We start from the raw sequence: 946502 nt of genomic DNA on the forward strand, positions 1-946502 counted from the left end.
TAAAAAGTATCTATTACCTTAAATTATTTGATTAACAAAAAAACAACTGCTTGCACAATAACGTCCTTATATAATGCAAAAGCACAGCAAAAGTATGGGAAATGTATTTCATCATAGGTAAAATTCATTGCAGGTATGGAAGTGTTCACGTTTGACGCATCTATGCACTTCCTAGCTTAATCTATGAAGCAAGCAACAGCGCTGAGCTACCGATCTGCAAAAACTGGTTTGGGAAAACACTTAAAAATACAAATATGGCTGCAAAATGCATTTTTATTATTTGTTTAGGGATAACATATTAATAAGTAGGTAAACATTAAATAATTTTAACGATTGCTTTGTTATCACTCTTTGTCAGCACTTCATCTGATTTCATTGAAGACCAAATCTAATATTCACTTTGACAGTCAACTACCATAACTACATGAGATACCTAGAGGTGTCTACACACCAAAGCCGCTGATGCCGGCGGCACAGCCCGGCGGCCCAACCCGCCGGCCGTATTTTGTACAATCATGCCGCCGGCTTTCATAGAGTATTTGACAATTACTAGAACACCACATGCCGCGGCAGTCGTGCCGCCGGGCTGTGCCGGCGGGTCAGCGGCTTTGGTGTGTAGACCCCTAAGATAAGCAAGCAGTAGGTAGGTTCCTAATCCTATGGGATATACGAACATATCTGTTAACTCAGATCAAAGATCTGAATGGTGTTTCCTGCTGATCTTCCTGCAAATTCAAAGTTAAGGAAGAAAGTAGGACTGTACTGTAGGACCGGGAGATAATTATCTTGCTCAAAATGAAAAACTGATTCGATATCACGACGTTTATTGTTTGGGCTCGAGAGGTGAAGTTACATACTTTAATATAAAAACTTATTATATTTCAAATCGAATCTATTTACATCATTGTCCGGACAGGAATTGAATATAAAACACCAAAAAGTATCTAACTAAGACTACATCCCTTCAGTACCTACCTACTTACTAGTAAAGTAGGAACCTAATGTATGTAGGTAGGTCACTAAACATAGCACACATTACGCGAATGGCCATCACAATCCATTGTGGGACAATAGCATAGACAATGCTACTCGCAACAACGCTGTATGTCGCTTTGTCTCAATAAACCTACTTACACACATCTTACACATGACTGGAGCTAGTAATGACTTTAAAAGATTCATTAGTTGATGCCAAACAATTATTAATTCATGGGAGACACCAAGAAAAACAAACACAATGCAATCCTAAAACATAAGATGTTAAGTACCTATATTTCCTAGATAATGAGTTCTCCTGGAATTGACCACTATGCCATGTGAGTGAAATACGTGTCGGCAAAATTTCATTTAAATACAGGTGCTACCCAGGTACCTAGACATTACCACAGATTACTTAATAGTTACATATTACGTCGTAGCCAACTCTTTAAAATTATGCAATTAATCAACCAGCTAGTTTTTTTGATTTAACGGCTATTTCAACCAGTTGGCTTCGACATATCAATGGCGAATAGGTATCATCCAACTATGTAAGTACAATCAGCAGCAGATAGGTAAACCCAAACCCAAATTATCAAGCATAAGTTGCGTTCCTAAATCTTGACATCAAAATACACTCACAATAATTTAAAGAATGGTATCAACTAACATTTGAAAAATGACAAAAAAAAAAAACAGTAAAGAATTAAAATAAGAAACGATGTACCTACCTACTTCGTATTTGTTTTTCTAGAATAGCACAAGAAATCGAACAAACGATAAAATGAGCGTGGAGAAAAGCTGGGCTTATTTCCGAGTGAGCCGGCGTCATTTTGCAAAAATATTTTATTTCGCGACATTTGAATATTCACGCTTCGGATGTAGGTTACGGAACGGATTGGGCCGATTCCGAGTTTCAGACTCGATCTATCGGTATATATATTTAGGGATTGTTCACACCAAACGTATTGTCCGCCGCTGACTGTGAGTATACTCACTGTCTGCCCCAGTGTGAACGTCGACTCAATCTGCAGAACGCGTACTCACCAAGCCGACAATAGGCTATAGCGTACGATGCGCTACATGTGTGAACAAAAGAATAGGCCCTTTAGGTTCACACTAGATGCGTACGCTGAGCGGCTGACTATTCTACACATAAAAGGGCTCAGTATTTGAAGTTGCTCGTAGTATTTGATAAACGATAAAACTAGCGTAATTTATTTTTTTCAAATCAGACGTTTTACTGATATTTCAATTAAATGATGCGGATTGAGATAGTTGCCATTTGCGAAGCTCTAGAGGAAGACGAAAATAATAAAAAGAAGAGATTGTGGGTACATCCCTTAAAGGACAATGGGCACTTTGTATGGGATTTGGTACCCGCTCCAACAGTAACGTATGATATATCATTAGAAAGGTATTTACGTGAAGAATAACAAAAACTAGGGGGCTTGCCTCAATTAGCTGTCCGATCCGAGTAATGATAAAAATTGAATCGACATGGAAACAAGTATGTCATCCATATACGCGAATTAATTAAGAGGCATATCTCGTCAGTGTAATAATTTTAAACTCAGTTAATAGACACAATACATTGTTTGAGATACACTCTATTATAATGTAAAGGTTGTAATAGTCTATGGAGTCATACTATGGAAACACAATCGTCATCTGATTTGACAAAAATTTCAAAACATTTCTATTCATCTTTTTTAAGAAGAAATTCATCATTACCTCAGCACCTCTTGAGGAGCAAGATTAAGTTGTAATATGTACTATGTTAACATCGTCTCCTGACTTTTCAACCTTAATTGATTGTAAATACTGAAAGACTTTCATCAAATACATAAGCTAGTTCTGCGTGAACTGCAAAGGTTTCCACAGTCTTTTTTTAAAGCAATCGGCAGGCAAACTTTCTAAGAAGGCCAAATACTTGGTTTTTTTTTGTCACTTTACCAGTTTTTATTCAATACAGTTGGATTTAAGAACTACATCTACGTTGATGATTTATGAACATTACACATTCTATTAGTCGATGTCACGCGAAATGGACAAGGATTTGGGACTAGTCGTCATAGTAAACATTTTTTGCCTTGCCAAGACCTACGCAATGGTACTAGAATCAACACTGTTGGACAGGGTACCAAAACGCCCATCGTCCTTTGAAGAGATGTTTTCTTGGTCAATTTCATACTTTATATTTCGAATATAGACTTTATTCAAATAAGTTCAAGAAAAATTTTCGTATGACAGTAAAACATTCGATGAGTTACTATCTTTAATACGTTTAAGTTTATATAAAAGGGACACTAATTATCGACGTGCTGTACCGAGGCGCAGCGGTGCGTACGCGGCGGAGCGGCGCTATTCGGCAACTGCGTCCGCGTAGCCAATCCGCGTCCGCCGTGCATAGTCGCGTAGTAAAATAATCGGCCACTGAGAGTCAGCTACAACAGACGACGTAGGTAACAGCGTATAGTCGGTTCGGTGTGAACGACAATTTCAATATATATGGAAAAGCAATAAACTGCGTAACGCGCGCTCACAGTCAGCGGCCGACAATACGTTTGGTCTGAACGATGCCTTACTGAATTGTTTATGTTTCTTCAGCATAAATAAACAAATGAAGTAGAAAAGAGTTGGTTGTTTCGGTATTCTGTTATACTTACGTACTTAGGTACATGAATTAACTTAGGTGGCTTAAATGGCTTGTGTTTAAACACCACCCAAAAAAGTACCTATTTTACTACCAAAAAAATTCTAAACGGTTACCAAAATGGATAAATGGTCACCAAATAACGTTTCCAAAAATATTATTAGGTAAAACCATTTTTTCGTATTATTGACTACTAAAAAAATATATGGACCCCTTTAAAATACACTTTAGACCAAATATTATATATTGTCACTACTTAGATGTTACCAACTATGTCATACCATGACTCCTAATTTGGTCATTTTTGTTAGACTAAAAAAGCTAACGATCGCTAGAATATTTCCCAAATACCAATTAATATACTGGGGTTCCCAAACGTACGTCGCTTATTTATTGTTATATGAATTTGTGTGTAACTCAGTAGTAAAATGTAAGCACGCAACATGCAGCAAGCATGGTTTCCGTCACGGCTCCGGCACTGCGGGGCTCCGGCGGTCCCATGCGAGCTTGTCGTCGCAGATGGTTTTCACGCTCACCACCGCAGCTTCGGCTTGCTGGCCGGCTCTGCCGGCCAGCCTCAGCCGCGGCGGCGAGCCTTAAAAACTACCTGCGCCTCAGCTCGCAGGCCGCCTCGCCCCTCCGCGCCTACGCGGTTTTGAATTGCACTCTAGGGGTAGGGCAGACAAGACTACGTGGAGTCGGTTTTGCAGCGATTCGTTTTCGTCACTAACTTTGATTTTGGTAGTAATATTGATCTTTTAGTTGGATAGAATTTGGTGACCATTAATCCATTTTGGGAACCAAAAATAATATTTGTGCGAGATTTGCGATTTTTCTGATGTTATTTTATTTTTTTTTTGGATCATAATATTATATACTTTAGTGCCCTTTTAATAAAGTCAATTTATTTTTTTTGGAGTTGTTTATTTTATTTGGTGCCTCAGCTTAGAGTCTTAAAAATATTTTTGGTGATCGCCTAAATTATACCCGTAAAGAATTACACGATTCCCGAGGCTTGAATAGATATTGCTTGCGCCTTCCGCTCTCTCCATGGTACCAAACCACTTCTAACTCCTTGCCAAGTTTCATTTTACCGGAGACGAGTCGGGCGGGATGTTACTTACCTTAAACCTTTACAGCTTAACCTGCGCTTATAGGCAAAGGGGGCGTAGGTGTAGGCTTGCGGATTCCGCGTCGCTCTGCCGAATTTTCTTAAAATTTCGCAATATGTAATCTCGGCCGACCCGACTTGGAAATCGAACCCAAGAATCCGCGATGCTTGCGAGCACTGAACATCGGGACAGTATGTGGGTGGGTAATAACAAAGAAGACCAATGCAATAGATAATATCTCATTATATATTATTTATGAAATACATACGATAAAATTAAACGATTTCAATGTACTTCATATTTACAGCGGCCCAAACTCTTAGGTATATAATACATAGATCTACAAGTTTCATGTATTGTTTGACTTAGCTACCTAAATATTAATATTATTACATAGGCATGTAAATACCTCTAATCCTCTCTCTTTACCTAGTAGGTATATAATAATATAAATATAGTTATTGTAGTGGCAAATGATCTATCTATTTTTATTTTATGGGTAGGTTTTCTGCCTATGTCAGAAATCTATTTTGACATGGAATCAAATGTGTACTAATCTGACTGATTGGACTTACTGTGGAATCTTGAAGAAGTTGAATTAATAATAGGATATCATTGAAATAATCAGATATTCAAAATATTGCTATGATCCATCAAAGTATCTAAATTGGCCTATAAATAATTATATTTAAAATCTTATACCTACTTACAGTTTAATTTTGTAAAAAAATATATATAGTAGTATTTGTACATTGCACATCTTATTTCCGACCACATATAAAAAAAAAACTTAAATAAATAAAATCAGTACTTTTTATAGGTAGGTAAAACAATAGTCTGAACCCAAATTCATAGAAAACTTTTAAAAATCATAGCTTTTCTCCTTTGAATCCTATTTTTAAATTGATATGAGATTATGACAAAATAGGTGACAATGTAATGACATTATCAAACCTATGGTCTGCAGAAAACTCTTGTTTGATCTTTACAACTTTCATATGCACTGGTTCTTCTCTTTTTGGTGGCCCATGTTTCTGTAAAATGTGCCTCCTCAGTGAATCTCTACGGTAGAAGCTTTTATCACATTGTTGACAGGCGAAGTTCTTTTCATTGTGGTTTCTCTGGTGAAGAGCTAACTTCTCGGCACTTTCCAAAAACATGCCACACAGTAAACACACTACATTGTTATGCGTGTGCTTTGCCCTGTGCAGTTTCAGTGTAACAGCTGTATACAAAGAATATTCACATAAGTCACATTTAAATGTTTTCGACTTATAATGCACCTTTTTTCTATGGTTACAGAGCTCGGACATCGTGAAAAAGTTTGCAGAACAATGTTCACACGTGTAGCCTCTGACGCCATTGTGTCTCTTCATATGATTAGATAAATTCGAATGACTTTTGAATATCTTTTGACAAACTTCGCATTTAACCGACTTTGGCTCATGTATTCGTAAGTGCTTGTAGAGTTTATTGCGTCCTTTTATGAATAGACCACAGTAATGACATGTTGCTTCAACTTTATAGTCATTGTGCTGTGATTCCCTATGCCCTTGTAGTGATGCATGCTGTGTGAAACATTTTGAACAATCTTTACATTGAAACCGTCTGTCTCCGCTGTGTGTAACCAAATGGGCATCTATATCCTTAATATTTCTAGTTTTATAATCACAGTCCCTGCAGTGATATATCCTATCGCTGCCCAAACCTTCAATGTTTACTAGAGTAGCAACATAGCAGCTTCTTGTATTCTTCTTGGCATGCACATGGTATGCTTTGAAAGATTTGAAGATTCTTTTGCAGTGCGGACAAATTAACTTTTCAGGCTGGTGAACTTTCTTCCAGTGGACGGCTAACTTGCATTTACTTCTGAAGCTTCCTCCGCAATCATCACATATTAATTTAAGATCTCTAGCTTTGCTCTTTTTTACTGTTCCTTGAGTCTCTGGCTGTTTATTTTCAGGTTCATCGTGATCTTCGCTGTCAATTCCTCCATTGTTATCAGTATCAATAACCAGTTCACTGTCAGACGGTTCATCAATGGATCCTTCATTTTCAAATGGTTCAGCTACTGGGACTTCATTGTGTATTTCATGAGTATTATGTTCAAGTTTCAGATGAACAGTTTCAAATTCTCGGTCAGCGGGTTGTCTTAGTTCTTCGCATTTGAGAGGTAGGGGTGAAATAGTTAAAAATTTCGTTTGACAAGTTATAGGTACTTCATGTACGGGCTGTACATCAGTGGGAATTTCCGCTACCTCATTTGTTGATCTTTCAAGTGTTTTTGATATTGCACCTATGCGACTATGAACTTGGCTGGGATCCTGTGCTGCATTATCCAATACTATTTCTGCTTCTTTTTTAACTGGAACAGGTCTGAAGGCTACCTTGCAAATTTTAGACGGTTGTTTGAGGACACTCAGCAAGATTTTGTTTGAGGTCTCACATTTTTGTTTGAACACTAGTGCTGTTTCTAATTGCAATAAACAGTCTGGACATATTGTGCTCGGAAGGCCATCGCCTTCCCTTATTTGAACGTCGGCTACATACTTAATTTTCTCAAATATCAAAGAGTTATTGTAGTTTTCGAACAAGGAGAAACATTTCTGTCCTTTTAAGTCATATCGCAAACAAACACGACAGTTAATGTTCTTCTTTTGCTCACTCATTATTTTTTTATTTACATTGTTTATTAGCCATCAAACTATTTCGTTTTTAGAGTTTATTTATTGTATTTGTTTGAATTGATGCAAATAAATGCAATTGATTAGGTCAACAGCGTTTCGAGGTCATCATATATAACTATTTGCGATATTTAACAATTTTGACACTCCGTCTTTTTTTCGTAACTGTACACACGTTTGATAGAACGAGACACACAAACTAACGATGCAAAATGTTTGTAGATAAAAGACAATGGAACGCTACTCAAAGTTGACAGTGACGTCAAGTGACATGAAAACGGAACAGACAATACAAAATGATTTTCCATTTCACCGAGTTATTTTTAAAGAAAATTGTTCTATCGACCTTTTTATATGACCCCTACTTCTGAAAATAATAAGGTGCTGTACTAATTTAAACCTATTCGATACGAACTAATTACTCCATTTGTGCCTATTTGCGATAAACTCGATGAATGATATTTTTCAGACGGTTCCGTCACGGCGCGGCCATTCATGAGAAAGATTTAGTAAGTGTCCAAAATAAATATAACTTTATAGCGCCAGGTGGGGCATTCACCTGAATGTGAGTCTTGCGGCTGATCTCTCTCCAGTCCCGTCCCATCAAACACTAGCCACCTTATTATAAAACGTGGTTTTTAGAAGTTATTGCCCACTTTAGTAAATGTAGGTTTAGTCCACTAACTTTGTTCGGGACAGTGGTAAGCCTGGTACTTTTTTCAAACCACGTTTTATAAAGGGTGGTAGGCGTCCTGTGCGGCTGGCTGATATCGTTGTATGAGAACAGCCGCCGTGGCCGACAATCGACTCGGTGGGAGTCATCATCATCATTAAATTTATGAGGGAGGACTTAGGGGTTACATAAGGAGTTTATATGGGGAGTTCGTAGTACTTACATACAAGCAAAGACTCTAACGAATATAAGGGTGTGATTTGTAGGGGTAGTTCATATGTAAGGAAGTAACTATGGAAGCATTTAAACAGGAAAATAAAACGCAAATTGTAAAATAAATCTTTTTTATAATTTTTAAATATTAATATTTTACTATAATACAAAATTATCACTTTCATTTTTTACAATGCATGGAATTCAGTTTCATAAACTAATACATAATACGGGTTAATATCAAGTATTAAAGTAAAATACTAATAAAATATTGAAAGTTATAAAGACACTAAGAAGACTAGCAAAACTTTATGTAGCACAGACACGATACCTTATATTTTTAACGATATTTTCTGAATTTAAATAAAAAGAAAAAATATAATAACACAGATAATAAATTGCGCAGGGCGCCAAAACGTAAACAGTTTATCGCTCAGCTTTATCAAATAGTCATGTTACATACTTTTATTCTAATTATTATCTTATATTACATTTTAATCAGGGACTATACAAATACTAAGGCACTTTACAGACACACATACTTATTTTTATTTAAAAAATCTTAAACTGAAGAGTTGTTATTGAGTAAATCTCACGAAGGTATTTGGTCCCATAACACAAAAACTTTTAATACTTATTTAATTTCAAACCTACGTGTAAAACTTGAAAAAATATAATAAAAATACCGTTATCCTATTGTACTTGTAACTACATGGCTTTTGTATTAGCTACCGTCTGTACTTTTAATTACAATAATAATTGAAATATCAAAATATTATTAACTAATAAAACTTACAATAGTGTCTGTTCATTGGTCTTAAACCCATAACTATTCAGAGAATTACTATGAAATCTTGCATTCCAGTAATAATAGATCAAACTACTTTGAATATTTATTACCTTTAAAGTGTTCATATTTTTAATATAATCTGCTCTTCTTTCATTGAGACCTCAAATAGATTAGGTATTGAAAAGAATTTGTCGATATTAGGTATCTAAGACCCAGAATTTCCCGGGAAACTCAGTAGTAACAAATTCAAAGTAAATTGACCCTTATTACTGGAACACTAAGAGCTATTTACATTTGGAATTACCATTCTAAACAAAGGTTCCGTCTAGTCATCAGTTCGTTACTAAATGCGTCAACCTTTCCTTGAATTCCATATGTAATGATTCATTGGTCGTCTAGTATAGCGGTCGTATTAATTAAACAGGTGAATACCTAATTACTTATAATAAAACTATCGTATCGAGACATTTTATTAACAGTTACGTCGTTTATCACGATTCATTCGACTTCAGTGGGTTACTAGGGCCTTACTATGACGAACCAAAGCAGAGAGTGATTGCAAAGAGCTGGTGATATTAAAATAGGTGTGTATGACTCTAACTTGGGGCACGTCATAGTATAGTCCTGTATGACACAACTTAGCACGCTTTTGTTTAAGTCAATGACGATGGTAAATCTAAAGAGGGATGTGAATTTAGTCACAGGCAATGACTGAGCAAGATAAAGAACAACAATGAGAACATGACACATCTAGACGACATAAATGTAAAATAATATAAAGTTATAGGAAAAAATAAATAAGAATAGTTAACTGATACACAACAAGTTAATCATTTAATTAACATAAGAGAAGAAATACGGGAAAGTGCGCGTCACAGTCTAAAATGTCTCGCGCTCAGCCCAATGCTGTGACTATACAAGCTGGTATATGAACGCAAAGTTGTGTCGTCTTTAAACCACAAAAGTCCCATATACAAGGCAAGCCAAATCTAATGAGATAGGTTAGTTTGCCTTAATGCATACAATAATTCAACACTTACGGCCTTTTCTGATTAAGGTTAATTTTGCTGCAACTGTGTGTACAAAAAATCACTCTGTACTGAGAATAAAATATAGCTTGCATGGTAGTTTATCATCTGCTCAACCTTTTCCCAACTATGTTGGAGTCGGCTTTCAGTGTGACCATTTTTAGCTGAATACTCATGTATTCTATAGAGCGATATAACGCGCCAGGCGTTGTTCAATCTTATGGTCGATTGACCCGTGCATCTTTTACTTGGTCGCTTCTTACGTCACTACCAAGATTTACTACACAAGAAAGCAGCAAAATTTACACCAACCACAAAAGGCTATCAACAAAACAAATCCGTGTCAAACACTTGTACACTTAACCCTAAGAATTGCAATACTCTACCTACGTACTAGCTAGAACAGTTACCCAACACTTCAATCCGGAGGTTCCTGATGAGAGCAGTGTGGTACCGGCGTTGGTGAAGACTTGAAGGCGCGAGGGAACAGTGAGGAGTACGATGGAGGAGGCTCGTACTCCGGTGGCGAGGGAGGCAGGGGGGACGTGAACAGTTGCTGGGATGCAGCTGTCACTGTCACTGTTGGTGACAGGTCGATGCAAGATGGCGGGATGGTGACTGGAGTGTCTGATGGCTTTGAGCGTTTGCAGCAGCATTCTGAAAGATTAGGAAAAGAGTTGAGTTATTTTCAACTATTTATAGTGGATTTATCGATCAAATAGTAAGTTTCAGTAAATCTATTCATATTGATATTTAACGACTTTTCAACTGCAGTTTACACGACTGGTGATTGTTTTATTATAGATCCATGCAAAGTGTCAAGTTAATTAGCCACGCAAGACACAGTTCCAATTCTAATGACCACTTTCCAAATGCCGTATAAGTCTTTGATTCAGTCATCTATAAAGTATGATCATCTTACTCACCCCAAGCCAAACAGAACATGAGTATAGTAGCGCAGACCAGCATGCCTACGACCATGTAGCTCCAGGGTCCGTACGGCTCCAGAGCTGCCGCGAACTCCATGAAGGCATTCGACGGTTTCTCCGACTCGCTGATCTTCACTGAAAGGGTCAAATCGCCTGTTGTCAGTTACATCTGATGCTTAGGTAAAGGAATTTGTGGGCATGATGGAGGTGTAATGACGAGTATCGGGACTTTTTGGTAAAAGTTAGTTGATCTAGCTGTAGAAGCGATGCTTTGAGATTTTGATAGAGGACAATTTCTTTGGTAGCAGTTAGGTACATAGATAGAGGATAATGATTTTAGAGAAGCAGTTATATTTTATGGAGTAGTAATGGGTAATTAAGCTCTACGTTGTCAATTCTAATTTTTCATAATAATGTTTAAAGATAGGGATGTTCCCTACTCACACGTAGTAGTTTTTCCCATTTTTACATAATAAGTAATTACGTCGTACGAATGATGATGAAATAAGTATTCCCATTCAGCAATATAGGGGAAAATGGCAAGAATCTACGAAGATCATTATTATTATTTGTTGTATGTGCTTCTTTCTCCGGTTTATGCCGGGTATTTGGTATCTGATGACGACACGGGCCTAAGCCAAGTGTTCACCAGTTGGGTTGATGATATTTTGGTTATTACCTCTATGTGTTTGTGTGGTTGTGACATTGTGTGTTTGTGTATTTTGTATTATTAATCATTCAAGTTTTGTTATTGAAGCGCTCAATAGGGAAACTAATTTCAATATTATTATAGAGTAAATTGTTTTGTCAACTGATTGATACCTAATGATGGACATTCCCATGCCCTCTAGTTTAGCGGACATTATACATTTAACAATTTGTGACGTCATTACTTCAAAAACAATAAAGGTAATCATTGCGAGGATTTCCAGTTTTCGAGTTTTTGCCATGTGAGTTCAATTCATCAGAGAAGTACGAAGAAACTCTTATGTATTTTCAGATTTTTGATAGATTTTTTAGATTTTCCATTCATGTTTTGCATACTCAAGCATTAACATCCAGTCCACCGGCATAACAATTTTTTTTGTACTGATGCAGAAGTGCTAATTATTTATTTTCTATCTATTTATCTGCTTGCGTCATAATTTGCCTTCACTTTTCCTACCAATAGGACCTTCAGCTTAATCCAATACAAAAGAAAAACATTTATAATTAAACACTCACTTATAACCGAAGGCTTCGTCATGCCATCAGGTTGGTCCAACCCAAGCAGTTCTTGGTTCCTTGCAGCAAACCTTCTCAGGAGTTCCAGTAACGGAGGATCGTGTCTATGAGAACAGGCACCCGGGTCTTCGTCTTCTCCACCAGGACAGTGACGAACTCCATCGCAGACGAGGTACGAGGATATGCAGAGACTGGTCACTCCGCAGACGAATTGGGAGTCGTTGGTACAGATTGAACCTGGAAGATAGGAATGGCAGGTGTTAGAAAATTTGAAAGATGGTATATTTAAATGTAAGAAGGTAGGTAGTGACTGTAGGTAAATTAGTGTATTGCAGATTTCATGAAACTACTTGATAACAAAATCATTGGAAATACCCTATGGGCAGTCTTTTAACCACCACTTTGCGGTTGCATTCGTAATTCATTTGGTATGGATAGTGAATACAACATATTTAATTGGTACGAGCTCTTTGTCACAGGCAATTACTTTGCTAGTCTGTTAATCAAGAAAATGACTATCATCAGATAAACTGCAGTCCGCAATATATTAGGACACTGCAATCATTAAAACATGCCACGCGTTCACCTTTGGAGCTAATTGTCGTAAGCACTTAGTTGTACCACCTAGTTTATTTAGTAAGAATGAAAATGAGTCTTCTCGGTCTAAGTGAGGACGCCAGGAGTGTCAGACAATAGACCACCACCGATGAGAACCCAGCCATGTCCTTTTCTATTCCTTTTGTGTTCTAGGGAGCGTTTTGAAGAACCCTACAGCCTGTAAAAGTTACTGGCAGCAAAGAGACTTACCACTATTAATCGCAGTAACGACCAGCCGTAACTTCTCCGTGTGCTGGTAGGGCGAAGTGGGGGGGTTCCACACGATCCTCAACTTGGATGGTAGCAGCTTGGTACCGGCTCTCGCTGCCACGGCTGCCGCATTTCCTCCGCAGAGGTTTAGACGCCACATCGGTGTTTTGGCGTCTCCGATGTACTGGAAAAATAAATTATAGAGTTATTGATGACCTGGCATTCACTGTCATCATTCCACGTTAGAGACCATCAGGAGGATTTGAGAAGACTTTGTCACTTGATAGCTTATAGAACTACTCGATCAGAAGATCAATAAATGCAGTCTACCATTCCTGTTGCATGGAAACTTAATACCTCAAACTTTATGCTCGTCCTATTATTCAAATAGAACCAATATAAACTGGATTGGATTGGCCTCCTTCAAGGAAATTAATTAGTCTTACGGGTTATTCCATAAGGATGCGTGGGATCACATAGGAAGGGTATCCAACGAAAACAACAGAGGACTTCATTGTTGCAGAAATAATTGAAGACATTTGACTCCAATTAACCCGAATATCCTCGTAATACAATAAGCGTACCAAGATATACCCATTGAAATGCAGTCTTGAGAACACATTACTTTTGAAATCATAAAGGTCAGAAGCATTTAATGAATTATTGCTGTTTTACCTTAAAACAATGTGATTGTAATCCCAAATTCCCAAGAAGAAGTTTCGAAAGTTTTATTCCAAAAGATAACGGGATATAAATAGCTTGGACTACATATTCTTAACAGTGACTTTTTAATTACATTTATGAAGGTTGTTTCAATCATTAATGAACTTGGCATCTGACAAATTGATTTATAAATATAGGTAATGGAGTACCAGACGAGTTACTTCTAAGTATGGTATTGAAACGAAAACGGTCCTGGCTTTCTCTAGTTAAGACCTAATCTAGCAAGATACATAATAGTTTCCATCTAGAACATTCGTCATACTCACAATAAGCAGCTTGCAAGCATCAGTGCTGTTGTTAACGGGCGCTGATTGGTCGGTCGCCGTGTCCTGCGCGTGAGCAGCTGTTCGCGCACTCCATTTGCGGTTGAGTGCGCCGGCGACTGGCGGCACCTGGAGGTCCGTCAGAATACCTCTGTCCCATTCTGATAGTGACTCCTGAAAGAATGGAAAAAGGCGTTTTAGATCACTTCAATAGGTACACACACACATTTTGACTTATGGATGGCAAAACGCAAATTGGCGATTATTCTTTTACAAAATGAAGAGAAAATGAGGTTAAGCATTTTTTAAGACAATTTTCATCACCAATAATGATGTAAATGACATTCTTTGCCACCGAATCCAATGAATTTTCATGGGAATTTTCGCCCATCATGTGACTTTTAGTTCTCATCATGTTAAGCCGTGTCCGACCTTAAAATGACGGTAATGGCAATAACAATACAATATACATGGCTGTACATAATATAGACACGAAACTTGCAAATAAGAAAAAAGATCTTGCGTCATAGATGTCTATGTTTGACAGGATCATAAAAGTTGCCAAATATAATGAAAATGTGAATAGCTCGACTGCGATATGTCCATTTTGTGTCTTAAATGCAGTGCCATTGTTAAGTTGAAGTAGGTATACGTGTGTATTGGGAATATGTAATACTGATTCACTGTACAGTTTTTGTGTACGTCTACGTCCTACACAATCATACGTGCATACATACAGATTTTGACAGTAATTTAACAAATGATTGTCACGTTTGTTGCGATAACATAAAGAACAAAAGAAGAATTTAAATTAAATTGGACATTTGTTAAAACTACAGGCATTAAGGAGTATAGGTCTTATTGACAATATCCCTCTGACCAGTCAGTCTCTAGTGGTCTAGTAATGACCATGGTAAGGCATAAATTAACTAAGAGTATTTTCAGTAACACCTAAGTAGCTAGAGTATCTGGTAGGTCCTCTTGAGAAAGAATAAGGCTATATGTGACAGAAATATATAACATAGACATAGAGGAGGTAAAGTAAAGACATGCTTAAGACTAGGTATCTAGTTGATATTGCGACATTGATAGCATAAAACGTGAAATATTGAACTAAACTCAGTTTCTATAAGTCATGAAGCTGAAAGGATAAGTTAACACCAACCGCGTTGAAAAATTAAAGTAACAATCTGAAAAAACAATTTCAAAAGACCATAATTGCCATCATTAAAATAATATCAGTCACAATGAAGAGATTAAATAAGAGAATGGTAAAAATAATAATGAAGATTATTATTGAGCTGGACTTGAAAATTATTCTGGTGATGACGTGCTAAGTCAATTAGCAGTTATTGACTTTGTACCAAAGATCAGGTAAGTTATAGACAAGAATATACGAAATATATTTGAAGATTTGTTAATAATAAAATTTGTTTCATCATATTTAAATCTAAGCTATGACGAGCCTAAGTTTGAAGTCCATATCCGTAATTCCGATCAAAGGTTATGATCGATTCGGCGTGAAAACATGGGTAAATCCCTTGAAATTAAATACAGAAAAAATATGAGAGAAAAAAAATCACATCTAAAGGCCTTAAAAGTCTCGCTGACGCTGACAGAGCTATTCTGTCGTTTTGTCTGAAGGACATCCACACCTGGACCAAGACCAATCTTCGACATTTTGTTAGATTTTCAGCAACCATCATCCACTGCTTCTCGGTGACCTTGGTCAGATCGTCACTCCCTCTAATGGGTGAATCTCTGTCCTCTCACCTCTATCCTCAACACTTCTTAAAATGTGTGACGTTTAAGTATTCAACTTGTAATCTTCTTGTAGGTATTGCAACTTCTTCCAATTTGGTAAACAGGTTAATATTTATAGCAACTGTACGCACACTGAATTATAATAAAACCATTGTTTGCAAAACCATTTAAAATTCTACCGAGATATGTAAACCTGTTAGTTTCGTGATTTAATTGACTATGTCCAGATGTCCATATGCGTGTGTGTGTAAAAAAGATATAAAAATCATCTCCACGCCATTTGACACAGTCGCTGTCGAAGGAGATCAGCCAGCCGCGTAAGACAAACTACATTATTATGTTAAGTGCAAAAGCCAAATGCTTTTGCACTGCACGTTAGTAAGTAGGTAAACTTAATTACGTGAAAATGTTATTGTCCAAAAAGTCAAGAAACCCTTACAATATAATTCTACTTTGTATTCCACATGCAAGCAAGGTCGTTCAATGCAAGAATTTACGATCTGAATTGCACATATTTTTTGTAGAAGTTTCAAAAAATTTGTATCGTAATCACGAACGATTATTCTGTTTCCTTTAGAAGATGAATAAATTAGTGTTTTTATTTATGTAAGCTTTGTTGTAAAACTTGAAACAAAGCGAAGCTAGGAAATCCGCCTGAATGGTGATGCGATCATTCCCATAAGAATGTCTTTGTGCTTTGCAAAATCTACAGGATTGATTTATTCAGCTCTAGATTCGAATTTTAACTAAGTTTTTCAATACAATTAAATAGGTATGGATTACAGCCAGAAGCTAATTTAATACGATAGTGCAAACATAACACTGTTGTTTAATCTAAGAAAAAAATACGGGCTAGCAATAATTGTTTGTAACTTCATTTTATTTTCAAATTCATTACAAGAAATATTGATTTCTGACACTTACGCGAATATTAGACATTTAAATAAAACTACTTTTACGGATTTTATCGCGGTTATATTATATTATTTAATCCCGACGTTTCGGATCCTTTACAGCATCCATGGTCACGGGCAGACTAAGGTGTTGGTCGTCTTGATATATTAGTTACAAACAGCTACCCTACATTTTGTTAATTATTATTGACAATCCGATTCACGCAAAACGAGCTAACTGTATCCTTAGGTCGAGCAGTTGTAGGCTTGGATTTTGATTTAATAGTTTCTAGGATGGGATTCCAAGCAGGTGGTATGACCCAGCCATCTTCTCTATTGAAATTTGGATGTTTTTTAATTTCAATAGCCTCGCGAATCATCCTAGGTAGGAATCGGTTTTCTTTTGCAAGGACTTGTGGTTTATCAAATCTGATGTAATGCTGGGCCTTGTCTAGTGTGTGTTCACAAACTGCTGACTGTCTGGAACGGCGGTGTTTGACATCAATCCGAAACGTCGGGATTAAATAATATAATATAACCGCGATAAAATCCGTAAAAGTAGTTTTATTTAAATGTTCATTACAAGAATTTAAACTTGTATTTACCTCACGGTATTTCACTTTTATATGCATGTCTAAACAGTTGATTATGTTATCTATCTACATGTATACCATTAATTTCCACCACATTGTGGTGCTATGGCACGCAGCGATATAGTTCAGCATATGAGTATGATAAAAACTTGGAATCGCTAAAACAATAGGTGTTATGAAAACCTCAACAATGGAATCTCTTACCCAACTAGGTTGGCTACCAGTATGTATGTGTGTTGCACATAGTGAGTCAACAATTAAACCATTGTCTTGGCTTGCTGAGCTGAAAGAAAACCTAAGTTTTGATGATAAAATCGTGAAACTGCAGACGATTGGTTTATAAAGAAAATATTTAAAATCAAATTCTCCGCATCTCTTCGTGTCTTTTAAAACTGCTTAACGAATTTTCGTGCGGTTTGCGGTTTACCAATAGGGGTTGATTGATCCATTGACGAAGAGGATGTCGAAACTGCCAATGGAGTACCCATGCTCCATAGACTTGAAAACCAATAAGGTAAGGATAAGGAGGTGATGCATTGTGAGAAAAAAAATCTGCACATCAACGATCTTAAGAAGGTCAAACGTTAAGTAGATAGAATGATTCATAGGGAAGGTTTAAGGAGATTATCTATTAACAAGTCCTGCTGTATGTTGGACTGACGTGGGCTGTCGGATGAATGCGGGCTGCCCATGACCGGGAAGGAGGCCTTTGTTCAGCAGTGGACGGCAAATGGCTGACATGACGTTGATATTTTGGCAAAGCTACGAGCCAACAGTTTGAAAATTGCAAGTTACTTTCTGATGCTTGTATGTGTCTAGAAGGAAACACTGCTGGATGGTTTTTCTGCCCACCGTATAATCTGTTATCGTGGGATAGATCACTTTATGATAGGTTTTATGTCACAGACATGACGTGACAAACAAAGGAAAATGACTGCTATTGCAGTTGCATCAGCACTTCATATAACGTTTATCGGAAGTATTATATAGCACTGAGATTGTTATTTAATAACTCTTACAGCACGAAGAAAATATTAAGAAAACAAAAAGGACCTTATAGTATATAATAACCTAAATAAACTTTTACCTTCACAAAGACCTTTAGGTAAAGTTTTCATTAATATTTAGCCCATAAAACAAGTTAATTAATTATTATAGTTATAGCATTCATAAAGAGTAATTGGCCAGCCATTTGTTCCACTTCCGTTCGGGCACGACAGTTCCTGTTTAGGCATAGACAATAAATTGATAAATTGTCTATGGTTGCTGAAAGTGAAAATGCAGGAAGTATGGTTTACGTAATCTGTAGTCTATGCTTTTTATCGTTGAAGGAATAAGTTTGAATTTAGCGTGGTAATGTTAAAGGAATAAATCATAATATAGAAGTAAGTATGGTTTGTCTAGTCTTGGAGAAAATTATACTGGGTATTTCCATCAGGATATTGTAAGTCTGTAGATTACAATCTGTAGCCAGCACCCGTTGAAAACATGAATGTCTATGTCCCTCTGTTATAAATTATAATGAGCTCTCAAAATAATATTATGGCAAGAATTCTCACAGGAAAATTGCAAATACATAATGTGTATTTATAGACTTCTTCAATGAGAGTATTTATGTATGAATCAAGTAATTTAATTATGTTAAGAAGGCCACAAAATGTTATACCTAAATCTATCAAAAATCAAACAAGATATAAATCTATTGCGATTTCTGATCTTATCAGTCCCATACGGAACTACGGAAATACCAAAATGTATTGCCCTAATGTTTCATTAACAGCCTACATAATCATTAATGTATAGTCTAAATGAGAGGTATATGTATGTATGTATATGTCATAAAAGTTAATGATCGCGTCACGCCTTCCGTTTGACCTTGCAGCCCTTCCCCTAGACACAGATATGATTGCATTGATTATGTACTGATCTAGATACATATGTATATTAAAGGACGAAGCTTTGTATAAAAAGGTTTAATTATCATCGGCCTTTTTACCGTTTCACTACTGGGCACAGGCCTCCTCTCACACAGAGATGGATTGAACGTTAATCACCATGCTTGCTCAAAACAATTGATATATATATTTTTAAGTTTCTGCACGTTCTAGCAATTTTATAGACATCATAAAGAGAAAAAATTTTTGGTTTGTAATGGATAAACTCAGAAACTGCGGGCCCGATTTTTATAATTATTTCTCTGTTGGAAAGCTACATTCTTCTCGAGTAACATAGGTAGTCCCCACGGGAACGTGCGCGAAAACGGTTAGTCTTTATATAAATTATGGGATGGTATGTGTCATGAAAGGAAATGGCTGACTAGGTGTCATTGTATGAGCATGTAATAGCAAACTCTGGATTGTCATCATGAAGCCTCAAGTTTTTTTAAAAAGCTATTGTTCCTTTTTTATATACTGTCTGGTGTATTCATAGATTTCATTCATTGTTTCTTGTTACTTAATTCAAATGGTGAGGTATTTTATACCTCTGAATCGTGAATCTAATACAATTTTGCTATAATGTTTGGATGAGTCTTGGTACTTGCGTTTAAGACATGTGTCAGGTATAGTAATTAATATTGTTTACCATAGGCTAGCGTGATAAAATGCCATAGTAATTATCTCCCGCCTGGCCCATTGTCTGCACAGCAAGTAATAGTATCAAGTAACATGATTATCTTCTAATTTTCCTGCTAGGAAATATCCGAGAGTTAACAGTTACATGTCTAGGTACATAATATTATAGTTATCTTAATAATCTATCATGTTAATAATAATTATTATCTTTAACTAGAGATAGACCGAGGAAAAGATGGATTGACTGCCTGAAAGAGGATATGAATAAGAAAGGAGTGGATGTTAGTATGATGTCTGACAAAGAGAAATGGAAGCGAAATAGCTTGGGTAGGACAGGAAGAAGCTGAAGAATCTAACATGTATAGAGACTTACATATCGTATATTACGTGAATAAGGTAAAAAAGAAGATTTATGATCTAACTAAATTGATTAATTGACCACTAATTAAGCAATAAGTCTTCATAAATGACTTATGTAGTGATTTATGACTTTAAGACCAAAAGTACACTACCTAGTTCCATTAATCTCAGCCACAAGATGAAAGTTATTAATTTGTCAAAAAAGACAACCAATCTTAACTAATACAATACTTACGGCCAGTTTCTTCATCAAAAGTTAAAGTTAACGGTCAGATTCGTTTTTTCAAGGCTAAAGTGACAGCAAAATTCATAGAAAAATTGAATTTAACCGTTACTTTTACTTTAGACACTACTTTGACTTTTACTTTGGCTTTAACTTTTGATGAAGAAACTGGCTGTTAATAGGAAACATTTTATTGTTCCTTTGTACCCTAAATGCTCCGAAACTACAGAACCGATTTGAGAAATCCTTTCACTGTTGGAAAGCTTCACTCTTCCCGGGTAACATAGGCTATTTTGTATCCAGGTACCTGACAAAACAGAATAGTAATTCCTAGAAGCGAGTATAAAACGTCTTTTCCTACGTTATAATCTAGATGAGATCTAGGCACTAAGCCTAATGCCTGTCAAGGCAACGGCAAGGTCTTAGCAAACGTGATTCGAGAGACCTTGAGCTCAAACATAACGCATTTCTATATAATGCAGGATTTCTTGTAAAAACTGTGGTAAACGTATATTCTTTAACATTCATAGATTCTGAGTAATATATGAATTATGTAGTGTGTGATGCAGGTTGCTTTTGTGAATGAAGGAAGGCGTTGCTACATTATTCATTATTATCTTGAGATTAGTTTTTTTCGATGTATTTTTAGGCTACCGGTTCCCGAAGAGTAAAAAGAGAATGGTTATAAGTTTGCCCGTCTGTCACCAGGCTTTATTCCATGAACTTTAACAGTTGTATTTTTTTACAAATGATTATTTCTGTTGCCGATATAACAACAAATACTGAAAATTTTCATATTATTTTAGCGACTCCCACATGCAACAAACGAGATTCTTCGTTTTACATTGTAGATACCTACCGCACTTGGCAATTTTTATGAAGCGACTTTATTTTTTTTCGAAATTCATAGTTTCATCATTTCAAGACATGATCTTTTAGTCAAAGACACTAACTTAAGGCGAGGAAGTGGTCAACAATAATTCCATAACCGGCACGCGCATCTAAGGCGCCAAAAGGGGTCGGAGCGTCTGAGCGGGGCGAGGATAACAATACGCGCGCTAGCTTATAACTAAAAGTCGTAAGCGACAAAATGGTTTTGTAATTTTAATATTTAGAAATGATAATTTAATAAAAATTCCTACTACCATTTTAAAGAGTATGTATATACTCAACTACTAAAAAAGTTAAGAGGCTTAAATCGGTCCCGTTTGCCCATAATATGTGAATCTCTTTTTAAAAAGAGGTATGTTTGATATATTTTTCTCTGTTATAAAAGTTACCTAATCATGTTTCTACAACTAACAAAATAAGGCTTATATCATGAACTTTCAGGTAACCAAGTTGTATTTTGATCCGTTTTGTATTTACTGAGAAAAATTGACATCCTTGGCGCCAAAAATTCCAATTCGTCCTCTTAATGTAAGTTGAATGTGAATGCATTATGCAATTTATCCTGCTGCACTATTTAGCATAGACCTTGATGACTGAATACCGATCGCGCCATTCACACTAAGTATTCCCTTTCTCGAAGCCTCCGATTATAACTTAAGAGAGCATGACTTTAGTATCATCTTAGTATTAATACAAGTCTAATATAAGTCCGTCAAAAATCATCAAATGACCCCTCCCGCTGTGGGTTAGCAGCGGTGAGGGAGTGTCAGACTCTTACTGACTAAAAACCGTCGTGTTCCGTCGTAGGCTTTTATGTACCAGGGCCGCGGTAACTTTTTCGAACAATCCCGCGGCCCGTCTAATATAAGTCTGGAATTCGTTCATACTAACTTCTAGAATAGTTTCCACAAATTTACGGCACTTTGACGCAACAATGTTTCTTCTGGTCTACTCGCTCTAGCAAAACAAAACGTGTTTTTTTCGTGTGAAAGATGTCCCAAGACATTGCGTTTTTCTCAGGCAATGATAATGTCTGTTTGGATGATTTTTATACCAATTCAGGTAAGTTGCGGCCATTAATAAATGGCAAGAGAAAGATTTTGCACTCCTGGTGCATATCTGCAAGGCCCCGCTCTTGCATATTTTAAATGCATTTACATCGATGGCATAGAATTTATAACGTTGTGCGAAAAATTCAGGGCTGAGTTCCCTTCAAAGTTCCTAGGTATTCCTGATTACTACGAGTGGTTTTTATTATAATATTTATCACCCAGGCTTAGCTAATTTTTTAACTAAAACTGACAAAAGACACAAGACTGACTGACCCGCCTAAACATGGCTGACCTAATTTCATTCACAAAAGGTGGAGGTCGTATGCCATAGAGGGGTCCCCCACGAATTGTTTAGCTTTCTTGATAACTCGTACCTATGGCACGCACGCGACATAACAACGAAGATCAAACGTGATAGTAAAACTTTTGCAAGGAACGACTGCCTATTTGACCTCTTCAGCTAATTACCCGGGCAACCCAATACCCATAGGTAAGACTGACTGGCTTCTGACTACCGTAACGACTGTCAATGATGTTCAAATGACAGCCGTTATCGTGCCCTCCTAAACACGGACGCTTCTCGTACCTAATGATGATTTTTGTTTATTACTCAAATAAATATAATAGATAATTAGTTCCACAAACGTTAGCAAAGGAAAATTGTATGACAAGGCCTTTGTATGCTAATTAATAGGTAATTACTGAGTCCTTCCTCATTTCTCTCGCCTTCATTGTATGTAGGTAATAAATTTTCATTTAAATTGCATAGGAATTACGAGTACGTATGTCTACGTTTGTAGCAATACCGCGAAAGACTTTTTACTAATAACGAGTAAGAGTATTACCTTTAAGTATAGCTTTTCAGCGTATATTTTGGCATGAAAACGACATACACACTTTCTTTCGCATTTGTATTTTTAGTAAGGATTGAAAATATAAATCTATTTCCCGATTGTTTTACTCGTGTACCAAAACAGTTCATAATTTGGACGCTCTTCAAAAGTTAATATGACACATCGAAACAATAGGTAGGTAAATGCCTGACGATGCAATGATGCAATATTATAAAGTTAGTCATTTTACAACCGTTTACGCATTGACAAGCAAGTCATTCATTACGATTTTCTTGACATTTTCCCCTTAGTAGACGTGTAGGAATTTAAATGGACACTTGGTATGCAAATTCATACAAACTTGTATTATTGAACTTAAAGCTAGTAGGTATTTCTATGCTTAAAATTAATTTTAAATTCTGTGTGATAAAAGTCGAAGATGATGATGAATTATAAAACCGTAATCCCACCTTTAACCACATTTTAATGATCAAACTTTCACCTTTTAACATGGTCAACAGCAATTTACAAATCAACACAGAATTGACACAAATTGATGGTACATCATTAAATAAAAAATGGCTTCACACAACCAGTACGAACTGTTTGATAATAAAGATTTGAATTGCATATAAAAAATAACAGTAATGACGATGACTTTAGCAATTTTAAATAAAGAACCTTTAACGGTTTAATATCTTTGTATTAATGATTGACCACTAACTGTAAACATATGCTGACCGAAAGCTTTGATCATGTGGGCTGCGGGTTCTTCGAAAGAGTTACCGCGGCCCTGGTACATAAAGGGCTTAAGAAGGAACATGGTAGGTTTTAGTAAGTAAGACGCTCCCTCACGCTGCACCCACAACGGGAGCATGTAATTTATAAGTAATAAAGATAAATTGTATTGTCCTAAAATACTGAAACGTACCTGATAAACGCCGTTGTAGATAATTGTCTGTATTCCTTATGTATGTATTTACTGTCCAGTGTGCAATATAGAATAAACTGTTATTTTTTAATAAATCATCATGTATTAAAAGAGTGCTTTTTATATTTGTCAGATCACATTTTCATCACCCAATCACAACCAGTCGCGGACACAGAACCTGATATAATTTAATTACGCATGAAACACACACATAAACAATCTGTGACGGTATAGACACACCCACACAACCTTGAAGGTGACATAACACATGGAAATCTCGCTATTAACCTTTACACGGCGTGACGTCACGAGCCATTTTGAATTAAATGAGCGCGAAATGTTATTTTATCTGTGGCAAGATTTAGCAATGATATAATTTGTATTTTACATTTGGAAGAGTAAAGGTATAATAATAACACTAGTTTACAAAATCAAACTTTTTGCCTGTTGCCGTGGATTTAATGGCTGGTAACATTCACATATGTTTAGTTTTTATTAATTACACCCGCAAATTTTTTTTTGTAGCTCGACTTTACTTGTTATTGACTTTCTCTTTTCTGAACCTTTTTCAGTCGCTAAAGTACGTATTTTATTGTAATTATACAAATATGTGAAGTTTTTACAACACGAGTAGTTCAAGGAGGCGTTGTTTGAACAATCCAAACCATGTTTGTTACTTATGTGGAGAATATGTGTTTGAGAAGTGTAGAAATGTCATCAGAGACGCTTAAAAATACTTATTTTTTATATTTTGGAATGTTGTTAGATAAAAATGACAAATCTTGGGCTCCTGATTGTGTTTGTAAATCGTGCGTTGAATACTTAAGATTATGGAAAAGTGGTAAAAGAAGTACTTTTAAACTTAAAACACCAACTATTTGGAAAGAATCGGAAAATCATCTCGACGACTCTTACTTTTGTAGCGTGAACATAAACAGCTTAAACACCAAAAATCGAGCTAAATTTCAAAACCGAAGTAGTACATGTGTTCAGCGTCCAGTGCAGCATTCACCTGAACTTTCAGAGGATAAAAATTATATTGAATTTTGAAAAATTATAATGAAAATTATGTTGAACTTGTCGAAGACCTGCTCTTACAATTAAGAGATATGGGATGCAATTTGAGCATAAACTCACTTCCTCTTCAGTCATCTGGACAGATTTCCGGAAAATTTAGGAGATATGAGCGAAGAGCAGGGAGAACGTGTGCATCAAGATTAACGTGTCATGGAAGAACGTTATCAGGGTTTCTGGGATGTAAATATGATGTCTGACTATTGCTGGTCTCTGATACGCCATTTCCCAAAGTCTACACATAAGAGAAGAGCTTTAAAGCCAAGTTTTTTGGAACTTAACAAATAATATAATTTTTAAACAAATATTCTTTAAGGTAAATACACGTTTTTTCTCTGTAAACCGCACTTAGCTGAATCTCAAAAACTAGAGCTGATAAAAAAAAACTACTAATAGTTTTAAATATGGTTAAATATGAGTAGTCAACAACAGCTTAAAAAATCCCGGCAACAAATGTACTGTAAACTAGTGTAATAGGTATTATTGAAAATACATTAAATATTCCGCAACACAGAACAAGGAATTGGAAAAGGTACTATTAAAAAAAACTGTTTTTCCCCACAGCCATTAGGTAATACTTTTCTTGTTTTGTTTTCGAAAAGCATTTTTCCAATTTGTTAAATTATTTTCATCTATGGGCTTGATTGATTGCACCATTTTATGCCAACAGTCAAGAGATGATTTATCAATATAATGACGTGACAACTAGGGCATGCAATACCGGTTAACCGGTTTCGTTTTTACCGGTAAACCGCCCATTTTTGCGAGTTTTAAATTACCGGTAAAAATAATATGAAACCGGTAATTTACCGGTATTTACGCTTTTCTGATAAAATATAGCAATTGTTCATTTAACGTCAAATCTTCGTTATGTAGGCTGAATATAATGTAATGTTGCATACATTACGTATTGTAAGAGTGTTAAAGTTGCTGTTTTTTAGGAAAGTAAACTTGTGTGTCCTTAACTATCTCTAGGTTAGATACAAATCTTCTTTCTCATCTTAATTTATAAAATCTAAACAAATTGTATTCATTCGGTTATTCTGTTTTTCCTCATAGCTGTCAGCTCATACTAGGAACAAATGTAGCTAATGCTTATTTTACCTACTCTATGACCTTACTGAGCAAGGGCTTTTACTTCACCACCATGCGGACAGCGCTGAGGACACGGAGGAGCACACAATCCAGGTGTGCACTGCCTGGGAAGGGTACGGCCGTGTTGTCGTCGAGGCAATAGGCAGCGGCGACCTTTCGCGTCCTTCCCTGGTTCAAGCCATGGTCCGGAGCTAGAGGGAATGGGAAGCCGTCGCCTCCTTCTGCGAAGCAGTCATGCTCGAGAAGGAGACGGCGGAGCGACTGCGGGTAGCACCTCTCATCCCAGCCGCTGTAGTGGACCAGGAAGACACCACGGGCGCCAAGGGTCGAGAGACGACTCCCGGCCACCATAGGCGTCGGTCTGTGGGCGGTGAGTTCGGGTGGCTCATCGTTCCACCGTCTGCATAGACAACAGACCCGTGTCAGCGGCGCGCGTTGTTCCACGGGCTCCTCAGGGAGATGTCAGCAAACCCAGTGGGGCCCAGCAGGGCCAAGGCCTGCCGGGGCCGCAGGATTGTTCGAAAGAGTTACCGCAACCCTGATCCATAAAACGCCTACTAAAAAACATGATTTACCATAAAAAAGGGCTTTCACTTCAATGAAAAATATATTTTTTTACGGTCATTTTATTCTTAGCGTCTTGTGACGGGGTCGGCTTTCCGTATCTTCCTTCTTCCACTTCGCTCTATCCTCCTGAATAGACATCTTCCTCTTCGAGTTCGCAGATTTTCATGTCATTCATTACGACCCTCAACCACCACGGTTTCGGCCTGCCTTTGCGCCTTTGACCGGGTATATTGAGATTGAGTATCACATTAACACTGCCGATGTCCTCAGGTGTCACTCCTTTTTACATGTCCGTACCATCGCAGCCGTTTCTCTTGCATTTTGTTGGCGACATCGCGTACGGATGGTACTGACATGTTTTTTGTTACGGCCCACGTCACAAAAACGTTTACCACCTTAAACTTTGCATATTTATTTAGTTTTTGCTTTAAGACTACCCAATCTTATTGTTATAATATCACATTTAAAAAAAAAATACAAAAATTACCGTTTTACCGGTTTACCGGTAAAAATATTTTTATTACCGAATTTTTACCGGTAATTTTTGTTTTACCGAAATTGCATGCCCTAGTGACAACTTAACTAATGAACCGTTTGATAATGATTTAGTTACCATTACACAACTATTTACTAGTAATATTGAGAAATAAGATATTGAATATTCAGGAAATTAAATGTAAATACGTTTTTTTTTGCGAATTCCCTAGACGGAATTATATTATTTAAAAACCAACTTGACTACTTCAGCTACCTAATGCCAATTCACTGTTATAAGTTTTTCAGTGGAAAAGTTGTGAAAATACATAATTTATTGCCTTGTTAACAACAAGAAAATTCAAACATTAGCAACAGTACTTTTTTTGAACTTAAAAAAGGGAGTTACTCTTATACTTTCGTAGTAACTATTATATGCTGTACATAATCTGTGCTTATCCGTCTATTATCTCTATGTTATAGTATTGTACGTATTAATAGTCAAACCTATAATAAAACGATTATCAAGTCTTCTCAGTATACATTGACGTGTGTATATTAATTGCACTTAATTGTTATTTAAAAAATATGAAGTTCGAGAAATCATAACAATCATAACTTCTGGTATTTATATCAGAATAAATTACTACAGAGTCATATGACTTTATTCTATCTCTACCCGTGTGTTGCAAAGGGAAATAAACGGTGCAGTAAAAAAATGGGGTGTTATGAATTTTAGCAGCGTCTCACTCACCCATCATAATGACTTAAACAACATTAATCTAAGTCAGAATCGAATGCTAATTCTATAGGTGCTAATATACCTACTAAAGGGGAACCATTTTTTTGTTTGTTTGTACCCGAAAGTTCTAAGTTCTTAGTTTGTATATCCTTATATTTCCTAAGTATATCTTGGACACCAATGGCTGATAAAAAGGTGAAGGAAAACATCTTGAGGAAACCTGGACTATATAGTCTGAAATCAGTAACCCGCATTGAGCAAGCGTGGTGATTAATGCTCAATCTTTCTGCGAGAGGAGGCCTGCGCCCAGCAATGGGACGATACAAACGCTGTAACAGTACCTCGAAAGGCTCCAAGCCTACAGAGCCACTGCTAAAAAGCTAGTTGTAATATAATAACACAGAAAAAAACAGACAGACAGCCTAATTAATGTCGCTGTGAATGCAATTAAGTTGCAGTATTCGCGCAATGCAGTACAAAAACGTAACCGTAACGCAGGAACTCGAACCAGTTAGCTGTTATTGTTGAGTTTTTCTTCTTATAAACCTACATAGTTATTAAGAAAATTAACGTTAAAATTAATCTTCATGTGAGAAGTTCTATAAGTTTTAAGTTATATGTAAAGCAAGGCAAGTCCTTTAATACTAACCAGACCCGAGATTTCCGCTGGGAATCTGGAAAAATTCTAAAAGTACTAAAAGAACTGGAAAATATATCCATATTTATGAGCAATTATTGATTATATTCTGATGTCCTGATTGCCTGAATATATTAAAAGTTACATACAGCGCTCGCATATGCGACAAAGGCACCAAACCCGGAAGTTTTTCTTCCATTTACTTAGCAGCCAGTGTTATTGACATTTCAGATCATACCTACAATATACCTATAATATGTCGTAATATCACATATCACCTACACAATGATTTTAAATTTTATTATGACAGTGAGCTCATCGGTAAATATCTAAAGGTCATTTAGAACTAAAACAAATATACTTAGCTCTATTTACACTAGTCTTCCTAACATGTTCTTAGAATAAAAATCGTGAGCGTCTAACTAAGTCTGAAGCTTCAGACTGTATTTTCCTGTTAGAAGACCACCTATCAGGAAAAAATGGATTGAAGATCAAGTTAATGAAATGCATAAGGATCTTAGTTTTTAGACGTAAATACTTTTTGTTACCTTTTATTATATGGACGATTGCTTAATATTACAAAATATAAAATCAAAAAATCTAAATCAAAAATCATTTATTCAAACTTGGCTGCAAGACAGCACTTTTTGAACGTCAGGAATTTACATAAGACAGCCCCCAAAACGCCCACCATTCACCACTTCCTATGTGTTATTGCAGGGAAGAAGTGGCGCAACAAACTCCCCAGCAACACATGTCTGTCTGTAGGTTGGAAGAACCTTAAACGAATATGAACCTACAAACACAGCTACAACTCATGAACTACGTACAGATGCGGAAGGTGAAAAAAATTCAGTAGCAGCCAACTACATAAAATAATGTTGATAAAAATACGAATCCTGTAAGGTAAGTTTACATATTCCGCCAAATAAAAATTCTAGTATAATACCTATGATTAACACACATACACAGTATAGATTGTTCACCCTAACCAAGTATAGGCCTCTGTGAGAGAGGTAAATGGCCACACACATACTACCATTATTAACATTTTAAATAGATTCATGGAATATACGACACATTATCGTAACCCATTTTATTAGCTATTCAAAAAATAAACAGAAACGAGCACCACATTTTTACTTAAATAGTCTTTGAATAGCTAATGTCAAACAGGAAGCTTAGCATACCTACATTACCGACATCTAGACTAGATTTCACATTTGTAAACCAACAATAAAACCTTTTTGAGAAGCAGCCTGATTTCTCAAAATGGGCACCAAGCAATGACTAAGACAAAAATGCTAAAAGAAGTTACTGCTAAACCAGTCCTATGAGATCACGGTAAGCCCCTGATATGCAAATCTTTGAAAAATATACGTTTCAAAGTATTAAATGGCGTCAATCCTTATGTTGATTCAGAACAAACTGGTTTGGTCGTAGGAGGCGAGTCAATGGTAGACGGTCAACAACAGCTAACCGACCAAGTACAAAATACTCTAGTTACTAAAATTACAAAATAAAATAATGTATTTCCAATTTTGCCGGCTTACAATGTTGGGAAGGAATGTGATTATATTTACGCAGCTATTAAAGATTTGTAGTATTCTGTATTTGTATAGGATATTGGAGGCTCTACGTAACGTAAGTCACGTTCTTGAAGATTTCTAGAGAATAAATGGTACAAAGAGCATATATTTATGATAATGATATCAAATTACTGAGGAGTCATACAGGATAAGACGGAAGGGATTTTCCAATTGAAAATGACGATAAAAATAGAAGTGAACAAAAAACCTACAGATTTTTAGATGAACCTACGATGATTAACTGTAATGATAATCAAGACTTGATTGACTACAATATTGCTAAGAAAAAGATTTGAGTTAGTCATGCAGACGTATAGCACGATACGGTTTTCCTAAAGATATTCTGAAATAATCTCTTTTAACCTCTACTATAGCAAACAAAAGACCTTTTTAAATTAAGAGTTAGTGATGAAGCTTTAAATACTAAAGATTCCAGACTAAGAAACGATAAACAGGAAAATATTCAATCACTTGTAGAAGCAAATTATGAATACTAACAAGCAGAAGTTATCTTTAAGATCGATGAAATGAAAATTAGTTATTAACAGCATTATAAAATTAAATTGAATATTCATGACAGCGACAATTGTGGTGAGTTGCACAACGCCAATATACTTTATGATAACTGAACTGATAGTAATCTTGAATAATACTAATTACCTAATGTTAAAGGCATGCTACAAAATTACAAACTAGAATTAATTTAACTATAATGCCATTCGGGTAAGTTTATGCGTCAATAAGGTATACAATGATCTGCGGGTTGTTCGAAAGAGATACCGCGGCCCTGGTACATAAAAGGCCTATGTATGACGGAACACGGCGATTTTTAGTCAGTAAGAGTCTGACACTCCCTCACCGCTGCTAACCCACAGCGGGAGGGGTCATTTGATGATTTTTGACGTCGTTAAAAAAAAAAGGTATACAATGATAACTAAATGTGTACATATTACGACCCTCAGAAATTAAGACCATACTGCCTGGTTCCTTCTCAAGCTGAGAAGACTTGAAACTCATGACTTTTTATTGCTTTAAGTAAAAATTGTCTAGCTGATAATATTCTAATGAATTTCCGTTGACCGCTAGCTAGTCCTTGGCTACGGAAAACACGCGCACTTATTCCCCTAGGCCATAACACTAATGCATAATTAATTGCATCGCTAATAAGGTTATCTAAGCCGAGAAAGCATGACAACAAACTACGAAGTATGGTCTACTTCCATACTTATCCTACTCCGATGTATCATCTCCCGAGCCTATTCTCTACTATGTTGGGGTCGGCTTCCAGTCTTACCGGATGCAGCTAAATACCGGTGTTTTACAAGGAGCGACTACCTATCTGACCTCGTCAACCCAGTTACCCAGGCAACCCAATACCCCTTGGTAAGATTGGTGTCAGACTTTACTGGCTTCCGACCACCCGTAACGACTGCCAAGAATGTTCAATGACAGCCAGGACCTACAGTTAAGCGTGCCCTCTGAAACTCAGTCATTGGTGTCCTTACTTAAAAAGTACATACAAACTTTTTTTTAAAGTTGTATTGGTACTTGCCTGACCCGGAATCGAACCCACACACTCATACTTGAGAGGTTGGTTCTTTATCCATTAGGCTACCACGACGTCGCTCATCAGGTGTACTCATCGTGATTTCCATCAATAAAACCCCTGACGATGTGGGTCAATTGCAACAATTATGTTCGTTATCAGCCACCGAACAAAAGGCCACTCATGAAAGTCATGTGATGACGCAGAAACCATTGACTCTGAAGATGTCATGCTAATTACTGCAGATAATGATTTCAATAATGGACATGCTTCATAATTACGTGTTACTATGAGTTTTACTAGTTGTTCTGATGTCAATGATAATGTATTGTGTAATAGACAAAGAGACGCCTGTTGGTTTTGAAGACGAAGAGGCACTTTATGTTCTTTGTTATATTAAAGGTTGTTTGTCAGATGTTTTGAATGAGAACTGTGTGGATACTGTACAAATCTAGCAAACCCAGCTTTAAGTAGAACACAAAGTTACTCAGAAAATGCATTCTCTAGTCATACCTAAAGCTGTATCAAATTGTAACCTAATTGTTAACGTTGACGTCATGAACGAGTATGTAGGTGGCACAGTACCAGCAACTCAGTACCAAATGGTAGAACCAGTTGTACAAATTAACATAACAACAAATGACGTTTAAGAAACAATAGAGAAAGTAAATGCAAGAAACAAAAGTTTCACCTACTTTTTATTTCCATCTGTCTGAACATTGTTAAGAGTCCATTGTGAATACGTATCTTTGTTTGGACGGTCCCAATATTCTATCTATCTCTTGATTTGCTTACTGCGTTCTCTTAGACACCAATAACTGTGTTTCGGATGGCACGTTAAACTGTAGGTCCCGGCTGTCATTGAACATCCTTGGCAGTCTTTACGGGTAGTCAGAAGCCAGTAAGTCTGACACCAGTCTAACCAAGGGGTTCCCCGGGCAACTGGGTTGAGGAGGTCAGATAGGCAGTCGCTTCTTGTAAAGCACTTGTACTCAGCTGAATCCGGTTAGACTGGAAGCCGACCCGAAAAAGGTTTGAAGGATGATGATGAGTGCCATACAAGTAATGTCAAATTCTTATCTCTAGTAAGAGAAACAACAGATGGATAGAATATTAGGAACGGTCGTTATGAGGATTGTATGACACAAATGGTCGTAAGAATTGATTAGCTGATTGTAAAAACCCATTTATTTTAATGAGTAGTTCAAATAAATGAAGTCATAACTCATTTAGTATTGTAATAAGACTTTGAAGTGTCCTTTTAATAGCTGCTCGATGTGCCTCTTCTTTCTTATCTTAAGTTGGGTTTCTATGAAGTTTATTATCAATTTTTGCAAGTAGATCAGTAATTTACGTCACAATTTCATTTTGAGTAACATTGAAGATTTAGATAAGACAAGTTTCAATAGCATGATTTTATGTGAGATCACAGTCTCCGAAGCCTTTAACTTAAAAGTATAACCAATGATAAAATTCCATATTTCATGAATGAAATAAACAGTTCTCAATTACAATAACTAAAAACCAGTTTTAGTTTAGCAAAAAATAACCACGTTCACATGAGTAGATGAAATAATTAGACCTGTGTTCAAAGTGTGGGAATTTGGACTTTAATCAATGTAATTTTCATATGATGTGAGCAATTTGGAGAATTAATGTCAGTTTTTTTGCGCGGCGATAAAGAGAATTTGGATTTTATCGCGTAGATAAACACCCATGACCCGTCGTTTACGTTTAATTTTGGCAAAGGTATGATGGAATTATTGTATAGTTAGGTATAACATGAATTTCTATGAAGCAGTGTTTGAAAGGTAGATTGATGAAGAGGGAGAGGATAACTGAAGATAGATGGATTGTCTGAAAGATGATATGAACAAGAGAGAGTCAATGCTAGTAGGATGGATGACAGAGTGCAATGGTAGTGAAAAATAATTACGGATATCTATAATAAAATTGGGAAAAAGCACGAAGAAGAAGAAGAATTTCATGTCAAGCATTATTTGCTACTAGCTGGTGCCCGCGACTTCGTCTGCGCAGGTTTAGTATTTCGAACAATATGTTTACAAATTGTAGCCTATGTGTTATTCTGATGTATAAGCTATATTATTGTAAAGTTTTATTAAAATCCATTCAGTAGTTTTTGCGTGAAAGAGTAACAAACATCCATACATCCATACATACAAAGTTTCGCGTTTATAATATTAGTAGGATTCTAATAAACCTTTCCTGAAGACAGGTGTACAAATGAAGGTAGCTACGAGTAATCAAATGAATGCATAATTACATACATCTTGTTTACACCTCGTCTCATGCATGAAGCATTGTAAGTGCAATCTGCTTTACATACCTGAAACAAACAAACAAAATGTAATTAATATTTATATTAAGACTTAATGATAACGTTAAAGTAGTTATTAGAATAGAAGATGACATAATTAGATAACGATAAAATAATTATACGAAGGCGTAACGAAATGATGAACGTAAATGAATGAATCATTAGAAAGACGAATCATCCCTGAAAGAATGAATGATAAGTGAGCTTAGAAAAGGGTCGAAATTGTAGGATTTTAATAATGGCATGATGCAACAACAAGAGCTAGCTCAAAACAAAATGAACAGACAATTTTTCCAAATATTTTTTGACAACATAGTGCGAAAAACACTAAATATTATGAAAGATCATGTGACTTAATACAAGAGAACAACAAGTTTTTCAAGCGTGGTGACCGAATATGGCGTTAATTAAACATGACCAAATTGTATGGTACGTGACTTTAGCGGCGTACGATTCTTACGAGAATATAAATAATATTTATTAACAAGAATTCAACTATTAATGAAGACAATTATGATATAGCTAATATTGTTAATAAAGGTGTCAATGTAAATTCTATGAATTTGAAGATGTCAAGTTAAGTCGTCCATGTAGCAGGATTGCTTGTAAAGATTTCGGGTAGGAAATCAACTGAAGAGATAAAATATGGTGTGGAAGTTTGAATGCTAGGGCAGGCGGAGACATTGATTTGGATTTTTCCCTCAGGACACGAGGTAAAGCCGCGAGAAACAATTACTCCATAAGGGTTTGTTAAAGACAAAGTCACGGGAAAGATAGATGAGAAAACAAAGACCGATTCAAACAAGGGCATTTAATATTTGAACGAATCCATCAAGCAAGAATTATGAAACACAATATCACGAAGTTCGTTCATAATGCAACACTAATGTCTGGTTGCAAGCATGCAAGACCAATTACTCATTTCATTCAATTGAGTTCTCACAACTTAGATTGGCTGGTTAAATTGAATCACTCACTTATTGTCCTTTTATTCTTAATTTATGAGAAGAAACAAGAGTTAATCTACGTTAATATAATAAAGAGGAAACATTTTTTGTTTCGTTTTTTTGTACACTAAAGACTCCGAAACTAAAAAATCTTTCACTGTTGGAAAGCTACACTCTTCTCAGGTAATAAGGCTACATTTTATCGAGGCATGGCCGGTAGCTCCCATTGGACGCGGGTGAAACCGCGAGAAAACGTATAATAATTAAAAAGTGTTTATCGTTGTTGAGAATAATTTGAATCACTGTATGAAAGGCGTGATTTTCATCATGTTATCATAAGTTTACAAAGACCATTTCCTGATCATGTACCACAGAAATGAGAAGCAACAGCACATAATTAATATAGCTAATTGATTAAACAAACTTAATTGTCAATGTTAACACTTGAATAATTAATCATATTTACTTTAAATACGTCAAGACAGTAATAATTTAATATATTGACCTGTGATGTGAACCTAGGCATTATGACTTGCGGTCAGTGCCCTAGCTTATCTGAGCAGACACTGGTCATCCTGAGACGAGAGAAAGAGTAGTAATAAGATAGCCTTTAATCTGTGCAGATGATAATTGGTATGTGGAAGTAGATAATGTAGAATAACAAAGGATATATCACAAAGATTTCAATGTAAGAATAGGTCTTACGTAGTTATAGATCTTGGGAACATCACTACATCGCTTTCTTTGTCGCTGTATACATACGTAAATTACCTATGCTTAAATCTGTGAAACTACGCAATGGATTTTGATGCGGTTTTTTAAGACAAAGAGTGATTGAAGAGGATGGTTTAAATAAATTACAATAACATCCATTAAATAGTGGGAAAAGACTGTTATTTTAAATTAAAGTATTGCACCCGTGCGAAGCCAAGGCGGGTCGGTAGTTGACGATAAATTACAAGGTGATAGAATACAATCCCAAGATTTTATCTATAATTGTAAAAGTGAATTATTGCATGGTGAGGAAAATTAATAAAAATCAGATAAATTACACGGGTATCGGGGAAAACCATTGGCTATGAATCAAGTTAATTAACTTCTAGATACAGCTTACCAATGACTACAATTTAAAAGTTTCCAATATGTCCTTTTCAAAATAGAGCCAAAATGGGATGATTAAAACTAAATGGGAATGAACTCATTATCTAAGTAATAAAACCTAGTGGCCGAATGAAATCTTGTACTCTTTAATTGAAACAGAAACAGATCAATAATATTAACTTGACTTTTAACTTAAAACTACTTAGTTAGTAGAGGAACTACAGAATTAAGATAAAAAATATAGCAATAGTGATAACCTACCACAATACAAATAAATAATAGAGTTTATGTCATTAATTAAGATAATCCTCGTAAAGCAAAAGCAGTGATGAAGAATTGTTCCAAAACTGCGCAGATTACCTACGCCACTCTGACCTTTCTGGAAGTGTGAAACAATTTGGAAATGAACCATTGCAGTTAACAGTAATATCATTGTATGCAGAAGATGCACTTACGAAATTTGAGAAGTTAACGCAAGTTGCAGTAGCTGTTTCGACATGACCATGTGAATTGGCGTTTTTCAACGCTACAGGTTGGTCTGCCAAGGTTAGGTTAATTTTTGCATTGTGGGAAATAATTTGCACTCTTTTGGTGATTTTTGGGTCAAAGGGCAGAGTGGTGAAATTGTTTTGGTCTCTTTTTGAAGGTGAAATAGGTTTGCCTTAGAAATTGACGCCAATATTTGGATTATGATAATCAGTGAATGAATTTGGATTGACAACGACAACATTTTGTATTGTAACAAAGAGATCAAAAAAATTGGAACTGAAAATATCATGATAGTTCTTGACGTTTTCCCGCGTTATGTGGGAATTACTGCCCGTGCAGGGGAGAAATATAGCCTGTGTTACTTGAGAAGAGCGTAGGTTTCCAGCAGTGAAACAATTTTTCAAATCGGTTTAGTAGTTTCGAAGCCTTTATTTAGTATAGATTAATAAATCTTAACTAAAGTGCATGTTGTTTTTCATTACATGTATAATAAAGTTGTAAAGGTTATTCATCATAAATGGACCTCTGCGGTTGATAAGTCGGTCAAGTTCAAAGGATGCGTGCTGTTTGTAACGTTTCGTTCGATAAGCGGAAATTTTATAGATGCATTATTCAACAAATGCTAATAAGTTATTAGCGTATTTTTCATTAAAACAGGTTCAGACTTGTCTACAAACATTTTAGAGCTACTTTTGTCCTTTGAACCACCTACATATATGATCTTTCCTAACTCTATCAGTGTTCTTATAAAATTTTCCAATGTACCTACGCTGTAGTTTCTTATGTTACGGAAGTGTTTACGGGGTCATTAGCTCGATAAATACTGAAACACTCCCTTTTGTTCTAGATAAGACAACTTTCTGACAGTTGAAGGTTATATAAGGTTATATAAGGTTATATGTACGCGATTAAATACTATTCAATTACTTCAATACAAATATTAGCTTTGTATTCCTAGAAAGGAAGTCGTGGCAGCCAAGTGTGAAGAGGGTAAAGAACCAACCTCTCAAGTATGAGTGTGTTTTCAATTCCAGTTCAGGCAAGTATCAATGCAACTTTTCTAATTTTGTTTGTACTTCGTATGTAAATATATGTATTTTGGAAACCATGACCTTGTTTCTGAGGGCACGTCCTGTACCCCCGGCTGTATGTCTCGGCTGTCATTGGACATCTTTGGCAGTCGTTACGGGTAGTCAGATGCCAGTAAGCCTGTGACCACCAGTCTTACGTAGGCGTAGGATTGCCCGGGTAACTGGATTGAGGAGGTCAGATAGGTTGTCGCTCCTTTAAACACTGGTACTCGGTTGCATCCGGATAGAGTGAAGCGGACCCCAACATAGTTGTGAAAAGGCTAAGCAGATGATGATAATTCCTAGAAAGGAAGTTGTGTATGACATAGGTAACTGAAAATAGAAACACCGTAACAATAGTTGATAATAATATTTGTGATGACGCAGTAAATTCAAATATTTTCCAAGTAATAACAAATGGCTCGGTCACGATTATAGAGAATTTATAACAAAATCGTGATTCCTGTCTTAGCATCTAATGCGTTTGAGTTTTATACGCAGTAGTAAAAGGATTTTAGTTTATTGGCATGATAAGACACAGGCTGTCGCTCGAAATGCCGAAGTCGACCGCGTCCATGGTGACACTCGCACATAATATTATTTGTGATTTGTAACATGTTTGGACTTTAAAAGAGACTATGACCCTTGAGTTTGTTTCGGCGTTTCTTCTCAGGGATCAGTCAGTTAGGAAATGCCGACCCCAGCGTTCTTAAAATGACGTGTAGGTAAAAGTGATGTAATGTCCAACTTGAAAAATAAACGATTTCATTTCATTTCAAATTATTTCGTGTACCGAGGAAACGTAGTTTTCTTTCAATATGACATGTCGCTAATCTTCAATCATTTTACGATTAGGGATAAATTATCGAAATTAAATCAACACCAATTGAATGGATATCATTGCTTCCTTTCGTGAACCACAAGTCGTTGGCCTGCGAATTTTCTATTGAACTATCAGAAGCTTCTAAGTGTGTAAAAAAACTTGCTACTTTAGTTTTTATGCTGCCATCGGACGGAATGATAATAGTAGTTGAACCAACGAAATTAAGATACGTGTGATGTTAAATTAATAAATGTGTTATTATCATATACTTACACATTTAGACTTATTTTCTTTGTATTAAAAATATTATTTTTGTATTCTAAGTATGTATTAGTAATAACAATAATAACGGCGTCCAAGGCCAATTGTCAGCCGCGGATGTTTCAAGCACCAACTTCCAAACTCCGGGCGCTTTGAGAAAGTTTATCAAACTGTCAAAGCGATTTCGGCTGATCCCGAAATCAGTGCACAGCATTAGCGCCACCGACCACCTAAGGCAGTTTATGTATGTATGTACCAATAGTTTTAGTTTTAACAATTACCAGTGGTAGTTAAAATAAGAGACAGTTCTATTGGTTCCTACATTTACCATACGTCATCAGATTTCTCCGCCAAAAGGCCGCAGGCTGCGTAGGCGCCACTTTCTCGTTCTACAAACATGTAGCATAAAGATCTTTATCAATTGTATAGCTCGAGCAAATAATCTTTTACTAATTCCAACATTATCACCTGATTGGTGATACCTACTAAATAGGTAGGTATTTGTAGTTATAAATAAAAGGTGTTTTTTCATGTTCATCTAATTCATAAAGTATTGTGGTCTAAATGGTGCTTATACCCAAATGGGAAAATAATGAAGATTTAAAGATGTGTTTCCCTTTAGAGCTCTTGCTAAACTTTTCAGTCAGATCGTACCGTAAAATTAAAATGTACCTACTAAGACCATTTGAGCATACGGTCGTATGCTGTCACGCATGGGTAACGGTATTTTTTCCAACATTTGAAGAATTCATTATGGCCTTCACGGCTGTCCACAAAATGGAGTGATATTTTGACTGTTACAACCTGTGTGATATACTGTAAAATGGTTGTTCTATATGCTCCGAGAAATAGGCATTCGAATTGTGATTAAAGGTTCTCGTTAGGTACATAGGTTGCATAATATTGACATGACTTGTTATTACAAATGTTTTTTTTGACAAAAGATTTTTCATTTCAGGACGAAGCAAACAGTTTAAAACAATAGCATTAATGAGAACGTGTACTAAACAAACACAGCACACATTTGAACAGGTGTTTCTAACATCATGTGACTTCTAAGGCGCGTCTTGAATATTCACAGTCCTATTATAAAACAATCATAGGCCTCCATTCTGTGACTTTTGACTAACCGTCTTGCCATGACGAACTCTCATTTCCACTTAGAGATTAAGCATTGGACCTAGTCGCTCATCAAATATTGACTAAATAATTATAATTAATTACTTCCCTATCCCATGAGTCAAACATATGTCATATGCACCGAGTTTTTAGTTATTATCTATGTCTACACAGGACAGTGAAGTGATTAATACCGAAGCTCCCAAACAATCGTACGAAACGATCGATCAACTGGGGAAATTAAAACCTCTCCAGAAAGTAATAGAGACGGAATCCTAATCACGATGGATCGAAAAATGATCTTTGAAATCTTTGAATGATTTAATCTTAAACTAACCTTAAAACCCTTAAAAAGACTCCACATGTGGTTCAAGCCTTAAGATTCTCGATATGAAGGTATAAAGTCGGATTCCAAGAATTGGAGCAAACTGTGAGAACTCAAGCCATGGTCATTGACCATATCGAGATACACACCTCCTTAAGTTACACACTGCAGTTATTTCTGACTCTAAGCCCGTACGTCATGCAGCCCACATCATTCACTAAGCATCTTATTGATTGAATATAATGAATAATGTGTTCATAGTTAATTGCGTGTTATTACTGTTGTTTACAACTAGATTATACGCAAGGTCACTGACAGTTGACTGATGATATTATCTAGTCATCTTAGACATAGCGTTGATGCGACTCGAAGGACCAATTACAAAAAAAATAGGAACTGATTTCACAAAACACTAAAAGGGACAGAATATAACTTTTGGACTGTACTAGAAGTCGGTCTCTGCAGGTCTGTTGATTGTGTTTATTTTGCCACCGACTTCTTTTCGTATTGGGAAGTCGGTTGAAGAGAATTGAACATTGGTTTGGACTTTTGAGGCAAAACACCGTAGGGAGTTGTGGGTTGTTATGTTTATCCTTGCAGCCTAAACAGTTGCTGAGTCCAATTCAACACTAGTGATAAAAGCTAACAAAAATGCTTATCAGTTCATGTAAAAATATCACACAGGGTCTCATATCTGCTGAAGGTCAAAAAGCATGTATTCATATCACATATCACCTGTCACACGCCCTATATCAATCAGATTTCTGCCTTTGCAACTGATGTGTACTTATTTTCGCATTACTTAGGTAGGAGGCCGTGGGAGTGATTTCTTTAGCTTTAACGGTTGAAATATTCTTTCTCATAAAATTAGGTATATGTAAATAACTAATATTTTTGACATTAATAATTCATGTTTGATGCTATTTCTAGAAACTGGGCAGACCACAGATATGGATAACGTTGCAAATTAAGTACCTATGTATGATGAACGATCTCTTTAGTTGACCTACTGGATGAGCACACATTGAAATTACATTTATATAGTTGAACTGGACCCACTGTAAGCCCAGTGATTTTTACGTAACTACCACTGTACTCTGAATGAATGAGATAAGTAACATATCAGCGTTAATCGATAACTGCCGTGTGTGGCAAGTCTGACTAAGCCGCGTAATTAGCATAATGAGTGACCGCGTCTTTGCAATTAAAGTCATTACCATGCAGGTTGTTACCTTATCCTCAGTGCGTCATTGCACCCACAGGCTGATCACTGCCACGTGCCAACATTTGCACAGAGATGCATTTTTAAATAGAGGTCTACACCTACTTTTGGTCGTTTACAAAAGAGACACGCTGTATTATTAGTGAACAAGTTTTCTGTGTGTATTATTAATGAAGCACTTTTCCGAAAAGAATTTATTAACACAGGTCGGTCATTGCTGAACATTGTTTCATTTCAGGCATTGTTTTCCCGTACCAAATGTTATGAGACATCCATTCTTTACTATATCTGCGTTGGTGTCTAAATAAAATAGCGCTGATTATTTATTTGTAGATAAAAGTTGTATCCCATAAGCGTATTATTTAAACATATAACCCTCCTCGCGCAGTCGATTAAAAAACACGAGAACTGCAACGGACTAACGAAACGCATTGACGTGCGTGCTCACGAATGCATCATCCCGCGCACAGGTGCGTGAAGCGTGGTACGGCCGCCATTTTGTGTTTAAGATTTCCCGCGCTTTTGTCAATGTATTTGTGCCAATGCAAGTAAACATGGTACAATGTGGTACAATAGAGGTCGTGTACGTGGACACGCGTGTTCTTGTACATATATAAGACACTTGGACAAACAAGGCATTGAGCGTGAAGAACATTTGTGTTTAATTTGTCTGGGTATTGCTTTTGATGACATTATTATTCTGTTGATACTACTGTTCTAAAATGTATGTAGTTCAAGTAAAAGTTTTATCAGTTCTTCTTTAACATATGTACCTACATACCTTATTGAAATTCTTCTAAAATAACTAACAAAGTCTTTCAAGCTTCTTTATTAATATTCTAATTCCACAATGATGCTCTACTTAATCATTAAGCTCTAACTTAGCTCTCTCCTGTTAATTTTAATTAAAATTGTGAACATGGCTTACAGCATGAAGTAGATAACAAATTATGCGCTCACCTTCTTCTAAAAACATAACCCAGAATTTCTACTCACAACTAAATAAAGGCGTATCAATGCAATCTAGATTCCTAACCCTCTTATTACCTCGTTACCTTACTTCAACTATGACATAATAACCAGCCTGCCTATTGCACTGATTGCATGTCGAGTGCATTATGTCTCACACTCTAATGACACGCTACTAAATCATACGGTCATGACATATTTACTTCGACGCAGTCATTAGATTCGGCCGCCATTTTATGCTGTTATGCGATTTGATTGAGAGGCTGTTCAGTTGTCTACCTAGGATAGCTTGCTGCTGTCAATTATTGTGGATGGGTGGCCAATGTTTTAAAATAATCATGGGTGGACCGGTCGTCGCGATATCTAGTTGACGAGCATGAATTCAAGGTTTGGATTCATTTGGGCACTAAATAAAAACCCTATCTACTAAACTAAATCTGCACTAAAAAAAAAACAGTATTTTCAGAGCTATGCTCTTCATAATTCTTATTCTTGCCTCGTTAAAAATTTTCCTGTGTCCTCCTTTCCCCCTGTCATTCTGAACTTCTTAAGCATTTATCCATCTTTTATTTTGCCTAAGTAATTCTTAGCCTTTATAGAATAGATTCATATTCACAGAAATCTGTGGAAAACCAGCTATCCACATAATAAAATAATAACATTACTAATTATTATTACATAACAAACAAGTTAGATATCAACGCAATAATTAGCAACGTCAGATTCGTGCAATATGGCGATGTAAACACTCATTACTGATTAGTATTCAATTATTTATGTATTTCCTTTGTTAGACATAGGGCCCTTATGTAACATATAACATGGTACTACTATATGCTACTGAAGGTCCCGGGTGATATAATTAGCAGTTGTGTTGTTATGTAATGCGTGTACGCAGCCTGAATACATACTGGGTAGTGCTAGGGTTGATACGTAAGAAGATGGTATGTAGGTACGAAATAGACGTGGTATTTGGAGATTCTTTGACACTCAAGTATCAATTCAACCGGCTGCTGCTGAAAACTGCGCGCTGCTGGGCAAGGGCCAGCATTTTGCTGGCATGTTTTCCACGTTGATGTTCGTTTATTTTTCATAATTTCGAAAAATTCTTAAATTGTTTTCTTTATTGCTTTCTGACGAAAAACGAGACATCTTTTTCAAGGTATAATAGCCTATTTTTTACTGGAACACTTAACATTTTTTTGTTATTTCAGTGTGACCTCTAGGTACTTATCTTTATATATTATCAGCCCTACCGTCAGTGACCAATCGTAAGGTTGACAACCCTGATTTGGCCACCACCTATGTCGATACCACACATGACAAGAATCACAAGAATCTCTAAAAGGTTTCGTAACATTTATGTAACAGATTAAGTTTATTATAGCTCCTAGTTTGAGAGAATATTAATGAAGTAAACGCCGATTTGGCACGATGCTAATTTTTAAGCCGGTTCATTTCCTGTTCTTTGTTTTTTTTTTGATTTTTAGTGATACAACAAAGACATGATGCCTTGTAGTGCCTACCATTGTTACCTTATTTTAGGAAATCTGCAAAAACAATTCTGAAAATAAAAATATAGTAGTGACATTTTTTGTGCAGTTGACAGCTGAAAGTTTTCAAGGGAAATAATACCGTTGTTTGTAGGAGCGCAGGGCGCAAACCTATTTTAAATCTACGGTACTACCTGACAGCAACTTTTGACTGCACCAAACAACGGTCAGACTTATTTTTATGAACTTGAATATAGCGAATGGGGTTTTGCACCTGAAAAATGATGTAGGTACCAGTTATATGCTACCTCATTAGCAAAACAAACATGTTTCACCTATATTGTAACAAACAACTTCATACAGAGATTTACGCAAATATTATTCATATTTTGACGGTGTTTCGTGGCAGAAGCATCAATGGCAATGTCATATTTTCCTTGACAAATTCCATGAAATTATGGCAACATAGGTATATATTTATCGATCATAGGCTTTTGTGCCCGGAGGTTATTTCACTTAGTACTCAATTAACACATTTATGGAACTTGTATAAGTAAGTACGCCTTTGGTCGGATTTTCAGCATATATTGTGTTTCTATCCGTTTTCCTGTATTGACAAAAGTAACATCTTATTTTTGTAGTATGGAAGTTTGAGAGTACAAAAATACTTCCTATACAAATACTTAGCACTTTAGAGGATCCGTAATACTGTTTGTAGGCTCATTAGAGACATCTACAAGGTATTTTTTGAACACACTTATCACAGAAACTACATGTCCGATTTTAAATTCATTTGTAACCTAACCGACCTCGATAAATAGAATGTATCCGTTTCCATTTTACACATGTTCACGAAGGAGTTCCTATGGGACGTGGACAAAACCGCTGTCGTAAGCTTGCACTTACATCATAAAATACAACAAGTTTATCGGTAACGACAAAAGCCAACCTGCTTGGAATCAAATCCTATCATTTTGTACGACTTCAAATCTTGCAAAAAATACCAAAAGACCAAACGTGTCAACAAAGTATCACATTCACCTTTTATTAGCAAGACTTAATTGAACGAACTGTTTGCTAAGCGATACGGTCGGACTAACAGTCTGACAACATATCTACGTACCTACATACATAGGTACATATGTGTGTACAGTACCTGAAAGAAAAGGCCCTACGTTTTTCAAATTGATTCGTTCAACATTTTGCCTATTAACCTTTTACATACTAAATTTTTGATAGTGCAGTAGGTAGTATAAATATGGTTGTCAAGCAGTGTTTTTTCTTTTGAGTAAAATTCGTATTTAGGCATTTAAATATTGGCAGAACTGTTTGTTTAATTGGTATGTTGACTTAATTAATTCTTGTAGTTGGAGCCCGAGAAAATCGACTCCAACGTGACGAACCTTTTCTTTCCACCACTGTACTTTGTATCCTCATATACTGTATATAAAGGTACGATACCTTATAATACTTATGTGTGCTATGTACCCTTTTACGACACATGTACTGAATTGTACGGCGAGCTGGCCAATTGGTCCTTCGAGACTTGACGGATTTATTGCTTGTTTGTGGACACTTCTAAGTGTTGATAAAAAGTAGTTATGTTGCTAGAACATATTACCGCTAGATTGTTGGTTTGTTCTCGTTTTATTGAATAAGCTAGAACTTAATCAAGTGCCAGTACTAGTAATTAAGTGACATTGAATTAAATATAGAAAACTAGTACAGATCCTTTCAAACGTCTGTGTCCAGTCATTTAACCTGTTTTGGCGTGGAAGCAGGACAGACAGACATGCGGACATTTCTCATTTCAAATATTAAGTAGTAAATAAGTAATATAAATTCACCCTGTCGTAAAGGTGTTCCAAAAATAAACTTCTAACTTAAGCAGAATTCTAAATTAAGATTTAACAACGTAACAAACCTTAGTAATAAAAACCCAAGAAGGTAATCGTACTGGCCAGAACCGCCGCTGGCGCCAATTTTAATGTTCCACAACATAATAAGTACCTATGTTTAGTTAGAATACTTAAGTCATTGAACGTCCACATCAAATTAAGGAATCTACCATTATGCTTAGATTATTATGGTTTTTCCTGAGGCAAATCTTCCTATCGTTATTGTTATATATTAGTATATAGATATCATGCAACATAAAGTTGAAATGTATGCATTCTTTGGTCCTTTTGTATGAATTTCTCTGATGTGTATATAACACGTCAAATCAAGAAGAGAAGAAGAAAATAACCAATATCAGGCATAGAATTTGTGTCTGTGTGCACCTAGCATTAGGAACGCATCAAATAAATATGTGAAAAAAGCAGTGTCACTAAGAAATATTTTTATAAATGTCGTGGTTAAGCTGCATGGATATTTTTGGTACAACGTCATTTGTTTCACAATTTCCATTAAATATGACGTACCCATATTTGAGGATAAAACAAAAACATATGACGTCAAATAACCAATACAAACTCCAAGTGCAAAGTATGAAAAATTCTCAATAATCCAACCGATCCGTTCTGAGAAGTTGCGCAAGAGTGGATCCATCACAGGTCTTTCGAAGCGTATCTTTTGTAATTTTCCTCGAAGTGTTTCAAAATACTTTTTATGAATATAATTATTTTCCTGTTTTTTTCATGACTTTAATGTCCTCTTTGAAATAAGCAGAAGTTAGTAAGTACACGGATATAAACGAAGCCTGACGAAATTATCCGCTTCGGTTCTAAGTTCGGTTGGGCTTATAAATAAATCAGTAGGTATGGAATGGAATAGCAGTACACGATACAACATAATAACAACGATCAAGTATTTGACTGGTATCAGACTGACTAAAAACTTTCATTGAATTCATGATTTGGCTCGATAGAATAAACGGTGATAAAACAAACTCCCTAGCAAAGCTGACAATGCGCGAAACCTAAATATGAATAGGCAAGCTTTTATCGGTGTTTTTAATATTACGTATAAAAGCCGTTTTCCATTAATCAAGCGCGGGTTTTAATGGACTATAATAGAAGACAGTTCCGTACACGCATTATATTCTAACCTTTTTCATCAACTGGCTTTGCTATTCATTTCTGAAGGCTGTAATTACAGCAAAGGTTCAATAGTGCAGTTCGTCTAATACTTGGATTTAAGGTCTACAATCACGAAGTCAGTTGTTTCCTGTAGATATATTATTTCTTAACTACTTAAGTATGAATTTGTTAGCGATTACTTGACTTGACTTACTCGCTAGGTTTTCCTAACATATTGATAAAGTGTATAACGTTGATTCTCTGAAATTGTAAAGTAGAAGAGGTACCTACCTAATTTTGTAATTAAATGCAATTTTTTTGTATAAGTATTTATATTGAAGGTTAGCTTGTTACTTGAATTTCATTGCAAGTAACTTCTTCAAACAGTTATTCTGAATAACAAATTACCAGTTTACCTATATCTGTAACTATTTAATTACTCTGTTTATGCTCATTATAAAAATATCCTTATTTATATTAAGGTTAATGGTAAATTAATACTCGTATCAAGGTTTCAAGTTATTTTTAATAGATCACGGACTTTGTCCAATTCTTGAGGTTTTCCCAATATCTGTTTTTAATATAACAATATCCAGTATTTTATTATGATCAGGAAAACCCAAAGCCTCCCAGACATATCTACTATAAACAGACAACAACTCGGAAAATAATTTGCTAAAAATTACCTTATTAAAATCTGTTTTGTTTTAAAACGTCCTTCTGAAAGTCAAAGCAGACATTTTAGCACACAAATATAATTTATAGCAATGATCGCTTAAGGTACAAATTACTCTGTGAGTGAAAGGAGAAATGTACGTGCTGAGTTGCGCGTACGCACCGTTAATGGCTGCTGGCTGCTATTTTTAGATCTAAGAACCTGCTTGGCGGGTCTCCGGCGGGTTTTGCAGGCTTCTCGGCCGTTCGTTGGGTAAAGCCAATTTTAGCATGATTTGATCTCAAGATAGACTGCTTAAAGCTGATATCTTTATTTTTAATGGCGTTCTGGCCGTTTTCTGTTTTGTTAGTTAAGTTGTTTTTAAAGGATCAGGATTTTTTTTTGAATACTGTAAAAAAATAGTCTGTAACAGAAACTACTGTCACTCTATTATAATCTGTGGCAAAATAAGACACTTTTAGTCTATACCTTGCTTCTTTTCCACCCAAGTTATGGACCCAGCACGATTCCAAGTTTTTCTTCATTCGAAAAAAAAGATGTAGCCATTAATTAATTTGTCTTTTCTGCAGTACTATACTTAAACCCAAATGTATAATTATATCAATGAAGCAGATTAGCTTTGCAGCTTTGATTTATACCTGACGCCGCCACGAAGTTATTCATAAACAAAAAATGACTAATTCTTGAACAAAGACATCACAATATTATAATAAAGATGTACATACAATCAGATTCATGTAACGGTCAGTTCGGTATGTGCCCTTTCCTGGTCATAACTTATGAATGTGAATGCTACTCGTAAGTCGTAGGTATTTATTTTCTTTCCTTATGAAGTAACTGACCTCTGTATTTTTATAGTTGCCGTTATGATAAGTAAGTCAAAGAAAGGTTTAAAGGACCTTAATTTGTAAGAAAAGATTTGGTTGTTTTTGCTTCAGATTTTCTAATTTTAAATTGACTAAATACCTACATCCTTATTAATTCGTCAGAGAATCCATCCACGATTCGAAAATAAGTAAAGGCATAAAAATATAAGTAGATAAAACAAATGTAAAGGAAGTGTCCTAGGCAATAGAAATAAAAAACTAAAGACTAACAGATCAGCACCCATGACCCAAGTATTTTTTGTGAAACTCAAAACTGTTTACATAGCGTAGAAGAAATAAACGAACATACAGATCAACGATACCAATTAAACAATATTAGTTAGAAAGCAACCTCAAAACGAGACGAATGATATCTATCTACAGATGATGATGAATCAGCAAGAATGAACTAATGTCATGCAGACACGAAGTGACACCTTTTGGCTGTGATTTCTCTTGGCAAAATCGACACAGTCAAAATTATTTTCTCCTCTGTAGCGATTTCATACGGATCAAAAGACCACGCAAGGAAGATGAAGACGAAAAAATATTAAAATTCAAGATAGGAAAGCCAAAAAATATGTAACTATGGATGCTACCACTAATGAATATGGGGAAGAACCATTATTTTCAAGCGTAATCAATTTCGCTCAAGTAATGTCTGTAACCTGAATATAAACCTGCATAGTAGGTAAGTAGGCAAATTTTGCCAATTAATAAACTAGCCAGTTCTTCAAAATTATGCGGCTAGGCTGTTTTATAAACAGCAAAATTCACAATGCGTAAGTTACATAAATATTCAAAAATGTATTATGTACTTACTCGATTATGAAAGCGTTTTTCAGTAACAAACGTGTAGGTATTATTAAATAACTATGACGGGTGTTACCTGAAACAAAAAAAAAACATGATTAGAAGAAAAATCGTAATTGGTCGGCGCATTTTCGATTTCAACAATTAACAGATTCATTAACCTATTTAGAATTTTAGCAACCTTCGATGCAACGTATTTTGGACTTAATAACTTGACAATAAGGCTGCTATCTGTAATGTTCATATTTGTTTGTGGTTTTGTTTCCATGGCAACGGACTATTTCCATAAAAAATACAGTGTCAGTTTTTTGGAGCGGAAGACCAGTGAATATTTCAAAGGGCCGTGGCTTGTGTAAATGGATTTGTATCGTGTTTCATTGTTTAATTAGGACTGTTGTTTGAACTTGTATAATAGACGACATATTAGTATCAAGCTTGATAGGGAATGGTTCTATTTCATTTACCTTCCATTTTCCATTCAGTTAATTAAAATTTAACACCCCAGCAATCTGCAAGCTTTTAGTCTGACGCTAAATTGTTCTGGCCTTAACGCACATTACTCACATCTAATGAATGATCAGTTACCAGCCAAGTAAAAAAGGTTGATTCAATTCCTTCGAACTGAACTGTTCGCCAACTATCAGCCAATAGTTGGCCGTTAAATCAATCTGGAGGCTCTTGCCTTGTAAAGAAATACAAAAGAACTACCTAGTAATGACATTCACACGTGATCATATTTGACCTCGATCTTCGTTGCATCCAATTCATCCCACTTGACGTATTTATTTCCATCTTAAAGAATATCACATTGTTCGTAATTTACTTTAACTATATCGGCCTTCAGGGTCATGGAAACTCCTTGGATATTAAATTGCAGACAAAACGATAAAAAATATATATTAACATTCAATGGATTTTAGTGAGACATCTTCACACACACATTTGTTCGCGAACAAAAAATACGCACTCTTCGACGCCAATCCACAGCAAGCATGGTTGTGTTTCGCGCATAAAGGTTGCAGTTTCGCGAACATTTTAGAAGAAACATTTGTGTGTCTGCCGCACAGTGCTCAACGCCGAAGGAGACAGTAAAAGTTATCTATGGTAATACATATAATAAAGATGAAACATTTTTGGTTTCTGCCCTAAAGGCTGTTCTAAAGCTACACTCTTCCCGAGTAAAGCAGGCTATAATTTATCGAGGTTCACGAGACGTGAGTGAAACAACGGGTCATCGGCTAGTTTAAGATCTATGAGAAAAATATTGCAGTTGAAAAATATTGCTGCAACTATGATAGTTTGCGGAATTACGGGCACAGCGGAAAATTTCTAACAAGAAGAAGTGATCAATTCTGCAGGATCGAAGTTCAAGTCTCCAGCCGTAAGTGTGCCAATGCTAAAGGAACATTCAATTGACACTAATCAATCGTGAATGCATACAATTGCAATCATCACACTGTCCACTGCAAATTGAGCGAGGTTCGTAAACCGTATCACAATAGAAACGCATGCAACGTGTTCTTATCACTTACTGATGGCTCAAGGACTTTTGCAATAAGCTTAAGGGACGATGACAATAGTTGATTTATCATCATCATCATATCAGCCTTAACGTCCACTGCTGAACATATGCCATCCCCAATTGATTTACAAAACGGCCCGGTTGGAAACGGCCTGCATTCAGTGCGTCCGCGAGATCGTCAAATCAGAAAATATCCATAGATATGATTCTACCTAAATATCAAAACAACATTTTTATTTAAAAGCAAAGTGATGTCATAAGTCTAACAAAAATAGAATTGATTACTGCATTCCTATTTTTTTTTGTTTTAAATATGACCAACGATAATCAAGTTATGCAACATAAAACAACGATCAAAAATAGGATGAAATCATGTCAAAGAATAGACAGCTATAGACAATAGACGAGACACTTTTGCAGTTCTGAAGATCAACTGATCACGTGTCACACCACGGGCCATCCATTGTGCTTTCTCACGCAATTTCTTTAATAGATGTAATCATGGTCAATTATGATGAAGAATGAAGAAATTACTGATGATCTGTGGATCCTACGGCTATTAGGGCTGCAGTAGCTACGCCTAATGGCTTGAGAAACAAACAATCCTGAGTTACATCTCATCTATGAAGGTTTTAAAAAAATGATGGTCGGAGAAAAGATTAAGAAATAACTTCTAATAGGTAGGTGACTCGAGAATGCTCCCTAAGATTTATATTTTCTGATTTTATCATAAAATAACCTTAAAATAGTTTGCTTCATCAGCTTTACAATTTAATCAGGATTTGCATCAGTTTCAAATATCTTGACACCTTTTTGCAATCACCATATCGTCATTGTATGTATGAACTCAGGCTGTACCCGGATTGGCTGTTTGACATTTATAACGAACATGTCTATAAACTAACTCCCACGCAAAATTAGCCAAATTATAGGAATAGTCTACCTAGTATAGACTTGAGAAAAGGAATAGCGGACCAAAAAGTCTTGATTTGTATTCATTGCCCTGTAAAACTGAATTTGATATCCATGTTTTGCACACTGTCCACATTGTTCCCAATGAAATGAAACAAAAAAAACTATTCCTCTATAAAGGAAAGGTTTGTTTATTTAAACCGATTTGGGTAATTCTTTTACTGTGAGGAAGATACACTTCAGCGCTGAACATGGGTTATGTTTTATTCGGCTGCGGGAAGGAGTTCCCACGGGGAAGATCTAGTCTTCTATTTGAGATACACCTCACACTGGACATACATGTTATTACCTACACTCTAAATTCTGCAGACTAGAAAATAAAGCAAGCAAGCAACCTTGTATTTTTTTACCCACAAACTGGTTTGATTTCCGCCACGCGTAGGTAACATAAAACTTATCCGTTAGAGACTTCGAGAAAGAACTATTCCTATAAAAGTCAACTGTGAATAGGTTGGGATGCGGGATTGTTCGAAAGAGTCACCGCGACCCTGGTACATAAAGGGCTTAAAAAGGAACATGATGGGTTTTAGTCAGTAAGAGTCTGACCCTCCCTCATGCTGCTAACCCACAGCTGGGGGGTCATTTGATGACTCCCCATAAAAAAGTGTGAATAGGTCTCTAGGAGTATATGGGCCCAGTGCTCTACTTTTTCAGTCCTTAGATTCGGAAGGTTTAGCAAGCTTGTCTCTGTATGATAAGAGGCCTGTGACCTGCAGTGGGAAAATAAAAATGCTGATGATGATAACAAGATTCGGGATTTTAATACCTGACAAACAACTGCAAGATTATACAAGATTTCGTTTTATTATTTTGCCAACTCTAACCTATTATTCGCAGACTTTGACAATGATGTAACTATTCAAACAGACAGAGATGATTATGCAGAACGTAACAAAACAGTCTGAGATGCAAATTCTTATCTTTTATGAAACGAGAACAAATGTTTTAAAAATTATTATTTCATAAATAATTATTTGAGCGTTACGCTCAATCTTTTCTCCATGTGAGAGGAGGCCTGTGAGTGTGAGTGTGCAGTGGGACGATAAAAAGGCTGTAACAAAAATAATTATTTTAGGAGCAGTAAGTTTCAAGCGAGAATTGATAAAATGTTCGGAACTAGAGGAAAAATTTTATCAAGTCTAGCTGTTAATGTAAATAAAAACATTATAATTGTTAACTTTACAATACTTTAATCTCATTAGTTTAAATCCGTTATACCTTCTGTAGTTCTGAGTTCTAGCTTCATTGTGGTAAGAGCCAGTTGAATCTAGGTCAAGCCAGTTACAACTGGGTTTAACTGTGAAATAGCCAATATGTTATATACGAGGCCGAGTTTTATATAATGTAAAGCCTTATCAATATCACGTGCTGGAAATAAAATGATTTTTTAGGCTTGTTTTTAGGCTAGATTGATTGTAAAATAGACTGACAAAAAAGTCTTTCGGTACGTGGTGCAGTCTCTTCAAAATACCATCAATGATCAGCTTCTGGACTTCTTCTATTTCACGTGTATGTGCAAACCTATCCAATACTAGTACCTAGCAAATTAACCATCTGCCTAGCCTTTTCCCAAATATGTTAAGGTCGCCTTCCAGTCTAACTTAATACATCTGAGTACCAGTGTTTTACAAGGAGCGACTACCTGTTTCGTTATCATCCCAGTTACCAGGGCAACCCGATAACTAAGCTTGATTACTGCAACTGCTAATTAATAGAAACAAATTCTACAGCCTTTACACGTATTGGTTTCCAAGGCAACCTGTAAATATAGCCAAGATGAAACACAGCCATAAAACTGATCATTAAATCCAAACTAATATTATAAATGCGAAAGTAACTCTGTCTGTCTGTCTGTCTGTCTTTCTGTCTGTCTGTCTGTCTTTTCTTCACGCCTAAACTACTGAACCGATTTGTGTGAAATTTGGTACAGACATAGTTTGAAACTTGAGAAAGGACATAGGATAGTTTTTATTACAAAAAAAAATAAAAATAAAATTATTCCGGACATATAGCGCCATCTATTGGTCAAATCAAAAATCTGCTGGAAGTCACTATTCCACGCGAACGAAGTTGCGGGCAAAAGCTAGTAGTTTAATAAATATGTAACTACCTGATCAAAGTTCAGATTAATTTGATTACCCTTTACGCATGGAAGTATCTACTATAATAATATTTGCAATAACCATAAATGGCACATACTTACCTACAAGTTTCTTATTTTATACCTATTATACTAGTTACTTCTTGTGGACGACGTGTCTGTATGACAATAATAATGGCTTAGCTTAAACGATTTTGATGATTTAAATGGAGCGGGTATACAACATATAAATTGGCAGAATATGGAAGAAATACCCGGACAACTAGCAAATATTTTCGTTACGAGGGAACTACTGCCCTTACCGAGATAAAATATATCCTTTGTAACTCAGATAGAGTGAAACTTTCCAGCAGTGAAATAATTTTTCAAATCGGTTCAGTAGTTTCGGAGTCGGCTCCAAACAAACAAACAAAAAAGTGTTTCCCCTATTATATAGTAAGTATAGATTTAGCATAAAAGCAAACAGATGATTCATCGGAATAACCATTTACAATAGTAACGTTTAACGACGAACAATAAGTAATGGAGTAATAAATAAATTGCATTAAATTAATTTGTATGGTCGCAGGTATAAACAGCAACATATGACTAATATAGATAAAGGTATGCAAGGACTTGTTTATTTTGTGGCCCTTTCTGGACCTTGGAGGCCAAAGTAATTAAGTCTAGACTTTATTTGGGTGCACTTTTAAAATTAAATAAATGTCTTTCATTAAAAAGTAGTACGATCACTTACGTCATTAATTACTAATTTGTAAAAACAACGAAGAATACTGATTTCAGGGTGCATATTTTTCTGAAATACTTCAGGGATATGCCAAAGGACCAAGATTGAGACGAATAAGTATTCTCTAACGGCCATTCCCAATATACTGTAGTTTTAATTACTACGGAAAAGAATTTGAAATTACTTGTATAGGGGTAATGTCAAAATTCTATCTCTAGTGAGCGGATTAATCTATCTCAATCGACAGATAGATAAAATATGGAGAACGGCAGTATTTCCTCAATTAAACAAAATGAAGTGGTTAAAGTATAACGACGAACAATAAAGTTTTCGAAGCATTTCTTTTCTTTTTGGAAGCGGCCTTGTTTTCTCAAATACTTCCTAAAGCAAGATCCATTGAACTATTGTTAGGTTTATCCGTGCGACCTCGTTAACAGTTTTTCTGGCACAAACAAGCATTATCCGTCACTTATTTGCATGTACAAATGAATTCTGTTGTCTGTAGTAATTTTCTTTTGCGGAAAATCGTGTAGCGGGAAGTTTTCTTGTGTCTTTTTTGATAACGGTTCCTACTTAAAAGATCAGGCGAGCTAAGCTTTCAATGAAACCTATTAAAAGAGTCGAATGTATAGTAAGGGGCTTAAAAAGGAACATGGCGGGTTTTAATCAGTAAGACTCTGACACCCACTGTAGCTGCAGGTGCAGTGTGAGGGGTCAAAGAACGGCGAAAAGCTGAGAACACAAAAATAACACTATATAATAATTAAAATTGATTTACGACTAGATGTCAAAACGATAACAACAACAGTTTTCTTAGACACAATTGCATCAGTAAATAGCTCAGACGCATCAGATAAAATTCTACCGCACACCGAAGTTCCCGGCGCCAGTGAGTCCGAACATCGGTTGTTAGACCATTGTCCACGCCTTGTTTGGTCACCGTATTGAGTCTAATGGTTTCCTGGTTACACAGCGAACTGGTGATGCAAACAATGGGATGGCACCATGTTCTAACTGGATTTTGTAAAGGCAAATTATGTTGTGTCATACGAGTGCATGGAGACTGGAGGATGATGAGATGTTGGCAAATTTTATGTGTGTTGTTCCAGAAAGTTGAGAAAGAATTGAAATACCTGATAAGAAGATTACATTCTATCTCTAATACATATAATGCTATGAAGAGGAGAAATAATACACCGTTGGAAGCTATTCTATCCCAGAGTGATAAGAGTGATAAGCCATATTTTTTCTAGGTACCGAAAAAGTCTCATGAGACATGGGTGAAACAATTTAGTAACCTAAAAAGCAAGCACGCAAGCCTCGACTAATACGAAAGAAAAACATCACATCTATTTACCCAATTCTGGCGTCATTTTATGTCTAACACGGACATAAAACGGTCCTAGTCTTGCACAAAACGGTCCTTCAATACAGCCTTAATATCACTCTGAGACTTGCGTAATGATTCGCAAATTGTCTTCTATGATTGCGTGCCCAAGCTTACATGGGCATGATTATCACAATTACAAGCATTGTGACATAAGGAAGCTAGTTTAGACTGCTTTGTTCAAACGGCTAATGAGTTATGACATAATTCGTGCCTTACCAGTTTTATAATGTTATGTAAAATGTGAAAAGTTAACTTTCCTAGGAGATGCAGAAAATCTAATAAGAAAGAGGAAACATTTTTAATGTTTGTTTTTACTGTTGGAATACTAAACTTTTACCGAATAACATAGGCTATATTTTATCCCGGACGTGCAGTAATTCCCACGGGACAAGGGTGAAAACGCGGCAAAACGGCTATAAATTCAAGATCCTTTTTTAACTTAGATCTTTGTCGATAACAGTGCAATAAGCGAACGTTTTGCATAATCGATTTTTCGGTATTGTTACACGTGCTATGACTCATAAAACTCATGCTGTATCGACCGTGGAGTAATCGATTTTCCAACGTAACTTCTTGAGTAAAAAACTAATTAAATTATGATTATTTTTGAGAGCCAAGAATAAACTATTACCATCTACTAAACTAACTATTCTTCTTATAATTTTTGATCTTTTGATCCCGATACCTAAAAGACGACAGAGAGACTGGTCAGTAACCATATTAATTAAAAACGCTGAACCTGAGATTTCGGATACGGAGAAAAAATTAAAAGGAAAATGTTATCGTTACTAGGGTCGTGTAATAAAACCAAGTTTCCTTCCCAAACACGTGCCAAAAATCAGTTTTTTATTATTTTTTACCGGAATAACGTGACCCTTCAAGGAAAATCTTCCACGTTAAGGATATCGTATAAAGAAAAAAGTTGTGACCATAATAACTGTGTTACTTAAGGTCAATGCCATATTGAGGAAAACCACATCATTGATGATGATCTACTGGAATGTCAAGGCGTCTAGACGAAACGTTTAGTGACTATAGATGCGAGTCACGCCCCTTTTCGCTTAGGTAACTATGTAATGGTCCTTTTGCTCACAACCAGAGCCTAAAAGACCGGTCGAGAAAAAAGAAGATCGCGTTCCGAAAAAGCTGATCCTCTTCGTACTGATAACAGGAGTTTCTAAGTCAAGGAAGTACCTATGCAAGTTATCTAAGTTTGTATGTAGGTACTTTCAAAGCATAATTATCTTGCACACCAGTGACTCTTTCGTGCGGAGATAACTGTTGTTGTCGCACAAGCATATGAACTACTAGACGTTTTCCCGAGTTTCGTTGAAAATACTGGTCTTAGCGGGATAAAATATAGCCTTTGTTACTTGGGAGGAGCCTAGCTTTCCAACAGTGAAATAATTTTCCAAATCGGATCAGTTTGGAGCCTTTAGGATACAAACCAACGAGTATTAAGATGTATCCTCTTTATTATATTAGTATAGAAGTATACATAGATAGAAACATCCGTAATTACAAGTTCCCAAAAATATTAGGTACTACTATGCGATACTTTTCCTTCGTAATTTGAACCCTAGTGTGCAGTGTGCACAGTAACTTGAACCTATCTTGTAATCATTTGATTCAGCAGAAATAAATTGTGTCATGTCAAACAAATATCATTAGTAACGACCTAGTTCTTTCGTAACTAAAGCCTACGTTAAAACTAAAATCATCATGTTTTGACATAAACGATTGCATTATTTATTACTTGATTATGTCACAAAACAATTAGACTATGTAATTGACACTTCCTATAATGACTAATTCATTGGTCGGAAATTCTATTTCATGTGAACATCTTTGGCAGTCGTTACAGGTAATCAGAAGCCAGGGTTAGTCTGACAACCAGTCTTACCAATGGAAGGAAGGAAGGTGGAAGGGTTGCCCGGGTGACTGGGTTGAGGAGGTCAGATAGGCAGCGCTCCTTGTAAAACACTGGTACTCCATCATACCTCACCTAGACATCAACCTAGACATTAACATGTAGTTGGAAAAAAGGCTATGCTATTGAGATGTAGTAAGCAGTTTAATAAAAGCTACTTAACTTATTGTATTAAAAAAAAGCATTCACGGAAAACCCCATGCGAGAAAGAAAACAGATATTGCGGAAACTTAATAAAAGGCCCCCTAAAGCCTTTTAGCGTGATCTGGAAAAAGCCAGCAGATAATATGGCTTCGTATTGATTGATTTGTTGGCACAAACACGCGATAAAGGTGCTAAGTGGCTACGTAAGCGATTAGCGTCGAGCCCGACGTAACGTGCCAACTTAGTTACGAGTTTGTTCAGCGAAAAAAGTTACACACGACCCGTTCCGTTGGTTGTTGTTCACGATTTTGCAGTGCTGTGTTGCTACTTTTTTTGGTGAAATTATAATTTTATTTAGAATAGCTGAAGACCTAATGTAAATAGAGAAAATCCATGAATATTTCAGTAGAAAAAAAATTTTTTTTGGTGGGTTTTGGGTCTGGGTCCACATCTACCTCTTTGGAGGCCGTCCTAAGCATGGTTTACGAGTCTGTGATGACCACTCGAGAACCTTTTCACCCCTTCACCTTCGATTTATCGTGATAGTTTTACCATTGCTTCATAAACATGCCTTTCACAAATCCAATGCCCTAGAATTTGTTGCGCCACTTTTTCCCAGCAAAAAACACGTGGGAAGTGCTTAGGGGTGAGCGTTATGGGATCTATCTTATGTTTTGACGTTCAAAAACTGCTGATTTATCAGCCTGATTAGAACAACGTTAAACGTTCTTACCTTAACATCAATAAGCCTGACAGCGAAGGCCGCGGCCTCAGGGGCAGTGAGGCTGAGCTGGCAGGGAGCGTGGGGAGCGGAGGGAGACCGCACTAGAGCAAGCGCGAGCGCAGCCCCCGCGCCGCTGTTGCTGCCAAGCTCCAACTTCTCTGTGCGCCCGCATAGTAGACTAGAACACAACCCTGGAACAAGAAGGGAGATTAAGACTTTTCTTCTAAAGGAGAGGATGGTGAAGAGAGAAGATAAGAATTACTTAACATAATGTGGTAGGTAATAAGCGATCTATGAGTGCAGCAGTGGGCACAAAGTTCTTAAGATACACATAAACTATATCATTCCTGGAGCTGCATAAAGTTAGCGTAATGCTTAATTTGATCCAGAGTTACCAGTATAGCATAGAATTCTACGGTCTGATCTAAATTGACAATGGTTTGAATATTCCACAGGGGTAAATAAAACCGAAAATTATGATCTTTCGACCGCAAAACAACTAGTCTTATTGGAGGTTTGTTTTCTGTTCTCTTAGAAAAATCACCTCATTTATTTATAGTCAAGGGATATGTATAAATTGCAATCAGATGATACGGTTCACAATAATTCGACAGTTTACAATCTCTCGAGATAGATTGTAATCTAACGATGTTTGTAATCTTACGGTGACATGTACAAGTATCTATGTTATTTTTAATCAAAATGCAGACACCCACATCGTTAGATTAAAATTCAAATAGAAGATTGCATTATGATCATAAACCGTTTATTTTATTGCATCTTTGCAATTGCAAGCCAAGGGAATTGACATATGCATCTGCATAAACTATAATGAAAATGTATGAGCAATAATAGTTTGGCAAAGGAAACTGACTTTATAGTGGACATATACATACATACCTATATGTATGATGAAATATTAATCTTTACGTTTCTATTTTAATCATAAACATGATAATGATTCCACATTTCAAATTAAGTACTTGTTCCTACTCTAAATCTTGATAAATTGAAGCATTTACTTATTCAAGAAAACTTATATACTATACTTATTCATTTACTTTTTTTGTTAGAGACAATATATTATGTCATTCAATGCTCATCTTATTACACTCTATCAAGTGCTTACTATATCTTCTTCCAAGCGTCCATACATCACAATTATGCTAATTATTCAGGTAGGTAACTGCAAAGTAACAGGGTAGTATAGCAACAATAACTACTGTATTTCAATCTAACATAAGAAACCTCATCTAAATACAACCTACACGGACTACCTTCATTCTAAAACAACCTCACACCCATCGCACGCGCAGAGAAAACCAGAAGCGCCTTCCGAATACGCAATAGATCTAAACCTAATACAAACATACAAGCAGACAGACAGACAGCCCTTTTAAAGTCACCGTCAAGACAGAAATAACACTATTTAAAATTCCTATCTATTCCCAGCTTCATGACTTAAACATTAAATTCAATTGCCTTTAAGAGATAAGTAGCCGAAAATAGCCTTCTGTACGTCCGTTTGTTAATCGCTTAGCTCATTAACTAACAGATTAACAGGTTTTTCTAGAACGTTTTCGTGTGTTCTAGTGATATTTGAGTAGGTAATGGGTGCCACTTAAGTAAATGCTTAGGTGGGTCCAAATATTTGTGCCAATATTGGTTCAAACGTATTTGAGGGTACAGCGTTCGCTGTTGCTTTGGAATATGTAGAGTAGACGATTTAATATTAATGCTTCCAATGCAAGTCGAAGCAAATGTTGGGGCCAACGTAAAATTTCCGATAAACGTGTTTGGTAAACTGCATAGGATCAACGCCAACGTTTGGAACGGGTGTTAAAAATAGCAGTAGGTAACAACCTATTCTTTGCATATGTAGGTAAAAGACTACACATTATGCACCTTTTAATATAAGTAGTCTAACTAGTTTAAGAATAAATTAATTCGCTACCAAACTTGTTGGTATAGTGCATTCTAGATATTTATTTCTCTTATTATTTTATTACCAGCTTTATTTAGGTACCTAACATTTTAATGCCTATATTATTTTGTTGATCCGAAATAATTAGTTTCATAACGATAAAATCATCAGGTAATTATAAGTTGTTGCAATTATTTAAAATTGAACGATAACAATATCATCTTACCAAGCCAACTGTTCAAACAGCTCATACAGTCAAATTTACAAATTGCATAAGGGTACATAACAAGGTCATCATCATCCTCATCCTCCGAGCCTTTTTCCCAATCATGTTGGGGTCGGCTTCCAGTCTAACCGGATTCAGCTGAGTACCAGTGCTTTACAAGAAGCGACTGCCTATCTGACCTCCTCAACCCAGTTACCCGGGCAACCCGATACCCCTTGGTTAGACTGGTGTCAGACTTACTGGCTTCTGACTACCCGTAACGACTGCCAAGGATGTTCAATGACCGCCGGGACCTACAGTTTAACGTGCCTTCCGAAACACAGTCAATGGTGTCTAAGATATACTAAGAAAGTACATACAAACTTAGAAAAGTGGCATTGGTACTTGCCTGACCTGGGATCGAACCCGCGCCCTCATACTTGAGAGGTTGGTCCTTTACCCACTAGGCCACCACGACATAACAAGGTAACATAACCTTATTATGACAATCCTAAAATAAACACAGAAAAGATAACGATTATATTATTCAATAACAGACATTGTTGAAAATGCTTACTGTGCTAAAAGAGTTACGAACTAATTTATTCCCATGGGAACTACAACTACCTATAACACAAATCGTACGGGTGTTCGGATTACTCTCCCTGAGATCGTTTTACTCTTTGCTTATCTAACAACACCTGTGGCGTATTGTGTGACGACTGGGAATCGTTACTGGGCACTATAGGTACCTTATTACTTACAAAACTTTCATTTTCCTTAATTACGAAAGCAGGTTTCAGCCCCTATCTTTATAGTGTGCCCGTGCTGGCTAATCTTCACGTTTTTTATGTCCAAAAATCAATTGAAATGATTGAAAAGCCAATGACAAAACAAACAACAGTGCAGGTACCTACATTTACACAAATGGCTGCAAAGCACTACAAAACAAACAATTGTCTATTATGTAAATTAATACTATTTTTGTATGAAAAATGACCTTACCTACCTTTACATTCTACGTCAGTTTCACGTCAAAGCTGGTTGATTACACAACGTGTATGCTTTGGACATTTTGTTCACACGGATGAAGTTTTTTTTACAGATTTTGGCATTGTATCAACTGAGCAATGCAGGTGTACATTTCGTCCACCTTGTACAGAGCAAATTGTAAACAATCTTACTTGGCTTGGCACATAATTTACACGAGCGATGCATCTATAAAAAGAATGCAGTTTTGGGAACTGCATTTTTAAGACTTTTTTTAAGTTGGTAGAATTTTTCAGAAGTTTGGATTTTTTAACCCCGAAGTTACTTCTTCGAGGAAATGGCTTATAAGTAGTCTTCCTTGATACATGGACTATCATAATATCTTTACACGGTAAACTGTGTACTGAAATAATTTGTAAATCCGGTCCAGTATTTCCTTACATCAACGCGCCAAACGAACAAACTCTTCTGCTTTATAAAATTTGTATATTGATTGAGATTATTGATAAATGAGCATATTTCTAGTGGATGCGGGTCGCTGACAATCAAGCAATGTGGCGAACCTCGGGGAAGGCCTTTTTCCAGCTTTGGTCCTCTTTCTAAATGACGAGCATATTTCTAAACCTCTCTGTGTTAAGTTAGTGCTAAAAGAAGCCTAAACCCAAGCCATCACATTATGCAGAGCCTAGCTATTTATAGAGCGTACTTGCGTAAGACGGAACGCGCAGAAAGCGGCTTCTCACTACAAACACGTCTTCGACACACTGTCTGCATTGCAAGAAATCGATACAAATGCAGGCCTATTTTCACTTGACAACTTGCCATAACTTTAGAATGTGTGGCTCGGTTTTCGCAACTGAAAATTCTTGCGAAATTACGCCTTGAATTACAAAATTACAGCTGATTTTGTATTTCGTTATGAACAAAAGTAGCTAATTAGATGTCTTATTACCTACAGAAACATCTTGGTTTTATAACAGAAGATTGAGTCATCATTATTCATGTGCAGTAAAGTACTTACATATGTATTTATTTTTCCTGATCCTTTTCAGCAAGAACTCATTCCACATAAATTCATCATAAGGTTACCTTTCAGGACCCTTTAGGTTAGCTTCTCGAGGAAAGGATGGGCTTTATAAATTGAATAACTTCATCAATATGGAGCTAATGTCAATATTCGGTGTCTAATTGATGTCCCTAAGTTAATTTTGCCACCGACTTCTAGGCCGATGCACCTAAAATTAGTTCTTTTTGGTTTTTTGGTGGTTTTGGAATTTACTTTTTTTGTTCTACAAATGTATAATTCTCTCCGACGGTGGATGTCAGAGAGAATTGTACAAACAAATGCAGTAATGATCTCGCTGTTGCTAACTTCGTTCAAACAGAAGTAGGTTACACTAAGTGAGTTCGAATGATGCCAATGCACTTAACATCCCCATGCGAAGCTCATTGCAAATCATTGGGCATCGGTCCAAATACTTGCTACTAATGCAACGTACTTGTGGGTGCTAGAACATTTTCAATTGGAGTCTTACTTTGTAAGCAAATTGAGCCAATTGCATCTATGCGCGTGAGTTCCGAGGAATAGGTCTATCTATCTTATAGATTATACAGATTGAGAGGTTTTAAAGGGTTTCTTTTTGGACCTTATCTTTAAGTATGGGGTGAAACTGGGATAATTCGTTTTTCTTTTAGGTTAGCTAGACTAGAAAACTATTGTTGGTTTAGCTGGAAAACTAGTGTAAATAATGTTTTTTTGAAGAGTGTCTATGGATTTTCTTGCCAGTTCTTCTACTAACTCTTTGGAACAGGTTTACTTTTCGAAAGAGCATTCATAGGACTATTCGAAAAATTGTCTTTGCCTTTGGGCTTCGATATTCTTCGCGTTTCATTTTACGCAGCCACAAAAACACACAAAACTGAATCGCTTGAGGTAATTTAAATGGATACATAAGCCGTCCAAGTACCAGGTATTATAACGATCTCCATAACCTACCCATTTGAATCCAGTTCGTTCACACTGCCAATACATGAACACTGACATAACAAAGAATCGAACCCACTATTTATAAATTACGTGGCGTGCTCGTAAGTATGTTTTCTATTGTGTTACGTATGTGATGTGTACGCAACTCTATCGGTCGATGAACTTTGTGACGTCACAAGTTAGTACCATGGGTATTTTCAAACAGGTTATTATGGGAATATAGGAAGTTAGGTGAAACAATGTAGCATCCTGTGTAAAACATACCCCTATACGGGTGGATAATTAAATGGGGGTGTTTTTATAGCCAATGCGGGAATACATGGTTTTTACATCACACGATTGCGTTGTTCTAGTGGTTGCAAGCGCGGCTGCTATGCACGAGGTTTCATGTTTGATTCCGGGTTTGGGCCTAAATCGCTTTGTAGGTTTTAGAAGCTTTTTTTACATAGAGGTAAGTAAACTGTTGTAAGTATATCTACTAATACATACGAAGAACTGAACCCTTCTTGGCAGTCGAGTAAAAAGTTGCGAACAGTTGATTTATGACCACATCCGTTGCAGTCGGTTGCAGTTGCAATAGCAACAATAACATAAATGCCCATAATGTTTTGAAGTTAATAACATTAGCGATATCCTCAATAATTGAATTAAGGAAGTATAATAATTGTTGCACGGTTTTAATGCGAGCGTTTCGTAATCGGCGAAACTGTTCTGAAGTTGCCTCATTTATTCGTTTAGGTTTCCTTGTAAATAAACTATATATTAAACTAGCTTCTGCCAGCGGTCTCACCCACATCCCGTGGGAACTACTTCCCGTACCGGGATAAAAAGTAGCTTGTAGCCTTCCTCGATAAATGGGCTATCTAACACTGAAAGAAATTTTCAAATCGGACCAGTAGTTCCTGAGATTAGCGCGTTCAAACAAACAAACTCTTCAGCTTTATAATATTAGTATAGATGTAATTATGCAGGCCCTATGTATATCCACAGTTCGTTATTTGGAAATATCCTAGTGTCACGATTGTATGTATCATTTCACGCCAGAGGCCGTATTGAGGATTTGAGAAAAATCTGTCACTAGGGCTGGTTGATTTTAAGCCTGCAGCTGACTCGGTAAGAAGACGATTAATTTTGGACCAACACTACATTTACCTATTCAAACTTCATCTTATACATATTTACAGTATGGCAACACTACTCGCCGTCACCTATCCAAGACGTACAGTCAACTTCAGGTCAGTGGCAACAGTTTTATAGGAAAATCGTACTTATTACTATTGTGTTATGGTGCATTACAGTTACCACTGATGTGCAGTCTACCGTACTCCCTTGAACCACCCATTCGTCACAAACATTGTGCACGCAATGTCCAATGCAAATAAGGACACTTGCACAATGATTCACTACGCATCAAACTGCGTAAATCAACGACTGCATACAAGAAAAAACATAAGACATTATAATTCCATGCGGTGTCTAGTTAATGTGCATAAACCCTTTCCGGTTGAGAGTCAGCGACACGTGGGAGCTGAGAAGAATTCCTAAGATGAACTGTACTTCTACTTAGGTACTGAGTTGTACGTACGTAGGTACTGAATTAGCTCTGTACAGACATTGATTTTGACAGTTGGAAAATCCCTAAAAATACTTTGGGAACGAATCAGAACGAAGCAGAAGGAGTGGTCTGACTTCATCTAGCCCAAGACCTACCGTTTCTTTTTTTTCCACTTTTGAGATGTAAGATAGCAAACTAACATCGTCCAGCCCCAATTGCCAACTTCACCTGCCTGTGGTGCGGCCTATTGAAAAGTCTCTGGCGACCGACAAGTGGTAGTATATACCACAGATGAATATGACATGATACCATTTCTTTTCTGTTCTAGTAAGCACAAAGTCCAAGACCTGGCAGTAAATAATTGTTTATGAAACCTTCTGTACCTACTTTCTTCTTCATTTACCTATAACATTCTTCACTCTAGCTACACCTACATAATCCTATACCCTGGCTAATCTACCCATTAACGTCGTTAATTAGAATAATCCTCTATCATACACCATAAAATAAACATGGCGACCTATAAATCAGGTAGGGCAATTACCAATTATTAGGTAGCTAATAAACTAGTGACGTCACATCAGGCTTGTGCAAGCGGTGCGTCTGCGCAGCACACGTGCACCTCCATACGGGCGAACGTTATCAGCGTGATTTTAATTGCTTCACAAGGATTTTGTAGTTAAAAGGAAATATGTAGGTTAGTGAAACAGAAAGTACTTGGTATGAGTTGTGATAGTGAGACTGTTGTTATTTCTGGCTTGACAGTATTTTTAATAGAGTAGGTGATCTTCGTGGCCATAGTTATATATAGTACCTATTATTTAAAACCTTACTAAGTGTTTCGTCGGCGTAAATTCCTTGCTTAAATTTACTTTTAGTGCAAGTAAGTAAACATTGCGTATCCAGATAAGATAGAATCAACAGATACTGACTTAACATACATATTTTTCTTGAGAAAATTATTTTAAGAAACGTACCTAATCAGAAGACCGCATGTCTGTAATTACCTATGTAAAATATAAGACATGCTAATAAAGTTTATAAGACATCAGATAAATATCACGTTACAGAACTACTTAACCTTTACGTGGTTTCTGCAATCAAGATGACAGAAATTAAGTATGATTTATGTTATAAATGCAATTACTTACTTCATGTACACAGATAAAAGGCAGCTAACTGCTCATATCATCATATTCTAAAACTGTGCGGATGTTATTAAAGGAACGATTCTAGGATTGCTTTAGTCTTTTACCATTTATCATCAGCTAAGATGCTCAATATAAGATGGCACCAAAGTTTTTTTGATGGCTTGTCGACTATAAGGCTCTTCACATTGCAATAGAACAAGTGAAAATCTACCCATATATTAACATGTGTGCTGTAGCCACAAAACAAAAGAAGGTGTGATAATAATAGACAGAGCTTTTGATACTCATAAAACAGACGTTAAAATCAAAGCCTAAATATTCATAAAAGCTATTGTACCCACTATTGTATTCCAAAAGAAAAATGGTGGACACATGGACAATACAGAAGCTACAGCCATTCAAAATGATACGTGAATGACATAATCAGTGAGCGTTAATGATAGACATTCGGCCGTGAAGATATATTTAGTAGTCGTTTGCGCACTATGTTTACAATATGCCAGACTGAGATATGTCTCAGGATAGGCCGTTGTACCTCTCTCGTCTTATAGCCAGGGTCGGGGTCGATACACTGGGTAAGGTCTTGAGAATTAAAAGTCGTGGGTTCATGGGCTCTTTCTAAAGACTCCGCTCGCGCTGTAGGATTGCATAGGTTTAAATCTTGTGATGTTCTATAATTTGCAGATGCAAATATGACTTTTCATTTATCACAATATTGTGCCATATTCAGTATGCATATTGTAGCATTACAATCAAATCAACGAGGTCAACCAACTGTGCGAAATGGATTGCCGCCACAGCTGTTGTTGTTAGTTTTAAATAAACAATTAACATAAGGTAGTTAAGCTTACAGTCTGTCCGTCTGTCAATCTTCATCTGTTTTCTTTACGGAATCTATAAATTGTGATTCCATTCATCAAATCTTACTGAGTAAACATTTACCACCTAAAACTTGTTTGTCCACTAAAAATAGCACATCCCATTTTCCCGCCACAAACAAACCCAAGAAAAGTTTATTTTCGTTCGAAGGTGATTGGGGGTAAAATACTCGTAAATATTAGATATTAAAATAAATTAGAACAAGATGGTGGAAAACAGTATGACGTGGTACAGGGTCAGTGAATTAATAAAAAAAATTGTTGTGGTAAACAAAGTCGACATTGACTTTGGTGTAGGACGTGCCACCACCAAGGCTGAGAAAGAAGAAAACTACGTCTTAGTTACAAGTCCGAAAATTCCTTTAATTTTGTTTAATGCTCCAAGAATCCCTATTACAATCTCATTTTTAGATATGAATCCTGTTTTTGTTCAACCCATGGATTGTTTATTGCGACCGGTTTCTGAAGTTTTTCAAGCTTCGGTTTAACGGGTTCATAGGAATTGACTTATTCTTTGCCAAGATTATCTTCCAAGCAGTTAAACTAATAATTCATCGCATCATTACATTATGATTTTAATCGCATCTTTTAAAATCATAGGTTCACCTTAACCTTCCACCGACATTTCCTGATCTACCAAAAAGTTACCGATGCCATCAATTTTGGCGATAATGACTCATCGATCTAGTTCACCTTGTGAAGAAAAAAGTTGAGATAAATCATACGTACTCTTTGTATCCTTCGAGATAATTGCGCAAGTAACCGTAGTGAAAGCTTCATATTATGTACCTGCTGTAGAGGTTATCTCCGTAATTTATATGCCACTTTATGTAAATACAAAGTGTTCACTCAAGTTTATTATATATTTTATTCATGTATAGACAAGTCACCTTCTACACCTATCTAATTCTCATTCATCATCGTTTATTTACTAAAAATATCAGCAGTCTCATTTACAGAATCTTTGTCGAAGTACTAAAGTTCTTATGGTATGGTGGTAAGTATGGTTTGATGGCTATGTGTGACGGCTGTGTTCCCATGTGTTGGCTCCCAGAGCGATGGGGCGCCTGTCGGCCAGGTCAACCGTTTGTTGGCACACTTGGATGCGGATACCGTCTAGTATTCCAACCCAGTATGTGTGTATACGTGTATCATGAACTGGTTCTACACTTGTGTCGGTTTAATTTACCTATTGTGTATTCTTATGGTCCTCCCGTAGATACTGTTCATTGCCAAAGTAACTATTAATACCAGCTTGAAAGGATACGTCCTTGAATTACTAAACAACACAATTCAATCGGCAAGCTAAAAAAACAAAAAAAACAAGTGTCATTTTCCGAACTTGTCATAGGTGGTCTGATATAACCCGTTCCTTTACAAGAGCAAAACTTAAGTCACAATGCGAGAACATTCTAAGCTTATGGCTTATGTGATGTAAAAGATATTTTCTATAGCTTCGTAAGATGGCCGGCAAACAGCATTAACTGCACCCCTTGAATCCGATTACGATTATCTGAAGCCATCTATATAATAGTTCCCTTTGCAGTTACATCTTGAAGGTACTTCATATGTTTGTTTTCAACAATATTATGTATTACAGACATTCCAACAAATTATAATTGACCCTGAAATAGTTCGATAGCGTCATCAGATGTTTTGACGCTTGACCATATTGCTTTTAATTGGCATTACATTTCTGGGGTCAAATACGAGAGCCATGATTTGCTCGGGCGGGCGTTGATGTGATTCGAAGGTGACTCCTGAATTGTCCATTGACACTCAATTAAGCTATAGAGAATCTTGAAAACTGTTGCAATAACTAGATTTTTGCCACAGATAAAGATACTGGCATTACGCTAGACAGAATTGTAAATAGGCATTCCATGGAATGGTTATTGCATTAAATAAAGCGAGAGCATGTAATTAGAGCTTCGGAGCAAATTGTTTTCAGTTCCTGTGTTTGGCAAGCTGTCGTTTCTAGGTAATTAGTGCTGCTTAAGTCATATCTCGAAATAAAATTGGCGAAACTATAGAATTTTGCAAAAAGCGTAATAACTGCTTAAGAAGATTTCGTCACGAAACGCTTGATGTTTCTTATCTTTAAGATATTGTAACAAGAAATTCAAGTTATAAGTATGAAACGTAAGAAGGATTAAAGTGAGTTAGGTTTCTTCGAAACAATTGCCCACTTGAGCGGTAAAGGAATAATTATGATGATAATTTCTGAAGAATACGTGCCGCTAGAAAACCGAAAAAACAGTCTACAGTGTAAGAAACAGATGCATGTAATGAGATCGGAATCTCTACTCTAAAATTAATCATAGTGACAATAGAAATAGCTGGTAGGTATTTGTAGCGTAGGTCTTACATGTGGTTGTAGATAATTTCTTTGATATAACAATGTTGATTCAGACATTGCGTAGCCTACACGTGGGATTGTTTCAAAACACGTTATTTGTTATTGAATCTTGGCAGACATCGCAGTGAGTTCACTCCTCTCCTCCTCGAAATAGCTCGTTGCCATCGACTTTTCGTTTCTGTGTTCAATAAAAGATGTTTCGTTAATGACTCTCTCATTGGCATCATAGATAGTCGCTCCATGTAAAAACTCTGGTACTCAGCTGCCAGTTAAGCTGGAAGCCGACTCCAACATAGTTGGGAAAAAGCAAGGCTAATGATAAAGGCATCATTGATATGTTTACTTATATCAAATGCTTTTGTCGAATCCGAGATTTTCTTTGCCGCAATTTTCTTCGCGTCTGCCTTATTTTAATTTGGTAACTTGGACTGGAAAGTTTATGTTATGTTTTTGGTCTTAATTTCAGCTGTTATACCTACATCATTATACAAATATATACCAAGGCTGTTTCCGTTCTTATACCTTAACCATAGTTTGTTTTATAGGTCCTACTTTTCCCTTCCCCAGTTATGACGTTTTGCCAAATAGTTGATGGCTTCTATTTTGAGTAATGTTACGTTTCTTCGTGCCATTTGGCGCATGGCACTGGCCGTGACAGTGATGATTTGATTTGTGGTTGATCCACTTGCTTGCCTGTAATACTTTCGTTAATGTTCCTATCTTCTTTGGGTCTCAGATAATTTATGTTTCAATGACAACAATAAAATATGGTTTTGTACATGTCTCAAAACTGTTATTTTTATTCAAATGAATTACTTCTGTATTCGTTGTTCATATATAGTTTTTTGTTGCAATGACAAAAATTTCATAGTTCTAGCATACAATTTGTACAATTTTTTTAACACAAAGCCAAAAAGCCATGGAATTTTAATGGCTCAGGTCTACATTTTCTAGGAAAATTACAACACATTCAGATTGCTGCAAAGTCGCTGACTTGCCATTAATTCTTTAGGACGTGATCAAACTACTAAATTGTAGTTTTATTTTCAACATTTTATGTTCTCCGCTATTTATTGTGGTTTTCCCACGTTATTTTGCAAACGCAGTTGCTATATGAACAAGTTTTTTTTATTAGAAAGGTCTAAACGTATATTGATCTAACTAAGTATGTAAGCGAAAGAGTGAAAAATAATTACCTACAGCTTGTCATTATAAGCTATACAACCTTGTGTCAAAATATATGAACGAAACACTACTGATGATTTAAGAGGCATTAAATGGCTTACTTCAGAGCGGTAAAGTTTAATGACGAAAGTTGTAGTGTTTTGTTCGTACATTTTAGCTGTTGTAAAGTCACTAGTACCCACCTTCTAAGTAGAAGCTTTAAACTGAATAACTTTTTTATGGTCATGACCTTTGCTCAGCTAGGCTAACGTGCTTCCTCTCGTCCTATTGATTTACGAACAATAGATTTTCCTTATAGCCAGTAATTACACAATTAACAGCATGTATTAAACCTATGTAGGCATAGAATTTAGTTTGCGTTGTTGAAGCCTAAGGATCTAGTGAGCAATTCTGTCCGCGCAAAACAAATGAATGCTGACTTAAATATTGTGGAGGCTACTGAGCTCAAAATCGATGGTAAGGAACATTTTGGAATGACGTGGTATTTTCGTAACTGTTAAGTCAGATACATATTCTATTGGACATGGTGGGCCTATAAGTTCTTATGATACGATGATACCTCACCTCGTTAAGTTGACTGCGAAGAATTTTAGATTGGAACTTTGTTGAAGTACGTTATTTGCAAAGATTTTTCAGTCAGTATCGTCAACATTGAGTAAACAGGCACATTTGTTTCTCCTTCCTTGGCCAAGTTCAATTCTTCATCAATTCTGCCTTAGTTGATAGGTAAGTAGTTAGGTGCCTACCTGCTATCACCATGTCCTTAGCATAACTTGTATCAGACATTGTTACCATAATTATCTGAAGAAACAAGCATGATAAACATCTAGGTGCGTGTGCGCAACGACACACCGTAGGTAATTGATGGGCTTGCAGTAAACATGCTATAACTACCGTTCTATCTTTAGCTTCAGCTATCATGCAACTTGATTATAAATACAGGTCCAGGTACGTCTTTAACACAAGCTATATTTAAGGAATTATTTTTTATTTTCATCGGAAGTTCCACAAAATTCTCACAGTGTGTTCAGTTATCAAAACTTCTAAAATTCTATTCGTGTCAATGCTTTGAAATAACCAGATAGACGTTAAGATAACATTAGTTATTTACTTACGACGGAGCAAAAACTATGCTAATTTAATTTAGCAAGGCGTGCAAATTAATTTATTTCGTCACGCTCCGGTGGTAGGGTAACAGTTAAGCAGCTTAGTTCCGTAAGCATATCAAAATCTTCTTAACCCACACTTTGGTGGGAATAAATACCTACTTAATTCGGGATTATTGCCTTTTGTGGGTAAAAATCTCCCTGGGATAATATTTTTTTCCCAAGAGGAGTCCAATCTCGACGTTTAGAAAGTAAGACAACATGGGATCCTTGATTCTATCTTCTATTTTGTAGTGGAACGAACTATGAATTAATTCAGATAAACATATTTTTTGCAATACCGGTTGTACAAAAACAACAATACGTTCAATCTCGAAGGTCGCTTTAAATAATCAAATTAAGTTACAATCACTTACCTGATGGGAATATATTTAAAACGAGCACACACAACACTAGGAATCCTGTCAACATTTTCCCAACAGTTCAATTTCGTTCACACTTGACAAATAATCAAAAATATTAACCGTTTGCATTGTGTATTAAAAAAAAATAAAACAGATACAATCACTAGTCACTTATGTATCACTCACATCACCAAAAACTGTTGATTTTGATCAGAGTAAAAAATAACAGTTGAAGCGATCGTTTAAACTCTCGATGCGTGAAATCGGAACGGAGCTATCATTTTGGCGCGAAACAACACGTCCGCGCGACTGAGCGCGGCGAGGCGGACTTGCACAGGCACACTCGCTCGAAGTCTCGATAGTTGATTAACCAACTCGTTGGTACCGGGCTCGGCGGCTGTGGCGCGAGGCTTGTTTGGGCGGTTACCTATTTACCTACGACTCACGACTGTTGCGACGCGGCAGTAGGTAGACTGAGGTACTCCCTATCGCCACTACAGTGTATCCATTCTTTCATTGCATGCACTCAATATTTCCTCAACCGTCCTGAATTGCGGTGAGACTGTCGGAAAGCTTTAGGCCTTAGGCACTCAAGCAGTAAGCACGCCGGTGTGGCCTAGTAGTTAAAGTACCGGCTTCTCAAGTACGAATGTGCGAGTTCAATTCCAGGTCAGGAAGAGGATGGAGGATCAAGAAATGTAATAGATCATTGACTTGACTGTCTAAAATTGAGTACCGATGTCATATCATCAGATACCTTAAGTAAGACTGGAAACTGCTATAAACAGACTCCCAAGTACTAAAGAAAATCCTGGGAAAATGTCTGAAATCTAGACTGATCTGTAAGCTTGCATCTGAAATGCAGGATCAGGAATTCTCGGCCATCAGGCATTTTGCTTGTTGTTTGTTAGAAACAAAAAACTAGACTGAATGGTAGATAGACATTGTTATTCAGAGTCTTATACATAAAAAATACAACTAAAACAAAAATAAGTAATTAAAAACCTATCATTTCCTCTCTTAGGAACTATTTTATGGCAATGTAGACGAACAATTTACTTTTGGTACTTATTTACTCCCCGCACTGCGTAGTAACCTTTATCGTATCGCCTAATTCGGCGATACCAATATTCTTAAGGTGGAATTTCAAACTACGTTTCATCGCCCTTGCCTAACCTTGAAGAAAAAATGTGGTAAAAACTATTGGCAAACTGGTTCCCTACAAACGAGTAGATAAAGATTATACCACTTATGAGTCACAAAATGTTATTGCTATTATTTTTTTCTACCATCTACTTAGTAGTGAAAACGTTGGCAACTCGTGCATTAGTGTTGCCAATAATTACAGAGCATGCTTTCCCAATATAAACGCAATTAATAAAACTTGTTCTTTTTTTTTAAACACTTAATATTATTTCAGAAATCACTTCATATTATACTTCTATTGTTCGACTTCCATAAATGGAAGGAGGCGGTCAATTCGTGGTCTTTGCCATTAATCCCATTTAATACTACCCCACGGTTTTACAGCCCATGGGAAATACTTCGCGAAACCAGGTTAAAAAACAGCCGTCCTTTAATCATTCTCGTTAGAATGCTAGAAGCGTTTTAAAATCAGACCATTACTGAGATTGGTGCGTTCCAGTAAACAAACAAAATGACAAAAATCTGATGTGCTTTATAATATTAAAGTATTGCTACAGATTACATAATAGTGGTACAGCTTTTTATTGGGGTAATAAGATTTTTAGCTTGGCTATTCCTAAGATTAACGACACTTTGACAGTTAGTACGTGACTATCGTCATAAACGCCTAAACGTCAGTCACGTCACAATAGAATTTCTGTTTATCTGTCAGTGTCAGTAGTGATCTGTGTCAAGCTGGCTGCGCGGGCGCCGTAAAAAATACGAATTTCCGCGAATGAGTTATTCTTTTTAAAAACTTAGTAATGCGAATATATCAAAAAGTTACTGGCGAGAAATATAAAGCTAAACGAGTGTTAAAATAAAGTATTCAAGATGGGTGTTTCGCGAACGACAGTAAATGTTTTTATAGGATGTTGTTCCAGCGCTTTTCTTATAGAAATTCTTATGGCAAAGAGGCCAAGCAGCGCTAATTTAGTTACCTTTTTACAATTCTTCTTTATTACTTTATATGGGTTCGTAGTTACTTCAAAGTTTGGAACGGTGAGTCATTTTACAGAGAACTAATTACGTCAGTTTATGATGTTCTTATGATTTAATTTTGTTATTTTCCTTTTGCGTGAATCAATCGCCCTTCAGCATCCTTTTGTATGGTTTAAAAATATGTTTATTCATATCTTATTGCAAGAAGCTTGCATTGCTTAGAAACAATACTTTAATTACCAACTTAAGTAGGTAGTTTCCAAGTCCAAGTAGAAAGTTTTCAAAGTAGTTTAGCTATTAACCTGGAATGTCACTTATTTATTAGATATACCTACCTAACATAGGTAATCAACTGTTGTAGAGTTAGAAATTGATAAACTGACCTGGTTTTCACAGTTTCCAATTGGATACTAATAGGGCTTATCTACTTAAATTGTAAGAACTAGTGAAATTTTATATGGCTTCAAAGTTTGCAATTGTACCCTACCTATATTTCAGAATTGTATATTAATTCAAATGAATTTTAATCTAATTAGGTGTCTTGTATATATATCCAACACATGCTTTGTATTTAACACCAGTTTGAACTCCCATGATCCCAAGTGCTATCTTACATCACTCATACAATTTCTATATCTACTTATTTATATTCTTTCTTACTTACCTACTAATCAACTGAAATTCTTTCAGGTAGGTCCAAAGATACCTCTAAAGCAGTATGTGATGCTAGTCAGCCTCTTCTTCATAACTACTGTGGCTAATAACTATGTATACGCCTTGCATGTGCCCTCCACATTGCATATGATAATACGGTAACTATTTACAAATCATACATTGTATTATTTCATCAATACAACTAATATAATTAAGAAGAACCATTTTGTAGTTTTACCATTAAGGCCTCGAAAGTTCTGAACCAATTTGAAAAAATTCTCTCGCTGTTTGAAAGCTACATTCTTCCCGAGTAAGAGGCTATATTTTATCCTGGTACGGGCAATAGTTTTACCCATGGGAAACGGATGGAACTGTGGGAAAATGGCTAGTTAAAGCATTATGTGGCAATAAGGAAAAAGGTCCTCTGGCCTGAGCATGCTTGTTCAACATCTTTGCTTTGTGATATTGAATTAAAAAATGTCAAAATTAGTAGTATTACCTATGATTTTTTAAATGCACCAGTCTGCCTGCATTAGTTGAGTCTGTACTTAAGAAAGTATTATGCAAGCAGTCATATTAAAATTAGACAATTCTTTTGAAGAGTTGATTCAACTGAGTAAATTTTCTAAGAGTTATGGTCTTTCGTTTCCAGGTCAGCATCCTCACCAGCCAGCATGCTCGTGTACTGCTGTGTAAAGAAACAAATGCCAAAGCTAAACAATGCAATAGGATCAATACTTATAAGTGCCGGCGTAGCACTGGCTATGTACGGTGGAGCCCCAACGGATGAGGAAAATAAAGGGACATTCCTATATTGGTGCATAGGAGTTACCATACTATTGGCAACACTTATAACCGGTGCTTTTACTGGACTTCAACAGGAGAGGTTGTATTCAAAATATGGGAAACACCCAAATGAGGTAAAAAATTACATTATTTACTTTTGTTTCTTGTTAATGTTGGTACATTTTACCATACAAGGAAAATTAATATTATGACATGGCAAGTCTCCTTACATAATATAGGCTGTTTTAAATGAAGTTACAAGATAGCTAGCTAGATAAATATCCTACATTTTTATTATCACTGTTAATGGAGAAGCTTATCTATAATATAACCATTATTAGCAGTCTGGGCAAATATCTTTATCTTCATAAGGTATGTAATAAAATACTAATTGCATAATTAGTGTTATTTTCGCCGGTTGTTATCAGTTATTTTGTGGGTAATTTTGGCTAATTATACATCATAAAATAGATGTTTTTTTAAATTTATTTTATTTATACAGCTTGAACTTTTGGGTACGCAAAATCAGGTCAGGGGTTTCGGACGGGAATTTTTCTATAGGTATACTTGTTACGGAACGGTTCCGTAGTCGCCTAGTGAAGATTATTGAATGTTTATTGTATTTTTCAGATGCTGTTTTACACACACGCCATTCCAATGCCATTATTCTTCGGAATCTCCTCTCAATTGATGAATGAGTCAACAGATCTTCCTTTAGATGGATGGCTTCTAATTGGGTTGAACATTCTTTCTCAATTCTATTGCACACATTCAGTCCATGACTTGGCAACCAAAGAGACTTCGGTCACAGTGACCTTCATACTAACGTTGAGGAAGTTTGCATCTCTATTGATCTCCACCATAGTTTTTAAAAATAATTTAAATATTTTTCACGTAATAGGAACTCTTTTGGTTGCTGTCGGTACATGCGTGTATTTTGACTTTTTCTCTGCTAAACGGCAACAACCAGTCACCATGAAAAGTAAACTAAAGTAGGTAGGTACTAGGTACCATGACATTCCTTTAGGCAAATAATGTCTCATAGTGACATATTTATCTATTAAAATTGTGAAATTCGGCCTTCCAGATCTTTGAGATTTAAAATATTATATTTAGTGTTATTCTTAGATATATTTTAACTTATACACTGTTTGCATTTATGATAAATTATATTTTTACACTTTTTAAGTACACTTTATGTATTTTATAAGTAGGATATATTGAATAAAAAATATTTCACTTTTAAATCCCACATTTATTTAGTCATCTTAAAAATATTTTGTATGTAAACTATAGGTGATTCTTATACAAGAAAATTATACAACTTTTGTAAGGTATCTACAGAAATAAAAATATACAACCTTACAAGCAAACTAAAGTAACTACATACGATCGACAAGATGAAGCTGCTTGTACCATTATATGAGAAAATATATACTTGTTTGCAACCTACTTCAAATCCATACACTCAATCGCTCTATTCACTTCACGTCACTTATATTACAGAATATTTGTCCAATTAATTAAAACTTCTTCAACTGCCAATGTAGTTCATTATCTGAAAACGATAATTCTCAATTAAGTACATCGTATTATCGCGCTTATGGATATGATATAAAAGGAATAAAAACGAAGGTACGAACCTATCTGCTCTTGCTGTCAGAGCGGCTGCGGCGGTCGCGAGACCGTGAGCGACGTACTGATGGCGAGCGGCGGCGCACCGACGGCGATCGGCGCGGAGAGCCGGACCGGCCGCGCGAGTACGAGCGTCGGCGCGGACTGCGACTGCGGGATCTATCAACATATCCACGTTACTTCAAGCTCAGTCTCTCCACTACGAAACACATGGCAACTTCTACACCTCAAGGACATTCAATTAGACGGCGATTGAATTTACATCTATCCCCTCATTACAAAGAAACTGACTTATTTACTGACCGCTTTGTTCAATTGACATAACTCAATATGCGTAGTCTTGTAAAATTTAGTCTTAGTTTGCTATATTTGGGGCCCCATTTAACATTTACATCTACATTACTCAAAACCCTAGTTACCTACACCTTAAACGCCAACACGACGATTTTCTCTAATTCTAAGTATTAGGCAAGGTAAGGTTCTAAGTATAGGATTTAAAAAGTACCGAGAAATGGTGAGCCTGCGAAGGTCGACCGTTGTGGGGCTGCTGTGAGGCCGAAGGGATATTACTGAGGCGGAGGCGTTTCAATGTTATCTTCCGTCGAACGGTGGCATTAATTGGAAGTTTCAAGAAAAATTGCGGTAACACGGGGAAGTCGATCGCCTTAGGTTGTATTCTAGCTCGGTGCCACGGTGACGACGAGTGTGTGCAGTCGGTGAAGCATTAGGAGTTGCAATGACATTCAGGACAGTTGTAGGTTCCTATACTGTGTGGCTCTCTATAATGCATTTATTCAAGTCCAGGTTCGGATTACGGTTGGGGACTAGGTGATGGCGGTCAGGAGGTAAGTTATAGGGACGCAGATGTTGGAGACTTCGGCTGCGCGCAGAAGTTTGGAGAGCCGATCGCAGAAGTTGAGCGGGATGTTGTTGCGAGCGGCGTTCGCGGATGTCAGATTGGTTAACGAGCCGTAGTTGTGGTGAACACATGTGGTGAGGTCGTTGGTGTGTTGGTGGTTGGTTGATAAAATGGACCTGCAAACGTTCCAACACCCACCACTTTTAATATTTCCAGATCAACTTACTTAGCTACGTGTTTTTAGCAGATTTTATTAAAATAGTAATATCTTAAATTACAGTTCAGTACAGGTATTTGTGTCAAAAGCAAATATGTAATTAGTTTCGCATTTGCTTGGTAGTAGAGCTTTTCAGAGTTAAATAATGATAATGTAGGTACACAACTGTTAATGATCATTTCTAGTGAGTACTCCCCATTAATTTTATAATCATTACTCAGCTTTTGTCATTAGATTGTATATAATAGATAATTTAATGACACAATCATTAATAATCCCCATTGTTTTGTATAGAAATTTATTGGTAAAGAACTCCAAAGAAAACAAAATGAGTTTTCAACATACCTGGAGTATCTGCGATCTCTTCTGGTGCGGCCGTTAGACATTTCTACTCTGATACGAGTGCCACAGCATCGACTAGAAACAAAAACGAAAAACAATTCAACTAAAAAATCGTCAAAAACAGAATTGGTGCTTTGCAAACTACTGCCCAGCCTAGAGGAAGATGTTAGGTATAATGATTTTTACCGATAATAGGTAACCTATACTGCACGAAAATAAATATTCCTGACGAAAATGTTGCTATCTTATGTACCTACTCAACATTACTTAGGTACATAAGGGAATTTAGGTCAAGCAAAAGTTAATGAACATCCAAAGATGCATATTTAGCAAATAGTACGAAAGTAGTTACGTTTTAAATAAAAATGTTCCCCATTCCAAGACAAGTGCCATCCATAGGAATACCACATCTCAGTCTTAGTATGGAGGTATCATGATCTAGCACACTTATGACTCAAGCGTTTCACATTGAGGATGAAACGGATCTAAGGAGCGTGCACAAAACTACGGCGCAGGTTGAGATTTGAACTCGCAACCTATCGATCGGCAGTCAACGCCATAGCAGCGAGGCTATCGTATAGTTAATAAGTGTTTCGAAATTTGGATTCTCATGCAAGGGTCCTTAGAGTTTAAAATGCCTCGATATCAAACAGAGCTTTCACAGCACAACCTCATAAAACATTTAAGTCTGGGGCGTCTCGTCCGACGGTTTAAGTGGATCGATAACTTCAGCGGCGTGCTTATGTACCATTCATAAATAACATGGTAATTACTGATTTCCGACTGCAACTAAATTTACGAGAACATTCAAAAGCATTTAGATAAATATCCACCACTCTCCAAGTGGGTCAAGCAAAACTAAAATGGCGGATGCACTTCGCCAACTCCATCATTTCATAAACATTTAGAAAAAAGTACCAGATGGAATGTGAAAAATGTATGAGTTTACAATAAAACGAATACTTACGTGCCATCCAATCCACGCACGGAGTCTTCAGCGTCACGTGGATCTTCAAATTCCACAAACGCAAATCCTGGCGGGTTTCTCGCCACCCACACATTTCTGATGTTTCCATATTTAGAGAATACCTTCTCTATTTCATATTTAGACGCATTTGTGCCAAGATTGCCCACGTAAACCTTGCAAGAGAGGTCCCACTCTCGGTAGCGAGACATCTGGAAAACGTAAAAGCAACGTGTAACATTTTAAAGGACGCCATTTTGGTAATTTCTTCACTTTTCACAATTACTGTTCGTATAATAACGTGAAACTTACATCGACTTTTACACTACTTTAGTAACAGTAAATTAAATAAATTGAGTACTTGATGAGTACTGAAATAACTCAAATATTTTATGCACAAACTTTGACCCTGTCGCTTGCTAGCAACACAGAGTACATTACAAGAATAGAGTTATCAGTGGCCAATGCAGTACAGCGCCATCCTTTGTTTATTTTAGGAACTACAACTTGCTATGTATATACCTATAGCTAGCAAAACCATTATATAGCTCTGTTGCACAAAAATCTTACCTAAATCTGAATTCATCTACCGTTTCGTCTGAACTGATGTTTATGATAGTACAGAAAAATATTAATTATCAGTACAGAGAAACGGTAGATGAACACAGTATAAAAGTTCTAAGGGAATAAAAAATAAAACAATCATTATTATGATTTGATAATGTGTCTTTTATTATAATAAGTAATAGCCCGTTCTTTAATGCTATCATCTTCATCTTTTTCTGTCCTGGTGCCATTTAATAACAAATTTACATCCCGGCACCAGTTATTTATAAAAAATCTTGAAGAAAAGTCAAATAAAAAATCTGTCAACTCGCTTTTGTGGTCTGGGCAAGTCAAAAAACTAAAATCTATGACTGTGTACAAAATTGTCTTTATATAATTTTTTATGCGAGGCATATCACTTTTTCTTTTTAAAATATAAGTGACTACGTCTTGGATTGCAGAGAATAGTTTTGTTGTGTTTTCGGAAGGGTAGGCGAGTGATTTAAACGAAGAGTACTCTCTTATTTTTATATATTCATTTATTTCTTGTTCTTCTTCTTCATTACAATATAAAATTGCTTTACAATTTTTGCAATTTTTAAATACATTTTTTTTTGCCTGTTTTATTACATAGCCGGTTACGTAGCTGAGTTGGCTTATAATTTTGGATTACTTTTTTTCATTAAAATCTATAATTTCGCAATTAATATCATCGATATCTATTTCATTTATTTCTGTGAGTTCATTAATATCCTCCTTTTTTAATAAGTAGTCCATTGATTGAAAAATTTTACAGTCATCTTCTTCACAATTTGACCCTACAGAATGACTACTTGATAAATTATTTATTAATAAGCTTGCAAAAGCTGACTCAAAGCCAGATGGGGTTGGTGATATATTTCTGTATCCATGAGACCGTATACAGCCAAAAAAATTCTCTAATGGATCTTGATTTAAGTGTCTCATCCAGAATGATTTTATATTATATTCATTGAATGCCTTATTTTTTAAAACTTCAATATTTTCCAGCGTACGTAACCAGTTTGTAATTGATGGCACACTACCTTCCCTTCCTCCTCTACCAATAAACTTCATAGATTTTAAAACTTTTTTTGCCCTCGCCCATACCTTACTGTGATCAGATTTTGGGGTGACTGATTTTAACAGCACTTTACCGCTTCTTTTTTTTGAATTTTCAAAACTGCCATTCATAGAGTCGAAAAGTTGATCGAAAAACATCAATACGTCTGCGGTATCTTTGCACTCGAAGGAAGTATTCTTTATCTGAAAAGTAGAAATAAAATTAATTTAATTTAAATGATCCCTAAGAAACTTTGTATTGCATATTACTAGTGATCAGGTAATTGGTGCTTTATGAAACTTCGAAATCATGTTTGGTATAATGACTACTAGCTGTCCGCCCGCGATTTCACCAGCGTCGTGAGGGAACTGATAAAAACTATCATTATGTTATTCCTCGGATTTAAATCTATGTCTATACAAATTTTAATCTCAATTGGATCACTAATTTTTGAGTTTACTCAACACACAAAAATACAAATCTTTCCTTATTATATTAGAAACCTCATTTGGAACCTCGATTGGGATTAAACTTGGCAGTAATATAGCCTTCATCGGAAAAACATATAGTAGTTCCCTCAAGAAGCTGGTGAAACCGCTGACGAAAGCTAGTTTTCTATAAACAAACACATTATCAAGTTTTAGTAAATACTTTAGGCTCAGGAAAGTGTATAATTACCACTTATCTGTACAAATTTTATTATAGGTATCGGGACAGATCTTGAACGCTCGGCGTAGAGTGGGGGCGCTTTTCGCATTGTAAACTCAGTATAACCCAAAATTTCGCATGTGCGCAGCTGAAGGTCAGCATTCAAGACCCGTGCCAGTACTTTGCGTGTATTACTACTCACCTGCTAGGTATCCCATACTGGTAGCGACTGTTTGACTAAATATTTGAGTTGCCATCTTAACCTTCATCTTGGGGATTTTCTTTGGATCAATGTGGGCTTCTGTAAGATTTTTAATTAATCGTATACCTTTATAAGAAGGATTTTCCTCATGAAGTTTAATTAGGTGGTCCCACTTCGCAATTTTAACTTCATCTTCTATAATGCACTTCAAATTCTTGGTAATTAAATTATTCCTAATCCCTTTTATTAAGTGGGGGGTGTCAAAAATAGGTATTATTTCCTTGCCATTGACTTCAAATATTTGATGCTTAAAATTTAGATTTTTTCTTATATAATCAACTCTTCTTTCTTCTATCAATTCGTTTATAGCGCTAACATTTGTAGTCCCTTGGTCACAGACCGTTGCAAGCACATAAAACCCACACTGTTGCAATTCGGAAATAATATTTTTTATTAAAAGTTTCAAATCTCCTTTGGAAGTTGTTCCTTTGCAAAATGTGTAAGCCAATGGTTGTTTGTAATTATTTACAAACCCTCTTAACATAAAAACAAGTGCATGATCCGCTATGTTCCTGTTTGTTTGTTTTCCATTATTAATAAATCCCGTAATGGCATCTCGTTTTCTATTATAGTCATAATGGGGTGTAATAGATATTTCATCGAACAGAAGAATGCATAACTTTTCATTTTCTGTCATTTTTTGGGCTCTTTTCTTCAACTGGTTAAATATCCTTTTGTTGATTCCTGGTCTTAGACCAGCACAGGAAATCAGACGACTCAGAGTGATAGGAGATGGTAAAATAAATATTTTACTGAGCCATCTATATGCTTTTGGGCCCTGTTTGTACAAACTGAGAGCCATGATTTTTTCGTCCTTTGTGAACCTTCTTCCCATTTTTCCTTTTGAAATTTCGCGAAATTGCATGACTGTAAACAAGGCTGCCAAAGTCGAAAATTTTGTAAGCACTTCTGAAAAGTGGTATTTTCAGAAAGTCTTAAGGCTCTTTTCAGTCGTGTGGCGTAACTTTCTTTCTTTTGTTGTAACTTCTTGATTGTTTTTGCAGATTCGCTAAGTTTGGTACTGAAAAAAAAAAACCTGTTAAAAGGTAGGTCAATTATCTCTTTCATAGAAATTGAAAACTTAACTTATTCAAGTGCGACTTTGACATAATGAGATTTTCAATTAATTATTTTGGAGGAAAATCTACTTCAGCCCAATCTTCCTCTCTATGTGACCAAAACTCTATTCTCTATTTTGAAATTCTTACTGCAATATACAGTGTAGCGATAATGTTATCAGTATCACATAAAATAGTACACAGTTAACTATTGATCTAATAATTGTATTAAATAAATAAACAATTTCCTAGTGATAACCTTATCGCCACATAGTATACTAATACAATCTATGAAATAAATATTTACCATTTTTTGTCATTGCAGCTGCTTGTTTTAGGGAAATATGTTTTACTCCTGAAGTCTTTACAGGTTTGCCTAAATCTGAAAAATTAAATTAATGCATTTATGTATAAACATAATAAAATATATATATATACACTGCTGAAGAACCAGCAGGTATGGTATACATTACCTAGGCAAAGTATTTAATGGACAATCAAATTTGCAATTTTTCATACATTGTTTAACCCTAAACACCCCAAGTATTCTATAAATTGCCTAGGTATTGTATAGAATACTTGAATAATACACATTGATGGTAGAAAATAAATATATCTACCATACCTATCAACTGATTTTAATCCAAACTAATATAATAAATGCGAAAGTAACTCTGTCTGTCTGTTACGCTTTCCCGCTTAATCCTCGCAACCGATTTTGATGAAATTTGGTACAGACAATCTTTAGACCCCGAGACAGAACATAGGCTACTTTTATTTCGAAAAAAAGGGATGAAGGGGTTGAAATAGAGGTTGAAAGTTTGTATGGGATTTCTTAATTTTAAAAGATAAAACCATGAAACTTTATATTTAAGCACTTGATAAGAAATCATTAAACATTTTTTCTAGCATTTTTGAAATTTCGACCAGCTGGGGTGAAATAAGGGTTGAAAGTTAGTACACAAGTTCATCAAATATCACGTCATAAGAAACAAAAATCGTTTGTTCATTTTGAAAGTTATTTTTTACCAGTGTGGGGTGAAATAGGGTTAAATCCCTACTTCCCTACTAATATTATAAATGCGAAAGTAACTCTGTCTGTCTGTCTGTCTGTTACGCTTTCACGTCTAAACCACTGAACGGAATTAAATAAAATTTGGTACAGAGATAGAGTTGACATTGAGAAAGAACGTAGGATAGTTTTATCCCGGACTTTTGAGAGTTCTCTTGGAAACGCGATATAACCGAACTGGACGCGGGCGAAGCCGCGGTCGGAAGCTAGTTAAAACTATAAGTGTTTTAAGAAATTTACCTGCTTCTGCTAGCTTCTCAAGTTCACTGGTCTTGATAGATATTGGTTCACCAGAATGAAGTGGACCTGCCAAAATAAGTTAACCAGTTCTGAAGAAAAATCACAAATAATTTACAAAATATTTTTATACCAATGTTAAGTCAAGTGCAACAATCATATATTAACTCTATCAAATAAAAACTTACTACTTTAAAAATAAAGTTGATGTGACAATTAAACTTTTTCACTTTACTGAATAACACTAACATGCTTTCAAGATTACCTCAGTAACAAAATTATGGCTTACCTGCTGTGGATGTTGAAGGTTGAGCAAATATTGGATTGTAACTGGTCACATTGGTAACATCTGATAATGGTCTTTACAAGGTATGCCTGTAAATGAAATACATATACTTTTAGAAACTTTTGATAAAGCACTTATTCTTTTTTTAATAAATTGTGCCTGTTTTAATCTTTGACGAAGGAAGGTTATTTAACTTTAAAAATTCTCTCGAAAACAACTTCCTTTTGCATGTAGTGTCAGTCACATTTATATTTTACTAAATAAATGATATTTCAAAATATCCTTGGTTGGCATTTTTTCTCTATAGAATAATTGTTGAAACTGCTACAAAGCCATGTTTAAATTGAAACTAAAAACATAGTACTAATTGTAATAATTACGCAAAACAAAATGTAAATCGTGTCAAATGTGGAGTCGGTCACATATTTAATTGCCAACTTTTTACTGCAGTAAAATTTCTCATTCCCAAATAAATAGAAAGTGTTTTGAGCAGTAATGCTTATTCAAATTACGTTCACAGGCATAGCGCTAGTCTACATCTACACTAATATTGTAAAGAGGATAACTTTGTTTGTTTGTTTGTAATGGATAAACTCAAACACTACTGGAAAATTTTTAAAAATTCTGTCACCATTAAATATTTATATTATCTGGGAGTGACATAGGCTATATTTTATCCAGGTATGGGGAGAAGTTCCCCCGGGACACGGGTGAAGCTGCAGAAAACAGCTACGTACAGTCCACCCACGGTTTCACCTACATCCCAAGGGAACTACTTCTCATATTCAAATAAAAACTATCCTATGCATGACAGTATTTATCCAGCAACAACTTGTCTCACTTGTTTCCCAAGTAGATACACCAGTAGTTTTTGAGTTAAATCTTTCCTGTTAATATTATACTAGCTGTCTGCCTGCGGTTTCACCCGCATCCTGAAAAATCCTGGGTGTCAATCCAAGTCTTTCACCGGGTTTTAATCTATGTCCATACCAAATTTTATCTCAATCGGTTTAGTAGTTTAGAAGCCTATTCAATACAAACAATCAAGTCTTTCCTCTTTATAATATTAGTATAGTATAGATAGTTACCTATATAGTAATAGTATAGATAAAAATCTATAGTTGTACTCAGGCAAAAACACATTTCAAGTACCTTTTAAATGCAAAGTAGGAACTGCATTAGCACTTAATCTTGAACTTCTTGTATGGTATTTACTTTCGAAGTGCTTGTGGCATATTTTTCTGTTTTTGAATACAAATTGGTTATCCAAAACCAGAATATCTCCCCCAATTGAGTAGACCCAAGATCTAAATCTGTCCTCTTCCTTATCGGGGTTGGGAAATGAATGCAAAATAACATTGCAATCATCACCTGTAAATGAAGACATATTATTATTGTTCTACGGTATCTCCTATAATACTGTACTGTATATACTTATAATGGGAAAGTCCACATTAAAATAGTATATTTAAAACTTACTGCGAGTTGTAGTGCAATAACGAACACAACATCTGAACGGAGATCCCATATCGTCAAATCCAAATCGTAAAGAGAAAACTCGGAGTCCAAAGTAGTGCGCACAGGTGTAAAATTAAAGCGGAGATTTCGGTGTCCTTTGGAAAGCAAACGTTGTCGGAAAAGCCACAAATATACGGAAAAACAGGAGAACGCACCACACAACACAATCAACAACTTTTAAAGGGTACCGGCCGGACGCCATGACATATATGCGTTCCATTACACACAAAAATTTACAAAACCACTTGGAAAAAACCAAAGCGATTTTCTACCTTAATAAATATCAAGTAACAACAAGTAAGTGTAGATCACATGTGTAGACATATTTTGTTTATGATTTAGATGCTTTGAAGTTTGCATTCCTCTTTTTTTTCTGAAGAAAAAGCTTATTTCAAAGTTAGAGACGTAAGTATTTTGCGTATAAAGAACTGACAAACAGTCGATAGCAACACCACATTATAATGTTGCTAACGAAAAAAAATATACAAAATTGAACAAAGCGCCACCTCTCGTTAATTTTCAAAACTAAATATCTTAACCAGCCTCCGTACATAGTTTTTCTATACGAACTGTTACGACCGTGGCTAGCAACGTCGTGAATGGAATGAAGAAAATGAATGAAGTTTCGGTTTGGCGTTTACGGGCGAAATGTCTATTGATCGAATGATACTTGCTTGAAAGAATGAACGATAGAATGATCATAAACAGTCATAAACATAGAGTGAAAGGGATAGAAATACTCATACTCATTCCCTAGTCTATAGTCGATGGTGCTGCTTTTCAAACTTCCTCTGATTGTCTATGTACTCCACCCCGCGTTCCCCTCTCCACTTTTTGTTATTTATTTGTCAAACAGCTGATTGTTTCATAGAATCGCGATGAATTTCTAGAATTGACTTGAATAAATACGATATAATTAACGAAGATGGACGTGGTAGGTCTTTTGAACAATATTAACGACAATTCGAACATGTTTGCGGTGAAAACATGGACGTCCGAGTGGTCTAACAATTTTCAAGACAACCAAGTAAGTATTGATTTTTCGGTATTTCAGTTTATCGAATTCCTTTATTTATGTGGAAAGTATGTAATACAATAAAATATGTTGCGTACTGTGTGACAATAATATCATACCGGAAGTATTTTGTTAGGTTACAAGGGTATAGAATTGTAATAATAGAAATCGGTATCCTTGAAGCCAATGTTATCGTGTGCGATGTAACAATAGATTTGGAAATGGTCCGGTTATCAATTAAGTAAAAGATAATAGACGTATAAATCATTTGTAATTTCCTTAAGCTGTACTTCCATGCCTGGAAAACCACAGTTAATTGAGTATTTCATTCATTTTCACATATTCACAGACATAATTTATTTGAGTCTGTCAGACTATAGCTCATGTGAAACTTAACTATTAGTATTGGATTGCTAACTAGCTAAAAATTTACAGTTCTGATTAAGATACTTTATTCCATATCAAAAATTCCAGGATGCAGTCGAGTCAGAACGGTCAAATGGTTCACAATAACATAAAAAAGAAAATACATATACCTACTTATACCTAATAATGGACAATAAATTATGTATTTTGATTATTCTTGGTAATATTTCTATTGTGTGTCCTCTTAAAACTTCATAAATTAAATTTTGCTGATAAGCTAAAGATTATCAAAGGTGACCCGTGGCCTTAACTGGATATTTTAAAACTTATTTTTTTATTAATAATACACAGTTGGCTGTTAAAAGTCGTGGTGGCCTAGTGGGTAATGGACCAACCTCTCAAGTATGAGGGCGCGGGTTCGATCCCAGGCCAGGCAAGTACCAATGCAACTTTTCTAAGTTTGTATGTACTTTCTAAGTATATCTTAGACACCATTGACTGTGTTTCGGATGGCACGTTAAACTGTAGGTCCCGGCTGTCATTGAACATCCTTGGCAGTCGTTACGGGTAGTCAGAAGCCAGTAAGTCTGACACCAGTCTAACCAAGGGGTATCGGGTTGCCCGGGTAACTGGGTTGAGGAGGTCAGATAGGCAGTCGCTTCTTGTAAAGCACTGGTACTCAGCTGAATCCGGTTAGACTGGAAGCCGACCCCAACATGATTGGGAAAAAGGCTCGGAGGATGATGAGGATGATGACACAGTTGGCTGTTACTAAAAAAATCATGAACAGTCAGTACAGTATTTTCATATTTAGAAAAAAAATATTGTTGCTAGGAATATTAAAAAATGTATGTTAAATAAGTTCAGTTTTATAACAAAAAATGTAATCTGATAGATTTGACGTAAAAACGTGAGAGTGCATGCTTTAAAAACAGAAGATACTAATTCTTGTCTGTCATGTTTCTTTTGTATTATTGGCACTAAAAACTTGTCAATGCCCGCTAATTTAATTTCATGACATTTTGCACTTTATAGTGGACTCGCTGATAACAATAGTAGTACATGACTTATCTCAGTAGGTAACAGAATAGTGTGTGACTAGTCACTCAGATTATTTTTTTCTATTTGATATAAAGTTATCTTACAGAAACCAATAGCTTCAGTATCGTAGAACTATGATAACAAGCAAAAATATACATGAAACATCCATTACTAGACAAACTCCTAAAAAGAACAAAAAAATAAATAAAAATGGACCTATATTTTAATTGAAGGAAATCCAAAAATGTAAATATTTGAATGAACAAGTAAATAAGCAACAGTTTACTGTAAATAAATACAAGTTTTTTTAAAGGTAGGTTTCAATACCAATTTAGGTCGAAAATGAAGGCAAGATTAACAGTCTGATTAATGATAAGATTGTTCAAAATGAATGACCATTTATTATGATTATATTTTCCTTTGTAAAGGATTTTGCGAGTTCACTGTCCACTTGTGAGAATTTGACCCCTCAGACTACAGGACAATGCACTTTAATTTGGTGCTGTATTAGTCATATACATTGTGATATCGAAACCATAAAATATTCAATAAGTATTGGAATACCTCACATAAAAAGAAGCATGCAAAAAATACGAGTAAAAATATAACTTTCTTATTTGCACAGTGGGTTCGTAAGTCCATAAAGTAAAAAAAAAAATAGTAAAAAAAGCAAAATATAGTTTTCTTATTTTTTTTAAGTGTTAAGGTTCCAGGGGAGGTCTTTAATCTTGGATGTGTGTGGCCTTACATCAATCTTACTAAATGATAAGACATACATAACTTTGCGATATTTATAAAAGCAAGGCCTATGTGCTACGCAATTTATTATAATTTACAACTGAACATATACGATAAATAATATACAATGTGGTGTAAATATTTTGTGTTTGATTCAATTTGCGTAAAAACAAATGACGACAGCTTGGAAAGCAGATTGAAAGTACTTTACGAGGTTGTAAAAGCAAATGTTGATGTTATGTGATATTTTCATTTTACTGGACATATTGTTTAGTGTTTTGACCGCACCGTGTACTAGGATAAAAAGTCATCTATAGCCTTCCTCAATAAGTGAGCTACAAATCGGACCAGTATTTCTTAAAATAAACGAGTTCAAGCAAACTATTAAACAAATGCTTCGTCTATCTATGTAATACATACAGTATAGATAGATGTAAATAAGCCGAATATAGATAAAAAATCCCCTTTCAAAGCAGTCACTCTGGTTTGTTTCTAGTGATTAGGACCTACAGAAGAAATCTAGTAACAGCAGCAAAAAAGTACCTACCTAATCTTTTAAATCTAGGTGAAACATTTTGTAACAAAAAAGTCTAGACAAGACAACAGGTGTGAAAAACTCTTTGACAAAAAATAAAACGCTCACAATTTTTTTTAAAAACTGCACCATGGAATTTTTCTATTAGATCCTTAGTGTTAAAAAGGTTTTTTTTTAAATAAAATAAACTTCCTCATTTCCTTAATCGGATCGGATAAAGGCGTGATAAAATAAAAAAGCCTACATATTTAGCGAATTTTGGTATTATTTTACACGAAGGCAAGGCCGTTACTGTCGTCAATTAGATAAACTTATTTACTTACTCAAGTCTAAACGATTGACCTTGAGCGGTATGAATAAAAATATCTAATGAATCGGTGACGTAATGATAGTTAAGATTTCTTGTCCCCTTTTGACACACCTCTGGAAAAACATGTGCGCCCGCGCATTGCCGTATGCGGAAGAAATGTCGTTGTTGACAATAAAAACGACAACCAATGACTAAGCCGTGGAGTATTTATTTACATAGTTTAGAAGTCGTTTATTTATCTATTGTTGCGTATTATGTATGAAATGGTCATGAAGTTATGTATGTTATTTATCTGCAAGAATAAGAGAAGATTTAGCCCTTTGATTAAGTCAGGTATATTATTTATGTAATATAAAGTTCATTTAAATAGAAAAAATGTTTATGGAAGCTCAATATGGTAAAAAAGAATTTTGTTAGATTTTAAAAACTACTAGTCCACTGGGCTAGATACCTAATGGTTTTCCCCAAAAAACTGGACCGTGACAATGAAAATACCTAATTGAACTGTTTTACCTACTTTATAAAATGTTTTACTAATTTCAAGTAAAATGAACACTCTTTGAACTTGTGAATCATTTGTGTTGTGTTGACTTTGACCCATTATTATCTCTTACTGCAACTTTGAAACTGTCGCTTTGTTATGTTACTTAATTAAATATTATACTTACATTTAATTAAAGTGGTAAACAAGAAAAGAAGTGTTTTGCTACATGAAGTTAATACATATAATATATTGATTTTCAAGTATTTTTTTCCACTAACGTTATGGTATAAATAATTATAATTATTACACAGCTGCGAGTTTGAAAATGACCAAAATATTTAAACAGTGGCTTCTGCGGTCAACATAGATACCAAATAAACATTGCGGTTACACTGTAGTGCAAAGATAATGACCGGACGCCTATTTAGAATTTAACGTCACTACTCTATCAGCTGTTCGAAACGAAACATAAACGGTTAATAAAGACGCGTGTCGCAACGCGGCTAGTCGCGTTCAGTTGCGACAGAAAATGAAAAGTCGTACGCAAGGACTAAACTTGTTTACAAACTCGCGACTAGTGGATCCGATCTGTTTAGTCGGTGATAGACGTACAATGAAAAAATAATTTTTGAAAAAATTATGAAAAATTTATAAAAAAAGTGTGCAAAAAATAAAAAATATGAAAATTTTATAAAAAAAGTGTGCAAAAATTAAAAATTATAAAAAACGTTTTTGTTAAGTGCGTCAATAATATAAATTGTATGTAATGAAATGAAGTGAATGATGGTGTTCTTTGTGGCTTGCGTGTGCGTCATATTAACCGCTCAGCTGGGAGACAAACAGTATCGCGTGAGTAATTTGAAGCCTTTGTTATCATACAATTTACCAGCAAATTGGACATTTATTGCGAAGTAACATGATGGTGTTCGTGTGTCAAAACATACATTAAAGAATTCTCTAGATAATATCATAAAGATCTGCCAGAATATTTGCGTTAGTTTAAGTATCTTGACTTTATCAACTACCAATCAATTTAATACCGAACCTTAAAAATAAAAGGACCAAATAGACTTGAAAAATATAAGTACAACGTGTATTTATGTAAGACCCATGATTCCTAACTGCAATTTTGGAGTAGCATTAGCAAGAAATCATTCCATCTGTCTTCTTCTTCTTCTTCTTAGCGTTTATCCCGTCCTGTGACGGGGTCCGCTTTCCGTATCTTCTTCTTCCACTTCGCTCTATCCTGGACATCTTCCTCTTTGAGTTCGCAGATTTCCATGTCTTTCTTTACGACACTCAACCACCGCAGTTTTGGCCTGTCATTCGATCTGTATTAATAAGAAATCGGAATAAACCTTCTTATGGGGTTTTCCCTTAAATTATTACAGTCAAACACAATGGTGTCTGTTTGAAAAAAGATTAGGATCTATGCAAATTATTACGAAGATCTTATCTATGGTTCAAGTTAATATTTAAACCATGTTTCAAACTTGCCTGTAGTTACGGCATTAGTAGCCATATAGGGAAAAAAAACTAGTTATTTTTATTACAATATTATTTCGAAGTTAAAACTCGATAAATATTATTTTTATTAAGAAGTTTTGGGTCCTTTTTCCTACTGTCTTTAAACTAAAATGTAGCACAAAAAAGCATAGATCTCTCTCGATTATCTAGTGTTTACTTTTGTAGACTTTCTAGATACTACTTTCGTTACTAAACTCACAGTTTGTAACGAAACCTCTGACCATTTGATACTCGAATATATTGTTTTTTTTTGAGAAATTTTCAAAAGCGAAAAGGGTCGATCAGATCAAACCCATCATGTTCACTCTGAAGCCCTTTGTGTGCCAGGACCGCACTAATTCTTTCGAACAATCCCGCAGCCCGGAATATTGCTCTCTATTTTTGACCAAAACGTGACCATACATTTTTCATCAATACGTTGATTTTTCCGCTATATTCTTGTTACTTCAATGTCAACGACTATTCGAAGATTGCAAAAATAGTCACAAAATTCTCAAGGCCTGGGGGCTTGACACATTTTATCGCGCTCTTTGATAAATGTATGTAAAGAAGTTGTTTAGAAGGCCGTACTTTAGTAGATTATCATACATATTCAGAAGGCAGAAATTACAGTATCATGCTTAGAAGTTTTATTGGACTGGTACGAAAAAAAACTTGTCCACAACATAACAAACAATACAATTATCTCGCTAACAGAGCCTATATAAATACTCTAAAGATACTGTGGTCTTTGCGCTTGAAAGATGGCCTCTTTTTCTGCTCACCAACCGATGACAAAACTCGGTAAAGCTGGCTCAATAGGAAATCTCTCTGTGTATGACAATAGGATACTAACAGAACTAAGGCTGCTGTAAATAAAAATGTAGAAAAAAAGCAAATAAAAACAAATACTACTTATCTTATAGACCAAACACAATATCGTCTCCCTTTGAGCTTGAGAAACATATTAGCATCGTTAGTAGGCTGCCCACTTAAGGATACCATGAATGAAAGAATTGATCCGTATTGTGTAACGAGATTACAAGAGTTCCGTAATCTACGCTACTACTCGTATTAGATTATAGATAGGAATGCAGGAAGTGGTATGCACTTGTCTTGTTGGAGCAGGCATCCTGGGTCTTTATGAGATTTGTGTAGGACTATTTTTAGTTTCGTATGGGTATGATGGGAGATCCGCAGTACTTCTTAAGCTTATGTACTCCTTGATCGATCCCTCGAGGGTTGTTCAAATGCCAAAATAGTTATAAGGTCTTCGTACTTGGTATTTCAGCCGATATTAATACTACTGAAGATCCAAGTGCATTATCATGATGATGATGCTCTTGGTTTGGGTGCGATTTAGTGTACTTACCTAGGATAAACACATTCTTAATGCTTGAGACAATTTTTATGATGCTTTTGACAAACTATGAGTATTCCTCTATGGTTACATCACACAATTAAACGCCAACCCACGAATTTTTCACACGTCTGATCCAAGGAGACTAACTTGATGTTTGCCAAATTAACAAACAGTAGGTATGAAGGTTTCTGCTATTTACCTTATAAATGTGTCGATATGGTATTTTAGTAACATTTTAATATTTTAAAGATACACGTGGTACGTGTGACCTTTACAGAAGCGCACGCGCAGTTCCTTATTACCTTGAAATGAAAGCCGTTGATTATAAATATTTATAGGTATCAGTGCATTATTCAGTATTCAGATGTTAAGTAGATGCGAGCATGCCCTATTTGTATTGTCTTTTCTACTAATTGAATGAATTATGTTTTGAAAACTATCGCGGTCAACATTTTCACAATGAACGTGACATTGATTTGAAGAATGTATGCGGTAAAAATTGTTATCATAGCCTTGTTTTGTGGTCCTAATTTGGCCTTTATTATTAGTAGTTTTAGATTCTATTTTTGTTCGCAGTTGCTGTGGTCTATTTGCGGTTGTCTTCTCGTATCCTTAGTGGTCGTATTTTTCTACTATTATAGACGATGGAGGTCGAAAGGTAATTTAATTATACATACTTACTAACAAACCACTATTATCACACAACTCAAGCCTACCTCAACATCACAAAGATGACATCTTTGCAGCAGCAGAATATTTTTTCTCTGTCAATATTTTTTTTATGAAATCCCAAAAACAATAGTTGCCATCTTAGATCTTCTTTCCTTGAAGGCTACCTCAATAAACATAATTATCAGATTTTTTAAAGTCAGCCTATTATCTCACCTCGGGCTATCATTGAAACTCTTCCAGAAATGGCAGGAGCGACTGGCGGAGCCGGGGCCACAGGGGACGCAGTAAAGAGGTTCCGCAAACGAGACAAGATGCTATTCTACGGTCGAAGGATGTTGAGGAAGGTCAAGTCCATCTCCAACTCGGGCCAGGGGCGCAAGAGACGCGCTGTCATGAGGTTCGCTAGGAAACTCCTGCAGCTGAAGAAGGAAACTGCTCCGGAACAATTGAAGGTGAGGAATGTTGTTCTGCATATTAGAAATGAGATAAGTAGCCAGTTTTTGTTAACTGCGATTGGTCCGTGAGACGGCTCAATGGATAGCTATTTGGAATGGAAATAAGGATTCGTTTATACACCCCCATTATCATGGAAAGTTGAAATTATTATTAAATTGGCTATTTATCTAAACTTTTATGGAAATATTCGAAGAACGCCCTTCTTAAATGAACCATTCATCCTTGCCTAAATTCAAAACTGCCTTAGTAGTATTCAGTTTCAATTAAATGAAGCAAACAGGAGATTTTATATTACCCTTAAAATGACATAAATATTAACCTTTATCCCCAAATAATTTTCAGGTACTGGAGCCCCCAGCAGAGTACTTAGAAGAAGACTTAACCAGTGACGACAGGGTCCCCCCAGATGCACTCTACATGCTACACAGCATCAGGGTGTTCGGACACTTCGAGAAGCCGGTATTCCTCATGCTCTGTAAGCATACGGAGATCCTCAACCTGCCCGCTGGTGCTTTCTTGTTTAAAGTTGGTAAGTTGAGCTATAAGCTTTATTCTTTTAAATAGGTAGGTATATTGAGCTCTGTGAAGGAAAGATTCTATTTTAAAGTCAATTAATGAGTACTTAATAGGTTGTCAGTATAACTAGGAACCACTTTGGGATGTGGAATCTTGGGACACCTTAGACAGGGGCTAAATAAAGTTTTTTTTGACAGTCCGAAAGTGACTGCAGTGCAGTTTTTCGTAAATCTTTTTTTTTGTGGAAAAGTGAACTTCGGGGGCTGGTTTTCTCCAGCAGTGGCTGACTTTCGTCTGAAACGACGACGTTGGCGACTACGATGAGCATTTGGGAAGCAAACCTTACAATGTAATTTATCCTGAACGTTGAGAGTGACCACTAAACCAGATCTTTTCACGATTTATGGAGTTAAACTTTCCTCAAATCTACCTCTACTTTCAGGTGACACAGATGAGAACGTATACGTTGTCCAAAACGGGCGAGTGAACGTCTACATAACGAACCAGGACGGCAGCAGTTTGTCCCTGAAGGTGGTCCGCGCCGGCGAGAGCGTCACCTCGCTGCTCAGCTTCACTGACGTGCTCACTGTGAGTCCAGCTCCTTATCCGCCTAGCCGCTTTATATGAACTAGAGTTACCATGGTACATGAGGAACCAGGTAACAGTCTGTCTCTGAAGGTGGTCCGCGCCGGCGAGAGCGTCACCTCGCTGCTCAGCTTCACTGATGTGCTCACTGTGAGTCCAGCTCCTTATCCGCCTAGCCGCTTTATATGAACTAGAGTTACCATGGTACATGAGGAACCAGGTAACAGTCGTCTCTGAAGGTGGTCCGCGCCGGCGAGAGTGTCACCTCGCTGCTCAGCTTCACTGACGTGCTCACTGTGAGTCCAGCTCCTTATCCGCCTAGCCGCTTTATATGAACTAGAGTTACCATGGTACATGAGGAACCAGGTAACAGTCTGTCTCTGAAGGTGGTCCGCGCCGGCGAGAGCGTCACCTCGCTGCTCAGCTTCACTGATGTGCTCACTGTGAGTCCAGCTCCTTATCCGCCTAGCCGCTTTGTAGGATGAACTAGTGTTACCATGGTACATGAGGAACCAGGTAACAGTCTGTCTCTGAAGGTGGTCCGCGCCGGCGAGAGCGTCACCTCGCTGCTCAGCTTCACTGATGTGCTCACTGTGAGTCCAGCTCCTTATCCGCCTAGCCGCTTTGTAGGATGAACTAGTGTTACCATGGTACATGAGGAACCAGGTAACAGTCTGTCTCTGAAGGTGGTCCGCGCCGGCGAGAGCGTCACCTCGCTGCTCAGCTTCACTGATGTGCTCACTGTGAGTAGCCGCTTTATAGGATGAACTTCTAGTGTTAAAAATGCTCCATCTGGCAATAGGATAGGAAATAGCACAGGTGCTGGATTTTTCAGTTAGTTTTAGTGGTTAAAAAATAGATAGGTATCGCTTGGTAAGAATGATTATGGTTCCTCTACAGTTCAACAAAATTGTTCGCACTCAAAAAAGTGTACTCGTTGTGACGATCGATAGCGCGTGTTCGCATACAAAGATTGCAGTTTCACGGACATTTACGTCCGTCACAGTAATGCACAGCAGTGGATATTTGCCTTAAGAAATTACAAATTCCAAAAAATGCTGTGATGTTTAATAATAATTGTAACCTTTAAGGTTTCAATAGAAGCTAGATATGATCCAATTAAAATTATCTCTTTATTTTCCAGGGCCACTCTCAACCGTACAAGACTGTGAACGCGAAGGCTCTAGAAGACTCCCAAGTGATCAAGCTGCCGATGAGGGCTTTCCAAGAAGTCTTCAAAGAGTACCCTGATATATTCGTCAGGGTTATACAGGTACTTACAGACTCGTACAGGTACCTGTAGGGTTATAAAGGTACCTATAGGGTATATCCGCTAGCGGTTTTACTCGCGGCCCGTGGAAACTAAGTCGTGCATCTGGATAAAAAGTAGGACAGAAATATTTCTTAAAATCTGACCAATAGTTCCTGAGATATACGTACATATATGTGATAAAAAATCACAATGAACTTCAGCTTAATAATGTATGTGTTTGAAATTATTTTTATTTGTGATATACATTTTGTTTCTAGATCATTATGGTGCGTCTTCAAAGGGTGACATTCACTGCTTTACATCAGTACCTTGGATTGAGTGCCGAGTTGGTTAACCCTGTAAGTCTTTTTTTCCATCACAAGGAAACATTTTGAAAAAAAAAAATCAGACTTTAATCTGTTCCCATCTTTTTTGATACTTATGCAATTTTACAGTTACTTAATGTGTTTTTTTAATCTTCCAGGGTCGCGAGAAACGTCGTCCAAATACAGTGGCGTCCTCTCCCGGCAAGACCGCCAAGATGACTAACGTCGAAAGCGGAGCGAACATGCATTCCCCCCACCACAGCGAACGAGCTATGTCTGAGCACTTGGTAAGCAAAACTACCCTATTATAATTAATTGTAGAATTTGAGCATGAGTTTACTGCTGGAAATATGATTGTGATGATCTTGTTTTACCGATATCCTTTTAAAACGTTTCCAAACTGACTGTCAGCCGCCGAATGTGAGCGAATGTTACGCAGGTTATTGTATTTTCATACATATTCACTTCCATTCACATCTGACCGACGATACGCTATGCTTAATTATGCATAGACGCCGACATTCGGCGGCTGACAGTCAGTTTGGGTACATGATGTCTTAGAGTAAAGCTACCGGTGCGGAGAAACCGAGAAGTATTAACCAACCAAGTATTGATATTATAAGGTTGTTTCAGATTTTTTGCAATGCTGATATTGGTTTATATTTCTCCGTCCCTCCACATCGCTGCGCTCCGCAGGTAGCTTTACTCTACGACATTTTGTAGTTTGTGCAGAAACCTTGTATAGTTATCGGCACGAATCTTGAGCTCTGACCTACATCTGCGCAGAAGTGATTTATTAGCAAAGTACCAATCCCGAGTGACGGCTATGACGCGATGCACTGCGGGCCAATCACCGCTTTAGCCCGCCCCCGCGCTCACTTCATACCACAAAAGGGACCCAATAAATTACTTCTGCGCAGATGTAGGTCAGAGCTCAACATTCGTGCCGATAACTATAAATAGAACGTTTTTTTTTGTACATGCGATGACGTAGTGTTGTTCAGTCTGACAACTGGTAGTTCAAAATGACTTTCATCATTTCAATAACAATCAGTTTTTGTTGGTTTTCTTTTGTACAGTGTGCACATCAATACAGATGATCAGTATTGAGAACATCATCCCTTTTGGCTTCATTTATTAATACATGAAACTGACTTCAATTAACATACCTAAAACCTGCGAATTTTGACAAATACCATCCCAAATACCGCTTCTAAATCGGTAACATACATATGCATGCAGGTCGTCAGAAAATCTTATTTTTTTGAGGTCGGTTAGAAGTTAGAACCTCCATATTTCATGTTAATAATAATTTCTAATTGTGTGCAAACCCTTTGTGTTCCCCTACTAATGGCTTGATGAATTAGGAGAGCAACCACGCGTCGTCTTCGCCCATACACATACAGGGGCGGCGACAGAAGCCCGACATGGTACCTGATATCGCCTCCAATACGCCGCAGGTGAGAACAATTATATGTAAACATTAGTTATGTACAGTTCTCGAGTCAAATAATGGCGGTTAATTCCGAGCTCAAGTACGCTATCTCATTTAACTATCAAATTCTGTATGCAAGCAACTCGAGCAATGTTGAGTTACGAATAGTTATATCATAAAGGTCTTGGAATAAGGGATTTCTCCCTATATAAACAATAACTGACTTTAGTTGGCAACCGCTTTCCTGTCCATCCACTGTGTAATTGATTATTTCCAGCTCACCGTTGATATCCGTTCTATTCGTTACACACAAAATCTGCAGCCATCGGTTAAAACACCATATGGCCAATGATTTCCACTTTTTATTCCAATTATTAATTTAATAGTTAACTAGGAGCTCCAATATTTGACTAGTAATTTCAGAACAGATATCTAAATAATATAATTTTGTAGCAGCAACCCGACGTGCAGCCGACGCCGTCGCTACAGAGGGCGCGGGAGGGAAACTCCTTCAAGAAGCATAACACTGATAACCTTGATGAACAGGTACTTACTACATATCTCTAAATTGCTATTAAAATCTAATTTTGTAGGGGTAAAATATCTTTTCATAATTTATTTTCACCAAGTTTTATTTAAAATTACCTGACCTAGCAAAATTCGTAACGCCTCGTATTATTAAACATTCCCTATATGTCCACAAATATTATAAAACTAAAATAAGCCATTCTTGAGTTTTAGTCAGACAAAACATCAGCAATTAACTTTCATGAATATAAGTGAGAAAAGATTATAATACTATTTGTTCTTTATTCAACAGGCGTTAATTCAAATAGCTACAGAAGCATTTGTCAAGGAATTGGGTCTGGATTCGGATACAGTTTTGCGTGGCAACGTGCAAGTCAGAGACCTACCCGCGGGGACTTATATCATGAAGGAAGAGAGTCACAAGGTAAGCATGCAAACCCACACACACACAACCGTAAATACACTTGCGCAAACACTTGCACTTTGCGCAAAATTATGCGCAACTTTTGCGCTAACATGCGCAAAAATGTATACATTTGCGCAAAACTGCAATATTGTTATTGCGCTTACACAAACACAAATGCAATTATAAATCAACTATATTCTGTAGGCTGTATATTTAGTTTGTATTAAATTGCTTTTATAATTCCCTTTCATAAGCTGTATTATAGTGTTCCCGGGGAGCCGGAGATCACACAGGTAATTTTTGTGTGAGACTCAGTGTGACATAGTGACAGTTGCGCATACCATCGCTGTCATTTTACCATCCATTTCTTGAGATGTCGACTATGGACAAAAGCATTAGTATTAATTCTTTAGTATAGGTTTTAGACGTCATTGGATTGTGTTAGGAAAATATGAGTTTTAATTAGAAAAACATCAGTTCTAGAACTTTTCAAGGCCTTACATACACATTTTATGTGGCAAAATATCTACGTTTGTGTTAAATTATATTATTGTGGCAACTAGTGAACATATAAGCGTTACAAAATTCATATTACGAGGAGCATAAACTTTTTTATCATAGATAACTTCCATTAGCACTTTTGTTTTTATTTTTGTTAATATCTCTATGTACTTTTTCTTGTTTGCCTTATTTTCTTCTATATAATAGCTTTCTAGTTCTACTCATTATTTATTATGTATAAGTATAATTTATATAATTTTGTTTAGGATGTGGCACTGGTGTACTTGCTGTCTGGCGCTCTGTTGGTATCCCAGAGAGTGGCGGAAGGAGAAGGGGAAGTTCATATGTTCACTGCTTATCCAGGTATGTAATAAAGGGTAATGGTCAGATCTTGGTGGGAGAGTACCAGTTAAGGTAGCTTTATTTAGAAATTAGTCTACGATTTTATGCAGCTTTTGATAATATTTTCCTAAAATATAGTCATGTTCATAAGGTCGTCAATGTAATCGCATCAGAACCCAAAACTTGCGCCGACACCAAAATGTCGATAGCACACTTCAAATTTCTCGTAAGTCGCTTAGGCAAGGGTCATTCTTGAACTTATTTATTCGAATTTTATGAGGCCTGGTCATCCTGAAGCTGTATTTCCATCTACTATAAAATGAATGTTACCTTTGGATTCCGCTTATTAGTTCATGTTATAAAAATCATCTTTAAATTCTCCAGGTGAAGTGGAAGGCGGTCTCGCCGTACTAACAGGCGAACCCAGCTTCTTCTCCATTCGCGCAAAACACTTCTCCCGCATCGGGTTACTATCCAAGACCACAGTATACAGCATCATGAGGGAACGGCCTTCAGTGGTCTTGCATATCGCCAACACTGTGGTCAGGAGGCTGTCGCCTTTTGTAAGACAAGTCGACTTCGCGTTGGACTGGGTGAGTTATATAACTTTATAAGATACTAGACGTTTTCCCGCGGTTTCACCCGCGTCTCGTGGTAACTACTGGCCGTACCGGGATAAAATATAGCTTATGAAGTGGTAAAATTTATCTCTAGAACGCTCCTTATGACACTCCCTAAATTAAGACGAATTGACAACCTTCCATGCAAGTCTTAAAATCACCAAAACTTTATTTTCCTACAGGTATTCCTCGAATCAGGCCGCGCCGTCTACCGCCAAGACGAGGAGTCCGGATCCACATTCATAGTCTTGTCCGGTCGACTCCGATCCGTGATCACCCATCCCAATGGAAAAAAGGAACTTGTCGGTGAATACGGCAAGGGCGATCTGGTCGGTATTGTGGAAATGGTCACACAAACTAGAAGAAGTACCACAGTAATGGCGGTCAGAGATTCGGAGCTGGCGAAACTTCCAGAAGGATTGTTCAATGCGATCAAACTGAGGTTTCCTGTTGTGGTGACGAGGCTGATTAACTTGTTGGGGCATAGGATTTTGGGTAAGTTTTTTTTGTACCTATTATGTTATGGTTGCTATGTGTTATTATTATTTTATAAAGTGACTGTTCGTCAAACTGATCAAGTGGTCTGGTAATTTTTTTCTGAAATAATGTGCGTTTTTACACTTTTGTATTTCGCGCTCAGTTTAGCCTTACGTTTCACGTTTAAAATATGCGTGTTAGAAAATGGTCACGTATGTCTTTACGAGGTCATCACACAAGCGGTTTGCGAGTGACTGCAGGCCGGAGCGAGTGCGTGTTCGTTGCACAGCCGCCGCCTTTATACGCGCTCCGACTCGTCAGCGACCTGTTTTTTGACATGCCACGCATGACAATGATCATAAGAGCTTCTCGTTCGTCAAATTGAGTAAATCTTAAAAAAAAAAATGTTCTGATCTTCAGGATCCTGGCAGAAACCAACAGCAGGTCTTGGAGGCGCGGCTGCTATAGAGCCTCGTCCGTCGCAGCACAACTTCTCCACCGTGGCGGTGGTGCCCGTCAGCGATGACGTGCCGCTCACCGCCTTCACCTACGAGCTGTACCACTCGCTGTCTGCTATCGGTGAGTTAGGTCCCCAGGCTGCTGCACCAACAGCCGGGTAGAGCATAGAGCCTCGTCCATCTCAGCACAACTTCTCCACCGTGGCGGTGGTGCCCGTCAGCGACGACGTGCCGCTCACCGCCTTCACCTACGAGCTGTACCACTCGCTGTCTGCTATCGGTGAGTTAGTTCCCCAGGCTGCTGCACCAACAGCCGGGTAGAGCATAGAGCCTCGTCCATCTCAGCACAACTTCTCCACCGTGGCGGTGGTGCCCGTCAGCGACGACGTGCCGCTCACCGCCTTCACCTACGAGCTGTACCACTCGCTGTCCGCTATCGGTGAGTTAGTTCCCCAGAAGTACACCTGTTCCTTAGGAGTCGGTACCAATTGCAGGACGAGGAGGCTAGGAAAAATGTTCCATAATGTTACATAGTTCGATGAAAACTGCAACGGTATCTAAGTAATTTGTGACGTCACACTTCTTTCTTCGTTTTATGTACTCGACAGCATTTCACATAGTCCCTTTTTTCCCCCTATGTACTCCGGTATGTTCTCCCTTATGTGCTGTTCCAATGTACTTTCTTATTTACTCCATCATACATCTATATATATTCCCCTTATGTACTACCCTATGTATTCTCCATATACTCGCTTATGAACTTCTCTATGTTGTCCCCTATGTAGTCCAAGACTGACCACTTTTTTCAACGCATGGCCTATGCGCCGTTCGTCCAAGAAAACTTGCCGTGATCAAGAGTACCCATAAAATCGTTAGACATAACATTAACAAGGTAATATTAATTTTCAGGACCCACAGTGCGTCTAACATCAGACGTGATCAGAAAGCTTCTGGGTTTGACTATCATGGACCCTAACAATGAGTACAGACTCAGCTCTTGGCTCGCTCAGCAAGAAGATAAGCATAAGGTAAGCCATGAAAAAACAGAACGTTCTTTTAAGAAATTTCGAAATTGTCTTATTTTTTATTCTGAAGAGCCTATATACTACACCACGTTTAAATTAAGGTCTAGTTTTTATAATTGTGAATGAATGTAAAGATTTGAAGTACTACACCAAAGCTGACTGGCTGATGTTGCCAATATTCGTATAATTTACGTGTTATTTCCAGGTGGCATTATACCAGTGCGACCCCAGTCTCACACAGTGGACACAGAGGTGCATCCGTCAGGCTGACTGTATCCTCATTGTCGCTTTAGGAGACAAGCAACCTAGTATTGGCAAGGTAGGTACACCAAATGACATTATGAACTTATGTGCTTTTTTGCGTTTTCTGAACCCGTGGTATTTTTATGGAGTCTGGTCTTGGAAATTGTTCCAAGACATAAAAAAAAAATATTTAATTTTATGTGGATTAAAAACACAATGGGAAGAGTATATCAACATTTTTTGTTAGACGTATAGTTGAATTTTGTTTATTAATTGTCATATTTATCTCTTTTTCCAGCTTCCAGCATGTAAACTCTTCGTTTTAATTTGAGTTTTTTTTTCTTACATAGCTTACAATATTCATATTGTCATTTACAGATCGAAAAAGAAATCGAGCGTCTAGCCATCCGTACACAGAAGGAGCTAGTCCTACTTCACCGTGAAGGTGGTGCCAACCCGTCAGGCACGGTGCACTGGCTCAACATGAGGACGTGGGTCAGCCAGCACCACCACGTGCGATGCCCGCATCGCATGTTCACCAGGAAGTCGCAGTACCGGATTGTAAGTATATTGGAGTAGTTTCTAGGGCCCCTACACAGAAGGAGCTGGTTCTTCTCCATGGAGAAGGTGGTGCCAATCCCTCAGGCACGGTGCACTGGCTGAACATGAGGACGTGGGTCAGCCAGCATCACCACGTGCGATGCCCGCATCGCATGTTCACCAGGAAGTCACAGTATAGGATTGTGAGTATACTGTAGTAGTTTCTTGGGCTCCTATACAGAAGGAGCTGGTTCTTCTCCATGGAGAAGGTGGTGCCAACCCGTCAGGCACGGTGCACTGGCTGAACATGAGGACGTGGGTCAGCCAGCACCACCACGTGCGATGCCCGCATCGCATGTTCACTAGAAAGTCGCAGTACCGGATTGTAAGTATTTTGTAGTAGTTTCTTGGGCTCCTATACAGAAGGAGCTAGTTCTTCTCCATGGAGAAAGTGGTGCCAACCCGTCAGGCACGGTGCACTGGCTGAACATGAGGACGTGGGTCAGCCAGCATCACCACGTGCGATGCCCGCATCGCATGTTCACCAGGAAGTCGCAGTATCGGATTGTAAGTATACTGGGATTACCCCAGTCGTTTGCCAAATTGTTACCCAATTTTTGGCCAAAGTGCGGTGGTATATGTATGTGCAATTTTTATAACCCATGTATTTTTGACACAAAAGTAGCGATCACATAGATTTAAGCCCGGTTTCACTGGTTACCGATAAACTATCAGTTAGTTAACTGGAAGTTAATGCTATCTGTCTTATTAATGCTGAGACTTGTGGAACCAAAAGTTGTATTATGTTCAAGTTTCCGTTTGATTGTCAAGCACCGGTTGTGTCAATAGTTGTCTCAACGAAATAAAATTTACTTTTCTATGTGAAGACCGTATAATGTTCACAAAGAAGTATTAGCCGTGTGTAATGCGTGCGCATGTTAATTGTTGGTGAGCGACTATTGGGGGGCCGGGGTGTGGGCGAGGGCACAGCGCACGTGGGGCGCTTGATTACGCATGATAACATGGTCTCACACATCAGCGCGATGTAAAGCTCCTGAACATTTACTGATAGTCTATCAAAGACTATTTATAACCGGTGAAACTGTCCATTAATCTCGTTTTTCGCACATTTCTAACATTCACCAATCTCCAATTCCAGAGCGAGTTATACAGCAAAGTGCTGATGTCCGAAGCTTCAGTCCACTCGGACTTCTCCCGCCTGGCGCGGTGGCTGACGGGCACTTCAGTGGGGCTGGTGCTGGGCGGCGGCGGGGCTCGCGGCGCTGCGCATGTCGGCATGGTGCGGGCCATACAGGTAGGATGAAGCTGGTGGCTAAAGTTAATGGCGGATGCTAGTCCCAAAGACCTGGGAGAAACCTGGTTTAAGGTATCACAGGTGCTACAGATAAAAACACATGCGTGTAAAAAACATCGGCACGAATTTTTACCGCTGACCTCCAGTGTATACAAGTATACAGTTATAAGGTACTGTTCGTGGTATGCAGTGTGGGGTGCTATACAATCGATGTGCAAAGCGATTTAAACTTTTCTACCGAGCACTTAACATCCTAGTCAGTATCTGTACTTGTAGTATAAAGTGAAGGGCACTACGATATGACGTTCAAAGCGATTTCCATTTTTCCGCCGAAAGCTCAATATCCGTGCCTGTACATGTATCCGTGTGTACTTCTCGAAAAATATTTGCGAACTGTCACCAAATCTCATCAACCGAAATTTCCGTCAAACTTTCTTCTATCTTAATAAAGGCCTGTATGGATGTCTCTAACTTCTTCTATCTTACTAAAGAGCTGATGTATCCATTTCCAGGAAGCGGGTATCCCCATAGACATGGTGGGCGGCGTGAGCATCGGCGCGTTCATGGGAGCGCTGTGGTGCATGGAGAGGAACATTACCACCGTCACGCAGAAGGCTAGGGAGTGGTCACAGGTACCAAATTAATATATCAAATTAACTTGTTCAAAAATGAAAGAAAATCTTATAAAAGACAACAACTTAGATTTCTCGCTGTATTTTTTATTTATTTAAACAGTTCACGATTATTGAACTACAGACGAATTATCATCAATATTATACTATAGTGTAAAACACTGGTACCCTGCTGTATCAGATTAGACTGGATGCCGACACCAACATAGTTGAGAAAAGGTTAAGATGATGAGACAAGAATAGACTAGCAAACACAAGTTGAAAAAAAATTAAAAAAAAACTATAGCAGTATGCCTATCCTATCCTTTTCGAAGATACATTGCCGCAAACAGAAATCATATACACGAAAAAACTCTAACAACCTTATTTTTCTAACCACAACATCACAATTTGTCCTCTATTTAGTCAACTATCTAACCAACTTATTCAAAATTCCAGAAAATGACCCAATGGGGTAAACAGCTACTCGACCTCACGTACCCAGCCACATCAATGTTCTCCGGTCGTCAATTCAACGCGACCATACGTTCTACCTTCGGGGACGTTCACATTGAAGATCTATGGCTCCCATACTTTACGGTCACTACGGATATTAGCTCGTCTTGTATGAGGGTGCATCGACACGGTAAGTGGAAAATTTGAATATTTTTGATAGGATTTTCATTGTTAGGACATCTAATTTAAGATGTTTTTTTCTATATATGAAATTGTAAAGTATGGAAAATAAGAGATAAATGATGCTACGTCATCAACTGCAATGAATAACAGTATCTATATGAGGGATATATTTTATCTATATCTTTATAAGAAGTCAATTTAGATGGAATTGCAAATTTGAATAATCTTGAAATATACAGTAAAGAATAATGTTAAAAAAAAGAGTACCAAAATTACATCATAAGAATATATTTTGCCGTACCAAATAAAAAGTGGCTTATATTTATATTTATACAACACAATTGAAAAGCTTATATTTGTGTGCAATCACAAATGTGTGCGATGTCCGTAAACACACGTGTTTTTTTATAATTATATACAAACTTTTTTGAATTATATTCATGAAACCCGCTGTAGTATTAGTTACAATAACACAACACATTTCGTGGACGGGAAACTTATTATTTTTTGGATTAATTTAAAGCTTTATTTTGCACTTTACTAACCCAAGTTTTTAATTTTATTTTGCTTTACGAGTTTTTTTTTTACCAATATGTCTCATGGCTCTTTTACTACAATGGAAAGTTTTGGCGTATTTTACGGTCATTTTTGGGGTCCATAAAGGGGGATAACACTCATTGGTGTTTTTCACACTGTCATAAACATTGTATTCATCAGCTCACTATATCCCGTTCAGGCCCAATTACACCAATAACATAAACGCTGGTTTTCTTAACAACTGTTTACTATGAACTTTTACGTTCAAGTGTCCATTAAACAGTTGTTTTAAGCAAAACGGACGTTTATGTTGTCGGTGCATTGAGGCCGTAGCAACTGGCAAGCTTTAAACATAAGAAGAAATATATTTCATTGGGTACTAAATTGTGTAATGATCGTAAAACGCCCAAACATGACCCATTGTGTAAACGAGTCCAAAACAATAATCGTATCGATGTGATGCATGTTAATATTGAAAGAAAATTTGTGTTAAAAATTGATGTCGTTTTGTATCTGCAGACCAGATTATATTTTATGGCAATTTTTTTTGTATAGCTTTTACAGACTCATAAGTGGCTACAGATATTAATTTGATAAAAACAGGATTAAATGTAGCTGCTTATATTGCTCGTGTAATATGATTCGTCTGTAAATGCTTTAACCACTCTAGCGTCTATGGATGAAAAAGGTTTCATCCAAAATATTCGGATGGACGTTAGAGTGGTCGTCACGTTAATATTTACACGGCTTTATGCCCATTTTCGCCGACGAAATAAAAGTTTTGTTTGAGACACAACTGTTTACTTTGAAAATTAAACGTGAAAATTCAAAGTAAACGGTGGTTTTAAGTAAACAGACGTTTATTTTGTTCGTGAATTTGGGCGTTAGTGAAGCAATGTTCGCGTCACTTGGCTATACGATATGTCATGCGGATGCCTATACCGTCATACGATCAAACATATCTATGATGGCAATAGTTGTTACAGGTGTAAAGTGCTAATATTGTGTTCATGTCATTTTGTTCCCCCACCAGTCACACGGTACGCTGTGACAGTTTTATTTTTGTTTCATTGTCCGCCACAGTCTACAAACCACACTCACTTGCATTTATATGTTTGTATGATGTCAAAGTGTGTTTGTTACATGCAATTATATTTATGTGTATACCTACACCCCCCCTCACTTGGTGTTCTAAATCCCCCCCTTATATAAACTATCGAAATTTTTAATCTTATATTTTTTTAACAACGATACGAATCCGACATTTGCCTTTGGGAAGTTGCCATTACTTAAAAAAAAGCGCTTGTGATTGGTTTACCTAATAACGCTAATTATTTGGGAGTTCATTAATAAATATATGTATCGTCCATACAATGTCGGGTTGGATGTGATGTAAAGTTTGTATGTATTAAATCATCATACATCTCTCATACATTCTATCTCATCTTCATGTATATGCATGAGTGTGGTTCTTAGTTTTCCTCATTTGTTATCTATGTATTAACCCTCTTAACTTGCCATCCGTAGTTTGTCCGCAGCGGCGCCGCAGCGTGGTCGTTGCGTATCATCGTAGCATGGTGCATGTAGTACTGTAGCAATGTCTATTCTCATCATAGATTACTCACGAAACAGAAGCGACACTGATATGTTCTATTGGGTTGGTAAAATTATGTCTGTCACGTTCATTTCCTCTCCATGGAGTGTGTTGTTTAACTTGAACTAATACGACGAGTAGGGCGAGTGAACCCGCGTCAGCTGTGCTGTGTGTGTAGGTTCGCTCTGGCGTTACATTCGCGCGTCGATGTCGCTGAGCGGCTACATGCCGCCGCTCTGCGACCCCGTAGACGGCCACCTCCTATTGGACGGCGGTTACGTCAACAACCTCCCAGGTAAACCAATCACAGAGCTCCGTGTGTTGCGTACTACTATCCGATTGGCTGATCTATCACGCACGCACTGTTAGGCTGAGTGAAAATATTGTCAGACGACTCTGTGACTAAAATTTATTTTAAAATTAAAATTCACTGTTCTATTTGTGTGACACAATTAGATAATTTATTAGATAGATTGTAGTTTCGGGGTCTAAAAATTATCTTAAGTCTATCTCACACTCTTCATGCCGTCCAAATAGATGCACTAATTGCGCATTATACCAAAATTCTATACCAATCTAAGTAGAAGTCAATAACTTGTGGGAAAACTTAAGTAGCTTAGATGCCAATCTCTTAACAAAATTAATATCTTCCAGCACATAGTTCTGTCTCTCACGAAAATTCCTTTCCACGCATTTCACTTTCAAATCTCTACCAAACTCATTAAACAATAAAAAAAAATCTACCATAGCACATAAAAAACAAAACAGCAACATCGTTTTATAAAAATTTTGAAAAGAGTAGACATAATACTGTCACTCTAAATTTTGAAAAGAGAAGACGTATATTGTCACTCAGTCTAGCGTCAAGGTAAGTAATGGCAACGGCCTCCTTGGTGGATGCTTCATTGGCGGAGTGTCACCAGGTGTGCTATGGAGGTACTGCCGGTCTTCCATGAGCATAGCGGGCATATTCCCGCCTATATGTGACCCTATGGACGGACATCTGCTGTTGGATGGCTGTTACGTCAATAATGTGCCTGGTAATGTATTATTTTTACTAGTTAAATATATTTTTTTTATGTCTTTAAGGAACTAAGAAGGTTAAAATTTGTACCCATATTTGAGAAGAACAATGTATTTTTAATAGTGTTTTTTATTATTTTTATCTCAAAATAATGTTAGTTGACAATGAGATTTAATGTCATATAATAATTTCCTATTAATACTGAACACCCAAAAATAACTTCATTCAGATATATTGGAATTACAGACTGAGTAAAATCCATAAATCAATTTGATTATCCAATATTGTAACCAATCTTTCTTCCTGCAGAAATATCTTGAACATTGTAGAACCCAATAGATTTTACACTATTAGTTACCCTAGTTTTTCAAGGGTGTAGCAAAGATAGTGCATTATATCGTCAAGCTATCTATAATTTTGTCTACAATGCATTACAGCGGACGTGATGAGGTCTTTGGGAGCGAAACACATCCTGGCCATTGATGTGGGTTCACAAGACGATACTGATCTCACCAACTACGGCGACGACTTGTCCGGCTGGTGGCTATTGTGGAAACGGTGAGATTTTTATACAAAAACTAGCCGTTCCCCGCGGTATTACCCGCGCCCGGTGTATTTTTTGCCGCTCTGGTGGTGAGCAGTAGCATCTACCTACACTTGGTATTGGTATACTCATATAAGTTATGCTACCCTGGTACATGGTGAGCAGTTGCATCGAAATTTCGTTATTGGTATACTTTACTAAGGTGAATTATGCTGTCCTAGTACTTTACTTTTGTGGTTCTGCGGCATTCCGTAAGTTGGTTTTTGTCTAATCACTCCCGTCCCGGGAATCTTACTCGCAATTTTTTTTTCCTTATTTGCTCACCGTTTAGGCCTACCCTGGACTACGACAAACATTTTAAAACTAAAATCAGCTCAATCGGCCCAGCCGTTCTCGAGTTTTAGCGAGACTAACGAACAGCAATTCATTTTTATATATAAGAAGATTACTTGTTAATTAGAATATTTCACCTAATAAAAGGTATTATCGTAATATAAGGTATTCAGGTGAATACTGCTCTGATTTTCAATGTATTTGTAATTTTTAGCTCTATGTTTATTCATAGCCTAATAGCGTAATTTGAATAAGCGCGGGAAACAGCCATTTTGTGTCTCAAAGTCGAGTTGCGTTATTGATCCGCTAGGTGTCGCCATTTGTACCTACTTACAATGTGTTATTTCTATTAATAGTGCTCAAATTAATATTCAGAAAATAGAATTATTTTATTTTATTGAGAATACCAGGATTTGAAAATAATTTCATTATCAATAAACCGCTATAAAAATCACTTGTCCTGGGCAGAACTTTCATAGTTTCCTCAGACTCACCGCTAGATGTCACTGTGCAATTCCGCCTCGTTTCTGAATCGCGGTGTTAAGATTCTCCGCGGCCGAACGACCTCCCGGCGGTACCGTAGTGAACTCATACTAGCGATGGGCTGAGTGATGATTTTTCTGTATCAATGACTGCGTGACAATGACAAAAAAATATCGATGACAGGAACAATGACAAAATCATCAATGATTTTTGTTTGAGCACATCACGGGCCACGGCACTTCAATTATGAGTAATGATTTAATGAATGAGTAGATGAAATGAAATGATCGCGGAACGGTGTAAAGGCTTAGTGACTTTATCATTTGTTATTTAGTAGTAGGCGTAAAAACTTGGTTGCGTAAATACCAACGCACCTTTCCTACAAGTAATATTCCAATCTTACCTTCATGCTTTGTCCAGGCTTAGGACTGGCAAAGACTAGCAAAATAATACTGGTACCTAATAAAAATATAATATCATTTTGCTTTTCTTTGGCGCATTTAAAAGATTGGTATATTTACAATGATTAAATTGAGGTACTTACTTCTTGGTACCTATTTGTTTTTTTTTTTTTTTTTGCTTTTTGTTTTTTTTTTTTTTTTATGTGTATATCTACAAATATTTACATTTTCTTGCCTGTTGTGCCTATTCATTGGCTACAATTGACGTTTAAAACATAAGCTGTTTTACTTTTGAAACTCCTAGGCGAGTGCGTCTTTCGGATACCATGGTACCAGCTCGTGAAAATACCCTTTCACAAGGCACTGATGTTGCCAGCACACAGCACTTAGTAAAAACTAATTTCGTCAAATTTGGGTAAACATGTTCGTGGTTTTTCCACCACTGAAGTGGAGTGTCGTGTTCCGATCCCATTAGAAGGATGTCATCGTCTAGGTACCTTTGAACTTCCGCTATCGCTCTTGATAACGGGGTTCCTTTAGGCTCTATTTTCGCAATTGCTGTCCTATATAAATTCCATATGGATGGTTCAGTATTACTTCCCGAGTTTTGTGTCGTAGCTAGGGTTGGAGTAGTTAATTGTTTAGTTTTTGCAATTGACGCAGCTACCAATTCGATGACAACTTTTTTCGTTTCTTCAGCCAGATGTTGTGGAAACATGAAAATTTTAAACCTCGGATCTAAAAAAGTTGATAGTGCAAGTGTTCTGCTAAATTCCAAATTGCGAAACCTTTCCGAAGTTTCCTTTTAGCTTTTTAAAACCAATTTCACAACATCATGCAACTCTCTCAACTCTAGAGTTTCTAATGTTTGCAAAGACACTGTGTGATTGGAATCACTTCTCCACCCGTCAAATATTTTTCTCCACTCATACGCGTAGACACTTCATCGAAGGGTTTAAGCACGCACTGCAAATCTTGAATAATTTTCCAATCATTGTCTTCAAGATATGTACCTTTGAAGTTGCTGAGTGGAAGTGTTGCAGTTACAGCCTCTAAGTTCAAGAAACCTTTGCAGCATATGAAAGTCAGAGTTCCATCGAGTTTCCACAGACTGAGTGAGTTTTTGCTGTTTTGCCTCCGATTGTTGGACCTGATATTTTACAAACTTTTCTGTGGCCAAAGGGCTACGTTTGTAAAAAGATACAATGTTCTTCACTTTGGTGATTGTCTGTTGCAAATTTTCAACGCTTAATCCACTCTTGACAATTAAATTTAAACTGTGTGCATAACACCCAAAATGGCGCCAATTCAGCTCAGTCGTGATAGCGGAGACTATGTTACTCGCGTTGTCAGACACAACTATGGTAATTTTGTCTGTAATGTTCCAAGTCGATGCACATTTTCTTAATTGAGCTGCTAAGTTTATGGCGGTATGATGTCCAGGGAGGACTTCACACTGCAGGAGAAGCGACTTCAAAATATAGTTTTGATCGATGTAATGAGCTGTTATGGCCATATATGACTCATTTGCTTTTGATGTCCAGCAGTCTGTGGTAAGGCATACACTTTTTGCTTCTTCAGTCATTTTTGTTTTTGTTTCATTAAAAACTTGCTGGTACATTGATGGCAGTAAAGTGTTTGAAAGGTACTTACGACTAGGTAGTTGGTAAATGGGATTTAGACCATGAACAAATGCAACAAAGCCCTCGTCTTCCACAATACTGAATGGTTGAAAATCTAACATGAACAATTTCATAAGTAGTCTATTCAACCTTTCCTGTTCAGATGGTGTAATTTTTTTTCTCTGTGTAAATTGAGCTATTGTAGGTTGTCGAACTAAAGACTGCTGGATAATGTGTGGTTGTGGCAACGGATTACCCTCGGCTGAGTGACTAGCAGAAGAAGCAACAACAGACTGTTGAGTCAGATTTTGGGATCCTGCTTGATTAGAAGGGCCAGCTTCCTGTTCCAAACGTTGTTCTGAACTGTTTTGGTGCATACCCATGTTCCTACGTTCATCTTGAATTTCAACCGTAGGATGTTTTCTTAAAATATGTTTTTTTAAATTTGTTGAGGAAGTTTTATAGGATAATTTTACCCTGCACAGTTTACACACTGCTGTCTTTTCACCAACGGATTCAATGTCAAAATGTACCCAGACGTTGGATGTTTTTCTTAAAGTTGATGCCATTTTTTATTAATAGGTATTTAGGTAAACTGTAACCACTCATTAAATAAGAACGTTAAGTACCTACCATACGTTTTTAATATTTTAGGCACAAACTGCAAATACTAACTTGGTTTTAAAATTTGTAATACACTTCAATATTTACTACGGCATAAGTCAATTAACAAATTACACTACGTACTTCGTAAGTTCGTACGCGTAAAATAAAATTAGGTAAGGATGCTCGTCCTTTCCTAATCAAAAGTTCAATCCAAAACAATGATTCACAAAAAAACAACCTTTCGAGTCAAGTTCGCGCGCAAACTTAAACAACGAAGTGAAAGAATTGTTGCCGTTCCGTGCGCCCAGTCATACGATCGGGCAAGCCTCGCAACAGTCACACATAAGTGTCGCAACGTTGCGATTCGAACCGCCCGCCGCCGGGCCGCCGCTGCGCATTGCGATTGCGACCGAGCACACCCGAGCGGGGCCGAGCGAAACGGCCGAAAATCACCGAAGTTGGCATTCAATTCATTCATTGTCATTCGATTCGAGTAATGATTTAAAAGCATTGATGATTTTGTCGTTGTCATTGCATGATGAAATGATTTTAAAATATCGATGATTTTAACATGTGACATGATATCGGACTCATCTCTAACTCATACTTACCTGGCGTAGGGGATACCGTGATCACGAAGGCGGTTCCCCCAGGGCGAGGTCCATCCATTGCACTGCGGATGGGTTGACCCCTGCGATTATCCCTAATGTGGATAACTCGGACGCGTAATTTTTGGTAGTGGGGGACTGCGTACGCGCCGTCCCCTCCGGAATTCCTTAAAAATCTTCAAATTGAAAGGGTTCTATGTAAGGTACACTTTCAAATTGTCACTTTGAGCTTTTTCTATGCATTTTCTAGGTCTTATCATTTATCAAGAAAGAATTATGAGTTTTCAGTTTTAAGAAAACGTTCCTTTACTGCTATGATCCTACAGTTTATACTCATTTATTGCAATGTCCAGTTCTAAAATTATTCTGATTTTACTCGCAATGGAAATAATTGGCTTCATTAGATAGGGAAGTTAGTACGTTTTTATAGTATAGATAGAAAGACCATAAAGCTATAGATTCTATATCAATAATGTGTTGTGTTTACAGATGGAATCCCTTCACAACGCCTGTGAAAGTACCAAACTTGCCAGATATTCAGAGCCGATTGGCCTATGTGTCTTGTAATAGACAACTAGAGGTAAACTACGCTTTTGACTTGATTTAAAAATTATGCAAGCAATTTCGACTTAACTTATGAAATAGATATTTTTGGGGTTAAATGTCATTTAGTTGTATTTTTTGAGGTTCTTTTAATATTTTTATTCACCTAACTGGCTGACTCTAAAATTCTCAGCTCCTTTTTAGATGGTAGTCTAAAAATTTCAACTTGTGTATCGTCTCATATTTTGTTATATAAAATACGATCATGATTTTCAGGAGGTAAAGAAATCCGACTACTGCGAATACATACGTCCTCCCATCGACGCATACAAGACCCTACAATTCGGTTCTTTCGACGAGATCCGTGAGGTTGGCTACCGTCACGGCGCCGCATACTTCGAGGGTCAGCGCCGAGGTGGCGGTGGCGGCGTCAGCGGCGCTGCGGCTGAAGGCAGAAGACACGATGCCCAACCCTCGTTGACCGAGTAAGTACGAGTTCTCGAACCTTCTAGAATTTTCTAGAGTCTTCTAGATGTTCTGTGTGTGCGGACCTACTTCGGAAGACGCTTTGGTGGTTGCAATTTCCAAGGGATCTTTTCAGAAGTAAATAAATACTTGGTTGTGAATGGTTTTCTTGTTTCTACCCACGGTTTTTAACAGCATGCAATAGTTGAGTAATTAACATTTAGAATTAATTTGTAACCATTCGTACTGCACCTTCATATTTTGCACATGATCACATCACTTTTTTGTTGTTTCACGAAAATATTAAGGTTTGGAATATTTAATTAGACCTATTAAGGCGAACCGTCAACAAATGCAAACAATTTTTTTATTTGCGTAGATTATTTGCCGACTTTTTTCCCGCTTTAAATGTATTCCTAAGTTAGAGAAATATTAGTAAAGAATAAGAGCTTTTAAGTTTTTGTTATAAATTATAATCAATCACGCAATCCATTCGGATGGGAAGAGCCAAGCAGTACTCATCTGTGAGTAGCTGACAATAGCTTCTAGAACTGTCTTTGAATCTTCGACTAGCTTCTAGAAAGTTCTTCGGGTGGCGGGTACCATCGTCTTTCAGTAGTGAAAACATTCAAGTTTGTTCTATGAGGTACCGGTACGGGACTACATACTTCGAGGGCCAACGTCGAGGGATCCGCAGGCCCAGTGGCTTTGCAGACAAGAAACACCCACCCTCCCTCACTGAGTAAGTGGAACTTCAGATAACCCTCAAAATACTGAGGTTTTTATTAATAAACGGCTCTTTTTCAAACAGAATTGCAACGTTTGCTTCGTAATGGATTACTTGTATGTATTTGAATAAGATAAATAAGTTGTAGTGCACATTTTTGTTAAGATTTTCACTTAAGCACGTGGTACATTTAAACATTATTTGTGGTAATAAGATTTTTAACTCTGCAACATTCTAACAGCAAGATTCCACTGTCTTAACCTCCTCAGATATTCATGAATGATGATTTAATAACAAATATCTTTACATATACATAAGTCGGTAATACACACACATTATACCAAACTCAAAACTTGTTATTTACATAGAAAACATTTTTTATGTCTAGAGATTTATCAGACCCAAAATTAATTTACATTCTCAGTAACAATGCTCGCTAAATTACAGTATAAACAGAAAAATCTGTTGTTTGTGAAATTACACTCAAAGTCAGAAAAAAGAACCACTCACTAATCAATTTCTTCTCTTTCATTTCCAGTTACACATTCACGGACTTAGCTCAGATGGTGTGCTCGGTGAGAACAGCTCGCGACATGGAGAACGATTCCTCTTCATCATCAGACTATGAGGAAGATCAGCGCCATTTCGAAGGATACGCGTCGGAGCCCAGCGCTGGGATACTCGAGGTGAGACTTTTTAACGGAATTTTTAAACTAATTTACATATTAGGGTATAGGCATATTTATTAAGCAGTAGGTAGGGAATTTGTAGTAATATAGAATTTTGTGATAACCACACTTGAGAATTATATAAGTTTGTGGGCCTTATTTTAATGCCACTTTTTGTCAATTTTATTTTTAACTTATTTCAATTTGATATTGCAGTCAATAAATGAATAGTTATATTTTTCACGGGTGGCTTCAATCTTCTCAGTTTTTTTTTCATTTCGTTTCACATATTTTTAGGGTTCCGTAGCCAAAATGGCAAAAACGGAACCCTTATAGTTTCGTCATGTCCGTCTGTCCGTCTGTCCGTCTGTCCGTCTGTCACAGCCGATTTACTCGGAAACTATAAGTACTACAGTGATGAAATTTGATGGGAATATGTGTTGTATGAACCGCTACAAAAATATGACACTAAATAGTAAAAAAAAGAATTGGGGGTGGGGCCCCCCATACATGTAACTGAGGGATGAAATTTTTTTTTTCGATGTACATACCCGTGTGGGGTATCAATGGAAAGGTCTTTTAAAATGATATAAAGTTTTCTAAAAAACATTTTTCTTAAAGTGAACGGTTTTTGAGATATCAGCTCTCAAAGTCGTAAAAAGTATGTCCCCCCCCCTCTATTTTTATAACTACGGGGTATAAAATTCTAAAAAAAATAGAGGTGATGCATGCTAATTAACTCTTTCAACGATTTTTGGTTTGATCAAAGTATCTCTTATAGTTTTTGAGATAGGTTGATTTAACTGTAATTTACGGAACCCTTCGTGCACGAGTCCGACTCGCACTTGGCCGGTTTTTAAATTATAAAATAGATTATTTTATTCCATTTGAATTGACAAAATATTTTCATATTGTATTTTGTGTCACTTATTCTGTATTTTTTTTTAATCAACACTTTTGTTCGTTTTTAACTCATTTTATCGGATTTTAAGTGTTGTGGTCTAATTTATTTTGTTTTTCACTGTAAATATCATTAATTCCTTCATCTAAAGAATCTACTCAATAACTGGGGGTATATATTTTTCGGTATTCCTTTTTTGCCGTGCAGTTTAGTCATATTAATTCATACAAAGATGTACACTAAAGTTACTTAGATTTAATGGTCTAGTAATATTCTAGGCTTACAGTCAAGTAATAAATATTTATCAGTAACCGTAACTACACGGGGTTGGCTATAATAATCAAATATCTTTCAAAAATAACTTCATAATTAGCAAAGATTCCTTTTAAACCCCCGACAAAAAATGGGTTATTTTTCGTTCTATTTTACTCTTGTCTGCTTTCACAAGCTTCTATTAACTGAAAACATTAAACACTTGAGGCCATAAAAAACGACCCAGCTCTTCCACCATTTCAACCCCGTGTAACTACGACCTCTTTAATAAATAAATAAATTAGCTTAAAAAATGGCGAATAAATTCTGAATTTTCAATAAATATTCAGATGTCGTCAAGCGTAGAGGACGGAGCGGCCGCTTGGATCAGTGACACGGAATTGGTGGGCACATATTGACTGCACTGCACTGTAGTTTGTAATACGGTGTAGAGATCTTTTTTTCTTTTTATTTTATATTTGGAATCTGTGGCGTCACGGGCTTTGAAATGCAGTATGGCCCAGATTATACCAATGAGGGGTTCTGAGAACTTTTTGACCAGCCAATTGAACGTTACCGTAGAATTACGTGTTTAACGGTTTTCCCCGTTTTTAACCTGTCGAAAATTACTGTGTAATCAGACAAAGGTATATGCCACAAGGATGCAATACGGCCCTTGCTCAACATAATGCTACCTTATCCGAGGTATTTCGTTCTAAATCTTTATCTCCGCCTACTCTGAGAGGATAAATTTTATTGGTTGTTTAAAAACTTTTTGCTCCGCTCCTCTTTTAGCCCGGTCAAAATAGACATAAAAGTAGTGGTCAAATAACAAAAATTCCCACAGAGCCGATTTTTGGTGGAGAGCTAGATTTGATCATTATAAATAAAATACTAAAAGTCCCCATCGATCCCATGTGTGCGTCAAAAGTTATTCGAGGTCAAATGTCAAAATTTTAGGTTTTTTGATTATTTTTCGAAAACGGTAAGTTTTATCAAAAAAAGACATCGGACCAAAATCGTAGATCTTTAAATTTTCTACAAAAATGGCATTAACAGTTTTCTCCTAAATCTTACCATTCCTGAGATATAGCCATTCAAAGAGTCTCACTATACATGATATGCACATATAAGCCACGTACATACGAGGGCTGCCTTTAAGTTGTATCGTTTGAAATAAGTACAGACAATCTAATAGGTTAATACCATTTATTGTTTTTCAAAGAATTCTCTGCGATATTTAATGCACTTTAGCACGCATTAAACCCAGTTCTTGAAACATTTATTCCATTCTGAAGTGGGGGTAGTCAAATTGGCCGATTTGTATGAGTCAACAGCTTTTTCAGGTGTGCTGAAAAGTTTACCACGAAGACTTTACTTAATTTTGTGGAATGTAAAACAATCGTTATGCCCACGGATCTATGTCACGGTATGTTACATGTTGGTCTGCGACAATTAACTGCCGCATAGCCTCGATATTATCTTGGGTCATATCGGGTTTGAACTACCTTCAAGTGGCTTGTCTCTAAGGCTAGATTGCCCACTTTTAAATCCTAAATATGAGCGTACTGCAGTCCTAAGGCATGGTTCTGCATCATTAAACACAGAACAATTTTTTTTAAAGCGCTGAAGTCGCGACAATCCGCTTTTAAAGTTGTAGAAAATTATCGCACGCTTATTTTCCTTCGACATTTCCATTTTTATCCAGAAGACTGGAGTTGGAAGGAAGGTACAAATCGGCCAATTTGACTACCCCCACTTTAGAATGGAATAAATGTTTCAAGAACTGGGTTTAATGCGTGCTAAAGTGCATTAAATATCGCAGAGAATTCTTTGAAAAACAATAAATGGTATTAACCTATTAGATTGTCTGTACTTATTTCAAACGATACAACTTAAAGGCAGCCCTCGTATGTACGTGGCTTATATGTGCATATCATGTATAGTGAGACTCTTTGAATGGCTATATCTCAGGAATGGTAAGATTTAGGAGAAAACTGTTAATGCCATTTTTGTAGAAAATTTAAAGATCTACAATTTTGGTCTGATGTGCTTTTTTGATAAAACTTACCGTTTTCGAAAAAAAATCTAAAAACCTAAAATTTTGACATTTGACCTCGAATAACTTTTGACGCACACATGGGATCGATGGGGACTTTTAGTATTTTATTTATAATGATCAAATCTAGCTCTCCACCAAAAATCAGCTCTGTGGGAATTTTTGTTATTTCATATGTCTATTTTGACCGGGCTATTTGGTGTAGTTTGGGGTTTTATGTTTGCTTAATGGGGGTTCTGTTTTTAAAAATTTGTGCACTATTTTCTTCGCTAATTTTGAAGTTGAATTTGAGGCTAATTTTAAAAGAGGGTTATTTTTTTGTGTCTTCTGTACTATTAGCTTAACATTTTAGAAATTGCTTGCGGTGTTACTACTTCTTCAAGTAATCATTCTTTAAGAGTTCTGTGTGTATAATAAATGTTATGAAATCTGTATAACATATCATTAAGCGGTTTCTTTTTTGGTCATGGGGTAGCAAGGGGTGAGGAAAATATTGTTTGTTTTGTAACGTTACTAATATCAGTCCATTTAGAATAAAACATTGATAAGTATATCGGGTGTGCCGTTCATAATCACATTAAATGAAATGCGTTAATATACTGGTTGATATATGTCGATTAACACAAAGAAAAAAGAAAAATACTTAAAAATAAAAAAATGCATTTTTCAAACAAAGTAAATAGAATAAAAATGTGCGAAAATTAGAACACCATATAGAAGTCAGTCATTACAAACAGCTGAAATTCTCCCTTGAAAACTGACAGCTGTCAATTGATCAAAACATTCGATACTCCTAACTTTATCTCTGCTTTACACATGATGTTGTAAATTATGAAAACGAAAAATGAGTCCTGTGGCTAAACCACTGAATGGATTATGTTATTTTTTTACAATTCGCTATAGAATATCATGAAGTACATGTGATAGAATTTAATGTGATTATGAATAACACACCCGATATTGACTATTGTGTTTGCGTCGCGGACGGGGAATGGTATAACGAATTCAAAATGTGTTCTGTAATAATGTGACTGTATAGTTCGGTTGATCTAAAAATTATAGAATTGGATGTAATGTCGGTCTATTTGGGTGTTTGTATTGTCTTATGGGGTCAAGCTCTATTTATATAGAAAACATAAAGATACTACATTTGGCGAATTCTCTTCTATTCATTAAATAGAAAATAATAATAATGTTTTTGTATAATGCACTTGAATTATTTATGATATTGATATTTACAGCATGCTTTTGATTATGGAAGTAGGCAGAGTGCTAATTTTCTTGATAATGCACTGAGCTGTCCTTACTTTTCTTGCAATGCTTATGACATTTTTATTGTCACCTTACTTCTAATACATATCAAAGAAAGCAAGATTTTGATCGAAGCCCAACATAATATAAAATCAAAACATCTGAACGCTAAAGTCTTGCTTTTAACGTGTAATTAATTTAGTGGTTATTAACAACATAGTTTATTACTTCAATCCTGCACCCCATTATACATAGTTAGTACCACTTTGTACTTTAACATTCTAACACCTCAACAAACAAAAAGCAATATTAAGACCTATAGACCTAAATTTTAATTTAGTTTTATAATAATTTCAGGAGGGTTTACGCACCCGTCGTGTAGGAGGTTCCCTGTCCCTTTCAGAAGATGAAATAGATTCTGAAGCTGAAGTGTACGACCCTCTGAACAAGCGCGGCGGCGGCAGGTGAGACCCGACGCTGCACGATCTGTGCAAGGCGCTCTACGAGTACTCGCAGTACCTCGACACCACTGACTAGTTATAACCGTAGTGTTTGTGTTATAACGGCCATGTGTTGTGTTATTACGGCTATGTGTTGTGTTATAACGGCTACGTTATGTGTTATAACCGAAGAAGATGTGTTATATGCTATAACTGCGCAGGACGACACATTTCATTATGTTATATCGAGTTTTTAGGACTATTCGTGGATATTAAAGTGGCATTATGGCTATCCTAAATTGTATTTGATAATGTAAATGATAATTGATAGGAGACTTGATATTCTGTTTTTTTTTTATTTGGATAAAAATGCTGTTTTTCAATGTTGTGATATTATAACTAATTAGCAGATGATGATGATTTTGGTATGTGTAAATAATCAAAAGACAATTGCTTTTTAAAAGTTTTGTGTAGTGGGTTGGACTCGTAATTAAATTTTAAATGTGGATGTTTTTTTCCAAATTGGGGGTGTTTATAAGCGGAGAGAATAATCAACCAATAGAATTAAGTTATTCTAATATCACGTCTGCACCTACCCAGTGGTGCCTGAACGGAAAAATTATATTGGTTGTTTGGAATCTCCCCTTTGCTTTGGTCGGGTCTGGTCGTAGAATGGCGGGATGGTTGCAATATATAGTAGGTTTTAGCGGCTAAATTATGAGATTTTCTTATAATAATATTGTCTCGAGATTTTCCTTTAAAAATATTTATAAATTACTATTCCTCCAGTGTATTTCTTTCCATTATTATTTGGAGTAATACTGCATAGTTTAATTTGAAAGAGTTACAGATGGGTGGTGTTAATTATTTCGTTCTTTTTTATTCATATGTACTCATGATATCAATGCAATTAGATATGTAATGTATGTTAGAAGAACAAATATATAATTGAGAATAGTTTTACAATTCCTGATTGAATATTGCGTGTTTAAAACTTTTTTATCATAATATTAAAGTATGCAGAAAAGCGTAACTTTATTTGAAATCTGGCAAGTGGAATTAAACATTAGGAGTATTCTAGGATAATTATTATGTGAATGGTCGTTTTGTATGACTGAACAATATGGTATCCTGTATAAAATATAATATTATAGTTGTTTAATTGGGTAGAAATAACAATAAACCAATTCCAGTATTGATTCAAAAAGTAAAAATAGGGCCTAGGAAAATAAATATAATTCTTTAGTAAAATCAAAACCATATGTCTGTCGATTGATTTTGAAACGTCAAATTTGACAGCTGTCATTTTTATAGACTTGCAATGGTCGCCAAATCACAGACTATAAAATGATAACAGCTTGTGTAGAACATAATTTAGATAAAAATACCTTATTTGTAATTGAGATAAGCATTTTAGAATTGCCTTTACATAATAATACCTACAAAATATATCGTAGATAGATATTCCTCGGATGTATAAACACTGTAAGACTTAAAGTTATTAATAAATTATCTGTGAACTTCCTATTAGTCTACACACTAATATTCGGTAGAAAAAATAATATTCTTCGCTATATTTTGCCTTTTATTGTAAACATGTTTATATACGACGAAACACGAAGGTATCGTTCCATACGATTTTAATAACAACTACATAGACCCAGGAGCTATATTAGCAAATTCTTTGCCAGTTAAAAACCTTTGTCTTTTTTACTATAAATGATGATATCTTTTATTTAATGAAGAACAGTACTGTAATAATTTGTACACTGAATAATATTGTGTGAATGATTTGTGTTATTTCTTATTAATTTTGTATATTAAAATATTTATATTATGTTTGTATAATTCTATTATCAAGTCCCTGTATTTTGTTTCTTTTTATTATACAATCTAAAATATCTAAACAACCTCTAACTTATCGATACTTTATATCGATATGTCGATAGCAGCCTGTATCTTGTAGATAATAATTTATTATTTAGTCTAAACGACTGAATGTAGCTTTAAGTATGCCACGAGGCACAAAATGTGTTTAAATAAAACCAAATGTCTAGCTCAAATATTGTAATTCGTATAATTTATCAAATAAATGCTTAATAATAAAGATCTTTTTCTATTAATTGAGGATCATTAAAAATGTCTACACCCCTACACCTGGGAAATACTTCTCGCAAATTATAATACAAAGTAAAAAATAAGAAAATGAAATAAGTAATTTAAATACGACCCAAAAGTCAGCGAAATACAGATGTCTCCGGATTTTGAGAAATTTTGTAATATTTTATTTCTCTCGGCCTTTCGCTGGCTAAGACTTGAGTCCTATTTTATACAAAACTTATGTATTGTTGAATAATCTTATACTTTATCGCTTTCTTTATACGATTTATATTTCAGTATTCTAAGCAGATGATCCTTCGTCGCCTTGACTCGCATCAAATAATTTGGTACATTAACCATTTCCCCGTGGTCGTTTTGGTCATTTTTGATAGTCTCCACTTTAGGTGTGTACCTGGACCGGTAGTTACGGCCTGTTTCCAGTCCATAATTATCCGTCTCAGTAGTACCATCCCATTGTTCAGGCTTCCTAATCTTTATACCTTTGACTATCTGCTTTTCTAAATTATTTTTCACAAAGTTCCTTATGTCTGGACTGTCACACAAGTTAATCAGGGTTTGCATGGCCCTTATTTGCAGCACGGGGATGTCGTGTGTCACACACAGGACGACCAATAAGGTAGTCAAGTCGTAAACGAACTCTTTGCCTCGCCATTTTGACATCGATGTTACTGATGTGTACTCCATGAGACCAAGAGCGCTGATGATGACTTGTACATCTTCTGACTCTAGGTGCATCAACAGTAAATGTGTCAAGTCATATTTGTCTGCCAGTTTTTGCCCCACGCTATGTTTACACAGTTGCCTCATGCAGTCCATTGCAGCCTCTTTAACTCTATCGTGACGATAATTCATCAGCTTCAGCATGACTTTGAACGCGTGCGCTTTTAGCGGTTTCTCGGGATCCCATTCTGCCAATTTCTTAAGGGTTTCTATGTGTAACAACACGATGCCTTCGTGGTCGTTTTTAATCATTTTAATGAGACTCTCGACTAGTTTGTCGTTTTTTATCATGTCTTCTGCAGAGTATCTGGCAAGGTTTCTTAGACAGAACGCTGCGGCGTATCTGAGTTCTTTTCGTTCACGCATGCACAGGAACGTCAGGCGGTCTATGGCAACCGGTCGAGCTAAGATTCGTTTCCTGCCTTGATAGTAGTTTGTAAGTTGCGAGAGGATTAAACAGACCTTCTCCTTGACGATGGGGTCGGGATCCGTCAGCAAATCTATTAGTTTGTATACGACGTTCAGGTTTATGAGGAACAACGCGTTCTCTGATATTTGAACCTGTTGAGAAAAATCTATTGAGATAAACATTGGTAAAGGAATAATATTTAAGCGGGAGAGACTTATTTTTGCGTCTATAGACCACCCCTTATCATCGCTGTAACGAATGGTAGTCAGCAACTTAATTTATAGTTGGTATGTGTATTATAGAAGTTCGTGAACCAAAACTTCAAATTACCTGATCCTTCAAAGTATGAATCGCCTGCACCTTAATGGCATTATCTTCAGAAGTGATATTCTTGTTTAGGATGCGGAGGCCGAGACGCTCGAACCCCATGCAGCCTCGAGTGATATCAGTACAGGGCGCGTATAGAGATGGCTGCATCGACGCTAATCTTTGAGCTGGTGGGATTTCTGAAGTACGAAAAACAATATGAATGAACTAGATTCCGCCTGAGGTTTCACCCGCGTCGTTACATACCTACTACCAATTTTCATCAAAATTCGTCAAGTAGTTTTTGCGTGAAAGTGTAACAAACAGACTCATACATGCTCACAACTTTCTGCTTGCATTTATATTTATAACATTAATAGGATTTTTGAGGCTACTTTAAACCACGAGCGGTGTCCTAATCTCCCATTTTTCATCACGACAGATTCATTACTGAAGTTCGATTGTGACGTAAAAAAATCTAGTGGTTACGAGCCTTTCCTACGTATGCACTGTAGGGTCAGTGGGTTGTCTTAGGGTCTTAGGGAGTGAAGGAGTTGTATGCAGTCTATTTCAGATTGTTTAGTTAGGAGAAAAGGGAAAGTTGTCTTAATGCCTTACCATCATGAGGATCAAACTGAGTCTTCCTCATAGCGCGGCGAACAGCCTTGTTCACCAGCATTGGGTTGACGCTCGTCTGCAGCTGAAGATACGAGTTCTTATGTGCACAAAACATGATTGATTTCTCGAAAAATACCTACAAAAACCTATGTATAACTTGTAAACAACGAAGAATTAAGTTTGTTGACACCACAGCTTAGCAATGTCAGATTGACAAATAACAAAAATGTGTTAAAAATTTATGATTTGACGGAAAAGTATTTGAGGTTTGTGTTAGGTATTTATTGTTTACGCCTTGACTACATAGCGGGAATTTTAGTAACACCGTTGCTTTTTGTTTCGGGTTTTACATCTACGGGTACCTATTGTAATTAACGATATTGTACCTATTACAGCTCATCATCCTCATCATCATCATCATCATCTCAGCCATAGGACGTCCACTGCTGAACATAGGCCTCCCCCTTAGATCTCCACAGATACCTGTTGGAAGCGACCTGCATCCAGCTTCTTCTTCTTCTTCTACAGTTAAAGTTCTCAATATTGCATATTGAGGCAATTAGGTACTATTATAATAAATCACCTAATATTTTGTAATTAAATTCATGCAAGCAAACTACTCCCAGTTTAAATAAATAAACACAAAAGGATACATAACTAATTAAAACTTTATTCAGTACAATTAAACACGATTATATCACTGATCAAACTGAAAAAAAAAAACATTCGGAGCTCCCTCGAAACACAACACAGCAAAACTTAGCAATATTGCCACTCATCAGCATGGCAATACCACAAACTACAATATAATATTTAATGGCCTACAATATAAAATTTACTTATATGGCCGTCTATCAATAGCATCCAACAGTCGTTGCTTTGCATCCCTAACTCGTTGCAAGAAGCTGTGTGCATTGACAACGTGAGCATTGTCACCTTCATCGTTCCTTACCGTCTCCACATCCTCGATACACATAGTTCTGTAGTTGTGACCAGTCTCCAGCCCAAAAGTTGTAGTGGTCGTGGTACCGTCCCATTGTTCATGCGTCTTCACCGGTATGCCGCTTATTTTGTCTCTCCATATACTTCCTATGTGATGATGCAGGTCAGGGCTCTCACACAAGTTGATGAGCACTTGCAATGATCGTAACTGCAACGATGGCAAATTACTGGACACGGCCAAATCTACCAAACGCTTGACCAAGTCCCACTGTAGCTCTTTCGATCGCCATTTCGACATGTTTGTTATAGTTACGTAGTTCAGTAATCCGACAGCGCATATTATTACCTCTACATTAGAAGCTAACAGAAGAACTTTTATAGCTTTTATAATGTCGTACTGGTCGGCTAAGGCTTTGCCCACGGGGTGTTTGCAGAGTTGCGTCATGCAATCCATTGCAGCGGTCACGATTCTCGGCTCGTGTACTTTCATAAAATTTCGCATCACTTGAAATGCGTTAGCTCTCAGGGGTCTCTCTTGGTCATACTCCGCTAAGTTTTTGAGCGCATTCAAATAAAATACGACGATCGTCATATGGTCATTTAGCATTACCTTTAAAAGAACTTCCACGACTCTTTCATTCTTTAAGATCACTTCACAAGCGTATTCACCCCTTGTCAGAGTTTTGAGCAAGAACGCAGCAGCGTATCGTATTTCTTTGCAATCTTCTAAAAATATGTCTACAATGCGATCGATGATTATTGGTCTCGACAATATCTGTTTCTTGCCCTGGTAGTAATTAGCAAGTCGAGTTAGGATAAGGATCACCTTCTCCCGCAGCGTGGCGTCACTATGCTCTATCAATTTAATAAGTCTATAGACGACGTTTAAACTGATGAGAAACAATGCACTCTCCGATATATAAACCTAAAAGAAAAAAACTCGTTTAGCCATGGCAGTATTTAAGCAAACATTAAAGATGCCACGTTAAGTGTTAAAACATTGTATTTAACTGAAGAAAAAGTATTTGAAATCACCTGATCATAAATACTGTTAACAGCTTGCAATTGTATCAATGGATCATCCGAGTTGAGTTCTCGGTTGAGAATGCGTAGTCCTCGGCGTCCGAAACCGATTTTCGCTCTGGTTATGTCAACCCAGGGCGCGTACAGAGATGGTTGCGAAGAGGACAGCCTTTGCGCTGCTGGCTTTTCTATGGTTAGAAATGGAGAATTAGGACAATGTTACAAGTACTGAAGTGCTAAAAATTTGATTACTTCGGATAAAACGATTCATAAATTACGAGGTAGTACTTTTTTAACCCCCGACGCAAAAACGACGGGGTGTTATATGTTTGTTGTGTCTGTTACTAAAACGGCGAGATTCCACCGCTGTGCGGTCTTATTTGTCTCCTGAACAATTTTGTTAGAATCTAGCCAATTAGGCCTACACTGCAATATACATAGTTACTTCATGCCATCTCAACAATATTGAGTTTTGTGTACAGTGGCTTGTTCCTACAAGAATCTTCTAGCGTGACTATCACCATTACGCGATAAAAAAAGAACTTTGAACTTAACCTTACCATCATGAGGGTCAATTTGGGTCTTTCTCATGGCTCGCCGAACAGCCTTGTTGATGAGCCTCGGTTCCATAGCACATTCTAGCTGGAGATACGAGTTCTTATGGGGGCAGAACATTATGAGGCCTTAAAAATTAGTCTCTAAAACTTAACATAAATTACATATAATTAAACTTAGTAAATATACGTCGATTAATCTAAAAAAAACTAGAGTAAATTATTTGCTACACCGACTCTTCGCTCATCAATTAATAGGAATTATTTGATGTTTCAAAACCGATGTCAGATTAAATTGTCGAATATTTTTTGTTTTCGTAAAGTTTTGTCTATTGGTGCCTCAGATTGGTACCCATTTGTGAGTGCTCAAAGAAGTTTCCAACCTTCTAAATAATTACCATCCTGATAGATGGTGGTGTTTGTAATTTTTTAGTGTTTGTTGATGAATTAAGAAATGATCTGAAATTTACAATGGGTTGGGTTCCAATTGCACTTGGAGAGGCCTATGTCCAGCAGTGGACTGCGATAGGCTGATGATGATGATGATGATGATGGGTTCCAATTAAAAAAATACGATAGGACCTTTTATCTGGCTGCAGGAAGTAGTCCACTATGAACGTGGGAAATTCCTGCTAAGTTTATTGATAAGAATATATTTACATCTTGCTTGCATCACTTGCACAAAATAATTGTTTTACATTGCAGTGAACTTTTTCAACCCATTATTTCTCAAAATTAAACACATACCTAAATGTTTGCACAATATTGTTTTAATTCGATTAGCAAACATGCAAGTATATTAATATTTACATCATTTTAAAAATAATTACGATAGTCAACTTGGTTTAAAATGCTTTATAGAAAATCATTTTTGTGTTTGTTCTTCAAAACAACGACTGTTTTTCATTCTTTATAGTTCGTATTATTGATAGCTTCTAGCAGTCTCTTTTTAGCGTCAGCGATGCGTTTCGCATAGCTTTGAGTATCAAATGCTTGAACACGATCTCCGAAATCTGCTTTGATCGTATCTTCGTCCTCTATGCACATCGTCTCGTAGTTATACCCAGTCTTCGTAGTAAAAGTTGTATTTATGGAAGTGCCGTCCCAGTTCTCAAAAGGTCTAATTTTCACTTGCGATGCAATAGCTTGTTCCCAATTATTCTTCAGCTCAAACCTGATGTCAGAACAGGAGCTGAGGTTTATCATGACTTGTAATGATCGAAGCTGCAGTATTGGTACGGTATGCGACGCTGTTAACGCCACTAAACGTTTGATCAAGTCATACCCGAATTGTTTTGCTCTCCACTTCGACTGGGTTGTCACTGTTGTGTACTGCATCAAACCGACAGCGCTTACGATCACTTCTATTTCTGGCGACATCAGGTAATGTAACAAAGTACAGTTCAAGTCATGTTTGTCAGCGAGTTGCTTGCCCACGCTGTGTTTGCACATTTGTGTCATACAGTCCAAAGCAGCATGTACAACCCTGTACTGGTGGTATACAAGCAACTTCTTCATTACTAAAAACGCATTTGCTTTCAACGGTCCCACGGGGTCCCATTCCGACAAGTTCTTGAGCGAATTCAAGTGATACAGTACAATCTCCATGTAATCGTGTTTGATCATTTTTAGAAGGCTTACGATTATTTTATCATTCTTGTTGATTACTTCGCAAGCGCATCTATCTCTAGTTAGCGTCTTGAGGCAGAGCGCGGCAGCGTATCGTACTTCTTTACGGTCTTGCATAAACATTTGGATGAGGTGGTCGACGACGATAGGTCGGCTCATGATGCGTTTTCTGCCCTGATACATGGTAGCAAACTTGGTAAGAATGAAGGCTACTTTCTCCCTGATGATGGGCTCCATATCCTGCATGAGATCGATGAGTCTGTATATGACGTGTAGATCAATGAGGTGTAGGGCGCAGTCCATTCCAGCGACCTGTATCATGAAAACAGAGATTTAAACGACACTACACAAGAATATAAAACTTTATTTACCATTTCTCTGGTTCATCATGCTTCATGGTTCTCAAATACAAACTATCGGTTAAATGATTTTTTATCGAGATTGGTGGAGGTCAGTTTAAAACTTTGCTGACTGAATGTTGGACAGGGGCCTTATGGAAATAAGGAAATAATATTCTCACCAGATTACCAATAGTATGCACAGCTCTAATTTTTGTTAATTTGTCCGGAGAATTGAGCTCCCTGACTACAATTTTAAGTCCATTACGGCCTAAGCCCAGGCGAGCTTCTGTGACGTCGACAAAAGGCATAGACAACGACGGTTGTGATGAATCCTGTCTTGAAGATGATATAGAAGTCGTCAATAAATTATATTTATCTGAAAGGAAAATTATCATGAAATGTAAGTTTGCTTAGTTGCTTGTAGCACTTTTCGAGAGATTGAGATTGTTGCGGTGACGGGTGTCGACCGTATTGACCTGGGGACGATTGTAACTTGCACTTCACTCAGGGGCAAGGTGACAACAGGGAAATCGGTGCTTTCCCTGTTGAACATCGTAAAGTTTCAAAACTTTTTCAGCTATCCTATATCCATGAAGTCTTACCATCACGAGGTTCATTCACCTTCCTACGCATAGCTTTTCTCACTGCCTTGTTTATCACCCGTGGCTCTATAGGACATACTAGTTGGAGATACGCATTCTGTTCGGGACAAAACATGATTAATACTGGTAAAACTATACTAAAATTATAAGTTAATAAACTATGAAAACTTTTGTATGGACGAATATAAATAAATCTGATATTTTTGTCAGTTTTCAATGACGTTTGTCAATGACTCAGGAGCAGTTTAGTGTCTATGTGTTTGAAATTATATGAAAAGGTTTGATAATCATGAGACCCTCATACTCTTTGGTACCAAAGATTGGCTCATGATTGAAGACCATAAGAAAAGTGGATCAGGATTAGAGAAAAAAACTAGAAAAGTGTGGTACATAATAATGTAATAGAAAACTTAAACATTACAAAGAAGTAGGCATACAGAAAACGTGTACAAAATTGATGCATTAGAACTAGTTGTAGGTACAGAAAAGAATTTAAAGCTTTATTTTCTCGGGTAAGGCACTCTGAACCCTTTCCTTCTGCATTTAGTGTCCACAATCAACTGAGCTTGCCTCTTGAGGTAGCAGCGTGAAGGTATGTCTTCTTCATCTTCAGAAGCTGAAATTACACAAGTACACGTGTTAGTTGAGGGGAATGGTTCATAGGGATAGTACAACGGTCTTGTCTGAAATCTTGGGCACAATACGAGAAACAACATTATTCGATTTTCTTTGAACTTATTGTTGTTTTGTTTTATTCAATAGGACACTTTAAATATTGACGTCTGACGATTCAAGACTTTTGCAAGATTTTTATAAAAAGCCACACTAGTTTCAAAAAGTCCTTTGGAGTTCGGATAATAGAATTTTCGTAAATAACGTAGGGAACATACTCATGGGAAGACTAGGGATGACTGCACAAAGGATACACTAGTGATACGTACTTTGAGCTTTAACAGGTTCCTTCTGTAACAATTCTTTGTATGTAGGTATGTTCTTCTCTGACTCCTTAGGTGTGCTTTGACTTCCACTCATACCAGCCACTGAAGCTGCTGCACTGGCAGGCTGTAAGATTATAATTGTAGATAAATTTTAGCAAATTGGAACACTTTTATAATATTTAACATTTTATAGCATCAAATTAAGACCAGATTATAAATTGTACTATCGAGGATATGCGATTGGCACTAGTCGGTTTGCCGGTAAAGCGAAAAGACTGTCTAACCCAAAAACAAATTCTATCCAAGCTTTAGACCAGTAACTTACCGTGGAAGGCACCATAATAATAGTAGTATCCTTCTGCTTTTCCTTAATTTCCTCAGCTCTGGTACGCGCTTTCTCATATCGCGTCGTGAGCACCGTCATGATCTCTTGTACGTCTCTCGCTTCGGCTGTCCATTCTGGCATGCTGGGCTCTGGGATTATCTAAAATAATATGTGGGAGTTTAATGCTTGAATTTATTTTTATTTATTAAAATACAGAGTAGACTTAAGAACTAATATAACATGAATGATATAAGACAAGTGCACATGAATATGAAGTGAAAAGAATGTCTGTTTAATCAACACAAAAACAATAAATTTGAAGAATCCTTTGCTAGGATCGATAAAAGTGTTCTGAAGATTGGAGTGCCATACGGCAAACCCTAATAATCTTTTGTAGATCACAGTAAAATATTTGAACTCCAATGTTATCATATGTCTTGATATTTGATGGCACTTTGAACTTGAAACAAAGAAACTTCGTACTTTATACTTCCACATCTTTATACAAAGTTGCAAATTACTTACATCTAACAGCTTGCACAGCTCATACAGTAATCTCTTGATCTCCAATAGTAGAGTCTCCAGCTCATCCATGCTCTTCTCCAACTCTTCGTAGATCGCGTTCTCCTCTGCTATTTCTTCTTTCAATGCTGTTATTTGGTCTTGTGCCCTAGATGATAAAATTAAAATTGTTATGAACCGGTGACAGGGCTTTGTACATGTTTAGATTAACCTTGACTTTTTCGTACGAATAGAATTGCAAAATTCTTTCAGTTGTGTTTGTCAATAAAACTTGTGTAGTGATCTTAATTTTGGTTATTGTGATGTGATGAATTATTTTTGTTTAAATCCTAAGCCTCAATTAGAATTCTGTACAAGACTGTACATGACTATCTACCCATATAAAATTATTTAAACAATGTGTGTCGCTTATGTAAATAATTTGGGAGAGCGAAAATAATAAACGTTAGTAACTGACAGATACAAAGTACTAACTCATCTTTATCTTTGACAGAAGCAAACTTAAAGGCTTCAAGTTCAGCCATCATGGTGGCCTGCGTTTGTTCCAATTCTAGTTTCTCTTCCTCTGTAGTCTGCTGCAAGTAGCTTAGACGCTGGGACGTGTCCCGTTGGGCTTTGAACCTGTCGAAGACTTCTTCAGCATCTGTCACCCCTGGAATTGATTTGATGGTGTTATCTTGTATTGTACATGTTTATTTCAATATCATATGCATTTTAGTTTTGGAAAGTCCATTGCTGAAAATGATACGGTCTTCCAAATAAATTACGTTTAATTTTAACCATGACTGTGCGGTTGCAGGTGTAGCCGCTATGACCAAGGGTACTCCTAGTTTTAATCGAGGATCGCCGAAGAACACCCAGCTGGCTAAATTTAAGTGTAGACGCACTTCGGGCTTTAACCGTAATATATACGTACATACATATACATGACAGTTTGAAGAACATCTCAAACCCAAGCTATGAAGCCTTTATTGTGTATTTATCCTGCATACCCGTCAGTTTCATCAGCCTTTGGAATATGTCTTCCATTTGTTGAGAAGCCGATACTTCCTCAGGAACTGCCTCGCCCTCCGTAGATCTTGTGGACTCTTGACGTACCACGACCCGAGCTGCAGATGATATGTAATAGTAACAACTTAATCTTTCGTCATTATTATATAGGGCATCCAATATACTATTTTATGTGTTCTTACGCTTTTCAATGGACTCATCTTTATTACCAAAGCTAAAATCGCTAAGGGTCAAAGTACTCGTTCCTTGTATAATTTTCCGTTTTTGTTCCACGCATGAATAATTATATGTTGCTATTAATAATTGGTTTAACAATTTAGGTAATGATAGTATCGTACATATTTATTTAAATTACTACATTTATATAATGGGCATCCGTTTTCTTGGTGGTCTATTTTTTAATGGTCCATATGTAATTGAGACATCACTTTTGTAATGTCGGGAAGATGAGTACCAATACCACTGACTGTCTATAAGTATTTTAAATCAAGCGTTATGTTATACATTACCTTGTGGAGGAAACACTCTCTTCTCCAGTTTTTCCAACTCCCTCTTCCTCTCAGCGAACCTTTGAGCGAAGTAAGCTCGTTCAGAGGCTCTTGAATGTTCTGCATCATGGGCGCGCGCTGCCTCAGCTGCAGTCGCTGCAGTGGCCCGAACACGCATCTCTGCTGCCTCCTCACGGATACGCTGCAATATTGAGCAGTATTTGAGTATCAGTAAGGTCGATTTTACTTTGCAGGTTAGAAAACTAGCAACGTTATATATCGTCATTGTCGAAGGTTTGTTACATGGATATTGAAAAAATACCTCTAACTTCATGATTTCTTCCTTCTGTTTCTTCAGAAGATCTTCAATCCGGGATAGTGAGCTTTCGAATTTGACTGAGTCATCCAAAAGTGCTTGCCTGTGACAAATTACTATTTGGTTAGATAGTGAGTCACTGAATTAATTGTATTGAATAACAAGTAGGTTTGCAATAACACAGTTAAAATACTTTTGGGTATGAATGGCGACCTACCTGATAGAAATGTATTTCTTCTTTACCAGTTCTGCTTCTGTCCATTGGATAAGCACCTTATGTATCTCATTTTCTAAGTGCGAGACATTCTGCATGAAAAACAGATATCGTTTTATTTCGTAGAATCTTGTAAGAATAATAATGTCTTCAATATAATTGATTACTTATTGCACGATTTTTTCTGTCATGCAAAACTTAGCCGTACCGATGTTCTTATCCTTCCTTACCTTATATATCGGATAATACTTACCTTCCTCGCCCTGCTATTGTTTTTTGACTTCACCAATATCCCTTTATTGTTCTCGATCAGCAGATATTCGTACTCCTTTTCCAATTCTGCAAGTTTCTTCTTCTTACTTCTTTTCTCGTATTTCAGTAGGTCCAGTATTTTTCTCTGTTCTGTCACTTTAAGATCTAGGTTGTGTATTATCTATATGAAATGAGAATTAATCATTTTTTGTGCATGATTCTACTTTACAATGTTGCATGCACTTGCATACAGGAAAATTATTCCAATTACTGATATATTGTGCGCTTAGTTTTGCGTTAAGATTATAAGGTGAAATGCGTACATGGGGTTATAAGGTCATCATTCTAAGCTAAGCCACAAATTGATGACAACAAACATACACTTTGTGAGTCACTATAATAGTGGGAAATCCCATCTTGTGGGCTTTGTTATTATCATTGTATGAATGCCCAGGTTTTCCATGATAACCTATTGAAAGAGTGAAGGGTTCTTAGCTATTAAAATAAAGCATATGGGAAAGACTATGTATCTTCAGCAAACGTTAACCTACTGTTCTCACTGTAACTGCACTGGTTTAGATATCGTCACTGACCATATTGACCTTAATGTTTAAATTCGCATTTAAATTGCGTAATCCCATCACTCCCTTCAACGACGAATTATTAAAATGTGTCATCTACCTTATCAGCGCTCTTGTCTCCCATAGGACAGACTTCATTGAGGTACTTCTTGATCTGCACCTCTTCTTCTCCAATCACTGCCCTAGCTTGCGCAAGCTCTGTAAGCCTTAGTTTAATTTCTTTCTTCAAAGTATCTATAAGGTCATTATTTTGTTGCTTTTCAGCTTCGTTTTCTTCGTAGTTTGATTTTCTTTGGCCCTCTGCAAATAAGCAGGTTTGCTAATGTTTGCTTATATTATGAAATGTCTGAACCGATTAGTATAAAAGTCCTTATGGAGATAGATGTGATCCTGTATACTGACAGTGGCTATTTTCAAGATGCACGGGGTAGCTTTTTTAGTATCTTCAGGTGAATAAAAGAGTGGGTCTCTGCTGTAATATATGTACTTAGAAGCTACCGAAACAAGTATTTGATGTTATTTAATACAAATCTTTGTTCATATGTACGCACCTGACAGCTGTATTTTCTTTTTGATCTCAAATATTTTAGTGTTGATAGTAGTCAGCCGATCCTCTGTTTCTATTTCGAAGGGATGTTTTTGATAACACATCGCCATTGTTATAGTATTGTCGCTGTTTTTAATAATAAGATGATACGAGCCACCCTTTGGCTAGGTTCACAGTAACACTCGCAACGGCGTATTGATCAAACAATAGTCTACTTGTGGAAATGCTTAGCCATTCGTATTTTTTTTTATTCAGACAGTATATCAAATACTTAATGTTTCGTGTTTCTAAAAGTAAGTAACCGTTTTTAATTATAAATTATTGTTTTTTTTACCATCAACCCCTTTTATAAAATAACATAAAGCGCCATCTGTGTTGTGGCGCATGAACGACAAAGTTCAAAAGCTCTTGATTGGCTGCGCGCACACAGCGCTGCTGAATCGCTTGATTTCTCCATTGAATCAACATTCCTCCGCGTACGTTTGAGTGTGTGCGTAATTCAGTTCTCACGGTGTTTTAGCCAAATATTCTACAATTCATGACTTAAATCAGTTGTGTGCTGTTTTCAAATGATTGAAACTAGTGTCCCAAGTAAGTGATAAAGCTTAGATATCATAATATGTATTGTTACAAGGGGCGCGCACGCACACAGGCGCGCCGGCGGCCATTTTGATTTACCGTACGCTGTGTATTTACGGACAAAGCCGTCAGATGCGAGCGGGACGCGGCTGCGCATGTTCCTACCGGGCTTTACGTTAATTTCAAACGTGTTTTACCGCTAAAATGTCCAATAAACAACTGTTTTCGACGTAACAACAGTTCAAAAACAAAATGAAGTGTCAGTTCTTACATTTGGTTCCGTGAGTGTTGATTATTTAGTGTTCAAACGACATAGAAGGAGTAAAACAAATGTGTGTGATCCATGTGTGAATGTTGTGTTACAAAATGTGGTCGAGGAACTTTATACCGGATTATGGGATTCAATTGCTGTCAATCTTCATAGTGCTGTCGACACTGGCCGCAAGGATCCATGGAGTCGAAGGTGAGTGCTAGTTATACAAGTAGTTGAGCTTATGAAAGCGCGGTCTGCAAGATTACGCGACCAAGTTGAGTTGGCGCGCTTGCTTAGCGAGCTTTCCGCGGGCCGGTGTCATTTATAATCGGTCGGGTTACCATTCGGTTCTCACAGTAGGGACTTGTGAAACGAGTCGTTTTAAAAACTGGAGTGAATTCAACGCATCGCATTTTTTAATGTTTTTTAATTGTGCCGCGTTTGTTGACGTTAAGAGCGGCTCGTAATCCGAACCCGTATTATGGCATCGGCTCACTTACTGCTCTGTACATTGATATTTGTATATTTGTTCTAGTAGGCTTAGCTTGTAGGCAATAACATTTAGGTACCCACGGACATTGTATTTAGAACAAGCTATCCGTTTATGAGACCGTTATAGCTAAGCGTATTTCTTAAGCTTATCTATTAGTTACATCTTTCTGGCTATCTATTCAATTTTCTACTAGCTTAAGCCGTAGGAATACTTTGTCATCCTCCTTCGGGTAGCGTGTAGTTCATCTACATACAAATCTCCTAATCTCATCCTCTCTGAATATGTATGAATGATTCTTCTATCCTTTTCTTTCTAATATCAAAAAGTGTTTTGGTTTTGTGGTACTAAAACAGCTTTAGCAAGTTTATTTTTAGCTTACATTATGACAATGTTTTTATTTCTTTTAAATCATAATGCCTTACCGTTAGCTTTCCCACTAGGCTACCTATATTGTTTAATATTTTAAGTTGTATCTTCTTATTCTCTTCTTTTATTTATGTTCAATATAAGGCCGTAAACTATAGATTCGATACAATAGTATTCCGCTAAAGCTGTAATGATCCCGCAAGTAACGTTATGTCTCTGTTTAAAAGTATTGCCTTTGTTGTTAATGGCAGAAACTTAAGTACCTACTTTATCTGTTGTTTTAACCTCACCCTTAATTTGCGGATTGTTTTCCAGTTAGTTGTCTATTAGCTGTTAATTTTCTTTAACCAACTTACCAATATTTACTAGCTTTCCGTTTATTAGAAAATTATTGTGCTTTTCATCTTCAAGCGTCGTTTACTTTCCATCAACATTTATCAAAACCACATTGTTTGTTAAAACAAATACCTACGTGTTTCTTGTTTTATAGCCTGAGTAATTTCTTTATCGTACCCATGTACGCATTTTCGCTTTTCCATAGGATCACTGATAATCCGCAATAAGGAAACGTACGTATAGGCTTAGGTTTGAAAACTAGGTGAGGTCCGTTTTTTTCTTAAAAATGAACGTAATGATATCACAGACTTGAGGACAATTTAAAGCAAATTGTTTCCCAGAAATCCGTCTACACTAAACTCTTCTAAATATAGGAATATCTTAGATCTAGAGATAAGAAAGAACAGTTTAATTCTATACGTCAAGTTCTCGGCGTGTTCGCCTATACTGTTCTGGGTGAATACCAATGTACGCTCCAGCCATTTTGTATTCCAGCCATCTACCCACGATTTCTGTGGTCGGGACTCGGGACATTTTGAATATTGATCAACTAAAGTGTCACTTTACAGTTTAGAAAGGGACAATGTATGTATAAATTCTCGATTTTGAGGGAAAGTTCTTTTTGTATTTTTGAAATTGTACCTCGTTTTGTATGCGAAGACGGCGGACGGACGTAATTCAACTTAAATCTGTTCTGTGATAGGATTTTATATTGGGGTTTTTAGTAATATTGCTCATTTTAAATGTTTATTGCCTTGAGAACAAGTGTTTGTTTTCATATTTTTATTTCTTAATGACTTGGCTTCGGTTTACGAGAAAACTTCATTGCATCTTGTATTTGCCAAGTAAGGTTAGAGCTTTCTTTCCTCTACGCGTTATTGTCATTACCTACATTAATACTTTACAATTTGTTGGTTTCTCTTCATTTATTGCTAACTGTACAACAACAATTTATTTTGCTAAATCTTTTAAACTTTTGCATCCTGCAGAAACTTCTTACTTACCTCCATATCAAACAATGAAGCTTTAACTTTAGGTACCACCCAAACTTTAAATCTATCTAGAAATATTCCCGTACCCACTAGCAAAGTAACCGGGCCTGCCCAAACAAACTAACGGCTAATGTTATGGACACAACGCCTCAAATATTGTTTGAAACCATTTATGTTTCCGCTTGTATGCTTTGCGATTTTCGCTTTACTCGTTAAGATATGTCTATTTGGCCTTTATCTTGGTTCAAAGGTTCCTTTGCTTAACTTGATTGTATTTTAGTCTGTATTAGATGCTTAAGTGGAGCTAAAGCACTTACAGGTAGATATGTAACAATTATATTAACCTATCCAGACAATGCTTCGTCTTAATCTGCAGGATTAGTATTTAGAACAAATTAGTTATTTGGAGCTTTATCTCAATAGTCATTAGCTACAAGATTAACCTAGTTGTTATTACATTTCTAGGTAAACTAATCCTTACTCGGAATAATATTGCTGTCTCGTTCTATCTTTGAAACTATAACAATGACAGGATAGACAGGTAAAAGTTATGGGTGTCATGTTTTTGAGTAAGGGTGTTGAACTGTTGTAGATAATTGTAAAAATAATTTTAACAGGATTCATAATTTTAACGTTCTGTAAGTATTTATAAGTTATAATCAGGCGATTTGAGAATTTGTTATGCTAAACTAACTGGCTTTAAATAAATGCTTAATTTGGTGTTTCTTTATTATTAAAAAAAATATATGTATTACGTTCCTTCAATTCGGTAAACAATGTGCTCCACGCCGTCGGACCACAAGTCATGCAGATGTCGCCATGTTGTACAAACAGACGGTCCGCTCCAATTCTACAAACACGCGCAATTAATGGCCAATTGTCCAACTTGTACCCACCCGGGGTCACTGGACACCGTCACAAATAAATCTCAACTAAACTCTACCCTATATGACCAATTTCTCGTTTAATCTACATCATTTGCATCTGCTATAATTCCACTATCAACATCCAATCTTATTTCCAATGTGATAAAGCTTAAATTTGCAAAATCATAACGCCTTCGGGTGTCCGACGCAAGAAATTGTTCTGCGAATCGCCTTTACTTATTTGTAACGTATGTAGTCTGAGAAACATTGAATATTTGAACAGTTCCAACTCGCAAAGGTTACAATACATTGGTTTTTAGTTCTTCTTCACTTAAGTAGTTGATTTTGTCATTTATAAATGTCCTCAAATCTGAGTAGTATTGCTTCGGCAAACTTGTTAGTCATGATTTATTAATGCTACCTCTAAATGCTCAGTTTCAACGTCAATCATATCAGGTTACTATTTCCAGCCAATCACAATCACACGGCAACTTTAGACCTAAAGGACATTATCATAATGTCGTCAGACTTCTCATAAATCAGCAATAATTGTTAATGATACGAACCGGTCTTACCAAATTAGGCTCAAACTTTTTGTTGCATTGAAAACGGAATCTATTTCGTCAAAATGGCGTGTCAAAGCTAGGTATTGCCATATAAGCGTTGAGTTAAGACCACACAGGTTATAACTGTTTGCTAAATTGCTAATTACCAGTTTATGACTATGAGACACTTATAAGGTATTTCTGCCGCTAGTGGCAGCTTTCTGATGGTAATGAGCATTCATGCTGATTGCTGATGCTCAGGCAAAGTTTATAGTCAAAAGTTTATGCTTTGACATGTCTTGGAAACTAAGTGTAGATTGAGACAGCTTCATATTGCTCTTTGACGGCTTAAACTCGGAATATTCTGTAAAGATAATGCCGTCTGCGATGGTGCCGTTTGTTGCAATGAATGCCATCTTATTTTCATGTCTGCAAAAATAACAAATGAAAATCACAAAACGTTTCCAGCAATATTCTAAAAATAAAAATAAATGTTTTTCTGACTAAAATTCTACTTGTACAAACAATCCTTATGAATATGGTCCATGTACCCAGCCTTCAGCAGTTAGTCATAAAATAATCGAAGGGTAGGCCTTTACAACTTAATTGTAAGTTCAAGCACAACTTCAAACAACACTTATAAATTTGTAAAGCTGTAAAACTTACAATGAGCAACATTATATTGCTGAATTGGCGTAAACCTGATTAGAGCATTGCGGCAGATTTTTATGAGTGGATAATATAATATGTAAGGTACTAACAATCGTTGCAAACTAGCAACAAGTTAACAGATGCCGTAAAAATCTGTTGGCTTTACTTTATTTTGCTACTAACTATTCTGAGTATTTTTCTTGCTTATCCATAAGGCTGTGCACCTACTTTTATTGGCACCCTGCAGTAAAACTGACATGCTCCTTTAATACAGCATGTAATCAGAATTCGCAAAGATTTAAATACTTGATCAAATGCAAAATTATTCATTCCTCAGCTATTTAATACATTAGTATCTTCTAACCTCCCATGATTACTAAGTTCATGGCCAAAAGTAGCTTGACAAGTTTTTGAACCTGAATTTTGTGCTTCGACACTAAATTTTTTATCTCTCTCAGACTACACATGGCAGTATCTATCCCTAGTTATCTCTGTTGTTTGCTTACACAAGAGTGCGCTGGCGCAGCCGTGCGGTGCTCAAACACGCCCGTGTTTGGACCTCACGGATGTTAGATAGGGTTGACACTTGGCGCACTTACCTTACCATGTTTTGCTTTATCTGGATGCTGGAACTTCTTGCTTCTATATGGACGATATTGTACTTGTATTATATTTAAATGAGGTATAAAACAGCGTTTGTTGCGTTATCGATATTTATTATAAAGTGAGATTCCTGTTTGCCTGTCTGATGATGATGTGTCAGCCCTATAAGACAGGTTTATGAAATGTATTAAGACGGGACGAGTGTGAAAGGTGATAAATCTGTCCTCAGCGTTTTATGATTTATCCATTCTTGTGTCATATTCCATGTTCACGTCGATCTTTATCACGGCCTTCACACGACGATATGTCTTCAAAATCACTAATGAATAACTATTTAATCTGACCATTTATTTTCTTTCTCATCAGAATTACAAAACTAATATTTATACCCTCATTAATGGTCTTCAAATAAATCATTTAATTACTCACTAATCGCTTCAATAGACAATAATTATGATCTTGCAAAACCCATTAACGCTGTTTAAAAAACATATTTTTTGTGTTCTGGAAAAAGAAACAATTACTGATTAGTTATTAGCGTTCGTTTTTAACAAATAAATAACAATATTGTGAAGTTTAAGTAAAAAAGACAGACAATGGTAGACTTTCGCATGAGAACCTTACATTTCCCATACAATACTGGCGGAGTTTTACGATAAAAACATGTCACAGCCTCGTTGGTGACGTGGAAAACCTCAAAACAATTATTTTTACATAATACCCGCACCCGCATGATTTCAACTTCTTGTGAGAAATGTGGCTAAATGTTGGAAGAAATAAAATTACTCCCAGTTAACTTTGTCATCTCGATTTTATGGAATAGGGACCTATTCTTATTCGTCAGTTAAGTCAACGCTAATAATCTAACCCTTTAAATGAAATTAAAAGCTGTTACTCCCTTAAAAAAAGTTACATCAATCCTGCAATCTAAAAAGTTTGCTTACCTACTCCTTTTTCCAACAATTTCATACTTTTTGAACACACTGACCTAACTTGAACTTGACTACTTGAACTTTAACTTCTATTTCTCCTACACCACAAAATCCGGGATGATTCTTTCAAAATATCCGAACGCGTTCAGTTCTAGTGTTTACGTAGTACCTCCATGCATATGCGCTAGTAGTTATCGTCCGTCCGTTTGCTTTAATAATAAACCTGCGCCCGCGCCGGTGTCACGAACACCAAACATAGCCGCGGGGTAAGCGAGTTTTGTGGTAAGATACAAAATGAAAAAGTTTTAAAATGTGGGTTGAGAGTTGAGAGCAACGAGAAAAAAATTAACATAGAAATCATGATGGTACAAAAAAGTGTTAGATTTTGATCTGTTTTTGACTTTTATTGCGGGCTTTGTGTTTAAGTGTGAACTTGCTTTTGTTTTTTTTTTTGCGACGCCTTTTAAGTAATATTCGGTGTCCCTTTGGTCAATTTTTATAATGATATAAACAAGTAGTACTCGGGCCTTTAATTTGTTGGATTCCGTTCCCAGATGAAAATTTAATAAAAATATTTATCCTCTTATCGTAATGTATTCAGAATCCTACCGTAAAAGTTACAGCTCTTAGAATATTGATTTTAGAAAAGTTCTTTTTAAATCCAAACATTTGAATGGTCAAAGAAACCTGATAATTCTTTAAGGAACAAAGCTTCATGTAAATATATCGGCTATTACCTTTTATGTCCATTTGGTGCTTTCAAAGTCGAAAACCAAAGGGTTGTGGCTCCTTTCCCGTATCGGATATCTGAATCCTCTCCCACGTTAAAAAATACCCGACAAAGATATTAATTACAATTGACACAAAAGTATTTTGGACTGGATTGAAGTCTTCTTTATTGTTCAAAGAAAGTATTGCTTTCAAACCAACTGCAAAGCTAACTTTGTCGACATTTCTATTCTACAAAGCTCCTCCATGATTCTAAATCGGTATAAATATCAAAACGATGGCCTATTAGTACATTCTATTCTATTGATTGTACGACTATCGAATATTAGTCGTTTAATTACTTGATTTTCCGTTGTATTCGAATAGATCGGTCTCTCACGTTCTCAGAATTTTTATTGTCATCAAAATATAAGCAGACCCCAATAAAGACCTATTTCTCATGAAATAAATATTGAGCATTTATTTCCTTTATTTCCATTAAATACAAAACGGTTCAATTACTACTGCTATATTCTGCTATATTGAATGCTCATACTTTATTTACGTATACTAACTGCCTGTAATCTTAATTAACGCACCTATGCACAATCAAATTAATAAAATCCATCACACTCCACTAGCGTCAATTCCTACATAATATTAAACGTCTCACGTCTGTCTGTCCGCTTTTTTTTCCAACCTGTCAATTGTAAATTACCAGTCTGGTTCCTAATTGCACCATAAGCCAATTTGGTCACAGTATATGTAATTAAAGACAGAAGTATCACTATAACGAAAGCAGAGACAGTTAAAACCGCAAATGATGACGATATAGAACAAGTGAAGACAATATTAAAGTTTGAATTTAAATATAAGTCAAAGAAAGCAGTTGTAGATGTTAAGATGGACAATTGAAATGAAAAACTAGATGTTACAATATGGATTGACCATAAAAATACAACGCAAAACAATGATAGTGTCAGTCTTACTAATAGTAATGTATCCTATAGCATTTTTGACCCTGATTCCAAAGCGGCCGTCAGTGGGCCTTCGGTAATTCTTTATTTTATTGGCCAGACGATCGTGAAAGCAAAGCTTATCTCAAGTTATGGCAATCAATGTCTGTGATCTAATGTCTGGTGGTATTTAGCCACTTCGAAAATTGATATTGCAGCGATTGTTGCTATTTTGCGCAGTCATTATTACTCGGAATCAAGGATTTGGTAACAGATTTTTTTGTGAGAAACTATATGGATGAAATGCCGATAAATTAAAATGATTAAGTCAAGCCAAGCGTAATCTTAAAAACTTGTCATGTAACTTTGCGATTTTGGTGGTCAAAGATGATTCAGAATAATTCCCACAAAAATAATCTTTATTATGGGTACTGTTACGAAGGTACTTTTAAAACAAGAAAGTACCAATCACAAATCTCAAAGCCAAATAAATCACTCTTCGGAATAGCGTCCACTTAAGACTTGTGGAATTTCTAACCGCACATAATTGATTTTAAATTATTCCGAAATACAATGTACCATGTGGACATACGTGTAAGGCATTCGGATAGCCCCTGATAAACTGTGGGTGTTACCTTCAAGATTTCGGTTTTATGGACGCCATATCCACTAGAGATTAAGTTTTATGAAACCTCCGTGGTTGAGCATGAATTTATTTTATTTGGTGATGGTGGAACGAAGTGAGATGGTTGAATAATGCTTTGATTTATTCTGAGAGCAGCACGGTGAATTGGATACTTCTGAATAGTGTTTGCCATAGTTGAGTTCGTGGTGGTCCGAACAACCCAGATTTATATTTATAGTTATGCGGAATCAAAGTGTCCATGATTTTTTTCAAGTTCTGTATATGTATCAAGTTATATCTCTCGTTGTAACGGTATAGCAAAGTGTGCCGACAGATCTGATGCTTAATTCAATTCAACCATTTCATATTCTAGTTTACTTTAAGATTAATCAAGAACCATGTCAGCGGCAAATAACTCCACTTCATAAATCACAGAAGACGCATACAGATCAAGTTTTAAAAACTGTTTTGTCTTTATAAATCATTAGTGTGAAAGTATAAGCTCCGTACATTACTTGTAACTTGGTCATCATTAATCATTTGAGTCTTACAAATCTATTATTTCATGATGGTACGTCTTTTGTTTTGAGAAAAGCCGAGCTCTGCCATTTGAAACTCATTTGGTTCGTTACAATTTTAAATAACCTTTCTAGCAAAAACTGTGTTATGTAATTGTGCAGACAGTTGATTAAATTAGTAATTAGTTTTGTTGATGATAAAACATTAACACTTACCTACTGCTACAGTACTAGAACCATTTTAAAATGTAGAAGAAACTTTAAGGAATGATTTGATGAGTTAACTAAAGAAGGTATAGCCTTCTCAACAGCATCAAATCTAAAACAATTCAATATAAACCTTTAGCCACTGTCCAGCTGCGTGCTTATTATTAAAACAAATACGATAAACAAGATAAGACAGAGCTTGTAGATGATGAATTACGAAATGACCTTTCATTGTTTCGAATCGGTCAGCGGCAGCCACATAACGGTATCGAAGTGCAATCAAGAATAGATCATCAGGTATACTTTAATATGCAAAAACTGTAATGAGTTGTGAGAGTGACTTTTGAGTTGTAATGGATATAAATGTGTTTGAAGATGTGTGAATTGAAGATGTGAAAAATTCTCTTGGTTCTTGTGCCTTAGCATCTAATGTGATTATATCTCCAATCAGTAACTCTTCAAGTTTTAAACACATGTAGTTTGAAGAGCTTCAGATCTTATCTCTTACAAAACACTTTTGATTTAGCGATAATTGCATCTCAAGCTATACTTACATCACACTCATCATCCAAACCTACAATAAGATCGCTCCCAAAAATAATACCTTCAAAATCTGCTCAAATATCATAATTAAACTCAGAGCTTGCAATCAACTTGTCAATCTATAAGTTACGTTCAACAGGTGGTAGAAGGTCATACGGTCTTAGACAGTAATTGGATTACGGAATGGTTTGAATGAACTGGTGCATGATGTCTGACGATACCAGACTACTTCTTAACGCTTGGTTGGCCTGTCACTTTGATTGTGTCTGGGCACCAGTGTTTGGGTTACACCGATGACTGTATGTAATCCTAAGGCGGATTATACAGGTGATTCGGCCGAAGACATTAATATTGAAGGCTTTAATTTATGCTAAATTCTGTAGACGTGGGTGGGATTAGCTTTAGACTTTGAATTCACAGTTACAAAATCCGGGATCATGTCTAAGAATACATTTTAGATTTTAGTCTTTACGTGGCTTGTATTCATAAGGCATGAGATTTCGTCTTTAACAATAAACATAACTCGCATCTTCATTTTAATTCTTACGACTTCCGTGGAAATGTTTCTATGTACAATCTATGAATCTGTATTCAAATGGGAGATATCTTCGTCCCACAGATTTCCTCATTTATCCGATAATCTTATAAGACAATGAAGGCGATCACTTTAACATTAAGAAACGTCAATTAATTTCGTGTGAATATGATATTTTCGTAATGCTGCGCGCGCAGGTACTCGCATAATGATGGGAGCGGCGCACGCCCATAAAAGTAAGGAAACTGCAATCGTTGTGAGATTGTTTCGTATCACACGTTTGTGTGTCAATATTGTTCAAATATTTTTAATTAAAAAGCATGACTGGATCTCCCATTCATTCCAAATAAGTCGTTAGCTTTTCGCAACCCACTTTCAAAATTTAGGTGCTGTTAAATTTAGGACTGCCAAAATTATCATACTCTACAATAAATCAAATGTAATCAACCACAAATATCCCGACTCCCCTACATCTGACCTTGATCCAGAAACTTCAAACACAAAAATATACATGGTTAAGTTATCATTATCAGTTATTGATACTGAGACTGTCGTTTGCGGTGTCCGGCGGAAGTGGTCTGAAGCGGTCTGATACCGGGTCAGGTCTCGACAAGTCAGCGGAAGGCGGCTCTCGGAAGCTCTATCGTACCGTGTGAACGTCGCTATCGCGCGCCGGCGCATATACTGCCGAAATCGGCACCACTCGATTGTAACTGGATACTGTATGAATGGACCAAGTTGTTTTAGTGTGTACAGTTAATATAACTTGTTGAATGAGAAGTTTCTAGATATTTATTGGTCTGGTTTTCGATTGATTACTTGAAGGTCTTTGGTAAAAGACATTTTAGTATTTACATACAATTCTTCACATACATTATTTACAGTTTTAAATCATCTATTTCCGTCATCTGTATAAAAAACTGATTTACCTACTTCAAAAGTGATAGTACCAAAATCCACGAGTATGTCCCTACAGTCATTGTTTGTAATGACCTCGGCTGCTTGTCGAAATCCAACCTCATTGGTAATGTACTCTGTTTGATCCAAATCGTGGTTAATGGTTCCGGATTCTGGCTGATATTGTTTATGTAATGTGTTTTTGGTATCAGAGATTTGGATTGAACTTAATTGATATTCAAGTCAAAATTCCGAAGTGATTGTATCATATTTAAAGGGCTTTTGGGTCTCTGTCACTTATTATGTACTCACCTTAAATAATAATCTATGCAGAATAATCAATTTCCCAAAGTGTAAGATAGCAAAGCAAATATATAATGTCAAGTATCATTTCAGGTGGCAAATTGATTACCATAAATTAGTAAAAAAGTTAAAGCCAAGTGTTACATCTTAGATACGATAATTATGTGCTACAGAACTGCAAAAAACTAGCGATATGCAAATCACTATTTGCTTTATATAAAATCTAGTACAAAAAGCCGATAATTTATTCAAATCGATAAAAAGCATTGAAGAAGAAATCCACACTGCTGTATTAAAACTGCTCTCAAAAAATCAGTACCGTTGCTCAACCGCCGTAGTTGAAAATTTTATCGTTTAACAACTTCCTTTAAAGTCAAAAGCATAGTCAACACTTAATCACCCAAACTTTTGTTTAAAGTGCTCTTTAAACGGAGTAGGTACTTCGTCCGGAAGAGTGGAATCCGGTAATGTTGTCAGGTCCTCTCATTGTGGCGACTTACAAAGACTCGTAAAGCAGCACTTGTTCATCTACCTGTTCCCCATTGTCTTAGCCATCGTGGTGTTTTAAATGAGCTTGTGCCCATAGTTTATTGGGCAGGGATGCTTTGGGATCTCCCGACTCACTATTGTTATTTGGACACTTCTATTGAAGTGACTATTTCTCTTCCACCATGATTGAACTTTTAACGTTGCAAAATTCTTGCACATTGTGTTTCGTTTTTGATTTCTATGAAAATAATGATTCATTTATTTAAACAGCCTATTGTTTAAACATTTCGTCATAGCCTTTGAGCCTCAGCGTTCACACACCTATAACAGGTCAACACGCGCGCTCTAACAAATCTTGCTACACTAGAAGAAATCCACGTTTCACAGTTGATGCCTCACTAAAACTTAATGATATAAACGTGGCTTCAGCTCGGCGAGATCCTGGCGAAACAATAGCATTAATTATATGGATTATCCTTTACTCGGTCGGACTTGCAACTCTGGGTAATAACGGTATGAGCTTAAAATCGACATCTGGTCCGCGGGCCCTGACTGACATGCGTAATTGCTTAAGTATTATTATAAAGCTACTGAAACCAGAAGGCCAGTCACCGTTGACGGTTAAATACCCATTTGTGGACCGTGAGACCATTTAAATCTGTTTAGATTTTACCCATAACTCCGAATCGTGGATTATAAACAAATTTAATTGCTACTTAGTTCATCGTTGTCGAAAATAGCGTGATCACCAGCAATTTCGGCATCTGAGAAAACATTATAATATCATCCACATACGAAGGCGAAGAAAATCAAAAATGAAAATTATGTGATGATTTATCAAGCTTTATAATTATGTCGGCGCGAATAATAGACTAAAATACATCATTTAAACGACAATTTAATGAATAAAATAACTTCCACGTGGGATTTCGACACACTTGGTAATGGTTAATTATATAATACCGGAGTATCGTGTCGGCCGCTGCCGCTGCTGTAATTAATACCTCTAAACCTATTCCATGGCTCGTTTTTTGTCTGTCTGTGATGATTTGTGCTGAGAATGGAGCTCGGCAGTCGCGGCCACACGAACGCCGCGCATGCGATGTGCGGTAGTTGCGTAACACGTCACATGTGATCATTTTCTTTTCTGTGATTACATTCATTACATCCCGAATGATTAGTTGTGTTATTACAAGGCGGTTTGAACGTCTCAAATCATATTCGCATCCTAAACTAGTTTTATTGACGTGAGTCGCTGGAGCGAGGGTTGGGACCGTTTACCTGCGCCCGCAGCGGAGCCCCGAGGCGTCGCACCCTCCGAGATTTGCGCCGGGTGCGCCGGCGCAGGTGCTCGACGCACGACGGTCGTACTAACCGTCTATTTTACAAAAACAACAAAAAGTCCCAGTCGGGAGCGATGGCAACCGTGTCATGTTATTCCGCCGGTTTATACCATAAAAAGAACGGAGAATTTGGCCGTTTCCGCTTTCTCGGAACCGTGATTCACCTCGCGTGTGAGCCTACACTATGATTTATACACAGATTATTGTTTGCGGTCAAACTTGAATGTTTTATGCGATTAAATAAATTTTGTTAGAACACGAATTTTAATATTCAACTTTAATAATGCATGCTCGGTATGGGACGCCGGCTAAGTCTTCTTAAGAGTCTTTAAATTTATCATTTAGAGGGCGCTTTCACCGCCATAAGTCACGCAATGTCGGGGATAATAAATATCAAAGTTTAATGATGGCAGGATAAGGAGAAATCTATTTCGGATGAGGTACTACACTTTAATGACTTATTGATACTTAAACTGTTTCATGACCTATAGACGTTACAACGGCGACTGCGTCTGATGATTTAGGAGCTATAAACTCAGTAAAGTTTCGATTCCCATAGTTAAAACCATATGTGAAGGAGCCACTTGAACTCATACTTACTATAAAATATTGTTGACACATTGATAACCGTAACAATGAAAACAAAATAGCAGAAAACAAGAACTCCAAATATAACAGCTTGTTAGCCAAAGTAATGGTGTTCACTGGATCTTCGCCAGTCGGCCTAAATATGCCGTTTACGGACTTAAAGTAGGGGTATTACAGTAAATCGTGAAACCGAGCTATTGTGGTACAGACGTATATGGGATATTTAAGCTGATTCCCTGAGGGATTTTAACCTGTGGGTCGCAAACCATTTCGTGACCTTTAAAAGAAAATTGGACATGACTATTGATTCTAATTAGATGATGCTTTTGTCCGAAGGGTTCAGTATGAACTATAAATGGAGGATAGTATTTTAAGCTTCAATAGTGTCTAATGGAGTGGTTCGACGTTCGCATGTTATTCACAGTTTCCGACAATGATACAACACTTCATTGTTAGAAGATTTACACTATCTTTCTATCAATGCAAGCCTGAATAAGGTAGACTTGAGAGCAATATTTTAGACCTCGTTTAAATTTCCAGTTGATTTCAGAATTACGTTATTGCCTTGAGCAGTCCTCTCACTACACAATGCCCCAACAGCCACCAGTGTTAAAATTCATCATATTCCTACACATAAAATATACCACTTAGATTCTGTCTGTCCTAACGACGTAATTTACGATCACCCACTTCTATAATTGGCACAGGCAACAAATCTATTTCATCGAGACTATTAGTCATTGTTAGTGGGCCTGGTACCCTGGCTAAATGACGCTACTCATAATTTAACCATTCACGAAGCTACGGGATGATTATGATTAATTTTATGCATCAATTGAGAGGGATTTCAGTTGTGCAGGGTTGAGGATGTGTGAAGTTTTGATGAACGCCGTGAGATGAGTCTGTCAACGACGCTCATTGGGTAACTGGGAAATCAAAGCAGGGCTATTTGTAAATTCAAATGGTTGGACTAAAATTTTATACCCTCCTATGATTTAATCATCTGTAGTTTTATCGTTATACGCTTATGAAGGTAACGCTGCGAAAAAAAGAAGTCAGTACTGTGAGCAGATCAAAATGGATAAGCCAGTGCACTTTTTCCTCAAACCATTTTTAAACTGACGCTGAGTAATAAGCAGCCTATCAGTAGTGCTCTACGAAGCTGTAATCGTTTTCGAAAGTAGCCAGCACCCAAATTACAAGTAACAAAACAAGTTGCCTAACTCTAAAATATAACCGCAATAAGTGAGGCACTTTGAAAAATTACATGCCCATCAAAAAGATGGAGCTTCAAAACTGGTAGAAGACATATTGTACGAGAACTACTTCAGTCTTGACGCCATTTGTAAACCTCGGACTAATATTCGATTTACTATCGTTCGTTCATTCGTGATTAATGGACGTTAGGAAGATGCCGCCTTTTCAACATCAACTAATTTGGGATAATCATTCCGCGTAATGTGATGTGATTATAGGCTTCGTCTTAAGATAGTGGGGCTATGTAGATTTTTGGAAACGGTACATCAAAAATTCGATCAAAACCTGAATGATGAGGTTTTATTAACACACATAAATTGGAAGCAGTAGACAAAATAACAAAAGAAACGTTGCAGTGTAAAAATGAAACTTAACATGCAACAAAAACATATTGAAGCATATCACAATTTTACGGATAGCCATAAACAAAACAATTAATTAATTAAATAAACAAAACATGGGTTTTGTTTGTTATTCGCAGATGACCTCAAGTTGCTGCTAAAGGTGACGAATGAATCTGACTGTGTGCGTTTGCAGGAGGATATAGATAGAATAGTTGAATGGAGTTATGCGAACAAGCTTTATTTCAACATATCTAAGTGTTCAGTGCTTAGTTTCACTCGATCGCGTTCACCGCTAAACTATGAGTACGCGATAGAAAATACTCCGATGCGGCGCGTCACTCAGGTACGTGATTTAGGTGTCTCACTGACTCCTGACCTATCATTTCGAGAGCATATCGTTAAAATATGTAAAAAGGCCTATAGAAATTTAGGATTTGTGCTGAGGCAGTCGCGACACTTTACCAACATTACAGCGATCAAGGTACTATATGATGCGCTAGTCAGGAGTCAGTTAGAATACAATGCGGTCATATGGGCTCCACATGAGGTGAAATATTCCGTCATGTTGGAGCGTATTCAAAATAAGTTCACCAGATATTTATACCTGAAGTTGTACGGGGTCTATCCATTTTACCCACTAATGTACCCCACACTATTTGTGATAGGCATGGTCGGGTATAATGAGTTAAGGGTGCGGCGGGACTTCGCTCTGGTATTGTATTTGGTGAAGGTAATTCGGGGCCAGGAACATAACCCTGGGATTTTGGGCAGCCTAAACATTTGTGTTCCCGACCGTTATGTGTGGCGGCGCCGGAGCCCACCACTTCTGGTCACACCACCAGCCAGGACTAACCTTATGGCCAAGTCGCCTATTACCAGAGCGATAGTCAACATCAACGTGCTCCATACAAGGATAGACGTATTGACGTGTAACTTTGGTGAATTCGCAAGAGGACTATTGCATCTTTTGTGTTATAATAATTAATAGTGTGTTGTATTTATTATTACTACTATTTGTCTGTTTTTATGTTTAATTTTAAAGCCGTTATAATTTTTTATTGTATGTCCTATTTTCCTGTCTAATTTTTATGTTTTGATGTTGTTGTGCATTGGCGTTATCTACATATGTTTTGGTATTATTTTGTAGTATTGTGTCCCGTCTATCGCATTAGGTTAAGATAAACCTGTAATGGTAGATAGTGGTGTAAATAAATAAAAAATAAAAAAAAAAAATTTCAAATATTATACTGCGATAATTTGCGAGTATGGACCGTGGCAGACAATTATATAGCTTTGAGAATACTGCAGTCAGTGAGTGTCATGACGAATCGGAATCACCATTCGGTGATGGCTTTAGAAGTTTAGATGTTCGTGTTCATAGCTAATTTGATCGAATTCTTTTGGAATGTTTTTGTTAAAATTTCGTTAATGTTTATTCGGTTAGTTAGCAAGATATTTAGTTAGTAAAATAAAGTGAAAACATGTTGTCGTAAGCTTTGAATCTTTGCATAATATCACAACATTTTCATAATTTTGATAACACAGATGAATAAATACTAGAAAATATTACGAGCCTTGCTGTGCCTTATTTAAAACCCAATCTTTATGCGATCTGGAAAGTAGAAAGGCACGGCTGAATGTAAATCATTTCGCTAAAGATCCATCTTTGGGCCAAGCTCCTTGTATAACGGGTTTCAACGATTCCATTCCCGATGATAGACAGTATTGTGAGGTAAGTAATGACTCCACTTGCTCGCTATAATATCGGACTGTGGTGTGCCTACATTTTCTCATCTGAGTTTCTCATCATACTGTTATTGGATTCGAAATTTCGCTTTTGAGGTCACTGTTGTTACTTCAATAAGCTTTTGTGTTATTGATAATATTGTTATGTTATACGTTATATCATTTGGTATTACAGTTACTAATTCATCTCTCTTCGTTCTCATTGCCATCACTATTTTGTTTTGCAGTGCTTTTGTTATTCCTTTGTTTTTATCATTTACCTCCACAAACCCATGTCCTATCGTTGTTGTATCTACAATAGAACAACCGATATATTAAGTGGACAACACAGAAAGCTCATTGTTTCGATCTAATTGGCAATGAAAATTCTAATTCCAATGTTACATAGGAAGTAATTAGGGCTTATTTATTGTGCTACCTTATCTTTGGGCGTCACGAACGCCCTGGGCACCTGGGCCAACCAATTGTTTGCAGTACTGTAAGGAACAGTCGCACGCGCATGTAGTATGGGATCTAGAAGGCTGCATTGTGCTTCGGACAAGACTTCGGCGGGTCATTGTTTAATAATATCTATTGTACTATTTGATGTATTTATAAAGTGTTCGTTTTGATTGTTCGATGTTTATGTTAATAGTTGATAGCGTTCTTCGTTTGTTATCTTGTTACTTATGCTGACAGCTGTTACATGGACCTTAATGTCCTCACTTATCCTTGATACAACTTCTACCTGAATCATCAATGCCTTAAACTTGAACTTACAAGTCTTACAATTCGCAGTTATTCTCCCAAACTGGATATTCTGGTATGTCAGAGTGTCCAAAGGTGGCATACATAGTGTTTTTATCCTCGTGTCTACGCTTGAGCGGGTCCCATTATTCCCTAGCTGTGACGTTGGCGGCAGCTGCAACTAACGTACGCCACTTATATCTGCGTCTCGTTCTAACGCGTGGCGTGTTGCCGCTGTCTCTATCCCCCACAAGTGCATATCTATCATCCGGTCAAGTCTGCTGCGCGCGCGGTGAAACTGTATCGATTTGTGTCATTTTGTTTTTGAGAAATTCTTGGTGGGGAAATATGTTTTTGAGCACTTACCCGTGTGTGTAGACAGTTTTCTGCTGAAAGAAAGATGTAAATTAAGTAAATTTTTAGACATCAATTTTGATATTCATCACACCATTCCAGGATCATAACTATCACATACCAAAAAATATAATTATAAACACGAAGTCTGTTATTTATTTTCCCAATAATTTTATGATCCAAAAGAACCAAATCAATATCAAGTAAAATCTACATCAAGCGATACAGCACCAAACTAATCTCCTTACGCTATCGAACGCCCACGTGTTGGGCCCAAATCTTTTTTATCAGATTTTTTTCTTGCTTTGTATTATTTTTTGCTTCTAATGGCATATGAAATGTAACACAAAAGGCCGACAAAAAATATACACTCACAGCTTTACATGCAATACGCATGACCTTTATTTGGTAGTTTTTTTGTCCTTTTATTTATTTATACCGTCAATATGGCGGTGTTTGATAGAAATGACGGATCATGCTTAGTTTTGGTAGGCTGTTACTATTATTTTACTGTCTCTAGTGGATTATAGAACTTACTTTTCCTTAAGTTAGCCTTAATCCAGCAGCACCTATCCTTACCTATAGCTACCATAATAAATCTGACACTAATTTGAAGACCTTAATCGATCTCAAGCCACTATGCAACGGCGATGCGCAAGCGCCTCACCTGTGTCGTGTAACGGAAGCGCGGGAACAGCACGCCACTGTTCAACGATGTCATAATTCCATTATGGCGGCTTCGTTGTCAATTTCTTACAAATATTGTTAATATAAAAGTAATTAAATATCAAAATACATAACATTTTTATAGAAATCGGCTGTTATAGTTCTAGTTAAGATGGATAGTTAATTTAGTAAAGATATGACATTAATTTTGCGGGTAAAGAATTGTCAAGCATGTGAGAGAATCCTCGAGACACAGATAGTTTTTGATGCAAATAAAATTGTGGATTCAAAAACAATTTCAATATTTATTACACCTACTGAAGAAAGGTTACGTAAAGGATTGTAGTCAATACACCACAAGAATAATTGGTGTAATTTTTGCGGTTTATTATGCACAACAAAGATGTAATACAGTGTAGCAATAAACATTTTTTTGATCAATTTCGATTTTTCATGGTTGGTCAGCAAGTGGCTGAATACCCAGTTTTTTTTTCAGTCAAAAATTTTGAGCGCTTACGTATTTTCGGGCGATGCAAAAGACCAAAATAATTCGAAAACTTAACTTCTATTCAATAGCATTTTTTTTTAAATAACTTTAACTTTTTATTTCCACTTTTGATTCGTCTAAAATATTTTTCTAAGGACCAGTTTTCCGACACCATAAGCGTCGGTTTTTTCTTAAAACACTTTACTTTGAAAATTGAGCATAAAAATTCTCAATAATCAGTTGTTTTAAGAAAACTGGCGTTTATATTGTCGGTGAGCTAGGCGGTCTTGGCGCCACCAAAGTCAATCCGAGAATCGTAATAAAATTAATATTCTACTCTTTAACTAAGTTTAATTAGCCCGGTTATACTTAACCGTGAGAATAAACTGGCGGCCGTAACAATTACTGATTCGAACATTTTATGTCCAAAACTTATGTTTATAAATTCTTGTGTTCTTAAAGTTATTAAAAGTTTAATGACTTTAACTTAGCTGTGTTATCTTAGTTTCGTTTTTATTAATTGTTTTTGATATTTCAATAGTTCTTTATTTAATTACGTTATTATTTTTATGTATTGCTTTATTGATCCTCTAATGCCTACATGGGTTTCTCAATCGTTTTCGTTTGTTGTAACTTTTAACTTCTTTACTTTCTAAATATTTATCTATACAACAAAGAATGAATTTTCACATGAAGTTAAAAACAAAACCAAAATCTATCTATACAAAAAAAAAACATTCAGTAACGACCAAGCCAACAAGTCACAAATTTCCATACTACAACATTTTTTTCATACAAATACAAATACTCGTAAAAATCAATGGTACACATGTGAATGATCCAAGCCATATGGGACGCACTTGTGTTCTCGATGGGGATGCGGTGGGAACGCTCGCGCATCTGTGCGAGGACTTGCGCGGGCGCAGCCGAGGTATCAACGGATGTAAAGGGTGTAAGGGAGATATTAATTAGAAGCTTTTTTTAATACTTTTTAATGGATTTAAATAAATGATTAGAGAATACTTTTTTAAAGATTTTAAATTGTTAGGTGTGTCTTAAACTGTTGTAAACGTACAATTATATTTTCAGCAAAAACACAAAGTTTTTGTTTTGTTATTCTTGTCTGTTTTTCGTGTAACTGTGTAAGTACATAAACTTTTAAATACATAAAATGTTTGTAAAAATATGTAACTGTCCCGCGGTAATTACCTTTTAAATATTTCATGTTATTTTAAAATACTTCTGTTTTGCATCCATGTTTGAAGGAATGAGTTTGAGTCTGAACCAGATTCCACTACTATTTGTCAGACAGCCACATATTACCCAACCTTCGTAATAAAGCTTGCCCTACATACACATACTCCAATTAATTCGTCATCTAACTACGAAACCTTGATTAACAGACAAACAAACAGTTTGCATGACAAGCGGAAAATTGCCAAAGACTGATCTATTATGTTCTGCTACCATTAAGAGTGCACACTGCAAACTTTTAGTCGGCCGATAGTTTGTTTGGGCTCATAAATCAGTATGAAGATGAATGCACATTACAAAGATCAGGAAGTCGTTATCAGTCGTTACGGGTCGTAAGAAACCAGTAAGTCTGAAATCAGTCTTACCCGGGTTACTGGATTGAGAAGGTTGTAAAAAACTAGTAATCAGCTGCATCCGGTTAGACTGGAAGCCGACCACAACGTAGTTGAGAAAAAGCTCGGGGGATGATGATGATCAGACTGACTGAAAACTGTGTTTGGAACCACGATTTTTTTTATTGCTGACCATCGGCCGACTGTTTAGTCTGCAGTGTGCTTCTAACTGAAGGTCGAAGTACCAGGTTTCTGTCATACGTAGCCATTATAGATAATGATCGGGTAAGGTCAATATTGCGCGCTAATTCTTATTATGATACCAGTTGACGCGTTCCGTGAGAATGTGCCTATTTTATTTGTAACTACTGTACGTATTTGGAGTGGGTTGTGTTAATTAAGTGAATATTAGTTATCTATGTTAGTGGAACATTAGGACTATGTCCTTCACAAATATTTACAAAACTACTGCACAAGACTATGCACAAAAGAAGTAAGCAATTTTTGAACTGAACTGACAACATTTTTTTTGGGTAAAACCGTTCTGGATTTGCAAAAAACACGTCCCTTCTTGACAGTCGAATAAAAAGAGCGGTGAGGCGACCACCCTAGAAATATCCCCTTGAGATTTTCTATACCTAGTGTGGTCTACTTATAGTTACAAGATTTAAAAAAACAGTTGAAGGTAACCAATCTACAGTGTTTAAGGACCAATTTAAGGTGTGGTGCTACAGTCATACATTAGCATACAACTTCCTTATGCAGATACAAGTTCAACTATTGACATTGTATCTAATGAATACAAGTAATACTCACTACAAATACAAATACATTAGTCATAAATAAATGCATGATAAGCGTGTGATAGATCGAATGCAGTAGCTTTTATGTATATTTACTTATACATAAAGGCATACATATTCATCGTGTGTGAGAATTTCTTAATGTTTACTGAATTCCGGCTTCTTATTTCGGAGGTGAATGAAAACAGATCCGGGTGTACATGAGAAAAAGAGGTATTATGTAATTTATCTGGCTTCGAATTGCATAGAGTTTAGGAGTTAGAAAAAGGAAACAATATATCGTGTGAGCTGCAGTTTTTTCACCTAATATGCCCTGGAGTCAGTTCAGGCCTCTGATATGGAATAAAAAACGGACTGCTACTGAGTAGCATTTCGGGGACGCCGCTTTCACGTACCCTCCTTGCCAAGGGGCTTGGCAGCTTCCAGACTATGGGCTGCTTGTGAAAGTTTCTAAAACCCACAAAACGATTTCGGATTAACCCAATGATCAATCCTGGGACCCCGAGCACGGCAGTCGCTCTTGTGACCTCTGCGATCAACGGGGTCAGTTACCTATTAATCAGCTATATTTTTTGTCTACGTCTGCAGATTAGCTTTCCTCAAAAGTTTATTGATTACGAAATATATTACAAAACATGTGAGAATAAACGCATAATTGCTAAAGTTTAAACTGTATCAATCGGCGGTTGTTTCGATTCTCATACAATTTGTTATCAATCGTCTGATTGATTCAGAATTTTTATTCGCCGTGGCCAATCGAAACAATCAGTTTGTTGCGTCTGGTTTAGGGTTGCCAGATTTAATTGATTTTCTTTCGAAGCACGTTCTAGAACTTACAAATAAGATTTTTAGTAATTCGGAAGTTGAATATTTCCTTTAGATACTTTAATTTGAATATTTATCCCCGAACGCAAATATTTAGTTGTAAATTGGATAAATTCGTTTAAATGCTAATTTTCAAAACAAGATTATTTGTTGGTTAATAACGCAAGCGCATTTACGCAGTATTACAAAAGTTAGGCAATTAATGTCCTATCTATTTAAAAAAACAGCAAAAATTCGCACCTTTACCTGTATTATTACATAAAATATGAAGTACCTAAATACTCCAATTCCAATAAAAAACTGCACCAGCCAATACCCTTACATCCTGGTAACCCTGACATTTCGTTACGCGGCACCTTTGATCGCTACTTACCAATTAACTAGCCGAACCACACGGCTTCTCTTACTAACTTCAATCAACATTTAATTACGTGGAGTAAGATGCCACAGTTTCTGTTAATTACACACAATTTCCCATAATTGGAGTATGTTGCTATTATGTGAATTTAATTGGTATTTTGTTAAGATTGATATTTGTTCGTTAAAAGAAGTTTTTCGTGATTTTTCGCCTTCTACATACTTCGTATTTATTGCTTGGTAATTTGTGCTATTATCTGATCAATTTACGCCCGTTTTCACCAACCAACATGTTTTTCTTAAAACATCTGTTTATTTTTCTGTTGTTTTAAGAAAACTAACATTAAGTTGCCGGTGAACTTTGGTTTTAATCACAAGATTTTCTACTTTACATGTATAAGAAGAATGAAGAGCGTATTTATGTGAGAAATATAATGACCCGCGTCTCGAAAGACCAATCCATTATCTAAGACATTCAATGAGAAGTTACCCCACGAATCCGCTGAAACGCGAAAGGCCGCTTTCAGAATCGATGTTAGATCTCGCCTCTGTTAAAATCGTCTCCCGCTCGATATTACTCAAGTCTGCCTGATAAATGGTTCTATTCTGTTAGATCGATTTATGCATCGATTTAACGTAGCCCATTAGACGCTATTATGCGAGCAACGCGTGTAACTCGGAGGAGAGAGACAGTTTGGTATTCAAGTGTCGGCCCTAACATGCTTGAAGGTAGACTTTAATTGAGTGAAACTTTAGCTTCGTTTGAATGGAGATTATCCAGGTTTTTGGGTTAGATCTAGAACTTATTTATTGGCCCAGGGTAAAGACTTTTTATATCGATATTCAAACTGATAAATCAAAACGTGGAACTGCACTCACTATGACCGTTTCAAACGACGGCCATAGGTCATGATAGGTCAAATAGGTGAAAGCATGCCTTAGTTTTTTTGGTCAAATAATTACAGTCTTTAAAGTACTTTGTTAATAATTAAATGGGCACTTTATAGCGGTTAATGTACATTTTTGTAACGACGTACGGCTTTAAATTATTATTTTTTAAGTTCTTGCCGTTCTTGCCGACTGAGCGTTTGGTTTCTGTGTTTTAGTAGGTATCCTACTCCTGTTACTGCCAAATGTCCCAAAAAGATCACTTTACACATACCTTTGTTAACACATAAATGATCTACCTACCACAAAAACAACAACTTAAAACAGAAAGCTTTCACCAAACCAGAATCTTAACCCTAGAATAATACCCTTCGATACGGTCCTATCGGTACCTATCATTACAGCCGTCGTTTCAATACGACCTATAATCGCGTTGTCATGTTACACCACAGGAGCCCAACTATGGTCATAGACCATGTTGTACCTCCCATAACGATTTGTCACAGGTATCAATTCTATAAATCCTTGGTATCTCAGCACTTGCTTTGCATTTCAGCCTGTAGGTGTAAGGAAGTGTTTGAGAGGATATTATTAATAACTTATTGTTTAATAGTGGGGATAGTGAGAATTCTGAGTAGGTTGGGATAACGGTATGGTAGTGTTAGACTGGAATGAGATATCATTTTGAGTATGACAGGATTTTGCTCTTTCGTTTGTGCAGTTATAAGGAAATTCCTGCGTCCTTTGGTGCCACAAAAGTAGATCAATAGATGTTCTGCACAGAAAGCAGTAAAAACTTCTTTCTGAGCAGAAGCTCAAATTTCAGAATCAAAAATATAAGGTCAAAATATTTTTTTTGTATCTCTGACTTCAAAAATGTGTTCTTAATGCCTTCCTAGTTCTAATCTACCCGACAATAAACTGACTTTGAACCCAACTGCAGACATTTGCGTACAAGCCACTATCAAGCGTGGGCTTGCCAGATAAATAGTCCAATTTACAACCGCGTCTGACTAATGGTCTACTAATGAACTAGCGACATATACTCCAATGGCAATAATGTGTTACACAGATGATAAAACGACCAGATAAACTTGGAATATAAAGTAGATTGTTCGATTTGTAGCTCTGGTGGTTTTAATTAGGTGGCGTTAGCTTGCGTAAGAGTAGTTTTCTTTTGTGGGCGGGTAGTTGTAGTTTGAGATGAGTCAAGAGATATTGGAGTCTGGAGATATTTGGAACATACATACGGGTCTTTAAAAGCTGTCTTGTATTATAGTCTTGTGAAGTTTAGGACCAAAAGTCTAGGGTGAAATTTTGGTCCTTTTGAGCGAATACTAGTTCATAGTAGTCCTTTCGGTGAGGCAGTTTTTTACATTAAATTGCAGCTCCATACTTAAATTCAAATTAGACGCACATTTTAATGGCAGGAGACAGACATTTCTCAACATCCTTTTACACTTTTAATTTCTATGTAATTTAAAAGGAAGCTCGTGAATTAATTAAGCCGGTATGCCTAAGTGAGTATTTAGTTACCTAATTTTGGTGCGTTTAAAATACTAAAATACTGGTCTTCTTTTACGGAATGTAGAAAAACGCGGATTGCGATTGGGGGCAATTTGTTAAATCATCTCGTTTTATGCGCTTGCGCATGGTATGTGGTGATGTTGCATATGAGCTACATTACTGCTTACGAAAAGTTTTTTTTGAACCTCATGCAAAATTGCAGGTTAATTTAATCTAAGTTTGCAAAGAGGATCAGTTTTATACCAGTTAAGTTAGCCACAAATCATGATTCATATCACAACCAGACTTCTGTGGATGATACTGGAACCAGTTCTCTTATAAACTGATCTGCCAAGTAAACCACATCTATAATCCAGTCTCATAATACCGTTCGCAGATATTTGAAGAAAGTCTGGATTATATGCACTTTCTTTACGTTGCCCAGCCATTTAAGGCTCCATGATATGAGTGCAAAGCGCACTGCACGATTTCACTGGGCAATTAAAATTAATATGTGGGCAACCCGTTCTGTGGTATAATACCATATTGTTGTAGGGTTGGCAAGTATATGTTGTTATATACAGTTTAGTTTGAAATTGACTGATTTTAATAATGTCTTGTTAGGCAAATAATGTTTAGTGTTGGTTTTGGGAAAATAGTGAAAATAATGGAAAAACGATTTAATCAAGTGAATTGATAAATATTTAAACTGAAGCAGAACAGTAATTTATGGTGATCCTTTGAAATTACCTCGCTATTTTGGATCACTTTCAGAACACAATCTGTTTATTTTTATGTAAAATCTGATGATGATGTAAATGAAGAGGAAAAAACCTTACAAATGAGTAAATAAATTATCCAAATAAGTGACAACCCTATCCTAAATGGACAAATGCAAAAACTTGCAATGTAATCAAGATCAGTATTTACTGAGCAAGTCTCGGATTGCGGATCACTTGATACAGCTACCTACAACGTGTTACAAACTTAAAAACTTAAACGTTATTATTGGGCTTAATAATGTTAATAAGAAAGAGCTGCTCATTTGTTTCTCCATACTTGTTTCTGTTATTTAAAAAAGTTTTTTTTGGTAATGGAGGTTATTTCAAGTTTGGATGTTACGTGCAAGTTTCTGGTACTGTTGAGCACCTACCTACCTACACAGTTAGGACTTGATCGTGAAGTTATTTTTAAGGTACCATACCTTCTTGTGAGAATATCGTCAATGTAAATCCTGAATCCTGGCCAACATTCAAATATTATATAGTACATCTGTGCAGTTTTTGATATGTTACAAACCATAGACATCTTCTGTTCTTCTTTTTGCTTTTGCCATTAACAAGGTCTTACCTCAAAAAATCAACCTCCATTTCAAATCCAAGTAACCAAGCCACATATTATACCGTGCAGCTAATACAGCCTGCACCTGGGAGCCTATTATCAGCGTCCACCATAACAATGGATGGCTGTAAGGCCTTATAAAGAGCGATTGTCTCCTGGTCCTTCGGTACAGCTAATGCGTGTGCTATATGTACTTGTGTGAGTGTAAGTAACAAGATGTCGGCGTCATCCTTATTATTTATGTTTGTTTTTTAATTCCTTATGTTTTGTTTGGTTAAGGGTTTCTATAAAAATGTAGTGTCAAAGACACATAACATCATCAAACCATTCAAATATCCAATCATGATGATATTATTAAGACGACCATTTTTTAGACCAATAATTTGCTCATTTAAAATTGCAGTTGCGAATTCACACACATTAGCAAAATCTATGGTTATAGAGTAGTGCTTCAAGCATTTAATGCTTTTTTATATTTTCTTAGATCTGAGTGTAACGTGTAGGCGGTGTTAAACTACCAAAAGTACTCATTAATAGGTACTGAAATCAGACCAAACATGCAGAGAAAGCGGCAATCAAATTCTACACACATGGACAAGTTCCATAACGTCCAATGTGTCTCATTTCGTCATCCATTGTCTGTTCAAACGGTATTAATGAATTGCTCGACGATTTATCACCGAACAATGGACAGCAAACCGCTTTTGTCGCTTCAACCGCTTTTGTCGCTCAAACCGCTCGATAATTATGTTAACAGAGCGACTGAGAGATTGATGGTGGAAAAGTTTAGTGAACTCTTCTTGTGAAGGTGGGTAAAATGATTTGGAGTTGAGCAATGCATTGTGACAGCTTTTGAGTACAGAGCAGGAAGCTGCTGCATTATTTTTGGTCAAATACTTTAGGACCTTACCTGCAAATACCCGAAAGGAAAATTGTTGTAAAACACAACCCTTCTTTTGCCAGAGAAGGGTGATATTCTCTTCAGTTACTAGTTTATGTTTCTGAGTACTTTTTAAAGCAGGTACCTATCATAAGTTTAAGTTTCGAAGAATTGCTGATATGTTAGTCATCAAGCCTTCCCATAAACTTAAAGTTTAAACTACAGATACCTCCTTTACAGCTTATATTATTATCTATATTTATATTCAGGAAAATCTCATTGTAGAATCCCATAGAAATCGCGATCAAACTGCATGTTTTATGCCCATCGTTCTAGGAATAACGGGTCTTGTGCTAGACTATAATATGCATTATAACGGCCTTATAGCCATGTGGGCTGGTCTGCTTAAATGTAAGGCTTTTTGTCTGATAATGTAGTCTAAGGGAAGATTGGGAATATTGTGATTTATTTTGAAGATGCTGTATGGCTTATCGTATGAGTAAAAGATGGATATGTGTGAAACATTTGGAGTGTTTGAGGCTGCGAAAATTTCGAAAGTTATTTGATCTAGTTGCGTCTGGCAATCGTAAGCATTGACAACTACATTAAGTGTTTAAACTACGAAACAAAAACACATAGCTATACCTACCCAACTTACATTTCTGAAAATCTGTGATTGATACATATGAAAGCAAATAGCTACAGTCACACGCATTTTCACTCCCCAAATTTCACAATAACACCCAAACAAGGTAACTTGTCTCCCAAAATATCGATATGACCTCCTCATCTCTCAGTATCGAGATGAAACGTTATCGATATAAAAACGAAGTGAAATCGTGTCGCTGGCAGCGGATGCGACGTATAAGCGAGGGCATCCGCTATTAACGCTGATTTGAGGCCCCTGTTACCTAGTATACTAGTACTCTATAGTGTAACGCGACCTTTGATGACATGGGTCACACTATATGGACTGGGTCTCGTTGGCACATCACTCATATTGTTATGAAAATTATGCTATTTGCAGGTGAAATTCCACTAATCTTTATTAAGTTACTAGTGAGTCGTTACTTTGACTCCATGAAATAGCATTCCTAGGGGATAAATAACGATAGTTTTGTCATGTTGTTGAAAATGTTTTTCACATAGATTAACAAAGTAGCTTAATATGTTCCGGGGTTCAAATTCAGTCAATTTTAAAATTCTAGATTTCTAACTTACCTATTTCCATAAGTGAGCAATGTGGTTTACTTACAAAAACGTGCCACTTTTGGCAGTCTACCCAAAAGTGCACTCTAAACATCCTCTACAATATAATATAAAATAAAAATAATAATATCAAATACCACCCCCTATCTGCCATATTTGTTAGCGTCGCGAAAGTACAGCACGATGCGCCCGCGCCGATCCGCCACGGAGGGTGAGCACGACCCCTGGTATAGTGCCGTGTATAGTAATAATACCATCGATGTTTCTAGAAAGTGTACAAGTCAATTGTTTTCTCTGAGGACACCGTTTTAATAGAAAAAGAGAAGTGACATTTCATTTGTTTTTGAAATGTGTAGGTCCCAATTTCATTTGTTTTAGGAATGTGTAGGTCCGATAATGACCTTATATGGTGTATTTTATGGGTAGGTAAATTGGTCGTGGTAATATCAGGGATGTTACGTAACTGAAAAAGCTCATAAGACGGAGTGAAGTTGTATAAGTGTCTGGAACAATAACTTAAGCTATCTAACGTTTATGTCATAAGATACATAACTAGAAAATAATACCCAATTTAAATTACAACTTTTTACGACCAACGTGCAACTTTAATCACATATCTTTACACCACAACAACACCAAACACACAAACAAAAACAAATGGAAAGCTATCTCACCAAACTAACAATAAACCAGCTTATTAATATACCATAATATGTATAACCTAACCTGCGCCTACGCAGTCTAGCAGTAGCGGGCCCATAGTGGGCCAGTAATGTCCCATAACGGTATGCAAACCATTTTGTATGTCCAGCTTCCGCGGAAAGATATGAGACAGTCATTTGTTTTTTATATTAATTGAATTAACGGGACTCGTGTTAATCTGTGTGTCTGTCTGTTTTGGAGTCAAACGGCAATCTTTTAGTCGGCCGATAGTTTGTTTGGGCTCATAAATCAGTATGAAGATGAATAGTGCTCGCTTTACAAAGATCAGGTATATAACCGGTGTTAGACCAACTGAAAACTTTGTTTGGAATCAAGATTCTGTTAAAAAAATAACATTTTTTGCTCATCAACTGTCGGCCGACTATTTAGTTTGCAGTGTGCACTCTTGAGGTGAAAGATGGGGAGCCAACATGTCACTTATGATGTTATGGTAGGTAATATTTCTTTATGTTTACATTTTTTTATGTAGGTTAGGTGATATCAGTCATAGAAGGTATAGATATACCGTGGTATGGATGTGTCAATGTTTTGTTCTTATAAGTTACCTAGCTATTGTGCTATTCGGAAATCTCAAAGGTTCAAAAATACGACCAATCACTTTGAGAAAAGGTAGGTGCTTAGTCCCTTGCACATTGCCTTTCTCGTCTTGGCGGGAGCACTGTCGTGCCCCCAAATTAAGATACCGTAGTTCATCGCATGTCTAGTTTCCTTTCTATTTATTTACTAGTCCATCAATCTAATTTAAATCATAAACTTTATAGACCAGATTATTAATAATCTAATATTTATTAATAATCTCGCTCATAATTAATCAAACTTCATAAACATGTCAAATAAAAATATCTTATCACAACTACCAAACAGACTCCTAATTACTATAAATAATTGGTTAAAACTAATTATCAATTACGCTTTAATTGACACTACAGACCAAATTACACGGTCCATTACTAAAATAAACAATAATAATGAATCATAATGATTGATAAGGAAAGTTAGGATAAATTTTAATTAACTTTGCTTATCAATGGTGATAGTAACGTGAACTTTGAACACTTTTATGGCGTTAATTATTTGAAAATTAGTGAGATTTATTACATTGTAGAACAACGAAACTTCAGAATAGTTCCTTTGCGTTTTCCGCCTGCTCACTTGCAAAAGACCGCTAGGGCAAAATTTTTGCGAAGACAACCGCTTAAATAATCATCTATGTATTTGTAAAGCGTAATGTCACGGGGCAAAGCTTGCTGCTTCTATAGGTATCTTAAGAACCAGCTAAAACAACACTGATGGTTAGGCGGGTGTGTCCATTATAGAACATGTATCTAAAACGGCTCAGGGTTTCTCACAAGTTCGTGTGAGCTTCCTAAATTGGCTAAGTGGCCTAATACAATCCCGCATGGATCGACCGTGTACTAGAAAAAGTTTCACGTATGTGTTTTCCTGTACCTACCCAAAGATTATTGGAACTATTGACTTCTGACACTTGCGCGAATAGTAGACATTAAACTGAAACTTCTACGGATTTTATCGCGGTTATATTAATATTATTTAATCCCGACGTTTCGGATCGTTTACAGCATCTATGATCACGGGCAGATTAAACGGGTAAATAAATATGCTAATAACAAGTTTCCAATAATTCAGATGACGGTTTAGATAAGACAAAAACAGAATTTAGACGACACAGTAATTTAATATTCCACATTCACATTTTCACGCATACCATCAACAAAAATCCGAATCTATGGGAACCGCGAAATATTTTCCTTTGCCACATTCCAAGATGGCGGCTCAACTGTCAAACAGCCCGATTCACCGTGAAATCGCTAAACGCAAGCAATTATTGTTTTATACGAGTTTGTATTGAATATCGGCACTTATCGAACATTGACACGCGAGCCTTTGACAATTAGTACCATAGTGGTACCAGATTTGGATACCAAGTCTTTTGGCATCTGGTACCAAATAGCTTGGTGTCCGGTAGGTACAGGTTTTTTTTTTGTGAAATGTACCTTTGAATTTGTTTTTTTTTTGTCAATTCATTGGAAGTTTGTGTGATTGTAAAGCTAAGTTATGTTTTTCAATAGTGTGTCCTATCAAAGTTACTTAAGATTGAGTTTACTTTAATCGGTGTTTGTGGTCTTACTGAGCGTAGCAAAATTATCATGCATTTAAAATGACAGCCTTATTTCACATTTAGATACAACCAAATAGTAAAAGCCTCTTCAAAACCTATTTACGAAATCGAGAATCGATTCTAAATATCTAAATTATAACTCGATATATTAGTAAGTGAACCCGCGGGGTTCATGTCACAATCATGAATTTTTAATAAGTACACGTTGTATTACACGGGAATAGAACCCCATAATGCTGTCAGACTGACAATAATGACCTGTTTATACACAAATAACCATTGGGCGCATTTTTATCTGTACTTGGATTATGTTAACGTGGATAAGAGTACAAAATCTTATCGAATTTTCTACACTTACACTTCATTTTTTTCTTTAAAGTTAAGTAAAAACTTGCAAAGCTCAGAATGAATTATACAAAAAAAAAACTGCGTCGTAAATCCCGACATTCCTAAGCAAACATTTTCTTATCTCGTGTTAAGTTAATCTTTGACAAAGTGTCTGTTTACACGTAGATATGCAAATATAGGAACCAGAGGTGGTCACAATTTGACGCGGACTTTATTTAGTTTCAGATACCTACAGGTCTTATGAGAAGATAAAAAAGAACATACACAAACATAAGAATTGAGAACCTCCTCCTTTTTGGGAATTCGGTTAAAACACACGCCGCTATTCGTGCCTAATGCGACTACAAATTGATTTAATTTTTACAAATCTCAGCCATATATGATGTCCACTTACTGAACAGTTTACTCCCCCATTGATTTACCAAAAGGAGCTCCTTATTCATATCTCAAACAATACCTGATATCAGACTATATTCAAGTTTCGCCAAAACAATAACTTCATTGGTTTACTTCACTCAAGCTTTTGCAAACTTCAAAAATAGCTCATTATCACACAGCGGGGCATTAACGTCTGCTATCAGACCACAGTCGATCAAGTCTCAACTTGTCCCCGCTATCACAACCCTATCACACTTTGCGGAAACGTTATAGCAATTTTTTTTAACAATAAAAAATATATTTTTTGTGCATAGTATTTTTGTAATATTATCAGCGGTTTACGGTTAGCGTTCCCACGGTCCAGATATGAGTATCAGGACTTCCTGAATGACTCAATGATAGCCGAATCTGATGATTTTAGTGTGTGTTTTGGAACGATAAGTAAACATTAGGTACCTATCGGTTTAATTGTTTAGAAGAAAAATATATAAAAGAGTTAATATGTTGCCTTATTAATTTTGAATTAATTGAGAATAATATAAAGCTGAAGAGTTTGTTATTTTGAATGTTTGAACGCGCTTATCTCATGGGAACACAGGATCCATGTAAAAGAGATCTTTTAGTGTTAGATATCCTATTAATAGAGGCAGGCCATAGGCCACTTTTTATCGAGTTGTACCTATAAAGTAGTTCGCACAGGACACGGACTAAACCGCTACCAAAAGCTAGTTTTACATGCACTTTAAACAAACAGCATTTACAGCATCGTGATACTCCAAATTTGGTGCATTTGCGACTCATGCGCAGTATATAAAAGTAAGTGATCAATAAAACATCAATAAGGGCCAGTCATTACTTGATAGTCATTCCTCAAGCGCTTTATATTCATCAATGTCTTGCTGAAAGCGCTGAATGTACGCAGAGACAGATCGAGCGGGTTTATGATTGTAATTCAGAAGCATAATTGGTAGTAGCTGTTTTTCCTGCACATGGAAGGTACTTTCTTGGATTCAATCTATCTTTGTAAAACAAAATGTAAAGCACAGCAGCAGTTTAACTAGACAAAGGTGGCATTTGGTGTCATATTTAGCGCTCTCGTATACTACATACTAAATGGAACAGTTGACCCGATATCTGTCATTTTTTTGTAAAAAATCTGAGACCTACATTTTCATACTGATTTATGAATCCAAACAAGTTGTCAGCCGACTTAAAGTTAGCAGTCTGCAGTTATCAGAGAGTCTGGCGTCTTACATTTTGCGCAGTCGGTTATTCGAATCAAACAAATGTTTTTACTATTGTGCAAGGTACTTTCGATAATCTATTTATTTTATTGAATACCGAATCTAGGTTATTAGGAAGACTAGGAATCTAGGTTATTAGGAGATCTAGGTTGTTATGTAGACTAAGTAATATTTTGTTAACATAATTTATGCGGATTGCAATATGAATTTTAAAACAAAAACCGGTTAGTGGTTGCAAATAGATTGTTTATAAATGGCAATCGAATTTTGATTTTGCATATTGCTTAATCATGTATATTTATAACTGTATATTTTATACTGGTCTAAAACCTTATTAAAATATTTTTTAAAGCCGTCAACTATATACATTATAATGCCGTCCGGTCAATATTTTTCATATGAAGACATTAGTACAAAATAACATGGTATATTTAGGACCTGTCGTCACGCGGCTTTACATGCGTTCTAACTTGATCTACTTCTTTCCTTGGAATTACTTGCTAAACCCGGTTTTAAAAAGTAGCCTATCTATTCTGCTCTATCTCCTACCTACATTCCCGTCAAGTTCAATTCTTTGCGTAAAACAGTACCAAACTTCCACGTTAATAATATCACCATGATTATTCTTTACCTCCAATGACCAGAGACCTCTCGGGTCCTTTAAACCCGATCCTGTTTGTTCAGCAAAAACAATGGTTGACCTTATAAGGTAATAGCCATCGCATCCAGTTTTTGTGTTGCCTCCCGCCCGATACGCGATTTTGGCAAGTTATGCGAAAAAACGAATGGAGACCCTTCTCGCTTTGTTTGCGTTTTCGAAGTTATCGATGCTGCCTGGTTGAGGTGTGCGATGGTAGTGGGAAAAGGGTTTTTGAATAAGGCTGTGGATTTAATAATTGCCTTCTAATATAATTAATTAGCTTTTATTTCAATAATAAATGGTACCCAGAGTTTTGACTAATTGGCCGCAAAATTGATCGCAAAATTGGAGAATGCCTCCTTATATCTATGATAGCTTATTCCGTCATTATCACAATAACGAATCCAAGTGAAGATATGTAGATCTCTAGAATTTAAATTTGAAAATCCCTACCCATCATGGTCAAAATAACCAAAACCTAAGTAAGATCTAGATCTTTTTGGTCTTTCAAGACCACTAAGTATTATACTCAAATTCTATATCTATCTTATTTCCTTATCTTAAACTAAACGCCTAACATTACAATATCCTAATGAAAGGTTTAATTCCCAAAAGCCCTTTACCCGGCTGGTATGCGGATCATGACATTATCTGATCCCAGTGAACGAGTGACCTGCAATGATCGGTGTCCTTCACTTCTCGAAACAATGTGCGCTTGTATTGTCAAATTGGCGTTAGACTAGTTTTGATACTTGAAATTGTAAAGGTATGATGGTGGAATGTATGTGGATTTCAAATGGAAGTGTGATAGTTGGGGGCATCTTGTATCTTCATTGTATCAGATAATTGACGTCTACTAATGAATGTAGGCCTCCTTCTTCGATCTCCAATCGCATCTCGTTTGATTGAACTAATTTAAATAGAAGTGATCTTTGAGTTATAGTAAAAGACAAAAAATCTCTTAGGGTAACGTCTGAATAAATAGGTAGATACAGATACCAAATAAGTTGTCATTGCATTCCTTGAACCAGGGAGTTGCATCTGGGTAGACTGGAAGTCTACCACCCTAGCATAGTTGGGAAAAGGCTATGTATGTAGGTATTCCTTGATCCTTAAGAGTGTCGACCCCTCGGAAAAACTACATACACAAATCTATTTATATGTCGTTTTCTTCAATCCTCTCTTAACCAAGTAACGCAATAGTAAGGAAATGTCTAAACCTTGTCGAATTTATCTCTGTTTACTTACTTTGAACTTGTTCCCACGCATGTCAATCACTTACATGTTTATATTTGTAATGATAACCTATCGAGTGCCTGAGGATTGTCACAAATTATTCTTTCCAACGGTATATAATTGGTATTATTTGGTTGTAACTAGAGAAAGATGGAGAAGTTCGTGTGAAGCCATATGGATTTTTAATATTACAATCTTCAATCAAGCTTGTATTATTTTGTTTTATCCTGTCCATATTTGCATTGGTGATCGGCTCAGTAGGTATGTCATCTTCTTCCAAACGTATGTAGCCTTCTATCTGACGTCATCTCTAAAGTAACATTCTTGCCAACCATATCGTCTTTCACTCAGTCAATCCATCGTTTCTTCTGTCATCCTCTTCCTCTACATCCAACTACGTTTATGTTCTAGAGTCAAGAATCTAGCCGGCTTCGAATTCCCTTAGAAGCTTTTATTTAGAGTCCTTTACTTGAATAAAGTAAATCGACGCTATCACAAACAAGTTTGACAGCGTATTACCCACGCCTAAGTTACATTTTCAAGCGTGTTTACATTTTTACAAGAGCTATGCAAACAAGTGAAAAGCTCTCTTATCATGTTTTAATTTTACCAAAATTATTTATTGGTTGTTCAAATATAAATAAGCATGTTACCTTATCTGATTCCACTTAAAATCTTATATGTATTGAGCGAAATTCGTTACTTTTTCTCATACATGTTTACTTTCGCCAAATTTTTTACCTGTGTATTTTTAATATGTAATCTTGTATATTTAGTAAAGCTAGCTTTATCAATATTGATCTTGTGTAATTTGTTTATTCTAAACTAAATATTCTCATGCAAAAATGTGACGAAATTAATGGGCCAATATGCTACATTAATAAAATTATCATAATTGCTAGAAATGCTACGAGGCCTTTTCATCTACTAGGTCAGGTCAGGTTTCGACTCGTCCTCTAGCTGGAGAGCGCATCTGCGTATCGATTATTTTTTGTACCTGCTGCAAAAAGCTGTATCGAGTATGAGCTATTTTTGTAACACATCTAAAGGATGAAAATACATGTCTGTGCGAACAACTAAAGTCACTCCTTCGCTATTTTTATTTAAATTAAATAAAAGCCGCCATTTTGAGTCCAATTTCCTGGACTAAATGTATCCGATTATGTTTGGGTGGTCTCGATTCTGACTGATCGATACATCGAGATTATATCGATCGATACTCGAATGTGTTGATAACAAATCGAATGCTGTTTTTTTTCGTTCCTACTGTTTTTGTAGAGATCATCTGAATATCTGATGCTGTATGTTTTATGTAAATGGGCGCTTTTGAAAATATGTGCATAAATTATTAAGGGTTATTTGGTTTATATTGGGCCGTTGAAATTTAAATATAACATCGAATAGGTCAATTTTAGCTTTTATGCATAAATTAATCACAAAATTTCGCAAAAATGGAAAACGGTTGTGCCATTTGATACTAAGCAGTTTCGTTCATGGCTACTTCGCTCAGCTACTTCATTGGCCACTAAAACTCACGAATTTCCAAAATTTCACATGGACACTAAACTGATAAAATCGCGTCCAATTTTCGTTTTTCTTTCAAACACCTCATCGCTCCTGCAAAAATGCTTTTTATGAGCATTATCACGGAATCAGCAATCCTTCTTCGGGACACGAGCAATATGTTAAGAGCCCTGGCCTCTCGATCTGTATCTTACACTTTACCACCGGATCATTCCAGTGTTTTTTGTCGCCAATCAATCTTGTTTAAACTCATGTTTCTTTTTTCATCATTTTAAATTTCGTCCACAACATGGCACTTGCATTACAATACCGCGCAGAAACATCGGGCGCGAATTTTGTATCGATATTTCGAAATTTCTTATTCGATTTAATCGATTTTAAATAGTGAATATTTATTGTTGTACGATTATCTTACAGTTCTTTATTCAAATTCAAACTGACCTCAGGCTACGTAATAAATACTTCTTTACCACGCAATCTCGTTTCAAATCTTATGGCTTTTATCAAGATCTGTCTAATATTCAGAATTTTTATTCAAAATCTCTGTAGTGACCCAGATGGCCTTATATGGCAGTGTATAATGACTGCCATAGTCATAACGTTGGAGCAATTAATCAGACGAATTAAATGTGTGTCATTTTTCTGTTCTTACTTTATTAAGTTCCGTTGCCATATTTGTTAATGGTTGTTTTTGTTGATGTAATGAATTTGTCTATTCACATGCAAGACTGTGTACTACTTATTTTTCGCAATAACTGTCTTGTGTACTTCGAATTTCCAAAATACTTTGGATAGTATGCCTCATTATTTTTTCCTTAGTGAGTTCGTCTAGAAATATTTAACGCAAGCACAGCCAGTGCTAAAAGTTGTCATTCGAATACAATGCTAATGTGATATTTTCTTTTTTCTCAGGTTTCGTGTCGTGTTCGCCCTCGCCATGCAAAAATGGCGGAACTTGCCTGTCTACGCCGAGAGGAGAATATTTCTGCAAGTAAGTGTATTCATTTATTGACTTTTATTTTTAATAAATGCGGTTGCATTCTTTACTTAAAGCTTATAAAGCATATCTTTACTTTGAATTTAAAAAGTCCACTAATAGAAGAATAGCTGTAACTGAGCCTAATCTTGGCTTAGTCTAAAACACGTCTAAAACATACAAATATTTCCTAACGCTAGCTGACATCAATATCTAAAACATGACAATTCAAAATTGATATCCTCAAAAACATACTTCAAAACTAATCAAACGACCATAATTATAAAAACCGAACTTGAAAAGATCGTTACTAGTTTCCGAAAATTGATACCCCATCCATATGCCATAGAACCGTTAGAATTATTATTTCACCTCCCCATAGACACTCAGAGCCCGTATACATGTGTAAAGATTGCATGCGTGTGCACAGCGCGTTTGCATGTGTGCGTATCAACGGACAGATGCGCAAGCGAGCCCTTTGGCACTCAAGTGGGACCGTAATTGCATTAAAAAATATATTGCTGTAATGAATTTGTTGGGTTCCTTCAAATAAATCATGTTTGATTGTTGTTAGGGATGTAATTAAAGCTCTTGTTGGTGCAATATGTTTTGTCGAAGATTCGCTTACATTTTATTTAAATAAGTTAGTTACCAACTAATATCACATTTTTGAAGTGCCAAGAATTGTGTCTCAAAAACAGTAATTTAGTCATCAATGTTGTAATTTAGAGTAGGTTATTAACTAATGGTGATGTAATTTTTTTATTATTATTTTCAATTAACCTCATTACAACAATGCCTCTTTTGGTTCTTATACGGAACCCACATTCTTTTCCCATCCTTAGCCGGTATCGATGCTAATGGTACCACTCGACTCGATTGATATGTGACGTTGACCAATATATTGCACTCGACCATTTTCGATGATCGTTCAACAAAAAATATGGCCCTTTTATCCTAAATTGCTTTCGCTCGACTTTGAAGAAGGCAATAAAATTGCAGCGACCGAAGTGGTATAAAGTATAAATAATAAAAATCGTTGAGCCTGTTATATTGAAATATCCAATGATTGAATTTAAAGTGAGTTTTATGATGCAGAAAATGATTAAGCTACTATGAATGATAAAAAGGATAAAACAAGACAGAGGTACAATAAAATTAAAGCTACCAATCATTTTAGTTCTGGCAACCCTCTTGAAATGAATTCTGGGGACAATGACAATGAGTTCGCGGCGAGAGCAAGCGAAGCCCGTGCGCAAATATTATGACACGCCTTCCAGTAACTCTGTAGAAATGACACTTCTATAACAAGATGATGAAGCCTAAGACAATCTTTTGTTGGATCCCCTCAAGAATTCACAATACATACTTACGTGCTTTCTTAAAGCTTTTCATTAGATCCTTGCATCGGATTCAAAGGATTTGAAATAACCCTTCATTGCGGTCGTTTACTCCAAATTCTTCGTGATTCTTCTAAGCTGTAAAAATATCTTGAAATCGGGGCTGATGACATTTATTTACATCAGATTTGTAACTGTTATCTAAAGATGCAATGAAGTATGCATCATTGTTATCTCTTTTGTTTATTTGGTCAGTATTAACTTTAGTTTCTTAAGATTTTGATTTCAGTTTAGATGGTTGAATTTCAAGTCTCTCGTTACTAACATATTAGTATCTTTCATATATTTAGTAATGTTTGGTAGGAAAAACATGAATCTTTATTATTAAAACCTGTTTCGATATCTATCATCAAGTCTAGACGTTTGCAGTCATGTAATGTGATGAAACTCAGACAAAATGCTGACTTATTATCTGCTTGTTATGATGTTCCTAGAACTTAGACTGATATGTTTGAAAGAGTTCTTGGTAAAGTGAAAGATGAGCATGCAGAATCTGCGTCTTGAGAATCAAAATTGTCATACCAAAGAAAGTTATCTGGATACCATTGAAAAGTCTTGTCCCCGGTCCCAAATCAGTAAGTTTTCAAATAGCTATTTGATTCATTATGATATTATAAGATATCCAAATATAACCACTGTTAGAACTTTAGTTCTAAAACCAGTTATAGCTGAGTTTACAAACGCAGGTAATTCCTAGTTTACCGCGGTAAGGCACTGTCCCGCGGCAGTAAATACTGGTCCGCTATCAGATGGCCATATATGTCATGTAATGTGCATGGATTCACACTAGTTCCCCTACCATTTGTAAGTGATATCGAAGTTCTTTCACTAGTAAACATAGAAGAAGAGGTAATTGCAAAAGTAAAGGTTGTAGATATATTGGTATCCTAAACTGAAATATCGGAGATGATTATAGAAAGGATTTAACTTGAAATAAATGAAAGTTACTAAAGATTGAAAAAGTTTTTCAAGAAATACATAACTTTTATCTTTTTAGAAGGGTTATGAAAAAAGTCTTGCAGTAGTTATTACTAATTTGAATGCTATTCAGCCAATGTCACATTAGCTTAAGTGAATATCTAGAGGCATATATGCGAGGTTTCCTTCCATTATTCTCCTTCACAGCATCACTTATAAGACCAATGGTAAGGGCATTGGAGCGGCAGATCCCTTTGTTTTGTGCTCATTAAAATTGTTACTTTTATGGTGATAATGGTAACTGCTGTGACCATAACCTCTTGCGGAACTTATAATGCTGCGATCAAATACATATTTGTATCGACTATCTCCTTATCGATAATTGTATACAATTTAATACCATTTATATCGACAGTTTCATGTGCTTTTCCTGTTGGGAAAATTGTTTTAGATATGTCTTAATGTGACTTAATTGTAAATGCCTTCTTAGGTATAAAATTCTCTGGCTAAAATTTTATATCTAATGACTCACTCAGCTTTTGAGTCAACAGGAAATTCCATACAACTCTGCCTTGTATGGATTACAAAAAATCTATAGGTGCTTTATGATTTAGGAGTGGACATAAGTATGAAAGGTACTTTTGAAGATGCACAGATAATAGATAACAATTGTCCACTCGTCTAGACGGCTAATGGAGGTGGGCGGCCGACCCGATTCCGCTGATGTCATGCGCGCGCGCAACTCTCATGTACCGATCTATGGCCACGATCTGCCTCAGGATTATTTGTTAAACTAATAACTTTGTAGCTTTTTATATTGAATTGTAATAGTTTAGAAGTAAAATCCTTTCATTCTTTTTATGGTTCATATTTTTTTTTTGTGAATATTTGCTATGCTATAAAATCTATTCAAAATTTTATGGAATACGTAAAGCAATAATGTTTAATGTTTCTCCAATTGTTGAAATTATTATTATCTATAATAGGGGATTCACCCTAATTTGAGAGACACAAAAGAATGTTTGAAACGACCCTAACACGTGTTTCTTCCTCGACATGCCATTCAAAATCATTAGGATTTATCAATTCAACTGCATTTATGATATCAAATTCACCTTCCATAGCCTTTATTACAAACATTTACTATGATTATAAATTATAGCCCCAAATCGTTCGTGTAATCGAAATTATTCGAATTCGATTGAGGTACATCACTATTACTGACTATAACAATTACGGTTATTCGGTTCGTGTCAAAGGGACAATAGGTTATTTTAACAGACGTTTTAGAAGCCTGTATAGTTTCATCTAAAGCATTTTGGATCTATTAAGGATGATATTACTTTTTGAGAAACAAATGATCATATTTTTTTTCACGTCAGTAAAAAAGTATCAACCGGGACCAGCACTCCTATTGTGTAAATAAAAACAAGAGAATCGCGTAAAACAGTTGAATTCTACAAAAATAACTGCAACAACAAAACAAACATACACAAATTACTTCACACAGTAAAACAAAGCAATGATTACAATAAAGTACCGAATATCGCACCGCACGGGAGTGAACCCACGACCCTTGGTCGGACACGCTCACGAAAACGTTATTTGTATGATGAAATACGTTACGTTGCTACTTGATGACTAATCTGCGTATGCGCCGGGTTATTGTTGCGTGAATTTTGTTACGCATTTTATAGTAACGGGTGTTAGCAGAAATGTAATTTCGTCTTTAGTAAGTACATAGAAAGGTCGTTGCCACAGGATTTCAAGATGCAAGTAAAACCAAACTTAGCGGTATTAAAGAAAAAAGAGATGAATCCATTTCTTTAGATATACTGGGCCAATTATTTCCAAACTAAAATTTCGTGTGATAACTCTTCAGTTAGTGAGAGCTTATTAGATTAAACTACCACCATTCTATATATATATAGGATCGCTGATTTGCAAATCTTTACAACTTACTATCTATTTGTCTTGAAGTCTGACGCTAGCTTCATTTGTTATGCTTATTTCTTCATCGATTATTATCCTGTAACTCAATTTCTAATATGGTGCGTCTTAGAATCCTATGTCATTATAATTCCCCTTAATTTGTCCCTCATTCAATCCACAACTTTACAATCCCTCTATAAGCCTGCGCTTGAGCACTCCTTTTACATATTCTTACATTATGCATAGAGTTTTATATGTACCATCATCTATAATGATATTTTGTAATTCAGTATCAGAGTACCATAAAAGTTTATGTCCCACGACGTATGGTAAATACATAATGCATGCCTTAGAACTGGCTGTGGCTAGTTTTGTCATGTGTGTAAAGAAATATGTAGGACTAGTTGTTCTTTAGGTTTTCACACGCATCTTGCTGGGAAACCTAGTAAAATCTGATGATAATTTTATAAATTTTGTGTATATTAGTGTACCACACTACACTTTAGATAAAGACCAATCTAAAAATATCTTATTTATTTATATCAATGCAGTAGTTTCGGCTGTAGATAAGCAACAAATCTTGGCAAAAATAAATAATAGTTTTCGTCCGTCATTTACAAATGACACAGAGAGCCCGAGTTCACACGAACACTTACGAAATAAGAAACTAAGAAGTATTGCAATATTGTGCAAAGTTGGTTTAAAGAAGGTAATGTGTTTTGACTAATAGTTTGTTGCTTGTAGTGTTACTAATAGTAATATTATAGACTGTGTTTTGTTTTGACATCCTTTCGTGTATGTTTAGCATGACAATGATATAATTGTTTGTTAATTAGTTGTGGTTGTACAATTATGAGTATAGTAGATGAAGATGTACCTCGTGCCTACATAGAAGGTATCTCAAGGTGATGCACTCCTTCCAAAAGCTCAGTACTTGTCTGACCTAAGACAAACTTTCAGGTCAAAATTCCTACTATAATATTTTCAAATACATATCTTCCAGAGTTTACAAATACACATGGTTTTCAAATAAGCATTTGCAACGTCAATCTCTACCAACAATTCAATCTGTACAAAAATTATGTCGATTACCTTAAAAAAATGTCTAATATTCATTCCCCTATCTATTCTAACAAGTTTCGGTCCATTTCCGAACTTACGAAACAGTATCATTAGTAGTAAATGAGTTTATAATAAAGGATTCCTCAGGGGTCTATCGTGGGTCCACTCTTACGCCACTAAGAAATGCATTAGTTTAATTGTAGTTCTACATCAAGCTTTCTCGGTACACTGGATTGGGTTGAAAAACCTTTTTAGAGATCAGTGTTAGTGGCCAGTATTTTTGTATCGGTTATTATAAGTCAGTAGTTCCAAAAAGATAGGTATATTAAGGCTTCGTTTGATTAATAAATCTTATAACATAATTTTATTTTAAAAAATCTGTCATGATTTAATGAGGGTTTTCTAAAATGGCAATCCACGAGGTGGCAGCACCGAGTCGTCAGGTCCAATAACTGTCAAAGTGCTTATCTTTACTATGAATAGTGAACGATTTTAGTGTTTTTTTTATTTTATAATTAGAGCACTGCATTATTGTTTTACTATTGCGGTTGAGTAAATAAAAAAAACTAAATCATATTGTGTTAACAAATTTTTCAACAAGCTTTTCCTTAGTACCAGTGACTTTTGCACCTTCTCTCTTAGCTCAATTTTTAGTTCGGAAACCTTATTCTGACCGTAGTCCATAATAAAATCAATAACACTTCCAATATAACAGAATTTCAATAAACAATAAGTTCGGCACCTACAATTCCATACTATTTGACAGCTGTTTGGACCAGACGCATACGTGGCGCCACCCGGTGGCAGAAAAAAATTCAAAAACCCTCATTGGATAAAGTCAAGGCCAAAATTTTAAGTTGACAAATTATTATAATTAATGGAATTCTTTACCCAACCAAATACATATATTAGGAATACCATCTTGAACTAAAGAGTATTTTAACCATATTTACGTACATGTTTTTTCTTAATATTTACAAGTCGTGTTATTCTCGAAAACATAAATGACACCTGCCTAAATAAATTTCAAAAGTTACGGAACCAGTTTGTTATGGGCGGCCGTTGCCATGCGACCATTTCTCGGTTTGTTTGACTAAGTCGAAGGAAGATAATAGCGACGACTTCCTCAAATTCGTCTCGAGATGACTCGCGTAAGAGCGTGAGAAATAAAATCATAGTTTCTGAATCGCTTTTGATGGTGTTAAGTTGTGTCATGTAACACTTTCAAACTTGGATGAAATGGACTTTTTTGAAATGATGTAGGTCTTAATGGAAATGAAAAGGTTTTGTTTCACGATGTCATCGTGGTTGAAACGAATAAAACTATTGTCTTAGCTTTCCTTGAAGTTGGAAGAGTTACAGAAGAAAAAGTACTAGAGGCAAAAAAAATACAGGCTTTAGACATTTAAATAAAACTACTTTTACGGATTTTATCGCGGTTATATTATATTATTTAATCCCGACGTTTCGGATCCTTTACAGCATCCATGGTCACGGGCAGACTAAGGTGTTGGTCGTCTTGATATATTAGTTACAAACAGCTACCCTACATTTTGTTAATTATTATTGACAATCCGATTCACGCAAAACGAGCTAACTGTATCCTTAGGTCGAGCAGTTGTAGGCTTGGATTTTGATTTAATAGTTTCTATGATGGGATTCCAAGCAGGTGGTATGACCCAGCCATCTTCTCTATTGAAATTTGGATGTTTTTTAATTTCAATAGCCTCGCGAATCATCCTAGGTAGGAATCGGTTTTCTTTTGCAAGGACTTGTGGTTTATCAAATCTGATGTAATGCTGGGCCTTGTCTAGTGTGTGTTCACAAACTGCTGACTGTCTGGAACGGCGGTGTTTGACATCGGCGATGTGTTCTTTTACGCGGGTCCCTATGCTTCTTTTAGTTTGGCCTATGTAAGAGAGACCACAATCACATTCAAGCAAAATCCGTAAAAGTAGTTTTATTTAAATGTCTAATATTCGCGTAAGTGTCAGAAATCAATATACAGGCTTTAGATTAATTCATCAAGCTTCGAACTAAAGCCGAAGTTTCTCAAATTAGAACGACTATTAATAACAAAATAATCTAATCAAATTAAAAATCTACGTTGGAACTGAATTGGTAATACTTTTCGAAACCAGATCTCATCGATACGGTCCCATTGAATTCAATCTGTCTCAGTCCTTACTAGTCAAAGATTGTGAAGATATGATCTTAATGAATCACATGGATTTTGTCACTAGCAATGCAAAAAAGCTGAGCAAAAATAAATGAATGAGGTGTCAAACCAAATATTTTTATTATATGAATGAACATTGTTTTTAATTTCAATCCCCGTTCAAACAACCAAGAAATAATAAAAACCGCTTTATAACCCACACACAATTCAAAAATAGTCCCCAAACTGGAAATTATAATACAGGTCCCAAATGGCTCCCAAAAATACGTGGCAAATGGGACACCAAAAAGATTAAGTCCTTTTGTGACTTTTAAACACGTCCCATTCGGAGCTTGTCTTAAAATAAGTGTTTTGCTGACCACCATGACACTTTAAGGACAAACTGCGGTCAAAGAGATCAATTACAAGAGCTTTACAAGTTTAAAAGACTTTTATCTTCAAGTAGCCCGTTATTAAGGACGCAAGAATCTTGGAGGATTGGACTGCGGTCAATGATATACACTCTTTTGCAAAAAAAACGGGCACTTATGCGAAATCTTAGTTTTAAGGACTTTACGTGTATTTCAAAGGGTTTTAATGATTGTAGTATGTTTCTAGCTTCAAAAGAGTTAGCCGAGCATGCGTGAGAGTGTATTCTAAATTTGAATTTTGTACAATTGCTAAGAAATTGGTTAAACCTTGTTTTGGACTAATTGCTGGCAGAAAGTTCGTCGGTGTTTTGAAAAGTTTATGAAGTGATTTTCAGGAAAATGATAATGCAGTTTTAATTAATGATTAATGTACTTTTTTGTTAAATCAAAACATTTTTGAAAAACTATGCGTATTTGATAAAATTTTCACCTGTTCTAAATGGGCTATACTGATGATTGATGGCAATGTTAAGAGTTTCAGTATTTTAGTGTAAAGCGTTCTATTGCTTAGATATTGTACCCACGTGTTTAAAAAAATATCGCTTTTTCATAAATAAACACTATTTAGGAGAGTATCAGTACCTTTGGCTGCGACAAAACAAAATTAAAGTAAGCAGTGCCGATCACAACCCGTCTCCTATCGGACTTTGACATTTAAAAATTACCAAATTTTGTGATAAATGTTAAAATTAAGCACATGAAAAATGATGAGGAGGGTTAAAGCTATCTAAAAAGTCAAATTATTGCCTCGTTGAAGCTCTCGATAACTCCATAGGTATCGGGTTATTACACAACGATTTAGCTGAAAGGGAGTCAAGAATTCAAAATTATTGGCCCAACGTATGTTTCTTAAGAAATGAGCAGCTAGCCAATTATTGTTATGATTTAAGTAGGAAAGTGCTGCAGATGCCAGAAAATCTCGGTGTAGGCAAGTTTATTTAATAAAATATCCGTGGGATGAAAACACGCTATTTGAACGCTCAGACTCATAGATCTTCAGAGGTCTACGGAGTTTCTCAAGAGACGAGGTACTTTAAAAATCAGTAATTACGAGACCTTAAGACCTCGTGCTCACAGTATATGCGCTATTTTCTGTATTTTGTAGAATTTCAAGACTTTTTTAAAATGTCAAAGTCCTATGGGGGACGAGTTGTGATGGGCACTGCTTACTTTAAAGTGGTTTTATCGCAGCCAAAGGTACTGATACTCTTCTAAATAGTGATTATTTATGAAAAAGCGATTTTTTAAAACACGTGGGTACAATATCTAAACAATGGAAACGCTTTACACTAAAATACTGAAACTCTTAACATTGCCATCAATCATCAGTATAGCCCATTTAGAACAGGTGAAAATTTTATCAAATACGCATAGTTTTTCAAAAATGTTTTGATCTAACAAAAAAGTACATTAATCATTAATTTAAACTGCATTATCATTTTCCTGAAAATCACTTCATAAACTTTTCAAAACACCGACGAACTTTCTGCCAGCAATTAGTCCAAAACAAGGTTTAACCAATTTCTTAGCAATTGTACAAAATTCAAATTTAGAATACACTCTCAGGCATGCTCGGCTAACTCTTTTGATGCCAGAAACATACTATAATCATTAAAACCCTTTGAAATACACGTAAAGTCCTTAAAACTAAGATTTCGCATAAGTGCCCGTTTTTTTTGCAAAAGAGTTTATTTTTTGTGCAGTTTCCATGTTTATGTAACCAAGGACTGCTATCAAGCATATAAGTGTACCTTCTCAGACATTGTTTACGATGATTTATAACGAGCTATTTTGCTGAATATACGAGTACGTTCATGCAATAATTTATACTTCAAATCCTTATTGGAATGTTCTTCCATCGCGTTTGCTGAACAATCGATGCACATACACCGACCGACGTATAAGGTATAAAATTATGATATATTATTTTATACAGCGCGCAGCAAAATAAACTTGATACACCGTCCCGGAACAACGAATCACGTATATGCGCACGCGCAAACCGCCGCCATTGTCTCAAATTCGCCCAAACAAACCGGTTCCAGAGATAATAGCACCAAAACGATCGTCCACGCACGCAGCCTCGGAGAAATTCCGACCAAAGTAGTTTTATTCGTCGAAACTTTAGGGAATCCTGTCCGAAGGCATTTTTCGATAAAAAGTCATAGACGTCCGCTTATTTATCGCTCAACGAACAAATAAATTATGAAACGACTATAATGGACGCTACTGTGATTTTAAATATTATTTCTTATCTTCTCGGAACAGAGAATTTTATTCTGCTACCGGTACAGGCCATTAACGGTGATAGGAAATTAGTGGCGTCTAACGATTAATTGAATATTAATGTTTTTGATTGGATTCCGGAGGCTCCAGTTCTAAGATACGGCATAGTCCATACATTACTCTTATATGAAGCTGTCACCCCTGTTAACTATTTTTTGTTTAAAAATAGAAGACCGACAGAAGAAACGATTCGTTTCAATATCGATGGAATTATTCAAATAAATATCATTGAAGATCGATTAAAATTGATATTAAGCTCACTTTTATTTGCTTTGAAACCCCGTAGGGTTGAATTCAAAGCAGACTTCAGATTACACTTTGTCATTATCAGACTTGCCTCAGAGCGGCAAAGATTTCCTACACGGCACCAATGAATAATAATAAGCCCAAAGGTATTGAACCATGACTTTATGCTATAAATAATGTGATACAATCTATGCTCGGTCGGCAACTTGTACATGCTGAGGCACTATAGGCATACAGGCCTTATGAAGTCGGTACATGCAAATGTGTGCTCCTGTTGTTAGTTGAATAGGCATTTAGTATAAGAGCACCATAACTGGCCCAGCTTGAATATCGTAAACGGTAATACGTCCTTTTAGTTTTACTTTAGACAGTGAACGTTTTAGGAATTTCCGACGTTCGGTATCAGTATGCACATTCGGTAGATAGAAATGAGTGATCATTTGAATAATCCTTTTATTATAAAAGGTGATTAATTTGAAGGTGAAAAAGATGCAGCACCTATAAAAGGTACTCACGAAAAATTCGATGAAAAGGTAAAAAATAAGAACGTAAAAGCAATAATAGGATTAGACAAGAAAAATGAAGTGACGACTTTTAACCCAAGGAAAAATGTTAAGAAGAGCTGGTACAGGCTTCGAGTAATTGTGTATATGACAACACTCATTTAGTAAAATTCAAATGAATGGATTAACTCGGTGAAGATATTCATAATGTTTTATCGAAGATGTCATAACATAGTTAATCAGTTGAGTTACGACAGGAATTAATCAAAAATTTGTATAAATAAGCGCTGCATTAGTCATACTCGTAGATGAAAAGTTGGAGGCATCACCAGATAAGAAGCGTGCAAAATGATTGATGAGAAATGTAATCTTGGAAAATAAATATTTACCAATGTAGTGGATATCAAAACATCAGACATTTAAATTAATCTGCGTCATACACTTATAAAAAAATTCATTTACATTTCCTTACATGATGTTACACTGTCGATAGCAATCAGACATTAAAATGTAAAAAATGTCTAGATTCTTTCATATTCGATGCCCACTCATCGATACGTCAATGCTAATCCTCGGACAAAGCTAAAGATTTTGTATTTATTTTAACAAAAGCCAATCACTGGCGATTCAAGCGAGCCCACTGTACTCTGGTCACGGGCGAACCGATTTTTTGCACCTTTTTCAAAGTTATCGGGCCTTGATGATTTAGTTTCGTATTCAAGTTTAGTATTTGGCAGATGTTCAGCGGACGTTTGATAGTGGCATTTGCATTTTTATCTGTTATGGCTTGGTGTGAAGATGGTTCTTTCGTTTTAGTTGCTTATTATTCGTGAGCATTATAATTTCAACAATTTTGTTTGCAAATAATACTGTAGCGTATGCAATTCAGATTTTTAATTTCACGTTGCTAACTTTTAGCAGATCATATAAGTCTTGAATTACTTTTTCGTTAGCAGTTAAACTTTTATCTCCTACAATCTTGTAGTAAGATTAAGAATCAGTGTTTATGGGTCTGTTGGGATGCAATTAACATTAGCACTAGTCTTATAGACCTAATACATGTTAAGTCCATTTCCCTAAATTGATTGCTTGTTCGTAACAGTTTCCAATCTAGATTTATAACAGTATTAAAGTTTCTCAATTCAACTACAATTCAAATTGAATCAATGCTCGTTCTCGTTGCGAACATCGATTCCCTTTACCGTATTGTAATTTAGCTAGCTATCACATTTAGAATGGCTCCGTTCCCTCGTCCTTTGGCCAAAGTAGAGCATGTGGAGTACTTGGCTTTATGTCCTTTAATTAAATTTGCTTTAGTACATTTAATTTATGTTACTCTTAAGTTGTCATTACTATTGAAGTTACCTTCTAAGCCTTTGCTTAAGCCATTAAATACCAATCATAATTCTAGATTGAAACAAATGTGTTCTCTAAAGTCAAGTCCTATCACTTCATCTATAAGAGGCTATAAATCTTTACTAAACCTTTAACCAGTCTTTATGTTATTCTATTCCTAACCAAATAATAAAAAATGTGCCTTTGTTCTCAAAAGGAGATTGTGTTTATCTATTTGCATTGTCAGTAACCAAAAACAAATTGCACGTGTAAACTGAGGCCGTCTATCGGCCTTAACATTTCGCAAAAATATTCCAACGTCTATTCACATTAAAACATTTATTCTAATTGACATTTCATTAAGTGATTCAACGATGTTGGTTATTTTATGCCATGCTGACTAAGGTTCATAATAACTTGCATTTTATTTGTTGTCTTTTAAATTGCTTGATTATCTCAATTAGGTGACGTTTGTGGTCGTCCTTCCGCATGAATGGATTATTAAATCATAACATGCATATTTCAGTGTAACGGGTTTTTTCTATTTTTATTAATAAATATTCGCATTTCGCATCCACATCTGTTATCACTGATTCAGTATTTAAGTTCTTCTTTTCTTCCCTCACTTTAGCCATAAATTCTGGATTATTTATTTGGAAACTTCTGTAAAAAATGGCCGAACTGTAACAAGGCTTATCAAAACAATACACAGCAATCACGATCGTCAGGCATTTGAATCAAACATCAAGCCTCATCAAGTCAGTCGGATCAGTCCTAATGAACGCTTGCGTCGCCATTTATGGACTCGTTCGCTGCGCCCGCGCAATCGTCCGCGATATCTGTATCACATCGCATTGTCGTTAACGATTGTCACAGCGGATTGTGTAAAATGTCGAACGGTTCTGTTATGCTCTTTAAGTTGTTGAAGAAGCGTGAATTTTATTTTTTTAATTCTTCGTATTACAGCCTTTTTGTCGTCCCACTGTTAGGCACAGGCCTCCTCTCACATGGAGAAGAATTGAGCATTAATCATTAATTGAATTCTTCCATAGTTTCATAAAATATGTTTGTAATATTGGGTAATTGGCTGCTAAGGCTGGCCCACAAAGACTGCCTAAATGTTTACTTTCATTTTTGTACTTTGTAACAGTCTAGTTTGTGGTTTTATATGATGATTGTGATCATATTACATGGGCTTGTCATACCTAGTTAATTATATAACTAAGAAATCAAATGATATCATCTATATAAAAACTACATATATCCAAATGAATCACAACGTAACCAATACACATTCAATTGAAATATTTCATACGGTATACGTAGTAAATATAATATTTCCAATAACTATAGTAATCACGATCATTCAAGATTATCGTGATATTGACAGCTAAATGCAGTCGGAACTGCTGGCTCGCATCTTGATAGAATATTCCCCATTAATGATACAAAATCTTGATATGGCGTTCATTATAACGATACAAAGGTCTTGGAATCCAAATTTAGTGTCTATGAAATTTAAATAATTGATAAAGATGGTATGGATAACGTTATTGAGACGTTATGGTTCGGTAGGCTTTGGTTAACGTAGAACTAATTATTGGTTTTGGATTTGAATGTCAATAAAATTATTTTAATGGAACAAAAAAATATTAACTACCAGTTACTGTTATGAACACGAAGAAAATAACTTTCAATGAAACACCATTAGGAAGAGTTGTGCGAGACGATATCGATTTACTCGTAACTGATATCGATAATTGACACTAAAGACTGTTGAAACAAAGCACTATCTATATATTTACAGTAACGATAGTGTATCTAAAGGAACACGTTATTTATGATCTGCACGATATTGACATTAGTTCGGACAAATAGACACAAATCATCTAGCAGTTTCAAATTAGGGTTATTTAGTAATGCTTGAAGGCAATTGCTTATAAAACGTCACCAATTTTAGATTAACTATACCTAGTTAAGAACTTTATACTCTTTTGTCTGAGGAAAAGTATGAGAATTTACTAAAACAAACATTTTTGACCGCAACAGTTATTTCATTCCAAGAACACTTAAAGCATTATTTTCTGTAATAAAACAGTTATAAAAAAACATTGTCAATGTACCTTTGTCGTACTATCACGGTTTATCTTGACGACAACATAAGTAATAAAGAACTTGGACTTCCACTAAAATGTGCCGACAGTACCATCATAGAAACTTTCAGTGTCAAAGAAAAATCGACCTTATTTTCTAATTCATAAAGGTTGTCGGAATAGGAATGATATTCTTGTATGATTTCCGTGAAAATTCACCTGCGCTCGCGCCTATCTCGATGCATGAAGCACGTCTCATTCGGTCGCCATGTTTTTATCTTACAGTCATATGTCTTAATGGTCTTAGACCACATGAGTAAGCACGAGGTTCGCTTCAAGCTATTTCTTAGATATTTAAAGTGTAGCATTTTCAATTTTTTTTAGTAGAGTTTTGTCAATAACACGTTCATTGTCCTTTACAAAAGTATTGTCGGAATCTTTGTAGCTGTCGTCTACTTAAACTTTATCTTCTTTAACTACTCCTTCATTACTTTTTATAACCACAAGTTTACAATTACAAACCATTGCATTATGCTGATTGATAATCTGCCCTGTTTCGATATCAGTACTATCATCTTTGATGATCAGATTTTAACGAATAGCTCTAATGATCCCCTTGAGCATAACAATGCGATTGTTAAGAAATGATGTATCGAGTTATTTAATCACTCATTCACTGCGTTTAAATAGTATTGGTAAATCAGACTGCATATGTATGTCTGCCACCCACAAAACGGTACTGGATAAATTGGAATATATTTACGTAGCGTTAGGTGAAGGGACCGATTAATTGTAGGAGGAAATTCGGTTTATAGAATTTGAAATTGATAGATGCTTTCTTAATAAGGATGCTGGAACAACTTTTGATTAAGTCAGTGTTTTGTTACAGTGAAAAAACTTGAGTATGGTGCTTTTTAAATCTAATATAAAAGCATGTACATTGAAATAGTTTAAATAAACTAATGTCGATAAAAGAAATATTAAACTATCTCCTAAGGTGGCACTTATAAATCTACGTCACACAACTTAGCGTAGCATCAGTATAATAGTTGTTAATCCATAGCGCGTAACACGAGCTATCCATCTAAACTGTATTACAACATCTGAAACTATCAATTATTCGTTTAATGAAATAATAGCAATGGTGGATCACGACTTGCGGCTGGATAGGGCTGACTTGATATAGCGATCAAGGTTGAAAAGCGATGATAACGAACTTGGAACAGTTATCAAAAGACTAAAAGGGCAGTCAATAGAAAAGGAGGAAAACTATAAAAAGTAAAGGCAAATTATAAGTTGAGCAGAATCCCCTGGGAGCGGGAAGCATAGTGAGTAATAAAATGTATGTCTAGGTAAAATTGAAAACAAAATTACAATAATAGGAAGTCAAAATAATAATACGGTCGAGAAAAAAATAAACAGAATCTCATAGATAAAGGAACATGTATTGTCAAAATAGCAAAGGATCTTCTTCTTCTTCTTTCGAGTCGATGACATGTCATATGAGGCTACACTATGTCAGCCCAATATTCCGCCACAGCGAGAGCACGGCCGGATGCGCTCATTAAGTCCTCCCGCGAGCAGGTTTCAGGGCACAGTGGACATACGATTAGGTGGGACATCGTCTGCACGGCAGCCCCGCACTCGCACCCAAGGTCCGCCCCGCCCGCGAAACCCCACCTGGATCGATTATCTTTGCTCCGGCCTACCTGTGTTCGGAGTCTGTTTAGAGACTGCCAGACTCTTCTCGGGAGATCGTGTCCAGGATAGACTTTCTAAGAGCGGGACAAACGGGGAGGGCAGTAAACTCCTCGATCGCCAAAGATCCCGTCTGGCACGAGAGGCCTCACCATTGACAGGATAATAAATACCCAGTTATTGATAAGCAGTAGGCAACCCTAGAACCAGCCTGTCTAGAGTTAACGTTTGATATTTAACTGAATTAAGGCATATATCGCCGTAGGGGATTTGGATTGACTGTAGAGTGAAAGCTACTGAAGTAACTTATTCGATTTATTTCATTGCGTGTTTTCTCACTAAAGAATTAGTTTGTTACCCTTCCACGCTGAAACGGGTGAACTGATTAAGTTAGGTATGGAGATAGGTGGTACCCTGGGCACGAAGATGGGTTCATTTTGGGCACACTGTGATCTCTTTCCGGTCGTGTCGGATTGCCGTCCCATCGGGTAATGAGAGTGAAGGAATAGGGAGTGCACCTGTGTCTGCGCAAATGCTTGTGCACTATAATATGTCCTGCGGAGCTGGCTGATCTCCTTAAATGAGAACAGCCGCCGTGGCCGAAATCAGCCGTGGACGCCATTAGTCCCTTCGGGACGCCGACAAGGTCTAGAAAAATTCTAGTAGTACATAATACTATATAGTTTATATACTTAGCAGTAAAATAATGAGCGATTGCTGTTAATAACCCTTCGTTCACCAGTAAGACTAATGGATGTATCTGCAAATGCTTCTGGTTTGTAGATTTTGTAATGATGTTATTGACTGATGATTGCTTCTGCCTATCTAAGTCCCGTTTCATAGAGGTCTGTTAGGTTAAGTTAGGTTTTATTTTTATTGTTATCTCCATCTTCTATAAAGTCTACTGTTTCCTCTTTATTTATTTGACTTTTAAAATGCTCATCACTCGAGCCGCTTGAAAAATTATCAGTAAAGATTTTTTTTATGAATGGCCATTCATAGTAGACATTTCTCCCACATAATCAGAACATGAGCTTCTAAACAAAGAACATTTATAATTAATTATATTCAGATAGAAGACAATGGACAAGAGACTTTACAGGGCAATAAAACACTAACATTAGTTGATGTTGCAATACCGTTGCTTAAACGGCTGGTGAACGGCTATCATTAATATTATTAAACTTTGAATACAAAAGTTATAGATAGCTGGTAATTCATCAATGAGTTGACCACTATTGTTAGGATTAAATTTATTGATGCTTACATCACCCAGAATCTTTCAAACTAATCACATGCTAACAGAAAACTTAAGGAATCGATCATTGGTACCTATTTATGAATCCTCTTTGTTAAATTACCTGTGTTTGTTTTATATTTGTACTGATTTCATTTTAATAATGTCTAATTACGATCATTTCCTTGTTACGGGCTAAAGATCTTCAACAGAAGTATTATTCATAGCCTTAAAATCACATGAAACATTACTCCTAACATGACATTTACTAACGCAATTCCCTCTTCATTATATCGATATACCGTTATAGCGTAACTGTCTACCTTACTGTCAATTTATTTAGTCGATTAATCATTAGTTACAAAGGCACATCCCTATTAATGCCTAGTGTTGTTTACCGACTTTCGCCGGCTGGCGTGTATCACGCAATTCTGTACCATTGCAACTTGAGAACAATGGTGTGTTAGGTTAGCGCTAACCTGCGCGCACGCATGCTTTCGTTTCACACAGTTTGATGTAATATGGTGCAATTTTATTGTGGCTAATGTCAAAGGTTTTTTTGTAATTTGTGTGATTTATTTTCTTGAGTAATATTTGTTATTAGTGTAGTCTGTAGTGTTTATTGCGTTAGGTCATGTGCTGGAGCTATTAAAGATTCATTTGACAGTTTTATTTTAAATAAATGACTGTCAACATTAAGCTTTATATTTGTGTTGTATGTATTCCTAGTATTCTCAACTTTATGAAAATCTATGCCATCTTTAGAATGGGTACCATCATCACAATCGTCATCACACAAACTTGTTCTACATTCTTCAACGTCACAATTCTTTGCCCCAACATTTTTATATCGTTCATCTCCTATTATATTTCCTTCAAGTTGTACAATAGTTAGATCGACAACACGTGCTAGACCAATAACACGGCCGCATAGATCATGATTCATGGAGACGTGAATAAAATTGTTATCTAACGACCGGATGATGGCTAGGGTATACATAATATTGTAGTATTGATCGCTGTACTTGATTGACAGATCAAGTTCGTTTATTACGGAATGTTTATTTTATTTAACTGGTAATGTTTCTAGCAGAACTAATTGTTTCGTGAAAGTCAACTTAAATGGTGTTGTTTGTTATTTGGTGTGGAAGTACTAAGAAAATCAGCATGAGATGATAATACATGAGATGGGCATATTACTTCCCAGAAAAGACACTTGACGTTTGTTATATTTACACTGTACATACCCTTCACTCTTCAAAATCCATGACGTCATTCCAGAAAGTCAAAAATATTCCTTCTCCCTGTTGATACAAAGTCTATTTTAAAAAAGTAGTTTAAGACTCCACCCATATTTGATCACGATCCGATTGAACCATACGTCAGCACCTTTACGCAACTTGAACTTTAACTTCAAGTATAAAGCACGGAGCATCATACTCATCATTTGTCAGTCATCGCATCATGAACGATTTACGTAAATATCAACATGAGGTCACCGACCTTTACCCGAAGAGGTCTATTGGTTTAGAAATGTACATATTTTGCTTGCTTTTCTTATCTTGCGTTTGTTTTGTGGCCATCTTTAATGGAGTGGCTTTCAGGTCAGCGGTCATACAAGTATCACGTAATTTATGCACTTTTATTATTGTTTTCAGAATTATTTCCATTGTCTATAATATTAAAAACAAATATTTATTTTACTTTACTGGTTTTAAAGAGTTCATTATCAAGCGTTGTGTCTTGGTTTTGATTTCCAATAGCTCTCAATTTCTCACTAGTCCCAAGACGTGATGGACCGTTCCCGAACAATATGACAAAAAACAAACTAATTTCGAATTTAGATTACTCTGGAGCCGTGACCAAACGCCTTACAGCACTGTTTACTCAACATCGACCGTTTATCTACGCACGATCTTCTTAAATCCGTGATACTTGTGAGCTAAGGTTCCATGATAAAATATTTGTGGCATCTTTCTCAAAATTACTTCGCGCGTGAAGTGGTAACGCAGCATGGGGCTCCCAATTGGCTCTGCTGATATTGAGAGTAATAGCCGTGGTAATACTATGATATCATACTAACTGGCCAGTGTGGAAATTGATACGTGTAATGGAGTTCTTTTGTTTTTTCCATCATCGTTTGTGGCTTCTGCAAATTTGGGCGTTTATAGTCCTAGTCCTCTTTCTAGAAATGTTGTCTAATAAGCCAATCTTACTTGATATTTACATTCCATCATTGTGGCATCCGTACTAAAAACATCTGGTATTCAGTCATAAACTTCTAAAAGAAAAATGAGTCGTCTTTCATTATCAACCTTAACAAAATATTTTCCGTGGCAAACCACTTAATATCTAAAACTCCGTAAATTACATCATCTCGTGCTCTATTTAACAGCATTCTCATGTCGTATAACTAATTAACTATATTTAACAGCTGCCGCATTTTAACTGATGCTTCTATTTAACGAATATTAAACTTAACTACCACTAAATGTCACTCCATATATTTGTTAGTACCTTCATCGTGTACAATGTTCCCTGTGTCTGGTTGTGCGTGTTAATTGCTTTTACTTATCGTTGTTATGTTAATTTTTACTTTCTTTTCAACAACTCGATCGAATTTCTCTGGGACTTGTTAGGATGTTTCATTTACAGGTATCAATGTTGACTCAATATTAGATGCATACATAAGCTATCGATGAGCCTCTTTGTATTATTTGGGTATTTTATTACTTCTTTCTCTTGAAAAACGATCCTTGTAGCTATCGTGTGATATATTATAGATTGTACATTTTCCTACGATTGCATGTTTACCAACGGATGACAGGTAAATAGTGTTTTTCACAGAAGTTGACCGGCTTTTTGCTGTTGTATCTTTCGCCATTGTCTGATCGACCATCTCGGACATGACGGGCCTTAATTGGAAGTTATTGCAGCTGAAAACGATTGGTATTGTAAATTATTACATCGTGCCACCAATCAGCGTGATTGATTCGACTGAGTAATGCGCGCACGCAGAATTTTAATTGAAACCTTTAAATGGATTGATCGGAATGACGTTTCCGAATGTTTTCATAACATTACGGTTCCTTGAAGTGGGAAAACAATGGCGCTTCTTGCGCGTCATTCAAGTCCAGTGTCATTTCTCCTTTATTTTAAACTTCCTCATCTCAGTGCGTAAACGTATGAGCTCGAGAGTCTAAAATTCAGTTCGATATCTCCATCGTTACTACCTGTGGTTTACCAGATGCCACTCGACCACAAATGGTTCCATATTCTCGTTCGACCTTTACAACTCAACTCAAAAAGCAATTTATATCTTTTATCCCTATATTGTTACTGTTTACTGTCTCTGCAGTATTTTCAACCAGACATTGTCTGAGTTCGTAGTAACACATTGTGGCTGATCTTTAACCTGTTATTACTGGTTAAGTATGGTCGCCACGCCTTACCTTGATCGATGGCAAGTTTCTGTAATTAAATAGATGAACTTTAAATTTCGTGATTAAATTATTTCCTATGGCTTATGTTTTCGCATTAATTCTTGACGAGAAAGCTTTTAATTCAAATACCTGTTCTTTAAATCTATTAATTGTTGTAATATTTCAATCCCAAAAGTGAATGTAGTTAGACTTATAGAATACAGATTTAGACTCTAGATGATATAATTTTAACAAGTTCATTTATTGCTAAACAAATTGCAAGTGATTATTTAAATGTTTGCGTAAGTAAGGAAGATTTATTATCAATTTTGAATCAGCGATTGCTTTCTAAATCAAGTTTGATTGCTTTGAAAGTGTTATTTCTCTAGTTTCCTGTCTCGTTACCCGAGACTCAATGCTGTGTTGGTTTTCCGTGTACTGCTCCGAAATTGTCAACGCGGATGTCATAGTCGAACAAATCTACCGTTAAAGAATAGTGTGTTCTGACTGAATGCATTTAAGGATCAAAATCCCTTACAAATGAATTCATAAAGATCACCTTAGTTTAAAGAAATGAAATTTGAACTTTAAGATCTACTCCAAAGGATGCATTTTGGAATGCGTGACACGATATTATAATCGATTTCTTAATACGGACTGTTACTAAATAAACATTCGGAGATGAAGTTCCAAATCGATTCGATGGATGTTTATTTTGGAAAAAAAGTGTTCATGGTTCTCTGGACTTGAACTGAGCAGGTATCGATATGACATCGAGTGGAGTATCAATCGATTGTGTGGATTCGATGCGTCATAATATTGTTGCTTGTACTGTAAACATGGTGTGTTTATTCGATTCGTGGTTGTCTTGATTGTAAATGAGCATTTGTAAGTTTATATTTTGTGTTATTACAGCTTAAGTATGTGCTTCATTGTTATTTTGGGAATTTCTGTCTAACAAAGTTTTAGATATGATCTAATCTCTTTCTAAGGAATTTATGACAGCCAATTTCAGATGTAAAGATAATAAAATTCTCATATATTAATTAAGATTTTTTGTTATCTATAAATCATGACCAAACTCAAATATATAACGAGGTCCTATGCAAAAAGATCCCACATCAAATAATCCGAACTAATAAAAATATACATGATCGTAAAAGTGAAAATTTATTGTACGCTACTTAATTTTTAATCGTCCACGGAATGTCTTGTGTATTAAAATTTATTCAAGAGATAATAACATCCACGTGATATTAAAGGTCTCTAATTTGAAGGTATGTCCATTAGTAATTATGTATTCCTGATATCGTCCACAAGCAGTGCTTGAATGTTAATAAAATTAAAATGAGATTTCGGTAAAACAACAATCTTTCGTTGGTGCATGTTAAAGAAGAAAGCGATGATGCAGTCTACAAAGTTTTGAACTTAGCCAGTGTCTTTACTAAAAACGATACACATAACAGTACGTTTATAAAGAAACTTTTGTAATAAAAGTGTTTTTACAAAATTGTGAAGCTGCTAACATGATGCATGATTTATCTGCTAGAAACCATAGATTGTCAAATCACTCAACGATGTAATAAGAATACAACCGTCAAGCAGTCAGGTACTAAAGTTTCAGAGGAACGCTCTTTCTCCTCGCTTGCACCAAAAAACGCCATAAAAAGCGTTAATACGGTGCCGACGACCGATTACCCCGTTCATTTGAATAAGCCCCCGCAATTGTATTAAATTAAAAAAAGAATCTAAAATAAATACAGCTTTAAAAAAACGAATGCATCGAAGGATGAGCGCGGGAGTTCGACCAATCACAGGACAGGAAGAATTAAGAACAAGCCTTGATTGGTCGATGTCGTTGGTTTAAGCTTTCAAGTTCATTCAGCTTTATCTGTCACTAATGTAATTTCCATTAATACTTTGTATGTACTTGTCTTAAGCTATTTTAATGGGACACCTCGATTCTTAATTTTGTATCGATGACAATCTGATCATGAATTTTCATTTAGGTTAATTTTCTAGTGGGACGTGTCCGAAATACCAGTGTTCTAATTTACATCATAATGTTCAACTAAATTATGCCTGTTCTGAACCGTATTTTTAATAATAAGCTCATTAAATATTTGCATTATAAATTGATAATGAAATCATCATTGACCAAATTAGTGAGACGTTTTTCTTAATCGCGCATATACTGCTATATCAGTTTCATTATGTGCATGTAATAACTATGTATTTTTTTTATATCGCTAGCAATAAAGGAAATATATAATCTTTTAAAAACACCACAGCCTGCACTCGTATCATTAAATTAATGGACATCGTTGATAGGGTCCAAAGCGGCTTAACCTATCTAAAATTCGGATTAGACCTTAATTCCTTAAGGCGAGAAAATTACCCGTGGACATTACAAGAGCGTAAAAAAGTACGGCGATAAGCCTATACTTCGATTGAATCGAGATTACTTCAAGTAATAAAAGACCGAATGATCTAAAGCGGCAAGTCCCAATAAGTAGGAGCATGTTTTAGAAATCGATTGAAACAGAAATAGCCTAACATGATGTTAGTCTAGAATAACTGATTACTGATGCAAAGAGCAATCTCTGAACCTGTGTGATTGTCCATAGCTGTAAACAATATCCGGGTAGCAGTACCGGTTGAAGTTCCACTTTAATACAATTTGTTAGACTTTATTGTTACTGAAGATTTTAAAGAAAGAAAGAAAAAGAAAGACGATAGAGAACTTTGCAAAGATCAAGCTAAAATGTTGAAGAATTCTGGAAGATTCTGTGATGAGAAATCCAGTTTAGATGTTTAAAAGGATGGTATGGCAAAAATTGAAGTAGTAAAAACCCCGCAGTTAATGATATCATCACTTCAAAACCCAGACTTATCACAGGATCTTTTTAACCCAACTCGTGAATATTCACATAAGCTCGCGATGTCGTAAAAATATGAAACCACACGACTGTCAAGAAATATTAGATGTATGCCATAAAGAAATCTGAATACTCTTTGATTTTCGTTATCCGCTTTTATTAAAGGTGATCTATTAGAGGCCTTTACCGCTTCGAACCCGTTTGATGCACAAATTGGTCTCCTAAAATGGATGGTGCCATGAATTTTATTGGTGTGTGATTTTACGATTGGATTATTCCATAAGTTTTAATTTGTGGGTAATTGAGGTGGCTCTATGGGTCTGAGATATATGGGACTTGATAATTGTGTAAGAAATTATTCTATTGGTGTTCTCAGAATTTATGCATACGCTTATTCTTTTCAGAATGCATTATAAGCCTTATGTAATTCTTCTTAATATCTAATTATACATAGTAACTCTTGATCTTTAGACCCCATTTAATAAATAATTGATGTAATAAGTACATCCCAATTTCTGCTTTCATCTTCCCGTCTCAAATTACCAATAGCGTCCATATTAATATAATTTTCTCAAATAAAGCTAATTACCCATACAGAGATGAACCTTCTTTAATTATGACAGGTTGAAAGCTGGGCGGGCAGGTGCCCACTACCTCTGTCTTACCTCTTGATGAATCATGCTTAACTATAGTATTTAACAAGCCCTCAGTTTCAAATCTGTGGGATATTAAATTGACCTTGCCGTCATGTTTCCTTGTACACTTATTAGCATTCTATTTGTGGTTTCTGTTCTGTTTTGATTTATTTGCATCATCTGCAGTTTTTATTGCCATATGTCCCTCAGTGGATGTTAATCAATTTTGCAACTCATTCCTATCAAATTAGTCTATAATATTACCATTTAGGATTAGTTCATTATATCCATAAATAAATCCATAAAAATTAAAGACCATAGAAAATGTGGTATTTCCAGTCTATCCAACCTATCTAGAGCGTCTAATAATAATAACTGTCGCTCTATGTTATCTCCCACACAATCAGAGGAACAAATCTTATCATCAAACTAGTTATGACTGGTGATGCAACTAGGTATGCAAATTGTCCAGCGTCAGGTCATCGGCCGCAGTGTTTGAGCATCGTCGCGCCCTCATTGGTCGGATCTGAATCGATTCGTACTGCGCCCGCGCCGGTAAGGTCAATGTCGATACGCCTTTGATCTGCTACCGATTATTTGATCTAGAATTAATCTCGCCGTTAGTGTCTTTCAAACCCATTACTTTATCAAAAAATAAAATATTTTTACTACTAATTGTAGTTTTTCCTCATAGAACATGAAAGCTGTTTTACGATTGAGCTATAAACAATATAACAGTAATTTTTAATTTTAGGGTCGAAGCGTTATTAATTTATTATTGTCAATAAAAAATATGGTTCCGTAAGATGTGAACGGCGATGGGGCGTCATATTATAGCATTATCTTTGATAGCATCTACACGTGAGCCGCTCGGAGCCGCGGCTTCTGCCCATGCTCGGTTGAAGTCGCATGCTTTCACATTTAGGGATAAAAACAAACTAGAATCTTATGTAATGAGCACAGTCTTTTAGTTTGCAATGGAAGATGATGTTAGACTTGCAAGTCAAGCAGTTAAAGACAATGATATGATTCGTGATAGTGTTTGAGTAGGTTTTCAATAAAGCAGTGATTTTAAAGCTTGATATGAAGAAATTAGGACCCTTTTTGCATCAAAAGAAATTGTTTTAAGAATGAGGAAAGCTACTAGGAGAATCTTATATGCTAGAAAATCAGTAACAACTGAACATTATTTCGCAAGCATGTCTTCTTCTTCCAGAGGACATTTTTCAAGGTTCATCTTCATCGAAAGATGCAGATTAATAAAAATAAACTACTTTTATCAAGGTAATCAGATGGTAACCGCAAAATTTATATTCAGCATCTACATAATATCCTATACGACAATATATCACACGACATGAAACATGTTTTATTTATACCATAGCTGCTATAAAAAATATGATTTGATTGCCAAACGTTCTCATATCGACGCTACTTCTAGGAACAAAATAATTTGCATTTTTTAAATCACCTTCTTCTATCGTTCATAAAAACTTTTAGGTATTCATTCACAAATCAATCTTGTATTCTGATTGTTGTGTATCATCATCTCAATTTAGTTTTAATATCACTATTCCTCTAAGAATGTTTTTAATTTCATTCTCTGCATATGGAAATTCGATCTCACACTGCGATCTAGCTAATATTGATCATGAATTTATCACAATCATAAAATGATATTACAACTATCTTAAATGGAATACGTCCATATTAGTACCGCTTAACCTTATTTATTTTGAGAAGCCGTGGGTGATATGATAATTTTCTTTAACATTGATGCCAAGTTATTCTTCACATCTTAAATCATGGTCTGGTTCCCAAGATTTCCTGCATCGTAAAGAACTATGCACAATATCAGTAACGACATGCCATCAATAAATTTCATATTACATGCCTTATACATACATATGTATGTATCGCCACTATTTCTTGCTTGCATATTTGAATCTTTAATAAGAACGCATAATACATGTTTTTCATGCCCTACTTCTAAAACTACTTCGTTTATAATTTTGTAGGCTATCTAGGCTTGTGATAACTGTTCTCATTTATTTATATTTCCTGTATCTAATCTGCTATTTGCCAATAAGATGTCAGCAGTAAGGAGCTCATTTATTTCTCTCTCATTATTATTATCAATAAATATCTTTATCAGATTAGTCTTAAAAATAGTCTAGCCGAAGTTATCAGCAGCAGCTCATTAAGTATTAAAATCATGTCATAGTTTGCGAATATATTTTTGGCTTGTTTCTTTAAATCAACATAAATTATAGCCTACAAAGTAAATATTCCATTCAATATCCAATTCACACTAATGCTAAGCTTGCGTGGCGAAATCGTGATTTATTTAATGCCTTGAAGTATCACCTCGTTATTTCACTATTATACACGACTTACGAACACAAAAGTAACTGAATTCGAACAAGTAGACCTTAGACGATACTACGTGACAAGTCTTAAATCAAATGACCACTCAAAAGCTGACAATTGCAATGTATTCCAGAATATCAAGGATAAAAATAAAAGCCAACAAACAGAAATCCATCATTACAAAGAATTACGGGATCAAAACATTGTTGAAATCGCTTCCTCATTCACAGACCAGAAACCAATCACAAACTCAAACCACATTTGGAATCGATTATAAACCAATTCCAATTCTATCATACCACACATTATTATTACTAACATTGTTTCCAATGTAAAAAAGGTTGTAACAACCGGTGGTTAGGCCAGGTCGGAGCGCCTGGGGCGGTGGCGCGAGCCCAATCGAGTGAACGAAGGCCTCGAGGGCTCCCATGCGAGCCGAACCTCTTTCCCACCGACGCGTAAATACCGCCTGGATCCTAGGCTATACCGTTCGAATTTTGATCAAGAACTAAAATAACTAGCTTGGTCTAAGAACATTTCGGTCCAATTTTGTTAATAGAGTTGTCATTTTTTGCTCTTGCATTCTTTAGGCTAATTCTGACACTGTTTTTGTGACTATGATCTTGCATGTCACTAAAATCGACAATAGTTTCAGCCTTTTTATGTCCCCCATAATTAATTTCCCAGTCAGCCATTACATTACCTGTCGCAATAAACTCAAGTTCGTTAGATCTTATAATCTTTGCTTAGGACTGAATATAATCTCGAATATATTGCTCAAGATTGTTCTTTATGAACAAACTATAATCTCCTTTAAGTAATGTTTCTAGTTTGAAACTTATCTCGCCTTATAAATGTAGCTTTCGCCCTGCGCCTGTTTACGTATAAATGTCTTTATTACTGTACATTATACAAACAGTCTGTTTATTCGCTTTCTAAAACAAAATCGCAAACGACATGTCATTCTCACATACATAATAAGATTGCTCAATTATTCACAGAAATAATCTGGGTGAATTCAAAAGGCGTCTGTTTTGAACGTTTTAACGTCTTAAGCGTGGCTTTCTGTCACAATAGGGTGACGCCGGTTGCCCAATCGTTATTTATTTTAAGAAGCGCTTGCCTATGGCTCAATTCACTAGCTTTGGAAGACGAGACGACGTTCTGGTATAATGTAATGCGCCATTGCGACAGGAATTCCAAGATTACCTTCGTAAGATATTCATTGTCTTCAAATCATAGCATTGAAGAATAATATAGCCGTACTTTATACTTATCTACGATACAGTCAGCTGTTTCGATTTCTATAATGACACCTTGATCTAAGCGGTGATTGGACAAAAGCAGCGGCTCGTAGCTATGGTCGATACCAAATTAGTTAACGCTGTCGTACCAGGCTTGAGGCTGGAGAACGGCTTTAGTATTTGCATATAATGGTTGAGCGGTGCGACCACGACTTAGATTTGGAGCACAGATTCGAGCGTCGTGCGCCTCTCCGCCACTCCATACATCATACGACCAGATTACGTTTCAATCCTGACTTAGCACATCAGTGTCAACACCGGCTCCTTCAATATTTGCCAATTACTCCGCACAATCAGAAGCTCGTTTGCAAGCAGCTCCAAAAATGACACAGAGATGCTAACAGAGAAAAACTTAATAAAGGTTTATTGACTTTAAACCTCATTAAAAATAAAGTTCGCATGACTCACGGCATTCGAGCAGTGTTAATGGCAAATATTCAGCAACTCTTATCACAATGGTATACGACTCAAAATTGTTTGTATACGAGTTATGACAACTCACGTATTCTTATGGTTTTAACTACCGACTGGTTGGTTATTCGAGTTGGTGCGCCGTTTAGCACGGTGACCCGACCCCGGGCGTGCTCGCCAGAACAATCTCATTGATTCGATATGAGATTAAGCGGCGTCCGTGAATGTTTCCATTTTGAATCCGCGGTGATGCTCGCTTGAACTCGCACCCGGATGTCATGTTCGATTTACATTTCGTTCTCTTGTTGCCGCATTCAATAGCGGTCGTGCTCTAGAGGTATTTACGAGTGAGTACATGATTGACGGTGGTGCGACGTCTGATGTAGACACAATTGTTACGACTCAACAACCAATAGATCTGATTCCCACTACAGAAAAGATGGAATTCGATAATCGCAAAAAAGTGTTACAATCGCTAGGGTCGCGTGTTTCCCCGGCTATCAGTATGCACGTCGCACACGAGCCCACATGTCTTGTTTACAATCCGGTGCCGCACGTAGCGATCGTGAAGGAACAATTATGTTGCTAAACCATGGACTATTGTATTCGCGGTTTGTGCGACCGTTAGCCGCGACCTTGAGCGTGATACGTTGAACTCTGGCGCTCGACTTGAGGTATTAATCGCCGCGGTTCAAAAAAAGAAAAACCTCTCGGAAAGTGAAGTCGCAGAGATACGAGACGGTCGTTACTAAGCGTGCATTCGTTTGGTTCGAGCGCCCGAGGCCAATCATGTCTCGGTATAATAAAGGGTTGCGCGCGTCCTTTCGGGCCGGCTTTTAGATTTATGGGCGAGGCAGGCCGCGAGCCGCCGCCGCCGACGCCCGCGCCATACGTTTGTCACACCACTATCACGATCGCATGCTTGCATCCTCTATTGACTTCAGTAATTGCTAACATGTGCTCAATAGCAACGCGAATGTAGTCCACAATTAAAATTTAAAAAATAATTAAACACCATGATTAATCTTCCTAAATGCAACATGACATGGTTACGCCTATATTAATATTTATGCTGATCGAAGCTGATACCTTAAATTGAGAGACTTTTGTTTTTATTCGGCGATGCTATCAAACGTTACGAAACAAATACGGACTGTTATTTATTTTTAAATGTTTCTCTGCCTGGAAGCGTTATTGGGTGCCCTAATTTGGTTTTGAACATTGATTTATGTATCTTTTGAAGGTGTTGTTCGCAATCCCTGCAATTTATTTCACCATCTGTGTTTGTTTCATTCGAGTCATAAATATTCGCTGGCAATGTTTTTTCTTTATCCATTGACGTTATTCTCGCTTTAAACAGTTAAAACATTAAAGGATTCTCATTACAGGCTCACACATCTGTTGGAGATGTTATCTGGAATCTAGCGCCAACCGTAGTTGCCGTTTCAGGCTTGGACGCGGTTCTCGCAAGCCGTTAAATGATCCGATTGATCTCATATCTTGCTTCGTTTATGTTGAACAGTCTGGTTTCTGTACCTTTAGGTCTCCAATTACATTTTGATTTAGTTCTGTAATTAATTTAGTATATTTCTCCCTCTCTTAAAAATATCTCAAGTTACTTTTAACATGATTTTGACTGATGGTGCGAACATGCTGATGTCAACTTTTTGTGGTTTATATTTTGAAGGTCCTATTACTTTACGGTACTTCACTCAGAAAAATTAAAGGTGTCAAACTTTTAATTTTTCTTAATTTCGAAAAAGTCAACATAATTTGAAACTTTAAATTCTGCAGAACTTAGTAATAGTTGAGAGATAAAAAGATACACGACACATTTTGCATAAGATAAACTTCGAATTAAACCTTATAAAGATTAGGAGACTAGTCCAGGCAAAGTACTTAGCCATATATTATCAGCGATTACGTCAGTTAATTGGATGCGTTCAGGAGATTAATAACTGGACCTTAATGACAATTAGCATAGGTTATATATTTCTATGGCGACTGTAATAGCTTCAGAAGTGATACTGACGTGAACACTGGTTCCATTCACTTGGACAATTTAATTTGCTTTTACTTTATTTAATGTGATCCTATTTTAAAATGCCTCCTTGCAATTAGAGTTAATGGGATTTTCTACTGTCTTTTGTTTGTTGATTTGAACATAATCTTTCGCATTTAGATGTCCTTTAGTGATTTTATTGGTTAGCCCTTTTATAAGAGCATTAGTGTCTATCTGTCTCTTCATGTACTGAATCGAGAATAAGAGTTGGTTTGCGTCATTTACATTTACATTAACTGTGCCAGTTATAAACGTTGTTCCAACAGAACTATCTACAGTTTGAACTCTCATAAAGTTGCTTTCTAACTGTACACGTATGTAAAACACAGCACAGCACATGAAACCTTAAACTTCAATCATCTTGACATTACTTACATAACAACCGACCATGACAAAACTGCAGTGAGGCAAAATTTCCGCCCGATCTCACGGAGACGCGTCTGCGCACGGTGGAGGGGAGAGAGGGGGTATTGCACGTGTGTGCAGTAACTCGATCCCGGTGTATAGATAATTCCGTATTGTTGGTCTCATAATGAAGCAAGGGGGTGATGAATAGATGCACGATCATAAGTACTCGTATGATGATAACGTTTATTTTTAATTGCTGGGAAGGAGGGAGATGGAAATCAATTGGTCATGATAAACCAAACAGTTTTATTGATATATGTTTGATAGCGAAACTTTAACTTAGAATAGAGTCTGAAGCATCTTGCACTATCCTTAATTTATCATCATCAGTCTAATACATAGATGATATACCAACATTAGAAAGGGCATTAAACTAAATAACCTCCGATTTGTAGTTCATAAAGCACAATGCTATCACCTTGATGATGACGTTGCTGGTGTCAGCAGCCGTATGCTCAATAGGATCGACGGATGTTATTCTGCGGGTGGGACAAAGATCAACGCGACAGATGCGATACTTTTTATTAACAATGTTATAACATCTGTGAGGTCAGACCACAAATATGGGGTCGATGATCAAAATGGCATTTTTGAATGCTTGGGAGATATGAATAGTCCAAATGTTCATTTTGATTCCGTAAATCATGTTTGATGATGGTGAAAAAAAGGGTTTTTAAATTGGTAGATTTTGCGACATGTTGTGTTGCTATGCAATAATTTCGATCGATATATTGCAGCTTTGGCACACGTGTTGACATACAAAATATGCTAAGACAGGTCATCGGCATTTGGGATTGCTGTGCCTTGAAAGAGACGTTGATATTTTGCATGTCCACTATTTATCTTATCACTATTATTTTTTGGTTCATCTAAAAATAATCCGAAAGCAAGTTGCTAACAAGTGTTTGTATCATGTATGATAATAGAAACATTGCAAAAAATATCTCCATCCACAGCGTTGCCTACAATTATAGATTTTACGATCAATTTTCGTTGTCTATTATCCAATATTAATTAAAACTATAGAACAAGGGATTCTAAGCCAAGTCCAGAACATGTTTAAGACCTTCGGAATCATCAGTTTACCTGACCTTGATCAGAACCGGTTAAAAAAAGTTGATTGATGATATAAAACGTGCGGTGCCATATCTTTCTTTCGTTGAGTAAAATTTTAGAATTTCAAATGAGATTTTTATGATTAAAATATATTAGAATCTGACGTGATTAATCGGTCTCTTGGCGTTAATTACGATGTATAAGTGGTTAAGTTGTCTTTGGCAAACATTGTAATAGACATAATTTATTGGTGGCATCAGAATTTGTATTCGCAAAGATCATTGTCCAGCTATACTCGCGTTATATTTTACTCTATGAAAGTTGGGAGCGCAAGCTGCGCGCGCCTCACGCACACAGACGCGCGACGCGTGCGCATGTGTGGGTGCGCGTGGGAACGGGCGCGGCGGACGCGTGCGCGGATTGTGACATGCGCGTATTGTGAATTATTTAAACAAATCAACATTTTTTACCTTTGAGACTTGACTTATTTTAGTTTGTGATATGAGCATTGGACACTGTAGGGCAGACAGTGTTTTGTTTGGTGGTCCATTAACCAACATTTTGTCATTTATTTCATGTGAGTTGATAGTCGTCTTGTGGTTATAGGTACTGATGAAAATATTACTGATATAAATCTTAAAATATGAGTTTACTCTCTAGAACCGCCGAACAACACACAAGTTATTAATCCTAATAAAGTTAAACCACAACTTGAACTCCATATAAAGGTAAAAGTTAAACATGACGAAGTAACAGTAAGTGCTCCCAAACCTCGTATTAGATAACCTCTATTTGTCTATCGCCAACCAAATGATCCGATGTAAAGATTAAAATATGACTTGCACGATCTAACTGATTATTTCACGATGATACTGTAACCTGTAATGTTAAGAGTATCTTAACTGCAGTAAATAATAGTTTAAAATCTATATTTTATTACTATTGAACTGGTGAAGAAGATTGTGAGGTATGGAACCGGAAAGACGATGGAACAATGAATAATAATACGAGTTATATTTCAAAGTAAATAAACAGGTTATTATAGCATTATAAAAGATTTCTTAATTCCTTAAAAAACTAAAACAATTTGTGTTGCTGATTAATATAATTAAGATGACAGTTTTAGTATTGCTAAATGATGCATTTTCCGTTCCATAGCCATTCATTCAGTTTCTTGTTTAAATCCTAGGAATTCATAATCATGACATTATTTATTAAATCACCACTTTATTAATAACCGTCATTCGGTGTTTCATTATCTTCAATCTTTAAAGCAAGACTGCTTTTAAAAATATCTACGTCATCCAATGCAGTATAAATGTTATCATCAAGACCCAAATCTCTTAAAATGTATAGAATACAATCTTTTTCGACATCACACTTGGACAAATCACCTTTTCGAGTCATTATCATTTGCCAAATGTTTGTTCAGTCACGATTTCGCAACTGCCTCGAATTTTGGTATTATTACATTGGCTAACCTTTTATAAGAGCGATTGCCAACTGCACTGCCAAATTCGGGATTTGAGCCTAAACAAATAATGTAAACGGGTTTATTTGTTTTTGTATCGTTGAGAAATCAAGTTGGAAATAAACTTTTGGATACTTTGTCACTTGAATTTACAACTAATAAAGACGAAAATTTAACATCAAAAATCTCAAATTCAGAGCATCATAGTATAAATCCACCAGCACATTTGCAATTTAAACCTAAAATCAAAAGCATTAAAGCTCATTTCGAAAATCATTCTTGATTGCATTGTTAGAACTTGTATGGTACTTCAAATATAAAATCCGACCACTAGCCTTACCTGAGGCACAAAGTACTGCACTCATTGTGTGGCACAGTATTGTGTCCCGGATAGCAAGCATAGACCATCTGAATTATTTGTTCGCGTTCCATTCGCCTCTGCCTTTAATGCGCTTGGTAAATTCTACTTTGTTTGTGTGACTAGTTCATGTTATATTTTTGGATGTTGCTTATTAAGTTCATCGCCGTCTGCTCTATTTATTTGAATAAATGGTTTCTCAGTTTTTCTATTGTTGTGTTCAGCCTTTAAATCAATATTTATATCACTAGTAATTTACTTAGTTAAAGGCATCAATTGTAATAAAAACTACATTTCTAAAATGTCATGCTAATCAAAGAAACACAGACTCATCTCATTTAGCAGCACCATCACTATAAATCTTAGTCCTTACAAGAAAAACTTGAAGAATTCGAGTGCGCGGAGGTTACCTATTACGTGTAGGTGCGGGTGTCCCTTTCCCCCTCTCGCTACCGTGGCCACGCCCCTCGGCAAATTGCGTCCGCCGCTGCGCTTGCGTCGCTCGTTCGCCCAATCACGTACTAACATAGATCTGAATTTAGACGATCTAGATGCTTGAACTGTCTAAGTTTGTGTTGGATGGTGCTCAAAATGCTGGATTGGTGGTTTTGTTGATGGTCGGAGGGGAGAATTGTACAAAACTGTTGCATAGTACGAAAGCTTTCCTTCTTAAGATTACTATTACTTTATCGTGCTATGGAGTAAGATAGTACACATAAATATTCATATCCTATCAGCGTCTCCAACATCAAAATAATCCATATCAAATAATATTTCGCACGAAACTCAGATAGGACAATTTATTGCTACAATATAGCACTATCATCGGGCCTATCTATTTTAAATCCTAGGACATAAAGTTGCTATAGGGGTTCAAAAACCTTTAGCTTATTACGTCAATTACTGGGGTCGTGTGGGCTTTCTTATCGGCCGGTGTCTGCGACGCGCTATCTGAAAGATTTACAAGGAATGGAAGGTCCTCCCGAGTCCAAGATACAATCCGCAGCCTTTGTGTTCGTATCTCTAATTGTTGTTACGCTAATTAAGGGTTTAGAGGGATCTACTGCAGTTTCTGCTGTGTTTTCCTTAGTTTTGCGGTTTTCTTGTGAAATTGGGTGTTTAGAAAGATCTAGTGAAGTTTTTTTCTATCGTCTATGTAACAAAAAATTATGTCTTGAATGACGAAAATGAAGTTCAAGCACTTTTAGAAGTAGCAATGTAAATACAAGTGAACTTAATTCATGCAATGCTCAATGAGCTTTGCCAATCTAATTCTGTACCCAGACCTCACATAACAGATCTTTCTGAGAATAGGAGAAATCTGAACGGCGTACGTTGGCAGCATTTTTACACATGTTTAACAACACGTGTTGTTCTGCCTCATTCTGCGATGTGGGAATTGGGTCCACGAATTGTTTTTATGATCCACACATGTATGGTGAAATAATAGTTTGAAAACAGTAACATTTTTGCTATTATTATTCGTTGGAAGTTAAGATAGAAAATTATTTTAAAATCCATCTTAAAAATCTCTGCCAAGTGATTCTGCATCTAATCTGCTGAAATTCCCATATACTTCCTTCAACCACAAAACGACTAACTCCACAGCGTAAACTAGCTTTAAAAATCCATACACAAAACAAATAAGACATTGAAACCACAATTTGCATACAAAGCCGGGAGAAAAGAGAAGTATTTATTGAACAAGCGAAATGTAATGTTTTAGTTGCGCGCGCACCCGATGAGCTATGGCGCTGCGCCGGCGCATGCTACCGTGCGTTTTATGCTCCCGCCATATTGGGTTTCGTTTATTTTTCAACGAACAGTTTATATGGCTCTAGGTGTTGGATTATATAAAGCAAAAACTAATACCCCTAACTTTCGATAACATTGTTCTTTGTTCTATCTGAACAATCTACTGTTTATTTAACTCTACACACACTGCGTCACGGGATCTTGTTAGACGGACGTATTGCTTCCAAGTACCATTTAAAGTATAGAATAAATATTTCAATATCAAATTAGTATATTATTTCTTTTAATCCCATACCTCCTATAGGTTATGGGCCCAGTGCGAAAAAGGACATTTAGTAGTGAGAACATTCAGTAGTGCGTAGTGACAGTAAAGTGCATAGTTGTAAATAAAAATAAAGTTGTGACAATGGAAAAAGTGAAAAGAAACATTAAGCCTTTTAATGGAGAAAAGTACAGTGTATGGAAATTTAGAATTCGTACACTGCTTTCAGAGTTAAACTTGCTCAGTGTTATTGACGAAGAAATTCCTGGAACGCGATCCGCTGAGTGGGAAAAGAATAATAAGGCAGCCAAAAGTATTATAGTCGAATATTTGGCGGACTCATATCTTAATTATATTAATGAAAATGGGACTGCTCAAGCAGTTTTAAACATTTTGACGCGATCTATGAAAGGAAAAGTGTAGCAACTCAATTAGCGCTGAGAAAACAATTATTGGGATTAAAATTAAAAGCCGATATACCCTTGATCAAACACTTCTCAACATTTGACGATCTGCTGACAGAATTATCAGCTGCTGGAGCTAAATTAGAGGAAACGGACAAAGTAGCTCATTTATTACTTACTCTCCCGAATACATATGATGGCGTTATCACTGCAATTGAGACACTATCTGAAGAAAATATCACTCTCGGTTTTGTAAAACTAGACTATTAGATCACGAAGTAAAATTAAAAACGAGAGTCGTGATACCAGTTTAAAGATACTCCATGTTGAAGAAAAATATAATAAAACAGATACAATCGCACAAAACAAAACTATTTGAAGAATACAACATTCAAGAAAACAAACAAACAAAAATTTGTGAAATGTCATTACTGTGGACGCAAAGGACACAAGAAACAGGATTGTTTCTATTTCAAAAGACAGACAAATATACAAAACAATGCCCCAGAAAGGACAAGACAAGTCCAAACTATTGCCCTGCAAGAGGGAACGACCTCGAATTCTTCTTTTTCAGGATTTGCGTTCATGACAAGCGCATACCATTATGAAAAAGACCACTCGACAATTAAATTCCTATTAGATTCAGGAGCGTCTGATCACATCACAAATAGAGATGATCTCTTCACATCGTTTGAATGTTTAAATCCTCCTTTAAAAATTTCAGTAGCTAAAAACAATACATTTATTTCAGCAACTAAAAGGGGAAACATAAATCTTATCAGTCAAACAGGAGTGCAAGGAATACTTACAAATGTATTGTTCTGTGCCGAAGTACCATATAATTTAATATCGGTATCAAAGATGCAGCAAGCAGGATTCACCATAATATTTGATGACAAAGGCACACAAATTACAAAGGAAGGTAAAATCATCATGAAAGGTAAGACATTGAATAATCTTATAGTTCTAGAGTTTAAAATACCAGTAATAAAAGGGAATCCGCTTCCCAAGCATGTTATGTTAATGAAAATAAATATGAATTATGGCATCAACGCCTAGGACATATAAGTAAAACTAAATTCCTGCAGTTAAAATGTCATAATATGATTGATGACTTAGATGAAATAAATACCGTAACTCCAAATGATAAGTTGTGTGAAGCATGCATAAATGGGAAGCAGACTCGCCTGCCTTTTAATAAAGTTAAAGACAAAAGTTACATTAAACGCCCTCTGTTTATTGTGCATTCAGATGTTTGTGGTCCTATAACACCTCCAACAATAGATAACAGAAATTATTTTGTTTTATTTGTTGATGAATACACACATTATTGTGTGGTGTATATGTTAACTTACAAATCAGAAGTGTTTACAGCTTTTAAAGACTATGTCGCTAAAAGTGAGGCTAAATTCAATTTCAAAGTAGTAAATCTTTATAGTGATAACGGTGGTGAATACTTATCCACCGAAATGAAAAACTACTGTAGAGAAAGAGGCATAAGCTATCATTTAACAGTTCCTAGGACCCCACAGTTAAATGGTGTTGCAGAACGTATGGTTCGCACAATAACAGAAAAAGCTCGTGCTATGTTAAATGGCACTAAAGCATCAAAACGTTTTGGGGAAATGCAGTTTTAACTGCAGTTTATTTAATAAATATTACGCCTACGAAAGCTTTAAGTCAATCAAAGACACCATACGAGATGTGGCATGATAGGAAACCAAGCGTTAAAAATCTCAGAGTTTTCGGTTCAACTGTATATGTTCATAATAAAACCAGTAAAACAAATTTGACAATAGGTCGTGGAAAGGAATACTGGTAGGTTATGAACCCAATGGTTATAAAGTTTGGAATACAGAATTCGAAAAATATGAAACTGTAAGGGACGTTGTAATTGATGAGACTAATTTTATCGAATCTAGGCCTTCATTACGACCTGAACGGAGTAATAATACATATTCCCAAGACGAAACTGATAATGACTCCGTAACAAAATCAGTGTCTTATAAGTCTCATAGTTCTGGCCCTAAATCAGATAGCTCTCAATCTGATGAATGCAGTACAAGTAAAATTCGAAAAATCGGTAGTCATGAAATACCGAATGAACCTGAAAATGAATCTGAGAGTAGTTTGAAACACAAAAATCAGGATAAACCTGATGAATTTTTAAATTTACGAAGAAGTGAAAGACTGAAAACATGTTCGCGTAAATCATATAATGAAAATGACTATGATGTTTATAGTGCGTTATCCATCACAAGTAATATACCAAAATCATTAAATGAAATTAAATCTCTGAACGATAGGAATCAGTGGGAAAAAGCAGTCAGAGAAGAACTCAATTCTCTTAAGAAAAATAATACATGGACATTAGTACCAAAACCATTAAATAAACTCGTCTACTGAATCCGAATATATGGCTTTATATGAAGCTGTTAAAGAAGCATTATGGCTTAAGTCTCTGGCAGAAAGCATAAACTTAAAAATTAATAAGCCCATTATTTTATATGAAGATAATAACGGATGTATTAGCATAGCTAATAATCCAACAAGTCATAAAAGGTCCAAACACATAGATATAAAATATCATTTCTCTAGAGAACAAGTTGAGAAAAATGTAATAAAATTAAATTATATTTCCACAGGTAACCAGTTGGCAGACTTGTTGACAAAACCTTTACCAGTCGTGTCTTTTATAAGACTGAGAAAAGGATTGGGTATAGAATAAGTTTTAATTTAAGTACAATTTCATTATGAAATGGTCTGATCAGGTTTTTCTGGGTTTTCCCTGATCCTGTGCAGCAAATGTTGGACCATTATTGTACAGTTGTCCCAGACCTTACTTGGAAGTATAATATGTTACGTCGTATTTATAAGTTGGTATTCACTTTGTAATGTTGAATTGTAGACTAGATACTGTATAGTAAACTAACGAATGACTAAAAGTTAGGGATTAATTTTTGAGGGGGCGTGTTGGATTATATAAAGCAAAAACTAATACCCCTAACTTTCGATAACATTGTTCTTTGTTCTATCTGAACAATCTACTGTTTATTTAACTCTACACACACTGCGTCACGGGATCTTGTTAGACGGACGTATTGCTTCCAAGTACCATTTAAAGTATAGAATAAATATTTCAATATCAAATTAGTATATTATTTCTTTTAATCCCATACCTCCTATACTAGGAGACTGTTAATTTGGTGTAGTTCGAGTAGCAGGTAGACTTGTTATGAATATGGTCTTAGAGCAATATCATAAAATAGTTGGTTTACGGTTGTCCCAGATGAAGACAGTAAATATCTAATTCGTATTTTCTGTTGATATGGCACAATTATATATTGCCTTTGTGAATCATTTCACGCAACACAAGCATCAAAAATTTTAGTTTGTGACTACTCTAAAACAATATTCTCACAAAATACCAAAAACTATTTCTATGATAGTAACGAGAAAGAACGGCTTAATCCAAACGCATTTCATACGATTAACGTCAATTAACATAATTCCCATACAAAAATCCATTAAAACGGTTGAACATCACGAGTACATTGCTTCTTTTCCGCCCTTTACGGGTCGCATAACTGGGCATGTCCATAGATGCGCAGACGCACCTAATGATGACAGGAACTGAACTGGTTCGGCTGCTGTCAGTTCTCTCAGGAAAAAACTGGGGAATCTTGTAGAAAAACACTTTTTCTGGTCCAGCCGGCTCGTTACCGTTATCGTTACAAATTGGTATCAAGTGATTAGTACTAGCTGATCTGTGGGATCGGCCATCGCCTTAAAAGTTCTGCGGTAATAGGATCGCTGCTTGAATTGTATAATATGTTTGAAAAAGGTAGTCGTAAAGTCATGTTAGTTATGTACCACGCAACTGTATGATGGGTCTGGCTCAGACCTCTTCGCGGAATCGAAGATAATATTTGGCGTATTTCCTCCTTGACGATGCCGCCTTTAAAATTTAAGGACGACACCCAAATAAAGCAAAAGGAGATGAGAAATCTGAAAATCTCAATCGAAAGATCCGCCGATACAAAATCTTAATCAGCAGCCAAAAATAACATTCACATCGATGACACTTCAGCGCTAAACGATTAAACGTCAAGATACAAGGCTTGCGCGTGCGCCTAAGCGCACGCAGGCCGTCAGCGCGCGCATCAGATAACTACGACATGCGATGCTATGCGCGCTTCCACGAACCGAACCCAACGGAATATTTGTCGTCTGTGCGCGTTTAATCATATTATACATGCATTCATACGTGCCCATGCTAATTATGATGTACCGCCTGTAGTAGGTACTGTTACATTTGGTACAAACGCATTTGGAAATAATTATTTTTGGAACAGGTGTTACGTGACGGTTATTATAATATTTTTCAATGTCGATGCATTTTAAGCTGACCAAGTTATACATAGATGTAGTTAATAATGCAGCATATCATTTTATTTTTATCAAATAAACCTATCTCCTTGACAACCCTCCACATTTCTAAGCTACAGTCCAGCGTATCTAAATGCACCAACTCTTTCATCGCCTCACTAGCATTAAATGGTGCAACCCTTTAAAAGTTCACTAGCGTTGCAGCGTATCGTATAACATAGAACAAGCACGCAACTATTTATTTATTGCGGGCACTGGCTGCGACACGGGATCTCCTGTCGCCAGCCATAAATTATGGCGGCGCAGCCAACCTTGGTCTGGCGCGGTTTTCAACTAGCCGTGTGTCAAACATAGATGCGGTCGCGATGGTTGGAGCTGTTGAGAAAGCTGGAAATGTAAAAGACCAATGGTATTTAGAAAATTTAAGTTTATAAATAGGGTAGTTTATAATAAGCTATGCTACATTTTCAAATTTCATTGACGAACAATTTTGTTTTGGGTGCAGAAAACCTCTTAAAACAATAAGCTCTAAATTATATCGAAATTACCAGGCAACAAACAGGATAGTCTGTCATTATCAAACGACGAAGACGGCCATGCTCATATGAAATTGCAAATAAAAACCTAATATTACCGTGTCGATACCTGGCTTTTTTCATCCACGTCTATAATTAGATCAGCGATAATAACAATTTATTGTTAGCCCTATAATGAAGATTTAGCTCCCAGTCTTGTTAGCTGAACAAAAGCCCTATTTTCCAGACAGGTTATAATTTTTAGAGATAATCTTTTGCGCGGTGGCCATCGTCATCTAACAGTCTTATTGTTCCTTCGACGTAGTAATTAATGGGATTGGGAAACCTGAGGAAGCTCAGCGGGTTTTATGGGACGATTTCCACCTTCATTTTTATTTTTTTCACTGTTATCTATAGAACAAATAACTAGCTTGTGTTCTCTTTTAATTTCGATTTCAATAGTCTGTCTTCTTCTCCTTGATCTCAAAACTCGCAAATATATTCTGAAACATCTACAACGTCATCGAAGTCGCAAGCAGGACCAGTGCATGCACCCTCTAGCGAGGTCACTGCGTGGGCAGGCTCCGGCTCGTCCTCCCACGCCAGACAAGCTCACCTCACTTCAGTACACCAACCTAACGAAATCACGATAAAGCCATTTGTATTTGGTGGAATCCATTGTTTGGATCCAGAACATTTTGCTCAGGCAAATCCTTGGAGGATTATTTTTATATATTTTCACGTACATTTCACTGGTGATAGTTTTGTGTCTAGAAATGTTTTCGGCTGTTCTTGCTTTCTAAGTATCAGCTGGTTTCGCCTTGACTTCGACTAACAAGCTTACACCATTCATCAAATCTTATTGACTCAAAACTAATAAAACATTAACACGTTCAACGCGGAACGAGACCTTTTAGTTCTCGTTTGTGACGTTTTAGTATCGCGCAAGTGAAATCCTATGTCCATCTCATTTCGGCAAATGATATTTCTGTATGTTTCTTTACTGATAGAGTGAGACAAATATTTTTGTTCACATTAGGTACATTGGATGTAGTATTTTTATGAATAAAAACGTACGAGATCTAATAGGTCTCGTTGCGACCAAATAGTAAAATTTTGCATCTAGCGCGGAACGAGAACTAAAGGATCTCGTAGCGATCTCGTGCGAATCCTCACAAGAAAATAATTAGTGTCGTGTCAACTTTCGATGTGTGCATATCAATTACGCTATAATCCGGAAGTGACCACTGAACACAAATATATAGTGAATACCAAGAAGAGACGTTGTGTGAGTTGCTATGAAAAGGCACGAAAAACAATGACTAGCAAGGAAGCTGATAAAAAGACAAAACAGGTAAAAGGTTTCTGTGTGAAGTGTGAAAAAACTATGTGTCTTCCATGTTAATGAAAAACATTGACATTTTTTGCACTGAATAGTTTATAAGTTTCTAATGCCTTACACTATAGTATTATAATAAATGATTAATTTTATCGATAATGTTGTTGGTCTTATTGTTTCTCATCACTATTTTTTTATCGATACTATGCAATATCTGCAAAACGAGATCTAAAAGTACTCGCATTTTCTTGCTATCTAGTGCTGAACGAGATCCAAAAGTTCTCGTTTTTCTATTTTGTAAATTTTCCATTATTGTTTTCGACATAACTTGAGGCGGTGAAAACCTACTGAAAGGTCTGATCATCTCCTACCTACACATACAAAAAAAATATAAAATTATTCAAATTTCATAAAACTATTGGGGTTTGAAGTGACTGAGTCGTACGAGATCTGCTGGATCTCGTTGCGTTATTCCTGGATGGATCACGACGAGAACTTATAGATCTCGTTGCGTCATATTAACTAGATGCATAAATGGGCTTCCGCGATGAACGTGTTAATATTCATAATTATTAGAAAATAAATAACTTTACATCCATACCCATTTTATTAGGTTTACGGCCAATAAATTTGGAGGTTATAATTGTTACAAATATTATAAACAATATTAAATACACAAACCATTTAGAATGAATGTGTAATCAAAGAACCAATATGGGTTTATGATGTTCAATTTGTGTAAAATGTCTATGGGTAGTTGGATACAGTTTATTTTCCCACCAACACTTAAAGTGTCTGTATTGGTACGGGCCAATAAATGAGATTTACTTCGTTAAAGTTGGGAACATTAACATACCCGTGGGTGGGTACATTTAGATCGGGACTGCTATCTGTGATACAAGCTAATATAATAAAAGTAAAGTGGGCGTTGCTTCCTTCGCAAAGATTTTTCGTTTATCTCACTATGTATTTATTCTGAATTGCAGATCTTAAATCAATCTAGAATGGAAATCAAGATGATGAAACATCTGTGGCTAAAAAAAGATATATTTTTGATAAAACGTCAGGCAACTCTTCTCGTCAAAACTGCACTTTCAGAATTCTGTCACGTCCATAAATATCGGGAGTGACAATGATTTATTTAATATGCGTATTCTCTGTTCACTTATCATGTCATTGTAATTTATGGTGAGATTATGATAATACGACCTTTTTACTGCTAAGGAAAGATTTTCTTCGTTACGTGGGCGGTTTCTGACTATTTTATCTGTGACCGTATTGGGTGCACCTTAAGCTCCGTGCAATGGTTTGAATTATGTCAAGAATTTCTCAGTTCCCATTATCTATAATGATTTGAACCGTTGCTTCGTTATTTACTGTCAATAACATATTCTGATTTTATAAATAGAAAAGTTCTCTTTTCTTTCTTATAACAACAAGTTGCCAAAAGGGTGTATGGTTCTGATTTCAAACTAGTATCAATAGTGTTATAAAAAATAATACAGAAGAGGTGTTTTCAAAAGAGATTGGTTAAGTAAAAGTTCATAATACTGATGCTATAAAAGAAAAACATAGAAAGTATAAAGTTGCTTATTCTGCAAGGTGTAGGAGATAACTGAGGGAAATTGATTACTTAATGGCGTTCTTAGACGATGAGCTAGCGGTCCATGATTACCTACATTATAGCAATCTGCAAAAACACCATCATTATACATGTTGCTTGTTTTATTCTTAGTATTTCTATTTCAATCGTTGTTTACTTCTTAAGTTGTTTTTTGTCTTACATATTAATCGTTTCTAGAGTCTAGATTTCTAAAACAATTTTTGAATTCAGAAGAAAAATGCTCCTATTTATTTTTTAAATGATGACCTGTTTCAAAATGATCTACCCAAGTTTTAATACCCTTTAGGATGATGACATAATTTACACATGAAAATATGTACCCAAGACCATTTTTTAATTCATTTATTCGAATATTGGATCCAAAAAAAAGCACAAACGCGATACAAAGGCGAGGGCTGAACGTGCACACGTCACGTGGTCGTGTTCGCGACGTATCTGCGTTATTTATTGTAGACGTCCGGCCCGCGCTGCACGACTGCACACCTACGTACGAGCCGCTAGTGTGTTGTCAGCCTTATAATGCAACGAATATGTTATTTAGTTTGCCAGTTTATTTCTGTAGGCTTCAGGGTTTCGGAATTTTTATGAATGAATACATAATGCCAATCTGGTCTGGTCAAAGGTAAAAATGGAAAATATGATGCAATATTTTTTGTTGACGTAAAAGATTCCCTATTAGTATTTATTTATAGATTTTAATTATTTATGCATACCAAGGTCTTGAGAACCAACTCATGTTCCAAATAATGAATTTTTAAAAGTGACTTTAAAGTCAATAATATGCGTCGCGACACATCGTCAATCTTTGTTCAATTAATAAAAATTTGTAACTTGATATGCGGAAACTAAGTTTATGATAATTTTAACATAAATAAGTAAAGTAAAACGCATACAACATAATCAAACAAAAATAAGCTTAAACCTATAACATTCACTCAAATGATAGAAAAGGCCAAGATTATAGACCCATTGTGTATTACAAAGACCTCCAACGGAGGCAAAATAATAAATACTAGCACTTTAAATAGAGTAGCACATATACATAAACCCTCACACATGTCCAATGGTTTGGATACAGAACCAAAAAGTAAAATAGCCTTTCAAGAAAAGGCTACAGCTCTATGAATCAGGACAGATATACAAAAGGCAGGAGTTACTGTTCGCAAAGGAGCCAATGGACTCAAAAGTATAAAATTACAAGGATAAGTAACAGGTTAAAGTGGCAGTCTTTGAGATTATTATTCACTTGAGGAAAGTGATATTCCTATTTGTTAATGGCATCAAACGCTTCACTGAGATCTTTATTTATTCAGTAGGGACTTGAAAGTATCTATTTGCGTTTCATAGTACTGCTGACACCACTTATCGCATTTTGGAAAATAGACAATCCTTTCCATAATATATTTTAATGTCGTCGTCTTTTTTCGGTATTTTTTTGCACATAACTAACATAATCTTTCTTTGTTTCAGCTGTACATCCCGATACGCGGGCGAGTTCTGCCAGCATCTGAACCCTTGCCACAGCGAGTCTAGTCCTCGATGCCAGAACGGAGGCTCCTGCAGGGTCCGACCAGGAGTTGGCGGAGGTCCTCCTTCCTTCGCCTGCGACTGTCCTTTGGGCTTCAGCGCATCGTTATGTGAGATCAGTATACCGGCTGCCTGTGATTCAGCTCCTTGTTTAAATGGAGCTACTTGCCGGCTGACGTCACTCGACACTTACGAATGCGATTGTCCGCCCGGCTATACAGGTGAGTCTCTTGTTCCAATTTTCACACTCTTTATGACTCCGTTTTTGATAGTGGCATTAAACACTACCAGTGTAGGTCGTCGTATTAAACATACACCCTCAGAGTGATCGTCTCTTTTATTGCGTTCAAAATTGGTGTTGTCATTCGGAATCAAATTGGACACATATCAATTAAATCTTCTGGAGTGTCAGACTAATTATTTTAATTCATTATAAGACGCAGTTCCATTATCATAGTTATTATTTCGTAAGTTTTATGTCATTCACCTGGATTTCAATCAACACCAAACGTGTTTATGGTTGAAGACCCTAACAGGGTGTCATTTCTTATTCTTGTTGAGATTGCTTTGCTTTAATTTTCAATTATCTTAATCCCATTTACTTCACCTATGCAATTATCTACTTCATATTCTTCCTCAGCTGGCTTAGATATTATCACGATAATTGTCTGTCCGTCTGTCTGTATCTTACATCCTTTATGCGTAATTGGTTACGCATTTTGATGACTAATAAACAGGTGTTTGTGATACAAGACTTATGTTATAAATTACGGTAAAGATAATACAGCTAGAACATGAAGAATTGATTTTAATCTTTGTTTCAATTGGCATCGTCTTAGACACCGTTTATGGTGGTTATCCTACGCCATTTATGGCTTTTGTTATGATCACAATGGTGAGCTGTCGATAATAATTCATATTTGTCGTTAACGGTATGTTGTTGTAGCATAAATCCAGGATGTACATAAAAATATTAATCAGCATCGTTTATCATTATGGCGCTGTCTTAAATGAGCAACAGTAAAAAAAAAAATATTCGTCTTAATTCGAATTAGGACATACTCAGTTAAAGTTAAGCTATAAATTGTCATTTCCCAATAAAGAACAATCAAAAATCACAATATGAATTCCATGAATCTCGAATCACCATCAAAATATGGGAACATTTAATACACTTAGAAACGCAAACGTAAACGATATCAATAAAAGTCAATATAAATCTGTCATTTAAAACGATGAAGATTTTTATATTACAGTTGGCATAAAATAAATTACGAACATAAAAGACGGTTAACTAAAAGCGAAATTTGATCAATCAGTGCCTCAAGCAAAACTTGTTTCAGAATTATGTTATCATAATGATTTAGTGGACTCTTAATGTTGTAACCTTAGGAAGGAGTAACTGGTCAATTTTGGAAAGTCGTTTCCTTTCAAATACTCTAATAATATTAGTAGGCTCTACACTCTTATTTTGTTGCACATAAAGTCTATTACGTGATACGTTTATCGCTTCGTTTAGATGTGAACTTTTAGAAGCATCCGTTCTTCTGTTTCAAGTTTGGTTTTCAAATACTCTCAGAGTTTGCAGATAAATCAAAATCCACATCTTATCCTCAATATTATTTGGTCGTGCATCGTGGTACAAAATTGCTTCAAACATCAGCTTTCTTTGTATCTAAATACAAAAGTCACTCTGCTTCATTTGTTACAATAACTATTTTCATCATTGTTTAGTATTGTCATGTATTGTGAACAAGTCTCTGCGATTTATACTTTAGTATCTTAACTACATATTTTATATCCTTTTACGGATTTGCTCCACTAGCTAAGTACCAGTCATGTCTCAACTATTTTTATTTGCCGTCATGACGTTTCATATCATAAAGTTTAAAGCCATAAAATATCGTTAATTGTTAGAATGATGCCATGGTTAAATAAAGTTTATTTTTGAGGTGGTCCTACAATATTTTTGTAATAACAGGACGTATGTTATTATTTCGTATTTTTAATTGCACGTCTTTCTTAAGTAGTACAGTAATTGGTTTTGATTGTCCCTGACTCTCTGAGATTGTTTCTTATGAAGATCACGGTCTATCATTTAGTATATGATTGGGGATATTTTTAAGATCTGAAGCAGATGGTACTGCTAAAATGGGTCCTTAATTACAAGGCGCATGTCACTAGTGATTTTTTTGTACTAAATAGGATAATATAAAAGAAATAAAGCATTGTCTAATGAGAGTCTATTATATTTGATAGTAAAAACAAACTCATGTGGAGCCTTTATTGGTCCTTACTAAACAAATTTTATTTGTTTGGTCCTGATCATTTTGTACTGTAAACTAGAGATAATAATAGTTTTAAAGATATGACAGATGTTTAGATTGTCATTTGTTTATTTTGTACGCTATTACTTGTGCAATTTTATACTAAAGTGATACATAAAATTAACTGCAATGAAGCAAAGCGCACGTTGGTCGACTTGTATAACTTTAAATATACTTAAGTCAGACCAAATCAGTATTCTAAAATGCTGAAGACGAAAAAAAAGACACAACTCACATCGCACTTACCAAACCAGTAGTCTACATGGGCTAGTTGCCACCATAAGAAGGGAATCTGAGCAAAAACTCCTCCGCTGCGTAAGCGCAGCCGCCATCTAAGGCAAGCAATTATGGCGCGCACAGACGTTTAGATGCTCAATAATCTTGTAGAAGTGAGACGAGTGATTTAGAATACGGTTTGTGGAAATGTGGAAGGTCTTTTAGATCAATTTTCTGTTGAAGAGTGAAAAACGTTAATTTTGTTTTTTTTTGCAGTAGTTCTTGATTTGGTATTCTAGATCGTTCTTGAAACCATTTGCACAGCAATCAGAGGAAAGAAACATTTTTATTTTACCTAGACCAGATTTTGAAGCAACGTTTTTATAGTATAAAATAAGTATTAATTAAGGTAATAACTTTTAATGTAATTGAGCTTCATTGTCGAAATGTGGTCACGACTCTCACGAACGTCATCAAAACGAGCGAGAACAACAAACAAAAAACATTAGAAAAAGTAAATGAATTAGAAATAATGAAACAGGTAGCATTGCATGCAAAGACCAATTACAGTCTACTGGAAGTGGCACTTGACGAAACCACCTCCGAGTCTAATCAAGAACAATTTTCAATTAAACGAATAAAACTTTTAATAGATTATATGGAAAATTACATATTACTGCGTTCGTATCACACGGGAGTCGGTGAAAGTTTATAGAAAGTCCGCAATTTGTCATTTCCTGAATAACTAGTGGCAAGTAATACTTTTTGAATATCAGTCTTGGAGCTATGTGAATGCGACCGAATGCCGTACAATTGTTTGTGCAACTAATGAATTAGATGGTTTACTGTTTTAGAGTCGGCTGCCGCTTTGATGATTGATAAATTTTTGGAAGAAATATGCGTATGGTTAATTAATTTGTTAGTGTAGAAAACGTTAGATTTTAACGTGATGTAGGTACAAGCAAAGTGTAAAGGCGAAAGGACCAATTAAGCTATTTCACATTTCTGTGCATGATGATAACAATGTGGGTTTTCTGAGTTATTGGCAGTCGTTAAAAATCCAGCACTGTTCAAACACTTAACAGATCAATTTACAGAAACAGCAATATCTATTTTATGACGTCGTAAAAGACCTACAAGAACAACCACAGCCAGATACCTATCAGGCGTTAAACATTTTGTTTCTAAACTTGCATTAGGATCGAAGAAGTGTCCATAACAGCAATTGAGCTCGTTCCACCAATCAAACCGAATTCTTTCGTTTAGGCGTCTATTAGTCAGCCTAACATTCTTATTACATGATGAATTTCAGAGGTCAGGTCGACACCATCGACAATTTTGGGTCTTGCTTTGTTATTGTTCTAATCAACCTATTAATAAAGGTCAACATTAGTAATATCAATGAATGAATCACAATTTCAAACATTGATATCATTGACATAATTTAGTTCAAATTATCAATGAAACATCGGCCTCTTTATAAGTGTGCCACGCTTTCTCCAAAAACGCCCATAGATACTATCAATTCATATGCAAATAAAATAATTAACTCCAAACTGTTCAATTGTAAAACGATGTCAAATCCAAAATTTCAATCGAAAGCTAAATTACTCGATTAACAATCGGCTTCGACTTATCGATATCGAATCGCAATCATCAGTTCGATTAATATCTGCTCATCGGCGCTTTTAAATGCAAATTGTTTTAGCGATTCACACACATCTGTCTCATTAATATTCCTGATTAGATAATTATGATTTTAGAAGCTGTCCTTAATGGTTTATGAAGGATTCGATTAGATGTTTATGTCTGTAGGTCCTATTCGATCATTCGTGTCGGTGTCTTATAGTCGAATGAAGCCGTGTCTCTCAATCTCAACCTTGATTATGAATGATTATGTTCGTGTTTTGCATAAGCCACTCAGATTATGACAGGTTTTATTTTGTTCATTGGCGCTTATGCTTGAGAGTATCATTAAACTTTTCTTTTGTTCTGGACTTCTACTTGTACTTTTGCTCAATATGTAAAGTCAAGAAAGCTCCTTGAAAGGTCCTTTAAATGATTGTCTTTTTTTAAGTATTAGTAGTTTAATGTAAGGCCAATGGCGATTATCAATGCTTTATTCCAATCTCATAAGCAATTTCTATTCTCTATCTAATCTCAAACCTCTTTCCCAGGTGACGAATGCTCTCACGAAGACCACTGCGCATCCCAACCCTGTCGAAACGGAGGACGTTGTGTAGCTGACAACACCACCACTGCTGGCTACTCTTGCGCCTGTCCCCCTGGCTTCACCGGCTCCAGATGTACCGAAGACGTCGTCGAATGTTCTAGTGGCTCCGGCCCTTGCCACCATGGAAGGTGCTTCAACACACACGGGTCGTACACTTGTGTGTGTGAGCCTGGGTACACAGGAAGGGATTGTGATGCGGAGTACGTTCCTTGTGAGCCGTCTCCGTGTCATCATGATGGGAGATGCACGCCTTTGGACCAGCTGAGATACGAGTGTGATTGTCCGCCTGGTAAGTGGAGTTTTTATTTTATACTTTTCACTGATCATGTGTATTTTTGTAGCCATCCATAAAAAGCTCATTATTAAAAAGAAATGCAATGGTTTCTTAATGTTAGTAGTTTTATGTCGACCTTTGATGGATTGACACACTAGATAGCCTCAAAGAAAGAGAAAAGTAAAGAAAGAGTACTTTTGGTAAGAATTATGGGGTTGCGTGAATAATATGGTCGGAAACACTGATAAGACTGCCCCTACATAAGACCAATACTACAATACTTTAGAAGCTTGTAAACTAAACTATAAAATCAGTTCACTAATTTATAGCAACCTAATACCAACACGTATTATCTGTAAACCAAACACACTATTTCACTCCATTCTAATGCAAATGGTAGCGAGACCAATAAGTTAACTAGCTAAACAGGGCGTGTTAGATATTTCACCATATCCTAACCCGTACATAACTGCTTACGATCCTAGTTGGGCAGTGTTATTCAATCAGCGAGATGTACAATGTAGTACTGGTTTGCCATAACAGGTGATACTGCGGGTTCCAGAACCTTCGCTGAAAGGGCGTGGTCATCCTTAGGTGGTACTTTATGGGTAATATCTTAAACAGTGTCGTGTAAATCATGAGTAATAACGATAGGCTACTATCTTGTGTTAATTCTGAGTAATGATTTAAATGAGAAAGTGTTGGTTTATGAGTAAAGATTTCCTGCGCAGACGGTCTATATTATTTTACACCTGCTTTTAATACTTGCGTACTAACATACAAAAGGTATTAACATAATTTTAGTCAAAGGATTCTTTATAACGCAAATAAAATATATTTTACGGTAGACATTGGTAGAGCTTAACCTAATAAACCTATTTCAAAATTTAATTCTCAGAACACGCATTAAAGCAAGATTTCTATTAGACACGATATTAAACCTGCGTGGACTAGACCAACTTTCCAAGGTCCAACAGACATAAATTTCTCATACCAATAAACTGCATAAGCAAATATAATTCACACTGTGTAATGTCATTGCTCTTGAAAGGATTCGAGAAAGTTCGAGATATTTACCGTCTTATCGTACCGAGTTTATGTGTTACCTTTAAGTATTATTTGTGTGTGAATAGTGGTAATTATGGATTCTTTATCTTGATTTCTACTGGATTCTGGGTTGATTGAGTTAGGAAAGTTGGTGATTTTATCAAAGGTGAAGATGAGATGGTATCAGTGAGTACTACTAAACTCACTGATACGATCTCATCTTCACCTTCTCCACCATTCAGTAGTGGATACTTTGACTTCTTGGGAATAAATGAGATGGCTTCAAACTAAAGTAACCCAAATTAAATAGTGGGTAATGCTACCGGCTCTCAGAACAGAGGTTTTAATTCAATTGTGGGAACATAATAGGCTTCTTAAATAGCCATAAAGGAATAATACTTGATTAATATGTACCGGTAGTCTATTAACTAAAGGTGAAGGATACGCTGCACCTTAAAACACGTATGGCGGAAAACCGCCACAAAATCAAAACGATGCTAAATTTAACACCATAGACGACAAAAAAAAAAACCAGTTCATCTAGATTCCTATACAAACTTAAAGTCCCACGAACATACGCACGGACCTATAAAACTTACATTCATAATCGTGTCTGCATTATTTACGTCACAGAGTACAAGTTGAGCTAAAGGCGACCGTGGCCCGAGGCGACCACGACTGGTACGAAAGCTACACAGAATTGGTATACTGCATAAATCTATAATGTTAATGTGCTATCTATGTTAATCTATGTTGTGAATGGCTTTGGTTTGGTCTTGTATGAGCTATATAAGTGAGTTGTGTATTTTTGTGACCTCGTTGAAACAATATACACTAATAATTGTATTGCCTGTGATTTTGCCCGAGGTATTTGCACACGGAATATAATTTGGAAATCTGTCTCGTTTAGTTCAGTTTCAAAGACATACAGGGACTAATAGCACGTTTTTTTATCTTATAACCGGAGGAAATTCAGGGTGCCAAGACTATTGGGGTCCATCACAGCTTTCAATTTTATTTTTATGTCCATAACTCAAATCGATTTGTAAGTTGTCATTACCTGGTCTAATGTGGCAATGTGCAGCTCAAAGATTCTGTGATGCATCAAAACATGATAAATGACTTAATTCAACCGTAGCTTAATCTGTAGAAAATATTGGTATTATAGAAATCCAAAACATTTGTCTGTGAAAGTATTTCTTAGGAAGAGCTTTTATTGATTCTACTAAGCTTTTTATCAATACCCAAGACTTTCGGTACGATGTCTGAAAACAGCAATTTCGAATTGATATAAGAAGAGGAAAGATATCATACAAAACTTAGTATAACCAACACCATTGCTTACGCCCGCCATTATTTTAATATCTCCGTGTAATTCTCTAAAAACCAACCGCACTGACGCAACGGTTACGTCACAATTTTTGTAGTTGCGCTCGCGCATCTAGATTCATTAGCTTCATTACGCCGTTGCAAAATGGTGGTGAGCAGTTGCAACACGTTGCTGAAATGTTCCATATTTTGAGACACCATATTAAGTTTCTGGGAAAGAAATTGCGTAATAGGGAAATGAAGATGAGTTTGATGAAGACTGAGAATTGAGAGCTTTTTGTTGCTGTTTTGTTACAGTAGAAGTACTGTTATTAAGTTCTGTTTTTGTTTTGTGTTGTGCAATAGTAGGTGAGATAAGTTACACGCTATGTGTGTTTTTCTTTTGAACGATGACGTATCTAGGTTTTTCTTTGCTGATATTTACAACATAGATTCTAGTAGTGTTGTGGAATAAAGCTCTTTGGAAGGGGCATTTTTTTTAAACATTGAATCAAATAGTGATTCTGTCATGATAAATTTAAAGACATCAATTAAACAATGTCATAAGTTTTACCAATGACAAGTCAGAGGCCATAAAATTAGACCAACCACACATCTGTATCACACAAAATAATTGACCAATGACTCAATACAATTCAATGAAAAGTACTTTCTCCCATACATTCCTTGCACTCAAGAGTAAGCAGCCATCGACCACTTACACTAAAGTGACGTCATACTTTGCCCAACTGTGGGAAAAGTAATACCGTTAATTAACACCTGCAGCTGTATTTGTTTATTGACTTAACATTTCTACAACACTTGATGATTGAAAAAGAAAGAAAGAGGTTCTTGCATCTGTTTTTACTTTAATAGCTGATTCTGTTTCTGCTTCAAAAATTGTAATGATACTTGTGTTAATTTTTTAGAGTCTAAATGTTTTTGTTGTTGATGAGTAATACTTTTCAACTGTAGCCATCCCTGTTGTTTTATGTTTATTTATTTCAAGTCTGGCTTCATATTTTCATTAAGTTTAATCTCAAGTACCGTATAACTCAACAAATGTACCTTAGTACCAAGTTTAGCTAGATTGTCAGGTTTTTACCGCATTCCCATTCAACTAACTATAATTTTAATACTGCTGCGCACGCTTCGCTGGCTCCTTTGATTACATGTTTAATATTACAATCTGCATTGTAATAAATACATTCATAATTACTATTGATTCTGTTTTCAATGACAGCGTTATTATTCATATCTGTCGCAGAAGCTTAGTTGTTTATATTATCTAGTGTATTATTAAAATCGTATGCATATTTTTCTGATGCAAAGTTATTATTATGACTTGCGTCTACTTAAGCTGTTTTAGTAATATGATCAAAAACCAATAAAAATTAAGATTCTTATCTATAAACATTTGATCACAATCATAAAAGTCAAATCACTTACATCTAACATATTTACAATTATAATACAAAGAATAACAATGTCCTTCAAAATTTAAAAAAATACACTTGCTTACACGTGCTTCCTATGACTAAATTTCAAAGGAATAATTTTAAGACTGCTTAAAAACCATCTATCACTCACCACAGAACTATCCACTATGTCACTTCATTTCCTACACTAGAAACGTATTATTAATAACCCTATTAGTTAATATTTGAATCATTAACACATGTTGAAACTATTCTAACATGTGTCTCTGAAATAATAGCTTCCGTACAAGAGCCGACTTATGGGAAGGCAGGGAGAGAATCTCTCACACTGTTATATTATGTTAATCTGATTGTCAATTTAGATTCTAAAAAGTTTACGTAAGACGAAACACCAATATTTGTAGCCAATGTTTGTGTGTGTATTCAATCATGGCGTACAAAGGCAAATAATGGAGAAAGAAGCGTTGCCAGAAGTAATGATGTTGAATTTGAAATATTTGAACAAATATTTGGTGTGATTGCCGATGGCAAATTTCTTGGGAAAGAAGTTGGAATGAGTGTGCTTGGTATAAGCCTTGGTATTGTGGATTAAAAATTTGAAGTAAGCTTCAGTATGGAAGTAAGTCAGAATATTAAAGATTCCAGTATCAACAGCAAAAGCTTCATCGCTGCAAAGACAATTTTTATTAACCAATCAAAGTCTTCTTCGACTCTTAAAAGGAAGCATAAATTTAAAATGTTAATTTTCTAATGGAACTTTAATTTAGATGCACCTTCTCTCACTTCTAATACAACGGTTTAATGTTAATATACAATAAAATTCAAGAATTTTCTATCAAAACACATAAAATTGTCGGCATGGTGATAAAATCTACTTTCGCGTATCAACCGAAACAGTTTTATAGAGTTCTTCGTTTTATTTTTCATCTTCCGTCTTAACTATTTCCAATCTTATTAAGCGCTAATTAGGATTAAATCATTTAATTATACCGAGATATACGAAATCTTCATTTTTATGATTGTGTTTATAGCTCTTTTATCTTATTAATATGTTGGGAATTGTCTTGACGTCATTTGGATATGGTAATAATTTTATTTATTTCTTTTTCTTTTTTGTTCTGTACTGTTTAAAATCAATTTTATTATTCAGTTGATATTTATCTCCTTCATCAAGCAAGGCCAAAATAATACGTAAATAACCGTTTTACTGTTCTATTTTTAAACGCCAACGTCTACTGCAAAAGCTATTCCAGTCGTAACTTAACAAAAATATTTATCCCCAACTTTCCGCACGTTAACTTCGAGTAAAAAAAAAAGGCGTCGAGAGATTTAAACGAGGCGCTTCTAACATAAACAGTAGCACATGTGGCATCGTGGGAACTGACCGCTTAATGAATATAATGAGATTCTATACTCGCTAATCGAATTGTAAACCATGGTGTGATTTCAACACTTCAGGATTGACCACTGATCTTGTACATACCTACTACAATAGTAATCGGATCTTTATCTATATCTGTTCCAACTTCAAATTGATTTCTATTGAAAGTCTCGTGAGATTTGTTAACCAGATATTCTTTTGTTTCATTAAAGCTTATTGTCTTGGTCTGATCATATTTTTTATTTTCCTCTACTTAGTGCTTAGCGTGTTGTTTTAAGACGCAAAAAAGTTAGCCATGGCTAATTTTAGCACTAAGAAATTCTAGTTTTATGCTTCAGTAGGTCTGAATTAAAAAGATTATCGTTTAGCTAAGTAATGATAGTCTTGATACCTAGTTTTTTTACAAGTCTGACATCAGAAATGGTTGTTATAGATTCTTTAACACTTAAACCATTGATGTAATAAATTACACGTGTTTTAAATCCATATGGTGCTATAACACTTCAGCTGAAAATAGAAAACAGATGTCCTGACACTTAGAATAAAGAGTCTATCAAATTTTTTAAGAGTGTAGATGACTAATTAATTTGGGAACCGCTTCTTTTCAGAACTCTCATGATGTTGATTCATAGTCTAAGAATTTTAGGATTGTTTTCAAATTGTTTATTTCAGTTACAGTTTACTGTTAAACAATTTTCGATAGTTTAATTGCATTAGGCTTGCATTCTCCTTCATACTTATGAAGGAGAATGCAAGCCTAATACTTATGAATACTATTAACTTTATTAGAATTGACTTTTATTTCCATTTTTGCTTTGTTAACTTTGTGTCTAAACTTGGTAGGTACATGACACAGAATAAAAATTTGAGCTTTTTATGGATGGCTGCAGTGGGCTCTCCTAAAACTAAATCCAATACCGAGCCTTTCTAATTGTTGACCTCTCTCATAAATGAAACAGATGCACAACCCAGTATATCAGATTTACCATTATCGAATTCTCTCATCTTTCCCCAGGTTATCGCGGGCAAAACTGCGAGATCGACATCGACGACTGTCCCGGCCACTTGTGTCAGAATGGCGCGACCTGCGTCGACGGTCTCAACTCCTACACTTGCGAGTGCCCGCCCACTTTCACCGGGACACTGTGCGAGACTGATGTCGATGAGTGCGCTCTCAGGTAAGGCTGCCTTAGCTGCTTTGGGTTTATGATGTCCTGGTACTTTAAGATCAGATTTTGTTAAGTTTTGTTGATTGTGATCGTCTTAAGATTAGTGGCAAGGATGACCTCCTTAACTTTATGATGGTCAAGTACTTTTAGAGTTGTCTGATTTAGTTACAATTGATCCTTAAAGTTAGTGGTTATGTAAATGATAACTTGCTAAATAACGTCTACGGAAAACAACAGGTTATATACAGTTGTAATAAATAGAACGGCGTAACATGAAACGAACACTTTATATAAGTTGAACTTTAGAAACGCTGTTGTATTGTTTATTGAAAGTTAACAAGACAATTGTAAAGTTATTTTCTAACCTCGTAGTTCGAGCCATTCTTTGATCATTCAAGTCGTAAAGGACAGTCAAGTTAACTGACAATATTGACAATCAAACTGAATGACAAGAGAATAGCTTGTTGATGAATGATAGTGAGTACGTGGAGACGAAATAATAGCGTTTATTACATTGCAGAAACCTTTCACGTCCGTATCACCATTTGCTAGTGCTATATTGTTTTAATCATCACTAAAATTATGGTATTTAGTTGCTCTTCAATTATCATTTTCTGATAAATGAGTCATTAACATACCCTCTGTGACATTATTTCTCATAGTTAAAAACCAGTCGACTAATTACAAAATTAATGAACAAATCGGCATTAAAGATCTTATCGTTAATCTAGATAAATGAAGATATCCGCCAATCAAGACGGTTAAGATCTTCGCGCGAATCAACAAAGCAAGAACCGTTGCTTTGAAAAAGCTCTTCAGCAAATACTGTCAATTATTTTAAATTAATTGCAGTTTTTATAAAGTCTTCGTCACTATCGGGTTTTCAAAAGTTGGTAATAACCGAGACCCTAGAGTATGAGCCAGCCAATAGTTTGAGAAAATTAAACTTTCATACGCAAACAATTTTATGTACACAGTTACATCTCGCCAATTTGTTGGCTCGTGTATCCTTCTTGGACTTTGAAGCACTGCCTATAATTGACAATGAAATATTACGGCTGCGCCAGCGCATGTCATAGAAATATCGACTTTATTGTCCCGATGAAAGGAGCGCGGTATGCTCGGATTGGAAAATATGTGTTGCGAGATATTATTCGCTTGTCAAGGAATCGGCGCGGCCCAATTAAGCCTGCGTCCCGGCAAAACGAAGTCTGGAACGGATCGGATGATTGCACAGCCTAAAAAATTGAATTAACCAAAGATTACTCTTTATTGCGGACGCACAAGGCCGAAATTTGGGAGCAGGACAATTTTAAAAACAACAGCGCGTCCTGAGCTTCGTAATTCAATATCAGACGCCATCTTGGATGACGATGCGCATGCGACTATGTCCACATTATGTATTTTTTGCGTAACTCGTTAAAAAACCGACAAGTTAATGAAACGAATTACTGCCAAATGTTATTATAAACGGGCTAATGATATCTACATCTGTATTGAGATATTTTTTGTATGATACAATATCATCGTGGCTGTGTGTCGATGTATTGGGCGTTAATTACAAAATAACTCGTCAAGAAGTCAACGGCCCCGCGTCTCAAGCGACGACAGAATAGCGGAACACGCTTCATTCTTCCTGTTTACTTTTGTTATGTTTGTACTTTTGATTTTTTCCTAATGTTTTCTTAAGTAATTCTTCTAATTTTCTTCCAAAAACGTTTGTTGAATGTTAATTTGTTATTCTAGCTATTATTTTGTCTTTAGCTTGTCGTTGTTATGCAATATTTACCTCTAGTTCTTTAACCTTGACATTTTCTGCGTGTTTTGAACTTTCAACCATTTCGACTTCTAGCTATATTTCTTTCGAACTGATCTCGTTTAGACAGGTAGCTATTTTCCCCGCTTTGTGCTAGCAACTTAGGCTAGGATCAACGTCCTTAGTCGCCATGTGCGATGCGCCGTTCCTTCATTAATTGTTAGCTAATGATTGGCTACAAAAAACACCAAGATGTTCCTACGTTCGCACGGTAATAGTATAGCGATGTATTCATAATACTTTGGCGTCTGTAAACGCAAATGACTTCATTTTTTCCAGTAATTGACTTCTTGATGGTTTAAGTTCTCATATTTTTCTATTGCTTAGTAGATAGTTTGTTTATTTTGTTAAGTAATGACTTATTTCATTTTTAAGACTTTTGGTTTATTAAATAAAAGCGTGCAGTCTTTAATATGGTAATCGTTATTAACAGTCACAGTTTTTTCTTCAACGGATTATAAGAAAATTGATATCCATTGGGCTTCTGTATCATCTGAAGCAAACTTTTTATACGGATCAAAATACACATCCTCCAAGATTTTTAGCAAAGATTATGCGGCTTCTGTATGTCCGGAATTAAAGGCTTCATAATTAGCACAAAAACCTTTTCTTCGGTACCTCCAGTTTTAAGGTTTACTGTGTCTTTCGCACGGGAATTAATTTTACTGTAATCATTTTTGTTCACAGTTAAATGTCGCTATAATCAATGGTTGGCATCCAAAACATTCACTTTATCGTTCATAATCGTGAATATTTTAAAGATTAACTGTACTGTGATATTATCAATCTCATTTATACTTCCATACTAGTGTTATAGAGAGGATTTGAGTTTGTTTGTTGGGACCCAAAACGCTCCGGCAGTACTGAACCGATTTGAGGAAAATTCTTAGTCTGTGAGGCAGCTACACTATCCCCTAGTGACATAGTCTTTATTTTATAAATAAATAAGAATATAGTTTCTATGGGACGCGGGTGAAACAGCGGATAACAGCTAGTATGTCGTAAATGTAACATTCCGATATTATGGCGCCTCAAAAGCTTGTAAATTAAGATTGATGAATGACGGGACGATGAAAGATGAGACGAATCTTTTTTCTTTTTATCTTCAACAATAGACGAGAGAAGGCGACTAGATGCTGCACGTAAATGGAGATGTATCAATATGTATTATTCAATACTCTTTTATTACTGTTTAAAAATTAAAACTAATCAGAGTTAACTTGACCCTAAAGTTTCTAATCCGGCCACCAAGAGGGACTCCCAATGGCGTTCCATAAAACAAAGTGGAAATCATTACCGAAAAATTCAAAAAAATATGACCGCTTCAAAACATCTCCTTTTTTGGTCCCTCTGATATATTGCTTACGTCATAAAAGTAATACGATTATAAAAATGAATATTATTACCCATTTCTTTTGAATTAATCGTCTCTATACAAACTATTAATATTTCGACCATCTATGGATATGTTAGACCTCCCGCTGCAAAGGCCTCTTTCGAAACCAAACAACCTATAATCCCGTTCTGATCTGCATTCCTATAACTCTTATCACAACCCAATAAAGTTCAAATTCGATTACGAAATCCCTTCTCAATTGAAAGGATAACTTTGTATGGACACACTTTAGCGTAGTGTTGTTGCTTATGTTTTGTTTTACTTGTAGCATGTACGGCAGGGTGGGCTTTGATTATCTAATTTTGGACTTTATTCCTTTGTTGTTTAGCTTTAGATTTGCTTGTGAGTTTGTTCCATGGGATAGTGTCACAGTATCCGAGTCGCTGGCTCATGAAACGCGTCAGATAAATGCGTGCCCAATATCAAGTTACGTCTTGGTGCCTTAAGGCTTTTTTTTTTCATTTGGTTTTGAAGCTCTGTGAGGTGGAAGTCGATACAGTTTTTATAATAAAGTTTTATGCTAGATCGGGTCGCGCTTTAGGTGTTGTGTTTGAGGTCATAAAAGGAACGTTTTATTTATAGTGCAATGCATTAAAGTTCTTCATTGTATGGCATATCTTCAAATCTAGCAATGTTTGGAATTTCCAGAATTCCATAGCTTGGATGTGTGCCCGGTTGATGGCAAGGCAAATTAAGTTAGCTGTAAGGAAATATATGCGTGTGCATTTCTAGGTTTCATATCCTCAAATAAATCAATTTTGATTGAAATTGGATTTTTAGACTGCACAACATCAAATCGTGATTTTTTAAAGAGAAATGTTTTCCTTCACAAAGAGCCACATAAAGTTCTAAACTAAACAACAGCCTTATGAACTATAACATTTCATCCACCATCTCCTTTCATCCCCCGAGGGCTATAATCTAACGTCAGTCAAGACTCTCCGCTAACGCCGGAAGATAGCAACGGTACAGGTGGCATTGCTATCGAGTTACATTACGCTTAGTTTGTTTCTTTACATTTGCATCTTGTGTTTCTTCTTAGAAGTTGTTGGTCCCAGCTAAAGTTGCGTCAGCAAATTCATGAAAATCTTCAATATTTGTTATTATTTCATCTGTATCATTATGCTAACTTAATATTATAAATGCGAGAATAACTCTGCATTTCTGTCCGGCTGTAACATCAAAACTTCTAATCCCATTAAATGTTTGGTACAAAGATAGTTTACTATACCTTTGCGAGGAACAGCTAATTCTAATAGTCATGTCCTATTTTCTCTTAGTATTTAACTACTATCTACTTCATCGGTAATGTTTAAATAAGCTGCGTTATGACCAGACTCTCTAATTTCACGTCTCATAAAGTTTTTGATTACTAAATCTAAGTGACTATCAATATTCTAACTGTAATTGTTCACTGGACATTTCTGTTAATTGAGGAAATATTTTCTTGTTATTGAATATATACTTACCTATCAATTCATTTTAACGATCCAGCTGTTTCCGTATGGCTATTGGCTTTAAGAAAGTCACAATTAAAATGCCTATCCCCTATTGGGTAAAAATGTTGATAGTAAGTACAACCAGAATTTTAAGCTTCGCCATGTTTATTCATGATGTGTTCCCAAGCCGTTCAATTATTCCTAAGTGTGAGTTTTAATTAATGAAATGAGGAAAGTTTAATTATAACAAACGATAATGTTTGTTGATGTAAGAATGTTGGTAAAAGAAAACAGAATTGGTCATAAGCAAGGGACATTTTATGAGACAGCCGTTAAACAATAAACAACCGTATCGAAGGACCAATAACATTAAAAGCAACAATATCAAAACCATCTCACGTAACAGCCAAAGCTATAAAATACAAAATATATGGACAATTAAAATCACACCCACAAACGAAGGACTAACCACTTAAACCTAAAAAATCTTCACCTCTTCTAACCCTAAAACAGTTACAGAATTCTCAAAGAAATTACTCACTCTTAGATTTACAACGTGTCGGCGTAGTCACTAAGCAACCGTCTTGTTAGGCGCACAATTTTATTTTTTACCCCGATTCCAGGGGAATTGGCTGGCTAGGAAATTGTCGCATAAGTACGCACCATTATAACTGTCCGGTTGGGGCTGTAGGCAAAAGAATGCGACAGCTGTCTCGTCTTGCAAAGGTCGTAAAAGTCAGATGATGTGTAGCCTTTCGTCCTTTATGGTTTTGTGTAGCAAGCATCTTATTATTTTGTTAAGTTCCTAACTTGTTTTTACCTTTGTTGATAAGTTTATGATTTGAGTTGGTATTCTGAAAAAACTATGTGATTCATACTGACAGCATCCTTGTTTAATAAAATAGAATGCTAAGAAATAAAAACTATTTTATTTTTATTTTATTTAAGAACTAGAAAAAAAGCCTCTCACACTAACAATTTCTTAACATTCTAGGGACGTTACGATAATTTGTAATTGTCTGGCTACCAGATCGCCGATAGGATATTCAATTTGAGCATCATCGATTGGCTATTAATCATTTGCTAATCGATTATTTTATATGGCGAGGAGTAATCTGCTCGGAGACGCGTACACTCGCTTACAGATGCTGTAAGATAAAGGCTATTAAGGTTATTCAAAACTGGTCTGCAGAGCTTTTATTTAATAAAGCCTTGCTTTATAGCTTGACGGTTAATTCTATAACAGCTTCTCAACTTTAGATTGCACTTTTGTAATCATTCATTTGATTCTATTCTACTTCTTCTAAAAGTTAAAAGTCATTCGCATCTCTAGATGTGATTTTATCATTTACTTTGCCAATTTCTCCTTTGGCTTTCAAAATGATATTCCGTCCATATCTCTCATTTCCTCAAACCACTAACGAGTCTCTCGCAACCCGTTATTTAGTCAAACTTCATCACTTTTTTTACGTACTCAATATCCTTACTGTACCTTCCTCAGCAATCAGTGTAGTACGTATAAAAAGTTTTATAACCGAATTTTTTGAACACGATACTTTTATGAGGAAATTGCTTCGGCACAATTTGCGTTGAACACGCAGCGGCGTAGATCGTTAAGCGCGTCTGCGCTTGCGCATCGCGGTGCTACCGGGTACGTGAAGCCGCTGCCTTAAGAAGGGAGAAAGGGCGGGTGGATAAACGATCATCGTGAAGGGAGTAATTACAATCAAGTGTTTGTAGGTGGTCGAACAATTATTTATATTGTATTCTTACTGTCAGATTTTTTCCCATCTTTTTATTCGTTCCCAATTAATTAAAAAGAAATAAAGCCGCACTTAAAGAATTCCGGCATGATTGACTTCATATTCTCAGATGGCAGTTAAAAATATAAAATTATAAGTCAGATTGGAACCAGGAAGTAGACGATAACTGTCCGTTGTGTGTTATGAGTTTCCCGTGTTAACAACATAATCAGGTTTATCAGTAGCATCATAGAAACTAAATCAAAGCCAGTTACATCTAGAGATCGAATCTTCGATCCTGATCTGGCGTCAGCGCACCCAGTGGGTCCCGTAAAGCGAAGTGATTAATGATGATGACCCCTGCAATCATCTCGGTTCACTTCCGTGCAGAGCGTGATGAATGGACCCTCATCCCGGTCTAATAGATAGATAAGTGATGATAGTTATATTGCCAGGTAAACTGAAGTAAAACATTTTGCTACTTCATTTTGTGGGTTTGCGGCTTTGCGTGCTCATATAGATACAATCTCCTGTGGTACAGATTTTGGGAAGTATATTAATTATCAGTCAGAACTAGAAACGCCGATATAAGAAGTACAGTTATTAGTGTATCTAAAATCTTCAATACCCACCGTTACTGTTTCCAACAGTGAGATACCAGCTTTAAGACTCTGCTGTCTAAATCAGCTTTAAAATTAACAAAGTCAAGGTAATCAAAGCAGACACAGAAAGCATGTTCTTAATCAATAACGAACAAGCAAAACTCCAAAACTACTGTTACTCACAAAATGAATTACAACAGACCAACCAAAATAATAATTTATTAATATCATAAGCTACAATTTCCGTCACCTGGTATGCAATTTACAACACATTTCACAGTGCTGTCAGAATTGGTTAAAAATTATGAATTTATTGACACTCCCACTGGATTTACGATGGTAAGCCTAAGAAATATTAAATTGTGTCTGGGTGTGACCGTAGTATAATTCATTCATGTAGCTTTATCTATATAAATCTGTCTCACCTTACCTTAATCCGGTAGATCTATTGGAATTATCTATTAGCTTCATGATTATCACTTTTGAATGCTTTCGTGTTCAGTGTCTTCTAGTTTTCCCCTTTCATTTGTTTTAAACAGCTTTTGTTATTTGCTATCAAACCTTTTTCCTTCTACTTCAACAAGTTCTTAACTTATCAATCTGACACAAGCAAAGCGCGACCCTTTAACTATATATTAAACTAAAGGTTTGGCAATATTGTTTGCAATTTGATCTGATACGCGCAGGCGCTCGTGCCGCGCCCGTTCTCGATCCTTGCCGATCGTACCCGATTGTGCCCGAGTGGCCGCATAAATCTTTCGTAATACGGACTTTAGTGATTTACATTGCGCCTTTAACCTTTATTGTGGAAATATTTAAATGTAATTACTATGATTATTCATTGATATTTTTGTAACGGTGCTTTGTACAAAGCCTAAGCTTTTAGCACCCAGCAATAGTTACAAGGTAAATGAAATGAAGATTGGATATTGAACATTTTTATTCGTCATCTAAGCAAAACACAACAAACTTGCCTTTGTACTGCTATTTCAGAAGTATCGAATTAAAAACCCAATAAATTCTGGAATCAAATTAAACCGTTTACATTATTCAACATTAACAACTTTCAAAAAAGTTTTATGTAGATTTCTTTTCCAAAAATGTCTCCCCACTTAATTTCAATTTAACTCTAAAATTACACATTAAATCTACAATGTCCCATTAAATAAAAAGATATGCTAAACGGTGATCAGAGACAACTTTAAAATCTGCACCAAATTCCTGCCAAAAATTACGACGAAGGTTTTAACCGAAATATTCAAACCTCTTTAATAAGCACCATTAAATGGTTTTTAAAACTAAAACTGGTGAAAAACATGGCGGCTACTTTTTGTTAATTTCCCTCGAAAATTATTGCTCTTTTATGTGCATTCTTTTTACTTGAATTTTCAGACTGTGTTGTGTGTGCCATTATTTTATTATAATTATTAACGGTTACAGAAAATGTATGTTTAATTATTTTGTTACTAAATTATGCTGATTCCATAATTTACTAATAAAATAATTAAACATACATTTTCTTTGCAGAAATCCATGACACACAACGCTACATATTTTCTGTAATTTTTTAGAACGCCAATTTTTTAATTCAGCTTAAATGTAATTTATGTACAAGTTTTTATTTTTTTCTTATGTATTCCATACCTAATAGATCTTATATTTGACATTTCTAAGTTTAGATTACGCGAATAACTCAACCATTTTTCTTTTGTCACCAGGCCCCTAGTCTGCCAAAACGGAGCGACTTGCACGAACTCAGTCGGCGGTTTCTCCTGCATCTGCGTCAACGGCTGGACGGGTCCAGAATGTTCTGTCAACATCGACGACTGCGCGGGCGCGGCATGCTTCAACGGCGCCACCTGTATTGATAGGGTTGGAGCTTTCTACTGTAAATGTACTCCTGGGAAGACTGGTGAGTAAATTTTGATTATTGGCAAAGATTTTAAAACTTTTGTTCAAAATAACAATATTCAGTTTATAAATACTTAAAACCTTCTCATCAACCCATGACGTAAATAAGTTGTTGGTGTGCCTTGTAAATAAATAAATGACTTGAGATAATCGCGCACATTCATACATACAAACCCACAAGTCCTCCTTTTTTTAGTTTGTATAGGTATACATAGAACGTAGTTTTCAACGGCAGGGATTTTCACCTTGATAGATGTTTTTTTAATAATGCCTGATACTTTTAACAAAGATGATAGTAAGTGTTTATTCAATACTCTACCTACTTTAGTAATTAAACGCCTAAAAGTAAAAGCCATAAAAATAATCATTCGAATTCATAACCCTTTACGAAAAGTCGGCTTATAAACCCTCACTTTCTTCCTCCCAGGTCTACTCTGCCACTTAGACGACGCCTGCACATCCAACCCTTGCCATGCCGACGCTATCTGTGACACGAGCCCAATCAACGGCTCGTACACTTGCTCCTGCGCATCCGGATACAAGGGATTAGATTGCTCTGAGGATATCGATGAATGTGAACAGGGTAAGTGTTTGAAATCATAATTTTTATTTTATGATTTTTGTCGGTGAACGAAAGAACATGTTGCATTTTTAAGTAAGGGGCTGATAAAGACCCAGTAATTGTACTATTTAACTATATCGATAACCATTGGTTACTGGCCGCCCATTGGCCAAATCAGTGACTTGACAGCAGAACATGGTTAAGTTATCGGTAAACTAACATGGTACAACTGACTGTAAGATTGTCTTAAAGGGCTACAGGCCTCACTTAAGTTTTACGAAGGATCCTTTTTGTGTGGTTTCCATTCACAAAGGATATGTTTACTTTTTAGTATAGTTTAGTCTCCTAACTTCAGCATTGCCCTTAACCAATCCTCGTTTCCAGGTTCACCATGTGAACACGATGGCATCTGCGTAAACACTCCAGGGTCTTTCGCCTGCAACTGTTCCGTTGGGTTTACGGGACCCCGTTGTGAGACCAACGTGAATGAGTGCGAGAGTCACCCCTGTAGGAATGACGGCTCCTGTCTCGATGATCCTGGCACCTTCCGCTGCGTCTGTATGCCTGGTAAGTGGACCTATAATTACGGTATTTAGATAATCAAGATTTTATATTAACACTCGAAGGGCCGGGCTTCATGCTATACCTACTAAGACCGCGCACCGTCAATGCGAAATATTTTTTTTTTAATGTAGATTTAGCTTTACAATAGCTAATTAGGAAAACTCCTAAAATTGAAAAGAAACAAAGTCATAGTTTGTGAAATATTTAACAATGAAATTGCCTTGCCGCCAAATTGATTGCCTTGGTCTTTCTCGTGTTAAACGTGTGTTAAAATTTTGATTCAAGAAGGGATTATGTCTTGTCGGTTTTTGTGAAGAAAATTCCTCTTCTATCATAAGTATCAGTCTAAAATTAGGTCAGTTAATCCACCTAGATATGCATGAACTTTCACGACACTAAATATACAGCTACTTAAATACCTGAATAGGCCTTTAACGATGTAAAATGTTACAACCGTCGAGCAGTTATCACAACTACTAATACCTTCATTGGAACCAGTTTAACGTGAGTCATTGGGAATTGATTAATATTCAAAACAACTTATCTTAGTGAAACAAACACACAAATTGCCTTATCAAGCATCTCGACGACTATATTCACTAATCTGCATAGAAACTTGGACGTTTTCTGTACATTGTAATAAAGTACTTGTACCGTTAGGGCTTTGCAAATTATTACTTCTTTCATATCGACATGGACTATAAATTACGGTGTGTCGACATGGTTAAATAGTACCAACAATTCCATGATTAGTATCATTCACAGTTTTAACCTATCTTCAAGACTAAGAAAGTAAAGCACTGGTACTCAGCTACATCCATTTAGAATGGAAACCCACCCCAACATGGTTGGGAAAAAGGCTCGGAGGACGATGATAACCTATCTTCAAGACAAAATTGCATAAATCCAACAGCACCCAAACGGATTTGAAACTTTCCCATCATGATAGGTACTGGTAGGACAGTTCGCCTGAATTGGAACTATGATAAATTCAGACTAACTTATAGGGAGATTATCAGATTTCCAATACATATTTGCATACATTTATCTTAGTAGTAAGTAGTTAGGGCTCGATTTCTCTAGAGGCCGGTCTGAAGTCGCCTAGCTTACAATTTGCAAGCAGTTGACGGTAAGCTTGATGATTATCATTAATTCCTATTAGACAGAGACGGGTGATACTGGTGGGCTAGGGCTGTCGCTTTGTCTACCTTTTGTTGTTACATAAATATTTTTGGTTTAGACTTTGATGGTAGAGAAATTGGAAGATGACTAATACATTTTTGGTTTTATTTTGAAATTCTATTTGAAATTTAAGCTTATTTCGAAGTAGTAAAATTGGTAGTTAGATACTGAACTTTTTGGTTTCATTTTGAAATTCCTTAAGAATTTAAAGCTTATTTATAAGCCAATTTAATATGGAGAAGGATATTAATTTGTTACATTTAGTAATGTTGGTGGTATAATTTGGTATAACAAGGTCTTAGGTACCTAAAAGTACGAAATTGCCTTGCAGATAAATAAAAAACTAAAATTGCAAACGCATTCAATCGTATCCTTACTCCCTATAGTTACTTGAATCACAATTTCCACATTTCCAATCATAAAAGCAAACCAAACGACAGGACATAACAAACCACTATTCATCAACACTACTATTTGCATCCAGTCCATCTTTACCTACAATTACCGTGCATTAATTGGTCCTTGGCAGCCCTATTCCGGACCCAATTCCCATAGCGATGAGAGCGTCTGCTCACGCGCATTGTCTTGACGCGGAAACGATTGCTGGCAAACCTTGCTATCAGAGTCACAGTTAACGTAATACGGACACGGTGTACTGCACAACGCTATAATACGTAGTATTAGCTCCCTATGTTTTCATTCAGATGGCTAGGAAGTTGGGTTGCGGAGTGAGTAACTAAGTGTCAGGTTGGGAAAGAAATAAGTATTTATATAGTTCGCAGTATAATAATAAATGCTTTGGTATATTGTAACGGCTGGCTCTCGAAAACATATAATAATTACACATAAACTTACGAATGTAATTTAGAAAGCTGAAACTAGAATACCAATCTCCAGCAGAAATTGTGTAGACACATGAAGAGCAAGATTGTGAATAAACTTTATCCTTACAGTAAATAAGCCTATACAATGGTAGTCTGATTTAAAAGTATCTTCAGCTTCACTCATACCCCTTCTACCACGATTCATTACCCATTCACAAGCTACACCTCCATTGCAAAAGACAAAAGGAAATCGGAAACTTATTCAGCGATAAAGTCACATCTCGTCATTATTAATGGTATAAAATATTCAAATCTTTTGCCACAATCTGTTATTGCTTAAGTGTCAAAGGGTATCGTCGGCTCATCTTTTTTGGTGTCTCTTTAAGTTCTAATGACCTAAAAACCGTGTGAATTTGTTTGTGGATTAATAAGTTGGCTATTAGGGATTAGTTCATTAACTTGTTTTTGCTTATTTAGACCTTATTATTACTCTCCAACTTCTTTAGGCCGTGCTTTTAGGGCCCATATTGCATCTAGACTCTAAAATATATCACCTGGGTAACATATGGAATTCTAATAAAGAATTGAGTATTGAATACTCAGCTTATCAGAGGTAAGGTATTTTTTGGTCAGGTTTCTTGATCTGAAATACTACCTAAAACACCTCCACTCTATGTTGCCAAAGTTCTTATTACCAAACCTATGAATGAAAACTTGCAATACCATCTTCATTCACATGTTCTCATCCCACGGCGTACGCAGGGGGGGTTACGAGTATGTAAGTGAAGCTTCTGATCTTTAACCCTACACTTCCTGTAGAAGGTGTTGAACTGTTGGCTTTTAGCGAAGTTATATGACTATTATTTGCCTGCCACGTGGGCCTATTCTTAGAGGCTGTAACTACGGAAGTAAAAGTTATTGTAAAAAAAATAAAAAAAAAAAATAAAAATAAAAATAGTTTATTTCTTCAACAAGTTTTTACAATATTATTTAGTTGTCGGAACTACCCAGGAAGCATGTAGTAATGCTTGTATTGGGTCGTTCCGTTCCTTAGGAACAATGCTTATTGCTGAAGTACTTAACTAGGTATTAAACTATTTTATGAATTTACAAGTAAACAATAAAATAAAACTAGATACTGGTATGGCTCTGCGTGTGTTTGTGTGTATAAGTGTGTGTGCATGTGTGTGTATGTGTGCGTGTGTGTGTGTGTGTGTGTGAGCGAGTGTGTGTGTTTCTCTGTGTCAAACAATCTGTGTTAAAATGCCCTATTTCGAAGAAGATATCTCGAAGATATCTAGCCCTACGATGTAATATCTTGGGATCGGTAACTTGGCATGTACCACTAGAAATAATTAAAAGTGACTAAAGTTCGTATTTAAATAATAAATTTTCTATTTCGCTGTACCCAAGCGGCTCAAGTTCTTGGACAATTGTTTTTTTACATTTATAGAATAGTAGTTTGTGTATTGCGCATCTGTTGTGCAGCTTATTGTAAAGGTATGCAGAGTGAGCAAGAAATTGTCGCCTAGCAAAGAGAGTTCTACAGGAAGGGGTGGTAACCACTTTACATTTCCTCCTACCACTTTGATCATTATGTTCGTAGGGTAAGGTTTTATGTAATTTAAGTACTGAGTTGACGATGTATAGTTTTCTTAGTGACAATATTTTATGAATTTGATATAGTTCATCAGTAGGAAATCTAAATGGCTTAAAGAACATTGTTTTTATCAAGCATCTTTGGGCTCTTTCAGCTTCGAGGAATTTAGTTTTACTGGCACCACCCCAGATGGAAATACAGTAACACATGACTGATTGTGCCAAAGCTATATAGATGCTTTTTAGGAGGTCATGAGAGGTGACATATCTCAACTTTTTAAAGACCCATATGAGTTTACGTATCCTACCATTTATAGCTTCTATTTGAGGGTGCCAGGAAAGTCTGTAGTCCAGGATTACTCCAAGGTACTTACTGGATTTAACACGTCCAATCTCTTCGCAACCGCATTGCGTAGTATTAGCGAAATCACAGGTATGAATTCTCAGTTTTGAGTGTGAAGGAGGAAGTGTACGCTTATTTATAGAAAAGCAAATATAATTTGTCTTTGCTATATTTAGGGTAAGAAGGGCAGATCTAAGCCAGTGTGCAACCTTGCGCAGACCACGTTCGGCAGCCTCAAAGACGGAATTCCAAGATCCACCATTAAATACTATGGCAGTATCATCCGCATATGAAAATACTTTCCCTCTATCAATCTCCAGATTAGTCAGTTCGTTTAGGTATATGAGGAATAACGTGGGTCCTAGAACGCTTCCCTGGGGCACGCCGTATTCAATTTTAATGGCAGAACTAAAGTAATTATCCATTTTCACACTTTGGGTACGGTCTTTTAAATAATCTGTCAAAAGTTTTAGCGGCACGCCCTAATTCCTATAGACTCCATCTTATTTACAAGAGTGGGAACTGATACAGTGTCGAAGGCTTTTTTCAGGTCTAAGAAGACTGTAAGACACTTTTCTCCACGATCTAAGTACTGAGTCACCAAGGAGGTTAGTCCTGATATGGCGTCTTCTGTGGATTTTGCTTTTCTAAATCCAAATTGTGAGCTGGATAGAATTTTAAATTTTTCGAGGTAAGTAATTAGACGTGAGTTGATAAGCCTTTCGACAACTTTTGAGATAACTGACAAGACGGAAATAGGTCGATAATTATTTATATCTCCTTTATCGCCACCCTTGTAGACTGGTGTCACAATGGATTTTTTAAGCAATTTTGGAAATATACCTTTTTGGAAACAGAGGTTCGCAAGATGGCTGATGATGGGAGCGACGAGTGATTTTATCAATTTTATGAATTTAGTCTGAATACCATCCCAGCCGGGTGCACTGTCAGTTTTCAAGCATGATATAACTCTGTCAACTTCCCACGGGTCAGTCTCTAGAAGTACGAAAGAAGTAGGTTGTGAGTTTGGAGTAGATATTAGGCCACCAGGTGTATGCGAAGGCCCACTGCGGATGCCTTCCGCCAGGCACTTCCCGACACCGGCAAAATAACTATTAACATAGTTAACCGACTCTGTGGGTGAGCTTCTAGTATTGAGTAATTCAAAGCTACCTGTTTTAGATGTATTAAGATTTGATATTTGTTTGATTGATTTCCAGAGGGCTTTAGAGTTTTTAATATTGTTTTTTAGTAGTTCAGATTCATATTTACGTTTTAATTTTCTAATTAACTTATTGCAATAATTACGGTATCTAGTAAATGTTATCTTTAATATTTCATTAAGAGGATCGGACCTTAATTTTAGTTGCATTTTGTTTCTGTTCCTAATACATCGTAACAGACCACTGGTTATCCAAGGCTTAATAATACGTTGTTTACTAGAGATATTCTTTACTTCAACACTCTCATCCAAAGATGATTTAACTTTATTAGTTAAATGTTCGATTACAAAATTCGGGTCATCGCTTAGCAATAAGGTGGATAGATTTTTGTTTATTAACTTTTCAACAGCTGTTTCAAAGTTAATGAAGGTCTTAATAGTTGGAGAACGGTATTTTGTTTTTACTTTAGATAGACTCATGAAGACCGATGCGTGATCTGTTATAGTAGTATTTAAAACTGCGATACTGGCGGAGAGTTTAGTTGTATCAATTTTTAAAATGTAATGATCAAGGCAGGTATTTTCTCGCGTGGGAATTATATGTCCTGGTAGAAGTCCATGTGAGGACAGCATGTTAAGGTAAGATGCCCGATTGCTGGAATGGTAAGATGATTCATTGTCTTTTATAATTAGGTTTATATTTATATCACCAGATATTATGATATTCTGGTTCCGTTTAATCGTGTCTAAAAGAGTATCAAGTGAGGCAATAAAATTAGATGCATTCTGAAGTGAGGGTGACCGGTATATTCCCAGTATTGTACACCCACACATGTTTAGCTGTATACATGAAGCGTTAGCCAAGTTATGTTCCTTAAAAAGTGGGTTTAGCTTAGATTTGGCGTATATGACTACTCCATCATTTTGATTACTGTTGTATGTGGTAGCAAAATGAGTATAATTTGTTAACAAAGGGACGGGCTTGTTTTTGTTTAAACGACATTCGGTAAGAATTATGACATCAATATCGGTACCATAATCCGAGAGTGTGGCTTCAAAGTTATCGAAGTTGCAGTAAATACTTCTTATGTTTTGTTGAATTAAAGTAAGATCATTTTTGTTATGGTTAATATGTTTATTTAAATTTGCTATATCGCAAGTAAACACATTTGCAACTGCGATGCCGTCTATTTCATTTGAGTTTCTGAGGTTATCTGTCATTTATTGTAATGGATTCAGGCTGAATTTCCTTTTGTAGTGGAGTGATTATATGTAATAGAAGTAAAAATGAGCACATAAAATAAGAAGTAGTGTTAATTGTATTTAGGTCGAATGTTATTGTATGAATAGTGTTAAAGGTGTAAGTTGTGTGAACGCGTGTGTGATAGTACGGGCGAGTGGTTTTAAGTGTACTGAAAAGTGTAGTGGTTGGTTTTGTGGTAATTTTGTAGGACTTGTGTGACAATACGTAAGTCAGGAATACCAGATTTAACATACAGAGAATATAAACACTAAAATAACAACAGTCTACAAACAAAACTAGTCATATGGTGTTGAAAAGCTGCTTGATTTGGGCTTCATTAACGATCGTTATAATGGGGGAATTTTCGTCCTTTCTAACGTAAACATTGCCATAGGCCGTCCAGCAAAAGGTGAAACTAGTAGATTTTATAAGATCCCGCGCAAGAAAGTATAACCGTGAGGCCTTGGGTGTCAATTGTTCAGAGACAAAGACAGCGGTCTCTTCGTTAACAACGAATCCCAAGTGTTTTGCGCGTAGTTTTGATTTGTTTTTTATGTTAAAGGCCTTACATTTTTGCAATATATCAGACTTTTGCATGGTTGAAGTTAGTTCCACAACGATAGGTGTATTTGAAACATTCATCTTTTGTGTACGCACCCTGTATATGTCCTTAATGTCCGAGTCCGTCACAATAGAACCAATGGTAGTGGATAAGTTCATTGCATATTTAATGAGGTCATCTTTCGTCTCCTTTTCTTTCTTTGGCACATTTTTAATTTCAATGCTGGTCTTTCTGTAATTTTTCTGTATGTTTTCAATTTTATCTTCAAGTGTGAAAATATATTTCGCATCTTCTTTTTTCTGTAGCTCTAAATTTTCTATTTTCTTTCTTAGTTCTACGTTTTCTTTTTGCAAGTACTCTATAGATGTCTCAATCTTGGCATTGGTTTCTTCAATCTTCTTTAACATGGGGTTTATTTTAATAAATTCCTGTCGCTGGGCAGCAAGCAAGGAGGAAAACATGCTTCGCATCTCTTCCTTAAATGAGTGAAAATCATTCAGACTAGAAGAAGGAGAAGACAACTCTGGGTCTGTAGGGCTATCTTGTTCTTTCCTCTTTTTAGCACGACTGGAGACGAAATTTGGTGGGGTAATGTTTGGTTCACCTATCAATTGGTTCATCAAATTTGATTCAGACAGGGACTTGTTCATATTTGCAGTGACCAGACGAGCAGCAGGTATAACTAAGGTACGGTCACTATAGTGCAGTCGTAAACAAGTCGCGGTGGCGGCAGAGTGAATGTTGTCAAACAGTCTATAAAATTAGTACCGGATTTTTTTGGGGTGGCGCCACTAGTCACGGTGACGATGCCTCAAGTCCGAACTACGATGTCGCTGGAACGCTTGCGCTTTGTGACTTCGCGGTAGGTTGGTAGTACTGAGTTAGTTGCGTCCGCGCAGCACTTTCACCGTTATGTGGTCCGCACAACCGTGAGTATCCCTTGCACTCGCGACTCAGTCACTATGATACGGCACTTTTAGAGTTTATTTTGTTAAATATATTTTTGAAGAACTTCACTTCGTAGAGGTCCGCAAACATTTACTCGATAACTTTTTCATAATAGGTCCATATTCACGTGCCGAGTTTCGCGTTTTAACCACTATTAATATTTTTACGAACATAAATTATAGAAGTACGAGTTCTCTGGTCGAAGCGCGTTCCAAGGATGATGATAGGGTATTGTAGATAGGGATAAAATGAAGCTAGGGCTTTTAAAACCTGCGCTAACAAATGAGACTTTAAATGAGGTCTGCGTTTGCACCCTACCTCCTTGCACCCTCATAGTTTCTCTCATAAAATTCTGTAAATAATGTTAGTGCCTTTTTTGCTTACCATTATAGGTAAGTCTGTTCATTAATAGGAAGAGTTAATGACGTATAACGTCCACCATTTTACATAATCACCATTGAAACGATGAAACGAGACATTAGCTCTCTCCCAAGCTCAAAGAAGGCTCAATAATGTCATGTAATATTACAATAAAACGTTAAAACAACAAGGAATTGAGGCATCATTACACGAGACCGCAAGTTCATCTGGCTGCGCCCGCGCACCTCGCGATGCTCGACTGAGCTCGAACTTGTCACGCGAGTACAAATAAGGGCATGACTGCACTGTATGACGACATTATAGTTTTTTATAAAAACATCTATAAGGTCTTTGACCTGCATAATTTGATATCGGACCGTTGCCTGTTTTTAATTGTCGTTTTAAAAGCCTTTGTTGTCTGTAACTTGTTATTTTTACACCTGTTCAATAAGAGGCAAAAATAGGTATTCAACGATACGTCCAGATGCATCTTTTCGTAAAAGAAATATCATTCAAAATATCATCGGTAAGCCACTTTATCGTACTTGCGATGATTTATGTGCCATACAGTTAGTGAACTAAAAAATGCACATCATTCATCATTCATTTCATTCATCTAACACCATAAATCAATCATATTTCTTAAGAGCAACTCCTCAGTTTTTACTTTAAAACTATTAGCACTAACGCCATAATAATTTTAAGTAGAAAAACTAAGCTAACGGCGTCTATTACTTCAAATAGGTATCATACTTGGAGTATAATTTGTTCATTCAATTTATTTTATTGCCTTTGATATAACGGGACATGGAAATGTTTGCATCATAGAATTGAAACTAATGTGAGTTATGGAACTCTAGAGGAGTCTCTCTCAGATTTATCCTTTTACACATCTGAAAACCAGTTCTGATAAAAGGATTGCCAAGGTAACTGGATTGGGAAGTCAAATAGATAATCTCTATATGCTAAATACTAGTACTCAGAAGGACTCGGAAGGACTGAAAAGCTGACTCCAACTTAGGGAAAAGGCTAGGCAGATAATCGTTTGAAATAATTCCCACAATCTTTCGGGGTTTCCCAAACAAATACCCACAAAGTAATAAATACATAATATTTAAAGCATTTAAAGCCAGCTGGGCATATGTATTTAAAACTGGTATTAGCCATTCATGTATGCGAATAGTAGCTATTAGCATTCACCAAACATTCTCATTGTGGCTTGTGATCCGAAATCGTGACGGTCGAGCCACGGCGTAAACTGTAGGATATCTTCATAATATACAGGCTATATTATAGTACCTTTAACTATTCTGGACATTAGAATAAGGATTTGAGAGGTCCAAAAGGTGGCAAAAAAAATTGACACTTATCAAATTCTGAAAGCAGTTCCACCTACGTCTTGCTTCTTATCAGGTAGCCTCTGCCAGCGGGTATACCCACATTCAGTAGGAACTATTTGGTACAGAGCTTTTAAAAGCAGGAGGTAAGCCCGTACTGGGGGAGCTCCAGAAGCTTTTTAATGCCGTCCTGTTTGAAGGGAGAACTCCAGAGGCGTGGAGTAGGAGTGTTGTCGTCCTGTTCTTCAAAAAGGGAGACAAAACCCAGTTGAAGAACTATCGACCCATTTCCCTCCTAAGCCACGTCTATAAGCTGTTCTCAAGAGTGATCACGAACCGACTTGCGCGAAGACTCGACGAATTCCAACCACCGGAGCAGGCTGGGTTTCGGAGCGGATACGGCACCATAGACCACATCCACACAGTGCGGCAGATTATACAGAAGACCGAAGAGTATAATCAGCCCCTGTGTCTAGCATTTGTGGACTATGAGAAGGCCTTTGACTCGGTTGAAATCTGGTCTGTTCTGGAGTCCCTGCAGCGTTGTCAAGTAGATTGGCGATACATCCAAGTGATGAGATGTCTCTACGAAGCCGCTACAATGTCCGTCCAAGTACAGAATCAGCAAACAAGGCCCATACCGTTGCATCGAGGAGTGAGACAAGGGATGTTATTTCCCCGAAACTGTTCACTAATGCAATGGAGGATATGTTCAAGACGCTGAACTGGAAAGGACGCGGCATCAACATCAATGGCGAACACATCTCTCACTTGAGATTTGCTGACGATATCGTCATCATGGCGGAAACGCTGCAGGACCTACAACAGATGCTTAACGACCTGGCTGAATCTTCTCTACGCATCGGCCTACGGATGAACTTGGACAAAACCAAGGTCATGTTCAATGAACATGTTCTACCGGAACCGATTGCGATACACGGCGCCGTTCTCGAAGTTGTTCGGAAATATGTATACCTCGGGCAGACATTGCAGTTAGGTAGAAACAACTTTGAGGACGAGGTGAATAGGAGAATTCAGTTGGGTTGGGCTGCATTTGGGAAGCTACGTCGAGTCCTAACATCGTCGATTCCACAGTGCCTAAAGACAAAAGTCTTCAATCAGTGCGTCCTACCTGTCATGACTTACGGAGCCGAAACGTGGACACTGACGGTACGGCTGGTCCACAAGTTTAAAGTCGCTCAGCGGGCTATGGAAAGAGCTATGCTCGGCGTTTCTCTGAGGGATCGCATCAGAAATGAGGTAATCCGTCAGAGAACCAAGGTCATCGACATAGCCTACCGAATCAGCAAGCTGAAGTGGCAGTGGGCTGGCCATATTAGCCGAAGAACCGATAACCGTTGGGGTAAACGAGTTCTAGAGTGGAGACCGCGCCTCGGCAAACGTAGTGTAGGACGTCCTCAGGCACGGTGGAGTGATGACTTGCGCAAGACGGCTGGCAGGAGCTGGATGCGAGAAGCCGAAAATCGATCTCAGTGGCGTGCACTTGGAGAGGCCTATGTCCAGCAGTGGACTGCGATAGGCTGATGATGATGATGATTTGGTACTCCCATATACAAAGTAACCTATAACCTTCCTCGATAAATGGGCTATCTGACACAGGAAAATTCTTCAAGTCAGTCCAGTTGTAACAAAGTTTCGCCCATCAATCAAACCCTTCCAAATCAAAATCGCTTATCTCTTATACCTTAGCTCCAAAATGGTCACTACTTAGAGGCGGGGCATCCCTACCATCGTCACCATAGTCCATGTTGTCCATAGGTCTTAGATCATTAAACCAACCGGAACCGCACACAACATTTCTATGCGGAAAAAGTCTGCCAATTTACGCGCAGGTGGCTAGGCAACAAATAATGATAGCTTCTTCATGCATTTTCGATCACACAAAAAAATTGCCAAAAACACATGCATAAACTTGACGCACCGTTGACAGGAGTCTAGAGCCATCTCATCCCTGGTTTTAGATCGCCCGATTCATACACCTACTACATGCATTGCAAAAGTTCAGACATAAAAAGCGGGCTGGTTGTTAGGGACGAGATGGTTCTAAGAGAAATAAGAAGAGGATGATTCGAAAGCACAGCAGTAGCTTCTCGTGTTGGTTAAATAATCTAAGCCATAGACCACCACGGCCAGTCTTACTCGTAAACACATTTTATTGTCATTGTTTTAGGTAATCGTAGTTCGTAATGCGGAATTAGCATGACTGTCAGGCCTACGTATATGTTCGCTTGTTCATCGGCTAGATAGTCTTTTGTCATTTTCCTTTGGGGTAGGACCATGTAAGTTTTGCTGGTGAATGGTCGAGATGAAGCAGGATCTTTTTCTTTTCCTTTTTTTTAATGAGTGTTGGAAATATGGCTAAATAGGTACTGTTTTCAGATCTGGACTTAAACAAATTCTATGCTATTCCTATAAGATCAGTTTAATACAAAAGTATTTAGGTACTTCTTTTGTTGTAGATTCTTTCTTACTGTATAGATCTTTATTAATTAGGATTCCAATGCCTCTTTCTAGCTTTATACTGGTACAAGATATTTCAGTCTTTTTCCATAAACGACATAAAATGCAACCACTCTAGAACGGCTATTTAAATATTTAATTTACTCGCAACAATCCAATTAAAACAAAATGAAAATGAACTTTAAAACAACGGGCATAAGAGTCATTCAACTGCGATTATTTTAATTTTTTGCTATGCAGAACCACATTCCCAATTTGGCGGGATAGTGATTTTCTTAAGAATGATATTACCATTTAAACAAGTTATATAACCAAACAAATATAAACTTTATGTCTATACAATAGAGGTCAGGGAACTGCAGATTTATGTTTGTTTCTTTAAAAGGGCACACTCGATACTGGTTGGAGCTAGATTGTCCTGCCTCGAGCAGTTCTTCATTCTCATTTCAAAATTGAACTTTAACCACTTCATTACTCAGTCCAATTCTCCTTGTCGCTTCTCAACGTCCAGTTGAACATAGGGCACAGCCTACGACTCGCAATATTAAGACCTATCCTCCTTAACTTAAAGTATGTTTTCCAATGGCAAGGTCTATGGTATGGTTTTGATGGGTCTGGACCACTGACGTCAATTAGCATTCTCAGAGACGAGTCTATGGTATAAACATAAAATCTCTTTGCTGTCATAATGGTATTCATGTGAAGTCCGTATGAATTGAACGGACCATTGTATGAGGTCTATTGTAATATATAATTTGATTTTAGGACAATGTTATGATGGACTGGGCTTCAGTTTTGTGAGGTTTTATTCCATCTCATCATAGGTTAGGTTTATAGGAATGTAATTTTATGTGTAGGCTGGTAAGTTAACTATTGTAAACTAATAGATCCTTGTTTACCAATGGTTTTGTGAATATGCAAAATTATTTGATGAAAACATATGATACATATTCTGTAAGAGATTTTATTAAAAACACTACAAAAAACTTTTCAAGCAAAATAAACCAAAAATTCCACTATAGGTACTTGTAAATCAAGCTTAGGTACAGAAAATTCCAACCTATATCAAGAGTACATACCAACTAAGTTACAACTAAGTAAAGTACCTAACTTACTAAGTGAACATTGTAGTCGCCATCGGCTTTACGTTTTACGATGCTCCGATAACTTGAAGCGTACTTTAAACTACGTCACTCGTTCAAGTTATTACACTTTAACTTGAAGCTATAAATAGATGGTATTATGTTTTGTTGTGGCGTTTTGAAGAGGATTTGGTATTTTTAAATATAATATAATAGGTATTTAATATAATGTTCGGTTAAGTAAGTTATAATACGGTCAAGTGATTTTGCGTCCAGCGTCCAGAAGTCAGCCAGCTCAGAATATGCGTTTGTTCGTATGTTTTTTCTGTAGTGAAATAAATTACCTTCTATTAACCAACCTGCGGCAACAAGGTTATAAAATCTGTAGTCATTAATGGTTTACTTAAGGCTCTCTTTCAAATCTTCAGAAATCAGATTTCAGAACACAGATTTGTCAATCAATTGGTTAAATAACGATTTGAAGTTACACGAGTCCCTCAATCTAAGGAGCTCCTAAATATGGGTTTATCTTACGCTAATTCTCCTGTTTCTCTTTTCTAGGCTTCACGGGAACACAATGTGAGGTGGAGATTGACGAGTGTGCTAACAACCCGTGCTTGAACGGAGGCATCTGCCACGATATGATCAACGCCTTCAAATGTACTTGTGTCATTGGGTAAGTACACATTATCGTATAGGAGAATACTTATAGAACATAAATAGAACTATCATCTTTTGTGAGTGGAAAGTAAATGGAATCAGAATATGGTTTGAGTTATCTAAGCGCCTGGTTGACGCTTTTCGGGACCAAAAGGTTTATTTTGAGCAAAGAATTAGCTTTACGACTAATCTAGGCGACAGCAATGGGCATATTTCCTGATCATCTAAATATTTTTGAAGCAATGCTTTTGAAAACTGTCCAAATAAGTTCTAACAATTGGTTAGTTTGTTTTACAAATTACATACTAAAGACTATTCTAATTTTCCATTTTTATCCTCAGTTTCACCGGCGCTCGTTGTCAAGTAAACATAGACGACTGTGCTTCGAGTCCTTGTCGCAATGGCGGGACTTGCCACGACTCAGTCGCTGGGTACACTTGTGAATGTCCACCTGGTTATACTGGTAAGTTTATCATAAGCCTTAGCGAAAACTACAGACCTTATAGTTAAGCAAATAATATATTAAATGAAAATGAAAATTAATCAATGGACACAAGTCCTAATTGCTTGCGTCATAACAGTCACTGCAATTTCTGTGTCACGTTTAACTATCCCATGTTATCAAGCTGATAAAACTACGTCGCTAGAAGATGTAAGAAAAGCAAGTATTTATACCAACAAATTAGAATTTGACAAACTGTCTACCAAAATACAACATTCCTTCTATTTATCCTATATTTTCTGATTTACAATTTTATTCCCCAGGTATGTCCTGCGAAACCAACATAAACGACTGCCTATCAGCTCCGTGTCATCGAGGAGAATGCATAGATGGAGACAACAGCTTTACTTGCAACTGCCACCCTGGGTACACAGGCAGGGTCTGTCAGACTCAGATCAACGAGTGCGAATCTAACCCTTGCCAGTTTGGAGGTAAGAACATTCTAACACGCCTTTAGGAAGAGTTCCTGGTTTATTTCAATAGCATTGTCAAAGATTGAAGAAGAGAGAGGACGAAGATCCAACATTTGATTTTCTTTCGGATCAAACGCCCAACAAAATATTTTGACTCTCGATAGGTTCTAAATTAACAGCTTTCGTATTTTTATGGGCATCACTCAAAAGACATAATCATCATATTCCTTTTTAACTTTATTAACCTTATTACGTATTTAATGTCCTTAATAAACCTATCTCTCTCTCCAGGCCACTGCGAAGATCTGATCGGTGGCTACCAGTGCCGCTGCAAGCCTGGCACCTCCGGCCGCAACTGCGAGATCAACGTCAACGAGTGTTATTCCAACCCTTGCAGAAATGGCGCCACTTGCATCGATGGCATCAACAGGTAAGGATTGTTAATTTGGCTTAGAATTATGGTAAACACTTCCACTTTCATTTATTCTTCTTTACTCATGACATGAACTATGACATCACGAGCTCATTTGTTTAATAAGTTTTTCTTATACCTTGTCTTTTATTGATTGTTCTTTACTTATAAACTGCACTATGGTGTACTTATCTCTCATATATTTACTTCACTCGATCTATTATAGTATCTACTGCATGCTTTGTTATTGTCTTTTATTTCAATCCTATGCCTTTATTACTACTGTTCTTTTGTTTTCATATTTTGCACTACGTATTGTAATAATATTAATGCTTCTTTATTTTCTTTACATGCAGCAATTATTTTGAGTAAGTTTCCAAACCACTTCTTAAAGCATGACGAGTTTCTAAGTTTGTTTTTGTTGATTTTTACACTGCATGTTGAGAAAATGATTGAAGGCTATCTATACTCTTTAAGTATATGACTTTGTTGCTTTTGATTGATATTTTTATCTATACCTTACGCTAACAGTCTCAAAAAAAATCGACTACCCAATTCAAGATCAATCCTTGAAACATTTCATAACAGTACCAAAAACGAAATGTGTCTTGATAATCATACCCTAAACTCTTCTTGAATCTGATGCCCAAAATATTCACCCAAATCACCAACATCATTGCTCATCATCATAACACTTCTTCACACCATCTAACGTGAACCCCGTTCCTCAGGTACACTTGCGAGTGCATCCCAGGGTTCACTGGCCAGCACTGCGAGACGAACATCAACGAGTGCCTCTCGAACCCCTGTGCCAACGGAGGGAAGTGCGTGGACAGGATCAACGGATTTCGGTGTGAATGCCCTAGAGGGTATTATGACGCTAGGTACGGACGGTAGCGGGTGCCGGACTACTTTAAGGGTTTTGGGATTAGATTTACCGAGTGCTGTCAAAATTTATACACTAAAGAAGAGGAATTCCAAATTTTACGCTCAAATTATTTGATACTATAGCTTAAGAACTGTTCCAACACGCAGATTCACCAAGCGACGTCCCAGTAAATACCTTATTTAATTTTTAAGTCTTCGAAACTTCAACCCTTATGTCTTTGGAATATTATTCTTGCATACTATACAGTAAAACAAGACTTTCATACAATTTCATCTTTTCTGTTTTTCTAAGTACGATATTAATAAAATGTTTTCTCTGCAGATGCCTCTCAGATGTGAACGAGTGTGCTTCGAACCCCTGCATCAATGGTGGCTCCTGTGAAGATGGAGTCAACCAGTTCATCTGCCATTGTTTGCCTGGATACGGAGGTAAGTTCTGAATATTCATGATATGTTTTATTTAGCTGAATAATAACCTGGTCTGGTTGTGAGCCATGGTCAGTTCGTCACGATGTTGGCAACATAATTTGGAACTTTTCTCTTTGTTATTGCCCCTAAAATAAATTCCATATATCCATTGAAGAAAGCCTGGTATGATTTGAAAAGTTTTAAATTGCATAGAGATTTAAAGGAGTGAGAAGGGTTATAAGCTTTCAGGACTTCTTGTCTCATATACTTCTTACGATCACTAAGTTTGTGAAGTGGAAATGGAAGTTAACGCATTTTCATTCCTATTTCAGGTCAACGCTGTGAACGTGATATTGACGAATGCAGTTCAAACCCGTGTCAGCACGGGGGAACTTGCCACGACAGGCTCAATGCTTACAAGTGTGATTGTGTACTTGGATTTACTGGTAAGTACACTAAGTTCAATTTATGGAATTCTGAGCATTTAATACAATGTAGACATAGCTTCATCAAGCAACCAAGAAAGCTTTTAGGAATGACCGGTCTGATTTATGATCTTAAGTCATGATCACCTTAGTTCATCATTAAACTTTCTTGCCTTCTCATGATCCTCATAAATATGTCAACTCAGCCACAGAAAATTCAGCAACTTTTATCATCCATTCCTTTTGAAGTTGTTTTTTCTGTTGAGCATAGTATTTAAAAATTATATTTATTATGAGTATTGATTGCATCATGCAAATCATTGAAACATTTAGTGGTTCTTTATAACTCTAAGGTCTTTCCTATCATACAACCAACCCTTATAACACCCTTTTTTCTCTCCTAGGTGTCAACTGCGAGACTAACATCGACGACTGCGCCGGCAACCCGTGTTTGCACGGCGGCTCGTGCATCGACCTCGTCAACGGCTACCGCTGCGTGTGCGCACCGCCGCACTCGGGACGCAACTGCGAGAATACTCTTGACCCTTGCACGCCTAACCAGTAAGTTGTTGGACTATAATTTCTAGCTAGCACTACGTGTCATTAAGTATTTCATTGGTGTTAACATTGCCAATGTAATAAGGAGCAATACTTAGTGACGTAATTTCTTCTACTTATTTGACACACGGATTGTTTTTAAAGACCATGATAACTTTAAGGATGATAGAAACAGGTTTATGCCATATTGCAATCATGTACCAATACCTATGTACTCTTCAAACCGATGTAACTTTAACGTCTCATTTTACAGCTCATCATCATTAATCCCACCTTCTACCATACTTAAAACCATACCAACATATTACAGCAACTGCTCACTCAGAACTTTTAACCCTGTGATCATAAAGTTTTACTTGACTACTATATACTTAATGTTCGATTGCTTCTAGCTTTAGCTACTATAAGAACCAAACCTGCACAATATCAAATAAAACACTCTTAACATCACACTTTTCATCCCCAGATGTCGTCACGGCGGCCGCTGCGTAGCCGAAGCTTCCTACGCGGAGTTCACTTGTCAATGTCCAGTGGGCTGGACGGGAGCGCTGTGTGAACGTGACGTGGACGAGTGTGCGGTGACAGCCCCGTGTCACAATGAGGCGACGTGTATCAATACTGAGGGGTCCTATGCCTGTTTGTGTGCGAGGGGGTACGAGGGGAAGGATTGCGCTATTAATACTGATGATTGTGCTTCATGTGAGTATTATAGATTTATTTTAGTATTTTTTTTTAGGTGTCTAAATGTGTAAAAGTTGGGTTAGCTTATAATTTCAATGCATATAGGAGACTCTAAATGCTTTGCTAGGTAATCTGCAAATCGGAGTTATAGATTCTCCTTACATGATTTCTTCAAGAGTTCAAGTTATGTTAAGGCAGTTAACACTTTTGCAGCTCAGCTCACTAAATCTTAAAATAAAGAAAGAAGATCTTTACATGCACCTACGAATCTGAGAAGATCACGATGATATACTACAAATAAAATATAATGTTTCAAGCTCCTTTAAAATCTAAAGTCTACTCTTAATCTCAACCAATATCTATTTTAAATAATAATGCTATCCTTTTATTCACAGTCCCATGCCAAAACGGTGCGACGTGTCTCGACTCGATCGGCGACTACAACTGCGTATGCGCAAGCGGCTTCGCGGGCAAGCACTGCGAGGTGGACATCGACGAGTGTCAGTCAAGGCCTTGTATGAACGGCGCTACTTGCAATCAGGTGAGAATAAGATCATAAAGACCATATTTTACTATACATGTACTAGAATTGGACTAAAGGCAGTTAACAAACTGATGATTCCAATCTAGACAAACATGTCATTGTAAACTTTCTCGTTAATATTTTGTAGCTCTTTATTTGATACAATCTTAAAAATGGATGTGCATAATTGAACAATGTGCAGAAAAACTATCCCACATATTTTTGATGTTGTGGTTAAAATTTATCGATTATAATGAATCTCAATTTAGACGTAGTACCTAAGACTCAAAAACAGCTATGATTTTCGTACGCTATCTTAAATAGGCACAACGACACACACACACATTAAATCCGATCCAAATTTTAATATTTACTCTTAATTTCCTCTTTCCAGTACGTTGCATCATACACATGCACCTGTCCTCTCGGCTTCTCGGGCATCAACTGCCAGACGAACGACGAGGACTGCACCGAGTCCAGCTGCATGAACGGTGGCACCTGCATCGATGGCATCAACTCTTACAACTGTTCTTGTCCTCCTGGGTAAGTTTCTTTGTTCATCTTTTAGGTCCTATATGAGATCTTGTATAGTTGTTCTCTATATTTTTTTTATTATCAAAGATAGTCATCGTTACTCTGGCATATAGCCTATATTTTGATCAAATCATCTTATTATACCTACTTGTTTTGATATAAAAGAGTATCTTTATCCTATTCTTTTAAGACAGTAATTAGTATAAATTGAATAAAAATCAACACAGCGCAACTTGAATTTGCCTTTTATTCTGTTTTACTTCTTGTTGCCTTTTTACATTATTACTCGAAGTACCAAACTCATTATCAGTCTCAGCAACTTATGCAACCGTCCTTCTATCATCATAATTTCCGTGTTTAACATATTTTACTTCTTCAATCATTTAACTTTCTATTTCTCCCTCAACAGCTACACAGGCTCCAACTGCCAGTTCCGTATAAACATGTGCGACAGTTCTCCCTGCGACAACGGCGCCACCTGTCACGATCACATCACGTACTACACATGTCACTGTCCTTATGGGTACACTGGGAAGCACTGCGAGACTTATGTTGATTGGTAAGTTAAGAGTTTTTAAAGAAGGGCATATAAACGCGAAGGATTGTATGTACGAATGTTTGGTTGAGATTTTAATGACCCAATTTTTTATTCTGATATAGCTTGCATGTCAAAATAAAATATAGGAGAGTTTATCCGGGTGCGAGATGTAGTTCCCTAGGGAAGCGAAAGAAACTGCTGACGCAAACCAGTCGTTTAAAATTGTTTAGTCTAAAGAACGAGCTTGCGTGTCAGCCACTGAGCTGATCTTCATTGATAAGGTTCTTAACCAAATTTTCAGCAATGTATAAAATTCGTAATAACTCATGTTTCAATTTTCCTACAGGTGTGAAGTGAACCCGTGCGAGAACGGTGCTACATGTTCGCAGAAGGGCCCACAATATACATGTTCCTGTGCCCCGGGTTGGTCCGGCAAGCTCTGTGACGTCGAGATGGTGTCCTGTAAAGATGCGGCTATCAGGAAAGGTATGGATTACAGAGGTAATTTACTGTTACTTACATACTTTTAAATATTAAGTTTTTGTGAAAATTTCATGCAATATAAAAAAAAATCATTTGAGTAAGTGTAATTTATATTGTCGATATTCATGTTCAGCTAGGCTAATACAATATTCCTTGTCCACAGGTGTAAAACTAAAACAGCTATGCAATAACGGCTCATGTGAAGATATTGGCAACTCCCATCGTTGTCACTGTCTTGAAGGATACACTGGATCTTACTGCCAAAAGGAAATTAACGAGTGCGACTCAGCACCGTGCCAAAATGGAGCTTTGTGCAAAGACCTTGTAGGAACATACCAGTGTCAATGCGCTAAAGGCTTCCAAGGACAGAACTGCGAGCTCAATGTGAATGATTGCCTACCGAACCCTTGCCAAAACGGAGGAACTTGCCACGATCTGATCAACAACTTCTCATGCTCCTGTCCATTCGGAACTCTTGGCAAAATCTGCGAGATCAACGTCAATGATTGTAAGCAAGACGCATGCCACAACAACGGTACTTGTATCGACAAAGTTGGCGGCTTTGAGTGCAAGTGTCCACCTGGCTTCGTCGGCCCACGATGTGAGGGTGACATCAACGAATGTTTGTCCAACCCATGCTTAATACCTGGTACTCAAGACTGCGTCCAACTTGTCAACGATTACCATTGCAACTGCAAGCCTGGGTACATGGGAAGACACTGTGATGCTAAAGTCAACTTCTGTGCTAACTCCCCTTGTCAGAATGGAGGTAGATGCACTGCTATTCAGGGAGGACACGAATGCCTTTGTAGTGATGGATATTACGGCAAGAACTGTGAATACTCAGGATATGCTTGCGATTCTAATCCTTGCCAAAATGGAGGATACTGCCGAATATCAGAAATCGGAGGCTATGTATGCGACTGTCCATCTGGCTTATCAGGAATCAACTGCGAAATTGACTCCATGAATGAATGTCTGAGCAACCCTTGTAAGCATCCAGAAGCTAGATGTATTGACAAGGCTGGCGACTACCTCTGTTACTGCCCACGACAATGGACCGGCAAGAGCTGCGATATCCACGACCCACACTCCAGAGGAGGATATGGAAGTCCAGTAATTGGAGGTTTCAACCCTAAGAAACCAGGGCCTAGTTTTGAAGAACTGGATTTGGCTTTCCAAAGAGAACAGTGTGTAAAGAAGGGTTGCAAGGAAAAGCAAGGCGATCACCATTGCGATGAAGAATGCAATACATACGCGTGTGAGTTTGACGGCAACGACTGCTCCCTAGGTTTAAATCCTTGGGCAAACTGCACAGCACCAATCAAATGTTGGGAAGTCTTCATGGATGGTGAATGTAACGAAGTATGCAACACGCAGGCTTGTTTGTTCGACGGAAGAGATTGTCAGAAGTCCCTACAACGCTGTAATCCAATCTACGATGCGTATTGTCAGAAGCATTACGCCAACGGCCATTGTGACTACGGCTGTAATAACGCTGAGTGTAACTGGGACGGTCTTGATTGTGAGAACGAACCTCCACATCTAGCCGAAGGTGTCATGTCCGTAACTTTACTGATGGATGTCAGGACCTTCAAGGAAAACTCCGTCGCCTTCCTCCGAGATTTAGGCCATCAGTTACGAACAACGGTTTTGATAAAGAAAGATCATTTAGGCAACGATATGGTCTACCCGTGGAAGGGATCAACAGATGTTGGCTTACAAGACACTGAGTTCGGAAAGAACCATAACATTGTCTTTACGGAAAGGGGACAATCAGGAGTGCAAGTCTACTTGGAAATTGATAACAGAAAGTGTACATCCATGTCAAGTTCTGAGTGCTTCTTCTCAGCGAGAGAGGCCGCAGAGTTCTTAGCAGCTACAGCATCGAAACATTCCTTATCACCTGACTTCCCTATTTTCCAAGTCAAGGGTGTGAAAACCCCTGACGATGCTAGCGACGTCCCAACCAATTCAAAATACGTCTTCATCGGAGTCATTCTGGTCCTCCTAGCTGGGCTACTGATTGGAGTGTTAGTGACTGCTCAAAGGAAACGAGCAGCTGGCATAACATGGTTCCCCGAAGGTTTCATCCGCAACAACTCTTCGACCAGACGTAGATCACGAAGACGTGGTCCTGATGGCCAGGAGATGCGAAACTTGAACAAGGGTTCTATCGGTTGTATTGACGTGGATATAAATGGGGGTCATATGGGACCTCCTCATCACTGGTCGGATGAAGATGATGATGGTTCAGCGCCTCCAAGGGCTAAGCGAGCTAGAGGTCCAGGGGATGCTAACGGTGCTCCTGGTGGTTACGCGTCAGACCATACAGCTATCACGGATTATGAGGAAGCCGGCCATGATGGAAGAGTTTGGACTCAACAGCATCTTGATGCTGCTGATATCAGAGTCCCTCCGAGCATGATGACACCGCCTGCTATCGTGAGTATTTCATATTGTTATACTATTTATCCACCATACATATAATTATCTATACTAACTTTTTCTCGTGGTTTGCCCTCATCTTGAGGAAACTATTTTGATTATCTAAATGCTATTGAAAGAATTTCCAAATCTTACCTTATTTTAGTATCTTTAGATTTATTGACGTGTCTTACTTTTTCTTTCAGCATGATGGTCACGTAGAAGTTGACGCACGAGGTCCTCTAGGCATGACGCCGCTGATGGTGGCTGCAGTCCGAGGAGGTGGTCTAGACACAGGGTCTGATGCTGAAGATGAGCAGACAGCTCATATTATATCGGAGCTGGTGGCTCAAGGTGCTCAGTTGAATGCAGCGATGGATAAGACTGGGGAGACTAGCTTGCATTTGGCAGCGAGGTAAGAAGAATTGTTTATACAGTTGTGATGATTTTTTGTAATATATTTGAAACTGATGAATGACCTCATTAGTAAAAGTACCTTTGATTTGAGTGCGGTAAATAAAGAGCTACAATTCGGAGATATTTTTCACACAAAATATCAAGATTGCGTGTCACTAGCTATTTCGGGATTTCATTCACAATATTTGTGCGTCCTATAAACAAACTATCTAAAAAAATTATTATAAATAAAAAAATATTTCTTAAGCAACCTTTGCCTTATAGTTTAATCACCCGAGTACACTAACTTATAAACATTGTTTTTTCTTCTAGATATGCACGTGCAGACGCAGCCAAACGTCTTCTAGACGCGGGCGCCGACGCGAACTCACAAGACAACACAGGCCGCACGCCGTTACACGCGGCCGTCGCTGCTGATGCCATGGGAGTCTTCCAGATATTACTGCGGAATAGAGCCACGAACCTCAACGCTAGGATGCATGATGGAACCACGCCACTTATTTTGGCTGCTAGGTAAGGGCCCTACGGAAAAAGCTACTTGAATATTTGACTTGTCAATTTTGATTGCTATAGACCCAAATGATCACAGGATTGAAAATGTTTACTTTTTAGAGTGATTGTTGAGGTTCAATTAGAAAAAGAAATTAGAACCACAGTTTAGAACACTGCAAAAAATATAGCTTTTAACATCAAGACAAAACACATAAACATCAACATTTCAAAGAATTTTATGTCATTCTAGGTACTTACTATTTTTGGGAGGACCGATATTTTTAAGGACAACTACTTGAAACTGAGTCATATTTTTTATTTCTCTCAAGTCTTTATAAACAATAACTAATGTTACCTCATTTCTCCCCAGGCTAGCCATAGAAGGCATGGTGGAAGACCTAATCAACGCAGACGCAGATATTAACGCGGCGGACAACAGCGGCAAGACCGCGCTGCACTGGGCGGCCGCTGTTAATAATATTGATGCTGTCAATGTGTTGCTGGCTCATGGAGCTAATAGAGACGCTCAGGATGATAAGGTGAGCTTCGAAAATAGTTATGAAGAAAGATAATTCTTGAAACATCAGCAATGATCTTAAGCTACAGTAGTTGAGTATATATTATATTTGATGTAAAAGGACAATGTCAACAATGGTATTATTTTACTGCTACATATACATTTGTAGCTTTTACGTACATAGGTGTCACTTTTTGATATTGGAAATTGTTATATATGCAAAAAAAATTGGTTTACGAATTGTAGGTACTTCTACATACACACTTTTAGATTCACGTCCCATTGGAACTACTTCACACACCCAGATAAAAAACTGTATGCCTTTTGATGTCATTGGATGTCAAAATTCGGAAAGATTTTTTCAAATTGGAGCAGTAGTTACTTAGATATTAGCACATGTAAGCTTTATATTCATCAAGCTTCAAGACTTGTCAATGCTCGTGTTTGTTCTTATAAAAAATATAAAATTTAATTTATTCTTCGCAGGACGAAACTCCCCTCTTCCTAGGCGCCCGCGAAGGCTCATACGGTGCATGCAGAGCGCTACTAGACGCTATGGCCAACAGGGAGATAACGGACCATATGGACCGACTGCCACGGGATGTGGCCCAGGAGAGGATGCATGATGACATCGTGAGGTTATTGGATGAACACTGTCCAAGGCCGCCACCACAGCATCATCATCTTATGTGTAAGTTTGAGTTTACAAATGGTATTTTTAGGGAAATATCTATTGCTGAGAATATCCCACTTATGGGTTTCTGATAAGACATTTGGTTAAGCATTTATGGCAAAAAGATATCTTCTTTCAAGAGTATATATTAGCAAAGATTGTGGATTCATTCAACTGGCTGTTGATTTATCTGTTTACCATTTACTTCTATATATTTTAGAGTCACGGTTTCACAAAAGTACAATCAGATAGACACGATACACCATATCCAGAGTAAACTCTTAAATAAACCATTTTAAACGCCAGTTTACCTATACTTTTCCTCGGTTATATTCTCAAAACCTGTGTATTCACTATACTAACACAATATTTCCTCCACAGCATCTCCAAACCCTCACCCGCAGCTGATCAGCCAGCCGACGGTGATCAGCACGGCCGCTAAGGGCAAGCCGAAGAAGTCGCGCGCGAAGGCCGGCCCCGACAGCCCCGACCAGGCTTACGACAACAATAACTTGCAGACTACGCAGATTAGACGGTACGTTGTTAGCCGGTATGTTTTAACCAATTTTCAATTTTTTTTACATTCTGCAAGTATTGGTTTAGTAGTACCACAAGAAAACAGAAGACATTAATTACGGAACTTCGCTAGGGCTTTTTACGAAACATGCGCTTGTGTTTATAATGTCCTACATAGCTTCTGCCAGTGGCTTCAACCCGGTCCCGTGGGAACTAGTAGCGCGCCCAGATAAAAAGTAGCCTAAATAAGCCTTCCTCGATTATTGGGATATCTAACACTGGAAGAACTTTCTTCAAATCCGTCCAATAGTTTTTGAGAAAGAACAAGACTACTTTCTATAGCAGTGGACAGAGAGAAGGAGCAATACCTAAGTCCTTCTATTACATTTCACTAATTTCCACATAATATTGTTTCAGGAAACCTAGTGTAAAAAAGAACAACAAGAAAGTGGCACAAGAAGTGCCGCAGAGCGTGGAGAGTCTGGGCTCCAGCTTGAGCCCCGTTGAATCACCGCTCCAAAATTTACAGGTAAGCATAGTTACTCAAAATTTACTGTACATAGATATTGAAGAAATTTTAGCCTAGCCTTTGCTCAACAATATTGGGGTCAGCTTCCAATCCAACAGGATGCAGCTGCCTATCTCATCTCTTCAACCCAGTTATCCGGGCAAGAGCCCCTTGTCAAGACTGTTTGTAAGACTTTCTGCCTACTGACTACTCGTAACGAAACTGTGCAGCTGGCTGATCTCCTTAAATGAGAACAGCCTCAATGGCTGATGATCAGCATTATTTAGTATTTCTGTTTATCTAACTAAATCTATGTTTGTTTCCAGGACTTGCCGTCGCCGTACGACGCAACGTCCCTGTACTCGAACGCGATGGCGCAGTTCGTAGGCATCGAGCAGCTCGTGCAGCACAAACAGCCGCCAAGCTATGAGGACTGCGTCAAGGTAATACATATGGCATGCTTGTCTTTAGCAATATGGGAGTTTCTTAGAACTTTAGAAAGAAGAAGATTGTGATCCAATTTTTGTGCCACCAAACACTTGACTGTGTTTTGTTTTGATATTCCATCATTATCTGCAGTACCATAATCTACCCAGTATGAAGTTTTAATTTCACCTTATATTTAATCACTTTAATCATCATTTTCTTCGTAATCCAAAATATCTACCAAAAAAAAGGTATCAGCTATATTAGTATTATCTATCATTTCTTATATTGATGGAACCCACTTCGATTCATTTTCGAAATGTTGGGCCTTTTTGTAAGCTTTTAAAGAATATTTTTAGTTGACACTTTTTTATATCATACAAAATTGTTATTTTCTTAACTCAAACCTAATGGAAACAGTGCTTCGTCCCGCAGACGGGTCAGACGCTGCAACAGTCGTACGGCGGCGGCGCGCTGGGCGCGTCGCTGTCGCCGCCCTACTCCAACCACTCGCCCACGCACTCCAACCATACTACGTCGCCGCACGCTTATATTGGTGAGTTTACCTTTATTTATTTTTCTTTTGAATTGTCTTCTTCGAGATTTGGGTCAAATAAAGTATACTAACGAAATTGAGCAAGAATGTTTGCCTAGCTTTTTACCAACTATGGTGGGATATGTAGTTGCAACTAACCGGTTGCAGCTGGGTGCTAGTGTGCTCACACAAACGGAGCGAACGCTACAGTCCAGTTATACGGGCAACCCGGTACCGCGTTTTGTAAAACTGGTTGTCAAACTTTCTGTCACCACCCCTAAACACTGTTAAACATGTTCATTCGAACATGCCAGGACCAATTAAACTTGCCTTCTGACACACGTAGGAACTCGTTCTAAAAATAAGGTCCCCAATGCATGGCGTCACCGCGCCTTGCGTTAACTTTATGATCGCTGCTGCTGCTGTTACATAGCCACGAGCTCCTTGAACTTGACCTAAATGACATTATTATATACCTTTATTTTAAAACATGTATTATTTCCTCAGGATCTCCGTCCCCGGGCAAGTCGCGGCCGTCGCTGCCGACGTCGCCGGCTCACATGGCGGCGCTGCGCCACTCGCATCAGAACCAGCTCGACGCCGCCGCCTACTCCGCGCTTGCGCAGATGAGTTAGTATACACTTTTCTTTTAATTTGAAGTTAGGTTAGGTTATAAATATGAATTAAAAATGGTTTTATGATGATGATTATTTTCAGTTCAGAATAATTTACGATTTGACACTGTTTCGAAAAAGAACTTTGGCTAAAGCAATTTCTTTAAGACCATTGTAGAAAATGTAAAAGCTACTGAGCAGCACTGACTGTTATGTGATATCAGAATGGACTTTGAAGAATATTTTTTACTTTACACATTCTTCTTTCAAATAATCCTTACCTGCCTATACAGGCAGTCAAATGTTTTTGTTTCTATAGCCTTTACAAGCCCTTTTGCAACCTCACACTAGTTGCACGGTTCCAAAAAAGTCTTATCGAGAAGACCCAGCCAAATCACCTTGGACGATCTCTTCTTTCCTATTCTTTAAAAAAAGAATATGTTCCCAAGGACTTGTTTACCTACATAACGAATAACGTTTATTAATCAAATTGTTACTACCAACAGGTGCAAATAATCAGCACAACGCGCAGTTCCAAGCGGTGATGTCTCAGGCGGCCGCGCTCGGACAAGTGCAGGGACAGCATCCCGCCCTCACCAATATGATGTCAAGTAAGTATTCATAATTAAGAATAATGTTAACTAGCAGGAGTTTGTGGCAAGAAACTATGGTTATGGGAATTTGGATGTGGTATATAATAATAAACTACTTTAAGCCACCACTATACAAGCCACCTTCAAACTTAGCTTTGATATTATGGCTTTTGGGCCTTTTATTATAAAATACTTGCATCAAACTGCTGCACTTGGGCCTGTGATACAGAAAATATGAATTATGGAACTTTGTCATTGAAGAGTCCCTATGACGAAGAACTGCCCTTTTTGTTTCCTATTCCAAATATGATCGTTTGAGATTGTCCTTGTAAGAATAAAAGTGGACCTACTTCTTCCTTCTCGCATTTTTCTACTTTTACTTAATGAACCTTTCTTCCACAGGTCTATACGGCGGTTGGGGTATCGGAGACACGTTCCCGACGCCATCACCAGAATCCCCCGACCACTGGTCAACCCCTTCCCCGCAGACTCCCCTCACGCAATCCCCGCACTCTGATTGGTCGGATCGCGCCGCTCTCTCCCCCAATGACATCCAACAGACCAATAAGGGGGCGACGGAAGCCATCTATATATAAACATAGGTTAAGGTTCAGGTTTAGAAAAATTATAGACGTTCTGTAAATCTTATTGTAAGTGGTGTTTTGTTGTTGAGTGTGAAGATTTTTTTTTTAATATTTTGCCACGTTTTTGGTGCTAAAATACTGGATAAAATAAATGGCAAAACAGCACAAATTATTCCACATTTGATTCAGATTCGGTTAATTAAAAACAAAAACTATTCAACTTCAATAACACCACATAAAAAAGAACGTTCAGCAGCATACGAAAGAAGACAAATGTACAGACGTGCATATAGCCCGGTCGACGTCCATTGCGGCTTCGCTTGCACGCGGCCGGCGGTAACGTGAACATAGACTGACTTGTACAGCCATGACTCGAGTGTATAGATTAACTTAGTGTAGAACGCACTAACATTTGGTAATCTCGTGATTTTAAGCATTCCTCTGTTTTCGGTGTATTTTTTAATAAAAAAGTTGGTCATAAAGTGGGTTTGATAGTGACAGATGTTGGCGATAATTTATAGTACTGGAATAGTACAGTTTCTTTTTTGAAGTTTATATTGTTTTATCACGCCAAATGCTAAGACAAATTTTAATGAAATAAGAAAGTTAAATATGGATTTTCATGAAAACAAAATATTTTTCTGTCAAAGATTTTTTTTAAATTTTGAGGGAAAAAAATACACCGACAAATAAATAATCACATATTGATAAATGACACACTTGTTACGTTGTTGATTTTTTTATTATTTACTTGTTTGTAAGCTGTGTTTTGGACATTGGTTTCAACGCATATGAGATTTGTTAGGTGCGGTCGATGACGTCACAAGACGGCTGCCCGGTACGCGTCGACAACACATTTGTACGGAAATTATTTATGTGTGATTCTGTAGCTTAGGATTTTATCGCTTTTAGTGTGTAGATAGTTTCGATTTGTTACTAAAGCTGGGATAAAATTAATAGATAATTATTATTAGTTTTTTTTAACAAGCATGGCTTTTAATGGAGTTTTGCAAAAAATAATAAAAAAGGGTTTTTATGAAAAACACGTTTAAATCGGCTTTAGAAACAAATTGCGTTAATTTAGTATTTAAATGTAATTGACTGAGATTGATGCCGCCATCGCATTTCTCACATTTATTTTAGTAATTTTATTTTTGTTTGTTTGTTTTGCAGACTATTTTATTTGATCTGGCAATAATCTCAGTTACGAATATTATGTTATAGTTTACATATCTTCCGTTTATCGAATCATTCCATAATTTGCTTCCAATTTTTATTTTATGCGCAGAGGTGGTTGTTTAGAAAAAATCTTTTAGATACATATTTTGTTGGTATTATTTGTTAATATACTAGCAACACTGAGCCATTCCATAAACAATGTTGCCATGAATTCCATAACACTTCTGCCGCCTCCCGCATATCCTGCAATGCATATGTCTAATTGATATAAGATCTCATTCATTCCATTTTCGCTTTAAATTAACAAAACTTGTTGATTTGTTATTATTTTAATTACAAAAGCAATTGAAGCGGGACCACTCATGCTCAATTTTTACTCAATTCCACACATACTCTATTATATTGTAATATATTTTATATTATTAAGTATTTTTTTATAGTTTTATAGCTTCCGATGTTGTACGCCTGCATCCTTGTAAATATTTTTATCATTTTTATTTTGTAATTTAAGTAATATTTAAATGCGAATGAAATAACTGATCTTCGTAGTTTTACTATAGTTTCATAGTTTTTATTATTTTTGTGTCATCTTTGATGTGCCAATGAGCAAACTTGAATATTGTACCGTTAGTGAAAAGCACAGAACATTTACTTGTGTATTACTAGTTGTAGAATAAATATTATGGTTAAGCGAATCGTGCTTCCTAACTGCTTAAGATTAAGCAACAAATGGCCGTGACACGTAGGAATTGGCTTGAAGTACAAGACAAAAAATGTAACACTAAAACACTTTCTGACAAAAATGTAAGACTGTAAAAGATAAAATTAAGTGCAGACGTTATACTCATAAAGATTACTACATGTTCTTTTTAAAAATATTTTTGTTTGTGTGTGTAAAAAAGGGAAAATAAACTGGCATATGTTTTAAACACTGGCACAAATTGTAATGCACTTTGAAGGCATATTAGGAATAAAATGAGAAATGATCTTCAATCCGTGTGCCTTTTAATTAAGATGTTTGTAATTTAAACTATTAAATTAGTTTAGTTTCTTAGCAGTAGCCATAAGATTTGTAAATATATTTTAAACAATTATTTTCATTGAAGATAATTGCATTTAATTTTTAAGGAAAAAATGAAATTTTAATAAATGTTCTCCCGTAATGACAATAAAGGAATAAAATAAAATTTAGTTTTTTTAATTGTTTGTACCCGATGGTTGGCAAAGATTCTTTACTATTGAATATGTATTTTCGGCTTAGTTGCAACTCAGAAGAATAAAAAGGAATCATTAAAATCGTTTCACGCAATTCAAAATTATCACCGAAAACCCAAAGTACATAACCTATTAAATTTTTACAAATTACTTACGTAATTTCCTGAGAATTTACTTCGAGCTGTAACGATTTTTTTTTTGAGTTACATACATCTAGTAAACGTATCTACGGAGTACACTGGAGCATAGCCCGCCCGACACGGTTTTAACAGATTTTCTTAATTTCGATCAGTGATGACACCTTAATTGATGCATCTTTGTTATGTAAACAATATAGGTAATAGTCGTTGCAATTGGTTGCAACCACGTAGTAGGGAAAGAGGATAGGTACCCGTTACAAATATTGATAGTTAAGACGGTAGTTAAAAATATATGTGGCTTCCCTAATAGACGGTGATAGTAAAATAAGTAGGTACTTATTTTTAAAACCAGTTCCAGTGCAGTGAGTGATATCGTTTACAACAGAGCTAAGATATAATTTAATAATGATATTTACATTTGGATTAAGAATAGTGACATGTTATAAGTACGTAGTACCGATTCTCTGTGTTTTGTGAGTGTGGTTATATTTTTCATGTAAGTAGACTTGTGTTTCGCTTGCCGTATTGAGGTCCCCTTTGTTTTGATCTTTCCCATAATTCTCTAGGGCTAGATCCGCCCCTGGTTTAGGTATGGATCCTCACGAAAAACCTGGTTTCTTTTAATAAGTATAACATTGAACACAATTATTGTTGTAATAATTATTGTTGACAACAAACTCAAAAATGTATAGACCATTTTAGTACCTTTATTGAATTAACCGTCCAAGAAAAGGGGCATAGATCTCATATAAAAATAACTTACTATCAAATCAAAATCGTTTATTTTTCAAAACCTATTTTACAATTGACCCCAAATTGTTCAAGCCTGAGTTTTAGGCACCAATTTATACAGACAACATTAGCTCTTTGGGTAAAATCCAGATTAACTTTCAGATGCACAATGACTTCGCTAAACCCTCGAGGCGGTCTGACACCCCTCTGGTGCGCGATTTGTGCGTGTCTGACAGCCCTATCGACGGCCACGATCATCGGCAATGTAGCCGTGTTGGTAGCATTACAACGCGCGCGCACTGCCCCGGCTCACTACCCGCTCGCGAGTTTGGCGACCGCTGACCTGTTTGTGGGGTTGTTTGTACTGCCAGTTGCTGCTGTGAGGGAGCTGTTTGTGTTTAAAATACGTGAGTATAAAGAATAATGTTAGTATATAGTTGAGGATTGTCCGTGAGCGTCAACTGTGTAAGACTTGGGCAACCCGCAACCACCCTTCTTCAAATCTTGGTTTCACCGTATATCAGCTACACAGGTCAAGATAAAGATATTTTCTGCTATTGTTAATTAATATTGTAATAGTATTTTAAACTGATTCTAGTGGTTTTCCTTTTGATGGACAATGTTATTAGCTAATTGAAACAGAAATTAAATTACATTTAGCAACAGCTGTGGCTTGTCAAATAACGATATTTTTTGTAGTATTTTTAGTATGTACTTACTCAGGCACATTTTCACGAAACAATATAAACGTACGTTTTTCTTAAAACAACTATGTACTCATGTTTACTTTGTAAATGTTTATGATGAAATACATGTTTATGATGAGCCTGAGCCTTACTTGATTACAATGAAAAAAATATGTAGCAATAGTAGGTAACTGAAGGTTCACAATAACTTCTTCAGTATCCATACCTATACCAACACTTTTTGTTTCTTTAATTCTCACTACCATCATCACTTTTCAGCACCCCTAATCTGCGGCTTCTGGAAGACCTTAGACGTGATGTGCTGTACTGCCTCGATCCTGTCTCTCTGCTGCCTCGGCTGGGAGCGCTGGTCCGGCATCACAGCACCCCTAGCTCGAGCCAAACGAGCGAAGCAAGCAAGACTGTTCGCCTGTCTCGTATGGCCAGTGTCTTTGGTCGTGGCACTGCCAGCGGTCTTCATAGGGTCGCCGACCGAGTTTGAGAAAGATGAAAGTGAGAAGGGATGTCCGGATAATAAGAATATTGTGTGAGTTGGACTTTTTTTTGGGATTTTAATGGCAGGCTAAAATGAATAAGACCCAATTTAGGCAGTAGCACCAGATTAACTTAGATGTACCAATATTATCACGATAAAGGGTAAAAAATAGGGGTTAAGAAAATCTGATTCAGGATAAGAACCTACATCCATGTTTTCTTAGACTGCTTAAGCAGTTTTGTATGAGTAAGAATTATATTTATCTAGAATTTTAAATGTCAATTACTGAAACCCGGAACACGTAAAAATATTTTTTGTATCATTCATCATCATCCTCTTGCCCTTATGCCAATTTTATTTTTCATTACTTTTACTGTTTTCTTTCTGTTTAACTTAAATCCTTTTTTTAGATACGTGTTCTACAGTGCTTCCCTATCGTTTTATTTACCCGCTATTGTAATGGTAGTGTTGTACGCGCGAATATTATGCGCCTTATCGGAACCTCGTCAAATCCGCGCGCATAGAGGCGGGAAGCCTTGCCCAGATACCGGACAAGCGGTAAGACATACCATCATCTTTTATCATCGTCACTGCCTTATCCTTCTGGATAATCATTCTTTAATAACTGGTTTTGAAACTCCTACCAATACGGCTTTAAATGTTTAATTTATTATTTTCCAGAATGTTCTTTCAAAAGAATCGACTTATCGAGAAATGATTATTAGTTTGTAACAACTTCTAGTATGTTTTTTTTTGAAAAAGTTCTATAAAAGGTGCATGTCAAAGCGATGTTACTATGGGTAGGTACTTAATGGATCAGAATTAGTTTAATGGTTTTATTTTCAGGGCAAACCTTCGAAAACTGCTTTGACAAAATGTGCTACTACAGAACCAATTCGCTTGGAAATGGAACAAACGAATTCTGGGTAAGTTTTGATTTTTTTCGAGTAAGATTAGTTTTTTTCGCCCTTAAGTTTTTAAAATAATAACTTCCATCTTTTGCAACAATTTGGCTTCCAATAAGAATAAATCATAATTTTGGTTGTTTTTCTCATGTTTACAGACCAGTATCACCAAAAGCGTGCCGTCTCGATCTTCCCGGAGGCTCTGGAGAGGATCCACGATCACCATTGAAGCAGTCTCCGGCGCAGTAAGTCAATTTAATTTTTTTCCTTCAACCAGCATTATATTTTACTCGTGATTGAAGTCACAGCAGTCTAAAGTTTTTCAAACATAAAAGTTTAAATTGCAATTTTAAAGCGGCAATACTCCAATGGTGATGTCGTCCTAGCGAATAATTATAGACTCCTCTTATAGACTCCCTTATATTCTACCCCTGTATACTCCACTATGTAATTCACCTAAATTTAACGAGAATATTTGTGAATTATACCTAAACAAACATAGTAAGTAGGCATTTTTGTTTTGTATCAATTTGCTAATAAATACAGTTCTTCTTCTTTCGTGTCGATGACATGTCTTATAGTGAGACTACACTTTGTCAGCCCAATATGCCGCCACAGCGAGAGCACGGCCGGATGCACTCATGAGGTCCTGCCGCGAGCAAGTTTCAGGGCACAGTGGACATGTGATGAGGTGGGACATGGTCTGCATAGCAGCCCCGCACTCGCACCCAAGGTCCGTCCCGCCCGTGAAACCCCACCTGGACCGATTGTCTTTGCTTCGGCCGACCTGCGTTCGGAGTCTGTTTAAGGACTGCCAAACCCTTCTCGGGAGATCGTATCCAGGAGGGAGTCTTTCCAAGAGCGGGACAAACGGAGTGGGCAGTCAAATCCTCGACCGCCAAAGTTCCCGTCTGGCTAGAGAGGCCTCACCATCGACAGGAGCAACGATCTTGTAAAAACCCCTGCGACTTTTGAGCCGCTGTGGCATGGGGGTGTAATTGTGCATGGGGTGTCGTTGGTCTGCTTCGAGTTAATAAATACTGTTAATGTTTCCAGTTGCTGCAGCCTCTCCCAGCAGCAGATGGCGATGGTTCGTGCTGCCACGAGGACCATCATCAGACTGATGGGGCTGTTCCTGTTTTGCTGGACGCCTTTCTTTTTGGCGTTGCCTATTGGTTCGTTGTTTCATGGTTTTAATTTGAAATACTTACATTATATGCTTTCTTTGAAGTTCTCACCAGCTATTGCACTAGTCACCACCTGTTTCAATAAGGTTCAATAAGGGCAACAAAAAACAACTACTTAGGTATATAAAAAGAACTAGTGGTTTTTCGCCCGTATCCTGGGAGGACTACACCCTCGCCCGGATTGCTCAGGTTTTAGACTACCCGTATACCTACCAAATATTCAAATTGGGTCAGTAGCTTTGTCGTGAAAAGCTGTCCGAAAGACAGAATAATTTTTGATAGTAGAATTGCAGAGTCAGTTTGAGGATCATTACCAATAGGTATTCCTGTATATTATTCTTGAGTAAATTATTATTTTTCAGACTCAATCTGCGACTGCGTATGGGACTCAATCTGGCAGTGGTGCACTTGGCTAGGGTACATCAACTCGGCATTGAACCCGCTGGTGTACGCAGCCGCTTCACCCAGTGTCCGTCAAGCGCTGCAGCTGTCATTGTCAAGCGGGGGAAGAACTGACGTGCAGCTGGCTCCTGCTGTTAGAAACCGGTGAGGTGAGGACATAAGTTTGCGATCCTACTTTTACTCTACGAACAACAACACCTACGGGGAATTAGATAAATGATTAGGTAAACCTATTTATTTGTCTCACCGATCACAGTGTCATTTCTTACCTTGGTGTTAGTAAATTCTTCGAAAATAACGAAAGAGCCATACATAAAAATAAGAAAAAGACATAAATATGATGAACGGTTTATTTTATTTTTCCTAAATTTTACGTGTGTCTCATTCGTTATCTGGAACACTTAGATTCTATCATTTTCCTCACTGTTTAATTCATTTGCTGCAAAAAATATCCAACTTTCGTTTCTTACCGTGAAACATTCAAGTAATAACATCTTTAGTTAAACAAATCTACTTAATATTTAATTTGTTACAATTTGTGGCAGTTAACAATTTGTTTTTTCAGAGTCGAAGCTTTGAACAAGCGAAAGTGGAAGCTGAGCTCAAAATGGCGGAGGTGCAATGGCAGGAAAATGGCCCCATCGAAGCCTTAAAAGCGTTTTGGTGAACAGGTCTTGATGATGATGACGATGATGATGATGATGATGATGATATTTGATATACAGAGTGGTCCAAACGTATACCACCATGTATGTTCTGTTTTGTAAGTTATATTTCTTTTAAAAATTTAAATACATATATACCTGACTGAATTACCAATGTGCATTTTTTTGTAACGATGACAAATATTGTAATTTTAATTTTAAGTTATGTAAAAATAAATAAATTGAAATGAGGTATGACTGATTAATTATGTAGTACTGTTAATCCTTGCCATTCATCACGTCATGAAACCTTGATTACAATTATATTTCTAAAAGTCATTTTTATCCTATGTATTACTCATGATACATGGAAAATTACCTCACATCTAAAAAATACTAAAAAGTATTTTCTCCCCATCTGTCGTACACTTTTGTCCCAGTCAGAACATCATAAATTCAAACCACTCAAAGTTTTAAAATAAATAATATTTATTTACACAATACATTCAATATTTGTGTACATTTCTTTGGCATGAACACTACCCATTCATAATTAAAACAAATATATAAAATTGCACTCGCAAAATACTGTTTCTACGTGAAATTATTATATCTACGCTTAAAATTTACAAAGTTTAACAACAACAATATTATTTACAACTTAAATAAACTTTGAAATAAACTACGAACAATGTAACATCCTATAAACTAAGCATTGTGCGGAAATATAATATTTTAATTTTTTCTATAAATTATAGTTTTTGTAACACTGTGCAGTTTTTCGGTCGGGCATTAATTTGTTCGATTATAGTTTTAAATAATCTAGGTACGAAAATATTCTTGGATCTGTTCTTAATAAATAATATTGTTTACGTACCTACATTAATTGACATCCAGTATTATTATCATTTATTTTAAAAGAATATTATGCTCTATGGAATGCGATTTCATGATTTCTGAACGCTTTACAACTTTTTTAACTTCCACTTCAATTATTTTTCCCACTGGTTGATTCATTGCAACGAAAAATATGCAGTTTTTTTATCTTACCATCAAACATTCGACTAATATCATCTTTCCTTAAACAAATCTACTTAATAACAAATAATAATATTAACAATTTGTTTCTCAAAGCTGGTATCTCAAGATGGCGGCCACTGACAAGATGGCGGAGAGGTACAATGGCGGGCGGGAAAATGTGGCGGCCCCGCCGAAATCTTTAGCGTCTGGTGAACAGGTCTTGCAAGTGCAGCGACCTGCTAAACAGTAGCCGGGTTCATTTTCTTCAGATACACATTCCTGAAACAAAAATGATAGTTTAGTGTTATATTTCCAGCGCTTTCGCTCTAGAGAATTTTCCGAGCCAATCGTACGGACGGTGAATTGAAAACCGATTGAAACGATGACACGTGAAACATTGAGCGACGAGTTTTTGTCGGACGTAAAAATTCCGAGCGGTAAATCTCATGGGAAAACGTAAGACGTGCCATGAGATCGCGTATCCTGTATTACTCACAGGAGGTAAGTAATTTAAGTAGATTTCTGTTAAAATGTTTATGTATGCCTGACTGAATAATCACTATCAATGTGCATTTTTTTTAATATAAACTTAAGAAATTAAAATGAGGTATGAGGTATAATTTATTCGATATAGTTAATCCTCGCTCGTTAACACCTTATTGAGGTGGACGAGGTGTCACAGCACGGCAAATGCGCCGTACGTTCAAAAAACTTGTCGTGACAAGAGCTCCCGATCTATCACGATATCTAAAGAAACACTTGAAAAACCAAGTTCCCCACCTCATCTCTCCTACACTCCTGTCCCGGCCGCCTGCGATGCCAGCACCTCGGCGGATTACCAGCCGGCACAGCGTTGTATGCGCAAGCACAGGCCCCGCCGAGACACAGCGCGGCGCCCGGTGACCGTGCTTCAGGCAGCCCGGCTAGACCGTCGCATTGCACGTCGTATTCGCATGAGTCGTTTAGGGATTTTACGGCTGGAATGCAAAGAACGGATGGTTAATTGTATGGTGATGAGAGTGGTAATAGGTGGACCAGTAATTTCGATATTGTATGTACTGGTGACTATCATAGATCAAAATGCCGCGTATTACTATTTTCCATGATGTTGCTGTATAGAAATAGGGTATTTACCGACGTGATACAGATAGCAGTGTAATTTATTCCAAACTGATTTGATCGTGCATTTATAGTGTTCCTAATTTTATCATACTAAGTTAAAAACCCTTTCAAAATTAGATGAGCAATCCACAAATTAGCAGCATCTAATAAATTTTCATTGAAATTAAGGCCCTAAAGTGTGATAGAAAGCCTTGGCCCTATTTTTGTGTAAGTTCATGTAATTAGCATTTAATTATGTAGGATTTAATTGCCAATTAACACATGAGCCCTAGGAATTAAGGGCACAAGGGCTAGTTAATTAAACGAAGGTATTTGGCTCTGATTGGAATTCCAAGGCTCGATTAACATCTATTATAATTGATTAATCGCAGTTTGAATGTTGTCTAATTAGGAAAGGGGGAATTCTAATTATTTGGATTTTACATCAAATGTCGATGTTGTATTCTATTTTGTTTGGGGTCTGTTTTTTGGAAATTTTTGATGTAAAAAAAAAATATAAATGATTTTAAGCTGGACTTTCGAGTTTGTGTTTGATGCTCTAGAGGTAGTGTCACTTAGTTGAATCCTACAGTTCTGTCTTTTCTACAAGTTTTTGTTAATATACCTACTGTCTATAACAAAAAAAAAATACTAAAAACTACACAGAAACACAAAGCTACTCACATTCCACACACGAGTTGGTACCATTATGCGCGACCCAGTTGTCCCTACACCTGCAAGTGCCCCTGCACTCCAGGCCTGCGCCCGCGCACTGCAGCTGATCCTCACACTCCTCGCCCAGAGTCGCGTCGCGGACACATCTGGATAGATATTATTTTTGATATATAAGTAAAGCTCTAGAATAGAGTATGATAGGTTAAAATAATGTAGGTCTGTAAAAAATTGTAAAATGTTTAAAATAATGTAGGAGAAAAATAATGGGCTTTTTATATGGAGACTTCAAAACATACAAGACCATGAAATCTGGAAAATGTGAATAGGAGTTTAATTGCCTATTTCAAAGTAGTGAAGTAGGTAGTTTCTAAAAATCTCCATACAAAGTTTTTGTGAAATCACCAAGAAATTCCACGGCTATATTTTTAACCGGGATGTCATGTAGAATCACAATATTAGGATAAAAGAACTTAATAGATAAGGATAGGTATATCTATTGTTATTCCATGGTCTTTTAAAAAAATATAAGGAAAGAACATTCCAGTGTAACTTCAAAAAGATCACAAGTCATGATAGTAAGCTCTAGAATTATATACCTTGTGCCATTGTCTCTAGGACTGAATTGCAACTGGCAGGTGCAGTACCCTCGGACACAGAAGGCCTGTCGCTCAGCCCCCTGGTCCCCTAGGTAGCAGTTCTGATCCACTACGCAACGGTCGCCGATCACTGGAAGAAAAGAAAATATTGTTAGTAACTATGGTTTTATTAAACGATTTCCCAAAATATTCTAAATTCGGATGTTTGTTTTCTTTTTAATTTTTATGTTTCCTATTTATTATTTATTGTATTTAATTTACCTATAAGATGTCTGAAGCTGGCACAGTTTTTGGGGAAGTAGAACTAAATCCGTTAATTGCATTTCTACAAAATATCTAAACATCTTAATAAAAAGTCATCGGAGCTGTTTATCGTTTGAAAAAAATATTAAATAAATATTTTACATATTCTTCAGCAATGTAGTTTTAATGTTATTACTACTATGAAACGTAATTTTAAGAACATAATTTAAATCAAAGTTAAGCTCTTTCTGTTTTTGACTGCAGAAAAATTCACACACAATCTAACAATATACCACGGTACAAGATGGCAAAGGAAGCGAGTCATTATTTGATCGCATGACGAACCGCACCGTAACTCGCCGGTTATTTTCCAAATATAACTTCTATTAGACTAACTTCAATTATTTCTTGATCTCTTCAAATAGACATGGGTAAAAAAGTTGATCTAATTTTAAACAGGTAATTTATATCTTGTTGTCGAAATAAAGATGGCAACATTATAAGATCCATTTTTGCAGTTATTATCCGACAAAAGGGTACGTATGTCTGTTATGTTAGATTTTTGTTACTAGGTATTTGGATCTGATTGTTTCTGTTGGATTTGACTTCGATATTCTCGAACAAATAATGTTTGAGAATTTTATGTTCCAGACTATTCATACAACGAGATTGTTTTTATCAGTTTGTACAAATATAATACAGTTACAGCCATTTTCAGGCACAAGACAACCTAGTCCCCAATTTTGGCCATTATTTTAAAAAATTACATCTTTTACACTCCTTTCTAATTTTATCCAACGACTTCAAAAAAAGGAGGAGGTTCTCAATTCCTCTCTTTTTTTACTTATTAAACCAGCCAAACTTACCAGCAGTCTCATAACAGCGATCATCTTCGAAGTGCGCGGTGGGTGCGCAGGCACACACGCCATTAGCGCACTCCGAATGGATGCCAGTCGTCGAGTGGCACTGGATGTGTTGCACGCATTCCTCGCCGATGCGGGCCTCTGGAAGTGCAGGGATGATGGTATTAATGCAAGGAGTTTGAAATTGTTTGAAGAGAGGTCTAGAAGAGTTTATTGAGGAAGTTTTTTTTGTACCGAATGGCAAGAAGGGTTATGTTTCTGAAGCTTGAGCTGTTAGGTGGTCTACCATTAATCATATAGGTTGCAGATGTATAAAAAGGTCACTATAAAAGTAGGTGGTGTTATCGTATAGGTTGTCTTTGACTCAAATGAAAGTCTAAGTAAGTGTAGGGGCTGTGATAAAACCAATTTTGAGAACCTTGCAGTATAATAGTAAGAATTTTAATTTGTAACTAAGAAACCTTACTTTCAAACTTAGTGTTTACTGAATACGTAAATGAACCTAGCGTGTCGTTTTACGTTATCGAGTTACAAATCGCTGTCCCCACCGAATATAATATCGTAGTCGATTGTTACGATAGAAGTGCTTTTATGGGGAATTATTGTTCTAGAGGTGCGATTACACCCTGTGAATTTTTTTCACGTGATTCGTGCTATTACTTTTTGAGTTAGACATTTTGTAATGAATTTACCCATAGTATTCTACTCTAAATATTTACTCTAGATATTTCAGTAAACCGTTATTACAAACTTATTCAAGTAGAAAAAATAAAACTGATTTCGGTAAAGTATGTAACCATATTATTCGCGTTTACTGTTACCACAATAGATTGTTTTGAGCAGTGAATACTATGGCAATAATAAGTTACCATTATAATGAACATCGCTACTTTACAGTCAAGACAATCGCAATGGACTATTGCCGTGTGTAGGTCATTGTCAACAATTTACATGAATAAAATCGTATTGTTCATTATGGTTCAAAATTTTGTTACATTTCTGGTAATATACATTTTTAACTAAAACTTAATGAGAATAAATTCAATATTTATTTATCTGACAAATAAATATTTAAGAAAAAAAAAAGCCAGTTTTTGATATACCAACGATGTTGCTATGTAAATCTGTTAAGAAGTTATAAGCAAAAAACGTTTTTTTATTTTTCCTGTAAAATTTTAAGTTTTTGGTTACGATATTATTCGTTGGGGACAGCGAAATTACAAAAGGGTTGGAAAAAGACTTGGAAGAAGAAACTAATCTACATATCGACGCTTTAGAGTAATAAGCTCGTATTACATGTGTAAAAAACTTAACATTTCAAGAGGAAGAGTAGGCTTTTCTTTGCGATATTTCCTTCGTAGATAGACAATAAAAAAATTAGCTAAAATCACATTTCCTAGCTTTTCACTCTAAGACGACTATACAGGTAGTTAATAATATTAATAATTTATTAAAATTACCTTTCAAACACCCCTTATGCGTGCTATTAACAGCAGCATACACGAACCCGTCCTTACAGACACAGTAGCTGCCGAGCCGACAGAACGCGTTGTCCGGACAATCCATATCCACGGAACAGACATTACCCGTCCGACCTGTGGAGAGCAAGAAAGAAACATAATTTTTTAAGAATATTGGCACCTAGGTACCTACAATTAATAAATAAATAAAGAAGATCTCGTGGCTAAGTCAAAGACATCTGGTCATGAGTTCTTTCGTGTTTTTAAGGTATGACGAATGTGAGGGCCGCACCTGTCAATCGACAGTCGTTTCGGGTAGTCAGAAGCCAGAAAGTCTTACAGCCAGTCTTACTAAGGGGTATCGGGTTGCCCGGGTAACTGGATTGAGGAGGTCTGATAGGCAGTTGCTCCATGTAAACTGGTTCTCAGGTGTATTCGTTTAGACTGGAAGCCGACATGAACATAGTTGGAAAAAGGCTAGGCAGATTGGCACCTACCAATAAAGCTAAAAGATTACAGGTATCAAATTGTAACTATACTCTGCCAAAATCAGGCGTATAAATTATTTTTTACAATGATAAAATGTAAAAAATAACTTGCTGTCTAGCTTGCCTAAAGATGTAAATCATTAATTTTCAAAATGGATGTCCAATTCACACTAGCATTTTTGCTTCGTTCCGCTGACGTCACGAGGCATATTGCTTTATCTTATTAAATAGACAAATATAAGCAATAACTCTTTTTTATTGTAGTCACTCTTTTGTTTTTAAGTTATTCAGTTGACGTGACTCAAGATTTAGCGTCAAAATATGCTAATTTGGTAAATTAATTCAGTGTATTTCTGGTGTTGGTATTTCGGGCTGAAATACGGAATTATCAAAAAAATAAAACCAAGTTAAATATCAAGTTTTTGTACTTTGTTAACTGTTTTAAAAAGGGTTTGTTTAATCTTATTTTACAACCTTTATTTTTCAGTTTCATGATCGGGATTAGATGAGTAGGTGCGTATGTATGTATTTGAAAAAACAAAGACAAAGGGCACAATAAATTAATCTAAAGAAAACCTTATACTTACTTGTAAAGAAAAATTAAGTAATAATCTAGCTAGATTGAAAACCATGATTTATTTTCCTAGTGGGAAGTCATCAAATGATCCCACCCGCTGTGACAGACTGGTCAGACTCTTACTGGCTTATAATTATAACCCACCAGGTTCCTTTTAGAGCCCTTTGTGTAGGAGTCAATATCTGTAGGTGAATGTATCTCCACACCACATAACAACAACATATATGTACATATTTATGTAAAATCTCCCTGAAAAAACAAATGACGAACAATTGCAAACAATATTCTTTCTTCTAGTTCAAATGACAACAAGGAAATGTTAGTACTATCAGTCATTTCGCGATAACTTTGTTTGCAAGCTAGTGTAATCAGTGCTGAACAAACTATTGTAAGGCATCTCTATTTTATGGCTCGAAGTGTACCTTGTCTATATTTTTTGTTCATTTCAAGGTAATTTGCGAAGCTGATCTATTTTAATCTAGATAAATTGGATTGTTTTAAGGGATTTTTTATTGGTTAATAAAAACTTGTAACCGATAGTTCGCGATAAGGTTTTATTACCTTTGGTAGTTAAGTATTTTAGAACAAAGTCCTTCACTAAGTTTTTATGTTTGCGATCGATATCATATTTCAGGCGGAGGAGATAAGTGCTTGTAATTTGCACCCTTACGAATCTGGGCTCGTTTAGATCTATATTATTTGTCATGCCCCTTTCGATTCCGGGTGATACCGCTCATGGCAGCAAGCAAGTTGTGTAGATAAGAAGTAAAGTGTATTAAATACTAAAATAACAACAAAGAGAATAATATCTGCAAACAAATGACGCACCATTCTACGAATGGTAAAGTCGACACTTTTCCTAGGAAACGGTTTTTGCTTTTAAATCAAGGAAATACAATATTTGGATTAAACTTTTATCTAGTGCAATTAAAAACAGCGTTTTTTTCAAGGCATAAGAATATTTTGGATTAACCATACATTGTAAAGCTGAAGAGTTTGTTAAATGTCCTCCTAATTTCTCACTATTTCAGTGTTAGTTAGCCCTTTTATCGAGAATAGCTACAGTATATTTTTCTGGTTGAACATAGTAATTCCCACGGGACGAGGGTGAAATCATTGACGGAAGCTAGTCCATAAAAACGCTCTTTTCACAGTTTAATAAATAGCTTTTCGGAACATGAAAACCGTGTTAAGCTGTACTATTTATGTGAACAGTTCTTTTGTATTGTTTTAGAATTAATGAAGTGAACCAAACCATTATTAGTAATGGTCTCAAATAGATTAATTGAGATCCGTGCGCGACAAAAGAAATTTTAAATGGCTGACCGAATATTGTAGATTAAGACTAGTTAGTTGGTAAATTAAATAGTTTTATAATTAGGTGTGAAATAGACGAATTCGGATTTTAAAGACAGTTGGAAACAGGTGCGTCATAGTGGCAGTCAACTACCAACTTTTGTTAATAACTACATATTATTAAATCATGTAGTTACACTAATTACTTCTTACTTACCGTCAGCCCGCGGCTTAAAAAGTAGTAAAACTGAAAGATTTTTTGTTCCAGTAGTTACTGAGATTAGCGATTTCAAACAAACACACAAACAGGAAAGCTGAATAGGTTTTTTACCTTTGTAATTTAACTACTTAGACCCTAAAGGTCATGAAAGCACTTCTGTAAATCTATGGGTAATCGTAAAGATATTTTAAACCTACTTAGCAAACGATACAAATAACTGACCCGAGGAAAAATAGCAGCATCAATTTTTCACTTCACAACGATCGATAGAGCACCGTTACACAAAAATTAAAAATTAGAGAGCAGAGATAGTAAAAAATCAATTTCCCTTAGTTATTCGCGGTTTTCAATTATCGTCCGCAGTTAGAGTATCCACACACTGGAGACTAAACAGTCGGCCGACAGTTGACCAGTTGATGGTTGGCAAAATAAAAAAACTAAGAAAATCGTGAATATTCGATCAAAGTTTTCAGTCGGTCTGCGGCCAAATACCTGATCTTTATAATGTGTGTACTAACATTCAATAATGATTTATGAGCACGGAGGGCACGTTAAACTGTAGGTGCCGGCTGTCATTGAACATCTTTGGCAGTCGTTACAGGTAGTCAGAAGCCAGCGAGTATAACACCAGTCTTTCCAAGGTGTATTGGGTTGCCCCGGTTGCCTGGGTAACTGGATTGAGGAGGTCAGATAAGTAGTCGCTTCTTACTGGTACTCAACTTCGTCCTGACCCAAACATATTAGGGAAAAGGCTAGGCAGATGACTGATATAAGAGCCCGAACAAACTATTGGCCGACTAAAAGTTTGTAGTGTGCACTGTTAACCAATGACGGAGTGCGACGGTGCGGGTTCGACTCCGGTTCAAATGAAACGAATGGACTGTTGCAAATGGTTCATAACGGTTTGTCTTCGGTAGTTTCTGTGGAATGTCTATTGACGCTTATTGTGATGGTGGCTTATGGCTTTGTAATTCGTGTTTTTGTATTGGCGAATGATAAGAGTTTTGGTATGAATACAATCAGCTGAAGAATGACGATCCGAGATGTTTAACTGAGAGTTTTGATTGATGTAACTTTGACAATTGAATAATAAGCATTGTTTTAATAATATAGTCGTCAAAATATAGTAACATCAACATACTACTAATATTGACCTGCTATCAAATGGCGATCACAAACGTAATACTACATTGTCTAGCAAGGCACTATTTAACAAAATACAGCTGTGTTTTATAAATATGCTTTTAACAGTGATGCAGTTCAAGCAATATAATCCTCTTCTTTTTTCGTCAAAACAAGTTTTACATCTTCTTCGCTTCACTCTATCAAGCTTGACATATTCAAAGACAATTCTACTACATCCATATTTTTTTTTCACTGTTGTTACAGCCTTTTTATTGTCCCACTGCTGGGCACAGGCCTCCTCTCACATGGAGAAGGATTGAGCGTTTATCACCACGCTTGCTCAATGCGGGTTGGTGATTTCGGACTGTATAAGTAGTCCAGGTTTCCTCAAGATGTTTTCCTTCACCTTTTTATCAGCCATTGGTGTCCAAGGTGTTTTTTTTTCACTATTCGAAGACAATGTCTATAGCTGTACCCATACATACTCATTGCCCTACACCATGCAATATGAGTCACTACCACGCTAAATGGTAACGTCCTAATAGGACGTCGTAAGTGCGGTCGCCTTGCCCTCCTTACGTCACTTATCGGGTAAGCCACTACAATTGGCTAATATGCGTGTACGCATAGTTATTAACCAGCAAAAGAGGAAAATTAAGGAAAGAATGTACATTCTTTCCTTAATGTACATTCTTTCCTTAATTTTCCTCTCATTTCTGGAGCTGTGGTGAAATTTTCTTTGGAGTGATTTTTCTAGTGCTGTTGGTTTATTGTACGAAAATTAAATGAAGGAAGCCGAATGGGATTTTTTATCTATCTGAGGATGTTCTTGCAAGAGGTATAAACATAAGACATTACTTGTTTGAGGTGTATTATATATATTTGAACTACCTAATCAAATAAAAAGATAGATAAGTAATTAAATTATTTATTAAAATCTACCGTTTATCAGTATAGGGAAGACATTACAACGCTCGGGTATCGCCCGACCAAAAGTTTGATTGAACCTTCAAACTAGTTCAATCTATATGCCAACTATCGAACAACAGTTGTCCATAAAAAAAATACCATAGTCTATGGAAAGTTCATTAATAACAAGCTGCTTTACTATATAATTAACGATAATATCGGTGTTGCGAGGAAATAGGAACTGGGTGAGTGATTCCTAACGCCGTGGGAATACTTATAAGCATGTAACACTGTGATTGTGTTAATTTCCTATTAGACAAGTAGTTACAAGGAATTATGTAAACATAGTAGTTGTTACGTTTGCCGCGTCCTGAGGGAATTTCTTCCCGTACCCGGATAAATATAACCTATGTTACTCGGGGCTAGCTAGTATACCTTTCTATCACAGATTTTTTTTTTAAGTTGAGTTGTTTTTAAGCCTTTAGGGGTACAATCAAACGCAAAAAAAAACCTCTTTTTATATGTATTTTCACGTTTTTCAGGATTTTCTAGTTATAAAAATAGCCAGCTAGAATCCGCATAGCGACATACACAATACGGCCTCTGAAGACTGAAGCAGAGTGATTTACAGCCTAAATAAGATTGATAAGCGTTCCCATTGTTTATACTGATAACAAAGCAATGACATTAAAGTATAAAGCCTTGACGCAAATATGATGAAACTAGATGAGTTTTAAAAGGCCTATGTTGTAAAATGACTTGTTTTTTTGTTGTAAATCTGACAAATATGGAATGAAAAAGTAACTCTGCCTGTCTATAATATATGTCGGTTCTTTACGGCAAAATACGGATTTAAATCACAATAAATAAATAACTATATAATAATAAATGTGGTACATAGAAAAATTAGTCTGACAAAAAACATATTTTATCCGAGTGCTAAAAGTAGTTCCCTGTCAGGTGGAAAAGCGGGAAAGAGCTAGTTTAAATTTCCGTGGAAGACCGAAAAATGTATCATGGCCTATGTGCCTAGACTTTTCCCACATATACTTATGTTAGGGTCGGCTTCCAGTCTAACCGACCTAATGTAGCTGAGTGCCAATATTTTAGATGGAGCGACTGCCTGTCTGACCTCCTCAACTCAGTTACCTGGACGTATCATAAAACAATAAAGCATCTATGTTACGTAAGTAAAGTCTGTATGTAGGTACTACCCATTGGTTTTTTAAATAACATTAACTTTTACTTGGACTCATGTTTTTCAATTATTGTTCGCGTGAGGAAATTGTAATGGTTACATAACAATTTGCGGAATAAAATTATTGTATGTAACAGCGTAAAATTGAGGTTTAATACCAATACTTAATAAATACAAAATAAGGTTAAATCAAAAAGTTGTTTTGTGCAAAACGCTTGCAGAATTCGATGAAGTTGCGTTACTCAAAATATTTTTACATGCAATTATGTGCCTATTACGAAAAATAAATTACGCAATCAATACTAATTAAAGTTACGCTTAGGTACATGTTACCGAAATAATTTATTTTCTACCTACAATGCAATTTTTAAAGACACTAAAGACTTAAGAAATGGAAATCATAAAATTACTTCTTCGTAACCTTCTCAGGGATTACTTACATTTTTTTTTAATATCAACCCTTTAAATGGGTGGGTCCCTTTAAAAGTGAAGGAGTGTTTACTAGACAAAGTTCGCACTTCAAAAATATTTTCCATTAAAAAATAAAGAACTAAGTTTAAAGTTAACTTACGTTTCTCAGGTCCCTGTCCCACAGCCAAGCCCAAAAGGCCCAAGAGGCATAATTCCCACCCCTTCATTTTCTAGCTTCTGGAACCAATCGGCAAACGTCGGGGGCGCTCGGGAATTTTCGGGACGCAGGCACTCACGCGCACACCGCCTCACGTCTAGGAAAAATGTTAAAGTATTAATTAGTATACCTGAGTACCAGAGATAAGATAAAATTATCACATCTATGATTAATTGTGTGATAGGAAAAATACTCGTCACGAGATTGGTAGGGATGCTGCTTGTAATATAGTTAGATAGTACGTTAGAAGTAGGTATTATTACCATAGATAAACACAGTAAATTTTATTGTAATTCATAAGAAATTGAAGAAAACAAAACTTTAATTCAATGTTGCTCAACAGTCAGGATAAGAGCTATCTCAAATACAGTCGATTTTAAACTAGGTGTCAACTTCATTTTAAATCATCCCTAGAGACTCGAGTCATCATTAAGACAAGTTATCATTAAGATCTGTCCACATAGACATTTCTACTTAAAAAATATTACACTGAACCTTACACACTAACGAATTTCTGTCGCTCGACTCAACCCGGTGACAAAATCTATCGCACGGTTTTTAACATCATCCTTTGAACCGACCACGCCCGTTTGAAACGAGCATTGCGGATTTCCCCATTGGCTTTTCCGAGCTGGAAATACGCTAGTGTGAAGGCACTGTAAAGCAAATAAGCCAGTTTTAAAGTTTACAAACACGAGTAGGTAAGTATTTAGTCTAGTAACACGTTTTCCTAGTTAGAATCTAGACAGACGAGTTCATTAACACTTATTGTACTGGCTGTTTATTAGCTTTATTTTGCTGAGGAGAAATGAACTTTATTTTTGAAGAGATAAGGTTAATTTTAAATTAGAATTGGTGTTAGTTTTCAGATTCAGGTTCTTAGTAGTGTTTGTGTGGTCTTAGACAACTTTATTAGAATAGTAATAGTTGAGTATTTTTGATCAGCTTTTTTGGCCAGTGTTTTTTTTTTGTTAAGATATGTTTTAATTCTTTTAATGGATTAATGCTTTCATCCATATCACAATAATTCATAATCATAATAATTCATGTAATAATAGCTTCTTATAATAATAGCTCTTTGAAGATTTATGATTATGAGGATGATGTCCTCTTAGCTGATTGTCGGCCATGACGGTTGTTCTCGTATAAGGAGATCAGCCAACAGCGCAGGGCATAGTGCAAAGCATTTGCGGAGACAAAGGTTACTGTCTATTATTTCACTCTCATAGCCTGATGGGACTTTTAAAAAGATCGCGGTATTTATGGAAATATAAAAAAAAACACCGTATTTAATTAGAGCAGAAATCATAATAAACAACTTCTTTAACAATTCTTTGTCTAACACTAAACAGCAGACAAGTTTTAATCTTTTTACATTATTTGTTGAACTAGATTAAGAGGTATTACTTATAAGCTTAAAAGAAACAATCTTATCTCTCATATGAACTGCAGAAATAGGTCACCATGTCGTGTTGCTGATAAGCATGGAGTACTTTTAAATTAACCATAACGATATAGTAACGCCACCTAGTTCTTACACAGTGAACTAAATAATACCTTTACTTCAAACAATTTTTTTGCGAAATCATATTTGTACTGAGTAAGCAAAGGGGTATTTTCCACATTTTCCTAATACATTTATATCTCATTATAATAGCTAAAGTAAGTAGCAAGTAGTTTTCCTCTATAGTTAGCAATAGTATATCACAGAACCGGAGATTGTCCTTGGATACATTTCTACATTTGTATATTGTATACCTACAAGGATACTCGCCGGCACTGTGTCACCATTTCATCAAAGTTGTCTCAAAAGGGCTTCAGCGTGTTGGCTTCCGCCCCACGTTCGCCTTCCAAAAATCTGGGACTCTAAGTATATTCCCTCTCGAATGTCTTATGTTACACAGTGCGACATAAGAAAAAAGTGCTCCAAATGTCTTAAGTCGGACAGTAAAATATGTAAATGGAGATACACTAAAATATGCAGTCACTGAAATAATCCAAAAAGGAATGCATCGTCTACAATCTACATATTTATAGATACAGATACAAAACAGCCCAATCACTTCCCACGATAACTTCTACTGTTAACACGTCCATTACAAGATCCTTATCGCCCAAATGATATACTTGAACACAAATCGAATGTACTAAACGCCACAAATCGTTGTAAAACAATAGATTTTTACTATGTAGTTACAATTTATAATTTCTAAGCGCTTCGCTCTACTGAGTTATATGATTCTCACGGCGACTGCTGTTGCGGAAAGAACTTTGGAATGAAAGATATTTGGTCCATATTTTAACTAAATATATGTAAATGTATGTATGGATTTATTAGAACAGTTAATCAGAAAGCATGCTTAAGTTCAGTCCAGGCTGTCATTGATACTTAGATCTTTGATTTTATCAGTAGGTACTGGTAGTCAGGACGAAAGGGTCCTAAAAAGATGGTCCCAGACCAATTTTCGGATACGGCAGTCATAGACGGTTTGAAACAGACCTCCCAAAGCCGGAGTAAAAGTAGTATCATCATACATAAAAAAAAGAAATCGGTTCAGTAGCTTCTTGAAATTAGAGCATACAACCATTTTCTCTAGCTTTATAATAATTGTGTAGATTAATTAATATTTTTTGCATTTACGTGTTAAAAAAAGGTTGTCTACTTTTCATTGGCAGACCACACGCATTGAAGCCACTGAATCACAGATACGTTCCTATTTACGTAAGCGAACGTGTCATGTACACTACAGAACTTCAACTTAACATTCTGCTGCGGTATCATTACGCGTCGCACTCGTGCTTGCGCAAGCGCATTTACAAGTTTTTTGCATTTACTGCAAACAAATAACATTCCAACGAAAGTTGGTCATCGGGTTACTTTGAGTAAGGTGGTATTATGTAGCTGATATTGTCCTAGATTATTAAATAGAGTCTGACGACGTATAATAGTCTAGTCCTGTTTAAAATTAGCAAAGACTTGAGCTATAATGCAATGGCGTCCACGGCCGATTTCGGCCACGGTGGCTGTTCTCATATCAGGAGATTAGCCACCTGCGCAGGACATATTATAGTGCACGAGCATTTGCGCAGACACAGGTGCACTCTCATACCCCGATGGGACGGAAATCCGTCACGGCTGAAAAGAGATCAGGCGACCTCTTAGGTGACCTATAACAAGAGCATCTCTCTGGATTTCTTTGGAGTGTCTTATCAATTTTGTAGAAGTATTTTTGAGTCTAAGTTTCATTACTCTATTAGGTAGGTACATTATGACTGCTAGTCTAACAACCAGTCTCACCAAGGGTTGTCCGGGAAACTGGGTTGAGGCACTCTGAGAGGCAGTCGCTCCATGTAAAACAGTGGTATTCAGCTACATCCGTCTTAAACTGGAAAATCGGCCCTAACATGTTAAGAAAAGGCTAGGCAGATGATAAGGGATTACTGATTTGAAATCAAGGTTATATTCAATGCTGCGGGTTGCTCGAAAGAGTTACCGCGGCCCTGGTACATAAAAGGCCTACGACGGAACATGACGGTTTTTAGTCAGTAAGAGTCTGACATTCCCTCACCGCTGCTAACCCACAGCGGGAGGGGTCATTTGATGATTTTTGACATCGTTAAAAAAAAAGGTTCTGTTCAATCGTCCTTCAGAGAGTAAATAATCTTATTATTCTTCCTCAACCAATATTGTGTCCCCAAAACTTGCTACACATTTAGCAATTTTTTGTATATTTTTTCCTATGTTCCATAATACTCAATTTGTACGCAATTGAACCACGAAGAGTCACGCTGTGAAAAATATTACTTACGCCATTATATTTATACAGGGTGTGGTTTTACTGGAATTTGATATTTTCCCCTAATGACGGAGGTTTTGTGTTTCTTAAGGGATGCGGTGTTGATTTGGACCTCAAGAGATTTGGAGAATATAATTTACGTTTTAATTGTTTAGATAATATAATTTTTGTCCATAAGCACTTTTTTGAAAAACAGGTAAAAATTGTTTCAAAATTTTGTACATACTTGTTGTAAAATTATTATACGTAATTATTTTACAGGATTTTGCTTTGAAAGCATGTTTTTTCTATATAATGTAAGTATGCCTTACCATACCAAAAACTAAAGAAAGCAACCACCATCAATAACGAATTATCACTCTCAATAACAATTTGTCTCCATATCAACACCATCTCAAAAATAGCTCAACCAAAATTGATAAGTCATCACTCTGTATAAAATAAGTCGGTAACACAACAATTACGAAACGCAAGTACTAATCCAAAGTACAGTCGAGTAAAAAAGCGTTTTGTATCACGATTGATCGTGACTGTAGATACGCGTACTCGATTTGTACAAAAAGGAAATATTTTGTGGTTGCTCGTTTTTTTTTGGCGTGAAGTGTAAAAGTTAGTACGTTTTTTGTCATTTATCAGCAAGATATTTTTGTCCAAAAAAATTGCGATGTCTTTGTTATAATCTATTTTTTTTTTTAACACTTTCAATGAAATGCGATACAATTTGTTTCTAATGAGTATCTGTGCTATAATGTACCAACCTTCTCTACTTGTTCCAAATAATAAACATATTCTTATCGAAAACAACTGTAGCTACTTAAATATACACCAACTATAATAATCTATTATTGCTGCATAGGTCCATACATAAGGTACATGGAGACAAGATGGGAAGGCCTTTGCCCAGAAGTGGGACAATAAAGACTAAGAAAAAAAAATAGTACGGTGTACATAGGTTCATAGAGTCTAAACCACATTAACGGTAAGAATGATCAACAAAAAAAAAACAATGATTCTACAAATCCCAATCACAAACAGCCAATCAGAATAAAAAAAAAACATGACCCCATTCCAAAAAGTATACAAACAAAATAAAGGCATATACCCACTGAGTTCTAAAGCCTTGTTCGCACAAACCGGCCACCGTACCGTCCCATTGTGCGAAGTTAGCCACCGTAACACGTATCGTGCTGTATGCCTTTATACTGTAATGTAATTAGTCTAAGTTAATTACTGTAGGTTCTTGACTCGGTATGTGACCGAAATGCTGAGTTAACTGAGGAGTGCTATAATCGATCTGTTGTTTTCGATTGGAGATTAAAATACTGATAATATTATAAAGAGGAAAAAATATTGTCTGTTGTTGGATTGTAATAGATAAACTCAAAACTACTAAACCGATTTGAAAAATCCTTTCCCTGTTGGAAAATAAGCATTTTCAGAAGTAGGCAACTATGGCCATAAACTATCATATCATTTCAGAATGTAAGCAGATTACTTAAGTTCTTCGCATCATCGCACTCGATTATGCTAATAGAGATGAACTATCTTGTCAGCATTATGGAAATAAGGAAACCACTCTATTCTATAAGCCTAACCTTACAGACTAAACCTAAACTTAGACACATACCGTCTTACCACAAAAACATTTAAACGTCAGTTTAAGACCTGTCTAAAAAAATGTCAGATTACGACGTTGTAATAAGGTCCATTTTGCAGCCACACTTTTTTTAGACAAGTCTTAGAGACATTTTTAAGTTTTTGTAGTAAGACCACTAGACTTTAATAACTTCTCTGTTCCATGAGTCATATGTGACACACACCGATTGATCAACTATTCTGTCTGCATCGTTTGTTTCATTCGTTTGCAAGTTTGGTGATTAACGTTCATTTCCTCTCTCTATGATAAGAGTCCTGTGAGACGTTTAAAAAGAATGACCGTGGTGATGAAGATCGACATAGGTCCTTATGTTTTCAATGAGTTTATGTCATCATCATCAGCCTTTTATTGCCTGTGCTCACTGCTGGGCACAGGCCACCTCCATCCAGAGATGGATTGAGTGGTAATCACCTAAAAGGCCTATGATGGAACACGACGGTTTTTAGTCAGTAAGAGTCTGACACTCCCTCACCGCTGCTTACCCACAGCGGGAGGGGTCATTTGATGATTTTTGACGTCGTTAAAAAAAAGTGGTAATCACCTGTAATTCATTTCTTTGTAAGAACGAAATAAATTGAGACATCTCAAAAATGCACCCAAAGAATGAATAGTGCACATCCAACAGGAATGCTTTTGTTTGTAGGAACTTACTGTTTACTGCGTATAACTGTAAATCTTACGATGTTCCAGCTTTGTCTCCCGGCTTTTATGGCGATTTGTAATTTTAAAGGTCCCTAGACCACGAGTTTACTAACTTAATAACAGCAACATTTTATCCGTTCGAGTCTCAAAAACTACTGAAGCGATTTGGAAAATTCTTACATTTTTGGGAAGCTATTTTATCCTCGAGTAACATAGGTTATGTTTTGTACGGGTACAAGAAGAAGTACCTCTGAGATGCGGATGAAAAATAGCAGTAAGGCTTACAAGGCGTTGTTTTTGACGTTCGAAAAGGGCTGATTTATCAGCCTCATTTGAAAGCTACAAACTACAATTGATATAGGTATCATTTTTGACATAATAGGTTAGCAAATCTATTATGTCAAAAATGATGCAATTTAGTATATATCAATTATAAAAATAACAGTTATACAGTAAAACAAATGCAGTCATTGTTAACTCAATTTAATCATGCATTGTCTGTGTGGGTGACATCGTTCAATTGTTTCTGTGTCACAAAAATGCACCTGACTCACGAATGACTCATTAGTTAGATGCAATTATGCACAAAATTATATTGATTTTTAATTGCAGTTTGAATTGCTTGTAGTTTTCCTTGGTACATAAGTATTTAATTTATGCCTAGGTAAACCCACGGAGGGAGGAAAGATAGCGGAGATATCATAAGGAAGGTATGATAGGCGTGATCAGTTACTAGAACTAACGAGGCGTTCGGGTTCATCATCCGCCAAGCCTTTTTCCCAACCATGTTGGGGTCGGCTTCCAGTCTAACCGGATTCAGCTGAGTACCAGTGCTTTACAAGAAGCGACTGCCTATCTGACCTCCTCAACCCAGTTACCCGGGCAACCCGATACCCCTTGGTTAGACTGGTGTCAGACTTACTGGCTTCTGGCTACCCGTAACGACTGCCAAGGATGTTCAATGACAGCCGGGACCTACAGTTTAACGTGCCATCCGAGACACATCCGAGGCGTTCGGGTTCCTTATCAAATAAAAACTAATCTCAAGTTTCTATAATAAAGTCTAAAATATGAAATAATTTTATTACCTCGATCCGCAGCCGATTGAACCGTAAAACTGCGGTTAAAAATCTTTATTGCAAAACGGATTAAAACAGATTTGCGTAAAAAAAGTTTCGACCGAAAAATTGGTCGACTTTCTAAAATTTTTTCACGCTATCTCGGTTTGTAATGGCTTTAAGCTGTGAAATATAGTAACAAGATGTTATAGGTATCTTCCATTGCATGTTTTTTTAAAACCTACTCGGCGATTTACCGCGGTTTCACCCGCATCACGTGGCAACACCTGCCCGTACCGGGATAAAATATAGCCTATGTTACTCGGGAAGAGTGTAGCTTTCCAACAGTGAAATAATTTTTAAATTGCTTCAGTAGTTTCGTACAAATAAATAAAAACATGTTTTTTTTCGTATCATTATATTGGTGTAGATTAAGAACTATCGTTAGATAACGATCATAGTTACACGGCTAACTATAGCTAGCTATTGGTACAAGTTAAGTTACCAAATTGAAGAAAGTTTTTCAGATTTTAACTGTTATGCATGGAGATTGTTAATTAACTTTTACAGCAATAACTGTTGATTTCTTTAAGCCGTCTTGTCAGTTAAATACCTACGTTACTAAGTAAAAACTCTTAACAACGCTTATAAAATCATAATCATATTGCTACATCATTTATTTTTTACATTGTTGTCTCTTTTATAACTTAACGCATATTGCCTAACTAGGCAAATTAATAAAGTATCTTGTATACTAGTACTTATCATCCTTACTTAATATTATGTATGTGAAAGTTACTCTGGTCTCACACCAACACTAGCAAAGGTTACTTTTTATAAAAGTGCCCCTTAAAATACTGGCGGGATCCACAAGGAATAGCCAGTAATGATATAAAAGAAAAACAAAGTACTTAGGTACATCAAAATATAACATTCTATGTAAACCATACCTATTTAAAATTGAAATAAATATTAAAAGGCAAATAAAATTGAAAATTAAAATCACTTAACCCTTCTCCTAATCGTAGTTCAAGCAATAAACATCACGTAACCAATTTCCAGGGCATTAACATTAATCTTAATATAACAAATGATTTATTAATCAAAGGTTAACGCACAGTGCGACCCGCGTTTAAATACGGGTCAAATCGATGTAAACATAGAGTAATGAAAGATAATGGAGATGCCATAAGGTAGGCCTTCTTGTAGGTCAAGCAACGTTCGGTAGGCATGATAAAAAAACAGTTACTAAAAAACGAGGGGTTCGGGTTCCTTCCTCAAATCAAAATTAGTCTACCAAGGATTGGACTTGTTTGAAAATAATGGGCGGGTTCCATATAAGGCCTGTTACAGCAGAGCTAATAACGTTTCTCGTTCCCCGAACATCCGCATTTTGGTGCACTACTTTCTTAGGAGATTTTGCGTTATGACATCTCCGCTAGTCATTTTATTTCTTTCTCTATGGCTCGGGTCAAATCGATATAAACAATCGTGGTAAATGTAATTCTCCGTTTAGATAAAACATGTATCGATACTTATCGATAGTGTTTATCGATAACATTTTGTCGATAAGAGTTATTTATTCACGATTAAGATTTCTTCGTTGTAAAGTAAATTCCAAGGCATTAACTTGCTTGAGTACAGTTTGTTTAATAATAAACATTGTGTTCTAAGTTATAGTTCTAAAAGAAGTCTATTTATTATGTATGGACTTTTACTGAAATTTATTGCAATACCGGAACACTTTTAAGTAGTGTAGTACCTTATTAGTTTTCAGTTACAGCGGAAAACCATGTAGGTATGATACGAAATTTATCTAAATGTATGTTTTCATTATTTTTTTCAATTTTATTTTTGATATTGCTTCAGTCACGTTTGTATATATCTACATACACCCACGCCTTCCTCCGGAATCACTCTATATATTGGTGATAACTGTATGAAAATCTATGCAGTATTTGATGAGTTAGAGCTAACATACATACGAGTTTATAAAATGGAGTTTGTACCTAATGAAAATACCGACACAGTTGGTGCAGCGATGCGATTGCAATACTGCGTGCGTTTTGAATTGATTTAAAATAAAAAAGATTGTTGTCATTGATAAGACCGCCCATTGAGTCACATTGATGTATCAAGATAAGGGCTACTCTCTCTGGTTTTAAAATAAAGTATTTTTCTCTAGGTAATAGTTGATTAATTTATATATACAGATGTTCATAAAAATAACTATTGTTACAAATTAATAGAAAACAACCCGTGAATTGAAAAAAAAACATAAAATGTTGCCTTCATATCTGTTTCTTGAAAATGAAGAATGATTTTTGTAGCTCGTTTTTCCTACAGATACTATTTTTTTTTTCATATTTGGATATGACTTCATGGTTTATATAAACAATACTTGAACATATTCATTTTGCAATATCTAAGCTGTATAAAAAAAATCCATGGGTCGTATTCGTCATATAGAGAATTATAGAAAATACTAAACTGATAAGATTACCTATGTTACTACCATTCATGCAAGGTGCACCTTAATCATGACTACATAACAAAGGAATTTATTTACTTAGATAAACAATTTGTTTTTTATTTGTAACATCAAGGAAATACGTTAAATAGGTATGTACCTACATAATAATTTTCCAGAAAAAACAAAATAAATATTTAGCTACACTACCTCGACTATTGCATTTACAAAATATGTATGTTGTTTGCAGCTGACTGACGAATTTTTGTATCCAATTATTCTTAATCGTAATACCTACTGTCAGGGATGGGTACCCATCCGTAGAGTGACCACGACAGGTGCATCTCAACCTAGTTAGCCAACCAACCAACTCAAAAGTCCTATCATCTAAAAAATACTGCAATCACGGATTTTTTTAATTCGTTTTGAGGCATAATATTGGATATAAATTATCTACATACCTATATCTTATATAGTAAAGGCACCAAAAGAACCTACCCTTTGAAAAATTGGGATACACTGTTGGGAAACTACACTATTCCTAAATTATAAAGGCTATATTTTATTTAAGTTCCCCCGGGATGCCGGTGAAACCGCGGGAAACAGATAGAATTGAATTAAAAAGTCTGTGCTTAGTATCAACTTACATTTTCACTAAATAAATAAACATAAGATTTCTAACAACTCTATATCGCGAAGGAAATAATTAATCTCTCCGCGAAAGTTGTCTATTCATTGAAGGGAAATGAGTAATTTTCAGTAGTCATAAGGACACTTATATTATGTCTACATAAATATCTATGTACATAAAGTTATACTGCATATAATAGAATATGGTTGTGATTCATTCAATTTCTTGTTACTAAAACTTTACTTTTATTTTTATTGTTATAACTTTGCCTATTTACCTAGGTAATTTGCACAAAAAGTAACTGATAAGTGTCACGGTGAATTTACATTATTTATGTTCTCACAACAAACTTAACCAAAATAATAAGAATACCTTCCCATAACACACAAAAAAAAACAATTGCCCAATAAGTATTTACTGATTGTAACAGCTGACGCATTTAAAACCACAAACTTAAAAACAATTCAAAATTCCAACATACCTCAAACTCAAAAACAAATCCAACAATATCACTAAAACCCACTAAATATCACTCAAATATCATTATTAAGATATTCCTCAAACACGCGTTTGAAACTCCCACAGCACTGAATCGTACGTCCATCGGTCACCACTGTTGAAATTACACTGGTAAGTGGTACGTATCGGTCGGTCAGATTAAACGATCGTTCGCGAATTTAATTTCTTTCATACATAGAGGACTATTGTACTTGTGTATTTATGACGTAATTCTAAGTATGTGAAAAGGTTGAGATGACAATATTTTTGAAGAAAAGAGCCTTGGGTTCTATATCTATACAATGTGTCCCGGGGATAAGTGACCGCCCGAAATTTTTTGAATATTTGTACAAAATTAAGGATAATTTCCTTTATATTTGGGACTTACCGCCTTTGGTTTTTTTTTAATGATTTTTAGTAAATACTGTGACGTGCTGCAGTTTTTTTAAGATATTTCCTAAGTTTTTACATATTTTTAATTTTTTTTTTCTTTATTGACTAGCCGACATCATAGTTTATCAATTAAAATTATCAAACATAACAAAAATGTAATAAAACATTTATTAGAAAAAAAAGAAAATAAAAATTCAAAGAAAATAACGCCTTTTTTTCAGTTTTTCCAAAATAAGTCCAATAAATGCCCCCTTAATATCACTTTATTTAATTTATTAATAAACTACATGATATTTCCTACAATAGCTCAGAACAATGTTTGCTGCTATTTCAAACAAATGCAAAAATACAGTCAGTTGAAATTGACTCCTACTCGGTAAAAAAAGAGCAAAACCTGTTATTAACAGGCCTGACAAAAAAAAAAAAATATGATTTTTTTCAAAAATATAAAAGAAATTATCCTTAATTTTGTACAAATATTCAAAAAATTTCGGGCGGTCACTTATGCCCAGGACACATTGTATATTCTAATATAAAATGCCTTGTGAAAAGAATACACTGCCGATCTCAACTACTTAAATAAATTCCCCATTTCTTCTTTGCTTTTTTTTAGGGTATTTATTGGATCTTATTGGTATTTTCCCTGACTATTGTAAAGAAGTGGGGTAAATATTGAAATTGGCAGCATTTTATTTTTAGCATAAAATTAGTTCTAGATAAACAGTAGTACCTATTATAGAAACTACAATATTTAGCCTAGATGCGGAATAATTGGCACCCACTTGTTTTCAAATAACTGATACTACTCAAATTGTAGTTTTAATCATAAAGTGGTAATTTGTTTGATTACAATCAGTCAGTATGTTACTTACCTAGAACACTGATAACCTTCTGATTGGTTTATCAGCTACGTCAATTGATAACATAGTTATACGAATTTGATTCTATTGTGAGTCATTTATATTTAATTGTTGGTTAATGGTTTATTGTCTGTGTTTTTGCTTTTCAACTTTTTGACCTCTTTTCGAACTAGATTGATTTTTCCGTAGGTACCATGATTCAAATGTGATTCACGTCGATTATCTAATGATAAATAACCTGGGTAATTTGCCTATGAAGTGGTCAAAATTCACCTATACATCAGGTGCAAGCGCTGAATCCCACTGTCTAAAGAAAAGAAAGCAAACATTGAATATTCTTACAATCCCAATGAAGCCTGCAATTCTCTAAGGGATGGGTAAAGGTATTGTGTGCCCGTATTTTAATTGAAATCCCTTGAGCCGTGCCCTGGTTACAGTTGATGGGAAAACAGGTCATTCATATTTACATTTACACAACAGAGTAAAATCAAAGGTAGGTAATTTTATAAAAGCAATCAAAGACTGTCAAATCAAATGTCACGGTATTTGTTTCAATTAATATAATAATTGAGGATATCATAATATGGATGGACACAGAGGAAGGCCAAGACCAACGAAACGATTGATGGATAGTGTGAAAGAACATAATAATGTGGCTGGAAATAATGTTACTTGAGAATGACGCCAGAAAAAGAAGTATGGAAGAAGACATGTTGCGCCAACTTCAAATAAACGTGGAATAAGGGCAGAAGCATAAGGAAGACGAAAAATCAAAAGGATACTAAAGTTGTTAGATTATTTAGATAATACCTAGTGTGTGACTTAGAAAAAAATCACGTTCGTAGAGCGACCGTTCGTAGAGCGGTATTTGCGACCAAAAATAGCTGAGCAACAATTGTTTTTGTGTCAAGTCAAAGTGTCTACTACTACGGAAGTATTATAAGGTCATATGCTATAGTATTTCGTTTTCCTAAAGTGACTCATACTGTTTACGTAGGTTGAACTATTTATATAGTAGGTAGCTAGTTGCTACTTCTTTTGTCAGCATAACTATGAATATAGAGGTATACTTCATAGTCAGTAAACTATTAAGAGCAAATTAGTATTGCACGGTATTTTTTTCAACTTGTCAATATTCGAACAGGAATTATATCATCCATGTAGATGATGTATTTCAGTTTCTTACAAAAAAACCTCTATTTAGGTTTCCTATGTCTTTCAGGTACCCAAGTAGCTAGGTACTGTTCCAGAAACAATTACGTTCTAGGAAATCCTTGCAATAGTTTCTACAAATTGCCTTGTAAATTGTCCACATATCAACTCGGACCATCTAAATCTTTGAGGATCCTTCATCTTCAAGAGAATGATCCCTCTACATTATTATCCTACCAACGTTGGTCAACGACCCCACACCACTTCACCATCACAAACCCAACTCCCCCAAAGAAATAGGACACCACTTTCGTAAGTAAGAGCGCAATAAAAGGCACGTAACAAAAGTATCGGCGCCACGCGAGCAGGATGCGCCAGCGCAGAACGCGCTGACCTTGAACGATGCTCTACTAATGTAACGCTGTTTTCTCCGGCTATGTTGTGTTGGTATCTAATGTAATGTTGAGTTTTTTTTATTTAAGAATTTTATAATTAAGATATGGAGCTGGTTAGACAGTGCTACTCGCTATCAATAAGCCAGATACGTCATGAAGACCAGAACATTGTTTCTATGATCTAATTTATGATCCCAGCTAAAGACAGTGTTCTTGCACTCTTCTGGGTGCAATTTTCATCTGTATTTGGGAAGCTGCTGTGGTTATGACTTGATGGCAATTGTCTCACTTTCCTTCACTTGAGATAGTTGCTAGAACTAAATCATGATCTACCTACTTAGTTATTTTAAAGACTTCCAAAAGAGGAGGAGTTACGTATATTTCAGAGACTACGGAGGTATTATGTAAAATTCTGGGACCACATAAATGCTGGGCAAAATAAACTCAAAACACCAACTTTTAAGACGCGACTAAGAATGCGCGCATTTTGAATTTCTGTGTTTATAGAAGTCGAAACATATGAGTTTTTTCTATGATTGCATATAAAACAAGCAAACTCCCATTCGCATTTCTTTATATGTTCATAGTGTAACCAAATGCGATTAAACCTAGGTCACGACGATCTCAAATAGGGTCCCCAGTCCGGTTATAGGAAACATTTATTGCGCGTTTGCTTTATTTACTTATCTAACTACTATATACACTATATACTACTATCTACGTCTCTCCTCAGCTTAAAGCCATATAAGAGTTGCTGATATAAATAGAACAGTGGTACATAAAAGAATAAAGGAAATTACATAATTACACATACATTATTGAATAAGGAAAAATTGTGAGGTTTTCGCAATACCTGGGGGGATCAAGAAATATGACGAAACCATTTTCCTGGTTCTATACTGACAAGGAAAATTTTAGTCGGACGATTATGTTTCCCGACTGACTGCCAAGAAATGTTACTAATGTATTTAATTTGCATTTCTCTTATTGTGGATTCACGGAACAAACCAGTCGGTAAAACTTAGAAGAATACTTAGGTTTTTGGATCTTTAGCCATACGAAGTCACAAGACCAAAACCCGCAATTCTTTGACCCAACAAAATTCCGTCGACGGTCTAATCGTTCAATCTTCATTCAAGCAGTGTCTTTGCTTGCGTTTCGTAAGCGGAGGTCAGATCAATAAGACTGACCTTAAGAAAACAATCTACTGGCATTGCTATGTGTCTGTATGTATGTTTGTAAGGAAAACATGGGTCTGTATGCCGGTTTGAAGGTATTTTGTCGTTTGTTGATGATCTCATTGTACAGTAACCATGGATTGCTATCGATGTTTTTAAAGATTTGATAGAATTTTCTGGAAGACAAGTAAACACCTATTGATGGTTTTGAGATCATGTGTTTTTTTTTTCAATATATTTGAACAGTGAATATTTTAACAGTGAATTTCAATAAACCTATCTATCCATTAATTTGCTTACTAGAGATACTCGATGCGAGTAAAAAAAGTCTAATATCTGTAGTAAGGAAATTCACAGGATATTATTTGAGGGAGAGGGTGAGAACCAAGGAAACGGTGGATGGATAATAATATGTCAGCTATGAGACGACTGGTTAAAAAAGTATAGAAGAAGAAGACATGCTGCACCCATAACATTCGGATAAAGGCAGGAGAATAATTGCGATGTTTTTTCTATACTTCCTTTAACTGTTGCTCATCTGTTTCTAGTAGTGCCATGTGGCATATTGGCAGAGAGAAGGCCTGTGTCCAGCAATGGGACGAAAAAAGACTGATGATGATGGCAAGAAAACCTATGATAATTTTTCCAATTTATTTGAGTTTGAAGAAAGCATAAGGTAGCAAAATATTGTTAGTTATTTACTACTAACTTATTTATACAAAGTATAGTTCTCGACAAATTGGAAGCCCCAAACGCCAACGCTAATATACCTATTATTATAGTAGCGTAACCATACAAGAGAACTGGTTTTAGACGTACTCTTTAACAAATTATGTAGGTATTTGTTGTAGCCTTGATCTTAGCCTTGAACTTATTTATAAATAAGTAGGCATGTGCGTATAGTCGTCGACAAAAGTGTATTAATAAAATCAGGATCTGAACACTGAATCATTCTCTAGGTAACTGTCAAGAATCTTTTGTTTAGTCCTACATGTAGGTACAGAATAGCACTTAAGCTTTTAGTTATCAAGTATTTTTAAGGCTCTAATATATTTGGGAAAAGTCAAAGCAGATGATATGATGATATCTAGATCGTGCTAACGTATTTTTGTTCCTGGCTGTAGGTACTTATGTAATTTATTTGTAGTTGGGAGGTTCTTATTCAGTGTTAGTTTTTATGAGGCTTAGAAGAATGAACAATATTGTACACGTACAACATTATCTTCTTTGTATCCATTAAATGGTGATTAATTGAATACCAAAGTAGTAAACTCGACCACTTTCAAGGATAAGCCAAAGTCAAGGCAAGAAAAGTAGCTAAGGGAATCCAAAGTGATAGGTAAATTGCAATCAAAAAGAACCAGGTGCAAACTTAATCAAACAAAGAAAGATGAACAAACAATGCTAAAAAAACTTTGTTCTGCTCACCTTATAAAGGCAATCGACCGTGAAGATAATATAAAAATAATCTACCTTTCTTTAAAACATAAAGTCCGTCTGTAAGAATAGCAACCCGTTTCAAGGCTGTTCTTTTATGCTATTGTTATTAATGTTTGGGGTTCCGTAGAATTCGACAAGACCCATATTTTTTTAAAAGTTTTTTTCTTATTTTTACATAGATAGATTAAATACATAAAGTTCTAAACAATTTATAATATGATACTTGCATGCAAAATACAAAAAAAAAGGATATAAAAAAATATTCGATGTTATTCTAACTACCTACATATTTTTACGATCACCTCTGTGAGAACAGATAATAATAAAAAATATTTCATTAAAAAAATCCAGAATTTCATATAGTCCATGTCTTTTGGACAAAGACTCGCTCTTGACCAGTTTTTGCTTTATTCCAACCTTGAATCAAGTAGTTCACACAATTTTATTGTTGAATAATAACAATATTATTTTGGGCCTTTGTATAATTTTATTACAAATTGTTTTGTATTTTTCTTCTCTTATTTAAAATAAACACAAGTACTGTGTAAAACACGCTTTAATAAAAGTATCATCATCTGCCTAGCTTTTCCATGCAGCCGAGTAGGTACCAGTGATTTACAAGGAGCTATATATTTTGTCTATCTGACCTCCTCAACCCTGTTACCCGGGCAACCCAATAGCAAAATAGCCCGGGTAACCACTAGGTAAGTCTGAAAACCAGTCGTTGCGAAACATATATGTATAAATAGAAAAATACAATATTTAAATCGATAGCTGCATACGCATAATCCAAAAACTTAATTTTGTATAATTTTCTTGAAGCTTTAGCTTGAAGGTCCAATTGGACCCTATTAACCCCTCTGCTCGACAAGATTTTGACATATGACTATACCGTTGATTCGGCGGGATATTTTGAATCGCGACATGGAAGTCAAAAATTTGTACTAACTTTCAACACATGAATTCTAAGTCCGTAATGCCTGATTAGAAGTATTTTACCTATAACTTTAGAGCTCACTTATTTGACAACAACGTGCAAAGGTCAAATGGGGTCAGTTAATTCAAAAAAATATAATAATTACGGTGTTTTGAAGTCTATCGAAAAGTTAGGCATTTCGAATTTGGTGAAAACTTACCAATAAATAATCGCATCACTTTCTCAAACACAACACAAACGTCATATTTATAACATTTTCAATCCATTGCAATACATTTCGTGCACTTATTTATGTTCAATAACTAAAAAATCAGCACATAAAATACACAATAAAAATGAACAATATTTACAAGATCAAAGTCACAGACAAGTAGAGTTTGGAATAGAGTTTTATTTTTTTTTTTCAATCATCGGTGTGCATTCGATACCTAAATCGGATATTTATTATAAATAATCGAATACCAATTTTTTATTTTTTTTTAATAGCAACTTATTTCAATTTTATTTATTAATTTTAAATTATAGGTTCAATTTGTTTTTGTTGTTAAGAAAAAAGATATTTAAGTTTTATGAAAGTTTTTAGCATTAAATTTTTATATGTATTATTTATTTTGGTGTTGCGTCATTCGTAATAATTTTTAACTTTAATTGAATTTTTATTACCTATTACGGAATTTTAATTTATTCTTATATTATTTCTGAACAATTCTAAGATTTTTGTTTCGGCGGAGGGTAAGCCTGCTCATAGAGGTATTTAGCCTACTTCAATCGATCTCAGTGGCGTGCACTTGGAGAGGCCTATGTCAAGCAGTGGACTGCGATAGGCTGATGATGATGATTATGATGATGAGGGTAAGCCTGGTGTTCTGAAATATAATGCAATTTGTAACTACCAAAGTAATGTACTTATTTGATGATGAGAAACAATAATAATAATTGATTGATTTTAAAGTCACCAAATATTTTTAACCGAATCCCAAAAAGGAGGTGGTTCTCAATTTGGATGTTTGTTTTTGGTCGAAAGGGTATATTCCCCATATTTGTTATTAGGTCCAGGATCTGATGATGGAAACCTTGAGAAATCGAGGGCAACTCTCGAAAATTGTAAGCATAGATAAGGTTATAACTTGACACTCAGATGTATGTCTGATAACACTATGAAACAGTAAAGATTTGGAGCTGACCTGATGATGGAGACCAGAGAAGGTCGAGGGATCTCGACAACCGAACTTCTCTCGTCTCCATCTCCTTCACTGTTGCAGAGGCCTCGTAAATACGAATAATATAAGCACAAACACGAGAAAGTTTAAATATTCAGTTGTCGAGTTCCCTCGAACTTCACTGGTCTCCATCATCAGTTCAGCTCAAAACCTTCACTGTTGAAAAGTGCTACCAGGCAAACACCTGAGTGATAAGATTTCAACCTATGTATTTCTGCAACTTTCGAAAGTCGCCCTCGATTTCTCAAGGTTCCATCATCAGATCCTGACCTGATGATAACGGGACCACCTCGGAAGTATACGCTATCAAACAAAAAAAGAATCATTAAAATCGATAAATAAATGGCTGAGTAATCGCGTAACAAACATACAAAAAAAACGGTCGAATTGAGAACCTCCGCTTTTTGGGAAGTCGGTTAAAAATAAGTCGGCGGCGGCCATCTTTCCATCTTGGACCAGCTTTCGATGAACAGCGAACTATTTGCCCTTTCAAACAATGAAATCGTCATAAAATTTTGCGATAACTACACCTAACTACGGCTCTCGTCAAATAGCTTTGCCGCTCAGTTAAAAAGTTGGAAGTAACGAATCGCCATTAAGTTTGGCAGGTCTACAGGAATCCTGCACATAAAACACCCGAAGAAATAAATAAGTCTTCATTTGCCGTCTTCAGAAACCCTAAAAACCGAAGATTTTTTTTTATTCCGGCTACAACGTATTTTCTACCACTGATTTTCTAGCATTTTTTTCAAAATAAATTAAGTCATTTTACTTTTCCTAATTTATTTATTTTCAGATTATGGTAAGTACCTATACAAAAGTGCAATTTAGTAATATTATAATATAAAATTATTAAATCGATTCTTTATTTTAACGAATCGGATCATTCGATGCAAAACTTCTATCACCGTCGCCATCTTGTCTATGCGTCTTCAAATTTAAAAAAACAACTAATGTAAACAAACATGGCGAGTTCGATCAGAATTCCCGGTAATTACGATTGGATTTTAAAAAGGTATATTTCTAACGGGATGCTAAATATGAAAGGTTTGAATGCGTAAAAATAATTTAAATTTATTTAGTTATTTTATTTAGTACTCACAAATGTGGTTTGATTGGAAAGAAAATAAATATGAGCGTAAATAATTAGGAAAGTGTATGACTGATTCGCAGACCCCAATTGGGGTCTAAACCGAGCTTACGGTGACATTGATGTTCAGACCCCGATTGGGGTCCGCTACGGATTTGACGGTTAAAGTAAGCGGATAAAAAGTATCCTATAGCCTCCTTCCGGGTCGTGTCAAGTTGCACCAAATTTGGTTTGCGGTTTGACCATAACCATATGGTGTCTTACACATTATAATACAATTTACTTAAGTAATAACGTTCTAAAGAAAGTCGTAAGACTTCCACGTAAGTTTATACCTACTGACAGTTTTACTTAGCAGAATTGCTTTGAATAAGAAGATATTATGTTTTGGATATAAGGTTTTCTGTGACTGTGGCTATAAGGATTTAGAGATTTATCCTAGTAGCTTTCTGAATAAATATATAAAGCAATATATTTTATTATTATTCATAGATATAAGTAGATCATATTCTATCCTAGGATAAATTTTGTATAAGTACCTAACACTGAGACACTAATTAGGACCAAAAGTAAATAATAACTTATTTTTATGTTTTTAGTAGCTATGTAGGTACCCGCCTATTGCAAAAGACATTAATTTAAGACTTCAAGAAAAAAATACCTTTCAGTGGCATTTAAAAACTTCTAATTCTAAACTTCCTAATAGCAATTGACCCCATAAAAAAGTAAAACGAAAACCTACAAGAAACACATGTGGATATCAATACTTTCCAAGTGGGTCAATTGTACCAAAAATATACTTATCCCTTGATCGATGTACGGTCTTATTGACCGACTGACCAGTAAGCGGGCCGGATATAAACATGGCCGCCCCGGTAAAAAACTCGATCGACGGGTAACTGTTTGTATGTTTGCACGATCTGGGAGTTACGAGTAATGAGTACTGGTCTGGTTGGAAAATAACTGATAGTTGTTGATGGGTAAGCAAATGACAAGAAAGTGGAATGGTCGGGAAAATTAGGAATCACAAACGTGGGTTCACATTTTGCGTTATATGAATTTTTTTATTATTTACAAATGTTTTCATGATTTTTTGTGCAATCTCGAGCGCTAGCCCTAAAGTTACGAAAATCAGAGGTCAATATCACTCAATATTGGAACCATTGACAATAAGATGCATTGCCATCAGGTTTATTTTACGAGTAAAATTGACAAAACATCTCAATTTCTGTTGATTGCATCATTTGTGAAGCTATCATTAATAAGGCGAACTTGAAAACACGTAAGATCATAATGAATTGAAAAAAAAAATGGAAAAAAAAAAAAAATAAAAAAAAAAACATCAAGCTTCATTTGACAGTCATTCAATCGTCACTGCGTATTTTTTTGTTCCAACAAATTAGCATTTATGCTTTTTTCCCTTCTGTTTCTCGTTTGCTACCATCAAAACTTTATTGAGAAAGACCACGTGCTATTTAGCAGTGGTATTTCGCATCCCTGGTGGGGATCGAACCCACGACCTTTGGATTAGAAGTCCAACGCGCTATCCTCTGCGCCACAGGGACAGTTGCTATACTATAATATATATCGGTCCATAAGACTTGCAATGTACTGAAAATTAATGAAATTGATTGAAAACAGTAATTGATTACAAGATTAAAACAATGTTTGTAAATTAATCACACGCTTGATTAAAAAAATATATTGGAGAAAGTAGCAAGTTTTCATTCACAACGTTTATTATTAGTAAAGTAGGTATTTAAAGTTATTTTTCACCGAAATAAGATATGTAGGAAGGTGTCAGAAATTATTTGAATTTGTGATTATACAAGTAGATAACCTAGTAGGCACTACAATTATTTACACTCATCTTGTTACTGAAAGATATACATAGTATTTTATTAAAATTTTTGTACCCAAAGATTACGTTGTCAACAATTTTCTGTATTACGTTGATATTAATTGAGTATATTATGTGGGTAATCATTACTAATCTTATAAATTAGGTACCTACTAAATAACTTTATCCGCCTGTCTATCGCGCTTCCATGCCAAAACTACGGAACCGAGTGATGGAAAGATACATAAGGCGATCGCCTGAGAAAGGACAAAGTTTATTTTACCCGATTTCTGGAAGTAGTTCCCCGGGATGTGAGTGAAATCACAGGTAAAAGGTAAATGATAATTACAAAACAAACAGACAAAATTATGTTCCTAATGTGGGTATCAGAAACTATAAATTATCTGAAGATACAACACACTGAACACTATCAACATTTTAATTATTTCTCTTAAACTGAGCCGATTAAGAAAATAAAAATATAAGGTAAGCGAATCTAAAAATGGATTCTTATTAATGATTAATAAATAAATTCTAAGTGTTTGAAAATAATTTAAATGCTACCACCTAACTAAATCCTATCCACCTATGAATAAACAATACAATGTTATTAAAATAAATAAACGATAAAATCAATACAAAAAATATTATTCAAATGTTAATGTATACGGAACCCGTCTTTATAAATAATGACGATGACACAGTAAACACCCTGTATTTAAAAGAGTTTTTGACATAAAAGATTTCGTTAATCAGACTGCAGACCACAAGATGTACATATACCTTAAGTACCTAAAATGAATAAATAATAAAAAAATGCCAGTAACCAATACATAAAAAAAAAACATCTGAACTGAGAACTTTTAGTAACTTGGTTGAAAAGTAAAACAAAACAAATAATAAAATAAAATCTGTTTTAATAACCAAAAATATCTCAGCTTCGATTTTACTCTCATTGAGAACGTTGCATCCCTGGTGGGGATCGAACCCACGACCTTTGGATTAGAAGTCCAACGCGCTATCCTCTGCGCCACAGGGACTGTGTGAGACTCGCCGTAATAACGTATCGCGTTCTACGTCACACACACACCTACACATTTAGTGTAAACTTTGTTAGTGTGCGTCACGTTGGCAACGCGTACGTATACGCAAGAGGAAATTCGTTTACATAACAATGTTTTGACGACAAAACTGTTATAAAATTATATCATTGATTATTTTGGTTCTTTATAAAAGAGGGGTAAACAGAGGTTTAGCTCGATCTCAATAGACATACCTAGTTGCTGTTAGAATATTGTTGTAGTAGCTTCGCCAGAAGTTATACTCGCGTTCCGTGGGTACTATTCCGCGCATCCGGATAAAAAAATACGTGTAGCCTTCTTCAATGTAGCACGCATATTATTGATTGTTAGAGTGTAGATTCCACAACCATTTAATACCTGAATACTGTATAGATAATTCAATTGAATCCCTTGACATGACAGCAATATATTATTTATTTTAGTGAACGTTTTTTAGAATAATCCGTAGTAGTACATAATTCACGGAGTTATTTCAGAAAACAAGTAGGTTTAATAAACAAAAGTCTATCGAACTACCTTTTATTTATTTATTGAACCGCCCAAGAGTTCACTTCTACTTCGCAGTAGTTCACAATATTTCGACACATCGTTAAACAGTAGGTACAACATCTGAACAAATAAATTAAACTATTTCAGATTAGGGTTACCATCTTTCAAGTTCATTTTCGGAATTTATCTTGCTTTTTGGAATTTCTGTGAAGCAATTTTTTGTGTGGGACGATGCTTAAAATGATGATTTTATAATATTTTAGATTAATAGAATTTATGTAATATTATATATTTATCTAAACACAGGCTCCAAATCATATTGGCTGAGGATGCTACTTTCCGGTCTGATAAGAGTCATTATTTTTGCACTTAATTTCCAAATCCTAATATACAAAAACTGATAACAGTTATCTGAAATTCTCGATTATATATTGGTATTGCATAATTCTGTAATGATGTAGGTACCGGGACCATCCTGTGTTTTATCATAACTCATACCAACCCTACACATAAATGAAAATAGGTTACGAACTCCATTTTTCTGCCGTAAAATACAGTTTAAAGATAAACGAAGGGCTAAGTATAATAAAATGCTATTGAATGTGGAGTGTAGGTTTTAAGGGATTTAGCCGCCATATCAGATGACTGCAACATAGTTGGGAAAAAGCTAGGCAGATGATGATGATGATGACCTTAGCTCCAGAAGAACCCGAAGGAACTGACAACTTTGCAGTAAAAATGCAGAAATATTCGAATAGTCATTTACATTCTAGGTGTCTTGCCATTTAACTATAACTATAACGATAACAAAAACTCACAACGCGATTTCCTGACCCAGGTCAAAGCTAAGAGACCTAAAGCCTGTAGTTATTATTGACTTCACGGTAGACAAAAGACTATTGCCCATGCGATAAATGGCTAGCTTCCCATACAGCCATTTTTGGTCGCAGATATGATAAAGATGTAACAAGTCGCAACAGTTTCGTAACAGGTACGACACAACGTGACTGTGTAGGGATTAGCTTTTATGTGTTGTAACGGTTCAGTAAAAATGTGACGGAAACTAGATTCAGTAACTTTGTGTGGTCGCTGTGTCGATACTTTACAGCTTAATTGGTAACCACACATTTTATAAACTTTGCGTTTGGTTTGCAACCAGTGTGCAATGTTGACACAATTGTGTTGTAACTGGGTAGTAACATGGTGTAGTCGATGTTCCAGAACACTTTGACACTAACTTGCATATATAAAAACATGACGAGAGCCAGTTATTCTCAAACTGTCTATGTTTTCTGCCGTTATCAACCATTTAATGAAATTTAAAATGAGTAAACAACCAAAAACCTTACGTAAATTCCGATGGACTTCAACTTTTTACAGAAGAGTTAAAGAAATAAGTACGCCCCAAAATATTGTACTCGTACGAGTACATGTAGGTTTTTTTTATTATAATAATATTTTTTTCATGATGTTGCATTGTTGGTAGGGCAAATTGACGGATACCCATTTTATTGAACTCAAAACTTATTCTTTTCTAGGCCATTTACAGGAAAACAGTACGGAATTTCGTACCGAGGAGCTTATTGGTATAGTCCCTAGTGCCAAAGTTTCAACTTTCGAGCTCCAAATCGCTGTTTTTTCTTTTTCTCGGCCAAAACAAGACGTCTTCGTTTTTAACCCAAGTACTCGGTACAAGCGATATTAATTCTGATGAGCCTTCTTTGGTTATAACAATGCAAAAAGGCATCTTGATAAAAACTTTGGAAAACACTGTAACCAAATGTTAAGAGAAACCATCTTAAAAATCTAGTAATTTTGTAACAAGTTACCGTAACATGTCGACACGTGTCGACACATTATCGTAACTTTGTGACTAGTTGCGACGAGCATATTTTTCATAACAAACATCAAAAATGTTTTTTCATAGTTCATTATTTAGCAATTTTATGAGTAAATCTTGCTAAAATAATTTGTATTAGGATTAAAATATTTGATATTGTATTTAAAGGGAAGCTTTTGAGCACTCGATGTGCATCATTTTATATTTTTATTTTATTTTAACAAAAGTTTTTCTTTCGCCAGAATTATTAAAACTTGATATTACGGTGGCGCGTTGGAAATATCAACATATTCAAAGAAATTACACAGTAAACTTTTTTTCCCAATAAGATTTGAGCATTATTAACCATATTAATTAATGAAAAGTAAAACTTTGTTTACTTCATTATCATTATCATACTTCAACCATCATTTTGGGATTTTGTATTATTTCGTCGTGTCACTCACGCACGAACCAACGAAATTGATCGAACGAATGAATGATTGAATGATTAGTGCGAACTCTGGTTAAAATATGGTAACAATGTTACGACACGGCGACGTAAATTAGAAACCAAATGTTACTTGTTTATTGTGTCGAGATCTTCCCCATTTTTAGTTGCAGCGACGGCGCTAACACGGAACGTCGACGAGATTATGTTTCGAGATAGATCAGTGTCGACACTTAAGTGTCGAAACGGTTACGTTATGTTCGCAAAAATGGTTATATGGGTTCATAATAGCAAAGTTATTTGAAGACAACTAAACTATTGTCAATTAGATACGGGAAACTTTATCGTTCCTCTTCGTCAGCGTCCATCAATTTAGTAGATAGATACACATAAACAGCTGAAAGTGCAGTTACAAGCTATTGTGTAAATGTGCTGTGACAATATATTGCGATTTACGCAATTGACTCTCACTAGCGTGGGAAGGTATCAACTTAGCTGCTATTGAGTGTCTATTTGACGTTTTTCTTTTTATTGCTTATGTTATCGAATATTTCTGTTAGTAGGTAGGTATTTTTGCGACATATTGTTTCAATGAAGAATGTGCTTCATTAATTTTGAATGAAGAATGAAAGCTTCTTTCGTTAGAATCCAGAAATTTAATTTAATCAAAGGATATCATGTGGCCGGGTAGTCAACCTTTCCCTAACAAATGGGGCAAGAAAAAACGCCGATGAAGAATGATGGTAAATAGTCATGGGGATTATTTTATTTATCCAAATAAGTAGAATGAATATAGCCTGGGAGTAATTAAACCTCTGAGAAAACTGTATGGTTCTGAGAAGGCAGGAGCTATCCAAACTTGAAGCTGAGATGACCAATAAAACTGACTTGACTAGGTACTTACGTATACGGATTTCACAGGATAGGAAGTCAATTAGTTTCCCGAGTTAGTTTCTTAAATCATAGGGTTGACAAAATCTAAAAGGTAAGGAACCAAAACTATAGCAGAGTTGAGGGATCTAAGAATAGCCCCGTTATTTTGCAACACTTATTTTCGCTTGTCACTGCATGAATTATTTATTTTCGTGCAAAATACGAGAGACCTACATTTGAAATGTCTTAATAAAAATGTTTAATTTGATAAAACAACTCGTTTAGGTGATTTAAAGTAGGCATAACGGTACTGTATATTTAGCAAGAATTCTTAATAACTGTGAATATAAAGATATGTATTATGTTTTCGCATTCTATGTAAAGAGAAGATACTTAGCAGTTTGCTTTAGGAAAGTTGTAGATAAATAATTAAATCGATTCTTATTAGAATACTTATAAGTGAAATCAATCTGATTAATAATTGATTATTAAAGCTTAATTTTTCATTTTACTTTATTATTTGCGGTCGCGAAGTGGTCGAAAGATGGTCAACAACTTGTTAGTAGTTTTTTATTCAGTAGCTTAGATTTGAGAATGCACTCTTTCTTCATGGGTAATTAAGAAATAAAACTAGACTTTTTCTGTATGATAATGCCGTCTGAGGCACTAGAAAGTTTTATGTATTTTAAATAGTTAGGTACTAGTTAATTCTTCTTTCATGTAGGTACTTAGACCAACAATTTTGCCGAAAAATACTTAGGTAAGTAAACCCTTACTTTGACAACCAAATATTCTCCTTATTTACCAACTAAGTAAGTAGTAAGTCCAAAATACCGCACAGTATCAAATGACAGACAAAAAACAGCTTGCCATGCGCAATAAATTAAATTCGAAGCGCAATAATCGTAACACATAGGGTAAATACGCCAAATGTCGGCCCCCTTAGCGATTTTCTGATTGCGGTCCGCTATAGCACCGTCAGTTTCCAACGAAAGATAGTTTCTGATGCGGTTTTGGATAGTTTGATTAATCTATGTCATGTTTATAGGCATAAGATTGATATTTCTACGAAAAGAAAAAAGTAATAAGGCTTAGATGCCTCGAGAACAGAAAAACCCTAAAGTCGGCCATTCACGGCCCAAGGTCGGTCGCGTTTTTTCCAAATGTCGGCCGAGTATAGGCTGTTTTAAATTAAGGCAGTGACAAATATTATTAACATGATTTATTTTAGCAGAATTATAATGTAATACTAAGTATACATTTGTAATTGTATTTGTTTAATTTATAGTAAAATATTTTTTTGTTTCCCCTAAAAAAAAGTCGTTTTCACGACCAACCATTTATATTTTTTAAGCTAATAAGAACGGTTTAATAGATAGCAAGTCCCAAACTATAAAGCTACCATAAACATGCCTACAAAACTGTCAACTCCTACATTTAAACTTAACTCCTTTACGATATAATGAATTATAATAAATAAATTATTTCATTTTGAGAAAATGAAAAAATATAAAAGTATTTTTTCATCAGCCTGTATAGTGGCGCTTGAGTTCGAGGCTGGTCGACATTACGATTATTTACGATTCTAATGTCGGCCCCTATTTCTTGTACCTTATTTCTCGAGATTCAACTAATATCACCCCGGCCGTTATTTGGCTATTAAACGTAAAATAGATCTATTTTCCTATAAGCTTTGCAAATTCTCTTGTTAAGCCAACGGAATTAGTACAATAGGAATTTATAAAATAGACTGCATTTGCTTTAAGTCGGCCACGGCCGAGACTCCGGTTTTAAGTCAAAACTGTTGTCCTAATGGCGGCCTCCTATTTTTCCTTGAAAAATATACGCAAAACGCTGAAAAAACTATCTTAAAATATAGTAAAAATAACCCATTAGTGATAATCAAGCTTAAAACAAAAATAAATAAATGTTTTATCGTTCTAATATCAATCCCCAAAATGTGAGTATTCACTTCGAGTAAGCTACTTTACGTGCGAATTTGATGTTTCAACGGCGCAATCGCTACTGACGCTCAGTATGAGAAGAGTAAGTGACAGAATCGGATAGTAACGATTTGTACGTATAGAGTATAAACCAAGGTTGCAATTCGAGGAGCAAAACTAACACTTAATTACCTTTTGAATGAATGCAAGCTGAAAATGTACAGACGGCCGAAGTTTGGGGGGAGGCCGACATTTGGCGTATTTACCCTACCTACTTTACTTCGCAAACAAAAACATACAATAGAAATCGTCCAATTTCAACAAAATACACAAAACTGCTCACCATTATTTGTCTTTTAAACTAAAAATATAATAAACACACACTATAAAGTCTTTATTTTGATTTAAATAAGTTTATTTGATTACATTCGCGTTGCTATGGTTACGGCAAGATGGCGCGCGTCCGCGCATGCGCTCTGGGGGCCGAACGAGCATAGACTGTCAGTGTATCTTTGTTTTGGCGCCAAAGCGATGGCCTCAGAGATGGTGCTCGTTGGCCCGTGTGAATTCCTTCCGTGATTGCCCCGGAAAAGATTAACCTACGCATTTGATGCGGAATCGAAATTAGGAACACAATTTACCTACGTGCTTTTTTCCCTGGAGATATATTCTGAACAATAGTCAAGGGAAAAAATAGGACTTGATTTTACAGCGTTGTATTCAAATAGGTGGAAAATATGTGGTTAAACTTCTAATGATTTTATTTTTCAGAATGTCAGATCGTCAGTTTTTTTTTCGTTTCGGGGAAGTGGATAATTTGTACCGAATTTTGTTTTTAAACCAAAACTGTTCCAACAGCCCTAATAAGAAGGTTAAGGAAATTTGCAAGAGCGGCAAAAGTCCAACTGGAAAATTCCTCCACAGAATATTTTACAAAAATAAAACACTAAAAAACTCGTTCGTCTATCAGTAACTGAACAATACCACACCTATTTCTATTTCAAAAACCATTGCACAACCAAAAGAATCGAAACTATGTATCGATACTCATAGATCACATGCCATTTGAATCGAATAGCATCGAGATAAAAAAATATTGTTCTGTAATAATAATGTTTCGTGCATTGTCGGGCGACCGACCGGATCCGATGTCGGTCAGTCCGGACGGTGGGTGTCCGTGGTAGCCATGACGACGGAGAATGTTGGGATTGTATTAAAGCAGCACGAGTTCCAAAAATACGTATACCTAAAGATTGTGACAATATTATAGAAGGAGACTTAGATAAACTGAGATAGAGGTAATCTTAACTAATATACACCCGAAAGTATCAAACTCTTTCTATCCGTCGCGCTTTCACCCCCTAACGACTGCACCGATTTAAATGGAATTTGGTACACTGACAGTTAGAGATTGGGAGAGGCTTTTTATAACCAGGTTACGGGATATGGTCCCCATGGGAAGTGGGCAAAAGTTTCTTGAGGAAGATAATATAATTTGTACGAAAATTGAATACTTAGAACCTTCATCAGCTTATAATAATGTTAGGTGTCTGGTTTTGGAACATTAGTCCTGCCAAAATGATGGTAATCCGAACAACTGGTACAAAGAGCTGAGTCGTGAACAATGCCTGGTATTACGTGAGGCATAGCGCCGGCTGGCAGACGACTCCAGGCGTCCAACTAGTTTTGTAACTTCACGCGAGCTTCCTACCTGGGTGGGCAGGCAAAGCTGTGGGAATAAGAACCTGCATTTTTCAAAATATTCTCTCTATAATAGTTTCAAAGCGAAACGAACAGAGTATGTATTAAGGCAAGTTATACCTAAATGTCCTTCTCATCATCTGCAAAGCCATTTGGGAACTATGGTAGGGTGGACTTCTAGTCTGACTAGCATGGTTACCGTCGATGGGTGCAACAGAGTACCAGTGTTTTACAGTGGAGCCTGTCTGACTTCCTCACATAGTTTGCCCGGAAACTCGATGATGTCCCTTCATCCGTCAGCAAGGCCCAAAAGTTCCATCAGTTCTACTACATATTACTAACAGCCTATTCAACACTAGTTCACTTGGATGTAGACCTCATCCAAATTTTGTAATAAATCTAATCTGTATTCGGGCTGACGACTTCAATTTCAGCTCACTCACTCACTTTTCCTTACATCTAGAAAAACGACAAAAACATAACGAGGTAGCATCAAAAGAAAGCCATAATGCACCGGTATCATTCCTCGGTATAATAACAGTAAAGTAAAGGAAATAGCTCATTATTGCGCTCACTGGCGAAGTATCTAACTCAAGCTGTCATTCAGTTTCTTTGTCACGGTGTAATCCCTTATTATAGTATTTTGATAACTGACTTTATGTGGAGAACCTACTTTTTGTGGACTAGGATTAAAAATCATGTACGACTGATCTTTGTCTTCTTATCGAGTGGGTTTAATCACCTAACGGGCTCTCTTTCTCTTATCTTCGCACAGCGAGGCATCGTTATTCACTACGTCATGCTTAATCAAAAGTGATTTCAGACTTTATAGTTCAGTTATCCTCGACAGGTTTTCCTTCACCTGAAAGTATATATAGAACTTTCATTAGTACTTGCCCAGCCTGGGATCGTACCCTCTAAGCAACCACGACTGCTCCACATTAAACCATTTACTTCCTACGATTATCTTCGACTAACAAGTTTAAAGCTACCATGAATGAACATTTTGACATTAGAATAACGCGTTCCCATGAATGGGACGCGCCCAGTCGCCCACCAAATGTCATGCGCGTGAGCAAGTCACTCACGCGTGCTGTAGGACAGTAGAAATCTATGGGCAATTACAATAATTGTAATAGTGGTTGATGGTCAATGGATTTTGAACAAGAGGAAAATTAAATGGAAAAGGAGACTGCTGTCACTGGGAAATAAAATTCACAATTTCCTGAAAAGTATGTGTGAGTGTCGAGACCATAGTTTTTAATTGATAGACTACCTCGTTGGTCATGATGTAAGCGCGACCGCTTTGTATGAGGTATCTGTCTAAATTCCTTGAAGAGGCCGAAATCGCTTCATGGACTTATATGTAGAAACTTGTGCCATAATAAAAACCCTCATCAGGAATTACAAGTTTGGTGGATTTGAGAAAACTCCAACCTGCAGGTCAGATAGAAATATGGCAGAAAAAGTTTAGTGAGACCCAGACTAGACTAGACTTGTAGACTTTGCAGAATGATCGATGAGGCAGCAAGACATCCCATTTACCACTTATAATAATAATATTTTCGAAACTGGACCAAAGCAGCTATTAAACTGTACTCAGATACATATCTTTATTAAAGATCGTCTGTCAAAAAACAAAAGTACGTACAAATTGCCTCTCGGTTTCTGAAGCAAAATCGTATAGTCACGAATTTGTGAAGGAGATGGCGTTATACCTGATGATGTAGGAGTAAGGAAGATAGTGGTATTATCTCTGAGCTTTTCATCGCGCCGAAGTTCCCACGACGCGTATAAGATACTTGTAGATATGTACTTATTAAATGCACGTCAGGAGTCGTTATGTTGCCGTCAAATTATTCAGGTATTGTTTCGTTGTAAGACCTGTAAATGAGCAACTGTAGGTTCGATTGTTCTTCATCCAAAAACCTATAAAACGACAGCTATGAATATAAACTTCTACTGTAAAAAAAAATAACATTAGCATCACATGATAATTATAGTCTTACGTACAAAAGCCACAAAGCAATAAAACTCGGTTCGGCAACAAAGGATCGATTGACGAATGTGGGTCAACTGACTTGACGTAAATCATTAGTTTTGAGAGCACTTCTTACTTGGTTAAGTCAGAGGTGAAAGGTTCTTTGTTTTAAACAACCAAAGGACTTTTTACAATGAGCGCAGTACATAGGGGAATAGTTTGAGGTTTTTTTATGGCATAGTTAAGTGTTCTAGTGGCGCCGATGACCGAAGGTGGGGCCAGTCTTTGCCACGAAAGTAGATACGTTATCCTGACCGGTCTCCCTTAACACCTTCCTAGCATCTTAGAGAGTCCTCTCTTTCGTCTCTCGAATCCTGCGAGATGGCCTGGCTTTTACAGAAAATCAGATTGCAGCTTTTTGACGCTATGTATCTCTTCCCCAATTTTTGAGGTGCAGATCTGACCCATACTGCCCTCATAGCAATTTCTGCTAACAGTTCAGACGCTTCCGATGTCAACGGCAGATTGTGATGATGTACTTGATACATCATCCATGTTATCAATTGTCTAACTATTACTTACTTTTCATGCCATAGGTACAGCCTAGTCACAGATGCCCAGTGAAGTCTTGGTAACAGGGTCCCTTTTTATCTTTTAGGTACTCACAGAAACCCGAACCCTAAAAAGCTCATACCCGAAAGGATTCCATCATCATACTTTCCCACAAAAGATAAACAAAGAATCACGATGTGTTCATTAATAACTGCGCGCGCGCATTGTGTAATGAGAATTAATCATGGCGGTGTGACGTGGCGTTTGTTTGTTTGAAGTCGGATTATGTTTATTTTTAGATTTTGGATGAGCTTTTTGAAGTGTTGGAGATTAATTTGAGAGTAATTTTTTGAAAGTCAATTGAATTATATTTAGTAGGACCGAGTCGTTGTAAGGAAAGATCTTCATGTTTGTTTCAATTGCGGCTTTTGCAACGCCTCTAAAATTGTATGATATTATAATAGTACTAAAAGATAGAAATCCAGTCTTGTAGACTTAATTGACACAAGCCAATAAGAAAATAAAGCTTAGGTACTTTACTAAGAATACTTACTTAGTAGCTAACTACATAAGCTTCTCCGATTCTTGATCTTCTTTCTAAGCAGAGCAAAAACGCCGTGAAGTGCCGCCTCCCAGCAAGTGGTACTAAGAACATACACAGTACCTATTACCGCGTATTCGCCACCTTTAAACGTCAAAATGCTTACATACTATGCCTTCAAAAGCTGTCTTTATCACCTCAATACTAATTTTGATTATCTCACACATCATTATATCATTCGTGTCACCATCAGCATCAGACCAATTTTGTAACGCTCCAATTGTCTCCGCACTATCAATTTTATAACGCTCCTAATTTCTACATTATTTTATGGGAAAAAATTTGAACTACAATTCATCTGTAAAGTCACTGGAATTTGAACTGTAAAGACTGAGATACAAAGATCGAAATGGTTTAACGGAATAGGTGCATTGTTTTAGAGCATTCCATAAAAAGACTACGTAATTGTAACGTTGACAGTATTTTGCCTATGTCTTTGGTTCATCATTGAGGACGACAGTTGTAAACCAGGAATAGGGTCTAGGATGGGATATTGGGAATCTAATGTACCTATTTATTACGCTGGTACATATCATGTCAGTGTTTAAATAATATTCAAATTGTTTCTTTTCTCTGTTAATTTTGATTGTTTGGTTGGAGTGTTATACTCAAATGCGGAACTTTGATCTAAATCCTTAGGTCACTTTACACCTAATCTTGTTTCTGTAAACTGTTGTAAATCTAAGTTTGGTTCAATCTTAAGTCTTAAAATACCTAGTCATCGCAAAAGGCTTTACTCACTCGTAGGCATAAATCACGCCATCCACTAACTCCTCTGCATCAATTCTAATCTATGTACCATTGTGTGTGTTCCGTCATTTTAATGCTAGGATCCTATCATCTTTGCGGTCATTATACAGATTGGCCGCGTCCAAGTAATTTCTTTTATAATCCACTAGGAATGTAGAGAATGGCTTAATGGGTCACTTTCCCGCCAATAGGAGTTGAGAAAGACCTGAGGGTATGACAGTCGGGCCTTTGAACTCTTTCCTGACACTTTTTTTTTACATATTTTACTCTAATTTTGTAGCCATTTACAGTTATATGCGTCGTGTTTTGTTTTGATGTACTTACCTTTATGATAATTTGATACCTAAACACCCAGTTATTGTAAGAAAGTTTCCAAGTATATGAAAATGCAGAGAGAAGCCGGTGTCATAAATGACGCGAATTTGTAGAAAGAATAAAGTCAATCTTTGTTTAATAGGAAAAGTTTTACTTATGTAATTTAAATCGTAAAAACTTTTACCTAAAAAAAATAATGATGTCGAGAAATTATAAAAAATGCCCAGAGTATTATAATTATTTACTACAGATAGACCACAAAACATTTAATACTTACTTCAAGTTATAAGCCCATTTAACTTTCATTTTCAACACAACTCAAAAAACAAACCTTTCAAAATGCCCATTATCTCCAAAATTGGACCTCAAAAGACTTCTCCTAAAAAGAGGTTTTAAAACAATGTGTACTTATAAAGTGAAACAAGTTGCGCACAAACATGTTCCCACGGCTCCGTGTCTTATGACGTGATTACTGCGCGGACGCAGCTTACACGACACACGATCTACGAATGTATCGGGAGGATCTTTTTGTATGTGTGGTGTATGTACCTTCTTCAATTTACTTTAAAAGTTGAAGGGTTTTCTTGGCCTAGTCCTTAGATTACAAAGATTTTCTATCACGCCTCCAGAAAGACCAAATCATAGTTTTGCTTGTTCTTAAATAATAGTAGCATTGTCATGCTTAGTTTAGTTGACCTTAAATCCCACCCAAAACAAAAATGTGAAAGACTGCCAAGTTCGATAATATGAGAATGCTTCGCCTATAAAAGAAGTGAGATCTGAATAAGTACCAAGTTCCATACACATACCTCAGTTAAAAATAGTTACTTTTTAATGATGTTACTTGGCAAGTTTTCATACACCTTGTTATAAACCTACTAAACGCAATGAATCAAGTATTTAATTTTCTATTAAAACTTGCCAAGTAATCATCATTAAAAAGTAACTATTTTTAACTGAGGTATGTGTATGGAACTTGGTACTTATTCAGATCTCACTTCTTTTATAGGCGAAGCATTCTCATATTATCGAACTTGGCAGCCTTTCACATTTTTGTTTTGGGTGGGATTTCATTTATTTTTGTAAGGTTGTTTATTTTATTTTTTTCTTATGATGAAGTTAGTTAAAGAAATGTCTCATTTATACTATCTTTTAGATTTTTTAATATGCACTATGTTTCTTACAAAGAAATGAACTAGATTAACTATGACTAGATTTACCAACTGACTGACATGACATGTTATCATATATTATGTTCGTGGATCAAAGTTACACATTCGTTATTTTCGAAAGTGATTCACACTTGGCCGTTTTCAGATTTTTACTTTACTTTGACTAAATACAAACCTTTGTACCATTCTAAGATATATTATATAAATATAGATAAATTTAGTTCGTTTTAGTTCCTTAGGGGTATAAATTTACACCGGGTATAAAACACCTTCATTATTTTGAAACCGACTCACACTTGGCCATTTTCAGATTTTTCCCTTTACCTTGACATAAAGACCTACCTCCATGCCAAATTTCAAGTCAATACGACCATTGGAAGTGGTCTAGGTTTTTGATGAGTGAGTCAGTGAATAAGTGAATAAGTGAATCAGTGAATAAGTGTATAGTAAAAATAACGATTTTCTGACGTCAATATCTCAAGACCTACAATAGGTATATTAATGAAATTTTGTATTTTAGATAAGTGAGGGGGTCTCAACAGATACTAGAAATTTGATATGCGTAAATAAAATAGATTTTGAGTTACAGGGGGGTCGAATTTGGCCCGAAATGGTTCGTGTAATATAACCCACAGCCGGTGTGTCGCCTTTTTTGCTCGAACTTGGCGGACACACTGCCGTGTGTCTAGATAGAAAACATTGCCTTTTGATATTGTACAAAATATTGGGGTTTTCTTGGTAGAGCTAGATTTGATCTGAGGGCAACTTGCAAGTTGATAAGGCGGAAAAGTTCTCTGTAGAATTGATTTGTATATTTTTCTCTTGTAGACGAATAAAAATGTGCATAAAGGATAAACTTAAATGTAGTTAGGTATATAATGTGTTCAACTGTCCAGCCGTTTTCCAAACGAACAGTGAGCTTTCAGCTTCTTTTTTCTGCTAGAGTATCCATTTCATTTCATTCTGCTGTCTACCGCAAATCGCGGTTTATAACGAGCGTCATCTGTCAGCACTAATCGTTGCCTTCAAGTAGAAATTATTTTTATAATTGCCTCTAATTATGGCTGTGAAAGTAATTAAATTATGAGATTTTTAATGTTGTCCAGTGTTTTAATTTTTTTTAGTTAAAAAGAAAATGGTTTCTTAGAAATGAAATTGTGTAATGAACTCGCATTTGGCTTCAAATTATGTTGATTCAGTTACATTATTCTTATCTCCATTTTAAATCAATTTTTAATCACCCAGTTCAACAGTTTTGCTTAGCAAACTCAGATATAATAAATTCTTATTTTAGATCAAAAACGTTTGTAGAACAGAGCCATCTGTTGGTATCTTTCGGAACTACAGATGTAGCATGTTTCGTAGCTGCTACCATACCATAGCGTTAGACAGACATTTAACGAATGGTCTTGTTAGTTGACTTGTAATTTCATAGATGGCGCTTTAAAAAAATAGTGTCTCGAGATATATTTTCGTAGTACTTAATTCATATTTTTAGATTTTCGGTGTTTTTTTATACCTAATTCGGTTTTTTTTTAATTTCAATGTACCTATTGTTTTAAATTACCGAATGTACTATTCATCTTTTTAGACTCTGTTAAAATACCATTAATCATGTTATTTTAATGCAGTTTTGAACTAGTTTTTTTATACAATAGTCATTGTACACATTTTAACATTTATCATGGTCCATTCATTAAAATGATTAATATTTTCAAAATTACATAATATTTTCTTAACATTATTATGTTGATGTTTGTTTGTTGATGCTGATCTCAGAAATTACTATGCCATTATTATTTTATCTGCGAATTTTAGGATTTCCTTACTTGTTAATATTATCTATCTAATTTATTATATCTGTTCTAGCTGCCAATGGTAGCAATGGTTTCACGCGCGTTCTGTGGCAACTTTTGGCACGTTGGCACTGAAACTGAAGAAATGATTTTAAAAAATCAAATAGCTTTACACAATATCAGTATAACTGTAGATCGGTATTACTTCTTTATAAGTTCACCAGTACGCGGCTGAAACCGCGCTCACAATTACCAAACATAAACCCAGCTTACAGTCACTCCCAATCACATCAAAATACTCATCTAATAGCCCATATTAATTCAAAAAAATATTTGCAAACCGCTTGACTGGAACAGATTAATTTTAATCCTAACGTATCAATAACTTCCCTCGTTTTATTACTTTCTATAATCTTTGTTTACCGCCATTTTGACAATAGACCATAGAGTTTAGCATTATAAAGAGATAATGAGGGCATAGATAGTTCTTTTTATTTTTTTTAATACGTGACTGGGCATACAAGGGCGATTATTAGGGTGCGGATTATAGTGCAATGACGTCGGTGATTTTTGTTTTTTTAGGGTGCGTTTTGTTAGTTAGGTAGATAGTGATGTAGAAGGAAGGTCAGTTAGGTTCCTATAAGTAAGTTGGTGATGTTATTGGAGAATTCGTGTTGGGTTCCCGGAATGATTAAGGAATTACAGTAAATGGTCATCACCGCTTATTACACATCAGCACTCGAATTATAAAACTGTCAATGCATGATACGCCCTTCCTATCGTTAAGTAAGTCGTATACACTTTGTACACAAAGTTTGCCTTAGTATTGAACACTTTGCTTTCTCCAGACTAAGTTACCAACTTTTTTAAGTTAGGTAGGTAGGTAGGTACCTTGATAGAGAGCCTGTGGTGCATGACTTAAGAAAGCTAAATTGGTTTTCAAACTCTTGCAGAGTTCTTACACTGTAAGACAACATTATCCACGGCTAATTACTTGCTAATCCTCCACTGTAAAAACACAGTTCACATGTCAATAAACTACTAACTAGCCAAAACCCATGGGAAACTTCAAGACCAAAGATTTAAACCACCTCAGAGACTGCACCCAATTAAAAAAATGCAAAAAAATAAATAAACCAAATAATTAGGTGCGTTCTCTTAATCTTTATTTGTTCATGTTTAAGGTACATGAGCATAGTTCATGGATGGATTATTTTGTGCTCAGTCAAGCATGTGGGCTTAGATTTAAAGGTGGGTGAGCAGAGCGGTAGGTACTTTGTACATCTGTTTGATAATCCTTTTGGGAATCTTTGAATGGAGGAGATAATATGGTGTGATGGGAAATGTTGCGATTTTATAAAAATACTTACTAATTTACATATAGGTAAAATGTGAAAGTTCGTATGTGTGGACCAGTGTGCTTATTTTTCTTTTAAGTCAAAGCTATCGATTGGTTTATGACGTTTGAAACTTTACACTAATGAAGCATATGAGCGTTGCACTCAATTGGTCAGATTAGCCATTCATTGAAAAAGCTAGCCAAAAGTAGATTCATTTTTGTTCAGGTGCTGGAATGAGTTTCCTAGGAACGTGGATAAAACCGCGGCCAATAGGTTTTTAACATAAAATTATAAGAACGCTAAAGAGAGGATGCTCTAACGAATGCAGGAAAACAGGAATGTAAGACTTCGGAGAATTTTTTTTTAAATACGGATGTAATTTAATAGCTACCATTTTTGTGAGGGCCAAAATAATTTTAAACGCACAATTATTAACCATCCACATTATTCTAATCTCAAAACTAGAAATCACAATAAACAAACCAAAATATACCCCAAATGGCTACTAATCTGTGAAAACCCTTAGGCAATTCAATGACCATTATTATAAGCACTTATCACTTATAGTTCTACCCGTACCCTTTATATAAACAGGATGATGATATCCCTTTTGTCACTTATTATAAAATAACAGTCGCCCCCCACTGCTTACTGCGGGCTAATATTCTATTGTCGTTAGAATTTGACAGGACTGAATTTTTGGTGTCTATGGAATATTCTTTTTTTTTTTTGGTATAGTCTGTTTTTTAATCTCGTAGACTAAATTGACACTTGCAAAATGTCAAACTTTCTAATAATTTTGCTAGCTCTGTGGTGCAGTGTTGTACTTACGATACCGGTTCGTTGAATCGTAACTTTTTACAATAAGTCGTCCTGAAATAATGGGCTTATCCTTGATAATTACGCATGGCTTTGCGTGGTCAGATATCCCTGGCAGTTTGTAGCACGTCGTACAGCCATGTGTACGTACGTGAATTTTAAATATAAAACTTTGAATGAATATTAAATTCGTCTATTATAGATAAAAAGTTACGATTCAACGAACCGGTATCGTAAGTACAACACTGCACCACAGAGCTAGCAAAATTATTAGAAAGTTTGACATTTTGCAAGTGTCAATTTAGTCTACGAGATTAAAAAACAGACTATAAGTGCTTAAATCCTTTTTTGGGGTTCTGTGGCAAAATTTAAAGGTATCTGGTCAACCCTGTGTTTCATGTAACTAACTTGAAAAGATTTTTAACGAAGATTTGTAACTTGATAAGTTTTGTAAGTAAACCACAGCTGGTCAATGTTTTCAAAATATAAATTAGCAAAATGTAGAAAAATATTACTATTAAAAATTCAAAGGAAAACCTACATCTACATAAATAACTCTGTAATAAAAAGACACGCAGAAATCTTCTGCTTACAAAAATCGGAACTATAAGCGAAAAATTACGGAACCCTCAGAATTGAAATGGCCAGTTACACTTGGCCAGTTATGTTTTTTTCTATAGCGGTCTGGTTTGCTGGTCATGGTTTTTGATACGGGATAAGCCCGCGCTTTGACAACGAGCGGAATAATCAATCAAGTCAGTTTTGTCTATGGATTTGTGGCTGGACATGAATGAAGCCATTGAGTTTGGACTAAAGTGATGGGTAAAATGTTATTTTTTGGCATCAGAAATATCTACTCTTGAGTTTTTCATTTATTTTCTCCTAGTTCTTAATACCAAGTGTTCAGACATCTTGGATCTAATTACCTTTTGCATGCAGTTCATAACCTGAGTTTTACATGAAGCAATTGCCTCCCTGGGCACCTTGATTGGCACCTTGATTGGGCCTGGGTGACACCTTGATAAGACTGATTTTCAGATTTTCTGGCTACTGACTACCTGTAATAACTGCCAAAGCCTCTTCAATTGGATATTAAAAATTCGAAAACGTTGTACGAAGATCCTCTTCTAAACGAGTGACTGTCAGTGCAAACGTATATCATGATTGAGCCATTTCTCCTGCAACCACGAAATTTTAAAGTAAAATTATACAGCTAATATAATAACAATTCAAAATAAATGTCGTCTTACAAAACATGTTATTATTGTAAGACCCCATTAGACGCACTTCTATGTCCATCAGTCTATGACGTTGGGGGTTGCATGCTATATGGTGACTTAAGGGTGGCCATAAGAATGTTGTACAGTCGCCGCTTACACTAATTGAAACTGGTCTGAGGACTTAGATTGTCAGGTGTTGGATACGAAATAATAAAAGTTTTATAGAGGTCAGCTTTTTTTTAAGAAATAGCTAAGATTTCATTTTGGAACTGAAATGGTAATCAAATAATTTAAAGAAACTTTAAACGATTGTCTTGTTGCCTCCTTCGGTAACTTTTATTTACTTAACTGTGACATATTTTAACTAAAAATTACTTAGGTACGAGTCAGTTAATCTACAGTAAAGCCTTTATTTAATGTTAAGCTACACCTAAAATTTTACTTACTTCAAAAGAATCTTAATTACAGGCTTGACCTTTACAAAAATAAAACTGAATAAGTAATTTTAGCCTAGTTTTTCGTATCCAGCCTTCACCTAATCCACGGTCTCTCACACGTGTGCAGTGAACGGTTCCGTACGTAATTATTAATCGTCTTGATATCCCTTTGATAAGATAAAGTCATCGGCGATACCCTTTAATTGCATTTTAGGGTCTACCACAGACGGTGAACTTGATAAATTAGTTTAGATGGGCAATTTTGTACTATATTACAATTACGTGGTTTCGTAGTTACGTAATGGGGTCGTTAGATGTTGTTTTAACGTTATTTTTTTGAGTAATTATTCATAGTGTTCAGTGAAAGGGTTGTGGAGTGTAAAGGGATGATTTATAGTGTCATGTAGTAATGTTTTCTTGAGAAATTGTGTCCCCTGAATGGTCACTGACTTAAAACAATTGTAAGAACGATTGTTTGTGGCTATCAAGGTTGCAACCATGGAATTGCCTCTTAAGCCTTCTGAGGAACGGGACTGTAACTTTACCTGATTGCATAGTGATCAATCTTTAGTCCTATTTATACGATTTCGACTTGAACCGGGAGCAGAACCAACAGTAACACTCTTAGACCGTCGAGTACCCAACTAAAGAGGCTTCTATATGAACATGGCTAGTTTTTACCGACTTCATAATAAATGAGGTACTCAAGTATATTTTATGCAGTATGCAACATACAACAGAGTTAATACTAAACTTATAAATCAATCGACAAAAACAGATGTAGCACTTTACATTGCTCATACCAAATGATGCGCAACGAGGGGCTATCCAGGAGTATTTACGAACATTCCCGATCATGCACGAATGATTCCGAAGTTGACTGTCCGAATACATTTTAATGAGGACATTCGCTATTGTAACAAGCGGGAGGTTTCCAGACCTCCTATCCTATGATATTATACCTACATGTTAAAGTTTGTGGGTTTGCATGTTTGTTCCTCAATTGGGTTTCAAAGGCTGAATGAATTGAGCTGAATTTCAGCACACATAGATGTGGGTTCAACTCTGTCTAAGAATAATTTTATTTAATTTTTGCTTTTTGTATTGGCGCGCTTGACCATTATTTCACCTGATAAGTAGTAAGCGGCGATGTGGTAGAAAATCCCAGAAGAATCCTATTCACTCTTGAAGACGTTGGCGGGAAACAAAGACTATGGGTGAGAATTCCACTCCTTAGCTGTACGTATCATAAAAGTATTCCCTAACCGTTTTATTTTTAAACTAATAGAAAGTTTAGACTGTTATTTCCCTACACAATCTGGTGTACCTACCCACAACCGGAGTCGGATAAAGAACAACAGAAAAATATTTTCAAAAAAACATTCAATACCAAAAATATTAGCATAACTCATAATACAAAATTGTAGAAATATAAATTAGCATTTTAATAAATAATACAATCGACATACACGTTTTGATAAGCGGTTATATCGTTGTAGTGTAAGCGACTCCTGCGCACGCCACGCAGAGCGCATGCGCGAACCCTTGCTGCATATGAATTAGCCGGTACGACACATACATCTGTTCTTTGTAGGTACTTGTGTGGAGAATAGTGTTAGAGGAATTGGTCGTTAGAAATATATTTTTATTGCTGAACCTTGTAAATTCCAGTTTTACATAAGTAAATTACAGAGATTACCTACATCTACATAGGTAATATGTTATTTATCTAATAAATAGGGACAAAAATAACAAGCTATATATTAGTATGAAATAAATAGGTAGCGATGAAACAATGAAATCATCAAATATGGCAGTTCCCTATGCTTTTCGATACCATCATCTCTTGAGCCTTTTTCCAACTATTTTGGGATCGGTTTCCAGCCTCACCGGCTCAACCCATTATCCACTGGTAAGACGTTACTGGTGTCACACTTGCTTTTCGATAGCATTATCTTGAATTATTTTATCGAATTGTAGCAATTACTTAGAAGAAATCACACCTAAAATAAACTACGTATTTCCAAAATTTAAAATAAATTATAACAATTCCAAACTTTCTAACGCTACAAACCACTTTCGTTCCCAACAGTACTTAACCCTGAACCGCGGACGTATATTTCGATCCCACTTAAGATATTGCATATTTGCATACAAAATTATCGTTTAGTGCGTGCCTGTCTGTTCGTATGTTTTGTTGTGCGTAACTACGTAACGTACCGCGGTCATGTTTCCTAGTTTCATTGGAAACGGTCGATTGATTTTATTTCTCGTTTTGGGGTATTTTTTTTATTGGGAGCTAAACTGTTATTGGTATTTAAATAGCTAATTGATGAGTTACTGTGGAAAGGGGGTAAGCTTGTTGAAATTTTTAGTTTTTGTAGGGTACTTACTTATCTGTGGACGTTTTTATTACGTCTCCGTCGCATAACACTACCAGCACACTGCAGAATTTTAGTAGGCCGATATTTTGTTTGGTCATAAATCAATATGAAGATCGATTGTCGCACATTACAAAGATTAGGTATTTAGCTGGTATCAGAACGACTAAAATCTCTAATAAGAAACAAGTTTTTCCTTAAAAAAAATGCCATCGTACCTGTCGGCTGATGATTTAGTCTGTAGTGTGCCTTATAGGGTAGGTACTTTTATGGTACAAGTAAGCCTGATGAGAAAGCTGCTGCAAATTCTATTCTGTAATTATTAATTAAGCAACGCTTCAACGATCTAACGATTCAAATCATGCAGCACACAATTTCAAAAAACGACAAAAAAAATAACAATACATATTAGCATACGAACAGCAATTATAATTTCTCGCCCTCGTCCAGCCCATTCTAACAGGCACGTTTTGCAACTTGCAAATAACTCTTCAACATAGGAACCATTATTATTTCAATATCCCGATTAACCCCACACATACTGACCATAATTAGACCACAAAATTCTTAACCACGTAACCCATTGTGATCCAACATGGACGTATCATTATTTTAACAAAATAATTAGGTTGCACTAAATATTTAAACGGTCAGCCGACTGTAACAATCGGCCATTGTAGTAATGTAAATAATTTATAAGTATTACAATGGGCGCGTGCGTAAAAAATATGTGATTGGGATAAAAATGGCCTGGTCGCGTTAGAGGGTTGAATGCATCTGCTATGCGCGTAGGCACTTGATCTATGCGTGGATTATGAAAATCTTGTTGTTTATTACCAAATAAATATAAAATACGTAAAAACCTGGATCTGAATTAGATTTGGGGTGCATTTTAAATGCGAAAACAATTGAATAACAGTCGCTCCCGATATTCAAACTATCTGTTGTTTAGAGATAGGAATTTTACGTTACTTGTGTGTAATGACACAATTCTGTCTCTGATAAGCAATGGATAGATAGAATATTGGGAACAGTCGTTAGAAACATATTTTTTCTAATTGTAATGACAGTGATGTCTGCAGTAGTTTAATTTCAGGTCAAAATTACGTTTTGAACCACAAAAAATCAATAGTACTAACAAATTGTTTCTTTAAATAGAAACTAACATTATACGACCGTTTGACTCCTTCAGAAGTTCTTAAAACATTTAAAACGAAATTACAGGTTAGATAACAAGAAATAATAGTTCCTTAGATCTGGGTCACGGGTGACGGACACTGTTAGGGCTGGCAGGAGTTCAGAATTAATAATTAAGTATCTATGTTAATAAAAGTGTTGAAAGTGAGAAAGAAAAGCGTAAAAATACTTAGTATTAAAATAATACCTATTTACCTAAGCAGCTGTTGAGAAATGGGATCCTGAAGTTTCTAACCGACTTTCCAAAAAGGAGGAGGTTCTCAATTCGCCGGGATCTTTTTTTTTATTTTTTATTCAACATGCTTTTCGCTTTGCCTACAATAATTTGTCCGGAACTTTTCTGAGATCATAATTATGGCATCTCTACCGATTCCAAAATGCATACTTTTTTTTCACAAACAAACGAATGTTTAAGAGGACGAATTGGAATTGTTGGCGCCAAGGATCTCAATTTTTCTCAGTAAATACAAAACGGATCAAAATACAACTTGGTTACCTGAAAGTTCATGATATAAACCTTATTTTGTTAGACGTCAAAACACGATTAGGTAACTTTTATAACAGAGAAAAATATATCAAACTTCTTTTTAAAAAGAGATTCACATAGATATTATGGGCAAACGGGACCGATTTAAGCCTCTTAAATTTTTTAGTAGTTGAGTATACATATACATACTCTTTAAAATTGTAGAAGGATTTTTTATAAAATTATCATTTATAAATAATAAAATTACAAAACCATTTTGTCGCTTACGACTTTTAGTTATAAGCTAGCGCGCGTATTGTTATCCTCGCCCCGCTCAGACGCTCCGACCCCTTTTGGCGCCTTAGATTCGCGTGCCGGTTATAGAATTATTGTTGACCAATTCGTCGCCTTAACAATCAAAATCAAATGAACCCCAAGCTTCAAAATAGACGGAAAAAGTCTAGAATTTTACGGCTTATTATATTCCTGGTGACAAATAACTTAAAAGTCGACAAATGTTGGCAACAAATAAAATAACTTGCCAGCGATTAAATATTTTCGCGACTATTATAATATGTAAGGTTCAAAATTAAGGGTGTTATAAAAACTAAAAACTAGCAGCTGCGTTTGGGTAGAAAATAAACTATACCAGTCAATTGAAATATTAGGTGAGGAGCTATTTATAATGACTTGGCGACTAATAATGTTAGTTGGGTAGCAAAAATAATATGTTACCAACTATTTCGTGCCGACTAAAAACCCAGTTTTAGGCTTCGCTTTGTGGATAGCGCTAAATATTAAAAGGAGTACAATAAAAAGGAATAAGAGTTAATTATTAATATTGTGTATCATAATTTCATGAAAACGGCGGAAGGTGCGGTGGTATTATCTCACTTGGCGCACTATGAAGATGGTAGAATTTAATTTGGATTCATTTTATTTAGCATATTGCCATTTATAACCTTCAATTAAAAAAAAACATTGTATTAAAAATTTAAGTTGGTGACGAAAACGAATCGCTGCAAAACCGACTCCACGTAGTCTTATCTGCCCTACCCCTAGAGTGCAATCACAGATTATATAATAGTTACTACGTAACAGATAAATCACTCCATACAAAAAAGTCCATACCTACTGTTATAAGCACCTACAAGTTCCCCAACTACCTACAAATTCCTAGCTGCGTTATAAAATGAACCTTAAAAGCTCGAGCGCTTGATTGTTATTCCAATGCGATAGCGCACAGTTCAGTGACCGCAACCGTGCCGTGGCCGTACTTAGGGTTGCTTCTTACAATTTATTAATATTTAAATAGGAAAACAAAGTTACGCTTATTTTAAGATAGCCTTTTTAAAACTTTGTTTTTAAATAAAAAGTAATATCAAGAATATTTTTCTTTAGTTAACTATTGTATTGCCTACTAAAATGGAGTATGGGTACATATTACTAAATATTACCTAATACGTAAGCATAGGTAAGTAGGTATTTAATTAAGTAAAGCTTTCGTCAAAATCAAAGGCGGTTTCCAACTATTTTTCGAGCACAAGTGCCATACCCCATATGGTACAACTCCGTCGAGTGTTGATACATACCTAAAATTGGTTTCTGCGTAGCGACACGCGTAATGTTCCGAGTCGTCATTAAGTTGGACGAGAACTATACCTACTTACACTCGAGATGTGTTTTGGGCTACAAAACTCACAATACAGTTCTAATAACTAAGTAGGTATCTAAAGTAAAATAAGTACCTAATGATCTCTGTTGTTAAAATCATAAAGTAGATAAGTATTAATTTATTTAAAAAAATAGAATTACTAGATAAGTTCATACATATAAAATGACACAATTTAAACCAACACAACTCAAAATAATCCATCTGTTTGTGAGGTAGCTTAAAAAACCTAATAAAAACCAACAGCATAACATGCCAGGAAATAAAAATAATAATATTGGAGCGCGCGCGGCACGTGTGACTGTTGTGCGCCCTGAGCCGCGTGGGGCTACCGGTAACCCAGCGAGCGGTAGGCATTTATCGCGCGCAAGTACGTCGAGTGACAGAGGCCTGGTGCAATTCAAAACCGCGTAGGCGCGGAGAGGCGAGGCGGCCTGCGAGCTGAGGCGCAGGTAGTTTTAACGCTCGCCGCCGCGGCTGAGGCTGGCCGGCTCTGCCGGCCAGCAAGCCGAAGCTGCGGTGGTGAGCGTGAAAACCATCTGCGACTATAAGCTCGCATGGGACCGCCGGAGCTCCGCAGCGCCGGAGCCGTGACAGAAGTCATGCTTGCTGCATGTTGCTTGCTTACTTCCATGCTATTCACCTATAATTTTGAAAATAACAGCCGCAAAATATTTTTTCTTCATGCCATTTTAGACTTTATTTAAAGCTATTAAAAAGTCGCACAATATTTTTATAATAGGAGCTAGTTTATATTTATTCTTCATCCAAAAAATTTTAAATAGAACCTGATTTGTATTATTTATGAATGCCCATTTTCTATTTTATTGTCATCATTAAGTTTTCGCTTAGATATTAATTCAGTTGCCAAAACAAAAACTTGATGCTAGTTTAAATTAAAACGGACCTCATAATTGATATATTAATATGCTACCTTTTACTTATTATGATACTCCTTTTTAGCTGCCAACCCATTATATATGGTACCCACTCTATTATTTTTTTAAACCTATATTCGTTTTACTTAGTCGCCGCGTTAAATACATGCCGAATTTTACTATTATCATAACATGTACCTATACATTTATTTAACACACAGATAAAATACCGATCTCTACTTCAAACCAAACTAATTATTATTTAACATACAATAAACTTAACACCAAAAAAATTGGGCCAACCCTGTAAAGTAAATAAATTCGTGTCAAAGACAAGAAACGTCCTTGCCACGACAGTTTGAGACGCGTCGGTCAATTAGACCGGGCGTCGGCTCCCACGATGGTAATGGGAAAAAATCCTTACCAATGGGAATTTTCATTTTTTTTTCTTTCTTTTTAGTTGCGGTTTGGGACAACTGTAATTAGTTTCGTGTTAAGTATAATAATAATTACTTTGGAATATTTTTGGGACCGTTTTTAGATTGGGACTTTAATATAGTATACATATTATGAATGTTTCTACAGTTATATTAACTAGCTGTTTTACTGCGGTTTAACTCGCATCCCGAGGGAATTTCTTTCCGTATCCGAACAAAATATAGCCTATTTCAAAAATAGAATTTGTCTAATCAGCGAAAAAAACCCTCTTTATTAGATTAATATAGTATAGGTATAATTAATTAGGTTAGAAATTCTCCTGAAAACTGCAACAAAACCCATTTATGCTAAAAAAATAATCAGATGAATAATTACAAACTTCTTTACTATGTTCTTCAGAGCTTAACGAGTTAAATAAATGGAAAGATTAATCTTATAATACGTCAATATGAAAATTAAGGTTAGTAAGTAACTGCTCCGTCATTTCTGCAAGTAAGTGTAATTACTGACCTCAATTAGCTTTTGTACGTCAAGTGTAAAACTTTCTTTTAATTTCTAATTCTCAATATTAACTTCATGTGAGGGAATTTTAGAAAGCCTAGTGAAGTGTTTTACTAAAAAGAACTAAGTAATAAATAAATGTTTTTTTTTTGGATTATGGTACAGAACAAAATGAGAAATGCATAATCTTCATAAATGTTTTGGATTGTGAAATAAATGTGTCTGTCATTACTGTTTAATAACTGAAGTTATTAACGATAGCCGTTCAGATTATTACAGAATTACAAATTACAGTTTTTATACTAGTTCATTATGAAATTAGTGACACAGTGAGAAATATTAAATCATATAGGATACAAATTTTAAAAACTCAACCATTGATTAATTGTAATCAATCAATATTGTGCCTAATCATTATATTATGACAATGTCTCAATTACCGATCAAAAATAGACATTAAAAAAGTATCAGAATTGTCAAACATATCATTAAATACACTTGGGGCCACAAACCCGTTACGAAATGTATTAAAAATAATATAAATTTAATAAATATATTGCTGACCACCATAGCGAACGATTCGAAACGGCGGCGCAGGCGCACCCTTCGATCGAATGACAATAATAACGATGTTTGAATTCCCTTTTGCTGTTTGAATGGGAAGATATATGCGTTATACACTGCTTGCATTACTGTATAAATCTATGTATGTATATCTTAGTATTGGTATAAAATATTGTGTATATGAATTCACCAACTATATATAGAATAAAATTGATTACAAATTAAACACGTGTGTTGATATTAACGAAATTATAATCAAGTTTTTTTGATATCTTCCGCCATTTCGTATTTTGTCAATCTTAATGGAAAAATATTGATCAAGTCAGTTTTATTTTTATACGCTATTTATATCAAATTACAAAATATGCCTACCAATACTTATAAACGCATTCCACATCATTGACTACCAAAATGTGCCACCATAGCTCCCCGCAATGTATTCCATCTTTTTCCCAAATACACTCAATTTCATAGTACGAGCGTGAACAGCTCACGTCTATTCATTACTTTCTATTTATCGGGCGTATCGAGTGTTCATTACGCGCGGTCGGTAATTTTGTCCGCGAGTGTAGTTAACCTGAGGTGCGATGCGGGCGGCAGATGCACGTAAGTGTAATTTTAATGGACCTCTATCGCTTTTTGTGGTTATTTTGATAGTGGTTTGTTAGAAATGTTGTTTTTTGGGTGACAATTGTATGCGATCATAAAGTAGTAGTACGTAATATTACTTAGTTCCATGTTTGATGAACCCGATGTACTGAATTTGTTACTTTTACCCTAGCCTAAAGTAACTTATCAATTGGTTCACAAGCTGCGTAATTAATCCATAAATCAGTTAGCAAAATAGTTATTATAATATACAAACAATTACCTCGGAGACAACATATTCAAAAACAAATAAATAAAAGGAAGAAAGTAACACATTTTGTAAAGCTCCGTTTGCTGAAATAAATATTAAAAAATAAATAAGCGACTATGTAAGCAACAATTTGCAAATGTTAGTCAGATAAACGTAATCATTAGTGGCTTAAATTCTTTTTCTGTATATATTCTGGCTTATTGCCAAAGAACGCCTGTTAAATATGTAAGACCCACTACATAGCTGGATCGCTTTAAGTGCTTTAAAGCATCTGTGTATGCGAAGCTGCGAATGCTTTTTAACATTCATAAGGCTTTTTGGTGGATAGGAAATATTTTAACGCCGACAACTCGCTGGGTTCACTGGGATCCTACAAATAAGATACGGAGTCATACTTACGTTGGTAATTTGTTAGAAATTTATATAATTATGGAATATTAGGTCAAAATCACTGATCTAGTTAAAAACCTCTCCTCATACACAAAACCAAGTAAGCGGTGTTGATGCTTAAAGAAAAAATATTGGGAAAGTGTGCATTATTCACACATACCTAGTGTAAATTCCCATTGCCTAAATATCAGTAGTATAGCAAACACACATCTTCCCGAATATTAGTTTTTTCTATTTTACCATACCCAATGTTGTTGCCACTTGATCCATATCAGTAGTTTTGTTACCTATCACAAAAACTAATTTCATTACAACTGTGCTAACAAAACGCATTCATAAGATACCATACAAAATAAAATAATTCAATTGTTCAAAAAGCAAAGCAAATTGTTTAAGTGTACTTACCCTACGTTAAAATGAACCGGTTTTAAGTTCAAAATGGTACATTACAATCAAATGGAAATCAGATATATTCCTCTGTGACAATAGAAATATTTTATTTTATAATAAGACTTGATGGACATACGTTTAATTTCTGTAGTTGGTTTGTAATCATATTACACGTTTTTTGTAGGTAAATCGTTTTGGAATATTGCTTTGTGCTATGGTTGGGAATTTCCTAAAAAATTGAAAATTGGGAATTATCATTTTTTTTTTCAATTTGTACAAAAATAATAAATCATGTAACTACACGTTAGATGATTCATTTAATTAAGTTTACTGTAATATCTTTCTGTGTGTGAGAGGTGGCCTGTGACCAGCAGTGGGTAGTGAAAAAAGGCTGACGATGATGATGATGATGATGTAACTATATAAACATCCCTTTTAATCTATATTTTAAAACTAAAGGGACCTAAAAGCATGCTGTAAATAAAATAAACTTTCGCAGAGTTCATACGCGTCAGAAAGATAAATCGATTCCCGATACAATTCCCATTTGTCAAAATCTGTCTCAAAGTTTATACGCTACGACTACGACCATCCGTTATTTAAACACATTGGTAAACCTACACATTTTAACTTATTTCAATAAAAAGGAACTGAAAAATGTGCAGTCGGTATGAAATAAAAATCTGGGTTTAATTCGCAGCTGGGAATTTCCCAAAATTAAAATGTAGAATGGGAAAAGTCATTTCATTTTTGATGAAATGAATTTAGTAACCCACTGCACGCGAGTTGGGTTATAAGTTTCATACATTTAGAAACGTAAAGATACCTTAAATAATCACAGTATAGATTTTGTTTTAAACGCGAACTATTTTTTTACGTTCCAAGCCAAATATTTAAAAGGCAAATAACTAGGTAAGATTTTTACTATTCTAGAATAACAGTCGCAAAGCTACATAAAAATTTCAAAATACAGCTTTGAAGTGTATAAAATTGCAAAGCATACGCTACTGTACAAAATTGCATACATTTTTAAAACAGTATGTTTGTGGAAGTCAATAAAACGGTCCAATTTGTGAGGCCGCCGCGGACAAGTGCAGGCATTGTCGTTAATAAATGTAATGTTAGGTAGCGGATTCAGTGGGCAGTTAAGTCATAAGCGGAGAGAGGGTTAAGGAGTTAAAGCTTTTGATGATTTTTAGATTAAAAGTAGGATATGAGTGAGCTAGTACATGGCTAGTATCTATTCATTTAAATGATAATAATTTTGATTTATTACCGACTTTAAAATAGGAGGTTATGAGTTTTTTATGTCCATGGTGTGCTCAAAGATAATGCGCTAGGTTAAAATTGAACACTTCGCACTTAACAAATCTAGTTTACTACAGCCAAAAATCCAAAAAATAACTCAAAATAAGAAGGGTTCATCAAAATCACTTTCAATTTTTGTTTAATAAAATAACTCGCTTATACCATCATTAAAAAATAACCCTTAAAACAGTAACGCACGCGATGACATGCGGACACAATTTAATGACGATAAGGACTGACGCACTTTGATGGACCCGTGACGGACGCCCGACGGACGGACGGACGGCTGATGGACTTTTAAACGCATACACATGTACCAGTAATTATTTAATTTGATTCGATTGTGGCCCGTGCCTTATGCCAGCTGTCTAATTTAATGTTAAATTAATTTTTGTTGACAAATTATCTTGCGCATTGAGAAGTGTAGAATTTAATATGAAAAAAAAATATTTGTGAGGTTGTCTTTTGTTTTATGGGGTAAATAAAATAATGCGAACGTAATTTTATAAATTGAAAAATATGTAACTGATGTTTTTACAACCATCTTTGAATGAAATATAATAGTATTTATTTTGATATTTATTTGATAAACGTCCCAGATTTTGTAAATCCATGCACTCCAAAATACAATACTTTTATGATTTTATTTCATTTCTTTGTCATGTGACAGCGGCAACCACAGATTAACATCTGATACAATCAATCATTACAATACTGTTCTTAACAACAATAAAAAACAATTAGCTACACAGCAATTAGGTAACCATAGCAACGCATAACCCACAGTGCAAAATAATCGCAATATCGCAATATTAGCTGCGCACGCGCCGATTGCGTAGATAAAATGCACAATTGCTTGTCACAGCTGGATATAGCGTGTTGGTTATCAATAATCTGTGTTTGTTTGTGTGTTTGTTGCACTGTGGGTCGCGAAAATTGGTGATTGCAAAGTTTGTTTTGATTTTAGGTTTTTAGTTAAATATTAGGTAGGTACTTGAATCCAAACTGGTGTGACATCGTCAAATGATCGTGAAGATTAAGGTTTTGGGTGTATCGTTAGGAAGTGTCAGGCTCTTACTGACTGAAACCCACCATGTTCCTTCTTCAGCCCTTTGTGTACCTACCAGGGCCGCGGTAACTCTTCCGAACCATCTCGCAGCGTACGGGTAAACAGAGAGGTCTGACAAGCAGTCACCCCATGCAATTAGTGACTTACTTAGTACTTACTGTACCTACTTGTATGCATCCAGTTAGACTGTTACCCGTCCCCAACAAACTTGTAAGAACTTTAAGCAAAGGATCTTTACCTAATCTTAATTCTCCGCCCGCTTGCAGCTTTCACCCGAGACCTGGAGACCAGACTTTAAACCCTCGCTCTGTAAGGCTTCCTAAAATCTAGGTCACGCTTAACCCAGGTGTACGGGTGACGTTTCAATCTGTAATATAATATATTGGGTATACTTACTATTACTGGAGTATCTAGCAGTTTGAATGGTTTGGGAACAGTATCACATCATTCATATCATTATGTTACGGTATCACAAGATAATGCCATTTTTTTAATCAAAAAAGCCACTGTATCAAAAATGCCGTTAGAGAAATGCGAAGTAAATATTTAATTAGGTTAATAAGTTGGTGCAAGTTTATTTTACCCTTGTAACGCACAGGGACCTAGTACTTGCTTTAAAAAAATCTAGCACCAACAGAAATGATTAACGATGACTTCAATATATTTAAAATCTACGAACAAAATAAGGGCACACGCAAAGCGTCAATGGGCTGATTTCAGACAGGCAAACTTTTTGACGATAATCACAATAAACTTCAATGACCATACAAAATCAATTGTGTTTTGATATAGTCCAGCAAAACAGGGCGAGTAATTTTATATTAATGAACTCAATACCTACCATGATTCTGCTAATATAACAATAGGTATGCATGTCCATTTATCATGCAACTACAACACTCCCCCATGATACAAAATCATCAATATTTTCCACAAACAATGAATATAGAATATTCAACTAAGTATACAAAACAATACAAAATAATGCAAGTTTTCATAGAACAGCTACATGTAGACAGCTCACCCCTATGTTACTATCGCATATTGAAAATGTCGTAAGTGAATTTACCTCTGTCACTGGAATGATCCGTAAGTTTATACATTTCTTAGGAAAATTATAAACTTTATTAGGATTCTAAAATCGTCATCTCCCGAGCTTTTTTCCAACTATGTTACGGTAGCTTCCAGTCTAACCGGATGCTGCTGAGTACCAGTGTTTCACAAGAACGACTGCCCATCTGACCTCCTCAACCCAGTTGCCCGGGCAACCCAGCACCCCTTGGGTAGATTAGGATTCTAGAATATGGGCATAAAAATAATATAATTTATGTCTCATTTACAAACCTAGGAAAGTTTATAATTTTCCTAGACAATTTATGAACTGTGGTTATTGTTATTTTCGGGTGACAACCGTCAGTGGAGATACGGCGTTTTTACCCCGCTAGTACTCTATGTAGGGGCTAATAAAAGTGGCGTAATTCAAACGATGATGCGTCGCACATAATTATGTCATGTTGTATACGGGCGGCAGATGTACGATAGACAAGTACTAGTTGCAGTGTTTGTACATTTTAACATTGATGTTAACACCTATCTCTTGTAATATTTATAAAGTTTAAGTTTCACAGCGATATAATGTATCTCTTTATTAGAAGGTACACTTACGTTAAGAGCCGAAACTCCTGCACCGATTTGAAAAATTCACTGCTGGAAGCTACACTATCTCCGGATTCCACACGAAATATTTGATTCCGGTACGAAAAGTAGTTTCTTCTACCAGAAAGCTACACTCTTCCCGAGTAACATAGGCTGTCTTTTACTGGAGAAAACGGTAGTATTTCATTAAAGAAATACCACTTCCCCCACACTCAGAGGCATTTAATGATTACTTAAGCCACTCCTTAGTGACGGATTGTCAAAGAAATACATAAAACATTAAATGCGAGTGCGTCCGTTAGAGATCAGGCATTACCTTCATAGAATTTCAGGCAATTTTAATTTCAATATCAAGTTGACTCAAAAACCTTGAAATAAATCGAATTAAAATATTAACCGATTTCCTTTAAAATCGATTTGAGAATATCTAGGACAAACGCGTGTTTTTTTATCATTTTCAAACAGACCGATAATCCTCGTTTACTCAGCTGAGGCAGATTTGTATGCAAAGGCACGGGTTGTGCATAATCCTTCAGCGTGCAGTGTGCAGTTGCATTCCAATTTGTTCGAATGTTCGAGAACATGATTACTAATTTGGTGTCCGATGAGATTTTGATATACATAGATATGTTGGTGAACTGTTTGAAGAGATTGGAACAGATTTCTTTTTTTTACGATTTTATAGACCATTTTCCAAGGATTATAGCATTATGAAAATTGGCAGGTGTATGTAGTTTTGATGACAATACAACTCTCTGTTATGATATCACAGCTATCTATAGTATCACAGCTATGTTTGGGCACGTTAAAAAAATCTTTTAATTAAGTATGTATTTTTATGTTTTGTTTTTTTTTTTAATAGCGTGTTATATTAAGTACCTATATGTTCAAACTTGAATTATTGCTACAGGTTAAAATAATAGCGTCTTAAAACTACAATACTAACTATAAATCATTAAATGCATTTCTCATACATAAATTAGTTTCTTGAAAAGAACAAAAAACTTTTAATTGATCGATTAACAAATCAACACTTAAATCGATACGATATCTCGATTGAAGAACTTTATAATACAAAATAAAGTTTTACAACCGTTTAGTAATTAGAAAAACTAACATTTAGATTCTACATTTTGACACGCTAATTTTAACCTTAACACTTTACAATAAGACTGTATTTGACTTGTCATAGTCTTAGCAGATGTGAAGTTCCAAAATGATCAGGACTTAAGCAAGGATATCTATGCAACTTGTATGAACTTTATCTCAGTGCATTAAAGTCTATTTTTCAGTAGCACACAAAGGAATAAAACGTGGTAAAATGTACTAGTGATGACAAGTAACAAGATTGTAAGATATGAGCAGTTTTGTTTTTTGTTTTTCTTATCGATATTAGTGATGTATGTTCACGCTTTTTTAAAGCAAGGTGTAAGGCAGTAAATAATTTTAAAGATGTATTATCGATAGACATGATTATTTGTTTTTATTGCATTTTTTAATTAAAGAGCTAACAAGGAACATTTTGTAATAGAAGATATTTATTGACTTTTTCGAATAAAATTGTTTTAATTTAGGAATTTATTTCGCCAACTTAATTAATTATAAAACAGATAAGTACATTAAAACCACCCAATTTGGGGTTGTAATTTTAGCGTAGATTTTTTTAATAAAGTATCTATCATTTCTTATTGGAAATTGCCAATTCACTCTAGTTTAAAGTAAACAAAACAAAAATACACAATCTGATTAAAATAGATCACAAAGTGAATCATCTGCGTTTTCCTATTTTTTTTTCTTCAATGCTACCGTTAAGAAGTCCAAAATTCGGTATTCAACGTCTTTTCCCAAATAATACACGATTCAATAAACTTCAAAGAGTATTTCCTTAATCCTCAGTCCAATTGTATTTTTTTCACTGATTGCACAAATTGTTTATTATTCTGCCCAAAGAAAAAAAATGCAGCTGGCCCACGTGCCATAGACGGAATTTCGCTCCAATTCTCTTTGTCACACACCCTCGCAAGAAAAACTTTTGAACTAAATAATAATTACTTCTTTTCTTACAATCAATACAGAATACAAAGTTATATTTGCGGGCCCGAAACTCAAAATGGCAAAGAAATGGTTCTAGAATGCAGAATTTGCAATTTCAAAATTTAAAATTGTAAATTCGAATTGACATTTCATAGACCTCTCAGAGTTACAAAAACAAAGTATTGTTTGCCAGTGGTTGTTCAATTTTGAACTCTCTTACTTCGCAATAAGGTGGTTGTAAAATGAAGATGTATCTTTGTTTGTGACAATTCACCGTAAGATTATGTCCGGTATTGTAAGATTTACAATTTCACAAAATGTCAGTGACAGTAACGTGTGGATTTATTGCTTTACAAATGTTTGTAACAAATCATTGAGAAATAAAAGTCTATTGTACAATTTGTTATGTGGGAGCAAAGAAGAAATAACAAATGACCTTACTGTCCAATATCTTTTTAAGCTCCTGTGATTCCTTGTATCAGGGAATTCATTGGATATCATTGGTCCATACAAAATAAGATGCCCAAATAAGTTATTAATTATTAAATTTATAAATATACTCACTGACAGGGTTATGAAAAAGTTAAAGAAGTATTTCCAACCCATAAAAAGCTTAAAAAAATCTGACAAAAAGCCAAAAGGTTGGCACCATGGCAATATGGCCTACCGTATTGGCACAGTTTAAATTATATGTAGAGAATATATCCTAGATATATATATAGAATATACAATGTGTCCCGGGGATAAGTGACCGCCCGAAATTTTTTGAATATTTGTACAAAATTAAGGATAATTTCCTTTATATTTGGGACTTACCGACTTTGGTTTTTTTTTAATGATTTTTAGTAAATACTGTGACGTGCTGCAGTTTTTTTAAGATATTTCCTAAGTTTTTACATCTTTTTAAATTCTTTTTTCTTTATTGACTAGCCGACATCATAGTTTATCAATTATAAATATCAAACATAACAAAAATGTAATAAAACATTTATTAGAAAAAAAAGAAAAGAAAAATTCAAAGAAAATAACGCCTTTTTTTCAGTTTTTTCAAAATAAGTCCAATAAATGCCCCGATAATATCACTTTCTTTTAATTTATTAATAAACTACATGATATTTCCTACAATAGCTCACAACAATGTTTGCTGCTATTTCAAACAAATGCAAAAATACAGTCAGTTGAAATTTGAAAAAAAAGAGCAAAGCCTGTTATTAACAGGCCTGACAATAAATTTTTTTTAATGATTTTTTCAAAAATATAAATGAAATTATCCTTAATTTTGTACAAATATTCAAAAAAATTCGGGCGGTCACTTATCCCCGGGACACATTGTATATATGCCTTTTGTCCCTTGTCCAAAGTTATAATAACCTTTTGATTTGGCCAGTATTTAATTAACAGTTGAATTCGTAACTAAAACTCTAAAAAGAAAAATTATTTTTGCTAAAAAAGTAAACCTTTACTGGGCCTTTCCCAATCCCAATCCTAAGTTCCTAACCATTATTCAAAAGTAGATAAATCCACATGACCAAATAAGCAAAGCTTGTCCGTGAAATATTTTTATTTGACATAAATATCTTTTTTTTTCTGCGTCGGGTGCTGTCAAAGAGCAGACGACCGCTCGCATCACCTGGCCACTAGTGATGTGCCCAGCAGACATCGATAAATATTTAATGTACGTTGTCTGTCCAGCCGGAAGCAATCCTGTTCAAATATGGAACATGTTTCGCTTTTGTTACGCAACATGTGGTTTGCGTTCCGAATTTTCACTTTTGGAACTCCAGTTTTCGTTTGGATTTTATAATTTGAGTGTCACGTACTTGGGTACTTATATAACCAAAACGTGGCAGGTAAATGTATATTTTATAAAAAAATATTCAGCTCGCAATAAACCATTATGAAGTTTGTAATCACGATCATAACTTGCAAAAATCTCATCGGTTCGATATTATCGAATATGTAAATATCGATAAAAGTTCCAACCCTACAGCTTCTAACAAGCATTCAACCGCATTTCGTCTCGCAAATACCTTTGCACAAAACTCCTTCAAGATATATTTATTCCGTTTCAAACAAAAGAAGGGTCTCGGCAGCTGATTCCATTTTTTATAATAGAAGTACCAAACTTAGTCGAGTTCAAAAACTACAATACATGCAAAAACCACCCCTATTTCCATATTACTAAGGTGGACCTTAAAAGTTTATGGCAGCAATATAAATTGGTTATTCAAAAAATAGTCCACGCGCTCAAGAATTAGTACTCAAATTACTTGACTTCACCAAAAGAGGTCTTATTACTAAAAAGGGTACGTATTGCGGTACCGCATTGTGGAATTAAAAATAGTGTAAATGTCTCCAAAAAAATAAAGGAAGTGGGTTGAAGTTTGTCCAATTTTGACGGCTAATTTTGACATTTAATTAGTGGTGTTGCTAGAGAATTTAAAGGATATTTTTTACGTGTGGCAATGATTGAGCTATTGAGATGTTTAATTAAATGTCACGGGTGCTGGCGTGCGCCTGCTACAATGCCAGTGAGTGGTATACATAACATACGGTTAAATGAGAAATGTAATCATTTCAGACTCCCTTCTGTATTCAAACAAAGCCCTAAAGCTTAAGAACTATGCCTACGAACAATGCTCTAGCTTAAACTAAAAATTATCAAGGTTTAGTATCGCGGTTTCACTCGCATCCCAACAGAACAATTTCTCAGACTGATATTAAAAGATGATTAAAAGTGCCTTATTTATTTTCCTCAAAATCCTCTTCAGCCGTTCAAACATGATTGAGCAACAAATATGTTTGCAATAAATACATTTACGCATATTTTTGTACTTGTCAAAGAATGCACTAGTATAATCTAGCCAGAGATTGAAAGCAAAGAGATGGCATTGACTAATCCAGTGTACAGTGACGTAAGCACGTTGTGCCGGATAACAGGATATCGTGGAAACGGTTGGATTAATGTACTTCTAGAGCCCGGTTACACCCGGTTATACTGCAGGTAAGCTACTTTCTGACCTAGATCCAATAAGATAAGTGTTTACTGAAAACAGTTTATTCTAGTTGGAAAATAACAAAATTTTGTTTACCTATCGGCAAGATATTATGTATCGGTATATTCTTTGTTGGAGATCCAATAAATAAATAAGTAAAAACAACACTATCTTGCTATTCTTAAACATTTCGCTGACAAAGATTTATCACCTTAAGTATGCACCTATACCGGCATTTAATTAGTTACGTACTTCTCGTACTACTAATGTTTAAAAATCCTTAGATATGTAGGGACTTAGGCACCGTGCTTAAAATCCTAATGAGACAGTGATGCGAAGCTCTCTACAAAAGCTTTCACTTCAAAAAATATAATATGCACCCATAAAATGGCAACCGTTGACAATTTCCACCAAAACCACTTCAACACCCTCGGACAAAGCACCACAGAAACTGTTAAAATAATTACGAACAAATACGAGTGCACATTACTTGCAACTTGTCCTTTTTTTATGCATTTTACCCACATCGAAAATATAATATCATTTTTTAATACGTACCAACTTCTGTTCTTTATTCAAATGCACACGCATGAGCGGACATTGCGTTCACTTTTTAAATGTCATTCTAAAAATGCGTGTCATTTTATTTTGGACAATGACGTCGTCATATCGATAGAGTGACAACGTGGACAGCCCTAATCGTGTTACTTAAATGTCAGTCAGGAGTTTTGGCGTTTTATTTTTGCGCATCTATTATTTCATGGTATTAAAATAATAGTTATTCTTTTTTTTCTATGAAGCGTTATGTATCATTGCTGGATTGTTTGAAAGAGTTACCGCGGCCATGTTACATAAAGGGCTTAAGAAGGAACGTGGTGGGTTTTAGCCAGTAAGAGTCATCATTTGATGATTTCTCATAAAAAAGCACTGTATACAATAGATAATGACGATTTTTTTTCTCTCTCTATAAGATATCAAGGATGCACCGTCTTGATATCAATACGATACTTTGAGATAAGTATCTCGCTTCCGACCTTTTACGATACAATTGTATCGATCGATCGATCGTTGATATCGATAAAATGGTACAGGATTTCAAATCATTAAAATAAATAACGTCCTATTGATCCGTAGGCAAAGGGGTTGTACCTAAAGATACTACAGGTAATATATTTTAGCATATGAGCTTTAAGCCGTAACACTTAAGAAGGTGAGGTGCTCGTCCTTGCACTTTCGTCAATATGCTTACAAAAGCAACAAAACAAACTTCATTTGTCTGTTACCTCCACGCCAACGAAACAACCACAGATAGCTTATGCCAATTTTCACCAATAAATACCAAAATTTAGGGATCCCCTAAGAGCATTTAGGGAACACTTAGTACGAATTTCGTTTTCACCAAAGTTTAAGTGTCCCTTGTAACCTTTATTATTTGGGGAGCCCTTATTCTAAATGACACTTGGTAGGGAAATGTTAAGAGATTGTTACGGAACGGGTATACCCGTTCTCACCAACAATCTCCCAATAGGTACCCGTTTCCGAGCCTGAGATGGGACATAGGCTACTGACCATTGGTAATATTGGTATTTCTTAATAACAAAAGCAGTCACATTTGAAGGCAACTGTTCTTACTATTGCATGCTCTATGTATAGGTAGATACTTACTGATGAAGATGGCAATCATGAATCGTGTAACTGTCAGACATCCATCCACCGTAACGGCTGACATTCGATTAAGTGTTGGCAATTACCCTGGAGGATGCAAATGGTATTGAGTTGATGCCTACTTACAGTGATGGTAGCATTTATTTGGAAAAATTTGCAGACAATTAAAGGTAGGTACTAGCTTCCGCTTGGAGTTTCCCGAAAGTGTTGGAAATACTTCCCGTATAGGGATCATAAGTAGCCTGTATGTTATTCTGAAAAGTAAGTAAATTAAGTAAGTATTTTATTTTTAGTTTTGTATAAAGATAAGTAGTTTAAGTTTGTATATATGTATAGGGTGTACATTGTATAAAATAAATAGTTAATTATATTTTTGGCAAGTTTCATTAAAATAATTTCACAAGCTTTTTCGTGAAAGAATAACCAACATACTCGTTTTATTATGTTCTAAGGATTGATTAATTTGTGACAAAACTGTGAAATTTGTCATGTATCTGCTAATTTGTGTTTATCCGTAGCTAATAGCAGCTTTATTAGGTTTGAAGGTTGATTTAAGAATAATTAGTAAAATGAAGACGTCATTGTTTGAAGTGCTATTAAAAACTTTATAGGTATTCATAAGCTGATTTCATAACCATAACACTATGGTTATGAAATCAGCTTATATAGCTAGTATAGCTAGTATATACACGTTATATTATCTACAGTCTACCTTAACTTTTAATATAATAAAGCTGAAGATTTGTTTGCACTAATCTTAGGAACTACTAGACCAGTGTCAAAAATTCTGTCTATTGGCTATTGGTTATTTCCGGTAGCGCAGAGTTAATCCACTGAAGCTAGTGCATATAATACCTATTTAAAAATGAGAACTTCTGTAATATTATATTTTAATATTTACTTAGGTATGAATGGATAGTTTTTTATTCAGACTACCTATGACCTATATTGAACTTCAAATATCAGGATCCTATTTGCATATTCGATAGGACGTTACCTACTTAGATAGAGGTAACACCTGCCTATTCCAGCGGGTACTACCGGTGTCAAGAACCCATAGTATGTTCACTGTAACCACACATAAACAACACACCTTTATGTGGGCACAAAAATACATTGCATCGGAAATAAAAATAGCCACAATGTTTTCTAGACTATCCTGTCGGATAAAAAGAAACCTATACTTCCAAGTTTCATCACAATCCATTCAGTTCTTCTAGCGTGAAAGAGTAACAAAATTCCAAACCTCTACACATTCGCGATTATTATATCAATAGTTCTTTGCGTAAGCGAGTAGGTACTATAAACGTACCTCCAAAAATTCAAAGAACTACAGTTATTCCATCAAATATTCCAAAAATTAAATTAACAGTTACAACAAAAAAATCAACAAACTCAAACTCAAATCAGTTTCCGCACAACCGCGCAAGCGCATATCATTATAGGGTCAACGTGTTAATATTCGTCAATCAATGCATTAGCTTTATCATGAGCTGTCACGCCTACTACATACGTAGACACCTGGCTTCACCTGGCATTTATTAGCATATTCGTACAAGACCCTTTTTCAATCTGCGTGACGTCATATTTCCGTTAATTTTTGTTGTTGTGGTTCGTTTTTGAAATGATTTGTGGATAATATTATGATTATGTCAATGTGATTTAAATACTTAGAGTACCCGCATACTGCAGACTAAACAGTTGACCGATAAGTACTTGACCCGATGATTGTCAACATTTGTTTTTAATTCTTGATTCCAATTAATGTTTTCAGTCGGTCTGATACTGGCTAAACACCTGATCATTGCAATGTGATACACCTTCAAACTGATTTCTGAGCCTAAACAAACTATCGGCCGACTGTTTAGTCTGCAGTGTGCTTGGACTTGTATTTTTTTACTATAGTTCACAAAATATTTCTACTTTTAAGTTAGACCAAAATTTGCGTAAATAAAGATAGCATAGTATAGTCTATGACCCATCTTTCAATATGTAATCCGTACTAACAGATATAAAAGACCTTAAACGTCCCGAATGTTTAATCCAAACACTTGACAATCATCATAACCACATACGTTAAAACAAAATTAAATCATAAACACCAGTATCTCCGCCCAACAATAACACAAGCATTTAATTTAATAACCAACCTCTTCAAACGGTGATGGCCATAAAAATCCCCACCGAAATCACGGAGCCATAAAACCAGAATTAAAAAAAAACTTATGACGTCATTGCAAAGTCGTTAACGTGGGACAGACTTGGTCTATAATCCCCCAAACCAGGCAGGTCAGGGGTCAAAACATAGTTGATTTATTTCAGAATAGACCCTAAGGTCTACGCAATTGACAGACCAGTTCTAAGGCACTTTGGTTGTAATAATTTATTTTGGGTCGTTTTTGAATCGCGGTGTAAAGGAATTGGGCTGTTTTGAAAATGGGGGAGGTCTTTTGGAAAGATTTTTGAATAGGATTAAGGAATTAGAAAGAAAAACATGTCAAAAATCCATTCAAAATAAAATATTTTTTACAATTTGCAGTAGCAGTATTGCTTTTAATACAATTTAAATTTGACCACGATTGAATTTTTGTTACAAATATCTTGATAATACTTCATATCCTATCCATATAATTTATTTATTAAACGACTGCCCAAAACCTTTTTGTTCCTCTCTGTTCTGTTTAACAAACTCCAGCATTATAATTTTTTTAATTAAAAATCCATATCTTATTTTTTCCGAAACCTATGCACGAACCCGGATAAAATAGCCTATAGCCTTCCTTGATAAATGGGCTATCTAACAATGAAAGAATTTTTCAAATCGGACTAATAGTTCCTGAAATTAGCGCGTTCAAACAAACAAACAAACTCTTCAGCTTTATAATATTAGTATAGATAGAGATAAGTAATAAAATACTATAATTACTTCATGGAACAGCAGATCTGCTTGTATCCAAGGTACGTTCGTAATGAATTCGTTATAAAAAGTACGCCATCCACAGCTTCAAAATTTAATGAGCAGATGTTGGTATAAAGAACTTGTGAACTAGACTTCCCTTTGAAATTCTGTTGCATCTTTTGACGAGATTTAAAAATGTGGGACTAACAATCTGTACCTACATAGGTATGTACTTATACATAGAGTTATCAGCAATAATCATATTATTATGTAGGTACATTATATTTGACTCCAAAAATATCGAACTGCAATTTAAAAAATAAATTGGCTTTATTATGCTTTGAATTTTCAGTGTGTTTATTTTTTTTCTAACTTTAACTACGTTTTAATTTAGTTTTGGCAGTTAGGACACGATTCTTTTCCAAACGATTTAGTTTAAATAAAATTACATTTATTTTTTCTGTTATTTAGGAGTTTCGACATAGAAGAAAATAACGAGACACCTTACAAAGTTGTAGTGTAGGTAAGGTGCATCGGACCAAACCAAATTAATCAATAATTTTATCCGGATGTCCAAAATAACCCTTTCAGAATGCGAAAATTCTGAACAATTCATAAACAACTGCGGAAGCATTTTCTTACAGCATTTTATTTAGTTCATAATGTATCTTTATACTTATCTCAATGCCCGAGCCGGTAATATATTTCCCCAGCAGATTTATATAGCGCTCGTAAAATATTTAATCGAGTTTGGAAAGCAATCTTTATATTGAACTGGGAATTGCAGCCAATGAGTATTCTCTCTCTAATATCTCCCTGTATTATGAAGGGTAAGATTGGGAATATTAAAAGTTATATTTCAGACCTTGAAAAATCAGTTTGGTAGTTTTGACTGTTCCTACCAGTGTCTAGTTGCTATGTTATTCCATACGAATTGGTCATCGTCATTATCTTTGTCAACGTCATCATAAAAATTAATATTTTAAAATTAGTAGGTATCAGACATAAGTCTCTTCTTTCTTTCCCCTCTGAATATTTTTTTGGTTTGGACATCGTAGTAGAATTCTTCTGGTTACATTAACTAATGTTATTGTTACATAAAATATACACTTTAGGCAATGCCATACTACTCTGTATAAGTAGGTAGGTACTTGAAATTCGCAAACTAGTTTCAACAAATGATGTAACCTTATCTTCTCAAATTCGCAATATTAACAATTAATCCACTGACCCCTGAACTGCAAGCAAAACATTTTCTCATCGACAATAGCGTCTGAAATCAAGTTTCTTTCGCTAATTTCCCACTTCACTACTCCTTATTGTAATTTCAAAATTAATGTAAGGCATAGCACATACGTGCGAGCTCGGAACTCGTGTAACATACACCCTTGGTAACAAACTAGCTCCTCAAGTATCGAGCCCGTAAATTCCCATAACGACGATGCATTGTTGACGAAAATAAATCAACATTTACATGAAGTGAAAAAAACTAGTTTGGCGGACTTTAAAATAGAAGGGCGAGACCCATTGTCGTCTTCGCTCCGTTTTCGCACACGGAAGTTCCCGTTTGAAGAATACGCGCTTTAAGATAACAATGCAACAATAGTGGATTGACAATAGGTTAGAACGAGAGCAGTTTCTTTGTGTAAGGAGCAGCTGATCTGCCGTACTTATTACTTTAACTTAGAAATGCAAAGACGTAACGGTGATTCGATTTTCCGAATTTCAAGCGCTCCAGTTTTGGGTGAGTTATGCAATTGTGCACCCACCTTTAGTGCCATCTGCCTCTGTTTAGTTATTTTTAAATATTTTTATGTTAATCGTATTTTGTCCTTAACAATAGGATGAGATGATTTTTCATACTTTTTTGTTAAGGAAGTAGCTCCAGTTTTTTTGTTAAGGTCTTCACTGAATAATTATTTATCGAGAATAATTTTCGGAATATTTATCGAGCTCGAAGTCAACTTTAGCAAACAGAAGTGCACATTTTATTCATTATAGAGGTACATGATAGACCTTATCATAACTGAATAAAATTATAAGAAGTGCCTACTAACAAAGGCCAGTAAAAATGTATTTTTTAAACTATCATCATCAAGTCTTACCCCGTTCACTGCACGTGCTCACCTAGACATTATTCGGCTTTTTCCCATACACTCCGAACCCATTGTTTTCTGTTAGCAAAGTTTTCATACATTTCTTCTACTTGGGTCCAAAAGTGTGTAGAACAAAATAAATAAATTAAAATATACTTACTAAAATTCCTTCCACATGGCTCCAAAACAATTTGTGTATCGCCGGCAAAATATCAAGCGTCTCTGAATTTTAAAACTTTTGGACTACGGGAGAAGGATTTAGTATTTTAAAGAATTGTTTTTTTTTTCGCTTTGGACCCGTTGGGAAACAATTTGTGGAGCAGGTGAGAACAAGCCCGCGTGTTCACCTAGACATTATTCTAGTCTAGACTATAAACAGTAACTAGTTAACCAGTAATAGCAGCCGTTGGCAGATGTAGTAGCACGCGCCTAACCTTTTGAAAATGTCAAGTTTTTTCACCACAATTAACTTTATTATTAACTGGCAATACTTTGAAGTCGATATAAATAAGTCTGTAAAGTGATAAATTGTTTTAATTTTGCATTTAACGAATTCTTTAAATTGCAACGGCTTGTTTTATGTGTTTTCTTGAGTTTTTATTATGACATGTAAGTCTATTGACATGTTCTGAAACACTAGGTATGTAATTTATAGTGTTACTTGCAAACACTACACAAATTAGTATCACACTTTCTTTATGCATTGTTATCAATTCTATAAAATAAATAATATCATTTATAGTTTAACTAGAAACGTTAAATTATATCGTACGTTCCGAAAATAAATAAAGAATACGATTATTTTACAAATGTGTTATGTATAGAATATTTATTTTATTTATTTATTTAATACTTTTTGCACACAAAGCACAATGGGCGTTATATGCCAATTTTATGCTGTCTAATAGTCTACCACAAATTGCCAACCGTTTTACATCCAATAAATCAATTGACAAGAAATAAAAGTCTCAAGACACGCCGTTAGCGGCAAAAATATTCAAAACAGAGCATAAAAGATTTGTACTGTCTAATCTTTACTAACCCAATTATCACATTACACGCTTATATTACTAACCGAATTCAAATATTATCGCATCGATAAAATGAATTAGAATTTTTATTAATTTTGACAACTTTTATTTGATCGACTTCTTTTTTTGACTAGCGACTTAACACTGCAGCGGAAGGGTTAAAGTCGTTTGACAGAAGTTTTGAAAAGGGAATATATAGAGTGGTTAATGTCTTCTATATCTTTTATAACGTTTATTGGTGGGGCGTTTTCTAAGATCAGTATACAAAAGAAAGACTGCTCCATATAGATAAAAAAATGTTTATATTCATATTTTTTTCGTTGTGTAAAAAATTCGTACATCACCCCTCTTCTAATGTGGGGTTGGTGTTATTTTTTTAAATGCTCTCTTCCGTGAATAAAAAACGTGGGACATCTTGGCAGATAAAAAATAATAATTTAGTAGATAATGCACGTGATTTTTTTCATTGAACGTCTATTTCTAGTTTGGGCTTTGATTTAGATGATTTGAGAAGTAGTGAAGTGTAAAATTGTATTAATATATTTTCTTCGCTTTTAATAAAGGGGATAAGAGTAATATCTTCTAATAATAAAAGTTGCGTGACTAATATAAATGAAATAAAATAAAAAAATAATCCCTTCCGGTCTTACAATTCACAAGTTTTTAAGTCCAGACACAAAAAAAACTGTGTGGATTTTCTGGTTCTTTTTTCTAAAAAATATTCATTTTATGAAGTGATATTGTAATCGAAACATCAGCTGCACTTAATTAACACTTCGCTACTAACTGTGCGCCCGCGCAAAGGTTACGGTCGGACGTTAAATACCGATGGTGACCTTTGTTTTTACGCCTGCACTTGAGGGTTATTGATTTTTTTATGAAGGTCGAATACTTAATAGCTTACAATTAATTCAAGTTGTTGAGGAATTTGAAAAGGTGCAGAATTTCTGGACGTAGACGTTTTTTAACGGACGAAGTCTGAATTCTCTAGCTATGTGTGGTCGAACATCTACAGTTCTCTAATAAATCAGGATAGTGGGATTCTATTATGATGGATTGAGTGAAACTTATAGAATGCTATGTCCAATCCAAATAGTTTAGAACTTTATGACATTTATTCAATGATGATTACCGTCAACATAATATTCAGTTTGCCTACGCATGGAGCTTTTTGACACTTAATCAATGGGGATTACCTATGTTATAAATACAGTCAATGGGCAAAACCACTTGTTTCTTGTTCTTATGAACCTTACCACCATAAGACCCTGGTACATGACATCTTACCAAATCAATCCAATGTTATGATTTATACGATTAAAATCTGTCAGTTACAATGACCCACACGTGCCAAGCCCAAAACTCCAAATTAACAACGTAACACCTTTACAGCATACAAATCAAACAATTGCACTCATAATTAAAATATCCAATTATAGAATCTGCAATGCATTCGTTCATATTCTGTTAACCCTTTGTCTGCTCACGGGGTGTGGGCGACCGACCCGCTGGGCTCAGCGTGCGTTCTGACCGGACAAAGCGCACTCCACCCGGACAATGTCAACTAAGTAATGAACACGCATTCAGTTATTTTGTGTTAAATTTTAGACGCGTGTGTGAGTGTATTGTGTTTGTTTTCTCGCCTGAGGCGTCAATAGAAGGGTTATGACGATGGTCATGTAATTTTGTTTAATTACGTGTGACGGTAATTTTTTGATGTGGAGTTTATTCAACTTTCATATTTCCCAGAAGCAGATATCGTGCATAATTTTCTTAATACTCTTGAAAAGTGCTAAATTGAAAATAAAAATATGTAGGTAGCGTTTATTCCGCAAGACAGTAAATCACATATGCAGCAAGGGCGTCATAAAAAACGTTTTTTGTAATTTTGAAGAAACTGAACCAATTTGAACCGACAGAGGCTACACTATCCCCGATTAACATAGGCTATAAGTATTTCATCGGGGCACGTCAAAAAGTTTCATCCATCACACATGAAAAACAGCTAGTAACTGATAAATTATAGCACATTGACCGGTCGACACACAACAGAAGCTACATGAGCTATAAAATCAAAGAAGAGAGAATTACACCTCGTAAACTCTTGGTTAACCGACTACGTTCAGATTGATAGCCATTTTATGTAACTAGACGTCATAGACTTATGGCTCCTGACCGACAGTGGTTAAGGGTTAATTAATGTTTTATTTGTTGTTTACTGTGGTTGAAATTGCTTTCTGGAAACTACCGGGGCTTGATCTAACCTGGATAGATAACTGATAACTGGATGTGTATGAAGCTTTGAAAACAAAAAACAAACGTTTTTTTTGTTAATTTTTATTCGGTATGAGAAGAATTTTATGTTTTAGCCATCATATGAAATAGAAGCTTCCTAAAATCTAGACAAAATAGATCTTCCTTGCTATATGAAAAAAGTGCCGTACCTATATGCTATTTTCTACCCTGGTGTTTTAACCATGAAAAAAGTGCCGTTGATATCAGTACTTTTACCTTAAGCTTTCGATACCTACACATAGTTACTGGCCCATTTTCTCGATCAATTTTTAAAGTAAACATTTGTTTTAAAAAACTGACGTCAACGTAGGTAATCGGTGAACTTGGCCCTCAAAATTATAAAGTAACTAAATATCGTCGACACACTTATAATCCCTCACTTAACTCCTTAAATTCTACTTAAATATTTTACTAGATAATATTACCAAAGTTTGTACTAACAGATACGAACACAACTGTTCAAAACATCTGTTATCCAGAAGATAATCTAATTTGTTCAAATCGTTCGTAAACCAATAAAATAAACTTTATGTTAGACCCACAAAGGTGCGGAAGTGATAGCAAAAAAGGTTTAAATTTTAACTGTAACAAAACCCCCAGACTGCAAACTAAATAGTCGGCCGAGAGTTGCCCTGATGGTAGGCAATTTTTTCTCAAGAACATCTTGATCCCAATTAAAGTTTTCAGTCGGTCTGATACCGGCTAAATACCTGATCTTTATAATGTGCGTACTACCATTCATCTTCATACTGATTTATAAGCCCAAACAAACTATCGGCCGACTAAAAGTTTGCAGTGTGCTGGAGCACTAACAGTTGTTTTATTACTAAATATTGTTATTGTAATTGTGTCGGTTTAAATTTTGATAGTTTTGATGATTTATGTTTGTTTTATAAGGTAAGCTTTTAACTTAATTTTGGGATGTTAGTTGATGTTGAAAACTCAATCGAAGAGGGATCAAATAGATTTGGCAGAGAAAGCTATTTACTGCTCCATCATTTGAACATATTACGAACTCTATTCTACATAATGTCACAAGACAAAATGCTACGCCGTGCTATGGAAACTACTCAACGCACTCTGATATTAGCCTATAATCCTTCCTCGATAAATACTATCTAACACTGAAGATTTTAAAATTGGTGTAGTAGTTCCTAAAATTTGCGACAAATATAACTGATATAATCCGCATTGATTTATATCCTTTTCCTAGTGAGAGGAGGCCTGTGCCCAGCAGTGGGTCGATGAAAAGGCTGAAACAGTGTAATCCGCATTTCAGTTAAGTAACGAAAAATAGCATAGTAGGTATACAAAGCAATGAAAAACAGCACAATATTGATAAAACTAACTATTTTTAAATAATGCAATACATAATTTTGTAAAGGTATTGCACCTTTACAAAATAATGTAGATACCTATATCTCTATCAAAAACTTGCTTTTCTCCACTAAGATAAAACGCTGACGTCATGCGCTCTTGAAAACTTGCAAACTACGTGACTGGGCTGTCTCGGTCACCCACATCGTCTAACTTCTGATGATAGATGGATATTTGCAGTTAAAGTTTATTCTTTTAAAAAGTTTTGAGAAAAGAGGTTGTGACGTCTTTTGTTTTTTTTTTATAGACGGTCTTACAATCTGAAAGTGAATATGGATTTTATACTCTAACTGGATGTGAACTGTGGACAGTGCCAAATTACAATATCTTATCGACTTTTTACATTATTTATTTGTAGAACTTTAACGAGATGGATGTATGCGTTTATTAGAAAAAAATATTATTTGAAATTCTGGGCAAGGGTTATGGGTTGAAAAAAAAAACAGACGTTCCTGTGCGTAGTAGGAATAACAAATGCTGGGGTTACAAGTTCCTACCTACTTACCTATCAGAAAACCCCCACCACACTATGGACCTAAATTAAACCTTATCAACCACCATGGACCCCATAAACCGGTACTTGGAAGCCATAATTTCGGTAAAGTGCAACAAATTGGTTGTTTTCTCACGTTGTCACGTTAATTAGTCGACACCTGCGCTCGCGCACCCGTGACGTCATTGATTGCGTTAGTGCGCGAGTGCTGATAGTTTTGTGTCATGGGGGTGTTGACGGTGTAACGTCTCTTTGATCTGAAGTTCAGAAAGAATATTCTAGTATTTTTTGCAAAATGCAAAAAAAATTATATCATCAGGTCAAAATTCTTGTTTCTAGTTCTTGGTTCAGTTTTTCTCCGTAAGTGCTTATTTTCAAATAAAGCGTTTTCTTTTGGATTTGCAATTCAAAAACGCGTCAACACTCAAATGTCACCATGATACCAATATCCCACAGACTCTATTAAACGTAATGATTGGGCAATTTTTCACATCACAAATAGCCCACTTAAATTTCACCCCTCTCACACTTTATTTTAAAGCTGAAATTAGTTTGGCTAGATTTGTGCATCAGGTATTGCAAGAGTATTGATTGCAGTCCCTAGCGGGTTGCAATTGACAGATGATTTTGTTACAAGAATACTTTATTAACTGTATGTCGAATTTGACAATGTGGTGCTAAATTTTACGCTTGGTTGTGTATAGAAAATTGTATGTCACTTTGTAAGGCGTACTTTGTATGAAGTGTGAAAAATATGAGGCCGTGCAAATCCAGCAAACTCATTGCTGGTCAAGATGAAAACAGTAAGCGTTGTTATTAAAATTGACCTGTTCAAAGATACTGATATATCTAAATGAATCCTATTGTCAGTTAATAATAACGGAATGCGCCGGCGCCATATTGTCCGGCAGGTGTCCGCCAGTAAATCTAACGAGATAATAATCTCCTAATTTAATTTACATCAGATAGGTCACGACATGGTGTATTGGGACCTGTTAATGGAACTGAAGGGTGTTTTGATATGAAATCTGGTGATGACGGGTTAACGGAAAAGTGTTAATATTAGGAAATGAATTGCATGGCTAGAAAGAATGTTACTTGCGAGATGACGGCAGACAGAAGAATATGGGAGAAGAAAATAACAAATAAAAAAGGGGAATATTTCGTTTTTAGTAGTAGTTTTAGTTTAGTTTTAGTAGTAGTTTTCTCTTCTAAAGGTTTGATAACTTCTTTTCAGAAATCTGTTTCTATTTAAAAGCCGCAAGGTAAGCTGAAGGAACAAAGGTAGGTTTAAGTCTGTAAAAGTCCGACATATCCCATTGTACCTACAGCGGGAGAGGTCATCTGATGATATCCCACAAAAAAAGTGTAAAAAATATAGTCAAGGCATATCTGGAACAATACCACTTGTACTGAAAGCTATTTAAAATAATACGCAGGATAAAGAATCTCAAAACTGTTGTACTGGTTGAAATTCAGTCCAAAAATCTGACCAAAAGCAATTGTGCCTTGTGGAAAATAATGGATTGGTTTGGCTAGTTGCCATTGGATCATAATAAAACCTGAATAACCCGTAAAATTGAGAATTTTTCAGTTCTCAGTTCATCAAAATACTTATTTTAAAACTTGAGACGTAAATTAATTCTGTTCTAGATTGCTTTTTCACGAAAGTACAGAACATGCAATTTTTTAGTCTTTCACGTAAAAACTACTGGATGGATTTTGATGAAACATGGCACAAAACCATACAGGCTATTTTAAATTACTCCTGAAACTGTGGGAACAGCCAGTGTAAAATAATGGTAGCGTTGTGAAAGGCGACTTTGCTCAAAATAACTATGATGTCTCTAAATAAATAAGAATAACATTTTCTATAAATACCAGTAGTATTTATTGGATAAAATATTGACTAATTGAGATATAATACAGCAGACAGCTACAAAGACAGTTATAGATCTTGATATCTTTATGGACTAAGATATGATCAAATTCTACCAATCTGCAATACTGTGGTAGAAATAATATTGTAGTATGAAGGTGATTTATTGTAACTGCCTCTAGTAGACCTCATTAATAAATAATGTGTGTTTCATGCTGATTAGGTGCTAACACAAAGACAGATACATTATAGAATAATAAGAATTTGAAGAGGTTTTTAAGGCATTTTGCGTGTACGTAGAATTGTTATATTTGAAACTTTATATCGTTAAAATTTCATGTTAAAAAGGTTAAAAATAGTCGAACTATGTGTGACTTTCAGACGAATATAAACAAATGCTAAATGAAACATAGGCCTTTTTTTTTTTATCGACGTAAAATCATCAAATGACCCCTCCCGCTGTGGGTTGGTTAGCAGCGGTGAGGGAGTGTCAGACTCTTACTGACTAAAATCGTCGTGTTCCGTCATAGGCCTTTTATGTACCAGGGCCGCGGTATCTCTTTCGAACAACCCGCAGCATGAAACATAGGCCTGAGATAAAAATAAACTATAGAACTCTTTATATTCCTTTAACACTTTATATTCCTTAAGCTATAATAAATAGATACCAACAATTTATATAAAAACAAATTAGATCCCAACACAAAAGCCATCAACAGAAAAAACCTAACAAATTCATAATGAATGACAAGTGTAAATTAACAAGGCAACACCGACACTACAGAAAGCTGGCAACACTAAACAGAAGACATTTCGTTACACCTGTCTAGGGCCGTATAATTACGAGTACGTAAAATATACGGACTCGCAGTATAAATATTAGTCGATAAGTGTGAAGGAGTGGTACTCAAAGTTTTGTTGAAGGATAAATTATGTAAAGATCATCATCAGCCTATCGCAGTCCACTGCTGGACATAGGCCTCTCCAAGTGCACGCCACTGAGATCGATTTTCGGCTTCTCGCATCCAGCTCCTGCCAGCAGTCTTGTGCATGTCATCACTCCACCGTGCCTGAGGACTATCTACACTACGTTTGCTCAGGCGTGGTCTCCACTCTAGAACTCGTTTACCCCAACGGTTATCGGTTATGTAAAGATAAAATTTCAAATTCGATTATCACCAAAGCTTTTTTTGTTGCTCTATCGTCGTCTCCGCCGAAAGACGTTCACTGCTAGACCAAGGCCTCTCTCCTTAAGGTTCATCACTTTGCTGGGTCTTCGGCTGCTTTTTGGCAACCTTGGACGGATCGTTCGTCCATCTCGTGAGGGGGCTGCCGTCGTCGCTACTCGAGAACTTTTTATGCTCCATCAACCATTGCTGTGAGCTATGTGCACTGCCTATTGCCTACTTCAGCTTTGCAATTTAACGTTGTTCTATTAAATATCTAAGAAAATATGTAATTTTTCAGTTTATTTCCAGGCATCAAAAAGGAATTAAATTTAAGAAAGCGCTTATTTACGAGGTGTTTAAAAATCCTAGATTTTCCTGTACAATTGATTACTCAATTAAAACTCATTTTGTACATATGTTATGTAGGTTCCTACTAAAACCAGAAACTTTGAGCACCTCATTATTATTGTATAGCAGGTGCGTAAGTTGCGCACGAGTCGATCTCTTGACATTATAAATACTTTAACGTTTCGACTAATTCGTTTCACTGACAAACTGTTTTATTTTACCAAACATGACAGCCGTAGACTAAAACAGTATATTTTTGTATTGTTTCCAACCTTTTTCATTCGAACTTTTTTGTGAAACAATTGTATTTTCCACGCTTTATCCTTACTTCAAAGGAAATCAATAAATCTAAAGGGTTAAAATAATCACCGGACTTGTGTTCCTGATTAATGAAACAACCTGTTGTATATTGCTTTCTTTATATTAAAATAAAAAATAATGTACTAGGAGTTCATTTTTCTTCAATTGTCTCTTTTAATAGAAAATTATGATTTAGTTCAATTCATTAAAATTATAAAAACTGTACAATAGGTAACTCTACGCTTGCAATATGGTCATGACAGAAAAGCTGTCATTTCGTATATTTTCAAAATAACCGAAGCTTCTTTCTCAATTGAATTTAATTCGTAGTTTGAAAAACTGCATACTTTTTGTGTCACCTTTGTCAACATCTTAGAGCCTAACAATATACATTTTATCAACATTCTTTATTTCCAAAAATATTAACCATTGAAAAACGAAAACTGTTTTATTTTATTTATGGACAATTTTTACTAAAAAATCTTGCTTTTTTGAATCGCGTCACGGCTGATTCTTGTAAATCGGATTCGATGCAGTTCTTTTGTCATATTTCCAATAATTTATGTTATGTCTTTTTTTAATATTATATTTTTGTTATTTTAGGATTCGCCTCTCTCAGACATGGTGTGTAAATAAAGGATGATAAATAAATAAAAGAAGGTATTGTAGGAATAGGGTTTTCGGAATTTCAATTTTGTTTGCTTCACGGAAAAAGGAAAGGTAGCGGAGATGCCATAAGGAAGGTAGGTTCTAGGTTCTTGACGGTCGGGTGATTTAGTTACTAGAACTATGGAGACGTTCGGGTTCCTTATCAAATCATAACCGATCTGTCTAAGATTGATCTTGAGTGATTGGTAATTTTATTTTGAAAATAAACGGTGCACTGGCGGAGCTAATAACGTCCCTCGTCTCCTTAAACCCGCATTTTGGCGTACTTTCTTAGGAATATTTTGCGTTACGACATCTCTGCTAGTAATTTGGTTCTCCATGGCTTGCTTGAATTAATCGCCATCTTGTTTCTAGGGTTCATGAAACGTCAAAAAAGTTAAAGAACAAAATCTGCTTATTTTTAATATGTTGGTTAAAGGTGGAAGTATATTTCGATGTGTTAGTAAGCCAATTCACTTATCGCGGTTTTCCAGCACCGAACATCCAAACTTTATGGTCCTATAATAAAATAAAATCTCTTTTGTTGCGGATGTTGGTTAACTTATATATCCGACTTTCTTATACCTATTTTATCTCATGAGAAAGTGTAAGTAAATTTTTATTTTTCCTCTTTATTACGGAAAACTTTATGTGATGTAAAAGTTTGTGCATAAACCTTGTTTTTTATTGCGCGGTAAAACAACTTTGTAGTTGGCAAATATTTTGCTTTTGGTTTACATATAGTTTTTGTGTAGGTAGGTATTTTTATTTGTAAATTATATAAAAAATAGAAAGTAGTTTTGATTTTTTTTAAAGAACGGAATATTTTTTTAGAAAGCCTAGACTTTTCCCAACTGTCTTGGGGCCCTCTTTCAGTCTAACAGGATGCAGCTGGGTACTAGTATTTCACATGGAGCGACTGCCCATCTGACCTCAACCTATTAACCCGGGCAAACCGAAACCTTTTGGTAGACTGGTTATTATACTTCCTGGCTTCTGACTTCACGAAACGACTACCAAAGCTGTTTAAATGACAGCCATGACCAAAAAGCGCAAATCATTACATCAATAAATGACAAACTAAACTAAAACCAACTTCCATTTATAAACATACTTCGAAGAAAATGTCGCACAAACGCTAAATTCACGACGACACAGTAAACCGTTTAATTACATCAAACGGGAACGAACCCACTGACCAACATCTTTGCCGCTATTCACACATAACGGAGTTACAATGACTCGAACGTTTTAGCTGAATGGCTTGTCTATATTGTGTTTAATTTGTTATTAAGTGTAGTAGGTAAGTAGTTTTAGTATGTTCAATAGGACCTACTTAAAAATAAAATATAGAAAAGGAAGTTAATATTAGGTACCTGACATGGCTCTAAAAGTCTGTTTTCAGGTGTTGCTGTTTTGCCAAAGACTTTTAGGATGATGTAATTTTTTTTTTGCTTTTGGATAAAATGCTTTTTGCCTTTTAAAAATGCTTAAAAATTACATAAGGCTATCACAATTGAAATTATATTTTGCAACTTTTTAGTTTTGGTGTAAATACCTCTTTTATAAAAATATTTTTTTGTAAAAACTTGTAAAGTAAATAACTCGTACATATTTTTGTTCTAAATAACTGAATTTCTATGTTAACTAAAACTAAAGAATTATATCGAGAGGTTACTTTAATTATGCGCAACCTTTTCTACTTCAGGTACCTAAAACTTACATGTTAAAGATAAACAATTAATTACACACGTCCAATACAAACTAGTTCCCCAATATATTCTCCCAAAACTATTCTACAACCACAAAACGTATTTTTCAACTGTCCAACTAAGTCTAGGAGAGCATTTATCAATGAGAACTAATGATCCTTTATTTGCTAACACAAAACAAGGGAGCCATTCAAAAAGTTTTAATGCCATTTTTATCTATGGCCCTTATCATAGACACAGTTATCAACAGACCGCATGAAGATAACGCGGGAAAACAATACTTATGAAAAAAAAACTTTTCAACTTCTTCCTGACCGTTCCACCTTCAATAAAATATAGTTTGCTCACTCACACGACATTAGAATCTATACGGAAGAAAGAGATAGACACGTCATGTAATGTCACACCGAACCCCAGGTAAAGTTTGGATTCCATTTATTCGAACGCGAGCTTCGCGCGCGAACACACGCAGTGCGCGAGAGCGTTCCATTTTTAAAAGTTTTCTCGCGGTATTTTTCGAAAATGGAATCATTTATCGACAGTGTTTTTATTTTTTAATTTTATATTTTTATGAATAAGAACTGTGTGTTTTAAAAAGGAGTTTCTAAGTGATCTGTGAAATGACAGTTGGTTATTTTTTTGTCCGCGGAACATCTTATTGTGCAATAGGGATTACTTTTTTGTATCGGAGCTAAGGATACGGTGAGTCGGGTTCCTATTCATAAGACATTCGAGTTGCAACTGTTGCCTTTATGTAATATGTTATGTAGAATATATAAATTGTGTGAGAATGTGCCTGAAAGAATTTAATACATATTTAGAAGTTGCACATGAACTTTTGTAACTTTTTCTAAATATGCTTTTTGTATTTTGGCGCATAATCTGTATAACGACCTATTTCTTTAAAACTACATTATCTATAACATCTACGAAATACACAAAAAAAGTTAACGACCAGCAGGTTTCGTAAAACATCGCCCGCCAAAACTTCCTACCTACCTAATTACTTTCCCGACTGTAGGTACTTCGAAAGCTCGAAGCAAGAGCTTTTTCATGAATATTAGTATAGATTTATGTATCTTAAAGGAATTTCATGGGCATCTAGTTAGGTAATTCAATGAGGAACAGGATCTTAAAGTATGACGGAAATATTTAAATACACACATCCTTAATCTACGCTAAATACATACCCTAGTTAATAACCTAAAAGCCCGCGCATACTGCAAACTAAACTGTCAGCCGACTTAGTTGACCGACAGTTTATTTTTAAAGCAATCGTAAATGCAAACTTTTTGGTCAATCTAATACTGGCCGGATACCTGATCATTTGTAATGTGTACACTACCATTCATCTTCATACTGATTCATGAGCCTGAACAAACTATCGGCCGACTAATAGTTTGCAGTATGCTGGATTTTTGCTCTACTTTATACCTATCTGAGTTAAAAACGTTTAAAACCAGGTATTATTAAAGATAATTTCTGTACACACTGACGGAAGTTTGTAGCAATACTTACGCATGCTATAGTAAACGCATCCGGTTTCTCTTGTGTAAGCAATGTAGATTTTATCTGAGCATATCTTTTTGCTCTGTGTATCTTTGAATGGTTATCCCGAAAGTTATAATTTATTTTAATTCATACGAACCCGCATCCTTAAAGTATTTTTTCAGTCTTCTCTAAAAGACAATTTTTACTCTGAAAAAATGGTTGAAGATTTTTTTGAAAAGGAAGACAACTAATTTCTTATTCAACATCATGTCTATTACCTAATTTCTTATTCACCTACGCGATCCATCAGAAGTTTAAACTGTTATAAGTCCAAACCTTAACGAGATCATTAATACTTATTTATGTAGGTACCTATGTAGTTTTACAATTTCTGAAAATGCAAATAACGAAAAAAACACATACTCAGAACTACCCAAAACAAGTGACAATATACTAAAAGTCACCCATGCGAAAAGATTTACGCGAAGTTCTCTTCCAAAACAATGTCACGCATGCGCAGAACCTTTTATATGTATCTTATTATCTCATTGGATCTACCATGCTATCTTATAAAGCATATACTGAAGGAAATACATATAATATTCTTGTCAATACAAAGATATTATAATTCGTTGGCGTTCGTTCTGGAAGAATGTCAGCAGTGGACGGCAATTGAATCATAATAATATGTTGATGATATATTTTCTCTGTGAAAGCATTTTTGCAAAGTTGAAGACCATTTTTTAGCTGTTTCAGTTACCTTTAAAAATTTATATTCAACCGCATGGTACAAATAGTACTAGGCCCCCCTCAATACCATCGCATGATCTACATGACATTAATATTGATAAGCAGACATTTTTATGTTAACATTATGTGCATAAATGAGTTATGAATTAAAACCGATTCTTTATACATTGACGACATACTAACAGGCATTGGCTGGTCATAGATGAATGGTTTTGGATTTTTTATTTGTTCAATTTTGTATGGTTAGCATAGAAGTTAAGGAGAATGTTACACTAATTTTTAGGGTTTTATTTTTATGTTGGTTAATAGTGATTTCATGACGGTCAAAATGTACAAACAAACGCCTACTACGCAAGAGTCAAATGGCAGACGTAAGAGCGGCAAACTTATGCGACGAGAACTCATTTCAATGTTATTTTATTTTTATTTAATGTTTTCTAAGTCTCAAAACCCTAGGATATTGACTACACTACATAAGTACTAGTACTTTTCCAGTCCTCCTTTCGGTGTTATTTTTTTTTATTTTTTTTTTGTTCTCAAAATAAGGAAGTCTCTGACAAGAAATTGCCCTAATTTTCGTGTTAAACAAACTGCCACCTGACCAAATGTATGATTATAGTGATGTCCCTACCTCCTGATTGTATCTGAACGATTGTAGAATGATGACATTATAATTAATACTGTGAACAAGGAAAATGTATTGCGTCATTCTAGAACTTAATTGACTGCTATTCGTAATAAAGTCTTAATTTTTGGTCCTAAATATCCACCAATATCAAAATGATTGATCTTAGTACTAACACAATGAGGTGTCGTAATGGGTGTTCTTTTCGCTAAGAGGAAGACTCTACAATTCAATAAAACTATAGATCTACCCTTCCATGCAAAAAGGAAATAACAATTTAACAAAAAATATATTTCAAAAGTAAAAAGTTTGCTGACCGTATCAATATCATTCGCAATGCCAAGTTCATAAAGTCAAAACACCATGCCATAAGGGCTCTCACACACTCCACTACCACAATAAAACAAAAGATCATAACAAGCACTTCTCAAGCATTTTGCGAGTCAGTAATGCCCTTAATTATTTAGCAAAAGGGACGAAACTATACCTTACTCGTTGACCAGAGAGAGATGGAAGAGTAAATAGATTATAATAAAGCACCCTTGCGATCCAACGGAGCGTACGTGCGGACTTTTTGCACAAGTTCAAACCTCTTTGGAGTTTTTTTTTTTAATTTAAAGTCTGTGAGAACTCGGCTTTTACAGTCTAGTGCATTCGTGGAGTAATGGATAACCATCACGCTATCATCCTTATGGGAATGACTGTTTTTATAAAGTTTTTTTTAAATTAGACATTTAATTGAATTCGTTGTTTCGTGTCTTGTGGCGGAAATGGGTCTGATTGATTTATGTTTTATTGTGTTTTCAACGGATTTTTAGATTCGCCATTTTTAAAGCCGTTGAGGGATTTAACGATCTAATTGTAAGTATTTTTATTGCTAAACCGTTCACCACAAAAATAAGGTGAAGTATGTACTTGTATTCGAAATTAACATCCACCATTTACGTAACTACATTGCATTGCAGCTACATTTACAATACGTTCCAACCCCTTACTTACCCAATCAAAAAAGACACACAACCTCTTTACAAAATTGTTCGCGACAGACGCATCCGTGCGCCGCGAGTGCAAAATCATAATGCCTGAGTGTTCGTGTATGCGCGTAACTATTTATACTCTAACAATTTTGTGATGAGGGTAATGAGCAAAAAGTGCCGTGAGCCGCGCCAAGGTATGTTTTTCACGCGCACCCTCCTTCTAAATTGTTATAGAATTGTGTTCAGATTTTGATAGTGCTTTAATTTGTAAATTATAGTGTTTTTTGATACCAAATTGTAATAGTTTTGTAGCGGTAACCTTAACCTACCTAATTATGTATAATAAACCTAATAGTTCTGCCGTTTAAGGCCTGATTTACCCATGTAAACATTTCTTGATAGCAAAAATCCTAGACTTTCATTAGTGAAATAGTGTTTAACTGAAAGCCTAGGTCCCATTGTATAGAAAATAACTTAATTTATAGAAATATTGTTAATAGTTTAAGTTATAGAACAATAAATAATGTTTGTGTTTTGACTTTCATTTCACATGCAAATTAACAATACTAGGGCTTAGGTCACATTGTTAGGATTACTATCGCCAGATAGCCCATGAAATGCCCTAACACACACTACCTTTCGTATCGAGATACCCCCCATAGTTTGTTTTTTATCTCGAGATAATCTTCACCTAAGGGCCGATTTCACATAGTTTTTTATAGTTATTCGGTTATAGTATTTCAGCCCTTAAGGTATGCAGGGTGTGTGTGGTATAGTTCAGTAGCGCACGTCATGGGGCGTCTGACGCTATGTGTCCTGTAATGATATCATGTACCAATTGTTTGTAATACGGCTGTTAAATTGAAAGGTCAATAAAACTGAGTTGGTCGGAGGGACGAGAAATCGAGGTGCTCGTCACGGTAAAGTTTCGAGCTCATTCGGTGCGCAAGCGCCGCCGTACAAATCGTAGTCATCGGTATAGATTTTTGATAGTATAATAACAAGTAAATAGTGAAAAGTAAATAGTGTAATTGTAGTATGGTAAGTACGTCGAAGCTCGTCCCTTCAAGACTCCTGAAAAATACATGAAGACTTATTATTTCACCGGCATCCCTGAACCTATAGTAGCAGAGAGTCTAGAACCCGTCTAAACGTATTCTTGTTTCTGAAATTCCTGTTTCTCGCCACATCGTAAATACAGTCCACTCGCCCAGACGTCCAAGAACCAGCGACCGACGGGGCGTCAACGTCTCGAAGCCACCCCATAGTACCTGCTTCTGAGCTACGTCCGTCCCGCACAAAAATGTCACATTCGAAAAAAAAGTAAAAACAAATCATAGATCGCGAAACAAAAGACTAGCGGAACGCCCGGAACCGCTCTTTTTCGTTGTCAACCAAAGCATAAAATGTTTTTATTATCATTATAATTTATTTGTTTAGCTATAAACTTGGAGTGCGTGTTTAATTAAAAGATTCAAGGGGTTGAGTTTGTAAGATATTAGAAAAAATAGATTGATGCGTACTGGTTCTGCTGTTTCTAAACAGGTTACAAATAGTCAAGGAAGTGACAATAAGTATGTATTTATTGTAATATATTTTGTATTTTTATTTTATACAGCTAAATAATAATGTTAATGATAGACAAATCTTATGCACATGGATACAATTTGTTAAATGAGTACGAGTTTTATTAATAGACAACCAAACAAAAAAACTTATTGTAAAAACTTCTCAGCAGTCGGTAAAAACTTTGACTTTAGTTTATGCATATTTTACAAACAGTTTTTTTTTATAAATTCTCTAACGAAACAAAAAATTATGACGTGTATTTTTTTTTTTGTTTTTTCTTTCTTATAATACATTCACAGGTAAAACTTACAAGTCACGAAAAACTTAACCCATTAGCAATCCTGTGTTGAAAGTTTTTTTTTTGCTGAAAAAAAACATTGACAGTTCTCACGCCACGAAAAAGGTCGGCACACAGGGGAATGAAAAAAAAGAAAGAATGAAATTAAAAAATATTAAATTGTAACTGTACCTTGGAACGAAGGGTTGTTTAATGAAAGTAAATTAAAATATATGGATCACTTTTTTTTTTTAGATAATTGAAGACTGATTTGTTAGAATGCCCTGTTTTTTTGCACTCAATAAAATTATCAATTGTTATGTTGTAAACGATATTTAGTACCAAGGTACTTTAAACTGACTGATTGATAAAAGGTGAAGGAAAACATCTCGAAGAAACCTGGACTACAAAGTCTGAAATCACCAAATCGCATTGAGCAAGCGTGGTGATTAACGCTCAATCCTTTTCTGTGTGAGAGGCAGCCTGTGCCCAGCAGCCCAACAGAAAATGCCAATGAGTACTTAAAATAAAATGGCAAATAAATACCGTTAATTATTATGAAATTATGAAATAACTTATCGGTTTCAAAAGTACGTATTAATTGCATGGTCCAATACACACTGTGTATGTATAGCCCAATGGCTGGACACACTTGAAAACTCCGATATATTTGACTAAAGTACTTCAATTTTAAAGGGTTTCGCAAATGGAGCAACTGGGTCTGAAGTGTATCGAATACAAACCCTTTTGTAAGGGGTTTTTGGAATAATCAAAAATATGAACGCTTTTAATGTATAGGACTGTATCATTTTATTCGATTTGAAAGTGGATTTTTGGCTCAATTTTTCACTTTTTGATAACTATTACGCATTGAGTCCGTTAATTGCTTTATGTAAATAGTTGTTAGGTTTAGTGATCATCGCCATGCAGTGTTGTATTGAACTAAACATACACAATTTTATAAGTCACTCTAAAATTACCTATTCACAGTTCTCGCCCAAAGATCTTTGCTTCTCCAAAGTGCGTCAGTAAGACAATTGGCTAACTTCTTTTAACCTTAACTAGCTACTTTTTCAAAACAAACCTACTTCAAATAACCTATATTCATACTCAAAAATCGAACACCACATAACGGCCCAAACTTTCACTATAAGTACCAACGTACCTACGTTACCCATACAGACCCCTTTGACAGCGCGAGGGTCTACACATTTAATGCTACAAGCCATAAGTAGGTGTCAACCCGTAACTGCTGGGAACTTATGCCGTAATCCATGGTGTCCAGGGGTCAGAGGTTAGAAGGGCTGATTTATGTTGATAAACTTGATACGGTTACCTGGTAGGGAATCGTTGTTGGTATTTGAAGTTGTACTGTTGAGTGTACGTTTTTGACGAGCTTAAAAGAAATAATGAAAATGTAAAATGAAAAAAATACTTGCGAACTGTTAAAGATAAAGTTAGAAATAAAAATTTATGATATTTTTAAGTAAAAGTTAAACAGACGTTTGACACGTGTTTCTAAAAGACATACTGATAGTAGCCTTCTAGATGTACTTTCTCAAGTCCTATAAAAAATAGTTAGTGTCATTTTTCAGTCTCTAGACGACCTGTGTACTAAAGTTTACTTTAATCGATTCAGTAGTTTTGGGTTGAAATCCGGATAATACACACAAAGTCATTTTCTAATTCATAATGTTAGTAAGGATTCTTATTACGACATAAATGTACAAAAAACAACATAAATAAAACCATATTATTCCTCTTAAACAAACCGTAGATAAATAACAACATATGCATCGGTTATTCCGTTATTGGAAAACGTCGGCCCTAGTTTCCCGTAAGTGGGGAAATAAATTTCGCTATCGAGTCAATATCGGAACGAGCGATTTTTAAACCCGATTACACCATCGTCGATAGTAATATTGGAATCGATTTGTTAAAGCTTTTCCTATATTATGTACCTACTAACTAACGACTAATAACTTTAGTCCACACAAAATAATTACTTTTGCTTATAATGCAAATGTCTGTTTGTCGCGCTTTCACGCCAAAACTACTGATATTGGTTCTCAGATAGTCTAGTTAGAGTCTGAGAAAGCTTTAACTACTTTTTATCCGGTTACTGGAAGTTGTTCTCCTGGGACGTGGATAAAACCGCAGGGAAATATCAAGACTTTATATTTATAACAGCTCAGCTTGATTTATTTGAATTAGAAAGTATTTTTTCTGAATTTAGCAATGGAATTACCATATTATTTCCCATATCAAAAGAAGGCGTGGTATGCCTACGTATGAAGGTCGCGTTTTAATCACCTCACAATATACAGTTTGTACGCCATAATAGCCTGATCAGAGAGATTAGATTTAATAAATAACTTTTTTTACCACCTACTGGTACAAACTAGGTCAAGAGTTACTGGGTCTAGTTTCGACTTGAAGGTCACTCAGTAGGTTATACTGAGTAAACCACGTGTTAGAAAATATTAGAATTAATATTCTGCCCTAAAAGGTGGAATAAATAACTTAATCTAGTACTAAGTATAGAGGTACCGAATTATTTGCCTAGTTACTAGTTGACAGCTGTCAATTGTCAAGGGAAAATGTTTTTTTTTTTTGTACAGACTGACAGAATTGTCAACTGCACCAAAGAACGGTCAGACCATAGATAGAGAACAATTATAAAATCCCTCAATAAAAACAAATGCCAACTACATACGAAATTCAAACTTAAACGTTCGATTTTTATAGTTAGTAGCTCTATCACGTTGTCACCTCTTTTCGCCAACCTTAAAACTGAATCGAGTAATTCGCTGTATCTGGCAGGAATTCAAATCGTTGGAACCGCGGAACGTCAGATAAGTTCGGAACTTTCCAACTTGGAACTCGGGTATTTTCAATTGTGACACGGCTACGGCAGACGTGGGGTTGTTTACTTTGAAATAAAACTTTTACTCTGTATTCAAGAATTGGTGAAGATTTACTTGGAAGAAATCTGCGCTATATAAATATTATTGTTCTGTTTTTTATTATTCGTTAAAAGAGGCATCTATATTTACATAATATGATTATCAAGTTCTAATGATTTATAAATGAGCAAATAATAATATCTTGGCAATTGCAATTTTAAGCCTATTTCAGCCAGGTAATCAAAAACTTTCCTTTGATTTATCTACTATACTATCTCACCAATCTCTTCAAAGTCCAAAATAGGCTGGTCCCATTTACCACCTGTCTGACCTCGTGTGTCTAACAGTTTAGTCAGAACTTCTATCAAAGTCACGTACTCCCGTACATCAATCACATTCACACCGTTTGCAGTCCGTTGAAAATCAAGCCGGTACCACGTGGAAACAATGCGCCATTTTGAAAAAAATCAAACGTGTTCTCATTTCAAAAAGTCGACAATAGATTCGAGCTTCAATTTTTTTTTTCGCAAACTTAGGCACAGGGGCTAAAACTTACAGCTAAGTCGACAATGAAGGGTGTATACTTTTAAAAGCGGTCTTAAAAAAAGGCTTGTGTTTAAACGCCACCCAAAAAAGTACCTATTTTACTACCAAAAAAATTCTAAACGGTTACCAAAATGGATAAATGGTCACCAAATAACGTTTCCAAAAATATTATTAGATAAAACCATTTTTTCGTATTATTGACTACTAAAAAAATATATGGACGCCTTTAAAATACACTTTAGACCAAATATTATATATTGTCACTACTTAGATGTTACCAATTATGTAATACCATGACTCCTAATTTGGTCATTTTTGTTAGACTAAAAAAGCTAACGATCGCTAGAATATTTTTCAAATACCAATTAATATACTAGGGTTCCCAAACGTACGTCGTTTATTTATTGTTATACGAATTTGTGTGTAACTCAGTGCGTTTAAAATGTAAGCACGCGACATGCAGCAAGCATGACTTCTGTCACGGCTCCGGCGCTGCGGGGCTCCGGCGGTCCCATGCGAGCTTATCGTCGCAGCTGGTTTTCACGCTCACCAACGCAGCTTCGGCTTTCTGGCCGGCTCCGCCGGCCAGCCTCAGCCGCGGCGGCGAGCGCTGAAACTACCTGCGCCTCGCTGCGAGCGCTGAAATTAAAAAAATATATCGTCGTATCGTAGCGATTTTTATTGTTAGAAATAGATTATAAAAATTTTAACGTCTCTATTATAGAGTTGGGATTATATTTTCGATATTAATCGGCTATGAGGATAATAAGGTTGGTTTACGACATTTTTTTATTGTAATTTCATGAGTATCCTTGATGGTTTAACTAGCGGGTAGTGTATTAGTTTTTAATTTGTTGGTGTAAACGAGTTCCGCTCATTTGAAGTGAACAGTCAAAACTTTGTTGTTAGGCATATTGTTCAGTAATTATCTGGTGGCATTTACTTAATTGGTTGACCTAGTCTAAGTTTAGTCGGTAGTTACCTTTCTCTGAAATCCTATTTATCCATTAACGGAACAATATGATTAGAATCAAAAGCAATTTCCTCTATCCCCATTTCCATTAGTTTACAATTAACCTATTCTGTAACAAGTACAATAACTAACCGTTACTTGATATTAAAATCCCATACCTAATAAATATAGATTAAAAACTTTCGCTACCTGTACAAAAAACGTTATTTTTACCAAGTCATCTGCTCCATAAATTAGTTCACAATAAATAATCAAAGATTCAATACAGTAAGCCCACCCCTTAATGTGCTCGTAAATTTCCCACAAACGACTGCCGCGTTCCTTGTCACAAAATAAATCATGACATTTACATGCACATACTCCTTGGTTATTAAAAAAAAACTAGATCGGAACCGACTTAACAAAACGGCTCCTTATGTCACAAACCCCAAACAAATTTGAACTGTAAGCGTTAGATATAAGGTTGGTTTTTCTGTGGCTGTGTTTTCGCATGTTTTGAACAGGAACGCATCTTCCCAGTTTCGCACACTTCCTCAAACAATGCATCTGTGCTCCGGATCAGGGTTAACAAAAGGATGAAGTTACTCCAGATTGTATAACGATTTAATATTATTACTCCAATTTCTTCGGAACACACCCGATTGTGACGTTAACAATAGTTTCAATTTGGTAAAGGTAAGGGCCTGCTACCTTTGACATAACGGCATCTGCTGTTTTTTGTGTCTCCTTATTATATTTTTGTGGAAGAATAATTTTTAGACCGTTTTAATATAGTGGAAGTCTTTTGAGAATTTCTGTGGAAAAAACTTGCGGATCAGGTTTTTGCATAGCTGCCAGAAACTTGTGAATTTTATATTTTTATTATATAAAATATTCTTTTCAACCGTTTCATAAAACTTGCCTTACTTGCAACCAGAATATCCATTATATTCTGAAAAAGGAGAAATAAGTTAAACTTTCTACATAATAAAGTCACAAAAATGTTTTGGAGTACTTTGCACATACCTACTGCGATTTATCTATAAAATCAGTTTGTTAGATCTGCATTCAAACAAAATTCAAAAATTAACATTCCACGTTCAAATACTCAATTCGCAATTTCAAAAACAGAAACAGATAATGTCTAAACAACAATCGATTTTCAAAAATTTATCACCAATGCCCGCCATAACGCAGCGGGTTACATACAATCTCTTTTGACACAAGTCCCTGTCTATGGCTACTCTATGGTGTATTGTACCTCCTTTCCCATGGTCAATCTAATGTTTACCTTTTAAATTAAAAGTATCATTGATACTAGTTACATGAACCTACACGACCTTTCCGATACTCTATCTATCCATTCCTTTGAATACTAGAGATAGGACACTACTTGTATGGTGCTACTGTCAATCTATCTCTATTAAGCAAATCAACTGATAGAATATAGGAACGGCTGTAAGTTCATAGTTATAATTTTACGGGTTACGATTTTAGACGTCAATATTTTGGGGTGAAATTAATTAGCTCTAAGTGTACCCATTGTTTTCTTTTTAATTTGATTAAAGGGCCGAAGCCATAAACTCGTGTTTAAGTAAGGGATTCACTTTATTTTATTGCACTTGTAGAAAGCCTCTAGAATTTTTCCTCCTGTAATCTTCCTTTTATTTGATAAAGCCTCTGCTCTAAAGCTGTTATTGACATTTCATAGCCATTTTCTAAATCAAAATCTGCCGTAATATTTATTTATTACAACGTTTCATGTTTTCATGAAAACTCGTAGTATCTTTTACCAACCTCATACAGATTTTCACTCTAGAAGAATAGGAGAATAATCAACCGTTTTCTTCCTCCTATCCTATTTCTCCAAAATATCGTTAGAATAACTTTCGAACTTTTTGATTCATAGGCCTACAACCCCACGCTTGCGTATGCGCCACCATATGGCCAAAGATTGATAGATAACATCCAACGTCGTAATGACCGCATGACGTCAAAATAGACACAGTTTTTTGACCTCTAAACTATATTTTGTAATCCTGTTTCTTGCGTACCTATTTTATATAACAGTCTGCTCAAACGATGAGCTTGTAGAATCTGTAAGGTTCTTCTGACCTAGAATATTAAAATATTTTAGTTGTTGGTAGATGCAACCAAAAGAAATATCTCAAAAGTTTAACACTTTCTTTTCATTGACACTCCAGGTGCAATTATAGCAGAGTCGACCAAAAATTATCACTGCGATAAAATATTCCAATAAGAGAAAATCTAATTCACATGTCATTATTAGAAAAGTGTGAAACATTCTGAAGTCAGCTATTTCTATTTCACGCTTTACACATGAGCAGTTTTGTTTCTAGCAGTAGTATCTAGTATGTAACTAGTTAAGCAGCTTAGGAAAGGTTATTTTTCGAAAACCGTACATCTATTTTAAAGCTAACCGATTTGTATTCTTTAAAAAAACATTGTATGTAAAGACTCGAATCGTAGCAGGACCTTCATTTCCTGAAAGTGCTAAAATTAAGCTCCAAATATTTACTTAAAACAGCATTAATACCTTATTAAGACAAAATAACAAACAAAATAAAACACAAGCATCTAATTGCGTAATTGTGCTGTAATTGTCAGCACTTATCGAGGCAGGCGCCTGCACGGGGGCGAACAGCTGCGCGCGCGCACTTAGTATGGGAAATTAATACTTAGTAGAGTCAATAGTTTTAGTTCGTGGTTTTAAGGGTAATGTAGGTGTATTTGTGATGTTATATTTGGTTTATGTTTAAAAAAAGAAGAAATTCCTAAAATAACTGCCCGATAAACAATAATTTTTCCATTGTGTTTGAAACCGATGGCTGTTAAAATTAATGAGAATTAAAATATTTGCAAAGTCAGACTATTCCTAGACATGCGTGATAATACAGATGTCTGTTCAATAGAGTGCTTTCTAATGTAAAAGTTCTAATTAAAATTACACGTGACGTACTTATTGAATGGTTCCCTATTTAATTGTCAATAAAATAAAACCAAGCGTAACCCAATACACGACAAAACAAAAACCCACTATTATGCTAATTTAACCAAAAGTCAATACTCCATGGAAAATTTTTCAACTGTCACCCCGAACTTTGCACGTCAACGTGACATATGACGTCACAAGCGGAACCTATAATAAAATAAAATATTCGAAAATGTCCCCGGAACATGACAGAATTTGAATTCCATTATTGGGCCATAAAACCCTGGGTTCAAACGGGTGCGTAACTGAATAATTCATGACAACGCCACCTGTCGGCTAACCGACGAACTAACGTTTGTTTGTTACCATAAATTATGTGCTGTTAATGTTTGATTGCTTTGAACCTCTTAAGTGGAAACTGTTAATGCCGATGGAAATTCGGAAAATTGTTATAAACTATATCCTTAGTTTTGAGTTTCGAACGAAGTAAATACAAATATCTGAACGAAGTCAAACCAAAACAGGTTCTACTTCGTTCGGATATTTGTATTTTTACCTAGTTATATTTTTATGTTTTCTGTAGCAACAAAAGCTAATTGATGACATTCATAACGAATATTTATTTTCAGGTTTCATTGAATTTCAGTATCAGGAAAACTGATTTTATTCCTTCTCGCCTATCTATAGAATGTTTGAACTTTGTGCGGACATAAATGTTATTTACAGATTCTTGTTACTCTGAATTCCGTCATATCCTTTTTGGTCAGAGTATTAAAAGGTTTCTATGTTATCTATTTAGAGTCTTTCTTCTAAAGATATACCTCTAGAAAAGATAAATATAGATTCCGATCTCTTAGTACTTACACTTTCTTTAAGTCAGATAACATCAATTTGTTTGTCAAGTCTTTCTTTCTTAACAAACAAAATATTCCTAACTAAGCACTGAACTTTTACAAACCCATTTAAAACGGACCACAAACCCACAGTTACAATTTCAAAATTCAATTCTTGACGACAAAAACATCCGGCCATTTTGGCATACAACTTCCAAGACAATGCTGACGGACTTCTTGCCATTTTATCTTACGATCGTGCAGTCAATAGAACTCTTATCTCAAGAGGATAAAGTTTCAATTTCAATTGTTCAAGTACCTTACAGCGTTATCTTATTCTTAGATCCTATAATGAATCGTATGTCTTCGGAATAAAGCCTAATTTGGCTTAGGCATACTAGTTCCATTTATCTGACATTATCCAGTAACCGCTCAGCAAATTCGAAAGATTCAAATTCAGAATCCGCTAAAACGTGTTCCTTTCTATTCAGCCAGCAACATTGACGTTCAGCACGCACCATACGTTCCAAAAACAGTTCGTATCTTGAATCTAGACCTTATTTCTACGTGAGTTTGTCATTTAAAAACTATATCGGCCAGTAACATGGAGTTTGTGCATTGAGTAAGAAACTTTTTTGTTTGGCGACCCCACGTTTCGCGAGTCGAGACGTGCATTCGATATTAAAAAATGCTTCAGAAAAATCTTTAAATTCAATAGTAATTTGGTGTTGAATAGGTAGGGAGAGGATAATGTAAGTACGCCCTGTTTTTGCGGTGTTGTATTTAGTACGCGAATTTCTCGACTCTCTTTGTGTACACACTGGTTTCTTGCCCAGCATGAGTCTGTCACAGTACCGTGGATTTGAATGGAACGACCGAGTTTCTAATTACACAGTCAATTTGGTACGTAAAGCGGGAAATATGAGTTATTGCCCTGGCCTGTAACAGAGATGAAATCGGCCATATTTAATATGCGACAATAGATTGAAAATTTTTGTGCGCGACTTAGCATAATAATGTGCGTATAGGATTGTATTTTTAAACGATTAGTTGGTGATTAGGTCATAATAACACAGCACAGTTCAAGGGCGTGCTCTTTTTGTAAATTAACGTATTTTTGTTTTGCAAATTATGCAACCCGGCACAATTCATTTGAAATGAATTTATTTAGCACGTGTTCCTTTGTGGCATAAAAAAATTTTTGTAGTGAAATTTTAATTCAATCAAAACTGAATCCTGAAGATAATTACAAAAATCGCATAACAGATACCAATAAAAATTCTAACGAAACTTTCGCTGTTTTATACAATCCAAAAACATTACAACAAAACAATTTTCAAATTTAACAAAAAAAGGCGTGAAATGGCTCGTGCTGATCGCTTTACTGGCATAACTAACGTTGTCAGTGCCACATTCCAAATTGCATACGCTAGCTAGATGATGCCGCAAATGGTTGGTACATATAACGGAACGTGTTATACCGTATTGGAAGCAATATGTCTCTTAGCTCTTATGGGTATCATTATGTGGTTATATTATAAAGCCATTTAAACTAAACTAGACTTGTAATTTATCTGACATCTCTCGGCCCTGGTACATAAAAGGCCTATGACGGAACACGACGGTTTTTAGTCAGTAAGAGTCTGACACTCCCTCGCCGCTGTTAACCCACAGCGGGAGGAGTCATTTGAAGATTACTGACGTCGTTAAAAAAAAAGTCTTGTTTATCAAACTTCTGTAATAAATTCCAATACTAGAATGGATAGTTAAGAAAATGTAAATAACAATCAAGATATTTGATAATGAACATGCATAAAGTAAAATTGAAACCAACAATCTCTCCACTACAGGTCATCTTAAAACACCAAATGACGACACACATATAAGAGCTAACAAAAACGACCATACATAACCTACAGAACACAGCATTGATATCGAATAATGTCCAGTGGAACCCCACTGTCTACGTGTCCATAAGAAAGTCGTTACGGCCGTCATTCATGCAGTGGAGAATCAAAAGAATTTAGCTACGCAAGGGGAAGAGACAAGATATATTTATGGTGATCAAAATCGCGATGTCTAAGGTGGAGCACACACTACCTACCACTGTTGCAATGGTACGCGTGTTTTGGATACAAAATGGAAAATATATACGGAAAAATTAAAATATACTTGATTCAGGATTTAAGTAGATGTCGTACATTTTCTACCACGATTGGGGATATAAAGCGGATTTCTATAACCTATCTTTATCTATATTATCTATCTGTTCATTTTTTACTAGAGATACTAATATATCAGGGCACGGCCACATAGTGGCAGTAAGTTCCCTCTTTGAGAAGTGGCTCGGAAGGAGTCACTTGATGATTTACCATAAAAAAGGACAGGAATTTAACATTACATATATGTGACTAATAACCAAAATTCATGATAGAAATCCGTAGAAATTTTTATTTGTAACCGATAATTATAATTTACTTATAACAACGAATCCATCTTATTATCAAAACTTTCCTTTAATAGAAGACTCTATGGTGAAACTAATACGTCGTTAAAAGAATATATTGTAGGTACGAGTATCGTGCGTGGTAGTCTATTATCCACCAAGCCATATGAAAATCGATGTTGTAAATCACCAATAACACCCATGTTATGAGTTTAGAATGAAGCGTGTAAAGAAAACGATGTGGCTAACGATATTGTAATCGGTGTATATGAAGGAAATATTTCAACTTAACTGACTTCAGATCAGGAAATAGTGTAAGGTATTAGGAAATGAGCTTTTAATAAAACTGTTGGGGTAGATAAATATTATAAAGATGAAGAGTTTAATTGATTGTTTGAAAGGAACTACTGGTCTGATTTGAAATATTATTTCAGTGTTAGATAAAATTGAGTAAGGCTATATGCTACTTTTTTCTCGGGTGTGCAAAATAATTCCCGCGGAGTGCGGATGAAACCGCTGGCCAAAGATAGTGTTAGTTAGGAATGAATATTATTGTTGATGATTGTGTGTAGACAAAATGACATTCGGACCTGTTCGTTGTTGAATAGAATTTTAGAATATATGCCGTATAAAAGATGAGAGATGTGAATATTTTTTGAAGCTCAAGCAAAGTCCTCTGCAAAGGTAAGGATCAGTTATTTGCAAAAAAGGGCAAACATTTTGGGACTCCATCATTTATCTTCAGTTAATAAATAAATCATCTGAATCCGAAGTTCTTCTTGACAAAGATACTTTCATGTTTGCCAAGTTAGAAAGTTAATTTTTCATGCAATTCGCTTGAGAAAAGCAATATTGACCCAACAGACAATGTAACTTGATTGATTTCAACAGCTTTGACCACAGAGCGATGAAGAGAGTAGAATTGTCTTCCGATTTACGGGTCTGCAAAACTTCGCATGCTTTAAGGAATATAATACAGAGCTCCAAAACTTATTTTTCAGACTAAAAACTATTTATTATATATAGTATTTTTGTTCATATAATAATAGCTATGAGTAATTTTGATATATGTAAAAATGTAGCAAAATCTAAGACATAATGGCTGATGCATATAATTACTTATCCTTACTTCTTTTATTGTTACATAAAATAAATATCATAAATATCAGAGTCGTCCCCTCTAAACATGCAACACTCTATGACAAAGACGAGCTCCGTCTCCAATCAGTCAATGTTTGTCCTCTACATTATGTATACACGTGAATACATAATCGTTCATACCGTTGTGAACATATCATTGACATCTGTCGCAGATGACTAATGCTTCAGCCATTAGTTTATTAATAGATAGCTTTATTAGCGTTTCGATTAATCACAGTTTTTCTATCTGATCTTTCTGAAGGTCATTCTACGCTTAGATTGAAACGATTTATAAATCTAGATTTTTATCGATTATACATTAAAGTTCAATGAATAAAATTGTATCTATTACAAATCTTTGACATTTGAATCTGAATTCAATGGAATGGATTATTTGACGTAATGTAGGTACAAACTTTTCAAATAACTCACGTTTAATAATCGTATTTTCTCATTCCAGATCAAAAATGCTGAAGTGGGCGGTTTACGGTAAAAAGAACCAAGACCTTCGGGTTTCCAACGACCTTGACAATGAAGACGAACATTATAGCGATGAACATTACAACAACAATAATAAAGTCAGAAGATCTCTCGATGCACAAACAGTCAAAAAGAGCAAAAAACCAAGCAGATACCAGCGAAGGTCCCTAGGATCAGCTGCAGTTAGGAAAAACATGAAAGCCGTAGATAAAGAAAATGTTAACTATATAGGAAATACACCAAACTATTACAGAGAAGGTTTCATCAAAAAGCCAGAAGGGATTGCTTTAAAAGATGTTAGCAATATAACTCCTACTGGCACTCCAGTCAAGAAGTTTGACAGGAGAAAATACTACATAAATAGTTCCAGAGACGACATTCCACCAGATTTACCACCCACACCACCAACTTACAGCAGGAGGGTAAGGGAAGCTAAGAAAAGAAAACTTGAAATGGCGAGTGCAAATGAAGTGTTTAGAAGAGATAGCTGTGTGTACAAATCGGAAAGAAGAATAAAGCCTATTGATAGAAATTCGTTCAGTCCAAAGCTAAGTCATAGTACTTCTGAGCCGTCACTAAGTGATTTATCTGATAGACTAAGTGCTACGACAACTAGCAGTAGAAACTCTTTTGCCCTAGGGAAACAATTAAATAAACCTGTATGTACTACCAAAACTATAAACGATGGCTTAGTTGAAATAGAGTATGATAGAGATCTAGTGCTCAATTGTGTAGAAAAACCTCTAACTATCAATAAGAGTGCTATTGAAAAGACCACTCTACCTATATTTGGACATCATATCTTTATGGATAATCCCTTATACTTTAATAACAACGATATTGGTCTCACAAATATAAGGCCTTTGAAAAGGACGCGAAAGAAATCGAATGATTTTGAAAGTTCGTTTAAATCGCCATCTGTAGACAAGAAAGACGCACATACGCTAGTAAGAGATGGATGTTCACCAGTCTCTATCACACCTTTATCTACAAAACTAGCAGCTTTAAGATTCAGTACTATGAGTGTACATAGTAAATCGCAAAGAGTTGCTTTCACTAACGATGTTACAGAATATTTTCCTAAAGTAGAAAATCCTTTTACTATCCCTTTGAGGGACGAAGAAACTTCTACTGAAATGGAAAATAAGTTTATCTTAGGCAAGGATTCTACGTCTAATAATACAGACTCAACTGTCTCAACCACGCAAATGGGAGATGTTACACTTGAAAGAATGATCGAGGACATTATAAAGAGTACCAAAATTATTAAATCTAAAAGAAGGATATTGAATAAAGCTCCAGTTTTAGATGTTCACGAAGAAATTCCTCCTCTTGATACTGTAAAAGACTTATTCGTAAATCCTCAGGCGGAAAACAAGACCAATCTAATCAGAGAAGCCAAGTACGTAAACTTGTCTCGAGAAAACTCAGTTTCTCCTAAAACCACACCAACCAAAAGAATGCCAGTACACAGAGTCAATGATAAACTATTGAAGAATCTTCCTATTGGTTGCTTTATCCTTGATGACGGTGATGGTTATAATGAAAGAGAAGTCAGGACCCCAGACAATGCTATTGATGTGAAGCGCAAAGCAAGTCCTAAAAAACGTTCGACTCTCAACAGATCGCAATCTATGAATATATCTTATGAAAGAGGGAATTTAGAATCTATGTCTTCAGAATCAACTCCTGACTTATATTCAGCTGCAGAAGAAAGAGCAAGTCTAAGGCTTAAGCGACAAAAGTGTATACGAAGGAAAAAATCTACAGTTAGCAATGAAAGTCAATGGAAGAACAAAGATCTTAAGACTTCAATTCTGACACTAGAGATAGGAATACCTAGTCCATCGACAGAACTACCTAATACATCATTATGTGAGCCTTTAAGCCCTCCTTTATCTAACCCTATCGAGACTGATGATTACCAGAACATTTCATTAAAATCTAACGTATCACATAGCAGTTTGATGCCTTACACCAACTCTCACAACAAGAGATCAAGAGAACTATTTGGACTTACTCTAGAACATGGTATTCCTAGTCCTATTACACCAGTTCCTAATCTCAAAAGACCAGGCAAGGTACTGAGTGAAGAGAGAGCTCATAAGACGAGTAAATTGGATGATGACTTCCTACCTACTGATGCGTATACGCCAGTTATTGAGCATAAGTCTATACGCAGATGTTTGACTTACTCCCCAGAGGAAAATAGCATAAGTAGTAGCGAAGAGAAAAGAAGGAGTGTGGCCAGCAATCGTCTAGAAAGATCTAGCGAGAGATTTCAAGCCCCAAAAGGGACCATAGATTTAGAAATCATTACTAGGAATGACGTCATAGACGTGCACGGTGAGTGGTGACTATCGACCTTCATTTATTTTACTCTTATGGTTGTGTCCCTTTTGGTTCCATTTTGATGGTTCTTTTATGTTCACAGTTATAAGATGCCGAGATCTTCAGAGGTCCTCAGGGAAAACGGATGACATCAATGCTTATGCGAAGGTTGGTTGTAAATGATTTTACGACTGCTACTTGTGAAAAAATTGCTTTGTTTTAAAAAAAGCTTTCTACAGTAACTTAAACTTGAGACAATTCACGGCAAATAACTTTGGAATTCTGAAGTTAGCCACTTGACTCCTTGAGCATTTGTTTGTACAGTTATTATCTAGAAGCTTTGCTTGTACGAAATTGTCTACTCTATTAACTTCACAATCTTCAAACAATTCTCCCACCAGGTCGTAATCAGCGGCGTAACAGAGAGCCAATCCCTGCCATCTCAGCGATCCATCTTCCAGAGAACATCAGTACTATATGGGAAGAGAGAACCTGAGTTCCAAAGACATCTGAAGCTTCCACTACCAACTGCTGTCTACGACCATCAAGTTCTTCATATCTCCGTGTGGCATAGAGATAAGAAATACAGGTACGTTTAGATTTAGACAGATCTTGATTAACCCGTTTCATGTTGGAGCGCAGATATGATGTCCTCCTAGCCGATTATCGGCTATGGCGGCTGTTCTCACGTAAGGAGATTAGCCAACTGCGCAGGACATATTATAGTGCACAAGCATTTGCGCAGACACAAGTGCACTCACTATTCCTTCACTCTCATAGCCCGATGGGACGGCAATCCGACACGACCGGAGAGAGATCAGGCGCAGGACCGACATTTACGTGCTCTCCGATGCACGGGTGTATCAATCACCAACTTCCAGGCTCCGGGCTGCTTTGTGAAAGTCTTCTAAAACCCACAAAGCGATTTCGGCCCGACTCGGGAATCGAACCCGAGACCTCGTGCTCAGCAGCCGCACTTGCGACAACTAGACCAACGAGGCAGTCAGAAGCGCAGATATACGCGAGACACAGTTGATTTTCTTTTGTTTTATAAATTAGCGACGTATAAGAGGTTAAATAAGTACGAGTATATCATGATTCTTTTGCTATGAAAGTTATATGAAAATATCAATTGGATGACGATTATCATTTTGGGTGTGTATAAAATAATATTCAACTGAAAACCACAAATGCTGCTACAAGATGAGGTAAGTACACATTTTGATAAATTAACAAAAGGTCATAAATGTAATGAGGTTCATCAAATCATAGTGTTTGAGGACAATGAGGTAAAATGGATCACTTAAAAACAACATAAAAATAATTAAATAAAAAAATCCGCTTCCAATATAAACAGATAACTTTAATTAAATTAAAGGCTGATATTCCAATTTATCGGCATTTATAATCCTACACAAAGCCAAGGCTTATAACGGCACTAAATCGGATTTATCGTTCTAACTATAATTAAATAAACGTTAGAGCCTTAATATTTTAAGTAGCACTGATTTACTAGCCCTTGAGGTCCCTTTAAGCTACTATTAAATACTGTAGGATTTCTATATCGGGTATACCTGTAACATTTTACAAATTGAATTTTAAAGGTTTCGAAGGTTTTGTCAATAACTAGCTGATTTCAACATAACTCCTACAGTGAAAAATAAACATTTCATTAAATAAACCATTTAAAATACCTATAAAGACTGGTCCCTTGAAACAGCAAGCATAATAAACTAAAATACAGGTGAATAAATTTTTGTATTTGACCGACTAAAAAAGTCGGAGGTTCTTATTTCAGATGCAATATTTTGTTATTAATACATATTCATAACCTTATTAAGCCCTTTTCTAACTTAGTACCCTTCAATCATGGTAACAAAGTCAAGTATATTAAACGTACCTAAAGTTATTTTTACTCGCCAAAGTATACCGCTTCCATAATTAAATAACTCGCTCAATCATGCACAAGTGCCTACAGAATTACTTCGTTTTATACCATCTTCCTACCTGAAAATATTCCATTAATATGTAACAATATTCCTCAAGTTAATCGCATTTCATTACTGGTAAACAGAGCCTAGCCTGAATTTTGTATGGCTCTCGCTACGGTAAGGTTGGCAGCGTGATAGCTATTTTTAATTCACGGAATATCATATTAGTTGTACTTTGTTACTAGAACATCATGTTTTTTGTTGATTACGTAATCATGTATGATATTTTTTTTTCTTATATTTGAAATACCTCCAGCGTTTTTTCTGTATTTGTATATAGACACCTGGTAAAATTCAATAAATGATGTCGCAACTTGCAAAGCAATATAAATATTTGTATCTAGAAGTACTAGGAAAAAATATACAGTGAAGTGTTTCCTAGGAACTTGAAAACTAATTTCCCCATCCAATAAGAACCTAATGATATTAGCCATCCAGTTGAGGTCTGCTAGTCGACAGCAACAGTGATGCAGCGGAAAATATCAACTTCCTCCAAGAATTAGGATTTAGGTTTTTATTCCTACATAAATAAATCTTATTTTTCTTTGTATATTGTTGTTAGGGATTTTTATTTGAGCACTAACAACGTGACTGCAATCTTTGGCCCAGAATTGTAGCGGAGAGATTATGACGAAATCCCTTGAGACCAGTATTTGTAAGAGCCTGTGAGAAAAGCCTATATACGCCGTATTGGAATGTTTCAGGCTATATGTTTATGTAAATTTGGACCTTTAAGTATGAGTAAATTTAGATATATGTACCATTTTTTTGTGTGTCTACAGCCGGCTTTACTTACTGTACTCAAAAAAATAAACTTTGACGCATAGTTGAAGGTCTAAATTTCAGACCTGATTTAAGCTCAAAGCTGATAAGTAGGTAACTGAGTTAAAGTTGAAACAATAAGCACGAAACGGATCATTTAAAGTTATTATTAGAGTCTATATTTCAATAAAGTTAGGACTTTGAGATGATACAATACTAAAATTATATAAATTATTACTACGGTATTAGAAATGATTTAAATTAGAATAAGTTATTTTGTACATGTTTACGACGAGAAAAATAGTTGTATAATACGGGAGGAAAAATGATTTTCCAGTCCATTGTACAATTTTCCCAAACGTATACAAAAGCAACCGATATCAATGCGATTGTCACGAAAAAATAGCTGAAAAGTGAACGCTTTGTCAAGTCGACTAGACACGTGACATGAATCATGAATTTCGAATGCCGAGTTCCGAATTCAAAATTTCACTAGTCTATGGTGTTCTACGTTCTTATTTTAAACATGATAGTCAAAAAGTACGTTGTAAAATATTGCAGTGCGCATCATATAATAGTAGGTTTTATTCACTTTTTCCTCCTGTAGCACTTTCATACATAAGATATTGGGGAGTTGGAGTGACGCTGGCTCGACTGGACCTGCGCACAACGATCGATTGCTCCACGACGCAGACCCGGGCAGTTGCGTTGCCGACTCTAGACGGACAGCGGTCCCGTTTTTGCCGCGTCTACCCTTTTTAAAATACGCATAGATTTTTTTAAGTGCGGTGCAGTGAAGTGATTGTGGTGGCATTATTTTATTTTAAAGTGGATTGAATTTTTTGAAGGGTAAGGTTAATATTTTTTTTAATTTCATTTTTTTTTTCATTGGGAATTTTATTCGTGTCGTGCATATTTGACACCTAGCCCACGTAGGGTCATGAAATTATTTTTTTGTTTCAAAATTCATTTTTTATCATTTACCTTTCAAATTAGTATTTTATCAAATAATCGTATCGCAGCTAGGATTTATAGCTTTATATCGCGAGTATTAAAATAATTATTTTCTGAATTTATTCACTCATATTAATCACAGTATATTATTTGGTCCTTATATACAAGGTATTTCTAAGGCTACGCGAAAATGGTCCTTTGTTCCATATTTTAACGAAATATGAAATCTAAAATTAATTATATAGGAAACATTTACGTAATTACGTTCGTGACATCATTAGATATTAAGGAACTCATTATTATTGTAATATTCATCCCTTATTAGGGTCCCATCCCCTCTAGTACAAAGTACATGAATATGGATCTATGTGGGTTACGGGGTAGGTAGCACACTAACACATTTCTATTTAAATAGTCCATTATTTTATTTTTAATTTATATTGAACCTTATGACTTGAAACTGCTTTGAAAAATGATAAATTATTACATTTTTTGTGAATTCCATCTTTGGATTTAGGATCCAGTTTCATTTCTTACCTACAATTCTAAATACCTGCTAACCTAAATTAGTCCTTTTGTAATTCATATATTTATTCATGTAACTTGAATTTTAAATAGGCTCTGTAAGAAAACATGCTTGTAGTCTTTAGTGGATCAGTAAAAAAGGCTGATGATCACGACAAACATGCCTTTCTGAAAACCTAGCCCTTCAGATTTTCATATACCTAGTAACATAGTTTGTTCAGTTACTAACCTTCTACAAAAAAAACATTTACTAACCAACTTATAGTATAAAAACCCTTTCATGACTACATTGTGAAACTGGGATAGGCTTTAATGGAAATTGGTCCTAGTTCCACCATCACGCTAATCTAATGAAGATATTTTTCACCTGAACTTACACCTGTTTTTTATCAAAATCCTAGACTGATAGACCATGCTTAGGATTAACAAACAGGCTTACTCCTTAGTAACCAATTTTCATAGGGGAAAAGTATACCTTTTTGTTCTTACCAAAGCTGCAGGTTTAATCACCTAACAAGCTCTAGAGTCAGAGTTTTTTCAAATCCTCATGACCATGACAGCCTCCGACAATGCTAAGCAAGTTCCAGGCTTCTATGCGGTATACCTAAGATATATTACACATTCCTCACTAACCAAGCGTGATATATAACTATTGAAATAAAAACGGAGCATTTTACAAACACTAGATCTTCTACCTCTTAACCTAGTTCTAGTGCTTATCGGCTGAAAAGCTCATTTATTGAGCTCGGGCACACGAGAGCAATTACTAAGAATTTATTTAAAATCATAAATTTTCCTGAATTATTGTACTGGTGTAGGATTTTATGTGGCATATATGGTTTATACGTCTAATTTATTACACAGTAGATTTTTTTTCAAAGTTATAGAAGAAGGGTCGTTCTTTGCTTTTTGAAACAATGTTGTTTCTGTAGTATTTTGTTTTAAATGACTTCAAAAACACGAAGATTCTCAATTAAACCTGCATGTACGTTTGTGACCGATTTGTCTCAGGTTCGCTGGACCGATTCTAATGCGGCTTTCAACATGATTGTTTGGATTTTAACTCTTTGACATTAAGTGATAACTTTTAGATTTTTTGAAGGATACAGCTCATTTTATAATAGAAACATCATGTGTTAAAGGAAACTAAATAACCTATACATGTTCAGACACATGAATTTGAATAGAACTTAATAAATTTAAAAAATAATAAATTTTATAGTAACCCTGATATTGCTAATATTTTTGACTGATCAAAAATGACACTTTTGTAGTCAAACAATTATTGACTGTTTTCATTTATTTTCATAGGTAATAGTTAAACCGGAATAGATTACTTTAAAAAAACATATAAAATACTAAGCTCGTTACTTCCCTTCTTTTGCCAAAAAAAACAAAGGAATACCTACCTTAAATCTATTAAGGCATAAGATACTTATCCCCTTACCCAGTAGCCCAATAGGCGAGTTTTTCCCTATTTGCGGTGTCAACAGCGTAGCTTCTGAATTATGCATACAGAATTACGATTACTGGATCAAATTTAGACTGAATTATTTAACAAAGGATTTTGTTTATGAAGATTTTGTGTTTACTAGCTTCTGCCGGCGGTTTCACTCGCTTTTTTGAAGGAACTGCTTTCATTTCACCGCTGACTGAGTTTAAAGTAGCCTGTATGTTGATCTGATGTATCAGCACATGACTGCCAAGTTTCATGAAAATACATTGGGCCGTTTGCGCCTGAAGAAGTAGCAAACATACATACACACACATGCTTGCAATCTTCTTACTTTTAGGTATAATATGAGATAGTGTGATACCTATCCTATCCTTACATTGGAAAAGATTGGTCCTAGTTTACGAAAGAAGACGTACTTAACTTTGCCTTGCTTGAAAATAAGGAGGCATATTTCCTTGTTGCCAACCGTTAACAAAACATAAATTACCACACTAGGAGTGCCAACCTTCAAAAAAATACATATAAAATTCATAAGCAGGTAACACAGAGAGTACCCTAAAATATACACTACACTAGAAGTGACCCAAGGGAAATCTTTTAGAATAAATGGGCCAACTTGAAATGACCTCTACTTGTTAGTAATATCTTATTCATGATTCTTCAGTAAATAAATATTGTAAAGCATGGTTTAACATCGATCGGGGTGAAGGTGCCCTTTCTAGTGTTCCTAGGGCTGTGGGTTAGGTACTTAATTAATTATGGTGCTTGGTTGAAAAAGTTTTTAGTGCTTATTTTTTTACAAGAGATAGAATTTTACTCTATAGTGCGTAAATTATAAGGTTTGTAGTCTAAAAGTCATGTTAAAAAAGCTTTTCCTAGCTTTGGCTTTTTGTATAAAAAAAACACAACACACTACACTAATATTATAAATGCGAAAGATCGTGCTCTGACCACAAAACTACTAAATCGATTTGAATAACATTTAGTACACAGATAGTCTAGAGCCTGAGAAAGAACATAGGCTACTTTTTACCTGGTTCCGGGAAGTTATTCCCTCGGTATTTGAACAAAACTTCAGAGAGCAGAAATAAATATTCTTCAACTAAATCTTCAATCAAAAAAGTTCGTAACTTATCGATACAGAAACGCTCACTGACTTATTTATGAAGCAGGTATATAATTATTATTTCGTCTACTAATAATAAATCTGACATTTGAACATTTTGAACGATCCGCCTGTATGTCACCTCTATTAATATCCAATGAAAAATTAACGAAACTTAAAAGGCCAAAGGTGAATAAAAATTGATCGGCTAATCTAATATTCGTTTTGTATGTTCGAGCTATTAGAAATGTAATTATTACTTTGTCTATGGATAGAAGACAATGGAAAGGTCGTTTCACAGTAATTATTCTTTATGTAAATTGATGAATGTAGTGCTTTATAGCATGTCAATATCATCATCATCATCCTCCGAGCCTTCTTCCCAACCATGTTGGGGTCGGCTTCCGGTCTAACCGGATTCAGCTGAGTACCAGTGCTTTACAAGAAGCGACTGCCTATGTGACCTCCTCAACACAGTTACCCGGGCGACCCGATAGGTACCTACCTCTTGCATGCCAATATCATCATCATCAATTTAAGAGCCCAGCTCTTGTCGGTGCAGCTCCTTCCATATACGCCTATTTAGCGCCAACTCCTGAACTTCCTTGTACGTCACAACATGCACTTTCTCTTTAATTTGTTTGATTATGTCAATATCATACTTACATAACTACCTAATAGTGGATCTGGTAATCATCGACCAACAGCTTAAGTAATTTCTGGTTTGGCATAATCTTTTTGCTCGTTTCATTGGATACCAGGGGATGGAATACCTGCTCCACGCATGCGGATAAAGAGCCTCTAGCCTACCTTAATAAATAAACTATCTACACTAGGTACTACTATTCTTTCCCTCTTTCGTTCTTTAATATTGTCTTTTTCACTTATCCGCAATTTATGACATTTCCGCAAACCAAAAATAAAATCTTCAGCTTTATTAGTACAGATTTTGGCTACACATCCTATTAAAATATGACGCAGTCTATCAGTATTTATATATCTAAAACATAATCTTATAAAATTTTCCAAAAAACGACCGCCGTCCACTGGCGTACAGCCAAGAAAAACGATATAATGATGGATGACAAGCCCGCGTACGTTATGCAAGGGAATAAGCTGTGCTGCTCTTAGTACGGCTTGGAGATATGCCACGATGAAAGGGAAAACGTGTTAAAAGTTGAGAAAATAATTAATTTATTGTGTTGAAGTTTTTTCACATTCAACAGTTTGCAATATATACGAGCAATGCATACGAGTCAGTACAAATCTATATACTTGTAAGTATGTAGCTGAAGAGGTTGTTAGCTCAATAGCGCTAAGCTCAGGAACTTCTGATCCGATTCGAATTATTTCAGTGCTAGATAGCTAAGTATTGAGGAAGGCTATAGGCTACTTTCATCCGGATACATCAATTAGCTACCTCAAGACGCGGGTGAATCCGCAGGGCCAGTTTGGAAATAAAGTTCAGTCTTTCAAAAACAAATATGATGACTTATAACGATATAATTTTCAGGCCAAATCACAACGCTTTACTTACGCTAAGAAGCCCTATACTTCATAAACCGTACACGAATATAATCCAATATTTAACCACATTAACTAAACTACCCACATGCAGTGAAAGTGTAACAAATTAGGTTAGCCTGAAGCCGGGCGCGATGACCTGCCACTAATACGACCTTAAAACCATAGAGCACTATTCTACATTACTATGCGCATAGACTAGCTGGTAACAGAGGTCGATCGATCATAAGGTTAAGCAACCCTTGTGGGGATTGACCATCTATGTCAGGATGAGTTTTCGAGTTTCGGAAGGCACCTTAAGTTAGGAGTTCTTCCGTGTTTCGGAAGGCACGTTAAATTGGCGGATCGGAGCTGTCATTTGAACATGTTTGCTAGTCGTTATGATGGAATGATGCTGGTATGGCTTACCTACCTACTGAGGGGTATCGGGTTAACCGAGTAACTGGATTGAAGAGGACAGATGGTCGTTCAATCAAAGTTATATTACAGTCAACCAGTCTTACTAAGGGATATACTGGGTTGAGGAGGATGGATAGGCAGTCTCTCCATCAAAGTTAATCTCCTTGTGAGCTCTGAGCAGTCTCTCCTGTGCCCAGCAGTGGGACGATAAAAAAAAGGCTGTAACAGTGAAGTCCAATTCTTGTTACCAAAGACTATAAATTAAATTGAAAGATTTCTTTGGCTTATTTTCAAATACATTTCATACTTAACAACATGCAACATAGTATGACTCATTAAAAAATAAAATAACATACTCAATACATTAATAATACCTCATTAATACCAGAGCACGTATAAATAAAACCGTTTGAACACCGTTTATTACTGATTCCGCCAAGAAAACACTCGATATAAAGTAATAGAAACCTAGTAAGTATTTATTATTTATAAGGCAGTTATTAAAGGCCAAGGCTTGAAAAAATAACATAATTCATGGGCTTATAGATTGACCTATCACGAAGCCAAAAAACTATAGCAAGTTACTCGCATCTCATACATAAGTTTGTCTGTGATGGTCTACTGAACACCTCAAAGAATTAATTTAACTTCCATAACCTTTCTAAGGAAAATATGAAGACAATCTCTGTACTTTTTTGCGTCATCATCTACCTAGCCGTTTCCCATCTATGTTTGGGGTCGGCTGCCAGTCTAACAGGATGAAGCTGAGTACCAGTGTTTTACAAGGAGCGACTATCTATCGCCACCACAACCCAGTTAACTGGGCAACCCTAATACTCCTAGGTACCTGTACCTAGTTAGCGTTGTACAAAATATTCGTAAAAGCTACCATTAAATGCTCAACTTCTCTTGACTGTACGTACTTCAAACATTTCAACCGCTCTATTTTTCTAGCACTATTGATCTAGAGACCTGACGCTGTGCATTGTTTTACAATAGAAGCGAGAACGCCTTTGTTCATACTCTTATTCAATAGGCCGGAACTATACCTGCATAACAATCCTGAAGTCCAACAGTAGTGCGTCTGTATTGGAAAATTCCTGTCCTGAATAACGGGAGAAGAAAAACAAATGAAGGTATTTTTGCGGGAAAATTAGTTAGATGTAGTCGTGGTAGTCTGAGTGCCAATTTTGTGAGGGGTTCCTATTAGTTTTCTATTTCTTACTGTGCATCAGTAAAACGATCAGGTATTAGACTGAATAAAAAGTTTGATTGATTTAAAAATGAACTGTCAGCCAACCGTCAGGCAAACCGACCGACAGTTTAGTCTGCAGTGCAGTGTCTTCACTGCTTGTAATGTTCTCATATTATGTCTCATTTTAACGGAAATAAGGCAAAAATACCTTTTTTTTGTCTCACCATCACTTGATTGACAAAACAAGTCTTACAGCTTTTTTCGCAACCCAATTTGTACATCATTTACTACGTAATAAAAACTACAAAATACCCAACAAATTACATTAAAAACCACCCATAATACACATAATATTATCAATAAGTAACAAGCCGATCTCACGGGGGCGTTCCACAGTATTTGATACTATATACACTTGAGGCCTCATAAAAAGACCCCTCGGTTCGGTAAATCTTGGATTAGCTCCCGTACAGTAATGTCCCGTTTATTTAGGCCGCCAGTGTAATCGGCTGGTATGTTTTTTTTTACACTGGCGGGAAAATTTTCGTAATGGGCTAATTGGTTTGGCTCGTTAATTCTTTTGTTTGGTGTATTAATAATTTGTCCTTTTTAATTATGCTTTATAATTTTATATTCAATGCTACAGTTCTACAGATGTCTATTTGGAACAAATCTAAAACTCATCATTTAAGCGTAAAACCTATACCTAGTCATTCCACAAGATCCAAATAATATAATAATAATCCAAATCCATTGGAAGTCGACCCTAACAAAGTTTTGAAAATGCTAGGCAATATATGAAAATGATATAGTCACATATTCACACTATATTCATTATCAAAACTGAAGTAATTTCAACTTAATTTCATAGTAAAACGCGGAAAAGCTACAAAACGTTCCCCCCAGCTATTAGGCAAGGTTCTGAACGACCAACTTTCAACTAATGCTTAGCTGAAACCCTTCGCTATATTATAGGGCTGTCACTCATTATATTGCAAACTATATTTTTACCCGACTGCCGAGAAGGTATATAAATGTATGTAAATTATATTCACACCCAAGTACGTGTACTTGAAAATCGCAAGAAAACCCGTTTAGTCGCTTTTGAGTTCATTGAAAATAGCTAAGACACGAAGGACCTTGCTTTATGCTCTCAATCTGAGAAAATTACAAAATAAAATCGTAGTCTTGTACTCAATTATGTTTAGGTATACATCCTTCTTTCAACATTTATAAACAAAACATTAAATGACTTGTATCAAAACAAAAAACCTGACAGTCTTCCAAATTGACCTTTCCTTAAGGAAAACAAAACTGAAACATTAAACATCAAATAATTTGCTGAGTTTTGTTCATTTTATCCTTGTAATTAAAGATTTCTGTTACTTTGCTGTCGTTTTTAAATAAAATGTTACATTACAATTATACAGAGAATTTCAGAAATAAATTAGGGTAATTTATGTCTTATTTGATCGTTACTTTTATCATCAAATCAGGTTTACCTACTTACATTTTTATAATTCAAGTTTTTTTATTACATTAAAATTTAATTTACATTGACATAACATTTTAATTTACTTTTGACATTAAAAATATTCCTTATTTACCTACATTGAATTTACAATAAATCTTCCTAAAATGAAAAATAACTTAGATACTTACATCTTTCTGACATCCCTAAATTCGTTCACTCTGAGCAAATAGGGGCAAGGCTCCCTAGTTGTTTGCGATGCCTTGGCCACGAGTAAATTATTTTTATGTTTGTTTGCCACTAAGCTAATAGCTGCTGTTTCATTGGATCCCTTCAGGGTTTTTTGACTGTGAATGATATATTAAGTTCAGCAGGATTGGAAAATATTTACTCACTTCACTCTTACTCTTACACTACTTACTCACTGCATTCAAGAGGAACTTTCTCCACCTCGATAAAAAGTAGCATAAATATATATATCTTATCTCAGGCTTTCTTTAAAACGCTTCAGTTGTTTTGGCGTTAAATAGTAGACAGACAGAATGACTTTCAAGCTTGTAATATTACTAGAGATTGTGGGGCTAAATAAATGGCAGATAATAGGAGCGCAGAAGGCTCTTTCAATTTTAATAAAAAAAAATTATACGACATTTTCAAATTCTCCCAAAATACCACATAAGGTATCAAAACACAACATCACTTAGTCCAAACTTTGCCATTAAACTGACGTCATCATTTCCATGGTGTTTAGCTCCATATTTGCTTGCCGTGTCGGCTCATAAGTTTCCGTCTACGCTTGTCAGTAAACCTTAGCTAAACGACATTTTTAAGGATCATTTCAGACTAGCGGTTTCTTCTGTACGTTGGCGTACACGCACTACATTTCGCATTTAGGAATACCTGACTCGCCTACTCATGCATATTCTGGCGTGTGCGCTCGAACCCAACTTAGTTGTCAATTGTTTAAACTGCATTTAGTTACCATTGGAACATCTTTGGCAGTCGTTACGGACAGTCATAAGCCAGAAAGTCTGACGACCAGTCTTACCAAAGGATATCAGGTTGCCAGGGCAGTTGCTCCATGGAGCATTTTATATGTAAAATAGTGGCACTCAGCAGCACTCGGTTAGACTGGAAGCCGACCTCAACATATTTGGAAAAAACATAGACAGATGATGAATTTGGTTTGTCAAAAGCACACGTGCTTTACAAAAATGCGCATGTAGGTAATACGCTAGTCTGAAACCGCCGTACATCAAACGACATTTGTAAGGGCGCCGCCCAGTTAACGCTAGGCAAAGGTTAATAGCTCTCGTCAAATACTTATGAGCAATAACTGCTCGTTATTAAGTAAAGGTTACCGTTATATTGTTAGTGAAAGCTGTTAAATGCTCATAAAATTGGTTATAAGATGGTGAAGTTAATTGCAGGAGGGATCGTTTGACAGATATTATTTTTTTATATGTACCTAAGTTAAAATATTAGAATTTAGTGACTTCTGGTGTCACTGGAAGACTACATAAATGTAGCTACCTAAAAGTTGAAACAATGATGCATATCTCTATATAAAAAAAGTTTTCCATTGCACCCGTCTGTCAATCTACTCGCGACAACTCACAGATTTTATTTAAAACTTATGCACAATAAAACATGTAAGCATTACTTTCCACGCCAATTCAACGTACGAAATCAAACCTACATAATTATGTGTATGATTCAAACTGACTGCAGCAAAAACTTCTCGCTTTACATACAAAACTAGCTTTAATTAAATTAAATACAGCCTAATTAAAACTTCCTCTTAGCTCAAGCACTCTGCTCTCAAACACAGCTCGACAGTACCATACGTTCTACTCTATAGGATAGCTTAACTCCATGCATTGGCAGTCCGCCAAACAGCCCTTAGGATTACCCCTTGTATATGAGTAAATAAAATGATATATTGGAGTATTGCTATACGTATATCGTAGGTTTTTGCCACAACATTCTTTTGTTTTTCTGGTATATGTATTTTGTTTTTTTTAGGTGTTGTTGTACGTTAGAGTTTGGTGGTATGAGTATTTATTTTGAAGAGTTGGCCTGCCTTGAATCTTTTACTGCTACTTTTGATAAGCATTTGAATGATTTTTGCCGTAATTTATAACTTAGACCACTCGACACACCCTGAACCCTCAATAAAAATACACATGCTATAATTCTAGAAATAATTACTAGCTTTCTATACTAGAAAGGAATCACCCGACTTCCGAAGGAACTTTTTTGGCACCTAAATAAAATATATATTTAAGAAAATCATCTCACACGAACTAGTGAATAGTTAAAACAATGAAACGTTCTCCAAGAATACCTCAAACATTAAAAACACAAGGCCCATTAAGCCGAACATCCGAAAAGTTTATTTTTCAAAAATAATGTCTTGAAAACAAGCACGGAAAACATCCCATGTCGTAGAGACTGAAGTTCTCATTTCGCGTATGTTACGCAGCCATTAGGGAAATTTATTTGTATGAAAATGGACTATGCTGAGGTATTTTAGTAGAATATAGGTAGACGTTATATAATGTGGTTATGGGATTTGGAGTTTGTACGGAAATATTAAAAAGTACTGGGTGAATGGTAGGTACCGATTTAGACATGGCTTCAAAACTTACCGTGTGTATTTGATATTATGTGATATTCATAATTTAATCAGGTCACTTATTTTGTAATATATACATATTGCTTTATTATTTCCTGTCCTTATCTCTATTTTGTCTTGTTTTCTTCCTGCCCTACCAACCTACTAACTCGGTTTCGGGTCAGCAATATGTCTTTTTCTATATTTCTCTATTCATCTTCCGTGAAGTAACATTCTTTTCAACCAAAACGAGGAAAACAGCACTAATATTTAAAAATATGTATATTTCAATTTCACGAAGTAATATTCTGAAATAAAGAATTCCATGATGAACATTTTCCTCACGAAAGAAAGTAAAAGTAAAAAAAGAAAAACAATAGAGTAATTTGTATAAATTGGCAATTCATTAATGTACGGTGTTCGTAGCTCGCGTGAGTCGGAACGATTTGTAGGTCCATTCTCCATTTCAGCCTTGCCGACAAAGGGCACTTTCAGACCATATAAAATATCTACGGAACTTAATACTCTTATTTCTTGAAAACCAACTCCCTATGGACAAGTTTCTGACAAACTAGGAGTAAAGAAACGCTACAAATGTTCCTTTTTTATGTTAGGCTCCACTTCTGTGGTCTCGTCTACTGGGACTGTTTTTTCGGAGTGAAATGGAACGTATGTCTTTCGGTCGTTGAACTTATCATGTTGATTGTTCTGTTGCTATGCGAAAATATGTACCTAATAACGTTTTTTCTTACTTTTTTATCACGTAAGGATATTGCTTTTTGCAGAGAAATTGGTATTCTTTCTTCCTGTTTACATAAAACTGTAATATTAAAATCGATTCGTAATAAAACTGCCCTTCAATTTACCTACTAAATTCTGCAATTTGCAATATTGAAAGGCCAATTTTTATACTAACCTGATTCCCAATTACCACTTAGCACATAATAAGTCAGATAAAGGCAGTGAACTAAATAGTAACATACGCTTTTGTAAGGCTTAATTGAGTTAATTAGCCTAGATTAGCCAATCTTATGGTAATTGACACTAATTGGATGTTCTGCTCTTCATTAGCTCGTATTAGTATCGCAACATACTTATTGGTAGTAAGTAGGCAAATTACGTAAACAGAGCCGTAGCTGTTGATATAAGCTAAGAACTTTGTTTGACTTCTGAAGACATTCAAATAAACATGACCACCACTACTTGGTAAGACCATAGGTAGGTTTAAACAAAACGATGAAAAAATTAAATTATGATTACTACTATTCTACGCTTTTTACAACAAAGCAACCAAAGCATTTCTCCCCCAACTGTTCCAACTATAAACCCGTATATTTTACAGTAAATTCACAAAAAAGATGTCGTTCGTATCCCAAACGGTCGCGGGTCTGAGTCAGACGCGTTCCCGGGAGGACCCGCCGCCGAGGCAGCACTGCTCTCACCAACACGCCCATCGCCACATGCAGCTCAGCAGAAAAAACAGTCTCCCAGAATGGGACCCTCCCGAACAAAGAACCCGAAAGAACAGCCTCCCAGCCGATATCATGGACAGAATGACGGAATCCACCATCAGCACGATATCAGAAGAGTGACAGCTATCCCCGTAAGTGTTGCGATTGGTGTCCCCGTCACTCTAGTACGCATGGATGCACTCCAATGTAATGCACAGGATGGGAGAGAAAGGCTTTGGAACAGCCCCTTGCATGCTTAGAGGCTTATGTGATTAGGGGAAGACCCTGCACGAACCCCATAGATATATGTTGTGCGTAAATGTAAGCGAAGCGAAACATGATCAAGAATGTTAAGAAGAAATGAATGTAGATGAGACGCAAGCAAGAGAAGAACATGTTAATGTAATGCCAATTGATTGAAGAACGATTGTTCGCGAAAATAATGTACAAACAAATGTGGATTTCTTTGTGTTTTATTTAAGGACAGCTATTACGGACCGATCAATTTCGGAGATTGCTTCACATAAAAGATGTATGGTAATGACACGACCAACAGTATAATACATGCAAGTGGACGTAATTTGCCTCTGGAGTATAAAAAATTCAACAAGACCATGTCTAGACGTAATATCATGCATTTGTATGAAAATCGATTGCATCATAATGTTGTTGAACCCACAATGGTAATAATTAACAATATCGAAATAAATTTTTACATTTCTTTTTAGGATAAATTCATCCGAAACATTTATTTGTGTAAATCCAATTTGGAATTCATATGGCTATTATTCGGGGTGAAACCTAAAATTCAATACACGCTCACAGAAACTTTAAAATTGCCACCAGCAAAAATCCGCTGCAAAATTTCGAGAGCTTTTCGGTGTCCAATTAATATTCGTAATCAATTTATATTTCCAGCACCCCTGCCAGCCAGCCCGGTGGTGTTCAAATCTCAAGTTGAAATTGCTTCAATTAATAACCAGCGTAATTGAGGATCGATAGATTTTATCCAGGCGGCTATTCGTTACTTTTGCCAAACATTTTTACTAAACGACGTCAACATTGTGCTATCTGTCTCAAATTTTTCATTTCCCTGTATTGTAATATATCACCATTCTTTCCTTCCTTATCTATAAGTATCATCATAACTATATCAATAAATCCTCCATCATTAGCAGTACAAGCAATTCCGCAAACCTGGATACACAGTAGTACATTGCCCCAATTTGCTACCAGTTTGTAAGCAACATAGGAGCATTTAAACCTTATTAGACGTAATGATGTGAACTGACCAGCGGTTGACGATGAAGTATCACGCACGTATATGGAGCCTACAGTCGCGGCCTGATTAGGCGGAAACAAAACTTGATATTTCATAATCGATCATTCTCGACGTGAGCTTAACAAATTGTGGGTTTGGTTATGAGTTTGCCCCTACATTTGGAAAACTACCTTACTGAATCAGGACTTTTAGTACACATGACGTATGTTTAATATTTTCATCAACTGTATTCGTATCAGTACACTATCCAAATTACATCAGCTATGTACAAAAAACGACTAATAGCGAAATTAATTTAAAAGTAAAAGAAACCCTTACGTCAGTTAAAGCCAGACTAGGTTAGAACAATTTATCAGATGAACCTGCAAGGTCGGTCGGACTTTCCCCTTACGTGCATACTAATAGAGCACGCGAAGTTATTTCTGTTGAGTGCATGCTACTGCACAGCTGTTTGTAAGCACAGATCTAACGATACCTGTATGTATAAGAATGTTCGTGTTTAATGTAATTGAAGAGAAAATAGTAGTGCAAGTATTAGTATAGATAAGTAATGAGATACAATTTATTGGAACAGGGAAAGAGGCTACAGAGAGTGTGATAAATAAATCAAATACAAAATTACAGGATACAACAATTGGATTGGATAATAAGAAAAAATACTGAAACAAAATTTTGAAGAGAACCAACAAATTGGAAACCAAATACACCAAAATGAACGAAAAAGCAATAAAAGCCTTCCCACTCCTGAAACTATGCGTAACAGGCAGGCCATATCGATGACGCCTTACGTAACACACATTATGTATGTAGGCCACGAGTCGCGGCCCCTGGGGCATGCAGCATTAAGGGCAGATGACTCATCTATATTTCACTACTTCATCACCATTTAATATTTTAATATTAAAACCTATGATCGTTAAACCAGTGTATGTTTTTGTATCTGCAAACCCTGTCTGCTTTTAATACCCAAATGTATTTTGTATGTGATTATCTTTGTTTCAGTTTGTATAATTGTCTACCTACAATTTATTGTGATCCTTAAAACTGTACTCATTCCTAAATGATGTTGTGATTTTATCGTGACCGTATTCATTGTACCCTATTGTCTTACTATTCAACTAATTTGTCGTTTACTTTATAGGAAAAAGATCTGACGTTATCCAATAGATATACTCGTATAAACTTTCATCAAAAGCCAGTACATTCTCATGAAATAAATTTCAACTGTGTTCTTTTGTCCACGTCCCGACGCGGGCTCACCATTATGTATAACGATCACCCCCTTGCGTACATTTACATATTATCCCCATCTACAGACAATCTATTGACCTAAACGAGCTCAATGGAACTGTACGGAACATTCACCATATGTACAAATCGCAAGCTTCTTTCTAAAGCAATATTTGTACAAAAAACTGTTACTTATGGAATTTCGCTCTCATTGTTGCAGGCGGAGCGAGTTTTTAGGATGTGTCTCGTTCCCACTAAAAGATGCAATTAACTGCGACATATCCGGCACGTATTTCCTGCAACAAGGCTCTGGACGCGGCCAGAACGCGACGCAGGCGCACGCAAATGACAGATTCGTTAGAGAGGACCGCGTGACTGAAGGGGACCCAGGCAAGATGGCTACCGACAACATTGAAACTAGCACTAACGATGGCACTAAAGAAAATCATGATAAAGGTAAGCTCTTTCAAATAGTCTGAGAAAATGTCAAGCCAGAAACTTAAAATTGCAAAATCTTTATTTCTCAAGCAGCAATATTATTCTATTTACATCTACACATTCATACATTCTATCTACATTTAATAAAGAGCACCAATATAAGTAGCTTCAATATCATTAAGCTACAGCCTTAAGTCAAATGTATCTTCAACATTACCCATGTCTTCAGGTGTATCAACAAACGGCCCATCATCTACCACAGCGAGCCAGGCTCAAGCAGTGGCGGCAGCACTCCAGCGCGAAGCTGATGAACACCTGTTCCTCCGATACTTGGAGCTGGACCCCCCCGAAGATCCCAACGCTCCTAGAAGAGCGCCCAGGAATGGCAGAACTCCGTTCACTACCACAAGGAAGTGAGTACGATCTATTAACCATTTACTAATTATTTATTTGTTTTAAGAGCTCCTCAATGACGTAAGATATTTTTAACAAAGATTTGTCAACTTCAGAATCAAAATCTTATACGTGTTCGACACCTTACATTTGCACGATTCCGTCAGAATCTCAGAATTGAAAGATTTTATCTTATCATAACAAAATGATTCTTTAGATTCATTCGCCCAAAAACCAGTACAGACATACAGACGATATTACAAGAGCGCTTCTTTTATGTTTTTGAATGAATTAGGAAAACCTTCGAAGCTTTTTGCATCTTAAGTGTAAGATGTCTTATTGGTACTTTGATGTTTCAAGAGTGCTCATATTAGATTAATAAATTCTGGTTTCATCGAGAGATTTCAAGTGATTTTTTACCTGACTGATGTACTTGAATTTCATAATTTGCTTTTGCATTCATTATATTCGTACTGAGAGTAATTCTGTTAGAATTTGTCACGTAGCACTTCCTAATATTGTATCTTTAAGATTTCTTTTTAAATATTTCTCTGGTTAATATCTATTTAAATTACTTATGTACTAAATTGATCCTTTTTTCTTCCAGACTCATCCGCGGTACTGCTGGTGGTTTCGGCTTCACCGTGGTATGGACCAGACCGCCCAGAGTTGAGAGGGTCGCGGCGGGAGGGTCAGCAGAACGTGCGGGGCTCAGGGCTGGCGACTACCTCGTGTTCGTGGGCAACAAAAATGTGGTGACGTCCAATGAGGAAGAAGTCAGAAACCTTGTCAAGTGAGTAGAGGCTAGATGACAATAGTTATTTGTTATACAAGAGTGCAAAGTTGCTTTTTAACCGAGGGCTCAATTTTGATGACCGAGCAAGCGAAGGATTCTAAAATTGAAACACGAGCGTAGCGAGTGTTTCAATAATTAGAATCCTGAGCGATAGCGAGGGAATCAAAAGAGCACAAGGTGAAAAATCTTTGCACTCGAGTGCAACACGTAACTTTTCATCCCACCTCATCGAGGAAATTACTAAATGCAAAAAAAACAAAATGGCGCGCACATACGAGTATCAAATTAAAAAGATGTACCTATTAAAGTTCATATATTTGAAAACTCACTTTAAAAATGAAACGACGTTAAAAATCTGTGTAAAAACAATAATAAAAAATACTTAATTAATTGAATAATTATTTTAAGCAGTATTTTATTTGTTAATATGTATTTGTTTGAAAAGTCTTATCAAGATTGTCACAAATGGAGTATTGCACACGATGTTCTAAATTCAAATCACTTTGCCGCTCTAGAGGATAAAAACGACTTTTGCGCTCAGATATCAAAGGGTAAAACTACTCTTTCCGAGATGGTGGGATGAAAAATTAATTTATATTTATGCTTTTATCACTATTGATAAACAAAAGAACTTGATAGAGTTTAAGCCCCTAAGATCTTTGTCTAATCCACATTTCCTCCTTACAGATCGGCAGGTCAAATGCTGAACATAGAAACGTTCAGAAGAGTGCCTCCAAACGGCGTTGGGATCCGACCGAGGCTGACGCAGGTGACCATTCCTCCAGCGGAGTCCACGCCCCCTCCACCTCCAAGGTCCCCAAGAGGAGCAGCCTTAGCGTCTCCAGCTACAGCTGCTCGACCCCCTACCGCCTGTTCTTCAACCAGCCAGTCTCTCGACAGACGCAAGCTCCATTTGCCCCAAGTCACATTCTCCAAAGAGGTCGGTAACGGTATCATCGTTTAGCACCTCATCGGAATCATTTTGGAAACTAGTCATCGTTATGGAGAGTCCATTTGATGTAACATTTTTACTCTTAATATCTGTAGCTATATATGGTACCTATCCATCATCAGTGTCAACGCGTTCAAGTTATTTATGGTCGAACAAATTTTCATTAACGATACCAACTTCAAGTTACCAAAATTGGATTCTGAAGTTATTTAGACTTCGTTTCATCATATTTCTGCAAGTTTGTGTACGTCTCGTGGGCTCGCCATTAGAAACATTATTCGAATTTATTATTTTGGTATTTTTTGAGGCAAAATTTTTAACGATTTTGGTGCTAGTATTGGACCTTGTATTTTCTTGTGTGGGAGTAACATTAGTTGTATGGTGTACAGTAGTGTGTATCGCATTTTGTTATTATTATTTTTCTTTTTTTTTTTCTTGTACATACTTCATGATACATTCCATTATTTTAGTTTGTAAGTTCTAGATTATTCTAAATAGGAAATTATGTGTACTGCCGGTTTTTGATCGAAATGTTTATGACCCATTAGAAATCAGTGATGAAATTATTTATTTAGATGGTAACGTAAATATTTTTATGTCAAAATTTTATTGTAATTTAAATTATTCCTTAAAAATCTGCAGTTTACACAGTCTTAGCTAGTGTATGGTCTTTTATTACAATCTTAGTTTGTAAGTGACAATCATTCAAAGGGGAATCGTTACGTTTAAGCTTACTGTTTTTGTTAATATTTATTTTGTTAATGTTTTTTTCTTTTCTTATTTATTTTCTTTGTCTTATTTCATGTGTGTTGTAACTTCAATAGGTATCATAGTGGTGTTTTTTGTATAATTTTCTTTTTGTAACTCTATGATTTTGTATTTAATTTTAATTTATTTTATTCGTGTATTGGATGCAAAAATTTCGTTCCTGTTGTTTTTATTTCGTTTTTTAATTTATGTTCTATATTTTTAAGTGCAAATAAATTTATTGCTTTTACTTTCTTTTTGTTTTTTTTTTCTTAAATAATTTTATACATTTATGTCTTTGTTTTCATTACATCACCCATTATCATTTGAAACCAGTATTTTGCATAATTTAGCGCTTGAGTTATCTCAAAAAGTAATTATAAGCCCGAATTTTGAACGAAAGGGTCAGAAGTCAAAGTAAATATTTTTTAATTTCAAATAGGCCTATAAAAGGTCAAACTGGTTGCATGGTTCTAAAGAGTTAGTCTCATGGAGAAGAACCGGCAAGAAACTCCATGGACACTCCTTTGAAAAGAAAATAACATTATTTAAAATAGTTTCCTATCTATTATTCCTGTGAAAGTTATTAAAGAAAGTTAGTTAGAAGGTTATGAAGGAGTATCAGGTCGCCCGATAAACTGAGTACCTGGAGTAGGCCAGATAGGCAGCCGCTCCACCTAGTCTGCTCCATCCAATAGGACTGGGAATCCGACCCCAACATAGCAGAATTGGCAATTAAAATGATATTATGTTATAAATCATTCAATTACAGAACATTGACTACAAAACAATCACAATCATGTTGGTGACCATAAAGAAACAAAAAAAATGTACTACCCTCTCAAATGCCATACAATCTCAGACATACATATGTCAGTTTAAGAAATGAAATATTGACGCAAGCAAATCAGAATCAGACCCAGGAGGGGTTAGCTTGTAAACACCATGCCAATTTCATATATGTACTTATACATACATATTAGGACCAGTATCATGATCCATCAACGTAGCTGCTCCTAATAATTGTTATCTGATCCGTGACAATCGTTCATCATCCACACCCATTCTTCCAAAATTCCACACAAATTAATAGGTTATTTAAACCCTCCCAGACGCCAGGGTTAGCAACTGATGGCCGAAAACGCGCGCTCCTAGCAGTGGTGGCCAGAGAACAGCACTACGGTACCTGCCTACAATTCGGCCTCGTCAGATTTGTGTCACCCCTGGCTGAGAGAGCAGACCTCATAGCGCCCAATGATCATCAGCTGCTATTCCAGAATATTGAAGAGGTGGGTAACCGAAGATTAGATTCATCATCCATGAATATCATTAAATTTGAAATAAGTATTTTTCTAATTGTTGTACAACTGCTAAGTCGAAGAGTTAGCAACATTTAAATTGTGAAGTGATTAGGCTAGATCACGAAATCAATAAATCACCCAAAATTATGATAGTTTCAAAAGAAAAGGTTAGTAATTTTGTAGCTACCCACAGTACAAGCACTTGGTTTGGAGCTAGATAACGTTGCGAATGAGCAATACAACGATTGCTGGATGCAGGTCGCCTCCAACAGGTATCTGTGGAGATCTAAGGGGGAGGCCTATGTTCAGCAGTGGACGTCCTATGGCTGAGATGATGATGATACAACGACAAATGATTGAATTTGAACATCATGTTATGTCGTATCAGACTAGTGGTTGCAGCAATTTCTCAAGACAATCAATCGCAAACATAAATTGATAACATGAAATCAGTGATTGCGAGTCTATTGTAGTCCAAACCAAAAATACCTCAGGTCAGGTCATTCATTAGAATACCTCAGTTGAGACAATTTTTGAGCGCCGACCCCAAACAAAATTGGGAACACAGCAGGAAAAAGAGATGAGGTAATTTTTTCATCAATTGTCATCTCACTTCCAGATCTTCAGACTATCGGAAGACATCTTGGATCAAGTGGTGCAAGATGACGGAGAGATCCAGACGTCGACAGTGGTCGCAATCTACCTGCAGAAGACTCCCGTGTTCCTTAGCCTTTACAAAAAGTACTGCCTTGGTCTCAAGAGAGCTGACTGTGTTTTGGTAAGTCTTAGAATTAAATAAAGCTTTTTGACCTCTTGGGTCTGTCAGTAATATGTCCATTTGTATGTTTCACTAAATATACAATAATCAAATGTCAAAATAACATGAAAAAGTATTTATATTTTATGGCTTTTTTTTATTGTTGCTAAGCGAATGTAGAGAGCCGGATCATAAAATATTTCAATCAACTTATTTACCTCTCAATCAACCTTTAGGTACTCATAGTTCAGCTTAGTCAGTGTGACATAGGTATACCTAACCTCTAATACAAGTTACTTTTTTTTCTATCCAGGTAAAAAAGTCAAAAGACCCAAGCGGAGCATTCTCCCGGTTCTGCACAAGTCCCCCCATACCTAGAAGAAGACCAGACATCACGTCGCTAGTCCACAAACCATTGGAGCAGTTCCGAGAGCTGTTACGGCTGATGAGAGCGGCAGCGGCAGCAAATGGTGCTGGACCTTACGACCAGCTGGAGAAGAAACAGCTTCAAGTGATTGTGGAGCAGTTACAGGTAAGGAAAATACAAAAATGGATAACATTTTGAACCATTTGGTATATAGTAAGACATTGTGCGTCCTACATGGATAATGCAGGGAAAGATATAAAGAAAGGTGAAAGACAACAGTTGCTTTAATTTCATTTATAACTACAGAACTGCATATTTGTGAATAAGTAAGCTTTGGCATTGAATATTCTGTTTCAAATATTTAAATAAACAATGCAGGACTTCATTCTTTATCATGAGTAGGAACTAAACTGATAATTATGTAAATTTCCAGAGTGGTTACCAAGACGTGACGGCTGGGTCAGGCCTGATGGGCCTCGCTGGAGATGGCAAGCCGCTGCTGTCCGTCGCCGACTTGGAAAGTCGACTTGTGTTCACTAGGTGTAAGGTAAATATCAGTTCTTTGCAGAATGTTGTTATGGGATATAAGTGTGATCCTTGATATATGTAGTTATTATGCATTCTCTAGAAAAGAGCCTCTTGATCACAAAATGAAAGAAAATTGAACAATTTCAAATTTGGAGCAAGCAACACAAATTGCTTCTCATCGGATCAAGTAGCCTTACGAAGAACCATTTGCCTCATAAAACAAGACCCTTACATTCTAAAAAAAAAAATTGTAATTAACATGACGTGTTTCCTTCCAGCCATTCGTGCTAAGCACGGCAGGTCGTCAATGGATCTTCGGAGGCGAGCTCTCAAGGGTCGAAGGTCGCGCAGTGAGACCATACTGGGCGTTGCTGTTCAGTGACCTGCTACTCTTCGCTACCGTCTCCAGGGACCGGGTGCTGTTCGTGACTGAGGAACCAGTCGCGTTAGGGACCGTGTCTGAAGCACAGTTCAACGTTAGGAAGAAGGGTTAGTAGTATAGTTAGCATATAAGCCTAAAATAATTTAACAGGAACTTCAAAACTTAACACTTTACTGTTGTGTATTCTACGTAACACAACTTATTTAATGCTTTCTTTAAATAACTTTTTCCAACTAATATTCCCTTAAATAACAAGACAATTTTTTTCTATTCCAGCAACGGAATTCCGTTTAATCCTGGGCCGTGCGGGTGGCGAGTCCCCGCTAGTCTCATGTTCGCCGCGCACGCCAGCTCGGACAAGAACAGTCGTGTTAAGAGCTCCCTCGATCGACCTGAAGGCTGTTTGGCAGAGCTTACTGCAGAGGCAAATGTAAGTACAACTTAATGGGTAGATGAGAGTAGAGACTTAACATAATAATAGTTAAAGCACAGAAAACCCTTAAAAGACAGCACACTAAATCCCAATCTCACTCTTCCAGATATCGTGCCCACACGATGTCAGGCACTCCACTTGGGTCGCCGCTGGACTCGCCGGACCCGCAGCTGACGTTCTCCCTCGCCACGCTGGACTCGCAGCAACGCCAGGTATCAGCGTCCAGCATCCAACGGCACTCCAGCCTGGCCCTCTTACCGGCCAGCTCCTACCGCTCGCACCTCAACATGCTCGTGGAAGAACGCCCAGAAAAGGAAGTCAGAGTTAGTTTTGACTTCAGAACGAGTTCAGAGTCCCCTACTCCTCAACCAGTCAGAGGCCCCCTTAGCACAGTATGGAGAACTGCCCCTACCCCTGAAACGCCGTCCGCTAATCTCTCCCCGGCGGAGTCACAAACGTTCTCCTCACACTTTGTCTCGTCGTCAAGTATTGAAAAGAATGATGAGCCTCACACATCCCCGAGTGCCCAACTAACACCTGATGGTGGCGATGAATATTCAGAAAGTTCACCCTGCAGATGGGAATCCTTCGAAGCTGATCTAGCTCTAGCAGACTTGGATGTCGACCCTTCGTACAAACACGATGTCGAGGAGCGCATCTTTCTGCCTGACGATCCCCTTCTGCAGCGGATGGCTCTGCCGGAGCGGCCGACGCCGCCGGCCTATCTGGAACTTTGATCTGCGGAGTCCGATCCGGAGCTGGCAGACTCCTGCTATCCCCGGAATCGTGGCAATTGGAGATAGGTCTTTGAACCGAAATCTTGAACGGTGTGTTCTAGTAGTCATGTTTAGCCGGTGTTTAGGAGAGGGTGTCGAAAGCTTTCGCCGAGTAGACTGGCGAGTTTGTTGGATTGTTATAAAAATCGCTTATAGTCGAGATTAAGGTTGTGGTAACAAAATTTTGAGAGACATATTTTCGAACATTAGCAGTATTAAAGAAATCTCGGTATTTTGATTATATTAGAGAAAAATAATTTGTAAGTCTGAAGCCCCACTTATGATATGCGACCGGGTATTAATGAAAATTTACTTATCACAGAACTGAATTCACGATTGGGTATTTTACAAATCGCTTTAGTATAATCGAAAATGTGTATGCCAATATTTACCAAATAGTAAATCAGTGTCAAATGTAACTATAGGGTACCAATAGTAAAGATTTGTGTACAATACATTACACTTTTTTGGATAACACGTTTGCTTAAGTCTTCCGTCCTTTTCTTACAATTCAAAAGCTTCATTATGTTGGTAGTTGTTTGAGCGGCGCACTCTACTTCTCGATCCTCCAACTGTGTAATGGAACAATTAGCTAATACGGTGTTGATGTTGTATGTACAGACACTGAACATTGTAAATCTGTACATAGAGTTAATTGTACAGGTCATGTGGATATTTGGCGATCTGCTTCGCGAAATCAATCATGTAGTTGCCATCATTGCACACTTAGAGCATTTTGATTTGAACAATGCTTCTTATGTTGAGACCTTCATCGCCATTAGATATAAATATATTTACAAAGAAAAATGGTAGTCGATGTTAAATGTGACTGATTTATTTGATGCTTTTTTATTTATTAGTGTAATAAATAAACACATAGAGTATTTTATTCATGTAACAGCAGATGTACTTGTTAATGACGATTTAGAAGATCGTTTACTTGTGTCGCTAGCATCGCAAAATGTTCACATAACCTAAACGTTTCCCGGGAAAATTTTTGTATGTGTATAAACATTTTTTTTACAAATCTACGTAGTTAGAATCCGATAATTTTCGATGTCTTTGGCTGTGTGTAAATTATTAATATAGTCTAATGATAGTATGATGAAAAAATTATAATTTTGAGAAAGCATTTTACTTATAGTTCCGGTTTCTTCATGACATATTAATGGATTAAATAATATAAAATTTGGATGTTTATGTTTAGATCGGAGCAGAATATTTCTTATTATCCGTAAATAAAGTGATTTTATCAATGGCGAAATAACATTATTTTTATTTAATGAGGGCCCAAAATTTTGCGACGCTAACGAATATTGAATTATTTTTTATAGATCTACCATTTTTCTCTGTATATTTTACATGCTAAGCAAATGAATGTTATTGTTTTCAAAAACTTAAAATTGGTCTAAACAAATTCAGAATTTACATAGCTGGTTTTAATTTCGTTCACTTTACATTAAAGTTCACAGTCAATAAATTAAACAAAAGAAAAATAGCTCATTTTGAAAAAACACGACTAATAAAAAGCAATACTTCACAACCCACAATTCCTAGAAGCAAGTTTTGTTATGTGTTTTAATAATCAAAAAGTAAGTAAAACTACACCTATTCTAATATCACCAAATATCCACTTAACCAAAAAACCTTAAATTACATAAATAATGGTGGTAAATTACATAAAACACTTCAAAACTTCTGGAACATTCTAGACGCGACGCAGTTCAGTGGAAACACAAACGGGAGGCGGGGGGAGTGCCACTGAAGGAGCCAGGAGTACTCGCAGCAGAGGATCTACTCTTCACCTGCAGAGATGGATGACGCAACTGCCTGAAGCCGAGGAGTTGGATCCGCCTGAGCCTGATATGGAAGTAAGTTGTGATGACCAACTGATTATTCTACCTACTTAATCATGGATTAGATTTACAATACAAATAGTAAAACGTATGTGTAAACGAAAACGAAAGAAAATGATAATCATTTGTTTTACGATACTATCTTTACTAGATGTGGAGCGTAGAAGAACTAAGAAAACGGTCCAAAGAACTTAACCTTTTAGAGGTAGCTGATCTAGTTTCAAGCCATGAAGCTAAAGGAACGTCGCCAGGTGACAAGAAGGATAACGATCGAAGTCCATCAAAAAGCAGCAATTCAGGAAGTCAAGTATGTATAGCAGCAATAATTCTAAAATATCATGAATACATTTCATTAAAAACACTATTGTATTACAGATAACGGTAAGGACAAGCCCAGTGGTTGTAGACACGATACCCGTCTGCAGACAGTGCCACAAAAAGTGTTTGTCCAAACCAAATAGCCCCTTAGTGTCCCAAAAGGAACCACCAGTGATACCCGCCAAACCAAAAACCGAGGCATCGCCCCAAAATTCCAACTCTAATAAGAGTTCCACCAGTCCATGTAGTGCACACTGTGGCAATCGCAAGCCAAGAAACTTCTCACACTTAGAACGTAAAAATGCCATTAAATTACGTCCCGAAGATGGGCCGAGAGCAGCGAAGAAGGTTATAGACTCTATAGAACAAAGCCAGAGAATGCTCAAATCAACGTCTTACGAACTGAAAACTGATTCACCAATTTTAAGCAGAAGCGTTCATTCAATTCATACAAAGAGCCAGTTAGAATTAAGAAAAGATAACTCAATAAGATCACCAAGTCCATCATCTAGTAGTCGAAACAGTCCTCTGTCAACTAGCCACACAACCTGTAGTTCTATGGTCTTTAATTCTAGTTCTAACGATTTAAGAATGTCCAATTCAAACATTGCCAACCAGGTCCAATGCGTCATTGCTCAAGAGAAATACTTGAACGAGGTGAAATGTGTTGAAAGTATAACTTTAACGAAAACCAAAACAGCAACGTCCAGCTACCCATCGCCTGCGTCTGTTAGAAAAGAACAAATTACTAGACAGAAAGCTGAAAACGTACTCAACAAAGTTTTAGGCATGAATATTATAACTAAAAGGGAAAATGTCGGTTCTTGTTTGAAGACTTCATCGGTATTCCTAGAAGATGATTCAATACACGAAGATGACAATGATTTTAAAATAGAGAGAGGTCTCAGAAGGTCCCCTAGAATGGGCATTTCGGCAGTCAGTAAAATGAATGGTGACATAACTAAGAAGACTGAAGATGTAAACGCAAATGCTACTGATGCAGGTTCAGATGATGATTTAGAGTTAGGACCCCTAATGTTGATGGGCCTATCAGCCATCAATCCTGCAGCGCATTTAATGAGAGTCGAACCATTTAAAAGAGCTTCAGGGACGAGTTTGAACAATCCATGTTCTAGACCAGGTAGCCTTGGCTCAGTCAAGTCAGAATCTCCTGTTCCTAATATAGCTGTCGTCCCACCAACGCCCGACTATAATTCCACTAATAAGACTGTGAGTTCTCTTTTGAGGTGTTGGTTACTTGTTAGCAGATTTCAATGATTGTAACTTAACTCTAAAATTTCAGGATGACCTTGTAGATGAGTCCCCAGATTCCCCAGATGTCCCAGACGACCTGCCTTATGTAACGCTCAAAAGGTGTGTTAACAAAAATTATAAGTTTATTTTTAAGCTAGTCGGTATTGTTGTAAAGACTACTAATGTTGTTTAAGATATGGAACAATGTCAAGCCTGGAGAGATTACCGTCCGATGAGACTGACGATGGCAACGTAAGACTGACAGCACAAGAGCCAGAAACTTCGAAAGCTTATAACAATCCAGGTAACAATACTAAAAATGGTTATAAAACAAATGAAGATAACTTAAAAACAAACCTTATATCTATTATTGTTTTTCTTCTAGTAACTGGTGCAGCTGGTGGTATAATGGGCTGGACAGCAAGAGCAGGATCTTTTGTCGTGGAGAAAATGAATATCTTCAGTTATACCGAGAGTGTGCCCAGCACAGCTATAGCGCACAAACAACCTTCGTTCTTAGAGAGGTATGTTATTGTTAAATCGTATTAATCTGAATTCATTTTTGACTGACATTGTCGTTGTTCAACCACTGCTGACTTTAGGGGATTTATTGTTCATCTTTCTCTTTATGTTGTGATATTTCCTTCTCTAAGCCATCCTAATATTTAAATACATAATTATATATCTCATGGCAAAAGCTCAAGAGGTACACTGAATCATAAAAACATTTTGTTGTTTTTACCAAAGTTATATTGTCATTTAAAATAATATTGTGCCTAATCATATTTTTCCCAAAATAGGTGGAAATCTTATCGATGGAGAGACAAGAAGGAGCGATGAGTATGTCTGGGTGGAATATGTAGTTAAAATATATTATATTATTTTGTGACTGTTTCAATACAAATACAGCTCCTAGAGCCATTCCAAAATTACAGGAGATTGATGATAAATAGATTTAGAAAGTACCTATCAAAATATTTATTCGTTTTGCTAAGACCGTAACTAGATACTATTGTAGTTTTTGCTATAAATAATGGGATTTTACGTATTAAAGCTAGTTTTAAAACAATGCAGCATTACTTTAAATATTTTTTCTAGGACTTATACCTTAAAATTAGATTTTAATATTAGACATTACATATAGGTATATCTTGTAATATGAAATGTGACCATTTTGTAGAATAAAATTGTAACCTGCAGTGCGCTGTCCCAAAAAGCGGACAGCGCACTGCGCATTCAATATAATAACGCCTTCAGGGCGCTGTTGAGGCTTCCACCTTACTGTAGTGCGTCAGGGATGTTCGCGGATGCGCACACTGATGATTATTTCGCGATCATGCGCAAAAAAGTGGCATCAGTGGTACGCAGATCGAGGGGAAGCAGCAACAGCATTCTGAAGGTATTTTCAGAAAGGCTAGAAGGGCCTGTTATGGATAGATTTATCAAGCTGCATGTTAGACATGGGACTTGATAAATCTTCTAATAATCCTGGATGTATTGTGTGTATTATTTTATATTATTTTGTACTTGTGTGTTACTACTAACATAGTTTGTAAGTTTGTACTGTTTACTAACACGCTATGGGCCGTCGATGCCTGAAAATAAAAGATTTTTATTTTTATTTTTTTTTTATTTTTATTTTTATTTTTTTTATTTTATTTTATTTATTTATTTAATAACCGTAGTGAGTGAATTTTACTAATTTTCCAATTTCGTATCACAAAAAAAATCATAGAGCTAGCAAATATTTGTAAATATTATCTAGATAATATTTTTGTAGCTAAAATTATCAACGTAATGACAATAATTAAAGGTTTATATGACACTAAAGAGATAATACTAAAGAGTTTGTTCTTATTAGATGTCTCGGAGTCAGTGATTGGAAGTCCACAATTGGCACAGAAGAGGGCACAGGAGAAACAGGGGAGGGAAGTGGAGCAAGTGGTGAAGAAGCCTGGGGCACTCCATCATCTGGTGACCTGTCTGATAACCTGCCTGATTCTGAACATGGAACTCTGTCGGTAAAGATTTGTGTATTTTATTATTAGAAACAAAAACATAAAAGATGAAGAGCATTAAAAATGGTAGAATAGAATATACATCAGTATTCAAATAAATAATTTGTAAGTACTGAAAAACAGCAATCAAGAACTTAGCTAGAAAAAGGAATATTCAGGAATTATGTTATGCCTTTTGAATGGAAATTCCTTCACCATTTCAGTCCCCAACGAAGTCATCATCTTCATATGCCGGCGATGATGATACGGAGCTGATGATGGATGAACTCCTCATGGCTCCAACGATTACAGGACCTACAACCATGAGACCACTTCTGCCAAGGTAAATATTAAAAAATTTTCTGCAGCATGATTATTTACAAAATAAAGGTTACTTATTAAGCACATATTTGGCAAAGTATTAGATAAAGCTGTTTTAGATAAAACCATTTGCTTAAGCACAATTATTGTAGTTAATATTTGTGCAGATTTCATAATTTTTATCATGATCTCAAATGCTTTACTTAGAATATTTTATAAACAAACTATTGTTTCTAATCAAATGTAGTTAAACTTGTGAACACTCTTTTCTGCGTTTCTAAAACTAACATTTTAGCCTTTCACCATTCCTAATTAAAATGATATGAAAGTGAGTTTTAGGATCGCAAACCAATCGGCATAGACATACAAATTTCAAAGAAACACAATACTAATGACTACCTTGAACGTAGGGATGTTTTTAGGAGAAGACTGGAACCTCTCATGGAGGAAGAGTGTTCTGACAGTGGTAGCGAGGACAACAAGCCTACCCCCACCAACTCTGACGACCAGGTGAATATTAACGCTAATTACAATAGAACCCTTACAAATAGTTGCACCAAAGTTCCAAATAACGTTGTATTTGAAGTTGTTACCTGTTACAATAAATCTCCAGAAATCACAAACTTGATGTAATGCACTCCAAAACCCGTAATAATATCCTACAGTTTTCCAGAGCTGAAGTTTGGTGCAAACACCTAACCTAACCGACCAAATGTAATATTGTATTGATATGTAATAAGTAATACGTACTTAATATGTAATTTTATGACCTAAATAAGATATTTGTTCACATCGAATGTAATATGTGTAAAACATAAATATCGTCTGTCAAAATTGACGCAAATACATAGTATACATCGATTGTTTCCATGGTTTACATTCATATGTAGCTGCACGAAATCTTCTAATGAAGTCAAATTTGGCAGATAGCTAATTATTATTATAGTAATGTAGGCGTATCGTTGTAACCCATAGCATGCCAATAACTATACAGAATAATGTTATTGGGTACAGCATGCTTGTTGCATGAAATATTTGAGTAAACCCTAAGTATCTTAAATGTTTATTAATTTGAAATTAGGTAGAATAACTTTGAACGACCGCCACAAATCGCGAATAGAGCAAGGCAAAATTCAAAATTGAAGGCTTTGATATTTCGAAATATTTTATGTCTGGACTCGTGCTCCAGCTATTGGCAAATGGAAGTAAAGTCCCGTAGCTAGGTTATATCTCACATTGTGACTGGTCCGCTGGTGCGGCGCTTGGCGCAGGGCAGCGAGCGTGGCCTCGATGCTGACGACTGTTGCGACGTGCCGCACCCGCCGCCCTCTGCTTCCGATCAAGGTGAGTTCCCCAAGCGTATATGGACGACATCATAGCTTTCGGTAAGTGTTAGAGGATCATGTGTGCGATGTTCTGTGAGCGACGGTAGTGACTTTACGTTTTGGTAGGACTCTGCATTTCTTTTGTAGCATTCATACTGTCATTTAAGAGATTTAAGTGCTCGCTGGCATAATATTTCTGGGCATTAATTGAGTTCTTCTTCATACAAAACTTTTCTTTGCATTTAGCATTTTCGATTGTAAATAAAAAGTGACTGTTTAAGGCGATGAATGCAAAAGTATAGAATGAAACATTTGATTACTCTTTGGCATCAACTTCTACATTTGCACACAATACAGTGTCAAGCACCCCTAACATTACTAACAGAGAAAATACATTTTGACAGAGAAATGGACAACTTGACATTTGAGGGAAGGTGAGAGATCCAAGAGTCTCGCAAATAAACACAAATTTATTGATCATGTCGTTAATGTACCTCTCTACGGAGTCAGCACGATGCATGAGTATTATTACAAAATCATTTAATGTACGCATTTTACCAGAAATAATAAGTGCTTTAATTTAAAGCTTAGCTTCTTATATTTTTACTTATTCAAGAATGGTTTCCAGCTTAAAAATGAAATATTAGTTTCTGGTAAACAGGCAATTTGTTCCCCTGTACGCATGGTACCAATATGTAGCTAGCACTCCACGTATAGTATTATTACTATGTATGATGTTTACATACGATATCAATTTATTCAGTACATGTTTTGTATACATGGTCACACACACATAGACACTGGACTGTTACGGACTGATCACGATGCTGTGTTGGTGGTTGAGAGTGCAGGAGTGGTGGTGTTGCAGAACCAGAGGGCGGGGGTGCGGGCGTCGGCCCAGCTGCTGGAGGGGAGGGAGGTGGTGGCGCCGGGTGCGAGCTGAGCCCCGACCGGACGCCCACCAACGAGGCGCCCTCGACGCCCTTACTATCTGGTAACATTACTTAGTTTCATTTAGCAGAAATATTTAAACACTATGAAAATCGAAACCTAATAAGGTTGTCTCTAAGAGATTGCTCTTAGCAAAAAGACTGCCCAATATGTCACCTACTATAACTAGATTTAAAATCAAAAATGTAAAATTGGTGTACCTAATACATAAAGTATCTATCTATCTAATGTTATGTATTAATGATTGTTCATATTGTTGTTGCATGCCAAGAAGCAATTGCTGACTTAAACGTAATGATGGCAGCTTAGCACCAGTTTCATATCGACGAAATTATGGAAATGATTGACGGTACCTCGGTAATGATCAGCAATCAGTAAATGAAAAATTCTTTATTGATACAGTTTCAAGAGAGTTTGCGGAGGTGCGTGCCATTGTTGGAGCTGGTCGTCCGGGCTCAGCCAGCTCGGACAGCACGCCCTCCACACTCGAACGCACCACTATACACAACCCCACGTCACTCAACCAACCCGGACCAGGTATACTAGAACTTATTTATGTAACTACATAGTTTCAAACTCGGATATCTGCCTTTTAAATTTTTTATCGGTAATGTCAAAAAAAAATAACAAAATGCCACATTTGATCCCAACCCAGGATTTTGATTAAACTTTTGTATAGCAGATCGCCGTTTTTGTTAGTTTGCTTCTAATTTAAACGGTTTTATTCCAATTTTGCTATGATACCACATTATTAACTGATTTTTGGAAAAATGCAAAGGTTGCCGTCTTTGAAACTAGTCGACCATGCAAACAGTTAATAGAGAAAAGAATTAAACACATTAGTACAAAGGCATCGCTTATTTCCTCTTCCAGCAATTTTTTGGGTGAATTTTGAGGACCTTAAATGCAATTTACTCATATGGAATATTTTAGGTACTACTTTGACTTTAGGTTAAGAAAATTTTATCAATCTTTTTCATGCCAAAAAATATGCATCTGATAAATCCAACTTTGGTAGCCGTTTCAGCCTCGGAGCCAGCACCAGCACCGGAGGTTATCTCACCACGGGAGGAACCGAGACCACCGACGCCGGAGCGACTCACTCCTCGAGCGGAGATGAGACTTGCTTTGGACCAGGGGAAGGATATGCTGGCAGAACAGGAGGTGTCCTGGGTAAATATTTGATCAACATCATGATTACATGAAATAAGATGGTTTATACATCCTCACTAATATATAACTATAAATGCGAAAGTAACGTGTCAATACACACATATACAGTCATTGATGGAGAGATAGTGATTTCTCTGGAGTTATAGTTAGTTTTTATTGGAGTGATCAGATTACTTCCCCATGTATTGAGTGAAACCGCGGCTTATCTATTTGATCTATAAATTCCTTTTGATTTATGGCACACCCCACATTATAGAAACTTCCCTATTTGTTGTATATCAGATTTTTTTTACACAAAGCTGCACTATTATTTCGGTCTCTCTGAACCAACTCTTACGTAGGTGTTGCCTTAAACTACCTTGAATGTGCTAAAATATAGTTATGTGTGTATGTGTCCAGGGTGGCGGGTCCGACCCCTGGTCGTTTCGCGCGGCGTGTCAGCGGTCGCTGCTGCGGCGCGTGGCGAGCGCCGACGCAGTGACGCTGTGCCGCGCGCACCCGCGCCGCACCGCCCCGCATACTACTTCGCGCAATTCTGTATATGCCTGGAAAGGTACGTCATCAACAACTTATATGAATTATGTAGTGTTCTCGAATAAGGTGCAGATCATGCAAGTTTGTAATCTGAATTTGAAGCTGGCCGATTTGATTATGAAACACCACTTTAGTGATTTGTTTGTTCAATTATTTGGTTAGAACATTATTAAACATAGGTAACAATCTTCAGTTCCAGAAAGCGAGAAACCTATGGAGATGGAGCAACTGGCACGAGCGGAAGTTCAGACGATGCGTTCGCGGACGCGCTCTCTATGCCAGAACGGGAAGATGTCAGTAATCTTTTATGTAGAATACCTAAAAACTATTAAATTAAAACCCTAAGCTTAAGACAAAGTTATCATTACTGAGCATATAAAACTCCCGACTACTAGAACAAAACCGGGAGTTTACATTTATCCAAACAATTTGTCTTTCAAGCAAACAAGATTATCGAGACTTAGTCTACGGCATCTATTAACTAACAATCCATGTTTTCAGAATGGGTTTCCTCCGTCGTCGCGCGTCGTCCGATAGCCCGCGGCGCGAGCCGTTCGTGCTGTCGAGCGCGCGGCCGTTCTCCCCGCGCCGCAGCTCCGTGAGCAACCCCGGCTATTACAAGATTTGCTTTGTCAATGGCTATGTGTGAGCACAGCGCACGCGACGCTTATCTGTGCCAACCAGCTGGATTTAAACCTAACTGGGAAGTTTTTTCATTAACTCCTCCATTCCTACTCATAACATCATCAACAGATGTCTTATCTTCATCGTCCATGTTATGTGGTGTTGTCGGAACTTTTTATACAGAAGAATTACTTCTACTATTTAAAGCTAAGGAAACGTAAAGGTCGTCGATATCGATATTATAAATGCGAAAACTTCCTACGTAGTCTGTACACGTTTTAATATAAGATGTGGGTTTCAATTGAATATTGCGGGGTTTAGTAAGTATAAGTTATACGGACAGAAGTGTCAACGTGACAATTATAAAACCTGCCTTAATTTTAGATCCAAAATTAATGTTTATGAAATTTCGTCCTAGTAAATTAATTAGAACAAGTAAACATGAAAGTTCATGTAATGTAGTTTGTAATGGGAATCCTAATTCGAAGTTGGAATGATTCAAAAATGGGAATCGTGTTTTATAAAACTTTTTGGATCGGATTTGTGAATGAAAGTGAAAATATAGAGGAACGTTTGATATACGAAACAGTAGCGAGTGATAGATAATGTTAATTAACTTCAGTAAAAATTGGCCAATAAAATTGCCTTTCTTTTCAAAATCTTTAAAATTCGTAAATAATATTGTTAAATTAGTCCTAAAACAATTTTAGTAAAAATATTCCATGTTTTAACCTTTACCTATGTCTTAAGATTTACCGTTTGGTACATTGTTATGATTGTGATTGTCTTGGCACTAAGCTCATGTCAATTTGTTCTTTGCTTAACAATTAGAATTAAAGTTTAAATCCAGCTTTCAGATATGCTAAATTTGTTTTTGTTGTCTGTTGAACTGATCTGTCCATTTTGATTGGAACGAGTGTTCTCGAAAATATATTTTTAATAAAATATCATTAAGCTTTTCATTCTTCATCCTGCAGCTTAGCTGGACCTTCCTTTATTTTACACAATCCTTTATTTCTTTTCGCGCTAGTCAGCTGTCCACTTCTTCGTTTCGCTAGTATCTTTTGCATTTTCGTAGTCTTATAATGTCTTTGTTATTTGACTTTGTAAAAAGACATTTCACGCGGTTTTATCCTCTTAGTTTCCACTGCAATATAAAGTAGCAATCAAAGCAGAATTTACAGGGTTATTCAAAACTACCGCAATGTTATTAGTACTCTTTATTGGTCAAATGTTACAAAGAATAGGTATGACTTTTCTAAAGGGATGTATGTAATACGAAACCAAATAACCCTGTATTTTTGTAATACTTAAATGAAATCGCGAATCGTATAGCAAATACACAAGTAGTAATACGTGAATAATGCAATGTTCTTACAGGAGAAAAATTTCGAGAAACGGTTCTGGAAACAAGTGACTAGAAGACGACAATCCCTCGGATCAATCAGTCAAATATAGACGTGACAAACTAAATAGAAACGATCATATAAAGTGTTCATGTGTAGAACTTCACGATATACAAGTAGATGATTCAGCATTAGAGACTGTAAACCTAGACGGTCGACATAAGGACCAGAAATAAGATAAAACTGGAGTGCTATTGAAAGTGTGAAAAGACAATGAAGAAATTAATGGATTGCCAAACGATAACAGATATATGCCAAATACTGACGAAAGGGACCTGTCAATACTTCATATCTTAGAATCACTTTGTTTATAGTACATTAACACTATAGGCCTAATTGTTGACTGTACATAAAAGAGCTGTTTATTTCTCATAGTTGTACAAATAGAATTATTTGTAACTGAGCTTGATAGAGGATGTAAAATATGTGATAGGATACGAACTGTTTTAACTGTCTTGTAAATTGTTACATCTGATTATAGAAACTTGTAAATTTGTTTTTTCGTAAGTGATGTAATATATTTTTTCTCGTCTTTGTATTCTACGTCGATTTGTCCTTTGGAATTTGTAACGCTTGGTTTTATATGTCGCACAAGTTAAGATAAAACATTTGTGTGTTCTACAGAATATATTCATCAAATGTGAATATACATTTTCACATCCATATTTTATTTGTCAATCAAGAAACCAGTTTGGAATAGAAAAGCTACTAATTTTTAATATATTTCTCAGATTTCCTTAAAACTGTCTTTACTGTTTGGAAAACAATACTTGCCAAATCTGGGGCACTGTATTTCGTAACTAACGTTCCTGAAATGACTCTTACTTTTGTAAAAACCTTAAACATTTCGCACTTACGTGCAACATTTTACATATGAAACGATATTCATAATATAAAATATGTATAAGTAGTCAATTTGTGCAAATTCAATGCTTTTTTGAGTTCCTAAATGACGAATTATTAGAATTTTGAATCATTATGTATTACATTTTTGTAGATAACAATAAAACAATGTCATTATCGTCATATTTATTAATTTAAGCCATTTTTAACAAAATGTATAGAGTTTTCCATTCGTTTTGTTTTCGATGGATCAAAATAAAATTCTGAATACAATTTTATGACGATGTTATTTTGTTGTGGTTATTATAACTAAATTATTTTTCAGGGACATAATTGGCTAATGCGGATAGATTGGTATAATCACACAAATACCAAACATTATAAAAAGAATATCTGCCTACTACCTACTTATAGAAACCTTAATTATAGTGAGTAGCTATTAGGGAATGAAAATGAGGAACCTGGTTTAAATGAAAATCGACAGCTAAAATGTTAAGATACGTATATTTAATATTAAAATACATCAATTCACAATGTAAATACATTTACATGTAAACAAATTCAATTGATACAAAAAATATTAGATATTTTTAATGTCTTAGCACCACATGGTTACCCCGGTTTATTTTTTGCAACTGGCAATAGAGTTAAAACTAAAATTCATTTGCAATTTTATCTTCGTTTACAATGAGAATCACAAATGCATTGCTAATACGTTGCATATTTTCATATAAAAATAAATTTTCTTCCGTAGACATAACACGGACCTTTTACCAGATCGACATAGACAGTTGGTATCCACCAAAATATGTAAAACCGCTAATTGAGCACAACTTGCACTATCCCATTGCCCTTTAAATCCCACACTCACATAGCAATCGAGGCAAGAAATACTTTTTAGCAAAGTAATGGACTCAATTCAACCAAATTCTCAATATTTCTATGTAGATGACATACTTACTTTTCCATCAAAACACTATAAATGGGTTGATTTAAGTAGTCCGTCTTGCCTCAACTGCTAGGTATAACACTTCTTTGACTTACATTTACCTATTTACACCTAATATTAGTGTTGGCTGAAAAAAAAGCGAAAAAACTTTAATAACCTTTCCCTAGATTATTAAAATCGATAGCTAAAAGATTATCATCTATGTAAGAAAAAAACATATTCAAAATGTACATAAAAATGTACATTCATAAGAAAATCAATGATTGTTAAGAAGCGTTAATTATCATTTTGGCACTTTGTTAGTTTAAAGATATAAAAATAAGTTTTATGGAATTCAACCCTAAAATAAACTAAATATAGTTGACCTTTTAAAACTTGTTAATTAAAATAATGGTATCTTTTGTATACGTTGTACCTATGATACTATAATGGACACGCTTTTTAAAACTATATTTTAAGTACGTAAAGATCTTATCCTGAAATTCAATACAAAAGTATATCACCAATATAAAAAAAAAGTTCAGATTCCGCGTGGAAATATTATACATTTTACACATCGTCAATGTACACATCATTTATATCTTATTACAAAATAAAATCTTAATAATGCCAAGCATTAAATTTATATAAAATCAATTCAATTACTTCTATTATGTCACAAAACAGGTATTAGTCACGAATGGACGGAATCGCACTAAACTAAAAACATCGAGGAATGTATGAAATAAAAATCAATGTAAATAAGGCAGTGAAGTTTATCACTTGAGTAACTTTGAGCATAATACCTACGTATATGTTTTACTAAGTAATTACATCAATTCCTGTCAATTTACAAAATTGCGTACAGCGCCATCTATTGCTCGTATCATGACTTGCATTGTTCTGTATCGCGCTAATAAAGTCGTCTATTCGCGCCACTCTCGGGACGCTTGGAAGGTTCGCACTTCGGATGATGTGAAGGTCGTTAATCCTTGTGGACCTGAAAGCAGAACATAAATAGATATATTATTATCACAACGTTTTATTAAAACTTTCATACAGTTTTATGAATGACTGATATTAAAACTATAATGTTCTATTTTTGTCCTAAGGACATTGTTATTAATTCCACTTGACGGTCTCTGACGTGGAATTTTAACAACTAATCAACAACAGCTGCAGAGTAGCATTCTAGGAAGCTAGTTTTATGTGCCCTCTCAAGTTACTCAAGGGTGTAACACCTCCAAATTTCAGCATCTGGTCTGCTTCGTGAGTTTCTTGACTCCGGAAGACCCGATTCACGGCACGATTGCGACCACTCCAATATGAGTAACTTAGTTAAGAAGGCCTTACCTCTAATCCTGCGTCCAGGTGTGGGAGTGACGTCTCCTTCAGGCGCGGTCCACTGCTCCACCACTTCCGTTGCCGAGCGCGCCAGCGACGGCTGACTCACCGAGCGATGCAGGGAGTGACGGGACCATGGCCTGCGAGAATAGAAAAAATATTTTGTGAATGTAGAGTTGTAGCCATTTTTGAAGGATTTCGGAATTTTGAAATTATGTCTACTAATATTATATTAGTACCTCTTAGTTATGCTAATAAATTAAGACATCTCATCTTCGCTCATAAAACAACGATTAAAGGAAATTAGGTATTGGGCATCGGTTAAGTTTTCGCCTATTTAGGGCTTAGAGGTATGGTGCCACAGAAAGATAAATAGACAGACAGACACCTATCATTCAAACTTTTAAAACCCTTCTTTTCACTTTGGGGGTTAAAGGTATCTCTAATAAAATCACAATTGAAGCCGCCATATTGTTAAGCTGAAGTATACTCACTGGTTCTGATGGAATGGATGTTCGGAGTCGCTGTCGTCGTCGTAGTATCGTCCCAGTTGCGTGCCGCCCGACACCTCCGAGTGAGTGTCCGCCTGCTCCCGAGCGTAGTCCACCATCATCTCCGACATTGATCTGGATAGAATTTGATTTTAGTATTTATTTCGTTTATTTCTGTACTGATGTTTAGGTGAAGAGACGTCGCTGTTACGCCTTTCGTCCTAAAGCATTTGTATTATCTTAAATGTCTCTAAATAATTGCGGTTAGTAAAACATGAAATAATCACAAGTAGGCTTACATAAAATAATTTGCGAAATCGTTTAGCTCTTTTCAATATTACTAGGTATAGATCTATTTTTGTCGTCGACAAACATGTTCCCAAACATTGCAGGAGATGCTGCGCACAGACCAACTTTAGGTATTAGCTGGTGGTGGAGGTGGCATAGAGGTATGGGCCACATGCACGCAATAACTTTTGTGAGGAATTTACTTGGGGGACCATTACTGAGATAGCGAGAAGTGTACTGACCTCATATCAACATGGTCGCTGCGGTAGGAGGAGCGGCGCGAGCGCTGCGGGTCGCGCAGGGAGGTGGCGTCGCTGTCGTACTCGTACAGTGTGGGGAGCGAGCTGCGTCGCGACCGAGAGTCCCATTCTGTCTTCTTGCGGTAGCGGTTCTGGAAGAGAGAATATTCAATTTGAAAGTCGACATAACATCAACATGACAATAATTATATTAATCAGCCAGGTCAGCTTCCAATCCAGCCTAATGTCATCATCATCATCTTCTTTTAATCCTTCATCAAGTTGAATCTTTTATCCCTATTCTGGCTCTTGACACTTGCTATACAGAGATCATCTACATGATCATGTGCTGTTTTTTTATAACTTCAGCAATGTCAAACCCCCCAAACAGACGCAGAGGCGAGTATGTACGGTCAACATACCGATTTGCATACAGGTTGCGCGGTTAGACATGCTGTAAATAATGTAACCAAACTAAACACCTGCTACACTGAGCCTCTGCAAATAAAGATTCATATGCTAAATTAGATCCTGCTCTCCTTACCTTCGGTTTATCAGGAGGCGGTGCCAGTATTCTTATAATGACCTCCCACTTGGGCGGCGCGTACAGGGGCGCGAACCTGTGATCATGTGCGACTCGCGTGAAGTCCTCACGGGTGGAGGAACGCGCCAGTTCGCGTCGAAGAGTGCTCTCGTGAGTGATGAGCTCGCGCCAGCGGAGACGTTCTTCGCGGGTTAAGCGGTAGGAGCGCTCGGTTTCTGATAAAACCTGAAAAATATATTGGTGGAGTGTGAAGAGAGATGAAAAAAGGCCATCATTTGAACACAATCTAAGAGCATTAACTTACAACTACCAATAAACCTGAAGAGTTTTTAAGGTCCTATGTTTAGCTTTTAAGTATCTTTAATCAAAGTAATTTTAATAGTCCTGTTAAACATGCCATGGCATTATGATTCTGATAATAAATAAACTACAAAATAATTGATTCAAATACTTGGTCGCCATTGGCCCATGTACTTACACGACACGTATTTCGGTTGGAAAATACCATGGTATGCCCATAAAGATTCTCTTATAAAGTAAAAATACCAAAGTTATGAAACAAACACTAAAAGAAATTAATGTTTCTCATAAAATCACCTCATCCTGCGCCTCAGTCTTCAGCACCCTAGTGAGCACACTCCAGTTGGTTGGCACGGGCGGAGCTGGTACCGGCTCCGGCACATCCTCGTCATCTTCGTCCCTGAACAGGGGGTTGCGGGCAGGAGGCAGCTCGGGGAGTAGGGGTAGGTCGGGGGACTGGTATACTTGGCCGGTCTGCTTGATCAGCTCGGGGGAGAATAGGTCGGGGCCGCCTGTACCTGTTGGTAGAAATTGATGATTTAGTCAATTTTCTCTCATCTCGTTGAATGTAACAAGAATTCGTTATATTTTCATATTTAAATTAAGATTGTATATGATTTTTACTCAATCAACATGACTCAATTTGTTATTTACTTCGGCATGTTTCTTACAACAAGAAGCATGAATATAAGTTTTATCAGATTTCAAAATTCGCGCATTATTTGTGCATTACGTTAGCAGACCCTTAAAAAAACTCATCTAGGTACAGAACACCCAAACTTACCAATATACTTCTGCGGCGGCAACGAGAGCGGTACCCTCTCCATCTGAGGAGTCAAAGTCATGCCAGAAGCCGAGCTGATGTCTGAGAAGTTCTCCCACTGAGCCTCAGGGACCGTATGGTTGCGTATCGTCACGTCGAAGTGTGGTGGAGGTGCTGGGACCTGCTTGTATTCTGTGACCAGGCGTTTGTGACGTTCTATGTCTTCTATCGTCTTCTTTTCCGTAATAGTGCGGAGGAAGACGTCGTCTACTACGTGGGAGGTGATTTCGGGTTTCCTGGTGAAGGAGGTGAAATATTAATAAAATTGCACGAAACAACTTCCACAGGTTCTATTTTATTTAATATTGTATAGTAGTAATTTTGTGGGTACGTAATCTGCCAAAAACGACAAATACCAATTCTCATTTCTTAACATGGCATATCATGATGGTAAAACCAACCATACTTTCCAAAAATTAAATTATAAATTTAAAAAAACCCCCGACCCAAAAAAAAGTATGCAATAATTATGACAAAAGGTTAAAAACGCTAAACCAATAAAAAGCAAAAAATAACTTTTAACACTACGTAAACTAAATTTTGTCGTGTCGGGGGCCCGCTTAATTCATTACTTTAGATACGTGTTCTTTTTTTAAACGAGTGTTGTATTTAGGTAGGTATCATTTTATTTATGTAAGTATTTATGAAGGTAAAAAGCGGTCCCCCGACACGTCAAAATTTAGTTTACGTAGTGTTGAAAGTTATTTTTTGCTTTTTATTGGTTTAGCGTTTTTAACCTTTTGTCATAATTATAGCATACTTTTTTTTGGGTCGGGGGTTTTTTTTTAATTTATAATTTAATTTTATTTCATGCTTTTTAAAGGAGCTCCTTAATTTTTCCTTCTTTCATTTAATTTATTTTATCTTAAGATGGGGTCGCTAAATGCGATCTCGGCCAAAGGAAGCTGTTTAACAATCCTCATGACAAACTGGCTCTGGGAGAATTGCACTGAGAAACAATAAAGATAAACCTTTGGACATTCTAGATTTTCAGCAAAAATATAAATCGGTTTATCCGTTTCATTCCGGCATTTCAGGGTTTCATCCGCCACATCCCATTTCCAGCATCAGGTTCTTGTCAGTCAGAAACATGGACAGAACTCGTCAAGACAAATTCAACGAGCCCAAACTCGATGGGTTTACTAAAAGGCAGTTCAGGGTTACGTCTCCTACCTTCGTGCCCTAACAGCAGACCAGCTCAGTGGTTCCAAAAGACATTAGTGTTTCAAATTTCAGATCCCACATATACTTGCAAGTAACCAGAGCGTGTAACATTCCTATCACATCTAGCAAACGAGCTGATGACCTTGAAGACCTGAACCGATTTCCAAACATAGCTAAGAACACTCCCGACTGACATACCTTTTAATAAAAAAAACCCGCATTACAATCGGATCATCCGTTTGGGAGCTACGATGCCACATACACACACACACACACACACACACACACACAGACACGTCAAACTTATAACACCCCGTCGTTTTTGCGTCGGGGGTTAAAAACTAGACCTATATCTTTGGTGAGCAAGGCAAGTAAAAACTATAAGTTATTTATTTATTTTAACTTCATAAACAAGAATGATACATAAGTGGACTTAATGCCTTGTGGCATTATCTACCAGTCAATCATCGGGTTAAAGGGAGATAAAAATACTTAGGCACAGATAAGAAAATGAAACAAAAAATATAAAGACTTACCTGGCAGGCATGATGGGTGTCTCAGGTATGGGCTCAAGGCTCTCCATCAGCATCTCCTGTTCTTCAGTCTCCAGACGCTCCCTCATCACAGGAGGTGGCGGAGGAGGTGCTTTCTGTATTAAACGCAAGAATTTTAGGACCTTTCTAAATGATGATTGTTGGGAAAAGCAGGGCAGTTTCTATTATCAAAGACCTAGAAGAATTCTTGCGAGCTTCTAAAAGAGAAGTAACCATGACCCACGCAGTATTTGAAAAGCAATTGCTATATTACAATAGCTCCTTTTCTTTCACATTCGCAACGCAGCAAAAGCACAAAAGAATGGAACAAATACATTTTTTTTTCTGCAAACAAGCACTACTTTTGACCTTGACCTTGAAAAAACACCTTCCTAAATCTCACCTTAAAGAATAAAAAAATCAAAAATACCAGTTTTTCATGCACAAAAATACACTAATTATACCTTAATATGGAACATCCTGGCGTGAGATCGGTCAGTGACTTCAGTGACCGAGTGGGTGTCAGTCATCTCAGTGTTGAGAGACACGATGGACCGCGGACGACGAGACCACTCCTGGTTAGTCACGAGTGAGTATGGGATTATTTTTATTATTAAAGTGAGTGTGGTGATGTGTGTGAGTGTGGGTGAGTGAGTTTGGGTGTGTGAGATTTATTTTTGGTGGGTTGTGATTGTGCGGTTCAGCGATGTTTGTGCGAGTTTTGATCATTAAAGAATATTGACTTATTTTTATGTAAATTCTGACAAATGAAATGTGCTGAACGCTATTACAATGAAAATGATATTTTTTATTTTTCAAAATTAATATTAATTTTCACACCAGACAGTGAACTATGTTGACATCAACTAGATAGACTCTGAAAAATATCGCTAGGAAAACATCAGTCGTGCTACCTAACAAACTCGGTGACATAAAATAAAATGATCACATTTTCAATAACCACTTTCACTCTTCATCACCTTGTGATCACACACATACCCACACACACACAATGTTATCCAATGTATGTCACATACCTGTTTGTCCCTGTTGACATGCGAGTAGACTGCTGGCGGGCGCGGGGGCCGCTCGGGAGGAGGCAGTTGAGAGGCGCGCGCGGGAAGGGGAAGCGCCACCGGGGATACAGTACGGACTGATTCTTGGCGTTCGTGCTCTTCGGAGATTAGGGTTTGTCTGGAAAGGTGAAGAAAGAATATTAGCTGCTGAGAAAATAGGGAGAATAAATATTAGCCAGTTTAAGTTTGTTTAGTTAAATTTAAATTACGCAGGTGTTAAACTCTAAAATTGGTAAATACTTCTGCTTCTTAAACTGTTTGGGCTATCATCATCAACATTTCAGCCTATTGCTGTCTACTGCTGAACGTAGGCCTCCCCAAACTTCATAATTTTTGCCTGCTTAATACACAGATTACACAGAATACAGAGCTTTGACTTTTTTTACTTTGGGACTGAAGGAGTCGACGGTCGAGGAAGCCCTAAAGGCCGAGATTTTGACGAAGTTTGGATTTCAGTAATATTTTGTACCCTTATCTGAAGGTTTCCTCCAACTCTATCACTCGAGATATTTCTACTCATTGCCAACGGCTTCTAAGGAATCTACATCCCCCATCAAATTCACAAACCTGAGGCTTCCTCCATCAGTCTCCGTCAAGGTGATGGTGGATGGTGGTGAGGGCGGCGCGGGGGGACGCTGCACGCGCACGCGCACGTCGAACGCTGGAGCCGCACCGGAGACTAGCCGAGCGTTACTGGTCATCGCTTCACGAGTGGAGCCGTAGCCTGATGGAAATAAAACGTTATTATAAGTTTTAAAATAATTCCACGTCAGTGGCTAGAAGGCGGATTTAAGAAAACTCTTACTGACATTAATACTTGTTTGGTGATCGATCTCGATAAGAAGATGAATATAGCAAAATTCACATCAAAATACAAAATGAGACGAATTTGGTAACTACAAAACATAACATATCGGAAAGAGATAAAAGTTGCTGCTTTCTGTTGTAAGTCGAGAATATATCATAACGATATCATTCATGCCTCGTGAACCACAACTGTTTTGTGTAGTCATTAAAGGGGTTCAAAAAATTCTAGAATCTGGAATACATAGCCTTGCTAGACTTGCAGAAGACGAGATTTAATCTAAAGAATTTTTTGCTTAAATTAAAGAGAAAACCAATCTTACCTTCGCTATGATAAGACTCGTCCATCATGAAAGCAGCATTGCTGTGCGCTTGCTCAGCTTCGCTGGGCGTCTCCGAGGGATAGTCTGAAGGTATCGTATCGGAAGCCACGCTGCCAACTTCGGCAGCTGCTGGGTAGACTGGGTGGGCGCGGGGGATTTTCACTTCTGTTGGACAGGAAAAAAAGTTCAGTTTGGTTTGGATTCTATTCGATATAAGTAGTACTAACAAATGGTTTATTGATTTAGTTATGCCCATGTTCTAATGCCATCAGTAACTAAAAAAGGGGCAATAAATTGTTGTTTTTACGTATGTTTTGCCAAATATACGATAAACCAACACATGGTATTCTTAAGTATGAAGTTACTATTGATGAAAATAAGTTTTTAGATCTCTGGCATGTTAGGCACAACTACAAATAGATAGAAAAGGAGGACTTATAAATAATGAAGATAAATTTTACTGACCCATTGATAATCAGGAGACAGAAATGTTCTCCTTATAATACCTGAAGATCCCACATCTTTCTATCTGTCGCTATAGGCTCGTTATATCCCCTAACTCACCTTGTATACTCTCCCTGCTAACAATAGAAGCTGAGGAGTCATCAATGAACCTCCTCGGAGCTGGCAGGGCTCGTCTCCTGAGGCACAGGTATGATACTCCGAGGCCTAGCAGCAATAACGTGAGGAACAGGATCGCGCAGATGATCATGAGGATATGGGTACCGGCGAGAGGTGCTTTCGCTGGGAGGGGACCGGTTTCGGGGCTGGAAAATAAATGGCGAATGTTAAAGACATCATTAAACCTGCCATCTTATCCAACATCATAGTAATTTTGATATGAAACAAAGTTTTTAGCTTATGAACTGAAAGTTCTGCAGTTCTTAGGATCAGACTCCACCAAAGATTATCGAAACAAAGTGTTTGAACTACCAACATAGTTTTGTTATTCAAAGATCTCGCCTCCACTTCACTCAGGTGATGTAAATATGCATAAAGGTGATTTAATATAGAGACAAATTTAAATGAACTACCTTTATAGAAAGCTCATGTAAGCTCATGTGCTTAGCCACAAAGCTAGTTCCCTATAGAGGTTTTTTACAAAATTCAGAACGTCGCTTTTATAAGTTAGATTTAGATATTTTTCATTGTTTCTTGATTGATGACCAAAGAACGTGTATTTTTAAACTTACGTAAATATAAGAGGATTGAAGACAGGCTTGGGCACGATGGGCGGTGGGTATCGGCAGACGATGGTGATGACCTCGTCGCCGTCCATCTCCAGCCCCGGGTGGAACCGTACCACGATGTTGTTCGTGAACACTCGGAGGGGATCCTGGGAAGATAGAAATCAGATTAAGACTACTTTTGGAGGAAGATTTTGGATATAATAGAAATGGATCTAAGTAGCTCAGAAATGAAAACATACCTACCTATCCCATATAACAACATCCCAGGCAGTCGGATGAAAATGAATAGTTCAATTAGGCACAAGGCAATAAATAAAACGACTTAACCGACTTAACCGGTTGTAACTAAGGGGACTTCTATTAGGAGTTCTGTTGCTGGAGTATTTAGATTGCATACTCTGTTTGACAAAAGTCCTCCTTATCAGCTTCACCGATTTTATAATTAGACTCCGCATATTAACAGTCCTGCAAAAACCAGCACTTCTAATATTTCAGCAAATATCATCTCTCTCACCTGCTTAGTGCCGCAACCTTTGAGCGGCAGTTTGAGCTCGTAGGACAGGGCTCCCTTACCCTGCACCTTGCACGCCGAGTGACGGTCGAAGTCCGCGTACGCTATGCCGTAGAACTTCTCGTTGAATTTCAACTCGATCTGGAAATACATAACAAAACATAAATGTATAAGAAACATCCGAATTGAGAACCTGTTCCTTTTTGGGCAATCTCGGTTGAAAATGGAGAAAAAATCCGTAAAGATTCTCCTAAAACTGTCTGTCTGTCGAGCTTTCATTCCGAAACGAATAGATTTAAATGTTTGGTACACGGATAATCTAGAGTCAAAGAAACGAAATAGACTACTTAATATCCCAAATTGGAAAACCATTAGAAACATCCAGTTTTATATTTGGAGAAGGAGTAGGTCCTATGGCTTTTCTACCACCCTAACCGCTTTCTATAACCGTAACATAAACATAAACATCACAACACTATAATATAATATTACATTCAAATACATAACAAATAAACATCGTGACAACAAGATAACCGGCCGTTAACAAGACGGTACTACATAAGGAATTTCACATATCTCCGGCACGAATCTGATCGCTTCTCCATACTATAGATAGATAGATGAAGATAGTTAGATAGATGTCGATAGATAGATAGCTGATGGACAGCCCAACGAAATACAGTTACCCATAGTTTACGGCACCGTTAGTAGTTGTTCTATTGACAATTCTAATCGAGTTTTATTGCTAGCGATGCAGGTTGTATTGGACTTGAAGATTTGCTGTCGGTATTTTCTTGTTGGAGTTTTGTAAAGTGTAAAGGAAATAGGTACCTAAGTTTAAGTATAGTTTTAAAAGTTTTTTAATGTAATTATAGGCTTCTTTTCAGTTAGAAAGATATGTGTAGGTATTAAAAGTAGCTAACTAACATGGAAATCATGACTATTTAAACATAGATAACCCTTTGGTAATTCTAGTTCTAAGGACTCCATAATTAGTAACTCAGTTACTGCTACAATATAAAACTAAATCGAATCCATATACCTTTATGAATAAGTTCTTATGAGAAATAAATTTCTTTAAACCGATAGACATCCTTTCATTTGTCACTTATCCATGCATCGTGATCGCCATCCATGTATGCATCTATGAATAGCTTTTTTCTTAGTAATCGATTTGAAAATTAGTATCTGTTAAACTGATCGAGTTCTCGATCAACATAACTACAGCTTATTATTGCTACTTTTGTTTTATTATTGACTTTTGTTTTATTAACTTTTGTATACTTACTTGCATAGCCCCAGCGGCACAGTTGAGGGCAGCCTTCGTTCTGTTCAGGAATATCACTGGACTCAAGTCATCCAGCTTTGTGACCTGTAACAAACAAGAAATCATTATTGTTAGATGCATAGAAACCACATAGGTTGAAGATTTGTTCTACGGAGTAGATCCCAAAGTTCAAGATATATAAAATAGTCCAATATTGGACCTTAACGGCAAAGGAGATCTACTTATAATTATGATATTTTCTAGAAAGGTAATAATTCCACAAAAATATCTACAAAGATTTTTAGAGCAATGCTAGCGTAATAGGTGTGGTCAATACGAATAAAATCTTCAGATAAGAAACTTTAAAACTAAAACGAAGAAAAAACTAGCTTCTACAGATTTGATAGCAATTTTATCATAGTTGATGAAGAATCTCGTACATAACCCAGGGATGTAGCCCGGGGCCCAGGCAGGACGATTGCAACATTTCTATATTTAGTTTGTTGCATGCCAAACGTCGCTATAAATCTTTACTGCTAATTATTACCTTCGGGCAGTTACTATCGGTGGGCGTTTACATTGTACATTAGTGTACGATACGATAAGGGAATTGTCGTGTGCGAAAGTAACGTCAATTTTGCCTTCTATCTACTTTTGTACTAGAAGTAGCATTGCGAAAATATTGTCAATACTGTTTTTGTGAAATTTAGAAACAAACCACGAAAGCACAAGACTTCCTGCTTGGAACATGTAATGATAATGTTTTCGCAATAAAATATAGTCCGTTTTCCTCCTGCTATGAAAAGCACATTGGTATAAAGAATTAGGAGAATCTGATATTGAAGTACTAATAAATCCTTAGAAATATCGTGAAACCAATATTTGTTCATAAATTTAAATTATTCTATATTATTTATTACCTAATTTTCGAAAGTCAACAAAAGATAGCGCCCAAAATAGCCATCAGTTTTATGACGTATAACACTGGACACGCACCCAGCTTTAAGGCTATCACCACACCAGTCAAGCGTTCCTATCTCCAAGGTATATGTTTCCGTTTAAACCCAATAACAATATCTCGTCTGAACTGTTAAGCTATGTTGACACTACATCAGCGTACAATGGTACCCTCAAGCTATCTGTCTGTAATCAGCCTTATAACTATCCTTTGTCTGTCTGTAATCAAATCCTTTGTCATACACCATTGATGGAACTGAACTCTCTATGGAGTTCTTATTGCTGTGAAGAAGTTTTTAGAGAACATGTATTTCAAATTCGTAACTAATGTGAAAGGATCCTATGACTATAGAATAGTAGAATTGTTTTTTTTTTTTTTTCAACCTGCAGAAGGATAGAAGATACGAGTTTTATCGTTGGTCCTAAAACTATCCTTAAGAAATTTATTATTTTATACCATAGGTAACATAAGTTTGACCAAAACTCTTTAAAAGTTTTCAAATGTAGACAACACTTCTTGATAAACTAACTTGTCAGTCCAAAATACCCAGTAGCCATTTGAACCGAAAAACTGAACGCCGACAAGAAGTTGAGCAAAAACTGATACATAGGTAACAATGTAACAAAGTCGCACTCAGAAATTGATTAGAAAAAAAATTATTTCCGACACGAACTATTTGAACGTACCTATCTATAATAATGTATCTATAGTAATAGTATAAGAATGTCTATCAAGCACAGATGGATTTTATGTAGCACAGTTAGCTAGAAAGGTCAATTCATACACGTTCGAGTTTTGAAATTGAAAGTCTTATTACTTTTAATTTTACTAGAGGTCTGCAGTAACAATTTTGAAGGTTCAGAGAATCCATCTCAGATCTGGGATGGTCATACATAAGGCAAGGATTAAATTAATTAGAAATTGTGTATGGAAGAATTTTGGTTTTATAATTTTATAGGGCTTGAGATTTTTTAATAGGATTCTACATACTTATCTACCACATACGTATTTTAATTTTTATTTAATTAAGTTTGTATTTACACGGATAGAAATCCAAAATCAATCAAAGTTGCATTGAACCTTATTCTACTTTATACCTACATGAGATGCAACATGCAAGATCAAACAAAAAAATACTCCTTTTAAACACAGATTTACATGCACCTTGTTCTCTCATTAACATAAAACACCAAAGACATATTGCAGACCTCAATGCATGCAATATGAACTTCAAAAAGCGACTGTTGACCACAGATAGCTCAACATCTCCGGGACAAAAGAAGGGCGAGCGTTGAGCGCATACAAAATATCGCAAGTGAGTCAAGGTCGGACAAAATGGCAAGCATCTGTGTTTGAGTTGAGAAATCTTTTGAGAAAAATGCTGCTGCAGTTGATACAAGCAAGATTAAAACTTTGATGCTGTGTATGATACTTGTAAATCTTTGAAAGATGTTAATGCAAAGTAAGAAGTCAGAAAATAAGACATCGTATTGACCGATTACGGACAACTTCTAAATGTAGGCATTCCTTAATGATCTCTAATCATCCCTATTAATAGAATATGACGACCATCAAAAGAAAGCATCATTTTACGAGTTCATTGGATGATAGAAGTTAGTTGAAGAAATTAATTATTTGGGGCAATTGCCATTGTGAATAAGTTAGTAGTTAATGCATATATTTTTTGTCACCACCGATATATAACATAATTACAGTTTAGTATCTTAAACATAGTCAACCACTACGAATTCATTTCCTTATCAAGTCGTAGACATCTCACAAAAAAATATAAAGTGCATCATCACTGCAATCTATGTAACGTATTATAAAGATTTCAAGGTCACAAAATCACCAAATTCATCTGTCACATCACTTCACAGCATGATTAAATGTCAATTATCTTCAAGGTCATTTTGTAAATGAAAATTAACCATTTTTTTTTTTGTACAAAAACTGACAATAGAGCATTATTTTGCACAGTCACAAACTAATATACGTTTTGTATACTTTTGATATGAGTTGTGATTTCATTAGAGTCATTCTGGGAAGTTGTTGGATCAATTTTTGTTGTATAATGGCGAAATAATTTGTATGAATTCCGGATTATGGACGATTTTACATTTATGACGCATTTTTACGAGATTGCTCTACATTTAGTTAAAAGCTGAAATAGGTTTCAGCTTCTGCAATTTCCAATAGGTACCTATCCTCTTTTTTACAAGTTGCATTATACCATGACCTTCCAAAGTTAGTTTCTATTTTCATGGATACAGAAACTCCTATTATTCAAAACTGCCGCTAGATAAGATTAACCTCTTGCCATAAGGAAGTAAGAACACCATACATGCAACATAGTTTCACCACATTTAACCCTACGCGTGCGATGTTCCTAACGTACCCAGATGAGTAACAACTCGATCTTACACCTGCGCGCACACTACTAAACTATTAAGTGTCGACCTTTGGTAGAAAAACAAATATTTTTTTTGAAAATCGATCAAAGTTTTTAATCGGTCTGGTACCGAACAAATACCTAATCGTTGTTACTTTTTAAGTATATCATAGACAGACACCAATGACTATGTTTCGGAAAGCACATTAAACTGTAGGTCGCGGCTGTCATTGAACATCCTGCGAGAAGAAGTCTGACACCAGTCTAAGGGGTATTGGGTTGCCCGGGTAACTGGGTTGAGGAGGTCGGATAGGCAGTCGCTCCTTGTAAAGCACTGGTACTCAGCTACGTCCGGTTAGCCGGAAGCCGAACTCAACGTAGTTGGGAAAAACGCTCGGAAGATGATGATGTTACATTCATCTTCGTACTGTTTTAGTGGCAAAAATCAACTATTGGTCGACTAAATGTTTGTAGTGTGCGCGCGTTCTTACACCGGTATTCTGCGGTCAGACCCACTTTGTATTGTGGGTTAACAATAACAACATAACAGACCGTTTTATTGTTATAAAAAAGTGGATTTTCTGAATGAGGTTAGGTTGATCTAATCTCATTCAGAAAATTCGAAGTTTGGTGTAATTATGTTTAGATCGAGTTTTTTGGTTTGATTGCAATGATAAGGTGCAGTTTTGGGTGAGCTTCTTAGACGATTCTGTTCGAGATAACTTCTATAAATCATTCCGCAAAATGTGATTTTGCAAAAGACATTTTGTTATGTGGAAACCTATGAACATATTCTAGGATACGTCCGTTGTTTTCCGATTAATAGAGATTGTTTGACATAATCTATATGAAGCTAATCACAAACAATGTCTAATCCAAAAACAATCGATAGATCGGTAATTGTAATCCGCACTAAAACTAAAACTATTCCTACGAGTTCTACAGTAACTAAGGAAATTATTTATCGCTATTAGCTACCCAAGGCCAGCTCCATCTCATTTTTAGACTAATATTTTGCAAATGGAACTTTTGAGCAAGTAAAAAGCCTGTCAAATATTTCCGATCTTAATTATAATTATACTGACCTTCCCATCCAGCACAGTTTGTTCAGGGAGTCCTTCGCCCTGGTATTCGATATTGTTCGCTTGAGATCCATAGTTCGACTGCGCCTGCGCCATGGCCAGCGCGCACGCCAGCACACACCATAATAACGCCATCTTGTAGCTGTGAAAGAGAAACAATTAAATAATTAATACTTCCATCAAAATAAATTATGTTATCATAATCTATCAGGCAAGGGCGGATCCAGCTTCGGCGCCAGGGGGGGGTCACACAGTCGTGGTCAAGTCACAAAAATTATTATATTGTAGCGTATACTTCTTTTAATATTAAAAGTAGTAGTATAAATACAATAAGCGCGATCGTAGCGAGCTCGAAATTTTTACGAATGATAAGAAAAGTATTTTCATGTAGAAAATGGCCCGAGCAGAGTGAGCGCAATTTCTCAATGTATCAATACTAAACACACATGCCAAACAAAAAAGCGCGAGCGAAGCGAGCGCGAAAATTTTTGTTCAGGTCGAGGACCAAAAGACAGTAGATGAAAACGCTTTCTTGCTGTATAACAAATATACAGCACAAATACAAGAAAGCGCGAGAATTTTTTCAGGTTGAAGACTAAACGTCTGAAAAGTATTGTGTACGCAGAAAAGGGCGCGTACGTTTCTTATTGCAGCAACAGTAAAACATTTTCTGCGAAAACTTCTGCCTGTAGCCTGGGTGCAATCATCACCCAAGCGTCACCTGTGTTTATTGAAAGATGTTGAGTAGCACACATTGATCGAAGTATTTTACAAGGAATATAAATAAGAACGTTCGAACGAAAGTCACTTTTTGGTAGGTAAAGGACTTAAAAAATGTTTCCAAATAATTGTAGGCTCAAACTGTTGATTTAAGTTATGAAAGTCGAGACAGGACAACGTAATTGTAAAAACGCGAGCGAAGAGAGTGCGCAATTTTTTTAATTTTGGGCCACAAGAAGTTCATAAGTTTTAAAAAGCGCTGTAAAGGAACAAGCAGTCAGAAGCGCATACTCTTTTGTTTTTGAGGACTCCATAAATATTTTTTTTTGACTTATGACGTTATCAGGGCAAGGTATATATGATATTGTGCGAGCGGAGCGAGCGCGAAATTTTTTGAGCCTACGACACAAAAGCACCTGATTAAGTGCATTGTAAAGCAAATTTGTTTGAAGACTCACAAATCAGACTGGGAATTACGTACAAATAAAGAGGAACCGTGATTAGAGCGAGTGCCATTTGTGTTCGTTGATTCGGTGCCTCAATAAAAATAATAAACAAACATAAATACATAACAGACATAGTAATTTATTCGCGAGCGTAGCGAGCTAGAATTTTTTCACTTAGTTGAAGGATCTTAAATCAATCCAACAAAGCGAAGGCGTCTTTTTTGTCAGTATCATGATACAATGTGGAACTTCCTTATTGAACGAGTGTAATTTCTGGTGTTGGGGCGTCCCGCGGCGCCCCTGATATCGAGGCGCCCGGTTTATTCGCACACCCTGCGCTATAGGTTAAGACGGCCCTGCATGAGATACAGCAAGTAATGTAGACAACCCGGACAGCGGATTCTTAGTAACAGGGTCCCGTTTCCTCCTTTTTTGTACGGATAAAGAGTAAATAAAGAATAGAGAGCGAGCGTTGCGATCACGAATTCTTCAGCAAAACTACTCTACCTGTAACTATCTACCTATTCACTCGGAATAAAAATTACCTTATACTTGTAACAAAAACATAAAACATCATGTTTAACCATTTCAAGTATTGGTCCTCTTAGGTCCTGAACCTGGCCCAGGGGGGGGTCATGACCTTGTGACCTACCCCCTGGATCCGCCGTTGCTATCAGGGAGCGTATTTATACCTAATAAAATTAATTTTTGCCTTGAACCTTTGTCTCATTTATTAATAGCTGCCTAACACTTACTTCCTATCCATTATGTAGTAAGAATTCTAAACGGTACGTAAAAAAAATATGCACATACGTCGAATTGAGAACCTCCTCCTACTTAGCCTTTTTCCAAACTTTCGGGGCTTCCGAATTTAGCAAAAATTATAAGTAAGTTTTTTTTTTGAAAACTTAAATATGTTTAACAACCTAAATCTATATTAAATATCATCAGGTTACGAGTGAAACTACCAGCTCTAACATACGGTAAACCGATACCTATTATAGTTAACTGAAGAAAGTAGTTTACCATCTCACGTTACTGCATTTCACTCAACAACAGTTTTTGTACGCAATTTTCTAAACTAAACTGTGTACGTACGAGCAGTTTTCACTTTGAGAAAACTAGAGTCAATTTTCTTATTTACACAAGTGTAGTAATTAAATGTTTTAAGTTTTTGTTGCATTATCAAAGAGTATAGGAAGTATAAGTGTAAGATTCGTGATTCGTGTGTCGATTCTCTAGGTCAGGCAAGCACTAATGCAGCTTTTCTAAGTTTGTATGTACTTTCGAAGTATATCTTGGACACCAATGACTGATTAAAGGAGAAGGAAAACATCTCGAGGAAACCTGGACTATTTGAAAGGAGGCCTGTGCCCAGCAGTGCAGTGGGACGATTAAAAGACTGATAATGATGGTGATGATGACAGAAAGCATTCTTAGCGTTCAATGTGAATGGAATATGAGGAAACTCTTGCCTAGTTCAGGAGTCAAATGTCAAATGTTTTGACCTTCAACCGTGTCAGCGATGACTTTTCCTTGTACATATTATATGGTTTTCTGTAGGTTCGCAAATAGACGATTTTGTTATTATTCTTATATTACTATTCAAATCCCTAGTAACTTTTTATAGAACAGAACATTAGATAGTTGGACTACGAATGCATTAAATTGCATTACTCTCAACAAAATCTTATCCAATTTATTTTCCCAATAACGGGATAGCTTAGCTAGTTTATACTTAACAACGGTATAAGTCCCATAAAACATCGTTAATTCGACATAAAATCTTTGGCATTAAACAGTCATCAACATATTTTGTCTGTCAATCCGAACAAGGATATGCGCGGGCGCTTAACCTTTCACAAACAAGGTCGTAAGTACACTTGTATCTTTTGTCGTAAGTTCTACTGGTATGTTTTTAATACTTTTTAATGGTGTAGGATTTATGGAATGTTTGGTTGTCTTTTTACTTTATGTTATGGGAAGTTATCCAAGAATTCCCTCACACCCTTTCGCATCTGTGTGATCAAACATTTGATAAATTTTTACGAAACTAAAAATGAATTAAAATATTTTGGTCTGACTATACAAAACCTTAAGTAAGTAGAAAGACCTATATAGAATACATAGTTTTTCTTTTATTTAAATACATTTAAGTATACTGCGGAGCATTAACCTTTACATCTATGCTTGCATAAAGTTACGTTTACACATTTTATTAGACCATAGAAACATTCTAATCATAATAAACCAACGGCCTTAGTAGTTATACAATATCAAATAACATTTTAATACTTCACAACTTTATAAAGACCAGGAAAAGGGCATTACAGTATATAAATAATTATAAAAATCCGGCCAAGTGCGAGTCGGACCCGAGCACGGAGGGTTAATAAAACGGACAAAAAAATCACGTTTGTTGTACGGGAGCCCCCCCAAAATATTTATTTAATTCTAGTTTTCAGTATATTTTGATATAGCGGCAACAAAAATACATCATCTGTGAAAATCTCAGCTCTCTACCTATCACGGTTCATGACATACAGCCTAGTGACAGATGGACGGACGGACGGACGGACGGACAGAGGAGCGAAAACAATAGGGTCCCGTTTTCCCCTTTGGGTACGGAACCCTAATAAAAACTGCATACAAATATTAAAATTACAAGATGAAATCACCATATAGCAAGCATATTTATATTATTGCAAAATATCGCGTGTTGCGCAGAGACTAATATTTTTTGAACCAACTTAATGCAATCGGTATGGTATTCACGCCCCCAGCTTCCAAATATAGGGTTTTGAATCCTACTGCGTCATTATTGAGAACCTTTTTTTGTGGTAAAGGTTAAGCTTTGTTGATGAGCGGAGCGATTTTCTTTCAAATACGCTAACAGATACCTATTGACTTGACTTTTGAAGCGAGAAAAGGATTTTTTTTACAAAATGTAGGCTATTCATCGTATTGGGTTGCCTGGATAACTGGGTTGAGCAGGTCAGATAGGCAGTGACTCCTTGTAAAACACTGGTACTGGACTGGAAGCCGACCCCAACATAGTTGGGAAAAGGCTCGGGAGATGATAGTACGTTGTTACGTCTCGTCTGGACTGTTGTTTTGATTCTTAAAAAGTTTTTAACTGATTTGACGCACCCATTAAAATTTAAAGCCATTTACATAGCAAAGATTGATATCAGTATTATAACAGTTATCGGCTCAGGAAATATAAATTAAATGCCTTTTCGGGGCAAACGGAAGCAATTAGGTAAGTTTAAACTTAATTGTTTAGACGTAAGAAATATAACTCTTTGTAAATCAGCATTTATTCAAATGCCGTTACCAGATCAACATAAACAGGTATAAATACAATGTTTTTAAACTATTTATTATTGAAACTCACTCATAGGAAAATTAAATGTCACAATTTTTATTAAATACTATTTCTATGCTAATATAACAAAGAAAACCATTTTTTTTGTCTGCACTCTGAAGGCTCCGAAACTACTGAACTGATTTGAAATATTCTTTCACTGTTGGAAAGCTACACTCTTCCCGAGTACCATAGGCTATAGTATTTTATCCAAATACGAACAGTAGTTCCTATGGGTTGCAGGTGAAACAGCGTTAGTAGTGCGTAGTGAAGTGTTACTAACATAGATTTAAGTTTTTTATATACTAACAATGTTTGTATAATATATTATGTATGTTAGTCTTTAAGGTATATATTTATGGGCCTATGCAGCCTGAAAATAAAGAGATTTAATTTGATTTGATTTGTTAAAACATTTCGCCTTCTATAAAGCAAGAATTTTATATGCACTCTCTATTCACATTACCAACAAATCGCTCCGCGCATCTCAGTTCCAACCTTACAACGATATCGTTCACATCACGAAACTCCTCTCCAAATATCATTTCGAGAATACATTAAGTGTCGAATTTATGAACGTATAAAACACAGAACTTACGACGAAGCGAGTTCGACTGGTTTCTGCGCAAATACACACTGAACTTCTGTGTATTATAGCGTTTTTATGGAAGGCAAATCATATGTTATGTTTTGGGAATTGAATGCACGATAAGTTGTGGTTTTTACAGGTTCTTTTTTACAGTAATCCACGTAAACAAAATACATTGTTCCAAGGATACACTTAATGGTGTCTTCTTTCAATACTTGGAATAAAGTTGTATATCGTACATATTTTGACAATTAATTTACGCTAATTGATGATCAACGCCATACAAATAAAGTTTATCTCCCTAGACACAAAGAGTAAAGATCATAAACACGTTTTTGAAATAGCTACATTTTACGCCTATAAAACGGTGCAAAGATGGATAACACTATGAAACAGGCAAGAAAAAGACATACCAATCCCATGAGAAGCTTCCAATATAGCTGCAAATTCCTTACAGTATTTCTTTTGACTGTCTTTAGCCACTAATAAAGAAATACAGCCATATCAATGTGCTCTATGGAGAACAAAATTACTAGCGGAGATGCCATAACGTAGCGCGCGAAAAAGCTAGTGTTCGGCGGATGAGGAACGTTACGAGCTACCTTACTCGCCTTTTTTGGACCCTTATTTTTAGTAATACCAAAAATCGTAGACAGCTATACCCAAAGAACCTGAATACCTTGCTAGTTCGCTTGTAAGTGATCATTTGGTTCATGTAATTGACCTAGAAGAAGGCTCCTGACCTACCTGTCTTATAGCATCTCTGTTATTTTTTCCTTACTCCATAATGTGGCCACATCTAGTCAAACCTTGCTAATTTACAATCAGTCTCTCTACGGACCTCCATGAATGACTTGTATGAATGATTCAATTATCACTTGGAGAGGCTGGCAGGCCTTGTGGACTCCCACGGAGGCACTCACGCGCATCTTACGGTACAGTCGAAGGCTTTAATATGTATGAGTTTGCAATAGTTCTGATGTTGGCGTTGGGAGTCCCGTTTTTGTTTCCGCCGGATAGGGAAGATGAGTGGTGCCTTATATAGAGGAGCAAGGGCTAGGACTTGAAAGTAGGATGTGTCTTGGATACATTGGAATTTGAAAGAAGAATTCGAAGATTTTCCATAACATTAAGTTAGATTTAATGATCTTCAAAGTGTAATAAAGGTAGAGCATGGTCAATGATCATAGTAGGAAGGTGCATTATAAAGTGGAAACTTGAGTCAATTTTGCTCTTTACTAATAGAATGTGCTTTGCCTAAGTTTCAATAAAAAGATGCATACTAGATAAGTACCTATGTATAAATGCGAAGGTTGTATAAAGTTCTCTTTGTATGTCAGCGAGTTTATATTAAAAGACCTTTCCAAAAAATGGACTTCCCCGAAATTTACGCAATTAATCTAGACAGACTATAATTTAAGAGGTAACAGGTTCTAAGAAATATTTTAGACTAACTATGATAAATGTAACTAGAATTTCAAAACAAGTTTTGGACAAGGATCTTATTGTATCTCTAAGAATAATACATACCTACTGCTGTGCACTTTGTTGGTCCCAAGTGTGATTTACGATTCCATAGACCAGAGTTTACTTACTAAGAAGTATTGACTACTTATGCCACAATAATTATATTAAAGAGATCACTGGCCATGAAAAAATGTATTCTTATAAATAGCTATAGAGAGCAATAAATTGACAACAGAATTCAAATTCAAATTCATCGCTTCGACAAATGAACTGTCCCAATCCGTGGGACAGAAATACCTATAAATCTCAAGTATCTAATATTCTGAAACCGGACTTTAATTTGTTTATTACGCCTATGTCATTGTAGATTATTAATTTTTAGTTTAACAAACAAAAATGCACTCTATTTTCAAGGTATATAGTTGAAATTCGATTGTTGACGCAGACGACGATGACTTAACTTTTTCGTAGTAATAAAAAGTCGTCGTAAAATGGTTTTTATTTATGTTTGTTATGTGTCATTGACAATATTAATAATGTAATGTGGCTAGTGTGTTAATTTCAATCAGAATTGACCAAATAATTAAGTTCTTTGTGACCACAGATGGAAAATCTTACCACAAAAACTTTTAAAAGTCTGTTGAACACTTGTCTAAAAATGACATGTGATTACAATGACAGATTATGACGTTGAAATAAGATCATTTTGTAGCCACATTTTTTAGACATATGTTCAACAGATGTTTAAATTTTTGTAGTAAGGCTGTTAGTGTTTACTCTTTCTAGTGCGTCATGAAATGTTTAATTTGGGAAAACCACATAGGGACATCACCCAATTCTAAGAAGACACTACATTTGGTCATCGTTAAAATGAGAGATGATAGAATAACGGAGCATAAAATACGTCACTTGAGCTTTGAGTTGGATTAATCAAGTATAAAAAAACTACTCATACCTACTAGTTTTTTGGTCCAGGGTAGAATCACATAGAATCATCTCCTGAAAATTTGGAAATACAGAAACTGAAAATTCAGAAGAATGTTCAAAGCATGGCAAGGTCAAAAATGTATGGTAGTCCAAATTCACTGTCACTATTCACTGTCTCCATATTTAAAAGTTAAGCTAAATAAATCAATTAAAGAAAAAGTATACCCATCTGGCTACCCATCAAGGTAGATGACAACACAGATTGCAACTAAAGTACCCACTTAAACTTGAACCTCTATAAAAGGGAAAACATCGATCTCAATTTTGGAATATTTTGAACCTTTCCTTTGTATGTAACCGACAATAAAGGTTTAAAACTGGTCGACAACCCGACAAGTGCCTTACAAAATACCTTACTTAACATTACCGGTATTAAGATCTGTTAAAGGAATTTTAACCTTAATACCAAGTAATAAGGTGTGTATTTTAAGGTGGTCATATAAGGCCTCATCCATTCTTTTTTGGCTACAACAACTTTCACTTTTTGCAAGTATCGCCGTCCTTATATTTGTTTATGTGCTTATGTAATGATTAAGACGAATGTGTCTTAGCAAATCTATTGATTAATCTGATGCTGCTGATCTCGAGAATGGCTTGACCGAGTTTTATCGGATTGGGTTTATAGTTATCCGCACGAATCTTGAGCTCTGACCTTCACCTGCGCAGAAGTAATTTATTGGGTCTCTTTTATGGTATGAAGTGAGGCGCGGGGACGGTCTAAAGCGGTGATTGACCCGCAGTGCATCGCGTTATAGCCGTCACTCGGGATTGGTTCTTTGCTAATAAATCACTACTGCACAGATGTAGGTCGGAGCTCAAGATTCATGCCGATAACTATAACATTTATGCTTATAGCATGTTGTTATCGCACAATTGGTCTTTGTCGTCTGGACATTGGAAGAAATCCGATAGCAGGATTAAGTTTCATGGCATGGAAAGACGTGTATCCGGCATGTCAATGGCGACAATTCTTTGGTTGTTTATGTAGAGGTCTTGCGAATCTTCCTGAACTGTGTAAGAGTTGACACAACATGGAATAAAGTGCAAACGTTTTATGCATTTTCAAAAGCATCAGTACAATAAAATTCAATGATATAATGGCAAAAAAAATATATTTGAAAACCTATATCAGCAGTTTCCCTAAGCGTGGGGGAGACCTTTGCCCAGCAGTGGACCTTTTAGACTATAACTATTCAACATATACCTACATACTGTTAATTTAAAAAAAAAAAAATATACTAAAAAAAACAGTGTTATCATAATATCTGATATATCATATTGCACTGGACAGCTGGTCAAGTCAAGTAGTACGAAGATAAATGCCTGGTGTATAATGTGAACACGTTTGGCAGCGTGTCAAGGTGACTAACTATTGTAGGTATAGTTGGGAAAAAAATCGTTGGATGGTACCTAGAGTGTGGCTTTGGTAGGCAGATTTTTTTATGGATAGGAATGGGATAGCAGTTACAAGGTAAGTAGAAAAAGTAGATGCATTAATAGTATAAAAAGTAAGTATGGATGATGAGCTTCTTTTCATACAATAAAAGCTAAAATATATGTGTAAGAAGGTTTACATCCCGTCTGCAATTTAAATTAGAACTTAAAAAGTCTACAAGACCATGAACGAATAGTACCTATACTAGCTCAGCTAGCGTATTAAACTAACAAAATTTTTCAAAATACATTAACGCAAATAGTTTTTTTTTTTAACCAACAACAGTTTGTGAAATTTAGTTAATTTCAACCTTAAATAATTTCACTTCATATTTTGTTACAATAAATTATCTTAATCCTTATTGACGTTCGCGACTGTACCAGTTGCAATAAAACTAAGTGATTTAGATACAGTGAACCAATCAAATGCTCCTGCCTCCAGGCCACAGATATAACATTATCTACAATATGCATTCGCATAATCTACTTATTTGCATTTTAATAAAGTCATTTATTAAATTATGCACGCATATGCAAAATACACCTAATTGGAGATATTACTATCAATCGTAATTGATTGCACTTATTTAGAAAATTACAACAGCTGTCTTTGGTTTTCATAATATAGGTACTTGCTCAAAAATAATATACTAAAAAAATATCCACTAGGATTATATATAAAAACTTAAGTGACCTGACCTAGAAACATCTATATTTAAATTCAGCAAGAACATCTCTGCTCTACAGGTAGCTTCAAAAAAAACATATCCAATATTGATATACCTGCGCAGACTAAAGAACTATTTTACAAACATTTACAAAACTATGTACAAAGTGGGTGTGATTTAAGCCGAACATTTCCGAAAACTGCCGAACAACCGCGCTAAGCTGTCATGTCCTTGCGCTCGCGCAATGTTCCATATTTAAACGCCATTTACCTTATGAATGTCTAGCCTATTATGTTTTGATTTTATATTTTTAATTGTTATTTAAGGTCAAAACCAACAAGTTCTTATTATTAACGGATGCCATTTAAATCCAGTTGTATCCAGTAACCCAGGAATGTTTTGCACAAATCTACGTGATTTGTATAAATCTTCCACGTATAAGCATGTATTGTATAGGCATCTACTTTTCTGATGAAAGAAGCCCATGTATTTTCTTCTTAACTAAGTATGTACCACACTTTGATTTTGTTAACAACAGTTTTAACATGAAAGCATAACAAAGAAATAGACAGATAGAGTTACTTTGGCATTTATAATAGGTATTAGTAGGGATTTCAATACAAAAACACATTAAATACAACTATTAACCTCTAACAATCCGTGAAAATAATCGTGTACGGAAACAGAACACCCTTTATCATAGGATCTTCATAATTAATTGGATCCTACATTTAATGGCTGCATTCACAAGGTCTTATATTTCAACATCACTCGTTATTACAACCATATAGATTTATTCGGTGTTCATGCAAGCTTTCAAAGATGGCTGATAGCAACCTGTCTGTTGAAGTTATTGCATAATAATTGTAGTTGTTCATGTTATACTGATAAATGAGAGTTGAATTCAGTTCTTGATTTAATTTTTTGCCTTCTAAAAGACGTTTACCAGAAATTCCTCGTTATGAAACCACTTATCAATAAATCTTCTAGTTCTTATAATAAGTTATGAAGTAGGCAATAACGTATTATATTTAGGAATGCTTTTAAAATTTTGAGAGGCCAAGGGCCAAGACCATGTATGAATTACAAGTTATCGTCAAGCCATGTATTCACTGAGAAACAATTGTTTATAAGCACTGTTTCGGAAAAAATATCTACGTGTTTCTGAAACAAATAATTTTGTTTCAGAAACATATAATTTTGTTTCTGTGGACGATGTGAACGGCAGAGTTTCCGAAACATTGTTGCTGTAAACATCTACGTGATGTTTCAGAAACTGTGTATCTGAAACATTGTTTCTCAGTGAATACATGGCTTCATTACACAGCCTTATTCCGAATTTATTTGGTGTAGCAAATCTTCTCCCATACTCCTCTGTCTGACATCCTCTCATTAGAAACACTCTGTCCAGCAATATCGTCTTCCTTACAATCCTTCCATCGTTCCATACGCATTACAAGTTTTAAAACAAAAACAAATGAAAGATAAGTCAAATATTAAAACAAGAAAGACCACACGTTCCTTTATGACCAGTTCAAAGTGACCATAAACTCGACACTAAAGTTAAAGATGTTATCAAAATATTTTAATTGCATACTAAACAAACGTGTTTATTACCCAAAACATTTGGACCTTCCAAGCATAAAAAATCTGTTGTCCTTTTTTTACTGTTATCTTACACTAGCTTCGATCAGTGGTTTTACCCGCGTCCGTAAAAACTTTCTTCATGTACCCAGATAAAAGTAATCTTTTGGCAGTTCCTTTTCTCTCTATCCGTTGTTTTTTTCTAACTAGGGACAATAATTTGGCATTACTTGTGTGGGGCTAAAGTCGTCAATTAGCCTTCCACGGTATGTCATCATCCTCCGAGCCTTTTCGCAACTATGTTGGGGTCGGCTTCCAGTCTAACCGGATTAGGAGATAAGGAGCGACTGCCTATCTGACCTCCTCAACCCAATTACCCGGGCAACCCAATATCCCTTGGTAAGCCTTCCACGGTTTATGCGCTATCTAAAACTGAAACAACTTTTTAAATCAGTCCAACAATTCCTGAACTAGAGCGATTAAACAAACAAACTTTTCAGCTTTATAATATATGAGTATGAGTATACTGTCCAGTCCATACAGTGTACAGATACTCTCGGATTTCAAGTCCCAAGGTCAACAGGAGTTGTCGTGTCCCATCACGTTTATCCACTTCATTAGCTGGACCCAATTTGGTAAGAGCGACAAAAAGAAGTATCGCTAAGTGTGAGTACGTGTACTGCTTGTGATTGCGTTATACAATCTTTTACTTTTACTGTCGATAAAGGTAGATAAAAAGGGAGTTTACTTACTAATAAAGAAGGATTATATGTTTGTTTGTGAAATTTCTGCACCGCACTTTTACAAATAAATGTTTTTGTCGGGTGGAAGCTTATTCTATACCTGGGTTACAAAGGCTTTAAAATGCACCCGTTTTAAAATACAGCATGGGAAATGGCTAGTCGAAATAGAAACACAACCTGAATCGTAATAAAATATGCTCCATGTTTTGGAAGTCCTATAAAGTATAGCAGTAGATCCTATCTTTTCAAGTTAAAGAGAATCGATCTCTAGTCGCAAAGAAACAGATAGGTTGGTTAAACACCGATAAACTATTAAAGTTTTTATATTCCTTTATCAAAGACACTAAAAAACTTGATCTTATTAAGTACTCCAATTTTTTTCCTCCACAACACTTTAATACGCAAATATGAAGTAACGTACTCGAACCAGTTATAAATCATTTATTTTTGGTACGCTTGATGTATTTGCGTTTATATTGAAATTGATTCTCGTTATAATAATGACTCTGTTATTATAATGATGAATATCAATTTCATACGAATATAATTTTATGCCAAACGGGTGATCTCCGCTTTCCTTCTGCTTAGTTATAAAGAACTGATCACACTGTATGAGGTAAAGTAAAATTCTGTCATTACTTATAATCAGTTTTACAAAAATTGTAATTAAAAAGAAACTGCTGAATTCTTCAGCAGCTTTTCGCAAATGTTTTAATTTTTTTTTTATAAACCAATACCTACTTAAGATTGCTTAAAACATACATTTAACCGGACGTGTAAATAACTAAGCTCAAGAAAGTATAGTAATGTATAGTAATGATGAAACGTTAGAAATACTTTAATTTCTAACGTTTCATCGTCAATCATAGAGATTACATTAAGCAGTTGTTAGTATTAAATATTCCAAAATCCTAACTGTATATTAGCAAATAGTTTTACTTTTCAAAAAAAATGTTATAAGCCTATTCAAAATACAAAAAAAAAACTTTCGACTTGACATCCTCAAAACATCGTCGAAAAATTATGAACTGGCCTCACAAGCCGTCTCGGCGCAGGCGCTTAACATAATTTTAGTAACAAAAACGTTATTTATTGCATCGTTTTCGGCTCAGGAATCAATTACGTTACAAGTTTTAACGCCACCAGTCACTCATGTTCATACTTTTGCTTTTTTAGCAAAAATCTGGGCCCGACAGGTATATTTGTGGTAGGCGGAAAATAATTTTGAAAAATGGCTTACTACTGAATTTTTGACTTGTGGTACTGACTCCCACTGTAAGATTATTGAGTATAACTTCTAAAAAAGATTTAATGATTTATGAACGCGAGTCAAATTAATTAAGAAATCTTAATAATTGAGAATTCGTGATTATTTTCATCGGTATTTAACGGAAGATTATGTGCAACACGACTCTTTAAAAACATAAAATAAATACTTTTTAAAAGATACTAATAGGTTATAACCTTCTTCGCTTAACCTTTATGCCTTTAACATTTCCTGGATTCCCCTTTTAGGGTTTAATTAAGACTAGATTTTACCCAAAACTATTTCCTGGGCCATCTTTGAGAGAACTTACACGAAAACCATTACACTAATGAGGTAAATACACCAATAAGGTGCTCTGTGGTATCCAATAGTAGCAATTCTTTGTAGGGCCGATTCACAGGCACTTTGTTTACCCAGAAAGGGCAGGTTTATACAATGATCCGAATGTATGGAGTGCGACAATCTTACGCATCTCCTAGCATTGCCTATTGAGGTGTCGCGGCTAACGAGCAGATCCGAGATATCTAGCACAATGCAAGAAAACTAAGAAGACAAACATTTTACAATGTGTTGAAAGGAACGCGCTTTGATAAAATGCTATGAAACAGATAGAGATAAAGCGTTGGTTTCTCTTGATTGTTTCAGAGGGAGGTGTAGAAAGTGAATATTCTTGCTTTGATCTTTTTCTAAATACTCCAAAATGGATCGATATGTGATTAAGACGATATGGAAGAATTTCAAATAGAACATCATTATGAGAATCACTGACCTTAATTAATAGATAAATTAAAGTAGAAATATTTTTCAAATTTTGAGCCAGTATTTTATGAGCCTAAATGATAATAATCAATCATGAGTAGAATACGTGGTAAAAATATTGCCAATGACTGAAAAATCACCTAATAAGCAATAGATAATTGATCAAATGAAAAATCTTGAACTTAAAAATGAAGATGTATAGTTTCATTCAGTATATTTTCAACGACGTATAGGTATTGCAATAAAACAGTGCAATCTTCCCCTTGTATCTAGTGCGACAGCTTGTTAAAATTCTGCTAGATACGCATCAAAGGAATAAATCTTTATGTCGGTAACCGATTGACATGTACTTAAAAAAGTGAGCAGTATAAAAATTTTATACTTTGTGACGTGTTTGTATTTTGTTATGACTTTCTAAAAAAACAATTTTCCTAAATAAATACCTATTATTTTGTTCCTTTTATCTTTATGAATTGCCTCTCAATTTTGTTACTAAATAATTTTATTTTTGCTTGAACTATCGACATGCTTTATGCAACGCTTTTCCTTTATTTACTTACATACAGACTGACCTTTGATGGTTTTGGGCATAATTACATCGAATCATAGAAATTACTTTATACCTAATGCAATACGCTTCTGCAGTTACTATTGATGATGCAAAATAAGAAGATATTATTTTGCAAGCCATCACTTATATTACTATTTCAGCCATCACTAAAAATAGTGGTTGCGACTTTGTCTGTCACACCATCTGTAGCTCTTAAATGGAGTCATCGATTTCAAAGGTGTTTTTTTTTTTAATTAAAGCTAAAAATATAACGTTAACAATGATAAAAAAATCAGAGGTGTTTATTGAATTTTCATACCCGTTTATAGACAACTATGAATATGATAAATGCATCTTAAACCTATCCTAATAAAACCTCTTAAAACCCAAGGCAGAGATACCGGAAACTATCCAGCCAGCGAACATAATTTAAATTCCCAATTGTATTTCTTATTGTAAAGCAAAAACAACAATAGAAGGAGCTAGGCCAATTGAAATAAACGCTAGACTAGGAAGGAATCCATTGTTAGTTGTGTAGATGTCACAATAAATCCTAGGGCGAGGAACATATATTTTAAATTGCACACAAGGTATTTTTGTTGCTTTTGGTTTGTATTCCAACAAGTTATGGGACGGAAGTTATAGGAAAAAATATGGCGACGGAAAAAATATTTTTTGTGCATTTCGAAGTTTTGTATAAACAATTTCGTAACTACGGAAATTAAACGTTAAAATTAGACGCCAAAGCCTAGGAAAACTCATGTTTTCTTACTACTTAAAATAATTATTTTACAACGCAAACCAGAGGTAGGCAACTAGGTACACATATCATGTAAAAACGAAATGACGATTAGCTTTAAAAGGGCTTTATTTTATTACAGCAATGCCGGTAATTAGACAAGCAAAAACACTAAATATTTCCTCGACTCAAGAGCATTGCAAAAGCTATAAAAACATAGCTGTGTCCGTCCAATAAATCTAATAGCCGACCGATTTGTAGAAGCTGCGAATCCTCACGTAGGACTCAGCCTGACCGCATTATACTCGTAATTAAAGGAAATAGCAACATTAGCCAGATGCCTAACGATTATCCTCCTTATATAGACTTAGGAAAAATGTTTGCACTTATTTTTTTTGTCTGGTTACCCCGCTATATCGTCTGATTGAAAGCGAAGGCTTGAGGCAACGTAAGTGATGAGAAGATTCCAATGCGTTTATTTTTTTTTATTGATAAAATTGTTTTGAGACCAATGACAATCGATTAAATAGATTAATTGATTACACAGAAAAGGTTGCGTAAACTTTAAACTATATCATTCTTACCTGGCAACACTTGTCTATGCTAAAACAAGATGGTGGACGATCAGTTTTGGCGGGAACTTGTCACCCGTCACATTGTCGGCTTGTTACTGCAACAAAGAAATTGATTCTTTATATTTATACAGAATGAAAGATTACAGTAATAGTCTGACAAGAAGTAAATATAAAAGACTAGCAGACCCGGCGAACTCCGTTTCGCCACCACGTTTTATGTAACATTTCGTTTGGTGATTAAAAGATAAAGAAAAAAAAAAATTTATTATATATTTTCAGTGGCTGTGGTGGTGTAAGTAATGGATCCAGTTTGACTTTTCCACTTGCGCAGCACAATCCAGCCGTTTCTCTTTTGAACTTTAACGCATTGCAATATCGGCATATAGTCATTCGTCCAATATCTAAATTTTCATCATCACTGTAGTTTGCAGTGGGATCATATTGGAATGCCAAGCGATTGTATGATGCCAATGATCTTCGTGTGCTCACGCGATGTCTCAATCGGTCATTTTCTCTTATTATATTTTGTCTTTCTTCGCTTAAGTTCCTTGAATACACTTGTTGCTGGCTTGCATGTCTTGTGCGGCGGCCGATGCTCGCACGTCGTTGTCTAGGCATTTTGGACAATGGACAGAGTGTTGAATTTAACCTCAAATGCACGATCCACATAATTTACACTGAGCTTGAATGAAATTAACTGAGCAGAGACAATGAGTAGCTGTCAAACACTCGGCGCCATCTACTTGAAGTGTTGGATATTGGTTTGTAGTACATGCTATGTATCAGAGATGGCGCTGTATGTGAAAAACGATTTACCCACTTTTCTGTTGAATTATTCCTGATTATTCCTGAATTTTCTTTACTATAAACCTCACGGAGCCCGAGACCTTTCCAACGAATGCAAAACCGTGGAAATCGGTTCGTGCGTTCTGGAGTTATAGCGTCAGGGAGGAAAACCGGACTTATTTTTATATAGTAGATTAAAGACTGTATTGCTAAGCTGCAGTATAAAAAGTAACCGGAACGTAGGTATAAAATTGTATTGATATAAAAATAATCTCCTTATTTTAAGTCGGTTTGAAAAGGCGACGGTTTCCAATATCATTATCGAAGTACTATGCAACTATTGGTACATACAGAATGCAAAAAAATACTTTCGCTACCGCTACTTGAGATAACAATACTATTCAAAATTCACGCGACTTACTATTGAAAAAAATACACACACACTTTTTCTATTAACATTTTAACGTAGTATGCTTTCGATTTTTCAATGGCAAAGCTGCATATTTGTACACAAAACAATAGAACAAAACTATTTCCGCCAACAAATAATTTTAATTGGCGCCAAAACGTGATTCACTTTTGTTTTTTTTTCACAGACTGTCCTCCATCTTTTATTTCTGTCATGCCAGTATCAAAACGCCCACAGCACACAGAAAAAAGTTCGAAAACACATGTCAAACTTTTTTCTTTTTAATAAAATGTTGTTGAACATTCTCTAAGACCAGTAGGCGTTAATAAAAGCATTAATATAATCCGTATGATTATCATTGTGCTCCTGTCATCACATCACTTTGCATACAAAGGGTAAGTTGTAACGGGGGCCAGAAGTCCCAACTGACAGCATATTGTCTGTGGTATTGTTTCGTTAACGGTTAAAACCTTTTTGCTTGCCGCTTGCTAGAAAATGTGGATTAACCTATTGCGAGTTAGGATTGTTTTTTTTTTACGTAACGGCATTAGATACGGTTTGTCAGATGAATTAAGTTTAGAAGCGACAAACAGGTTGTAGAAAAAAGGCGCGATCGGAAATTCAATGTGATTGCCGAAGTCGTGAAGTGAATTGTTTTTTTTTAATTTGTCCTTTGTGATGTAAAGGTCGTAGACATCCTTGAATCAATCAATGTACAATCATAATGACATACTGCTAGACGCATAAAAAGGTAATTTTAATGTTTGTGTATTTATTTATTTATCAAACTTATATTACATATTTTTTGTATATTTGACAAGACATGTAATAATACTAATTCAATGTAAAAACAATGCCTTACGCCGCGTATTGATCGAATCTGCGCAGACGCATTCTTTTGCGTCACCCTGACTCACGCGCAGGTGACTGAGACATTACTATTCCCCATACGCTTTGTGGACACACGAATGACGATCCATGGAGTCACCACATTGCTTTATTCTGGTTAGTCATCAGTAATTTCTATTATGTTGGTATTCATTTGTCAATATTAATTAAGAGATGGGATTAGCATTGGCATGCTTTGAGCTCTTTATTAAGACATTTCTATTTAATAGCACTGTGGTTTCTATGATAGAAAAAAAATACATTTCGACGTATTTGTTTCACCCACGTCCTGAGTAAACTTTTTCCCGTACCCGGGCAAAATATAGCCTATACCTACAACTTGGAGAAAGCTTGGCTACGCAATAGTTTCGGAGCCTTAAGGGTACAAACAAAATGTTTACTCATTATTTATTATATTGCTGTAGACTATGCTTTCATATAAGAACTAAACGCCAAGGTATTTAATAGTAAAACGGTACAAGACATGATCTAACAAGAAACGCCAAACAGAAGCTAAAAACAGATCTTACAACTATTACAAGATATCATAACTGGTCCAATAAAATTCAATGCGCCCGCCGGCGCACGTCGACGACACAACGTTTTGTGCTCATGTGAACCGCCATTACGGCTTAGTACAGTTAAATTCTTGTGAAGTAATATTACGTGAACTTGCTATGACTTGTGTGTGATGGGGAATTTGATGTACTAAGCGGGGTTTCGGTGAAATTGCAGTACAAAGACCTGAAGTTGTTCCTAGTGGGAGACCGAAAACTTTAGTGAAAAAGAAAAACAAAACGCAAGACCGAGGGGTTGCCCGGGTTGACGAAGTTAGATAAGCAGTAAAACAGGCCTTGCAAAACACCGATACTCTGGTTAAACTGGAAGCCGACCCCAACATAGTTAGGAAAAGGCAAAGCAGATGATGTAATCCAGAAGAACCTACCACAACAGATGGTATATATAACACATTTTTAAAACACACACCAAAAATCAATTCTCATATAAAAAATCTTTACACCACAAAACCCAGCCTACCAAACGAACAAACAAACAAACAAAAAAGCTCTATTTAAAAATTCAAAAACCGCCGTCGGGTCCATCAAAATTCATGAACACGTCTCTTCATAAGAACAAAAGGGAAATATCGTCGTAAACACTTAAGACTTCGAAATGGTCGTAAGGTCCAATACTCTATTCACGGAGTAAGGAAAGATGAGCAGAGATGCGGTAATGGAGATAGGTCAGGCGCCTTCTTCTAGGTCAAATAGGTATGACATAAACGATCAGTTACGAGAGAACTAACGAGATGTTCGGGTTCTTTGAGACAGCTGACAACAATATTTGGTATTACAAAAGTAATCAGGCCCAAGGAAGGCGTATAAGGGTGAAGACAGTAACGTTCCTCGTCCCCCGCTCAAAAACACATTTTGGCGCGCTACTTTCTTAGGACATTTTCCATTATGTTGCTAGGAAGTTTGTTATTCACCGCTTCTTCTTCCCAGCCAAGGCAAGAAGCCACTAGGAATGGTGAAAGGGGCGTTTTGGGAGTGCTGTCCTTTTGTAAACGTGACAAAGTGCTATAAACTAGCCTACTTTCAATAAACGCTTTTGACTTTGACTATTGCACCTCTGACTTTGAATCGGCCGTGGACGCCATACTATGGCACCTCCGCTAGTCATTTTATTCTCCGTGAGTCCAATAAGCTATTAGCATTAAGACCACCAGGACCCTTGATAGTTTTTAAGCCATTAACTAAAACAAGAATGTGTGAACTAGAAAAGGCTTTTAATTTTGCAGCCTTTGTTAAGAGGTTTACGATTATTGACTGTTGCATCAATGAGGTTTTATGCTCCGACAGTGTTCAATGAAATCTTTATTAATTCTTGATATGTTTTCCAAGAGGCTTGGCTGCAGTGGGCTGCAGTGGGACAATTAAGAAGGCTGATGATGATATTTTACAAAGAGTTTACAAGGGTACGTAAGGAATGCAGTAGTTTTTACTCTTCAAAAGGAGAATTTAGGTATCAGTAAGGCCACTGCTGCAATTATTAATAGGTTACACCCCATTCTAGGTCTGACAAGCTGTGTACCAAATATCTAATTCCTAACTAGGCTAGGCAAACACCAAAAGAGCTTTTACCCCTGCCCCACACTGTCCTTATGGTGTCTCTTCTTTGCACTTGGGTAAAAATTGGGTAAAGAGCACAATGGCCGCTAAGCTAACCTTTCAACCAAAGCACACATACATTAACCATAACACACTCCGATGCCCAGTCGTCAAATCATCTATTAGCAGCGACGGCGACGCGATTTGAGGAACTGGTCAGTTACCTACTGCGCGCGCAGTTTCTACGAAGTGCGTCGGCGCATACGATGGGCACGTGACGGCGCGCAATGCAAGCTTCGAACTGTGTGTGTTTTAGGAATTGATTTGTATTTTAAAAGTTTCGACAGGTATATTTATTGATTTTGGGAGAACATGACGTTGTTCGAATGTGTTAGAAATTTTATCCAAACTAATATTATAAATGCGAAAGTAACTCTGTCTGTCTGTCTGTCTGCCTGTCTGTCTTTTCTTCACGCCTAAACTACTGAACCGATTTGTGTGAAATTTGGTACAGACATAGTTTGAAACTTGAGAAAGGACATAGGATAGTTTTTATTACAAAAAAAAAAATATTCCGGACATATAGCGCCATCTATTGGCCAATATATCAAAAATCTGCTGGTAGTCACTATTCCACGCGAACGAAGTTGCGAGCAAAAGCTAGTATTGTATATTTAGGAAAATAGGTGCTGCGTCTTGACTTTCCCTTATTTTTGGGTGGTTTATTGGAGGATAGATTGTGCAGGCATTAGTTCACTTTCAGCATATGGTTTTTTATTCTACATTACTTTTTTTAAGGAAAATCATTCTTAGTTTTACAGCTCTGGTAACTAAGGTGTATATAAAATTGAATTGCAATAAAAGTAATATTTTAAATAGAAAAAGATAAACAAAAAGTAGCTAAAACCTGAATTAAACGTTGATACGATATTTCTTTTATTTATACGTAAATGTCAAATATTTCGTTATTTTTATCCGACTTGACACCTATTCAATTAATTAAACAAAAAAGTCTTTGACCTTAAAGAGATACCTCCAAATCATGTGGCTAGACTCGCTAGACTCGTTTTGAATTTATTTATCGAACAAAAACACAATTAATGACGTGCTAGGTCCAAGTCTTTTACCTGATATATTTATTACTAGCTTCTGCCTGCGGTTTCACCCGCATCCCGTGAAAACTACTACCCGCACCGGGATAAAAAAAACCTCGATAAATGGGCTATCTAAAACTGAAAGAAATTTTCAAATCGGACCAGCAGTTCCTGAGATTAGCGCGTTAAACAAACAAACAAACTCTTCAGCTTTATAATATTAGTATAGATAACATGTTTTGTTAAATAGGAATAAACAAAAGAATCTGATGAACTAGACGTCTTAAGACATAATCATAATTCTTATTGCAAGTACACTGTTATTGAATTTTGAATGATTTGTTTAAGGAAGTCGAATGTATGTTCATTAAACAGATCAGAGTCAATCGCCATCAAGTTACCCGTTAAGACGTTCCAATCAAGAATTTAAAAATTATTTCCTTAAAGAAATCATCCAACATAGGAGATCAACCTCTAAAACTCTAAAGCATATTGTCTGTTTTACTTCCAAGCACCAACTCCTACAAACCCAAACACCACCAATATCGCCTTACACGTACAGCTGCGTCAGCGCAGTTTATATCCTCACCTACTTGACATGCGCCTCACGGTGTACCACAGCCGTGGAGCCAAGTAAACAACTGACATCTTAGAGTGCTAAACCAACTGGAGCCGCCAACAGGACGAAATAAAATTCTATGATAAAAATTGAGCCAATTTAGGGGGCCTTCAAATTAGCTGCAAGATGCAACGGTAAGTTCGTGCATCAGTGTAGATAAGATCATTTAATTTCACTTTCGACACTCGTGACAATGAAATCTACAGCTCACTTATGTATGATCAATACAAAGGTTCGAGAGGTGTGCTTTAAGTTAATGCATGGCATGCACACTGTTATGTATGTTTGTGTACTTGTCCTAAGTAAGATAACGCATTACGTAAGTAAAACACATTTAAAAAAATTATACACAAGCATTACCTTGAAGCACGTCTGCACAAACGCACCCTCGCACCTTTGAGAAGAGGAAAGACATAGAAATGGCTCTTTGGCTGTTTAGCTCTTTATTCTATGGCGTGTCCAGTTAGTTACTTTCTCTAAGACATGAGATACAATTTTGTATCTCGTTCACACAAAGAAGGTTTGTTACATTTACGACCTTTTAAGTGGCGCTCGTAAAGGCAGTTCATAAAAGCAAGGCGTGAATGGTAGCAAGTAGCCCTTTTAGTAGTTCTAAAGCAAGTAAAAAGGGTATTGTCACTCTTGCTTGTTCGTATGGTTTACTCAGTTTTTTCTTGTCTTTTCTGAAGTTGGACATTTGAGGTCTCATGCATACCTGAGCAGCAGTAGTTTTTAGATTTTACATATCATGAACTGTAGTTTTTAGATTTTACATGTCACTTATTAGGCGTGGTGGTGAAAGGCGTTTTGGGGGTGCTGTCCTTTTGTAAATTTAAAAAGTGCTAAAAACTAGCCTAGTTTCAATAAACGTTTTTGACTTTGACTTTGACATATGTACATACATCATACATTACATAACCATACAAAAAGTATCCAAATTCTATTTCTGTCTAAAACTAATCTTATCATAGTTCTATACCAGTTTCCCTCAAAAGCGTAACACAGACACACTACATAAACTTAAAAACACAAACTCAAGTAAAACCTCTACAAAGCAAAAATATAAATAAAGATGATTATTAAAATCCACATTACCAAGGTCAGACTCGAACCCACGGACCGTGCAAACACATCCTCGGCGGAAACTGAGTCACTCATGACGTCAGCTGAACCAAGAATTGTTTTAATACTATTTTAAGAGAATTGATGGGGTAAAAAAGTAATTATGGGTGTTCGGAATTATTTAATTATATTGGACAGATATGGATGGAATAATTATTTAGGTACCTAAGGATATGAGATAATTGTGCCTGAGTAAGTGCTATTTGATATTAAAAAATATTTTCAACGAAGTTCAAAACACATAGTAACATCCAACAAGTGCCATCTTGGAAGTACAGTAAAAACGTCTTCATCATAATCTGCTACAGAAACAATGTTTTATTCTGTACTAGTAACCAATTTGAAAAACTCTTTCAATGTAAGATAGCCCATGTGTCAAGGAAGGGTAATTTTTATACAGCTACGGGAGGTAGTTCCCTTGTGAAGCGTTTGGAACCTCCGGGAAGCAGTTAGGTTCATAATTCAGATGATTCAGATGATTTTCAGAGTAACAAATATTAATGTAAAGAATGTCTTTTGTTTTCATCTAACATGACGGAATAAGGAAACATTCCATACACAACATATAAGAGAGAAAAATAATGACAGTAAAATAATTACAACTCCATAATATTATAATTACAATTCAATAATGCTACTGATTATTACATTGTAATCAACTCTTGCGCAAGTCACGTGGCCTTGTTACCTTACAATGTCAGTGGACAGATTAAACATTCTAATATTACTAATATCCTTACTATTTTAGATAGAGAATTATCTCATGACCCTTTATATTGTGGGTCCAGCGTGAGGGAGTGTCAGACTCTTACTGACTAAAACCCATCATGTTGCTTCTGGAGCCCTTTGTGTAACAGAGCCGCGATAACTATTGCGAACAATCCCGTAACCCCAGCAATGGCCACTGAGATCCTGAAATCTCGTCTTAGACTGAGAATCAAGGAAATAACTTTCATTGAGTGTTAACGAAGCTGAAATTAGAAGCTTTCAACCCTTAAATGTCCAAGGATCCATAAAGAATTAAATAATGTCCTTCCTTGAGGAAATGACGATGATCCAAAATGTTTTGTGGGATATTCCTACTATTAACTCACTCACTTCTAAGAAGTGGAGATTATTTGTATCCATAGCCAAACTTCCTCCGCACAATTGCTTATCTAATAACCAATAGTATGTAGGTGCAAATAGCACAAACCAAACACTGCCTTGTTTTCCTCTATAGATTACAAACGTAACTAACATGACTAACATATTTTAGAAAAAAATCGGAATGGAGTAGTTAAGCCATAAGAATCAAGAGGAGATTGTCTGAAGACAAGTCTTTTGCCAAGTTGTACGGATTCCAAGGTACGTTGGGTGAGGAGGTCAGATAAGCAGTCGCTTCAAGTAAAACACATGTATTTCATATTGCATCCGGTTAGACTAGAAGCCGACCCGAACTGACTTGGGAAAAGTCTAGGCAGATAATGTTGTTAAGTAAATACGTGAAATAAAACCATGGAGTAAGGTAAGATGAATGGAGATGCCATAATACAAGATATTTTTTTTTTTCATTTTATTCTCCGGGAAAACGACCAAGGAAAACTATTATTTCTCCCATTCTACTAATTATGATACCACTAAAACACCTCGCATGTTGGTTTGGCCTTACAGCAACAGCAACCTTCGCACCGAGTGCGCCGGCGCAGCGTGGGTGGCGTTGTAGCAACTATCCGAATATCACTGCCATTGATTGGAATTTAATGACATTATAGCGCGCCTTTGTTTGACTATTGTCTGGGGTATTGGGAAATTATGTAGTTATTTGAATTAATAGAGATTTTATCTATATCAATATACCACAATACCTTAGATATGCAATATGTTTTAGATAAAATCTTACTTGAATTTAAAGATAATTTACTATAGGTACACGAAAAGTATCTAATATCTAATAATTTGAAATTTGCTGTGACTTATGAATTGCTTAGATACCTGTACCCTGTACCTTGAATCCTGAATGACAAGCAATCCTACACCATAATAAATATTTATATGTTCTTGGTGTAGGCATATGGAAACAAAGATACTACACATACTAGTATATCCATCTATACTAACATAATATAGACAAAACATTAGGTTTGTTTGTTTGTACACTTAAGGGTCCAACATTCTTTAATATTGGAAAGCTACAATCTACCCGAGTAACAAAAAGCTATATTTTGTCCCGTTAACGGGCAGAAGTTACAACAGGACGCATACAGGAAAACAGCTAGTATCTACATATAACACAAACATCATTAAACAGTTATAATTAAACAATAATTATATCTACATAACGCATCTCCACTTTCAATTAAACTGAGGTTATCAACAACATCTAGGCAGCGAAGGTAACGTTCTAGGTAATAACGTTATTTAATAGCCACGTTATATAAATACGTATGTGCAATAACATATTATGTGCATTTACATAATGATTAAATTATATTTATAAGTATTAAAATATTTAATCCATCATCCGTTTTAATTTACTTACGACTACGAACAAATTCTGCTTTTAAAGTCGTACTTGAAGGGTTATTCCGAAATCTGTAATCTATATCTATCTCTAATATTATAAAGCTGAAAACTATGTTTGTCAAAACGCACTAATCTCAGGAACTACTGGCAAAGTATGGAAAGGATGCTTTCTGTGTTAGATAGCCCATTTATTGAAAAGGTCTATACCTAGGCTATACTTTTTATCCGGTTCGTGGAGAAGTTCGCGGGTAAAACCGCTCACAAAAGCAAGTAGTATAACAAAAAGAACATAGATTTCAAGAATTAAACATTTGTTTAAATTGAACAAACATTCAGTAATAATTGACCTTGACCTCAAAAAACGCGAAAAACAAAAGTCCTCAAAAGTCATCCCAACTTGATTCCTTAAAGAGAAATGACAAAAATACTTATCAAATAGTACATACAAAAGACATAAACGAGCAAGCATGCGCAAGCGCACATTACCATTCGTTTCGTACGAACTCGCGTGTGAACACAAAATTATGGTTTACCGGTATTTTTTATACTCTTCCGTTCGTACGAAATTGTAGACCCAACGGATCGAAGGCAAATATTGATTCTGACCGGTTGAGAAATACACAAAAAACTGTAAAGTACGATTCGTTTGTACTGTATGGGTTCCGTAGAAAAAAAGCCTTGAAGAAATTATTTAGTATTGTGTATAGTATTTTACTTTTAGTAAAGTAGTTTGTAAATATAGTGTACATATCCTTGAAGAATATACTTTTTTGGAAACAATGTATGAGCCATTGATATTGAATGACATATGTATGAGACATATTAAGAATCAGTGATTCACTACGTGACACGTTTTGGTACTGTTACTACTATGAATCATGATTTCTTACGAGAATAATATGTGACTAGACGACACTTCGTTCAAGATACGAGATATGTATTTAGTATACGTACTTATCGTGGAAAACGTTACCAATGTATCCAAGAAAATTTCAAAAAACATGGCTAAAGTTATATTTATTTATAACTCTATACTAACTAATAGTAAACAGCGAGAAATAACTCTATACTAACTAATAGTAAACAGCGAGAAATAGCTGTGATTTTGTTACAAATAACGTTGTTATAAACTTTTGACATTGTGTTTATGTAAACGGTGCATTTTTTTTTACCTGCTTTTTAAAATCAAAGACAAGAAGAAGGCCTATATGTATTTTTTTTCAATATGCCTCTACTAAAAAAGCTTATTTTTTATTCAGATTTCGCATAAGGAACCCCGAAACTAGCCACTATAAGATAATAGGTGCAACAAACTTTGGTTCGCTCGCTAATTGTTTGGCTTTGGACTCTGCGTCCGCTAGTCCGAGATATGGCTTTTATGGCCGCGATAGCAGAACAAAAAATATATTCATATTATATTGTATTGGTTATGGAGATCACTTATACTTAGTTTTTATTCTTACTGTTGAAATGCTATTATTAAAATAGTTATTTGTTTCTTTCCTTTTATGGTTTACGTTTGGACACTGTAGAATTTACAGCACTTTTCATTTGTCCTTGAAATTCAGTGTTTACAAAACGTTATATTTGTATTTTGCTAAAAAATAAACAGCTTGGTAATCTCCAAACTAAGTTACCTACAGCATATTTAATTACTGCACACGCATTTTTTAATTATTATTAGCATTTCTTTATTAGTGCAGTTGCAGTTTTAAATTAAAATTTTCTCCAAGTCCATCATCAGCAAATTAATAATCAAGTTCAATTCACAGTAAATACCCATTAATATACACTTATATGTATATACACTAATCCCCAGATGCAATCCAGTTCAATATCACCAAGTCTAGCATAAACGTATACCTACACTTCTAGTATGCAAATGTATATAAAACCAGTACGGATGCTAATTTGTTGGGCATCTTGCGCAGGCGCAGCGACGTTATGTAAATCTGTGTTAGCGGAACTGAGGTGAGGCAATGTGTGTGTTATGTCATTATAGTGGACGAAGAGAAGAGATGAGTCTTGTATGGTATAAGTAGTACTTGTGTTAGGATTTGAGTAGTTCTGAATGGTTGTTTTAATGTAATCTATATATATATAAATGAAACCCGCTTTCCGTTGTCACGACATATCATGAAAACGGCTTGACCGATTTGGCTGAAAATTAGAGGGGAGGTAACTAGACCCGGGAAAAGGTTTTTGCCACCATCCGGCTACGAGACGCGGGTGAAACCGCGGACGCAAGCTAGTAAAGTATAAGTCTGATAGTTCTGTATTCAAAAGTAGGAACTAATAGACATTGAGACATAATTAAAATGATGGGAGACCTGAACTAACTGTCAATTCTCAATATTGCATTTTCATCGCATCTTTATTGTCTTGAAATGGAAGGTCGAAAAAAAGAGGGGAAGAGGTCGTCCTCAAACAGTATTTCAGTCAAATTAAAGAGAAGGTGAAGGTTGTGACATCATACAGATGTTCAAGAATTATAAATATAAGCCGATGTAAAATATACTAACGAATTTATAAAAGCTTAGTAAAATAAGAAAAAAAGGACACAAAAATCTGCCATAATACAGTCTAATTTAAACAGCCTTCCCCTCATTAGTAAAATGACAGCAAAAATCACAGACCACGACACTCAAAATGACGATCGCGTGTCGCAATCACAATAATTGTTCCCAATTACAATGTCACAGGGAAAAACAAGGCCTTAAACACATGTTATCCCTTTAATATATAAGCACCGCTCACACTTGGCTTTTGACAGCGAATATTTAAAAAAAAAAGTATGATGTGCAGTGATAATTATAGCCTGAAGCAGTCACGGAGTGCGTGGAGTTGAGATACTGCGAAAGGAAGGATCAGAAGTTCCATAAATACTTCTGAATCTGGATATGGAGTACATAATTAGTGCGGCCCCATATAATTTGTCAATACATTATCAGCCTCCTAAATTTTCTACTGCAAGACACAGGAATCTTCCCGAGAAGAAATACGTGTGCTCTTTCAGCCGTTAAAGTAAAGGATAGCTTGAGGCGTTTTCCTTTATCTTCACTCAGTCAGTCATTGATGTACAGAATTTGCTTAGAAAGTAAATATAACTTATAGAATTTGTACATCATATTATATTCTAACCTTTTACAAATAAATAAATAAAAATACAGACTAGTCAATGGCCATAACCTTTCCTATAAGGTCTAGGTGAACTTTCCGCGTATTATATTATAGATCCTGTAGCATTACTTGGTATAAAACCCAAGCCATTTAGAACAACATAATACGAAGCTAGTTTTAGGAACTAGCTACTAGTCTTTTTGTAGGTAGTAAGTAGGTACAACTTACATTACTTAAATATCTTTGTCTTTGACATTAACAGTCCCTTTTAAATGGAAACACGGATCTTCTGACCGTCCCTCCAGCCTGGTATAACAATAAAACGTAATTTTATAATCAAGTGCGACGTGCAAGTGTGAAGTAACTGTAATTACTGGCCTACATGCGTTTCGCGAGCGTTTTGTTTGCGGTTCGCGTGCGTTTCGATGTTGTTCATGGCTAGACCTGTCACTGGACTACGATCTTTATGCTAGTGAGCTTAATCATGCAGTTTAAGAGTAGACGTACACTGAAGATTAAACAGTCGGCCGATAGTTGACCCGAAGGTTGGCAAAAATATTTTTTAAAGAAAAATCTATATTCACAAAAAAAAGAAACTAATAAAAGCCGTTGAAAAATTGGTCCTAAAAAGAAAATTATGATTCCAATTCGAAGTTTTCAGTCGGTCTTACACCGGCTAGATACCTGATCTTTGTACCTAATGTGCGTACTATCATTCATCTTCATATTGATTTCTGAGCTCAAAAAAACTATCGGCCGACTAAAAGTTTGTAGTGTGTTGGTTCTAAGTGGTACTAATAATAGGCTGGTATTACAAGCAATCTTTGTGCCTCTGTTGAAAGAGCTGATGGTAATTTACTGTGACTTTGGTATTTAAATTGCTGGGTTTATACAAGATTCTTAGATAAATAAGAATATTAAAGGTATTGGAAGTTGAATACATATACTGCGTTATATACAACATGTAACGTAATTAACGCACATCCTGAAATTAGTTTGTTCAGAATCGTTTACTGAATCGATTTTTATCATTTTTAATATAGGTAATTTTTTATCACAAAAATAATTAAAACTACGGAAATTATTGTCATATTAACCCTGTACAGTCAAAACAAATTCAAATAGACCGTAACTCAAAGTAATAAGACTTCGTGTATTGTCGGCTTTTTCCGTAGTTTCGTTATGTTTGCGTGCGTAGTAGTATGACCAAAAAGTTCTCCAAGAATTCGTATAACTGATTTAGTAAATAACAATGCATATACATGTTAAATTAAAAATTCAGTGTATGTATTATGATTATAACATAATATTCTAATTGGGGTGTTTGAGGGTGTGCGTTAATTACGTTACATGTTGTATAAGATGCTTGGTCCAAAAGGTAATTAAAAGAAAATGTATATCATCTTTCCTTTTTCCGACTATATTGGGATCGGTTTCCAGTCTAACAGGATGCAGCTGAGTACCAGTGTTTCACTCGATTCTATTTATTATATTATATCTTAAATCATTTGCACCTATTACAAAATGAACCTCCGATTCCAATTTATATGCAAATGTCACACCTACACTGATTTTATATTTGGATTAATTGCTGTATTTCTCAATTTATAATTGAACGTTTAGCGACATTTATCACCTTTTAGGTCGATGACATTAAAATAAGATTAAACTGCATAAAATAATAATAATTTTATTATACAAAACGTGCCCAACTTATACAATAATATCTATTTGTGATATTCATAGTGTATAATCATTATTGTTTATTTATTCTTGACTTAATTGAATTGTTTCTATGAGTCAGTGTTCAGTTATTTTAATGCATGTGCAATGTCCTTTGTGTTCAATGCAACCTGCATGCAATGCAATTATGCAATATAAAAGCTAGAATAAAGTTCAAATACCTAAGTATTTATACTATAGAGTAAAAAAAAGTTTTTTGACATTTCGTGAAAGAAGCTTTTGCAATAAGATTTTTTTTTTCTAATCCAGAGCATTTAAATACTACTAACTAGCTACACTCTTCCCGAGTAACATAAGCTATATTTTATCCCAGTAGAAGTTCTCACGGAACGGGCAAAACCGCGAGAAAACGGCTAACACAAATGTGAATCCCTAAACTGCCATAGACAAAACACTTTCTCTGCGAATGCTCCTGTAAAGAAACCGCAGACCACATCAACTTCAACACACGCAGATATAAAAATAAAACACCCATTTTTTGCCACATGACTTACATATTTTTACATTATTAAAATACTTACAATTTTTGCACTATTAAATCTAGAGATGAACAAAAACTGACTTTTAGCGCGCGCACAAGAATTGCATGTGATTATATAGTTTTTATCCGCAGTCCGGCACGCTTCGACATTTGCAGAAAAAAATGTTTTAAAAGGACTCTTGGCTATGGAAATATTGTAAGAATTCTTATATGTGAACGCGACTGCCATGGCATATCTTCACGCGTTTGAAAATGGAACGAAAGTTATTCAAGATGTCGATAATTTTAAACTGTTGTGTAATTTTTATTTTTAAATATTGTAAAGGTGCAAATGTTTTTAGAATTGTAATAGGTAAGTAATGTGGATTAATTAAATACGAACGAAATACAAAGTGTGACCAATAGCTTCAGAAAGACAGGGGTTCTTCGAGACCGAGCTTCCATTCCTACTACAGATATTTTTGTAATGCCATAAAACAATTCTGGCATATAGAACTGCCATAGATAATAATATCGGGCATCCAAGTCGTAAAAATAGCAAAAGCGACAATCGGAAAAATATAAAGATTGCGAAATTACAGCTGCGCTCGCGCCATAAATCTCTATCCATAGACAAGCAACATGGCCGCTTATTCTATATTGTCTCTGGTCCACATGAATTCGTTTTATTCGCTTATTAACAAGGTTATTTTTAAGGTTGATTTGGACTTTAGAGTTATTTAAATAAAGGTTATATTTGTGGGGGTTTTAAGGCCTAATAAATTTGTTGGCAAAGTGCATAGCGATGACAATCTCTGCCGAGATACCCCGCGGTTTTATTGGACGCAATAGAGAAGCAAAAATATGTTTATCAGTTAAATATTTATTTGTATTGCTTCAAGTACTTTATAATGTTTATTTTATGATTTTATGCAATATTTGCTTTCGCTATCTCAGCACTGGCTATAAAAGTTTGAGTTACGTTTTTGTAAATGTAATATTTTTGATGCAGATACACTCTGGTGCGGATTACAATAACAGTATGTTACGAGATAAAAAATACGCAGGTCAGATACATAATGCTCAAAAAAATGTATAGCCCGAAAAACCCAATTTTTACCAGTTTTTTATACCCTAAAGACTCCGAAACTACTGAACCGATTTGGAAAATTCTTTAACTGTTGGAAAGCTACACCCTCCCCGATCAATAAAGGCTATCTAATGAGTATGAAGATGTATCTAATTCTTATATCAAACATAGAATCACTTAATAGAACACTAGGCAAAGGCGAAATACATATATGTGTTCATAATAAACCTCATTATTACCTCGTTATTCGACGTCTGCTAGACCCTGGTTGAGGGCGGCATTTAAGACGCGCGTTCGATTTATCTGAAAAAATAAAAGACCTTATTTATTCTCGTTATTTTTGGTTAAATATAGAACGAAAGTGTGGAACGATGGTATTCGTTGATATATCTTATGCCACTACGACTTAACCTGTATTACATATTTTATAGTTCGTAATTTTTTGAACCTGTGAACTGTGCTTAAACGGTAGAAATCTTTTCTTGGACATTGCAATGACACAGAAAATACGTATTTAAACTCAAATATGACATCATTGTCTTTAATGTAATAATATTCTCAGTATAATCGCAATTTATTGAATTGACCTTAGGGTTTCAACCGTTATTGAAAAAAACATAAGTATCAAATTTCGTCAAAAATACCTATAAGTGTAATTTACCTACATCTTATGTATTTTGTGAAACTTTAACAATTCTGGATGGGCCACGAAAGTTAAAAGACTCCTTAAATCCGTGAAAAAGTCTGTATTCGGCTTAAAAGTAAGCATTTACTAACATGCATACCTTTTAAGAATAGGGTCACCACATGTTATACGTTTGCCGGTCTTAGGTAACACCTAATGTGTTGTTTAAAATGTCAGTAGTGACCCAGTTAACCATACCATTTGAGATATTTAGAGCAGATCAAAGAAAAGTTATATCTTCAGTAATATGTATTAAGTTTTCGAAATTATAAGAGTCAAAGAGTTAGCTTGTATATTTTAAATTAAATGATCCCGAGAGCTCATTTAAATTTCATCAAAAACATGTGCCTAGCCTTTTCCCAACTATGTTATGGTCGGCTTACAGTCCAACAATTTGCAAGTGAGTACCAGTGTTCTACAATGAGCGACTGCCAATCTGACCTCCTCAACCCAGTTACCCGGGCAATGCCATCAAGAACAATAATTTTTAAGAATTTATATGTAGTAGTGGTCATCTATTATGTAAGCATATATATTTTTTCCTCAAAACCACACGCCGTTCAAGGCCTAAAAGACTCAAACGCCTAATTAACCACATCCCCAAAAACGTCCAAACATGGGAACCCTACCCATTGTTAACTTAAAAACCAAACTTTTTGTACGACACACGTTTCCCAGACGCCCGAAGACCTGCCAATGTGACTCCTTTGACATTAGCAGCCGGTTTCAAGAGCAAACAGCGAGGATTGGGCCCTACCTGTGCCCTAAACATGGAGAACAAAATGACTAGCGGAGGTGCCATAACGGAAAATTGCCTGAGAAAGTAGCGCGCTAAAATGCGGGTGTGCGGAGGACGAGGAACGTTACTATTTTCACTCACTTTTTTGACCACCAAAAATCGTTGACAAAAGTCTCAAAGAACCCGAACACCTAGTTAGTTTACTTCTTCAGTTATACATATGAATTTGACCCAGAAGAAGGCGCCTGACCTACCTACATTATGAAATCTCCGGTCCTCTTTCCTTACTCCGTAACCCTAACACAGGACATCACGAAAAAAGACCAAAGAGAAGCATCCACTGCAATTTTTGCAGCGTTAAAGATGGAGAGGATACGAGGTAAAACAGCAATGGAATGCAAAAAAAATATTTTTGTTCTTATCCTCAATCCATCATAAGAAGGTTTATGCTAATGATTAAAAGATATACTTCGAAATTGAAAGTGACCGAGTGGCCTTGAACAGGTCTTTCTTTGTTTTTTCTTTAACAAATTTTAATAACAATGTTTTGTATGCGTTCAGAGGTTATTTTCTTGTTTTGAAACATTTTGAATGTACGGTTTCGTTTTGGCAATTATTATTTTAAAAATTCTTTCAGGAATTTTTTTTGCTGTTTTTTTTTGGCAACTAATACGTGAATAGAAAGAGAAATGTTTTCATTTGGTATAAAAAAAGTTAAAAAAATAAATAAATACAAAATAATTGTAAAAACTAAGTAAATGTTATCAATCCATTTTCTGTTCCCAAACCATAAAAAACTTTTACCTAATAAAATACTTCACTTCAAGACCCATAAAAAACTCTTCGAAAAATAAAACCTAAAGATAAAATGGTGACCAAAAGGACCAATCTCTTGACCAGTATCGATGACATCATGGCTACATTACCATAGCATTATAATCAGCTCGATTCTAAAGGGGTTTTAGAAATGACATCATGAGTCAAGGACCTTGGCACCAAAGGACCATTGGAAAAGCAATGATAAGATATATTTAATTGCTTGTATTGCAATCATAATTTATGAGTGTGTGATTAAATCAATCTTGGCGATGTCAGGAGCAAATGGAGTATAGGTTTACCTTGTGATAGATTTCTATAACCTTAAATTAGAGATTGAATGTTAACTTAGCTCCATACAAATAACTAACCGTTTGTTTTCCCGCGGTTTCCCATGGGAACTACTACACGTACCGGGTTAAAATATAGCATATGACACTAGGAAAGAGTAGTTTCAGAACCTTTAGGGTACAAAAAAACGTGCAAACAAAAAAGATTTAAAAAATAAATCAATATAATAAAATACCACTAAAACATTTCATTCTTTCTGCACCAATATTTTTTTCCATTGCGTCTTAGTTCATATTTCTGCGTGTCAGTTACGATATACTCGAAGCTCATAAAACTTAAAAGACATATCACGACATGAGTCTATAAACTTACAGTTACTTACTATATCACTCCTCCATCCAGTCCTAGATCTCACAGCATACAACCAAGCAATTGAGCTTTTTCCAACAAAAATTAGGTCCACTTCTACGGCTAAAAGCACCTTAAAAACGTTCAAATACCTCACGATTCCGCGTTCCGTTTGCGCCTACGCATCCCTGACTAATAGAGATTAGTTCTGAACATGGAAGGACAAGTGCTATAAAAGGCCAAGTGTTATTATGTCAAGCCGTTTTAGTGATATCAGAAGAAATGTCAGGATTGCTCCATCATGAGAAACTGGCTATTGAAGGCGATAGATATGGCGGCTATTATTTCTTAGTTTTTAATGGACATTGGTGATGCGTTTTTGTTTTTTTGGTGTTGTCATTTGTCAGGGTAAGTGTTGAGACGGACATTGCATGTGGGCTGTATGTGGTCCCGGCTGTTATTTGAAAATATTTGGCAGTCGTTACGGGTACTCAGAAGCCATTAAGTCTGATAACCAGACTTAAATCGGGGTTTTGGGTTGCCTGGTTAATTGGGTTGAGCAGGTCAGATAGACAATCGCTCCTTGTGAATCACTGATATTCAGCTGCATCCAGTTAGTTAGACTGAAGCCAACACCAATCATCATCATCATCATCATCATCATCTTCCTGCCCTGTTCCCAAGTCATTTGGGGTCGGCGCAACATGTCTTTTTCTTCCATTCCTCTCTGTCAGACGTCATACTTACATCCACTCCCTTCTGCTTCATGTCCTCTTTCAGGCAATCAATCCATCTTTTCCTCGGTCTACCTCTGCCTCTCCATCCTTCCACATTCATACTTAGCACACTCTTTGTAGCATGCGTTTCACACCGTCTCATCACATGCCCATACCACGACAAACGCTGACCTCTCATTCTTTCTGTCACTGGCGCTACTTTCAGGCTTCCTCTGATATACTCATTCCTCACTTTGTCCATTCTGGTAACCCCACACATCCATCTCAGCATTCTCATCTCTGCGACATGCACTCTTTTCTCATCCTTCTTTTTCAATGCCCAACACTCTGAGCCATACAGGACGACAGGTCTTATTACTGAAGCCAACACCAATATGGTTGAGAAAAGCCTGGGCAGATGATGACATGGGTTATATAAATTGTGTACTTACCTAAAATGTTTTTACAACAGGCTGTATCTCAAAAAGTCGTCAAAAAACAAACAAAAAAATTAAAAAACCCCATTAATACTTGTATCCATATCTCCAACAAGCTATTACACTCGAAAATATCTCAATTACTCGGCTGTATTACCAAAGTTACTTAGCCGCCATACTGTTTGTTATGCAAATTACTACAAATACCGGTGTGGGCGAAACTTGCCAAACCGATTCCTTGAAACTAGACTTAGACAGTCACTTTTTTTTATATAATAACGAATGAGGTTTTATGCACCTATATAAGGACCTAAGATTGGTTGCGGGTTTAGGTGAAGTTCTAACTTATATAAACCAATATAATGAAGAGGCTTTTTATGTTTTGGTTATGAACTAAAGGCTCCGAAACAACTGAACTGATTTGAAAAATTATCTCACTGTTGGGGAGCTCCACTATTCCTGGGTGACATGGGCTATATTTTTTCCGGGTACGAGAAGTTTTCCTTGATGCAGGTAAAAAAGCGAGTATTTATTGAAGTGGGCAGATTACTTACGTAAATAAACTAAGTAAAACTCTGAACAGGTTTTATAATTCTGTAGCTCACTGTTACCGAAACAATGACTGCCAAAACATGTCTAGATAGCATATGACCAATATAAAAAAATCATAATGGACTATGAATTTCAGCTGTCAATTTCAAAACAGTAAAAAGAGGAGTAAAAAATCAATTTGAATGTATTTTTACTTCAGTGCACATGTCAAAATAAGAATCTTCAATAGCTATCTTGTCATCAGTTAAATGAATCTGACATGTATGTATGATAGATATTATTAGATAACTTAGCTCTTGTATTTAAGTTGTCTCGCAAAAGAAAATACTTTTTGTAGCTATATTTTGTATTTTGTATACTGTTTTGTTTTTTATTTTATAATCGCCTTTGGAAAAGATGGCAGGACGACTTGGATACCTACAACCCTGACTGGTGAAAACAAAAGGATTGAGAGGTGTAGAGACAAAATGCGGAGGCCCAGCAGTGGGACAGTTCAGGCTAACAAAAAAGTCAGTTGGAGACTCAGCCAAAAGCTAGTTGGCACATATAGCGTTAGAAAAATGTACTCCTACCATTATAACTTACTTAAGCAGGCTAATTTACTTCTCAATTTGAGTACAGACCATCGATTTTGGCTCCATTATTAGTACTAGGTAGATATGCAAATTCCCACTCATCCGATCCGATCGCAGTCGCACAATACAATCGGACTCGTATCGTGAAGTGAAAACAACTGAATAACTGTATACAAGTCAACGGTACAGCACTGCCTGCCCCGGTATCTGAGACGCCGTAATGATATGTAATTGAACGCCTTACTTAGGGCTTGGCGCGAAGCCCTTGAGAAAACTTTACGTGACGGTATTTTGACGATTGTGGGGGAGATTAAATGAATGAATGGGTGAATGAAATGTTGGTATTGGTGTATTAAAAGTTATAATTATTAGTCGGTCCTTTATACTTTGTGGAGTTGTGACTGTAAGAATTTGAATAGTGTGCAACTATAGATCAATCAGTTTTTTTTCTAGTAAATCGGCACTGAAAGCTTACAGCTTAGACAAAAAATATTTCATTGATCGCGTTCGATCGCGATCGCATAGTTTGACGTACTGCTATTGATTGAAGTCGAAGGTTATAAACAATTATTTAAGTATCAATACAATCTACTATTTAATTCTCTTATTTTACTAACTGTACTTACAATGTAATCATAACAATAACTTAGCTAACAATAAATATGGTATTGTATTTTACTATCACAGTGCGAAGAGTAGGCTACATACGAATATGTAGGTACCTATAGTTTATAAAACATATTAACTGTTGTTCCTCAGCTTCAGCCATCATACATCATACAGAGATAACCGATGGCCAATACTTAAATATTTAATTAAAACTCGTAATTAATCGACATACAAAGAAATTAAACACATTAATAATGTTACAATGCAATATAAATAAATATCACTTATGTACTGTTGGGTCGTTTGTCACTAAGAATATTATGTCAGTCTTTTCACACAGGTGGGTTTTCCGAGCTACATTGCCCGTTGCTCAGAAAACTGAGCGAAAAATCCGCCAAAGATCATTGTGATTGTGAAAATATCATTTCGATTTTGTTTAAAACAAGCATTGCGTAACCAATATAATTTTATTGTACCCACTGTAGTTCTTTCGCTGCTGTAAATAATTTCCCTGACTTTGAGCAATGCATACTACTTTTTCCTTATAAAAATAAAGATAGTATAGACATAAATAATATAAAAATTACAATTATATTTATTTCAATAATATTTTATCTTCGTTATTTACCGAGTAAAACTAAAAATATGAGATACTTGAGATTCTTTTATTAAAAACGAAATGGTCAACTTAAAATATAGTCAAATCCGCTCAAAAAAACATGGATAAAACAAAACTAATTACTAAATTACTTAAACGTAATATTTATCATAACTAAAACTGTTGTTTTTTCATTGTTACGAAACGCTTCCCATGCAACATAATTCACAATAGAGATTACTTTCTATCATCATTGTTTTACAATCTTTTTATTATCTCTGGAAGTTGCCGCCTTTCTCCAGTTCCATCGACAACGTTATTATATTTTTTATGGCTGTATATCGTTCGTGATCTCGGGCAAATGTAGTTAGCTTATACAGGCTGAGAACAAAAGAGTTTAGATACAATATTGTAATAGTGACACAATGTGTTACAGTGTCTTATAATAAACATAATAATGTTTTTGGGAGGTACTAAAAATATTGTATGTCTACGTTGGTAGGTAGATTAAATACCTGAAGGAAATTCAAAACAGATGATTATAATTTCTTTGCTCAAGTTTTATGAGAACCTTTCTCTTTTCAAAGTTTTCTTACCATATTTGTGAACCGGTAAATCGGAACCTACTTTTCCTAATTTTAATGAATTATCTTATTAATATTAGGGGTTAAAGTATGAAATTGCCGTTTTATTCTAGTAGGTTTTTGAATTGCCATAGAGTCTTCATGGTTTGAGGTTTTCGAATGGAACTTTTTTCACGTGGTTTCTGTGATGTTCTTCTTTTAAAAAATGTGAAACATTTGATTATCGATGTTCAATTGTTTTTGTTATTCAACTTAAACAAGAAAGATGGATACTGCGAAAATTTGAGTAATTTTTGAATATGAGTTCCGACGCGGGATTGAACGGCAGAAACAGCCCGCAATATCAATGCTGCATTTGAAGAGGTGTCTGCTAAAGAACGCGCCGTGCGATTTTGGATTAAACGCTTTCGTGGTGGAAACTTCGACTTGAAGAACGAGCCATGAGAAAGACCGCCTGACAGGTGATTAACGAGAAATTAAGAGAGACGGTGAACGCCGATCCTAGTCAAACTACCCAGATACCCAGCCGAACACCGAATAATGTTGAAAAAATTAGCAGTAAAACAGCCACGACTCATGAATCGACCTTCACCGCTATTGCTCCATGACAACGCGAGGCCTCATACAGCAAAATAAACCGTTTTAACTCTTCAGGAACTGCAGTTGGAAACTATTCGTCTTCCTCCATATTCGCCAGACCTTGCTCTAACGGACGACCATTTTTTTTGTGATTTGGACAATTATCTACGTCACAAGAAGTTTCTTTCCAGGAGGCAGAACAAAATTCTTTCACACTGTTTGTGCAGTCTAGATCCTCAGAGTTCTATCGTAAAGGCATAAATGACCTTCTTATTAGATGACCGCAATGTATAGATAATAATGGCAACTATTTTGATTAAATAAGTTTGTTAAAAATTAAAAAAAAATACAATTTAGGTTTTCAGTACAAATCGGCAATTTCATACTTTAACCCCTATTATTTTACTTTTATGCTTATGCCAAGTTATGAGTAATTATTTAATTAACACAGTTACCGGTAGCCAAGTGTCGGTTACAGAAAAATATTTAAAAAATAACTTCCTTCGTCACAATTGCTATGGCGGTTAAGTCAACAAGACACCGATTATTGCCAGAGCCAGACGATGTGTAAATAAAAGCATGCTTAACGAATAGGAAATTAGCAATAATTCAACTTATAGAGATGCCATTTTTTATTCACACATTTTCATGATCTGTAAGTAAAGTCACAAACCAAACTAAATCCTACCTATCCACGCACCTACTTAAACAAAACGAATTAATTTAAACAGCTAATTTATTTATTCAAGAAGATGGTGAAGCACTTCGGTATATCTATGGCTATGAATCCTATGATATATTGCGAGGAATATTTTATGCCTGACAAACTAGACTCAGTGCTCAATTAATTGGATTTTGCTAGTAGATATTTCAACTAAGCAAGCTACCTACAACTAAACCCAATCGTCACACTTCACTTATTAAGAAAAGTCCACACACAGTTTCCTCATAGATCGATAGAATTACCTACATATCTACTTGCAGCACTATCTTGCATCACTTGAACCGTTTTGCTCCGAATCACAGTTGGTAGCCAACTTGGCACAATCGCAGTCGGGTTGTTACTTAGAGCATTGAAGCAACTGGAGCCGCCATGTGAACCCTTTCAATCACCAATACTGCCATTCACCCAGCGGGGTAACGCAACATAGTTATACCTACTTCACTCATGGAAAATACTTAGATACACACTACAATAAAGTAGACTCACACCTTAATACGAGTATGAGCATCGGTCTTGTAGCTTTTGGTAGGCTTATTATATTCCTGGTGACTAATAACTTAAAAGTCGACAAATGTTGGCAACAAATAAAATAACTTGCCAGCGATTAAATATTTTCGCGACTATTATAATATGTAAGGTTCAAAATTAAGGGTGTTATAAAAACTAAAAACTAGCAGCTGCGTTTGGGTAGCAAATAAACTATACCAGTCAATTGAAATATTAGGTGAGGAGCTATTTATAATGACTTGGCGACTAATAATGTTAGTTGGATGGCAAAGATAATATGTTACCAACTATTTCGTGCCGACTAAAAACCCAGTTTCAGGCTCCGCTTTGTGGATAGCTCTAAATATTAAAAGGAGTACAATAAAAAGGAATAAGAGTTAATTATTAATATTGTGTATCATAACTTCATGAAACGGCGGAAGGTGCGGTGGTATTATCTCACTTGGCGCACTATGAAGATGGTAGAATTTAATTTGGATTCATTTTATTTAGCATATTGCCATTTATAACCTTCAATTAAAAAAACATTGTATTAAAAATTGAAGTTAGTGACAAAAACGAATCGCTGCAAAACCGACTCCACGTAGTCTTGTCTGCCCTACCCCTAGAGTGCAATTCAAAACCGCGTAGGCGCGGAGGGGCGAGGCGGCCTGCGAGCTGAGGCGCAGGTAGTTTTAACGCTCGCCGCCGCGGCTGAGGCTGGCCGGCCCTGCCGGCCAGCAAGCCGAAGCTGCGGTGGTGAGCATGAAAACCATCTGCGACTATAAGCTCGCATGGGACCGCCGGAGCCCCGCAGCGCCGGAGCCGTGACAGAAGTCATGCTAGCTGCATGTTGCATGCTTACTTCCATGCTATTCACCTATAATTTTGAAAATAACAGCCGCAAAATATTTTTTCTTCATGCCATTTTAGACTTTATTTAAAGCTATTAAAAAGTCGCACAATATATTTATAATATGAGCTAGTTTATATTTATTCTTCATCCAAACAATTTTAAATAGAACCTGATTTGTATTATTTATGAATGCCCATTTTGTATTTTATTGTCATCATTAAGTTTTCGCTTAGATATTAATTCAGTCGCCAAAAGAAAAACTTGATGCTAGTTTAAATTAAAACGGACCTCATAACTGATATATTAATATGCTACCTTTGACTTATTATGATACTCCTTTTTAGCTGCCAACCCATTATAAATGGTACCCACTCTATTATTTTTTAAAACCTATATTCGTTTTACTTAGTCGCCGCGTTAAATACATGCCCTTTTGGTAGAAGGCACTAGAAGGGAAGGCAAACTATAACTCAAAACCATTTAGGCTGATAAATCAGCAGTTTTAGAACGGCAAAACAAAAGACGAGACCCTAAAACGCCCATCCTTCACCACTTCTCTTGTGTGTTTTTGCTGGGAAGAAGTGCAACAAACTCCCCAGAAACACATGTCTGTCTATGAGGTTTCCAATGGCGTCTCCAGTTGGTTACAAATACTAGTGGTTGTTACGATAGCTGAAGATTATGCCATAATTACTGCGTTAGCAAAGGGGTAATCACTAGTTGATGTCATCTATGTGCAAGACGAATGAGGCTATGTTTTTATAATGCACCTTTTAATGAAAATGTCAAGGAAATTCTGTAAGGACCTAATTATACGTAGAATAGAGAGTGGTGTGGCTTTGAAAGACCTTGTAGCCCAGAAATTGAAACCTTTCAGTTAATAAGACAAAATTAGGGAAATTAGAACCTTTCTGCTCTAGAATGGACCTTCGTCAATTTAGTAATATCAACTTTATAAGAGACAATGCCACTTTTTTTCAAGCGGTTTTCAGCTCGCTTAATTTCTATAAAACCCAAAACAATGCCCGCTTTTCTTCAATCGGCTTACAGCTTGCTTAATTTCTTTAAAATTTTACGGTTATCTTAAACATTTTCCAGCACTAACCGGCTCTCTTTTAAACCACTACACCCGAGCCCGCAAATTCACCGAACGAAATCTCAGAGCTAACATCCATTAGTTTCTAGCTAGAAATAAACAAAGTGAAGCTTGCTAAGTGTCCACTTAGTCTGCGATGTTCACGGAAGCAGAACTAGTTAGACTTGTTTGTGCACCAACGTGTTTAAGAATGTACTAAGCGTCGCTAGTTTACGCGTATCATGGAAATAGAACACTTTGAAACAACCGCCCCGGGTTTATGCAAAGCGTTAGGGCTTTCTTGTTGTTTAATATGGTGCAAAAAGGTTTTAAATCTCTTGAGGTTTGGAGGACCAGTTCAGTACCAAAAAACAAACGCACTTAGGTACTCAAGACAACGGATTTCTATACCAGGAATATTAGACTGTGTTTTAGAATGAGCATTTCAAACCTGATAACTAATTTCAAAATTAGTAAGTAGGTATGTATCTACATCTAGGTAGGTACTGTTCTAACTGGTACGCAATAAAAACAGGTAGTAAAGGCTCACTTGCAAGACTGAAAGGCGTTTCGTCACTATAACAGATTAACGTCCAAAATCTCTATTTCAAATCTACAATTTTCATCTGTCAAAAGCTACCGAGCTACTGCACTCTTAAGAAGGTCCTATAACTTGGCACTTTACCAGTAGGTACGTATTCATTGTCATATCAGTTCCACTTTCAACGAAGCACACGACTAATAGCTGGTACTTAGGTTTACATAACCGATGTGGGTAGTGATTGACGGCTTATGTTTGTCAAGTTAAAAGCGCCAGGCGGACTTAGAACTCTACTTTTAGCCATTCAATCTTTTTGGTACCTGAATTCTTTCTTCAACGCCATGTTCCCTATAGGAAACTAAACTATCAACGATCAGGGCTCCATTTTCTACCATCCTTCGTTAGAAAATGGGACCCAATTCTCTTAACTAACTCTTGTTTTTGAAACTTTATAAAATTGTATTTCACGGATATTCGCCAGCGAGTTACGAGCAAAATTACTGTAACTATTTCGTGCCCACTCTATTCCAATTATGGTAAAATTGTTACAAACCCAACACCTAAGACGGTTCCAGTGAGTTCATCATAAAAACCTTACAGTTACAGCTAGTTACATAATAATTATGCAAACTTATGTACCTATACGCTGAACTCTTATGACTCAACGACACAAACTTGACGCGTCGGGTGTTCGAACATAAAAATCGTGTCACGGTCGCCGTAAATAATCGTGTATTGACAGCCGTGACTAGGTGTATGTAAATGTCTTGGCGTGACACTAGCGCCGAAACTGGCAAACATTACGTATTGTTGTGTATGAGTCGGTAGGAATAAGTTTTATAACTTGAGGACTTTAATGCTTTTAACTTAGGCCCAAGTTTATAAAGTCGTCCGTTGTTCTTAAACCAACTGTTGACTTTCAAAATTGAACATGAAATTTGAAAATTCGTATTAAATTTTGTTTCATGTTGTCGACAACTTGAGCCCTAGAAGACAGAATTAATAAGAGATCAAACACATAATAAGTTACATAGTTATGAGAAATTCCATATTTTCAATGAACTTATAAAGTTCTTCAAACTAGAAAGAAAACAATTACCATACGATGCTACCTACTATTAAAGCCCTACAATAATTAAGTTTTGACTTCCTGGGTCCACTTCTAAGGTGTGGGCGCCACGCTTTAAGTAAAAAAAAACTTGTTTCGAATATCATATCTATATATCTACTTAATCGTTTCGTTAAGTAAGCTGTCATGTTGTGACGTAACACAGCTACTCATTCCCAACATCCATAGTTCATTAGTCTGATTAGATGATTAGCAAACTAGTAAACATTTTGAAGATGAGAGCAAGGACCTCGCGATCTTCACCCATCAGTGTGCAACTATTATCTTGTTAAGATATTTCCTGTTAACTACCGTTTGGAGTATTTAAAATAATTGCTTTTACTGGTTGATGACATCATCTAATAGAGAGAAACATTTTTTTTGTTTGTACTCAAAAGGCGCCGAAACTACTGAACTGATTTGAAACATTCTACCACTGTTGGAAAGCTACACTCTTCCCGAGTAACATAGGCTATATTTTATCCCGGTACGGGCAGAAGTTTCCACCAGGATGCGGGTGAAACCGCGGGAAAACGGCTCATAAGTTATATTGCAAAGAAAACAAACATGGACAATGTAAAACGATTTATTTTTATTTGCAAAGGTAAAGGAGTTAATGGCTGCGTTCACGTTCATTCAATACTGTACTGTTAATTTGTTTGCACCATGGCTAAGGTTCTTGTACACAATGGGCCACTATCCGCTGTCTATGGCATTTTGTACGGGACGTGGCCAGTGCTGGCTTGCACAATTTTACGCCTCATTAACTTTAGTAGCTGTTGTACTATGAAAACTCTTTGGTCTCCAAAAAAAGCAAACTTGGGTGCCTTAGTTTCTGGTTATGGTTGTAGAATAGTGCATTTTGTACCTATTTAATGTCTATGGTATATTAAACTGTGTACAAAAACCTTTAGTCTAAAGGGCAATTGATCTTCACATCCTTCCGATTCACATAGTTAACGATCACAACAAAAGAGGTATGTACTTACAAACAATATTTTGTGGCTTATTCTTTAATTATTATGAGCAATCAGTTCATTACACTGTGTACCGAAAATTAATAAAAACAACACAGATTACCATAAATTAATTATAGAAAACAATCTCTCAAAATGGATGGAATTAAATCAAATCGAATTATGATAATAATAAATACACAACGGTTTCCTTTCGTAATGTAGACAACAAGAGGTAGAATTCGTGATTTACATGTAATAAGTATGTATAATAAATAAACACAATTTAATAAATGCCTAAGATAAATAAATCAAAATACATACTTCACGTCATAAAATCACATTTCACACTTTTGAAAAATCAATAAAAAAAACGTAAAACTTGTCTCTGACATAAAACAAAAATATCACAAAAACATTATGGAACAACACCATTTAAAATTATTAGACTGCAATCTTAATCCATGACTGATAAAGACTTACAAATATATTAATTTCTTGATTACCTACTTATTTCTAAGACCTGGCAGATACCGACCGCACTTCACTGTATCTTAAAGTACCTAAAAATGCCAGGGAATTTTGAAAATTAGGCTAAAATCTTACTAAGTATGAAACAACTGGGCCAGATCGAAATTCTTCAGGTCAACTAAACCGGTATGACCGTTGATCATACAGTAATACTCGGCTCCGAGGATGTAGGAGAGGACCATGGCTCCTACGAGGCTACCGAGAGAGGTTGATCTGGGTAGCAGTATACCGGTAGCGATCAGCAACCCCACATATGTCATGTACCTAGGAGAAAATGTTATTTATTAGTAAGGATTTGTTATGTACCTAATTGACCCCAAAATTATAATAATAAAAAATACGATATATGATGAAAATTACTAAAAATAAATGGTATGCAGCATAGTACTGAATAACACTGTGGATTAACAATGACTTATGATTTCTATGATATATACATTAAAATATATACCATAAATAAATCTTATTAGTACTGCAGTACAAAATATAATTGATTTTCAATGTGTTAGTAATACAAAATTGATTTGTTATACTTCCCCCAACAATAATATCTAAAAAATTATATAATATTTTATGCAATGTGAATAATCTATTTAAGTACACTGGTACATATAATATTATAATACAATATATTAAGCCCGCCACCAGAGAAACAAAAAAATCTTTACCTACTCAAAATAATGACCACATTATTGGTATCCTTATATTATGGCCTATAACTCCTCGTTTCTGTAAGAAATTTTATTAAAAGTTTAACATAACACAAACCAAAAAAAAAATACTGAGAATTATTCTGATAACAAAATTATTCATGTTAAAAGGGGCTGAAAGGTCTTCAGGCCCGTCAGGCGTTAAAGAACCAGTCTTTAATCAAGGAATATTATATAAGAGAGCAGTCAGCTTCCTTCAGCCATAACTGAGATAATACTTTTGTAAAGTAATTTGTATCATTAACATTCTGGATAACCCTGCAAATCTCAAATGATATAAAATAAATTCAATTTTAATAATTACCTTGTAGTTGTCAGCTTTTCTGATTGGTCCTCATCTTCCCTGTCAGCTATACAAAACTCTCCCTTCTTCGAGTATCCTTTGGCACATTTTCTGCACATATCCGGCCCATCTCCGTGACAAGTATCACAAGATTTATCACAGGCCATACAAGTGAACGACCCAATGGAGTTCATACAAAACTGATTTTTAGTACATTTATTTACATCATCACATTCATTGATGTCTAAACAGCCCTCGTCAGAGTCAAAGGCAAAGCCTGCCTTGCAAGCCACGCAGTCTTTTTGTGAACCGGCTCTACAACCCCCCATGCAGGAAACATGGCATGGGGAACACAGCATTTTGGTATCATCCTTGTAAGACAAGTAATAACCAGTCATACAGTGATCACAGTCCCCGCCTGTGTACCCGGGGTCACACAAACATGTACCATTCCCCTTCCTAGTCCCATCTCCTCTGCATTTGCCATTCCCGCTACATAGCCTCTCATGATTACCAGGGCATGGTGTGCAGTCTTTACCAAAATGGTGTTTTGGGCAACATACTTGCATTTTATCTATACAAATGTAGTTGTATAAGTCAGTAGATTCATCTGGGTCTTGAGCCCACCAGGCTTCAATGAACTCTTCAGCTTTTTCAGCCATATGGTGACATTGAACTGAGTGCTTGCCCTCTTTGCAAATTCCTTCTTGTATGTCAATTAATCGCATTTCGCTACGTTTGTACGACAGTTTTAGCTTCTCCTCTTCCCACGCGGCATCACCGCCCTCGTATTTACCTCTCGCAGTCCGTTCTAATCCTTTTTTAAACGAATCCACGAATAATTTACAGGCCTGACACTCGCCGAGGCTTTTAGCCTGACTAAGAATACCTGGGTTGACTATTGGGGGCTGTACATTACAACAAGCGAGAGGCAGAATTACGAGGGCGATTAATGTATTAAATATACTTTTTCCGCTGCTCCCCATGTTGGCACAGCCCTGGAAAAGTATTGTTTAGTTGAAGTTATTTATAAAACTTGCATATTGAATACAGCAATTCACTAATAATTGAAAAATTGGGGCATTGTGTTTGTTATTGCAATGTTGTATTGTTCAAGATTGTCACCTTTATCGATCCAGGAGTTTTCTCGAAACACAACACTCGTGAATGAAACCGCACTACATTCAGTCACTATGTATCAATATTTAAAAAGATTAAGGCTTATTCCTTGTTAAACACGTTTATTATAAACGTAAAATACTGACGTGTTCTAATAAGACTCGCCGACCGCTTCGATATTTTTGACGTTTTTTATGCCACTCAGCCACTCAGCTGTTGACGAGCGTTGAAGTTGACGTAACCGTAGTCGCCATCTTGTTACGTTTCGTTTCACGAACAGCAAAATAATATCACATACAACATTGGAAAAACAAAAAAAAACTAGTATGATAGAGCACAAATAAATTCGATAGATTAAGACCAAATAAAGTTCTTTCCGTAAATAATTTATTAAGATACCCCTACACATAACACCTACGCCTTCTTGTTACGTTTATCGGCCGTGGGAGGAAATCCGTTGACCTTACTGATATTTCGCAAACTTAGTGATGTTTGTTCTTTTCGTAACTTGTGTAAATAAACCTTACGTATGTTACGCTATACTTAACGCAACCTCAACATGTAAGTAGGTATTTATAACTTACAAATAAAAGAACAAACCTAACTCTCAATTCATCATAAATGGCTATGGTACACAAAGCCATCAATTTCTTTTACTTTTTTGCTTGCATGAATAGCACGGGAAGTTCTTACAACTCAATCTTCAGACATCTTGACCACAACGTTTAAAAACCTCCGATGTTTATAATACAAAAGAAAATACGATAAAACATGTGGGGAGGCGTGATCAAGATGTAAAATGATCGATAGCGGGCGCGATACGAATGGTATCTTCAATATCTTGGTATTATGCGAATAATGAATAATAGTACTTGAAAGGGACCATCATTTATTTTCCACCGCATTCGCATTCGATCATCGTAAGTGTAGTCTTAAACAAGGACCTAATTACGTGTTCCTTCAGCTATGAATAGCGTTTATAACTTTCATGTTCTTTTTGGACACTATAGTAAAAGACGCTTCTTTATGATATGAGAACTTATTTTATTTGTAAAAGGTCCCTTGGGCAAAGATAATGAAGCTGATTATTTATGGGTTGAATAAATTATATTTTATAACTGGCAGGTAAACGCAGGACCCAGGCTTTCTAGTGAGAGGCAACTCATCGAACTCAATTTTATGACGATAAGTTTAGTTAGACGTAGGAAATTAACTCAGAACTTAATTATATTCAGTCGTAAAGGTACCTACCTTATAAATAATAGAAATTAAATGCAAAACCGAAACGATGACAAAGGTTAACTATTTGTAATCAATCTTCAATGAGAAGTTGCTATCGACAAAAATCGTCCATAAACCAAAGACAGTGTCTAATGTTTAACAACACACGTAATTACACCGGCAATGATACTTGCATAATAACTTCCTGCTTTCACCGTAACAAAGACTATTTCTCTTGCACGACTGTGAACTACAAACTTGCAGGTGCTGGTGGCAAAATTATGGAACTAAAAAATGTATGGGAAAAAGGTATACTCGCGAAGCAACTAGCGCCATCCGTTCAGAAACAATATTGGCATGTCGCCAGCATAATTGTGTTGAACAATAAGTTGTTCTTGTTGGTGTTTTAGCGCTTCAGCTGCTTAACGGGTTTAGCACGTTCGGATTTATAGCGGAAAAGCTGCTGAGGGGTTAAACCTCTGCATAATTTAATTCAAAGCGAAATGCTAGTGTTGAATGGCGCAGCCCTACTTCTACTTACATAAGGCACCTACTGAGCAACGTCTAGCTGTTTTAAATGAGACTACATCAAGTAGCATCTAAGACTACCCCTAATACATAATTCAATTCGAAACTTTAAGGAAGGTTTTGGGCCCAATCCACATACTAAAATCGATCTTAGCTGTTGCCCATTTTACAGTTTTCTAACTGCCAATTTTCTTGAACGACAGGGTACACTTATGGGAACTTATCTTGATCCTATAACTTCGTCAAAGTTCCCTAGATTCTCATAGACTAAGACTTGTTATTAATCCAATCTTGTTGTGTAATAAAGCTGAGATAATCACTGGTATTTAATGGTGCAACTTGGACATTAGAAGCCATCTCACTCAATTGGTATTTCCTGAGACCGTAGTGCGCAGATAAATAGATGTATGTAAGCAACTATTTATGTTTGTGAGTCATTAGTTACTTAACTGCTAAATACAGGTATAAGAACATACTTTATAATTATTGTAGTTAATGAAAATTTTAACGTATGTATATTTCTTTTTTTATACACAAATTAAATCATCTGTTTCGATCAATCTCGCTGCACGGACACTTATGCATCTTCTGGATTAGCCGCGAACATAGGACTAGTAAAAATTTGCAACTGTCCCTAATCAATATCTCGTGAGGAGTATTAAGAGTATACCTTTAAGAATTCTTAAGAAGGATTACCTAAGTCAGTGAGAGTATCTGATACTCCATCAAGGCAGGGCCGCGCCGACCCCCGGCAGCGCCTGTGTGCGAAACCTATGAAGCGCCTCTTTTTTAACGAATCATCATAAAAAACGAATTTAATTTTTGAATGAATATTTTTAATTGTTAAATTTGACTGAAATAAATGTTCTCCAGTTTTACAGTACTTAGATAATATTATCATTAATATCTAAGTGGTCAAAACTGTGGAACATTTAGGAATTAGGATACTAAATAGGTAAATCCCGTTCGCTTCTGCTTGGCAATTACTGCGAAAAATAAAACTCGAACAAAATTTTAACATGCTTTATTAATACAAAGAATTTAATACTTAACTTTCGTTAAAATCAAAAGAGGAATACCCGTGACCCCACCCCCGCTTGCGTCGCACGCATCGCATCGGGCTGCGTTCAGAAACTCACTCATACTCAGGCCCGCCGCTAGCTGTTTATTCGCCCGCGTGCAAAACTGATTATGCCGCCCTACGACTACATACGTTTTGTCACAACATATCCATCTTACTTGTCCAACAGAAAAAAATATGTACATGCACCGCTCTGATTGCAGGAAACCCACCTACTTTTGGATAAATAACTATTGCAATACATAACATACATTACACATAACTTTTTATTTACTTGAAATGTTCAGAGTCACCTAAGCAGTCTTGGGTTAGCCCATAAGCAAACTAAGCAATTGCTTAGGGCATCAATGCAGTGCAATCATTACCCCCTATAGTGGCCCCTATGTATTGAAAGATTGTGATTAACTTAAACTAACGCACTTAAATATCTATAACAATGTTTAAAGTCAGCAAAATATGTTATTTGGTGGGTTTCCCGTTGAAAAGTCAACTTATAAGACACATTTCATTTGTAAGGAAGCGCGAGCGGAGCGAGCGCGAAAATTTTTTAGTCTAAGGACACAAAACAAATAAAAACGACTGTAAATTAACAAAGCAAAGTCAAAAAGTAAGATATGTACAGAAGTGAAGTGCAAAAGCCGCGAGCGAAGCGAGCGCGATTTTTTCCTTTGAGTTTTCATGAAGTAAACATATCATAAAAAGCCATAACGGACGGATTTTTTTTTTTTCGGAATTGAATGCCTCAACAATTAAACAAAGATAAAATGTGTTATCTGACATGGAGCCGCGAGCGCAGCGAGCCCGAATTTTTTTTGGGGATGCAAAGGGTGAAACAGTCAAAATTGATAGGAGACGACCAAAGCTAGGGCGGCTTTTTCCGAAATTTTATTGGTTTAATTTTGCCGCCCCCTAAATAGCATTTGCCCAACGCTACGCCACTGGTTGATCTTAAATAGTTTTTAAGAATCTTTAATTTTGAAAATGTCCTTTCAACAGGTGTACCTAACTGAAACCGGCAGTGTAAGTAATATTCTTAGCGCTATTGCTGTGTTCGGAAATATTGAAATCAAATCATTACTAAAAAGATATTGTATTTTTTAAATATTACGTGATAAGTCGCTCGATTTGCCGCCCCCTAGGACGTGCCGCCCGCGTGCTGTGCATACTCATACAAACTCGGCGCCTCTACGGTAATAACTAGTACTTTTTCCCTGGTTCAAAGAACTGCCGCCGTTTTAACGTTGAGCTCGTAAGGAATGTAAACTAAAACCCTAAACGTAAAATGAAACCATAAACGTGAATAATAATAAACATTAAATATTGAGAGACTTGTTCAATAAGCGTTATAGATGTTTTGTAGTTTACAAGGCCTATGTTGCGCCTATTGTACCTACTTGTCGATACTCCACTACAAAAAACAATCATATAGGTAACAAAAATAATTTAGGTGGCAGTGGCGGCGCGGCGCGGCGCCCCTATTGTCTTGGCGCCTGTGTGCGCCGCACACTTCGCACACAGGGGCGGCGCGGCCCTGCATCAAGGATAGGTACCTACTTGATGATATCCCATAAAAATTTAAAAGTTTTATCACAGAAATCCGGTGGTAATAATTCTGACCCTGACATAACACAACAGTGTCGTATTTACTTGGCGGAGATGACAAACTGTGTGGTTAACATCTCACGTGATTAATAACTGAATGCCTGCCGATGAATGCGTAGGTATTTTCAACTGCACTGCTGTCACATAATGTGATGATATTTTTCATGAAGGTCATGGTCGATGCACATATCACATACAAATGCATGGCAAAAGTACCCAAATAGCGAGTAAGAGAAGTATCTATATTTCAAAATACCTTGTTTAATCATAGACTCAAAACATTATTTTTTAAACAAATATCAACCTTACAAAATATAGGATGTCTGTAGACAACAGCTGCCTCCTGGGGGTTAGGGGGAAACTCGCCTCTGGGCCGCGGCCCAGATTACACGGTATAATAACAGTCGGGAAAACTGGTCCGAATGTGCGGGCCAGATTACTATGTGAAAACAGTGACGGAGGTAAGTCGACCCATTGGGACTTAATTTCATAAAATCCGATAAGTAGTTGTGAAATTTTTCACAGCTCAAAATCGTCAGGAGGCAAAAAGACTTAGATCTTTTTCATAATTTTCATCATAAATATAATACTTTGTCTAAAATACTGGACTCCTAGTAGCTAATATAAACTTCGTTAAATAATGAAGTTCCTATAGATATTTGTTTGATACATAGTTTTTATTTTTCCTTTTTTTTAATATCTAGATTAGGTGGGATAAAGTTTTTGTTGCATATTTAGTTCCTATACCTATATAATATATTTAATAATCGCAAAATTATCGAAAATATTGATGTCAATATATCCAATGTCAACATAAATGAGTGTTACAAAAATACTCTTGTTGCCGAAAGGGGGATATTAATTGAATATCTATAGAAGCTCCATTATTTAACGAAGTTTATATTACGTACTAGGAGTCCAGTATCTAGACAAAGTATTATATTTATGATGAAAATTATGAAAAAGATCTAAGTCTTTTTGCCTCCTGACGATTTTGAGCTGTGAAAAATTTCACAACTACTTATCGGATTTTATGAAATTAAGTCCCAATGGGTCGACTTACCTCCGTCACTGTTTTCACATAGTAATCTGGCCCGCACATTCGGACCAGTTTTCCCGACTGTTATTATACCGTGTAATCTGGGCCGCGGCCCAGAGGCGAGTTTCCCCCTAACCCGCCTCCTGCACTAGGGACAATGGATATCAAAAATTAATTAATACCAAATGCAATACCAAAGCCTGTTATTAGAAGTTTAATTGAAAATAGCGGAGCAAATAACTTCTATTAAGGTATAGCGATACGACATTAATAGTGATAAGTGGATAATAACCGGCTGGCCTGTACCTCGGTAACCTATTTCGCTAAGAATTACAGCTCTCGGCAAAGACAGCTATCGGCAATTGACTCCATTGCATTCAATATTCTTGGTATTCGGCCTTTCTGGCTCTTGTACCATGGAGTTTCTATTGAGGTTAGAGTGGCCAGTATTTCTTGGTAGTTTTGGAATTGTAATATAAGAACAGGCTATGACCCATTTGTGTAAGTGGCCATATTTTTCAAAATTATTTAAATTAACCGTTTCCCGTGATTTCACTCGCGTTCCATGGGAACTACTGCCCGTACCTACCATGAAAAAATATAGCCTATGTTACTCGGAAAGAGAGAGTGCAGCTTTCCAACAGCAAAAAATTTGTTCAAATCGGTTCTTTAGTTTCAGAGCCTTTATGGTTCAAACAAAAAAACCTCTTTATTTTATAAGCATAGTTTTACCCAAAGATCGATACACTGCTTCCATTTTAACGCTTGCTCCTATCTGGAGTTTCGTAAGTTCTGCTTCTTATAATTTATAAATATTTTATTTCCCTTTTTATTATAATTAACAACTTTTTATTAAACTTAGACATAATGCAGGTTTATATCTGGATAAGTGGATACCACAGTTGTACCACCCGACAGACACGATAATTGAAAAAATTGCAAAAAGTTTGTAAGACAGATATGTTTTTCTTTTTAATTGAAACCTAGATATGCGTAAGACATGCAAAGTGTGAGCTCGGAGGATGATAAGTATCAAACTTCAAGTTTTATTTAACTAGAATTCCTTAAGTGCATCGATACGCAAGATTTCTTTCTTGCGTCCGTAATCATGTATTTTAAATGGAGCGTGTAAGCGCTACAGTTAGTTAGGTTTTTTTTCTGTAAGATCTTCTTCAAAAGTTCGAAGTACTGTAGTAAGTAAGTATTTTTTTCCAACTGAAACTGCCCTGGGTTCTTAACTTCTTTGCTATTAATAGGCACCTTGTTTATCAAAAACTATGCGCTGAAATTGCGAAAAGGAAAAGCCTCAACGCAAGTCTTGGAAAAGTAAAAGTTACTTCCAATCCAATTGATTACTTAAGGCCAATAAAAAACAATATAAAAATAGTTATTATGCAGAAAATATTTAAAAAAAATGGCCCCGTGGTCGTTGCTAGAATACCTACGTTCGCGCGTTCCGATACTCGCATCAACTTTATTTCGTTTTGTTATAATGGTTTATCGTATTAATACAATAGTACCTGCTCGCTCGGCACAGGTTATTTGTTCGTTTTTGCATTGTCACACAGCTGTTTTAAAAGCGAAAAGTTTATTTTTAAGATGGGTATCTAGTGACTAGAGTTGGTTGGCCGGCTACGTTATTTAGCTCACGCAATCTATCCATAGGTACGTATAATTTGCTTAGCTGTTTAAGTAATTTCTGTCAATAGGTTAAGTCTTCCTTCCCTAAATGAAAACATAGAAAACCATGCCAGTTGCTATGAGATATCCATAGGAATCTAAGTTCATTTTGAACCTAGATTTTCCGATTTCAGCTAGAGTTTTAATTTCTCATTTTTAAACAATAATAAAAATATTGAATGTTCTTCTGTCTGAAAAATGGTGTCTTCTCATAAGTTGTTTTGTTTTTCAATCAATTTGATGTTGTACTCTAATAAGCCCTAATTGAAGGCTATATTTCCACGACTGCAACTAATGGACGACAAATATTTTTCTTGATACCAAAAATGACAACATAAAAACTGGATACTGCAATTAATTCAAGTTTAAATTAATGACCGTCTAATAGCTTTTCAACGGGTTATTTAAAAAAATACCTACAAGGCAAAAAAGGCGCCCCCAACATCCATTAAGGGCCGACATTTGTGTGTTTATAGACTTAAAAATAGAGACATAAATTAAATATATTTTTTCGCGCAAGATATGCGTGCAAAATGCACTTTACAATTGTCCCATAAATTATAGACATCCGATACTGTAAACGAGAACAAACCAGTGTGCTATTTTTAGGGCAAATTAAAAAGTTTACCACGACCCATGAATGGAGACGTGTTTTGCTAAGTGCTGATGAAAGCTGACATTTTAAATTATAACGAAGCCTTCGTCACCACAATCTTTAAATATTGTAAAGATATTTTATTCAAATAACATAGATTTATATTGTCTCTTGCGTATTTATAATGGCGCTAATCAAAAAAATTGGCGGCAAATGTGACATATTGTTTTTTTTTACACAGATGAAAAAGCCAATAATAACAACAGAGAACAAACAGCCTCTGAAAATCAACGGGTCGTATTCTAAACCAATTATTTTATCATCAATCGATTTATAATTGCTCGATTAAATCTCATAATAGATTCTCCTATAGATGGCTATGACTAGGCACGTTCTTACAAAGCCTCAAAGCGATTCATTCGATCTTATAATAGTGGTATTCGATAATCTTTGGTAGCACAATCGGCGTACGGGCCTACAGCAAAAAAATAATCTGTATAGCTGTAATACGGAATTAAAAGATAGTTAATCGGTAAATAAATATTTTATTTGCGTTTTGAAGTTACTTTATTGCGATCAATCATTGATGTAACTAGGGCTTTCAAATACCGGATTTTTTCGATAGCGGTATCAATACCGGTATTAGAAATTTCAATACCGTGATCACGTGATCACGGTATTGTCGGTCATGCAAATATTGCAATACTCCAGATATTAAAAGTTGTCGCTCCTTTATGCGTCTTCGAAGTGCTTTTGCAAGATTTTGGCTTAAGTCATTAGCTTGACCATCTAACTTCGTCAACATAAATTTTAGCGCAATATCCGCTTTTAGTAAATTGGCATCCCGTATAAGTACAGTACTAATATAGTTACTTTGACTACAGAACGGCTGTTGTAAACATTTTTTAATATTGTCAAATCGAATTCGTCTAATTCGAAATCGGAGTTTAATTTTAGATCGATTACAACTTTTAAAACACAATCCTTTAAGGTATGATTCCGATCGACGCTGCACGCAGCAGTGTTGCCGCAGCAGTGTTGCCGCAGCAGTGCTGCCTGTCGCGCTGATTCCGAGCAACGCGGCAGTGTCGCTCTGTTCGTGGTGATGCGTTGTTGAGTTGACAAGATGTCGATTGATGACCAACTTTTATTTATACTGTTGCAAGAGGAAGAAGTCTGAGTCAGAGAAATTCATCCTTTTGTTGTCAATTTACGTGTCAACATTCATGTAGGTACTCTTGCTGCGGCGGCAGACGCGTCACTACTGATCTGTCGCGGCGGCAGGGCGACATTGACGCGCAGCAGTGCTGCCGCTACATTGCTGCCGCGACATTGCTGCCTAGCTCGGAATGTAATCTCATATAAGCCAATAGAAATTGTACAGGGACCAGTAGTGTCGCGGCAGCACTGCTGCGGCAACACTGCTGCTTGCTGCGTCGTTCGGAATCATGCCTTTAGTTTCAAAAAGCGTCCAATCATAGCCCCGACACTATGACTAAAAATGAGATTGACTTCATCATGACGAACAAGAAGCACATAGTCAGAGACGTCTCCGTGATCAATAGGTTTAACACCGGTAGCGATCACCGACTTGTCCGAGGCTCTCTGAATATCAACTTCAAGGCCGAACGTTTCCGTCTGATGAAGGCCAGGCTCCGACCAACACTGCTCCAAACCATGACAGGATCTGAAAAGTTCCAGTCAAATTTGGAGAACCGATTTGCCGCCGTGGAAACCACAACAGACGTTAACCAGAACCACGAATATGTGGTTCGACATGTTCGACGTGGGGTGGACATGTGGTTCGGATCCTCAGGGAGGAAGGTTCGAGATTCTGTAACATGCAGCGTCAGGGCTTATGAAGAAACGACGTGAAAACCCGCCTCGTCAGCTAAGCGGGCCCTAAACCAAGAGATCAACAAGCACGTACGACGCGACCTCCGGTGCTCCAATACTCTTGACTTTGAAAGAGCAATTGAGCTGAATCGGGGGTCAAAGGTATTCGTACAATCTCTTGGAAGAAGCCACTTGACGAAGCTGACCACAACAAGTGGAGAAGTCATTTCTTCGGTGCCGGCAGTCTTTTCGGAAGTGGAAAACTTCTATGGCCGGTTATACGCATCGCATGCATCTCGACCTTATCCTGGAAATGAGGATTCTAGAGCCACATTAACACGCCATTTCACCGAAGACCTGCCAGAAGTCAGCAGTGGCAAAATCGAGATCGCTCTGAGACAGCTCAAAAATGGAAAAGCCCCTGGCGAGGATGGCATTACAACAGAGCTATTAAAAACAGGAGGTAAGCCCATACTGGGGGAGCTCCAGAAGCTTTTTAATGCCGTCCTGTTTGAAGGGAGAACTCCAGAGGCGTGGAGTAGGAGTGTTGTCGTCCTGTTCTTCAAAAAGGGAGACAAAACCCTGCTGAAGAATTATCAGCGGGCGGGTATGCTGGGCGGGTTGGCGCTTAATACACAAGTGTGAAGTGTGAGAATAAGATTACGAGTTGGTACATACATCTTACGAGTCGTAGTTATTTATCTTATTTAAAACTTCCTGTTACTTATTACAACAAACCACAATAATTAAAATTATAAAAAGATGTAATACCGTAATCACGGTATTGGCTCCTCAATACCGGTATTGAAAAAATACCAAAATATATCCGTGATCACGGTATTACGGGATCCCGTAATACCGGTATTGGCATTTTATTACTAACTTGTTTTGCACTGACGGTTCTATCCTTGTCCTGAAGAAGAGTACCAAGATAAAACATAGCTCTTAGATGAACTATTGATTAAAGAATATCAAAAAACGGTACAGTAGAACCAAAGTAGTCCCTACAGCCTCACAAATAGAAAGGGTGCTGTTAAATAGGCAGCCAGCATTATCAAAACGCATTCCTTATAAAAAAAAAAAGTTTGCATACAACCTCATTGCTCGTCAAGTAATAAATAAAGAAATAATCTTGTAAGCGTCGTAATTAAAATAAACAGTTTTATGGCTATTACGCAAAAAGTAGTAAAAGGCTTTTATATTTTAACGCCGGCTTGCAGTTAATTAACTTTGCAAGCCGCGCCTTATACTCGTAATTTAGAGAGGGAGAAAGGTGCGAACAATTATCTGAAGCCGTACCTTAGACGTTACAGATTCTGGTGGGAAGAAGAATAGATAGCTGCTTTATTTATCACTAACATTGAAAACACGATTTCGTTATGATGTCGTATTACGTTTTTTTTTAAATCGGAAATCATTGCATGACCTCTCCCGCTCGGTGCAGCGTGAGGGAGTGTCACGCTCCTACTGACTAAAACCCATCATGTTCCTTCTTAAGCCCTTTATGTACCAGGATCGCGGTGATTGACAAGGCTTTGGAACAATCCCACAGACCCAGCAGGCATATTACAGCTCCCGTATGCATTGTACGAGCAAAATATTTTCTAGTGTTAGACTTGATGAAAGCTTATATTGCCAAATCTGCGCTCTCTTCTATTTCTGACACCCCTGCTAGTTTTTCAGATCGAGTGATCCATTTAAAGGAAGCTCAAAAGAGCTGTTGGCAGTCTAGTCTAGACTTACCACAAAATACAGTTGCATTCAAAATAAAAACCAAGCAAAAACACACCTTACTGCTTTATTTTTGAGCAGTAAATAACTGGTCCTGTAGAGCCGAGAGCAGTGCTAACAAGGGCTATAGTTTTGTGTAAAACAAATACAATTTATAGGCATCGAAGGCTTTACATTAAAATACTTTGTAGGCAACGGAGCAGCAATTTCTTGAGTCACTGAGAAGTGACGTCATCGTTGCAAATGGCAACCGGCTTGGCAAGGCCTCGCGACAACTTTACCTACCGGGCCGGAGTACGCGGTAAATAGCTAAGTTCTGTTTGTTCAATATTATTTATATCATATTTTTAGCTTATTACTAATTTTACTGTGAAAGAACTTTTTGGATTCGAATATTAAATTACAGATTTTCAAAATGTCATGGAATTCGCATAAATGCTCGTACTTTCATTAAAACTGAAAGTTCTCAACTTATATTTAAAAAAAAACCGTCATTAGTATGTAAGCCAGTTATGTAACTTCAGTCATGGATATATTAGGTACCTGTAGGATAGACCTATATGGCCCTTTTTATATATTTCTGTTCTCATACTCATCAGGTATAATTTAAAATCGTCATCGCTTAAAACAACATAATAGCGCTATGTTTCATATTGCAAAATGTAAACGGCCACTAGAATTTTATGACCACGGATGACATCTCCATTCTGGCGAGGCGAAACACAATAAAACCTCAATGTTACGGCTTGCATGGACCGTAAAACGAAACGGGACAGTCATTCCCGCCACAGAAATACGAGTCATTTCAATTCCCGCCAATTCTCACCCGCCATATTGGGAAAACGTGTTTTTTCCCAGTTCGACAAAATTAGATATTGTAGGTGTAGATTTAACAAGGATTTAAGAAGATTTTTTTACTTTACTCAGAGTTTAACCAAACGCACGGTAGCTAACATGCGACAAAATCCACAGCAGCTGATTTTAGCAGAAGAAAAATAAAAGATACAAGTTGTGATTTCATCTCATACCTTTCTGCTTCCGCACATCTATAAGCTCTATTATCTTCATAAGGCACCAGCGGTTATGAATTCTTACATAAATTCCCGCCATTATTCAAATTTCGTGTAATATATTTTGCAGCTGGCAACTGCGAGTGGGTGCGCCCACCGCCGAACCTTGTCCATACATCTAGTTGCGTAAGGCCTGACTTATTGCAACTCGAATAATCCTGTTCTAGATTTTGAATTGCTAATAAATGAGGTCGATGCAAATAGTTTAGAAGGGCTTAGGCGTTAGTTGGCTGCATAACTGGTTTTAGAACAGTTAGCAACACTGTGGGAGGAAGAAAAGCGATGGCGTGACTGCTGCAGTATTCTACTGATGACAACCAGGAAAGCTACACATGCCAATATTGCCAATAAATTAAAGAATTTCCCCCTTATGGCTATCTTTAATTTTCTTGATTTTCTAAGATAAAAAGGTACCTAATAACATTCGTGATATTATTGCTATTTAACTTAACTATTTATAGCTTACCTAATTAGACACATAGGAAGGGGTGAAGGGTGGAGGTGGACACTTTTGGGGGCTGTCTCATTTCATTTTGAAATTCGAAAGGTTCTATTTTTTAGCCTACTTTGAATAAACGTTTTTTGTTACCCCTCATAAAGTTGTAAGTAAATACATTTTTTAAGTGCCATAATGCAACAAAGTAGACTGATAGGCTAGGTTGATTGATAGGCTGTACCTATCATTTCATCGATATAGCAAGATACTCAACAAAAAATTACATACTCATAATAAGCTCTGCTACACTTAATCAGAAATCATTAACTGGCGCAAAACATTCAGCAAAAAATGTCGCTCATTCTTAATAGGTTTTCTTCCAGTATCGTTGCGTTGTTAACTTTTTGTGTAGTCATATCAAATCGCGAGGGTACAACCTAATAAATAAGTCACGTACTAACATCCTGCGCATGCGTCGTTGTCCATAAAAAATGCCACGACTAATCGCCGGTCATCGCTCTCTCTAGCTCTTTCGAAAAATATTATATTTTATTATAGTAGCTACCCAGACGCTTACGGGAAAGACAAGTTCCGTATCAGGCGTGTGCGCAGTGTGCACAAGTGTGCGCTGTGTAATTGTGATATTGCCTAATTTGGTACGAACAAAGGACTGGTCTACATTCACAAAAAGTCTAGAACAAAACGCGGCTCGATCTACACAAATCACTGAACGCATCGGCATCCATTACTTCGCATCGTGTTATTTGCCTAAGTGGTTCGATGCAGGATAATAAGTTAGAAAGAATAGCCCTAGGTTACGGCCACCTTTGTCTGGAGTCCGCTTCGGTCATGACACCTCGGGGCTAGGCTAAAACGTGGTCTAATCTTACACAGGCAAATTGCCATGTAATGGGACCGTGGGTTACACGATTGTTTCTCTACAAGGCCGCATGTGCTTCAAATGTGTAACGTTTTACCAAATTATTATTATTGGAAAACAGGGTGTGCATTGGACCATGCAGCCGAATTCGTTATTTTGGAAAAAGTTCACCAACACAAAACTTCCCGTGGTAACTGATGTCAGTTTTTGTAAAAAAAAGTGTTGCCACGTAAATTGGCCGCGGCAAATAAAAAGGTAAACAAAAAAGTATTGATCGGTCGCAGCGGGGCGCCTCGATAACTCTCGGGCTAATGATGCATCAACTATCATATTCGCAAGGATTATAAATATGTTTTTGTGAGCCCTTATTATCTTGCTTTGTTCCATTTTTGATTGCACCTCGAGAGCATGCAAGTGAGAATCATTTCTTGAAAGCGCACATCAAAGTCGATTTGTTTTGACGTTTATGTTTTTGCCGGCGCACTCGGTATTACAGCTTTAATAATAAAGCTAAACTAATAATAGGCAGGTAAATAAAGGAGCAAAAACTACGCTGCGTTTTTTACCAGCGCTGTCCAAACATTTTCAAGGTGATGTAACATTCTTCTGTCTAGTCTTCAATGGTTAATTAACATTTAAATTGCGAGAATTCGAAATAAGAAAAGTTTTTACTCATATTTCAGTTTCGTTTTTTTTTTGTCTGTGTTATAAAAATAGTCGAGTATCAAAAAGGCTACATTAATTTCATTGTACGGAGCCACAATAGTCACGACGAATTTATGAAGTTATCTCGCACAGAGTAAAAAAAACTACTTCATCATGAGAGCGTTATAAAAAACTTCAGCTACTGATGACCCACACTATTTCTTTTGGAAGTGACGAACGAAATCTCATTACCATCCTATTTTAACGGCTTACTCTCTGAATTAGTTTCGTTAATAACTTTGGAGTAGTAAAAGTTTTATGGTTTTTAGAGTTTGACCCGAGGGGAGAGCTTTGGCGGTAAGTCCATCAAAAGGCACTTTATTCACTTATAGATTTATGATTATTATGTTCCCTAACAAAAAACCCACCGGACAGAAACAAAATATTACATAATTACGTGTGTCCTTCTAATAAACATCCTTTAATTCTATTGTTAAATAATATTCTCACACTCACGGAATTTCAAAATCCGAGCAAAAAGGTTTCCTTCTCTTCATACTTAAAGCTACTTGCTACATAGATTCCATTTTTAAACTAAGTCTATTTTTTATTTTTATACTTGTACCCCAGTGTACCCCGACCGTTTTTTGGTGACAGACTGGACTGACAGCAACTGTGTTCCTTGAAAACTGACAGCTGTCAACTGCAGAAAACATTCGGTACTCAGCCCTAACGACATTTAAATCACAATCGAACAGCCAGTCGCCATTTTCCCATAACTTGGTCTGTTCGTTAGATTCCCGCCATTCTAGCGTCGACGCAAGCGCATCCGAGAGGCGGAACTCAAGTAATAGGCGCATTCCGCCGACCAGCCTGTGAATACCGACGTACTTACGAGCTTTGAATGGCTTAGGAAGCCATTAACGGCCGTCTCTTAATGCTCGAACGTAATCCCTTCCTATTGTTTATCAATATAAAGAAAATAAATTGGAAATTCGTTGATGTAAAGCTTTGTTCACAATCAAAAGTCGTTTTGGTTTGTCAATAATAAGTTGAAAAGGTCAATTTAAAAATAAGTTAACCTTATAATATAGTTGGCTTTTGATAGAGTTCGATTCCGTGAATGTCTCAAACTCAAAGTCAAAGAAAACTGAAAATCTGCTCATAGATATCTAAAGTAAATTGATGCGTCCCTTACACATACCGACGGATATTGAATATTCATATAATAATTATTAATAAAAATAAATTGGTAGAAACGTTTTATCGTAGATCCCAGCTCTATTCCAAACGGCTTTCTGAATTCAAATGATTTTGAATAAAACTTACAGTTAATCACAGCATGAAGGTTACAAGATTAATGCGAAAATGACACATAATGTGTCTAGAACATAACTACACATTAATTACCCAGTTTTCCTTCGGGCAAGTAAGTCTTTGTATTTAAGGTACATAAGAAGTTATGTACGATATGAAAGGGTATTGTTTTCATGGTGTTCGAAGGTACTTTCAGTTACCTAAATATTTCTAGTTAATGTGTTTTTGTTGTGGGGTCAAAACTCTTATTTTCTGCTGGTTTAACTTTATTGTTTTAACTTAATACATTAAAAGGATTTAAGTATGTTGCTTAGCACGAATATCAACTAAACTACAAGCTTAAATAACACAGCCCACATTTGTAAAGTAAAAAGAAATAAAAACTACGAAAGACAACTTTATGGGCCAAAGAGCTTAGCCGCCAATTTGATCTTACTTTATCCACTCTAACGTCCGGGCCGCGCGACCGTTTCTCTCTCTAGCGTCCAGCCGCGCGCGGGGCGTCCGAACCGCGCGCGACTCGCAACTTCGTCGTAATAAAAAACCTATACAGCTACTGAACCGTAATGGCTAGAATAAAGAAAAAAATACGAAAAAAATGGTTAAAGAATACAGATCAAAGTTAATGATATTTTAAAATCGTTAGTTATAATCTTTAATACTAAAATCCGGCTTAAACATGATTTTAAGAAGAAAAAAACACATTTATTTCTATCATTTTAAAATATAAGGGACAACTGTTGCATATTTTATCAATAAAATATTTTCAGAACAAACTAGACTTATTACCCTTTCTTCTGATGTATATATGATTATATTCGGTTAACTCTAAGTATTTTAATTAAATCGAAACAAAACACTACTCTTCGTAATTTTACCGCGATGTCTCCCGCGCTCGAGAAGGCTATTACGAAATTTTCAATGAATTTAGTATATTTCTGTTTGAAAAATGTATTATTTTGCTTATTACGATATTAGATACAATATTTTAATGCAAAGTATGTAAAATATGTATAAACAAAACTAAGATTGGCCGATGACCTTGCCGGCCATTTTTTCGAAACAACAATCGTTTGAAGTTAAAATTAGACTAGATTTATCAGCTAAAACTGTAATATTCAAACATCATCGTAAAGCCCAAATCTTCTAGTTTATTTTGATGTATAACACTTGTAAAATAAATAAAACAAAACGACATAATACTTGACACTTATAAAAACACTTAACGAAACGAACGTCAAACGCGCCAACTGAACTTTAAAAATATATTTTTTTTTTTGTCAAAGCTTATTACACTACCATCTCTTAATCAGCTTAATAGAGCAAGCGAGGGAAGACCACAGATTATAATAATGATGAATAGATACTTTTTATACCTATCATCAAAGGGAAAGTTTGATTTATAAGGATTCTTACTATAAAAATACTGATTATCAGCATCTTCTGCCTAGCCTCTTCCCAACTATGTTGTGGTCGGCTTCCAGTTGACAGTTGAAGGAGCGACTGCCTATCTGACCTCCTCAACATAGCTACCCGGGCAACCCGATAGCCCTAGCTAAGACTGGTTGTCCGATTTCTTAAAAACAAAAGGGCAAATGCCTATTTAATTGTGCAACTTTTTTTAAGCTCTAGTTCTTTAAGTATGAATCTTTGCCATCAATTACTGTAGATGGATAGCTACATGAAAAAAGCTGAACTTCTCCCAACTTCTCTCTTTTTCTTCTGTCTTTTCTGTATGAGAAAAGCCATGTGCACTGCAGAAGTACAAGTACAAATGGCTGATGATAATAATGATCTGCGAAGTTTGTTCTTCACCGCTTCTTCATTCCATTCCATAACACTAGGAAGTGGTAAAATGAAGGGTTTTGGGGGTGCCATTTTGTAATTTTGTCGTGAAAAATCCTATGCCTACTTTTAATAAACGATTTTGACTTTGATACAGAAATAAAATGTTAAATAGCAAATACTAAAGGATAAAATAGAGGTAGAGTCACTATATCAATGCTATCTACATTTAATAATTATAAAGATAGGTTTAGATTTTATTACCTATTCGTGAATCGTGACCTTTCAACGAAGATCTACCTAATGTGTTCACCTTCAGAATTAATTTGTAAGTCAAAACAATTAAATTATTTTTAAAACTCGGCAAAACCAGTAAAAACATAAAAAGTGACATCATACCTAGATATTTAAAGGCTTTTATTTCATTCTAATATTGTGAATAAATAAATAAATTCAAAGAAAAGACTCAAGTTAGGTATAAGTAAACGTAAAATGGATTCCATGAATCTTTTCAGGAATTTCGGGATAAACTTTTAATTCCTATTTAGTGTTAGAAACGTCATTAGGTAATATAGGTGCAGGTTTTTTTTCTTTGGGTTTCTTCACTTAAATAAGCTATGAATATGTTAAGAATTGCGAAAACGAATAGATGACAGATTTTTGGGAAAATTAAAGTCGAACACTGACTTGTTAGTAAACAGTGAATAAATATTGAAATAAGTAAACTTCAAATAACGCCCTAATTTAATCAGGCTCACGTGTTCATGAACAAAAACAGTAATGTTTACTCTCACGCAACAACTTTAACAATAAAACCTTTTTCAAGTACCGCTACTACTACAAATAGGTACTATTTACTACTATTTACTCGTGCGCAATCCAACACGCACAATCCAACGTCAAATGTTATAATTTTGAAGCTGTCCGAGGTCGGGTTAAGTAATCCTTGCAACGGACCGTAACATTCATTCATTACCTTACAAAACGATGCAAATGAACCCGCGAATGGGCCCAACTCCGACCATTTATCGAACTATCGACTAGACCATAGTAAACTAGACAGAGAGGGCATTCGATAACTTCTATGTAATACGGAAAGTAAACAAACCTCTTTGCAGAGTCGTTCTCGTTGGGTGTCCTTTAAAAAAATAACAAGCACTGAACGGTTATGAAACACTATTGTAACGGGCACGATTGACAGTTTACGACACAATTTGGGTCCCGCGATCGTATTCCGACTGTGTGATACCGGTACGTGCGCACGCGCCGCTCGTTCCGCGCTGACTGGCTGCCTCACGAGACGTGCCCAGTGAACGTAGCATGACCTTCCTGCCCACAGAGCCTAGCAATAGAACCTCTTTTCCTTTTTAAGACGTGTCCCCAAAAATTAATGACCTTAGAAAATGTCCTTAAGAAATTCCAAATTTCTGGACACCCTACAACCACATATAAACTAGGTTTTCAATAGTAGAGCGCTTTGTTTAGTCTGTAGATTTGGTTGTTTTCGTGGAAAGCCTCTTTTCCTCGAATTAGTGTACTCTCTGCTGAAAAGCGGAAGACGGAAATACCATGCAGAAGTCGAGAAGAAGCAAGAAAGTTTCAAAGTAGGATAAAAATGACATAGAGCACTTGATAGAATCGGGAAAAGTATTCAAAACCTCATCGACAACCACTCTTACGTGACCTATGCTTAGAAATTTCAGTATATCACAAAAAAGTACCTAAGTACCAAGTACCTGCATATTCTGTGTTTCGGAGAGACCAAGGCACAGCAGAACATGGGCGTAGGCTGGGTCCTTCTCTTTATCCACGAACTATTTGGCAAGAGTGAAACGATAATAAGAGGATGAGACTAATTTGTCATCGCTACATCTAATTTAATATTTAGGTATTTACATAATTTCATCTCAATAAGCAAAAGCTGCAACCGTTTTACCGTGTCAGCAGCATACCAAATTAAGTCACTTTTTTATTTTAAAGTTCAACTGAATGTTGGTCCTACCTATCCTTCGTCTAGCTAGTAAAATATTACTAGTGTTAAACCACCAAAAAATAATATAATCTTCCAAAAAGACAACTTCCTCCTTTTAGGAAGACGGTTTAAAAAATATTACGTACAATACCATATGTAGGCCCATTTAGCCAGCCCATACACTCCTTCTACATCTATTATTCTAACTACCGTAGCGTTACTGCGTAACGACTCGCATCATTGCGGTAACAACGGTGAAGAAAGTGTTAACAGGTGATTTTAGTTAAGCAATTTATTAAAGCTAGAGCGAAATTCCCGCTTTAATTAGCATGCGTAAAACGGAACTTTTGATGTTACCATATATCATCTATAGAATTCCACCCTTTTTAGTAGATAATTGTCGAAAGATGTTTTATATGTGAATTGTAGGTTTTATGTTATTTTATGACGTTTACAAACGATTTTAAACTAATAATTTTCGTTTTTATTTAATTATTACAAATAGCAAATTCTCATAGACAAACTACCAATAAAGCAGTGAAAATTGGTTTAACCTTGTCTGCACTGAAATAAATGCGTAGTGGTTTACCTAAAAATAAACCTGTTCACGTTTTTTGGAATTAATTATGCAGTTCTGAAATCATAGTTTTGTCATTTTTAATTTTGAATATATTGGGAGAAAGATAACTCAATTGCATGGCAACTGGAGCATAACCAGCTGTCAAACTTGTAGTGTCATCTTCATCTCTATGTCAAATTTGTCTGTTTTGCAATGACCCAAATTGCTTAGAATACACGTAATATTTGCATATAAAACTATCTCCCTTCCATTATACAGACAAAGTAATTAGAAATGAATCTAATAAGGAAGCTCGTAACAAATACTGGTAAGCTATATTTTAGTTAGGTTATGTTTTGAAATTATCATAACATAAACTTTATTCTTATTAGAATTATTATTTACTTTTCAAACATATCTAGATATGTCTCAATTCCTTTTCAAATTTAATGTAATAAGTGAACAAAAAACGCAGTTGCACTTTGCAATTGCTTGCAATCTTTTATCAAAGTGCAAACAAAAGGATGACTGATAAAGCGTGCAATAATTTTATAAACAACTGTTTCCCGCTGTTTTACCCGCTTCCCGGGGGAACTACTGCCCGTACCCGGATAAAATATAGCCTGTTTTCATTGGGGATAAAGTAGCTTTCCAACAGTGACAGAATTTTTTAACTCAGTTCACTAATGTAAACAAAATATGTTTCCTCTTAATTATATTAGAATAGATTGACATAAATACGCCCTTTTATTACAGCGAACAAGGAGCGACGAAGACTGTTTAGACCACCCTTATTTCGGAACACCCATAGACAACTATCATCCTGTGAAACTCCCACAGAGCAGATAGACAGACCTCTTTTCTTTGTGCCAAAGGGGAACTTTGGCCAGCCAACATGTCATACTCATCCTCATTTGATATCTGAAGAGCATCTGACTTGTGGCATATCTCAGGCAGAGTATAAAGAAAGGCGGGAAACGTTGGTCAAGAAATTAGCGGGAGAAGCGGAAAATATACATAAATCACATATTGTGAGTTTTATTTTGATATTTAAATGGGTAATATAATAACTAAGAAAAAACTATTATAACAATGTTTGTTGTACCTATTTCTTTTTTCTAATACTTAGTTATTGGAATCTTGGTCATGCTCAGCCATTTTACAATGTATGATTGTAAAAGGCATTAATTTGTTTTTTCTCTTCATCTATGTATGTGTATAAGTATGGATAAAAGAATTTTAATTTAAGCTACAAATAGTTTTCTAAGCTTCAAATAATAATAATCCTATTTCAAAACAATTGCTTTCAGATAGTAATACCAGCGGCAAGCAGGCAATACATGTCAGACAAGATACCATATGTGTTCCGTCAGAATTCAGACTTCTTCTACCTCACTGGGTGCCTGGAGCCGTCCGCTGTACTAGTAATGATAAAGCCACCACAGACTGACAAGTTTAAGGTGAGATTTAACAAAGATTCTTTTATTTAACGCCCAGATCACATAAATGAGAAAGGATTTGTTTGCAAGAAATTGCTGTTTTTGAAATTAAAATAATAAAGCTTTTGAGAAAAAAAATCCAGATCGAGCACCTCCTCCTTTTGGGTCATGCTGGTTGAACACTTCTATTATAAGCAAAACATACACTTTTCTTAAAGGAACTTTGCCCAAGTAAGAGTTTAATAAACAGTATGGTTTTCAAAATCTTGAGTCTTGTTTAAAACTGACCTAGCACACAAATGAAAAAAAAATTGCGAATAAATATTTTAATTATGTATGTAAACAGATTCCGACTTAAACCAAAAAATATTTAACCAAATTGAACCAATAAAAACCAACTATCCGATTTTTCTTAAAGTACTCTATATATTTATCTCATCATAAATTACCCCCCTAACACTTATATTTGCCCCCTACAGAGTATCCTATTCGTACACGACAAAGACGCACACGCAGAGCTATGGGAGGGGCCTCGAACAGGCTGCGCGGCCGCAGCACGACTGTTTGCCGTCGATGAATCCAGACCAGTGGAGAACTTTCCCACCTTCTTGAATAAGTAAGTGTATGTTGATCTTGTAGTAAAATGTTTGAATTCTGTTACTTTTTCTACTTCTCATTTTTATTTGGTTCTTTTTCTTGGCTTTTCATAACTGGCTATGCTTATTTTTCTTCTGTTTATCTTTTTTCTTCTAAACTGCTCCTCTGGTCTTATTTAGTTTTAAAATTAGCCATAGAGTACACAAATACACATCAGACATCAATGATTTTGTCATATTAAAAGCAAATAAAAATTAAATAGATTTAGCAATTAGCTGTGCACTGACAAACGAACACCTACCATTCCAGTCATGGGCTGCCTATTAATTTTCCCAAAAACTTCAAAAATCATCAAAAAAGTATTGTTAAGTAATACAAAATTAAATAATAACTCCACAAAACACACTGCACACCAAAAATTAGGTTACTACCACCCACAAAAATTGCATGCATTAAGATTTAAAAATCAGTACTGCCTACAGGTTAACAGCTACATCAAAGCCAGCGGTCCTGTGGTACCACAGTGACAATCCCGCCAACCCTGAGCTTCATACCACAGTCCAAAGTACTCTCAGAGGTAACCAAAGTACCCTAATTAATTTCTGACACTTACGCGAATATTAGACATTTAAATAAAACTACTTTTACGGATTTTTTCGCGGTTATGTTAATATTATTTAAATCAGAGATCATTCTATCTGTGAATGTGGTCTTGAGGAGGGTACTCTGGAACACTTATTCTTTTCCTGCCCCCGCCTTATCATTCCCCTTTATGACCTCCTCCCTAATGACATCCCCCGTCCTATTAACATACCTTTTTTACTAACCTTAGTTCATTCTCCCACTATTAAAACCTTATATAAATTTATTAGTATAAATCAGATCCATATATAACATAATTCTCCGCCTTTACACATAATTACTGTTCTGATGTTACCTATTTTTTCGCTCTTATAATACTTCAAATATGTACGTCATTGTCATTTTAATTTATCATTTATGTTCTAACAACTGTGCCGTCTCGTGTTTGTTGTTAATACTAACAAAATGTTTTGTCCCCCTTTTTCAGCTCTACAATCACTGTGGTCACTAGATAATTATTGTTTTAAAAAAAAAAATTAAAAAACCGATCAGTGTCATTTCCTACCTTGACGTTGGCAAAATCTTCGATACCAACGAAGGAGCCATAAACAAAAAGAAGAAGAAGAAGAATATTATTTAAACCCGACATTTCGTATCTTTTACTTTTTTCTTCTGTAAAGGATCCGTAAAAGTAGTTATAATTAAATGTGAAAGTACCCTAAGTTAACTCACTAAAGTCCACACAAACTTTAATTTTATAAATTCTATTGGTAAACCCTCTCTAACTTAGATATAGGCCTCAAGATATAGGCTTTGTTTAGTTTGGAGCCATTGATAATATAAAATATATATTTTTTCTTAAATATTAATTTAATTAGTTAACTTTTTTAACTAAATATCTTCTGGTGCTACACGGGTCAAGCGACTCGCGCATGTACCAAAGCAAAATATACCCTATGCGCACTCTTGTCACTTGCACGTGTTAACTTGCTCCAGCTACATGCACCTTATTCTTAAATTCTTATTGTCAGGTGACACTACCCTGGTTCGGAATGACCCACAGAAGGCACTGCATTTTATGAGGGTTATCAAGTCCCCAGCAGAGATTGAGCTGATGAAGGAAACGTGTTATATTGGATCCCAGTCTATTAATATGGCTATGGCTTGTACTAAACCGGGTGAGTTGGGTTTGTTTTATTTTAGAGGTAAATAGTGAGGTTACTGATTTGTAAAACTATTTTACTATTGGCGGCTTTTAAAAATTAAATGTAATAAAAAATATAAGTAGTAGATGTATTACTTTCATGTAACTGCAGAAAATATTTTAAGCCAATAAGCCAGAAATCTCCTTGTTCATTGTGTCTGGTTCTCTGGATTTTTTAATGTGTCTGGTTTAGGGCATGCAATAACGGTTAACCGGTTTCGTTTTTACCGGTAAATCGCCCATTTTTGCGAGTTTTAAATTACCGGTAAAAATAATATGAAACCGGTAATTTACCGATTTTTACGTTTTTCTGTCTGATAAAATATAGCAATTGTTCATTTAACGTCAAATCTTTGTTATGTAGCCTGAATATAATGTAATGTTGGATACATTACGAATTGTAAGAGTGTTAAAGTTGCTGTTTTTTAGGAAACTTGTGTGTCCTTAACTATCTCTAGCTGAGATACAAATCTTCTTTCTCATCTTAATTCATAAAATGTAAACAAATTGTATTCATTCTTATTTATTCTGTTTTTCCTCATAGCTGTCAGCTCATACTAGGTACAAATATAGCTAATGCTTATTTTACCTACTCTACTAAAAAAATACAAAAATTACCGTTTTACCGGTTTACCGGTAAAAATATTTTTAGTACCGAATTTTTACCGGTAATTTTTGTTTTACCGAAATTGCATGCCCTGGTCTGGTTGTCTCTTTTATCCCGGTACATGACAAAACTTTCTCCCTACCGCAGGCATGTCAGAACACATGGTGAACGCGATCCTAGAGTACACGTGCAAGCAGGGCGGCGCGGAGCACCTCGCCTTCCCGCCCGTGTGTGCCGGCGGCCCGCGGGCCACACACATACACTACGTCGCCAACAACCAGCTGCTCGCGGGGACTGAAATGCTGCTGGTAGACTCAGGTATACAATACCAGAATGTCCAGAACACATTTTGAACGCGATCCTAGAGTACACACAGGTTTTACCTGTGTCCCGGAGGAATTACTTGCCGTAAAACGCAGACGTACACTCACAAATAATGTAGATTTCTAAATCGAAAAATCTGAACTGATTTAAAATCCAAGTAAATCCAAAGTTTGCCCCCTACAACGTCACGAACCTCTATAAAATATCTACCAACGGTTTTCCCGTGCTCGAATAAAATATAGCCTGTGTTACTCGATTAAAATTGGTCCTGTATTTTCGGAGCCTTTGGGGAACAAACAAACAAAAATATGTTTCCTCTTTATTATCTTAATATAGATCTATACAGATAATTATAAATTTTGTATAATCTTGTAGGTAGTCAGCGCTGGATGTACAACTCAGATATATCCCGCACGTGGCCTGTCTCCGGCAAGTTCTCCAAGCATCACCGGATACTGTACGAGATCGTGCTCACTGTACAGGTAATATTTTATACTATCAGATATTATTCACGTCAAAGTTAATGGAGACTCATAAAGGCAGGCTAAGAGGGACCTATATAGGCATCTTTATTTATCTCCAAATGTCCATTTATGAGATGAAAAGACTCATTATGAGAATTGGTAATTGAGAAACTGAAACTAAATTATTTATTTGGTGCTAGTAATAGCTTGAATTTATTTATTAAAAAATTGTATAATTATCTGCGTTTTCCTAATGTCCTCAACCCAAGCAGCCAGATACCACTTGGTAACATAGCATTTTAGACAGGCTTCTAACTACCCATAACGACTGCCAAAAATACTCAAATAACAGCCGCGGCCCACCAATCAATAGTGCCTACAAGTACAGATGACAGAAAAAAAAATCTAAAAATATAGCAAAAAACGATACATTGTGTATGTATTAAATAAGTATACATCTTTGCAGAAACGTCTAATCGAGATCCTAGGCGAGCAGCGTCCAGCACTAGACAAGCTGTTCGACAGCATGTGTCGGCTACTGGGGAAATATTTACAGCAAGAAGGCATATTACCACAGAACGTGGATGGACAGGAACTGCTGGGGGTAAGTTCTAGTTTTGTTGACTGTTTTTGGTTTTAGTAATTAATTGTTGCTAAACATCGCTGAGAATACAGTTTTGGTGTAAGTACATAATGTAATGGGTCAACCATTATTGGAAGCCCGCTCGAAAAAGAAAAATCAGAAGGTACTAATTATTTAAAGTAGGTCATACATAAGAGGAATCACAACAAATAGTTTTGTCGCATAATTCTGCCGCTCCTCTTTTCGTATCGAAAATTAAAAATGTACCTACCAAATGAAAAACTTTTATCATATTTCATTTTATCATATTTCCGACCAACACTGGCCGCTATATATCACCCAGAGACAGTGTAGCTTCCAACAGTGAAATAATTTTTTAAATCATAGTTTCGTAGCCAAAAAGCAAAAAATTTGCTTCGTTTCTGCAATATAGCATAGATAGCATATAGTTTACATAGCACTAGATGAGCAATGTTGTTCCCATCTCTTATCTCAATCTACTTCTAACCCATATACCATTTATTCACAGAAAGCCTACCGCCTGTGTCCGCACCACGTGTCCCACTACTTGGGTATCGACGTGCACGACTCGTCGCTCGTGCGCCGCAACGTGCCCGTCGCTACCAACATGATCGTAACTGTCGAACCAGGTGATTAACTGTGTTGTTTGAGTTTGTACCTTATGGTATTGGGGTAAGGTCCAAAATATTCGATGTAAAATGTGTTATCTGAGTTTGTACCTTATGGCTTTGTGTTAAGGTTCAAAATATTCGATTCAAGTTAGAGCTTTTTACAGAACCAGGTGATTTTATGTACTGGTTTATTGGGTTATTTGAGTTTCTATCTTGTTTCTTTGGGTTTAGGTTTTCGGTCTGTTTTATTGAGTTACTTGAATTTGTACCCTGTGGCACTGTGGTAAAGTTCAAAATACGCTAAATACCTATGTATAAGTAAAGTAACTGTTTCTGATTCTGATTTCTGTATTTTCGAAAATAACCTATCTTGAAGTTTTGACATGGTGTAGTACTATATTTGTTAAGATGTAATTTTTTTACAATTTGAAATGGTTTTGGTCAAAAAGCAAAAACATCTAGAATAGTGACAAAACCCATTTGTAACATGGCAACTCACCGTCCTGATAATAAATCCTATATATTAACGTCCAGGTATCTACATAAGCCCAAACGACACAACAGTGCCAGCAGAATTCCGAGGCGTCGGCATCAGAATAGAAGACGACGTGCTCATCACAGACGGGGACTCGCTCGTCTTAACCGACACCTGCATAAAGGAGGTATCGGACATCGAGGCTCTAGTCGGCAAGCAGAGTGTATGAGAACGGCTTCAATACTTAAGGGTTGCTACTTTAATGGCTTGTTTCACTGGTTACTGATAAAGTGTCGGATAGCCTATCAGGAGCCTTATCTGTCAGATAAACTAAACCATTTGGTTTCATTGACAGCAGTATCAGGCAGAAATTATAAGCAGCCTTTATCTAGCAGATAGCATTAACTATAACTTGCTCGCGGGAGGACTTAATGAGCGCATCCGGCCGTGCTCTCGCTGTGGTGGCATATTGGATTGACATAGTGTAGTCTCAATATACGACATGTCATCGACACGAAAGAAGAAGAACAAGCATGAACTGTCAGATAACTAACTGACGCTTTATCGGTAACCAGTGAAATCGGGCGTAAATATTTATAGGAAATTGGCTAGGAATGGTTATATACCTACGTTTTTGTGTAGGGTTGCAATGTGTGCGTTCGCGCAGCGGAATGTTGTTGAATTTAAAGATTTTAATTATGCAGATAATTAGTGTAAGACGTCCTATAATTGTGTATGGTAAATAAAAATTTGTGTATGCAGCCATTGTGGAGAAATTCACCAAAAACAGATTCCGCTGGGCGAACGTTGGCGAACGTTGTCCTGGCGGAACTTTTTTTAATCCATAGACTTTAGAAGAAAAGAGATGTGTCCGAAAATTAGTGTGTATTTGTGTATAATTAATTATGTATGAATGAAATCAGTGCATGCATAAACTTCGGAGAAATTCAAGTTTCCGCTACGCGAACGTTTGGCCATTAGCTAGTTTTCATATAAAGCGCTTACATAGAGAGCTGTAGATTTTTACATACGTTGTTTTGAATTTGTTTATATTTGTTTAAAAAACAGATTTAGAAAAAGTCGTAGTGTTTAAAAGATAAAAATATAAACGTAAAATACACTTATTAGGTCTTAGTTCTTAAAGTATGCAGTTTGGGGTCTAGATTTTCACGTTTACACAAACCTTGTAAAGTGTCTCCAACATGTTGCCAAGTATCAATGATGTTCCGTTAGTAATTAAAAAGTTATAGGATATTTTACCATGAACAGATCACTGTTTACAAAGCAGTCGAATATCACAACGTTCTAAAGGAATTGCATGGTAAAATGTATGCCAATAATTAGTTTAATCATTCAACTATTCACTTGCAAAATTTCATGTCATTAAATTCAGTAATTAAAGAAAGACAATTAAAATATCGAAATCCTACATAATCCGACCAAGTTCGGATTGCTACAAAAAAGCGGCCGTGCCATATGTCTAAGCAACGTTCTTAACTTGGTAGGTTAGTATTTATTAATATGGTACAGTTGCGTACACAAGCGTTAGAAAAAAATAAAACAATTGTATTTCTTGATTGAAAAATATTTTTTAATAATAATGCCACTATCTACGATAAAAATAAATCTTCAATTAACAAGTACTTTTCTATTTAAATATCCGTGTACAAAAATATTTTTATTATTATTACTTACATAAATTACTTGACTACGTGATTAAAAATAACGTTAATAAACGTTATGTATTTTAACTAAAATGTCGTAGATAGTGGCATTATTATTAAAAAAATATTTTTCATTCAAGAAATGCAATTGTTTTATTTTTTCCTAACGCTTGTTTACGCAACTGTACCATTTTAATAAATATACTAACCTTCCAAGTTAAGAACGTTGCTTAGACATATGGCACGGCCGCTTTTTTGTAGCAATCCGAACTTGGTCGGATTATGTAGGATTTCGATATTTTAATTGTCTTTCTTTAATTACTGAATTTAATGACATGAAATTTTGCAAGTGAATAGGTGAACGATTAAACTAATTATTGGCATACATTTTACCATGCAATTCCTTTAGAACGTCGTGATATTCGACTGCTTTGTAAACAGTGATCTGTTCATGGTAAAATATCCTATAACTTTTTAATTACTAACGGAACATCATTGATACTTGGCAACATGTTGGAGACACTTACAAGGTTTATGTAAACGTGAAAATCTAGACCCCAAACTGCATACTTTAAGAACTAAGACCTAATAAGTGTATTTTACGTTAATATTTTTATCTTTTAAACCCTACGACTTCTTCTAAATCTGTTTTTTAAACAAATATAAACAAATTCAAAACAACGTATGTAAAAATCTACAGCTCTCTATGTAAGCGCTTTATATGAAAACTAGCTAATGGCCAAACGTTCGCGTAGCGGAAACTTGAATTTCTCCGAAGTTTATGCATGCACTGATTTCATTCATACATAATTAATTATACACAAATACACACTAATTTTCGGACACATCTCTTTTCTTCTAAAGTCTATGGATTAAAAAAAGTTCCGCCAGGACAACGTTCGCCAACGTTCGCCCAGCGGAATCTGTTTTTGGTGAATTTCTCCACAATGGCTGCATACACAAATTTTTATTTACCATACACAATTATAGGACGTCTTACACTAATTATCTGCATAATTAAAATCTTTAAATTCAACAACATTCCGCTGCGCGAACGCACACGGTTGCAATGTTGCCAGTATTGGCCTTAGAGATTTAGTTGCCAGGTGTGAAAATGTGTGTTGTGAGATTATCGGACTGCAAGTCTTCCGAATATTAATTAAACAAGTAGATCAATAGTGTGTATGAGTGATTATACTTTTAAATCTTGTAGAAACCTCTTGGGAATAGTTGGAAGCATCTTGCAGGGAATTGTAATAATATTGATATTATTTATGACTCTATTCATTTAGGGTCAAGATAGCTAAAGCAAAGCATAAAACAGGGTCATTCAACTCGTATTTTTTCATAGTTATTCCTTTTCAAAATGGTGCTGAGGGCCCAAACAAAAATTGGCCATACACACAGTTTATTTTACACTGTGTTAACTCACTTCGATGCAATTACCTTATCTTTAGGTGCTAAATTGCAGCCTTTCTTGGGTTGCTACGATTTAGAGTAGCCGCACACTTATCTGAGCCGAATTCTTTATAAAACATTGCATATTCAGCATTCCTGACAGTTATTATGGATTTAAAAAAGTATTCAGCGCGTTCGGCTGGAATAGACCCTTGGGGTAAATGTCGATTTGATGCCCAACTTGCTGCCAGTTACCACAAATAGTACCTCTATGTTCATAACTTTGCGCAAAATGTACAATATACATGATACTTTTGAAATATTTATTTGGTAGCGTTCAAGCGCATTATATACTTTCCTACTGTTCATAAGTTGTACAGACGAACACTAAATTCATGTTCCTTTGTAAATAGAAATTGTAAATAGGATAAATAAATGAAATTGTTGAATTGCATCCTTTGTTTTTAATTTTTGAAAATTATAACTACCCATCCAATCCATTCTTTGAGAAGTGTGAATAGGTGAATAAATATATTGCTTATTTTGTAAATAATTTAATTATCTAAAATTGTTATCTGTTTGATAAAACTTAATGTTTTCGAAAAAAAAACCCGTAACCTCGAACTTTGTCCTCAAATATTTTCGGAATCGATGTGGACTTTACATTTTAGTTAGGTCAGTTAGTAAGTCTTCACCAAAATCCAATGTCTAAATAGACTGGGCTAATTCTAGGGCACTGAAAATAAAACCACAAGCTTATAGAAAAAAAAACATTTATGTAAAATACATTTACATATTTAGGCTCTTCAATTTTATAACATTGCAAACAAAATTAACTAACAAGGTCGGACGAGTGGCTGTATGGAATGTTTTTTATACAAACTATGACCAAAAACATCCCATTTTGGAAGCAGGAACTTTTTTGAAAAAAAGGTTTTATTTGGCCACTTTTAGCGTTTGGTCCCTAAATTAAGATGAGCTCAAACTTACATTACGACAAAGATCTTAGTTGTTTGTGTACTTAAAATTAATATAAACTTGTACGAAATTATCATCAAAACTGATAGATTCATACATACAATAATATATAAATTTTACTGATAAAATATTCTATATACCCAATTTAAAATACATAACTAATATTATATGCTGCATAGATTTTGAATTACGATTATAAAATAACAAAAAATATGTATATAGTAAAATTATTTTCGAGGAATGTTTTTTTAAAAATAGTTTATTTTTTTTTTGTTTTAAATAATCTACTTATAACTATTTTACCAGTAGTGTACTTAGTTGATAGACTCTATAGTCGTAGCCAGCACGACTTTACCTAAAACAATTATAATATCTAATATTCGAGGTATAATTCGAATCAAATGCACATTTCAATGAGAAAATAACAGATAAACATAATGGTATTTTTTTAATATTTTTTCCTAGTGATATAAAATGAAAAAATTGCGAGACAAAATGTGAGATTTTATGTCATAAAAATGATAGTGTCTATAAAATTAACTACTGTAGATTCATACATGTCTTGGTTTTCTAACAATGTTTGACAGAATTTAAACCTTATTTCACATACCACGCCATATTTTATCTTATTATATAATAAGGCACTAATGGCTACCTCCACAATTAACTTCATAAATTATATTCAATATTCGATAACTTCTAAAAATATAAAGACAAAAATATTTTGTAAATAAAGTACATACTTATTGTAGAAAAATATTTTACACTATTTTAGTACATGTACACTTTTATCCATTCACACAAAGTAGTTTTTTTTTAGGTATTTCTTGTAATCGCAACAATCACCAATTTATTACAATTTATTGTATACGTTATTTATTTTCATTAATCAATATTTTTTGTGTATCAATATAATTGTTTTTAGAGGTTCTAACATAGATAATAGTCTGAACAATATTGGTTACAATGGTAGTTAAGTTGTAAGCGAGAGACTGTGAGTGATTCAGTAGAAGCTATAACTCTATACGTCATGTATAAACACATATTTTCTTTATATTTCTCAATACCTCACTTTAGTTATTATATAGAACCTCTGCAAACACTTAAACCAACACACAAAATACACCCACACCGTACACACACTTCACCATTCACTCATCACCGTCCGTTATCACTCTTCACTTCACCAGTCATCATCAGGCACTCCTCCTGGATACTCCCCGGTGAGGCAGGCAGTACAGTGTCCGCCGAGTCCGTCGCTTGGAGTAGACTTCATGTTGTAGTGGACGGCTGATACTAGGCCTTCCACGCTTAGGTATTCTAGACTGTCCGCGCCTGGGGATAGGGTTTGTTTTTGATTAAAGTTTTATTTTTGATTGTTTATTTTTTATTACATCATCTTATGAGATACGGAATGTACAGAGATATACACACCAACTGAGTACCTACATAAACTTACGACAAAATTAGTAAAAAATACGCTTGGTCTTATTAACATTTGGTTTACGTTTAGGCAATAAAGTTTAGTTAGTTTAGTTTTGATTACAAAATGGTTGATTTATAGCAACCAAAACTTGTAAACAGAAATAAAATTTCCGTATTCGAAGTGTCTTAATGCAAACAATTTAGAACTATGTTTTCATTACATTCTGCAGAAGAACAATAAATAATAATTTATCATTTGAACAGGTATTGAGATAGCAAAGTGCATTTACAAAACTTTTTTATCTCTTTCGCACAGTTTTTACCATAATCCACTTTCAAAACTGACAGATTTTAACTTCAGAACAGTTTAGACTAGTTTAGAGGGGATAAAATAATGATATTTATGTACTCACCAACATGTTCAGCGAGTTTGAAGGAGTCCATCTTGTTGGCGATGAGTTCCTCTCGTGTGGGGATGTTGATGCCCATGTAGCACGGGTACTTCAGCGGCGGAGACGCTATCCTTATGTGTACCTGTTGAAAGTGTATGGGGATAATGTGAATGTTTGTAGAATTTAGTCAATAGGAAAAGGTGACCACCTGAGCAGAAGTAATTTATTGGGTCCCTTTTGTGGTATAAAGTGAGGCGCCGGGGCGGGCTAAAGCGATGATTGGCCCGCAGTGCATCGCGTCATAGCCGTCACTCGAGATTGGTTCTTTGCTAATAAATTACTTCTGCGCAGATGTAGGTCAGAGCTCATGATTCGTGCCGATAACTATACTTTAGTGATAATTTCTTCAATTGGATGATGTTCATTGTCCCAGTCCAATTAAATTACGCAATCTTGAATTAACCGTACAGTAAATTTTGCTCTAGTCTAGATTGTCGCTTAGTTATGGAATTTGTACTCTTTACAATATTTGGTTTACCTACATAAAAATTACAATTCTTTTCTTACATTCAATATCATTAGTTCATAATTTTTCAAAGCATTGACTGTTGCATTATTCCATCTTCTTACCTGAACCTTAACTTAATTCTTCTTATTTCAGTTTACAAAGTACTGTAAATATTTACCTCAGCAGCCCCCGCATCTCTCAGCAGCTTAATAATAGGTCCGATAGTGTTCCCCCTGACAATAGAGTCGTCGATCAGCACGATTCTCTTGCCGCGAACATTCTCTGACAACGCACCGAACTTCTTGGCGACGCCGAGCTGTCGCAGGCGCGTGGAGGGCTGGATGAACGTGCGGCCCACGTAGCGGTTCTTGCATAGGACCTCCATGAATGGGATGCCTGACTGTGGAGGGGAATTGTAAGTTAGTTGTTATTAATACAGGACGATTTAAGTCCAAGTTCACCGACAACATAAACGTCCGTTTTTTCTTAAAACAACTTTTTACTATAAAAATTGAATGTATATCACATTCAATTGTTTTAAAGAAACCGTTTATGCTTGGGAAATTAAAGTATTCCTTTCTTTCTTCTGTTTGTAAACTACCTTAGTTTAGTACAGACAAAACAGTATTTACATATTCATTTGGCATAGCACCTCTAAGACGACCCGCTGTCCCAAAATAATGTCACTTTCATTAATCGTTTCGTTGGAAAAAATATGTATATAGTTTGCAGTAAAAACATCTGTGACGTCATATTTCATACTTTGATAAAAATTGCATACAAAGTTGCCGTTTTGGACGGTTCATAAAAAGTATTGAAATTGATTAGTTGTCAAAGTTACAGTATTTAAATATTTGTGAGTTATTTCGTAGTTACCTGTCTAGCGTATCCGTGCGCGGCGGCGGTGCCGGACTCGGGCACGGAGGACACGATGTCGGCGTCCACGGCCGACTCACGCGCCAGCATGCGGCCGCACTGCATGCGGGCCGAGTATACCATCTGACCTGGTGGGCGGAAATTACATTAAATATTTTAAATTTAAATATTTGGTGGAAAAAAATCCAAAGTTAATAATGAAGAAATGACATTCTTTCACTTGATTTGTAAGAGTTAGTTTAAACCGCTATTGTATTGGGTAAAGTCGTATTAAGATTACAACTAAAAAAAACGTCACATCACCGTGTATAAAAATACAAAAACACAAAATGTTATTGTTTGAATTTTGATGTTCATGAGTAGATTTAATTGATGCAAAATTCGTAAATCCGGATTATGACAACAGATTTGTTCATTCAATCTTTACTTAATCCCAAAAAAAACACTTATTTACTTTTAAAAACCTTGTATAAATCAAAAATATTCAAAATCCTTACCTTCAAAGATACTATCGGCCCTCGCGAAGTAGACATACTCAAATATACAGAAGGCCTGCTGTTTGTCGGCCGGCCGCTCCACCACGTCCACCGTTCGGATCCCGTGCCGAGACATCTCTAATATCTCGCCTGGCAACACTTCACGTACGTAGCGAGCACCTGTAGTGGGAAAATAAGGTCATCATCCTCCGAGCCTTTTTCCCAAACTATGTTGGGGTCGGCTTCTAGTGTAACCGGATTCAGCTGAGTACCAGTGCTTTACAAGAAGCGACTGCCCTGCCTGACCTCCTCGACCCAGTTACCCGGGCAACTCAATACCCCTTGGTTAGACTGGTGTCAGATTTACTGGCTTCTGCTACCCGTAACGACTGCCAAGGATGGTCAATGACAGCCGGGACCTACAGTTTAACGTGCCATCCGAAACACAGTCATTGGTGTCTAAGATATACTTAGAAAGTACATACAAACTTAGAAAAGTTGCATTGGTACTTGCCTGACCTGGAATCGAACCCGCGCCCTCATACTCGAGAGGTTGGTTCTTTGCCCTAGTGCCACCAAAAATAAGGTCAAAAATAAAAATAAGGTAGGTGGCGGTAAAATAAGTTTTTCTTCCATTTATATTGGCAAAATTAAACATTTGCATATTAATGTTTAAAATATGTGTTAATTATTAATTTCACTATATGACTATACTAACCGATAGAGAGGAATCCGCAGGACTCTGATGACACGACCCATCCTTCAGCTTTGTCTTCTACGCCGTTCTTCGCACAGCCGTTCATTAAAACTAAAATAAATATCACCATATTATTTTACGATCGAATAACTAAAGAATAGAAAAAGTACCCAACAATTTGGAATTTCCTTCAAAAAAAAGTATTAAATATTTAGGTATGTCTTACATTGACGCTTTATTAGCTAGAAGAAAACCCAATATGTTTGTTAAATTCATGCATATTACCCTTTTAACAGTGCATGGATATAGTTTGTGCTTGTGCAACCCATATAAAACATCACAACACTATGGAAAGATGAGGTCGTGAAAACATAATGCGATGTAGATTTTTTGTGCATAGCTGAAATTCAGAATTTAAGTTATGGTTAGCCAGTACGGTAGTCGTTTTACATCATCACTAGGCTTTTTATCTTCCCACTGCTAGGCACAGACCTCCTCTCAAACAGGGAAGAATTGAGCGTTAATCACCACACTTGCTCAAAGCGCGTTGGTGATTTCTGCCATATTTAAACCAAAGAAGGAGGTTTTAATAACGTAGTTTTTTTTTCTAAACTCAAATTGTCTGACCAGATGAGATCATAGGTTTCGAAACCCTTCCTAGGTGGCAATCACACGAAACCCATGCAAGTGATATTTTGGATTATGGTATGGACAATACAAGAAACAACATTGTGACAGACCAAGATATTAAAATGATCGGTGCTAGACCATGTTATTCTAAGAATGTGAATAATAAATGAAATGTGTCATGCATTACCCGCCGCATGCTGCGCCGACGACTGTTTGTAGACATCTGGAAATGTTCACTTATTACCATTTTGTGCAAAACAGTGTAGATTTTAGTCACATAGTTAAGAAGTTCATCATGCTGACATATTTGACTAAATATTGGTGTGATTTTGTGAATGTAGAGGTAATATGAACTTTGTTTGTAGTTGTATAGTGTTCATTTTTGTGTTTTAAGGAGTATTGAGTCAAATGAGCCAAGTATGAGCATAAAAATTAGATTAGAATTGGTAGGTACTGTAAAGTGTGCAAATATAGGAATGTTTTTACATAATATAACCCTTCTTCTGGTGCAGTTGGGTAACTTTGATATCCCAGTGTAGATCGAAACTTACATGCATTCATCCCAGATTAGCAGCATGGAATAAACAATCAAAATTATGGCAACCATGAGATTATAATGTATTTTTAATACCCATTTTTTTATACACAATTCAACTTGCCAATAATATGAGATTGATCTTCATAACCTACCTACCCGTAGTATTGTTATCAGAGATTGAATTTTACAACTTTTTTTTAGCTCTTTACAACTACGTAAAGTTCAATCTCCAATGACAAAACAATGAATAGATAGATTATAGAAATCCCCAGATAATATAGTAGTACTTACATGAAGATCCTAGAGGTAATATCTTGCCGAGACACAGCGGTCGGTTGCCGTAAGGGTCGCGGACCGCGTAGATCTTGTCTTTCAACATGATTACCAGGGAATAACTGAGGGGAGCCAGTCTGTGAAACAAAAATATTTGATGCTGTTGAAATGGGATTGATGGGGATAAAGGGTCTCCTATTATTTGAACCGACGACGTAACCCGATCGGGTAAATGTCTCAAGCAAAGACGGAACTATTTATTTTCATTGTTTATACAATATTCTGGATTTCTACAACGTGCAAAGGTTCCCAAGCTTTTTTGGAATCTGGAAGTCCAGTAAATGAAAATCTGGAGCGAAAGAATATGAATAATACAGGTATTTCATAACCTTTCGGCTATGTACCTTTGGATTTCCTACACTCATGAAAAATTCTAGCACCTATTAGAGGGTGGTTTCACCAATGTACAACAGGTAAAATTATATTGGATAACCAACTATTTCTAGCAAGACAGTACCCTTCTTTTCTAATCATCATCCTCCGAGCCTTTTTCCCAATTATGTTGGGGTCGGCTTTCAGTCTAACCGGATTCAGCTGAGTACCAGTATTTTACAAGGAGCGACTGCCCTTCTGACCTCATCAACCCAGTAACCTGGGCAACCAAGTACCCCTTGGTTAGATTGGTGTCAGACTGACCGGCTTCTGACTACCCGTACAATAGTTCTATGTATTATAATTTCGTAGTTTATGTAGAGTATGTGAGGTACGCTTCGCTACACCACCCACAACATGGGATTGAAGACCGCTCGCGCCGAACGCGTTATATTTACGTTAGTGCTATCTCGCTCGCGCGCGCATCTGTCTCGTTTCTTTTAGGTACTCACAGAGTCTTATCAGAGCGTTCTTATTGGACAATCGCGCGACGCTCTCGCCTGAGCGTTAGCACTACTTCGGCCCCTGTTGTTTTACACTTAAGCTCGTTTTCTGTATACATTTAATATACTTTATACTATACTCTTCTATTTTTACCCATCATCGCTGTTTTATTTGAACATTACCTGCATTGCTGCTACAAGTATTTACCTCATGAGATGGTTGATCCTCGCAGGCCAGTCGGGCCCGTTGGTCTCGCCCTCGGGCGGGTTGAGGCACAGCGCCTGCGTGATCAGCTCCGAGTCCGAGTGCGTTGACAGGCCCACTCCGCGACCTAACACCTGGAAGTTATTGGAAGTATTGAACAAATAGGTTCTAAACATACCAATGATACATACTGGTCAGTGGTCAGTCTACTTGATTGATAGTGACATAACATGTAACTTTTTAAAAGTACCTATCAACTTATAGGTATTTGTAGGTATGTAGATATATATATATTTTTTATGTTGGGTATATTTCTACGGCATATTAAGTTGTAGGTACTGGGCTTATTTAGGCAAAAAGTTTAAGGAAAATCTATCAAAATATTAGTACAAGGAAAATAACAAAGTGCGTTAAGTTTTTACGCAATACCTGAAAACAGTTTGATTCGCATATATTTTTATAGTTTGATATACTTTATATTTTATGTATACGAGTTCTCATTGGAAACTTCCTTCTATTTTTGAAGTCGGTTAAAAACGATTAACTTTTGAATTATACATGCAATGACTCAAAATTTCAAGAAAATTACTTCAATCAATGATTTAGTGGTTATATAACTAAAAAAGTAAGTTAGCTACTTACCATCTTCCTCAAGCTACTGCAGTTAACGAGTTCTCCATTATGAGCGACGGCGAGTGCTCCGTGCGCCGTATGTACTACGAACGGCTGGCAGTTCACCTCCTCTGATGCTGCTGATGTCGAATACCTGGGTAAATGAGGATATATTAATCATCTGCCGAGGCTTTTCCCAATATGTCTAACCGGATGCAGCTGAGTACCAGCGTTTAGCTGACCTCCTAACTCAGGTACCTGGTCAACCCGATACACCTTAGTAAGACTGGGTGTCAATCTTCCTGGCTTCTGACTGCGCGTTAGGACTGCTAAAGATATTCAAATGGCAATCAGGACCCATCAATTTTACGTGTCTGTCCAAACACGGAGGATCTCATCATGACAAGATAGTCAACCATCTGCGGACCGACCGCACCAAGTAAACAATAAACCAACGCTTAACGTAAACTTCCCAATATTTTATCCATCTGCAAAGCTTACTAGAGATCGGTATTTGGCATTACTTTTCAATATGGGGCTAATGTAATTTGTTTTCTAGTATTAAGCTAATCTATACTAATATTATAAAGAGGAAAACTTTGTTTGTTTGGTTGTAATAAAAAAATAAAGTCAAAAACTACTGGACCGATTTAAAATATTCTTTCACCATTAGAAAGCTATATTATCTGCAAGTAACATAGGCTATATTTTATCCCGGTGGGGGCAGTAGCTCCCACGGGACGCGGGTGAAACCGCGGGAAAACGGGTAGTCTACAAGTAAAATGTATAGATAGATATCCTAATAGTAGTTTATTATCGTAGATTATCTTAGTAGTAATTCAAAAACTAAATTTACCTAGTATGTCCAATGCCGAGGTTTCCCTTAAGCTTCTTCATGGCTTCATCGTTGAATATATTGTTGACGAGCCCCATGCCTTTGTGCGTGTTAAAGGTCCGTGCGCTTTTGCCCTCTGACGTCACGATACCCGCTGACTCTTGACCTCTGAGGAATTTAGAATATTGTTAATTTGGATACTAGTGATACTTATATATTGTTAATTTGGATACTAGTGATACTTATAGGACTTATAGGATATTCTCGAAATCTCAATAGAAATGGATTAACGGCTTAATATGGAATTAAGAATGGTATGGTGTGTTTATAATTTGCTTCCGCTAGGATATATAAAAGCTTTATAATAATGTGCTGAATAGTAACATTGTAAGAACAATTATTTTCTGTGTTGTTAAGGTTATTCCCCGGGTTCTCAAAATTCATAAGTTTGGCGGATGAGGGGCGGACGTTAGTTGTATTTATTTAGGCAACAGTTAGATAAAATAACGAACTCTATTATATGGTATGTAATTCTGGCTAAATCGCAATCGACTACCAAGAGTTCTCATAAATATCACTAGACTAGCTTCCGCCAGCAGTTTTACTTGCGCATAGGGACATGAGAACAATAAAGACATTAACTTGAGAAAAGATAATTAAGTGAAATAACACTTCAGTTGACAAAGTCAAGGGAAAGGGATGAAGGGACCAAACGCTTTATTCAGACCAAATGGAGATTCTCAGGATCATCCAGAGGTTCTCGGTTCCAAAAAAAAGCTATTTAGTGAAAGTTGAAGAAATTGTTCTTACCTGTGTTGGAGCGCGACTAATCCTAGACAGATCACCTGGGGTATGTCCACCTGGGTAGGCCAGTCCCCGGTGCTGATGGCTCCGAACACACCACATTCATGAGTCAAACCTGTAACAAACATATTTATGATATATGACTTGTAAATATGTGGTTAATTTTCCAATTTGTCAAATCGGTTCAGTAGTCTAGGAGTTAGAACACCCTGTAACAAGCATATTTGTGGTGTAAGACTCGTATATGGTTCATTTTCCAATTTATCAAATCGGTTCAATGCTTTCGGGGTTAACGGTCAGTCAGTATATGGACTTGTAGCAGGATACCTATAGACTATACGGTTAATTTCAGAAAATGGTCTTGCTCCCCAAACCTATTCTCTCTCTCAGACATACATCCAGAAAGCATAGTATAAACTTGCGGGTCTTTCGAGCCGTACAGCTGTTATTTCAATACACGCCCGACAGATAAATTGATATCTACGAGCATCCCGACTCATTATAAATATAACAAAGCTAAATACACGCCTACCAAGAATTGTTATCTCCAATTTTATTAATAAAGTTTACAGTTAAGACCTTGTAATATTGGAACACTATTAAAACCCGTTCATGGAATCATCATTCATTCATGGTTCATGGTCTTCAATTAGTATCGACCCAGCTTTTCGCGTGTCTTTAGTAACAGTACCTAATGAATAAAGATACTTATCTCCATTCATTTCTTAATTAATTGACTACAAAATCAGTTATCATCATTGAAATTAAATTAAAGTATTCTCTGAGGGTTATCTGTTGCGGAAAAATTGCTTCGTTTGAGACTTTGGTTGTTAAAACCGGGCCAAACCAGAATACGAGACTAGCTGGATTATTTTGACGAGACTATATCAAACATTGATTGGAATATTATTGCGAAATATTTGCTGTGGACTGTGGACTTACCAACTGACTGAAGTAAATAAATAATTTATTTTTATGTCCCATTCCATGTGAATAAATGAAATGAATTATGTAATAACCAGTTTAGGTTTAATAACCTGGTTAAATAACCAGGAGCAATAAGGACCAATTGATTTTCGTCTATTCAAGTCAATTTATATGTTCGTCTTCAAGACAACTTCCTGTCCAACCAGGTAACGACTTGGTAGGACACACTGCCACTGGGTTTTGTGCCAAGCAGTATGCCAGCGGCATATACCTACAAGCAGGAAAGTTATGCGCGCCGGCAGCAGGAATACACACCGGCAGGACAACAGCAGGGCCGTCTTAACATATTTATACTTTTTACATACTTGATAGCTTGATTTGCAATTGCAGTAATTTTTATTTGAAATGGTATGCACATTAATAGAATTCATCTCAATCACGTGCTGACAATAATCAGTGACAATCATCGATGCACCACGTGGTTCTTATCAAAACAAAAGCTGATCATGTAATATTGACCTCTGAAGTCTGAAGTTTCATCAACGGTGATAATAACTCACACGATAACACTAGGAAATATTTAGTTCCGAACTTTATCTAAAGGTTTTTTAGATCAGAGTATGGAATAATACTGTGTTAAGCTTAAATTGGTTAAAAGAGATAATGAGATAACACAAGTTTTTTGGACAGAAGGACCAAAATTTCTACTGTCGATGAGACCAAACTTTATCTCGTGTTGACTATTAAGTAAGTACATCTGCGGACTAATTTCTTGCTAATGTTTTTTAGACGTATATGTAATGACGCAATATAGCAAGGTTTTCCGTACAATCAGCTGTTTTCTGATACATATCGAAATGACATCATTTAAAACCATGGCGCAGCATTAATTGCGAAGGGGCAATAAAAATTATGATACTAAGTGTGAAATCAACAATGGTTAGGCGAAACATGGTTGTATAAACTGTGTCAACATACCACATTGCCATTAAACAAATGTGGAGGGTATTAAAAATGCTAAGTTTGCTCTTAACAAACCCAGTAATTCGCCTTGACTGCGTATCTGTAATAGTTGTGTCTGATCCCTCATAAATGAATAAAGATCACTCTATTGGCGAGAGCCTCATGTAAATCCGTTCAGTATTTTGTTATTTGCGAACAGACATACACACAGATTCAGCTGAACGTAATGATGAAGAAATTATTCCCCCTAATAAATCATTCTTCTTAATACATGGGCCTACAAGAGAAGGCATTGTACGAAACGTTAAAAAAATATCGATAAAATATTGGTAATAGCCGTACAGCATGGTCATCTCAAGGTAACCGATAAGGGGTCCATTGTAGGGCAGCATGATAACATCGCAGAAAATATTACGTCCGATACGGAATAATTACATGGTTTAGTGAGTAGGCAGCTAAGTAGCTATAACACAGCCTTTATTAGGTTTCAGCAAGCGGATTCCCTGCATCTACTCCGCGCTCCGAGATAAAAACTAGACAACAGCCTTCCTTGATAAATGGGCTATCTAATACGGACAGAATTTTCAAATCGTTCCAGCAATAGCTGTATATAATAAATCTGAGCTTTATTAGCATATAGACACACACTGCATAGAGGGCAGGCGGCCGACCATAAAACTTAAGCCGAAACCTTTGCAGCATGAGAATAGAAAAGAAAACATGCTGCGCCGACCCCAAACAAAATTGGGATAAGGGCAGGAGGATGATTAGCATAGACACAAACGTATAGACAATCAAAATTCACCGTACATGAAATCTAGCTAGGGATTGTTGATGCAACAGGTCAGTGGTCTGTCACAGTAGAGGTCTTTGACCTAGCGGTCTATCACAAAATGCTATTACTGAAAAATTAAACTGTGGTCAACTAACTCAGTGATGCCTGTGGTATTCCATCACCTGAAGAAGTTAAGTAAAAATAGTAAAAACCTGAAGAAATAAAGTAAAAAAAGCAAGAGGCTTTATCTATGTAACACCAGATTGTATTTCTTCTTTTACGTTTGTAATCCCCGCAGAAGGCAATGTAGCAATTACATTCAACAAGGAAAAGGCAATAAATAGACGAGAGTTTAATACAAGCAGCAATGTCCGTCAATAAGAATAAAAACTTTAATGGTACCGGAGTACTTTGAACGGATGCTTAATCGACTGTCTCTTCAAACGAGACATCGTAAAAAGAAAACGTTTATGTTTCTAATCAATTGCAAATACTGTCCCGACTATGCGATGTCGGGGCTACTTGATACCGACTGACATGATGATATATACTGGAGAAATGTGGACAACGTTTTTTTGAATTAGAAGTAAAGAGGAAAATTTTACTATTAATACACCGCGTTGCATTTAAGGAAGCTTTAAAAAGATTCGGATTCGATATGTCATCGGATGTATTTAGTCTTAGCAGCGTCCATTTCGAATACTATATTTCGTTGATGAAATATTGGCAACCCTAATGCAGGTAAGTCTTGTAAGCAAGAAAGGTGGTGTCTTGTTAATACACTACCACTTTTATCACACCTTAATTTGTATCAGTTCATTCCTGAATTAGTTTCAATTGCCTTGGGTAAATAAAACGCATAAACTTGCAACTCCTATATATATCCCGTGATATTTTGGTCCTACCATCCTCAAAAAAAGCAAAATCACAAACCTGATTCCACAGCTCCTCTTCCAAATCGTTTACTGTTCACTTTGACTTCCCCTACATTCATCTTGGCTTCGCAGCCAGGAGTGTCTTCGACTCCTAAGCGCTCCATAGCTGCCTGCGTGTTGTTGAGGTTCTCGCAGCCGCCTTGGCAGCAAGAAGATGGTCCTTCTGGACCGTTCATGTTATTTCTGGAAAGATCGAACGGAGACATTGAGTTCTGATGATTTACATAAGTATTTTTTTATTTTTAATTGGAAATATGTAAAGAGTGCGTTTATAGAAGTCCCTTATTCATTTATGAATTATGATACATTTTTGTTTTAGACGACACTTCCGTCGGTGTTGGTCCTTTGGAGTTAAAAAGGACCAATGCAATTTGTATGCAATGAGACTTATGTCCAGCAGTGGACTGCGATAGGCTGATGATGATGATGAATGCAATTTGTATCGTTTAATATTTAAAAAAGGACCTTGTTCTAACTGGAAAGTGGATTTAATAAAAGTAATTCTCTTTTACGTTCATGCATTATCATTCATTTCTGTATTAAATGAGTCGCGAGCCGGTTTTGGTCCTTCTGTTGTTCGAAGGACCAAAAGATTTTCTTATCCTCAATTTAGTAAAAACTTATCCAACCATCAATTATGACATTCAAGGTATGACCGTAAGATTTAAGGAAAAGGCTAACTTAAAATATATATTGTTGATTTTAATTAAAAACAGGTAGGTTAAGTGGAGGTAAAGCTAGTACCTAACCCTTTATGACGACCCAAAATAGCAAAATAAAAAAATACTTTCTATTGTATTTTCACTTACATGTTAACAGCTATCACCAAGTGACGACAAAAAGTAAATATCCAAGTTTTTTTTTTTAAATCAAAACAAACACTAAGGTCACTAATTGCTCTGACCGCACGAAATCACACAGCGACGTTGAGACTCAAACTAACCACACTCCCTTAACACTTTAGATTATAAACGACTCCAACGTATATACAAACAAGTTTTTAATGCCAATAACATTACAATTGCTCGATAATAAAACAAAAACATGTGCTAAATTCACATTCGAACAACTGACAGTTTCTCCACCACTAACCGCCGCTCCCAATATCCTATCTGTTAATTTACCCACTAGAGATAGATTTTTGACATTATGAACCCCATAGACGTCATATCTCCTATCTCTAGTAACCAAAACAATAGATAGATAGAGTATTGGGAACAGGCGTAAGTTCCGATTTTAAAATTATGACGTCAAGGGATTGTTTAAATAATATATTTGACGTCATCCGATATTAGGAGGGAGATAATTTGACCGATATAAGTTGCTAAGCGATTGTTAATAAGAATTTTAAATATTTGCGTAGTTTCTTTATGGGTCAGAAGGAGGGCAGGGGTGAGGGTAGCCTAAAAACAAATTAATCTATCTCACATGTCACACGTGTTCTTGGAACTCAGGAACAACCTTCACAAGATTTTTGCCAACTGCTATTAAATTCAAACTTTATCGTTGATTAGAAATTCTCTTCTCAACTTGTATCGGGGCCACTATTACAATACTAATAAACTGGTACATTAAGTATTAATTGCAAACTAATAACAGTTCACAACTAATTGTGGAAGGGAAAAGTACAGTTGTAATGTCGATAGCCTGCCCGTCCTTTGAGATACTAGGCTTAAGACTGCCGTCCATCTTTCCACATGTAAACAAGACGTCAATCAGAGTGGTCAATATTAATACTTGTTGTTATTGCATAATTGACATAAATTTCGGTGCGTACAGTTCACAAAAGAATCTAGACTTCTAAGCTTATAGTTTGTACAAACCATTTGTGCATTAGAGGTCTGATTGGCGGTGTCTTTTCCAGTTTGCGGTTTTAGATCCGGATTTGTGATTGGCCTTATGTACAGTTAGTAAACTGTACCTGTACCATATAAGGTCTTAATGTTCTTAGCAACGTTAAGTTGTCTTTACATCTCGACTTGCGCAGCATGAATTAACAGAGATTATCATTTAAGCGAAGATCAGGATTCAGGGCGAATATTTTAGGTAGTTAGTTACTGCAGAAGTTGTCGCTAATGTCGAGTCATGATATTTTTTCTCATTTCAAACAAACCTAAAAACAATTGGCGATCAGCAAAGCAGCGAACTGGCCACATCTTACGTATGAATCGTTATCAATAAGAAACAAATGATGAAACATTCAAGAAATGAGTACATACATACAAAACAAAAACATTAATTTTCGATTCGAATTCCGAGCATTTATAAACATTAGCAATACGCCGTTGATGTGTCGTCATTACAAAAGACGCTTGACTCGTAGGGGGTCAGTTATCTTGTGACTTTAAGTACATTTCCACGAGGGGGAGCAATAAACAAGCGCACGATAAGATTATTGGAAATTAACACAACATTAATAATTGTGCTGATGACAGTGCCTCACTATATTTAGTAGTCTCGAGTAATATAAACATAGTCATGTGCATATATTTTTGTCACAGTTTAGATATACGGTGAGATTATTTTGACCTTTGCAAGTATTGTATCAGCAGGTCTCGATTCTTGATTTGCAAACTTTTGCACTAATTATAGTGTAGGTGTCTTAGTGATAATTAGTTGTGAGGCAGAAGATTATACTTAATTATCGATATTTATGACTCAGTTTACTTTTATGCGCAAAAATGGTCTTTGAATACGGGACTTTTTGGCAAATCTCACGGCGACGGCTTATATGCGACCTGATATTTTCTAGTGCAACATTATAACATGACACTGACTTGGTTGCAACAGACAGTAGGTACCTGCCTGATTGAATTTCTGGTAGGTAGGTACAAGAGCTATCTTGCATCATAACGAGCGATAGATTGGTTGTGATGTGATGTAATCGTACTACAGTAGGCACGGTGTTATTGAGCAATTTGTGCAAGTACCTTAAGAGAATATTAAGTAGATAGATAGGAACCTAGAATTTATAATTCTTATGCACTAGGTGTTTATGTCCCTTTTACCTTTCCAATACAATATATTGTTAAGATATCAAGATATTTCGGGAGATAGTAAAATTTTTAGCTGCATACCCTGGACTTATGCTTTAAACCGCCACAAGGGACCAACTTTAATTTTTCTGTTTTGAGTTCCAACAGAGTTTTGTACTGGGTATAAACTTAAACAATTGTAATTTTCCGCAGTTAATTACACGCTTTTTATATGAGCTATTTATAAAACTATATACCAACATTCTTCAAAGTATGTGAACATATTTTATTGTTCATTTTCTTCGCTTGGAATTATTATAGCCCCTGGCCGAAATAACTGCCTTGCGATAGTTAATTTATGAGATTTACGTTATGTCGGATGAAAGGACCAATTTTCTCCACACAAATACCTATAGAGTGTAGATAAGATGCTACCTTGAAAAAAAAAACCTTTCAGGAAAAAAAAAAATACCTAAGACCATTTTTTTATTTATTCCGTTCCAGAAAATGAAAATTGGTAGGTAACATCGGGGGATGAAACTATTACCTAATGCCTAGCGACAGAAAACTTACGTGTGTGATAGCTCTAAAATTATTAGTTTTATTTACGTACAACTAGTTGTACCGTACAACTATAGTAATTTCTCTCTCGTTTTTTATACTTTTGTAAACCAAGCCGCGGGTATCATTTGTACTGCAAAAAATCCGCTAAAAATATATTGGCAAACAAGACAGAAGCACGCGATTTCGTATGACGTAAGTTTAAGGCGTATGGACTGAGTGCGTATCGCGACTTATTTGTGTTCTATCGCGAGACCCTAGCATAGCCTTGATTAACAGTTCAAATGAGAACGATAACACATACTTGTGTATTTTTTTATATTATATGCTGCGTATGTACATTTATTATTATATTATTAACTGGCTGGTCCCCGCGGTTCCACCCGCTCCGAGACGAGAAGTAACTCCTAGACTCTAGGCTTTCTAGACTATCAGCAGTTCAGCAAATAGTACTAGTTTTGGCGTGAAAGCCGGACAGACAGGCAGTTACTCTCCCATTTACAATATTATGTCGAAACTTCATCAAAAATTAAGCTGCCAAGCTATACTAGTGATTCTGAACAAATTACTTTCAGTTTTGCACTACATTAAAATAAATAAGTAATTTAATCATAAAAGACTTTATGTAACCTTTTACAAAACTGCTCCAAATTATCTATTAGTGCTACCTATTGTTACAGGTCGCAACTGTCACAAGAAATTCGCAAATTGGGCAACACTATTGAGCACTTTAGTGTTACCACTCTGAAGATTGAATTTGCAATATTGCATTATTTTTTTCTCAATAGAATAGACGAAATATGAGAGCAAAATATACTTTGAGGGAGTTCTAGCTAGAGTACATAACTTACAAATTAATAAATTGAAGACGTTACCGGAATTGAAATGGGAGGATATTAGATGTGTATTATAAGTAATATCAGCCCCGGATCTTCATTTTTTTTTAGGCGGGGCAAAAACTGAAAAATGCCGCCCCTCTACCTACTTATGTTTATTTTCACCAACGAAAGTCACTTTTTTGGTAGGTAAAGGATTTAAAAAAATGTGTTCAAATCATTGTAGGCTCAAACTGTAGGCCAAGTTATGAAAGTCGAGACAGATTAATGTACACAAAAAGTTAATAAGTTTTAAAAAGCGTTGTAAAGTAACAAGCAGTCGGAAGCGCAATTTTTTTTGTTTTTGAGGACTCCATAAATATATATTCTTTTGCTACATTTGACTTATAAAAGGTAAGACAATGTGGATTTGATTTACGAAGCTAACAAGGGAATGTCTGCATAACATTGCGAAATTTTTTGAGCCTATGACACAAAATTACCTGATCAAGTACATTGTCAAGTAACGAATTTTTTTAAGATATTTGTTTGAAGACTTACAAATTAAACTGGGAATTATGTACAAATAAAAATAAACCGCGATTAGAGCGAATGCCATTTGTGTTCATTGATTCGGTGCGTCAATAAAAATAATAAACCATCAGAAAAATAGCACGCACATTGTCATTTAGCCTCGAGCGTAGGGAGCGAGAATTTTTTCATTTAGTTGGAGGATGTTAAGGCGAGGAAGTGGTCAACAATAATTCCATAACCGGCACGCGCATCTAAGGCGCCAAAAGGGGTCGGAGCGTCTGAGCGGGGCGAGGATAACAATACGCGCGCTAGCTTATAACTAAAAGTCGTAAGCGACAAAATGGTTTTGTAATTTTAATATTTAGAAATGATAATTTAATAAAAATTCCTACTACCATTTTAAAGAGTATGTATATACTCAACTACTAAAAAAGTTAAGAGGCTTAAATCGGTCCCGTTTGCCCATAATATGTGAATCTCTTTTTAAAAAGAGGTATGTTTGATATATTTTTCTCTGTTATAAAAGTTACCTAATCATGTTTCTACAACTAACAAAATAAGGCTTATATCATGAACTTTCAGGTAACCAAGTTGTATTTTGATCCGTTTTGTATTTACTGAGAAAAATTGACATCCTTGGCGCCAAAAATTCCAATTCGTCCTCTTAAAAGTGAAAAATAATCTAAATGATCAATTAAACAAAGCGAAGGCAACTTTTTTAGAAACTTTTCTTGTCAGTATCGTGATACGATGGAACTTCCTTATCAAACGGGTGTAATTTCATCGAAATTTCCTGGAGATGGGGCGTCCCGCGGCGCCCCTGAGACCGAGGCGCCCGGGTTACTCGCACACAGTGGCGGTTTTAAGTCTGCCAGCGCGCTGGGCGAGATATGCATGTAGTTGTCGATTGCGCGAGCGAAGCGAGCGCGAATTTTTTTTTATTGTTACCAAGTGAAAGCAAAAATTACGTAAAATGTAACCCAATCGTACATAAGTTATTGCTTGTTGGTGAATGCAAAAATATGGGGATATGGCTTCTGATTGCGCGAGCGAAGCGAGCGCAAACTTTTTTGTTATATTTTAGAACTCAAAACAAAATTACTTAAAATGTAGCCCAAACGTACATAACTCTTTGTTGGTGTTGGCGCCTGTAAATTTTGGGACTTAAAATAGTACGGAAACTAGAAGTTACTTTCTTATTAATAAAAAAAACTTAAAAACGACGCTACCTTTTTACCTTTTTGAAAAATAAAAACAACTGTAAAGTGAAGCAAGCCCGAAAATTTTTGAGTTTTGGATCACTAAAAGTCCTAAACATATAATTAATAAAACGAGACTATGAAGTGAAGAAGCCGCGAGCGAAGGGAGCGCGAATTTTTTTTAGTATTGGGACATTAAAAGTAGCTGTATGTGATAAAAAATTTAAGAGTAAAGAAGCCGCGAGCGAAGCGAGCGCGAAAATGTTTGAGTTTTGGGACATAAAAGTAGTGTTTGTTCCAGAATTTCTCATATTTAACGCGGAATTTAACACAAATTCGCTTCGGCGCCCCTGAGCCCGCGGCGCCCGGGTTATTCGCACACCCTGCACCATAGGTTAAGACAGCCCTGATGCTATCCATACATTTGGATACAGTTCTTATAAGTTGCGATCTTTGATGAATGTAGGATTTAAAGTCAGGCAGCCGCCTGATTTTGCCGCCCCCTGAATTTGCCGCCCGGGGCATGGGCCCCGGCTTGCCCCCCCCTAGATCCGGGGCTGAGTAATATAAGATGAATATAAATCTAATTTAACCCTCCTTCAAATAAACCGACTATCTCATTTTTTCCACATGCTTTGGTCCTTCCTTGTAACCGCAACTTAGAGCCTAAAAGATCACTATCTATCCCTTTAAGTATCATTCCATGTCAATGTCAAATCAGTTCATTGCTTCTACTGGCAAAAGCAATTTAATCCTACAGCCTTTAGATAATCATAAACAACATAAGGCCATACTAATTTGCATTGTAAATAACAAGATTGGCGCAAATAGTGTTATTTTCTTTAATATCTATGTAGCATGAACCTATTGATAGACAGGGCAGGCAATAAGTAGGCCAATAACACCAATTATTGGCCATTGTAAGCTATTTGCTGATACAAAATGTAATTTAATTGAGTCTGAATTAAAAACATTGGATAAAACCTATTTTCTTGATAAAACTTTTTTTTTATTTTATACTTTTTTCTTGGAATCAATGTGGAATGAATGAAATCATTACCAATAGACCAATAATTCTATCCTCAAAATATTTTTGGACTACATCGAAATACAATATTGGCCACTTGAATAAACAATAGATAAACAATTGTGTCTTGTGGATCCCTGACTGAAATACAATGGAATAAACTTATATGTTTATCAGAGATAGAAAAATTGAAAAGATATGAAATTAATGATATAAAGTATAAGTTGAACGAGTTTTTATCTGGAAATGTAGAGATTTATGACTAAAACTTATCTTTAATATTTAATTGGGAACTTCAAATATTGGGTTTTAAACAATAATTATACAGTCAATTCTTATACTTAGATAATTTCTTAATCACTATGATGCAATTCGTCACATGGCTTGTTAAACAAATCAATATCATTTTGTGTCCGGTTCATTTGTTAAAAGATATCACACAACATTGTAAGAATACGGAATGTATTCTTGATTGTATTAATGCTTAATTGATTAAGCTCGATTTTTAAGACTGTAAAGATAAAAAGATTTTTTTTTTTCATTTTCTCTTTATTTAGCAAAATTAAACTTTTCAGGATTTTCTTTTATAAAAAAGGTTTATCAAAAAAAATATTTAAAATAAAACACTGGTTGGTAGGTACCAGCAATTAATTTTTAAGATTTTTTATTTTTATAACTAGAGGCAACTTATACAGCATGGTTAAAGTTCAATAAAAACAATTAACTCCAAAGTTCAATAAAAATAGTAAAGCCATAGGAAAATGCATAAGAAAAAAACAAATGACACTGACATGTGACTGGTGATTTTTTATCAAAACAAAACCATGCTAAATGTCAACAAGTTCTAAAAATCAAACAAAATACGAGGCCATAAGACCTAACCTTGCTTTTAACCATCAGGATTTCCCAATTGGACAGCAATTGTCGCAAATTAGCCGTAATACGAACACATGTGACATGCGATTTTAATATCACCTCATAAACTACGTAGAATAATAAATCGTAAATCAAAACCATGTGGTCCCACTCATAAAATTATGAATTAACATTATAACCGGACCAAAATGAAAAGGGCATTACAAACAAACAAAACTTTACAACTTTCCTGAATTTAATTTTGTTGCATTATTTATGGACAACAGGTATACGCACACCTGACCTGATTATTGTATTAAAATACAGAAGTTTTTAAAATTGATAACTCACCTGGACGGTTTACTTGAGAGCAGAAAAGTTCGCGAAAAGTTTCACTGTAGTTTTAATCGCGTTTAACAGCAGCGGAGCGGCAACTTATGTATTTGTGAAGGAAGTAATTTCGTACAGCACTCTCGTCTGTATTCATTCATTTGTTTGAATTAGTTTGACGTTATGTGTGCGACAAGGAAAGAAGACTGGAATAAATGAGAGTGCGTTCAGAAGTTATGTCAGACATTTATTTTGCTTGATTTATTTATTTGTTTTTATTTACTGTTATTCAGTTAAAATTAGACAAAATATACTTTCATTTGAACCTCCTCTGTTTGTAAATTAGCTTTCAAGCCACGAGTATAGAGAAAAAAGCTTATTGTTTTCTTAATCAGCTATTTTATTAGTAAATCAAGTTTCGTCAGAAAAAATTGCTATCATCTGATGTTATTGTTATATTATCTTTATAATTGAACCAGAGCTAATTACTTCTGATGAAAAACGTAAGCAACCAGATTCATCGAGATTTTCTTATTATTCTCCAATGCTCTATTGATATTTCGGAACAAACTTTCAGTTCTATAGTACGGTAAACCATCTTGATACTTGATATTTTATTTTGTTTATTTTGTATGTGTATAACAATGATAAGGAGTTCATTGCTAAGTAATACCACTTCTGGTTAATATAAAAACCGGCCAAGTGCGAGTTGGACTCGCGCACGAAGGGTTCCATACGATTATTGAGCAAAAAATTCACGTTTGTTGTATGGGAGCCCCCCGAAATATTTATCTATTCTAGTTTTTAGTATTTGTTGTTATAGCGGCTACAGAAATGCATTATCTGTGAAAATTTCAACTCTCTATCACGGTTCATGAGACACAGCCTGGTGACAGACGGACGGACGGACAGAGGAGCGAAAACAATAGGGTCCCGTTTTACCCTTTGGGTACGGAACCCTAAAAAAAACCATCTATGGGAAATCAAAGCAGTCAACGGACATGTAAAATTCACTTAAACGACCCGGCTTACTTATTTACAATGAACCTTTACCAGTTTTGCTAAAAGCTATCGGAGATCTCAGAAAACTGGGTCGTTGAAAAGGTAAAATAGGTACCTGCGCAGTCACTCCATTCGAAACGCTATCTGCATTGATTGGGAACTATGACCCACGAATGATGGTATTTTTTACAGGTATAATAATAACTAATTGCAGGTTTTTATTAATTTCGATTTTATCATTGTACTCGGACATTTCCTAGAAAAGTCATCAAAAAATACTATTTGATTTCACATTTTGTATTTATATTTTGCTTATACGCTAAGGCTTTCGTAGTAAAAACCAACGTCTCAATATATTGCAAATACCAAGACCATGTGATCCTACTATACCGCTTGTTATCAAACCGGCCGGTCGTGTACGTAAAGGAGCACGTGGTGATATTCTCCGCGTCTACGTTCACAAACTTTATAAAAGGCCCTCGCTGTGCCGTGGAACAAACGCGCGAACCCACTCTTGTTTATTCCACACACAACAACTCCCGCTAAAAGAAAATGGCAGCTCCAAAAGAAGGTAAAGTTTTTATTTACATTTCGAAAGTTTTGTTACTGGCGATATAACCCTGCTAAATTAAGAAGTGCCATAGACAAAGATAGCAAGCATGTAATTTTATTCGTCTGTTTTTTTGTCGTTTGTTCTTTTAATCGCGCTATGGAGATTTGCTTCATTCGGCCTTGATGATGAATTAGTTGAATCTTTTGACTAGTTTTTGTTGATACAAGTTTTTTATCTTCTTTTCTAACTTGGTAATGGCCTATTTATTCGTATAAAATATAAGTATCACGATTTTGTCCATTATGAAACATCGAAACGCAAACTACCCTCATACTGAATGTTAATGGGATGCTAATCTAAAACGTGAATAATCGCTGAATTGTATTTGATAATGTTGTTTAAAGAACTAATTTCATGGGCTTTTGTTTTAAATAAATTACCTATTGATTGTCAGAGACTAAAGGAGAAAGGCCACAAAATTGACAAATTCCGCTTCATACTACCTGCCTACTCAAGTAAAATTCATAGAGCCCTCATACAATTTAAATTCCATCGTCATATTATTTTATTCACGTATCTAATTAAATATGGTAGATTAGTCACTAAGGAAAGTAGGTAAATTAGGTATATTAAATAAACTGAGCATAATCTACCTCACCATTTGTATTGTAAGCAAATAAGTATGTACCTGCAACGTATGTACCTCCTAACATCGAATTAATTAGCCCAAATACTTACCAAATAGGTTATATGCCTAAAAAAATAATCTGCTTACTTAGGTATTGGTACAGGGATAAATAATACTCTTTTTCGTCAACTTTATACAAAATTCTTATCGATAGTTGCAATCAGATCCTTAATAGTACCTAATTTATATTTAGTTAGGTACCGAAACTAGGACTACTCTTACAAATCAAGATAGTCTCATTCTAAAACCCGGTGAAGACGTCCTTATGTAAAAAAAAAAAAAAACAGTAAACTCAAAATGGCGCAAAATTCAAACTAACTCCAAATACAAATCATTCCAGTCGGCGGCTACAAGCTGGGCAAGCTGATCATCGAGGGTAAAACGAAGCAAGTCTTCGATCTCCCGGAACAGCCAGGACACTGCCTCTTGCTGAACAAGGACCGCATCACCGCTGGAGACGGCGTCAAGGCTCATGACTTGGAAGGCAAAGCTGCCATCTCCAACCAGACCAATGCTAAAGTCTTCGAGATTCTTAAGGCTGCTGGTGAGTTGGAAAATCTTTTAATTAATCTTTACCGTCGTTTCGATCCTCGCTTTTGGCTTTTCTGGGGGCCTACCTACATAATCTCCCTTGAACTGGAGAAGACATTGCGAAAAAACGGTGTATTCTTTTCGAGCTAACTCTGACTCTGTATAACGCATGAGTAGGTATTTCATTTATGCTAAAATTCACACTTTCCAAAAGTTACTCACTATATTTGCATGACAAGCAGATAGACAAATTGACCCCGTCAATGGGTAGATCTTCTCGTGCATATTCTGACAATAACAAAATTAGTCAGGTTGAGATCTTTATCGCATAAATTGAATATTGCATTTGTGTGATCTACGTAAAACAAACCAAATACTTAGGAAGTAACCACAGAAATCTTATTTAGGGGTACCATGAGGTAAGGATCACCGTGCAATCTATTCCCTAAGATTTCCAGTCATCATCAGAAAAGATCCAAATCACTGACACGTGCCATTCGCAAAGAATGCCAAGCAGCTCATCACTAATTGGCAAATTATTATCAAAACTCCGCCTGTGGTCCGATATTGGAGTCCAAGGGCAATATATTCGCCCTTCATCCGTTGCTACGTTCAATTTATCTCATTCTATATACAATAGTCTTTTGTTGGTCCTTATCTTCGCGATAAACCATATGGTCAAATGATGTAACATTGGTCGGTTAAGATCGGTGTTACGAAAATAGCTCTTAATGTTGTGGGTGCAGATTTTTGTTTTGGATGGGAGTACGTTGACTGTTATTTTAATGATATTATAAAGTGAAATGACACTTTCGCTTTTTAAATAAGATACCTACTTATACATGTAGCTATCATACATGTTATGTTGCTAGTAAAAGAAGGAACGAGAATGGAAGCAACGATTGAACTTCCCATGATTCGTCAAAATATTCTAAAAGCGTTATAAAAAAGATAGTTCAGACCCTCGTCTCAGAAAGAGGTCCTTCATTACCCCCAGCATCATTTATTTACCTCATCCATAAACAACATATAAATTGTAATACGTTCTTATTATTGTGACCCGGCGACTCCTGCGCAAACAACAAACAGATAATCTTAATGTAACAGTTATGAAACATTGCCTTCGATAAAGGTCATCATCATAATATTTATGGAGTATTATAATTTGTTATCTTTAATGGGCTTGTTTTTTTTAATAATAGAAAACAATTGCTGACGCCATCGGACTGGGGTGGACATTGATTTGTTATGTAATTTGGATATTTGTGACATCATGCTGGATAATTTCACTTTCTGTCTTATTACGACAGTTTACTTAAACTGATACTTAAATTCTTCGACTCCAAATTCCAAGACCAATACTAAACGGGACCGTTTCAGCGTTTCTTCATTTATTTAGTGTAGGATCATGAGATATCCCATGATAGGGAACCTTATTAGCAAACCACTTTTGGTTCATCAAACCATCCAACGCTCAAATATTATTGAATCTAGAATCCATTCACATGTCTAACTAACCTTTTCTCATCTTTCAATTTTCAGGAATCAACACCGCATTTGTCAAAATCGCATCGCCAACGGCGTTCGTCTCCAAAAAATGCGACATGATCCCGATTGAGTGGGTGACCAGGCGCCTGGCCACCGGATCCTTCCTCAAGAGGAACCCTGGAGTGCCCGAGGGCTTCAGATTCACTCCCCCAAAGCAGGAGACCTTCTTCAAGGATGATGCTAACCACGACCCTCAGTGGTCAGAGGAACAGATTGTTTCTGCCAACTTTAAGATCAATGGACTTACTATTGGTAAGTTCATTAGGGTATTAATAGATATAAGGATATGAAGCCACAGTATAATGTTGCCATTTGCCATCCATTGCTGAACGACCCCCTGCCAATTAGCCTATATGAAAACGAAAAAGAAGGTGATGATATAATGTTTCGCTTTATCATAACAGATCCTTAAGACACTTAAGGCATATGCAAAATTTCACACCTACCAAAACCTACCTCTTTACTTTTCCACATCAAAATACCTATCAATACCTACTATATCAATACTACACGTAAATGCCAAAAACCCTTTTCCCCATCAGGTCAGGATGAGGTAGACTACATGAGGAGGGCCACAATCCTGGTGTTCGAGATCTTGGAGAAGGCGTGGGCTCTTCGCGACTGCGCGCTTATCGACATGAAGATCGAATTCGGTGTTGATCCTGAAGGTAAGAAATTAATAACCCGTTCTTTGCTGTCCAAAACTTGCAATTTTTCATTTTCTGTACGTTTTAAATTTGTCCATTCTTGAATGTATACCTCTCCCTAAACTTTTGAACTAGCACCTGGACAAACAATTTTATTAATTGTACAATATTCTTATCAGGTAACATTTTGTTGGCTGACGTGATTGACTCCGACTCCTGGAGGCTGTGGCCCTCTGGAGACAAGAGGCTCATGGTGGACAAACAGGTAAGATGAAGTCCCTACCTTTATCACCAATTTTGCAAATTTTCTCTTGATATTTATCACCGCTTTTTCTATACATATTGTTCTTTTGATTATAACATAAATATTGAAGACTACCCAACCTAACCTATGGCTACTATGGCCAGAAGTGCGAAATACCTCTACACATCCTTCCAAAGAATACGATCATCATCTTGAACCACCACAGAACCTCAAACTGTAATCCATAATCCATCTCCAGGTATACAGGAACCTGACCACAGTGACAGCAGCTGACCTAGACACAGTGAAGCGCAACTTCGCCTGGGTGAAGGACCAGCTCGACCACTTGAAGCCGACTGTACACCACAAGGTCGTGGTCTTCATGGGCTCCCCAGCTGATCAGGAGCATTGCCAGAAGATCGCTAAAGGTAGTTGAGGTTTTCGGGTTTTTTTGCTCAGTTCGTTATTATTGGACTTGGTGACAGGTTCGATAAAGGTGATTTTTGTAAGGTCTGCAAGATAGTAAAACAATCCAAATCCAAGTGGACTAGGTAGTTCGAAAATTCCTATTTCACCACTTCACGTTGTCCTAATTATTGTAGCGACTTTCTGTATATTCTTCCAAATCTCTTTAAAAGTTATCTCAAGGTTCCGTACCAGACTTCTAAAAAAAATGCTCCAATGGCCTTAAATCTCCCTTAACCAAGATCACTTTACTAACAAACTTCCATCCACAGCCGCTCGCGAACTCGGTCTCGACGTGGACCTCCGCGTAACATCAGCACACAAGGCCACAGAGGAAACTCTTCGCATCATGCAGCAGTATGAAGATACTCACGGAGCTCTCGTGTTCATCGCTGTCGCTGGACGCTCTAACGGATTGGGCCCCGTGCTGTCAGGCAATACCTCGTACCCTGTCATCAACTGCCCTCCGCCTTCTGATAAAATGGTCCAGGTAACTATTGATCCTTTTGATTTTGTTTAGAAAAGAAGGAAGATAAACCATTGTAGGTATATTGCAGTACCTAGTGGTAGTCCTTTGGCCAATCTGGTAGTCAAACAATGTAATTTATTAGGTGTTTTCATTGAGCAATTTAATATGGATTATTGATTTGACCACCCTAAAATCGGAATGTCACTTTCTTAAGCCATCATTTGTAGATAGTTCTCATTTGAGTGCAATCCTACGCCTACGATTACATGCATACAATACAATTAGTACTTTTATTTGCAAACAACTTTATTTGAAATCTTATCTTCTTTTCAGGATATCTGGTCCTCCCTCTCCGTGCCATCCGGCCTTGGTTGCGCCACCGTGATCTACCCAGACAGTGCCGCCCTCATGGCTGCACAAATCATCGGCCTCCAAGACTACCTCGTGTGGGCCCGCCTTAGGGTCAAGCAATTGCACATGGCCGCTGCCCTCAGACAAGCCGACAAGAAGCTCAGAAACCAAGTCTAAATACTACTTTATAATCTGTTAAACTCGAATACTAGTTTTTGTTATTTTTCGTGCAGTATTTTTGGAATGAAGTTCATTTATTTGTCAGAGGAACCGTGTTGCGCTGTTTTGTATACGATGTTGGTGTGTAAGATAAATGCTGCCGTTACATTCCGTATATTTTTGTTTTGTATATTCTTAATGTTGTAATCAATAAAAAATATTTTTGAAAGTTTATTTCTTATTTTAAACCTGATTTAGTTATAAGTACACTTGATATTTACAAGAATCGCCTCTTCCTAGCTCCTCCTTTCTCCTCCTTGAGACATAGGAGTAGGAATAGCATCATAAACAGTTGAATATTTCCAGTTAGAAATTAATCTTCACTGCCGTAGGTATCTATCCTGTTCACTTCTGCTAGGCTATTTTCTATCCTCAACAAGAAGATTTTTTTAATAAAGAATGCGAAGACCTTTTGCGAGATAATATTTGATATTTGGAGATAAACGGTGTAGTCAACATTTCATCCGGATAAGAGAAGTGGTCTACAGAATATTAAAATCACTAGAAACAGCAGAAAATACATCAATAAAATGTCGTTACTATTTAAATGATCCAGTATGTAATCTTGGCGATATCTTATCATTCAGAAATTTTTATTCAACCACTTTTGAAGGTTCTAATCACCAATAAAGTTCAGCGACAACACTGATTGCCACTTTTTTTGACCTTGGCAATACTGCATTCAAATGTCAATGTCAGGTTTACTGCAGAAGTGTCGTGTGAGTGCGTATTGTGGTGTTTTAAAGTTAAGAAATTCTCTAAGGCCGATACACACGTACAAAATGGCTGATAAATCTACGGACTATTCAACGGCCAATGGTTTTGAGAGTAAAACTCCTTTCCTGATCGGCGTGGCTGGTGGTACAGCCAGCGGCAAGGTGAGCCTAACCTAATGTTTTGGTATACCATTATCGATTTTCTCATTTGAAGTGTTACTTACGTAACGAAGAATTTCCCTGCGCAGTTTTCTATGCACTATTTTGATATTGACGTAGTTTTGCAAAGGTCAGAGGCTGTTGAGGTTCACTACGTTGTATGCATAACCTCCATGGACCAACCTCATTGTTGCGGATGACGAAAAATTCACTTCCATTGATATTGTAAACATATTTTCTACAAGACTCATAGAAAATATTGCTATCTGTCCGCATAATTTGGGCAGCTCGTTAATAGCATTTTGTATAACAATAGGTAAAAGTAAATCTCTAATCAACAGAAACCAATGTTATGCTTGAAATTAAATGGTAACTGAATGTGTAATTTAGACCTTGATAGTTAAACTTGGTTCCTATTGTATTGATAGCAAAGAGAGTTTTAAAATGGAATAAATAGTCATGAATATGAAATAACTACAGAATAAATTACATCAGTCAAACACATACATATATATTCATTTTGAAGTAATATTTTTGTTTATAGAATAGTTTTGCTAATGGTAAATATATGCAGTTTGAAGTAATATTTTTAATAAATAGAAAAGTTTTGGTGATGGTAAAAATAGTACCAGCTGGGACAGAAAATTATCATTTCTTGTAAGCATTTAGGATCATGAATATTATTTGAATATTTATTTATTCAAAATGTAAATGTTAACACAATGACTAATTAATACATTTATAATGAAGCAATCATAGAGGAATTATAAGAGACCACTTGATATTAAGTGGGGTGATCACTTATCAGTATTATCTATGCATATTTACAAGTGGTTTTGCAAATGATTGTGCATTTTAACTGAGCCTTAATATAGAGCCACTTATAAATATTGACAGAACATTGTTACACAGATAGTAGATAGTGAGAAAGGACATAGCTACCTTTTACCTGGTTGTCCTCACTATATGTGGGTGGAACTGCAGGGAACAACTAGTAATTCATGTATTGATGCATATATGTTGGTTATATATCTGTGTACAATATGATGATGCATAGGCTTGCAATGATGGACAGAAAGGAAAAGCTTCAATCAAATGGATATTTTTTCACCTCTTATATTTTTGAGTTGTTGTGGATATCAGTTATTGACTCGTCATAGTATGCCTTTAATTGCCTTCTTTGTCTTTGGGCATATAAAAAATAATTTTGGAAGCTTTGGGAACCACCTTATACTTTTTGGAAACATACACAAACAGTTTAACAGTGCTTAGGAGTCTGCAAAGGTCTATTGAAAATAAATAATTTTGACTTAGATCCTCTGCCAACCCTGCTGAGACCTTGAGAGTGTCAAAACAATTTTCCAAACTACACACTATTTATATTCCTCAACAAAACCACTACAGTCACAACATATCAAATTGTCCCCCAGTCAACAGTATGCCAGCGCATCATGGAGAAGCTTGGTCAGCAGCACAAAGAGCAGACGGAACGCCGCGTCGTCTGCATCAGCCAGGACTCCTTCTACCGCACCCTCACCCCCTCAGAGAGGCTCCGGGCTGAACGGGGACAGTTCAACTTTGATCACCCCGATGCTTTTGATGATAAGAAGCTGCTGGCTATTCTGAAGGATATACTGGCCGGAAAAAAGGTTGAGGTTCCGGAGTATGATTATATCACTAACTCTATTAGGTAAGTTCTGTTGTGTAAAAAATGTCTGTTGACTTCTTCTTAAAAAATCTCTCCATCAAATTATGACATGTGGAAATCGGATAGTGGATTAGTGTGAGAAAATATCCATGGGTGTTTTGAGAACTCTTTTCTAATCGAAAAAAGAATCATCAAACCATATTCACTCTATGTAAATCTCCATTATTTTTAGTCTTTCAAAGTAACTGAAAATAATGCAAAATTATCGAGAATTTATTATATTCAGGCGTAATGGAATCTCTTGTGTTTCGAAACACATATGATTACGATAAACACGAAAAGTATGTAGCATTAATATATCCGATATATAGCGATAAACCCTTGTATTCAAATACCCTGCAGTAAAATCAGTAGCCTAATAAACACGTATTCGGCAGCCCCCACCGCTCGCACACCATCTACCCAGCTGACGTAGTGCTGATTGAAGGCATCCTCGTGTTCTACTTCCCTGAGGTCCGCGAACTCTTCCACATGAAGCTCTTCGTCGATACTGACTCCGACACCAGGCTGGCTAGGAGAGGTATGACTTCTGTATTATTTTTCGATTATTATGTTGTGTTGATGAAATTAACAAGTGAAAAGTTTCAGCCTAGTGATACGGGTTTAATTTACACAGAAAGATATCCGCCTTTTTTATTATCAGCATTTTTTTATCATCCTTCAGTAGTGATCAGGTATCTCATTCAAAAAGGATTAAGCATGACGCTTGCTCCCGATTGGCAATTTCAGACTTGAAAGTCCAGGTTCCCCGTAAATTAGTTACCCTTTATCTTACTTAAACAATGAACCCTGAATCTCATGCCAGGACAATACTCAGTCACCCTTGTTCTTGACATTTGATACCTCACATTTTAAATAAACATTAGGTAATCTACGACTATGATATAAGTCCTGTATGTATTTCCAGTGCCCCGCGACATAATGGAGCGCGGTCGTGATCTGGAGCAGGTGCTCAACCAGTACATGAACTTCGTCAAGCCTGCCTTCGAGGAGTTCTGCTTGCCGGTCAGTTTATTTATTACTAACCAATCTTGTAGCTTATCGTCAGTTTCCGAATTCAATTATCGCAACAAGTCCCGTAAAAGCAACCTAAACTCATTTTCATAATCTGTTGGTCGTTTCAACTATGTCGGGGTGGGCTTCGAGTTTTACCGGATGCAACTGAGTACCATTTACCAACTGCCTACCAGATCTCAACAACTCAGTATAACCTGTGCAATATGATTCTCCCATTCAAGATTCTAAGTCAGTTGACGATTTTAGATTTACTGTAATCTTTATTAAAGTCTGTGATTCCCAAAACTCTTGATTATTTTTACAAGCATATACTGAACCAAAACTGTAACTATTCAGCTACAGGTCGTCATCTTATGTTATTGAAAACTGTGATCACTAAACATATAAGACCTGTGTTATTAAAACATCATCTCAAATGTCTGTCTTGCATTCTAAATATAATATCAAATACATGTTTTGATCTTTGCAGACCAAGAAGTTTGCTGACGTCATCATTCCCAGGGGTGCTGATAATCTGGGTGAGTTCTTTTTTCCATTTATTACTTTAGTTTTAATTATTATATATTTATCGTATATCAATCTAATAGGAACCATAAAAATATATTAGGCCAGTAGTATTATAATTTGATTTCACGGAACTATATGTACTTTTATTGTCGCGTGTTTGTTACTTTTATATGGATGACTTTTTAATGGCAACGTGATAGAAAAAAAATGATAGCAATGAATACATCCGTCGTTTTTGAGTTATGACTTCTTAAATTAGGCGACTTCATAACAAAAACCGTCTTTTTCAAAACAGGGGATATGTTAACATAACCTTTTCATATTTATCATTTTATTGATTAAAATAATAGAGATTTTTAAATGTTTAAAATAATAGAGATTTTCTTCGTATTTATCTAAACTTTCTGTTCACGTTTATCTAAGTGTTATTTAAACTCCAAGGTAAGTGACACAAGGTCATAGCCACTGCAACGAGGTCGTATACTTCCACATTCTGTATTCGAACTTTGAAAAAAAAAAGAAACGCAAAACAGTTTGCAGCGGCTATGCTCTTATGTAGCTGCAAAAGTCGACCGTATTGCCCCGCGTTTAAAGTCCGTTTTGCATTGTTGCAGTGGCTATTGACTTAATCGTGCACCATATTTGGGATATCATGTATAAGAAGAGGGCGTCGCCTCCGAAGGTCGTGAATGGATGCAATGGACACCAGGAGGTGGATGAGACCAATGGCAGGCGGATGTCTGGCAGTTCCGAAGACACTCTCAGCCGATAGTGCTAGGAGAACACGGTTTGTGACTTTGTTAAGTACTCGTCAGTTTGATTAAAAGCTGAATACTGAAATGCCACTCAATTTTTGAGGACTGCTTAAACATCATTCTGTATCTGTATCACTTAGGAAAATTTTTGCGACAAAATGTTTTAAGTAGAACTTAAAATCAAGTAACAATTGAGTTTAATTACTTAAATGTCGCTTAAGTTTAAGTTTTGTGAAGTGAAAGTTGAAAAATTGAGTGACATTTCAGTATTCAGCTGTTCAAAAAAACTTTATTTTTCTTTGACATGCTGTGCCCTAGTTGGTTGAGTATTACATAAAAGTTTCTTTTATATTCAGGAATAGATAAAATAGATACCATACCAAGTTATTGACTAGATAAAAAACATTAATTTTCCTGACGCTAATGATTAATGATTTTAATTTCTATGTAACGAGTACTTAGATATAACAAAGTGACAGCCGAGCTCCGGCCTCCGAGCGTATGTCCCAGTAGTTCACACAACTTGAGTTGTAAACTTGTAACCGATTCTATTGATTGTAGCACACGACTTATCTTCAATAACTAAATATGTAATAATAAAGCTTTATTTAATTCCACATTAGTAAAATTTACACAATCAAATGATTTTTGGCATGATTCCGTTTACTTAACCAATTCTTACGAATGATAAACTTCAGAACTAAATATGTAGGTAAATACCTATTTATACAGATTCAAAATATGCTAAAGTAGCTTCTTCTTTGAAAAAAGGTTTGTATTTCTCTTGTCTCTGAAATTTTGGTTTATTTTTATGCCATTTACGTTCCTAATGTGACTAATAATAATGATGTTTGGTTAACAAAATTTTATTTAAAAACGTCATTATAAAGCTATTTCAAAATAAGTGCTGTTATTTACATAATTGACGAAGTAAGATGGTCACAATCATTTCAGTTTTTATTTTCGATTATTTTTTTAAGATATCTTGTGTGCTGCAATAAAGGTATTTCTCCAATATCCATGTGTAAGTAATGTTATAGTTAAGGTCCATTATTGTTTATTATAAGGCTGAAGCTTTTCAAAGCATATAGTTTAAGTATATTCGTACAGCGTGTTCACAATATGTCAGTAGTTATGGGGATATAGAAATGTTTTATTTTTTAAGTTCTGTTTCATAGTTCTAAATTTGTATGCCCCAAAAACCTAAAGAGATGGTTTGGGATTGTTGGATAAGCCACGTGAACCTTAAATGTGGTCACCTAATGTCTCGAAGACTACGTAATTTTTTTTTTTCAGTTATAGTAGTGGTAATAGTGTAGTTAGCCGACTTTTTTTTTCTAACTACTCCAAAAATCATCAAGTAACCCCTCCCGCTGTGGGTTAGCAGCGGTGAGGGAGTGTCAGACTCTGACTGACTAAATACCGTCGTGTTCCGTCGTAGGCCTTTTATGTACCGGGGCCGCGGTATCTCTTTCGAACAATTCCGCAGCCCCGTAGTTATTAGATAATCTTCCTATTGCAAAACAAATGTTTTCGAATAGCCAATTATCTTGCACAATAGATTCAAAGTTTTACCTTAAATATTTTTATATCTCCATAGAAATATTTTTAATAGTTGTCCAGAACGCTACACAGGGTTACAAATGTATACTTTGTAACAATTGCCCCAACATTGGTCGCCAATATATCATACAAATTGTTAGATAAACCAATATTTGTTATTTGGACAAACATTTTTACCATTTCCTTTATATATTTTTTGTTTATTGGGAATTTAAATGTATTGGTAGACTTAATTTTGACGTATAATAATTTAAGTTTTTTTTTGTGATAAGGTAAATATGTACTAAATTATGTAAGGGTTAAAATGGTATATTAAAATTGTGATCAGTATTTAAAAATACGCCATCAAAATCTAATTCGTTATGTTCTTGGTCGAATTTATTATTAATGCATTTTTTTAAACTGCCCGTTTTGAAATAGAACCGAATATGTATATTTCGAATATTTTTGGTACTTTAGCCTTTTTGCTCGAACCGTAGCCCAAAGGCTTTTAAGCATAAACACAATACATAGACATAATAGTGGAAATAGATATAAGTTTTAGTTTTTTTAGCTAATTTCTAGATTACTGAAGTGTTTATTCTATTATCTTATTAAAACTACGTATTTTAGCGCACAATGTTATTATATACACGGAACCTTATATTATTATTTTATGTAGTATAATTAATTATTATTTTACCTTTATATCGCGTGTTTTATATTGAAAAACTACTTTCCAATAAAATGTCTCAATTATTATAATATATATTTTGCTCCGTGCAATAATTTGCGTTTAAAATTGTTATAAATGTTTAGATTAAGACAACAGTTACCGATGCCTTTCACAAATGTTGAACACCAATAGCTTTTAAAATAGAATCTATTTTTCCATTGACGAAAGAAATATATTATAGAAATGTGCTGTTTTTTAACACGCTTTTTTGTTGTAGACACAAGTTGCGAACTATAAGTACCTACTACTACTGAAAATATGTAATATAATCAACCTTTTTGGTTCTTATCCTGACTTTACACGTTTTTTCGTAAGAATTACGTAACTTCCGTAAGTTGTTAGAAGTTCTAAGGCTGGAAACAGTGCTCGGCTGACGGTCAGTGCTGACCGTACGTCTCGACCGAATCACATACCAAATCAGTGTAGCTGTGTGCGCGTTCATAGACTTGCACAGACATTGCTACGTCGACCACTGTTTCCAGCCTTAGAAAGAAGTTCATGTGTAAAGGCGACCCTATGCAGCTTTTCTGTCATAATAAAAATATAGTTTGCCGTAGTCCCTCGCAAACCTGTAGGTAATATTTTACAGACTGATACACAATATTAGAAAAGACTCGCATCGATATGTATCATGTAGAAACTGATAGAATTTACATTGCATTAAAGATTAGATACATCCAACTATTATCATCTTACACCATCTGTTTCCGCATTTAATTATTGAGAAAAAGTATTCGTTTCAAATATTTATTATTATAAAATACTAAGGCCATGTCCGCACAGGCAGGCTTGCTTTAGTAAAACGAACGTTCTAAAACAGACCGACCGAACATAGTGCTTGGCACCTATCTATCTGGTCGCTTGGCGTGCATCCATGTAAATGAAATTGTTGGTTTTTTTTTTCAGCGAAAAGACTCCCTAAAATCTAGGCACTAAGCAAGCTTCCTGCCTATGCAGACATGGCCTTATTCTTCTCAGTAAATCTTTCATAAGCATCTTAAAAATATATCAATAAATTAGCAGCAATAAAAAGTAACTAAAGTATAAATACGTTTATGATATGATGATATAAAAGTATGTAATAGTATATAGTATAATAGGTACCAAATATTGAGTAAAACTAGAAACAGACGGTGTGGCCAATTCCAATGTTTTAATGTGATATAATAAAAACGTAGTGGAAAACGTAAAAAAAAAACGTAAAATTGTATGTAATATTGGACTTAACGCGGATTTTTAAAGATTTGTAATTCGACAATTGATGTTTAAAAAAAAATGTTTACCTATTCTGAACTTTGACAGGACGTAGCTGACCAGTGGTGCCAACTAGTGGCCACTTTGTTAAGCTGCAAGAAATACGCGTTTAGTCCAAAATATCTTAGTAATAAAATTAACACCTAGTAAAATGTTATAAATTGTATTGTTTTGACTTAATTTCGTTTGTGATTTATTATTGACTGAAAGTTTTTTTAATTGTTTTTGAATTCATAAAGTGACTAACATCAAGGGAAAAGTGATCAGATGTTTTAATAATTGTCACTATAACAAAATATTTTACTGTTTTTTTATTTAATACCTGGTCATTTTTTAATGACAGGAATGAAATCCATTTTCTTATACAAGGCAGATGCAACATTTAGTTTTTAAACCTAAAGGTACAATATTATTTACCTTATTGATTCTGTTGTTCCTATGCACAACCGCTAATGTAAGCACATAGAGCTTCAGCATTTTACGTAGCATTTATATACAATGATTTATATGTATGTCCCAATCTATATACCTTTTTGTCTTGTACTTGATATTTTAATGAAACTAAAATTGTTTTGTGTAAAACAGCCTCCTCTCTGAATACTTCAAGTATTCCATTTTTAAATATTGGCGCGAAATTATGCGTCATTTATTGCATTTTTGAAATCAGGTGACAATTTTAATTCATTACCAAGTCTGTATGACTTATTAATGGTTTTAATTTGAAAATATTTGTTAATTTGTCTAGTGCCTTTCGTGCACCCGAGCTGCGCTAACCTATTCGGTATATACCTTCCTACATTACATATTTTTTGGCTGTTTTATACATAACAAAATACATGTTATCTACAATTACGTATTCTGCACAAAAATGTATCTGTATAATGTTTATTGCTATCGTATTGTATAATTTCCAACAATGTATAATTGAAACCATTTATGTATATTTTAATGGAATAAAGTGTTTGCAAACTTGACGGTGCGTTTCTTTTTACAAAACCATTTTTACATTTTACCTTCTTTTAGGTGCTTTTGAATAATTATTTTATTTATAGGTCTTCCACAAGTAGTCGACATGCATGCCTATAACACAGACGTCAGCACGTCAAGCTACTACAATCTGTATTTTTTTTTAATAGATTTTCAACCTTATTTGTAAAGCTTAAGTTTCAATGTTGATTGACAAAATACAGATATAGAGTAGCTATATGTACTAGCGTCTGTATATAGGTTTACTCTTGTATATAAATATGTTTCTTGTAATGTTTTATCTTCTTGGTATTGTTTGCAAGCTCACGCGGCGTCCACACCTGGTACACTATAGTCTGTAGAATTATTCAAGCTATTGTATCTAGTGGTTTTCGCGTCATTAGGGCTAGGATCTTTTTTCTATTAGCTTAGATGGACTTTAAAATATATGTATTTTAGGGTAGAAAGCTAGTTTTCTTATTATCATGAAGAAAAGGGGGTAGAAAAGAGTAAATATTTCATTGTTTAGGTACATAAGTACTTTGATCTAATCTAGGTTTATAATTCATTAGCTCGATCCATTTAAAGCCCTTGTCATATAGGGCAACACTTTCATACATTGTACTGTCAAAATTCAAATATCTAATTTTGAATGTTATTATTTAGGTACCATTTAAGCTAGCCGACATCTTCATTGTTTCATACTTTACCCAATAGACTCACAACGCTACGATTCACATACATACCAAACCATATCTCTAACAAAATAAATAAAATATCTGCTTCCCTTCCAGTGGCAATTGATCTAATCGTGCAGCACATATCAGACTACCTGAAGCGCAGCCCGGTGGATAAGAACATCGCGCTGGAGCTCGGTCTGTCCTCGTCATCGGTGCCTGGGAGTCCGCAGCGCGCGGGGAAGGGGGGGAGGCCGCATTAAATGTTTTTAGGTATGTTATTAATAGTTATATATTGGTTGAATTTAGAAATACTTGTGTTATGTGGTGGCGGTGCCGTCTCTGCGTATAAAATTCATATATAAAAAAAATCTGGATCAGTTTTTGAAAAGCTGAAAATCATCATTCTTTATTACATTTTACAAGACAAACTTTTCCTATCTCTTCTTACTAAATGGTTAAGAAATGATAAAATAGCAAGAATCTGCACCTTACCAAAATTGTATAGAAGGTTCTGTAAGCACATTAATAGGAACGAGCTATGCTTGGATGGGTCTGTTGAAAAAGAATTTATCTTTTAAAGTTGTTGGACCAATGTTTTTTGATGAGCTACCTAATACTTAAGGTAAACGTACCAATAGTCGTCGGATTTCGGAAATCACTGACTTTGAAGCGCCACTGTGTGTTAAATATTAAATAGAAAATGAAAATTTTTGCATGACGTGATAGAGTAGTTATTCATTATTCTAATTAACTAATGTTTTTTTAATAATTTTGATGGGTTTATATACTTATTAAGGCAAAAGTAAAAAAAGGGCGATTTGTACCAATAGTCGTCTGATTTGTACGGATACTCGTCAAATTATCCCAGTACTCGTCAACTTTTAATGCTAATGTAAACTCTCTGCTCTTGAACATAAGGTTCAAGTTATGTACATTTTTTTTTGTGCTTGAATTTGTTGAGCATACTTGTGCTTTTGAAACATCAGGTAGGTAGATAGATAAAAAACCATAATCTGTTAGAAGAGCAGGTATTCAATAAAACAGATACATGGTTGCATTTTAATTTATATTCCTATCTATCAAACGCTTGGAATCACAAAACCAGTCTATGTATAAAATATCTATGTAGTTATCGGCACGAATTTTGAGCTCTGACCTACATCTGCGCAGAAGTGATTTATTAGCAAAGAACCAATCCCGAGTGACCGCTATGACGCGATGCACTGCGGGCCAATCACCGCTTTAGCCCGTCCCCGCGTCTCACTTCATACCACAAAAGGGACCCAATAAATACTTCTGTGCAGGAGTAGGTCAGAGCTCAAGATTCGTGCCGATAACTATACTAATATTATAAAGCTGAAGAGTTTGTTTGTTTGAACGCGCTAATCTCAGGAACTACTGGTCCGATTTGAATATTTCTTTCAGTGTTAGATAGCCCATGTATCGAGGAAGGCTATAGGCTACTTTTTATCCCGGTACGGGAAGTAGTTCCCACGGGATGCGGGTGAAACCGCTGGCAGAAGCTAGTATGTTATATTTTTTAATCATTATAACGATGCAGTCATGTGCATATGTAGCACGAGTAAAATAATTACTTTTAAAATATTTAAATTGTAAAATAAAATAATTAGTATTCACAAAAAATAAAAGCCACATTCATTTATATAGCTTATCGCGAAATAATTACTAACATTCATAGATATGTAGGTAAGGTTGTCATTCATCAAAATTTGTGAACTGCTTAGCGCATGCTAAGTACCATTTGCAAAAATCTCTATAGACAGTTTAAACTGTCTACTGTCTTAAAGGTATCAATCAAAAAAATAAAATATGATTAGGTACAACTAACCGTTCAAACTCAATAATAATAATATCTAATAAGCCCCATAGGGCATCTGAGGTGGATGACGGGGAGTAGCGACCCCGCGGGGCTATATATCCGAGTGCTCCGGGGAGAGTATACTGTCCCCCATCTCCGGCCTGCTGGAGTGAAGGTCTCCCGCCTCTTGGCTTGCCTTCATTGGCCGACCAGAGTGGAGTCGCTAGAGCAGAGTTAGCAGCCCTGCTCGGAGGGTAGGTGCCTCGAGGTACATAAGTGGCGTGTGGGCCGGTGATGCTGGACATACAGGGAGCGCGTGATCTGCGTTTAAAGTCCGCCGAGGCATCCTCACCCTTCAGCCGCTCATGTACCTGTTGCCCTCTTGTTGCGATTTAGTAACTGATTCCCGGGGGCCCAGTAAGTGAGCTGGCGAGTCTCCACCTGCCATTTTAACATGTATTTTATACATTGTCATCGGCAGGTGCCATAGTTCCTCATCATCATCATCCTCCGAGCCTTTTTTCCCAGCTATGTTGGGGTCGGCTTCCAGTCTAATCGGATTCAGCCGAGTACCAGTACTTTACAAAAAAGCGACTGCCTATCTGACCTCCTCAACCCAGTTACCCATGCAACCCAATACCCCTCGGTTAGACTGGTGTGAGACTTACTGACTTTTGACTACCCGTAACGACTGCCAAGGATGTTCAAGGATACCCGGGACCTACAGTTTAACGTGCCATCCGAAACACAGTCATTGGTGTCATTGCAGGATATACTTAGAAAGTGCATACAAACTTAGAAAAGTTGCGATGGTACTTGCCTGACCTGGAATCGAACCCGCGCCCTCATACTTCAGAGGTTGATTCTTGGCCTACCAGGCCACTACGACTTTTTTCCAGGTGCCATAGTTCCTATAGTTTCCTATATCCAATCAACATCCCTCGCAACGCAATAGCCCAAGTAGTTTTCCTCCATAGTTAGCAATACTTTAGCACAGAACCGGAGATTGTCCTTGGGTTCATTTCTATAGTATATACAGGGATAATCGTCGGTTTTGTGTCACCATTTCATTAAAGTTGTCTTAAAAGGGCGTTTTAAATTTTTTTGCTGCATCTGATGTTGTGTGTGGGCCCTTGATTTACAGCTTTTATGACTTTTAAAAGACCCTCTTGCTTGTAGTTTCTTTCAGTCATGATCTGCTATTAAAATTACGATCATGCAATCACTAAATACAGACAATTTTAAATAAAAAATCTTACTTAAGATTACTCTTTACCCATCAATATCGAATACGACAAGCAAAGAAGTGACAGCGATGGAAGCTATGTCATCTTAGTTTTAAAACTGATTTTAATATTTTTGCGTCAAAACTAGTTGAATGACATGATTTTTATACAGGCGCTATTAAGGCACGTTAGGAAGACGCGGTACAATACGCATAACGAAATGCAGTTATTTTGAACGAAAAGCATAGTGTAAGAACAGTCAATTTTTGTTGGCCACAAATTGTAATCCAAGCGTAGTAGAAACAAAGGCTAGTGCTAGACCTACTTGTACCCAAAGCGGTAGATCTTAATCAAATGGCGGAGGCCTACAGCGGCCAATATACAATGTGTCCCGGGGATAAGTGACCGCCCGAAATTTTTTGAATATTTGTACAAAATTAAGGATAATTTCCTTTATATTTGGGACTTACCGCCTTTGGTTTTTTTTTAATGATTTTTAGTAAATACTGTGACGTGCTGCAGTTTTTAAGATATTTCCTAAGTTTTACATCTTTTAAATTCTTTTTTCTTTATTGACTAGCCGACATCATAGTTTATCAATTAAAATTATCAAACATAACAAAAATGTAATAAAACATTTATTAGAAAAAAAAGAAAATAAAAATTCAAAGAAAATAACGCCTTTTTTTCAGTTTTTTCAATATAAGTCCAATAAATGCCCCCTTAATATCACTTTCTTTTAATTTATTAATAAACTACATGATATTTCCTACAATAGCTCACAACAATGTTTGCTGCTATTTCAAACAAATGCAAAAATACAGTCAGTTGAAATTTGAAAAAAAAGAGCAAAGCCTGTTATTAACAGGCCTGACAATAAAATTTTTTTAATGATTTTTTTCAAAAATATAAAATAAATTATCCTTAATTTTGTACAAATATTCAAAAAATTTCGGGCGGTCACTTATCCCCGGGACACATTGTATACCTGAAAAAACACTCGTAGAAAGTGCATACTTATAGAAAACAGGGGATTTAACCATTAAGAAACATATGAATTGAATCGAATAACATGACTGTGTACGTGCATCTAGAACCAGCAGAGTAAAATTTACCCCTAAGAAAAAGCTTAAAAGAAACGCAGTTTTATGAACAAATGTAGTCTAAACCTTAAATATGTTCGTTCTAGACAGTTATCAATTTTGTAAAAGTCCCGATATTAGCTATTTATTCGCATTTTGTACTGTAAAACACAAAATATACTCATTATGACGAGTTTAAGTGCAACTTTTGAGCATGTCCCAGTAGTCGTCATAATAATTGTAAAATTGACGGGTTTTGGGTCAAATGGGAGTTTTGAAGTACCAATAGATGTCACATAAAAAAATATATCTTCTATGTTAAAAGTATTCCAAATTGCATATTACATCGCTAGCAAATAAACTTAACTATCTAATTGGACAAAGAAACATACCACAGACCCCACTGGAGTTATGTAAATCAAAACACAAAACCACGTGCTGAGTTTCACTTTTGACAGCTGAACTTCACGAAAACACGATTTTGTTAGGGCACACACGTTTGAAATAACATATCTTAGAAGCCGTGACTGTTAAAACCCCGTATTGTTATTTCAATTGTGCAATATATTATCAAGAATATGTTGATATATAAACCGGCCCATTTTAAGTTCAGTAGAAAATAATAATAAATGTTTTAAGATTAATTGACGACTATTGGGGCATGACGACTTCACCCGCGTTTACCTTATTTAAAGAATACCTTCTTTTATTCCAGGTTAGATACTTGAGCGATATTGATCAGCAATAATCGGAGGCGTACGACCAGCACCGCACCTCCCCTGGCGGGTTTCTTCACGCGCAAGCTTCTCAGTGTGGCGGGAAATTGGGTAACATTTACCCAAAGAATCTTTCACTTTTTATCTCCCTATATTTTGACGTTTAACGTCAGATTTAAGGTAAGGGTCGTGCAACACTGGCTTGTTAATCACAGGACTTAGAATTTAGAATAAGTTATGAAAATTATGTTGTCATAAAATGGAGGCAGAGAGATTATTTGGCTAAAAAACAAATGTAGATATGATGAGATTGAAACTGATATTCAGTCCTGTGATTTACTTGTCCATGAGTTCATTGACCGTGTTTGTAATGTCTCCGACCAATAGTGTTGGCACCTCTTGGAGCTGTGCTCACTCCCTAAGGGACAGTGGTCGTGAACGTTCACTTTGTTCAAAACGTTTTGGAAAGTAGATAAGCTTAAATTAGATAATTACACTAAATTAAATGGGCTCGTGACTAGACCGGACCTATAGTGGTGTGCCTTGGTAAAAAGGTGAACGTTGAAATTGACATAAATTATTAAAAACACGTAGGTATAGTTGACTTTAATATCTCATTACCGTTGCAAATTAGAAGTTTTGTCAATTCTCTTCGCGAAATCTAGTAATTGCGTAAAGCACAAAATATTTTTTATAGAACCTTGTTCCGCCTGTTTCAAAGAGTAAAGTTCCCGCCATTTTATCGCTGCGCCATATTGAAAAAAAATATTGCACTCTATAGATTATTCTAATGTAAGTAAATAATTTTCTAAACGGAATTTTGAATTAATCTCCTAAGAGAACTACATATCTAGAGATAAAAACTATATAGAACTCATCTAGTTAGTTACTAGTCAATCAATTTGTTTCTAAAATAAATATAATATGCTCAACGGCATTAGTACTTATTCGGTCTGTTATAAATTTTGATGTGTTATTTTCGTCATTCTATTGAATTGTTAAATGAGGATAAATTATTGTAATATTTACATAGCCTACCTTAAGAATTGAGAGGCATTGTTTTCAAAAATCTTGATCAAAGAAAACTTTTGGTAGAGTACTAAAAATGTTTGCTTACCACGGCTTTTGTCGACTAACTGACCTTATTTTATAAATGAAGCTATAAGTGACTAGGATCTATCGAGTTTACCTTAGCTTCCGAAGATTCTGAACAGAGTAACTAGTCAGATGTTAAATGTAAAGAATGATCGAGGCTGTTAAAATTTGATTGTCGTATTATATCGCGATATTCGCTATTATGTTGTTGATTTTATTTATTTATAGTTTGTAGTTAGAGTAAGGTGTAGCTTGTAGCTCGAGGCTATATTCCTCATTGTATTGTACAAGTGATCGCTTCGGGTAGGTGTCGCGGGAAGGCCTGCAAGACTGTTTTGAAGGCGTTCTAGCCAGTAATGAAGCTCTTATTAGATGTACGTCTATGTGCTTCCATTGGAAATTGATAATGCCCGACACAGCAGGCTGGTCGCGGCTTATATACTTTTTTCGGTAATGTGAGCAAGAAAATATTGTGTACCAAGTACACAATCTAAATTAAAATTCAGTTTTTTTTTCATTGTACCTAAAACCTATCTATGGTTTGCCAGGATTTGCACAGCACTTTCAGTAAAATGTAGAAGAAATAATTACGATTGTGGTAATTAAAATCTTTGTAAATATCAATGGATAAATGACACCACCCCATGAAGACAAGGTTTAAGATAATTTCAATACACCTAGCGTTTCTCTCTTACTTAAAATTTAAGAAGCAGGTTAGCAATATGAACACATTAACAGATTAAAATAGATTTAGACTTGAAATAGTTCGTGTACTTACCATAGAGCCTATATATTTTTCTTATCTGTCTTACAAGAAAAAAATTCGGAACATTTTCGTATGCAAGTTTTTTTTGTTTTGTAAAACAAGTAAGAAAAAGTCTATTGATTATTATTTTTGTTTGTTACCATTTTATTGTGAAAATTAATTAGATATTGTTGCGTGTATTCGTTTTGAAATAATCGCAGATTCATATATTTTAAATCTATTTACTCATTTATTTAAGTATTTAAAAAATATAAAAAGACAAGCGAAGAGAGATTCTATTTTGAAAATCTGCTATCATTTCAAAATATACCAATTTGTTTGTTTCTTATTTATTTGATTGAATAGCTTTTGCCGTTAAATTAAGATGTTGGAGTGTATTTGTCGCCTATTAATATCGTACCAAAGAAATCGTTTACATGTTAGTTGTGTGATTGTTTTTATATTTATTGCTGAAAATTAGAAATTATTTAACTTTATGTATGACATACGTAACTGTTGAACTGCTGGTCATTTACAGATCGAAGAAAATTGAGAATTATTCTGTTAATTTAAATGAATACTTTTACAGACGTCAGCAGGTCAACCTGCCCAAATCTTTCAAATTTTGCCAATCGATCATTAACCTTCCACTATTGTGATAAGGTTAAAAATCTTTTGAAGAAATTTGACAGATTGAGGCTGGTTGATGTACTGTGTTTGTACTATTTATACAATGTGTCCCGGGGATAAGTGACCGCCCGAAATTTTTTGAATATTTGTACAAAATTAAGGATAATTTCATTTATATTTTTGAAAAAAATCATTAAAAAAATTTTATTGTCAGGCCTGTTAATAACAGGCTTTGCTCTTTTTTTTCAATTTTCAACTGACTGTATTTTTGCATTTGTTTGAAATAGCAGCAAACATTGCTGTGAACTATTGTAGGAAATATCATGTAGTTTATTAATAAATTAAAAGAAAGTGATATTAAGGGGGCATTTATTGGACTTATTTTGAAAAAACTGAAAAAAAGGCGTTATTTTCTTTGAATTTTTATTTTCTTTTTTTTCTAATAAATGTTTTATTACATTTTTGTTATGTTTGATAATTTTAATTGATAAACTATGATGTCGGCTAGTCAATAAAGAAAAAGAATTTAAAAGATGTAAAACTTAGGAAATATCTTAAAAACTGCAGCACGTCACAGTATTTACTAAAATCATTAAAAAAAAACCAAAGGCGGTAAGTCCCAAATATAAAGGAAATTATCCTTAATTTTGTACAAATATTCAAAAAATTTCGGGCGGTCACTTATCCCCGGGACACATTGTATAGTAAGCCTTAAGTTGCCTTAGGTTGTTATAATTCAAGCGTGTCTATCAATTTTGTGTGTCTTACCATAGCAATAAACTTGCCTTATTTATTGTATTCTTAGTTACCAACTTGAAAATAATTGTTATACACTTAACTAAGTAAAATACCGCTATAGTCATTTTACGGCCTCTGTTGCAGGAAAAAATATACTGTATATCACAAATTGTAATAGTGCAGTTCTCACTAAATAACTCTGTCTTTTAGAAGTTAATGATCATAACAGTTCTGCGCATGCGCAAGATTTGAAACCATGACTTTTAGATCATCTGTTCAGGCTTTTCCCTGCCCTGCGGGGTCGGCTTCCATTCTAACCCGATTAAGCCGAGTACCGGGCAACCCAATACTGGTTGTCGGACTGACTGGCTTTTCACTATCCGTAACAACAGCAATCGCTGACTTTTAAATGGGTTAAAAGTTATTTGAGAGAACTATACAATTCTGTATAGAAAATTGAGTGAGATTTGTACCCATATTGTTTCTAGCCAGCAGTAAAGACATTTCGTTTCATCGCTAACGCTAGATATTACTGTAAATAAACGCATATTCCGTTCTGCATTCTAACATTTTGTATTCCGACGCAATAGTTCGTTGTTTACACAAATATTGTACAAAATATATTATTTTTCAAATATTTTTTTGTTTTATTTTATCCTCTTGTAACTCAGAAACCAGGACGGTTGAATGAATATAGGTGATTAAACAATAAAACAACATAGTAAAATTTGATCCATATAATACACAATAAAATAATAATTATTGCAATAATATAATAGAAAACAAGTTAATCGTTGTTTCTTAAATAGATTTATTTAAATATAGTCTCGTCTTAACTAACGCGGTTGCACGTTGAGTGGCGCGCGGACTAGAGGGCGCTGCAATCGATCGCCCAGTGGCATTTCATTTGTTGTAAAAAATGGGTGAGAGCAGGTAGAAAATAAAATTAATAAATAATTTACATAATAGATAAGAAAGAAGATTTCTAGGCATTTGAAGAATATTGAAAGAAGTAGGTATAGCAGGTGTTTTGAAAAACAAATAAACCACATTTTGATAATCAAAAGACCAAATAACTCAAAGGTTGGAATGAAATGTCACTGACAAACCGAACACTGGCGCCCAGCGTGGGACACGCGGTGCTAATCACAAACGTTGCTTCAAAATAGCAATTATACGGATAGTTTTTGTAATTCCATCAAGCAATTGCTTCCAATATATATACCTAAAATATTATACGCCAAATTGATGCTTGTGTACATGTAAATACAATTGATTATGGCTTACATTTGTAAATAATGTATTAAATAACGCAATAAAAATAAAACGTAAAGAAATTGTAAAAAATATTTGAACAAAAACTATCCAACGCACATGACGTTTGCTTATATTATTGTACGAATCGATATTCAGCCAACTTCACTGACTACAACTATTTAGTCGATTATTCCAAGCTTTCAAAAAATCTATGGCAGTTTAGTTGACTGAATCGATAAAAGTCAACTATTCGACTAATACAAAGTCAATATAGTCGAGTTACAACACTCGTACACCCGAAGCGAACAAAAAATATATCCGATTTTAATCTATACATTTGGTCAAAATATTAAAAAAGAAATGTACAATTAAATCTACAATAATTATATAAGCTGTAAACACTAACGACGCTCTATTTGTTACAAATCAAAGTACAACTTAATCCATAGAGTACATTCACTGGTCAGTAGCAGAATTCAGACATTATGAATAATATGAATATTAGCAAAGAGGTTACATAAAAATAATAAAATTAAACTGAGTTATTTACTATTTTGTACTTTATATCGGAAACTATTACTTCTTGATAAGACTTTCAAAGTTATTTAAATATTTTTCTTCCTGCCACTGACCAGTGCAAGCACTCATTTATTATATTACAAATAAAAAACTTGCGCTATCGTATTGCATTATCTGTCACTTACAATAAAATATACACGATATTTACAATAATTATAGAAATTGTCTATTACTACTGATTGTCGAATAGGAATACAACCCTAACTGTACAGTGCGTTCTTTTAATTATGTACTGATATGCTTTAAAATCAAAAACAATATTTTTCTGAAGAGAAAAACTGAAAGGGAAGTTGCAGTATTTTTTTTAGATGGCAACTTTTACATGGTGCCTAAGGAGTTGCCATAACATAGTAGTAAACAAAGAAACATGCTTTTAGAAAATCGGAAAGAAATTAGAAGAAAGATAAGATGAAAAAACACGGTTAAATTTTAAAGCACACCAGTATATCAGCCAACGTTAACTCAATTCCCGGTCCAATACGTAAAGTACATATTGTCAAAGCTACACTGCTCGGATTCATAAGAATATACGACCTTATTTCATTGGTGCACATTCTCATTGGTCAGACTGTCATTCGAAATTCAAAATTACTTAGTATTATTGCTTTGTATTTATAAACTGCCAAGAACATGATAAAGTTCTGTGCACCAATAAAATAAAACCTTTTTACAATAGCCCGCGAACGTTTATTTAAATATTCATACATGTGTATAGTCTGTGATTCACAAATGGTGTTGCCATATATTAGCCGAAACACCCAATATTGCTTGTTGTGTTAAAATATCGGGGAAAACGATAAATATTGCCTTTAAAATTTGTACTCTCATCATCAAGACTTGTTCCTGACTTACTTAATATACCGTTTTGTGGAAGGAGAGTAGTTTTAAAAGCATTACCCGACTACGATAAAGCCAGTGCGTGCATTTCACACTAATGTAAAAATTGTTGAATTTCTTGGGTTCTAGTGTAATTAAAAGCTAGTGTGGCTTCCCAAACTAAATTAATTTTATCTTAGTCTTTTCCCTCATTTGTCGAAGAATCAGTTGCATGATAGAATCTCCTTGGTTCATAGTTTAGTTTGAGTGAGACAGACGACGTGAGAGGAAGTTGGCCGTCTGTGTATTTAAAATGAAAAGTAGTCTCTATTGGCTCTGGTTTCACAAAATCTCTCGAACAAATGAGGTACTAATGGCACCGTAGTCAGGCTATTCGCGATCACAGAATCAATTAGTTTATCCCAAAATATAAAACTATGACGTCACAACTCCGTACTAAATGTTCCTTTGTAACTACTAAACGCGTTTGTTCCAAAATATTAATTTAACGTGTACTATGAACATTTTGCTAGGTTCCTATTATCACGCGATAAGCTTTCGAACACCGTGGCTTAATACTGCACGGCCTTTGACTATTTACATAAAGGTACGGTTCCATGAACGCGACTGAACTTGCGACTACAATCTGTCGTTCATATCTGTGTTCTTAAAAGACTGATTACTTAAAATGTAGTCGACGATAATCACATTGAGAGGTAGTTGGTTCATTCGTTATACTCATAGTTACGTTATTAAACGATGGACTATTTTTGTTCTCAGTCATAAACTCAGTCTTAAGTCAGGCACTTTGAATTCATTTTGTTTAACACAGACAAATATAGTATGGCAACTTGTTACATTGTTCTCTCTGTATTCTGAAAACACTTTATTACATTGTTTGTTAAAACTGGGGACACAATTACTGCGACTTGGAAACGTTAGTCGATTATTTCAGTCGCGTACACGAGAACCGTACCTTAAGCAGTAATAAAATACAAAGCGATCGTGCCGTCTTTCTATAGTTTACTATCGATAATTATATATAGCGTAGAACGTTGAACAACAGTGGTTGCGAGGACAACATGGCTTGTGTTACTCAAGTACATAAGTATTCTCTGATTATCCAGTATTTAATGTAATCCAGTTTATGTCCTGTATTGTAAAGCGTTAAAACCGACAATTTATTTTCATTATAGCGTCATAACATAAATAAAACATCGATTTTGTTGCATGAAACACCCGACTTGTCGTACGACAAACCGTTTTTACGAATCCAGTAACAAAACATTCTGTACCTGAGTTGACCACAGCTGAAAGAAAGTATGTAGTGTAGTATGGGTCGAAGCGTTATGTGAGCCACATGAGGGAGTGGGTGAGGCGCGGCTGTGGCGTGGCGCGCTAGTCGGCGGGGCGCGGCGGCGGCGCGCGGGGCGGGAGGGGGGACGCCGGCATGCTCCAACTTTCGCTGTTACCCCATCTGTACGTGTGTGGTAAGAGTTGCATTTATGAGTTTATTTTTTTATAAGTATAGTAAATTACTAACTGCGATTAATAACTAGTTATATTCCTTAAGTCAAAGTATTTTTTTTTAAGAGCTTGCATATGAACTGCCAAACATTATTCAGTAATCAGTCTGTAATTCTTCTACAACGTGCAAAAAATGCATAAGTAAATGATACAAAACAATAATTAACTATGTGTGCTTATGCATTATTTGCGATTTATTTTATTATCACTTATTGAACCGATTTAAATGCAATTTTCTTTCTTCTACCTTAGCTTCATTTAGTCGCATATAAGGGAAAAAATATATATATTAGGGAAAGCTGTTTTATTGTTCAACACAAATTGATTGTTTTTGTGTACTAACTGGAAAAATTAACAGGCTTCAATGTAATAATTATATTATTATTATTTTAACTGTATAAAAAGATAATTGAACACTCACCGATGCTGCACATGGTGCTGATGCTGGCTCCTGGCTGCAAGGTGATGCCACTTGACGTACCCGCTGAGGCGGCGCTTCACCAGCCCCGCGAGCGAGTGCAGCCAGCCTGCGACCGACCACACGCTACCGCTCCGCTAATCGCCCGCCCGCCCGTGCCCACACCGACTCTTTGGTTTACCTCACTTGGCTTTTGGTTCACTGATTTCTTTTGATATGACTTTAGCTCAGAGATACTCGAAACGTTTCTTAATTTTAAAGTCTCACTTGATGAAAAGTTAGTGTTATTTAACTTTGTTTCTGTTGCAGTAAGTGACACATACAGCCCTTAAAATTGAGTAACGTTTCAGTATTCGGCCATTAATCTGACAGATTGAGATGTGAGCAAAAGTTCAATAAAAAGTTTTGAATGTTCATTTAGTAATAGTTATCGATTTTTCATTCTATAATTATTCGAATCTTAAGGTGCGTTTAAACATGATCTGTGGTAATAGGTGAGTTGGCTGAGGTAGGTGATGTGATTTAAATAGATACCCTATTTAAATCAATAATCGAATTGAATCATTTCATATTGAAAGTAAGAATTCTAAAGCGATTTTTTTTTCGTCCACTCATGTCCACCTGTCATTTCACACAGTTCAAGTGTAATCGCACACTTTGGTTCAATTCATCAATTTTTAAAATCAAGCCCCAGAAAATATCTGTATTTAGAAGAAACTTTTTGTACAATTTGCTCACATCTCAGCAGATATATCCAGTGAGGTGTAGGAACCAAGGAGTCGGCTTAGAATGCCCGCTAATGTTACTGACAGCGAAGCTACCATGACGTGAGATGAACTGCGGCTGTCGCGCTCACACCTCGCCAGTAAAAGCTACCTTATTTACGTCGTATGTGGATAGCTTACAAGAAGTTCTTTTTTCTAATTGTCAGTTGAACGGAGACTGATTTTTAACCGACTTCCCAAAAAGGAGGAGGTTCTCAATTCGTCGGGATCTTTTTTTTATGTATGTTCACCGATTACTCGGAGACGCCTGGACCGATTTGCAAAATTTTTTTTTTGTTTAATAGGGTTTACCTCCCAGGTGGTCCCATAGTCACCAGGTCAGGATCTGATGATGGAAACCCTGAGAAATCGAGGGCAACTTTCGAAAATTGTAGGCATACGTAGGGTAAAAGCTTGACACTAAGGCGTATGTCTGATAACACTATGCAGTGGTGAAGATTTGAAGCTGACCTGATGATGAAGTCCAGAGAAGGTTGAGGGAACTTGAACAATGAATGTGTAAACTACCTCGTGTTTGGGCTTATTTTGTTCGTATTGACAAGACCTTTGCAACAGTGTAGGTTTGAAGCTGACCTGATGATGGAGACCAGAGAAGGTCGAGGGAACTCGACAATTGAATATGTAAACTACCTCGTGTTTGGGCTTATATTGTTCGTATTGATAAGAACTTTACACTTATGCGGATAGTGACAACTATGCTTGTCACTGAAAAGCTAAAAATAAAAAACTTTTTACAAAAAAATAAAACCGACTCCCAAAAACACTGAAAAGCAAAAAAAAACTATTCTTAGGTGCATCGGCCTAGAAGTCGGTGGCGAAATAAACTTAGTTACATCCATTAGACACTGCTTTTCAGTGTTTTTGGGAGTCGGTTTTATTTTTTTGTAAAAAGTTTTTTCTATCAAAATTAGGATAGCCAAGATTAAAACCAATTATGATTGAGACCATGTTTATACTCTCTTATAGAAATAGTTGTTATAGTTATAATCATACTGCAAAATGAGCTAGATCAGAGTCCATGAAGAGCATTAAATAGTGATAGAAATTAATTGAACTCAGATTCAGAATCCATAGCGGACAAATTAGAAGTTGTGAGATTTCAAGAGTTCCTAATTATTTGAAGCTAACGTCATTTTCATATATATAATTTCATAATTTGGATACTCATTTTGTTAACTTTCATCGAAGAGTAGTTCATCTTCAATGAATCAGATAATCCTGTAAACCATCCACTTAAACTTCTACAACAATACATAGAATCGCAGTACAAAATCTAGCGAGACGCTTCCCAAGCTACTAACCCTTAGTGTACATACAAGTGTAGCCCTTATTAGCAAGGTGTTAAGGTCGTGTTTAGTGTAGCGAGGCATGTGACAGAGCTACGAATGGGCAGGCGATGTGTGGGACGCGGAAGGATTGCGGCAAAGCACAGACACGGTAAATGGAACCTTTTTTTAAACTTGTACTCTTTAGAGATCTTTTTTTTAATAGGTGGCAGACCAAAAAGTATTCTATGTACTTTGTTATGCAAAAAGTTTGTTTGGATATAAGTACAGTAAATTAAAAAGTTCCATCAAACGTGTTAAAATAACATATTACATACATCAAAACGTCAGTAAGAAACATTTGGGAGAACAAACAATTTTGAAAAGCTGCACTCTTAACAATTGTCAAAAGTGAAAAATATCGCTAAATTTTCATATCGATATGTTGAAAAATACCGATAATTTTATAATTTTCATATCGATATGTTTCACTTTAGCGCATGTCAAGATTGCTGTACATACAATGAGTGGGTTAGGTAATAAATATAATTTGCGGCTACATCTCTAAAGTCGATAATATTTATCGATGTATAAGTCTCTGAACGCCACGATGTTTACGCCTCTTTTGCATTGTATTAGCGTGGCGTACAAAGTGTTAATTAGCACATACAAAAATGTCGACACAAAATTTTGATATCGAGTTTTGTAGATAGAAAATCTTCGGTTTTTATATCGATATTTCTCTCAAATATCATAAAATATTCCTTTAATTTCTATATTTTACTTAGATTTTTATAAAACGTACCTTTGATCTCTATTGTTTTTAATTCAAAACAATAGTTATCAAATACAACATTTCATAATAGATATCAAACATATAAGAGAGACCATTCGATGATAAAATATCGATATTAAAAACACTTATATTTTATGATATAGATACTGTTTTTGTACATTTTATAAAAATCCATCTACAGCACTCGATAAATATACTTCCAATACGTATTTCGGCAAAGCCAGTTTGGCTGTTTTGCTTTATTTGTGCAAAAGCATATAACCGCAAAGCACATAGGACGCGTCAAAAGCATATATCCCATAACTTCATGGTTTTCTTCCTTGATATTTACACAATGGAAGGGTAGAAACAGACTGTATGAGAATGAGATGATTTGTGAAATTATTGCATGGAATTTTCACTCAAAAATAAGATTTTACAGGCATGTCTAAGTATCGATAATTTTTAATTTTATTTTATCGATAAACAATATTTTTAATTCTGAGGCGAAGGAGTATAGAGTAAGATGTAATATCAAATGCAGTGTAGCATTATTGTAGCATTTGGTAAGACATCTTGAAGTACAAGGCACATCATTAAATAAAACTATCCAAAAACTAAGTTTAAACTATAATTTCTAGTAAAAAATTACTCTCAAGTCTTTCAAAACTCAATAAAAAAAATATTTTACTATATAAATATTTTAATTTATTAAATAAATTCCCCGTATTCTGCAATAATTTCACCCATGTATAATACACAGTATGCGTGCGGAGTGACGGCCGGCGCGGACGCGAACTATCTCAGAGTAGTCATAGGCTGGCTGCTCTCCTTCGTCACTAATTGCTATTGTCAATTCAATTATTGCTATAGTTTAGTCTGCAAGCGATCATAGTGATAATTACAGTATTTTTTATATTTAAGGTCGTTTTAAATCTGTTTCCCAAGTTTATTTATAGAGGTGCAAAATATAGTTCATCACATTTCACCGGGAGGCAGTTGTTTTGTGTTTTGTGTCGTTTTGTTAAAAGCGATTTTCATTAATTGGATGTTTAGTGTTGGTGAATATGAGCTACAATATAACGAACATTATTTAAATTTTGATGATCATTAAAACTCATTAAAATTCTATTCTTTGAGATACATTTTAATCGCTCGCAGATTAAACTATAGTAATATGAAAGTTTGACAAGCGACGATTTATGCTATTTTACTACAGAAATCTATTAAAATTCATATTCTTAGCATAAATTGTCGCGTGTATTTATCTCATCAATTTTAAGACATTTTATAAAATAGAAGCGAATATTAATTATATTGTGCTTCATCTAATACGTCTATTATAAGTTACCAGTCTGTTTTACTAATATCTTTTTTTTAAACAAAATAACTGTAAAGTAAAAAAATATAATCATATCTCGATATTTGGGAAAATAACTTGCTCCAAGTTTTCATGGACGTCAAACTTCTATTGCATTAAACACATATAAGTTAAGATATGTATTTATTTAATTTGTAGAAACAAAAAACGAATTAAATATTAGAACCAACAATCTTTTGGACTATATTTTCCATCAAAATATGATAACTCAAATTTCAAATTCAATTCCAAAAAAAGCCTCAATAAACATGAAAACATTATTTTCCTTTTAAGTCGCTAAAAAAAAAATAGGACCAAACTACCACCATCTAACTTGAGATTGAGGACCTCTTATTTTTCTGTCAGTTATAAAACAAAACTAGGAGCAAATTCCTTCCCATACAATTTCCTACACATTCCCCATGGTCTGTGCAACTTACCCTGGTCGTCGTGATGGTGTTTGTGCGCGGCGCTGGGCGGCGGCGGCTCGGCGCGGTACCCGTTACGTAGTTCAGCACGAGTTAAGCTTTGACTACGACCTTCTGATAACCTGGGGAAAACCAAATCACTGATTTAAATTACGCTCTAATCCTATGTAAACAGATGCAGCTCAATACCAGTGTTTTACATGGAGCGGCCTGCCTATCTTACCGAGCAAAAACAAAATGCATTTATTCAAAAATAGCAACCCAATAGGTACTCCATGGAACATTGGTTGTCAGACTTTCTGGGTTTTAACTACCCGTAACAACAAAGATGTTGAAATGGCAGTCAGAATTTTTATAAAAAACTGTTTAAACTTAACGTGCTTTCCGAAACATGGATGATCTCGACATGAGAAGATGACACTTCCATGGATTGACCTCGTCAAGCGTTGCGTACCTTGTCGTCCGGAGGAGGACATTAACCACATACATAATAGTTTTTATATTTAATTACAATAAAGAGAAGACCTAAGCTCTGCTGGTCAATTAACTACAAAAAGTTTTCAAACACAAATAAACATAGTTACTATTATGACAGACTCACCTATCATTGAGTAATAACGGCGAGGGTGGATGCGGATGCAGGCGCTCGTGCAGTGCAGGCGGCTCCAACTCCGTCATGCTGCCGTTTGCTGAAAACAACAGGGGTTGTGTTACATACATAACATACTACTTGTAAGTAATTAATTATACTATGTATATGAATATAATAAATCTAAAAAGTTTGTTCGCTTGTATTCATGTAGGAAATACTAATCCGATTTGATGTGTAAAATTCTCAATAAAATAATAAAAACAATAAGGAATGTTATAATTTTTATCTGAAGACGCTAATGGAGCCGCTTGTGGTAGCTAGTAAATAAATAAAAATATCTTAATGTTACCTTTTTCTTGTAGAACACAATCTCAATAAGGATCAGCTAGTGCTACTGATACTGTCGATATCGATAGTTAAAAACTATCGATATATTGGTCAACCTAGAGGAAGTGTAGTTTAGAACCGACTTATAAAATAACATCACACACGAAACTGTGGATGGATGGAGAGGCAGAGGCAGACCAAGGCAAAGATGAATTGATTGACTAAAAGATGACATGAATAAGAAGAGAGTGGATATTAAAGTAAAGAAATGAATGGAAGCGGAGAACATATTACACCGACACTAAATAACTTGGTTAAGGCGCAGAAAGAAGAAAAGTAGGTAAGTTAATAAGCTGGTGTATATTATTACCTTCGTGTCCTAACATTTGGTGCTGCCGACTGGTTCTTGGTGGGGGCTCGGGCGACCGGCCAGTACTGTGTTCTCTACTTAAACTGGAAACGTAATGTCATTTAATTATCAGAAGCAGAAATAGCAATAAGAACATAGAGAAATCGTGTTAATTATGTATCAGCTCAAATTGCAAAAATATATGTAATGCTCAGAGCATAAAAATTGATTCCATTTTTTTTCTATTTGAATTAAACAGTACTTCGTATGTACTGATATTTTATAAAATGTTGCATATATTTTAATTCGTATGGTGCATCTAAAAAAACATGTTATGTTATTATATATTAAACACACCTACACTCAAAAATATACATCAATACACTTAATTTACAACAAACATACCTTCTATGCCTAGGTGTCGAATGCAGGTCTACCCTCGATCTCCTCTGCTGGTTTTGATGGTAAAACCTCTGCAGGACTATAGGACTAGTGTTACCCGAACTCTGTGTAAACAGATAATATTACTTATTACTTGGACATAAGGTTCATTTTAAAATGGCAAAATGTTATTGAAGTACAGACGAAAGCACACCAACTTGCCTCAATCTGTCAAATTTCTTCAATAGATTTTCAACCTTGTCACTATAGTGGAAGGTTAATTTTCTATTGGTAAAATTTGACAGATTCGGGTAGGTTGAATTGCTGGCGTCTGGACAAAGAAATTTCAACTTTACTGTACTAGATATTAAGCGTACTTTACCATGACAAAACCTTTAGAATTCTAAGTAGGTAGTGTTTGTGTTCCTAATGTGTCAACTACATTATTGAACGTTCTTCTTGTTCAAGACAAATGATCAATACAAAATACACTCTACTGCCATAACACAAGGTTTATTTTGTATTAGCGAAACAGTTGATGCAAAAACACTAAGCCAGTCGTATCACACAAATATAAACCGTACATACATTGCAATAAGATCGATTTTGAAAAGTAGTTAGAATAATGCAATGAATTTTAGTCTTTATTAAGAGTGAATAATGTCAATTGATTTGTTACTTTATGAGCATGTGAACTAGGTCGATTTTAGGATGACAGAAAAATTGTTTGAAAGTTCTATTTACATAAGAAAGAAGTTTATTTCTATTGTAGTCAGTACTGAATGAATGTGATTTGGTTACAGTACAAAGTTGATTGGAGTCATGTATGACGTTTAATATGTAAAAAAACTATAGTTTACTCTATGGCGGAAAACACACGACCAAATGTTACTGCGTCGCCGCAACTTCATAAAAGAAGTACAAACAGCTTCATGGATCTTATATTTCAATGAGGTTGACAGGTTTAGGCATCTTTAAACCGAGTTAGAAAAAGTGGTTCTCATTGACTGTATTTTGTTTTATAATTTTGGTTTATAGATACCATGAAGCTGTAGGTACTTCAAAACCACCCCAATTCTGAAAGCTGATACAGTGTTGCACGCTCAATGGTCTGACAAATTAAGGTGTAGGAAATCTATTTTTAAAACCAGAAACATTATTATAAAACAGTTATGGTATAGGTTGTGTACCCGGTCCGGGTTATAGCCATGTGTGTCTTTCGCTCACATTTTACGTAAGCATTTGAGTATTTCTACTACATATTTTTAATACTCGCTCCACACTTTTCAAGTCAGATCAGTCGGCTAAATCGCGAAAAAGCTTTCAGAACCAGGCTTAACAATAACCCTAAAACAACATCATGCCACACTAGGCGACGCAGTAAGCCACACATACATGTTCGTTGTCCGGCGACTTAGCCACGAGGCGGGGGCTGTGGCAGTAGCCACGCGGCGCCACTTGCAAGAAGCTAATGCTCACTACCGGCCGCCGGTATGTGCTCGCCTAGATTCAGTCTTATATGTAATGTAGTTGGAGGTACAGCATTTTTATATTTATTTAACGTAATAACAGAAAAGTAAATTACTTTTTTATTTTTGTTCCAAAACGTAACATTTCTTCAATCAAATAAATTGATTTTAACACTAACTTTAATTGACTATATTGTCGAAAAAAGCTTTCAGAACCAGGTTTAACAATCAATCCTAGAACAACATCATGCCACACTAGGCGACGCAGTAAGCCACACATACATGTTCGTTGTCCGGCGACTTAGCCACGAGGCGGGGGCTGTGGCAGTAGCCACGCGGCGCCACTTGCGAGAAGCTAATGCTCACTACCGGCCGCCGGTATGTGCTCGCCTAGATTCAGTCTTATATGTATTGTAGTTGGAGGTACAGAATTTTTTATATTTTTCAACCGTAATAACATAGAAATAAATAATATTTTTTTGGATTTAAAATTTTTAAGTAACACTTTTTAAATCAAAACTAAAATTACGAAATAGCCTTCAGAATAAGGGTTAAAAAACAGCCCTAAAACAACATCATGCCACACTCGGCGACGCAGTAAGCCACACATACATGTTCGTTGTCCGGCGACTTAGCCACGAGGCGGGGGCTGTGGCAGTAGCCACGCGGCGCCACTTGCGAGAAGCTAATGCTCACTACCGGCCGCCGGTATGTGCTCGCCTAGATTCGAGTCTTATATGTAATGTGGTTGGAGGTACAGAATTTTTACATTTATTTAACTTCAAAATAAAAATAAATTTGTCAGTGGCAGAATCGTCGATATCGACGGCATTGATTGCCAGAAACAAAAAATAAAATAAAAATAAATTGTTTTTTTTTTAAATTGTTGTTTCAAAATGGAACACTTTTTAAGTCAGATCAGTTGGTTTTACGGCAACTATTGATTGAGTAGAACCATGAAACAGCTTTCAGAACCAGGTTTAACAATCAACCCTAAAACAACATCATGCCACACTAGGCGACGCAGTAAGCCACACATACATGTTCGTTGTCCGGCGACTTAGCCACGAGGCGGGGGCTGTGGCAGTAGCCACGCGGCGCCACTTGCGAGAAGCTAATGCTCACTACCGGCCGCCGGTATGTGCTCGCCTAGATTCAGTCTTATATGTAATGTGGTTGGAGGTACAGAATTCTCAATATTTATTTAACTTCAAAATAAAAATAAATTTGTCGGTGGCAGAATCGTCGACATCGACGGCATTGATTGCCAGTAACAAAAAATAGAATAGAATAAAAATAAATTGTTTTTTTTTTTTAATTTTTGTTTCAAAATGGAACACTTTTTAAGTCAGATCAGTTGGTTTTACGGCAAATATTGATTGAGTAGAACCATGAAACAGCTTTCAGAACCAGGTTTAACAATCAACCCTAAAACAACATCATGCGACACTAGGCGACGCAGTAAGCCACACATACATGGCAGTAGCCACGCGGCGCCACTTGCGAGAAGCTAATGCTCACTACCGGCCGCCGGTATGTGCTCGCCTAGATTCAGTCTTATATGTATTGTAGTTGGAGGTACAGAATTGTTATATTTATTTAACGTTATAACAGTATTTTTTTCGATTTTTTAATTTTAAAACAGATTTGCTAAAATAACGAAAAAGCTTTCAGAAATAGGATCAACAAACAACCCTAAAACAACATCATGCGACACTAGGCGACGCAGTATGCGACTTAGCCACGAGGCGGGGGCTGTGGCAGTAGCCACGCGGCGCCACTTGCGAGAAGCTAATGCTCACTACCGGTCGCCGGTGTGTGCTCGCCTAGATTGAGTCTTATATGTATTGTAGTTGGAGGTACAGAATTTTTTATATTTTTTAACCGTAATAACAAAGAAATAAATATTTTTTTTTGGATTTAAAATTTTTAAGTAACACTTTTTCAATCAAAACTAAAATTACGCTAAAGCTTTCAGAATCAGAGTAAATAAACAATCCTAAAACAACATCATGCGACACTCGGCGACGCAGTAAGCCACACACATGTTCGTTGTCCGGCGACTTAGCCACGAGGCGGGGGCTGTGGCAGTAGCCACGCGGCGCCACTTGCGAGAAGCTAATGCTCACTACCGGCCGCCGGTATGTGCTCGCCTAGATTGAGGCTTATATGTATTGAAGTTGGAGGTACAGAGTTTTAACATTTATTTAACGTAATAACAGAAAAGTAAATTACATTTTCAATTTTTGTTCCAAAACGTAACATTTCTTAAATCAAATAAATTGATTTTAACACTAACTTTAATTGACTATATTGTCGAAAAAAGCTTTCAGAACCAGGATTAACAAACAACCCTAAAACAACATCATGCCACACTCGGCGACGCAGTAAGCCACACATACATGTTCGTTGTCCGGCGACTTAGCCACGAGGCGGGGGCTGTGGCAGTAGCCACGCGGCGCCACTTGCGAGAAGCTAATGCTCACTACCGGCCGCCGGTATGTGCTCGCCTAGATTCAGTCTTATATGTATTGTAGTTGGAGGTACAGAATTGTTATATTTATTTAACGTTATAACAGTATTTTTTTCGATTTTTTAATTTTAAAACAGATTTGCTAAAATAACGAAAAAGCTTTCAGAAATAGGATCAACAAACAACCCTAAAACAACATCATGCGACACTAGGCGACGCAGTATGCGACTTAGCCACGAGGCGGGGGCTGTGGCAGTAGCCACGCGGCGCCACTTGCGAGAAGCTAATGCTCACTACCGGCCGCCGGTGTGTGCTCGCCTAGATTGAGTCTTATATGTATTGTAGTTGGAGGTACAGAATTTTTTATATTTTTTAACCGTAATAACAAAGAAATAAATATTTTTTTTTGGATTTAAAATTTTTAAGTAACACTTTTTCAATCAAAACTAAAATTACGCTAAAGCTTTCAGAATCAGAGTAAATAAACAATCCTAAAACAACATCATGCGACACTCGGCGACGCAGTAAGCCACACATACATGTTCGTTGTCCGGCGACTTAGCCACGAGGCGGGGGCTGTGGCAGTAGCCACGCGGCGCCACTTGCGAGAAGCTAATGCTCACTACCGGCCGCCGGTATGTGCTCGCCTAGATTGAGGCTTATATGTATTGAAGTTGGAGGTACAGAGTTTTAACATTTATTTAACGTAATAACAGAAAAGTAAATTACATTTTCAATTTTTGTTCCAAAACGTAACATTTCTTAAATCAAATAAATTGATTTTAACACTAACTTTAATTGACTATATTGTCGAAAAAAGCTTTCAGAACCAGGATTAACAAACAACCCTAAAACAACATCATGCCACACTCGGCGACGCAGTAAGCCACACATACATGTTCGTTGTCCGGCGACTTAGCCACGAGGCGGGGGCTGTGGCAGTAGCCACGCGGCGCCACTTGCGAGAAGCTAATGCTCACTACCGGCCGCCGGTGTGTGCTCGCCTAGATTGAGTCTTATATGTATTGTAGTTGGAGGTACAGAATTTTTTATATTTTTTAACCGTAATAACAAAGAAATAAATATTTTGTTTTTGTTTAAATTTTTTAAGTAACTCTTTATAAATCAGATTTACTAAAATGACAAAAAAGCTTTCAGAATCAGGATTAACAAACAACCCTAAAACAACATCATGCCACACCAGGCGACGCAGTAAGCCACACATACATGTTCGTTGTCCGGCGACTTAGCCACGAGGCGGGGGCTGTGGCAGTAGCCACGCGGCGCCACTTGCGAGAAGCTAATGCTCACTACCGGCCGCCGGTATGTGCTCGCCTAGATTCAGTCTTATATGTATTGTAGTTGGAGGTACAGAGTTTTTTATATTTTTCAACCGTAATAACATAGAAATAAATAATATTTTTTTGGATTTAAAATTTTTAAGTAACACTTTTTAAATTAGATTTACTAAAATCATAAGAAAGCTTTCAGAATCAGTTTTAACAATCAACCCTAAAACAACATCATGCCACACTCGGCGACGCAGTAAGCCACACATACATGTTCGTTGTCCGGCGACTTAGCCACGAGGCGGGGGCTGTGGCAGTAGCCACGCGGCGCCACTTGCGACAAGCTAATGCTCACTACCGGCCGCCGGTATGTGCTCGCCTAGATTCACTCTTATATGTATTGTAGTTGGAGATACAGAATTTTTACATTTATTTACCGTAACTAGCTTTTGCCCGCAACTTCGTTCGCGTGGAATAGTGACTATCAGCAGATTTTTTATTTGACCAATAGATGGCGCTATATGTCCGGAATAATTTTATTTTTATTTTTTTTTGTAATAAAAACTATCCTATGTCCTTTCTCAAGTTTCAAACTATGTCTGTACCAAATTTCACACAAATCGGTTCAGTAGTTTAGGCGTGAAGAAAAGACAGACAGACAGACAGAAAGACAGACAGACAGACAGACAGAGTTACTTTCGCATTTATAATATTAGTTTGGATAAGAATGTTTATATTACATAATGTACTGTAATAACAGATTTTTGTTTTTTTTCGATTTTTAATTTTTGTTAAAAAACTTGACACTTTTAAAATCAAATTTACTAAAATTACGCTAAAGCTTTCAGAACCAGAGTTAACAAACAACCCTAGAACAACATCATGCCACACTAGGCGACGCAGTAAGCCACACATACATGTTCGTTGTCCGGCGACTTAGCCACGAGGCGGGGGCTGTGGCAGTAGCCACGCGGCGCCACTTGCGAGAAGCTAATGCTCACTACCGGCCGCCGGTATGTGCTCGCCTAGATTCAGTCTTATATGTATTATAGTTGGAGGTACAGATTTTTTTTTATTTATTTAACGTAATAACAGAAAAATAAATAATATTTTTTTTCGCTTTTTAATTTTTGTTAAAAAACATAACACTTATTAAATCAGATTTACTGAAATTACGAAAAAGCTTTCAGAACCAGTATTCACAAACAACCCTAAAACAACATCATGCGACACTAGGCGACGCAGTAAGCCACACATACATGTTCGTTGTCCGGCGACTTAGCCACGAGGCGGGGGCTGTGGCAGTAGCCACGCGGCGCCACTTGCGAGAAGCTAATGCTCACTACCGGCCGCCGGTATGTGCTCGCCTAGATTCAGTCTTATATGTATTATAATTGGACGTACAGATTTTTTTATATTTTTCAACCGTAATAACATAGAAATAAATAATATTTTTTTCTGGATTTAAAATTTTTAAGTAACATTTTTTAAATTAGATTTACTAAAATCACATAAAAGCTTTCTGAATCGGAGTAAATAAACAACCCTAAACCAACATCATGCCACACCAGGCGACGCAGTAAGCCACACATACATGTTCGTTGTCCGGCGACTTAGCCACGAGGCGGGGGCTGTGGCAGTAGCCACGCGGCGCCACTTGCGAGAAGCTAATGCTCACTACCGGCCGCCGGTATGTGCTCGCCTAGATTCGAGTCTTATATGTATTGTAGTTTGAGGTACGAAAGTGCACAGAAACAAAAAATCGCTCAAATTTTGAAAAAAAAAAAAACAGTCGACTTAGGATTTTATAGTAAATTACATTTATTTCGTAGATACGAAAATTCAGTACCTCTAAATTATAGCCAACGCAATAGGTCTTGGAAGACAGTGGGATAAATCACTTTTGGTGCCATAACATTTTATATGAATCATCATGTGTGCAAACATTGCTTCTGCACTGTTTGCCACGGCCTTTACGTTAACTTTAACAACTCTAAGACCCATTTTCATCGACAACATAAACATAAATTATTCATAAAACAACTGTTAACTATGAATTTTCCCGTTCAATTTCTAAAATAAACAGTTGTTTTGAGTAAATCTGACGTTTTTGCTGTGGATGAATTTGGGCAATAGTTTTGTGGTGGGGATCGTGTATGAATAGCGACTTACAGCAGGAGAGGCTCGCCAGCGGTTGTCGGCGGACACGCGACGGACTGGCGGCGGCGGGGGAGATGCACATGCGTCTATTGTTCTATAGAGAAACGAAATTATAATATAGTGAATAGAGGATAACAAATAGCATGAAAAAACTGCCTTAGTTCTAGAAAAGTTAAGTAAGGTTTGTGTTGATCGTAAAATTATGCTTTTAATAGGTATTTTTTGAGTTTAATTTAACCACACATATCTTCAATATAACCACAAAGTGGATCCCGGAGGATGGAAGGCGACCGAGAGGGAGACCAAGGAAACGCTGGAGGGAAGATTTGGACAGCTTCCTCTCGGACTGGCCTCAAGCAGCGAGGGATAAAGAAAAGTGGAAGGCTTTGGGGGAGGCCTTTGCCCAGCAGTGGGACAGCACAGGCTAATAAAAAAAAAACTTCTTGAGGAACTCTAGCTATACACTTTAAGATAACATCGGTAGTAGATGATGGATATGGGCACACTCTATACACCACCACTTTGATGAATTACTAATACTACAATATTGTTCAATATATTATTTTGGCGATTACTGAATCAAGATTTATGATGTTACCTTCTCCTAGGATAAGGCGAGTGGTTGCACATATCAGTTTCTAGGCTCGTGGGCTGCGAGCTGCTGCCGCCCGCGCTCGCGTTACTGCTCGTCGCCCACCATGCTCTGTAATCAATATCATATATAGAAGTTTTGTAAATTAAGCCTTATTGTTTAATTCATAGAATTTAATTTTGCTTGGTAATATTATTTAACGTAATGAATACAGACTCAAGCATATATCTTGGCAAATTTTATTGTGACACTCCCATGGACCATGCAAATGGTGGAAAACCGTCAACGGCACAGACGGTTGTTCTCAATCGCACCACTATTTGTAATTCCAATAAAGACTTTTTTTGCAATTTTATTTTTTCAAAAAAGTTACTAATTACTTACCTAGCCGGCGTAGGCGTGACTTGCTCCATCCAATGCTGAGAACTAGTCACAAAGTTCCTCACAGGCTGCGGCGTGACGGGCGTCTCGACGCCATTGCTAGCCGGCTGTGACGTCACACCGGCCGGCTTGTTCCCCGCGATGGAGAGGGAGGCGTACCAGGCGCCGACGGAGATGGAACTGCGAGCTGATTTCACTACGAACGGGTGTTCTAGAAGCTTCGCGTATTTTGGGCGCTGTCTGTAGTTTTTTGTTAGGCTGGAATAGATGATTTTTAGGTAAGGTTCCAAGTGGCATAGCAATTGTGTTTTTGTCAGATATGTTGTTGGTAGTTGAAAAATTATTCACACATTCACAATTTTTTGTGAGTATATTATCTACATTTCATAATACTCGAAGTAAAATATAAGCAGAGTTGAAGTAAAGTGTTAAATGATGACAGTTGAAATGAAAACATACCACTGTGACACGAATAGTTTGAATTCTGGTGAGAAGTCATCTGTGTCCGGTAGTTGAGGCGGATCATCCGCTATTACCTGCGGAAATAGAAAAAAAAATAGATTTTGAGTTATAGGGGTCGAATTTGGCCCGAAATGGTTCGTGTAATATAACCCACGGCCGGTGTGTCGCTTTTTTTTGCTCGAACTTGGCGGACACACTGCCGTGTGTCTAGATAATTATCATGAAGACTAAAAACGGAACTACTTTCGAGATACAAAATGAAGGCTAACTACCCGCAGTGCCCCCGGCAAGCCGGGTGTATTATGTTTTATTCTATTTATTTATTCCTTCATTTCAGGCAATTAGGACCCATAAAAATACAAAAGAAATGCCATTATTATATATTACTATACCAATCGGTTATGTTGCCGACATGGATAAGTAGAAAATTAATACAGCGCTATAGCTCTCGATTTCTCTCTGGCCGACACTGTAGCCCTAACATAAAGCACCCCGAAAATAACACAATTTTAAAGTTCCACTCACCCTGGTGAGCACTTCAAAGTCGTTCTGACAGTCCCGGTAGGGGAAGACGCCGGTGGCGAGCTCGACGAGCGAGATGCCCAGCGACCACACGTCCGCGCGGATGTCGTAGTCCGGCCGCGTCGGGTCCGGCGGGTCTATCCGCTCAGGCTGGGGAAATAACGTTATTTTGATTAATTCAAATAAAAAATGGACTTCAAAACAAATTTATATGATAAACTTAGGTAGCAGTTTGCAATATTTTTTTATTCTTTACGGCTTATGCCAAATTTCAGGACGTTAAAGGTCTTTTATAGGAGGTTATGTTAGGTGACAGTTTTCCTGGCAAAGCCTTGGCAACCCAATTCTGAAATCCACCCGACTGAAGACTTTTGTCATGGTCAGGAATAGACAGCTTGTATGGTAAGGTATACTCACGGCCATGTAGGCAGCACAGCCCGCGCTCCGAGTCTTCGCCTTGGAGTCGACGAGGCGGCCGCTGATGCCGAAGTCACACAGCTTGACGTTGTGTACACTATGGTATACTCACGGCCATGTAGGCAGCACAGCCCGCGCTCCGAGTCTTCGCCTTGAGTCGACGAGGCGGCCGCTGATGCCGAAGTCACACAGCTTGACGTTGTGTACACTATGGTATACTCACGGCCATGTAGGCAGCACAGCCCGCGCTCCGAGTCTTCGCCTTGAGTCGACGAGGCGGCCGCTGATGCCGAAGTCACACAGCTTGACGTTGTGTACACTATGGTATACTCACGGCCATGTAGGCAGCACAGCCCGCGCTCCGAGTCTTCGCCTTGAGTCGACGAGGCGGCCGCTGATGCCGAAGTCACACAGCTTGACGTTGTGTACACTATGGTATACTCACGGCCATGTAGGCAGCACAGCCCGCGCTCCGAGTCTTCGCCTTGGAGTCGACGAGGCGGCCGCTGATGCCGAAGTCACACAGCTTGACGTTGTGTACACTATGGTATACTCACGGCCATGTAGGCAGCACAGCCCGCGCTCCGAGTCTTCGCCTTGGAGTCGACGAGGCGGCCGCTGATGCCGAAGTCACAGAGCTTGACGTTGTGTACACTATGGTATACTCACGGCCATGTAGGCAGCACAGCCCGCGCTCCGAGTCTTCGCCTTGAGTCGACGAGGCGGCCGCTGATGCCGAAGTCACACAGCTTGACGTTGTGTACACTATGGTATACTCACGGCCATGTAGGCAGCACAGCCCGCGCTCCGAGTCTTCGCCTTGGAGTCGACGAGGCGGCCGCTGATGCCGAAGTCACAGAGCTTGACGTTGTGTACACTATGGTATACTCACGGCCATGTAGGCAGCACAGCCCGCGCTCCGAGTCTTCGCCTTGGAGTCGACGAGGCGGCCGCTGATGCCGAAGTCACACAGCTTGACGTTGTGTACACTATGGTATACTCACGGCCATGTAGGCAGCACAGCCCGCGCTCCGAGTCTTCGCCTTGAGTCGACGAGGCGGCCGCTGATGCCGAAGTCACACAGCTTGACGTTGTGTACACTATGGTATACTCACGGCCATGTAGGCAGCACAGCCCGCGCTCCGAGTCTTCGCCTTGGAGTCGACGAGGCGGCCGCTGATGCCGAAGTCACACAGCTTGACGTTGCCGCGCTCGTCTAGGAGGATGTTGCTCGGCTTCACGTCGCGGTGGATGACGCCGTGCGTGTCTTTCAGGTACGATAGAGCGTTCACCGTCTGCGGAATTAATATACGAGAGTCATTATCTGCCTCATCATCATCATCTGTCTAAACTTTTAAGAACTATTTTGCATGTAGCGGTTGGCTTCCAGCCTTAACGGCATGCAGCTATATACCAATGTTTTACCTAATTGCATAATGTTATTCAGCATTTTGTAAACTCTTTTTTAGAAGAGTCCAAGTTATATCTAGGCAAATAAAATTAAGGCTTCATCTCTATCATTCCTTACAGAAGGTATTTTAAAATGCAGCCAATATTTTCTTGTTACCTGATAAAATTGCCAAATATAGAAATAGTTTACAAAACTCACCGCCACAGTAACCTTCCCCAGTATAGCCTCAGGTATGGGTGCTCCGAGCCTCTTGAGCAGCTTATCGAAGCAAGAAGCCATGAGCTCCATGCAGATCCACACGTCAGCATCGGTCACGAAGCAGCCCAAACACCTCACGATGTACGGACAGTCGTGGGACCGGACTACTACGTCTAAATCCATTAGAATGCGTTTGGTTTCTTCTGAGTTGCCGGAGCGACGCATTTGCTGTTAAATGGATAAGTATAGAATTTGTTAAATATAAATAGTGACATAATAAGCAGACATTTTGTATGTCGCAATGTGGATCGTTGAACTGTTATTTGCCTTTTTTAAGAGCATGAGTGGAACAGATTAACTATCTTAAATAACCTTTTTTAGATTGTATCCAGGTGCGCTACGTAAATCATTCATGACACAACTAAGTTCTTCAACTTTCACAAATAAAGTTTGAACTAAAAACTAGTAGAAGTTAGATGAAAAACTGGTGTAACCGAATATGACCGAATATGAACTCTGTGCTTCTGTAACTCTTTCATGGGTAGAATTTAGAACCCGCTTCAAATATTCTAATTAAGAATGAAATGACGAGGACAATTTTTCTCAAGATATGTGATGATATAGGTATGATGTCTACAAATTTCTTATGATAATCCCCAACCGGCACACTACTTAAGAAAAGTTTGTGCTTACCTTAACAGCTATAACAGTGTTAGAAGGCTTGTGCAGCATCTTGACGACATGACCGCAGGTGCCGCTGCCGAGCTCGCCCAGCTGCTGCAAGTCGTCCACGTGCGATCTGTACTCTACGCCGTCTACGTTCAGTTTGCCGCTCACCTGTGAACATGTTATATTATTATGTATTATATTAGCTTTATTTCTACTAAGCAGTTTGTACAATGAAGACTAGACTATATTATTTATTTTATTTTTGCTATGTGGCCCCTCTATAAGTAAAAGCCTCCTCAATTTCTTTCCATGTTTCTCTGTCTTTGGCTATGCGCATCCATCTTTTCCCTGCTATGTTTACAATCTCATCTGGCCTCTTTTTCTTCTGTCTATCTACACCTCTTTTGCCTATTGGACCCGGATGTTTAGTTGTTTTTTATGATGTATTGAGATGTTGAATTATCGTAATACTACGAGTTAATAAATAAAGGGAAAACTTATGGTGGGTTGCAACATTGAGCTAAAACGATAACTCAACGATTTTCATTTGTCCAATGAGTTGACCAATGGGTGGTAAGTATATATTGATTATGGTTTGGTATGGTAAAGTTGATATAAGAATAGGGAACTGTTTATCATTTATTACATATCTTACTATGTTCTGATAATCTTCTACATCATCAATATGATAGTGTAATATCTTACCATCTTATGATAATCTTCTATAATAAAATATCATCAGGATGATTAGTGAGTAAAAAATAGCAAACTCATCAGATTGTCATGATAGATATCTCATGTTCTTTACAATTTACAACTACTGAATTTGAAAAATTCTTTCACTATTGGGAACTTACATCATCCCTGAGTAACTTAGGCTATATTTTATATGTTCAAGAATTAATTACATTATAGTTGTGTATAGCTAAATAATTTAGTACTGTTACTTTACCTTGTACACCTCTCGCATTCTGTATTCAGTCTCAGTAGCTTGCGGTGATCTCGGTGGAAACGGTGGGATTTCTCTGTTTGAAAACATAAGTGCTGAAACAAAAAAATACTTTTAGTTAAGAATACGATCCTAATAATTTGTACAAAGTTAAGCAATAAGAAGGACTGAGTATATACTGCTACTACTGTAATAAGAGTGACTGAACCCCTGAAAAAACTACTAGTTATTAAGAAATCAATTGAGCTGGTTTCAGAGATTGTTTTAGATAAAATTATTTGTACACCTTTAAAATTCAAGTACAAAGTACAAATAACTGCTATGTTTAATAGAATAGCAACCAGCAAGTGAAAGTGAGTATTTTGGCACAGTTTGTATCAACAAATCATTTTCAATCATTTATTTATGTCATCTGGCATTATTAAATTTCTTATCAATTGGCTGATGAAAGAAAGCTTTCAAGTAAAGTCAGCTATAGTTAATTTATTACATCTATACATACTAATATTAGAAAGAGGAAACATTTTTTCTTTGTTTGTTTGTCCCTGATAACTTAGAATTAATTTGACAAATTAATTCACTGTTGGAAAACTACACACTTCCCCAATAACATTATCCATGTGTGTGGGTGAAACTGTGGGAAAACAGCTAGTTAAGGCAAAAAGTGTAAACAAATAAAGTGTGACTTGTATAAACTAAGGAAGTAATGGTTTAACTTGATAACTTCTTATTATCAGATTCTCACAAACATATTAAGGACTACTAAAGGCAAGTTTTACCCCTATTATCCCTAAAGATAAAACATATAAGTCTTATCTTCCATAATGGCTTTTAATTAGCCCGGACAAATATTTTGTCTACAACTGTTGTGATTATTTGTAGAGAAATTATAAATTTTTGAAGAAATTCAAAAGAAGTTGATCAACTTGTTATTTTATGTAAACAAACTGAATCTATTATAATCCCTGGCAGTAATTGATAGTTAATCGAAGTTTAATACATCAAATGAATAATCCACAAAGACAAAGAAACATTTGAGGGGAACTACCCTTGTGGAGGAAAAGGTAAAAAGGCTAGCAAACAATTGACAGTTATGTAGAAGCATCAATGAATATGAACCTTATTTATCACATAACAACATCACACTAATATTCTTTACTTGAAAGTTTACATGTATGTTACACTACTATACAAAACCTATAGAATACATTTTTAAGGCACTTTGAAGTAGTAGTTCAGATCAGTAGTAGTTGATTATGCCAGTCTCAAAACTGTAAATATCAACGTGGTGAACCTTAAAATCAATTGGTATTTTAGGAATGTTATTAAATGTATATTGGTAGTAAAATAATGATAATTCCTGCAGTAACAAGTTTATAGTTGCCAAGGCAAACAGATAACAAATAGATACAACTCATTTTGATAAATACTACATAGGTATTTAGGAATTATCTCTGTTATGGACCATGTGATTAATTCGGGCATTATTTATAATGCCCGAGCATTATGAATAATGTCTAGCTTTATCGGGCCAAGTGATTAATAACTATCTTAACTTCATTATTTATCACATTGCACGGGCATTATTATATTGCTACATGACAGATGGGCAATTTGATAATCAAGCTATATTTAACGCGGTGCGAGGGCGGGAAGGGAAGTACGCATGGCGTGACACACTTTGGCCAATCAGAGACCATTTTAATTATATTTTCATTTGACTTTTATTAAGAGAAAATGTTAATTATGCCAAATAGTGAATCTGATTGCTTAAACTTTAGTTTATTTTGTTTTATAATAATATGTCATTTCTATAAAACAAAGATATGTTCTAATTTTTTTGTTTAATTATAAAATTTAATTATATTTTTAAGAGAAATTATAAGTCTAGCCACAAAATTATTTATTGGACAAATTAAAAAACATTGTATTAAAAATTGAAGTTAGTGACGAAAACGAATCGCTGCAAAACCGACTCCACGTAGTCTTGTCTGCCCTACCCCTAGAGTGCAATTCAAAACCGAGCCGAGGCCGAGCCGGCCAGCAAGCCGAAGCTGCGGTGGTGAGCGTGAAAACCATCTGCGACGATAAGCTCGCATGGGACCGCCGGAGCCCCGCAGCGTCGGAGCCGTGACAGAAGCCATGCTTGCTGCATGTTGCATGATTACTTCCATACTGGGTCAATTAATATGGGATGTGTTATATTTTAAAGCTCGACGCTTTATTAATTGTGGTTGACTTAGTAATTTAGAAGGCAACATACATTTTTGGGGGCTCATGATATTAAAAAGAAGCCTGTTTAATTAGCACCCTATTTTAATATGACTTTCTTTAACTTTCAAATGCAAAAACTAGTGGATTTTTAAGGCAGAAGTCCTTCATAATAAATCCAAATCATGAGGCTGATTATCTAAGTGGTTTAATATTCAGTTTATTTTAAGTTAAATGTCAATAACAATAAAACAATTGAAATTAAATATGTTTGTATTAATTTGCCCAAAAGGTCACGGGCAATATGTATAGTGCCCGGTCAATTTGATTATTTGAATAATTATCATCAAATTGCACTCTCATATTGGGCATTTTTCATAATGGCCGGGCATTATGTATACTGCCCAATTTATCACTTGGTCCATAACATCTCCACAACACAATAGATTTAAGGTAGAACCAAAGTTCACTGTTTGCCAATAATTTCTATACATTATCATAGCATAATTTACTGAGTCAACTCTCTTAGACTATCTTTTAAGATCTTTCATGACCTTTAGACTTTTAGTATGATTTAGAAGAACTATGGGGAACATAAACTTTTGCATTGTATTATCTGCACAAAATACAACACAAAATTGATCTCATAGAGCATCCTAAGTGACAGTGTACAAGTTAAAACAAAAACATTATTGCAATGTACTGGTCCCTGTCTTAAATACAAGCTACCGCTCACTCGATGCCAATTTATGCAAATAATTTGTAGACAATGTGCAGGCCAGGCGACAGGGAAGCTGCTCGCATGTATTATAACATATTAATTTGTCACTGAATACTGCATAACCTTTTGGCATATTGATAACAGGCCACTGTTCCTACAGACAAACCTTGGCTTAAATTATACTGTTCTAACTATCAAAGAATGTCTAATATGCGTGTAGCGAACAATTTATAAGCCGTATATGCTAAATTACAACCAAAATTTACAGCACAGCGTCGAAATAACGCATAAAACGTAAAAATAAAGTGTAATGGGAATGGTTATAAAATCAAATGAGTCAAGATACAAAGTGCACGTGCACAGAATATCTGTATGATCGGTATACTCACGGGGCCTCGGCCTGCTCCTGCCGCTCCCAGGTCTAGGAGTCCCAATTCCACCTTGGTTGTTGAAACCACCTTCTCTTTCAATACGCATTTCATTTTCGAATCTTTCTTGCAAACCTTTCAGTTTCCCCTCAATCGAACTACGTGACATTATAGCAACTAAAATAGTCCACTGATAACATTTAAGTACTTATTACAAAACAAATATACTAAATTTTATTTACACAAAATTACAATGAAAAGCGCAGCAGTCCAAGGATTTCCTTCAATTTCCTTCGACAACCATTTCCATTCGCTCATTTTTAATCTTTATTCTCATTTCGTCATTCGCTCACACGATCAAATGGCTCTTTTTGTAACCTAACCATAAGAAAAGTATTTTTTGTCTTATTCTTACTTGTAGAAAAGTGTTATGCTGTACTTTTGTAGAAAGCAATTCAATTTTGCAGGGTTACGGGTTTCAGGTGTCAGAAAGAAAACGTTTTGAAAATAAATGACAAAAATTTTGATTTTATAGGATATTTTAAATCATTAAATACATAATTTTATGGGCATTTTGAAATTAAATAAGATATTTTTTATTTATACTGTGTTGGTACGAGACATTTTATGTGCATCTATATTTCAGAACGTACATTTTTTTTTCTGGTCATTCATTCATTCAAATCTCAAAAGACAATGATTTGAAGCATAAAAATACACAATTCATTTCGCGTTTCTCGTCTTTTTGCCCCTTTAGGGTATATATGTTCTGTGTTTTTGCCATACTTTCCGAAAAGAGAAAACGAGAAATTTTCACTAGTAAATCGTAAGAAATAGTGGGTGTCCTTCCAAAATTTAACTGCACACGATTTAAATCTAATGGATAGGATTAAATAATTGTGTGGTTCAGTACGCAAGCGTAATGAAGGAAGTGAAAAAGTGTCAGAAACTTGTTTCCCTAAATTGAAATGACGTGAAAATACAATTTTATATACTTTTAAGTGCGAAATGTGTTTGTTGTTGTGCGTCTGATTGTGAACCATCATGATGCAATCAACGTCGGAGGGATGTATGAACATCGCCGAGCTTGCGAATCAGCTGAGGCGAGAAAAGATATTTATCAACTCTGAGAGGCAGCTGTTGCAAAAACTCAATGAGGAGGTGGAGAAGCGGGCTCTGGAGTTGTTGCAGGTGGCCTGGGTGTGCTCGCAGCAGCGCCAGAACCTCACCAACTTGATCACGTCAAGATGTGAAGCTGACTCCATAGCATTTTGTCAGAGAGCTAGTCTCCTTGAAAGAGCGATATTCGTGGATGCCTACAAAGTCTTGAAGTACAAGGTGAGTGATTGATTTATAACCATCAGTATGGATAAGAAATCTGTGTCTACCTTCATAAATCATATTATTTTTATTTCAACATACAGTTCACATGAGATTAATATTTTTTTTTATTAATTATAAATTTATACAAACAATTACATTATCAGTCTTACAATTCGTTAACTGTTTTTTTCTTACGATCAAAGAACTTAATAACAATGTAAAGTGTTTTGTTAACAGCATTATGAAACAACATGACCTACATGACCGCCCACTTTTCACAATCAATTGATTGAGTTATTACTCAGAAATCCTTGTTTTTTGTACCATTCTTAGTTTGCATTAATTACTTCTAATTATCACTGTTTAGAAATGAGATGCAATAGGTTTGAATACTTTATCATGCTCTTATAGTGGAATAGGAATAAATAGACAGTTTAGTATGTGACTGTATTTTATAATAATTTAAGTTTTAGTGGGTAAGGATTAGATTAGATTAGATTAGATTACTCGGGCTGGTTTCCGCAACTCCACGACAAAGCGCGTATTTTGCGTGTGAGGGTGATAATGGGTGTTTATTCACTCGATCCACCCCAACTCCTCGAGAAAAGCCAGCAGAGGTTTAATTCTGCTGACTATCTCTTGGATAGTACCTGGGTTACCGAAGTACTTAGCCCTGTATATGGCGGTTTCAGGGCAGTCTAGTAGCACGTGTGCCGCTGTTTCTTCTTCCCCCATGCAGGCTCTGCATAAGGGACTGTCTGTAACTCCTATAACATAGAGGTGTTTATTGAAGGAGCCGTGTCCAGTTAGAACTGCCGTAAACTTACGTAAATTCTGCTTTGATAGGCCCATCAGCTGTTTAGTGAGGCGATCGTTGATGGTCGGGAGGGCCATCTTCGCCTGCCTGCACGCTGCTGTGGTTAGTCCAGAGGTGGTTGTGTTTGTGCCTAGTACGCTGTCTTACCAGTGTTCGTAGGTGGCCGAAGGGGTGGCAGTATGGGTTCTGGTCCTACTGCTGTTTGGTCTGATCCCCTCGCCAGCTCATCCGCTGCATCGTTGCCTCGGGAGCCACTGTGTCCTTTTATCCATTGAATGGTTATGTTATTTAAACTGCCTACCTTGTTTAACCGTTGGTGGCACTCGTGTATAAGGCCGGAGTTTGCGCAGTGTTTGCTTAGGGCCTGTATTACTGCCATGCTATCTGAGAGTATTCGGATAGAGTGACCGGTTACTTCCCGCTTTATGACTGCTTCGGCCGCTAGGAGATGCCTATACATTCAGCTTGGAATACTGTATTATGTACTCCTAGGGGTGTGAATATGTGTATGTTTAGGTCTTCTGAGAAGAGGCCTGAACCTGTGCCGGTGCTTGTTTTGGATCCGTCGGTGAAAATTCTTAGTTCTTTGGGATTATGTCCCTCGTAACGATGATCCTCAAAAGTTGGATCCTGTATTTCTTATCGAATATAAAGACTTTGGGTATGCGGTCGTTTATAGCCTGCATAATGGGAAAGTCTGCATAAAGATTGTTTAGTATAGTTGTGTGTTTTGTAGGCAACTTGCTCCAGAGATTAAGGGTTTTGAGTCTTAGAGCCGTCATTGCTGCTTCTTGCTGTGCAAAGAGGTTCAGCGGCGGCAGACCTAGCATGGCTTCCAACGCTGCCGTTGGTGTTGTCCTCATGCCACCTGTGGCTGCCATGCAGGCTTGTCTTTGGACTCGCGCCAGTTTATTTGCGACTGTAGTTTGGTCGGTTTTGGGCCACCAGACTAAGGCGCCGTAAGTGATCATGGGGCGGATCACTGTTTTGTATAGCCATAGTATTATCTTAGGGATAAGCCCCATTTCTTCCCTATCATTTTCTTACATTGCCAAAAGGTAATGCTGGCTCTGTTTACTTTATTGTCTATATGATTACTCCATTTCAGCTTACTGTCCAGAGTGACGCCAAGGTATTTGACTTCGTTGGATAGTTTGAGTTCTGTATTGAAGAGTTTAGGTAGTTTGTACGGTCCCAACGTTCGTTTGTTTGTGAACATGACTAACTCAGTCTTGGTGGGGTTTACTGAAAGGTCAAATTCCCTGCACCACTGTTCTACGATTCGTAGGGCCTGTTGAGTAAGGTTGCAGATAGTGTCAGTTACCTTGCCTGAGATGAGGATGGCAAGGTCATCCGCATAACCTATTGTGTAGTCGTGGTTTGCGTTTAGTTTTGTGATGAGATCATTAATCACTAGATTCCACAGGAGCGGGGACAGTACCCTCCTGTGGACATCCTCTGGCTATTAGTGCTGATTTGTCATCATCTTCAAAGCGTACCACGCGTTTGCTGAGCATGTTTGTGATCCAATCAGTTAGCATCGGGTTAACTCTGTGTCTGAGTAAACTCGTTGTTATGCTAACGAAGTTTGTTTTATCAAAGGCTCCCTCAATGTCTATAAAGGTGCCAAGGCAGATGCCTTTTTGTTCTATTGCCTCCTCTATCCGGCTTACTACCAGATGAAGCGCTGATTCTGTTGATTTCCCCGAGCTATATGCGTGCTGATTCGGATGCAGGGGGTTGTTTCTTAGCGCACCGTCCCTCAGCTCTCGCTCACATAACCTTTCCAGGGTTTTTAGAGCAAAGGATGTCAGGCTGATTGGTCTGTAAGATTTTGCGCTTGTGTAGTCTCCTTTACCTGGCTTTGGGATAAAGACTACTTTGACCTCCCTCCATTTTTGGGGACATATCGAAAAGCCAGGCATGCTCTCATTAGTCTTAATAGTCTATATGAGATGTATGGTCCTCCCCATTGCAGGAGCGCTGGGAAGATTCCGTCCGGACCTGCTGCTTTGTATGGGTGGAAGCTTTGAATTGCCCAATGGAGTTTTTCCATTGTGACGATTTTGTGCGTATGACCAATCTTCTTCAGTTGGTGTTTGTGTTACCTCATGCCATTCTACATTTTGCGTGAAAACGCATCCTGGGAAGTGGGTCTCAATTAGGACGCGCTTCGTTTCTTCCGGCGATGTGGTATGTGTGTTGTCTGGTTTTCGGAGAGTGCCCAGACCAGGTGTGTTTTGTTGTGCTAGGATTTTCCTTACCCTGTTTGCTTGTTGACAGGACTCGATGTTACCACAGAACTTGCGCCATCCCTGGTACTTCGGAATCTGATGCATTTCTTGTACCTTGATTTGGCCGCCTTATAGTCGTCCCAATCCTCGTCGGCACATGTATTCATTGCTCTGTTTAGAGTTTTCTCACTTGTTTACGCCTGCGTTCTAGTTCCGCACCCCACCATGGTTGTTTCCCTGGTGTTTTCTGGTATGCAGTTTCGGGGCAGGCTGTTTGATAGCTGTCTATCATTGACTGTGTGAGGTAGCTTACCTGTTCGTCAATTTGTTCTGTGTCCACGTAATTTGTAGGGTCCCCGAGTTGCGCAAGTTTGGTGCTGAGCGTACGGGTGTACGTCGCGCGGTCCGTATTGCGTGGGTTCCGTTTCGGTGGTGTTTCTTGTATACAGACCTGTAGGTCAAAGCGGATCCATCTGTGGTCTGAGCAAGATGCCTCCTTAGAGACATGCCATCCTGTGATTAGCTCCGCTACGCTCTCTGATGCGAGAGTCAGGTCTATAATTGTTTGACTTCGTCTAGTGACGAAAGTTGGTTCTGATCCAGTGTTTATTAGTGATAGGTTGGTTGTGAATAAGTAATCAAATAAGGTCTTACCCTATCGTTGTGTGTATCCATTCCCCACAAAGGGTGGTGTGCGTTGGAGTCAGTACCGATAATCACTTCCTTCCCTTCTCTCGCAGTGATTCACCAGGCGGGCGAGGTCGTAGGGAGGAGGCTCCTCTGCTTCGGGCATGTATACCGAGGCGAGGGTGATCTCCATGTTTAAAGCAGGTTGCTGTATTGAGATGGCAGATTGGTCTCTGCAACAGAAATCTGATAAAACTGTGTTTTATGTTTTTGTTGTATAGATGCACGCCCTGGGATGGTCGTGATGTATGTCTACGTGAATCTTACCTCCAAGATTGGAGAGTCCTCTGATTTGGCCGGCCCTGACCCACGGCTCCTGGATTAGGGCAATGGCCGTGTGTTGAACCTCCAACCATTTGCGCAGCTGAGCCGTCGCGGTTTGGCTGTGGTGGAGGTTTGCTTGGAGGATTTTAATTGTCGACGAAGAAGGGGACGCCATCGCAGATTGCGCCCTCCTCGTCTCCTCCAAGCTGTAGCCCGGCCAGCAGGTCCCCGGACTCGACTTCGTCCCCCTCCAGGTCTGAACCCGTCAGAAGGGCTTCTTCCGGGTCGTCGTCCTGTGAGGGGACGGTTGCGGGTACGGGCACCGCAGGGCCCTCGGTGGGGCCAGCGCCCTCGCTGGTCGTGGTACTTGTGCCAGGCTGTTTCTGGATGGTGAAAGTGGCGGGGTCCCATCCCGGCGGAGTATCGGCAAACTTGCCGTTGTGACCCTGGAATTTCACGTACACCGCACCCAGCCCGAAGGCGAGGCGGCGCCCGGACTTCATCAGGGTCGCGATTTGTTCCTCCGGGATTCCCACCACCACAAAGCTGGCGCCTTGCTGCTTCTCCTGTCTTTGAGCACCCACCTGTCGACCGCGATCTGCGGGTTCTGGTATGCCAGAATCCGCCCGATGTCTCGCGAGTCGGTGATGGCCCCCTGTTCATTAGGGATCAGGATGCCACACCTGATCCTTCGTGTAATTTCCGACTGGCTCTTGATGATCAGCTGGTGGCCGGTTGAAAGGGCCAAGTCGGCGATGGTTTTTTGAAGCCATGTCAAAGTGTGGTCGTTGGAGCACCACAGCTTCAGGACGCCTTCTGTGTAAACCGGCTTACCATTAAAAGCTGGCCCCGGTTGTTTGTTGTTCGGGGACCATGCCTCCTTTAGGATGGTCTTCTGTATCCCCGTCAGTATCGTGTCCGCTACGTCCTTTGTTAGGATCCCGGTGTGGCCGCATGTAACTGCGATGCACAGGGACTTCTTGGTTGCTTGAGCGTAGCTTACCCGAGGAGTGGCCCGCTTGGACGGGTCCAGGCACTGTCGTTTGCGCTTCCCACGGGGCGAAAGTGTCTCGTTCAGAGCGCGTTTGGCAGCTGTCTGTACCTCACCTGCAGGGCTTATTGTTTCGTCCCCTTCCTTCACCGGCCTGCCGGCCCCCGCGCCCGGCGGACGACCACTCGGTCCAGGTCGGCTTTCGCCTGCCTGGGCCTGTGTACGCCCACCGGCACAGAAGCATGGCTGGCCGGAGGTTGGGGCAGCGGGTAGAGCTGGTGTGTCGGGCGCGGCGTTCGCGTTCATGCGCGCTCGCCTGCGCTGGCGTGGGTTGATCTTCCTCTTCTTGGAGCTCACGCCATGTTGGTTTTGGTTAGGGCGTTGGGGTTGTGGAGTTTGTTTCCCCTTGCCCTTGCGTTTTTGCACCTGCCATGCGGAGGAGAAGTAGTCCTCAGTCCGGGTTACCGTATCCGCGTTGACGGAGGCAGATGGCCCGGAGGTGCCGGCATGTGGAGCAATTTGCTCGGTGTGCTGTGTTATGTGAGGACCGCCGAGGGGGTGAGCCGCCGACGGAACCGTCACGGGTGCTTGGGTCGGTACTGGTTTTACCCGTACCTATAACCCTCGCCCTGTTTGTGGAGTCGGTACCAGCTTTACCTGGTCCCTTCCTCCTGCTTTGACGTTTGGTCTTCGGCACGGTTCTCGCCATGCCTGGACCTTTGTCGCATTGCCCACGGGGCAGAATGCGCGGTGTTCGCGCAGGTCGTAGGAGTGTCGTCGGCTTTCGCTGACTCCACCCTTACGCCGGTAAAATTTATTTTAGTGTTATCCATATTTTTGATTATTTTAGTTTCATCTACCGAGCTCCCACCCTCCATGGAGCCCGCAACTGGGAGCGCCCTACTGAAGGTAGGCACGCTAGGACTACCCGGTAGATATAGGAACGCGAGGCTGGCTTACAGTGCGACATCGGGCACTCGATCAGGCTGGAGTCTGGAGCAGAAAGTCCCGACTTCCAACCTTCACTTGCACCGTCAGCATGACCTTCACCACCGCTACGGCCGCCCAAGGACGGCTTTCGCGGACCCCACGTCCCTCGCCTGTGGCCCTCTGACGGGACACGATTGGCCATTTCCCTAACCCATGGCTCTAAGGTAGGGCAACCGTTTCGCGTGAAATCCAGACCAAAGGGGGCGTGTTGCCGCACGGACGCATTACCGCCAGCGCCGCTTGGCTCAACCCCCCAGGATTCCTTCATCCCCACTTACGGCGCTCGACTGCGCAGGTCCTAGCGCAGGTGACTGTTCACTCCTACCCGCCATCATCAGAGAATAAGTGATGGACGGGCCCGCAACCACTTAGTCACAAGGATCACGGTAAGGAGTGGAGTTGGATTGTGGAGGGGTTGGGGGAAAAACTGGGAAAGGGTTAGGAGTTTGACTGGGGTTGGAAGTGACTGTATGTGCGAGGGATGGGAATGTGCGCTGTGCACACGACAGGACTTTGAAGGGGTGGGATGGGGGAGAAGCAGCTCTTAGCATAGGCAGGAGGGCGAGACCGAAGTCTTCCCTGCGACCTAAGGTCCCGGGTGACGCCGGTGTTACAGGCTCGAACTGTACCACGCACTTGGAGGCGGCTGGGGAGAACGTCAACCCTAGTGGGTAAGGAACAAACTCTTCAAGTATGAGTGTGTGGGATGAGCTGAAAGAAAAGTCTAATTATGGTGATTAACCTGTTGTATGTCAGAACGCAGATATACACAAGATACAATAATTTTTATATTGTTTTTGTTGTGTATTTATTATGTGGGTACTTAAGGATCCTTTTATATAACAAGATTTATTCAATTACTACATAAATTATATTCAATCTTGTGTAAGGCTACCTAGTGCTTACGTATTTAATAAACAGTGTTACTCAATATCTGTTTTATTAAACATAATACCTACTCAGTTTTTAAATTAGTGACAATGCGCCCAGTAGTTGGACAATAAAAATTGATGATGATGATGGAGTAGTAAAAAAAATAAAAATATGATATCATTTACGATTTCATCTCTGTATTTGTAGATAATCAAATACCATCAAAGATAAAATCAAATCTAACATACTAAGTTACTGAGTTATAGATAACCAATGATTAACACAATAATAAATTATTAATTTTAAAACATTATTGTAAGCCTTCTGTTTTGAATATACTACACATTGTGTCGTTCTCGTCAACTGTCTAATGAGTAATTTAATACACTATTGTATGGCAATGTTACTGGGTGTGCGGTAGGTGTGTAGCTGCCAAGGTCACAGCAGTATCAGTATTGAGTTTTAGAAAAAACTACATGTGACATAATTTCTGAATTAACATGTAAAATCAATTTTGACTGTAATCCCAAATTAAATACTTTCTATTATTAAATACTATCTCTATTTTTATAGAAAGCTGAAATTTTTAAAAGTAATTTTTCACTATAGTGAAAATGTAGGAGCAAACAAATAATATGTAGTAATATTTTTTAATTAAATCTTTTTTAAGGGAACCTTTTTCAAAGGAAAACCCAAACAACCCTGGAATTAATTTCATCAGTTAGGCCTTCAAATCAGTACCGGACATCACCAACAAATAATTTTCCAATCACAATACAGTGAAAGTAGCCCAGGAAATACGAATGACAGCTGTGGGTGTACTTATCTCATTGTTTTATAATAACTCGTTCCCTAGTGGAACTTAAAACAATAGGCCTTATTACCATGCACCACATTGTCTGTGCTCACATATGACAAGTTGACGTACGAACATTATGATAGGCCTTACTACCATCCAGTATATTGGCCTTGTTGACTTATGACAAGTTGCGGTAGCAACGTTCGTGAATGGACGTTCAAAGGATAATGAACAGGAAATTAGGTGAATTGGATTACAATGTAATGTTATATTGGGCTGACGGTTGTGTGGTTTGGGGAAGGATTTAGTTTGTGGCTGGATTACAATATGCCTTCTTGAAAAACTGATGGGATTAAAAATGGATGGATATCCTTTATGTGGGGTATTTACTATTTGTTTTTAGGATGCTGGAAAACTTAAGGATTTATATTACTATTCTAACTGTTCAAAAAAAGAAATATTTTTTTTCTGTATTGGATGTCAGAAGTTACGTCTGAATTATCCTTTCTTTACACTTTTGTATGGTGTGTATTTATTCCAGTGCAAGACAACTTTTCCTTAAAATCTGTTATCATTACGTTTCCCTGTGTGGGGTAGTTTGACCTCTCACCCACTTCCAAGTTATCATTCAGTTTTAGGACGCGTGATATAAAAGGAATTAAAAAACCCATTCACGTATACATTGTAAACATAATATCTTTTTTTCCTCGAATGATAAAATATTCTCCTGAATTGTTATGATGGTGGTTCCGCCCCCTTATGATAATATGTAGATTCACGCATGTTATACTGATATCGGCAATGAGCACGTAACAAACTAATCGGTGTCTCTCATTTCCTACTGACCTTACATATTTTACATCATCATTTATCATATCTAAATAACGTGCCCGGAAATGAAAGAATTCCGTACGTTGACCTACGTATACGTCCTTGTAACACCCGCGTAGTTGTATAGCCGTCTCGATCGCACATTAGCTTTCACGCTAGCCTGAGGTCAACGTACGAAATTATTTCGTTTCCGCGAGGTTCGGTATTGGAATATCTATTATGCCAACAACCAATAAATAGACTAATTCTCGAGTTTGGGTTGAAGAGCTGACCTGCCGTAGGTTCTTGTATATTTGTTAGTCACGTTTTAACGGTAATAAGGTCGAACCCGTGGCGCCATGCAGACTTATGTAAGCAAATTTAAATCTGTATAGTTTTCACTTTGATAAATAATTGGCAAAACTGAAATAGATGTGCATTTTAGTGCATCGATCCACAGTATACGTTTACGTAATTTAAAACTCGCTTGACCCTTCCGCCTGTTGCGAAGTTGGAATACTGCCACTAATTGCCAGTATAAGGCTAAGAACTCACGGAGCGATTTTTAACCGTGCCCGCCGCGGTGGCGGAACTGCGTTTTTATTTCCAAACTCACGAGACCGTTTATTTGCGCGGTTACACAGCCGTCGCGGTTGAGATTATCGCCCGCAAACGTGGCGGGCGATGATCGCAAGACGCAAGACGGGCAGGTGCGCCAATGCGATCGCCGGCCAATCGACCGCAGCCTCGGCGGGCGCAACCCGCCGAGGCTGCGGGTGACCGCGGCCCGCGCGATTCTACTAGTTGCCCGCCGGTGCAGCGGGACCCGCAAGCAAACGCGCAGACTGCGGGCGTAAATCGCGTCGTGAAATGTGCTTTAATTTTTTACATGTATATCTGCATTCTACAGAAGCTACGGGCCCGCAGCCGCGGCGGGCACGGTTAAAAATCGCTCCGTGAGTTCTTAGCCTTATTGATCCATTTTTTTACAAAGACAGTTCGCCAATAACCCCTCATAGAACATAAAGCTGAATAGTTTATCAATAATGCATATTTATTGATTTCCTACCGTCTGCATTAAGCCGGCGTCCTATTGACGGCCTTTTGATTGAACTTGCTTATCTAATAACTAGCCGTTTTCCCGCGGTTTCACCCGCGTCCCGTGGCAACTACTGCCCGTACCGGGATAAAATGTAGCCTATGTTACTCGTGGATAAAGTAGCTTTCGAATGGTGAAAGAATTTTTAAAAACGGTCCAGTAGTTTTTGAGCCTATTCATTACAACCAAACAAACAAAGTTTTCCTCTTTATAATCTATAACAGTGGTTCTTAACCGGTGGTCCGCGGACCACTGGTGGTCCCTGGAGGCATTCCAAGTGGTCCGCGAAGCTTGGCTTCGCGACGTTGCTATACGTTGTCTAACTTTATTTTTAACGACTTACCTATGCGAACAGGGGTTTTCGAATGGACGTATATAAGATATCCATCTTACTTGTCTAATAGAAAAAAAATATGTTTGGGCTACATTTTAGGTAATTTTGGCTTTGATTCGTAAAAAATAATTAAAATTTCGCGCTCGCTTCGCTCGCGTGTGCCCTTATATACGCGTTTGTCGACAAACAAAAAGTTAAGTACGTTTGGGCCACTTTTTACCTAATTTTTGGTTTGAGTCTTAAAAAATAATTAAAATTTCGCGCTCGCTTCGCTCGCGTGTGCCCCTATATTCGCGTCTGTCAACAAACAAAAAGTTGAGTGTTTTGCCACATTTTACGTAATTTTTGGTTTGAGTCCGAAAAAATTTTGCGCTCGCTTCGCTCGCGCTTTTGGAAACTTACTTGGACGATTGTTATCACAAAATTCTCATTACATTAAAATCTGTTAATTTTTGTTTTTAGCTAAATAATAAAGAAATGAGTGCTAATTATAAAGTATGCTTGTATTCTTTATCAAAGAACCCTCAATTTAGGTAAACCAATGTGGTGGTCCCCGCAAAGCAAACTTTTGGTAAAGTGGTCCCTCATGCCAAAAAGGTTAAGAACCACTGATCTATAATATAAAAATGAATCGCAAAATGTGTTGGTAAGCGCATAACTCAACAACGCCTGGACCAATGAGGGTTTCGTAAAATGGCGTCCACCAGGTGGCAGCACCGAGTCGTCAGGTCCAGATAACTGTCAAAGTGCTTATCTTTACTATGAATAGTGAACGATTTTAGTGTTTTTTTATTTTATAATTAAAGCACTGCATTATTGTTTTACTATTGCGGTTGAGTAAATAAAAAAAACTAAATCATATTGTGTTAAAAAAAATTTCAACAAGCTTTTCCTTAGTACCAGTGACTTTTGCACCCTCTCTTAGCTCAATTTTAGTTCGGAAACCTTATTCTGACCGTAGTCCATAATAAAATCAATAACACTTCCAATATAACAGAATTTCAATAAACAATAAGTTCGGCACCTACAATTCCATACTATTTGACAGCTGTTTGGACCAGACGCATACGTGGCGCCACCCGGTGGCAGAAAAAATTTCAAAAACCCTCATTTGGCTAATTCTTTTTTTAACCCCCGACGCAAAAACGACGGGGTGTTATAAGTTTGACGTGTCTGTGTGTGTGTGTGTGTGTGTGTGTGTGTGTGTGTGTGTGTATGTGGCATCGTAGCTCCCAAACGGATGATCCGATTGTAATGCGGTTTTTTTTGTTTAAAAGGTATGTCAGTCGGGAGTGTTCTTAGCTATGTTTGGTGGAAATCGGTTCAGGTCTTCAAGGTCATCAGCTCGTTTGCTAGATGTGATAGGAATGTTACACGCTCAGTTTACTTGCAAGTATATGTGGGATCTGAAATTTGAAACACTAATGTCTTTTGGAACCACTGAGCTGGTCTGCTGTTAGGGCAGGAAGGTAGGAGACGTAACCCTGAACTGCCTTTTAGTAAACCCATCGAGTTTGGGCTCGTTGAATTTGTCTTGACGAGTTCTCTTCATGTTTCTGATTGACGAGAACCTGATGCTGGAAATGGGATGTGGCGGATGAAACCCTGGAATGCCGGAATGAAACGGATAAAACGATTTATATTTTTGCTGAAAATCTAGAATGTCCAAAGGTCAATCTTTATTGTTTCTCAATCTGTGCAATTCTCCCAGAGCCAGTTTGTCATGAGGATTGTTAAACAGCTTCCTTTGGCCGAGATCGCACATAGCGACCCCTTCTTAAGATAAAATAAATTAAATGAAAGAAGGAAAAATTAAGGAGCTCCTTTAAAAAGCATGAAATAAAATTAAATTATAAATTTAAAAAAACCCCCGACCCAAAAAAAGTACGTAATTAAACCCTATAAAAAGCAAAAAATAACTTTTAACACTACGTAAACTAAATTTTGACGTGTCGGGGGACCGCTTTTTACCTTCATAAATACTTACATAAATCAAATGATACCTACCTAATTACAACATTCGTTTAAAAAAAAAACACGTAGGTATCTAAAGTAATGAATTAGAGCGGTCCCCCGACACGACAAAATTTAGTTTACGTAGTGTTAAAAGTTATTTTTTGCTTTTTATAGGGTTTAATTACGTACTTTTTTTGGGTCGGGGGTTTTTTTAAATTTATAATTTTTGTTGTGTTTGTTATTGTCAGGAGAAGGTTCTTATGCAAAAAATTGGGTAAAGTAGAGAAGTCAGTTGACGGGAGCGAAGCCGCGGGCAAAAGCTAGTATTAGTATAGATGTGTCTTGTTAGGGTAACTTGATGCTGTTTACAAAACTATCAATTTACGTTTTATCTGTAGGTTAAGTTTAAGTAAATAAGAGAGATTGAGAGGTGTTTGTGAAATAGGATACATTTACTTTTAATCTGAACGACAACATTGCGCTTTATAGATTTTAGAAATAATCTTGAATGATTTCAATCACAGTTTACCGTTCTGTTAAACCGAACTGAGCCAACAGATTTCCCCCCTATATTTCAATAACAATATTATGAACCGGGATCACCGCACGGGATCCGGGGCCACAAAATCACGTCAAATTGATTTAGAAAATAATTCCGTAGGTGCTTTTGTTGGAAGTGTATCGTGACTTTGCAATACGGAAAATGCATTGCTCAAGTAGGTAAATCATTACCATAGCGTAGATTTAAAGGAAATTGAAAGAAAACAATGGTACTACAAGGACAGGTAGTAAAAGTTAGGACAAAACCTGTCATTCCCCAAATGTTGAATCCTATTCTAATGCAGTATAATTTCAGTTTCCCAACTTTATCCTCTCATACAGTGCAATAATACATATAAAGTTCAACCAACCTTCTTGCACCGTGCTAACCCAATTAACACGAACAATATGAGCGGCTCATACGCAGTAAACAATCCCTTTCTTGACCTACGTCAACAGGAAGTATAACGTGTGTTATGAGTACACAACTACTTATTTCTAACGTGTTTACTTGTGTACTTAGGATATAGTTATATCTAGGTATCTATACCTATATTTTCACCTGTGTATTAGAAGAACTACTTCCCGTATTTGAATAGAATAAAACCTCGAACGTATAAATAATTTAGCTTCCATTGGTCAAAGTAGACTGCACTACCTTAGCACAGTCGTAAAAGTATTTTCAAAATAGGCTCATTAGATCCGAAGGTTACTCCTACATCGTAAGAAACACACACTCTTTCGCTCTTTATGTTATTAGTATAGAAGTTAGTACATAGTATGTTATGCCTGGTATATAAGCCTTTAAGATTATACGTACTACCTCCTCTTCATTGGTTTGACGTCACAATCTGAGAGTATCACATTCCTCTCTTGCGTAACTATTAGACTGATTAAATTCTTACTCAAACTGAAATCCTTTACAAATAAACGCTGATTTCTTTATCAAAATCGTTGTCCCACTGATGAGCACAGTTATTGGTGCCCAAGATGTACTCAGGAAGTAAATTCAACTTAAAAAAGTTACATTTGTACTTGTCTGACCTAAAACACATAGAAATGGCGAAGGGTACACGTTTTGGGAGCTACCTTTTGTAAATTTTGACGTTCAAAGCGTGCTGTTTTGCAGCCAAGTTTTAATAAACGATTTTGATTTTGACCTGGACACTAACTCGCACATTCATACCTACTTGAGATTAAGAGGCTACTCGCATGGTTGCATGAAGGTCCAAAAGAATCGTCATATGAATGGTTGCTTAACTTTCTACACAAATCTCAATGCACAAAGTGCACGTAAATTAGCATGCCAACAGGTCGCACAATGCGCTATTCATTCGCATGAATTGTAAACAACAGTTGACCTACGAATGCAGGAAGTTGGGGTAGCAACGTACACACGACTTGCTAAATAGTAAATTCAAATGTTGCAGCGGTCATTTGACTGCGCTTTTGTTTTAAAACAATGTTGGTTTTGCTTGCCTGTAGGTAGCGGAAACTGCGTTGTTGCCACCCAAGAGCGTTAAGCGCTATATGCATCTGTTTCTGTTACTGTTACAGCCTTTTTATCGTCCCACTGCTGAGCTCAGGCCTCCTCTCACACGGAGAAGGATTGAGAGGATTGAGTATTTCAGACTCTATGAATAGTCCAGGTTTCCTCAAGATGTTTTCCTTTACCTTTTTACCTATATGCATCATATTGTACCAAAAATTGCAAGGTTCACGAAAGGAAATAAATAATCAACGAAAACGCTATAATTTCGCAAGAACACGCTCATCCTGCATTAACTGCGTTATGCACCGGCAAATATTAATCTTACGACATAGATTTTAAATATTTATCTCGATAAAAAAATAAACTATCTGAGTTGTTGCAAAATTACCAAGTTACTCATTCTATTTCAAAACGATTGAACTGTTTTAACATTTCGCATTTGAAGTATTACTATTAGTAGCATAGATCTATATAATCCCCACCACCACCGTATACTACAAACAGCTAGCCATATTAGTCTCAAACAAAAGCACTTGGGGCATAATCTCTCAGGATGGGACGGACATTGTAATTGGGACATGCGCGGTGAGCCTGTGACCTGTCGCCAGTGCGTCATCGTTGTCGTAGGTCAAGAGTGTATGAAAATGATGTTCTTTGTGAAGGGAAATGAGTAGACTTGAATGTTATGTATGGGCTTGGTTTTAAGGGGAATTAAGTTACGATATTTTAATTTCGAATACAAACGCATACGCTTACACTCGCACATGTATTGAAAACCCCTTAGGGTTGCAAAGTTTATGTTTACTTCAAGGAAATACCATTCGTTATAATCGACTTTAAAAGAGAAGGAGGTTCTTAAGAAATATAGCAATTTTTCTGAAGATTTCTTGGTTAAAGCCATCATCGTCCTTTTGCACCTGCGCTGCGCCTCTTCTCGCACTGAGAAGAAATTTTTAAGAATGTTGAAACTTAGATAAGTTCTAGCAACGTATTAAAATACCCAATAACTCTTCAACAGGAGGTGACAGCCTTAGGCGAGCTCCTAGGATGGCTCCGAGAATCTCCTCACCTAGTCTCCCTTTGCCTACTCCTAGGCGAAGACCACATCCCGCCCAGTCTACCATCAGCTCTAGTAGCCGGGCTGTACGGAAGCTGCAGGTCTGCTTCCGATAGGACCAGGTTCCTGGCCGTCGTCAGGTCGCTCATCAAACACCAGTTGGCTACTTCGAGTGATCCGAGAAAGTAAGTTGCAAAAAATTGTATGTACATTTTATAGTCAGCATCAAAAGTTATTGAACAAATCAACATTTTCAAGTCTCTAACAACTTACACGGTTATACTTTCGTAAGAATGCAAACGTGAAAATTTACTTGTCGTCCTAAACTTTTAAAAAATAGATGAGTACTCTGGTAAGTTAACAGTTTAGAAAATTTTGAATTGTTCATCCAATATTGATGCAAATTTTACTTGAATTATACATTTTACATACGTCATGATTAAGGGAAAATGATTGAATTAATAAACCTTTGCTTTTAATCATGTTGTTTATTTTGTGGAAATAGTGAATCAATTGCGGGAAAATGACACATAGAAACTTTAATTATTATCAACTAACCGCATCATTGACGCATTTCGTGTGAATCAAGAATTTACCGAACACGAAAATAGATTTTCCTTTTCAACTATTTCATTCATGGTTGTTGGTCATCCCGACTACATTGCTATGAATGAAACTGGACAATGAATCGAACCATTAACGCAAACATTTACAACTTAATGTTACACATTGTGACTAGAAGATTTTGTATCTCCAGAGATTATGTACATTTCCTCAAGAAGAAAAATAAAGCCAGCGAGTATGTATTAAACGACTAGTTGCTCCTCGCGGATCTTCCCTCGTCCCGAGGGAAAGGGTTTTTCAAATCGCTCCAGTAGTTCCCGGATTATTGCAAATACACACTCATCAGCACAGCTTTTGAATATTAGTATAGACTTCGATTTTTCTGCCTCCTAACCTCCTACCCCCATTGCAGATTATTCCGCACAGGCAAGTGTGCCCTTTCATCTCTGTACGCGGTATACCGAGACGGTCACACGCCGGCTCGCCAATTTCTAGTGGCAGCGCTACAGAACCCCGTGATGGCGGTGCTGCATGAAGACGAGTTCTTCCTAGATATCGATCCTGATAAGGCTATGGAGAGGTAAGTGTTCTAAAAGATTCTAGATGATTCCGCAGAGGCAATTGTGCCCTCTCCTCATTATACGCGGTCTACCGAGATGGTCACACGCCAGTGCGCCAATTCCTAGTGGCTGCGCTAAAGAACCCCGTGATGGCTGTGCTGCATGAGGCCGAGTTCTTCCTGGATATCGATCCTGATAAGGCTATGGAGAGGTGAGTGTTCCAGAATATTCCAGGTTATTCCACACCGGCAAGTGCCTTCTATCCCCCCTGTACGTGGTCTACCGAGAGGGTCACACGCCAGCTCGCCGGTTCCTAGTGGCTGCGCTACAGAACCCCGTGATGGCGGTGCTGCATGAAGACGAGTTCTTCCTGGATATCGATCCTGATAAGGCTATGGAGAGGTGAGTGATCTAGAATGATATGGATAATGTAGAAAATTAATTACAACAGTTGGAACACTTGGAACCGATAAATTAGTTGACCGATCCAATAATACCCGTATGTGTGTGTGTGTCTATAAGGCATCACAGACGGCTAGACGCTGTTTTACGCATCATCAAGATTTTATAGGCCCAAAACTGTTACATGTGGCTTGCACCGGCTCATCTTATATGCGAACTAATTTGAACCTTAACTTCACTCTTAGAAGGTTCAATATTGCCCAGTGTTTGTTCACACATACATTGTTTTAAAAACAAATGCAGGTGTCTAAACTGTTATATATAATGTAAATATTTATACTTCGCTCTTTGAGATCAGACGTGGCTATCAATGTTCTTTTCAATATATACTATAAACAATTTTATCATTAATGGTTCTTTACTTCAAATACCATACGTGCGATAGGGGTAGAATGAAATAGTACCTTTTAAAGCAATATTTGGTTTTAAAATGGTTTCTTGGTGCCTTTTGTCTTTCTGGCCCATGACGTCTTTTTTAAAAGGATAGGTAACATATTGCCTCCCAGTGGTGATTCAAAACTAAAAAAGCTTACCAGTTTAGCCGAAAATTGAAGAAAAAATAATGGTACAAAATACATATAAAAAGATTAATAAGTAGGTATGTATTAGTAATTTTCAGTTTATATGAAAACAGTCTTACTATGCGTGCCATTCATTCAATTTTAATTACATTTCAAGCTCGACGTGATTAGCAATTAATTTTACACTGTTGGGTTTGATTCGTTTATTGCAGCTTACTGTTGCACTACATTCTAAATGTATAAATGCATTGTCGATAACTCCGTATTTTAAAGTTTTTAACCCTTGAAATTTTATTACCTAGTACATTTTCTTTGAATAGGAAACACGCCAGCAATAGAAATTGTCATATTATTTGTTTCTCTGAACTTGAAATCTTTTCGATTATTTCTTTATTTTTTAGTTAGTTATTTATGTAAACTTCAAGAATGCACGGTATTTCGCAGTTAGCAGTTCCTAGTTCTATTTTGAGCTATCTATTTTTATTTGCGAGACAATCGATCATAACGCATGCGCGTTACGAGATAAATTATTACGTTCCTGCACTTGCATATTAGTTTGAAATAGACGTGTCTTTAAATGTTAGAATGCCTTTGATCTTTGAAGTAGTGTGATTTTGTGCGCAAAGAACGATTATGAGGCAAAACTAATAAACACATAGGTAGATAGTTTAGCTTTCAATAGAACTTACAAAATCTATTTATCTGGTTAATACTGGTTTATACAGTTAAACAAAGGAACTCATGTAGTTCCTTTGTAAAGGACCAACCAAAAATTCAAATTTCTTAGTTTAGCAGAAATAATTGAAGTGTATTTTCTTTGGTATCAAATTCATTGACGCAAATGTTCAAATTTTGCTGGTTATGTGTCTCTAGCAAATAAAGTTAATCTTATTCTTATATCCTACAATGTTTCCAAAAACCCACAGGTTCTCTCCAGCGGACCGCGTCAAGAAATTCGGCCAGCCCAACAGCCAAGAGTACGCGGCCAAAGTAGCCCGGTACCGCAAGTGGACCATTCAATCCTTGTACAACCTAACCAGCAAGTTTATCGCGTCCCTGAGGGAACACTGGCCCAACTTCCCCGCAACTATTGCCTGGATTGTACAGCAGATTGTTCATCTATTGAAACAGCATTCCAGGTTAGTGAATTATGTATGACAGGATTTTTTCTGTACATAAATACTGCTTTACATTATCTGAATTAAGCTTTGAATGAATCTTTTTAGCGTGTGCTGAGTAGATTTTTTGTTGTTAAACAAATGTGGCTCAATATTTTTGCAAGGTATCTTTATATGCTGTGTTTTAATAGGCTAGAAATAAACTTCTCAGCATAAACTTTGAAATAAAAATGATATAATAATAACATACAGCTATCCAAATTGACAAGCTCCTCCTTTTCGGGTAGTCTGAAAATGTTCACTTGTATCAAATCAAATCCCGGAGTAATCTTATCTTGATCCTTTGAATACTAGCAGTGGCCGTGTCGAAAGGATATAAACTCGGCTTCTGTTTGCCCTTAATCTTAGTATTCATAAGTATGTAAAGAATGTTGATATCATCTTAAGTTCTACTACGCAGTTGTCCAGTACGTGACTAATAACGGGTTAAAACCTAGTGTTTTTATTAGATAGGACTTAGGCATTTCATAAGTTGGTTATAAATAAATTTCTATCGCGTTATGTAACGGAATAGGAATACCGATTCAGAAAAACGTCTTTTTTCTTATCCGATACAGTCCCACTGCTGAGCAAAGGTCTCCCTTTTCGCTACCAAGCGTCCTTTAAAAGCATTTTTTAAAATATTTTTTTCCTTCATTGTTGACTCAGAACATCAGACCGCGAACTGCACGCGATATGTACGGACCTTATACTGAACCACTTCATCTGCCCCGCCATCGTGAACCCCGAGGCACACGGCGTGGTCGAAGTGCCGGTGTCGTACATCGCGCGCTTCAACCTCATACAGATCGCGCAGATCATACAGATGCTCTGCCTCGCCAAGTATCAGGAGGTAAGAGAACATGACCACTACTGAACCACGTCATATTCTGTGTAACTTACAGTATGTGTCTTGTATCTTTAAGCTGATGCATAAAAAAAATATTTTTGACTTTGCAGGTGGAAGCGAAAGTCCGCGACGTGTACGTAAAGTTCGAGCGTTCCTGCGTATGGACGCTGATCGAGAACGTGGCGAGCGAGGCGTGGGCCATGGCGCCCGCCGCCGCCCAGCCCCACGCCCACGCCGAGTCGCCGCGCATCGCCACCGACGCGCGCCTGCACACCACCGTCGCGCTCTTCACGCCGCACGATGCGCAGCTGTTGGTCAGTGTCTAGTGTAGTACAGAGGGCCGAGTCGCCGCGCATCGCCACCGACGCGCGCCTGCACACCACCGTCGCGCTCTTCACGCCGCACGATGCGCAGCTGTTGGTCAGTGTCTAGTGTAGTACAGAGGGGCCGAGTCGCCGCGCATCGCCACCGACGCGCGCCTGCACACCACCGTCGCGCTCTTCACGCCGCACGATGCGCAGCTGTTGGTCAGTGTCTAGTGTAGTACAGAGGGGCCGAGTCGCCGCGCATCGCCACCGACGCGCGCCTGCACACCACCGTCGCGCTCTTCACGCCGCACGATGCGCAGCTGTTGGTCAGTGTCTAGTGTAGTACAGAGGGCCGAGTCGCCGCGCATCGCCACCGACGCGCGCCTGCACACCACCGTCGCGCTCTTCACGCCGCACGATGCGCAGCTGTTGGTCAGTGTCTAGTGTAGTACAGAGGGGCCGAGTCGCCGCGCATCGCCACCGACGCGCGCCTGCACACCACCGTCGCGCTCTTCACGCCGCACGATGCGCAGCTGTTGGTCAGTGTCTAGTGTAGTACAGAGGGGCCGAGTCGCCGCGCATCGCCACCGACGCGCGCCTGCACACCACCGTCGCGCTCTTCACGCCGCACGATGCGCAGCTGTTGGTCAGTGTCTAGTGTAGTACAGAGGGGCCGAGTCGCCGCGCATCGCCACCGACGCGCGCCTGCACACCACCGTCGCGCTCTTCACGCCGCACGATGCGCAGCTGTTGGTCAGTGTCTAGTGTAGTACAGAGGCGAGTCGCTCTCTATGCCTCTCTAGGTATCGTATTTGTGATAAATTCGAAAGAACACGGACCGCAACTACAGCGAGGGACCGCGGCGCCGGCGTCGGTTACGCGGGAACGTGTTAGCACGCGTCGTCACGATAGCGCTTGCGCTGAGTCTCTGTCGATCGCCGTCACAGTACTCACAGTTCGCCATGCCGGTGCCTCGCAACCCCGTCTTGCGCATGCGTGGAACAACCCCGCGCTCAGCGCCGCGTCCGCCGCCTTGCGCGTTTCTAGCACAATATTGCAGCACTGACCTATAGCGTGCGTTGCTTTGCACACGTACCTATTCTTCGTTTTATTAAGAATAGATAGTGTAAGATTTTATCCCAGAATTTGTTTTTATATGTTCTCTTAGTGATTCGGAACCTCTCATTTTTGTTGCGCACTCCTTCAAAAAATATTCCTATACTGCTTTATGTACTGCCGTTGTGTACTCCTTTATCTACTCCCCCTACGTACCTACTTCCTTAAACATTGTTTTATATAGGTACTCCTCTTATATTCTTTCTTATATACTTCTTTATATATTCCTATTTTTAACACTTGATTATTTTCTGACCCTTTTATGTACTTCCTTATGTAGTCTCCCTGTAGGCATACTTCCTGATATAAAAATTACTAAATGATGTACCTGGTGCCTACTACGATGGTAACTATTGTGGATTGACAATATTTTTTGGTTGCAGATAACGTTTCTGAAGCGCATTTCATCAAAGCTAAACAACAATACGCCGAGCGTGACAGCTGATGATCAGTCAAGTGGACCCGTCGCTGAAGCCGCAGCTTTAAGGTAACTTCTACATAAAAAATTGTTTAATATTGGTCACTAGGACATCATTTGAGTTTATGTACAGCTGCCGATACCGTTACAAAAGAAAGTTTAAAAAAAATCATGATCATTTCAGATTGAATATGATAAAATATGGCAAAGCCTCTTGTTTCAGTTATGACATCTACCACAAATATACCAATCGCAATGGTCTGTGTACAACCTAAACACAGTAGACAGTAGATTTTTATTTATTGTTTTAACTTTTGGACTACAGACTATTTATTTATCAGAACACCGAGTACTCTAGCAGTACATATAGGGAAGATATAAAATATATTAATGCTTCTGGTATTTTTGCCTACAGTAGTGAATCAAGCAGTGAAAGTTCAAGTAACGGCGAAGCTTGTGCGAGCCGGCTAGCCGCCATATTGCATACGTCGGAGCCTAACTACCGCAGCCGCCTACATGACCTGCTGCGCAAGATGCCTGACCTCTCTAAATACAGGTAACATACTATAACAATGTGTATAGACAGGAACTATTATTTACTCTCTTCAAAGGAGGTCCGGCAAATTGATCATTACATAACATTTTTGAAGCTTCCACCTAAAACTGTTCGTGAGCATTTGTTCGTCAACAAAAAATTACTACACGTCCGCGCAAATGCGCTTGCACTGCTAGCGTGTGTTCCCGCCTTTATAACGCGGGCGCCATGCCAGTAATACTTGTATTAAACGAAAAATCAAAAGAAAACAAGATATTCGAATTTTGTAAGTTTCAAAGACTTAATGATGTTACGACCAATAAACTAAATTTCTAAACATCCATACCTTCACAGGCAATCAACACCAACAGAATCCAAAGACCCGTCCCCAGTCGAGAACGGTCACTCCAACAAGAAGAGCATTCTTGCAAAAGTCCAGAGACCTCGTCTCCCCCGGAGTGCCAGTTCCAACTCCTCACTAGCCTCGTCCGGGGACGATAAGCCGGTGAACGGCAGTGGAAGCAAGGAGGATAGTCAGGTGGAACAGCTTGAGGTCCTGGTCATCAAGCTGGCTAATGTCGAGGAACATGATTATGTGGGTGAGTGATGGTGGTTTTGGGGGTTAAATGTACCCTGTTTGTTTGATGAAACTTTGTCTATTTATGAAATTCTAAACTTTTGCTAACCGACGTCCACAAAAGGTGTACTCTGGATGATTTTCCAGATGCCAAGCTTATAACCTCAAATTGAGGTTTTCAATTGACCAATTTTTATGAACTTAAATTTATTTCTTCTGTATGTCACGATATGCAAAGTAAATTACTTCTTAAATACATTATAGAAAAAATAGTATGGGAAAAGTTTTACTTTTTATTTGTTTGATATTGGTGCTATTCATTATTATTTTAGTGTGTAAAATTAAGACACAAACAAAATAGAAATATGAGATTTTCTTCAGTTCATTATATATTCGCTTCTATCATCCAGGTCTAATCCCCGAATCGAAGGTTCTAGAATGTTACTATGGCGGCTCAGAAGCAGGTGACGCAGACGATACGGGCTCCGCGCTTGCAGTTGCTGGGCCGGGTGCTCCGGTACAGAAGAGAACTAGGTACGTGATTTTGAACACTATTTGAATGGTATTAGAGATTATTTTCTGTTGGAGATGTGAAGAGAGATAGGTGCTTTGGTTGCGAAGATACATTATGTATCTACTCGCCTAATCTTCCTCAGAGGTCGGCGATGTCACTTAATAGGCGTGCTGACAAAGTAAAAAAATGTGCTTTTAATTAGTCTGTCTTTCAGATTAGTAAAAAATAGGGGAATCGCGGATATTTTTGATTATAACAAAATGTTAAAAAATACTAAGATATAATGCAATACATGTTTGGAATGGTGGCTTGAAATCTCGTCTACGTAAAATGTGTGTAATCACGAACCTAACAAAAAAATCTGATATCGTTGTTATGTGACGTCATCCATTTAAGAATTCCAAACACATTTTTGAAGTGTTACAACATGTAGCATACTAATCTATGTTCATAACATTTAGTAAGTTAAATTAACTGAAGTATTTATTCACCAGGTTCTCAGTATCCCACGACGAGGTATCCCTGGGCAATACATCAGATAACTTAGAAGCGGTGTCGGAGGCGGCGTCCAATCACAGCGTCACGTCCAGTCTGGAGCTCGAAACTGAAGACCAGAATGATAACTTGTCTGATATGGTGAGTTATATTTTGTTAGTAAAAAAAAATGCCTGTTAAAAGTTCTGTGAGTATACAATATGGTATGTCTGTGGGCCAATTAACAAAAATCGCTAGTGTAGTTTTGATTTAATAAAAAGTTGGCAATGTGTGCTTGTTTGTGTGCTAAGTTTGGTAAATAAAAAAACAGGATTATATATTTTATTCAGTCAAAATTTCTGATAACGCTTTGATTAAACACGGCCCAAACGTGTAGCAACACTTACACATAAGCGGATTATTTTCTCGGGTTTTCCGAACAGATTCTAATCCAATTTCATAAATGACAGCCTCAAAACCGCCCTTCACCACTTCCATTGTAATGCTGGTAGGCAAAAATGGTGTGCAAACTTCTCAGTAACCATATCTAATCATCATCAATAACCGTTTTCACCAGGTATCAGCCAATGTAAGCGGTCGCGGCAGCCCCAACATCTCAGGTCGCGAGACGCCCTCCTCGCAGGTGACGGAGGGCGAAGCCGCCGAGCCGGCCCGACGAGCAGTGCCAGTCTCCGTGCACCACGCTCACGCTAAACTCCTCAAGCAGACCAGGAACGATATTGAAGACAAGTTCTGCAAGTTTGAGATTAAGGTGAGTCTGTCTACCCAGCAGGGTCTACCAAGGCCAAGGCCTGCCGGGGCTGCGGGATTGTTCAAAAAAGTTACGGTGGTCCTGGTACATAAAGGGCTCTAGAAGGAACATGGTGGATTTTGTCAGTAAAAATCTGACACCCCTTAACACTGCATCCACAGCAAAAAGGGCAATTTTATTGACCCATCTTTATTTACAGAATTCAGTTGACTTTTCCTAAAAAATTAAATAGAAGTTTTATTTCACCGACTTCTTTTGTTATTTAAAAACAAATCTTCAAAGTTTCTTATCTAACTTTTGCCTCAAATTAAATACGTAATCACACCCCTTCTTTTCTTGTTCAGAAGCTGCTAGAAGGTGACGAGACCATCAGCATAATGTCAGACACTTGGAGTACAGACGTGCTGGCGTCAGACTCCGAGACCATCGGCGACTCCTGCGACCAGACACAAGTCGCTGCCAGCCAGGGTACGTGCATAAACTAGGACATTTAAACTAACTTTATAAAAGGAGGAGACTTTTCGTACCATATTTATATCATGTGCTGTAAATAAGCCGTATTTACTTCTGTTATAAATAAATTGATCAAGTCAATATTTTAGAAAATCACAAAGTGATTGTGAGAACAGCTCATGGCTAAGTACCAGCAGCACGGTTCGATCGGTGAAGTTTTAACAAAGCTTAGCGCGGTCAGTGATCTTGTCAAAACAGTTCCCTCCCTGTCACGAAAAGCACGTTAAATTAACGAGTCTCGGTTGTCATTTGAACGTCATTACTGGTAGCGCACATAAGTCAGAATGTCTCAAAAGCATTTTTGAACTGCCATGACATCATAATATTTACCATGCACAGGTACTAGCACGAGCAACACGAACGCGCCGGACGTGTCGGAGACAGCCAGCGAGTCCGCCTGGAGCATGGACGTGCTGGCCTCCGATAGCGACCGGAATACTGAGGTAAGCTTAATTAAATATTTTCAGAGATCTCGGTAAACCCAATGACGGTCCGCAACTAAATTCCGATCACAAGAGTGCATGTGGTGACACCTAAAAATTTTCTGTGTTCAATGGCAAGAAAGAGTTTAGCGAGAACCATATTATAGCCAGGACAAAGTACCAGTTGATCTGTACAGCCTTTTCACACTAGCGGAATTCGTCGGGCTTATAAGATAGAAGAATATACTAGGTGCGATAAATTACGCTTGGCAAATCTTGTCACGCTGTTTCTTTATGTGTTTAGTATTCAAGTTTTCAATATTATCAGGTGGACACCGACGACTGTGTGTCAGTAGCGGCGCGATCAGACACGTCGTGGCCGCGTCGGCCGTCACAGCAAGATGACCCGCCTTTCAGAAATAATAACCATCAGGTACAATCCATTTTTAATCAATATAACAATACACAATAAGTGTCTATAAATAAAACTTTAGAATATTTTTAAGTACTATGTAAGTGAAATTTTTAAATTCAATTTGTTTCAGAACGGCAATGTGAAACGTGCTGAAGTGAGCAGTCCACGACATACCTCGCGACCGAATTTAACTAACAGGTAACTAAAAGTACCTACCTATACCGCTATTATGTAGGCACTAAACTAAAGGTTAATAATCTTGATAGCACATTTTACACAAATACATATAAAAATAATGTTTCAATTGATTTGTATTTATTGAATTTACATTAATTTTTAAACAAACTAAATACATCACAGTGCCTAGCAACTGACGTGCCGTAAGAAACTCTGATATCAATATTAAAACCTTTGACTTCGATTATCAGACTTATTTATCTCTAATGCCTACTCTAACAAAGAGGTTTATTTCTCCAAACCTACACACATCCTTACAAACTTACCCACATACATAATGTTTTTCCCCCTAGGTCTGGTTGTGGCTACCTGACAGCGACGGCAGCACTATCCCGCGGCGGCGAGCTGGACCTGCCGCACGCGACGCATAATCACCACCAGTACAATATAGAGAACAGGAAGAGCATACTCGTTAATGGTTACCCGGTGAGTTACATACAAATATCAAAAAAACATATTGATCAACGTTTCAAAGTTACAATGACGTCATATTTCAAGTTTTCGAATGTTGACTGTTGTAATCCTTTTTTTTTTCAAAAATATGCTGCCTATCTTTTACTGATGTCATAAAGATTTCATTATTTGTTCACATTGAAACTACAGAACCTATTTCAAAAATTATCTCCTTGTTGGGAACCTACATACAATATCCTCAGGTGGCAAATAAACATATTCCTGGTACGGAAAGTGACGCAGGTGAAACATAGCGAAACACATGGTTAATACTTTATTTATGTAGTTAGTCAAGCAGTCCCCTTATAAATAAATTCATAATATAATAATTTAATTGTTATGTCATAGGTGATGACATGCTACGCGACGTCAGCGCCGGAGAGCCCGAGCACGAGTGCACCGGCGCCGATGCCACCTGACGTCTTCGACTTTGTGCCGCAGAACAGGTAATATATCTTATTAATTACTTATAGCTGTAATATCTTGCGTACTGGATGTCATTAATAGATACTAGAAATGTAAAAAAAAAACCCTTAAAATAAGGAAGGTGCGAATAACCGTGACACTCATTTACACATTTCGGAGACTAACTAAAATCTCTTTTCAGCAGTGGAGCTCAAACCGAATCAACGTTGGATGCCAACAGCCAATCAGACGCGACCAGCCAATGGGTGGACGACAGCTTCCCCGCCCCCCACCACTCCCCCGACCGACCTTACCCCTCCACGTCCAAATACGATCTTCCCTCCACCTCCAAACCTTATGATGACAATGACATGATGGACCGGTCACTCAACTCCAGCGAGAGCTCCTTCAACGCTATGTACGGCGGACGATTCGATTCCGGTATCGATACCGAACGACCCGAATCAGAATCGAGATCAACGATCACCGATTTGATGACTCGAATGAGTTCCGCGACAATCTCAACTTCGGCAAACTTAGTTAATAATCTCACTTCTCGAATAGTAAAATCGGAAATTCGTACGAGTATCGTCAGTATTTCGTCGTCGAAAATCGAGAAGAAGAGGGAGGGTACGAGTAATATATCGCTGAGTACGTTATCAGTGAATTCTGCTGAGACGTCGGTGTCCGATAAGAGTTCGTCACAGGATGTTAACTCGGAGATCGTGACGGAAAGACGTGTTAGTCCGCCGCCGGTGAAGAATGTGTCGACTGGAGCTATACCTAAGAGCATCAGTTTTGATGCTACGGCGGAAAAGTCGCAAAGGTCAGTACGATATCTTTTACCTTTTCTCAAGAATCAAATCGGTTACCTGAACCTAAAATATTGTGCCCGTATATATTTTGCAGTAAATCTCCAATGACAAAGATCTGGCAAAAAATACACTTGAAGCTCTTGTAGCCGCCATGTTTATAATTAAATAATTTCCTATAGCTTTTATGCAATAATTACTTGGACTAGTTTAACTTTACGATAAGAACTTCCCAAGAACTTTCCCTTTTGCAATTCTTGTATTCTATGATGATTAATTTTCTCTTGGAAAAACATAAGCATCATCATTATAAAATAAAATATAGGAGACGTATCGGCGAAGATGGTCTGGTGGGCAACTTGGACGAGCTGAAGAACAACGTGAAGCGCTCGGGCGGCAACCTGCTGCACAAGATCAAGATGTTCCGACAGAAGGGACGCTCGCACACGCATCATAATGGTGAGTGAGAGTACTCACACATCCCAATCTTTCTTCAACATAAGCACCGCTGTAAACAATCCTCCGTCTCGGGATGATTTTTATGTCCGTCAGCGAATCTGGTTTCTCCAATTTAAAGTAAATTCCCCAAAGATTCTGATTTTTAGCAATCTCCAAATCAAAATCCTGGACCTCCCACGACATCTTGAATAATACGAAGTTTAGTTTTCTCCCTTATCTTCCATCAGACGTAAAACTCCCCGAAGAAGAGAATCGAAGCGACGACGGCAGCCGACCGGACCTCGTCCCCGGGGAGAGTTCCGAGGAGATCCTCGCCAAGTACAGGCGCAAGTGTTCCACGGAGTCCAGCGGCTCCAAGCACAAGCGCAGCCAGCGCCGCGTCTCCGACGTGCCTGATGCTGAACTGGACAGGTGAGACTGCCGGGTAGACCCTCGCCAAGTACAGGCGCAAGTGTTCCACGGAGTCCAGCGGCTCCAAGCACAAGCGCAGCCAGCGCCGCGTCTCCGACGTGCCTGATGCTGAACTGGACAGGTGAGACTGCCGGGTAGACCCTCGCCAAGTACAGGCGCAAGTGTTCCACGGAGTCCAGCGGCTCCAAGCACAAGCGCAGCCAGCGCCGCGTCTCCGACGTGCCTGATGCTGAACTGGACAGGTGAGACTGCCGGGTAGACCCTCGCCAAGTACAGGCGCAAGTGTTCCACGGAGTCCAGCGGCTCCAAGCACAAGCGCAGCCAGCGCCGCGTCTCCGACGTGCCTGATGCTGAACTGGACAGGTGAGACTGCCGGGTAGACCCTCGCCAAGTACAGGCGCAAGTGTTCCACGGAGTCCAGCGGCTCCAAGCACAAGCGCAGCCAGCGCCGCGTCTCCGACGTGCCTGATGCTGAACTGGACAGGTGAGACTGCCGGGTAGACCCTCGCCAAGTACAGGCGCAAGTGTTCCACGGAGTCCAGCGGCTCCAAGCACAAGCGCAGCCAGCGCCGCGTCTCCGACGTGCCTGATGCTGAACTGGACAGGTGAGACTGCCGGGTAGACCCTCGCCAAGTACAGGCGCAAGTGTTCCACGGAGTCCAGCGGCTCCAAGCACAAGCGCAGCCAGCGCCGCGTCTCCGACGTGCCTGATGCTGAACTGGACAGGTGAGACTGCCGGGTAGACCCTCGCCAAGTACAGGCGCAAGTGTTCCACGGAGTCCAGCGGCTCCAAGCACAAGCGCAGCCAGCGCCGCGTCTCCGACGTGCCTGATGCTGAACTGGACAGGTGAGACTGCCGGGTAGACCCTCGCCAAGTACAGGCGCAAGTGTTCCACGGAGTCCAGCGGCTCCAAGCACAAGCGCAGCCAGCGCCGCGTCTCCGACGTGCCTGATGCTGAACTGGACAGGTGAGACTGCCGGGTAGACCCTCGCCAAGTACAGGCGCAAGTGTTCCACGGAGTCCAGCGGCTCCAAGCACAAGCGCAGCCAGCGCCGCGTCTCCGACGTGCCTGATGCTGAACTGGACAGGTGAGACTGCCGGGTAGACCCTCGCCAAGTACAGGCGCAAGTGTTCCACGGAGTCCAGCGGCTCCAAGCACAAGCGCAGCCAGCGCCGCGTCTCCGACGTGCCTGATGCTGAACTGGACAGGTCAGGCTCAATCAGAAAGTTGTAAAATTCGTCGTCCTGAAGAAGAGGACAACAGCAACGTCAACCAATCTGGAGTGCAGGACCGCTCGCTTAGTCCAAAAACCGTTATTTATTCATTTCAGTTCATTACTCAATCTACTGCGATGGATGCTATGTTATGGATTCCAAAATAACCATTAACTAAACTTAAAAGAGATTCAATTAATTTTGTAGATTTTTGCTTATCTCGTTTCAACTCTGATGAAGTTCCAAACAAGCAATATTCTTGACGTAACATTCTATCACTCAGATGCGAGGGCGTGGTGGACCTGAACGACCCCGAGGTGTTCAACAGCATGAAGCGCAAGCTGCGCCTGGTGCTGTCCAACCCTGACCTGCACTGCGATGAGTACGTGCCTAATGTAAGTAGTGTTATACTTTTGTTGAGATTGTGACTGAAACTAAAGACTGCGTGTTTGTTGACTGTTATTTGTTAACTTCACTCACGTATCATTCTTATGTATTCCCTTATGTAAAGGCCCTATTGTATTCCCTTATGTATTATCTTATATGCAATCTTATGTACAACCTTTATAATGTACTTGCCTCATGTACTCTCTTATACAGTATTCTTAAGTGTGTTTAGTGGTTAGTGTTTTCTGCAGTTGACAGTTGTAAATTTTCAAGGTAAAAGGATGATGGGCAATTTTGTATGAACCCTGGCCTGATAACCAATAAAGTTCTAATGTATATTAGATTATTGCTTATACCCTACAGTTACTGAAATAAAACAGTTCATGTCAAGAATCGACCGGAAATAAGTACAGTCGGGCACACAAGAATTATACTTTATGCACCCATTTTTTTGTTAAAATAAAATCTATAATAGAAAAAATCATTGTATGATGTATTTTAGTCAACTTATCACTTATTTAAATAAGCCTAGGATAGACTATCAATAAAAATCGGTCTTAACTAGGCATAATTGTTTTAATAGCAAAACAAAACTTGAATACTTTTACTTCTACCACCGTATACTATTTTCATTATTGGAGATAGCATTTCCTCGTTCTGCGGCACCAGGATAGTCGGTCCTGGGTTGTCGAATTATTAGAAAAGTAGCGACCCACCCCAGCTTCGCACGGGAAAACAGTATTTTCTCACTATTTAACGGATATTACTACACATACAAACCTTCCTCTTCAATCACTCTATCTTTGGATATAATAATATATTAAAAAACCGCATCAAAATCCGTTGCGTAGTTTGGAAGAATTAAGCATGCAAATGGACATAGGGATATAAGGACTGAAAAAGCGACTTTGTTTTATCCTATGTAGTGATACACAAATAGTAACCAACCGGGTGGTCAGGTCCACAAGGATACATGAGGGGTTTTATCAGTAGAATAAAGTTATTTAAGTTGTTTGTCAGCTTTCACAGAGTTCTCATCATATGGTACATCAGGCTTGTTAGCCAGGACAGTCAAAAGTCATTGGTGATGATAGATTGATTACTACCTGTTATTTTTTTTTTTATATGGACACATGCACCTTCCGTGACACGTCCTGACTGATATTGACAATAATATAATGCACTTAAAAATCCCTCCCATACGCAATGAAGTGGTTCAAGTCCATAGGCTGTCCTATGCTATCAAGTGTCATAACTTCGTTCTCCGGTGGTTTACAATGTTTTGCCCATAATAAAAAATGAAGCTTAGGGTATAAGCTATCATTCAATATGCAAATGGTTTTCATTGGTTATGCCGGTTAGACTCACCAGAACGGCGGAATACGTACACCATACGTTGTTAATACTACTTGATAAAAAATCTTTTTTTTTTCAATAAACTTGGAAAATATGAGCACAGATACCTTGTGTGATACGTCCTGACTAATATGGACAATAATATAATGCACTTAAACATCCCTCCCATACGCAATGAAATGGTTCAAGTCCATGGGCTGTCCTGTGCTATCAAGAGTCATAACTTCGTTCTCCGGTGGTTTAAAATGTTTTGCCCATAATAAAAAATGAAGCTTAGGGTATAAGCTATCATTTAATATGCAAATGATTTTTATTGGTTATGCCGTTTAGACTCACCAGAACGGCGAAATACGTACACCATACGTTGTAAATAATACCTGCTAAATAATCTTTTTTTTTTCAATAAACTTGGAAAATATGGGCTCAGACACCTTCTGTGACTCGTTCTGACAATTATTGACAATAATAATGCACTTAAACGGCCCTCCCATACGGAATGAAGTGGTTCAAGTCCATGGGCTGTCCTATGCTATCAGGTGTCATATCTTCGTTCTCCGGTGGTTTACAATGTTTTGCCCATAACAAAAAATGAAGCTTAGGGTATAAGCTATCATTTGATATGCGAATCGTTTTTATTGGATATACCGGCCAATTTTACTCATCATCCTTTGTTATTGACTGACAGAACTGTCAACGACCTAAACGGTTGAAAAGAAGATACCTTAATAAGCTGTAATTCAATCTTTACGTAAGAATATACTTGTGTTAACTTCTGTGCTATCTATAGAAAATTCTATGTAAAAAGTTTTTCTATTTTGAGCTATTTCAAATTAACATTATATGTATGTGTGTATATAGCGCTGCACAAGCACATCCCTCGTGGAATGGGTGCGTGCAGCAGGTGCCGGGGCGGCGGGCGAGGCGGGCGCGGCTCACGCGCACGAGCTGGCCCGAGCTCTCGGCCACAGCGCGGGGCTGGCGGCGCGGCTAGCGGCGGCGTTACGGGCGGATCTAGCAGCACGTCGCCCGTATGCTGCGTACCTAGCGTCGTGTAGGGCAGCTCTCGCGCATAGTGATCATGCGCTCACCAGGTACCGTAACCATACAGTTAAACATAGATTACATGCCTCTTCTGACGTCAGTTCGGCCCATCAGTCTGCTCAAAAAGACGGGACAATTGGGTGCTTGACTAGGTCCAAAGTAAAATACTTTATCATATTAATTTTTATTGTATTCATTTTTTTAAGGAATACATAATGTAAAAAATCTGTGACGTCATATTTCACATTTTCATACAAATTGCATAGAAAGTAACCGTTTTTGACAGTTCATTAAAACTAATGATGAATGAAATGAACTTAACTGATGATCCCGATTCACGATTGATGAAAACTAAATATTTTTAAACCATGTTTTTCATTTATCATTTTGGCATCAATCTTAGCTGAACTGACGCCAGACTGAAGGTGTAAACTAAGTCTTAAAGCTCCAGGCATGAACCCTATACCTAACTCTTATCATCATCCTCACAGACAGATCCGTCAAGTCCGCGAAGAATGTTGCTGGTGCTGCCGAGCCGCTGCCGCAGCTCGAGTGCTGGAGCAGCTGGAGCGCGGCAGTGCGCTGCGCCGCCTCGCGAGGCACCACCACGCGCATACCAAGCATGCCATGCACCACGGTATGTACCACGACCATGGAGAACAAATATTCAGTACTAGCTGTTGCCCGCGACTTCGTCTGCGTGAGCAATATAGAATTTCCAATTTCGTTTATTTAATCATTCATTGCTCAACCCCCGTAGGTGATAGCGTGATAATATATAGCCCATGTGTTGAACCGGCCCCCAGGTAATAGTCATGCAAAATTTTATTTAAATCCATGCAGTACTTTTTGAGTTTATCCAGGACAAACATACAGACATACAGACAAAAATTCTAAAAACTACATATTTGGGTTCAGAATCGATTATGGATCACCCCCCAAGTATTCTTAAAAAAAAAATTCAATGTACAGTTTTGACTTTCCTATCATTTTATTATATGTATAGATTCCCTCTATACACTATTCACGGCCATGAGCCAAATGGTATACAAACCATAAAAAGGGTTCTTTATAAGTCACGATTTAAGTAGTGAACACGCTGCGGCAGCCCCGATTATCGGAAATTAACTTATTTCTGTTGCGCAATATTGCGCTAATTTGCGCAATAACAGACTTCTCGTATCCAAAAATGGACTGAAAATCGACGTTTCGTTTTATTTAAATCTTGGATGTTTCTACAGGGGGTGAACTGATGGATGACAAAGCACCAAGACTGACTGCCAGCATCAAGGCTATCACGGCTGAAATAAAGGCAGACCCCTCCTGGGAAGGTAAGCCTGAAATCTTAACTTTCAAACACCTATTTTGACTCTGATTTCGAGTAAATTTTCACCACTTTCTTTTGCATGATGGTCCCGTAATTCTTTCGGCAAGTTCGTGATTTCAACTTTGAGGATCATTTTTTTTTGTGGTCCAGCTGCCTGAAGGCCCATATTCATGGTAAACATTTATTTAGAAACAAAGCTGGAGTTGCTGTCAACATGTTGCTGGCAACACCTTGTGTTGTAGGGTTGATAACAGTAGTTGACAACCGTTCACCATGAATACGGCTTAAGGCCATTTTAAAATATTTTAGGTTTCTAGGTTCTATGTTCTAGATTGCGCAATTTTTTTTTGTTACTTAACTTACTCCCTGTAATGCAGTATGTATGTTAATGTTTTGCTATATATTTGCGGCGTAGGTGCTACCCCCACGTTGCTGGAGAGCGCGGAGGTGACGGTGGAACGCGCGGCGTTCGCCAGACTCTACCTGCACGTGCTGTTCCCGAATGGCGACGGAGATATAGCTCGAGATCAGTGAGTATACTAAACTATTATAATAGAGGACTGATATCTAAATACTTTCTATTGCATTTGTGTATGAATCACTCACTTCCAGACACCGAGCTGTATTGTGAAAGTTTCTTAAAATCCACGAACCTATTTCACTGAAGTCGAGGTAGTTTACTTTGGTGAATAACTTGAACATTAGTTTGGGCGATGGGAGGGAAAGTTAGTGCATTTGAAATAACTTTTTTCTATGAAAATGCGTAGCGGGCAAATGTTAACTGACTACATATTACAATCTACAATTTATACTCTCCTCGCGTCCTGTCCTCTAGCTAGAAAGACGGGTAGGACCCCTAACCGATAGATATATTCAAATTTTATTTTATTATATTATATATGTACTGCCATACACAGGGTGCTAAGCGAGCACATCCGTCGCGTATCAAGCGTGACGTCGGCGCGGTCGTGCGGCATCGCGGCGCCGCACCGCTGGGCCGCGCCCTACCCGCGCGCGCAGAGACATCTGCGGCATCTGCCCGTCTACAGGACGCCCAGGGATAAGGTATGTACTCTAACTATGTACTTACTTAGTAACATTGGCCAATGACATTGTATGACCTACTTTGTCGAAAAATCGTTTGAATTTGTCAAAACAATAAAGATTTTCCACCTTTATGCATCACATTGTCTCTACCAAAAATCGCTTTAGGTGGGTCATATCTATGTAATGAAAATCTTGTCCAACCCGTGAATTATTATATTTGTAATATTATTAGGTATCAATATAAGCTTCTATTAATGTAAAAATGTATAAAAAAATCCCAATTATAGTTGTATATTTACTTATAACAAAATATATTGACAGAAGAGCAGATGTTTAAATCACATATATACACATTGTGAGCTCGGAAATGCTCAGTTCTAGCCGAATTATCTAAAAAAAATGTGCATATCCATTCACGCACATAAGTAAGACTTACATGCTGCCTTGAGATAAAACATTTATAAACCCCTGCACTGTCTATACAACCCGTGCCGATAAAGAATGGGATTAGAAATCGCGACAGCTGTATTTACTTCTCGCTCATACACTACAGCACATGAGCGAGAGTTGAATACAGCTGTCGCGATTTCTAATCCCATTCTTTATCGGCATGGGTTGTACATTGTAATCAAAGAATCTCCATCTAATAATTTCTATCCTATCCAGCTGTCGTGTATAATGCGTTGCGTGACGTCGATCATGGCGGTGCTGGGGCTGACGGAGGGCAGCACTCCCTCCGCAGACGACCTCACGCCCGTGCTCGTCTATGTTATACTCAAGGTAAGCTTATATACAAGTTATCTCATGATTACAGTGTGTCTTACGTAAGCGATCTCTATGCAAAGTGACGTCCCCGCGACCCGAAAACAAGAAACAGTTAACTCCATTTGAAGTGGTATACGTGACGGTGACGTTGCACGGTACGGCGATGCAGCGTACATATTTCGATTCGCTTCGTATCACTCAGTATCGCGTTCGCGTTGATTGGCCCACGCAGGACGCACTCTAAGAATGAGTTTTAGGTTAACGCCCACATATACTTTATCAATCTTACTCGTCATATTAAAACCGGTAAACCTTTTAAATTGTATTTAAGACAATTTTTTTACTATCACCATAAACCTAAACTGAAACATAACATTTTAGAGGAAGCGAAATTATGAAATACGATCTATTCCTTCTCCCAGGTAAACCCACCATCTCTGCTCTCAACGATCGAGCTGGTAAACGCCCTCGGCGGGTCGGCACTCCAAGGCGAAGCCCTATACTGGTGGACCCAGTTCTGCGCCGCCGTCGCCTATATCAAGACCATGGACTACCCGCGGCCAGACAACAACGATACCTAGCCCATACAGACGCGCCTGGTGAGTTTACAAATACTCTGTTGTACTCTTCTTTCAATTTCATATTTGAATGTCATACAATTTTTTTCTCATTTATCATTATGTCATCTTGAACTCAATCTGTAAATCTTTCCCCAATTTTATACTTTAACTTTATTCGTTTTATTTATTTGCATTCCACAATGTATAGTCTATCTTTTACCCGTCCTTTACTTCTATTTTAAACTCACTCGCCCTAGTTCTCAAATTACCTAACATTACGAACTCTTGCTCATATTCATCCATCATTCCCTAACTCACACCAAAGCTCATAACTCACTCTCATACCGACCCCTCGCACATAGACTTCTCAATACTTACTCGCATCTCACCCTCAGCTAACAGATTCACTCCTATTAGCACCATTCACTATCGAAGTCACAACTCACTTAGACGAAGTCCTCAAGCTTACTATATTTTTTCTTAGATTTCAGCGCGTGTTCCGGATACAAAATTGGAAATCATTCGCCGCCCTCGGTGCCACTCCGTATAAGCAACGATATAGGACAAGTAATTCTATACTCGCTATTTTATTACATCGCTCATGTAGGAATCTTACTATCACATCCTTGTAAATTTAGCTTTTCTCTAAACCATGAGGCCTATTCGAATAAACCCAGTGGGTAAGCTAAGTTCATAGCTGAACTATATTAGAATATTTCACTAGTCAAAAAAATAAAAAACCCTCTTTTTGCCTATAGATGTGATAATTAAAAACGTTTTTGCTTATAAAGTGAATGGCATTCCAAAATCTCATAGAAAATCAACTCATGTTAATCAATATACATTGTACATTTAAAGCATTTTTTTATATAACTCTCGAATCATTGCATTTCAGTAGACAAACTTTTACTGTACACATAGCGAATATAAATTTAAATATTACATCAAATCATTATTAAAATAATGTAAAAAAATATTAAAATATGCTTCAAGTAACTCAATAATCTCTGACTATTAAAATTTGTATGAAATTGTGGCAATTGTGGAAATTGTGGGGTAATTTTAAAGGACTAAAAATATGACAGAATCGCTTTTGAAATCATGAACCAAAAATGAAATCAATATACTGCGGATTGCCATAACCGATCTATCCATAATTTGTATGAAGCTAATGTCGGTTATTGCAATCCGCAAATAGTCAATTGTGTGGTATCCAATTTTACGCAAAGTTTATTAGTTTTGAATATAAGCTTATATTATGAATGTAGCTGTAGGTTTAAGGATCCAAGTTAACTAATTATGTAACTAGATGATTATCGTAAGGTGTGCGTTCATGATCATATAACTACCCATTGTCTGGGTATGTAAAACGGAATCTTTGGTTTCCAGTTAATTATAGTCTTCTAGATAATATCCTCACTTATTATTCTGTAATTATTTGCGCTTTTTCGTAATTATTTTAAAAATCTACCAATCATGGAAGTGTTTCTATATAAAATTGTGCCAATTCTACCATTTAGGTAGGAAATGATCTTGAAAGTAAATAAAGATATGTTTTAATTATTTCTCAAGAAAGCAAAAATATTCTCATAACTTGATCGGAATATAGGATTTTATCTAGAAGACAAATATTTGAACATTTGTAATATAATACAATCGTTATTATTATACATAAGTGTATTGTGTTTATTCAACTGTTTTTATATATTTTGAATGGGCGTTTAGTATCGCGGGAGTGGCCTAACCATTCATTATGTTGTTGGTTTATTTATTTGTGTCTAATGAGTTTCAACTTATAACAATATGCAGCCGTATACCAGGATTGCCTATCATGAGCAGAACTGTAAAATATTTAAATAGAGGTCTGTCTGTAACTAAACAAATTAGTCTATATCTTCTAACGCTCTGGTAGAACCTGCATATTTTGTTTTTGAAGTTTTGACTCATGTAGGCAATATTAATGTTGATTTTGTTCAACCAGTGTGTTGCAACCGCGTATATTATTCACTTCGGCTAAGATATTAATGTTCTTAATACTCGAAAGATAAAAACTTTATAAAATAGCCAAAAGTATATATAAAAGTAATTGTTTTCAGTGTGAGACAATATCCCCGCTTGCAACACACATTCGTTTATAAGATATATTTATATTTTGTTTCCACGTACCTGTATAGAACGTTGGGGTCGCCGCCGACCCTCCTGCGCACTGTTACCTAATACGACATCTCGATTGGACTGTGATTTTAGAGTCGGATATAATACTCGAAAATGTGTATTTTTGAAAATGATGTAGGTATCTAAAGGTGTGATAAGTAATATAAAAAAGATATCGAAAATAAGAGGCCGATTTTAATAATATAATTTATTGGAAAGTGTACATTTGATAGTTTAGTGTGTAAATTAGGTTCAACTAGTAATAAAGCGGTTTAACTCGCTCATGTAAACTTTAATCCATGTAATCATTGAGAAAACCCCGTAATCAAAATATCATCAACTCTCATTACTAGTGTAGATGTAAGTTAAGTTTTATTCGTTGTCTAAGCACCGGTTTACTTCGCACCCCGATTTAAAAGACACTATTTTTGAACTAACTTAGTATGTAATGGTATCTAATAAAACAGTAGTATATCTACGTAACTAATTAAAGCGTCAGAAACCCATGCTTCGTTGTAACGCCAAGTCTTAGTTCTCATATGTAAATTGAAAATATTCTTCAGAATAGTTAAAATATACCTAGAAAAAAAAAACTAATATACATTCGATAGCTAAAAGCTGGCGCATATAGAAAATATTTCATAGGTACACAAGTTAGGGTCTAGCCCTGTCTTAAACTTAACCATTTTCCGACAGTATCGACGTCAGATACACTAGTTTCAGCTCTAAACTCTTATCATGAAAATTTCAGCCCTGACATAATAGCTTTTGAATATCTTGCCCAGTAGTCAGGCGTAGAGTATGTAGGAACCGCTGCCACACGGCTCGTGTAAACATGTACCTAATGTAATCAGAGCAATGAAATATATTTAGCAATAATAATTCCCGACTTTCATTTCATGCCGCCCTGTAGTAGGGATTTTGACGATTTCCATTCTAAGTGCCGGAAAAGTCTATGATTGTGGGTACGGTACCATTTTGTTATTATGAGAAAACGCTTGGGGGAAAATCCTCATGGGGTCACCCTCCATCTGGGGTCGGTGGGGGTGTGCCGGACTCTTACCGGCTAAAAACCGACCCAGTGTTGCCTTCCTATTACCTATTGTCGATGGTACGGGTATCGCCAAAGCATTCTTCCGCACCCCCGACAGGTATTGGCTCATCAGATGTTCAAAGGCGGGCCCCGTCACCCAGCGGCCACAGCTCCACTAAGAGAGGCGCGTGCAATACGACGCCACCGTCTCGAGGCCTGTTTCTGATTGGACGACAGACGTCCCTAGTCTGTCGCCCGCAGGCCGCGCCCTATGGTGGCCAGAAAACGCTCATCTCGCACGATGACAGCCCACACACTACGAGTAGTTGTCATGCATATAACTGCATCCTACTTGGATGTTTGTTCTTTCATATTCATTCATGGATTTATTTGAAACTGCACACATCGCACATAGGGGTATTTTGCATTTTTAGCCGGGCGAAACGATTAGTGCGGGTTTTTCTGCTGTAACGTAGATAGGACTTACTAATATTTACAGAAAACCATTGAGAAGGCCTTAATTCAAAAGTGAGTATTATGGGCTGATACGATGATAAAATAAAGGAATATTCATGATTTGGAGAAGGTTATATTGACTAACTAATTAGATAAAAATCATGTTGAACAGGTATTCTCTACTTAAAAAATAAAGGAATATTCATGATTTGGAGAAGGTTATATTGACTAACTAATTAGATAAAAATCATGTTGAACAGGTATTCTCTACTTAAATGTTTGTAGTTAGAGCTCCCTGGTATGCCTAAAACAGTAAATAAGCGTGTTAAAAAGAAAACATTTAATAATTTGCTTGAAAATAATGGTTAATTGTTTTTAGTCTACACCAGCAGTAACGTCTAAGTTCTGCCAAAAGTAGCACCTAATGTGTGTAATGTCTATCATCTGACAGTGTTTGTAATACGTTACAACAGAAATCATTAGCCGGAAGTACTCGGAAGGTAACTATATTCACTGTGAAAGGTACAAATTCATTAAAAAACGGTTCAAACATTTTGAACTTTAAGAATTGATTTTGAACCTTAAAAAATACACGTAAACATTATTAAATCCTAACAAATAAAACTGTTCTTATCTGTATTATGATAATCCATAGTAGTTTTGGTTAAATAGCTCACAATAAAAAAGTTCTGAGGTTTCAAACACGGTACGTTTTTAATGTGCCAGAAACTAACGCGAGTGCATGTCACAATGATCAAGTTCCGAGAGGTTTGTGGCTGGACGGAGCGGGAGTAGGAGCCTGAAAATGGTCGGATTTTGTTCAGTAGTTACCTGGCTTTCTAACAAGCATAAAATTTTTCTTTTCTGTTGAAGTTTGTTTTTCTAGTTTCGCCCGGCTAGAAATGCAAAATACCCCTATGTGCATCGTGCAAATTAGTACTGTCAGTAATCAGGATTTTGAATGGGGTTGGTAAGTAATAAAAGATAAACATTGGCGTACACAATTTATTATGTACTTGGATTTACATTTTATAATGTACACTTATAAACAACACAGCTTTGCAGCAGCAGGTCACTGGAACAAAAAACGCGTCTGTTAGCAAGCATTCCATTTTCCTTCCTTTGTTTATATTGAGGAATGTTATCAGTCACTAGGTTGCGTCATGGCATTCAGCAGTAGCAAATAAAAATAATTACATCACTTTGTATGCAGCCACGTGTAGAAATGAAGGATAAGAAAAAATTCAACAATACATACATGTGTACAAGGCCATGAACAAATGTGGAAAAATGAATCTAAATAATTTTCAGGTACAATCTGCCAATAAAATCTCAAATGAAGTTGGGTTAGAATTTGAAAAATATTCACCTTATCACAGTGTAAGTCACGCTTACGAACGTGGCCTTTCCTTCTTTTCTTTGTACAAGGCGAGGAGGGAGACGTTGGCCACCTTCACGACCTGAGAACACAAAAAATAAGTTAACAACATGACCAAGAAATATTTTATTCAGTCATTCCACAATTTCTGTGTCAGTCAAGCAACTGCATCATGGCGCTCAGAGTAGCAAATACTCCACTAAAAATAAGCAAATCATCATGAGGACTTTCCCCTTTTATATGAATTTGCCAATGGTTTCAATAATCCAATGGTTTAAAATAAAAAATAATAGCTATCAACTTATATGAATAACTTCAGATGAAACAAGTTTTGTCCACATGGTGAACTTATAACATGTGACTTTTAAAGTATATAAAAAAAAATATGCTTGTTCAAACTCGGTTAAAATAAAGTTGAAATCTCAGTCAACTCATGGAAGTAATAACTTGTCAAATAAAATGATTGCCAAACTAAGAAAACCAGATGCAGAAGTGCAAATTTTGATTCAGGTTTTAAACTGAATAATTTGTATAATTTTGACTACACACCACCAACCCATGAAGAACCTAGAATACATGTAAAAGTTCTCACCTTAAACCTGACTCCGGGAATGTCACCAACGGCGTGACCCTTACGACCGAATCCTGCTACTAGGACTTCGTCGTTCTCTTCAATGTGGTTGAGACAACCGTCCCGGGGCACGAATGCTGTTACTTTCTTGCCGTTTTTGATCAGTTGGACACGCACACACTTGCGGATGGCAGAGTTGGGCTGCTTAGCTTCAACTCCACTGTGGAGAAAGAGAAGTGGTCAATCAAATAGTCATGTAAGCTCAGGTATTAGGGTAGTCAGTTCAGAGTAACATTTAATAAGCCTATACATGTTGGGTGGAGACTGTAACTAATACTTTTATCTACTAATGGAATGTAAAACCTAACATTCAGATACTGTGATGGGACATATTAAACAGATTTTAATGAATTTAGTCATGGAATCTATCAGTTATCTTTTTATTGATTTATTGCACCTGCTATACTTCTAACACCAAAGTTCTGTTGTAACAGGAAGCTAGTGTGTGTAATCTAGCATGTGCACAATTTGCTTTAACCAATTTTAATGGAGTTTATCATTGTCAACTTGTCTTACACATAGCTCAAGAATTTACTACAGAGAATTGACAACCACAAAAAATCAATACACATCTGAGTGTGCAAGTAACGGCGCGAGAGCGTAAACACCATGCCTCATGTATAACCTCATTCATAGTTCAATGACCCATGTGGTATTTACACATCTCATGTTTCATGCATTTCGTATTTACAACAGCATTTTAGCGGTAAAACATTGAGAAGAGAGTAGTGAGCTGGAAAGTTTCACTATTTGCATTTCAAATGATGCAAAAACATGACAAATACGGATGCTACTTGTTAAACAGTTAGCTTTAAAACATAACTTGGTTAGGTTTAGTACAATTGCGAAAAACAGTAGTGAATGATATTTCTTCGCCTCCCAAAGTCCATGTCTTGTCTTCTGGTGGAGTGCGAGGCCGCCACTCGCAGTATTATCCTGTGATTGTAGTAGGAACACATTCACAAGTATAATACTGCGTGCGGAAGCGTCGTTAACCAACTGCCGCGTCCATTTTCTTCACTATATAAACATGCAAGTGCGTGTAAGTCTGACGAACACTTGGGCATTCCGTGACACAAACAGCCATCGACTTACCACGAACGGGCAGTAGTACGGTTGGAGACGTACTTACACTTTCTCCAGGACGATGCCCTTAGCGTGAGATGCACCACCGAAGGGATTGGCCTTCCACCTCGTACCCATGTGGGCTTTCTTGTAATCTTTATCAGCCCATCGCTGCTCGCGGCGATGATTCACGTGCTTTCGCGCCGTGCGTATACCACGGGGCTTACCTGAAATATTGACGGAGCCGGTTATCACTTGTGTTTACGACGCACGACACAGAAATCGATACACCATAATTTAAACAGGGTAACGTGAAGGGGAAAACTTTTATTGCACCTCTAGATTGACGCGGTAATAGGAGGATGGAAACGGATTAGTTTTACACCACGAGAAAAACATGTCTGCGCCATGGCCGACACCTATGCGTGCACGTATAAGTTACAACTTTTTAGGGAAATTATATTTGGAAATTCACTCCTACATAGCATGCGTATTTATTACACTTATTAACACGTTTTTGAACAAAAATAATAAATAAACCATAACAAATACTGCACAAAACTATTCCTTACCCATTTGGATAGCACGACACCAATCGGCTACGGATGGGAAAAGAAATTATCAAGCCTGCCAGCCAACCACCGGCTTCAACTCATCACTATGGCCAACATAATAACACCAACTTAGGGTTACCACTATGTAGAAAAAGTAATCGATAAACGAAGTTTGTGGTTTCCGTAGATGAAAAATCAAGAAATGTTGCTGAAACTTCAAACAAAAGTATCTATTATAAAAAAAAATCTTTTGCAATAAGCTTATAAAGCAATAAAGCAAACCATTAAAAAGTGTGTTAAAAACCGATCGTGAAAAGCCTAGGCAAGGTTTAATCGATACAGATTATACATAAATAATCTGAAAATCATTCATTCAATTTACTGTCATTTTTCAATGATGACATTGACACATTATATCTAGATTGTTTATGAAGCAAAGTCAGATAATCAGTTTTCTAGAAAAAAATAAAGCTACATAGCTGTGAAAACATCATCGCCGAGTTGACTTGTTGTTAATAAATCTGTACAATGACATTAAATCTAGGAAGAAAGGATGGCGGCCCAGGCTACGTCGGAATACAATTCTGTCAAGAGTGCAACAACATGTTGTATCCGCGCGAAGACAAAAACAACAAAGTTCTGCTGTATGCCTGCAGGAATTGTGATTACAAGCAACTGGCTGACTCAAACTGCGTGTATGTGAACAAAATTATGCACGAAGTCGACGAATTAACTCATATTAACCCGGATGTTGTTAGTGATCCTACTCTACCTAGGACGAAGGATCACATGTGCCCTAATTGCAACCACAGGGAGGCGGTGTTCTTCCAGGGCCAGACCAGACGCGCTGAAGAGGAAATGAGACTGTACTACGTGTGCACCAGTTGTAAGCACAGGTGGACTGAGTGAACATTCTATATTGTAAGACTAATTTTATTTTTACTGTAATAAATCTATACAAACACAATTTGACTTTTATTTAAGTTTTGCAATATAGGATCAGTCTTTAACTTTTGAGCTTTGAAATTTCTTCATTACATAGTTAATGGTTAAAGCCGGTTATTTTGGGCAAAGATAATGAATAACAACACTGTAATAGTTTTATACACTTTATTAACTAAAAATATTGCCAAGCATATCTGTTCTATATAACAGTTAACAATTCACAGCCATTGATTAATAATAAACATGGAGTTTTCTACCAATTAAACTCAAATGTGCCATATTTTATAAACAAAAGGTTTTCCAAACAATAAATTAGATTATTAATTTGACGGCGCCTTAACGCTGACAAATTTTTACTTTTGGAGAAGAGGCTAGAAAATAGAAACAGGAAATATACCATCACCGAAAATAACAACAAATGCAAAATAAAATAATAGAGAGTAATCTAAAGAAATAAATTTGTCTAAAGATTTTTAATGTGTCATAATACTGCTGTGATGGCTTAATTAATTATCAGAATGGTAAGTAGGCCATAGATGCAACAATTTGGCACATTGTGTAGTTCTAAAAGGGCTTTTGACTTTAAATTCCTGATTGCAACATGCCCAATTGTAAGTTCCCACTGTGTATCATGTACCTCTTTGATGCCACGCTGCAATCAGGTGCATTAAAATCATCAGCACACTAAACAGTATAACATTCCTGTAAGTAGGTATCTAAATACTAATTATTTAAAATCTACCAAATATCTAAAAACAGCTTCCCTGTTCCAAATATCAGGGTAGTTAGAAAGCTTAAAAATACTATCAACAAACAAATGAGTAGGCCTAGTGTATAGATCTGTGCCCTAAAAGCATGTGCAGTAAAGTTCAAAGTCTAAAAACAAGCTTAAGCTAGATACTACAAGTAGAATTTTATTTTGAAAGTAGTAAAGATAGGTACAATTTTCTGAAGTAGGTATAGATTGAATTTAAGCCTTTTTTCTAATAACTACATAGTTTAAACAGTTTCAACATGATAAATTAGACCGAAATAATATAAGAGAAGTCAATCAGAGGACTACTAAATTTGCACTAACTAACAATTTATACGAAAGACTTTCATTATTAATCGTCCAAACAATGACTTATGCTTTTCAACGGGCCTTTGGCAATATTAAATCTAAATACAAAATATTATATTTTCTCTCATGTATACTTAAAATTACATTAAATAATGAGTTCTATAATTGATTGTTCCAATCGCAAAATAAGTAATCCCGGAAAAAGAAATTGCGTGCCGGAACCGGACAAAGATGTTCAATTGACGTTTGTGGCAATGGCAAAGCTATTTCCGCTGTTACGAATGCAGCATAATTTTAGTAAAATATAGAGAACCATGTATCTTGACATACCACATCACGAGATCTTGTCTCGTAGACTTTATTGCACTTATTAATGATATTATGTATCTTAACATTGAATTAATCACGCAATCATCTTTTTCTAAAATTCTTAACACACTCGTACAAAGCATTATACGTCATAACAGGAAAAACTTAACAAGTGTACATTATAATTATCATCAACCTTTAGGAAGACGGGTTTTTTTAAACAAAAGGAAGAACATTTTCAAATCAATGGCTAAAGTGGCGCCATTTTATATTCAATTACAATATCGACAGATTCATTTGAATTCATAAAAAAAAACGTATTTTAATAATTATGAAGACAGTGGCGCCACCTTTGCTTGAAGTGGCTCTACGCCGCTTCTACAGAAATCTTCATCCACGAATTCACGTCACAATAAAAAAAAAATCGTCTATGAATATTCTATTAAAATAATACATTTTGCTAGTACACTTATAATTTATTAAGTTATATTCTCATGAGATTCGTATTGGTGTCTGTGTAATTTGAATATAACGTGCTTTCATGGACGATGCACTTCATTTTTTTCTAAATATAATTTTGAAGGGATTTCTTAATCTAACGACAGTAATTATTTTACTTTATTGTGGTAACGTGATTAAATAATTCCATATTACAATTAATTTATGTGGCGTTATACGTATTTCAATTATTAGGTATTATATTGACTTTTAAGCACCAACAAAATCTAATAAGGCTAACGTACATCTGCGATCATTGTAATGAATCCTATTCTAATTATGCGTTTTTTTGTTTTAGGACCTTCTAGGGAACGACAACCTACTTTAATTTCCTAAGCTAATGGCGATTCTTTCGTTATTTCATTGTTGGCATGTCTACTTATCGAATATTGACTTTCATTTGAGGACCTACAGTCTAGGTAGGACCTAAGTATATTTTAGGTGATACTTTCAAACAGTAGAAAAGCAACCACCACTTCCTCGCAAAGACCTTCGTCTACCTCTGCTTTCTGTTGGAATACTGAATAACTTAGCGAGTCTGAAGTTTCTGTTTGACTGCAACATACCTCCACCAATAAGAGATTCTGTCTATGTCCTGTGCCTGGTTTTCTTAGGTCCTTGAACTCTATGATTTAAAAAATATTATTGTTACCTATATTTTGTGCCTACTTGCAATTTGCGTTAACTTATATTTAATAACTTTATTCCCTAAAAATGTGCGTATGACTGTATTGCTTCTATGTTATAAATAACTTTATCAAAATCAAGCTCGAGCAAAACAACCTTTTTCTATTCTAATTTAAACTTCAAAGATCAATAACAAGGTTCTATTTAGATTAAATACAGTATCTATCAAGAACATTCCCGAGTCATTTTTTCTTTCCCGGTCTGGGTTCATCATTTCATTTGCAAATATAACATTAGACTGTATTTAGCATCAATATAATGATTGATGATTATGTTCATGTAAGTTACTTGAATTTACATAAGCGTTTTTAATTTAAAGTGGCCGAAATTAAGGAGTAATGGTGGCTTCCAATAAATGTTCTATATTTTGCTATTATAACTCAGCCCTATGCCAGTGTTGCCAAATTATAAGAATGGTCACGAAATAGATTTTAAATCTTTTCCAATACCTTTGATACTAGCTTTGAGCTTGATGTATTGCGTGAGTAGCGACCGCTTTGTTATCACAGAAAATATGATGAATAGAGGAAGGGTGAAATTCAATTTCTTAACACCCATCTATTGAAAACCGATAAGAATCTTTTTGGGCACTATTTTGAACCGGAACGTATTAGCTCAGCTAAGCGGACGGCGGCGTGATTCGAGACGGAATATTATACCTATTTGGTGCGTTCTTGTTGCTGTGTCGATGGAGAATGAATTTATGCGCTATGTAACCTCCTTGCATATTGACATAAGACTCGGTACCTAAATACTGCTTTCTTTAGAGTTCCAAATCAGAATTTCCTCCGTAAAATCTTGTTCGATTTTTTAACATTTGGAAGAATAACCGACATTTAAATAATCTTAAATTTTCAATAGGCCACACTAGCTCAATTCTCTCAAAATCATCACAACATTAATTGAATTTTTGCATTTCCCCCCAAATTACCAAACACTGTTGACTACGACCACCTGGTAACCATGGTAACCAGCTAAGATGTCGAGCATTAATGTAAAAACGTGGCGTCGATCTTGAGCCTTCTGCCACGTATGGATAGCCGTCGTCAGTGTTGCGGGGGAGTGGGGATATCGGGGAAGTTCTCAGGAAGTGGGGGGAGGACGTTGGCTTCGAACTGGCCGGACATGTTGCCTGGAGGGGAGTAGTTCGCCACGACGATGACTTTGCCGTCCCTGGAGCGAGCTTTCCCGACCCCGAAGAATGTTGTCGCTACCCATACCATTTGGGTGAAATGACCTGAAAACAATTTAATTAGCTTAAGTGTCGTTATATTTCTTGTAAGATAATTAATCATTTTTCTTGCATACTTTTTTGCTGGAACTTCCAGACTGTTGTCAACTTTACTCTGTTCTAATAAGATCCATTCACATTCAACTAACCTGCATTGACGTTGGCGTGTAAAACATCGGGCTCTTTAAAATAACTATACTGGCGTACTGCTGCATACCAATAGGAAGACACTTCTTGGCCTGTAGAAAAACAAACGATTGTTACAAAAATAGATCTTATTATGAAGTATTAAGACTCATTTTTAATTAAAGAAGTATTATTACCTGTGACGTCAGGCTGCAAAGCGCTGACAGGCCGTTGATACAAGTTCTGACCAACATCGCGGTCATTCCTGTAGTGAAACTTGTTTGTATGGGCTAGGTGGTTTGCCCACGCTTGGGCGTAGTCGCAAAGCTATTGAAAAAAACAGAATAAAAAACCCTTGAGTTAATGAACCGAGATGTTTATAATTGGCGCCCAACGTGGGGCAGACTCAAGTACGTACTTTTATTAATACTCAGAAAGAAATAAAATGGAATTGAAATTAAATAATAAAGTAGTTCTATGCAATAAAACGACTGCCAGAATCGTATAAGAATACTTTACAATGCAGTTTTATTTTGGCGCCCACCGTGGGACTTGGCAAAGGCACTATCAAGATGAATATTTGAGTCGGAAAGCGTTGCATTTGTCGAATAAATCACCTCAGGTGCCATATAGAGCTGCGGGGAGCCGTGACGTTGGCGATAAACGTTGTGCCAGCACAAACACTCCGTGATGAAGTCGCTGTCTTGCCAAGCTGTGCGGACCTCGCTCCATTGCACCACCATACTCACTGGCCTAGACTGCAGAACCTGAAATTTATATTATAAGAAACATTTCAGTAAAACTCTTTTCGTTAGGCGTAAGTTTTCACTTAAGTACATATTCAGATCATTGTTTTAGGAATCATGGATTCGAATATCAGAATTTCGTACTAGTCATCATTTCAAAGATATAGATACCTATATGCTCCCTTATAAAAGCTTATTTAATCCTCTTTTAAAACCTTACCTTTTACAAATATGAACGAAACCAAACCATTAAAGACCTTGTCATAAATTATCTACTTTCACGTATTCTGCAGGATAGAATTTATATGGTCTAGTAGTGATATTAAATTCCAACGTCATATCGTTACATCATAAGTAATATTTTAAATTGAAAAATGTTATGCAACATCCAATATTGGAAGATTCTGGAAATTGACGGTCTACCCTACGGAGTAAGGAATGATGCGCGGAGATGCCATAATGAAGGTAAGTCATGCGCCTTCTTCTAGGTCTACTGGCCAAGTAGCTACGGCAGCATGGCCAAAACGATCAGTTATGAGTGAACTAACGGGTTCTTTGAGACATCTGTCAACGATTTTAGTTATTACAAGAGTCCGAAAAAGGTGTAGGTATAAGAGTGAAGACAGCGACCCCCGCATTTTGGCGCGCTACTTTATTTATTTATTTTATTTATTTTAAATAAAATGCGCGCTACTTTCTTGGTAGATTTTCCGTTATGGCACCTCCGCTAGTCATTTTGTTCTCCATGCTAGCCGCACTCCACGAGGCATAATACGGCTCACTTGTTTTATATTCGGCTCTTCGAGAGTCTTTCTCAGTTCTCGAACAACGAATCGGAACTGCGTCATACATTTTGTAGGTTTTTAGGTATGTGAAGTATTTTGGGATAATGGACCTACGTCATGTTTTATACTTATTGTACTTAAGAGCGTAGTTAAACGGCGTTTGGTCAGATCGTTTGGTCCGATCTAATCTGATACCACGTGGTCTTAAAAGTCGGCTTAAGAGCTGGGTTCAGTTAGGTCATTAACTTTGTTCGAGATGATGATGATGGTTTACAGCCCATAGGTATCTGTATAAAATAAAAACCTACCTACCGATACCTCTAGATGTGCTAGTCATTAAGACTGAATCGTAAAATCCCCCGGTTTTCGTCATAAAACTCCGGGCTTGCTTGTGAAAATCCATAATTCATTTTTAATATCGGTTCGAAGTTTCAGAGTAAGTACTTATATAATGTAGGATCGGTGACGGAAGCTACGTAGAGGTATGTACCTGTAGTAAATTTCATGTTGCAGGTAAAAATTTAGTTTTTATTGGCTCATCAATCACTTGGCGCACCTGATGCTTTCGTCTATTTTAGAAATGATTGATATATCTTTTACAAAACCCTAGGTTTTGTTAAATGTAATGGAAGGTGCACCTCTGCCTCTCTCCGATAACACATATCCAGTTTGAAAATAATGTTATGAGTTTAATGTACTGGCTAGATAGAATAAATAGAGATATTTAGCGGAGACCATCAGTATAAACTATACCAACTTATTTTTTTTTTTTTTTTACATTAGGCAGGTACCTACTTATACAATAAACACTAGCGCTTATAAAAAGCTCGCACTTTTATGAGAGAATCTTTTTCCTATTCATTTATGACCGCGACCCACTTGGCGTCCCCCAATCAATCAAGCTTAGATCGTTATCCTTTGACAGTACATCACACCAGCATTAACACAGTAATTACCATATTATTTCGTGTAGTTGGTACTAATACATATAATAAAGAGGAATCATTTTTTGTTTATTTGTTTGTTTGTACCCGGCCTTGGAGCCTTTAGCTCCGAAACTACTGGTGCACTACAAAAAATTCTTTCACTGTTGGACAGCTGCACTCTTTCCAAGTAACATACCTAGGCTACATATTACCCTGTACGGGCAGTATAGTTTCCACGGGACGCGGGTGAAGCGGCGGGAAAACGGCTAGTTATAAATAATACGGAATTAAGGCGCCACTGTTGAACGAAATGCAAATATGCAGCTTGAAATAAATTGGACGCAGTTGGACCGCACGCGATAGGGGTAACAAGGACACATAATTACGTTTTAATTGGCCATATTTTACACTTTTGTGGGTAATTTAATGATATTAAATTGTTAAGCGGGTAGGTATGTAGATGTAGGTATATTAATTTTAATGAGGCTCTGTCGCTTAGGGATTTTTAACACGACTAAAAAGTGCAAGTCGGGTATCGTGCTGTTAACACGCACACATATCTATACCTTCAGAGAAGCAAGTAGAGGTATATCGGTAGGTATATGTACTTGTTTTATACTAAACTATGTAGGTACCTAACCTACGAATATCCTCACAAGCTTACGTGAAACGGTGTCTTGCTTCAAAAGAGTGTTAACCTATTACAAATTCTAACTCGAGAGGTGCGTTCCGAAGTTGTAATTAATCTCATTATATACAAATAAAAATCCTTAATAACCGTTATTAAATGAAGTAAAAAATAAAAAAAGTTTCAAGTGAGCCGAGGTTAGGCCGAGGCAGTTCTCAAACTGCCCAAAGCCACAAGGGGAGCAAACTCTTTAAGACGAGTGGCCGCTGTTCTCATTACAGTAAAAGCTTGGAGTCTCTCAGGCTTTCGTCTGCCACAAATACGACCGATTTATACGAGAGAAAATTCTAGAACACCTACGTATCTATTATTTTTCCAATATTATGTAAGTAGCTAAGCATTCCACGTGTAAGTATTAGAGCAGGGAGGGAGAATAAAAACTAGATGTTTATTTGCTTTGAACGTAGAAGCACTGGCTGAAAATAAAAGAAAATAGTTATTCGAATTTTAAATCTTTTCTACATTCTGATATTTAGGTGCCCATCTTACGGCCGTTCCTATATTCTATCTATCCGTTGATTTGCTAACTAGAGCGAGACTAGAGATATAGAACTTTAACATTATTAGTCCTACTAGCTGGTGCCCGCGACTTCGTCTGCGCAGGTTTAGTATTTCGAACAATATGTTTACAAATTGTAGCCTATGTGTTATTCTGATGTATAAGCTATATTATTGTAAAGTTTCATTAAAATCCATTCAGTAGTTTTTGCGTGAAAGAGTAACAAACATCCATACATCCATACATACAAACTTTCGCGTTTATAATATTAGTAGGATACAATACAAGTAATGTCAAATTTTTATCTATGGTAAGCAAAACAACAGATAGGTACATAAATATTGAGAACGGCCGTAAAATGGCACGTCCTGACCACGTTAAACACATTATAAATTAATGAGAAATTCATTTTTCAATACTTTTAAAATTTCTAGTAATCTATGCAGTTTTTAAATGACGTTGAGTTATTCAGCTCAGCTCACGGAGGCGGATTGATATATAGCCTCTTCAGAGGTTCGTGCAAGTCTTTAAAGTTTCACGGTTGGCACACCTCGAGCCTCGCTTGCAAAGAGGCTAAATTACTCATACATGCTGGGGTGAAGTTGCACCTGCATCTGGTTATAATTCCAGCGTTGCAGAAATGCATTCGTAATAACTGGGGCGTGGGTCGCTCTCAGGAGGCGTGGGTGGTGCAGATTTATTCGTTAAAAACGGTTTGAAAATTTTCGGAGTGGATGCTGCTTGAATTTTTTCACTTGCTTAGTTTGTTTTACTATGATAAAATATCAATAACTAATAATTAAACCGACTCAATCATCAATGAATACTAACTTAGCGAACCTTCACTCTAAATCGTCTTCGTCTAACAAATGCTATGGTGAACACCGCATCAAGGTCGGTTCAGCCAAATAAGAGATAATCGCGCACAAACATACATAGCTACAGGTCAAACTGAGAACCTTCTATTTTTGAAATCGGTTAAAAACTTACTCGCATGCCATGGCTTTCTTTCCACGCGACTTACCATACTTAGAGTCGACGTTACATAAAGAAATATATTACTGGACTAAAATACTTATTCTAGGTATTCCATACCGTGGGAAACTGGGAATTCTAAAGTCCTGAATATATTGGAACCGAAGCCGTTGGTTGCATAAGAAAAGGTCACGATCACATGGCAGAGTGCCAACAAAGTGCTTCCATTCGAGCAAGACCATAGATTTCAATAACGTTACGCAACACTATGAATGTGAATTGGAAATGAATAGCGTAGACAAACAAACTTCAATAGAAACTAAAGAATTGACTGGAATTTTAAAAGCTTAGCATTAACCCGGTAGGGGTATAATTGGGTTGTTCGGGTTACTAGATTGAGGAGGTCAGATAAGCAGTCGATCATTGAAAAATACTGGTACCTACTCAGTTGCTTTCGGTAAAGGGATCTACACACCAAAGCCGCTGACCCGGCGGCACAGCCCGGCGGCACGACTGCCGCGGCATGTGGTGTTCTAGTAATTGCCAAATACTCTATGAAAGCCGGCGGCATGATTGTACAAAATACGGCCGGCGGGTTGGGCCGCCGCCCGGGCTGTGCCGCCGGCATCAGCGGCTTTGGTGTGTAGACACCTTAAGATTGCAAGCCGACCCCTTCATAGTTGGTAATAGTCTAAGCTAAAATTCTATCGTCTTAATTTAAAAAAAAAAACAGCCACACGAGGTTTGGTCCAATAAAATAGAAAAACAGAAAAGTCCTTTAGTTACTGTATGATACAATGCGAGTTTCTAAACTAACTTGACTGCGCAAAGAAGATAACAGAACGACCCTAAACAAATTCATCTCACTCGCCAAGATAAATATTTCCACTAAAACTTGCTAGGTTTGAATAAATCACTTGAAGTTTTAGGCTGTTTCATGTAACAAATGTACCTAAAGTAACACTATATTCACACGGAGACATCAGTTTCGAAGCCGGATCTGATCTCTGCAGGATATAAACGATCCCTACTAATATTATAAATGCGAAAGTACCTAACTCTGTCTGTCTGTATCTGAATGTCTGTTACGCTTTCACGTCTAAACCACTGAACTGATTTTAATAAAATTTGGTACAGAGATAGAGTTGACCTTGAGAAAGAACATAGGATAGTTTTTATCGCGGACTCTTTAAGAATTCTTTTGGAAACGTGATATAACCGCCGGGATAACATATATGTAGATAGCTTGTCACACGGGCTAAATGTTATTCGATCCGACACGAAGTGTCGCTTCCAAACAGTGAAATAATCTTTTTATCGTTTCTGTAGTTTCAAAGCCTTTTCGGTATAACAAACGTAAAAAAATCCTAAATAATGTTACCTAGTACTTACAGAAGTACATGATATATTAACACCTCATAGGTAACTCTTGGGAAAAAATCCCGTAGCCCAGTTAGTATCTCCGCTTATGATTTAGAAGCAAATCCTCAGTTAATTGGGTCTTGCATTCAGAGCGAGATGGATTACAAATGAGGTTGCTACACAAAGATCCGTTGGTGGATGCTTGATAGCCATTATATCTTCTAAGACCTGAAATCCCTTGTAATTTCGCAGAAGATGGGCTTATATACAGTTGGGTACATAGGTACTTACTGCGAGCCCATTAATATAATATCCCACGTACGGACCCAGTAATTATAGGTAAGTACCTACTCTTATGTAATGACATAAGCTACACTGTGTTTACAAGTAGACTAAAAATGATAGCAAGCCATTGAAAGGTTTCATATTTTCCACGTCAGTTACAGTCTGCATTTTTTAAATATTCCCTCAATTCAGTTCAAAAATATTATGAACTCATTAAACTTTATAATGAATGACATTCATATCGCATTTCAAACAATAATATTTTTGTAACTAATCTATCTAATTAACCGGGTGTACTCAACATAAATAAGCTTGGGTCAAGGATGAATTAAATAACGAAATTAGGGTCATCCCTTATTCCAATTGGGGATAAATAAATTATGCTGACGCCATGTTTGAGATCTGCAGTATTTTTTTTTAAAGCAAAGAGGATATAAGTAATAAGGTGTAAACTGTACCTACTTTCCTTTCCCTAATTGAAAGATAATACCGGTAAACTATCAATCAATCACAGTGTAAGAAAAAATAAGGCTCGAACACCGTTGGAAACAAAAATAAATAAGAATCATAGTACCAAGGTACTTTTAGACATAGTACCCTAGTCGTAGACTGGGGTAGCAAAAAGGAACCATGATGAACGACTTCATAAACTAGACTTGTCTATTGCAACTAAAGTTCTTTGATCTGAAACGACTCTGCGTGTTTGGCGACCATAAAATCAGTTGATTGACTCGCTTTTTATGAACTGACAAAATACAATTTCCCTTAGTTTCTGTTCGGTATTATTTATTTTATTCAAAAGCCAATTTTAATCTATGACATAGTAGGTACTTATTTTTTCCGGTAATATTTTTATCATGAACATTCCTTACTCAAATTCTAAAGTACCTACCTTACGAATTTATCACGTGCACGGTGTAAAGTGAGCCTAAGGGCCTGTTCACATACACGGTTTTCAGAAGTTCAGAGCACGGCTGCGGTAAAAATGTAAAAATGTAGATGGAAGTCCACGGCACGGTGCCATCTGAAAGCTCTCCATGTCTCATACATTAAGTACTACTTCGTACGGCACGACAGCCGTGCCGTGGCCGCATGCATATGAAAAGAGCCTTATTGCGTCATTTTGTAAGCTAGTACCGTAAAACCTATCATTATTTGCCTTGTAATGTAACAAAGCAACGGTGTAAATAATACGAGAACCTTCATTTCCTTAGGAAAGTGATGTGAACGCTGATAATAATAGGGCGTTGCTTGGTAAGTCGTAAGGAACTAGTGAATAATTGTTCGAACTATAGTAGGTATATGTGGGCACTACGATAATTTTATACGTTTGTTTTCATACCAACCAAAGCAATTTTACTTGCCCATACGAATAAAATTCAATAAAAAATTTAACCAACCACAGGAAAGGCGCAGAGAAAATTTTGTTGGAATATTTTTAACGAAATCCTCTTTATATCAGAATATGAAAATTACCTATCAGAAACACTAAGTTGAAACTGACATTCCGCGAACCCTTTCAAACAATCAAAGCTACATTACCTCGAGAAAACCTATAAAGAAGATCCAAATAGTCCGTTGTTTTCTAAAAAGAATTCGAAAAAACCCTTCCGCCCGCCTAGACTCACTTAAATTAAGATTTAAGAGCTCACGCTGTCGCCAGAATTCGTGACAAAGTACCTACCGATTTTTTTCATACAACCCACCCGAACTGCTAACGAAGAGGTCGGGAAGAAAAAAGTTTTCTTTCTTTATGTTCAGGTTCATGGCAATTAGGGTACGGACACGGAGTAAGATGTGCGGAGATGCCGTAATGCAGGTAGGCCAGGCACCTTCTTATAGGTCAAATTCGTACGGTGGGTAGGGCTTTTAGACATTATTGCAATGTTTAATATAACAAAAAATTTGCGGGTCCAAAGAAGGTGAATAAGGGCGAAAACAGTCTTAACGTTCCTTGTCCTCGCATTTTGGCGCGCTACTTTCTTGGCACCTCTGCTAGTCATTTGTTCTTCGCGGGTACGGGTCAAAATATGACTTAGGTAGGTAAAACAAAAACTTTGCCAACTGAACTGGCTTTAGCATTTTAAAAAGATACCTACCTCTTCCTACTTCTTTCATGTTCATTCTGAGAGAAAATTGCGTAATAATTTTGGAGATAGGGAGTTAACTTGTAGATTGTAAAGTATTGAACTGAATCCATTAATCATTTGGTTAGAATATTAAGATGAAAAGATTTGTATGTTACACATGCCAAATTATAGCCATGAAAAGTGGTTCTTGACAATGAAACAATTTGGAAATCAGTCAAGAATTCATGTGACTTCCAATCTCAAAACTGCATATAAAATTATACTTATACAAATAAGCGAGCAATAATTTTGTACCTAAACCATTAGGCCATAAAGATTAGCTATAAAAGGGGTGTTAACGTTTTTATTCTAACCGGCAACAGCCATTTTTATTTTTCCGTCATAAATGGATTTGGTTGAGATTTTTTATGCGATAAGTTTGTGTCCAGAAACCCTATTATTCTGCCAAGGAAATTCGTTTCCCGAGTTTTTGCTGAGTCATAGACAAATGATCTGAAGGTGATAAGCGATTTTAGTGGTGTTAATTTACGAAACTATGAATGTTTCTTAGTAGGTTTACCTACTTACATATTTATTTTCAGACATATTTACCGACTTTATAGGGCGTCAAATTTTGCCGGAGGCTTCATGAGCAGCATAGGTAAGTAGTATCTAAGTCCCTAATGTTATTATGCTCAGATATTTCACATAATATGCCCAAACGAAGGTACATAAGATTGTTCAATTTAAGCTTTTGTTATTAGAGAAAGTACTTACATCTTTGTTTTGCAACAGATTTCTTAAGGCGAGGAAGTGGTCAACAATAATTCCATAACCGGCACGCGCATCTAAGGCGCCAAAAGGGGTCGGAGCGTCTGAGCGGGGCGAGGATAACAATACGCGCGCTAGCTTATAACTAAAAGTCGTAAGCGACAAAATGGTTTTGTAATTTTATTATTTAGAAATGATAATTTGATAAAAAATCCTACTACAATTTTAAAGAGTATGTATATACTCAAGTACTAAAAAAGTTAAGAGGCTTTAATCGGTCCCGTTTGCCCATAATATGTGAATCTCTTTTTAAAAAGAGGTATGTTTGATATATTTTTCTCTGTTATAAAAGTTACCTAATCATGTTTCTACAACTAACAAAATAAGGTTTATATCATGAACTTTCAGGTAACCAAGTTGTATTTTGATCCGTTTTGTATTTACTGAGAAAAATTGACATCCTTGGCGCCAAAAATTCCAATTCGTCCTCTTAAGCTATAGGTCTGAATAGAACTGTCAGTTTTTCCGTCGATCCATCTTAGTTACTCACGATATCGGTAGGCCGATCAGTAAATTGTAGGTCGGCTTCAAGGATTGATAGCTTCCCTAAAATCTTAAGAACCTCCTTCGATTTCCGATACCCTTTCAACGAAGTTTATAATCAAAGAGTTCGATCGTTACCGCACTCAGCCTTCGTCCATCAATCAATTGGTTTTTGTAACCGTTAATTTTAAGAATGAAAAATAGCTTAGGTACTACAATTGTTTGTGTAGTATCTAAAGCTAGCTAATATACTTACTTAGGTTTCGTTATTTGCGTTTAGGTAGGTAGGTGCCACTTTGGGACAGATTAGATCGAAAGAGTATTTAATGATTAAAAGATTTAATGGATTTTTATTAACGACAAATTGAATATGAAATCCAGAATTAAATTCAAAACTTTATTAAACAGAGCTTAAATAAAATGCCAATGGTTTAGTGCTTTGGTATCGAAACTACTTATTTTCAAAATGGCGTCGTAATCCAGTTTCGAACTTTTTGGAGCGAGCAGCGAGCTTACCTAACCTTTTTGTCACGTCATAGGTCATTTTCATGGTTGAACACAGCTCAGTGGGCACGATCGGGCCCTCGGAAAAAGAGCCAAAAACATTTCCGCACTTCCGCATGAGGTCAAGGGCGCGTTCCATTTGCCCGAGATCATAATATTATGCATATTACATGACGTAAACAATGACATGTTAATGTTTAATGCTTTATGCAGCAGCTGTCGTGCCCTTGAAAACTTTGCACAAGTCTTGTATAGTAACGAAAGATTGCGAGAGCAGAGATTTGGGAAATTCCTTTCATAAAAACTGTAAAAGTTATAATTTGTTAACCCTACCTAACGCACTTTTTCCAAAGTATAAAATAGGTACCTACTTCTACGATTGTAATTAAACCTGATAGATCTGAAAATAAATCAAAATTGGTTTGCCATTCATTCTCATCAAAATAACTCATGAAAATTGAAACTATGTAAAACGTAAATACCTATGTATGAACCAAAAATGTACCTACTATAACAACAAGACGAATAATATGAAAACAATTTACCTGTCTAGCCTAGACACAAACAATTTGTAGACATGCAAAAGTAAGCTAGACTTACCTTTTGTAAAAGTTTAGGCCTGTTGTCTAAAGGCTCTTCGATAGTGGTCTTGTTCTGTTCATTGTCATTTTTGTAGGCGTTCCTGTGAACAAAATAACCCTTTGAATTAGAACTCTTTCAAAGTAATAATAGTACACCATACATACTTATCAGTGTCAGTCACTAAATGCTTCTATAGTAAGTGCTTACAAAGTCTTTCGTTCGGTACCTCGGGACCAGTAGGTGCCTATCCATGTATCTACTTCTATTTAAGCCATCAAAGCACGTACGTGTATGTCCAAAAGACGACCCTTTGGGGTATCCCAGGGTATCCCTTAACCTTTATAGTGTATTTAAGTCCGTCCACCCAACTGAACACAAAGTAGCTATTATGAAGAATTTATTTTTATCAGCCAAAATCTTTGTTTACTTCTGTCATACTTAGGTCTATGAGATCGGGATAATCTGTACTCATTCGCATATTGTTATTTTACTCGTTCGCATCTGTTTAAATATATTATATTTAGCAGATAGTTTATGTGTAGTTTGCACAAAATCGGTCGAACGGTTCCTCATACATATCATATTTTTTGTAACAAAATGGTGGACTTTATGTACTTAGCGAAACATGTACCACGGGCTACTAGTACAGGATAAAATATAGGTGCCACAAAGGTTATATGCCTGCATAAATGCAGTCTTCAACGAGTCGTGGAGTCGTCAAGGGTCATCCATATGTAAGCGCTTCTCAGTTTAATTGCAAACTCGAGCGTCGAGTGAGGGGTCAAGTGCTGAAGCCGAAGATCTATTTGATCTACTATATATGTATAGATATTTTCAACGGCCTCAGTTGATATTATGATGAGAAGTTAGTGAACATAATATAGTTCTTTTCCGGGTAGTGAAAATGTCACCGACTGAATGGCAGTAAGGTTACTAAAATATCAATCAGTAGTTTTTGATATCAACCAGTCACTATATGAAGACTTTATTAATCAGTATCCTATCTTAGAGTCAGTAATCTAATTATATTGGAAATACCATCGGCCTTTCATGGGAAGCTAGATAACTTGACCCCCATAACATTCCATGCCTTTAATGACAAGACAATCGGAAATACCGCATCAAGATAGGTTTGCGTGCTTTTCTTGGCATATCGGGGAAGTTATATATAAGGGAGCATTCTATTGTAGTACTTATCTCCCCACTCCAACCCCCGCGTCGAACCTTGGCAGGTATTGGAGTTAAGCACGCGATGTGCAAGGCGTATCGCGAACTGTACGTGGGTATAATCTTCAAAGATGTTTTCGCTTTGTTTTCCAATGAACGTGAAAATGTGGAGATTATTGCTTATTGTGTTACATGCGATGAATAAGCTCTTATGACGTAATATATGCTTTATTTAGTCTGTACCCATTACTGTATTTATATTACCCTGATCCTCGATAAAGTTTTTGGCGCCCACCGTGGGACTGAGACAATTAAGCGTAGACTGTTACTGAACAATTATGTATAGTTTCTAGTTCTTTAATCTTATCTAGTAGTGACATAGACATTTTTTGTAAAGATTTCTGGTTGTTTACTAAAAGAAGAATGATCGAGTAACTTTTGGCGCCCAACGTGGGACAAACAAATTACAATTAGACTGAGTTTATCCTGTATCGTTTATCATGTTTTACCTTTCTGGCTGCAGCAAAGCAGGCGACACCTTCTTCCTGAGGTTGGCTAGCGCGGTCAACTCCTCTCGTTTCCTTGAGGGGGGCGGCGCGCCGCATAACGTCAACATCGGCGTCGGCGTTGGCTGTTGGGTGCGCGATAGTAATCTGAAGCAAGGGTTACACGTCATTAACGGCCAAAAAATTACTTCTTACAGAAAAACAAAAACTTGTTTCTTTTAATGGATGTCAGTAATCCCCAAACGAGAGGAGAAGTCCTTAGCAAAAAAACTATTCAAATGAACGTTATTTTTCAGGGGTTTTGATTGACTCAATAGTTTGGATTACCTAACTTGAGTTAGATAACGCCGAGTGCAGTCCGGCTCGCAAGAAGATCTTGATAACTTAGTGGGTAGAACTTTTCAATTTCCGATGCCTGTCCTCTCTGGTAACTAATGTTAGTTTTGTACAAGATTGGATTGCTGGAATTTATTGGCGTAAAGTAGGTATGGCACCAAAACAAAAAGAAGAAATCACGAACTTTGCCATCACCAGGTAATGCTGAAGCTTCTATGTGCGTGCAAAAGAGGTTGTTTTGACAGACTTCAGAAAAACAAGTGTTGCTTAGGAGTTTGTTACGCTGCTACCGTTTTTCCTAAAGAGGGCCCATTCATTTTTATTTTGATGCCCAACAATATCAGCACAAAGCCGACTCTAATATATATGTAGTTGGGAAAAAGCTAGGCCAAAAACCCTCGAAAATCAGTCAATTTTTTAAATTAATTTTTAAAATCGTGTCTGATTTAAACCACTACGTACCAACGGCAGTCAAGTTAAAACTACATTAGGTAGTTAATACAATAATTATTTTACTTTATAAGTTAGGTGGTTCTATCATACGCCGTTTAACTCGCAAGTCCCCAAGGAAGGGCCTGTCAAAACAAATCACTCGGTAGATAGGGCTAGTTATTAGATTTCAAATGAAATTCGATTTGAGCCGTGATGATGTGAGACGTTTCTTGATGGATTTATTACGGGGTTTATATTTGTACACCTTTGTTTACGTAAAGCATTTGGATGTGTTATCTGAAGATGAGGAGACATAGCACATGTAAGGTGGGTATGTCTACAACAGCACGTTTTGTAATGAAAATCTATTTACTACATTGGCAAAATTTTATATCCCTTCGGTATTCTTTTTTTTCCAAATAATATACGTTCGATATTTAGACGTAGAAAGAAAATTGTGATCACATAATTTTGGACGGGTATTCATAAATTGTTTCAGTCATTATATGAGCCTGTGAAAAATCGCGAAAATTAAATCCTTTGTATCGGAAGAGTGCCAATAACAATGGACAGGAATTGAGATGACTACTGAGTAAAATTAAGTTGAGCTTTTTTCCTATCTACTCTTAATTCGTTCAAATCCCTTAAATTCACAAGATGCTTCTCAATTCTCATTGCCACCTTAATCACCAGCAATACCTCAAAAAACAAACAAATACCTACCTTTTAGAGGCCGGCGTCCTCTTCGACAATAAGGTATAGTCATAGAGGTTGGAGCTCGAAGGATTATTGTTAAGAGCTGGCGGGTAATACGCGTCTTCATCTTTATAATTGTTGTTGACTAGCGCCGACTTCAGTGGTAATAACTCAACAGTGTCGTTGGGACGGTGTTCGCGTGGTGTTGTCATCGCGGGACTGGCATCGTGCGGCCTCGCCGGCTGCTTGCAGCCTACTGAAAGATGTGGCCTTGAAAATGGTGCAGCGTAGTGCGGGGTAGGTGCTGCTGTCTGTTGTTATCGAGCACGTTGCATGATGAGCACGTTCTGAGCAATAAAGAATGCTCCAGTTGTTTTTTGAACCTCTTTTTAAATATAAAGTTATGAAACTTGAAGATTCCACTTATACCTAGCTATTTTTCCCTTTGTGAATGCACTGAAGCAGGAAATAAGGCAGGGTGTTTAGCTATGTAAGGAGATTGGGCAAGAATGTATGAAGTCTGGTCCAAATGTCCACCACGAACGAGACCTATATAATTAAATAGTCCACTTAATTTAGAGTAACTTTTACTAAGAAAGTAAAAAAAAAACAATGCCAAAAAAAAGTTATAGCCAAAAATGTATTCTTAATTTTCGGTAGTTTTTGTATGTTATCATTATATTTTTTTATTTTATTCCACTTCCATTTCCGCACTTTATCTAAAACTAAGATGAGTAAGACACATTTGCATATAAACAGCCCATATTTTTGCCCGATGGATGTACGAATCACTAACCAATTGAGGCGCCAGAAGTGCTTGAATATACTCAGCGGTTCCTGGTTCCAGCGGTAACTGGTGGTGTCTTCTCTCTAATAATGAACAATTCTATTTTGTCAGAAGTTACAGAAAGTACGAAAATCGAACATCACGAAAAGTAATTGAAAAAATGAAATTGAAAAAATCTGTAAAATGTTGTTTTTGATTTTGCTATAACTTTTTTCTGGCATTATATTTTTTTTTACTTTCTTAACAAAAAATGTTCTACATTTAACGGGCTATCTAGCCATATAGGTCTCGTTCGTGGTGAACATTTGGACCGGAATCGCCCATTGTCCTTTACCAGCTACCTACATAGATGACTGTGCAAGCATGCCGGTTTCTTTCAAGTGAAAGTGGACTAGCAATAAATCTTACATTGTGATGGGTATTAATTTGTACCCAATTCAGGTATTTAATATTTTGCAGACAGATAGCACATCACTATTATTCAGGGGGAGGTGCCAGGCTGTTCCAGACGGAATCCCGGGCCGCGCATGCGTGCAGCATTGCGCGTTCTGTCACTTGCGGCTATCCTCATTTTATCTCTACACAGTTTGTGATCTAGACTTTAGACAAACCTAGCTATCTAGCTATTAACCTAACCATAAACACGAGTAGGTACGCCATTTTTAAGCGTAGCCCTGCGTATCATGAATGAAAATACGTTGTTGAATGTAGATCATGTCAGTTAGTAGATACCTACCTACGTAGGTACATGATTGTAGGTATACGGTCAAATAACAAATGTAGGTACATGGTTACCAGTATTTCTCACTTTTGAATACTCAATAACTGAAAGATTGGATGATTGAAAATATAAACAATACGCCGCTTTATACGAAAGCAGTACCTAGGTATTTAAGATACTGGCGAACAATACAATTTCTTTTCTGTACCAACTTAAATAATTTGCTCAAGACTTCATCCTTTATTATTTTTGCCATACTTTCCGGGTTTCCAAATATTCTAAATTCTATAACGGTTCAATCAATCATAGAGCAGCCAATCAATCGTTTTTTAATCTGTATAAACAACCACAGACAATCAATCAGTCAATGAAACCTATTTTTGCTACAAATAAACGTCAATTTCTATGAGTAATGTAATGACACTTTGAGTCACTTTGTTTTGTACAATTTATTTATTGATTGTGAGAGTAAATTATTATTTTAGGATTGATATACATAGGATTTAAGTAACTATATATATTTGCTGCAAAGCCCGGACAAGACATTGGAACCGTAAGTGATATTTATCATAAAGATATACTACCTACCAAGTGTGAGAAAATATAAATTTGCCGTGTTCCTGTTAAAAGTGACTCAGAGATTAATTTCTCAATATTGTGGTGCAATAAACGATAACACTATGAAATAAATAGGTACAAAATTAAACTGTTCCTAAAAAACAGGAGAACTTAAAAATCCAATCAGAATCTTATTCAACAGTGTTTTGTTTCTTTTTGGAATTTCGGGTTTTAAATCTGTTAAGCCGGTTTTTTGTACGTATGATTAATTATTAATTTAGTTAGATGGTAGTATATTTATATTTTCTTTAAAATCTTATAATTAAAATGATAGTTTCAGCATCTACCTATATTATTTAATATTACTTATCACTGTGTACATATGCATTCATAATAATAATTCACTGTTTAAACTTTTCTTTTTTTACAGCAAACATGGCCATGGATATTTCACCAGCTACTTCAAGGCCTAATGTGGAGACTTGTAATGTAAGAAAAATATACTAATCATTAATTAAAAAGAAAATCAATCACATTTATAAAAAAAAACATCTTTATAATTCAGTACATCATGTTATGAATACTAACACACTATCAATTTTATTTACAGAGTCCACTGGGGCATGTGTCAGCAGTTTACAAATGTAAAACAAGTGAAGCAACTAATCTGTGTGTCTATGACGCTTTAAGCAAACTAAATGATAATGGCGAGTTTGATATTGGAGGCACCTACACAGACTCTCCAAGCCAACCTGAGTTCTGGTTCTTCTACACCACGTCTGTGTGCCACGGAGGCAATCATTTACTCAATTTGTTTGTATGCCATAGAAAAACTGGCTCATTCGCGATAGATATCTCCAACTCAAATGAACTGACACAAAAAGTAGGAGATGATGTTCCCCATTTACTGATCCCAGACACTATGGCCAACTACACATTCAAGTCAACGAAACCTAATCAAAACTTTTTCATAAAAACCTTCTGCTTCAAACGATTAGAACGCTTTAACCAGTCCTGCACTTTATTTATACCGATAAAAATAACTGTCAACCCAAAGTTTGTGCTGAATGTAAATGTTGTGAAATCTATAAAACTCCAACATGATTTGAGTGGACTTCTGACGAAGCAAGAAACCACAGATTTTGTACTGGAATCATCCTCTCACAAAAAGTTCCCAACGCACAAGATACTGCTGGCCGCACACAGCCCCGTACTGAGGAATATGCTCAAGAATTCGGATGTTTCTACCATGTTTATTGATATTTCGGACAATGACATGGAATTACTTTTGCAATTCATATACACAGGCACAATAAAAGATGTGATGAAGCAAGACTGTTTGAAGCTGTTAGAGATAGCAGACAAATTCCAGCTGACCCAGCTGTTCACATTAACTCAGCATGTGATTGGAGATCAGATCAATGTGAACAATGCGGTAGAAATGGCAGTGATTGCCAAGAAGTATAAATTGGAAGATTTACAGAAAAAAGTATTTTCTTATATTGCAAACAATCCCAAAGTATTGGAGACTGATGCGTGGAATGATCTCACTGATGTTGAACTGACAAAGTATCTGTTCCGGTACACTCGATCGATGATGGAATAAAGGTATCAGGATAGACAACAAAGCATCCTAGAACAAGTACAATTTTATGGTATTTTTCTATATGTGTATATAAATATTTTAAATTACAAAATCAATTTTGAGATTCTGCAGTGTTCCATGTTTTCTATTGCTTATATGTATAGTACAGAATAATCACTCAAGTACTTAATCCAGTAATGAATACTCTGATACAATAGTTTTATAATATCCATTAAAAAAAATTACTGTGTTTGATAATATATAACCCAGTAGCCAGTAGACTCATCCCTTCACAAATATTGGTGTTATAGAAACTCTCTGCCTTCTGATATTTTATAGTATTTACCTTCATAGTAGCTATTATGTTTGTATTAACTTTTGTAAAAATGTAACTGCTCGACTAATATTGCCAAGTATGGAAAAACCTAGCTGGATATGTGATATTTAGGAATGGAATGCTTTGCACATGGTAAAGGTCTGTGATAGTAGTCCGAGCAAATTGTACGTCGTGCGTGTGTAAAATTGTATACATTTTAGGTGGTATAACCACGTTTGTAAGAAACAAATTCATTTTTTATAATGTATAAACTTTTATAGTAATTTTTACGTTGTTATTTGTTTAAGTTAATATTTGTTCTTTTCTGTGTAATAAATACCAATATAAATAAATGTTTTCTTATTACTTAATACATAATTTTATTAGCGGTTTGATACCGTATTACGATATTTACTGCTAAAGGGTTACGGTCTGCACAAACTAAATGGTAAAATTAGGTTGCGGGTGGGCATTGACTAAAAAGGCAAAATAGAACACACTGATAGCAAAAGTACAAAGAACACGTCCTACAAAAATTCGGACAGAAAATCCTGGTCAGATAGTTCTACAAAAATCGGCTCGATTTATATTTGTCCTACAACAAACAAGTTAGACGTGGGTGGATAGATAGCCTTAGGACATGAACAGTATCAATCTTGGAAACAAAGGACGATTGATAATTTTTAATCGATGTGTGAAGGATACAAAATAAGGAAAAACAAAAATGCTTTAAATTTGAAAAAGGAATAGCCAAAAACCCTCGTACTGATACTGACTACAGTTTTAAAAAAATGTGAATGGTTGAATGAATGAAACCTGTAGTTTACACAAGATCAAAGACAATATTGTCTATATTCTGTGACAACCATACAATTGAAATAATTTCTCTCTCCCTCATCCCAAGGTACCCTCCCGTCAAGCGTGGCTAATCAAGGCACGAAAAGGTGAGGTTTGTCATCATTTTATTGCATTTAATTCTGTTTATTTAACGTATATCCTAAAGTAAAAACAGTGAATTTGCATTTCCGTGTCGAAATTTCAGTGTGGACTTCTATAAAATCGTGAAAAAACAGGTGAAAACATCGGAATGCTTAGAATTTTGTTGTAACAGTGTGGACTCCGAAGCGTTGGATTTTTTATGTCCGAAACCCGGAAAGGCAACCGTTTTCGCTTATCAAACAGTTTTATTTTTTAGGAAAATGAGTAGCTCGGAGGAGGTATCATGGATTTCATGGTTTTGCGGGCTTCGGGGAAACGAGTTCTTTTGCGAGGTATGTGTTTAAATTTTGTCACTTATGGTGGAAATTGCTGTGGATATTGATCCAACATGCGTTTGTTTTAGGTGGACGAGGATTATATTAATGATAAATTCAACTTGACGGGACTAAATGAGCAGGTGCCACATTACAGACAAGCACTGGATATGATCTTGGATCTGGAGCCTGGTGAGTTCCTTACACCATTAACATAGTTATTATCGGGTTATTTACCAGTTCCTGTGCCAATAACATTAATGACTCCCAAAGTAATAGTCCAAGACAAAACAATTTTGTTAACCGGGCCCCAATTTTCTTTCAAACAAAGCTTTATTTAGGTCATCAGCTTTGACGGAATATAAAACTAACCCCACAATATATGCATTTTGATGGTACAATCTAGACTGAAGAAGCCAAACTTTTTATTGTTTCTAACAACATAACCTTATTTGTAATCAAAGAATGTGTGTCAGACAAGATAAAGTTGGTACCTATACAAATTGGAGTAATTGAGTTTGTTATCATCCTTATTAAATACTTGTGTTTAATATTGGTGGAATATTTAGGTTGAAATTAACAAAGGTGTCTTTTATATAGTTTTCCATATACTTATTGCTGCATGACATCTTAACATTTGTGTGCATGTATATTAGTCTTAATCCAACCAAAGACTGTCTGTAAGAGATCGCTTTTAGTCATAATACCACATATTTTGTCAACTTTTTGATGTACATAATAAAGAATATATTGATCTACCTGCACCAGTATACTGGCAAAACATATGCCTTCTCTAATCCATTTTTATCCAGTTGTTTTGATATTGATTGAATATGTTTAATCGCCTATTATTCTCAAGAATAATAAAATTTCCAAAAAGCTGTTATTGTGAATTGTAAAATACATAATAATTAAACAAATTATTTATTTCATAATATTCTTCAAATTGATAATAATATGATTCATTGTTTTTTGTCTTAGTAATTGAGTGTGCTTATTTTATTCCCAGATGATGACCTTGATGACAATCCAAACCAGTCGGATCTGGTGGAGCAGGCCTCCGAGATCCTGTATGGACTGATCCATGCTCGCTACATTTTAACTAATAGGTAAGTACTAGTAGTACAACCTTAAATATCATTTGGATACTAGCCAAAGCTTCTTAAAGCTAAAGCTTAGCAAGAACTGGTACTAAAATTCCGTATTAAAAAAAAAAAAAACAAAATCATAATTTATAAAAAAATATAGGAAAGAGGAATCTTTCACAAGACCTAATAGTAATATTGATTGATTTTATAATTGAAATGTGAGGGTATCTACAGTGGGAGTGAGATATAAATAGAGTAGGGTAGGCTGACCTACTATTTTATCCCATAATTCCATGTAGGACAAAGCATTTACCACATATTAGAAAATTGACATGGCACGATTCTACATAGTTAACCCTCAAATTATATATATATTTTTTTATTACATAGATATTTAACAAAATGATTTATAAATTAGAATTCTCTACATAAAACCAGTCATTTTGTATCTAATAAATGTAAATGATTTGCAATGATATTAGCAAACGGGTACATTTTGAATAAACCATGTTTGGGCTCACAATTAGCATTCAATGCAAAGCTTTATTTCATTGATATTCCTTAAGATACTTTGTATTGCTAATATCAGTAACTTGAGGATATTATTATAATTTTCTGTTTATTACCTAAGCTGCCTAAAAATAAACTTTGCATTGATATTATTTATAAGTATTTTGTCTCCATAGGTTTCATTCCAAGAACAATGGTTTTTACCTCGAAAAATGTTGTTGGTTTTATAAACACAAATACTACTACCACGCACGCGGGATTGCTTCGCGTGTTTGATTGAGATAGAATGTGGATGCAGGCCAAATGTCCCAAGTGCCTAATGAAATATCATTGTATTAAAAACATCCAAATTAAGGGAAGCATTTGGTGCTTACATATATGGTGAAGCCGGTATGTTTGACACCAGTCTAATCAGCTACATCGGGTTAGACTGGAAGGCGACCTCAACATAGTTGGGAAAAAGGCGCGGAGGATGATATTCTTTGCAAAATTGTTTGTAATGCTCAATTTCCCTTCCATGTGGTACTTTCACAAATAAAATACTTGTCTTGTACATGATATTAAAACAAAATATTTATTTTTCCACAGAGGCATTGGACAAATGTTAGAGAAATTCCAGGCGGGTGATTTCGGCCACTGCCCTCGTGTTTATTGTGAATGTCAACCTATGCTTCCACTTGGTGAGTAAACACGGCTTATTTACCAATATCTAAAAATAAACAACATTTTTGGTCGATGACTTCATGTTTTTTGACAAACTTTAGAAGGGTTTGACTCATTAATGAAAAACACGTCACGTCTTGAAGGCACCGCGTATTATGTATACCTACATATATGGTTTGTAACAAACATATAAGCCCGCAGATCTTTATATGAAATATTACCCTTTTTTTGTTTTAACGGCGCTTAAAATCGATCCCCTTTCCCTTCCCTTCCCTTTTTATACACAGCAAAAGAACATTTGTTGGCCATAATTTTGCCCTTACAAACAATGATTGAAATTATGCATGAATATACTCGTAAACATTTAATTACCTAGATAAGCTAGAGCCATTCATCATAACTTCAACATCTATACACTAAATTGCTAGTTCTAAACAAGCCTGACCTGAAGTCAAGGTACTTTGTTCGTAATACAGCTGGTACAGTAGACCGCACGTCAGTGGTAACTGTCATGCGCCTTAACTCAATAGAAATAAGTACGATTTTCTTATAAAACTGTTACCACTGACCTGAAGTCGACTGTACCCTAACATCCTGAAACGGCCTCATTATTTCACGAGTAATGTCTCTCATGTGGACGTAATTTACTTAATGACACATTCATTGTAATGATAGGAAATCTGTACTTATTTGTTGCGCAATTTTGATGGTTATGATAGTAGAAACGTATGGGAAGTGCGCATTTTGTCTTTGTTAAATTTTGACGTGGTAGAAACGTAATATTTTCCCGTAGATTACTATAGACGGATCCCAATTGTCTATCTATCTGTTGTTTTTAACCTAACGTCAAATTCCTATCTTTAGTAAGCAAAATAACAGATAGATAGATAATGGAAACGGCCGCGCATAGTTATTACGTACTAAACGCTAATATCAACACGCTCTGTGATTGAAAAATAGAACTAGTTAGTCAACAAGAAAAAAGGGCTGCGGGCTATTTTAGGAATTTCACACATGAGTAGGTGCAAAAGGGGTTGTAAAGTATGTCTATAGTGTACGGTATAGTAATATTATAAAGCTGAACGATTGCTAAACGAGCGGGATCGATTAAAAAAATACTGCTGTATCAGACAGCCCAGTTATCAATAGAGGCTAAAAGCTTTTTATCATGATGCGTAGAGTAGTTCCCGCGGGAAGAGGAAGGCGGAAGCTAGCATGAAAATAAGCGCGAGGATATTCATTAATTCATAATCTATCAGTATATTTTACCGACTTCAAAAACACTGAAAGACTATCCTTTTTTTATTTTAGTTGACACGAAGTGGTTTTCCCCACGTCTAGTTAAAATATCAGAAAATTTAAGTTAAAATGTCAGAAGTTATTAAGTTATCAGTTAATTGCTCCTTAAGTATAATTATGCAACTATAAACAAATATTGTGAACACTAAATACGTGTTCTACATTGCGCACGCGTTTGACACGTGTCATAACTTATCTGTAAACAAAACAAAACATAGAGAAGATTAAGGTTTTGCTTATGCTCTTCTCTGCTTATTTTGATTGTATGTACATTGAATCATCGAGTTGATAAAGATCTCGGCAACATCGCGTGAGCTGCGCTGTAGCTAACCATTTTATGTACACACATGCCCAGCGCAGAGATTATGGGCAAATTTTTGAGTGAGGCCTTTGTCCATAAGTGGACGTTTTTCGACTATGGCGAAAACCCAATTTGCCGAATGCAAAGGGGTTTATGTTTGCAATTACTTTTGAATTTCCATGATCTAGTTCATTCCTTCTATCACACACCTACACAACCAGCCTTCAAACTCCAAACTCTTCAAAAGAGAATAACTTACGGAGGTTTAATTCCTTTATTCTCTTCTCCAGGCCTGTCAGACGTGCCCGGGGAGGCTATGGTGAAGCTTTACTGTCCGCGGTGCATGGACGTGTACACGCCGAAGTCGTCGCGGCACCACCACACGGACGGCGCCTACTTCGGCACCGGCTTCCCGCACATGGTGTTCATGGTGCACCCGGAGTATCGGCCCAAGCGGCCCGCCTCTCAGTTCGTGCCTAGGTATGTTGGAGTTTTGTTATGTAGAAATATAGGTATGAAAAATAAGTAACAAAATGTTGCACATTCATACTTAGAGATGAATGAATGTAAAAATTGAAAAAACCGGAAGTAGACAAAAAGACTGATAAAGCTCTAGTCCCAGGGGATTAATGAGAAGTAGTCTTAATTTTGGCAAGTAAAAATTGATAAGTTTTAATAATTGTCTTGTAATAGAAATTTGCAGTTTGCTGATAGTCCCAAGAGTAAGCATAGCGAAAGTACCATTTTTGTGAATGTCTACATATCTTGTGTCTGTAGTTAGATGAAAATCTGTTTTGAGTGTTTTGTATTTTTTTTTCCATTTCCTGTTAAATGAACTTGTTACATTTTTTTATTTTCTTATGTGTACTACATAGTATGAACATGTGCAGGTTGTACGGGTTCAAGATCCACCCGCTCGCATACCAGATCCAACAGCAGGCGGCGGCGAACTTCAAGGCGCCGCTGCGGAGCCTCTCGTATAACAACGGTAAACGCTAGGGCGGCGCCCCACCCGTGTACATACGTCACCGCTGCCCACGCAGCCCCGTATACTCAGCTAGTCTCATGCTGCGAACACCAGCCATATAAGAACTGGCGATGACTGATCTTACAAATACAACTAAATATACCTTTCATAAGTTTCATTTTCGTCACAAACCGTTCTTATATGACACAACTCGTCTCGCGCACTGAATTTTTGTGTTCCTTCTGTTTCTAAATCTAACTTTCACGCTTATAATAAGCTTCAGTCTGAAGTGTTAGCGGACGTTTGGCTTACACCGGTAGTCGCGCCGGCGTCGGCGCCGCGCATGCGTGAGTACACGGAGCTGTCTGTCTCTATAACATGTGAAACGTGTCTGTACATGTGGACTTACTAAACTCGTCTGCAATAACAGTTGGGGCCGCTATCGCTGTTTACTTACAACGGACGCAGAAGCGTCTCTCAACAACCGAATACTTACAAAGGGCTATTCTGTTTGTCGTGGGATGTTGTTCTGACTATTAATATAATGATAATTACTACCTGTGGCCAATTAGTGATAACTTAACACTTATTGTAACTCCAGCAGCCGTCGCTCACGACTCTCGTGTCATGGACATGTCAAGTGAGCCTACTCGTTGAGTGAACACGTATTTAGTTTAATGACACTTGTGTCTATCAAATCATAAGTATTGTAGAAAGTAAATGCAGTTGACGAGTCGTAGCAATATGTACTGTAGCTTGCATTCAAATATGAAGTAATTGTAGGGGGTTCATGTATTTTTATTTTTATATCCGATTACAACCATTAGGATGTAGGTGATCATTACATGGACGCGTATTTTTTTCATCAGAGATATATTCTATTTCGTTCTTGTGTACCGGTTCCAGTAATTATCAATAAACGATAAGACAACTATTGGCCTTTTTTCTTGCTTATCCTGCATGTTGACCACGTCGAATCCTCTCGCTGACCGCATATCGAATGGATTTATAGATTCCAAATTAGATATCGTGCGACATAACACTGACACTGAGAGTGATCGTAGCGTCGACTAGAACTTGTGACGGACGCAATAATAGTACACTTGAAATGAGTACCACTTTAGTTAGTTACGTACATGATCGCTATATAAAGTAGTAGCAACGCTAGCACATGGACTGTTCACATACACTGGGCCGCTACCGACTCGGTGCGAGCTTGAGTGACTGATCATTGACGCTTTAGGCTTGTTGCATTGCCCGCTACGCTTGTTACGATTGCAAATACATAGCTGAGCGCTGAGCCGCTTCCTAGCGAGCCCATCGCGATGTGAATGGCCCATCCGCATCACGATACTCGATATTAACAAGAGCCTTGTCGCACCACACCCCGTCGTTAAACCGTCGTGGACTAACATTTTAACAGAAGAAAATGTTTGTTTGCCGCAGAACTGAAGACTTCCAGTAACATTCCAAAATGATTATTTAGCCACCGTGTGCGCCGGCCGCAGGGCACGTGACATATAGCCCCCGCCGCGGACTGACAGGTGACCTGCGCCGACGCCGCACTATCTGTCTCCAACAGTAACATACATAATGATAATATTTATTATTTAAACTATTAATTTACTTCCCATATAACAATACAGTTATGTTTTAAATTCAATAAAGTTTATTTTTACGTTTTCTGTATAATATGTTTTTCATTTATTTTGTATGTATTAATAGTTTTGACATGATGTTGTATAATAAAAAACAAACTTTTTTATAAATATAGGTATATCATTTATTTGATTTTATCAATTAATAATTACACTTAAGTCTAAAAAACAAAGAACAAAATATGTTATAACAAAATCATAAATTCCAAACATTTACTTATGTGACAAAGACTAGGCCTTATATTGTACATTACTTCAAAGTAGCAAGTTGTGATCGAGTTAGAACATAAGTAACAAATTATTTTTAATTCACAGTATACTGATATCACTTGAAACATTACAAAAACTTGTTCACTTACACATAAAAGTAAAAATTATACAAAAATAACTTTAAAAGACAAATGCTGGGCATAGACTGTAAAACTGGTGGTAATCAGAATAATACCATACATATTCAGTACACACTTTAAGATAAAGTACATTGAAGATATCATTACAATCATTTGAAAATATGACACAGACAGGAGTACTTGCTCCTCATTTATAATGAAATACTAAATATTAAGTCACATTGAAAGTCTATTCAGTCATGTAAGTGCACAGTTGCTTGAGCAATTCAGGATTATTTATCTCATCAAAGGAGCTACTGCGTAGAACCTCCTTGTTCTCTTTGATATACTTCAGAGCCTCAGCTTTAAGGAAATCAGAGTCATACATATCAGCCACAATAAGTATGTCTATTGCATTATCTAAAGTTAGGTGTTCAGATAGAGCAAACTCTGAGAGCTCCCACAGACCTTTCAGGTTATACCTATCTGCCAGCATAAGTAAACTAGCAAAGTTAGTATTTTCTATGTCTTTTACTGTTCCAGTGTAGATATATTCCAGCATATATCGTAAGTCTTCTCCACTCACGTCAATCAGTTTGACATAGCTGTTTTGGCTCTCAGCTGTTTCTCCTTTGAGCATAGCTTTAAAAACTTCACTGTGAGCAGCAAGTATGACTTTGTGGATATTAAACTTGGCGCCATCAGCCGATTCTATCACAAAATCTGAGCCAATAGGGTCAGTAAAGAGAGCACTGCAGTCATGGTTTAGTTTAATGTTGTCAATGACTTCTAAGCTTACCCCTTCTGCATCAGTGAAGGGGAATGAGACAGCTATAAATAATTTCCTGTTTTTCAAACATTCTATGTCTAAATCTGAGAAGCTTTACGTAGTGAGGTAAGTATGAGACAGTTCGCTGAGCTGTTTGAACTGGAATTCTGTGAGGTATTGCTGCAGGTACACTGTGCTTGACTTCTTATCGACTTTGAACTTGTTGCCGCAACTCAAGGCGACGCTGAACGAGCTCACGCCATGGTTACAGATAAATAAATGCAGGAGGAATGTGTTACCCACTTGCTCCGTCTTGTACGAGAACCAGTAGTCCGCTACATCCTGCATGTACGTTCCGCCGATGTCGTAGAAGTTAGGGCGGTAAAACTTCTGGTAAATGTTGTCCAGACACAGCCATTTCACTTCACGAGTCTGGCAAGCTCGGTGCCCGTACACCACGTCTGTAGCCTGGATCAAAATTGCACAAGGTATTACTCATCCTCCGGTACAAAATTACGTCAACAAACATAAAGTAGGAAATGGATGGAAAACTCACCGTGATATCGGGTTTTTTAACTCCTTCATCTCCTACACGTGGTTCATACATGGTAGCAGTATTTATTGTTTACTGAGAATAAAAGATCAAAATTTAAACAAGAGCAAATAACAGGAAAACACTAATTCAGGAAGAATAAACAACTGTCACTGTCAGACAGAACAACGAAGGACAATCTGCTGTCATGTCAATATTACAAACAAAAAAATTGTTTGAGGTAGTGGTTTCGGTAAAGTTAATATTTTTTGGATTGAAAAAGAAAGACATTAGAATGATCTTTCCCCAATAAGTAATGAAAAAATAAAGAAGCATTTATGACTAGCACTTATAATGCGTGCAGTCTAGATAGTTTTAAAGCCAAGAAGACCAAATCCGTGGACTATGACAGTAATTTTTAAGGTGGTAATTTTTTAAATCAAATGTCACCTTGATTGACAACTTGACAGTGCATGGATCTCGATTGTTTTTAGAATTTTTCATTTCATTATTCCGTAATTTTAATTTGGATGATTTCCTAATGCTATGACAATTACTGAGGCTCTAAGCCTCTATCAGAATGGTTTTAAACGCCGCTGTGCAGATGTTGAGGTGAGTAAGAATATATTTTGTTGTAACCTAGTTTACAAATTTCGAAATTCTGTAATTTTCTGTAGTGAGGTCATTGATCATTAATATTTTAATTTTCTGCTATGAATTTATATCTTCAGCTATATAGCACCCTTCTAATATCTTCAAAGTTCATCAGGAGTAACTCTTGACCCTGTAAAAATTCGTCATTGAATGACACATACAATTGCTTGAGTGTGTAAAACCAGCTGAGTATGATCAATAATATTTTTTTTTGTAGGGAGGCAGATGAGCTGAAACAGAAAATATCAAAATTCAAGAGTGGAACATCTATGTTACAAGAACGAGGTCTTTGGGCCACACAACAACAGTTGCAAAAGGTTGGCTCAATCATTTTATGACCTTTACATTAATTCCCTATGACAAACCACTGACCATACTTTTTTTTTCACTAATATATATGATTATTTTCATCCATATGTTGTCATTCTTGTGTTGAAAAAACTTTGCATACTTTAAAGGCTTACTATAAAATGAATCCTAATAGGGTTTAAACATTTGTAAAAACAAGTTATTAACTAATTGTCTCTCATTACTTTATGTATTCTTATTTACATACTTTTTCGATATTGTTGTCATAACTTGTTATTGTAAACTATCAGCACTTTGTCCATTTTCCAATCTCAGTGGCTTATCTACTGTAGTGGGCAAAGATTTATTGTGTACTCCTCTATAAACTCCTATGTATACTAGCCCTATGTACTCCTTTATAAATTCTCCTATGTACTCTGCCTCTGCCTCTCATGTATTCCCCTTAAATAGAGGCTGCATATGCCCCAGGTAAATCTCATACTAAATTGTCCAATTGCATTGGCAGGTGTATCAAAAAGTACTAGTTTTGGACCTAGACTATGCATTGGACAAGAAAGTGGAACAGGACTTGTGGAATGTGGGCTTCAAGCAGCAGATTGAGGCCCTCCAGGCTATTTCTAAGGATAGAAAGGTAAATAAAAATTATGTATTACATACATAGTGTAACTTCATCCCATAAAATTATACACCCAAACAGTTAACTTTGGTAAGAGCCAATAAGTAACTACTAATACTAAACTCTAGAAATATAAAGTATATTATTTCACTAGCCATTTTCCTACGATTTTAACCTGTGCCTCTTAGGAATGACTGCCCATACTGGCATAAAATATACCCTATGTTACTTGAGAAGAGTGTAAAAATTTCAAATCATTTCAGTAGTTTCGGACCCTTTAGGCTGCAAACAAAAATGTTTCCTCTTTAATTAATCAGTATGTTTCATTTACCTGTCTTACAGTCACAGGTTTGAACAGGTAAATTGAATCATTGAGGAAAGGTAACAAGGATTTTTGCAAAGCCACTGAGTCACTCACCTTTGGGAGAAAATACAGTTTTTATTACTTTATCAGTATCTTATTAATTGATTACTGATATTGGGTAATTTACCTTTGATGCAAGGATGACACTTGCACCAAAGAATAAAAGGAATTAAAAAAATATATATTGAAGGTGCAATCTGGCAATGAATGGATGACTATTGTTGTAACAAAAATGTTATTCAAAATACTTTGATAAATATAATTTTACCTTAAGGGTGGGTTGCACCATGTAACTGTAACAATAACCAAACCAGGCGACAAAATATAAAAATAAGAACAATTTGCCCAATTGCTGTCAATTGGACGGCTGATTATCTTTTCCTTGTGACAAATGTCTTATGTAAAGAGAATTAATGTTGACCTGTTTGGTTTTAGAATCCCCTCCGCAGTGAAGGGCAGGCCATGCTGTCATGGGTGCTCCAAGCTGCAGCCGGATTCTACCTGTGTTTACTGCACCAGATCTGCACTACATTCAAATTGGATTTGCCATTTAGGTAGGTATATTTCTCTCTTATGTTTACCTTGAAAGCCATATAGTAATCTATGAAGAACTAAAAATCTGTACCAAAATGTTTGCAGCTATGAAGTGGCATGGAATTTCCGTTGACTCACAAGGCAATTAAAGGAAAAATAAAAATTAAACAAAAACTTCCACAAAAATCCTTAAAAACTATTTAATTATGAGAAATAAACAGCATGTCATTGGCGACATTGTGACAAAATTGTTCTTCTTCATAATGTTTACCCATTTATAATGGGCATGAAAAACACACATACTAAGCTGCATTTGTTTGGAGTGGAACCCAATAAGAACGTAGTAATAAAGACTAGGGCCTAGCCTATGCCCAACTATGTCCCAATAGCACAATAGATGATGATTTAAATGGGACAGTGGTCTATTTTCATTGTCAATAAAACTAATTCCATTACACCAGACGGCGGGCATCGCTCCTGGGTCTCGTAGAAGGCTGGGGCGCCGGTGAGACGGCAGTAGGAGCGCGCTTACCGCCGCCTGCGTCTGCGCGCTACATCTGTCAGCACTGCCTCGTGCATCTCGGTGATCTGGCCAGATACAGGCAACAGCTGCGCGTCGCTCATACGTTTTACAGGTAAGAGTGGTGATTTGTTTTGCTTTTTCTCTTGCTTTTCAAATGGTTTTATGTCTCAATTCTGCTGTTGTTAATTTTAACAGATAAGTTTTTGAAAATTGCAGTTTTTTTTTGGGTGATCTCTCGTATTTTAAATCCGATATTATTATTTCGATTTATATTATACTTTGATTGTCTCTCTGACAACTTAACCTTGTTCCAGACACGCGCTAGTGGTGTCGGCGCACTCGGGGCAGCCGTACAACCAGCTGGCGCTGGTGGCGTGGCGGCGCGGGCGGCGGCTGGGCGCGCTGTACTGGCACGTGCGCTCCCTGCTCGTGCGCGCGCCCTTCCCGCCCGCCCCCGCCAACCTCGCGCGGACCCTGCGCGCTGCCGCCGCGCCACAGGGGTATGTACACACGTGCTAGTGGTGTCGTACAACCAGCTGGCGCCTTCCGCCCGCCCCGCCAACCTCGCGCGGACCCTGCGCGCTGCCGCCGCGCCACAGGGTATGTACACACGTGCTAGTGGTGTCGTACAACCAGCTGGCGCCTTCCCGCCCGCCCCGCCAACCTCGCGCGGACCCTGCGCGCTGCCGCCGCGCCACAGGGTATGTACACACGTGCTAGTGGTGTCGTACAACCAGCTGGCGCCTTCCCGCCCGCCCCGCCAACCTCGCGCGGACCCTGCGCTGCCGCCGCGCCACAGGGGTACACACGTGTGCTAGTGGTGTCGTACAACCAGCTGGCGCCTTCCCGCCCGCCCCCGCCAACCTCGCGCGGACCCTGCGCGCTGCCGCCGCGCCACAGGGGTATGTACACACGTGTGCTAGTGGTGTCGTACAACCAGCTGGCGCCTTCCCGCCCGCCCCCGCCAACCTCGCGCGGACCCTGCGCGCTGCCGCCGCGCCACAGGGGTATGTACACACGTGTGCTAGTGGTGTCGTACAACCAGCTGGCGCCTTCCCGCCCGCCCCCGCCAACCTCGCGCGGACCCTGCGCGCTGCCGCCGCGCCACAGGGTATGTACACACGTGCTAGTGGTGTCGTACAACCAGCTGGCGCCTTCCCGCCCGCCCCGCCAACCTCGCGCGGACCCTGCGCGCTGCCGCCGCGCCACAGGGTATGTACACGTGTGCTAGTGGTGTCGTACAACCAGCTGGCGCCTTCCCGCCCGCCCCCGCCAACCTCGCGCGGACCCTGCGCGCTGCCGCCGCGCCACAGGGGTATGTACACGTGTGCTAGTGGTGTCGTACAACCAGCTGGCGCCTTCCCGCCCGCCCCCGCCAACCTCGCGCGGACCCTGCGCGCTGCCGCCGCGCCACAGGGGTATGTACACACGTGTGCTAGTGGTGTCGTACAACCAGCTGGCGCCTTCCCGCCCGCCCCCGCCAACCTCGCGCGGACCCTGCGCGCTGCCGCCGCGCCACAGGGGTATGTACACACGTGTGCTAGTGGTGTCGTACAACCAGCTGGCGCCTTCCCGCCCGCCCCCGCCAACCTCGCGCGGACCCTGCGCGCTGCCGCCGCGCCACAGGGGTATGTACACACGTGTGCTAGTGGTGTCGTACAACCAGCTGGCGCCTTCCCGCTGATCGCTGATCAATAGCGACTCCATAAAAAAATAATAATATTGTAATGTCGAAATTTCAGCGTTCAGATACATACAACATTTTCTATACCTACCTAGGATTGGACACTATGCAGCCACTGTTTAATTCAGCCAAATATTTCGTCAGATTTTTTTGCACTATTTTCCTTTATTTCAGGAAACAAAAGCCGTTAAAAATACAATACAAAAATATGAATATATGGATATTTGAATATATACTTGATATAAGATTACCACAATAAATACAATACTAAAGCAATTAGCACCCTTTCATCTCTACTTGAATTTTATAACACCCTCCATATTAAAATGCTGTTTCTTCCTATAACAGTGAGCCCGTCCTGCCCGTGATCCCGGGCGTGACGGAAGGCACGGGGCCGGCGCCCGCCGCGCCCGCCGCGCGGCTCGACGCACACTCGTACGTCACCGAGCTCATTCGCGCCATGCACTATATACATACTGTTGAAGAGTAAGTATTATAGCTAGTTATTGGTTTGAAATAATATTTATTTTTGGTAAAAGGGTAGTCATTGTCGCCAACTTCGGAAAAAACTTCTATTATTTAAAGCTTTAGAGCAAAAATTTTGCATTTACTTCCCCTATGTACTCATACGTGTACTCTACTTATGAAGTCTCCTAATATACTTCCTTATAGGTATCTCTATCGTATCTCTCTATCTTATTGTATTTCCACTTGTAAACTCCCTCCCCCTCCTGTAAACTCTTATATATTCCCCCCTTATGTATGTACACATGCACCTGAATTTTATGAATGTGAATTTACATACGTGAATTTTGAGTTAGTATTTTTGGGGAAGCTCTAGGAATTTGTTAAATTATTTTGTTGAAAGTACATCTATACTTATAATAAATCTGTAGAGAGGTCAATTCTGTACATTGAATATATTTCCAAAATAACTATTAGGCCTCGGCCTCGAATTTAGCGGGCAGCGGGGCGGCAGCGGCGGCGGCGCGGGAGCGGCAGGATCTTACGCGTATAATCAAATGGACCGGCCCTCGAACACAGAGGCGCGGGAGCGGGCAACGAGCGGTGAGCTCCAGTCAAACGGTGACCGCCCGCGCCGCCGCCGCTGCCGCCCCGCTGCCCGCTAAATTCGAGGCCGAGGCCTTAGGGGGTGATTAGTGATCGATACTGATGCTAAAAATGCAATCAGTAAAATTGTTGTCTTTCTGTCTGTCTGTCTGTATGTTCGTTATGGAAACGAAAACTACGTGACGGATTTCGACGAAACTTGGTAAAATGATTCTTCGTACTCCTGGGCAGGTTATAGGATACTTTTCATGTTGGGAAAAGGGGAGAAATTACTCAATTTTTTATGCTTCCGTCGCGTGTGCACTGTGCAGCCTTAATGGTTAAAGCTACACAGAAGCAATGTATGACGGAAATGTTCTCCTTAAAATTATGTAAAAAATATACCATGACAGTATATGTCTATCTTTTATGGTTGGCTCACAATAACACGTATAACTCTCGGTAGCTCTCTTTGCACAAAGTCCAAATCTAACGCGAACGAAGTCGCTGGCAGAAGCTAGTACATAATATTTGTTTCATTGCGTGTAGATTGGACGCGGCGGCGGCGTTGGTGAATTCTCTCAACTCTTCGCTGACTGCGCTCATCGCGACCGACAGCTTCGAGTCCATGACACTCATGAAGGTTGGTCTACACAGTACACACTGACTTACTTTGACGTACCTACTGACTTCTCCTAATTTCCTTTATTAACATGTTTGATATGATGTTGGACCAAAACTTCCTCAAATTCTTCATCATCTGCAAGCTTTTTTCAGCTATGTATGTAGCTGATTACCAGTGTTTTAATAGGAGCGACTGCCTATCTGAGTCCCAAATTGTATAAACCAATTTTTTTATAAATTTTGATCAGAAGTTCTGTGAGCATTTGGATGTATTTTCTAGCTTCATTAACCCAAGTCTGACAACCAGTCTTACCAACGAGTATGTATTGCTTTATAAGTATTGTTATATATACGTGCATTTGTATTCTTGTGGGTCCTAGTTGCCTGAAATAAAGAAAAAAAAAGAAAATAAATATGTCATGATCATTGTAGATGGCGTGTGTAATGATCTGGCTGGTACACTCGACGACAGAAGACTTAACACTGGACAACAGCGCCTTGTCTGCGGGGGAACAGCGCGCAGCTCGGCTCAGTAGCGCGCTGGCTACTGGCACATTGCTGGCGCTGTTGCTGCCTCATTATACGGTGGATGAGCCGCTGCAGAGAGCATTGCCTGCACGTGAGTAACAGTAGTATAAGTTGGCGACCTAGGTACATAAGTTGGCGTCACAAATACACAACTTGGCGACTAAGATACATAATCTGGCGACCCAAGTTTACAGCTTGGCGACCCAGGTAATAACCTGGCGACTCACAAACAAATTATCTACATATATACAAAACTTGGCGACGCATTTAAACAATTTGGTAACTGACATACAGAATCTGGCGACCGATCGTAAAAACTAAAAGAACCACGTACACAACTTAGCGAACCATATACATATACAACCTGGCGACCCATCGATTTTAGATGCCAACTTTACTAGATAGTTTGTTGCGCCATTTCTTCCCAGCAATAAACACATAAGAAGTGGTGAAGGATTGTTGTTCTAAAAGTGCTGTCAAGTTTTAATCAATGATTTTGAGTTAACTTTTTTTCTTTAATGTCTTCAGTGAAGGTGTGGCTGTCCTGGGCGGCGTGGCACCCGCGGGTGCTGGGCTGCAGCGCGTGGGTGTCGCTGGCGGCGCTGTGGCCGGCGCTGGCGCACTCGCTCAACATGCTGGCGCCCGCCGCCGCGCTGCTCACTGATACCTGTGAGTATTACGTAGCAGGGTTCATCAAAGTAGGTATCCTTTGGCAGGAAGGAATCAAAAGGCTCTTTTTATAGGACAAAATTGTGTCTTCTGAACTGTATAAAGTACTGGTCCCAGTTACGTTCTTCGAGAATATTTGTAATTGTGATGATGTTAACGTATATATCAAAATACATGTTTAAAATTAATGTCTGTATTGCTAGAAATTTTTCACAGGCGTATATACGCTTTCAATACACTATTTCAAACCCTTTTTTGTTCTTTTAAATGTGCTTTTGCAAATTATTTATTGGTGTCATTTTTAGTCCATTTAAAATTATACACAATTGGCTCCTCAATTGTTTACATTCCTTCCTTATTTCTTCTCAGACGACAGCGTCCCCCTGCCGGAAGACGAGGAGCTAGCGGGGTTCCTGCCGCTAGAGGGAGCTCTGAAGGGCTTGCGCTTCCCCAACCACGCCGCCTGGGACACGTACGGGGGACGAGTGCCCGACATGGACGACGAGGCTGATGATAATGATAATGAGTAGGTGTTACAATTTTAAAGTTATTTTCCTTGGCAAGTTTTTATTTTAGCATGATATGTTTTTTTATATTCTTGTATTGAGTGTATACTTTGTTAGACAATTTACATTTTAGAGGTTATTTTCCTCACATCATCTGCCTGTTTTTTTTTCTAACTACGTTGGGGTCGGCTTCTAGTTACCACCTGATGCTTCTGCGTATCAGTATTTTGAGTAACTTTTTTTAATTGCCAGATAAGGTTATTCTCCTTGGTAAGATCTAGTTGTCAGACTTACCCACTGGCTTTTGACTGCCTGTAACAACTGCTGAAGCATATAATGTTCATCGTTTGTAATCCACGGATTATGAACATAGTCCTTATGTAGCCACATGTATATTGTCAAAATTCCTCAACCATAGAAGACAATTTTTATATGTTTGCTAACATTTATTAATAATTACCATGTTTTGTCAGCAGCGTACCTCCGGCGGAGGTGCCGGTGACATGCCTGAGCTCGCCCGAGCTGCAGCAGCGCGTGCGAGCGCATCGCCTGCTGCAGCTCGGCGTCAAGCTGGCGCAGCTCAGGCCTGAACATCTGTCTTATACGTGAGTATTGTGTAGAAACTTGTACGTAGTCTGGCGACCTAAGTACATAGTTTGGCGACCCAAGTAGACTATCTAGTGTAATAAGTACCTAGTTTGGCGCTCTCTTCAATAAACTGGCGATCCGCATACACAACCCATCTTCGTTATTCAGCAACCTTTTCTAATGTTATAAAACCTACGTGACTTCGCAATTCGCCTACACAACACAGCTACCTCACTAAAAATTCTTTCAACTCATCGTTCTTATTAAAATAACGTCGTTTTTATTTACACCTTAAACTCATTTTTTTTCTGTACAAGCAATTTCAAAACTTCAACTTAATAGGGTAGTGTCCAGGGTCGAAATAATGAAATAATATTTAGTCCGCTTTTTAGATAATCAAAAAATATTGGATACGTATTTTTTCTTTTTTTAATTAAACATAAAATGACAAAGATAATACACTTCAAAAATTAGCAGTGGGGGCCTTTTACGTCACAGTGTCCTGAAAATTGTAGCAACTTGTGACGTCACACTCAACTTTAACACGCTATATCTTAACAAGTTCTGATCCAATTTAAAAAAGAAAAAATACGTATCGCTTAATTTTGGACAATCTACAAGACGGACTAATTATTATTTTTTAGGAAACTAGCCTATTGCACATCCTACAAACAATACAAAAAATCCTTATTTCCCAACAGTGAAGAAGACGGCAAGCTAACATTCACGGCCTCCTCAATGGGAGGCGAGCAGCTATCCCAGGCTCTCGCGGCGCTGCGCGTGGCGGCGGGCGCGGGCGCCGAGCGCGGGGGCGGAGCACCCGAGCCGGAGGACGAGAGCGATGACGAGCCCGCACATCCGCCGCCGCCTATTGTTATATCCGAGGCTGATTTTAGAGAGAAAGGTTAGAATTTATTCTGTTAAAAAATATGGTAATTCTTTTTATATAATGAAATCAAGATACTTGTTTTAAGTTTGTAATAAAAATGTAAATTATAATTTAATACCGTGTTACACTTTTAGCCCTTTATTAAACAAATATATATATTGTCGGTGTATTGCAGTCCGCGAGAAGCGCGTGGGTATCCTGAAGCCGCAGGGCTCGCTGGAGCGGGCGCGGGAGGAGAGAGCACTCGCCACGCAGGACGATCAACTCACTGTGAGTATTATAACATTTTGGTTTTCATGGTGCCTTTGAATAAAGGTTCTAAACTTATTGTAGACACATGAATTTGTAGACTTACTATAGACTAAAAGACTGAACAATAACACAAGGGAACAAGATTTTTGTTGAATGAAATATTACGACTAATATTGTATATTTTTGGGCTGTTAATTAAAGATCTGAAGTCAGAATTTTTGTATCAGCTTTAGTTTTTGAGATATCAACAAAACGTGATTTTCAAGAAAAACACAATTTTATTAACAAAAAACAGCAGAAGGACAACGATCAAGCATCAAAACTTTCTTTTATAAGATTTTTTAGATTGATTGGGTTCACTAGGGCTGTCTTTCATGCTGCAACAGTAGTTCGCCATCATGTTGGCATTCCAATTGGACGTAGTTATGCAGAAACGTTCCAACCCACTGTACGCGTAAATGCTTATATCTAAAATTCAAGTTGAATTTGAGATATAAGCATTTACGCGTTTCAGTTGTATTCTTTTTTATTCTAACTAGTAAAGGTTCTAGAAGTTTTATTGTTGAATTATATTGAGTTTAGATAACCATATGCTAAGTTTTAGGCTGTTCAATCACAATAACTCGATTTCGGGTGACTTGTGGGTTGGAACGTTTCTGCATAACTACGTCCCAATGACCCTGGGGCCGCTTTTCCATAGTCCGAATATCTTGATGGAACCGTTCACCTTGTTCTTTACTGAGATCTCATAGATTTTCATTTTCAGGAAAATGGTCAAAATGGCTAAGGGGGAAGTATACCTTGATGCTCATATTACAACCAAGCCGACAACATCTGTTCAAAGTGATTTTAATAAGCTTTCATCGTTTTTGTTTGATAGAAAATTTTGTGCAATCCAAAAGAATTCGTTTCAGGCATTTTCTTCGATATCGGTCATGTAATTATGAAACTTACACTTACATCAACCACCTTATTTGTGGACCATCAGAAATTCCGGCTTTTAGTTTCTCTATACTCAAATTATGGGACTTTTTAGATATGTATTGAGCATTTTTGTTCAGAGCTTTTACAAATTGTTTCATTGATGTGCAAAGGTAGATAACAAGTTAGGGTACATCCATTTGGACCGTTTTTTTTGTTTATACCGTTCATATCAACCGCGCAGAAAAACTACCTAATGATTCGAGAGTTCTCGCCAGATCATCGGTATTTGTTACTTGAAATGGGTCTTTTCTTATTTTTCCATAACCTTAAAGACTCGACGCATGTTTTACATGCCATTTTAGACACCCAGTAGGTACCTGTCGCAGGTGTCCAAAGAAAATCCAAAGAACTCAAAGTACACCTGTTTCAAGAACTCCGACACGCTTAGTCTACAATCTTTAAATGTATATTCACCACAAATATTACAGAAATAGTTAGTATCATTTTTACAATTATTTTGCAACATAAAAATAGTAAAAATTGTATACTTTTTAAATAAAATGCTCTGTTTTATGAAATTTAAGTATAACTAGTTCGAAAATACGGTCAATAGCTGTATCTCAAAAACCAAAGCTGTTAGAAAAAAAATGTGGGTAGATTTGAAATCAGCGACCTCGAATTAGTAAACAAAAGTCATAAAATTTAATGCAACAAAAAAAAAGTCTTATTTTGTTCCCTTGTGTAATTTTTTTATGAACATTTACAAACTGTTCACTTACGGTTTCACCCACGTCCCGATAGCAAAAATTGATTTTCAAGCTCTTGACTCCTTGTGTACCAAATTACTTTCGCAGAAATTATTATAAATTATATTTAATATAAAGTTTAGCGTTTTGAGATTAACGTAAATGGGGATGTTTAAGTAACTCTCTCGAGACCCAGGTGTAAACAAAAATTTCTTCGAGACACATGAAAAAAATGTTAGTTGATCATAAAGATAAAGAAAATTAAATATTTCATTAGAATACTAGTAATAACTTGACCCAATTTAGGAGGTGGACGTGTGCGAGGACAGCAAGTGCGAGGACAAGAAGGAGCGCAAGCCGCGCGTCAACATCGCCATGGCCGCCATCATGCGCAAGCAGGAGGAGACCAACAAACAGGTACAATGACGTATTTTATTTATTATTTATAATAAACAAACGGTGATGACGTGTCCATTGTCTTTATTTATATTTATTTAGCAATTTATCTGTACAAGGTCTCCTTGTACAAAAAAAAAAATCCTTAACTTACGATGACAAAGAATGGTGGTAAGTATGCCCCGCGCTATGTGTCAGTCTATGGCATAGTAGGTATTAAAAGGGATGAAAAGTAGTTTACGTTTTTTAGATAGTGTATCACACCAGCACTCATCCATCGTGCAGAGGTCCTGATCATAATTCACTGACACATCAACGTCAGTTTACTTAAAACATTTGTTTTAAAGTAGCAGTATTAGCTATATTGTTGATTTAGTTAGTCAATAACAATTTTATCATCCACAGGTGAAATTCGTAACACCGCCACCGACACCAGATTCCATAGCCGACAGCACAGAATCCAAGGATGATAAGCCCAAAGTCATACAGCCAAAAGCCATCAAGTCTCTCGCCAACATACCTGTAGGCAGGAAGACAGGCGGGATCCTCTCTCTCAAAGACAAATCGGCTGGCTACCCACACCTCGTACTCAATACAGAACCCGAACCAACCAAAAAGTTGGAAAAAGACGAAAAGAAAGATGTCAAACTCAGTCAGTCCAGTCAGAACTCACAAAGCTACCAGCAAAAAAGACTGGAACACCCAACGTCACCCAACTGGAATCCAATACAGAATCCTTACCCAGACGCGCCCAGGATGAACTTCCAGAAGAATTATGGAATCCAGAACGCTGGGCTGAGTTACAACCCGAGTTACCCAGCACCCAATGTGAACAACCAGGGTATTAGATTACCAGTTGTGAACCCCAAAGAGATTGATGTCAGAACAGCTGCCTTACAGAAGCAGAATTCTCGCCAAGAGTTGTTCCAGGACGGACAGAAGTTCAACCATAATTACCAAATGTCCGGTGACAAGAAAAACTTTTTGAACGACTTACCACCGCGCTTTGCCAACCAGTACAGATACTGGCAGACTCAAGATAACCAGTTTGATAATAAGTTCCGTGATGACAGTGCGAAACCCGCGTTGTTTCCAACACAGACACGCCCCTGGCCCACGCCTGAGGTCTACCAGCAACCCCCTAACTGGTGGAAACCTGATCAACCAAACAACGTTAACGCGAACTTCCAACAGCCTTTGCAACCTAACTTTTATTCGCAACATTTGAACACTAATATACCCAACCCTTACCAGAACCTATCATACAATCAACTACAGAACAACATACCACAAAATAAGCAAGAATCTTTCAACCAGCCTGGTTACCTTCAATCAGCTATTGGCCAGCCTCAATTACAGACTCTACAGAACTTAGTAACATCGCCCAATTTCAATTCTTCCCTAAACAGCTTTTCATACGCGCCCCCAGTCACATACGACTCGGCCATGTACCCACAATTTGGCAATAAGCTGAGTTACCAGCCTCTACAGATGAAGATGGATAAGCCACTGGGTTACCAGGGTAAGGAGTTGATGGATATGGGAGCGCTAGGGTTCGGAGGAAACCCGCTTGATATGCAGCAGAGGAACTTGAATATGAACTTCAATGAACCGCTCAATAATGATATCGGGAGTATGAAGACTGTGGATCAAGTTGGGGTGAGTTGAATTCTGATGTAATGGCAGAGGTGATGTAGTATAAAATATTTGTAATTTTTTGACACTAGAATAATTTACTATTACATGTTTTTTTTTTTGCAATAATATATTTATGACCGGTATTCTCGCTGTTCTTGGTGACTCTAGAAACATAATGTGAAGTGAATATTTGTTTATAATATGTTTGTTTTCCTACAGAGTGTGGAGGCAGGCGCGGGCGCAGGCAGCACGTACTCGCTGTTCAGCGCGGCGCCCGACGCCGCCGCCTGGCCGCCGCACTCGCAACCGCCGCCGGTAAGCCTATGTTGTTAAACATCTCTCTAAACATTCTATTCTTTTATTAAGCCTAAATGTACATTTAAACTTCGATATTGAGCAATTTTGTCTTAACATTCTAAAATGTAATCTCTTTTATCTATACCTAGATATCGCATAGGTGCCCGCTTTTTTTTGCAAAAGAGTGTATAAGTTTACTTGACATTGACTAATATTTCCACACTTGTATTACAGTCGCTATGGTCGGGTCCGGGGCCTTCGCCTCTGGAGCGCCTGCTGGAGCAACAGAAGCAGATGAAGCCGGCGCCGCAATGACCTCGCATCGGCCGGCGCCTGCGCAAGCCGCGCCCACGCTAACCACATGCATTCTGTAGTCCTACAGACCAATACATGGTCTCAACATTGGCTTCTATATCATAGAAAAATTACTCACAAACAAGAAGAAAAATTAACTTGCTTGTTCGAAAAAAATAAAGATTTTTCTTGATATAATCCTACACTACAGATGTCGGAACATTTAGTTCAATTGTCGTAAAACGTTGTTCCTATTGCTTTATAAAAGACAGTAATATGGAATTAATTTTCGAATCGATGTTATACCAATGCGTAGTCGCATGTAATGAAATTCTCCTTGATGATAATAATAATGTGCTGTTGTATAAAATTGTATAAATGTAAACAGATGTATAAAGTTGACGGCGACTTTGTAGACACGTGGTTAGGATTTTTGTACAAGAAATGCCAATTTTTGGAAAAGTTACTATAGCAAATGTAGTCAAATTATGTAAAATAGATTTATATTATTTACCTAACATTTAGAAAACTTATTCTTATTGTAAAATAAACTATGGCATGTTTAAAAACGAAGATATATGATTATAAAGATAACCAGTTTTCGGCCATTGTAGGAAAATGTAAAGTTAGGCTACTATAGTATTTATTGGCTGTGACGGTGTTACTATCTATGTAGTATATTTGCTCAGAATTATATAATACCTTGGAAAGTTTGAAGACTGTTGTGGCCGCTGGTTGTCGATTCCTAGCCAAATAGAAAACCCAAAAAAGGTAGTTTCTTGTACAAAATTACTAGTGTCCGTCTGTCGGCCGTCTGTTAAAAATTATTCTTATTCTTGTACACTACATATTTTTGTATGATATTCTGTCGTTATCGCGTCAACGGTTACAAGCTGGCCTCGTTGCAAAATGTCGAATTGCGCGGAAATTATAATTATTTTTATTTAACGACTAAATTCGAAACTTGTTTTATTTTTTATTTACAAGTTGTTGATTGTTTTACTAGTCGTTATTCTAAATTCTAAAATGTTATTATGTTTTCTTTAGTTTTGTGTTGTGTGCTTAGTTTAAGCGTAGTTCGACATTTGCAATGGCTTTATTTTAAGCATGATTTTGTTGTGATTTTAAGTGAAAGTAAATTGAAGTAACCTTTGTGAAACAATATTTTGTAATAAAGATATTTTTGTTATTACAGTCCATTTTTTCATTAAAATCCGTACACGTACCCGTACCCGTAACAGGGTCATGATTATTAAACTAACTTGTCCGATTAACTTCTGTAAAAGGGCAGGAAAAGTTAAGAGAAAAAATAAAATCACAGTATAATCAGTCAATAATTTAAATTTTATTCCTTCATAGTCATTCTAAACAAATTATCAGATGAAATACATTTCTAATGTGTAAAAAAGCGTACTAATTCTCTAATTGCATTATACATAAATTATTTACAATATCACTAATAAATATTTGAGTAAAACAAATAGGATTTGAGACAAAAACAATACTATTCTGTCATGTCCAATCTATAACAATTACAACTAGAAACATGTGAATTGCATTACAGGATCTCTTTACATTCTAGTTAAAACGTCAGTTGAATGAATATACATAATAAGAAGCAAATAAAGCTAGTTATCGAGTTAATAAATAACAGTCGTGTGAACACAATACGCTAAGATATGTACAACGAATTGACAAACGATAGTGCAAACTGGACTGTTTAGCTCCATCGCACACTTTATTTAATATTTTAAGGTCACTCATTGCTTTATCGGGAGCATACCATAAGCAAAGAAATTACAGGACTCTTAACTAAACGTTACTTTTAATAAACAAATTTTGTTTTGAGTCCACCTAAATCAGCGGAAGTAATAAACCAATATAATATTATCGTGAGCGATGGATCTTAATCAAAGTTTTCACCCCTAAAGCCTAAGATTTAAACGTTATACATTTTTTACATTCTTGATGGAAAATATCATTCACGAAGAGGAAAAAATAATGTTCACATAAATAGGAAATTAACATCACTAATTCACAAATCACATGTATGTGTGTATAATAATATTGTTATTTACCTGTATCAACAATCGGTATTAACTAAACACATGCAATACATCGAAACAATACATTCTTGTATATGTAAACTAACGTAACCTAACAGACATTACTAAATCAATCATAACTTCCATATTGTTTACATGAAAACACCGGTTATTGACAATATCAATATAACATGACAATTCATGAAATTGTCTAAATATTGGACTTCAATAACTGTATTAAGAAGTCAATATGAATCGCAAAATTCATTGAGGTCTTCAACCCTTCAAGAATATACCATCCTCCCTTTTTTGAAGTTGGTTAAAATTACGAAGAGATCCCCCGAGGTTCACATCATTTAACTATAACGATAACCGAACCATTTTCAGCAGTAAAGTCGCAGCTTTGACCGATATGGGCGGCAATTTCACGGCTGGTTATAGTTGAATTATGTAAATGGAGTTGCTTTTAAGGGTGTTTCCCTTAAATGCATTTTGTACAACGAAACAATCATTTATATCTTATCTAATTCTTCATAATACAGCTATTACTCTTAATACAAAATTTGTATAATCGTGAGCGTTAATATCATGTCAGTCGCAATGGTGCAAATAATCAAAATTCGTTCACTTTGACTAGTCGTATTGGCTGGCTGGCGCCGAGTGTCAGGCTACACTTTGTACTGGCGTTGGCACATAGTTGTTACATTACAAATCATTATCACTGTTAACACTAAGTATACTAGTCAGCTTATGTTGTCCTTACAGATGAAAGTTTAACACATCAAGAGAGAAAAATATAATCATATATTTTAGTTTTGTAATGGGAAAAACTCATATTGGAGTCATGAAAAAGTTACACCAACTTAAAATCAAGAAGTTATACCAACTTAAAATGATAATCTCAGAAGTATTCACCTTCTAATCATATGTAATTATTAAAATCCCAAAGGAGCTGGGAAGACATTTCCACAGGTTTATTTTTCTAAAATAGTTTTTGTGCCCATAAAATATCATAAGAAAGAAATACATTGTCGACTTATAAAACCATACATTGTCGAAATGTTTATACACGTTCGAATTGAGTACCTTCTTCTTTTCGGGAAGTTGGTAAAAACATTGTCATCATAATTCCCTTTCAATCAATTGTTTATCTACAGTTCCGCTTATAACACCCAATTATAACAAGCAGTTCCAACACATCTTATCTAGACCTAGATCTGTACACCTGTAATATAACTGTAAATTGAGCCAGAAATCTTACAGGTACCGTATTTCGTTCACACTGCCAAACTATTCTCGACACTATCCTCATAGAAATAGAATCTAAACTCAACAAAACTGAGACATGAAAAATACCCAAGCAACTACGCGCTTAAATTGTAATTTTTAATTTAGACTCTATTTCAATTTGAATAAAGTCGATAATACTATAACAATGAAAATAGCTCTTTGATGCACATTGTGAACTTTAGACTCGCTAAGATACATAGGATGTACTGTAGCATCATCAATGAAATACAGATATATTCCGTGCGAGATCTATAACTACGCGCCGACACGCGATCAAGGCCTCAGGGTCACTACCAGCTAGGAAATGAGAGACAATGGAACAAAAGTTATTTATTCTTACTTTGCGAGTCTAGCCGTAGCTGGACTAAGGCTTCTTCTTACTGCTTTGTTTATAAACTGAACATTTTTAGGTACATTTTCTTTTGTCTGAAAACTGCTAAGTATCTCAAGTCAGTTTTGAAGTAAGAAAGCAAAATTTTGTAATAGAAAAGTCATATACGTAAGTACGTAAACATAACTTTTCTAATCAGTGGGATTAATTTTATTTACATTTTCTATAATTAATTATGAACTTAAACATACATATCATTTAGTTATAAACTTAAAATTCCAAATGTCTCTTATTCCATAGCTATACCGTAACATTTACAATGTTAAAAAAGAGATATGTAATCAAATTGCTAAAGTACGTAAGTAATCATAACACAATCTTACGTTTGAGCAGACTGAGTTGAATACGTCACGTTTACAACACAACCAATTTCATTATAATTTAATAGCATTGAATCAAAACATAGAAACTACCATGGAAGCTTTATTTTTGTAGTCTGGCAACATTTTAGCTTATACCTAAATTAAATTGTTGCCAACGTACATTTTTGATATATTCCCACAGGTACTTTTAAATGTGGAATGTGATGGATTACTACCGTCGTCTATTTCCATACTTTTAACCCTGAAATACTTCTAAAATACATTCATACGCAATCCCTGGTTTAATGAAATACAACGCACCTATAATATTAAGATGATTGGTGTTCTCAGAAATACATTTAAGGCTTACGATAATAATCTCCCGCTTTGAATCCCCACACAGTTACTATTTCTACTGCAATCGAAAATTCTACGTGGAGTGGCCACACTATTAGTCTATTTAGGGGTAATTTCTACCAAAAGTGATTGAGCATTTTCTATAGAAAACTCAGAATCATGATTTTTTTATGTGTTTAGAATCGATTGGTATCGAAGTCATGTGTGATGGTCTATACGTATAGTATAATATACCTTATGTATATGGCAGTAAGGTCGGAATTGCTTCGTCTCACGTTTGCCGCTCCACGCCGAAAGTGTATGTGTAGTCACGGTCTAAATCGAAGCGAGAACGCCGCTTTATCACTGGCAATTGTGTCTGAAAGAAAAAATATATTTGCATTTTAATATTGTATACTAGCAACCCTTATTCTTTGCCTTTGTACGGGTTTAAACTATATACCTAAACCTTCAGGAATGACTCGAATGACGGCTATGTACTTGTGAAAACCGCATAAAAATCCGTTCAATAGTATTTAAATTTATCGAGAGCAGAAACTTGCTGTATCAATTGGTTTATTACCTAAATCTGTGTCATAGAGGAAAAGCATTGAATATTATAATCTGTATGAAATTATAATAACAACTAATTACGTTTTCCTGCGTACTACTACACTCATTACTCAAATAAAGTGAGTCAGACCGTTGGTTATATTAGTATTTACGTTCAAATGAATCTCAATTCACAAATCGTGAATAAATTTTTGACCGACTGCAGGTAAAAATTGCTTTAGATCATCATCATCCTCCGAGCCTTTTTCCCAACTATGTTGGGGTTGGCTTCAGATCAGAAAATTGCTTTAAATATAATTGATAATGTAAAATATGAAGTGCAAACTCACCAAACTATCACTAGGCAGCCCCCTCAGCTTGGGGTTGAGTAAGAATGGTACTCCTTCCATCCCGTTGTACCCCCCTAACGTCTGATAAATCGTGTTCCTTGGCAGAGGCGCGGGGCCCTTCTTGCGGCCGTGAGATATCGGCGATGTGGGACCCGTGGGACCCGCAGGGCTGCCGTGCGGGACTGGGGACTTAGCCGACGGGGGCCTTGGTGCCGGCCGGCTTGGCTTGATATTATACGAGGGGCTTAAAGCCTCGTAGTCATGGTCTGATGTAAACTCTTCAATGTTCGGGTAAGTAGTTGGAGACTGTTTGAGATTCAGGTTGTTTAGCTCCGAAACTAGTGGGGACAATTTAGGGGGTCGCTCTGGTACTCGTAACCTGAAACAATCATATAATATTACGGTTATTTCTCACGGTAACACTGACCCGCATAATCAGTATTGTATTAAGTCTCTCATAACAACACGTGTATTTTGATTAATACTATAACTTTACAATGGGTACTGTTTAAAAACATGTATTGTATGAAGTTCGGGAGACTTTAATGAATACTATATAGTATAATTAACACATCTTCATACGTAAACGACTGTGTATCATATTGGCCTCGAATATATTATTGTTCATATGATGTACATAAGTACGAGAACGAGTTAATTCGTCAGTGACGGATTTATTCATCAAGGGAGACTCCTTTGTTACGTTACAGTTTCATTTCGAAGAATTCAGCGGCCAGTATTTTTAGTTACTTTTGGATCATTATAAGCATTTCATAATAGCGGTCTCCGATAGTCGTTATCGTCATCCTGCCGAAATAATTGCCAGGAAACGATTCTATTATATCAATAACGAAGTCTTATCAGTTTTGCGAAATGTAACTAATAACTAAGCGCATACGTAAGTCTAAAAACCTGATAATTATTCTTCAAATATGAAAAAATCATGATAACGAGGTAAAAACGAGTGTCGTTACCTTCTTTGAAAACGATATGACGAGAAAGACGAAATAGCTGGAAAGATGTTTTTAAAAAAGACTTCGAAAAAAGCGGTCCTATATATAATTAGTATGTTAGGCTTAAGGTAGAATTCCGTGGATAGCGGCTACGACAGCCGCGCGCGGCTTACGACAGTCGTCGGCCGCGCGCGACAATAGTCAACATATGAAAATGTATGGCGCCGCTGCCGAGGCCAGCGACAGTCGCGCGCGGCCGACGAATTTCGTGAGCCGCGCGCGGCCGTATGCATCTCAACATGGTCTAGCGCTTAATAACATCTATAGAATTTTAGTAAAACCAGAATTGAATTGTTTTTTATTTAGTCGGCAAAACTACCTTTTGTTTTCCTTACAATACAAATGCTTTTGAATCAGTATTTGGTAGTATCCTTCATCATTTCTACTTTTTAAAGATAGGGTAGATTGGTAATCTATTTTCATAATACAGCCACAGCAACACGTCATCCTCTTCTTCTTCAAGGATATCAATTAGCACTTCGACTAGAGGGAACGGACGAACAAAATCGACTAATTTCAAGACAATGCCGCGCGCGGCTTACGAAATTCGTCAGCCGCGCGCGACTTTCGCTGGCCTCGGCAGCGGCGCCATACATTTTCATATGTTGACTATTGTCGCGCGCGGCCGACGACTGTCGTAGGCCGCGCGCGGCTGCGTCAGCCGCTACCCACGGAATTCTACCTTTACAATCGGTATTTTTGACGTCATAGGAGGTATGGAAACAAGTGGATGACAGGATGATTAAGAAAGGCAATAAGATGACGACGATACCACTAGCTAGTTCTCGGCTCACCTCCGATTAGCTTCAGGCGTGATGTTGGTAAGCACGTTTTCATACTCGTTGTGTGTGGGCGAAGTCTCCGGGCTGCCGCCGCTCACTTTGTAGCACACCATCTTGCCGTTTATTTCACTGAAACAATATGCATTTACTTTCAAGCCTAAGTTTACCGACAAAAGGCACTTTTCAAAATGATTGTTTACTTTGAAAATTGAACGTGAAAAACATGGAACATGGAAAACGGGCGCGTTTATGTTGTCGATGAATTTGCGCCTATGTTACTGAATACAAAGCAGCATACTTTAGCTATTAACCGATGTATTACTCGTAAGTTGACGGAACTCTCATGTACCGTTGAAAGATTAACATAAAACCAAAGTTTTAAATAAAAAAAAGCTTTGTAATATTTGTAAGAATAGTATGTGCTGTGCCATTTTCTAATACAACGAGTCAGTAAGTGTAAACTTTCACATGACACCCGCACACTTTTATCCCATTTGGAAGTTCTCTAATGGTGAACGCACATCTATCAGAATCAACTGCGTTGACGAATTCAAATTCTAGGGAGTAAAAGTCTGTCATACAGAACTGTCAGCCGTTTGAATGTGATAGCGTCGGCATCGATCTGTCCTATCTGTGATTCTTCCATTCAGACGTTTCGACCAATTCATTTGCAGCAATTTAAAATTCGGTTATTGTGCCGGAGTCGACAGGAGTGATTTCATATCTATTGTTGACCAGCTTACCCAGCTAAAATGAATCCCTGTGGAGCCTGCCTCATCTTAGAGCACACGATGACGTCAGTGACCGGCGGATGCGCCCGCGCCGCCGCCGGACGGGATACGCGCGTGCAAAGCCGCCGCTTGCCGGCCCGTCCTGCGACGCTATACCCGGCCGGGGCTGCTTCTCTCTCCCCTACTATGACCACACCGTCCATTACGTAGCCGGGAACTCCTGGATGAGGAATAAATATAATTAATTATTTACAGTTTCAAAATTCTAAAGCGTTCAGAATTAACACCATCCCAACTATCCTAATAAAAGGCTCTACTATTCTTGAGTGCCAAATACTAGAGCCAAATGTAGATTTTTTTTATAAAAGGTGATTTTGTTTTGTTTTCTCTTATTAAATATGTCTCTAAAGGAAATGGGACACTATTTTTCTCTCTGCAAATTTTGGAAGATACAATTTTCTGCCTGCTCCAAAATAATACAAAGCATTTTAATGGATTCCACACAAAGTAATATTTCATATTTCAGTAAATGTGAAAGTCTGTTAACACAAAGTAATTGCACGTGTTACATTCTATGCATCAAGCACAATATTTTCCCTTAGCCATTGATAATCTCCGGACAATTAGGGAATCCCGACGAGCTGTCTCTTACAAAGGTCAAACTTATCACGAGACAAAAACATATCATAAATAACATATCCGGCGTCACAGCAATTTGTTAAACTTATCATATTTTGAATATTCTAATGTCCTAACATTTTAAATGCATTACCAAAGTCTGAAAATCAAATTGGATTACGACAGCGAACGTTTAGAAACTACCTGATCGATTAGGAAGCCGTGTAAGGGTACCCTTGTACTTTTAATACTTTAACACTGATCCCTTGGGCTTAGTGTCCCGGAAAAGTGTATTAGCTTAGAAAATACCTAATGAGCACAGCTGGTGAAAAGTCTCAAAGTGTTGTTATAACACCGTCACATAATATTATGATATAAATGAGGAAATTGATTTATCTTTTCAAGCTTGATTGTAATTCTGATAAAAATTTGCCCTTAGCCTCTTGATAAGTAAACGGGCTACCTAACACTACAAGAATTGTGCAAATCGGTCTCGAGATTACCGCGTAAAGCTTTATAATATTAGTCTATCTATTCTAATATACATGGTTAATACAGATGAATATAGCTTTATAGTATGATACTCCATTAACCGCAGAACATGAGACATTAAATTATTAACGTCAATATTCTTGGAGCAGATTTATAAGTACTGACTCATTTTAAAAGTGATACTTTTGTACTGACTTACTGACCACAGCTCTTAATATAATCGTAAGTTTCAAGTCAAATACATTGACTTGAAACTTCAATTCAAAAATGTAGGGCTAGCGGAATCTGTTACCAAATTCTACGACTAATACTTAACATAATCAGATATTGATCAGATCTATGTCATCCTACGCACACAATTTAATTATGAGTCAGACGAATGATAATATATATTTTTTTATTTTTTTTTATACATATCACATTAATATTATTCAAAATCTTGCAAAGCACTGAAAGCACTCAATGACTGATAAAATGCCGCATCAGGTAAAATACGAGTGCAAATACATTTGTGTTAGTCATCAGTAGATTTTAGATAAAAAATACTAGGATCTTAGATACTTGATAACATCAGAAACGGTGAGTAATTCTGATAACAACAAATACCAGAAGATATCTAAAGTCCTGTATCCTGCATCCGTGACCAAAGATCAGTTATATTTCATTCAATATATTTTGGACCATGATAGAATTCCTGACTATCTGTTTCCCAAAGTTCTACCTGTGTTCGGAGGTAATACTTTCCGCATCCGGATGAAAAGTATGTCACTTAGTTGTAAACGTCATTTAGATCGATTCAGTAGTTTCTGCAAGAAAGCCGCAGAGGCAGACAAACACTTTAGGATTATTTGTATTAGTAAAGTAACTACATTAATAACACTATAGCCACGTATTCACTGGGAAACAATGTTTCAGATACACAGTTTCTGAAACATCTCGTAGATGTTTAAGCCATGTATTCACTGAGAAACAATTGTTTCAGAAACAAAATCTACGTGTTTCTGAAACAAATAATTTTGTTTCAGAAACATATAATTTTGTTTCTGTAAACACTACGTGTTTATCGAATGTTTCTGTGCTCCCCACCCGTGGCGGGGAGCACAGAAACAAATCAGTTGCGCAACATGTGCATACAAGTGTGGACGCGTGTTTCATTTGTTTATAAACGCCAAATAAACATATTGTAAACATCTGACGGTGTGGACGGCAGTTTCCGAAACATTGTTGCTGTAAACATCTACGTGATGTTTCAGAAACTGTGTATCTGAAACATTGTTTCCCAGTGAATATGTGGCTTTACAGCAACAATGTTTCGGAAACTGCCGTCCACACCGTCAGATGTTTGACCGTCAGATGATAAACACGTAGTGTTTACAGAAACAAAATTATACGTTTCTGAAACAAAATTATTTGTTTCAGAAACACGTAGATTTTGTTTCTGAAACAGTGTTTATAAACAATTGTTTCTCAGTGAATACATGGCTTATTTCCTTACTTAGAGGTGTTTAACGCAGGATTCATTCAATTGGCGCAAAAATCCTTATTTAGTAGCAAATGTAAATGATAGATAGGATAACACTACCGTGGGAAGATACGCAGATACGTGAATGGCAATCATTTAATCAGTGTCAGCATACCATTACGGTGACTCCTGGCTTCTCTAGCTATTACATTGTTGGTGACAAAACCTGGTCATCTATTTACGGCAACATCAGCATTCTTCGTATGTTACTGTGAGAACAGAATCTTTCTTTGGGAGATAAGGTCTCGTGGGCAAAGGGCAATTTCATATCTGATAACCATAGTTATGTAAAGAGCATTAGTTTAATTACTTCTGTAATAGTATTCTGTTATGGAGTGCAAGACAAATCTTTATTAGGTTGTTATTAAACTAGTCCTATGCAGATGAGAGATAACGAGAATCATTATGACGAGATAGCTATTAATAGATTTATTACGATTACCCAACATGGCACTTTTCCAATTTGTTTTACTTTTGCAGGTGCAACTCGACAAACATTATACAGTCTGATCTAAACTGATATTTTTATCTACTAGACTTTTAGATTGAATTGGATCCAAATAAATACCGCATTGGGCTTTCTAATTTACCATCTGTATAAGTATAACACGGTTGCCAAACTTCTTTTGATCAAATTGAAAGCCTACATCAAAACCTGAAACCGCAAAGTCAGCTGAGCCAACGCCCTAAAGAACTAGCCTGAGCTATAACATAAAAAGCATTCCTTAGAGAAATATGTTCCACGTTGAAACCCATTTCCCCATACAATAACCACGTATTAAATATCCATTTTCATGGAACACAACGCCAATCTACTAACAAACGAGACAGTGACCCAGAAACGTCGTGATTGAGACCGGGGGCTACGCGGTGACGTCGGGCTTCAGTCGTGGCCCATTGACTGATCGGCTGACAACAAATTCGGCCTTCGTACCAAGTTTAATGAAAGTAAATGTAAATGTGTGATTGGATTGGCTTCGGCTTTTTATCAGCCTATTGGTTGTGGCTTCAACTCAAATGTTTTTGTGTGCATGGTACATTCCTCGAAAATTCTACGATAAAGCAAGCATTTATCTAGTTTACCATTTTAATCATTTGTTTAAGCCTACCGGCCACATAGGGCTTTGTCCGCTCATAGATAAATAAAACCTTTATCGTTCTAAAGGGCTTTCATAATACAGTTATCACGTTGACCCATTTATCTCGCCAGCCAGTCCTATCGTGTTGTAACCAACAACGCAAAGACAATGCATCGTTCTGCCACCGGCGTATCGATTAGTTAATCGATTTACGGACTAGCGGGTGTCCGATTACAAGTGTGTAATCGATTTACGCGACGAACGGAATGTTAAATGGTTCGGTGCAGTTATTGAATGACAATCTGTTCTGTGTTTGGAAACTGAAAGGAAATTGTGGGTTAGGTTTCTTTTTATCTTTTATACTGAATGATGTATCGTCGTGCTGGCCTAGTGGGTAAAGTAACAACCTCTCATGGATTAGTGTGGATTCAATTCCAGGTCAGACTAGTATTATTGCAATTTTTATTCAGTTTGTATGTACTTTCGATGTACCTATATCTTGGACACCAATGACTGATTAAAGGTAAAGGCAAAAATCCGCAATGAGCAAGCGTGGTGATTTACTCTCAATCATTCTCTGTGTGAGAGGAGGCCGGTGTCCAGCAGTGGGACGATAAAAGGGCAGATGATGATGTATCTTAACAAAGAAGACTCGAGCAATGTTATTTTATTTAATTACGTTATATGCTTGCTAATCCTTCACATTGATTAACGAGAACTGAATCATGATCTATTTTAGGAATACCCTACGCCTTCCTTCCTTGTCCTTCTTAACCACGTGTAAATCCTTATATGAATTTGATGTCAAAGGAAAGGCAACAAACCGTTGTGTGTCCTACGAGCTAAAGTGGTCGGTATGCGGCCGAGTATTCCAATTAATCATAGCCAGGGTTGATAATCAGTACTCATCATGACATCCGTTCGGGATACGTGAAACTTTTTGTTAACTTGATTAACTGGAGTTTTAAATTAACGTAACTGTATTAAATGTCTGTTATTTAAGACTAGTTGTTCCCCGCGGTTGCACCTGTGTCCCGAGTGAAAAACTTTTTGCAGCTGGGTAAAAAGTATGTAAACTATATATTTTCTCAGGATCTCTATATTCAGTAGGTTTGAAAGCCGGATTATGCAGATAGTAAAACCGAAGTTTACAGTTGTAAAATGTACAAAATATTCATATTAACAGTTGTTTGTTTTATTAATAAGAAATTCAAAGAATTAATGGCAGGATGCTTGTATGTATGTGTAACAAATAATTTAATTTTTGAATAAGTCGAAATGGTGCTATAGTAAACAGGATCCAAATTAACTTTCAACTTTCAGCATTTTATAGATCTAAATAAATTGAACATAAACAGTTTTTATCATTATGCTAATTTCTGAATAAGCAGTCAAAACGATAAAAACAAAACAGATTAACACTATTTCCTATGTGGAATGTAATTCTATAAACGTCGAGTTTAGTATTTTTAATTTAGGTAAATAAATTCAATATGTATATATATATGTATGTATCCTAAAACCAGAAATAAAAATAGAGATAAAAGAAAATGCACTAACAGCAACTTCATGTTAAAAATACATTTCCGTAGGTATATAATCGTATATCGCAAATTCCATGTAGTTCCATTCCCAGTTTACAATTTTACAGTTTACAGTTTACAATTTTAACTGCCTCGTTGGTCTAGCTGTCGCAAGTGCGGCTGCTGAGCACGAGGTCTCGGGTTCGATTCCCGAGTCGGGTCGAAATCGCATTGTGGGTTTTAGAAGACTTTCACAAAGCAGCCCGGAGCCTGGAAGTTGGTGATTGATACACCCGTGCATCGGAGAGCACGTAAATGTCGGTCCTGCGCCTGATCTCTCTCCGGTCGTGTCGGATTGCCGTCCCATCGGATTATGAGAGTGAAGGAATAGGGAGTGCACCTGCGTCTGCGCAAATGCTTGTGCACTATAATATGTCCTGCGCAATTGGCTGAACTCCTTAAATGAGAACAGCCGCCGTAGCCGATAATCGGCTAGGAGGACATCATCATCATCACAATTTTACATCGTATTCGTTCCGAAGTTTCGGATTCGTATAACTTCTTTACAAAAGTATATTAAAACTAGCTTCTGCCAGGAGATTTTCCCATTTTACAGGTACACTACATACATGAAACATACATAAAGTTTCTGTTCAATATCCATTACTGGAATAACTTATGGACTATAGAATCGGTTCAGTAAGTAAGTAGATAACTATCCATATAAAACTTATACAATATTAAACCTGAAGAGATTATTTGTGCTTTAACACGCTAATCTTGGGAACTACTGGTCCAATATGAAACTTTCAGTGTTAGATAGCCCATCCATTGATGAAGGCTATAATGTTACTTTTTATACGCGAAGTAGTTTTCAAGTGACGCAGGTGAAAACAGCGAAGGAAGCTATACTTAATACAAAAGTAAAGTAAAAATTTTTAGTAAAGAACTCACCCTCCGACTTGGACAAACAAATATAATGGCTCGGTTTCTTCCCGAACAGTCCATTCTGCCGCAGTAACCCAGCGTCGGCGTCTTCATCATAAGTTCTGCTGACAGGCCAGTACCCTGTGGGGCACTTGGCCACAGTCTCCACGATCTGAAGAGAGAGTAAGGGTCGTTCGTCGGGTAACGCGCCCCCGAGCGCGCTCAGCACTTTCGACATTTTTACGCTATGTCATCATAGGTCTCAGTCTTGCCAGATTGTGTCTTCTTAAGTTATCAGTCTAATTGTTTAGCACCTGAAACAAAAGAACTTGATAAGTAAGCTGCTGTAGTTACGTTAGCACGTGGTCAGTTAATTACTGAAAGAAATAAAAAAAACTTCAAGTATCCATGTTGGTTATAGGTATGTATCAAGGTTTAGGATGTGGTCTTATCGTTTTATTATCAGCAGGAAAAACTCAATTCCCGTTTTTTTACCGCCTATTTGTGCCTCAAAAATATTGAGTGGGTCCTTAATTGGATACCGCGTGTGGGGACAGATCCGATGCACACATGTACAAATAATAATCGAGTACTTCTCTCTTTGCGAAAGTTTGATTACAGATTGCAGTTAGGCTAGACGGCTAGACATTTGACACAAAGAACATCGCAGACAAGCAAGGTGGTACATGACAAGAGGTCACTGACCTTTAGCCGAACCCTCAGGTTCAAACTAAATGAGGTCTACGTCCTGTAGGTCGAATAGGAGCCAGACAGAAGCTGCAGACTTTAATATAGATGAGATTTAAACAAATGCTTGAGAATTTAAATTGTTCGAAAATTTAATCAAGCCAGTCGATGAAGATATCGTTCTAGAAATCGATATGAATTTACCTATACAAGATCTTATACAGCGTAAATGACGATCCCCATTATTCTAGATATAATTTTGCCTTTACTACATACGTGCTTTCGTTCACCTTTCCACGGTAAGTCAGAAACTGATGTAATTTCTAAGTAATCGGTTCCACGTAACAGAATATACTGAATAGCTTATCAGAAACATCATTCAACATTTCACAGTGCATTAATCATTATGCACTATTGCTGATAATAAACTTATAATTTCTTTCTATTACTATATGTAATGGAAAGTTGATTTAACACGTGAACGTTATCAAAAGTGACTTTCGACTTTCACAGGGGAAATCCTAAAACAAAACCCCTTGATGACTGGCTGAGGAAAAATGTTGGTAATTCTCAAGAGCTGTGTGATGAGTGTAATTGAGAAAGGCTCTTCAGTTAATCCTTACTAATTAATATGATAAACGTGAAAGTACCTCCTGAAAGTGAGAGATTATGTATGTTTGCCGTCCGGGTTTCATGAAAAAACTCCTGGACTGATTCAAATGAAATAGATGCACGCACCATCTAAGTGCTTGAGAAAGGACATAGGTTCCCTCGGGTTCCCCGGACGTGGAGAACAGCTGTTTATGTATAAATACCTCAAGCATAAAGAACTCAAAACTACCTTGATCATTGGAGGATCATCCATACCATAAATATATAACCTACGTCAATGTTTTTGTTCTATAATTTCATATTTATTCCTAGGAAAACTTCGTTAATCAGTTTACTATCAACCTTCTTACGTTGACAAAACCAGAATAGGCCGAGCACTAATAATACACTGGCCAGTATCAAGTCGACGCAAGGTCGCCATTAAAAAGTGATTAGCGTATAAAAACTCTATCTGAACATGGCCATCAAAGAAATGAGCCGTTGTTTTAAAAAATTGTCCACTAGGGGTGAATGACTTGTGGATGAGCAATTTTCGAGATTGGGCAAAAAATCTCGCATGTTTATACTAACTAACGAATCCTCTACGTTTGGTGTATTGATCCTAAAAGCCCTAATGGTGCTGTATTTAAAAGTCATGTACCAATAAACGTAGTTTCCGGATTGTAAAAATATAAAGAGTGCTGTTACACCTTTTAAGAATACCAAAACTTAAAAAATACGCCAACAGGAAGGATAAAAAACGACTTAAGTGCGAAAAGGCAATTACGCTTACAACACATTCGCGAATTTGTCAGTTTACATAAACTAAGACATGACTTACAAACATGGGCAATAAATATTCTGAACCGATGAGAACAAGAGGCCTTGATACTAGGACCTCAACCTTGACTATTTGCATAATTATCTGATCGTGACGCTTGACTAAAAACGGTTACAAGTCTAACGCTTTTTTTTGTTCATTTATCGTCTTCAGCAATTATTCGAAACATGCTTGACTACTGCAGGACTTTCAATTGAGTGATCTACGTCACTTTATATTACTTGAATCAAACTGTTATATAAATCCCTAGAAATATCCCTTGGTCATGTCATCACAACTTGAACAGGTAGGCCGATTAAGCTGAAAATTAGAGAGAAGGGAGCTTAGACCCGGGAGAAGGACATACCTTGTCCCGGCTAGAGCTCCTCTAGATAGTTTTTGTCACTATCCAGCTACGGGAAGCAGTTTTCTCGGGACGCTGGTAAAACTAAGAGTGGAAGCTAGTAAGGAATAAATCTGATAGCGTATTTTTCTTAGCGAGTTCTTAGAACATATGGTGGCCCTATATTCCGACTTACAGTGAACTGTATATGTGACCAGAATTATAGTTGATCAAGGTTATGTGGCCCATGGAAGACACAAAAGGAACAAAATGGAAAGCGAAGAGAAAACCTGATAGGTACTTACTTGTTGGCAGCAGTGAACGTGTTTATTAAAACTTGTTATGCCCTTAGGATACCCATTGAAGCTCATATACACTGACTTATAGTATTTTCATTATACAGATCCCTTTTGTTGCCAGTTGGTTTCTAATCTAGACTAGCTGGAAGGACCAGGGGACTTGCAACTCTAAAAGAGGACCCTATCTATACATATAATAAAATGATAGGAAAGTCAAAACTGTACATTGAATATTTTTTTTAAAGAATACTTGGGGGGTGATCCATAATCGATTCTGAACCCAAATATGTAGTTTTTAGAATTTTTGTCTGTATGTCTGTTTATCTGTTTGTCTGTATGTTTGTCCCGGATAAACTCAAAAAGTACTGCATGGATTTCAATCAAATTTTGCATGACTATTACCTGGGGGCCGGTTCAACACATAGGCTATATATTATCACGCTATCACCTACGGGGGTTGAGCAATGAATGACTAAATAAACGAAATTTGAAATTTTATATTGCTCACGCAGACGAAGTCGCGGGCAACAGCTAGTTCGAAATAAAATTAACGTTGATTTTGGACCAAATAGTCGTAGTTTATTGTGGAAAATGGTCACATTTGCTGTTATTTATCACACGGGTTTTGGGCCTAGAAATGAGTGTGCGTGTCTGTTTTCTCGTGGTTTTCCTTAGCTCCTTTTTGAGCGGTGATAACTAAGACACGATGTTTTATTATTCAGCCTAAAGAGAAAAACACTCAGGACAAATCGATCTATTCATAGTAACTAGTCAATTTATTTAAATTCTGAAGAGCTATTACGTCATAACCGATGCGGAACCGGTCTAATGTGCCTATCAGTGATTCATTTGAAACTGAGGACATTTTTAATGAACTCATTCTTGGTAATATCGTACCAGCGTCCATGCTAGCTAGTAAATATCGTAAAACCATTATTCTTGAGGTTTCTTCAAAGGATATTTAGACTCAATCTGTCATCTAACGGCTGTCCCCAATATTCTAAATATAGGAATTTGACATTTATTAGGATTATTGGGGACGGCCGTCAATCAGTGCAAAACTCAACCGATTCGCAGTCAAACTTCGTGAGTCAATGGTATTTGCTGTCATTTACTTCAGCAAATAAACACGCGCCTGTATATTTTATAAATAACCATTTACGTGCATTCCTGCTGTTATCGTGACCGACATTTTAGAGTTCTTCCGTGGACTATTTGAACCATTTGGTAACCGCTTTATTTGGGTGTGTTTCCGAGCTCCACATCATATGATGACAGATAAACAGGGGCGTCGGATAAATGGGAAAGTACAGTTATCGGCACGGATATCGAGCCATGACCTTCACCTGCGCAGAAGCGATTTACTGCCTTATTGCCTTATGCGTACGGGCGCGCAAAGCGATCCCCACTCTTCCGCCGAGAGCCCAATATCCGTGCCGGTATCTGTACCGAAGACCGTATTAGATATTTTATTAGACCTCAATTTTTCTGTAATTCCTAAAGGTTCAGTTTCCACAAGAAATGTAACGTAGATGAGTAAATTTTATCCGAAAAGTCGTTGTAACATAATTATGGGTCATGGCCATACACTCTCAGGGTATTCTATTTGAGATCTTGCTTTTCGGGAAAAAAGTTGACGACACTCAGTACCTAAGCAAGTTATATTTTGAGAGGTTTTAAGACCAGTGACGTATTGGGCAAATGCTGATTCAGTGTTCTTGTCCATATGCACGAGTTAAATTGCATATATCATCTAACAAAGTTTATGAAGTTTATCTCCACCGCTCTAGAAACGGTGCAGGCGAGTACCGTAAACCGAAGTTTCGCCTCAGGCCATTTTACACCATATTCGAAGTCTATCTAAACAAAATGGAACCGCTGATGTACTTGGCAAGGATGTCCAAAGTTCGTCTTGGTATGAAATAATAATATCTCAATGGGATTCCGGTATTTTCTGACGAGGACAAATACGCCCTTTGTATGGAGACAGTGGTCATATGTGCACCAATATGAGTGCGTACTATAGACTTTAGAGCTGTCTTTTCTAATATTAGGTATCTAATCTTATATTATAGAGCTTGTGAAGTTGTGAATAGATTATTTGGACACTGTCAATCTCAAGAAATAATGGTTCGATTTGAGGGTTATATAGCCTTTTTTTAAGAAGGGTTAAACTACTTTTTATGTGAATGCGCGAACTAGTTCCCTAGGGATATGGAAGAAACTGCGGGGAAGAGCTAGTTTCGTGAAGGTCAGAAAAATTAATACAGTGGTAAAAATATTACGTAGGTACGTAGTAGAAGCGCCAAATCCACTTTTGTGTCATTCGCCCAATAAGGCAAAAATAAGACATTAACATTTAACTTGATTACAGTAAAAATACGCATTTTATACATTTATTCATCTATTTAATATGGAGGTATAATTATGGTGCTCATTACTCTGACTACAAAAATTATAAGTTTTAAATGTACCACAAAATCTTGAACAGTAACTTTCATAATATTATGAAAATTAAATTAACAAGATAGTCAGCACTTCTTCTCGGGCATGCTAATTGTTAACTAACCCAGTTTTTGTTCTACTCAGTTACAACATAAAGGCTGATTTACATTGAGTCAGTAACTGACGTCAGTGTAGGCGCCGAAAACTGACGCGTGCTATTTACACGAAGTCAGTGTAGTGTCAGTGTCTCGTCAGTAGTACTGTACTGACTTCAAATCAATTTACACGATGGCAGCGCCGGGTCAGCACTGACTTGTCAGTGGACTGACGTCAGTTACTGACTCAATGTAAATCAGCCATAACTGTACTGGCTGCCTACACAACTGTATCATAGATATGAATCATTTGTTTTTTTTTTTGTATCTATGGTTTTGATACCAACCTCTTTAAATCAAAATATAACAGAACTTTTTAGTAATATTTTTCTTGGAATAGTGCCGTGATGTTAGAGAATTTATAAAGTTTTATGTATTGAGAAACCATTTATTTTTTATGTTCTTAACAAATGCTCTAGAGCGGTACAGTATCTTTTTTATGTTCAATTGATCAAATTGAATAACAGAGTCTATTATAAACTTCAAGGCTTTCTGTACAATACTGGAGCTAGATAGACGTTGTATTCTATTTGAGACTATGAATATTGTTATAAAAGAACCAATCAAAATACGAAAGTAGCACAAATGGAATATTTTACTTAAGTATTCGTGTCTCATATTTTTAGATTTTTGTGTGAAAATTTTTTTAAGAAAAAAAGTACTATGTGTAGAGACACAACAACTCGTATATTTTTTTTATTGCATACTTGAGAGTCTATTAAACACTAAGAAGGAACATTTCCAAAAAATCCTCCAAAAAATCTGGGTAGTCAGTTAGAAAATTACTTAAAACTTGTATGACAACCATCAGAGATCAGCAGTCTACAAGCAAATTAGGTAATTTGTTGACAGTGAGGCTTTCCTGTGTACTCTATCTGACTCAGATTACATTGTTTGCTCGAGGATGCAATCACACAGTGTTTTGTTTCACTGAACTTAATTATGTTGAGCACAAACATTAACCATTCAACATCAACTTGAAAATAAACTCATTATTTAAGGTGTATTTGTCTTTGTCAATGAAGGCTTAATTAATTACTGTATGTGACAATGAAACATGAACTTAGGAATGATATAACAACACAATAGTGGGAACTTTCATTGATAAAACAAAGGAATTGTGTTGTTAGATAAAAAGAAAAAAATCATGAACTCACCAATAATTCTTTGAGATAAGAGTTTGAGGAATGTATCAAACATCAAACAGAGTATTAATCGTGAAAACAAGACCTATAAACACACACGACACTTTGAAGATGATAAAGAAAATTGATATAACATAGAAACTGGGGTTTGCCCCTCGGGAATCCCACAAAAAAGGGTTTAACACAATCCACACAGTCACTGGCTGAATCGTAAATAATAAACTCAAAATAGGTATTCCAAGACGATTGAATGAAAACTGGTTACGCGATACGACCGACTTGGCAGTATTCCATATGACCAGTGACGGAGTACACGCGCGCAGCGCCTTCGGTGCAACACTAATAATTAAAAGCAATTGGCAGGCGCCCGGGCGACGGACACGAACAATGACCCCTCGCCAGATGATTCAATACCTAATAAACCCACAAGTTAAGATAAACTCACCGTAGTCGTGACATCACGCGAACAAACTTGGATGGAACCTAGACCTCCTTTTCTTCTCGACGAGCCGAGTCCCAGTAATGTTCCAAACAATGAAGCCACAAAACAAAATTGAAAAACACAAATATATGAATCTAATTAACACTAAACTTTTCGCTCAACCTTACAGTTTATTAACTACGTTTAAATCAAATACGTTTTCTTTGAATAAAGTCATTAACTTTGTATATTTTTTTAAATAAAAATAAATTGACAACAAAAACCCTTCACTCTTCATGGAAACGGCGAAATAACTGTGTTGCTATTCAAATATTCAGAAAATCTGACAAATATTTTTGAAAATGGTAGTTTTTATGTTTTCTAATAAACTATTCGTAATTTATTTTCAAATTAGTTAGTTTATCAAAATATTGTCTGTTCTAAAGGTTTTTTTTTTTTGATCTTGAAAATAACTAAATCATAGTGATTTATTATTTTCCTGGAACAAAGAATTGATCGAGTCTAAAATAGGGAGCCATCTTGCAGTGTTGCAAGCTTCCTTGTAGTTGTTGATTTGATTTTCCTATTTTCCAAAAAATGCATCGCCGAGGTCTGCAGCAGTAGCAGTTCAAGAATTTTGGAGCGGGGGTGTCAGGTAATGCAGGATTGCATCTCAAGATTAGAAGATCGTAGACGTTGGGTAGCAAACATAACTGTTACGAATTTCATAATGAATGATAGTAATGAAGTACATGCACATATCTCTCCTGTATGCGAATGTTTCACACCTATACGGTCAAACTTGTAATAGAGTTGTGATTGACATCAGTATGCAGATTGAGTTGGAGCATGGGAGCTATTTTTTAAAAGCTTTTTTCATTTGTACACACAATAAAACAAAAATGTAATGGACATAATTTTATTGTATTATAGCAATACATAACATTATCTATACAGACTAATACAAGGCATTCACAGTTATCAAAATATCACTAGTGTATTACTTCGCGTCGTCGAAGTGGAAACGTGTACGCCGAACTAATGTAACTGCAATCTCGTCACGTTGCAGACCAGAGAACAAATTCATTCGTTAACAAAAATATTCCAACTATAAATAAAATAACAACCTATCAAAAATCGCATTACATCGTGAGTAATTTCGAAGATTTAGCTAAACTTATTATTTCATATATTAACAAAAATAATTGAAATAATGCACAGTTGATGTCAATAAATTAATGAAATGTGAAATACAATGAACATGGTGGTCACATGGGCTGTTAGAATATAAAATGGAAGCTATAGACATAGACAAAGGCTTTATTAGCGAATACATTAATTTTATGTACAATAGCATCTATGCTTTGTGGATACAGGTATATTGTAGTAGCTAGTAAGTAGCTGTAGGCAACAGGGCAGACGTTTGTGAAATACATATGGCTTAACTTACGTGCCAAACATTAAAATGTGTGAACATTATTACCAATGTCAATTTTACTTTTTCTGATTGGCAATGATAAGGTGTTGCCATCTGCTAACTTTTACATCGTCTTTCCCATTAGACCTATAAACAGTCGAATGATAACAAAACCAGTATCTTATTTTCACATTTATACTATTCGATTCGACGTAAAAGTACTGATTTCACTGTGGTAGCATGATATTTCGAAGGACCCCTTTTCCCCGAGGTAAATATCCCCGTATTTATGTATACGGTGGTTTATTCTAGCACTTTGAAAGGTAGCGGCGTGGTGTCTGCCGTGCCTGCCGACGAACTGAAGTAGGGAGATACGTCGGACAGGTAGTTTCGGGGCAGTAGGCCGATGAGGAGGGCAATCTTAGCGGCTATCGGGGCCTTTTCTTCATCGTCGATTATCGTGTCTTGGTCTGGCATCACCTGGAATTATAAATCATTTGTAAAGTTGGCTTCAGGTATCTTTTATAGTCCAAAAAGGTGCAAATGTTGTTGTTTATTTACCTTGTCTACAATGTGCTTCTGTACCAAACCATCGGCGCCCACATAAAAGGTTGAGAACCCGTCATACCAACTGCAAAATAAAAAGACAAAATTCAAAATACTGAAACTACAGTACATGTGGTAAATGGAAAAGTCTAGAAATAATTGTAATTTACTCACAGTTCCTGATCCTGGAACACTTCCTTCATATTCCAAAGTTTGTACTTCCAAAACATGAAGAATACCTTCAGGCCCGATATGCCCTTGATGCGCCACCTCATCCTGGAGACAGAACAATAGTTTAGAAATACATATTTCTGTGATTTCTAAGAGAATACACACAATGACGTATAAGTGTGAGCATAATAATGGACATCATGAAAAGGACGCCTTTTGCAGCGTTCACTAGCGGGCGATGTCATGTGCATACGAATGGAGTGAACGAACAATTGACAACCACAACAGATATCGCCTAGAACTGGGAAACAGATTTTTCGCTCAGAATGTTTCGCACATATATACTCAGTTTTGCTAGAAGCGACATAAATAAACGTCAAATGCTGTCACCATTTCAATTCATCTCCACAAGTAACAAAATTTATATCTCCAAAAAGTTTGCAGCAGTATACTTACTTGATAGAAGAGTCTTCAGGATGCGCGGTGATCTTCATGACCTCCAGCTTGACGTAGGCGAACTTGAGGTGCCCCACCGTCCGCAGCAGAGCCACCTGCTTCACGTAGTGGAACAGACCTCTGGAAACATCACACTCATATTATGAAGGCGAAAGATTGCGAGTACGTTTGTTACTTCTTCACACGCAACCGGCTTTTACGGTACGGATTTTGATGAAAGCTTTTTCATCAGAATAACATGTAGCGGGTGAAATGGCTTGAAACTAGTATATCAAATTATGATATTGACTAAAGTTTATAAGGATAGAGAAGGTTCACAAATGATCATGAGTGACAAGAAAAGTCGAACACACTGAAACAATAGCAATTTTCAGATGGCAATACTTAGATGCACGTAAACAAATCTAGATGTCTGTATCTAATCTTTGTTATCAGCTAACATCTGTAAACGGTTTACATATACACATATAATATAATAGAGAAACTGTTTACAACAATAACTTACACAGATGTGGTGCCTCTGATGTTGTTGACAAACACCATGTTTGGGTGATAGATGGAGTAGTCAAGTGGCTTCACAAATAAATTCGGCATCTGGAACCAACATACACCAACCGTTAAGACAATGCTCATAACATTAATATTCTGAATAAATCCTACTATCCTAGAACCACGTTTATAATAACGCAATAGTTTGTATGTATGGATGGTTGCTTGTCCTCATTCTCTCAAAAACTAAGGAATTAAAACTTGGCAGGGATATAGCTTATAATACGAGAAAAGCATGTAGTAGTTCCCTCTGGACGCGAGCGGGTGAAAAAGCAAGGTGTTAATAAATATAATTATTCCGAGTCCTCCTTATCGATTTCGATAAAGGCGACCCATGGCAAATTCACCTCCTAGCGTGAGCCCTGATCTAATTAGAGTTTGGATTAAAAATCCGGTCGCAAGCGATGCAGTACAACTGATCCGTATTATTGAGAGTATAGGTGTACGAAGGCTTAGATATCTCTTTTTGTAATTGGCGCTTTTCGTCTGAAGCCTCGTCTCGCCTTTCAGTTATTCGAATAAAAACAGACTTTCTTAATATACTGACCGTGTCCGACAGTGTGTAGTAGACCTTCATGAGCTGCTCCTCATTGGGCTTGCCGTCGCGGCTGGGCTCCGGCGCCTGCGCCTGCACGGGGCCCGACAGCACTGAGCCGCTGCAGTACGCGATCGCGTCGCGCTCGAACTCTGAGAGACAGGTCGGTTCTATGTCCTGAAAAATATAGGACAAATATTAGTTAGTAGGTTCCCCACTCATTAAAAAACAATCTTATTAGTTTCAAGCAAGCCATTGGGCCTCATGAAGTATTACTTAGCTAGATCATTAAAAATAATTTGGCATCCCATACAGCTCAGAAGTATAGGAGCGAATGAAGGTGCAACATTTGCCCTGTTTGAGGTTCTCTACTATGGAGCCAGTACAGCATGCCAAGCTAGGAAGGTGGGATGGTGCAAAAGTATTGAAACTTCAATAATTTGAATGACATAACTTCATACTCACATTACTGTATTTAGTTAAATCTATATCACTGATACTGGTATACGGAACGTCAAATGCGTACGGAGGCATTCGCCTCTCTATATAGTCATCAGACGTCAGGCCTAAGGTCTTCACTTGCACATCATCAGCGTACGGGTATCGGTTGTCGTTCGATACTGTTCGGCAGTTTGTGACATAGTAGTTGGACTTGTTGCTTTGTCCCGAGAGACGGCCGTTCACCGCCTCCTCGTGAATGTATACATCGTCGATGTTGCTCTCTGTAGTACATTTTGGTGCTAGTTGACAACTGGATATGCGTCGACGATTCAGGAACTGGGGAGCAAACATTAAAAAAATTTAAATATCATTTTCATAGACATTATGTATTGTTTCAAAGAAGAATTTATTTAACTAACTGTAGTTAACATAATACATGATTCTGAGATAAATGATGCAGAAAGCTTGAAATATTATTTAAACATGTTAAGTGTAAAAGCAATGGACTCTTTAGAAACTTTAGATTCTTTAGAAATAATATTATGCTTGAATTTCATTGCATTTAGTTTTACATTTTCTTTGAATAACATAAACATGATCACTATCACAGGAGCAAAGAGTATTATAATGTTAATTAATACTATAGATATATACATGCACAGATAACAGACTTTTCCATGAGTAATTTGAGTCCTAACCTAAAATTATAAGTTTTATCCCATCAGATTAAATTAATGAGCAACTTTAGGGAAGCTGGTAAGATGCCAAGATGAATGCAGTCCCAGTTTGTAAACAAATAATATCAAACAAGTAATAATACACTAAAGGTTTTATAAAAGTAGGGATTTTATGAGTTGCTGTGTATTTTCTATTTAGGGAAATGTAGAAATTTCAGGATTTATTGCATAGGATAAATTTGTGATTTTTTGGCATTCACAATATTTCGAGCATTGCGGAAATTGCATAGTATGTCAGCACAGTGCACCACGTGAATTGTTTCCATTCCGTATACTCTAATTAGTTCAATGTCAAGGAGGAAAATACAGTTGGCAATATAAATAAATAGATTTTACAAATATTACGTAACTAGTTCCAACGTTCCTGTAGCGTAATAAACTAGAAAAATATTTATTATCATAGAAAATAACGGAATATACTCACTTCTTCCAGAAATTGTGACCGCAGAGGGATTTTTCTAGACAAGCGGCTTGAGTGAGTTTTGGTGGAAACGATGCCATTTATAGGCAGAATTCTGTGAGAAATCGTACGTAAACAGATAGACATTTTATTACAGTACGTAAATCACTCCAAATCGCTGGGAATTCCGAAAATTTTCGAAATTATGTCGCAAAAAAGTCCCGACATAGCGCAAAGAGTTTGACAGTTGTGTTTATTTTTAATTTTCGAACATATGTTTAAGCACTGACTCGATGGATTCAGCGTTTAATTTAAATCAAATTTCTAAATAATTATTAATATTTAACATTGCTTAGCTTATATTGAGATATTCATTTAATTCCCTTTCATGTCTATTTATTTTTCTCCGAGTTACTATTTTATGGTGTAAAAGTACTGTGTGTGAGATATTTTATCTGTGCACGTTGATTGACAAGCAGTCAAATTGACAGAAACAATGTGATCGATTTCGCTTCGGTTGTCAATTACATTTCTGAACGAGTTTATTTTTGCGACTCGATTCGCGAATTTTCAAAAGAATTGCTTTAATAAAAAATAAAGAGGCTGTTAGATAACTACGTGAATTTGCCGACAAGAACTGATACAAATTATGAATCTCCAAAGAGCTTTTCAGCGAGTATATGGCGTTTTATCGAACACCAATTTGAACACTGTATGTATCCACGATTTCATCATTATGTTTATTTAACAAATTAAGTTTTATTATATATATTTACAGCTGCATACAATTTCTGCTGCTGCCCCTGATTATCCTGAAACTATGGCAGGCAATTATGCTCACTAAAACAAGTAAAACAGTCTCAAATTTGTTCACAAAAATGTTTATGAAAATTACAAATCTACATCCATATAATTTTATATGTAGTCACTGGTTCCATTAAATTCAATAGCAATTTGCCAGGCTCTTACACTAATTACATGCTTTTTTCTCGTAGACTTTACCATGTAGCTATTCAGTCCGTCTGAAACATACCAAGGAGGAGATAAATGAGCATAGAGCTAAAGTTATGGCCAAAGGACTGCCAGAGAGGAAGCCACTACCAGGAGTTAAGAGCATAATCCTTGTTGCCTCTGGGAAAGGGGGAGTTGGAAAAACTACTACTGCTGGTGGGTATTTTTCTTTCATAAATCCACCTATGCTTTAATTCATTTTTTTTTGTGAAGATTGCACAACTTTAGTTCCAAAGTATGTTATACAGCCCACTATAATCAAGAAACAAAACTGATTATTCAGTGGTATATTTTCATGGATCAATATGAACAAGATCTATTTCAAAAGTAATCAATAAATTCTATATTCATCCATTAGCCCCAAACCAATTATTTGGCTACTAAACAATGAATGAGGTTTTAATAACTTTTTTTTTTATTGCAGTGAATCTCGCATGTGCTATGAAGGTGATAGAGCCAGACAAGGAGATTGGTCTGCTGGATGCTGATGTCTTTGGTCCCTCGGTGCCTCTCATGATGAACGTCAATGGAGAACCCATGTTGAATGATGACCATCTCATAGAGCCTTTGCTCAACTACGGTGTTAAATGGTGAGGGTCTCCTAAAATTTTAAAAGGGTAGTTACTTTTACACTTTTATTGAAGAGATTTATACCTATGTGTGATGAATATGCTCAGAAACCATGATTCATTTAAAAATTAATTCACTATCAGAATGATAAACTGTCCATTATTTACATAGGCTTTATTTTAACTATGTACTGGAACTCCTTCCTGGAATAAGGGGAAACCCGAATAAATAAACTTACACACCAAATAATACAATCCAACATGTATGTTGGATTATGTATGTATATCAAAAGCTATATATAGAACTTTAAACAGTTGGTCAATACATAGGGGTCTTGACCTCTCTAAAGATGATAAGTTTACTTTTTATCCCACTATAAACTTATCATCCTATACTCATGAATTTAAATGAAACATTTTACACCTTGCTCGCCTTGACAGCAAATGGCCTGACGCTTACATAAGCTATTAAGTCCTGACTGCATTTTGTACATCATTGTATATGTAACAGGCTTATGTAAAACTTTACATTCATTCATTTATCAACATTAAAATAATCACTGACAAGGACATATACAAATCGAAATAAATAACCTCTTTTTTGGGACATTGGTTAAAAAAAATCATTGTTTCAGTATGTCAATGGGCCTGCTAGTTTCCGGAGAGAACGCAGTAGTATGGCGGGGGCTGATGGTGATGCAGGCGCTAGAGAGGCTGACAAGGCACGTGGCGTGGGGTCCGCTCGACTGCCTCGTGGTGGACACACCGCCAGGAACTGGGGACACGCATCTGTCGCTAGCACAGAACTTACCTATAGATGGTGAGACTTACACCATGGAAGATGCAGCATTTTAAAAAATCGCAAGTTGTATAACCCCCACATTTACTCCAGTCGGCCTCTTTACTCCCAGTAGGTTTTCCGTGGCGAATCCGACACCAACATCTGACCTAAGGGTACCTACATCTTGCTTGTGGACGAGATGTACCCTAATCCGCCTCAAGTTAGATGATTGGCGAAATAGTCTTTCTAAAATTAACTTATCTTCTGAGCTAACTTAAGACTCGCCAAATGCGCACTGTTTACAGATTGGAAATAATGTAACCATGACCTACTTGTTTTGCATCACATTGCCACATACTTTCGACAGCACAACTCAATACTCTTGCAAAGTAATCCACAAGAAATGGCATGTGTCAATTTGCTTGAGCAATGCTCTGGTTGTCTAGAAGAAATTCAGTTTCTAGTTGTAAGTGTAACGACGTATATTTTTATTTTATTCTTTTTAGGAGCTCTGGTAGTAACTACGCCCCAGTCAGCAGCTCTTCAAGTCACGAAACGAGGAGTCAACATGTTTGAGAAGCTGAAAGTTCCTATCATTGGCATGGTGGAAAATATGTCGCACGCTATCTGCAATAAATGCGGCTCTAAAAACTTCGTTTTTGGTAACGACACGAAACAAACTGCCGACCAAATGGGTCTCGAGATTATTGAGAGCTTTGAGGTCGACCACAACATGTCAGAGTGCATAAATAGTGGGAAACCAGCCATCTACGCGCTCCCAGACAGCACGCACGCAGAGAAATATAGACTGCTAGCTAACAAAGTGTTTAAATATATAGAGAATAAGGATAAAGCACAAGTGGAGGCGAAAGAGTAGACGCACAATACGTACTTGTGTTCACCTGTAGTTGTTGTTATATTATATTACTGTTTTATTGATATACAAATAAACGTTTTATAATAAAACTGTGTTGTGTACTTTTCTCAGACTAGGCTTGTAGTGGAACGCAAATGCAACGACGCGAAAGAATGATATTAAATGAAGCAATGTTTTATTAATTATTGTTATTTATTAGAGAGTGTAAGATAGTCAATTAAGGAGAATTATAATAAACAGTTTAAATAACAAAAGCACTTTTATTATGTAAAAATTTATTCGGAACAATATTTTCAGGAATCTTTATCATCTATGGCCAAACTGAAACTTAAGAAAATAAATAAAAAAATAATAATACAAAAATATGTGTCTTTTAAATACTTTAGATAAATCAAATTATTTATGTTTTTATGACTACATTTTATTATTTTATAAGGAAGATGAAGCACAAATCTTCGAATTGTGATACCAAAGTTTCACTTATGGCTACTGGAATATTAAAATTCATAAAAAGAGCATTTGCGTTTACATTCAAAGATCTGTTGTCTGTTATTCAGTCAGTAAGTACAAAATAGATATATTTTTATATAAATATTTACATTTAATCACAACAATTAGAAAAACGGAATGAAAATGTGACGGTATAGAGAATGAAAGCGGGTTACGTTCAGTCTGAGTACATACACTTACACGCGAAGGGCCCCGCTTAGAACATATCACGTCTACGCGGGAAAGGAAGGAGTTTACTATTTTGGCACGCTTGAACGCAGCATTGACTGTCTGATACTAACACGAGCTCAAAAACAATCTCAATGTTTTGAATCGCCATAACCAAGCAATCGAAAGTGACTCATTGTGGTATGTACTTGCGTAATATTTCCTCTTGTACCAAATTCGACGACATATTTAGCTTACGTCGCGTTCAATATGAACGTTAAATAATACCAAAAATATGATAGCTTCCACCGCATTTTATGCGGCTGTCGTGACGTAACCCAAATATGTCTTCTACGAACTTGTAAGGTTACTCTGCCATGTTTTTCGTCGCTGTGTAGGTCTTACATGCAATGCTGAATTCAAGTGTCTATCGTCGGGATCCCAGACACTATCTATTAAACAGTGCTAGGCAGGTAAATACTAGTCCTATCATATAAAAATTGACGATATTGAAATCATGAACCGTGGATATATCGGTTTGTTATCAAAAATGTAGGTCAATGACCCGACAATTATTTTATTATTATTGATCGACCAAATACGTGCACTTTTATATAAAATTTTGTGTTGACACCAATTGTTTTGTGTTACGGGCAATTTGCGGTCATCAATTCTTCAATTATTTAAAAAAAGAATTTATACAACATCATTTAGCAAGACTAGAATCCTTGTCATCATTTTTCGATGTGCATTGTCCAACAATTTATTTATTTATTAAGAGTGTTCATGAATCATAAATCTTGGTGATACACAAATGTAAGCAAACTGCCCATAACACGAACGGAACACAACAGGATATGGAAGTAAGCTCAATGTTCACAATTGTCGACTAGTCAGATTGTCACATAAAACACCGAATTGTATGAAATATTATTCTTTCCTCTTGCACCATAACATCTTATGATTAAAATATCAATTGTCTTTCACTGTGCATACATCGTACACACCGCGGGCCGATTCTACCACTTCTTCTTGTGTTCGTCCATACTGACGCCGCCGGGGCCCAGGTATACGATCATTAGGAGACCGCCAATCACTGATAAGGTCTGAAAAAAAAAAACAAAACATTATTAAGTACCCATCAGTTTCTATTACATTAACATTCGATTATCTCAAAAAGCTTGTTATTAAAAACTGTTTCATTCTACTGGCAACCTATTATTCTCTTTGCATAGGCTCAATTTACGCCAAACAATACAGGAAAGGAAACAAACTGTTGACTACTTGATGCAACTTTAAATATTTTCTTATTTCAGATCTTCTGCCACAGAATTCCTTATCATGATGATTAAAAATCCAACCAAAAACATTTTGTTGCAGTCGGATGCACATAAATATATCACGATACAGCGATTATTTTGTTACACCCTCAAATCAAATACTAAATATACTAGTTCACACCTAACATGTATTTCCTTAAGTAGTAAGAGCATACCTGGAAGAAGTCATATTTAAGGAAGTCCCTCAGCGGCTTGTATGAAGGTACAGCCCACCACGCGTTGTGGTACAAGTTGAGCACAGACAGTACCACCACCAGCATCAGAGCCGACAGCTTGGTGCGGTAGCCCACTGTCACCAGGATCATCAGCACGCTGCCGAGTAGGTCTTGCACGATCTGGAAAAAGGTTGGAAGAAAAGTTCGAGTCAAACTTTTTGTCGTCATTGAACATTGCGCCTGTTACTGAGGGAATACGATCCAGTGGAATTTGAAGAAAAATTCCCTGATGGGGGAAGCCTGGAAGCTGGTGCTAAAGTTTTCTCCACAGATTTCTGATTCTTCACAGATTCACTATGTAAATAGTTTTTTGTGAAAGCTATTGTGTTAATAACCTTGCATTTAGCATATAATTGGTCAATAAACATAATACATGTCTCCTTTTGCAAATTATCAAGTAAAGAAGATGACATACACGCATGCATCTCTTTCCACATCGTGCCTACATCAGACATTACTTGAATTGTCTGTCATTTAACCTTGATTTACTTATCAATATTCAAAAACAGGTTAACAAAATCGAGAGTGAATCTATTATAACACATAATGTAGGTAAAATTCATATTAATCGGTGAACTATTAATAAATTTCCGCAAGATCATGACGTCACTAACGTAATGTGTTCAATGAGTTGGACACGTTATTCCTAGTTTCCATAAATCTCATTATTTCTGAGTAAGTAAAGGTTAAGAGGGGAAATATATTAAGGTCGAAATTCTCGACTACACGCGTAAAGCAACACGCGTAGTAGTAGCTCTTTCTTAATACTTTTTCTGCTCAAGCTTATACAACTCTCGAAAGCGCTGGCTGGTTCGTAACGAAACATTTTCGTAGAAATTGTCTCCAAAGTATGTAAAAATTCAACTGTAAATTATAATTTTCGTAATAAAATGATAAATTTTATCTATGAAATCAGTCCTAACCAGTCTATATTCAAATTAATTCACGCATCTCAAGCATGGTTTTTGGCTAAAACTGAATTTAACCAACCAAATAGGTCTAGTCTAACAAAATAATCTCAAAGCTTCCGCATCTTTGGAATACCACTTCAGGAGACATTTATTTATATAGCATTTGAAGACGTATTTTCATACTGTAGACTTTTTATATTTTTGTACAAACCTGCAAGAAGGAAATTTCGAATCTCAGCAGTGTGATGAACATGAAAGCAAGCAGAATCCTGCCAGCCAACTGCAGGTAAGTCTTGGGCTTGTTCTCGCCTAACGAAGGCACGCCCGCGAAGAGGCTGCGCCCCTCCGCACGGGCCTCCGCTACCACGAGCAGTAGGGCTCCGATGAGAGCCAAGTTACGCAGCAAGAACTGCATGTCCCATAATATACTGTAGGCGAAGGTCTGGAAAAGAATTAATATAATTAGAGAATGGTTACTGAATGCAGTCTGGGGAATTATCTGCTGAACTGGAAGATGTCTAATCAAAGATAGAGAATAAATAAAGATAGAATAAAATCTGTGTAGTTCAAATCCATTTTTTTAATACTCTGTGAAGTGACTAGCAGGTGAAACATTACTATTTTTAGTACATAAGGAAAAATGTGTTATTATTTACAGTCAGTAATTAGCTTTATCTTAACGAAAGAAACGCTTGCTAAGCATGAGAAACACTTGTAAAAAATACTGCAGTCATAATGACAAGCTTAAAAATCGCAATATTCAGTACCTATACTTAATTGTTTATAAAACCTCTGATAACAGGAAATGGAAGTACGCACAAATAAATAGGGAAATAGTTTTGGATGCTGAATAAAAATAATGTTGGTCATTGTGTCTTGATGGGATAATGACCCTGAGGTGAGGTGACCGTGACACTGGCCAATTACCTAAGTATTCACTATGAACGTACAGAAAATAAATATTACATGGAAGGAAATCACCGAAATTACTATACTTCCTAAATACCAAACCAAGAACTTAGCTATTTTAGCTAAACTGAACCTTCTACTTTTAAGATGAAGATGACATCAAAATGCATTCATTATCCCTATTTATTTCCAAAAGGTCCAGTTGGAATTGAGATTTTAACTAGTTCTAATTGATAAATTAGTAGTAGATGGGGATTTTTGGGTGTCACTGTCACTGACGTGTTTTGAGTTCAAAGGTCGATCAGTGATATTGGGTTTTACCAAACGAAATCACGGCGTTAAATCTGGACTTTACAATACATCGACTAAGAGCAACAATTTACGCGGAAATAATACAGTATGTAGAACTGTAATATTATCATCACTGGTATTTTTGTAATGTTCAACATTTCGGAGAAGATTACGTACTGGTGAAAACCAGACATATATAGAATTTTAATTTCAAAAAACCGGGAGAGACATAAATACTTTTGTGTGTCATATACATAGTTTTTTCACGACTCATTCAATACTGAAACCTCCTTATCTTACGCATACAAAGACTATATGCATCTACACATCTAACACTAGCCGTTTTCCCACGGTTTCACCCGCGTCCCATGGGAAGTACTGCGCGTATCGGGATAAAATATAGCCTATGTTACTCGCAGTAAATGTAGCTTTCTAATGATGAAAAAATTTTGAAAATCGGTCCAGTTGTTTTTGAGTTTATCCATTACAAACCAACAAAGTTTTCCTGTTTATAATATCAAAATATTTATCTAGCATATCACACACACAAGTAACTATGGCTTATTCGGATGTAAGTAAGTGATTTCTTCCAGGATTTTTGTAAGGAACTTGATAAATTCTTCTCACCTGTAATACAACGATGAAGAATAGAACTCCACACGCGATGTCCACCTTGAGCCTGCCGAGCACCATCACGCAGCCACCCAGTTGACCAACTAAGTTTATTATCTGTAAATAATACAATAATACTTTAGCTAGAAATACCGCATAAATTAAAAAAAAATAGGTATATGAAAAAATAATAATTTGTAAATTTTAAATTTTCAACTACCTAATAACAACGTTTCATTAATAACGCAAATAACATACACCTACATGTGTAAGTATTTGGCTTATAACTTTCAATCGGTACTTTATCTAAATCTTGACTTGGAGGAGAAAAGCAGGAAAAAGGGCAATTTGGTTTTCCTTCAAAAGCAAATGAGTCACGGACTACGAAAATAAAAATCCACCTGTCAAAGATACCAAGTATTTGAATTGCAATATACATTTTTGTAAGTCAAATCAAATGTTTTCCTTGAATGAAGATACACAAATAGTCACCCGTATGGGTACCGATCAGTTACTCATCATCTATTATAATCTGATTAATCAATAAACGAATGCTAAGTGAATATTCGTAACACAATAAAAGCCATTACATTTAATTACCAGACAAAAGCCTCCTGCGGGGCTATAAGTCCCCCATTCGGGTAATTATTGGGCAAATGTAGTAGAAATTACACGCTACAGTTTGAAGGACATTAGTACAATAACATGCATAGATTCAGTACTAAATGTAGGCTGTGTCTGTGACGAATTTACGTAAAGGTAATGTTATCTCAATTGTAACTACATATATGAAAACTAGCTAGGAATCAGACTAACGAGCACATAATTTGAAAAGGTTAACATTGTTATATGCTTCAAATACGGCGAATTCGACTTCTATTTATATCAATATTAACCTTTTAACCGACTACCAAAAAATAACGTTATTAATTCGCCTTCTAACATAACATTTATTTTTAAAAAGATACCACGTATATTAAAACTAATACTATCATTATGTTCTTCAAGCAAAACTGAGCAAAAACTAAACGCCAATTAAAAAGCAAAGCTGCGCGCGAAAGTGCTTCGTAGAAAAAGCGAAAGTGATGTGCCGAAACGGTACATGAAGTCATGAGTATACAGGTACAGTTGTACTGGGCCGACTGGCCGAAAACACGATTTTTTATTGACTCGTTGCTATAGCAACGCTCTTATTCATTCACAATACATTCGGGCTTCGACCACTTGATTAGTAAATTCACTAGTTGTAGCTTGTAGCCGATAAGAATGTCATGTTCAAGGCGTCAGTTTAGTTATTGCTCGTTGATTAAGACCGAAACAAGACTTTTTGACTGGGTATCTACGACAGAAATTATATGTGCAGAAATTACTACTACTATTCCCATCTCTGATGCAGTTAAAGCAGCCCAAACGGAGGTGGAACAAACTGGACTATACGGATCCTAAGAATAATAAATTGCATTGCATGTTATAGTTATATAACATATTGTGCCTTATCAATATGTTGTTGGACTCTACGGTCACAGCAACAAACAGGTTGATTGAGAAATAAGGAAAATTATCAAGTTAATTCATTGTTCTTTATCGCTTGTATATTTTAGCTGTGTAACTGCAAACCACAGCTACAGCAGAAATCAGTTTTTTATCGACATCCCAAAAACGGGCAGGTTCTCAATTCGGATGAGAACGAATTATTATTTATCTAAAGGTATGTTTTTTATTCATACGTGTTTTCTTAATTTATCGCGGGTTAGTAAGTTATTTCTTTTGCAATCTCTGGCACTGGTGCGATATCTATGACGCCTCTCTCGTCATTTATCCTTGCTGTCCCCGAGATATGATACTGGTTAAAAACAAGAAGATGAAAAGACTCGGAATCCCTTTGTGGCTATTTCTGAATCCAAAAACAGAAGCTCACCTTTTCTGGCTATTTCTTTATCAAAAAACTCAGAATTTCCTGTTCATTTATTTATCAGCAGATTTTGTGAGTGTTATGATATTGATAAACGAAAAAACTAACTCGCTAAATATAAAATGGCTGTATACTAATTAATATTCCTCAAAGTTCAACAAGGATGTGATTGTCCCAAAACAATGCAAACAGAAGCCCATTTTGGCACTGATTACCAAACAATAATACGTAAATACAATATCGATAAGTAATTAGCAACACGTGCATATAAAGATGATGTGACAGTGCAAGATGTCGTGTGCGGTGCCAAAATTCAATATTTATTTGTTGTCTCAACTTACTAATAACATGCTGTAATCATAAATATTGCGTTAATTTAATAGCTGCCTTGTAGCATGAAGTATACTTGGCATTTGAATTATATTGGTATCTTAAGTTTTTTATTTTATGCGAGGCTGTCAGTGAATTAAGGGCGGAAGTATTTGTGTGCAAAAGTTTAAATTTTCTCGGATCCAACAAGTCGTTCCCAAAGTATTGAATAAACAAAGAATCAAACTTTTCAACATATCCCAAATAAACAGCAAAAATTCTCGTGGGATGTAAGGTTTATAAATATCTTCAATTTTCGTGATTGTTAAATGAAATCCCATGGCAAAATTATAGCTTTGAACGGAAATTGCTGAATTGCTAATAATTTATGTAAAAATAGGTTATAAGATAACTAATGTTATAGGTAACATGTGGAGATAAATGACTTGCGCTTTGATATAAAAAGATGAATTTAAAACAAACGATAATTATTAAACACTTCGATTGGGTATGCCGATAATCAGTAGGGTGTAAAGAAGACGTAAGTAATCTGTAGTAGCAAAGATACGCAGTTTTGGGGCCGCTAACTAATAAATAATCCAATAAATAGGGAGAATTATGAACACGTAAAATGTTTCACTTTCTGGGCTTCAGCAAGGATTTATACCGACGTATTCCAACGAAAACAGCAATAAGCATACTTACCAAAATTGCAAATGTGGTTTCGACTTCGTAATACCATTGAGCGCTGCTTATGGAACTTGTATGATTTTGACAAAATTTATTTTTAGCTTCGTCTAAATCACTACCATATAATATCCCACACTTGTGTGTGTAAAACTGTTCACATGGACTTTATACGCGTGATCTCTTCAGCGCTAAGAGGTTTAACGAGTGAAGCCAATATGCACGTACATTTACACACACAAGCATAGTTTACCTGCTTTCGTGGGACAAAACATTAGGTATGTAAAACCACACCAGCTCTTAGTGAAGAACTAGGAAAATAAGATAAGCTTCCAAAATACTCACCACAAACATTGTGGCGAGGAACTTGCCGCATCCCCATGACATGTCCATGTAGTCTCGCTGCTCCGACCACTGGAACCACATGCGGAGCCCGTCCTCCAGGAATGTGGAGATGAGGCACAGTCGCGCCACTGTTGGCAGCACATTCTTGCCTTTGCGGATCACCTGGGTGGACAAAGAAGTTTGAATGAAGGACAACCTCTTTTTTCGTCAATTGTGGCTCCAAAAAGACTATTTTTGAAAATGGAATGTAAGCACAACCTCTTCTTACACCAATTGTGACACCAAAGACTATTTTTGAAAATGGAATGTCACCACTTCTAGAAAGTTGAACAAGAAGTTCCCTAGCATACCTAGTTAGTATACTTACATACTTATGCGTTTATTAGGGGTTACCGGTGACCGAGAGGCGTGGGGTTCAAGGAATTCTACATTTCAGAACAGGTTTTTGAAACTTGTGCTAAGTATCATGTAGCATCTCTTTGACAAAACATGCTGACTACGGTGTTACGTTGCAATTTTTTGTTACTGGCTTCCTTGATCATGCTGATGATGACTTTTATTAGTAGGATATAGATCCCTGAGGAATAAGAAAACCAGTCTTAAAATAAATAACTGAGGAAAAACGAGAGTACTGTACCTACTAATATACCACCTGATTAATCTGAACGAAATAATCGTGATAATAGACTATTGAACTTTTAGACTAACACGACGAAATCGAAATAGTAAGTAAATACACGTGGAGGTATATAAATAACTTCAACTATGATACAGTGACTAGACTATGTAATTCGTGCGTATTCGATTTTCCTCATTACAATAAATGCAGAAATTGTTGTCGACACACGCTACTTTAAGCACACGTCAATAATCGAACTATTATATAGGCACCGTGCGTAGCGATGACCCTGCCATCTCGTGACTTATATCCGAAACTTTTCCCTGAAGTGTCAAAAATTGTACTATCAAACCATGGAAAAAATTCTGAACATTCGTGTAAAATTTTGCTAATTTATGTTATCAAAATGTATTGTTGTATTGCTGGATGCTGTAAGACATCCAAAAATAACTCCAAGGGTGTAAAATTTTACTATTTCCCTACTAATAGTACTCACATGCCATGGCTTAGGGATAAAAGAATTAAATGGATAAATGCAGTTGTAAAACACCAGAATCAACATTACAACAAACTTTATCATTATAAAAGTCATATAAATGTTTTGGTAGTGTTAGTTCAGAGGAGTAATAATAAATAGCAAAGCTCTGCAATGTGAAAATCTCTAGCATTAGATGGTTAGTTCTTTGATTTAATTTTGTTTTATCAGTAATTCTTACTAACTGTAAAATTTTGTACAAAGGTGTATGAGCTAACGATTCTCCTAAAGTAGCTGTAGAAAGATCCTTTGATTTGTTGTTCCATCAAATTATTAAGTTTAATACTTATTGGTGGAGTTGGAAATAACTCTGCCATTGTCACTCCTTTATCATATCCCAGTAACTGTCGGTACGTTGGTTTGCCCAATTTTGCCAGTTAATATTGTTTCTTGTTCTTGGCCAACTGTTTCTATGACATCAAAAACATGGCCCGACTCGAATAGCTTTTGGCCTTTTGATATATTTTGACCATCATTGTTTATTGGTAGAAAACCATATTTTATAATTTTAATCATTGTATTTTATATTTTTAATCATTGTAAAATCACATTTACAGACTAGACAGTGGGTCCAACACAGACAGTGGTAACAACCAATGGGTCCGGGAAGTTTCTTTTTTACTCGCACGGTGTCTCTACTGTCGGGATTATAACGCCATCTATAGTTTACGCACGGTGCCTATAGATTTACTCTACAGTACGTCCTACATACCGGTCAAACAGAGAATATCCATTTTTTGAAGTCGGTAAAAAAATGGCATAGGAAAATGACGTATGGATTCTATGCAAGACTTATAGAACAAAAACCAATATCATAAATGATGAAGTAGCGGGCCATTCAACACACTTTCACCTTTCTATGGCAGCTTAAAACTAGTTTCTAACATAATGCTTTCGTCACTATTATAAAACGTATGCTACTAAAGCTGCTTTTAAACGTAATTTTGTGATAATCAAAAATGTTATTTTTTGGTACCCTTTTTAAATTAAATACTACTAAAATTGAGAAATCCAATAATATCCGAAAATACTAATAACCAATATTCAAAAAAATATTTGTTAAATACTGCATTTACTTCAGGATTTACTCAGTTAATTTTGTATTTTCGGCAACTTTGGACAAATCGTAAAGTAGAGCTTCAAGAATTATTATTACTAAAGATTTATGATCAGGGAATGTGAAACATCTGCATTCCACAATCTATACATACATGGATATAACAAGTATGCAATTTGGTGTCTTGCAGCAACACTCAGATGTATAAACATATCTGACCCAGATATTGCAAAAAAATATGCACTTGACAGTGATCAAAATCGGAAAAAGTGAAAAAAAGTGATAGTAAATGACCAATCAATCAGTTATTTATTTTACATTATTTACATTCCCAATCATAACTAATTAAAATGTCATTACTGGATAATAATCATTATTTAACTTACAGTAAAATGATCATTACTGTTTCCACACAAATTAGAAAAACCCCATTCATGCCTTGGATAAAATTCCCAACTTATCAATAAATATTGTAATATTTTATATAATGTTACACACACTTTGATGAAATTGATAGTACAGCAACAAAGATAAGATACAGCATGTTGGCTTTAATTTTCATAATTTAATTACTTAATATGCCTTACTGAAACTAAGATAAGTTACCAACTACTTTATCATTACTTAATTGATAGCAAAAATCAACATCATAACCGATTTTCTGGAATAACCAAGAAGATGATAAATAAGTGGGTTTTCATCATCTCTGGAGATGTCATATAACATCATCTGCCTAGCCTTTTCCCAACTATGTTGGAGTCAGCTTCCAGTGTTAGCCAGATACCACTGAGAACCAGTCTTTTACATGAAGCGACTGCCTATCTGACCTAAACAACCCAGTTACCCGCAACCGTACAGGTACACCCCTTGATGTCTGTCAAAAACGAGTATGGTATAAAACTTCTTTAAATATGTTTGTCTGTAGTACAGTGGAATTAACCAGGTACAAGTCTGGAAAGTTAGCTGCTACCTAGATATTATTGAAATACATATGTGATAAGAGCACTTACACATTACATGAACAAGATTATCAAGTAAACATGATGTTTATTGGCTTCAGAGGTTGACATATTAATCTTAATCAAATTCACACCATGGTTCACCAACTCGGTAAGTTATTTCTATAAACAGATTTACTTAAACCATGACCTGGCACAATCATTTCCTTATTATGAAAGTTTCACTATTTACACATTAATCATTGAATCCGAACAGATATATAAACAATTTTATGTTTCTCTTCAACTAACTTCATGAGATATTAAATAAAAGTAAGTAAAGAGATAAGTAATAAATAAGACTTGTTCAAGATGTGTATGTGGGAAATGATAGACATAAACAGACCAGAAGCAAGTGAAAGGTGCTAAAAAGTAAAAGTTAAATTATTGTCTATGAGACTTGTAACTGAATATTTTTTTTTAAAGATCATATTCCCATTCGAGTAGGTATAAACTATTATTATTAAATTAATGAAAGCCTGAGCATATTAGTTTTCTACTGTACAAACTGAGTAGACTCTTTTTCTACATATTTACATAGTTTTCTGATAATACAGGTGACAACCAACCTATAGTACCTTCTTCCCTTCCGCTCTATTCACATTTTTAGTTAAGATTTTACACATCATTGTGTTACAAAAAGGTGCTTGTGGTAATAAAGGCAGGTCAAATATATAATTAATTTTTTTTAAATTAAATAGATAAACTTTGATACATTTCAGACTTACAACTTTTGTAAGTATATGGTATAGCTAGGTAGTAAGTACATAGTACAGTAGTCTAGTACAAATATTATAGTCATGGGCTGGTTGAGGAGATAAAGTATGTTTTGTAATAACATTACACACTGCTCAGGGCCCATAACATTAAATGGTATTGCTATAGATTTGTTATCTACCTAGAAGAGGATAAAACTTATACTGTAGGCATACTACTGCCATTACTTTTGTCAACATACAATACTTAATATTTAAATCAGGATAATTAACAAATCTTTTAAGTAATTAATCACTTGACAATTTTGGTGATGATGTTTACATTACTGGTTCTAAGAGCTTTTCTTTCATTCAAATCGCAAGTTAGTGTCCAAAATAGTTTTGCAATAATGAGACTTGATTATTGAGTTAGAGTAACTATCTGGTAGTGTATAACTGCACGAATTTAACTTATGAAATCAAAAGATAAGTAGGTTAAAGGGTGAGACATCTGTAGGACTACAAACTTACAAAGCTGTTTTAGTTTTCTCACTGAACATCACTGACGCGTTATGATATGACGGTTTTTCTTACTTTGGCAACCAGGCAGCTTTACTACTATACTATTTATATTATCCTACATATGCGATTCAACACATTCAAGAAGCGCCAACAAGAAAATAAATTCGGTGACGTGACAATCCCATCCAAAGTACGATTTCAATTTACCCATTCCAAACAAATTAATACACAGAAACATACGAATATTCCATGAAAAGCCTACCTGATCTGCAACATCCTCGGCTGTAGACACATATTCGTTTGGAATTTGCATTTTTAAAGCCGTTTCACAAGCACATTCACTAAAAAATGAAATTTCACTGCCGTCGAAACGAAACCGTCACGTCAGTCCTTCGCCGTCGAATGACGTGTGGACAGTTGGAATTTGGAATACACTTCCTGTTCAACTAATTATCTTAAGCTCATTATCTCATAATTACGAAAAAAAAAGTAATGAGTTATAATGAAATTAATTTGTAATTTATTTTACCAAAAATTTCGAAAACTTTACTTATATTTTGTCAGTTTTTTGATTAAAGAAATAGACAACGATCCGGATGTTTTTATTCAGATTCATGCTTGTATGTGATAAAACGTCAAACTGATAGCAACGTTTGGTTTTTTCACTTATCGTAATATTTATTTTTATTATACTAGTCTAATTATAAACCGATTCTATTTTATCGAATAAAATCTATGCTTATATCAAAGCTTTGCTACTCCTTTAGAGTGAATGGAGGGACTACGATAAAATTGATGTTATTTTTTTTGGTAGTTAATGCTTTGTTTGTTATAGTTAATAGTGAGGAATTTACTAAACGCATATGTCATCAAGCAAGATCCAGCAAAGTCAAAGTATCTTTATTGTGGGCATGGGCATATGTAAGCAAGATCGGGTAAAGAGCGATTGCTCATTGTGATAATTATTTGTTTGGAATTAAAAATAAAACATTTCTAGTAAGTAAAAACGTTATTTAATTATCAGCAACAGCAAGCGATACCTTGTAATATCAGTGAATACTACATAAACATAATCATTGTACTTGATAACCTATTTTTTCAGAAGATGCTTGAAGTAACTTGCAATGATCGTCTTGGAAAGAAAGTGAGAGTTAAATGCAACCCAGATGACACAGTTGGAGACCTTAAAAAGTTAATAGCAGCACAAACTGGCACACGATACGACAAAATCGTCCTTAAGAAATGGTACACAGTGTTTAAGGACCACATCAAGCTATCTGACTGTATCCTTTTCAAAATACTTTAGATCTTTCTACCTAAGGTCCCAAACGACCTTCCCGATCATACATCAGGTAGCATATTAAGATAGAAATAGTTTTAGCATAAGCTCAGAGTGGAAGATGTAAAAATGACATTGTTTATTTTGATACCAGTCTTACCTAAGGATATTGGGTTGCCGAGTTAACTAAATTGCGCAAGTAACTTGGTTGCGAAGATCAGATAGGCAGTCGCTCCTAGTAAGACAAGGGTATGCAGCTGCATCCGGTCAGACTGGAAGCCAATCCCAACATAGTTGGGTGGGAAAGGGCTGGGCCTACAATAATGATTTATCAAAACAACTTGTACTTGATTTGTTTTTTCTCCCTTTTGTTTTTTCTAGTAAGAAAAGAATATTAATTAACCTCAACTCACAACACAGATGAAATCCACGACGGCATGAACTTGGAACTGTACTACCAATAGGAGCTGGTGATGGAGTCTGATACAATAAAATAATAATGTTAACTTTACTACCTTGTATTTATTAATAAGTAAACTTTAAGACTAAAGACATTGATGTTATTATTTATTCATTTACAGTCCTAGATAACTTTATTTTTTCCTCAATCAATGCAATTTCTTTTCTAACACATTTAATTTTAGTAAAGTAGTAAAAGGCTATACTGGGGCCCGATTCTCCTAATTTTACTTAAGCGACCTTCGATTGACGTTCGACTTGATTCGACTGAGACCCAATCCCGACTCGATTGCTATTGAAACGGTTGTGGCATTCCGCTATTTTTTCTTTGAAATAAACGTTTTTATCCTTTTCTGTCATTCAATAATGAATCATTTTGTCTGCAAATGATTTACGATTGCAAAATGATTGTACAGCAAACTACCGTATATACCAAAATCATCAAAATAGCAGACCAATCGCACACCAATCAAATGTCAATCGAATACGATTGGTCTTTTATTAGTAGCAGAATACCCGATATGGTTAAAACTGCTATTACAATCATATTGCGATTCGATTTCTATTCGATTTTGACATTATTAATTTAGGAGAATCGGGGCCCTGTAAGTTTCATCAAAATCTGTTCAGTAGTTTGATTCGTTGCATTATAAGAGCGAGTCTAGACGAGAGAGACGTTTTTATCAAGATAAATATTTAAATGTCCGCAATCGATCTTTTAGATTTTTTAGGACAACATTTTTAGTAGAATGAAATACAAATAAATACGAAAATATCATGGAAGATATCCGATCGCTTTCAGTATCATATCATTCAGTACTTCCGTTTTGTTTATGTTTTCGAGACTTTTTCCTTCGTTCCTTGTTTTGTAGTCTTTGTCATTCATTCATTCAATGGCGGCCATTGTGGTTTACTTTGTTTTGTCAAATTGTGAAAAAATTAAATCTTAATTTTTGTCTGTTTATTGATAAAACTTAGCTTCTTATACTTTCCTTGTATGAAGACGGTGCTATTAGCGTTATAAATAATTGTTTATATGATAAGTATAGTGTTATAAGTAGTTATAATGTCTGAAGTTGAAGGTGGGTATCGTGCCAATATTAGAGTGATTAGCATTAGGACTTGCGATTAATATTTGTTGATTTTCAGAGTTCAACCAGCAAAAGCCTGCAAAGACGGGCAAGCAACATAACATATTACCAATATGGGGTAATGAACAGACTATGAACCTGAACCCACTAATATTAGCAAATATTCAGGGCTCTAGCTACTTCAAAGGTAGGTAAGCAAACATACCAACGCACAGGAGCTTGGACTTCGTTTGTTCCACTTTATTTAACTTTCGTTTGTTACCGTTATGTTTCTGTTACTGTTTCTGATCCGCTTACTGAGTCGCCGCAATCGTAAGGCTGGCGAACAGTTTTCCCGCTGTTTTTAACGACATGAACTTATTAACATAAATGTTGATAAAACTGTACTTTTCTACTGAATCGTATGCCCACGTTACAATGTAATTGATGACTAATAAAAAAAGCTTCTTCTGATAAGGTTTTTATAACTCAAAACAATGAAAACATAATCAATTTAAACAGCAGAAACAGTAACAAATGAAACCTCTGAATAGTTTATCTCGAACTTATGATTACCATTATCTGCAGTGCACCTATTCAAGCTGAAGACATACCACGAGGTGGTTGACGAGATCTACTACCAGGTGAAGCACCTGGAGCCCTGGGAGAGGGGCAGCCGCAAGACTGCCGGCCAGACGGGCATGTGTGGCGGCGTGAGTATGTTCAACCGTGTCATACTTTGATTGTTGTATTATTCAGAGTTATTATGGCACTTGTCTTTTAAGTTTTGAAGTAACATGCATGTAATAGAGTGGAGGATCTACCATAGAAGGCACGGGGAATTCCCACAACCATAATTTACTTATGACATCACACTTATATATTTCCCTGTACAGAGCATTCCCTGTACCTAATCAACATCAAATGCATCCTACCCTTTTTCGAGAGCTGAATTCTGGCTGATGTCATTTATATTTCAACTGCCTACCCAAATAATTAAAATAAACATTAAAATATAGTGATACATTATTCCACATTTCCATTGTTAATTCAGAAGTTCAAATCATTATCTCTTGATATGAAACAAAGCTGATTGTTCACAGGTGCGCGGCGTAGGCGCAGGCGGTATCGTGTCCACAGCATTCTGCCTGCTGTACAAGCTGTACACATTGCGTCTCACACGTAAGCAGGTAAACGGCCTGCTGCAGCACTCCGACTCGCCCTACATCAGAGCACTCGGTAGGTATGAGTATAACATTATACTTTTTTATGTATAACTTATTTGTTCATAATGAATGCTTACACTTTGGACCGTCTTGTGAATAAAAAAAAAAATATTAAAAGGGTTTAAAATCATGTCTCTTTGAATAATTATAACTTTAATGAAATCATAGGAATAGTGATCCTGTAAGTAAACTGTTAAACATTTGTTTTTGTATTTTTAGAGATTATTGATTAATTTCTAAACTTCATATGCAATATGTTCCCAGGATTCATGTACATCCGCTACACACAGCCCCCAGCAGACCTCTTCGACTGGTATGCAGACTACTTAGACGATGAAGAGGAGGTAGACCCTCGCGCCGGGGGCGGAGGCTCCACAACCATCGGTGCTCTGGTGAGACAGATGCTCATCAAACTGGACTGGTTCAGCACTCTCTTCCCCAGAATACCAGTACCCATCCAGAAGCAGATTGAACAGAAGTAGGTAACTTTGTACCCTTTCTCTTAACCCTTAGCAGTTTTGTTCTAAATTGTTAAATCATCATTTTCCAGTAAAAAAAATTTAAAGCATGACATATCCTATTTGCGATTTTTGTTCAGTTCAATAAAGTATATTTCTTTATGTTATTGCTTGATCATAATTCATAACATAACATTTCACACTGATGATTCTAGCAGTCCTGTGCAGTCGACTGACGACAATCCCGCCTAACGTGAGGATTATCAGGAACTCGTTTAGAATATTCACTATTATATACTATAAACTATCAATCAATAATCAATATTACAGAGATATGCACAACTAGTGGATATTTTTCTAACTACCCAGTCTTACTAAAGTACTGAAACACTAGGCTAGGGGAGCACAACAGGCAGTCAGCAGCTAACAAGCCAGCTGCGAACTACCGCGGCGGCGGCGGCGGCGGAGCCAGCAACGGCGGGAACAGCGCGGGCGGGGGCGGAGGCAACGTTGGACCCGCTCCCTACAACCCCGGCAGAATGGACGCCGACCGGAGGGAGCACGATGACAGAGACAGACGTGACTACGGCGACAATGATAGGTAAAGTTTCCTCTCGTGAATTTCTCATTTTTATCACGGGATGGCTTATGGCAGTACATACTTTATCTATATCCGGATAATTGCATCTAATCCGTATTTTTAATATTTCAGGTACTCAAAAGACAGAACGAGACGTGACGACCGCGACAACAGAGACCGTGATCGTGATCGCGACAGAGACCGCGATCGTGACCGTGGTGACCGCGATCGAGACCGTCGCGATCGGGACCGCCGCGATCGCCACCGGGAGAAGTCGCGATCACGCGATCGACAGCGCCACCGATCAAGATCCAGAGATCGCCGCTTCAGATAATGTTCAGCTTAACATAGATGGTTATAATTGTGTCTTTATGAATGAATAATAATGATGTTCTTGATTTCGGTGTTTTTCTTGTAACCTTTTTGTGGTAGGAAATGAAACATTCAAAGTTCTGGGACACAACAATCTCATAACACAAAAAAAATATTGAAAGGCCTACTCATATGCTTGAAATAGGTTGAAGGCAGAAGTTAGTCATGATTCATAACATCTTCGAGTATACTCTGTTTCAAAAGTGTTTTGATTGTACAATGACTCACTTTGATTAAAGAATTTAATTATTGCGCGACTAATGAAAATTACAGATTGCGTTTTTTCATTGAACAATGCATAATATTCCCTATTATCTTCGATTTATTACATCATATAAAATTGAAGAAGAGATTCAATTGCATATTGCACACATCATTATGTAATATACATTCTCTTGTAATAACAAAACGGTAATAATCTATATGAAGAAATAATGATGAGTTCATATTTCAAATATATTTTATTCCATTGTAAAAAGCAAACTGCTTGAGAAGCAGCTAGAGTTAGATATTATTTCAAATTATTAAAACAATAGACAAGCTTAAAGCTAACAATAAATTATGTATCCAATGGAATATTATTTTAGATCTATGCAGCTGAGCAAACACATTGCTTCATATTACGCGGCAGCGCCTTTTACCGCCTCCTGCTGTTCAAACTTGGGGTATTTTTCTTCAATGTTAGACCATGAAATCTTGCTGTTAGATAAGTCTCTGACAACAGCTGGCACATCAGTCAGGGGCAGTCTCACTTGTCCCATACTATCTCTTTCTCTCAACGTTACAGTATGGGGTTCTTTGATAGTGTCGAAATCGACTGTGATAGCGTAAGGCACACCCAGCTCATCAGTTCTGGCGTATCTGCGTCCAATCGAGCCCGATGAGTCGTCCACTTTGTGCGACACGTCAGCGTCTATCAGACCATGGGACAGTTCCCTGACGAATGGCTGGAACTCCGCATTGCCACTGAGCGGCAAGACGGCGCACTTCATTGGCGCGACTGTAGCTGGTAGCGAGAAGTAGGTCCTCTGCTCATCACCCTCTCTCATTTTAAAGTTATGTTCCAAGATAGAGTACAGGATCCTGCCCACACCAAATGAAGGCTCGATGACACTGGGGATGATCTCCTCAACATGAACTGTTTTCTGTGTCTTCTTTACACTGACAAGGTTAGGTGTGAGTTTGAAATCACCATTGGGAGTAGACAGAATATATTCTCCATCTCCAGCCAATTTTGATTGCAGTTCATCTAATGCTGCAGAGTCCATAGCTGCTAAGCCATCATTGATAAGTTTTGCATCTTTCTTGAATTCCTTACCAATAGCTGCCTTGTTGGGCACAGCTTCAACCACTTCAATCTGTTTGGGAGCTGGCAATTTCTTTTCAGCAGCTAGCCTGATGCCAGTGGCTTTGGTGTGCTGTGTTAAATCATAAGCAGACCTGTCAGCACAGCCCACACACTCTACCCACCCATAGCTGGTGAGGCACTCAGCATCCCAGCAGTCACAGGCGTAGTGGGCCATCTCATTACCCATGTGCTGCCTAAACCTCAGCTTCTTAGGGTCAATGCCTACAGCCAGCATGTATAAGTGGATTCTGGCCATGAAGTAGCCCAGAGTCTCATTGTTAACAATGCCTTTGGAGACGGCATCTCCAATAGTCATGATTTCAGCAGGTTTGCCTTGTTCCTGGCTATCAGCAGAGTAGAATAGCATCTGGGTGTCCTTCACTGTATCAAACTTGGGATGATCTTTAGTGTCACAGAAGTGCTCAATTTCACACATGGTGAATTCTCTGACTCTGAGGAGACCAGAACGTGGTGAGATTTCATTTCTGAAGGAGTTGCCAATCTGAGCAGCGGCAAATGGCAGGCGGCCTTGATTGAACTCCAAAAGGCGTTTAAAGTTAACAAAAATACCCTGGGCAGTTTCAGGTCTCAGGAAACCTTTCACTAATCCACTGGGACCAATCTGGGTGTTGAACATGAGGTTGAATTCAATTGGAGGAGTGAGGTCATTGCCACTGATGGGGGACTTCATGTTGAACCTTTGCATCAGAGCTGACATCTGGTCCGCTGTCATACCATCCAGTTTTACAAGAATATCTTCAATCTCAGCTTTGAGTTCCGCAGTTGTGTTCTTCTCACTTTTGATCTTTTCTAGATGAGCCTTAATCAAGTGGTCCAGACGGAAGCATTCTCCAGACTTAACATCTTTAGTCATAAGGTCAGCAAACCGTTCCACATGCCCAGAAGCTTTAAGTACTGGTTCAGGAGTTAGAATGGAACAATCTACCTCCAACATCTGCTCTTGTAGAATGAAGTACTTTCTCCAAAGTTGGATCATGTTGCTCTTGAGAGCGCATCCCATGGGGCCAAAATCAAACTGGCCAGTGATGCCACCATAGATAGCAAACGACTGGTCATAGAAAAATCTCCTTTTAATAAGATCCTCCATTTTAGCGCGATCAAAAAGTTCTTCTGCTGGAGCCAGACTTAACTCTTTGTCCTCCAGAACTTTCTTCCTAGCCTTAAGTTCAGCGACAGCTTTCTTCACGTCCATTTCTGGGGCTTTCTCCTGCTTGAGTTTCCTGACTAAATCACCCTGTTCTTTGACGCTGGCCCGCAGCGGCGCCAGTATTTCTTCAATTTTAGGATCAGCCATGATTATTTCTCTCTGAGGATTCGGTATTTTGATCTTCCTGTGAAGCTTATTGCTGCCCCACTGATTGTGAGATAATCGCACTTGACTGCAGATAGATGGTAGGTTTTTACTAAATACACTACTACACTTATATACTAACGCTACAACGTTTCTCATTTAATTGAGTGAAAATTCGTTCCTTTAATATTAATCCATCTGGCAGCCGGTAATTAGCTTTTGATCGCGTGGTAAATGACGAAATTACAAAAGTTTCAAGAAATCCACAATCACTTGCATTTCATTACAATTCATGGATTTTAAGCATAAGAGTGAGACAATCTTATGCACTTCACACGAGTGAAAGAGAATGCGAGGACTAGCCAATGCTCCAATTCATTGCACTTACGTTGACGGAAAAGAAAACGTGAAACGTGAGCCAAAATGTCACTCTCTGAACGTCACAAAATTATGCGTTCATTGACTGAAATAATTATTGAACTGCCATTAATTATTCTACCAGATTTTAAAACAATGTTTACGGGAACTTTAGGTCTACAGAAAAGCATTTTAAACAAGCAACTAATTTGGTATTTAAAAATACTAAAAAAGGGACTATCAGTTAAAATCGATCGACAACATAAAATAAAACAAGCTTGTAAATACTTTCTCTTACAAAACTAGCAACACCGAGATTTAGCATCTCTTTCTCACTTTAAATCACTGCGTAAATGATTGCGAGATGAAGCGTGATAGGAATAGTTTTAATTATTTGTTTTCTTTTTCAAATAATTTCAGATTTGACAGCACAAAGGAGTCGGCCATTTTATTGCTGGTTGGTGAACGGGGGGTGAAGTGAAGCTGTGGCTAGGCGCCCAGTGTAGCATTGTTGTATTTTTATTGAGTTATTTTTCTAAATATCCGTTTTAACCACGTACAAAACAGTATACGTACTTAGTGTAAGTTTAGGTGTATTTATGTATTGAGTCGGAAGAGCAATGGACGATCCAAATAGGATGATGGCGCACAGCGGCGGGCTTATGGGGCCGCAGGGCTACGGGCTGCCTGGCGGCGAGGGAGCTCCGGCTGCTGGCGAGGGCGAAGCTCGCAAACAAGATATAGGCGAAATATTGCAACAGATCATGAATATCACAGACCAGAGTCTTGATGAAGCACAAGCGAGAAAACACACGCTCAATTGTCACAGAATGAAGCCTGCCCTATTTTCAGTGTTGTGTGAAATCAAAGAGAAAACAGGTAAGCTAGCTGACACTCGTGTTTTTATTGGCCGCAGAATTTATGTAGTTAGAAGTATTTGTGTTATGCATTAAATTACGATAGGAAAGTAATGTGTAGTTTCTCCCTGGCTTTGTGTCATGATCGTGTATGTTTTCAATTATCTTCAAGATGTAACAGTGATCGTGTGCGATATTTACTAACATGAGCATAATTGGTGATCTGAATTTGATAATGTTATCAAATCAAGGCCAGATTAAGTAAATCTGTTGATTAACCACAGCTGCATTAAATCTGCTGAGAAGATATCTATCTACACAGGGTCTTAAAAATTGAAAATACATATAAATGTGGATAAAAATCTCTCCCTGAATTTTAATTTATTAAAAATATAATGAAGATTGTCACATATATAAATTATTAAACACTTTTATTGATAGACTTAACAGATTTTGAACTCAAGTTAAATAAAATCAAATAAATAAGCTTGAAATTTTGATGAAATAAGCTAGAATAAAATCAACTAGAACTCTACAACATTTCAAATTATCATGTGTTATTTTTATTTGATGGTACATGGTACTTTAATTTATATAGAACTTCACTATTAGAAAGACTGCAAACCCTCATTGTTCCAACAGTCCTGTCCCTCCGCAACACGCAAGAGGAGGAGCCTCCAGATCCGCAGCTGATGCGCCTGGACAACATGCTGATAGCTGAGGGGGTGGCCGGCCCGGAGAAGGGTGGAGGTGCGGGTGCCGCTGCCTCGGCCTCTGCTGCTGCTGGGGAATGGGGTAATTGCACTAAAGTTTCTAGGATTTTAAATGAATACAGTTACTTGAAAAGATTTTACAAAATGATATTTGATCAGTTCAGTATTCAGGCATAGGAATGACATGCAAATGTTTACATTTTACATTTGTTTATTAGGATTTTAGAAACATATGTATTGTAATTTTTTTTGTAGACAAGAAAGGATTGTAAATTAGCCATGTATAAGGTATTTGCATACTATTTGAAGGACAGGAGACTTATGCAAAGATTTTTTGCCTTTAAAATTATTTTCACATTTTTTCAAGCATAGGCATTTAGCACTCCAGTTTATTTATCCTGACATTGACAGCAAAAGTAATTCGCCTGTTCAATTACAGTTATTAATGGGATATACAGACATAATGTATACACAAGACCAGCTGTAAATGGCACTAATGGTTCTTAAATCCCACGAGATAAAAATGTATTGGCAGCTATGTAAAACATACTTTGTTATATGGTGTAAATATAAAAACACCTATAAATAATGTAAAATGTTTCAATTGTAGGCTTAAAAATCTGTTAACATGGCTACCACTTTCTACCAAAGTTTGTAGTGAAATTGGCTGAGCAGGAGACAATTTTGTTTGTAAAAAGCCTGCTGTCCAACTAAATTTTGGACCACAGATCTCACTTAGATAAGTGCATCCTACCTACCAACATCCCGTTTAGTTCAAAATATAAGTACATCTAATCACGAGTAGGTTTCTTATAGTCTACCCTCTCTAGAACAATGTTCTAAAATGTCCGTGAATTTACAACCTTTGTGATTGGTACGACAGATTTCCTATCTGTGGACTCACAATACAAATTAGTATAGAAGTACAGATAAATATTCCTCCACGCAGACAACGCGATCGAGCACTCTGACTACCGCGCGAAGCTGGCGCAGATCCGGCAGATCTACCACCAGGAGTTGGACAAGTACGAGAACGCCTGCAACGAGTTCACCACGCACGTCATGAACCTGCTGCGCGAGCAGAGCCGCACCAGGCCTATTACGCCTAAGGTATAGGAAACTTATGAAAAAAAAAAACAAGAATTTTAATGTAATAAACCTCCTGCTTCCAAAAAAATAACCATTCATTTCAATATTTATTTCACATGAGCTTAATCTTAATAATCTAGTTAAAGATAATTTATTTTGTTAAAACATGGGTATATGTTTACAAAATAGTTAACAAAATATTTTCCTTTATATTTTAGACTATTCTTCCATTAGAATTTTAGAGACAGAATGGCATGTTAAGGTATAGCCTTGTAAAAAATATATTTTACTTAGATACCTAATTTCTTTCCGACATAAGACACCTAAAGATTCAAAGACGCAAAGAATTTCAAGAAGAAACTTGATTTATGAACTCCAACAGGAAATCGAGCGCATGGTGCAGATCATCCACAAGAAGTTCAGCTCCATCCAGATGCAGCTGAAGCAGTCCACCTGCGAGGCTGTCATGATACTGCGCTCACGGTACGTCACACTCGTAGATATTTCATCAAATAATGAGTCCCTAGAAACTTATTGTAAGTGCGATCTTAATCCTTACATCCCTAAATAGTAACCCCAAAAACGCTGACGTAACATTTCGTGCTAACCAGCTCAACTTTGGCCTCTATAAAACTATCAAAAGCAAAATATCGGAATTCCCGCTTGCAGTTTCCTGGACGCGCGTCGCAAACGCCGCAACTTCAGCAAGCAAGCGTCGGAGATCCTCAACGAGTATTTCTACTCGCACCTCTCCAACCCTTACCCCAGCGAGGAGGCGAAAGAGGAGCTGGCGCGGAAGTGCGGCATTACCGTCTCCCAGGTACCGTGACGTCACTTCCCCTTTCAGTTTCCTCGACTCGCGCCGGAAGCGACGCAACTTCACCAAGCAGGCGCTCGAGCTGCTCAATGAGTACTTCTACTCGCACCTCGCCAACCCCTACCCCAGCGAGGACGTCAAGGAGGAGCTCGCCAGGAAGTGCGGCATTACTGTCTCACAGGTACTTGGGGTTGCCAACGTCACGACACTGTGACTGCCATTTGCATATAACACAACAAAAAAAATGAGTTTGTCTATCCTGAAACCCAAATCTATGCTCCAAGAGTTCAAATTTCGAATAGGTCTTACACACCATCGATACATGGAAGTAAAAAGAGACTTAAAAATTAATACAGTAAATTCAAATAGACTTGGCAACCCTATAGTTACACGACATGCCACGGACGCGTCAAGCGTGACAGCCCTATTGTCTTGAGAGTGGCACTACTTACTAGGTAATTTGAAACTTGAAGTTGAACATTAATCTCACTTACAAATGTTAGCTTAACAATCACACAGTAAATCATTGTGACAACTTGACAAGCCATGCACTTAGTAACAATGGACACAACAGCAGTTTTCGAAGAGGAAAAATATGGTAATTTGGCTACAAAGAACCTTGGTGTATTGTGTACAGATTATTCCAAAAGTAGTTTAGGATTCTTCTTCGAGAGCTAAATAAGTAGTAAAGGTATTAGTATATTATGTCAATATAAAGTATATTGTATCCTTGTACTCACAAATATCTTGAAAATTCAGTTTTCTCTGGATTCGCCAGTATTGCATTGTATACATGGTCTAGAAATTGCAGGCTAGACTTTTGGCGTATATTCCTAAGTGATAAATTACACTGGTCAACAAGTTTTTGCCACATAAACCAGACTTCACTTTTCAGTGCGCTGAATCCAAATTTGGCTTCAGAATTGTCCTGTTAGCTCGGGATTTGAGGTATTCTAACCTAAAAGTGCGAAAAACACTGTTTTAACCATTTTAAAGCCTATGTAGACCGGCGAGTTTTTTTTTTAACCTGAAAAAGTATTCAAGGGGCCTCAAAGAACAAGTCTTTTTCTTTCAAATGGCGTTGAGCTTGCTCAAATATCAATTTCTTTCACTGAGATATTACAATTTGAAGTATACAAGTAAAACTCTCATATAATTGGAAATACTCAATATAGATATATGGATAAAAACTTGTTAACTTGTTAACTATCGACATAATACACACACGTACCTGTGATAGGTAACTTCTCCAGAGAAACATACCCTCATACCATGTTATTTAATTTGAAATCATTTGCTATATCGAGCTATATCTTCAGGTGTCCAACTGGTTCGGCAACAAGCGCATTCGCTACAAGAAGAACATCGGCAAGGCGCAGGAGGAGGCCAACCTCTATGCCGCCAAGAAAGCTGCCGGTATGTGCACTGTTCAAATTGTTAATTAGATATATTGGTAATACGGAAATATGTCTGTCTGTTTGTGCCTTCCTTGATTCAAGGAGAAATGAAATATTGAAAGTTAAAAAAGTTGACTTTGTGAGAGAAGCCGCGGATTCAGCTAGTGTAATATAGGTTTTTTATACTACGGGAGCTTGTATTATATCAACCTCTTGCCAAGAGCTATAGGCTCAATAGCACATATATAAAATAGAATCCATCTACAAAGTAAAATTTCGTTCTCAAACGTTTTAGCTATTCTTATTCTTAACAACGGAAAAACAGCAGCACATTGTATATTGGGCTGCTTTTTACGGAAATGTCTTTAAATATCATGTTTTGTCTCTCTTTCACAAATTGTATAAATCTCATTACCCATTTAGCTTTCACAATGATCATTATCATAAGTCATGTTCATGATACCCTGCGTCTAGTATAGGGGTGTAAGAGTGCGTAACAAGGTGACCGTTTCCGCACACAGACCTGCCTTGGGTTGGCGCGGGGCGCGATGCTAGCTCTCCGCCCGCCAGAGCAACCGCCTATTACAGTAAACCATAGACAATATTAGATATAGGCTAATTCGCACTGATTTGATGGCTAGAAGGCTTTAATGTTAGCGATTTTTTAAAATATAGAAATCGTGAATGTTGAGAGCTTTAGCTGCTATTGCTTGATGTCTTGTGTCCATGAAAAAAGTGTTTGGCAAGGTTTTTTCGAAAAAGGGAAGTAATTAGGAGAAATGGTCATTAGATGGTAAAATCATGAAATAATGCTTTGGATAGGGTCATGTGAGACTTCTTTCTTTTAAGGAATTTTTTAGCAATAAGTGTGAGAGTGTTAAGCTTTTAATAAAAAAAGAAATATTCCTCCGTCTGAATAATTAAGCAAGACATAAAGCTATAGCAGTTTAGTTAGCCTCTCAGTGCGTACGTAGCCTTACACACCGCGTACATTTGGCATTTGTTTGATACACTTGAAAATATATCTCTATTCCATTATCTCAGTCCATGTTGTGTTGTGGGCATCGTTCATCAACATGCTTTCGTCTACATATTTCATTTTCAAAGTTACAATAATATTTTTTTGAACAATGCTGATAAATCAAACTTATAAATGAAGGTTAGGTTTAAGTGAAAGATCCCCCCAACACACAGCCCTCCCCCCCCCCTTGTTCATACCGTATACATGAGAGATGCGCCCGCGCAGCTGCAGGCGCGTCGCCGTACTCGATGGGCGCGGCGTCGGGCACGGCCACGCCCATGATGTCGCCGGCGCCCACGCAGGACTCCATGGGCTACTCGCTGCCGGCGCCGGGCTACGACCAGCCACAGCCTAGCTACGACGGATCCATGGGCTACGATCCCATGCACCAGGACCTGTCGCCGTAGGCCCCACCTGCAGGTATGTGTGCACAGCCGTAAAAATGCACAAGAAGAATACTCCGAAAAATCTGTATTTAATTTACTCTCAAAAGTTAAAACTTAAGTTTTATTCTCAAACCTAAAATCTCGCTGTTTTTGTCGATCGTTGTCACCCCAATCATCCTTGATGCGTCTATTTCAATGTTCCAAACTAATCTTGTGTTTCTTGTCGCAGGTTACGGGTTCGACACATAATTGTGCAGCTTCCACAGAATTGCCATTTACATTTACTATTATAACGTTAAGTAGGTCCGGTACATACGAACTGCCGCGCACACCGGCGGCCTAGCCTTAGCTCATAGGACATTGTATACTACACCATATACTTAGACTACATATTACTAGCGATATTTTTGGAAGGAAATGTAATGAAACGTATTTTTATTTGTATTACGAACTATATGACTGGCACCCAGTATTTGTTTAATCAATTTATATTATACAATTTTATTTTTATTATTATAGCTATTGTATTAGAAATCAATTTTCAATGGCAACTATTTTATAGTATTATTGTTTTAACCAGTGACGTTGGTTTTGAAATTATTTGTTTTATATTATTTTTGGAAAAGTAATTATTTGGGCAGTATTAGTAATTTATAAACAAAAGTTTATCATCACATCGATATGGCGGGGATCTCGTGTTTCTATTCGTTCTAATAATCTTTTACTCTACGGTGGTTATAATTATACGATAGATGTAAGATGAACTAGTGTAATATTGTTAGATGTAAGTTCAGATATTTTGTGCTGACTAGTGTCTTGTACGACGTGCGTCCGTGTTTGTACACACTTGTTATTTACACTGCTTCATCAATACGTATTAGATTAATGTGACATTACTCAGCATCGATTAAATTAAACTATAGGTATGTACGGAAATCAAGTATACGCTATAGAAGTGGAAACAGTGTCGTTTTCACACGCTCAGTGTCCGCTCCAACAATAATATTATACACACATTTTATAATTATTATAAAATTATTACGACTTTATGTACAGAGATAGTGTTATAATAATATAAATATAATAACCGTACGAGCACGCTAACTGCACTTTTAACTTATGTATACGCAACCAGATATAAATATTAATCATATTTTTATATACATTTGTTATTGCTGGAATGTGGATTGAGCTATCGAAGCATTATTTTAAAGCAGTGTAGATCTAAAGTTCTTCATATAAGCACGGACACACAGACTTGTGTGCAATTTTAATATTTTATTAGCAATGGTTGTGTTAGTGCGCACACGCAACTTGGCCCTTACTGATCTAAATGTGGAGCCGTTTTAAAATACCAGTCAATTTTAATCGATTATAAAATATTGTATTCTATTTTGTTTGTTCTGGGCCGGATTTCATATTACCCTGGTGTTGTTCAAACAAAGCATCAGGTAGTAGTAACTACATATTTAGCACTGAATTCGGCTCTGGTCACGCTAAACCAGGAGTTGTGAATATCAGAACAAAATATTTTAATTATCGTGGTGCTAAAATGTTGGTAGCACAATTTTATTTTACTTGTTAGCCGTAAGTTGAATGTTATTTTATTTCGTCGTACATTTTCATCGCGAGCATTACGAGATCTTAACGATTGTAACTTAAAATTAGTTCCACTTAGAGATAGTTTGGATATGAAAAAAAAAATGCTAGTGTTAAGTTAATGTGTTCTAAAACAAAATATCTGAAACAGTATACGAGATAAAAAACGAAAATTTAATTGATGTTTTAACGCTGTGGAACATTGTAATTTGACGTGCCGCCACCGATCGCACCTTTCTTACTCGTTCACGATAAATTATTTATTATAACAGTTGTAATGTTAATATAGAGCCATAGTCGGGCGGGGCGGCGCGGACACACATGTATACGACGACGAGTTCAATGTTATTGCGACCATCAGATTGACTAAAATACATTTTTGTGTAGTTAAACTGATTGTTTTATTTATTTATCTTTTGAACCTGTTTTACCTGAACTTTTTTCGATCTATTTGCGTTTTCCGTTGCAGTGATAAAAGAAGACGTCAATTAAAGTGTAAAAGTTAAAATATTCATGACCTTTAGGCAGTTTAAGTGAGAGTTATCTCATGTTTTAGTCATAAAATTTAGTAATTACACGATAATTTGCTTAATTTCATTGTTTTCAAAACAAAGATCATATAATTTGTTTTTGCAGAGATATCGGCTATAATTTTGGTAAGTATTATTAATAACTCGAATCTTGGGCATGATACTTGTTTATTCAACGGCTGTAGGGTTTTGCAATAATTTGCACATAAATTCGGTAAATAATGGCAAGTATTTTGCATTTCTGTTCGAAAACAAGTACGTTTGACATTTGGAAACTGCATAATATGAATATATTGAGGCCGTCGGCTTCGTTGCTGACCGGAGTGTAGGGCTTAAAGCAATAACAAAAATAACTGGTTTGATGCTGGGAACACTTTTTTGTACTTAATTGTAAAGTGTCCTTTTGGGTTCAGAGCGTATCGAATCATAGCATGACGAAGGGTTGGTTATTTAAGTTGGTCGGTTTATTTTCAAATGTAGTGCTGACATTTAACCGATTGATTTTAAAAATATTTTTGTTATATGCTAGTGTTTCCGAAAGGAGTTTTTTTTGGATAGAGTGATCCTATCACGGTCACTGAGATTAAGTGAGGACGGACGGACAGACGCGGGGTAACTATAAGGCTTCCTAGTTTACTATGGAACCCTAAAAACTTAGACGGAGCCGTATAGGCACAATAGGAAGGATGAGAAACCAGAAAGATGATAAGATAGGAATGGTGCATGCTGAAGATGCGCGCGCAGGTTTGTCCAAACGGTCAATATGGTTATATGCATGTGTAGGGCGGTTGATTTGTCCCTGTATGCCTAAGTGACAGAAATTAGGTTTCTACATGGTTGACGAACATTCTCACACAGTCAGTGACTGTAAACAAACAAGACTTCGTAACAGACCACTAAGAATATAGAGGGATACGTTGCTTGGGCTTGGGCCTTGGATATCTTGATGGGCACAAATCGATACCCAGATGGTCTTTAGTTGATATGATAAGTCAACAATTTGCATTGTTTACAAACTCAAATGGAAACAAAGGAAGTATACACCTCGTAGTAGGTACAGGGAAAGGGCATAGATAGTAATCGTTCTCTACTGCTTGTGGGTAAATGGCCTGAAACTAAAGCTTCTATGATAAGGAACAATAAGATTTACTAACAGTCAACTGCTAATCAATCAATACATCGATGACAAGCCCTAGATAAGCACTGATAACGTAGGTCTAAACGTATTAGAGTACACATAACATTTTGTTTGTGTTTATTTTTATCGGCGTGCGTCTGACCTTGTCGAGTAGTATTGAATTGTATGAATCAGGTGGAGAGTGACATCATGGGTCTAGTCAGTCACGCGTCGACTGCCGAACGGACCGCCTGACTATATCTACAGCTTTTCCTGTTATGTTAAAATCTATCGTGAATTTATCTGCTTCGCTGTCAGCTAAAAATCGTGAGTATTACAACTTTACATATTTGAAAAGTATCTGTTTACGACAGTTTATAACTAGATATGTGTATAGTTTTCATAGCTTCGCTAAGAAGTTTAACATGGTAAAGATATCCTTGATCGTGACAGGCGAATTTCACAATGAGTAAACAATATTACAATTCATAAGTAACTAATGTATTTTTCGAACTAGCTGCACAAAATTTTCGTCATGCCATAAATTCTGATGTTAATACTAGGTTTACAATTAGCCCTATTTTGAACTTAGCTCAAGTAGAAGCAAGCTATTGCAAGGAAAGAGGAATAAATTGTGTTTTTAAGCCCAGTCCTTGCAATATTCTGATTTCAGTCAAACGTGTGACCAAATCTCAAAGCCACAATACAGCGTAGCGTAATATTATCTGATAACAAAAAAAACATCGATAAGCCGCCCATTCTAATTACCATCAATTAGCATGTAGATCATGCATAAGTCGGCAGTCACAAAATTAATTCGCGCACACCTTTATTCATATGTATTTATTCGTAAGGTCAATGTTGTTGTTATCGGTTATAGCAAGAATGACGAGCGTACACAGCGCGTACAAAGACGAGGTGCATGACGTGCCTATGTCGGTCATCATTAGGCCTTTCATCCCGGAACTCTCGGAGGAAAAGGTGCAGTCGCTCATGGAGACGATACAGGTAAGATGGGCATTACTTCTATCATTCTATTCAGATTTTCTTAGGACAATCTAATTCCGACAACTTACCTAAACCGCAAAAAAGACCGATGGAGAGCGCGTCAGTGGCTCTCTGTAAATGATCACCTTGGCCAATTTATATTTGCCAAAAAATCTGTAAGACAAAGGTGTATTATGGCGCTTTAATTATGTATCTTTGAAATAGGGAACAAAACAAGTGAGTGGCTCTTTTATGGTCTCCAAGAAGAGTACCACACAAGACTACATACTACACTTATCCAACATGATTGATAAGTAGGTACATTTTCTCCACCCAAGTCAAAAGGCGCTTTGTAAGTGTGCTAAGATTTTCCCACAAACAACTTTAATTCAATGGGTGGATATCCAATCAAAGTAGAGGCAGAAGTAGTCACGGCCGATTATCGTAAATAATAATTGTATTAATAAAGCCGGTCAGGTAACCTAGATACGTGATCCTACATACAGTGATCTTAACCCCATTTGTTAAGGACTTTAATAACAAGTGCTACAACTTTCTACATTTTATAAGTCGACATGGAATGCCACAGGGAGGCATATTAGGTCCGTTTTATTGAACATACATTGCCAGCCTATATAAAATGCTTTCTATTTAATTTTGCAGGGAAAATAAGAGGCACGGCTCTTGTCATTAATATTCATGAAACAGCTTTATTTACAGACAATAGTAGTGGATAACAAAATTAACATTTGTTTTCTTTCCTCTAATTACTTACCTACGTTCTGAAATGTATAACAATAATGTTTGGTAAACATTATTCCGTAGGTATATGCTATTGTTTAAAGGTTATAAGATCGATGTAATTTGCTAACTAGAGGTGAGCAAGTCATCTGAGATCGATAAAAATGTTATCGTTATTGAAACGACTGTATTTTGTAAACTTCTCTGGCGGGTGATGACCTGTGTTAATAGTCATTTGAGATGTTGACGCTTTTATGTTAATGTTTTAGGTAAACGAACAGATACCTAAAGAGATCTTATTAGTACCTGCGAAGAATATTCAATGACAACGTAACCTTATTTTGGTTCTCATATAAATAGCCTTCCTCGATGTATGGCTTATAAAATTAAATAGGTACCTAACCTTCCTTAGGTATCTCTGTGGCTATCTAACAATAGTAATTTCTCAAAATGGACCAGTAGCTTCTGTGATTAGCGCGATCAAACAAAATTTTCAGCTTTACAAGTACGTATAGATAGCATCTTTATCGAAATAACTTGTCAATTTCCAGAAAGAAGAAGAAGCAGGCAATGTTCCTCCGATTGACATCCTCTGGATCAAGGGCTCGGAAGGCGGCGACTACTACTACAGCTTCGGCGGCTGTCACCGATACGCGGCATACAAGCGACTGAATCGGCCCACCATACCTGGCATACTGATCAGATCTACCATCACTGATTTGAGAACTTATTTAGGCAGTAGTACTCCTGATTTGAAGTAAAAAGTTTGGGAAGCAGACTTCCATCTAGTGCTTGCATTTAAAATTCTATCTATAGGTAGATTATTTACGAACATTTTGATATTAGATATACCTTGATGAACTTAAAATGAAATCTTATTCAGTACCTTGAGTCTTGATGAACAGAAATTCTTGATGAATTAAAATCAGAACATTTTTCAGTATGCAAGTTTACCAATAGGTATTTAATTACAAAGCGCTCTAAGTTATTAATTACTCCGTAAAATAAGATTAGAACCTTTTTACAGAAGAAATGAAATGCCATTTTTCGATTATACTTGAGTAACCTCTATTTGAACACTGAATAAACTTTAGAAATGCATTAATGGAGTATACTCAGAAATATTATGAAGTAGGTACTTACTGTGTGAAGATCAAGTTATTAATTATTAAGTTTAGTTTCATAAGTATTTGTACAGATTTAAGATAAGAGTTTATAACGACTTCCTGTAAACGGATGTCATTACTACAAAATAGTAGAACGTTGTAATTTATTCAGATTTCTATTATTAATGGTCGTTAATTTTTCTGTTATATCTTTATACTTTGAAATATATTTATAGATAGGTAAACTATGTGCATTTTCATTGCTGTTTAGTTTAGCGGGACCAAGACTTCGTTTATAATGTTAGGATAGGCGAGTGAATTAATTATTTCCTCCAACCTTGGTTAATATTTCATGTTACACTCACTTGTCTAAGTAAACCACGCTGAGTCAGACCAAAATTAACAACACTATTTGATATTACTTGTATGTATATTTTTATAATATTATATTCTAATGAAAAAATAAAACAAGTAAAATTTCTCCAACAGTGTATTTATTAGTGGAGTGGCTTACCTAACTACAGAACAATGGATATGCCGTTTCTGTATATTTACAAACATGAACATAAATAATATCAAAATACAATTTATTCTAACGCAACCGACGCGGGCGCACCCACTGGGAACGTAATCAAATGAACACAAAATCAATTTGTTAGCACCAACATTCCACGCATGCAGACATTTAACAGAAATTCGCTATTATATACTATAATTCATTAAATAATAATGTTGCCTAATTGATTGCATTGCATTAGAGAAATAGATGCATTGGTAATCTTTATATACGCTGAGTGGCAACAGCCTTTCTATGTACGGCATATTTTGCATTGTTTGTGGATTAAAATATATACAGCGCAACTAAGATTACCATTGCACGTATTAAATTTCGACACGCATAAGACATTTGTCTACCATAAAATTCTTGTGCTTACAAAACAAAAGTGCTCAATTTCAAATAAATTCATACAGTCTACGAAAATACAGTTTGTACTAAGAATAAAATTGCAAATAGCTAAATTATTTTAGAGAAACAATAGTTTGTTCATACAACTTAATAATATGTGACTGAACTATTTTGTTGTATACTTATTTCTTGCATTAGTAAATGGTTATATTCTAGTGAATAACGTATTAAGATATATTGCATGTAACTGTCGATAAACATCGTAATATTACAGAGATCATGTTTTGCTTGCTCTTTATACACAATTTAAATTATTTTGGCACGAATCATAAACTAAGCGACCGTTAGGAGCAGTTAGGAGTTTACTGTAGCTTACATTATTGCGTAAATTATTTATACAGAACTGATACTATTAAATATTATATTTAATCGTGGAGTTGTGGAAACTGTTGATTAAACGATACAGTGCCCAACCATCTTCTTAATAAAACAATAAAATGCAAATAATGTGTCTATATCGACCTATATCACACTGCCACCGTGACTTGCCCGTCACGCCGCCCCGGGCTCGCCAACTAAATACAAAAAATATATATCTATTACTTTACAACAACCATATTTTTACTATGTCTCATATACTCTTCATATATCATATTTATAATATATTCTTTTCACATAACAACTGCACCCTGTCACCACGGACAAGATCTTTTTTTTTCAATAGATATATCTTTTTGTTCACAACTTCTTCATAAAGCAGTGTTTACATCGTGATTATTATGAGGATTAATATAATATTTAAGCATATATTTTAAAATTTCATTTATTCAGTGGCACTAGTGTTTATAAGTAACATTTAAATCCATTTAAAATTTACATTTATATAATTTATTATGACAAGTTGGAAGTGGCTCACATGTATAAGGAAATACATACAATATACATATGTAATTTATTTACAAGAAAGTATCGTATATTTTACATCAATTAATGTCAACATAAATGAAATGATAACTAAGCCAATTAAGTTGTCACCTATACAAACACAGTATAGTGTAAAAATGCGTACTGATGTACCTTAAAGTAATAAAATATCCCTTGGGTACAAACAATAAAGGGCAAAAATATAGTGACCTCACCCCTCTGTTATTTATACCTAAGGGAATGGCTCAAATAGAGCTTTCTGCTTTAAAAAACGAGGCAGCACCTACATAATGTAAACTTAAACATTGCCACTTCCACGCTTTGTTTAATACGCGTTTATTTAAACATGTACTTATTCATTTACTTACTAGAACGTGGAAGGATAACATTCATTGTGCACGGCGCTTACATTACACACTAAACTACTAATTACATTAATTACAACAATAAATTAACAATATTTACATTGAAGTCGTAAGAAATCTATGGAAATGTAAAGATTAAAATGATTGTTTTTTTTTGAGAATTTTTTACAGTCTTACTAGTGAATTAAGGAAGAGAGAGAGTGTCAAGACGTGATGAACCGTCATATAATATGTATTGAATAAAATCGTTCGTGGATTCATGTGAGCTAGAATTTTATGAAAGAAGCATGATCAAAGGCAGAGAGCTCACTGTGCCTATCTGAATTCTTGGAAAATGACGATGATATTATTATTTTAATTTATAGAAAACGGCTAGTATTGATTTTCACCTAATTATATCTTTAGATAAAGACAGTAACTTTTTGGAGGTTTAAACGGGGGAATAAAACTTGCTTGTTTATTCTTAATTTCTTATTATTTGTATCTTTTTATGATTTTGTCGTTTTGTTAAAAAGTAAAGCTCGAATTATTTTTTTAATATTAATTTGTAATGTTCGTGATATGTGGATGACTTTTTGGAAGTATCATGGATTGACTACAATAGATAGCTAAATGAACGTTTTTTTAAAACCTTTAACTAAAATATTTTTTATAGCGATTATACTGATAACATATTTGATATTCAAACTGCCTGGATAAACAAAACACCCTGTATTCGAAATAAGCTTAAATAAAAATAAACTAGATAGATTGGAAGACAAAAAATAATATGGCATACTGTGATCTTGACAATTTGTAAAATAACAACTATTAGAAGTGAATTTATCTAAGAAAACAATCGTTGGATAACGTGCTTGGATGGTTTCTGACAATATGGATCTACGTTAATACATTTTTATGTTTGTTAGATTATTTTTATGCTTGCCTTTTGCACGTCAACTGGAGAAACGCAATGTAAGTATTTCGTTGAATTGTCATCTTGTTGAAGAATGTTCTAAAACTGCTCAAATTGTTTAGTAATAAAGAGAAAAATAATACTATATATTGGAATGTAGACAACGGCGACACTGAGGTATTATATGTTATTGGCATAATGATTTATTGAAATAAAAGCTGATAGGTGAAAGAATGTATAAAGTTAATGGATTTAAAAAGCTGAAAAGTGTGAACGCTCTTGTCTCAGGAACTACTGGTCCTATTTAAAAATGTTTTTCTGTGTTAGATAGACGATCTATTGCAAGGCGAAGTATCTCCCATGGGACAGGTTAAACCGCTAGTGGAAGCTTGTATTATATATTTCAAGGACTTGCGGTTCATGGATCACGTCATGTTACCGGGACTTAAAAATTGAGAAATTATTGGGGTATTCTCCTTGCCAACAAGATTGTATTAGTTAAAAATGAGTTTGGCACTCCATCTCACTAACGTGTAGAAATAAAGTCTAGACATTGACACGAAGAAAATGGCCGACATTGAGAACATTTAGATACTAAAATGTTTAAGTTTGAAACGATTGTATGTCGTCGTATAAGTTAAAACTTTACTTGTGTGCGTTACAAGAATTCGATAGATTTCAACCTAGCTACATAATGATGAGTCGATAAAATGATCAAAATATCGATAGTAAGAGATATCCTTACACAACACTAATAGTCATCTCTTATTCTTTCTTTCTATTGAATCGTTTGTTAGTGTCACAACAGAGTTCCTAGTATCATATTTACAACATTTTTTGTCGAAATGTCAGATGAGAGAATGACTATGAAAATAAGATTGCTATTTATTGCACATAGAATGATGGCGATTAGAGTGACAGTAATTGAAATATTAAGTCTTATATTCGAACACACGTAGAGTACAACTAATATAGAAATGTTTATTTATTTATTTAATACACAGGTTGAGCATTACTTTCCGTATGGTGGGTAGTGCAAGTTAACATTTTACATGACAGAGAATCGGGCTGATTTCACCATTTAAATTATTCAAGCTTACTACTTTTTAGGCTCCACACCCAGAGAGTAAAATGGGACTCATACAAATGCGATTTTTGGACGTTTAATATAGATAAGGTATGTGACCCTTCGAGCACGAGTCCAACTCGCACTTGGCCGATTTTGTAATAACACAAATTTTTAGGACTTACATAACTTTTTTTAAAGTTGGTTTTAAATGGTAAAATCAGCCTTAACACAAATATTAATACGAAGTGGGTACGGTTCAATATAACACGGTCGGTTAAGTGATACAAATTCAACGCTACACGAACATGACAGATGACATGAATTTTAACAACAATCCAGGGTGTGCATTAAAATGTGAGCTCTATGGGGCAATAGTTTTGATGAAAATTCAATGCATACAATGGTCCATTTAAAGTCGATTTTTAAATGACACAAAAGTATATAGCAACATAGCTTGAAAGTATGCAGTAAGTATGTATAGATGCCAACATATTAAGCTACCAAAATATGTCGCATAGATTTTACAGATTTTCAACTTTATTTCTAAAGTATATGGTTCAATGTTGACTGGGAAAGCTTTACAGATTGGAGTAGCTTGGTATGCTCGCTTTTGTACCTTTAAAATGTTATATGAGTATTTAATGGCCATCAAATTAGTTGATAACATGCTTGAGCAACTTTGAGCTGATTATAAATACAATAGGATCTGATTATGTACAATGAAATTAATTTTAACGACAATCTTTGTTACAAACGACCCCTATTTCAATTGAGCCCACATTGAAATGCACACGCTACCCAGCATATCTACATATAACTACATTAAAGCATCGATACGCACCATCAAACTTAGCCGAGCGCCGACTGCAGAGAGCGAGGTCTTACTCCGAACTTTATACTCTGTGGCTAGCATCAACCAATAACAACGTGTTCGAAATTCAAGCTATTTTGTAAATAGTTTTGCTGTCAATTTTCTTGATTAAAGCCCGCCTACCTCAGATAATAGGTGACCGTTTTTTTGTAGGAGAAAATTAAAACACAGCGATAGCAATAGTGCAACGTACAAATACGTCCTACAGATAGTCGGACCTTGTAAGAACGTCCTACGAAAAATCGGCTGAGATTATCTCTCCTACCAAACCTTATACAACGTTCATTTCAAGATGTCATTTGGTTCGAAAATCGCTTACTTTCGTTACGATTATATTGGTTAGACCACGCTAGCCACTACAAACGATTTTACTGTAAAATGTAAACATCGTGTTCCTACAAATACATGAAAACTGGATGGCGCGACCGGTCGCGAGCAGTGTTCAGCTCATCCAGATTTTTACTAACATACCTTTTATACTTTTATCTTATATTTATATTTAAGACTGCTCGATGCGATCAGTCAATAGATGAACAACATTTATTTTCCATTGTTTTTTTTTTATACTAACTCCATCAATATATTTTTTTATACACAATTACATTTATATATGCACATTTATTTATTTTTTATTTTACACATATTTATCTTAACATCGAAGTGAGATTGCTCCGTAAACCATTCGCACGACTAGACGTTTTGTCTCGAATAAAAGTTTTTTATTTATTTATTTATACGCTAAAATAATATTTTATTGTAATGCGAGAATGCGATGAGAAAACTAGTATAATGAGCTCAATAATTTGAGGAGGACTTATCGATTTAATTGAGCAGACAATTTGAAATAAATCGATTGTATTATGTATCGAATACATAAGTCCTCTCGTTTATTATGAACGAAACCATAACACACCGTTTCGTGTTGAATATTCATCGACAATTGGTTATCTCAGTGCATTCCCACATTATAATATGAAATTGTCGTGTACATCCCTACTTACATGTAAATAAAATAATTCACAAAAGTGAATCCGTATTTTTAGTGGCTAATATACATATCTTTAGAACTACGAATGCCAAATATACGCGGAAATACGCCACTTTCAATATATTTACTCGACATTAAAAATAAGCAACTGGTATATATTCTATTAATTTAGCTAATATATTCATCTGCGGAGCAAAATATAATGTGATCTATTTTTAAAGAAATATTTTTTCCATTTACTATAATATTTTCTTTTAAATATATAGATGCACATATGTAAGGATACTCTTTTAATCATTTAATTATTGTATTCGTTATTTGTATTGAATATTATAGCTAGTACATCCGCAGTCGAGCCGTTTCCCCCCTTTTTTGGGGGTAAAAGGACCATCATAAACACTCATTTTACACACTCCTCTTATTTACAGATTTCTAGACATATATGCATTTTATATGTCACTATTTTTACAATCCCCGAAACTATCGGGAATTCGTTGCTACCCATACAACCTTATTACCTACATTTATCGAAATTGAACATCGATATGAAAATAGAACTGCGTCCGTCAACGTCACTCTGTACGTCAATATAACACTCATTATTCTATGAATAACTTGTTGCTTATTAGGTAAACAGTCACCATCTTCGGTTACACATAATCTAACATCTAGTCTTATCTCCTCTCGTACACTTAGAAGGAAAAAACACTCTTATAGGTTAAGAATGTCTTGTAAGTCCATTGCGGCGATATGGGACCAACTTTCTCGTCCCTTGTTGACCTCTATTTGTGTACCTCAGACCAATTTTCTCGTCCCTTTTTGACCTGTATGGGAGTACCTTCGTTCCTCGGTTCCCTACACGAGGTCAGCGGTGTCGTCATGGTCGGGGCTGGGCGGGCGGGGCGAGGAGAAGTGCAGCTCGCGCTCGGCGAGGCAGAGCTGACATCAGTCAAGCGCACCGATGCATTCTGGTTCCTCGCGTACGCATTCCTTTGGGAAGTAGCCTGAGCGGTTGTCTCCCTGTAAGAGATAATTTGGACATGAAAAGGTGTTAGAGCTAATAGATGACTTAGCAATCCCACAACTAGTCCTAAAAAGACTAATCTATTGGGATGCTTTAATAGGACATTACGCATGAAATACTTTACATTGTTTATATTTTTATAGTATTTACTTTTTCCCAAGAAAACTTAAAATTAAGGATACCAGAAAACTTCTTGGTGCATGCTCAATTCCTCACAACATAAAACTGACAAAAAGTCAAGGGCTAGCAGTTTATAAAGTACGTTGGTAAGTCAATTAAAACAAGGAATTTCACATAATAGATTTCGAAATCACACTTCACTGATTAGGGCAAATTCAAACTTAGAAACATTTATTCAAATTAGGCTGACAAATCAGCACTTTTCGAACGTCAAAAGCAAAATAAAAAGACAGCCCCTAAAACGCCCCCTTCACCACTTCCTATGTGTTTTTGCCAGTGTTACCTTATCAAGCGTCCGTCCCTTCCACCAGCCCCTGCTGTCCCCCTCCTTGCTGAGCACGAGCACCTTGGCGCCCGGTCTGAGCGCCAGCTGCGAGCTCTCCAGCGGACGGAAGTCGTGGATCACTGTCGCCACTACCCGCCGGAATGGCCAGCGCAGGTTCGAGTTTAAGCTGGGTACAAGAAAATTATTGGGTTATAAGTCTGTCAGGAAAGGCTCTGTATAATCACCACACCACATAATTCCTAGAGCGATATAATGAAAATCCATAATACAACTTAACGATCGCGAACTCATAACGTGCATTGATGAGTTTAGTCTCGGAACAATTCTTACACTTCCTAAAGTTTCGCCAAGCGGAAAGCGCCATTTGAAGATATTTCGGCCTGACAATGGTTATTTTTGCTGTAAGTTTGTATAAAATCAAGTAAATGCGGAGATACAACTAAAAAAGCTTACAAAAATGTTCTTTTTAGTACCGAATGCGAGCCATTTATCACGATGTTAGGGTATCCTTAGAAGCTTATGTAACGACATTTATGCAAGTTCGTGTTACGACATTCACACATTTTTATATTGGGACATTTATACAAGTTTTAGTTAGAACATTCATACAAGCCTTTGTAAGTACATTTATAGAATGTTTGTTAGGACAGTCATACAAATATTTGTAAAGACATTCATACAAGTTTTTATTACGACATTTTACATGTTAAGTTTATACATACCCCTCAAAGTTCTCCGAGAGGCTGGTCTTCTCGTAGTAGGTGATGAGCTCGACGACGCTGCGGAAGAAGCGCGACTCGGACAGGTAGTAGTGCTGCACCTGGTCGATGGGCTTGCGGCATACGCGCATGTGCTTCACTGTGTTGTCCGTTCTGTGGGGGTAAAATAGTCTATGGTAATAATGTTTACGTGAACGATGTACTGTGTGGGTCTTTGCTATGTGGATCTATCAAAATATGGGAGTTGAAGTTTAATTTTATCGATGTCAAAAACATTTCTTTGAATTTATGGAACTTAAATACATATTTTATTTTTAAATCAGGTATCTAAGGGCCATAGAAAATAAATTCATAAAATGATAACATAAAATCACACGAAGAGACAGAAAATAAAACTAATTCACACGAAGTGTCAGCGTCGTGTTACGCTGCTTAGTGTCGCGTAGCCATCCTCGGAACCTCCATTAGACGACACCCTTCGGCCAAAACTCCTTCAAACTTCCTCTAGGGAGGTCTCGAAGTGATGAGTTGAAATCCGCACCATGACCGAATTGAAGTTCGTATTGTGGCCAGTCCTTTGACAGCAAGTCCGTTCTGCATATACATGACATACTTGAGCGAGAGCGCGAGGTTGGTGTCGGTGGGCGCGTGGTGGTGCAGGAACGTGCCGTCGCCGTCTCGCTCGGCATCTCGCCACGTGCCTACAGGATGTACATGACATACTTGAGCGAGAGCGCGAGGTTGGTGTCGGTGGGCGCGTGGTGGTGCAGGAACGTGCCGTCGCCGTCTCGCTCGGCATCTCGCCACGTGCCTACAGGATGTACATGACATACTTGAGCGAGAGCGCGAGGTTGGTGTCGGTGGGCGCGTGGTGATGCGCGGCGGCTGGCCGCACGCGCAGCAGGAACGTGCCGTCCACGCGCCGCTCCAGTCGCGCCGTCGCCGTCTCGCGACCCATCTCGCCTACGTACCTGACGAAAATACCATACACAGTTACATACTGAGCATAAGCTAACATATCAATTAATAATCCAGGCAAGATATTAAGCCTCCTTCCGACTAATGACGCAGTAAGTGCACGCGGCTCGCGATAGTTGCCTTTGTCGGAAGAGTACCTTTAGTGAAAAACTATACAGGGTGATTTATATTTTGAGAATACGCCGCCGTTTCAACGCCAGGCCGCGCGTAGGATAGAACACTCACCACATATAGTAATGCAGCGCTTGATCCGGCTGATGCTGGTGGGGCGCCAGGCCGCCGCCGCAGCGCCCTGACAGCGCGATGCACTCCTTTTGGACACATGCGTTGCATACCGTTCAGAGGTAACCTCATCTCATCTCCCCTACCTATGTCGGGGGCGGCTTTCTACATGCTTTCAGTCTAACCGGATTCAGCTGAGTACCAGTGCTTTACAAGCAGCGGCTGTTGCAGAGGTAACCCTGTATGTGATAGAACACTCACCACATATAATAATGCAGCGCCTGGTCGGGCTGGTGCTGGTGGGGCGGCAGCGGCGGCGCGGGCGCCAGGCCGCCGCCGCAGCGCCCTGATAACGCGATGCACTCCTTGTGGGCACAAGCATTGCATACCGTGCAGAGGTAACCCTGGGTAGGAAAAAATGATTGAAAATAAATCCGCGGACCACGTGCTCTTGCGTTTATATTATAAGTACGGGGGCTCGGCGAATTTCATGAGCGGATTTTTCCTAGTGACAGCGGATTTCTGTTTGCGGGAGTGAATTAAAGTTGAGTTTACGCATAGAGTGACAGTGCAATTCTATCAAAAATATCGGTCTGCAAATGTGTTGCCACTTTAAGCCATTTTTAATCGACTGATTTTGTAATTTTGTTTTTTCTTATATTAACAACATTTTTCATTCAGCATTCAAAGAATCCACATAACACATCACATCTATGACATAATACATCTGATGTGAAACAATACATACCTGGAATATTCTGCCTTTGAGGAACTTGGAGCAGTGGTGGCACGTCGCGGGCTTTTCGAACGTATGCAGCACGAACTTATGATTCGTACTCCGACATCCGGGAGGCTCCAGATTGTCACTGTGGGACAACACGAAATAGTTACAGCTATAAATATGAAATTGTGGGTTCGCAGACACTACCTGTGTTAATCGGTGCAAGAAAAGATCGACTTTATTTTTGAAGTTTTCCTATTGATACATGATAATATTATGTCTTTTTTTACTTTTGTTTATGGGAAGCAATATCGTCGCTGTCGATTTTGAGAATTTGTATACGGGTTTTCAATAAAGCCCGACATAACTTTTCTGTATGAAAGAGGCCTTTACCTACCTAATTATTAAAAATGTTTTTAATAAACTCGGACAGTCAAAAAGTCATGATCTCCTATTGCAATACTCACATGGCATCCTTAATCGCCTTGACCCACTTCCTTTTAGCATCATCAGTCCTTGCATACAGTGTGAAGGTGGCGTCCTTAGTCCTCCTCACGAGGTAGAAGTGCGAGGTCCAACGCGCGGCCGCTGTTCTCAAAATTTACAAAATAGTACTCACATTGCATCCTTGATGGCCTTGACCCACTTTCTTTTAGCATCATCAGTCCTTGCATACAGCGTGAAGGTGGCGTCCTTGGTCCTCCTGACGAGGTAGAAGTGCGAGGTCCATCGCGCGTCGCCCCGTAGAGCTCGGCGGCCGCAACCTTCTTCTACGCGGTACTCGGCGAGGCGGACCCCGACGCGGTACGAGTACTGGTTGTCCTGGGAGGAGAGGAGCTGTGACGCGTTATTAGGGGGTAGGTGGTTGGCAGGATAGGTGGTTAATAGTAAATATAGTCAATGCGCCAGATTTATAGTAATAGATAATAGTATTAAAAGACTGGTCTGCCATATGTATAGTATACATAGTAATATGTAGATTGGTCTGGGGTTGTCAAATGGTGGAAATGTCGATATTTGTAACGACTGTTATCTGAACTTTATGAGGGTACTTTTTTCGGTTTATAAAGGTGCGTAAACTTGGTGAACACATGAAAGGTGTAAGTTTGATAAACCAATAAACAAAAGAATTTGGATAAAAAAATTGTGAAAAAGTACCTATCGATAAAATTGAGAACGAATTATGTTGAGCCATTTGAGTTAAATATAACATCTGTAATATTAACTTACAAATTCGTAATCTTTATTTAGAAAAGAATTTATTTTCAGTAAGCATATTGTATTGAATAACCAGTTTTAAAACCACGATCCTAACGCCATATAATCTTACTAAAAACATCTCTAATTTATCACAGAATGCAGTTTACCTTGACAGGTTTGCAGAGCAGCATGAGCTTATCGAACACGAACACGTATCTTGACCTCAGCTTCTGATCCTCATGAGCTTTGACCTTCAGCTCTCCATCTAGCAGTAACCGACCGTAAGCCGCTAGGCCTGCGCCCCCCGCGCCTAGGGCGCCGCCCTCCCAGTCTATTATACTCTCCTAGGAAAAAAAGATATAGATTGTTGATTGAGCATTTTTGTGTACCAACCGCTCAAAAGCGAACTCATCTTTCGCTTACGTAAATCTTAGGGTTAGATCAGAAAACAGACAGGGTCTTGAGTCTTAATTTTGTACAACATACCTGTACTTTAGCGAGTAGCGCGAGCACCTCGCTGTCTCTTTTGACTTCATTGATGTACTGCGCGACATCCACCATCGCCTCCTTCGCTCGCTCCAACCCTCGGAACTCCTCATGATTCTATAATGAAGACAATTGTTGCTTTCACAGGTCTCGGATAGCCATATCTGGCACATACCATTAAATATCAGATAACTAACTGACACTATGTCGGTATCTAGTGAAACCAGGCCTCTAAATAGTTATTTATTGTTCATGTTTTGTTCCTATTCATCATGATTATTTTAGGACTTTTGTAAAATAGCTGTCTGACACGATTTTTTTTTACTGATGATGTAGATGTGTTCTGTTAATGATTCTGGACCACCAGTTTTTTTTTGTGCACTGTTTAAAATTCATTCCTGTATACAAAATTATTTTTAGTTTTATTTAAATATGTCTTCATTTGTTCATGTTATATAAAAAATTACACATAAAGCCAAAAAAACGAAACATTGTTACATTTTAATTTCTCGCTATCCATTGTTCTAAACTCCTTGTTGTCTAATATGACAAAGATTATGAGTGTTTTTTTTTAGAAAATAATTGTTAGAAAAAAATTGTAAACATTTTCAAGACATTCATAAAATCCTTACCGGTTGCGTCTCATGCACGAGTTTGTCCAACAGCAGATGGTACTTGAGCACCCTCTGCATCGGCACCGACAGTATGTCGCGCAGCTGTATCCGCCCGTCGCTGTGTTCTTTCTGACATTTCTGTTTAACAAGCGATATTGTGCTTTAGTGTAAAGGCATTAGAGTTGGTTTTGTAAGCCTGTGCTTATGGTCTATCCGACTTTAGTGAAGACAGAACGTTTGAATTTGGGACACGTTGTAAAAATATTGCATTGATTTCCGAGGATGAAGTTGCCTGTTTAATGCATCTACAGAACATTTGAGTGAATTTAGTATTTGTTGATTAGTCAAATTGCCAATAAGAACTTCGGCTTATTACCGGAATTGGAGACAGATTTATAAAGGGTGTATTTATGGCCTATAAATAAGGGATGGAAAAGAATCATTTAAGTACTACAACCCTAAAGGATTTATTAGTAGATTGACGACGGATTTCTATTACCTATTTATCTTCTAAGAGATTGTACTTTGAAATTAGCTGCATGAAAAACGTATGGAAATCCACAGTAGATACTTTATTTTATTAGTTACAAAATATATTGTTTTTGATCTTAGAACTATTCAAAGTAGATACATTCAAGCATACTTACAGCTAACTGCTTATTGAACGTAGAATCTCTTGCATCTAAGGTCTTCAAGGTATCCTGTGCGTTAGTAAGGTTGGAGCAATAATCGCCATACAGTAGGAGTCGCTCCCGCCACGCGAGGAATACGTCGGCGAGGCGCGGAGCCCCGTTGCCGGGGACGCACGCTTCGGTTGCCAGCTTTAGTTGTCGGAGGAGACCTGTGTGAGTCTCGTGGAGTTCCTGTAGGTATGAAGATTAAGTTAGGAACATTGGGCTCTAAGGACAGGAGGATGATTATAAAAATTTTGGGCGCCATTTTACAGGGTAAAAGCGTTAAAAATTCGGGATACTAAATGGACGGTATTTGTTCTGTTTCAGCGAGATGGAACTTAAATTATCAGCTTTTTCCCCTTCTCATTTAGCGAAGGGATGAGGGTGAATCGCTACGTTTGCTCAAGGTGAACAAGTGTGGTGGCGGTAGCAAATCCAGACTGATACAGAAGATATTTTTTTTTGGTACCGTGCCTTTTAATGGCTACCTAATAAAGTCCAAAAAGATTACATCACATAAAGCAGAGGCAAATTCAAGCAATTTTATTTGTAAAGTCACAAGTATAATTTGTGAGCAATTTGATAAGTCGAGTCTAATTTGTGGTTGAAATACATTCCTAAGCATCTAGAATACCGGTTTTTGTTTAATCGCAGGTGATAGCATTTAATGTATTTATAGCTTTAAAAAAATGCATATTTATTTATATGGGCCTTAAGTAGACATGAAACTACTTTGTGCACTGGATATAAATGCCTGCCTACTGCCTTCTTCAATAAAAGGGCTATCTAACATGTTTTTTTTTCAAATCGGTCCAGTAGTTCCTGAAATTAGCCCGTTCAAGCAAACAAAGTCTTTAGCTTTATAGTAAAAACATTGATTCCTCACCTTAATACCAAAGAATATGACTTGCATGTCCTGAGGCTTGAGATACGGCATCAGCGGCCTCAGGAAGTATTTGATGATTTTGCTCAGAACATCCACATAGTTGTTTTCCGTATCCACAAGTTCCCGTATAACGTAATCCCTCTTTTCTAAACTATGTGACGATGTTGCTAGCTGGAAATTTAAAAAACAATATTACTATTCGAAATTCAAACTTAATTTGGAACAAGACAAATTCAGATGGATTAAAAAAGAACATTTTTTTTTTAATAATGTGTCCCTCTGAATTGGTCCCGTAGTGTACAATCAAAGCGAAAGCATGAAACACCATATCCCAACTAAAACCATCTACTATGTACAATTTACATTTATTTCGTTTCTATAACGTTATGTTCCGTTAGGATATCGACCAAATACCTAGCAAAATGCCAAATTGTGTGTCAACTGCAATATTAAAAAAATTTGGTTTGAATTATGAGACATGAAATAAATCTTAATTCCGGAGCGACGCATAAGGAAATAGCTCTATTTCTCTTTGCGTCACACTTTTTCTCTGCAATCTAGATCAATACAACATATCGATAACAAAACATTAGCAACACAAAGTACCCACAACCAACATAAAAGAACTCCCAAAAATACCTGTTCCGGAACATCCGTACGCGTTACTCTAAAGTTATTTATAACACTTACATTACGATATCCACTTATTTTTATCATCAGGAACGCAACGTTACAGAAACTGTGGTGTTTATAAAAACAGTGATAGCTAAACTAATATGTGGTAGCGTAAATACATCGTGATCCGTGGAGCAGCAGTGCCATACCATGCATAATTCAATCGGCGTACGGAACGATTTGCAAAACTTTTACTTGTCTGCTCGGAATCTAATACGTCCGTCATCCGTGAACGGTTTTTTGCTAGATATTGTACGATGATTACCGGTTTCGCGGCTGTATTTATAACTGTTCTATCTATTTAGTGTCAATGTGAAAACAACACGATTTGTTTTCGACTGAATTGCAACGAAATTTCTTTGGAAATATTTGTATTAGTTTACTTTGAGTCGCTCCTCTAATAGAGGGAGGGAGACATCTGTCAATAAAATGTTACTACGTCATTCAGTATCAATGACCATCTTGTTAATAACGTTCATTCAGAACCGTGCAGTCCAATTAATTGAGAATCTATTACAAATTCCTTTGAAGAAGGACAGCACAGAGTACTAACTGACTGTGTGTAATAAATACCCTAATAGACGAGAGCCAATTTAGTGACCAACTATGGGTTTCACCAATCCCTGACTATCTACCTAAAATATGCCATGGCTTAAAATAGTTCGTATTGATAAATAGAATGATAAAGGCAGGCACTGCCACTCCTCACCACCGAAAGCGAGCCAACAGACAGACAAACAAGAAAAAAAAAACCAAAACCAAAAAAAAGGGGGGGATCCCTACTGTGTTGAAAGCGGGCGGCTGCACAGGCGGTAAGTCGCGCACACTGTTCTTGACGGCGCACAGGTCGTGGTAGATCTCCTCGTCGTGGATGCGCGCGCAGTAGCTCGCGTACTCACCCACGTCAGCCGCCGGAGCGCTCGCGCCGCCGCTGCGCGACCCACCATCGTTACGTCATGCATAAGCTTACTTCGCTTTTGGATTACTAGCTTAGGCCTTACAGTCAATGACGTGCCAAAATAAATGCTTGTTAAGGCTCCGTGGGGGTAAAGCTAATGAAACAAAAGCGAATCAAAAAGGTTCATCTAGTGATGTGATGCACGCTGATGTTTTAAAGTCCTCAGAAAGCATCAACGAGCATGTATTTCCATTTAAAAGTAAAAAAAATATGAACAGAATTTCAAAACCCAAATTATGAAAACGAATGGTGAGTTCAGAAGCCATTCTATTTATTTTCATAATCCAAATTCTACTATTATGTCATAACTAAAATAAATAGCGTGTGAATTCCATTAAACTAAATACAATGGGACCAGCTAAACAACTAGATGACAAAAGAAACTAGCTACCGAAATACACGGAGATAACTTAAATAACAGGATACGCTAGCATAGTTTAACATCGTTCCATGATAACAATATGGGTTTCCAGTGATAATGGCACTTCCAGAGATGGTGCGTTTCAAACAGCCTGTTCGAGAAATTATATCTATGAACTTTAGAGCTTCATCATTTGAAAGAAATTCCTTTAGGTTTACTTGTTTTTTTTTAATCATAGGAATATGTGCGTTATTGCCCAAGAAGCAAAGTTAAATCAGCTATCATATCCTTAAGTAAATAAAGGTAAAATATTCACAGAACCTATAGAACTGACCACGCCTAAATACAAATAGTTCACGTGTGTACTGATAATTATTACATTACTAGTAAGGAAAAAGTTTAAGAAAATATTATATGTAGTAAGAACATTAAATTAACAGAATATATTTATGTTGATGCAACGGGGCAAAGGGCTTTTATATAAATTACGATAGAAGCCTACATGAGTTCATATGAGCGCCGATCTTAATAGACGTATCTTTGCTCGCCTAGGTAAGCGTTAAAATGTGTTCATCCTTTCATCCGAAGGTTTTCGCGGCAATCAAAGAGCAAGCATTAGTTCTCTTTTAGTTAAATGGAAGAGGTGCAGTTAATTGATAACGGGCTTATTCGGCTTTCAGGTGCAAAAAACTAATCCGCTTAAAACTATAGCTACGCAAACAAAAGGGCAAGAACGGGATGTAAAAGGTCTTCGGGAACTTTCTCTGTGCGATCGTCTTAATGCGTTTTACAATCTGTTCCATTTTGTATGAAAAAATGCTGTACAATTACAAATCAGTACACACGTCAACTATTTAGCCCGTACGAAGCATATCTACACGTCGGAAGCTGGACAGCGATCACCTTTCACGTCATCATCACGCTTGGTAACAATCCTCGATTCTTATAAACTTTTAACAAAAATAAAAATTGGATCAGAATCTTACATACACCTCTTTGGGAAAGTAAAATATTCCAAATATGTTTCGAATTTATAATATTAAATTCACAGTTATGTTTGAAAATGAAAATTCATAGAATAACTGTCATAGGAATACGGGATCAATTTCAATGCAGTTCTCGAAATAGAAATCCATTACAGACTGAATAAAGCTTTACCTAGAAATTGTCGATATCATACGATACAGATACAAAATTAACAATTTCCTAGTATGTGTAAATAATATTATGGTCGTTATTCGTCGTTATTGATTTAAAGAAACTGAAGATCCGAAATTGATGCGTAACTATAGTAAGCATGTATTTCGGTGATTGTTTACAAAAGAGTTACCGCGGCCCTGTTACATAAAGAGATTCATAAGGAACATGATGGGTTTTAGTCAGTGTAAGAGTCTGACACGCCTCACGCTCACGCGGGATGGGTCATTTAATTTTAATGAATTCCTATTAAAAAACAAATAAGGCATTTTACAGTCGACACCTATCCTCAAACGCTATCAATCTCCTTGGTATCACCAAACCCCCTTTCACAATCCCCCTATTTGTCCTTACAACAATAGCTTCAATAATAATTTATTGGTTCCGAGTATTCTATGTACGCCACACGATGGCACGTATATAAACTCTTTTGCAAAAAAAACGGGCACCTATGCGAAATCTTAGTTTTAAGGACTTTTCGTGTATTTCAAAGGGATTTAATGATTGTAGTATGTTTCTACCCAGCCAGCACAAACCTTTTGAGTAATTTTTGTTTAATAGCAGTCATAGAAGCTAATTGCAGAAAAAAACTACTGTAAATAGCTGATATGGCGCTTACTCAGACGTTATTCAAGCAATTTGGGCACAAAATATAGTGCTATTAGCTGTGTAATAGCAACGTAAAAGATGAATAATTTTTGAATAATTGTACGACAAGCTGAATATCTTCTACATAAAAAGATTTTGTTCTTTAACACAAGTATTACAGCTCTTTTAGCCAGATGAGGAGTGAATGATGAATGAACATATTATAATTGACTGAGTTCTTCAAAGCTCAGATATTCAGATCATACACAGCGTTTAGCTTATTTCAGGTATATTTTAGCAAGAAGTTGATCAAATTAAATATTGACAAATCCGAACAGAGTTATACATATTCGTAGTATAATATTTTACCTATCGTAAATTTTACCCTTATTTAGGCGTATGAAAGAAATTGTAGGTGCGCATGCAACTTTACCGTGTATATATATATATATTTCGTGTAAATTTTTCACGCGCTTCCTGATAAGCCGGGTTTTGAAGAAATAAACAAAATTTCTTCTAGTTATGTTTTTTACGTGTAAAATATTTTTTTAGTTTATTTCAATGTAAGGGTTCAAAAATAACCATGTAAAACTTTTTTAAGAATATTATATTTATTTCGTTATTAAACTTGAGTAATTGAGTATAAAATTCCACATCATTATAATTAGGTTATGTTGTTCGATAATGGCGACGCACATTCTGAATAAAATCTGATTGCACAGTGGCTTACCGTCTAATGTATGCATAACAGACCATAAGTGTCCACTTATTAAGTTGTGCTCTGGTTAGAAGTGGACTGCATTAAACATTTTTCGACAACTGTTCTATAATAACACACATTCGTACTGTAAATCAAACAATTAGGATTCAGTCATATAATAATAAAAACCCACATTATAGGAAAGCTATATTATTTTTTATTTTTAGTTCTTATCAAAGTCAGATAATTATAGAAGATTCCGATGAATTGAGAACCTCATTCTTTTAGAAGTCGGTTAAAAAATATTACGATACGAAAAATTACATACTTACTTAATTATAACTAATCATTGTAGTACAGAATTCATAATAGTACGATACAAATAAATAAGCATAGTAGGTACTATATACCTACTACAAACGTGCGATGCATTTTCACGTAGTAACCCTACAAAACAATTAGCTCTGTCAGCCGGTTAAATGCTGACTAACTTTCCAGAACAGCTCTTCTAGCTTAAAAATGTCTAAGTACTTCTCATTACGCAGCAAACTTCTGCATCAAAATCTGTTAATATTGCTTTAACTACAGTTAGCTGCATATGACGGTAATTTCATACTCAAAGCGTCATAAAGTAGTTACAACAGCTATCTTTATTTCTGTTAAGTCACTATATGCTTCATAACAGAAACAACGCCTATTTTATACAGCAGCTGAATAACTGTCATGGTGTAGTGTGTAATACAACTAAAAGAAAACAGAATACAGCTTATCCAGTATCATGCTTGATAATGGAATTTTATACCAATGTTATACAAAAGATTACACGAACTCTTGAGTAGCAGGTCTTTTTATGATGATTATTCAGTTTGAAGAAATAAAATCCGCAAATTACTAAACTAATTCAGCTGATAGCATTATTATAGCAAGAAATAACTTTAATACATAATTTGGTAATACACTCAGCTTATATTCATATATAATAAAGCTTAACCCTGCATAGAGTTAAATTCTTGGCCAGTTATCTGACTTGTGTGCTGCCTGGGTAGCATCAAAAGAGTTAGCCGAGCATGCGTGAGAGTGTATTCTAAATTTGAATTTTGTACAATTGCTAAGAAATTGGTTAAACCTTGTTTTGGACTAATTGCTGGCAGAAAGTTCGTCGGTGTTTTGAAAAGCTTTTGAAGTGATTTTCAGGAAAATGATAATGCAGTTTTAATTAATGATTAATGTACTTTTTTGTAAGATCAAAACATTTTTTAAAAACTATGCGTATTTGATAAAATTTTCACCTGCTCCAAATGGTCTATACTGATGATTGATGGCAATGTTAAGAGTTTCGGTATTTTAGTGTAAAGCGTTCTATTGTTTAGATATTGTACCCACGTGCTTTAAAATATCGCTTTTTCATAAATAAACACTATTTAGAAGAGTATCAGTACCTTTGGCTGCGACAAAACCAATTAAAAGTAAGCAGTGCCCATCACAACTCGACTCCTACCGGACTTTGACATTTAAAAAATACCAAATTTTGGGACAAATGTTAAAATTAAAAACATGAAAAATTATGAGAAGGGTTAAAGCTATCTAAAAAGTCAAATTATTGCCTCGTTGAAGCTCTCGATAACTCCATAGGTATCGGGTTACTAAACGACGATTTAGCTGAAAGGGAGTCAAGAATTCAAAATTATTGACCAAACGTATGTTTCTTAAGAAATGAGCAGATAGCCAATTATTGTTATGATTTAAGCAGGAAAGTGCTGCAGATGCCAGAAAATCTCGGTGTAGGCAAGTTTATTTAATAAAATGTCCGTGGGATGAAAACACGCTATTTGAACGCTCAGACTCATAGATCTTCAGAGGTCTACGGAGTTTCCCAAGAGACGAGGTTGTTTAAAAATCAGTGATTACGAGACCTTAAGACCTCATGCTCACAGTCTATGCGCTATTTTCTGTATTTTGTAGAATTTCAAGACTTTTAAAAATGTCAAAGTCGGATAGGAGACGAGTTGTGATGGGCACTGCTTACTTTAAATTGGTTTTGTCGCAGCCAAAGGTACTGATACTCTTCTAAATAGTGTTTATTTATGAAGAAGCGATATTTTAAAGCACGTGGGTACAATATCTAAACAATAGAACGCTTTACACTAAAATACCGAAATTCTTAACATTGCCATCAATCATCAGTATAGACCATTTGGAGCAGGTGAAAATTTTATCAAATACGCATAGTTTTTAAAAAATGTTTTGATCTTACAAAAAAGTACATTAATCATTAATTAAAACTGCATTATCATTTTCCTGAAAATCACTTCAAAAGCTTTTCAAAACACCGACGAACTTTCTGCCAGCAATTAGTCCAAAACAAGGTTTAACCAATTTCTTAGCAATTGTACAAAATTCAAATTTAGAATACACTCTCACGCATGCTCGGCTAACTCTTTTGATGCTAGAAACATACTACAATCATTAAATCCCTTTGAAATACACGAAAAGTCCTTAAAACTAAGATTTCGCATAGGTGCCCGTTTTTTTTGCAAAAGAGTGTATATAAGCAACTAGTTATGATAGAAGGCTGTTTATCTTTGTAACGTAGACGTGTAAACACGACTATTTAGGAAGCTCGCCTGGTTGGCGGACAGCCGTCTTTTGTTTTCCTTACATCCGCAGCGACGACGAGAAAAACAATGCACCTGAATACTGTGTAGACTTTTACGGAAAATTTTCAAGAAACTGGGCGTGTTTTTCTGCGCGATATTTTGTTTTATGATTGATTAGATTGGATAGTGTTGTATCTAAATATTTTATAGTGTCTATATTCAGGCATAGTGAGTCTCGAAGTGGACCACGAAATAATTGGGAAAATTGATAGACCAAGTAAATATTATGATTGATCTGGTGTGGTCCGTCTAGACTCTAGACCACATGAAAGTATTACAATAGCTTTATTGAATAAAGTATCACTATTGAAGATGTCAAACAAATTGATAGACCGAACAAACCCAACAGCGTGTAAACAATTTTACTACGAATTGAAGAGTTTCTTTCCTGGACGTACTCGAGCAAATTATTTCTCGAGAATTGCACACAATCTCAAGGACCATTACCCTGAAGCGATTAATAAAGAATCGCATTGGTATTGGCTTGCGTGCCAATCATGGCGTCCAATACTTGGCGGTCAGCGCAGCATATTAATAAGTGAGAAATGAACATAATTAGCCGTTCGGCTATAACCGGCCGTCTAACGGAAACACCGGCTTCATAATATGTATATCTATGCGTAGTTTTTGTTGGACACTGAAATATAGTGATCCATTAGAAATACTTTAACTAAGTATGTTGTAGTACAAAAGAAATTGAGCGTTAATAAGCGTGGGCAGTCTTAAGAAATTAGACACTATAAATAGAGAAGAAAATGTAAGAGCGGAATGCGTCCCAGGAGTATAATGTGTAGTTAGTTGCTACTAAGCTATTATGTTTAGAATGCATGTCCATGTGTGGTCGCCATGAGAACTGCAACATACCGTATGACAACCTGCTCATCATAAACGGATAACGGTTAGATAAGTCGAACGACAGATAAAGCATGACTAAAACTTTCTGCGAAGTACCGAGCCTTATCTCTTGTTATCGAGTTCGCGCGAACGAGCGACTTGCGTCTTTACTCTTCACCACTCAATTGACAAAATCGCAAGAATTCCCATTGCGTCAGCGCACGGTTTTATTTTGAAATTTTGAATGGCTTCCGTTACGTTTGTCAATTCGCTTCGTATTATTCGCCGACTTTAAACTTTCTATCGCATTTCATTACGCGACAGCTAAATGATTTGAATGCTCAATTACTTGTAAAACCTTCATAAAATGTAGAATTTATTTGCTAATAGCTGTTTATAGCAGTTTTATATGTGAGACACGTTAAGTATTAAAACTTGTAGTTAAGATTAGTGGCTTTTATTACTTTAATCTGTAATTAAACTTGCTATAAACTTTTGACTAAAATCTGAATAAAGATTAAGACCTACACATTTTATTTATCATAATTTTCCTGAATGAGCTAAATTAATAAAAATCTATTCTAAACGCGGACCAGCCCACGCGAAATCTGTAGTATAAATAGCACATTATATTGGAACAAAACGCCGGCTTTTTCAAACGGGCACAGATAACACAGGCCTATGTTACCGGCGGATGAATGTGGGATAAACTTGACGACAGATTCATAAGTTTAGTTTCCCAGTTAGTTGCTGTTGCACCTAGTTAGATAACTAGTCGTGAGAGACTTTTATATCCCCGTGAAGTTGCTCTCTGAAACTTTTATGATGGAGCAATAATCACTGATTTGTGTAGATGTTTGCTTAGGTAAGTGGCATAATAAACAGAACTGAATCATGGTATAATTGATCTGCAACACTTTCTAGATTAGGCTTCAGATTTCTGAGAACCTTTAACTTATCAAAAGTCTTCTTTCATCCCTAATACTTTTAACGTGGGAAGAATGACCTACAACCACACAAAAATTACTTAAAATAAATCACGATACACAAACATTTTCATTCAGGTTTCCGAAGCCTGTAAACACAATTTTGAGCGTTATTGGAAACTTGTAACTAGATCACGTTCACAATTTGCTCAATTGGATTGGTGACCTTTCATGTGGGAAGTATGGAAATAATGTGGCCTACGGGCACTGTGCGTACACCGAAATACACTACGTATTCAATTATGTTAACATAATGACTCGTTAAGTCGTTACTAGTGTTGTAAACTGACGGTCACATACGATAGGTGACCGTCAATTACTATTAAATGACCGGTCACATTGGACATTTATTGTCAGACTGGTCAGATATATTAAATAAGTATTTTTTACTTGGTACAATTATTATTTTTAACAGTTGTAAAAAATTACAATTAAATTTCAACAATAGTAGAAAAGAATATGAGGTTGATATACAGGATCTGCAGTCAAGGATTCTCCATTTACAAGAATCATTGATGGCAGTTACATGCAAATATCAAACCTCACAAAGAGAAATGGGTGAGTACATACTGGCAATGAACGGCTTGGTGGATCTGTGTAGTGAAAATGAGAAAATGTTTAATTCATTGACCAACAATCGAACACCAGGTTGTGAACAAGATCTGCCAGGCTGTTCAGGGTTAGATGATTCTCATCAATCTTCTCATTGTATTAAATTAGATGGTTGTAAAAAAAGTACTTCCTTCGACACACAAAAAACAATAAAATTAATACAAAATGAAAATAATAATTGTAACAAAATAGTAATGTTTAGTGATGAAATTGGACAAAACATGTGTCACAAATTACATCAATATTTAGGTGACCAGGTAATAAACTATTGCATGCCTGGAGCTACTTATGAACAAATATTAGACAAAATATTAAGCAGTAGTTACTGTCCAACTACTACTTTAGTTGTACTAATTGGGAGAAGAGGAAATGCCACTGTTAAAACAGTAATTAAATACTTTGAGTGTTTATCGCAATTAAATGTAAATAAAATAGTTTTATATGCTTTTCCCTATGGCAAGGGCTTGTCGCAGACAGAAAATAACCATAGACATAAATGCAATCTTAAATTGCAAACTATGACATTGTATAATGAAAATTCAATTTTATTGACTCTAATGTACTCATTAGTAATAATTATTTTATGACAAATGATAATTATTATATTTGTAATTTTATAAAGGACAAATAGCAAAATCGCTATTTTATTGTATTTTGAACAAAGCCAATTGCTTGGCTAACGATACTGCTCCTATTGAGCAGTCTAGTTTATTTTTTTCACAGAACTTGGAATTAGTTCCAAGTGATTTAAACTCCACCACCAGACAATAGAGCCAATCTCTAGCAGTCAATCAATTATTTTGAATTGTGACATAAATGCAATTATATGTTCAAATATAAATACCACAAATAATGTTGTTACTTCTAATCCATCAAACCCTTTGAGTATAAATACTAGAAACAAACACAATCTGAATATATTCCATCAAAATATTCAAGGTTTGATTGCTAAAGAATTGGAATTGGAGTTGTTCATGAACTGTAATAATATAGATATTTTATGTTTAACTGAGCATTGGCTTAAAGAGCATCAGTTCATGTTTAGCTTCAAGAACCATTGTGTAGGCAGCTCGTACAGCAGAGTAAATATAATACGTGGTGGTTCTCTAATAATTCTTCGCAATACTATTAAATTCAAAGAACGGAAGGATATTGTGAACCTTTCTGTTGAGCGAGTAATTGAGATATCATGCGTTGAGCTTGAGCAGTTCATTGTAATGAGTGTATACAGGCCCCATGTGCAACATATACAATTTTTGAGAAGCATCTGGAAGATGTATTATTCAAAATTTCTAACAATAATAAAACAGTTGTCGTCTGTGGAGACTTTAATATTAATATACTGGAAAATACTGCTATTGTTAATAATTTTATAACTCTGTTTCAATCATACAACTTGTACAGTACATTTCTCGAGCCGACTAGAATAACTAGCACTAGTGCTACATGTATAGATAACATTTTTACTAACTTAAAACCTTTAAACAAACATATTTTAAATGTGTTAGATTCTGATCACTCTGGTCAATTAGTTACCTTTCCCATGAAAACTATCAGAGCTCAGAGAAAAAATGTAAGTTTTATTCCTGTAAACAAACATCGGTTGGAACATTTTAAAAATAACTTGATTGAAAAACTGCCTGAATTGCCCTATCATGATAATCCTGATCAAGCTTACACCCTTTTATTCAACTTAATTAATTGTGAATTTAAAAAAGTTTTTACTACTAAGTCCATATCTGTTTGTGATCAGGTAACATTTAGTGATTGGGCAACGCCGGGTATTTACAAAAGTAGACAGAAGTTATTTGAATTATACTATGAAAGATCATTCAATCAAGATGAAACATTTAAACAGTATGTTAAAAACTATTCAAAAATATTTAAAAGAGCCTGCACCTCCGCTAAATCAATACACATAAAACATAAAATAAAAGCTTCTGGTAATAAAATAAAAACTACGTGGAATATAATCAATTCAGAAATAGGCCGATCCACTGTACGGAATCGAGACTTCCACTTAAAAATAAACAATGTAGACGTTAAGTCGGACTTGGGGGTAGCATCTGAGTTTGAAAATTTTTTCACCAATATCCCTATTTTAACAACCAGAACTCTTATGTCGTCTTCCAGTTCGGCTTTTACAATATTAAAAAATTGTGTTGCGGAATGTGACAAAGGTTTTGAATTCTCAGTTGTTAGCTCTAAGGATATTATTCAAGCGTATAAAGATCTCGATGTAAAAAAGACTGCTGACCTTTGGGGATTGTCAGTTCAGATAATCTCATCGATAATTGAAATAATTTCACCTTATTTAGCAACTGTGTTTAACTCTTGTGTTGCATCAGGTGTTTTTCCTGACTTAATGAAACTTAGTAAAGTAATTCCATTGTTTAAATCTGGTAGTACAACCGATCCATCAAATTTTCGGCCAATTTCAATTTTACCCACTTTGAGTAAAATTTTTGAGAAGTTAATATTACGTCAATTGTTGAGCCATTTTAATAGAAACAATTTGTTGCACACTAAACAATTTGGATTTACCAAGGGTCGTTCTACTACGGATGCGGGCGTGGAATTGCTTAAAAATATATTCGAGGCCTGGGAGGATTCGCAGGATGCGCTCGGTATTTTCTGCGACTTGTCCAAGGCTTTTGATTGCGTGCACCATGATATACTCATCAGGAAACTTCACCACTATGGTATCAAAATAGGCTCTTGACCTTCTGACTTCTTATTTGCATAATAGAATTCAGAAGGTAGATGTCAACGGTAAGAGGTCTTCTGGATCCACGGTCACCATGGGGGTTCCGCAGGGTTCAATTCTAGGCCCTTTTTTGTTCCTTATTTATATTAATGACCTTCCTTATCACATAAGGGATAATCACAAGATTGTGTTGTTTGCTGATGATACTTCACTCGTTTTTAAAATCAAGCGCCAACTCGACAATTTTGACGAAGTTAACAATGCACTCTCTAAGGTTGTTCATTGGTTTAATGTCAATAATCTTCTTTTAAATGAGTCTAAAACGAAGTTAATTAAATTCTCGACGCCCAACGTAAGGCAGTTACAAACTAATGTACAACTAAATGGAGTAGAGTTGAAGCCTGTTGAGTCAACGGTATTTCTTGGTTTGACCGTTGATTCCAAACTCCAATGGGGCCCACATATTGTTAAACTGTCAGGAAAACTTAGTTCCGCCGCCTATGCTATTAAAAAGATCCGTCTAATCACCGATGTGGACACAGCCAGAATAGTTTATTTTAGCTACTTTCATAGTTCAATGACGTATGGGATCCTCCTTTGGGGAAACTGTGCGGATGTTGAAACTATATTTATTTTACAGAAAAGAGCTGTTCGAGCCATTTATAATCTGGGTCCAAAAGTTTCTCTCAGAGAGAAATTCAAAGAAATAAATATTCTGACTGTTGCCTCTCAATACATTTTTGAAAATTTAATGTACGTTCATAAAAACATATCAGACTTTGTTCAAATGTCTGATGTTCATAGCATAAATACTAGGAATAAACATAATCTTGCTGTACATGCCACTCGCCTCCACAGAGTAAGCAACTCGTTCATGGGTCAATGTATACGCTTTTACAATAAACTTCCCAAAGCGGTTCGTGATTTGCCTATCAAGAAATTTAAAAATCATATAAAATCCAAACTTTTGAAAAAAGGATATTACAAAATATCTGATTATTTAAATGATAAAAAAGCTTGGGAATGAGCTGCTCGCTTAGTGAGTGATATCTTTTCAAATGCCTGTGTATTGTTACTTTTGACATTTAAATATATATTATCATCAGATAACATTTTATTAATGACATTGTTTATTGACATTTATATATTATAATTGTATTTTTTTTATATTATTTTTTTTATTATTATTGTGAATGTGAGTATCGTGTATGCGAGCAACATTATATATTCTTATAACATAAATACTGTCTGGCGGGTTTGAGTATTTTTGAATGGCCTACGCAAATGTTCTGCAGATCTGGTATCGTCGTGTGACAGGTCGTTGAGCTCCCTAAGATATGGTTGAGCTACACGACGACTGATGCATGCGTGCCGTCTGTTGGGACTGGTCAGCTCCAGCCTGATGTGGCTCTTTCCTCAAAAGGCCATTCCAGACCGCGTACATGGTGACACTCACACATGATATTACTTGATTTATAACATGTTTGGACTTTAAAAGAGACTATGACCCTTGAGTTTGTTTCGGCGTTTCTTCTCAGGGATCAGTCAGTTAGGAAATGCCGACCTCAGCATTCTTAAAATGACGTGTAAAAGTGATGTAATGTCCAACTTGCAAAATAAACGATTTCATTTCATTTCATTTCATTTCATTTCATTTCATTTTCGTCTCAAGCAAAGTAAAAACATTATGAATGTGAAATAATACCTTTCCAAACCAACATAGTGCATAGATAACCTTTTAAAAAGATAGACTCTCAAGTACGTATTTATTTTTATTGATGTATACTGACAAATCATTAATCATAGAGTGTCGGCGAAATCTTTTTTTTTTTATCGACGTTAAAAATAATCAAATGACCCCTCCCGCTGTGGGTTAGCAGCGGTGAGGGAGTGTCAGACTCTTACTGACTAAAAAATGTCGTGTTCCGTCGTAGGCCTTTTATGTACCAGAGCCGTGGCAACTCTTTCGAACAACCCGCAGCCCCGGCAGGCCTTGGCCCAACTGGGCCCCTCTGGGGTTGCTGACATCTCTTTGAGGAGCGCGTGGAGCAACGCGCGCCGTCGACACGGGTCTGTCGTCTAAGTAGACAGAGGGACGATGAGCCACCGGAACTCACCGCCCACAGACCCACACCTACGGTGGCCGGGAGTCATCTCGCTACACCCGGCGCCCGTGGTGTCTACCTGGTCCAGCACGGCGGCTGGGATGAGAGGTGCGAACTCTCTGGCGTTCCAATTATGTTAACATAATGACTCGTTAAGTCGTTAGTTACGCAACAATAATTGGATACTACGTTCTATATGTTCTGGGCTCCTGGTAATTTGTGGTTTATCGACGTACTATTTTGGTATGCTGGTTTTTTGGTTGGCTACTTAAATTAACCAACCAACTTGAAGCTCTGGGGTTTCAAACACGTTTTTGTTATTTGCCAAGGCAGATAGAAGTGTCCCCCTAGACACAGCTCACGAAATATTCAACACCATTTAGAGGGACTCTGAATTACACCGAGCCATGCATTAGTGAGACATTTGAATGAGCAACAGAGGCCACCAGACATGGTACTCAGCCTATATTACCGCGTTATGTTCCCCAGGTCACGTGGGATCGCATAAACACGTAATACGTGTAGGTGTCGAAACTACGTATTCCGCAAAAGGACTCGTGCAGATTCCACGTAATAATGCGATAAAGTAGAAAGTTAGACTTCCCACGCTTTAGAGTTTAATTAAATTAAAACTTTTCATCGCATTACGAGGATGCATGGTTACGGATACATAGGGTAATCCATATTTGTTTTAAGCGAGCTTGTTGATTTAATAACTGGAGCAAGCAAATAATTGAGTGTGATATCCAAATCAAATATCGTTTAATTGAACTGTTGAATGCGGTTTCCGTTGGGAACGGTTTTTGCGGGATTTTGTATTGGATTTGCTAACTCTGGAAATGTGAAGGGTCATGTTGAAAGGTTAACAGCGAATACCGAGTGGCGAGACAACTGAGTACCGCTATCTTAGATGTCACCTCGTAACGATTTCATAGAGCTGTATTTGTGGTACTTAGGCCGGCTACTATTTCATGAGACCTTATGACCTCTTAGCTCACTTGCCCTACTCCCGAATAATGCCTCGTCTGTTTACGCCAAAACTTTATGTAAGCCACGTTAGTTCTAAGAACTGATGACACGATAGTACAACATTGTTCATTGCAAAATGTATGGGAAACAAACACCGATGTTATATTAAGATAACTTCAAGAAATAAAGCAAAGAATGCGAGCGTTAACACGCGCGCAATTCCGGGGGAGAGAGCTAGTTGTCTCACTTCACTCTGCCGTAGTATTACCGACTTTATTGTGTATAAAATAAAGTTGATAACAGCAGTTATGTGCAACAGATGGCTGGTCAATTATGCTTGCAATTGTTGGTTGCACAATGATCAGCAAGGCGTATTCATTGATGAGCATTCAAAATAGATAAGTAACAGTGATGACGGCGACAGTTATGCAATGTAGTAACAGGATACTTCAGATTAATTGAACAAGCTGAGCTGCAGCGGCCGTTCGGACTGATACTGAAATATCGATCAATGAACCGTATCTAGATCTAGCACGGGTGTTATTGATGCTACTTTTCATAGCATGTAGATTATTTTGAAGTTTCAAACAGGTTTTAGAGTGTTCATGAATTCCAGACATTGCTAATGCAAAAATCTCCGAAAAAAGTCTAGAACGCTATTCTATGGGAAAATGTCGAAGTGAAAAGTAGCAAAAACTGTGTAACCATGGAATGCCTTTAAGCCAGTTAATCCCTACTTTGACCCGGTTAGTAAGATCTATGGTCACGACTATAACTGATTCAGAGGTCTCTCGACAGGACGCTAAGCCCCTCAAACTTTTAGTTATAAATATCAAATGGATTAACTTATTGTTGTTTGATGATAACGGTGCGACCGGGGAACATGATTTGAATATTAATAGGTCCAATGAAAGTAAATCCTAGTATTAGAATGTACCAAGCGTGATGTTAACCGTCTAACCGAATGAATATTCGTCTTTGTGTGGCCAGATTTGGCTTTAAATTAGCTGTTTGGGTAGTTTTAGAGAACAATAACTGTGGATGATAGTCTAAAGTCGTCGGCAGAATACTGCGAATTACTTTTCATGTTCACAAGAAGGTTGACAGCCTGTAGGGATTACAGCCTCATCTAACCACATCAAAACGAACATCCCACAAAATAGAGTCGAAAACAGCCACCTCTGGCGTTGCTGAGGTAAACTTGACGTAACAGAGGTCCTCATAAATCTCCTCGACTCGGTCCTCGCAGGTGGCGGAGGGTATCGTGAACTGCACCCACGGGACTTCGGCCGCGGCCGGGTGCCCGGGGCATTCCTCTATCACGCTGGAGTACGGGGGAGGCGCCAAGGTCACACTGGCGCTACTACAAGGGGTGTTAAATTACTTCGTACTTTGAAAGTTAGAAAGAGAAGTTTGGAAGTAGTTTGGTACTTACACTGATTGCAGGTCTTTGTATATGTCCTCTTCTGATTGCGTTCTAAGTGCTGAGAATGGCCTGGAATAAAATTGTTGACGTAAGGACAAAAATTATCAAAATTCCTACATACTAAAGTGTAGACCATCATGTTTCAATTTGTAGATGATGTAGATATGCATATCTTCGCCAAAAACAATTAACATACAATTAGCATACACCTTTATGGAGACATTCAATTAGGCTGTGAATCATACTGACAAACAGCATAGTTAGGTCTCGAGGTGCGGTTGCTAGGTTGCTATTAGATTATGTATTAGTATTACATTCCTGTAGTGATAAGTATTAAGTTTTGGTGTATGATCTGCTGCAGCTCGCAACCTAGGATTATTCACTAGAGAGACTCATATTAAGTACATCTTTCGCAACTTGCTCTAAAGATACACCATATTATGTGAGTAGCAACAAGTATTTATTTGTACTAAAGATACCTATTCTAAGCTTATCAGTGCACATGGATAATAAATAAGAATAAATAATTTTATCACCAATTACTCAATAATCAACTGCATTATCAACCTGCAATAAAATGACTCACTTGATATTTTTCGCCACCGCCTTGGGGCACTGGCTGAGTTTGGCCAGCGTGCACAGAACCCGGTGGAAGTTGGAGAGGTCGAACAGCATGGACGGATCGAAGAGATCCGTCTCCCGAAGCTCGAAGACTTCGTGGCATGTTCGTAGGAACACTTTGATGTTTCTCATGCATAAGAACTGGGAACAAGACGATGATGGTCAGTTTTCGTTCTTTAGGTTTTTCGCCCAAACGAAACTGGACATAAGTAATTACACTAGACTGACCACTTTGACTCACATGAATCTATGCCAGTGTTACGCTGGAGAGTTTGTTTATATTTGTACTTGAAAGCACTCTCAGAAACTTTTGAACCTATTTGAAAAAATATTACAGTGTTAGATAGCCCATTTACCTCGCAAGGCTATAGGCTAATGTTATCCGGATGAATAGAGTATTTCCCTAGGGATGCAGGTGATATGAAAGTCATATACCTACCAAAAGGGTTCATTAATATGCCGCGTTAGATTACACATAACCATTATAGCAGTTTAAATAGTGTGAGGTGGCATAACGATGGCACGTAAAGTCGACTTATAACGCTGTTATTATATGTAATTTAATTCAGCGTTATTACATACACAGTTATGTGCACATTCGCAATTTTCACGTAAACAGATTCTAGTTTCGAATTATGTAGAATTTCTACTAAGGAACTAGCTTTGGCCAGCTGTTTCACAATGTCCCGTGGGAGCTACTTCGCACACGTGGATAAACTGTAGCCTATAACCTTCCTCGATAAGTAGACTATCTAGTATTCAGAAGGATTGGTGTGTTCATGCAAGCAAACAAACTCATCAGCTGGATAATATTAGTTTAGATGTGAATGATATACGAATTAACAAAGAGTAGGTCTCTTTCACGTAAGATCAGAGTCGACAATTGACGCAACTTGCGGAAAGACGAGGAAATATTGTATTGCTACATTATTGCTCAATCAAATTGGTGAGACAATAAGCAGAATTTATCATCATACTTCTTACACATTAGTACATTAATAAAGTATGTCGCGCGGTCATATGTAATTGCCTCCTACAGCTTATTGATAACAGTATCAACTAACAACCAATGTTCGTATGAAAGTTGATAAGTACTGCCTAAATTAATTTTTGAATGCAAAGTCATCTTCGTGCAATTAATGGATGAGTTGGAGACTACTGGGAAATTTAATTTGGTTTTCTTTGAAAAAATATGACTAATATGAGTGAAAGTTTCATTTTAAAGATCTTATTTACAGGACACTTGACATAGCATGGCTTTCATCATCATATGCTAAAAGCATTTGAACCAGCTAGCATTTTAAATTTTATTGTTTTTATCACCATCATCAGTTTTTCATTGTCCCACAGCTGGGCACAGGTCTCCTCTCACACAGAGAAGGATTGAGAGTTTAGCCATGCTAGCTCAATACAGGTTGTTGATTTCAGACCTTACAGATTTCCTTAAGATGTCATTGCATTTTATTAAGATAAATATACAAAAATGACTGTGGAGATAGACAGCATGTATTTTATTGTACAACAATGGTTATTGAAAATAAAAATCTGTTTGTTTTATTTTTTTACTCATGCCTTATTTAACATGATTTCTTTAAAACTACTACAATTTACGGGATAGGATTTAGATTTAAAACTGTCACATTAACAACACAGGCCAACTGATGACACAGACATGGCATTTTTACGACACTCCCCATAAACATAGGGTGACTAGTTTTATGGGCAGTTGACACAATATGGACTGTACAGCTATAAAACTGATATCCTCGTATAACAATAGGGAGTGGAATGGTTCAACAGTCTGTCTACAATGTTTCTAGGAATGGGGATAAAGTAGCATATGCTACATATTGTTGTAGACGGTTGAAACTTCTAAGGCGGTTACCAACAACGTAAACATCAGTTTTTGTTATAAAACCTGTTAGCTTTGAAAATGGAATGTGAAAAGTCATAGTTAACAGTTGTTTTATGAAAAGTAATGTTTATGTTGTCTGAATATTTGGGCCTAGGTTTGGAGGTTTGATTAGGGATTAGGAATGAAAAGTAGTAATGGATTAACTAGATATCATTACTCAGTATAAAAACCCTAAGTATTATTTTTAAGTAGCTTTACACTTTTGGAATGTCAAATTATACTTCAGTTTAGTCAGTAAGTGTGTCAATAATTATAATGTGAAGTAGGCCTATTCTCTTAGGATATAGGGGAAAGCAACCATGCCTGATTTGTATGTAATTATGTATTGATGGTAAAGCCAGTGTCATATTTTCCATTCAATACCTATACTTTCCGTACAATTCTATCTTATGTATGTTATGTTTTGTTCCTGTAGAGATTTATTTATTTATATTTTTCAGTGATAAGTTTGTTAGTGTAGTTTCTTAGGCATGAAGAAATCAAGATTATTTATAACCTTACTACTGAGGAAAATGTCTAAATAAGAATTCTGGTATAGAGAATAACATCTATACATATTGAGAAATCTAAAAATAAACATGACCATGACCTGTAGGGTTTATTTTTGTAACAGGAAATATGTGGCAACTTAATTATGTACCTTGTATGTATTTCATTTGTTCATTTTCCTTTCTATTTATACTTATAATACCCATCGAGAGGAAGTTAAAAATAATTAATGTTAAGATTTTCAACTTTCCTTGCATTGGAAATATTTGTAGTAAAAATCTTGAAGTCTAAAATAAAAATCTTTCTGCTTTTTAATTTGACTTTCAATTCTATATTATTTGAGATCATTGGACTTAGCATTACTTACTATTGAAATATAACTTTTATCTCCAAGTATATGTAGTTTATACTTTTATTTAATTCATGAATTGACAGGAGGCAGTAGTAAGTAGCGTCTGTTCATTCACAGTAAGTTTACGATGCAGATAACACCGGAACATATATTCATGTCTGTTGAATACACACGTATCAATAGCCGGGCTCCATTCATGATTGCATGCATAATTAACTATACCAGCACATTATCACTTTAATGTTATTCTAAATACACATTTCAATATAAGGAAGTCCTACCGTACGGCCTATACGAAATTACAGTTTTAAACAGCCAAAATAGATCGCGTAACGCAAAAACACGAAATACGCAAATATGTGAACCTTGTATCGAATTTCAAAATCACGAATGTATGACCTAGGAATTAGTTCCACATAACATGCGTGCAGCTATTATGTGGCAAACTTAATAGTTTTATAGTAATTAGAATGAAGGTCGCGGCGGCGGGGCCCAGTTACCTGCGCCATCTGAGGCCGCTGGTTGACGTCCTTCATGTCGATGCAGCCCGGGTGCAGCACGTTGAGCAGGTTGCACAGCAGCACGCCATCCCGCAGGGTGTACGCCAGGTCATGGATTGAACTCGTTTCCCAGTTCGCCTTATGGTCGGGACGTAGCAAGCCACATCTCGTCAGCCAGGACGCGCACTCGCGCCACAGATCCTCGCCGCCAGCAGCCATGATTTACACAAACTTCCAAGTGCACATCGATAGTATCAGTACCGAGCACTGCTTTTTAATAATCAACAGGCCATCATTAAACGAGGGTTAATTGATAATTGACATACAAATTGATACAACAAACACAGGACGAACCAAGCCAGGACAAGATTCTTTGACAACTGCGGGATGGTGTTGCTAAGTTTAATAAATAACTTGCTTACAGATTACATCGCTTATTTTATCTGTCCGTCGAGTATATTTTCTACTAGTTAAGTATTATTTAGTTTTTCTTCTTTTTTGCATTCTTGTGTACAGCATTATTATGTGTAAGACGCAATCGACAAATATATAAATAAATAAAATCATATTTTGTTTTACTAATAAAATAATAAGAAATGAGGTCAATCAATTAACAGCTGAGCTGTCAGTTGAATTTTATTCTAGCAACATTGGTTGTAGGCGGAGTGACGCGACTGCACGTCGAACGAACGATTTTTCATGAAATTTCTTAGTAAAAGTGTTTGAAACGTGTAAAATCAGTGTTATTTTTAAGTCAAAGGTGAGTTTATTCATGCATATTATCCCGAATATTGCTATATGTGGAAATAAACTCGTTAAATTACTATAAATCTTATCTATGACACACCCATGTATCGGCGAATTCCTTTCGAATGTCCAACTTTCCGAAAGAAATCCGATTCATGAATACAAGTATTCAAAATGGAATCCCATGTAGACGCCACCCGGCAACATTCTTCATTCCCGAGAGTCCTGCGGAAGTCCAAAATTGGATGCGGCAGTAATCCTTATTAGGTTTATTTTGGAGCATTACGTCATTGTACATAAGAGGGAAGTATGTGGGGTCGATAGGTAGCGGTGGATACGCCGGCGGCGGCAGTTTTATTGCGGTAAAGTGTCGGCGGTGCGTGTCGGGAGGGCGATAGAATCTGGAACAGTGCGTCGCCGCGTCCGCCGCCTGTACTTTCTATGGCAGTAGAGAATCTAGACTTTGTGATCAGAATACCGATAGTGTTTATACTACTGCAGTGCTGTGTATTGATTTTTCAAAAGTTGTTTTATTGTTGAGGTAAAATCAGTTTGTTATTAACATATGATTTTTATTTACATTATTGACAGGATGTTATTATGTTATGTTATTGGTGACTGACTCAATATTTATTTAGGCTTTCTCTGGTTATAGATGCTTAACAGGACTTTTTTCTTGCTAATACATAATCTTAAACGGTCGGAAATGTAATTGTTTAAAAACATTCAATAGTAAATGTAATTATATAGAGCCCTAAATGTCCCTGATTAGGGAAATACAACAGGATATCATCATCAACAACTTCTTTACTTAATACTTTTTAAAAGACACTCAATAGATAACAATTTATCAAAAGTCTAGCACTCATGATACAAGTCCCACTGCCCCACCCATGTCATGACACACATCTGTTCTCTACATGTGTGTATGTGCATACAGGTGCACGCATGAGTTATTGCAATGCTCCAGATCAAGTTGCATTAGTATTGATTACCTGGTTGTGCACACGGCACCTTCATCATAACTCCTTAATACTTTTCAAAAGAACTCATTGGTTACCAACTTTTTACCAAGGGAAGAGACTGGGACTCATGATCCAAGCCCCACCCATGTCATGACACACATATTGGCTTGTATATGTGTGTGCATACAGGTGCATGTGTGAGTGATTGCAATGCTGGATCAAGTTGCATGAGTATTGATTACCTGGGTGTGCACCCAGCTGTTGCATGTATGTAGGACAAGTGGACATTGTGATTTTAGTAGTACATATTTCTTTTTGTTGAATAAATCACACTGCCTTATTGTATGTATGCACTGTGTCATTTTCTAGTATAGAAATTGTAAAATTCCATGTCAAAATGAAGTTTGACTGGTTGACTAAATCACTGGAATACTTCCTGATGTTCAAGAACTAATACATATTTATTATGATTTCGGAACATCTACTAAAATTTGTTTAATTGATTGAATTCTTAGTTTTTGGTATGTCACTAATCGCTTGTTAATAGCTTTACAATCAATTGATTATTAAACATCAAAAAATTTATTAATGACTTCATCTGTCTGCTTATCAAAAAACTAAAATAAAAATAAACTAATATTGTCTATGTATTCTCCATACAAAGACATTGTTAAAACACTTATCTACTAATTATAAGAATGTACCTTACACTAGCCTATAAGCACTGATACAGATAAGAATACATTTATAATACTTTTTACTGATAAAGTGAATATACAAATTCTTTAAATAAGTAACAACTTGTCTTTACCCAAGGAAACTCAAAAAGGACATTGTAAAGACAGGATAGTTAATTTAAAGGACTTGAGTTGCTAAGTGCAGTGTTTAAAGGAGTGTAAAACTGTTATCATCAGCTTTACAATACATAACATTGGGGTGAGTCACAAGGTTGTGTGATGTAAGCCTCGTCTGGTCAGTGCCATAATGCAGACATTGTAAAGAAGGCTCAGTTGTTTATGTTACTCAAGTGTTGTTATGGAAATGTCTATTCTACTGCATTTTAAAAAGTATGTGATATATTGTAGACATACATAAAGGCGAAAATTACTGTGTGAGTGTGTGTATGTTTTTTTTTTTTGACAACTTGTGCAAATGGCTGAACTTATTATGTTAAAGTTCTAGATTTTTAATGGCAATAAAATAAAATATTTGTTTATCTTAGCCTTATAAAATGGCGAACTGTGAAAATGGGTCCAAGTGTAATAAAAGTGCTGCGGGTTGTTCGAAAGAGATACCGCGGCCCTGGTACATAAAAGGCCTATGACGGAACACGACGATTTTAGTCAGTAAGAGTCTGACACTCCCTCACCGCTGCTAACCCACAGCGGGAGGGGTCATTTGATGATTTTACGTCGATAAAAAAAAAAAAAAAAAAGTGTAATAAAAGTTGATTGATCGTAAAACGGGCGCAATAGTCGTTGTCGATAAACAGCCGTAATGTGATGAATCTGCTTAAATGCAACAATGATATTCCATTTTGATTGCTTCAGCATAAATTGAATTGATTGATGTACATATTTGCATCTAAATCTGGAATATTCTTTAAAGAAAATGTCTTTAACCTTACCTAAAAAAATTATGTTACTTAAATATAAATGATCAATCTTCCACAGAAAAAAAATCAAATTCAAGTAAAAAAAATGTTTTCATTAATACTGATTGACTTGAACTTGTTTTTTGAGTAGTTGGCTAAAATTAGAACAATTTATCACTTGTTTACATACAAAGTGGTACTTCTGTAAGTTCCCTGCACACAAGTGATGTCAAGTGTAGCTCGACCTTGTGCTGAGGTAATGAATAGTGCTTGATGAGATCAGGGGATAGAATAGCCAACACGACGGTTATATTTTACTGGTTTTGACCTTATCTGTAGTATGCTGTTTTTTTATTACTGAATTTTTTAGGTGTTTTAAAAAAAATTGTTTCAAAATATTTTTTTTACATGACATCTAAATAAGAAACAATGAAAAGTTTTTGATTTACGTTACATACACACACAACATTCCTAAATATAGAACATATTTTACATCAAAGAATCTACATAATTTTAAATCCTTCTGATCTTTCTCTGATTAGCATTTTGAATGGTGTTTTAATATGGAGTTTTTTGATTGTTCCAGATAATTTGACGCTTCCATCATGGAACAGATACCACCACCCAAAGAGGTGAAGATCCTCGAGACAGCCGAGGATATTCAGGAGCGCCGTGAACAGGTAACTACTCTAAATTCCTTAGTTATATATTTTTTTTTGTTAAATGGTAGAAGAACTGATAATTCAGTACGTAGGTTCACACTTAGGATTATGGATATGGGCTGCCGAGGGAAGACCGGGATGTTTGGCGTTGACGCTTAATAGGGATTTACGTTAAGCAGCTGACTAGAATAGGCTGATATCAAGATATGATATTTTGCAATCACACTTGTAGTCTACCGTGTATAGTTTCCGTCATATTTTATTTCGTAATAAACTAAAGCAATTTAACACGCTATTAAGCTATTACTCGTAAAATAGCGAGGGGCTTTCGACTCAATACATTGCAAATTCCTAGACTCTAGACGGTTGTAAATTCCTAGACGGAAACCACTAACGAAATGCACACGTTTCCCCTCGCTTATTTGCATATGTATAAAGAAAGTCTTGGTGCAGCAGTTAAGTACCTAGGATGTAGAAACAAAATACAGATGCCATTATACAACGAAAAATATACCTATATTGGTTTACATACTACAGATACGAATTAGACATAACTTCACGGGGTTAATGTAAAAATTCGATCTCTAGTAACCAAATAATAGATAGGTAATTGAAATCCGCAGTAAAACCAATTTCTACATACTAACCAATTCGGAATACCAAAACGACGATTATTTCTATGCTGGTATTGTGTTCGGTTAACATAGCGTTGTCGGCCATTTTGCTAATTGGCCTTCAGCAACATTACAGTACAATGCGGGATACGCGAATAGTGAATAGTCTTGCTATTTTTATCCAAGTACTTTACACTATGACCCTATGTAAAGGTCCATATAAAAATTAAAGAACCTAGAGTATTTTATTAAGAAGTCAAACGGTAGGCCGTGTAGTCACGTTGATTTAATTGGATATTATTGGAGAGATAAGAGCTGTAAGTGGCACGCAGCTGATAGGTGACAAGTCTCGTCACGTAGCTCATAATTACAAGTTTTTTAATATGTTGAAGAATGTCTAAGGACAAGAATATGAACGCAGTTCCTTATTACGGCTGTTTAAAGTTCCTTCTCGATGGAACATAACTCCTCCAATTAAGTAGATCCATCCACTGTCCGCTTTTGATTAGTTTCTTTATTTACTCCTTGTTCTTATCTCTCTCAAATACTATGCGAATATAATAACAATGCGAATGAAAAACCCCTGTACGCGCAATATTTTTAGTCTATAGAAACAACATCCCCGATTACGAGGGACAAAAAATATCAAAACTGCAATCTTTCTAGTTAATTCTTCAATGTATGATGTTTTATTTCAAGAATCAGATAAGATATGTAGGTTGCATAGAAATACGTCAATCCCGTATCAAGGTATCCGCTGAAATGTAACAGGAATGATATTGATTTGCGATCGAAAGGTTCTTGACATCCTTGACCTGATAAATTAGGTACTGTAACAACTATATACAGGCTTATATTTTATAAAATAAGTCTAAAATTGTCTATGTAAGATTCACATAAAGCTTAGTTTAATTTTAATGAGTTTTAGTTCCACTAACGGAAGTTTATGTTGGCCCTTTGCCAAATAGTAGTGATTTGAGAAAACCTACTTCACAATCAGCGTTAACAATCAAAACATTAATTAAAATTTAACAGTGTTATTACAAAAAAGTTAAACTGACGTTTGACACGTGTGTCTGTTACTTGTGCATAACATAAGATTACCTACTACACATAAACACTTTACTTAATCTTCCTCAATTATTTTTTTCTATTAGGTGCTGAACCGCTATGAAGACTTCAAGCAGGAAGCCCGCGCTAAGCGCGAGAAGCTGGAAGATTCTAGAAGATTCCAGTACTTCAAGCGCGACGCTGACGAGCTCGAGTCCTGGATCCAGGAGAAGCTGCAGGCTGCCAGCGATGAGAGCTACAAAGATCCTACCAACCTTCAGGTAGAAATTGAACCTTTAATGAAAACTTTATAATATTTTCAACATAGTTGTGACTAGTTTCATCCATTTTAGAAAGTTCATAATTGCTTTGGTTACAACACAATTTTTTATAGATTAACATCAATCATAAGAAATTGTTTGACACTATGCAGATAATTTCAATCCCCATGTCTATGAAGATGGTGCAACTGGCCATGATTATTGCTATGACCAGTTGAACTAGAACTGCCTGACAAAGTCAGTCCAAAGACCAATTTTACCAGCAGTCTTCACAATATCATTTTTTACCATCAGGCCAAGATCCAGAAGCACCAGGCCTTCGAAGCTGAGGTAGCAGCTCACTCCAACGCCATCGTAGTACTTGACAACACCGGCAGTGAGATGATCACCGCCGGCCACTTCGCTTCAGAGACCATCAGGCGTCGTTTGGATGAGCTGCACAGACTCTGGGAGCTGCTCCTGTCTAGGTTGGCTGAGAAGGGCATGAAGCTGCAGCAGGCTTTGGTCCTGGTGCAGTTCTTGAGGCACTGCGATGAAGTTATGTTCTGGATTCATGATAAGGTGAGCGGTCCATGTTGTGATCTATTTCTTATGGTGTGAGAAGCAGGTTTCGATCACTTAACTAGCCCTAGTGTCAGAGTGTTCTCATATCCGCCTGACGTGATTAAAGTGATATACATAAGTTGTATTTTATTTTTAAACTGAACTTAATATTGTCTGAACATTAGTTATTATTTTATTTTTTTATAATTAAAAATATCTTAAATTATAATGTAAGATGTAATTGATTTTATTCTGATTCTAATAAGTTTTGAATCTCTTTATCATAATGGTATACGGAATTTGGAAGTTTCATATCATAGATGTAGTTTGAGTCTTCCCATCCCATGTAATAAGGTTAATATAATATGATGGATCGTCGCGCCGTGGGCGTAGCCTACATTAGTTCACTCTTGGGCGTGGACTGAACTTCCAAATAGGCCATGTTAATAGACCAACAAATAATATTAAAGTGAGACTTTGTTCAGCTTTGCCAAAAGACAAGGGCGTATATTTCCGAGTATAACGCGATGACGTAAGCATAGTGATGTAAAATGAAAAAAAACGATTTGTTTTTTTTCACTTTATTGAAAAAAAACATGAAAAAAAACTTTGCATCGTTGTTTTTTTTCTAAATTTGGTTTTTTTTCTAGCCTACTTTTTAGTTCAATTTTCAAAATTTCCCTTTCGTTGAGTTAATATAAATGAATGTTGCCAATATTTTTATGAAATTTGGTTCTGTTTTATCAGAAAAGTACCGTAGATTCAAGAATAAACCTAAGACTCTATTATGTAACCTTAAGTATTAATCTTTAACGGTAAATGCCCTAACAATTTAAGAGTTATTATACTCTTGAAAAAAACAAGCCCCAGAAAAAAAACTGTTTTTTATCTGTTTTTTTTTCAAGGTTTTTTTTCACACTAGAAAAAAAACGGTTTTTTTGCAACACTACGTAAGCATTTCCAATTGCTATGATGATAATGGAAGATTGTTTGTAATAAGGATAATAATAGCGGTTACGAAATCTTGTTTTCAAGAAGTTTTTCTAGCGTAAATGTATGTTGTCTGATTTTCAAAAACATTATCAGTCTTGGGACAAATAATTATAAGTAGAATAATTTAATAATATAAATAAATTAAAGTTATTCTGAATAAAGAACAGAGAAATAATATGATGTGTTGCTGGGTTGTTTTTTGTACCTCTTACTTTTATCTGACAAAAAACACATAGCAAGTTATGAAGGGAGGGCGTTTTACGGGCTGTCCTTTTTTTAGTTTTTTCAAAGAATTTTCGTAAATTGTACTATATTCTAATAGTAACTTGCTGTCACAGAAATCACGTCAATCCAGCTTTCTTCAAACTTCAATATAATATAACTCCAAATCACCAACTAATCCTCATCTACCGTTCACAGGAGACCTTTGTCTGCGCCGACGAGTTCGGCTCTGACCTGGAACATGTGGAAGTTCTCCAGCGCAAGTTCGACGAGTTCCAGAAGGATATGGCTGCCCAGGAGTACCGTGTTACTGAAGTCAACCAGCTGGCTGAACGACTGGTCCTTGAAGGGCATCCCGAGAGAGAGACTATTGTTAAGAGGAAGGATGTAAGTACAATATAAGTAAAACGAGTCTCTAGTCCAGAGGCCAACCGTTGATTGCGACATAGTCCAGTCGATTGTGACTGCACTGAACTATAGTGTTTTCATTTAAGATGGAAAGGGAAAATCGCATGAGGTTTCGTAAATAAGCAGTTGACCTTGGGTCTTCTTATGTTGGCCACCCCTGCTCTATATCATGTAATTGTAGCTACTGCAGCTAAAGTTCCAGAACGATCCAAAGCATCTCCGGTTACGACTTAACTAAGACTTGAGCTTGAAAAAAATGCAAGGAGATACATGTTTTAACTTAACATCCCAAAAGTCATGTGTTCTCAACTAATTTGTTATTTCTACTACTGCCACACTAAATCAATATTCTCTCGGCAGGAGCTGAACGAGGCATGGCAGCGTCTTCGCCAGATGGCGCTGATGCGTCAGGAACGTTTATTCGGCGCTCACGAAATCCAGCGGTTCAACCGCGACGCCGACGAGACTATCGCCTGGATCTCCGAGAAGGATGTCGTGTTGGGATCCGATGACTACGGCAGGGATCTCGCTACTGTCCAGACGCTGCAGGTTTGTATTAATTTATAGTGCTTAATTTAGCCACACAAATATAAATAAATAGACATAAGATAATCTAATTTATACCAAAAAAACAGTGTATCAAGGGGTCTGAATAAAGTAAGAATCAAATTAATAATTATATTTTAGCTAATACATTGATATTAACTACTTTTCAATAAAACGTGACTGATGATGATTTCAAATAATACGAAAAACAACAAACATTAAATGAAATGTGTGCACTGTCTTCATGTCTATTATCCTCCGAGCCTTTTTCCCAAACTATGTTGGGGTTGGCTTCCAGTCTATCCGGATGTAGCTGAGTACCAGTGCTTTACAAGGAGCGACTGCCATATCTGACCCCTTCAACCCAGTTACCCGGGCAACCCAATACCCCTTGGTCTGAAGACCAATCTGTCTATTACATTAACAATAATTGCATTTCAAACCTAACTTATATTTCTCCCTTAGCGCAAGCACGAAGGCGTAGAACGTGACCTAGCAGCGTTAGAAGACAAGGTATCGACCCTTGACGGCGAGGCAGCCCGCCTGGCCGCCATCCACGCGGACCACGCGCCCGCCATACACGCCAAGCGCGATGAGATCACGCTCGCCTGGCAGAAGCTCGTGCAGAAGGCTAAGGTGAGGAAATTAGTTATTGGTTTGTAATTTGGATGGTTAGGGAAGATGTAAGCAAGGAAATTTTACTCAACAGTTTATAACTAGTATATAGTTATGAGTTATGTTACAACCTTTTTATCGTACCATTGCTGGGCACAGGCCCCCTCTCATACGGAGAAGGATTGAGAACAGAGAACAGGGTAGTTTAATAAAACTGTTTCAACAGCAGCAACAAAATTTTAGCTTTAATGCTAAAATGTGAACTTGGCTATAGCTGACAGTAACAATCCAGCATACGTTTTTTTATGCGCACATCACACAATGTTGTCATTAATATTCTTTTTTTTGTTGACACACTTATCAACAAAATTGATTAATTTTAGTAAGACACCACTAGTACTGGTAATCAAACTATTTCCTACAACAGGAGCGTCGTTCAGAACTAGAATCGTCTCATGCCCTGCACCGCTTCCTGGCGGACTACCGCGACCTGATGTCGTGGGTCAGTGACATCCGCGCCCTCATCGCCGCTGATGACCTCGCCAAGGACGTGCCTGGGGCTGAGGCGTTGCTGGAGAAGCACCAGGAGCATAAGGTATGTAGGATTTGTGGTGCTAGAACGTGCAGGAAAATTTATAATGTTATATGTCAACAGGTAAATCATTTGTTTTATGGGTAGACGAAAAAATATCGTATATCAGTCTTATTCCATTCATACTTTAAAAAATTTCTAAGTCAACAGACTCGGTAAAAAAAACCTGAAGAAGGCAAACATTTTTTATTTTACAGATCTTGAGAATGGTATGTTATTTCCATTCAGATTGCAGTTTGAGGTTTTTTTATACATTTGTAATCTTCCAGAAAAAAGCGAGTTCAATTCCGCTGTATCTTTTTCTTTCTTTGTCACTTGATGTCCGAAGGAGTTTGGATGGATTTGTTACAAAATGCTCTAATACAACCTCATTATTTCTAGGGCGAGATGGACGCCCGTTCCGATGTGATCCACGCCTGCGCTGCAGCAGGCCAGGCCCTTGTAGAAAGCGGTCACCGAGCCTCCTCGGAAGTGTCGGCAGCACTGGAGAACTTGGAGCGCGAGAGCTCCGCGCTGCATCAGCTGTGGGAGCAGCGCCGCGTGCTGTACCTGCAGTGCATGGACTTGCAGCTCTTCTACAGGGACACCGAGCAGGCTGATGCCTGGATGCACAAGCAGGAGGTGGGTTAAAGTGCTTTATTATGATCCTCGCATGCGCTGCAGCAGGCCAGGCTCTAGTCGAGAACGGTCACCGCGCATCATCAGAAGTGTCAGCGGCGCTAGTTCATATCATTATCTTTAACTTATATTAGTATTTTTTATACAAATGGGAATTCAATTCGCTATGCTAATACCTTGGTATCTTCAACTTGCATGTTGGTTGTAAAGAAACAAAAGTGTATAGAAAATTACTGGGACTAAACATTCAAATGACCTGTGCATAATATCCACTCTGCACACTAAAATATTAAATCAGTAAGAAACTAATACATAATTCATTTCCACCAGGCCTTCCTCGCTAACGAAGACGTGGGCGACTCCCTAGACTCTGTGGAAGCCTTGCTGAAGAAACACGAGGACTTTGAAAAGTCGCTGGTAGCTCAGGAGGAGAAGATCAAGGCGCTGGACGAGTTTGCCTCCAAGCTTATTGAGGGACAGCATTATGCTGCTGACGATGTCGCCCAGAGGAGGGAGATGGTATGTAGCTTGCGAAGTTAGAAGTCCCAAAAACAGAGATTTTAAAATAATATTTTCGAAATTGAAAAAAAAATTAAAGTAGTAAGTATTTAACTTTTCCAATCTCTTCTTGGGTTTCAACGTTTTGTTACTCAAACTGAAGAGTATTTCAAATAAATGAAGGAACTTAAACTTTCCAAAGCTTAGATTGCTTGAAATCTGAAGGACACATTTAGCTCCTCAAATATTACCTAGATACCTCTAACTATTTTTAAATAATTTATAATATTATATTATCATACAACAGTTGCTGGAGCGTCGTGCAGCCCTGCTAGAGAAGTCCAGCCAACGCCGCGCCTTGTTGGAAGATGCTTACAAGTACCAGCAGTTTGAACGCGACTGTGATGAGACCAAGGGTATGTTATCTATATGAACTCTTACCTCCTGAATAGAAATAAACTATGTACAGAACTTATAAAACATGTACATACATACATAGACACTAATTCTGATAAAAGTTTGTTTTCTAAGAACCCCATTGATGTGCACAAACTTCTTAATAGAAATGGGTGTTTATGCTCCATTATTTTCAGGGACATGTTTCAAATGTCCCATGTAGTTATGTTATAATGGGTGCTTTGTTAAAAATCAAGGTCTTCTTTCTAGATATTGTGTAAAATATATTTCTTTTATTAAACCCACCATTACCTCTCAGGCTGGATCAACGAGAAGCTGAAGTTCGCGACAGACGACTCGTACCTGGACCCCACGAACTTGAACGGCAAGGTGCAGAAGCATCAGAACTTCGAGCAGGAACTGCAGGCCAACAAGCCGCGCATTGACGAGATCACCATCACTGGGTCTAAGCTGCTGGAGCAGGAGCACTTTGCTAAACGTGAGTATTTCTACATCTATCTATACTAATATTATAAAGCTGAAGAGTTTGTTTGTTTGAACGCGCTAATCTCAGGAACTACTGGTCCGATTAGAAAAATTCTTTCAGTATTAGATAGCCGTGCCGAGGTTCCCACGGGATGCGGGTGAAACCGCTGGCACGAGCTAGTATACTTATAAAGCTGAACAGTCTGTTAATACGCCGTAGTCAGGAACTACTAGTACGATTAAAAAAAATAGTTCTGAGTAAGTAAGGTAGCCCGTTTCTCCAAGAAGGTTGTAGGATTTGTACTATCCTACCTTTTATATATAGCCTTCTTGCTTGCAAGGTGGTTCCCCCGGGACGCTGGTGAAACCGCTGGCGGAAGCCAATGATCTCGGAGCACATAGGGGTTCATATACCAAAGCGCCTTTCGTAATTACTTGTATATAAATCTGCAGTTTTTATTTACTAATGACCGCCTCATTACATCATTTAACACATAATCTACACCTACAGCTCAAATCGAGGCTCGCGTGGCTGAACTGGGCGGCATCTGGGAGAAGTTGGCAGCAGCATCAGAGCTGAAAGGCAGCAAGCTTCAGGAGGCGGCGGCTCAGCAGCAGTACAACCGCGCCGTTGAGGACATCGAGCTGTGGCTGTCTGAGGTGGAAGGCCAGCTGCTCAGCGAGGACTATGGCAAGGTAATGTGGCAGCTGAGTTCTCTTTAAACCACGGAGATGTGATAAAATAGGTTCATAACTCTATGGACCTTATACTTAAAAAAAAAAAGTTCCTACACATATTTTAGAAATATTTTTCATGGAAATAAATAGGGTGGCAGGTAATTTCTGACAGGTAGCTAAACAGTTGTTTTGCTATTGTGATTAATTTCTTCGGGAAAGTTGTTGTTGAGTGATCAATAAGTACTCTACTTACAGAGTCAGCAACTTTGGGAGCATATTCTATGATTTCCATTTATCTTATATTTATCTATCATGTTTCTTAACCGCCTCATTACTTCCTCAGGATCTGACCAGCGTGCAGAACCTTCAAAAGAAGCATGCTCTACTGGAAGCAGACGTGAGCTCCCACGCAGAACGTATCGACGCCATCCGTACTCAGGCCGAACAGTTCATCGAGAGGGGACACTTCGATGCTGATAATATTAAGACTAAGAGGGTTAGTTTTAAATTACATGGTAATTTATTTGACAAAAAATGGTTTAACAAAGTCATCAAATATAACATAAACATTTTTGAAATATGAAATTTATTCTGTAACAATAAGGAAATAAAATACAAATCTGTTTAGATTAAAGAGAAGAAGATTTTCTTCTACAACCCAAAAAGCTTATGAGATTTTTCACAAGAACTGCTGTCTGGATGTCCACATTCTGTTAAATATCGGACTAATATTTTTCATTAAATCTCACCAAACATTTTTTTCTCGTGTGTCCCTGTCCGTTGACTGGGCACCGCAATAACGAAATTCCACTAAATTTTTGATTCATCATATTAAAACCAACTATTTTTTTCCCAGGATGGTCTAGTCGGTCGCTATGCAGCCCTGGACAAGCCGATGGCGATCCGCAAGCGTCGCCTGCTGGACTCGCTGCAGGCGCAGCAGCTGTTCCGAGACCTGGACGATGAGGCCGCCTGGATCCGGGAGAAGGAGCCTATCATCGCCTCTACTAACAGAGGTATGTAGTCCGAAGTCACTGACAACAAATATTTAAGTATTCAAATTGAATGCACCTCATGTGTGACGATTCATTATATGTCGGTTCTCAGTGCATCTTAGCACAATTTACAAATGTTAAATGTTGTTTTTTAAACAAATTTGAATGCAAAAAAATGGTTAAGGACGCTTGCTCGGTTTCTCGCAAATATCAATGTTTTTTAGGTACCATTTTGACACATAAGCAGTTACAATTTTGACAATATTATGGTATTAAATGAAAGGTAATTTATTCATCTCCACGTTAAATGCATTAGAATTACACAGTCCCATACTTTTTTTTTACACAATTTCGTTTTCACCGCCGGAAGAATCATAAAAAAGTACAAAAAAAGGAGTCTGAATAAGTACGTGTAACTCAAATGTGGAGTTGATTTATAACTCCCAATAATAAAAAAATCACAGCTAATGTATTTTTCTACACGTTCAGATATTTTTTTTGGACATACATAAACCACTTTATAATTTACAATAAATTATAAAATCACTCTCAAAGGACAATGGGCACAAATATATGGGACCTGGTATACCCCACCAATAGGAATGTCATATATATCATTGGATAGGCCTTTTTATGTAGAACAACATTTACTATGACAGCTTTGCTGAAATGTTTGTCCGTTCTGAGATATAGATCAAAAACTGTGCAAAAGTTAGAACTAAGTAATCTATTGATACCTCAAGTTTTTAAAAGAAAAACTTAGTACTAATAACTTTAAGTCTTGTTTCAAAGAAAACCAGATTACAGATTGGTCAGCATTAGTTTTCAGATTGTTTTTTTATCTATATCTCAGAACGGACAAACAATAGAACAAAGCTGTCATAGTAAATGTTGTTCCAGTTAAAAAGACCTATCCATCGATATGTGTGACTTTGCTATTGGTGCGGTTTCTCATTACGCGCAATATCCAGTTGGTACAATAAAAGATTCAAATGCTACATAATAGTAACTTAACGGGTACAGCAGGTAGAACATACAAGACTTACACTTAGTAGTTCTTAGATTTTCCTTTAAAAACTTGAGTTATCAATAGATTACTTAGTTCTAGCTTTTGCACAGTTTTTGATCTATATCTCAGAACGGACAAACATTTCAGCAAAGCTGTCATAGTAAATATTGTTCTACATAAAAAGGCCTATCCAATGATATATATGACATTGCTATTGGTGGGGTATACCAATCTGCCCATTGTCCTTTCTTCATACATTTTTTCGCTATGCGCACGTCTCGGACCGTCATTCCGCGCTCAGACGCGCTCGTGGAAGCACGGGTGTATGGCTTTGTCGGAAAAAATAAATACGTAAAATCTATGATAAAGAGTGTAACGATTTGTGTACTGGGACTGAAATACGTTGATACTTTTTCGGATCAAAACAAAAGTAAGTACGGCCATCATGTTGTATGATGGCCGTACTTACGTACGTACTTATTTTTAGAATTGTATAATATATACCTATAATAATGGCGTCCACGGCCGATTTCGGCCACGGCGGCTGTTTTCATTTAAGGAGATCAGCCAGCTGCGCAGGACATATTATAGTGCACGAGCATTTGCGCAGACACAGGTGCACTCCCTATTCCTTCACTCTCATAACCCGATGGGACGGCAATCCGACACGACCGGAAAGAGATCAGGCGCAGGACCGACATTTACGTGCTCTCCGATGCACGGGTGAATCAATCACCAACTTCCAGACTACGGGCTGCTTTGTGAAAGTTCAAGAAAACCCACAAAGCTATTTCGGCCCGACCCGGGAATCGAACCCTAGACCTCGAGCACAGCAGCCGCGCTTGCGACCACTAGACCAACGAGGCACCTATACCTATAATAGATACCTATTAAAATGACAGTAATATTTTTTTAATTCAAAATGACGGGCACATTTTTTTAATAATGTGATATTATGAGTAATCAATTAAAAGATTTTTGGGGGTTGTGATTTTGAAAATATGTATTTATTTCATGACGGCGAACTTTTTTTTTATGAAATAGTAAATTTTTTTACAGATGCCACGGCCTAAAAAATTTGGATATAGACCAAAAAGAAATGTTGGACTTAAGAAATAAAATAATGACACATTTTAGGTATTTACCCAACGGTAAAGCTACGGTGAAGCTAAAGAAGAGTTATGATTTTGACAGGCTATGTATGTATGTATGAGTGTGTGTATGTTCATAATTAATGTTTTTTAATTTATGTTATATAAATTAATGTTTTTAAAATTCATAATTAATGATGGAAACACGACAAATGAGACACGACAACCGTTTTTAATAGTCTGCATCAAGACCGCCGTCACAAATCACCGATCCTCTCGAAATACATATAGAGAGTTGCTACCTAATTGCTACCAGCTACCATTAGTTGCTACCAATTGCTACCTTCGTGGTTTTAAAGATATTCAGCATCTTAAGGTGACAGCCATTCTGATATTTTTTGACTTTTGGAAATGCACCTCAGAGGGTTTTATATTAAACAAAAAAAGCAAATGGTATTACCAAATTCAGGACCAGTTACGATTAACTGACATTTAGTTAAATTCTACAACACCTGTTTACTTCCAGGACTGGTTGACCCACGATACACTAGGTCTATGAGCCTTAGGGACCATAGTTCACATTCAAGAAAAATATTGACCGTTAAAAATAATTCTTAAAAATATGTTAATTTTGTCATTTTGTTTTTATATTTTTTTGGTTGTTTACTTTATTTTTATTTTATTACATTTTAATTTCTCACAACTGTTTTTATTTTCTTCCAAAATACTTATGTATAGAGGGGTTACTTAGTGCTGAATACCCCAGTACTCATTTAATCCCATGACAAACACATCACACAAAATTTAAAGATCATCATATCAATAAGCGTGAAACCCTTTACAAACACTAAGTTACAACTAGTTATAGTCGAAAAAAAATAATATAATATAAAAAATCTTGCAAGTATCAAATTTTGTTGAGTGATGTACAAAATCTGGCCAACAATGGCTTGTATGTGTGTGTGAGCGCAATGTCGTTGTGTTGCCGCTAGTTTACTTAAAATTGAGCGAGTGAGAAATGTAAAAGCGTCCTTAATCAATTTTCACCAATCCATCATAGTATTAAGTTGTTGTTGGTTGAAGAATATTCCTTTGAAATGGACTTAGTAACGAGTAAACAGACATCCTTTACAGAAGTTTAACCATTTTTATTTATCCCAGGTCGCGACCTAATCGGCGTACAGAACCTAATGAAGAAGCACCAAGCTGTGATGGGCGAGATGGCGCAGCACGAGGCGCGCGTGGAGGCCGTGCGCGCCGCCGGCGCCGCGCTGCGCGACGCGGGCCACTTCGCCGCCGACGACATCGCGCAGCGCCTGCAGCAGCTGCAGCAGCAGTGGACGCAGCTGCAGGAGAAGGCCGCACAGGTAGGACGCGTAGAAAAGAGGTTTCATAAGGAAGTTTCGACCTTATCATCACTTGTGGCATGGTGGAGAAATACATGACTATCCGTCAGTTGCACGAAGCCCCATTTAAGTTGAAGCTTCTGTCTATTGCTGACTCTTTATATGTCAACAGGATGAAAAGTGTCAGCAATAGATTTAATGAAGCTTTAATTTAGCTTTGTTCAACCAACTGTATGTGAAAATAAAAGTGTATTAGTCCTGATTCGAAGAGGTGGTGATTGATGACAGAGATGTGTAGTAAAAGTTCACATGTCTCAACATTAATTACTTAAGCTTCTACAAAAATACAATCTTATATACTGATCAATTCATAAGACAATCCTTGCCGTCAGTAAAAAAAATAACTTCCTTTATTTCTATATCCGCACAAATTCATGAGACATGCCATAAAAATAAAAAACTGACAGATATCAAACATGAACATCAAAACTAACCCCCTTCTTTCTTCCCTAGCGCAAACAAGACCTAGAAGACTCCCTCCAAGCCCAGCAATACTTCGCCGACGCCAACGAGGCGGAGTCCTGGATCCGCGAGAAGGAGCCCATGGCCAACACGCAGGACTACGGCAAGGACGAAGACTCTTCTGAGGCCTTGCTGAAGAAACACGAGGCCTTGCTGTCGGATTTGGAGGCCTTTGGCAATACGATTAAGGGCTTGAGGGAGCAGGCTGATGGGTGCAGGGTGAGTTCAGAAATTATTGTTTATTGTTCAGGATAGATTTTTACAATGAGAGTAAAAATACAGTATAGTAAGTTCAACTCAGTTGTGCGCGCGGCCTTATGTGTGGGTAACCCTTGTACATATACAGTAACTTTGTGTGCGTGACAAGAGGTACAGTCGGGTACAATACAGTTATTTAGGGGTTGTATACGGGGGTTTAAAGAAAAACAGTTATTACGTAATTTAATGTTTATTATTTATAATGATTATGAATCGCTATTTGAAAAATCAAATGATGAATTTTCGGATTCGCTACTCTCCAAGGAGAATTATAAATTCTGACTCCAATGTCAAAATGTCTATAGTATTCTCCTTTTTCCTTTTCTACATGTCGACAAGTATTACGCCACATCCCTTCATCAATTTGACTTCGACGTTCATTTATGAGTTTCATTATTTTGTTATTTTGGTCGACATTATGCGAAGCAATATAACTTTCTAAAATTCCCCACACATTTTGTTTACATTATTGTACTAGATTATACCTCTTTTTACATTCTTAGTCCACACTTTTATTTATTGTCCGCGTACCCCGAGCTAGAAAATATGTACTTAAGGAGTATTCAATTCTTAGATACTGTCAATGTCAATTTGAAAAGACGTATGAAAAAATAATGAAAAACTATATTTAATAATAAAAAGCTTTGAATGTCGTTTTATTTTTTGAAACGCTTTATCAGACTCCTTAATAATTTCTCCGCGAATTACTAGTATTTTCGTAAACGACTGTACCCATAAGAAAAAGCGATAAGAACACGTCATGCTCGGACGACGTCACTGTCACACGAATGAAAGTTGTATATTTACAAGCCGACGCACACATAGGGCCGCGCGCAAATCTGAGTTGAACTATCTATACACCAACTATGGGAATTTGATCATAAAAATGTATGTCTAGGACCTATCTCATACATTGGCACTGGGACAACATGTCCGAAGATTTTCTGTAGAAACAGAAATAAAAACTGTTCTTGCCTCCTATAAAGTTGGTTTCTAACAACAACCATCTTATAGGAGTTAATTAGATGAAAAGGGATTTATTTTGACGGCAATGTAAAGCGCTGCTGTAGCAATATCTTATACTGTTCCAGCTTGTCTTTTCTTCTATTTCGCTAGCTAGAAAGTATATTTTTTTCGAAGTAGTATAAACTTTCACTAATTTAACTTTCTCCATGTCTAGCAACAAGAGTCCCCGGTGGTGGACGTGTCGGGCAAGGAGTGCGTGGTGGCGCTGTACGACTACGCGGAGAAGTCGCCGCGCGAGGTGTCCATGAAGCGCGGCGACGTGCTCACGCTGCTCAACTCCAACAACAAGGTAAGACCATAATAAAATACCCATGTAGACACAGGAAAAACTACAAGACAAAACGGTCACCCTACTTAAAGGGTGCATGTAGCTGGAACAAATTTTAACATGTGACAAGTGATAAGAGCACGCCGGTGTGTATTATGCGCGGACCCGCACGTTTTCAAAATACATGTAACTTGCGCATGTACCTGAACATGCGCAAGCTACTTGCACCGTGTAGAATAGTGTAGATGCATCCTAAGGACATTCTTATTTTTGTGGAGCCTATGTATATGTGCCATAAATGGAGGACAGAATGTCATTGTTGAAAAAATAACTTAGTTGTTCAGAATTAGTCATTATTAGACTTCAAAATTAAAAAAAGATATTAGATTATTCAGGCTAAAGAATTTATCGCTAAAGTCACCTTCACTTGGAAGATGACAACACTTCCATTAGTGTTAGTCAGCTATATTGTAATTCAAATAAGACATCGACAACTATACATCATTGTATCACATAAGTACAGCAATTGTCTACGCAGGTGGTCTATACATTGTACCACGTACTTTAACCGCAAAATATCAATTTGTACTTATATTCGTAAGTCAAAAGTATCATCAGCAATATAACGACGCACATCATTTATCGATAAAAATATGTTACATCGGCAAACCGATCGTCCTTGTAAATTAATTACCGTAACATTCAGATAACTCGTAATTCTTATATCTCTTGCGTTATCTTTTGTTTATCGAAAATATGTGAACTGTAGAAACCACTGTTTAGTTCCACATGATAATATGGGACAGACAGACAAATAACGTCGGAATGCGCGTACAATAAAGGTTGATGAAACATGAGATTACACGTAGTTAATTATTGCAAAATATAGAACATAATATAAACAGTGATCGCATTACAAATAATTGTTTGTATTGTAAACTATAACATCTCATCAATAAGCAATTTATAACACTAGATATATAAAAATTAAGGCAAGTTTCAATCTTTAGAGATTAGTCGAAAAACAACTGATGGATCTGATATTGTAATCCGCAGTTAATCGTAAAAGGAAATCGACGAAATAGGGAGTGGACCTCACTGTAACGTATTACGGAACGGAACATAACCATTGTTATCTGGCTGAAACCGACCGTGTTTATGTAACGCGCTCTAAACGGAACACGTGAACTAGTCTACGATGAAACTCTTTGGAGGACGAACGCACTTATACCATAAAACATTTTTATGATTAAAAAAAATATGTGCCGATTGTGCCGAACTTTAGATCTGTGAATTTAAAAAAAGAACGCTCGTTTTTTTTTGTGAATTTTTCTTTTTTTTTTCGAATATACATAGTATAGAAATGTAGCGGTCGGTTCTGAAAGGCCAGTGAATCGTTCTGTGATAGTAAAGTGATATTAGTGTTAATAATTATTATGATAGTGTTAAGTTGGTTAGCCGTGATGTTGGTGGACAGTCTGTTTGTGCATAACAGAAGGAATGATAAGAAGTTTGCACATGTAAGTTACCTAGAGAAACTAGCCTTTAATGTAATCGGGACTTCCCCGTCTTTGATGCAACTGTCGATTCAATTTTTAAGTTGCAAAAATAGTTACCAAAATTCGTAACGCTTTAGTTTACTGGCATAAATAATATAAGATGAATGAATGACTTGACTTTAAAAAATATATCTCGTCACTTCGATACAGTTAAGGTAATTTGCACATATGAAAAATCAATGTATTCAAATCTTTCGTGCCCCTTGCCGACTGAGGCATGAAATAAATACAGGACTACTTAGCAACACACTTTGATCTATAAATTCGAAACACAACAGTAATAAATATTTTTCTTATCGATAAAACTGATTATGGATTAGTGCAAGAAATTGCATGACGTTATACTTAATTTGCATGCAATTTATTGCGACTTGGTAACAACAAACTTCAATAAATATAATTAATAATTATATAACTAAGTAAACTTTTTAGATTCTAAAGCTATTGATTACAACAAGCAGGTTTTTATTACATATTTTATGTACTACCCTAAATACTACGTCCTTGAAACTCAGTACCTATACGTTGTTAAATACATTCTTTCATAAATAGATGTTATTATTTCATAAGTACACAAACTGAGTAAGATTATATTGTTTGGTTAGTAGTAATATTAGGAAGTGCTCATAGTACCGTTGTTTTCACGACTTTTTGTATGGGCTTTGCATAGATAAGCAATAATATACTCAAGTGTTTGTCACTCTTGAATGAAATTGACGTCGTATTCTATTTTTATCCGACTGCGAAGAAGGTTTATGTTTTTCTAAAATTTAAAACAAATTTACTAATATTATAAAGTTTGCTTTTTTGTTAGGTAGCCCATTTATCGAGGAAGGCTATAGTGTATTAATAACTAGCTTTCGGCGGCGGCTTCGCCCGCGTCTAGTTCGGTTATATCCCGTTTCCAAGAGAACTCTTCTTGATAAAAACTATCCTATGTTCTCTGTACCAAATTTCATTAAAAGCAGTTCAGTGGTTTAGACGCAAAACCGTAACAGACAGACAGACAGATTTACTTTCTCATTTATAATATTAGTAAGGATGGCTACTTTCATCCCGGTTTGTGAACTAGATCCCACGGAACGCGGGTGAAAGCGCTGACGGGAGCTAGAATTTTGTACAATCTTCCTATACGAATCGATGGTTTGCTTAACATTGATTTATTCTTCCGATTGTTTATGAAACGCATGGGATCGGCTTGATTGATCGCCGTGTTGTTTCGGTTACATAGTCAATTGATACACTCCACTGAGCTATGAGGCATGGCCAGAACAAATTATGGGCTTGGAATATTCTAGAGAGTATAGTGATGATTCAGTACCATAGGATTTGGTAATAAGTCGTATTTGATTTAAAATAACTTTCTGTACTATTGTAGTATGTAATTGAAGAGTTATTTGCTTGATCGCGCTAATCTTAGGAATTTATTTTGTTCAAGCTTACCAGTGAAGTACGTACGGGACACGCGTAATACCGCTGGGGGAAACTAGTGTAATCACACAATATTTTGCCCGTCTATAAAACAGTGCAATGTTTATTAGAAAGCATAATTAAATATTGAATAACTACTTCACTATGTACACTAACGTAAATAATTTAGTTCAAAAGTACGTAATTATTTGATTGCCGTAAACACGCAGGTACATTGTACTAACTGCCTCGTTGGTCTAGCTGTCGCAAGTGCGGCTGCTGAGCACGAGGTCTCGGGTTCGATTCCCGAGTCGGGCCGAAATCGCTTTGTGGGTTTTAGAAGACTTTCACAAAGCAGCCCGGAGCCTGGAAGTTGGTGATTGATACACCCGTGCATCGGAGAGCACGTAAATGTCGGTCCTGCGCCTGATCTCTCTCCGGTCGTGTCGGATTGCCGTCCCATCGGATTATGAGAGTGAAGGAATAGGGAGTGCACCTGCGTCTGCGCAAATGCTTGTGCACTATAATATGTCCTGCGCAATTGGCTGATCTCCTTAAATGAGAACAGCCGCCGTAGCCGATAATCGGCTAGGAGGACATCATCATCACATTGTACCACTTTAATTTCTATCATTACCTTGACATGAAACAATGTAATTAACTGTTATCTAAACAATTGCATATTAATTCATGTAATTGACACCATAAAGTACAAAAGTAGGCACAACTTTTATAATCGTTTTCGTCGTAGGTACTATTATCGATTTTCAATACGAAATAGGTATGCGTGCTTCAAATCATTTTCCCACATCTCTTGTTATATTGCCTGTATAAAATATAACCGTACGTCGAGATATGTATAGACTTTACACATATATAAACATGTGTCGAAATATAAACTTCACATATCTGAAAAATATAATATTTTTATTTCACATATTTTATACTTATAGATACAGTTGCATTAACATCTATCTGTAAATGCCAAGTTTTCCCATAATAGAAAGTGTCTAACTCTCGTGAAATTCCTTAGGACTGGTGGAAGGTGGAGGTGAATGACCGCCAGGGCTTCGTGCCGGCCGCCTACGTGAAGAAGATCGACGCTGGCCTCTCCTCCTCGCAGCAGAACCTTGCTGACTCCAGTTCGATTGCTGCCAGGCAAAACCAGGCATGTACCTTTACATATCTTATTTATTTTGTATCTAATTATGATCATATTTAGGGTACTATAAAGAAGTTTGAAGGTTTATGAGGGTCTCTCTGGTATTATAATGAAAAATACCGTTATTGCGCTATTATCTGAACACTACCTATCTGTTATTCTATTTCAACTGTGTGTTATCCATACATACTAATCAAACATAGTCATGGGAAATATATTCAGTTGTTTTCAAGATAGAGAACTGAAATTCAATAAACTGATTTGGTTACCATACGAAGCATATGCAAAGCAATTTGACAAGTAGACTAATATTTAACATTCTTAAACGTTATACCAGAGAAATCTAACAACTCCGTTGTCCTAAGCCAGCAGTATTGCGTTTTTCTGACGCATCCTTATCATGTTACAATTTTCTATCTAAATAATATCTTATGTATCTTTATCCATACAATTTAACGTATTTTCTTCTATTCTAATTTTATTTATGGCTAACAATAACGATATTTTTGACACTAACAATTTAATTTTCTCTGTAGATCGAAGGGCAGTATGACAACCTGCTGGAGCTGGCTCGCGAGAGACAGAACAAGCTCAATGAGACCGTCAAGGCGTACGTGCTGGTGCGCGAGGCTGCTGAACTCGCCACATGGATCAAGGATAAGGTACGTTTTCAGTACTTTTACTAGCAATCTCTTCATTTAAGGGAGGGTTTATAGGATAAAAAAAATATTTCCACATTTTCCTGTAAGAATTGTGGTATGTTTTTGTGTAGAAACTTCTAGATTCCAGATGGCTGATGAGGAACGTTATTCAAGGTTCAATTTATCCCTTTTTCTGTTTTGTATTCTATTTCGTATCATCTTATCCACCATAAGCAACTCTTATTAATCAAAATCCACCTTACAATATTTCTAAAACTCACAACTCTGCCCACAGGAGATGCACGCCCAAGTACAAGACGTAGGCGAAGACCTGGAACAAGTTGAAGTGATGCAGAAGAAGTTCGACGACTTCCAGAACGATCTCCGAGCTAACGAGGTCCGCCTCGCCGAGATGAACGAGATCGCCGTGCAGCTCATGACGGTCGGACAGACGGAAGCCGCGCTTAAGATTAAGACGCAGATGCAGGTCAGTTTATTTATATGTAAAACTAGCTTTTGCCCGGAGCTCCGCTTCCGTGAACTGACTACTCTACTCTATCCTACCCTACTCTACCCAACTTACCCCTACTATACCCAGCCCCGGATCTAGGGGGGGGCAAGCCGGGGCCTGTGCCCCGGGCGGCAAAATCAGGGGGCTGCCAAATTCAAACTTCACAGACCAATATACACGGATAACTCATCATTTATTTAACTTTGACCACGGAATAAATAATAGCACAAGTACAGCAATTTCATGGCCATATCAACTTGACCGATACCCTGCAACATTTATTATTCACGAGGCGAAGTTTTAGCAAACTAAAAATGATTAAAAATTATTTGCGATTATCTGTGAGCCAGGAACGCTTATCGATATATTTATTTTTATTTTAAATCCTACATCACAGATTACTGTAATGGTTACCTACAGCGCCATCTTAACCTATGGTGCAGGGTGTGCGCATGACCCGGGCGCCTTGCTCGTTCTCAGGGGCGCCGCGGGCGCCCCACCACCAGGAAATTACACCCGTTTGATAAGGAAGTTCCACATTGTATCACGATACTGACAAACAAAGTTCCTAAAAAAGTCGCCTTTCGCTTTGTTTGATTGATCATTTTGATTATTTTTTACTTTTAACATCCTCCAACAATTAAGTGAAAAAATTCTTATTCTTAAAATTCTTATTCTATCGCAACTAAATGACAACGCGGCTGTTTTTCTGATTGTTTATTATTTTTATTGACTCGGTCGTCGGTCATTGATTCGGTCTCTAATAACGTTTTCTTTTTAATTGTACATAATTCCCAGTTTAATTTGTGAGTCTTCAAACAAATAATTTAAAAAAACTCGCGCTCGCTACGCTCGCGGCTTCTTGTTGCTTTACAGTGTCCTTGATCAGGTGCTTTTGTGTTGCAGGCTCAAAAAATTTCGCGCTCGCTTCGCTCGCGCAATATTATACATCCATTGCCTTAATGACTTCATAAGTCAAGTCCGACAAAATGCTTGTTATAGCGCTTTTTAAAACTAATTAACCTTTTGTGTCCCAAATTAAAAAATTTGCGCGCTCGCTTCGCTCGCGCTACTTCTTACAATTGCATCGTTCTGTTTCGACTTTCATAACTTAAACCGCCAATAGTTTGAGCCTACAATCAATTGGACACATTTTTTAAAGTCCTTTACGTACCAAATAGTGCACTTCATTCGAACGTTCTTATTTATATTCCTTGTAACTACTCTAGGTACTTCAATACATAGGTGGCGTTTGGGTGATGATTGCACCCAGGCGCTACATGAGCTAGAGATGGCCCTGCCTGCCTAGGCCTACATATTGATAGCTAAAATTATATGGATGATAAAGGTGAAAATAATCATAAGTAGGTAGGCGGGGCGGCATTTTGCAGATTTGCCCCGCCTAAAAAAAATTGAAGATCCGGGGCTGACTATACCCTAATTTTTTTCTTTATAAGAACCTCCTGACAATAACAAACACAACAGAAAAAGAATTGGCCAAATTGATCCATGCGTTCTTGAGTTATGCGCTTACCAACACATTTAGCGATTCATTTTTATATTATAGAAAAGTTACTTTTCGTGTAAAAAAATAGGAAATGTCTGTAAGAAATTAATATTATTCCTTTTAAACTTAGTGTAAAAAAGTTGTGCAGCTTTTGTTCAAAATGCAAACAAGCGACATGCTCGATAAAACTTTGACGTGTTAAAAATAGGATCGGAGGAGGAGGATAGGATAGGAACAAGGTATATTGATAGTCTTTTCTGATGATAGACTTTGGACTATACATTCCTTCAGAAAGAGCAAAATTATAAATCAAGGTCCTTATTTTAAGCAGACATCATCCAAATCCGTCATTGATTATCGAATTTCATAATAGCAGTAGCAAATATAACAGATGTTAAATATTAATCTGCTCTTTCCGTATTGCATAACTATACGGATGCGTTTCGTGTCACTTATACAACAATTAACACATAACGTGTATTACTGTTAACTGCCAAATATTTACACAATCAACAGATTCATCTCATATGTATACTATGACAGCATCATCGTGGTGCAGCATTTATGACTAGATTAGCTGTTTACATATTTTGCGTCCTAACGTGTAGAAACTTGTATAAAGGAACATAGTTGAACCTACATGTTCTGTTTTGACTCAAAACACGTCTTTAGTCAACTATTGCTCCTATTTTGTCAAAATTATGCAAGGATAAACTCCACTGAAAGACTTGATAGTACTTCTGTTATTCGGGATGCGAGTGAAACCGCGGACAGAAACTAGTATTTTATAGCAACTAACCAATATTATATAGAAGGCCCCCAACTGTTACTCTGTGTCGTAACAATTATTCTCATCTCTATTATGATTCCAGTTATCGCCGGTAAACTAAACCCCTAATAAACGATTAGATAGAACAACATGATATGAAGCCGTACAAAGTGCATGCATTTAACTTAAAGCGATGACAATATTTGAATAGCAGTTTGATCCGTAAATCCACTTTGTAGATATCGTCGTCGATTGTTTATCTACATTTACATGCACAATAAATATAGATCACACACACAGACAGGTGATAAAATGTGTGGCTGTGAACAGCCTTTTATGATAACAATTAAATACGATTAATTCTTGCTAATTTTCTCTACAATTCTATCAATATGAAAATCCCTGCATCAATTGCTTCCAAAAACATTTTCCCAAAAATAAAATCAACTTCAAGAATATACCCACAATCTTCTCCTAAGTATGACAAATACTATGCTGAAAAGCACATCAAAAACGGTTTTCAGCTAAACGTGAGATAATCGCGTACATGCACAAACATAAAAAGGAGAACCTCTTTTTTTTTTAATTGGTCAGAAATTTATTTGCAAAATTACATTACACAAGCATGGATAAAGGTAAATAAAATCTATAATAACATCCCTTTATCTTTTTCCGCAACAGGAGCTGAACTCAAAATGGACATCTTTACAACAACTGACGGCCGAACGCGCCGCTCAGCTGGGCTCCGCTCACGAAGTACAGCGCTTCCACCGCGACGTCGATGAAACTAAGGACTGGATCGCCGAGAAGGAGGCTGCCCTTGCCACCGATGACCTCGGCAAGGATCTGCGTTCTGTGCAGACTTTACAGCGTGAGTACCATGTTTTTACGAAGAATTGTTCATGTACTCGGATAAAAAGTAGCCTATGGCCTACTACGATAGACGGGCTGTCTAACACTGGAAGAATTTTGTAAATCGCACTAGTAGTCCTTGAGATAAGTGGCTTCAAAGAATAAAAAAGGATTTTCAAGTTTATAAAATTGGTATTGATGTAAATGGGCACTGAAAAGTACTCTTTATTTATGTTCTTGATCTTCTTGCTGTGTTACAAATATTGAAGTAAACTTTTGTGTTACATACTGTGTTCCGATGTTTTCATCCAAGCTTTATCTCTTACACAGGCAAACACGAGGGTCTAGAACGCGACCTAGCAGCCTTAGGCGACAAGATCCGTTCCCTGGAAGACACGGCCAACCGTCTGATGTCCACTCACGGCGACTCGGCTGACGCCACGTACAGCAAGCAGCGCGAGATCAACGAGGCGTGGCAGCAGCTGCAGGCGCGGGCCAACGCGCGCAAGGAGAAGCTGCTCGACTCCTATGACCTGCAGAGGTATATGCGTACTGCCACGTGCAGTTAGCAGATATTTAACCCTAGAAAAATACAAAAAGAAAACCTGTTGAAAAATCCTCTAAAATACACAAAGACTTAGCTGCATCATTTATCTGTAACGATAGTCGAATCATCCATTGTTCAAATCGGCGATTTGACAACTGAATCGGTTCAGTTATTTATCCTTTAAGTAAAATTCTGGAACTCACTGTAGGTTAAAGCTAAAGCAATATAAAATCATGTAGTAACATAACCGAAAATGCCATATAAAATGCTCTAACATATGTTTTTTTCCAGGTTTTTATCCGATTACCGCGACCTCATGGCCTGGATCAACTCCATGATGGCATTGGTCAGCTCAGACGAGCTCGCCAATGACGTCACCGGCGCCGAAGCCTTGCTGGAGAGACACCAAGTAAGTACACATCACCCTATATACACTACACAGCATATATCATGTACTATATACCTGTTTGGTCCACCAGTGACTAACAGAGTGCAGTCTCATTAATGTTTCAGTGTATAAAGTTTGAAGACATTGTTTTGTCCACCCTATGTTCTAAAGTCCCTTTTATATATCCATTCATTGTACTGTGATTTGTGACGTCCATTAATATCTCCGATAAAGCTAGCCAAAAAATTACAGTAACTTGCAAAAAAATGGGATAAAATAATACAGGAGTCCTAAAGTCGCTGTTTTATTCTCTGTACTATAAGTTGTGATTAAATCTCTGAGATGGTGAGCAATAAATATTACAGTTCATTGCAAAAAAAATGGGAACAAAAAAATTGGCGAAAATATTGGGTATTGGAGTTCAAAATGTAAGACGAAATGGTGACTGTTTCTAGAGCCAGCGCTTGGAGATAGACGCGCGGTACGGCATAATGCCGCAGGTCAGACGCATTGCACGCATGTGTGACCCCAGCCTTAATAACATTCTTGAGAGTCACTGCAGTGTTTTGTTTTTGGGGATTTGTGTTCATATACTTTTTGCCCGACTGCTGAAAAAGGGCTGTTTAGAAATTTATTACAACGATAAAAGTATACGACGATACGAAAAAAGTAAAAAAATAATTAACTACTCCGAGTTTAATTAACATTAATTTAATTATGTATATGTATTGTCCAAAAACTAGAAAAATCTTTTTGAATATTCGGTTTCATGTTCCTTAACAAAAAATATGTTTATTAATTTATTTTCACCGATTATTTTGTCACTTTTAGACGTATATTCTTCAGTATATGAACACTTTTCTTCAAACAACAAGTGACTCTCAAGAAGTTAATAATAAACACCCGTGTATGCAATAATACGCAATAATATACACCGTACACTCGATGTGCTGAATACTACCAACTTGACATTAATGTACTAGTGGCGGGGTAGTTTAACTATAAAAAACTTACGACAACTGTATTAACAATTATTTTAAGAGTATTTTCTATGTTGTAAAAGGTACAGTCGACTCAAAAAGTGTTTGATCATCGAGCTTTTTCACAATAGCGGATTTTACGCTCGATTTGACCTACACATGGCATCAAAAACTATCGGGCGTACACGCTCATAACAGATACGTGCCAATCATACTTGACGCGCGGTTGTTACCCCGTTTACGCGCGGTAAAACCGAGCGGATAATCCGCTACTATGTAAGCGTTGGTAATTGAATATTTGGGTGTACACTTTTCACGTTGACTGTACCAGTTTTTCGTGTGTTTTCAAAGGTGTCTTCAGTTTGTTCTCGATGTGTGTGTGACTTTTACTTTCTGTACAATTCTTCCATTATTTTGTTTATACAGCTTTTATTTTACAAATTGTTTCTATTTCAATCTTTGTGTTTCGACTTTCCACGGTTATTTGACTCTTGGTGTGTGTTGTACAGCTTTATTTTATAAACAAAGCAAATTCACCGCGTGTTCAGCAAAACTACTGAGGTATCCAACCTTTGGTATTTCGTATTAAAAATATTTACAGCGACAAATAATTTAAAAAATCTCCAGACGAATGTTTGTCTTTAAAAATTGTCGGTAATGACTGAAAAGTTACAGAAATAATATTGGAAATGTAACATATTTTTTTTATGTATTCGATTAGACATTAGACTTTTACAGCACTTTTATACAGTCAAGATATTTTTTAGTGAATAGGTCATAGATTCTTATGGAGGAGTTTGTGTTAATCACAATATAACTTATTTGCGAAGATTTATTCTACATTAAAGGCAATTTCCTTACACAATATACTTGGTATATTTACTAAATAATTCTGCGTATAACAGGAACACCGCACGGAGATGGACGCTCGCGCCGGCACCTTCCAAGCGCTGGAGCTGTTCGGGCAGCAGCTGCTGCAGGGCGGCCACTACGCCAGCGTCGACATACAGGAGAAGCTCAACAACATGAGCGACGCCCGCCAGGAGCTGGAGAAGTGAGTACTACTATACCGACACAGGAACACCGCACGGAGAAACATACATGGACTCTGCACCCATATTACGTAGCCATGGTACCTATATAGCGGGCCCTTTTCAATTTTTGCTCCTATCATATCAGTATGTACCCAACACTGCTACTTATATGCATCTGGTACAGGCTGGATTCCGACCTAAACATAGGGAAAAAGCTAAGTAAATGACAAGTTTGTACTGGGCACCTCTTACTTACTCTATTCTAGTCGACCCTATTGTTCACTGTACAAAGCAAAGAGGTTAATAAGAAGGCTCTGATTAGCCACAGATGTCATTATATTGTGTAAATCTTAAAAATAAACTGTTCCACCTTCATTGAGAAACCGCTCCATTGGTCAATATCCTTTTTATTGCCTTCAGCTAGAACTGTATCCCGTTCTAAATTTAAGCAATTTCCTCAACTGACCCTCTCTTCTCTTCATCAGGGCTTGGGTAGGCCGCCGCATGAAGCTCGACCAGAACTTGGAGCTGCAACTCTTCTACCGCGACTGCGAGCAGGCTGAAGGCTGGATGGGTGCCCGCGAGGCCTTCCTGTCCCCCACCTCCAAGGACCAGGACGCGGCTGATGCTGCCGACTCCGCGCAGCCTGATAACGTGGAACAGCTGATTAAGAAGCACGAGGACTTTGATAAGGCTATTAATGCTCATGTAAGTAGTATATTTTTGTACTCTATGTTGTCTGATGATGATGTAACTCTTTAAATATATAAAAAAAATATGAAGAGAGTTTTGAGTGACACCATTAAAAAAAATGGTCTCAGCTTTATGGAGTGTTATTTAAAGTGTGGAAGATTTTACCTGATATAATATTCACTCCAGTGTAAAAATCTTGTTAATAATGTAGTGTTTACAACATGAAATGTAATGACACAGCTTGCTACCTGCATTGGTATTGGTGTAAATCACGCCATAGACCTATGATCTATCATCAAAAACTACTTTCAGTACCCTAATTTAAAACTTATGTGTATATTCCTTGGTACAGGAGGAGAAGATAGCTCAGCTGCAGACCCTGGCCGACCAGCTGATGGCGTCGGAGCACTACGCGGCCGACGACATCGACGGCAAGCGCCGACAGGTGCTCGACAGATGGAGGCATCTCAAGGAGGCGCTCATTGAGAAGCGATCCAGGTTCGTAGTCTTACATAGATGAATATCTTTCATAAACAAATAAATGAAAAAGTCACAAATCCCTTAAACAACGCTTTCTAGCGGAAATCAATTCGTACGCGTCATAATATGTGTAACAGCAAATTGACAACTACCGTTGCGAAAGGCGGCATTTAAAATCGCAGGACAGTTTTTAGCACTGGGAATGTGTCGCGCGTAGAATAAATAAAATACATTTTTTTGGATTATACCTTAGAAAGATCCGACGTTCTCGTAATCTTCTTCCACTCTAACTGGTCCAGTTCAGTTCAAAACTAGTACCACTTTGTCCTACATTCTGATTAACATAATATTACTATCTAGGTTGGGAGACGAACAGACCCTACAGCAGTTCTCTCGCGACGCTGACGAGATGGAGAACTGGATCGCTGAGAAACTGCAGCTCGCTACCGAAGAGAGCTACAAGGTAATATAACTTAGATTTAGCTTTCACAAAGAATGACTTCAGTCTACAAATTACTGTAAAATAGATGTTGACGAATTTTCTTAAAAATAAACAAGATTTTGGTTAAAAAAAAAAATTGCTTTCCTAGCTATTTACCTAACAAATCATTTTCCCCCTTAGGATCCCGCCAACATCCAGTCTAAGCACCAGAAACATCAAGCGTTCGAGGCGGAGTTGGCCGCCAATGCTGAGCGTATCCAGTCCGTGCTGGCCATGGGCGGCAACCTCGTGCAGCGAGGGCAGTGCAGCGGCAGTGAGGATGCTGTGCAGGTAAGAGGAGTCACTTTATTGTTTTAGTAGGAATTGTTTATGTAAAGATGTGTGAATGTAAAATCCTATATTTTACTGGAATAGTATGGGAAGTTTTTGAGAGATTGTTCCTTCACCCTATATACTGAGGGTGAAGGAAGAGATATGGTGGGCGAGTTTTAGTCATAAGGAAAAGGGGGAGTGGCGGTATATAAAGGATGTGGTAGAAGGACAGGTATCTAAAATTATATGAGGGTGGAGAAGGACGATCAGGAAAAATGGCTGCACTACTATGTTGGTGTACCTAAAAGGCTAAAATCTTAAATGCGAGTCTAATCATCCTTAACTGCAGTACAAAAGAATAAAGTTTTATTATTTGTCAGTCCATATGAAGTTTCCTCTTATCTTTTCTCTTGCGTACCGCTAATTTTCTCTATGTATCTTGCCCATTATTGACAATAATATTTGTAACCCCCAGGCTCGTTTAGCATCGATCGCAGACCAGTGGGAGTTCCTGACACAGAAGACGACAGAGAAGTCTCTCAAGCTGAAGGAGGCCAACAAGCAGCGCACGTACATTGCTGCCGTCAAGGATCTCGACTTCTGGCTCGGAGAGGTACACTACACATTACATAGCATTATTTTTAAAGCTAGGGAGAGGTAACATATTTGGTTTTGGGCATGTTTTAGCAAAAAAATAATGAAATTAAAACAGTTAACAGGATCTTCTGTAATGAGAACATTTTAAATTAATATTTACCGAAATCGGTTGGAACGACCAAGGCTAAGAAATAAATATGGTCTCATATCATCGTCATATTAGTCAATTGCCGTGTACTGCTAAACGTGGCCAACACCTAACAAACGCTAAATATGGTATATTTTTTATTAGAAATAATAAAATATACAAACTTAACTGAAAGCTTCTCAAAACTCAGTTTTAATTGTTACGTGTAGTATAAATATGAATTTGTTTGTAGGTTGAAAGCTTATTGACATCGGAAGACTCTGGCAAGGATTTGGCTTCCGTTCAGAATCTCATGAAGAAACACCAGCTTGTGGAAGCCGATATCCAAGCTCACGAGGACAGGATCAATGGTGAGAGAAATTATATTTGTATAATAATCAAGCTTTTTGTTTAAATAGTGTTCTTGTTTGGTTAGCTCAAAACGGAGGTATTTAAAGTTTGATTCGAACAAATTATTTATTAATATTCCTCATACTCATTGTGCATCCAAAACGGGAAGGCTTATTTGATGATTTCCTCCAACAAATTTTTGCTTGAATGAAATTCAGGGTGCATGTACATAGTGTATGAAGCTGGAGCAAATTAGCATGCGCAAGTGACCCGCTCGTATGCAGTTGCACGTGGGTGTTTATCTTGTTCTGGTACATGTGCGGGTTACTGGAATCCGCAAGTGTTTAAAATCGATATAACCTGCGCGTGTACCATAACATACGCAAGCTACTTGCACCGTGCAGACGCACCCTTAGATTTGGTTACTGGACAGCCACTCGCGCAATTTTCAGTTTCTTCGCGAAGTTTGGGGAGAATTAAACTATAACACACATTACTATCCACAGACATGAACGCTCAGGCCGACGCGCTGGTATCCTCCGGTCAGTTCGACAGCGCGGGCATCGGGTCGCGCCGCGCGGCCATCAACTCGCGCTTCGAGCGCGTGCGCAACCTCGCCGCGCACCGCCGCGCGCGCCTGCACGAGGCCAACACGCTGCACCAGTTCTTTAGAGATATCGCTGATGAGGAGTCTTGGATTAAGTTAGTATTACTAAATAAATTAATTTTCTATATAACATATGTATGTTAAACTAGTATTTAAGGGTCATTGATACCTGATAATGAAGTTGAAAATGTTCTTCTACTTATCGACTGGGCCGCAGGTTTAGCAAGCCCTGGTGTCGGAATAAATTAAATACACTCATACAATAGTTCTAATATTGATGATAAGTCTAAAATTTGCAATATGCTACTCTGAGGTTCAATAAAAAAAACCGCACAGACTTCAACTTTATAAGTATAAAGTAAAATAAAATTTTAGTACAAAACCCAACGTGAAACTTCTTATGTCTAAAACTATTTTCACCACAGGGAAAAGAAACTCCTCGTTGCATCAGACGACTACGGCCGCGATTTAACCGGCGTACAAAACTTACTGAAAAAGCACAAACGCCTCGAAGCCGAGCTGGCCAGCCACGAGCCCGCCATCCAAGCAGTACAGGAGGCTGGAGAGAAACTCATGGACGTCTCCAACCTGGGAGTGCCAGAGATCGAGCAGAGGCTCAAGGCTCTGTCCCTGGCCTGGGATGAGCTGCAGGCCTTGGCCGGAGAGAGGGGCGCCAAGTTGCAGCAGTCGCTGGCCTACCAGCAGTTCTTGGCGAAGGTTGATGAGGAGGAGGCTTGGATTAGGTGAGAATGATTTACTGGACCTACCAGTCATTTCTTCCCGCATCTAGACGTAAAGTTCGGTTATAATCGTTTCCATATTACTACTATTTCTGTACCACATTATACAGCTCAAGAACTAACTAGTTCACTTGTTTTACTGTAATATAGCCTAACATTCAAATTACCCTTGTTATATATTTAGTTTTTTTTATTTTACTCTTATGGAACGCGTTAATCAATTTTGTTATCATAAAATGACAGTATGTTCAATCTTAATGTAAACAAAATCTGATTTAATTTCTATTCTCTTATTTAGCGAGAAGCAGCAACTGGTCGTAGTAGGCGAGTGCGGCGACAGCATGGCTGCCGTCCAGGGTCTGCTGAAGAAGCACGAGGCTCTGGAAGCCGAGCTGGCGGCGCGCGGGGAGAGAGTGCGGGAGCTGCAGGCCGATGGAGAACGACTGCTGGCTGCCGGCAACTTGCATGCTGATGCACTGTCACACCGCATTAGGGCACTGCAGGTATGTACGAATGCCGCTCCATATAGAGAGCGAATGTTGTTTGAAAGTCTGAAACGAATGTCAGCTTTACTGATGTGAGAATCAATGAGCTTTAGTCAGTAAAAGGCATGAAATTATTTTCTTTTCCAATCAGGATGATTGTAATTGCTTCAATATCTAATATCAGGCGAATTGGCTATAAGTATCAATAGTACCAACACGAATAACTCCATTTTTTTAAACCGAAATACATGAATACAACTGAGAATTTATGTATAATTTGTTACAGTAATAACATCTGCCAAAATCAAAATTCATCCATTTCTTTTCACATGAAATATCAACAAGCATCGACACACATATAAACATTCGTATACAAAACACTAACCTCCCATTTCTCCTCAGGCTAAACTAGAAAAACTGACTGGCCTAGCAGCCCGTCGTAAGGCAGCCCTGGTGGACAACTCGCTGTACCTGCAACTGCTGTGGAAGGCCGACGTGGTGGAGTCGTGGATCGCCGACAAGGAGACGCACGTGCGCTCCGACGAGTTCGGACGCGACCTGTCCACTGTGCAGACACTGCTTACCAAGCAGGATACTTTCGATGCTGGTGAGTTATAGGCGAATATGGGTGTGCAGCCAAGCTGAAATGCACACAGCACATAATAAAAATACATTATGAACGCACAACAAATTAAAATGCTGTCTTTTTTACCAAAACTACATTTAGAATATTGTACACATCTTTAGCCTCTTCATATTAAGAACAGTGATATGATAAACGAACTATTTGTCTATATTTAGCAGTATTTCAAAAACAGTGGCATACATATTACTTGTCTTCGACTCGGCGGAATTTTTTGTCGTGTAAAATTGTTCTGTAACAGTAGAATGAGAAGAAAACCATGTCTTTTATTGTACTTACATTTACTTTTTATACAATGATAAGCAAAGGCTTTAAAAACAGTCACCTTAAATCCTACATTCGTGGCACAGTGAGCGAGGGCCGTGCTACGCGTTTTAAGGCTCATATTTTCCCCTTATTTTTGTTTGTATATAATGCTTTTATTGTTCTTGAGTATATGCGTCTTTACACGTGCAATAAAACTTACTTTCTTTCACCAGGTCTAACCGCATTCGAGCACGAAGGCATCCAGAACATCACCTCCCTCAAAGAACAACTGGTAGCCGCTAACCACGAGCAGACGCCCGCCATCGTCAAGCGCCACGGAGACGTGATCGCTCGCTGGCAGCGCCTGCTGGCCGACTCGGCCGCCAGGAAGCAGCGCTTGCTGCAGCTGCAGGACCAGTTCCGGCAGATCGAGGAGCTGTACCTCACCTTTGCTAAGAAGGTATACCTTCTTGCTCATCATCCTCCGAGCCTTTTCCCAACTATGTTGGGGTCGGCTTCCAGTCTAACCGGATTCAGCTGAGTACCAGTGCTTTACAAGGAGCGACTGCCTATCTGACCTCCTCAACCCAGTTACCCGGGCAACCCAATACCCCTTGGTTAGACTGGTGTCAGACTTACTGGCTTCTGACTACCCGTAACGACTGCCAAGGATGTTCAATGACAGCCGGGACCTACAGTTTAACGTGCCATCCGAAACACAGTCATTGGTGTCTAAGATATACTTAGAAAGTACATACAAACTTAGAAAAGTTGCATTGGTACTTGCTTGACCTGGAATCGAACCCGCGCCCTCATACTCGAGAGGTTGGTTCTTTGCCCACTAGGCCACCACGACTATATACGACGTATACCTTCTTGCTATTCTGGCATATCTTTCGTAGTGATAATATGAGTTATTGATTGAAAGTTATGTAAAATTAAGTCAACAAAGTCGAACTTCTGATGCTAGCAGTGTGTTGCAGTAGTACATAGAATACTGTATGGTGCAGATCACTGTTTCAGTTGATATGATTTTGTGTAAAAATGTCCTTGTCTGTTATGTAGTAAAACAGCTTAATATTATTGCACATTACACAATAATTCAAAAATATTTTCTGATGACCTCCGAATTGCCACTTTTGATTAGCGGGTCGTAAGGATAAATCTATTGTCCTCACTTATGTCAACTATTCATTATACTAAATATCTATTGTCTCTGTGCAGGCGTCAGCATTCAACTCGTGGTTCGAGAACGCGGAGGAGGACCTGACGGACCCGGTGCGCTGCAACTCCATCGAGGAGATCCGCGCCCTCCGCGACGCGCATGCGCAGTTCCAGGTAAACATCATACTATCGTTATATGTATTTATATTTTCTTCAAGCCTTTAAGAGGGTTACTGTTTCAGTGGTACTCACATTAGCTAAATAAATAAAACAATAAAAAGTATTTTTTTATATTACACACAATATTTATAAACACATTTTGGAGATGATGATGTACAAGGGCAAACTTAACCCAGAATTTGGTTTTCTTACATCACATCCTATTTATGAGAGAGAGTTCTTCTATTATAAATTCAAATACCTATAGGTACACCTGTCCAAATAAATATCAAATTAAATACCTACAACATATCATTAAAATAATGATCACTTCAATAGAAAATTCAAATAAACCATATTTTCCGTCCCCCAGGCGTCGCTGTCATCAGCGCAGAGTGACTTCGAGGCTCTTGCAGCGCTGGACGCGCAGATCAAGTCGTTCAACGTGGGCGCCAACCCCTACACCTGGTTCACCATGGAGGCGCTCGAGGAGACCTGGCGCAACCTGCGCAAGATCATCGGTATGTTATGATAAACAACAGACAAACCTATTTGACAAACAACAGTCATCATCCCCCTGTCCTTATTTTAACAGTCACAGTACCTCAAGTATTAGACCGAAGTTATAGACAATTTTTTGGGTCCTGGGTAGTTACTAAAGTTTACACTGCATATATTTATGGAACTTTATGAAAATGATTCCCAGTCTGAGACATGCGGCAGCCATGCGCGGTTGTCAAGTAAAGTCAAAGTCAAATCATTTATTTCATTTAGGCTTTCACAACCACTTATACACGACGTCAAAAAATATAAATAAAGTTGATTCTAGTTGCCCATTCCAAAAGTAGCTTCCTATGGAGAAGAACGGGCAAGAAACTCCATGTAAGTAGTTACGGGGCGTAATGAAATTCAGCTGGTTTTTGTTTGGCAATAGTAAAAAGGGCTGACCTCTTAATAATTACGTTATTAATAGGCCAGCCCTAAAGAGAAAATATTATCCGAAAGAAAGGTAACCAGAGGAATTGCCACATAGGATGTTGATGACATAGGATGTTAATGAAAATGTTATCATTATAACATTGTTTCCCAAAACTGATCATAACATTCCTTGCAGCTGAGCGCGACGTGGAGCTGACGAAGGAGGCGCACAGACAGGAGGAGAACGACAAGCTGCGCAAGGAGTTCGCCAAGCATGCCAACGCCTTCCACCAGTGGCTCACCGAGACACGGTATGTACTGTCTGCAAAAGACACTGCAATATTAGTACTATGGTTTAGTTACATGTACTATATGTTACTATGTATGATATGTGGAAGGTGGAACACAAATAAGTTTTGGCCAAGTTAAATAGTGTCAGGAATAATTGTAAAAAAAGTTTAATGTGTCCTTGACCATTTATGATACTGTGTGAAATGAAACGAACAGGAACAAAGGCAAAATATAGAATATTTATTAATAGTAAACCTTTTAGAGGTCGTCCTTTTCACATGTGACTACCAAAATTTCCGTGCTAAAAGTATTACTACTTCATTACATATTAAATTGTATGGAGGGTTATCCTGTAGTAACTATTGGAGTTGTTGACACGATTGATTGGTGCACAGGTACCGGCTGCTAGGCTGGGACGGGTAAAGTATTCAGAATGTCGCGTGTCCACTAAACTTGTCGTACGCTTCATGGCTTGACCAAAGATTATTAATTTATTTTGCTAAAAAAAAAAGACAAATATACATAAGTAAGTACCTTTTGTCAAGCCGATATAAATATAATACGCGAACGTTCTCGATGTCTTTCTATCCATACAGCTTAATGATTGGCTTATTTCAAAAATAATAGTTAGGTACATACTGCTGTGTAATCGACGCAAAATAATAAGAAAATTACTCCTGTACATACACAGGTTTATTTCTTTACTAATCTGAGTGTATCCTGTATCGACGTATTTTTTATTTCTTTTAAAATGTACTAATTGACTTCCTAAAGTTGACCCGTCTTGTTGTTGTTGTGTACATATTTCTCGAATTTTAATGTTACAAAACAAACAAAAGTAGTATCTTAGTACTACTGGGTGATGCTAAAATCATCATCTTTCCCCACTATGTTGGGTAAAAAATAATACGAAATTGATTTAATGCATTTTATACGTACATATTTTTGACGTGTATATGAATTATTTATATAGTCGTGGTGGCCTAGTGGGTAAAGGACCAACCTCTCAAGTATGAGGGCGCGGGTTCGATCCCAGGTCAGGCAAGTACCAATGCAACTTTTCTAAGTTTGTATGTACTTTCTAAGTATATCTTAGATACCATTGGCTGTGTTTCGGATGGCACGTTAAACTGTAGGTCCCGGCTGTCATTGAACATCCTTGGCGGTCGTTACGGGTAGTCAGAAGCCAGTAAGTCTGACACCAGTCTAACCAAGGGGTATCGGGTTGCCCGGGTAACTGGGTTGAGGAGGTCAGATAGGCAGTCGCTTCTTGTAAAGCACTGGTACTCAGCTGAATCCGGTTAGACTGGAAGCCGACCCCAACATAGTTTGGGAAAAGGCTCGGAGGATGGATGGATGGATATGAATTATTTATATAAGCAACATTTAATTTCAACATCAACTATTCATCATATTGTTCGTACAGCACCTCTATGATGGAGGGTACCGGATCCTTGGAGCAGCAGCTCGCCACGCTGCGCACTCGTGCCGGCGAAGTGCGGGCTCGCAGGGCTGACCTACGACGACTTGAGGAACTAGGTAACATATATATTTGTACTCTTTTCTGATAGCCATAAAGAGATTCTGTGTCTCTTGCAGATATGTTTCCCAAATAAGTGAGAGTAAAGTTTTTCAGTTCCGTTCAAATTGAATTATGATAATAAATTCCGAAAAGCTTAGTCTGAACTGACTTCAATCTCATAAAGCAATCTAGGATGTCTTTCAAAATTTAAATACTGGCTACCTGTTCGTCACAACTGGAGAAACTCTTAGCAAGATTATTGTCAGACTTTCTAGCTTCATAGCTTCAGTTACGTCCACTGTAACATTTCTTTATTTATGTTCCTAGGCGCGGCTCTAGAAGAGCACTTGATCCTGGACAACCGGTACACGGAGCACAGCACGGTGGGGCTGGCGCAGCAGTGGGACCAGCTCGACCAGCTGTCCATGCGCATGCAGCACAACCTCGAGCAGCAGATACAGGCCAGGAACCACTCTGGTATGTATACTTGATACACCTATCCAAAGACAGTTCCGAAGTAGCCGTAGATGCAACATTACACAGCACAGTTCCCAGATGCATACATGGAGCAATCTGGTATAAGGAAGTTTATTCTTCTTCCCGGCAATAACACATGGAAAAGTGGTGAAAGTTGGGTGATTTTGGGATGATGTCTCGATGTATTTTTTCTGGAAAAGTTGCTGATTCGGAAATATCAATTTACAAAAACTATTTGTCTTGATAAATATACATATAAGGTGATTAGTAAAAAATAACTATTTACAACGTTATTTTTGATGTCACTTTTGGTAGCTAAGTATTCTACTCAGTAAGTAGTTCTACTTGGATAAAGAGTCAACAAATTGTATAGCCATTTATTTATAAGATGAAGGTGACTAAATAGATAATTTTTTATTTAAATTATTTTAACAAATTTATATTAATACAAATTTGTATATTTCTTCCCCAGGTGTAAGCGAGGACGCGCTGAAGGAGTTCTCGATGATGTTCAAGCACTTCGACAAGGACCGGTCGGGCCGCCTCAACCACCACGAGTTCAAGTCCTGTCTCCGCGCGCTCGGGTACGACCTGCCCATGGTTGAGGAGGGACAACCTGACCCAGAGTTCGAGGCTATACTTAGTGAGTAGCAATTGGAATATTCAGTAATTTAAATTATTCTTAATTTTTTTTTATTAGCCTATGCTGTCCCACTGCTGGGCAAAGGCCTGGAATTTAATTTATACCAGAAAAAAAAAATATTTTGTTTAATACATTTGCAAGGAGTTGGTAATAAGGGGTATAACAAATAATGTGACACCTATAGGTTAGCCAAGGGCTATGACAAAGTGTCCTAGAGGATAAAGCAGCCTAGCTGGAGGCAGACCAAGAAAGCATTGGCGAAATAAATTCGATGATGTATTTTGTAACTGATTTGCCATTTCAAGCTTCTAATAGAATAATGTTGAAGAGGTATTTGAACAGCAACAGCAGTCGAGCTTCAAAAATATGTTGACCACAATCTTTAAAATACATTCCACACTACAATATAAATATTTTCTTCCAGATGTGGTAGACCCGAACCGCGACGGCCAGGTTTCCCTCCAAGAATACATGGCGTTCATGATCAGCAAGGAGACAGAGAACGTGCACTCTTCCGAGGAGATAGAGAACGCCTTCCGAGCCATCACGGCACACCAGGACCGCGCCTATGTCACCAAGGATGAACTTTATGCTGTGAGTATTTTGTATCTTCAAGTTGTATGTCGTCCAAGAGAGATTGAATTCCCTTTTCAGATGAGAACATGGGCTCATTTTTATGGACAACATGATTGTCCGTTTTTCTTAAACAATTGTTTATAATTCACGGTAAACAGTATTCATAGGATCCATGACATAAAATGTTAGGAAAAAGATGTAGCGTGAAGTATTCATAGGATCTTTCTACAATTTTAGTTGGTCCACAGCTTAGCATGAGCTATGAAAGTAACGGAAAACATTGCCTTTACGATAATTTGCTCTCTTTCTAGAATGTTGTCAATTTTATATTGTACTCTACTCAACAGCCACCGTGCAGATCTTGACAAAACTTTACTAATTTGTCGTTTCCCTCACAGAACCTGACGAAGGAGATGGCGGACTACTGCGTGGCCCGCATGAAGCCGTTCGTGGACAACAAGACGGAGCGGCCCATCCCCAACGCGCTCGACTACATCGACTTCACGCGCACGCTGTTCCAGAACTAAACGCCCACCGCGCAGTACTGCGCACTATTTATCGCATTAAATCACTAACTAAACGCTGCTCTTTCATTCTGTGCCGTCAACCCAACACGAGTGCGAGTACTGCGCGGACCGCTGTCCGCTTGCATTCGTATAGCACTCTATTCATTATTACTATATTGACTGAATAATCGCATTTCAACTCATATTGTAGCATTAGAGTCAGTACATTCGACTTAGAAGTAAATAATATATGTGATCAGCTGATGTCGGTGCGTTGTCGTTCGGAGATTGTTCTTGTGTTCGTGTGTCGAGCAAGCGCAAGCGGACGTATAACGCGTGTCGAGACGCTACCTCGCAACAGCTTGTACCTTGTGGTATGTGTAGTAAGGGTGAGAATTCCTTTTCTCTGGCGCCAGCAGAGAAATACGAAGCTGCCGGTCTCTAAGATATCAGTATTTCCTATCTAATATCCACGTTTTATATCCCCTTTGTCTATGAAATTTCAATGTCGATTTTAATGCATTTCGTAAAATTTAAATAATTTGCTAGATAGTGTTTTAATTGTAAGGCAAGATTAATAAATCTTATTTTATTATTCATTTATTAATTATGCTAAAATGCTATTTATTTTTTGTATCCTCCATTAATTAACTTTTCAATAAATATTTATTTCCAAATTAAATTGTTTATCTTTAAACATATAAAAAAATATCCATATTTCCTTTACAACTTATGCTGACTGAAAAACACATCAGCTTTTTAATCGGACCGATGGCACATGACAGGATGCCTAGAAAAGGGCTAGAATATAGCAAAAATAGTCAGTGGTCGATTTTAAACAGTCTATTATTTATTTATCTGTAATTATTACTTAATCTTATGTTACAACTTTCACACAAATATAAACTACAACTATTAACTATGTCATTATATTAATTTTGTTAACTTCGCCAAATTGTGTTAATACATTAAACATTTGCTTTTATTATAATTATTTGTATAAAAATCAAAACAACTTGAACATTATTATTAAATACATATTTACAAGAACTAAGTTTTGGTAGATATGATAAAAATTTACATTTTAGTCATAATTTTTACCATTTCACGTACGCCCAGTATATCGCCGTCCAAGCGAAGCAGTAATACTACACATACAGACAACATATTATACTATTATTTTATCTTTAGAAAACATACAATATGCTCACATCACAATTAATAAACCTTTCATATCTAAATTGGAACAAATATTTCACACAACAGTTCATTTCTTCTCTATGCCATGAATCTGAATTGAGAAATTGGAATCTCATCAGGAGTTTGACCATGAAGGACTGACATTATGACGACAGGTAACAGCCACACAACCACGACTCATGTGATTTTTATCAAGCCCGCATGTGATTTTTATGAAGTGCAGCTTCAGCCAGCGAACCGCGCGCGATGTGGAACCGTTACGCATATTCTTCGAAACGGCTCCAAACTTGGTATTCGCGCCCTTTCGCGGCCATCACGCGCGGTTCGCGGGCCAAGTGCAGAGCGGGTATCAGATTTTTGAGCATGAGACGACAGTCTAGTTGAGTTGCGCTCTCTGCAGCAATCGGAACTCTTGCGTGGTGACGTGCGGCTGTAGCTTGTCGAGCAGCGGCTGCGGCAGCGAGCCTCGCGGCGGCTGCAGGTAGGGGATGCTGAGCAGCTCGCGCACGGAGGGCCGCGCCCGCGCGTTGTACGTCAGGCACCACTTCAGCGCTGAGATCAGTGATGGAGGGAGGTCTGTGGGACCATGACAAATCAAGGATCAAAAAACATATATTGGTCAGCAAATTATTCTGATCAAGTACTTTGTATTAAATGGCGCAGAAAGCCAAGTATAAAGTTAGCATTTATTATTCAAAGTAAGAAACAGGTGAAGCCCCCCTCTAAACGGGTTGTTTTTAAATCCCCTTGATGGGGGTGAAAACAGTAATGTTAGGTATGTATAAGTTTGTAGGGTAGTTTTATGCGTTTTGTTTCGAAAATCTAACCAAAGAAGAGCACATAAAGGTTAATATTAATCTAGATTGTAGAACATAGTATACTCACGCTCAACAGACGGATAATCAATCCGATGATTGGGGTCGAGTATGGCGGCCAGCTTGGCGAGGTTGGAGATGTGCGCGAACGGGGTGCGCCCGTACACCATGCTGTACAGGATACAGCCGAGCGACCACACGTCCGAACGGAATGAGATCTAAATACAACACATCAGTTTACTAAAAGAATATCAAATAAATCCAAAGGAAGTAGATACTAAATTAATTCATCATTAGGAGTTAAAAGTTACTGTCCAAAATTTTCTATTATTCCCAATAAGCCATAGGGCCATATAGGACAAGGAATTACCAGCCGCAAAAGTCGGTCGATCTTAAGGCTAGGCAGATGAGTGAATTCAAGACTCAGTTAACTCTTTTGAACAATCCTATCCTGCAGTGTCTTTTTCATACTGTTTTTTAGAAAAGAAAGTGTGTATTTTCCATACATAAATAACACGTACCTTTATGGGAGCACTACCATCGCTGGTACCAACGCCATACCCCCCCGCACCGCCCATGAGCGCCTCAGGGCTGATGTAGGAGTAAGTGCCGGTGGCCTGTGACCTGACTACCGACGTGGCGTCGCTGCTGATGGCCGACGCGATGCCGAAGTCTATCAGCTTCAGCCGCCCGCACACCAGCAGGAAGTTCGCCGGCTTTAAGTCTGCGTGGATTACTCCTGCCAACAGATTTAGGTTAAGCTCTTGTATGCCGCTAATTAGAGAACAATAGAAAACGCATTTTGTCTTGCGTAGATCTGCGCAATACAAGGGTTAATAGAGGTGAAAGTTAATCATAATAAATAAGTTGCCGGCAATGTACCAATAAGAAAAAGAAATGCTTACTAATGCTAATCATATGTAGCTCTGTCTGTCTGTCTATATATGATGTTAGTTTATTAAAAATAAAAATAATATTCAGAAAGATATATAATGAGCAATGGTATAGTAATTATAAACTGTATATTTGAACTAGCTATATGCCACATGTGGCTCATGTACCTAGCTAAAACACAAGCTTACCATGTTCATGAATATAATTGACGGCGTGCAGCATTTCCTCCCAGTAGTGCAGCACGAGCGCGGGCGGCAGGCCGGCGCCGCGCGCCTTCATGAACGACGCGAGGTCCGTCTCGCCCACCTCCAGCACCATGCGCAGGAAGTGGTTGGTGCGGTCGTATTCACTGGGGAAAGAGTTGTTAACCTTTTCACCGCCACGCCATATCGGTATTCCTATGCCCTGTACGCCAAGCCCGAAAATCTTAATTAAATATCTACTAAAAAATATATAAAAGTAATGATTTAATAGGTTTATTTTGTATTTTTCTGCGACCTGTTTTTTGTCGAGTATAGCCGTCGTTGGCGCACAGGGCACGCTTGCTCATGTCGGCTATAGCCGACATTGGCGTTCAAAAGGTTAAAGGTTTGCAATGCAATTAACAATGAAGTAATAGGTTCATATAGATTCAAAAAGCTAAGTAAGTATTATATAATACATAAAACACTATCTATACTAATATAATAAAGAGGAATTTGTTGTTTGTACCCTAGAGGCTCCAAACTACAACTGTCTCGTAAATTATTTCACTGTTGGGAATCCACACAGTCCCAGGTGACATTGAGGCTAGGTATATGTGATCAGGAAAGCAGTTTCTACTGAATGCTGATGATACCGTTGGAAACAGCAGTGAACTAATTACACACTTTTGTTGTTTACAGTAATTACAGATTCACAATTTTGTTGGATTAATACTGTTTTATGTACATTTCATGAGAACATAAATGAGGATAAAATTCTACATGTACAACTCACTAGTCAAACAGTCTGATGACTCTGTCAGAGTTCTGCAGCTCCCGGAGAAGCCGCACCTCATTGATGTAGCCTTGAGCCAGGTCCTGGTCTGTAGCCAAGTACACACACTTCACTGCGTACTCACAGGATGTACCCACTTCTAGTACCTGCAAATGTACAAGTACATTACATTACAACATTATTTAGTAAGCAGTCAAAATTTAGCAAGTCCTTCTTTGTGTTAAGGAAAAACATGTTTGAACTTGTTCAAGAAGTTGGACAACACACCAATAATACTTGCACTGAGAGAAGCACCTTTTCTTTGCATGATTAGTAGACATCGGATTATATGCATTTGCATGTTTGCATATGCAAATGCATATTATGCTATTATTTTAGCGTTATTGCATATTTTGGTACTTTTTCATTGATAGTGCTTATTTCAGTATTTATATGTGTTGTACTACCCCATCCCACACCACACGTCAACACATCTGCCTGGCACGCACTGCGAAAGCGCACTGGAAGAGTTCAGGATTGTCAATAAATTGATTTCTTCTACAAAAAAAGTGTTTTTAAAAGCACCATCGCGAGTACAGGCGTATAAGGAGCGACTGCCAAACCTACCACTACCTCCAGAACCAATATTAACACGTTGGGGAACTTGGTTGAAAGCTGTACTATTTTATGCTGAGAATTTAGAAGCCATAAAAGAAGTAGTTGCACAATTTGACAGTTCAGAAGCCATTGCAATTAATTCAAGCCAGCAGGCATTTGAGGATTCTTCAATTAAACAAAATATTGCTCTTATTGCAACACTTCAGCAATATACCCGATGCCATTGAGAGACTAGAAACTTTAATTGTGCATATTTTGTGCATATTTCGCTCTTTTTTAGTGCATATTTGCATGCATATTTTGGCATTTTGATAGTGCATATAATCCGATGTCTAATGATTAGTTAGTTACAATATTGGTTAGTAGGTCATTTTAGGAGTGGATTTTAAAAATTAAGATATGATTACTCACTTTGTACACTTCACTAGAGCCCCCAACACCCAGCTTTTTAAGGAACATATATTTTTTATCCTTTATTCTAGTTGTCTTAAACAAAACTTTTGAGTTATTGTTCACTACGCCTTGAGGGTATGAAGGTGTGGCCATGTACGAGGGGGGCATGACTCTCTTGTTCAGTGGAGTCTCAGGGACAGGCGCCGGAGCAGGGACCGCAGCAGGTGGAGCAGGAGCGGGCTCAGCCCTCGGGGGCGGACACCGGGGCTCCTCCACAGGAGGATTCTGTGTGAATAACTCTACTCTCACTTTATCTCTATTTAGAATTAAAGCTTTCTGTGGAGTTTTCTTTTGTTTTGACCCCGGTGTAAACCTTCTAATACCTGACTTTATTTTGGGTGTTGCTGATTTTTTTGCTTCCGGCGTCTTTTTACTACAAGAGTTTTGTGTTCTGCTATCTTGGGGCAACAACACACGCTGCTTTGCTTCAGAAGTCGGATACACGTTAGAGTTTACGTTATTGCGCGAACTTGGTATATGAAAGTTCTGTTTGGATGGGAACGTTTGATGCGGGACCCACTTATCGTTGACATTCTCTTTGTCATGTTCATTATAAGTGGACTTCTTCTCGGATGCAAACGCTTTGATGTCCTTAGGTTTCTGCTTCAAATTGGGGGTAAAAAAGTTTTTACTTAATTTCTTTTCAGGAGAGGGCTTTTTAACAGTTTCGTCAGAAGAATTTTCACTGTCCTCTTCTGAGAAGCTCGAGTCGGGAGTGTCTGCCGCATATCTCAAAGGCATCAAGTTCGCCAGCAGTGCCGACATCGGCTTCGGCGTGAACGTGATGCTATTCGCCGTCGGTTCCGTGTTACTCATGTTTGTTGATACTCACTCCATATGTATATAATAACAGACACTATTATAACCACTTTAAACACAATGTTTACCTAACTTTTACGTAAGCAAAGACAAATTATTTATATCCGATTCTACAATTTCAAATACACTCAGAAATATTATCCGTTGAGTTGAACTTTTGAACACTTTGACAGTTGTTTACCGAGCTCAGCAAAATGACAACAACAAAAAAGTATGAGGTTCCAGGGTTGCAATAAAAAAAATAGTTGTTATTTCTATTCTATTTAGTGCTATTTTTTTTAAGTAAGAAATTCTATTAAATGTATAAGTGAAATCATGAAAAATCATTGAAAAATTTACTCCATGACCTGTTATTTGTCATTTATTAAAGGTACTCCTCCAATACACCTAACAATCACTAGCGGTCGATGGCGGCCTAAGGGTGAACACACACTTATCAGTATCGATTAGGGGCTCGATTCTGCTAACTTTACTTAAGTGACATTTGATGGACATCCAACTAAGCGCTATTTTTCATTGAAATAAACGTTTTTATACTTTTCTGTGACTCAATATTGAATAATATTGTCTGCAAATGATTTACGATTGCAAACTTTATGACATTCAGGACCCCGATTCTCCTAAGTTAATAATGTCAAAATCGAATAGAAATCGAATCGCAATATGATCGTAATAGCAGTTTTAACCATATCGGGCATTCTGCTCCTAATGAAAGACCAATCGTATTCGATTGACATTTGATTGGTGTGCGATTGGTCTGCTATTTTGATGATTTTGGTCTATACGGTAGTTTGCTGTACAATCATTTTGCAATCGTAAATCATTTGCAGACAAAATGATTCATTATTGAATGACAGAAAAGGATAAAAACGTTTATTTCAAAGAAAACATAGCGGAATGCCACATACGCTTCAATAGTAATCGAGTCGGGATTGGATCTCAGTCGAATCGAGTCGAACGTCAATCGAAGGTCGCTTAAGTAAAATTAGGAGAATCGGGCCCCAGGAAATATATAGGATTTATTCGGTGCCTTCCATTTCCATTGACTTATAAACTATTGCCTTCAGCTCGTGTAAGTTATCGTTCGCCATAAGAGCGCGTTTGCGACAGTCATTAAAAGAGTATCTTTACTAAATTGCTAATTGTTCGCGACAGACGCATCCGTGCGCCGCGTGCAAATTCTTTTTTTTTTGTATGGCATCTCGTAGTTCAGCCTAGGAGGCCGTGTACCCACTGCTTAACCGGTCTTTTGGTAAGTGTTAGTGTGTAAAATATAGAGTTTTCGATAGAAGTATTGTTAATAGGTAGCCTAGATCAGAGATATACAAAGTAATGTAAAATTAACATATAGTTCTGAGGCCTGATTTTGATTTTGATTACAGAAATTGTCGACATTCAGAAGAGAAATAGTGCATAGCTGAAAGCCTAAGTCTCAAACTATAGAATATAGCAATTTTTCATAAAAATAGGTATTTCACCTATTTTTCATAGTTTTTTAGGGTTTCCGTACCCAAAAGGTACAATGGGACCCTATTGTTTTCGCTCCTCTGTCCGTCCGCCCGTCTGTCACCAGGGGCCCAATTCTCCTAAGTTAATAATGTCAAAATCGAATCGCAATATGATCGCAATAGCAGTTTTAACCATATCGGGCATTCTACTTCTAATAAAAGACCAATCGTATTCGATTGACATTTGATTGGTGTGCGATTGGTCTGCTATTTTTGGTGATTTTGGTCTATACGGTAGTTTGCTGTACAATCATTTGCCGACAAAATGATTCATTATTGAATGACAGAAAAGGATAAAAACGTTTATTTCAAAGAAAAAATAGCGGAATGCCACATACACTTCAATCGTAATCGAGTCGGGATTGGATCTCAGTCGAATCGAGTCGAACGTGAATCGTATGCCGCTTAAGTAAAATTAGGAGAATCGGGCCCCAGGCTGTTTCTCATATGGTTTCTCATGAACCGTGATAGTTAGTTGAAATTTTCACAGATTATATATTTCTCCTGCCGCTATAACAACAAATACTGAAAACTAGAATAAAATAAATATTTTGGGGGGCTCCCATACAAGAAACGTGATCCCGTCTATGGGTGTGTTAGTACGCGCGATAAGCATTTCAAGGGAGATCTGGCGGTATGTGTTTCATGACGCTCCTATGTACTGTTGTATTTATATTTTGCTGTAAACTTATCATGGAGCAAGGGCCATATCTAGTTCGGGTACGGCAAGAAGATCCCTGAGAGGCGGGGGAAATCACGGGGAAACAATACACGATACAAATTATTTACCAAATAAATACACCAGTTGCTTGATGAATAATATTTAATGTTCAATACATGATTACAGATTGGTTACACTAAAATTATACAATAAATATGTATTATTCAGAGGATCTTCAGTATATTATTTACAAAACTTCTTCACGATGATTCGGTTTCGTCAGATTTTGTAGGATATCTACATTCAGCGGTGCCACATTCACATTTCATAAACTTGGACTTGACTGACCAGAATTTGTCCCCATAGTCGAATCTGTAACAAAAAAAAAATGTTACACCACACAATTTTTATCCTTATATTTCTGTACCCTTTCTCAGGCGTTTCACATCGCACGGAAAGACGGAGCCAACCTTCAAAGGCTAATCGTGACCAATAAAGTAGATGGGAAAGGCCTCGCGGTCGCAGCCTCATGCGGTGGTCCGACCAGATCCGCACTGCTCTTGACTCCACGGTGCACAGTGCCCTTCACACCACCAGAGACAGAAACAGATGGAAGAGTACCATACGTTCGACGGTGATGAAACAGGGAGGTCACGACCCTCAGCATTGAGGAATTACGACGGAAGGAGGGGGGACATTGTATGTATGTTATTTTTCCCAATAAAAATAGACTGGAAGTGGAGACGGGCGGGAGTTTTTTGGGACAGTAAACTTCGCCTTCAAAAAGTGCTGATTTTCAATCTACTATGAATAGATGACTTTTTATCTTTTCTATCTAAGTATATACTAACGTGAACTCACCTTCTACCGAACTGAGCGGCGTCTTGTAGCATTGCTATAGATAATATTGTGAATACTCACGTGAACTCATCATCAGGCTGTATGTCCGTGGTGGCGAAGAGCGCGACGGTGGGCAGGCGCAGGTCCCGCGCCGACGTGAACACCCGCACGGGCGCCAGGTTGGGCCGGCAGCTGTGGTTGATGAAGCGGGCTGCACTGCCGAACTGGGCCGCGTCTACGCATAGCTGCGTCTTGTCGGTGCATTGCTGGGGGTGGAAGATTATATTAGTTGTTTATATTGAGTCTGTGTGCAAAACTAACGAGATTTTTTAATAGGTGGATCTACCATAGTGGGCACTCTGGGCATACCCACAATAGGGTATTACATGCATTTTTGAAATATATCTTAAATAAATTCTTTAGTCTTAATATATCTCTAAAAAATTAAAAATATATTTTTTTCTCACGTTATGTACGAATATAAATTAATTGTTTTATCATAATTTCAAATTTCGCGCGTATTTCGCGAAAACGCGGCACACAACGGACGCCGTGATTGTTTTTTGGTCATGACGTCATTACGTTAGTAAAAAAACTACAGCTGTCAGTAATACATATTTTGATATGTATTGAAAATTTTAATAATGAGTAATTATGCTCCGTATCGTTGGTGTGTTGTTTCTAAATGTGAGAACACTAGTGTAAAAACACCAGACAAATTATGGATTCAAGTACCAGTGCATATAAATATGAGAAACACTTGGTTAAAAGTTGTTTACTACCGTAATGACGTCATTAGCATGGCGGCGACATTTCGTAGTGTTCAAAGACAGATAAAAAAACCTAAAAACTTTAAACTGCAATAAAAAATATATTTATGTACCTTACGAAGTGAAACTAACATTTCCCGATTGCTTTTCCTCTAAACAATCATTGTAATACACTTTTAATTTTTTTCTCATCTAGACTAAAATACCCTATTCTAATTTATTTGTAACGTCAGACTTATTTTTTATAGGTACTCCCTATATATTATCCCCCATAGTACATTACTTAAGTTCTAAGGTGTGCCTAAAACCTTTCAAGACCTGGATCCGACCCTGTAATAGGGTGCAGTTTTTCGATTGTACCAACCTCAAGGAGGTCAGGTTTGACATCAAGCGCGAACATGTAATGGTCAGCCGCCCTAGTATCAGCCTGTGGTAGCGGCAGCAGCTCGCCGCAGTAGAGCGCGACGGGCTGCCCACGGCGCACGTGCTGTCGCGCGCGGAGCCCCCAGCCGCGCGCGCCGCCCGCGCGGAACACCAGCGCGCGGACACAGATGGAGCCCGCACCCGCTGCTTTTGTTACTACGCTGTTGCCGCATACGCGCTGTGGAATTGACACAGAATAAATTGCTTAATTGAACTTTTTAAAATGTTTTAATTGAACTTGTTATACGATAGGTCACAAAAAATTGACAGAAGAGAACACAAACAGATCAGAAAATATCAAAAATGAAGGTAGCCAATTTCAATTAAATGTCCTTTACCTTTAATATCGATACAGAAGAAAGGAATTCCTTTATAATCGACTACCTAAAAAGGTAAAGGTTTTCAATTCGACTGTTTTCAATCCACAGTAAGACTTTTGAAATCGAAGTCGATAAATAAAGTAATATTAAATTAAAATATTTTTCAAAGAGTCATGTTATGTTTCTCCTATAATTTAAAGAAGATAAACTATGTAACTTGGATTTTATATGCTATAAATTATTATTACTAAATAACAATTCATACCAGATTACACCCGCAGGTCTGGTTACACTCGAACAGCATGGGCGGGTCGTGGTAGGGGAAGCTGTTCTGCAGACGGCCGCGCCAGTACCAGCACTTGACGCCCAGAGCGCTGCACGCGCACGACCCTGACGTGCAGTCGCCTTCCTTGCATGAACATCCCTGGGGGTAGAATATTTTCTTTAATATATTTGCACAAAATACAAACTTCCGACATTGTAAATTGTGTGCAAGAAGTATTTAATAATAATATTCATAGAATACGGCAGCATTAGCAGCATATCTGATAAGCATCGGTTGTCAGTGACAAAAACTTAGCTGAAAAGTATACATTAAAACGAGCAAGTAATATGTAAAACGCAAGTGAGCCTCAATTCTTGCTGACACAATATCAAAAAGCTTGTCTGGAAGATCACGGTGCATTTAGCACTACCCCCAGACTAAGGCCGCTGCCTCGAATTTTGCGGGCAGCGGGGCGGCAGCGGCGGCGGCGCGGGAGCGGCAGGATCTTACGCGTATAATCAAATGGACCGGCTCTCGAATACAGCGGCGCGGGGAGCGGGCAACGAGCGGTGAGCTCTAGTCAAACGGTGACCGCCCGCGCCGCCGCCGCTGCCGCCCCGCTGCCCGCAAAACTCGAGGCAGCGGCCTAATAGGATTTAGGCGGTCGTTAGCGGCTGTTCTTATTTCAAAGGTCAGCACGCAGCGAATTTGTAAAAACTGTGACACTGCTGTTTATCTTCTGAAAAGTGCTGACTTTCAGCTTAGTTTTATAAAATTTTGATACGGTTACGAAGAAAAAAATACACTAAAATATAATATGCCAAATATCTATAGAAAGTGCACTAACCTGCATGGTAGCAATAGTGTCGTCAATATGAACGGGCACGGGCGTCACGTGGCGCGTGACGTACGTGAAGTCGTCCGGCAGCGGCGCGTCGTCCACTTCGTTACTATGTCGCTGTCAATATGTCACATATCTATAGCAACTGCACTAACCTGCATGGTAGCAATAGTGTCGTCAATATGAACGGGCACGGGCGTCACGTGGCGCGTGACGTACGTGAAGTCGTCCGGCAGCGGCGCGTCGTCCACTTCGTTACTATGTCGCTGTCAATATGTCACATATCTATAGCAACTGCACTAACCTGCATGGTAGCAATAGTGTCGTCAATATGAACGGGCACGGGCGTCACGTGGCGCGTGACGTACGTGAAGTCGTCCGGCAGCGGCGCGTCGTCCACTTCGTTACTATGTCGCTGTCAATATGTCACATATCTATAGCAACTGCACTAACCTGCATGGTAGCAATAGTGTCGTCAATATGAACGGGCACGGGCGTCACGTGGCGCGTGACGTACGTGAAGTCGTCCGGCAGCGGCGCGTCGTCCACTTCGTTACTATGTCGCTGTCAATATGTCACATATCTATAGCAACTGCACTAACCTGCATGGTAGCAATAGTGTCGTCAATATGAACGGGCACGGGCGTCACGTGGCGCGTGACGTACGTGAAGTCGTCCGGCAGCGGCGCGTCGTCCACTTCGTTACTATGTCGCTGTCAATATGTCACATATCTATAGCAACTGCACTAACCTGCATGGTAGCAATAGTGTCGTCAATATGAACGGGCACGGGCGTCACGTGGCGCGTGACGTACGTGAAGTCGTCCGGCAGCGGCGCGTCGTCCACTTCGTTACTATGTCGCTGTCAATATGTCACATATCTATAGCAACTGCACTAACCTGCATGGTAGCAATAGTGTCGTCAATATGAACGGGCACGGGCGTCACGTGGCGCGTGACGTACGTGAAGTCGTCCGGCAGCGGCGCGTCGTCCACTTCGTTACTATGTCGCTGTCAATATGTCACATATCTATAGCAACTGCACTAACCTGCATGGTAGCAATAGTGTCGTCAATATGAACGGGCACGGGCGTCACGTGGCGCGTGACGTACGTGAAGTCGTCCGGCAGCGGCGCGTCGTCCACTTCGTTACTATGTCGCTGTCAATATGTCACATATCTATAGCAACTGCACTAACCTGCATGGTAGCAATAGTGTCGTCAATATGAACGGGCACGGGCGTCACGTGGCGCGTGACGTACGTGAAGTCGTCCGGCAGCGGCGCGTCGTCCACTTCGTTACTATGTCGCTGTCAATATGTCACATATCTATAGCAACTGCACTAACCTGCATGGTAGCAATAGTGTCGTCAATATGAACGGGCACGGGCGTCACGTGGCGCGTGACGTACGTGAAGTCGTCCGGCAGCGGCGCGTCGTCCACTTCGTTACTATGTCGCTGTCAATATGTCACATATCTATAGCAACTGCACTAACCTGCATGGTAGCAATAGTGTCGTCAATATGAACGGGCACGGGCGTCACGTGGCGCGTGACGTACGTGAAGTCGTCCGGCAGCGGCGCGTCGTCCACTTCGTTACTATGTCGCTGTCAATATGTCACATATCTATAGCAACTGCACTAACCTGCATGGTAGCAATAGTGTCGTCAATATGAACGGGCACGGGCGTCACGTGGCGCGTGACGTACGTGAAGTCGTCCGGCAGCGGCGCGTCGTCCACTTCGTTACTATGTCGCTGTCAATATGTCACATATCTATAGCAACTGCACTAACCTGCATGGTAGCAATAGTGTCGTCAATATGAACGGGCACGGGCGTCACGTGGCGCGTGACGTACGTGAAGTCGTCCGGCAGCGGCGCGTCGTCCACTTCGTTACTATGTCGCTGTCAATATGTCACATATCTATAGCAACTGCACTAACCTGCATGGTAGCAATAGTGTCGTCAATATGAACGGGCACGGGCGTCACGTGGCGCGTGACGTACGTGAAGTCGTCCGGCAGCGGCGCGTCGTCCACTTCGTTACTATGTCGCTGTCAATATGTCACATATCTATAGCAACTGCACTAACCTGCATGGTAGCAATAGTGTCGTCAATATGAACGGGCACGGGCGTCACGTGGCGCGTGACGTACGTGAAGTCGTCCGGCAGCGGCGCGTCGTCCACTTCGTTACTATGTCGCTGTCAATATGTCACATATCTATAGCAACTGCACTAACCTGCATGGTAGCAATAGTGTCGTCAATATGAACGGGCACGGGCGTCACGTGGCGCGTGACGTACGTGAAGTCGTCCGGCAGCGGCGCGTCGTCCACTTCGTTACTATGTCGCTGTCAATATGTCACATATCTATAGCAACTGCACTAACCTGCATGGTAGCAATAGTGTCGTCAATATGAACGGGCACGGGCGTCACGTGGCGCGTGACGTACGTGAAGTCGTCCGGCAGCGGCGCGTCGTCCACTTCGTTACTATGTCGCTGTCAATATGTCACATATCTATAGCAACTGCACTAACCTGCATGGTAGCAATAGTGTCGTCAATATGAACGGGCACGGGCGTCACGTGGCGCGTGACGTACGTGAAGTCGTCCGGCAGCGGCGCGTCGTCCACTTCGTTACTATGTCGCTGTCAATATGTCACATATCTATAGCAACTGCACTAACCTGCATGGTAGCAATAGTGTCGTCAATATGAACGGGCACGGGCGTCACGTGGCGCGTGACGTACGTGAAGTCGTCCGGCAGCGGCGCGTCGTCCACTTCGTTACTATGTCGCTGTCAATATGTCACATATCTATAGCAACTGCACTAACCTGCATGGTAGCAATAGTGTCGTCAATATGAACGGGCACGGGCGTCACGTGGCGCGTGACGTACGTGAAGTCGTCCGGCAGCGGCGCGTCGTCCACTTCGTTCACACACGGGATCGGAAACGGCTCGCGTCCGTTTGATATGTCGCTGTCAATATGACAAAAAATTTAACGTACTTATAAACAGTTTGATATTAGAGTAATTATATTATAATACCTTATGTACCGCCCAATATACTCCGGGTTTTCCCCTTATATACTCTGTTTCAAAACCCTTTTTTATGTACTACTCAGATAAGTAAATCTTCTCGACAAGATCTGACCGAACGAATGCACGAAGAGTCAAATTGCAAACTTTAGAAATGCAACTTTGGCGCGCTTAATTGGCACTAACTAATAATGAATTTAATCACCAACAACATATCCAAATAATAATATAGTTAAACTAACACTTTATAAGCAAACATACACAGCTAAAATTACACTTGAATAAAAAAAAACCCTAGGTACTACAATACAATAAAATATAAACACTAACCTGGACAACAGTTTATACCGCGACACATTGTCTCTGACAGCTATAGTCATCTGCATGTTGAGAGAGATGGCGCTCTGACACTGTCCCGAGCACACCTCCACCGGCAGCTCGCCCGCCGAGTTCTCTACGTCCGTCTGAACGTCAATATACAATACTTAGTAATAATATAAATGTGAAGTAAGTCTGTCTGTCTGTCTGACTGCAGTTTATACCGCGACACATTGTCTCTGACAGCTATAGTCATCTGCATGTTGAGAGAGATGGCGCTCTGACACTGTCCCGAGCACACCTCCACCGGCAGCTCGCCCGCCGAGTTCTCTACGTCCGTCTGAACGTCAATATACAATACTTAGTAATAATATAAATGTGAAGTAAGTCTGTCTGTCTGTCTGACTGCAGTTTATACCGCGACACATTGTCTCTGACAGCTATAGTCATCTGCATGTTGAGAGATGGCGCTCTGACACTGTCCCGAGCACACCTCCACCGGCAGCTCGCCCGCCGAGTTCTCTACGTCCGTCTGAACGTCAATATACAATACTTAGTAATAATATAAATGTGAAGTAAGTCTGTCTGTCTGTCTGACTGCAGTTTATACCGCGACACATTGTCTCTGACAGCTATAGTCATCTGCATGTTGAGAGAGATGGCGCTCTGACACTGTCCCGAGCACACCTCCACCGGCAGCTCGCCCGCCGAGTTCTCTACGTCCGTCTGAACGTCAATATACAATACTTAGTAATAATATAAATGTGAAGTAAGTCTGTCTGTCTGTCTGACTGCAGTTTATACCGCGACACATTGTCTCTGACAGCTATAGTCATCTGCATGTTGAGAGAGATGGCGCTCTGACACTGTCCCGAGCACACCTCCACCGGCAGCTCGCCCGCCGAGTTCTCTACGTCCGTCTGAACGTCAATATACAATACTTAGTAATAATATAAATGTGAAGTAAGTCTGTCTGTCTGTCTGACTGCAGTTTATACCGCGACACATTGTCTCTGACAGCTATAGTCATCTGCATGTTGAGAGAGATGGCGCTCTGACACTGTCCCGAGCACACCTCCACCGGCAGCTCGCCCGCCGAGTTCTCTACGTCCGTCTGAACGTCAATATACAATACTTAGTAATAATATAAATGTGAAGTAAGTCTGTCTGTCTGTCTGACTGCAGTTTATACCGCGACACATTGTCTCTGACAGCTATAGTCATCTGCATGTTGAGAGAGATGGCGCTCTGACACTGTCCCGAGCACACCTCCACCGGCAGCTCGCCCGCCGAGTTCTCTACGTCCGTCTGAACGTCAATATACAATACTTAGTAATAATATAAATGTGAAGTAAGTCTGTCTGTCTGTCTGACTGCAGTTTATACCGCGACACATTGTCTCTGACAGCTATAGTCATCTGCATGTTGAGAGATGGCGCTCTGACACTGTCCCGAGCACACCTCCACCGGCAGCTCGCCCGCCGAGTTCTCTACGTCCGTCTGAACGTCAATATACAATACTTAGTAATAATATAAATGTGAAGTAAGTCTGTCTGTCTGTCTGACTGCAGTTTATACCGCGACACATTGTCTCTGACAGCTATAGTCATCTGCATGTTGAGAGAGATGGCGCTCTGACACTGTCCCGAGCACACCTCCACCGGCAGCTCGCCCGCCGAGTTCTCTACGTCCGTCTGAACGTCAATATACAATACTTAGTAATAATATAAATGTGAAGTAAGTCTGTCTGTCTGTCTGACTGCAGTTTATACCGCGACACATTGTCTCTGACAGCTATAGTCATCTGCATGTTGAGAGAGATGGCGCTCTGACACTGTCCCGAGCACACCTCCACCGGCAGCTCGCCCGCCGAGTTCTCTACGTCCGTCTGAACGTCAATATTGTATATTAATAATATGTAAGTCAAAGTCAAATCATTTAGGCCTTTACAAGCACATATGAACGTCAAAAATATAACTAAGTTTGATTCTAGTTGACACAGTTGTTCGCTGAGTAGTAGTAGTGTAGTTAGTAATATTATAAATACGAATTTGTGAGCCTGTTTGATCGGAACTACTGAACCAAATTAAAATTGTGGTGCACAGTCACAGCTTGGGACTGGGTTAACCGGGTTCGGTTAGTAGTTCTCTTGTTCTCTCTTCTCGGGGCTTTTGAAGATGTCGAATTAAAGATCCTTTTAAGCAATTTTAAAGGTCTTATCCGGTACCTTTGCTAGTACGAAGATTGTAACTTTGGACTTCACGAAATATACGAACTAAAAAATAATGAAGAAATATTACTTACCCTAGCGCCACGAGCGAGTAGGATGACGACGCATGCGTAGTGGCCTTGTCTGGCTGCCACGTGTCTGTAACAATGTACTTCAGTCAACACATGTTGTGATTGTTAAACGTTATGGCATTCCCCCTTTTCGTCAAAAGTGTGTCCTCTCTGCTAATGCAGTCCTCTTATGCCGTAATGCGCTTAGTGAATGGTGCTGCCGTTACCCTGTGCATCAAAGGGCTGTATGCCGTTACCCTGCATCAGCAGCTGCCCCCGGCGCGTCACTGGCACTATATGCCGTCACCCACTAGGAGGAGGATATAACTTACAGCGGCGTGTCAGCATGCGCGTTGTGTGCGGCCGCGAGCCTGGGCGCGGCGTGCAGCAGTCACTGGCACTATATGCCGTCACCCACTAGGAGGAGGATATAACTTACAGCGGCGTGTCAGCATGCGCGTTGTGTGCGGCCGCGAGCCTGGGCGCGGCGTGCAGCAGTCACTGGCACTATATGCCGTCACCCACTAGGAGGAGGATATAACTTACAGCGGCGTGTCAGCATGCGCGTTGTGTGCGGCCGCGAGCCTGGGCGCGGCGTGCAGCAGTCACTGGCACTATATGCCGTCACCCACTAGGAGGAGGATATAACTTACAGCGGCGTGTCAGCATGCGCGTTGTGTGCGGCCGCGAGCCTGGGCGCGGCGTGCAGCAGTCACTGGCACTATATGCCGTCACCCACTAGGAGGAGGATATAACTTACAGCGGCGTGTCAGCATGCGCGTTGTGTGCGGCCGCGAGCCTGGGCGCGGCGTGCAGCAGTCACTGGCACTATATGCCGTCACCCACTAGGAGGAGGATATAACTTACAGCGGCGTGTCAGCATGCGCGTTGTGTGCGGCCGCGAGCCTGGGCGCGGCGTGCAGCAGTCACTGGCACTATATGCCGTCACCCACTAGGAGGAGGATATAACTTACAGCGGCGTGTCAGCATGCGCGTTGTGTGCGGCCGCGAGCCTGGGCGCGGCGTGCAGCAGTCACTGGCACTATATGCCGTCACCCACTAGGAGGAGGATATAACTTACAGCGGCGTGTCAGCATGCGCGTTGTGTGCGGCCGCGAGCCTGGGCGCGGCGTGCAGCAGTCACTGGCACTATATGCCGTCACCCACTAGGAGGAGGATATAACTTACAGCGGCGTGTCAGCATGCGCGTTGTGTGCGGCCGCGAGCCTGGGCGCGGCGTGCAGCAGTCACTGGCACTATATGCCGTCACCCACTAGGAGGAGGATATAACTTACAGCGGCGTGTCAGCATGCGCGTTGTGTGCGGCCGCGAGCCTGGGCGCGGCGTGCAGCAGTCACTGGCACTATATGCCGTCACCCACTAGGAGGAGGATATAACTTACAGCGGCGTGTCAGCATGCGCGTTGTGTGCGGCCGCGAGCCTGGGCGCGGCGTGCAGCAGTCACTGGCACTATATGCCGTCACCCACTAGGAGGAGGATATAACTTACAGCGGCGTGTCAGCATGCGCGTTGTGTGCGGCCGCGAGCCTGGGCGCGGCGTGCAGTAGCGCGGCGAGGGCTCGGGCGGCGCCGGCCAGGGCACACCAGTGCACCGCGCCGTTACCCTCCGCGTCAGATGCCAGCGGACACGCTCCGGCCTCTAACAGCAACCTGACACAAACATAACACTGTCGTGAGAACTAGCGAGGTAAGCCAAGATGTCAAAGTCAAACAACAATGACCTAGAAGAATCGGCAAGAAGCTCCATGAACGACACTCAAAGAGCGACGAACTTGGAGAAGTCTCGTTCCCCCATTCGAACTTACACGAGAACCGGAAAATTACCCCTTGCTCCCTGATTTGACACTTCATACAAAAAGTAACACTTCAGATGATTTTGCCCGGTAAAAAACCCTAAAAAAAACTTTATCATGCTAAACCGACAGTATACTGACCTGACGACATGCTCGTGATCATTCTCGGCGGCCCAGACGAGCGGCGTCCAGCCGCCGTGGTCGCGCGCGTCGAGCTGCGCGTGCGGCAGCAGCAGCCGCACCACGCGAGCGCTGCCGTGCTGCGCCGCGTAGTGCAGCGCCGTCATGCCGGGACCCTAGCATACTGACCTGACGACATGCTCGTGATCATTCTCGGCGGCCCAGACGAGCGGCGTCCAGCCGCCGTGGTCGCGCGCGTCGAGCTGCGCGTGCGGCAGCAGCAGCCGCACCACGCGAGCGCTGCCGTGCTGCGCCGCGTAGTGCAGCGCCGTCATGCCGGGACCCTAGCATACTGACCTGACGACATGCTCGTGATCATTCTCGGCGGCCCAGACGAGCGGCGTCCAGCCGCCGTGGTCGCGCGCGTCGAGCTGCGCGTGCGGCAGCAGCAGCCGCACCACGCGAGCGCTGCCGTGCTGCGCCGCGTAGTGCAGCGCCGTCATGCCGGGACCCTAGCATACTGACCTGACGACATGCTCGTGATCATTCTCGGCGGCCCAGACGAGCGGCGTCCAGCCGCCGTGGTCGCGCGTCGAGCTGCGCGTGCGGCAGCAGCAGCCGCACCACGCGAGCGCTGCCGTGCTGCGCCGCGTAGTGCAGCGCCGTCATGCCGGGACCCTAGCATACTGACCTGACGACATGCTCGTGATCATTCTCGGCGGCCCAGACGAGCGGCGTCCAGCCGCCGTGGTCGCGCGCGTCGAGCTGCGCGTGCGGCAGCAGCAGCCGCACCACGCGAGCGCTGCCGTGCTGCGCCGCGTAGTGCAGCGCCGTCATGCCGGGACCCTAGCATACTGACCTGACGACATGCTCGTGATCATTCTCGGCGGCCCAGACGAGCGGCGTCCAGCCGCCGTGGTCGCGCGCGTCGAGCTGCGCGTGCGGCAGCAGCAGCCGCACCACGCGAGCGCTGCCGTGCTGCGCCGCGTAGTGCAGCGCCGTCATGCCGGGACCCTAGCATACTGACCTGACGACATGCTCGTGATCATTCTCGGCGGCCCAGACGAGCGGCGTCCAGCCGCCGTGGTCGCGCGCGTCGAGCTGCGCGTGCGGCAGCAGCAGCCGCACCACGCGAGCGCTGCCGTGCTGCGCCGCGTAGTGCAGCGCCGTCATGCCGGGACCCTAGCATACTGACCTGACGACATGCTCGTGATCATTCTCGGCGGCCCAGACGAGCGGCGTCCAGCCGCCGTGGTCGCGCGCGTCGAGCTGCGCGTGCGGCAGCAGCAGCCGCACCACGCGAGCGCTGCCGTGCTGCGCCGCGTAGTGCAGCGCCGTCATGCCGGGACCCTAGCATACTGACCTGACGACATGCTCGTGATCATTCTCGGCGGCCCAGACGAGCGGCGTCCAGCCGCCGTGGTCGCGCGCGTCGAGCTGCGCGTGCGGCAGCAGCCGCACCACGCGAGCGCTGCCGTGCTGCGCCGCGTAGTGCAGCGCCGTCATGCCGGGACCCTAGCATACTGACCTGACGACATGCTCGTGATCATTCTCGGCGGCCCAGACGAGCGGCGTCCAGCCGCCGTGGTCGCGCGCGTCGAGCTGCGCGTGCGGCAGCAGCAGCCGCACCACGCGAGCGCTGCCGTGCTGCGCCGCGTAGTGCAGCGCCGTCATGCCGTCAGGACCCTACGAAGGATAGTACCTTAGTAGATATAGAATGATGGTATTTTCTTTCTGAAGAGATTCTTGTCAATAAATATTTTTTGAAGTCAGACACGGGAATTTGTTAAGGAAATCAATGAAAAAAAAAACAAACAAAATTCCGACATTTCCTGTCACAAATGGACATAGACGTCGACGCATTCGATTTAATCTTTACTATTCAAGAACACCTTTGTTACTGACACAGTATAGTAGTCGGTAGCACATGGGCCGAAACAAAATTCCATAAAAACCGTTTAAAAACACCCTGTAAGAATTCATATTTTTCAAATATTTTATTTTGGCCAAAAAGTTGATCTCCAAACTTACCGGAAAGTTAACATCACAGCCTGCCGCGATGAGATACCTGATCACCTTGATCAGATCTTCATCTTTAGCCTTCTTATCATCATCATCATCCACCACTTCATCCTCAGTCTTATCCCCCGGCTTCTCAGTCTCTTTATCAGCATCCACTTCTGCGTCTTCCGACACTTCGTCCTTGGAAGTATCTTTTACTTTCTCTTTGGCTTTTTTGTCAGGTTTCTCAAGAAGTGCTGGAAGAAAATTATATTTGAAGGATATAACTACCAGTGGCGAGGCGTCCTTATAAGCCGATTCCCATCGGCTTCCCTTTCGAATTTCAAGAAAGAAGCATAGGTATAAGTTATAATATAGGTATAGGTATAATTAATATAATCATTTAAACCACACAATTTAAATATGTAGGTATAACAAAACGCCTACCACCGTAAAAAAAATTGTCTATAAATTACTTCAAACATTTTGCTCCTACTAAACAAGCCGCGGCTTCCTCCTCCATACAAAACTACGCTTGCGTGACGTCATCCACGCCGCGCCGCGCGATGTTCGCAAAATAAGGGCGAGCGGTAAGCCGGCTCACGGAGCGGGTTCCACCAATCAAAACTCGCGAGTGAACGAGAAAGAACGCGTCAAGAGTAGAGTAGCTATATCTGTCTACGCGGTTCTCAAATATGTAAACAAACAAATGAGACAAATTCACTATCATTGTTCTTATTTTGTTTTAAATAATACCATTAACAATTTGTTCTTTGTACTACTTAATTGAATTTATTAGTGTGTGTATCATTTAGAAATAACATAGTTCGTGTGTGTACAATATTTTATGTTAAAGTGTTTTAGTTACATTATGTCAACATAGATGGCGTTGTGCATTTTTATGCAAATCCTGAATCGCGGTGTTAAGATTCTCCGCGATTTAATGACCCTACTTGGGAATTTATAATTTTTTGTGTTCACCAAGTATATAATTGTGGTTAAATAGTTGGCAGTATCATTGCTCCCTACTACTCCCCGCGATCGCACTGTGACCTGGTACTCGGTACAAGAACAGTGTGTGAAATGAAAAAAATAGAGAGACCTACGTTGAAATGAGTTATTTTGATACGCAGACAGTTTGCATCAGGTTTCTTTTTAGTGTACCTACTTTTAAAACTTAACTAGGATAACATTTATCGCATTAGACGTTTTCCGACAGATTATTTACTTAAGGAAGGAACTTATTTTTCAAGGTTAAGTTTTGAGAATAAAAACGTGTTATAAAACTCGGGCACGCCGCTCGGGTGAATTACCTACCAATAATACGTCAATATTAAAATTTCTAACGTCCTGACGGATTTATGAAACACATACCTACGATAAATATCAATATGGCTTACAGGCCGTTGTAAATTAAATACTTAAAATGTATTGTTTCTAGTGCCAACTTTTCTCAGATTCTAGTAGTTAATATACCTAACTAAAGATAATAAAGTTTTATAGATATTAATAATCTGCCGAATTCCTCGAGAAAACATGTTCAAACTATCAGTCTCTCAGTCAGTGCTAAAAGGTGGACTGAGAAATTACCTCCATTACCTCTCCCCCCCCCATCCCTGAGTACTCCCCCCCTCAGTATTTTTTTGCTGCGGCTTCCCTATTTCATTAAACCACCCTTCGCCACTGATAACTACAATTATACATTTTTGAAGATTTGTGTAGGAGTCCAACACCAAGGTTGGGAGATAACAGTATAGAATTTTTCCATAGTTAAGAGACAATTCACACTAGTGGATTTTGTTGAAGCTAGTTCAATTATAACACTAGACGAAAGATTGAGTTGAGAGGGTGCGTTGTTCAGTCAAATGGTTGTTTGACAGAACTGCTATTTCAACCAGTGGAGTGTCCGTGTGACATACATACCGAGTGCGGCAGCGATGAGCGGCGTGCGCATGTGACTATCGCTGGCGTCGAGGTTGGCGCCTGCGTAGTGCAGCAGGTAGGCGGCGCCAGTGTGGCCCGACCGGGCAGCTGCGTGCAAGCACGTGCCGCCTGACTGGCTGCTTAGAGCACGGTTGATGCTCGAACTCGACACTAAAGCAAATAAAGGCCATCAGATTCTTGCTCTGGCAAACAAAAAGGAGAAATATTGACCCTTTACAATATAAAAGTCTACCATGAAAAAAAGATTCCAAAAGATTGCCATGAAAATAAAAACTCATATCCAAAAGTTGAAAGTTTTAGAGAACTTGAAAATTTAACGACACACAAACACAGCTATCAGCTTCCCTACATTATTTTTCTTCTTCTGAACCTTCTCAAAACTCACCAATTTTCGGTACCAGTTGATCAACAGTATCCCCCTTTAGTATCGCGTCACACAGCTGTTGTGGCGACTTGTTCGGCGCATTAGCAGCCTGTTGGCACAACTGCTTGAGGTCTATGGGAGGTGAGGGCAGTAGGTCCTCAGGTATGAGAGGTCCTGACTCCGGGGGCGGCTCCCGGGCGGTGAAGGTGAGGTATGCTGGCGTGCTGAGAAGAATTATACATTTTTGGGGAACTTTTTATGGCCTCAGACAAGAAAGCGATATGTACTTAGATAGAATTCATACATATTACTTTCACGGTTTAGGAATATTAGCAAATCAAAATCTACGTTTCATTTGGATGGACCCCTGCATATAGGACACACAACAGCAACAATTTTTTTGTCAAATTACACATTCACTCTTTCAGACTTATGTACGATATACTTTCCTTATGTACTTGAATTTAATAAAAATGTGAAAAGTAAGATTTTATTTTTGCCTTATCGGATTGATGTGCCCACAACCTATTTTAAGATAGATCCTCTATCCTCACACAACACCTGTGAATTCGACACTCACCACTGCTCCCTCTGATCAGGCAAGAAGATCCTCTTATTACTGCACTTCATCTCCACGCTGACCTTCACGCAGTCAGTATTAGCTGGCTGCCACCTATACGAGTGGACCCCACAGTGGGGACATCCTGGTCGAAGTTTCGCGTCATTGTAGGGAAGACCGCAGTCCAAGTGGAAGAGGTGGCCGGATGAACATTGGTAGAAGGTGCCCTATAATATAAACGCATTGTGAATCCGATCTCTCTCCGGTTGTTACGGATTATCGTCCCATCGGGCTATGAGAGTGAAGGAATAGTGAGTGCACTTGTGTCTGCGCAAAAGCTCGTGCACTAGAATATGTCCTGCGCAGCTGGCTGATATCCTTTTATGAGAACAACGCCATTATTGTTAATAGGGTTCGGGGTTCATAGATCGCGTAGTTCCTTGACAGGCTCTCTTAAAGACTTTGGAATATTGTGCTCAAAAATATGATAATATATGGGAACAGAAAGAAGGGGATAAATATTTATCGGAAAGCTGACCTCATTAATGGAATAAAATCCGCATTTTGCTACTTATCTTTTAATCCGACTTGCTTCAAAAATAGGTTTTCAATTCGGATGTTTGTATGTTTTCAGTACCGCAACTTTCGGTAATTGATTCAAACTTGTGATCTGTCAGAGGAATACAAAACCGGCCAAGTGCGAGTCGGACTCGTGCACGAAGGGTTAAGTTAAATCAACCTATCTCAAAAACTATAAGAGATACTTTGATCAAACCAAAAATCGTTGAAAGAGTTAATTAGCATGCATCACCTCTATTTTTTTTAGAATTTTATACCCCGTAGTTATAAAAATAGAGGGGGGGGGGGACATACTTTTTACGACTTTGAGAGCTGATATCTCAAAAACCGTTCACTTTAAGAAAAATGTTTTTTAGAAAACTTTATATCATTTTAAAAGACCTTTCCATTGATACCCCACACGGGTATGTACATCGAAAAAAAAAATTTCATCCCTCAGTTACATGTATGGGGGGCCCCACCCCCAATTCTTTTTTTTACTATTTAGTGTCATATTTTTGTAGCGGTTCATACAACACATATTCCCATCAAATTTCATCACTGTAGTACTTATAGTTTCCGAGTAAATCGGCTGTGACAGACGGACAGACGGACAGACGGACAGACGGACATGACGAAACTATAAGGGTTCCGTTTTTGCCATTTTGGCTACGGAACCCTAAAAAAAGTACAACATATTCTCTTACCTGAGTACAAAACAGTCCGCAAGCAGGACAGCACATGTGCTTAGCCAGTTGCGCAGCATGTAAGGTGCAAGCCAAGAAGTATGGGGCCCTGGGCCCCGCGCGCACCAGGGCCGCCAGGTCATTATTATTGCTGTTTGCACCCCCACGTTCACGACGGGCGCTGTGGGAACATCCTACGCGGACCCCATCTACTAGTTCAATTGCTTGGCAGAATACAGGTTCTGTGGGATAATGTGTAGCGTCAGTAAGAGTGCCTACAACTTAGGAGAGAATAAAACAGCTAAATAAGAACAGCAGTTTGTGGATAATTGATAGACGTCCTTATATCTAGGCAACTAAGGAAGAATATTGCTGTTGCGTTTCAGCTGCTTAGAGCTGCTCACATCAAAAACATAAGAAGTCCTGTAGGTTACATTTATTTACAAAATATTATCTCATCGATGTATACATACATATATGTATATAGGTAGGTACATGTATACGGCATTAAGAAAAAACATGTTATTAATGTATCATTAATTTGATTGTGAACTAAATTAGGTTATTGTTCCCAGTGTAACACCAGTTCCCGGTGGAGTTTCTGGTCTCCAACCGGGCGCGTCCCCAGGTGGCGGATAGGGGAATACCGCACAGATATGTGCGGTACCGGGTTTACTCGGCGCGGACCAAAACCAGGTGATGGGATTGCTCCTCAGTAGAGAAAGCGATCGCGTGCGGCAGGTTCGGTCAGTCAGTGCTACTTCTGCTGGCTAGACGTCGACTTCGGTTACTGTCGGACAACCCGTAAGCCTCATTGAGCGGAACGGGGGCTCTGTTTACAGGGTCGCGAGGAAGAAAACCTCTATAAAAAAATCACTAAGTTGTACCATCCAGTCTCTCCTGCCTTGGCGGGCCGCTCGGGTGGTATGGGATTCGCTCCTTGATCTAATCAGGCTGTGAATGTTGAGGGGTTTTAGCCTACACCTTTGGTGATACATACGATCTGCCCTGCTCCTGTAAGCAGGCTAGAATTTTTGGAAGGGAATGCACCGTTTGTGGGCCATAGCTATGGTCATCGGATGGTGCGGGTCAGGGTTATACTTATACGAGTATACATTATATTTTATAGTGTACATATAGTATTAATATTATAATTATGATAAATATATTACTGTATATATCTGTATGTATATATTGAGACGAGAATGTGGGAGATAGGGACCTCACCCTTAAAAGGAACCTTATGGAAATGGCACATGTAACAGATAGCGTACCCCAGGGAGGTACCCAAATGGGAGAATCCTCCACAGACCCGTCTAACGGCTCTGTCTGTCCCGCGTATTCTGGGGGGGACAACATTTGCCACAATTCTACCAACGACCAAACGCGCGAAAACCGGATACCGATTATTGATACTGACCGATTGGATGATGTTTTTAAAAAGAAGGATGGAAATACTCCTTGTGATGTAGAGTCGCTGGGTTCTATGCCCGGCACATCCGCATCACTGGAACCTTGGTCCTCCAGGCTGAGGAAAATTGAGAAGCGGCAGTATGAGGCGGCGTCCAGTGACGATAAGTTGCTGCCGCCTCCCAAGGTGCCGACGAAGGCCAAGGAAAAGCCTGGCCGTCATGGAAGGGGACGCTTTTGGCGGCCAAGTACGTCGCGCTTAAGTGACGAAAGCGATACGGACACGTCTCAGGCCTCGATTGAACCAAGGATCAGACGAGTCTCTGAAGCGATGGACGTGGAAGCCGCATGCTCCTTACTGCCACCTACGGGCACCGACAGCTCGGTGGCAGGACTGGAGCGGACAGGCATCCAGAATGTGGAGGTTCTTCTGGAGTCCATCCGGAAATCAAAGAACCTTAAAGGTACGAGTCAACGTACCATGAGAGAAGCGGCGGAGCAGGTGCGCTGCTGCGTCGAGATGCTCGCTGCCAGGGGTACCACAGAGGAGACTAGCCGCCTCCAGCTGGAAATCCAGCGCCTGAGGCAGCAGGTTGGATCCCAGGACAAGGAGATTGAAGCTCTCAAAGAGGAGATGCTCTCGTTGCGTCTCCACTCAGTTAACTTGCCACGTCAGCAACCGCAGCCGTCGATACCTTCCACCCCGGAAAAGTCCACAGTAGACGACGAGCTGCTGCGTGGCGTTATTGACCGCGTAGGCAAAATGTTGGATGCTCGTATGGCGGGGATTGAAGATCGCCTTCTACCACAGGTGAATCTTCGCCCTCCATTAGCAGCCGATCGAAAGACGGCAGCCCAGAAACAGCGGCAGAGTGCTGCGGCTGGTACAAGCCAGGCGTCCGCAACCGCAACTGTCATCGCGGCAACTCAAGCCTCAGTCTCAGAGGCACCGTCGTCTGCGCAACCACAGCAGGAGTGGCAAACTGCCTCTAATAGGAAGAAAGACAGGAAGAATAAAAAGAAAGCGGTTACGTCGAAAGAGGCCGCTGCCACCATCTTAGGCGGTGCTAAGCCCTCGTCGTCTCAAGCCAAAGGACGGAAGAAAAATAAAAAGTCACGGAATCGACGCAGAAAGCTTCGCGAACCGAAGTCAGCTGCCCTGGTTCTGACGCTTCAACCTGAGGCAGCAGAAAAGGGGCTTACCTACAAAGATGTCCTGACAAAGGCCAGACAAGCGGCCAATCATGAAGAGAACGGTATCACCGATATCAGATACCGTCGAGCTGCAACGGGGGCTCGACTTTTTGAGTTCACGGGAGCCAACGGCGCTGCAAAAGCGGATCGTGTAGCTGAACAGCTGCGCCAGATCTTTCCGGAGGGCATCCGGATTTCAAGGCCAACAAAGTGTGCCGAACTGCGCATTGTCGGCCTTGACGATTCTGTCACCGAAGATGATATATGTGAGGCGGTTGCGCGCAGGACGGGCTGCTCCCAGGAGGCGGTGCGCGTCAGCGCAATTCGTGTTGGTCCTGGAGGAGCTGGTTCTGCCAGAATTCGGTGCCCCGTAGCCTCTGCCAAGATGTTAGGCGAAGCCAATCGACTTCTCGTTGGCTGGAGCTCCGCAAAGGTTCAGGTTCTGGAGACAAGACCTATACGGTGTTATAAGTGCATGGGGTTAGGACATACCTTTCCTCTATGCACTTCTACCGTGGACTACGCCGGACTTTGTTACCGCTGTGGAAAACCAGGTCATAAGGCAAATACCTGCACTGACGATCCCCATTGCCTGGGTTGCGAGGCAGCAAAGCTGCCCGCAAATCACGCAGTAGGAGGAAAGGGCTGTAAGGCCCCAGCCAAGCCAAAGAGGGGGAAGACGGCCGCCAACATCCAGGCCACCCCCCATAGCGAAGTATTGCCAGACCAAAGGCAACAGGAGATAGAAATGATTATCGAGGACTCTAATGGACCAAGTCCGTAATCACAAAATACTCCAGGCGAACCTAAATCACTGTGCCGGTGCACAGGACTTGTTTCTGCAAACCATGGCAGAGTGGTCGATAGGCATGGCCGTAGCTGCAGAACCTTATTTTGTCTCTCCTCGCCCTAACTGGGTGGGTGACGTGGACTCGTCTGTAGCTATAATCGGCTCAGCGGATCCCAACTGCACTCCTCCTACACTCAAGGAAAGGGGCTCGGGATACGTTGCAGCTAAGTGGGGTGAGGTCATCATCTTCGGCGTATACTTTTCTCCGAATAGGACCCTTCCCGAGTTTGAAGACTTCCTTGACAGACTTGGGGCCTCTGTTCTTCGGATGGCACCAAGCCAGGTCTTGATCATGGGGGACTTCAATGCGAAGTCTACTGCATGGGGCTCCTCCCGACCTGACATACGAGGACGTGTTGTCGAAGAATGGGCGGCGGTAACTGGACTCGTTCTTTTGAATAGGGGGTCAGTTAACACGTGCGTGCGGTGGAACGGGGGTTCAATAGTGGATCTCACTTTCGCTACGCCGGCTCTGTCCGCGCGCGTACTAGATTGGCGGGTTGTGCAAGATACTGAAACCTTATCCGACCACAGATACATTCGTCTGGATGTATCTGTGTCTTCATACAATGACGCTGCTGCTCGACATTCGAATGCCCAAAAGTTTCCACGATGGGCACAAAAGCAGCTTGATAGAGAATTACTGGAAGAGGCCGCCATTGTTCAGGCGTGGCTATTGCCACCAACACGCTCAGAAACGGCCGACGTCAACGTCGGGGCCCATCGTTTCCGGAGCGCCATGACGGCGATCTGTGATGCGGCCATGCCTCGTGTGCGCCGGCGACCTTCTAAGAAGGAGGTCTACTGGTGGTCTCAGGAAATAGCGGGCCTCCGGCAGGCCTGTATTCATGCGCGGAGGTGCTACTCTAGCGTCCGCAGGCGACGCCAGCGCAGCGACAGCCTTAACATCTTAGAGGCTGAGCTTTATGAGACGTATCAGGTTGCACGAGAAACTCTGCGGGTGGCGATAATTCGGGCGAAAGACCAAAGCAGAAGCGAGATGCTGGATGGCCTTAACCGCGATCCCTGGGGACGCCCGTATCTCTCAGCAAGGAACAAACTTCGTGCTCAAGGCCCCCCACTTACGGAGGCCCTCGAACCTCAGTTCCTTAGCCAAGTAGTGGAAGCCCTATTTCCCAATCGGGCCGAACATGTACCTCCAGTTATGGCTCCGCCTGAGGAGGAACAGCACGATGAAGAGGAGATCCTGCCAATCACTGAGGCAGAGATGAAAACTGTGATTTTGAAGGCGCGCTCCAAGAATAAAGCTCCCGGCCCGGATGGCGTACCCTCCAAGGTACTAGCCATGGCACTGAGCGATGCGATGAATGATCAGCTGAAGGAACTGTTCGACGCGTGTTTAACGTCGAGACAGTTCCCTGAGCCTTGGAAGGAAGGACGCTTAGTGCTTCTGCAAAAGCCGGGTCGGCCGCCAGATTCACCTTCGGCTTACAGACCCATTGTCCTGTTAGACGAAGCGGGTAAGATGCTGGAGGGGATTCTGGCCAGCCGCATAACTCGACACCTTAATACGACCGGCCCCAACCTGTCGGATGCCCAGTATGGCTTTCGAGCCGAACGATCGACTGTGGATGCCATATTGCGCTTGAAAGCAGAGGCGAGAGAAGCGGTCGCCGGAGGGAACGTGCTGTTGGCGGTGTCACTGGACATCGCCAATGCATTTAACAGTCTGCCATTCAGCTGCATAGGTGAAGCGCTCCAATTCCACGGAGTGCCTACATACCTGAGGCAGCTAGTGGCAGACTACCTGAAGGACGGAGCGTCTGCTACCAGGGACGCGACGGGCGCATGGTACGGTGCTCTGTTACGTGCGGTGTTCCGCAGGGTCAGTCCTGGGACCACTCCTGTGGAACATCGGATACGATGGGCCCTGCGTGGCGGCTTTACCGCCGGGCAGGGTGCAATTGCTATGCAGATGACACCCTCGTTACCGCTCGGGGTGAGACTTTTGACGAAGCAGCTCAATCGGCAATCCAGTGCGTGTCCCTGGTCGTCAGCCGTATTGAAGCGCTCGGACTGCGCGTTGCTCTGGAAAAGACGGAGGCCATAGTATTTCATGGACCCCGGCGTCGTCCACCTGCCGGGGCCCACCTTGCCCTTGGGACTACAAGGGTAAGAGTTCAAACCAAAATGAAATACTTGGGCCTGGTAATAGACCGATTGTGGAACTTTCGCGAGCACTTTTTACAGCTTCAGCCAAAGTTAATCAATGCTGCGTCCTCCCTTGGTCGATTGTTGCCGAACTCGGGCGGACCAAGCGCGATATGTCGGCGGCTTTACACGGGGGTGGTTAGGTCGATGGCGCTCTATGGAGCACCGGTGTGGGCTGATTCTTTGAGGAGTCCCTCAAATAGGGCTTTACTGCGTAAGCCACAGATGATCATGGCGAACAGAGTCATCCGCGGATATAAGACCGTTTCTGCGGAGGCCGCATGCGCCCTGGCTGGAACCCCCCCGTGGGATCTAGAGGCACAAGTGCTCGCGGAGATTTATTCCCGGAGAGCTAATGCTCGCTCGAGCGGCGACTGTCCTCCGCCCGAGCTTGTGAGAAGATGGCGCGAGCAGGCGCAAGAGGATGTCCTGTCCGAGTGGAAGGAGAGACTGGCGGCGCCTACTGCTGGTCATTGGACTGCGGCGGCAATAGGGCCAATTCTCGAAGAGTGGGTGGGAAGAAGGTACGGAGTGCTGTCCTTCCGTACCACCCAAATTTTGACCAACCATGGGTGCTTCGGGTACTATCTGCATAAGGTGGCTAGACGGGAACCTACCCCCGTGTGCCACCAGTGCGGTAGTAGCCCGGATACAGCGCAGCACACCATTGAGCTGTGTCCCGCCTGGGACGAGCAGCGCAATGTGTTGGCGGCTTACACCGGACAGGACTTCTCGCTGCCGAATTTGGTGAGAGGGATGATCGGCAGCGAGGCCGGCTGGAAAGCCGTAGATACCTTCTGCGAACAAGTAATATCGCAGAAGGAGGCGGCGGAGCGGGTCCGTGAGGCAGACGCTCATGCGGACCCAATTCGTCGCCGGAGGGTGGGCAGGCGTCGGACGCGTTACGCCGCCCAGATGCCGCCCTAGCAGCAGCCAGTGGGTAGCAGACCGGGGAACTCCTGCTACCTGCATTGCACGAGCTGCTGCTGAGATGGATCGCCAGTAGACGGAGGCGACCAGCCACTGCCGAGAGGTCACGAAAGTCGTCTTTGGTCCTCGTGGCCCCTCTCTAAAAGGCAGAAGACGGCACAAACGCTGAGGTTTTAGTGGGTGCAAGCCCACATAACCTCACCGTCTCCCGGGCGGTGTGTATGCGTCAGGCATTTTCCTCAGCCGAAACAAAAGTGTAACACCAGTTGATAGTCTACTGTATGATTCACCAAGCTTCTCAAATGGCGGGCAAACCAGTGGCATAACTTCCACATTCACCAAACACAGTTACCAGTAAGTTCCTCTGGCGCCGCATACACATTGCTAGGAGTATCACAGAAGCAGGTAGCTATGACAGTGGAATTTGAACTCTATTGAATATTTGAATCACTGACTTACCAGTGAGTTCCTCAGGCGCCGCATACACATTGCTAGGAGTATCACAGAAGCAGGTAGCTATGATGGTGGAGTCTTCAGTTGGGCAGGCAGCTTCCGAACCCTCGTCACCGCCCGCCGGCGTGCTAGGTAAGGCACTTGCAACATAATAATGAACTTTAAGGCACAGTAAATAGAGTCTAGTTTTCGAGGCTTGGGCTGACTGAAAGGATGTTAACAGGATGCCTTGTCGTGATGATTTAAAAATTCTGGCATACAATAAGGTTGTTATAGTACTTAGTTCTCGTTGCAAATGTTCCGAGAGTCGCATTAAAGTATTTTTTAGGCATCAGTGAGTGAAGGAGGTGTAGAGGGATATGTATAAGCCATATATATGTGTGTCCTTTATGCTTGGAATTCATTTACAGACCCCATTGACTTTTGCTTAAGCATGGAATTACTATGAAGCGCATATAAAACTGTGGCGAACGCAGTGGATATAGAAACTACTGCAGTAGAAGTAAATAAAAGAATAAATAAATAAAATTAAAAGTTACCTTGTATCTTCCATCTCAGCATCCGAATGTGGTTCCTCGCCACCCGACGACCTATGCCGCCTCCTCTTACGATGGCTCCTAATCAACAAACGAAACAAGATTAACAAAAAGCAAGGATCTGGTGAAGGTGAAGAAGCGTGATCTCACCTTTCAGTCTCTTCGACGTAGGTGTGCCTCGCTGATCGTTTGGACGATCGGCGCGGTGACCTGACGTCAAATTAGCATTTCAGAACTTTTATTATAAGAACTAACTAACTATTGTTATATGTAGTTCTATATAAGCGATTGAAATGTGCACAATATTCATAACTAGCTTTCCTCCCGCGGTACTTCCCGTATCGGGATAAAATATACCGTATGTTACTCAGTAAGAGTGTAGCTTTCCATCAGTGAAAGAATTTTCAGGACAGGTTCTTGCTTATAATCGCTTTCTTCTACTTCATACTTCCAGTGATATGCTAAGAGAAGCTTACAGAAAAAGGAAAAAAGGTATTTCTCCATCTAACTTCAAGCTGAATTGCGAAAAAGTACTCAACTCAACTATAAATAAAAGGGTACATAAATTAAATGCATTTTTTAAAAGATATTTATACTATGTTTGAAATTATGATGATTATTATGTGTAAAACTTACTTATCCTCTTCACCAACAGGCGATGACCTATCGCTGTCATTCATGCCGAACGAGGAACAGAGTCTAGTAGACCTTCTCGGCCTGTTCTTAGCAGCCACCTCAATGGTACACTGGAAGTCTTCACTGGAGTCCTCGTCTGTCTCCAGAAGCTTGCTGATGATGGCTGGATCTTCTTCCATCTCATCATCTTCGTCAATTTCTTCAGCCTCCCCTTCTTCTTCATCCTCACCTTCTTCGCCATCTTCTTCCCTGTTTGATGAATGAGATAGAGAATTAATGAGGGTTTTCAAGATGTTGACATGATGATTGTTAAAATAAAAATAAAACTGTGGTATAACAAGTAATTTAATAGTACTTTAATGATATTTTTTGTTATTCCTTATGTATTTTTTTGTGAATTATAACTGGGAACTGTTATTTGTGGTTATCTTCTTACAGAATTAAGTATGTACAATTTCAATTTTTTTTACATTGTATGAAGGAAATGTACATATTATTTAGACAATATTAAGTTAGAACATTGTATTTAAGAAGGTTTAAAAAAAATACTTTTTAAATTTATTTTAAACAGAATCATATTTACCTATTCTCATTCCCACTCTCATTACAAGTAGCCACATAATCAGGGTTGATGATCTTCAGACCCAGCTCACCAAAGTGCTTCAGCTTCATCATATTCATCTCACGGCTGGCTTCATCATCATCCCCAATCTCCACAACCTCATCATCTACTTCCGGTTCCTTCTTCTTCTCAACCTCAGTGACTAGAGGTCTCGCTGACCGCCTCGTCCTCACACCTTCCTCTGGAGACTTGTCAGTTATGCCAAGACGTGCATTGTTCTGAGATTCGAGACCAATACGCAGCTCTTCATTAGCTAAGATTTTAGCAGTAGGTTTTATTCTACGTGATAACCTTTGTGGGGTTGCTTGTTGAGTTTCGTAAGATTTCTCTTTCCTGGCTATAGCGTTGGCGAGGATGTTGTCGGAGTCCTTGCTGCGGCGGCGAGTGGATCGCTTGGGCGTGGTGTGGGAGCTGTCTGACTCATCATTCTCAGATGTAGTCTGTCCTGACTTGTCCTTCTTGGGGGACGTGTCGCTGTCACAGTTCCACTCCCACTTGCCGCGGGTTCTGCTCGACCGCCGCGGCGCCTCCTCGTGTGTCTTTTCCTCAGGCGTCACAATCTTCATGTTGCTATTCTTAGCGCTGTTCTTCTCCGAACGAAAAGTTAAAACTATTCGAGGTTTAGGCTCTTCCTCGCCTTTCTCAAATCTTTTTGCATCTATTTTGTCTAACGTCACTGTAAGGTTGTCAGTGGGTGGCTTATCGACTTTTTTCTTGGTAGGCGCGTCGTCATCCGCATTCATGGTGTCTTCAAGGCTGTCTCAAATCTTCAAGGCTGGTTTTACAACTTTTTTTAACAGTTACTTGTACATACATACACTTACACTTAATATGATGAGAACTAAATTGGTACTTTAAATCTAATATTTAAAATTAAAACACTTAGCTTAAAGATTTTAACATGTAAACAAATAAATTATTTAAGTCCTTGGTAAGTTTCATGAAGCCATATTAGAATTAAAGATTCTTGATTTCACTCTGCACAGAAATACGAAAGAATGATTTATAAAATTTGATTTAAATCAAAGAAAGGACGTTTTTAGGATTAAAACTAGTTTTTTTTAGTTATAAAATAAAAATGTTTTTAATAAAAATGACAGATGCTCTGCTGCATCCTGCATCTGTCTGTCTAGTTTTTTCTTTTATTTACTCCTTGTCTCGTTTAGTCTATGATCTTACTTCACGAGGACTCTCACTTCTAGCATTCTAGGTCTTTGTAAAACTAATAATATGGATATTTTCTCCATTATTTTGTTTTATCTTACATTAACAAACGTTCACAATAAATCATTTAGTTATTGTTTGTCTATCGGATTCCCTTTGCCAGTTATTTGATTAAAAAAAAAACATACTGTCACTTTGACATTGACTAGTGTTTTTTTTTTGTTGTTCGTTCCATAGAATGCAATCTGGTGTAAAATAGCATACATTTTCGTGTTATCTCGCTTGCTTTTACGAGGTTTTGTATATGGCTATCTCACAATGTGATAACGCGTTAGATCACAAATTGTTATCACTACCACGGCCCATTGACATCAATGACATACGTGTATTCAAAATAATAGGCATATTTTAAGATTAATTAATTACTGAACTACTGATAAAATTCAATTTAGTGCAACTTGAGACTTTGTCGCTTTTACCCGTTGAGAGTTTTTCGGACTTAGACTTTTCTTCTTCGACATGAATCAATTATTTTTGAGTGCCGAACATGTACTGCAAGGGGGGTACTTTCACTCCACTCTGAGGAAGCTACAAGAGCCAAATACCAGTATTGAGCCTCACAATATTATGTACCCCGTCTTCTTATTGTAAGTACTGGGAAATAATTGGCTATATACATGTTATACATGTTATGATAATAAAATAGTTGCCAGTTTCATTCAACCATCCATCAGAATTATTTCTCATTATCATGATTACTCTGCACATAAGTTAAAGGCATCCTTTATAAATAAATATTGAATAGAATTTTTCTAAATTACTATAACCTAAAGTTCTCTGAAGCTCATGCAGCGCAGCCACAAAGCCATAAAATACATAGAGTTTTTAATATGTACTTTTTTATTCATCAAAATAGAGAAGATGACAACGCTATTCAGCCTGTGGCTAGCATGGCCAACGTCTGCAGATTTGGCATAAACCAGCTCATTTCACAACTTGAAGAACTGGTCAATAAAGGACTGCAATCTATACTCATATTTGGAATTGTCAGCGCTCTGCCAAAGGTTGGTTATGTTACAAAAATAAATACTGTATGACTGGCTGGTAAGGTCAAATTCGAAAATGGAAATATAAAATTGTTTTATTTTTGGCCAGGATGCTACAGGATCAAGTGCAGATTGCCCAGAGAACCCAGTGATAAAGGCCCTTCCTAAACTTCGGGCTAAATTCCCCAACCTCCTCATAGCTTGTGATGTCTGCCTATGTCCGTACACTTCTCATGGTCACTGTGGTCTTCTTACGCCTACTGGAGCCATTGACCATGCAGCTTCTGTCCGGAGGATTGCTGAAGTGGCCTTAGCTTATGCCAAAGCTGGTAATTTACTTTTTTACATAATATGTTTCATAATTCTAAAATCAATTTACTATAATAATTTTGGTTTTTGATTATTTATTGTTTATCCTACATAGTTTGATCTTTGACCTGGCCTTGTAAAACTTGATAGATAAGGCCTGATTAGAACATAAAAATTTTAAACAACAAAATAAAATCCTGATTTTGAAAATAGTGATGTATTGAAGTATATATTTAATTCAATCTGCCATGTTCCAGGGCAAATTAATACAAAGCGTTCTAACACTGTACAGGTGCACAAATTGTCGCGCCTTCCGACATGATGGACAACAGAATAAAAGCTATTAAAGATGCCTTGGTGGCTTGTAAACTGCAAAATACAGTGAGTATTCTTTGAGAAGCACACTGTTGCTCAAACATTCCTTGAGTCTATAGTTTCCTAGTTTAAAGAACTATACAAAATTAATACTATGGAGCTTCTTGCCAATTCTTCTCCATGAGACCAACTATTTAGAACCGTGAACTAGTGTGACATTTTCAAATGAGCTTAGAAGTGCCCAAAATGAGTTGCAACAAGAACTAATAGACTTTTTTTTTTTTTTACTTAACCTAAGAATTTTTAGATAATTAAAAGTTATTCTAAAAATAAAATTACTATTATTGGTGTAGAAAATACCGAAATAAAATGTTTCCCTATACATTCCAGGTGTCAGTATTATCATACTCATGCAAGTTCGCGTCGTCAATGTACGGGCCGTTCCGCGACACCATGAAGAGCAGTCCCATGGAGGGTGACAGGAAGTGTTACCAGCTGCCGCCTGGCAGTGCGGGGTTAGCTGCTAGAGCTGCAGTGAGTATCATAATTTGTTTGCTTACTGGTGGCGAAAGTATCCTGGTATATTATTTTCGTGGGGTTGGATTGGATGTTACTGAGTCTTCAAAAAAAGGTAAAAAGTCACTAACAGGGTATTGAAAAGTCACTAAAGTTGTTCTAAGTAAAGCTAGAAAAATTGAAGATAAAAGTCACTATATGGTACTAAAGAAAGCTAAAAAGTCACCTAGTTCAGTATTGAGTAAGTAAAGATTTTAGTACATTATATTCATTCTAAAATTCCTGTACTAAGTATTTAAACATAAACGCAATACTGCCAAATCCGGAGATATCGTTCACCGTACCGTAATCGCTTTCATATTAGGACCCTGACCTAAAATATACTTTATACTATTGTTTGTTTGTACCCTTGAGGCTCGGAAACTATCGAACCGATTTGAGAAATTCTTTCACTATTGAAAGCTTCACTTTTCGGGACTCTTCCCCAGTAACAAAAATCTAAGGCTATATTTATACCAGTAGTCCCCATGGGACGCGAGTGAAACTGCGGGAAAACAGCAATTATATTAATACATATTTATTTGATTTTCTCTTTTATTTTCAGGCACGAGACGTTGCTGAAGGTGCAGATTTCCTGATGGTGAAGCCGGGGTTACCATACTTGGATATTGTGCGGCAGACGAAAGACAAGTACCCATATCATCCCCTGTTTGTGTATCAGGTATAGTATTTTAAACACATACATGGGTAGTTAATATATATTTTTTAATACGTCAATAATGTACCTAAAGTTTGACAGATACTATGCTGAAAATCGTATCAAAATCCGTTCAGCCAAACGTGAGATAATCGCGCAGATACATACATAAAGGTCAAACTAAGGACCTCTTTTTTAAGTCGGTTAAAAAGATTTATTTACTTGTTCTCAATGCTTCTAGAATATGCGATTATTTTCTAGAATATTCCCTAAATAAGGAAAGCTAGAGAATATTCTTCGAAATTCTAGTTGATATGTAGTTTACGTTAATATCAATAGGTAAAAAACGCGTTTATCTTATCTGTAGGGATTTCCTAAACGCTTTTATATACAAATCCTGCTGGGGGACATACATATTAAGTAAGCTATTATATGTTTTTATTACCAAGTAAAATGTAGTTCATGTTTGTTATAGCGTTTATTGTATTTTTAATGGGCCCTAGCTGCCTGAAATTAAGGAATAAATAAAAGATTTGGATAAAGATGTTCGATAAATAAAAAGTTGCGCCTATTATAATATTGATTGAATCGTTTTTTTCCTTATCGCATTTATAATTTTATTTTTTAATTTATCAAGCTCATTCAAAATTGAAACAATTTGTTATCTTTAGGTATGGTCGCCGTCCGCACACCAGTTTGATTAAATCCTATTATTTTGATACTTATTATAAACGCAAAATTTTGTATGCATGGAAGGATATGTGTATGTCTATTCCTCTTTCACGATGTACCTATGATTTCAATGAAAATTGGCAGTTATACCTATAGCTTACTTACCTATAGACCAAAATAACATATAGGCTTCTTTTTGTCCATGTGCGGGAAGGAGATCTCTTGGAATGGGACCTCACACAAAAGAGACTAATAAAATATGTAATTTGTAATTCCTCAGGTATCCGGGGAATACGCAATGATATGCCGCAGTGGTGACAGCACGGAAGTCCAGACCATTCTTATGGAGACGTTGACTAGCATGCGGAGAGCTGGTTAGTAAAGATACAAATATGTGCTATTTAGGAATATTCTATCATAAGATGCTGATAGATTAAGACCAAGTTACACCATTTAACTATAATGATAACCAAACCATATACTTGCCACCGATTTGACAACTTCGTATGGTTTAGTTATCATTATAGTTAAATGATGCAACTTACAGTAAGACATTGTACTTATATTTTTACCCGACTACTCGAAGCAATGGTAATATCACAAGAGGCACTGTGTACATAATATTATTATACCGCTATGATGCCACAATGCCCATCCCTGATATGATCGCCTGTACGAACTTCCGGCTTCGGACCATCAGTGAAATATTAATATAACCAGGATAATACCTATTTAACCTATTTTTAATTTGAATCACAAAATAAGTTTTTTTCTATTGTTATTTTTTTTCTATTGTGTTATTTAAAAAAAAAAGTTTTTTTTTTTCAGGAGCTGATTGCATCATCACGTATTTCGCGCCATTAATATTAGATGTGATATCCAAGAAACAATAGAGTGACTGTTTAATATTTATTTTTGTATCGCGGGATTGGGATTTTCGAATAAAATTTATATTTTGCTCAAATATTTCTTTTTTGCTTTTTAAGTACAGAATAAGAACTGTTGTTGTAGTTTTAAGTTATAAATAAATTATAGGACTTGGGTTGTTACTTTTTTTTTACTATTTTTTTTTAAGTGTGAATATGGAGCAACATGGTCTATCCATGATAGACAAGCGTAATCTATGAATATATTCATGAATATGTATGTGATAGAAATAAAGAAAATAATTATGAAATAAAATGTTGTATATTGAACTTACGATTTTTAATTTATTTATAAAGTAGCCACATGGGTTTACCTAACTGACTGAATGTAGATAATTAAAAAAGTTTAACATTAGTTTGTCATTGTGTAGTTATCAATAGTGTTTGCCTGACGTGGCCTTTCTAGGGGCTGTTTATTTTGAAAGTATCTCGTGCATGATGCAACTTTTATCTGAAGGGCATCAACAGACGTTAAGCTCAAATGCAAAGCCAAAATATAAAGTCATCTTATACCGAGATTACCTAAAACTGCAAATTCTCCTTCTCTACTTCTGCATTTTTCTAAATTCATGCTGATTTTAACATGTCTATGAATTTATGTGTACCTACCCGTATCCCGCGGTTTAACCCGCGCCCAGTGGAACTACTTCCATTACCCGGATAATTATTTAGTAGCTTATGCGAGGAGGATGATGTGAATATTTTTTTCAAATGGGTTCTGTAGTTTTGGTGCCCTTAGGGTACAAACAAACTAGAAATATCTTCTTTGAAAATTCACAGTTGGCTCTAATTTGATATTAGTACAAGTGAAATAACGCAAGTTAGAGTAGTACTACAATCTCAACAATCTCTACAGGTGAAAATCTATAGAAACTAGGCAAAGTTTAGTTATTAAGTACAAGCTCTAGATGGCTCTAGATGTTTCGATACCTGTGCCTCTCTCTAAAACAACTTGTTGGAAGCTAAAAGCTTGATTGATTGATATTTGTGTTATTATTGAAATGAGATTACTTGAAGTAGGTGCCGTAACAAGGTATAGTTACAAAATTATAAAGATACGGGGTACCGAAATTATTTCATGTTATGATAAGATGTTCTTCTGTTATGAAAAACTTAGAACTTTCTAAAGATGAAAAGATTTTATTTCAATTTGAGGGTTAAGCTATGTTTTGGTATTTCATGTATAAATTACTTTATCTTTAAGTTATCGCAATAATAAAAATATAATGACTGTCTGACTCTCTCGAAAGATTGAGAAATGTCGAGTCTCTTTCACAATCAAAACTCATGCGTGTTCAAAATTCCCGGTACGGAGAAACGTCTTATTCAGAACCAGTTATAAACGTGGGCCAATCAGATCGCGCCAAATACGCATACTTGGATCAATCGTAGAGAACTATTAGAAACGTCATCATTCTGTGGACCAATCAGATTAGCCCACGATGGATACTAGCGCTAAATAATAGCGACGGCCGCGTGTGAAACTTCAGTTTTTCTTGAAAAATCGAACAAGGAGGAACAACGTATCGTGAAATCATATTCAAGTGTTCCATTCAAGTGCTTGTATCGTGGCAGTGAATTATATTCGTTCGGATTAAAACAATTTTAATCATCAGTCGTTTCTGGTAATTATGTTTTTTCTATATTATCCGTATAATCTACCATTTTATCCCGCGGAACGCTCGCTTTGGATTAATGTTAACCTCACCCGTCAATGCCCGTCATGGTTTGATTTTTTCCTAAAAAACACTTTAATTTGATAGATTTTCGTAGCGTCGGTGTAGTTATTAGCCTGTAAAATGTCCCTAAAGTATGTTCATACATAATTCTTGTAAGATTCATTTAAAATCCAACTTGGTAGGACGTCAGCGAAAATTCTCGACGCATAGTGGGCCGGCAGCGCGTCCCACATCTCCCGTGGCCGTTTTACGGTACCGTTAGGATTCTTGTGCCGTTATAGACACCGGGTACTTTCATTTTCTATAATTCTGTATCTAGTGGCGTTTGGCCCGGCGCCCCAGTGACGTGTCCCATAACGATTACGTGTCTTTACAAAGAAGTGTCATCTGGAGATTTTTTAACTTTTAGAACATCTGGTTTACTGACGCGTACGCATATTGGAACCAATTTATTAATTGATTAACTTGATTATATGAGTTTTTGTATTAATTTTGAATTTGTATTGTTTCAGAAAAGTGTTATATTGCATGCTCAAAATGCGGTGGAGTATTCTAGCGTTGGCCTGCGTGGTCGTGGCGGTTTGCGCCGACGACAAGAAGGATAAGGAGAAGGACATTGGCACCGTCATCGGTATCGACTTGGGTACCACATACTCCTGGTGAGTTCAATATCCACCCCCCTTTTTTACCATTAAGTCAGAAAAATATTTCAAAATGGTTATAATTTTACATAGCAACTAATTGAGATGATAATGGTTGCCTACTGTTGAACTTGATGATGATAAGATATTCCAGAAATTTCCATGGATTTATGACATAGAATTAAAGTGAGTTTATCAGATAATTAGATGTAATAGCTACATTCACACGAGAAATCCACCCCTTTTAACTATTCAGAAAAATCTGAAAAATATTTCAATTTATTTTAAAAAAGGTTGTATTACTTAATTGGTTTCCTACCATTAACTTGCTGCTGATAAGATATTCCAGTTATTTCCATAGAATTATGATATGGACTTAAACTCAGTTTATCAGCTTGCTATGATAGTAACAGATTCAGTAACAATTAAACCCTAATTGAGATAATAGTCAACAAGTACTATCATTTTCGATAAATCTCAGCTTTATGAATTTAAGATTACCCAAGTGTCCTCATTAGCAGATATTAACATAACATGTACAATTTTTAGCATAAGCAGGTCAATGAACTCAATTTTTGTTTGTTGAGATGAATGACATCAGTGTTTAAAAGCTTTGGAATACTTGAGATAAATTATAAGATTTTCTGGGTTCAACATCTGTTTATACTGTTATCCACATATTTTGTATAAATAATTAAGAATGTCTTAATAATTATGTGGCATTCTCAACATTATCAAGAAAAAATACCAGTTTATTTTGAGATGAGTTAGATGTTACCACCAGTTCTAAACATTATTTGAACCATAATAAGGCCTAGAAGGATAAAAGATAAGTTTAGGAGTATAATTTCATCAATAATTTTCAAATAAAGAGATAGGGGAAAAGTAAAAAAATACAAATAGTTGAATACTTTCTGAATCTAAAGAATATTTTTTATTTGTCCACAGTGTGGGTGTGTACAAGAACGGCCGTGTGGAGATCATTGCTAACGACCAGGGTAACCGTATCACCCCCTCATATGTAGCCTTCACAGCCGACGGCGAGCGTCTCATTGGTGACGCCGCCAAGAATCAGCTCACCACCAACCCTGAAAACACAGTGTTCGACGCCAAGCGTCTCATTGGTCGTGAATGGGGAGATGCCACAGTCCAACATGACGTCAAATTCTTCCCCTTCAAGGTTGTTGAAAAGAACAGCAAACCCCACGTTTCCGTCATGACCTCCCAAGGCGACAAGATCTTCGCCCCTGAAGAAATCTCCGCTATGGTCCTCATCAAGATGAAGGAAACCGCTGAGGCTTACCTCGGTAAGAAGGTGACCCACGCCGTCGTCACAGTCCCCGCTTACTTCAACGACGCTCAGCGTCAAGCCACCAAGGACGCCGGTGCCATTGCTGGTCTCCAGGTCATGAGAATCATCAACGAGCCCACCGCCGCCGCCATCGCTTACGGTCTTGACAAGAAGGAAGGCGAGAAGAACGTGCTGGTATTCGATTTGGGTGGTGGTACCTTTGACGTGTCTCTGCTCACCATCGACAACGGAGTATTCGAAGTAGTAGCTACCAATGGTGACACTCACTTGGGTGGTGAGGACTTCGACCAGAGAGTCATGGAGCACTTCATCAAGCTGTACAAGAAGAAGAAGGGCAAGGACATCAGGAAAGACAACCGTGCCGTGCAGAAACTGCGTCGTGAAGTCGAGAAGGCTAAGAGGGCTCTGTCTTCCAGCCACCAGGTCAAGATCGAAATTGAATCGTTCTTCGAAGGTGAAGATTTCTCCGAAACTCTTACCAGGGCTAAGTTCGAAGAGTTGAACATGGACCTGTTCAGATCTACCCTCAAGCCTGTACAGAAGGTGTTGGAAGACGCCGACATGAACAAGAAGGACGTCGACGAGATCGTACTTGTCGGAGGTTCCACTCGTATCCCCAAGGTTCAGCAGCTCGTCAAGGAATTCTTCAACGGCAAGGAGCCTTCCCGAGGTATCAACCCCGACGAAGCCGTCGCTTACGGTGCTGCCGTCCAGGCTGGAGTGCTCAGCGGTGAACAAGACACTGACGCTATTGTGCTGTTGGACGTCAACCCTCTGACCATGGGTATTGAGACCGTCGGTGGAGTCATGACCAAGCTTATCCCCCGTAACACTGTTATCCCCACCAAGAAGTCCCAGATCTTCTCCACCGCCAGCGACAACCAGCACACCGTCACCATCCAGGTGTACGAGGGTGAGCGTCCAATGACCAAGGACAACCACTTGCTCGGAAAGTTCGATCTGACTGGCATTCCTCCCGCGCCTCGTGGTATTCCTCAGATTGAAGTAACCTTCGAAATCGACGCTAACGGTATCTTACAAGTATCTGCCGAAGATAAGGGCACCGGAAACCGCGAAAAGATCGTGATCACCAACGACCAGAACAGACTGACACCTGAGGACATTGAGAGGATGATCAAGGATGCTGAGAGGTTCGCCGATGAGGACAAGAGGCTCAAGGAGCGCGTTGAGGCCAGAAACGAGCTGGAAAGCTATGCTTACTCCATCAAGAACCAGCTCCAGGATAAGGAGAAACTTGGTGCTAAGGTTGGTATTAATGCTTTGTCATTTTTTTATTTATTTAGTTGAAACATTCCATACTTTTATCCTTTTGTGTTATTAGTTCTGTTATCTAACAATTTTCTTTTCCTTGTCCACAGTTGAGTGATGATGAGAAGACAAAGATGGAGGAGGCGATCGATACCGCCATCAAGTGGCTCGAGGACAACCAAGACGTCGACTCAGAAGAATACAAGAAACAGAAGAAGTCCCTTGAGGACGTAGTCCAGCCCATCATCGCCAAGTTGTACCAAGGACAAGGTGGCGTGCCTCCGCCCGGCGCGGGAGGTGACGAGGAAGACTTCAAAGACGAGTTGTAACCAAACAGACTTTAAAACGTGTGATCATAGCCAAATGTGATCTCCGATCGCTGCCGACTGTACACCGTGACCTGTGACGTCACGCGGCATAGCCCGCAGCGAGACACGGATGCGGAGTGTTTTAGCTCGTGTTGTGTATATTTATTGTATGATTGTTTGCGCGTGTGTATAGCGTGAGTGTGGCGTGTGCGGCGGCCGGGCTGCCCGCGCATCCCGAGATCTGATCGAGTTTCTACCGCTGCGCGCGCACGTCTGAATGGTGCGTGAAGTTAATTGTAAAAATTGATGCATTTTTATTTTTAGTGAAAGCAATAGTTTCGCGTATGTTGCGAGAGGCCCGATTCCATGACTTTCCAATATCGATTCATGTTTGTCATCAATTAATGAATCGATTAGTCTCATCCATCTGAAGAGGCTACCTCAGTGTTCGTAATTAATTAAGCAGCGGCCGGCCCGCCAACAACCTATTGTACCTAACCGCTGCTTGAAAGAATAACTGTATGTATGTAATTATTTTGAGACTGCAGAATTGTTAGTTCATAATTAGCAGAATAATTAAATAATTATGTAGTAATTAAATAATTTCAATTGAAGTACGGAGGAGTACATAAATAAAACATTTTTCTAACGACAACATCTTTTATTTCTAAATAACCATTGTAAAGCAAATTATAATAAAATGAGAAATAAATTAGTCCGCGCAAACATTGCGCAGGGCAGTGCAAAACTCGATATCACAGTGCGGAGTTGACATCACAGCCGCCTGGACCTTCGTTTGCACATTATCTGCAAAAAAATATCCAGTTAGGCACTTGTCCCACCGGCAACGATTAACGAGTAACGAGTAGAGCTAGAACTAGAAACGAGTTAGCAGGACGCGGGGAGCGAGTGCGTAGTTCCGATATTTGTGTAGCTCGGCTATAAGCGAGTGTGCGAGTGAGGCGGGCGATTACTCGCATCACTCGCTCGCTAGATACGCACTGTAGAGAAATGACCACTGGTTGCTCCTTCGGCGTGAGTTCTAAACGCTTGGCGAGTGTCGCCGAGCGAGTGTTATCTTTCATAGCTTTTGTTGCTCAGCGACAAACTAGTGAAGCGAGTGCTCGCCGGGTGTGAACAGTCAGCGATCAACTATTTGTATATGCATCTCTTTGTTCATTTGGAAAGTATATCTATTGTACGTTTCTTGAGCGAGAAAATAGCCGATAGTTAGTCGTTTTCTCGTCGTTGGTGGGACAACTGCCTTATTAAGCACCACCATTTTGCAGCTGTACTGCTGCTGCTGTGCCATTGCTGACCGTACATTTACGAGCATGTTCAAATTTAATACGACATCCGGCTTATTTTATGCAAGCAGAAACACGCGACATATAGTAGGTAGTGAAAAAGTGCTCTATCACTCTTCATTCATAAGTACATACATACCACACAATAAATATGTAATGAAAACGTTGACCTTGATCTTCATCAGTGCGAAGTGAACTCGGAACTATTCTTAGCGGATAGCAATTTTCTTTGTACTTCCATTCTTATTAATGGCTAGTTAGAATACAAGAGGAATTGAAAGAATGTTATCTACTTTTCCTCCGCGAAAAATGCTACTGTAAGCAGCTCTACGAGGTACTCCTACATATTACTAAATAGTTTCTTTACGAATAAAAAACTATACCATTAGTACATGATACTAATGCTAGACTTGATGCTTCATAAAAACTCGTCGCGATGAATGTCTTAATGTTGTGTCTCATCTAGGTTTGTAAATCTATTAGGAAAACCAAACTTACCAAAAGTGTCGTTGCCGTCTATCTCCACTGCTGACAGGCCAGCCGCAGCACGCAGCTCCGCTAAAGACTCCGTAAAATATACATCCCACTGTGGATGGCAAAAGAAAGTCTCATTATATTACATGTGTCAGAAAACCACATACAGTACCAAGCATCCCTAAAGCTTTATTTAATACAATGCCTCGTTGATCTAGAAGTCGAAAATACAAACAGCTTTCCTGAACATCGCTTTGAGAAACTTACAGAGCAGCCCATAGTCTGGAACTCGGTGATTGGAAAACGTGCAAAGGAGACCTTCAATATGACGGTATTGCGTCTAATTTGCCTTGCCATTGGGCTATTAGAGGGAGGGAATAGAGGCATAGAGGGAACATCTGCTGTGACTGCGCAAATGTTTGAGCACTGCATTACTAAGATACTGCTCTTGCGTAGTTAGCTGATGCTTATCTCCTTAGCTTCGTCAGCCGCCGCGTCAATCGTGACAATTAGTTGAACGGAATTATTATGTTCGTTTGACCTACATTAAAGGCAGCGTAAATCGACAACGGGACATTACCCAAATTAACACTTTGCCGAAAGTAAAACAGTTACGTACTCCTTATTCCAACCGCGTTGGTAACGGACGGTAACAGTTATCTATGTATGATATCACGGCTCGCGAGCCTGCGGACCGTCACGCCCTCCTTGAGTCAATGACTTCTCAAATATTTTGTCTTTATTAAGTATAGTTTGCATAATTTAGCACCATGGTGGCCTAGTAGCAGTAATTTTGCCGTTCTTTTTGTTAGTACCCATGGAATTGTTGACTTCTCGCAATTATGCTACCTATCAACCTCTATGTATGATAAACTGATTTTCGCCCGAAACTTTGTCCTCGTCCTGAGGGTCGCGGGAATTACGTGCTGCCCTTGGATAAAAACTTATCCAGCTTCCCACTTTCGGATTATCTTATTAGAAGGCTGAATATACCTCATATTCCCTGCGAAGTTCATCGTGGTCAGGGTGGCGGATGACCCTCGGGCCGGAGCCCATGGGCACCGTTTTTCCCGTGCACCAGTCATAGCCTTGATCTTGAGTTCTCTTGCGGCAAGTTTCTATGTTCGAGTTTATGAATATTACACTGGAAAACAAATCATTATATTGTAGGTAGGTATGAACTTACCTACTTTGCTGAACCTAGGTACTTATACGTTACGAATGGATTTATTTCTATGATTTTTTAATTAATCAGTGTGATTAAATTTTGTGATTCTTGCGCATGAAAGTAGATAAATCCACTAGGATTTACCATACCTGCCTATATTATTTAATATTCAGTTTAATATTCCCTTCCTTCCTAGTACCACCTAGTTCTTCCTAGTACCTTCAATCCCACGCTAGACTAAAACGATTAAAAGTATCTGATAAAGTATCTCCATGACTGAAGCAATCACTTCACCGAGACTTTCACTTAGAAAGTACCTCCATTTAAATTGGAGCACGACTAACGCTATTGTTAACTAAACGAAAATGCAAGTTATTGCACTTGTTTTATTGGCAAAACGTCAAACTAGGTACCTATCACTTTTTTGATGAACCCACGAAATACAATCAACAGCTTTTTGCTCTTGGTAATAATTTCTTAAATTCTGTTGAAAAACTCGTCTAGATTTTGCAAATGCTCTTACCGATTGGGCGGAGTTGGCATTGATTCGAGATTTTCGAAGTCGTTTCCGTTAGTTGGGTAGCCGGTCATCACCCACCCGTGGTCTAAGCAATCCTATTGTAACAAGGAGAAATAGGTTACACTTTTTGAATATGGTCCATAAATTAAACACTTTTGGGTTTGCTGGTCAGCTGAGGCTCGTCGAGATAGGAAACATATTGTAAGTGTGATCTGCAAAGTACCCACGTACCTTCTGCAGCAGTCGCTTCCTGATGACCTCTGATCTTATGGACATGTTCGTCCCAAACTTACGAATCTTCTGACCGACTTCATCGTCCTTCACTCCGGCCTCGTCGAAGATCGCGTCATAGTGCACTACGAACGAAAAAGCATTTCATTTGAGGTAGATTGGTACATACCATTTTTATCTAATAACGATATATCCCCTAGGTACTCAACAACATACCTAAATGTTATCTTAAAACGAAACGAACTACGCAGTTATGAAGGCTCGAATCAACAAAGCTGGATTATTTCCAAATTCATTTCAAGGATATTTTTCAGAAATGGCTACAGTAAAAATTAGACAGATTAGATAGTACATACAGAAGACCAATCCGAAATTCTTAGCAAGCGCCTTAGCCTGCGAGCTCCGGCCAGACCCGCGGGGCCCGATGAGCAGCACCCGGAAGACCCCTGGGGCGCCGATAGCGTACATGCCTTGCTTCGGACCCTGCTGTCCCGCGTTGTGCGCGCGTACGGCATTGAAGCACTTCATGGTCAGAAGTTCTGTGTCATCTTCGGCATCCAGATGCACTTCCTGCAAGAAATAAGGGTGTATGAAGCGTCCACCCTTACCAAAACCCCAACTCGAAATCTCCGACTGTGATTTAGGTGTATAATTTAATAATTACTCCGGCCCGACAACTTCAGAGCCAAAAACGACTCAAGCAAATAGGTACCTACGTAAGGTACGGATACCTACGCATTAGAAGTGGCGTGTACCTTCAACGTAGCTTTGTAAACGAATTTGAGCCCCTCAAAGTCCTGCTGGAAGAAATTCCTGCGTTCAGTGTGGTTCGAGACAGCCTGCGCTGCGGGACCTGGCGTCCTCATCAGCACCAGGGTCACCGTGGGTAGCACGCCATCCTGCTGCAGGCAGCGAGCTTCGCGCACCGTGCATGGGTGATCTGGATCATCCAGAAACTATTTAGTACTTTTTTTTAACGACATCAAAAATCATCAAATGATCCCTCCCGCTGTGGGTGTGGGACTAAAAACCGTCGTGTCCCGTCATAGGCCTTTTATGTACCAAGGCCGAGCACGAGGTCTCGGGTTCGATTCCCGAGTCGGGCCGAAATCGCTTTGTGGGTTTTAGAAGACTTTCACAAAGCAGCCCGGAGCCTGGAAGTTGGTGATTTATACACCCGTGCATCGGAGAGCACGTAAATGTCGGTCCTGCGCCTGATCTCTTACCGGTCGTGTCGGATTGCCGTCCCATCGGGTTATGAGAGTGAAGGAATAGGGAGTGCACCTGTGTCTGCGCAAATGCTCGTGCACTATAATATGTCCTGCGTAGTTGGTTAATCTCCTTACATGAGAACAGCCGCCGTAGCCGATAATCGGCTAGGAGGACATCATGTACCAAGGCCGCGATATCTGTTTCGAACAATCCTGCAGAACCGGAAACTAAGTATTCAGTACTTACCTTACTACTCTCCACGATTTAACTGCCTTTGTGGCTTTAGGATTGCTCCTGAAGGATGAAGATGCGGTTTGTTTGTGATCTTTTCTCATAAATGGTTCCAGTCTTTGTCTTAAGTATAACATACTAGCTGGTGCCCGCGACTTCGTCTGCGCAGGTTTAGTATTTCGAACAATATGTTTACAAATTGTAGCCTCTGTGTTATTCTGATGTATAAGCTATATTATTGTAAAGTTTCATTAAAATCCATTCAGTAGTTTTTGCGTGAAAGAGTAACAAACATCCATACATCCATACATACAAACTTTCGCGTTTATAATATTAGTAGGATCTATAGGTACCTATATATCGCTTAAGTTGAAATGATACGTCTCACTCTCAGAGTGGCACTCTGCACACAAATACCTAGTAAAACCTAAGTCGTACTGGGCCCCGATTCTCCTAAGTTAATAATGTCAAAATCGAATAGAAATCAAATCGCAATAATATGATCGCAATAGCAGTTTTAACCATATCGGGCATTCTGCTACTAATAAAAAAAGACCAATCGTATTCGATTGACATTTGATTGGTGTGCGATTGGTCTGCTATTTTGGTGATTTTGGTCTATACGGTAGTTTGCTGTATAATCATTTTGCAATCATAAATCATTTGCAGACAAAATGATTCATTATTGAATGACAGAAAAGGATAAAAACGTTTATTTCAAAGAAAAAATAGCGGAATGCCAGATACGCGTCAGTCGTAATCGAGTCATGATCGGATCTCAGTCGAATCGAGTCGAATGTGAATCGTATGTTGCTTAAGTAAAATTAGGAGAATCGGGCCCCAGGGACGCATCATTTCGACTATACATATAACACTGAATGGATTAGTGAGGGAAGAAAAATAGTGTAATAATATGAATACCAAACATGAGCCATCCAGCTTGGGGCACTGGTTCCTTCTGGGTTAGAGATTTCGTAACTTCGGACATCAAAGTTGGGCAAACACAACCAGGCACGTACTCATCATGCTGTATGACATTTTGATATCGATTAATCATATTATCGATAAATGAGGTACAGTTACATCACTACATAATTGATTTATCAATAAATTAATTGACTAACTTTTTCATATCGATCCATCACACAGCGACGTGTTATTACGAAGCAACCGAAATCTTTTATCATCTGTTTTGCCATCGTTACAACATCTGAGTAAGTATTTGAAAAAAAAGACACATGTAAGTTACACAATTTACAGTCCTTGTTACTATGTAGTAGGTATACCTACCTAACTAGCCTTCACCAGCAGTTTCACCCGCGTGCTACCTTCCGAGGGAACTCCTTCCCGCACCCAGATAATAAGTTTTATATCTGTGTTAAGTTCGTTTGTAATCTCAGTAGGTATATTTAGTGTGCCGTTTGAGGAACAAATATCGAAACCCGCAAACTTTCACATTTGTATATAGAATAGTAGGATCGATGCTCAGCCTGCCCATTCCAATTTATGATTGTTTCAATGGAGCTAAAGAGATTTCGGTTTCGACATAGCTCTTGAAAAGCTTTAAGAACATAATCCTGAAACTCTGGAACATACCTAATTCGAGTCCTGGTTCAATCAACATTATGATTCGTGACGCCTCAGAGGTGTGCATGTGGCGGGTCGCAAATATTTTCATTTGCTTTAGATGGTCCTTTGGTAGATGTATGATGATATCCCTGACCATATCCTGAGGACAGCATTATCAAGACTATGAAGGCTGGAAAAATACTAATTTATAACAAAATTGAGTTTATTCGGCACCGTTAGGACTAAGTAGTTATCTACTGCGGGTATTACGCGCGTCGAAGCTCTGGCAACTGTAGCCCATTTACCTACTGGTGGACTGTGAAATGTTCAGTTAAGTAATTATAGAAATAGATATAGTTATGTAAAAAGTGAAAAAATAAACCTTCATCATTTGGTAAACTCGATATTTCTCCAGTTGTGGAAGAAACCTCTCAGGCATTTTTAGTGGACGTTTCGTACTGTCTGTTTCAGTCATTTTTCACGAGGATAGGCCGTAGGAATATTGTAAATAAATATTTTTCAATAAGAATACTTTGATCCGCTATGTAGTAGGTAAACTTGGTGCAGCAAAAAATATATCGAGCAAAAAATACGAAGTGGTTTTATACTCTTTGAAAAGTGATTCACTGTCAGTTTGCGTCAGTCAGTCATTTTGTTTTATTTCACAGTTTTACAGCATCCAAAAGAAAAAAAATAGATGAAAAAGGTTGGATTGACTTATTGTCTCTTTACCCCATAAACATAAGCTATGACTTGTGTTTTGCTTTTGAATAAAACGTGCCGAGAATAAAACGTGTGTTGGTAGGAGTAGGAAATCATCAAATCACCTCTGCCGCTAAGGGTGCTGCGTGTCGAGTGTCAGCCTGTTATTGACTAAAACCTTGCCGATCCTTTTTGAGCCCTTCGAATAGCAGAGCCGCGGTAACCCTTTCGAACGATCCCGCAGCCCCGGTGGGAACATATATTTTATTCTTTAATCGATACATTGAACAATTATTACTAAAGATACTGTTTCTAAACGATTCAATATGTGTCACCAGTTAGTTGTCACTGTCACTGTCAGTTCCACATGTTTTGTTTTGTTTTTTAAGGTTATGTTTGCGTAATGTTTGTCTGATCCTAGGAAGCAATTATCAGTAATTACCGGCTTCGTTCGGTTTCATGTTATGACAATACCCAATATGAGGGTCAGATGTCGAATGCTTTATCGCTAAGTAGCAGGCGATCCAAGAAACCGCCATGTCATTTAACTCGCTCGCGCGGCGAGACGAGGTCATAGTTTTTCATCTATTTCCAATAAACTGCGCCGTAACACCGTCCATTGGACGGGTGACGCGTTGATGAACGGCGTCCGCTTAATTTGTAGTCGCTTAGCGAGTAGTGTAGCTGCTAGGATGTGTTCAACTAAGTCCAGTTACGAGGTACGATTTGTGATACCGTTTTTGTTTTTATTATGTTTCTGAGATTGCATTCGTTGCGTAAGCAAAGTTTATTTGCAACAAGTTTATCGTGGAAACATTGCCACATGATAGTGTGTACATTTTAGAAAGTTTCCTTCACTTTAACTCATTTATGGGCTTACCTACTACCTGCTACTTTGGGCAATGGACTTAAGTTTTTCTTTTAATTTGTTTGTTTGTAAACATATAAAATGATCGTTACATTATCGCTTATTAAAAGCAGACCCTAATAAAATAGTGCAATAATTCTCAGGTTTGTGGCCAGAATTTGCATAATAATATATTTTCAAGATTTTTACATTCAATAAGGTTTGTTAATAATGACACCATTAGGCAACAATGCTTAAATACGATTTCTGTTTATTATTGAACGGAACATCCCCGGATTAAAAAAATACAAATCAGGCTTTTTCAGGACTTTAATTATTTCATCTGGTAACCCAAGCTGTAAAAAGGATTTAACTGTCAATTTTTCAGGAGGCTGTACGCAAGTTGAATCTGTTGCAATCAAACAAAGCAACTATTGAACAGATTAGAAAAGACATTAGAACCGGACAAGTAAGTACCACAGTACTTCAGCATACTAAGGTAAAGATATTTATTGATTTAATTGGAAATTCATCATACTGGGTTACTATTGTGGGTCTATAAAATTATTTGTCAACAAACTTCCACCAGCAGTTTCACGTTCTTGAGAGAACTACTTCTTGCACGTGGATAAGAAGTAGCCAATATTCAGATACATAGTCATAAGCTATATATATTACTACCAAGTTCCATTAAAATCCATTCAATAGTTGTTGCATGAAAGAGACACAAACATTGTTACATACTTTTGCATTTTAAATATTTAGTAAGGATTTTTTGGTTTTACATGTAGGATGTTTGGAAGTTTCACTGCCATTAATTTAGTATTTTTTTCCCATCTTATACATTTTTTTTTATCTTATAAGTATTTTTATTCTTTATTGCACACTTAACAACAAATATATAAAAATAATGCAGACAGTTTATGTACAATGGCGAGCTTAACCCAGAATTATTTATTTTAATAAAATATCTACAATTTAGGAAGCTTTTCTTATATAATATTGAAGTACTACTTCAGTTCAAGTATGAAATCATTGTATGTACTTAATTATAAGTGGCAAACATAGTCTGATTGTAAATTGGATAAACTAGAGACATAATTCAGGGGACTATGGATTTGAATAAGTTATGATTAGGTAGATAAGAAATAGATTTAGACATATTTATTAAAAAAAAAAACAATATAATCTGTAATTTATGGCTTCTTCAAGCAATATATAAAAAAAAAAAAAAAAACTAAATAAAGCCAGTATTGCTTAGTAACAGAGCACAATTTTGTGTGTTTATTTGCCACTACATTTTGCTCGCGACTACGTACGCATCCCAAAGAAGCAAAGAGTGAAATACTAGGAAAACATGGGAACTGTCCCCTCGGCTCTCGTCTTGATAAAAAGAAGTTTATCTCCATGACTAATTTACAAAACAACTCACTTTCGCATTTAGTAAGGATAGAGTAATATGCAGATCCGGCAACGTGGATGGAAAATATGCAGATTCGGCGGCGCGGGGGGCGGTTGCATCATGCATTCGATTCACTCCAAGATTGAATTAATTTTATCACGTGACAGCTCTCATTTTGCGATAGTGCTTAGGAAATTAACTATTAAGGAAGTTTAATCTAAAATCCAATTACTACATAAAACGGTTGACCATTCCATTAATCATTAAGTAAATTGTGAATGCTATCCAATCTACGCGCATGAACTGATAAACTTTGCGCATGAATCACAGTAAATACCCATTTGGTAGGATTTGAGTTTATCGTGGTTAAACAGACATAGAGCGTATTAGGTACCTACCATGTAATAAGACGTTTCTGGGCTACCAAAAGAGTATCCTAAAACCAGAAAAACGAAAAATTGGTTTTCTTCATCATCTTCAATGACGAGCAGAAAAAACGACGCCTACTTTTAAAGATCAGCATCATATTCAAGAATATACGCTCCTATGTTATTATTTTTACTAATTATGTCCTTCGATATTAACAAACAGATAACACTATAATTACCAGAAGTAATAAACTAAAATAAAACACATAACATATCAACCCATAGTAAATTCATAAGTACTGTAAATTATCACATAAGAAAAATAGCAATTAAGCAATTATTATCATTGTATTTTCAGAAATGCACGAATCTAGAAGATATGGAGTATTACTTGGCGAGGACTGGAGTGAGCATGACGAAGCTGGATGAACTGTCTGTGATACATATAGCGGGGACCAAGGGAAAGGTAAAAACTTCATTTTATAAACTTTAAAATTCTTAAAAGGTATAGCATAAGCTCTGGTAAAGTTGGAGTCAAACTTGGTGGCGGCTCGCGACTAACTTCCGAGCAAAGTTATGAGCATGTTCAGAGCTGTGGGATTATTCGAAAGAGTTACCGCGCTGCTGATACATAAAGGGTTGCAGAAAAAACATGATTGAACTTAGTAGGAATATGATAATCTGACACAATTACGCTGGGTCCACAGCAGGATTTGATGAACTCTCCCCAAAAAACAAGGTAGCACCACAGATTATATAATAGTTACTACGTGTAGTACCACCAGAGCTATTGATACCTAGAAAAGAAACGCAGTCAAATTGAGAACCTCCTCCTTTTTTTGGAAGTCAATTAACATATTCATCTGAGCCGCCATTAAGTTTGGCATGATCACTGGTAACGAAAGTAACTAGGTGATTTCCGAAACCACTTAGAAACAACTCGAACTCTGAAAACTTGTTATGTAAGAACATATTTGCAAAATAAACGGTTTTTTCATTGTGGTTAACCTTGCTATTGTGACGTAATACACTATAACTATCGATGATTATGGTCGACTCGATCACGTGCTATACCATGATTTCAGATTACAAGAATTACCTACTTGTGATTTTTTAAATAATTTCTTGATTGAAGAATTGAGTGATTCCAGACTTAAGTGATGTTTTTTCCTACACTATTAATTTATCTCATATTGTTCATGTTTATGTATATGGTTCATGATCTAACCAGGGAGGATCTAGAAATACCTTTTTTTTGTTGTCGCTGGGCTAAAAATGCTATTACGCATCCTTCGGGGGACGGGAGAGGAGTATGTGGGACTCCCCGGTACAATTGTTTCCGGTATACCCACTAAAAAGGCCCAGCGGCACTTCGACCTCGCCTGAGTGGAGGTTGTCTGGGAATCTAGGGCGTCCAGTCCCCCATTTGCGATTGCCCGCCTTACGACAGGCCCCTCATACCTCCCCATAGTGGGGAAGGGGTTCTAGAAATACCTGAGTATAAATACCCAGTACATAAGTATGCTGTAATAAAACATCAGTGTACATATCGATAGCCGAACCACCATACCTGACTTCTTATCGCTTCATTACTCTTTAATTTAAACACTCTGAATAACAATCTAGTTAGTCTCGTTATTTAAAGTAAATTAAAACATTTCAGGGTTCCACAAGCGCGATGTGCGAATCCATCCTCCGTCACCACGGGTTCCGTACGGGGTTCTACTCGTCGCCGCATTTGGTAGCGGTGCGCGAGCGCATCCGACTGGACGGCCGTGTCATCTCTGAGGAACAGTTTGCTAAATACTTCCATCATGTACATGATTTGTTGGATGCTAGTAAGGTAATGTACTATTGAGTTTTATGGATTACCTACTACTATTTCATGATATGGCCATGTTAGCTTCCACCAGCGGTTTCATCCACGTCCCGTGGGCACTACTTCACGTACAGGAATAAAAAGTGGCCCATAAAGCCTTCCTCGATAAATTGACTTTCTAACATTGAAAGTTTTTTTTTTATATTAGGAGCAGCAGTTCCATATATTAGCGCGTCAAGCAAACCAACTCTTCAGTTTTATAATATTATAGTGTACCATAGAATCATCCTGCCTAGGCTATGAAATTATATAAAAACATCTATTAAAACGTTTCCAGGCGTTCGAAGGTGACATGCCGAAATACTTCGCGTTCCTAACTGTGATGGCGTTCAACATGTTCCTCAAGGAGAAGGTGGATGTGGCCATCGTGGAGGTCGGCATCGGCGGCATTGTAGACTATACTAATGTATTAAGGTGAATATACCTGCTTTGTAGTTCCTTGCACTCTATAAAAGATCTTATAGCCTGGTATCTAAGGTTCAGAATAGATAAGCAACCGACTTCCCAAAAAGGAGGAGCTTCTCAATTCGGATATTTGTAATTTTTTATTAATTATAAGGCCTTCATGTTTTCTCTTGAAGAATGTTACAAATCTTGGAACCTAAAACAGAAAAATATCGAATTATTTTTTGTAATTCAGGCGTTGATTTGCAGTAGAATCATTACAAACTAAATGTCTAGTTTGAAAGCCACTCATTTGAAAATGAAAAAATATTTGTACAGTTTTCTTTAATAATATTTTCAGAAAAGTTCCTGTAGTCGGTATAACAGCACTAGGGCTGGACCACACATCGATACTGGGGACAACACTGCCCGAGATCGCGGCAGCTAAGGCGGGAGTCATGAAGTCTGGTTGTGAAGCTTACACTGTCAAACAGCCGCCCGAAGCTATGGCTGTGCTGAGAAATGTCGCTAGTAGTGTTCAGGTAAATAATTATTATGTTATAGACGTAATAAATGCAATAATAATAAAAGTTACTAATCAACTTTTAATATTATTGCATTTGATGAGTCTCGATATCAATTGGCCAGACAGACCTATAATTATCGGTATGTAGATATGATTAACCTGAAATAAATGGATAGATAGAAAAAAATAAGTTTCCTAGTTCTAGTGTTTGACGGTATAAATTCAATCAAAAGTATATCCTGAAGTATCGAACTAGTGATTACATACAAACGTTATTTATTTATTTAGTTATCGATAACTCTCAGTATTAAACAACATTATGACACACTTTAACACAATACTTATTTCTTAATTCCAGTGCCCACTAACAGTAGTCCCAGACTACGATACCTACACATTCCCGAACACAGAACGAGCTCACTTGCCGGTCGAAGTCGACGCCTACCAGACAAACGCATCCCTAGCCATACAACTAGCCCACGCATGGCTCAGAATCACCAAACCAATACACACGAAAAACGGCCTTATAAAACACGTAGTTAACGGCCAAAATGGCGTGAAGAAACCAGTATTAGAAGCAAATACAGTTGTCAAATGTGTGACGAAAGAAACGATGACGGGTTTGACCAGTTGTAAATGGCCGGGGAGGTATCAAGTTGTGAAGGCAGACTATGCGCAGTTTTATTTAGATGGGGCACATACTAAAGAGTCTATGGAAATTTGTGCGCAGTGGTTTAAGAATACGAATAGGTATGTAGTTTTAATTGTCTGTATTGATAATCTAATCTGAATTTCTAGAACACTGTTGATGTTATTGTATCAATTTTAATTAAAGTGATTGCTATAATTCTTAGATAAAAATTCAGTGTAATAAAAACACAATAACCTAGATAAGTTACTAAAGTAAACGTTTCTTTACGCAGATTACATGACAAAGTACTGATATTCAGTGCAACAGGGGACAGAGATGCTGAAATGTTACTCCACCCACTACATGACGTGGGCTTCAAATCTGTTTACTTCGTAGTCCCAACCGCCTACAAAAATATAGCACAAAACAATGACAATTACTCTTTAGTGGAACAAGAAGAACTTATTGCCAGGTGCGAAAAACACGCTTCGATCTGGCAACACTTGCAAGAAGGTTATATAGATGTTAAAGTAGCTGGCTGTGTGGCGGATGCCTTGGTCGATTTGAAGAAAAAAAAGATCGTTGATAGGTCTTCTGTGTTAATTACAGGGTCATTGCACTTGGTTGGTGCTGCGTTGTCGATATTAGATCCTAATTTAAGTAGTTGATTGTTGAGTTTGATTAAAGTTTATTTATTATAATTGCTGAATTTATTTTATAATAAGGCCACATGCAGACTGCCAACATATTGTTTGTACTAATGCTAATGACAGGAACTAACTGGACCAATTTGAAAAATTCTTTGTTTTATCCCCATTTATCTGGTGGAATCCCCATTTATCGATTTTTAACTGGGTGGAAGGAGTATTTCTTACAGGACGCGAGTGAAACCGCTCACGAAAGCGAGTGTCCATTACAATTTTTGTAGGTAGTTTAACTAGCGAGCTAGGATATAGGGCAGCTAGTAAAAAAACGCAACTTTAATAAATTAATATAAAATATTTATTCAACAGTCAATTGTGTGTCAGTAGTGTCTAACAATCTATCTACATCTGTAAGCCAGCTTATCAGTCTATCTAGGTACCCCCCATCCTGCTTATAACTAAGTAATAATAACTGCATGTGTTCGTAACCAGTTGGCTGCTCCAATAAGTATTCAAGCCTCTTATCTCTTAAAGACAAAAGTTTAATAAAAATTATAGCTATTAAAGTCCATTGTATCGGCTTAAACATGATGTTATTGGCTTTCAACTTAAAAGTATTAACTAATAATCTGATATCGGAACTTATTGAGAGACTCAACAGGCCTAAAGATCTTAGTATATCTGGTAACACTTTGTTAAGGTGTTGACATACTATTCTTCTGCGTAATGCATTCTGTGAATTCTTGTCTACTAAAGGCAGATTAGTTCTGTTCTCCTCTTCCACAATTTCAGGACTTTCTAAAGGTTCAGCTACAGGCTCCGGAACTTCAGTCTCCCCTGAGAAAAATGCTTTTACTTTAAGCTGCATTTTTTTACTCTCCTCTTGAAGCATTCTGTAGTCAGGCAATGGTTTTGATTCTCTTTTCATTGTCTCACTGTCAAATTTCCTATCTTCTAATTCAAGCATGTTTAACTTTCTACAAAGAGCTTGGTACTGGTCATAGACATTGGAACTGTAGAAGATGCCTTTTGCATAGTTATTTAAATACTCTTTAATACATTCTCCTTTGTCAGCAACCATTTCTCTAACTTTTTCTTCTCCAAAGAGTAAGAGTATGGTGTCTAAAGTAAACCATTCAGCCAGGCATTTTTCTACTTCAATTGTTAATGCCGTTACAAGAGGTTGTTTTTTCTGTGGCACCTTTTTGCTAGATTTGATATCTTTATTTTGTTTTTCTGTGTTAGAAATGGGAGTTATAAGTATTGGATCTATTTTCTTTTCAGGTTTTTCTATGATATCACCTACTATGTTTAATGGATTAGGTGCTGGCTTGACATCTTTTTTTGGAGTCTTTTCAGCTTCAGGTACTTGTGTGTTAGTGATGTTTGAGCTTTCTGCGTTTGTTTCATGAGCCATTTTAGTATTGTCATTGGTACTTTGAACAGGTTCCGCATTAGCATTTGGTTCAGTTGTTGAGTTCCTTACTTCACATTCAAGAGTAATATTGGCAAGTTTATCATTTACTGATCGCATTGCTTTGTCTTCTTCATTCTGATTATCAGCTTCACTTTTGTCTGATATAGATTTTGTTTTATTATTTTCTTGCTTAGGAGATATTTCATTAAGACTTGCTTCAGTAAAGTCGTTAATAGATGTAAATGCCTTCTTATCTGCTATTTTAACTCTTTCAACCATTGTGACATCAACCTCTTCGCCCATAGAGCCAATTGCATCCAGCTTTAGCAGATGGAAAGTAGGTATGTTCTCATACTCCCTGAACCATAGAGGGCTAGTCAACATCTGCTTTTTGACAAACATGGCGGCGTTATAACATGAGTTACTGCAGAAGTTCTTCCTGCCAGTGATATCGTACACTTTGTTAGTCTTCAGCGATATCCTGTACTTCTGTTTTGGTATATCTTTTACTGACAAGGTTTTTTGACAAATTGGGTAGCCACATAAGTGAATGATGGACCGTTCCTCGATGACATCGTCAAAGTGCGTCTGGTTGATGTCGGGAAGGCACTGCAAAAGGAATGACTCAGTAACATCACGTTCTAAAAGGCTCTCAACAATTTGTTGAGCCTTTGTACTACATTCTCGCTTCTTCAGAATTGCTTGTCGTATTTGTTCCTTGCTCATGTCTTCTATTTTTGTCGGCCTCTTCTTCATCTTCTGGGTGCTGACTTCCATGTTTACCGTTTCTGCGAATTTATTTTATTTTAAAGAAAAATACAACAGCAAAGCGAGTACGTGCAAGATCTGACAAAATATTACATGAAATGTCACTGTCAGTGTTACTTGACAGTTTTGACAATAAGCTTTCCACATCTTATAATACTATTTACTAAACCATTTTATTCGACTAAACAGATAATTTCACGATGACCACTGATAGAAGAGTAAGGAAAAAAAACACTCACAGTCTGAACCACTAAATTAAAAATGACGACCAAAGGATATGTGCTCCAAAATTATAAGCATTGTAAATAATTTTATTTTCCACCCAAATTCAGATTCCAGTTTAACCAGGTCTCGAATGATCTAATCGACTAAATATTACGTAACAACTTTTCACATCATTAGCTTTGACAGTGACAGACAGAATCGAAATTGACAGCTGTTTTTAGATGATATTTTTGCTTGAACTCAACGATTTAATTAATTTGTGTGCAAATTTTGCGAGTGATAATCACTTTCTCATAATAAAAATTGAAGACTGGAAACCACGTGAATATTTGGACGTCAAAAAGTTAATTAAAATAGACCTATGTAGCGTTTTTAAGAAGTGGTTATAAATTAAATGTTATCTGTAGTGGGATTGATATAATTTATTTACTTTCTAATTTATCAATAAAATATGTGATAACGATGGTAGTTTAGTGTGGTATCTTGAGGACGGTTGGTAAACAAACACATGGATGATACGGCGTGCTCGAGCACCAGTTAGAAAGCTAAGACAAGTTGTAAAGGTGAGTGCAATGTGACAGTATTTATTTTCCTTAATAATAATTGAGCCTTGAAATATCGGTCTTAAAATATTCCGTAATTTTATATACCTGATATTAAAGTGTTCTGAATTACATAAGAAAGATTCCTGCCTGGTTTATTTCACATTCAGCAGGGTTTGTGTCTCACATCTTTATTATATCACCAGCAAAATATTATTCAAGGTTTATTATTTATTCTATGAATGGATATAGTGGAAGAGGAAAACCAGGAAACAATGAATTGATTGTGTAAAAGTCGAAATGGCTAGAAATAATGTTACATGTGTGATGGCAGCAGATAGAAGAGTATGGAAGAACAAAACTGATGAGCAAACCCCAAATAAAACAAATTGGGATACAGGCAGGAGGATGATGATGATGTTTATTATTCATCTCACATTGTAAAAATTATAACAGACTAGACAGTAACAGAGTAAACAATGTGAACTTAAATTTAAGATCACATTGTTTATTAAAATCAATAAAAATAATTTGGTGCTTTATTTTAGCCACACACTATTTAATTGTGGGTGCACACTTTATGTATGATTAAATTCAAAACTAGCAAAAGCTGAATAGGCTACCGTAGCTGTTTTCTAAACCAAAACTCTTTGCTACATACCTTTGCCTATTTTTATAACTAACAAACAAAATGCTATCATGAACACTATCTTACAATTAGATTTATTAAATAATTATAAATGATTAGATAAATATCATTAGTTCCACTTGATTGATTATTTACTTGCAAAGCTGTGAATATGAAATATCCACCTAGTATGTCATGTATGGTTATATCTATTTTTCAAATTCATTATATAGAACTTTATCAAATTAATCAATGCTATCCAAATGTTTTCTAATTTAAGTATTCTTGTCTGCAAACTGTAAATTTTTACGAATTTATATCTGTAAAAATTTTGAGAGAGAGTATTTTGAGTTCTTAATATTTTACAGACATGTACAAACTTAATGGACTTCCAAAAAGGGGTACAAAATGGCATTCAAATTAATCAACAAACTTATCCATATTGCTGTCAGTGGTAATCATGGCCAAAAGGCTGGTTGCTTTTTCTGCGAATAGTTTGGACAATCTGTTAGCCATTCCGTAGGTCATTTGTGGACTCCACTCAGTGTTGCTTGTTTCTTGAAAGAATTGGTGAGCTCTTTGCAGTGTTCCTATTGTTTGATGAGGTCAATATTCATTTTATACCATTTGAGGTTTTCTGCAGCTGAAGCCCTTCCCCTACCTAATATGAGACTGTTCAGATTTTTCCCAAATATTGATATATTATAAGGCCAGCTTACAAACTTATTTGTAAGTAGGGTAACAATCATTCATCATCACGTTGTTGAGCTTTTCTTTGAAATAAAACCCAGTAAAAATTACTAAATTTTTTCCTGAAATTCGCAAAAAAAATATGTTGGTTAGGTAGCAGATAAATGACGCGAAATGGTCAAGACATAACAATTAATATCTTACACCTGGGCATATTGACATTGCGGCCGAACTCAATAAAATGTTTAATATGCTTGCGGCACACTTGTGCCACGTAATATTTTAATGAAGTAATTACGAGGTTACTGCGCGAAACAAAATTTATTTAAAAATTTAAACCAACTAAAATAGTTTCTCTGCTCGGGAATCAATTCTATTGGATGTTTAAAAACTACTGCGCTCCTCTTCGCATAAGGGTGCGTTTTGACCAAATAAATATAGAAATAGAGTAGGAGCGCACTTTCGCTGTTCTCTATAAAAGAGTTTTATAACGCGAAGATAGGATGTCCAACGTAACGTAACGTGAAGATAGGGTGATCTGATGTTATGTTTTAATATATTTTTCGCCTAAACAAAGAACTTTTGATGAGTCAGTGAACTCGGGATTCAAATAAAAATAATTTAATTATAATTATGTGTCCGAACCCTTTCGAGGCGCGCAACCAGTTCTTAAATTACCCTTTTTTTGTCGATTCATGATACTTTGCAGCTGAACCTTTGAAATTAAGTTAAAGATCCCTCTAATAGTAAGACGGAGTTCTTTACCTTCGGTTTTGCATCTTGACGTTGTGACTCCGAGTTTTTTATATGCGATACCGTCGAGGCATTACCCTTTTCCAATCAAGGCAATCAAGATCAGCTTCACTTTTGCCGTAAAGGTGTGTTTTGAAACAAACCGCCGACTGCATGAAATCGGTCGATATCTGAGGGCAACTGTAGATGATGCTGCCGCTTCGATCGATGCGCGGTCGGCAGCTGGCATTCAAAACGTACCTTTAGCTTGGCTTTAGCAAGTCCTCGTGTAGTCTGATTGTCTGTAGTGGTGAAAAGAATTGAATGGAACATCCAACGTCACCCGTATGAAAGGAGTAACCATAAAACATAGTAACTAATGACTAATAAGGAATAATAGCATGATTCCTAATAGATTATCAAAACACCATTCGATCGATTCGCCCTATCATATTTATATACAGTAACGTTATTGTGCCACGCTCTACTGTGACCATGAGTTTTCAGGAAAACAGGATTGTCCGATCACGTCTCGTCAGTACTGTGGAATTGATTGCATTTTCATTGAGATTTAATAAGACTCACATTCATAATAATCACAGAAAGTCTGCCCGTTATTTTACCTTAAACTTTAATGCGATATTATAAAGGCAAATAGAGTTTGAACGGGAGAAACAATATTTGTATTTTTATTTTCCTCTAAAAACCCTGGGCAGCAATACGATCATCGCCTTTTTAGCAACACAAAAAAATATATTACCTATTGTGGTAAATAAATAACTCGAAGATTGACTACAATATCATCTTAATTTTATCTTTTCGTTAATCACAAGCACTATTTGCCTCTCATCCCACTTGTCGTCAGCAGAATCGTCGACATTGGCAACGATACGGATCGCCATAAACAAAACAAGAATAGAATATAATAGAAACCAGGAACTGAAACCATCCCTCCTAAACCAGCAATAATGGTCACCCTACATATCGCCTAATCACAATGCCGTTTGGCGAAAAATAATTTCGAGCACACATGTTTTATAATTGGCCACCATTGTTCCGTTATGTTTACAATAACAGCTCGGTCTAACATTCAGGAGAATAGCTGAACATTTGAGGACCAGCCCTTGTGGCTTAGATACTTATTCAGTAAGGATAGCAGAAGTGTGTGCGATGTGACTGCGGAAGATGGTTTACGACTGAAAAATAAAGGTTAGTGAGTAAAAGCTGCTGTGCAATAATTTTTGTGGCCTTAAGACAGAAATCGCCAATCCGCTTTGCAAGCTTGGTGATTACCGCTCAACTCTTTCTTTGTAGGCGAAGAGGTCAGTGTCTTTCAGAGGGACAATAAAAAAGGCTGACTTTGATCAGCGATTTATAATACGAGGGGTTGTGTGTCAGTCTTATACATACGTGTGGCGTGCTTAATTTTATCCAAATCCTTCCAATAGTTTCTGCGTTAAACTGTATCGAACGTTAAACCTCCCATCGAGTGACACGGTCGAATTTATGATAATAGCATTGTTATCAACTTAATAAATGGTTAATTCATTAATATGCTTTGTAATAATTGGGTATCGGCAATTGGGGTCAAAGGTATGTAGTTGTATTCAGCCTGTACGATTACCCCAATAAACTTGAATAAAGGCCAATGCAATGAATGTCCTGAAAAAAAAAAATAGGCTGGTTATCATAGTCTCTAGTATTAATCCCAGGATTAAGCCTAGGGCTAAGCTAGCTCGAAAATCATATCTAAAAAGTTTTCCAATCTGCTGATATAATTAGTATTATCATTTGTTGTGTCTTTACTGATATTATCAAAATGTGTTAAACAATTTTATCGTCATAATATCTGTCTACTCATGAATACTTGTAAAGTTGAAAATCATTGATGCACAATAGCATTCGGATCGAATAAGGATACCCACTTATGTATGTTGCCCTGGTATATTAGGGAAAGGCAGATGAATAGGTAAAAACGCTTCCAGGAGGTATGACTCGCCAACGGGTCTTACTTGGATAGCCAATAAACCAATGTCCAACCGCTTACTTAAACATTCAAATCATAGTTAGTGCTATTCGAATATCCAATTTATTCCATATCCAACCCGATAATTCACTTGATACCATTGCTTTCTACAGTTCATTGACTGGTAAACCTGATATTCGACATAACTGATAGCAGAACCATTCGCTGAATTATTTACTTTACAAGATAACATTTTAGTAACATTGATAATGGGGTGCTGTCAAACCAATCAACATTGTATCAAATTAGGCTAATATCGTTTTGATTAAATGAGAATCTAATTTTGCCTCTGGCAATCCTAAAAAGTTGAGTGGAGACCACGGACTAGCAAGCGCAGCGTAGGACGTCCACCAACAATGTGGACAGACGACCTTATAAAGGTCGCCGGAAGACGCTGGGTGCAGGTCGCCTCCAACAGGTACCTGTGGAGATCTAAGGGGAGGCCTCTGTTCAGCAGTAGAAGTCCTATGGCTGAGATGATGATGATGAATCCTAAAAATCCTCCCAATCTATTCAAAAATTTCCAAAGACTAATTTGTTAATCTTTTAAATTCCTCACTTAAAATCAAAACGAATCTGATGTCAGTTTGTATCTCGCAACAGTTCCTATCTCTATGTAGTAGAAGCAGTATGTAATTTTCCCTTCAAATTCTACAAAGACGAAAATCATGAGTTGCTAGAACTAGAACCAACAACGAAACGATATAATAGCCACGGGGCTTGCGTTGTTGTTGATCTCTATTTCGCCGTAGAAAGAGATTCAGATTTGAGTCCTAAGATCTGCGGAATAAGGCTCATTTGCATTTATCAGTGCGTTCCTAATTGGTCACCTACCACGATTGCTACATTTGGTCCACCATAGGAAGACGTGGTAACTATGTAGCAGTACATAGGTATAAAGTACCTTTATTGCGTGATTTAACGTGTTGCAATATAGCCAAAAATATTATTAACATAGTTTATCATATCACACGCTAATCCAAAGAGAAAGACCCAGGATTTGTCAAAAAATTACATTCTCCCGTTTTTCAGTAGGTAGGTCTCGTTTTAACCCAGATAGGCCTATTTAATTCACATTTCTTATGTTTTGTTTAAATTCTCATTAATATTAAATGATTGATACACTGAATGCCCTTTGAATTTAAAACAAGTTTTCGTCCACTTTCACCTGGTTAACATTCACACGAATGTTAAGTGTTTCTGTCGCTCGCGGTTATGTAGTTAGTTCGGTAAGTGGAGCAACATTTTTGAAATGGTCTTAATATGTATTATCTTAGTGAGATTTTATTTATAGCACTGGATTTGATTTTTAATTTCGCATCACTCCGACCTGATAAAACTCTCGCGTAATACATTTTTTTTGAGAATTGAGAAGTTTGTTAGAATCAGACGAGTCTGAGACAAACACCATAGTATAGTTTCCAACTACATATATCTTTGCTAGAGCCAGAATAATACCATATTCTAGTGAAGGGTCTAGTCGTGATCTACAGTTTGCACGAATGGTCCCTTTCTAAACAATGCGGACTTAGACCTCAGACCTTAATACTGGAACGCAAAGCAAACTCGGTCAATTGAGATTAAACTGTAAACCAATTAGTGTGTTCAAAATTGTGTTGTCAGGTAAAGCTTCCAGAATGCTATCTATAATCTTTGCTTAACGTAACATCGTTAAAAAATTACAAATCTACTAAATCTAAAGCAGAATATTTTTGGTGGTCTCCAGTCTTTTTGTGGCATTTCTGTGAAAAATCTCCCCAAGAACAGGCTATATGTAATTCCTACAGCCAAAAGCGGAAAACTAGATTAATTGTATGAGACATGCAATTTTTTAAACACCTCACGACCTCACAGATAATCTAAAGACCTCATAAAAATTCCTCATTTTTAACCGACCTCTCAAAAAGGGGGAGCCTCCCAATTTAAATATTTATTTTTTTGCGATTTATCTTTATTTATCAATCCTGTACTTTCCATCAGGTGGTGTGTCAGCAAGATGATGCACATGTGGCTATGGTTCGGCTACGACCTCGGCGAGTTCATGTTCTCCGGGCTGACCATCGCGTCGCGGTGGTCCTTCGCCATCACGTGGATAGTGCTGTTCTTTGTGGCGCTGCTGTTTGAAGGCTCCAAGGTAAGGAGTTCGATTTTTCGTAGACTGATTTTCAAGTACAAACATTTTAGGTAGATTTGGAGTTATCTGATTGCGAAGTGCGTGTATGTCGAAGTGGTTTGGAAGAATTGGTCAAATATATCTCCGGTTTAATGGGAGAAAATGACGATTCTTGAAAACCCTTATCGTTGCCACTTATGTGATTTGATGTGGCCTTGCAATGAGTCTTTATTGAGCCATTTTGTAAGCAAGCTGCGGGTCCTCTGCTGTCTGCAGCTATCTAGATCTCTAAACCATAACATTATATGTGAGGCTCTTGCCCTAGATATTTCTACAAGACACTGCAGTCTGTTTCACTTATCACAAATCAAATGTAGAAATCGTATAAACGTATCTACTACAGTACTGTCGTGTGTAATATGAAGTAATTTTAACACTACATTGTTCTACAAAGTCCTATATTACACCTACAGCTCTCAATAGTCTTGCTGATAATATGAAGTGCAATAACGTACTTATAGAAGTTATAGATAGCTATAATGAAACAAGATGAATGGCCAATATTCACAACAAAGAAAGCCAACAGTAGTGTGTTGACGCTGCGGCTATATGCAGCCAAGTCCATAAATAAATTACTATGGTACACAAGCAAGTAATGCTTAGTATATGTATGTATGATACGTGATATATACTAGTGGATCTATCTGCTTGCGTATAATGCTGTACTGGTTAAAACTAAATGATTCCGTGTGGTATCATCCATTTCCTTTGCGCAGGAGTTCAATGTGTAAAGCAATACATTATAATATAAATTCAAACCTACCATCTAAGATTAGGGTTCTTCGATGATTCTTGAAAATACGCAAGTTTTTATGATATTATAGATTTCATTAATGAATACGCGTAACATTTATGCCAATCTACATTTGGGAAAGGCGTGGTTCAATGAATTATGTATCTATAACAATATAATATTGACGTCATAGCTAAGTGACGAAATATTCAGATTAGAGAGATTTTGTCAAAGCCTAGTTCTAATCTAGTAACAATCGGAATAATTATACGTTCCAAGCATTCTAGACTGGCTTCCAAATTTTCGCGTATATTGAGGCGAATTCAGCAGTCTTTAAAAGGATACCATTTTTTCTGACCTTTGGTTAAAAGATTGCACACATGACTAATCTGAATGGTCGACATAAGACGAGTTCTTATCTAATGCACAATTGTACACGCTCATTTAAAGTAACGAGAGCAAACTACTGGTCTTATTTATAGTGTCGCTAATGATCCAAGTTCCTGGAAAACAAAGAAAAAACATACCGAAATGATAATCGCCAAAGGAAAGAGGCATATTAATCTAAGCAGGCTGCATTTTTAGATGGTCACTGCTTGTCACTATGTATAAGGATTACTGGATGGGCCTCGCTGGGGAAATTGCTGGCTTTACTGCAAACTCCGTTGAAGTCCCCGTTGAAACCCCGTGACCCTCAATGTAGGTGAAAAAGGCAAACTTACCCGGGAAACAGGGAAGTGGACAGGAAGGCGTCTGCCGACGACGGGGCGCTCGAATGCCGGCCGGCCAGCGGGACACTTTCTCTGCACTTGCTTTGTATTGCCTTTTCAACGAGTCCGGGTGAACGAGGCACTAACGAACAGCACTTCTAGCGAGGCTTTTATGGGTTTTTCTTATTTTTATCGCGCGACGAACCGCGGGCGATACCAATTTTTTTGACTTTCCCAAAGAGAAGTGAAAACAAAAGCAAAACCCGTCATGGCAGGAAAAATTAAAAATAAGGAAATGAGGAAACGACCAAGAAGTCTGAACATTTCCCCCCACTTGAAAGCCACATGGGTTTCACGGATAAGTCGAACGCAACGGAAGCTATGCTCGAAAAATATATGTTAAACTAAAACTTAACTTCTAAGAATGAGCAATACGATATAAAGGACCGATATTGCTCAAGTTATCTAGTATAGACTAATTAATTGGTATAGGGCAGACCTTGACGATGTGTCGTCGAAGCGTCCTGCCATTAGCAGCTCGGAGAGTAAAACTCCAACTATAGCATCGGCACCTGGGTGCACTTGTTCTATATGAGCCAATCTCCAGAGCAAAGGTGGAAGATTTGGTTCGTTGACGAAATCGTTAACTCTTAAATTAGGCGCGGTTTGAAACCATTTGTTCTTTTGTTGAAGTGTGTGAAGATAATCACGTTGCCAAGCTCGCCAAAATACGATTTGATGACAAGCTAAGCCATCGTATATAGCAGATTTATTTTTATAAAGTTCATTAACGAACTCTTTGAGACATTTATTCGCGCCTAAGAAATTTTTACGACAAGCGATTAGAACATAATAACACATATCACGACGAGAAACAAATCCGATTATCCAGCAATTATGTTGAATCAACGATCGCAATGTTCTAGGACAGCAGTAAAAATATTTTAAATGAAAATGTTCAACTATCATTAGTGATAGTGGACTTAGTTTAGATAAAAGAAAAGGGTGTAACGTAGATGTGAGTAAGTTAGCCTTATCAATGCGTCCCCCCACTCGCAACAAACCGTCCTCATTTATAAACGGTGAAAGGTTTTGAATAGATTTGTAACCTTGTTGCTTATCAAGCACTGGATTAAATTCCGTTGTCATATATTGACTTTGAGTATACTGAACCAGAGTTCTCAATAACTTATTAAGTTCAGCGCTAGAACGAGGAGAAGTGTCCCAATTTTGTTTGGGACGTTTAAAATTCGATATAATATGAAACCACCAGACTAAGGTTCCTTGAAGTTTTATAGAATTGGAATGTCTAGAAATTAAAGTTGCAATTACATCTTGAACTTGACGAGAATGTAAATTTTCCGTGATAGCGATTTCACGATTAGCTACATACATTTTTAGTAAATGAAGAGCATTATTAATCCAATAGAGCGTAGTACTGCTATCAGAACAAGCACGAATAGTTTGAATAGGAATTTTATCCTTAAACAGATTATACATGTGACATAGCACACGCGCTAGAAGCAAAGAAGCGCTTAGCTCGAGCCTATTCACTGTTGACGGCTTTGAAGGAGCCACTCTAGACTTTCCTATCAATAGATGCGTTACAGTAGAATTTGTACATGTAACAGCGCATAAATACACGCAGCACCTATATCCTTTTGACGAACCGTCGCAAAATCCTACTAAGTGGATATCAATAAGATCAGGAGGGATGACTAGCCGCGGTAAGATTATATTTTTCAAAATTAATAAATTCGCGGCAGGCAAATGCCATTGTTTGGCTAAATATTGAGGAATAGCATCACTCCAAGATAAATAGGGCGAACTAGTTACTTCATAAGCAACTATGTTGAGCTCATTTTCTACGAGAGCTTCGGTAGGACTGTCTCGCCATAGAATATACTGATAGCACTTTTGTGCAGGCCTGAACAGAATCTGCCTGTAAATGTTACAAACAGGAGAAACTTCAGCAGGAAGAACAATTTTATAAAAGCCAAACTTTGTAACTAAATCGACTATATCGATTTCAAGTTTAGGTCCTATATGAACAATATTGTTCAACGTGTAATTATTCGTAGTCCGACTACTGACGTCGAAGACTACACGCAGTCGTGTCGTAGTACTTTCTGGACGCACGACGCAGTGACGCGGAATAAGATACCGAACAGTAGACAAAGAATCAATAGGCTGCATATGTCCCAAGTCTTTGTACTGCTCCATGAAATCCTGATATTCCGTTTTTAACTCAGGTTGAGTGCATAACTGTTTCTCTAGGTTGAGAAATCGATTTAAAGCGTGGCGATAAGAATCGCCAAGGGAAGGGGCATCATCCTTTAACATCAAAGGAACTACATACCTATCCTCCGGAGTACGATATGTACCGGATTTTTGTTCACAAACTTCGTGAACTTCGTCTTCAGGGCCGGAAATTTTACATTTCGACGGCTCCTCAGACTCCCAGAACCGTTGAACGGTATCGTCGAGCGTACCAGATGACGCGACGAGTGACGTAACGGATTGATCTGGTGTATGAGTTGTCGTGTTATGAAGAAACTGACCTGTTATCACCCAGCCGAATACACTCGATAACGCGCAGGGTAACCCGGTACCGGGAGTGTAACGAGAGCCAGTATATATCTGGTCAAAACACTCAACTCCTAATAAAAGATCGATCGGACCCGATTTATAGAAATCGCAGTCGGCGAGATCTAAGTGTGCGAAATGATCCTTGACGTACATCGGCAGCGATGACGAAGGCATCATTCCCGCAATCTTTGGTAAAACTACCAAAGAGATGTCAAACTGTGGTGACTCACTCAACCGAGGTATTATCGAACCAACAGTGTGACCCTTGATATTAACGAAATTTTGACCAAGCCCAGACACGGTTAAGTTGCATTTTCTAATCCGCAAACCTAATCTGCGTGCGCACTCATTTGTGATCAACGAATCCATCGACCCGCTGTCGATGAGCGCACGAGCATACTGCATAGAACCATCTGAGTGACGCAAGCGCACTACAGCAGTACCTAAGATCTTTGTACTCTTGAACGGTTCAGCTGTCGTAGATAAGCAGGTAAGCGTGGTGCTTGAACCCGCTCTCACAGTTACCTTTGAATCACCCGCCTGTGTTTCTTTACTTTGACGTTCGATATGCAGCAGTGTATTATGTCTCTCGTTACAAATGTAGCAAGACAACTTTGATTTGCAGTTAACACTATCGTGACCAGGACGCAAACAGTTAGTACACAGACGCAAATCTTTAACTAATGTTCTGCGTTGATCAACCGACATTGAATGCATCTTTCCGCAACGGTACACAGAATGACTTTCATTGCAACAAACGCATATTATCTGGTCTGACTTGGTATTATTTAAGGTAGGTTGCTTAATATTCAAGGAAATTAATGACGTTCGCGGACGATCATGATTTTCGACCTTATTAGTTCGAACGTTAGATTTATTAAAATTAGAAGAGCAAGCTAACGCGGGTGGCTGACTTACTTCCAGAACTTTTATATAATTTTGTAGATAAGCCAGAAAGTTATTGAACGTGGGAAGTTCGTCCTTATTCTCTAACTCAAACCTTCGCCTAGTGTCAAAGTCAAGAGGTCGAGACGCAATGTAAAATAAAATAAATTCACTTAAATCGTTAATATTTAGAGCACGAAGAGCATTGACACTTTCATACAGTGTATTGGTTAACTCGGATAGATTCGATAACGATGGTTTTTGAATTGGGGATAATTTAAATAATTTCTCTAAATAAGTTGTCGCGAGAATGCGCTTGCTGTCGAACCTATCGATGAGCGCGTTATATACGACAGCGTAATTCGTTGATGTAATAGGAACGCCTTTCGTGAGCGACAACGCACTGCCGGACAAACATGGAATTAGATAGTGAAATTTTTCTATATCGGATAACGAGGCGTTATTATGCACTAATGGCTCGTAACTATCTTTAAACGTCTGCCAGTTTTCAATCTGGCCATCGAATTTTGGAATTTGCAACTTAGGTAGCTTTACAGCAGCAATTGATGATTGTGTACAAGATGCTACTACCAATGGCGCACACGTACTAGAGTCAAGCGAATCGGCAAACTCAACGGCCGCGTAATATAACTCGTCAAACGATAACAAAACGTGATCATCAATTACGAACTGCGGATTAATTTTTAATTGTATTTTATTAATTTGTTTACAGACTTCAACATAAGTATCGCGAATTTTTTCTATTGACTTATATCTGGCTTTGAAAGTAGATATTTTTGCTTTACTTTCTTGGCAACTTTTAACTAAGTCGTAAATAATTTGCATGTTTTTGAACGCATACTCGCGTTCTTTAATCAACGATTTCAATTCTACTTCCATCTTGCTCAGAGACTACTGAATGAAGAAAGAAAAAGTTAACTGATTGGTTTATAAGTAAAATAAAATCCTTCGAGCACAACTGTCACTACGAACTACTTATAAGAGATCAACGGCGAATGCAGCAACAATACTCTTAGGTATAAGAAGTTTTGCGAGTGGAACAGATCGAAAACTCGATAGGAAATATTATTTTGAGAAAATATTACTAAGAAATATTAGTATTTACGAGGATTTGTGAGGAAATTCGGTCCTCACAGGAGGCACCAAAAGAAGAATGGATGGGCCTCGCTGGAGAAATAGCTGGCGTTACTGCAAACTCCGTTGAAGTCCTCGTTGAAACCCCGTGACCCTCAATGTAGGTGAAAAAGGCAAACTTACCCGGGAAACAGGGAAGTGGACAGGAAGGCGTCTGCCGACGACGGGGCGCTCGAATGCCGGCCGGCCAGCGGGACACTTTCTCTGCACTTGCTTCGTACTGCCTTTTCAACGAGTCCGGGTGAGCGAGGCACTAACGAACAGCACTTGTAGCGAGGCTTTTATGGGTTTTTCTTATTTTTATCGCGCGACGAACCGCGGGCGATACCAATTTTTTGACTTTCCCAAAGAGAAGTGAAAACAAAAGCAAAACCCGTCATGGCAGGAAAAATTAAAAATAAGGAAATGAGGAAACGACCAAGAAGTCTGAACAATTACTCTTCAAGAATTTTAGGAAACTGACAGAAGATACTTTTGTGAAGCAATCAATATGTAGTAGCAATAACTACCCAGTCAAAAGGCCCAAGTCCACCGGCAGGATAAACGGCAGTTTTCTGAAAACCACTGTTTACCATGAATTTTCACGTTCAATTTCCAAGTAAAAGGTTGTTTTAATAAAAATTTGACATTTATGTGGTTGTTGAACTTGGACAATTATCGACTGATTACCAACTACCTATGTATGACGATGGCGTCGGCGGCGTGCAAAAAGCGATGAGGAAATTCTGGTTCCAGTAAATGTGCACACGCACTTTTTTCAGGTCTATTGTACCTGTGCTCTCGCGTCTGACCGTGTGCAGCAATTTTAGACAGTGTCGCTTGCAAATTGATCACAGGTTTCTTTATCACATGACTTTTGATGCTAAATGTATAACTTATTAGGATTAATTAGATAAATTATTGTCTTTATAAATATAATCTGATGATAATAGTACCTACTGATTCTGAGCGTTGTCTAGGGATAATGTAAAATTTTCCCATTTAAAAATACATATTTATGATTTTTTTATACATATTTTATGATTTCTTTTTCCTTGAAATCGTAACTAATCGATTTTCACCTTGGATCAGCCATGTTTGCTGTTGCGCACACAGATGGCTTTGCAGCAATATGGCGTAAAAAGACCGCATCCTTCATCAGTCGGTTGCGTGGAAGTCGCCACAGCATCTTGAGTGCTATAGCCAATAGACACGACTGTCCGCTTACGTGGAAATTAGTGCAGAGGACTAAGTCCCTGCTTACTATTATATATTAATTGTATTGTTTGTGTACCTAATGTATGGATCTCAGTTATCTGAATAAAGAAGTTTATTATTATTATTATTAAAATAAATTAAGTTATTGTTAACTGATATTATGAGCAGATATTGTGCAGTATAATTACGAGAAATAATTAAAAAATACTTTAACAGACTGTTCTTACAGCTCTAGCTCGAGACATGATGGCCACATAATTTATTTAAAATATCAAAGGAAAAAGTTTTTATTTCAAACTAGCTTCTGCCAGCGGTTTCACCCGCATCCCGTGGGAGGTACTTCCCGTACCGGGATAAAAAGTAGCCTATAGCCTTCCTCGATAAATGGGCTATCTAACATTGAAAGAAATTTTCAAATTGGAGCAGTAGTTCCTGAGATTAGCGCGTTCAAACAAACAAACAAACTCTTCAGCTTTATAATATTAGTATAGATAGGCCTTTGTAGGCTCATCCAAGTCAAACCAAACATAACCATATGTACATGTATGCCATAAAGAATAATCAAGAATGTAGACTGATAACTGGTTTTTCTTGCAGGTATATCTAGCGAAGGTGCAGCGCGCGGCACACACAAAACTCTATCCTTACAGGTCGGATGAGAGGAGAAACTTGCTGTGTGATAGGTGAGTTCAGATCTTTTATATTAAGCCAACAGTCTTCTTCCTCCTGCCCTGTTCCCAATTTTATTTGGGGTCGGCGCAATATGTCAATTTTCCTCTGTCACTCGTCATACTGACACTCACTCCCTTCCTATTCATGTCATCTTTCAGGCAATCAATCCATATTAAGCCAACAGTAACACTAGCTGTAGGGTGGTCCAGAAGTGCATATCTCTATCATCAATTTGTACACTTGCGTGGCCCTATGACATGGCTATTCAAGTTAGGCACGGAGGAAGGACTTTTTTCCTCATGAGGAAAGCTCATTTAATGATTGCCATACGTGGAACTGGATGCGAGAAGCCGAAAATCGATCTCAGTGGCGTGCACTTGGAGAGGCCTATGTCCAGCAGTGGACTGCGATAGGCTGATGATGATGATGATGATGATACGTGGAACAAGGATATGACTGAGGACGAATACGACAAACATTGAAGGATCCTATTCCGAATTCCGAACTTAAGAAAACGGAAACCCATCCACAGACTCTACAGTCGTTATAGTGATAAATCCCTCCATTGTCACTCACTAGCCAATCTTCTAGACACAAAAGAATTGGTAGTATGTTTTAAAATAGATCGATCGGCCTAACAATGTGTTTTAAATGCTCAGGCGCTTACAACAACAAATGTGTGGACTCTCATTGTTGCATAGAATAGAATACTACATATAAGAATGCACATTGTACTTTGTTGTCTTATCGTAAACGCAGACACAAAATGCATCATGCGGGTTTTATTATAAACTTGTTTCAATCCATTATTCGTGGAAAATAATAAAATACAAATAACTGACAATGTTGGATCAATCAGACATATTGTGTTCTGTGAGATGATCTCATACTGAGAAGTATGGAAAAGGAGGCTGAGCCGATCCTAATACATGTTAAAATTTGGTTGAGCGCAGGATGTTGATGATCGAATGATCTACCATTGTTAGGTCGGCCAGGCTACATGGGTATTTTTTGTGTCAAGGTTTTTTGCCAATACTCAATAACTAGGTAATTCCGCCTTACTCTATGAATCGGGATTGAATACTAAGGGAACATCTAGTCTTCGCAAAAAAAAGTATACTCGAATTTAAAATAGTTGCGATTCCAAATAGGTTTGCTATATCAAATGCAGCACTGCACACATGGCAAAAGTAATCAATCAGTACTCAGCCTTGTTATCTGTTACCAGTATTTAGTTCACATTTGTGTAAATAAATACTATTCAACGCAAACTATCTAGATTAACATCTGTAACATTATTTAACAATAATGTTCTTGTTTTAAAGGGTTATCATAAGCAACTAACAATTAATTATGACAGTTACCTTACCATAGATCTTTATCGTAGTTTTAGTGAAAGGCGCAACTGTGTCGTAGCCTTGACAATATGTTACAAACAATAACCTCCGTACTTGAAGGTCTAAACAGACCTAAATATTTTCTGTCGCTGAGAATTTCCAAAATAATTTTATGACTGATGCAATTTACATTTTGTATTCGTTCGTTCGTGGAAACGTAGAGCTGGTTTTTCAATTTGGCCTTTTCACTACTGCTTTTGAGGCTAGTTGCCATGCAACTAGGAATGCCTTCATCCTTATCATTATTTATGAACATTTTACATGGAGAGACTGCTACTATGCGTCTTCAGAGCTCAACTGAAGTCTGCTGCTAAGGAATACTTGTAAGCGTTTAACAAAAACAGTGTTGTAGATATTTTATTATTAATGGCGATGGGTTACGCGAGCGTCATGTGATGATGTCCTCCTAGCCGATTATCGGCTAAGGCGGCTGTTCTCATGTAAGGAGATTAGCCAACTACGCAGGACATATTATAGTGCACGAGCATTTGCGCAGACACAGGTGCACTCACTATTCCTTAACTCTCATAGCCCGATGGGACGGTAATCCGACACGACCGGAGAGAGATCAGGCGCAGGACCGACATTTACGTGCTCTCCGATGCACGGGTGTATCAATCACCAGCTTCCAGGCTCCGGGCTGCTTTGTGAAAGTCTTCTAAAACCCACAAAGCGATTTCGGCCCGACTCGGGAATCGAACCCGAGACCTCGTGCTCAGCAGCCGCACTTGCGACAGCTAGACCAACGAGGCAGTACTGTAATACAATTAGTCAGTTATAATTCTTAAACAAGTTGCATAATTACTTACAGCAAAGTTGAAGGAAAACATTTTACCACATCCGTTAAATTACGTCAAATTATTAAGTTATCGGAATTTGCGCCTTATTCTTTGTACTAAAGTTCTAATTTGCTACGAAACTCGGCGCAACAAGGATGTAATAAAACATGAAAGAAGTGAGAGTCGATTGAGCGTGACTATCGAGGTACCGACTAAACGATAATCGCTATAAAAATATGGTAATAACAATTAATCGCATTGTTATGTTGTAAAAACAATGTTTGAATATTTTCTGGAAGAGCGCAATAAATTAATATCTTATATAGCACTTAGGTAACTTGAAAGAATACTTCCATCTCAATTTCATATAAGATTGAACATTTTAAAGCCCCTTTATTCGATAAACGCATAAAAAAGTCATTTATTGCTTAAAGTTCTTGCAATTCAACGTTTCTAAGTTTGAATGGAGCTCATGATATTGCTTATAAGGGAAACCCATAAAAATCCTAAGAAAACCCCATTTGGCACAAAATGGATATCAACTCTATTGATTACTATGGTAGTTCTCGCTATGTGAAAGCACAATTTGTTTAAATGTACCTACATATTATGCCGGACCCACCTAGCCTAGCGCCCCGTCCCGGCTTTGCACGTCACAACAGTATTTAAGCGTACAAAGGGACACAGGGATATAGGGCCAGAAAAAACGTCTTTCTTTTATACTATGTAGTGATGACATGTTTGGTTGCAGGGAGCAGGGCAGCATGGAGCCGACTACCAGTCGGAACGCCAGCACGGGACAAGTCAGTAGGTGGGCCTCACTCAGAGTGCGGTAGGTAACTCACTATTTTTATTCTTTCTGAAGATATTCATCATTTGCTTAGCCTTTGAAAGATATTTACTCCGCTACCGATCAGATGAGGGGGCCAAAATTTTTAACACTTACAAAAAGCGAGCTCTGGTTACATATACCTACCTACCACCATAAAGATTTTGTCTCTGTTACCGCTCTTGCCACTTTTATCAATTTGTCAATAATGTGAAAGATGGTCCAAATGCTCCTCAAGTGCCTTATCGATACGATTTAAATATATAGACGATATGTTTTCACGTGCTTTCTATAAAAATTTAGCTGCGAAGGACTTGAGGCAGAAGTTGAAAACTTCAAGCCCATGTACAGCAATTCACCAACATTTTATATGGATCCAAGATGAGGAAGCCTCCCAGACAAAAACCAACATATCCTCATATAACTTTACCACCCTTCTTCTTAAGAACCTCTTCTCCTCTTTACCCAGGGCTCTGGTGAACACGCACCAGTCTATAGTGTTCCTGCTGCACAACATCGTGGGCTACCTGCTGATGCTGGCCGTCATGGTGTACAACGTGCATCTGCTGCTGGCTGTGGTGTTCGGCATGATGCTGGGTATGTCTCTGTATTGTTGATGCAGTTCTAATTAATGCGATGTCATGTTAAAACTGATAAAGTGACTCGTCTAAATCTTGATAGAACCTCTAGCAGTGTACAAGGGGTACCAACAATCTCCAAACAGAAGAGAGATGAATATGTCGAATAGTTCTATCTAACCTCTGTCATCTGAACTTGTTTGTATAGATCTCGCCAAACTTTTTGACGACACGAAACATTGCGAAAATCACTGTGTACTACCAATTTTAGGTTTTAGCCAGTGGCGAACGTGGGAAAGGGAAATTACCACACATGTGCTCAGAATTTAGCCTCCGAAGTTTGCGAGAAGTGTACCAATATTATTTATGCAATCTTTTTTTCAGGTTACTTCTTATTTGGCACGAAGCTGACGCGCCTACAGATGCAGTGCTTCAGCAGAAAACGAGTCGTCATCTGTACTCCTGAGTGCGATGATACAGGTGAGCATACATACAATATACTCTGCCTTTTACTGTGTTATTAAGTGTTACTTAGTATTATGTCACATAATATGCATTGCGTTATACCTAAGGGCCAGTTGTTTAACAAATGTATAAGCAAAGGGTGCGATTTTGCAGCTGCTGTATCGCATACTATGCTAAGTGTCCATTCCATAGTCATATCGACGTAACTAAATCCCCTAGGCGAATAGTATTTGATGCTCCATATACAAATTATAGTGTCTCCTACATCTTACTAACCCCTCCTCCGTACATGATAACTTGAAATCCTATGCAATATCTATGTAATTATAATGTTTACTCGCCTACCACTGCCCTAAGCTAAACCCTCCCTTCCGTTCCCTAAGACCGTTGCAACACGGAGAAGTGTAGCTGGGAGGTGTGCGAGGGCAAGCTGTGCAAGGAGATGGACGCCGTGGAGCTGCAGCAGACCGACCACCGGCTCGTCGACGAGTACCATAGGCATTGATGTAATACAACTTCCAAAGTAGCTTCTAGAGCTTTCAAGAAAGAGTTCAATAGTTGCTTTCATCAGTTGTAAATATAGGTCTCATCTTGCAGTAGTAGTTGCAGCAGACCGACTACCGGCTCGTCGACGAGTACCATAGGCATTGATATAATACAACTTCCTAAGTAGCTTCTAGAACATTCTACATAGAGTTCAGTAGTTGCTTTCATCATTTGTAGATGTAGGTCTCATCTTGCAGCTGTGCATTCATTGCTTCATCATGCATTACTTAGGGTTGCCACAAGTCAAAAATTTTAGGAGTTTGGTAGAATTTCGAAAGGTTTCTTTAAACGTAAAACGGTATGTTGCTTAGTGGTAGTGTATATTGAATGATGCAGTTTTTTGTATTTTTTTTTGTTTAGGATTCCATGGAGCACGATAAATAAAACAGTTCGCAAAGCTTCTTCCATCAGCATCAGTATCTGAGTATTATTTAGTAGGTAATTTGTTTCAAGGGTGATAAGTTCTGCATATTTCCCCATTCTTCCTTCCTCCATTCATCACCTTTTTTGTGTACCTTGTAACTAATAATGTTCTTAGTGATACAAAGGTAGACATTGATAGTATCTCATTTTTACTTAAGACTTATATTAGTTGCCAAATATGTACAGTTGATACAAGTGTTCAACATATTTATCAGGCTCTTGCTTTTTTTCATTACACCATTGGGAATATGTAAATTATTGAGCAAGTCATTACATTTAAATATCAATAACTTTATTTGATTAGCTGTAGCATTGAGAGAATAATTATATCTGTTTGTACATTTTGTTTTACATTGTTTCTTATATGTAAAGTGAATGTAAATAAGGAAAAACAATGTGGTACCAAGGCCGTCTCCGCGTGACTGTCTTGCCAAACTTTGTATTATCACAGTTATTATACATTTTTTAAACATTGATCGTTACTTTCGATTAGATATTTGAAACTATTACTCATTCATTATACTTTAGAATTCCTCTCGTCAATTTTGCCTCCATTGTAAAATATATCTTATCTGTAACTTTTTTTCTTCTCCAGCGGAAAACACAACCCCACCACTACTGGATTCTTCAATGAGCTCAGAGTCAGACTTCTTCATATGTCAGACTCGCACGTGCATACAGCCTTCGCACTACTTCCCCGCCTCACCGCCAGACGGCAGCGCCAACGACCAGAACGCCACCTGCTACTATGGCGCGAAAAAGTGCCCCTCAAGGGTTGCCAGAGCAAAGAAAATACAAGCTTCCACATCACACTGCCACCACGAAAGCGAAAAAGAAGATAGTCCTAGCGTAGAAGATGTGCAGCTACTCAGAACTGAGCGGCAAGGTTGCTGCAAGAAAAAGCAGGAACCGCCCCCCGAGGAGAAATGCTGTAAGAAGGAAACTACTGTCATAGTCCACGAGCCTAGTCAGGGCTGCTGCAAGGAGGAGAGTCCGGAAGAACAGCGCCAGGATGTGAGGGAGCAGAGCCCGCAGATCACGTGCTGCCACAACGCGAAGTCAGCGCCGAGTGACAGCCAGGAACAAATCATTAAGTGATAGAAAATATAGACTTTAGTATGGTGATATAAGAGGCTCCCGTTTTACTGTTGTGGGTGTCTGTGGGTGCGTTTGTGATTGCCGAGTATGTAGCAATAAGTTTTGTATATTTTGAGTGTTTCATGTGGATTTGGGATGTTTTTGACACTGAATCTTAGTCTTCCAATGTATATAACTTTGGAGTATTAAACCCTCTGTGATTGGTTTTAGAGGAATGTTTGTTTATGTAAAAAGTGATGACAAACGCGCCCGCAATTAGATTCTGTGATACATTTTCTGTTCTTGATTTCTGACTAATAATATAACGTTAAGACTCTTTGACTATACAAGACATCCAAAACAGTAAAACTTAGAAATTAGACATTTTAGTTTAACGAATTGGTCGACGAATGACATTTAAAATTTAGTATTTTTTTATTTGTACAGAAATTTTAATATTTTTGTTAGATGTGTATAGTTTTTAAGTTTATTTATCGGCTTGGCATATGACTATTGTGAAAAGACTATCAGAAATGTGACGAGAATTATAAAATGAAGGGCTCTTATAAGGCTAGAGGTGCACCAAATTCATTCAAGAAATCAATACGCGCTTTATTTGTGCATCCGAAAGGCCTTTTAGCAATAAAATTCTTCATTAACTTAGTTTGACTAACTGAATAGAACACAGCGTAGTTTTTTTACTTAGAAATCGTCTGATTTAGTGAATTTATTTATCTATAATGTAGATTATTTTTAGATCGCAAATATTTATGAACATAGCGAATTTGCCTTAGAAATAATAATGTGCCGACCAGAATAGATTTTTGCCGTTATGAACGATTTTAAGAGACTAATTATTATTATTTTTGTTAGAAATATTGTGAGACATTTGAATTTGTATCAAATCCCAGAACGTGGCTAGTCATTAACGTTTGTTTTCTTTTATTTGAAATATTATATCATCCATATTCAAGCCGCTATTTGTAGTTTAAACGTAAAATTACCTATTCTTCCAAAAATTGTTGCCCATTATTGTAACCGAATTATTTAGGGCATGTTCTCACTTCGCCGTAGCGACAAAATATCGTGAAGGTTGGCTTGTGTAATACAATATTATGGTTTTAAATGTTAAAGGTTTTCGTAAAGACGACACGATAAATTACCGCCCGTGACGAAGTGGAAACGTGCCCTTATTTTTTAATGTTTTCTAATATGTTACATAGAAATGTGTTCGTTAATATCAACATTATAATATTGACTATAGAAATGTTATTTATATTTTATACGTAATTAGCTCCGCGCGACAATAAGTTAGTGATTCGAAGTGCCTTATTGTTGAGTTGCGTTGTGCCAAATATTGATTTTATTGGATAGTTGAGGCACCTGTGTAGAATGTTGGCTGTTGGATATAATATAAATGAAATATTTTAGTTTTTACTCGTTTTATTTTTCCACCATATAATATATTACAACGTAAACCCCTCGTTACGTTACATGCCTAAAATCAGAAAATAGTTGCAGACTTTACAAATGTTCGGTTATAACAACAGTTCTGTTATAGTTACATGCAAAACAAGTTGCAATTTGCTGTACATAAATTATTTTAATCGGACCTGGGTTTTTTTGGGCATCCATTGTTTAAGTAAACAAAATATTTTTTAATAATACTTTATTTATCATCATGAATATAATCATAGAACATTAAATGAATGACATTAAAATAATGCCTTACCCTAGCTTAGAACTAACATTTTTGTTTCAACATAATCACAATATATGCGGCGGGCGCGGCGGCTGGTCCTTATGTCCGTACGAATAAGGGCTATAATCGCGAGATTCTAAATCTTAAGACATTTACTGGTGGGGTTAGTCTCTACGCTTATAAAGTAGGTAGGATTCCTTGTACACAGTAACTCTTACTGGTCATTGGAAGACTTCAAAAGTTTTTGTGTACAGGATACAACATTTGCAGTGAATTATACCATTCAACTATAACGATAACCGAACCATTTTCAGTTGTCAAATCGTGGCATGTATATTGTATACGGCTGGTTATGGTATGGTTATCGTTATAGTGAAATGGTGCAACTCACCCTTAAAATAATGGTGTGAATTCTTAAATTAGAACAGTAAACATAATTATTAATTAGACACTCAATATTCACTATAAAAGTGGTATAAATGTTTTTTTTTTTACTTAATATTCCTAATGTGCTGTGAAGATGGGAACATGTTATATATTGAGGTAAAAAGTTTTGAACTTTGTCTATGGAAGTATCGACTTACGGAAGTAGCTTGACATGATCAAAAACAAAAAGTTTCTTCATAAATTACGAAAATAATAAGAAAACAATCACATATAATCATCGCTGTTTTTCATATCGCGAGTTTTGACTTATTTTTAAACACCAGACTAGAATATTGTAAAAACGTACAAAATGTTCCGAACAATATTGCACTAAGTGTATACTTATTTATATGTATATAATCACTGGCCAATATTATTTAGAAGTTCGGTAGGCAGAAAAAATGGTCATTATGTTATGTCAATTTAATTGACTATAATGGTAAGTAGAGGGCATTATAATGTGGGGATGGATACATTTATATCGATAAAAGTTACGACCCATATCGACATTATATTTTCAATCATCTATCGATATATTGTGTATATTCTGACCTATCTTTCATATAATAACGGAAAGCCAACCGCGCCCAAGTCTGCGAGGCTTGTCAAATAACTAATTATAACAATAAAGTTAAATAAATATGGCGGTTGCTTGTCACTATACCTGATACAGTTGATCGCAATAACATGATATCAGACAATATACATAAGCTCCGTCACGAGTTTGTGGTGAAAATTCAATAACTAATCTTTCGATTTTATTCGAGTACTTTGTCATACAAACTTGGTCCAAACCCATTTCGACGGTTTCAACAGCTCATTCACGAATCATAAAATACTCCTAATAAAATAATTAACATTTTAAACTTCACCACAGCCACGATCAGAGCTGTCCAATTAAAAAATAACATTATAACAAAATAAATTCCTATTCAACATGAAACCTTAATCAACACTAGGAAGAAAATATTCGCCTTGGAATGAAAACTAAGGTAATGTTAGTGCTGGGAAGACGCGACTGTGTACCTACAGACCATGGAGAACAAAAGAATAGCGGAGGTGCCATAATGGATCATCTTCTAAGAAACCGACCCGAACATTTTTTGTTATACCAAAAATCGTTAACCATCTCAAAAACCCAAACGTCTCGTTAGTTCACTCATAACTCGTTTTGGTCGTGCCCACCGTACATATTTGGACCTAGAAGGTGCCTGACCTACCTTCATTATGGCATCTCCGCTCATCTCACCTTACTCCGTGCTTCAGACATATCGATGTCGGCTTGACCTAGTGAAATGGGCGTGTCAACGTGTTGCTACTTGGAAATTAGTAGCAAAACTTCCCTGTATTACCGTGTTTATTTGCGTTGTTTCTAACGGGTGTGTAGATACAGTTTCAGGGAATTTTCGACTCGATAAAATATCGATATATTATAATTTTGATATCTATATCGATCGCTCAAAATTTTTGCAAACGATAAATGACATAATTTTAACTATATTTTCCCTCATCAGAAATCTAACTTTAATTTCCGTTACAAACAACGCAAACAAAAATACATACATCAATTTCGATCCTCACCCTTTGTCATGACAAACAATTTAGAAATAAATACTAATCTATATATTTTCGTTAGTCCACCCTGACACGCGTCATTCACTTACTATTCTATAACGAACTATGCGCTTGTCATACGACGGCATACGTAAGAATCTTTCACACTACTCGCGAAGTTCCTGGGTACACGGTAAAGTTGGCCCAAGTAAGCCTAAGCGCCCCTCCACAATCCTCGTGTTCGCCTAACCTCAGCCAACTTCGCGAGTAGTCTGGAGGACGCTTTATACCGGCGCATAACTCACGCACCCAGATGTCGGTAGTTAGCTTACAGCAAACACTATACATAATAAGTTAGTTTATTACTTAAACATAAACTATATCAGACATAATTTACTTAATTTTTAAACGATTAGAATTCTTTACACTAAAGTTAAAACTCCTAAATATCCAACTGGACATTGAAATAACGTTATATTTGACTAAATACGTTTACAAACTATTATAAATAAATAAAGTCCATCTTAAAGCTGACTACCGACGCCAGGCCCAACAATCACAGACGTTCAAGTCGTTCGTAAAAAAATAAAATTATAACGAAAGTACAACAAAGTCTCCTAAGTTACAACGTTAACATTAGAGTGCAAAATTTATTCAAAACCTTACAACTATCGACTTTATCATTATATCAATATCTTGTGTTATCTTTAGTTTAGGAAGTGGAATCGCTTTCACTGGCAATACTTTTAAAACGCTACCAAATACCAAATAGGATCCTTGTATATCATAAATTAAATTGTATAAAGAGCTAATTCTTACACCGTAGTCATTATCCTCAACAGTTAACTTTTGTTAGTAATATTTTTAAATAAGGGTGAAGCGGAACAAAATGGCTACACAGCTAGGCCTAATATTCATTACAGCTACGTTCTATAGGTGTACACTTTGCTGTAAAATGCAGTGATACCTGTGTGTTTATATCGAAATTGAATGATCAATAACAGTGTCGATCATGCAATTTTGACTGCGGTTGCGGGAAGACCAAAATATCTACATATTTCAAAAACAGCTGTTTAGGCGATCCGTTTGAACTACGGAAGTGTTGCAACGTGTCGTCCTAACATAATCAAAGTTAGTTTGGGGGAATATAAATATGTCAAAAGCTAAGTCTAAACAGAGTTGTAAAGCAATACTCGTAAAATACTTCAAATAACCAGACACAATAATAATTACTATCTAACAATAATCTACTGATACAACTCTGATATCAACAAAACTTTGCAAGCAACCGGGCCTGACCCTACAGGCGGCAGGAGTTGGTCCGACCGACGGTAGACCGGTAACGTCGGCGTCCTGCCGCGCGTAGGGTGTAAATGCGAGAGAGCAGCGGAGCTTACTGCGGAGTTCAGGCCATCAGCTCCCAGTACTGCATCACTCGCTCGCCAGACGGCGTGCTCATGCCTTGTGGCCGCACGAAGTTCATCTCTATCGTCTTGAACCTCTTCTTTAGTTCCGCGTCGAACGACTGTGGACAGAAAATTAAATATTATTTTTTGTGGTGCAGTGACCTGGTAGTTAGGTGGGGTTTTACATGCAAATGAGACCAGAGTGCTGATTCCGAGTTTAGTGAGCATTCACACGCGATACTTAATTATAACTCTATTGAAATAAAGAGTCATGATTTAGATATTATATCTTCATTCATTTTATACTCGATGCTACCAGTTAACAATGTTTATACTCGCAAAAGTGCTCAAGTGTAATACGATCAGGTACCTATGACAGACTATTAAATAAGTGATTCTAAGATAAGCGCTACGTGATGCAATGGTATGATAATTTTCGCATCGAGAAAGTTAACTTGCAAAACTGGCACTAGGCCCTCTGTTACGCTGCTACATCCCCCAGCGATAAGTACATACCTGTGCAGCATCAGGCGGTGCGAGCGCATGTGGCTGTGTCCTCGCAGCGGCTGCAGCGAGCACGGTGGCGGCGGCAGCGGACAGCGCGGGCGCTGCGTGGCGCTGCAGCGCTACCACCTCCCACAGCGACGAGCCCAGCGCGCGGGACCCACTCGCGCACGTCTCTTCCATCACGTATGGGTCGTTTGACACTGAGAACAAAAACAAAAAACATTAATGATCACTGTAAATCGCGATACCCAAATATAGTCAATGTTCTTGGAATCTGTTATTATCAAAGTCAAATTATTTCATTTAAGCCTTTACACGCACTTATGAAGGTCAAAAATATAAAAAGGTTTGATTCTAGTTGCCCATTCCAAAAGCTTCCTACGGAGAAGAACGGGCAAGAAACTCCATGGTTACTCTTTTAAAAATAGTGTGGTATGTATTACAGTTTGTATGTATTGATATATACAATAACAGCATGCGAAAATCATAGAATCGCAAAGAAAAACATTAATTACAAAATTACAATTAAAATGCTACATGGCATTCACATTTACTGAATAATGTATTTTGGCACAAATGACTTACTGATAGCAGGCGTGTCCTCGAGACAGATCATGCGCTTGAGCGCGGGGTGGCGCAGCAGCAGGTTGGCCACCAGCTGCAGCAGCCCCACCGCGTCCTCGGGCGCCGCCACCAGCGACAGCCGGGACAGGCGCTTCGCGAACGCCGCCACCAGGCCCTCCGGTAAGTGACTGTGACAATTAGACAAAAGTTAGTTACCACTAACAAAAAATATTTTGAGGTACATCCTTTTGAGGAAAATTGAACGCAACGATGAAAAAATTTAGTTATTTATTTAACGAAAAACCAAAGAGTCCTAAAACACCGTCACACCAAAGACAGTCGACATGTCAGCATTAAAAGACAGTGATTCTAATCAATCCGTTTTTTAGATAAGCAAAATAATAAAAGAAAAAGGTACTTATTTATTATTTTAACAAAACACTTGCCCAATGTAATAAGTTCATATTTCCAACCCTGCTCTAAGTTTTAAAAAACCCAAGTTTATCCAATCACTTCCTCGCTGAATTTCACAGAATTATAACATCAGCTAAAATACTACTAAATAATATTTAACTCACGTGGAACTAAGGAAGATGTCAGCCAGATGCATGAGCCTGCGCTTGTACCGGGTGGCGAACATCTCCGGCTCGAACATGGCGTACAGCCGGTCGTACATATCCGGGTAGTCGATGTTGTGACGCCGAACCAGCTCTAGGACTCCTTGCAGCGCTAGCATGCTGATGGGGCCTCCTGTGTGGACAAGGTGATAGTTGAGAAAGCTGAAGTAGGAAAGACAGTTCTTAATGTAATAATAAAGTTGTTTGAATTTTAGGTCACAGTGGTCGTCTCAAAGGACATTTTGTCTTTGAGCAGGACATATTATATCAATAAAAACACAGATACAGTATTTTTACTTTTGTATTTTGATGGGAAGGATTTAAAAAATCTCACACATCCTTGGTCTACCACAAGTTTCACATTGCTTACATAACCCTAGGATAAATATATGGATTATTTGATGTAAAAGAGGTAAAATTAGATGCACAATGTCTTGGTATGGGCTCGGGAGTGGCCGAATAGCCTTGTGACACTCCCTCCCGCTGTAGGTGTAGCCGGTGCAACCCCGGCAGGTGCTATAGGGCTCCAATGTGGCAGTACACTCACCAGCATCCAGGCTGTCACACAGCATGTCAGTGGCGAGGTGGGGGCGGGTGAGCAGCGGCATGAGTCGCTCCACCAGCAGCAGCAGCGCGAGTCCCGCAGCCCTGGCAGGTGCTATGTGGCAGTACACTCACCAGCATCCAGGCTGTCACACAGCATGTCAGTGGCGAGGTGGGGGCGGGTGAGCAGCGGCATGAGTCGCTCCACCAGCAGCAGCAGCGCGAGTCCCGCAGCCCTGGCAGGTGCTATGTGGCAGTACACTCACCAGCATCCAGGCTGTCACACAGCATGTCAGTGGCGAGGTGGGGGCGGGTGAGCAGCGGCATGAGTCGCTCCACCAGCAGCAGCAGCGCGAGTCCCGCAGCCCTGGCAGGTGCTATGTGGCAGTACACTCACCAGCATCCAGGCTGTCACACAGCATGTCAGTGGCGAGGTGGGGGCGGGTGAGCAGCGGCATGAGTCGCTCCACCAGCAGCAGCAGCGCGCGGCGGTGGGTGCGTGAGTCCGAGCACAGCGGCCACTGGCACGCGAAGCCCCAGCACCGGTTCGCGTAGCGACGGCAGACGCCCGGGTTGTACGGGAATGGGGCCTTATCTAGCACAAACAGGGACACATATGAGCAATAATAATTAAATATTTATTGGTATTTAGGGTGATTTTCTCAATGTTACAAGTTGGCAAGAACTGAGAAAAAAGACGACTTTCTTATGTAACCACATAATACAAGCCCAATGGAAACTTGGAAAGGCAGAATCTATTCAATCAAACTGATAGGTATCCAAATACACATCCTGAGGTAACCGTCGAATGTCAGATCAATAAATACCTTCAGTACCACACAGTAGTTTTTCTTCCTTCTCGTCATTGTCACGCTCTTTGCCCTTGGTCTTTGTTTCCGTTGCTATCTCGCACACAAGCAGCTTGTCAAGGAGTTCCAAGTAGTTCTGCATGTATACTGATGTTGGTGACCTAGGAAGAAACCCACTGATGTACCCTCCAATATATCTTCAGGGAAATTAGATCAAAGCACAGAGGAAGGAAAGATGAGCAAAGATGTCATAACGCAGGTAGGTTAGAAATCTTTTTATAGGTCAAGTACACGTACGGTAGGTGTGTCCAAAATAAGAAGTCCTGAACTAAAAATTCGTTCGCTTGGCGGAATATCGTTCTAGGCACGATTTTAGAGCTTTGAAAACCAAAAATATATGTTAAAAAATAACTTACTTGCGATAAGCGAGCGTGGAGAGCACTTTGAGTCCATACTGTTGCACATCCCTGTACTCTGTGAACTCCTGGAAGCGAGCGATGGGCGCCGACATCGATATCTCAGAGTCCAGCAAAACGCTGAATATATTCTGTTAAAGAAGACAATAAACGTACCTTTTATTTATGTTTCGTAAGAATTATGATATTGAGTATTACTTGATCATATAGTAGTTTGAAAAACTGTTTTCATGTTAGCTTTCGAAATAAAGTAAATAGGTACCTGTAGAACCTAAAGTGAAGGATTAAATTAGTTTTCACAGCAAGGAGTAAAACACGGAGCCATGGACGTAAACTAGGTCAATACAAGACAGTCAATACAATTTTAATAATAACTTATTTAATAATACTTAACATGACCACCATACCTTGAGTCTAAGCGACGGGAAGTAGTACCCATTAGAAGTTTCCAGAGGATGTTTCCCCTCAGCCTGCATCAGCTTGCAGGCAGTCACGAGGGCCTGGAGCCGGGAGCTGGTGCGACCACGACGGATGCACTCCAGCGCCCGTGTCTGAGCTGCCTCGAAGCACTCGCGCAGCCATCGCGTGTATTCTGCTTCGGGGCTCCGGTCTGATGGAATAAAATTAGCAGTTTGGTATAGTTTTTTGGAACTTTTTGTTGTCAGTGAACAGTGGGTTGTTGCACTGGAACCAATATAGTGTAGGTACCTACTAGCTACGCGCTCAGCTACGTGTTTCGGGGGTACTTTTTCGCATACCCAGACAAAATATAGCCTATGTTACTTGGGGTTAGTCTCACTTCTCATTCTCAACAGTGTTTTTTTTTTTCAAATCGGTTCAGTATTTACAAACAAACAATATACAACATGTAACTTAATTAACGCACATCCTGAAATTAGTTTGTTCAGAATCGTTTACTGAATCGACTTTTATCATTTTTAATATAGGTAATTTTTTATCCCAAAAATAATTAAAACTACGGAAATTATTGTCATATTAACCCTGTACAGTCAAAACAAATTCAAATAGACCGTAACTCAAAGTAATAAGACTTCGTGTATTGTCGGCTTTTCCGTAGTTTCGTTATGTTGTGTCGAGTCGAGCGGCGCGCGGCGCGATATTTGCGTGCGTAGTAGTATGACCAAAAAGTTCTCCAAGAATTGGTATAACTAATTTAGTAAATAACAATGCATATACATGTCAAATTAAAAATTCAGTGTATGTATTATGATTGTAACATAATATTCTTATTGGGGTGTTTGAGGATGTGCGTTAATTACGTTACATGTTGTAGATAGTACAGACCAGTGGGTGGTAGGTGTGAGGGAGGTATGGGGAAGTAAGGCGACATAGGCATATTTGTATGTGTTCAGAATTTAGGTGCAGGCACCATCGAGTTTTGTGAACGACACTTAAATAAATCATTATAATCTTCACTAATTAGTAAGCTTGCTGAACAATTATGTTAATTTTATCCTGTTGTCTGGTTTTAAATCATATGTGTGACCTTTTATTTTCTACTGGCTGAAAATACCAACTCAAAATGTGCATTTATTTACTGCATGACTTGATAATATTTTATCAAGTTTTAATTATAATGACATGATTGTTTTTAAGCAGACATGACACATTGATAATAGCGTCAAAACATATTGGTAAACAAGTAGTTTTAGTTGTTTGCAACTTTGTTTATAGTGCAGTAATTTATTAACTTGCATTCTGATATAAACATGCTAATATCTGCTGCTTTACTTGCATCTTAGATTTTGTTGATCTGTCTATGGTAATCCAAACTATGTATGTACCATACAAGAGCCTAAAAAATCTGGATGACAAGCATAAACTTTTTAGACTATTTACATATATTTTCCACTATTTCTTTACCTTATTTATTTTAGTTTTTGCAGGTGTTCAGACAAAACATACTGATAGAATATTAATAAGGATTGGAAGTAAACAGGAAAATCAAATCAAAATGAGTTTGTATTTTAAATGTGTCTGTCTGTAGATTCATATCAGCTACAAAATATACCTATATATCAAAGCAAACCTTTTATACAGTGTATATTGAGGATAAAGATTTTAATTTTAATAAATGATTTTGACTTAAAGTCCTTGTCAAATTGAAAGTCAATCCTGATTCATTTGTCCTTCAGCAAAGCCATAATATTGAAATTCTATTTATAGAAATGATGATTTTTTGTTTTGTTGGAAACAAAACCTTTTTTTATATTTTAGAGATGTGTTTGTGGCATTGTCAAGGAAAAAACATGTTAACAAAAGAATTGGGTAGTTTTAATTTGGTTTTTTATTTATATTCTAAAATAAATTGCTTTATATTAATCTTTGTTTATATTGAAATGTGATAGCTAGCAGCTAACTAATTTGGCTACTCAAAGATTTAGCTCAATTCACAGAGTACATTATTATAATAGGAAAATTTGTTACAAAGCTGCCGAAGCTAAGGCCATGTTGACATTTATAGGTACAAATATTGTTTATGTAGTTATGTACTAGTAATATAAATAGAGCTATTATTGTAGTATGCAGGAAGAACCCCAGCAAATTCAGAGTAAACAAAACCATAAACATTCAGTTCCAACCTTATTGAAACATGTGAGACGGTAGGTACACAAGTAGCACATGTGTGACCTTGAGATACTGGCCAATAGGACTCAACAATGCTGCCAGCCACAGCCATCCAACATTATTCAAACTTTACATAAAAACTTATTTATATAAAGCCTTTATACATAATGCAGTTCGTAACAAGAGCAATTACACAAGAGTGCGGCTCTGCGGTCGAAACCAACGTTTATATAAGCAAATAACGTCACATGTAGCAAAATGTGACCAAACTGCACACATCCCACACGACACACAACCTGCGCATTGTACGTTCATAAACATCATACGAAACGTAGGAAATACACAGCATTGGTGCCTAGATACAGGCAAAATCAATATTATTACGACAAAAATAATCTATAACATGGTATACCACTTTGACACTTACCTGCTGGCTTGAGGGGAACGATTCCTTCTATCAAATCACCTCGTCTCAATAGCTCAGTAAAGATCACTTCTACAGTGAGCAGCAAAGGTGTATAATTGTCCGTCTCAGCCTGAAATATAATAAATAAGCAACAATAAAAAACGTAACCTATGACGCAGTTTTAATATCTCATTTTATACCAGACTGGGGGTCATAAGCTTACCTCAAACATCTGAAGGATATCGGCAAGATTATTGGCATGTTTCCTGGAAGTTAAAAACTCATTTGCTTTATTGCGTAGCTGCGCCGAAATCATTTTTGATAAATTTGGTTGCACAGCAGCCATTTTTGTATTGAAAAGAATTTGTCAGACAGGAACGGAAAGACAACATGAGAAATCAAACAAAAGGGAATATGTTGGGATCCGTTCGGAAATAACAAACATAGACAACATGGAATTTACTAGTGGACCAAAAAAAATATAAATAATTCTCTATGTTCATAAACAAAAATTTTGAGGTTATGTGTCAAATGTGCTGACAAGTTAGCGGCGGCATTTGTTTTGAAAAATATTTTTCTTAAAACTTGAAAATGGACGGTGATTTATATGATGAGTTCGGTAATTACATCGGCCCGGACCTTGAGTCGGACTCCGACGATGAACAGAGTGTTTACGGACAAGATAACAGAGACGTTGACGAAGATGCTATGGAGGAAGATGAGGATGGTGATGCGGAGCCCGAGGCGGCGCCCATGTCCGTAGTACTACACGAAGATAAACGGTACGTATTCATATTACCTTCCAAAAACAAATAAACATAAATTTTAACATAGGCCTTCGGTTAGGTTAGTTTTTGTTGTTTATTGATGTTTGCTATCGATTTATGTCTTTACGTGCTCTTTTTTGTTGTAAACCAGTAAAGTTTTTAAACATTAGTCTCCATCGATTCCAATATCAACCTATGCATTAGTTGCCACAGTCACAACACCAATCTTGTATAATAATTTACAACTGAAAACTACCTATTACCACACATACTCCAATTTTATGTATTGATTTACTCTTTATACTAGGTACTATCCTCAAGCCGTAGAAGTATACGGGCCAGATGTAGAGACAGTAGTCCAAGAGGAAGACACGCAGGCTTTAGACAAGCCTCTGGTAGAGCCTATCAAGCACAAGAAGTTCCAGGTACAGGAACAGCAGCTCCCGGAGACGAGATATGACATGGAGTACATGGCTGATATGCTAGATAATACTAACCTCATGAGGAATGTTACGTTGATGGGACATTTGCATAATGGTGAGTATGATTTTGTATGAGATAGTACTATGATTAATATTTATACAGTGTAACTGTATGATTGTAATTGTTTATTTTCTGCAGTCAAAAGTATCTACAATCTTGGAACAACTATTAATTTAAACCTCAGCTTAAAAATAAAATGAGGCCAAAATTCAATGTAAATACTATAATAACAATATCTTAATCAATTGATTAGTTATTTTAACAGTAGTTTTAATATTGGGTAAAAAGTCCTATGAAGATTGTTTACCTTTTTAATTGCATACTCACATGGGTTATAGAGGAGAGTGAATAGATACAAAAACCCATTAAAACTCACCTAAAAGCCAAAGCTGTGCGCTGCTAAAAACAGGCCCTATCATAGCACATAAATAACTCCAACAACTTTTTCCAGGTAAAACCTCATTCGTAGACTGTCTAATCAGACAGACGCACCCCAGCACCATAAACACAGACACAACAATACCCATGCGGTACACGGACACATTGTTTGTGGAGCAAGAACGAGGAGTCTCTATCAAGTCTATGCCTGTCACGCTACTGCTCAAGAATATTAAGGGAAAATCACATTTATTGAACATCATGGATACACCGGGACATGTTAACTTTAGTGATGAAGTTACTGCTGCTTTGAGGATTTCTGATGGTAAGTTCTTTGAAAAATGTTCGGTAAATGAGATGTGATATGTAAAATTTATGATGTACTGACATTATTTCCAATTAAATGGGGCCATTCTCTTTATAATAACTTTATGTAATTTTGTTTTATGTGTCATTATAACTAACTAAACATAAACATTATCATTACATCATATTGTGTAATTAATAATAATGTACAGACTTTTTCAGCTACTCAACCAACATTGTTTATATGTATTGAACACTGCTAAATACATCCCTAACTCATTTTTTTTATCAAAGGTGCTGTCCTCTTCGTGGACGCAGCAGAAGGCATAATGCTGAACACAGAACGCCTCCTCCGGCACGCGGTACAAGAGCGAGTTCCCCTAACGCTCTGCATCAACAAGATTGACCGTCTGATATTGGAACTGAAGCTGCCACCCGCAGACGCGTATTACAAGCTGAGGCATATCATCGATGAGCTGAACTCCATGTTGGAGACGCACCAGCCTCAGGATAATCCAGATGAACCTGCTACTGTGTTCTCGCCTTTATTGGGTAAGTTTTGCTAAAATATTTTTTTGTTAGTTTCAAAGTCAATTTTCCTTCTCATTAGACAAAAAGTGATTTCGATAAGTATCGGTATATACATTTAAGGCGTAAATGGAAGGAGCTGTACCGACAAATGCCGGGTTCTTGAATTAAAGAAGAAATGAAGAAACATTTAATTCGAAAATTGAATAAATGCACTGCACTGAATAGATTCCAGTAATCTGCAAAATTAATATTCCTATAGGCATTTTAGCGAGTATCTTAACTAAATTGTTGCTCTAATTAGAAATATTATTTACCTATCTCTAAAACGTTCAAAGTTTCTTTAACACTGACAAGTTTAATTTCTACAGCCAACATTAAATTATTTTTTTTCTTATTTTATAACCATCTTCCCAGGTAACGTCTGCTTCGCTTCCTCTCTCTACGACGTTTGCTTTAGCGTGGAGTCCTTCGCGGCGATGTACGCGGCCGCGCACCCCGCCTCAGGGCTCCGCGCCTCCGACATGTCTGCCTGGCTGTGGGGCGACGTGTACTTCAACGCGAAGACTCGAAGGTTCACTAAGAAGCAGCCCCATGCATCAGCTCAGAGGAGCTTCGTGGAGTTCATCTTGGAGCCGCTGTATAAGATTTTTGCACAGGTAATATTATGATTCGAATATTAAAGAAAAAGAATATTAAAGAAAGAAAGAAATAAAAAAAATAAAAATTTGCTTTACTCCTGTGTACCTACCTATCCAAGTTTTCATAATTAATTTAATTTATTTAAAATACCAAAACCTACATTAACGTAGTTATAAATCTTTAGCAGTTCTACTATATAGAATTCTATCTGTTCCGCGTAGTTCTACCTGAGTCTGAGGGTACTTCTTCTTGCAGGATAAAAAGTAGCGTATATCATGTCTCAGACAGAGCCTGAATTAGAGACAGCTAGAATTTTTGTGTATTTTGGTTCATTATTTAATTCAGATAGACAGAATTCTGTCTAACTACTCTCGCATGTAAAGTAGATGGTGTAAAAATACATGGTATGTTATATGCAGGTGGTAGGCGACGTGGACGACACATTACCGGCGGTGCTGTCGGAGTTAGGCATCAAGCTGACGAAGCAGGAAGCGAAGCTCAACGTGCGACCGCTGTTACGACTCGTCTGCAGCAGATTCTTTGGAGATTTCTGGTGAGAGAGATTTATCCTTGTGTACTTACTCCCTTATTTTATACCCTATGGACTCATTAATGTACTCCTTTACATACCTGTGTATTCCTTTATTTACTTACTTATGTACTCTACCTTTGCATTCCGTTACATACTAATATCTCCGTTATGTACACGAAGCAAAATAAATCCGTTGGCAGGGCACACAACGTAGCCGCTTGCCCAACACAGCTTGCCCTTGGTGATATCCCACTTTTAAAGTTATAACTTTCCCAAGACTTTCTTTACTTTTACTCAATTATTGGTGTTCTAAAGTTGAAGAACCCTTGGAAGGCTGGTTCTTTAACCAGTAGTCCATCATAAGTCATTTGTTACATATCCCAGCGGCTTCGTGGAGATGGTGGTCCGTCACGTGCCGTCCCCGCTGGACGCGGCCGCCCGCAAGGTGGCACACACGTACCGCGGCGCGTCGGGCGCGCTGCTGGACGACATGGTGGCGTGCGACCAGTCGGGCCGCCTCGTCGCGCACACCACCAAGATGTACCCCACCGACGACTGCACCTTCTTCCTGGTGAGTACATACTGCTGTACAGTGTCACACACACACCGCGCTGCTGGACGACATGGTGGCGTGCGACCAGTCGGGCCGCCTCGTCGCGCACACCACCAAGATGTACCCCACCGACGACTGCACCTTCTTCCTGGTGAGTACATACTGCTGTACAGTGTCACACACACACCGCGCTGCTGGACGACATGGTGGCGTGCGACCAGTCGGGCCGCCTCGTCGCGCACACCACCAAGATGTACCCCACCGACGACTGCACCTTCTTCCTGGTGAGTACATACTGCTGTACAGTGTCACACACACACCGCGCTGCTGGACGACATGGTGGCGTGCGACCAGTCGGGCCGCCTCGTCGCGCACACCACCAAGATGTACCCCACCGACGACTGCACCTTCTTCCTGGTGAGTACATACTGCTGTACAGTGTCACACACACACCGCGCTGCTGGACGACATGGTGGCGTGCGACCAGTCGGGCCGCCTCGTCGCGCACACCACCAAGATGTACCCCACCGACGACTGCACCTTCTTCCTGGTGAGTACATACTGCTGTACAGTGTCACACACACACCGCGCTGCTGGACGACATGGTGGCGTGCGACCAGTCGGGCCGCCTCGTCGCGCACACCACCAAGATGTACCCCACCGACGACTGCACCTTCTTCCTGGTGAGTACATACTGCTGTACAGTGTCACACACACACCGCGCTGCTGGACGACATGGTGGCGTGCGACCAGTCGGGCCGCCTCGTCGCGCACACCACCAAGATGTACCCCACCGACGACTGCACCTTCTTCCTGGTGAGGCAAAAAAACAAAAATCCTTTATTCAAACTTGCCTGCAAAACAGCCCTTTTAGAATGTCAGAAATTTACAAAAGAGCCACCAAAGCGCCCACCCTTCACCACTACCTATGTGTTTTATTGGGAATAAGTGGCGTAACAAACTCCCCAGCAATATATACAACAGAGTACATACTACTGTACAGTGTCCCACCGTACCACATTACCTTGACTCCAAAGTAAGTATGTAGATAGATCTGGGCCTGTTCTCTCTCCGGTGGTGTCGGGTTGCCGTTCCATCGGTCTATGAGAGTGAACAAATAGAGAGAGTACACTTGTGTCACAATAATATGTCTTGCGCAGTTGGCTGATCTCCTTACATAAGAACAGCAACTAAAACCGACAATCGGCTAGGAGGACATCATTTACGATGTCAAAACAATACATACAACAATAACGCTGAAATACAGAGAATTACTCGTGAAAGTATTTGTCTACTTGTCCTACTGAAGCAGTAGTCATTAGAACATCCGTATACACAGTTATATAGTGTAATTCGAGCAAAATAATCTTGTTCCTTACAGGTGCTAGCTCGTATTATGTCGGGCACACTATACGCGGGGCAGACTGTACGAGTGCTGGGAGAGAACTACAGCACGCAGGATGAAGAAGACTCCCGGATAATGAACGTGGGCCGACTGTGGATCTATGAAGCGCGGTATAAGGTGGGTTAATATTATCGGCTTTCAAATAAATATTTTGTGTTTGAGTTTTATAGTGCCCCACTATAGGCTGATGTCTTCTAATAAATGTGGCATGTATGCATTAGCATCTCAATGGTTTAAAAGCTTCAGAGTTCTCAACTACAGGTCTCACGATGTTTTCCCTCCCCAATCAATATTACCCAAGAGGTAGCAATTCTACACAATTATAAGCTTTTAAGCATCATCTTTCGGGAACACTGCACCTAACTTTTAACGTTTCAGAAAAGTCTGTATAGATCTTTTTAAAATAAAAACATTAGTGCTTTGAGTTTGAAAAATAAATGTTAAAATAAATAAACGTTGTAAAGGCAATGACCTTAGTTAGTTACATAGATTAAGTGTAATTATATGTAGTAGATATGATATATATAAGTGGATATTTCCATCCAGGTGGAACTGAACCGCGTGCCAGCGGGTTGCTGGGCTCTCATCGAGGGTATCGACCAGCCGATAGTGAAGACCTGCACCGTGGTGTCTGCTGAAGAAGATGCGGAACTGCATACCTTCACCCCTCTGAGGTTCAATACTCAAGCAGTCGTGAAGATCGCTGTGGAGCCTGTTAATCCGTCAGAGTTGCCGAAGATGTTGGATGGCTTGAGGAAGGTATGTTGTTGAGTTGGTCTCCTGGCTTTTTATTTACTGACTAATGCAGAAGATCGTATATTTTTTTTATTCTTGACAAGTATTAAAAATAATCCCTATGTATTCAGCTTGTCACATCGAACGTCGGCCTGCAGTTTTAATATCTTCTCTCAATTTTACCAAAAATTATATTAAGACTTACAAACAAAATATTATCTTACCTAACTACCCAGTGAGATTTTCTTCATATTTTGAATGACTGTACTTTTTTAAACGTCTCCTCTATACGATAAGCATAAATAGAGTATAATATTTCTTATTTACTTTTTATCGAGTTGATGGCTGAACTGAGACGCCCTTGTTTACCGAGGGAAGGAGTTTTCAGTAATATCAATAATTATTTGTTTCCACAGGTTAACAAATCGTATCCCCTCTTATCGACTCGCGTGGAAGAGTCAGGCGAGCACGTGATCCTGGGCACTGGAGAACTGTACCTCGACTGTGTCATGCACGACCTCAGGAATATGTACTCCGAGATCGATATCAAAGGTAACATCATTTATTGGTTATTATTAAAACCATTATAAAGGCCAGCAATTGGAAAATGTTTCAGTTGTGTGCCATGACGTTACTTGATATGAAGGTTCTTTTGATTTAAATAATTACTTCTTATGCTGTCTCGACTTTAATGTGGCCCCTATATTTAACAGACCTTTTTGGTTTCTCATTGACTACAACCAATTTCTCAAGTTGTTCTCTAGTTTAAAAACGTTCTTCCTAGTGTATTTTTTACCGTACCTATCTATCAGGTACTATATATTAGGGAAAGCAAGTACTTAAAGTAAAGTACTTTTGTAAATAATGTAAACGTCATTTATCCACCAGTGGCTGACCCAGTGGTCTCATTCTGCGAGACCGTAGTAGAGACCTCCTCACTCAAGTGCTTCGCCGAGACTCCTAACAAGAGGAACAAGCTGACTATGATAGCCGAGCCCCTGGAGCGAGGGCTGGCCGAGGACATCGAGGCCGGAGCCGTCTGCGTCACCTGGGACAGGAAGCGGCTTGGAGAGTTCTTCCAGACCAAGTTAGTACACCTAGTAGGGCCCAGTAGTCAGGTGTTTAATCATCTTACAGGCCCTAGTGTCAGAGTTTTCTCAAATCCGCTTGACAGCCGCTGTTGGGAAAGCTGGCTTGCCCAGGTATTGGAGTGTACTTCTTCCAGACTCCGAACCTAGATAAACAGGCTAAACATCTAAAACTAAATTAGTATTTCAATTCGGTCCATTAGTTCCAAAGATAATCGCTTTCAAACCAACACCGTATAACATTGGTAAAAAAACTCTTCTCTAAAACCTTGTAACACATCATTACATATGTAGCAATTCCTCTCTTTTGTAAATATACACACATGTTTTAACAAACTTAATTTATCTCCTACCCAGATACGACTGGGACTTGTTGGCGGCGCGTTCGATCTGGGCGTTCGGTCCGGACTCCACAGGACCCAACATCCTGGTGGACGACACTCTGCCCTCAGAGGTCGACAAACACCTGCTCGCTTCCGTCAAAGATAGTATTGTACAAGGTGAGAGGTTCAGTGGCGAAGGGTGGTTTAATGAAATAGGGAAGCCGCAGCAAAAAAAACGGGGGGGGGAGTACTCAGGGATGGGGGGAGAGGTAATGGAGGTAATTTCTCAGTCCACCTTTTAGCACTGACTGAGAGACTGATAGTTTGAACATGTTTTCTCGAGGAATTCGGCAGATTATTAATATCTATAAAACTTTATTATCTTTACAAAAAATAAGTTCCTTCCTAAAGTAAATAATCTGTCGGAAAACGTCTAATGCGGTAAATGCTATCCTAGTTAAGTTTTAAAAGTAGGTACACTAAAAAGAAACCTGATGCAAACTGTCTACGTATCAAAATAACTCATTTCATCGTAGGTCTCTCTATTTTCACTACACACACTGTACGTACTTTTACTGAGTACCAGGTCACAGTGCGATCGCGGGGATTAGTAAGGAGTAATGATACTGCCAACTACTCAATCAAAATTATATACTTGGTAAACACAAAAAATTATTAATTCCCAAGTAGGGTCATTAAATCGCGGAGAATCTTAACACCGCGATTCAGGATTTGCATAAAAATGCACAACGCCATCTATATTGACATAATGTAACTAAAACACTTAAACTAACATAAAATATTGTACACACACGAACTATGTTATTTCTAAATGATACACACACTAATAAATTCAATTAAGTAATACAAAGAACAAATTGTTAATGGTATTATCTAAAACAAAATAAGAACAATGAGAGTGAATTTGTCTGATTTGTTTGTTTACATATTTGAGAGCTCTAAGCGCTGTCACTCGCGCGTAGACTGATATAGCTACTCTACTCTTGACGCGTTCTTTCTCGTTCACTCGCGAGTTTTGATTGGTGGAAGCCGCTCCGTGAGCCGGCTTACCGCTCGCCCTTATTTTGCGAACATCGCGCGGCGCGGCGTGGATGACGTCACGCAAGCGTAGTTTTGTATGGAGGAGGAAGCCGCGGCTTGTTTAGTAGGAGCAAAATGTTTCAAATAATTTATAGACATTTTTTTTACGGTGGTGTGCGTTTTGTTATACCTACATATTTAAATTGTGTGGTTTAAATGATTATATTAATTATACCTATACCTATATTATAACTTATACCTATGCTTCTTTCTTGAAATTCGAAAGGGAAGCCGATGGGAATCGGCTTATAAGGACGCCTCGCCACTGGAGAGGTTCTTCAATATATTTGGTATAATTTTGCCTGACTATTTCTCCTGTGGCTTAGAGGTACTCCTATACCTAGTTGAAATATGTAAGGCTTATGATAATTAGACATAATGTAAATAGTCAAAAATCCATCAACCAGAATAGTATTTTTTATGGTATTTATTACCTACTTACATACAAATATTTTATCTTTATCTGTCACTTTAACTTCACAGTCCAAAGAAAAATATCTCCACCATTCTTGGTTGAGATAGTTTGGAAATTATTTCAGCCATGCCTATTCTATTTGATTAATACTTAGGGACACCCCGTATGCTTTCCAACATTGTACCAAACACATTTTTAAGAAGCTAACAACAAAATGAAATTTGTCAGGATTCCAATGGGGTACGAGAGAAGGTCCGCTATGCGAGGAGCCGATTCGCAACGTGAAGTTCAAGATCCTCGACGCGGTGATAGCGACCGAGCCGCTGCACAGAGGCGGTGGACAGATCATACCTACTGCTAGGAGGGTATGTATTTCTTTTTACTATATATATATTAATTAATACTATTGTCTTTCAACGTCATCATATCAGCTAATTGCCGTCCACTGCTGAACGATTCGAAAAAAAGGTAATTATGTACCTCACTTCTACAAAATAAGCTTCGAGAGCCTCTCGAAGTTAGATATTTAATAAAGAATTTTAAACGCTCAAATCATTATTGTTAGTAATTATTAATATTAAAATCAGGATTGTCCTTTTGATGTTTCAGAAGTTTTGTAGCCACTTTTCTCAAATGCCAGTACATTTTTTCCATCTAGTTAACATACATATATATTTTTTCTGTATTAGGTGGCGTACTCAGCGTTCCTGATGGCGACACCGCGTCTGATGGAGCCCTATCTCTTCGTGGAGGTGCAAGCGCCCGCTGACTGCGTCTCCGCTGTATACACAGTACTGGCCAAACGGAGAGGTGAGTACATTTTATTATTATAACTTTTGTTTAAAGTTGTGTGAGTGCTGTCGCTTTTTAATCAAACATAGTAAATATTTACTTCAGATAATGATGAATGATGGTTATGATCTAAATTCATCTAAAATCTGCAGCATTCATGTCAGTTTTTAAGTTCATACAATAAAAGCAATTTCATACTGGCGGATTCCGCTCGGTCCCTACGGCGTAAACAATTGAATGGTCAATTGTTTACATCAGATTTTTAACCGACTTCCCAAAAAAGGATGAGGTTCTTTATTCGGATATTTGTTTATTTTATTATTAATTAAAACTTGTAATAAAATTGTTAATCCTCCATTTCCCCCCCAGGTCACGTAACCCAAGACGCGCCAGTCCCCGGGTCCCCGCTGTACACGATCAAGGCGTTCGTGCCCGCCATCGACTCGTTCGGCTTCGAGACCGACCTCCGCACGCACACGCAGGGCCAGGCCTTCTGTCTGCAGGTCTTCCACCACTGGCAGATCGTGCCCGGAGACCCCTTGGATAAGAGCATTGTTATAAGGTAAGCTGGGTGTTTGTTTTTCTATGAGTGAGACTAGAATAGCTGGTAAATGGTGGTGGTGAATAGCTAGTCATGTATTTCGTCAAAATGGATTTAGCAGTCACCATTTTACTCTGTTTAGCACAAGTGAAGTGATGTTATATGCCCTAACTCAGTTTTTTTTACCTACTATGTACGGAAATAAACAGATACAATATCTTAATTGAATGAAACCGCAGCACAACTAGTACCAACAGTTTATGAATTTATCGCAATAGACGAAGGGCCGCCAGAGCACTTTGTTTTGTAAGTTTATGTATTAAGTGACCAGCATCCGATATCGGTTTCACCATAATAAGTAGCTTACAGCTGTAGGCCCAGTCCAGTCTCTTCAAATTTATAAATATAGAATTATTTGTTCTGTCGCAGGCCACTAGAACCGCAGCCCGCTACCCACCTGGCGCGTGAGTTCATGATCAAGACCCGGCGCCGCAAGGGGCTCAGCGAGGATGTCTCCATCAACAAGTTCTTCGACGACCCTATGTTGTTGGAGCTGGCGCGACAAGACGTGCAGTTGAATTAAATATAGTTTATGTAGTTACAATGGCGTTTCATTTTATTTTAATGAAGAAGTATTCCCAAATTTCAACTTTGTAGGGTCAGCTTCCAGGTGCGATGTGTAGGATCTGGCCTATTCAATCCAGATGCCAGCAGATGGGACCTACCAATGAGGGTTTTCGATACTTTTTCTGCCGCCAGGCGGCGCTTCGTATGCGTCAGGTCCAAACAGCTGTCAAATAGTATGGAATTGTAGGGTCCGAACTTATTGTTTATTGAAATTCTGTTATATTGGAAGTGTTATTGATTTTATTATGGACTACGCTCAGAATAAGGTTTCCGAACTAAAAATTGAGCTAAGAGAGAGGGTGCAAAAGTCACTGGTACTAAGGAAAAGCTTGTTGAAAAATTTGTTAACACAATATGATTTAGTTTTTTTTATTTACTCAACCTCAATAGTAAAACAATAATGCAGTGCTTTAATTATAAAATAAAAAAAACACTAAAATCGTTCACTATTCATAGTAAAGATAAGCACTTTGACAGTTACCTGGACCTGACGACTCGGTGCTGCCACCTGGTGGACGCCATTTTAGAAAACCCTCATTTAACATGCCTTTCGATACATGGAGGGATTCTTAAGGCTTGTGGTCACCCATCCACGGACCGACCGCACGAAGCTATCGAACGACACCGTGGTTTGGTTTTGTGCATTCGTGGAGTGAGCTATGGTAGACTATTTTGAAAATGAGAATGATGAGAGGGCCTTGCGAAAAAGCTTCTACAATGCCGTCTGAAATAGTTTTGTCATTGGTGCAAAAAATACTTGAAAATAATTAATCCTTTAAGAACTGCTTTCCAAATGTAAACGATAGTGTTATAAATGCATGCTCATGGATACTTAAAAGATTAAGAGTTTTATGCTGTAGTCTTCGTAAACACTTCGTTACTGTCAAGTTTGTCGCAAATGACAAAACTGCTGGACGAACGAACATCTGTCAAAAGTCAAAACAACGAAAAGCGTGTCCCACATGATAACCGAACACAAATATTGTAAAATTATTAACAAATAAGAGATTATATAGTGACAAAACAATACAGAAAGTAGTGTTTTAAGTCCAATTCATAAACGTAACATAAAATGGCTCGCGGTAAAGACAAGAAAAAGTAAGTTTGGTTATGTACTTTATTTGTATTTACGTTTACGAAATAACTAACAGCATGGTGATTTTAGGCGTAAATTGGAGAAGAAGCAAGAAGGAGACGATGTCCCGAAGAAGATTCCTCACACGCTGGAGTCTCTCCGAGAGAAGGATGAGACTATGCTGGCTAATGTTGACGATGAAGAAAAGTTAGAGGTTAGAAACATAAAGTTATGGAGCTTGTAAATTGCGTTATTAGGCATCTGAATCAGTAGACCGAAGCTTCAGAATATGATTGCTCCTTTTATGACTCACTATTCAAAACATTAAAATGAAAAGTCTAGTTCTAATAGTTATTATTCTTAATGAAAGTTTATCATATAATTTTATATGTTATCAGGCACAAAAGGACATGGAATTAGATGAACTGTCTTCCTACTATGAGAATTCGTATGAACCTAAGGTACTGATCACATATTCGGACAACCCACACAACAAGACTAGGATTTTCGGCAAGGAGCTGTGTAGAATGATACCTAATTCTATATCTAGGTATAGGCAAAGGTGAGAACTCGGTCCCTAAGACGACCCACTAACCATTTGCTTAGTAAGAAGCAGCATATTAGTCAATTTATAAGGGTTCCATACCTCGTAAGGCTAAAATTGAGCCCTTATAAAATGAGGGGTGCTAAACACTTTTATTCTCACATGGTCAAAGTTTTCAGTACCTACACAGTTTTTTTTTCATACATCTTGTCACTTACTTTTCCTTTATGTTGAAAAAATTTCTAATACCTTACACCATCAACAGATCATCAGTAAAGCGCATAGTTCAGTCAGCAATCCGTGAGCAAGTGACAGATGTGATAGTAGTGAACGAGAATCAAAAGCAGCCCAACGGGTTCCTCCTGATCCACTTACCGAATGGACCAACAGCACATTTCCGCCTCTCCAGCTGTAAGATAACTCCAGAGTTAAGGAAAGATTATAAAGAAATTACTACACATAGACCTGAGGTATGTGAATGTTTATTGCCAGTTTTATTTTTAGACAAATGTCCGCCGGTTATTTCACTCATGTTCTGTGGGTATCCTTTCTCATTCCTTTTTTACCCGACTGCCAAAGAAGGAGGGTAATTTACAAGATTTTTTCTAAAGTAGTTGCTCAGTTTAGCACTTTTAACCCGTTGTATGCCAGTGTGCAGATATACACGAGACAAAATTGATTTTCTATTGTTCTACAATTAGCGGCATACAAGCGGTTAAACAAACTGTACCATTTGCTTTGTTAGCATAGACTGTTTCCTACAATTTCAATTGAGGTAATTACTCCATATGTGAACAATATACCATATTGATTACTACTGCAGAATCTGCTCTGTGCATCCAGAGATAAAATACTTATGGTATACTCTTCTCCAGGATTCAATTTTCTTTCTTTTTCTTATTTTTAAACCAGCTTAGCTACAAACCTTGCTTGAATAATAACACATGCACAGTAAAATTCCTATATCATATCATCTCTGTATTGTTTGTAGGTAATCCTGAACAACTTCAGCACCCGACTCGGTCTGACGGTGGGTCGCATGCTGGGCGCGTTGTTCCATTACGAACCTCAGTTCCGCGGCCGCCGCGCCGTCACCTTCCACAACCAGCGAGACTACATATTCTTTAGGCATCATCGGTTAGTATAATTTTACTTCTAGCTACCTACCAAGTGTGCTGCATGATATGGTTTATTAATTCCTCTTTTATTTTGTGTACCTAAGGGTATATTTCCATAATAACTTGAATATGTAGCTGTTAGGCTGCACAATTAAGTTTTAAGCGACGGAGTACCAAGCAAGCACGTACCCAGAATTTTTTGTCGGGGGGGGTCCAGGTCCAGGCAAATGATTAAGGTATCGCGTAAATGGATATTTAAAATTAAAAGAAAATTATTTTCACAAATTATTTAATGCATATCTCGGTAATATAAGACAGTATTATAACGTTAAATTTAAACGTCTTGGTCTTAAGGACATTCGGTGTAAAACGTCGTCTACTGAAAGAATCTGAGTTGAATGGGCTGACATCAATACCAATATTTGGCACTGTACTTACTACTGAGGGATTTATTTTATGGGTTGCATCTATTTTCAGGAGGGGTCCGGACCCCTTGGACCCTCCCCCCCTGGGTACGTCCTTGTATAATTAATATATTGTCTTGGTACTACCAAGACAATATATTAAAATATGTCGCTTATCGAAGTTCAAAATCCGCCAGTTATTTCGCACATCATAACCATACTACAAAACTTTTTCCAAAGTAGATTTTTCATCAAAATATAATTCCGCAGGTACGAATTCACTTCAGACGGCAAGCGGGCGAAGCTTCGAGAACTGGGCCCACGCTTCACCCTGAAGCTGATCTCCTTACAGCAAGGGACCTTCGACTCGAAGCGCGGAGACTACGAGTGGATCATCGCCGGCAGGAGGCACCAGCTCGAGACATCCAGGAGGAAGTTCTTCTTATAGTATGTTCTATGTCATTGAGAAAGAAATAAAGTATTTTGTAAGACCTATTGTGTCATTTGTCTTTTCAACTGACCTCCATAAACATTGGAAGTACGTAATAAGTACCTAGGTAGTGCGTTTTTCAGAAAAAAGTAAATGTTTTCCTTACAATTAAACTTGGGTACCTACCAAAACATGTCCATCAGGATTGAGGAGCCACTTTTTGTAACTAGGTTATCGACGGATCTCTGAACCGGCTGGACTAATTTTGATAGACAGATAGCTGCTGTTTTAAGATGTGACATGCTGGGGCCCGATTCTCCTAATTTTACTTAAGCGTCATACGATTCACGTTCGACTCGATTACGATTGAAGCGTATGTGGAATTCCGCTATTTTTTCTTTGAAACAAACGATTTATCCTTTTCTGTCATTCAATAATGAATAATTTTGTCTGCAAATGATTTGTGTGCGTTCGCGCAGCGGAATGTTGTTGAATTTAAAGATTTTAATTATGCAGATAATTAGTGTAAGACGTCCTATAATTGTGTATGGTAAATAAAAATTTGTGTATGCAGCCATTGTGGAGAAATTCACCAAAAACAGATTCCGCTGGGCGAACGTTGGCGAACGTTGTCCTGGCGGAACTTTTTTTAATCCATAGACTTTAGAAGAAAAGAGATGTGTCCGAAAATTAGTGTGTATTTGTGTATAATTCATTATGTATGAATGAAATCAGTGCATGCATAAACTTCGGAGAAATTCAAGTTTCCGCTACGCGAACGTTTGGCCATTAGCTAGTTTTCATATAAAGCGCTTACATAGAGAGCTGTAGATTTTTACATACATTGTTTTGAATTTGTTTATATTTGCTTAAAAAACAGATTTAGAAAAAGTAGGGTTTAAAAGATAAAAATATAAACGTAAAATACACTTATTAGGTCTTAGTTCTTAAAGTATGCAGTTTGGGGTCTAGATTTCCATGTTTACACAAACCTTGTAAGTGTCTCCAACATGTTGCCAAGTATCAATGATGTTCTGTTAGTAATTAAAAAGTTATATAGGATATTTTACCATGAACAGATCACTGTTTACAAAGCAGTCGAATATCACGACGTTCTAAAGGAATTGCATGGTAAAATGTATGCCAATAATTAGTTTAATCATTCAACTATTCACTTGCAAAATTTCATGTCATTAAATTCAGTAATTAAAGAAAGACAATTATAATACTGACGGAGCATCGAAACCCTACATAATCCGACCAAGTTCGGATAGCTACAAAAAAGCGGCCGTGCCATATGTCTAAGCAACGTTCTTAACTTGGTAGGTTAGTATTTATTAATATGGTACAGTTGCGTACACAAGCGTTAGGAAAAAATAAAACAATTGTATTTCTTGATTGAATTTTTTTTTAATAATAATGCCACTGAAGAACGTTGCTTAGACATATGGCACGGCCGCTTTTTTGTAGCTATCCGAACTTGGTCGGATTATGTAGGGTTTCGATGCTCCGTCAGTATTATAATTGTCTTTCTTTAATTACTGAATTTAATGACATGAAATTTTGCAAGTGAATAGTTGAATGATTAAACTAATTATATTGGCATACATTTTACCATGCAATTCCTTTAGAACGTCGTGATATTCGACTACTTTGTAAACCGTGATCTTTTCATGGTAAAATATCCTATAACTTTTTAATTACTAACGGAACATCATTGATACTTGGCAACATGTTGGAGACACTTACAAAGTTTGTGTAAACGTGAAAATCTAGACCCCAAACTGCATACTTTAAGAACTAAGACCTAATAAGTGTATTTTACGTTTATATTTTTATCTTTTAAACCCTACGACTTTTTCTGAATCTGTTTTTTAAACAAATATAAACAAATTCAAAACAACGTATGTAAAAATCTACAGCTCTCTATGTAAGCGCTTTATATGAAAACTAGCTAATGGCCTAACGTTCGCGTAGCGGAAACTTGAATTTCTCCGAAGTTTATGCATGCACTGATTTCATTCATACATAATGAATTATACACAAATACACACAAATTTTCGGACACATCTCTTTTCTTCTAAAGTCTATGGATTAAAAAAAGTTCCGCCAGGACAACGTTCGCCAACGTTCGCCCAGCGGAATCTGTTTTTGGTGAATTTCTCCACAATGGCTGCATACACAAATTTTTATTTACCATACACAATTATAGGACGTCTTACACTAATTATTTGCATAATTAAAATCTTTAAATTCAACAACATTCCGCTGCGCGAACGCACACGGTATCTGTAGCGGCAGGATCTTACGCGTATAATCAAATGGACCGGCCCTCGAATACAGCGGCGCGGGAACGGGCAACGAGCGGTGCACTCGGTGACCGCCCGCTCCGCCGCACTCTTTATACATTCCCTTCAAAGTCATTTTAACCCTATTCATCAATGGTAGACTAGTGGGTAAAGAACCAACCTCTCGAGTATGAGGGCGCGGGTTCGATTCCAGGTCAGGCAAGTACCAATGCAACTTTTCTAAGTTTGTATGTACCTACTTTCTAAGTATCTTAGACACCAATGACTCGTGTTTCGGATGGCACGTAAAGGGGTCTACACACCAAAGCCGCTGACCCGGCGGCACAGCCCGGCGGCACGACAGCCGCGGCATGTGGTGTTCTAGTAATTGTCAAATACTCTATGAAAGCCGGCGGCATGATTGTACAAAATACGGCCGGCGGGTTGGGCCGCCGGGCTGTGCCGCCGGCATCAGCGGCTTTGGTGTGTAGACACCTTTAAACTGTAGGTCCCGGCTGTCATTGAACATCCTTGGCAGTCGTTACGGGTAGTCAGAAGCCAGTAAGTCTGACACCAGTCTAAGCAAGGGGTATTGGGTTGCCCGGGTAACTGGGTTGAGGAGGTCAGGCAGGGCAGTCGCTTCTTGTAAAGCACTGGTACTCAGCTACATCCGGTTAGACTGGAAGCCGACCCCAACATAGTTTGGGAAAAAGGCCCGGAGGATGAATCAATGGTAGACATGATTATGAGGTATCATTGGAAAGGCAATTTAAATTTCAGAACAAATCAATGGATGTGGTTATTTGTTTACATGGATATAAAAAAAGCAAGCTAATGCAAATGATAAGGAAAATTTTATTTTATCAGTAAAAATTACAACAAAGCCCTTTAAAACAACTTAAAACCTAGTGTTACCCCTGTGATGTTGGGCTTGCCAACCTTCCGACAGGCAGGGTCCTTGGGTGTTGATGAGGGTAGACGTGTTAATAAAACAACAGAACTACATGTCTAGGTATAGTCAAGGCAACCAATACCTACTAAGAAGTGCCCCCTTTATTGAATATACTACGCTATTTATACAAAGGAAAAGCTACGTGCTTATCTTAACTAATTACTATCTTATTAAATATCTTATTCTGTACGAGGCATCCCTATCGTCTACTTATCTTAACATTATCAATACTGACTAATCACTACGTGATCATAGACCACACCACACCCCTGGCCCTGATTACTGCTTCCATGCGTTCTCTCATGGACCCGATTAACGTGACAACAGTCTCTTGCGGAATGTTGTCCCATTCTGCAACCACGTCATCTTGGAGCTCTTGAAGAGTGGTAGGGGCAGGACTCACGTGCCCGTACTCGCCGTTTCAGTTCATCCCAAAGATGCTCAATAGGGTTCAGGTCTGAACTTCGCGCCGGTCAGCGCATAACAGGGATTCCATCTTCTTGCAGGTAGTCTCTTACAATTAAAGCGGTGTGACGGCGGGCGTTATCGTGCATTAATGTGAACCCACTGCTAACAAAACCCGCATAAGGGACAACCTGCTCCTCTAAGATCTCTGTTATGTACCGAGCAGCTGTCAGCGACCCTTGCTCGCGAGCACTTCCAGTCCGAGAAAGACACACGCCACCTTATTATAAAACGTGGTTTAAAAAAAGTACCAGCTTTTGTACCACGTTTAAACCACCGTCCCGAACAAAGTTAGTGGACTAAACCTATTACTAAAGCGGGTACTTCTTAAATCCACGTTTTATAATAAGGTGGACGAGGTTCGTTTTGCCGTCGATTGACATGCCGCCCCACAACATACCATCGAGATAGGTCAATGGCAAAAAAATCTTTATTGGAATATGTATAAGTATTAGAAAAAAAATTTTAGGTCTCATACTAGAAATGTAGGGTTCAGACGAAACCAACAGATAATGAATGATGTCTTTATTTGTAGTGAGTCTGCTAATCTTTCTTGAGCGGAAACACCGAAAATGCTTAGTCTTTGCTTCGCGCTTCAATCAAACGCTTCTTCGGATAATTTCCCGACAGTGATAAAGTTGTTATGCTCTGTAATGACAGCACCATGTTTGAGCAATTTATGTACATTTGCAGACATGTAGTACGAAGAATAAAGCTCAACAAACTTTGCAGTGTGACGATAGGCTCTGAACGTCGACAATTTCTCCGCATGACATCACCCGTTATTTGAGCAGTGGGATCAGCAAAAAATCTCCTTGCAGTGTTTCCGTCGTTTGTAGTTCCAACACCTTTTCACCACATACATACACGCAGTCCCATTTGATTCCAAAATCATTGTTGAATTTGTTTTTTTTTTTCTATTAGCTATCTTTTCTTTACATTCATCGCCTTTGGATTGCCATTTCATAAAATGAATGGTACCTATGCAATATGTTGGATGCAGCTAATGCAAGCATGTAGTGTAGACAGGCCAAATTTATTAACTTCCTGTAGGTTTTTTAAGTAAAACCTGGTTGATGTCATTCATCTCCTTGGGTTTCACTTGGCACACACCACATGTCGCTGATGATGTATTCGATAAGATCGAAGTAATCTTACCACCAATCACCATCATGTGTAAGTTGTGGTTCACGTGTATGCCATTAACAACAGTAGAGAAACAATTTCTGATTCAATTAACGCCTTCTTGTATTTTCTTTATCAAATTTTAAATAAATTGGTAGGCAATAAAAAGTTCAAGATAGTTTGGGATTGTCCCAAATTATCGTCGCCTAATCTCTAGAATTATCTCCACCTTCCATTGCCGGTTCATAATTGCTTTGTTCAGATGCACCTTCAAACCCCCATTTTGTGGGTATAAATAAATATATCTTTGTTCTACATAACCTGTATGTATTGCTATTTTGATAGTCCTAAATAAGTTGAAATTCCAGGAGCCTTGTCTGCAGAAATTTCTCTTTGTTTTGGCTCAATACAAGCACGTTGTGATGTCACGCCTGTCTCGACGAGGTGGGCAAGCTCCTTGAGGTTAGGGCCGGACCTTGCGGACCACCAGTTCTGTTTAAGCAGGTTGAGCTCAACGGTGGACGCCATCATGCGCGTGAGAGCTCTCACGGGCTGCTGTGTCCTGGGGTGGGGGCTCAGATCAACTAATTTCGTCCTTGATTCACTAGTGTTGCGGTTGACGTTGAAACTGATGCTGAAGAAGCAAAGGATGTTTTTGGTGCACAATCTTTTGTTTCTGTTGCAAACTAATTCCATTTCCCGACTTTCATTGCAATATAATACAACGAGTATTCACTGACCATACATTTTCTTCCGGACCTCGAGTTACCTGCAACAAATTAAAACTTACATTTAGTTAACTGGTACGAACGGTCAACATCTTAGCTTTTCCGTGTAATAGTTGTAGTGAGTCTATATAACCGACTCGGCGTCGTTAGCGTCGAGCCGGCAGTTTTGGCCACGGTCATCTTTGTCTCGACTTACTGAATGCTTCATCAGGAGACTACATTCACATAGGATGAGACAGACTATAGATACAGTGGTGATTGGACAGTTTGATGTCAGAACAACTGATAAAGGGAGCTTAACATATTATTGTGCAAAAGAAACTTTCTGAAGTGATATTTGGGTGATTCTAAGTTAAGAGGTACTTTCGACGGCAACGACAAAAAAATATCCTTTTTTTCAATAAACTTTACAAATAACCTATTTATCACTTAAAACTAAATGTTTTCTACGTGGTCACTAAAATTTATTGCAGAAATGTACGTAATTAAGTCACAATAAGCTCTAATATAGGAAAAATATCTCTCCCCTGGTCTGTCCCCCAACCGACTTTATTTATAAATCAGTAATTATGAATGTATTAAAATTAAATAATTATTTTAAACTCTTTAATTTTATAGGTACAGTAAACTTAGTAATAGTATCTTTCAAGTAAAAGTGCTTTTATTCCAATTCTTAAAAAAAAATATGAACACCGAAATTTGTCCACCGAGTTTCGTGTCTCGTCCCCTGGTCTTTTGTTTTCGTTCAAAAATCAGTTTTGATCTCCTAGTCTGTAGAAGTTGTGACCTTGAATGCATAGTGTGTAACGTGAAGTTAGCAGCAAACGGCGCATAAGCAACTGCGCCGCCTTTATTATCGGCCATTTCGATCATGCTACTCGCTGGGTGCAGAAAAGTTATGTGAATGCAGTCTTTCCTCTGGTAAGTTTTACATTGTAATTTTTTGTTAAAATACTAACATATACTTCAATATTTACTATGAATAGTGTGTACATTGTTATGTTTGTGTGTGAATGACGTGCGCGAAATACTTTTACGGCTATTTTAGATTTCTATCGAAAATGTATCTCCCCTGGCGTATTTCCCCTGGCTCTTTCGATGGCAGGGGAGATACTTAATGTCCAGGGGAGATACATTTTTACGCGTTTCCATTAATACTTCTAGTTTTCTCTAATCCTTTACTTGGCGTTATGCTTATTTTAGCTTTACAATACAATATTACGTTTTATTTACAGAAAAATGGATTGAAAAGAATAGGATAGCAGAACGATTACGATATCAAAGAATTAAAAATGACCCGGATAAGTATTTCATCGTTGTACTTGTTTTTTTTGTAGCGTTGGGCTGCAGATTTAAGTGGATCTATTTCTTGCGCTTGTTTTTTTATTTTCAGGTTTCTTTCTTTTCTTGCTCGAGTTGACTTTTGCTGCACGATCTCCCGCGAAGCAGCTGGGCTACTAGCCAGACTGCCACCGTCGGATCTGGAGGCAAGAGTCTTCTTGCGCCTGTATGACTAGCGCGAGGAGGCTCAGCGCCGGTGGAGCTCCGGCGCGATCTCATGGTGGCCTGGAGGCAGCGACTGTCGCAACCCAGTGCAGGGCACGCCACCATAGTGGCGGTAAGTCCCCTCTTTGAGGAGTGGCTCGGGAGGAGTCACGGCGCCCTCACGTACCGCATGACGCAGGTCCTCACCGGACACGGTTGTTTCGAAAGGTACCCTTATCGAATCGGTCGTGAGGAGGCGCCCGGGTGTCACCATTGTGCGGACAGCCCCGAGGACACGGTGGACCACACAGTCCAGGAGTGCCCTGCGTGGGAAGGGCACCGCCGGGTCCTCGTCGAGGGTTTAGGCGGCGGCGGCCTCTCGCGTCCGGCCCTGGTTCAGGCCATGGTCCGGGGCGAGAGGGAATGGGATGCCGTCGCCTTCTTCTGCGAAGCAGTCATGCTCGAAAAGGAGGCGACGGAACGTCAGAGAGTTCGCGCCTCTCATCCCGGCCGCCGCGCTGGAGCAGGTAGACACCACGGGCGCCGGGTGTCGCGAGATAACTCCCGGCCACCATAGGCGTGGGTCTGTGGGCGGTGAGTTCGGGTGGCTCATCGCTCATGTCTATTTTTAGACAACAGACCCATGTCGGCGGCGAGCGTTGTTCCACGCGCTCCTGAAAGAGATGTCAGCATCCCCAGCGGGGCCCAGTAGGGCCAAGGCCTGCTGGGGCTGCGGGTTGTTCGAAAGAGATACCCCGGCCCTGGCACATAAAAGGCCTACGACGGAACACGACGGTTTTTAGTCAGTAAGAATCTGACACTCCCGCACCGCTGCTAACCCACAGCGGGCGATTTTTGACGTAGTTAAAAAAAAAAGTTGACTTTTGCTGTGCTGCCTGCGTTCGCCTGTTTATATTTTGAGGAGGCGGTGGGCCTTCATTATCTGAACATGGTGGTGTTACAAAAGCATTACTTATATCTTGGAGTGCTAAACGTCTTCTACGAATTTCTGCTTTTTCTCTCCATATTTCAAGTTTATGCTGTTATTCAAAAGATATTTTTTTGTTTTTGTTTCTTAAATAAATAATTCGTAATTAAAATAAATAAAGATGATTCTTAAAATTAACCTTGTTATTTTTTTTATCTCTTCCCTGTTCATGAAGTATCTTCCTCTGTACACCTTGTCTCTCCCCTGTATTGTGTATTTCCCCTGGTCACTTATAAAACGAGAAAAAACCAAAAAATTTACTGGACCCTTTGTATACGTTTTCAACGTAGCCGTTTACATTTAAAAATGTATACTTAAGTAAAAATATATTTAAAAAAACTCGTGCCGCCATTTCATACAACGAATTACCTCTTAACTTAGAATGACCCATTTACTACTCTAACTCTTAGCAAAACAAACGGTTCAATCTCAATAAAACAGATTACTCTTAATTGCTGACATAAACATGAGTTAATTGATGATAGACAGCTGTGCTTCCTTCTCTTAGTATTTAATTTAGTCATGTGATCACATACATCAGTCCATTTATAATGGGATTGAACTTCAACTGTAAGATAAAGTTTTATTTATATCTGATGGAAAATGCGTCGAGTGTGACGTATATGTATGATCTAGGCACGCATCATCGGTTAGGTGTGAATGATGTTTTTTCCTATATTACGCGACTCAATTTACGTCATGAACCTTCCCTAATTTGATCCAGGACAGTTGACACTTACATTTTAAAGTCTTGAAATCTTGTGCCAATTCTTGATAGACATACTTTCAAAGATCTGAAACAAAGAAGGGATGTATGAAATAGATGTATCAGAATTTGCAGTAATTAGAATGTAGGTAATATTACTCAGACGCGTATGGTTGGTCAACATGGTGGTTTGGGTTCGCTCTGTTGAGGGAGACCTGAAGGTCGGGTCATCATTGTAAATGTCACATTACAAGAAAACTATTTACTTTAATTGAATAATTCTTGATTAACAAAAAAAAAAAATGTATCAGGTATTTAATCAAAGGGCTATGCTATATTTACTAAATTTTTTGGCTCTAGACAGACAGACAGACTGCACTTCAACTGCAATAGAACTGCAAATCAAACGTGCTGTCCGATTGCAGTTAAATTGCAGTCGGCGTGCAGTCGTGTTCTGAAGTTGATTTGCAGTTGAAATGCAGTCTGTCTGTCTAGAGCCGTAGATTGCAGAACTTAGTTCTGAAAGTACGATTATATCTTGAAAGAATGCATTTAGTATTTCACAAGCTTACCTTGAAAATCCAAATTGACTAAGATGAATCTTAATTCTCAGCAAAATGTACCTGGAGAACAATACAAAATTTTGTTAATATATTTTTATTACTGAGTAAATTATTAATATCTGTTTAAAACTAACTCAGACGCGTAAGGTTGGTCAACATGGTGTGTTGGGTTCGCTCTGTTGAGGGAGACCTGAAGGTCGGGTCATCATTGTAATATCAAACAAATGGATACTTAGAGGTCACAAACTGCATTAATACACAAAATATTGATTTACCTTATATACCACCTTATTATAAAACGTGGTTTAAATAAAGTACCAGCTTTTGTACCACCTTTAAACCACCATTCTGAACAAAATCAGTGGACTAAAGCTATTACTAAAGCGGGTACTTCTTAAAACCACGTTTTGTAATAAGGTGGTATAGGTTTCAATTAAAAATTTAAATTTTTAGGCAACTGAACCTTGTAATCTTATTCAAGAACAAATTCTAACTTACTTGTTACGTTTCTCAGCTTGTTGTAGGAAATATCTCCAATGTCTGGATATACCTGTAAAGATAACATTACTATGAGCCTTTGTATGTCCAGAATAAATTTGATTAATTTTGGATATAACATCAGTGAGGATAGTTATGTTAACAGCATTAGTGTCAGATGTCCCTATCTGAAGTCATCATTTGAAATTCAACTTTTAAAAAAATATATTTATATAAAACTAGCTGTTTTCACAAGCTTTAGGAAGAGTTTAGATTTCCAAAAGTGAATATCTAAATCTGTTAAGTCATTTTGTAGCCTTTAAGTTATTATATAACTATAGATCTATCTATTCAATTCTTACCTTTTAGATGGCAATTCCAAAAGCTTTTGCAACCATCTCAGCCAGATCTGTAACAAAAACGTCTCATTAGCATCATACATTATCATTTTTACTTATCTGTATTGTTTGTGCAATTACTCAGACGCGTATGGTTGGTCAACATGGTGTTTTGGGTTCGCTCTGTTGAGGGAGACCTGAAGGTCGGGTCATCATTGTAAAGCTTGTAAAAGAGGTTTAGTTTCTACCCTTAATATATACTAAGCATTATAAAATCTTAATACTTACATTAAATACAATTTATAGTATATTTTCTTGTTTCACTAGCTTCCATGTTTCATGTCTGTGAAAAAGGAGAAATTTTGTTAGAAAAACAGGTAATATTGTAAGAGTTAATTATTTAGTAATATGGAAATCAGTGAGGATAGTTATGTTAACAGCATTATAATCAGATGTCCCTATCTGAAATCATCATTTGGAAATTCATTTACAAGTAGAAAATTAGGCTCAAGCCATATATGCAAGATTATTACTTAATAAATCAAGCCTTACCTCATTTCAAAGCAGTATTTAACAAGTCCTGCACCTTCCAGCATGGTTCTACGAAAAAATAAGAATTGATTAGAAAACATATTATTTTTCAACAAAAGTAAAAGTTTCAAAATTTATAATCAGATAGGAGCGAAAGACATAAAAAGTGTGTACATCAAAGCGTTCAGATGAACTATGAAGTCATCATGTTAATAATTAAAAAATCAGATTAATTAAAAATATTTTCTTTGCTCATTTATGTATAAAAAATATTAAAGAAAATTATTACCTTTCACATGTAGCTGCTATTTGCACCAACAGCCAATTTTTGGTGAATCTGCAATACAAACAATTCATTAGTGGTGTTTGAAGAATTTAAATAATAGGATAAATTTAGTGTTATAATCAGATAGGAGCGAAAGACATAAAAAGTGTGTACATCAAAGCGTTCAGATGAACTATGAAGTCATCATTCAATTGTGTAAAATCTAAACATTATAAATTAAAAAATCTTATATCTCACCTTGAATAAGGAGGTCTGTTAACCCTTCATACCTGTAACCAATGACAAATACATTAAATACCTTTTAAAACCTGGATTTATAGAAAAATAGTTTAAAAGAAAAGTCAGGATGCTCTTAAAAGCATTTTTCTTATGCATCAGACCCCACAACAGGTTTCCCTAAGCTAAAATTTTGAAAAAAAGCTGGTGGAAAATACCAGCAAAAAGTAATGAATGAATAACTACTAAGTTAACCATGTTCTGGAAGTTGCCCTATTCTTGATACACCCGTTGTGAGGCAACTGAAGGTTTTCAGCTGCACTGCGATGTCATCATGCTGTTAGAGTTAGGAAAAGTTAAATGAACATTAAAGGGACCTAAACAAAATTAAAAAAAAAAGGTTAGTGGGTCATCTAAGGGGCGGAAACATGGAAAATGAACTGTTCAATACAGAAACAAGGATTAAAAACTTACCAAATAAAGTTTCATTGAAGAAACCTTCTGCTTAGGGTCATTCTCAGCCTGAAACAATGAAAGATATGGTGAGAATGGTTGTAACAAAAGTTGAATAGTGTGGTTTATTGCAGTTGTATTCAGCTAGAGCTAATATACATGCAAGATCATGGATTTTCAATGGTTAGCACTTATCATCATTAATAAATTATGTCCAACAAGTTTCTATTAAATATTGTAAGTACTTTTTTGTAGTAAATGCTTATTTCTTAGGTACAATCTTAGTTCTTACCATTGCTAGGCTTCCGATATTTCCCCTGTACGAATATGCGAGGGACGTCGATGCCTTCCTTGAAGTTAACTGTCCGACGCTGCACATACGTGTTCATGAGGATCTCAAAACCGGCTTCAGTGAACAGCTTCTGCAATTCTTCTTCTGTGAAGTAGTAGCTCCTGAAATGTTAATGATGGTTTAGTATATAAAGTGGTGTAAGTATGTATGGAAATGGAAAATGTTTACTTCGGCATTGCGAAACTTACCTAGTACCATCTTGCCTCATGTAGAAGTTGTCAGCGATCTTGTGTCCAGGCTTAAAGCGTAACTGCGCCATGTCGTACCTTCCGTAGTCCCGGAACAAGAGCACGCCGCCCGGCTTTAGCGCCCTGAAGGCCACCTTAGCAACTTGCGCCCAAGAATCAGGATGGATGGCAGATAACACGAAGATAAGACTCGCTATGTCCACGCAACATTCTTCCATGTTCTCGAATAAGTCATCAGTGGTTAGGTCAGCGCAAAATGACTTCATTCGACTCTCGTCAAACAGTTTGTTACTCTTTACGAATTCTACAGCACGTGGTGAAAAATCACACGCGTAGAAATAAAAGTTGGTGAAACCTTCTTCGACTAGCGGGAATATCATGTTGCCCACGCCGCATCCCAGCTCCAAGAACGTGATCTTTTCATCAACATCAAAGTTTATAAGCTCTTGAAACTCACGTGTGGTCCAATGCCGGTCCTTGAAGAATTTAGTCTCATTTCTCTTGTAAAAGATGTCCCAGTGACGCTTAGCTTCTTTCTCCAACCTAGCAGCTTTGGCTTCAGGTATTATTCGAGAGTTTTGAGCGTCTAAACGTAACTTTTCTTCATCAGTCAAATCTTTGAGACGATGAACGAAAATGTCACCGTTCTCGCTGACACGTTGGTCTTCATCGGTTTCCATCTTGATTTCTATTGATGACTTCCGGATTTTCAAAGCATGGTAGACTAATGAATAGAGCTATTTAATGATATTTCTACTTATTTTCATTATCCAAGCTGAAAATCTGCACAAACGATAAAATACAACCTCTCCAATAAACTCAAACCAAGTGAATGAAATAATTGAAATAAAATTGACTTTGATCGATTGAATGAAAATTATTCTGTGAATGAATGAATTCATGAATTCTCACAGTCCTGTTGGTTGGTACACCTGATTCTGCCATAGACTAAAATGATGCGTTTTTTTGGTAAGGTGCTGCCAGGCGAAATATAGCAAAATGATAATATTAAAATTAGTTTTTTGTAAGCTTTTGAACTTGATAAGATGTAACGTAACTTATTCAATGATTTAATGTTTCTCAAATATCTCAAATAAACTCCAGGAGAACTAACTTCAGTATTAATTTAGAAGAAAAATTATTTGGATGTAACCTCTTTTCAAGTTACAATCTCTAAATTCGTAT

General features: G+C 37.2%; 51 protein-coding genes, 1 long non-coding RNA gene and 6 other non-coding genes across 109 annotated transcripts; 27 read left to right on the forward strand and 31 right to left on the reverse strand.

Annotated features, from left to right (window-relative positions):
- Positions 1-5314: 5314 nt before the first annotated feature.
- On the reverse strand, positions 5315-7548 carry LOC110379648 (zinc finger protein 665). The gene has a single exon (XM_021339405.3). It carries the CDS (start codon positions 7413-7415, stop codon positions 5661-5663), a length of 1755 nt encoding a protein of 584 aa, XP_021195080.3. The 5' UTR covers positions 7416-7548; the 3' UTR covers positions 5315-5660.
- Positions 7549-10351: 2803 nt separating this feature from the next.
- Positions 10352-73151, reverse strand: LOC110379640 (uncharacterized). 2 transcript variants are annotated; one of them, XM_021339390.3, is made up of 7 exons: positions 72716-73151; positions 58969-59150; positions 14084-14254; positions 13095-13278; positions 12288-12524; positions 11061-11216; positions 10352-10791 (listed from the first exon to the last, which is right to left on the reverse strand). In XM_021339390.3, exons 1-7 carry the CDS (start codon positions 72768-72770, stop codon positions 10553-10555), a joined length of 1224 nt encoding a protein of 407 aa, XP_021195065.2. In that variant the 5' UTR covers positions 72771-73151; the 3' UTR covers positions 10352-10552. The 2 variants fall into 2 exon arrangements, with proteins under 2 accessions (XP_021195065.2, XP_021195066.2); XM_021339391.3 differs by having other exon boundaries at positions 11061-11198; positions 72716-73150.
- A 1375-nt stretch (positions 73152-74526) lies between these two features.
- Positions 74527-77517, forward strand: LOC110379642 (UDP-xylose and UDP-N-acetylglucosamine transporter). Its single transcript, XM_049842758.2, has 4 exons — positions 74527-74890; positions 75521-75642; positions 76137-76404; positions 76901-77517. Exons 1-4 carry the CDS (start codon positions 74723-74725, stop codon positions 77264-77266), a joined length of 924 nt encoding a protein of 307 aa, XP_049698715.2. The 5' UTR covers positions 74527-74722; the 3' UTR covers positions 77267-77517.
- On the reverse strand, positions 77505-80718 carry Rbp1 (RNA-binding protein 1). Of its 2 annotated transcripts, none has more exons than XM_021339397.3 (5): positions 80600-80718; positions 80291-80499; positions 79327-79398; positions 77914-78064; positions 77505-77828 (listed from the first exon to the last, which is right to left on the reverse strand). In XM_021339397.3, the coding sequence occupies exons 2-4, from the start codon at positions 80497-80499 to the stop codon at positions 77914-77916; spliced, it is 432 nt and encodes a 143-aa protein (XP_021195072.1). In that variant the 5' UTR covers positions 80600-80718; the 3' UTR covers positions 77505-77828. The 2 variants fall into 2 exon arrangements, with proteins under 2 accessions (XP_021195072.1, XP_021195071.1); XM_021339396.3 differs by lacking the exon at positions 77505-77828 and adding an exon at positions 78411-78940 and having other exon boundaries at positions 77924-78064.
- LOC126055124 (small nucleolar RNA SNORA53) lies at positions 79689-79822 on the reverse strand. The gene has a single exon (XR_007511249.1). It is a non-coding gene; the product is annotated as a small nucleolar RNA SNORA53 (small nucleolar RNA).
- Positions 80719-87761: 7043 nt separating the features above from the next.
- LOC110379639 (neuropathy target esterase sws) lies at positions 87762-122927 on the forward strand. The gene is made up of 27 exons (XM_064034895.1): positions 87762-88022; positions 94930-95011; positions 95266-95477; positions 95824-96010; positions 96440-96585; positions 97727-97855; positions 98113-98193; positions 98319-98447; positions 99528-99620; positions 100049-100141; positions 100416-100547; positions 101297-101393; positions 101757-101965; positions 102175-102487; positions 102890-103048; positions 103837-103955; positions 104158-104271; positions 104574-104756; positions 105895-106050; positions 106563-106682; positions 107121-107307; positions 109610-109726; positions 110893-111013; positions 115542-115632; positions 115872-116080; positions 117326-117473; positions 122276-122927. The coding sequence occupies exons 1-27, from the start codon at positions 87921-87923 to the stop codon at positions 122384-122386; spliced, it is 3840 nt and encodes a 1279-aa protein (XP_063890965.1). The 5' UTR covers positions 87762-87920; the 3' UTR covers positions 122387-122927.
- Positions 115048-115211, forward strand: LOC126055116 (U1 spliceosomal RNA). Its single transcript, XR_007511241.1, has one exon. It is a non-coding gene; the product is annotated as a U1 spliceosomal RNA (small nuclear RNA).
- Positions 122928-124416: 1489 nt separating the features above from the next.
- On the reverse strand, positions 124417-126714 carry LOC110379651 (uncharacterized). Its single transcript, XM_064034886.1, has 3 exons — positions 126533-126714; positions 125939-126114; positions 124417-125760 (listed from the first exon to the last, which is right to left on the reverse strand). The coding sequence occupies exons 1-3, from the start codon at positions 126645-126647 to the stop codon at positions 124717-124719; spliced, it is 1335 nt and encodes a 444-aa protein (XP_063890956.1). The 5' UTR covers positions 126648-126714; the 3' UTR covers positions 124417-124716.
- A 3099-nt stretch (positions 126715-129813) lies between these two features.
- Positions 129814-131781, reverse strand: LOC110379645 (uncharacterized). The gene is made up of 3 exons (XM_021339399.3): positions 131624-131781; positions 131201-131397; positions 129814-130992 (listed from the first exon to the last, which is right to left on the reverse strand). The coding sequence occupies exons 1-3, from the start codon at positions 131736-131738 to the stop codon at positions 129955-129957; spliced, it is 1350 nt and encodes a 449-aa protein (XP_021195074.3). The 5' UTR covers positions 131739-131781; the 3' UTR covers positions 129814-129954.
- Positions 131782-132015: 234 nt separating this feature from the next.
- On the reverse strand, positions 132016-137079 carry LOC110379644 (golgin subfamily A member 6-like protein 24). The gene is made up of 12 exons (XM_021339398.3): positions 136822-137079; positions 136371-136570; positions 135691-135870; positions 135441-135529; positions 135230-135326; positions 134929-135109; positions 134401-134517; positions 133883-134060; positions 133412-133556; positions 132887-133045; positions 132565-132685; positions 132016-132239 (listed from the first exon to the last, which is right to left on the reverse strand). Exons 1-12 carry the CDS (start codon positions 136925-136927, stop codon positions 132124-132126), a joined length of 1689 nt encoding a protein of 562 aa, XP_021195073.2. The 5' UTR covers positions 136928-137079; the 3' UTR covers positions 132016-132123.
- A 339-nt stretch (positions 137080-137418) lies between these two features.
- LOC110379649 (neurogenic locus Notch protein) lies at positions 137419-272763 on the forward strand. 5 transcript variants are annotated; one of them, XM_064034909.1, is made up of 33 exons: positions 137419-137859; positions 175266-175344; positions 220763-221040; positions 225540-225884; positions 232060-232222; positions 240927-241120; positions 241547-241702; positions 242066-242248; positions 255930-256044; positions 256370-256491; positions 256794-256961; positions 257235-257373; positions 258087-258239; positions 258566-258672; positions 258984-259097; positions 259481-259637; positions 260101-260333; positions 260711-260856; positions 261233-261381; positions 261782-261931; positions 262257-262411; positions 262557-264838; positions 265027-265235; positions 265550-265750; positions 266100-266268; positions 266733-266937; positions 267301-267469; positions 267853-267964; positions 268270-268386; positions 268805-268925; positions 269412-269534; positions 270025-270129; positions 270514-272763. In XM_064034909.1, exons 1-33 carry the CDS (start codon positions 137748-137750, stop codon positions 270705-270707), a joined length of 7425 nt encoding a protein of 2474 aa, XP_063890979.1. In that variant the 5' UTR covers positions 137419-137747; the 3' UTR covers positions 270708-272763. The 5 variants fall into 5 exon arrangements, with proteins under 5 accessions (XP_063890979.1, XP_063890976.1, XP_063890980.1 ...); XM_064034906.1 differs by having other exon boundaries at positions 137425-137859; positions 268790-268925; XM_064034910.1 differs by having other exon boundaries at positions 137425-137859; positions 262257-262396; positions 267301-267454.
- Positions 272764-273590: 827 nt separating this feature from the next.
- Positions 273591-278454, forward strand: LOC110379646 (octopamine receptor). Its single transcript, XM_064034810.1, has 9 exons — positions 273591-273725; positions 274124-274368; positions 274927-275194; positions 275554-275701; positions 275990-276069; positions 276207-276293; positions 277105-277223; positions 277598-277786; positions 278203-278454. The coding sequence occupies exons 2-8, from the start codon at positions 274131-274133 to the stop codon at positions 277783-277785; spliced, it is 1128 nt and encodes a 375-aa protein (XP_063890880.1). The 5' UTR covers positions 273591-273725; positions 274124-274130; the 3' UTR covers position 277786; positions 278203-278454.
- Positions 278455-278752: 298 nt separating this feature from the next.
- On the reverse strand, positions 278753-319089 carry LOC110379647 (multiple epidermal growth factor-like domains protein 10). Of its 3 annotated transcripts, none has more exons than XM_064034759.1 (8): positions 318939-319089; positions 290624-290777; positions 284240-284374; positions 282783-282920; positions 281674-281803; positions 281087-281223; positions 280082-280278; positions 278753-279580 (listed from the first exon to the last, which is right to left on the reverse strand). In XM_064034759.1, the coding sequence occupies exons 2-8, from the start codon at positions 290688-290690 to the stop codon at positions 279410-279412; spliced, it is 975 nt and encodes a 324-aa protein (XP_063890829.1). In that variant the 5' UTR covers positions 290691-290777; positions 318939-319089; the 3' UTR covers positions 278753-279409. The 3 variants fall into 3 exon arrangements, with proteins under 3 accessions (XP_063890829.1, XP_063890830.1, XP_063890828.1); XM_064034760.1 differs by lacking the exon at positions 318939-319089 and adding an exon at positions 318867-318889; XM_064034758.1 differs by lacking the exon at positions 318939-319089 and adding an exon at positions 301417-301574.
- On the reverse strand, positions 311591-311663 carry Trnar-ucu (transfer RNA arginine (anticodon UCU)). The gene has a single exon. It is a non-coding gene; the product is annotated as a tRNA-Arg (tRNA).
- On the reverse strand, positions 312906-312978 carry Trnar-ucu (transfer RNA arginine (anticodon UCU)). The gene has a single exon. It is a non-coding gene; the product is annotated as a tRNA-Arg (tRNA).
- A 49355-nt stretch (positions 319090-368444) lies between the features above and the next one.
- Psgef (Protostome-specific GEF) lies at positions 368445-426536 on the forward strand. Of its 10 annotated transcripts, none has more exons than XM_064034830.1 (32): positions 368446-368692; positions 385916-388281; positions 388370-388434; positions 388668-388855; positions 406449-406684; positions 406896-407079; positions 407667-407852; positions 408543-408795; positions 410667-410843; positions 411475-411633; positions 411926-412144; positions 412413-412526; positions 412786-412996; positions 413166-413319; positions 413429-413645; positions 415811-415969; positions 416106-416261; positions 416891-417502; positions 417576-417646; positions 417721-417830; positions 417912-418050; positions 419388-419547; positions 419748-419866; positions 420255-420354; positions 421116-421188; positions 422038-422163; positions 422523-422657; positions 423139-423293; positions 423693-423846; positions 424021-424120; positions 424329-424425; positions 425832-426536. In XM_064034830.1, exons 2-32 carry the CDS (start codon positions 385923-385925, stop codon positions 425907-425909), a joined length of 7266 nt encoding a protein of 2421 aa, XP_063890900.1. In that variant the 5' UTR covers positions 368446-368692; positions 385916-385922; the 3' UTR covers positions 425910-426536. The 10 variants fall into 10 exon arrangements, 9 of the variants coding, with proteins under 9 accessions (XP_063890902.1, XP_063890900.1, XP_063890901.1 ...); XM_064034826.1 differs by having other exon boundaries at positions 368447-368692; positions 416330-417502; positions 425832-426535; XM_064034827.1 differs by having other exon boundaries at positions 368447-368692; positions 416330-417502; positions 419760-419866; positions 425832-426535.
- A 649-nt stretch (positions 426537-427185) lies between these two features.
- On the reverse strand, positions 427186-509483 carry Pot (papillote). 3 transcript variants are annotated; one of them, XM_064034835.1, is made up of 20 exons: positions 509272-509482; positions 475039-475102; positions 458862-458947; positions 442961-443099; positions 438547-438630; positions 437262-437399; positions 436751-436893; positions 436122-436324; positions 435558-435722; positions 434998-435154; positions 434392-434548; positions 433819-433929; positions 433358-433470; positions 431619-431893; positions 431132-431352; positions 430535-430759; positions 429994-430142; positions 429467-429598; positions 428982-429112; positions 427186-428628 (listed from the first exon to the last, which is right to left on the reverse strand). In XM_064034835.1, exons 4-20 carry the CDS (start codon positions 443090-443092, stop codon positions 428555-428557), a joined length of 2610 nt encoding a protein of 869 aa, XP_063890905.1. In that variant the 5' UTR covers positions 443093-443099; positions 458862-458947; positions 475039-475102; positions 509272-509482; the 3' UTR covers positions 427186-428554. The 3 variants fall into 3 exon arrangements, with proteins under 3 accessions (XP_063890905.1, XP_063890906.1, XP_063890907.1); XM_064034836.1 differs by lacking the exon at positions 475039-475102 and having other exon boundaries at positions 509272-509483; XM_064034837.1 differs by lacking the exon at positions 433819-433929 and having other exon boundaries at positions 509272-509483.
- On the reverse strand, positions 487689-490967 carry LOC110379832 (cysteine-rich with EGF-like domain protein 2). 4 transcript variants are annotated; one of them, XM_064034726.1, is made up of 4 exons: positions 490724-490936; positions 489620-490596; positions 489274-489334; positions 487689-488869 (listed from the first exon to the last, which is right to left on the reverse strand). In XM_064034726.1, exons 2-3 carry the CDS (start codon positions 490582-490584, stop codon positions 489319-489321), a joined length of 981 nt encoding a protein of 326 aa, XP_063890796.1. In that variant the 5' UTR covers positions 490585-490596; positions 490724-490936; the 3' UTR covers positions 487689-488869; positions 489274-489318. The 4 variants fall into 4 exon arrangements, with proteins under 4 accessions (XP_063890796.1, XP_049698576.2, XP_021195315.3 ...); XM_064034727.1 differs by having other exon boundaries at positions 488730-488869; positions 489278-489334; XM_049842619.2 differs by lacking the exon at positions 489274-489334 and having other exon boundaries at positions 490864-490967.
- A 1356-nt stretch (positions 509484-510839) lies between the features above and the next one.
- LOC110379843 (xaa-Pro aminopeptidase 3) lies at positions 510840-518199 on the forward strand. Of its 2 annotated transcripts, none has more exons than XM_064034740.1 (11): positions 510840-511022; positions 511451-511725; positions 512005-512154; positions 512613-512749; positions 513201-513307; positions 514344-514490; positions 515271-515441; positions 515823-515929; positions 516378-516515; positions 517024-517144; positions 517661-518199. In XM_064034740.1, exons 1-11 carry the CDS (start codon positions 510989-510991, stop codon positions 517828-517830), a joined length of 1557 nt encoding a protein of 518 aa, XP_063890810.1. In that variant the 5' UTR covers positions 510840-510988; the 3' UTR covers positions 517831-518199. The 2 variants fall into 2 exon arrangements, with proteins under 2 accessions (XP_063890810.1, XP_063890811.1); XM_064034741.1 differs by having other exon boundaries at positions 513213-513307; positions 517661-518198.
- On the forward strand, positions 513419-513939 carry LOC135116927 (uncharacterized). Its single transcript, XR_010276504.1, has 2 exons — positions 513419-513699; positions 513800-513939. It is a non-coding gene; the product is annotated as an uncharacterized LOC135116927 (long non-coding RNA).
- A 3220-nt stretch (positions 518200-521419) lies between the features above and the next one.
- LOC126054918 (amidophosphoribosyltransferase) lies at positions 521420-543058 on the reverse strand. Of its 4 annotated transcripts, none has more exons than XM_064034839.1 (14): positions 542705-543058; positions 534386-534570; positions 530794-530902; positions 530005-530151; positions 529179-529302; positions 528540-528670; positions 527475-527593; positions 526833-526868; positions 526037-526126; positions 525340-525498; positions 524843-524970; positions 524145-524366; positions 523480-523600; positions 521420-522976 (listed from the first exon to the last, which is right to left on the reverse strand). In XM_064034839.1, the coding sequence occupies exons 2-14, from the start codon at positions 534561-534563 to the stop codon at positions 522825-522827; spliced, it is 1716 nt and encodes a 571-aa protein (XP_063890909.1). In that variant the 5' UTR covers positions 534564-534570; positions 542705-543058; the 3' UTR covers positions 521420-522824. The 4 variants fall into 4 exon arrangements, with proteins under 4 accessions (XP_063890909.1, XP_063890911.1, XP_063890910.1 ...); XM_064034841.1 differs by lacking the exon at positions 542705-543058 and adding an exon at positions 542381-542403; XM_064034840.1 differs by lacking the exon at positions 542705-543058 and adding an exon at positions 535197-535464.
- A 974-nt stretch (positions 543059-544032) lies between these two features.
- On the forward strand, positions 544033-549574 carry LOC126055027 (bifunctional phosphoribosylaminoimidazole carboxylase/phosphoribosylaminoimidazole succinocarboxamide synthetase). The gene is made up of 8 exons (XM_064034843.1): positions 544033-544256; positions 545267-545470; positions 547000-547257; positions 547548-547673; positions 547832-547917; positions 548156-548324; positions 548634-548851; positions 549164-549574. The coding sequence occupies exons 1-8, from the start codon at positions 544238-544240 to the stop codon at positions 549356-549358; spliced, it is 1275 nt and encodes a 424-aa protein (XP_063890913.1). The 5' UTR covers positions 544033-544237; the 3' UTR covers positions 549359-549574.
- A 467-nt stretch (positions 549575-550041) lies between these two features.
- Uck (Uridine-cytidine kinase) lies at positions 550042-565874 on the forward strand. Of its 2 annotated transcripts, XM_064034673.1 has the most exons (7): positions 550042-550278; positions 551706-551965; positions 552361-552503; positions 552891-552988; positions 553470-553518; positions 559555-559710; positions 564283-565874. In XM_064034673.1, exons 1-6 carry the CDS (start codon positions 550087-550089, stop codon positions 559698-559700), a joined length of 888 nt encoding a protein of 295 aa, XP_063890743.1. In that variant the 5' UTR covers positions 550042-550086; the 3' UTR covers positions 559701-559710; positions 564283-565874. The 2 variants fall into 2 exon arrangements, with proteins under 2 accessions (XP_063890743.1, XP_063890742.1); XM_064034672.1 differs by lacking the exons at positions 559555-559710; positions 564283-565874 and adding an exon at positions 554122-558768.
- A 2339-nt stretch (positions 565875-568213) lies between these two features.
- On the reverse strand, positions 568214-594959 carry LOC110379828 (dual specificity mitogen-activated protein kinase kinase 7). Its single transcript, XM_064034629.1, has 16 exons — positions 594664-594959; positions 591346-591437; positions 590418-590561; positions 589725-589952; positions 589231-589410; positions 587702-587848; positions 587174-587250; positions 586718-586972; positions 586340-586444; positions 585754-585835; positions 578375-578475; positions 577991-578073; positions 577303-577390; positions 576714-576823; positions 572092-572197; positions 568214-571620 (listed from the first exon to the last, which is right to left on the reverse strand). The coding sequence occupies exons 1-16, from the start codon at positions 594809-594811 to the stop codon at positions 571542-571544; spliced, it is 2025 nt and encodes a 674-aa protein (XP_063890699.1). The 5' UTR covers positions 594812-594959; the 3' UTR covers positions 568214-571541.
- Positions 594960-595388: 429 nt separating this feature from the next.
- LOC110379841 (GTPase-activating protein and VPS9 domain-containing protein 1) lies at positions 595389-634598 on the forward strand. The gene is made up of 30 exons (XM_064034661.1): positions 595389-595980; positions 610870-611093; positions 611885-612052; positions 613942-614154; positions 614842-615025; positions 615133-615336; positions 616830-616933; positions 617280-617420; positions 617754-617998; positions 618387-618510; positions 618985-619126; positions 619542-619736; positions 620081-620204; positions 620589-620692; positions 621000-621104; positions 621217-621284; positions 621617-621749; positions 622125-622222; positions 622384-623007; positions 623319-623452; positions 623680-623863; positions 625363-625474; positions 627681-627913; positions 628355-628500; positions 629105-629194; positions 629606-629720; positions 630108-630255; positions 630904-631017; positions 631425-631601; positions 632047-634598. The coding sequence occupies exons 1-29, from the start codon at positions 595687-595689 to the stop codon at positions 631581-631583; spliced, it is 4929 nt and encodes a 1642-aa protein (XP_063890731.1). The 5' UTR covers positions 595389-595686; the 3' UTR covers positions 631584-631601; positions 632047-634598.
- LOC135116954 (uncharacterized) lies at positions 599747-602090 on the reverse strand. The gene is made up of 4 exons (XM_064034959.1): positions 601830-602090; positions 601616-601756; positions 599971-601573; positions 599747-599876 (listed from the first exon to the last, which is right to left on the reverse strand). The coding sequence occupies exons 1-3, from the start codon at positions 602088-602090 to the stop codon at positions 600470-600472; spliced, it is 1506 nt and encodes a 501-aa protein (XP_063891029.1). The 3' UTR covers positions 599747-599876; positions 599971-600469.
- Positions 634599-636196: 1598 nt separating the features above from the next.
- LOC110379840 (small ribosomal subunit protein uS12) lies at positions 636197-638988 on the reverse strand. The gene is made up of 5 exons (XM_021339649.3): positions 638852-638988; positions 638347-638506; positions 637176-637374; positions 636575-636665; positions 636197-636280 (listed from the first exon to the last, which is right to left on the reverse strand). The coding sequence occupies exons 1-4, from the start codon at positions 638853-638855 to the stop codon at positions 636597-636599; spliced, it is 432 nt and encodes a 143-aa protein (XP_021195324.1). The 5' UTR covers positions 638856-638988; the 3' UTR covers positions 636197-636280; positions 636575-636596.
- A 267-nt stretch (positions 638989-639255) lies between these two features.
- LOC110379837 (DNA-directed RNA polymerase II subunit RPB9) lies at positions 639256-639800 on the forward strand. Its single transcript, XM_021339647.3, has one exon. It carries the CDS (start codon positions 639362-639364, stop codon positions 639740-639742), a length of 381 nt encoding a protein of 126 aa, XP_021195322.1. The 5' UTR covers positions 639256-639361; the 3' UTR covers positions 639743-639800.
- Positions 639801-640132: 332 nt separating this feature from the next.
- LOC110374680 (uncharacterized) lies at positions 640133-657956 on the reverse strand. Its single transcript, XM_064034817.1, has 7 exons — positions 657592-657956; positions 656104-656247; positions 654446-654527; positions 644310-644459; positions 643890-644019; positions 643716-643805; positions 640133-643572 (listed from the first exon to the last, which is right to left on the reverse strand). The coding sequence occupies exons 1-7, from the start codon at positions 657774-657776 to the stop codon at positions 643382-643384; spliced, it is 972 nt and encodes a 323-aa protein (XP_063890887.1). The 5' UTR covers positions 657777-657956; the 3' UTR covers positions 640133-643381.
- Positions 657957-659455: 1499 nt separating this feature from the next.
- Positions 659456-661902, forward strand: LOC110374654 (uncharacterized). 2 transcript variants are annotated; one of them, XM_021332472.3, is made up of 3 exons: positions 659456-659625; positions 660061-660119; positions 660241-661902. In XM_021332472.3, exons 2-3 carry the CDS (start codon positions 660066-660068, stop codon positions 661234-661236), a joined length of 1050 nt encoding a protein of 349 aa, XP_021188147.3. In that variant the 5' UTR covers positions 659456-659625; positions 660061-660065; the 3' UTR covers positions 661237-661902. The 2 variants fall into 2 exon arrangements, with proteins under 2 accessions (XP_021188147.3, XP_049697754.2); XM_049841797.2 differs by lacking the exon at positions 659456-659625 and adding an exon at positions 659867-659885.
- A 433-nt stretch (positions 661903-662335) lies between these two features.
- On the forward strand, positions 662336-669398 carry LOC126055062 (casein kinase II subunit beta). Of its 3 annotated transcripts, none has more exons than XM_064034954.1 (8): positions 662336-662475; positions 662727-662802; positions 662874-662976; positions 663794-663893; positions 664971-665062; positions 666936-667125; positions 667536-667633; positions 669059-669398. In XM_064034954.1, the coding sequence occupies exons 2-8, from the start codon at positions 662731-662733 to the stop codon at positions 669088-669090; spliced, it is 687 nt and encodes a 228-aa protein (XP_063891024.1). In that variant the 5' UTR covers positions 662336-662475; positions 662727-662730; the 3' UTR covers positions 669091-669398. The 3 variants fall into 3 exon arrangements, with proteins under 3 accessions (XP_063891024.1, XP_063891026.1, XP_063891025.1); XM_064034956.1 differs by having other exon boundaries at positions 662428-662480; XM_064034955.1 differs by having other exon boundaries at positions 662464-662604.
- On the reverse strand, positions 669371-671088 carry LOC126055061 (protein maternal effect lethal 26). Its single transcript, XM_049842653.2, is given in 2 exon segments — positions 669371-670836; positions 670925-671088. Coding segments are annotated over 2 exon segments (1038 nt in total). The 5' UTR covers positions 670976-671088; the 3' UTR covers positions 669371-669849.
- A 237-nt stretch (positions 671089-671325) lies between these two features.
- On the forward strand, positions 671326-686179 carry LOC126055065 (nonsense-mediated mRNA decay factor SMG7). 3 transcript variants are annotated; one of them, XM_064034950.1, is made up of 18 exons: positions 671326-671512; positions 671772-671871; positions 672369-672494; positions 673279-673397; positions 673839-674012; positions 674215-674400; positions 675933-676070; positions 677184-677277; positions 677691-677877; positions 678315-678455; positions 678825-678981; positions 679435-679566; positions 680251-680453; positions 680614-680708; positions 682667-682777; positions 683162-684415; positions 684614-684709; positions 684926-686179. In XM_064034950.1, the coding sequence occupies exons 1-18, from the start codon at positions 671481-671483 to the stop codon at positions 685004-685006; spliced, it is 3426 nt and encodes a 1141-aa protein (XP_063891020.1). In that variant the 5' UTR covers positions 671326-671480; the 3' UTR covers positions 685007-686179. The 3 variants fall into 3 exon arrangements, with proteins under 3 accessions (XP_063891020.1, XP_063891021.1, XP_063891023.1); XM_064034951.1 differs by having other exon boundaries at positions 679438-679566; XM_064034953.1 differs by lacking the exons at positions 671326-671512; positions 671772-671871; positions 672369-672494; ... (1 more) ...; positions 673839-674012; positions 674215-674400 and adding an exon at positions 675203-675528.
- A 129-nt stretch (positions 686180-686308) lies between these two features.
- LOC126055063 (uncharacterized) lies at positions 686309-706168 on the reverse strand. 2 transcript variants are annotated; one of them, XM_049842658.2, is made up of 6 exons: positions 705869-706168; positions 698966-699252; positions 692790-692997; positions 692059-692175; positions 690252-690630; positions 686309-689728 (listed from the first exon to the last, which is right to left on the reverse strand). In XM_049842658.2, the coding sequence occupies exons 2-6, from the start codon at positions 699174-699176 to the stop codon at positions 689642-689644; spliced, it is 1002 nt and encodes a 333-aa protein (XP_049698615.1). In that variant the 5' UTR covers positions 699177-699252; positions 705869-706168; the 3' UTR covers positions 686309-689641. The 2 variants fall into 2 exon arrangements, with proteins under 2 accessions (XP_049698615.1, XP_049698616.1); XM_049842659.2 differs by lacking the exon at positions 705869-706168 and adding an exon at positions 705436-705798.
- A 581-nt stretch (positions 706169-706749) lies between these two features.
- Positions 706750-711366, reverse strand: LOC110374652 (uncharacterized). The gene is made up of 8 exons (XM_064034550.1): positions 711121-711366; positions 709984-710295; positions 709531-709695; positions 708940-709028; positions 708435-708554; positions 707982-708083; positions 707823-707892; positions 706750-707741 (listed from the first exon to the last, which is right to left on the reverse strand). The coding sequence occupies exons 1-8, from the start codon at positions 711241-711243 to the stop codon at positions 707565-707567; spliced, it is 1158 nt and encodes a 385-aa protein (XP_063890620.1). The 5' UTR covers positions 711244-711366; the 3' UTR covers positions 706750-707564.
- A 213-nt stretch (positions 711367-711579) lies between these two features.
- Positions 711580-714421, forward strand: LOC126055105 (iron-sulfur cluster transfer protein NUBPL). Its single transcript, XM_049842836.2, has 5 exons — positions 711580-711808; positions 712092-712263; positions 712532-712697; positions 713312-713496; positions 713964-714421. Exons 1-5 carry the CDS (start codon positions 711746-711748, stop codon positions 714332-714334), a joined length of 957 nt encoding a protein of 318 aa, XP_049698793.2. The 5' UTR covers positions 711580-711745; the 3' UTR covers positions 714335-714421.
- A 171-nt stretch (positions 714422-714592) lies between these two features.
- LOC110374616 (surfeit locus protein 4 homolog) lies at positions 714593-727370 on the reverse strand. The gene is made up of 6 exons (XM_049842837.2): positions 727211-727370; positions 722523-722684; positions 719285-719386; positions 717669-717899; positions 716487-716666; positions 714593-716097 (listed from the first exon to the last, which is right to left on the reverse strand). Exons 1-6 carry the CDS (start codon positions 727259-727261, stop codon positions 716011-716013), a joined length of 813 nt encoding a protein of 270 aa, XP_049698794.1. The 5' UTR covers positions 727262-727370; the 3' UTR covers positions 714593-716010.
- A 495-nt stretch (positions 727371-727865) lies between these two features.
- On the forward strand, positions 727866-728777 carry Ubl (ubiquitin like). 2 transcript variants are annotated; one of them, XM_021332410.3, is made up of 3 exons: positions 727866-727944; positions 728051-728231; positions 728648-728777. In XM_021332410.3, exons 2-3 carry the CDS (start codon positions 728054-728056, stop codon positions 728689-728691), a joined length of 222 nt encoding a protein of 73 aa, XP_021188085.1. In that variant the 5' UTR covers positions 727866-727944; positions 728051-728053; the 3' UTR covers positions 728692-728777. The 2 variants fall into 2 exon arrangements, with proteins under 2 accessions (XP_021188085.1, XP_063890621.1); XM_064034551.1 differs by having other exon boundaries at positions 727872-727944; positions 728054-728231.
- Positions 728778-729559: 782 nt separating this feature from the next.
- LOC110374660 (pre-mRNA-splicing factor 38B) lies at positions 729560-732418 on the forward strand. The gene is made up of 7 exons (XM_021332480.3): positions 729560-729768; positions 729836-729964; positions 730345-730469; positions 730860-730995; positions 731247-731460; positions 731835-732041; positions 732153-732418. The coding sequence occupies exons 1-7, from the start codon at positions 729753-729755 to the stop codon at positions 732352-732354; spliced, it is 1029 nt and encodes a 342-aa protein (XP_021188155.3). The 5' UTR covers positions 729560-729752; the 3' UTR covers positions 732355-732418.
- Positions 732419-732834: 416 nt separating this feature from the next.
- Positions 732835-735328, reverse strand: LOC110374634 (glycine--tRNA ligase). The gene has a single exon (XM_021332430.3). It carries the CDS (start codon positions 735209-735211, stop codon positions 733013-733015), a length of 2199 nt encoding a protein of 732 aa, XP_021188105.3. The 5' UTR covers positions 735212-735328; the 3' UTR covers positions 732835-733012.
- Positions 735329-735798: 470 nt separating this feature from the next.
- Positions 735799-743680, forward strand: LOC110374623 (homeobox protein extradenticle). Of its 6 annotated transcripts, none has more exons than XM_064034633.1 (9): positions 735799-736288; positions 736909-737061; positions 737929-738089; positions 738451-738551; positions 738916-739066; positions 740205-740301; positions 740804-740869; positions 741529-741723; positions 741919-743680. In XM_064034633.1, exons 1-8 carry the CDS (start codon positions 736030-736032, stop codon positions 741708-741710), a joined length of 1170 nt encoding a protein of 389 aa, XP_063890703.1. In that variant the 5' UTR covers positions 735799-736029; the 3' UTR covers positions 741711-741723; positions 741919-743680. The 6 variants fall into 6 exon arrangements, with proteins under 6 accessions (XP_063890703.1, XP_063890707.1, XP_063890705.1 ...); XM_064034632.1 differs by lacking the exon at positions 738916-739066 and adding an exon at positions 738738-738888 and having other exon boundaries at positions 735820-736288; XM_064034637.1 differs by lacking the exon at positions 740804-740869 and having other exon boundaries at positions 735807-736288; positions 741535-741723.
- Positions 743681-745108: 1428 nt separating this feature from the next.
- On the forward strand, positions 745109-748015 carry LOC110374621 (sulfiredoxin). Its single transcript, XM_021332413.3, has 3 exons — positions 745109-745262; positions 745816-745943; positions 747215-748015. Exons 1-3 carry the CDS (start codon positions 745214-745216, stop codon positions 747422-747424), a joined length of 387 nt encoding a protein of 128 aa, XP_021188088.1. The 5' UTR covers positions 745109-745213; the 3' UTR covers positions 747425-748015.
- A 230-nt stretch (positions 748016-748245) lies between these two features.
- LOC110374622 (protein vav) lies at positions 748246-782800 on the reverse strand. Of its 4 annotated transcripts, none has more exons than XM_064034657.1 (16): positions 782431-782800; positions 779140-779315; positions 778563-778622; positions 763237-763384; positions 761779-761949; positions 760866-761081; positions 760237-760356; positions 759605-759721; positions 759286-759462; positions 758538-758755; positions 757946-758063; positions 757459-757601; positions 756831-756968; positions 756001-756150; positions 755276-755444; positions 748246-754808 (listed from the first exon to the last, which is right to left on the reverse strand). In XM_064034657.1, the coding sequence occupies exons 1-16, from the start codon at positions 782647-782649 to the stop codon at positions 754734-754736; spliced, it is 2415 nt and encodes an 804-aa protein (XP_063890727.1). In that variant the 5' UTR covers positions 782650-782800; the 3' UTR covers positions 748246-754733. The 4 variants fall into 4 exon arrangements, with proteins under 4 accessions (XP_063890727.1, XP_063890726.1, XP_063890725.1 ...); XM_064034656.1 differs by lacking the exon at positions 763237-763384 and adding an exon at positions 778307-778490 and having other exon boundaries at positions 758538-758740; XM_064034655.1 differs by lacking the exon at positions 763237-763384 and adding an exon at positions 778307-778490.
- A 245-nt stretch (positions 782801-783045) lies between these two features.
- Positions 783046-824866, forward strand: Alpha-spec (alpha Spectrin). Of its 6 annotated transcripts, none has more exons than XM_064034649.1 (46): positions 783046-783190; positions 786323-786416; positions 788170-788343; positions 788638-788904; positions 790300-790488; positions 790870-791058; positions 791521-791691; positions 792098-792265; positions 792644-792883; positions 793211-793399; positions 793686-793794; positions 794094-794273; positions 794772-794956; positions 795282-795434; positions 795795-795954; positions 799195-799400; positions 799893-800120; positions 801340-801474; positions 805456-805590; positions 806121-806246; positions 806521-806712; positions 809694-809883; positions 810195-810405; positions 810703-810820; positions 811255-811299; positions 812685-812833; positions 813299-813521; positions 813859-814004; positions 814347-814449; positions 814609-814758; positions 815216-815353; positions 815718-815835; positions 816322-816517; positions 816848-817165; positions 817461-817665; positions 818050-818254; positions 818770-818996; positions 819761-819874; positions 820233-820380; positions 820974-821088; positions 821464-821487; positions 822495-822607; positions 822918-823067; positions 823540-823710; positions 824135-824304; positions 824685-824866. In XM_064034649.1, the coding sequence occupies exons 2-46, from the start codon at positions 786342-786344 to the stop codon at positions 824811-824813; spliced, it is 7347 nt and encodes a 2448-aa protein (XP_063890719.1). In that variant the 5' UTR covers positions 783046-783190; positions 786323-786341; the 3' UTR covers positions 824814-824866. The 6 variants fall into 6 exon arrangements, with proteins under 6 accessions (XP_063890719.1, XP_063890722.1, XP_063890723.1 ...); XM_064034650.1 differs by lacking the exon at positions 783046-783190 and adding an exon at positions 783532-783718; XM_064034651.1 differs by lacking the exon at positions 783046-783190 and adding an exon at positions 784960-785078.
- Positions 824867-825620: 754 nt separating this feature from the next.
- Mps1 (Monopolar spindle 1) lies at positions 825621-830743 on the reverse strand. Its single transcript, XM_064034659.1, has 6 exons — positions 829688-830743; positions 828680-828825; positions 827890-828050; positions 827329-827546; positions 826878-827025; positions 825621-826568 (listed from the first exon to the last, which is right to left on the reverse strand). Exons 1-6 carry the CDS (start codon positions 830543-830545, stop codon positions 826369-826371), a joined length of 1731 nt encoding a protein of 576 aa, XP_063890729.1. The 5' UTR covers positions 830546-830743; the 3' UTR covers positions 825621-826368.
- A 111-nt stretch (positions 830744-830854) lies between these two features.
- LOC110374656 (endoplasmic reticulum chaperone BiP) lies at positions 830855-870174 on the forward strand. Of its 2 annotated transcripts, XM_064034898.1 has the most exons (5): positions 830855-830865; positions 865862-865935; positions 866502-866648; positions 867579-869208; positions 869322-870174. In XM_064034898.1, exons 3-5 carry the CDS (start codon positions 866518-866520, stop codon positions 869538-869540), a joined length of 1980 nt encoding a protein of 659 aa, XP_063890968.1. In that variant the 5' UTR covers positions 830855-830865; positions 865862-865935; positions 866502-866517; the 3' UTR covers positions 869541-870174. The 2 variants fall into 2 exon arrangements, with proteins under 2 accessions (XP_063890968.1, XP_021188151.2); XM_021332476.3 differs by lacking the exon at positions 830855-830865 and having other exon boundaries at positions 865779-865935.
- LOC126055012 (histone-lysine N-methyltransferase EHMT1) lies at positions 832862-859731 on the reverse strand. Its single transcript, XM_064034624.1, has 19 exons — positions 858627-859731; positions 858044-858292; positions 857558-857617; positions 857411-857488; positions 856878-857011; positions 849884-850104; positions 848640-848845; positions 848081-848283; positions 847675-847845; positions 845782-846008; positions 845279-845436; positions 843326-843487; positions 841841-841904; positions 839549-839682; positions 839014-839158; positions 835336-835494; positions 834692-834928; positions 833639-833823; positions 832862-833089 (listed from the first exon to the last, which is right to left on the reverse strand). Exons 1-19 carry the CDS (start codon positions 859406-859408, stop codon positions 832978-832980), a joined length of 3687 nt encoding a protein of 1228 aa, XP_063890694.1. The 5' UTR covers positions 859409-859731; the 3' UTR covers positions 832862-832977.
- LOC110374657 (delta-aminolevulinic acid dehydratase) lies at positions 860155-864429 on the forward strand. The gene is made up of 8 exons (XM_064034899.1): positions 860155-860476; positions 860746-860893; positions 860985-861204; positions 861477-861565; positions 861890-862033; positions 862620-862736; positions 863665-863758; positions 864213-864429. The coding sequence occupies exons 1-8, from the start codon at positions 860349-860351 to the stop codon at positions 864275-864277; spliced, it is 1005 nt and encodes a 334-aa protein (XP_063890969.1). The 5' UTR covers positions 860155-860348; the 3' UTR covers positions 864278-864429.
- LOC110374626 (adenylate kinase 8) lies at positions 870160-876860 on the reverse strand. Its single transcript, XM_049842243.2, has 11 exons — positions 876614-876860; positions 876259-876391; positions 875787-875872; positions 875584-875689; positions 873975-874159; positions 873576-873789; positions 873220-873344; positions 872992-873083; positions 872294-872444; positions 871325-871412; positions 870160-870326 (listed from the first exon to the last, which is right to left on the reverse strand). The coding sequence occupies exons 1-11, from the start codon at positions 876704-876706 to the stop codon at positions 870232-870234; spliced, it is 1368 nt and encodes a 455-aa protein (XP_049698200.2). The 5' UTR covers positions 876707-876860; the 3' UTR covers positions 870160-870231.
- A 429-nt stretch (positions 876861-877289) lies between these two features.
- Positions 877290-883671, forward strand: LOC110374655 (folylpolyglutamate synthase, mitochondrial). Of its 2 annotated transcripts, none has more exons than XM_049842071.2 (8): positions 877290-877652; positions 878169-878279; positions 879909-880016; positions 881214-881393; positions 881707-881843; positions 882175-882355; positions 882698-883089; positions 883263-883671. In XM_049842071.2, exons 1-8 carry the CDS (start codon positions 877572-877574, stop codon positions 883636-883638), a joined length of 1566 nt encoding a protein of 521 aa, XP_049698028.2. In that variant the 5' UTR covers positions 877290-877571; the 3' UTR covers positions 883639-883671. The 2 variants fall into 2 exon arrangements, with proteins under 2 accessions (XP_049698028.2, XP_049698029.2); XM_049842072.2 differs by having other exon boundaries at positions 877291-877652; positions 878169-878249.
- A 278-nt stretch (positions 883672-883949) lies between these two features.
- LOC126054971 (putative RNA polymerase II subunit B1 CTD phosphatase RPAP2) lies at positions 883950-885903 on the reverse strand. Its single transcript, XM_049842104.2, has one exon. The coding sequence runs from the start codon at positions 885806-885808 to the stop codon at positions 883973-883975; it is 1836 nt and encodes a 611-aa protein (XP_049698061.2). The 5' UTR covers positions 885809-885903; the 3' UTR covers positions 883950-883972.
- A 319-nt stretch (positions 885904-886222) lies between these two features.
- LOC110374636 (uncharacterized) lies at positions 886223-908283 on the forward strand. Of its 3 annotated transcripts, none has more exons than XM_064034890.1 (7): positions 886223-886590; positions 892628-892776; positions 900682-900767; positions 903684-903764; positions 904231-904358; positions 904724-904819; positions 906369-908283. In XM_064034890.1, the coding sequence occupies exons 2-7, from the start codon at positions 892639-892641 to the stop codon at positions 906869-906871; spliced, it is 1032 nt and encodes a 343-aa protein (XP_063890960.1). In that variant the 5' UTR covers positions 886223-886590; positions 892628-892638; the 3' UTR covers positions 906872-908283. The 3 variants fall into 3 exon arrangements, with proteins under 3 accessions (XP_063890960.1, XP_049698255.1, XP_063890961.1); XM_049842298.2 differs by having other exon boundaries at positions 886223-886587; positions 892623-892776; XM_064034891.1 differs by lacking the exon at positions 886223-886590 and adding an exon at positions 888762-888765.
- Positions 908284-909185: 902 nt separating this feature from the next.
- LOC110374619 (nucleolar complex protein 4 homolog B) lies at positions 909186-918799 on the reverse strand. Its single transcript, XM_064034893.1, has 10 exons — positions 918613-918799; positions 918411-918519; positions 915802-916004; positions 915395-915525; positions 914997-915139; positions 914567-914764; positions 913588-913759; positions 913031-913197; positions 912455-912645; positions 909186-912057 (listed from the first exon to the last, which is right to left on the reverse strand). Exons 1-10 carry the CDS (start codon positions 918733-918735, stop codon positions 911938-911940), a joined length of 1557 nt encoding a protein of 518 aa, XP_063890963.1. The 5' UTR covers positions 918736-918799; the 3' UTR covers positions 909186-911937.
- Positions 918800-918940: 141 nt separating this feature from the next.
- LOC110374653 (116 kDa U5 small nuclear ribonucleoprotein component) lies at positions 918941-929582 on the forward strand. Its single transcript, XM_064034892.1, has 16 exons — positions 918941-919171; positions 919464-919693; positions 920091-920342; positions 920618-920875; positions 921269-921510; positions 921913-922046; positions 922410-922596; positions 923960-924100; positions 924530-924742; positions 925135-925270; positions 925607-925805; positions 926164-926306; positions 927874-928010; positions 928335-928455; positions 928807-928999; positions 929408-929582. Exons 1-16 carry the CDS (start codon positions 918981-918983, stop codon positions 929559-929561), a joined length of 2931 nt encoding a protein of 976 aa, XP_063890962.1. The 5' UTR covers positions 918941-918980; the 3' UTR covers positions 929562-929582.
- A 939-nt stretch (positions 929583-930521) lies between these two features.
- Positions 930522-933251, forward strand: LOC126055100 (probable ribosome production factor 1). Its single transcript, XM_049842821.2, has 6 exons — positions 930522-930703; positions 930771-930894; positions 931079-931242; positions 931490-931694; positions 932216-932361; positions 933017-933251. The coding sequence occupies exons 1-6, from the start codon at positions 930678-930680 to the stop codon at positions 933192-933194; spliced, it is 843 nt and encodes a 280-aa protein (XP_049698778.1). The 5' UTR covers positions 930522-930677; the 3' UTR covers positions 933195-933251.
- Positions 933252-936465: 3214 nt separating this feature from the next.
- LOC126055099 (uncharacterized protein) lies at positions 936466-946152 on the reverse strand. Its single transcript, XM_049842819.2, has 12 exons — positions 945318-946152; positions 945070-945230; positions 944799-944846; positions 944346-944377; positions 944112-944159; positions 943844-943891; positions 943580-943634; positions 943316-943362; positions 942975-943026; positions 942486-942536; positions 941948-942001; positions 936466-938775 (listed from the first exon to the last, which is right to left on the reverse strand). Exons 1-3 carry the CDS (start codon positions 945995-945997, stop codon positions 944842-944844), a joined length of 846 nt encoding a protein of 281 aa, XP_049698776.2. The 5' UTR covers positions 945998-946152; the 3' UTR covers positions 936466-938775; positions 941948-942001; positions 942486-942536; positions 942975-943026; positions 943316-943362; positions 943580-943634; positions 943844-943891; positions 944112-944159; positions 944346-944377; positions 944799-944841.
- LOC126055121 (small nucleolar RNA snR60/Z15/Z230/Z193/J17) lies at positions 943955-944040 on the reverse strand. Its single transcript, XR_007511246.1, has one exon. It is a non-coding gene; the product is annotated as a small nucleolar RNA snR60/Z15/Z230/Z193/J17 (small nucleolar RNA).
- LOC126055123 (small nucleolar RNA snR60/Z15/Z230/Z193/J17) lies at positions 944220-944304 on the reverse strand. The gene has a single exon (XR_007511248.2). It is a non-coding gene; the product is annotated as a small nucleolar RNA snR60/Z15/Z230/Z193/J17 (small nucleolar RNA).
- Positions 946153-946502: the final 350 nt, after the last annotated feature.

The sequence above is a fragment of the Helicoverpa armigera genome, chromosome 5 (genome assembly GCF_030705265.1).
Source record: "Helicoverpa armigera isolate CAAS_96S chromosome 5, ASM3070526v1, whole genome shotgun sequence".
NCBI lineage: Eukaryota > Metazoa > Arthropoda > Insecta > Lepidoptera > Noctuidae > Helicoverpa > Helicoverpa armigera.

Bases quoted from the DNA above. Each gene is read 5' to 3' on its own strand.
- LOC110379648 (XM_021339405.3), bottom strand. From the start codon at position 7,415: ATGAGTGAGCAAAAGAAGAACATTAACTGTCGTGTTTGTTTGCGATAT.
- LOC110379640 (XM_021339390.3), bottom strand. From the start codon at position 72,770: ATGTTGACAGGATTCCTAGTGTTGTGTGTGCTCGTTTTAAATATATTC. The intron at 12,525-13,094 runs GTAAGTCTCTTT...CCTATCTTCCAG, and splicing joins CGTTACTGCGATTAATAGTG to GTTCAATCTGTACCAACGAC. The intron at 11,217-12,287 runs GTGAGTGTTTAA...AACTGACAACAG, and splicing joins GACGAAGCCTTCGGTTATAA to GCGATTTGACCCTTTCAGTG.
- LOC110379642 (XM_049842758.2), top strand. From the start codon at position 74,723: ATGGGTGTTTCGCGAACGACAGTAAATGTTTTTATAGGATGTTGTTCC. The intron at 75,643-76,136 runs GTAACTATTTAC...TTTCGTTTCCAG, and splicing joins ACATTGCATATGATAATACG to GTCAGCATCCTCACCAGCCA. The intron at 76,405-76,900 runs GTAAAAAATTAC...TGTATTTTTCAG, and splicing joins ATGGGAAACACCCAAATGAG to ATGCTGTTTTACACACACGC.
- Rbp1 (XM_021339396.3), bottom strand. From the start codon at position 80,499: ATGTCTCGCTACCGAGAGTGGGACCTCTCTTGCAAGGTTTACGTGGGC. The intron at 79,399-80,290 runs GTAAGTATTCGT...TTTTGTTTCTAG, and splicing joins GTGCGTGGATTGGATGGCAC to TCGATGCTGTGGCACTCGTA. The intron at 78,941-79,326 runs GTATGTTGAAAA...GAACGTTTGCAG, and splicing joins AGAGATCGCAGATACTCCAG to GTCCATTTTATCAACCAACC.
- LOC110379639 (XM_064034895.1), top strand. From the start codon at position 87,921: ATGGACGTGGTAGGTCTTTTGAACAATATTAACGACAATTCGAACATG. The intron at 95,012-95,265 runs GTAATTTAATTA...AAACTCTTCCAG, and splicing joins TAGACGATGGAGGTCGAAAG to AAATGGCAGGAGCGACTGGC. The intron at 98,448-99,527 runs GTAAGCAAAACT...TTGATGAATTAG, and splicing joins GAGCTATGTCTGAGCACTTG to GAGAGCAACCACGCGTCGTC.
- LOC110379651 (XM_064034886.1), bottom strand. From the start codon at position 126,647: ATGTTTTGTGCACATAAGAACTCGTATCTTCAGCTGCAGACGAGCGTC. The intron at 126,115-126,532 runs GTAAGGCATTAA...TTCGTACTTCAG, and splicing joins TCAGTTTGATCCTCATGATG to AAATCCCACCAGCTCAAAGA. The intron at 125,761-125,938 runs GTAATTTGAAGT...TTTTCTCAACAG, and splicing joins TTCATACTTTGAAGGATCAG to GTTCAAATATCAGAGAACGC.
- LOC110379645 (XM_021339399.3), bottom strand. From the start codon at position 131,738: ATGTTTTGTCCCGAACAGAATGCGTATCTCCAACTAGTATGTCCTATA. The intron at 131,398-131,623 runs GTAAGACTTCAT...TTTTCCTTTCAG, and splicing joins GGTGAATGAACCTCGTGATG to ATAAATATAATTTATTGACG. The intron at 130,993-131,200 runs GTGAGAATATTA...TTCATGATACAG, and splicing joins TGCATACTATTGGTAATCTG to GTCGCTGGAATGGACTGCGC.
- LOC110379644 (XM_021339398.3), bottom strand. From the start codon at position 136,927: ATGGCGATGTGTTATCAAAAACATCCCTTCGAAATAGAAACAGAGGAT. The intron at 135,871-136,370 runs GTAGATGACACA...CATTTCATATAG, and splicing joins GAGACAAGAGCGCTGATAAG to ATAATACACAACCTAGATCT. The intron at 133,046-133,411 runs GTAAGTAATTTG...ATATTATTTTAG, and splicing joins AGCTGTGCAAGCTGTTAGAT to ATAATCCCAGAGCCCAGCAT.
- LOC110379649 (XM_064034906.1), top strand. From the start codon at position 137,748: ATGTTGTGTTACAAAATGTGGTCGAGGAACTTTATACCGGATTATGGG. The intron at 258,673-258,983 runs GTAAGTTCTGAA...TTCCTATTTCAG, and splicing joins TTGTTTGCCTGGATACGGAG to GTCAACGCTGTGAACGTGAT. The intron at 268,387-268,789 runs GTAATACATATG...TAATGGAAACAG, and splicing joins GCTATGAGGACTGCGTCAAG to TGCTTCGTCCCGCAGACGGG.
- LOC110379646 (XM_064034810.1), top strand. From the start codon at position 274,131: ATGACTTCGCTAAACCCTCGAGGCGGTCTGACACCCCTCTGGTGCGCG. The intron at 276,070-276,206 runs GTAAGTTTTGAT...TCATGTTTACAG, and splicing joins ATGGAACAAACGAATTCTGG to ACCAGTATCACCAAAAGCGT. The intron at 277,224-277,597 runs GTTCGTTGTTTC...ATTATTTTTCAG, and splicing joins CTTTTTGGCGTTGCCTATTG to ACTCAATCTGCGACTGCGTA.
- LOC110379647 (XM_064034759.1), bottom strand. From the start codon at position 290,690: ATGAAGGGGTGGGAATTATGCCTCTTGGGCCTTTTGGGCTTGGCTGTG. The intron at 284,375-290,623 runs GTAAGTTAACTT...TGCTCTCCACAG, and splicing joins GGGACAGGGACCTGAGAAAC to GTCGGACGGGTAATGTCTGT. The intron at 281,224-281,673 runs GTATATAATTCT...ATATCTATCCAG, and splicing joins CCTAGAGACAATGGCACAAG to ATGTGTCCGCGACGCGACTC.
- Psgef (XM_064034826.1), top strand. From the start codon at position 385,923: ATGCTGAAGTGGGCGGTTTACGGTAAAAAGAACCAAGACCTTCGGGTT. The intron at 415,970-416,105 runs GTAAGTTGTGAT...TATCTTTACTAG, and splicing joins CGCCTGAGCCTGATATGGAA to ATGTGGAGCGTAGAAGAACT. The intron at 424,121-424,328 runs GTCAGTAATCTT...CCATGTTTTCAG, and splicing joins CTATGCCAGAACGGGAAGAT to AATGGGTTTCCTCCGTCGTC.
- Pot (XM_064034836.1), bottom strand. From the start codon at position 443,092: ATGGCGTTATTATGGTGTGTGCTGGCGTGCGCGCTGGCCATGGCGCAG. The intron at 433,471-433,818 runs GTATAATTAGTG...CGTTTAATACAG, and splicing joins CCAGGATGTTCCATATTAAG to AAAGCACCTCCTCCGCCACC. The intron at 429,113-429,466 runs GTGAGTATACTT...CTATTCTCGCAG, and splicing joins CATCCATTCCATCAGAACCA to GCCATGGTCCCGTCACTCCC.
- LOC110379832 (XM_049842619.2), bottom strand. From the start codon at position 490,584: ATGGGGAGCAGCGGAAAAAGTATATTTAATACATTAATCGCCCTCGTA. The intron at 488,870-489,619 runs GTAATTATTAAA...ATTTTCTCCTAG, and splicing joins GAAAAGCTGACAACTACAAG to GTACATGACATATGTGGGGT.
- LOC110379843 (XM_064034740.1), top strand. From the start codon at position 510,989: ATGAATCTAATAAGGAAGCTCGTAACAAATACTG. The intron at 515,442-515,822 runs GTATACAATACC...ATAATCTTGTAG, and splicing joins AATGCTGCTGGTAGACTCAG to GTAGTCAGCGCTGGATGTAC. The intron at 517,145-517,660 runs GTGATTAACTGT...ATTAACGTCCAG, and splicing joins GATCGTAACTGTCGAACCAG to GTATCTACATAAGCCCAAAC.
- LOC126054918 (XM_064034839.1), bottom strand. From the start codon at position 534,563: ATGAACGGTCCAGAAGGACCATCTTCTTGCTGCCAAGGCGGCTGCGAG. The intron at 530,152-530,793 runs GTAAGAACAATT...TAAATTCCTCAG, and splicing joins TTAGTCGCGCTCCAACACAG to AGGTCAAGAGTCAGCGGGTA. The intron at 524,367-524,842 runs GTAACTACGAAA...TCCCCTCCACAG, and splicing joins CGCACGGATACGCTAGACAG to TCAGGCATCCCATTCATGGA.
- LOC126055027 (XM_064034843.1), top strand. The intron at 547,918-548,155 runs GTAAGATGAAGT...ATCCATCTCCAG, and splicing joins GGCTCATGGTGGACAAACAG to GTATACAGGAACCTGACCAC. The intron at 548,852-549,163 runs GTAACTATTGAT...TCTTCTTTTCAG, and splicing joins CTTCTGATAAAATGGTCCAG to GATATCTGGTCCTCCCTCTC.
- Uck (XM_064034672.1), top strand. From the start codon at position 550,087: ATGTCAATGTCAGGTTTACTGCAGAAGTGTCGTGTGAGTGCGTATTGT. The intron at 552,504-552,890 runs GTATGACTTCTG...ATGTATTTCCAG, and splicing joins CACCAGGCTGGCTAGGAGAG to TGCCCCGCGACATAATGGAG. The intron at 553,519-554,121 runs GTGAGTTCTTTT...GCATTGTTGCAG, and splicing joins CAGGGGTGCTGATAATCTGG to TGGCTATTGACTTAATCGTG.
- LOC110379828 (XM_064034629.1), bottom strand. From the start codon at position 594,811: ATGTCACGTAGTTCGATTGAGGGGAAACTGAAAGGTTTGCAAGAAAGA. The intron at 587,251-587,701 runs GTGAGTGGAACT...CTATTTCCGCAG, and splicing joins ACTTTGAAGTGCTCACCAGG to GTAATAGCGGATGATCCGCC. The intron at 572,198-576,713 runs GTAAGTTGCACA...GGTCGGTCGCAG, and splicing joins ACACCATCACGACGACCAGG to GCTGGCTGCACTCGCTCGCG.
- LOC110379841 (XM_064034661.1), top strand. From the start codon at position 595,687: ATGATGCAATCAACGTCGGAGGGATGTATGAACATCGCCGAGCTTGCG. The intron at 618,511-618,984 runs GTACGTGATTTT...TTTATTCACCAG, and splicing joins CCGGTACAGAAGAGAACTAG to GTTCTCAGTATCCCACGACG. The intron at 629,195-629,605 runs GTAAGCCTGAAA...TTTGCGGCGTAG, and splicing joins GGCAGACCCCTCCTGGGAAG to GTGCTACCCCCACGTTGCTG.
- LOC135116954 (XM_064034959.1), bottom strand. From the start codon at position 602,090: ATGGCCAATCGTGTCCCGTCAGAGGGCCACAGGCGAGGGACGTGGGGT. The intron at 601,757-601,829 runs GTGGGAGCTCGG...TACCGGCGTAAG, and splicing joins AGTTGCGGGCTCCATGGAGG to GGTGGAGTCAGCGAAAGCCG. The intron at 601,574-601,615 runs GTAAAGCTGGTA...CGAGGGTTATAG, and splicing joins AAGCAGGAGGAAGGGACCAG to GTACGGGTAAAACCAGTACC.
- LOC110379840 (XM_021339649.3), bottom strand. The intron at 637,375-638,346 runs GTAAGTACGTCT...CTTTCTCCACAG, and splicing joins GGCATCGTCCTGGAGAAAGT to TGGAGTTGAAGCTAAGCAGC. The intron at 636,666-637,175 runs GTGAGAACTTTT...TTGTGTTCTCAG, and splicing joins TTCCCGGAGTCAGGTTTAAG to GTCGTGAAGGTGGCCAACGT.
- LOC110379837 (XM_021339647.3), top strand. From the start codon at position 639,362: ATGACATTAAATCTAGGAAGAAAGGATGGCGGCCCAGGCTACGTCGGA.
- LOC110374680 (XM_064034817.1), bottom strand. From the start codon at position 657,776: ATGACAACACCACGCGAACACCGTCCCAACGACACTGTTGAGTTATTA. The intron at 654,528-656,103 runs GTAAAACATGAT...TTTTGTTCACAG, and splicing joins GCTTTGCTGCAGCCAGAAAG to GAACGCCTACAAAAATGACA. The intron at 644,460-654,445 runs GTAAGTCTAGCT...TATAAATTTCAG, and splicing joins GGCCTAAACTTTTACAAAAG to GTTCTGCAGTCTAGGCCAGT.
- LOC110374654 (XM_021332472.3), top strand. From the start codon at position 660,066: ATGGCCATGGATATTTCACCAGCTACTTCAAGGCCTAATGTGGAGACT. The intron at 660,120-660,240 runs GTAAGAAAAATA...TTTTATTTACAG, and splicing joins CTAATGTGGAGACTTGTAAT to AGTCCACTGGGGCATGTGTC.
- LOC126055062 (XM_064034954.1), top strand. From the start codon at position 662,731: ATGAGTAGCTCGGAGGAGGTATCATGGATTTCATGGTTTTGCGGGCTT. The intron at 663,894-664,970 runs GTAAGTACTAGT...ATTTTTCCACAG, and splicing joins CGCTACATTTTAACTAATAG to AGGCATTGGACAAATGTTAG. The intron at 667,126-667,535 runs GTATGTTGGAGT...GAACATGTGCAG, and splicing joins GCCTCTCAGTTCGTGCCTAG to GTTGTACGGGTTCAAGATCC.
- LOC126055065 (XM_064034950.1), top strand. From the start codon at position 671,481: ATGGTTTTAAACGCCGCTGTGCAGATGTTGAG. The intron at 674,013-674,214 runs GTAAGAGTGGTG...ACCTTGTTCCAG, and splicing joins GTCGCTCATACGTTTTACAG to ACACGCGCTAGTGGTGTCGG. The intron at 678,982-679,434 runs GTAGGTGTTACA...ATGTTTTGTCAG, and splicing joins GCTGATGATAATGATAATGA to CAGCGTACCTCCGGCGGAGG.
- LOC126055063 (XM_049842658.2), bottom strand. From the start codon at position 699,176: ATGTCGAAAGTGCTGAGCGCGCTCGGGGGCGCGTTACCCGACGAACGA. The intron at 692,998-698,965 runs GTGAGTTCTTTA...TTCCTCATCCAG, and splicing joins TTGTTTGTCCAAGTCGGAGG to GAGTTCCCGGCTACGTAATG. The intron at 689,729-690,251 runs GTGAGTTTGCAC...TTTTTCTTTCAG, and splicing joins GGCTGCCTAGTGATAGTTTG to ACACAATTGCCAGTGATAAA.
- LOC110374652 (XM_064034550.1), bottom strand. From the start codon at position 711,243: ATGTCTATCTGTTTACGTACGATTTCTCACAGAATTCTGCCTATAAAT. The intron at 708,555-708,939 runs GTAAGTTATTGT...TGATGTTTCCAG, and splicing joins ATCAGAGGCACCACATCTGT to AGGTCTGTTCCACTACGTGA. The intron at 707,742-707,822 runs GTAAATAAACAA...TTATAATTCCAG, and splicing joins AGAAGCACATTGTAGACAAG to GTGATGCCAGACCAAGACAC.
- LOC126055105 (XM_049842836.2), top strand. From the start codon at position 711,746: ATGAATCTCCAAAGAGCTTTTCAGCGAGTATATGGCGTTTTATCGAAC. The intron at 712,264-712,531 runs GTGGGTATTTTT...TTTTTATTGCAG, and splicing joins TGGAAAAACTACTACTGCTG to TGAATCTCGCATGTGCTATG. The intron at 712,698-713,311 runs GTGAGGGTCTCC...TCATTGTTTCAG, and splicing joins CTCAACTACGGTGTTAAATG to TATGTCAATGGGCCTGCTAG.
- LOC110374616 (XM_049842837.2), bottom strand. From the start codon at position 727,261: ATGCAAATTCCAAACGAATATGTGTCTACAGCCGAGGATGTTGCAGAT. The intron at 722,685-727,210 runs GTAGGCTTTTCA...TTGTCCACCCAG, and splicing joins CCGAGGATGTTGCAGATCAG to GTGATCCGCAAAGGCAAGAA. The intron at 716,098-716,486 runs GTATGCTCTTAC...TTTTTTTTTCAG, and splicing joins TTAAATATGACTTCTTCCAG to ACCTTATCAGTGATTGGCGG.
- Ubl (XM_021332410.3), top strand. From the start codon at position 728,054: ATGCTTGAAGTAACTTGCAATGATCGTCTTGGAAAGAAAGTGAGAGTT. The intron at 728,232-728,647 runs GTATCCTTTTCA...CTCACAACACAG, and splicing joins CCACATCAAGCTATCTGACT to ATGAAATCCACGACGGCATG.
- LOC110374660 (XM_021332480.3), top strand. The intron at 729,965-730,344 runs GTAGGTAAGCAA...CATTATCTGCAG, and splicing joins GGGCTCTAGCTACTTCAAAG to TGCACCTATTCAAGCTGAAG. The intron at 730,470-730,859 runs GTGAGTATGTTC...GATTGTTCACAG, and splicing joins AGACGGGCATGTGTGGCGGC to GTGCGCGGCGTAGGCGCAGG.
- LOC110374634 (XM_021332430.3), bottom strand. From the start codon at position 735,211: ATGAGAAACGTTGTAGCGTTAGTATATAAGTGTAGTAGTGTATTTAGT.
- LOC110374623 (XM_064034633.1), top strand. From the start codon at position 736,030: ATGGACGATCCAAATAGGATGATGGCGCACAGCGGCGGGCTTATGGGG. The intron at 738,552-738,915 runs GTACGTCACACT...TTCCCCTTTCAG, and splicing joins GTCATGATACTGCGCTCACG to TTTCCTCGACTCGCGCCGGA. The intron at 740,870-741,528 runs GTAAACCATAGA...GCGCCCGCGCAG, and splicing joins CAGAGCAACCGCCTATTACA to CTGCAGGCGCGTCGCCGTAC.
- LOC110374621 (XM_021332413.3), top strand. From the start codon at position 745,214: ATGTTAAAATCTATCGTGAATTTATCTGCTTCGCTGTCAGCTAAAAAT. The intron at 745,263-745,815 runs GTGAGTATTACA...TATCGGTTATAG, and splicing joins TTCGCTGTCAGCTAAAAATC to CAAGAATGACGAGCGTACAC. The intron at 745,944-747,214 runs GTAAGATGGGCA...GTCAATTTCCAG, and splicing joins CGCTCATGGAGACGATACAG to AAAGAAGAAGAAGCAGGCAA.
- LOC110374622 (XM_064034655.1), bottom strand. From the start codon at position 782,649: ATGGCTGCTGGCGGCGAGGATCTGTGGCGCGAGTGCGCGTCCTGGCTG. The intron at 757,602-757,945 runs GTATGTATTGTT...TTTCCTACCCAG, and splicing joins TCAAAGGCAGAATATTCCAG to GGTTACCTCTGCACGGTATG. The intron at 756,969-757,458 runs GTGAGTGTTCTA...TATTTTCGTCAG, and splicing joins GCGCTGCATTATTATATGTG to GTACGTAGGCGAGATGGGTC.
- Alpha-spec (XM_064034649.1), top strand. From the start codon at position 786,342: ATGGAACAGATACCACCACCCAAAGAGGTGAAGATCCTCGAGACAGCC. The intron at 811,300-812,684 runs GTCAGACGCATT...TGCGTATAACAG, and splicing joins GGTACGGCATAATGCCGCAG to GAACACCGCACGGAGATGGA. The intron at 818,255-818,769 runs GTGAGTTATAGG...TTCTTTCACCAG, and splicing joins GCAGGATACTTTCGATGCTG to GTCTAACCGCATTCGAGCAC.
- Mps1 (XM_064034659.1), bottom strand. From the start codon at position 830,545: ATGAGTAACACGGAACCGACGGCGAATAGCATCACGTTCACGCCGAAG. The intron at 828,051-828,679 runs GTGAGTTGTACA...CTCTTTCCCCAG, and splicing joins GTCATCAGACTGTTTGACTA to TGAATACGACCGCACCAACC. The intron at 827,547-827,889 runs GTAAGCTTGTGT...ATCTGTTGGCAG, and splicing joins CAATTATATTCATGAACATG to GAGTAATCCACGCAGACTTA.
- LOC126055012 (XM_064034624.1), bottom strand. From the start codon at position 859,408: ATGAATGCGGATGACGACGCGCCTACCAAGAAAAAAGTCGATAAGCCA. The intron at 845,437-845,781 runs GTAAGTTTGGAG...TATCCTTCGTAG, and splicing joins GCTGTGATGTTAACTTTCCG to GGTCCTGACGGCATGACGGC. The intron at 834,929-835,335 runs GTATGAATTGTT...TCAATTCCACAG, and splicing joins AGACCTGCGGGTGTAATCTG to CGCGTATGCGGCAACAGCGT.
- LOC110374657 (XM_064034899.1), top strand. From the start codon at position 860,349: ATGAATCAATTATTTTTGAGTGCCGAACATGTACTGCAAGGGGGGTAC. The intron at 860,477-860,745 runs GTAAGTACTGGG...TCATCAAAATAG, and splicing joins ATGTACCCCGTCTTCTTATT to AGAAGATGACAACGCTATTC. The intron at 861,566-861,889 runs GTGAGTATTCTT...TATACATTCCAG, and splicing joins CTTGTAAACTGCAAAATACA to GTGTCAGTATTATCATACTC.
- LOC110374656 (XM_064034898.1), top strand. From the start codon at position 866,518: ATGCTCAAAATGCGGTGGAGTATTCTAGCGTTGGCCTGCGTGGTCGTG. The intron at 866,649-867,578 runs GTGAGTTCAATA...ATTTGTCCACAG, and splicing joins TTGGGTACCACATACTCCTG to TGTGGGTGTGTACAAGAACG. The intron at 869,209-869,321 runs GTTGGTATTAAT...CCTTGTCCACAG, and splicing joins AGGAGAAACTTGGTGCTAAG to TTGAGTGATGATGAGAAGAC.
- LOC110374626 (XM_049842243.2), bottom strand. From the start codon at position 876,706: ATGACTGAAACAGACAGTACGAAACGTCCACTAAAAATGCCTGAGAGG. The intron at 876,392-876,613 runs GTTTATTTTTTC...TGCTGTCCTCAG, and splicing joins GAGTTTACCAAATGATGAAG to GATATGGTCAGGGATATCAT. The intron at 870,327-871,324 runs GTAAGTTTGGTT...ATTTTTTTGCAG, and splicing joins AGACGGCAACGACACTTTTG to ATAATGTGCAAACGAAGGTC.
- LOC110374655 (XM_049842071.2), top strand. From the start codon at position 877,572: ATGAACGGCGTCCGCTTAATTTGTAGTCGCTTAGCGAGTAGTGTAGCT. The intron at 877,653-878,168 runs GTACGATTTGTG...TCAATTTTTCAG, and splicing joins CAACTAAGTCCAGTTACGAG to GAGGCTGTACGCAAGTTGAA. The intron at 883,090-883,262 runs GTATGTAGTTTT...TTCTTTACGCAG, and splicing joins TGGTTTAAGAATACGAATAG to ATTACATGACAAAGTACTGA.
- LOC126054971 (XM_049842104.2), bottom strand. From the start codon at position 885,808: ATGGAAGTCAGCACCCAGAAGATGAAGAAGAGGCCGACAAAAATAGAA.
- LOC110374636 (XM_064034890.1), top strand. From the start codon at position 892,639: ATGATGCACATGTGGCTATGGTTCGGCTACGACCTCGGCGAGTTCATG. The intron at 904,359-904,723 runs GTATGTCTCTGT...TCTTTTTTTCAG, and splicing joins GGTGTTCGGCATGATGCTGG to GTTACTTCTTATTTGGCACG. The intron at 904,820-906,368 runs GTGAGCATACAT...TTTCTTCTCCAG, and splicing joins TCCTGAGTGCGATGATACAG to CGGAAAACACAACCCCACCA.
- LOC110374619 (XM_064034893.1), bottom strand. From the start codon at position 918,735: ATGGCTGCTGTGCAACCAAATTTATCAAAAATGATTTCGGCGCAGCTA. The intron at 912,646-913,030 runs GTAAGTCATTTG...TTTTGTTCTCAG, and splicing joins CGAGGACACGCCTGCTATCA to TGTCAAACGACCCATACGTG. The intron at 912,058-912,454 runs GTATGTACTTAT...TTCTGTCCACAG, and splicing joins CACCGCCTGATGCTGCACAG to TCGTTCGACGCGGAACTAAA.
- LOC110374653 (XM_064034892.1), top strand. From the start codon at position 918,981: ATGGACGGTGATTTATATGATGAGTTCGGTAATTACATCGGCCCGGAC. The intron at 924,743-925,134 runs GTATGTTGTTGA...TTGTTTCCACAG, and splicing joins TGTTGGATGGCTTGAGGAAG to GTTAACAAATCGTATCCCCT. The intron at 928,011-928,334 runs GTATGTATTTCT...TTTCTGTATTAG, and splicing joins TCATACCTACTGCTAGGAGG to GTGGCGTACTCAGCGTTCCT.
- LOC126055100 (XM_049842821.2), top strand. From the start codon at position 930,678: ATGGCTCGCGGTAAAGACAAGAAAAA. The intron at 930,704-930,770 runs GTAAGTTTGGTT...TGGTGATTTTAG, and splicing joins CGCGGTAAAGACAAGAAAAA to GCGTAAATTGGAGAAGAAGC. The intron at 931,243-931,489 runs GTGAGAACTCGG...CACCATCAACAG, and splicing joins ATATCTAGGTATAGGCAAAG to ATCATCAGTAAAGCGCATAG.
- LOC126055099 (XM_049842819.2), bottom strand. From the start codon at position 945,997: ATGGAAACCGATGAAGACCAACGTGTCAGCGAGAACGGTGACATTTTC. The intron at 945,231-945,317 runs GTAAGTTTCGCA...TTAACATTTCAG, and splicing joins ATGAGGCAAGATGGTACTAG to GAGCTACTACTTCACAGAAG.